Raw genomic sequence first — 961,615 nt, 5'->3', positions numbered from 1 at the left:
AAACTTTATCCAACACGGCACGAAGCGGAGAGTTTCCTTTGGGAGAACTGACAGTGGGGTGAAGGGAGGGCAGGAAGCTTTTGTAGGACAAAGAATAAAGAGCAAGGAAGAGAAACAGCAACTCTCTGAGTGTCTAGGGCCACAGTCCGCCTTATCTGGGGTGAGAGGGCCCAGAGCTGGCCTGGCGCTTGGGGTCTGGCTGACCAGGGACCCTGGGCTTCTGGGCAGGGGAGCCTTTACAGGGACACAGACGTCACCAAAGGGTCCCACAGGGAACAGCTCCATCGGGGGCCTAGGAGGTTATTTCAAGACAGAGAACTTGCCATTTCATCCCAAAAGGTTCACAAACCTCCAGAAGGTTCTGAGAAGGAAAACAGGGAAATCTGAGGCTTTAAGCAGCTTTCTGTGTGCTGCGAGGAGGTCTGAACTGCGGGCAGAGAGCAGGTGGGTGGCTGGGTATCTGGGCCCGGACGGTAGGGGACATGGAGGGATGGCTGATCACTCACTTACCTGCTTGTTATCGAAGGGCAAGTTCAAAGCAGGTTTCCCTGAGCACCGATCTGATCGCTGAGCCTTGAGACCTTGTGTGAGGTGCAGAAACTGCCCCCTCCAACCGCCTAGGTCATTCCTAGGTTCAGTGTGGGACTGCAGTAATGGTGATGATAATAATAAATTTGAAAAGATATATGCACCCCAATGTTCACTGCAGCACTATTCACAATTGCCAGGACATAGAAGCAACCTAAGTGTCCACCTATGGATGAATGGATAAAGAAGATGTGCTACATATATACAATGGAATACTACTCAGCCATAAAAAAGAATGAAATAATGCCTTTTGTAGCAATATGGATGGACCTAGAGCTTATCATACTAAGTGAAGTCAGACAGAGAAAGACAAATATCATATGATATCACTTATATGTGGAATCTAAAAAACAGTACAAATGAACTTATTTATAAAATAGAAACAGACTTACAGACATAGAAAACAAATTTATGGGACTTCCCTGGTGGCACAGTGGTTAAGAATCTGATGCCATAGCAAGGGACATGGTTTTGAGCCCTGGTCCCAGAAGATCCCACGTGCTGTGGAGCAACTAAGCCCGTGCGCCACAACTACTGAAGCCTGTGCACCTAGAACCCGTGCTCTGCAAAAAGAGAAGCCACCTCAATGAGAAGCCCACGCACCGCAACAAAGATTAGCCCCCGCTCGCCGCAACTAGAGAAAGCCCGTGTGCAGCAACGAAGACCCAATGCAACCAAAAATAAATAAATTAATTAATTAAAGAAAAAAAAAGAAAACAAATTTATGGTTACCAAAGGGGATAGTGAGGGAAGGGGTGGGAGGAGATAAATTAGGAGTTTGGGATTAACAGATATAAACTACTAAATATAAAATAGATAAACAGCAAGGACCTACTGTATAGCACAGTATCTTGTAATAATCTATAGCGGAAAGGAATCAAAAAAAGAATATATATATATATATCTCCATATATATATATATATATATATATATATATATATATATATATATCTCCATATATATATATATATATATATATATATATATATATGAATAACCAAATCACTTTGCTGTACACCTGAAAGTAACACAATATTGTAAATCGACTATACTCCAATAAAAAATTAATCAATTAATTAGTAGTAACGACAACAACACTGGGGTATCCTAAGGCCACTCGAACTGCAGGTGGATCCAGGACACTGGGGGGCTTGTGATTGTTTCTCATTTCTTCGTTCTACAAAAGCCTCAGATGCTGAATACAAACTCATTCAAATCTCTCTAGAGTCGACTCTGTGCTGGAAAAATCCTTCTTGAGAAAATAGAGCTGTCTAAACCTGCCATGTGAAATATTTTTTGCTGGCAGCATTTAAATCCACTTTCCTCCAACCCCCAGACTGGAAGAACGATTTTCGTTTGGAAACGCTTGGGCTGCCGCGGCTGCGGAGAGCGATCTTCCTCGGGGTGTGCCGTCTCACCACGGGAGTGCTTCCATATGTGCGCTGAGCGTCGACCGTTTCGTCTTTTCCAGCCAAAATGTTTGCATTTCCTGCTCCGACAGAAAGTATGAGGAGCTGGGAGGTGGCCGGTCCACCCCAGGGAGCTTGGGACGTCATCACACCCGCGGCTCCAGGGACGCCTGCTGGACAGGCCGGGAGGAAAGTGGAGAGATGCTGGGTCACGTCCAGGGAGCTCAGCTCCCGCGTTGAGCAAAGGCCTCCTGGACCCGCTTCCTCGGGGGTGTTCCCCCTCAGACGTTAGGGAGCTCGTGGTCCCCCCAAAGGTGAAACGTTCTTCTGCGGAAGCTCCCCCCCCCGACAGCTCCCACCAGGCAGTGAGTCAGGGGGGCTGTGATCAGAGCTGCCAGGGCCCCGTCATCGAGGCTCCAACAGACGAAGCACGAGGTTGGAGAACCGCACGCATGCGCGCGGCTCCGGAGCGTCCGAGGAGACAGGACCAGCCCGGGAGGACAAGCGGGGCCAGAGGCACCGCCACCTCCCGCCCCCTTCTCGGGCTCCTCCTTGACCGCAGACTCCAGGCCAGCAAATATCCTACTCGCTGAGAGGCATTCGTGACCCCAAGTCCATGCTCACAAGATCTCGAGGGCACCGATGGGCATCAGCGAGCAGCGCCCGTTCCCGGCGGGGGTGCGAGCCCCGCCTCTGCTCCAGCTCGTCCGTGCACGAGGGTCTCTCTCATGGCCCCGCGGGCGCTGCGTTGTCTTTTTGTGCTTTGGGAGGCGATTTCTCTATTGAAAGTGGCCCCAGGCAGACTGCGGCAGAGCTGCCTGGGGTCTGGGGGCCGGGAGGCTGTGGGAATCCCTCAGGGAGAAAACACACGTGTCAGCTGAGCATCCTTCAGGTACCAGCGCCGCTGGCGCAGAGGTCACGGTTAAGGAACCAACCGTCTGCACTAAATACGGTGTCACGACACAGAAACGCACAGAAAACAGGTTGGGTGCTCATCTGCTGATGAAAGGCGACCCCAGACTGGGCCCAAGTCAACTGGAGCAGGAACGTCAGCTACTGTTTCCTTACCTCGAGGAGCCGTGGCGGCCTGAACTTAGAAGCACGTCAGCCCTGACGGTGGCCCGGGGACGTCCAGCCGGCACCCACCGAGACGATGAGCCGGCCCCCAGCAGCTCCGAGGGTCTGTGCCTTTGTCTCCACAGACTGCTGCCCTGCAGGCGGTCCCACTGGGAGTGTCCAGAACGTGCCGCTCGTGCTGTTCTGACGGTCGTTGGCAATCGCATCTGCAGGGCCAAAGAGGACAAGGAAACTATGACTCAGGCAATTCTGGCTCAAGGAATCGCGCCCCTGGGAGAAAAGTCAGCCTTGCACCCACTGTGGTGCACGCCCAGCCCCGCTGACCTCCCGACTGGACCGGACCACTTTGCAAGTTGTTCCCTGAGTGCGCCAGCTTTATGGAGGGCAGGAAGCACTTCGTGAGCCACTCGATGTCCTTGTTTTGGAGGCTCCCAGGGTGACCCAAACACCCTCTGCCTTGGCGAGAAGCAGAGATAAAACAAAACAACAAAAAGCATCTGCGGAGGCCCCTGCCAGCGCCACCAATCAGCCCCACCCCCGGAGACCCCGAGGCTCTGCCCCTCCCCATCACCGTCTACCCTCTGAGACCAGGAAGGTGACACTGAATATTTAAAGACAGAGTCGACTCACAAGGTCAGTGTTGTGTTCAGCCGGACAAGATTCAGGGAGACAAGGGGTCAAGCCCTGGATAAAGATTCACCCAGCAGGTTGGTTCACGCCTGCTCTCTTACCTCCACTCCCCAGTCCTGAGCTGGGTCCTTGGACAGGGATTAAAGAAGGAAGGCTAGGGCATGCTTGCACAAAAGTCTGATGAATGAGTATAGGAGACCTTATTTTCCTATCCTGACTGTGAAATTAACCAGGCTCGCAAACTGAGCCTTGTTGTTACAAAAATCCTTGCTGTTAACACAAGGAAAACCATGCATGTGGTCCAGATTTACCAGTTCAGCACTAGAAAGAATGAATTGTTATTTGTGAACTTTTGACACTTAGAACCATGAAACTGCTCAACCAGAAAATTTGGTGCAATTACACATTGCAAAAACAATATCTTTAAAATGGTGTGAAGAAGACAGAAAAACAATGCCAAGTTTACTGTAATTATTAGATTCAAAAATTCTCAAACAACAAACTGTTTCTGAGCACCAACTCTATTTATGCAAAAGAGAACGGGGACTGACCACCTACAAACCAACAACCAGGTGAGACCTGCCAGGCCACGGACAAGCAGGGCACCCAATGCCATGGAGAGCTGGAAGGAAACACACTGTCCTTATTTACAAAAAAGAAGATTATATACGTAGAAAAATCTAAAAGTATATTTTTAAAAAGCTATTAGGATTAATAACTGAATTTATCAAGACTGTTGGATACAAGGTCAAAATCCAAAATTCACTTGCTTTTCTATGTACAAACAACATGTAACTAGAAAGTGAATTTTTTAAAAAAATAGCCTTTACAACAGTATAAAACAGCAATAACAAGAAGTTCACCTAAGAAAAATGTGCAAAACCTTTGGAAAAGATTATAAAACACTGCCAAAGCCTATTAAAGAAGCCATAAAAAATGTAGGACTATTTCATGCTTACACATGGGAGGGTTAAGTGTTTAAAAAGTCAGCTGAACTCAAATTGAATTCTTGATTCAATGTGATACCAGTCAAAACCCCTGCAGACACTTTTTCTTTGGTAGAAATCAACAAGCTGATACTAAAATACACGTGGAAAGGGACAGGACCAAATCAGCACAGACAGTCCTGAAGAAGAGGGACATGGTTGAATCACGTCCACTGCCAGACATCGAGAAGGTCCTTTCACACCTGTAGCAACTAAAACAGTGCAGTGTAGGTGTAGGATGAAGCAATGAAACACAGCACAAATCCAGAAACAGACCTGTACGCGGGCAGTCACCCCATTAGACAAAGTCCTGCCCAGTCTGGTGGGGAAGGAGGGCCTTCTCCATGTGAGCCAGGTCCCTGAGTATATATGCGAAGGGGCAGGAGCCCTGATTCCTGTGATGTATTGTGTCTACATTTGTAATAGGGGAGAGCAAATCTGACTCTGTATTAGATCTGTTTCTTTTACTTTACCCTCTGTGTTCTGTTGCTTCTGCTTCCATTTACTAATGTTGCCCATAGCCTGAAATATACAGGAGAGCCCATTCTCAAGGCTCTGACCTTTAAGGGTGTAACACTTTCCATTCATAGGGAGATAAAAGGCTGCAGAACAGAGAATAACACTTGTCTTGCTGGAGGCTCACAGGAACACCGTGACCTGACCTACGTGGACGTGGACGTGGACGTGGATGTGGACGGATGCAAGAACAAAGGATTCAACACCAAGAAGCCTGCAACAACCAGCTACACCTCTCCCTCTCCTGGCCTTTTAAAATGCTTTGTTGAAACCCTTTCAGGGGTTCGGTGCTCGGGGACCCTAGCCCCCCATTTCCCTTGCTCGGCCCTGCAATAAACCTTTCTGCTGCTCCGAACTCCGGCATTTCAGTTTGTTTGGCCTCACTGTGCGTCGGGCACATGAACCTGTGTTTGGTAACAAAATCATTTCCAAATCACTTCCTAGAACTAAATATGAAAGGGAAAATTACCAAATTATTAAGTTTCTAGAAGATTATATAAAAGAACATCTTAATTTTCCTTAAGATTTCTTAATGAGAACCCAAAAAAACCCATAAAGGAAAAGATTGCTGAGTAGGACTTGATTAAAATGAAGAATAAAAGTAAGTATTAAGTATATTAATATACAGCAAGTACATGTATTAAATATATTAAGAATATATTGAGAGAAGGAAAGGCAGGAGGTGAGAGAAGGAAAGGCAGGAGGTAAGGGAAGAGGAGCTTTCTGTGAGGTCCCGGGGTCGCTGGGAGCTTCCTTGGTTTCTCCGTGACCCCGGGAAGGACCTGCAGCCTCAGCGGGGGGCCCTGGCGGAGCTGACAGGGCGACTGTCCACACCAGCCACATGCACAGCTGGGTCAGCCTGAAGTGGCGTCAGATCCCACGTCTCCACCGCGGCTGCACCTCCAGGAGCGCGGCTCACGTGAACGCCCGCTTTCCCGCACCCATCTCCCTTCTTCCCTCCCTCCCTTCTCTTTTTTAAAAAAGCTTCCCACCAATTCCCCTGTGACTGGACTCCCGGCTGGGATTAGGATTTCTGCCCAGTTTCAGAGTAAACAGCCCTCAGCTACGTCCTCCTCCAAATCCTCTAACTCAACGAGATCTCGGCACAAACCCACTTCATTAGAGCAGGAGCCCCAGTTGCTCACTCCTGCGCCCCGTGGGAGAAGCAGTAATGCAGGGACCCTCGGCCGCTCCGCCCCACAGCATCCGGTCTATAGTTGCAGCTTGATTTTTACAATTTTTCCCCCGTGCACAAAACGCCGGCGATCGTGGAGCCATTCTAACAAATATAGTCCTTGTTTCTTCTGGCCTCTCTCCTAAGAGACCAAGACTGGAGGGTGGAAAGTTCATACCCGGGAGGACATTCCTGATAGAACCCCAAGAAAATGCAGGAAACATGATTTTACCATGTATTTCTTTGTGATAAAATGGTCCTCCCAGGTCTGGCAGCTGGAATACAGCTGTGAACATTTGTGCCATCTTAGGGAGAACTCAGCTCCTCCCCACTTTACCAGAAACCAGAGCTCGATCCCCATTCAGTCCCACCGTATGGGGTGTAGGGAGCAAAACCTGCCACCCCAAATGTCTTTGGCCTGTGGATTATTCTGAGCTGGAAACAGTCAAGGCACAAAAGACCCAGGAAGACACTTTGAGGTTCCCCCTTCGCTGCCTGAAGAATTTAGATAGAGGGCCTCTTACAGGGGCAGAGTATCACCAGACATGCCTGCAGGGGTGGTGGGGAAGCCCTTAGAGACCAGAGTCTACCCTGTGTCCTGCCGTCTGCCTGGCCCGGCGAATGTTTGCTCGTCCGTCTCCCTGTGAGCTACCTTCCTCCCCTTTCGAGCCCCAAACCCCCAACACCCTCTTTGTCTTTGGTTGAAGGTGGTGTTTTAAGGGAGGGTTTGGGCCATTTTGGTGAGCGACTCAGTTTTCCTGGGCGTCTCCCATGCATATGTGTTTTTAAAACTTTGATTTTCTCCTGTTAATCTGTCTCCTGTCAATTTAATTCTTAGACCAGCCAGAAGAACCTAGGAAGGAAGAGGGACACTTCTTCCTCCCTGGCAGGTGCTAAGGCGGGAAGTGCCCTGGAGCAGAGCACCGTGCCCCCTCTCCCTGGGGCCCCGTGGCCACCCTGTTATCTGGGTCGGGCACACGTTGGCTGGAATGGAAGTGGACAGAGCCTGGCTGGCCACCATGCAAGTGTCATCACCCCAGGTTCTCTTCCGCCGGAGCCTCTGCCGTCTGGCCCCGTGTGTCCTCTGTGCAGCGGGCCGGGAGAGAAGCAAGGGGCCAGCTGCCCTAAGCCTCCCGCACCACCTCCTGGTACGCGGTGTCCGCACACACTGCCTGCCGCGCGCGCCGGAGACCAGGTCTGGCTACTCAGCAGCCTGTTTTGGGTCCTGTACCCCTGAGTCACCAGTATCATGCAAACAGAGGCCAAATGACCTTTTGGGGGATGCTTGTCCCACGTCGTACCCCCAAATTCTTCTGTACTGCAGTTCATGGGAAAGCTCTGCCCCCTGGGCCTGGGGTCAAGGACATCCCCGGGCGCTTGGTGGACCACAGTAATGGTGACTGTATGACTGCGCCTGGCCAGCCTTTCAGACAAGAGAGGCTGTCACCTCTGGGTACGGCAGGGGACGTCTCACAAGTTCCGAGCGAATGTGGGGCTGAGCCTCCCGCGAGGCTTTCCTCCTTGTGCCTGCGGCGTCTCACGTGGGTTCAGAGCATTTCTTAGGCTGTGAGCACCTCCCCCCACCAGCTTCGGAGACTGGGGACCCGTCCGTCCCTTCTGGTCCCAGGCCGGGTGGGCACAGGGACAAATGTGAGTCCCGAGGCCCCAGAGGGGAGGAACCCAGCCAACCCCGCTTCCAACACTAGAGATCATTTCTGCCTCTGCCTGAACTGGGACAGATGCTCCGCTCAGGGGCACAGCTCGTTGACTTCCCCGGCCAGGCCTGCAGGAGGAAGAGGGGGTCCGGGAGACGCCCCCTCCTCCCAGCGCCCCTGACCACACCCGCTTCCCCCGCCCCATTATCCTTTCCTCGTTATTCTGCCTCATGAAGCTGGGCTGGGCGCCCTGTCCCCCTGGAAACCTCCCCAGCAGAGAGGAGAACAACTGGCTTTGGTGAAAGAGGAGCTTGGCCGGGAGGGACCGGCTCCCACTCGTCAGGACAGGCAGCCCCGGCTCCGCCTGGACCCTGAGGTGCTCCGGCTTCTGGGGAAGCAGGACGTGGACTCTCGCCCTCAGGGGCCGAGTTATTCGGAGGCGCCGGCGCTTTCTCTCCGCAGCTCGTGTCAGAGTCGGGGAGGCACATCCCCAGGGCCTCTGCCTCCTGGGGGTGGGGAGCAGCTGCCCGAGGGGAGGTCAACTAACTGGGAGCTGGTGCCTCTGTGCCCACAGCAAAGCCACTGTCCCCGCACACACGGATTTTCTCACGGAGACCCATTTTACAGGGCAGGACGGCAGGACTCCCACGTCCCCAAACAGCCCTCGGTGTCTTCCCAAGACCACAGTGGGTCCCGGCCCTGCGCTCTGGGCCACCGTTCTTCTCCGAGGCCCCAGAGAAGGTCCTGGAGAGCGGACGTCGTCCACCTGTGTCCCCGGTGCCTGGACTCCACTGAAACACCGGGTCCCGCTCAGGTGGCCCAGGACACCGCGGGGGTCCCTGGTCACGGGTGGGAGCCGAGGCCAGAGAAGCCCATCCGCCTGGGCCCGGCCCAGCGTCTCCTACACCATGGGGTGCACGGGTTTCGGTGCTGCCTTTGGTCTGGTGAGGGGTCCCGTTCCCAGGCACAGAAGACGGCCTGCTTCCCCAACACGTCCAAGTGCAGCCACGCGGGTGGATATGGGCTGACCAGGCAGGAGGGGCTGTGACCACGGATGTGCTCGGACCGGATGGCGACCCGGGGCCCAGGGGAGAGCAGAGGCCCGGAGTCCTGGGGAGGCCGTCCAGCTCCTGCCCCTCCCCAGGCGGGGCCCCTGCAGGAGGTGGCCGTACTTCTAGGGCCCGGCCTGTAAACGTGAGAGCAGAACCGATGGAAGAGACGCCGCCTCTGTCCCGCAGGCACAGCCAAAGGGGTCTCCGCCTCAGGTGACCCCCTTCCCATACCCGTGGCACAGAGCAGCTTGGGGGTGCCGGCCATGCAGCTCACGGCCCCGGGGAGGAAGGGCTCGGGGCTTCACAACCGCCGAAAGTTTTGCAGGGAGATTCACCCCAATTCCTGTGCCGAGCCGACTGCACCGTGTGCCGAGGATTCTGAGGCCAGCTCCGGGGATGGTGAGAAGCCTACCCTTCACTCTCACAAAGGCTTATTGAGAATTTGCCGTGTCCCAGGTGCCGTGTAAGCGCTAGAGATTCCAGGTGAACAATTTCAACTCTCTCTTATTAGAGGATAAATATCAGACAAAAACTATTTGTGGCAACTTTTCCTTTTTTCTTACTGATAGAGACTCTAATTTCATAGGTAGAAATGTGCCCATCTGAAAACTGACACTTCTCAGCCCATGCTGCAGACGGGAGCAGCCGTGAGCCACAGTGCTGGCCAGAGAGATGGAAGTTGAGTCCTTGGGGGGTTTCCATGGAATGTCTTCAAGAGGGACAAATCCAACCGTCAGGCTCCCATTTGCTCTTGGCCCTTATTTCTTCCTGCTGCTCTGAACAAGTAAACAATGGCAGAAGCCCCAGCAGCCACTCTGAGAGCATGAGGACAAGGGCCCTACAACAAGGATGGCAGAGCAGAAAGGTAGGCCCTACACTGCCCACCGCCAGATGTCCTGATTTATGAGAGAAAAACAAATTCCTGTCTCTTTGAAGTGACTCTTATTTAGGTTTTCTGCTGTCATAATCCACTCTCACTGGGAACTCAGCAGGTGGACTCAATCCCCAAGGCAACACAAGAAAACAAATGATTCTGGGAGATGTTCAGGTTGACCTGAGTGCCGTGAAGAACGCTGACGAGGAGACGAGGCCCAGTGGCTCTGGATCCAGAGGTCGGGGAAGGTCGAGCTGCGACTCTCGGCACGCACAGGACCCGCCGCACAGGCTGGCTTTCCAGGCAGAGGCCGCGGCAAACCCGAGGTTTGTGTCACGGCTGGAGGAGGCGGGGCGGGAGGCAGTGTGGACGGACGGCACTGAGGGGCCGGGGCATGGCACGTGGCGTCGGGAAGAGCAGGGGGTGAGCGAGAGCGCGCTGCGAGGCCGGACTTCCAGATCACAGGGGAGAGCTCAGCGTGGAGCGCTCCCCGGGAGGTCGCTGGACAGAGTTTGGGGCAGATCAGGGGATCTGCCCCGGGTCTCTGCCTTCTGCCCAGGACACTGGGGGCTGCTCTGGGCTGGGCAGGGTGGCCAGCAGCACCCTGCCCCCCCAGATGCCCCGTGTTCCAAGGTTCAGAACCAGCGCTCTACTGTCCCGTACGGAGGGGACAGGGTGCAAGAGGGCAGAGTGGAAGGGGGAGACTGGCAAGGAGGGCGTGAGGGGCCCTAGGGTGCAGTGGGGACAGGCCACATGCCTGGAAAACCGCTGGCAGACGCACTGGTGGTTGAATGGCCCCCGCCAGGCACAGGAAGGACTCTGCTGGCCTGACTTGTGCATGTGCCGGGACAATCGAATGTCCTGGACACACAGGACCCCAGCTCCACCCCATGGAGGGGCCAGGACCACGGGGAGGGCTTTCTGTGAGAGCTGCTGGACAGGACTCAGAGGACAGAGGACGGCACGGTTGGGGGGTGACCTCCCCCGGTGACACTGGTCTTTTATATGCTGCTGCGGGTGCCGGACAAGGGCCCCAAGAGTGCGAAGCGTCACTTGTGGACTCAGGCCTGGGATGAGGCCGTGCACAGTGGTACTGTCGCTGGGAAGGGGCAGCTGGGGGCACAGCTGGAGGGTCAGATGCTCCCCGTGGACTGCTCTCAGATTTCCTGGTGGAGACCAGGCAGGCAGTCTGAAGCCTGGGGACGGCTCTGAGCTCCAGAAACACTTGCAGGAGACTCGGGGGCGGTTAGACGTATCTCCAGGAACCCTCACCTTCAAACAAGGAAACTCTGTCTTGGCCGACACCGTGTGGGACCAAGGCTCTGTCCAGCTTGTCGGTTTTTCTGCTGCAGGTACTTCAGGACGTAGGGACACCACTGCACACGGAGGGAGAATCCAGCAAAAGCTGCCCCTGGCCTGACGGTCACTCTGTCCGAAGCAGAGTCTCTCGTGGCTCCCTGACCTGGCAGCAGAAATTCCTGCTGACTCCTGCTTGGTGAAGGCCTCAGGCCGGGAGAGCGTATGGTCCAGAACCTTGGGGGGTGAGATGACAAAGCACCTGGAAAGGACCCAGTCCAGACAGCACACACCGGCGACTCTGGGATTAATTTTAAGCACCAATTGTTCCAGATTTTGCCAAACACAAGGAACCCTTCCAAGAGCCCTAGTGCACAGCCTCCCAACAGAAACAGCACTGCAGGTCCAGCCAACCCTGGCTGGAAGATTCTAGAAGACCTGGGTGGGACCAAAGCCATCCACTCCCAGTTTATGGACAATTCAGATTGCTAACGTTTTCCTGAGCATAAGTAATTACAATAATTCCAGGAAACCAGATTTCCATGAAGGCACTTAGGGCAAATCTGGAGGAAACACATTTAGTTTTGTAAGATTCACTGACAGTTGCCCTAAAAGATGGAAAAATACAAAAGGTGGAGGGCAAGATAATCAACGGGTAAAGTCTGAGTAGTTGTTACTTGTCCTGATAACAGACAACCGTTCACATGGTTACTTTCCTGTAAAGGACCTGTGCTCCCTTGTGGTTAAAGGTGCGACTGGCCCCCGAGGGACCCTCACACAGCTGTGATGGGGAACTTGCATTCGTGGCTCCTCTGAGTGTGACCGGCATGCCCACCGCCTCCCTGAAGACCCCGTCTTGCTGCGAGGGGGGCTCGCCCTCCAGGCAGTGGTTGGTGCACAAGTGGCCATGTCCTCGCAGCCCACGGGGACAGCCCCAGCGGTGGGCACTGCCCGAGACACCCGACCACCACTGTCCCCCGGGCTGTGAACGGGGGTCCTTGTGTATCTGGGGGTGAAGCAGCTGACGCGACCCTGGATGCCACCGAGATCCACGTCTTCCGCTGAAAGGTTACAGCAGCCTCGAGAGGGGCGTGGAGATAGGAGCTCACACGGGGGGCCTGCTTCCTTGGGGCTCAGGTGCACCCACGTTACCACGTGCCTGGCCAGCAAAGTTCACGTTCTCTCTGGGGGCTGAGCTACGTTTTTGTCATTGGCAACAAGAGTTCTGACGGATCTACGTTGTAATTCTGGGACTCGGCAATTCGTCTTTCGAATTTCAGCCAGAGGGTGTCAGCTCAGGCTTTGAAAACGTCCCCGCGGCGTCAGCAGAGCTCGGTGTCTGTCTCCAGGGATGGAAGGAGAGAAGAAACCCACACCTAATGCTGTCCTGCTTTATGAGGAAGGTGCGCTTTTTCCTGTCTTACAGGAGGAGAAAGGGAACCCAGGTAGGTCAGGTAACTTGTCAAAAGTCAGCCAGGTGGCACGTAGGTGTCAGGGGAACTCAGAGCACTGGTTTTCTACCCCAGCACGCCGACCCGTACAGTGACCAAGAACGAAATCAAAGAGATCTCTTCGAGCCCAGAGATGAAAGGGTGGCCCTTACATCACCCTAACTGCAGCTACAGCAGGAAGACGTCCCCAAGAGCCGTTCTACGACCCCACGGGGCTGCGGCCACGCCAGCACGCGGGTGAGTCATATGAGGGAGAAGGACCAGAAGCCGGCAGCACCTGGGCTCGCACGGACCCCTCGGGGTTCTGGGGCCTCGTCCAGGGCGGGGAGGGGTGAGGGAGCGGGTCGCAGAGTTAGACCAGACCGAGACGCGGCCAGCTCAGCTCTCAGTTCTCCCCACTCGCTGACCAGGGTCCAGCTGCTTCCCCAGATTCCACAGCTGTGGAAAGTCTGCACACCTTTGCTGCTCTGGACATCAGCTTAGGGCCTGGACGCTAGGACAGTGAGACCTGTGTCTGGGTGCCCACTGGGTAGATCGGAATTTAGAGTGGACTGATTATTTCATAGGGTATAGAAAAGAAAATTAGGTTTACATGGCTTTTCCTAGGCCTGAGAACGGTATGTTTAAGAGGAAATAAATGATGGGGGGGCTGTTTTGACTCGTTTTTGTGAGAACCAGAGAGCCCCCTGCATGACTTTCCCGGAGTTTCTCTCTTCTCCAGGGTTATGTCTCCACCGCCGGGAGAAAGCAGGGGAGGAAGCCCATTCCCCTCGGTTCAATAAAGGGCAGCAAGCCCCACCCATTTTGAGGAGGCCGGTGGCACAACGGGGACAGAGGCGAAAGGTCACCATCACGCCCTCAGGACGGCGGCTGGTGGCCAGCGGCGAGGCTGCCCTGACCGTGCTGTGGTCACGCAGCAGCTGGCAGCCCTGTACCTGCTCCCCGCGCCCCCAGACCCACGCCTCAAACACTGTCCCAGAGACTTCGCGGTCTCGCCTGTCTCTTCAGACACGCTATCTGCAAAAATAAGGTTATTACAATCAGCCTCCAGGTAAAGATCTTCACCTTGAAGAGCGATGGGGCCGTTGCCAATGAGACATGAGGGCCAGAATCAGCAATGACTTTTTAAAATTTAATTCTTATTTTATATAGGGGTGTAGTTGATTTACAGTGCTGTAATAGTTTCGGGTATACAGCAAAGTGATTCAGTTATATATATATATATATATATATATATATATATATATATATATATACACATATATATATATATATATATATATATATATATATATACATCTCTTCTTTTCCCATATAGGTTATTACAGAATACTGAGTACAGTTCCCTGTGCTATACAGTAGGTCCTTGTTGGGTCTCTATTTTATATATAGTAGTGTGTATCTGTTAATCCAAGACTTCTGATTTATCCCTCCCCCAACCTTTCCCCCCTTTGGTAACCATAAGTTTATTCTCTATGTCTGTGCGTCTGTTTTTGTTTTGTAAATAAGTTCATTTGTGTCACAGTTTGGATTCCACACATAAGTGATACCGTATGGTATTTGTCTTGCTCTTCCTGACTTACTTCACTCAGTATGACAACCTCTATATCCACCCATGTTGTTGCGAATGGCATTATTTCATTTTTTTAATGGCTGAGTAATATTCTATTGTATGTATGTACCAAGTAAGAATTCATGGAGATAAAGGTAAGAGGGGGTCACTAAGGAGTCTGTAACGTGGCCAGGACGTAGAGCTGAACTCAGGAACGATAATGGGTGAGTCCGCAGAGCCGCACAGGCAGACGGGCGCCCCTGCTCCCACTGGCACTTTCTCGGAGGTCGGTCGCCAGGGGCTCAGGTGGTCAGCAGTGGGCAGGGGGCGCATGGGAATAGTTCACGTAAGGAGGGTAAGGACAAGGGCAGACACAAAAGCAGGAAAGGGGCACAGGGCGGGGGTGGGGCGGAATTCAGTCGCACGGGAAGGAGGCTGGGGGCTGAGGCTGTGTCCAGGTGTATCCCGGCCTCTGCAAGACCTGGGGTGTCAGCCGTTGGCCTCTCGTTTCAAAACATTCTGAGTCCGATGAGGGAGTTTCTCATTAAAACTCTGTTGCCTTTAAATTCAGGCAGCCTATGAAATATTTCATCATCCTCTTCCTTCTTCCTGTTTGCATGAAAACACAAGTTACTGCTTACTGTTATTCTGAGAACTAAATGTGGAACCTGGGGGATCGGTCTTTAAGCCAGACGTCTCCAGGAGCACAGCTGTACCCGAGTGGCCAGAAAGAGAACCACACGCCTATGGCACTTGTGTTAGAGCCTGGTTCTGTGCCAGGCACTCGATATGAACCCCCCCAGCTGTCTGTACAGCAGGAACAGGTGATGTGAACTAAACTATACACACACACACACACACACATATGTATGGCCCCGGGTGCAGTGTCTTGGTAAGCTAATAAAAGCGTAGTTAGGATAGTTCAGCACAAATAAGAAATCATATTTCAAGCATTCAGATTCCCAAAGTTACAGAATTTTGTCCCCCCATGTGAGGAACATTCAATGAATTAGGCACTTCTAGCAGCATCTTGGGTGAAGCACAGCATGAATCAAAGTGTTAATTCAACGTAGGTGTTCGTTTTCTCTAAGTTTGGTGAAATGAGAAAAGTACTGGCCTCAGTGTCAGAAGAAGTGGGTTTGAGTCTTGGGTCCACGATTCCCGACTTCTGTGGGTGCTGGGGGCCACAGGCAGCAGAGGCGAGACCCAGCCCGGCTGAGATGTTCCGCGGACACACGGCCAAGGCGGCACCAGCATCCTGTCCCCTCTCACTTTACTCACACTGAATCACGATTACAAGAAATGATGCCCGTGGCTATTCTCTGAGTTAATTTCTGGTGCCGTAATTTTTAAAGAACACAAACACCAATGTTTTCCAGGGACTTCCTGTGAGAACAGCTGCAAATTAAGTCATCCAGCAGAGGCTCCGTTTGTGTACCCTGATTTGTTTTGCTCGAAGATAAAACAACAGAAGAATCCGTCTGGGTGCCAGGAAGGATGAAGGTAATGGGAAAAGCATGTAACAATGATGTCATGCAGCTCCGAAATTTAGGGCTTTCAATCGAGGGTTAATAACCATTACAGAGAGATTCGATTTTGATAAAACACATCAAAAATAACATTTTCCATGATACTTAAGATTATGCTCAATGTTGGAAGAGGAAAGAAAGTTATAATGAAAATCAGAAGATTCCTACCCCTCTCCTTCCCCAAACCTCCCGGACAGAAAAGCCACACCGGACTCACCATTCTACCCTTGAACAGTCCCTGCAAGCCACAGAGGGACAGTCCCCTCCCTCCCCAGTAACACCAAAGTGCCCATAAAGAAGCTATTTCTGAAAAACAGGGCTTCCTGGCAGAACCAACTAGACCAGCATTAGGCTGATGTTCAGAGTTATAATGGGAAAAAAGCCTGACTTTGAGATCACTCTGCTAAGTTAAGGAAACGTTCATGGCCGGAGGTAAGGCTGCTGTGGGAAAGACCACGGAGACCTTCTGGCAGGCTTCCTTCCTCTGGAGACCCCGTCTCTGGAGAAAGAAATCCAGACACTGAAAGAGCAAATAAGACTGAGCTATTTTTCACAAATCCCACAAACATTAAAATAGGCACCACTTTTGTTGTGGTCATCCATGTACAATGCTTGGTGTCAGTCTATTTATCTCTTGTAAAAATTAAAAAAAAAAAAAAATAGGCACCACTAGAGCTTCTGGAACCTTCCAAATTCAAACATGCTGCTTCACTGTCAACACCTCCAGGTTTTGGGTCTGAGAGTATTTGTTACCATAAGCATAAAAGAAGGCAAATCCACAATTTGAAGATTTCAAGCATAAAGCCTTAACACGCAATACCTGAGGAAGCAAGAATGTGGTCTGTTCAGGGCCTTTGTCAAAGTAGCCGCGTTAAAGAAAACAGGATGGCAGCCCAAAGGGACGCCCCAGCCCGAAGGAGCCTTTTCAGAGAGGAGCCGATGGGACAGGACACAGGTCGCGGGACAAGCTGGCTGCGGGGGGCGCCCCAGGGCCGGGTCAGATCTGGATTCAGCCCCAGGGCTGCCCTCCACTTGCGGGTGGCCTGGTGCAGGTCCCCGCCTCTGGGCCCATATCCCCTCTTCTGCAATTACAGGACAACCCGTTAGCTGTTCAAGCCGAGGTTCCCAACCATCCATGGTGGGGATTTGGGAAATGCAAGGCTCTGGTGGCTTTGGGGACAGAGGACTCCACACCCCAATGGCTGACATGCTCTGTCCTGCTCCCCCGTCTCCTGTCTCCAAGGTTCTGGGGTCTCATGGCTACAGCTGCGGATGGTGATGAGGTGGTAAAACCAGAAAAAAAATACTCAGATGACTTCCTGAAACTCTGTCAGAAAATACTTTTTTTTAAAAATGCTTTTGGGTCATTCTCTAAGCACAAGGAAGAATCTTTTTTTTTTTTTTTTTTTTAAACATCTTTATTGGAGTATAATTGCTTTACAATGCTGCGTTAGTTTCTGCTTTATGACAAAGTGAATCAGCTATACATATACATATAAGGAAGAATCTTTTGGCAAATCATTTGGCAAACAAAACACAACTATTTATGTCATTGAGCACATAATTTTGCCCACAGGAAACAGGTGTGAATATTTTAAGAAGGCACGAGGAATGTTTCCATACATTCTCCTCACTTTTCCTTTAAATAAGACTTTATTTTTTTAAGGGCAGTTTTAGGCTTACAACAAAATTGAGAGGAAGGTACAGAGAGGTCCCATATATCTCCCTGCTCCCCAACTGTTAAAACTGCTTAATTTTTTAATATCTTTCTAATAATTTCAGATTTTTATTATGAAATAAAATATGCAAAAAATTACCTAAAAGTAAATTGACAGCTTAATAAATTATTGTAAAGAAACACTCATGAAAACCACCAAGATCAAGAAATTAGGTATTACCATAATCATCTCAGAATCCCTTCATCTGTATCTTTCCAGTTACCGCCTGGTCTCTTCTCATAGGTAATCCCTCTCTTGATTTTTTTAATATCAATCTCTCTCCTCATTTTTTTTTTGTTGAAGTTTTGAATTTTATTTTATTTTTATACAGCAGGTTCTCATTAGTTATCTATTTTATACATATTAGCGTATACATGTCAATCCCAATCTCCCAGTTCATCCCACCACCACTACCCTCCCCCACCCCGCTTTCTACCCTTGGTGTCCATGTTTGTTCTCTACATGCGTCTCTATTTCTGCCCTGCAAACCGGTTCATCTGTACCGTTTTTCTTCTCTCCTCATTTTCTAAAGCAAAATACAAACGCTTTTTGCCAACTTCACAACATCCATTTCATTTCAATTGAAATGGCACAGGACTCTTGGCCCTGTGTTGACCTGGGTCAACCTCTGACCAGGAAAGCGCCTCATTTAATTTGTCTTTTGTTGACCGAGGGGTGGAGAGCAGGTGAGCTGCAGGTGGGCCAGGTGAGATGAACCTCTGCACCTCGGGCCCCAGCCTCTGGCAGAGGCAGCCTCCAGCTGAGTGGAATGGACTGTGGACCCTGGGTCCCCTGGGGAGGTGGTCAGGGCACCATGCCACCACTGTGCCTGCTCAGAATCTGGCCGAAGGGGGACTGCTCTATCCCACCCTGAAGCTCAGACTGACTGATGGTCCTTCCGTGGGCCAGGGGGCTGCCATCCATCCCAGGTGTGGTCAGCACACCAGGTGTGGCCGGCACACGGCACAGGTGCTGGTATTGGGTCTTGGGGGAGGGAGAGGAAGTCCAGGCAGGTCCGGCTCCGGGTCCACAGCCTGGCCTCCACATCCACCTCGTCCAGTCTTTCTATCAACCTTCGGCCCACACGCCCTTCTGTAGCCACTCTACCTGAGTACCTGCTCCCCGAGCTCCAGCTCATGGCAATCCTGAAGTACCCAACATTACATGGAGCACAAGTTTATTCATGTTACACAAAAACGTACGTAACACGTACGTTTTCTTCACTCGAAGAAAAGACAGCTGCTCGAGTCCTTCCATGCAGTCCCTCACCTTCCCCTGTGACCTGGGCGAGCTCCCCAGGAGAGCATCAGAGGATTCAGGCTCGGCATTGCCTGCAGTGAGGCAGGATCGTGAAAGTTCAAGTGTCTCATCACAAATTTTGAAATGATTTGGCAAATTCAAAAAATTCAGTACTGAATTTTTCCCTTTCAATTTTCTTCTTGTGATAACTCCGTAAAGAGTCATGATTTTTCCAGCTCCTGCAAAGACACCCTCACATCCCTTCCAGGTCCCTTCAGGACGGCATCCTCTCTCCTGCCTGGACCCAGGGCACCAGGGGCTGGAAAGCTGTTGCACAGTCACATGTTTCTGGCCACAGAGCCAGAAACCCTGGGGGTGGGGTAGGGGCTGGGTTTCTCCTGGGAGCTCGCCCCCAACCTGCCCAAAATTCACAACACGGAGGTCAGCCCCGTCCACAGACAGCATCCCAGCCACAGGGGAGGAGAGCCTCCGTTTAACTAATCCCCTTGTTTTTCTTCCTTTTCCACATTTTTCTATGAATGGAGGTCCATGCAGAGTCCCTGGGCTCCCCCGGGGACCCGCCTCTGGGATCGGCTCATGAAAAGAACACTCATTCTCCGTTTGAAAATGTGGCCCGTTTATTGGAACTGAAAGGCATCGTTACATAGTGCAAACGTCTCTTTGGTGACGGACTGATTACAATGAACAGAAGAAAGGCACTTGCTCCTGGCAAAGGGTTAGAAAAGTCAGGGAATATGTACACGCCGCTCCCCACGGGGCTGGAGGCGTGTCCAGGCCCCTCCCACCACCTCATTAAACGGCCGATTCTGCAGACGTTCCAACCGCAACCGCAGAACCTCTCTGTGAATCAGTCAGCCTCCCGTCGGGCGAGACAACGCCGCCCTAGGCTGCCTGTCTAAACCCACCCTCTGCATGAAACCACAGATAAACCTCCCGGGCACCTTCAGACACCAAAACACTCCAGAAAGCGGGATTTTATACCTGAGCAACTTACATAACCATCAACTTTCAGACAAAGTTATCTGTTTTCGGCTTACAGAGATTGGTTCCAAGATTTGGTTATTTATTCAGTGTGAGTTATTATTTCAAAAGAAGTCCCGTGCCCGTGAAACACTGGAGTTTTTACTGATCACTTAGTGATGTGTGAGGACAGACTTCAAGCCGACCGTGTTTAAGCTGCTGTCAAGTCCTCGGGCTGGAATGTTAGCAGGGCAGGCACTGGGGTCCCCTGTGGCCGGGATGGAGGCCTGTGCTGGGCTGAAACCAGGCTTTCAAACTGCCCACTACCTGCCGGAGGCTGGCGGGAGCCCTGCCCACCCCCCCGCCCCCTGTGATGAGCTCCACACGGGCCACAGGCTTTGGCCCCTCGGACCGAGACGGCCGGGGTCCTTGAGGGTCTCCCGTGGGAAGGGCAGGTGGGCGCTGTGTCTGTGCCCAGCACAGGACCCGGTTCGCTGTGGACACTCAGGTCTGCGGAACTGAGCAGGATGTCCAGGGACACGTTTCTCAGAACACACACCGCTTTGTATTTGGAACAAGACAGGAGGTTTTTGGTCAGTTAAAAAGACAGAGACCATGAGGTATGGAAGTTGCTTTTCACTGAATCCTACGAGAACTTTGGCAGAGTGGAAATGATTTTTCTGATGTATCTAAAACTAAAACATGGGCGAAATTTCATAAAACATCACACGTTGTGAAAATAGAAATGAGGTATAGGGATTGGTTGTTTTTCTTCAATGCACTCACACAACCTGAAGTTAGAAAGTTCCCAACATTCGAACTCCTCCCGTTGGAGGAAGAATCTAGAGCACTGTGGCCCTCCCGTGGGCTCTGGTGGGACAGAGCATGCGCTGGCCGTGGATAACGCTGGCCGCGCAGGTCAGTAGGTACCGTGGTGTGGAGCGGAGGGTTTTCACGTCTGGTCCACACCAGCCAGCGTGCGTGCAAGTTACAGGTGAACGCGGACCTGTTCTAAAAGCGGCTGAAAAACCTTCCAATCCCGGGCGAAGGAGTCGGGAGCCGCAGGACGTGCCGCTGCTTCAGGTGGCGGGGTCACCGCCCTGTGGGTCCAGGCGATGCCCTGGGAGCTGCCGAGGGCCGGGGCTGGGGGATGTGCTCACTGCCCAGACCAGTCACCCAACACGCTCCGCAGACACTGCTCCGTGTGCCAGAGTGCTTTTCTTTCAAATCCCGTGTCCCTCCTCTGGCGGCTCCACTCTGCAAGCTCCTGGTGCCAGAACCAAGCGGGACTAACTTTCAGTTGAGAAGAAACGGTGATATTAGGTGAAATCAATTTAGGAGCCTAAATGATTTAATTGTGCAATTTAATAGTAGCACCAATTTTTCATTTAGAAAAAATTAAATAAAAACCTGAGAAATCTAACATGAAGTTAGGACACGTGTCTGCTCCATGGTCTGTTGGCGAACACTCCGGCCCGAGCCCACTGGGCGAGTTCCGACACGGCTCCGTGCCGTGGCCCCGAGACGTCCCAGCCTCGCTGTCCCCTGTCCCCTGCACTGCCCGTTCCGGCCTCGCTCTCCAGGGCACGAGCAGGAAGCTCAGGGCTCAGAGGCACTCAGGGCTTCTTCCCCATGGAGTCTCCCGGGCAGACAGGACAGCAGGCCCCGCCGACCCTCACGGGTGCTGGACAATCGGCCGGCTGGCAAGTCTCCACGAAGCAGGTGACCTGCCCGTCCTGGAGGAGAGACGGCGCCCGAGCCCGTCAGTCCTGGGGACCCGGCCCCTGCATCTCACCCCACCCCCAGCTCTGACCTCCCGCTGGGGACCCCAGGATCACGTCCCTGGGTGTCAACCGGGAGGAGGGCCGGCTAGAGAGGAGCTGGGAGGACAGGGCTGTGCCCAAACCTGACAACCACCAGGGACACCGGACGGACCCCCGCTCCTCCAGGGCCAGGGCACAAAGTCCCTTCCCCATCTGCACCGACCCGCCCGCCATCCTCCCGTCCTGGCTCCCAACCCCACCCCGAGACTCCCGCCCAGCCTGGGCAGCGGCCAGGTCCCTCTCCCCCGCGGCCACCGCTGCCCCCTCTGTCCACTTGCTCCAGAACTGAGAACCAGCCCCTCCCCGCCCGTGTGGACAGCCCCGCACCGACCAGGGGCAGTGATGTCCTGTCGACCTTTAACAACAGCTCCGGGGGAGGAGCCCTGAGCTCTCAAAGGACGTGGGAGGGGACCCCACAGCTGAGCGCCCTGACGGCCCTGCTGCCTGCCCGGGTCCCCCGCGGCATCCACACTCACACGGCATTCACAGACGGTGCAGGGATCCCGTTTCCATGTGGCACCGTCCGCGCGAGGGCTGCCGTCTGCATCCACGCACTCGGTGCTGAGCCGAGACTCGAGTTTCTTTATCTGCGGCAAAGCAGAAGCGCCGGTCACTCGGATGCAGCGGGCGGCTCGGGTACCGCGCACCTGCTCCCTCACTTGAAACGATGCCTCACGACGAACGGGGACCGAGGTGAATATTCTAAAGCACTTCCCTGCCACCTCAGATTTACTCGTTAGGCAGCTGGTAGCTGTTTGTCCAAAAGCTCCATGGCAACAGCCCGACCTCCACCGTATCTGAGGCCAGAAGAGCACGAACAGCCTGACCTCCACCGTGTCTGAGGCCAGAAGTGCACGACTGTAAGTATGGTGAGTAGTCGGTAAAGAAGAGAAGAGAAACCTTAGAAAGCAGCGAAGAGAATGCCGGCACAGGGCCGGGTGACGAGAACATTCTGCACCAGCTTCTCAAAGGAGCTCTGGGCTGTGACCGGCTGCTGACCCCGACGCACGCCGGCCCCTGCTTGGGGCCACCCTCTTGCTGGGAAGGAGGCGCTGACAGGGTGGCAGAGGCTGGAAACCCCTGGGCCTCTGCACCGTGGAGGGTCCAGCAGCCCAGGCCCATTTCCCTCTGGGATACGTGAGAGGAAAGTAAACTTCCACCTCATTTAGCCCACCCTCGCTCGGGTCTTCCGAGTCTCAACTGAGTGATAAACGAGGTGTGGGGCGGGCACTGCCGGGCGTGGGGTGGCCAGCCTCTTACCGCCCCGTCTCCGGTCAGCCTGACCCGTCTGTGCAGAGCGACCCGGCCTCTCCGCCACTCCCTGTGGACTCTCAGGGGTCGGGTGTCAGCTGTCTTGCCCTGGGCACTCACCCCAGGGTGCAGCCCCACCCTGGGCCCTCAGGACACGCTGTGCGGTCAGCTCAGGATCTGCTTGGGTTTTCTGTCTCCAGCTCCAGGCAAAGGGCTTCTTGTCCGGGCCCTGAACCCAGTGGGAGGCCGGCTGGGGCCCGCCCTCCCTCCCCGACTGTTAGCACCTGAGGCCGCCAACTCTGTCCCCAGACCCCGAGGCGGAAGGAGAAGCTACAGGGCAAGCACAGGGCAGATGCAGAGCAGCTGGAGCTTCTCCCCGGGGCCGAACGGAAGATACAAACGTCTTCCAAGCCCGCGGACTGAGACGCCCCCAGAAGCAGGACGTGGCCTGCAGCACAGATCCCCCACTCGCAGGCCTGTCTCTGGAAGGTTCCAGAGCATCAGAAGCCCTTCTCACTAGGACCTTCTGAGATCTGCATGCGTCCTGTTAACCTGAGATCTCACTCTTCACTCCCACTTAGGTGACATCACACTGAGACCCCCGTACAGACACGGCAGGGGCGGGGTGCGGAGGGGAGAGCATTCATTGTCTGCAAACCCTGCAGACCCCCAGGGAAGAGCCCCGGAGTACGGATGTGCCGGTGCCCTTCCGGCATCCAAGGGGACCCGACCTCCATCAAAACCTCCTGACTCCCCTGGGAGCAGAAGTTTAACAGTCATCCCTGAAGAGGAGGCTTTGGGCAGGACTTGAGGTTGCAATTCTGCGTGGCCCTGACCCTGAGCCCCTCACAGCCAGTGTTCGGGGGGAACCCGCGCCCCTCACCCAATGCGCCAGTGGGCAGCCCACGGCCAAGGGTCCCCGGTCCCAGGAAGTCCAAGGGCAGCTCAATGTGGCCCAGCTGGAGCCAAGCCACAAAGAAGGGCAGAGAGACGAAAGTGACCTCCCTGGAGGCTTCGGGACCGAGGACCAGGGGTGTGCGGGCAGCATCTTCCCTTCACCGTCACGGGAGAAACGCACACCAGGCCCAAGGGTGGAGAAGGGCCGGGCAGGCCGGGGAGGTGAGGATGGGGAGCGCCCCACCTGCTTCCTGAGGTCCCTGATGGTCTTCTGCATCTCCAGGACAAACTCCCGGAAGTCGCTGGTCCCTGCTACTGGTGGGCGCTCAAAGGCGGCGGCCGAGGCGTTACCGAGCCTCGTCCCGGGCGTCCCGGCTCTGCTCGGGAGAAGCAAGGGAGACTCAGTGACACAGCCAAGGGTGTGCCGGGCCGGAGGGCGGGGCGCGCGGCCTGGCTGCGTGGGTGGCCTCGAGGCACACCACCCCCACCCCCCAACACCCAAGGGCCAGCTGGCAGGGTGCACGGTCCCGGCGGGGCTCGGCCGTACCTTGGCATCTTCCCAGGCCCCGCACCCGTGGCTGGCTCGTCCTCCTGGTAGCTGAATTCAAGGGACCGCCTGCCTCGGAAGTGGTAGGAAAACGCGTTGAACTGCCCCCGGGTTCTGCAGTCTGAGGGCAAAGTGCAGGCACGTTAGGGTCTCGACTCCCACGAAGGGGATATTAAGAACAGCTCGGCAAATATCACTATCCTTCCTGCAGGACACGCTGGGCGCTCAGGTCGGCAGGGGTGGAGGCACCGTCCCCACTCCCCTCCCCCTCCCCTCCCCCGTTAGCGGCCTGGAGCCCCCCGACCCCCGGTGCTCCCCCCGACGACCCCCTCCTCCGGGTGGAGCAGTCCTGCCCACACGGGAGCTGCTGTCCTGCCCACACGGGAGCTGCTGGCACTATTTCAGTAACTTCCACAGTGATCTCAAAGTTGTGTGCACGTGTGTGTCTTCCTCTCCGTGACTCATCAGTCCTCACAGAGAAGCTGAAATTCCTAACTTTGGTCAAGAGAAAAAGACACTCATCCTCCCAAGAGCAGCTTCTTAGGCTTCTCACGTGTGCAGGTTTCATACTTGGATTAAACAAATACACAATTAAGAGATGACGCTGAAGAAAGTTTGGGTTAAGTGAGTCTTTTATAAACACTGAGATGTCGATAACAGCTACCGACATTTGGTTCTGTCAAATCATAACTCTTTTTTTTCTGCCACTTTTTAGATATGGCTTTTGGACTAAAATAAAAACAGATAAAGCTTATAAAGCATTCTTTAAGTTTTGCCAGCTGAGGGCTATGCCTGCTATTTTAAGAGGAAAAGAATCCAGAAGAAAGGATGTCAGAAATTGCATCAGGTGCCTAAATCTCTGACCGTCCAGCTGAAGCAGGAAAAGGCTCTGGGCTGTGACACAGAGGACAAAGCCTGGATCCAAGATTCAGGCTCTCAGAGGACTTCGGGCTTTTGGAGCAAAAAACCAGAAAACCTGTCTCTGTTCCTTTCTAAGCAGCTACAGGGAATCTATCTGGTAAAGTTATCAGAAAATGAAGTTTCTGTATCTGAAAAGAAGGACTGGCTTTTTCCAATGATTTTCAAAGAGAACAACTGCCTGCAAACACAAGAATCAAATTCTCTGCCATATGTGTGGCAAACTGTTGTGACCTTAATAAACTAGTCAGAATATTTTTTTTAAAAAGCGAAAAAAACAAAACAAGTTCCCAAGTTCCCAACAACTATAAAAATGAGAAATTAATGCTTTGGAAACTTGGGCATGTAGTGAGCAAAATTTTAATTTTTATGTGAATTCTCCTACAACGTTGCAAGTCGTATTCATTATATATATATTTAACGTATTACGTATTCCATGTATTATTTACGTACATCATATATATGCACAGAGAAGCCACAGACACAGAATCACATCAGACACACTCACACACACACAGAACGTGCTTCAACCCATATTTCAATACTTACTAATGAAAATAACAGCTAATTAAAATTAATTACTAGTGAGAACAACCTGGCCAGGGCTATTCCTGCGGAAATAACGAGGTGGAAAAGAAAACTCTGGTTTCTGCACCTGGTGTCCACGGGCATCGCCGGCCGAAGGCTGAGGGCCGGGGGCCGGGGCTCTGGGCCCTCCTTGCCCACCTCACCCACAGGGGCTGTGTGGCCCGTGGTGTTGCCCCAGGCTCGGGGCCCCATTTCCGCACTACAAGAGCGGGGTTACCCAGAATAAGTCCTCAGTGTTCCCCCCACTGCAATGTTCCCTGGGTCTCTGATCACAGTTTGAATAAAACCAAAATTATGTTCAAATGAGAACGTGCAGTCGAGGTTAGCTACGACCCGGCTCCGGAATGCCGCGAAGGAGCCGCCTGGACGGGCATCCGGAGACAGCCGCGGCGGCAAGCCTGGCATCGCCACCTTCACGGGCCCCCAGGTGCCTGCGTGAGGGCACTGTGCAGCCGCCTGTCGCTCTCCACTTCCTCAGAAGGTGTTTTATAGCACATTTCTCTGCTCACACAAGCTCTTCTGGACATTCAGAACACACAGCACGCATTTTTAAAAATCAAATTTGATGTCTGGCATGCTTTTCGGTCTGTTTCTCGTTCATATTTTATCTGCGGGTACAGACAGGCAGGCTATCAAATGCAGCCGTGTGCCAGGTTTTAAAGAAAAACCGGGAGCTAACCTCATTAAAGTTTTGCTGTCTGTTTCTTTTACTTCGTAGTTCTCATTACTAACTCCTATCTCTTGGCATTACAAAGTCTTCAAAATCATGACTTTAATTATTCTTAGTTTCCACAGTACTGCTCAGTATGGATACTCCAGAATTCAGCAACCCCCTAGAGCCGCCTGTTCCGTTTGTGTTCTCACTGCTGTGCTGATTCCAGCCCGTGCGTTAGAGAGGATTAAGCTCACACCCAAACCGTCGGGAAGGAGGATGGACCCCATTGAGCGACAGGGCCCCTGGACGCCCACCTTCACAGCAGTCTTGCCACACGCGGAGGTCCGGCCGGGGGATCTCGTCGCAGCTGCTGTACCCGTGGGGGAACTCGGCCACTCGGAACACGTCCCTCTGCACACGCGTGATGTTGTCTGAATTGTCGCACACGATCCGGGCCAGCGACGTCTGCTTGATCTGCGTGAGCTGGGCGGGGGTGAAGACCCCCGGGTTCTCATACCACAACCTGCGTTCCCCAGAACAAGAGCAAGCTCAGGGAAAACACAAAATGCAAAAGCCCCAGGAGGCTGCTTAAAATATTCCTCACACTCGCCAGCGATGAGACCTAAGTGGTTCAATTAGGTTATCACTTAAAAATGGACTCAAATGTTGCTGTGAGCCACTCAAAAAACAAAGACCAAGAAATCTGCACTAAAATCAGCAGAGGCCAGCTCCTCTGATGAACCAGCACAGGACACTTTCCAGAAACACTGCCCGGCACTCGGCCACCTACGGAATTACCTGGCGGCAGGCGCATCTGCATTTACCTGTCACCGTCCCGTAAGCGCTTGAACTGTGTGCTCAGCAGACACATCAAGGTGGGCCCCAGACGGCTGCCGGGGACCAGGTCCTCCACCATGAGGGCGGGAAACAGGTCGATGTTGAGCGGAGAGCCGTACAACCTATGAGACCAAGCGGAGACTTAAATTCACTGAGCAAAGCTGTACCTGGTAAAGAGCACAGCAACTAGGGGAAAAAAAATCCTCATTTCTTTATCATTATTTGACGTTATTCAGATCTTCACTTAGTAAAATCCAGTTATTTCCTTAAAGCATCTATCCATTATGTTTTAAAGATAGGTTCCTATTTCCCGTTTATATACGTACGATAAAATATACACACAGATATATTTATTATACAAAGCTTAGAGAAGCCAAGAAAACACAAGGAAGGAAATCAAAACCACACCTTTCCTGACCATTTAGAGACAACTTGACATCTTAACGTAAACCCTTCCAGTGTTTTTGTCATAGATACATATGAAGAATAAGCTACAAACAGCTAGAGACACATTTTCAAAACAATACTGGGATTCTACCATATATTGAAAACATACTTGCTATGAAGAAACTACTTACTAAGTAGAAATCGCACAAAAGACTAAGACAGCAAGGTTTAAATGTTCAAGAACAAACTTTTTCATCAAATTCTTCCAATTCCTTAGAAATAAATGCTTACAAGCAAAGAGCTGACAACTTCTATAACATCATTCTTATCTAATCTCTCCTGACACCCTCGCAAGATGATAATGGCTTAGTTTCAGCTGCCATCCAAAGCTCCACTGGACCTTCTAAGTGCGTCCTGTAATTGAGACGCCTTTTCCACCTGCTTGGATTAGGGGTGCTGACTGAGGACACGGCCGTGCTGGGCCGTCCTCAGCGCTCCTCACCTCAGGAGCTGGGTGAGCGTGAAGCTGCCGGAAGGGCATTCAGTCCAAGGACACGCCATCCTCACTCTCCCCAAGTTCAAGGACGTTCACACTGAACTTTATCCAAGTTCAAGGACGTTCATACTGAACTTTAGTTCAGATGGAAACACGGTCAGAAAGAGCCTTGCGAGTTTGGCTCTCTGCCTGCAGGGGCTTTTCCCAAAGGAGACACCCCGTTCCTGGGCAGGGCCCCCTTTCGTCACCCCCGGGTGATTGGCCACAAAGGTGGGCCCCACAGACCCCAGACCGAAGCAGGACACCCTCCTGCTCACAGCCCCCCAGCACAGGCCACACTTCCCCCTCGCTGTGCACCCAGAAATGGACAGATCTGATCGGATGCCACTAACACGGGTGCAAGCACACGCTCCCTTAAGCCCCGTCTAAAAGCCTCTCTTCCCTGATGGCTTCACTGGCCCACAGCTGGGCCCCACTGTCCCGTGTCATCACTCTGCCCGGGCACCTGTCTCATCCCCAATCGGTGAGTCAGGCCTGACGCAGAAGAGGGTAAACGCGCGACTCTCCTGGGGGTGGGTCACGCTGACTGCCTCCGCAGGGCCCCTGGAACTCGAGGCCCAGGGCCCCCAGCCCCCAGCAGCGCTGAGCTGGAGAGCAGGCGGCTTTGACAGAAGCTGGGCAAAGGAAGAAACACTGGGAAAGTGATCTCGTCAGCCTGGACAAGAACAATGGAGGATATTCAAGCATAAAGAATACAGACAGTCCACACACCCTAGCTGAGCAGCCGTGCCACAGAGGTCTCTGTATCGGGGGAGCGTGCGTCTAGTACCTGGCAACCTGACACTGCTATGCAAACGAACACCGGAACATCTTAAACTGTAGAGCATGACGTTCACTTATTCACAACCTGCGATAAACTACGAGTAAAAGTCATTTTCTCCGGAAGGCACAGGCCAGGCCCTAAAGAGAACATGCCTGAACCGCAGTGTTAAGTGTGTGACTGAAGCATCAGCGATTTACCTCTCAGTGAGCAGCAGAGTCCAGAAAATGGCCCACGCGAGCCTTTACAGAAAAGTATTTTTTTCTTTTTAAAACCGTTCTTTCAAATGGGAAAGAACATACTGTAAGTACACAGCGACCAGTGGGCTACAGGGGACCCTCGTGGGAAAACTCTAGTGAGTGGTTATTTCCATTAAAGACCCCCCCAGAGAGACTGGAACAACTAACGAGGAAAACAGGACTTAAGGGGCCGGGGCCGACTGGACACGAGAGGGGCGGGGGTGGGTGAGTCGTGAGGACCCTGTCTAACCAGCGACCTGGACGCAGAGATTCTGGGGAGGAGGCAGCGGCTGCAGGCAGGAAGCCCCGTCCCGCCAGATCCCGGGCCCTTGTGGCCTGACGGGGCCGGCCTCGGCCTCCGCAGGCCCACGGAGGAGGGGCTGCCCGGGGGTCCCCAGGGGCCCTGCCCCGTGCGCTTGGCGTCCTCCACTTCCGTGCCCCCGGCCCAGCGAGCCCTCTCCCGGGAGAGGGGAGGCTGCTGCCTGTGACGGACGGGGGTGCAGGGGACGTGGCGACGGGCCAGGTCGGGGGGATAGCGGGTTTAGGGAGAGGAAAAAGCCTCACAGCTGGGGGCCCGCCCGTCCTGCGGCGCCAAGGGCTGGCGCTCGGGCTCCCGAGGCTGCCGCAGGGTCTCTTCCCCGAAGCGCAGGCGGGCCAGCCTCGTCTTGCCCGATGATCTCACCCCTCCACACCTCTCCCATCAGGCCCGCCGGACAGGGCCCCTCATCTCTGAAGTCAAGCCTCAACCCGCCCCCAACCCGTCTCCACATGCCCCCCGACCCCGAGGCTGCACAGACAGAGACTCAAATCCAGAGACCACGACCCCCGTGGGCTGCCCGCCCCCCCCCACCACACCCACCGTTGCAGCTTCTCCCGGATCTCAGGGCTCCTGATCTCGTTCTTCAGGTCCTCGAAGGTGTGGGCGGCCGACAGGTTGCAGTAGACGCGGTAGTCGTGGTAGGGCGGGATGCCGTGGTCGCGGCCGCGCTGGATGTTGATGGCGGCCAGGTCCAGCGCCACCGTGTGCGCCATGGAGAAGAGCCGCTCGGTGAGCTCCGTGTTGAGCAGCTGGGACGGCACGCGCATCTTGCCCGGCACACCGAACAGGCCGCGGAGCAGCGGGTCGATGCCGCCCTCGTTCACGATGCGGAACGGGGAGAAGAAGGCCTTGTGCAGCGGCACGTGGCCGTGCGCCGCGGGCTGGAAGTTCTCGTCCAGCCGCTGCAGCAGCGGGTTGACCAGCGTGTGCCCGAAGCGGAAGGCGGCCGTGGCGAAGGCGTTGGAGATGCCGGCGTTGGCGCCCGGGTCGTAGCCCCGGTACTCACCCAGCATCTTCATGCCCGCCTCGCCCAGCACCTTGGGCAGCCAGTGCCGGTAGGTGATGTGCTGCACCTGCGCCCCTACCACCTTGCGGGCCTCGTGGTAGACGGTGTCGCCGTCCCAGTGCGGGTTCAGCGCCAGCAGCTCGGCGGCCACGCGGTTGTGCTCGCGGAACCACAGCGTGTGCATGCTGGTCAGGCCGAGCTGCTCGTTGGCGCGGTGGTCGCCAGCCAGGAAGCAGGGGATGGGGCTCTCGTTCTCGTCGCGCATGCACTCGGTGGGCGGCCCGGCCGCGAAGGGCAGCAGCGGCTTGCCCGAGCGCTGCACGATGCCCTGGCGCAGCAGGCCCCGCTGGCTGGCCAGGTCGCGGATGGCGCGGGCCTCGTGCTCGGAGCTGCCGTAGACGTTGGAGGCGTCGATGTAGGAGGTGAGCTGGTTGATCTGCTCGCGGGGGTACACGGAGTTCATGAGCAGCGACGTCATGCCGCTGCCGCACACGGGGCTGGAGCGCACGAAGAACATGCAGCGCGCCCCGCTGCGCGCCCGCGGGTCATCGGGGGGTATGGCCACCGAGAAGCAGGGCGGGTCGTTGCTGCATGTGGAGCTGCAGTGCTGCCCATCGGAGAAGCGGGCCTGGCTCAGGGCCACCACCGTGGAGTCCAGGTCGTGGTCCAGGAACTGGCCCCACTGCATGAGCATGTGGGTGAACTGCTCGTCCGGGGTGACGGCCTCGGTGCCGATGAGGGCCGTGGACACCAGGCGGGGCATGGGCAGTGGGTGCCCGTGGTAGTGCCGGCCCGGGTCGATACCACGGGGCGTGTTGAAGCCGTTCTCGTACACGGCCTTGAGCAGGCGCTCGAAGGCGGTCAGCGAGGCGCCCCACATCGGGTGCTGCAGGTTGTTGCAGGTGCCGTCATGCGTCCGGTACTTCTGGTGGAAGCACATGTCCGAGCAGTTGTTGACGCGCCTGTGGGCCGTGCAGCCCGACAGGTTGGCGATCAGGCTCAGGTACTGCGGGGACACGAGGTCGTTGTAGTGGTAACCTGGACGGAAGTGGAGACACGCCTCAGCAGCCCGGGCACCGGGCGGGCACGAGCGCTGTCCCGCGGCCCCTCCCAGCTGGGCCTGCCGGACCGAGCAGCAGTGCCAGACCCAGGAGAGAAAGAGCAGGGAGGTGAGGAGGCTCCAGCAGGAAAGGTCGGCAAGGACCTGACGCACCAACTCCCACGCCAAGCTCTCCCGGACCGGGCGCCTGGGGCTCCACACGCGGGGCCCACGCTCCCCACGCTCCCCACACGGCTGCAGGGTGGTCACCACGCATCTTACTTCTCCCATCGGGACCGACGCCCATGTACGTTTAAAGAAGACAGGTGGCAGCTCCCCTCTGCAGAGGGCAGTGTCCTAAGCACCCACATACAGAAGCAGTAAAGAGCCGGGGTGCAATTTCCCAGGCTGGGGGAGAAGCAGACACACAAGCGCTGGCGGCCTGCACGAGAAAGGGGCTTTGCAGGCACAGGACGCTGGGCTGCCGTCGCCATCTGGCGTCGGGCTCAGACCTGAGAGCCTGGCATCTCCCGCTTCCCCAGAGAGAAGGGCGAGGCTGGCACGCCTGCTCTGTCACAGCCGCCCTGAGGAAGTCCTGAACGGCTGAAGAGCCAGCAAGGGAAACGCTTCCTCCTAAACGCTGTCTGGGCGCTAATCCCCCTCCGGCCCCGCAGAGGCTCACGGGCGGGGCCCCCCGCAGCGGGCAGAGGAGGGGGTGGCTTCACCCTCACCGTCTGCGCAGCACCTGCTGCGGCTCCATCAACGTCCTCTCTAACAGCCCCAACCCAGACCCACGGCCTCCGAGGGGCTCTCCTTTGTCCAGAGGCCCCGATGGTCAGAGCCCGGGGGCCAGGACAGCACGACCACCCTGCTGAGCACGTCAGGTCACCACCGGGTCTCCCATCAGACCTGGGGAGCCACAGGACTGTCCCAGCTCAAGGCAACCCGCACGTGACCACGATCATCACAGACCCCGGGCCCGACAGGCTGGACGTCGTCACGGGGAAGGGGTCTGCAGGGTGTGGACCCCGCCCGGGTACTGACTCGTTCCGTTCAGGTCCACCATCAGGCCGTGCTGCACGTGCTCCTGAATCAGCTGCAGCGCCCGCTCGAATATCTCCCCGGCCCGGGCCTGCTCCACAGTGTAGGGGTCCCGCGGGTACCGGAACAAGGCCAGCAGGTCATTGGGAGAGCGGGGTCGGCTAGCGGGTGTTTGGGAAGAAAAGGGAAGAACGGAACAGATGACTGAGAACAAAGGTCACTCGTGCCCAAAGGAGAATTATTGCTCTTAAATATCTCTGTGGCTACGTTTCTACAGACACAAGGTACCATACCTTACTTATCCCAAGCGGAAGGCAACAAAACAAACGAACAAAACAAAAAGACACTAAAAACAAATAATTAATTACATCAATAGAAAAAAACACCAATATACTATTTCAGTTGAAATGCAGAAAAAACACTTTGGAATTGCCAAGATGAACAAATGCACGAAGGGCTTATGAAATATTTGTTTTTGCCAAATCATTGAGTAACAAGCCAAAATAACGAGTTGAAATTTTTTTTTAAATGTTCTATTTGTGAATCATAGTTCAGTTTCTACTTGGAAAGGAGTATCTTTCTGTTATCTTAACCCCCAGCAAAGTTAACACCAACACTGTTTATGATTTTCAAATTAAAACAGTGTTTTATTCCCATCAAACAGGTGAAAACTGCGTACGAGAATCATCCTCTGAAGCCCCGCCCGCCTCTGCAAATACCTGTCGAACAAGTGCGTCCGCGTGGAGTTGATGGCTCTGTCCACCGTCGCGATTGCTTCAACAATGGACGTGGCTACAAACGGGTCCCCGTTCCTACTGACATCGGGAACTAGGAAATGCGAGGTCGCATGTCACCGGAAAACGTGCACACAAGTGAGTCAGAGAAAAATGTCTAGACTCTATGTCATTTAGACTGAGGCATACTTTTCTCCAATGTTATTTCTACTTTCCACACCAAACCTTAAGTTATTTCATCACAAATTCTATGAAAAGCTGTTTTCAAACTGTATGGAAGTTGCAGACGCTTAATTTTTAAGATCATGGGATACCCCATAAAAGGACAAGGTAGTTGTAACTTAAAACACTGAAGTTCTTCTACCAAAGCATCGCCCAATAGGGGAGGCGTTGACTCAGGCCCACCGGAGCAGCTGCCCTGCTGGGCGGAGAGTGTGGTGCTTTAACTTCCAGTGGATTCTGTGTGTTCCTCCCATCAAAGGCCAACCTGCCTGGGTGCTGGATCTCAGCCCACTCACCCTCCCGAGACTCTGCTCTCCCTTCACTCTGTCCCCTCAAGGTAGGATCAGACATCCTTACACCCAACATGTGTGCGTGTGTGGGCACACACACACATGTGCACACACATACATGACCGTATATGCACACACATAACTGTACATACATGCACATATGCTCACGCACACTCAGGCACACTCGGCTAAACCTGACATCTATGAAGCTATGGCTCCCTTTCTACTTTCCTCTTTTCATTCCTTTTTTACTTAATATTGACATTTTTCTAGCGTTTAGAGTTTGCTAAATAAAATAACCTTGTTCCAACCAATCTTTTATCTTTATTTTTCAAAATGTCTCATGCCAGGTCACCAACAACATGCATTTTAATAAACGGTATCCTTTTTCTTCAAAATACTCAACCCTTCTGGAAAATCTGACACGGTTGAAACTGTCCTTATTGAAATGTTGCCTTCACTTGGTTCTGGGATACACACCCCTCCAGACTGGGACAGATGCCCTCCTGACACCGATCTCAAACAGAGCCCCAATTTACTAATTCTTAGAAGCTAATATTTTTATGCCACGTGTTAAGACAAATGGACAGAACAATCTTACATAATTTTATTACCCTAATATTTCATTACTACCAATGATTTAAACTGACTTTGTTTTTCTTCAAGCAATGATCACAGAAAAATAATCCAAAAACACTTATTTATATGCCTTAAAAAAAGGGTAATGGAAATTCACTAAAATGTTCAGGGTGGTTATTTTTGGGGAGTGGGATTATGGGTGGGAGATTATTTTTAAACTTCATGTATAACTAATTCATGTTAAAGTAACATTATTTTTCAAGTATAAAAATAAACATTAATTGAAAAAAACACTGTTTTTAAGTCAGGAGATTCACCGATTTAATTTATAATCATTTCACATTCTAATATAATGGGAAAATAAGGTCATTTAACATTTCCCCTCCTCAAAAAAAAAGGTTTCCAGTTTTGCCTGTACTGTTGTCTGCAGGTGCCCACAGGCTCCAGGCACCATGCAGGGAGTGTGGAGTATAGGGTGGGAGGGGTCGGCATATAAATTAACCACACCCAGGCAAGTCTGAGGCTCACCAGCCCTCGGAGAAGGCAGATTAGGTGATTAAGGTGGAAAAGGCAGGAACGCACATGCAGGTGGAGGTTGTTTCCTGCGGGAGGAACTGGGGGATCGTCCAGAGGCGGGGCCTGGGTGTGGAGGCTCTGTCACCGGAGAACTCAGGCTTTCTGTGCTGGGGGCTGGGAGGTGAAAGCGGGGCACAGACAGAGCTGGAGACGAAGTGCAGGTCTGGGTCGAACTGTAAGACTTTATGCAGGGACTTCCCTGGTGGCGCGGTGGTTAAGACTCCACACTCCCAATGCAGGGGGCCCGGGTTCAGTCCCTCGTCAGGCAACTAGATCCCATACGCATGCTGCAACTGAGAGTTCGCATGCCGCAACTAAGGAGCCCGCGAGCTGCAACTAAGACCCAGAACAACCAAATACATAAATATTTTTTTAAAAAGACCTTATGCAAAGCTACAGGCTGTGCATTTTACCCTGTTGGCCCAGAACACATGGAGAGTGTTAGGAAGACAGAGGTAACACCGGGACGGACCAGATGGTGGGGCTGGAGGGGATGCCCTGGGTGAGCTCTGCAGGCCGGCACAGAGCCGGGGTCCGCCTGGCTCCAGGGCCACCAACCAGATCCAGGGACGGGAACGGGCCTTGATTATTTGGGGGCTTAAAATGAAGACTTAATACACGCCAGGACCGCACAAGGCCACGCACGCCCGGAACAGAGAGAAAACAGAGTGAGGGGGCCGGATTCTTTCACAGCAGTAACTACGTCTGTGCTTTGCCAAATGGTGACTGTAAATTACATGCTGTAGAATATAAGGGGGTTTGGGTGACCACTAAACCAACCACGAAACCCAGAGCGAGGAAAGATCTCCAAGGGCACGACCACATCGGCCTGCAGAGCTACAGCAGCAGGAGGAAGGATGGCTGTGCCTCTCTGGGCCCCGCCCACCTCCCTGCCAAGTTGGGATGCGCTGTCTTCTGATAACGCCCGAACCCCCAGACTGCCTGCTTTCCTCGGTCGCCTCTGGCCGCGCGTGGAGCGTCAGTGCCGCGAGCTCACCATTCACGCTGAGCACCATGCTGACCGCCGCCTGGCCTATCGTGTTCCGGGCCGAGCACTCGTAGCGGCCGGCGTCCACAGGCCCCACGTCGTGGATGGTCAGGAATCCCTCGGGGCTAATGTGAAATTTCCCGCTTTCTGTCACCTGAACCCCGTCCTGGAGCAAGATAAATGGAAGAAATAGTGGGGTCAGACTAAGGAGCAGAGGCGTTTACCCTGGAGAGGGGCGCCACCTGTCAGGACCTCACTAACAGATCCATCACGCTGGCTGTGCTGAGACCCGCCAACGCTGGGAGGGACTCGCCCGATGCAAATTCAAGGGGATGAACTTCTCCTACCTGCTTGCAAAAGACCCAGAAAAGCCCAAGACCTCACTCTGGGGGACTTCCCTGGATCTCTGGGGTGCGCGTGCCGGGGCGTGGGCACAGAAGGCAACCTTCGTGGGATGCGTACTGGGGTGGATGGTGCAGAGCAGGGGCACCTGGCGCGGGAGAAACCAGGATGCCTGAGCCGCACCCGGCGAGGCCGCGGCTCCAGGGCCTGAGGACCCGCACTTCCCTCCCGGGGAACCACGGCACGACCTCCAGGGACAAGTTTCATATTAAAACGCTTGCCTGCCATGAAACACTGACATTCATTTCTTTACTGGGCTTAATAAGAACAGCACAGAGAAATGAAGCAACAGGAAACCTTCTCTAGTGATTACGGGACCAAGGATCTAACAAAAGGGTTTTCTTTGCTTTTGTCACCAAGAAGGACTCGTAAAGGAGCTTGTCCAAAGTTTGTCTCATTTTGTTTACACCACGGCTGCCTTCCAGCTACGGGGGTCCGGAGAAGCAGCGGGCAGGGGCAGCTGCCCCAGCCACACGCCGCAGCGCTTACCTTGTTCCAGGTGATGGCGGGCTCAGGCTCCCCCTGAGAGCTGCAGGGCAGCTGCACGCTGCTGCCCACCTCCACCGTCGTGTCACTGGGGATGCTGGTGAACACTGGGGTGACTGCAAGGCAAGGGACACGGGCTGACACACGTGGAGAACCCGGGAGACTCCTGATTTGTCCCAAAAGCTTCAGGCGAGCAGAGGCCCCGCCTTCGGTCCGGGCAGGCCCAGGGCACGGAGCGCTCGCGCCGCAGCTGCTGGAGCAAAGGAGCCGGACGGGACCGAGGGACGGTCCAGGGCTGCCACCCTCCACCTGCGCGGCAGCATTTGGTCTGTCCGCACGGCTCCGGTCTGCTCGGGGCGGCCTGGGGCTGCCAAGTCCAAGCCCCCCCCCCACAACCAAGAGCTGGTGACGGGAGGAAGCAGGGGACCGGCTGATGACCTCACCCACGGGCCACCCACTGTCCTGCCTGCTCGGCACCGGAGGGCAGACCCAGAGCCCATCCGCCGGAGCAGACCCAGGCCCCAACCCCCAGGGACCCTCTGCAGGCAGCCCCCCTCCGCGCCCACCCCCCAGGTCATCACCTCTACTGCCTTCCTCTCCCGGCTCTCAACAGGGACCCGGGGCCAGCAGGAGGCAGAACCTCACATCCAAGAGGACATGGGGGCCTGCTCCTAGGTCAGCCGCTGCTGCTGGGTCCGGGGCCACCTCGCTCACCCCAGGGAAGGCAGGGATGACACAGTGACATAACGTGACCTGCTTTACTGTGAGGAGCTGGCCGTGCCAGTGTCCCACAGGCAGCAGTGTCCTCACTGCCGACATGGGAGAGACGGGCTACGACTACGGCCTCGGGATGAGAGTCCGGGGGACAGTCCATCGCAGGGAGGGGTGCGGGACCACTGCCTACCTCGGGGCTGGACCGTCAGGTGCGCGGTGACCCTCTGGGAGCCGATGATGTTGACGGCCTGGCACTCATACTGGCCCTGGTCGTGCAGGGCGACGTCCGAGATCCGAAGGGTCCCTGACGACAGGACCAGGTGCCGTCTGTCCACCGACAGCTGGCTCCCTGCAAGGTGGGGATGCACTCTCAGTGACAGGGATATGTGGACACGAGCCTGGCCTTAGAGGTGGGAGACGGGAGCCTCAGGGTCAGGCAGAACCCTAACTGAGGGACAAAGGGGTCGCAGAGCTTGTCTTCCCCAGATCTGGCCTGGAGTCACCGTCCCGGCCTTTGTCACACACCTGTGCGTGTGCGACAGTTCAGGGACAAATAGCACACAGACCCTGCCCCCCCAAGACTCTCCAGGGAAGAAGCAAGGGGCAGGGACCATGGGGTCGAGGGTTAAGTAAACAAGAGCCAGGGTGGTATGCAGACTCGGAGACAGGGAGAGGCCGGTCCCAGGCTGGGCATAGAGGGATGGGGGATGGAAAGGGGACGAGGGATGGGAAGGGGTCGCGGGCTGGGAAGGGGATGGAGCTGGTGTTGTTTAAAGACAAGCAGCTCCGCAAGTAGGGATGAGCCTCTCCTCCCGAAAACATGGAGCTCTCCTCTCGTCCAGGTTGCTCCCAGGATCCCTGGAAATGGCCCCTCAGCGGCGGAAGGGATGGTGGTGCCCATTGGTCCAGGGCTAGTCACCCCCTCGATGCTGGGGCAGACCCTGATGGTCTACCAAGGTTGGCACCTGCCTCTCCACAGCCTTCCCGGCCAGGCTGCTGTCACCCCCCCGGGGTGACGGGCTGGGCCTTCCCCACATCGTGTGCCCAGCAGCTTCCCAGCTGGAGAAATCGGCTGGGGTCCCACCCAAGGAATTAACGTGATCAAGTCACAACACCTCTTGAGGAGCAGCAAGAGAACTCTGGGAATTCAAGTGAGAAAGTCATATATACAGTACATATATTCTACCACCAGTTTCTAGAAAGTTCTATCTGCACACTAGTAAATCTGCTCAAGAGGCTAATTCAGTGCACACTGAAGGCGGGACCCAGACTACTCGGGAGGAGATGGGCCTGACATCCAGGTCCTCAGTGCGGACAGGTCTCCTGTCCTGTGTGTGAGGGGGTGGCCCGTGACCGGGGGTGGCCCGTGACTGGACGTGCCCACAGCTCTGGGTCACGTCGGGTTCAGCCAGCGCCGGCCTGCCCGGGGGGTCCGAGTCCCAGGAAGGGAAGGACAGAGGGAGTGGGTCACCGTCCTGCCCGACACCTCACCTCCTTTCGTCCAGGCGATGACCGGCTGCGGGTAGCCCTTCGCCTCGCAGTGGAACTCAACTGTCTGACCCTCGATGACAGCTCTGTCCTGGGGCGTCACCGTGAACTGAGGAAGCGCTTCCGAAGGGAAAGACGTTGGAAACGCAACATTTAGGAGACAGCTTTGGGTGAAAACGCCGTTTCCCTTTCCCGGAGGAAGGCACACCGCCCGCCCTCAGAGTCCTACCACGACCCTGACTGCGGGTGCAGCATCCCGAGCAGAGGAAGATGCCGGAAAGCGAAAAGGAAGAATACCAGATGCTGGTGCTTCTCAGCAACACACTGACAAGTGTGCAGAAGGCTCTTGCTTTAACAGCACTGAGGCTGCAACACAGAGCACAGGCAACGACCTACTGCAGCTCCTGGAAGGGGCCTGACTTGAAGAGACTCATCTCACTCCTCAACCTAAACTAATATTTGCAAACGGTACAAAATGTCATCTAGCGCAACTGTGCATAGTGACAGGAGTTATTTTATTACTACTGGGTGAAAAAAAAATTACAGAATAATATGTGCAATATAATTCCATTTTTATAAAAGCAACAACCACCATCAAAAAAGGTAAAAAACAGTGACATGACTGCATGGTCATACGTGCAAAGAAAGGGCCAGAGGACGGATTAAGGACCAACTTTTAGTGACGTGGCTTCCACTGGGGACAGAGGAATTGGTGGGGACAGAGGAGAAGGAAAGAACTCATTCTCTGCATTTCACACTTCTGCGTTGTCCCAGCGCTTCTTAACCAAAGTCCCGCTTGGCAATTTATTTGAAAACTAATAAACTCATTACAGAGTCAATTAAGGAATTTGGAAACATACAGCATTAAGTCTTAAAACTATACATATTCTCAGACCCTATGTCCAACAACTGACCCTAAGGAAATTCCAAGACGTGTGCAAGACATACCGATTCCGTACACGCAGGCCTTGGTGAATTGGCACGCATACCCACATTCGTGTGGGGAACACACAGAATAAAGCTCTGACCACCTAAAGCCTACACGTGGAAAATAAACATAGCACCAAGTCCCACCGAAGGTCAGATGTGACGGGAGAGGATGAAGCAGGTGCTGGGACTGAAAGAGCAGGTGGAGCCCGCAGAGGGGCTGGCTCGAGGGCGAGCCAGGGAGGCTGCGGGGCACAGGGGCCTCCGCGTGGACGGCTCTCACCTTGGACGATGATGAAAGCTGTGGCGTGGATGCCATCCACGGTGTTGGAGGCGAAGCAGGTGTACTCGCCACTGTCCTCCTGCACCACGTTCTGGATGTAGAGGCCGCCGGACGGCGTGACACTCACCCGCGGGTCAGCGGGCACGGGGGTCCGGTCGCCTCTGGTCCAGGTGATCCTCGGCGGGGGGTGGCCCGTGGCGCTGCACTCCAGGGTCACACTTTCCCCCACTAGCACCTCCGTGTTCTGGGGTTGGATTACAAAAGCGGGGCGAGCTGTCACAGGAAACACAGATTCAGAATTAAAATCCTCCAGTTTAGCAAACGTTTTTGCTTGGGGTTTCTATTTTCATGTTATTCATTCTATCTATTAAAGTCTAAAATAAGTAAGACAGACACAATACAATTGCCTACTTTGTCTCCTTTCTTTTTTCAAGAAATGTGCAGACCACAAAGAGGGTCCGTGGCCTCAGGTCAAACCACCATCAGCAGCCCTAACTGACTGATTCCTTCTTCAAACATGGATCAGACTCTGCAGAAGTCTTACTTTTTTTTTTATTCTAAATGTATTGTGTCAGTCTTCTCAGTAAACCTTGCTAGTAGTTCTTACTGGTTATAAAACATTGTTTTTAAAGGGTATTTAGAACATATAGAAATAACAGATTTCCCTCATAGAAAGAAAAACACAAATTAATACTTTAATGAGATGGTTATAATTATAATTACAATGAGATAATTTTTCAACTCTAAATCCAGAAAAAAAAAAATCCATACACTTATTATTAAGCTTGTGTGTTGAGCACGTGAAGAAACAGAACTCTCACACATGGGTAGCACAAGTTGCCACGGTCCACCTGGACAGAAGCATGCCCACATACATCAAAACTAAAAATTCATTCACCCTTTTACCCAGAAATTACTCTGCTAGGAACGTACCCCACAGATATTTGGTTGGCCAAAAAGTTCGTTCGGGTTTTCCATGGTCCAGAAAAACCCGAACGAAATTTTTGGCCAACCCAATATTTTTTACTGGCTTGTAAAACAATATATGTACAAAAAAGGGTTTTTTATGACTGTGTTGTTTCTTCAGGCTGACATCCTGTCCCACAATTTTCCAATCCAAAAAGCTCCAAAAATAACATATTTTTTCGTAACTTCGTTCCTTGATCTCTCTAGCACGAGGCTACTCGTAATCTTCATTTATTCCACTTACTGTGAACATGCATTCAGTTTGCTACAGCATTTTATATACTGATTGGGCGGGGCATTGTCCAAGATTCTGTGACAGTTCAGGTCAGTAAACGGGTTATCTACCATGTGGCCCTTCTGAAAAAAAATCCCCAAACTTCCACATTTCAAACCACCTCTGGCCCAAAGGGTTTTGGATAAAGAGATGGAGACCTGTGACAGCAGAAGATTTGGAATAGACTTCGGGTGCCCCAAAGGGAACGCGTCAAACAGACGTTTCATCTGGGTAATGGGATTCCGTGCCACCACCCATTAAAAGGGCAAGAGTAAGGAAGTCCCTCATATGTTGAAATGAAAGGTCTCTAACATCCAGGAAGTAAGAAGCAGCTCTGCCAGGACTTGCAGGCACTGGCAGTATTTTCTAGAAGGAGGTTGGATGGAGGTGGGAATTACGTGGACCAGGGAAGGAGACAGGAAAGAGACTTCTCTACATCTTTTCTTGTTTGTTCATTTTTATTTTAAAAAATTTTTAAACTGCTTTATTTTTTTCTTCCAGTTTTATTAAGATATAATTGACATATAGCACTGTATAAGTTTAAGGTGTACAGCATCATGATTTGATTTACATCAATGATTTCAATTACAGTAATTAGCAAAATAAGTTTAGTGAATATCCATCACCTCATACAGATACAAAATAAAAGAAAAAGGAAAAATCTTTCTTCCTCGTGATGAGACCTCTTCGGAAACGTTTGCTCATTTTTAAACCCCACTTATCACATATCTAAGTAACAGCGGATCACAGAAAACACAGAAGTGACATTTAATGTTAGCATTTCCAGAGGATGGCAAACTGGAGATGTGGAGCCACGTACAGGGACAAGAACCGAAGGCGAAGCCCATCGTGAGGCACTGGCACCGCACTGCAATTGTACGTGTGGCTTGTAGGATCCTTAGGAGATAGAAAGATGAGGACCCCCCAGGATGAGCGTCAGACAGAAAACTCTAGGATGGGCCCCCAAAGTGCTCCACCATCAGAACGAGAAAGAGATAAAGTCAGCTCCTACCCCCCAGCCCCCTGCAGGGAACTCTGCTGAGTAGAAGGGAGAAATAAACCTCATGTCAGGCTTTATCAACCCCAAGTGGGTCGTCACGTAGGCTTGCTGTCTAATTCACACTACGTTAGGCAGAAGGAAAGTGGCCTCAGTAGAAGGGCTGAGATGCAGGAAGAAATAAAAAGAACTGGAAGTGAAAATTACACGGTACAGTTAGACAAACATTAACAGTACAACATAACAACCTCTTATACATTAAAAAACAGAACTCAGCCTAGAAACTAAGGTGGGTAGTTATAATTTGGAGACAAATGTAAAGACAGTAACTGTAAACGTTGATAATTTAAGAATGCATTTGAAATTTTTCTAGAATAACCACTTACAGAAAAGAAATAAGGTATATAACTTCCAAACTAGAAGTAGGAAATAGAAGATGAAAAATAATTATTTCAAAATAAGGCAAGAAACATAGAAAAGGTTGGGTAAATTGTCCAAAATAAGAGGTAGAATTTATAAATCTAAATACATTGCTAACCATGATAAATGTATATGGACTCATTTTTAAAGTCAGTGTGAGTTTTTTAAAAAAAAATCTAGCTCTATGCTGTTTACAACAAACACCCAAAATATATTAATATGGAAAAAGGTTCAGAAATAGAGTCACAGATATAAAAAACAAACTTGTGGTTGCCAGGGGGGAAGGGAGGGGGAGGGATAAATTAGGAGATTGGGACTGACATATACACACTACTATATATAAAACAGATAACTAATAAGGACCTGCTGTAGAGCACAGGGAACTCTTTTCAATACTCTGTAATGACCTATATGGGAAAAAAAATCTAAAAAAGAGTGGATATATGTATATGTATAACTGATTCACTTTGCTGTACACCTGAAACTAATACATTGTAAGTCGACTATACTCCAGTAAAAATTAAAAAAAAAAAAAAAGAAAGGTTCAGAGCAAAATGATGGGAAAAGTATAGTTGACAAACACTAATCAAAAGAAAGCGGGTTGCATCCATATAAAATCAAACTAACCTTAAGGCAAAAAGCGTTAATAATCAAAAGTTTAATTCATGAGGAAGATAAAAACTGCAAACTTATATGCCCCTAATAACAGAGCTTCAAAACAGATAAAGTACATTTAGCCCTTTGTGACTCATGGAGACTTACAAATAGGTCCATTATCATTACCTACATCATGGTGTTGGCAAACTTCTGTAAAGGGCCACAGAGCATATTTTTTGGGCTTTTCAGGCTATAAATCTTTGTGTGTGATTATGTTCCAGTAAAACTTAATTAAAAGACATTGAAATTTGAACTTCATATAATTATCATGTATTCTAAAATATTACTCTTAAGTTGTTCAATCACATAAAAATGTAAGACACATTTTTACTTCAAAGATCTTGGAGAAACAGGCAGTGGTCCAGGTTTGGCAGCCCCTAGTCTAGGCTGGCAGGCTGCCACTGGCTGACCCCCTCACTCTGCAGTGACATTCCTGTCACGGATTGTAGGAGATCCTCCATGTGCATTTTAGGGAGCAGTGCCAACATGTTCAGACTAGTGCACTAAAGAAGGCTCTTGTTCCCGTGAGAGAAAAACAAAAATTCAGATCAAAAGGGGTTAGATTTGGAACTCTCAGGCCAGAGATTTTAATATTCCCATCTAGGAATCAATTATCCTGCTAACACAGCAACTTTGCTAAGGAAATGCACTGTTTATGTTCTATTATTCCCTTTTGTCCTCTGACATACACCTACAGAACTGCACCACTCTGTTCAATATTTTGTGGGTTTCCCTGTGCCTTACAAATAAAGCACAAGCTCCTTCTGCGACCGGGAGCTCTAACTTATCTGTGGTAGATTCACAGCCGTGTGACTTTGCAAAGATGCTGGACGCCTTGTTCCACTCGGGGAACATGGGATTAAAGGGCTTTGATGTGGCTGCAATATGTGCACTGCACTGCACTTTCTCTTGAAGGGAAATTCGACAGCTGGGAACTCTCATTCATCAGTAAATCTTGACTGTGCCTATGCTGGGATGAACCAAGTGATACGAAGGTCTTGTACTAGGAATCTCATCAACGAAACACACAAACCACTTATCTTGGGATTGAGGGTACTGCAGTGCCCTGAACGATAAAGCATGAGGGAAGGACAGACCCTGGCCCGCCTACACGAGAATGACACAGGCCCATGGAGGAGGCCTAGCCACCTGTGCTCTTCCAGCGGCCACGGGGGACCAGGACCACCCCCCGGGGCTCCTCTCCAAGGGCCAGCTCCTCTTCTGACCAAAGCTCCAAAAGTCAACACTTCGACAAGGGCGGGGTCTGTAACCTGGTGGGACCCAGGCCACTCAAGGCCACAGCCATGCTGCCTTTGGCTCAAACAATCTTTTCAGTTCAGGTGCCAATATTTTAGACCTGGGAATTCTGCATAAAAATTCAGATTTTTGGCTTCTTTTAAAATAACCAAAGCCCTTAGCACAAGAGAAGAGCCCACTGCCAAATGGCAACAAGTGAGAGAAGCCCCTGGGACCAGCGTGAGCGGGAGGCGTCGGGCGACGGGGGACCTGTCTCCCCAGGTGTCCACGGCCCCTCTGGACTGTGCTCCCAGCAGCGCCTGTCTCTACTGTCCACTCTGAGTGACCGTCCTGGATTAGGGGTTGGTGGTGGACCAGGGCAATGGTCGGGGGTCACCAATGACCCTGAGCCGACCCTGCTGCAGCAGCTTAAACGGGAGACCTTGGCGTCTGTCTTTTACCACCAGGTGCAAACAAAGAAGGGAGTGGACCGGGACGAAGGCGGGCTCTAAGCGTCTGAGCGAGCACTCAACGTACCTGGAGACCCGAAGTACCTGAGGGTCACCTCCTGCGTCTTTACCTCTCCGGCCACGTTTTTCGCCATGCACTGGTAGATGCCCTGGTCTGTCTCCCGCGTGTTCTGGATAATCAGGGTCCCATCGTCCAACAAGTTCAAGCGGGAATCTGTCTTCATGCTCAGCTCGTTACTGTAAAGACAGACCTGGCAGGCTCAGGCTCTGAAAGCACAAGGAAACACCTAGTCCCCCGCGGGGGCTTCTGTCCTGGCGCAGGGACCCCAGCCCGGAGGCATGGAGCACCTGGAGATGCGGGGCCTTAACTTGCCTTCCTGGAAACTTTCCTTCCCAGCAGCCTGACCTACCGGCATTTCTGGGAAAAGTGTTTACGCACCGTGTTTATTTGCATCTGTAATTAACTCACATATCCACTTTTATCGTTTACATGTGCAACCTACGAATGTTTCAAAGTGGTCCTCATTCCAAAGGGAAAAAATGGACAGAGTGGACAAAATTCACAGGAAAACTTTCCCTTTGTTTTTAGCAAATCCATTCGAGACAAAGGGGTAGAAACATTTAAGTTATTAAAAGCGGAAAATTACAAATGTCCCCAGAACAACACCGCCACTGTCTGAGGGATTTCCCAGGGTCCCTCTCAGAATCCAGGCGCCCACAGGCTACAGACCCGGCCGCGGGAGGTGCTGTCCGGTTCCCCGCCCACCTCCCTCATCCTGTGCTCCAACTGCACCAACCGAGCCCCAAAAACTGGCATCTCCCGTCCTTCACGAGCACTTCCGGACGGAGGCAACAGACCTCTCGGGCCCCGTAAGTGAGGCTCTTCCTGATGTGGCCCAGCTTTCTCCCATAGACACTGTGAGCCCCGGGGGAGACGGGGCTGCTGCAGAGATGGGCCCCGGGGCGCAGCCCTGCACCAGATGCAGGCCCGGGGCCTTGGGTCTCCCTCTGCCGTGACTGGCTCTGCGATGTTAACTCTTAGTATCAGTGTGTTGACTTACAAACGTGGGTGTGAACCACTCACGAATGCAGGTGTGCCGGCCTTGAGCGAATCTGTTCTTCTCTGCCTTTTGAACGCACACTCCCCGACGGAAGCCCTCCCATGTTCGCTCTGGAATTTACCTCTTGTCGCCCTCAGAGCTGTCCCAGATCCCAAGGCACTGGGGACAGGCCAGCATCTCACGTTCCCCACACAGCTCTGGCCCCGAGCCGGGCGTCAGCTGCGCTAGGTCGATGACAAAGCCAGGCCTAGAACCACTGCACACCTCCATGGCAGGTGCATCTCAGGTGACCCCCCCCCCAGGCTCGCTGCCCTGTTCTTCTCCTCTGCAAACACCACTGGACTTGAGAGCTGGTGTCGGGGGCCCATCGCCTCTCACCGTTGCGACTGAACCCGGCAGGGGCTCTGCGGGGCCACGCTGAACCCACAGGAGGGTTCTGTCTGTGAGCGAACGCGGGCCGGGGTGCTCGCGTTTACAAGAAGCACGCGGGCGATGACGATCTGCTCTCACACGGAGGTTTCCTTCCCAGGACTCGGTTCAAAGCGGATGCGTGCAAGTGCTGCCCTTCAACTCAGACGACCCTCGGGGGTCTGACCCCCGGGCCCCGTAGGGACCTGACTGCATCCCCCTCTCCCATACCAAGATGCTTGTGGACAGAAGGCGAGGCCTGGGTTTCCGGAGACAAATCAGACGCACAGGAGCAAAGTGCATGCGCTCACCTCACAGGGTCTCCCTGAAGATGCCACCTGCAGGGAAGACCCTCCCTCACCTCCTCGGGACCCAGGGACCAGACCCCACGGCTGCCGCCAGAGCAGGTGGGCGGGCGGGAGACAGCCCCGGTTCCCTCCCGTTCCTCACCCCGGGCGGGGGTAACCGTCCCTTCCGTGTTGACCGGCCTCGCTGACCAGGACCAAGCCCGGCAGAGGGCGACTCGGGCCGTGCGCCGCGCAGAGGCCGGGGTGTGCCCGGCGGCGACTTCAAAGCAGGAAGGATGCATGAAAAACGTTCCCTCCTCTTTACTCTCCTTCCAGGGAGGAGGAGGAAGGGTCAGGGTGGGCAGGACGGTGGGCGGCTCAGCCGCGGCTCACGGGGCATCTGGATGGAAAGGGACCCGGCGCCCCCGGCGGCCCATCCGGAGCCACTTACTTGTTTCGGAGCCAGATGATCTCGGGCTTGGGGTTGCCCTCAGCCCTGCAGGTGAAGAAGACGGTGTTGCCCAGGGTGACGTCTGCATCCTGTGGCTCCGACGTGATCCGCGGCCTTTCTGCACCAAAAAGGAAAGCAGACCCTCCTGGTCTTAAACCGTCACGTGACAAGAACCCAGAGCAAATCCCTTCTGTTCAAGACAAAATCACACACGTTCAAACCAAAATCACTCCCACGAGAGCGGCAGGGGGCACTCTCCACGGAGAAGACGGTGTTAGAGCCGAATTACACAGCACTGCCAGCATCTGAGGTCCACCCGCTGAGAACCCTGGCAACCGGGTGGCACTGAGCCTCTGACAGACAAAGCACCGGGAGACGACCTCAGTGGACGCTGCCCCCGAGAGAGCAGGACACTCGTGAGTCACAGTTTTAGGGAATGAAAGGACAGACAACGGCACTTTTCAGCTGAAGCCACCCCGAAGGCAGAGGCTGTGCAGGTGCGGCCAGGGGCTCCCAACCCCGGGACCATCTCAGTGTGGGGTTCCCACTGCAGTCCCCCGCGGCCACCCAGTCTCTGAGCACAGAGAGGCCTCCCTCCTGCACTCCAGCTGCTGGGTGACTGTCCTCTCTGTGTCCTCACAGCAGGCTGGACTGGTCACCTCCTAACTAGGAAACTCGGAGAACTGACCCCTCTAAGCCCAGATGTATTCACTGACCTGCCACGTGCAAAAAGAAAAAGCACGCTCACGTGCAAATGCGTGTGCTCCTGTGTGTGTGTACATGCGTGCATGTGTGTGTGTGTACCTGTGCATGTGCCTGCAAGTGTGTGCACAGTGCCTTCACAACATCTGGCACCTTAAACAGGCACAAAAGGCCGTGTGAGTGTCTATCGCTGCACAGCGTCAACAGGAAACCACTCGGACTCACCGCCGTCCGCGTGAACCCCCCGAAACTGCGCTGCTCCCATCTCCACTCCCAGGCGTCCTGCTCCCCGCGCCCATCTGGGCACTGCGGCTCCCTCTGCGTAGCCGGAGGACCCCCAGCCCCACTGCTCAGCCCTACGCGCCATCCTCTCTGATGTGCTGGATTTGGGAACTTTGAGAAAGCTCTGCTTCTCCATTCTCTCTCCAGGAAGAGGCAATGGTGGTGAAGGAGCTGGAGGAGGGAACCACCCCCCTGCGCGCCCCCCAGTGACCCCGAGTGACGGGCAGCAACTGAGGACCTTCCGGGACACTGAGGGCAGAGGCATCGTCCCCAGGCGTCCCGCGAGGCCCCGGGAGTTCACCAAGCTCAAGGCACCACTGTCTCTGTCACCCCAGCCTGGCCCCTGTTGACAAGGTCGGAGCTGGGCCGGGGTGGGGTGGGGGGAGGAGGGTCTGCTCCTCCCCCAGAAGAGAGGTGGGCAGAACCCAGGCTGACTCAGGAGGGCAGACCCAAGATGGGCACAGGGAAGTGAACCTGTCGTGACCCCCGAGCAGGTCCAGAGGGCAGAGGTCAGAGGGAGCACCTCCCCCCCCCGCCCTTCCCCCAGGAAGCCGATCCTAAGGAGACGGTCCCGAGAACGGGGTGCACACGGCACAGCACTGCTGCCCACCCTGGGGTGCCCCTGCCGCCAGCGCGGCCCTTACAAAGACGAGGGCACGACACGCAGAGGCCACAGGGTGGCCCTGGGACCGAAATCAGTCAGCTGCACACACTGAAGGCAAGGAGGCTGGCTGCACAGGGGTCGTTCAGAAAGCGTTACCCAGGGCGACGGGTGACGTTACATAATTGGGGGGGTTACTATGAGGTGGAGTGACCTTCAAAGTAATTAATTTTGTTTTCACTCTTTGAAAATGATAATGATGCCTGGAGAACCTAATTTTAGCACCACCACCCCCCCCCCGCCCCCGATAAAATGCTAAACTTAAAAGAAAAGCTGGATTCCTTGGGCGTTTATTTAGTAGGCAGATCTGTCCTGCGAGCTTTGATTTCGTTCCTTTTCTTGTGTTTCTTCGTGAGGCACTGCGTACGCGCAAGCGGTGCCCAGGTGCAACAAGCCAGACGAGCTCGGCCTACGGCCACTCTGTGGGGCCACCACCCAGATCCAGAGCCAGGAGGCCGCCAGCTCCCAGCCGGCAGCCCTGCGCCCACCCCCAGAAACCGCCCCCGCCCCCCAGCCCGCCATGGGGTCCTGCCGGCCAGGCAGCTGCAGCCTCTAAAGGCAGAGGGCTGGAAGGAACGACAGAGGTAGTGGTGCACTTCAGGTTGCTATTTTTTGTTTGCAGGGAAACCTGAAAATAAAGCCCAAGTTTATTACCAGATAGTTAGTTTCTCTGTATAGGTACTACAGAGACGGGCTTTGTAAAGCAGGGTCCAGTCAGGCCCCACCCAGACCTGATCTGTGGGATCGGCCAGTGACAGCTGGAGACCGGGCTGCACACGCCACGCCCTCTGGACGCCAACGCGGGCTTGGGCCCCAGGACTCACTCACCACAGTCCAGCTCTTCCGGGGTGATGGCGGCCACCGACCGCCCCTGGATGCGCCTGGGGTATTCACAGGTGGCCGCTGCCTGCGCATTCCCCGACCGGGCGTAGCTCTTCAGCAAGTCCGCCAGCCACAGGATCTCACAGTCACAGTGAAGCGCGTTGGAGTCCAGACGCCTACGAGAAGGAAGCCGCAGCCGGTGAGACGTGGGATGGGCAAGGGCTGACCCGAGCCAGGCAGACCCGAACTGACCAGCAGTGATGGGGCCCGCAGACAACAGAATCTGACCCGGTCCGGCCCGACCAGGGGACCCAGCAGAGGGCCACACTCGGCAGAGAGACGAGCCCGAGAGCGGGGGAAACCCGAATAATGCAAATAAAGGGTGGTGAAAGGAGCAATCAAATACCATATATTTTAGGTTCAAGACCGAGGCGCAAATACGTGCTGGACGAGTCCGGGAAGTTTCAGGAAAAGCACAAGACAGGAGCCTTCGTAAAGTCAGTAATGCAGAAATCCCCACCACCCGGAACGATTCCCAAACTCTCATCACCACTGGCACCGCGTCATCGTGTACTACCTCACTTAACCCTTAAATACGCCCTAAAGGACAGTCAGCCCACAGGGCACAAATCTCAGTGGCTGAATTATCCTGAAAGTTCCGGGAGAAAGTGCCCCATGAGGCTGGACACATCCGCCCCAACCCGTGGAACAGGCAGGGTGTCATCTCCTCCCTCGGAGACGATGGCCATTTATGCAGCAAAGCACAAGGTAAGGAGTGTAACGGGGGGACGTGAACCAGCTCGCGTCAAGTCCGAGGACGTGGCAGCAGGGCTGGCTGCATTCAGAGGGGGGCTCCCCGGGATCAGAGCCGAGGGGCTGCCCTCGGGCGTCCAGTGAGTTCACACCCCAGGGAGGCGGGCCCGTGATGTCACACCTCCCACTTGCATTTCTCCGAGACGCTGGCTAGGAGGGGGCGGCAGGCAGAACTGGCCCTCTGGCTGGACGGCCAGCTCTGATGACCACATCCAGCGGAATCCACAGGGCTCAATGCAGACATGACAGAACCTCCCCCCAGCCGATTCCTCAAGTCAGCAGGCCGTGGGGGACCCAGGACCTTCCGGCGCCCGCTGACCCCAGAGCCCCTCTGAATAAACGGCAGGACCTCTGTGCTCAGGACGGGCCCCAGGGACAGTGGATGAGCAGGTGTGTGACCCCGGCCAGCGGCCCCTGGGCCGAGCGGCCAGGGCAGGAAGCCCCCGACTGCACGCTCCCCTCTGCCGTCTGGTGGGGAGGGGGAGGTCCACTGGGGCCAAGAAACCTAGGGTTTCACAGGCCGAGCCGATGCAGAGGGCAGAGCTAGACCATCAAAAGGCCAAAAAGGAGGTGGAGACAGAGAAGAACCTTTCCAGCCTTCTGTAGACTCCAGTAACCCCCGCGTGCCCTGAGCTCGTCTTGGCAACTTCTGGCAATTTCCTTCCTACCCTCTCTTATCTACCAAACAGGCGGTGTTTCTCTCATCTGCCACCCTAGAACGTAGTTTTTAGTTTGGCTGGGGATTTCTTTATCCTATGAAAAAAAAAATCGTAAATAGTGAGGAAACTCTGTGTCTTACTTAACTCAGGAGAGAAACAAAGGCCACTCTGGGCCCAGGCTTGGTAATTTGACTTTTCTATCTCTTTCTTAAGTCCAGTTCATTGTACACTCTCAGTAATATCTAACTGAAAAACAATGGCCTTCAAGACCTCAGAGAAAAACACAAAAAAGATGTCAGATAGCTTTCTCCATCAGCTATTATAAGAAATTACTCAGTGTAAAGATAAATTATTTTTAGAGACCTAAAAATGGACAGAATTCAGTTATGTGCATGCCTAAATAAAAGGAATGCAATACAGTTTAGAGATTACTTCTAGGCCAATTTTATTTCCACCAGTACAATATGTAACATGGAATTAAAAATTAATTTGAGGAATTTAAAATTGATTTTTAAAAACATCTTCCTTGCCTATTAAAGGGTTAATCTGTTGCCACATTCCCCCAAGCCAGCTAGGTCTTGGTTCGGCGTTCTGATGGCTTAACCCACCCTCCCTTCCTAATTCATATCCAGACTGTGATGAACTCTTCTTTGAAATACCCAGTAAAAGGGGTCAGGTAAATGCATGACATGAAGAAATTATTAGTCATTGCTGAAAAGACAGCATAAAGGGTTATTATACTTACAATCTTTTCATAGATTCCAAGTGATTAAATGTTCCCGGAACCAAATGTGTAATTCGGTTGTTATGTAAAAACCTGTTGAAAGAGGTGATAAACCACAGCAATTCTTTAAAATACTTTCCTAGACGTGCAGAAAAGAGTATAGCAGTCAAATAAATCAGCTTTTAAAGAACATCCCAGTGACTGCCTTTGTTTAATATAAATGAATTTAAGAACAATGTTATTTAGTACAGAAAATAACTACATTTTTTTCTATTTTATCACTATTCCCACTTCTGAACTGTTAGAGGAAAGCACAGATTTCCTACTGAGATGTTTCCCGGTTGTTTGAACAGACATAGATATTCTTTCTGTTACAGGAAATGGACAGAGCCACAAGCTCCAGGACCTGCAGGTAAAGAGGGGCAACCAAGAAGGTAACACTACTTACAGCCTCTCCAGCTTCGGCAAATGTTGAAATGACTCTGGGTCCAAAGTTTCTATCTGATTAAAGTGCAGGTATCTAGAGGAGTTTTTAAAAGTGGGAAAAAGAAACAAATTTTAAACAGTTTTATACTTTTTAATAGATCCATAAGGTTTTGCTGAAAACATTTGTTCTCTAAGTCATTTCAAATCCACACGTCAATAGATAACTCTCTAGATCTCCTACATTGCATGGAAAACAAACGAAGTCATCAAATAGGAAGATTAAAGACAACGGAAAACTGGGTGCAGACCTTAAATGATTGACTGGACAATACGACTAAGGGTCAAGCACACCCACTGGGCTTCCTCCCCACCCAGCAGGGAAAGCCAGGGGCGCCCAGCTCTCCAAATACATGGACCTTTCTAGAAAAAAAATCAACATGATCTTCATTACACCACACACGCAGGTATGTGAATGCCTTCATTCCAATCTTTTAACTTACACACGGATTTAGGAGACTTACACTTCAAGGTGACATTGGGTATATTGTTTTTCAGCTACAGAAACAGCTACTACAGAAATAAGAGAAGAAACCTGACCCTGAGTTAAGCGAAATAATGTATTTCCTCAAATGTCCTTTAATTACAGACCATCCAGAGCTTATACTTCTTTCCATTTGAGTCCTTACTTGCCATAAGTTACACATTTTTTCGTAAAACTAATTTCTTCTCATTGTCCTGCATACCGCTCTTCTCACTTTGAAAATTGGTGGGCTTTTCCCTTAGAAATACACGGAAGCCCCCTCTAACTGGTGCTCCTGCAAGAGCCCCTCCTGCCACACAGGGACCTGGCCCGACACGCCAGACTGCGTCTTCACGAGACGCTGGGACCAGCAGGGTCACAGCACAAAGCCACGCAAAGGAGAGCTCTCTCCACACTCCCTCCACCAGGTGCAGCCTTTCACTGACTTTCTGAAATGATGGAACCTCAAGGTCCCTCGCCCTGTCCTGTCAGTGTCCGGCCTGCCCTGGGCCAGCTCGCCGGGAGAACCACCCCGGTGACCACGCAGCTGCAGAGCTGCCCACTCTCCTTCGCCGGCAGGCAGCCTGGTGGGGGCCGGGTCTGTGCCCACCCACCACCCTCCCTGCGAGAGTGGGGGCCTGCGGGCAGGATGACGGGGGCAGGAAGCGCCCCGTCCTGACTATTCAGGACGGGCACTTCCAGCGGCCACCGTGGAGCAGCCCCGGGACTGCCCATCAAGCACAGACACTGGGGGCAGACACGCTCAGCCGCGCTGCTCCGGAGACTGCGGGCCGGCCAGGTCCAGGGCGAAGCCAAGGTGGGGAGAGAAGGGAAGACACGCCGGTCCCAATCTGATGCTGTTTAAAACTCCACGTGCCGACAGCCAGGGGGAGGCTGACCGGATGTGCTGCCTTGAGGGGCTCAGGGTTCACAGGCCCCCAGGGCTGTGGCCACCTCTCCCGACGGTGGAGGAAAACGGGCCGAAGGCAGGAAGGGAGCCCCCAGTGCCGTCCACGGTCCCTGCGCCCTGCCCGCGGCTGGCCTCTCAGGGAGCCCAGGTGAGCCCGCTGGACGGGGTGGGTCTAACGCGTGGCCTAAGGAGCCTGTCAGAGCCTCCGGGTTAGAGACCAGAGCTAAGGACACACTTTGGGCAGCCGGCCGGCCCGAGGCTGCAGCCCGTCACAAGTGCCCTGCTCTGCATCTGCACCTGCTCCACGAGCTTCCCCCCAGCCCTGGGCCAGGGGGTCTCCACACACGGCCGGTTGCTGAGGCTCTGTCCCAATCGATTTCGCTCAAAGAAACTCTAAACATTTGTATACGCCTCCGCTTATCTTTTAAGGCCTGCGAGAGCCGAGATGCTGGCCAGACACGGGGCTGGGGACCAGCCTCCCCTCCGCTGGAGCACGTGTGCCAGTGCTGGGCATGGGGGGCCCCGCGAGGATGGGGACCCAAAGCGCTCTGCATGCAGCGGGGGCAGATCTGAGCGCGTTCCTAGGGGAACGCTCCCCTCCCCCTCACAGTGCCTCCCCGAGCGGCGGGGACAGGTCCCAATCTCTCTTCATCCCTAAGTCTCAGCAGCAGGGACCCCTCACCCCCAGCGCCTGATCCTGGGTTTGGAGGCAGCCTGACTTAGGACGCTGTCCCGAATCCCTGGGGCCTTGGTCACCAACTCCCACTCGGCGCTCCGTGGATGCCATTCCCCTTCCCTCCTCCTTTCCCCCAGACTTCGCCTCTGTCTTCCTCAAAAATAACCCCGCTCACCCCCTCCCAAGGCTCGATGGGCCTCACTTAGCTCCACACCTGACAGCACGTGTAAATCCCAGCCCCGGATCCATGAAAACTGAGTCGGATGCAGGAACGTGTTCCGGGGACCCTCCCTCCACCTGGAGTTCTCCAGATATTCCCACGTGTTTCTGTGATGATCTGACCCCTGTGTCATTCTCCCGGAAGCCGAGGGTGTACAACCCCTCACATGCAGCTTCTTTCTAAATCCAGTCCACGACGAGCACAGCGGGCTCGGGAAAGCGGCTCTCAGCTGGATAAATAAACAGGTATCTGAACACAAGAGCCCTGCGTGTGCTTCGGAAGCTCCTGGTTCAGGTGAGGCCTCCCCAGCTCTGCCTCAAGGTCTCTGGAGATGTTTCCATGTCCGGCCGAGTGACAAAACCCTAACCACAGCCTCGGCTACAGCATCACGTGAATAAAACTGCCTGACACGCGACGACTCCAGCCCACTGATGGACAGGTGACCGGCCAAGCACACAAGTCAGAAAATGCCTCTGACCAGGAATTCTGCTTAAAATGGGCATGCTGACTTCACAGCAAAGTAGGACTTCATATGCAGCCCAAGAAGCAACATCCAGCGTACCCTAACTGGAAAAGTTTATTTTCTCCAAAATACTGACGTCATGAATGACCTAAGTAAACCGGACGTGCAGATTCACAAACAGGAAATACTGTACGAGGAAACCACCTGCTGGTCCCCACTTCTCCCCGAAAGACCTCTACTTGCTCAGATCTGTTTGCAAGTCTATCTTGTTATACTGGAAGCACCATGGGGACAGGGGTCACCCGGTGATACTGGTCCTTGTCCCAGGAAGGCAGGGCACAGGGTGTGGGGTGGCTGCCCAGATGGGCGGGGTCAGAAGGAGGGAGGGACCATGGCTTTGTCATCTGCATGCACACAGCCCTACGCCCCGGGGCACAGACATGCATCGTGCAAACAGCAGACTTGGCCTATTTTTCCCTGCAAGAGGCAAAGGGCAGGTGAAATCCAAGACACCGCAGAGCAGAGGAGAGGCACTTACAGTTGCTCTAGAGAGGCAAGTCCCTTAAACGCTTGCCTGTCAATTGACTGGATCTCATTCTTGTACAGATAGCTGAAACAAGAAACACGGGAGGATTAGCACACGCACGCCAGGCCGTAACTCAGGGTGGAGAGAAGAATTCAGTTGGCACGTGGGGACAGTTTTCAAATTCATGATCGTATTAGGATACAAACAGAACGTTTACACGGTAAGTACAGTTCCTCCAAGGAGGCTCCCCTTCCCCTTTCTAAGGAAAACCTCCAACTGGAGATGATCAGACCACCGCCATGTCTTCAGGAAACTCACAGATTCTTGGAGGACAGCTTATGAGCAGCTGACAAAGCATTTGCTTCAAAGCCTGAAGAAAATAAAATCATTTCCTGACAAACAGGTAAAATGCATTGAATATAAGCTTCTGTAACTGATACTGATACAGTTTCAAAATGCCCAGAAATAATCTGGGGAAGAGAAATTACAAAGACTACATAATCTGTTTTCCACTCAGAATACCATTCTCCTACAACAGAAGCAACCAAGGCTGATCAGAAGAACCGCCCAATGGGCCCGCTGCCTGTTTCTGTATGGCCTGCACGCTAAGAAAGGTTCTTACGTTTCTAAATGGCTAAAAATTTCAAAAGAAGAATATTTCAAAACACATGAAAATCATGTGAAATTCACATTTCAGTGTCCGAAAATACAGTTTTGTTGGCACACGGCCATGCGACTCATTTACTGTGGTCTGCGGCTGATTTTGTGCCCCCTGGAAGCAGAGACGTATGGTCCTCAAAGCCTCAAGCGTGTACTGCCCCGTCCTTTCCAGAAGAAGCTGGCCAACTCCTGAAGGAACCCATCAAGGGTGAAGATTTTCACACCAAAGTATCCAATTCCACCAGAAACACAAAACCATGTGTGTTGGGTCCACCCATCTGTCCTGGACCTCAGAACACATCTCTACCGCGGCCGTCTGTACTCAGACATAGAGATACCTGCCCTGGGCATTTCTCCATCGCTGATGTGGGCAGAGGGACGGATCAAAATCCACACCTTTCCTATAGTGTAACTCAGGCAGATCCTTCTCTGCACGCTGGATGCTCGGTGGTTGGGCTCTCACCTACCCACTTAATAAACGACACCGCTTTGTCTCGATGCTTGTAACGTCGCCTACTTCATTTCCAGGACATGCGTTTTACTGCATTTTACTTAATAATATTTGGTGCAGGGCCCAGTCTAACAGGACCTGCTGTGCTGCCTTTAATCGCTGCAATCCTTCCAAGCGATTTCCCTTCTCTCTCTGTGCAAATCTGCTGAGGCGACTTCACCAAGAACTACAAGCCTTAACACAAACCAGCCAGAATTCCCCTGAAACTGAGGCCCAGTGCCTGCAAGAGGCCTGGCACAGACATTACTTCTCCAGGCTGTGGGGTCTGAATCCTTGAACTGCCACCTACTGGCTGTGCGTCTTGAGTAAGAATTAACGTTCTCTGCCTCCGTTTCTTGTGTGTAAGATGGAGTGAATAGCAGTACCTCACAGGGTCACTGAAATTCAACAAACATATAGAGAGCTTTGGAATAGGGCCTCACCCACGCAACTCCTGTCCAGGTGTGCAGGTGTGAGTTATTTCTCCTACTGCTAACCCTATAGGAGGTAAGTCTGAACAAAGGTTTCTGTGCCTGTTTCTTAAACACAAACAAGCAAAACAAAATATCAACATGGACATCACCTTGCACGCACTTCAAGAAGATGAGAGTAAAGGAATCCTGTCAAAGAATACATGCAATTGAACCAAACTAGTATGTATGAGTGCATGCTGGTAAAGACATTGGAGCGTAATCTGTTTTCCTAAGAATAACTCGGTGTTGATCATGATCTAACAATAAATCATAATTTTCTACTTCATCATAGAGTTGACCCTTTGAATATGAGTTCTAACTACCTCAAGGGTTAATTTCATCATTTGGAAAGCTTAATGAAGGCGAAGGTGTATTCCTTACCAGAAGTCACTGGAGCTCCAGCATGTAAGGAACACTCAACCTCCAAAAATACACTTTGGCACCGATTAGATAAATACCAAGGCTGCAATAATCAATAAATTGTGGAAGCCTTCTTAAACATTTAAGATGCATACCGCACAGTCTCCTAAGTCAGTGCCTGTCAGGATGGACCCTCCCGATGTGGTCTGGGAAGTCGGAGGAGGAGGCTGGGAGCTGCAGTAGCAGCATGGCAGGGTCACGGGACCCCTTCCCGCAACAGCTGCAACCTTGTCCTGGTGTCTGTTCTCACAGTGGTCCATCTCCCCGCCGTTACTGCTGACCACTGCTCAGCCCATCCCGGTGACCCCGGAACCTACCGCGTGGGCGTCTCGGATGAGTTCAGGTGGGAGGGGGAAAGGTTGGCGCGTGGATGCCTTGAAAGGAAGCCCGTCAACAGACGAGGTTTAAAGGTATTATTTTTAAAAACTGTCCTAAGTGAAAAATGAAGTATCCCTAACTACTAGGGTAAATGATAAGTTGCCCTTAAGTAATTCAAACCAAAAAAATAAAAAATAAAGTAAAAAAAATTTTTTTATAAAAACAGACTAAACACGCACACACGCACTGCAAAAACTGGCTATCAGTTAAAGGACTCTGCTTCTAAGAAATCTAGGCTTTCTTCTGGAGCTTACACAGCACTTAAAATCGAAAACCAAAACAAAACGTAAGTAAATAAATGAAAACTCAAGAATAAATAGAAGACCTGTCCCTCATTTTTAAAATGAGCAACAAGGCTTAGTGTGAACATTGCTAATGAAAAATTAATATACTGCATCAAAAGTGATGGAGAGAAGTGTGTAGACACGACAGTTTCAGATTCTTCGTGGGGGAAGACGTATTTAATAAAGAGTTAATGTTACCTCTTGCTCATAACCACTGTCTCACCTAAGCTCAACAGGACTTGGAGACACCCAGGTTCACTTAAGCCACACGTTTCCCCCAAAATCACTGATACCAATCCCTCATTAAAATGGCTCTAGCTGAACAGTCCTAAAGTTAAGAGTAATTTCCTCAAAGCACATGATACTTACTTCTAATCTGTTAGAACCAGCAATGTATTCAGTGTTTTGTTAAAGTTTCCAACTTCAAAATAAGTGCCTGTGAAGGTACTGAACCAGGCGAGGTCATTTTCTAACTGCAAAAGTGACTTCAACAAGCAGATGTTTTAAATGCTAATAAACTCATTAATTCAAAGCACTTTTTAAAGGTAGAATAAAATTTAACTACATAAAAATAAGAGGTGAAATCACTTGGCGGAAGATGGGGAAAATCAGCAGGAATTAGTGACATTCCAGAGGGATCTGTCATTCCCATCTCACATCTCGCCCACCCCTGAAAGCTCAGATCCCACAAAATATGTCAGCTGTTCACACTGGCGGCTGAACAAAAGTTATCACCTTCCATCTCAAGAAGCGTCATTATTACCCAAGAATGATTTTCAGAGGCTATAGTTTTTCATTTTATTCAACCTATGTTACTTAAGGCTTAGCAGATAAACACTAGAAATCACATAAGGTAGCACTTTATACTGATAACAACTCATTTTAAAAGTCCCAACCAAAATTTCACTCACCTTTCGAAAATAAAACCTCTTTTTCACGTGACTGTATTTACAATAATTCATGAACAGTACAAAATTTAGCTAGCTCAGCGAGTAAACAGTCCGAATACAGATAACAGACTCTGGTGTAAAGAACTGGTCATGACTTACAGGTATTTTAGATTCTCCAAGTCTTCAAATGACCCACCAGGTATACTCTTGATCTGATTATTGTTGAGAAGCCTGTGAAAGAAAGTCTCAGTAAGAATTTAAAAAACAATACCCTTCTGAACTGTGTTATGATTAAGCCACAGACCTAACACCGACATTTCGCTACATGCAAATTAACACAAGCAAGAGCCCTGTGGGTGCTGGACGCTCCCAGCTCCAAGTTGCCTCAGGGGACTGGTCCGTATCAGCGCACATTGCTGCAGCTCTGCACACAGCAGAGAAGCAATCCCCTCTCTCCTGCACAAGACGTCTCTCTTTGTCCTGCTGTCTCTTCCATTTCCCCTCCAGCCAGCTGGGAGGCCCTCGCGGAGGTGCAGGGTGTCCCGGAGGTCGGTGTCTCCCCACGGAGCTTTCCTTTTCACAGGGAGGGAGCTGGGGGCCGAGCCATCCATGTCCCCCCATCAGGCTTACAGGGCAGTGGTGACCGTTCCTGACCCCCAGGCCCTGCACTGAAGAGTCACCTCCTGGGCAGAAGGGCCAGAGCCCGTCTCTGCCCACGGCATTCAGCACAGCCCATGGCAGCCTGGAGTTGGGGTCTAAACCCTGGGACACAGCTGGACAGCACCCCAGCCCCACCAGGGCCCGTACTAGCTCAGGAGGAGGGCCGTCCCCTCGATCCTGCAGTGGGAGACGTGCCCAGCACAGGCCTGGATCACACCCAGAGGATGGACAGGTTCACAGAGGTCAGATGAGACAACCGGGGACAAAGGTCACGACGGCCGCCAAGCCTGGGACCCAGTCCTGGCATCTTAACGTGCAAATCCCTCTGTCAGGCTCCACGGCAACCTCTCAGCCATGCCCACCCATGGTGGGCAATGGGGTAGACGTCCCTCAGCATTCCGGATCTACCCCCAGGGAAAGGTGGGATAATTTTGGTATCTCTCTTCTACCGGCTCCCAGTACAATGTTTGGACTTACAATGTGTTCAAGTTTCTCAGCCCCCTGAAGGCCCCCGGCTGGATCTCTCTGATTCTGTTAAAGCGAAGATCCCTGTGAAGAGAAAAGAAACGCACTTACAGAGAGAAATCTGCGATTGTCACTGGTTGTGCGTCATCTTTAAATATTCGGTTTCCAAGCAGCAATAAGGCATTTAAGAAATTAAACCCCCCTGTTCATTCCTTGGATGAACCAACCCTGGGCCAAGGCTAACAAATGCATGAATATTTGTCTGAATGACAGGTGGACGCTCTCGCCTTACAGAGTCTGTTTAAACAATAATTATGGGGAGATAAGAGGTTCCTTTGTCACCCATCCATCCATCTCCGCCAGCCCACGGGAACGCTCAAGTCTCAGCGTTAAGACAACAAACACAGGACGGATTTGCAGGGCCTCACGAAGGGAGTCACCCCTGGAGCAGGCGTGGAAACACCGGGGTTCCCTCCTGTAACCTCTGAGCTGGAACTCACTCCCCCAGTGAGGACGTTTAGCCCGAACACTCAGAGCCACAAAGCTCACTCAGCGTGTGAGCTGGAAAAACAAGGCTATTTCACGTGTGCATCTTAACACGGTAAATAAAATTAAATGCACAAGTAGAAGAGTGGACGGAGGGAGGAGCTGAGCAAGAGACAGAAGCCGGCCCAGCGGGGGGAGACGCGCGGACACGGAGCAGGCCTGCGGGGCTCAGGCCGGGGCCCGGAGTGCAGGGACCGAAGGTCTGCTGAGATGCCCGCTCCCACCCTCCCCCAGCTGGCATCAAAATCTATCAGTTGAACAAGTGTGAAAGTCACCGACAACTAAACACAAAGACCCCTTTCCTGACCAAGGAGTCTTAGAAACATTAAAATTCCTTACTCACAGGCTGAACCCCTTCCGTCACAGCCCAACGGGGATCACGACGGGCTGAACTGTGTCCCCACAAGTTCACGCCTTGAAGCCGGGCTCCCAGGGCCTCAGAATGTAATCTTATTTGGGGAAGGAGTCCTTACAGAGGTGACCAAGTTCCAGTGAGGTCACTGGGGTGGCCCTGGTCCAAGACAGCTGGTGTCCTTGTAAAAAGGGGAGATTTGGAGACAGGCACACGGGGGAAGGCCAAGGACCGCGGCAAACCTTCAGAGCCGGGCGGCGGGTGGGCGTGGAGGAAAGACCCGGCTCAGAATCCCCCTCGCGGCCACTGAAGGAAGCAGCCCTGCCAGGTGACCCGGGATGTCCGGCCTCTGGGACTCCGGGAGAACAGACCCCTGTCCTGTCGGTGGTGCTTCGACAGGACGGCCACAGGAAACTCCCACGGGCATCCTGGGGCAGCACTGGTCCAGCTCACGAATGGACAGCCCTCTTATGATATGTACTGAGCCCTTTCAGTGTTCATAATCTTTTCAGGAATCTGATTATGTTGACCCGATTCAATAGCTGTAACCGATAACAGAACTGGTTTGAGTTTGCGGTGGAGGCTTCTCGGAAAGCGTTTGTTTGAGTGGCTGAAACCATCTGTGTCTGCGCCGGGGCAGCAAGTGCAATGCACTGCCTTCGGGCATTTGCTTCCTCGCTCTGAGTCAAGTCCTCGGGACCCGGGCAAACGGTCAGCACCTGACCCTCACCCGGGTTCACTATCCTTGGAGACCCTGTTGCCCACCAGCATGGTCCCCCAGGACCCCTCCTCCCCTGCACAGACAGGCTTGTTTCCTAATAAAGAGTAATTTACATTCAGATTCAGAACAGAGGGAGCGGCCCCCTTGGGGGGGAGCTGGGACGGGGAGGGAGTGGAGGGCAGATGGGGGCAGCTCCCCTGGGGACCCTAACGCTCCCCGCAGTTCCCGCTTTCTTCTCGACTTCAGAGGGCTAAGGTGGCCCCGTCAGCGTCTGGTTCTGTCCCCCAAAAGCTTAACCCTGGTCCTTCAAGCCCCCCGCATCCCCTGATCCTAACGCACCGCCAGGCCCGTCCACTTTCCCCAGACAAGGCGCAGCACCAACTCCACCTCCTTCTCTTCCTCTGCCACCAACGCTCGGCCAGGCCCGGTCGTGTCTACAAACCTGACCTCAGTCCTGCACTGGACACCGTCCACGAGCGCCCGGCCCACTGCTCCCATCGCCGCAACACAACTCCCGACCGGGATCGCGGCGGCCTTTCCCGTGGGCCCCGTCCACCCCTCCTAATGCTTCGGGCCCGTGGGCAGCCTGCATGGAGGACGCAGGTCCCCCGACCAGGGATGCAGCCTGCAGACCTCTAAGTGGGCCATGTAGAGGATCACCTGTGCCCAACCCACTGCCAGCACGGGGTGAGGGGGCCTTTCAGGGCAGCCACGTGCACCTCCACGTGGCCCACACGGTGCATCAAAGCCAGCTTGAACTTTCGTTTCCATTTTCTGCAACATGTAAACGGTTCCAAAGCGTCATCACTAATAAGTAATTAACTATTAAACAAGGTGCGTCTGGAGGCCACGCCCCTGTCCCCCGCACAGCTTCCCCTCCTCCCCGGTCGCTCTTCGGGGTGACTCTACCTCACCCTTCCACTGTGTCCTTTTGAAATTCTAAGCAAAGAGAACGTGTGTCTATTTCCCTCCCTTTCTTGCACAAAAGGCAGCTCGCTGTGAACACGCTTTTCTTCCCGGGATAAACTGCGGAGCTTCCCGCAGCTGTGTGTGGACACGCCCACACCTCCTTCCAGGCAGTGACAGCGGCCTGTGCTTGGGCCACCTCGGAGGACCGCTCCGAGCCGTCATGGACAGTACCCGGGACTGGCTCTCTGGACCCATCAATTCACACTGTCGCTGAGGTATTCACGGAATCGATTCCTAGAAAGGCATGGCTGGGCCGAAGGATAAACAGGCATCATGACAGCTGACATCTCTGAGCTTGCTAAGTGCCCATCACTTCCATAAACACGCCACGCGCTGTGGGAGCCCAGCCTCAGAATCTGCCCAATGTCGCACGGGAGCAGGTGACCTGCGGGAACCAGACCCGGGCACTGCCTTTCATCCTCTGCTCCCAGCATGACGCTGAGCAGCGAGGGCTCCAGGAGGCTGGAGACAGGGGACAAAGCAGCCCAAGGGCGACTGCACCGTCCAGACAAGGCGGGCAGGACCCCCCAGAGGCCAGGGGGTGGGGCAGCCTGTGAGCAGGAGAAGGTTAAGGGCAGGCTGTGCACAGTGGCAGGGAGGGACAGAGTCGGCGGGGGTGGCCGCAGGCTGAGAGGTGTAGCCACTGCTGACAGGAGGGGCCTGGAGGAGTAGTGACAGCAGGCGGTCCGGTGACAGTCCTGAGGGCCCAGCGGCGGGCACACACGTCACACTTTCCACGCTCACCTCCACCTGCCTAAGCACCCAGAGCCCTTGCCAACCACATCCCTGAGGGCTGACTCGGTGCGTCCGTCATAAACACGGAGCCCAAGCACGGGGTCTCCCAGGCCGGGTCTGAGCAGCGCAGATGTCAGTGGGACCGGACCTCACCCTGCCTATTCCTGCCAGCTACGCTAGGAATGCAAGGCCCGACGCCCCTCTTTCCGGGCAGCCCCCAGAGCAGTGTCTGCAGGGAGCAGCCTTGAAGGAAGGGTAATGCCACCTCTGGTCACCCTAATACTTGCCCACTGCTCCCCCTAAAAGGGTGACCTCCCCAAGGTCAGTGCTCCTCTCCTCCAAGGGACGTGCGGGCTCAGGGACCAATGCCCTTGTCTTGACCCCCAGGCCCCGGGAAGGAGAGAGAGGCCTGAACGTCACTCCCTCGATGGGACCTGTGTCTCCAGGTAGGAAAGTGATGGGTCAGGCGTTTCTGGCATCACCCGCTTCACTGCAGAGTTGGGTTCAACGACGCTCATGACACTTAACCACAGGACTCACTTTTAGTCTCCCCCCAAAATCTAGTACTGATGCTGCTGATTTTTAAAATATAATTTAACTCAGGGCTTCCCTGGTGGCTCAGTGGTTAAGAATCCGCCTGCCAATGCAGGAGACACGGGTTCGAGCCCTGGTCCGGGAAGATCCCACATGACGCGGAACAGCTAAGCCCATGCGCCACAACTACTGAGCCTGCGCTCTAGAGCCCGCGAGCCACAACTACTGAGCCCGCGTACCGCAACTAGTGAAGCCCGGGCTCTGCAACAAGAGAAGCCACCGCAGTGCGAAGCCCACGCACTGCAACGAAGAGTAGCCCCCGCTCACCACAACTAGAGAAAGCCTGCGCGCAGCAACGAAGACCCAATGCAGCCAAAATAAATAAATAAAATAAATTTAAAAATATATGTGTGTGTGTATATATATATATAATTTAACTCAATTCAGTATTTACTGAGTAGCTTTGAAAAAACAGGGGTCACGGCTAGAAATCACAGAATGTTGATACACTATGATACATGTATTTTTATTGGTTTTCATCTCTTTCTTCCTCCTTTCACAAAAAATTTGAGCAGCATGAAAAAGTACCCATAAAACAATAGAAGAAGTAGCTAAAGGAACGAGGGGGAAAGGAAACAGGACAAATGGAGAAGCAGATGCTGGCGGCGGGATGCAGGTCTGGCTCAGAGAATCCCAGCCGCCAGTGCAGAGACAGCCTGATCAAGCACAAGATCATCAGCTCCAAAGAGCCCTCGGCACACTGCCCGGGAGAAGTGAAGCTTTACCGACGCTAAGACACAGGCAAAGCTTCTCACAAGGGTCCTCACGAACACTGGGCACGTAGGTGTACCTCCCGAGCACAGGTCTCGTGACTGGCTCTGAGGGGGGGCTCCCCGCTCCCTGTACGCAATGGCAGGACTTCAGCGTGTGATTTGGGCAAACAGTTATAGAACTTCATCCTGTCCATCCAAGTGCATCCTTCCGGCCTCCGAGGCCTCCCTGGACCCTGATTTGTATCAAGGACTCACTGATCCTCCCAGGAGTGTGTCACCTACAGGTGTCATAGGCACCCACTCTCCTTCTTCACTCGAATTACTGATATTTAAAAAAAACAAAACAGGGGCTTCCGTGGTGGTCCAGCGGTTAAGAATCCGCCTTCCAATGCAGGGGACGCGGGTTCGATCCATGATCGGGCAACTAAGATCCCATATGCCGCGGGGCAACTAAGCCCGTGCGCCGCAACTGCTGAGCCCACGTGCCACAGCTAGAGAGAAGCCCGCACGCCGCAACTACGACCCGATGCAGCCAAATAAAAAAATTAATTAATTAAAAAACAAAACGAAAACAAAAAAACAGAAACAGGAATGCAGGTCAGCAAAGGAAAAAACAGCGTCTGATGGTGAAGAGCACGTGGGTCCTGGTCAGAGGTTGGGGAGAGGCCACACGGGGCCAGGCATTCTGGACGAAGGACACTGACAGAACCTGCACTTGCACCCATCACAGGGGACAGCCCTGCTCCAGCGGGGCCCAGGGCCTGGACACGCCGTCTCTGCATGTGCAGGGCGCTCTCGGACACCGGATGGTCCAGCGTCCACTGCAACAATGCGACAGCCCACCCCTCCCGAGGGCCCAGGGTGACCACGCGTCCTGGCTGCCTGTGAGGCCCCAGGACACAACCCTCAGCCCCACACCTATTAAAAATCGCTTCACTTTCAGGAGTGGAGCCGTCAGGGACCAGAAAGTCTTGGCTGCCCAGGTTCTGCCCCTCGTCCTTCTTGCCGTGGCACGAGGTGACCCACAGGCCACCTGAAGGGACGAGCTCAGAAGAGTCACAGAGGTCAGCGCTTGACCCGCCACCGCGGCAAAAGGCCAGGTTGCGGGGTCTGCTTTTTCCTCCCACTGTGTTGTGGACTTCTGTAAAACACAGAAAACGTCATGTCGTCTGACGCGGCAACAAAGCCCAGTTGCCAGGAAAGCTCCTGTATTTATCGGTGACAGAGTGGCCCTTGTGCGGTCAGTTGTGCAGACGGCACTCCGAGCCTGGCTTCTTCGGATGATGTCCAGGGCACCAGAGAACACGCGGGCCCTCCCCACACAGGAGCCTCAGGGTGCAGGGAGAGGGGCCCCGGCGGAATCATGCCCCCACCGAGGGCTGGCGCTCCCATCGAGGGGAGCGGGCATCGGGGTCTCTGCTGACCATCACCTAGAGGACTTCCCTCTGGAGCCCTCCCAGGAGGTGGGTAACGTGCAGGCCCCTGGGTGACGGCGGAGCCGGGGGTGACCAAGGGGCGAGTCCTTTATTCTCCAGGAACAGCTCTGAATTTCCTGCTGCGTCCACTCTTCATCCAGAACCTCAGATCCCAGAAAAAGGCCACACGGACAGAGGAGGGACGTGGGTGCTTGGGACACAATTTGCTAAGTGTTTCATTTTTTTGTCGTCTCCCCTTCCAGGATTTAAGCACATGGAAGCAGGGACCCACCTCTTGCCTCGAGAGCATGGAACCTGCTTGGAGGGGCTCCCTCAGGGCTGCTGATGGACGGACCCGGGACGGGCCCTGAGCTGCCGCCGTCTCCGGGCCAACGGGTCCTCCTGCACGGCCGCCTCCCACTCGTGGGGAGGGGGGACTAAAACACGGCTCGGGGGTCGGCAGCCCTTCACACGGGGGGGGGCGGGGGACGCACTCCAAGGGGCAGCAGCGTCCAAACTATGCTGGGCCCTCAGCCCGCCGCCCCAGCGCAGCGTCCTGAAGGCGGGACCTGAATTAGGTCAGCTCTTCCACAACCTTCTGACCAGCTCGGTAAAGTCTGGTTCACTGAGTCATGTGTACGAATAAAGAGAAAACGGGGAGGCAAAAAAAAGGCATTGTTTTCTCCTGATAGAGAATTTTTAAAACACTGAATGGTTCAAAGCCCAGGACAGAAAACTACTTCAAAAGAAAACGGACTTTGGGAAATAAACCAAGGTATTGATTCATTCAAAGGAAGCACACATGGAAAAGCGTTTACTCCGGTTCTGGTTTTAGGTTTTGTACAGAAAGAGAAGTGAGGAAGAGCTTAGAGTGTTTGAGCAACTGGGAGTGAGAAGTGAGCTCCGACCTCAGACAGGACCCTGGTTTCCACCTGGTGGCCTGCACAGACCACGGGACAGCCAACGTGTCCGTCACCCTGAAAACACCACTGCGTCACTGCTCCTGACCACCGAGGGCAGTTCAGTGCTGGGGGGGGGGGGGGCCTCTGGGAACAGCCTTCAGCAAAAACCGTTCAAGAGATGCTCTGCCCCTGCAACCTCTCCAGCCCGCCAGGAGTCAGCAGGGAGGACGCTGCTCATTGAGGACCATCCGGTTCATCGCCTTGCCACTGCACTCGGAACGCTGGGTCAATTGTTAAGAATCTCCTTGGTGTCACCATCGCCGGGCCCCCAGGGAGCACTCGAGGGGCCCAACTCCAGCCCAGATCCCGTCCCTCCCCTCCCAGAACCGGGGAAGGAACCAGAGGAAGGCGCACCTGGCTGTGCTCCGAGACCGGCCACATGGGCCCAGGCAGTGCCCCCTGTCCCCTAAAAGACCGGGCAGAAAGATGGTGGGATTCGGGCCCACGCGGTCTCCATGCCAACCCCTCCACTCCTTTGTCACGGCTACGCAGCCGAGGGCGGTGCTAAAGCAAGGGACCTGCTCTGACCATGCACAGCTGTCATCAAGCACTGAGGTTTGAAACTCAAAAAACTACGACATCAGGAAGCACTACTCTTCTGTTTTCAACTATTTAAAAATGTAAAACGCAGAGTTCGCAGGACAGCAAAAGCAGGCGCTGGCCGCTCCCGGCCTCGGCCCCGGGTCTGGACGCGGGTGCGGTGAGGCAGGTGTCTGCCCACCGTCCCAGGGGATTGACTTCCGTGTCAGGAGCATCGCTCCGGGCCACACGCAAATGTAAAGCCTTCCCCGCACCCCGCAGCACCTCACAAACGAATGAAATGTATCTACTGGTTCACGCACCGCAGGCTGTGTGCTCTGGGAGAAACGCCCAAACTTCTCCCATGGCTGTTTAAAAAATGAAATCAGTGTTTTTCTTGCTTTCCAGAGCAAAAAAAGGCCATAACTGTGTACCAAAGACTTCTCCCTCCCAAGGCCATTTCATTGCATCCCAGGAAGACCCCGTGCAGAGGCGAAGCCGAATACAGCAGTGTAATTAGGGGACAAGGCCCCCCTCTGTCTCTCAAGCAAACGAGGAGCCAAAACAGCCTGGACGAGCGTGAAATCCATTCTGTCCAGCTCAGCGTGTCAGTGAAAACACAGCGGCCTGACGCCCTTCTAATTAGAAACAGCCCAGGAAGCAGTGCCCACACCAGCAGAACCGGCCCAGGCGTGGGAAACGAGCTCCCGCTTCTGCAGGAGAACAGGAGCTGGTGCAGGTGAGCGCGTCTCCGGAGGAACACGGCACGGCGCGGTGGGGTCTCTGCAGCACCACAGCTCCCCGTCCCCCGCTAGGGGTCTCAGGGTCTCTGCCGAGCCCAGCTTCGCGCTCCAGCCTGTGGAAGCCCGAGGGGCTGCAGGGGTGCAGACACGGGCCTGGGCGCTGGTCTCACCCTGAGCAGCCACTGAGAGCCTCGCGCCCATCCAAGGGGCCCTGAAAGCCTGCCGTCCAGGTCTCGCGTGGGACACGGGAGCAATCTGTGCACGTGTGCCCACGTGTGTCCACAGACACACCCCCTCCAGGCCAGGGCGCCCCGAGGGCTGCTCTGCGTAGGTGAATCAGCTTCCGAGTCTGGCACCAGGCAGGTCCAGATTCAAATCCCTGCTCTGCTCTTCCTTGGCTGTGCAATCCTGGACAAATGCCTTGACTTCTCTGATCCTTCCTGGGTTTGCTCATCTGCAGGGTAAGGGGATGATGTCCCCACCTCTCCTGTGAGGACCACATGAACTGAGACCAGTGAAGCAGGAAACGGGCCGGAGACAGGACCAGAGCGGCGGCAACGGGCGGGGGGGGTGGGGGGGTGGGGCGGGCACAGGTCACAGGTGGGCCGAGTGTGCGGCAGCCCCGGAAAGGGACAGGCCATCTCCCACTGGCGTGCGTGGTGAGCCTTCATCTCACACGCAGAGGAGAGGTTCAGAGAAGGGAGTTAACTGGCCTGAAACCACACAGCCCACCTGGTCAGCCTACGGGGGGCCTGGGGCCTCATCCTCTGCGCCAAAAGCGTGTCCCCGAGACCCCCCTTCCCCAGGCACAGTCCCACCAGCCCCCATCAGTGTGACCTGAAGACACCAGAGCAGCACCCAGCAAGCCCCAGTTTCCACCTGGTGAAGATGCAGGTGCGGCTGGAAAGACTTGTGTGGTTTCAGCACAGCATTTCTCTGGGGCGCCAATGCCATCCCAAGTCCACGTCTAGAAACCCGGCCGTGTGAGACTTCCCTCCCGCCGCCCATCCCCCAGCAGGTCTCTACCCAGCGAGGAGTCCACAGCACGTTCCCAGGTCCGACGCCCCCGGGTCAGCGCAAACACTTTCAGCCCCGGCAGGTGGATCCAACCAGTCTCAGCGGCTTTCCTGACTGGTAACCACACCGGCAAGAACGAGGGATGCCGTACACCACGGGGAAGACCCCACGGGCCAGCTCCGGAGACGCCCTCGTCTACCTGACGGTGACACTGCTGACACGGGCAAGTCCTCCTTACAGCGGAGCCTCATGCAGAAGGAATCACAGAACTAGAACAGCAGCCCGGCCGGACGGGCAGATCGGGAACCACCAGAAGAGATGCCAAAGCACCTGCTGAAGGGTCTGGTCTCTCCCTGGCTCCGCACGCGCTCAAGGCACCATCCACGCGTGCGAGCCCAACCCCGCACCCTGCAGGGCTGGTCGGACTGAAAGGACGGGCACCGGCGGCCCAGCATGTCCACAGCTGCCACCTGCCGCCCAGTCCTGGCTCCGCCCCTGACCTGCCACCTGCCGGGCACAGACATCCGCCCACAGCCGTGCTGTGGCCTCACCTGGAAACCAGATGCTCAGTGAGTCAGGACGGAGACCATGTGCCTGGAAGACGGCCACCTCGGGGTGAGCGGGGAGAGGCACACAGGGACCCGCTGACACCACCCCTGGGTCACCAACGTGATCTGGGCGCAGAGGAAACCTCACAGACGGAGAAGCAGACGGGACAGGTGGAGGGAGGGCAGGGTGCACACAGGTCCACAGGTATTCTCCTCGTGAAGGGTCAGGAGATGAGTAATACAGAAGTCAGTCCACAGACGCCCTGGGAAGAGACAAAGTTTCTATGCCCCAAGGGTTACGGGATGCAGGATACAAACTATTTTTCTTTTCCTTACTGTGTTAAAAAATCTTAAATGAATGATCACACTTATATAATAGCACATAACTAAAAGATCGTTTTTTTCCTTTCACTGTTAAATGTAATTTTAAACAAAGTAATCAAGTTTTGGGCTCAAGCAATAAAAACTCATTCAACAACTTGCAGCCTCGAACAGGAACAGAGGCGCCACACCCACTGGCTCTTCTCTGAGAGTCTCTCTCCCGGGCCAGGGGTGCCTTCGGGCGTCCAGGCGTCCAGGCGTCCAGGCGTCCAGGTGTCCAGGCGTCCAGGTGTCCAGGTGTCCGTGCTCCAGCCACCCCCCTGCCCCACCTCTGCCCTCTCTGCTTCCTTGGAGCTCTGAGCCTCTGATGGGCTTTTATGGCTGCCCTGGACCCTCAGAGCACAGCCTGCCAGCCTCAGCTCCACTGCTGGCTGTTTATTCCCTTAGTATTTTCTAGTTCCTGTTCCCCAGAGAGACACCTGTCTGATCGAAGCCTGATCACAAGTAATCGGCCAGCACGTGGAGACTGTGTCTGATCTGGTGTCCACCTGGATCCAACCAGCTATGGCTGAGAGAACCAGGGTCACGCGACACTCGACACAGAACGGCATCAGCCAGGGTTCCCTGGAGAAACAGAACCAACAGGACGTGTGTGTGCGTGTGTGTGGGGGGGGGGGGTGCACATGTAGAGAGAGAAATTGAGATTGGTTTCTGTTAAGGAAAGACTTATTGTGGAGGCCGGCAAGTCCACAGTTTGCAGGTGACCCTGCAGGATGGACCCCCAGGGAAGGGCCGCCGTCTGATCCCAGGGCCGTCCTGCTTTTCTTCTCCTGAGTCCTTCCACCTATGGGATGAGGCCCACCTGCGCTGTGGAGGGCCATCTGCTTACTTACTGACTTAAGTGTTCATCTCCTCTAAAAACACCTCCACAGAAACCTCTAGAATAACGTTTGACCAACTATCTGGGCACTGTGTCCCAGCCAAGTGGACACATAAAACTAACTATCCCAGACACCCAGGCGTGCTGAGATGTACCCTACTTGTTACAACAAATATTATAATTTACACAATTGAACGGGCTGAGTTTGTTCTTACAGAGACAGACAGAGCTTACTCTTTGAGTTCAGCAAAATAAACGGATAAATCATGTTATCCCACTGGGCGCTCGTCCAAGACTTAGCCAACTGGCAAGCAGACAGTCACAGAACCCAGCAGAAACCAAGCCCAGGAAGTAGATTTCAGGCCCTACCAAACAGATTGACTTTTGCCTGCTGCTTTTCTAACAGCCTCAAATCAGACTGCGTTGTAGTTACCACCACGGAGGAAATGGATCAAAAACAGAATCAACAAGTACTGATACCAAAGAGCTACCCTCTACCAAGACGCTCCGGCATCATCTCACCTAGGAAGCTTCCTACAAACACAGGTCTTGAGTTTTTAGGAAGACGGGATGTGCAAGCCAAGTTAATTACTAAATGAGAACACATTTCTAGGGTGTAAGTGATATCGTTTCATCAACCAGGACAAAAGAAGTGTGGGGCAAATAATAAACCCCAAGGAACTTAAAATGGATGGGTCAGAGGTGAATCCTCAGGAAAGGTTCTGAGGGGAGGGGACACGAAATGGAACCTTGTGAAGGGAGTAAAGGTAGACCTTAGCCGAGGTGGTCCCTCCTGAAATTTCCTCTTCACTTTCATTAAAGGGATCCCACGTTGCCAGCCTGACCCGCCTCACGGGCCTCTCCTTGGCAGGGATGCTGGCGCAGTCCTCTCCCTGGGCCCTGATGTCCAGATTTCCTATGGTCTCAGAGTCCTTCTCCAGTGAGAAATCGAGAAGCCTTAATGCAGCGCCCACCGTATGTAATGAACTGGGTTATCTCCAGCGCCCAGGTACTAGGCCAGCAGGGTCCTTGAAAGAACTGAGAAAATAATCATTTTCTGTTGGGCTTCCTCCTCTTGCAACGCAGCTGAGAAAGGCTGCTGGACACGGAACTCCGAGAAACCGCAGAAAAGTGAGAAGGCGGCTTCTCTAAGACTAGGGAAAACAACGAGCAAGCTGGATTTTAAAGCCAGTGCGTTCTGAGTTTAAGAGGAAAGAGGCTTGGGTCTAAGAAAGTTCTTCCCAGGCGACCGCCTTTCTATAACCACCCCCCTCCCCTTGCTGGGCTTCCAACCCCACCCCTGAACCACGGGGGTGGGACGGATTGGGGACAGATCTGCGTCAGGATAGAGGCGCACAGCCTATGCCACAGACTCTGCCTCATGGCAGTGGGGTCTACGCATCTCAGCACCAGTGCCTGCCACTTACCAAGGACACCAGGATAGGGGCGGGGGGCGGAGGGCGGGACAAACAGACAGACGGATGGATGGATGGATGGATGAATGGATGAAGGCGTAGGTGGTTATGGAAGGATAGATGCATGAATGGATGAATGGATGGACGGACAGATGGACGGATGGATGGGCAGATGGATGGATGGATGGATGGATGGAACGGCAGATGGACAGATGGATGAACAGATTGAAAGATGTATGGATGGATGGATGGAGAGATGCGTGGGTGAGTGGATGGAAGGGGTGACACAGGCATTGACCTAAGAAAATTACACATCAAAATAACATGCACAGGAAAACAAGTGCTCAGGATTAATATTTGGCCACCCATTGCCATGCCAATACAAACATCCCACATGTCCGAATAAGTAACAACGATGACTAACTGCATCCACTTTAACTGCTATTTTTAAAAGTTAAAGCGCTGCTTAGCTGGTTCTGGATTTTTAGAAATACTGTTTCACTCCAGGAAGTGACAAGCCTAATCTAGGCTCTTCCCCTAAAGGAAGCTGTGACCAGGAAAAGAAGCATAAATTTAACCAGCGCTGCAGACGAGTGCAGCCCGCATTCCTCGGGTGAACGGCTCCCTCTCTCGCATTTGTCTGCAATCTCATTTCTTTCTGAGTAAAGAAATCTCCCGCCTGAGGGCTGTGTTGGCCTCACTTTTCCCCACAGAAAGGGAACGTATCAATCCAAACACTGCAGGGGCAAAATCTTGCCATCTTTACCAATCCCAGCCTTTCATTTACTTAGAGTAATTCTGAATTTCCATCCACGTCCTCAATTCCTAGCAAATAATGAACATTAGATCTGGCAGGAATGGCATCTTAGAGAAGTTGGGAAGGGCAGGAACTCACGATCACGGAGCGTTTCCTGAGTCCCGTGAAAGGCACCTTCTGGGTGCGGCATCACAAGGGGAGTTTAGATGCTTCTTAAACACTTGGGTTTGGCCTGGGAGAGGGAACGCCTATCTAATGTGCACTGAAAACTAGCCTGGTGGTATTTCCTGTTTGCATCGCAAGTATCTGCTTCAATTAAAGGAGCCCCAGCGTCCTAGTTCTCTCCCGCTGCCTGTCTTCCCTCCTCTGGACTCCTCTGGTTCACGTCCGCAGGGTCAATAAACCCAGACGTGATGATAAGAACAGCTTCCCCAGCAGAGCATCGATCAGGCAGGCTGTGTCAGGAGATACACGTGCATCCCCGCCCTCATGCCCAGGATGCCCCTGCAGGTGGGAAACCGAGGCTTCAAGGGGCGAGAACCCTGCCCAGGGGTGCACATCGGGAAAGCTGGGAAGCAGCGCCCCGGCCGGGGCCGACCACACCCTGAGCTGCAGCCTGGCTGGACGAGCTCTCCTTCCCCCTCAGTGGGACGGCCATCTCCCACAAGGTCAGCCTCCGTCATTAACACCGTGGCTCTTACTGGCTCCGTCTCCCTGCCCAGGAGACCACAGCTCGGCCAAACCGAAGGCAGCCTTGTCCGTTTCCACGCCCGGCACCTGGCCTGCAACGTCTCCACGCAGGAGGTTCCCCCTGGCATGTCGCAAATAATAATTAACGACTTTGAACTTGATAGAACCTCAAAGGCAAGATACTTTCTCCCCAGAGAAGATTAGGTAGAGACTGCTAAAGGTTAGAAGTGTCCTGCTATTCTGGAGGGAACTGCCCTGCTCTTAACCAACCACGTAAACCCTGAGACCCCACTCCGAGGAAGGTTTGGGGTGGGCGAGGGGGACTTTGCGGGGCAGGCAGCGCGACGAGGCCCCTCCCGAGCCCCCGCGCCCTGAGGTCACAGCATCTCCACCTGGAACACGGGAGGACACTGTCCCGCCCCATCGCTCACGGATTCCAGATCTGAGAATTTTCCCGCTTGCTATAAAGTCTAACTGTGATCCCAAAGTCGATCCTTGCGGTGTCCCTGTCACCATCGAGGACGGGCACGGAGATGAGGATGTGGACTCGTGCCCTTTTCAGGGTCTATTCGGTGCCATGTTGTTCGCATTTTTGTGCCTTTTGTTGGTGACTCTGCTGTTTAAAATCGCCCCCGAGTGTGGTGCCGACGGGCTGTCCGGTCACGGGGAAAACACGTGTGTGGGATCAGCTTCCTCCAGGCACGAGTCTGTGCTGCCCCGAGCTCCACGTTGGTGCACCAACAACAGACGTTAAGTAAGTGCTCTGTAAACAGAAGCTCACAAGACCGGGCTGTGCATCAATCTTTGGATGACAACGACGCTGTGACCTGCGCCAGGCTGGACCCTGACCCTGTGTCTCCCGGAAGCAAGGGTCCCGGGTCACTAACTCAGAATTCGCACAGACTATGTAGAACACAACCCCGCGAATAACGAGAATCAACCTTAAACTTCGCCTCCGGTGACCGAGGCGGTGCTGAGCTGGGGCTCTCCCAGCCCCTCCCACCTCAGATCTCGGGGCCCAGCAGGGACATCCAACCACAGGGCAGAGACCACACAGGAAACTGGCCACAGACGGGGTGGCCGGAACCCAACATAAGCCAGGCTGCGCTGCAGCCTGGGGAGGGGCCCACACCGGAGCTGGCGCAGTCCTCAGGACGCGCTGACATCAAAGCCTCCGGAGAGAAAACCCGGGACCACCATCAAAGCGCGGCTACCGAGTGAGGGCGCACAGGTGCGCATGCCATGTCTCCACGGTCAGGTGTGAGTGGCGCCCTCGGGGCCGTGCGCCCCGCGTCCCACAGGCCACCTCCCTCTGCGGGCATGCACCTCCGCCTGGCGTGGGTGAGTTAGTTCTGCGGCAGGTGGGCAAACGATGCCGAGCGAAGGGGGGACACCTGTCCTCGGGAAAACACGGACAATGTCCAGGAAGAAAACGGAACAGGAAAAGCCCACAACGCACAGACCCGTCCCTGGTGCAGACCAAGCCTGCAGATTACAGACACGTAGTCAAGGCGAATAATCCCAAAAATGTACACAAAGGCATTCAGAGGTATGGTTTACACTAGCAGAAAAGTGGAAACAAAGAAATGACCCATGATGAGAATTTGATTCAATAAAGTTGGCAATCCCAAAAAATAAATACTATGTGGCCATCAACAATGATGGTGCAGACCTCTAATCACTGCAGACACATGGCTACCGTGGGCAGGCAGGCTTAATCGCACGCAGAGGGCACGGAGAGCAGGACATGCCCCCTTCTAATGTCTGGAAACAGACGGGCAGGTAGGGAGGTGGGTAGATACAGAGAGATAACACATAGACACAGAGATAGAGAGATAGGTCCACAGATGCACAGGTGATAGATGATCCACGGAACACAGCAGACGTAGACGGCTGATGGACAGACAGAGCTGCGGACACGGACAGACACGCAGACACCCCAGTGATTCCGTGTCCATGTGCACTCACATGACCGTTTGTGTATCTGAGGGAAAGCCCGGCAGGCTAACAGTTTCCTCTAATAATAGAAAAGTGCGTCATTTATTATGGTGTTTTTATTTGTATTTTCACATTTTTCTACCATGAACACGTACAGCTTGCATAAAAATATTTAAAACTATGCTGTAAAAGAAGAGTAAACAGGACGGGGCGCTGGAGCGGGTGAGCGGCAGGGTCCACCGCCCCCTGCTCGCAGCCATGCCTGCAGGGCCTGAGAGACGGCAGCCTGCAAATCTCCAAAAACCCAGCGCAAACCCAAATATGCCTCGTCCTGGCAGAAAATCTTGAGTCAAGCGCTTGGCTTCTAAGAAACCCGGCTGTGATCTACGGGTCACCACCACAGGCTGTTCAACACCTGCCACGACAATTACACGGGGCAGCTCTCGGTTGAGGAGGAATGGACAAAATCCTTGTTAGAAGAAGGAGATTCTAGTTTTTAACCTCTGTTTACCCGTGATGGTCCCTGTTACAGCCCACAGTGGGACCTAAACTAACGGGGGCTGGAGCAGGGAACCACCACACGGCACAGGACACGGGAAGCAGGGCTGACACCTCGCAGCCCTCTCTGCTCTGCACGTGAGGGGCCAGAGGTGCCCACATGCAACGGCAGCGCCTGGAGACGACACAGCGAAGGCAGCACGGCAGCCAGGCAGGGCCCGTCCAGCACGTCCGACACTCCCAGTGTGGTTTCCCTTCCTGGGGAGGCCCTAAACAACGTGCCAGAGCCCGCCAGGCACCAGGTGGGGACAGGGGACCGGAGCCCACCAGGCACCAGGTGGGGACAGGGGACCGGTGCCCCCCAGGCAATGTGAGCACAAGTGACGTGTCCCCTTGGGGCAGTTGAAGCCCTGGACCCTCCTCTTGCTCACTCGCCCCTCCGCTTCCCTGACAGCCTGAGGGCCAGGGACCAGGACAGCAGAGCTACAGGGTGGACAGAGTCTGGGTCCCCAGGTCACTGGTAGAGCGCCGTTACCTTAAAGGGCCAGACAGGAAATGTACTGTCATGTCACAACTACCCAGCTCTGCCTTTGTCCTCAGAAGCAGCCGCAGCCACAGGTGGGTGAAGGGCGTGGCATGTCCCGCACAGATCAGCCCAGCACCCAGGCCACTGCCCTGCTGGCCGGGGTCTGCAGGCCCCGGGTTGAGAGCAGAGCCTCCAGTGACAGCTGCCCAGCAAGGACATCTGCCCTGGATTCTGTGTGAGGGAAGTAGGAACTCACACTGTTTTAATCCACCGAGACCCTGCGACCATTTATCACACAGCTGCAGTTAAACTCCTCTGCCCAGTACAACAGCCTTCCAAAGGCAAATGGAGAACAGCGGGTTGGACAATTTTTAGTTTTTTTAAATCAGGACTTGGGGCATGTGAAAGCATTATTCTATTTGTTACTTTCTTTATAAGCCACACTGTTATAAAGTTGCAAAAGAATTTAATGAAGGTTTTACAAAATTACAAAAAAAGATGGGCTAACAGGGGCCAGACTTCCTCTCCGGTCTGAAACAACCAAAAAGCTGACAAAATACATGAAACAACTGTTTTCAGGATACTGTGCATGGGTCAGCAACAGACAGGATCCCCGAGGGAGTGAAAACGAAGGAGGTGAGCACTGAACCGCCCCCGGTTGCTGCCCAGGGGACAGCGAGAACCCACAGGACGCAGACAGGGCAGCTGGAGCTCCAGGGACAGAGAGAGGACGCCAGGGACCCCGGAGCGTCAAGCGCTCAGCGGAGCCGTGCGTGCGGGGGCGATAAAGATCAGAGCAGAGCTCAGCAAAGCAGAGAAAGGAAAAACCAAAGAGGAAAATCAATGAATCCAAAAGTTGGGTTTTTGCAAAGATCGATACAACGGAAAACCCTCTAGGCAGACTGATCAGGAAAACACGAGAGAGAAGACACGCATTTCTGACATCAGGAACAAGAGAACTGACATCCCTGCAGATCTTCAGACGTTAGGAGGATAATGAGGAACTTCACGATGGATGGCTGTCCGAGCTCCCAGCCCCCAGGGCTCACTCAGGAAGAAATGGTCCCGAACAGCCCTGTGTTTACTGAAGAGTTTGAGATCACAGTTTAAAACCCTCCTAGGAAGCCCAGCCCAGCCCGGGGGCTTCCCTGGGAAGCTGGACCAGACCTTCAAGCAGCGCTAAGCCCCGTCCCCCCTGCTCTCCCCAAACACTGGAGACCAGGCAGCGCCTCACACTCACTCTGGGAGGCAAGGTCTACCCTGATACGCAAACCAGACAAAGACATTCCAGGAAAGGAGAACAAAGCCCAGAACCCCTGGTGAACACAGACGCAGTCATGCCCAGTGAGGCAGAACTCGGGAGGAAGGGCTGCCAGGGGCGCGGACCCGGCGGGTGAGGAAGTTCATTATCCTGATTGTGGCGACGGCTGCACAGACCGGACACAGCAAAGTCCCCCACGTGCGCGCCGCGAACACGAACTCCTGCTGTCCTGTCGACGGCTGCACAGACCGGACACAGCAAAGTCCCCCACGTGCGCACCGCAAACACGAACGCCTGCTGTCCTGTCAACGCAATCCCCACGAGGCTTTTTGTTTTCCTCAGTGAAAACTCATCCAGACAGAGGTCAGAAAAGGGAATCGTCACTGCTTAAGCTTCCACCGCGGACCTGACCGTAGAACCGAAGGGGACGAGGCTGGGGGCTGCTCGTGGGCCTCTGAGCTCCGTGGGCTGGGTGACAGCAGCCTGCACCCCCCAACCACCCGCCCCAGGCCCCCTGGGGCTGGGCATCCAGACGCCGGCAGGCACCATCTCTCTGCTCGATGAGCCGGTTATCCAGTGGGCACCCAGGTCTGAACAAAGCACCCTTCAAAGGAGGCGGAAGGAAACCACACGAGGTCAAGGAGAGCCCTGCGGACACAGCGTCAGATCACTGCCCACCCAGGGTCTGCGGGGGAAGTTCTCTGCAGTCTGGTCCCCTCTTCCCTACCCCTGAGGTGGCTGAGAAGGAGAGAAAGGCAACAGTGTCCAGAAAAAAGAAACTGATCAAATTAGCAGGGATAACCGACCCTGTACCCGAGCCAAGAAAGGGGGAGCCCAGAATTAAGTCCTGAAACAACTAACACATTCTTACTTAAATTTTTTGCCAGTTTTGACTCAGTCACATGAGTCATTGTTGGACTGAGCTACCTCGGGATGTGCCTAAGCTTTCTGTGGGCTGGTACCATCTGAAGAGAAACCAAGGGACCAGGAGAGGAGCAGGTGTGACTTCTATTTTTCAAAATTAACTTCAAGATAAAGAAAACATGAACCACTGGGCTGACCCATTTAGCAAGATCCTAAGTTATCGATGATATTATTTTAAACACCAAAAAGCATTCCCTCACCCACTGACACACGTGGGCTGAGTTTTGTGCAGGTGCTACATGAGACACGTAGTTAGCAGTTCAAGTCCAAGGTCGACCCCAGGGAGCTACCGGCCAGCAGAGACATATAGTAACACACGAAACGTCCAAATTGACTATTTAAGCATCAAATTCAGCGATGTTTAACTGCTTTTAAATTGAATTCACCCAAAACTGTATTTGTAAACAAACCGCATTTTCTTGTGTACCCCCAAAAGCACATGAAACTGTCACAATTCAAATGCTCGTTAAACCCGGACGCTAAGTTGAGAGACCTGACGTCTCGGGCACTGAAGGCCTGCAGCGCCCCGCCAGTGCACACGGTGGAGGGAGACGGGAGGCCGGGCCCAACTCCAGCCCTGGGCGCTGCCCTCAGAGCTCGGCCGGGACCCCGAGGCCCCCATTCCCTCACCACGGCACCTACTCCAGTTTCTTCCTGTTGGCAAGTGCCCAGGAAAGAGCCCGGCATCTCCAGCCAACAAGACAGAACCTCCTACTCAGCCAGCGGGAACCAGCACATGCGCACGGACCTTCCAGCGCTCACCCATCCGTCAAAGGGATGACGGGCCCAGCTCCGGAGACTGGGATTCTGTCGCTGTTCTGCTGACACCTGACCGTGGCGCCTGTCACAGGTGCAGTGGACAGCTCTCTCCAGCCTGCCCCCCGCCACCTCTTCTAATAAAATGCCCGCCTTCCCCCAGGCAAGGAGCCCTCCCACGCTTCCAGGCCAGAGTCCTCGGGCAGGGCAGGTCCTGTCCTTAGCTCCAGGAGCCGCCAGGCCCAGGCCTGGTGGGCATGACCGCCTGCCGCCCAGGGTGCTGGGGACAGACAGCGGGTCTGTTCACACGATTCCCAGAACTCGTGCTTGTGACCGAGACTCATCTCCTGCACTCAGGCCATCGGACGGGAAGCCGACAGCTGCCGGGCGTCACCAGGCTGGGAAGCTGAGTCATAGGACTGAGGAGGCGGCCGGGGACGCACAGAGGGGAGGAGACCGCGTCCAGGCTGCAGTGTCCACACCCCGGACGAAGCCGGAGCTACCCCCGGATTCGGAGTCACAGGGCCCGATGCGCTTTCTTTTTTACAACGATGTCCTTGCCTCGCTAATAACACGGGGGGGGGGGGCCTTCTAGCTGCCCTGCTGCCGTTTCCAAGGAAGTTTTTCCAGATGCAGCTTCCAAAGGCATGTTTTCAAATGTAAAGTTGTGTCCAAACTGAGCACGGACCCAGGACCACTCCCTGATGGCCGACGTCACACACAGCATCCCAGGTGGCCTCTGGAAGCTTCCTCGGGTCACCGAGGTCTCCTCTCTGCACACAGCACGCTGGGCGTTGGCAAAGCTGTGGGCTCGGGACGCCGCCGAGTGGTCACCACCATTTTGGAAAAATAAATTACCAATATTCAGATACTCGAAAAATGTCCCTCTGAGCTGTGAGAATGAAGACTTTGACTTCATCCCAACAAGAAGTCTAAAAGCAGAAATCTGCTTCAGGTAAGCCACAGGCTTCAGCTTAAAGCCTGTTGTCCCGGCCTGCACGGGTGTCCTGCAGAGACCTACAGCCAGAGGCTGCTTTGCTGACCTGGTGAAGCCTCACCCAGGGGAGGAGAGGCCAGTCCTCCCTGGGGGCTGAACATGTCCCCGCAGGATGGGTGGCGGGAGCGAGGGAACTCCCTGAACCCCAGAAAGACAGGGGAGGGGGACATGAACGGTGCAGCTAGACAGCCCGCCCACCTCCTGACCCGGGAACGCTCCCTCCCTCCGGCCACCTGTAGGCCAGAGACCTCACCTGGGCGCACAGGGAAGCGGTGGGAAGTTAGATCCTCCCGTCGGCCAGCTTCCAGGAACTCCAGTGGAGGCTGGTAAGGGGAGAAGCTGTGCCTTGGGGGGCTAGTCCCCAGGGAGCACCAGGACCTTCTCCGAGTACGGGTATCACCCCAAAGACGGGCGGCCACTCGCCCAGATCACCAGAGGCGATGGCGCCCAGGGCTGGCCTCCCGCAGCCCCCCTCGGCCAGGCACGCCTGGACGGCCAGTTGCCCTCGTCACAGTGCCGCAGGGCCTCCCTCCCCAGCACCCCAGTGGACCCGGGACCCCGAGAGGCAGGAACCGGAAGCTGGCCCAGGCCCAAACACAGACGTCGAGGGATGTGGGGACAGCTGCCTGGCAGGCTGACCACGACCCCAGGGGAGGAGCTCTCGCCAGCCCCTGGCCCTGGGTGCCCTCCGAGGCCAGGGCTTCCTGTCACATGGACGGCGGCTTTGGAGCGGCCTGGACCGTGGGGTGGGAGCCAGCTTTAAGGAGGCGACCCCACGACCGCACAGACGAGGCCACGGAGAGAAGGACGGGGCCGGGGCTGGGGCGCGGAGGGCTCATGAGGACTCATGAGGCGGGAGGTGAAGAATGTGTCTCGGGAGGTGTAGAACGTGTCGTCCCCGAGAGGTCCCGGCGGAGGGGAGGACGGGAAGCGGGCCAAGTAAAGACGGCACACTGCTTAGGTTTTAGCGCTAGCTGTTTCATCATCACCGTGACAAACGTCTCCCGTAGTGCTGAGCAGAGTAAAATACTCAAAAACTAAACAAGTATTTCTACAAAAGCTGAGCTGAACTGAGTACCACACCCAACGGTAAAGGGACCAGCTGCAGCACCAGAGCCCGAGGACTCCAGATCCTAGGGCGGCTAGAACACCACTTTCTACTTTCCAGGGTCAAACCGGAATCACAGGACACTCTCGGACCATCATTTCTGAAGCCCAGCCACGAGGCAAAACAGGCCACTCTCGGGCCCCACCTGGACACACCCTGAAACACCCTGAGCAGGAGACCAGTCTGATATGCCCAGCGATTCCCATTCAGTCTTTCTGGGGGGGCCGAGGAGAGGTGGGAGAGGGGAGGGTCCCAAAAGCAAAGGGATGAAGTGATGGCTGGACGGCGCAGTTAGGTCTGGGGCCAGGGTCTTCACTTACCCTCACATCTTTTAAGTCCCCAGTTGCCACCAAATAATTTTTTAAAAATAGAAAACAGCAGCAGATGCATGAGAACAGAGACCTGGGAGAAAAGCTGAAAGTGAACACTGAATGTTTCTGCACAAGTGGAACTTGTGACATGACTGCACCCCAAGGAGCAGCCCCCCAGGAACGCGCCAGGCCGGACCCCGGAGCCCACAGGCGGCAACATGGCGCCCCCGAGCTGGTCTCTCTCATCATCACCGCCCGCCTCTGTGTCCCCAGCTCCGGGCCCCCAGCTGGACCCCCTCCCACCAGGACCCAGTTCTTCCCCTGTCCCAGGTCTACACTGGCAGCGATGGGAGCTTCCACCCCCTGTGCCTGTGTCTACGCAGCTGCCAGCTGGGTGTGTGTCCATGTCAGCGATAATCCGCTTGGTTCTGTGAGGGATCTGGTCAGCTTAGCACACCCTGCCCCCTCACAGAATCAACGAGACCACGCAAGGTCATTTCAAAACATCTTTGAAAACTACAAAACCCCACGGAATAATAAAGCAGAAGGATTTCTGGAACTCTCCAGGGTTACCTATTTATTAGGTCACGTTCCCTTCCTACCCTCAGCTGTTTTACAAAACCCTATGAGGTTCCGTGGAGAATCTCACCACCCGCAGGAGGCTGGTGGCTCCATCTCTGTTCTACAACCGTCACATTTTAAAATATTGTTCTTTTTAAAAAGCCATTAAGATGTGAGGGCAAAGCCCAGTACGAGTATTAGACTTTGGCCAGATGTGAAAAACGGCTTCAGGGTCCAGGCTTTTTCCACTGACTCACTGAAGAATGACATGACTGGCTCCAGAACACCCTCACTTGGCCTGTCACGGTCCCTCTCCTCAGAGCCTGATGCCCTCCTGCTCGCCGCCTCGCCCCGCTGGCCGGCCCTCCGCACGGGAAGGAAGCCCGTGTCTGTCTCTCTCGGAGGGACAGTTTCCAGGCTGCGTGGAGAGTCCCGCCAAGGGCCCGCAGGAAGCTGCCAGCACAGCTGGCGACCACTAGCAGAATGGTCTGTCCGTGTACTTTGTTTTAAAAGTAGGAACACTGACCGCCCACTTCCTGAATACTTCACTCAAAATTTTACAACTTTTGCAGGCTCTTCATGGTGCCAAAGTACTCTGGCTCGGCCAAGAAAAGTGGAAACTATTTTTGGCATTCAGAAGGGCAGCTGTGGGACGCTGAATACAGTCAGCGCCTGAAACGCAGGCTGCCTTTACAGATTCTGAAAATTTCTAATCAGAGGCGCATCCAAACAGGCCTGCAGCGACTCTGCGGCATCCGGGGCCGGGATCCTCTAGGGAGGGCGGGCGTCGGCCGGCGAGGGCGCGATACGTCCTGCCAGCCGGAGCGCCGGGTCTCCGATGGCACCACCTGGGCGCGCCCCGGCTGGAGATGAGGACGGGGACGTGCCCCGGGCGCAAACCCGCTCGGACCCCGACTGTATCCACCCCCGGGCCGCCCGCGCTGCCCCGCAACTCGGGGACCCGCACCGCGGCGCCTCCCGGAACTCGGCCAGGCTAGCTCACGGCGCGGAGAAAGCCCCAGAGAACCGTGCGCCCCACGGGCCCCGGGACAACCCGGGCAGGAGGCTCTCGGCGCCCCGGCAGATGCGGAGACGTGAGGTCACGGAGGGTGCGCCAGGGAGGGCCCCTCCCCCGCCCCCAGAGCCGGGACAGGGGTGCCGCGCTCAGGGAGGAGGGGGAAACGGGGAGCGGGAACCGCCGAGTAGAAGGAGGGGGGAAGAGGGGGAGGGGAAAGGAAGGGGGAGGAGAGGAAGCGGGAGGAGGGGGAAGCCGGGCCCCGGGAGAAGAGGGGGCCGGAGAGGGGCGGGAGCGGGAGGAAGGCGAGCGGAGGAGGGGAGCCAGCAGCACCGGGCCGGGCAGGGCGGGGGGCTTTCCCCGGCGGGTGCCGACAACTTTCCCGTCCCTCGGGGATGCCGAGCTCCGAACAAAGGCGGCTCTGGAGGCGGCGCGCGCTGCGCTCAGGTCCGCCCCCCGCCCCGCCACGGAGGACAAAGGCGCCGCCGCGCGACCCTCCCCCCGGCCCCCGGCCGCCCCGCGCGCCCAGGTCCCCCGCGCCCCGCCGGACTCACAGGATGGAGGTCTGCGGCGCCACGGCGGGCACGGCCTCCAGCAGCAGATGCATGCAGCGCACCGTGGTGCGGAAGCACAGGCAGCGGCTCGGACACCCGTTGCCCGGCTTGGGGGCGACCGCGGCCAGTGCCCCCCAGCACGAGCACAGCACGAGCGCCAGCAAGCAGGGGCGCGCGGGGCGCGCGGCGCGCACGGCCATGGCCCACGGCGCGCGGGACGCTCGGACTGTGCGACCGACCGCGAGGGCCCGGCGTGTCCACCGCCGCCGGCTGCGGCCCACGTCCCAGCTGCGCGCGGGGGGCGGGGGGCGCCAGCTGTGCACATGCGCGCGGCTCCTCCCCGCCCGCCCCCTCCTCCCCAAGGGCCGGGGCGGGGCGAGGACCTCCCGCCGGGCGTCGGGCCGCGGCGCTGCCCCGGGTGCGGAGCTCAGGTTGGGCCCGCGGGTTCCATTCCCAGGTCTGCGCCCACGACCGGAGGCCTCGGCCAAGTTGCTCCGCCTCGCCCAGCCGCCGTTTCCACATGTGCAGTAGGGGTGGGGGTTGTTTTCTAACACACGTTCGCAGTGCTTAGCAAGCTGCAGGCACGATTCCAAGCGCTTGCTGGAGCTCTCCTCGCTCTCTCTCTGTCTCTCAGTCTCCCTCCCTCTCTCTCTCTCTCGCCCCCTCCCCCTCCGCGTGTCTCTCTGTCTCTGTCTGACATGTACACACACCCGCTGCAGCAGGATCGGAGCCAGGGGTCTGAGCCCGTGAGGCCTGTTAAGCACCCACGGCCTGGGCACTGCTGACCCCAGGGCACCGCTGGGAGCGCAGAAGACGTTTGCGTAGAGGCCTGGGCGCAGGGCTCGGTCAGGCGGACGCTCAGTGTCCTTTAGTTTTCTCCTTTGTGGCCACACCCGGGAGAACCCCACCGGGCCTCCCCCAAGGGGGCCTTGCCTGGAACCACCAGAAGACACAGGGGTCCGTGGGAAGGAGGAGAGGCAGTCCCACGTTCTTCCGTCTGTCTGCAGCCCCATTCTAACACTTCACTTGCCAGGATCCAGGCTCTGCATGTTACAGTTGAGGAAGTCCAGGCTGTCCTGTGTCCAAGGACACATGATCACCAAGTCCCAGCGTCAGAGAGGAGCCTGGGTCTGTTCTGACCTCCACACTGTCGTGTGACCAGAGGGGCGCTCTACCTCACGCATGCTGCGGCGGGACTGGGGTGACGGGGCGCTCGCCCGCTGCTGTGTCGGTAACCTCCTGTACCTGCACGCTTCCCAGGGTCTGCACCTGCAGGCAGCTGTGCTGGGGTCCGGCTCAGGCCCCTCCAGATGCTGCACGTTTGTCACGGAAGCTGTCATCCCTGTTACCACAGGGAGAAGCCTTCCCAGTCCTCCAGCGACCAGGACCATGCCAGCCAGGGGTCCCGTACTAACCAGTCACAAATCCCCCCAGGGCTCCACACTCCTTTACAAGTGCTGCCTGCTTGCCCCACAAGAATTTCAAACTTCAATGCAGAAACCCAAAACCTTACTTTCCCTGAAAGATGTCTGTTTTCTTCTGGATCGCTGATGTGATCCTCCAAACTGCTTTCTCAGACCCTCCAACCCAGAAGTGGCCTGTTTGGTGCTCACCCACATGTAGGGAGTTGAGGAACCCTGTGGATTCCAGTTGCTCCTAGTGGCTCAGTCGATTTCTGTTCCTCCATCTTCCCTCCCATAACCGCTGAGGGTCCTGGCCCTGGCCATCGCCCTGGACCACCGCCAAGACGCCACCCCCCACCGGTCTACCAGGTCCATCCTCCCTGCAGCAGGCAGAGAAGGCGCCACTGCTTTGACCCTGCCCACCTCCCCATCCGAATGTCTCTGGACCTCTCCAGTGTCAGTGGGTAAAGATCAAATTTCACCCACCACCTCCACCTCTGCCGCCCCAGGCGCAGGCGTCCTGAGCAGCACACAGTCTTACCCTGTCTTTCCAGTTCAGCACCAGCTGCGACTAATTTTATGTGTCCAGTCTGCTGGGCTGTCACACCCCGTGATTTGATCAACCACTAATCCAGGTGTTGTGCTGAAGGTATTTTGTAGATGACATTGACATTGGCGAACTTCAACAAAGAGGAGTTCCCTCCACAGTGTGCGTGAGCCTCATCCACTCCGTTTAAGGTCTTTAGAGTAGAAACTGAGGCTTCCTGGAGAAGAAGTGCGATTGCAAGACCTCAGCATCCACTCCTGCCTGAGTTTCTAGTCTCCTGACCTGCCTGTAAAATGTAGGACCTGCCAGTGCCCACAAGTGCATGAGCCACTTCCTTAAAATCTGTCTATCCCTCCCTCCTCCCACCTTTCCTCCTTCCATCCTTCCCACCTTCCCTTCCTCCCTGCCTCCTGTCTCCCTCCCTCCCTCCCTCCCTCCCTCCCTTCCTTCCTTCCATCTTTCCTTCCATCCCTCCATCCCTCTATCCACCCATCCATCCACCCACCACCCTTCCATCCATCCCTCCCTCCATCCATTGTGCTGCCTCCCTGAGCATGTCTGTCGGGTACACAGCCGTCTGCAGAACTCTGGATGGAGGCGTGGCAGCAGCGGCCAGTGCGATGACTGATGCTCAGGCCCGAAGGGATTCATGTTTAGTAACGAAGCTCTTACATGGAGCCCAGTGTGCTTGCCTCACCTTTTGTGCAGCACCTCCTGCATCTGCCCTCTAGAGGCCCACGGAGGCCTCACACCTCCAGGAACTCAACCTTCCTGGGGAATCACGTGCAGACACCAAAGCCATTCAAGTTTTCTGTTGCCCAAGGCCCTGGTGACTCTTCCCATTTCCCTCTGATGACTAGTCTCCAAACCTCATTGTCTGCCCGCAATCCTGTTATCTGTCCTACAGCAAACAGCCCTTTCAGGTGTGATTGTGCTGGTTGACAAGCTCTAGTTGTTCAGATGTGCATACAAAGGAGCCAAGATTACCGGGATTGTCTGCCTTCTGTGAACAGTACCGCTGAGCTCTCCAGTGGATCAGGCAGCCGTGGGGACAGGAGATCCATCCTCCCGGTGTCTGAACACAGGCTCTCTCCGAGGCAGGGCCTGCTCACAGCGGCCGTGCACAGACACCTGAGCCTCGAGACATTCCTGAGGAAGTGTTACTATCCTCATTTTGCAGAAGAAAGAACCAATGCTCAGCGGAGAGGGTAACATGTCCCAGGACCTGTCACTCACCCAGGGCGGGGGGGGGGAGGGGACAGGATGCTGCGAGCCTCACCTACCGCACTGGACGGGGTTGGGGACCCTCCCAGACGTCACTGGGCCCCTGCACGCCCCCCCTGCCGCCCCCCAGTGGCTGCCGACCTTCTCCGGAGACCTGCTAGGGCTGCGAGGGCTACGGGGCCGCGCTCCTGGAGATGCCGGGCACTCTGCCCCTCCTGATGCCGCCCGCAGCTGCAGACACGAGTCAGCCCTCAGACCGCAGGGCTTCCTGGGCCTCAGGCAATCGATGGCCAGAGTCTCCCCTGCTCGGTCGCTGTCCTCACCCCGAGAGCCCCTTGTGCATCAGGCTCTGCTGAGGAGACACCTGCGTCCCTTCCTTGGTGCCACGGGGTCCCCCAAGGACAGGACGGTCCGCATTTTCTGCCACGTCTTCCGGAGTGACATCGCTTCTGTCTACCAGTCTGTCTGGCATCTGCCTCTGCGAGGATTTATGAGGAAGAGAACGTGGAGTTTGGAACAAGACAAGCTGGGAGGCAGTCTCCCCAGCTCTGTGACTCCTGGCGACTTCCTCGCCCTCTCTGGGCCTTGGTTTCCCGCCTGTAACAGGAGAAGACCAGTTCCTACTCGAGACGCAGGCTGTCGTGAGGACTGAGCGAGGGCTGTCGGGGGTGCCTGCCTGGGAACCGTCAGCCACGCCAGGGTGAGTGTTCTCCTTGCTGGGGAGGCTTTCCGGGTCTGGGTGGCCCCCAGTCTGGAGGCCTAGGGGCCATTCCCAGACGGTGAGTCACCCCTGAGGACCTGGCTGTGCCTGGGCAGCCCCCCTCCCCCCAGTCCCAAGGGCCTCGGCCGGCATCTCCCTGCCCTGCGCCCGCCCACTCGCTGGCAGCCCAGGGGAGCGGGGCCCCCGGCTGACCTGGGTGTAACTCCAAGAGCCCGTTTTGGGGCTGCTGCCACAAAGCATCACACACGGGTGCCGTGACCAGCAGAAACCTGTTCTCCCACAGTTCCGGAGGCCAGGAGGCCGAGGTCAAGGTTCCTTCTGGAGACCTAGAGGGAGCATCTGTCCCAGCCTCCCTCCGGCTTCTGGTGTTGCCAGGAGGGCTGCAGACTGCCAGCCCGGCCCCGGTCCTGTCACCACAAGACCTTCCCCCGCACTTGTCCTCACCCAGCGTTTCCCTCTCCTTACGAGGACACGCTGGCTTAGGGCCACCGTGATGCCGTCCTCCTGACTCTGGCTACGCCTGCAGCGGCCACGTTTCCAGAGAAGCTCACATCCTGAGCTCCGGGGAGGGACTTGGGTTCAGGGGGGCAGAGACAGTGGGCAGGGGTGGTGGTGAGCCCTGACACTGTGGCCTGGGGTCCTGCTCACCTCCTAGGCTGCTCCTGGCTGACGGATGGGAAGGGCCCGGACCTTTATTCAGCCAGACAGACTTGAAACTCTAGAATGTAGAGCTGGCTGTGAGGATCACAGGCAGACATGGAGGCCCGCACACGTGTGCTCCGTGCCTTAGCTCCAGGTGAGGCCATCGGTGGTGCTGGGCCCCTTCCCACTTCCACGACTGTCTGAAACCTCCATCCCGGGGATGTAAGCACAGCCGAGAGCGCGTGGTTTCATTTATTGTCATGAACTCGGAGACAACTTCTCAGCCTAATGGGTCTAAGATCAGCTTTTCCCAAGTTAAAGCCATTCCTGTTGACAAACGCCCCCACACGGCACCCTTTTCTGCACCCACTGTATCTTGAAGCTTCGATCCGCAAGTTATACTGCTTCCTGTTAGATCATCTAGAGCCTCTTTTTTTACATTTAAATTTTGAAAAGAAGGCAGATGACTAAATACACTCACTTAGCGCTGTTTTAGACGGAAATCAACACAGCCACGAGTGGGCTCAGCCCTGGTTCTCTGACCACCCCTTCGGGAGCTGAAGTGGACGGAGGTGCCATCCAGGAGGTGGGCGGCTCGGCCCTGAGCAGGCCGCAGGGTGGCCTCTGTGGGTCCCGGCGCCCTGCGGCCCGCGGCCTCCCGTCCACCACGAGAGCCCGCCCACCGCAGCCCAGCCAGCACCAGGCTCAGGTGAGCGCCCCGCCTGGCGTCACATCCCCACTGCCAGGGCTGAGGCAGGGGTGCTCAGAAGTGGGCCGAGGTCGGCTGTAGACGAGCCTGCTGGGTCCTGGTTGCCTTCAGCCCAAAATCACCCACATGCCAAGACGGCGCATTTTGGGGTCGACAGGAGCTGCAGTACCTTGGGTCCCCTCCCCGAGGGTTTCACCGCCCAGGATGACTCCTGTCACAGGACTGGAGACGGGGCAGCGACCTCACACCCAGACGAAGAGTCACAACCATCACCCCCCATCCCACCTCCTAAGATCACCTTTTCTTAAAGCTCTCCCCTCAGAGGCCTGCATCCTCTCCCCTCCTCAACGAAGACGTGCATAAACTCTCACGTCTCATTCATGCTTATCCTGTGATGCCCCGTTCACATTATATTAAAAGTTAACCGACGTCTGTGCCTCTCCTCCTGCTAACCTGCCTGTGGTCTGTTCACTTCACAGACTGGCCATCAAAGCCAGGAGGGCAGAGGGCCTGGCTTTACTCCCACCCCGGCTTTGAGCCAGGACGTGACGGCATCACCGGTGACCTGCTCAGAGACCACAAAGCCGGGGAAGCCTCAGCTTTGTGTAGCTGGCTGCGTACCACCCACTGCAGTCTGGAGTCTGGAGACCATAGGCCCATCTCCTGCCAGGGGTCTGGACAGCAGGCCTGGGTCCAGAGGGTCACAGTCAGAGAGATGCTCTCAGGTCCTGGGGGAACTGCCAGGAGGGCAGAGGCTTGCTTTAGCCATTAGGAAGATGTACACACATTTGAAAAGGCCCGAGAAAGATTTCTGAAAGAAAAGGGAAACAGGAAGTCATTGTCTTCCGCAGGGAGAATTAAGCCTCTGGTTCTACCTTGTGTTCCCCTGACCCTGGAGCTATCGCAGCACAGACTCCAGAGGGCTCTGCCCAGCGTCACTGGCACATCCAGGGGGGCAAGTGCAGCCTCCACCCCCTCACCTGCACTGAGTGGAAGCCCGATCTCTGGGTGGAAAGGATCATACTCCACCCTGCTGGTCACCTGAGGAATGTTCCAGAAGGAATGCCAGTGTGGCTGCACGGGGAGGGGTGGATGGAGAGCTCCCGCTGGAGAGCTGGTGCCGAGGGGACCCAGGCCCAGGCACGCGAAGAGCCCTGAGTGGGGCTGGAAGCCAGCCTATCAGTTGGCCTTCAGGTCTTTTTGAGAAAAATCTTAACAGGGCTCAGCAGGGTCTTCGTCTTCTGCGAAGAACCAGGGTTGGAGTAGAATTTCTCTGGCTTCGCTTTAAATATCGCTTTCCTAGGCTCCCCTTCAGACTGCTGTTGACCCTGATTATTTCAGGGTCCCAAGACAGGGCCTGTTCTTAGCACAATTCTCCCTCTGCCCTTCTGTTGCAGGTTCGTGTGCCTGACACACAGTGAGGCCAAACAAACTGAAATGTCCGAGTTTGGAGCAGAGAAAAAGGTTTATTGCAGGACCGTGCAAGGGGAACGGGTGGCTTGTGCTCAAAAACCCCAGACTCCCCAATGGTTTTCAGGGAAGCGTTTTTATAGGCAGAATTTGGGGTGAGGACTGCAGGATGTGTGACTTTCTTCTGACTGGCTGGTGGTGAGGTAGCAGGTGGGGCTCCAGGAATCTTGGGCTCAGCCTGAAGTTACCATCCTCCACCTGGGTGGAGGCCTTAGTTCCTGCAGAAGAACTCAAAGGTATTGTTATGTATATTCCTTGTGGAGGAACCAAGACCCTGCCCCAAGGCTGCACTATTGTTTGTTGACTGTCTTTCCGGTGTTTCTGCATCCCCTCCCTTCCTGGATTAGTAACTGTTGGAATCTACCCTCTGGAACAAAGGGAAGGTCTGGGAGGCTGAAGCCTTTTTCCTATTGTTACCGAGTCCAAGCTCGCTCTGCTGGCCACACAACAGGCCAATAAATCAGGGGGTGAGGTGTTGAGGCAAGGAATAGTGACTTTATTCGGAAAGTTGGGCGTCCGAGAAGATGGCAGATTAATGTCCTAGAGTACCATCTTATCGGGGGCTGGATGCCAGTTTCTTTGATAGAACAGAGAGGGGGAGGAGGTGAGAATGTAAAGTAAAAATGCTGTAAGTCTTGTAAAGTATCTCCTGGCTTGGCCAGCATCAGGGAGGGGATGTGTTAATTTCTTCTTTTCTGCAGCCATTCACAGGTGGGCAGGGTCAGGGTGTTTCCCTGTGAGCTGAACAAAGGCACTTTAGTTTAACGTTCAGGCAGAGGGTCAGGGTTCCCCAAGGGAGGTCATTATGTATGATTATAATAACAAAAGCAACGAAAAGCAAAGGTTAAAGTCAAAGAAACATATCCAACATGGAGTCAGATTTTGTTCTTCCCTGTTACACTATGAAGAACTGGGGGACACGGAGAGGCTTTTGCACCCGGGAGGGCCCCACAGGGTCCTGCTCGGTTTCACTCCTGTGTTCTTGGCTGGGGGCCTTGTAATAAAAGACTAATGAACAAGAGAAAAAAAAATAAAAAGTTTATCCAAGCGTGTGCCTACTGTACTCAGGGGCGACACCCAGGGAAGTGAGCCTCTCAAAGAGGTGGTTTAGAACTCAGGTTTAATTACCATCTTCAGCTAAATCTGAGGAAGAGGCGTGTGGAGGCCAGTTATGGGAAGGGGACGCAGAACGGCAGACAGATACGGTTGTCATGCAGATTTAAGTCAGGACTTCCCTGTGGATGACAGTCTCTGGTGATTTGGAATCATCCTTCTCCCCAGGCTCAGAGAGGACACCCCCTTACAAATGGAGATGTCCCTTGTCAATGAAAAATGTCACTGCCACATTAGTGAACAAAGGAGGCTACAGCCATCCAGCCACTAAAGCTTCCCCTATGCCCTTATGGCGAGCCTTGAGGGAACTCAGGATGGAGACAAATAGGCTAGGAATTATGGTTTATTGGGTGGACTTGCTGAGGACTTAAGCCCAGGACACAGCCTCTCAGAGAGCTCTGAGGGACCGCTCACAAGAGGTGAGGGGGGAGCCAGGATCTACAGGGGTTTTTTGCCACAAAGGCCAGGCAGTGGGAACATCAAAAGATGACTGTTAATTAAATAAAACCAGACATCTCAGGTTAATGAATTCAGCCCTTTTCTATGCATGGGAAGATGCAAGAGTCCAGGCTCATTGAAATCATCCCTTTGATCCGCACCTCCGCTACCGGGGGCCAGTGTCCTGTGCTTTCCCATCCTGAGTCCCCGCAGGGGGCACTGCGAGGGTGGCTGCAGCCCGTTTCGCCTCCATCCTGAGTCCCCTCTCAGGCCTCACCTTCAGGGCAGCTGCGGTGGCGGGACGGCTGCAGCGTCCTTTGTTTACTGATATGGCAGCAACATTTTTCATTCACAACCCCACGAATATAGTTTTCTACCAGGGAGGTGAGATGCTGAGAACAAAGGCTGTGCTTCTGGAGCTGCTCCAGACCTTTGTTCAAAGCCTTCAACCCCCGCCTTTAGATGGGGTGAACGTACATCTTTAAGTTAAAGGGTCCAGAGACAAGAAAGGAAGCTACAAACAAATGAGAGAGAGAAAAAAAAAACAGATGGAACTGTTGCAGAAAAGAGTGGGGTGTGAGAGGATGGTCACGTTCCAGGTTATGTCCTGGGTCTCCCGGGGATGGCCGCCAGGTGAGGGTCCTTGGCTTTGTGCAGGAAAGAATTCAAGAACAGCCATAGTAAAGTGAAAGCAGGTTTACTTAGAGAGATCCACATTCCACAGATAGAATGCAGTCCATCTCAGAAAGTGAGAGCGGCCCTGGGAGAAACACACTACACAGACAGAGTGTGGTCCATCTCAGAAAGCGAGAGGCCCCCAAATATGGGGTGGTTAGTTTTTATGGGCCGGGTAATTTCATAGGCTAATGAGTGGGAGGATTATTCCAACTATTTTGGAGAACGGGCAGAGATTTCCAGGAACTGGGCCACCGCCCACTTTTTGGCCTTTTATGGTCGGTCTCAGAACTGTCATGGCACCTATGGGTGTGTCATTTAGCTGATATGTTGCAGTGAGCGTATACTGAGGCTCAAGGTCCACCTCTTGGACCTAGCTGGTTCTAATCAGTTCATGTTGTGTCCTCAGTGGCTGTCATTCTTTTAAAGGTTGTGCCCTGCCCCCTTCCTGTCTCAGAGTCTGACCTCCAACAGAGCCCCAGTCTCGTTATACACTGATTTTACTACATTCGCATATAAATGACACACCTACAGGGTGGGACATGATCAGGCAGAAAGGACCAGAAAAGGATAAAAAGGGGATGGCACCCCGCTCCCTGGGTGGGGGGGGGAAGCCCCACCTCTTCCCCCGGTAGACTAATGCATATACCTCCCCATCATCAGCCTCACCCGCTTCCCTTTGTCTTTATTGGTTAAAGTAAATCTCTCTGGCCAGGTGGGCGAGAAACTTGTCTGTGAATTTAGTTCCTCTTCTGCATCTAAAGCTTGTGCTGTGTTGATCTCAACTTTGGTTTTGCCTGCTCCATCCTGAAGGGAAAAAGAACCCTCTCCTGCTAAGGCGGGGGGCCTGGCTGGGGCCTGAGCAGGGTCCGTACAAATCAGTTTGGTCGCACATGGAGGAGCGGCCAGAGGAAGGACCAGAGGCTGGAGGAGAGGCAGCTTCAGGTGGGGCTGAGACACCAAACCCTGTCATGTGTCAGGGAATGAGACAGATCGAGGTTCAAATCCAGACTTCAAATCCAGACATCCAGAAAGGCTTTCTCATTCTGGAAAGTGAAAGGGATTCTTCCCTTATTCTGCAGGAATAGAAGAACTTTAAAAATGTGACCATGAGCTAATCTTTCCTGCTTTGCATCAGATAAGCCTAAAGTATTTAGGAACATTTTCGAATCAACACTTGATTGGGTTCCGGGAAATATTTTTGGCAATACAGCAAATGATAAGATGTAATTCACAAAGCAAGTGAACTGCAGAGACTTCCAGCTCTTCTAACACTCAAGATGGGAACGAGGAAGCTGGAGGTCTGGTTGCTTCTAGTGTAATCAACCAATCCGGTCACAGCAACGCTGAACCAGATGGAAAGCAAGGAGAGTCAAAAAGCAAACTTTCAGGGAGGTGCTTTGGGGGTCAGTACTGGCAGATACAGCTCCAAGGGAGCAGTAACACCTGTGAATATTAATGTGAAATAAAATTCATATTTTATGGCAAGACAAGAAAAATTTAAACATAAAAAATTTTCTCTACCTTTTGGCCTCCTCTCTCCCCCGACTGTGCGTTGTGTATCTGCATCAGGCATCGACCAGACCTCCCCATCGGGAGCAATACCTGCCCCACCATAAAGAGAAACCTTCTCCCAGCATCAACTAGAGAATTCCTTGAAGAGAGCATTTTTTCTTGATTTTATGAGGGGTCACATGACCCTCCACGATGATGATGTTAAATCTGATTATGTCGATTACACCTCAAGAAAACTGGGGGAAAAAGAATCCTATAAAGAAGGAAATGAACAAGGCTCGTAATCTGATCCCATGGAGAGAATCTGTCTGATGGTTTTTGTGAATAAACTTCTAGATCTAAGGCTGTGTAAATGCAAAAGAAAAAAGACAATGAATAATGTTTGTTTCTCTTGATGTATATTTTAAATTGCTTAAGGCCCAAGGCTCTCCTGCTTTGCTCTGCGTTGCTGAGGAGTCCACACCGACTGGAGCTCAGGCTGTGGAGGGAGAGCTCTACTCACGGGAGCCCTGAGTGCACCCAGGTCTCCTGCAGCAGAAATGGCCCCAGATTAACGGTTCAGGGACTAGGACTTCGGGGGGCTGAGCTGCTCTGGCCGTCAGTAAGGGCTTCTCCTGTTCCTGGAGAGGCTATCTCCCGAGGAGGAGGGACCTCACTTTCCTTCCTGGTGATGGGGCTTCCGGGAGGAGACCGAGGACAGAACTGGACAGACCCCCCCCTTCCCCAGGCTTGGGGGCTGGCTGGACCACGAGAATTGTGGGTCTCTCAATCACTAACACAGGTCAACTTGACCCGACCTTGCTGCCACTCAGCTGCTCCTTAACGTATTTGTAATTTTGTTTCCTGTACTGTTCACTTGCTTTATCACAAGCATCTTATTAATGAGTCTTTATAACCAGCATTTCTAGGAAAACCATAGTGTTCCGTAAGGTGCATTTGTCACCAGCTTCTCAAACCTTCCTCTGTAATAGGCCTTTGGGGTTGTTTCCACTTATTTCAATGCATTTACAATTGTTTTGGTGATTTTAGGGGGACTTCTGGACTTACTGGGTCAAAAATTTTAATTTCATAAGATCTTCGATATTATCGTTAAACTGCTTTCCAAGATGTTTATACCAATTCTCAGGCAAGGGCAAAACGGCTTTCGACAATCAAGTTGAAGGATTTCAGCCACTGCCGGCAGCTCCTTTACGCACCACCATCTGCTTTAACTGCATTTGATCCTGCAGGCGGGGCTTTTCACAGAGGTGCACCCCGAGCTATGGAGAGACAGAGGTGGCAGTGTCCTAAAAGCATCCCTCCACCCTCCCCCTCCGTCAGCCCTGACGCAGCTGACCGAGCTGTTAGGTATAAAATATCAGCAACACTCGCTGGGAAGAGGGGCTCAGATGGCCTTGAATCGGCGGAAGACGCCACTGGGACTCTGTTTTGGATTTAACAAAGAGTATGGCGGGTCTCTTCCTCAATTTTTATATTTTGGGGGACTGTGTCTAGTACAGGTGAGTGTTTTTGGAATTTTAGAGGGTTACTTTTACTAACGAGGGTGATGGGCAGCTGGGTAACTCATTGCTGTTAAATCATATTTGGAGGGCAATTTAAGGGTTGTGGGTGATCCTTGCTGACAGTGTGGAAGGAACAATGGTGATGATACTCCCAGGGGACCAATCACAGGGCGAGTGGCCCCAGGAACCCCAGATGGGAGGTGCTGAGAAAGACACAGCGTCTTCCTTGGAACTGAACCATCAGACCAAAGCAGCTGACCACCTGGACACCTCTCAAACCTCTGTGTCCTGCAGACCCGGGAAGACAGGGGAGTGGAGGGACCAGGGGTGGGAACGTGGTAACCGGAAGCAGCCTGTGAGCCCTCGTGACACCAGATCTGGAAAAATCCGTAAAGGACGGTCTTGGCTCAAGTGGGAACTTCGGGACGCGGATGCGTGTTACGTAATGATGATGTCATATCTAGAGGGATAACTGCGGGAGCGAGGATGGCCCCGCTCTGGGGAGACGCCTGCGTGTGACGTGACCTTGGGGGAGAGAGTGGGGTGACGGCAGATGTGGCAGAGTGGCTTCCAGATGGGTTCCGTGCAGGTACCTCCTGAACTGCCCGCATCTGCTCTCAGGGGCCTCGGAGTAGAGAACTCAACCTCCAAAAACGTTACAATAAAAGCATCCGGCGTTGGGGAGAAACGTTCCCGGGGGTCCCGCTGGGGGCCCCAGACACCAAGCACTTCCAGACTCCAGTGAAGATGCACACCCGGTTAGAGACCCATCGTGCTACAAATGTGGTAACACCTTTTTTATTTAGAGTAAGATGTGTTAACATCCAGCATGACAAAATTTGTACAAAGTTCACAATTTAAAAATGAATATCACTGCAACTTGTGATTCCACACATTTATAGCAAAATTAAAGTGTCAACAAACCCATGCCGTGTAGTACAAAAATAAATCAAACTTCAGTTCCACAGAGAGCACGATAAATATTTATACAAAATTCTGTCTTAATAAATGATTACTTAAATTAACTTAGAAATGAATATGAACAATAAGTTATAATAAATAAACTCTGATGACTCACAATAATTCCATATGAAAGGTCAGCATTCTAATATGTGACACTTTTGTGATCCTTATATAATAGTCACAGATAACTTTTGATTTGATATTATGTACCAACGTTAGATGAGCAGCAGATTTGTGCTTAAAACCCCTTTCCATTGTACATAGGTGAGAACAATTAGAATCCCAAACTGATACTACCTATTACTCTACCAAAAGCATCACTATATTGGCCAAGAAGCTGCAGACACGACGGGGCGGGGAGATGCATGTGCCGATATGAACAACGGGGGCCCCCCCGCAAGGAGGCCGGGGCCCTGGATGGGACATATGGCCGCAGGTGACGCACAGCACCTGGCTTCAGTTCTCAAAAAGGCAATTCTGAGCAGGGCAGCTACAACTAATCACACAACAGAAAAAGGGCTGCAGAGCCCAAGTCATGACGTAATCTTTTCCCAGCTAATTATTAAAGTCCTCCTGGAAAACTGTAAGCTTTTGTACAGTGAGCAGTCTAAAGTGCCGCTGGGATGTGCATGTATTTATACATATATATATATATACCGAGGTTGAGTATTGTATCAGAGTATTTGCTGTGAGGTCCCTGTAATCTCCCTTAGCATCATGGGGTCAGCCGGGAGGCCTCTTCAGATTCCTCCAGGGTCAGTGTCACGAGGCTACTGACACGGGAATTGCACACCTCCGTACGGATATATAGGACAAGGTAAGTGCAAATAGTCGACTGGCACGTGTGGGGGCAATGACCCTGTAAGTCCTGTTCTGCTAAAAATATTTTTTTTTTTTATTTTTACAAAACCCATCTTTTTTTTTTTTTCATAACAAAATTTTAAGTACTTTTGTACTTCCTGCATAACATCAAGACATGGAAGGAAGAATGCTATTACAAGTAAATCAAGTCAACGGCAATCGGAAAACACGACACACGTCGTCCCAGGGACGAGCGAGCAGGGGAGAGCGCAGCCGTGGAAAGTGGTCTTATGCGTCACGTAGTGCAGTCGTCGGGTAAAACAATCAGTCTCCGGGGTGCAAATGAGTCTAAGATGATCTAGTGTAAAGCAAAAAAGTGCTGAAGCATATTTAGTTACTCTCAACATCTGATTGCATTCATTCTTAGAGAAGGTCATGACAGGTCAAACAAGGCTACGCAAACGTTCTATGGTCAACTGGTCTCCAGCGGACGGGACGGGACAGTGGAGCACACTTGCCCTGACTCTGAATAGGACCCGGGCTTATTCAAAGTCAGCGTGGGGCGAGGGCACTTCTCGGAGCTGCTGGCCCACGCAGGCCAGCAGACAGATCAGCCCAGCCGCTCGAGGACTCGCAAATCACGTGCCTTCATCCCCCATACGGGAAATCATAACAGCAACAACAACAGTAAGAATAATTCTTTTTAAGGTGGAAGGGGAAATAAATAGTCTTAAGTGATCTTTGAGCGTAAATGAAAACACACAGATTCTGTTAGACAGTTCAGAGGGGCACGGAACTCTTGGGGAGGTAAGAGAAGTTGGTTCCAAAGGGCACTGAGGATGGAAGAGGAAGTCTTCGGGTCATCCGCCTCTAATAGGCCCCTGTCTTAACTGAAGGTCCCATAGTCACACCATGTAATTAATGCTCAGGAGTTAGTTTAAAAAGTGCTGTTTAAGCTGCTTTGAATCTTCTGCCAAGTTTCCATGGCTTGATGCTGTCTTACAATAAATTACTTATCTCATTTCTTACAGTTAATCCATATGCCATTTCCTTGGAATGCAAAAAACCTCATTTATTGCCCCACCATACACCATCCTCCTAAAACAAACAAACAAAAAAATCACATAATATTTCCAAGCATTGTTCAAAAATAAAGCATTTGTTTTTTGCAACCAATTCTTGCTATGAAACAATATGCACACGAAATGTTTTTCTTAAATTCCGTAAAATCCTCCAACATGAGGCAAAATGATAACATCTAAAAAGTGGCTGCAGGACCACCAAATGATCATTCAAAGCTGTTTTTGTTTTTTGTCCATTTCGGTTCAAAATACTAAAACATTTAATCACTAAAGCATTAAAAAGAATTTACACTCTATTTATTTTGATCGGCTTACCTCTTCAGAAATATATATACCCTCAAATGTGCATACATTAGCAGCTATAAACATTACATGGCATATCACACTATGTCAGCTTATATGAAAACGTACAAAAATGTGAATGTATTCCAAAACTATTCTGCAGGTACTATCTTTAAAGCAAGACATAAAATCATTATGAAGTCTTGTAAGCATAACACTGTTTCAAACAGAAATAAATATATAACACTTTCTGGTAAATTACAGCAGCAAAAAACAAGAGGCATCCTTTTTTTAAGCAAGATTCCATCACTACAGCAGCTGTTCAGACCTGAATTCCTCTCACAGCCTGCTTTATATTTTCCAGTAGAGCTTTATTTTCTGGGCTCTGATAACGATCTTGATTTGTATACATGTCCGTCAAAGTAGTCACGTATGCATCAAAATTTTGTTCATTGATTGGATCCTACGAGATATTAAATAGTAGTTCATATGCAACTTTTAGTTTCTTAATAGGATATTCACATCAGCATAAAATAGTATCATAGCATAACGCCACTGTCCTTATCATAGTTAAAAGGCCTTTTCAGAGCGACTTAATCTTAGGGGATTTACCGGTTCAGCCCCACCAGAGTCTCTAGCAATTAACGCTATGGTTTGGGGGAGGTAACCGCAAACATCCGAAGTTCGAAGAACGGTGCCAATAGGAAAGGAAAAGACATCTACTCTAGGATGTGCACTGCGCAAGGCCTCCGGCGGCCCGCGCTGCGCGGGCAGTCACTTACCATGTGCGGGAGCTGGATGTTGGCAAGGCTGTGGATCAGGGACTGGCTCAGGCTGGCGAGCTCGTGGAGGAGGGACTCGTTCTGTTGCTCGATCACCTTGTTCTCCTCCTCGATGGTCTTCAGGCTGCTCTCCATGGTGGTGATCTGAAACGCACAGATGCGGGGACATGTAACACGAGCCGGCCCGGGGGGCACGCGCCCGCTCCCACAGGGAGAGGCCTCAGCTCCTGATGCAGGGGAAGAAGCCCTCTGCTTAAATCAAGAGGCTTCCACGTGCAGGATAGGTCACTTTCAGGGTCGTTGTCTTGCGTGCTTCGAGTCGTCACACTTGAGCACGCGGCAACTGGGCTCTAAGGGCTTGTCTTTCTGAAAAGGGGTTCACGCGTTAGGGAGGGCTAGGCTCCTGGGCTGTGTCGACTTTCACTCCATTTTTTAAAAAGTTCTGCTCGCCATTGTGCATAGAGGATCACATGACAACTGTGTCCTTGTCCCACCCTGGCCTTTCCGCTGGCGTGATGGGATTATTTATTTGGATTAGTATTTTATGCAGTGCGGTGGCTAATATGTCTTCTTTTTAGCCTGAACTTAATTCTGCACAGATAAGTCTTGAAATATTGATTTATTTGTGAGGCACGTCACTGCCCTCTCCTTAGGGTCGAGGCAGGTGTCTCTACCGGCATGTATGGCGTCTCTGCATCCCTCCATCGGATAAAGGTCTGTATGACGTCTCTGCATCCCTCCATCGGATAAAGGTCTACCGTGCCTTCCTGGGCAGCCTCTTCCTCCCTCTAATATTCCAGAGAGAATTTAACAGCTGCCATGGCGCCTTCTGGCCTCCACCTGCCACCGGACAACCAGCACTTACTACCCGGCCAGGCAGGAGAGCTGCGCCCATCTGCATGGGCTGCAGGGACACCGTCGTGGAAGCGAACAGGCAGCTTGGATGCTGTAGTAAAGGCTGGTTACACGGGGACGGGTGCTTCTGGCAGCCACAGAGTGTGTGCCAGGCTCTGTGGGTCCCCTGCACCTGTGCAGCTTGGCAGCCGCAGGCCAGTATCATAGGGGATGCGTAGAAACAAGACACAATTGCCAGACGTGCACCGAGCTCACAGCCTTCGCACCTTCACACTGCAACCACTGAGTGCCCCGAATCACCTGAATCTCTGCTTCGTAAACTCTAAACTCTGATGTCTCGCGTGGGGTTTCCCTGCTCATAGCCGGGGGAGGGCTGGGCGCGCAGCTGGTTCTGTGCACCGGGCCTTGACTCCCGGTCCTCCGCCTCGGGGATGGGGAGCTTTCTCCCCTCCCTGCCACTGGCAGCATGTCCTCCAACTAAGTGTTTGAGGGACATCTCGTTTCCTGCAGTGCAGGGAGGAGGGCGCTAGGATGGCATGTGCGTGTTTATACGACATCTAGACCTGGCTCAGGATAAAGATAAGATTTATAAGAGACAAACATAGAGCTCAGCAATCACTGATTTGATGATATGAAAAAAAAATTGTAATTCTTCATACTGTTCTGAGCATTTTGCTTTGTTTTTTTATTTTTTTGGCCATGCCGTGTGCCTTGTGGGATCTTAGTTCCCCAACCAGGGATCGAACCCCTGCCCCTTGCAGTGGAAGTGCAGAGTCCTAACTACTGGACCACCAGGGAAGTCCCCAGTTCTGAGCATTTTCGATGGAGAGACCGTGAACTCTGTCCAGGCTCTGGACCTGGGACCCTGCGAGGACCCTGGTCTCCCTCAATTTCTGCAGTTGTAAGATGAGAGAGGTGTGGGTCAGACTGACCATTCAGTGCATTTGAAGCAGCAGAACCAGAATCTATTTTTACACTGAAGGCTCACTGGAGCCCTCAGGTAACACAGGTAAGAGTGGGGCTCTGAACAGCTGGGGCTTGGGCTCCGGGGCTATCAGGCGCGGTGACTGTCGCTCCCTAACTATCCCAGCGGCCGTGCTACGGGGCTTCTGGGGGCCATGCACGTGCCCTGTGTGGCCGGGGTGTGCGGCCTGGAGAGCTCTGTCTTCACCTCCAGTCACTGGACAAAACGCAGCAACACGGTCTTCTCCCTCCCGGTGTCGCTGACCCGGCTGGAGGCGAGGGGTACCAGAAAGCCCAGCAGCAGGGCCTCCACCCTCCCCGCTGTGGTTTTGGATTAAAGGTAAGGAAAACCCTTGCCTGTCTCAGGCACGCCTTTGGCTGCAGCCCAGCCAGAGGTGAGGCTGTGGTCAGCAGCTGGGCTGGGGTCCAAACAAGTGGACAGAAGGCCAGGCAGAGAACCTCAGCCTCACATTCGCCCGAGGGCATGAAAGGGTAGCCCTGGAGCCCCTGTGGTGACCCTGGTGGGGGCATAGCTGGAGGGGCCCCCTCCCTGGAGAGGCTGTGCCCGCGGGATGGGGACCAGCAGGGACCTGTCCCTGCCCCCTCAGCCCATGGGCAAGAATCCCAGTCAGGCTGTGGTGCCCCGAGGGGATCGCTGGAGAGGGGCAGGTCCAGGCCACAGAGGGCGTGAGTTCGGTCGGGACTGGAATCCCTGGCCTCGCCTGTGAGTGGCTGCAGCGCTTCCCCGTTCCCAGAGCCTCCTGAGCCGGGGCGGGGAAGGCCTGTGGAGAGCCAAACGGGGTGCGCTGGGCCCACGGCTCTGCGGCCCTGGCTGAGCCGCTGCAGATCTCAGGTGCAGCGGGAGCTGTGGGCACTTAACCATGTGGACAGCTGTGGGCACCTGGGCTATAGGACCAAAGCCCCTGGGATGGGGCATCTAGTAGGTGCTCAATAAAGGCTCCACCCCTCCCCTCCCAGCAGGCTCGTGAGGCCACGGATAGCAGCGGCCCCCGGGAACCCGAGGAACAAGCTCCCTGTTTCCCGAGTGATGACCTTAGGGCCTTTGCCTCCTGGGGGGAAAGAGCTCACCCGCTGCAGGAACAGCGCTCCTCGGGACCGGCTACTCATAGCCACGTGTCGTTAAAAATACCAACACAAGAGGGAAAACTAGTCGGCTGGCGGCCCCTCTGTCACAGCAAGTTTTGCCACTGAAATGATCTCGGCAGAAGACCGAGAAAAAAGGTGAATAAGTAAAGGGAAAACTGGGCAAAGAAAAAGGCAATGACACCACCGCTCGTCTCTCCGGCATCAGCGCAGGTGACGGCTGGATTGAGGGCCTCAGAAACTGTTACCTGAGTTCTGAGCTTGATCATGTCGGCTTCCATCTGGGAGTTGGATTCGTTCAGCTCCTTGATTTCTTCATCCAGCTGCTTGATCTCCTCATCGTTCTCTATGCCTGTAAGGGCGGAGGGGAGGGCGTTAGAGACACTGCACCTGGAAACACCACAGGCAGAACCCGGAGGTGTTGTTCTTTCTAGATTTGGAACCGAGTTTGCTGGGAGAATATACTCTTGAATTAAAAAATATGGTCACAGTTTGTGTGTCTTCTATCCCCACTGCCATCCTCCTTACATTAAGGCACCTAAAAACAGAAAAAATCAACCGGGGGGACACAGGCCCCCCCAAACTGAAAGGCTCCATCTCCCTGGGACGATTAACCAGAGCCTCAGGGTGTGACCCCCGGACTCCAGCCGAAACCATCTTTGTCCTGGACATGGATTTACCCGGTGCAGCCCATGAATTGTCTCCTCTGTTTATTCTCTGTCTCTGTCTGCATCTCTGTCTCTCTCCCTCTCTCTTTCTCTCCCATCACTCTGGGAAGGAGCCTGCTGACAGATCTGAAAATGAGGCCAACAGGGTCCCTGCCCTCCCCAAGCCTAGATTTTGGGTAGGAAAACTGATAACAGACCGGTAACCAAAAACCCGACTCGGTGGGTGCTGAGGTAGCCGTCCCCTGCGGGAGGATGAGGGGGCAGTGACAGACTTCAGGCGGGTGGTCACAGAGGCTCTCTGAATATTGACAGCTAGCTATTAAACACGTCCCCCCACCTGAATGGCCAGGGTGTGAAGCTTGGCTGGGCCACGTCCCGGGGGAGAGGGGCTGTGCAGCCGCCGGCCGGGGCCCTGGCTGGGCTGCAGGGGCGATCGTTAGGGTTTACAAGGGGCGTTTCCGAGGCCGGCTCGCTTGGCTGGCTGCTGGCAACCTGGCCTCGACAGTGTCAGAAAGACCCTGATCCTTCTGGTGTTTGACATGGGTATCCCACGGTTGAGCGTCCTTAGGGGAAGAGCAGAAACCCGGCAAATGCAGGTACGGGACGACCACACCCGCCACTCGCACAGCACCTGGGGGAGCCTGGGGGCCGCTGTCCAGCTCTGTAGAGAGAGGGGTCCAGTCTGCCTGGGACGGAAGGCCCCAGAAACCTGGAATGCTGCAGACCCTCCATGGAGAGTTCCACCCCTCCCAGGCGTCGAGAAGACAAAGCAAAGAGAGACTGGGGGTCTGAGTCTTAGCTGCTGTTTTTAGTGAAATGGAAAAAAAAAAAAAAAAGATTCGCAGGAGTAAAGCATCTTCCTGCAAAGAATCACATTTCTTCCACGGCATTATGTTTCCTCATAAAAGCAGTCAGGAGGAATGTGTCATCATGTTCAATTTAATTTCCCCTTTAATAATCCTTCCTTCTGAGTCGTTTCTCCCCATGGATCTGTCTTAGGTGTGAAGCGAGGCTCACGGACGAGCTGGTCTTGAGCACCTGCCCAAGTCTTCCCTCTTCCCCCTGCTGTGCTCCCATCATCACCCAGGGGACCGGGGGGGACCTTAACCAGAGTGATGGCTCTCTCGTCCATGACCCCTGATCAGCCTCTTAGGTCCTCAAGGTGCTTCTCTGCCAGCATCTTACAGGGTCCAGAACATCAACAGCAAAGTCTTCCTTTTTATCAAATGCACCCGGAAAGCAGGTCAAGTATATAATAAAAAATACTGCCAGGAATGAAACGAGGTTCACCCTTTCTCAGGTGTAGGCTGCTATTCCCCCACTTTTTATATGTGACCAGGTCTTCATGGCAATCTCTCAAAATTAGGGGTTAGGATTGACTGAGTTAGGGTATATAAAAAACCTGGCACACGGGAGGTCTCCATCAAGGCTGTGGCCAACGTAATTATTCTTCCGTCGTTGAAGTTCAGGTACAGCTCAAGATAAGAATGCATAAAAATAAACAAGAGAAGTGGATAAGAATCCTGATTTGTAAACCAACTAAATCATGAGTCAGTTTATCATTTAACGAGGATTCGCTACACATTCCTTTAAACTGCTAGTCTTCCAACCGCACGGAAGCGTTTGTGTAAACTGAATCCTTGGGCTGTGAGGGTCGTCAGATTTTCCAAGTGAATTTCTGTTAAGATTTCTGGACAAGCTCTTCATGTCATATTTCTTCAGCTTTTTAGGTTTGAACAATTTAAAACTTTCTCTTTTTCCAGGTGTGTTTTGCAGTTTCTGTTGAAGACCAGCCATGTGAAGAGAGGGTCATCACATTTTTCTAAGAAGCACAGAAGATCTTCCTCTGTTCTCGGACCCTGAGGTCCGGCTGCCTTTTAAGATTTCCCGATCTTTGTTTGGATTCAGGCTCTTTTTGAAGCCACTGTTACAGGTTCTAACGTTCTGCCGTGCGGGCGCTTGCTGAGAGAGGGGGCACATCTCCCCAAGGCCCCTTAGGCAATGGCTCTGAGCCTCTCTGTAGTGTAAGAATACATTGTGCAAAGGAAACGCATTGGTTAATATAGGAGCAGTCTTCTCTCACACATTAAATAAAACCTCTAATTTTTACTTGCATATGACACTGAAAGTGTCAAAGAGCAGACATGACTGCGTGTCACAAAGGTAACTCCTGCCAGAGTCTGTATATGAGGCTGGGGTAGCTCTTCCTGGGGAACTACCTCTTGTGCACCCCTAGAGCTATTTGATCAAGAGATTTGATTTTGGATAATCGTGATAGGAAGGGTGAAAAATGTGCTACGCAACTGCTTGTTTCCAACACCGAGATTTCATGTTTCCCTTGAGAAGTGAGTGGAATTGTAAGCAAATCAATCCGTTTCAGGGTTGGCGGTTTGAAGGTCACTACACTATTATAAAACCCAGAGAACGGTGGGAAAGAATAGCACGCCTCAAATTTCCAATTAAATCACCTTAATTCGCTTGTCAGGAGCACTCCATCAGCGGTACCTAATATACAGTGAAGCATATAAAATACACCATCATGTCAGCATCTTTGTCTTGAGGCTAAATTCCAGCAAACGGAAACTTAGAAGAATTTTGATAAAATTATGAGACAAGAATGTGGTCTTTCTGGAATATAGGTGAAATCTTGGGAGCCCATTTCACTGGTTCGAATTTTCATGGAAGAGTTTCCAACAATTATTATGTTCTGTTTAACTTTTGTGGAAAACCAACGTCTAAGCAGGGGGCAGAGATCACGTTACCGGGAGATTTCCTGAAGTCTGGCGGTGTTGCTTTTCTTTTCTTTTCTTTTTTTTTTTTTAACATCTTTACTGGATTATAATTGCTTTACAATGTTGTGTTAGTTTCTGCTGTACAACAAAGTGAATCAGCTATATGTATATCTATATCCCCTCCCTCTTGAGCCTCCCTCCCACCCTCCCCATCCCACCTCTCTAGGTCGTCACAAAGCACCGAGCTGGCAGCATTTCTGAACTGCCTTGATGAGAGGTTTTAGAAGTCTGGGGTTTAGAGCTGGGTTTTGAAACATGACAGACCTGGAATCTGAATCCATATCTTGCTACTTAAGAGTCCTGTGATGAGTACTTTCCTTAATTCCTAGAAACCTCAAATCCCTCCATTTAAAAAGGTCCCTATCTGTCACAGTGGCTGTAAGAAATAAGCCAACTATAGAAGATACCTGACCTATAGCGAGACTCGCCAAACAGGAGCCAAAGAAAAATGTTAAATGCTGTGTTGTCTGAGCAGCCCGACAGTCCCGGGGTGTCTGCAGGCTCACCTCTGCTCTGGCCGGAAAGTAGCACAAATTGCTTTTGTCCTGCTGACCCAGTCCATGCCAGTTGACAAACAGTTAAAAGAAAAGAAAAAATACTGCATGTGGTCTAGTGCAGTGGGCTTCGATACTTGTTGAATTAAAGAATTTAAAAAAGACAGACCTCTCCCTCACAAGTCCTAAAATCGCCATCTGATGGTTTTTACTGTGACTTTTGTTGCCAAAAATGTATATATTTCTAGAAAATTGTATGTTGCAGAGTGCTTTCAGTATATTTTCATCAAAGCCTTGGACTGAGTGTTTAATTTATGGAAAAAATCTACTGTGTAAACTAAGTGGCAAATCAGGCTTCATTATCAAAACAATCTGCAGATCAGATCAACCTTCCAACAGAGGTCACCACAAATCCAATAAAAGCACTAGCCAGGGCCCCCATGACGACCTTTCCATCTCTAAATTTTATTCTAGGAGATGGACGGGTGGATGGATGTATGGATGGGTGGGTGGATGGGTGGATGGGTGGATGGATGGATGGGTGGATGGGTAGATGGGTGGATGGATGGATGGATGGGTGGATGGATGGATGGACGGATGGGTGGATGGATGGATGTATGGGTGGGTAGATGGATGGGTGGGTGGATGGATGGATGGGTGGATGGATGGATGGATGGGTGGATGGATGGATGGATGGGTGGATGTATGTATGTATGGGTGGATGGATTCATGGGTGAGTGGGTGGATGGATGGGTGGATGGATGGGTGGATGGATGGATGTATGGGTGGGTGGATGGATGGATGGATGGATGGATGGATGGATGGATGGACTGATGGATGCATGGATGGACGGACGGGTGGATGGATGGACGGACGGATGGGTGGATGGATGGATGGATGGATGGATGGATGGGTGGATGGATGGATGGATGGGTGGATGGATGGATGGATGTATGGGTGGGTGGATGGATGGATGGATGGATGGCTGGACGGATGGATGCATGGATGGATGGATGGATGGATGGATGGGTGGATGGATGAAGATGTGAGTTTTTGCCTGGATGAACTAAGGAGCACAGGCTGCAGCACCATTTCCTCCTGAAGCTCTTGGCCCTGTCCTCCTGCCCTCTGCCCTCCTGCCCTCTGCCCTCCTGCCCTCTTGGGAGCGCCCTCAGGAGCCCAGCATTCGTGAGTGGCTCCTCGTTAAGTTCCTGCACGTGTGTGAGTCCAGGACTCGGGAGCAGCCTTTCTTCCGTGACGCTGGGGAAGCTGGGAAAGAGCTGGCAGATGACAGATGGATTCTCAGACTGTCGGATTCTAGTGAGTCAGGTGGAATTCGAGGGTCTGGAATGAAAGCTATCCATGTGGACGTGCCCCCAGGTCACCCTTGAGAGCCCCAGGGTACAAGTGCCTGGCTGCGAAGCCCACTTCTGGAGAGGAGAGAGAGCCAGGTAGGCTCAGAGACTTGGCCCCTCTGCGCCACTGGGGTACGGCGGGGCCCTGGCTGCGGGTGTGCCCGCCCAGGTCGCCTGGCACTGCTTTCACCTCTTCACCGCTTTGAGTTTCCTTTTCCTTCTAGGTAAAGGGGAGCATCAGTACCCACGCCTGGGGCTGCTGGGAATATAAATGAATAAGTGCATGCGATCCCCGGACAGAGCTGCAGGCGGGGGAGGGGGCCTTCCCTCAGCTCACCATCCCAAACAGTAGAAGAGAAGAGCAGAAAAACGTTATTTCTTTTCCTTCTCTCCTGAAGGCTTGGCCAAAACCAAAAACAAAAAAAACAAAGCCCCGAAGCCGCCTGCAGCCCAACTCCGGGCAGAGATGCTCACAGGCCTGGAGTGACCGTGTGCAGAGGGTCCTGGAGGAGACCCCTGATGACTTTGCAGAGCCCGGCTGCTTGGAGAGCCGAGCGCTGACCAACGATGCGGGATCACTCAGGGGAGACACAGGGTAGTGAGAGTCTTGGGGGGGAGAGACGGGCACAGACTCTCTCTAAACTTCCGAAAGAAAAAGAAAGAACCTTGGATTTTAGAGCCGGAAGGAAACCTCAGAGACTTTTGGATGCACTCCTTCCTCTTCAGATACACACTCGGGAGAAAAAGCCGGATCCCAGGACAGGATCGGCCCGGCCCGAGTCAGCCCTAGGGCTTCAGGTGGTCCCCTGGCCGCCGTGCTCAGTCACTGTTAAGAGGACACATTGCACATGGAGGGTGAGTGAGGTAAGGTCTGCACTCGGGATGTTCAAGAGATGAGAGGGTGAGAGATGGTCTCTCCCTCACACAGAGTGAGGGCCACGCCTTTGACCGTGAAGGTCGGGCACAGCTGCAGGGGGCAGTGACTGCTGAACTCCCGTCCGCCAAAGAGCAGAAATGAATTTCCCACAGTCCTGCCCTTTGGTCAGACACACGCAGGGATGAGGTCATTTGTCCACGGGATGACGTGTGCTCTGGGTTTACTAAGAAGTGCCCTGATCTTGGCAGAAAAGGTGCCCCGACAGGTGAGAAGTGAGGGGACCGCCAGCCCTGGGCTCCAGCATAGACTGGGCTTGGGAAGACCTGGGTTTGACCCTCTTCTGCTGCTTCATCTCCAGCTGACCTGGGCTTCCCAGGGTCCTTGTCTGTGGACAAGCAAGTGACAGAACCTACAGCAGGAAGAAACATTCCGAAGCCTAAAATCAGGAAGCTGAGCTCAGATGCAGAGAGGTGGGTGGATGGCGACCCCGTGGGCGACCCCACTGACCAGGGTGGAGCCGGGAGCCGGGTGCCCAGCCTGGATGAAGGCTGGGGCTGGTTGCTCTCCCGGAGGGCATGAGTCCTTTCTGGTTAACAGCTGTGACTGGCGGTTACAGAAGGATTCTGAATGTTGGATGCCCCCATGAGAGACGCCAGCCCGGGGGACTCCCCGCTCTCCCCGGCTGTCCCGCCCGGCGGGAAGCCTCCTCCTCCGGGTTTGCAGACCTGCCCTCTCCACTTCTCTCCCTGCTGTGTCTGCACTGCCCTCCGTCTATCGGGAGTCATAAGCTGGCGCAGACTCACATCAGTTTGCCGAAGGATTTTTGCTTTAGCCCCGGGGATGTTTTGCAGGTGAAATGTCGCGCTAAATATTTTGGAAAGAGCTCAGTGGATACCGTTTTCTTTCTGGCAACGCGCCCTGCCCCTTGATGGCTGAGTGAGAAGTGACATTGGTGACCCTGGCGTCTCGGGATGGGCTCCTCACGCTGGCGGGTGCGTCTGAGAACTTCCGTCTAACTGGTGCCCGCCCCCCATCTCCAGCCCCTGAGCTGCCTTGAGCAGAGGTGGGGCTCTCAGGATTTGAACCTCCAGGTGGAAGCGTCGTGGCCCTGACTGTCTTCCTGGTAAACGATGGGAGGCAAGGTGAGGCACGTTTCCTGCTGAACCCCTCGTGCTGTCCTCAGGACTGAGAATGAGTGTCCGGTGAGCCATGGAGGCCTCAGGGCAGCGGCCGGGCCCCAGGCGTCGCCAGGCTAGGATCGCATCAGGGCTGGGTCCTCGTCTGCGTGGATCCTGGGTGCGGGGCAGCCCGGGAAGCGGAGGAGGCGGGGTCGGCTCCATCCGCCACCCAGTCCTGGGGCCCGAGCTACCTGCGGTGGGTCCAGGCCTCCAGCCCGGGGGTGACCCGTGTTTCTCGGCACTTGGTTCCTTTGGGGAGCGCGGAGTTCGAGAGGCGCCTTGCCTGGCTTCAGCGCTTTCACCGTACGCCCCTCTCTGCCCGAGCCCCGTCCCTCACAATGTCCCTCGAGGGGCTGGGAGGGGAGGCTCTCACAGGCCACTCTGCTGAGTGACTACAATTGCACTCGTCTCCATAAGCGTGAGTTCTGTCCTCCTGAGTCACTGCAAACACTGCACTAGGGACCGCTGGACCCCAGCTCCCAGGGACACACGCGGTCACGCCCCCGCGAGCCTCTGGTGGCAATACGGGCATCAGCGCATCAGCGTGTGTGTTTCTGTGAAAGACACGTCCTCATTTAACGTGCGTACTGATTCATTAACACCGGAGTCTCGGCCAGCAGCCTGTCTGACGCGGGTTTCCTCCCTAAGGTGTGTCACGGCCCCCTTACGCCCAGAACACCAGACGGCACCTCTGCCCTGCTCTGGGGGCCTTTTCAACAGTGGCGTCTCCAACGGGAAAACACAAAAAATCAACAAACGCAGCGCCCCACAGACCGTGAAGAGGACCCTCATTTACGGCTGAGCCACGAGGAGAAGGCAGAGAGGATGGGCCTCGCGGGAAAGTGGCCGGAGCGTCAGGCTCTCCTCCCCTCCCCGTGGCCCTGAAAGCACCGCGAGCGCTGGTCTGGGGCCACTAACTGACTGTAGCAAGCAGGCGAGCTCGCGGACACGACCCAGGGCCCTGAGGTCGGGCTGGGACGGGGTCCGAGGCCCGCGCCCCCTGCGTGCGTTCCGCCCGCATCTTTGCGCACCTCCTGCGGTGGGCCAGGGAGCGTCTGGAAGGAGGGCTGGGCAGACAGACGGACGCAGCTCACGCCCCAGAGTGAGGGTGAGGGAGACAGCCGTGGGCTGCGTGTGGCCCCTGACCCAGCACCCGGCGCGGAGGGCCGTGGGGAGGCCGCCTCCCCCGGGTGGACCGGCTTTGCCCCAGCGGAAGTGACCGCTGCCCCCTCCCGAAGGGACGAGGCTGTGCCTGGGCTCCACCGGGGCCGCGAGGACGGCCGGGCTGTGGCCGTGGCCCCGACGCGGTGGCGGTGGGTGGGGGGCGCGCAGTGGGGCGGTGCGCGCTGGGCGCTGGGCGCACGTGGTTACCGTTGCTGGCCCGCTGCCGGATGGTCAGCATCTGCTCTCCCGACAGCTTCGCCTTCTTCATGGCCGACGTGGCCCGCGGGCATCCCGACAAGCTGGGGACGAGACAGGAGGTGGAGTTAGTCGCAGGTTCGGGGGACCCCCGGGCCTGCAGGGAAAACTGCCACGGGCTGCAGGTCCCCACGTCACCCGACTGGGCTGGTTGCCGGCAAAGGGCCGCCTACAGATGGGGAACCAGAGCGGAAGGTGGGCAGGGCCGGCCGTGCCCACAGGCAGGTGTCTGTGGACGGCGGACTTCGGGGCGGGCACGCAGCGCAGGGCCGCAGTGTGGCCTGGGGCGAGGTCTGACCGCTGGGGCGCGGGCGGGAGGGCGATGAGCCTTCTGAGGGCCCCTGGGACTTTGAGGGAGCGACTCTCTCGCTCTAAAAACTTCCTTATTGGGACCTCCCTGGCGGTCCAGTGGATAGGGCTCCTCGCTTCCACGGCAGGGGGCTCGGGTTCGGTCCCTGGTCGGGGAACTAAGATCCCACAGGCCGTGCTGCGCGGCCAAAAGTAAATAAAAGTACAAAAAACTTCCTTATTGTGGAAAGTCTCAAACTTACAGAAGGGTTGGATTCAAAACTTAACGTCAAACGTGCAAAAGCAGAAGGGGCAGAGCGATGAGCTCTCACCCAGCCTCGCATCCTGACTCACCAGGGCCCCCCCCGGTAGTCATCAGGGAGAAACCCCCAGACACAGCCTCAGCGTCAGTGTGCCACCTGAGCGTCTGAAACGGTGCCAACACCCTCAGCTGTCGGGGTCCACACGCCCCCATCCGCCTCCTAACCTCGTGAACGGTCGTCCGCCCGGTCCGCGTGTGCTCTGCGTCCTGAGCTGGGACCTGGTCTGAGCAGCGTCTCTGCAGGACGCCTCCCTCCCTCTGTCTTGCTTTCTGGGTCCATGTTGAGGACAGCGACCTGAGCACCTTCCAGGGGGGCCAAGCCTGGGCCTCCGCACCCCTCGCCCCGCACCTGGCTACGACCTCAAAGGGCCACACAGGAGGGCCCTGCTGCACCCTTGTCAGGGTCCCTCTGGCGCTTCACATGCAGGTGAAATGTAAACCAGTGTATATGTACAACATTTTACGTATATTCATACCACGTGTATCACTTTGTATCTCGCCCGCATTTTCAGGGCTAGATGGACCCTGTCCTTAGAGAGTGACACTTACGCGGCCACTAAGCAACATCCCTGGGACATCTGCGTTTATACAGGGAGGCCTTCTGAACGTCTCTTCAGATACATTTTCTAATACTTTTTCTGATGGGGATTTTAGCAGGTGTTTTGGGGGAGGACACCTTCGTACAACAAATGTTTGCACGAGGAAGCTCCGAGGTGCTGGTTCGAGGAGACATTTGCGTCTGGCAACTGTGCAGGACTCTCCCCGAGAGGCCGAGTGCCCGCCGTGCCCGCTACTCTTCCCAGAGCCTCACCGGGCCCTGCGCTCGCTCACGGAGCTTCTAGATTTACAGGGGAAGGACGGGGCCGTGGGACGTCACCCCAGAGGGTGACACAGCATGCTGTTAGCGCTCGCTGGGGCCATCACCCCCGAGGCCTTATGCTCAGAGGCCAGCACGTCGCCAGGTGTGCCCAGGGGCTCCGGGACGCTTGTGGATTGGAAGCTGTGCACAGCACGTGACTGCCTGCTCCGATTCTCCTGCATGAACAGAAGTGGGAGAGGGAGCTACAGGACAGAGTGAGGGCGGAAAGTAACGAGAAGGAAGTCCGGTCACGCAGAAGCCAGCGGAGGGAGGGACTCGGGTGTCTCCACGCACCCACCACCAGGCTGGCGGGGCCCAAACCCGGATGCGCAGCAGCAGAATGGCCTGGAAACAGTTTAAAACACAGACTCCTGAACCCACGTTGAGGGTCAGAACCAGATTTCCGTCTCCAGTTGCTTCTCCTAGCTTCCAGTTAACTGAACTGCCAGCCGAGAATGACAAATAACGGTGTCCTTCAGCCAGAGCTGGGAACTAAATTAGGAGACACAGACAGGCCCACAGAAGGATGTGTTCTGTGCAAACACGCCTGCACCGTGTTCCTCCCATTCCGATCCAGTGACTGCATCCCAGCCTGGGTCAAATTTGGAAGCGTCCGGAGCAGGCCCGGCGCCGGTGCCGGGTGGCAGGTGCCCGGCGAGGGCGCAGTGCCATCTAGTGGCGGCCCGAGCCAACCGCACCGGGTGCCCCGGGTCTGCGCTGGTCCAGGATCTCAGGGCAAAGTCCGCTGCCCGAGTCCTGCCAGGGAGCGACCCCGGGGGGATCTCGGTGTGGTGAGAGGAGAGTCCTGAAGCGGAGACCCAGCGGCCCTTATGGAGACGCTTCTAATTAAAACCAGGCTCCAGGCAGCAGAGAGTTAACCCGTGTCTGCACCAGCACCCACCTCTGGGGCCCCAGACGTCTGGCCCCGGCTCCACCAGGAATTCCTGGGAGGCTCCAGGCAGACACTGCCCAGGGCTTCAGAGAGGGACAGAGGAGACGGAGGCCCAGCGTTTTATGAGGACATCCCCCCGAGTGGCACTTCCTTCAGGAGAACATCACCCCTGAAAATAGCTCAATAAGTAAAAATTTCTGGGAGGGGGGTGGTTAGAAAGACTCGGGGCCGTGCAGTTGTCCACTGGGAGGAAAGTAAGAAATTCGAGAGCGCGTGGGGTGTCTTGCTCTGGTGTTTGTTCACGGCCCAGAGTGGCTGGGAATCGAGAATAAAGGACCCCGATATGAAAGGCCCCTGTGACTCAGTCTCTCTCCCAAGAAGTGCGGGTGGGCTGTTAGGTACCTTGTTCTTTTCACTGTTTACGATTTCACCATTGATGTTAAAATACTCTAGTAAGGACGTGGTACCTCCCTGTACAGCATAGATTCCTATGCTAATGCCACCCTCTGTATCGTAACACTGTGGACGTGTCACCAGCTGATTCCTGGTGACGGGCACTGCACTACTGTTACCATCTGCGTCGTAACACTGGGGACTCTCGGGGGCGGGCACTGCAGGCAGACGCTGAGTGAGGGAACCGGCGTTAACACCAAGGGCACACGTCACACTCACCGGAGCAGCCAATTTTGAATTTGCTTCCTGAGACCACGGGGGATGTGTTGGGGGCACAGGATGTCCTCTGACCCCCATGGAATTTCTGCCCCCAGATTATTTGTCTGAACTGCTCCCATCTCAGTGCGAAGGGGTGTCCTTGTGGTTCCTTCTCAGCCCAAGATGTGGATTTGGAGTTTATCCCCCTCACAACGTTCTGAGTTTTTCCAAAAACATATTTGGTGTCGAAAGCATGCCCTGAGCCGTGGAGGGAGGGAAGCGTTGGGGCAGGAGCCTCTGTGCCCACCTGGGGCTTGGGACAGACGGGGGTCTCCCAGTCGCAGGTGTCAATTTGCAGGGGCTGTGGGTCAGACAGGAGAGTAGCAGGCTTTGCAATCGCTTTGTTTCTCCTGCTTGATTCCCCTCCGTCCATGCATTTTGATGGCATTATGGAGGAACGAGGCTTTTGCGAGCATCTGGGTCCCAGCTGGTGGGTACCACAGGGTCGCTGGGGTCTCTCCCCGCCGCGGACGGGGGACTGAGTGACTCACGCACTCCTGCTAGGGTTGCTCATACACTTCTGACCCCCCTTCTTGCCTGGAATTGCTGCTGAGCCCCAGGGCGCTCAGTACCAGTGCTGGGCAGGTGAAAGCAGGTATGGAGTCAGACAACCTACAGGGATGGCCCTTCGGAGGGTCTTTCCTCAGGTGTTCTTTTCCTGACAGTGTTGTGACCGACACTGCTGAATCGAGGGGGCTCTAAAGTTCATCTCTTGGGCGAGTGTCCCTCTGGTGTGGCTGAGAATGACGTTTGTTTATGACAGCGAGGCTGGTACTTCCTGCGGGGGGGCCTGGGTGCTGGGGAGGGGTGGTCCTGCAGTCCCAGGAAGCCCCCAGGCTTCTCCTGTGACCGTTCCTCTGGGGGCAGCTTGGCCGATGGGGCACCTTCCCTTCACTGCACTGGTTACTCGCGAGGTCTTTCTGAGTTTGAGGTCTTTCTCGAAACTCAGAAACCCAAGATCTTCTCAAAACTCAAAACTCTCAAGCTCCCAAAAACTCAAGACTTTTGGTCCGGGAGGTTTTTCTGGTTTCCTTCTTTGATCATTTTCTTTCTTCCATTTTCTCTCTTCTCTCTACTTTTTCAGAAACTCCTAGTTGTTGGTTATTAAATCACATCAATTGTTTCTCTATTTTTAAAATATTATCTTCTTTTCTCACCTCTTTATAATTTAAGGGAGAGTTCCTCAGCTTTGTATTCTAACTTTCTATGTGGATTTTTACGTCTTACTTACCTTTTTTTTTTTTTAAGAGATCTTTCTTGTTCTCTGAATGTTTTTTGAATTATGAATGTAATAACTTATAATATTCTTTCTATCCTCCTTTTCTGTCTGATGACAAATCACAGCTTTTTTTTGTTGTTATAAGGTTTTTTTTTTTTAAATAGATTTATTTATTTATTTATTATTTTTAGCTGTGTTGGGTCTTCGTTTCTGCGCGAAGGCTTTCTCTAGTTGTGGCGAGCGGGGGCCGCTCTTCATTGCAGTGCGCGGGCCTCTCACTATCGCGGCCTCTCTTGTTGCGGAGCACAGGCTCCAGACGCGCAGGCTCAGTAGTTGTGGCTCACGGGCCCAGTTGCTCCGCGGCATGTGGGATCTTCCCAGACCAGGGCTCGAACCCGTGTCCCCTGCATTGGCAGGCGGATTCTCAACCACTGCGCCACCAGGGAAGCCCACAGCTTTTTTTTTTAAAGTCTTCTCCTTCCAGAAATGTCTGTTTTCTCTGAGCTTTTTTTCCTTTTCTGTCTTCTTCTAAGTGTGTTTATTTTGCTTTCTGTCCTGTTACCTGGCTCATCCCTTAAATAGCTGGAAATCCCAGGCTGTTCATTCCCATTCTCCAGACATCACACCTTTCTCTGGGACCTGCTGGTTTCGGGGGTAGAGCACCCCCTGTCTGTATGGGCTGGAGTGGCCACAGCGGCTCTGAGACAAGCTGGGGGCCGGCGGGGCCTCCACGTTTCACTTAATGCTCCTGAGTCCAGCACAAGGGCCACCCCTGTGTCCAGCTGTTCCTGGGGTCCCAGGCCAGAGCTTCCCACTGCACTGGGGTGACGGAGGCATGGGCTGGACATCTAGGGGTCAGGCTGCTTCTTATGGAGACTTTGGACTAGTCCTCTGTTTTCAAGCCTTCTCCGAACCCCCCGCAGAGGGCCCACTGGTCTGTGGGTTCTGTGGGATCTGCAGCCCCCCGAGCTCCCCCTTCACCCATGTCCCCCGCCACCCCTTCCTCTCCCGGAGATGCAGGTCTGAGTCATTTGTCCGTCAGCTTTGCAGCTCCCAGGACTTGGTGGACGAGATGGAATTCACTTCGCTTTTAAAAATTTTTTACCGTTTAAAAAGCTTTGTGGGTTTATAAACTGAGAGTAGGTCACTTCCGTAGAGTTTTGAGATTGAGCGGAGATGAGTGTGTTCTCGGCCTGCGGCGTCTGACCAGGATTTTCCGTAGAGATGCCCGCTGAGGTCTGGGGTCCACGGGCACTTTGCTGTAATGTGCGTGCTCTTCCTGCCCCTTTCCTGGGGGCCAGTGTGGCGGTCTCTCCCTCCTGGAGTGACGGTGGCACTGGTGGCCACATCGTAGGCACACCTGGTCCAGGGGATGGAAGCTTAAGTGTTGCCATGACACCCAGGGGAGCATCCTCAAAGACAGACCATCCAGGGACAGAAACAGCCTAGAGACGAAGCTCCCGGGTGGGTGGGGGTCAGAGGGCAGAGCCACGGGGGATGGAGCCGGGAGCTGGGTCAGCCCTGCTGGCCTGGGCCTGGTGACGCGGGACCACACCTAGTGTCCCCACCGCCCTGAGCCCCACTCGTTCTCCTGCCGCATCCTAGCAGACGGCGGGGAACCTGCTTCTCTCTGTGTTTCTCCTTTTGCTTGTCTCTAGGAAGCCCGGGGCTCACATTCTTGTAAATCATTGCTGGGGGCTGATCACGTCCCCAAAGGAATGCTGACACCTTAACATCCAGAACCTGTGACAGGACCTTATGGGAAATGGGGCCTTTGCAGATGCCGCTGAGTCAAGATGAAGTCGTGCTGGGGTGGAGGGCCTCGTCCCGTGACTGGGTCCTTACGAGAGAGACACAGAGGAAAGCCGGTGACGACGGGGCAGAGACTGGGTTGACACCCAGGACTGCCATCCCCTCATGCCCCTGCCCGTGTCGTGACCTCTGTCTTCCGACGCCAAGAGGATAAATTCTGTTGTTTGAAGCCACCAGTTTGTGGTGTGTGTCAGGCAGCCTAGGAAACTGATCCCATCATACTTGTTAATTAACGTTGGACTCCTAATCCAGGTGTTTTCCCATTTCCTATGACATTTCTATCAATTTTTGGATATGTGAACATAACTGTTCTGTAAATATGAGTTTTTGCCATGAGCTCAAGCGGCATTGACGCATTGGGGGGTGACAGATGATAACAGAGGAGACACCCCCCGGCACTAAGAGCTTAGGGTAAAGGCGCCGTAGGAGAGGGGGACGCGGGGCCCGGCTCCCTGGCCAGTGGTGACAAGTGTGGCCAGGCGTGTCCTCACCCAGCTGGACCCCTGGCTGCGCAGTGGGACTGTTCAGGGCGCGTTCCGGGAGGGGGGACCCGGCGTGAGGATGGCAGAGGGGGACCCCAAGGGACACGGGGCCACGGAGCTTTGGGAGAGGAACCGGGCGCAGTGTGTCGGGGCCTGCAGGGCGTCCAGGGTGGGAGCCCCCAGCCCGCTTGGGTTACATTTCAGGTTGTATTAACTGAAATCAAACAACATTAAGTGTCATGGGGACTGGACGTCAGCCGTGGGCCCGGCAGCCTCGCACATCTGGTGATGACAGAGCAGCCAGCGGGACACGGCAGCCGATCACGCATTCTGTGCCGGGGGGCGGCATCGGCCTTCAGAGGGGCTGGCGGGAGAGCCCCGGAGTGTGTCATCGGTTCTTCAGAGGAAGCGAGCCTTCTCTGGGGGCTCGGGCAGGTTTTTGGAGACAGAGTCTTCTTGCAAAGGGAATTCGAGGAGGAGAGGGCGACCGTGGCAGACGTGTTAAGCTCACCTTACGTCTAAGACTCTGTAGCACGCGCAGCAAGGACTGGAGCGGCCCCGCTGACTCTCTCAGGGATCTGAGTTCACGGGGGCATTTTCTCCCCATTTCTCTAGAGTCACGGAGGCTCACGACCTGCCGGTGACACCACCCGCGGGGCCAGTGCACAGGGCTCTGGCCTCTTGTGCTATTTGGTTCCCAGGACGTTTCTTCCAACTCCACGCTGCTCAGGGGGATGAACAGAGGACAAAGCGTGTCGGGTGCACGCAGGCCTGGACAGAGCGCCTGGGGGGCCGGGCAGCTCGCGGGGAGCACGCTGCCTTTAGAGGGATGGAGACACGAGGGGCTCGGGGCCAGCGCCGCCTCCCAGCAAAGCTCGGCAGGAGCACACCAGCAAAGACATTAGTGTGAGCGTTTCTCTAACCGTCCTGAGGACCGGAGCACGGGGTCCCCACATGCGTCCGGGGGAACGAGGCCAGGAAGGAGGCGGGGAGGCCGGGGGGGGGTCTGTCGCAGCTGCCCGGTCCTCCCGCTCTCAGGACGTGGAGGGGACGCTCCCTCTGCAGGCTGTGGGCCTGGTGACTCCTCACCCCAGCCTCATCTTTGTGCCCTCACGTCCCTGTGGCCCTAGTGTCTGGACCTCAGGGGTGCGGGGAGGCCTGGCCATGTCGCGGTGCCCCCGAACGCTGCCCTGCTGACCGGGTGGGGCTGCACGGCACGCACCGGCTGGGGTCAGTGCAGGGAGCCATGGGTGGGAACCAGTGTTCCTTAGCTGATGCGTTTTTTTGTTCTTCCTCTTTCTTTCACCACCGGCTTTGCTAGAAGGAGAAGCATGTGCTGCCTTAGAGCTGAAAGCAGAGAAAGGGCTTGTGAGTTTCAAAGTCTCAGTGTTTTGGATCCCAGAGTCAGAAAGAAGTCAGCGCACAGGCTGTGGTTCTGGAAGAATTCATCCTGGCGAGATAAAGATTCCTAGAGAAGGGGAAGGAGAAGAGATGGAGAAGCGAAGAGAGCTGAGGTGCTGGAGGTCCGGAGAGGAGACCCACGCCCGGCAAGAAACAGGGCCGCAGCAGAGACCTGGCTGCCGGGGACAGACTCCCCACCCCCTCCCCCGAGAGCAGCCTGCCCTTCAGAGGCCTGGGGAGGCGGATGCTGGGGGGAAGCTGGCTGGAGAGGCCTGTGGGGCCAGGAATACCAAGGGCCAGCCACGTGGGCTGACGGCCAGACGAGATGACCTGGGAGGCCCCAGGCTGCCCGCTGGCCGGGAGGGACACCCTTGGTGGATGCAGGGGGCACAGTGCTGGAGGCCCCAGGCTAGGCTCTCGTCCCACAGTGAGGACAGGAGGGAGAAAGTCACAGAAAATGGGGGGACGTGTGGACTTTGGATTTGTTACAACACAATCACATTTTAGAAACTGCTGAGTTCCTGAAAACCTACTTCAGGTTCGCTTAAGAATTGAGGGCGATGTTGTCCTGATCGGAAATGATCGGAAGAGTCAAAAGTCCCACGTGTGTGTGTGTGTGTTTGTGTGTGTGTGTGTGTGTAACTGAGATTGAATCACATTCTGGACCTGAAAGCTTTGAAGACTTCAGTTTCTCCATCTGTTTGTTGGAGAGAAAAATTACCTTGTGTGTTCATATTGTTAATTTTTTGTTTGTACATTGCTTTTCCCTATAAAATTGTGACAGGCCAAGCTTCTTGGGGCAGGACTGTTTTAAGAGATTTATTTCTCCACAGACCCCTGCACTGTGGCCAAAGCAGCAAGCTTGTGGGAGGCCGAGTTCTAAACCAGCCCTTGGGTCCCTGCGAGGTGCCCAGGCCAGGTTAACCCCATCCTGGAGAGAGAGGTGCTGGCGATGGGGTGGCCCCTCCCGTGACCAGGTGATGGGGTGGAGGCCCCCCCCGTGACCCGGTGATGATGCAGAAACAGCCCTGGACGGCTGGCGGGGCCTGTCCCCCTGCCGTATTGAGGGCCGCGTGGCCAGCACCCGAGGGAGCCTCCAGCACGGAGAGCCAGCAGGAAGATGGGGCCTCGGTCCTGGCGCCTCGAGGAGCTGAATTCTGCCGAGGCCCGGATGAGCTCTGGGGTGGGCCCTGGGCTGTGGGCTGGGTGGGAACGCACCTGCAGACACTTTGGTTCCAGCTGGTGCGGCCAGGCTGAACTGCAACCTGCAGACTCCGACAGCAGCGGGGTGCGGCTTTGAGCCCCTGCGTTTGCGGTTCCCTAGAGGACTGGTGAGAAAATGTCCAGAAACCTGCGGGGGAAGCAGCCTGGGCGCGTGCGCCCCTGCGAGCCCAGCTCCAGGTGAGGTGGACGCTTAGGCGTGCCCATCCAGTCTTTGCCGGATGCGCCCCAGGCCCGGGGTAGACAGGCGATGGGCGTGGGCGCGCTTCGGGAGGCGGAGTCTGAGAACACCGAACGAGGTGGTGGTGCTTCCCCAGCAAGGCCTGCCCCAGGGCTGCCTGCGGGCTCAGGACCAGGATGCTGGCAGCTGCGACCCCGGCTCCCAACAGTCATGGACCTTTTGGGATTCACGGTTTGGAACAGATGTTGGATCTGAGTTTTCCCCTCCTTAGTGCTTTTCGTCCGATATTGGAATGCGGAGATTAAACAGTCGGGACGCCTGAGGTGCTTTCGGGGACAGAGGTCGGCGCAGGGTGGTGCCCAGGGGACGGGCCGAGCTGCCTGATGTGGGGCCTTTCCCAGGGGGGCACCTGGACCAGGGACCCGGCGGGAAGCTGGGCTTTTAAGGGCAGTGGATTCAAATCCCCCGAAGGCTTTCCCATGCAGCTGTGGGACCAGTAAGGCCAGTGGTCCAAGGAGCAGCTCCAAGGAAGCGGGTGAAGCAGGGGCAGTGAGGCACGTGGCCGTGATGACTGGGGCTTCTTGGTGCTGGCGGCTCATCATCGTGGCGCCTCCTCTGGGGGCGCCGGCTCTGTCAGGGCAGGAGGCCCGCAGCCCCGGGAGCCTCCCCACAGAAAGGACTAGTCCCGCCGCGGGGCCTCGCTGCACCCCTCCGCTTGGGGGTCCCAGCCCCGCGCAGAGCAGAGAGCAGCCCCCTGCGGGGGGCGGGGTTGCCGCGTGCCCAGCCTCTTCCCGCATCCAAACCAAAGCAGAGAACAGGGCTGCTCGGCGTTCCTCTGTCCTCCTGACGGGCAGCCTGGTCGGACGACTCAGGGTTACGGAGTGAAATGGGGGCCCAGCTGGCTGAGTCCCGCAAACACACCAGATCAGCACGAGGTCTGCTCTGCATGAAAATGTTCTCCACCCCCGACAGCAACTACTCCTCTGGAGGGGCCACCTCGACCCTCCACCCTCCTCACCTCCTGCAGCTCACAGAGAAATCCAAAATGCAGACGTTTCCTCTAGTCGTAGAGCGAAGTACGATGTTTCCAATATGCTTTTGTCAAACAGAAGACCACCCGCGGGTCTGGGGGGCCCTGGCCATGCCTCCTGTTCCCCCCCCCCTCCGGCCAGGAGGCTGGAGTTCAGAGAGGGCGGGAAGGGGTGCATGACAGCCCCGGGGGCTGGACGAGAGCCCAGGAGGCAGCAGGAGCAGGAGGTTGGGGTTCAGAGAGGGCGGGAAGGGGTGCATGACAGCCCCGGGGCCTGGACGAGAGCCCAGGAGGCAGCAGGGGCAGGGCTGGTCTGCAGCCGGATCACAGCTCCTGGGCTGCGACGCTGTGGAATCTGGATTTACCATCAGCGGGTCTTGAGTAAGGAACTCTGGGGCTGCTTCAGTGTCCTCCGTCCCCACGTGTGGCTTGGGCGAGCATGGCCCTGGCCTCAGTCTGAGAGGGAACGGAAGGCCCACCTCCGTGCTCCGGGGCAGACATGGACCCGTCCTCAGAGGCCAAGGGCAGTGGGCATTCCTCCTGGCGGGATGGCTGGGCGGGACGAAGAGGTCAGCCCTCTTCACTCCCTCTCCCTGGGCTCCAGCCCATGAGACCTGGTTTCTTCAGTACCTGCCCTGCGGCAGCCCTGTGTTTGGTCTTGCAGATGCACAGACAGACAGACAGACTGGGATACAGATGGTCCACCGATGAAGCCCCCAGACAGTCCTTGGTTGAATCCAGCTTCCTCCTTACTGGCAGTAGGGTTCTCATCTCTAAAATGGGAACTATGCAGACCTCAGGGAGCTGTGGTTGCCTGTTTACGTAGGTTTTGGTAAAAGTTATGGCTTCTCCACATTACAGAGAGGTAGGTGCCTAAAGGCCCACTCTTCTCCTTGAGCTCACAAGGACTACATTCCCCAGCATCCCATGTGGACTACATTTCCCAGCACCCACGCGGCCTACATTTCCCAGTATCCCACACGACCTACATTTCCCAGCATCCCAGGTAGACTACATTTCCCAGCATCCCTTGTACTAGGTGATGCTATGGACCTGGTTCCACCCGTGGGATGTAAAGGAAGTGATCCGTGCTCCCACATCTCCCAGGTGGATCCTGCGTGTTCTTTCCCTCTCTGGCTGTGGAATGAAGACCACCCTTGGAGAATGTGATGAAGATGGCCGAGCCCTTTTCTCCTGTTCCCTCATCCAGTTCTGTCATGTGAGCAAGAGGTAAAATTCCACTCTTTGGAGCCAGTTTGGGTGTATCTGTTAAGGCAGGTAGCCTATCCAGCTCATATTTACATTAAACAAGATGGTTGATTGCAAAAAAACCTCATAGTAAGTACTCAATATGGTGACTTATTTTTACCACAATTCTCTTGGGAAGTATCAAGCACAATAAACATCCTAAAAAAGCCTATCTACTCATTTATAAAGAACTGTAGAGGAACTGAAAATAAATAAACTAGGTCATGTGGTTCAGGTGGAAGAGGTTTAAGGGGGTCTGGGAGGTAATTTAAAAAAAATTTATTTTGGTCAAGCTCAGTGAGAGATGACTTGCTTCTAAGATTACTTATTTATTTGTTAGGGTTAGAATCGCGGCTTTAATTTTGGAGAATCTTCCTAATCTACATAAAGTGGTAAGACTGGGGTGATGGCACAGTATGATCAGCACACCTGCACACAGAGAAGCGGTTCCACAGTTAAAGACCCCCTGCCCACCCCCTCCCTCCTGCCCACCCCCTCCCTCCAGCCTACCTCCCTCCTGCATCATCGGCCCCACAGTACACACAGTCCTGACACCCGCACCCAGGCTTGGGGGGCCTTCCCGGCCAGCTGAGCCATTGCCCCCCGAGCCAGCTGAGACCCTGGAAGAGCATCCTCTCTCCTGTCTTTGCTCCTGACACCTCTAACCCGGATCCTGGAATCCCGAGTCCCTGTACCCTTTCAGGCACCTCATCGTGCCTCTGCTGAGATCCCAGTGCCTTGGTCTGCCTCTCAAGATCTGGCCCCATCAAGTCCCCGTGACCGCTCTGTGCCTTTAGTTCTTTTCACCCCTTGCTTTCATTCCTTCAGGTAAATCTCGTATCCAGATTCACCCCTCCTAGAAAACCCTCCCTTGCTCCCGAGCCCCTATGAGCTACTCCCAGGTGTTGTCTCCCACCCCACCCGCCGATTTTGACGCAGCCAATCCTAACCATAGAGTAAGCCCATTCCTAGTCCTTTATAGCAGCTCTGCCCAGGAAACAGGGACCGGGAGGAGGTCCTCCCACCCATCCTTACACGGAAGAAATGAGTGGAAATGATTTTGCAGCCAACAGGGACTGTGGGAGCTCAGGGCACGTGTCACCTCTCAATGTCCTTTTCCCAGACTATCCGTGTGGTCACCTCCCAAAGAGGAAAGTGGGGAGAGTGGGCTTCCTGGGACCCGGAAGCCGGGGCGGGTGCTCCCCCTTCATCCACGCACCTTAGGAAGTGATCCTTTATCATGTCCCTGGGTGGTCACAACTTGGAAGGAAAAGAGCAATAAAACAGGAATTTCTGTTTCCTTCCGCTCTTTTCCTGATTCTAAAAGCTGCTTTGCTTTCATGGCACATGGCATCTCAGGGTACCACTCATGTCTTTCTGGGAGGCCCCTCCTTACTGAGGCCTTAAAGGTCTGGGGAACTGGGCAGCCGGCCAGGCCCTGGGCCTCCGGGGGAAGAGGCGTACGGAAACCCTGCCAAGCCCGTGTTTGTGCCCAAGCCATGCTCTGCCCAGGATTTCGGTTCTTACACCTCCAGGGAGCAACATTTCATCTACACAATAAAATAAATGAAAACTTGTTCAACAGTTGAAAACTGCAGGCTGACGTGCGACAGGACATGATTCAGCCTTAAAAAGGCAGGCGATTCTGACACAGGCTACGATGTAGAGGGACCCCAGGACGCTATGCAGTGCGAGATAAGCGATCACGGGTCAGACACCATGTGATTCCACTTAGGTGAGGACCAGAGGGTCAGATCCGCTGGAGAGTGGGTGCCAGGGGCCGAGGTGGGGGCTGGGAGTGCGTGTCTAGTAGGGACAGGGTTTCCCTGGGAAGGTGAAGGGCTCCAGAGGTGACAGTAGCAGTGGCTGCACAACAATGAGACTGTACTTACTGCCCCTGAACTGGACACTTAAAAATGGGTAAGACGGTAAATTCTATGTTATGTGCTTTTTACCACAATTTAAAAAATGCAGGTCAGCTCTCTCAGGGTCCTGCTCATCTCTCTAACCACTCCACCCCACGCCCGTGCCCCGCCAGACAGATTCACACCCGGACGGAGGGCGCCCGCCCGTCACCCGACACCCCTGGGCTCCCAGCCCTTTCCACGCAGCATCTACATAACCTTCCTCCTCAGAGGTGACAGGTAGCAGGTCAGACTGTTCTGATTAAGCTTCACTGTGAAATAAAGTATCAAAGTCTCCGCGCGGCTCTGCCCACCACAAAGCAGGGCCCGCACGGAGCTGCTTCTGAGATGCTCTGAGGGTCCACCCTCCAGCTCCATCTCACGGTGGAGCCGCGGTGCCCTGGACCAGAGCCCCGGCTCCCGGCGCAGGCTGGGCGGACCAGGCTGGTTGGTTGTTCCCTGGACTCGGGGAGCTCCTCCCGGGACCCTCCTTGGGGCTCTGGGTGAGCTGTCTGCAGACCCCAGGGCACGTCACAGGGAATTCTAAGTGAGAGAGATTCTGCCCAAGTCACAGGAGTCACCGGCTGTGCCTGTCTTCACTAGACCCGTCCAGAGGTTCCCTCCAGCTGGTCAAGGCAAAGGCGCCTTTGAATCAACACCCCCCTCTTGGCCAGAGGCCCTGGGGAGATGTGTCCCCTGGGGGAAAAGAAACAGGGAAGGCCAGGAACCAGGAGAGCCTGGGCGTCTTTACGAGATCACCTCCGTCCTGGCACCTGGGTGTGAATCTGGAGGGTGAGCAGGTGTGTGGGGTGAGCCCAGCAGCACGGGGGAGGGGTGAGCCCCGAGGGTCCTACCTGGTGGTAGCGACTCTCGACTGAGTCCGGGGCGCTCGAGCCGTCCCCCTTGCGAGCCCTGAGAACGCGCTGAGTAACCAGCCCGCGAAGGCGAGCAGGAGCTGCTGGGGGGCTCTGAACGAAGGGTTATTCCTCCGACTCTGAGGCAGCAGTCCAGCCACAGGCTTGGAAACGAGCAAACGCCACACAGGCAGCAGTTACGCGCACGCCCCCCTCTTCTGCTGTAGTTTCTGGACACTGAGTGCTTACGTTCAATCAGAGAAGCGGAGCTTGTCTTCATTTGTGTCAGATTAGCCAACCACGTATACCCTCATTCACAGGTTGTGTGGGCAGGATTTTTAAATTTTTAAAAAATTTTATTGATTGCCCAAGACTTAAGGAAGTAAGCACTTTTTGGAGGGCATTTTGGCACTTCCTATCAACATGTAAAAACTAGCATTTTTGCTTCTAGGATGGTACCCTGAAGACACCCTGGCACAGGGACGTACAGAGGTCAGCAGAAGGGAGTTCCCTGCCGGGTAACATCCCATCTAGAGTGGAGACTGGGGGCCGCAGGCCGAGCCCTCCCTCTGGGCAGGAGGGGGCCGCTCTGAGCGGGAGTGAGACGTTTACCCGGCCAAGGACACGCCTGCTACCAGCTGGGCCCGGGGGTGTTCTGGTGAAGGGCCAGCCCTCGTCCCATGCAGACACCTAGGAAACACTGTGATCTATTTCTATCAAAAAGAAGAAACCGGTGTGCCATGGGGGTCAGGGGTCTCTGTGTCCCTGGGCACGTTAAGCCGGGCTGCGTGCCTCTTTGTTCAAGGGCGCTTTCTGAAGGGGGACGCAGGGACTTCCCACCTCGGGGAGAGCCAGGGAAAGACACTCATGTCTCTCTTTAGGCCCCTTCGTCCCATCTGAGTCTCTACCTGAGCAGGAATTTCTTTCACAATAAAATCACTTCCTAAAAATGTTGAGGCGCATCGTCATGCATCATTCCGTTTGGCTCATTGTGTGTTCCATGCAGTTTTGCAGATGGAGGCAAGGTGCATGGGGTTTGCGGTCGGCGAGGCCGAGGGAGCCCCGTGGGTTTACGTCGTATGTGTGATGCTGTGTCCCCCCACCTGGATCCTGGGAAGCTGGGGCACGCCTGTGATTTGTCCACGTCAGTCATTCATCCTGACTTCTACAGGGAGCCACTTGCTCCAACAGAGCAAGCCTCTTCTTCTAAGGCAACGTAGTCGCATATATAGATATTTTACAATTAAGCACATAACAATCAGTGGCGAAGATTGGCTCTTCTGTAGGTTTTCTGATGTATCTGATGAGGCCCCTGTAACCAAGTGCCACCCACTTTCCTCGAGTGGGACCTGCCTGCAATATTCAGCCAGAACGAATAACTAAATCCACAGATACTCCTGTGAGCGTGTGCGCGCGCGCGGGTAAAATGACAGCCTATTTCTTTCTGGGGATCCTGATCAAAGACATTTGGAAACCTCTACGTACATACAGACGTGGTAGGACGCGTCTGTGCCTTTCAAAATAAAGTTGTTCGTTTCCTCCTTTCCCGAGCCTCAGAATGTCATGAGTTGCTACCATAGTCTTCGGGGTCTCCTCTCTCAACCTGAGGGATGGGCGTGGCGCCATCGCGGGCCAAGCGGCGCCCCTGGCCTCCCCACGCCGCCCCCGGCACAGAGCCTGGGCGGGTGCACTCACCTGCGGTGTGTGAGGAAGCTCCCGCTGACGTGCCCGGACCCGTCACAGCCCGGCGTGGGGCAGGACATGCCCTCCGTCTTGACGGACTTCCAGGAGAACTGGGAGCCATTGAGGTACCCGTCCTTCTGCCTCTTGGCCGCCAAGGGGCACCCGGACGCACTTCGGTGGGAGGCGTACTTGCCGGTGATGTGGCCCTGGCCATCGCACCCGGGCACGGGGCACCTGGGGGACAGAGGGGCAAGCTTGGCTGTCTCGCCACCCTACGCCTGGTGGCCCCACAGCAAGGTCAAGTTAACCTGACACGAGAGACAAACCAGCATCCTCTACTGCAGCAGAAGGAAAGAAAAAGAAAAGTCACGAAAAGACACCACCTAGCGGAGCCGTGAAGTAGTTCACCCTCCTGGAAACCCTGGTCCAGGGCAGGTGGGAAGAAGGTTTCCTGGAACAGAAAGTCCAGGCTTAGTGAAGGATGCAGATGCCGTGCGTGAAAAGGAAGAACCAGTTTGTTGGAGCAAGTGAGATGCGGGCATCTGTTTGAGAGGCGAGTCACAGCTTTTATGGTGGAGATGTGCAAAGTCAATGGGAAATTGCAGGATTATTTTTAAAAGATTGTTGTGTAAACCTGTGTTCTTCTCAGGAGCTAGAGAATATTCATTTGTTTGGCTATGTTTTCTGAGACCACAGCATACCCTTCCAGCTAGATAGGTTTTTGAGCAGCAGAGGTGGTATTTAGTTAAGTTTCCTGGCATAGCTTTGGCACGAGGTACCCCAGGAGCACTTTTTTTTTTTTTAAATAGGAAAATCATTGGTTGGAGCTAAGGTTCAACAACAGGGAATTAAATCGTGCTTCTGAAACTTCTCTATTGCAGGTTATGGCAAAGGGCTGAGGACGCACAGCCAAGCCGCAAAAACATTTTAATGTTAATTTTTTTGTTTTAATCAAAACTTTTCTCCAAGACACTGAATGAGATTAAAATTTCAGGAAGATGGCAACAGGTTTATCTCACAGACTTCTGAGATCCAGGCTCACCGGGCAGCGGTTCGGGGCAAATGCCTGTGGGGAGGGGTGGGGGGCTAGCCTTCTACCCACCGTACTCTCCATCCCGCCTTAGCGAGAAGCAGAGTACAGGCAGCTAAGCGACCTTCCTAAGCTGGAAGTCAGCCAAATGTTCACTTTAGCTGTTGTAGTTAATAACTTCCTATACTCTCATGGACCTGCCTTTCCCAGTAAATTACACTGCTTTTCCCATCCAGGGTAGAGGGAACTTTCCTATACTTAGGTTACTCAGAGCAGCGGATGGATGGATGTTTGGTTATCACCTCACCTGTCATTCAGAGGATGTTTCTGGTCCGTTAGCAGGTGTGCATGGTCTGGTTTCAATGCTGTGACCTCACGCTTGACCGACCTCTGCAAGCCTGACCTCCCCGCCAGCCCCCCGCTTCCCCTGACCTGCCCCCCGGCCCACATACCTGATTGGCTCCTGGTCTTCCTTGTCCTCTTTGCTCTGTGCTATCCTGATGCCACTCTTCTTGGCTCTCGGGCAACCTGAAAGGCTAAGGAAGAAGTGTGATTTCAGGAAGCGCCCACGCTGTTCACCCTGCAAGCCCCTTTCACTGTCGATGGGGCTCTGACACAGTTTCCTCCAGAAGCTGGTACTTCTTGGCATGAAAACGATATCCTGGGGGCAGCTCCTCTGTGCTCCCCCTAGGCCTTCAGACATGGTCAGGCCCCTGCGAGGGCGCCCAGAGCCTGGGTGGGAGAAACCGGTGTCAGGAGTCGCCAGGAGAGGCCGGGCTGACTTGCCAGAGGGGGATGAGCTTCCTGCACAGAAGGGGCCACGGGGAGGAAGAAACGCACGCCTCCCCAGTCCTTCTTGGTGGCATTCCTGTGGCCAGATTCCAGAGCCCTTCGTCTTGGGAGGGGGCGTGTCCTGGGCATCCGTCCCCATGTACCTGAATACGGCTTCCCATGGCATCTGCAGAAGATGCAGTGCAAGCTGACCAAGCTTATTCTATTTAATTTTGGAATTTTGGAAATAGCGGCTCACGTTGTCTAAAGGAACTTTGCTAGCTGGAATGTCTACATATGAGTTTTTTTCTGTTCAACAACAGCTAACTGTAGGCTATTAGGCTATCAGATGTGAGATTATATAGAATAAGCGGGAATTTCTGCAGAGAACTGGAGAACCCGGCACTGGACCGTTTCTGGAGCCCCCAGGGAAGTGCGGAGGCAGAGGCCCCAGGGCTGAGCCAGGGCGCGTCCGGGCGGGCTGTGCCCTCCGCTCGACCGTCCTGACCTCAGTACGTGCTTTCCTGCCGGGTCTGGCTTCTGTCTGGGCACGCTGGCCCTCAGGCAAGGGCCTGGTTGTCATGGGGGCCACCCCCATCACCCCATCATCCCATCACGGCCGTCTCCTTGGTGCTGTTCCACGTTTGTGCAGGTGCCTGGCTCCTCTCTGCAAAGCTGCAGCTCCCCACAGGGGTGGGGCAGGGTCCGGAGCCCCCCGCCCCTCGCGTCTCCATTTTCACGTGCTCCAGCTCCCCTCGCATGCGGCCTCCCTCCCTCCGCCGCTTCACCTGTCACCCTCTACGGGACAGCGAAAGAGACAGGGTGCGTGGGCCTTGATTCACTCTCTCCTGCTCCCTCCATCTCTCTCCTTTTTTGGATAAAAATTTAGAAAGTGGGGGCTGCGTTTTCACCCCTCTGGCCCCCCCGGGTCTTCTGTGAGAACTGCTCTTATCCGGGCGGGTCACGGTGACCCGCGGGAGCCGGGACGCCGCCTTCGCACCGCACGACCGGCTGCAGCTCCTGACGTCCTGCTGGGGCCCGCGTCTGGCCTCGGCTCGGCGGGTCCGCGATCTGGAAACTCCGCGGTCCGCTTGGCTTGCTCTGCCCGTGCTGAGCCGGTCCCCCGCCAGGCCCTGCTCTGTCCTCACGCTGCCACGGCTCCTTGGTCTCCAGGTACCAGGTGGCGATGACTCCCAGCCGCCCCTCTGCAAGCCGTGCTCCGACGACCGCTGCCCGCAGGGGCTGGGACACCGTCGCTGCTGCTACCGGAAAACTTACCATCCTCCCCGGCCGAGCCCACGCCCCTCCCGTCTGCTGCTCTCAGGGGCCGGAGGCTGGGTCACCCACGGCCGTTCCCGGGTCTTCTCTCCCACGAGTCCTGTGGCTCTTGCGTCCTGAGTGCCTTCTGAATCGATGTCGCCCTGCTCCTGGGATGAGGCGTCAGAGTAGCAGCACTCAGCTGCACGCACGTGCGGTCTGCGTAGTCGGCCCCCGCTTCTGACTCACCTCAGGATGGGCCCACTGCCCTGCACGCAGCACCCAAGGCTCCTGGCTCGCGGCGCCGCCAGCCCTGCTGTCCCTGCCCCACACGGTCCTCTTGGAGGCTTCCGGCGCGTCCCCGTCCCGGCCAAGCCATCCTCGGGCCTCACATCCCTCCCCGTCTGCTTGGCCTCAGCCTGGACGGTCTTCCTCCAGGAAGTCTTCTCTGCCCACCTGCCGTCCTGACAGCAGCCCTGGGGCTCTCACGGCCCCCGGTCGCCGTGGCATTTCTCAGTCCATCCTGGTGACTGGCCATTCGCTCGTACACACGAGTGTCAGTTCCCTGTGTGTTTATTCTCCTTTCTTCCTCTGATTCCCAGGCCAGTGCCTTGCGCAGAGCAGGTCATAGTTAGATGTTTGTCGTGAGTTAATCAGTGAATGATTAGGAGGGGTGGGTGGGACTCGCGGATCCTGCGCGGGAGCCCGTCTTTCCTGCCTGTCCCCAGACGGGGACCTCAGTGGTGAAGGGAAGCCACAGGCCAGGACGCTGGCCAGGGAGCCTGGCTCTGTCCTGCCCCCGCCTCCTTCACCCTGAACTTGGGAGAGAGGTGAGGCTCTGCGTCCTCGCCGACATGGGGCTGGGAGTGAAAATAAACTGGAACAGAACCAAAACAGAACAAATAGCACAGCAGGGAACTTAGTCTGGGCCCGACTCTGGCTCCGAGGAAACCTTGGCTCTGACACGGGCTGGCCTGGAATCCCGGCATCCTTGTCTAGGTGAGGAAGTCCACAGCCGGCTCTCCCAGGCCGGTCTGTGGTCACTGTCACCTCTGAGCGTGGGTCCCGTGCGCTGGCCCCTCACATGCCCTTAGGAGGAAAGCAACACTCGGAGAGTGAGATTATACATGCAAATGCTCTTGGTACATAGTGAGTGCTCAGTACAGCTTGTCTTTTGTTGTCAGAGAACATTCTGGAGCCCGAGGGGTGCCACTGCTCTGCGAGATGGGGAGGGGTCCCGGGGGAGTCAGATTCGTGCAGCATCACCGTTTGTGAAAAACCTGGGTGCCACCTCTGCCTCGGAGCACCCGCTCCAGGCCGTGGGGCCTGCTGCTATTTGCAGGTGGGAGGATGGAGTCGGAGGCGGCCTGGGGAGGCCACGGGGAGGACCTGGCCAAGAGGTCTCTGTGCCAGCCTGTCTGGAAACTGCGGGAACAAGCCAGCCTGGAGAAGGGTCAGGAGAAGAGAAAGGAGGGCTGGAAATAGGATCTTTGAGGGAGAGAGCTATCTCTATCAAATTTTTTTTTTTCTATCGTGGTCTGAAGACAAGAAGACTAAGACACAGCCTGAACTCCTCTGTGTGCGATGCTGAATGAGGTTTCTCCACGGAGGACAGAGGGGAGACAAAGCTTCTGACGATGGGGATTTTTTGATAGAACATCAGAGATGGTCAATAATATTGATTAAAATGGATTTTAAAAAGCTTCAGAGGTGATGTTGAGACAGAAAACCACATCAGCATTACAACCCAAACTAGAGCAAGGCAAACCAGATCCGACCTGGGGTGGGTGGGGTGGCCCTCCTTTCCCTGTGTGAACTTCGCAGGCCGTCCCAGGTGCAGAGGTCCGTCCACGACCAGACGTGTGACGCTGGCGGTGGCCCCTCGGCTGAGTTCTGTCTCCGACATGTCATCGCTCAGAGTGTGTTTCCTCCAGCGCAGAGAGAAATGAGATTACCTGCTGCTCAGGGTGGCTCTGAGGCTGGTGGGGCCGAGTAGACTCTCCTAGTTCCCGGGACAGTGCCTGGGACACACAGTCCTTGGTGGCAGCTACATCAGGGAGAAGTGACCTCCTGTAATGTAGACAGCATCTGGATGTGTGCATTCGGCCTGGGGGCCGGGGGTGGGGAGTCCCAGCCACAGCTGCTCAGCGGGACCCGAGGGTCCTCGTGCTGTGACCGTTCTGCCCCCTGGAGCCTGAAGACGGGCGTGCAGACCTCTTTTTGTTGCGCTTCGCAGACCTTGCATTTTTCACCAGCTGAGGGTTGTGGCCACTCCGAGTCAAGCAAGTTCTTTTGGCTCCATTTTTCCAACAGCATTTGCTCACTTCGTGTCTCTGTGTCACATTTTAATAGTTCTCACACTTTTCAAGCTTTTCTATTATGGTTATATCTGTTATGGTGACCTGGGATCAATGATCTTTGATGTTACTATTACAAAAAGACTACAGCTTGCTGAAGCCTCAGATGATGCTAGCATTTTTTTAGCAATACCGCATTTTAAAAACTAAGGTAATTACATCATTTTAGATGTAGTGCTATTGCACACTTAATAGACTACAGTGTAGTGTAAACATAACTTTTATATGTGCTGGGAAACCAAAAACGTGTGTGACCCGCTTTACCGTGGTCTGTGCTGTATTGCAGCGAGTGGTCTGGAACCGAGCCTGCGGTATCTCTGAGGTGCCTGTGACCGCCTGGTATCCTGGCACAATTTATCAGAAGGCTAAGAATCGGTCCCTGAGGGGAGTTTCCCTGTGGTTTGCAGGTAGGTAACATCGCCACATGTTCCTGGGAATGGATCAAGTAAGAGTAACCCCGAAAGGCGTGTTTCTATGTGTACTTATGACCTTCAAGGGTCATCGGGCCTGGGGGGCTGCTTCTTTCTTTCTGCAGCGTCCAGTGTGCACAGGACTGTTACCCTGGCCCCACTACTGCCCAGCCAAGAGCTCCAGCCCACTCTAACTTCTACGCATGGAAGGTATTCTCGGATAATCGATACTGCGAAATGTGCTCTACTTTTAATATGCCACCCCCTGTAGGGCTGTATGTAGCACCGAAATGTGCTGAAAGCCAAATCAAATTTACTTTCCAAATGTACAGAGCAATCCTGGTTCTATTTAGTCCAGGCACAGAGTATAGCTTAAATCCAAGCTTAAATTACGTTTCATTCACAAGTTTATGCTATATGAATATACCCACCATTCTAAAATATACGTTAAATGCATGCACATGTTTAAATTATGAATAAATTTACATGATGTCAAACCAAAAAAATGTAGTAAAATAGACATTTGGATATGAAATGACCAGTAAATGTTCACTTTTAGTTTGCAGGCATTATTCAGTGCTGGGAATCTGGCCTTGTGAGGACTGAGATAAATTCTAAGATAAATTAAAATAAAGAGTAGCATAGAATGTGCTTGACTTAGATACTTAACTAGAGCTTTATTTTATTTTATTTCATTTTCTCTAAACCAGTGATCCTACTCTGGGGATCCCTTTTGGAATGTATTCACCCTCTTTCTACATTCACAATACAGCAGCTGGCTCTGGGCCGCCTGATAAAACCAGCAAGACAACCTGGCAAGGCTCCTCTCGACCCTGTGGTGCATGGCAGTGGCCCTGGGAACATTCGGACATGTCTGCAGACACCTAGTTGTCACGAATGGGTATGGCGGTGCCGCTGGCATCTAGTGGGTGGAGCCAGGGATGCTCTGCAAAATCCTACAACGCATGGGACGGCCCCCAGAGCAAAGAATGATCTCACCCCGAGTGCCCGCATTGCCCAGGTGGACAGCCCTGGTCTAGAGAATGAGGTGTTTTCATCAAGTCAGTGTCAAGAATCCACCCATAAATCGAATAATTCAGTTCTCCTTGCTGGTCATCATAATCCCTACTTTCCCCAGACCTGAGCTGTTGAAACGTTGCTCCCAAACGGTTGGAAACTGACCACAGAAGCCTGTGACCTTGAGGAGGAAACAGCCCACCCTGCCAGCTCCGTCTCCAAGCCAAGCTGAGCCAGCCAGCCCGGGGGCGTCCCCTGCTCTGAACGCCGGGATCTGGTCACTCGGGCGGCCACACGGTGTGGACACCCCCTGACCCACACAACCCACTCTGCTTGTGGGCGGTGCATGGGCTGTGGGGTGACCCACACCAACTGTCCTGCCTCCCTCCCTCCCTCTCTCCTTCCCCCTCCTTTCTCTTTTCTCTTCATTTTTGTTGCTGTTTTTGTTGGGGAAGCATTTAAAGCTGAAGGGCTCATCCACATTCCGACTGCCCACTTTATAATCTGATTTTAGAGGGTGGCAAGGCGACAGCTATGTTGTAACATGGTTTGTTTATTTGTTAGACGCAGCTCCCCTTCCCACATTGGAGACTTCGAGTTACGAGGGTCTCCGTTCAGAAAGGCTCTCGTCCTGACCTTGGCTTGTTGATCCTGACTGAACACGACAAGGAATTCTTCCTCCTGCCCACGGGGTCTAGACCCACCTTTGTGCAGATGTTGTACCAAAAGGCTCTTTCAATCCACTTCTAACATAGGGCCTGGTGTAAGACAGACGTTTGTAAACGATTCAGCGACCATGGGCCTCTTGCTGTCTCATATGACTGACTCCTCACGCCGTACTTAGAGGCTCCCTGCTCTTTGGGACCGGCGGGGCCTGGGATTTGGAAGGTCAAGCATTTCTGCGTGTTCAGCTCTGCTGATCTATGCTTATAATAACCGTACAGCTTTGTGGCTCAAATCTCAATATTTAAGAGATCCACTCTCAGTGGGATTAACATGCTTGTCTCTCAATGGCTGTTCTCTGGCATCTTATAACATCCTGCCTCTTTTTCTAGTCCCTTTTCAATTTATAAAGACGTGCTCCTGGGTGCCTTGAGAAACGTTTCTTGCAGATGGAGCCGGTGGCACCATGAGGGGGACGTCAGAGGGGGGCCGTGGTCCCGAGAGCTGGTGTGCTAAGCGAGGCCCCTGGCGACAGCCCCGTTGTGTGGGCGAGGGCCTCTAGACCCTTAATTCACCAGTGGAGGCAACCCAAGCCCCCGTTAGGGGTCCCGAGCATGGAGGGGGTGTTTGCGGGAGCGAGCCGTGCATACCTCCGATGGGAAGCGTAGTTGCCGGTGATGTGCCCGGAGCCGTCGCAGCCAGGGGTGGGGCACCTGCAATTACAAAGGCACATTGAAAGGCATCAAACCCCTGAACAAGTCACTTTCTTATTTATACAGTTCCAAAGTCTCTTTAATCCTGAGCCTCCCTGGGTGAGGAGGCGAGATGGAGCTGGAGGGTCCCCGCTGGGCTCGTGGGGCGTCCCCATCCTGGTCCACCACCAGGTGCGGCTCGGACCCCTTCTTCCCTCCGCGCACAGTGGTGCCGTCCAGGGACCAGCGATCTCGGGGCAGCTGCCCCTCCTCCACAGCCGGGCGGCACCTTGGTCCCCAGGTGTTCACCCCACGTTCCCACCCCTTCCGTTATTACTTCAAGTTCAGTGGAACCAGTCACAGCAGGGCCTGTTGCTGTACCATCCGAACACGATGCAAGATTTTTCATGAAAAGGCACACACGGTGGCCCGAGACTGGTCCCCGTCTAAACTCAAGACAGCAGCATTGCAGCAGGCCCGTCACAGTGACCCCTCCCAGCCCTGCTCCTGGTTGACCCCAGAGGCCGGCGCGGGCAGCCTCCTGTGCCCGCCCTGGGAATTAGACTAGCTGTCTTTCAGACCATCATCGGGCACTCAGGTAGCTTTGATTTACCTTAAGATCCTTGTTACTTTTAGCTGACTTGAGTAGGGAGTAGGGAACAGATCTCTCTCGGTCAACAAGCCAAGTCAGCTGAGACGCTGAGATTAGTTTGGGCACCTAGGCTGCCTGAGTATAAACCTTTCCAGGAAACTGCATGCAGTCTCTTAACTACCACATTGCCACTGTGCTAATGGGAGCGGATGTTTTTCCAAAGCGTTTTATGACCATTGCCCTCTGTGGAACTTCTTAAATAAGCCATCTCAGGAACAAGCAGTCCTACAAAGACACTTTCACTTCAACCTACATCAGCTGCATCTGCACCCACCAGGAATGTAAGAATTAAGGACAAAAATTAAGAAAAAAATGTTTTTCTTTTCACTAAATTTTAACTCTCAAGAAACAAGGATGAGATGATTTAGTAACAAAATTACCACCCAGTAGTAACACTCAGATCATGCCCTGTGCTCCCACCCCCCACCTACTCAATGAGCATCTGAATTCCTGGCAAGGACAAAAATCACAAATTAAAAGTGGTTAATAAATGTAAATGCTTCTAAGAGATATCAATTTGCTTTCCACTCAGAAAGCCACCCTGGATATTGGATTTTGGGTTAAGGCCAGCAGATTACCTGCTTGCAGACAGACTTTCTCAAAACCAGTGAGAGTGTCAGGGAGGGTGATGGGCATTCAGGCAGCTGGGCTGAGTTCAAGGGCGTGAATGTCACCGTTTGACAGTTAGATGTGCCATCAATTGTTGGTATTTAGAAACTGCCAATTCTCATTTAGTCCCGAGAAAAGGAACATGATTACAGATCTCAGGTATAGAGTTGATACTTGGCATAGCCTATGAAGGGTTAAAGTTTATAGACTGTGCTGTGGGAGAATAAAAAAGGCACTGAGGGAAAAGGGGTCGATGTGTGTAAGTGGAATCAGGGTTTAAAAATAGGAGTTTGAGGCAGAAGGAGTTTAACGCTGTCCTTACATCAAAACAATACCCTGAATCGGATTGTTGGCCTGACTGTCATTAAAGTAACAGCTGTTCATGAACTTAAAGTTTGATCTCAAGACTATTCTGTCAATAATGACTTAAATGAGTGAATTTAACTGATTTCCCAAATGGCACCTCATGTGGAGACACCCCCAACCCCAGAGGGAGGAGATTTTGAAAGCAATAAAAATCATTCTAAGAGAAGCTAATCTCCATGCACATTTCTGTTTTGAAAATGTATCAAGAAACAGAAATGTTTCCTACCAGCCAATAGTATACATGTGGCCTTGCTTTTTGGTCAAAAGAAAAAAATCCTTAAAGTCTTCCTAATTTAAGCGCCTAGTGCAAATTTATTTAAAAATTTTTCATTTAAACATGAGTAGAAATTTTTTAATGTCTTTTTTTTGATAGAGGCAGGAAGAGGTTGACATATTCTGTTCAAATTTAAGTAGGCATTTTAACCAAAATCATGCAAATGAAAACCAGAATTTACTAATTATAAAAAAAAAGAGAAAAGGATTTTGGAGTAGTTTTTGTGTGTTTAAGCCATTTACAAATGCATCATCTGATAAAAAAGAGTCATTTAAAATGTCCTTTGTCACCATGAAAACAAAGAAAATGTTATTGGCTCATTTTCAGAGACTTCACGGTGTCAGGAAAGAATAAACATTCCCAGAAAGAGGCCTGGCTTTCTTGAAAGGTTTGTTATTATTTTCAGGGTTTCAAGGTCGGCAGATGGGGTCCAGTCCCTGGCCTGCCACTTGCTGGCTGAGCGAATGTGGGGAAATTAAACCTCCAAGGTCATGCCTCTCAGCCGGGGGAAGAGGACGGAGGAGGGGGCTTGTCTGTGCTTGCTGGGACCCTGCCGTCCCCTGGAGCTTCAGGACCACAGGGCTCCGTGCAGGCTGTGAACGCACGCTCACAGCAGCCACCCCTGAAAGAGCCAGCTCTGGTTTCTCGAGGGTGTTAGGTTGGCGTTTTCATCTTTAGATGGTGCTCCTGGACCACACAAGGCAGCCCTGGATGGGCCCTCAAATATTCTTTCTTCTACCAGCTCTGTGATGCTCATTTTCAAGTTCCTGTTCAAGACTTTAAGGTTTTTAGAAACTCTGAGAGGTACATACAAATTTCCTTGCTTTAATAAATCTCATCATTCAAAAATACGCAGTTTTCTGAAGTGGGTGGATGTGAGCATTCATGCAACAAAAGGGGTCTTTGCTCCAGGACCCTTGGTAACAGGCTGCTGTAAAATCGATGCGCAGAAATTCGATTTGCACCTCCCCATCTAAGAGCACGTCTTTTCCATGAAGGGAGGCCCCTGTGGGATCATCCAGATCCCCTGTGGATAAAATCAGAGAGCAGCATGTGCTGCACAGCTTGGGTTTAGAAATGGCAGCAGAGATTGACTGGGTTTCCATGGAAACTCCCGACAAGGCAGGCGCTGGTGCTGGGCGCTCGGCGCCTGGCACCTCGGGGAGGCCACCCAAGCCGATGGTCCTCCCTCTTCCCTGCCAGTTGTCACTGATACTCCCACCAGGTCTATTTTAAGTTCCTATGGTTAGAGATGTAAAGTTGTGACAAATAAAACACTTGCTTCTTCATTTTTTCCTCTCCACTCTGAAGGTAGTATTGGTAAAAACACTCTGAGACAGGAAATGATGAATACGTAATCTTAGAATCTCTGTAAATTCCAGACAAAAATATTGGTGATCCTTTGCCTTGTCTGTGATCTTGCATCTGCCTTGGAATTTAAGCAATATCGAGAGAAAGTAATTTGGGGGTAGTTCATGTTACTATCTGGCTGGAAAAATTGGTCTTGTATAGACATTTAAGAATATCGATGGAAAAATCATAATAAAGTGCTTTAAGCCATGTTTACATTTTTGCAGAATCCAGGCAAAAATCTAAAAAAAAGAAATCAGGACCACTCACAAACTTCTGGATTTCTGATTTCCTGGAACTAGCCTTCCTCAGTAGGAATGGACTAGATTTCTGTGGCTTCTGTAGGTCTAGGACGTCAGAAACATCTCTGAGCCCGAACATCCTGGAAGGCCATTTGTGCTCCTGACTTTCTCCTAACCGCCTACCCCCAAGAGAATCATTGCGGCTCACACCTCCACGGGGGTCTGAGACGTATCATCAAAGGAGAACGTACTATCTGTGCATTACAGTACGTATCGTGGGAATCCTCTGATTTGCACAGGTGCACATCACAACATGTGGCCACAGACCAGCTTCTCCCCTGTGCCTCTGATTTGCCCTTCTGTAAGACAGATAACCCCTTCCTGTGATTTTTCTCCCATTTACAAAACCACCACCCTGACACAGGGTAGCAGAAATGGAAATAGTTCAATCTACTGACTGAAGTCGTGTGATCTCCTAATTATCATATTCCATCATCCTCTCTCTCTTTTGAAATGAAATGAGGATTTGATAAGTAGTTGTATTAAGGCATTGAAAGTGCAGCTTTTTCTTTGCAAGAGGAGGGCCTCTCCTTAAACGATGCACACACGGTGTCCTTGCTGCCGCCTGTCCTGGGCTGAGACAGGTGGGCTGTCGCATCGGCCCATTGACAGGGGGGCAGCGGACTCCCCAGGAAGGCGTCCAGGGCGGCCTCAGATGCACGTCCGTTTGTTCTCAGCAATCAGGGCTGCCGGACATGATGTGGGCAAGGACCCAGAGCTGGGCAGTCTCTCTCCATCCACCTGGAGGCCAGCCTCTCCGGCCAAGCAGCAGGACCCCGAGGGTGCCCGGGCCCGGGGGTGGTTGTGGTCTGGTGTGGCCCCGTCTGCCCCAGCGCCTGCTCCACCGGCGGGATGGGGCAAGGGCGGCCCGTCTCCCCCAGAGCCGGTTTGCAGGGAAAAATGTTTTGAGGAGACTTATGGTCTTTCATCTTGATAAAGTCAATTACTTATTTTTTAAAATCTTACAAATAAAGGCTGAAAGCTCTGCCGCAGGTTTGAACTGTCCCTGGGGCTCTCCTCGCCTGTTTGAACCCACCCTACGAGGTCGACCTGCACACGTGCCCTGATTCTGAGTGTAGTAGCTGAAACAGACAGAAAAATGCTCACTGAACATGTGGGATAATGATTTAAAAGGTCAGACTGAGATTCTGGGAGTTCTTTGAAGAATTTCATGGTGTGCTTCTTTAATAGCCTTTTTTGTCCCTTTCTTTCATGACCACTCTAACAGGGGAACTTGTTAAATAAAACACAAAATACTCTCAATTTTGAATACTCTCAATTTTAAAAGAAACCATGAAAATGTAAAATTAGGCCTCGTCTAGAGTAGGAAAATATATTTGTGATATGATTCAGGTCACCTACGTAAAAGACTTGCCGCATTTATATAAAAAGTTCAATTCAAAAACATTGTTTTGGCTTAAAGAGATGTGGTTCTAAAAATTTATATCTTTATTTTGAATTTTTTGTCATATAAATGGGAAACAGTAAAGAAATGCAGAGGAGTGCAAAATAAAGGCATTTTAAAATATTTTAAAATATTTTAAAAGGTATTTTAAAATAAAAGGTATTTTAAAATCAGTAAGAATATACTGATTCTCACGCTGCCCCTCTGCGATTTTCTCTCCAAGCAGAAAGAAACCGGGTCACTTAAAAGCAATATACATCACTTCTGTCCAATTTCCTAGGTATATCACCGAAAAATCTGAGGAAAGCCAAGATCTCGTAAATCACTTTTCAGTTTGTACAACATCCAGTAAGTTTCTCTTTTTTTGGAATTCGGTATTGAGTATGCAAACTTTGACCTTTCTCCCCCTCTGACCCCTGCCAGGCATATGTCACTGGGCGCCTCCCCCTGTCCACTCCCCCAGGCCCCATGTTTCACCCGGTCTCTTTTCCCGCCTCCCGTTAAAAGTGGCAGGTGACACAGGAGCACCGAAGACACGCACTGAGGGCGTGGGCACAAACCCATGACGCCAGTGCGGGTTTCTGGGATGGGGGCTGGGCGGGGGGCAGGGGTCCTGGTCGGTGCTATGCCACCTGCACGGCCACCGCTCGCCTGCAGAGGGGGCTGGCGGTGCCCCTCCCTCCCTGGCCCTTGGGAGGCAGGTCTGGGGGAGGCTTCTGCAGACTGGCCTCCCACCTTCCTCCCCAAGACGCATCCCACAGTTTCTCCTGTTCCCGAGAGTCATGTGAGGGCCTTTACCCGGGATGCTTGGAACCTCCCAGGATTTTGAATTTCTACACATTTCAAGTTCTGATATTAGTAGACTTTGGGTGAAAGTCTTGATTTCAGATAGGACATGTAAACCAAAACCACCTTTTTCTTTTGGTTCCAAGCACTTTTCTTTTTAAGTTATGCTCAAATACAAACAAACAAATGAAAAAGAATTATAAAAGTACCCTTAACATAATTTTTTTTAAAAATTTCATTTTGGTGATTCAGATACCATTTTGGAATGGGCTGGGCCTCAGGTTGCTAAGAGAGCGAGCGTCACCCTGCAGATAAAGTTCAGAGTTGTGGGTATAGGGGACCCAGGGCTGCGAGAATGCCCACGGAGCCGTGGGGTGGGCATGGGTGGTGGTTTGGTGGGCGCAGGGCTTTCACCAGAGCCACGATGCCCGCTGCCTGCACTCACCAGAGCACAGGCTCCGTTCTGCCAAGACCGTTTGGGTGATACGCTTACCATACAACCCGCTGATAAACGGTGTTTACTAGTAGGTTTAAATTCTGCCTTAGAGGCTCACACGCCTGCCGCCGGCCTTGGGTCACCTCTAGCGAGAGCCGTGATAACCCTCTTCTGCCCATCCCCCTGCTCAGGCCCCCAGGGTGCCCTTGGAGGGTGGGTGCTGCCCAGGCCCTGGCTGTCAAAGCCGGACCGTAAGGGCTCTGGGGTGCTGGCCCCGGCCAGAGCGGGGGCTGGGCCTGGCCCTCTCCTGGGCCCACTTCCGGGGACACTCGAGGTGCAGGTTCGGCTGTTCGGGCAGCGGGGCGGGAGCTGCGACGCCAGTTCTGTTGTCCATGCTGCATGCGGCTCTGCACTTTCCATTCATGCATCTGTGCTGCTCATGCCTCCTTGTTGGGGCGGGAGCTACCGCGGACCCCTGGGCACCACACTGAACCGCTCGCTGCCCGCTGCCCGGCGTCCCGGGCTCATCCAGGGGCAGGCTCCTGTCCAGGGCGGCCAACGTACCTAGCAGTCCTGACGTCCCTCTCAATAACGGGATGCGTCCAGGGGCACTGCTGCCGGAGCACATGCTCGTCCAGCAGCAGGGGCTAGACCAGAGCTGGGGCAGCCGCGGTCAGAATTGGAATTGGACGCGGAGGACCCATGCAAAAAAGAACATACAAAAGGTGACTGTTGGAGAAACCGCCGCTCCACCCCGCCAGCCGTCCACGCATCTCGGGGCCGCCGCGCTCGCCGTGACCAGGCCGCGGCTGGGGCTTCGCGTCGGGCATGCAGGGGCCTGGGGGGCTGGATGCGGGTTACTCATCCCGCATGATGGGGGCTGGGCCGCCAGGGGTTACTCACCTTCCTCGGTTACACTGAGCGCTAGGGCAGTCACACCATTTACACGGGGTGGAAAACGGGCGTTTAGAGACTCGTGTGCCCTCGGGGCGGGGGCTCCTCTGGCCCCGGAGCGGGATGGGGGTGTGTGAGGGTCCCCTCCGCTGCCCTCACAGTGTCCTCCCCCACGTCCCCCACCTCTCGGGCAAGAAAGTCCGTGACCATATCCAACTGGTCTTTAGTGGTAAGAAGTCGACCCTGGACTGGTGAGCGGCCGGTGGTGAAGCCCACCGACCAGGATGGGGTTGGGGGGGGGACTGCTGGCTCGTCCAGGATAATCTTCTCAACACCACGAACCAATGGGATGGCACCTGAGACGGAGACGGACGGCCACTGCACCCGGGGAGGCTCCAGGCTTCATGCACTAGGCCACGCCCCACTGCCCGAGGCCACGGGGACAGGAGGGGCGGCTCAGGACACCAAGGCCAAGTGTGAGGCCCAGTGTCGCCTGCCACATGGACACGGACTTCAGTGGGAGCGTGCCACGGGGCCACGTGGCTGTTACTTCCGGAGGGTCAAAGCCACGGTGACTCCGTGGCCTTTATCAGCTCACTTCCCTGTCCACAGATGGTTTAGAACTCCTCTCAAGGTATCGGAGGAAGGAGGCTGATATAATTTAAAAGCAGGTCCGTTTCCTAAGCTGCTGATGGCAGCAAGCATTTGGGAGGCAGGTCGTGCGGGACAGAAGAAAGGACAGATTCCAGGGCCACGAAGGCGCAGGGACCGGCCACATGGTCTCTTGAAACTGCAATCTTGTGCCTACTTTTTGTATTCTCACTTTTTTATGTTTGTCATGGTTATAGATCTTTTACTTTTTGAAGCCTCTATCTCATCTCATAGAGAAAGTGTTTTTATTCTAAGCAGGAGAAATTTAAAAAGATTCCATGCTCCGTCTGCTACCTGAGTAATCCTGGGATTCTCCATAATTTCTCACGTTTTATGTTTTCTCTCTTCCTGTCCTTGAGCCTCGCCTCCTGCCCTGTCCTCTTGTTTACAGCGATCTGGTTTTAAACCCTTTTCAGTTTATTTTCTCCTCTCTTAGTCTCTCTGGCATGTCCTCCTTTCCTCTGTGGAATCTGCCTTTTCCCCTGTCTCACATCTTATTTTTGGTCAAATTTTAAATGATTTAATAGACGCTTAGTTTTGCAAAAGTTTTTAGAAATAGATTCATCAGATATCCTTTCTCTAAATGTAAGAAGACGAATCCAAACCGGTGAATTATATGTTTAAGGTCATGCAAAGAGGGACACAGCTGAGATTAGAACAGAAATCTCTCCTCTTCTGGTGCTTTTTTACTCAAATAGACTCTTTTTAAATGTCCTCTTTGTATCAATAATTCCTGGCCTACGACTGTATCGTATGGTATAGCGCTTATTTGGGGGGAAGTTCATTTGACTGTAAAGACACAGGAATTCACTTGTTCCCCTATTTGCAGTTCACTGACCCACATGGACCTCTCAGTGTCTCATAAACGGGGCAGAGTGGAGAGTGGAAACACATTTCTATGGTTTCTGTGTCAAGGGCACAGTCACAAGTGGTATCTAAAAGTCACCGATTGTCCTGATTTCCCTCCGATTACGAGGAGGGACAAGAGAGCAGAAGGGGACTCAGAGCATCGACAGCCCATGTGGTCCCGACGTGGTGACCCCGTGTGCAGGTCTGGAATCGGGAAGGTTCGTTCCTCTGAGGAAGAGCCCTGAATGAGTCAGAACGTTCCTGGGAAAGTCAAGAAGGAGAGGCCTGACATGGCGGGGACGGGCAGACAGAGGAAGAGAGAGGGGGGCAGAGGGGAGGAGGAGATGCTATGCCGGGTACGAACGACCCAGGATCCCCGGACATGCCTGCGTCCAGCCTGGGGCCACCATGGGTGGCCAGGTCGGGGGCCCGGGGGGCTGGGCGGACACTGTCCTCTCTCTGACCTCCGCACGTCTGGGCGGGGTGCACTGTTTGCCGGGGGAGCACAGAGGGGAACCTCTGCTTCCTTAGGGCCACTGAGCCCATGAGCAAGCGTCCGCGCCAGGCACCTGCTGGAGAAGCTGGGGGTCCCCCGCCCGGACGTGTCTGCAGGGCCAGCTGGGAGAAGCAGCCGGAGTGAAGGGAGAGAGAGATGCCGAGAAAGACAGAGCGAGAAGCGGACTGAGATAAGCCAATGGCCTGAGTAAGATGCGGCCGCCCCGCGACCCGTCACCCCGAGAGGCCGCCTCCCCCGAGGCCAGGCTGTGGGCCCAGCCACGGGCCCCCTGCCTCCTGAAGACCCTGGCACTGCACACCCTCCTGGAGGGAAGGTCCTCCAAGTGCTCTGAGGGCGACGAGGCCATGATGCCTCGAGCCAGGTCACCTGGGAAAAAGGACAAGCATTTGGAAGCATTTAGCTTGGAGAAGACTCTAGGAAACAGTCCTGCACTAGAAAACCCAAGAGGCTTTCTTGAGGAGGACGGACCTCTGGTTCCGAACTTTCAGGAAGAGCTTTCTCAGGGGGCTGCTGTAAGCACAGGCGCTCCGGGGGACCGGGGTGACCACGGGAAGCAGGGGGACCCCCTGGACGGGCTAGGCTGGGCCTGCCCGTGACCGTCCTGGAGGCCCCAAGGCCGAGGTCCCAGGTTTCCTCCACGGCCTGGGACGGCCCAGAGGGGCCACCCCTCAGGGAGACCAGGACCCCTCTGCAGGGGTTCCCAGGGGGCCAGCCTCTCTCCAGGTGATTGCACACTCAGGGGAGGTCTTCTCCAAGCCCCTGGCAGGAGGACGCAGGTCCGGGTCTCCTGGAAGCCCTGCCCCGGGCTGCCCGTCCCCACCTGCTCCTCCGCATCATCTCCTCTGTCTCCCTGAGCCGCAGTCTCACTCCCCGTGGGAGCCTGCGCTCCCCAGCACGCCCCCCAGGCCCAGACCCTTCAGTCCTCCCGGGCACCACGGGGCCGAGAGCTCCCGCCACCTCCTCCTCCCAGGGGTCTTCCCGGCCACGCCTCCCAAGAGCTGCCCCCTCCTCTGCCCCGCTGTGCCCTCGGCACGCGGAAGCAGGGCGCTGTCCTCCGTGCTCCTGTCTCTTGCCGGTCTCAGGGCCCAGCAGCCGGCGCCCCCCCTTGGGCTCCGCGCCCGTGGCGCAGTGGACGTGGCGAGGGGGCGTCTGGTTTCCGCCTCCCAGCCCGGACCTCGGCAGCCGATCCTTGCGGCATTGCTGTCCTTCTCAGGTTTCTGATTAGCAGACCAGGTGCTGAGGGTCCCAGCGCTGGTGCGGATGCTTCGGTGTGCGGGCGTGTGGGCTTCAGGGGCCTGTCCCAAATGCCCTCCTGGTCTCCGCGGGTCTCAGCGGCCAGGGGACCGTTCAGCTGTGGCTCAGGGAGCGAGCCCATCCTCCACCTAAGCGCCGGCTCTCTTTCCAGCCAGAGTTGGCGAGCTGCCTTTTCCTGTCCTCGGTCTGTGGGCCCCGGCACTGCCCACCCAGCTACTCTCGTGGGCGGGGAGGGCCGAGGATGCTCTCTGACCGGGGGGGCGTCAGCCTGCTGGCCAGTGAGGCTGTGGCTCTGACCAGGTCACAGGTCGTGAGCATCTTTGTCTGCGGCGCTGGGTGGGGGACTCTGCAGAGGAGAGGCGAGCCCGGTGCCCGGCCCCCGGCCCTGAGGTCCAGCTCTGAGGCAGAGGAGGGGCAGGCGGACGGTGCCCAGCAGCACTCAGGACCCTCGTCAGGAGTAAAGAGCCAAAGTAACACAGCTTAGCTGTTTTTTTTTTTAAAAGGTGGGCTGGGTCACAGAAATCCTGCATCTCTGGGAGGCTGTTGACCTTCTGCCCCTGGCGTGGAGGACAGGCCCGGAGACCACTTAAGCTTCAGTGCAGTGTGGCTGGTAAGAATGGCCACTCCCACTGACCCCCGTAGTCCCAGGCCATTGCAGGGCGAGTGCCGGTGGCCACTGAAGCCTGCACGAAGCAGCGGATGGTCTAACTGCTCACCTAGGCTCCCCAGCAGCCCCGGGCGCTGGGTTCTGCTACCTTCACCCAATCTCACAGACGAAGCAGGCACAGAGGTGCCCAGGATCGGCCCCAGGCTGGGCTTCGATGCCAGCTGCTGGCTCGAGGGCCAGTGGGTTTAACCTGCAGCTGGTCTGATGGGATGCGCTTATGGGACCGTGGCAGCAGGTGCAGACGGAAAAGTGAGAAAGGACACATTTGAGGGATGCTCGGAGTGGGCCTGGGGGGGCAGCCTGGGGTCATGCGGGGATAAGCGCCCACGGGGCCACAGGAGGGGGAGGGGAGGCGGGGAGGGCTGGGACCTGGTGGGGGACAGGGAGGGACCCCTCACGGCAGGCACAGTCGCGTCCCCGGGACCAGTCACCGGGCGAGAGGAAGGGAGGTGCGGGCACAGGTCCCGCCCTCCAGGCCCAGGCGGGCTGATGGGAGGTGTGGGCAGCCGCCCTGGAGGGTCCGCACGCACGGCCATGGGTGCGCGCTCGGTCTGGACGCCCCTCTGCTCGGCTCACAGCAATCTCTGTGCCTGTTTCCTCCTATCACAGGGTCTGGTTAGGACGCGTCGGGTCCTCCTGAGCGTTAATCACCAGTGGGGACGGGGGTCCTTGTCCTGGGGTGTGGCGTTCTGCCTGGGGCGGGTCCCGGCTGGCGCCAGGCTGTCCTGGGAGCGGGCCTCAGGTTGCAGGGGGCTCCGTGGACAGTTCCGCGCGGAGCTGTGGGCAGGGAGGTGAGCTCAGAGGCGGAGGTGCTCGTTAGGGAGATAAACGGACCCCAGATCCAGGTCACTGTGGACGCTTTGCCACTGCATATTCTCCATTATTACGTGCACGGAAAACTCTTCCAAATGAAACCATGTTGTGGAGTCTGCCGATTGTGGAAAAAGTAAATGTCAACAATACCTATGTGTGTTTAACGGAAGGCAACCTGGATCTGATTTTTAAGAAAATCATTTAAAAATATGGTTGTTCCAGAGCATATTTTAATGGAAACTTCACTTGCCCAAACCCAAAAATGTGTTTCATAGGAAATGAATCACATTTAAAAATGATTTTTGTTATGTAAGCTGCAAAGGAAGGATCAGAATTATTTTTTGGAAAAAGGAAGGAAGGAAAAGGAGAAAGAAGGAAAGGAGAGGACCTTTTTAACTGGGCACTTTTAGAGGACCAGAGGAGTGCAGTAATTTTTAATTTTCCCATTTCATCAGCAATTGCGTGGGGAGATCTCTTGTGGGGGGGGCATCCTTCAGCGCAGAAGGCAGGGCGAGTGTCACCAACCTGGGAAGAAGGCTCTCTGGGGGACATTCCGTCCCCTGCAGCGCTGCCCTTCCCCACCCCGCGGCACTGCAGGGTTGCCCGACACTGGGAGGGACCGCAGGATGAGGGAGCGAGTTGCTATGGTAACTTCCTCCCTCAGCCATCCCCATGGTGCTACTGGCTCTCTGTGCGCAGGAGAACTGGGAAAACCTGGTTCTGAGCAGAGGGAGCTGAGGGGGAGGCTGCCCGCCCCCATGGCTGGGGAGGCAGGGAAGGCCTTTCACAGGGTACGGCTCAGCCCAGCCAGCCTCTCGCCCGGATGGCAGCACACGACCAGAGCCAGGAACTGGCCTTCAGAGCTTCAGGAGCCAGGGCTCTGAGGGCCTGGAGGGCCGGGGGCCTCCCTGCAGCCGGCACCCCTCGGGGCCACCGGGACAGTCTGAGTCACAGTGACTCGGAGCTCGGCTGGCACTTCTGTGTCCCAGGACATAGATCAGAGTCCTGTGCTGCTACCATCCTTTCCCTTCAGGCTACTAAGGCCGACGCACTGGGCTGGGTGCGCGCGTGTGTGTGCAATACACCCACAGGCTCATGGAGGACAAGCTCGCGTGGGGCTGAGGGGAAGCGTCTGCTCCGCAGATGGGAGGACCATGGTGTCTCCGGGCTCTGTGGCCTCTGTGCTCTGTGGCCTCTCTGCACTCCCCAGGCTCTGACACGTCCCTCCTCTTGCCAGCACTCCCCAGACTTACCCCGTGGCTGCTGTCTACCTGGGTCTAGAGGTAAAAGATCTAGGGTCAAAAAAAGCCACGTGACTAGCCCAGGCTGCCCGGCTAGTAAGTGGCCAAAGCGGGCTGTGACTCTAATTTGCACGGACCCGGAGCCTGTGTTTGCCTCATTAGGTGGCAAGGACACTCACTTCTTATATCAGGAAAAGAGCTCTCGACCTAATAAGCTGTTTAAATTTAAAGGACATTAAAAATAAACGAAGGTCATCCTTTGCTTGTCGAAGTAAAAATAAACGAGCTTCATCCTTTGCTTGTGGAAGAGGCCGTGGGGGGCCTGGTACATTCTTGCCTCACGTGCTTCCAGGCTGAGGAGTCAAGCACGGGGGTTGTTTCCTCCTCCTGTGGGATGCCAGTTCTTATGGAGGCTCCCGGACATACTGAAGCCCAGTCATACGACTTTCTTCATTGAGGTAATTCACTGAAATTATTTCCTGGCCCAGAGAAGACTGGCTCCCTGGCCGGAAAAGCGCCGTGAATTCCAGGAAGTCCTCACGCTGTCACCATTTGCCGCCTGGGGACTGGCCTTTCTCTGGCTCTTCTCAGCTCCACTCCCCTCTGTTGGACGAGGGACATGGAGAGGTCTCGGCCTTTCCACCTCCTGGGGGTCCCCAGAGAGAAGCAGCCTCCCAGCTCCGCGGGGCGCCAGGAGCCTGCTGTCCGCTCTGGGGGTGGGCTCTACCTCCGCAGAGGGCTGCCGAAGCATCCCAGCCCTCGCCTCTGCCGCCCGCGGCTCTCCAGCTGACTTTGGACCAGACCGGCCACGGGTAGAAGACAATGAGTGCAGCTTTCTTCTCCTGGACCTGGGCGCCAGCCTTGCCTCAGATGCAAGTCCACCGTCAACTCTGAATCACCTGCTCTGGTGGGATCCTGACAGGGGCACTTCCCGTGACCTTTATCTTTCATTTGTGCAATTTACCAGCGCCCACCGTGCACCAGAAACGCCAGTCACATCGTTTTCTCCTCTAGTTTATGGACGATTGGGCTGAAATCCTGTCTGTGCGAAGAGCGGCTTGGAAATTTCAGCTGAAGCGTGACACTCCAAGTCGCGCAGTATTGGAACGGTTTCCTGTCGGTGGAATAGTTTCCAGCGCGTGGAAACCCATTCCCTCAAGCTAATTACCTGGGTTTTACATGGTCGTTTCTTCTCCTCTGGTCTTACCATTTTATTCACCCTGCCCTCTGCTAGAGCTATTTGTTGGTGAAATGGATACATTTGGTATTTTGAGTCTGCACCGAAGGGCAAGAAAAGGGCAGCAAATGGCTATTAGAGGAAACCAACAGATGAGGAGTTACCAAGTACGAGATGGTCCCTTTATTAATCTTGCGGCCCTTCTCGGTGTCTGGAATCAGTCAACCTGCTTCCCAAAGAGAGTCCTTAAGCCTCACCCAAAACTCGTTATTTTGATGAACTGAAAACCACATGCCTTAGAGTCTAAATGGGATCCTACTCTATTAGGCAACTTCCTTAACCCTGAAGGCCGACCCCTTAAAGCGATTTGGAAATCTGGACGTGCCCCGATGGAGAGTCTGCTGGGGGCTGCTGGAAGGGACACCGGCCAGGCCGACGGGAGCTGGTCCGATAGCTGAGTCTCCTTGTGATTCTGGGAAGGTCGCTCAGCCTCCCTGCCCCCTACGCCCTGCCCTGTAGGAAGGCCGTGAGCGCCCCGCCTCTGCTGAGCTCAGCACCCCCCAGCCTTGCACCAGCACCAGACGCAGCGTGACCTCGGGGGGCCCACACACGCGTCCTGTGAGGTCGGCGGAAGACGTTACCTTCACTTTTTCTAGATAAGAAAACTGAATGTCAGAAGTTTAATCAACTCACTGAAGACCACGCAGCTAGACAGAATAAAGGATCTGAACTGACGTTCTGTGGCCCCAAGTCCTGTTCCCCCCTCCTGGCCCAGACGCACCACCGGCCTTGCACCCTGAAAGCAGCTGCCTGCCTTGTCTGCCTTCAGCTTCTCAGGGCCGCCATGGATGCTGAGATCATCGGTTGTGCAGATGAAATGACAGCAGAGCCTTTGGAAAGAACTCAAGTGCCAGAAAGTATAAGATGCTGTGAAGTATAAGAGGACTTGAGATGTAAAGCAAGGCTATCATTTCTGATACCAGGAAGTTAGCATCAAAGGCTCCCTGAAGGTCACGCCTGAGACAGAAGCTCAGGAAGAATCAAAATGGGTTTGCATGAGATGAGGTATTTGTGGAAAAACTACAGCACGGTCCATGATACACTGGCTGAGAACTAGTCCAGGGGACGTGGGTGCAGCCTCACCCAGCTGGAGCCAGCATGTAACTAGGAAAGGTGAAATGCTATCTGTTGTAGACTAGACTGCCTAGGACATCGGGGTCTAGTCTGCTTTAGATCTATGAAACGGGGAGAGGAAAAAGAGAGGGTTTCTCGATATCTCTGGCACTGTTCTGACCCACAACGATGCCCAGGGAATAAAAATGCCTCTGTTTCCACCATGTGCTCATCTTAAAACACATGTCATCCAAAAAAGGCAAGGGAACTGAAGCAACTATTCAAGGCAGATTGAAAAATAAAAAAATGACAGAGAAAAAGATGATCAAAATATGCCAGTTGGGAAAATGTTTTAGAATTCAGAAAGTGGGGAGAAGAGAGTGAAATTAGTAAGGGGGATGAGATCTGATGTGAGTTTGATGGGATGATGGACATTTTTATTTGATGATTTTAAACCTGATTTGCAAGTCTGATATGAGCATTTTAAAATAATACCATATTAGACAAGAGAGAGAAAAAGACATATTAGGAAAATGGAATCCTTTCATCTTTGAAATATTTTGATCTTGGTTGTTGGAGTTTCAAACAAAAGAGGTTCCATTTCATTCATTTGTTGCTGGAATTGGGTCAGACTTTGGGGGTTGATTATCTTTGTCTTTTTTCCCCTGACCTCCCCTACCCCCAACCCAGCTGGCCTCACGTCTGCGGAGACGCCCTTGGCCTGGCCCACCAGGCCCCCATGGGCCGTTCCTGCTTTCCTGTTTCCTCTCAGACCTCAGTCCTTCATGAAGAAACTCCTCTCGCTTTACTCTGGGAGCCGGCGCTGTCCTGAGACCTCTACAGACAGAAGCCCGTCTCGTCCTTACCGTGAACCATCGGGCGGCTGTCCGCATTGCCCGGCTCTGGATGTAGACGGGAGAGGTCACCCCGTGGTGGGCGGCAGGGCTGGGCCCCGGGACCAGGAGGCCTGCCGGGGGTCCTTGCCGCTAAGCCCTGGCCCTGCTCCTGAGTCCCCGGAAGGGTGCCCGGGACCACCCAGAGGTGGGAGGAGGTCACCTCTCGACGCTTACTGCCCTTCTTAGGTCGCACTTGTGAAAACCCGAAGGTGTGAAAACCCGAAGGTGTGAAAATGTCTTCCGGTATTTGAGGGGCCTTTATCAGTGCAACTCGAATGTCCCGCCTGGACTTTTAAAAGGGTTTTCCAAAGAAAGCAGTTAATCGACAGACCTCGAATACTCACAATGAAGCAATAAACAAGATTTTAAATTATTTCTACTTAACTTAAAAACTGGCTCCATTTGATAGCCCCGAGGAACTAAAAGCCAGAGACAGGCATTTTCAAGGGCGAAAAAATCTTGTCATGACGTGACACGGGGAGAAAAGCAGAAACACCTGAGAGAGAAGGCAAAGACCCCAAGTATACGGACAGAGCGTGACCAAGTCACTGTGGGATGATTTTGACAGGAAGGCGCGGCTGAGCTGAAACAGACCTCCCTTTGAAAGGCCAGAAGCAGCAAAAATGACTGAAGTTCACTTAACTTCACCAAGGACATGTCCAGTGCCGAGTGTGACCCAGGTCCCGTCCCAGGTGCAGTGCTTGCCCCCAGCCCAGCCCTTCTGAGCCCACCTGCCTGGGGCCCCCAGGGAGCCCTGACCCCATGCGGTGAGGGAGCTAAACTGAAAACACAGCCCATTCAATTTTAAAACAAACAAACAAAAATGGAAAGTCCAACGAATAGATACACATTCCTTGGGAGTCAAAAACTTTGGAGAAGAGAGCATACGCAAAGTTATATGGCCTAAAAATGTACGCACTGAAAGTCTCGGAAAGGACAAATCTCTTCAATATAACACATGTCACAGGTGCTGGAGAGGGACCGCCAAGGACGGCCAGAGATGGCAGAGGGGATGGGGTCTATGGGGGGGCTTTGCAGGAAGAGAGAAGCTACAGTCAGGAGGGAGGAGGTGGGGGGGGGATCACGGGAGGCGCCCGATTCCCCCGGCGAGAGGATAAGCATCTCACTGCCTTCCACAAACAGCCATGTCTTGAAAACAGGTAAAACCCACTGTCTTTTTCTTAGACAAGTTTTAAACGTGGGGTGGGTAGACGTGGAAAGATGCATGTTATCCCTTCCCATCAGTCTTAGGTCCCCAGCTGTAAAGGGGTTGTCTGCGCCCCTCCTCGCTGCAGACTAAGTGGTCTGGCGGTCGGGAGAGAGAAGTGTTTCTTCTTCCCCTTTTCAGAAGTGTGCTCAGGCCCTCCAGCTCCACTGACCTGTGTCCAGTGCTGGCCGGGCCTGGCTCTCGTCCTCCGCACGCACCCCTGCCCCCGCCCCACAAGGACGCTGCGAGTCTGCGCAGGGCTCAGGGCAGAGCTGACGGGCAGCTCGGCCTCCCGCTGGACGGTGATGCCGCTTCCTCCCCAGCTTCCCATCCAGCGGCCAAGAAGGTATGTCTTTCCTCCATTATTCACTCGGAAATCACCGTCCTGGTGCAGGAGACGCCACGTGTGTCTGGCAGCAGAACGCGTCCAGAGCCGCACCAGGCACGTGCCACCAGGCTTTCACCTGCCCACGGCCCTGCCGCTGATGCTGCCCACGTGCAGCTCTGTCCCCTGTACAGAGGTCACCTCATAGAGCTCGCCCGCCGCCGCTGCCTCCTTTGCACCCAGGGCAACAGTGTTTCCAAAGTCACCGGAACCTTCCAGGTCAGCTGGCCGAATCCCCTTCCTCCACAGTGGAGGCCTGGGGCTCAGAGACGTGGCCGCATCTGCCCAAGGTCACCTGGCTGACCTGCCTGCAGACCCCACTGCTTTCCCTCCGCAGTTCTCCCTGTAGAATTCATGGGCTCCTTACAAGGCTGTGTTGTACAAGTCAACTTGTTCTGATTCGTTGAATGATTTACTCAATGGCTTGGGTTCCGAGCACAGGGCAAAGTGCTGTTGAGGGGCAGCCGGATGCTGAAGCCCCGAGGGGTGCCCTCAGGAACCTCTGCTCTGTGCCGGGTCCGGGTGACCACACAGCCACGGCGTAAGATGGAACATGATGTCTGCAGAAAGGAGCCAGGGCGCCGGCGTCGTGGGTGTGGGATCTAAGCCCAGGTGAGGGGATTAGCCAGCCCGGTGAAGGGCTGACCTAGCTGCATGGCTGGGCTCCTGTAGACGGGGCGGATTTGGATCGAGAGGAGGGTCAAGGAAGGCCACCTCAAGGGGACGTGCCTGCTTTGCAAAGGGCCAAGAGGGGGAGGGCACCAGAAAGTTCTTGTACCATGAAGTATGCATACGTTGTAGACAGTTATTTGAAGAATTAAGAAATATGCATCTCAGGATCTCTCAAGCCATCTTTAAGCCTCAAGGTGAAACAGTCTGCAAATCTACGTTCAAGGTGAAACCAAGGCTAGTCTCCCATGCAAGTACATCCAGACTCACCGTCCTCCCTCCCTGCCCGATGCAGAGCTGGGGGTCACCCGCCTTAAGTGTGGATGTGATCCTCACGGCAAGAGGGGAAGCAGCACCATTCGATAATCAGATCATCGCCGGAACCAACTTCTCTGAAAGACCCTCGTTTTCACACTTTCCCAACCTTCTCCCGGGGCATCCGTTCAGCCTCGGCCTGACTTATCCAAGGACCCCGGCAAGAAGAGTGAGCGTCAGGGGGAAGTGGGCAGGTGAGGCGCCTCCCCCGATGGAGGGCCTGTCGCTCTGACAATGTGTTAAGAAAAAGCGCATCATCACAGTCACGTTTAAATAGTCCCCCAAGGGTTACACTATCTTCACAAGTCAGATATACTATTTCCTTTTTGAAATGTCGTTCCACCCAAACACAGCCCATGGTGAGATCTGTGGGCTGGCTGCCACCGTCAGTAAGTGGGAAATCCTTGGTGCTGCCCCGTTCTATTGGGATGAAAGGGGCCTGCCAGACATTGGAGGGAACGTATTTGTGACGGGACTTGGAAGTTTTGTGATAACTTCTATTTCCAGGTTACCCCGGGGCTCCTCCCACTGAGTTAAAGCAGGAGACCCAGAGGCTGGGCTGTGGTCCTGGTCCTTGTCTTCTCCGCCGACACTCACTCCTGGTGATTCATTCTTCTAGTTGAGCAGCTTTAGACGCCTGTGTATGTTGACGACCTCCGCATCCAGGTTTCCAGCCCCCGTCTCTCCTGAACTCTGCGGCTGCTCACACAACCCTCTCCTGACCACCTAGGACGTCCAACCCTCGACAGCCTGCACCCCCCGCCCCCCCCCGACTCCCCCGCAGGCTCCTCCTGTTTTCGGAAAGTGCAGATGCTGGGGCACCTTTGGGTGGTGCTCATGCTTTCACACTCAGGCCACTTCGCGTTCCTCTGGCAGAACCCCCAGATTCTGACCGCTCCTGCAGCCGGCTTTGCTCGTGACCTCGCCTGTGGGATCATCGCCAACCTGGATGGTCGCCAAGGCCTCCCAGTGGGCCCTCCTGACCTCCTCGCGGTCCCGCAAGCCGTCCTCTTGGCAGGAACTGGGGCGATGAGTGGAAGCTGTCAGGTGATGTCTCTGCCGCGCCGAAGCCCAGCTCCCTCAGAGTGTAGATCAGAGTCCTGCCAGGTCCTGCAGGCCTGATGGGATCTGACTCCTGACGCTCTGCTTCACGTTCTGGAACCTTCCCCTGGCTGTCCCTCCTCGGCCCCCCGGGTGTCCCTGCCAGCATGCGGGGGCCGTGCTCCTGCTGTTTCCCCGCACACGGGGGTTTACACGCAGACCCCAGGAAGAACACACGCCCTTAGCCTGTCGTCCTTGTTTCAGGCTCAGCTACGGGAGCCGTCGGGTCTGTAAAGCGAGTCGTGTACGTGCAGAGCTCATCCCCTCGCTTCACAGGGTCCCGTCCTGTCCCGTCTACGATCCACCCCAGGTCCTAACTGTGCGGAGACACCCTTGTCGGCTCACGGGGCCGAGGCCCCGGGGGACCGTGCACGCGCCAGCCGCCCGCATTCCGGGCTTGGGTCTGTGTTTGCTCATCGTTCCAGGTCAAGAGGGAAGCTACAGAAATATCCCCTGCCACCCAGGAATATTATGCAGCTGTTAGAGATTCCATAGCCTACACAGTACACAAAGAAGCGGCCTTCAGGATCCTCAAGGGACGTGATTAATAATATAATTCATAATAAATAATATTTATCAGAGAGATGAGATTATACATAACTTTTCTTCCCCCACTTTCTCAATTTTTGGAGCTTATAGTAGCTTTGTTTCCCAAAACGCCATTTAAAAATACCCTGGTTTTGTTAAAATCACACTCCCCCCCTCTTCGCCAAGAGCCCCCTTACACGTGCCAGTGATGGGTGATTGCATATCACAGTGCAATTCATCTCAACAGAAGGCAGGCGTGTAGTAAAGCACCACCACTAACTGCCCACAGGAGGACAAGAGCAGAGGCGATGCGAAGCCGCTATTCACGTGCCCGTGGCGGGGGCACGGAGCAGGGAGGTGCGTGACCCTGTCCCGCGGAGGCCAAGATGGAGCTGCTCTCTGTGGCCCTGGGGTTGAAAGCGAGCTAAACAAGCCACCAATTTGAGCCCCAGACTGTGCACCGTACATTGTGGTGGCATCCTCAGGATCCAGCCGCTAATGGTAATTGGGATGGGGAGGGGCTGAAGGTCACTTCTGCGGAGCAGCTTTCCCTGCAGGTAGGCTAATTAAGGGCATAAGCCAGCTTGAAAGAGAAGTATTCCAGCTACTAATGGAGAGCAGGCTTCTAACAACTTCGATACCCCAAGTATTAATAATGCATATGCTAATTATAAGCCAGGCTTATTTAGTCCTTAGGGGGCCTAAGGAGCTCTCTTTGGTGATACCTGCTTAACTAGATTTGAATTTCTGTACAAGTTTGAAAGTAATAAAGTCAAACGTATTTTTAAAATAACATAACAGAGGCTCTCCACTACCTTGTATTGAATACTGCCCGAATGGTCCAAAACAATGAGGTTTTGGTGTAACATGCAAATATTCTATTCTGAAAACACACTGTGAAGCTTATATAATATTTAGCTTTAATCTGTCTATAAATGGTATTAAATTAAAAAGAGGACAGCATGTAAATATAAAAGGGCTAACCTATCTGTCAATGGCTTAATAATATAACAAAAATGTTGAGGACACAGACGCTAAAAAAATCATGAACTTTTCAGCTGTAGGACTAAAATATTCCTGAATGTGTATTAAAATGTAGTAAAACTATATATGACGAACAGCATCCATGAAGTCTAAGGTTCTATGTGGCACCGTCCACTAAGGATGTCCGCTTGACAGTGTGGCTATTTAAATCTGAATTAATAAAACAAAGTGCAATTAGAAATGCGTTCCTCAGCCCCAGTGGCCTCACGCGCTCAGGAGCCACGTGTGGCTCAGGCTGCCCTGCTGGACACCCCCATCACCCCGGAAAGTTCTGCTGGACAGTCGTGTAAGTGTAGAAACTCATTTTGTAAAGCCAGATCACATTTTCATTTTGATTATTAAGAAATTATTTGCACTTAATTTTTTTTTTTTTCCTTAAAAAGGTCAGGTAAGGGTGGGAGTTCTCATCTCTCTCTACGATCACAATATTCTCTAATTCTCTTTGAAGGTAGCAAGATTATTGTGGACAAAGAACAGGATTAAGCACCTGGACCACCTAGACACAGCTAAGCAGAATCCACAGGTGTCTGGAACACGTCTCTCTTTGTAAAAATGCAAAAAAGAGAGAATAGAATAGAAGGGATGTGATTTTCCTTGAACTGTGGCTCCTGGAAGACCAGGGATCATGTTTAGGGACAAGTACACAGATACGTTACATACACAGACGGGTCAAATGCACAGACAGGTGGGATTGCTCCTTACGAGCTCGGCTCCCTGGCCCTCCCTGGCCCGTCAAACGCCCCCTTCACCCACTCAGAGTCGGTCTTTCCAATCAAGAAAGAAACCCGAAGAGGATGGTTCTCTTTCCTGAAATTGCTAGGGAAAAATGCCCTCCAAAATCCTTGCTGATAATTTCCCAAAGGGAACATCTACTTTATTTCCAGTTTCGCTCATTTTGCTCCAGGGAACTATAAATTAGTGAAGTGTTTACGGGAATAAAACGTCAAATTTACAATTAAAGGCCAACGTAACCTGCTCCTGACTGGTCAGACCTTCATTTCCTCACAGAAGCAGCTTCTCCTGTAGCTCAGGGCTGGGGTGGTGACCAGCCGCTGAGCTTGAAGGAAGGTCATTTGTCAGAATTGCCCCAGAGGAGCCCAGAATGAAATGAAAATGGGACCAGATTCCCAATAATTAGGAAAGGCCAAATTTAACTAGATGTAATGCATGGAGAAGACTCAGCCAATTCAACATGTTTTATGAAGGGCCACGTGTCTGGCTTTGAATCCTGGCCTGACAACACAGGCAACAAAATACATGTATTCACATAAGTGTGTGTTTACACATTGACATACAGCATATTTAAATACATATGTACATACATTTAAAATACCTTTAAAATAGCAGTATTTAAAATTGTAAGGAAAATATTTTTTTCCTTCTGTTCACATGCACCAAATATGCTGTATGTTTTATATTCTTAAATGTAAAAAGAAAAGTAATTTTGCAGTTAAAAAATAAATTTATCCAAAGAGTCATTTTCAAATAGTTTGTATTAGATGGATTATTTTAGCTTGGATTAGATGACAAATTGTGTTCTATTTATTTAGAAATAGTATCATTCTGTACTGTCTGGTATCTGTATTAAAATTTCACCATTTCCAAATGGAGGGATGGAATGCTAAGAAAGATTTCGTAAGGAAGGTCTTTTTCATGGCCCTGTTCTGGATTTAAAACCTCCCCCAAGTTTGTCACAATAAAAAACATGAAAACCTCAAGGCCAGCTTTAAGTTAGAAATTCAGCCCCATCCCCGGGAGGGCTTGGGCTCCTTCCTCTCAGGTCAGATACAGTGGCCACTGCCAGCTGGTCTTTAAATGGCCAGCATATGGACTGTTCAGGTGACAGGAGAGATCGGTTTAGCCCAGAAGACAGCAAGTAAGGCAGGTTGAAGGTGAAATGAAACACGGATGCCAGCTGAATTCACACCTGAGTTAACAAAAAAGGACGCTGCCTCTCCAGGGGCGGGGAGCAGGGGTTGCTGCAGTGAAACCCCTCGACCAGGAGCCCTGAGGAGGATGGCTCGGATCCACAGAGCTTTCACACAAGACTTTAACTAGTTTGTGACTTGGCTGGTAGTTGATCGGGATTCTGGTCCACATTCATCATGTTTCATTTAGTTACAATGAAAATGGGTGATGAAGCACCAACGAACAACTTAAACATTCAGTTTCTACGAGCTGACGAAGCCCAGATTTTAGGGCAGCCTTTCGGCCCGCCCAGGAAATCCCTCATTCTGAGGCGAGAAGGGATCCCTAAGAGCGCAGGGGGCCAAGCCAAGGCACCTTCCCATCGGGCGGTGCTCGGTATGACAGATCGCCTGCAATGAGCCTTGCTTCGGCCCGGACGGCTGGCTCCCCTCTGCTTCCACCCCCATCCCGGCTGAGCGGGGCTCGGAGCTCGGGGCTCCGGTCCCCTGCCCGGACCATCCTCGCCGCAGCCGGCTCTGCCCGGCCCCTCGCTTGCCCCTCCGCGGCCCTGACCGCATGGCCTCCTCCCGGCCTTGGTGCGTCTGTCTGCTGCCTGCGCCTGGACCAGCTGAGCTCAGGCCCCGCCCCACGACCTCTGCTCCCCAGCCGCCCCCCAACCCTGATGGCCCGCCTCCCAGGATGCCCGGCACGGGACTGGCCATGGTGCCTTGAGGGCAGAAACGGTGTCTCATCTCTGGGTGCGGATTACAAGTTTTTAAAACGAAAGAATGAAACAGCTCCGTTTATGGTTTTCCGGGAGATGCCCTCTCCCGATTTTTGCTTCCAACTCGAAGCTCAGGGACTTTGCAGAACATCCCTCTTTACTGAGGGGATGTGAGCACAGAGGGGCGGAAATGATGCCCGGGGCAGCAGAATGCTGCCCACACGCTGATGCGACAGCCAGACGTGAGAACACCTGTGCTGGCCTACAGATGAACACGTGCACACCTGCATACACTCACACACACGTGCACACACACACACATGCACACACATACGCACAGGCACTGCAGAAACATGGCAGGGAGAGCCCAGCACACAGGCACCCCTTTCTGCAATCACCGCCCACCCCCGGGGTGCCAACGGATGTAACTGCTGCGGTGTCTTTCTTCTCTTTATTTTTCTTTCTAAATTAAAGGACTTGCTATAAAGTCCTCCAAAGCCAGAGGCTCAGAAGATTTTGGAGTGAATTAAAGTTCTCCTTATTTCAGGGAGGTCAAAGAAGTCACTAAGTAAACGTTAAACTAACGCTTACATTTTCCTCCTTTGAATTCTGCTTAATGTTGTCACAAAACCCAGCAGTTTAACACGCGCTGTGGGACTTGTGTGTGTTGCCGTGGTGACGATGACACTAGCTTAACGTCTACAGTGAGCCGGGTACCAGGACTCTCCCATTTCACAGATGAGGACTTGACGCCCCTCTGACGGGAGAGGCCGGTCTCTGTGTTTTGTTTTGCACAAAGAGTTTATTGATACAAAGCTGTGTCTTGATTAGTCAACTTCCCTCCTACACCTGTGCCTTTCTTTGATGACCGAAGTCTGGTTTTTCACTCTGCAAACTTCCTCATAACCTGCACCCAAACCTGGAAGATGGTGGAGAATAAACAAACCAAAGACAAACACACCTAGACTGCATTCAAATACTGCCAGAGAACTCTACAGATGCTTTTGTAAAGCACAGATCCCTTTATAAAATAAATGAAATATCAACGTTTTTCTTTTTTATTGCTTTGTTTTGTTTTTGGTTGATTTGCATATGAATATGGTTAAAGGTGATTAAAACATAACCCCAAACTCAAACCCCTGGAACGCTCCCTTAATAATCTGGGTCTAGGGACTTCCCTGGTGGCGCAGTGGTTAAGACTCCGCGCTCCCAATGCAGGGGGTCCGGGTTTGATCCCTGGTCAGGGAACTAGATCCCACATGCCGCAACTAAGAGTTCACATGCCACAACTAAGGAGCCCGCAAGCCACAGCAAAGGAGTCCTGGAGTCACAACTAAGGAGCACGCCTGCAGCAACTAAGACCCAGCGCAACCAAATAAATAAATAAATAAATGTTAAAAGAAGGGATTTAAATAATGTGAGTCTAATGTCTGCTATTAGAAAGAGAATAAGCAGGAAGGGAGATTCCTGGCGGATCCAGTTACAACAGCAAACGACCAAATGACACTTGGCAGCTGGGCCAGCATCCAGGGAGGTGGGCCCTATGACGCTACGTGGCTAAGTCCACCTGTTCCAGAAACAGAGAGAAGAACCCAGGCTTTCCCCCCGAACCCTCCCTTAATAAGAAACTCAGTGAACCCAGGCCTGAGCCATGAGGCATTGCTTCATTCACTATATGTTTGTGCATTCATTTGTTGGAGTGTGAGTGCATGTGAGTGTTTTTGAGTGCTTGTGCGTGTGTGAGTGTGTGTGCATAAGTGTGAGTGTGTGTGCGAGAGTGAGTGTGAGTGAGAGTGTTGTGTGAGACTGTGAGAGTGTGTGAGTGTGACAGCATGTGTGTGAGTGTGAGAGTGTATGTGAGTATGTGTGTGGGTGTGTGTGAGAGTGAGTGTGTGCATGTGTGTGAGAGTGTCTGTGAGAGTTGGTGATTGTGCGTGAGTGTGTGTCAGTGTGAGAGTGTGTCACTGTGTGACTGTGAGAGTGTGTCAGTGTGTGATTATGTGAGTGTGTGTGTTTGTGTGAGCGTGTGTGTTTGTGTGTGTGAGTGCATGAGCATGTGTGTGTGTGTGTGTGTGTGTGTGTGTATAACTGGAGTTACCCTCAAACATCCTTATTGTAGAAGTTTTCCTATATTGTGCTCCCCTAAATTTCCTATATGGGACTTATTTTAAATTGACCCTACTTATGGTTAAATGAAAATCTATCCACCGCAAGCTGTATTTCTTAGGGTATTTTTAGAAAAATGCCGCAGCGCAAACTTTATCAACATTTTACAGATGTTGAAATAGAAATTGTGGGACGAGATTCTTCCTGGGGGTGACAAAACCCCTGTGAACAGTTTTCTACAACTGATGGTCATGTCTCACCTGGAAGTTTAGCTTCACAGGACCCAGTCCCCTGTTTAGCCCCGCGTGTGGGTTATGAGAAAACACTGCATGAGACCTAAAGCTAAAAGCTTCAGAGAAAGAAACTCGGAATTTGTATTTTTATGTAGTTAAGCATAAACCTTTAATTCTCCATCGAAAACCAACACCCCTAAAGGGATACTAATTTTGAAACGGTAGCATGAAGTTTGGAAAAGGCGCTTGGGCCAAGTGTGGTGACGGCCAGTTACTGACTGAGCTGCCCAACTGCCCGGACTCAGTTTGCACATCTGCGAGGTGGGTCCAAGCCCCCCACCTTCTCAAGGCCCAGGCGCGCAGAGGAGGCTCCGAGCCTCGACTAAATCTCGGGTGTGCGTCGCTCACCGGGTCCCAGCAGGTCGTGCCTATGGTGTGACATGCGCCCCAGATGCCTGAGGCTGGCGCCCTTCTCCCCCACAGACACTCACACGTATGCACCAGGTGTGCTCAGGTGGCCCTGCTGCTGCAGAACAAAATGATTTTCTAACTGAAAGGAGGGCGTCCGAGGGGTACTCCTTGAAGTGAAAGATCACATATCACGTGCCTCCCCCAACGTGAGGGCCAGAACCTCAGGATAATTTCTGCCGTAAGGAGTTAACTGTACAGAGGGGTCCACACATCCTTCCACGTGGAGACACGTCCTCCGTGAAGGCCACAGCCCTCAGAACACGGCAGTTGTAACTCACAAAGTCCCCTGGATTTACTACTGGGAACCGGGAAGGCGGAAGATGATGGAAATGAGGATTAGTTCTCAGAACCTGGTGTGCAGTGAAAGTGGGTGAACTTCCTGCACCCGAAACAGTGGAAGCTGTGGGTGGAGTGAAGCTGTATTGGACCCTGGTAAATACTCCTCCCAACGCCAGCACGACGTGCATAGACCCTGGTAAATACTCCTCCCAACGCCAGCGCGACGTGCATAGACCCTGGTAAATACTCCTCCCAACGCCAGCGCGACGTGCATAGACCCTGGTAAATACTCCTCCCAACGCCAGCACGACGTGCATAGCTGAAGAAAGAAGCCCTCGGAAATTCTACAAATAAGGAGCCCTTAGAGAAAAGTCATATCATGGCCTAAGTTCAAAATTTTAATTCTTTGATTTAAATAAATGTAACCAGGTTTTAAACAAGGTTTTTTTTTTTGAGTATGTGGTTAAAATTCCTCTATGTCTAAGGTGAAAATACCTGGGAGACATGCCTCGGAAAGACGGAACACACGAGAACTTTTTAAATGTCAGAGAACCCAAAAGAGGACCCCACCCACCCCAGGAGGATTAAATCAAAGTTCAAAGGTGAAGAAGTAAAGAGAACCAGGGATGGACAATTCCTTCTCCTGCAAGGACCCTCATTAGCCACAGGGATTCTGGTTCTAAAAGACAAAGACAGGAATAACAAGGGAGAATCTAAATGTGGCCAACTGAGTATAAATGGAAGCCAATTTGGGGGCCTGTTTTTAGAGCTAATTGCCTCTGATTGAAACCAGTTTTTAATCGGTTTAAACTGGTCATGGAGGTGGCTAAAGCACCTACATCACCCCCGTGTCTGTGCTGATCTCGCATCTGGAAGTAGGAAAGAGAATTTCTGGCTGGGAGGGTGTGGTTTCTTAAAAAAAAAAAAATAGGCTGAGGATGGTGTGATGTGATTTGCAAGTTCTTTCAAGTTGCTACTTTCAGGGGATCTTAGCCAATGAAACTTTGAGAGAAGAAACGTCCCTCATGTTAGGCAGAATCCTCACCAAAAAAATCACATTCATTTGGACAATTTTATTCTTTTTTTTTTTTCCTGGCCTAGGGTCTCAATAAACGTCACAGTCAGGTGTCCTCTAAGGGGGGCGGCTGTTCCTGGGCATCTATGCAGCGTCGTAAGCATCAGCCTGGGAGGGTCTGCTAGTCTCGGGGCCCTGGGTCGCGGTCATCTCGGGGCCCCTCGCCCGCCTCTGGGGCTCCCTCCCCCAGTGCTGTCACCTGCCTCTGACCCAGCCACCAAACTGTTTTCTACGCCAGACAGACCAGGGACAAGAAAGCAATAGTTGCAGAGACTGAATGATATTCACGAACACATTACATTTTAATACAGGTTCAGTTTACATATTGTACATAATTCGACAACACGATCGGCTTCTTTTTAAGACTACCCCACGTGTGCTGTTCTGGATGAGAATGGAGCAAGGTCTTATCTCAGTAAGTTTAAGAGGATGGAGGACCCAAGACCCAGAGTGTATCTGGCAAAACTCGTCTGTCTGAGATCAAGAATGTCCTGTTAACGGCCAACTAACAAAATTCAACATCAGAAGTGACAAGAGGAACATTCCCAGGAGATTCTATTTCTTAGCTGATGCAGAAGTGAGAAAAATTTTTGAGGCCATTGGGACCCACTTCCTAAGGTGTCTCTATGAAGAAGTGGAGATCACTGCATCACACAAGGGCTCTCTCAATCAGGCAAGAGGCTGTGCGGCGGGAATTGACCAAAGCTTTTAAAATACGTATGTAAAGAATCAGCTATTGAAAAGGGCACATGCATGAATTATTCTAGAGAAAGCAGTTGCAAATCCTAAAGGGATTCATCTCTGCTCCTGTGCCCAGGAAAGCCTTTGTGACCCGCATGAAAAAGCCATGGATGGAGGGGTGTCATCAATTAAAAGATTAAAGGAAAAAAACCACATTAAAATATATGGTTTCCTCAGTTGAGAAAGACTTATCATCAAGTAAGAATGGTCACTTAAATATCAGACTATTTATAGTAGACATGTAAGTGAAATCCCTAGTTTTGAAGATCCATTCTTAAATCATTTCAGAAAATTTGTCAAGTTTGGATTTCCCAGAAAAAGGGTCAATTGAAGTGGGATTCACTTGCTGCAAAGACAAGTTACAGGTGACTGTGGCCTTTAGATCAGTGTAAATCAGGAGAGGCCATCGCCCTCTGGAAGATACTCGCCTCCCACCCCCACCCCCAGGAGGAGGGAGGGAGGAGGGAACAGACGGCCCGACACCGCCCAGGAGGATGTGAAGGGCACTCGGACACCACTCTGAAGATGCAGATGGTGCGGACCATCACACCATCTTCCAAGAAGACACGACAAAAAGAAAGTGCCAACACCGGAGGAGAAGCAGGTCTGCCTGGGACTTCAGATCAACACAGCCTTCCAAGCCCAAAGTCAGAGGATGCAAAGCCATGAAAACCAGACCCATCAGAAGCCTACTCTGGTCTCTGGGGTCTGGAGACCACCAAGGAGAAGCCACACTAGATGCAAGTCGTCCACAGGCTGTTTCCCTGTTTACAGCAGGCCTGTTGGAACTGGAGATGGCAAAGCATTCCTCATCAAGAGAGTCAAAGGGGAGTTGCCACGTTCTGATGTTAGCCAAGTTCCAAGCGCAGTTAACCACGTTTTGACCGTGAGGGGAGTATGGTTTCAAGCCAGGGAAAAAGGAGGTCTTAACACAGCGGCCTGGGTGGTTCTTGCTAATTCTGTCCGTTTGAGGTTCTAAAAGCTATTTGTCCGTCAGGCACCACGAGGACGGCTACAGACTTTACAGCCGTTAAGTAAGAGGGCGACCTCCTGGTGTTTACACGCCATGAAGAGAGCTCCCAGGGTCTCGGGCCGGAAGGGCTAGTTCAGTAGGTCACTGAACATGAGCAGGTGATCTATGGCGCTAGGGCCCCGGACGGGGATCCTGTAAAAAACGACACGGTGTGAAACAGAGCCCGCACTCTGCGGACGCCCTGGTCTGTCTCGAGGGAGTGGGAGCACGGGGTGGGGTCCTTGGGAAAGGAATCTAACAGGGTCTGAAAACAGCATTTTCTCTGTATTGGAAATAAAGCCATTTCCAAACAAAATGGAAGCCGAGCAAGTTGACGTGATGATTTTTATAACAGGCAGGTAATTAAAAACAGTTATTTGGGAATCTTGGTTCTCATTATGTTGTGGAATGTTCAAGTCTTGCCCTTCTTTCCTTACAGACACCTGAATATCCATTCTAACTGGATGACCAAAGGTCTTAATCTGCTGTCTATGGCTTGGACTGACTTCTTCCAAAACCTGTCTAGTAACTGAATATGGATGTATATATGTGCATATGTATGTGTGTGTGTGTATGTATATATATGTGTATATATACATGTGTGTATATATATATATATACACACACACCACACACACACACAAAGAAGAAAACCCTTAGTCTGGTGGTGTAAATGTAAATGTAGATTCATGCTGAAAAGACAGAGAAAATTACAGGCTCAGAGGAGAGAGAGGGCCGTGTTGTCTGGCATTGGTAAAAGCCTTAGTTACCTGTGAGTTATCACTGCCCTAAAGAGTCTCATTAGCTATAACCACGGTATACTGAAGGGATTAGCTACTGTCACGGTGGGTTTTTGTCATTCGCGCTATTTAAATATCCATTTTTAAAGTGATCATATTAACTACTGACTTTTAAGAAATCAACTTTTGACTTTTTACATTACGATCAATCACTTCCTAAAAGTCTGAGTAACTCTGTAAAACTTCCCTTCCACGTGCATGCATATCTGGAGAGAAAATACCTATGCTTTAGAAAATTCAAGATAGAAGAAGGATACGATATGAAAAAGCTGGAGGGAAATGAAAGGGAAAAGGCAGATGGATTGTCCAGAGAAGTGACTAAAATCCTGAAGACCAGTCATGTGTGCTGAATTGAGGCGCTGACGCACACAGGTGGCTTTTTAAAGACATTTTTTCTTTCCAAACGACACGTCCTTTTTGTTACTACCAAGTGAACAGATTTTAGAAAGAGAAGGATTTTCGTTAAATCTTACTTGAGTTCTTGTGAGCTGGTGGCCAGCATACTTCGAATGCTTTTGTCAGCCAGCGGGCAGCCCGACAGACTGTAAGACAGGGCGGAAGAGTCAGGTGAGTAGCCCCGAGGCCCAGCTTACGTTCCCAAACAAACACAACATAAAACTGAAATTAAAAAGTTGAATGCAGAAAAGCGATGGGGCAAGTGCTGTATATTGAATTTTGTTGGTATAATTAACTAATTCACGTTTACATAGAAATTTAAGGAAACATGTCTTTCCAGAAACTTTAAAAAATAAGATCCAAATATTTGTGCTCTTTTGTCTCAATGTTTGTAAGTCATTTTCCAAATTCAGGTAGTTTGTTTCAAAATAAAAGACATTATACAACACGTCAATTAGCATGCTTTTGAAGGTCAACATATAGCACTTAAAGGGGTGACACATAATTCAACGTTTGTACTTGGACAGCATTGTTGAGGTAAGCTGAAAACAATAAATTGAAAAGACAGAATCCACCATGAGAAAAATGAAGGCACACCTTCTATGTGAGGCGTAATTACCAGTCACATGACCACTCCCATCACACCTTGGTGTTGGACATCTGCCACCAAACAAAAACAAAAACAGCCAAAATAGTAAGTATGTTTCAAAAAAAAAACTTGAAAAAAGTTTCATTGTTTCCAGTTTAGCTGCAATGTCTGCACGGGGATTTAAGCGCCCTGAAGAAAAGCTGCAAAATGCACGGGATTACATGGAAATGATGTCTCCATAGCACAGAGCATCGCTCAGAACAAGCGCGTCCACGGCTGGCCTCTCGCTCTACCCGACTGGCAGTTGGGGACATTTGTACGCTGCGCATGTCGCATGCTCAAACGGCAAGGCATATACAGACCCGGTTTAAAGATAAGCCAAAGAAAGGGAAGGTTCAGAAGAGTGATAATTTCACCTCACGTCATGCTTACGTTATCAAGTCCTTCTTGCTCTCCTTGCACTGGGGGTACTTGGGCTTGGGGCTCGGGATGGTCACCTCCCCCGGGTACCTTCTTTCTTCTAGAGCCTCCTGGAAAGGATCCAAGTCTTCTGGCTGCGGGCAAAACACAGCTTCAGGGCCACAGCGATGACGGCTGGATACACAGACCAGAGGCTGCGTCCCCCCGGGGGATGGCTGCCCTGAATTGTCCACCTCTCCCAACCTTACCCTTAAAGTCACGATGCACCCTCATCCTGAGGATGCAAACCCAACTTCGTTCAAAGAGTACCTCTCTCTCTGGGGGACTTTAATTTCTCATCACTTGCTCTAAATTCCTAAAATTAGGGTAACCTGTCAGTGGGCAAATTCAAATTCCTTATTCAAATTGCTGCAGCTGTACCGACAGGAGGGACAGATAAGCGGTCTGGCAGCCAGAGAGGCGGCTCAGTGGACCTTGCTCACCTGGGTTTAAGACCTACGGCACTTTATCCAACATCACTGGACAGAGCTTAAGCATTGTATCCAAAGATATTTTAGACTGGGGCTTCTAACAATCTTTGGTATGTATTCTACACTACAGAAATATTGTATGTGCTGTAAGTTCCAAGGCAAGGGAAGACCAGTTTAGACTGACGCTGTGATTTTAGAATACTCTTAGGCAACAATTTTTTTTTTTTTTTAATTGAATGTACCTACTTTGGCTAATTAGGGCCCTTGCAGTAACCTAGAAGTTCCTACAGGTGGCGATGTTCAGTAAACGTGTTTCTTGAGTGCAATGTTTTTCACTTGTGTGACACCTTATGATGGAAATACTGCTGTCCTTTTATGGGGGCTTAATTTTAATTAAAATAAATTCGAAGATTCAACTACCATGCCTTATTTGGTAGTAACGATTTAACACTGTAGGAGAAAAAAAATACCTTGGAATTTAGCTTGCCACTCAGATTCTATTCTCCTTTAAGATGCCTGGATACTTAAATCAGTTTGAAGAATAAACATAATAAGCTTTTGATGTAATGGCCTTATAAACAGGTGCCTTCCCTGCCAATTCCTACAGATAGCTAATGTTTCCCTTCTCTCCACCTCCCTGTTTCTTTAAGATGCTATTGCTTGGATGGTGGTCTCCCTATTGTGTTCAAAAAGAATTTTCATTTTTCAGAGAATAAAGAAGATGTCATAATTTTCAGAGTTGAACACTGGAAGAAAAGTCAGTCTAATAAAGACCTTTTTTTCATTTATTTTCTTAGCCTAAAGGATAACTATTTTAATGATCTGAATTTGAAAATTGTAACTACTTCAAAAATATGTTCTTGACATAGGTGTTTTGGTAATATTATAGTCAACAAAGATTCAGGTGACTGTACTAAAATGATTTGTTCTAGGCTGGGGTAGGTAGGCTCTTCTGCATATTTTAGGTTTCTTAGAGAACAGACCCTGTCCTTTGCTTCAATGAGCCAGCTAATTAATCTCACAGAATTAATCATTTTAAGTATTTAAGAGTCTCATTATAATTCCCTACCTGCAAGGAAAACCCTGCATTCTATCAATTTATCACCCAGAAAAAATGAACTAGTAAGCTGTTAACACATTTTCCTACAGAAATCGTTTGCAACAAAACACACGTGTTAGAAAATAAAATTCATCATTTAAAGGAGGCAATGGTTTGTTTCACTCTGATCAGGGTTAGTGCCAAATCTCTCCTGGGTCAACCAAAAGTGTCTTCTGAGCCTTAGTCAGCTAAAGGTCATTTTTCAAGAGGAAAGACATTTTCTGTTAAGGCGTGTGCCAAGGGCATTTTCCCTCAGTGGTGCCAACTTCACATGCTGAGTGGACGGGGTAGGGGGGGCAGTCAGTGAAAAGGACATACAGTAATCTCTTTGGGCTCATCCTCATCTATCCTCCGGGGCTTCATTTTGGTGTAGTCCACGGGCAAGTCCCAGCAGTCTCCCTCGCTCAGCTGGAAACACCGGCTGTTCATCACCGCCTGCTGCTGGGGGGACATGGGCTCCAGGGGCGTCAGGATGGGGCAGCAGCCCTCTCGCGGCCGCTGCTTGTTCATGCTCAGGTCCAGGGTCCCGTTCTCATCCACCTCCATGTCAGGGTTCTGCGGGACAGAAGGACACAGGGACCATGAGAATCCATCCCCCAGACCACAGCCCTGCCTTCCGCCAGGACACAGTTCAAACTGGAAACTGCTCACCGCAGTCTCACGTGTATAAGCGCCCAAGGCGAGCACACGTGGCCCCCCATCTGCCTTGCTCCCCACGCGCAGCTGGGAAATTGGCTGGCAGAGGCATGCACGCATCCGTCTATTATCTACTAATCACCTATCAGTCTCTCACTCTCTTGTCTCTTATTGACTATCTATCATCTCTCTATCACTTACCTATCAGAGATCTATATGTTTTCTTCCTAATACATTTCTGCTTTTAGAAATAAGCCTGGCCAGAAGAAAAACAAGTGCCTAATTTCAATTCTATCCCAGTTCAAAGACCTCTTAAGAGATCAGAAATGTATGTGTGTGTATGTGTACAGATTATACATAAATACCTAAAAATGTATATATACTTAAAATTCTCCTTTAGTTTCACTGATGCTAATACTCCAAGACTTGGAGTGGAGGAAAACACAAGAATTTAGAAGAATGGAGGAGAGGAACTAGAATTTACTTTCTTTTTTTTTTTTTTTTCCATTTTTTGGACAAATATTTATTTATTTATCAGGCACAGGCTCTGGGTATATAGTAGGAAACCAAACCAAACAAAAATCCCCACATAAAATGTACTTTCTAATACAAAACCTATGATGGAGAGAGACTTTTCCATTTTAAGCAGGAAGATGTGCAATCACAGCCCAACACACCTCTGCTGCAGTGATCACGGCTGACCTGCTCTATGGTTCAGCAAACCTGCAATTTAGTCAACCAGCTTTAGAAAAAACAAAGAGGTACAGGGTGTTTTTTTTTTTTATTTTTATTTTTTATGATGCTTTAAACAGATCAAGAATTCCTCAGAGCCTGCTTCTCAGGAGGAGGGAGAGAAGGAAGGGCAGATGGAGGACAGAGTAAGAAAAATCAAAATACCCCTGACAATCCTCCATTTTTTTTTTTTTTTTTTTCCCAGAGAGTTACACTCTCTTGAGCAATTTGATTTCAGAGCTGGCGTGAAACCTGCTGCCTGCTCAGATGTCTAGCAGCTCTTTCCTCTGAATGTAATCGCGGAGGGAAGATGCTTGGAATGAAAACCCCATCCTTTGAGCTGTTACCTTGATAAATTATAGCATATTATTCTGCCTGAACTCTTCTTGTCAAAGTGCACTCCTGGTTTCCAGCTTTCATACTATTAGCCTTCATCGTGTTGGATTATAATTCTGTCTGTCTTAGTTTAAATTTAACAAAGTGAAAAAAACTGGAAGGGGTTACTGTCTTATTTTTCCCCCTTAAACAGAATCTCCTCCATGCCAGCCTCGCATTTTAGCAGCCCTGATCTCCACGGAAACTGCATGCCCCTGACACTCCTCCAAAATCTAGGAATAAAAATATTAATAGAGAAGAAAGCGTTTGCAAAACATAAGATTACTGACCTTTCTCCATTCATACAAATTACACTTATTTCTAACAACTAGGGTCAGTGCTCTGCGCTCAGACGCACGCCCAGCAGCAGTAGGCGACGGAGGGACCCTTTGTTCTGGAGGGAGGCGCGGGCCGGCGTGCCGCTCACGGGCCCGGGACCACGAGGTGCTCGAGCCGCCTGCGTCGCTCGCCCCCTAGTGGTCTCGCCGGGCAGCCCTGCGCGCTGCGGCGGCCGCACGGCGCCCTCTCCTGCCAGGAGCCCCCTGACGAGGAACCGCCCTAAGTGTTGCTCACCGTTCTGGCATCTATGCTGTTTTGAACTAATGGAAGCCGGCTGTAATTGCCTGGCTGGGAACCCGTGGGGAAACGGGACTTTTGCACTCTCTTTGTTCCCCAGGGCTGGGCGGGAGGGAGCAGGCCTGCGTTTCATCTGACCGCGGCGCGGCCCACCCTCCTCTGCTTAAGGTCCAGGGCGCACGGCTCCTCGAGCTTCCTATTCTCTGTGCAGCTCGGAACCGCCAGGAGGGGAGCGTGGTGTCCTTCTGTTTCCAGAAGTGACTCTGGGTCCCAAATGGACACGTTAATCTAAAAGACCGGACGATTTCTCCTGGTCTGGAAAGTGCGTCCCCAGGACCCCGCGCCGTCAGGCCTCCTCCGAGCAGAGCCCGGGGGCGCGCACGGCCTGCGCCGGCCCCGAGGAGGGAGGCACCTGCGGGACCGCCGGGCCGAGGCCGCCGGGCGCGGGAGGCGGCGGTGGGGACGCGCCGAGGCCCCGCCCCCGCCCCGGCCCCGCCCCCGGCCCCCGCCAGGTGCGCCGGCGGCCCGTACCCGCGCGGCGCACAGGTCCTGCGGCTTGGTGGACAGGTTCTGTGGCATCTCGCGGCAGCGCGTGGACAGGTTGAGGATGGCCGTGGCCGCCATGTGCGCCGCCTCCATGTCGTGCGTGTAGTCGAAGCTGCTCTTGCTGCACGTGCTGCTGGCGCTGCTGCCGCCGCCGCAGCTCAGGTTGCTGCTGCTGGGCGCGTAGGTGCTGGCGGCGCTGCTGCTAGGGCTGGCGTCCTTGCAGTACCGCTTCGCTGGGGAGACAGGGGACAGAGATGACTCGGGGCCCCCGCCCGGGCCACGGCAACAGAAGAGCCGCCCGCCCTGGGCGCCCACGCCAGCGCGCAGGTACCCAGGGGGACGCGGCGCCCGCCGACCCGCCGACTCCCGAACGAGGAAAGTCTGGCTTTCCCCCCCTTTTGCCTTTTTTCACATGGTGTAAGTTTGGACGGGCAGAGCTGGGGACCAGCGGGAAGAGCGCCTATGGCTCTCAAGCGGGAGGCCGGGGGGCAGGCACATTGCGTAACCATTAAAGGCGCGCTCCAGGTCAGGGAGCGGCCACCAAGATGTGGGGAGCGACTGGCCGCACCAGCCTGATCACCGCCGGAGGGAGGCTCCCCTTATGACCGCTCATCTGCTCGCCGGGGTGACGGGGACCCTGTAGACCCCTCATCCCCCTCATCCCGCTAGAGACCGGATGATCCGCCCGGCCGCGAGGGGCCACAGTGGCCATTTGGGGCTCACCGTCCTGTGCAGGTGACCCAGCTGAACAGGTAGGGCCTCTGCGGGCCTGCGGGCACCTGCGCTTTGGGGAGTGGCGCTCCGGTCAGGTTGCAGGCCAGACCACGACAGAAACCCCTTCCCTCCGTGATTCTAATAAAGAGCCACCCGGGGGGAGGGCCAGTGACGGGGGGAGGGCCGTACACACGTGTGGGCTCACATAAGCCAAGGCAAACGCCCAGGCGTTCAGGGACGGGCAGACGCCCGTGTGCCGCCCGCAGCCCCGCCCTTCGTGCGGGAACGACCCTCCTCCACACGCCCCGGCTCCGCTTCCCGGGTCTTTCTGAACAGCCAGCCTCCCCAACAGTCCAACAGGCCCTCAAGAGCAAGCGTGGTTCCTAGACCTGTTCACAACCTCCTGTGACACAAGGACGGGAAGATGATTGCTGGATGATTGATTAGCATGGGCCCTGGTCGTTAAAGGCACAGGATGCCCTTTGCTTAGAGGTCAGCAGCTCACCTGACCCTGCAGAGGGAGGAGCTGCTCTGCGGGGAGAGCCTGCAGGGAGCCAGGAGACCCGTCTGCAGCACCGGGAGCCCTCCGGCAAGCCACCCTTTCGTGCGGCACAGGTGTCTCAGCACCCCCTTCCTGCCCACTCAGGTATGGTCCGGAAGTGACCACAACCCCACAGACATCACAGTTGGTCACCACAGCACCACCAAGAACTGCCCCAAAGCACCCTATTCCTATACAAGTGAGAGAAGAGCTAAGCTTTCACTATTGATACCTTTTGACCTTGGACGGAAGACTAAGCTTTCCTGACATCAAGGACGTGGCTTGGCAATGCTCTGAGCGCACGGCGGCCTCAGGGAAGCTGTCGCCTTGTCGCTGCCCCTCGCACGGACCCGGAGGTCACTTCCACAGCCTCAAACCCGCCCAACGCGAAGAGTAACTCGTAAGGGAGTTACTTCTGTTCTGCTAATCAGAGTCAGCTGAGCCCTGAGGACCAGTCCTCACACTGTCCGTGTGTCTGTCCTTCCCTCCTCTCTTCTCCATGAAAGCATCACGTCAAAGCAACAGCCAGAGCAGTGGGGAGACGGGGGTCTCACGTCTGAGCAGAGACCGGGGGGCCGGGGCCGGCGTGCAGGGGGACCTGCCCACTGGGTTCTGTAAACTGACCAGGGCAGCAAGGCCACTCCACAGCTCACAAGACTCTCCAAATTGACTAAAGTTTGCGGCTTTACATCGTTTACAATTTTGTTATAAAAATAGGAATATAAAAACTGGGGGAGAAATGAACACTTACGAGGGATTTTTTTCCCCTAGTGAGGGCTAGACACTGGGTCGGTAAAAGAAATGTGGTCCACATAAATAAGGAAAAAGTTTTGTTTTGAAATGAAGGAAATTCAGTTCCTAAAGCAAAGTAAACAGGACGCGTGTGTCTACACAGCAAATTGCAGCAAAGTTCTGGAAAGTACCTCTTCTTTACCAAACATTTAAATCAAAAGATTCTACTTCCCCTGGATTACGCTGAGTTGATGGGACTCGTCCAGAATTTTAGCAGGTGACGGAACTCTGGACAATTTATTGATGGGCCTGTCAGCTCACGCGACCCAGGGGGAAAGTGAAGACAGCATTAATTTCACAAGCATCCTTTCACTAAGGGCCATCAATCATGCACCGCTTTGTTCCAAGTGAAAATGAGTCTCTGTGCTTCAAATCTCTCCGGTAAAGAAGGTCTTTGGTTTTAATAATTATCGCCTGTTTGTAAGATATTTACGAAACCGTTAGTGTCAGTAATTTTTATGACCTGTCACAGTTTCTGGGGCTCATTGCGTGGACACCATGGGGCACCGCAGAGCAGTGGGGCGTTGGAAGGCCGTTGCTGCCCTTACCACCTCCTGCCCAGAACTGAGGAAGCCCCCCACCCTTTAACAAAGTCAAAACGCACTTTCTTTTTCTTTCCACGCACAGAGCTATTTTCAATCAAAACTTTTTCCAATCAATCCGCAGACAAAAGGTGTTACTGTCCCTCCAGACACCAGCACATCACTGAACTCATGCGATGGAACTGCTTTCCTTTAGAATGACACCCTTGCATTTACAACATCAGAGGTCCTCCCGACCTTACACCGTATTGAGAGATACCTCTTCAGGTACCCTGCCCTCTCGTGCAGGAAAAAGAAAAGCGACATGGGATTTATAGTGACGAAATATGACAAATGAGAAAAACGAAACAACCACCTTCCACCTTATTAATCTACTCTGCCTGTAAGAGTCTTACTAAGTGGGTGCGTCTCACGTTCTTCTGAAATAACATTTCCTGTCGGGAGTAGATAACTGTGTCCTTCCAATCGGAATTTCCACGAAAAACAGACAAAACCGAATACAGCCCAGAGATGTGCCTCCCGAGGATTTGCGCTAGCAGATGGGGCCTGGCCCCGTTAGGTCTGGCTGGACTCAGGGGTCCATGCCGCGTAACTTGTAGCAGCGACTCCTATTCTTTACGTGGGTCCATGGCTGTGCTTTCCCGTAAGTAAACTGAGATACAGATGCAGAGTCCTAAGCGGAATAAAAGCCGCTTCTTCATGAGAATGTCCTGTTCGGTGACCCCGAAGGCAGTTTGCTCACGCGGTTTATCGTGTCTAATCAGAGTCCGGATTCGTGGTTGGTCTCGCACGCGCTCGCTGGCTGAGTGTTCTCTGCACTCTCCTGTCTGCCCTGCTGGCACTGGCCTGTGGGGTTCGGGGCTGACCCTCAGGACCGTGCACCTGTGCCCCTCATTCTGCACAAGCAGCTCTGAGGAGGTTGGGAGGAGGCCGCTGAGTGCAGGCGGGCGTCTGTCCGAGAGATCTGGCTGGGGGAGAAGCTTCTGGAAACAGAGGTGAATGTGGGAGAGCATGGAGCAGGAGAACGGGGGCGGGAGGGCAGGTATTCCCAGGAGAAGCTGGCCTGGTGGCAGGGGGTGGGGGAGGGCGGGAGGCCCAGCCCAGAGGATGGGTCCTGGGGCCCCGGAGGGCCAGCCCGGGCCACCTGGTGATGAGGCCTGGACCAGGGGAGGGCAGACAATGGTGGGCGCGGTGGGCATATCAGAGACAAGGCTTTGGAGGAGCAGAGGGGGCTTCAAAGATGGTCAAAAAGTGTTGAGCTCAGGAGAATTTAGAAGCTGGGAATAACCAAGAGGGGCTCACGAGAGGGGCCCATTCAGGGCTGGGAACTTCTAGGTTTTAAACAAAGCCTGAGGGTGGTGATAAATTGCCCAGAGACACAGCGGAGATGACTTAGACCCGCCCGGAAAATTCTTCTGTGAAGGGCCTGGCAGCGGTCGAGCCTTGGCGGCCACAGGGTCTCTGCTGGGACCGCACACCCGGCTGTCATCCTGGGAAACATCCACCGGCCATACGGGGGAGGTGGCCCTGCGCCAGTAAAACTGCTCTGAACGCTGAGATTCTAATTCTCCTTCTTTTGTTGTTTTCCATCTGTTTTAAAATGGAAGGGCCATTCTTAGCTCACCATAAAACACAGACATGGGGGCAGAGGCGGGGGAGGTGCTGGCTTGGGGCTCCCGGGGGCAGGGGCTGCCGGCCTCCCTTGGGCATCACCTCCTGCCCAAGTGCCTGTGTCCTCCTCCCCGAGGCAGGCAACCCGAAGCTGTCTCCACGCCGCCTCAGGGTCCCCCGTCCCTCCTCTCGTGCATCTAAAGTTCAGCCTCACCAGCCTGCTGGCAGCTCCCGCTCACCTGTGGGTTTCCTGCCCTCTAGTAATTTCCACTCAAGCTTCATGACCAAGTTTAAAATTTGCCACTTTGGTAAAGCTCATGCTAATTCCTCCAGGCAGAATGGACGCCTTGCTTCACTGTGCCTGAGTACGTGTTTCACTGTCTTCTCTTTACCCACAATCTCTTCCTTGAAACTTGTTATAGAGAAAGAAAGAAGAGAGAGATGATGGATAGATGGATGATGGATAGATAGGTGGGCCCATGGATGGAGGGATGGATGGAGGGAGGGATGGAGGAATGGGTGGTGGATGGATGGAGAGAGGGATGGTAGATGGATTGATGGAGGGATGGAGGGAGGGATGGAGGGATGGATGGAGGGATGGTGGATGGATGGATGGAGGGATGGATAGGTGGGCGGGTGGACGGATGGAGGGATAGATCTATAGACAGGTGGATAGACAGACAGGTAGATGAGACAGACAGCAACTATTGAGTGTCTGGAAGAATGTAGGTGGATAAATCAATGTTTGCTGAGTGTTTTTGATCACAGTTGGCGGAAGCTGAGGGATGACGCCCAGAGCCTGAGGCAAGGGTCCTGCTTTTCTATCCCCCTGTGCACGTCCAGGCCCTGCTCCTCGCTCCCAGGTGTTATGCTCCCCTGCCCCACAGGAGGCTTATTTCACTGTTTTTCTTTGGGAGCAATGGCCCAGTTCACTGTGCACCTGAGGCAAGCCTTGGGGACAGCCCTCTGGGGGGTGACTGCAGACACCGGTCACTCTGTGGTGTCCACTGCCTGTCACCCGGGCACAGGGATGGCTCTCCCCAGCTCACACCCCCCAAGAAACCTAAGCCTACCCATCTCATCCTTAGTGGGCGCGTCCCTTGTTGTTTTGACTGTGGATCTTGTGGAAGAGGAATGGAGTTGTCTGTTCTCTTCTCAGTAGATTGTCGTAAAGTCTGACTTTCCCTTTTTCTTAGTTTCTCGAAGATCTAGCAATGAAGTTTCTGTTCTGTGTTCTTGTTTATTTGTAGGTCACCTGAAGAGCAGGGCTCTGCCCATTTCCCACAACAGGTGTTTTTTCCGGGGGTGAGAATTGACGCCAGTGATACTAACACGCGTGAGTTCCCCTCTTTAGCCTTGTCTGCTGAGCTTCGCGACAGCCGCACGCGGCCAGCAGGCGGGGACCGATCGCTACCTCTGCTCTTGACGAAACTACCACACAGGAAGATTAATGTATCTAATACCACATGGCTCCTAAACGGGAGAGCTGAGGAAGCGCACTGGGACCAGACACGTGCCCTCCTGGTCACGACTTCACCCAGATCCAGCCAGAGCAACGGGGTGAAGGAAATCGGGTCTCACAGGACAGCAGCAATGTCCTGCATGTATGTAGCATGTATGTAGCAACGAGACCTGGTGAAAGTGCCCATCAGATCACTACAAAACGTCAGTGAACTGGGAATCCTACAAGCGCAGTCCTTAATTATGTGGATTCAGATTCTTCTGATCCCTCGTTTGCAATCAAATGAATGAAGTTATAACAAAACCTGAAATTGGCAAATTGTTATTGCAAAAAACCCAAATTATTTTCTGTTATACCCTAAGCCACTCCCTTTTCCCACTTCCATCCTTGTTCCTATATATTTAGAATTGATACATGCAAAGGTAATCAAGCTGAGATACATCAAAGAAATATTCCATTTCATTCACCATACAAATTAATTGTTATTAAGGCAAAGAATGACTAAAATAATGTAGAATTGTAAAAAGGTTTTGGAACTCCCCAAGCATTCAATTTAAATGTTTTTTTTTTTTTTTTTGAGTGTTGTGATTTTAATTAAATATCTTTTTCAGAGAGCAGCTCCGAGATCTTTCAAACCCTCTCTCCTCACCTCTGCTGGTGAACACCAAGATGAGACTCCTGAATCACCCAACTCATACAACCCACATCCCCACTGGTAAAATCTGCCAACTAAGTCCATATATCCTAGGATTTAAAGTAGAAGCGTGGTTAGATAAATAAGTAAAATCACAGAAATGCAGTCTTCCCCTCTGTGCTTCAACTACTTACCAAGTTAGCTCTGTGAGGAAATGAGACCTAGTCTGTTTAGAGTTTACACCCCAGTAGTGGGTTCACATATGCATGAGTTAAAGTAAACGATCTTGTCCCGTGAAGCACGCAGTGTTTATCTGTTTCATGGGTTCTATTTTCGTAGTGGCAGCTACAAGTGAGGCCAGTGACAAAGTTACAAAGCCAGGACAGGGGGCTCCCCAGGGCCCACACCTGGGTCCGAGCCCGTTGGAAGGAGGCCGGTGGGACCCGCGGGAGTTGTGCACCCCTGGCTGCATGTTACAATCACTGGCTGACTTTTTAAAAATGCTGCACACAGGGAATACCTCCAGGGAGTCTGATTTCCTTGGTCTAGGGTGCAGCCCTGGGCATGAGAATTTAAAAAGTCTCCCCAGATGAATGCGACGTGCATCCCAGCTTGAGAACAGGGAGGGAACACAGAGCTTCTCACGAAATCCAAGAGCCCTGGGCATCTACCCCCGGCTCTCCTGGTTTTGTCTGTGTCGGGGCATCTATTCAAGGGAGTTAGTAAAGATGAGGACATCATCTCAGCAGCAGCATGAAGCAGACGAGCCCATGGCTGTCTGCCCCTGCGTCCTGCCAGCGGCCGGTTGCTCTGCTCTGGGGATAACGGGGGAAGGGCGTCGCCCTCCCTCCCCCAGGGCCTGCTCTCCCACACCTGGGGCTGAAGGAACCAGCCTAGGCTGCCGGCGTGCTTTCCTTGCTGCCCATCGAGTGACCCCCATGCTCCAGCAGTTTGTAGGAAATGGATATACACAATAACAACATTATCAACGGCAAGCGTGACTCTCATGTATAAGAGGGTGCACCTCCTACCATCATATCCTTTGGGGGATATATCCCTGGTTTGCACCTTGGGAGCTATGGCCCGCTTGCCATAAGTATGGCTGTCGTAACTGTTGTATTCAAACGAGGTCTTGGAATATTTCTCCAGCTCTTTGGCCAAGTTGGAGCGAGGCGTGGTGGTGGGGACGCTGTTTCTGTAGCCGTAGTGAGGGATCTCGAGCTGCTTTACGAAGCACATGGGCCTGGAAGCAAAAAGAGACAGTGCACAGCTGGCTTTCTCATGGCTGCGCATGAGACACGGCTGGTCTTAAAATCAGAGCACCTCGTTGCTTAGCTGTGTTAGGAACCAGACCTCTCACTAAAATCCCAATTCCATTTTCCTGAGAAGAACCCAAGTGTGCTGTAATGATATAACCTCAAATCAGCTATCTGCCTAGATGCCAACTTCGGAAATAAAAGGAACAGAAAATGAAATACTTAACCTTTTGCCCTTTTTTCTTTTTCTTTTCAGAGTCTGGGGAGGTACGATGAAAATATGAGATGTGAACGTGGGAAAGAATCTCACATCCGTGCTTTTTCTTTTGCAGGGGTTGCAGAGAGTAAGCATTACACATGGTGAAGTGAGCTAATAAGAAACTCCCTTAACAAAATACGAGGAAATAAAGAAATACTCTTAAGGACGTGGAGATGAAGCTAGATAAAAACATATCCTGCTGGACGATAAAACGGAACACGTAGTGATGTATTTTGACAAATATTAACATGCACTCTCAATATTGTTACCTGGTAGTCATTCATTTTTCTATACTTTGGAACAAAATATTTAAATGGAAGAACTTTCAATTACATATGCATTAATATCCTATGTTGTTTCTTCTGTGTGTCCATCTATCTATCTCGTAGGCAGAATTCTTTAACTTTTTTTGAAATAATTTTAGATTTACAGAAAGTAGTGCAGAGATTCCTTTAGAGTTTTTACCTAAAACTTCCCCTTACGTTAACAAATTTATCAAGTTACCAACCAATTTACTTTGATTTCATTAATTTAGCCTATTTACTTCTTCTCAAATCAACCAAATGATGTAACGATTAGTTAAACGTCTATTATTTGAGGCATTTTGCCAGGCAATGGGCGGGGCGGGGGGGGTCATAAATGAATGAAGCTGTAGGCCTTGCCTTCAATGGTCACCTGGAATGTGATCTTGTTTTAGGAGCCTGAGCTTCTGAGAATCCTGGGGAATGGAGGACACTCCCAGCCGTGAGATTCCGTTCAGTTTCAAGGGAGAAGGTGGCGTTTGTCAAGGTTAAGATCCAGGGTGGTGTAGGAAACACGCCAGGAAAGTCGAACAATGGGGAACATCTCTGGGGGAACAGCAGGAGACGGGCTGGGTGGGACCAGATTGGGACTCTGTCCATTTGTCCAGCAGGCAAGGCCAAAGGACTTGGGCCAAGGAAGGCACGACCCCTGAGCCTTCAGGAGGTTGGGACCATCTCCAATGGAGGGTGCGCTGGAGCACAGGCATCGGGAAGGGACACTTGGTGACAAAACGGAGCAGGTGATGGAGGCGGGGAGCTGGGAGGCGGCAGAGCGGTTGCGGCCTTGGGCAGGCCCGTAGCCCTCACCTAAGTCTCGGCGTCCTGTTAGACAATCTGCCTAAAGACTCTTAAAATCTTAAGTAATTGAACTGTTGGTTGAATTTATTTTTTTCTTCCTTCCTTCCTGTCTTCCTGTCTTCCCGCCTTGAATGAGCGTCCCCTGCGCGGAGACATCCCGGGGAATGTGAAGGTGACGGGGATGGACACCAGGTCCTCCAGACCTGGCTCACGGCCGGGACGTCAGTGCCTGAGCTGAGCCCTCGGAGGTCTGCAGAGCCGAGCCCCACGCCTCCCCTGCTGTGGGAGGGGTCCTTCTTTCCCTCTGGGCCTGTCCCCACGCTGTTTCCCCACCACGCAGCTAGAGGCTCGGGAAGAAAACTGTTTGCAGCTGCACAAGTCTTGGCCCACGATCTTCTGTTCTGTTGTCACTTGACAGAAGGTTTCCCACTGCATGACATGAAGAAAGGGTCCCAGGCTGTGAAGTACAGGCTCGGGATCAGAGCGGAGGCTCTGTCTGAACAAGGTGATGTTTGCCATTTCAGACGTATCTTGTCCGTGTCAAGCGGCCAACGGAGCTCCTCAGTGGAAAGTAAGCTTGATACGGATCCCAGGACAGGCGTTAGTCACTTCGCAGCCACCCCACATCAGAAGGATGTGGGCACGGGGATCTTTGCAGCTCTCGGGGGTCTGGCCCCAGTGGGGGAGGGAAATTAACAGAAGTCCTCAGCCTCAACTCTCTCTCCCTTTGCTCAAACTTTCCTTTGGTTAATAACTATTCCTTCTCAAATGCACACAGCCCGGGGGCCTGGGGGGAGGTTGTCATGCTCCCAGTAACCAAGAGTGGGCTGAGGGGGCCCTCAGGGAGGGCCTGTCATGTATTTGGTGTCAGCGCACCTGTAAGATGAGTGAGTTACAGGCACCCTGGGGGCAGGTTAGTTCGGCAACGCCCATGCGTAAAAATAGCTAGAGGAACGCGCCCCAGACTTGATTGAGGGTTTACCTCTAAATGGTAGGATCATAGATGGTTTTTATTTTCTTATTTTTGTCTAGAGAAATATTTCTCATTTTCTATAAAGATTTTAACTTTTCTGTTGTGAGATAAAAAGGAGTTTAATGACAGTGGTAAATTCCTTTCAGAAAGATGGGAAATAATACAGGAAAAAACCAAAGAAGTGTTTGTATCGTTTGCCTAGTGGTTTCTTCCAAGTGATTTATCCCAAAGAAATAATTTAACAGAAGCAAAGTTGTGCGTGTGCGTGTGTGTGTGTGTGTGTGTGTGTTTACTGCTCTCCTTTTAACAGTAAAGTTGGAATCACACTAAGTGCCTCAGGGCCAGAGCCCAGGCCCAGCACAGGTGGCGCCTCCCCCAGTGGGTACCAGCAGCTATGAGGATGACAGGTACGATTACACAGACGAGGAAGCTGCTGGTGTGACACTGACTAAACAGGCAGGATACACGGAGGTGGTCACAGTTTGCACGTGGATGAGGGCTTGAAGGGAACACGCAGAAATGAGCGCTGAGGGAAGAGAGCATTCCGCCTCCACCTGCGCTCCTGAAAACCATCCTAACTGTCCAGCGGGGTGAGCAGGTAACGCCTGCGGCCTCCCCGTCTTCGCCACCTGTGACCGAGTGGTTTCCGGGAAGGCCTCTCACCCCTCTGCGCCTGGTTTCCTCGCTCGTCAAGGGGGGATAATGGCACCATCCCGCCCGCCTGCCGGGAGCACCTGAGGACGAGGCTTCCCTGTGCACGGGGGAGGGGATGATGTTACCCCGACGTCTTCGAGCACACGAAGCCCACCCCGCAGGTTGGAGCGGTGCCCTCGCCTCCAAACTGAGGTAAAACGACTGGGGGCACCTCATGAACTCTCTAAGCCTCCCTTTCAGCCAGCCTTTACAGAATCGTGAAGCATCAGGGCCAGAAAGAAAGCCAGACACAGCTCTGTCTGCTTCTCTCGTGCGAACGGTCACACGGGGTCAGGGAGACCCGGGGGTGACGAGCCCTGCCCCCGCACAGCCCCAGGATGGAGCCGCAGGTGAGGGTCGTGACCCCGGCGAGGTCTTGTAGCTGCAGCGGCTCCCCTCCACTCCCACTGAGGACGGCCACCCCTCACGGAGCAAGGGCGCCTGGCCCCTGGGGACGGCCGTGGACGGATCCCGAATGTGGGTCTGGTACCTTAGCACTCGGTCCGAGGCCTGGTTGGACTTGGACACGTCACAGCTCTGGTGCTTTTCTTGGGCCTTTGCCAGTTTCTCCGCTGCGGCAATAGGGCATCCGGAGAGGCTGCAATGACAGGAGGGATCTGAGTGTCTCCTCCGAGGCACTCCGACAGCACCCCCATCGCCTCCCCCCTCCTCTGCCTTGGGCGGCACCAGCCTCCCAAGCCTGTCAGGGGACATCACGGTGTTTGCCCCTGGCCTCCGGCAGACCATGCCGATGGCCGTGCCGTGTGTGCAGGCCACGCGGTCCTTTCCAATGACAGCAACACAAAGGCTGTATCGTTAAAGGGAACATGAGATTTTAGACACCGCTGCCGTCTGGGACGCTTGCGGTTTCTGGAGCTGAGGAATTAACCGCTTGGGTAGGATGGGTTTCTCAAACGCCTGAAAGCAGGGCTCTCTGGCAGCTGCTGACCACAGCACGTGGGGTGCAGCGTGACCAGCCGGTCTACATCCTCCCCAGGAAGAGACACAGAAGGAAGGGGGAAAGCAGAATAATCTCGAGGCTGCAGGAAAATGCTTTCTGTCACTAAATATTTACGGGAAGAGACAACAGATGTGCTCTTTGGTGTTTAAGCTGATTCTTCATGAAACCCTGATGTCTGCTGTTTGTGTATCTGTATATGTCTCTGCACACACTGCAGGGGCTTAATCCACATACACACGGTGTCTGGAAGCCGTGCGATTCTGCGGACGTATGATGGACAAGCTGATGCTGTAAATCCCATGAACAGGGCTCAGGAGGAGCCTTGCCAACCCACCATCACGTCCCCCTTCTCCAGGGGGCGCCCAGGAGCGCCTCTGAAGGGCACAGGTTGGCGACCTCATTCATTATAAACTTAACACAAGTAACCAAATTTACCGGAGAAGCAAAAATTACAGTGAAACTTATAACAGTTTCCTCCGTTTAGATATACTTTTATGCGACTTTGTGAAGCTGAAGCTACAGGCAGTTAAAGAAAAATTTGACAGAATCACTTTCAGGCCACTGGGAAAAAAAAGGAACTGATAGGAACTGAGTCTTAGAAGTAACTTAGCGAAAGTCAGAACAAGATAGGAAAAGGGAACTGGAATTTGTCCAGAGCAAAAGTGTGACTCCGAGCATGTGTAACTGCAGCCATAGCCCAGGAAGGAAGGGTCTGCCTCCTTAGCCCCCTTTCCTGCGGTATGTTCTCCCACCAGCACCTTTGCACCCCTGCCAGCACTTTGGTGACGCCCACGCTGATGACCAGTGTTTCAGCGGGGATCACGGGGGCGGCCGGCTGGGGTCACACACGGCTCAGCCTCATGGTCTCTAGTCGCCGACCAGTCTGAGGCAGACCGGAAAGGCCCCCTCGACCCCTGGAAGGTAACGGAGCTTTTACTGCCTTCCTTGGAGTCGCTGCAGACCGTTGTGGTTCCACCTGGGATCTGACCTCAAGGAGGACACCTGCCGGGGGACTGTCGCCCCATCACAGCAAGGTGGGGGGAGACTGCTGAGAAACTGCAGTCTGCAAACGAGGGATCTAAGCATTGGGCTTCGCCGTGCGCCCCGGGCCGGCTCAGCTCGGCTCTCCCCGCTCCCTGGCTCCCTGAGAGAAGTCCCCAGGTCTCCTCTCCCCTGGGGCAGGTCGTGCAGGGGCCGCGCCCCTCCGGAGGGCGCGGGAACACGGCTGCCGGGGATCTGCCCCCCTGCAGCCCAGAACGCAGGAGCTCTGCTTACCTTCTGTGCGAGTTCCTGTTGCTATTTACATGCCCTCGCCCTGTGCAGCCCGGAGTAGGACACTTGAGAACATTTTCATGCATGGCAAGAACTTGACAAGGAGAGGCAGAGAAAACAGCCCAGCGTTAAAACACAGAAATGGTCCCAACACCAGAATATGCAATCATTTTAACAAAGGCTGGGTTAGTTCACAACAGACAGTCCTACACACGTCTGTGATGGGCATGGGCAGGGAAACACATGTAGGAAGAAAAAGAAGGTTGTCTCCACCTGACTCTGGCATGCAAAGCGGGGTGCGCTGGGCGGGAGCTGTGGACTCGGGGTGCTGGAGCACGGAACTGTCCCCAGTGGGCCAGGAAAGCAAGGGCCTCCCCGCAGAACTCCCAGCCGTAAGCACGGAGCAGTGATTAGCCATGTAACAGCACGTCGATCGGTGGTTTTAAAAACATGCCTCTGCTTTGGAAGCACGCAGTATTAGGAAGGTGTGGTGGTCATGGGCAAACAGACAGCCCAAACCTGATTTTTAGATGAAGATAATTAGGTGATGACTTTCCATCTAGGAACCGGGTACCTTCTTATTTATTCTATGAGGGAGGGAGGGAGGACGTGCTCTGCGGGCCCCCATGTAAGACCGGGCGGGAGACGGAGGGCATGGTCCGTAGGGCAGGAAAGCTACTGCCCGCTGCCCGGAGACCGCATTCCAATCTCCCCGCCATGGTCATGGGCCTGGACTGTCTCCTGTCGTCTTTCCCTTTCTGGTCCTCAGTGACCACTCGCTGCCCTGGATTGTGGGGGCGGCTGGGGGGTGAGCAGTGCTGCCGGGTCGAGAGAGCCGACCCCCAACACGGGCCCCAGCCAAGCGGTCTCCGAGCTCCACAGCACAAGCTGCAGCGAGGCTGCTGGACCTTCCCTGCGGCGAGGGTCACCTGGCACCAGGTGACCACGATCTGCCCGAGCTCGTTACGTAATTGTTATTTCCTACAGTTTCTCTCATCTCCAGAACAACCTCTCTCTTTCCCCTGAAATCCCCCTCCTATGTCCTCCCCATGTGGCCCTTACACCTGCTCTCCTCAGCCCTGGCCAGGTCCATTTTGGTTTCATCTTTTCAGCTGTCACAGCTGCATCGTCCGTGCAGGTGGTCGGTGCTCCACCTGTGGAGAGCTGATCTGGGGCTCGCTCTGTGCTGGGACCTGGCTGGAGCGGGCTTTGGGGTCTCCTCTCCGGGGGACCCTCCCTCCCCTCCCCAGTCTGCGCTCTGACCTGCCCACCCTCCGTCTCTTCCTTCAGGGAATGACCCTTCCTTCCACATCCTTTCCTGACGCCCTGTCATCTTCTTATCACATCACACGACTCTCCCCTCAAATTAACATCTTCAACTATTAAGGCTCCCCTGGGGAGGGCACGCTCCTTCCGTGCTCGCCTGCGGCGTGGACCGCCCCGTCCTGCCGACTCCCACTCGGTCCTCACCCAGGCCGGCCCTGGGACGGGATCTGCGCTGCTCTGTGCCTACACGCTTCCAGCTTCCTCTGCGGCTCACGCCTCTCTCTCGGGTGTCAGCTGCCAGCGTTTCCCAGCAGACACGCCACCCTCTGCGCCTCCCCCAATTTGGGCTGCCGTTCAGCCTCCGTCGAGGTCTCCTCTCTAGGCAGTTTCATCCCGTTTCTACTAACACTGCGGAGGACAGACAGGGCCACCCGTGTGCCTGGCCTTCTCTAGGCGTCCAGGCTGGCCCTCCAGCACCCTGCGGGAATGTCACACACAACTTCCAGCTTCAGTTGGAAAAATCCAAGCGTTCGTTCCCCTGTTAGACGTGGCCGTGGCTTGATGACCTGTTTAACGCCCTTGCCATGGACCAGGGAGACTCCTAGATGTCTTCTCAATCTCCCTCCCTTTCTCCTTCTCATGGCCTGTCCTGCCAGCCTGTCTCTGGAGTGTTCCTTGAATCTGTCCCTCTGCCACTGCCTCCTTTCTGCCCTGGTCTCCCGCGTGGACCGTTACGACGGCTTTTAGAAAATGCCATGGGTTTTCTCTCTCACGCAGGACCGGCGCAAGCATCGCCCCAGTGAAGTCTGCGGGAGGCCACGGTCCCTGATGCCCACAGCAGGGGGCTGGAGCTCGGTCACGCTGTCTCACGCCCCCTCCTCGGCTGGGTCGGGAGTTCCGGGGGGTGGCCAGAGCTGTGTCTCATCCACGGTGTGTCCTCTGTGTATCTAACACGGTGTGTTTCAAACAGGGTGCAGGCTACTTTGTGGAATTCAAGTGGACAGAATGTGAGTGGGGGACACTAGCCCAGAAAAAGCTAAAAAATAAAAAGTAGAAAAAGAGAGACATATCTTCTATGGAGTCCTTTAATTCTTTTACATTTTTATGGTACTATAAAAAAATTGCATATGAGTAAATCTTTAGAAACGATTTTCTGTGGATGCTCTGGGAGGTGTTTGTAACACTGGTGTCAGAGCTGAGTCCCCACGGCACGTGAGCAAAGGCCAGGCGAGGTGTGATCTGACCGGGGCTGTGTGAGCAGGTTTGAGGTGCAGCTGGTCGGGACACGGGCCTCGTGTGACTGCATTTAGACGTTTCTTGTGAAAATATGGAGTCAGGAGGATTGTTCAGCCATGAGAAGGAACTGATGCTCTACTTTGATGTCTCAAAGAAAAAGTGCACAAAGAAGCTCTTTCTTCTTCAAACATTAGAGCTTGGTCCTAATGCCTTCTTTGTAGATGAGGACAAGAAGTACAGAGCGTGTCACCTGCCCCGTAACACACAGCTTGTTAAGACTGAACTGGAGACGTCAAACCCAGGTCTCCGTGGAGACAGATGAGCTCAGGGTTGGGACAGAGACGGGTTTAGGTCTGAGCTCAGTTCTCGGCTCAGACCAGCTCGGAAAGCTCTGAGCATCTTCAGGGCGCTGGGTGCTGTGCTGGTTCCCAGGAGAGGCGGTGACCATCTGGCCTTCATGTCCCTCATCTGACAACGGGGCCAATACCCCCTGCAGTGTTTATTGGGGTTAGATAGGTGCCAGCCAGCGGGGTGCCCGACCGCAGGGGGTGCTGGGGCAGAAGCTGCTGTGGATGAAGCAAGCTGCCCCTGCTCATGTAACACACGGGCGCGGCCCCTCTCCAAGCCGCTGCGGCCGCAACGCTGCGCCTTTGCCCGCAAGACGGGTCTGAGACACATGGCTTTATTGTTGCCAGGGGCCACTTGCAAAGCTGGAGCCACAATAACTTCTACAAATTTGTCACCTGAAAACCCTCTGCTAAACCTGTTTTCTAAGCTACAAACTTTTCTCTGTACTTCCGAAGCTGGCCATTGTGATGGGAAAGCAAAATCACCACTCAGCTGGTCACTGTCACAAACAAGCCGAGCTATGACATTTCCCCCCGTAGAAACCGAGTCTCCCGGAATGAGGAAAATGCCTACCACCTTAGACTTGAAGTCAGGATCTGACACACAGCCATTGCTGAAAATGTGCCTTTTTTCTGAGCCATCAATCCTAACTCTACCTAAATAGTTGGCATACTTTATATGCCGAGAGAAAGATAAACAAAAAAAGGGCACATCATTTCAGTTCTAAAAGAAATTTAGTTGTCTTCATAGGTCAAGGGCATATTCTCGAAACTTAACTAATTAAAACGGATGTGTAAGATCCAAACCCACCCAAGTTAAACCCTCTTACTTAAGATTTTATTGTGTAGAAATGTCGGGACAACGTGAAATAGATTTTACAAGTAAAATGCAGTAACACGTAAGTACTGGTTCACGGAAATGGAGAAGTTCAGATAAGTGGGAAAAAGACGTCTCGAGGCCATTTTCCTTAGGGATTCATAGCCGTGCAGTGCTGGATGGATGGCTCAGAGACTGTCTAAATTCAGTTCTACAATTTGTGAGGAGAAAGGGAGAGAAGTGACTGGCTTGGGGGGGTCACAGAGCAAGTTGGAAATGAAGTAAGAAGCAGAGCCCCGGCCAGCTGCGCGGGGGCCAAGCTGCAGAAGGCAACACTGGATGGTGGGCCCGGGTCCTGGGGCAGGTCTACGGGGACCACGCCGAGGAAATGCTGGATGCTGCGGGGCGGGGTAGAGCCCTGGTTCTGGCTGAGCTGCTCGCCCGGACAAGGAGGGGACACCTAAGTCAGGTTGCACTGACCAGAGATGGAAATGACAGAGGCGAGGAGGATGCAGAAACGAGTCACAGGTGTACGCGCTCCAGGGCACTGGCGAAACATGGACTTACTTTCTGGAGGGACCCTATCTTTGTGCGGGCATCCGGACAGACTGCGGTGATGCGGATAAAGCCCGGTTACGTGGCCCGTTCCATCGCACCCGGGGGTGGGGCACTTGCTCTCTTTCTTTTCTGCTCTCGAGGGATCTAAAAGCGACAACAGGTGTCAATAGAATGAATTTTTTACCAGCTGAAGACAAATGTGATTATTTAACAACCGAAGAGACCTTGATCAATAAAGAAACAAAGCAGGTGTCGGGGACAGACTGTGACATCCGTGGGTAGTTCTTTGGTTTGGGGTGATTTTTTAACCTTAAACGGTATAATCAGGAATCATAAAATATTTTACTTTTGATACTAAAGAAAAAAAACGCTCTCCCTACCGGAACGCTTGATTAATTGTTCCCCGTGTGTTACATGATAAGCCGTTGCTCAAAGAAATCAACATAAATAATGATGAGACAGTGACCTTCTCAGAGAACAAAACGTTTCTGTGATCCTTCAGCAACCGCTTTGTTACATCCAACCAGGAAACATAACGCCATTTAAGCGCTCCTGAGCAGAGCTTCTTTCTTACTGAGCGCTCTGATTGCATGTGCTACTAGTTGCACAGTTTTACCGGTGCTGAGACTTCTCCTGCAACACTGTCCTTAGCACGCCAATTCAGCGCTTTTCTCAAGACCAGCTGAACTCTCAGAAGGCACTGCAAGCAAATGACCGAAATGGTGGAAATCCCACCTGACAGAGATGATGGGCAATCAAAGATGTTTCAGAAGCTGCTGGAGCAATCATTTGTTTTGATCTCCTCGTCTGTACTTGGAACCAGAGGCAGGCTCTGACAGCTGTGCGTGCATGCACAAAACTAAGAGGTGACGCTTCTAGGCAGCCTGTGGGCTCTGCAGCACCCGTCAGGGAGGAGCAGAGCAGACATTTGGTCAAAACTCGAATGGCAGATGCCAGAAATGCAATGACATTGCTAACAAAATTATTTCTACATCCAGAACTGACCACAGTTCATAAATGTGCAGAAAATAACTCCAAAAACCCAGACCAAAGAGTCACGTGAGTGTGTGAAACACTATTTTTGAGCCAGTTTTCAAAACCAGGTGCACAGATGATCGATAGAGGGTGGTTACTGGGAGTTTGGCCCAGGGATGTTATAGTTAAAATTTCTTTAAGGCTTTAATATTTTTATAGTGATATCTCATTAATCAGGCCAATCATGATCACTGGAAAATCGATGTTTTACTTTTGGCAAAGAATTCATTTTATATCAAGAAAAAAGATTGGTTTAAAAAATTTGGAACTTTTATGGGCTTTTTTCTCAAGTCATTCATGTGAACTTGAAACAGACAAAGGACTCACAGGAATATATAAAGACTTTTATGTTTATATAAAAATCCCTCCTTTTATTTTTAGCTAACATTCTATTCTCTGAAATGTGTCTTTAAGGTCCTGGAATCTCTTAAACCAGTGATGGCGTTGAGGGTAGTGTCCTAGATATAACAGTCGGCTGCTTCCTACCATTATTTATAGATAATCATCTCTGAAGACAAATCTGAACCTATGCTGTTGTGACTTCATTTCTAAATATCTTATTGGAGCTTCTCTTACATGTGCAACCAAAAAGCTCAGCATTTTATTGCCTTTTGAGTAATTTCATATTAATAGTGGTACAACTGAATGAATGCAAATATAAAATAGTAAGTGCGCAGTAACAGTTTCAAGGAAAATATTATTTAAGATCATAAACTAGAGATATAATGTAAAACTATAGACTAGATATAAAGGACTTTTAAAGGATAAAACTAAATTATAACTACTAGTAATCATTAAGTGACTCTTTTTCACGAGTATGTTTACAGTTTCCTAACAAATTATATTATTTCACGATTTCAAAAGTGTTCTGAAGTTAAGTGCAGATTTGTGCAAACACCATGTGGCTTCGTCTACTGCAGTTTTGGAAACACCAAGCGTGTACTCTCCTCTCGATGCCTGCGTCCTGGTGGAGGTGGGTCTCCTCTGCCTTCACCAATACCCTCACCTCCCCTTGCTTTCTCCCTTCTTGCAATCCCAGTTCATCTTGAAAGCAAATCTTTGAACAAACGCAAAACAACCGAGCAAGCAAACAGGCCAACGATTCAACCAAAAACCCTGCAACAATGTCTAGAAAAAACTGTGTGCTGTGTTTAGGCTGCACCTTTCCTCCCTTTCCGGCAGCTGCTTGAGGAGAAGAAAGACAGAGGACGTTTTGTGATGGCCTTGTTTTTTTTTTTTTAATATCTTTTGGCCGCTCCACGCAGCATGTGGGATCTTTGTTCCCCAACCAGGGATTGAACCTGCACCCCCTGCACTGGAAGCTCAGAGTCTTAACCACTGGACCGCCAGGGAAGTCCCTGAGATGAACTTCTTTTGTTTCAGCTCAAGCTCTTGGAAAGGTTACTCATTTATAATTTAAATCATTTTGAGAAGATTGTGTATGAATGAGAATTGGTGTGAGTGTTCTCTCCATGTTTAATAAAATAGCAGAGAAGTTGACAATAGATTGGTGATGTGCTATGTGTCCGTGTTGGTAAGAGAGCACATAACTTTTTTTTTTTTTTTAATAAGGAGGGCATTCATCTCTTTGCCCCATTTTGGTGTCCTTGCTTGGCTTTATTTATTTGGTTTTGAATATAACTACGGGCGTATTCAAACGAAATTTGGAAGTGATGTGGAAAACACTGATAAGAAACGGCGATTCGCTTTGATCAGAGGAGGAAAATCTGGAAATACTGGGGAGAAGCAGAAATCAGTGCTTTCCAGCTCATTTGCAAAGTCCAAATCCCCAACCCTGCCCCCATTTCGGGGGAAAAAAGCACATCCTGGTTTTGGGGTTTTACTGTTTGTTCCCATCCTGTCCCCATTTATTTAGGGGAAGCAAGTGATTTGAATTCCACTTCTTGCCAAAAACAGAATAAAAGAAAATAACAAGAATAACAAAACAAAATGAATCAAAATCTACAGCAAGCTGCTGGGTTGAAATGAACCACAGAAACCAAAGAAGGCACGGCAACATCGGGTCCGCATGAGCCCGCATGTTTCCTCAGTAAGTATAGCGCTGCTTTCTCAATGCCCAGACTCAGTCCTGAAATGCACTCTGCAGAATCCCAAACAGAACGCTGCCACATTTGTCTACCTGAGCCAGCCCATGAGAAAGGACACTATTTCTTCCTAAAAGTGTCTAGTTCCTATGTGAGTCTCAAATATCCAACTAAAGATTTCTAAGAGATTGCGCTCTAGTTATAGACACACAAGCTGCGTCTCCTGGTCTTGGCAAACACCCAAAGCAAGCTTGATGCCTCACTCCATGGCCTTTAAGAGATGACGCTTCCTCATACCCTAAGCCTCACAGGGTCTGGCCTGCACCTGCTTTACTGAAACGATGGTCAGCACCCAAGCACCGGTCACATCCAGAACCCGACTGGCCTCTGGCTAAGGTTCATCTCCAACTGGGGTTTGGTTAAAGCGAAGCCCAATGTGCCCCTGGAGGTACGTGCACACATGGAGAGGAGAATACACACCTGTGTAACTGCAGAAAAAGGAGGTTCTGATCCTTTGATGTTTCCGTAGCAACAGATTCTCAAACCAAATTCTTGAACCTCATTCTAAGGAAACTCAATATTCATCAGAAATGGGACAATATACAAAACAGAAAAACTTCTTGGTACTAATATGGAAGAATTTAGGGATTCACCAATTTCACCCTTGAAGTTGCTTCTCACTTGGTTCTGAGAGTCTTGTAATTGAAATATTCACAAGGTCCTACACGAGGTCAAATTATCATCCGCCTCATATTGAAAGTGGACGCAGCTGTTACTGGAAGCATGAAGTCAATCATTCAGGGTGGAAATATACCTATTAGGTGTAGTGACTCTGTATGGATATGGTTGAATTTACAGATCTATGCAAACACGTGCCCACAAAATTCACAGGTGGAAACCTGGATGGAACTATCACAGTGTATGGTTTTGAGTGTCTCCCAATAAAGCAAGCACCATAACTGTTTCCACGATGGAATGGAACAGTGAGGGGGTGAATATACTAAAGGGATGGCTATTGATCTGAGCCTGGGACACACCAGGCCATGCGTAGCAAATGGCTCCCATTCCTTACTACCTTAAGATAATGAACATGCAGTCACCGCCCTTGTCTTACGCTATCAGTCATCCTGTTACTGTTCAATTTCTGTCGGGGGTGTTTTCTACGGGGGAGGTTTCATCAATAACTGCCATTTGATGATCGTTTTATAAATCGTGATGCCACCTACTCAATGCAATTTACCAAATACGTGCTTCATCCCTGATGGACTTTTTGTCACCTAAACCCCCGCCACTCCACACGGATTGTGGTTCATCTGTAAGAACACAGGCTCACCCTAATATTTTCTATCACGTGATGGGCTTGGGCTCTGACCCTGTCTTTCCAAGGCATGAATTTTCCATCGAAACATCATGTTATCCAGCTGCTTTGTGTATTTCTCAGACAGATATTTCATTTGCTCTTCAGAGACGTAATCACAAAATATAACTCTGGAATCAACCCTAAGAAACCTGCGTTCGTGATGTAATGGAGTGGGGCATGCCCTTGAATCGTAGCCTACACCTGACAGCTTTTACCCTAGTGCACGCTTTCGTGAGGCAACTTACGTTAGGTAGAAATATTACCTTTACCATAGTATGGCTTTTTGACATGGCTGTCACCGGCCTTAGGCTTCCTCTCCTCCCCGGGGAGCGGTCGCGGTGACTGGTCCTCGTAGGACCTCAGACTGTCCCTCCTTCCCGCCTCCACCGCCATTTTCTCCCTCATGGCCTTGGCCCGCTCAGTTTCCAGGGCGATGGCTTTCTCCAGGAGTGTCAGGTTGCCCTTGGTCATGTCGAAGCCCTCCTCCGACCTGTCCGAGTTCACGGAGGCGGCGTCGTCCTCCCGCTCGCCGTACCCATCCTCCTGGACGCAGCTGGAGAAAGTTCTGGGTCTGGGGCTCAGCTGCTCCTCCAGCCTCATCAGGTTCATCATGTCCGAGTAGCTGCGGTCGGGCGTCCTCCCCGGGAAGTCGTCGTCCTGGCGGCCATGTGGGCGCGGGCCGGCGCCGGGCTGCGGGGGCCGCTCCTGGGGGCTGCTCTCGCTCAGCTTGCGCGCCAGGTCGAAGCACTGGTTGCGCAGGCACTCCAGGCTGCTCAGACACACCTCCTCATCGCTCTCCTCCACCAGCTTCTCCGCCAGCCCGTTGTTGGCGGCCTTGCCCAGCGCCCCGTAGGTCAGGCTCCTGCCGTCGGGCGGCGCCAGCGCATCGGCATAGCCGCGGTCACCCGTGTGGTCGCCCAGCACCGCGCCGTGGCCCTGGGCCAGCAGCTTCAGCGAGTCCACCGTCTCCCTGACCACGTCACTGTCCAGGTCCAGGCTGAGCTCGCCCTTCCGGCCAGGCGTCTCGTTCTTGTCGCTGTCGTCCTCCAGGCTGTGGGACGTGTTACTGTTCATCTCCGACTCGGTGCGCGCGCGGTACGCCGCGTCCTCGGCGATCTTGCCCAGGTTCAGCAGGGACTTGGCCACCAGCTCGTCGTAGTTGTCGTACTCATCGTTATTGTTGTCGTCCTTCTCCGCGTCCTGCATCATGCGAGTGCTGTGACAGTTCAGTGGATGGCCTTCTGCAAAGAAAATGAAAAAAAAAAAAGGACAAAGAAGAAAAGAAGAGGAAAAGGTGGCTAGAACTTGTAGCTGCAACAGTGTGGACGGCGAGCTCAGGGCGCATGTTACGCCCTGCCCAACACGCCACAGGACCCGGAGTCCCACCTGCAGGTCCGAGGACGGCGGTGGCAGAAAGACAGCGCGGTGCGCTCCCAGCACGGTAGGCCATTAAAACACCTGCTGCAAACGACGAATTTCCTGAATTAACATTCAAAGCAACCACTCTGTAGGATGAGTATAATTTTAAAATATTACTTTTCCGTTACTTCTAAATTTTCAGCATTACTTCTTTTATTGGCCTTCTTTATTGACAGCCCAACCAGACGCATAATAATACTCATCGTATGACTAGGCTTTCTAAGAGTTCGTGAACTTGTCGCTGACTTGTAAGCAGATGTGCACACCAATCACTTTTAAATTGTTTTCACAGTGATGCTCGGGCAGCACAGAAGAAAGCCCGAGGTGCTGGAGGGTCCTGCAGGGACGCACCGACACTGACTCTGGGCGGTCAGTATCAGGAACACACGTTGGGGCTGGGAGTGGTTTTGAATTTTCTACCCTAGAGACAGCTTATCCAGATACACAGTGAAGCAAGAGAAACGCCCCAGCAAAAGCTTAGAAGGGAACTCTGATTCGCTGTGATTCTTTATACGTATCTCAGCAGGTTGGAGAGGGTGGGTGGGGAAAGTACGCAGTGACCGGATGCCAATGAAAAGCGAGACTGTGACGACTCGGCCACTGTGACACACTGCCCAGCATCCACCCCACAGCCTCGGGAAACTGCGGTGAGCTGGTAGAAACAACCTGTGAATAAGTGGCATATCCAATCTCAAAAAATATTTAGGAAAACGCATTGAAAAAAAGGCCAAGTTAAAAATTACACGAAACCCCTGTGTTTCATCTGAAATGTATTCCATTCAACACTAAAGGCATATCTGGGGCGATCTCTGTCGCTCATGTTACGTGATCGCTACCACGTATATTGCAAAATATAGATAATACTAAATGGATTCTCAGATGGACCCCTCCCCTACTTTAGGTTGGATTTGGTTAACTGCCTGCCATTTTCAAATATATTCTTTGTTTCTATGATTAAATCAACCAGAGTAAGAAGAACTTTTAAAGCTTATTAATGAGGAAATGAGGCATATTGATTCGTAGAAGATGCCAGCTGACTCAGAGCTGACTCAGGGACCCCAAGTGTTTTCTTTATGGATTTTGTGTTGTCTCCTCTGAACAGGCTTTTGTTGGTGAACCGGGTTTGGACATCGGCACATCAATAACAGAGAACAACATCCTTGCTAGCCCACACACAGAACCAGCACATTTTTGAAATCTAACACATCTCTCCAAACCTCAGCAAATCAAATTTGCCGTGTATTAGTCAGACAGCACCACTCATTGCACCAAACAAATATTGTATCTCTTCTGGATAATTCCTAGGAATCAATCTCCTTAGAATAAGGATACACGTTTTCCCGAAGAGCATCAAGAGGGAGGAAAACAAAACCAGCGAACACATCAGAAATACCGTGGAAGTGTTCACCCAACATGCACACCCGACACGGCCCAGGGCTAAGCTCTCAAGATGCAAAGGCACCCCTGCCTTCAGGAACCCTTGAAAGAGCAACTTATATTCTCCTCTCAATTTATGCACTTTGGTCTTTATATTCGTGGGCTGACCAGAGAAGCGGCCTCTAGCTAACCAGGCTGCGTTACCTCTGCACGAAACTGGCATTTTTGGGGAGCCAGCACCACTGCACCCACCAAGAACCAACCACCAGATGAACCTACAAGTTGTGGTTTGAAAACAAGGCACCAGGTGCAACCGTTGGAAGCATTGAAAGTCGATTCTAAGCAGAAGACAAGTCAAGTAAGAGGCGGCGTTGTCCTGATTTCCTTCTCACTCTCTCCTGTCACCTGAAGAGCTTGGAGTAGGAGGAAGTCAGTGAAAGGAGAGACCAGGGCAGAGAGGCTATGCCCTCCACCCCCGCCCGTCTAAACCACAGTGAAGGCTGCATGGGAGCCTGATGCTGATGAGGCCCACAGTCGATGAAACTCCCCACCTTCCTACCAAACTTGTCATCCGCATGATTTTCATTAAGTCTCCAAATTCAGAATCTCGGGATGATCTTCAATTCATTTGCCCCAAAGAGGAAGTGGTTTCCCCTCAGTGTCACACAGAAAAGGGACACGGCTCAGCTGTCCAATCATCAGACGCCTGCTCATGTCTCCGCTCCTTGCTAGGTGACCTTATCGCTTTACAAGGAGATTAAAGGAAGGTGGACACGCTCTTCACACGGCCTCCCAGCCACACAGGTGAGGGAGCCTGCGAACAAGCTGGGGGGTCCTTTCCCTTCTGAAGACCTGGACCCTGCAGGCCGCCCCTTGCTGCGTAGCCACATCAGGGTGACAGTGACAGGGGAACTTATACCTCCTGGTCCAGGCCGGGCCTTTGCCCTTGCTGGCTGGGTGACGCTGGCGGCCCGAGCCAGGCCTGAGCCCTTACTGGAACCACGAGAATTCTGTGCCGCATAAAGACCCGCATGTGAACAAGCCCTGCACGCCTGGTGGCAGGTCTCCGGGGAGGCCGGGCCCACACAGCAGATGTGGAGGACTTTGCCTACTTGTAGGAGAAATCGGGGGCATCAAGGGACACTGGGTTAGCGTCTGACTGAGCAAGGCTCGGCTCTTCCTCCTGGTCACCAACCTCTGTGTCCTCCGAGGCTGCCGGACCCCCAGCAGTAAGACTGGGGGCGTCTGGAGAGACTGCATGAGTGGCTGAAAATCCTGGCGGGTTAATGGACGTTTTCAAGTTATCAGTATTTAACTCTTTCAAAACGCATGTGAGATAAAGTCAAGCCTCAATGATGTGGGCGGATGGAAGGGATCCATCAGGCAGCCTGTCAACAAGCAGGTTCTAAGCTTCAGCCTCCAGAATTCAAAATCATTCACAGCGAGCTTTTGGAATTCCATCTCTGGTTTTGTGCTTTCAGGCGGTTTACCCTTCTAGTTATGAACAGGCGGTTCAGTGGCTCAGGGTCTCCCCAGTGTTTCCTCATCAAACAAGAACCTTGTTTTTACTGTAATTACATGCATTTTTGGAATCCTGTGTGAGCTCTGTAAAATGTCATAGGTCTGAATTTTATCTCCTTTGAATCAGAGTGTTATAAACAATTCAGGCTCAGTAGCTACAATTAGAAAACCAAAAGCACTTCTTTAAAAAAATGGAGCCATGTATGGTATTTTGTCTCCATCTTCACGACCGGCATTTGCTGTGGTTAGAACTCTGTGGATTATAACTTTATAAATACAAGCACTGGCTTCGTTTAGTATTTTGTCTCTAAAAAATATGTCTGACGCACTTTTTAATTCTTTCAGTGTCTAGTGCTAAACCTGATTGTGTTACTGCTGTTCTTTCTAGCCGTGAAAATAGGCCGTAGGCTAGCAGATAGAAAACTGACTAGCAAAAAAAGATACAAGGACAAACAGAAAGAAGAGACACTTCTTCAAAGCAGAAACTGCTCTAGATTTACCAGGTCAGAGAAGACGTGGTCTAAGAGTCCACCCTTGTGGGTTTCAAATCACCAAAGGCCACAGTTTCTTATGGCATCAATAGGTGTTTCTTTTTTGATTATAGAAATAAATATCAACATTCATTTTTGACTTGTAAGTACAGAAATGTGATGATATATTAGATCCTAATGAGAAGATGATGGCGTTTTAATAGCCGCAGCAACTACAGGAAAGAAGCAAAAGTGGTGATCTTCGCACAAACCCCATCGAGCGAACACAGAATAACAGCCCCAGTGGTCAGTCTCGTGGCCTGTGGCTGTCAGTCCTCATTTCATGCCCACAGGGGCCCTGTGAGAAGGAGGTGTCACCTACTGTCCTTCCGAAGGTGACAACACAGAGCCCCAGAGAGGCTGGCGTTTTCTCCACATCATCCTGTTGCTAGGTGACAGGGCGGGACGCTGTCCCAGGATGCTGGGCCAGCACAGACTCCTTCCACAGCAGCCAGACCTGCCCGTCCTTGCTGACATGGCCCGTTCTAGACTAGTCCCAGCCAGGCGTCCAGCTCTCCATCCACCACGGTTGTTGCCTGCCAGCCGCTTGGAGCTGCTGTTGCTGTTCGGAGCCTTCCTCCTCTACGCTGGTTTGCTGAGGTTTGAGGGCCAGTTATAGCACCAGGTGTTGAAATGTCTGCCATAATTGCCAGCTTCGTTGGCCTGTCACCTACGAGGGCCCTGACTGGTGGAGTTTAAGTCCATTCTGATGCGGAGCAAAGATTCGGAAATTAGGAACATCTTGGACTGGGTTCCTAGGACCAGCGTCCTGGGCAGCGTGAGGGGACCGAGTGGGTAGGAAGGTGGGAGGGTCAGGGACACCCAGGCATGAGGTTGTGCAGAGACGGGGGAGGGAAGGACCAGAGGACAGACCGACCCCCTCAGTGATCCACGGACTCGGACCCTCTGATGACACGTAACTCCTGCAGCCCCGTCCCCAAGACCAGACGGAGCGATGTGAGTTTGGTCCTTCTGCAAATACCCCCACCCCTCTTTGAGACGTCGTGGACCCTTTCCCTCTGTGGTAGGAGAGGCCTTCCTGCTCGCCCAGGCGCTGCTCGCACTACAGCTTCTGCTGGGGAGGCGCCAGCCTCGGCCGCTTGGGAGGGTGGATCCTGGGCACAGCCCTTCTCCCATGGCCAGCACTGGGGCCCCGGCAGTCCTTGCTCCTCAAGCTCCCTCTCCCCCATCTGAACAGTGGGGTGCGGAGCTGGAGGGCTCCCAGGACCCCTTCACACTCACCCCCCAAGTTCAATGTGAATGAGAGGAGAATCTTGAAGGTGAGAGTGGAACAGACGGGTGACGTGGCTGGAAGATTCAAGGTCTGTCACCTCTCTGGACTTACCCGTCACATTTTCTAGTTCCTTCTTACTTAACAGTGTTGTTGTTTGTCTTGTTTTCACTTTGGCGGGGAATTTCAGACTACCCCCATCTATTTTCACAGTTTTAACGGTGGTTTCTGGGTGATTAGAAGTAGTTGCTTTGTTCTCACTGGGGCACGTCGTGGGGGGAGATGATGTGGGTGAAGTGAATGCGGTTCCCAGCCCGTTTTTCTGAGCTGTGTGTTGTTGCTTCTGTGCCTGTTTCCGGGCTGCGGTCTCATCCCCACGCCTGCCCGCGTTTGGAGTGGCTGGACCTACTTCTTCCCGGAGGAGCTGGCTTACTGGGCTGGGATTTGGTCCTGTCTGTGTAAATCAGCTGATCCTGTGCAGCAGGACACAGGGGTCCCTCCAGCCCCTGCTGTCCCCGGGCCCGGGCAGGACACGCCCCGACACAGGGCCGCTTCAGGAACCCGCCAGGCTCCCCTCTGAGCTGTGCGCTTCTAACGTGTCCCCGATCTCAGCTCCCGGCCTCGCCTGAAAGCCTTCCTCAGCCCGAGAGGAACCACGTGGGAGAGACCCGTGCATCACGTCTGTCATCTGAGGCAGAGCAGCCCTTGGGGGCAGGCCGGGGCCGGGGCCGGGGCCGGGGCAGCCGATTCACTGCAGCCGCGTGGCTCTCACGTAGTACACGGAGGCCTGGGGACGCAGGCCTGCGGAGCTCCATCCGTCCGCATTTACTGGGTCAAATATTGGCTTTTCGAGATACCTTCCTCCGACTTCAAGATGCAAAAACTTTGGAGAGGACGACATAGGACAAGTTTTTACCAGATCACAGACAGATGTTCTAATTGTCACAGTTTTGGTTAGGCCAGTTCTGACAGGCCTGGGGGACACGAACAAATACAGCTTATTTATTCACTTAACCGCTGTTCGGAGCCGAAGGATGAACCCAGGAGGTGGGGACGTCACCGCGTAGGGGCCGGGAGAGAAACAAACGGAAAATAACTGTAAGCAGTGATGCGGGGGGGTGGCCTGTGCTGGGAGGGGACAGGGGGCCCGGACAGGGGTCGCTTCGCACGCAGTTGGGCCAGGCTCGCCGAGAAGGTGGCCTCTGGGAAGAGACCTGAGGGATGAGGGGCCCGTACCTCAGGAGGAGGAGCTGGGGGGCAAAGGCTGGTGGGTCTGAGGATGTGGAGTTTCAACACTATGTGATTTTAATTAAGTTAGATTCAAACTCAACATATTTATATTTAAACAGCCCCGTGTGCCCAGGGGCTACCATGTTGGCCTGTGCAGGGCCAGCACACGGAAGTTCAGTGGGAGCTGAGCTCTGATTTTGACTTTTATAAAATATCTATATATATATAATTTATATGTGGACTTAAGTAACACAGATTTGATATAAACCACCCACCACCAGGTCTCTGTGCAGTCGAGGAACAGCTCCGTGATGTCTGGGGCCCCGTGGCGGCTCTGGGCACCAGGCCCTGGTTTGGAAGGTGACAGTCTGGTCCCAACCCGACTCCCAAGAGCCATGTCTGCAGTGCAGGAGCACAGAAGGTGGTCCCGGCACATCTGCTGCATCGTCTCCAGGGGAAAGCCTGCCGTCTGGGCTTGTGGTGGAGGACGGTGGCCCGTGTCTGCACGCAGCCCCTGTGCATCTCTAGTCCGACCCTCCCTGTCACCTGCCCCGTCAGCACAGGTGAAGGTCACAGCCATGCATCCCCTTTCACGCCCCGAGTCAGACCTCACGCGTGTACAGTCAGCTTCCTGGGCCCAGAGCGAGGCATGGGGGCCCGGGCAGAGTTCTGCCAGCTCGACAGCATCCAAAGCACAGGCTAACGTCACTACAACAGCTCAGAAGAGGATTGTTGGCTTATTGATTCTAGAAGTTGTCCATTTCATAAGCTGAAGCATGATGTAAAAATGTCCTTTAAGCTAAATGAGATAAACTGAAGGAAAAAATAATGGTTTTCACAAGGGATCCAAGTTGCATAATAATTTTTAATGTAGAATGTGTAAGTTATGCTTCTTGAAGTTTTTATTCATTAGGAATCTTAATTAATAGAATGTGAGTGAATAAAATTTTATTTATTCGTTAAGTTTTGAGGACCTTTCTACTTGATGACATTTTAGGTATGTGGTTTATCCAAGCTTGGAGACTAAGAAATAGAATAGTCATACCCCCCAATCCAGACAAGAGCTATTTGAAATCAGTAGTTTTCAGACTGAGACGGACTGAAACACACTAACCAACTGCATCCCTCTCTCACTCTCTCTCTCTCTAATCACACACACACACGCGCGCATGCACGCACACACAGCTCGGAGACTTTCCAGATTAACTGGATGACCTTGAACATCCCTGGCCCAGCAGACCAAGGTTGCTTTTGCTACTGCTGACTCTATAAATCAGGGAGTGGACATGAGTCTGTGAAAACTTTGGTCCTCCTGTTTTACATACTGGTGTGATGTGGCCATTCCAACGAGTATGCTTGACTGGGAGGAACTTGGGAGGTGCGGGACCCAGTTTTTCTCTTCGACCGGATTCAGTCCCCATCAGACGGAAAAGACATTTTGGAAACACTACCACGTTCTTTGGTAACCTAATCTAAAGCTCAACAATCTTCAAATCTGAAAACTTTTGTTCTTGTTTTCAACTCAAACCTTTAAAGCCTCCACCTCGGCTTATGGCTTCTAATTCTGCCCTTTGTAAAGCACCATTACGTATATATTTCCATGTACACACCCCTCTTTCATGCTATATTATGTGTGTTTCTTTTTGGCACAGCGTGGTATCTATTTAGTTTTTGTGTCCCCATGGAACCCAGTGCACTTCTGTGTACACAGAAAACACATTCTATGTTTTTGAAGTGAGCTGTCACCAGGCCCTGAGTCTTTTAAATTAATGCAGCTTTGATGTACATAATATATTTGCTTGGTATCGCCATGGACCTTGGGTTCAGAATTACAGACAAGCTTGAGTTTGTGCCTGAGAGAGGAGAACCGTGCAAAAGCCACCTGAGTTACGGTCACTGCTTTGCAGCTCTGCATTGCTCGCCTCTCCCCAGCGTCTCTCTGGACCACACCTGCCTTAAAGCTTAAAGCTTAGCAAGGCAGTGAGGTGAGTGAAGGGCAAGTGTTATCATCCTAATCTCTGGACGCCAAACTGAAGTCCAGGGAGAATGAGGGAAGCAGGGCAGCCAGAGCTACAAGACATGCCTTCCCACCTTTATCCCACCCCCTGCCAAGCTAGCATTTGGAATAAAAATCAGATTAAGATAAAGAAATAAGCTGGTCATCCCTTCAAGTGGACCTTAAAAACAAATGGAATAGAAAGCATTTACTGGACAAAGTCATGTTACCCTAGTGGTTACTTGCTTGTGTGTTGCCACACTGTGTTATAATTTGCTTCATTACCTTGCTATTTGGTACGTAGTGTGCATTTCTCGGTCACTGTAACGGTTGTAATGACAATTTTCATCTTACCACACAATCAAAATGGCATTGATAGGCATGAACTCCAGAGGCTGGGCCTGAGCAGGGAGGTGGTCACTCAGGCCTGGTGTTCAGTCATGTGACCTGTACCTCTCGACTTTTGCCCTATCTGTTAAATATATGTTATGTCATTAAAAGCTTTTAAATAAAAAAAAAAATTGAATAAAAATGTGTTAGATCTACTCTCTTACATCTATTATTTCTTATTATTATGTAAAAAAAAGATTTTTCCCCGTACTTTATGCATGTTGCTTGAGTCTCAAATGTACATGACTTCACCTTGTTAGCAAGTTTTCTGGTTCGTATTGAAGAGTCTGAAAATTCGTGAAACATAACATATAATTACATTTTCTAATTACGCAAAATTAGTTTGCAAGAAGAAAGTTTAATTTTTATCATAAACTGATACCTAGAAATGCCTAATTCTGCCTTTACTCATTTCTGAGTGGTGCAGCCATACATTCAATGTGTTCGCATACTAAACTGCCTAAAATAACGCTTTCATGGATGTAGGGAGAGATTAATTTTTAAGATGATAAAAAGTCATCATATTCTTTCTCCCGACTGTGCACAATTGAGACCTTGCCTACTAAACACACCTTGGTTTCTCCGCCGGTCACAGAACTCACTGTGTTTTCTGCTGACTGCAGGAGAAAGCTGGGGGGCTAATTTTGATGCACAGTCTGTCTGTATCTCAACTTGCTTCCCGCATCAGGGCCGTTTCCTGAGAATGAGGTAAGAGGTAACTGGTTGATCAGTGCGAGTGCCTCATCGAAAGGGAGTTTGGGGAGCTCGGAGGCCACAGTGAGAGACCCTCACCCTCCTCATTCTGTCCTGTCTTATGGAAATTCAAGCCCATTGATTGCAAGTTGTCATGACGCTTTAATAACATGGCACCTAGGGCATCATCCTGTGTGGAATAAAAAACACCCTGGAAACTTGGTAATTAAAACAAAAGTTGTGTCTGTGAGGGTGGGTTTTGTCTTGAGTTCCCTTCAAAGACAGTTGAGTTTCTGCAGAGAAGCTGGATTACGTATGGGTTTGCTTGCTGGGGAGGGCGGTGCAAACAGAGCCCAGAGTCAGAATGTGACAGGCACTGACCACACCATTGTGAAGGTGGCCACGGATGGGAGGAGAGGCGAGCTGCAGTGACCTGACCAAAGCATGCTGGGCTCTACACCTCACAGGCCACTCAGCCTCTGGTCAGCTCACTAACCCCTGCCCAGAGCAGCTTTGCCATACACTGTACATTCTCAATGTAATTATTCACATTTCCCTTCAAACCCCCCAATTCCTTCTTAGATGTGACCTTCCAAGTAGGCCACCACACATCTTTGGCTAATTCACACATAGAACAGCATGAAGCCAGAAAACCTCTAGAAAAGGAAGGTGTTTGCATTTTTACCTAATTTAACCCAATGGCCAAGTCAATTGTCTTCAAAGTTGAATTGTCCAGAAAGTCCCAAGATTCAATAAAGAGTAAGCAAAGAAAGGACCTTACATATTTACAAATGTATTTCAGAAACAGAATATATTAATAAACAGTTATGCAAACTTATGGTGACTGGGGGTAAGGGGGGGATAAACTGGGAGATTGGGATGGACATACACACACTACTATATATAAAATAGATAACTAATAAGGACCTACTGTATAGCACAGGCAACTCTATTCAGTACTCTGCAATAGCCTATATGGGAAAAGAATTTTAAAAAGAGTGGATATATGTATATAACTGACTCACTTTGCTGTACACCAGAAACTAACACAGCATTGTAAATCGACTATACTTCAATGAACATTAAAAAAAAAATAGAGTTATAACCAGAGCAAATCACACAAAAAAGAAACAGTTATGTGTTAAAAATGGCAGTGGACATGAACATTTTCTGTCATCTGGACAGTAAATTGCTATGTTCTTCCTCATGGAATTTTCTTTCCTGTCAGTGGCAGATACAATATATACTCATAAGGAGATTTAAATACACACACTTATTTTATACACACATATGTGAGTCTATTATTTAAAGATATATTCTTTTTAGTGGGCTGTAGTATGAAAATAAGTGTAACTTACTAGGCATTAAATAACCATTGAATCTATATTTCTCAAATTATAAGACTCTGAAAAGGTACTTACTATATACCATGTAAAAAATCTGCTATTAGAAAAAGCTATGACCCTTGAATAATAACTTTCTCAACTTTAGGATAACGAGGGAACTTTAAGCTCATAATTACACCTTAGAACATTACATGCATTTTGAAAATAAAATTCTTCATGCAAAAGACCAGCCTATGATAGGTCAACTGGACAAAATATAATTCTGATTAATTAGTGATGCATTTAATGTAATCTGAAATGAGTTACTCAGATAGCATTTCCTGTTCTTCAAATGAGCAGAGAGTGATAAAAAGAACATGAGCTCTGAAGTAAGAAAACCCACCAACAGAGTTTGACCATATATCTATCACTTGCTGAAAATAATCTTATCTTTCTGAGCCTCAGTTTCTAATTAGCACAATGAGAGTGAAATAATTTCTACCCTGCCCCATCTTACACAGGTACTGTGAAGATCAAACACAGTGTGTACATTACTATACTGAGTGGAAATGTACATTATTAGTAATATTTTGGTTCACATGTAACTACAACGCCAGAGGATTCTTGGAATTAGAATAAACACCTAATTTGCAAGTTATAAATAATAGTCCTTCTGTAATTGGTGGGTTCCTATGTAATAATTTGGTGGTTTATAAGCATTTGTTTTCTCTGTAACAAAACCTCTCAATAAACTTCACATTTCAGTTTATAATAGAAGTGGAGAATGGTAGAAATAGTCTGAGACTTTATATCTACTAGTGAAGCCGAGGGCAGCTTAAGTTTTGTCCGTGCGTCTCCATCTGGCTGCCCCGGTTTCCTTGGGTGACCATCAGCTGCTGTGACGGGCCCTATGAGCAGCCCCTCGGCGCCCGAGATGCCTCCGCGCACCGAGTCCTGCCTGCCTTGCTTCTCACTCTGTTAACTGTCAGTCACTGTCTGTGCTTCAGTTTACTAAGAAAAAGGCACAGTCCCCCTTGGAGAGGATCTGCTGCTGGCTCAGCAATGCAACAGCCGCCAAGAGGGTCAACAAGGGACACGCAAGACTGACTTCGAGATGCTGACCCAGAACTCTGGTCACCAGACACAGAAGGTACCTTCCCCAGTTTTTCAGAAACAATTTCTGCCAATACAAGGAGGGGACAAAGACATGCAATGTGCGGTGTCCTGAAATGAGTTTCTCATGTTACAGACACGGCTATGGGGGCAGATACTCACACAGACTGATAGTGATTTTGGCACTAAACGTAGCCATCAGGTAAAATAAAATGCATTTGGGAGGACATGAAAATGGGAGATGGATGGACACATGCCTTTCAAAGCCTGACTGTCATAAGTCACACACAGCTAGGAGTTTGATCATGTAAAATGAGCACTTCATCAGCAGAGCTGTGTCTCCTTGATCTAGAACCTTCCTGAAGATTCCTGACCCTGCGGGTTATGAAATAACCCACTAGATAATCCACCTGGCATATCTTTGTGTGATATTGGCTACATGGGGTCTTGGAACACCTGTTCGTGGGCTCCTCCAGGGGAGATTTCTCCCTGTGACAGAAAAGCTTGGTGAAACCCTCTCCAGGAATCAGGCCTCGGAAGTGGTTTCTTCTTAGGAGGGATGCTTTTGTTTGACTTGGAAATCAAGCAAGCCTTTGGGCCTTCCTGCTCAGAACTTAGAGCAATCAGAACCACAGTTCAGGGTCCATCATATGGGCTACCTTTGATCCAACGACTCCTTGGGACTTAGGACTTGATGAGAGGCTGTCTAAAAGGGAGTAGCTTATTACACTTTACTGCCAAAGTATTTGGTAAAATGGACATATTTGTCTTACAGCAGAAGAGGTAGCCTGATGACCCACAAATGGCCACCACAGCTGCACCTCTCTTTAGTAGTTTTAGTTGATTCCTTTAAAGTTCGAAGAATAGATGATTCTAGAAGGTGTTTAGCTGGAGAATCCAGAGCTGAATATGAATCCTGCCACCAGGGACCAACAGTTGATCATTCATCCTCCTACTGGGCATTTTCTTTCTGGAACCAACTTCCTTACATGCCTCTGACTTGAGCTTCATGTTTGCAGAACACTGAGTGCTGGTCACCAGGCAGGGTGGGTCGCATAATCAGACATTCTGGGGCCGACGTTATAATTATGCAATTGTTTCATGGCTCTGTCATGCACCCTTGATTATGCCCACTTCCATGAATTTTCCTAGAAAAATGTCTTTATCTTTGGTTTGCCTTCTCACTTTTTAAAACAACTCTAAGCATTCAAGTCAGAGTGAATGAAGCCAGTGCAGTCACGTGCTAAAGCTGTTTCAATAAACCTGTGATCGCTTTTTCAAAATATGTCATTTTGCACTTTTAAAAGTAGATTATTTAAAACATGGCCCTAAGTAAATTAAAATTGAAAGTTTAATTCTAGCAAACGGAGAGCAGACCCTAGACTCTGGTTAAGGCACTTGGTTAAATGATGCCTATGTGCAAATATCTCCCACCCTAATTCACCACAGCCACAAACCTCCATAACTTCAAATATTAATGTCTACCGCTTTCTAAGCATAGAAAGAGAATATGAAAGAGCAGCATTTTATACTATCTTCATAAGAAGCCATGGTTAAGCTACAAATCACGAGTCAGCCTCAACAATGAATGATTTCACCCAGAGCTACAAACATGTAATACAGGGTCCAGAAATAATTTGCCAAATTGGTCGATTCTCCAACTTTCCACATATTTTATTACCCAGAGCTGCTGTTTTTAATACTCAGCATGAAAGTCCCATCATCTCATTAATGACACCGCAGTCTGCTTAGCAGAGCAAGCGGTGTGTGTCTGTGGGTGTGTGCCGATGTTACTCCTTAGGCTGCCTCCACACCACGATCTATAATAACAAGACGAGAAAAATAATCTGGTCTAAAAATAGACCAGATTTTAATGCATGAAGTTTATGCATGTGTGTGTGTGCATGTGTATGTGTGTATACATTTATATACAGATATGCTTGTATTATCCATGTAAGTTAAGCAGTCAATTGTTTTCATAAGGACCCTAAACTACAGTAACAATCGAGGATTCTTTCATGAAAGCCAGGTTTCCTGGAACAAACTAGTGTAACCTCTGAAGGAGGAAAGTTGATTCATGCCAACTCCATGGGATTAGAAACAACCAACTCACACCTGCCTGATCTAAAAACTCTCTCTCCATTGGCTGAAACCACTGTCCTTTGCGTTGAGGAATTAGCCTTTCTCAGAATTCAGATTCTTGAAGAGCTTTGAGCCCAAGGGAGAAGTGTAAGGAAGAAATATTCCCTTCACTTTTTAAACCTGCTTTGCCATTTCTCTGACGCAAACTCTAAGCCCGTAAAGCCTAGAACAAGACTCTTCAGCAACCTGCCACTTCTTTCTAGAAAAGAAAGGACTTTTGTGAAGGGATTGGCTTTGAAGTCCTATTTCTGAGTCTGACACTAACAGTAAGCTGGACACAAAAGCAAAACCACCTGAAATTTTTGCCCCAAAGATGCCGCTACCCTGCCCAGCGTGCTCTTCATGGGTCTGTCTCCCTGGATCAGCTCTTGAGCGTGGAAGCAGATGACGGGCTGACTCACTACCTCATCACAGCCGGGCTCTCCCTCGTCCCCATGCCTGACGGCCACTAAAGGAAAGCCTTGGCAACCGACGGACAGACCTGCGTCACCAGCTCATGCAGCAGGGGCCACACAGGCTGCCAGCACCCGGGAGGCACGCGGGCTGCCCGTGCCAACACCACAGCCCCCGGGGTGGCTCAGGACGGGATCTCTCGGGTGGAGCCCCCGAGAAAAGGCAAACGGAACTCTCTCGATGAAAGTCGCTGAGCTAAACAAACGTGTGCACACCACAGATATTTCAGCAAACTTGGGGGATGACCAGTCTGAGAAACGACATCTCACGTCTGATGGGTGATTTACAGAAATTCTCTGAAAGGAAAGGGAAGGCTCCTCCCGGCGCTGCCCCCGGCCGCCTGATCCCGTGGGCATCAACCACGCATGCGCCGCGGAACGGGCCCCACCCACCGCTCGGCCCTCGGCCGCGAGGTTAAAGGTTACCGTTCTCGTCCTCGTCCTCGTCCTCGTCCTCCTCGTCGTCCTCGTCGTCCTCGTCCTCCTCCACGTCCTCGCCGTCCTCGTCCTCCTCCTCGTCCTCCTCCTCCATCTCCTCCTCCTCCTCCCGGTCCCCCTCGTCGTCCTCGTCCTCGTCCTCCCTCTGCTCGTCGTCCTCGTCTGAGTCGTCCTCCTCCTCGTCCTCCTCCTTGTCGTCGCCGTCCTCCGTGCCGTCGCTGTCGTAGCACTCATCCACCGACGAGCTGTCCGCTTTCACCGCAAACGGTTTCCGCTTGGGAGCAGGTTCCTGGGGCTGCTTGTCTTGTGTTTTTCTTTTTTTAGCCAAGGGGCAGCCATACACGCTGTGAAAAAAGAGAGGGAAGATCTGAGTTACTATCCTTGAGGATCTCAGGGCAACGGGAGTCCTGGGTGAAGAGGCTGAGGTTCGGCACGAATGCAGAAAGGATGTGAGCACAGAGCTCCCGCGGGTGTGCCGGCACCTGTGCACAGAGCAGTATTGCACAGAGACACAGCTGGCTTGCGTCTGCTGCTGCTAACACTTTCCCTCCTCTCCTCGCCCCTTATCGCTACCATCCACGTGATCACACAGGGATCCGCACAGCACCCCCGGGGATGGTTTACGAAGCACGTGCACAACATCATGTAACTGACAACACAAGTCCGCTAAACATCTTACCAAATGCACACGGTGTGCAACGCACATTAAAAAAAAAGAATTAGTTCATGCGTACGGTACTAACATGTATACATTTTTGTGAAATACGGAAATATAGAAGTTGCCAAAAAGCTTTGGATATATTTGGATTTGTACATTCTCGAGATAAAATTATATCTGTAGACAGAATGACCACTCAAAGGAGATGGACCGTAAATGCCTTTGATGGGAGCAAGTTTCAGACTCTGTAGAAGGTGTCAGTCCTGCCCTGGCGTCACAGAAAGCAGACTTGGTGTATTTGGCAGTCAGCTATAATCATGCTAAAATTGGTCCAAACTTGGGTAAGACCCTTACAGCAAGGGCTCATAACCTTTCCTTGAAAAAGGGCAATTTTCCAAAGCATTGTTGCTAATTAGAGTCTTTTTCTTCCTGAAAACTCTATGTGTATATATACTGCAAGCAATGGGGAGAAAAGACATCCGGGAAAATGCTGTTGGCAATTATTCTGTGTGTCTAAAGTGAGATGTGTGATCTTCATCACTAAGTGAACACTTTGATAGGGGATTCCTGCAGACTATGATTAGCTTACTTTTGGACCTAGGAATGGTAAAATATTCATTCAGGCATGAACCCACCCAGTGTGTATTTATTTTGGGAGCTTCCTCTTTGCTGGGCCCTGTGCTGTGCAGGAGACTCAGAGGTGAAAGGCACAGATCCACCCTTCAAGTCACTTATGGTCCAATGGGGACTCAGACATGGCAGTAATTCTGCTTTAGAACCTCTGGCCACTGTTTACCACCGTGCACCAAATGCCCGGGGAGTCGTGGGCACTCGTCCAATAGTTGTTGAGTGAATAGAGAGTGTGACAGACACTATGATAAAAGTATAGAGAGGGCACTATGTCATAAAATAGAGGGGCGGCCAGCCAAGGGAGCTGGGGCGTCCCCAGGAAGAGGCGATGCTGGAGACAGGCCTCAAAGGAGATGCCCAGATGTCTGGGAAGGAGTGGGAGGATGGCACGAAGAACTGAGAGCCCTGCAGGGTCAGACCATCCTTGCAGGCTAATGACGGGAGTTATTTGAGTTCCTCCATGCAATCGATGATGCGATCACATTTGCATGTTGGGAAGCTGCCAGCAGGTGCAGTGAGGACAGATTGAGGGCGTGAGAGACGAGATAGGGGCAGGGGCAGGGGAAGCAGGCAGAGCTCCCACCCGTGAAACACAGAGTGATGAGTCTTCTGCCTTTTGACTGTTCTCATATTGTAAAAATACAATAATCAAAACAAATAATGTTTATTATAATCAGAAAAAACTGAAGGAAACAAATTTTGGTCTAGAGAGTGTTTCTAATAGGAAATAAACAGGTATCTGAGATTTCTCCTATGTGAACATTTACATGGATTTGGGGAGAATCTGAGTCAATAATCTCAGCCAAACATTCCATAGCACTGAAGGGCTGAATCCTCCCTGCCTCCATCCCTGACAATTGGTCAAGACCAACTTCCATTCCAGCGAATCTTCTCAAGACGTGGTCCTGGATCTGGGAGGACTTGTTAGTGTATTCACTCTGCGTTTATCTGAATAAATTAGTAAGTGTAACAATAAGTATTCTTTTTCTTCGGGCCCTGTCTGTGATCTGGCAGCTCATGAGGACTACTGTTACCTTCCCCAAAACTCTTCTCTCTTGTCTTAGTTCATCAACAAATTGTTGAATGTGTCTATTCTGCATCAGTGCTACCTGCACACCAGGTGTTCACTGAGACAGACAACTGGCCTGCTTTCACTATCAGATTCATTCAGATGCTGGGAAATGATGGGAGAACAGTTGACCTTGTGCTCTTCAGTCATGTTACTCAAAACGGCCCCACCTCCACTTGGCAATGGGAATGTCTGTAGATGGTGTAAACCCAGCACTACGGTGGGCTTCTTGTTGATTCTCTCCCCTCTCAGCAGCCCCAAATCGCAAGATGCCAACGGGGAGCTCAGACCTTAGACGGTAGGGTTGCAAAATTCAGAGTAGGAGAATGGAGACGGCCCTTCTATTTTTACCTGAATTGGTTTTACTTCCTTATCCTACATTTTGTAAACCATTTGGATTCATTTTTTCCAACTTTCTGGAATTAGCTGGCCTCAAGCTTCCAGTGTCTTCTGCCAGTTTACATGGTTTGATGCTCAAGCTTTTTTCTATAGCTACTAATGTAAACTGGAAATAAAATAGTGCTCTTCCTACAAACAGATTTGTTTTGTCCCTTCTCTGTTTGACCCATTCACACTGACTGTGAGTTCCTGGTATCTACTTTAAACACGACAACCAAATTCAAGCCCACAGGACAGATTTCATTTTACTTGTGCCAAACAGCTCCTGGATGAAGAACGCACTCCCATAGACAGACGCTTCCTGGTCTATGAAACCCAGTGGTTTGGAATGTTTCAAAGTGAAGCCTTGGGAAGTGACGCTGGGACACGCAGTGGGGAGTGTGGAGCCTCCCAAACCCATAAGTGGACCTCACATCTGCTGATGGGGTGGCCAGCAGGGCAGAATTTGCACAGCTGAGGAAGAGCGGGTGTTGCTTCTCTTTCACCTAGCTGGGGCTGCTGGCCCAAGTGCTGGAAATGCCAGAATGCTTTCCAGCTGCAGCCTCCTCCAGATTCATCCGGGCTCATGTCTATCAACACACACGAGTCTTTCGAAAAAACCAACAACCCCCCACAGTTCTGGAATGTCCCTAGCATGACAGAACAAATGGCAGAGTCTTAGGAAAAATGGGGAATCTGGTGCCAACATGAAACCCCAGGTAGAGAACTTGGCAGGCGCCATGGCTGGCGCTTCACCTGCGCAGGAGGGTCCAAGCCTCACTTAGGGTTTGGAATTCACGGTCGGTGTTGCACTCCTCCATTCTGCGTCTCAGCTCTGTCGTCAGGCCTCCACCATGGGAACAGCTGCCTGTTTCCCACAGCAGCGAATGGAACCTTGTGTTTGACGGCTGCTCCTTGAATATTGCTGAATGAGCAAACCGTAGTTTTCTCCACTTATCAGTAATGAAAGCACTTATCACATCCTAGTGTGATTATCGGTTGACATACTGTCTTCCTCCTTCATGAGACAGAGGAAATGGCCCGTGTTTAAGGGATTGTTCTATTTTTAGAGCGGCAGTATCCAATACAGTAGCCACTAGTCATATGTAGCCAATTAATAAAAGGAGATTTTTAAATGAATTCATCAGATGCACTAGTCACGTTTCAAGAGTCCAATAGCCACGTGTGACTAGTGACTACCATACTGGACATAGTAGGTTCTCAGTAAATATCTACTGAGTGAGAAACCGATGGGAAGGCTTCTCACTGGACACTGAGGGAAGCTGAGTAGGGGACAGGGAGGGAGGGGCTGAGCTTTGGGAGGCAGCTCACAAAACTGTGACTGCAAGAAAGCCCAGTCTTCTGGCCCAGCCACTCAAGGGAATACATGCTGTATACTTACAGCAGACTCAGACTCAGCCGCCCCTGAAGGACAAGGGTGCTGCTGGGGTGAATGTCTCTGCTGACCCCTGTAGCTGAGCCGCTGCCGGCATGAGTAGCTGTTGGACCTGCCGGGTCTGCCCGCCTCCGAGCAGAGAGGTGAGCCCGGAGGCCAGGTCGGCGTCTGCAATGTACTGACAACTACTTCACACACCCTCTCCTGCATCCTTATCACTCTATATAATACGCAACGTTCGAAGATGACCATAAATGCATTTATATGTTTCTCACACAGCGGAAACTTCAAAGTGCCAGTATGATGACTCATGAGATCACGGCAGCTCATGCTTTAACCTCCTTGAGTTACTTAAAGTTGCCAGTCAGCCTCCAGGCTCTGCTATTCTGCAGCTACTCTACCCGTTTGGGTGTCTTGGTAGGTCTTTTAGTTGCTGTAGCTTTTACAGTCCTTTTGACGTTAACTTGATTTAAACAGCGTTTAGTCTTTTGTGTCAGGTTATTCTAGAAAATTGGTTACCTGCCACAGAGTTTCTGGAGTTTCTGCAGTGAACACATATATAAAATATTGTGTATTACATGCTCTGGAGGCCAATTTCCGTGTTATTTTTAATGGTCTTTTGCTTGACATTTTCACGTCTCCAATTTTAATACAAACAGGGGACAGGGTCTCAGAAACTGAAAAACACGTTTGGCCGAGCGTGCCCTGCTCGCAGCCCTCTTGTTACAGCTGCCGACAGGAGACAAGGATGTAGGATGAGACGATCTTGGCTCTGGCCTCTCCCCGCTGAGGGCGATGCTCGTGGAGCCTAGAAAGGCCACGGTCACTTCCGAAGCTCACGATGGGGTTCTTTGTGGTCTCTGCTCTTATGGGTGATATTTTTCCTGTGTTGCTTGAAGAGCCTCAATGTGTCAAGGATAAATAATTATTTTGGAATAAGAGAGATTCTATTTGAACATGATTCTGGAGTCCTGGGTTCTACTGTCAGCTCTGCTAATGCCAACACCACTCACAGATCACTTACTATGTGCCTGGTGTTTCCTAAAATCTTAACCTATATGGATCCATTAAACTCTACAATGACCCTGTGAGACAGGTGCTACTATAATTCCCATTTTGAGGGGCAGATCCTGAGCTCCTTGCTGAAAATCTCAAGGCTGAGTAACACTAAACAGGTGTTGACACCCTCCCCGCTCCCCCCGTCTTGGCTTCTGATCTCTAAAGAGGGAGGGATGCTGGGCTCCTTCCTCACTGGGCTCTAGAGAGGATCCATTGACACATTTGCTTCTCTGACGTCTATCATGTGGTAGGCAGGCTCGCCATAAATGCTGCTGAATGAATAGATGGATTCATTTGTTCAGGAAACGTTCCCTTGAGCAGTGCAGACACAGCCCTCACCTCACAGGACAGGAGCAGAGAGAGTCACCCTCGTGGAGAGGACGGAGGGTCAGGAAGGCTTCACAGAGGAACTGATACGGATGGGGCAGGAGAGAAAGACACAGAGAGAGAGGGACAGAGACAGAGGGTAGTGTGACTGCATCCGTGGGATGGCGAGGGACAGCCCTGGAGACGGAGGTGCCCATCACAAGGCCGTCAGTGGGAAGAGTTCAACAGGGCGTCGTTTTCGCACTATAAACACCCTTCCTGTGGCTGCAGTGTGGTGAAGGAGCTGGAGGAGCCCAGGCTCACACCCACTGATGTGGAGGATGCGGAAGACTCGGGATTTTGTTGGGTTTTTTGGTGGGAGAGGGGCAGGAAGATCAGGCTGACTCGGGTGGGCTAAACGTGAGCTGTCCCAGCTTCCATAGCAGCAAGAGGGGTGGACTCAGGAGAGAGGTCTGGCTGGCAACACTGGTTTGGGGTGGTCAGTGCACGGCGGGATGGAGCTGGCTTCTTGGGGAAGAGTGGAGAGAGAGGACTGACAGACCCCTAGGAAGACGGGCATTTGAGGAAAGGGAGGGGGGCTGACGGAAGGAGACGCAGAGGACAGAGGACTGTCCAAGTGCCCTGAGGGCTCCGAGGAGGCCTGAGCTGGTCCCCCGGGGCTCCCTGTCTGGCTGGAGGGGGTGGGAGCAGAGAAACCTGCAACCCCAGGACAGCACTCGGAGCCCCCGGGAGGCCACAGGAGTGGGAGAAGAGTGACCTGGGCCAGGATGGATGTCGCAGCAGGAGGTGGGTTTTGAACCTGGCCTGGAAGGCTGGGCCGTATCTACGCAGACGGCAGAGGGTCCAGGTCATCACACACGCGGAGAGTCTGTGAACAGCATCAGAGCTACATAAACACAAAAGCGACTCTGCTGAGAGCATATATTTAAGTAACTTGCTCAAGATTACACAACTGTTCAACTTTGGGCAGCTTATTTAATCCCTACCAGCCTCAATTTCTCCATCTGTAAGATGGGCACAGTAATGCCTAATTCAGACTCTTGGCAGCAAATGAAAAACAAAAATATATATAAAATACCTTCTGACTATGTGGAAGGTGCTCCGGAAATCTGGGCTCTCTTTTTGTTATTTTCTCCCTCCTCTTGTCTTGTGTACTGTTGACATCCCTCTTTACCGCTGAACTTTTAAAGGGGTCCTATATGTCTTTAGAATATATAAAGGTATTTAAAAATACTGCAGAAGTAACTTACTTCACTGAATTATTCAATTAAATGGCTGGCGTTCCAGACATCTTCCTGATATCTTTTCAACAACATATATATAAAACCAATTCAGTTTTGACTACATATTGACATATTTCCTTAATTTTGTTCTTTTATTCTCTGCAGAGTATTGTAAACAAGAGTCAGACTGATTTGAAAGTATATATTTTTAAGTTAAATATGACATAAATGTTCTAGGCATTGTAAGACATTCAATGAATACATTTTCAAAATATTTACTTGACCTTATGGCTTTAGAGAATTAAAAAAATTCTGTTTCTGGAAGGCAGAGACTTGCTTTATGGGTTTTCTTTTTTTATCATTTTAAATGATGTAGCCTGTAATGAAATACTTATTGCCTTGAATGGCAGTTTAAAGATTCAAATAAAACATAAAATAATCACTGTGTAATTTATTTTGACTCAAGAAGAACACTTCCCCAGGGGAAGGCAGCAGCCTGGTGGGTCCGTGGTCCACAGGGCTGACGTCCACCAGGGAGGATGGGTGGAGACACAGAGAAACTATCACCCTTTTCCCAAACCCGCTTTCCAGGAGATTTGGTTAACTGACTGCTGAGACTGTTTCTTGTATTTTAAAAGAAATCGTGAAATTCTTACAGTGTACCCCTCCCATTTTTCTTTTCACCTGAAATAACCTGTGTTTCTCTGTTCTTCCAAAGTCAAAAGAATTCAACTAAAGCAGCCCTGGTATGAGCGTAGCGCCAGCAGCACCTGCTTTCCCCTCCTTCCTTCCAGTCCTACTTCTCTATTTCCTCTCACGCTGACCCTCCCACACCATGTCAAGTTCTGCTTTTTCCATAAAGTCACTCCTGGTCAGTCTGGAATTCAGGATCCTCTGCTTTAAAAGCTCTGCACCATCAGATACTTAGCGTCCTTTTTGTAACTATATTGTTACTGGCTTTTTCATGTGTGTTCATTTTATCATCTCAATTTAACTGTTTCCTCCTTGACATTAGGGTGTGCCATAGAATTAATTATTCTAAATTGCCACTGTGCCAATGAAGGAGTGGGTGTTCAATACATTGCTTTCTATTGATTGGTATTACTGGTGATTTTGCTATCAGCCTCCTGGTCTTCAGGTTGGTTCCACCAGTACCCGGCTTTCAATGAAATGCTTGCCCTCGCCTTTCCATCTGCAAAACAGCATTTACTACACCTGCCACCTATAAGACTGGAAGGGGGAGAATGTTGAGAATGTCAGATAAAATCACCCCAACAGCCAGTGTACTCCTTCGCAGTGAGATCGACAAATTAAACTGCTCTATAAATTCACTTTGACCCTTCCTATTTGAGCTAAAAATCTCGGATGGTTAAAAGGGTTCCTGAAGTGGCCAGTTCGTGACGGCCTGGGGAACCACGTGCTGGGCTACTCCTAAGACAACACTCCCAGAACAGCAGAGTCTGGAGGAGAGAGACCCCAGCAATCACTCCACCTACCCCTTCACCTGGAAAAGGAAGAAGCTAAGGCCAAAGAGAGTCAGTGACAGGCACGAGGTCAGAATATGACCGGACTTCCCACCTGCTACGTGAGCACAACTCTGCCAGGTGAGGAGAGAAGCCTCTTAGGCATCCTACTTACATCAGCTTAGAGAACACGTCCAGAGAGGAAACTGCTGGAAATGAACACCCCGCGTGCTTAGACTGTCAACAGCGTACCGGTTTCCACTTTATCGGTCTTGATATTTACAAGTTGACAAGAGTGCTCTGGGTCACATTTAACAACAACACAGCAACACGGACGTTTTGGTCTGCATTTAGTCCAGACGAATTCAACACTGGAGGCAGCAACTGTGACATCATTAGCAAGTGATTGTTCCACTTTGTGCTAGCACAGGTACTAGACACTGCAGCAGTACTTAATACCGTAGCAACAGCCAATGCTGCAGGTATACTTAGTACTGCAGCCATGCTTAATACTACTGTGATACTCAATACTGCTGTGATACTCAATACTGCTGTGATACTCAATACTGCTGTGATACTCAATACTGCTGGATGCTCAACATTACAGGGACATTCAATGCTGCTGTGATACTCGGTACTGAAGGGATACTGGGGAGCTCCTGAAGTTGCGCCAGTGCTACTACCTTGAATTACAGTAGTTAAGATTGATAGGAAGAACCAAAAAGACAAACCACGGAATGGGAGAAAATACTTGCAAATGATGCAACCGACAAGGGATTAATCTCCAAAAGATACAAACAGCTCACAGAACTCAATATCAAAAAAACACACAATCCAATCAAAAAATGGGCAGAAGACCCAAATAGACATTTCTCCAAAGAAGACATCCAGATGCCCAAGAGGCACATGAAAAGATGCTCAACATTGCTAATTATTAGAGAAATGCAAATCAAAACTACCACGAGGTATCACCTCACACCTGTCAGAATGGCCATCTTCAAAAACTCTACAAATAATAAATGCTGAAGAGGGTGTAGAGAAAAGGGAGCCCTTCTACACTGTTGGTGGGAATGTAAATTGGTGTGTAGCCATTATGGAAAACAGTATGGAGATTCCTTAAAAAACTAAAAATATAGTTGTCATATGATCCAGCAATCCCACTCCTGGGCAAATATCCTGAAAAAACTATAACTCAAAAAGATACATGCACCCCAATATTCAGCACTATTTACTATAGCCAGGACATGGAAGCAACCTACATGTCCATTGACAGATGAATGGATAAAGAAGATGTGGTACATATATACAATGGAATATTACTCAGCCATAAAAAAGAATGAAATAACGCCAGTTGCAACAACATGGATGGACCTAGAGGTTATCATTACTCTTTCTGTTTCTCATAAGTGAAGTAAGCCAAAGACAAATATCATATGATATCACTTATATGTGGAATCTAAAAAAAAAAGAGAAACAAATGAACTTATTTCCAAAACAGAAAGAGATTCACAGACATAGAAAACAAACTCCTGGTTGCCAATGGGGAAAGATGGGGGAGAGGGATAAATTGGGAGTATGGGATTAACATATACACACTACTGTATACAAAACGGGTAAACAACAAGGACCTACTGTATAGCACAGGGAACCACATTCAATATCTTGTAATAACCTATAATGGAAAAGAATATGAAAAAGAATATATATGTATAACTGAATCACTTTGCTGTACAGCAGAAATTAACACAACATTGCAAAAAAGCTATACTTCAATAAAAAAAAGATTGATAGGAAGAACTGAGAATCAAACTATATAAGAATTTATGATTTTGCCATTTACATCTTTGCCCCAGGGACCAATATATAAGAAAATACATGCAAATGAAAAATTAAAGATTTCTTACTCTTCCTCAAATACGTACTAGAGTCCTCTTTTTCGGATGCTCTAGGACAGAGTACTTTGTCTTTCTATGGCTGGTAAGAAATTATTCAATTGTGGAATATTTAAAATTCATGTAGTTGAAGCATTGAGATGTTTATATGTGCGGCTCGGTTCAGGTCGTGCAGGAGGTCCGCGAGGGGCCTGGGAAGAAAAGCCAGCTGTGCTCGTCCAGCCTCGGCGAGGGCTTCCCAGCTTAGGAGTTAAACCACTGCCTTCAGCTCAGCCATCGGTTGGATGTAAACGATGCTGCTATGTTTTATTTGTCTCCATATTTAATAGCACTAAATAGACGAGAATTTTTCTTCTTTTCTCTCAGTTTTCTCAGGCAGTGCCCACCTCCCTTCCTTGTGAGCAGACAGATAATTCTCAGTCCTGCAGATGCAAAGGTTCTCAGGCGTCTTGGCTGGGAACTGAATACTGGTCTGGACCAGAAGAGCTGGATTTGAAGCCTCCTATTAATTGTGTGACCTTGAGGGGGTCGCTCCATCCCTATGCGTCACAGGTCCTCGTCTGTAGGAGGAAGGGGTTGGTCAGATCCCCAGGGGTCTTTAAGGGCGTTTTCTGGAACCTGGGCTAGAGACCAGGTGTCTCGGGGCTTCTGTTCCCTGGGGTCTCCCTGTCCGTGGAAGGCTTCTGTGGGCAGGGGCCTGGGGGCTCAGCTGCTTGCCTGATCGCTAAGGGCTCTCATTCCAGGATTCCACGCTGTTTCCGTTCATGGTTCCTATTGCAACCGGGTTCCTCACATCTTTTTTTAACAGGTCATTCTCATTAATTAAAAACGACCAGGTACTACGAAGACATGACCCGTGTACAGAATGTGGACCCCTTGGAGAGCATTAGCTTCTCAGAGTTTGAAGGATGCTAACGCGACAATTGATGACAAGGAAAGTGAGAGGTGTCACACGGCCCCATTGCTGGAAAAACGGCAGCAACAACAGAACCTGAAACAAAAGGCTGCACACAGGTCCCTTCAAATGAATGCACGGAGCTTCCCAGGGCCACGTGCCTTGCGATGCGGCTGGAACTGACGTCAGCCCCCTTCGCGACGACCACCCCGCTGCTGCCCCCTCTCTGTCTGCATCTGGGCTGCACGTCCCTCACTGAAGGGAACTCCAGCACAGAGGGCTTATCCCAGCCTGGGATGCGGTCCAAAGGCCGGCGGCACCGCGGCACGTGGGCAGGGCTGGGGATGGGAGGCCTGGCCTGCCGGCCAGTGACCAGCCCATCACCTGGACCCCAGCAGAGCACTCGGCCTCTGGGGTCCAGTTCTCACCACACAGCACGGGGCAGACAGAATGTTCTCACACACAGTAAGGTACATGCAAGCTGCTCACGCGTGGAGTCGACCTCGGACCGCAGAGGACGTGAGATGAGCGTGAAATCATCGGCCGTGCAACATAAACCACACCGAGCCTGTGTTAATGTTTTGTCCGCCTTCCGGCTCCTGCTCCTTGTACTGAACCTTGGACCCGAGGACGCAGGACCTGAGTCTCCCTGCCCCTCTTCCCCCTGGTTCACCCCCTGCGGCTCTGAGTCCTGCTGTGTCCATGCCCTGAATGTCTCCAGTGTGTCCTCCTCTCCCTCCAGTCTGCCCCTGCCTCAGGCCAGGCTGGCTTCTGTCCCCCTGGTCACCAAGAGCTTTCACTCCTATCTCCTCCTCCAATGCACTGACTTCCTTCCTTCCCCCCTCCATCCCTCCCTTCCACCCCGTCTCTCTCTCTCTCTCTCTCCCTCCTGAGAGGACAAAACCTAACCGTGCCTGTGCACATACGGTCCTCTGTGACCCACTGGGCCACATCCTGAGGCCGGGGCTTCCACATGCCCTTGTCCCCATGGGGGACCTTCCATGATCGGGATCTTCTTATGGCCACAGCCTCCTTCCTGGCTGTGCTTTTCTCCCCCCGCCCCCCGCTGGGGGCGGCCACAGTCCCACTGAGGACCCTGCTTCCTCTTCTGGCCTCCCTGGGCCCCCCCACCACCCGGCCTCATCAGGCTGGCTCCCCTAGGCCTGAGCTTCCCATGGGCTGGCGCTCCGTGTCTGGGTCTGGTGCTTCTCTGCTCGGGCTCCGAGCCCATCTGACGCCGGGGATCCGGTCTGTTATTACGCGGATCTGGGCACTTGGCACAGTGCCGCTTAACAAAGAGCTCAGAGTCACCAAGTGAAAGGGTGACTGAACACGTGAGCCCTCCCGCCATCCCCTCCCCTGAGGGACCCCTTCCCCCCACCGGCCAGGTGGAGGGTCGCCCCCTCGGGAAGGCTGTCCAGCCCAGGGGGATGGAGCCCCTTCCTTCTCTGTTCCCTGGTCCCCAAACAGGACTCCGAGGGTCCTTGGGACATTCTGTCATACATGTGTATCCGCAGGACAGCTGGCCTCCTCAGGGGAGGAATTGCTTCCTTCCCGTGATGCCTCTGCGTCCGACCATGGTCCTGACTCATGGTGTGGAGGTGATAGATGTCAGATGGTAATCAAGAAGACTTCCTCCAAGGAGAAGACAGTAAGATCCTACTGGTTATAAATTTAGGTAGAACTGAACCTAACCCAATCTCTTTACTTGTAGAAATTGTTCTTCTATCTTTCCAATCACTTTCCCTCTTTCATTACGTCAGTAGCAACATCTTCCAGCAGGTACTAAGTGAACGGCCACCCTGAGCCGAGGAAAGGATGCCTTGGGGAGACAAAGAGAGACGTTTCCTCTGTCTTCTGAGGAGCTGATGGCAACCCATTTAGGAAGAAAATTTTACATCTGGGCAGAAGCTGTGCAGTGGTGACAGGTGCCTAAGAAAGTTTGTGCGGATCGAAGATCCTGCATCAGATGTTGTGTTTCGAGTGTGGGAAAGAGATCTACTCTTTAAAGGGAAGTTGTGATGAATCCTTGTGTAAATAACACAGGATGCAGACGAAACACGGGTGAAATCTGAGGTCCTGCCCGGCTGGAGCCAAAGCTGGGACTCAACGAAACTCTTCCAACTTCCATTTTCCAAGATGTTGCAAGTTGGGGATGTTTGTGTCCATGCCGTTCCTTGGATAAAGGTGGGCATGCATAGTGCCCAGGAGGGAAGTGAGATGATTTGTCCCTCGGGCCCTGTCCCTTGCTCAGTGTTTGGGGGCGCACGGCGGAGGGCTCACAGGAGGAAGGTTCTCACGGGTGTCGTGTGTCCAGTGCTTCTCCCAGGGCCCTTCCTTCTGTCTCCCTGGTCGTACCCTCCCCTGCATCCTGTATGTCCGGACGCATCACTGGCATGGGCCACACATCTTAGGTCAAAGGGCAGGGTGTCCCTTTGTCCCCAAATGTTCCTTCTGCACAACTGTTGTGTGTGCAGTGAACACTCAGTAATTAGCCAAACAGAGCATCTTTGAAGCAGTCTGTAGGGTCCCGTTCTACCTGGCCACAGAGATGACCACGTCTCACTTGCCTCTGTGCATTTCCCTAACGAGCACTGTACTTTCTGAAATAAGGCAACTGGGCGAGTTTCCCCACCAGGGTGGAATCCAGCCCCTCCACCTGCTTGCTCCTTCCTGGTCTCAGGGCACCGTCTACACGCCCACATCCCCCATGTGTACGGTAACTGGTAACCGTCCGTTTGCCTTTTGTGTCGTTGGCGTGTGTGTCTAGGGATAGTTGCCAAGGGCAGTGCTGTGCCGAACGCCACCCTCGGTTGGACCCCAGGGCCTCTGCACGGCAACAGCCCCAGAAATGTGCGCTCGCCCGCTCCCGGCTTGCTGCACCCACACTCTCAGGGGGCGCTCTCGACAGCCACAGCCAAGGCCCCTGGCTGGGCCGGAGGAGCACAGGGCAGTGGAGACCCTCAGGCCCTGATGCAGAGCCTCTGCCGCTCTTTGCTGGCCTGAATTTTTACCATTCTAAAATCTAAAGACACTTTTGTATAACGTTCAGGCACAGTTTCCTCCCTCAGGGGCTCTGTCCCCGCCCTGACGCACTTGGCTGTGGCTCTGGTGACCGGACACTGGCTTCTCCTCTGCTTCTGGGCTTGGAATGTTGAGGCTGGTGGGTGGCGAGAGGGGGGACCAGGTGACCGAGACAGAGAAAGAGAGCCTTTCACCTTCCGCCTGGCACGAAGCATCGCCCCTCTGCCTGGAAGCCTCTTCCTTACTCAGCTCTGGAGGGTCTCACCCCAGGGTCAGTCTTGGGGGGTGGCAGCTGGGGTCCAGCTCACCTGAACACTGACAAGTGAGGCCATTTAAGAGGAAAAAAGTGTGGCTTAAATTTCAAACCATGTCTTTTTCTAGAATTTTCTGGCATTAGCATTGTTTGAAAAATTACCAATCCTTTAAAAGTTTATCCTTTCACAAAAACATTTTTTTTTTTAGTAAGAAGGAAGTGTTTTAAAAACAATTATTCCATATTATTTGCAGAAGGAAACAGGGGCACCTTCCCTTCTGCTGCTGGGAATGCAAACAGGTCCCATCTTGCTGGAAAGAAACTCTTAAAACCATTTCCGTCCTCACGTCCTTCAAGCCAAGGCTCCTCCTTGTGACAAACTACCCCAAAGAAGGAGCCAAAAGCCACAAAAACTATCTGCAAAGACACTTATCACACATGATCTATAACATGGAAAAGTTAAAAAAAAAAACCTAAATAAATAATTTCCAATAATAAGAGTTGCGTAAGTTACAATATCACCACAGAATGGAAGTTAGCCGTGAAAATTAAAATATTTAGTGACATCAGAAAAGGCTCATGTTATAAAGTTAAATAAGAATTTTAAAAATACAAATTTACACCTATAACATGAGACTAAGTAAAAAAGTAAAATGCATTAAAAATCCAAGGAAGGGCTTCCCTGGTGGCGCAGTGGTTGAGAATCTGCCTGCCAATGCAGGGGACACGGGTTCGAGTCCTGGTCTGGGAAGATCCCACATGCTGTGAAGCAACTGGGTCCGTGAGCCACAACTACTGAGCCTGCGCGTCTGGAGCCTGTGCTCCACAGCAAGAGAGGCCGCGATAGTGAGAGGCCCGCGCACTGCGATGAAGAGTGGCCCCCGCTTGCCGCAACTAAAGAAAGCCCTCGCACAGAAACGAAGACCCAACACAGCCAAAAATAAATAAATAAATTAATTAATTAAAAAAAAAAAAATCCAAGGAAAAAGTCTGATGTTCTGGGCAAATGTCTCATTCCCTGAACCGAGCACAGTGGCAAGAACGAGACAGATGTTCATGAAAATCTGCCCCCACTTCCACTCTTCTTTCTTTGTAATCCCATTTTTAGTCCTTATTTAGGAACATGAGCATTTCCCACCTTTAATCCTAAGTCATCTTTGTGCCCATGCAGTATTTCTTTTGGTTTCTGTTGTCAATAAAAATTCCCTGGGAGGATCAGTTAAGACAATTTGAAAAGCAAACTCCTTTTTATCTTTTCCAGGTCCTGAAGTTTCAAAGCTGCAAGTCCCAGGCCTTCTTGCCCCATTTCAGGGAGAGGCCGCGGCCGGGCTGTGTGTGGGGTCCAGGGGCAGCACCCATGGGTGGCCCGGTCCAGGGATACGCAGGCTGTGCGTGGGGTCCGGGGGCAGCACCCATGGGTGGTCCGGCCCAGGGGTACACGGGCTGGGTGGTGCTGACGCCTGGCAGACAGGGCTCCAGTGAGAGCCTCGGCCCCCGAACCCCCTCCCCTCTGCCTACACCATCACTTATTAGAAATCGTTTTGGGTTAATTTAAGAAGCATCTCTGGCAAAACCATGCTGCCTCAGGGAAAGTTCAGTCCATTAGTCACTCAAGGTGGTGGCTTTGTCATAAGCATCTGATTAGCGTCTCCTGAGATGGGGTCAGGCGAGGGGCTGTGGTCCAGAGAGTCTGTTACTACAGTAGCGGTGGGGGGCGTCTCTGCCCCCTCCTGAGGGCGGGGTCTGCTCCCAGATGCAGCACCAAGAAGCCGCTCCATAATTAGCTCCCCGACACGTGCGTGAACCATGGCGAGGCTGCCTCGGTCGCACTGCGGGCGGCACAGCCTACACCGGCGACCCCGGCTCCAGGATCAGGGTCTGCCCGGTCCTCCCCGGTGGCCGCTGCTGCCTCCCTGCCCTTCTGGCTCTCAGCCCCGCCCTGGTGCGGGGGTCCAGAGGGCTCTCAGCGGGGCGCAGACAGTTCATTCAGAAGCACAACCGCCATGGGATGGGCTGGGGGCTGGCGGGGCGAGTTGCACATCACTGCATCCTAAAGCATCATTGAGGAATCAAATTTCTTCCGAGCTGCTCACTCCCCTACTCTCCTCCCCAGAGTTTTAGGAGATGCATCCACTCCTGTGGGAAGCGTATCCCTGGCCATGTCAGATACAGCATTGGGTAGTATTCACGGCCCGCACAGCGGCTACTAAATTACAATGAGTGGATCTTTTAAAATCTGCTGAATTATACAGGGGGAGCTCAGAGCTTTCCCTTAACAGGAAAGGGAAGGTGCGTTTATCTTCCTGCTCCCAGGTCCACAGGGCCTCGTGGAGGCTCACGGGGCCCAGGTAGCCCTGTCTGAACAAGGGAAGTAAGCCCTCCACAGGTTGTGCACAATCTCCAGGGCGCGTCCAGATTTTCTTCCAGCCGAGGCACTCTGGACTTTTACTGCCCGTGTGCTCCCAGCTACCAGGCTCTGCTCAGGCCAAGCATGCAGGGCAGAAACGGCCGGTGACCACAGAGCCTCACTGGCCCAAGGGACAGGCCCAGGGCAGGGCTGGCTGGGGGCTCTGAGCATCCGGGAGCCTCTGCACCCCCCTGCACACGTGACCTGAAGCCCGTGTTGGCTCTGGGAGGGGGTCCCCTCACGGGACAAGGCTGAGCCTCCGCAGCCCTGACCTGTCCACACCAGGCCGTCCAGTTCTTCCCCAGACAGACGGCCACTAAATATTTCCTCGACTGCCAGCTTCACACATACCCTGGCTTTGTTTGCTGGTTGCTCGCCCAGGACACAGCCTCTCTTTGTATTACCTGAAAACCCCATTAGAGCAGGTGACTGCCCTTGGCACACACAGGCCTGTGCCCTTGGGAGCCGTGATCTCACACTCGGGGGGCATCTGAATCCCCTGGCAGGAAGGGAAACAGACAGCGGGGCCCCTGCCACATCTTCTGAGTTGGCAGGTTTGGGGTGGGGCGTGTAGCCAGGATGCTTCCTTTCCAGGAAGTTCCCAGGTGATACTGACGTTCCGGGCTTTGGGGAGGACGCCCTGCCTGAATGGAGCTGATTCAGCCTTCAGCCCAGGGATGGCTTGGCAGTCAGAGGGCTCAGGCCCGGCTGTGGACCCACTGGAGCACCAGAATTATGAGGACGGTGTAGGTGGCTTATCAGGAGCTCCTCTTCGCTGGACCTGACCCCTCCGGCCTCCTCTGGACTTTGGGGTCCCGGCAGGCAGCCCTAGGATGAGGTGAGAACCAGGTGCGGGGGTGATTGCTGGGGAGATGCCGGACGATGGGGCAGAAGTGAATTGACTTCAATTCCCAGTTTACGCAGACAATTCATTCTGTACTGTTTAAGCCAGTTTGCAGTTGGGTTTCTATTTTTTTGTAGTTGGAAATGGTCTAAGTCACACAGAAACTTTTTCAGATGAAAACACTGCAATCTCATCAAATTAACATTACGGCTAAGAGGGCAGAGCTTCTTTCCTCTAACTCTGTCACCAGTTTTAGCAGGAAGAAGGTTCTGGAGTTTGGGGGTTCAGTCGTTTCTTGGGGTCTCATCTTGGAAGCCCTGTTTTCTCTTCAGGACAGAAGATCTGAGAAGGAGGAGAAGCCACCACTTTGCAGAAGGACAAAGGTCATCCTCGGGACTCCTTGGGCCTCTCAAAGTGAATATAAGTAATAATACTAACGACGTGATTGCTCTCAAATATGGATTTGAAAGCTGGTTGCAAGGCTGACTTCTCCGGCATCACTGGTTCTGACTGCAGATTCCAGGCACCTGGAGTTGCTGCCTGGACTTGTCACCTGGAAATGCTGGACTCAGCATGAGGGGCTCACAAGTCCGCCCCGTCCACCCTCCCCCACCATTCACACCTCTCTGAGGACCATCCAGCAGCCACTGACTCTGGGCGTCGCCTCTCCCATCCCTGGTGGTGCGGACGCGCAGGGAGCCCGCACACAGGTCGCGGAAGACCAGCTCGGGGCTGCGCAGCCAGCCATCGGCAGGTGTGCGGGGCTCCCGGTTCACGATCGCCCAGCGGGTCAGCCCCCCCCACCCCTCACCCTCACGTCAGGACCCCCTCTCCGCCCACCAGTTCTGAAACGTGGCGGCCGCGTACCTGCTAGAATCCCAGCGCAGACGGTAGTTGTCGGAACAGGTAAACCCTGACGGTAGCCGTACCACACACCGATTTCTGCTGTGTATTCTGGAGATGTTTCAAAGCCATGTTTATATATCTTTAATCACTAGTCAATAAATCAGACCGAGATTATAATTCCTGTGTTTAGTTCTTAACCAATACAGATTGTAAATATTAGAGACTCTAAGTATACTTATGTTTTAGTTCCTACCTGAAAATACCTATATTCCTCCTCTATGAATGTGGAATTACTTTAAAAGTATACTGAATTTTATAAAATGTCAAAAATCCACCCTGAAATGCATTACCTGTTTTATTTGCGGTTTTAAATACACTGAATCAGTCACACTGTCTTCTGAAATATGTAACAGACCCGGCCAGGGCCAGAGATCTGTCCATTTGGGCAGACACGCTATAGACGGGCAGCAGGCACATTGTGTTCTTGGGATAATGGCCAGGAAGCTTTTTTTTTTTTTTTAAAAATAGAGGATTTACTGTGACAATGAAGGTTAACTGCCACCACAGTCCGGAAAGACCATGCCTGAATTTTGTGTTTGCACACATACAATTCACAATAAGGCATCAAGCAATGGTGAGTCTGGGAAACCCACTTGCTTTGAATCTCCACTTCAGACAGATAAGTCCCGAGATCACAACATTTTTGCTCTCTCTGCAACCGGGCAAGCTATCAAATTAATGTTAAAATAGGTGTGCCCTAACTTCTGATTCATAATATCAGTGGCAAAGAGTAAAAAGGACAGGCATGCCGTAAAGTTTATGCATGGGGTGATGCACAGCGATGTCTCATGAAGAATGAAGGGGGAGTTGTCGATTCTCTTGGCTCCTGGCTGGGTGGCTGCGTGCTCAGAATTCTTCATAAACGCCCCCGAGTGTGCCCTGCTGCAAGGCAGCCATACATTAATTAGAGCATAAAGCCGACACTGCAGTGTTTCCACGCACCCAAGTGGATCTTCATTTTTCACATGCGGGACCCTACTAATTAAAATCAGCTTTGCAATTAAATGTGGAAAATTGTGTTAAACTTTCAAGCGTGGTTAGAAAAAAATGCAATTATTTTTAGGGTTTTTTATTTTAATGCAAATGGAAATTCTACCCATGTGAAACCAGTAAAAGGGAGGTATAGGGATCCCTATTTCTCTTTCTTCCTCTCTGTCTCTTTCTTTCTTTCCTTTTTGATTATCGATTCTCCTCTCAGTTGCGCGTTGAAATGCTCCACTATCTCTCCCAGTGCCTGGCTCTCTTCCAAGGCTTTTAGTGAGAGCTCTTTGTCAAGGCATGAATAATACAGCCCCCAGGCTGCTGGCCACATCCGAATGAGGCATGCATACATCAGGAAGCAAGCCCTCAGCTCCAGCTCCAGAACAAGCTCCCGTGAAGACAGGCAATTATTCACCCGCGGCTGCCACCATGGCGATCACACTGGTGGGTGCAAAGGTATATGAGATGGAGAAAAATCTGAAGAAGGAACGTGCACCATAAGCCGGAGAGAATTTAATAATTTTCTAATAAAAAATAAATCTACCATTTGGAGCTTTTAATTTTAAAGTTTCAAGATAAATTGATTTGACTCTGAATTTTCTAAACGGGGAAGGATTTAAATATAACACCAAAGCCATCCCCTGACTTTTGGGGGATTGTTGCTTGTGCAAGTCTCTCAAGCTAGATTTCGGATCAAATATCTCACCAGAACCCTATGCTCAACAAACAGTAACTTAAAAAACAGCTGTGAAGGGTAAGTGTAAATAAAATCCATTAAATTTCAGAAGTAAATTCAGAGGGTTCACAAAACCAATGATGTGAAGAATGAATCCACATTAAGGGTTCTCTTTCCCTCTCCCTCTCTCTCTCTCCCTCTCTCACTGGAGGCTTATACAAAAATCACCATTCAGAAAGAAATAAGTAAATCCAATTAATTCCAAATGGTCCAGTACGTATATAACTATTATAAGGAAGGCTAAAATTCAAATTCCTCTACATTGTTTAATATTTATTAATCTGAAATAGATACTAATATTTTTTATTATTCCTATTTCTAAGTTTTATTGTGACTTTGATGATGAATTTAGTGTCTATATATTCACCCCTTTGTAACATCAAGTTGCATTGTATCTTTAACACAAACAGTATTTTATATCAACGTGGGGAGAAAAAATTGTGAATATATGGCATAGAATGTTCAATCTTAGTCAAATGCTCAGGAGGAGATTTTTGCAGAAATGTTTTGACGTTCCATATTTTGGCTCCTATCTTAATATCCATTCATCTAATTCTCTGGATTAATAACCAATCTCTTTTTCAGGTCCTTGAACAAAACTAAAACAATTATACATAGAGTGACTTGTGGCCCCCTGTCCACATGTCTCCATCCATAAGACGTTAATCTTCAGTAGAGGGGGGCATCACCAGGACATGCAGAGGGCCCAGTCCCCCAAGACGCCCCCTCAGCTCGGGGTCTGGCGTCGGGAAGCGCTTCCTGCCTTCGGAGCCCCAGGCCAAGGGTTGGGTCTGCATCCTTCACACCTTGCCTGCCTGCATCCTCTAGCCAACCAACCAACAGCCCAGCAACTTCCTAAACTCCAAGTGCATGGCCTCCATGTATTCCATTTTTTTCCTGCTGCCCAGGCTGCAGGCACGTGGAAAATGCTCTTTTTTCACCCATAGGTGTTTTAAATGCTTACAGGTCACGAGTCTGCCTGAACACTGGGAAGGAGGTGGTCCAGGAAGGAGAGTGGGGCATCTAGGACGCTCCCTTCCCTGAATTTGGGCGTCTAAGAACCAAACGCTGGAAAACTCACTTAGGATGGCGGAGGGGTAGTTTTGCACCTGCAAAGAAAGCCTGGGATCAGCCCCTGCGTTTGAGATGCAAACTTCAGCTACGCATAAATACCAGTTTAGAAAAGACGTGTGCACTCAGAGCAGTGGACTGTCAGGTGTGCGAAAGATGTAAGATGTGAGTGGGAAAGAAGAGGTCTGATTTGCTGTATACAGAAAAGACTGAGTCGGTATTTTGCTTCATGACAGGAGACTTACTTCTGGCCCTGACTGCAAATCCATGATGTTCTGTCATACTTATGTGCTAATAATATAAAGCCTAAAAAAGTCAGAGTCATGTGTCTAGATACTAATGATGTTTCTGAAGATAACGGCTGGTGATCTTGTTCTCTGCCTGGAGGCCTGGCCCTGTTCACATGTATCAGGGCAAAAAATATTGACTGAGCTCGGATCCCCGCTGGTCACTGTGCAGGGATTCAAAGAAATGGAACTTCAGTGTCAGGAGGGTAGCCCCTCGGAGGAACTGGTGTGCTGCCTGCGTCAGATAACGAGGCTCTGTCATTCGTCTTCCTCTTTTTTACCTTGACTGCCCAGAGACTCAGCACTGAATGGAATACTGTATCAGAACTCCTGATACACCCTGGGTTTCTGGTAAAATTATGTTTTCATTTCCCTTATGTTTTTCCTAATTTATCTCTTTGATTCAACCTTTAACTGTGCAGTTGTACATGTGTTTATCAGGCACCTCAAATTGATGGTGAACTATTAACACAAATAAATACCCATGAATAGATTATCTTTAGTTCAAGGACATAATTTTTGAATAAGGCAGACCAACCAATAAAGTAAGTATTATAACTTTAACTCCTACCTCTCAATTTTTAACCAGGATCTTAAATTGTGAATTCCTTGTGAATTCAGATTATTGTTTAATTTCACAGGTCTTATCTGATGATTGATCCTCCTCTATCACCTATTCCCCATTTCTTACAAATCCACAACCCTACCTCTATCACACAGGAAAAAAGCCATCAGTCTTAGAAGCTATCATGAAAAGGCAAATCCCCGTTGAAGCAGCAAGGCCACCCACCAACGTGCATGCCCTCCAAAGCAATAAGAAGGTACACTGAAACTGTGATCAATATTTGATTTCCTTAGAAATTTTCTTGTGTTCAAAATAAAGATTACCTGAGAGGCATCATTTTACCACTTGATATCAAATTTCCTAAAAATTTTATTTTTTATTTTTTACATTGTTGATTCCCCTCACCAGCCTCCAATTAATTTTTGCATGTTCAAATAAATAGATACTTCAGTATACTAAAAGAATGCCTTTTTATTTGGCTGTGAACTGGCGTGATATGTGAGTAAAATGAAATTGTAGCCTTAACGGGAATATATTCATTGGAAAATGTATCTTTAAAAGCCTGAAGTAATGGGCAGTTTCATCAAGACCCAGACTGAGGCTGCTGCTCTTGTCCTATCTGAAGGGGCCTTATGTGCTCCGGTATCAGCAGGGACAGGGCAGAGGGCAAGGTGACACCTGTGTTGGTGTGGGCGGGTACTGCAGGTATTCATGTGCATGAGCAGCTGTCAGAGGGGAGAAACTTTCATTTAGGAAATCTTTTAAAAATAGAAAAAAAACAAAGCCAGATATAATTGAAGTCTCACAACTTTGAAATAGCACTAGTCAGAAGATGTTGATGCATGCACGAATCTTATCTACGACAAGGAGCCCCTGTTCAGTCTGAGCAATTCAAACATCACCCCTTAGTTAAAAATTGCTGATAATATACAGACATTGAAAAATAAAATTTAGAAAGCCTCACTTGATACCTCAGTGAGATTCCTTGGAGAGAAGTCTTATCTGTGACATAAGTTTTGAATGGTAGTTAGTTTTACATAACAAAGTCTGCAACTCTCTCATTTTAAAACCCAGGAAATTTGAAGTCAATGCATGTTAAATAATTCACCCAAAGCCCCTTGGGTGATTAGTGGCAAAGGGGAAACTGGGCCCAGTGTCTGTGTACTGGGTTCCCACAGTATGCCTCCCCATTCACTATTTCTATTAAAACAGTGGGAATTCCAATAATTGCAAACACTATGACTCATGGTAAAAAATAACATTTTAAATTAAAAAAAATTGAAATTATTTTTGTTGTAAAATTTTCCAATTCGGCTGTTTCTGTGACTCCTCTCTAAAATTCCGCCTACTTCACTCCTGAAAAATTCAGGGTGTTCTGTGCTCTCAGCGGCGTCAGGTCTCAGAGGACGGTGGGGCCCAGCTGTCTTCGAATTGTTCCCAGCCTAAGGCTGAGCATCATTGTCTGAGCAGTGGAGGAGATCCCAGGGAGAGCTGTGCACACACGCTGCATCCCACAGGGCCCAGCAGCCCACAGCTCTAGGGGACGCACCTTGGGTAGGAATACAAACGCTTGAAACAATTCTTTGGGAACTTCATGATTTTTCCAGCAAAAGTGTGGTTATGACACCCAGTTAAAACTAGCTGGCACCTAATTAAAACTTTTTAGTCAAATTTAATCATTCCTTCTAGTAGCAAAATAATCAAGTTTAACTATTGTCTAGTGAAGAGATGATTAGGGGAAAAAAATCCACTCATGGTTGGCTAACTTGTTTTCCATTGTAAACATAAACAATCCAGTTTTTAAAAACGAATTTACATATATACTCCTTCATAAAATAACAAATAGTTAAAAAAAAACCACATATTTAAATTACATAATTCAATAATTTTTCACAATCAAATAATAATATAATAAATTAAATATAATAATTTAAGTCACAAAATTCTCTTAACCACGGCCTGTCGTTCCTTTGGTATGAAACCATTTCATCATGGATGCCCACTGAAAATTCCCTGCCTCCTCAAATGCTAGCACGGGTATTTTGGAGTAATTTGTAATTTTCCCCTTGATGTTGCTAAAGGGCAATCATAATAATTGCTTGATTTCATCCGTAAATTAGTGTTCAGCTGAAAAGGAAAGAAGGTGGAAAGCAGCGAAGGACGGTCACCCTGGGGTGCTCAGGGCACCTGCTCCAGCTCCCGAGCTTTGGGTACCTGGGCCTGGCCCCTGAATGCTGCTTGGGCTGAATGGCCTCAGTCCTCGCACCCTCGTTTGCGGGAATTAGCCAAAAATGTGTCATGGCCTGTAAACATTTCTAACTCATCATAACCCAAACCTTCCACTGAAAGGTGAAGCTGCCTTAACACCACAGGGAAAGGGATCTCGGGAGAAGTGAATCTCAAGACTGAGCTAGCTGCACGTGACTCGCAGTCTTGGTGTGAAGGATGCGATTCCGCTGTGGCGCATTTTAGCAGCAGTTACCTCCCTATCCTGTGCTCCAGGTGTTGCCACCTCTGTCACGGACGTGAAATCCGGGTATTTACGAGCATCGTCTCTAAGCCCCAAAGCCTCACGAGCGTGATCTGTCTGGACTTTCCCCTCCTGCTCTGAATTTCCCCTGCAGCTTCCGGGTGCCAGGCCTGGACCTCCCTTCCCAGGACGAGCCGAGTGCCCACAGGAAGATCAGGAAGTTCACGCTTTACTTTACCACCGGATGTTTACCATCCTGAGCTACGGAAGGAGAAAACGGGGAGGAGAAATATGGCTCCCAGTGACGTAGGGGAGGATCCCAGGGAGCAAGTGGGGAGAGGTGCAAGGCTGGTCCTCAGTCGTCACCCCTGGTGTGGGGTGAACGCTGCCCCAGAAGGTGGTCAGAACGTCCTACAAGAGCCCCACGTCCGAGGAGGACAGGAAAGCTTCCCCAAGATGGTCCCCATTCACTGTGCCCACGCGTCACTCAGCATGGCATGAAAAGCCGAGACCTTACCTTCTGTGTCTCGCATATTTTCCGCTGACGTGGCCACTGCCGTCACAGCCAGGGGTGGGACAGCTGCAAGAGGAAAGGGTGGGTCACTCAGGTGCCACCTGGACGGGAGGGAAGAGGGGGATGCTGACAGACAGGGAGGACTGGAAACTGGGAGGAGGGGGCTGGGGTGCGGGCCCTGGGTCCCCCGGGAGCGCGGAAGCCCTGTCTCCGCTGCAACGCACAGTCTGTGACCGCTGCTGGGGATGCGTCCTGCCCGCTATCTGCACAGGCCAACTGCCCGTCCCGTTCACTAACCTGAACAGCTCCTGTATGGCCGGCTCCACAGGAACTGCAGAGAGAGGAAAAGAGACAAACTGATGATCGATCCCAAGAAGCCCTCTTCCACAGACAACTACCGAGAGGGCGGTATCCAGGCCGGGTCTGAGGGCTTCTGCAGGACGAAGGGGACCCCAGCAGGGCCCCAGGGACCTGGAAGCAGGGACGTACCTCGAACCCCTTTGGACCGCGTGCGATGCCGTTTCTCCTCGGCGTCCACCTCCATCTGGGGAGAGAGGAAGGCGGTCAGCGTGCTTTCCTGCTGGCCATTCAGGGATGGTTTCCCTCTGTGAAGTGGTGCTGCTGGGGAAGGACCAGGCAATCTAAACGCGTTGTTTAAAAATTACAAAGCAGACCTCGTCTTGCAGGGCCCCCGCAGTGGAAGACTTTGATTAGGACACCTCTGGGTTGGTCAGTCTGAGTTGTACTTTGTACCAAGAATGTAATGGATAGGGCTGAAGTTTGCAGGAAGGAAAAAAATGCATATATTAATGTCTAGATTCTCCTTGTAGCTGAAGTGTTTAACCTGATTGAGGAGTCGCGGCGGGGAGGAGGTGGGCGTCACAGAAGGACACGTCTTAGCGTGCGGGCTACTCTCGCCATGGTCCAGCCCTGGGGGACAATTGCATCCACCTTGATCTAAACCGTCAGGACGCTTTCCAGGGTCACAGCAAGGCTCACACTTGGAGATGACAGAGTGTTTCCATCGATTACCTTGCAGGGTCCTCACACGATTCTGTAAGGGAGGTGTCCTTATTACACTTCCTTTACAGCTGTGACTTGCCCAAGATCATTCAAGGGGCAGCTTTGGTGCAGGGTCCTGAAACCAGCCACTGTCTACACTTCCTCTTTGAGCCACGGGAACGTACTTCCAGGTGGGTGAATGGGAGTAATTTATACACAGCAAAACCGCATCGTGGGAGAATTCCACTCAACGCATCAGAGGGGCTGACAAGAGATGATCAGTAAAGACGACAGCTGCTCTGACCAGATTCCAACCTGGACTGTGTCATTTTTCACCCTGCCCATTGTGGCCAGAGCTGCATTCTGGGCAGAAGGTGGGGACATCGTAAAATGTCATGTATTGGGGGGTGTGTGTGGGAGAGATGGATTGGGAGTTTGGGATTAGCAGATGCAAACTAGTATATATAGGATGGATAGACAACAGGGTCCTACTGTAGAGCACAGGGAACTATATTCAGTATCCTGGGATAAACCGCAATGGAAAACAATATGAAAAAGAATATATCTATCTATAACTGAAGACAGCAGAAATTAACACAACATTGTAAATCAACTAACTGTACTCCAACAACAACAACAACAAGTCATGCATGCACAGTTCATTTCCTTCACAGTTTACGACAAGAAACGTCAGAATTTGGGAAAGAAGACTCTAGTTGGACAATTGTGGCTCTGCTAGGTGACATTACAGAAAAGACCTGGGTGGAGCTGCTATTGAAATAAACCATCAGCAAGGCGAGATTCTGCACAGAATCGTAACAGCACGCTGGCAGCTCCTGCTTTAATGTTCATACCAACTGACCAACAAATATTTATTTATTACTCTTGTGTGTGGAATAATAAAAATACCTATAATAAAAAATGTAAGTTCATTTAATGAGCTTCATATCTTAATGGGCGATGTATCTGCACAGACATAAGATTTGCCAGATTTAATAACCTAAGAAGAATTTCAGGAAAGGAGGAGCCAATGCGAGGTGAATCGCTGAGGCGGAATTTCTCAGGGAAAGCTGAGATACTTCAGGACGATTAGTTTAGGTGTAGAAGGAAGAAGGGACTTACACGTAGATCCGTGTATATAGATACATGCAGAGGCTCAGCTGACATGCAGATACTAGAAACGCGTGCTTGGATGAACGCGCCGGTGAATGAGCTGGTGAATCCGTTTGCTGGCGAGATGGTGGGTCAAGGAGATGGCGGGAACAAGGTGGAACCTCGAGATGACGGGCTCGGCGGAGCAGGGAGCGCTCGGCCACAGGGAGAGTGGAAGGGCACCTTAGGGGCCTGGACAGGCCTGGAGGGTCACTACTGACCCAGCGGATAGACAGCTGTTGTTGGCTCTTGAGCACGGGAGGGATCCCTCGCCAGCATATTTATAAAGAAATGAATTCAGCAGCAGTTTGAGAGAGCGCAGAGGGGAGCAGAGTGGGGCGAGAGGAGACAAGAGGAGGCGACCTTCCTGGGAGGAAGGGCCTCCACCAAGTCGGCCTGAGTCCTGAGATGCAGCTGACCGGGGAGGAGAGACGCAGGGAGACGGAGAGGAGCTGGGAAACGCTTCAAGGAGACTCGACGTGGCGCGCGGTGCCGGGCCTCCTTGGGTGGCTGCACTTCCTCTGTTGCATCAGCCCCGCTCAGGGTGTGGAAGCCCGGAAGGCAGACGCAGTGTGAGTCAGCAGTACCCAGGCTGGCACATCACAGCTCTGAGGTGGCTACTGCACCTGGAAATCCTCTCCAGCGCTAACAGTTTAGCAAAGCGCGCAAACAGGGCCCACACGCCCCGGGGCGACGGGTGATGGAGGAAATGCTGGGTCCTGTTCTGTGCAAGTGGAGCATCTCCTGACACTGCACACCTGTCGTAGGACCAGGGATGCAGAGACGACAGGATGGAAGTCTGTTCTTTAAGGAACTCAAAACCGAGTGGAGGCGTTGTGTCAGGGCCCTGAGAACATAACAGAACACAGACGAGCTGAAGGTAACCCTTCGGGAGTTGGACAGAGGCTCCCAGGGGGAATCAAAATAGGCGCCGTTTTCGAGGAAAATTGCAGGTTTCAGGTTAAAAAAGGGTTGGGGCAGATGTTCCAGGCAGAGGGAACAGGACGTGCAAAGGTCCTGGGGCACAGGCACGTGGGGAGTCCCGGGGGGCCTGGGGGTGCTTGGTGTTCACTGGGGGGCCTCCTTTGGCTGGCGTGGGCTTCTCGGAACTTCAGGGGGACACGGCCAGTCACGCTCGGGAAGCCCGTACCCTTGTCACGGATGCTTGTGCAGCATCTGAAATAAACTCCGGCCGTCGCCCAGGAGAGGGCTTGTCACCAAAAGGGCATTGAGGCCATCGCTCTGTGGGTATAAAGTCGAAAACCTTGGCTTACTAGCTGACTGCTCGTATGGTTGCCTAAGAATTATTTTATTTTTTACATTTAAGTTTTAATCCATTTTTTTTACATATGGGGACAACCTTACTTTCTTCTAGATGGACAGTTAATTCTGCCACTAATCCTTCAATTAGTAAATACTAGCTCCACCCCAGCCCCAACTAAAATACACCCTCTTGTTGTGCTAATTTCCCACCCCCGCTGGGTCCCCTTGTGGACTGTTCTGTGCCACTGCTCTGTTTATTCCAGGGCCAATCCTGTTTGAATTCCAGGCTCTGTAGTGGGTTTTGCTCTTGTAAATAAGCCTTTAAGGTTGGGATTAACATACGCACACTGCTGTATGTAAAATAGATAACCAACAAGGACCTACTGTACAGCACAGGGAACTATACTCAATATTTTGTCATAACCCATAAGGGAAAAGAATCTGAAAAGGCCAGGTAGCAAAACAGATTCAAACGTCCTTTTCACACTCATGTATCAATGTTCGGAAACTGCCAGCGAGGTTCAGATTAAGCAGAAAGCATACATTCACAGTGGGAAATGTGAGGAGGTGTTTTCATTTTCCAGGTCTACACCTGGGAGTGTGGGCAAGGCCCCCGACTCCTGCAGGCCCCCTGCCTGCGTCCCCACCCCTGCCTGTTTTCACCCACCTGACGGCGTCTTCCTTGGAAGCATCAGGGGAGCTGTGTGTTTGAATTTGCTCTTCCAAGGGGTTTGAGACCTGAGTTGCAGGAGCTTCACTGGTGATGCCTGAACAGTTCGTAAGCAGCACTTTCTAACCTACGGGCTCTGGTCTTGCCTGGGCCTGGACAGAAGCAGCCTGGTTACCGCTGCCTGGGTTTCTGATTCCCACTCCAGTGATTCACATTTAGAAAAATCATCCTTAAGGAACTACTACAGCATTCATTCTTTTATTTTTAAGCCCACTGTTTATTTTAAAAATAAAGAGAGGTTTTCTTAGGAGCTTACAATGGTTTTATACTTAAAGTCTAGAATTTAAAAAATTTACTTTTGAACCAACAGAAGCCATCAGAATGACTCACTGAAGAGAGGGCAGTGAATTATGTTGTAATATGTAAACTTGAATCTGGAAGCAGGATTTATTTTACTATTTGATTTCCCCCCATCCTCCCCACCAGTAAAATGCACACTCTGGTCAGGTTGAGCCTTAGTGAAGATAACAGAGTATTAACAATACCAAAAATCGCACATTCGTAGATTCCTTCAAGCCTTTGGAGGCTGAACAGGCTCCAGGCCACAGCAATGCCCCTGGGATGTGGGGTCCTGGGACCGCGAGGGCCCATCGGTGTCCTAACCCATGTCTCCATGCACCGTCACCAGCTCTCCCTCCACAGGGATGGGGCAGGGGGACCCTCGGGCTGCAGTCTCCGCAGTGGGCAGCTGGGGCTCGACTCCCTCCTCCTCCCCAGCCACTCCCCAGCCACTGGGGAAGTAGGTGTCACCTTGTCACCAGCCAGGCCCTACCTTTCACCTGCTGCCACCCAACCTGCGGTCACTCACTGTTCATTAGCATCACCGAGGAGGGAAGATTGCAGGCAGGTGGCAGCCCGAGTTGTGTGACAGTGAGAAAGTCGGGGAAGGTATAATGAAGGGAAACTAGAAGCGCTGGCAAAACCAAGTGTGCCGATCAAACTGCGTGCAGCTGTTTCCCGAGAGCTTTCATGCCCGGGGTCACCGTCTCCTAGGTAACCGAGGTCTCCTAGGTAAATGAGACCCGGCTCCACGCAGCTCCACGTGATGGAAGCTGCTTCCTCGTCTCAGTTCAGACGCAGGGAAGTTTTGGTTCATAAAAAAACCCACCGGGAAATATCAGCGAGAATCGGAGATTATGTATCGTAGTAATCCTTGAGTAGAGTTTAAAAAAATACTGTAATAATTTAAAGTGTTTTCCAAAATATGACATTTTCTGCTTTTTAGTGAATTTAACGTAGTGCAAATATGTTGAAATTGAGGATTCCTATCCAATATTTATATTAAGAGAAAGGATAGCATTATTATCCAAAGGTTACAAAATTAGAAGAAATAAAGGGGTTTATGGTCCACGGTTTATAATTTTTCAGTTTAGTTATCCCACCTTTTAGGATGGAAATAAGGAAAAATTAGACAAATAAAACACAGGCAAAGCCTTGGGTTTTCCGCTCCTAACTTTTCCTTTGCTTCCTCCTCTCCTTTTCCCGGTCACGGAGGAGGGTACCCAGTCAACTCCCCTCAAAGAAGGAGACCGCAGCTCCCACCGCTTCAACCCAGACGCACGTGTTTGCAGAGGGATGGCTGGTGCCGACAGAGGCAAGAGAGACTGAGATGAGAAACCAGGAATTCTCTGGGCAAACACGAGAAGGAAGCCGCTGGCCGCTGCCTGTCTCCTGCCCCTGACCGCGGTGTGAGCAGGGCCTTGCCCACCTGACCCCCATGTGAGCCGCTGCCTCTGTGCTCGGGGACCAGAGGGAAAGCCGCATACACTCCTCACTCCCGGACGATTCTGTGAGTAGCAGTTTTGGGGGAAATCTAGGATAACAGAGGAAGTAGCATATTTGAAGTTCATTGGAATAAGGAGGTTTGGAGGCTAATTATTTTATGAACTGGTCAATAAGTAGTTAGTAAACGTCAAGCAATTCTTTGTGGCCTACAAAGAATTCCTAAAGTCATTGTAAAACACGGCATTAGAAGCGTGACTGTGACCTGCACTGGAGAGGAAGCAACACCCCTTCCTTGAGGCTCTTAATACGTAACACAGCAGGCCCACGCCTAAACATCTGGAGATTTCATATCCAAATCTGAATTCCTGACTTTTTTTCTGGAAAAATCAGGGGATCTGGAAACATTACTCTCTTGGCCACAGTTGGCTGGCGTGGCTGCGTTCCACGTGGCAGCCCCATGTCCACCCCATGCCTTGTGTGTGACCCCCGCCCAGCCCCGGGGTGTTTGACCGTGTTGCTCTTGATCTGGTCCCAGTTGTCGCAGAAGAGGGGCTCCGACAGTGCTGACAGCTGTGTCCAGGCTGCCTGGGGCTGGGTCTCCCTGGGGGCCCCTGCTCCTGCCCAGGGCTCTCTGCCCTTGAGGCTGACTGCGTCTGAGGACAGCAGAGCAGAACATCTAAGTTCCAGGGCCTCTCAAGAGTCAAGGAGAAGCCAGACCTAAAATACATGAACGTTGTGGGATTTTATGTAATTTTATAGGAATAGTATCCCGTCCTAGCTCCAGACCCCGTATCTGTCATCAGGACTTCCGTGGGCAGCGGGGGCCTGAGGTGTGGGTCTCAGAGGGCTGGATGGATTCGCTGAAGGTTCAGAACATGGCAGCCTCTCCAAAAGCCACCTGTGTCTCTGGCCAGGAGCTTTGGCTCAGTGTTTAATGATGTATTTAAGTTCTTCTCCATCCCCTTTCTTGGAGTAGTTGTTCTTTAATTTCCCAGAAAGTTCCTGCAGATAGGTTTGCAGAGACTTTGTACTTGTCTTCAAAGGGATAACACTCTTGTCTTAAGGTGCTTGTTTAGGCTTCCGTCTTCCCCAGAGACACCTGCACCTCCTGCCCCTCCCAGGGTGCCGGCACTCAGCAGGGACCCACCAGGAGGGGGGATGTGGGCTGGGCGCAAGGTCCTGGCGGCTCCTGAACACGTCTGGGCCCTGCAGACAGTGGGGTAATCTTCTAACTGCCGGCTCTCCTGATGGAGGGGCTGGCATCCTGGGACTCCTCTGTGTCAGCACTGATCCTCCCCCATCTCTGTGGATGCCCATCTACCTGTGCGTGCGGCGAGGCAGGTGCATCTCAGAAGCAGGTGGCCCGGGTGTGACTGTGGCTCCACGTTTACTAACAAAGTGAATCTCACTTCTTTCATGTGCAAAATCCCTACTTATCCCACTGGGTGGTCAAGAGACTTGGATGGAATGATTTTATGGGAGAACCCGGCCCGGTGCCTGGTACTCGAGAGATGCTTAAAGATGTCTGTGCATCCTTCCCAGCTTGGTTTTCTAGGTGTCGTGTTTTCCCAAAGGCACGGAAACAGAAATGCTCATAACACCCAAGTTAAGGACATACACAACTCTTGTGATGTAGGGTAAGATGATGCCATCTGTGCATTTTTAACTAGCTTTTCCTAATACCAAACCTTTTACTGCCCTTTGAGTATCTGAACCAGCACCATGGTGCACAGCTTCAGAGTACAGTCTCCATAATGACTTCTAGAGCCCCAAATTTGGCTATATTTACAAAACTTAAAACGTGTGTGTGTGTGTGAAGAGGTGGGGAACACGACTTTCTTTTCTAGTTGCGAGTATTTCTCTTGCACTCTTGACAATGTTCCTTAATCCAAGTATTTTAATAGTTTCTAGACTCCTAAGTTCCCTGGACCAGGCTGGAGAACTGCTATAGTCCTGGCACCTGGGGACATGGGGGCATCTCAGACCCACCTGTGCACGGGTGGACCTGGCCCCAGTGAGCGGTGCCAGGCAGGCTGGGACACAACAGGCGTGTCGGTCTCTGGTTCTTTAGCTCCTGGCACGGTGCCTGGCACAGAGCAGTTGCTCAGTGATGAATATTTGCCGAGTTGTACTAAATTAAAATACATAAGCTCCCTTAAAGATTGTGTGGACATTGGGCAAACTTTCTTGGCAACGTGGGGATGGAGGGAAGTTATTTAAGGGGCTTGGATGTTCTACACAGTAAAGAAAAGGAGGGGAAAAAAGGGAATCATTTCCCAGAACTCAGTATCCCTCCATAGGAAGGGGAGGCTTCAAAAAAGTATAGAATGAATATTCAGAAAAGACAGACTGAAGATGGTTTCAGGGACGCCTCACAGTGACTCTGGCTTCTGCCTGGAAGCAGCACCACGTGGTGGGTCAAGATTACAAAGTACAGGACTTTCAGAGGGTCGGTCAGTGACTTGGGCCAAGGTCAGGCAACTAGAAAAGACAGCGGAGCTGGAGGTCACGGTCGAGTCCCACGCTCAAGCGCTTGACCACCGCCATCTGCCCCCAACTTCAGGGCTGCGAGGCCACTTCCCTCCTGCTCCCCTTCGGCTCAGGCCCCCCACCCGACCTGCTGACTTTGGTGACGGTCCCGTCTCTCCTTCGCTGTGCAACTTCTCCAGCAGTGGCCTTTCTCCCAGCCACCGGAGGACGTCACTTCTGGAACCTGCTTCCGAGGTCAATGGCGCCTGTTCCCTGACTCCCCAAAGCCGATCTGTCTCATCCCTCAACAGACACTCACGCTACCGCCCCCTTTCCCCGGATCACTGGCTCCCGGTCCCCGGCTCCGTCCGGTCCCTCAGGTCCACACACGCCCAGAGCGGAGGTGTCCACTGCCCCGCTGCCACGGTTCAAGCCAGTGTCTCTAGTCCTGACCTCTCGTTTCAGCCTCGAGTCCACGCTCTGGCTGCTTCCAGGGTATGGTCATCTCACAGCAGATTCATCTGAGAACCAGCCTCCTACGTTTCTGTTCAGTGCAGGGCCCTCCCCGAAGAGTGCAGCTTCTTCCTGTTTTGCTGCAATTATTGCTCTGACTTCTGTCCTCCTCCGCATCGTGTACATTTCTTCATTAGAGGTTTGTTTCTCTGCACCATGGTCAGAAGGCGTTCCTCCCTTGTTTTGTAAGGTCTTGGGAGGAGGGAGCCTGTGAAAGCCTAGAATTGGTCCACTATTTCTCAGTGGTTGTTTACGGATCAAAGGAAGGGGTCATTCTTTCAGTCTGAAACCTTAAGATCATATTTGGCCTTTTCCTAGTCTTCATTTCTCCATCAAGTCATTTATCACGTTCCACTCTTTGCCATTGTATTTTTTTTTCCCACTTCTTTCCATCTCCCTGGATACCGCACCTGTTTAAGTCCTTACCTTTTAAGACCGACTCACTGCCATCCTCTCTTAGAGGCCTGTCCCCTTGTCAACCCGTTACATGCACAGCCCTGATGCTACCCTATTTCCATCATGGAATTCTCTGGCTTAGGAACCCAGAAAAGTTCCCGTTGACTTCCTTAAGTCTGAGCAACAATGCCTGCCTTCCTTTTCTTTATCTCTTCTATATTACTGTGTTGAAAAAAATCAAAAGAAGAACAGCAACACATCAGCTCTGCGGTAGGGATACAGCAACAGCTATAGTCTCTTCATCCAACTTCCTCATCCCAAGATTACTAACCTTCTCCCTACTCTGAAAACATAATGAATAGATAGAGCAGCTTTCCCTTCGTATGTTTATTGTTTATAAAAGCCGGCTCCATTATGCACAAACTTTTCTGTGCGTTGCTATTTTTCACTTATTAAAAATCACAGCTATCTCACCAGGTCAATGCCTATGGCTTACACTCAATTTTTTTTTAACTGAAATATAGTTGATTTACAATGTTGTGTTAATTTCTGCTGTATAGCAAAGTGATTCAGTTATGCATATATATATTTACAGTCTTTTCTTTTTTTAATAGTCTTTTCCTTTATGGTTTATCATAGGATACTGAATATAGTTCCCTGTGCTATGCAGTAGGACCTTGGTGTTTATCCATCGTATATATAATAACTTACCTCTGCTCACCCCAACCTCCCACTCCATCCCTCCCCCAACTCCCCCCACTACCCTTGGCAACCACAAGTCTGCTCTCTATGTCCGTGATTTTGTTTCTGTTTTATAGATAGGTTCATTTGTGTCGTATTTTAGATTTCACATGTAAGTGATAGCATGTGATATTTGTCTTTCTCTGCCTGGCTTACTTCACTTAGTACGATAATCTCAAGGTCCATCCACGTTGCTGCAAATGGCATTATTTCACTCTTTTTTATGGCTGAGTAATATTCCATTGTATATATGTACCTCATCTTTTTTATCCATTCCTCTGTTGATGGACATTTAGGTTGTTTCCATGTCTTGGCTATTGTGAATGTGCTGCTATGAATATAGGGGTGAATGTATCTTTTTTAATTATGGTTTTGTCCAGATATAAGCCCAGGAGCGGGATTGCGGGATCATGTGGTGACTCTATTTTTAGTTTTCTGAGGAACCTCCATACCGTTTCCACAGTGGCTGCACCAACTTACATTCCCACCAACAGTGTAGGAGGGCTCCCTTTTCTCCACACCCTGTCCAGCATCTGTTATTTGTAGACTATTTAATGATGGCCATTCTGACTGGTGTGAGGTGGTACCTCATTGTAGTTTTGATTTGCATTTCTCTAGTAATTAGCAATGTTGAGCATCTTTTCATGTGCCTATTGACTAACTGTCTGTCTTCTTTGAAGAAATGTCTGTTTAGGTCTTCTGCCTATTTTTGGATTGGGTTTGTTTTTTGGTTGTTGAGTTGTATGAGATGTTCTGTTTGTATATTTTGGAAATTAAGCCCTTGTCAGTTACATTGTTTGCAAATATTTTCTCCCATTCTGTAGGTTGTCTTTTCGTATTTTTTTTTTTTTTATGGTTTCCTTTGCTGTGCAAAAACTTGTAAGTTTGATTAGGTCCCATTTGTTTATTTTTGTTTTTATCTCTATTGCCTCGGGAAACTGACCTAAGAAAACATCAGTACAATTTATGTCAGAGAATGTTTTGCCTATGCTCTCTTCTAGGAATTTTATGGTGTCATGTCTTATGTTTAATTAAGTCTTTAAGCCATTCTGAGTTTATTTTTGTTACACTCATTTTTTGAATGGCTACATAATATTCTGCAGCCAAAAATTTATCCAACCATCTCTGTAAATTCCCCTACTAATGGATAGTTAGGTTGTTGTATTTCATTTATTTGTTTTATTCCACTATAAAAAGGTGCAATAAATATCACACACATCTTTGTGCACATTTCCATAATATGGTTTTCTTAAAAGATATTGTCAGTACTGTTAGAAAATGTAAAAATCCATGCACTCGTTAGTAAAGTATGATTATGCCCATTATCTAAGTGCTTATCTCCAATGGATCCCACCAGTCTGTTATTTTTACTGAGTGAAGTTACCTGTCACATGGTTGCTTACATTTTTCCTTCTCCAACCAAGAATGAGGGTCAGTATTTTCCAGCTTCAGCCTCCTAAGTTTCCCCTGCTGGGAAGTTCTTATTCTCACCCTTCGCCTATTTTTCTTCTTTTAAAATTTTTCACATCAATTCATAATAGCTCTTTGTATGTTTAAGGTGTTAACCCCTTTGCCCATCTTATCTGTTGCAAGTATTTTCTTTTTCTTCCTTGCTAGTGATGTTTTTCCCAAATAGAAGCACACAATGCAGGCCATCCCACAGTCATCTGGACAGAGTCCCAGCGCTCTATGGCCGGCGTGCCTTCCCCACTCAGCCCCGTCTCCTGAGGTGCTCAGCCTGCCCACCAGTGGACCCCGGTCCCCTGGGCTTTCTCCGGGCTCAGCCCCTCATGACCTTGGTGGGCACAGGCTGCTCCCGCCTGGCATGTCTGGCCCACTTCTAGGGTCCGTTCTATATCCTGGGCTGTGTGTTTGTGACCCGGCCAAGAAAGATGCCCCCTTGTCTAATTAACACCTGCCTCAGCCAGACAGGGCCCTCGGGTGGGAGCGAAAAAGAAGAGAGAGACAACACATCCCTTTCTGACAGTGACAAAACCACAAATGTGATGAGAAAACTGCTTTGAACAAATAGTCAATAATGTTCTATATTCACAAGCAGATCTATAAGTCTGCTTCTGAGACTATGTATCTGGTCTATATTCAGCATTTTCCAACTTTCTTCCCAATTTAAATTTTGATGAAGTGGCACAAAAAATAAATTTCCAAGATTCAAATATGTTATGACATTATAACAATTAACAAAAATGTTCATTTATATAAAGATTTGAAACTCTCCGAGTGATTTTCTAGTTTATAAAATTGTTTAAAATCCAGTTTTTATAAAATTATTTTACTCTTTTTTTGTGGGGGGAACACTACTAAATGAATAAAGAACAGAAAAATTAGAGAAGCTTACGTCTACAAGTGAGAGGAAGTGTAATCTGTGAACTAAGATTGTGTTCAGGGGAGATGAAATACACAATTCACTGAAAATTTCCAGAAATTAAAATATCTTGGAAATTATTGAATAGGAAACATACATGAATTTTAGAGAGAAAGGGCTGGGCTTGGCATTTAGTTTCTCCCGCTTACTGCACATTTTCAGCCTTCAAGACTCAGTTTGATCATCTGTACAAACTACGCAGTGAGAGGAGTGTCTTCCTGCGAGCTCAGCGCGGGGGTCGGAGGGTGTGAAAACTCAGGATTGCCCTGGGGCTCTTTAAACTGTGGAGTGCCGTGCCCACGTAAGGAGGGACATTGTGTCCTGACTAGTCCTGTGACTTCATGTGTCCATTTCAGCAGGAGGAACACACCAGACGAGACGCACCCCTCCCCTCAAGGAGCTTTCAGAGATTGAAGTAAATGTACCCGCAAAAGAAAAGTCATCCAAATGGTAGGAAGAGAAGCTAAAGAAACAGCACATAACAGAAAGTGAGAGAAAGCTCTAGAAGGATGTAGGGGGGAAGGAGTATTGAGTTGGGACCCCAGGGTGTGAGGGGGCACTGCGTGCAGTCTGCTGTTCTGACACTGACCACACTGGGAAGTGGTCACGCGGCCGCGGGTCAGTGTGGGGAAGTTTCATCCCTGGGATGGTGGGATGCGGGGCTGGATGACCCCTCTGACCCCTGATGTGGCCTGGGCTTGGTCCCAGGAGACTGGTGGTGGATTTCTGAGACAAGTCCCAGGAGAAGGGCGGGACCACAGGCCGGAGGCCCACAGACCCTGCAGTGGACAGGCCACGAAGGGGGCCCCTCCAGGCCTGGCCTCACAGGCCCAGGGGTGAGACAAGAGCTCGGGGAGGGTCGAAGGGAGCTTCTCTCTCTTTTCTAAACCCCTGGGATAGGGTTGGTCAGCCCATGGGGGGCGGGGGTGGTAGATACGTAAAGAGGAGAAGACGAGGATGAAACAAAGGCCTTGAAGAGGAGGACGTGGAGACACTTCGGGGCGGGGCGAGGGCACCTGGGGGAAAGGGGCCGCGGAGGTGGGGGAGTGGGCGGCCGTCGTGATCACGGAAAGATGCAGTTTGCCGACAACGCTCTAGACCAGACATCTGAGCCATCAGCGGTCCACGCACGCGCAGTGCACGGCCTCCCCATGGACCACTCGCGGCCGGTGGGGCGGGGTCGGGGGGGTTACCTTGCAGGAAGTCTTCTCTCCTAGGAACGGAGGCAGCGTGACTCCGTGGGCAGGACACAGGCCCAGAGTCAAGTTCTCTCTAAATTCTAATCCGGGTCCTCCCCAGCCTGTGACTGCGGCGAAGTCACTTAATTTCTCTGTGCCTCGATTTCTCCATCTGCAAAACAGGGACCACAGGGTAAACCACCTAATGATTTCATGACGACACCGGGAAGCAGCGCGAATAGAGAACATGCCCTCGGCAGTGACCATGGACCCTCCAGCTTCCCCCAGGGACCACGTCTTCTGTCCTACCCACATACAACGGTGCCCTTGAGAATTAGTCTCCTGGACTTGGGGCTGCTGCTTTGTCTCCGAGAAAGGGTCTTCCCTGGGTTCCATCTGGGAAGACTTGTTGCCTGCCAGCCAAGTCAGCTGTGCAGACTGTGGAATGTTCTGCCCTACCTGAGGCGGTTCTAGAACTCTTGGTCCAGGGGGACCAGCATCCCTCCAGGCTGGTCTCCATAACGTTTGTGGAGCTAGATGACTTTACAACACCTTATCCAGTATGTTATTTATCCATCAACCAAACGATGCTGACCTTCTGAATGAAGAAACTGACAGAGAGGTTGACATATTTGCTCAAAGCTACCCAGCTAGTCAGCGGGAGAGTCATAAGGGAAACTGCACCCTCTTGCTCCCAAATCTAGGACTTTTCCCAATGCAGCTGGGCTGTTCACACACCCCTACCAGGAGAGCCGGAGGGCCTGAGACCCAGGGCCAGGAATCCTGGAGTCCCAGAGTCCTGCACGAGCTTTTGAGTGGTGACTTTGGGGGCTTTTCCCCCAGCAGTTGCTGTGGATATTCATTCACATGGGTTCATTCATTCCAAAGGGTCCAGTGCCTCTTGCTCAGGTGGTTTTCTGGAATGAAAACCTCTGGGCACTGATATTTCGGATAACCAGCTTATCACAGACAACCAGCAAAATGCTCAGGTACGACATCAACTTTCTCTGTAATTCCTCATTTGAACTACAGGAAACCAGATAGTTGAGTCGAATAAGAAAGAGCGGGAGTCATTGTCCTTGGAACTCAGCCATCCTTCCCGTTACCTGGGAACCAGCTGCCCTGTCTACTCCCATCCACACTTAGGGCTGAGCTGTAAATCCTTTCCCTGAACACTTAATCTTCCCAAGGCCTGATTTGATCCACACCGACAAGGACTAAGAGTTTGCTCATGTGTGTCTTGCTAGGAACACAAGGACATAGACCACAGAAGATTTAAACTCATAAATTCCCAGAAAGAGAAAGGAATTAGACCAGATTTGTCTTTCTGCTTTTCAAGTTTGCCGTTTAGATCAAAGAATGTCTCCCCACCTCCTCCTTGGGATTTAATAACTTCCCCTAAATTTTCCCACTTCAGCTGTCTCAGGGCTCAGCCCTCGGGTCCTCGTGACTCTGGAGTAGCCAAACCACCTGCCTTGTCTTAGGTGCTGCACCCAGGGGCTGGTTAATACAGCTTTGCTGATAGGAAGACAAAGAAAAGAAAAAAGAAAAAGAAAGGAAGGGAGAGACAGAGAGAAAAAAGAAGACAGTGCTCCTGTGGACCGGCACAGGAGGAATTTTTGATCTAATTGAGCGTATTGTTACACAAGTGACCCAACCAGCCAGTAAAATGTTTAATGGTTAAAAGATTTGGAATCACATGGACTTGGGTCACAAAAGCACTATCACTTACTACCTCATAACCTGAGCTGGTTGTTTATAAGCATTAATTTCCTAGAATTTTTCAATATCTAAAGTAGATAATATACAAGAAGGATCTAGCTAACCGTAAATGCTCAGTAAATGGTAGTATGTTGATATATTATTATCACTGTAAATCTATTTATTAATATGCCTCCATAATATCTCTGAGTTTCAATTTCTCACTTATAACCGTGATGATGTAGACAGCTCCCTAAATAGGGACGCCTTTAATTAACTCAACCACTATTTACTGAGGGCTCGCCTGCCTGCACTCAGCTAGACTTGGGTGACTCGGTAGGTATGAAACAAGATGGGTAAGACATCACTACATAAGTTCAAAGGAAGAATAAAAGAAAGAGTAGCTCAGAGTTAGGATCAACACAGTTGCAACCTTAAATATGCAAAAAATAATTTTTGGGGGGTGTAAAGAAAAAGAGAAAGGATGAAAGAGCAGAAAGAAAAAAAAACAAAAAACAATACGTTTGGGTAAAACAGAAATTCCATACCCATCACTAAATTTATCAAAGAAGCCCCAGTAATTGAGACAATACAACATAATCTACTAAAACACAAATTAATACAGGTTAATACATTGACAACACGCTCAGTTTTGATACTGTGACATATGTAGATGCTTGCCTTTTAAAATAAATTATTTTATAAAACTATAGCTATAAAAAGCACTTTTTAATCAGCAAATATTCAACTCAGTGTGAATAATATTATCCAGAAATATACATATAAATAGCTCATAATATTTAAAAATTAAACAATTAAATTATATAGGCATGAATGACAAGCAAACTGTTAATTATGGTTCAACTCCTGATCTCAGCATAAATTAAATTAGATTTGAGATTCCTATTTACTACAGTTGCCACATAAACCTGCAGCGCACTCGTCTGTGGGTTTTGTGTTTTGGTGACAACGAAGTTGTGTTAGACCACGTCCCTTACAAAACCCGTGGGAGAGCAGGGGTTGATGGTGCCACAGAGCGAAGTGTCCCCTGAAAGCTGCACATCGACATTATTTAATCAGAGGACGGCTTCCGGTGACTCGGAGCAGAGTACTTAGTGCACGAAGACAGAGGTTCCCTCCCTGGGCAGCACAGGGATGGGCCAAGTCCCACCCACAGTCCAGCAGCTGGGGGGGTCAGGCACCCTGCCAGGTGGTTCCAGGGTTCAGAACCGAGCTGACCCCCTCTTCTTTGGGACCCAGTCCGTTTCTTTTTCAATGGCAGAAATTCCCTCTGGGAAATTTATTTTAAGAAATCAAGGTCTCAGACCTATTATTATTTTTTTTATTTGCTTTTGAAAAACGTGCATTACAAGTGTCTGTATTGAGAGGCTGAAGGCAAGAGAGACTGCTGGGTGTTGAAGGAGACCAGCAGGCCTCACACAGCTTTGTGTGCCCCTCCTCCCCCTAGATGCAGGGCACAGGGGCTGTTTATTTTCCAGGCCCCAAAACGGTCTCTTCCCTGAGCGTCTCCTCTACTTTGTTGACACTCAGCCCAGGCATTCTTCCCAGAACGAGAACCTGCAGGAAAGTTTCCCTCTGAGATCTTGTATGTCAGGAAATGTCTTTATTTGGCTCTCAGGCAGGACTTCCTAAGTGTAAATTGCTTCCCCAAGACTAGAAGGCCAGGCTTCCAGCGTGGCCTCCGCCGCTGAGGCCAGTCTGATGCCACTTCTCATCAGAAGCAGTTCTCCCTCGCCGTCGCCCTCATCCTGGGCTTGTGTGTCTCTGCGGGAATCTCTTCTCCACGCTTACTGCTCAGCACCCAGTGCACACACGACCTGAAGCCTGCTCGTCGCTGAGAAGTTGTTTCTCCCTTCTTTGATAACTTCTCCCTTTTTATTTTCTTTACTGTGTGTTTTTTTAAAAAAATGTCTACCAAATGGATTTGTGTTGTCTAAATGTATCCTACTGATAAGTTGATCCTATTGAGCTTGGCTTTTTTTTTTTTTTTTTTTTTTTTTTATTCTTTCTGTTTCTTCTCTATCTTTTGGAAGGTTTTTTCAAATTTATCTTTGAGTTCTTCAATTGTATTTTAAAATTTCAAGAATCCTACTTTATATGCCCAAATTGGTTTTTATCACAGTTATACATTTGCATTTATTTTGGTGATTATTTGTCTTTACAAGAGGTTTAAGACCAGGCCTCTGGTGGACCATTTCTCTCCCTTTGACTCAGTCCCTGTCATCCTCTGGGAGAAGCTGAGGGGCACCCCAACCCCCAGGCTGGCTCAGGTGCCCTCCTCGTGCTCCTATGGCATCTTGTGTTTCTTTTTATCCCAAAATTTATTTATTCACCCATCCCATTCATGTCTTCTCTTTTGTACCTTTTCTTATTTCAGACAGAAAGCGCATTATTACATGGTACTATAACAGTTTGCTTTCTCTTCTATTTGAAGTGGTGCAAAAACCCTCCTTTCATATTTTGGGTATTTACAGCATAAAACAGGGAATGTGCCATGGTCAGGCCCATTCCGGCCGGAGTCCTGACTGGATTCTCCTATTCCTCCCACCGCTATGTCTGCTTCTCTATATGGAAGGTGCCAACAGGGAAGACGTACAGGCAGCAGGAAATCAAGAAACACCGTTTTCCTGTCCAGCTCTTCAGATCTAGGTGAAGACATTCAGAATGGAACGGGGGGCTCAAGGTGACCCAAGAAGTTATGAGTCAGGAAAGCTGGAGGCTGGCTTTCTCTTGGGAGGTTCTGCTCAGCTGTGCAGAAGCCGTGTTGGGTGGGGTGGAGGTGTTAAATGTTGTCTGCTAGACCAGGGCCTGACGCTGCTCAGGGCAGCATTTCAGGGTGAAAGCCATGACGGTGTCACAGGCATGTCTTGCCTCTCTACGTACAGATTCATTACCCTGGGTCAAGTCCTGGTACCTCTTGGAGTCTTCAGGAAGGTCAGGATGGAGTTGGTCCAATGATGTAATGATGCTCCTGCAGTAAAACTTCCCCATCAATAGAAATACCCAATAATGGCTCAGATATCCCTTCTAGGAATGAGGTACCATAGAAAGAACAAGGATCATATCCCAGCTCTGCTATCTATGAGCTTTGTAACCTTTAAGACTCAGAAGATATACCCACAGCTAACATCGCACAAAACAAAGCAGAACTCATACTTTCCAATTTCAAAATGTACTACAAAAAATAGTAATCAACATAATGTGGTACTAGCATAAGGATAGACCTATAGACAAATTGAATAGAATTGTGAGTCCAGAGATAAACTCATACATCTTTGTCAACTGATTTTTACAAGGGTGCCAAGACCATTTAAAGGGGAAAGGATAGCCTTTCCAACAAATGGTGCTGAGACAACTGGACATCCCCACGCAAAAGAATGAATTTGAATCCCTGTCTCACACCATGTAGCAAAATGAACTCAGATTGGATCAAAGACCCAAATGTAAGAGATAAAACTATAAAGAACTTAGAAGAAAACCTAAGAGTAAATCTTCATGACCTTGGATTTGGCAAATGATTCTCAGATATAACACCAAAAATACAAGCAACTACAGCAACAACAAAATAGATAGATTGGATTTCATCAAAATTAAAAAAAATATTTCGTGTTAAAAATACACCATTAAGAAAGTGAAAAAGACAACCCACAGAATGGGAAAACATATTTGCAAATCATATATCTGATAAGGGACTTGTATCCAGAATATATAAAGGACTCTTATAACTCTGTAATAAAAAAAGACAATTCAAAAAAAAAAAAAAGACAATTCAATTAAAAATGGGCAAAGAATCTGAATAAACATTTCTCCAAAGAAGATATACAAATAGCAGTAAGCACATGACAAGACACTCCTTGACATAATTAATCATCAGAGAATTGCAAATCAATACCACAATGAGATACCACTTGATACCCATGAGGATGGATAGAATCAGAAAGTCAGGTAATAACAAGTGTTGGGGAAAACGCGGAGAAATCAGAACGCTCACACACAAGTGGTGGAAATGCAAATGGTTCAGGCATGTCAGAAAACAATCAGGCAGATCCTCAGATGATTAGTCAAAAAGCTACTGTATGACCCAATAATCCCACTCTTAGGTAAGAGACGAACAAGTACACACAAAAACTTGTACAAGTATGTACACAGCAGCATTATTCATGATATTCAAAAATATGGAATCAATTTAAATTTCCATCAGCTGATGAATGGATAAATAAAATGTGGTCTCTTCATATAATGGAATATTGATCAGTCATAAACAGGAACAACACACGCTACAACATGGATGGGCCTCAAGCACGTTATGCTGAGTGTAAGAATCAGGTTGATAAAGATCACATATTACCTGATTCCATGTGTATGCTATGTCCCAGATCGGGAGGTTTATGGAGACAGAATGTAGATTAGTAGTTTCCTAGGACAAGAGCGTAGGGTGGGAAGTGGGGCAGGAAAGCTGAAGTCTATGGGGTCACTTTTCAAAGTGATGGAAATGTTCTAAAATTGACTGTGGTGACAATTGCACTTATCTGTGAATACACGAAAACCCACTGAATTGTGCACTTTAAATGGGTGAATTGTGTGGTAGGTGAATTATATCTTAATAAAGCTATTAAAAATATTCATAAGACACCCCAGGCAACTCTCAGGAGTTATCAGTGAAACAGCCGGACCTTCTGAGCCACGAGGGAGCAGACCCCATTCCTGCCTCCATGCCTGGGACAGGATGCTCTTGGGCACAGAGGCATTTTTTCCCTGGGTTTAAGGTGTGAGGCTTCCCTTGTATGATTCTGGGGGATCCCATTACCAACCCTCTCCTCCCAGCTAACATGACTGCTTCTCAGATAGCACCTGATAGTGTACCTGACTGTCGCCGACCAACAAATTGGAATCTGACTGTGCCAGCCCTGCCAGGGAGTAAGCAAATCGGACTCCCCCTGAGGCCCGGGGAAGGGCTGTGTTGGGCCCAGCTCACAGCTGGCTGTGGCGAAGCCCGCCAGGACCTTGGCCTCAGGGCCGCCAGCCCGCACACACGCTGAGCAGGGAGGTGCTCAGGTGACGCTGCCTTCCGAGACCTGGCGTGTCTGTGACTTGGGCTGACCAGCCGGCCACCTGCAGGGGGCCCAGCGTCAGCTCCTGGGAGTGCCCTGCAGCACTTTGGAAGCAGGCTGCCCTCCCACTGCAGCTTGATTGTTCTCACAAAGGGGAGAGGACGCTCACGAGAAAGGTGAGATCTCAGTTCCCGGGGTGGCTCCGGGCGGGTGACCGAACTGTGTCAACACGAAATGCCCCTGCAGTGTTTGCAGTGTCCTCATGGCCCCTCCCTGGTGTGCGGCGGTGTAGGGCCCCCCACGTAGACCGTCTGGTTGACCAGTATTAGCTGAAGGCATCACCATGGCAGCATCTGACCAAGACACTGGACGCTGCATCTCTTCTCTAGGCACCAGATTTACCTGGTAAGTAACTAACTGCTGGAGAGGCCTGGATCCCTCCCAGACGGCCGCCCTGCTCTCTGACAGCAAGTACAGTGCATCCTAACTGGTGCTATTTCATTCTTCACCAGGGGGCGGGACGTGCAGGAATCCTGTTTTCCTCCCGAGCGGTTGGGAGAGTTGAGTTGCTTTCTATCTAGCGGCAAAGTGGGGATTTAATACTTTAATAATCAGCCCATGTCCTCCTGAGCCACCTTTCGAGGGAGACCTCCAAGTTCATTCCTTACCCACAGTCACTTAATTAATCCCCACACAGCACGTGCACGGGGCCACCGAGTGACCCCTCTTCACAGCTGAAGGGGCCCTGGGAAGGTGAGTCGTGCTGGAGGGTGTGCAGCTCTGCAGGGCCCAGAGGAGCCTGGCTGGGGCGGGGGAGGGGGGAGGCTGTCTGGGCCTGTGGAGGTCCCGTCCCTCCTGCGCCGGGGGAGCAGGGCCTCGCGTCCCTCGTGCGCTGGGGGAGCAGGGCCTCGCCTCCCTCCTGCGCCGGGGGAGGAGGGCCTCGTGTCCCTCCTGCGCTGGGGGACCAGGGCCTCACGTCCCTCCTGCGCTGGGGGAGCAGGGCCTCTAATTGTGGGCCCGTCACAGAAGGGACATCTGTGCCCGGTCTTCCTCCCGTTTGTGACGTGGGTGCTGACAGCCTGGAGCTCAGCCAGGTGAAGGACGGATACAGATGGGCCGCATGTAGGTGGAGGGGAAGCCAGCGGGCGGGCGGACAGGACACGCTGGGTGTGGAGAGAGGGCTGGGGCCGGAGGGGTCAGGGAGGGAGATACTGCCCACGCGGACCCGGGGGAAGGAGACTTGCCTGGAACCTCGTGCGGGAGGAGGTGGAGGAGCACGGGGCAGAGTCTGCGCTGCAGGGGGAGCTGGGCGGGGCGGGTGCAAGGGCTCCCGACACTGAAGGAGGGGATTTGGGCTAATTCCTCTCACGTACGCAGGCCTGCTTGCCCTGGAGCAGCGCAGACTGCAACCCAAAACTATGTTGTGGGTGATATTGCTGATCCTAACGTAAGATGCAAGTTATCGAGTTGGGCTGGGCCTTGCATACTTCGGAATCAAGAAAGGACGTGGCCTCCTGGGTACGCGGATCACAAATGTGCCCACGTGGATTTAGCAAGGGCGCCAGGGTCCTCAAACACTGTGATTCTACAGGGGTGTGTGTGAAGGCCTTAACGAGAGACTGATTCGGGGTTCAGTCATAATGATGCAAAACTAAAAGGTGTGCAGCACTTGGGAGGTTCACGAGAGCTTTCACAGGCATCTGTTTGGCCCCTGCAAGAAACCCAGGCATTGGAGGTGGCTGTTGTCCCATCACCTTCAGGGATCCAGAGCCGGGAGAAGCGGGGCCACTGCCCCGGCAGCAGCTGGGTGACCTGGGAAGGTCCCGCCCTCTCTGCACCTGCACCTTCTCAGGGGCAAAGCAGGAGCCCGTCGGACCAGCTGTTACAGTGTCTGGTGCTCAGAGCACCGTACGGCTACTGTGCTTCCTGCGCGCTCAGGAGGCTTCAACGTTATTCTAGAGAGAGAAAAACCACATGGAGGAGGAAGGAACAAGGGAGGGAGTGGCTGGGAGGAAACTTCCAGCTAACAGGTGTGGCACCTACTGTGCGCTGGGTCTCGGGCCCCTCCTTCCTGACATTTAACCACCCCTTCCTCTCAACAATCCTGTGAAGTAGCCTCCTTAGTCTCTCCTGCAGATGACACTTCACCCGGACGAGGCTTGAGCAGCCCCACCGGGGTCCCAGCATCCATGCAGTCACTGCAATCGGATGATGCCAGAATGAAAGAAAGAATTACAGAAACGGACAAAAGGCTGGTAGTGTGGAGAGACATGCACCACATCCTCCGAGGAAAGGCCAACTTAGAAAGCAGCATTTACATTGATTGTGGTTCAGATGAAGCCTGGTAAGGATTAAGTGACTTGATCCTTCAGCAGTTAGGTGCGGAGCCCGCGTCCGAGTCAGGTGTCTGTCGGGTGCTGGGGATGCAGCAGGGACGTTGCTCAGGGGACCCAGAGCCAAGGCAGGAGAGATAGTCCAATCCTGGGTGTGCGGGATGTCGGGGGGAGGGGGCTGGGGAGGGCAGGGGCGGCCCCTGGGGTAGGCTGGCCAGGAGGGCTCTCCGGGCGCTTGGACAGACAAGCAGGGAACTTCTCCCTCCTGCCTCTGAAGCCCTGACACAAGCCTGTTGGGAATTTAGGACGAGGACGAGCAGGACACCCACTCCAGGGCCCCACAGATGCAGGGGCTGTCTGCATCCTACAGGGCACCCAACGGGGCAATTTCTTGGGGGCACAGGATAGAAATTAGGGGAATCCAGTGCCTCCCCTAGTGTGGCCCCTTCAGCTGCTGATGGGCAAGGCAGCTTCCAGGGGAGGTGGGGGACATGTGTGAAGGCAGAGTTTAAAAGGCAATAAAAGAAAGTAATACTTAGAATCAGGAGAGAGAAGCTGGCCTGCTGGATGAGAAGAGCAAAGTAATAATGTAGAATGCACACATATATACATACATACACACACCTATATTTATTTACGTGATATGAGACCATGAAGCCACATAGGACCAACCATTATACGCGGCCAAAGTGTCTGATTCCCTGACCTGTCAATCTCAGCTCTGTCATTCTGACGCTTATCAGCCAGGTTACATCCAATTAAAGCAGACCCTGATTGTCTTGGTATGGATTTCACTACACAGATGGCAATTAAAAAACATCTACCTGCTTAAATTACGATTTAAAGGAGGTGGTGATAATTGAGTCCACAGGCCCCCAGCAGCTGTGCCACCTTCCATTTCGAGCAGCCGCAGCAGTGAGGGGGGGGTCACCTGGGACTTCGAGCTGAGCCGGTGTCTCAGGAGGGAGACCAGCGGGTTATTGTTTAGTTCCGAGGCCTCCAGGACTCAGCTCTGAGTCACCTTGGGGAGCAGGCCTCAGCCTTCTCATCGACCAGCTGAGGCCCGGCTCCCCGAGCACACCTGACGCAGACGGTCCTCTTTCTCCTACTCACTCTCCACCTTCTCTGCACCGCACACGTCATGCAGGAGAGCGGAAAACGGAGAACAGCCTAATTCCCAGCAACACGGAAGGTGACGGGGTTCCTCGTTCATCCGCTTCCCAGAGTGAGGAGGGAGACTGTCGATTTTTGTCAAACAGCCTTGGGTTCTGCCTTGACCCAGCTGCCAGCCAGTTATTCGGTCTGTTGACCCAACTGCTCTGAGTCCCAGGTTCCCTTCATGATGTGGGCTAATTCCTGCCCGTTAGGTGGTGGGAAACTTAAATGAGGTAATGGCTCAGATGCCCAGCACAGAACCAGTGCCCAATCACTGCAAGCCTTTCTCCCCACGGAAAAGAATTGTAGCACTGTTTGTAGTGCTTATGATGCAATTTTGAAATAAATATTAGGTTGCAAAAGTACAGGTATAATATGCTCCTAACCAAAAACACCATGGAAATGAACAAATACTGGCAAGAAATAAGTACAGATGTTGATAATACCTGTGATGGGAGGGGGGTGGGATTTTGGAACACGTCCTTTTTAGCCACCAGACTTTCCCTCCCGTCTCAGGCCCTTCCAGGGAGACAAACATGTTTATTAGCTTTGCTTGCATCTGCTGTAACATGCTTATCTGTACACACACACGCAAACACACAATTTACCTAGACACGGTCAGCCCTACCAAATATGTAAATGCATAGAACTACTCATTTTTAAACATAAATTCGATCACATCTTACACATTCTTCTACAAAGTTTTTTTTTTTTCCAGTTACAGTTGGAAACGTTTCCATGTGTGTGTAATAAGCTATACTTCAAATTTCATGATGGGTGGTAATTATTCCATAATATGGCTACGCACAATTGATGAAACTATCAAATGTCCTGATATAAGTTCAGATTGCTTCCTGTTTTTCACTAGAAGATGCTGGTGCTCTAATAAACCTTCTTGTCTGGTCTCCTCCTCAGGCACATGGACTGACATTTCTCAACATTTAAAAATTGAACAGATACCAGCAAGCTGCCCTCCGAAGTGGCCGAATCCATTCACAACCAGTAAACGTACGGATGCGACATTTCCAGCACGTTTGCAGTAGCTTGTGTCACCAAACTTCGCTTGTTTCACAGGTGACTTGAGTCCGAGCTGACTGCCATTCCTCTCTCCTCTTCTGTGATTTAGTTGATTGTTTCCTTTACTTTTTTGATTATATCTTTATACGTCTTCCGAATATTTATGGTTTTTGTGTTACACATGCAGCAAATACTTCTCCCCAGGTTATCACTGGCCTTTTGCTCGGTTTGTGCCTGTTTTATACGTTGACAGGGTTACACTCAGTCTTTCCTCGTGTAACTTCTACTTTTCATGCCGCATTAAGACGGCTCTTCTGACTCTGAGTGAAAGACTTACCCTAGGATGTTTTCCTAAATCCTTCCCAACCACAAACAGCTCAAGTCCGTTTGAGGATGTGCCTGGTCCCAGGGACCACTGCAGCCTGGAGCAGCCACCCTGGGACCGTGACGCCCCTGCTTGGGAGCCCGTCAGCTGTCTGCCCGGTGCGGCAGTAACACTGCGAGTTCTGAGCGAAGGTGGGAAACGGGCAAAGGGGTGACACTCGGGAGGGAAGTGGCCGGGGTCTCGGGCAGCAAGAGGGCTCTTTGCAGGTCAGGAACCCTGCTTCTCTAGGGGGTGAGTGCGGTCAAACCTGAGGGAAGAGGTAGCTGGTTGAGGATGGAGGGGGAGGGGGCACAGGCCCAGGGAGAGAAAGACGTTGGGGTTAAAGGGACAAAAGAGGCAGGGCAGGTCCTCCCGGCTCCTGATGCCACAGAACGGGTCTTGTTTCTGTGCTGAGCGTGGCAGGAGGTCGGAATTCAAAGAGGGGGCACGTGATCCAGTTAAGCTCTGAACAGGCCCTTCATGCCTGGTCCTCAGTGCCCCACCTGGGAATCAGAGTGCGGCCCAGAGCAGCCCGGGTCCCTCCTCTTGGCAAACAGGCCGTTCCCCACAGCTCTGACACCTGCTGATACTTAGACCATGGAGGGACCGGCGATATGGCTTGTACTTGTGTCTTTGATGGTGTCCATATCCTGAGACCCTGCTGTGACCAAGCTCCGTCTTCGTGCAGTAGAGCGCCAGCCACCAAACTGTACTTCCAGAAACTTCTGAGAGTCAGCAGATGCGGGCTGGGCTCCCCACCTCAGGGCTTAGGGTTGCAGGGCAGACAGCCCCGCAGGTGTCCCAACTTCACTCACGCACTTTGCACAGTGCTTTGGTTGTAAACGGAGCAACCTCTGAATATTGGCTGCACAGGGCTTGACTTTGCCACGAAACCCCACAGCACAGCTCTACTGAGAACACACAGGGCCCCTCCAAGTCGGGGGAGGCCTTTGCAGGGTATGAGCTGGGATTCCTCTATCTCCAAACAGGTGAGAGCCCCTGGTCCACCCCATGAGCTCTGATACCCACCTCCAGGTGGTCTGAAACTACAGTGTAAGCTCTAGGTTGGTTAATATCCTCTTTATTTGATGCAAAAGTAGTTTTTCTTTGTCACACTCAGAGTTCCATAGCATTAATTTAAAATAATTTTTTATAAGAAGAAATGCAAATTCAACCAGGTGAAAGGTGACAGAAGTTGTAGTAGGAGATACGTCAATCTTTCCTTTCCCTCTTGAGAACCTCTGGGGAATCAGAGCTTCTGTGGGGTCAGAACCAGATGCAATGTGTTGATGAATAAGGTCAACCTTCATCCTTACTTATCCATCCAAAACTGCCATTTTTCAGCCCGCACGCTGACATGGCCACATCGGTCAAATGTGACAGAAGATGATCATCCACCCATGTGTGACCAAATCACGCCAGGGATGTTTCATCTTAGAGTACGACTGCCGCTGAGAACTGGCAGCACGTCTGAGGGGCTAGAGCAGCCAGTGTGGTCCACGGCCAGGGCTCACTGCCGCGACCAAGGACTGGGCAGACTTCCCCACCGTCTGGAAGAGAACACAGCCTCCACGGCCGTTGTAGGACCAGCTTCCTGTGCTGTGAAAGCAGTGCCACCAGCGTTCCTGTAAATGTTGTTTCACTCAACCTAATTGTTAGGGTTGAGTTGTGTCTTGAAAAGTCATAGGTTGAAGTCCTAACCCCCCGGACCTCAGAATGTGACCTTATTTGTAACCCGAGCCATTGCAGATTAAATAAAGGAGGGTGAGGTCATACAGAATAGGGTGGGCCCTCATCCAGTATCACTGGTGTTCTTATAAAAAGGGGAACTTGGGATGCAGCGACACAGGCAGGGAGAGTGCCTTGTGACCGTTATTCAGGGGTCGGGTGATGCTTCTACAAGCCAAGAATGTTGAAGATCGCCAGCAAACCCCCATGGGCTGGGGGAGGGGCCCAGGACACGAACTCCCCATGGCTTGAAAGGAGCCAGCCCTGCCCACACCGGGGTCTCGGGCATGAGTCCATCCTCCAGACTGTGAGACAGTGATCTTGTTATTTAAGCCCAGTGCTGTCAAAGCAGCTGAGCAAATGCACGAATCTCATTGCTCTGCCTTCTCAGAGGCTCTGCCCCTGGCCAGCCTGGGGGGTAAAGTGTTTACAACATTGGGATCCAGGGAAGAAGGCTCTGACCCTCCTCACTCCATTCCTGGCTCTTACTTCAAAGCCACTGCTGACAATCCCTTTGGGGGCTGTTTATTTGGAGGGAGCTGAAGGTCAAGGGTCATAGCCACATCCAACCATGAGGCCCGTCACCCTGGTTCCACCTTCCAGGATGAGGGGCATTTTGGGAAAATTTCAAATTGCCCTTTTCCCTTCGGATCAGGGCCCAGAAACTGTCCAGTTGTCTCTGTGGAAAAGCGGGATGTGACAAGTGAATAGTAAATCTTGGAATATCATTTTTTATCTTTGTTTTCCACATTTCCTCGTATGTCAGTCTGAGCCTTCCCCATGATGGGAAGGAGGATTTAAGATCACTGTAGCTGGAACCCCAAATTAAGATGAATCAGTCAATGCTCAGGTATTGTGACCTCTGCAGCAAATCCTTGAGTGTCAGAAGGAAGGATGGAGGAAGAGGGGGTCACGGCGTGGAGAGGGAAGGGGGGCACAGGTGCAGGTCACCGGAGGTTGGGGGGAGAAGGGCAGCAGGGGGACCTTGTAGGGAAGCACAGGGCAGGGGCCGAGGCACTTCTGTGGCCCCGGCCGTGCTCTGTGGAGCTGCCCAACCTGGGACCCCAGCTGCTTCCGCGAGAGGGGCTGAACCACACCCGAGCATCCTGGGCGGCCCATCAGGTTCTCAGCTGTGCACAGGCTGCCAGTAAAAAGACGGGCGTTTCACCCAGGGCTGCCGGGGACTGCCTAAGGGTTTTCCATGCCCTGAGGTCTGTTTGTGCTCTAGGGCCTGGCTGACTTCCATGCAAAACTATGGGACAATTTACCTGTTTTTCACCAGTTCTCGCACTTGTATAAAGCCCTCTCCGGTGGAGGGTGGTACTTAACACCCTCAAGGTGTGGGAGGGATTTCCCAGCACCTGCTCAGGGGACCTGGTGGAGGCGAGACACTTACACCTTCACTATCTGGTAAAGGGCCGGGCAGAGTGGGGTGTCCGGCCCCGAAGACACAGGTATTCTTTTGTTCTTTCTCTGGACAGCAGAGCAGCGAGTAGTTGGGTGGAGTGGAAGCTGAGAGAGTTCCTAGTGAGTCTCCCCTCCTTCTAGGAGGTTCTAGGACCGTCCGGTCTCTGACACAGAGGAGCGTCCGGACTCACGGTAACTGACGCTTTCTACCACAAACATCAGAATCAACATGGAATGTATTTCGTGAGGTGAGACCTTCCTTTGAAGAGAATTGTAAAGCCCTGATAAGATTAGACATGATTTGCTGCCTTAGGTGTCAGGGCAAACGTCTTATCGCCAGCTTGCTGTCCTTATATCTGGAAAACTTGGACTCTCTTCTGAGAAGATATTTTACATTGATTTAAAAATATTTGCCTCAAAACAAAAGCCAATTTCAAATAATTCTGAAATTTTTGATCTTGACTGTAATCTCAGCATTAACATATTGTATCTCTCCCGTCTGCTCTTCCTGAGATGATCTTCTTAAACCCACCAAATCCAAAGGTCTTTCTCAGGCAGCACTGGACATCATGGGTCCTCTTACTGGTCTAGAAACCCCTTCTTTCTGTGGCTGATGCAATTCACGTCTTAATTTTCAAGCTGCTCTTCCTACCCCCAAATTAAGACCTTCCCAAGATTCTGTTCCTGAGCCTCTAGTCTCATTCTTGGCAGTTTCGTTCACGGCAGGAATTTAACCTTTACCTCTAATTAAACAACTCAGGAAGTTTTACTTCTGAGCCTGTTTTTCCACCACGTTTCGCCTGAATTTCAAGCGTCTGCCCCATCCCCCCACCCAGACATCCAGGGGCTCCTCAGACTTAGTTTCTTTCTCTGCCAACCAGCCATTCTGACTCCCAGGTCCTTCTACACCATCTGGACCTTCTCAGTCACCCTTCCTTGAGCAGAAAACCACCGTTTACTCGCTCCTTGCCCCCATTTGAATTTTCAATTGGTTGCAAGGCTTTGAAGCCTTTCTGTCTTAGCTCTGAGATGACTCTGACGTTCCCCCTTTGGCTTCTAGCTGTTCCCACTGCAGCCCCCTGAGCCTGGGCTGCACGGTCTCGGCGCTGGACTACCTCATCAGCTTCTAGAGTGTAAGCCGTCCTGCATGCCTTGTTGGTTTTCACATTGGAAAACTTTTGTTTTTTAAATCTTATGCAGAAACCCCACATATAAGATGCATGGAAGGTCCGACACTCTGGATGAAGCGGGGTGAGGGGCACAGGGTTTACTGGCTCTCTAAGTGGGGCTTAGCAGAGCACAGCTGAGCAGCCCCTACTGCTTAGAATCCTGGGGTGTTTCCCCCAACCCGACAATTACACGGAGCATTCCCCCTCCGGAGATCCGAGTTCCAGCTCCATTGCAGTGCTGCCTACGGAGCTGCGAGGTCCTGGAATTTGAGAGCTGTATTGCATTTACCCAGCACAGTGTTTCACGGCGAAAAGCGCCCAGTGGTATTTACTGAGTTGAAACCAACTTAAAAACCAGCAAATGTAAGAAACATGTAGGCTGATTTCTATATAAAAGAAAGCACAGATAACTTGGAAGATCACCAGTGTGATTTTTCTCATCAACAGGAATAGTCTGGGGGAATTGTGAGATCTTTTGAGAAAAGCTATTGGATTGTTTTCAACGGGGACATAAATATGCTGCAGTCGTCCTGAGATGGCAGTGCTCGGGGCTCCCTGGTGAACTAACCTGTGACGATGTGACAGCCACTTCACTCACCTACGGGCTGCAATGGGGCATTAGCATACATTTACATAAATTTACATATAACATTCTGTCACCCCCAGCTCCCAAACCTGCATACTGGATAAATTTTTTAAAAAGGTAGTGTGACCTATGGCAATTATATTCAAACCTGATATTCAGAACAAGATACATGAAGCAAAACAAAAATCTAAACCAATCAATTACATGCCTGATTAGGACAAAGACAGGCAGAGCTTCAGGGAGAAATAGAGGAGCGGGTGGCTGGGGGGCGGTGTCTTCTCACACCCTGGGTGTTAAAGCAGGGGGGCAGCACACAGGCCCTCGTGCTCAGACACCTAGTGGGCACCACAGTGAGCTAGGCTGTGCGTTAGGCTTTAATGTCTGAGTTCCAGTCTCACGGACAGAACCAAACCACGCAGGGGTCTCGCCCCTACCATCCCCACCACGAACACCCTTGGTCACTCGGAGCCGGCATTTCTCCAGGTTCCCTGCAGGGGACAGTTAGATCACCTCTGTTCCCTCTGTTGTTCTCCTGACCAGGTCTGAGGAGGGTTGGGTGGGTTTCTGGGCGCCTGCTAATCAGGTACTCCCGCTGCCTGTGCTGGGGAAGGGGGTGGCAGGAGGGGCTGGACAAGGGCCTGACCGTAAGCGTCGGGAGGGCTGGGGTGAGAGCAGGTATGTGTGAGCCTGTCCAGGGGGACCCCAATAGTCGATTTCTCTCAGGCTCAGGGCCTTAGTGAAAAGCAGCTTCTCCCTGGCCTCCCGGGTGTGCTTCTGGTGGTCTGTTTTCCGTCTCTGGTCAAGTGCCATGGCTGGGGCACTGCTAATCATGGATGTCAGCCTTTCCTGACCCGAGGCCGGTAGGTGTGGGGACCTCTGGGTCCCCCTGGTGGCCTCTGTACCGTCCCTGCTGCTGGGGCAGGTGTGGTGTTGGCTGTCCCCTGCCCACCCACACACCCAGTGCCCTCATTCCCCCCGAGCTCTGCTGCTGGCTGAGCCCTGTGGGTGGGCGCTGAGGAAGCCCACTCCCTGCGCCCTTAGGAAGGGCAGAATCAGCCTTTGGGGGTTTACGCCGGGATGGTGAGTGCTTTCCACTGAGCACGAATGGTCAAGCCATGACCAGCCGAGCAAAGAGGACAAAGACCCTGGAGGGGGAGGGGGTGAAGCACACCCACACGTTATATGCAAACTTCCCCTTGTCATCGCCGGAAGAAGGTCAAAAACTCGGTCGGTAGAAAGTACAGAAGTTATTGTACATGACAGCTAGCAGAACATTTTTATATTCGTATGGAGGACGTACTAAGTAGACTTCTGTGAACTGAGTCAACTTGTAAAATAGTATCGTTAAGATTATATAACAAAAAGTAGCTGTCAAATATGAGTTGACTATGTTAGTATATTAGGGATACAAGTTAAGAAAGAATGCGATGTACAGGAGAGGTTTGAAATAGTCACCAGCGACACTGTTTAGAAACTTAATGTGGCAAAACCAGCAAAGTGTCCAAACTCGCCAACCCAGCGCTCCCGTTAGCTGTGACGACGGCAAAGTAGGCGACGTTGCTGACTGTCACTGCGGAGCTGATACGGTCAGGCTGAGAAGCGGTGTCCGTGCCCAGAAAGCTGCCTGAAGGAGGCAGCTAAGTGGATGGTTAGTCTAGAGCTTAGGAACCACAGCAAATGTGAAAACTGAAGACGGTGCTAGTGGCATGATGGCTTTTGCTCGCTTCCTCACAGCCAGCCTCATCACCTGATGGGACTGAGTCTCTATCATAGTTGGGGTCCTAACACTGGGCTAATTAAGAAAACCCTTTCCTAAGAATCCACTGCGATGCTCAGCCCATAGCAAAGCATCCTCTCGGAGAACGAGAAGAACGAGACCGCTGGTCTGGCAGGGAGGTGAGCCCGGTGTGTGAGCCCATCCAGGCCCTGCGGGGCGCCGGGGTCTAGAGGGGCAGGTGCCCCATAAGGAGCGTGGGCTTCATACCTGCGTGACCGCTGGTGGCTGAAAATTTATGGGGCAGAATCGAAGGGACTGAGTGACAGGGCCAGTAGCTCCAATCACTGTGAAGGTCAGAAAGTGATGAACGGAAAGGGAGGCTGTAAATCTGTGATGAAACGGAGGCCATGTGAAGAGCAGGAAGAGAAACGGAAGGTCAGGCAGGACCACGGAAATGGCAGGCTTTATCCAAGGTCTACACTTTAGAGAACTTTTTTTAACGGAAGGAATATTTTGTGTGTAGTTTAAAAAAGCTAGCATCATGGCTCCAAAATATGCTCTTGGAAGGCATGTGGTGTAACACAAAGACAAGATTTTGTCTGGAGACACGGCTGCTAACCTTGAGTTTGCTAAGAAACTTTCTTTCTTTCCTTGCTCAGCTCTTACTGGAGCCCAGGCCAGCTACCAGGGACACAGGGCAAAGCACCTAAGCCTTCAAGGATCCTGCAGTCTAACGGGAGGTAAAACCCAAACCGTTAATTAACCCAGAAGAGGAGCACCTGAGCCAGAATAATGGGGCGTGTGTGTAAGGACACCCCTGAGAGGAGGGTGATTAAATGGGTTCTTTTTGAGTAAGTACCTCTGAGCCTCAGTTTCCTTATCTGTAAAATGCAATCCTAGAACTGATGTTTTTTAAAGTCTTTTTCAATGCTAATATTCTAGAATATTTGAAAAAGCTTCTAGGTGTTCAATAACTCAGAGCGAAGGACCCTGTTTTAAACGTACCAAAAAGAGAAAGGTGATTTTTTACAGACCTGTAATTACCCAAGTCAGCCGTTTCCACTTTAGACTAAAGTGACAGTAAATTACATGAATGCCTGGCTGACACATGCGTGTCCACGCCCATGTCACATGTATGTGCACGGATGCACAGATGTGCTCGTGGGTACACACACGCAAATGTGTTACAGATTCACTTAACTGGTTCTCCATGCTTCGTATGATTTGGAGTTGGAATTACCTTCATGTGCATAAAATAATCTAGGTTCTGTTTCATTAAAAAGAAATCTAATAAATTATCTTCAAAACTGCCAACTGAAGAAGTTGCATCTAATTTAGAAAATTACTGGCCTCTGATAATTGTTCGTGTGTCAATATGTATTGACCAAACACATGTTTCTGGGTGTAAGACTAGAGAAAAGTAAATACACACAGTCTCACCGTGACTTACTAATTGCTTATCTAACATTTAACCATGCTTATTTTCATATTTCATAAGGTTTTTGAGGTACTCACTTCTTCCCTTCTAAGGCAAGGGTACCAAGAACAAATTATCTTCTGGTGGAGTGCCAGTTACAGCAACAATTAGCTCACGTACAGTTTAGCATGTCTTAAAGTATCCAGATTCATATTTTGTTTCTAACACCTTTGATCCTTACTTATCATGTGTTCACTTGCTCATCCGTGTGTTTTTTACTCTCTAAATACAAAAGGAATGCCTGCTAGTTGCCAGGCTTTGTTCCCGATGTTAAAGATTCATGAAAATGAATAAGAGGAAGCAACTGGCTTAACTATAATTTAAACAAATATGCCAATTTAAGATATTTTCTTCTCAGCTTTATTAGAAAGTTATTTGTAAGCTGGATGTATATCCTTAGACATTATGCAGGAGTTAAAAATGTAGGTTTCCTCCAAAGTATATTGAGGTAAAAGTTCATAAACTTGTAATAATGTCCCTGAAAGTATACTGGAAGTTAATGGGAAACCATGGCACAGTCTGAACCAGTATGATTTATATATCATTTTAGTTATATATTCGGCCGGCCTTAAGCTATGTCTCTGTTTCGACTTCTAACCAGAGGGACTATACAGTTGGGTGCTTATGGATGCTTATGGGCCCAACGTTTTCACTTTTCGAACCTGAATCAGATTTATAGCATCTCTATTGAATTCTGACAGAAGCATTAGTTTCTAGTGTCTCACTTTGTGAGGAGGTAGCTATTTCTCAAATACTTTGGTTTTGTATTAAGCGTTTGTAGGACTGACTTTTCGAAATAATGGACCTTTCATCCCCAGCTCCAATAAACAGTGTGGCTACTAATTTCCAACAAACGAGCCTCTAGCTTTACAAGTGGATTTTATGTTTCCACGGCTTTTAGAGACGTGGCCCGTCAGCGTCACTGAGCTCCAGGGCACCGCGGGCCTGTGGGATTACCCTCACGACGGCTTCGCAGCTGGGATGCAAATGCTGAGGAGAAGCAGCGGCAGATGCAGGAGGGGAGGCCCTGGGGGCGGGGGGACACTCAGGACTGAGTCGAATCGGATCCAATTAATCACCTTTTTAAAAACCGCTAGGAAAAGGCGGGGGACTCAGATTCGGTGACTCTTCCAGGGTGCAGTGGCCGCTACAGAAAGCAGAGCCCTGCATCCCTCTCATTCCCTCTGTCCCAGGGCAGCGAGACAGGACTCCGCCCTGGACGCTGAGGCCTCGAGGCCAATCTCCGTGCGGGGGCTGCTGAGTGAAAAGCACTTTGATATCAAGAGAAAAACAGCCTCGTTTTTCAATATGTGAAGGAGACACCAGGAATTAGCATTTTTAAAATATTCTAGGTTTCACGTGGCTACAGAAATGTGGTTTTAAGTCACTAAATTCTAACAGAGATGACAGGTAGTGGGGGGATCTATGGGATGAAGATGATTCACTGTCCTGCTTGTTTTGTCCCCCATTCGGAATGTCTGGAAAGACTCAGTGACTTGACCAGCTTGGCGGCCCATGGTGGGCGGTGTGCTGTGCGCCCTGGACTCAGTGCCCCATTTGCAGTTCCATTCACAGCCACATCGTGGAAGTGAGGAGGGTTACGCAGAGCGTGGGTTTAATCCCGACAGACAAATGCACCTGTGTTTTCAGGACCTGAGCAGGGAGCACACAGTGTGGGAGACACGAGCCTGGGCTGGTCCTGGTTCTCCCTAAGTACCTGCATAACCGCAGATAAGCCGCTCAATTCCTCTCATTTTAAAAATGTGATAGAAGGATTAAAGCTTATTAAGTTCTCTCTGATTTCTAAAAGTCCTACAAACACTGAGGGGAAGTTAGCTCAGAAAAGAACGTTAGTATCAACACAATACCAACATTCAGACACTTAGCTATATACTCTGAACGTGATGTCCGATCCAAAACTTCTTGGGCCCAGAATGGAGCTCCTGACTCCTACCCCAGCTTCTCTCCCGGACACCGTCTGTATCCAGGTAACAGAATCTGTCCACATGCCTGTTCACGTCAGAAACAGGGTCACTCTTCATTCCTTCCTTCCTCTCAAAGCCCCACATCTGCAAGTTTTTACGATTCTATCTCCAAAACACATCTTAAATCATTTTTTCTTCATCAACACACTTAGTCCAAGTTACATAATCTCTCACCTGACCAATGAAATAATCTAATTGTCTTCTCTTCTCCCTTCCTGCCCCTTGACGATCAAACCTCCAGTCTGTTTAAGTACCAAATTTGAGGTATAAATACATTCTGGGCTTTGCCTTGTTTAAAACCCACCAGTGGTTTTCCATTGCCTTAAGACCTCATACCCCTTCTGACTGTGACAAGGCAGCATGGAAAGGCTCCTCTGCAGCCTCTGACCCGCTTTACCCCACGCTGCCCCGCGTCCACCGGGCTCCAGCATCTTCCCTGGGTTCCCCAAACGAGCTGGTACAGTCCTGACCCGTCTCTGCGGTACCCTCTGCCTGAAACTCTCCCCACTTTTCTCAGTCTCTCCTCTACTATCTGCCCAGCCTCACTGCCGTCTTCCCAGCAGAGGAGTTTCCAAACCACCCTCTGAGAATGGATGGGGCAGCGCTTCATCTTCTCCCCCACTACCCGTGCTCTGCTCAGTAGACTTACTGCAACTTGCAGTTGCTTTATGTGTCTGTTTGCTTGTTTTCTGTGGGCCCTGTCCCTCGACTGCACGCTCCACGGGAACTGTCCCATGCTGTCCCCAGTGGCTCTCCCCGTCCTGGCACAGAACGAGGCCGGCAGGCCTGCGGGACCGTCACTGCAGCCATGAGACCCGAAAGTACCTCTTTCTCCAACTACAAGGAGGGGGGTCACCTGTCCGGGACATGTCATAGTGGGGTTCAGGTGATGAAAGAGGTTGGTGTGGACGAGCCCCTAAATCACTGGGCACCTCCCCACCCCAGCACCGATTCCACACAGCCCTGAGAAGCGATTATTTTGCCCATTTGTCTTGTTTTCCTTATGAGATGATAAGGTCCTTGGGAGCTGGGTTAGGCCTTAGTGACCTCGGCACTCCACGTGGGTTTAGTGAAATCACTCAAACACTGAACATTTGCTGAGCAACAGAACTAGGGGTTCAACATGTTTTGCGGAATTAAATGGCATGATTTCATGACATGCGCGTCTCTTACGGAATATTAGAACGGCCGGCGCTGTTTAAGACTCACTTGATTAGAGAATGTGCCCCTTTTTATCATGTTATTATTTTATTGCGCTTGAACTCCGTGTATAAAATTTTGAGATGCCTTTTTAACCTAAGGTTAAACTATGTAACCTTGAAGTGTGACCTTGGCTGGGCGGGGTCTTCCTGCTCACGAGTGGCCGGCCAGCCTTCCGCCCAGCCCCGTGAGTGGCCCCACCACCTGAGCTGCGGTCCCAGACCGGGACTTGGACCCCTGCCTGCTCCCCCTCCTCCATCCCACCCTCTGTCCCTGATTCCCCAGTGGCCTGTCCAGGCTGGCTTGGCTCCCTGCATCTCTCCAGCCTCCCATTCTGTCCCTCCCGCCTGCCCTCTTGGTCAGGGGCCGTATTTATCTGCCTGTGTTCCTGTGTGTAGCCTAGAGGTTGGTCCTGCCGCCAGACACATCTCCTACTCGCTGATTTATCTGCCGTGTCATCAGTCACAAGGATGACCATGTGTATGGTCCTGCAGCCTTCAGAACAAAGTCCAGCCGCCGACATGTCCTGCAGGATCATTTGTGACGAGGCCAACCTCCACCTCGGACAAACCTCCACCGCAGGAAACGCCAGCTTTCCAACGGCCACAGACTTTCCCCCGCCCTCTCTTCCCTGATTCCTTCTTATTCAGGGGCTGATGCAAAAGCATCACTGTCTCCACCTTTATGCTGGGTCCATTCTCCTCCACTAGACGCACCTTTTGTGATGCCCCGACCCACAGTGCTGTGTGCTGAGTCATCCACCCCTCCCCCCGCCCGGTGACCTGCACTCGGTATGTGAGTTTCTGCTTTGTGAGACCCTTTCATCCTTATAGCCCCGGTACCTGTTCACAGCCAGTGGCCAGTGAATACCTGTTGAAAGAATAATATTTCACTGAGTGCATTTTTCCTAATGTTAATAAGTAATCATTGGGGAACATTCTGTGGTTCACGACTCTCTCTCTCTCACAAATATTGGAGCATTTTATCCTCACAGTACCACAGTGATATTTGATGAAAATCTATATATGATCTTTACATGTTTATACACAAACTCCTCGTTCCATACATGTCAATTAGTTGGAATCTCCATTTCCTACTGTTACAAAATGGGAAGTTTACCGCCTGAAGGAAGGTTCAAAGTTGAATTTACGAATGGAGGGAAATATGAGTTGTTAAGGATGAACATGATTATCGCTGAGGAATAGATAGGACTTTGGACCCACAGGAGCTCCAAAGACAGAAAACTCCCAACAGGAAGCTGATGGGCTTTGATGAAAAGTAAGATGCCTTGGGGCTCAGAGTGGAGCATCTGCAGGGCCAGGGTGATCTGCTTACTCTCCAGGAGCATAGGACCTACTCAGTGGATGATGGGCGGAGCCTGGAGACGCGAGAAGGAGCCAGGAGGTCTGTTCCGAGGGATGGTCGTAGGGGAGGGAGCACGAGAGGACTAAACGTGGCTGTTGTTACTACTGTGAGTCTGAAAGCGTGTGAGTGATCGTGTGTGTGAAATGCAGCCTCGGGTGAACTTTGTTGGGTGCCCTGTCTGCAGTATGAGCTGGTCACAACCTGGTGACTTGTCCAGGTGTTGCCATTTCAGTCTCACTGCGTCTGCCCTGGTTTCTGGGTTGATCCGGCCTCAGCAGGCTGTGTGTTTAGGGACCAGGGGTCCATCGTCAGTGTAATCATCACCCTTAGCACTTCATCTGCATCCACTGGACGCGTGGGGAGTGAATGAATGTCCATGTGTGCCCAGCACAAACACCTACACACACCTTGTCCATCCAACAAGCCCTTGTGAACAAATGTTCCCTGGAGGTGCAGGGTGACGTCCTCGTGGCATCCTGGTGGGCTCTCTGGGAGGAGGGGAGGGGCTCTGAATACCTGCATCTCGCAGCCGAAGCAGACGGTTTCAAGTGAGTCATCGGCAGCTGTGTCCAGCCAAGATCCTTCTTAACAAGCATCTTCCCACTTGAACCATCATATGTGGTAACTGAGAACCTGAAGATTCTCCGGCTGAAGGAAAGTCCTTCCCTTCTGGTGAGATTGCATGGTACATGGATTTTATTTTTTTAAGTCCTTGCAGGGAAACGTTTCATGCAGCCCCTCTCCATCCCTCTAACTCTGCTACCAAATAAACTTTCGTTATGTCAACCTTATTTGTGGACTTTGTTTTCAAGGCGGTTGTAATGTATCTGTGTCGACCCTGAAGGACACTCAAAGGGCAAACAATGTAAATAACCTGTGAGATACACATGATGTTTTCCTGAGCCATTAAACGACTTCTGTGCCCAGAGTCACAATGTTACACATCAAGCGCTTCGTCACACTGACCCCTTAATTTTCTTAGGAGCCCCGCTCTAACGTATTAGCTATGATTCGTGCTAACTCACAAAGGGCATCCCATGAACGTCCCTCCGGCCTCACCTGCCAGCCTCACCCGCCAGCGGCCCTGAGGTCGGCACCTCCTGTCAGGCTCCCAGGTGACCCCTACTCAGTTTCTAAGCCTCATGTTCTGGACATTGTCCCCTTCCTGACCCCACCTCTCATGCCTCATTCTTGAAATCATCCCACGGCAGCCTCTGGAGCTCAAGGCGGGCAGCAGAGCATCCTGTGTATCGCCCCGCCCCGGGCCTCTGCACCCCGGGCAGCCCCTCACCTGGCAGCCCCCTCCTATCCTCCCTAAATCGCTCCAGCCTTGAGTCTCAGGTCACCCTAGACTCAGAGAGACTCCCTGACATCACCAATACACGGGGACCTCGCCCCACTCCTTGAGGATCACAGGATGCTCTCCAGCCAGCCCGCAAGATCCTTGACAACTTCTCCACCCACAGCACTCATCCTTCCAGAATCCCGGCCTCTTGACTCCTGGACCACTTTTTCCTGCTTCAGTCTCTGCTCCCATGGCCTCCCCTCTGTTTTCTCACTCAGACGCCCTCCTCTCTGGCTGCCACCTGGTGCCTTTCCAGCTCCCTCCCTCCAGCTCCCAGTCTCCAGCCAGCCTTTGAACAACTGCACAAGGACCAGCAGATCACCCACCGATCGCACCATTTCCTCCTCGGCTCCCCGTCCTCCGTCCTCCCCTCCTGGGCGCTCACACTGGGCGGGTCACGATTTGCGGCTCTTCCTGCACCTTAATCTGCCTGCCTGTCTCTCATTTAAATTTCCTCCCCGGGGAAGGTTGGCTTCGCCGTCTGCTTTGTGCCAGCCCTCCTCCAGAGAGTGGCTGGAAGGAAGGACGCAGCCCTGACCGTCTGGTCTCACCTCAAAGCATGATGTGGCCTCAGGTGCGTCTTCAGTTCCTGCTGGCAATTCAAGGTCCCCGTCCCCTCCTTCCTTCCCTCCATCACATCTCCTCCTCCTCCATACCTGGTCCCTTCCTCCCCTCAAGCTCATGGATGACCTGGCTTCCCACCTCATCAAGAAGCCAGAAACAGTTCAAGACAGCGACCCCAGCTCCCCAACCTCTACACCCTGTCTTTGCCTCCTTGGAGCTGTGACTGGACCACGTCCGCTTCTTTGAGGGATCACCCTCTCTCTGGAACAGAGCCTTGCTCCCTCCTGCTCAGGAGACCAACCCCCTCCCCGAAAGGCTCCTTTCCTGCCCTGCATCACCTGCGTCCATCTTCCTGAAAGGCGAGCTCAGTGAGGGCAGGGGCTCTGCTCTCTGAAGCATCCCCAGCATCTAGAACAATGCCCAGCATTTCGCGGGTACTCAGTCGTATATGTTGAATAAGTGAATGCATGAATGTGGACGCACAAAAAACTATCCAGGTATCTACACAGTGATCAAAATGAACATCAATTTACAAATAATCTCTAGTAAAGATGAGGCCAAAATTTGACTGAAGGAGAATTTGATTAGAGGGGAAGACATAATTTTTATCATTTTGGTTAACAGAGAATGACTCCATCAAACAGATATTTTTTTCTAGAAAATGGATTAATGAAGAAAAAGCTCAGAAAGTTACTTTTCTTCTGTTGTTAATTTAACCAACTGAAGTATTGGTTTCCTGGAAAATTTTAAAGTTATTATTTTTTATCTCTTTTTCCTATTAATACACTAAAATCTTCTATTAATCTGTCTGTCTCACTCACACACATGTTTCTTTTATGCACTAGCATGTTATCCATTTACATATACATGGACATGTACAATAGACAATATCTGCTGTTAATATCTATCTATAAATCATACACAATTTAAATGACAAAGAAAAGGTTTTTCTATCACAAGCCACCACACTCGTGACTTGCCCTCAGAACTAGATGTACCTGAAGTCATCCTGGTTACCTTTTGTCAGCAGCTACATATGCAAATGTTTAAACACAAATAAAGTGAACCTATATAATGTCAAAGTCCTCCACAACCATCTCCCACCTCCCAATAAGCGACACTCCACAGCTCTGAGTGTGAACATGATGGGAAATTGGCATACATTCAAAATAATAACGGAAAGTATTCAATGGGCTTTGAAAAATGCCAGTCTCCCACTCAGACGCAGGGTGAAATTAAGCCTGTGTTTGTCAGTTCAGATGTCCTCTTGGAAACAGCTCTAACTCTACATGTTTGCCTTGATATTATAAATGGACCCACAACTTAATAGACATAGGGAAGGGATGGCAATTGAGCCACAGGGGCCGGTCTAGCCTTCCTCCCTCCAAACCCAATCCTAGCTTCAGAGATAGGCTGGCACTTTAAAAAGGACAGGGATCTGTAGTCACTTTAAAAATAATTCAGTTCACAACAAGGACTCAGTGTTTCTTTCCCTCTCCCCCCACCTCTATTTTGGGATGCAGGCCCTGTTATCACCAAACAGAATGACATTCACAGCAGGTACAACTGACACATGGAAATTTGTTGGATCAGTGGCACTAATTGGGTATCTGTACTTGCAAAGATGATGGCGCAAGTAGGAGGTGTTTAAACATGTGAGTTCAGAACCCTGTTTAGGGTCCATTTCCATGTAAATGAAGACCACCAGCGGCTTCCAGGCAAGGCACGTGGTAAGACCCCCAAGCCAGCCCCCAGACTGCAGGAACGAAGCCTTAAGCAAGAAAACCGATAAAGAAGAAAAGAAAACCGGCTTTTTCCTTACCTTCCTGCATGTAAGATTTATGCAAGAAACTCCCATTAGCACTAATGAGACTTATGCATGTAAATCTCCCATGAAACGACGGGAGATTAACCTCATCCATCACCCTGCAGACACGGTTTCTGGGGCAGGCTTCTAACAGGCAGACCGCCTGGCTGTTGTGGGCTCTGCCTGCCTTTCCTTAAAGTGCGGAAGTAGCAGGCCCTGGAGAGGCCTTGGGAGGAGGGGGCTCCTGCAGAGCCACCCGGGGGCAGAGGGGGCAAAGCAGCAGATCTGTAAGAGTGTGAAGAACTCAGAGATCACAGGCCGTACCACCCACCTGCTCACGATATACAGTAGTAGCAAAATTAAACCAATAACCCGTGTCACGTGGATGGAATTCTCTGCCCCTCAGAGTTTGGCATTTTTTCTTAGGAGAGCGGGCAATGTGTCTAAAAGATGTTCCCAGAACCAGCTTTCCCCATTTTCCTGTCCTCTGCTCACGCAGTTGCTCACTGCACACACCAGAAATTAGACTCATTGCCTCTTTTCCAGGCGGAACCTGGGATTCCTGCCGCGGTGCCTTTGTTGGTGCTGGCGGAGGATCCCATCTCCACCAGCCTCTCAGATCTGAGGAGTTGTCTGATCTCCAGGACACCTCTCTTCTCCCCTGAGTTTGGCACTGGTATCGCTCTGTCCACTCCTTTCCCACGAATCCGCCCCAGATCCATTCTGCCAACTTCTCCGGGACCATCTGACTGGGAGTGTCGGCTCCCACAGTGTCATGTCCTCTGCCGGTTCTACTCAAGTCTCTCCACGAATATCCAGTGAATATAAACATCGATCATGAATTTCGGGGCAGCATGCTTAAGGTATCCACAGGCATACAACGAGGAGAAGAAACTCCTCCCCTGCCCAATCAGCTAACTCTTAACCCTGAGGCAACCTTGACTGTCCTTCCTCTGATGTTCCAGCACTGACAAGCATCTGTGTGCAAACACGCTTTCAAAGTATACAAATGGTAACACTCACATGGCTTTGCACCCTGCGAGTTTTCATCGCACGACATATGCTGGGCTAGGTTCATACAAGCTCCCGCCTTCAAAAAATAATTCATAGTGTTCTATTGCATGAACACAACATAATTCATTTAACGAGTCTTTTATGGACGAATAGTTGTTTCCAAATTCCTGCTCTTACAAACAAGTCTATAATGTGTAACAAAAATAGCCAACTCTTCTAAACTGCTCACTATGTGACAAATGCCATTTAATCCATCAGTCCTTCTCACAGCAGTCTAAGGTAAATATGCTGTGATTATTCCTGACATACACAGAAGGAAACAGACTGGCAGAGATCGTAGATTGTCCAAAGTCATGCTTGGATACGGTCCCTGCAGAGGCCACGCTCCCTGGGCACTGCCTTGCTGCAGCTTCATACATACAACATACGTGCAGCTCCTGAGTGTGAATATCTGTGCACTAAGTACGTGGACGTGGAAGTGCTAATAGGAAGGCAACATCCTCTCTAAGCTTCACTGATGTTGCCAATAACTGTGTCTGTAAGCCACACTCCTCAATACAGTTTGAACATGGTTGGTAGGTAAACGATGCTATGACATTGTCAGTCTGTGGGTCACACGGATGATGCTGATGAAGTTGAACACTTTTTCTAACGTAAAAGCCACTTGCATCTTCTCTGAAGTATCTTTCCATATCTTTGTCCATGTTTAGTTAATATTTGTTGTCAAATTTAATATGCTAGTAAGTCACTATCTACCTTTTTTCTGCTCTGTTCTAATGGGGTTATTCCTTGTTTGTTTGTTTGTTTGTTTATTAATGCAACCCTAAAATAAGACAGGCACTAAAATTTCCATATTTTGAAAGTGATTTTGATTAGGGAAGATTTATTCATTTAATTGCTATATTATCTGTGTTTAAATTTAACACCCCTTTCAACACTGTAATACGTTATTCATTATGCTTTGGCAAGTGTCTATTAATTCCCACCCATGAATTTTACATTGGATTTAAATTGTGCATGAAAGCTACCCATGAGATAAGGGCTAACATGATTTTTATTCTGGTCAGATGAGAACACAACCACAAGGCAAATGAAAATGATACATCTGAGGATAGTTGTATTTCCTCCCCCAAAGAAAAGATACATATACCTCCAATGGACATTCTAGAACTTTCTATGGAATGTGGGCTCCTTGAAAATTCTCTTCTAGGAGTGAGGAGAAAGCTTATGCATCACTAAACATCACTACTTTGGTATATATTGCACAAGGCTCAGGCTGTCGAATCAAGTGGCAATTTTCCATTGTTTGGAAGGAAATTTAAAAGCTCAACATACCACTTTTCCATGATAACAAAAATTCCACTAACTCCATCTAGAAGGAACTGTTGACATTAGCAGACTAAGAGGTTTAATTATAAAAGCTTCAGTGGAAGATGCTACCAGTTATTTAAGCAGAATGTTCTTCTCTAAACATATTAGTAACGGTAGATCTTTATAAATAAAATGGTGCACAATCTTTTTGTCAAACAAACGTTAAGACCCAAGGAAAGGATGTAAACTATGATTAAAGAGGAAATATAATTAAAGAGGAAATATGAAAATGGTAAATAATGTCATCATTAGGCTTCAACCAACACCATAAAATCTCCCAGCTAGACCTCAGGGCACATATTTCTCACGCATCACAGACTTTCAGGCGATAATTGCACTGTTAGTCTCCCCAGGGATTTGTGCAGGTCCCTGCCGTGAGTGTGGGGCTGTCCAGAGCACATCGTGGAGTGTGGGGTACCTCAGACTGTGAGTGCCTGGAAGGCACGGACACGCCAGACACACAGCACCTGCCCTATAGGTGTTTCTGCCTTTTGGGTTTTTTGAGAAATTTATGATATACTGTCTGATGTTCAAATCTCCTGGTGCCAGTGACCTCAAGGGTCACTTTAGCACCCTGCACTACTCTGTTCCCCCCAAGAAATAACTTAGAAAGTGGTCCTGCTGAGGTTGGGGCTGAACGAGCTGCCCGAGGTTCACTGAACTGAATGTGCAGCTTCAGCAAAGCCCTGGGCTCTCTTGGCATCTTCGGCTTTTCACGTTTTCACTAGTTCTGCTCCAGGGGAACAGGAGGGAAGGGCATTCCAACTCTGAAACTCATGTGTGGAAAACGCATGTCGCTCGGAAGCTTTCATAAACCCGCGGGGCGTCCAGGAACCTCCCAGTCTCAAGTCACCCAGGATGCCGGAGGAGCATGAGCTCAGAGAGAAGGGGCCCCAGGCTGACCTCGATCGCGGCGGCAGCACCTCCACGGAGCCAAGAAGAGCTCCTCTCTGGTGAGCTCCCCGCCCGCAGGTGGGCTCAGGCTGGCAGAAGCCCGTGGATCTCATGCCCCTTGTCATCCACACCCACACACGACCCGCCTATTCCCCAACTCGGCTTCACTCAAAACGCCCACGGATGGAGGCAATCGTTCTCAGCTGGGGGGAGAGAAGTGTCATCATCTGCAGTCCCTGTCACTCTCCAGAGGAGGGGAGAGGGATTAGTCATTTGCATCCTACTATCCAAGAGAGTGGTGGTCCAAGACTTTGAGACAAGTCATGTAAAATGCAAATTTCCACTATCTCCTAAATTCCAGAAAAATCAAAGCTCAAACCCTTTTATTTATTTTTCACTATCTGTACTATTTTATAACTTACATTTTATAAACATTGTTATAATGGCAGGTAACAAAGGTCATAAAGAAGATTTAAGCAATACTGATGAATCACTATGAAAACGATCGAAAAGCATTAGGTCATGAATTAGGGATGATCTTGAGAAAACATGACTCGAAATTATTGGGTTGTTTTCTGAGCAAGGGGGCACGAGAGTGGTGAACTCAGAATCATATTAACAGCATTGTTCCTTTTAGGCAAAACAGTGTGATTTAGTGGCAACCTAGCAGTTTTACAAATTCTTGGTGTGTAAGCGTATATATACACACAATACTTTACATGCACACACAAATAATATCTACTGTAAATATATGTGGAATAGACATAAGGATAGCAATGTGTGATATTTGCATAGGGCTTTGGGAACGTGGCAGGGGCAGGTCCCAGCAGTTAAGAACATTGGCCAGGAGCTGAAACACCCACCTAAGTTTGAATTCCATCCGTGCCATTTACTGTGTAACGTTGGGCATTTTATTTAACTTCTCTATACATTAGTTCCCTCTGATATAAATTATGGATAAAAATCTGGACAAGAAGAGTAACACAGGGTGTTTCGAGCACTAAATGGGATATAGTGAGTGGTACTTTGAGAACGGAGCTTGGTACATTGTGGCTACTTAATGAATACTTAGCTACAATCACCATCATTAGTAGTTTACAGTATTTTCATGTAATCCATCACACTTGATCTAGCCCTTTATCCCTATTTTACAGAAAAAGAAAGTAAGACTTTGAAGGGATTTGCCCAAAGGGATACAAATGGTAACTGGCAGTGCTAGGACGAAACTAATAGTATTTGTCAGCTGTTTAAAATAAATCCGTTTCAAAGGGTCAAAGACCACAGATTTATAAAGTTGGAGCTATTTCAGCAGATTCCTCCTTCTGGACACACGATACACTTTTCTTTAAAATAGTCGCCATTCAGAACACAATTCATGAAGCTTTTTCGGAAACAGATATTGATTTTATTTTAAGTAAAGTCTTTAGCATGGAAATTGGATGGGAGTGTGATTTTCTCTTTGGGCTCTGGTTCAGAGGAAATTGGATTTCCTAGAGCACCAGCTGCAGGGAAGCCACAGGTGCTCAACTCGGCAATCATGGTGGCTAATTGGGACACATGGACAGAAAATGCCCTAAATCTAAATCTTGTACCACGGCACTTTCATTTCTCCCATAAGAGGAAGCCCCAAAGGCCTTCTTGACTGGGGTTGCTAAGGGAAGCAAGGGCTGAGGGCAGGAAATATGGCCCACGGGGAGCCGGTGGTGGTCACAGGGTGGGGAGGAGCTGGGAGTGCGAGGGCTGCAGGACCGGGGCCGTCTCTATTCAACCGCTGCCGGCTTAGCAATGGCGACGGGACCATGGGCCCTTCCACCTGCGTCCTTCTGACTCTGAGTTGCAAGCTAAGGAGTAGAACCAGCAAAAGAACAATGCTGGGAATCCCTAGTTCAAACAACCACACGGCAGCAGGTAACAAGAATCTGGATGGTGGAATACGATAACGCTGGGTACTGGAAGTAGAAAGGGTGGTGGGCAAATGAGTGAGAGCAGCTAGTAATCAGTTTCTGGGATTGAGAGCCCTGGAGTGGACCGTTCTATACCCTCCGTCTGAAAAGACAGGGAGATGGAGCCATATCATATTCTCTCTCCTGTGGACCACAGAAATCACAACTGTTTTACCAACACCAAACCCAAGCCGGGAGGAATTAAGTCCTTTGTCCTAACAAGTAGCTGTGCGTGCCAAGTTACTGGTATCTATGTCTATGCCCTGAGTTCATCTCTGGGTTTTATATTTTTCTCCTACATGGGAAGTCACTCCCAATTCATCCATCTAATGAACTAATCTTTCGAGACCCAGTTCTGGGGTCACTTCTTCTGCAAAGACATCTTTGGCCCCTCTAATCAGAGCTAAGACCTCGTCTCTGTCCTCCTAAGTCATCTTACCCATACCTCTGTTGATACCAGACCGAACTCCTTACAGGGCCAGGAAACATGCTTGGCTCTGGAAGGCAGAGGGATCAAGCAGGTGTTCTGCCCTGAAGGAAGGGCCTTCAGGCCTGTTTACTCCTGGTCCTTACCACGCCGTTGTGATGCTTTGAGGACAGTGCCCGTGCCTCATCCATTTTATACCTCCAGAGTCTAGAAGGGCTCATGGAAAAAATAGGTACTCAACAGTGTAGAAAAAGTGGGAAATGGATGAACATAATGATTAATACACAATTATCCCTTGGTATCTGGGACAGAAAGGGTAGTTGTGAACAAAACCTTTCCTTTGAGTCCTTTTTTTGCTGTATCTATTCTACTGCTAACTTCTGAATATTTTCATTTGGTTTAGAAATAGACTTGGATTGAAGATTGAAATTTGAAGGCTTCTTGGAATTGGTGCTTTGTGTCAAATGTAGATCTCTAAACAAAATTCCTTTCTATCCCGTTGTCAGCCACCTGAGTCTGGTGCAGTTACTGTCTTGGCTACTTATTAATTATGTCATCTTAGCATAGTCACTTACATTCTCTAATCTTCCCTTTACTGAGCTCTGAAGTGGGAAGGATAATCTCTCAGTCTAGCAGAATTTGGGAGGAATTTAGTGCTTGCCTGGTGCTGATGTGTGTGCTAAAGCTCGATCATTGGTAGGTTTTGTTATTTCAAAAATGACGCAGGAGTGTGATTAATCACTCATTCAAATATACTGTGCCTCTCCACATTGTTAATATTGACCATGGTCTTGAGTGATGCCCCATCATACCTAAGTTTTGTATTAGGCTCTTATTATAAATAAAGAACTTCTGAATGCCAGATAAGCTTACCTTTGATGGCAAAGACTATGTGAAACATTCCATGACAATGGTGGTTTTCTACTAAGGAATTACTGATTTCAAAATTCTGAGTTTTAAGAAATTCAACAGAAACTGTCTCTTCATTCTTAGTGCAGATTTGTGTAAAACTTTATAGTTAACATTCCCTACAATCACTTATTGTTCTCCAGACCAGGATCAGAAAAAATAAAATAAAATCTTAATATTTTTCACACTGAAAAAAAATTTATTTAAGGTAATGGTACATGCTCAAATTGGGTAGGAAAATTCACTGCCATAAAACATTGAAACCTCTATTTCTGTCTGATTAAGAAACTTAGCCATGCAATTTATAGTTTTAAAGCAATCCCCATCAAAATCCCAATGTTGTTGTTTTGCAGAAATAGAAAGATCCATCCTAAAATTCATATGGACCCTAAAGGAACCCCTAAATAACCAAAACAATCTTGAAAAAGAAGAACAAATCTGAAATTTTCATACTTCCTGATTTCAAAACTTACACAAAGCTACAGTAAACAAAACGGTGTGGTACTGACATAAAGACAGACACACAAACCAAAGGAATAGAATAGAAAGCTTACAAATAAACCCTTGTGTATATGGTCAAATGATTCTTGTCAAGGGTGCCAAGACCATTCAATGGAGCAAGGGCAGTCTTTTCAACAAATGGTGTTGGGAAAACTGGATACTTACAAGCAAAAGAATGACGTTGGACCCTTAACTTACACTATATACAAAAAGTAACTTGAAATGGATCAGAACCCAAAACTACACATAAAAGTTAAAACTATACAACTCTTAAAAGAAAATATATAGGAAAATCTTCATGATGTTAGATTTGGCAATGGTTTCTTGGATATGATACCAAAAACACAGGCAACAAAAGAAAATAGATAAATTGGACTATGTCAAAAGTAAAATCTTTTGTGCATCAAAGAACATGACCAACCAAATGAAAAGGCAAGCCACAGAATGCGGGAAAACATTTGCAAACCATTTATCTAATAAGGGCTTAATATCCAGAATATATAAACAGCCCCTACACTCAACAACAACAACAGCAACAACAAAACTACTTGATTAAGGCAAAAATCTTGAATAGACATTTACCCAAAGAAGATATACAAATGGCCAATAAGTACATGAAAAGACCCTCAACATTACTATCATTAGGGAAATCAAGTCAAGACCACAATAAATACCACTTCACATCCATCTGAATGGCTATTATTAAAAACAAAACAGAACAAAACAACACAAAAACAAGAAGCGTTGGTGAGGATGTAGAGAAATTGGAACTCTTGTGTACCGTTGGTGGGAATGCAAAATGGTGCAGCTGTGATTGAAAACAGTATGGAAGTTCCTTACTGTTAAAAATTAACATAGGATCAAACAATTTCACATCTGGGTATATACACAACAGAACTGAAAGCAGGGATTCAAACAAATATTTGCACACTCATGTTCATAGTAGCATTATTCACAATAGCCAAAAGGTAGAAGCAACCCAAGTGTCCATTGACAGAGAGGGAATAAACCATATGTGGTCTCTACATACAATAGAATCTTCTTGAGTATTAAAGAGGTAGGGAATTCTGACACCTGCCACAACATAATGCTGGTAAAATCAGCCAGTCACTAAAGGACAGATACTGTATGATTCCACTCATATGAGGTCCCCACAGAAGTCAAATTCATAGAGACAGAAAGTAGATGGAGGTTTCCAGAAGCTGGGAGGAGGGGGAAATGGAGAGTGAGTGCCTAATGGGGACAGAGTTTTAACTTTGGAAGATGAAAAAGTTCTGGAGATGGGTGGTGATGGTAGTCGCACAGCTACATAATGTAAATGTACTTCATGCTATTGAACTGTACACTTAAAAAAAGGTAAGGTGGTAAATTTTATGTTTTATATATTTTACCACAATTTTTAAAATTCTTAAAAAAGAACATTAGCCATATATAACTGGAAGTTTGCAAGGAGTGTTGTTCTGGAGGTCCACAGCAGCACTGAGAGAGGCTTATCAACAGTAATTGACAGCAACCTATGAGGACCTTGGGCTATGCAAATAAGCCCTAATTAAAGAAGTGTTTAATTTCCTTAAAGATAAAGGGTCCCTTAATAGACTAATAGTGGAAAGAGAGATCTGATTTTAAAGGGAATCTGTATGAAGCAGCCTCTGTACAACTGCCAAAGGGTGAACAGACGTATTAATATGGCTATGAAATTATTTTTTGGGTAATGTTGTAATTGGATAAAAGAAGACTACTTGAGTCTATGTTTAGTAATAGATGATAAATTCTGACTTTGTACTGAGTTTGTTTATTAAGATTAGGAACGTTGAACTCTTGATCAAATACAAAATCCTCCATTCACAAACCTGTCTTTATGCTTTTCTGAATTCTTGTTAATGTAGTATACAAACATCTGTTTGCACGTAGAGCCTAAAGTAGGACACGGGATCATTACCTTTACGTGGTTGCTTGGATCGCCAGACGTCTGTGGACCAACAGAACCTTTCCTGATGGGGTGTTGCTGATAATTTCAGAGACACAAACACTCGATTGGATCCAGTAACTACATTTTTCCTCTTCCACAAGATGCAGTCACTCTAGAGAAGAATAAAAGGGCAGAGGAATGCGGTTGATTATCATAATGTGACAAGGATCCTACCTGCGGGATCTAATCACCAGGGAGGTTTGCGCTTGAGGACAGAGGGGTGATGACAGCCAGGCTGTATGCACAAACACACGGAGACACTACGGGGGGACCTGGAGATCGTATCGCAATGCACTGATTTGTGATAAATGATTCCTTATAAAAAAAACTCTTTAGAAAACTAAATTGCTGTTTGTGATGTAAAGATTACACAGACTGTTAACACGGAGATCATATCACAATGCACTGATTTGTGATAAATGATTCCTTATAGAAAAATCTCTTTAGAAAACTAAATTGCTGTTTGTGATGTAAAGATTACACAAACTGTTAACACGTTCTCAATAAAACTAAGTGTAAGTTATCTTTGATTGAGTCTGAAAAGTATTAAGACAGTATGAAATATTGAGAAGTGAACTAGGGAAGCATAGTGATGTATCTGCATGTCGATACAGAGCTTTTATCATCATAGTTTGTCAGACGTGTTTTTATTTTTATCCTTGTCCATTCAAAAGACAGTAAATAAGCTACAGTCCTTTCCATATAAAAGGTTTTATAAGGACATCTTATTTGCTAATGAAAAAGGAAAACAAAGTACAACCTCTTAAGTATTAATTTAAAATTTTCATTTGTTATAACTATAAAGCAACAACAAAATGCAGTGTTTAAAACGGCCTTTGTGCATAATCTTCTATGGTGAATATGTACTTAGTGGGCACAGTTATTTTGAAGATGTTCTGAGATGTTACTAAATTGGTTAAGAATGGTTTGAATGGTATTCAGTGCAGTGGTTTTACGAAAAGGCGTCTTAATTCTCATCATATGAAGAACATCAAGTAGACAAATTTAAATAAATCTTATAAACAAACCAACACAAAGCAAAACAATTAAGTGATTGGAAAATCCATGAAAAGGATTGGATATTAATGATCAAAGCCACTCTATCTGATATAGTGCCAACACTTTGTTAAAAAAAATCACATTTTAGTGAAATATTGTTATATTAATTTACACGTTTTACTTTTCTGGTCATCCTGGAAATTCACCTCTATCGCTTTAAGCATTTCATAATGTGCTGTGGATGCATCACATGGCTCCCCAGCATTCTGGGGACTCCGCGGGGTTCTGGGAAGACAGCAAGGACAAAGACCACCGGGCTCACCCGTGGGGGCGGGCAGTCAGGCAAATGACAGGCTTTTCAGTAAACTGATTAGGGTCTATAAGATCGAATTTTGTGGACAAAGTCGTATTTGACACATCCTCTGTTCTCCATGCCCACGTTCACGAATAAGTCAGGGAGTTGAAAATGCCTTTCTCATTCCCCACATGGACAATGCCCTCCTCTCAGCCGTTCATGGAGCTTCCTCCAAATATTGCTGTGTCTTGATCCTTGTGACAGTGACTTTGATCCTTTCCTTGTTCCCTTGAGCTCACGGGGAGCTGGGGCTCACCCACAAATACAAGACACTCTGCTCCCCTTTTGGAAGAAGGGAACTTATGGTGACTGTCAGCAGTAGACACCACCTCTTCTCCAAGGGGTATTTTCACCCCGGAGTCATTTATCAGATGTAGATTAAAAACGGGTGGATTACAGGTTAAATGTCCTTGAAGGGCAGTTGATGTTTCTTATTAAATGTATATATATTTTGATTTAAGACAACTGAGATGTAAAATAGAAATTTCTTCTTTAAGGCAGAATTTTAAAAAATAGAGTGAAAGAAACTGAGCTGATGATTCTTTGAACAAAACACCTCTCATTAAGTAAGAATCCACAGAACCATCTACTAACGACTGAGTCCCTTAGTGACGTGATCTTGTAAGACATCATCTTTTCCCAATTACTCAGGTACAAGATGAAGGATTATGCTCCTATGGTTCTGGCTGTTTACAGTTTTCTGTCACATATGCTGCTCGTGATCATTTGTAATGGAATTTCCAGGATGAGCTCTTAAATGAAGTGTTTAGTGGGTAGCTTAGTTGCAAAACACAAATGACACAAATAACACTAGCAGGCGGGGGTGCCTTTGGATGTTCAGCCCCATTGTGTCCTCAGGTACAGCTTTACTGGCACCTTCCTCTAATCCACCATCACTCAGATGAGGATCAACGGGGCTTTCTTTATAGCATTGGCCATTATGTGAAATTATACACATACACATTTTACTTTGTTTTAAACTATTTGTTTTGAGATAATTGCAGGTCACGTGCAGCTGGAAGAAATGATACAGAGATCCCATGTGCCCTTGACCCACCGCCCCTGGTAATATCATCTCCCCAGACTCTAAGATATCATCACAACCAGGATATCAACACCCATTCACTCCACTGATCTTGCTTTACTTGTGCTCCCGTGCATGTCTGTGTTTAATTGTATGTGACTTGATCACTTGTGTATGTCCACTGTACACCCGCACAGCCAAGGCACAGAACGCCATCACCACAAGGGTGGCCACCCTCTTATAAGCTCACCCACTTCCCTTCCCACAACCTCGAATCTGCCTTCCATTTCTATAATTTTGAGAATGTTCTATAACGCAGAGAACAGACTGGTCGTTTCCAGAGGCAGGGGATGGCGGCTAAGCCAGACGAGTGAACGGGGTCAAAAGCACAAACGTCTATTTGTAAAATCAATAAGTCCTGGGAATGTAATGTACAGCATTACATCTGTGTACATTTGTGTCGTATATTTGAAAGTCGCTAAGCGAGTAGATCTTGAAAGTTCTCATCACACAAAAATACTTTGTAGCTATGTGTGTCGATGATGTTGACTTTTTTTTTTTTGGCTGCATTGGGTCTTCGTTGCTGCGTGTGGGCTTTCTCTAGTTGCAGCGAGCGGGGTCTCCTCTTCGTTGCGGTGCGCAGGCTTCTCATTGCAGTGGCTTCTCTTGTTGCAGAGCATGGGCTCTAGGCGCGTGGGCTTCAGTAGTTGTGGCACGTGGATTCAGTAGCTGTGACTCGCAGGGTCAGTAGTTGTGGCTCATAGCCCACAACGCAACCATGGAGACACGGAATGGTTGCTGAGCAGATTTTGCCACACTGAACAACTGAGCTAAACCATCAAACACACCTCTGCCAGCATCTTGTGGTGTCGACCAGCGCTCGGCACATGGGGGGTCGGGGATGAGGGACTGCTTGGGGAATGCCCACACCGGGTTTCAGTTTGGGGCTGTTGGGGTCCGTTCTCAGGAACCCAAATCATTTCTTCATTTTAACATAGTATATAGTAGCATGTAGTAAAGAAGTGGTTTTAAGTAAAAGCTCAGTTTTAGATCAGTGTATTATAAATGGTTGCATTATAAAATTCATTTTAACTTTACCTTTATGAATATTCATGATATAAGACCAATTTTGAATTTCCCCATTTAACAAGAGTGTGTATTGCTTAATTTTTAGATTAGTTATGTAGTGAATAAAAAGCATTGTTTGTCCCCGATTCAAGAATGATTGATTACATCATATTTGGGTTTTAGACTGATTATGTATTAAGAGATAGATTGAAATTTAGTAATTTATCTTGTCATGAAAAATAGACATAAATGACCTCCTGTTTGAAATGTTTGCATTTTGGGCTAAGGGAAACCAGATTTCTTTGTTTCTTCCCACCCTTCCTTCCATCTTTCTTTTGTTCTTTTTAAAATTTGTTTCCAAATAGTGAGGTAGAAGAGAATATTCTAGGCTGATATTTGTAAGTACTTCTCCAAATATAACATATTATAAATGGGGTTATCTTTATCTTTATATATATATATATATATATATATATATATATATATATATATAGTAGTTAAAAAGCTTCTTTGATATAATTTTCACTCTATATTGTTTTTCCATTTACCATTTTTAAACGAGTTATCAGAGAAATTGTGACTGGCAATACGAGAAATCTGATCTATGAACGTAACTTTCGGAGCTGGTGTAGACCATTTTGAGGCAGGTTTGCTCCTTGCTAATTTGTATGTTACTATTAGTACTCCTTCTGCTTCTTGTTTTTACTAACGGCTCGCTGTGGATCTATGGCTTACATGGGATGCAGCTGCACACTAAAGAAACATCAGCAGTGCACCCAGGCCCCGCAAGTCACGTGGCTGAGGAGGGACAGCTGAGAGGGGGCCCTGAGCACACCCGGGGGCATCCAGGGACCGCCAGAACCCCCCAGCAACCCAGGGCCCGTTTGGAGCCCCGCAGAACAGTTCTGCTGGGAGCCAAGAGTATCTTTATTTGACTGGTTTTAAATATAGACAATGAAACAGCTGTGTTTAGTGTCTTTGTTAACACGGACCCTGCTCGCTCAACAACCTTGAAACCGCTGGGAATCCAGCAGCTATTGTGGGAACACGCTGTTATCAAGGGGTGAGTGTTTGTCAGTCACCAAATGTGCTGTCACCAGAGAAGTGCAGGGAGCAGTGGCTGGAGAGCTGACTTGTGCCCTCCTCCTGGGAGAAACAGGCCACTCCCTCGCCCAGCTCAGCTGCGACCCGGGTTCTGGGAAGCGCTCCTCCAATTCCAGGAGCTGAGAGCCTTCGGCCTCCACTCCAGACCATCTGTGGTCTGAGGGCTGCAGTTACCAGCCATCACGATGAACAACAGGATGTAATATTACATATCAAAAGATGTATTATGTGTTCTCACCGAAGTTATACACATACATAGTTTAGGGGTCAGGTAGCTGTGCATGGCTTGTTATGGAAAACGGTTCCCCCAAATACCACCCGCATTCTACTCCCAGCTCCCCAGAGGGCCGGGTTTTCAACTCTGTCACCCTTCCTTTTGACATTGACCTCCACCCACATCCCTAACAAAAGCTCTCCCTCCTCTAGGGCACTATTTCCCACCCAGAAGCGTTCATCTGTCAACTTCCCAGCTTGGAGAAGAAGAGGACGCTTTCCAACAGGCACACCTGCCGTCCTGTCTCAGACACTTCTGTGCCAATGCAGTCACGTGGGACATTACGTTAGACCATTAACAACGTTTCGTTGTCATGACTATGAAAACACTGTGGACGGTGGATCGTAGGTTTTACCACATCTCTCATCCGCAGTCAGCAGCTGTGCTCGTGCACTTGTATCCTTCCTGTATGCTTCCCAAGAGTTTATCCTCAAAGTCTCCCAATTAAGTAGCCTCCTCTCACTGAAAGCAAACACTGGGTGTCCATTTGGGGCCCTGGGTGACATCTCAGGGAGCTTCCCGTGCGTTCCCATCCAGCCGTCTTACGTCGGGCCACCTGGAGGGCTGGATGGTCCCTTCTCCTCCAGCCCAGCCTGTCTGCTCCTCCGTCTCCTGTTTACTGCATCCCCTGCCTTCCTCTTTCTTGGACGGATCATCGCCCATTGCTTCCCAGAGAAAGGTTCTTGGGAGAGCTTTTTTCTTTTTTCTTTTTTTTTTACTATTTCCATAATATTTGTCTGAGTACAAAAATCTAGATCGGAATAATTCTTCCTCAGATGTTGGAAGGTTTCATTCCATTATCTTCTACCTCTTGAAGATTCTTTGTAGAATCCTTTCCGCTAGATGCACATGCCCAGAATTATTAGGACTGTCTCTTGTTCCATGTGTGTTGTGGTGTTCCCGTAATGGGTGGGTGTGTGGATCTGTTTCCCTGATCATGGTGGGCGCCCTGCAGAGCTCCCAGGGATCTTCTCTTCCCTTCTTCTCTTTCTGGAATGGAACTGCTACAGTTCATACAGGACAGCCTCTGAGTCTCTCTCTCTTGGTTTCCTTCTCTTTGTCCTTTTGCTCTTTTTTTTTTTTTGAATTTTATTTTATTTATTTTTTTATACAGCAGGTTCTTATTAGTTATCCATTTTATACATATTAGTGTGTACATGTCAATCCCAGTCTCCCAATTCATCCCACCACCACCCCCCTGCCACTTCCCCCCCTTGGTGTCCATACGTTTGTTCCCTACATCTGTGCCTCTATTTCTGCCTTGCAAACCAGTTCATCTGTACCATTTTTCTAGGTTCCACATATATGCATTAATATACAATATTTGATTTTCTCTTTCTGACTTACTTCACTCTGTATGACAGTCTCTAGGTCCACCCACATCTCTACAAATGACCCAATTTCATTCCTTTTTATGGCTGAGTAATATTCCATCGTATATATGTACCACATCTTCTTTATCCATTCGTCTGGGTCCTTTTGTTCTAATCACGATTCCTCTATTTTACCTTCTCACCCTTCTAGTGAGACTTCTTAAAATGTAAATTTCAACACTCATATTTTTACTTTCAAAGTGAGTGCTCTTGGTTATTTGAATCATCTTCTCCCTCTTCCACTTAAGAAATATTTTGTTCTTGTTTAGTAAATGCAATAGTTGTCTCCCATAATCTGAGAAAGTTAATGGAAGTTTCTTTTTTCTTCTTGTATACTTTCTATTTCCTCCAATTTGCTTTGATCCCTTTTCTGTTTTGTTTGTTGGCTTGTTCTGGTTTCTTTCATATTACGGGATTTTCTCAGGCATCTGGGGTCCTTGGCTGTTGCTCAGACTTCCCGGGGCAGCATCAGAAAGTCCCCTAGAGGCCCTGCTCACATGGGCGATGCATCTGGATCTTGGGCTTCTGTGTAGGATGTTTGACAGGCTCTTCCTGGGGCCCATCAGTTGCGTGTAGTGGGTGAGAGTCAGACTCTGCATCCAGATGGCATGTGCCTCAATTCCAACCCTTCCATTTATTACCTGTGTGCTTTTGGTAAGTTACTGAATCTTTTCTCTGTATCAGTTTCCTCATTTGTAAAGTGGTTACCACTGAGGAGTTTATAAAACTATTTTTTAAAAGTGTAATGTCATCGGGATTATGTCTGATACACAGTAAGTGCTGTAGAGGTTAGGGGAGGGATCTTGAGGGGCTCAGTACTCAATATCTGAATTACCTTTAGATCCAGTTTTCTGCATAGCATCCAGCCCTCAGCTGTTTCTATCGTCTCCCCAAAGAGACCCTCTGCTTTATTCCATCAAAGAGTAAACCTGGAGTTTTCTGCTGAAAAGAAATTATCCCTGCTGTCTACTTGGCTTTTAACCTTTCAACCAATCTGCCAGTTTCTAGTCCAGCTTCACCTTGCCTCCCATGGGGCCTGAGTCTGCCAATCCTGGAGGGACCGAGGGTCCTGAGAGGGGTTCTGAGCCCATCCGCCTCCTTGGGCTCTGCTACGTCACTTCTTCCTGTCTCTGCTCTCCAGCTTCAAATGGGGCCGCCATTATCCCCTCTCTGTTCTTCTTTTTTTCTTTTCTTTTCTTTTTGATAAATATGACTCTTCTGTCATTTTAGTGGGATTTCAGGAGAGAGAAGAAGCTAATGTGCTTGGATCTGCCATCTTTAACTGAACACGCAAAGTCTAACATCTGTTCATCTCTTTTACAGAAAACCTGCATTCCAAGAAAAGTACAGAGACAACACAGTATGTTTTTTAAAAAACTTTTTCCTCCTAAAGAATAGTCATCTAAAACCCCATCTTTATTTTGACTTGACTCTAAATAAGATTTGTGTGTTGAATACTAGCATTTATGCCTAAAACCAATGAGTAAAATGAATTTTCTCATTTTTGTCTCAATTGTCTGTTTCCTGGGTGATTAGCCCACAATGATTTCCACTTGATTGCTTCTCTTTTTCACCACATACCACCTTTTTCCAATCCCATCTTTCTTCCCTTTGACACAAATTCTGCCTTTGGATGTTACAGCCTCTTCTTTCTCGTCTGCGACCCTCCCCTTGGGGGTATGATTCTTACAGTAGTAAACAAGAGGCTTTCTCATGGGTAGAACCATGCTTTACTTACATTTGTATCTTTAGAATGCAATGCAACAAAATATAGTTTGGCAAAAATTACGCCTCTGCAAAATGGACAACTGGTAAATAAAGTGCAAGCCTTGTGTCTCTCATGGCCCCTCACACTTCTGTCCTGCGTTCTTCTCTGTGGTGCCTTAGACATCAGCGCCCAGCACATTCCTCTCTTCACCTGTTAACAGTATAATTGCTTATTGGATTCCTGAGCCCAAACTTCTAGCCACAATTTTGTGTTCCCCTCCATTGCTTCCCAAAGAAAGACGCTTGGGAGGTCTTCTTTCTTTTTTCCTATTTCCATAATATTTATCTGAGTGAAAAATCTAGATCGGAGTAATCCTCCCTCGATGTTGAAGGGTTTCACCCCACTGCCTTCAACCTCTTGAGGATTCCTATTGAGGACCACCCCGGGCACCCCTACTGCCTCCCCGACTTTAGCAGCATTTAGGGGTGCTGCCCAGGAGCCCCCACCTTGCTCAGTGTTGGGGTTCAGGGAAAGCACAGGCTTCCCTCAACGACTCACCCCATCGGCCTTGCTGAGATTCATATATAAGATATGTGACCATTGGCAGTAATTAAATCAAAATTATGAAATGGATAAACTTCTAAAAACTCATCAAATTACAGATAGCTACAAGGTTCAAATAAAAGGTTAACAAAAACCTATTATGATATTCAGAATTCAGAGTTACATATGTACAAAGTCACAAATATATTCAAAGTTAAAATGTATAGCATTATTAAACCTTAACAGTCTAATCATATCTCCCACCTTGCTAAGTGTATCTTTTTAGGTAAACATTTGATTAATTAATTAAGTAATTTATGTGTATAAGTCCTTAAAATTTTTTTAATTTTTATACAATTTTTAAAGGTTACACCACATTTCAGTTATTACAAAATATTGGCTATATTCCCTGTGTTGTAAATACATCCTTGAGCCTGTCTTACACCCAATAGTTTATATCTCCCACTCCCCCTCCCCTAGATTGCTTCTCCCCACTGGTAACTAGTAATTTGTTCTCTATATCTCTGTGTCTACTTCTTTTTTTGTCGTATTCACTAGTTTGTTGTATTTTTTACATTTCACATACAAGTGAGATCATACAGTATTTGTCTTTCTCTGTCTGACTTACATCACTTCCCCTCTGCCTGTATCAATCCTTTCAAAGAGGCAGCCCTTCCTAAAGCAACTGCCGTTTGATAGAATTGATAACTTGCCTCAAACTGTCTTGACATTTTAAACTATTCATCCAAGTGGCCTGGGTTTTACTCCCCCTCCCCCAACTTGAATTTACCGACCTCCATAACGTTGTGCATTTCTCTGCACTTGTCCGTAAAGGAAGAAAAAGGTCCACCCTTGGCTTAGCAGCAGGCATCTTGTTTCCTCGCTAATAATTATCTGTTGCATTCTATGCTGATGTGATCCTGTATTTATCTACCAAATTGGATCAGTTGACACTGTTTTTTAATGAACTTATAAAAATGCTGCTTCTTTTAGACCTTAATAATTTGCTAAGGTTTATCAAACTCTTTTACACATACACACACACACACACACACACACACACACAATTTAGAACCTTAGCTGGAAGTTATAACAGAAAGAAGATATTAGGCACAAAAGAACAGCAAGAAAACTCATATTCTGATGTTTTGAAGGAACGCTTTATTCTTTGCAAAAATGTATGTTTTCCCGGCTTCTTGCCTCATGTTATTTTCCAGACCAGCCTTCTCCCGTAAATTCATCTACTTTCCATTAAATTCACTAGTTTAAATTCTACTCACTTAATTAGTCCCAGCTCAATTGTCACTTTCTCCCACAGACCTTCTTTCAATTCCCCAAAATGTAATCTACAGTTTTTAAAAACCAAAACCCTTTTTAAAGTTTTAATGTAACACCAAAATTATACCTTGTACTAGAGTTAGATCCATATCCGATTTATCTCATTAAACTGGGTATATGTAGTCAAAATTAGTATAGAGTAATAGGATGATAATGATAACAGAAAAACTCCCAGAGCACGTACTGAGTCCCAAGTATGTTCTCAGTAATTTATAAATATTAATTCATGCAAGCCCTGGGACGGGGCTGTTGGAATCCCATCTTACAGGACAGACTCTGAAGAAGACCCTGATCCTGACCTGCTGTGTGGTCACAGGCACATCCCTTGACTTCTGTAGATCTGTTTCTTCATTGTCTAAGATGCTATTGTCCATAAACCTTCTCTACATTTACTGTGAAGTTAAATAATGTTCTGTTCTCATTTTCAGCAAAGTGCTGAACTAGGAAGACAACTGAGCCTACAGCAAGACCAATTCCAAGAGGCACTGTAGGAACAACACCCACACGTGAAGACAGTACGGTGGGGGGCTGTTCAGAAGTGGCTTGTGTGGGGTGGTTTCGTCCGGGGTGGGGGCAGGGCGGCTCTCACAAGTGTGGGAGGATGAGTAGAGGGGGACCACCAGAGGCCTGATCTCGCTTCCACTGCCACCGTCCTCAGAAGGACTGACAGACATGGACCAGAGTGTAGTAAGGTGGCTTCATACGTACTGTGTAACTTACAGGAGTATCATTCAAGAAAGCGGTTATGTTAGTATGAGAGAATATAAAGTAACTGATAAATTTAACAAAAGATGTGCAATACCTGTGCAGGGAAAATGATAAAGCTTTATTAAGAGATGCTAAAGAAGATGTAAATCAATGGAGAGACAAACCACATATTGTGATGAGGTCAATTCTCCTCAAATTCATGGGTCACGCAATTTCAACCAAAATACCAAATGGGTTGTGTAAGAAACTTGATATTTTTATATGGAACAGTAATGGGTAAGACACCTGTGAAGAAGAACTCAGAGAGGGGCAGATTGCTAACCAGACATCAGGACTTGTTCTGAAGCTGTAATAATTAAGCCTGGATGGCACTGATGAGTGCTAGCAAATTAACCTATGAAATAGGACGAAATCTATGAATAGGCCGGTGCCTGTTACATGATGGAACTTTGGGATGGAGAAGCCTTGTCAAAAGAGGAAAAAGGAGACACACTCCTATGAATGGAATAGAAAAAAATGGTTATCTGATGGTAAAAGATAAAGTTGGATTCTTACATCTTCTACAAAGTAAACTCATGGTGGATTGAGGAGTTAAATATTAAAAACAAAACCTCAAAACTCTTCTTAAAAATATAGATGAATATATTCTTAGGTCTCGGAGTAAGAAAAAAACGTAAGACACCAAAATCATTGACAATAAAAGAAAAGATGGATGAATTTGACAATATTAAATTAAGAACTTGCTATCAAAAGACACCTTAAAAAAGGGGAAAGTCAAATGATAAATTAGGGGAAGACATATTCTTGATTTGCATAAAGAATATATAAAGACATAAAAATAAATAAGAAAAGCATACTCAGTATGATGAGAGACTGGGCAGGAAGCATTAACAAGCATTTTGCCAAAGAGGAAACACATCCAGCATAAATATATGAAGAGGTTGTTAACAATTATTTATCAAAGATATGCAAAGATGAGATACTATTCTACTACCACTTGACAGCAATTTTTTAAAAGTCTGATGATGCCAAGTGTTGGAGGGATGACGACCAACAACTTCTTACAGGTTTAATTTCATATCAAAAGAATAGCTTCAGAGAATGCTAACGGTTGAAAAGATCTGAGAAGTCACCTAGTCCGGTGAATTTTACCTGGTGATCTCTGATGCCCCCATGGTTTGGAGTGGGTAGGGTGGTGAGTTGGGATCCAGTGGGGATGCCTAAGCCCGACCAAAGGAACCCCACATATCATACTATATACATATAAATATGTCTATCATATATATTTCTCATAATTAATAAATATCTGTATATCAGTATATCTTCCTGTGTTAGAAAGGAGAGTCCCATGGCTAAAAAGTTTGAAAGCTCATCTACGAAAGCACACGCACTGCACAGATGAGCAAATAAAGACTGGAACTGGGCCGGAGTCACAGAGCAGGTTAGCATAGCAGGATGGGAACCTGGTACCGCCCTGCTGTCGCTCCCAGCACCTCCCAGTCCAGTGATGGAAAGCGTTCCAGGAAAGAGTTCCACTTCCAGGAAAGAGTTCACCAGAAGGGAATAAGCAGTGGATCTTCACATCCACTAAAATTCTGAAGGGTGTGCATTGTGTCTTCAACAAACATAAATGTGAAGTATTACTTGCTCTGTACATAAGCATGTTCCTGAACAATTTACCTTAAAGTATGTGTCTGAAAGATAATAGTATTTCCTGTAACGCCACCAACATGAAAATAATCTCAACATGAAAATTATATTCTCATCTTCAAAATTATTTGGTTAAAAGGAAACCACGTTTTTGGATAAAACAGGAATGCCACCTAATAAAGTACTTGACAAAACAATGATTCAGAGCAGACAAGATTATTTCCATGTGTGACAAGTTATTTATAAAGTACAGACATTCCTGAGTGTAACACAGTGACTTAGAAGCCACACGAATGGAATGAGCACTAGATATATTGGTTTCATCCACATGATTATTTATTAGGGTGTCCTTGGAAAAGTCATTTAACACCTATTTGGATATCTATGTGTGGTAAATGTCTCTAATTATACTTTGTCTGCAGTCCTAATGAATTATTTTGAAGATCAAAATGAGACAAAAATGATAAAAACACTTTAGAAAGTATGAAATGATACTAATACAATGTAGGAAGGATTAATACTAGTAGCGGTGTTAATAATAATACCAGTGCGAAAAGAAGATACGGGCTAAAGTTGGAAAAAATAAAAGAGTGGTACTTTAGAATGAAATGCACAGATAAATCCCGATCCTCTGGTGGCTTTCTGATTTATGCCATGGAAATAAGAATGTTAATATGTAGTAAAACCTCACAAATCCTGGCTAATTGGGGAAAGCCAATTTGAATTTCTGAAAGGTTTTAAAAGAAATGTTGTCCTATTACTTTAAAATGCATATAGTCATAGGAACCACTGATTAATAAAACCACCGTGAGAGCTCCACTCATAATTAGATTAGGATAATGTTTAATCACCATTGATTCATTACTTCAATCAAGTATCCGCCCAATGCTCATGTGCTGTATTACAAGCCAGGCCCTGGGGATAAACACAGAAACAAAGGACTGACCCTGTCCTCAACGAGTTCGAGTTCGCTGTCTGCTGGGTGACACTGACAAACAAAAGTGTCATTAGCACACAATATCACAAATACTGCTGCAGTATTGGGACCACAGGCTGCTACGGGTTCACTGGAAAGACAGACTTCTCAGTTTTGGAGGGGAGGGAAGACTTCTCATAAAAAGTAGCCCCATATTGAGGCCTATGGGGTAAGTTGGAATAAGATGAAAAAGAGGGTGGGGAAGGTGCTGGAACTTTGTCCTAATGCAAAGCAGACTGACCATGAAAGATTTTCAAGTATGTAGAGCATAGACTTTGCATTGTCTGAAGTTCCCTTTGGCTGAAATGCGAAGAATTGATCGGGAGGTGGGTCTGGAGGAAGGCAGACTCATTCAGAGGCCATGGCAACAACCCAGGCATGGGGTCCAGGCCCAGGACCTCGCACTGCGCACGGGCGGTGAGGATGGAGATTCACAGGGACCAGAAGCACCAGAGAGTCGCAGGTTAGGAGAGGAAGATGAGTTCAGTTTTGTTTGGTTTTGATGTAAATCTGGGACTTCCAGATGGAGACGTGCAGTCAGAAGATGGATGTACAGAGTTGAAAACACAGATTTTAACAACCCGGTTCCCTGTCACATCGTCGGTTACTACACGCCTTAAAAAGAGTTTGTGTCAAGCTTCCCTTGGAAGGTTCACACAATTACCCAAAGGACACATTCTGTGAAATCCGCCCTATGCTGGCTCCCGTGGCAGCCTTTGGCCATCCCCCTTCCACGTCCTTCACGGCCCCTTGGAAGCATTGTTCTCCCAGGTCTGTTGCCTCGGTCGACTCTTCTCATCCTCCCTTGGCATGAGCGTCACCTCTCAGAGTTTTGCTGCCATCTAAGCACTGACAGTTCTCAAGTGTGTCCTGAACACTTCAGTGAATTTCGTATTTCTGGACCCAAATATCTGAAATGACCTACCTGGATGTTTCCCGGGGTCCTCAGGTCCACCATGTTCCAAGCTGAGCTAATCACGACCCTACCACCCTCCCCACGGAGGGTCCTCTTCCTGCCCTCAGTTCTGCAAAGGACCAACCTCCCCACCATCCTGAGACATGACGGATCTTTCTTCTCCTTCACACTCTTGGTCTAATTGATGTTCTCCAACCAGCCCATCTTCTCTGGTCCCATTACTCCTGCCTGAGTCCAAGGCCTCACTTTCTCTTAACTAGAGGAGCAAAGGCCACTGCACTGCTCACCTACCTTGTGTGTCCCCCTTCTCAATGCTCTCCTCCACAGAGCACCACAGTTACCATCGGCTTTGTCCTCTTTTAAACTCCCTCAGTGGGTTCACAGAAATCAATCAGTCCACTCTCCTTGGCTCACCGCCCGGCCTCTCCACGCAGGACCAGAAGCCCCTTCTCAGCCTCGCCCTCCAGCCCCCTCTGCCCTAGACAACACGTCTCAGTGACTCTTGCCCGCACACGCCGTGTGGTTACGCATCTTTGCCAAGCTCACATTTTTCTTCTGCTGGAATGTCCCTTCTTTCACCCTGACTCATCCTCCAGGGTGTAGCTGAGGTGTCACCTCCATTTCCAGGACAGCCTTCCTTCATGCTCTCCCTGTTCCTCGAGGGCGGGGGGCAGGGCTGCTGTCTGTTCTCCTGCAGCTCTGTCCTCGTGATTTACCATCTGCACAACTTCCACTGAAATTACTTGTCTCACCCACAGGGGTCTTAAGGTCCTGACTATATGGTAGCTTCACATGCTCCAAGCAAGGCACAGGCTTAATAAAAAGAAATCACTCAGTGAATGTGGATTAAATTATACTCTGTTTGAAAAGCTGAAGGGCAATAGAAATAGAAATAGAATAAGCCAATTTTATAATTATTTCACTTATCTTGTGGGTGATTGGAAAACTTCTGTGAACCATGACAGGAATCTCTCCTACTTCTATAACCTGGGCCAGTTAACAATCCTTGCTCTTAACCAATTTATTTAAAAAACATGTCAACTATTTTATTTTTCGCTTCACACAAAAGTTATATTCTTTTCTTTGAATTGTGCCTATTCAGTCTCAGTCAATAGAAATGATAAATACTCCACTAAAGTTTCCTATTAGCTGCCCTAAAAGTCACAGCCACTGTGAGTTTGAGTTTATTGCAACATACATGGGATGCACTCACATCTTCATTAAATAATTGCTTTACAAAATGAATGGTAAAGTCTGTGTTATAGATAAATCCAGAGAAAGAGATATCAACCTGTGAATGAAGATTTCAGTTAAGGCTTGGAGAAACCCATAGTTTAGTTGGAATATGGTTAGAAGTAAAAGAGAAATTTTCTATCAATCCAGTTAGAAGGAATATGTTAAACAAAGATAGAGAGTCACAGATATAGAAATTATGATTACGAGGGGGTAAGAGAGGTTAGGGATACATTGGGAGATTGGGATTGACATATACACACTACTATATATAAAATAGGTAACTAATAAGGACCTTCTGTATAGCACAAGGAACTCTGCTCAATACTCTGTAATGGGCTATATGGGAAAAGAATCTAAAAAAGAGTGGATATATGTATGTGTATAACTGATTCACTTTGCTGTACAGCAGAAACTAACACAACATTGTAAATCAACCATACTCCAATAAAAATTTTAAAAAAAGAATAAAATAACAACAAAAACAACAAACAAGAAAACAAAGGTAGAGAGGTGGATGTGAGCCTAAAAGACCACGAGATGAAACAGCTGAACTGGAGTCCATAAAAATACTAGAAAAAGTTGTTCAGATGGAAAAGACACATTCAGTTAATGAAGAAATCAGGAATCAGCCTGATAAATTTCCATCTTGTGCAGGAGGCCATGAGGGGAATTTGGAAACCTGAACTGCAAAGTGGTGTAACGATCAGAGATAACATTTACTGAGAGTCTGTTTTGTGACAGGCACAATCTCATTTAATCTTTACAACAGTGCCATTGAGGTCTCCCAACCTTACAGGTGAATAAATGAAAGCACTTCGAGGTTAAGAAACATGTCCAGGACCACATGGGCTGTAAGTGGCGGGGCTTGGTTTCAAACCTGGCCAGTTGGGCCCTGGAGGCCACATGAATAACCCCTGTCCTGCACAGGTGTGTTTTATGGTAGAAACATGTATTGCTGTGCAGGAGGGAATGGAAGGAACGAAGGAAGTAGGTACCAGGGGAGGGAGACTGTCTGTAAGATGAAAAAGTTATTGGCCACTCTGGTGAATCAGAAATACAAGGAAAGGAAAAATATGTTTCTAATGCAGAAATTCTATGGGAGGATTTTAAGCTTTTTTGGGGTCAGTCGTCCTTCTGACTTTGATGAAACTCTAGTGTCTCTTGATGGTGGAAATATAGTATCCACATGCCAGACACTCAGTTTGTGCGGATGGTTCCAGTGAAGTCACAGTCACCTGGGGGCCACTCTTCTCCCGGGTTAAGAATCTCCAGCCAAAGCTGTAGAAGTGGGAGGAGAATGTAATATGGGAACTGGGTTCTTGAAGAATGTTCCATCTGGTAGGAAAGACTGAAGCCTATCACAACAGGAGAGAAAGACAAGGCCAAGGTATCCTCAGGTACGGAATCCTGAGATTCAAACTGTAAGATCCATGGGAGAAGAAGAAGCAAAGCTTTGCTCAGGACCTTTGTTGTATTATTTAATCACATATGATTCAAATGGCAGCTGGAACTATATGACGAATTACACTGATAAAAATCATGAAAACCTGGAGAATTAAAAACCTATGGGTTGGCAAGACAATAAAATCAACCATTCAGAACTGGGGTAGTTAACCAAAGCCATGGAATAAACTGAAGATTGTCCAACCAAGAGAAACCACTGAATTTTGGTAAGATCGTGAAAGTCAGTGACATTTTAACCGGGGTCTGTTCCCACCCCTCCTCCCAGCTCATTGGCACAGTAGCCAAATGCAGGCAAGAATGAAGATAGAGAGTTGATTGGTTTGGGGTCCTTGAAAAGCACCCCCCTCAGGGCACAGTCAGTATTTTGTCTGGACTTGCTCTTGTCTGAGGAAGCTCTATTCTTACCTGGCAGCAGTGGGGGAGGCCTCCCTTCAGGGTGTCACTGAAACAATGGCAAATGCTGGGAACAGCTCAGGTGCCCGAGGCTGTGATCCAGACCGGCAAAGAGAAACCCACCTTGGAGCTTAAAAGGCCGTCTGATAAACCATAATGGAAAAGAATATATATAAGAAAAGGAAGTATATGTATCAATCACTGAAGCACTTTGCTGTACAGCAGTAATTAACACAATATTGTAAATCAACTATACTTCAATAAAAAAAAATTTTTTTTAATTAAAAAAAAAAAAGCCCGTTTGAGAGAAACCCTCGAGAACTGGATAGTAACAGGGAAACTTTGGAAAAGCTCTGGGGCCTAAAATGCTGTGTGCGCATCTGGGAAAGACTAGACAAAGGAAAGACATCACCCGCTGGTCTCTGGGTGACCCTGAGGCCTCACACAGCAGGGGTGAGAACTGAGGGGGCCAAGAGCCCGCCGCCCCCCCTCCACCAAGTGTGCCTCCAGGGCATAGTGGTTATTTTGAATTAAAGTTACCTAATGGCCAACACAAGAGGGACGCTCTGACCCTCTTGTCTGTCTCCCTGCAGCAGGAACTAAATCTCTCCTGTGCATCTGAAGGTAGAAGGACCCCTAATCACCAGAGAGAGGGAATTCAGCCCAGAAGCTTGTATAAAACAAACTTTGTCACCTCTTTAATTTACCTCTCCGAAGCCCAAACTCTGTTTAGATTCTTCCCTAACTGAGCACCCAAAGGTAAGTTTCTTTGTCCTGTCAATTCCTCATAAATGTATTGTTTCTTTGCATAAGAAGTATAAACGCTGCTTGCTTTGGCCACTTCTCAGGTCCGAATTTCTATGAGACCTCCTTGTACACGAATTTCTTTTTCTCCTGTTAATCTGCCCCGTGTCAGTCCAGCCACAAGAACTCAGGAGGGCTAGAGGGTGGAATTTCCCCCTGCCCGCAGAATCAAAGGCCTGGAGGTCGCTGGCAGCCTCCTCGCATGGAGGCCTCGGCAGAGGTCACAAGATAGCCATACCATGCATTTAGGAAAATCTTGGCCTGACCAGTAATTTATACCGACCAGGCTTGACACCTAGGAATTCAGGCATAAAAATAAACATAGGAGGGCTTCCCTGGTGGCGCAGTGGTTGAGAATCTGCCTGCCAATGCAGGGGACACGGGTTCGTGCCCTGGTCTGGGAAGATCCCACATGCCGCGGAGCAACAGGGCCCGTGAGCCGCAATTACTGAGCCTGCGCGTCTGGAGCCTGTGCTCCACGACAAGAGAGGCCACGATAGTGAGAGGCCCGCGCACCGTGATGAAGAGTGGCCCCCGCTTGCCACAACTAGAGAAAGCCCTTGCACAGAAACGAAGACCCAACACAGCCATAAATTTAAAAAAAATTAAAAAAAAATAAATTAAAAAAAAAACATAGGAGTAAAAATCAAATAAAAAATTCCAAGAACATAATAAAAAAAGATAGCAGAGAACTCAGTGGCCACACAATGCAGGGTATACAAAATGTTCAGAATTTAACAAAAGAGGGCAAGATATATACACTAAAAACTATAAAGTACTGTTTCAAGAAATTAAAGATCTAAGTAAATGGAAAGCCATCCCATGTTCATGGATCAGAAGTTATAACGTTATGAAGAGCACAATACTCCCAAAATTGATCTACAGATTCCGTGTAGACTCTATCAAAATCCCAGCTGTTTTTTTTTTAATGAAATTATTAAGTTGATCCTAAAATTCATATGGAAATGCAAGGATCCAGAATAAGCAAATCAGTCTTGAAAAGGAAGAACAGAGTTGGAGGAATCAAATTCCCTAACTTCAAAAACTACTACCAAAAAAACTAGAGAAGTAACTGAGACAGTGTGATGCTGGTTTAAGGAGAGACCTGTAGATCAGTGGAAGAGAATTGAAAAGCTAGAAGTAAACCATAACATTTATGGTCAATTTATTTATTTAGTTTAAAAAATATTTATTTATTTATTTAGGCTGTGCCGGGTCTTAGTTGAGGCACATGGGATTTTCATTGCATCATGTGGGATCTTTTAGTTGTGGCATGCAGACTCTTAGTTGCAGCATGCATGCGGGATGTAGTTCCCAGACCAGGGATTGAACCCGGGCCCTCTTCATTGAGAGCATGGAGTCTTACCCACTGTATCACCAGGGAAGCCCCAAATGTCAATTTATTTTTGACAAAGGTGCCCAAACTATTTAATGGGGAAGAACAGTCTTTTCAATAAATGGTGCTGGAACAATTGGACATCTACACACAAAAGAATAAAGTTGGATGTTAACATCACACCATAGACAAAAATGAACTCAAAATGGGTCACGGGTCTAAATGTAACAGTGAAAACTTTAAACCTCCTAGAAGAAAACTTATAAGTAAATCTTCATGACCTTGGATTAGGCAATAGTATTTTAAACACTACATCAAAAACACAAGCAAAACAAAAATGTAAGTTGAACTACATCAAAATTAAACACCTTTGTGTGACAAAGGACACCATCAAGAAAGTGAAAAAACAAGACAAAGAGAGGAAGAAGTATTTACAAATCATCCTTCAGACAAGGGACTTGCATCCAGAGTATAAAATAATCCTTTTATGCAAAAATAAAAAGCCAGCCATTTTAAAAATGAGCAAAGGCTTTGAATTGACATTTCTCCAAAGAAGATAGAAACATGGCTGATAATCACACAAAGAGATGCTGGACAAAATTTGTCATCAGAGAAATGCAAATCAAATCCACGTGAGTTAATACTGCACGCCCGTTAGGATGGCTACTATATATATTTTTTTAAAAAAGAAAAAAAAAAGGAACAGAACAAACGGTGGCAAGGATGTGAAGCAATTGGAAACCTCATACACTGGAGGTGAGAATGTAAAATACTGTAGCTACTTTGGTCAGAACCCTGGCAGTTTCTAAAAATGCTAAACGTAGAATTAACATATGACAGCAATGTCACTTCTATCCAAGAGAAATGAAAACATACCCCCACAAAAACCTGTACATATATGTTCATTGAAAACGTATTTGTAATAGCCAAAATGTGTGGGAAATTCCAATTTTCATCAACTAATGATGGCATAAATGAATTGTGATATATGCAGCCAATGGAATACTACTCATTCATAAAAAGGAATGAAATTCTGATACATGTTAGACCAGGGACGGACCTTGGAAACGATGCTGAATGAAAAAAGCAAGTCACAAAAAAAAACTCATATTGTTTGATTCCATTTATGTGAAATGTCCAAAAGAGGCAAATCCATAGAAACAGAAAGTATATTAGTGGTTACTGAGGGCTGGGGGAAGAGGAAAAGGGGAGTGGGGCTAAGAGTAAGGGGTTTCTTTTTGGAGTGTTGAGAAAGTTCTAACCTTAGATTACTGTGAGAGTTGCACAGCTCTGTGGACATACTAAAAATCACTGAGTTATATACTTTTAATGGGTGAATTTTATAACATGTGGAATAATTCTCAATAAAGGCATAAAAAATATGGGTTTCCACTGTGGAGAGAGCAGGGATAAAGGGGGCTTTTTCTCCAGTCAGTGGCGTTTTCGATTTTAGTTTCTAAACTTCATCAACGGCCATAAAAATGCTCCCTGATTAGGCAGTGGTCCTGACTTCCACTGCTACTGTGCCAGCTGTCCCCCCAAAAAATCTGGGCCTGATCCCAGGTGGCCTGAAAATTTGCCACCTCGGTGGCGTTGCTGTCACCATCAATGGACTCAACATGGGACTCAACTTTGGGCTGAGTGGTTCTTATGTTTTTTTTTTTTTTTAATGTCATTTTTTAAACAGTTTTTATTTTATGTTGGAGTCTAGTTGATTAACAATGTTGTGTTAGTTTCAGGTGTACAGCAAAGTGATTCAGTTATACATATACATGTATCTATTCTTTTTCAAATTCTTTTCCCATTTAGGTTATTACAGAGTGTTGAGTAGAGTTCCCTGTGCTGTACAGTAGGTCTTTGTTGGTTACCGATTTTAAATATAGCAGCGTGTGCATGTCCATCCCAAACAAGATGGTGGAGTAGAAGGACGTGAGCTCACCCCTTCTTACGAGAACACCAAAATCACAGCTAACCATTGAACAACGATTGACAAAAATAATACTGGAACCTACCAAAAAAGATACCCTACATCCAAAGACAAAGAAGCCACAACAAGATGGTAGGAGGGCCTCAATCGCGATAAAATCAATTCCCATACCCGCCAGGTGGGTGACCCACAAACTGGAAAACAATTATACCACAGAAGTTCTCCCACAGGAGTGAAAGCACTGAGCCCCACTCAGGCTCGCCAGCTTGGGGGTCCAGCAACGGGAGAAGGCTCTTATGCATTTTGAATAAAGTTAACATATATGGTTCCATCACTTCCTGCTGGTTGTTTTTTGTACATTCACTCATTTTCTTCAAGTTTTACTTCAGCAAACGATTCTGCAGGTAACTATGTCGGACGTCAGCATCTCTTGTGAATGTAAGACCACACATCAAAAATTCTGACTGGGGCAGAAATTCTGCCATTAGTCAAGAATGTTTCTTTTTAGAAATAGCTCAGAAATTATTTTAGAATTAATCACAGTAAAAGAACAACGTTCCCCCCAATGTAGTGTGTAACATTCTAACATTCAATGATCACAAAATGATCACATGGAAACGCTTTATTGGAACTTAACAACCAACAGTCACGCTTGTGAAGGGACAGAATTCCAGAAATAATGCTCCGTGATTTTATCATAATGCCATTCACGTAGCCCAAGTTCACACTGGGGTCAGATTGTCTTATAACCATTCAGAAAACAAGGTGGCATCTCCAGGAGTTCCCCGTAGAAAAGGAGGGTCATTTCATGATTAGGAGTAAAGCCAGTGGATCCCAGACAGGCTGAACAGCACAAGCTCTGGAGCTCTGTCCCCCGAGCAGGTTTGTCCTCGTGCAAGACCCCCAGCCCAGCCTGTGGCAAAGGGGCATCGGGAGGAAGCGGTTGCTGGCGCCTTGAGAGCCTCCCCTGCCACCCCTCCCATCAAGACGTCTCGGTGGTCTGACCCTGAGCTGCCTCCGGGACACTGGCCCCTGAAAGTGAGCCCTCAGGAGAATCCAGCAGCCTCGGTGGCTCTGGCACTGTGAGCCTGCCCCCTGGGAAGACCCCATCATCACTGTAGAGACAGTGTGCACGGTGTCTCCTTGAGTTTTCACACAGCACCCTCTAAGCCAGTTGGGCTGCAGCTTTGCAGAAATACCTGCCGTCCCCACGTGCTGCCGTAAGGCTATGATGCTCCCGGGTGCCGGGCCCTCCCAGCTCTGCCTGAGCAGCAGACGGTTAATTGATGGGCACTGCCAACCGGTTAGACTCCTGACCCGCGGTCTGATTGGCTGCGGGATGCCCTGTGCGTGGTGCGTGGGCTGCGGGATAGGCAGTGAGCTGACACTTCTGGCGCCCCCGCTCTCCAGGAGGGACAGACACAGGCAGCCCAGGCAGAGAGCCTCGTCAGCGACGCTGCCTCAAGTCGCTGAATTAACATCAAATTGGGTATTGTTCTGCCCGTTTCCAGCAGCTGCCAACCACCTATCCAGAAATGTAGAATCCTAAACTGTCACAGAGTTCAGCCGCAAGGAGGAGGAAAGGGACCTGGATACTTTCCAGGAGAAGAGGATTGATCAGAAAAGAGAAACCCAACCTTGGTGCCTGGGAAGCAAGAGCGTGTGTGTCAGGGAGGGTGTGTGCAGATCAGCAAAGAAGCCGACGTGATGATCACCTATATGCACTCTGCTGGGCATTGCATCAGAGGGGGACAGAAGACCTAACTCCTGCCCTCGGAAAAGGTGGCTCTCATCCTGCCGTGACCCCCATCCCAGCTGTTCCCATGGAGACGGATGCCCTTCTCTTGGTGTGGTGGGCCCAGGGGGCTTGCTTATCAAAATGGAACACAGCCAGAGAGGATGGCATGTCCCTTCCAGGCTAGGCCACCGGGCACCAGAGTTCCACCCGCTGCTGGCCCGCAGCTCGCGTCATCTGTGAGCTCTGATGGGACCACGTGGCTGGTAAAAGAGGGCGACATTTAGCCAACCACAGCATGGAGCTGAGGCCTCAGTCTAGCCCGCCAGGGACTGGCCCTCACCAGCACCTCCTGAGAGAGCTGGGGTGTGGGTCCTGCCCCAGGTGAGCCTTGAGGTACCTGCAGTCCCACCCGACACCTTGCCCGCTGCCTGTGAGAGACCCTGAGACAGGGTCCAGCTCAGCTGTGTCCCCAACCCGCAGACACTGAGACCATCAAGGGGCAGGTCCCTGAAGTCACTAAATATTGTGATTTGTTACATGGCAACAGACAATGGATACAGAGATGTAATTGTGAAAGAAAATAATTGGCAAAAGAATAATCTACCTTCTAACCCAGTGCAGACTCTGGAGGAGCAGAGGTTGTTCTTGACAGACACCCGGGCACCTTCGGGAGCGGTGCCCACACCACTGCCCAACCCATAGCTCCACCTGAGCTGTGGTCACCAGGCCTCTGGGGTCAGGGGGCTCCTCGTGAGAGCCTGTTAATGTGGAAACCACAGCAGTATGAAGACAGGTCTGCTCCGCCTCCATGACCTGGCCTTGGCCACGTGCCAGCTTTGTGGTCATGGTCAACTTGGTGAACCTCTCTGAGCTTTCTGATGGAATCTCAGACAATCTCATTTCTACATGCAGGCATAAGTATCCAACTTTCAGGACAGTTATGAAGAGTAAACAGGAAATAATGAACCTAAATGCACCCAGCAGAACGGCTGGCATGTGGTGAGCAGTAAGTAAATGTTACTTATTGCAATGGTAGAGCCGAGCCGTGTGCAGCATGAGAGGCGCAAGGCCAGAGGGGAAAAGGCTCTTTGTGGAGAAGACTTGCTTTTATCAGCAGGGGCACCCCCTACCCACCAAGGTAAAGTGATGAATAACCAATTTCTCTAGAAGGCAGGAAAAAATGCGCCAGAAAATCAGTACAGGAGCCAATGGGAAAGGTGGTTGAACATCATAAGATTTTTGTCCTCTTGAGAAAGTTCACCAGATAAAACAAAGAAAAAAAATTCACAGCAAAGAATTCTATTTTAAAAAACACTCAGTCATGTGATTTACAGCCCGGTGTTCAGGACAATAAAGTCACAGCAGGCTGTGGCCTGGGTGTCGCTGGGAAGCAGTCAGCCCAACCTATTCAACTGGCACCTGGTCTGAGAGCAGCCCGGGTACCGGATGGGGAGGGAGCAGACGCAGTCGGGTGGCGGCACTGCCACCTGTGTCCAATCTGCACTAAGAGGGGGTCTGATTAGAAGTGGGCTGACTGATGGGGACAAGTGACAGTGAGCTGTAGAAGGACCGTCAGGGAAGGTACGACGGATTTCTACATCATTAGAGCTTCAGCACAGATCACCATCCCTAGTGATGCGCGTGCTGATCTGAAGAAAGCCCATCATCAGCAATTTGAACTTATTAATCACAACCAGTTATGCAGGGTTTGTGTCCTATTAAAAGCAGTGGTGGAGGGCCTATCTCATTGATCTATCAAACAACAAGAAAATAATCCTTTCAACTATCATCCCAATATACAGTCAATTCCACCTAGAAATATTTTCTAGTTTTTTTTCCAAAATAAATTTGTCAAAAGAAGTATTTTTGTTATTTCTGTTAAATGTGAACAGACATTTACCTAATGACGAGGATGACCAAGAGTGGGGTAGTGATACTCTCAGGTACCTCAGTAGACCAAATCTACAAAAAATGATTTCACAAAAAAAGAGAGGACGCCTCTGGCTTCACACACGGAGGAAATTAGGAAATGTTCTGTAATTTGGAATTTACAATAATGGAGTCAGGTTAAAGGATTTAACTTTGAACAATTCCTGGGATCTATTTGCTCTATTGTTTTTTTAAAATTAATTTTTATTGGAGTACAGTAGCTTTACAATGGTGTGTTAGCTTCTACTGCACAGCAAAATGGATCAGCCAAACATATACATATATCCCCTCCCTTTTGGGTTCCCCTCCCATTTAGGACACCACAGTACATTGTATTTGCTCTATTGTTAAAGCAGTGGGGTCTCACTCAAAACCCTGCTTGGTTAGGAGCAGGTTAGTTCTGCAATGAAGCCCGAGGAGGTCTCCCGGAGGTGCTACGGGGGTACCGTGTGCACCCTGGTCTCTGTGCCCGAAACTGCTGTCAACACTGCACATGGGTGGGGTGCGCTGGGCGGCTTCCCTCTGCACATTTCCAGAAACACAGCTCTTGGCAATGCCTCCCCTGTCTCCTTCCTTTTGGTTGGCTTACATCCGGCATTAATTCATTCTTTCAAAGTTATTCGCGTCCTGTATCCACATCAGCCAATCACAAATTTTCCAGACACACTTGACCCCTGAGCAGCCGGGTTTGAACTGCATGGGTCACTTACACATTGATGCTCTCACGTGGTACATATCCCAGAACCACGTGATGTGCGGGTGGCTGAATCCCAACATGTGGACCGTGGATACAGAGGCCTGATATATACACAGATTTTTGACCACATGGAGGGTCACCTGTACCCACAATGCTTCTGTCTTTGTGGGCTGTGACTTAAGTCTTGCCTCTGACAGAAAGCAGCTGACACTTCCTGGCCCTTCATGGGGGGGACGATGATGACCACGATGGAACTCTCTGAGGGAGGCCAGGACCAGAGCGGGGATGCTGGCTTTCATTCTCAACTACAGGTGGGTCTCAGCTGCAAATGTGGAAGCAGTTTGGAATGATTTTGTCCACTAGCTAATGCTTCAGGAGGACCTGCTGGGTGCCGGACAGGGCCCTCGGGGCAGAGACCTCTGTCCTCCACAGAGGGGCTGGGATTCGCTTCTTGAACACAAGTCCCCATTGTCCATTTTCTTGGGGGTTTTCTCCTTTCTCTGCCTCGGGGCCCCTGGAACGCAGGAGCCCCAGGATGAAGGGCTGACTTTCCGGCAGTGCGACGGAGATGGCTCTGGAGAGGCTTTGCCGCCTGTGGCCTCCAACCTGCTCCCCTTCCCTTTAGTTGTGTCCTTGACACACCAAAGCGAGCCTGGTGTACACTGGGCGTGGTCTTTGTAACTGACTGCGTCCTGGCTCACTCGGAAGTCCTCCCTCACCCGCCAGTGTGTTCTGCTTTCCCCTGCACCTTCCCCATCGGCCCGGTGTCACCGCTGTTCCTGCTGGTGCTGGACGCTCCTTATCGGGGGCTGGGGGGCACTCGGCGCATGTGTCGTCTCTGCAACATCAGGTGAAGAGTCAGCCTTTCACGGTCGATGGTAAATTTGCGCCGCGCAGTGGGATTCTCCCTGGAGGCCCTGAGGTAGGGGTCAGGCTGCCTCCGGGAAGGGGTTCCCTTCGAGGCCGGAGGACCACGCCTGCGACCAGCCGCCACCAGCGTCCGTGGCACCTCGGTAGGAAGGAAGGCCTTCCTGATCTTCCGAAGCAGAGGTCGGAAGGGGGCCTCTGCCGCAGTAACTCCCATAGGTGAACCACACTGGCTGTGAAACTCTGAGTTAAATACGCCACCCCAAGCCTGCAGTGTCTGTGGCTCCAGACAGACTTCTGCAGTCTCGGAGCCCACACCTCGCCCAGCCCTCACCTCTGCCCAGCAGGATCTATCCCGCAGGATCTGCCCAGCAGGATCTGTCCTGGCCATGGGGCATCTAGCTCCTATCTCTCACTCTTCACATTTCATCTTCTCAACTAGAGGACAGACTTCTTGAGGCCGGATGCTGTGCTTATGGATCTTCTTGTCTCATCAGGACCTCTCGCAGGATTACTAAGAGACTCCAAACACACCCTGCTATTCACATAGAGCCCTAGAGCTGACTGGGGATTTTTCCACAATGCCCCAAAGCGGTGGCCGGAGCCTGCACGTGACTGCCCACGTTCGCAGGCTTCTGTGACTCATCTGCCTCCACGGACACAAGAGCGCGGACGCAGGTGTCCTGACCTCTCCCTAACGCTCTCTGGGCACGTAATATTCTGATAAACAAGCACATGGATCAAGGACACCCATGTGCCTCTTTTTCTCATGGCCTTTAGAAATTATTTCTCTTGCTTTCTGGAGACAGACACTGTCTTTATAACCACACCGATATTTTCTGCTTTTTCAAGAGTCTGAACTCTTCTATCACATCTAAAAGAATGTGATATGGAGATGAGGCCCCCTCAGCCAGTGCCAAGTCACACGATCAAGGCAGAGTTGAAGGAAATTATTGCATCAGACCATCCCGAACCCTGATTCTGCCATATTCCTGACCAGTAGGCAACGGTGCCCCCCAGAGAACACTGGCCATATCTAGAGATATTTACGGTGTTTCAGCCCGGAGGGAGACATAGTGTTGCTGGGGTCTGCTGGGTAGAGACCAAGATTTCTGCTAAACATCCTGCAAAGCCCAAGACAGCTTCCACAGCAGAGAATTATCGGGTCCATCAACCTCCACAGAGTAACATGTGATGGCCTTTGTGAAAACAAACAAAGCAAAAAAAACCAAACCAAAGCCTTGATCTGACCTCCTAGTTCGTTGCAGCCAAGAGTCCAATCGTGTCAGAAGCACAGGCAGCGGGAAAGTCAGATTTGTACTCATCTTCCGTGGCACCAGTACCTTCTAAAGGGGGGTGGCAAGGTCTACAGCGAGGGCACCAGGAGCTGGACCACCCGCGGAAAACTTCCTCCCCAGCAGCCCCGAGGGCTCCAGATCTGCAGAGAGCAAAGCAGCCGGCAGGGACCACGGAATTCAGCGCACGCTCTGCTAGGCAGCAGATTAAAAGCTTTACCGGTCTGGAAACAAAGACAGGTGCTCTGCAGAACAGCCCACCTTGCTCTTCCCAAAGGTCTAAAACCTACTGCCTTTGTTCACTTTTTTTCCCCCAACAACATGGTTCTTTGGCTGAAATGATCACTCCTGTAGTTTAAGTTACTGTTGCCACATGGCTGACACCCCTGCCAGTGTCCTCTTCTCAGGCCCTCATGACCTTCGTCGTGTGCTGGGCCTGTTTAGCAGGGAATCAGGTCTGCTTATATCAAAATAAAACTGACCAGTTTGCTTGCAGTCCTGACAGAGGATTTTATGCTTCAATTTTGGACCCATTTGTTTCTGTTTTTTCTCATTTAAAAAAATGTAGGGATGATAAAAAATTAGGAAATGATTGTCTAATAATACATAAAAGCCTGTAAAAGATTCATAGCAAACAGATCTCAAACTGGAATATTCTTTGGAGAATTAATGCAAAGAAAAACAAGCTTCTCATGTGGGATGTCCAGCACTTTCTTCAAGCAAAATGTTATTACACCACTTACTTACATCCAGGCATAAGAGCTAGTTGTTATTTAATGTGGTGAGAAGGTAGAGTACAGACATTTACTCATTACAATCCATTTTGTTTCACTTCAAATGCTGATTAAAATATCCTAAAAAGGGTGATAATAGTAGCGCCTTTGTCAGCAACTAACCCGAGATCGCCAGACAGCCTGCCAAGGTCAAGGATACCTCCCTACAAGGCAACCACGTGCAGCCCTGCAGCTGATGTTGTGAGCTTCATAACCTACACAGGACCTCAGGAAGACGAGGATCTTCACGTACCTATTTAAATTATTCCATTTTATTCCCTTCCAGAAACTCTAAGTAGGCAAATTGCCCATTAGCATAGACAGGAAATCCGGGAGCCTAAGGAAACTGGAAAGACCTCAGATCAATAAGAAACAGCAGTATCTGTTGAGTGGATCTAGGCTCCAAAGCCCCCTTGCTCCTGACCTGGCCCAGCTCTCACCATCACCTGGGAGGCTGGGCTTCTCCACGCTTTTATCTCAGGGAAGAGATGGGTTAGCAGAAGGTAGGGAAAATCTCTTCTAGTCTTTGAACTGAAAATTGTAGTAGAACAGGAAAGGATTCAATGCAGAGACCAGTCTGGGAGAAATCACCCCAAAACTGGGACCCTCCCAGGAGGTCAGCCTCAGCAGATGGCGGTGGACCTCTGTCCACGGATGACACAGCTCAGGGATTGCAGGGTGCCCTGGCCGATGACATCAGGGAAACCAGGGGTCTCCCCTTCCTCCTCAGCCTCTACCCCCAAGCACATCAGTAATACTCGAGCCCCTGAGAACTTAGACAAAAATCTTGAGGAAAAAGGAGGGACCCAGCAGGGTGGGAGGTTGAAATAACAATTAAGATACATTTTAGAAAAAATGTTAGAACACTCGCACACATACAGAAGAGCCGATTGAATTCACATTTTTGGTTTAGTTCTCTGGTGCCAGATGTGACTATTTCTGGTTATCTCACCTCTGCTGGCCCCATTTCTGTCCCTGACATTTAGTCTTACTTCTTCTCAACCTATCCCTACTCATTACTCTCTTTATTAAGTCCTGCTCAAAATTCATACCAGGGAAGTACAAATAGAATATCACCTTGTATCTCCACGTTGAACCTAAGACTAAATTAAACGCTGACCCAATTTAATAATATTTCACCATATTTTTTATAATAAAGACAAGAAATATAAGCACATGAACACATAGACTTAACATAAAACAATATTCTCCATCCAGGCCCACCTGGAGCACAAGTCCTTCCTGCCCACATAGGCCGTGTGTAGATGGACCAGGCGAGGCAAGGAAATCACTCCTGCAAACTGGCTGCCCGACAGCTTTATCCACTGCCCTTCAACAGAGCTGGACATTCAGCCATTGCTATCTTAAAATAATTCCTGAGTAAATTTGATTGATATTTTATACATTATGTGCATGTCTCTGGATAGGTCTTGAGAGAAAGTGAGTTCCATATCAAAGGTTTTAGAAAACCGGGCTTCCCTGGTGGTGCAGTGGTTAAGAATCCACCTGCCAGTGCAGGGGACACAGGTTTGAGCCCTCGTCCGGGAAGATCCCACATGCCGCGGAGCAACTAAGCCCGTGCACTACAAGTACTGAGCCTGTGCTCTAGAGCCTGTGCTCCGCAACAAGAGAAGCTACGGCAATGAGAAGCCCGTGTACTGCCATGAAGAGTAGCCCCTGCTCACAGCAACTAGAGAAAACCCGTGCACAGCAATGAAGACACAACGCAGGCAAAAATAAAATAATTAATTAATTTAAAAAAAAAAAGAAAGCCACTTATACGTAGGAGATATCTCTCACCCATTGGCAGGGCGAGAGGCTAACATGCAGTTTCCAAGTGGTCAGGCATGAAAAGCTTTGTGTCAAGGACCCAATCCTTCTGCACTGTGTGCTTTTCACGGACCACATGTTGGTTGCTTTACCCCTCTAAGCCCCATTTTTAATATCGGTAAAATGAAATTTTAACAGTAAAACAAAGTGAGTTCTCCCAAACATCAAATCTATTCCTCCATCCATACATCCACCTTCCCATCCACCCATCCACCCATCCATCCATCCACTGATAGGGTTCAAAGATTAAAAGAGATAATCCACTTAAAGTACTTCATACTGAACCTGTTCTATAAATTGTAAAATAGCAGCGATTATTGTATTACTTCATCAGAGAGGTTCACAAGTCATAACCTTTTCGAAAAGCAGGATCTGGGGTTAAGCTTCCCCATTCCAAACACTTGGGTGGTTCCTGATTCCAGACAAATCGAGCACGCTTTCTTCATCCTCAGGTGTGTCCTTTCCTGGATCACGTACCTAAGAAACCTTTCTCATGCCCCACAGTGGCTGTCATTTTAGTTCCTCTGAATCCCCACAGGCTGATACAGTACCACTGTATGAGCTTGTTATTTTTCTGCTTGTTGTAGCCTCCTAGACCTCCCCCGCAGGAAATCGGACTTGTTTGTGCACGATCCTGGCAAAGAGCCTTGTGCATATTTGGTGAGCCATGAATGGTTGAATGACACCTCAAAACTGTTGGGAGAATTATCATTTACTGGTTGGTTTGGGCCACTGATGAAACGTATCTATATTTTCTTTTTGAATTAAACTTCCATAGGTAAGTAGTTTACATGGTTTAAAACCAGACAGCAGTTGGGATCTACTGTGAAAAATCTCTCCTTTCTCATCTCTCATCGTCTGCCCGATTCTCAGCCCTCCAACGTATGTAAACGTTGTTTTCGGTTTCTTAGGGATCCTCAGACAGCCTCTGCGTATCCAAACAAAAAAGGCTCCCATCCTCTCCTTCTTCTGACAAACGGCAGTCTGTCTGCTCTGCACTGCTCTGCCGTGTGCACTCTTCACTTGACAATACATCTTGGAATATATACAATCTAATTAACTGAACCCTCAGGCGTTGAGTCCTGGGCAGGTGAAGCCAGTTGTCCAGGGTCAAATGGAGCCCAGATTCCTTTCATCTCCGTAGATGCTCTTGTCCTTTTACTGCATCTGACTGTGTCCAGACCTCAGACCTAATATCTAAGATAGTTGTCCAGTTGAGTATACGTCAGTATGAAAGTCCTGTGCATAATAAATATAAATAGTGTAAAAATAAATTATATTTATTTCATGTAATGTCATAAAGTATCAAATATCTTAAAATCCTTGTAAAAATGGTTACTTTGTGCATGGAAATGTGATACCAGCATCCCTGTATTTAGTGCTAATTGAGCATTCCTCCACAGCAGAGCCTACTGTTGCTATGGACACCATCCCCAAGAGGAGGTTTGGAAAATCCCTCCGCATGTTCACAAGTCTGCATATTTCCCTTTAATTCTCAAAGAAATCTCTGCGTGGGGTGACTCACATGTGAGGATTTTGATGTCTGAGGTGAAAAAACACTCACCCGCCACTGCAACAAAGCAGCCACAAGACAAATATATTTACAGTGTCCTCCACACGGACCCACATTATAAAAATTAATCACCCCTCGCCAGCCACAGTGAGCCTCTCCCTGCCTGCAGGGCTATCCCCTCTGCAGGGCTCCCTCCTTGCTGTCCTGCGACCTGGTGGGGCCGTGGCGTGTCACCCCCAGGCGTCGCCTCCTGCTCCCCAGATAAGCTTAGCCCGGAGCGCTGAGTCCACGGTGCGGCCGGATGAAAGGAGACAGCCTCTGAGTGACGGCTCGGCCACTGCCGGCGAGACAGCAAGGGCGTCATACGATGCTCTGAAAGCCGTCACGTCAGGTGGCCTGGACCGATTATGAGAAGTGGCCTCCCATCTTTACTGCGGCCCTCCCCGGCCTCCCCGTGCGCGTGCGTGTGTGTGCGCGCGTGTGCATAAGCGTGTCCCCAGCACCCAGTCGAGGAGCGCGTCAGCCCAGGCCCACCTGCCCCCTCTCTCCCCTCCCTGCTCCTGGGGGCACCCGTCCTGCAGACACTGGGCTCCCTCCTTCCAGAGGAATAGAAGCGAACCTCACACTGGTTTCCAGCTGAAGTAAAAGGGCAGCAGAGGGCTGGCTCCCAGTGGTGGACATGAAGTTTGAACACAACTGACAGTGTGAATACGGACCTGGTTTCCCCACTCCTCAGTCAAGGGCGGAAACTGACACGACGGGATCACCTCTGGCCAATCTTTTTCAATTACGTGTGAGAATCGTTTTAAGAGAGGCTCGAATTTCTGATCCACCTGTGGGTCACTGATGGACTTTTTAAAACAAATTATAAACATGAAAACAAATGGCCTGTTCAAGTTGCCTTAAAACCGCACAGACAGGCACAGTGCAGAGTGGGCAAATCATAAGCTCAAAATGGATGAAATAACAAGAAAAAAAAGGAGTCAACCAGCAAACTACAAATCAAAGGAGCCCGTAGTGCTGTAACACGTCCCTCAGAGGCAAGATCCTCTTGTAGCCGTCGCAACAATCTCTGAAGGTGGAAGGAACTCCACTCCAAGTAACATCAAGGTACTGGACCCAAACACCATATTAGGGATAGAATCGGAAAGTTAAAATTTCAAATGAGAATTAAGTAATACTCTCAAGAGGGGAAAGCTGGAAGGGAAAATTCAAACACCAGCATCTTCCTGAGTGAGTGGCCACTGCGTACACTCTGAATGGACAACATGTCCCAGAGGACGGTCCAGTAGTGGCCGTTCCTCATCCACGGCGACACTCACACTGGAGCTGGCTGCCTGGGGCCTAAGCGGGCACCACAGACATTTAAGGTCTTTGTTCTCAGTTACGCATTTGATACTTGCTGCTTCTTATGGTTTGTCCAGTTTTTAGGTCATCCTTCTGCAGTCACAACAGTAAAGCCTTTGAGTGTAACTTAGGAAGCACCCACCCCAGCCTCTTCCACTGGGCACCATTATCTGCAACACAGGGGCCAGCCTGGATGGAGACTTTGGGGTCCAGGGTGGGTGGGCAGTGAGAGGTTTTTGATACCGTGCCTGGAGAATTCATAAGTCTACGTATTCTCATCCAAAGTTCTCAATCCACAGCAATCATCACTCTGCTTAAAGGAGAAACCTTACCCCTCCAGAGGAGGCTCGCAGGTCGTTCAGCCCAATTATAAACTCCTCAGTGTCAGACGCTGAAAACAATACATTAGGTCATATCTGTAACCCTTTTTATTATTGGAAATTACCTACTTCTCTTCTCATATTCTGTAATGTCATCTCCTTTTGTTTATTGATGATTACATTTTATACCTAAGACAAGAATGACTCAGTCTTCAGAAAATGTGATTTAACGGTGTCGTTTTGCAAAAGCTCCCGTGTGATATCAGTGGAAGGAAATAAGTATGTCGCCATGGACCGTGGCGGATCTGAAGCTTCGTGCTCTGTGGTCCACTCAGGACCCGCTCGAAGGAGATGGCAGAACAGGGCATCAGAGACACTAGGAGGAGGGTTTATTTTCCACACCAGGAACGGGTGTTGCTGCATCGTGAAGTGAGAAGAGAGTGATAAATAAACCCTCAGGCTGCTGCCGGATGGATGGCCTCTCTTCCTCTCTCTTTTGTTATCCTGAACTTTGGAGGAATAATAAAACTTCGTTAATACTCTGTTTTTTCTCCTGTTCATTTCTGCCCATGGCATATGAGCAATCGCTTTCTGTGTGTGTTCACTATGCTCTTATTTTTGGATTTTTTTTCCTTGTGACAGGGTGCTATTTTTTTTTAAAGCAAAAGACTTATCAGTGGGGACACAGTTAATAGGGGATTAGACAGCATGTTCCTCGTAGAGCTTTCAAATCTTTGAACAGGAAGGTGTGACATACTCTCAAGAACTCCTTATTCATTGCTTGTGTACTTTTGCATATTTGCAGGATGAATAGATGTTTCGGAAGGTGAATTGTTCAGAGACCCCTGCCAGATCTGAGGCCCCAACAAATCACCTTATGAAATAACATGGAATAAAGATGGAATTTTGTGTGTGCCTTCTGTGGTTCATTTCAGGGAAAACAAACAAACAACTTAATGAATTTCAGTAAAAAGATTAGGCTAAATATGCGTGATGCATTTTTATACCAAGGCAGGAGGAATCATTGAAGATAATGAGGGATACACATTTCTTTAAAGCAATTGTTGGTTGAAACCAAAGTTAAACATTTTCAAATTGCGAGCGAGCTCTGTGGCTTGTGTCGCATTTGACTGGCTAGAGGAACCCCGTGTCCCTGTGTGACCCCATGTGGCTGTCTCACTGGGGGGACCAGTCTAGGCCCTCGCAGTGCTGGTCTGAGGCCCTGAGCGAGCACCGTGTGTGCACCTGCTTCCTTGGGAAGACTCACTTTTCCTTTTTTAGGGGAATATGCTAGAGAGAGCTAGATAAAGAGTTGATGGTAATTGGTTGCCTTCTTTTTCCTTTACACTGGGCGGTGCATTCAGTATAGCTTCTGTATATAAGACCCTGATTAAAATAAGATCCCTCCCCATGAGTGAAAGCTCCACGACTTAGTCAGCTACACTCAAGTACTCAGGACACGCCCTCCTAGCTTCTGGAAAACTTAAAAAACTATAAGCAATTGAAGCGTCACATATTTTCCGGACACTGCGAATTCAATACGTCCAAGGTTGGGCATACTATGTGCTCCTAAACCTGCCCTACATCCTGCAGCCAGTGGTTTCACTGGGGACAGAAGGACCTTCCACTGCCCAGAGGTCAGCTGGTGGCTGAGAGGGTGGCCGTGGGGTCAGAGGGTGCAGCCGTGGGTCAGCCCGGCGTGAGCTTAGCCCATTAGCTGACCTCAGGGAGCCTGAGACTCCTCGTCTACACCGCGGAGTCCACGGCTCCTACTTCACACACTTGTGCTGAGAACTACAGGCCACTAAACGATGCTTAGGAAGCACCAGCCCAGGATCTGGCACATGCGTCAGGAAGAGTCAGCGCTGGCCAAGAAGGATACACACTGTGAATAAAACTTGGAGGTCTAAGATGACGATGCAGGCTTTGGCAGGGGATCGAATCACCAGGGAGCCCCGCCAGTGACGTCAAACACCATCTACCTCATGCAGTCATGCAGGGCTCTGCAACAGTGGTCCAGGGGCCACATCTGGACTTCAGTCTCCTTTGGTAAATGAAGTTTTATTGACACACAGCCAGCCAGTCGCTGCTGTGCTGGCTGTGGCTGTTTGGTGCCAGCAGGCAGAGCCGAGGAGTTGCATCAGAGGCCGTCCGCCTGGTGAAGCCTCAGGTATTTACCGTGTGACCCATAGAGAAGAGTCCGCCGCCTCTGTGAACAGCTGAGCATCGAACACCACCAGAGCAGCCCGCCGGCGCCGCTGCTCTCAGAGGCGGAGCTGATCTCCAGCCCCAGGACAGGGGACCTTCGGAAGAGCTTTAGTCTTCTTTACTCTGCAGGGTCTGCTCAGCATTTCTTAATTTTTTGACGCCGTTGTAAATGACAGCAACTACAGTAACAAGATATTTTAAACTAAAGCAGACTGTGAGCTAGTTTTCTGAGAATAAAGGATTGTATCGAAGTGATTTCTAGTTCGGAGGGAAGAGGGACCCTCGGAGCTGACTGGGTGCCATGGGGTGGCAGTGAAGGGGGTGGAAGGGCGGCCGCACCCCCAGCACGTGGAGGAACAGGAAACGCCCGCGATGACCGGGCCTCTCCCTGGGCTCCCCGAAGGCGCCACCACTGGCCCTGATGAATCAGCCCTTCCGGAACCTTCTCAGAACCTGTTCCTTCCTGAAGACTGTGCAGGATGTCTGCGGAGGGCTCTGGATGCAGGTGTCGCCGCCGGTGGCCGAGCTTCACTCCTGCCAACGTGACCCGCAGGCTGGCTCGTCGTCTGGGGGTTCTGGATGCGGGTGAGTGGAGAGCGTCGCTCCCGGCTTCAGAAGGCCCTCGTGTGGGGCACGGACCCTGCACCCCGGCTCCGGGATGGGGGAGGCAGGTGGAGGGGGACAGAGGAGCTTGGCCCCGCCGTCTGCCCCTGGGTTCAGCACCCCCAGAGGTTGCACAGGTGTTCAGGGACAGACTCAGCATCCTGGCTCCAGCTCAGCAACCTGTCCCCGTGCGAGGTCACGACCCACAAACACCCCTCGAGTCTACGCACACTTTCCTCCGCCGAGCTCCATCCTATCCTAACCGCCTCCGAGGCCTGCTCACCTGCGTTCTCTCGGCAGGGCTGTCTTCCCCTCCACCGACCCCAGGTTCCCAGGGAGCTCTGTAGACGGGCAGCTTCCACGCCTTGCCTTCTCTTACTGAACCAGTGATGCCAAAGCCAGCAGAAGCCACTCCTCGGCAAGGGCATTAGCAAGTAGGATGGACCTAAATCACTGCAAAGATTGCTGTATGAATTCAACATATGTTTTTTCTTGTCACTTATTTATGTCATCCTTGTTTTTATTTTGTTTTATCTAAACGTGTAAGCCATCTGATTTTATAGCCCTTGTGGCAATTGTTTTCTTTCTTTTTGGATGTTGAATACCTCTTCTATTATCTAGATCCGCGGAGTGTATTTGCCACACCTGCTATACTTCTGGCGACACCGTACAATACATTAGAGATCGCTGCAGTTGAGATTTGCTTAGTAAAGGCACGATTTTCCAGACTTGGCCTGTGCAGCCCTCGCTCTTCCCCCCTACTGTCCTGCCAGCGTTGTGATGGTCCCTGTCTGTACACTGCAGTGGTCATAACAAGGGCAAAGGGGTGCAGCTCGAATCGGACACTTCCTGTCACTGAAAATCTGTGGATTCCACTTCACTGATGTCAAAGCTGCCCCTCAGAGGTAATTACAATAACCACGGAGAGGCGTGGGGAAGCTCTGACTGCAAAGTCCTAATTATAAGGACTGAGTCCTCACGAGCTGCGGGCGCTTTCCGGTGCTGCCCGCCAGGGCCGTCCTGGGGTGTCTACCCCGGGAGGGCTCCGCGGAAGGACGCCCCGAATTGCTCGCCCCCCGCGCTGCACACACTGTCCGGAAGGTGTGTTCTGACAGCTGGTGTAGCCCCGCCAGGGCCCACCCACCGAAGGTCCCCCGGGAGGGGGCGTACCCCTGGGGGCACTGCCCTTGACGAAGGACTAGTCCCTTGGGGGCCACCGCTGTGGGCCTTGGGCCGCTGGAAACGGGGAGGTGACACCAACGGGGACCTGGAGCAGCACCAGAGCCCAGGGCCCGTGTGTCCTCTCCCTCAGGGGCTCAGTCCGGACGGCAGCTGTGAGCGCCCGTACAGGACGATGACCCTAAGATGTGCGTCTCAGCTCCGCCACCGGCTCAGAGCTCCTGAGCTTGGCGGGCCGCGGCCTCCCCGGCGTCTCCACCTGAATGGAGCGCAGCTGGGGTGTCTGTCCATCCCCCTGGCACGGCCACACCCCAGGCCTCGCTCCCAGAGGGGATGGAGGGGTGGGGGGAGATTTAGCAAGCCCTCAATGAGGTAAAGAGGGGAGCGCGGGCCTCGCAAGGCGCCTCCTTAAGGAGCTGGGAACCACCTTCACGTCTACTTTTGCGAGTGTGGAAGAACAAGGGCGCTCACCGAAAGGCCTCTCTAACAGACAGGAGTCACGCCTGCAGTGTGCCGGGCACGTCTTACTGGGATCACGGGGTCGCAGCACAAACCGCCAAGTGATACTTGTGGCATCACCTAGGATGGGATACAGACCCGAGCAGAGACGCGCGAGATGAGCTGGACCGCGTGAGAACATTTCCCCTCACCACACGTCTGCGTAGAGATGCCTGGACATGTCCCGAGGACAAGGGAAACGTCCACCCTGGGCGAGTCCGCCTGGGCTCCGAAGCCTCGCACGGGTGCCACGGGCACGTCCTCATGGCTGTGGCGGGGCTGGGCCCGCTCCTCCCTGGGTCGCGGGTGACTTACCTGCTCTGTCATCGCTCAGGTGAAACGCCACGGCAGGAGTGACCCCTTTCCCAGTCGAAGGCTGTTCTGGATGTTCTCTGAGGCAAGGGCCTCGGGGACGTGGTCCCTTTGCCAGCGTCCCGAGAAGCGAGAGCGTCACCGTCAGAGAGAACCTGACAGACGCAGCAGCGATGTGGCAGCCCGCAAGCCTGCAGAGGACTGGGGGGGGGCGTCCGGCGTCCGGGGCCTGGGCAGGGGAGTCGTCATGGGGACTGAGCAGGTCTCCGCACACCTGCCGAGCACATCCTGCCGGCACCCGGGCAGGATGAGGTCTGGGGACGGTCTCACTCCAACAGATGTATTGGAAGCGATGTGACCTGGACCCTGGCGAGTTCACGAGGTAGGTGGACTAAGTCTCTTTGCAGAGCATGCTGCGTGGGGCTGACGTGGTGACCGTGGGTGGTGACTGCACAGCCGGCCACACCCTGGGACACACCCGCTGCCCCGTCACCGTGACGGTCACCATGGCGACGGCCGCGGTGAAACTGTCTCCTGCGGGGACTGAGGGAGCAGGTAAGTCTCTGTCCGGAGTTTGCACCTGAGTGAGACAAACGGTGGAGGCCAGATGGCGCTCCATTTTTGGAGCAGAATCGGGGAATGACTTCCTCATCTTCCTACTAGCTTAGGCGTCAGACCAGCTTCCTGCACGCTAAGAACTAAAGTCGCCCCAGCAGAGCAGCTCCTGCCCTGGAGGCCCACTGCATGGTCCAGGGGACGGTAGGCAGGGCTCCTCCAAGTTCACCGGGCAGCGGGGTGGGCTGTCCACCTGGATGAGCCTGCTGGTAGGAAGCCTGTTGGAGACGAGCGGGGAGGGAGGTGGGGGCGCCCCCAGCGTGGCTGCCGCACCCCATCTTTCTGCCCCATAAGTGCTGGTAATCTCCTGCCCACATCACGTTGAAAATCTGCTCACCGTTCTGGGTCAGGGCGTTTCACAGACATTGTCTCATTTAACCTTCATAAAAGTTATACAGATGTGATTGCCTCAGCTGTCCAGATCAGGGAAATGAACTTGGGGATCGCAAGGGGCATACCCCCGTGTGTGAGCTCACAGGAACTCTCTACTCAGCCACTAGTGTATCACGGGCGGGGCAAAGGATCATTTCTTCCTCAAAACCCCAGGGCCATTTCTCAGTTAGACAAAGACAGCAAGCCCTGCGCTGACTCGCAAGGGAAGTGTTCTTGCTCAGGACATCCTCCCCGACGGTGGCTGTGACAGCTGCGCCGCTTCTCCCGGGAGTCGGGCTTCTGTTGGTAAATGAGAGACTTGAATACATTTCTCGTCGCCCTGCTTCAGGTTTCAGAAGAGACGCCTCCTCCCACAGGGAGCCTCTGTGATTTTCCCTTCCAGACGGGCTCCTTGCCACCCTGTCTGCTAACCTTTCTTCCTTGAGACACTGTCCACACTTGGTACCCAGATATTGATTGACTTTTTGGGCATTTGATGTGTGTTTATCACAGGAGACCGTACATGCAGGGCCCCTGCATCGAGTCCACTATCCCATTCTGGAGTATCAGAGGCACTCCATAAATCCTCCTTGAATGAATGAATGAGGATTCAGGGAATGAGTGAGTGATATACTTGTCCAGATCCCAGATCTCCGGAAAGAGGCAGGAGCAGAAAAGACCAGTGAAACGCAGCTCAACTCTCGGGTGACGTCTAGATTTTCCGGATTTCCTCATCGTGTGAATAGATCACAATGATTTCCATGTCCTTGGCTGTTTGCTCTCTTTTCTTGCCTGGAGCACCAACCCTCTTCCTTTTTAATTTTTTTTTAAGTCAGAATATGTACGTTCTCCTCCGGGTTTCAAGACTCTTTGTGTTCTTCATGCACCTGGGGCTTCAATGCCTGTGCCCTGCCTGTGCCTTGCCTGGAACACACATCCTCTGGTGCCGTGAGGCTGGCTTTGCTCCCTCTTTTCCTGCGAGACTGCCTACCTGTCCCAGTTCCACACCCACCCCCCATATAGAATGTTACCCACCCCTTTGGCCAGCACTCGTTGTCATTCTTCATCTGCTTTTTTTCCTTCACAGCACTGAAACCTTTCTGAAATGCAGTGAGATTTAGTTATTTATAATGCTATTATCTGAGTACCGCTAGGAGGTAAATTCCAGAAAAGCCATGTGTTTTTGTGAGTTTGTTCCTGACGTCTCCCGAGCACCCCAAACAGACAGCACATAGTAGGTGTCAAATATATTTGTTCTCAAGAAATGAATTTAGAGAATTTCTACAGCAAAACTTTCAGCAACTTCAAGGTGGGGACTGTGTCATCTCGTGTCTTTATAAACTTGTCACAGAACCGTGGGCTCAGCAAAGGGCTTGTACCTCGACACTGATGGTTTCTGGGACTCAGTTAGGAAACCGTGACCTTGCAGAGATGGCAACTCCTGCCAAGTATTTAAACCTGTACTGAAAAGGCAATTCAAGCTAATATGCTAATTATTTATTGAGTGTCCACCAAGAGGAGGGCCTGGGCAACGGGTTGAGTAAGCGTAGGAAGAGGTCGCCTGGCCTCCTGCAGCTCTGTCCCATGTGGGGCGAGAGGAGAAGAAGAGTCTGGGGTCTGGGTGGGACTGTGGCACGAAGGCTGCCCTGAGCACAGTCCCGTGCAGGTGAGGAACAGATGCCTGGAGCGGTGTCTGCATTGTGTCTGGTCGGTGGACCTGGAGGAGCCCTAAGGATCCGACTCATCTGTGAAGCTGTTCAATCCAACATTTACTGAACGCCTTCTACTCTTGAAAGGCCTTGTCGTGCCAGGGGTGGGGACAGAGCCATGAGTAAGGTTGGGACCATCGGGGGATTGAGACTCTCGTGGAGGGGATATTTTGTCCTCAGGTTGAAGCTGATTGGACTTCCACGATATGGAGCCTTCCTGAATCCTTCTTACTTTCCTAAAGACCATTTCTTTATTTTCTTCCCACTCATGCCCAGCTCTCAAATATGGGCGCTCCTCAATCCCATGTCCTCTTCTCCTTCTCTACCCTTGATCCTGGGTGATCTCAGCCACAGCGATGGCTCTGGCCCTTCAGGCTTGTGGTCCATGGAGCCACGGGCAATCACCTTCCGTATTCAACTCCTCTGCAAGCCATGTAACTGGCCTTCCAGGGCTGGTCTCCGACGAGCCTTGCCTCCTGGGACGCCTGCTCTGTGTAGGCCCCTCTCCCGAGGCTTCGCCAGGCCCATGACTCTCTTTTGGTCGGCACGATGCAGTGGAATTGGTGCTGTGTGGCTCCACCGGGAGGTTATGTGATGTCTTACTGCCTCTGTACGGGTCCACACGGACTATCAGATCCTGGGGAAGCCAGACGGTAAAGCTCCTGGTTATCTTGAGGCCACCACGCCGGGCGGGACCCGGCACAGCTGTGGGGAGAAGCTGCGTGGAGAGAGGGCTGCGGCCACCCCTCACCTGTTTCAGCTCCTGGCCCAGTGGCAAGACATGAGTGAAGCAGGCCCTTGGACACGGCACCAGGTATCTTCAGACAACCCTGGCCACATCTGCCAACTGTCAGCAAGGCAGGAGCAGCTGTAAGGAAGACCGACCCAGGGGGGTGTGGTCAGCCGGCAGAGCCACTAGGGAGAGCAGGAAGTGGTCCTTTGAAGCCACTAACCCCGTCCCTCTGCAGTGCTCCCCCCACGTCCTTTCACCTTTTCTATCCCCTCCACCTGCTCCTCCATTTAAGCCCCCAGAGCCTCTTCCCTGAGCCGGCAGGCAAAGATGCCCTAACTGCTTCATGAACGTCTTCTACCTTAGCCCAAATGAAGCACAGCAGTGATCTTTACAACACAAGGTGTGGTCATCCTATTATTTTAAAATAGGTTTTTTTTTTTTGGTAAAAGACATGATGAAGAATCAAGAGGAACTAAGCCAGATAAAGTTGGCTGCAGTGGAGGAGTGGTCCAGCTCCCCGCTCCTGGGGGACCCTGGGGGCCCTGGAGACCTCCAGCCCCTGTGCACGTTGCGGGTGTCAGTGAGCTGCAGGGGGGAGTCGGGGGCGGCAGACGGGGGCCCCGCAGGAGACAGCACTTGCCAAGTCCTCGGCAGGACCTAATTAGGGTCCTAAGATTTATAAACACAATTTATGGGCACTCCCTTTGCATGCAACTTTTCCTTAATCCCTCATTATTCTGAGTTAATTATATTAACTGAACTGAACAAGAAAATCATGATTGGAGGAGGATCATCAGACAAAAGTAAGAAAATATTAAACATACTGGAATTAAGAGCCAAAGAGCCATGAGGAGGCTGCTGATAGAAGGCAATGGTGACTGCTCCCCAGATGATGCGGCTGGACCATGGACAAAGTCAACAAACGATTCTCATTTTTTTATGCTTATCATCACTGTTTTGCTTGTGTTTGGGATACGAACTCGACACAGTGACAAACACACTCACATAGCTCATATAGACCCACACACCATATGATTAGCATAATTGCTTGTTGTCAGGTTTTTGTTCTATCGCTACGTTCAGTCAGTTATAATGATTTCTGAGTAGCTATCTCATACCAAGGCTATGTGGAGAGTTATAGCAGAAATTACGGGATGCAAAAGCTTTCCCTTGAACCCAGATGAAGGTGAGAAAGTCACTCATCATGGAATCCTACAGGCACCACGTTCCAGACTCGCTTGCTTCAAGATACTCAATGTGAAGAATTACTTAAAATACGTTCAAATATATCAATCAATAAAATAATTGAGAAAATCAGATCCTAATTGCAGACCTAACTGAAGGTAACTTAAGCAAAATAATTGACGCAAAAACTGAAATTATCTGTCTTCACGTTATTATGAAGGTACACATAAGGCTCAGTAAAGTTATTAAAATCAGTGATTCTGGAAATTCCCAAAGAAACTCTACGTAGATGACTAGTGGCCATACAACCAAAAATAAGGAGGCTCTAATTTAAATAAAGAAGGGTTGAGAATTAACCTGATGGTGGGCTGCCATTTGAAATATTTGAACCTTCCTCAGATTTTAAATGTTACAATGAAATAAAAACAAATTCTGTCAAGCACAGCCCCCAGGGTACTACCAGTCAATATAAAATAATTCCGCCATTTTTCTTGGAGTGTTTTTTTTTTTTTTTAATGAAACTTGAATGGCTACAACAAAAGGACAAATCATCTACATTTAGCAATCACTCATCGGATACCACTCCCTCCCCACCCCAAATCAACTACTACAAAAAAATTCCAAATACACATTCTACAACTGTTGTTTCAAGTGTAGAACACTGGCATTTACTTAATAAAATAAAAGAAGGTAAATAGAATGACAAGCCATCTTCCAGAAGAAAGATGAGTGAATCAGGAGATCTGTGCATAACTGGGAGTGTATTTCAGGGAGCTGAGTTGCCCCAGTTTTCTTGCTCTTACATCCATTAGGTTAAATAGTCAGCCACGCGGTAAAGTTAGGAATCTGAGGGTGAGAATAATGTACCCACCAGGGGGTTGGGTTGCCGTCACAGTGAAGCCCTATGCTGACCCAGAGTCAGGGGCCTCGTACCCACAGAAAATTATAACACACATTTTTCAATGTTTGACACAGCCAAATACAAATGAATAAGAACAGTAAGAGAACAACTTTCTAGGAACAAATCATAATATAGTAATAGTGCTTTAAATATTACAAAGTGCTTTTTACCTATATAAAGAGACACTTAGGAATTCATGTTTACCATAAATAAATAGTAATCTGTGAAGGATGTGGCGTAAGGTAAAAATTCATAAATATCTCATCTTATTTGGAAGTCATTAACCACTAAGCAATTAAGGGAAACTAAAAACTCGGTTTTTGTGTAATGGATATATTAAAAATTTATCGCAGTGCGGGACACTGGCTAATGGCTTTGAATTCTAACACATGCTCCAGGGATTAAATGGTCATTTTTCCACCCTGTAAGAAAAATCTTCATTTTCAATCCTGCAGTAGAAGCAGCATGGCACAGCACTTAGGGTAAGGGCCCCACTTCCAGGCTGGTCTGGGTTTAGAACCAGTTTGTCACTTCTTTGTCCCTTGGTGGTGACAGTTGTTGACATTACAACTAGCCTGATCACGGGACACACTGATATCAATTTCATCTTGTTGGAAATGAGACTTGAGCATATACATTTTTACATGTGCATTTTCTTTAATCTAATTGTAACTTATTATTTCGAATATCCGAACTAAGCAACATTAACTTCTCTACATATTGACCATAAAGTGCGTGTTTAAAAAAATCATGACTATGGGTCACTTATGAGAAAGTTGGGTTTGCTGAAGCGTCTGTAGACCGAGAAGGGAAACGTGTGTGTGTAAAAGAAAAGAAGGCGTGAGGAAACTAAGGAAGCTGGAGGTGGGCCAGAGGAACCACCGGTTCATCACAGATCCGGGGAGGATGCCACTCTGCACGTGCCGCGGGCAGGGGCTTCTGCTCCAGGAAGCCTTCCCTGACTGCCTCGTTAAAATGTGATTTTACTAATAATCGAGTTCAGTGCTACAAGCCTTTTTTCCAGGAGGAACGTATGCTGATTACCGTGCTCCCTGCTTTCCTCATCTTGGCCCTGATGGTACATGGTCTGTGCCCCTGCAAATCCAGCCCAGGCAGGTCACCGTCCACCACTTATTTCTGGGAACGTCCAGGGCCAACTGGGCCTGTCTCCCCGTGTGCAGTGCTGGTTACAAGAAGTAATTACTTCCTGCTGGAAAGGTGCCTAATAGCATGACTATAACTTAACTGGTTTCACAAAAGACTCCTTACCTCTGTGCTTCTCTCCTCTTTCTACTACATTAAACTTTCCAGTAAGGGCTCTGTTATTTATTTTTATTTTATAAAATAATTGTAAAGTCAATATAGCGCTTGTTCTCCATCTCATTCTCTTAAACCTAAATGATCACGCCCTGAAGACAGGTGCTTATGCTGGTGAAGAATGGGGTGGGGTGAGGGGGGCGGCTATGGAAGCAGCGCCCTTACAAACACAGGCCAGGCCTGGAGCTAAACAAAAGACACTGAAAATCGAGAATCCGGGGAATTTGTAGATTGTAGAGGATTAGACCTTGTTACTCCTCCCCTGAATATGGAAAAGACTGCAGCATCTCACAGGCACACACACACACACACACACACACACACGAATGTTATTATCCCTTCTCACTGGATGAGTCGGGTATCCCCTCCGCTGCCTGCCTGCTCCCTGGCTGGTATTTCAATCCACTGGCCCCTCTTGCAGATTCGACCTGAAGTCAGCTCTGAGCTATTGGCGTTTTAGACTCTCAGCCACCAGGTGGCGGTAACTGCCACATCCACCCGGGCGCCTGCGAACACGGGACCCCAGGAAGTTGCTGGTTTTAGAAGTCAAGTTGCCTCTGAGCAAGTCCAACTGACTTACTGTCAAAGTTTTATCATTTTATAATTTAACTCTTTAAAAATTATTTGACATTAAAAACAACTGTACTTGACAGTCATTTTTATCAAGTCTCCCTGAAATCACTTGGGGTTCTGGTGGGTACAGTATTCACTGTGCTGTCCCAACAACTTCCTGGCCACCCCTGGCCACCCGCTGGAGCCACAGAGGGGAGCCAGTAGTACGAGATCTCAACGTCCTTCTTTCTCACATTCCTGATTCTTTCCTCCTCCTGAGATGAAAAAGAAGAGGAAAGAGCGCCTCAGCAGGACACCGCCCCCAGGGTCCTGGGAGCACCAATGAGAAGAGATAAGATCTTATTTTACTCTACTCAAATTTTCCTCCTCTTAACAGTTTTTGGCATCTCTATCTGGGACCAGTTTTGCCTGGATTTGCTTGTAGTACTTATGTTACCTTACCGTCCGAAGCTAAAACAAAATCACCAAGCATTCACCGTGGAAGTAAGGGCGCCGGCCTCAGACTGTCTAGATCTGAATCCAAGTGATGCCTCTTTCTGTAAGTGTCATCCTGGACAATTTATGTGACCTTTCTGTGCCTCATTTTACTCATCTGTAGTATGAGAATAGTATCATTACTTCCTCCATAGGGGCTCTGAAGGTTCAAAGCATTAATACTCACACAGTGCCCAGAATCAGCCTGGAACACAGTAAACGCTCTGGGTGTAGGAGCTCTGACTGTCACGGAATGTCTGCTTGGGCCGGGATTATGCCAACGGGGGGGCTAGAAAAATAAGTCCGTATTGCTCTGCATAACGGTTGGAGTGAGTGCCTGGCATTTGTACAGCACCTGATGCTTTACAGAGTAATTCATGCACAGGGTCTAAGTCTTTAAGAGCCCCAACCTTCTAAACAAAATAGAATATTCAAGCAAAATGTAAATTAACTGCACTTGGGCTGTTGTATAATCCTGGGACATGGACAAAATGTATCAAATGTGTGAGAGCTTGGAGTTGCTCCTCCTCTGATCCCCATCCAAGAGAATTCTGGGTTTGCACACAGCTTTTTATCCTTCCCCATCATCTGGGGATTCTGTGTTTGTCAGGTGGGTTCCTGGCCTTTTAGGAAGAACTGTGGGGCTGGGAGGGAGGGAGGTGGGGAGAGAGAGGGAGAGAGAGAGATGAAGAGAGAGAGAGAGATGAAGAGAGAGAGAGAGATGAAGAGAGAGAGCTCCGCAGTGGAAGGAAGGGCCTGAGCCACAGGGAGAGGGCTTTGTGCAGCTTTCGGGGGAGGAGCAGGGAGTGAAAGAAGAGGGCTAGTGTCTGGGGTAGTTACTGCGAAGAGTGGAAATCTAGCCGAGGGACAGGGAAATCCTGGAGAGTTTTCAAAGTTCTGTGAAATACTCCCCACCCTGTGTTTCCCTCCAAGACACATATACCTAAGCGTAACAAAAAAGATGAATTAGGAAGTAATTAGAAATATCATGATATATTTTAGTTTTCAAAAGAAATAATCATGAGCGTTGTAAAATGGCATCCTTTTCTGGTACACATTTGTGCTGCAGCTAAAGGAGAGAATCAGAAGGAAAGAGTAGAGAAGTAAAGTGGAGAAGAACATTAATATTACAAATCAGCCTGGATAACCTCAAGTATCACGAAGTGAGTCCAGAACAGAATCTGATTGTATCTCCACTGACGTTCCAAACATCCAAAGAGACGCATCCATTCTAGCAACGGCGCCACAGACCAGGAATCAATAATAAGCGTAAGTGGCTTATGCGGAGCTATAAAATATTTTCATATGGAGTGCAGACCCCAGGACGTGAGGGAACAGTATCTCCCACTGTGGACAATGGTTCTCACTGGTCAGGGAGAGCAGGACCCCAGCTCTCCTAGGATCCCAGCTCTCCTCTTATTCCTGGTCCCCCTCATGCTCCCCCGGGAGGAAAGTCCCTTCTTTGTCTTTCTGGTCAACCTGCTCTCAGGCCATGGTGCGCCCTTTTGTAGGTTACTTGAGACCTAGAGACGGTGTGCTGGTACTCAACACACAATCACGCTCAATAACACACAAGATGCATTTTGATGTTTGCTCTCGATTTGCTCTGAATTAAAGGAACCTATAGTTCCAACTGTGAAGAATGCTTCTGTGACTGGAAGAATTGTCCTTTGAAGTAGACATTGGGGTCCCTCCATATATTCCATCAGGGTCCAGGGGAAGGAGTGGGCCCTGGTTGGATTGTGTTTATCAGGATAACCTCCTCCCCTGCACATAGAATTGGTCGGGAAGGGGTGGCCCAAGAAAGTCAGCAGAGACGTTAGCCTGAACAGAGAGATTGATTCAGAAGTGGATTTGTAATTACCCAAGCCGACGGAAGACAAGAAGAAGTTTGCTGCAGGCTTTCTCACTCTGATGAGGTTCTTTCCAGAAACGACCTTCCCTTCTACTGGACATTGTCAGGCAAGGGCTGGACCTACTGCTGTAAGAATGTCCAAAATGACGTCTTAACTTACGCATTTTACAAATTCACGTGTTTGTGTGCTGAGTTTTTTTAGAGCATGGAGCATGCAACAAGTGTGTCTTCATGACTACTGAAAGTTCCTTTCTGTGTGTTTCAGAGAATTTATAATCCACATGCACCGTCATCTCCCTGCCACACACATCAGACATTTCCATACATTTTAGACCAGCAATATGGAAACCTTCAGTACCCTCTACCCCACATAACTCTTTGGGTTTGTACATTTCTAAAGAGCTAAATTGCCATGTAACATTAACCAAATAAGTAGATTCTGCTTTAAATTGTATACGTATTTTATCACCAGACTTTGGTACATACATGTGTGCACACGTGCATACACACCACAGGAAAGTCTCTTTCACAACCAGTCAAAGGACTCCCTCACCGAAGGCAATACCTTTTATTTAAATACAAAGCATATAATTTTTTAAAGCTTTTTTGCCTAGATTTACCATCCATGCAGTAAACTGGGTAACATGAGCTAGTATTATGTGTACAACTCTATAATGTTTCACTATGAATGTACCCATATTATCACCATGTCAATCTAGAAAACATCCAACCAGAGAGAACACAGTCGGCATTCCAGAATGTTCCTTCCTACTCCTGCTAAGCAGCAACCACTGTGGGAACTTCCACTGATGTTCATTAGTCTTTCTGTTCTTGAACTTTATACAATGGAAATACACAACATGCACATTTTTGTGTCTTGTTTCTTTCTTGCAACATAACCTCTGTGAAATTGAGCTTTGCTGTCCAGATATGGGTAGTTTGTGCTTTTGTGTCCTGGTGTGGTGTTCCACTGGGCAAACGTACTACTGAGCAGAGAATGATGGAAACACCCATGAAGGCATACCCGTGCGTGCGTCTGCGGGTCAGAAGGTTAGAACCATAATTACATTTTCCTGCATCCACGTGACAACCTGTACTTGCTTAGTAATGTAATGGGAAGATTTTGGACTTCTGAGTCAGAGAACAGAGTTTAAACTCAGTTTTCTCTTTATAAGTTTCATGAAATTAAGTAAATCACTAATCCTGTCTGAGTTTTTCCAAATAATTGTATTAATAATGCTACCTAAGAGGTTTACTGTGGTAATTTAACTAACTCATTAATATATGAAATTATCTTTATTGAAAAGTATCATAAAAGTTCTAGCTAAAAAACCTTTCCTTTCTGGATGTTTAGAAGATAGTAACAAAAACCAGAAAAATCACCAGTTCTGGGATTTGATCCCAGTTGTCTATTTATGACATTTCAGTAAAATCTCTTTGCTTCTAAACTTTCAACTTCAAAATGGGAAGAGTATTATCCACAGTGCCTAACTCTACGGATTGCTGCAAGGATCAATATAGACATGCTCCATGATAGCGTGATCCATGGTCAGTGGCAGTGAGGATTATTCTGTGTAAAAGACATAATATGTCTAATATAGCTCAGTTGTATATGTCCATTCTAACAATCTATTTAAACAAAATTATCAACATCAGTTTTATACCAATAAATTTTAAAATATATTAATAGATGATGGAGGAACTTCTCTGGTGGTGCAATGGTTAAGAATCCACCTGCCAATGCAAGGGACACGGTTTCAATCCCTGATCCAGGAAGATCCCACATGCCGTGGAACAACTAAGCCCACGTGCCACAACTACTGAGCCTACGCTCTAGAGCCCATGAGCCACAACTACTGACCCTGCAAGCCACAACTACTGAAGCCCGCGTGCCTAGAGCCTGTGCTCTGCAACAAAAGAAGCCACCACATGGGGCTTCCCTGGTGGCGCAGTGGTTGAGAGTCTGCCTGCCAGTGCAGGGGACACGGGTTCGAGCCCTGGTCTGGGAATATCCCACATGCCACGGCGCAACTAGGCCCGTGAGCCACAACTACTGAGCCTGTGCGTCTGGAGCCTGTGCTCTGCAACAAGAGAAGCCGCGATAGTGAGAGGCCCGCACACCGCGATGAAGAGTGGCCCCCGCTTGCTGCAACTGGAGAACGCCCTTGCACAGAAACGAAGATCCAACACAGCCATAAATAAATAAATAAATAAATAAATAAATAAAAAGCAATTGGTCTTGAACATTAGGGACATTAATAAATGTCACATTATTTAAAAAAAAAACCGCCACAATGAGAAGCCTGTGCACCACAACTAAGACCCAACACAACCAAAAAATAAATAAATTAATTAAAAACTACTATAAAAAAAAGATGATGGAAAAGCAACAGATAAAATTTTATAGCAATTTTCAACATAAAATATAAGCAAATGGCTACCAAATTTCAACTGCACAGGTCAAACTCAATGGTAAAATATTAATAGCACTGAACTAAGATCAGGAAAAAGGTGTCCATCACCACCAGTGGTAGTCAAATTACTTAGGAGTCAACACGTGAGTTAATTGCCGAACATTATGTGCATAAACATTAAAAGAGAGAATGCTTATTTGCAGATGAAAGGATTTCATACCAAGGAAACAGGAGAAAATTTCTAAGGAATATTAAAATTACTAAGAACTCAATGGGGTGGTTGGATTCAAGAAAATATACCACAATTAACAGCTTTTCATTTTATTAGCAGTCACCACATTGACACAGAAATTGAAGGCAGACATAAATCAACAGAAATAGAGTCTGTCTTGAACACGTGGAGAGACGCAGATGCTCTGGGAGGAGAAAAGGGGATTAGAAAGGTGACTGAACCCACAAGCACAATTTGGTGCATCTCCAGGCAGCCCCTGGATAGGTTAATTTGGGCAGGTGGAGTGTTTGATAAATTTATTTTAAAGTTCACTTGGAAAAAAATGTAATAATCATTAAACAAGTAAAGGTCGCGCCCTACTGATATTAAAACTCACTACTATAGAGCTAACGTTAGCAAATCCGTATTGCACTGGCACAGAAACAGAAAAAAATAAAAACAACACAGATCATCTACAAGGAATAAGAAGCTTAGAAACAGCTTCAAATACGTACGGCAAATAATAGGTGACAAAGAGGGCCTTGTCTCTCAGTGAGCAAAGTGGCTTCGCTCAGCTGGGCACCCACCAAGTCGGCATCCATGTAGGAGCAAATATAGGCAAACTGACACTGCAATGGACACACATGTAAGTTCCATGTTGAATAAAGGTCTACATTTTTAAGAAGAACTATAAATGCATTGGAAAAGCTTTATGTGACTATTAGTTTAAAATGGTGCAGAACTTCTAAAGTAACAGAGCAAATAAATAGGCCACAAAATTAACAGATGTGCTTACACAAAAATTTAAAATTTTGATATGGCAAAAGGCACCTTAAGTGTGGTGAGCAGTCAAATGATAGACTCAGAGAAAATATTTACAATACATGACAGAAAAAGAATTGATATCCCCCAAATGTAAAGAGAGTTGAAACGACAAGAGAAAGATAACCAGGTAGAAAAAGGGTCAAAAACAGAGGTGGAAGTCACACAAGTGGAAGCACAAAGTAAATAAAAGATGCTAAGGCTTATTAGCAGTCAGGTACACGTGTGTTAAAATAATATAACATTTTCACCAATGAAATTGGCAAAAGTTCAAAAGATTGATAACATCCACAGCTGCCGGTGAAAGAAGAGATCTCTATAAGATGGTCTGCAGAAATCTGGTATTACTGATTCAAATTTTGAATGATGTTCCCATCAACCCAACAGCCCAGTATATGGGGATCCCTCCTAGAGAAATGAAATCACAGGTATCCAGGCACAGATGCACAGAGATGCTTTCTGGAGTGGCAAAGTGCTGGGATCAACCAAAATGTCTACTGTCAGATGAGTGGTAGAATAAATTAAGGCTAAACCATACCATGGAGTAGTCTGCTGTTATTAAAAAAGTGAGATAGACCATGATATTTTGATCAGACTGATGTCCTGATATACAATTAAGAAAGGGAAGCTGCAGAGAACAACTTTATGGTAATCCCATTATTCACAAGAAAAAACTGTTTTCTATTGACATAGATACATTTGTGAGTGGATACAATTAAACTTGAACTTTTAGACAGAATGAGGAGAATAATATTATCTTTGTTTCTTTATGCTTTTGTTTGCTCGGTTTATTATAATCTTATTTTTGAAAATTCAAAAACAAATCCAGGTAAGAAAAAAAAATCTTTAAAATGGTTTTCATTAATGTTTATGAATCCAATCAGAATTTTCAATATTAAAAATGTTAAAAAGAATTAGTCAATATTCAAAGGGAAAAATGTATCACCTCTAAGTATTCTTTAAAGACAGAGCTTAAAGAGGGACAACTTGTGCTGCAATAGCCTTATATGAGCAGAGACGAGGTGTCTTTAACATGAACAACCTGTCATGGGGGCAAAGCTCTCCTGAGTCCTCCTCATCCTAATTGGGAGAAGCCCTGCGGCTGGACCATACTCACCCAGTGTCCACAGCAGTTCACACGTGACTTGGCAGGGGGTGCTGCTATGAAGAGGCCAAGGCTTCAGTGTTACGTGCACACTGTTTAGCAGACTTGCTCAGAGCAAAGATGCACGTAAATCAACAGCCTGTGACATCATCATCAGGGCAAAATTAGGCTCATAGCTAGTAGCTTACAAAAAGCAAACTCAAGCATATTTGTAATTTTCAGTGCAGATGTCACCTTAACTTTTTTAAATTGTTTTTTTACGAAAAATGACATTTTATTGGTGAAGGAGCTACACAGAGAGTTTATTTACTTGCTGATTAGATTTATAAATGTGATGCCTGCCCTTAGCCTTTGGGCATATGGATGCAGAGGTGACAAACCCGTAGCTTGGCTAACGTGTGTCTTCAGCAGTGGGGGGACAGACAGAATCTGTTCATGACCAGCTGGCCTCGTCTACAATGGGGCAGCAGGCAGCACTTCCAACAGAAGTGACTGTCAGAGTTAACTGTGAAACTACGGAGCGTCTATCAGGCCGGGTTGGCCAGGGCCTTCCCAGACTTCCTTGTTCCCTGTATGAGAACTGATTTTAGATACCACATCCTCTGCAGAAAGCACAGGGCCTCTGATTCTGGAATGTGACTCTGAATAGTTTGTCAATTTTTAGGAGAGCCCAAGGGTCTCTTAGGAGCCAATCTATGTCATATCAAGAGACCAAGTCTACAGAACTATTTGAATTTAAAAAATTAAGTCCTTTCAAAGCATCTACTGTCATCAGAAGTGCTCACTGTGGCTGGATCCTTAGTGGGTTTCTTGGTAACTCGACTTAAAACTAACCCTCTGCCCCTCTTCTCGGCCACAATTTTCTTTCTTCATATTTGCTGACAACAATTGCTAATTTATGAAATATGTCATAACAGGGGAGAGAAGCATTCTCCTCTCCTCATGTTCCTCCTGTGGTTGTCTCTTTTGGGGACAGAATTCACACATCAGAAGATGGCGCTTTCTGAATGTTTAGGATGAGAGCTGGCGTGCTAATCTTACCCAAATTGTGCTTATCGGCAGAGACCTCTATGCGTTTCAGAAGATCACAGCACGTAGTATAAAGTGATGTCCTAAGTGGGCTCATTACAGCTTGAAGCCTGAGTCTCCTACATCCAATTAATGTTAATCAAGCACAGTTTCACTCGGCATTCTCAAATTAGGAAAAAAATGTGAGAATTTTCTCTACAACTAAGTAGAGAATTTAGCAAAACAAAAAAAAAAAGGAAAAAAAAAAAGAGGAAAAAATTCAGTGGAAACAAAGTCACAAAGTAATTTTCAAATGTACTTATCTTTTATGTTCTTAATTCTGTCATTTCTCTTGGTTAATTCCCAAGGAAAGGAATTCCCTCGAACCAACCCAGCATAACTCAAAATCACACAAACGTACTAAGCCCCAAACGCCTTTTCTTGGTGAGTGTCCTTCACTCATATCTCAACGTAGTAGATGTTTAATTTTAGAAGGGCATAAATAACTGACTGATTTTTCAGTTAATCTGCAAAATCACAGCACACCTCGAGTTTTCTGTTTTCTGACCTGGTGCTGATGTGACTTAGTGAAAGAAGCAGGGATGCACCGTGTCCAGGAGGGGCCCTGAACCCACAAACTTCCCTGTGAATCCAGCGCCATCAACTCCTCGGCTGCACTTCCCGACCCTCTGCTAGGGGCCTGGGATTATGGACGCACTCAGGGCCACAACAAACACAAAACAAATGCTTCAAGAGTTAAAAAAAGAAAAAAAGAAGAAGAATTTCTTTAAATTTTGCATCACAATATTCATCTATTGGTAGTAGAATAAACATTTCAATTTGGGGGGGAAACTGCTCCTTGCTCCCCTCAGGCTCTGTGGCCCACCTAGACCCTCCATCCAACCAGCCGAAAGCCCCCTGTTATTTGTGCAGTGATAACACACAAAGCCAGCATCTCCAACATGGAACTCACCACCTTTCCCCCAGACTCTGTCAGTACTCACATCGCCACCCTCCAGGGACTCCACCTGGGAAGCAGCCATGCCTCCCCCCAGCCTCCGCATCAGCATGTCCACCGTCCCTGAATACCTGCTCCCAGATCGTGTCCCCATCTGCCCCATGATCAGCTTGGCCATGACCACCCACTCGTCGTGTCCAAGGTGCTGCAAGCGTCCCGAGAGCTTCCCTCTCCAGTCCACACCCTGACACCCACCTCCCCAGGTGGAAGCTGGGGCCTCATCACTAGACAGTAGGTATGACCGTGTCTACCCCCGACTTGATTCAAGTCAGCCGCATCTTCCCTCATCTGTGGCTAAAAGTCCAAACCGCTTAACATGGATTTCCAAGAAGAACCCCTCCCACCTCGCTCCTCACCATCCCCGTCACAGCAGCCGTCTGGCCGGGTGAACCTCTCACTCTTCTTCCAAGTTGCCATGGCTCTCTTGCTTTTAGGTCTTCGCGCTCAATTCTTGCTTCCTCTGCTCCTGGATGAATCCTAGGATGTCTCTGATCCACTAGACAATGTTGGGTTCCCTTCAGCCATGCCCTCACAGCACCATGCTCTCTCCCTGATGTAGCGTTTGTGAGTTTATTCTAATCATTTATCAAGTTGTGTGTGTCATCTACTAATATGTTGACTTGCAGGGTCAGGGAACTTTCCTGTTTTGTTTACCATTCTCTCCCAAATATGACAGAAGTCCTAAAATGTTTGTTGATTGAATATGGAAATGAATGAATGAATGAATACACAAAGGAAAAGGTGGACGGATGATGGATGGGTGGATGGATGGATGGATGGGTGGATGGATAGATGGATGGATGGGTGGATAGATGGGTTGATGGATAGATGGATGGATGGGTGGATAGATGGATGGATGGATGATGGATGGATGGATGGATGGATGAATAGGGGGATGCATCGATAGGGATGTTGGGTCTTTACTCTGTGGGGAAAGATTTACTTATGCAGTGGTGATGGTGTGCAATCATCAGTAAATTATGAAAGGACCAGAAAGAAAGAGATAAGGAGGTCCAGAAAAATGCAGGGAGTCCTCTTTCACTCCACTGTCACCAGCTGTGTGGGCCCAGCAGGCTGGTACTCTCCAAGCTCCTTGCTAGTGGCCTCCAATCTGTGACTCTAGTGGGAAAAATGCAACAACTGAGCCTCAGAGAGGAACCTGTTCACCCCAGAGAATAAAGTTGCCACTTCACGTCTCTTAGCTATCGTTTCAGAAGCTGTAACCTCCTGTGCTCAGATGGGGCTGTGGTTTGAAAGAGTTAATGTGCTACCAAAGAGTGAAGAATCTAAATTCTTCTGCTTTCCATCAACAAGACCGGGTCTGATATCCAGGAAACTGTTAAAGTCTTCAAGCCCAGGCTGAGAATCTTCCTGACAAGCAAATGCATTTCTCAGCTCTAAGTAACAGTTGCTGAGAGATGTAGATATGGGAGCCGATTTCTCCCTCTGAGGACCCTACAAGTCAGTCACAGGGGAGTCCCTGTCTGTCAGCATCACCGATTTCTTTGTTGGTTTAAAATCAATACATGCTTTTTCTCTATTCATTTCTGGTCATGAAACCTTCAGTTTTAGTCAATCTGTGTAATTTTTACTGTTTAGGTTTTCCTCAGGATCCAAAGAAATCACTAATATATCGCACATTACTTATGAAGCTGGTGAGAAATCAGAGCTGCCCCTCAAAGCCTCCTGCAGGTTTTCTTCCTGGACAACATCAGACACGGTCGGTTCTGAGTGTGCAGGCTGTTCCCACGCTCGGTTCTGGCTGCTGGGACCCAGGCTGCAAACCGCACTTACAGCTTCACCAGCTCCTCTTATCCAGGAGCTTGGATTCTAGTGGGAGATAATTACAGCCCAGGCATCAGGATGCAGCCCAGAGAGCAGCCTCTTGTCTGCCCGAGAGGCGTGGGGGTCTGGGGAGACTTCCTGAAGGGAGGGGGATACAGCGTGTTTGTTTTTCTCCTACGTGTCCAGGCCTCAGAATGCCGCTGCCTGGAAGAAGAGATATGGATTCTAGAGTCTTCACTTTAGCCCTAAATTTTCGTTGTCATTATTCAAACAGTAGCCAACTGAGCCAAGAACACAGGTGAAGAACATGCACATGTAAAACAATACGCATGTAGAGGACCTCGGCAAAGCCTGGGGAGGATCCATCCTTACACAAAGGAGAAAAAATTTTTTAAATGTTAAGGCTTAAGACTGAGCAAAACAGAACAATCAGGAAATACTTACTGATCATCCTTCTATCACTATGGCAAATAGCACTATCACTTTGAGAAAAAAAAATGTTTTCTTGATTAAAGCCACTCGTATTCTTAAGAAGGAAAAATGTGTGTGAATCATCTCAGGTTTGTTGGTTTATTTTGGTTTTGTTTGTTCTGTTTTGAAGTGTAACATTCCAAACCTCTGCACCATGTGATACAAGCTGTAAAGTACAATATAAAGTATCATATAAACCAGATTAGGAAGGGATCTCTCATAGGGGAAATAAAATATCTTGCTTCTTTCTTCCTAATATTCAATCATCTGCTATAACACGTGTGTATGTGCAGATTGAAATTCCTAATTGAAGAGAATCCTCTAAGGCCTTCAAAACAAGAAAGTGTTGACACACATTCATGGACATCGCTGCTAAGTGTGAAGTCATCTCTAACTTAGGTTGAATAAAATGTTTGAAAAATGTGTTCTCAAACACTTGAAAATTTAATCCAGGTTAAAAGTCAGAAACTCATAGTGTTGTGGTCAGGAAAGATGCTTGATATGATATCAGTTTTCTTAAATTACCATGGCTTGCTTTGTGGCCCAGCGTGTGATCTACTCTGTAGGTGGGAATGTAAATTGGTGCAGCCACTATGGAGCACAGTATGGAAGTTCCTTACAAAACTAAAAATACAGTCACCATAGGATCCAGCAATCCTACTCCTGGGCATATATCTGGAGAAAATTCTAATTCAAAAAGATACATGCACCCCAATGTTCATTACACTGCTATTTATGAGAGCCAAGACATCGAAGCAACCTAAGTGTCCATGGACAAATGAATGGGTAAAGAAGATGTGGTACATATATACAATGAAATATTACTCAGCCATAAAAAAGAATGAAATAATGCCATTTGCAGCAACATGGATGGACCTCGAGATTATCATACTGAGTGAAGTAAGTCAGACAGAGAAAGACCAATATAATATGATATCACTTATATGTGGAATCTAAAATATGATACAAATGAACTTATTTGCAAAACAGAAACTGACTCCCTGTTATGGTTACCAAAGTGGAAAGCGGTATGGAAGGGGGAGATAAATTAGGAGTTTGGGATTAGCAGATACAAACTACCATATATAAAATAGATAAACAACAAGGTCTTACTGTAGAACACAGAGAACTATATTCAATATCTTGTAATAAGCTATAACGGAAAAGAATCTGAAAAAGAATATACATATATATGTCTAACTGAATCACATTGTTGTACATCTGAAACTAGCAGAACATTGCAAATCAACTATACTTCAAAAAAAAAGTCAGGAACTGATTAGGGATTTCTGAAAGACAACTTCATCTAATTGCAGAAAGGCTGTGGACCAGTCGCACACTAATTCTGTGGGTGTTTGCTCTTTTCACTTAGTTTAAGACAAGACAATGAATGAATCGATGTCTTGGAATATCATTTTTGAATATCCAGAATCAGACAATTACATGTTGGAAAAATTATCAAATGCATTTTTAAAATTAACCAAAATTTATATCTTTATAGAACTTCTGGTTTCTCCAGAATAATCTCAAAAAATTTTACGTTGATTTCAATACAACTTGTGTTCTTTATAAACACGAGGCATGTCCTTGTAAGATATTAAAACACTGTGGGAAGAGTACAAAAATCAGTGAACATCTCGTCCACAAGGAGATAACTAATGCTATTATTTTAAGGGCATGGTTACATCCATCCCTTTCTACACACACACACACACACACACACACACACACACACACACACATGCACATGTATATGCATGGGAAAACATTTATGTGTAAATGGATCACACATGGATGCTCTCTATAACTTGCCTTTCCACTAAAAAAACATGTGTGAGTATTTTTTCATGTCAATAAAATTAAACTTATTTTAACACTTACTGTCTGCTTCACAGCCCCTGTGGTTGCAGCATGTTTTCAGAATATGTTCAGGATGCCCTCTCCCCACCTTTTCAAACCAAACAGAGAATGCACCCCTTTATCCCATATGTACATGTGTTTCCTAGAATCTCTGTGGGACGCATTTCAGAGGTCCAGCTTCTGGGCCATGTGCTTCTGGGATGTTCTGTTTCTTAATGTCGATGGACAAGCAAACCGCTCACCAGAAGGGGCACACCCACGAAACCCCTAACATCAGGAGAAGAGACGGCTCCTTAAAATAGTTTTAAAAACCCTCCAGGGCTGATCATACCCTTTGGAATGTCATGAATCCTCATTCTTTGAGGATTTTTGCATCTTGTTTGATTTTCACAAATAGCCATAAGTCACACAGGCCGTGACAGCCGAGTAAGTTGGGATTTAGGACCCAGGACCTGGATTTTCAGTCAAATGCGGGAAAGTGCCCCGTGAACCAGAATGAAATCTAAGTTCAGAAGCCTGTTTACGCTCAAAAGGTCACAGAGCAACTTTAAAACACCACAGAATTTCTAGATATGGAGCACCAGTGACGTACTTCAGAGGATGTAAAAGTTATGACAAAAAGCCCCAGCATGCCTTCATCTGTTATTTTGAAATTCTAAGGTTTTAGTCTACTGTAAAGTTTAACTTTTCTTTTCCAGGCATTAGAGAAAACTAACATCTTTCCTTAAAAAATATTTTTGTCTATTTTTTCTTAAAAAATTAATACAGTTTTATGCTTTCAGAATTAACACAGTTGATGCTTTCTTTGCACAGCACTAAATGTGGTCTGGTCACTGTATCCGTCTACTGCATATTTAAGTTTTATTTCAGGATGATGTGGATCTCTTTCTAGATTTAGCATTTCGTCTTGTGTTGTTACTTGTAACCATCTCTTCTAAAGAACCAAGTCACTGGCTTCAAATGCTCACGGATACGGTGTCGGGGGGTCGGCGTTTGGGAGGCCACGCTGGGCACTGACGCGCTCTTCCTCCCCAAAGCATTGTTCACTGTCACTCTTGTCCCATCACTGCAATGGGACACATGCACATGCATGTAACTCACTCTGCAGAAGTTGTAAGCGCCCGCCTTTGCCTGAGCAGTGGTCACAGGAAACACACCCGGCCTCTGTTCAGAGAAGCTGGCGGATGTGGATCGGGGACTCACGTCCATTGAGGAGGGAGCCCACTGCCACCTGTGCCCAGGTGTCCACGCTCCATCACGTGACCAAAATCTTACCAGGACCCCATGTGCCCGAGAGAGCTGGGGACCCCGTTCCCATGACTTCGCAAGCTCATGTTCAATAGGGGCAAACCCAGATCTCATCACTTTTAGACGACTTGTGGATTCTGAAGTAGAAAACCAGACACTGCTGGGGAGAAGGGGTAAGAGGGTCTCTGGGACGGACTCCCACGCAGGAAGGGCCAGCAGGATGGCTCCTGACACTGTCTGCCCTGGACCAGACGGTTTCTCCAGAAGCATCTCAGGCCTCAGCCTCACTCCTACCCGCGGGAGTCCGAGGCTGGTCATTTGGGAGTGGGAAGAGTTGGGGACGGAGGAGCACCACGGGCAGGATGTGGGGGGGTGGGCACCTAACAGGCGCCCTCACTTTGGAATTGCTGTCGGGGAGCCTGGTCGGCATTTGTGGGCGAGGACGCGCGGGACCGCGGGCTCCCTCCTGCACCCACTCAGCCCCACGTGTGATGAATGGCTCCCTCCTCTCCCCTGACCACCACCTAACCCCACCACCTCAAGGAAGGACAAGTTTCAAGCCAAGAGTATCTGACAGACTTATCGACTCACATTTCCGCTGTCGGGCAGGCTGGTTGCCAGTCTGTCTATCTGGACATGTTCAGTTCCTTGCATCAGAGGACACTGTGTACTCTGCAGCAATTAATAAATGAACAATTTATTGTTCACTGTACAATCCAATCCATAGTAATTATTTAAAGAAATACGAGTGAATAGCAAGATGAGAGAATAAAAATCTCATGCTGCATCTCTAAGGCTACGGCTTATGAGCTTTGGGAGGAAAAGGGAAAAATGAAGCGTTATGGGTGAGTGTGGTGATGGGAAGATCTCTGGTGGAATCTCACTGCGACCTTCAAATGCCGCCCTTCCCATGAGCTGGGCAAGTACAACCCGCTTGGAAGCTGGAAATGCCCTGTTCATGTACTTACATCCACTTGAACAAGTTTTCAAGGACCAAAGGAGGGAGACTATTTATAATGTGCTTTCACATTTTTAGTGTTTCATTGGCTTCCACAGGGTAGCCAGTGTCTTGATGTTGCAGCTCACTAGTACAGAATAAACTTTCACAGCATCAATGACTTGCACGCTTCTGCTCTGCAAACTCTGAAGAATAGTGTGATGAATTACACCTTTCCTTATATAATCATTCCTGTACATTTTTTCTAGGAAAAAGAAGAAAATGTAATGGATAGAAAATATGATAATTATATGAGTATAATACCTCTGACTGTAATTATTTTAACATTTTCTGTCTTAAAAAAGTACATACACAGACACATGCACACAGATATACACATACAACTTATAGGGCAATAACCTGTGTGGAACCCCCCGGGGCTGGGGGTCGAGAACAACCCAGGTCCTGGGAAGCTACTGCATGTATAACCTTGAAGGTGTGACCTCATCAGACTCAGAGCCTGGACAAACGGCTTTCAGGGAGATTATAATGTAAAAATAAAACTGAATACCCGGAGGACCCCGGGGCTGTGGAAGTGACCCTGAGGACGTGAAAGGAGGCTGCAGCATGTTCTCCTCTGACGGGTGCAAACTGGTCCTTCCAACACTCCAGCCCTCTTGTATGTGAAACCGAGACCTAAATAGCAGTATAGATAAAAGCAAATCACAAAAATAGCCCCGTCTTCACGGCTTCCTTCCTGTTGCTCTGAACCCGCTGCATTGCGGCATCCTGGCCGGATCAAAAGGGTCTCCGTGGAGCCGGTTTTAAATAGGAAAGCTAGAGAGGCTGTAGCACAGTTTTCAAATGAAAAGGGTAGAAGATGATAAAGAAAAGAAAGAGAGAAAACTTCAGTCTCCTAATTTTAAAAATATGTATATGTATTGCCAGGAAGGCAGACCTGAAATTGTGGTTTGGGTAAACTTAAAAAAAAAGCCCTTAGGTTAAACATATAGATATTATTTATTACAATATAAATATAAAAATAAGTTAATATTTATATATTCATATATTCCCACAAATATATAAATATTTATATATTCTAAGTATATAAATTTAATATAAGGTTTTGATAAATGTGTTTTAATTGCATAAATAAATTTGGCTTAAAACTGAAAGGAGTGTTCAAATGAGGCAGAGAACGCCTATGCAAGGATTTTATAAAAAGGTCATTTCAAAAAACGAATCGTTGTCCAGAAGACTTTGATCATTTCTGTTTGAAAAATAAGAAAACCTAAATGTTTGTCCAATCCCACCACAGATGGTGACAACCTGGAATACTTTCAGGCTTATTTTCTCCTGCTGACAAAAACATTGTTGGAATCACGATGTCAGACTTGGTAAGGCCCAGGGCTGGTTCTAACGACCATGGCCCAAGTAACATAGAAGCGGTACTGCTAGGTCAGCACATTCAGAGCGTGTTTTATATTTTTTCAAACAATTTTTACGACGTAGTATGCAAGTTGGCTTCTTAGAGATTAATGCATCTTTTTCCTTTACACATGGAAGAAACGGATGTGATAGATGTGTTAGGGTCAGAACGAAATGCTTGCCTCGCCACACACGCCCGAGGTGGAGAGGGGCTGGCAGCGCTGCCCGCTAACAGGAGGGACCACGTGTATGGCAGCCCCGCCCTCGTCGAGGCGACACACTGACGAGGAGGGACCGGCTGACCTGCTCTGCCCAGGGCTGCACCTGCTCACCCGACCCTGCAGGCATGTATGAGCATGGGGGCTGGATGGGCAAAAAGGCACATCTGTAGATGCCGTGGGCTGTCCCCAGGTCCACACCAAGCTCAGCCCACCCAGGAGCTGTCGCTGGAATTCAGGGAAAAAAACAATGCCCGCACAAAGAAGCACATCCGAACAGTAAATCTTTCCCATTGTTTCTGTGCTCTCTCTTAATTTTCCTCCTGCATTTGCCCCAGATTAATCAATGAGCTGATATCCGCTTACACCGAGACCACGTTATGCACACAAATCACTTTATAATGGTTTCCTTCAGTGCTTCTGCAACAAAACTCCAGACACCGCCCAGTGTGACCTTGAATGTCCTCCGAGGACACTGGCACTAAACATAAGGCTCTTAGTCAATTTGTTACACGGAGCAGGAAGGCGTGGATCTGGAATATTTGTTACCTCCCCTCTGAAACCATCTCAGCCTAGTGATGGTTTCACGATGGCATTTCTCAGCAATAAGACTTGGCGACAACTGGGTACTGCAGTGATTAGCATTCAAAACCCATCCGAAGCTGCTGCTGAACTCCAGCTGCTAGCAGGCTTGAAAAGATCCAGTGCCTTGCAAATCTCTCAGACAGAAGCATTTTGGAGATGAGCATTCCATGACCAAATCGTGTTCCGATGTAAACTCTCCTTCTGATGATAATGAATCCCACAATCAGACAGCCACTGCAGCCTGGGTGCTTTCAAGTCTGCGACAGTGTCAGAGGCAAACAAAAACCTGGAAGGACTCAGGCTGCGTTCCTGAATAGCGCCCAGCAGCACCTGCGAGCTGGCAATGGCCTCCGGCAGGTACGCTTCGGAGGAGTGGAGGGGATTGGCTGCCGCAGAGGATGTAATCCCGCTGCCAGCCTCTTCAGCTGTGCCCCAGGCAGGGTTTGTCCTTGTGGAATTTGAAGGGTGAATGAGTCTCAAGAACACACAGCTAACTCTGCTCAGGTTCAAGTCCTTTCCAGCAGAAGCTACCTATTCTGCCCTGGAAATTTCAGCCTGTGGCCTTCCAGTGACTCCAAAGGACTCTGGGCTCCTTCTGTCTCAGAGCGGGAGGTTTGTGGTTCAGAGGCTGACAGCCTGCAGACAGGCTGCCGACTCCTCTGCGAGCTGAAACGGTGGCCACTGGATGCCGGCTTCCCAGACAGGACAGCTGGGGCACATGGCAGGTCCCCCTGTCCAGCCGGAAGCCCGGCACCAGACAGCCCATCACTGCCACTTAAAGACGCAGGTCCATCTGCTGCCCTGTCTCCTGGCTACCAGAAGCCTTTCCAACTTTGAATTTTAACACACTTTGCCTTTCACTTTCCCCCTCAAGAAAGAAACACAGACATCACAAACTTCAAACTCCAGTTGATCTGTAGTTTTGAGAGCCAGATAGAGAATCCCGTCAGAAGCAATTTTAAGGGCTGCGGAGGGGAGAGCTCACTCCCACCTCCCGAACCCTCCAGGGGCTCGCTGGTCCTGAATAAGTTACTAGAATATCAAGGAGAGTGGCAGAAATGTCTAATAATGATTTCTTTACTAAAGGCACAAAGAAAAGGCTTGTGTACAATGCTGTTCCCTTTGTTCCCCAAATGAGAAGTCGAGGGCCAAGGGGAGGTGGGATAGAGAGCAGGCCGGCTCCTCCCTGTCTGTCCTTTGTGATGCCGTGGGCACTGGAGACTCCACAGAGAACGTGCCGGGGTCAGAGACACCTGGGTAGAGTGTGGGAGATAGCTCTTCCCACTGTGTCATAGGTCATGCCCAGGGGGCATCGCCAAAGGGTGAGTATTGCCTGGGACTACTTCCTAGTGGCACATGTGTCATTCAAGGAATAAAAGACTGTGTCTTCCTCAGTCACAGACTGGCTAGGAAGTCTGTCCCCTCCTTAGTCCTATCAGGGGTTTTGTGCTCTGCATGTTTATCCTTCCCTCCCTCCCTCCCTTCCTTCCTTCCTTCCTCCCTCCTTCCCTTCCTTCCCTCCTTCCTTCCTTCCTCCCTCTTGCTCTCTTTTCCCTTCCTTTGTTTCCCAATTATACCCTTGAGCAGAGCAAATTAGCAAAATATAAAATCCATGCAGAGTTACCCCCGAGATGCTGTGAGCGTGAAGTGAGTGTGAGGAAACTGTCTTCACAGACAGGAAGTGAGGCATGGGTCCAGACGCCACCACTCCGGACACAAAGAGCCACTTGAGGAGGTCACAGCTGACACTGACGTGTCCTCGCATGGTGCCAAGCACGCAGTGAGGACCCTGATGATTCAGGGAACAAAGTGATGCCCGTGCCCAGAGCCACCTGAGCCCAAGTGGCTCAGACAGGACTGAACCCAGAGCCCACACCCATTTGCTCCACAGAGCTTGCACAGCTGGGTCTGACGGCTCCCCGTCCCCTTACAGGAAGCATCAGACCCCAGGAGAGAGGGTGGAGCTGCATCCACTCAGTGACTTGCTCTGTGCCTGGCGCTCTGCCGGCCTCATCAAAGGAGCTGCCCAAACCCACCTTCAATAGCCCTGCGGGGAAGGCACCATCCCTCCCATCTGCAGAGGGAGAAGCCGGGTCCGGAGAGCACATTCTTAGACTCCGCAGGACACTTCGCTGTTGGTAAAGGGGCTGAGATTTGAGCTCAGTCGTGCTGCAGACCCCATGCTTCCAGGCCCAACACTCACTGCACTGACCATCTCTAACGGCACCGCTCGGGGTCACAGTGTTACCAGCTCCCACCCAGGCCTCTGCTTCCCAATCCCCTCCCAACTGCCCACTGCCTTTAACTCAGCCTCTACCTCATCAGGCTTACAATATCCGGAGTTCCCGTCTGCCATCTGCCCAGCACGCGCTTCCCCTCCCCTACCCCTGACCCTCCACCTGCCCTCGCCCTGGGGGTAGCAGAGGCTATGGGGAAAGGGGAGGGGGCTGTGGTCTGAGCACTAGGTTATCCTGAGGAGGATGTGAGGCTGGGTTGTAAGGAGTCCTGAGGGCTCCTTGCTCCAGGACTGGATCATTCCTTGAGGAAGCAGAGGAAAGCTTCAGATAACAGAGGACCAGACCCTTCACATTGCTGAAACTTATGTTTCATCTCAACTTCTGGACACATTTTAAAACTAAGCAAATAGAGTCATTCCTAACATTAGTAAGAAAATTCAATTCAGATTTTAGGTGTCCATCTACTGCAGTAAGTTAGGTTATTTGGAAAAATAAGCCAATATTTAACTTGCAAAGTGTAGTTTGGAAGCCAAAGTTGGAGAGCAACTGTCCTGGCAACTTTGGCTTCTCTTCCAAAAGAGCCTTAGACCACCACGGGTTTTGATACAATTGAAATTTTTCTTAGAAATCACATCATAGATGATGCTAATTTGTTTTGAATATTTTAGTCTAAGAACATCCAAATATCTGTTCCTTCCAACGCCTGGAATTTCCTACATTATCCTAATGGTTTAACACTTTCAGCCTTATTTTTCTTCAAAGATGCAAAATGTACAACCAGACTTCTGACATGGGGGACTTCTGCAAAGCTACAAACCAAAGTGAGAACAGACCATTGCTTTTATGAATATTGAACTCAAAAACTTTTCTCCTATATAGGACAGGAGGAGGAGATCAAAATGTATAGGCAGGCTGTGTGTATCTACTGTTAGTTATACATGCTTATGAAGAGGGAAAAGGACCAGGGAAGGCGTTACTCCCTCATGGAGTCAATACTCCAAGTACTTTCAATAATACTGAGTAGGGAATCAGTACCCAATACCAGGTACTGCCTATATGGCACGCCCTGGAGGCTTCAGGGGCAAAAGCTGAAAATAGGATTTGTTCTTTGCCCTAAGGAAGACTTTAATATTGAAACAAAGCAAGTAAAAATACTATAGGAAATATATCATTTGAAATGAGTGCTGTGGAATAAGACGATCACTGAAATCACAGTGTGGGGATGGGGGCAGACGTAGAGATGGCAGGACCTAGGGGAGGTGCTGCTGATTACATGGCAAGTACCAACAGAGGACAGGAATCAAATGCAGAGGCACATTCAAGCAAAGTCAGGTATCTTTGGAGGTGTCCGTGGGTAGCTGAACCCTGATACGTCAGGTACGTGGTGTAAAGTGGCAGCAAGAGAGGTGGGAAGGGGGGCAGAGAATCATGAGCCTTGTACCAGATTAAAGATTGCAGTCCCCTAGGTGATGGGAGAGACTTGAAAGATTTTAAGCAGGGGAGTGTCATAGATACATTATGATTTTATGTGGATTATTATAAAAGTTGTACAGAGGATAGGTTTGAGGAGCCCAAAGCTAGAACCAAGGAACATGGGTTAGGTGGTCTTTAGAGTGGTCCAGGTGAGAGATGGTAAAATTCTGTTCAGGGTGTGAATGGCAGGAAGGGAGAGGGGTGGAGAGGAAGGTTTAGGACCTGACATCAGAAGGATGACCCACTGAAGGAGGAACACAAGCTAGAGGGAGGAGACATGTCTGTGATGCTAGCTGTGTAACTGGAGGATGTTGACGTCCTGAATCAGAAGGATGCAGGAGGAAGAGGCTTCAGAGGAAAGGAGGACCACACTTGGGTGTGCGTCTGGGGCACTATCAAAGGCAAGGTGGTCGTCTGTAAACAGTCAGAGCTGGGGGCAGGCTAAGAGTCCTCAGCACGTGTGGCACCTTAGACCGTGGTAGTGGAGGAGATTAAGGGAGCACACAGAGCAAGGATGCTGCAGGTGGACAGCGGGTCACCCAGCAGCAAGGAGCAGAGAGAGAAGAGAGGAGGGCAGAGGGTGCACAGGAAATCCTGTTAAAACATGACCAGTGATGTCACATGCACTTTGGAGGCCCCTCAAGGTGAATTTTAAAACACGTAAATTAGATTTGGAAGTCAGAACTCAGCGACATTAGTGAGTTTGGCTGAAGCTGGAGGAGGGTCAGCCAGTCAGTTGAAGACTGAAGGCAAAGTGAGGACCTGAAACCACATTTTGAAGAGGTTTGGATGAGAAGGCAAAGTGGACTCGCTAAGGGCCAGAACCTGGGGGGTCAGGTGAGAACAGGTGAGAACAGGTGACCACATGAGAACACACAGACGAAACAAAAGGCTGAGGAATGAGGGGATGTTGGTGGGATGGCGTGGGTGAGAGAAGGAGGGGGGAGGTGGAAAGAGCAGAAGGGAAGGAGAGGGTCGGGAACTGGCTGTGAAGGGGGATGCAGCCCGGGAGGGTCTGGAATACTATTCGACTGTCCATGTTCTACTTTTGTAATTTTCAGTGGAGCCTTCAAAGCTCAATAGACACCCCTATTGAGGACTACGCTTCACCTTCTACATATGTGTATACACTGGAAGGGCTGATGCTTAATTAGACTGCAGAGGAAGAAGAAACCTTCCAAAGAGTAGGTTTCTTAGCCCTGGGGTTTGAAACCCATTCACCACCTGTTGGGTGAGCCACTCTGCCTAAATAATACTTAGATTAATTAAGATTTATTAACTTGATAGCTAGGAAAATTAAAAATAACACATTCTGGAACTTGAAATTAATGAGGCATCGATTGATTACCTAAAGAATGAAGTGAATACTATAGTCAGATTCATAACTCTTAGCTTAGGATGACTTTCTCTAAAAAGTATTGTGATGGACTTTTATAATTGGTAATTTTTTTTTAAATTACATCTGTGTTGTAATCGCCATATATCTAAAGTACATGACAAGGTCACTTCCCTCCTGGAAGTGGCTAAATGTCACTGTTGGATGTTAGAAGCTCTTGGGTACCATGAATGGGACTTACTTGCCACAAAGGTACAGTCTCTGACCTTCAGAACCCTTAGACAGGACCCAAAAGCCCTTCTGAAGTCCTATTTTTAAGATAAGCAATGCAAGATGAAAACATTTTTCTATCTATAGATACCTACTACTTACTGAGGATCCACTGTGTGGGCACCAAACCAGGAAGGCGGTATGTTATCTCATGCATTCTCAGGTCACCCTCACGTTATCATGAAGTGACACTCGCTCACACCAGTCTGTCCCGGATCAGGATTTGGACCCAGATCTGTCTGACTCCAAAGCCCTTGATCTTTCCAGGGCAATATTTTGCCTTCAGTTCCCAAGCTTTATTACACACCAAATATTGTGCACTGAACACTGTACAAGTGTCTGTTGGTAACCTACAGGCATCTTGCCCATCCTCTGCTGGCACCTCATGGAGCCATCTGGAGCCATTTTCTCTCTCTCAGTGGTCACAAAGTGCTTGAGTTCCAATTCTAAGATCAACTCAATTTTATTTTCTGTCAGTATCATTTCTCACTTCTCTCAATGATGCTGGTTTCAGGCATCTGGTTGTTCAAAACCTTGTTCCATTACTTACTATCTGCGTGACTTCATCTCTCTACACCTCACTTTTTTATACATAAAAAGGAGATGATACTATCCCTAGATCCTCAATAGTGATCAAATGGGAATAAACATTGACTCCCTTAGCAGGTGTCTGGAGCAGAGAAGACAGATACATTTCAAAATGTTGTTATTTCAAATGTGTTGCTCCTTAGTGCAAAATGGATTTCTAAACTGCATATAAAATCTGTTAATGTGATTTTAAAAATTTGGAATAACCAGCCTGCAAAACTCTCCCAAGTGGGTATTTCTGAATTTTAGCTCATGGACTCAGGACATCTATTTGGTTGTGTGGAGCCTGTGTGTATTTTTCGTTCCAACCTGGAGGCAAGTGTGCTCAGCAGTTGTGCTCTAGGGAGCTGACTGTGTTATGGAAAAGTGTAGTCTTGGAAGCTAATGGTAGGGGCTAGAAATTGTTGTCAGTCTCAAGGCTGGGGTGGCTCCCACCTAGATCCTCAAATGCCAAGACAACACAAAGCACTGATTCACCAGGCAGAAATCTGGTTTCCTGGAAAGATGGCCTTCTGCTTGCCCAGAGCACCCCAAGAAAGGAATTGTGCTTTGACCAAAACAAAGAGGAATCTACTCCCAAACATTTATATAGGCGTATGCAAATCAACTGAAAATTACATGTTTTATGTAAAATATTTTCAGCAAAACTCAGACTATTCAAGTCTCATGAGCAAGTGTGAAAAAAAGTCTCATTTAAAAACGAAACACAGATTAGAGGTTTATTGCAGGTTTATTTTGATTCATTGGAGCCATTAAAGTGTTTTGATCCCTCCCAAAGGAGCTTGAGGCTGGTTTTCCTCCTTTGATGTCTGTCCTTCACTTAGTAAAGGTGGGGGGGAGGGGCTGAGGTGTCAGTGGCAGCTTCTGGACCACGGGACCACCTGATGGCACAAGAGAGGCCTCATTTAAGGCAGAGTTGATGGTCCTGGTGTGAACTAAGATGCTGTGGATGGTCCCTGATGAGACAGGAGGGCAGCGGGAGGATCTTGGGGGAGATGAGGAAAAACAAGCATGTTCTAATTGAACTTTCTCAAATTTCTATTGATTTTGGGGAAAATTTCGCCATTTCAATCAAGTCCATCTAGGCACCATAGAATTTTGGTCATGGTACAATTTGGTTTGGCAAAATATGTGCCCTGATGAAATGCTGGTGAAGTACCTGCTCCATTTACATACTACCGCTACTCACTCACTCACTCAGAAACATGGAATTCAGAGACATTTTTACAAAATAAAAAAAGAATGCAGATCAGTGAATGTACTTCTAAAATCGTAAGAATAATTATTAGCTTTGTTTCTAGGTTTTATCTCAGCTCTTAAAACTCTATAATGAAGTTATGTAGTGTAAGTGAAAACACTTTAAAAAGGAAAAGTGGTATATAGAGATATGAAGCATTCTTATTATTCATAACTTTGCTTCAGTAGTTTAACAAGAACGTATCAGGTAGCTTATAATTTTACCAAGTTATTAAGTAAACTTAATATACGCATGGACTGGACTTCCGTAAGACAACCATTTAATGAAATTATCTTATTATTCTGAAGAGTTTCCTGTCACTTTTAAGGGAATGGTGGGGGATGGGATGGAGCTGCAAATAATACTGGTTTAATGGTTATTGTTTCACTTGCACTACAATTTTCACAAAGAACACTATTCTTAATATATTTTTTATTGACAAAGTCAGAAGCCCATGAGAAGTTCAGATGACATATGCATTGGATATATGAGAAAAGACACCAGATGGAAATTGAGAAAATCATACACATTTCATGAATATTCCAAGAGAGCAAAAATGCCATGGTTTTCCTCCTTTTAACTTTATCTGTTTTTCTTATAGGATAGGGATGCTTTGCTTTGCTTTCATTTAATTGAAGAGAAAATATCTGTTGCTATAGAAATATGTTTTCATGCTGAGATTGTTATCACACTGGGTACTCTCTGAGATTTTGTAAGCAGCAAAACCAGATTTTTTTACAGATTTTGTAAGTCAGGGCCTCTCTTAGAACTAGATTGGGTTTTATTTCCATAAAATTCTAACCACAGCAGACAAAGGAACCACCGTGCAGATCTCCAGAATTATAAAGACTTCAGATTTGACTCACAGGCTGAACCCTGGATGGGACTTCACACCTGGGTCCTTGCTCTCGGTCCCTGGCCCTTTCTCTCCAACGACCTCACAGACACTGTATTCATATTCTGGCTGGGCTGGCAGCTCTGACGGCTGCATTTAGGTGGTTCTGGTCCCTGAAGTTCACTTCTCCTGCATCACATCTGTCCTGTGAGCCAGAGCAGTGAGTGGCATGCCCAGATCACACCGTATCCCTGCCAGTGGGTTTTGGAGAGTTGTCAGTGAGATGGATCTTAAACACGTCTTGGCTCTTGTCAGGCAGATTTTTTAAAAAAGCTTCTGATTGTCTGTCTTTGTTTTCTGGAAGAAAATCTGCAAGAAAAGTCTTGGCAGATTCCTAGGGAACATGAAGCAGCTCGGCAGGGCGTCACCTCACCAGTACCTTGTGTGTTCCAGGCTGTCATCCCTGGGCTGCTCCCCACGAAACCTGCAGAGCCTGTGAAAACGTGCGCCTAGCGTCATGTTCTTCCTTACTCTCAAGCCTAGAGCAGAAGCCTCAGCCAGCCTTGGTCACCATGCTGACTCAAACTGGAATCTGGATAAGCACACACGGGCTCTGTCCTCACGTATGGCTCTGCTCTCCCCTCTCTGTCCCACTGTCCTCACACAGCATGTGCACATGCATGCGCAGCTACACACTGGCTCACACGTGTGCACACACACACTTGAAACCAGATATAAAGGCGTCAACAGCGACATGGAGGGACGGGAAGCCATGGCAGTGAGTCATCACCACCTCGGTCCTCCTGTGGCCGGTGGATGGAGCAGGTGGAACCAGGGTCTCTGCCCCCTGGAAGGTGAGAGGGTGTTTGGATTCGAAGGTCTCCCGGGTGTGCTCTTACCTACAGAGTGTTCTATTATTCACCACGGCCCTGGGTCAGGGAAATAAATAGCCTTAATTGTGGAAGAAGTGTAATCTAACATCCGAAAGGACTTCTGTTAGCATGAACTGAGTCCTCCTGCTTGCCTCTCACATTGACAAGGACAGATTGCTATAGCAAACAGCCAGGGCAGGGGCAGCAGATGCTCCCTGAGACTTCGGACCCCAGAGTCAGGCAAAGCCAGCATCTCAGGGCCAGGAAACACCTGGGGAAGCTGGGGGGCAGTCAGCATGGTACTGACGGACCTGCTGTCCACCTGAGCTACAGACACAGCGAGGAAGGTAACTGGTGCCGTGCATGAAGTCCCTTGGGGACTGCAGACTCCAAGCAGGTTCAGTGGTCCAGTGTTCTGGCTTCTTCTACACTCTTAGGCACCAAGGCTGAATAGACCCCATCTATACCATGAGTGTGTGTTCTAATTAGGGGCACAGGTGTGCATGAAGCGGTGGTGAGAGGTGTTCAGCAGAAGGATTGGAAACTCCCTGTAATTACCTGCACAGCAGGTGTGCATGGGGCCTTAGCTTCCCTTCTGGATCCCAGGTACTCTGGAAGCATTGAGGAAGGTGCTGCAGAGGAAGCTGCCTGCATTCGGGCCGGCTCCCCTCCTGCACACACCTACGCACACCTGCCGACAAAGCTGGCATTTTTACGCCACGGTTCAGCAGGTGGTGCTCATGTCCCCAGAACAAAGCTGCGGGCTCCACGATCTTCTGTTTTGTAAACAAGTTCATTTGTTCATTTGTAGGCTGGAGAAGCCAGGAGCGACTTCTGTACTTAAGCCCAGTTAACCAACCACATGACCTTAAACCCCTGATGCTACCACCTTAACTGCCTACACTCTCTACAGGACAGAGCTGAAAACGTGTTTCTTTGGAACGTTCTTCTGTCTGCTGCATCCTTGTTCTCTCCTCATCCCACAAACATGCAAGAAGCTGCTCGCAAGTTCACAGTCTGCCGTGCTCAAAACTGGACCACCTGGAACCCGGGGCTACAACTTCACAGGTGGACACCCATGGACAAGATGCAACACCCCCCTTCACACCTCGGATTCCTCACTGCAGACAGAAATGATAAGAGCATCAACTTCATGGCTGTGGAGTAGTTTAAATGAGATCATGCATGTGCCAACCACACAGCACATAAGGCCTGCTAGCTCATTAAATGTCAGTTCTTATTAGATGTGGTACATATACATGGTGGAACATTACTCAGCCATAAAAAAGAATGAAATAATGCCATTTGCAGCAACATGGATGGACCTGGAGATGATCATACTAAGTGAAGCAAGTCAGACAGAGAAAGACAAATGTATGATATTGCTTATATGTGGATTCTAAATAATTATACAAATGAACTTATTTACAAAACAGAAACAGATTCACAGAAAAAAAAACTTATGGTTAGCAAAGGGGAAAGGAGGAGGGGGAGGGATAAATTAGTAGTTTGGGATTAACATATACACACTACTATATATAAAATAGGTAAACAACAAGGACCTACTGTATAGCACAGGGAACTATACTCAATATTTTGTAATAATCTATAATGGAAAAGAATCTGAAAAAGAATATATGTATATCTTCTTATACTAATATACTGAATCACTGTGCTGTATATCTGAAACTAACACAACATTGTAAATCAACTGTATTTCAATAATAATTTTAAAAAAATTAGTTCTTATTTTTGTCCTCATCAGTATTAACATTTACAAAAGACAAACTATGTAAGCTTAGCAAACACAAGGAAAACCTCCTGAGATGCAATTTTTTCCTCTAATAAATGCCTTTTCACTTCTTACAGTTTATAGTCCTCACCAAAAGAGAAGGGAGATCGTTACTTGGGAAAGGGGTAAAGGGTCAGAAGCATTTATCTTGCTTTCTTATACAAAAGGAGCCAAGTAGTTGACGAAGGAACATTTCTTTATGAAAGCATTCTAGCTAATCAACGAAGGGAAATGGTAGAACGCCAGTTTGTAAACCTGAAGAATTGTTGAGTCTGGGTAATGAGTACCACTGACTGAAAAGGTTGGTGGGTGACTTGATAATAGATGGATTGGCTGATAACTAGTGACCCCCGACCAACTGTAACATCACAGAAGGGGGGACAGCAGACCTTACATGCTTCCCTCTCATTGTGAAGAAGTAGGAAGACACAAGTCACATCAGAATCTGATGACGCCTCTAATCCAACCACCGCTTGTAGGCAACACAGGGGTCAGAGGAACATGACAAATGTCACCACAGGGATGAAATCAGCAAAGTCCAGATGGTGGGACCCTCTACAGGACAAGTGACCCAGCTTCACCAGGAGCGGGTTACAAGAGGTGGGTGTGAAGGTGGGGGAGGGAGGGAAACCTATGGGGGTCCAAGGAGGGCCTCCAGCCATGCCAGCAAGAGGCCCTGTGGATGGTATTTGGATTCTGATTCAGACGCATAAGTACAAATAAGTATGTGAGACAATCTGGGAATTTTGAATCCTGCCTGGATATTTGATGATAATTAAGACTATTTTTAAAGGTTTGATAGGTGGCTATGCTTTTACAAAAAAGAACCTTTATACTTTAAAAATTCATACTGAAGAATTTCTGGATAAAATTACACGCTAACATGGATTTACTTCAAAGTCACCCATGTTTGGGAGAGCAGGACCGAAGGGGTGCAGATGAAGCAAGCTTGGCCACTCGTATTGAATCGTCCACAATAAAAAGATAAAAAGTGAAAAAGAAGTGTTAAAGAGAAGGATGAGTAATTATATTCGCCAGGTCACAGGTAATGAGACTTAAAAAACCAAAAAGAACCAGGCTCACTGGGCCCACAGTTGTGAAGCAGGAAGGTGGTGAGCAGTCAGCATCCAGGGAGGTTCACAGGGCCGGGCGAGGCGGGCTCGCAAGCTTGACGAGCGGCTGTGGTGACGACAGCCACTCCATTAACGCACATAAGAATCTGCTGGTATTTATTAAAAATGGTCACCCAGGCCCTCGCTGATGTAATAGATCACGAATGGAGATCACAAATCTATGGAGAGAAAAAATCACCCCAGGTGATCCTGAGGTCGGTGGTTCTGGAGTGACTCTGAAAAACTCAAGTTCAAGGCCGGGGGCCCATGCCTGTCTTTTCAGAAATAGACATTCTCAGGGTTGTTTACCCACAGGACCAACCCGCATTAACCAAGCATTAACCAAGCTCCGAGTTCCCAGTGTTTAAGGCAGCACATCTGAGGGAAACAGAAATGACGTTCAGACCTGAGTCCATGCCCCTCCCTGGGAGGCAGACCTGTGAGGCCAGATTGTACCAGTGACACTTATGGAGACAGAACTGAACCAGGGAAGGGACGCTGGTGGGACGCGCATTTTTGTGTGCACGGGTGGTCCAGGTCACTGCCGCCTTGCAGACTTGCCCTGGGAGGGCATGGGCCCAGGGCTCGGTCCCCATCTAGGGGTCTGTACTTGCCAGGTCCCCTCCAGGCAGGATTGGGGTCTGGAATCTGATTTCCAAGTAATGCAAGGTTTAAGCTGGCGCCGCCCATCCTGTGCTTCTCAAGGCCCCACTGATTTCCTGGAAACCTCAGGTTCCAGATGGCAGATCCACAGAATGAAGGGGCCTGGGCTGCCTGAGCTGCCTCAGCGCTGCGCTGTGATATGAGCAAGAAATAAACTTTTATCGCGTCGTGCTTCCTGAGTTTCTTCCCAACTCACTTGTTAAATAGCCTGGTCCAGCCTGACTAATTCAGCTGAGAGTAAATGTTACAGTCACTGGACACATTCTATTACTCTCAGGCTGCGTTGCCTACTCCTGCTGTGATAGGTGCTTGGGCTGATCTGATTTGTCGTCTTTCCCAGTTCTTGGGGGTGGGAGCCTCCCAACCACTTCTAAGGTGCTGACCACCTTCCCACTTGCCCAACTTACACTTATTTGTATTTTCTGTAAGAGCAAATCATTAGTGGAAGATTTCTGACAAAGAATTTTAAAGATTTATAACTGAAATAGAATTTATATCATCTGCTTGTAGTCGTGAAAAGTAAAACACCAAACAACACAAACAAACAAAATGACTCTGCCATCCCGGGCTGCCATCCTTCGGCTCAGCCTGTCAGGGGGACCAGCGGAGAAGCACAACAAAGAAGGAAATGTGACCAGGCATAAATGTTATAGTATCAATGAAGAAAAGCAACATTGTTGCTTATCTTGTTCATTGAGAGACACAAATGTTTTCCCCTCAAGGATTTTCATAGGCCGGCTAACATTTAATGTAGCAGATATAACCTCAATGTATTTCTACAGCATTGCACATATTTTTATAATTTAAAGATATAAGCCTACATTTTATATAAATATAATTTTCCTATGGATACCGAACACAGAATAGCGAACACAATTTAGCCTTTCTTGATAAATTTGGCTAATTGGGATAATTGTTTTGCTTTATCATAATGATGCAATAACACCATTTGAGTGTTGGAGGTGATGAAGGTAAATGATTTGGTTTGTTTGTTTGTTCCTTACAGAATTAGGTTCGCATTTTTATCTTTTATCGTCCTCCTCCCCCACCTTCATTCCTTCTTTCCTGTGGTTAGATTTTTACATCCTTTGAATAAACTCCTCTCCAGGCCATCACTTCCTGGGGCCATTCGTGCCTCATTCTACACCCTGCGTGACTGCAGGTGGCTTGTACATCATGTAACAAGGTACATGGGCACCACGGCATCAGTGCGGGTTCCTGCTAACCCCGATCCCGGCACCTGACCCCACGGTAACCAAGTTCACTTTCTGCTCTGTTTACTTTCCTGTGATGGAGACCTAGCATGATGGCTCCATTAGTGCAAGAAGTGCTCAACGACTGACAATTCCTTTTGCTTTCTGTGTGAGAATAAATTAAAAGAAAGACAGTATTCACAAAAATTTGACATTTTGCTTAGCGATTTCAGAACATATGAAAGAAAGAGATAAGCTATTTATAGACGATACACAAAATTTTCAGGAGAGCACACACACTGTTTCTCAAAAGGAGGAATTTCCTGTGTCGTGGGCCTTTACAACTGCATTCCCACGTATACACATTATCATACTGAGTCTCCTGGTATAAAGTTTATGTGACTCGATCAGGCACTAAACAAGTAAATGCAAAGTGAGAGGGTACTTTGTACTCAGAATTCACTTGCAGCTCTGTCATGAATAAAGGCTTTGGCCCTGGAAAGTCTCTCGCTGTGGAGGGGTGGTCACTGCCCGACAGGTGACTCCAGGGGTGAAGCTCTGATGGAGGGGGAACCAGCCCCCCCGGGGGAAATGGGAGCCCGGCGCAGAAAACTCCACCCAAAGGACAGCTTATCTTCACTTAAATAGTAACGGGGATGTTGAGTTCTGCTCTCAACATGTAACATTTTAAATGAATGTTTAAGAAATAAATGTTTAAGAAAAACGGATGCAGTAAATTTGCCTTGTGCCTTCATGGACCGTATTATACACACTGCTTAGTACTGGTGGGTACATGAGTCACACGCACACACACACACTCACACACATACACACACGCTCTCTCACAGGCTCACACGTACTCCTGAACCTTTTGAAAACAGGTTGTAGGCGTCAGAGCTGCTCACACCTCAAGCCCTCAACATTTATTTCCTAAGGGAGCAAAAAAATCCTACATAAACCGACGGTAATTTTAACAAAAAAGTAAGTTACTAGTGTTTCAATCACATCAGAAAATAGAGTCCATATTCACACACACCCATTTCTCCATAATATGTTCTTTGTAGCTCTTTTGTTGCATTAAAAAACACAAATAAGATATAAAATCACTTTCCTTTTACACTCGAAAGAATTCCTAAAGAGTATGACTGCTGCTATATGTTCAACTTTTTGCCAATGCATAGATATCTCCCGAATGGTATTTTAGAAAACACTTTCTTTTAATCATTTTGAAAAGTTGGTCTTGAAATTATAAGTCTATTACTGAATAAGTGGACGAGCAATGCTATAGCTTCTTGTTTTACATTTTGTAAAACATCTTTTAAATTAGAGGATTTTAGAAAGGAGAGCATGCATGAAATGTAAGTGCAGGAAACATAAAAGTTATTTAGAAGCGGCTGTGCTCCGTGGGCACTGTCGTCATCCAGGGAACCCAACAGGGGGATTCCTCTCCTTCATTCATTTCCTCCCTCCTGTCTGGTTTCCTCCTTAGACCTTCCTCCTCCTCCTTCCTTTCCTTCATCCTTCCCTCCTCCCCTCCTTCCTTTCCTTCCTTCCTTCATGTTTGCAAGGCTCAAAAATAAGTACAAAATGCATAAATGAATTAATAAAAAAAAATGGAAACTCCCTTGAATCCTGCCTGCTCTGTCCAGTGACGACACAGAGACATTTTTATTGGCTTTTTGTCCACCCGTCCAGAAGATTTTATGCAAATACAAGCAAATAGATGCGCAGTTCAGACTTCTGTTTCTCTTCTGCATCTTGCTTTTTTCTTTAACAAAATATCCTTGAAATCTTTCTACATCAGCTCATGGAGCACGTCTTCATTTTTTACACAGCTGCATGGCAAGAGAAGGCACTTTGGAATAGCAGAAAGCACAACACAGATGTAAATCAGATTACTTCTGCCTTATCTTTTATGGCGAAGCGAATATGTCTTGGTTCTTTATGAATAATCATCACAATAACTACAATTTAAGGAGTTTGAACTGGGCCCGAGACACTTAGCTCCATGTGTCATGTGCATTGTTTAATGCCATCCTCAACAGCCCGACAAATCAGAAAACATCCCGCCTGTTTTACAGATGAAAACACTGAGATTCTGAAGGACTGAGTGTGTCATTTCTTTCTGCTTTAAAGTCCCGGCTGTTACATACTTTACAGTCACGCTTCCCAAATGGTTGTGTGACAGCATCTGTGTCTCACCTGGATTTGCACACCATCCTTCATGCCTCTACAGCCACCCTCCCCTTCCTCATCCCAAGCAGCCCTGCCCTCGGTGAGACCTTCACCCACTGCCCAGACTCTTCGGGCCATCCGTTCTTCAGACCATCTTGTTGAGGGTAGGTCTGCTCCTATCTGCCGTGTTTAAACTTGCTCAGGTTGCCTCACCATCCACAGAGCTCACCGCCAACTCATGGCACCCCGCGTTCCCTCCTGCTCCCACACTCGGACCTCTGGATCTTTGCAGATGCTGATGTGATGTCTGAAATACCCACGTCTGTCTGCAAAGCGCGTGGGTCCCCGTGGACTGCGGCCCGGGTGCTAATTCTCCAGGAATCCACGTGCCCTCCTCAGGAACACTGAGATTCTCCCACTTTTAGGGTGCGTTATACTTTATCACTTTATGCATACCACTTTTATAGCTCTTTTCACAGTGTGTGGGTTTTAAGGGGTATATGTGTCCCCTCCCTGTTAAATGATTAAATGTGAACAGGTTTGTGGCAGAATTCTCTAATTCCACTTTTTGTATCTATAATGTCTGGCATGTAGCAGCTGAGTCAAAAAATGTGTTACAGAAGTGCACACGATTATACACTTACATGTGTGGATGAGGTTTACAATAATTTATTTAACAACTTTTATTTAAAAAATATTCATTTATTGCTTTTAAATGTAGGTTAGATATCCTCCCTTCACTTGTGCCAATAAGAAACACAGACTCAGAAACACTTTGGGAAATAGATGGCCTCCAATCAGCGGGGTTAGTGTTTGCAGATTTATGACCGTCTAATTTGCAGGAGGGTTGGGGCCGAGCGGAGAGAAGATGGACCTTCAAGAAGGCACCACGTAAGTGAGGTGTTTGGTGGAGTGAGTGCATCACCTTGCATTTAATATAGTGACACACACACTCCAGGAAATTAAGTGGAAAATAATGGCATAAAGTGAAAAGTAAATATTCCTGTCACTTTTGACCCCATTAAAACTATATATATACACATACCTTTACTACATAAATGTTGGGACATGAAAAAAGAAAGTTCTGTACCCTACGTTTCACACTCGGTCACATTTATTAGAGGCCATTCTGATATGACCTCTGTTTATATGTTACAAACGTATAATAACAAATCTTCACACGGGGAATAATCCACTCATTGATGAAACTAACATCAACTGCCCCATGCATGCAGCCCGGGCTGTGCTAAGAATTGAGGGTATAGGGGCTTCCCTGGTGGTCCAGCGGTTAAGACTCCGCACTTCCACTGCAGGGGGCATGGGTTCGATCATCCCTGGTTGGGGAACTAAGATCCCGCATGCTGCGCATAGCACAGCCAAAAAAAAAAGAGAAAAAGAATTTGGAGTATGAGTAAGACATCATCTGTGTTGTCAGGAACCCCCCAGTTCTCTGAATGGCAAGTTGACACCGAGAAGCTTTGGATAAAAGGCGCTGGATGGAGAGGGAAAGCCCTGGGTAGGCTGTACTTCAAGTCCAGAAGTGACGTCTCTGGATCTTTCACGGATCAACTGCCCGCCAACTCCTCCCCCTTTTCCAAGAGCTTCTTCTTCCAAGAAATCAGGGAGGCCAGATCCACCTTAATCCTTTCTGGAGCTACCCCCCAGGCCCGAGAACGGCAAGACTGTTACTCAGGCCGCTGCAATCTGATATTTAAAGGCAACCCACTGTCCACTTCAAAAACAACACAGCTGACTGAAACGCTAAAGTACCTTCTGTGTCTCAAGGACAGAATTCAGTGCTTTACACACTTTATATCTCATTTAATCCTTATAACAGTTGTGTTAAGAAGAAAGCATTATGCCCATTTAACTGATGGGGAAACTGGGGCTCAGATTCCAGGAGTTAAATAACTTCTCCGAAGTCACACAGATCCTGTGGCAGAATTAGGGTTTGTTTCCCGGTTGGGATGTCTCCAACTTTTACCCAAATTTCTTTGGCTTGACATCAAACTAGTGGGACTAGCCGGCCTTTCTTTTCTTAACTACTTAGTGTGTCACAGCAGGAGAGTGTCCGTAGGTTGTGTTTCTACGGCTCATTTTCTCCTGTTCTGATCTGTTCTAAAATAATTTATTAATTGCCAAAGTACTGCTTTAAAGATACATGCATTCTAGCAAATCATTTCCATGGAAAATACCAGTTAATATTCCGCATTTTAACTACATGATTTATGCTACCGATTCACATCTCAAATAAGATAAAAAGTTTGAGACATTCATCAAATAGCCTTTTGGAAAACAATCTACAGCATCATTAAAGTGTTTTCCACGATTAACCCCTTTATCAAGCTTCTGATATATAATCTATTGCAATTCAAGAGAAGTCTTTTGTATGCCGTGTTTTATTGCCTATGTTCCATATATATGTTTGGAGTTGCAGAGGATTTGGAAAAACAGACTGAATGGATCACATTTTACCAAGTTGTGTGGTGTTGCCTGCGCCGTAGCTCAGCCCCTACACATGGCCCTGGTGACTCATACCAGCATCACTGACCACTGAATGAAATAGATGGAATAGTTCTCTTGGCCCTGAGGCTTGACACACATAGCTCTCTGTGTGTGCAAGTGGGACGATGCGTCTGGGGATGGGTTTTAATTTGAATTGATACCCACACCACTTTCAGGACGATTTCTGGATATTTCTTGGCAGGCTGTTGAAAAAGGCATGAAATCACTAGAAAATTTTCTCCTTTCTAAATCCCACGGGTTTCATGGGCCTGCCCCGCCTTCTGCAGGTGTAACAGCCGCTCTTCCGCCTTCTCACAGGCTCTGTGCAGGCTCCATCCTGACTACTCAGCTCACACACCAGCCAAGCGCTTGTCTGTGGAGCGACTTCCCTGCAGGCAATAATCGTAGACTCTATTGGGTGAGTTTGCAAGTAATAAAATTTGAGGAGAGAGTAAGAGTCATATTCACTTTTCCAGAAATGACTGGGGCTTTTAGGAACTCTTCATTTAGATATTTACCAGGGGTTGGCAAACTCCTGCCTGAGGGCCAGGTCCACTTGCTGCCGACTTTGAGAATAAAGTTTTAATGCAACACAGCCCTGCGCACTTGCTCACGCCTTGTCCTGGCTCCTTTCCCACAACAATCGAGTGGTTGCTTCAGAGACCACAGGACCCACAAAGACTAAGATATTTACTACCTGGCCCTTTGTATAAAAAGTTGGCCCACCCTAATCTAAGCAATCTGATGATTTACACCTTTTCCTTTTATAGATGATCATGTGAAGATTTATCCTTTGTCCCAGAAACCATTGTTATGACACATCAGTGTTCCCATTTTAAAATGCTAATCTGTTTATTTCAATCTACTGTTTTATTTCATCGCCCAGGGACTAAAGTGTTTATGACACACTTAAAGCAAATATATATTGATTATCCCCTGAGGGCCAAACACTGATCTTCAAAGGATGAGAGAATGGGTAAAAATGTCCAGAAATCAGAGTGTAAGTGTGAGCGCCACTTGCCCTGTGTGCCCTGTCCCATGTGGACCTTCTGGAGTGTTGTCACCAGAGCCCCACTGGTGAGAGACGGTGGGTAGTGGTCAAGGCCGGGTGAGATTGTACGCGAGTGTTGGTTGTGCTTTTGCGGTTATGACTATTATCCCATTGGCCTGGATAACCCTCAAGTTCCTCTTACACCCAGAGGAGTGACCACCTCCAGGGCCTGCGACAGACACTCGGGAGAGGCCGGGCAGGCTGAGTGCCAAACGGGAGACCAGCGCCTGCTGGAGCCTTGGAATTTTAAAATCTTTTTTGAGCGAGTCCAACCATCCGCCTTGAAAATGCACACGTCTCAAAATCAAGTGTTGTGCCTCCACTGAGAAACCTATTCAAGGCCACGTGTAGAGTGCAAACATGGATTTCTAGCTTATTTGTCTATCTGTCTGTCTATCTATCTATCCATCTATCTATTCTTGTTTAATTCTTGGTGAGATTGGTATTTGAATGCTGTGTAGTACACCACGTTGACAACCATCATTAAAATGTTGAACGTTTGACACCATGCTAGAAATGTCAATTCAGACCCGTATAAAATATTCCACTAAACATTCTTTAATTTATGACTAAAACTCAATGAGATTAGACAAGATAACCTCTGTGGATGAAACGACTACAGTTCAGAAACTTTAGCTGACCTTAAAGTCAACTATCAGTTTAACACTCAATGTGCATAGTTTTTTTTTTTTTTTTTTTTTTTAACTCCAGGGAAATGACAATTAAACATAATGCCTTCCCCAGACGGAACCAATGAATGGGTTTCTTTGGGGAAAGTGAACGAGATATAGACAAGAAAATAATTAGAGCAACTGTGACCTATTATCCCAGTTCGTAAAGCTCTTAAAGGTTGCAGCACCCACAAGGTTGCGGCATGTAGAAGAAGATTCTAGCCTCTAACTTCCACGTCGCAGTAAGTAGCTCTATTATCAGACAGGCAAATGGGGGAGCCGGCAGACAAATAAATTGCTATTGCACAGTGAACCTTAAAAGGCATTCCGGAGTTCTCAGAAATTACCAGTGCACCAGAATCTTCCTATTTTTCCCCAGCAAAGTACCATGTGTAAAATGGATCCTGCACGTGGGTATTGAGAAGATCCTATCGGCGCTTCTGAAGTCAGTTTCCTGCACACATTCAGAGGCTGAGCTTTGCAGAGGTGGGAACTGACTCACATTACAGTCATGGAGACTCCAGCCTATGAGATTCCCTAAAAAAAGGTGCTGCCCGGCAGCCATCGTTTGGTATAGGCCCATCCCCAATCTCCAAGCCATAATTGGTAAACCTTACTAACCCGTTACTTCTGTAGCAAGTGCAGATTTGGGGGCAGTGATTCAAAATGACACCTTTTCATCTGAGGGTCCACATACTCTGCACTAGGGATCCCGGGGACCCCTAAAAACACCCCGAAGGATGCAGGCGTCTTCCCCGCCCTGTATAGCTTTAGTAGCAAGAACAACATATGCAGCATCTAATTTAACTGCCAATGGCTCTTTTTAGCATAAACTGTCTATTTGGAAAGGATGCACAACAGGATTTTAACACCTCCCAGAAGCCTGGAAGTACCGAGAAGCTGGGATGGGAGTAGTGACTCAACAGCACATGGCGGGTGCAGGGAAAGGGGACCCTTGTCCTCAGCCCCTTGAGAGCAGCCGGCAGGTACCTGAATTCAGTGGCCCGGCAGGTGCTCTTTGGGTCCAATTTTGTTCCCTCAGTCGGTCAGAGTTCAGAGATGCCCACGGACGTGATTTCACCAATTCTCCTTCGTGTTCATTTTCTAAAGGACAAGACAACAACACAACAGCAGCTTGAATAACTGGGGAGGGAGATTGACAAGAACCCTCTTCTTTGTGTTCTTACATTTAAAACAAGGACTTATGTTTACAAATAAGCAACTGCACACGAAGGACTATACAGGATTTTACTCAGAAATCCTGATATGAAGGGCCAGGATGGACAAGTAGAAAGTGTTTTTAATTGTTGAGTTAATTAATTTTGAAATCCAAGCTATTTAACTTTTTAAAATACCTGTCTAGTTTTGAAGGTAAAACTAAGTGCACTTGATATTTAAATTGACCAATTACCACCAATTTGTAAGATTATTGTCTTCTTTAACACTTGGATGCAATTAAGAAACAACTTAATAAATGAGAAATACTTTAGATGTGTAACAATTTCTTGGAAATAATGTGATTTCATTGATAACAAAATGTAGTCTGTTGATGACAAGGGTGTTTCTAAATGTCAGCTTAATTTTATTTTTGTAGAACAACAACAGAAGACATTTTCTTATTTACTGTAAACTTAGAATTTATCTATCAACTTTTCTTCAAGGTTTTCTGAAAGATTGTCTCAGTATTAGGAAATTTGACTGTTCTAGTTGGAAAAGAAAATACCAAGATTATTTCAAAATAATCCTTGTTGTCAAGGAGATAATGTATTTTGGTTAAGAAGAAAAGGCTGAACCAGAATATTAGAAAGTGGAGAGAGCTGGGGGTCTCCTTGTTGAAGCTATTGTTTCTGGAGCAAACCTCCAAATTCAGAGATGCTCGTTAAATCTAGTCTATGGCAATAACAGCCCAAGTCTTAATGGGTAGCAGTGGAGTGTGCCAGGCAAATGAAGAGACCCTGAGGGTCTCCCACACGTGTTGCCATAAATCCTCTAAAGGACACTGTCCTCTGCTTCCTGCGCAATACCTCAACACAGAGAAAATAGTCAGGGTGCTTAGCAAGCGGGATTTGAAGTGAGATAACACACACCCTCCCGTGAAATACACAGGCAGCCTGTAAACGCAACCATACAGATTTTATCATTTTCCCGAATAAGGATTTACCCACACAAACACATAAAGAACAGAACAATTCAGAAATATGCACGTGGAGCTAGAAAGGTTTTAAAATTACCCTGAACAATCAAGTTTGAAAATTAGCATGAGAATTGGTATATTTTTGTGTGTATCAAAGTCTAGACTCATTAATTTGGAGTTACCTTGTAATATTTTAAAATATGCTTTTAATACAAATTATAATTTGTGATTTTATTTAGAGTAGCATATAGCCAATGACACTGACAAAATCTTTGAGGACAATGTGTTTTGTGACCTTTTTCTGTCTACCAATACTCACACAACACAACACATGCCCATACGCACATACGCCCACACACATGCGCACACGCCCACAAACATACACACACATGCTAGAAGTGCAAGAAACTCTTCTCAACACCAGTGGTTCTTCTGTGTGAAGTACAATTTGTAAACTTAACGTTTATGTGACAAAGGCAAATGCCCCCAACCATCCTCATATCAGGCTCACACCCACACATCGTCTGCATTCAGAAATGCGTCTCCATCAGGGGTGAACACCAATGTCTTCTGTACCCGCAGACCTGCACTCTCATCACTAGAGGTCAGAATTCAGAGCCCCGGTCCTCCCAAGACAGAGGTGTGAGCACACACGAGTGTTCCGAATCCACTGAGTCTGGCGAACATGAGTGGGCTGGGGGGACATTTCCTGCCTTCGGCTTCCATTACTTTAACTTTCTGAAAGCCAAACTTGCTCTCTCTGATGCCGAAAACTCAGCTTCTCTGCACCGGTGTCAAATCGAATCTCGGAAACAGAGTTTTGGGAAAAGTAGAAAAGAATAGCTTTATTGCTTTGCCAGGCAAAGGGGGACACAGTGGGCTCCTGCCAGTGAAAACTCTGTATCCCAACCAGGGAAGACTTGATGAGGAGCTTTATAGCAATAGTTCAAGGATGGGGTTGCCGATAAGATTAGGGTGTGTGCAGGGTCTGTACTCCTCTAATCTGGTCTCAGGTGATCTTCTTGATAGGTTTCTCTGGTTCCTTTAATGTAGCCTCAGGTGGTCCTTCTCTGGTATGAAGAATGCTGACATCTTAAAGAGCTTAAGGACAGTGTACTGTGTATCACTGGAGGGGGACCAGAAGACCCTGCCCCAAGGCTGCACTATTGTTTCCTGGTTGCCCCTCCCTTGTCTCTGCAGCCCCTCCCTTCCTGGATTAGCAACTGTTTAAACCTGCCCTTTGGGACTCAGGGAAGGTCGTGGAGGCTGGAGTGGAACAGAAAGGCTCCCGTGCCCAGGAGCCCCGCAGGGTCCTGCTCGGTTTCATCTCTATCAGATCCTCCTAAGGCAATTCCAGATGGATTTGACATTATTGATTTTGAAATCATAATATAATGGTTTAAAAATAGAATTGTTCTTTTCATGAAATACTAGTAAATAGATGCATTATCACTAGATTAGCCAGACCCATCTTAGCTAACACTGGTGTGAACATTTGTGGGGTCGTGTACCTCCCTGAAGTTCAGGTTCTCTGACGATAATAGGGCTGTACTAAAAATGTAAGATATTTCCTCTTGCTCCAAAATACCTACGGTCCCCAGTGCCTTTCCATGGCCCTGGATGTGAACTCCCTGGCCAGGGAACCGTCTACATGGGAAGGGCGCTCCGCCTGCTTTGTGAGCTCACTCAGCTCTCGCCTATGTTTGTTTACACAGCAGATGCACGTTTACAGTTTTGAACGTCGCCTAAGTGACACTAGGAATTACTCTACAAATGCCTTTCTGCCCAGAAGTGCTCCCAGAGTGAGGAGGACACGGCTGATGGCAGGAGAGCATCTGCCTGCTCCACCCTCTGCCCGGCCGGCCCGTGACCTGCTCAGCAGGTGTCACACACTGAGCTGGGGACACCCACGTCCCTGCTGCAGTTGCTTTCCTGAGGATCTGACTGTTAAAGGGACTTTTTTTTTTTAAACATCTTTATTGGAGTATAATTGCTTTACAATGTGGTGTTAGTTTCTGCTGTATAACAAAGTGAATCAGCTATACATATACATTTGTCCCCATATCCCCTTCCTCTTGCGTCTCACTCCCACCCTTCCTATCCCACCCTCTAGGTGGTCACAAAGCACTGAGCTGATCTCCTTGTGCTATGTGGCTGCTTCCCACTAACTATCTATTTTACATTTGGTAGTGTATATATGTCAATGCCACTCTCCCACTTCGTCCCAGCTTACCGTTCCCTCTCCCCATGTCCTCAAGTCCATTCTCTACGTCTGTGTCTTTATTCCTGTCCTGCTGCCCCTAGGTTCTTCATTTTTAAAAAACCATTTTTTTTTTAGATTCCATATATGTGTGTTATCATACGGTATTTGTTTTTCTCTTTCTGACTTATTTCACTCTGTATGACAGACTCTAGGTCCATCCACCTCACTACAAGTAACTCAATTTCGTTCCTTTTTATGGCTGAGTAATATTCCATTGTATATATGTGCCACATCTTCTTTATCCATTCATCTGTTGATGGACACTTAGGTTGCTTCCATGTCCTGGCTATTGTAAATAGAGCTGCAATGAACATTGTGGTACATGACTCTTTTTGAATTAAGGTTTTCTCAGGGTACATGCCCAGTAGTGGGATTGCTGGGTCATATGGTAATTCTATTTTTAGTTTTTTAAGGAACCTCCATACTGTTCTCCATAGTGGCTGTATCAATTTACATTCCCACCAACAGTGCAAGAGGGTTCCCTTTTCTCCACACCCTCTCCAGCATTTATTGTTTGTAGGTTTTTTGATGATGGCCATTCTGACCTGTGTGGGGTGATACCTCACTGTAGTTTTCATTTGCATTTCTCTAATGATTAGTGATGTTGAGCATCTAAAGGGACGTTTTGATGAACTAAGTTCTGCTCAGATGACACAGGCATGTACCTCCCTGGCACTCTGAGTCACGACTGTGGGATTATCTACCAGCAGAAATGTTTCTTGCCTTTTTTCTCTCTCTAAAAGTTCTATGTGAGATTGGTTAAAAAATGAGGTACATGTTTTGACAGGGCCTCTTCCTCGGAGTTACAACACTGAGTAATAAGAGCCAGACAACCCCTCCTCGGCACAGTTAGAAGCAAATCCTCTCAGGGAACTGACTCGGAGACTGGGAAGGAATCGGAAGGTCCTCACCGGACTCCGCTACTCTACTGGACCCCCAATCGGGGCTGGCTGAGCGATAAGGCCTCTCTCTAAGTCTTCTTTGTAGTTCACTGGGCACCTCGGGGATGTGTGGTGGTCAAAAGAGTAGAGTGTGTCTCAGCCCCCATGTTGGGTGCGGCCCAGGCCCTCATGCCCTCGCCAGCTCTGCACATGCGTCCCGTCTGTAACTATTAGTAGAAGCCAGATCCCATGCTCAGCGATCGGGTGGAGATGAACCATTGCTTGTATGTCGTGGGTTCTCGGTCACTTTCTCCTGCTTCAATAGAGGGCTTGTTTCCCTCTGTGCCAAATTAAAGATATTTCAGTAAGCCCTTCCCTTGCGTACACTCTTCCTTCTAGAATATGCTCATGAGGGGATAACTCACCTCCTGGATGGCTATGAAATTCATGTCTACTTCTGGTTTTACAGAGAAAAGAAAAAGGATCATTTTCAGAAGACAGAGACGATAAGGTAGATAAGGAAGAGATAAGCATGAGTGAGGGAATCGTAGGAAGAAATGACAGGAAATCGGAAGGATGGATGCAGGTTTTGAAATCATCCTTCTCTTCATTTTGAAATGCATACATCCCTCTTCTTTGTGTGTTCTGAATTGAACCTATCACATATTTGCCTGATGACTTCTATTACTTAGATGTTTGGGACATATTTTTGACAATTAAGAAGGTCAACTGCCCCTTCCACACCTGGGCTTTCTGACCTCTGTATTTCTCTCAGATCACCTGGGCAATATCGCTCCTCAGAACATGACCTTCATCTAAAGCTCTCAGCAAGAGGCTGTTGCTTTCAGCATGTTCACTAACGACATAAAAGGATTCCAGTAAATGCAATTTGCAATTTGGAGCCTTTATGGATAAAAACATCACGTGCATGATCAAGTCTACAGCTACCCTCCAATCACTAGGTGTTCCCAGGCTTGGACCACTATCTAAAGCAAACATTTCATTGGTTCTGAAAACTAACACTGGAAAGGAAACTCACATTTCCCACTGTGGTCTTTTAGGGGAAGCTAGCGGGCCCCCCACACAGAAGACAGGGGTTGGAGGCTGTGGCTTGCCCATGGTGACAGGCAGGGGTAGCAGGCTCTGCAGGCTTGCAAGGAACTGGGCAGTGATGACACATCCAGCAACTCCAACTCCTGGCAGCCATCACACGTGTTTAATCACACGTGTGCACACAGCAGTTCAATGCCGTATTGTGTATAATGAAAAATGGAAAACCGTCAGTGGTGGACCAGTCAGATTACTATCATAAACAATCTAGGGCTGGCCTGTATGTCTTGACAAGGCAGAGTCACCAAGAGGTAGAAGTGAAAACTGTGCAGAGTAGCAGAAACAGCTAATCCCATCTATGCACAACAATGCAAATCCAAACCTAATAATATATTGTACATTTACATGTGTACATATGTAAATGCACAGAAAAATGTGTGGAATGGGTATAGACCCAATGGGTAACAGTGATTATCTTTGGAAAAACAAGTGGGATTTTGAGGACTAAGAAGGACTTTCACTTTTTAAGTTAAATAATTCCAATTGCTTTATGTTTTATTGCCATAGCAAATTAATGTAACATCTTATGCAGCAACAACAAAAAAAATGGAAAAAAATATGATGATCGTTTTGTAGATCTATTACAATTGCTGTAAAGAATGATTAGTAGGGGCTTCCCTGGTGGCGTAGTGCTTAAGAATCCACCTGCCAATGCAGGGGACACGGTTCGAGCCCTGGTCCGGGAAGATCCCACATGCGGCGGAGCAACTAAGCCCGTGCGCCACAACTACTGAGCCTGCACTCTAGAGCCCGTGAGCCACAACTACTGAAGCCTGTGTGCCACAACTACTGAAGCCCGTGCACCTAGAGCCCATGCTCCGCAACAAGAGAAGCCACTGCAATGAGAAACCTGCGCACCGCAACGAAGAGTAGCCCCCGCTCGCCGCAACTAGAGAAAGCCTGCGGGCAGCAATGAAGACCCAACACAGCCAAAAATTAATTAATTAATTAATTAATTAATTAATTAACAAAAAAAGAATGATTAGTAAATTCAGATTAAAAAATTATGCTTCCAAAGTCATATAATAATTGCAAGCAACTTGAACTCTCCAAAAACCCAAACATTCATTGCTTCACAGCTTATTTATAACCGGTCTGGGATCTGCTGACTGTTTACACACCAATAAACAATGCTACAAGGAAATCACATTTAGGCCCAATTAGATCATTCTAGCTCATTAAAAAAATTCTTCCTGATTAAGCAAAATAATATAGAAAAGCAATTAAACATGGAGGCAATTAAAACAAAAGCCAATCAGGGCTGGGAAGGAGGGGGCTGCTTTGACCCCGGCGCCCAGCTCCCAGCAGCTGAGCCAGCAGTGGGCACGTGGGGCCCTGGTAAGGGCAGGTCAGCTGTGAGCCTGCGGCCACCAGTGGATACAGGGGATTGATCACCAAAGGCACAACCCCAGCAATAAACACAGCAAGGCAGAACAAGGGCTCTTGGCCTCACTGGACACAGAACCAGACGTAGCCTTGATGACCACTTAAGCCCCTCCATTTTCAGACGTGGGAATAGGCAGGGGGTCCAAGACCAGGCCCCGGTGGACTGTTCCCAGACTCCCAACTACATGAAAACCACCTTAGAGAAATCTAAGAATGTGTTTCTGGTAATCTTATCAACAATAACACCAAGCTTTAGTCTTCAGGGCACCTGACAACCACTCGTGTGGCAGGGACATAGTGGGGACCAGCACAGCCACAGAGCAGCATTCTCGGTTCTGCAATTCACATCTTACAGCATCACCCATCTGGGGTCTCAGGGGGTGAATTTAGGACACTAGGATTGACCTTTCACGTGCACACCCCTGCAGGATTGGACGCCGGGGTGGTTACATCCATCCCTTAAGACTTTCAGGCTCGTGCCCTCTGCCTGCCGGTGAAGCAAGAGGTGTGTACTAATCAAAGCTTCCCAAGAGGCAACGCCCAAATAAATCCCAACCAGAGGACTCAGAGACATCAACCCGCTTTCCTTTCTCCTCTCAGAACCGCCTTGGTCCAGGTCCCAATTACCCCTTAGCTGAGTTCCTGTCACCTACCCCCCGCCCCCAATCCTGCTCTTCTTCCTCCTCCCATGTGCAAAGAACCTTTAAACTATTGCATCTATTACGTCATACCACTGCTCAACAATAAATCAACTCAATCACATTAATAGCTATTATTATCGTTATAACATCTTACACACGTATCGTAATCCAAAGTTAAAAGGATTTCATATACAAACTCGTGAATCATGGCCATTTTACAGGTTAGACAAGTGAAGTTCAGAGAGCATTGCGTCAGTCTGTGAGAGCTGGAACCAATCACAACGGAGGCGTCAGCCTGCCCTCCGGGGCTTGTGAGGCTCGGTTACAAATTATCTCAGGTCTTAAGTCTCACTCCTGCTCGTTGTGACCTTTAGCTTAAGACATTTTATTTTCTCACTGTCCCTTGAATACAAAGGGTACTTTCTCACTTTGGTTCACACCATTCTCTCCCTCTATTTAAGTATCAAAGATCTCTCAAACCTCACGTCTAAACCCACCACTTCTCTGTTCAGAATCCCAATGTCATTCCGGCCCTCAGCAGGAGGTCATTATCCTCTGGAGGATGGACACGGCCACCCTCCAGCCAATCGTCATGGGTCCTGGGCCATGAGCATGGATGATGTTTACATTTCACCTGACATCGCTGGTGACTCTTCCTTGCTTTCTTGCTTTGGCTGTAGCCGCTGTTGTTACTATTATCAAAGATGGTAAGTTTCTTGAAGGCAAGGATTGTGTTTATTCATCTTTGTCTTACCGGATGTCAGAAGAGAGGGGATTTATTAAATGAATGGATTTTAAAAACAATAGTGATAAGCAGACGCGTCCCTTAGCAACACGGACGATGGTTCCTATTCTGTGAACTCCTCATGTTATCACATATTATGTACTCCTAAATATTTACTGATCAGTTGGAAAAACATAAGCCATTTGTCTTAGTCTGTTTGAGCTGCTATAACAAAATACCACAGACTGGGGGGCTTATAAGCAACAGAAATTTATTTCTGACAGTTCTGGAAGCTGGAAGTCTGAGATCAGGGTGCCAGCCTGGTTGAGTGAGGGACCTCCTTTGACTTGCAGACTTTCCCTGTGTACTCACAAGGCAGAAGGGGTGAGGGGGTTCTCTGTGGTCTCTTTAGAAGGGCACTAATCCCATTATAGAGGTTCCACCCTCATGACCTAATCACCTCCCAGAGACCCCACCTTCTGATACCATCACTCTGGGGGTTAGGATTTCAACATGTGAATTTGGGGGGCCACAGACATTCAAAACATAGTGTCATCTTTCAAAACAAAGCCAACAGGCTTGATCATGAAAGACAAGGATGGAGCAGACCAGTTTGAAGTGCGTCTGTCATGGAGTGACTCCCTGTGGCAGGGAGATGCCTTGTTGCAGGTATGCGCACACTCACCAGAGTCCTTTTCACCCCTGCTGTGTCCGAGATGCCGCAACTCTAGGGATTGAATCGTGCCACTGACTGCTCACTGAACTCAACAGAGTGTGCAGGGGAACCGGGGTAGAAGCCAGAATTGCAGCAGAAAGCCCCCGTCTTAGGGTGCATACAAATTACTGTCTGTCATGGGCTGCGATTGTAGTGTGAACTCAAATATGTCACTGGTTCAACTTAAACCAGTGCCACGCGTTCTAACTGGAAACTCTAACCCTGAGGGGCGTGGGCGCATGTAGAGGAGTGCTCGGGATTGGGTGGTGCTTGCTGGTCCCTGAAACTCACAGCCATTCATCCAGGGGGCTGGGGAAGGTGCAGACCGAGAAACTAGGTTCCTCTGTGTCAGCACATCCTCCAAAGGGTGGCTTCCCCAGTGACAGAAGAAGACCTTTCCTGGGAAAGCATTGTCATGCTAATTATTTCATTTGATCCTCAAGACAATCATGAGAATAGGGTAAAGGAGATATTATTAGCTCTATTTTTAGAGAGAAACTGATTTTCAGAATGGTGACTTGTCCGAGACCACAAGCTGGGACTTGCTCTCCACCTTCCTGACTGAACATTTACGGAACCCCAGGCTTTTAATCTCCTCTGAGACTGTTTGTGACACCTCCAGAGGGGCATTTACTGTATGCCCGAATCTGACTCTGGCAAACCTTGGGAACCACGACCAAGAAGAGGAGGAATTCAGGGGTGTTGTGTGCCAGGTGGAGAAGACACTCCTGGACACATCTGCCTGTGGGATGGGATTCCAAGGGTTTAGGAAGAGCCTTCACGCCAGTTGGTTAAACCAGTACGCACGCCAGCCCCAGGCCCCAACACTATAAATCCCTTCCCTTGAGCATTAATTTCTTTTAAAAATTCGTCTTTATAAAGTGCAAGTTGTCATGATATAGATAATACTTTAAGTCACCATTGATTCATTGTTCACGCAGCAGGGAGGATAGCAGGGTTGGTGTGGGTCAGCCATCTATCTTCTGTCTCTCAATCTCTCTCTCTCTTTTGCACACACACACACGCACACACACACACACGCACACACACACACACACTAGGTCTGAATCTCTCTCTTTCCACAAAGGAGAACCCCAGACCGCGATGACAAGGATCTGGATACGGAATTTAGGGAGAGCTGGAGACTGAACAGCATGTGGTTGTCCAGATTTATCAGAGCACAGCGTCGTGGTGTCATCAATACTTGGCAGCTACCTGGAGAGGCGGGCTCTGCTCGGCACTTGGCTCCGGTCTGTGTGGAAAGCTCCTAGCATCACAGCGGAGGGGGCTGGCTTGGGAATCCCTGGCTGTGGACCAAAGTGCCAAGGAAGAGCAGCCCAGCACCAGCTCAGCCAGCGCAGCCGGAGCTGAGACAGACAAGGAGATGGAGAGGTCGGGAGCCACGAGAGGGGGTAAACACAAATGATTACGTTCTAATCAGAAATGCCAGGGAGACGTGCACAGGGTCTGGGGTCACCCAAGAGGAGCCAGCTCTGCCGGGGGAGCTGGGGGCTCTCGGAAGAGGGCAGGGCTGCGCTTCATGTGGTCCCTGCACTCCTGAGATACAGAGCAGAGGAAACTTCTGCGGGGAGGAAACAGTAGGTACCAAAGTGTGGAGTGATGAGAGAGAATGAGAATGATGTGCTTGGAGAGGGGGTTCTGAGGGTCCTGAGGACGCAGGGAACCATCACAGTGTTCATTGGCGGTGGGGGGGGGTGATAGGAGAGGGCTCCTGTCTTAGATGAGAGCCGTGGGAACAGAGTTCTGGGGGAGAGGTGGGCGAGGCACCTGTGAGGAGACGCGGGGATGGGGCGGCAGCGGTGGAGAGGGCAGCCCAGGCAGCCTCACGGCAAGGTGGGGCCCAGGTGCCCAGCCGTCCACCCTCTGACCTGGGAGGACCCAGGCGGGCCGCGTCCACCCAGCCCACGACCCCTGCACAAAAGGCTCGCTGGATTTCCAGGCATCTCAGTTTTCGTAAGCTTGCTTGGTTTTCACGGCTCTAGCAGCATAAAACAGAAAAACCCTGTAGTTCACAAAGCTCAGAAGTGAGTAATATCTTGGGTTTTTGAAATCACATTGTACTGGTGGCCCTATGAGGTTATGACTAGCTGTAGCTGTTTGTAAAATTGTCAACATACGGCAGCTCAAAATTCTCGATTTACTTTCTTGCAGAATATATACTAGAAAAAATAATTTTAATTCTGAAATGTCTATGGATATTAGGTCTTTGTTGAATGATTTCACCTCTTTGGTAAGAAGAAAGAAAGAAAAAGAGAAGGAAATAAGGCAATAAAGTAGGAAGGCAGGAAGGAGAGAGGGATGGAAGGAAGGAAATGATGTGAACAAGATAGATCAAGATAAGATTGTTCACATTTTCAAAATTTGGGAAACACTGTGAATATCTACCTATAGGAGAATCACTAATAAATCATAATATTTTGATATTATCAAATATTTAATTACTAATAATGGCAAACAACGCGATAGATATATTTTCAGTGTAAATGCATGTAGGTGGTCAAAAGAAATGATGAATGGAAAGTAGAACGAAACCCCAGGCAGCTGCACAAGCAGATGAAGAGATGAAAGAGCCCAGTGTTGCCAACAAAGGGCAGAGGGAACAGGGAAAGAAGGACATGGGCTTCCACCTGCTGATGTTGGTTTTTACGCAAAGACGCATTTTAAATGGATACATTTTAAAACAGAGAGTTTAGGTGGCAATGCAGTATTTTCAGAACTTTTAAAAATTTGAGATTGCTTCACAGGGCAATTTTATAAGAAAGAAATCTCCAGACACCCCAGTTTGCCCAACCGTTGCGTCTGGACCCAGGCACACCTCCAGGCAGTGAGACGGCGGGGTTGGGGGGCTCCTGCTGCGCCCGCACCACACCCCGCAGACGTGACCCCTGCTGGGGCCAAGCCACCCATCAGGTCCTGCAGGGCTTCCTCAGCTGCGGGGTGGTGGAGACGCTGGGTTCTCTTCCTGTGAAGATGCAGCGGCTCCCCGTTTGCTGTAATCATAGGATTGGTGGCTTGACGCCGACAGCAACACTTCGCCAGCAGCCCCTGCACCTGAGCTTCACGCGATGCCAGGGGACCCTGTGGGAGACGGCTCAGCTCGGGGCTGCAGCGCAAGACTCTAGAGGCGGACCTGCTACTACCTGCTGACTTGGTGTTTGGTCATCCGTGAAGTGGGAATGGTGTTAGCAACTGTATCTACCAGGAAGTCCCTGCCACACTCTCAGCTCCCATCCGCTGTCAGCAACAGTCTCAGACACATCCAGGGACCATTTTCTACCTCGCTGTGTCTCAGTCAGCTCAGGCTGCTGTAACAAGAATACCACAGAGGGCTAAATGGCTGAGTGCTCGGTGCACCTGCACCCGGGGAGAGCAGGAGAAAGCAAGGCTCCTGTGTCTTTACCAGGGCGCTGATCCCACCATGCAGGCTCCAGCATCACGACCCAGTCGCCCCCCAAAGGCCCGTCTTCAAATGCTATCACATTGGGGGTTAGGGTTCAATAGATGAATTTTGGGGGGACACAAACATTCAGGCCATAGCAGTGCCCAACGAGCGTTTCACTCATTGGCTCCTCATAAAAGGTATGACCTTTAAAAAATAATAATAGCAAAGGGATTGAAGGTAAGTGGGGATCAGGGCATTCTTAACATACAGAGTTTATACAATATTTGTGTATTATTTAATTAAAATTTACTGGTTAGTCAGTACTTTATGCTTTTTTTTTTTACTTCCTTGTATTTATTTTAAAGGCTCTATAAAAAGTGAATGACTCAGAATAAAGTGTATTATGTGAAAACAAATATATTCATCTGATTGGTGGCCACACGTGGGAGGGATGAACCCAAGCCTTCCTGAATTCCACGTTCTTTACTGGTGAGGAATTTTTCATGATCCTTTGAAGCCACGGTAGTGTGAACCATGCCAGAGAAATATGGATCCTGATGGACAGAAATGGGGCAAATCCCACAAGCCTGTTTTAGAATTAGGCTCACAGCTTATGTCCCGTCACACCTGTGACAGGCATACAGCACAGACGGCCGGCAGACAACAGCACCTGCAGAGTCTGAACCGGCCCATCGCCGGCCCTGCTGCCTGTGCTTCATCCCAGTCAGTGAAGGTGCTCAGGTAGTTCCCGGTTTCTAAACCTGTTAGCATCTCACATGATATTTCTATAAATATCACAGAATCAAAATCTATAGTAAACGGATGGCTACAAAATTCTACAATGAACAATTAAACTCTTACATTCCAATTCTGAGATACTGTAAAATCCGAGTTACAAGTTAGTATCAGAACCTCTAGTGTAAACCGACCTCCATCTTGCTCTTTATTAGCTGATTAAAAAGATCTATAACTCAAAGGAAGCAAAGCCTACCTATAGCAATGATCTTTCCACCAAAACAACTTAGGAAAAACAGGCATTCTGCCCACATTTTAATATTTAGATGGTTTTGTTAAAACAATTAGAAACTACTCTGAGGGGGAAAAAAGGCAGGTGCTAGTAAAGTGATTTGCTTCATTCTTCTATCAACTTATAGGTAAAAATCCAATAGAAAAATAAAACGCAAAAGTAACCAACCTTAGTAATTCTCATGTGAAACAAAACGGAAGAAATAACCACAGGAGCAAGTTTGTTGGATACATCGGTAAATGTAAAGCATAACTAGGCCTGAGACCATACTTCTTCACCAAGGAAAATTAAACTGACCCCAGCCAGGTCAGGATTCTGTAAATGGATGTGTGCGCACCTGCTTTGGAGCCATTGAGACTCAGGGGGTGGGAGGGAAGGGCGGGGATGGGGAATTGGCCCTGAGGCGCCTTGTGACCACACTTTTCTAGTTCCTGCTAGAATAAGTGTCCCTGAGCAGGGATCTCGGGGGGTCTGCCTCTCCACCCTTTTCTACACATCAGTGCCTGTTCCATGGGCTGGTCCTCCATGCACTGGTATGGAAGCAGGGATGTATGTTTTCAGTCACAACTGTAACATCAGACTGCATTCTGGTATGTTAACCTTCTGTTTGTAAATAAGTCTGTGAAAATTCTTGTCTTATTGCAAATATTTTTAAAGTCCATTTGTATAATAAAACCCAATGAAAAACATAGACCTTTGAGCCAATCTGTATAAAGTGAAAAACATCAAAAACATGACAACCAGTTTGCACTCTCATACACTTAAAGTTTCTTTCTGTGGTGAAAACAGTTAAAAGTGAGGCTGGGTAAGTGACCCATCCAAGGCCACACCGAGGGGTCCGACCCAGATCTCAGGACGTGCGGTCCCTTCCACCGTCTTCTCAGTGCGTCTGTAGTGGTGTGTAAACAGCAGAAGTGAGCCATCGGGCTGCCTGTCTCTGGGTGATGACAGCAGCAGTGACGGGCTGTTAGTCCAGCAGGTACGACGCGTGTGCAGGAAGACTCTCTACAGTACCTGGGACAGTCATCACCCTGCCATGAGGACACACGGGATGTTGGAGTCTCTCAACATCTGGAAGACGTGGTCCTGGTTCTGACTCTGTTCCTTGGGAACTTGATGACCTTGGGCAAATATTCCAGTCTGTGGATAGCACTGTTCCTGCTTAACACTAAGTTCAGTGAGACCGTCTCTATGGCCCTTACCAGCCCTAAATGCTTGAAGGCTGGGATTAAAACGTTCCTTTCAATAGTGAGTTCTAACGTGCATAATGGCATTTGATTATACGCACACATTTTAAGCAATGCACTTTACAGACAAAATAAAGTATATCATCTCCTGACTGAAAAGTCTCTTCTTTATTTTTATTTGCTTCCGATCCCCCTCTTTTGAGAAACAGAGAATAAAGAATTTTTTAAAAGGTGTTGCCCGGACTTGGCCTTAATGAACCTAAAGAGGGAATTCATAATCACAAAATCCGGCCTTTTTTTGGACTGCAGACAGAAGGTAGAACAGGTTGCAGGCACTAGTCTTTCATGTAAAAGCAAATGTCAGAGGAAAAGCTCTGATATTTGGTCGTGGGCTCCCGCTCTCTCACAGGCCTTTCCTAAATCCACGTTTGATGAGCTTGCCCGGCTATCAATCCTGTCAGTTCCCTCCGGAGCCACACAGAGTGTGCTTCATGGAAATGTCATCCGCCAGAACTGCAATTACTGGCACCGCAGCAATCACGGGCACAATGCAGAATGGGTCGAATTCAGGTGAGAGCGAGAACCGGCAATCAAGCCTGGGGACAGAGAACAAAGCCATTTTCTCTCATTTGCCGTCAACACAACCATCAGGCCTTAATTACAGGCGAGTGTGGGGCTGGCTGCTGAAAGGCTGATTATTACACAGCTCAGCTCCAAATCAGCTCGGTATTGATGGGCTGCAGAGAGAGGAAGCCAGCTTGGCCCCGTGAAAAAGAACAGGCAGAGGGGACCCGTTCTGGGACATAAAAATAACTCAGAAGGGAGGGGGAGCCAGTACCTGAGAGCCAGCTGAAAATAAGTCCCCCAGTTGTATGGTGCAACTGGGGCGCCTGTCGCTCAAGTCAACACAAATGCACCTGCTCCGGCCAGAATTGTTCAGTCCCCTGATGCTCGCTGTTTATCCTCCTGAAACCCTTCTTTTCAAACAACATTCCCTAAAGGTCCTCCAAACTCAAATATACTGAGTGCATTCTTTATTTCTATTCCTGATTTTTTGTAATCAACTTGAGAGCATTCTAAAACAAGTTCCCAACTCATCCCTCTATGTATTCTATGTATATATTTAATATTTATATTTTATTAAATATAAAATTTAATTTTTTTTTGCTTATGTCTACATTAAAATATCAAAAGTTCAGTTCAAAATATCCTCTAGATACTGGGATATTAACATTTAATTGCAAGCCTAATCATCTTTGAATAAAGCCTACGCATTAGAAATGAATGTACTATTTACTGGTAAGAATTGCACACACACAAACACACACACACACTGCCTATATCAAAGCACTTATATTTCTGTATTAACTAAACACAAAATGCATTTTCTTTAGTATTACTAAAATTTCATTGTTATACTGACAGCCCCACAAGAGTATGTGACTCAGAACTCTTGTGTTTAAAGTTCTAAAAAGATTCTGCTATTTGGTAGTGGGGTCACTTGGACATGGGTTGGGGGCCAGTCCTGTCAGGCTGGGGGCTCCACACGTCCAGTTCTGCAGCTGGCCGGGGATGGAGCTCGGACTTGCTCACAAGCAGGTGCACATTTCTCGGACTGGAGTGTCTCACAAGCTCTTTGGTGCTTAATGCCAAAGTATTCATCTAGGGAGCCTCATGTTTCCTGATCTGTTAGAAATGGCCTAGAGAATCAGCCCACCGTGTGCCTGCACTGGGTCCTGACACGACAGAAATGACTAGTTTGTTGCATCCCCTCTCATCCCTTTTTGTCCAGACTTTCATTCTCCCAGGATCTGGGGCGGCCAGATGCTCATTTCTCCTATCTTCTTGCTTATGGGGGATGGTGGGAGTTTAGGAAAACTAGAGGGAAGAAGCTTTCTTGCCAATGAGCTGGCCAAGTGCAGGGGGGTCAGACTTCTGAGTGATGTGATTTTTGTAATCTATCTCCAAGGTAAAGTGAAAATACAAAAGCCTTATTCTGCCGGATGGACATCTGATTAATTTCCTGGTACCCTTGGTTACTGAAGACCTAGAAAGTGCAATCTCTTTGCAGATTCTCTTATGCTTGCCTAAAAGCAAACAGGTTTACTACTGGAAACTACAAGGAGAGATCAAGCTAAGCTACTGCCCCTGTGCTCCCTGCACAGTCCAGATATGAACATGAAGAGGGGCATCTTGTCACACCACAGTCAAGATGAGGGACAAACCCTCACTGGTTCTCCAAGTCTGTCCCTCCCTCCTCCAATCTATCCTCCACCCAGTGGCAAGGCAATCTCTCTATGCATTAAATTGGACTGTGCTTCTCCCCACTCAGGATCTTCAACAATTTCCTAGTGCATCACACATAGGCTTAAACCTACACTCTGTATCCTGCCTACAAGGTGTCATGAGAACTGACGCTTCTTATCTCTCTTAACTCTTAGGCTCCTTACAATGGTCGACTGTAGCAGTTCTCAAAGTGGGGTTCAAAGAACACCTAAGGGGTTCCTTAGGCCCTTTCAAGGAGTTTGCAAGGTCTTCCCTCATCCAGCGATATAATGTGTGACCGGATCATCTTCACGTGCTTCAGTCAAAACAATTTAATGCCACATGTTGACTGCAGGCACAGAGGAGACTTCAGCTGTTCCTAAAGGGATTTGCTAAATGTGAAACACCCCTTTTTGATAATTTTCCTTTGTTGTGGAAAATATGGTTATTTTTCATAAAATTATGTTACTTATTACTTAACAAGTAATGGATTTTTAAATTGTAATTTAAAAATAAATGCGGGCTTCCCTGGTGGCTCAGTGGTTGGGAGTCCACCTGCCGATGCGGGGGACGCGGGTTCGAGCCCTGGTCCGGGAGGATCCCACATGCTGCGGAACAACTGGGCCCGTGAGCCACAACTGCCGAGCCTGCGCTCTAGAGCCCGTGGGCCACAACTACTGAGCCCGCGTGCCACAACTACTGAGCCCACGCGTCTAGAGCCCGTGTTCTGCAACAAGAGAGGCCGCCACAATGAGAGGCCCATGCACTGCAGTGAAGAATAGGCCCCACTCGCCTCAACTAGAGAAAAGCCCGCATGCAGCAACAAAGACCCAGTGCAGCCAAAAATAAAATAAATACATTTTTAATAAATAAATAAATGAATTTTAAGAAGCCTCAGTTTTAATTTTTAATGTGGTAAATGTGACTCTCATAAATGAAATCTCTTTGAGAGCCTCAGAGTATGAAGAGAATAAGAGGGGCTTGGACCCAAAACCCTTGAGCATCGCTGATCTGAAGCATCAACTCCACAGGCTGTTGCACTTCCACACGTACTAAACTCTTCGTGCCTCAGGGCCTTTGCACATGCTGTCTCTTCTTCCTTGGAGCGGGGGAACACCCGCTCCAAGTCTGAATGCAAGTCTGAATGTAATCCCTTTCTGGTAAGGGCTATGCCTCATTCTTTGTATCAGTGCTGGACTTTTCCTTTATTTAGGACCTCCATTCTGTTTTTCTTGATTGGTTATTTATTCTTTCTCTTCTCTTATGGGAAGAAAGTTCACTGAAGCCCGGGGCTCATCTAACTTATTCCCTGGTGTCTTCACAGTGACCAGTGCATGGGAGGTGCTCAGTGAAGATGGGAAAAGTCAGTGCACAGGTGGATGGATGAGGTGAAGGGCTGTCACATCTCAGAACAGATTACTACAATAAAGGTTCGGAAGCTTCTTTGTCCATATTCAACTGTGTAGCACATTCTTATTTGTCTAAGATGTTTTAAGTGAGCTCTTCCTTGGTGACTAGAGGCTGTGTCATGCCAGGGGATACTTCTGGAAACCCTGGGAGTTGGTGGAATGTTCCCTTTGGTGGTTCAGGATGGAGGGAGGATGAACTGAGGGAGCCCAAGAATCTTGTGCATCTCGGGTCCCTTTTAGGTCACAGACTGTAAAGAACCCAGTCATAGATAAAGATAAAACTAGGTCAGGTGTGAGTTTGCCAAATAGACACCATGGGCTTTTCTTTGGGATTAGGGACCCTGAGAAAATGGCAGAACCATGTCCCTTATGAAGAAGATGTGAGATCATTCTGTGATATACCTTTTAATCTAACTAAACAAAGGGCATGCCAACCCAAAGGTGCCCGTACTTAGGGTCATAAAACAGGTTCCTCAACGTTCTGCAGAAGGTAGAAGACTCCCCCTTTCCTTGAGCAAAGAGAAAGTGCTGCTGATGTGATTCGGGGGCTGGGGGGGAGTGGTGCCCACTTGCTTCAGTGCGAGGGGAGTTGCGTTAGCACCCACATCAGTGAACATGTGTAAAACCAGCTGTGTACAAAGAAACAGCAGAAAAATCAAGACCCTCTGATTAGGTAGATATGAAAGGACAGAAGCTTACTTGGTTATCCACTTCTTATTTTCCCCCAAATCCCATTTTCTTTTCTTTTTTAAACAACAGCTCCTGTTTATTTTTTTATTTTTATTTTTTTATTTTATTTATGGCTGTGTTGGGTCTTCGTTTCTGTGCGAGGGCTTTCTCTAGTTGCGGCAAGTGGGGGCCACTCTTCATCGCGGTGTGTGGGCCTCTCACTATCGCGGCCTCTCTTGTTGCGGAGCACAGGCTCCAGACGCACAGGCTCAGCAATTGTGGCTCATGGGCCTAGTCGCTCCGCGGCATGTGGGATATTCCCAGACCAGGGCTCGAACACGTGTCCCCTGCATTGGCAGGCAGATTCTCAACCACTGCGCCACCAGGGAAGCCCCCAAATCCCATTTTCTACTTCTCATCCTTTCCAGCAGAAGACGGCATGCAGGAAGAATCTCCAGGATGTAGATAAGCCCAGGTTTCATGAAGTCAGTCATTCAACATCCACTCAAGGTGCCAGAATGTTGTAGCTCAACATCCAATATAGACCATTAATCCATTTCCTAAATATAATATATACTGAAGTCCTTCTTTGTACCAGACACCATGCTTGCTCTTACAGACAAGATGACAGACAAAAATAGTGTCCCTGTCTGGAGACAAGTCACAGCCAATTAGTCCCATTCACACCTTGTAAAAATCTGACTCTCTCTAGAGACTTCAATATGGTGGATGCATCCTGCTCCTGGAACTGGAGGGCTTATCTTTAGATACCACCCCCTAGGAACTCTGCCATGATTTTCCCATAGACTTCAAATGTCTAAGATAGAAGGGCTAAACTGAATTCTCTTACATTCCATTATTAATATATGTCAGAGGAAATTAGCTCAATGCTGGTACGCTTGGAGTGTGGTCTAGCAGGAGAATATAATCCAGAATTCAATCTCCCACTCTATACTTTGTACAGCAGTTGTAAGGAACAGTAAGGTAACACTTGAGAGGTTTCTAGGAGAATGACTCAAAATTCCAGCTTTGGCCTTTGTTTCTTTTTTCTTCATCCTTTTATCCAGAGTTATTTGTTAGTCTTAGACCTCCTGGATGCTGGCAGTGGAGAGGTGTCTGTTGGTACCAAGAGAGGGTGCTGATTGTAATATACTTAATTTTGACTCAGCAGCTGCCTCTGGTTTTCAGCTCTTCTCAAATGTCTCATTGTTTCTCTCTATTATGTGTCACCTGTGTTTGAATGGATTCTAGAAGAGCACAAAGTCTTGATCAAGAGTCTCCATGGTTCTCCATTGTGAAGGAAGAGCCATCCTTTGCTGTGGGAGCCCTGGGGTCTGGGACAGGGTGGCATTTTCTGCAGCCCAGGATCAGAGCAGAGTGGACGGTGTGCCCACAGTGGGGCCCCACCCTTGAGGAGCGGAGTGCAGTTGACCTGCGAATGAGCAAGTCAAGGCTTCAAGACCTGTCAACACTAATGTGCTTGGGAATCCTGCTTTTGTAAAGTTATACCTGCCAGTTCCACCCCAAGAAACATGTTCTCTCACTGTCTTTAGGTGCTCAAGTCAGTATCTGGACTGGAAAATCATTTCATCTCTCTGGACTTTGAGGATGAAAGCAATACTTTTGCCAAAAAGTTTTGATAACTAAGAATCATAAAAATGTTGAAATGTTTGAAAACACAGTGAGATAATGCCCCCTGAATGCCAACCCCCTTGTATTGTTGGACATGGCCCATAATAGCTTATATATTTTGGCTTTTTACCTTGATGAAATGAGGCAAATGCACACAGTTTGCATGGGTATTGAAGACCAGCTTTGAACCATCTCGATTCCTGATTTTACTGAAGTGATTTTCCCTAATCTAGATGCCTGAAGGAAGCAAAAGCAAATAGTTTCTGGAGGAAGATAACACAACATATAGCCTTGACATACAATTAGAATTTTAATCTACAATGTCTATCATTCAAACAAAATAAAACAAGGCATACAACAAAATAGATTTGACCAAAACCCAGGAAAAAACAAACAAACAAACAAACAAAGAAACAGATACATTGGAATTATCTGACATGAATTTAAATTAGCTATGATGATGATGCCTAAAGAATTTAACACAATGTTGGATTTCAGGAATAAATGAAAATTATTTAAAAATCAAGTGGAAATTTTAGAATTAAAAACTATAAAAATTAAAATTAGGGACTCAATTGATGGTTTCAACAGAATATGCCTAGATGGAAAGAAAAAATAATGAGCTGGAAAGTAGGTCATAAGACAATATCACAATTAATGTACAGAGAGATAAAATAACATAAAATTAATAAAATAATATTTTTAAACTTAAGACTAAAAATATTCCAAAGTGATGAAAGACATCAACCCACAAATTCAAGAAGAATTAGAAATCCCAAATGGGATAAATACAAAGAAAACTACACCTGGGCACCTCATAGTAAAACTGCTGGAAACCATACCAAGAAAAAGAAATTAATTGCCAGCATGACTTACAGCTAACTTCTTAACAGAAAGAATTGAATTCAGAAAACAATGGAATTCTATATTAAAATGCTTAATGAAAGTAAATGCCAGTTCTGCAACAACAACAACGACAAAAACCTTCAAAAATGAAGGTGAAGAACATTTTCAGACAAATAAAAAATGAAAGATTTTGCCATTAGTAGATCCACACTAAGGAAAATACTAAAAGATTCTTTATTCAAAGGAAAGTAATCTGATTGTAGCTCAGAGATGCATAAAGAATTGAAGATCAACCAAAACTGTATGTATGTGGATAAATCTAGGTGATCATTGACTGTATAAAATAAAAATAATATCTTTTAGGAGTTAACGTATTTATAAGAAAATAATTATGTGTAATTCATATTTATAAGATGTATTACTTCCCCTTTGATAACACATAAAATAGGTGGGTATAGGTGGATTTAAGGCAATCATAAGGTCATTGAGTTTTTGGAAAGTGGTAAAACTACAACTGATATCAAATTTTAATAGGTCAAGAATGCATACTGTAATTTCAGCATAACCAGTAAAGAGTAGTAAAAGAAAGTATAATTAACAAGTTAATAGAGTTAAAAAGGAGTATTATAAAATACTAAATCCAAATAAATTTAAGAAGAAAGCCATGGAAATGGTGGAAAAAGTGGAAAACCACAGTAAATTGTAGGATGCTAGCAACATTAGCATACACTGAGGTGTGAAAGTACTAAATAGTAACACCAACAGTCAAAGATTATCAGACGGGACCAAGCACAAAACCCAACTATGCGCTGCTCTCAAGAGCCTCACCTTAAATATATGGACACGTACAATGTATGAAGAAAGACATACAATGTGAATGCCAACTAACACAATCTCCTATAGATTTCTGAAAAATACGGACGCCGAGGTCTAACTTTAGCTATCATGATTTTAGGAATCTTGGCTGGGGCATGTGTAACTGTATTATTAAAAATGCATATGATGCTCCTGATGAACAGTTAGGCTTGAGACTTGGTGATCCAGTCTTACTGATGGGAAAACTGAGGCCAGAAGAGAAAGTGACTTATCAAAGTCCTTCCAACCATTATTTATTCAGTAGTTAAGGGACAGCTACTATGAGCTAAATGATGAATAAAATACATTTTCTTAATTCATAATTCATAAAAAGTTGTACATATGTGTAGAAATAACTATAAAACAAGACAGAAAAGGAAAAGATCTTAGAGAATGGACAAGATAAAATGTCATCAATTGGAGAAGTGAAAGATGGGTAATGGAAGAGGGTAAAGTTTAGTCTTCACAGAATAAGGGATTTTTTTATCTGGATTATCAAGAAATGGGTGGGCTTGAGGCAGGCTGAGAAGCAGGGGGAAAACACAACGAGCTCTCTGCAAACAGTGTCCTCCACAACAAAGTAACCTGGGAGTCTGCTTCTCATAAAATGCTCATCCTTTGCTTTGAAAAGCAAATACTCTTTGTTTTGAGATATTTTGAAATGTCAATTTCTGAAGGTAACTGAGTTTTTGGAAAAACTGTGCCTGAAAGCAGACTGAGGGGCAGAGATGCTGACCTGGGTCCTCCACTTCTTCCACCCACACAGCTGACCTTGCGGGAGGTGAGGTCCTGGACCAGTCTGAGTGCTGGTTGCAGCAGAGGTGAAGTACAGCACATCCAGCCAGCGCAGGAGCATCTCCAAGGCACTATCCCTTGGCACTTGCTCCACCCGCCCTTCGGGTCAACAGAGGATGGCGGAGCCACGTGACAGAAGGAGGGCAGGACCCAGAATGACCATGTAGGGCAGAACTCTCTCCCCAGCCAATAACGCACCTGGCTTGAGTGAGAAATGCACTTGAGTGTGTCTAGCTGCTGGCGTTTCAGGCTGAGTGCTCAGCAGTCAGCCTCCTCTGCTACAGAGTTGCCCCCCTCCTGACTTGGTCCATTTATTCAGCTCTATTCTCTGACCCACCTGCCCTCCTCTCTCTAAAGAACTATTTCCTTTTCTCTCCTGGGAACTGCCCAGTAAGGCACGTCATCCACGTGTCAAGTCCTTACTCCGTTGCCTGAGGAGCAGCCAAGGCACACACACGCCGTCAGCCACGCAAATCACCTATTAGAGCGGCAGGCGGCACACAGGCACTCAGGAGGAACTTCTAAAAATAAAATGAAGTTAAGAGTGGTTCCCATTTTTCATCTACAATTTCAACGTGCAGCTCTCTGATTTCACCAAGTGAATACAACGGAAATGCTGCTCGGCCCCAGGGCGCGCCTTCACGTGCGCAATGCCCTCACATTCGTGTTGGGCCTACAGTTGACAAAGTGCATTTCTAGAAAGTGTCGTTTGAGTCCCAGAGTGGTGCCACGAGGATGGGTAGGCAGTTATACGGGTAGGCAGGATAATGTCCCCACCACACGATCCTCAATTGCAAAGTCCCTTTTGTCATGTGAGGTGCTGGGGATTAGGACATGGGCATCTTTGGGGGCCACTGCTCTTCCTTCCTTCCTTCATATATATAGAGAATATATAGAGAATATGGCGGGGAAGGTATATATAGTAAATGGAGAGGAGAGTCTGAGCCTTCTAAGGTCAAGTCTTGCCACTCTACAGCAATGCCTCTTCCTTAGAGAGAACTCCACCAACACCAGTAACAGCTGAAGAAAGTGAGGTGGTCCTGTGCCTGTCCGGCCTAGGGCAGGTGTGTTCATAAAGCAAAGCTCTCTTGCTCTGAGCCATATGGGAAAAGCCACCAGCGCAGGAATCAGAGGTTTCTGTGTGTTACGTGGTCTTCAGTTCCTGCCTGGGCTGTGCTGATTAGATTCCCACCAGGGTGAGATCCACTCAAAACCAGTGTGTTTCGGAGAAGTAAACAGAGCACATTAATATTTAATCAGTAAGATATGGCAGGTTGTGTGCCACGCGTGAATGCCCTGACCCTCTGTGAGTGACCTGAAGTAAGCTGGATACGCTGTCATTCCAGTTACTGAAGCAGAAAAGATAGATCGAAATCCTGAAAACACCTGACTTTGAAACAAAGGTGTGTGTGTGTGAGTTAAGTGGTTGGGTGGCTCCCTGCTGACCACGGCGCACAGACACAGTTACTGGAGATGCCCTTCTGGGCCAGGTGACCCCCTCAGCCAGCTGCTCCCAGATGGGCTGAGATTAAATCTGCGGTCCTGATGGTCCAGCTCGTTTTTCCAATTCAAATGTGATCTGAACTATTGTCTAACAATCTTCCATTTTGCCGTTAATGGTTAGTGTTTTTAACTTTAAGCAAGTTTAACGTTTTTAGCGGTATTTTAAGCTAAAGGGCTTACTCTGTGGCTTACCACCAATGACAAATTAGCTTTTACTTTTTGAAAATACTAAAACCCTCCAGAACCATCCCTTGCAGCCCTGTCTTTAATGGCTTTTAGTCATTACTTCAGAAGCAAGAAATAGAGCTTTTTATTGGAAGCTAATAGCTAAAAGTAAGCATTCATAGACACAAAACACAGAAAGCAGTTATTGCACACCATAAATGCTTTTCATGTTTTAAAATTTTATTTTATTCATTTCTTATTATGTGAAACGTAAGCAAATCTTAACCTACGTCTTTTTTTATTCAAGTCAAATACAGGTTGTTAATGTACCCTAAATTCTGTCATGTCTGTTTTTCATTTCAAAAGGGGAAAAAAGACTGTGAATGATGCATGTAATAATGCACGTGACACATGGAAGGGAGAATCTAAACTGAGTGATCCTCATTCTTGGATTTCTAGCTTGTTTGCTTCAGCATTAGCTCTGTTAGATTCTCTCTCCCTCTGTACACAGCCATCAACGTCCTCAGCTCAGATGTTTACCATGCTTCACCGGACAGTGGCAAGAGCAGTCTTGCTGGCGTCCAGACCACCGTTTGTACCCAGTAACCCACTATTCTCGATGCCACTGGGGTTTCCTCTCTAAAGCACATTCCTAATGAGGTAGCTCCATCGCCTCCCTTCTCTTCACTTAAGGGTCAAAATCCAAAATCCTTAGATGGTCAACCAAGCCCTCTGATTGGGTTCTCGCCAATGCTTTCAGCATCAGCACCTCCATCCCCACCTGACGTTTCACATGATGGCAATGTCACCATCCTTGTGAGTTCCCAAATATACTAAGATGTGTCGTATCTTCATGTCTGTGAACATCTGTCTTCACTATTTACCTTTTTCTGTTTTCCTAAAGAAGTCGTAGCCATCTTTCCAAATCCAGCCCGTTTGGAAGTTCTTTTGGTAAGACTTCTGTGATACTGGAGGGAAACGCGAGTGTTATTTGGTCCACACTTCAGTCCGCCTTCACACTGCACTGACTTTATTTACCTGTCTGTCTGCCTACCTGGCGTATGAACAACTAAGAGGCAGGACCTGTGTCCCACAGATCTTTCTGTCTCATCACCGAATACAACGTCTGGCATGTTGCAAGGACTCAAAAACCAAATTATATGAGGCAATATAGTAAGAGAAAGAGTAGAAAACTGTTTGTTCGTCCTTCAGTACAGACGACCTGCAGCATTGCCTTTCTGAAATCCACCTCCACAGAGCCAATAAAATGAGTACACAGTCGGTGCTCATTATTTGTGACTTCATATCTGTGAATTTGCCTACTTGCCAAAGTTTACTTGTAACCTCAATTTCAATACTCGCCGTCCTTTCTCAGTCTTTCATGGGCTTGAACAGAGCAGCAAAAAATTTGAATCACTTGAAGTTCGCGGTCCCAGCTGGGGTTGAGTAAAGCAACACTCTGCCTTTGGTTTCAGCTCTCATGCTGCAAATTAGCGTCCTCTTTGATGGTCTATTTAGTGCCACACTTTCCACATTGTTGTGCTTTTTGATGGTGATTTCTCTGTTTAAAACGGCTCCAAGCACAGGGCTGCAGGGCTGCCTGGTGTCCTGAGTGTAAGGAGGCTGTGACGTGTCTTATGGAGAAAACCCGTGCGTTAGAGAAGCTTCATTCATGTGCCACTGGCCATGAGTTCGGTGTTACTTAATCAACCATATACATTGAACAAGGTGTCTTTAAACAGAAATATACACATACGAAAAACAAGGCTATGTATTGATTGATTGATGAAAATGTGACCCGAGGCTGGCAGCAACCTAACCCTGTGTTTCCCATAGACACTCTGGTCCAGAATTTGCTAAGTGAGTGCCCACAGTGACTTATAAACATAACAGCTATGAATAACGAGAATCAGCTGCATTATGTATAATTTTATACATGAATTATACATATAAGACAAATCTAATGATGTCCTTTCCTGCCTAAAACGGCATCTGTTTATGAGGAGCAGTGTTTATGGTTGTTTTTTCCTGTCTTTACTGTTGGCAAGGGGAAAGACGTCTGAAATGTCACACTGGGTTGGCAGCCTGAGCCTGGCCCAGGCTCACACTTGGTTAGTCTTGTTTAGTACAACACACAGTTTAGTATAATGTCCTCACATCTGTTCTAAGTGTACAACCAACTAACCAGTTAAGTTTGCTGAATGCTGCTCTTCTTCAAGGTAGAACAGGACACAGCTTTGTTTGGTTCAGCTCTGAGCCTGGAGCAGTAAAAGTCTTCTCTATAAAGAGTCACTGCCAATTACTGCAGAGACTCTACATTGAGACTATTTTTTGGTCCTGGATTCTCTCAGGATCTGGTAAAGGCCATGGGTTTCCTCATCAAAAAAATGCAAGTGCAGAGACCCACACAATTTTACACACATTTTCTGAAGGATCATAAGCTACCTGGAGCACAGCCATTTCCCCAGACCAAGGACCACGGTGACTGAGAGTAAAGCGGGGGCACCAGCCCTCCACACCGCGGACTGCGCTCTGGCCCTGCCCGCCTCCGACACTGGCCCCCACGGTAACCTCCCCTTTACGCTCCCCATCGTCCACTCTGACTGGACGCTGACTGAACGCCACCCACCCAGCCAACCCTCCCATCCACTAGGGTTCAGCCAGGTTCACTGTCCACGTGCACTGATGTGACTCTAGCTGCCACCGTCTGAGGGGGCAGGGGCAGACATGCCACCAACCCAAACAAGTCTCCCTCTGCCTGATCGCTGAAACCCACCACCCTCCCCCGGGAGGAGGCTGCCAGGCTCAGGGACAGCCCCAAGACCCGGGGTCTGGCCGAACTGAAGCTCTGCACTTGCTATAAGTGTGAGCCCAACTTTTCTCTCAAAGAGTCAAGGTTCCTGATGAAACCTGGTGACGACGCTTGGTCCTCAGACATGTGGTGAGGATACCATGAGACAATGCGCGTGGACAAAGCCCATCGTGGTCCAGGCATCACCACGCAGGCCAGAAGGCCTTTCACCTTTGTCAGCGCCCAGCCCCACGGGCAGCTGGTGCTGCGTCCTTATAGCCTGTCTAGAGCAGCCTTTTGAAACCTCAGTGATCAGGCATCTTTTCTTTTCAGCAGGAAATTTTTAAAAAGTGACTGATCCTCTATTATACACACACATACACTATTAGGTACTGACATATAATAATAATAATAATAATAATAATAATAACAGTTGTGGAATACGTACAATAAAAAATTAAATTTTGAAATGCTTATTTTATCTGTAAACAGTACAAAATTTCTCTTCTGAAATGTATTAAGGATATTTTTAAATGAGGACAATATCTTTAAATTTACATTATTTTAAAAAATCTTGCCTATTTCTTAGCTCAATTTATAGTGATACTTGATTTTAAGAACTGACATAGTTGAAGAGATACATCACAAAGAAGCACTCACCTAAAAATGGAAGAAGAGTAACTTCTATATTGGCTACTGTACCCAAATCATGATACTTATTTTTCAATTATTTCTATCGGTTATGCAGAGATTTGTATTGAAATTCAACTAATCAATTTCCATTGATCCCAAATGCCATAATTTGTTCTTGCAAGCCAATCAGAAGGTGTTAAATATATATATTTAAATAGATGAATTCAAAACCCACTGAAATTATTATTTTAACAATTTAAAAAGATTGGCTTAAGGCTTTTTGTTTGCAAATTGTTAAAGAGGGGGAATTTGAGAGTTCTTAATGTTTCATATATCATATATAGTAAAAATTTAAAATCACATAACAATGACAAGATTCCTGAACATCCGTTTTCAAATGCTCTCTCCACAGCACAAGTTTCTTTTTAAAGAGATTCTCACTAATTGTTAGAACATCATGTTTCCTTCCAAGCAAGATTAAATGTATTTACTTTTCCACAAATATCTGCTGGTACCATACTTATTTAGCCCCTGTCCTCATGCATAAATAACAAATTTGGAGCATGTGTCCTTTTGTAAAAGAACAATTTAGCTCACCTTTAAGGTTGACAACTTTAAGAATCTGACACTAAAAACAAGCACACATCTTTGTGGCACAAGTAATTTTCACACTAGTGCTCCATTTCATTACAAAATATTGCAATATAGTTTATAAATCTCTTTACTGAGACCCTCATAAACTGAAATATGGAGTAAAATGCCAAAGCCAATGGAAGCCTAAGGTTCCCAGTTTCAAGCCCGGAATTTCTTGCTACTCAGTTTCTCTGCAGAAAACCTGCATGACGTCTGGAAAAGGTGAGGTGTCTGTGCCCATCTAGGAGAATTGAATGCAGTTATTAATTTTATACAAGTAAGTTCAAATATCTTTCTTACACCCCAATGCCTTGTGAATCCTCTGAAACACAGGCATTCTGCTTTGAACACCAGTTCTTAGATTCCCACATCAGTCTTCAGACTCCCCCAAGATGACTCACTCCCATAAGCAAGGATCAGCTTATAATTCAGGAATATTAGCTAGTGCCCAGCTGAGGCCCACTGTTTATTAAGTTATGAACAAAAAGCATGATGAATAAATTAATAAATTATATACAATATTATATCTGTATATAAAATTTAAAACACACACATAATTTTAAGTTGCATGGATGAAATTAGTATCAATTAGTAATATCAGGTTTTGGATAAATCAGATATTTATCTTTTCCCTTCTCACTTTTAACTTCCCCATCATCTATAATTAGTCTTAATAGTTAAAATTTCTCCAGTATCATGTACTGCATTCTCTGTTTGTAGTCACTGTCATACACAAATCAACAAACTTTAAAACACAAAGATCTTGGCATTTTCCACCAAAGATCTGACATCCCTTTCTTCTCCCAAAGCTCACATTCCACCACCCTCCATTTTGACCTTGATGAAGTCACCTGCACTCTGTGGGGAGGCCCAGTGCTGGACGGCCTGGGGAAGCAGAGGTCCCCAGGCAGCTGTCTAATGTCTATCCACTCTGAGGGTCAAAGTAGGTAGATCATCTCTCTTTTGTGAAGGGAATAAAGGGAAACACGCGTGGCAAAGGAGAGTAGAGAACAGTGCACTTTACACTCTCATCAGCTGGAGACTTTGGGATAAAAAAACTGAAACAGATGAATTAAGAGAAGGGGGCTCCTGCTCCCAACAAAGATGGAATATCAGAGACTGGATTTACCTCTTCATCAGAAACCACCAAGAACAAAAGTACAAATAAACACCTCACATGAAACAATGGTTCTCAAAACACTAGACATCAGGCAATGAAGGAGAGTGATCCCTGGGAGATGAGAACAAGACAGGGACCCTGATCGCCCTGTCTGTCTGCCTTGAGAGAATTTCCAGATTGGGTGGCAGGAGGAGGGGCCCAGGAAGAGCCCAGTGGACCCCTGAGGTGAGGAGACAGAGCTGAGAGTCCATGGACACCAGGAAGGTCAGAGTTGTTGGGACAGAGCACTGAAGAGGAGAGACCCCTACACACCGAGGCCTGGAGGTGGGCAGAGGGTCGCCTAAGAGTACTTACTAGGGTGACGATCATCGCAAGTCTGAGGAAACTCCTTGAGGCCAGGGGAAGACTACAGGAAGACGCACCCACACGGGGCAGGGATAACTAACGCCCACCCCCACCGGCCAGGGTGTCAGACCTCAGAACTCACAGGCATGGGGTCGAGCACTCAGAAGAATGTTGACTCACTAGCAAGGAATAATTGGTTATAGACTGAATATTGCTTAGATGATGCCTGACAAATTTTAAAGGCTAGACTGTGAGGGATCAAACAGTAAATTAAGAGCAAAGCTCAAAAATATTTCTAGGAAAGAAAATGTACCCAGCACACAAAAAGGCAAAATTCACAATATCTGAGATTCTTTTAAAAATTACCAAGCAAGGACAGAAGTAAGAAAGTAAAATTCATAGTGAGGAGAAAAATCAATCGAGTCAAACTATTGCAGAATTAACACAGACGTTAGAATTATCAGACAAGGACGATAAACAATAATTACAGTTGTATTTTATATATTCAAAAAGTTAAGTGAAGACAGAGGATTAAAAAAAAACCTGCATCATACTTCTACAAATGAAAGATACAATGTCAGAGATGAAAACTGCACAGGATGGGATAAATGACAGATTTAGTCTTTGAAGAATTAAAGATCAATGAATTTGAAGACATACCAATGGAAACTATCCAAAATGAAACACACAGAGAAAGACAAAAAAGAATTTAAAAACATAAACAAAACACTTCTGGTGGCCTAACAGACATGTAACTGGAATAACCAAAGGAAAAGAGAGAGACAGGGGACCAAAAAAAATATGGAGTTAATGACTTAACATTGTCCAAATTTAATGACGACTTCAAACCCACAGATCCAAAATAACTCAACCAAACCCAAACACAAGAAACATGAAGAGAATTACATAGCATAAGTAACAATTAAATTGCTCAAAACCAGTGATAAACAGGAAATTTAAAAGGAGACAAAGGTAAAAAAAGTCATGCTACATATAAAGAGGATAAGGAAGATTACATTTAGCATCAGAAAAATGCAAGAAGACAGGAGAACACCATCTCTAAGTTCTTAAAGGAAAAATAATCTTGTTAACCTAGAGTTCATTACCCAGGGACAAGATCATTCAAAAATGAAGGTAAAATAAAGACTTGTTCAGACATGTAAAAGCTGAAATGATATATATCATCAGCAGACTGGACCAGCAGGGAATATTAAAGAAATTCTTCAAGCAGAAAGAATCTAATACCAGGTATGAATCTCCACAAGGTGACAAAGAACATCAGAAATGGTTAGAAACAGAAGTGTATATTGTTAGGACTCTTGTATTATATGTGAGGTGGTATAGTATCATTTAATGGTAAACTGTAAAAAGATGAAATGTATTTTATAAACCCAAAACCACAACTGATATAATAGCTACTCCAAAATATCTATAGTTAATCAGACAAAAAAGAAATAAAATAGAATTATAGATACTCAATCCAAATAAGGCAAAAATTAGGACAAAGGGACAAAGAACAGATGGAATAAATAGAAAACATAAAGCAAGACAGTAGATTTAGATCTTATATTAATAATCACATTAAATCTAAATAGGCTAAAGACCAAAATAAAAAAGCAAAAGTTGCTGAATTAGATTAAAAAAAGCAAGTCCCAACTATATGCTATCTACAGAAAGGCACTTCATATATAAAGACAAAAATACGTTAAAATAAAAGGATGAAAATGATATATATACCATGTTAATGCTAGTGAGAAAAATGCAGGAGTGACTATGTTAATAACAGACAAAGTAGCTTTCAGAGCAAGGAATATTACCAGGGACGAAGAAGGCCACTTCATAATGATACATTAATAAAGAGGCAACAATGTTTAACACTTATGCACCTAATAACCAAGCTTTAAATTACATGAAGCAAAAACTGAAAGAACTGCAATGATAAATAGACAAATCCACAATTATTTCAACATCCTTTTCTCAGTGGTAGAGCAAGTAGACAGAAGATCAGTAAGGATAGAGTTTTGAACGACACCATCAACCAACTACCCATAACTGATATTTACAGAACAGTCTATCCAACAACAGAATATGTACTTTTTTCAAATGCACACTGAACATTTACAAGGTAAACCAAATTCTGGGGCATAAAACAACTCACAAAAAATGTTAAAAGATTCAAGTCATACTAAGTATATTCTCTGACCATAGTGGAATTAAAGGAGAAGTCAATAATATTCAACAGGAAGTTATTTGTGAAATCTACAAACATTTGAAAATTAAATAACTAATGGGTCAAAGAAGAAATAAAAAGGGAAATTTGAAAATATTTTGAACTGGATGAAAAACAAAAAAAATGTCCCGCAACGAATCAATTTGTGGGTTGCCGCTAAAGCAATACTTGAGGGGAATTGGTGGCACTAAATGCATATGTCAGAAAAGAATGCAGATGAATGACTTCAGCTCCATCTTCAGCAACTAGAAAAGAAGAGCAAATGAAACTTAAAGTCAGTGGAAGAAAAGAAATTATAAAGATCAGAGCAGAAATCAATGAAATAGAGAAGAGGAAATAAATGGAGAAAAATTTTGAGGGATCAATAAAATTGATAAATCTCCAATCAGGCTTATCATGAGAGAGAGAGAGAGAGAGAGAGGGAATTAATTACAAATATGGATAGGGAGAAGGTGAATACAGAGTACACACATATTAAAATATAACAAAGGAACATTATGGATGACCTTAGCTAATAAATTCAACAGCTTAGACGAAGTGGAAAAGTTTCCTGGAAAGACACAAACTACCAAGTCCATTCAATAAGAAATAGATATCATGGATAGCCTATATATAAATAAAAGAAATTTAAATTGTTGTTAAAATCTTCCCACAAAGAAAACTCAGTTCCAGATGACTTCACTGGTGAATTGTACCAAATATGAAGAAAGAAATAATACCAATTATACAGAGATTCTTCCAGGGAATGTAAGAGAAGGGAATACTTCTCAATTCATTCTATGATTCAGCATTTCTTAGATTACAAAATCAGATAAAGATATTACATGATAAGAGAAGTACAGAGCACTGTGAACATAGACGCAGAAATTCTAAACAAAATTTAACAAAGTGCATCCACAGCATAAGGTATGTCATGACCAAGTAGGGTTTAATCAAGGTTAGTTTAACATTTGAAAATCAACTGAAGTAATTCACCACAAATAAACTAAAAAAGAAAAAAATCCACATTATCATCTCAATAAATGCAGGAAAATCAGGTGACAATATCCAGCATGCATTTCTGATTAAAACACTTAGCAAATTAGGAATAAAAGGGAACTTCTTCAACCTGATAAAGTGCATGTACTTAAAATCTGTAGCTTAATTTATCCCTAAGATCATGAACAAGACAGGATTCTCCCATTATCACTTCTAATCAACATTACACTGGGCATTTGAGCTGGACTGACAAAGAGAAATGAAAACTGTATTTGTAGATGACATCATGGAATATGTAGAAAATCTGATGGAATCTACAAAAATGCTACTACAATGAATAAGTAAATTTAGCAAGGTTGCAGGACAAGTTCAATACTAAAAATCAACTTTAATTCTGTATACAGGCAATGAACATTCAGAAATCGAAATTATAATAACTAACAAAGAATCAAAAATGTTAAATGTGTAGGCAGAAACTTGACAGTAATCTGCAGGACCTATACATTGACAATTAAAAAAAAATACTTCCTACAGAAAGTAAAGAGGACCTACATAAATGTAGAAATATATCATGCTTGTGGTTCAGAAGATCCAGTATTTTTAATATGGCAATTCTTCCTGAATTGTTCTACAGTTACAATTTCAATGCAATCTCAATCAAACTCCTAGAAACCATTTGCTAAGGAAATTGACAACCTGATTCTGAAATTCACATGTTAAAGAAAAGGACCGAGATTAGCCAAAGCAACTTTGCCAAAGAACAAAGTCAGAGAGTTAACACTACCTGATTTCAATACTTATTATAGAGCTACAGTAAGCAGTATAGCATGGCACTGACATAAAGACAACTATGCTGACCAACAGAATTGAGAGTGCAGAAATAGACCCACACGTCATGGGCAGCTGATTTTCTTCACCAAGATGAAAAGGCAATTAATGGAGAAAGTATACTCTTTTCAACAAATAGGGCTGGAACAATTGGATAACCATAATAAAAAATTAAATAAACTTTAATCCATACCTTGCACCATAAATAAATTAAAATAGATTATAAACCAACAGTAAAATATGAAACACTGAAACTTCTAGAAGAAAACGTAGAAGGTCTTAAAGACTTTGAGTCAGCAAATATTTTTCGATACAATATCAAATGTGCAATCTATAAAAGAACATAGTGTTAATTCAGACTTCATTAAAATGAAAAAGGTCTGTTCTTCAAAATGCACAGTTGAGAGAATGAAAAGATAAGCCACAATCTGGGAGAAAATATTTGCAGATCATATGAAGGACTTGTATCTAGACTACATGAGGGGCTCTTAATTCAGTAATAACAAACACTCATCCAGATTTTTTTTTTAAATATGGGCAAATGAGTTGAACAGATTCTTTACCAAAAAACACATATGGATAGCAAATAAGCACATGAAAGTTTATGTTACGGAGCACATGTGGAGTTTATATCAATGATAACTTAATCGACCTGCTAAAACAACAAGAGGAGTTGGTCAAGCAGAGGGAAGAGCCAGTGTGGACACTCAACTTTATCTCCAGGGTCTGACCCTTCTCTCCTTTTGAAGTCCTGAGATATTTACTGCAAAGGCTCAAAGTGGGCACAGTGTGATGGAGTCCCAGCTTCACTCATATTCTTGGTCTATAAAAGGTTGTGAAAATTTAGGGCCTTTCCCTCCATAATGTGAAATAAAAAGCATACAGACTTGACTCTCTGAGAGACAACATTTTTGCATAAGTGGATAAATCTGGTCAAGAGGAAATGGTATCTCCTGTCTTAATGGGAAGAAGGGATTTTTGAGTCAGGAAGATGCTGTCTCATTGGAAAGAGTGACTGGTAAACGGAGGGGTTGAGGGCAGTGAGAACCAGTCTTACCGCTGGGCTTGGTGAGCCATGGTGCTTGGTGTCTTCTCATTCCTAGGGTCCCAGAGAAAAGCTCTGAGCAGAAGTTCTTTACATGGCCAACAGCAAATCCCACAGGCAGTTTAGTGCGGGATCTGGGTACAGGAACTAGGAGAGACTTACAACTGCCAATGGGGAAGGGTCTAGCAACGGGTTTCTTCATAATTTTGTAAAAGGCACTCGGCCTCCAGCCCTCTCTCCCTTGCAGAGGGTGAGCTGATTGTCCCACTCAAGGCCAGCCCCGACACACAGGGACACGGGGAAGGGGGAAGTGCATGTCAGTGGACCAGTTGGGGGAGGGAGGCATGGAGAAATGGGAATGAACGTGCATGGTGTCCCTGGTACCCAGGACAGTGCGAGGACGTCATGGTGATGATCTCAGTGTAAAGAGGAAGGAAGAGGAGAGAAAGAAGTGAATTTACAGAGAAGAACAAACATGATAAAAACAAGGAGTGACCGGATGAACGCCTATTAGCAGTCAGCAATGGAAAAGTGCGTTCCTGGGAATATTTGTTTTTGGTAAACTTCTCCCCGTGCCCACTTTTCTTCTGCTAAACTGTGCTGCTTTCCACCGATGTTCATGATGGCTCCGAAGGTTTTTTTCATGCAACAGTACAGTCACTTCAGATGTTTCCTGAAGGACTGGGGACTAAACCACATTCCCCCAAAGGGAGTGGACTGTTGTGGGCTAGGTTTGGGAATCTCTTGGACTTTCCTGATGGTGAATTATTAGTCTGAGCCTGCTGACTTTTTCTAGCTAACCAAATTCAGGTTCAAGATTGTCATAAGGACTGGCAACATAAATCTGATTTGGGCAGAGAAAAAGCCTGCTCAGAGCTTTTAAGGGTTGCAGAGGGCATCTGAGGTCCCTGATGGGGACTGGCCTGTCCCATAGCCAGCGTATCCAGTCAGAGCCACTGAGAAAAAAGTAACAGGATGGGAAACAAAATACTATTACTGAATAATATGAGAGAGAGAGAGACGGGGTTGGGGTGGGGGGAGAAGGGGTTGGGGAAAAGAGAGAATGCAAAGACCAGATTCCTCCCACAGAGGTAGATGCTGGGTTCCTTCACCTTTAGTTTTCCTGAGCCAGGAACTCTGTCTCTGCAAGTGTATAACCTATAACCTGTTCTCCTTTGTTAACTAAACTGTAGTAAGATTGTACCTGATCAAAACAAAAACACCTTGAAATATGAACAGCTTAGGAAGATTTGCATTAAAGGAGAAATTTTAGGTGAAAAAGTCTTCAATTTCCAGAAGAGTGGAGGTCTAAAGACCCAATTCCTGGGTGAAAATTTTACAACCCTTTTGTAAAATACCCAGCACTTCTTGTGGACACCACCTTACATGCTGCAGTGGGCAAGCCCGAGGACCGCACACAAACTCAGACAGAGAAGTAAGTGATGGACAAACTTTGGGGCTTCCAACCTTGCCTAAAGTCAATCGATTAACATTGTGTGCTGTCTTCTCTCACTTTACCTTGTTAACTGTTCATGATTTTTCCTAAACTTTAATAGATAGAACCATGTTTTCTTCCCACTGTACTTTAAGCGCTGTTGAACTTTGGGGCTATGAAATACAAATATAGGCATATGTGTATAATATAATATATACTTTTATATAATATCTTCTATAATATTTAAAACTATATAATATTTGTTTATTTTATTTTATATTTTATTTTTTATTTATTTTTAAACATCTTTATTGGAGTATAATTGCTTTACAGTGCTGTGTTATTTTCTGCTGTATAACAAAGTGAATCAGCTATTCATATACATACATCCCCATATCTCCTCCCTCTTGCATCTCCCTCCCACCCTCCCTATCCCACCCCTCTAGGTGGTCACAAAGCACTGAGCTGATCTCCCTGTGCTATGCAGCTGCTTCCCACTAGCTATCTATTTTACATTTGGTAGTGTACATATGTCCATGCCACTCTCTCACTTCGTCCCAGCTTACCCTTCCCCCTCCCCGTATCCTCAAGTCCATTCTCTACTTCTGCGTCTTTGTTCCTGTCCTGCCCCTAGGTTCATCAGAACCATCTTTTTTTTTTTTAGATTCCATATATATGTGTTAGCATACGATATTTGTTTTTCTCTTTCTGACTTACTTCACTCTGTATGACAGACTCTAGGTCCATCCAACTCACTACAAATAACTCACTTTCATTTCTTTTTATGGTTGAGTAATATTCCATTGTATATATGTGCCACATCTTCTTTTTTTTTTTTTTTTAAACATCTTTATTGAAGTATAATTGCCTTACAATGGTGTGTTAGCTTCTGCTTTATAACAAAGTGAATCAGTTATACATATACAGTATGTTCCCATTTCTCTTCCCTCTTGCATCTCCCTCCCTCCCACCCTCCCCATCCCACCCCTCTAGGTGGTCACAAAGCACCGAGCTGATCTCCCTGTGCTATGCGGCTGCTTCCCACTAGTTATCTATTTTACATTTGGTAGTGTATATATGTCCATGACACTCTCTTACCCTGTCACATCTCACCCCACCCCCTCCCCATATCCTCAAGTCCATTCTCTAGTAGGTCTGTGTCTTTATTCCCATCTTGCCACTAGGTTCTTCATGGCCTTTTTTTTTTTTCCCCTTAGATTCCGTATATATGTGTTAGCATACTGTATTTGTTTTTCTCCTTCTGACTTACTTCACTCTGTATGACAGACTCTAACTCCATCCACCTCATTACAAATACCTCCATTTCATTTCTTTTTATGGCTGAGTAATATTCCATTGTATATATGTGCCACATCTTCTTTATCCATTCATCTGTCGATGGACACTTAGGTTGCTTCCATGCCCTGGCTATTGTAAATAGTGCTGCAGTGAACATTGTGGTACATGACTCTTTTTGAATTATGGTTTTCTCAGGGTATATGTCCAGTAGTGGGATTGCTGGGTCGTATGGTAGTTCTATTTTTAGTTTTTTAAGGAACCTCCATACTGTTCTCCATAGTGGCTGTATCAATTTACATTCCAACCAACAGTGCAAGAGGGTTCCCTTTTCTCCACACCCTCTCCAGCATTTATTGTTTGTAGAGTTTTTGTTGATGGCCATTGTGACTGGTGTGAGGTGATAACCTCATTGTATAATACATTTTAGAGTAACAGAACTCAATGAGAAAGAGTTCAGTATTTTTTAAAAATATGTTTCTGCATCCTATATTTTTCTTAAGTTATGGATTTACAAGCATCTGTAGGAGTTAAGTATTTTATACAAATGTTTGTAAAGGAAAGAGCAGAATGCTGCTTAGATCCTTCCTCTGCTTGTGAAGACCACCTTAGTGAGGGGTCATGTAGCCCTAGACTAGATCACGGACACACTCAGCTTTGTTCATGTTCCCCCACCTCCTTGACAGGAGGGATCTTACACTCCACGATACCTACTTATACTTTTAAATAAAACTTTAAGTTTGTCATGACAAAGTTCTAGTGTAATGGCAAGAGAATGTAAAACATCAGATTTTTTTCCAACAAATAATTCTTACAATTGACGTTTTAAAAATATTGGAAAGTGTCATAAAAAAGACAGATTTAAAAGACAAAGTACCGTGATGAGACCCGAAGCTGAGAAGCTGTAGCCTTCATGGCATACAGAGTGCGGGCATCCTCCCTTGTGTCCTGTCCGCTGTGTGGGAGTGGTCCTCAGGGCCCTTTAAAATGCACAGTGAATGCGGTGGGCGTGGCCTCCCCTCACACCAACCAATCACCTTCAGAGGGGAGTCAGCCCCTGGGAAGATGTCTGGGCTGAGCCTCCAGCCACTGGGGCATCATGCCTCTACCTGTGAGTCACCCCTAAAGACCAGAGCTGAGTCAAGACAAGAAAAACCAATAATGGATGAAAGTACTAGAACAGGCGAGTTGAACAAGACCAAGTACCAGCCCCTCCATATCCTTTCGTACTAATAAAGATCTGCTGCAGGTTGTTTCTAGGTAACTTTCTGCTATTAAAGATAATTTGAAGAAAATAATTTAAGTGCATTTATTGATTTTGGAGTTAAATCAGGCACAAATGAAGTCGATTCATAAACTTTTACATTCCTCCTACAAAGTGTATTCAACGTTTTGTGGTTTTAAGAACTAAAATCTTATTCTTGTTTGGTTCCATAGTGACATGTGGCATTAGGTATTTCCGAAAACAGCTGATTTGTTAGATTGCAGGAAAATTTTAATTTTTAAATTACTTCCTCTACAGGTTCAACCATTTGCTTTCATATATTTTTTACAAGACTTCATAGGCCAATTCCTGTCTTTACATGATTGGAGTCAAAAAGTGACTAGAAGTTCAAAGTCCAAATGTCTTTTTTGCACTTAGCTTTCAGATGGGAAAGATATCTACCAGGCATATTTTGTTTCTTTATTTTCATTTTAGAATGTTTTCAATTTTTTTTTAAGTACAATAATAAAGAGTTTTAAGGAAAAGCTTTGCAAACACAAGAAGGCTCCGTGTGAAAACAAGATCATGGTTGAAACTACTCCACCACCAGCTTACTCCAAGTGGATCAACAAAAGAAGACATGAAAAGTGAATCAGACTCATTGATATAAGGTCAAGGATGGTATGACCCTAGCAGACTTTTGTTGCTTTGAGTTGAGAGGTGAGATGTGTCTGTGTGTGATGCTCTTGTAAGATGACTATCTGGAAATGGCTCATCTAAACATGCTATCGGGTGGGAAAGACAGTGAATGGACATGAGTCATTTAAGGAGAATGGCCAGTTTGAGTTCATAGACCAACTTCCAATGAACTGGATCTTCTGCCTTCTTTATAAGGAAACATCCTATGAAAAGTCCCTCCCTCCTTGCCTCTGGGAGCTTACGGTGCTCTCCCTTATTTAAAAATAGAAGGCGTCATAGCAACAGATGGCAGCGCGGAAAAGGAGTCCAGCTGAGATTTTCTAACAGACAGCAAAGGACGAAGGTTGACAGGCTCAGCGTTAACTGTGCAAAATTAATATCCCAGAAAGATGGAGAGAATTAGGTGACTACAACACCGCTCTTTTCTAATTTTAAGTGTTTGCAGGTGAGAAGGGAAGGAACTAGAGCAGCATCAGTCTAGTTTTCCACTAAGAAGATAAATAAGGACACGTTTGAAACCGAGAAAGGGCCAAGACCACGCTGGTTCATAGGCGTGTGACCTGGACAGTCAGAAGCGCCCTGCACTTGGTTGAAGGTTCTGCTGTTGCTGTCTTGGAATTCTTAATAATGTCTGAACAAGAGACCCTGCATTTTCATTTTGCACTGGCCCCACAAATCATGTAGGTAGTCCTGGCTCAGGCATCCACCTTTAGAGAGGTACCTTTTTTACTCTCATTAAAAGGTTTCTCCCCAATCTCCTTGCTTTAAACCAGATCTGCCCTCTGGTCCATGAGCAGACTCAGCTCCGAATCTGTCCTTGCCTTCACCTTCCCTCACCCCCTCGACCAATTGGAACCACCTCCTCTGGTTCATCTGTACATCAGTGTTTGTCAACCTGGGAAGGGGTCATAATTACCCTCCCACCCCTGCTGCCAGTGTCTGAGTCACAGGTAGGGACGGGAGTTGGGAGTCTCCTCCCTTTTGAAAGCTCCAAAGATAATACTCTGTGCACCTGCCATCCTCCTCCCTCCCTCCCCACTCCCAGCTCCAACCCCACCCACAGCTCCCGGGCCACTCACCCTCATTTCTTTCTTTTTAATTTTTTCTTTTTTGTGGCTGCGTTGGGTCTTTGCTGCTAAGCATGGGATTTCTCTAGTTGCGGTGAGCGGGGGCTACTCTTTGTTGTGGTGCGCAGGCTTCTCATTGCGGTGGCTTCTCTTGTTGCAGAGCACGGGCTCTAGGGCGCATGGGTTTCAGCAGTTGTGGCGCACAGGCTCAGTAGTTGTGGGTAGCAGGCTCTAGAGCGCAGGTTCAGTAGTTGTGGCACACGGGCTTAGTTGCTTCACAGCATGTGGTATCTTCCTGGACCGGGGATCGAACCCGTGTCTCCTGCATTGGCAGGCGGATTCCTAACCACTGCACCACCAGGGAAGTCCCCACCCTTATTTCTTGTGGAATTAGTCCAAGAACCTGGAAACTCCAGCATGACTTCCCTCAATTCATTTTCCATAATTCAAGCAGAGATATTATGAAAGTGGTACCCTCATTCCACTCTGCCCTGTCTTTGGGGGCAGGAGGAAATAGTGCCCACCTTTCTCACAGAACCCCAGGGAGGTGCGCAATCAGATCTCAAGGGAAATAGCTGTCCATTTACCAGGAAGGTGAGCTCCTGGGTGGTGGGGGTCTGGTCCCAGCCAGGATTCATGACCATCACTGTGCTCAAGTGCAGAGGTCAGAGGTCAGTCATTGAGCAGGTGCTCTTATTTCTCCCTGCTGTCCCTCTTTACCTACACGTGAGCACACGCGCACACACACACACTTGTGCACACACACAGGCACACACCACACACACTTGCATCCACACCCCACAGCAGACCCTGAGTGTTCCCACACTGTTGGCATAAAGGCATCTCCATGGACAAACTTCGGCTCAGAGGCCGTTTGTGCACGTTTGAGAGAAAGAGAATTCTGGAGACGGAGAGGGAGGCAGTGTTGGTGGGACCTGGACACAGGGAGGGACTGGGGCTCCCGGCAGGCAGGATGCCGGGTGGGGGGCGGGGCTCAGAGGAGCGAGACCCAGCGCGGTGCTCTCTGCCCTGGCGATGGATGGCCCACAAGGAGGCAGAGCCGACCTGCAGGGTCAGGGGACCGTGGAGGCTCAGACCAGGTGGTGCCAGCCGCACCACGATCGAGGGGGGTGCAGTTCTGGAGGAAGCACTCAATAACTTGCTCAGCAGCTCACCAGGTGCAAGAAAAGGAAGCGTTAGTCCTTGTGTGCCTGGGCCTCTGGATTGACGGTCCCACTGTCGCACAGCACAGGCACCCAGTGCGGAGAACAAATAAAGCCTCTCCGTGCCCAAACCAAAAACAAAAAAACAAAAAGAAAATGGGTCCAAACAACACAGTCACCAAGAGCCTGCCTTCCAAGGCACCAGGCACCCTTGAAAACGAGCTGATGGGAAGGGACCTGCCCCACAGTCTCAGAGGTGTGACAAACCCCTGGGACTGGGACAGGAGCCAGCCGTGGGGGGCAGAAGGGAGCACACAGCACCAAGCCCAAGTAGCACCCCTGGATTTAATTTAGGTAAGCAGTGAGTGACTCGGGCTGGAACCTGCTCACCTTCCCCTCCAGCTGTACACTTGGTGTAGCTTACATTGACCTTGGGGATCACTTTCCAGTCCACTGCATCGTGCCTCCCTTCGGGTGGCACCTGAAGACACCAAAATAACAGGTCGATTTCCTTCTAATCAGTGGAAAGGAGAGCAGGGTTGGAGGGAGGAGGCTGGTGGGTGGGAGATGATAGACAAGACTTGATCTTAGTTTAACAGTCCTCCTACAGCCCTGGGTGAACCCCGCGAGGTTCTCTGTGCCATTCGGGGCCGCTGACAGGTCTCAAGTGTTCCGCAGCCTCTGGATTTGGGGGCCAGGTCAGCAGCCGGCGCCCCCCAACATCTTCATCTGTTGATTTGTCTACATAGCTGCCTGGTCTTCGATGCTGAACCCTTCCCTCCGGCTCAGCTGCTCCCTTACATACGGGGACTTGTTTTTCAGGTTAATGTCCCCCATGAAGGCAAAGGCTGGTATGGGTGCCGGATCAGCATGTGCTAACTAAGCATATGAATTATAAAATAAAGGAGTATCATGGGAAACTTGAGACAGAAAAATATCCTCAAAAAGCAACATGAGGAGGAGTTTAAGTCTCTGAAAATGAGAGGAAGGCTCAGGTCTGTTTCTCCAACCTTCCGTGGTGCTCGCTCTGTGCCAGGCACCCGTCTGGGCTCAGTGGGTCCAAGGGACAACCTGTGAGTCGGGAGTTCTCCTGGCTGCATCCTCCAGGTGGGAAAGTCAGTGCACGAGAGCTGAGCAGTTCGTCCGGTCAGAGAGGAAGGATGGGAATGGGACTTGGACGTGGGCTGGTGTGGCTCCAGAGTCCAAGTTTGTAACCTCCGTGCACTAAGTCATGATGCGGCAAGAGGTGGAGGGATTGACCACTGTGTCCGCTTCTGCTCTTTTTAGCATTTTGTCTGCCTTTTCAGTGTATCCATGAGCCAGGCCCTGGGGGCTGCACAGCAAGGAGAGCCCCAAGCAGAGGCCAGAACCCACTGTTTGGACTCATTACACCTAAAACTCTCAGTAACAATTGTGAGGACATTTGTATACTTGTCGGTGTGTTGGTTTGTCCATCACATGTGAAAATCAGGAATAGCTAGGGGCTCACCCCTCAGTGCCTTTTAAACATCATAAATCATGAGTAATAAAAGGTAGATTAATGGAATATAATTTACCTACAACAAAATGCACCCAATCCAAGGGCCAACTCGAGAGCTCTTAGAACATCCACAGAGCTCGCCCAGTGCCTCTGGCATTTCCCGCTGATGTCCTCTTGCTCTCCCAAGGGCAGTGTGTCCGGCGTGCCCATCCTGCCTGGGACCTTTCCGGCATCAGTGTCCCCATGGCCAGGGCAGAGTGCAGCTCCCCGTGGGCCTCTCCAGCCCCCCACCCGTGGCCTCTCTCTACAGCCAGTTGTATCTCCTGCTCTGTGCCCAACATGGCCACCCGGGTCCAGTACAGAGCCCCACTCAGCATGCGGCACACACGCCTCTCCTCTGCCGCCATCTCTGTCTTTGTGAAATTTGGTCTATTTTTCTGGAACGGCCTCCCAGGGGTGCCGCAGGTGGATGCCGACTCCAGGCCCTGTTGTAACGCCTTGAGTCTTCCCGGAAAGCATGAAGGGAGGTCCTTTCCACGTTGAATAAAAATGGAGGTTATGCTTTGTTTTTTACTCAGAACCTGCTTTGTCTTTTAGAGTTATTCTCAATGGTAGGCACCCTCACCTTCATCTTGCTTCACCTGTTACCAATATCTGACTCAGCAGGTCACTCATTCCTCCTGCAAATACCTTCCTCTCTTGATTTCCAGGCATCACCATCCCGGGCGTCCTTCCACTGGTAGGCGTGCTGTTTCCCAGGCTTCTGTGCTGGGTCCTTTTTTCAGCCTTGACCTTGGAGTGTCAGGGCTCAGCACTCAGACCTCTTCTCTTCTCCTCTATTTTTTGTCAATTTCCTCTGGTCTCAGGGCGTGGAATGCCATCTCTATACCCATGACTCCCAGAAGCATCATTCCAGACTGAAACTTGTCTCTTAACTTCAGGAGACCCGCTTGGCATTTCCACTCAGTAGGTAACTGGCATCTCAGACCCCACATTGGGACTCCCTGTGTTTCCCACAAATTTATGCCTCCTAGACCAGCTGCCAGGTCAGGAAGTTGTTTGAGAAGCCCACCAAGGGTTTAGTGCAGAATGGGGCCAGCAAACCAGGGTCTCCATCAGGGACGCACACAGTCACGAGGAAAGGGAACGAGTATGTGCTGACCCCTCCCACTTGTCAGACACTGTGCTCTCCGATTCAGGTATTTGCTCACTGAATCCTCCAGGTATTCTGAAAGCATATATATATTATTAACTCCATCTTGTAGCTGAGAAAATGGGCACTCAGAGACATCGATTAAACTGCCCAATGTCACATAGTTCATCATGACCAGTAAACACGCAGGATTGGGCCCAAGGTTGTTGATGCTCGTACCTGGTCCATCCCTGTACAAGGATGGGAGACAGTACACTCAGCCCTTAATGTCAAAGACAGGGCAGGGGTGCAGTCTGTACGTATCCTCCGTCAGGTTCAATATCTCGGTAGGTGTTTTAGCCTCATAATAAGCTTGAGAACAACAATGCAAGAGAACAGACTTGTGGTTGCCAAGGTTGGGCGGAGGAGGGATGGACTGGGAGTTTTGGTTGCTAAGAAGGGGGGTGTGGGGGAGAGATGGGCTCGGAGTTTGGGATGAGCAGCTGAAAACTATTATATATGGGATGGTAAACAACAAGGTCCTACTGTAGAGCACAGGAAACTATATTCAATATCTTGTGATAAAGCATAATGGAAAAGAATATGAAAAAGAATATATATATATATATATATATATATATATAAAATGTATAACTGAATCACTTTGCTGTACAGCAGGAATTAACACAACTTTATAAATCAACCATACTTCAATAAAATAAATTTTTAAAAAAAGAGTGTAACTATGCAGAAGTCTATCATAAGACTTCTGAATCATCACAGGCGATATATTTAAATTTAAAATGTGTGCAACAGGCTTAAAATAATGACTTAACTAGTGACTCAATTCAATCACCACTGAGTTACATTTTAAAACAGTCAAATGGAAAAGAAACTGAGTATCATCTAATGAATGGGTGTCTTGTCTAAATGATATCAAACATTTTTGATACTGTTATTCATTAGTGTAAGATTTCTTGCCCAAATCACAGATATAGAGAATTTTAGAACTGGAAGGAAGCTTAAAGACTTTTTTTTCTGGTTAAATCTTCTTATTTTACAGATAAGGTATTTATCTTTATACACATGATTTTTGAGTTAAAAAAAATTAAATCTTTTTAAGCTAAGAATATGCATTACAGTCTAGAAATACATTCTCTTCATAAAACATTAAAATAGCCTCCATTTATATAATTTACTTTAACACAAAAAAGGTTTCAATCTTAACATTACACAGATGAGCTGTAAATACATCGTATCATCTTCTTTAGAACACCTTAAAATCCACAAAATATTGGGTCATTTTAGTCCTTTCTTTTGAAGGTAACAGGTAAGGACTGAATATTTACCCAGCCAATACAAAAAAGTTATGCCAGATCTTTAGGCAGACTAATTACACTAACATATTACAAGAATGTTGTGCTGGGTCTTTGTGTATATTAACTTTATAATTTTAAAACATTTAGGACAAGTGCAAGCTAATAACAAGAACTGTATGCGGTAGATAAGGGTATAAAGTAAAGTGTGAAAGTCTTCTAAAGTACCCAGTTAGGGCCGTCATTCCCATCTTTCTGCAGAAAGCAACTTGTTGGGAGCTCAGCTAAGGATGTCCTGCGCCTTTACAACCATATCTGTGTATGTACATATAAATACATGAATATATATATATGCATAGGTCTATGTTAGAAATTTACATATATCTAAGTGTAGATACATGTTCAACATGACATTTTATACAAATGGACTCGTGACTCAATAAGATTGAATTGAGTTCTTTATATACATATATACAACCTTTATTAGCGTTTCTAGATCTACTTCACTTTTTTAATGCACAGCATTTCTTTTTTCTTTTTACGTTCCCTGTTTAGAACAGTAATATAGACAATCCAGTTTATTAAACTAGAGAGTTCTTATCGGCACTTCCCAGAGTCCTTTGGGCTTGATAATGTAATTTACAAGTTTTGATCTCTAAGCAGTATAAGAGCAGAATGGACTGCATTGTCTCCCCAGGCCTACACTTGATTAAGCCCACATCATGTGACCGTTGTGGGCAGGTGGAGAATACAGCATCTCACCTCCTCTTGTAGAATGAATCATTGACTGGAGGGCCAGTTCTTCAACCTCAAGCCGGTTCAACTGGTGGTGCAGAGCTGCTTCCAAGCGGAGGAACGTCTCCCCCTCCTTGCGCAGCTCCTGAAGCCGGCTCAACATCACACCTCCAGCACCCCCTTCTATATCTGAATTGGGATCCAGTCATCATCTCCCCTCCATGTGAACACTGCAGGGGTTTCCATGGTTTTATTACTACACATGGAGAACAGCGAACGTCCCCAGCCATGTAACCTTGGGTATCGTGAAGGTGTTTCTATAGGATAAGTTTTTGTCAAAGGAACTGTGCAATTGCCAGCTCAAAGGACATTTACGTTTAACCATTGGTTGACGTTACCAAATGTATCACCAAAAAGCTGGCACCAACTTGCACTCCCACAAGCAGGAACCCTTTGTGATCTACAAAGGATGGAGAAGAGTATAAGGAGCTTGCGTGGAATGAACGTGTGCTCACGACGGGCAAGGCTCTGTGTTAAGGATTTGACCTACATCATCTCTATCACACCAGCCCAGCCAGGTGTGCACACCTGGTACCATTTTCAGCTCATCTGGGAGCCAAGCTACTTCACGTTGCCCGACTAAAGAGGGGCAGAATCAGAATCTGGACCCAGGATTACCTGCCTCCAGAGCCCTTGTCCTTTCACAACAAGGTGACACCTTATCTAAGTTAAAACAGGAAAACCAGGCTTACAAATTTATGAATTAAAAATTCCTTTGGAGAAAACCAATTTGTTTTAGAGTCCTTGACGTTATTTAGCATGGGATTGTGCCCGGCATTCTGTTTATTTTCGCTGTTAGCTGTTTATTTGCCTGACATAGGTTTGACTCCAAAGCAATTGCCCTTCCTCCTCGTTTACACCCCATCTTGGGTTCTCTGGTGACCTGTCAGTACAAGGAGCCTCGTGACTCCTCCAACAATGCCTTTATATAGTGAATGCTGATTTCGCCACGTGAAAAATCGGGCAATTGACTTTGTTTTATAATTGAACACCGTATTTACAGAAATGACAAGGAAAATCAGACAGCTGTTTGAGTCTGTGATAAAGGGGAAAGAACAACTTGCGGAGGGCTGAATGGACTCAGCTTTTGGCAGCGTGGTTCTCCCATTTCTTAACACTTCAAAGATACGGTCTTATTTGCCTGGCAGGGACTGAACTTCCAGCCCTGATTTCCGAAGGTAATTCATTAGCCTGCGTGCTAAGTAATCTGTGTCTCCCCTTCCCTGTGAATTAATTGACAAGCTGACTTCAGAGCTGTGAACCCCCGCTGTATGTGGAGCACAGAAGTCTCTTATGTGACTATTTACGGGTCTTGCTCACTGTGCTGTGCTGGTAACACTGGAAAATTCCCTGAGCTGCGTCCATCACCACCCGCGAGCCCAGTGCTGGTGAGGTGACATGTGACAGTGGAAGCCGGGTCCCAGCCCAGATGCCAAGCTGTGGAAAATCCCTCCCAGCAGCAGCAGCTGGGTCATCAGGGGGGGCTCAAGGCAGCAAGGCTGACAGCCCTGCCGTTGCCTGTGGCTCTGTCTGTCATGCAGGAAGGCTGCTCGATGCGCTGAAGCCATTTGCCTCTGACTTATGTTTGATCCTCAGCTATTTGCATACTGTTATGAGCTCAGGGGGTAGAGGAAAGCACCTGTGGAAATACCTCCTGAGAGCTCTCTGTCTGTGCGTGCTTAAGATGGAGAAACTAGACGCCTGAGCCCTGAGGGGCACCACGTTTCACGAGCTTTACTATGAGGTAGCCTTTTGCGCACAGATCAAGTCCAAGGGTCGGGCTTCCCACTGGTCTGTGGAAAGAGTTAACGAATCTCCCCAGATGCAAGGACACAGCAAAGGCGCTTCTCGAGGGTATCAAAAAGGAAAGCAAGGATATCCATTCCTTCCAACTGGGAGCACGGCTGCATCCCTGCTTTCTACTTCAGTGGTTCCCAGGCTAGCGAATTGGATTGGGAGAAAAATAGTAGCAGCTAAAATGCAAGCAGGAGAGAACTACTCCACACTGTGCAACAGAGAAGGGAGGTATTCTCTTTTGTCTGTGTGTTCACCCATCCACTTGCCATCTGTCATTTACCGACCTCTCTCTCTCTCTGATTCTAAGTCTCTACCATCTATTTCTCTATGTCTATCATCTCTCTGTTTCTATCCCTATCTATCTATCTATCCTCTATTTATCTTAATCTCTCTATCTTTCATTGACTGATTTTAAACATTTATAGGTTGACTGAGTCATTACCCAAGATGTTCAAGGCTCGTTGGGGAAAACAATAGAAACTAAGCAAACGCAAAGCAGTGGCACCGGATTTGACGGCCCTCAGGATCGTAGTTCTATTTACCTCCTCTGAGCACTCCCTTGGTCTCGTATTTAGTCTTTTGTTTCGTTTTTTCCTTTACATCCGGTTTGGTTTGATCTTAAAAGTAATTAGAATAAGCACCTGGTTCTGGGGGCTCTTTTCAGAGGCTTGCACAAGTTCTGTCTGAACCAGGAATACCTGAAAATGGATACCGCAGATCCACTTAACAATAGAGGAAATTTTCATTGCACAATTATAGCAAAGGCTTATTCTGCAAATATCCCTAGGAAAGAGAAGACAGTGCCAAACACACAGTAGGATGTAAATTACTAGGTTCCTTCACGGAAGGGTGAGGGAAGGGGGTACTCAGTAGTGCAGATTGCTGCTGGGCAGTGAAAGGTGAGCTGGGTGAGGAAGGGGAACAGGTGTCAAAGGAGGGAAAAGGCATTGGTGATGGATTTTATCTGCTGGGAGCAACCCTGCCCTCCATGCGGGCGAGCGTGGGTCCCACCCGGAGTCGCGGTGGCAAACTCAAGAAGGTCAGCGTTCACAGTGCCCTGTGTGCATAGCCCTGCTGGGCTCTCCCTTCCAGCCAAGGCTCCCTGGTGACAGGAGCATTGGACTTGTAGCCCTGCTTACATCTCCCTCCTTAACTTCTCCTGGTCCAGGTAGGCGCATCTGTAAAATGGGTATAACAATTCCTTGGGTTGTTCTGAGGGCTTCCTGAACTACAAGCCCGACACAGTGCACATCAAGTGCCGAGAGCGGCATCACTGTGTCCGCGGGAGGAAGGGAAACATGCGCACCCCTTCATTCAACTCATGGGACAAAATGACCCCCCTGGGAGACACTGCATGCTTTCAGGATGGTCGGCTCCTTTGTTTAAGTTTAAGGAAGATAACGTGTTTGAAAAAGGAAGGTGGTTCTGTGCAATGATGGAGAGATGGGACCCAGGGTGGAAGATGTGGACTCGAGTTCTCACACCACTGCTTACTAACTGTCACCTTGCAGGTGAAACTTCTCCGGGGCTGTTTTCTCCTCTTTTCCTTGTCTCTATCTGTACAGCATCTTGACCCATATTTCCTCCTAAGCTACATTTCTTTTACCTTTGGCCCTTCAGATTGCCTCTGTGAAATAGAAGAGCAATAGAATTTAGCTTGCAGAATCACTAGGCTGATTGGGTTGGATAATGTTTATACAGCACTTGGCTTAGTGCCTGGCATGCATTCACATTCACTAAATAGCACTTATTCATTCCCCAAATGTACTAGGTGCTCAATAAGCATTTTTTTTTGAATGAATGAATGAAGAATAATTTGAAAAGATCTCACATTTCATGTCTTGGAAATCTCGGAGAAACTATTTTACAGAGCTGAGCTTTCTCCAGTTCATTTAATGAGCTGGCGACAGAGTTAGGACTAGACTTTAATTCCAACTCCTGGTTCCGTGTTCTTTTCACTGGAATATTTTGGTTTTGTATTTGTTTAACTGAATTGAAATGAACGTTAAAAAGAATGGCAAAGGGGATCAGACATTGATGTGGAGGTGTGCAACGTTTTTCTTTTCTTGCATCACTTAAGAACTGAACCTCTCCTGGATGGGGGTCATGCTGGGCATAAGAGCGGCCCCTACAGCTACTCCCAACCAGGCAAACAAAGAAAATGACCGGCATGCAGAAACAATGCCCTGCCTTGCTCTTGGGGTGGTCAAGACTGCACCAGACACTTTGATACTGTTGTGACACCCATGGAGTTGTCACCTGAGGAGTCCCGCCACCTCTGAGGCTCCTGGTGGTGTCCGCACATCTAGTGCAGACTAGTCTTGGACTGGATGACCACTGGCATCTGCGACCAGTGGTGTGCACATGGCATGAAAGAAGGGAGAAAAAGTGGTAGCTTTTGGCACACACAATAGAATGAACACCTTGGAGTCCCAGATCCTATTTGCCTCACATGAGCCCAGAAGGTAGCACACTTGTGATGGGTAGTTAGAAATTAATTTTAGTAACTGCACTGTTGAACAGAAAGAAATCCACAGTGGACTGCAAAGAGGAGTCCAGATTCTCACAGTGTTTTAGCATGTCAATAGTTTGGCATTTTGTTGCATTAAATAACAGCCAGAAAAATAGGAGGAACCACCACTGCTCAGAAATATTTTCTGTTATGGTGAGTTAAGATTGGATATACACAGGTACCCATCTCATAACCAGGCTTCTAACCCTCACATAAGTCCATGCTTGTTTTATATAACAAAATGTGAAATCAATCTGCCAAGGAAACCTATTCTGTGCGTGTTAACTGGTGGCTTGCTTATATTTATCAGGTCAAGAAGCTGGATTGGTGAAATGCAAGGGCACATTTGTCACTTTAATGTGCTCACATCATTCTACTCATTACAAATTGGAATTAAGCGTATAGTAAGGAATGAGAATACAGTTCACACAAGTTGCCATTTTCTAATCGTTTCAATTAAAAATAATAGTATTGGATGAGCTTACAATTTCATACTCATCTTGGCTTTCCTGCTCTGAAGACCATAAATTAGGGAAGGGGCCCTGACTACAGTCTGCAGGTTACAGAGGTGGAAGAGCTCGTGGGGTGCTGAACACCGAGCTCCCTGCTGTCTTGCAGGGGCCTCAGACAACACATTCTCAAGGGGGCAAATCTTGAAGTTTTAGAGATGATCTTTGGATCCATAATACGTGCTTTTGCTGTTTATTAATGCTTGAGATGGACAGATTAGAGGTCAGGAAAAAGCCCGTTTGGCACGGAGCTTCTGTTACTGGGGCTGGTAACGCTGCTTTGCCCTGTCCGCACAGTGTCCGGCACCTCGTCCCCCAAGGGTCTACTTCACCTGGAACTCCAGGACTTACTTACAGGTTGGCAGATTCTAAGAAGCAATGACTCCAAAAGAGACAAGGACTGTCCTGCTTGAATCGCAGAGTCTCTTCTGAGGTTGAAATCTCGGTGGGAAACATGCAGCCAGGGGCATTGGGAGCTTGGAGGACTCCAGTGAATAATCTAGATGGTTCTTTACAGCAGGTTTTGTTTGTTTTCTGTTTGTGCATGGAAATAAGATGAATGTTCAGGACTCATTTCATTCCCTCTGATCCGCCTGTCTTTATGCATCTGTCCGATCCCAAACTCTGGTTTGCTTTGTCTGCAGCCCTTGTCCACCCTCTGGACCCAGCCTGCTCCAGTGTTGTTCTCTTCCTTTGTCTATTGTCTGCCCACCAAAGCATTTGTTGGAACCCATCAATTCTCCGCGCTTTCAAGCTGGGTTTGTCGCCACAAACTCATCACCCCTCAGAGGCGCATCTCCCAGCTGGCTGGTGTCGCTCTTGTCTCTGGGTCTCTGAGCTCCCCGCCCTGTCTTTACCGATGCTCCTCTTGGCCAGTGTTTCCACTGAAGCTGTATTTCTTGGGTCCTTGGGCCGTGTGGGGGGCACGGTTAGCGATCATCACTGTGCTGCATTCTGATAGGTAAGGGTCGGCAGAGGCTCACAGCGCAGCCCCTCTCTCACGCCATCGCCCGCAGGAAAACCCGCCACAGCCTCAGGAACACGCTGAAACCTCACGTGGCCAGCTCATTCCCATGAGGGAACGGTGAGCTCACACTGTTCAACTTACTTCCGGATTTCTCACAATGTGCCCCCATCTACCCTTATCCTACACAAAACAGGATGTCTCTTCAATGCCAAGTAAGCTTGGCTGTGAATGGACTTTTCTGCTCGCAGGAGAGAAGCAGATGCCCTCTTCTGTAGAGGAAGACCAGTTACTCCGCTGGCCTTGCATCTGCGTCTGAGAGGTCCAGCGAATCACCACGCTTCTCAGAATCCTTCAAGGAGCCCAGGAATCTGCAGGTTACCTACAGCCCGTTACATCACCGTGGCAGATTCAGAGCTGTCCTGTAGCCTCCCGAAACTGCTGAAGTCTGGCTTTCCTGTCTGTAGATGGCAGGTGCTTTCGGAAGGAGGAACCGGCATGCTCCCACCCCACATTTCCCTTTTTGGATCCTGCTTCCCCTCTTCCCTTGCCTTTGTTTGTTTCCTTCCTTTTCCTCCCAGCCACACCCTCACCCAGTTCCATCTGAATCTCTGGGACAGCCACACCTAACCGCTAACCAGTGCTGTTAACAGAGCACGGGACCTCGCAGGGCCTGCTGTGTGGGATGCCACCGCCCCAAATGGCTCCATGGCACCCAAGCCAGTGTAAGACCAGGGCACCATGAAAGGCCCTTTCTCTCACAGTAAATACCAAAAACTTTCTGCACATCACAGTTTTGGTGGTTTGGATAGAGAAAAGCATAGTGAAGAATACAGTTCTACCATCCCAATCCCTCAAACATTGCTTTCTTTCCTACCATAAAGCAATTTTGGTAAGTGCTTTAAACTGTGCATGCCCCATTTTACCAGACTTTCTCTTAATGACCCCTTTATTCTAAATGTCCACAGAAGGGCAGAGAGGATGCACCTCCTTTGGAAGGTCGGAAAGGTTTGTGATGTGCGGTGCCAGGTGGAGCACCTGGACAGAGGGAAAGTCCTTCCCCCAAAGAGGAGGGAGGACCAGGAGCTGAAGCCATTTCTGGGAGTCACACAGGTGAGGTCCGTGAGGGGCTGGGGTGACTTTTAAAGCTAGGTGCCGCCTCGCTCGGTTAGGGTGTCCTGGGGAACCCTGAAGCCTGGACAAAGCTCCGGCTGGTCACCCCACCTCGACAGCTGCCTGTTTAAAGGGTCAGGGCATGGAGGCAAACATCCACGGCCTCTTAGTTTCATGTTCAGGGTCCTTCTGACCAAAAGTTGTGCTGTTATTTCTCCATAATAAGAAGACAAGGGCATTGCATGCTGAAGGAGACAGGTTTTATGGGTTCTTAGTTGAGCTCTTCGTTAGATCACTGGATCCCAGGTTTTTCTCTGGACCATGGAACACAGGGAAAATCTAATTTGCTGTGCTCATCTTAAAGGAGCAAATGTTAATCAAGGCCTGGTGATGAAGATCTGCTGGTGACGAAGCCGCCCTGTGTCCCTGGACTTCAACCTCCTCACCCACGACGTGTGGATGTCAGGCTCTGGGGGAGACATCAACTCCCTGGCCAGGAATAGGTGGCCTCGGGGACCCACACAGAAGTACCTGGTGAAGTTCCAGTTTTACCTGTAACATGCATCAGGCTTCAGCAAATACTTACTTGCTGAAAAAGTGTTTGCAGGTGACTATTTACCAAGTGTTTGAAATCAGTGTGCTGTGTCACACAGGAGGGGTACAGTCGCTTTCACTCGTGGGAGGGGGGGTCCCTCCTTTGTACCTGGGGAAGCTGGGGGCTTAGCGTCTTCAGGGAAAATCACAGCCTGGGATAGAAACCACACACAGCACATACCTGAAGGCTCCGGGCTTTGAATCACTGTGTTAAAGCCCCATATTAAAGCAGCCTTGGAGATCGGCTTGTGACGGAAAGGCTCTTTGCAAATACAAAAATCACAGGCACAGCACATACACATGGCTCTACATGGACCAGACAGGACAAAGGCAGCCCTACGCCATCCTCCTCTGAGCCCTTTCCAGAGCAGCCCCAGAACCACACACATCCCAGTCTCTTGGCAGCTGGAGCTGACCTTCATTTTGGTCTTTGTGATTTGGAATATCAGAGAACAGGACGGATAGTGCATTGCAAAGGCCCTCCTCCAGGGTGTGGAGGGAAGACTCAAGACTCAGTGCTGCCCGGTGCCTGCTTCCCAGTCTCTAAAAACGGTGATGAGAGTAGTTCTTTTTGACCCGGGAACACATGTGTAAGAGCAATGCTGATTCAGGAGCAGGACGTGAACGAAAGTTATTATTTCTAGTTTAGAAAAAACATGTTGGTTCCTCTGTAGCGCGCCCATGCCAGTTTAAGGGGACACGGACCACCTAGTGCAAACGTGTCAAATGCACGCATGTGCGCAGACGTGGACAGACGGAGGCGAAGAGACGGCAACGTGCCTCTCACGTGCACCTGAAATCAGAGCACTGCACCTGGCCTGGTGAGCACTTTCACAGGCAAATAACCCTGCTTTCAGGCTCTCCACCACTGTTGCAGCATACACTGCAGCATACACTGTTGCAGCATACGCTGCGAGTGGGTTCCACAGTTCCAGACCTCCGTGCAGAGGAGTGGGCGCGCCAGCTTTCAGATGAAGAAACAACGCACTAGAGACACACAGAGTGTTCCTGATCAGTCACAAATGAGAGCGAAATTCTCTCGACCTTGAGGTGAGGGTGGGCAGTGCCCCTTCCATGCCTCAGCCTGGAAGACAGGCCGCCATTGCAGGCTGGGAGCAGAAGCTCATCTCCATGGCATCTGTTCCCAAATCTGCTCTCCTCACAGCCGTCACGGCCCAGACACCCCCTTCCCCCTCTTCCCATGGGCCTGGTTTGACCACTCCATCTCTGGTCAAGCCACCAAAAATGAACAACACCGACATCAAGGCAGAAGCAGTTGGTGAATCAGCTAATTAGCTGTGTCACAGGCGGAAATGTGAGGCGAGCCCCCCAGCCAGAGCAGGGCTGCTGGTGGCCGTCCCCCTCCTCCTCTCTCCCCTGCGTCCCTTCACACTCCACCTCTTTTCTCTGAGTTTTTATTCCTTTTCTTCCATTTTCTCGTCCATTCTTTTCCCACTTTTTTTCCCCATTTTCCTTATCTCTTCCTCCATTAACTGACCTCCTTATTAAGGAGAAAGTAAACTTTCAGAATCTTGATTTTTTTTACAAAGTATACGTATACAGAAAAGATGGGATAGGTCAGTTCAAATATGGCAACAGTGGCTATTTCTAAAAGGAGAGATTTGGGGTGATTCTCTTTTTTTATTGCTACTTTGAAAATCTTACATAATTAGAATTTTTTCACAGCAAACAAATAAAGTATATGTATCTAACTCCCATGTAAGTCTCTAAACAAAACAAGAAAAAAATGAATGTGTCTTTACTTCCAAATGGCCTTGAATCACGTTCTTTGAAATTGATGTTTAGGACCCCTGGATAGAACAGTTTCCCCTAAACATATCATAGCTTTTCTCCCATGGATGAAGCATCTGGAGGTCAAGGATGGTGCCATCCTCCCTGCTAGCCCCCAGGGGGTTCTCTGCAGGCAGAAGGCCCTCAGTCAATGGCTGAGAGCATAATTCTTTTCCTACCATTGTCATGGGGTTACTAACAACTTAGACATTAGGTCAAAATCTATGCTGTCAAGAGGTAATTCAGTAAAAGAAAGACAAATACCATATGATATCACTTATATGTGGAATCTAAAATACAAACGAACTTATCTATGAAACAGAAACAAGACTCACGAACATAGAGAACAGACTTGTGGTTGCCAGGGCAGGGGTTGGGGAGGGATGGACTGGGAGTTTGGGGTCAGCAGATGAAAACTAGTATATATCGAATCAATAAACAGCAAGGTCCTATTGTACAGCACAGGGAACTGTATTCAATATCCTGGGATAAACCATGATGCAAAAGAATATCAATAATAATGTATACATAACTGAATCACTTCACTGTACAGCAGAAATTAGCACAAGATTGGAAATCAACTATACATCAATAAAATATACAAAAAAAAAGCTACGCTGTCAAGAAGCAGGACCAGAGTAACATCCCAATTTTTCATTCATAGATTTGCACGCTGCTCTTAGAGTTTAACTTGGTAAGCCCCACAGTCCTCACCACTACACACATCTGGGAGAGATACAGGGAAAAAAAAAAAAAGAAAGACAGAAAATTATTGTAAATGCAGTGTATGAGCCCTTTTTATTTCGTCTTAGTGTTTGTTGCTGGAATGTTGCTGAGAAATTTTTTTGAATTCCGAATTTTACACATCAGTGAGTGCATTACCAAAAGGATAAGCTCATGGGCGCCATAAGTGCACATTTCCTTGCTAACCATATTTGAACTTGTTCCTTTTTCTTTCCTGCTATATTCAAAGGGTGAGGAAGTGTGATCTTAAAGGGGACCTTTAAATACTTTTTGGTTTCTGTAAAATACGTCTTTTTTGAGTAGCACAGAAATAATCAGAAAAGAGGGAAGAATAGGGACCATCGTGATGTCCCGTGCAGTGGACCATCGGCCCTTGTCTGTTCACTCACCCCGGCTACTGCATCACCCCAGAGGCGGCATCAGTGCTCCTGAGCAGGACTCCTGCATCCTCTGAGCTGCCTGCTCACACACTTTCCTCTTAGGCCAAGGTCGAATTTAAATACATCTTTGTACCACGTCTTTCACTGTGTTTAGTGGAAGGTCCAATGTGCATTGATTGGTTGATTGAAAGAAAGAGGACAGGAACGAAGGAAGGGAAAAACTTCAGAAGTATAGACTTTATCATTTGAGTAACTGGAAGCTAAAAGCTAATTACTGGGAAACTTCAAGTGGACAAATCTTTCCTACAAAGAAACTCATTGAGCTCAGGGCCCAGACTTGCTCCTTTGCCTCTGTAATCCCCACCTAGCTCGAGGCCCGAGGAGCAGAGACCCAGCTAACATTTATGAAATGGACAAGTAAGCATAACTAACGTGTTTCATGGCCCAAGAGTATTACTATTGCTCCAATGGAACTGAGTAACACAAGTCCAAAAGCCTCCCGTGCTTCTTACTAAAGACAAATTATACATTCTCTCCACATACCATGGAAGAAATGATGCTTTGGCTAGAAGAAAACGTCCTTTTCTAAGTCTTTACCTCCTTCGTCTCCTATTTCCTTAGCGTTTGATTTCATGGAGATGCCGTCCAGAGCAGTGGCTGGCACAGAGCAGGGGCTCCATAAACGCACGTCAGAAGGATAAACGCGCTCCTGTTTTCAACCACTCAGTCCGTTTAGGGAGCCCTGGCCACCCTGAGGAACATTGTGGACCTTCCAGAAAGGAAGAAGACAGGACCGCTGCGCCCAGAGACCCTCTGCGCAGAGTAAACCAGATCATGGGGCGCCCAGGAGGACGGCCTGGCTCAAAAAGCACCAGGGCCTCAGAGAGATTTTGTCTAAGGGGTGGGCGTGATCTTAAATCACAATGAAATGAAGAAGAATGTGGTTAGAGGGGGTTTGTGGCAGCAAATTCTGAGGCTCTAGAGAAGGGCCGGGCTGAGGTTACGGCATCCGGGGAGGCACCAGTGGAAACCCAGGTGTGTCTGATGACCGAGGAGACCTCCCCCAAACTGCAGAAGTTAAAGGAGGACCCAGAGGGGGAGAGAGAGTGAGGACCACGCCGCAGAGGAGGTGTGCAGGGGGGTTCTGCCCACGCACTGGCGAATAAAAGAGAGAAGACAAGCAGACTGGAGTTAGGAATGACACTGCATTACGTAATATACGCTTTGTTATCGTTTCCCGAACAAGTGTGTTAAAATCAAGCTTTGGGCAGGTGAATCAGGTTCTGAAGGCCCTAAGAGAGAGTTTACTATTCTAAGACATTCTTGCTGAATTCTTTGCAAATAATAATTCTTTCCTAAAATAGATAATCTGCTACACAAACTTATCTTTTTACAATTGCTTAAATGCGACCATTAGCCTCACGTGGCCTCTTCCATAATCCGGACAGCTGGATTTAGGGCCGGAGAGAGAGACACAGAGACAGTGACAGACAACAGACATGGAGACCAGGAGGCACAAACTTATAGACTTTAGAAGATATTGTTTTGAAGCTGGCTGTGGGCAAATGTCATGGAAACTCACAAGGTCCTTGGTAGCCAGTTACCTACGGTGCAGAGTAAAATAAGCATTGCAACCTGTACTTGGCACGCCCAGGTCCAAAGAACCACCGGTTTGTGTATATCCCGTTCCAACTTGTTTTTGTTCACAGGACGCATCAGACTTGTGAGGTAGAATATGCGGAAACCTGAACATGCATGTTTCTTCTATGATTAACTATCTTTAGCTTTTGTAAGGAGACTAAGTTGAATTAAGTGGCTTTTTTGGACTCTGGTGAGAGCCTCAAGCAGCATGGTCACACTAGACATTTCAGTATGTGAATAGCTGTGACTCTCAAGTTCGTTTCTGGTGAAAAATGCTCACATCACAGAAAAATATTCACCCTAATTGGCAACCTTGTTAGCAGCAGTTTCAGCAGAAAGGCTACGAGCGAGACCAACAGCGACAGCGTATCCTGACAGACTCAGTTTTTGCAATGACTACATTTCGGACACACCCCAAAGCAATTAAATACAGTCTCCATAATAGAACACTCACAGGAGCTTGGAGATTATAATTTCAAATACGTTTCTATTTATGATATTGTGTGTTTAGTCCATAAGAAAACATTCAAGCTCATTCAAAATGTTTATGTGTCAAACCACACACACGCCCGTCTATGAAAAGGCAAATCTGGGAAAAAGCTGCCATCTCTGTGGGGAGAGGGATGGTTCTCCCAAAGACCAATCCATGTCCTTCAGGTTTCTGTTTGTTTCCATTTGCAAAACTAAACAGTAAACATTTGCAAGACTCTTGGTTGACGGACATGTAAGGAAGAATCAAGGAAGTCCTCCTAAACAGACAGGAGCCCCTAGAAGCCGGAGAAGCAAAGAAACAGGCGCCCTGGGCCCGCAGGCATAGTAGCCCCGCCAGCCCTGGTTCCAGCCCAGTGGGATTCATTCTGGATTTCTGACCCACAGAACCGCAAGGTCATGAATTTGCATTGTTCTAACCACTGGGTGAGTGGTACTTCGCGACAGCAGCGGTGGGGAAGCAGCCAGAGTCCACGGCTCCCCACGTACTTAGTCCAGCCTCATCCACCTGCGGGCACCTGGCTCACTTTCGTGCGACTTGAGCATCTGAAAAAGCGCCAGGAAGAGCAGCGACAGCGATAATGAACCCAGCGGGCTCCGAGGAAACACGCCGACATCCTGGAGGGCGGAAAACGTCAAGTGCCAGGAAGGAGGGGCGCGCTCCTGGGACTGGGGGGGTCTCGGCCTGAAGCAGCATCTCCGGCGCCTGCTTCCTTCGCGGAGGCTGGTGGATGCAGCGGGCGCCGGGGCGGGGAGGGGAGACCTGGGCCCCGCGGCGGCCGAGGAGGACCCGCTGCCGGCGTGGGAGGAGGAGGGAGCTTCTGCGTCTCAGAGCTCGAGCGTGAGTGTGCGGAGCCCCCTCCCCTCCCGCCTGCGCGGAGGCCGCCCCGTCCCCCCCACCCCAACGCCGGGCGCGGGGCTCACAGTGGGCTCTTTGCTTCCTTCAGAAACAGCCAGTGTTCCTACTTACTGATGCGAAGCAATTCTCGGCGCCCGAGCGGAAACCAGCCAGAAGGCGCCAGGTGGGGCTGAGGATTTTTTTTTTAAATGTCCACCTCCGTTTACCTCTGCAGGTAAAAACTGCTCAGTTTTAGGGACCGCTGACTTAGCGGCAGCCAAGGTGTCTGAGCTTTTGGTGATTGTTGCTCTGGGGTGTGTGAAAGCCGCTGGCATCTCTGAGAGGAGCCGGGCGAGGGTGTGCCTGGCGGGGAGTCCGTGCCGCGAGGGTTTATCCCACTCGGGCAATGCCACACGCTTCCTAATGGGGGCGCGACGGTCGGCACGGCCTTTCCAAAAATCACCCGAGTAACGGATCCAGAGCATCTAGCTAAGCCTCTTATTCTCCCTTCAGCATCCCACTCAAAAAGGAGAACACTCACACAGGACAAAAACTTGAAGAAAAATTTAAATCAAAGCATTATTTATAATTGAAAAACACTAAACACACATCATGTTTTGACTTGCAAAACAGTTCAGTAAGTCAGGGTAAGTTTGCTAAATAAAATAGTTTACAGACTCTTAGAACAGTGTTTACACAGGACTTTAAAGCCACAAGAAAGAAACATAATAGAAGGTAAAGCACCAAAATCTATTAAACGTTAATATATGTTCCAAGCTGTTCTAATAGTGAAGTTAGAAGTGGTTTTTATTTTTCTCTAATGTGTTCCTTATTTTGTATAATTTGCTTACAGTGAGCCTATATTCCTGTTCTCATCAAACATAAAGTAAAACATTTTAAATGCACTCGAAATAGAAATGGGCCTGATTTGTTGAGGCCTCGCTCGCCCCGTGGTTTGCCTCTTGCCCTGAGACCAGTGTCCCTCAGGAAGCTCCTTCCGCATCCCTGCATGGACGCCTGTCTCACCAGGCCTGGGGACCCACACCACCCTTCAACCACACATGAAGCCTGCTGCTGGGTGGTGACGCCCAGCAGCCCTTGCCCCTGATAAGCGACCTCCGTTCCTTCTTAGGAAGCCTGGTTATTTGCAAAGAGTGCACTCAGTAGGACACCCCAGGCGATAAAGGAGGGCGCACGTCAGCCAACCGGGAGGTACTATGTCTCCATCAGCGCTGGATCAACACACGTGAAACTGGACCACCCCAAGCCACTAGCAAAAAATTCATCCAATGATGAACGATCTATTACTAGGCTCTGAGAGAATTTTCAAGAACGCCCTATCCTCATGGCAAACTTACCCATGACTAATTCGAGAGCTTCTTTTGAGCATCTGATAAGGGCCAGGTTCAGTAGAGGGAGGGAAAGAAAGAAATCCACTTAACCTGATGGCGAGCATAGTAGGCACTTAATGAATACAAAACATGAAAAGGCATTTGTCTAAAGTTATCCCAGTTTCAATCGAGGCAAAATTTGAACTAAAATTTAGCCCTTCTTGTTATTAGTACTTTATTCCTGTGTCAGATGGCTGGAAGGAGGATCCCTGGCCCCCACCCTGCCCCATTCTGCTCTCTCTTCCAGGTGCTGTGCCCACGTGCCTGACCCAGGTGCCTTGGTCCCTTCCCCCTCCTGTCACCTCTAACTCCAGCCCAGGCTGCCGATTCCAGGCTAGGAAACACCCCCACCAGGAACTCTTCCCAAAGCTGAGGACTTTCTCAGTCCTCTAACCTCACAGCCCTGTAAGGGCTGGGGTGTTTCTGACCGTCAGAGTTGCACCTGCACCTCCTCAGTTCTGCAATCTGAGGATCAACGACATATCTCCACAGAGTGGATTCTCATTTTAATTTTGAAACTGATCTCGAAATTCTTAAATACAAGAGCATGCCTTGTAGGGCAGGTGTTTGCAGGTAGACTGGACAGAGATGCAGGGAGGAAGTTCGGGAGCTGCGGGACGGGGCGTGGTCCTGACTCCATCCCCAGGGCACCGAGGTCATTGTCCTCTGGACAAAGGAAGGGTTCCTCCTCCTTCTGCTTGTCCCCCACCCCCACGGGGTTTCTGGGTGTGCTCTGTGGGGTGCCCTAGCTTCCAAAATTCCTACTCTCGCTTTTTTCCCTTGTCTATCTGGATCTTTCCAGAACATTCTACCACCTAAAAAAGACATCTGTCAGATCATTCCCTCCTTCAGGCCAGAATTCTTAATGCTCATATCCTAAATCCTCATTTACATGTACAAAAAAATGTTTTAAAAGAAAAAAATTTATTTAAAACAAATTTCCATGCCTTACTTTAAAAAGTGACTTTTTCTGCAACATTTTAGAGTCAAGCAAAGAGAAGAATTTATAAAAATAACCTGGCTTGTGTTATTATGGCAAGAAAGGAAGGAAGGAAGGGAGGGAGGGAGGGAGGAAGGAAGGAAGGGAGGGAAGGAGGGAGGAAGGAAGGGAGGGAAAGAGGAAGGGAGGAAGGAAGGAAAGAAGGAGGGAGGGAGGGAGGAAGGAAGGAAGGAAAGGAGGGAGGGAGGGAGGGAGGAAGCCAGCCGCCAGCTAGGACACATCACTTCCAAATCAGCCTCCTGCCTCTGGCCTCCGGCTCGAGCTGGTGCATTTGGCTTTATCACCAGGCGCCTTCCGTTTCTGAGAAGGGGCACCACCCTGTGTGTTAATTGACAGGGAAGATGTGCTGGCATTTCATACAGCTTTGCCATGAGAAGGCTGAGGACAGTGTCAAAGTACTTTCTTAATTCTTTGACTTTAGACTGAGTCAGCAAATGAAATTTCTGGATAATTGTCAAAACTGAGAGCTACCTGGTGAGGAATCTTTGGCTAATGGCTGTACCTGGGATCACACTGTCACATCTAGTGCCCCACGGGGGAAAGAGGGACGTGATTAACAGGAAGGGGTGGAGACGTGTTTGCAAAAAATAGTGCCCCAAAGTGCGTGTGAAGAACCTCTCAGGGTAGCAGAAGAGAAGTGGGTCAGAGCGGTGGACACCTGAGAGGGCTCAGTGATTGGTGTCCCACGAAGGAAGCGGGAGCAGGACAGCGGCCAGGGGCCTGTGAAAACGCCTTCCCATCACCAGCCTCCTGACTCTTCCTTCAACACAGGCTGGGAATTAACGCACCTAAATCTTCCTTAAAACAGTGTTTTGGATAAAAAGACTACACGGTCTAGGGAAAAAGTTCCAGAATATAAACACACACACACCATGCCTGTGGCTACTTCACGGATTGTGTGTTGTATCTCACATTGTATGTGGTACCCTTTGCTGATGTGCAGACCTGCATGTACGGCTGTGCATATATTTGTCCAAATGCATGAAAACTGACGACTGAACAGATGGTGTGGTTTCTTGTTAGACTCTGTTAGTGGATCCACGGGAATCCTCCTTCATGACCGTGGTCCAGACTGGATGCTTCTGTCCGATGCCCAGGAGGTGCACCTCTCTCTGAGTAGCTGCCGAGCCTCTGGGAGGCCGCGGGCTGGCTGCTTCACGACACTGTGTGTGGGATGTTGCGGGTGACAGTCGAGGGGTGTGCGCCACCAGGGTGTGGATTCTGGAGCCGCCCTCCCCGACTGCCTGGGGCCCCGCCCAACCTCTGTTCCCTGTCTGTGAAACGGTGCTCATGGTCACCTGCAGAGCTGTTGTGAGGATTAAATGAATTCACAGGCGGACATTTCTGAGAGCCCTTACTGGCACTTAGGTCAGTAAATCTCAGCCCTCATTACTATTACTATTTGGTTACTTTGGTTTAAACTTCCACAGAAGTGATAGAGATACAGAATTACAAAGTAATAAATACCCCAGGATGTGAGACACTCATGTTTTCTAGTGAAAATGCTTCCTGGTGTCTCCTGTTGCAGGTTTTACTCAACAAAGTGTAGTTGTCACAGTTTCCTCCTGCTGCTTTAGGAAAGGGCCCTGAAGCCCCTCTGCCCTCTGACCCGGCTCCGACCAGCATCTCCTCTCTTCCCCGTCCTCGACCTCAGGCTCCAGGGAAATGAGTCTTACCTTTTCCTTCCTACTTCTCTAGTCTACATATACACAACCTTTCTTCTACATTTCCAACTCGCTATTCTTTTTTATTATTATTTTAAACTCGTCTACTTTCAGGAAAGATTTGAGACAACTTAAAAGACATGAACAATTCATCATTAATAAAAGATCAAAGGGAAACGTCTAGGGTGAGAGATAATTTTACAGAAAAACAATGGTTGTAGGATGTAGACATTTTATTCTCCTAAAGGTAGGATACTCTCCTTTTCTCTTCTGTCTTTCATTTATGGCTCACCCTATATCACATCCTCCCTGAAGCCTTCCTGGACAGCCTTATCACCTGGCGACTTCTTACCCCCTCAAAGCCCCAGCACTCATCCATTGTTACATAGTTCAGGTAACGCAACTTATCAAGAGGATGTGTGTGTGTGGGTTAATTAGTTTTAAGCACAAGTCCCTTCTTTCTGTCCAGCCACAAGTCTCCTTGCACACTTGTCTTCTGCTCTGTTGCCTAATGGGGGTCCAGGCAGCCGTGAACCATCTAGAACGGAGGGAGGTGAGGAGCCACGCAAGAGAGAATTCTACTCCTGCCACTGGCAATTCAAATTACTTTGGAAAAAATAATGAAACCATTCCCCAATTGTTACTGGATATTCAAAAGATTTTAATTAAGAATATTATTTTTGGGGCTTCCCTGGTGGCGCAGTGACTAAGAATCCGCCTGCCAGTGCAGGGGGACACAGGTTCGATCCCTGGTCTGGGAAGATCCCACATGCCGTGGAGCAGCTGAGCCCGTGCACCACAACTACTGAGCCTGCGCTCTAGAGCCCATGAGCCACAACTACCGAGCCCGCGTGCCACAACTACTGAAGCCCGCACACCAAGAGCCCGTGCTCCGCAACAAGAAAAGCCACCGCAACGAGAAACCTGCACACCGTAACAAACAGTAGCCCCCGCTCATTGCAAATAGAGAAAGCCCGTGCATAGCAACAAAGACCCAATGCAGCCAAAAATAAATAAATAAATAAATTTAAAAAAAAAAAGAATTTTATTTTCCCCAAATATGAATCTTTTTAGCATAAAAGATTTGCAGAACTAAGACTGGGTCAGCTTTCCAGTTTTTAGCTATCTGTAACACATATACGTGTAGATTCCCACCGGGACATGTACAGACACTGGTTCATCCTCATAACATCCATTATCATACTACATTGGCCACTGTCAATTAAGGAAGCCCAAGACAGCTGTTCCTGAGGCCGCTGTGTATTTTCCCATTATGGACATTGTCATTCATCTGGCTGTTATGAGCAGTAATGGCCTGTATATATAAAAGAGGGCCAGCTGAAGTCTTAAAAGTTGTGAACATCCACTCCTTCGCTGAGTGAATTAATTCATGACAAAAGCACAGCTTTACCCCACAACACTTTGTTGCTGCTGGGAAGACTCACAAAATAGGAAGACATACCAGGGTAAAATGTCAGTTTGTTTTCTAAGAGAAGGTCCTCCTGGTGTCTCTGAATGTCAAGATTACTGTTAATCATCTCTTTGACTCTCTCTAACCTCCTCCGGCCAAAGACAAAACACAAGGGTGGACAGATAGGTTTCCACAAGTAGCTGTACATAGAGTGTCCTAAATACCAACAGGCCTGCCTGAGGGAGATTGGACCTTCAAAGTGATGGGAGGCCAAGCTGGCCTGCAGGCTCCTGGCCACCATGACCACCTTGAAAGATCACACGTGAAGAGTAAAAATTTTTTGACTCAATTGGCAGATTGAAATTTCTTAGAAAAGTGAGTAGGGTGCTTAAATCAGGGGGTTAGCAAACCATAGCCACAGGTCAAATTGAGCACTACCTGGTTTTGTACATAACGTTTTTTTAGAACAGAGACATGCCCATCATCTACATATTTTCTATGCTGCTTAGCACTATAACAGCAGAGCTGAGTAGCTGTGACAGGGACCACATGGCCCAAAAGTCGAAAACATTTACTATCTGACTGTTTACAGTCAAAGTTTGCCAACTCCTGTTTTTGGTCATTCCTTGAGAAACAGAAGCTCAAAGAGAGGCTACAGCCTTGAGAACATGGCACAAAGCAACTACAAAGAGACTGAGCCCCAGACAATAAACAACATTTGTGATTTGCATGGCAGTGAAAAATGCATTTAAAACAGCAGGAGAGAAATAAACACATTGTACCATCAGGTAATGCTGACATGAACAGCCAAAGCTGTAATAAGAAGCAAAGGCATAGCATTCTCTGTGTCAGCAGTGACAAATAGGTTAAGGATCTGATGGGAAGAAAGTACAGAGGGGACATGCAGATGCCTTCTGTTAGTGTCTGATTGTGTGTGTGCATATGCATGGCTGTGCACACTGCTGTCTTCCCAGCATTACTGAAGAGCTGTGACTTTCAAACTTCTCCTTGCTTCACCTGGAAAGACTATTACAATTCAGATTACCAGGCCCCACGCCAAGAGTTTCTGGTTCTGTAGATTTGGTGTGAGGCCCAGAATTTGCTTTTTTAACAAGCTCCCAGGTGTTGCTGATGCTGATGGTGATTTGGACACCCCACTGAGAACACTGCTTAAAAGCATAGCCACTGTTATTAAATTAATAAATCCTCCTGATGCTTCTTACAGAGCAGGAATTAACTCAGGTGAAAAGCAGCTCCTGTGATTTGTGATTATGACTTTGATTTCAGAGTTCATATTTAAAACACCTGTTGTCTAGGTTTTATTCATGACTAAATATGGGAAGGTTGGTCTTAAGGTACTTAAGATCTTTCCCAGGTCTGCTGTTCTATGTCCATGTCATGCCCATGGCTCTATCTTGGTCTTCATGGATACCCTGTGGGTGTCATACTGTGAAAAGTCCAGTATATTACATCTAGCAGATATATACAGATTCTATAAAACATGTTTTGTATATAACAGGTTATAAGATGACAGATCCAGGCTTTCTATGAAAGGTTAAAAAGAATGTAAAAATTCATTGAACTAAAATTTCTTTCCACCTTGTACTCATGACTTATTTCCATTGCTTTACATAATTTTATTTCTTAAGAAAACTAACTTCTCTGTTTGGATGCATTTGCAAAGTATGTTCCAAAAGATCAAACTTTTTGAAACTGGTATAAATGAAAGCATAACTGATTAATCCAACAAGGAAAAGTAACACCTTTCTTTGACTCTCTGCTTCTGTTGAGATGAAACTCTCATGTTCTTTGATGTTTATTTCTACTCCAATTAATGCCAGGGCACTGATCAGATCTGGAATCAGATCTGAAGTCATGTTTGTTGATTGAATTTTTTTTAAATAAATTTATTTATTTTTGGCTGTGTTGGGTCTTCATTGCTGCATGCGGGCTTTCTCTAGTTGTGGCGAGCAGGGGCTACTCTTCGTTGCAGTGTGCAGGCTTCTCATTATGGTGGCTTCTCTTGTTGCGGAGCACGGGCTCTAGGCATGCAGGCTTCAGTAGTTGTGGTGCATGGGCTCAGTAGTTGTGGCGAGCAGGCTCTAGAGCTCAGGCTCAGTAGTTGTGGCCCACGGGCTTAGTTGCTCCACAGCATTGTTAATTGACTCTTGATTTGCAGCCCACAGGGATAGTAAAGAAATAGTTGCAAAATCAAACAGTTTGAGTCAGTAAGAAATTGCAAATCTTTATCTAAGATTGCATCAAGTGGTCTTCACAGTAATTGAAACAATTTATGGTTTTGAATTTCTTTTTCAGGCTCAAAAGCCCAGTAGAAAATACCTGAAAATTCTCCAAAGAGGTGTTCTCTTCAGAAATACAGACCAGTCTTCCTAAGTGAAAACCAACATATCACATGAGACCTTTGGATCAGGAAAGCAATCTACCAAAAGGGACACTCCCTCCTGCACAGAGTGACCTTTCTTCTTTCTAGTTATTTCGCACTAGAATTTGCAGAATGCCACCTCCTGAACTTCCAGACATCTGTGGGCCTCTTGGTCTGGGAGATCCAGCACTTCCTGTCCTATCTAAGGTCACATTCACGAGGAGAGCAGGAAAAAAACAATTCCAGCCAAAAAGAAGGAGTAAGTCCTGGAGAGAAATATCAAATGTCAGGAGTTGTTTTACCCTTAGGTTGAATATTTGAGGAGTTGTATACTCTCATTACTTGATGTTCATGCTAAAGTGTTATATTCAAAAGACTAAGAATCAGGAATGCATCCCCAAAGTGGAAATTCAGACTTTTGAAAATCTTTAGAATCAATGGAAAGATATTCCACATCCTGACTGGCCACTGGCCTTATAGGAAATACATCTGGTATTGATCATTTCAGTGAAGTGCTAATCACATCAGAAGGCATGGCTTGGGGGCTTCAAAGCCAGGGTGTGTTTGGGGCTTTCGTCCTGTCATTCACGTCACTGCTGGGTGTGCTAGGTCAGGGTCGTTAACCTTTCTGAGCTCCAGCTTCTTTTACCTAAAAAAAGATGTCGATAACACTGTCTAGGGGTATTTTGAAGATAACATGAGCTAACCTATGAGGAAAATGTTTGGAAACAGTCAAGTGCCAGCATGTGACCTGCTCCAACTCAGCTTCGGGCAGACAGGTGCCGAATGAACACAGAGCTGGGAGCCCTTCCCACCCGAAGCTGTGTGTCAGCATCACACGTCACGGGCCCTCCTCGGTCCTTCTCAATAAGCTGCCGAACCCACTCCTTTCCTCAGTGCTCTCAGGTCTACTTCACTAGCAGGAGAGTATGTTACAGGAAAGAACAGTGATTAGAGTTCACTTCCGGCTCCTCCTTCATCAACAGGGGATCCTGGGAAATTATTATCTAATTCTGCACCTCTGTGACCTCATCAACAAAGTGGGCATTTGAGTCATAAAAAGTAATAAAATTTCCTGATTGAATTAGACCAGGTTTGTGAGTGAATTATTGAAATCTTAAAGGCATAATCAGACTTCCATGTGCGCTACTATATCACAGCTCTAAGAAGTACTACTATACTACATAACTTCTAACCAGAAATTGAATGCTATGATTGTGACTTATCACCTCATAGCTTTAGATCACTCGTGCTTCTAATTTTGAGTAATTGAAACCAAATCACCATACACTCCAGCCCAAGTCCTCTGTATCCGGGTGGAAGTAGTAGGGAATTCCTTTATTTCTATCTATCTTACACTTTTCCTTCTATCTAACAGAAGCTTAATTTTCAGTAGAATTTTTTAAATTAAATTACACCCAGACCCTGATCTATTTAAATGTCCTAAAAGAAATACCTTTAGTTTCCTTTCTTTTTACAGTTCCATATTCACAATAGAAACATGGTTTCCCATCTTTATGGTGTCACCATGTGCTGAGTCTCTTCAGAATCAGAAACGAGATCGTCACCAGATCATTCGTTTGATCCAGTGATAGAAAGAAGGTGATTCCTTCTGTTTTGTTGTGTCATTTTAACACCCTCTGGTACAATCTCCTGTGTGTTCTCTTGGGAAATTCTGCCAAATTCTCAGGAGCCTTTCCTTGGTCTCGCGTTGCAACATTCTTTTCTAAAATTTCGGCCTATTATTCTAAGAACTAACCTTGCTTCCTAGCTCCTCGTACTTAGGTTACTCAGACAAGCTGAGTATTACCACGTCCTGTCTTAGGAAACCTTGGCTGAGCAATATTTGCCTCATTCTAGGACCCTTCCTTGTTTCACTGCCCTTCCTCCCATATGTGTTTGTTTGTTTATTTGTTTGATTGTTTCTTGGTCTTTCCAAAACATATCTTGCACAGTTCTCCAGCTGTTTTATCAGTTTTTGATTTTTGTTTTGTTTTTTATTTTTCTTTTTTGAACATGGCTCTTTGCAATTACTTCCCATTACATTGTTCTTGGAAATTATCAAATCAAAACAGAAAACTACATTTCTAACACTTACACACGTCTTTTGATATTTTTGCTCATTTTCATTATAAATCTGATTACAGTCTTTTAGACAAATCAGAAATGATGAAGGAATATCATGAGTTAGGAGTATAACTATATCATCTCCTAATGTTAAGTAGACACAGAATCATTTGAATGGAACAAAGAAGGTAATTAACCAGGTAAGTGCCTGGATGCATGGTCCTATCTCCTAGTTGGGTCTGAAATGGAATTATCTCCCATTGCTGAGCCTTCAAAATTGTTATCAGTTGGGTATTGGCTGGTGAGGAACTTCAGATTTGGCCAACTAGGCAGAAAGCAGAATGAGGTACATATTTATGGTAGAAGCAAACTAAAAATAAATAAATAATAGCATTGTGCAGATACCAGCACAACTTCTACAATTAAAAACATAATAGAGTTACGGAGATCATTAAAACCATTCAAGTTGTAGGGAGTGGCTGGATTATGGTGTACTTCTGGTAAGATGAGACTGAAATAAACCTACTTTGGGAAATTTATGCTAGATATTACCATAATCTTTTCTGGAGCCAGCCAAAAAGTATATGCAGTGGGAACATCCTTCATTCTTTAAAAGAATAAAAATAAATTAAAAAAACTCTCATGCAAACAAATTGGAATGAGATAAAATTCAAGTACACTGACTCATCCATAGGCTTTGTGAAATATCCTAGCCAATATTTGTTTTTCTTAAAGGGTTTGAGCAACACTATCATGTGATAAAAAGGGGTCCAGTCAAAGTGGAGTAGTGGCAATTCCGTGACCCATTGACCACAGATTAGGCCACTCCTCAGCCACAGCTCAGGAGGCTGAAGTCTCTGTGCTTTTTTTTTTTTTTTTTAACTATTAAATTCCAACACTTAGAACAAATGGTGTCTGGCACATAGTAGGCACTGAATGAATTTTTTTTTTTTTTTTTTTTGTGGAAGGAAGAAAAGGAGGGAGGGAGGGAGGGAGGAAGGGTAAACTTTGGGATGAAATAATGAATAAATTACTCCAGTGATTCCTATATTTCCCACATACTCTAACTTTCTGAAATTCTTTATAAACTTTCCAATTTGCTTTAATATCTTGCCAGACAAGTTTTTCATTAATAATTATGATAGCTGCAACTATAACATTTGATCTGATTGTCTTTGCAAAGGACTTGAATCTTCTAGCAAATTAAATGAACAAATGATTTCTGCACTAATCCAAATAAAGACACTTTTTAGTACACAGCATTTTGTTTCCTTCATAGATTATGCTATGGGCAGAGGTCTTTTTATTTTCAATGAATTGGAAAGGATTTTGGTGTCCTACTTCTATTGAGGGCACAAATACATACATCACAGGTAATAAATAATCTATCTCTTCATCTGAGAATAGCATAAAGTAAACCAATAAAACTTTTTTCAAAAGGCAGGATGAAAAGCACAAATGAATTTTTAAAATATAAAACAATTGAAACTTCTTAATAACTTCTAAACGAGAAGCACCATTGCCCTTGGAGATGGTAGACACATTCATTTTCCCCTGAACAAACAAATATAACTCCTGTTTTTGGCTAATTAAGTGATGGTTCCCATGAAAGGTCCCTCTTTCAGTATTTAAGAAAATAGTATGTTTATATTCACCTTGAAAATGGAAGAGCAGGAAAATCTTACTGGCTTGAGGCTCAGCCTAGAGAGCACATCACCTCCCAGTTCCAAGACGCACATGGTCCTTGACTCAGCTTGCCGGAAAGAGGGGCCAATACACACGTGCAAACCGACCCCAGAAGGTATTTCAGGATGATGGGAATCCTCCCAATGTAAAATGGATAAATGCTAAACTGTGGTGCAGATGAACTTTTGGTGGGAAGTATATTTCCAAAGAGGCTCTTTGCACACAGATATTGAGCAGCTCCCTGGGTTAGTACAGCCCAGCCAGCAGCAGGATTTGCAGCCAAATCTCTTTACATGCAGCCCCCGAGAGTTGACAGACGCTCACAGCCCAGGACCCTGGTAGGTGCACAGAAGAGATCCCTCCACCCTTTCATTTGATACTGACTCTGATTTAGTCTTTTGTTCCAGAGTTCTCAAATGTTCCAGACTTTTAGGAAGCTACATCTCAGGGAACAATATCTGCACATGCTCCCTATTTGTCAGGCAAGCATCATTTGTACCCTGTGTAATTTAATCCTTGCAACAATTTTATGATGTGAGTCTTATATCCTTGTTTCTTACTTGAAAACATTGGGACTCAGGAGGTTAACTTGGTTGACCAAGGACCTCCGGCTAGCAGGCAGTAGGGCCAGAATTTGAACCCAGACCCAACTGATCCAGAAGCCCAAGATCATCCCAGCACAGCCTCTGGATTTAACCCCTGGACTTCTAGCACCGTGCACTTGTTCTGTGTTTCTGGATTTTGGATTCAACCTGACTGGTAAAGGCCATGCTCTCCCTTCCGGTAACTTGGTGTGGAGACACAGGGTATGTGTCGCCCATGACTCCCCTGCTCCCCTGCCAAGCCCAGAGCCCTGAATGCCCAGAGTCTGGTGGCTTTTTCTTTATTCATATCTATACGGTGCCCTGGGACATCAATAGAGAGATCATGCCTGATTCCTCCCACTCCACCTCCCCCCCAAAATACGCAGTGATCCTCGAATTAACAAGAATCATGCTTTGTATGTTACTTTACAGAGAAATGAAAGTTGGACAGTCAGGGCACAGCCCAGCGCTCATATAACCTAATAATATCAGTCAGGCAAGGAAACAACCATTACTCCTGCTGTGGCTGATCTTGATGGACTCAATTCCAGATTCCTTACGACACTGACCTAAGACCATAGAGAGGATGGCGATCATTTCCTTGAATGGATAGGTCATGCTTGGACTGAGGACCATTCCCCCAGGAGCCCTGCAAGAGTGGGGTGCATGGCTGACATGGTGAAACCCAGCCTTGAATGTCACTGAAAGGTCAGAGCTTAAAGTGGGTTCAGGTGATAGTAAATCATGAAATGTCTGGAGAAACTCAGTGCTCTGTGATGAAGGTGTGGACACTACACACAACAAACCCAGTGGACCCAGATCAATCTGGCAAACGTTTTAAAGGGCATTTCTGATGTGCAAGAAACCAGGTCAAGTGCTAAAGGGGACACAAAGATCAGGAAAAAAAAAGATAATAAGTAAAATCATGAAATTTGTAGCAATCGGACCTGGGTTCAAATTCCTGCTTTATCACTTAATGACTATAAAATTTTGGGCAACTAGAACTCAGCTTCTTTCTTTGAAAATGAGAATAATGACATCTACCTTTTAAAGTTGTCATTAGAGTTAAGTGGGATTATGTAAGTGAGACACTTAGTACATTGTCTGATACAAAGAAAATTCGATGTATGGGAGCTTTTCTTATTTTAGTAAAATAGAGTCCTTGGGGCTCAAAGAGACATAGTATTCAAAGCAGAATAGACTAAGAGTATACAGTAGGCACAGAGTATGATCTTTGGGGACTCAGATGAGCTAACGTCTTTGAGTCCAATTGGGAGTTCTAGGTGATTTTAGATTGCACAAATTTAGCATCTGAAGAAGTTCATCCTTTAAGAGCATGTGTTCTGCAGTTCTATGACCATCCACAAATTATTTAACCTTTTAGTGACGATTTCTTATCTGTGAAATGTTGATAGTAGGTGGTCCACAACTCACAGGGTATGGTAAGCTCTAAATTTAATGACTTAAACATGAAGAGAAATTCATGGTATATAGAAAGCCACCAATGCATTTAGCTTTTGACAGTGATGATGAAAAGGAAGGGAAGGACGTTGAGGGGATGGGATCGTAGACCTTATTAAGGCATCAGTGAAGGAAGTGAAAAGTCAAAGGACATGAGATCTTCAGCTGATGCACGGGGCATGGTTCATGAAGTGATCCTGGGTGGGCTTGGAGGGTGGGTCTGACTCACTTGGTTGTTATAAACATGGGGCTCAGCTCCAGGCGTGGGTGTTGGGGATGTGCTGGAGTTTGGTGAGAGCTTCACCTGTGGCATGACCAATAGCTCAGCCCAGCCCTGAACAACCTTATTATGTCTCAGGAATTATTTTAAGAGCCTGACAAGCAGCATCTCATTTAATCTTCCAGGCAGCTCTACAAGGCAGGTACTAGTATTATGCCCAGTTTATAGATTAATAAAATGATTCTCAGGGAAGTTACAAAGCTCGACAAAGTCTATAGAGTTAATACGTGGCAGAGTAAGGCTTGAAACTCGGATCTATTTGATTTCAATGTCTGTGCTTTTCCTAAAATATGACACAGCATGGGAATAATCCATCCCAGGTACAATAGGAAGCCAACAGAACCTCCATCGGGAGCCCTGGGTGGTTTCACATGGTAAAACCTCGATATTTATGCCAACTGCACAATAAGGAGCAAGCTCGAGACCCTAAGGGGATTTTGGGGGTCACATCTGGAAGCCCCAAATGTGCTGCAGTAAAGGCAGTGGTAGAGTGAAGTGGGTGAGAGGCAGGGAGGTTGAACTACAGTCTGTAGGCGGCATACTCCCGTGACTCAGACTGATAATGACGTTGAGGACAGTGCAGGAATGGGGCTGCGGTTGGGAGCACAGCTGGGGAGAAGAAAGTGGTCTGGGAGGAGTGCTGTTGGACAGGTGAAGGAGCGTGACCCAGGTGGGGGTGGTGGTGGTAGCTATGAACCAGGAGAAGTCACAAATGAAAGGTGTGCGGTGATGCTGGAAGAGCAGTGGCCCCAGGTACAGCTGATGTGGAAGATAATGTTGGAAAGAAAATGTTTGAGGAGGGACGCAACACCCACAGTGATAATCCTCTTAGCTGCTACCTGCTTGCCTCAGCTGGCCCTCACCAAACGGCACTTGTGCTTTGCGACATTAGCTATCTTCACAGGCAGCCTGCACATCGTTTATTATTCCCATCATTTTAAATGGGGAAGCTGACACTCAGAGAGGTCAGTGAATTCCCAAGGCCTCCAAACAGGTAGAGAGCAGACTGGGTTTGAACCCACATGAATGACCCAAAGCACCAGCTTTACATTCTGTTTTAGAAAGAAAACTGGAAGCGGTATAAGAAGCGAATGTAGCACTAGACCAACCTGTGACAAACAAGGGGAATAGAGGGAACCAAGAATAGAACCTACCCCGATGGAGGAAACAGGGCTTTATAAGTGACTGTGCCTTTAGGAAAGGGTACAAGGCAAGCCCATGTAGCCCTGTGCTCTGCACCTGACCAGCTAGAGGAGCTTCCAACAGGAAGATTCCAATGCAATCCAACAGGTATGAACTCAACCATAGAAGACACGGGATGGAAAGACCTTGGGTGTGGTTGGGATATGCGGAGCTCAAGGCATTCATGGGGCATCCAAGTGGAAATATCCTGCCAAGGGCTAAATTTGGGTGTCTGCATTCCAGAAGCTTGGGCAGGGATCTGAAATTCAACTGCAAAGATGAGAGTTATGATCGTGGAATGGACAGCACCATCAAAGCAGGTATGAGAAGATGAGACAGGAAGAGGACCAAGGACAGAGTCTTCAGAATAGCATCCTGAGCTCCCACCTCATTCAACTCCCTTTGAGTTTACGAATCCAGTGTTTGCTCTGAATGCCTGACTTGAAAATTTGTTTAAAATTCAGTCTTCTGATTAATATTAATTAAGGGTGAGATTTGGGGGCATAGTGGATAGGAACTCCAAAATGCTAGAAATAGGTCTGTGAAATATGGTGTAGCGTTTAAAATGAGGTCGTTTTCCAATTTCCCCAAAGCCCGTGTACATTTGATTCATGTATATGCCTACTTTGGATGGAAATATTTTATTTTCTGAACTGAAAATAATCAATTTCTCTGTCATTGTTAACTAGGAGTGAAAGGTAGTGATGAACGTATGGAAAAAATAATCCACCTGCAAAACACAGAAATTTAATTTCTGTACATTTTGCGTAAAGACCACTGAGGTTGGGTGGAGCAAGTATTTTGCTGATTTGCCCATAAAGGTGATCAGTTACCCACATGGAGGAGGTAGCAGAAAAGATACGGAGCAGCAGTAAAAAACAGGGTGGGAGCTGGGAAATGCTTCTGACTGAAACACAAAATGTACCATTTTCAGGCCCAATTTTCCACACTTAGAACAAGCCCTAGCCTATGAAAATTATTCATGAATTTTTTAACTTGAAAAATAGCCAGAGGTATAATAAAAATCACTATTTAACACTAAACACTTTTTTAAAAAAATTTGGAAAACATGATGGTGAGTAATAAATTGACAAATGGGAACCAGTGGTGATCAAGTGCCACTAGGAAATCGTAACAGAAAATCCTCCAGAGGAATCCTCTTTGCCATGAATTTCCAATGTGTAACCATCTTCCCCTGGTGTGTGTTCAAGCCTTGAGGACACCCTGCAGTTGTTGACCGTGGGCTAAGGCTTCCCTTCACAGCATTTTAACATCACCCCTGCCTCGAAATCAGCCATTATATGTTTAGGGAATTCACACTTATTTAATTATTAGCCTAAGTAAAATATCATTATGAAGCTAAATCTGTAGGGAAGCGGGTGGAGGGAGACAATAATCGGTTCACAAGGCAACTAGAAAGGACACTTTATCTCCTTCTCAGTTCACACACGACAGTGATGTTACTGCACAGGGAGCTTAAACATTAGGAAAGTGGTGTGAAGATTCTTGCTTGTGTGGTCTGTCATCAGCAAGGACCGAGGGTCTAGAGCTTAGTGACCAGTCTTGGCTCTGCCGTGGCCAGTAACCTGATCTCAGCCAAGGAGTATCACTTGGTCCTTCCCAAACTATCTGTAGGTGAAGGATAAGATTTTTTAAAACTCCAATCCAATTATTTTGTAAGATACAATAAAAAAGAATTTCTGGGTCATATGGTAGTTCTATTTTTAGTTTTTTAAGGAACCTCCATACTGTTCTCCATCCCACTACTGGGCATATACCCTGAGAAAACCATAATTCAGTGTCATGTACCACAATCTTCATTGCAGCACTATTTACAATAGCCAAGACATGGAAGCAACCTAAGTGTCCATTGACAGGTGAATGGATAAAGAAGATGTGGCACATATATACAATGGAATATTACTCAGCCATAAAAAAATGAAATTGAGTTACTTGTAGTGAGGTGGATGAACCTAGAGACTGTCATACAGAGTGAAGTAAGTCAGAAAGAGAACAACAAATACCGTATGCTAACACATATATATGGAATCTAAGAAAAAAAAAAAAGGTTCTGACAAACCTAGGGGCAGGACAGGAATAAAGACACAGACACAGAGAATGGACTTGCAGACATGGGGAGGGGGATGGGTAAGCTGGGACGAAGTGAGAGAGTGGCATGGACTTATTTACACTATCAAATGTAAAATAGATAGCTAGTGGGAAGCAGCCGCATAGCACAGGGAGATCAGCTCAGTGCTTTGTGACCACCTAGAGGGGTGGGATAGGGAGGGTGGGAGGGAGACGCAAGAGGGAGGGGATATGGGGATATATGTATATGTATAGCTGATTCATATCGTTATACAGCAGAAACTAACACACCATTGTAAAGCAATTATACACCAATAAAGATGTTAAAAAAAAAAAAAGAATTTCTGGAAAAATGACCATGCACTTGAACACTACATCAGTGCCAATGGCCATGAGTGTATCTAAACTGGCATTGTCACTTTCTGTGTGTGTGGCCCTGCCCCAGGCAGAGAACTGTCCCGTCTCTTAACAGCTGTTGGGAAGATTAAATGACATCATGATGCGAATGCTTTATATCCAGGCAGGTGTTAGGTCATTGCTATTACCGGTTGGTCTTTCTTTATCTCCCTCTTATTTCTCATTTGGATCATCTCTAGCTGCTTCTGCCTGCGGGCTGCATAGAGATCCCGGCAGGTCTCTCCGTTCAAAGCCAAGCACTGTCCTACCTCAGCTCAGCAGCCCCAGGAACCCCTGGATGCCATTCGTCGTGGTAAGTCCTCACAGCTTGGCCTGGCCTTCAAAGCTCTCCAACATGTGGCACTCCTTCACCTGGCTCTTCCCCTGCATTCCTGCGTCCCAGACATCTGCACAGTCCTGTGGCTTCTGGCCACCTCCACCCTCTGGTCCCGCAGCACCTTCTTCCTGGACGCCCCTTCTCCACTTGCAGGAACCCCATCCTCTTTGGTTCTCTCGGCCAGAACCATCTCCTGCTACCCTGAGTCACATGGTCCTTCATCAGCTCCTGCAAAGGCACTTGCGGCTTTCAATCTAATTAGAAATCATACGCGTTTACCTGTTAGAAATCTGTGTGTGTGCAGACAGCAGCCGACTTGAGCTTCTTATATTGGCGTCATCGCATTTCTTCAACTGTGAGCGTGATGACGCCTTCTATGTCACATACAATGATTTGTTCCCTTCACAAAGATGTTTTCGAGTCCTACCATGTGGCAGATTTAGGGATGGGATAAATATGAAGGGAAGACCTGTCATTTAATCATAGATCTGTCACATTTAATGTTAGCCCAAAAGGTGACAAACAAGCAGAGAAAAAATTACAAGTATATCCCTAACTGGTACTCAATGTATGCGGGCATTCTTTAAGTAGAGTGATAAAGGGACCTTACAGACAACATGCAATCGCACAAACATAGTTAATAAAGAAGATAGAGCATGGCCTCTGGATGGACCAAAGCCCCAGCCTGAGCTCGGCCACGACTCCAGGCCAGGCGCCCACCGGGCCAGCTCAAGGGCTGCGGAGACAGCACTGAGCTTGTGTGACACGGCACCCCAGGGTCCTGCCAGTAAAGACCTTCCTCTTCTGAACATTAGCTGAAGAACCCCATTTCAGGTTTCTGGCCTTCTTGGTCATTTAGTTGAATTTATTATGTCAGATACATGGATTCCCGACCAATGGCAAGGCTTTCGCTCCCCTTCCTGCCCCCCAGGGTTGTGCAGCCATCCCGGGGGCTGGTGGGAAAGCATCACTTAGGGACTCTGTGCCTGCGTGTGTGTGTGTGTTTGGGTGTGTGTGTGTGTAAGGATTCCCGCCTTCCAGGCACTGAAGGGTTCTGACCCATAGCAGGGGATGAACAGGTGATCTTTTTCCATTTGTTTTGTTTCCACAGTCTTGATCAGGTCACAAGTGAACACAGTACCTAGAGTGTGGATTTCTAAATTAGAACTTTGAGGAACCCTTAAAAGTGTAAAACATCTGTCACCAACACAGACTGAGAAGGCCCACCTGAGGTCACCGCCTGGGACACTCTTGATTGTGTGTTCCAGTCAATGAAGACGGCCTCTTGCATTCATAAAACAAGGCTGGCACATGTTAGAGATGGTAGGGCCTGAGAACTCAAGGACTTGAAAAGCTCCCCAGCCCATCTGCACTTCAGGTCACGGCCGGTCTTCAGAGGTGGGAGTGTCTCCTTTTGCTCTGGAGGGAACCAGCAGGGCCCGCGTGGCCACGCCGCCCACCTGAGCTGCAGCCCTTGTGTGGAGCTGAGTCTGACCGGGGGCTGTGACCAAACGCCACAGGCTGAGGGCTTTTCTCACAGCTCTGGAGGCGGGAATTCTGTGATCAACGGGGCAGAGATTGGGGGAGCCCCTTCCCGCCAACCTGCTGTGTCCTCATGTGGCCTCTCTTCTCGTGTGGGCAGAGGGTCTGGGGTCTCTTCCTCTTCCTTAAGGACACAGACCCTATTGGATCAGGCCCCACCCTTACGACCTCATTTAACCTTGAGTACCTTTGAAAGGCCTCAGTCTCCATGTACACTCTCTTTGGGGCTTAGGGTTTCAGTATATTAATTTTGGGGGACACAGTTCGGTCTGCAGCAGTAGTGCTTTTCTAACTGGGTGGGTGCACAGTAGGTATCTGTAAAGGGAGATGTCAAAATGAAGAGACATTCCGAGGGCGAAAACAAGAGCCTCTTTGTAATGAATGTTTCCCTACTTACAAATCTGCAGTGTGCACTACGCAGCCTGCAGGGTCCTGGCAAGACCCTGCCCCGCTCCTGGCCCTCGGCAGAGGAGTCCACTGGGACGGCGCCCTCGTGGCCCCCGGAAGCTGAGCGCCGCCAGGCCTCCCTCACCCAGCCCTCCAGTGCCGCTGACCCCGCACAGCCGTGTCCCCCCGCCGACCCTGCACAGCCGTGTCCCCCCGCCGACCCCGCACAGCCATGTCCCCCCGCCCGACCCCGCACAGCCGTGTCCCCCCGCCGACCCCGCACAGCCGTGTCCCCCCGCCGACCCTCTGGACTCAGCACGCTCACCAGCACCAGCCCCTCCTCACCCCCTTCCTGCCGGGCCTGGAGCCTGCTTGCTCTCAGAGGGGCCCGCCTGCCCTGCGGGACGGGTGTTTCGCTTGCCCCTGCTGCTTGCAGACCCCCGCATCTCCACCGCCTGCAGGTGATAAAGCCCAGCCCCTTTGGACCTCGTGTGCTCGAGCTCTGCCACCTCCCAGCTCCTCTGCGGCCACTCTTTCTCCCGTGTGAGTGTTTCCTCATCCCCTGCGTCCGGGCCTCTCCCCTGACCTTCTTCTCCCCCCATCCTCACACTTTAAACCTCCCTCACACCAACAGCTGCATCTGTGCCACGGTCTGTTTCTGGCACCCCATTCCCCAGCCATCACCCTGTATCTTCCTCCTCTCCCCAGAACTCAAGCCCCTCTCCCTGGGCCACCAGGCTACTGGCCTTCCTGTCCCTGACCGTCCCTCCTCGCGCCCTCCTTGCTGGGCTGTGTCTCCCGTGCTCTCTCTCCTCTGTGCTCTCCTTCTCTCCATCGACAATGGCGCCCGGGTCCCTGGAGAACCAGCACCGAGGCTGCCCTCCTCCTGACACCCCGAGGGAACCCGCGGGTGGGCTCCTCTCTGAGGCCCCCTCTCCTGCCTGGGTGCCAGCTTCCTCTCTTCTCCGAGGCTCAAGGAAATGACTCGCAGGTTCCCCGTGAGCCACCTGCATCACTGAATTTCCTGTCTCTGCTGCATGCTCCCTACCCTCGTGCGCACGGGCTGGCCGTTCCCTTCCTCAAAAATCAACAACGGAAACAACTGCACTGGAGCCAGAGTCTCCCTGAAGCCCCTGCCCCAGCCCCCTGCCCCCTTCAGGAGGCTGCCGGTGCTCACCGCCCCCACTTCCACACCCCTTCTCTTCCCACACCAGGCGGCTTCATCTCCACTGCTACCCTGTGGCCAAGGCTGGCAGTGACCCGGACACGACCCAACCTGAGGGCGGGTTCTCGGCACCCTGCATCCCAGCCACCTGCGGCTTCGGCCCCAATCCGGACTCGGCCTCCCCCTTTCCCCGCGCTGCCCCGTCACTGCACGCCTCACAACCCCCAGCCCCGGTGCGTCTCAGAGCTCAGTCTTCGGGCCCCTCATCTCCTCTGCGAGCTCCCTCCTCGGCCTTCCCCATGGCCTGCACCTCCGAGACTCCAAGGTGCACCTCCAGCACCGGGGCCCCCGCCCCATGCATTCACCAGGTGTTTGGGCTCCCTGTCGGATGCAGGATGGGCTTCTCCACTAACCCGGCCAGAACTGGGCTCTTGATCTCCTTCAAGCCCAGTCCTCCTGCATCCTCCAGCCCAGCGAATGTCCCCCCACGTCCCAGGCACGACCTTGAAGTCCCCTTGATGCTGCTCTTCTTCACACCCCACGCCATCTCATCAGCTAGCCCGTTGGCTCTTCATTCCAAGCGTTTCCAACCAGGTGCCCCACGTTCCCTTCCCTCCACATCCACCATCCTTCTCTACCTGCAGCCCCAGTGAGCCTCTTGAAATGCCCATCCAACTGCATCGCCTCTCCACCCAGAACTTTCCAGTGGTTTTCCGTCACTCTCACAGTAGGAGCTAGAGCTCTCACACTTGTTACATACATGCCCCTAACGGTCTGCTCCCCACCCTGCTATCGCTCCAACCTCCTCCCTACCGCCCCCCTCCACGTTCATTCTGCTTAAGCCCCAGTGGCCCACTGCCTGTGTCTTGAACATACCAGTAGCCTTGGTCCTGCCCCAGGTCCTTTGCACAGCCCCTCTCCCTGCTGGGCTGCTCCCTGTCTTATTGCTTTCTAAACTCTGCCTAGAGGCTCCTCTCAGCCAGACCCTTCTAAACGGCTGTATGCAGGGGAGCACCTTGCTTCCTCCTGCCCCAGCTCTGCATTTCCCTTGGTCCTGCCCCTCTTCTAGCATAATGTATTTGATCTGTTTGCTTGTGGCCAAACACATACATACTGACATGTTCTTTCCTTAAAGGCAAGGATTTTTTTTTTTTGCTACTGTATCCTTGGAGTTAATGTAATCATTAGTTTTTTGAGCAAAAAAAAAAAAAATGAATAATATAAAATTGATGCTGTTCAGTCACTGAGGAAAAAGTCAAATATTAAATGAAAGGAAAAAGTCAATAAGAAGAGAGATTTCACACAAGAGTTAAAGAACATGTAAAGACGACTACCAATAAATACAACGTTTGGAAACAACAGAGAAAACACGGAAAGTAGAGTCACAGAGGCCTTTCCAGTCCCATCACATTCCTTCAAAATGTGGGGCTGCATTATTTTGGAAGGTTTTTAATGGGTCTGCCCAGAAAGACTACGTTTTTCGTCTGCAAAGGTTTCCAGCTGCCCAGGAAAGAACACGCGCTGAAGCCACTGGGGGGAAAGCAGGGGCTCAGGGCTCGTGGCAGACACGCCAGCCTGGACCCGCCGCTACACCCACGAGCAGCTCCGCGCCATTCACCCTGGTTCGCCGCACGTCCACGAGACTCCAGAGGAGGCGGTGGGGTTAGAAGGAGAAAGATGCCGGAGAAGACATGCCTGTTACGCTCCAGGCATGTCCGGAGGTGAGGGGGCTACGGAACAGTGTGGCCGTCCTCCACCCCCGAGAACATTGCTGTGGGTGAAAATTCGTATTGATGCTCGTTTGGGGATTGTAAACCTATTACCTCTTTCAGTAGATAAAAATATGACATCAAGATCTCTTGGAACGCTAACCAAACAATTGTGAAAGGAGTGTAGAGAACGGAGCCTCTCTGCACGCACGTCATATGTTTGTGAAAGGAAAACGGAAGGAGGAAGGAAGGCAGGAAGGGAAACTCACGCACTCAAAGGAAGGACTCAGATGTCAGAATTTGATTACAATGTAAATTTAATTTTCTTCCAAAAAAATTTAGAGGAATTGGGAAAAGGGACAATCTTTGTCACTCTTACAATGTGAAAACTCTTAGCTTCTATTGTCAGTAATCCCAAACTGTGAGTCTTTATGTTCTAGGAGGTTTGGGCTTGATTATTTTCTAAAGTAATCTCTGAGACAAAGGAGAGTAGTCTGGGAAAGGAGGTCTAGTGTGATTAAAGTGTATTTTTTAAATAAACAGTAAATATTAACGCTGGATACCAAACTGCAGTACAGGATATCTTTAGTGGTAGCACTGCATACGTATTCTTAAAAGTCTTCTTACAAACAGAGTCTCACAAAACCTGCAACACACACCATGGTGAGGCAGGAAGAAAAGATCAATGTATCTTTACGTGCGATGCCCACAGGGTGAGTCGGTGGGCAGACTCAAGCCAGAGCCGTCCGCTGGGCCGGGGTCCTTCCATCAGACCCCCTAACCCCGAGTGGAGGGTTGTGACCCTGCTCTGTGCTACAAGGCGGCTGGGACAAGGGAGGCCGGTCGTTATGCAAGTTCATGAGACAAGGTCAACATTGTCCCAGGAACGTGAGAAAAGGCTGCAAGAGGACAGAGTGGGGGACAGTCGGGGGCACTGGGGGTGGCGTCTCCAGGAGTGGACATGGAGTGAGGTCTGAGGATGCCTGGGGCCCCCCAGGGAGACCCGTTTGGAAAGGGAATTTAAAGAGGGTGTAAAGATGCGTGTATGTGTGTGTGTGTGCGTGTGTGTGTTACACAGCAGGGAAGTGCAAGTGAGCTATTGTTTGGGGAGCATCAAGTAGAGGAGAACGCCGAGAGCCCTATTGTACAGGAATTCCAGCGAAGTTCGTTTCTCTCAGCTCCATCCTGCCTTCTGCAGCTCTGCCCTGTGAGCTCCCTCTGGCCACAGGGCGCTGCTTCCCGTCTGCGTGATGCTCTCAGCATCCGTTCCCCTCCCAGGGGTGCTGGTCCAGGTCCAGCTGTGTTGGTGGAAAACAGCCAAGCCCGCGGCAGGGAGTGGCTTCCTCGAGCACAGGCTCCCTCGAGGGCAGGCTCGCGGGTGCGGCTGGACACCCGGCCAGTGCCCTTCCTGCGCTGGGCTGGCGTCATCATGGAAGCAGAGATGCTCCTCTTTCAGGTCTCCAGCTTGCCGGGTGGCCGGGCAGCCCTTCCTCTCATTCCAACGGGCCTCGAATGATCTCCACTCACACACTCATCGTCCTTCTCTGCTGCCCATAAGACCAATTCCACACAATTCAGTTAGGGACAGTCCTCTGACCCTCATCTCAGCCGATCTCCCACACGGAATCAGCGTATTCTCCACACCTCAGGCTGCGTTCCTCCTGTTTCCTAGTCAAGGAGCGTCTGGCCACCCTCCTCTGCCTGGGAAGACCCTCCAGAACGTTCCTGAACGATGCTTCTCGCCGTCCTTCCTGCCGATCTCCCCTCTCCACCTGACAACCTATGTCCCCCTGGCCGCCCCGTGGGTCCTGTGAGTGCCCGCCGTGTGCGCGTTTGTGGGGTGTGAGCGTCCCACACAGGAGGCGCTCAGGGGCTCACGCGCCGAGACACGCTCTTTCAGGCTTCCCTTCAAGAGAATGAGCGTTCGTATTCCCAGAGGGCTGTGTCTGTAATTGAAGTTCGGGAGGTCTGGCCACTGTGCCGCACAGCACAGGGCCTTTCAGCAGAGCACCTGCTTGCACGCCCAGCGGCGCCTTCACACGCGGCCCTCAGAGCGGACCCCCGACCTGCTCGTCCCAGCTGCTGTGACCGGGCAGGCCCAGGAACCAGCCGACCCAGCGCCACGTCACGTGTCAGGATATAGATCAGGCAGGTTTCTTGAATTTTACAAATGTGTCAGCTAATTTAAGAAGTCCTTTTGCAACTGCACACGGAAGTGACTTCACAAATCTGAGGATAAAAGACTGGAGGACAAAAGGGAGTCACGGAGACCCCGATTATCTTTACACTGGGTGGTAACGTCCACTCCCATTGGTCACCCTGATGGCATCCTGCTCCACACGTTCCTAATGCTGGGGTCTCCTATGCGGTGAGAGTGGGAGCCAGTGACCCACAGGAGAGGGTTTGAGAAGGCAGATTTCAACCTTTATTCATTTTAGACGGACAGTTGATTGAATCTCATTCTCTCTACAGATGTGCACAGAGAACGCTATTTACGTTTCATGTTTCCCCCTTTTCTCTCTTCTTCATGACTGTTTCTTTCCTCCGTGTCAGATGCCAAAGCCTGTTTAACCCACACCATCCAGGAAGCCCTCCCAGCTCTGCCCATCAGAACGAGCATCCCTTCCCTTGAGCTGGCCTGGCTCTCGCATGTGGCACCAAGCATTCACTGTTTCTGTTCCCCTGCTAAATCCTGATTCACTTTCCCGAATGCTCGGTCTTCACTCATCTTTTCATCCCTCCTCACCTGGCACAGTGATTGTACAAAGCAGTGGCTCAAAGATCAACCTTGTGGAAACCACTTTTGTCATCTTTCACCAATTGAAATGATGACCAGTTCCCCCGGGTTGTACAGGTGATCCCAAGGTGGGGGGAAAGGGAAAAGCAGACCACACACAGAGAAAGGATGGTGAGAATAGAGAGAATAATGAACCTCCATGGTAACACATCCATCCCACCTCCAAAACCCCTACTGTGTTTATCAGCAAAAGTGGGTTCTTGAGAAAATACAATTGTCCAAATTCCCAGTACTGATTCCTTTCTTAGAACACCTATGGGTTAGGATTTAAATATTGTGTAAAAGAGCATTGTACAATTAATCATGCAATGGCAAAGCCACTACCACTCAAGAGTTAGGTAAGGACAGAATAAAGTGGGCTTTCAACAATTGTGTTTATAGAAAAAATAGTTATTTACAGTTCGCACCAGAAATAAAAAGCAATTCAATCTAACCTACAAATCTAAGCTCTCTTGCTTTGAAGGAAAAAAATTATAATATATTCCCAGCAAGTTTTAAAACACATTTTTATATCATTTCTTGAAATACTTTGCAAAGTATATTCAATGTTACAAGTCACAGAAAAGTCACTAATTATTAAATCAATTCAACTTTTGATTTTAAAATGGAAACGATAACTATCGATTCCAAAATGCTATTCATATACAGAACCAAGGGCTTTTCCCACAGAGCAATTACTAATGTAAGAAATTCCAAGTGGAAAATAAACACAAAACTTCCATCTCTGTAAGAGTTAATGATAGTGACCACAGTGACCACGTGTAGGGGCTCTGCTATGTATGAGGCACTCATGGGTGGTTTACACGTAACACACATGCGTAGCATGTTACATATAACAACTCATGCCATTTCCACAGCAATCCTATGGAGGTCCACACTATTAATACCCACATTTTACAATTGACAAAAATGAGGCACAGAGAGAACATTTACCCCCAGTTTTCAAAGGTCAGAAGTTGGGTTTATTCCCTGCGAGTCTGGTGCTACAGGACATCTCTCAACTTCCTGTTCATTGGAACATTTTAATATGGAAAACTTTATACAAATACAAAAGTAGACAGAAGAGTATAATAAACCCATTTACCCATCAGTCAGTTATAAGAGTGTCATTTGGCCGATGACACTTCATCCATACTCTCATCTGATAACCATTTCTACATTATTTTGAAGGAAATTCCAGAAATCATATACTTTTATCTAGCAATGTTTCAGTATGCATCTCTAAAATATAAGAATTTTATTTTTAAACACAGCCTTGATAGTATTCTTATACCTGAAAAAACTAGCAATAATTCCTTAATATTGAATAGTTGATATTTTAAATAGTTGATGTTTTAAATTCTAATGTGTGAGGTCTCCACCTTCAGTCAGATGAAATATGTTTTCTTTCTGGCTGTATCTTAATACCTGTGCTCCATGTAAAGGGACACACATAAGGTGGAGAAAATTTAAGGGATAAAGTGTCACCTGGAGTCTGAGAGCCAGGTCACAGAGAAGGAAGGATGCCCCCATCCAAGGTCTTGCCAAGGCCAAAGGACATGTCTCCTGTCCTCATTCTAACTTCTCGTCACCGTCCCCTTGGCCTGCTCTCGTCCATCATGACTCCTCCTCGCCCAGCTTGGGGAGGCTCAGGGCTGTGCTGGCCACTCCCCAGGGCGCAGCCTCCAGGCCCCTCTTTGTCCCCTCCCCCTTCACCCCAAGTCACTGTGACTGGGTGTCAGCCGGGCACGTGGCTCGGGATCATCAGTCCTCTGTGACAGCCACTCAGACATGGTTGTGAGGATTAAAGAAGGCGTCTCCTTAGTGAATCATCTTTTGCAGGCCTCTCTAGTCATTTAATGCTTCTTCGTATCTTGACCACTGTGACACTGCAGGACCTTCCGTGGGTTCCTGGTCTGGGCACAGGTGACAAAACTCCCTTTGTTCTGTGGTTTGGGGTGTTACAAGGGCTAAAGGTATTGACTTTTCCTGAGTTTCAGGGCTACTCCTGAGTGGGAATATAGTCTCAAGTGTGGAGGAAAATAATGCCTGGTACGTAGCAAAAATCATATACTATCGTCATGATTGAGCCACTCAACATAAAAGAAGCAGAAAGAGAGAGATAAAGAGAGAGGAGGAAGGAGAGAAGAAGGAAAGAAAAAAAGGAAGGAAGAAAGGGAGGGAGGAAAGAGGGGGGAGAAGAAAGGAGGGGGAGGAGGAAAAGGAGGAGGAAGGAAACAAGAGTGTCCTTCCATCTTCCACCAGTACTTGCTCCGTGGCTGGGCTGCTTTTCCTGTGGGTTCAATTATCCTCCAAGTTTGTTGGCTGGTTAGTTTCAAGCTAAGAGAAAGCCTTCATCACGTCTCTCTCTTTTGCTTATCTAGTTTATGAAAGTTTCTAATTTATATCATCAAATAGGCAGACACTGGACACGTCTTTCCCTTGACTTACTTCTATTCAGAAGCTGTTGTAACAAGGCTGTACTTATTTGATTTACTTATTAAAGAGGCAGTGACAAGCTCACAGCATAAAGTCAAAGATGGGATAAGAGGTGAATGAAACAAAGGCTTTGATGTGGTAAGATTCTATGGAATTTGAAAGAGATAAGATATAAGAAGTAGTAAAAAGAAGTATCAGAAAAGGGGAAAAGTGAAAAAATACTATAATTAGTCAGAAAACTTAAAAAGTAATAAAATATTCATGAACAACTAAACACATTCATGGACTAAAATACAAAGTATGAATTTTCTAAGAAGGTTCTCTTCATATAAAGAGTACTTTAAGCCTGTAATAATGATATTATATGGTATCAAATTGGGTCATTTTAGTGAAACAACCATAAAAGCACTGGTTAAAGATTATTTACACATCTGAACTGTACAACTCAGATGTTTGCAGATCGGTTTTGTGGTTTCTACACTTATGCATATCGAAGCCGCCTTGCATGGAGGTATTTATCTCTAACACAACCAGGTGATCGAGGAGCTCTTTGGGGGTCAGAGTTTGGAGCAGCGACGTCTCTCCCGAGCCCACCATGTGGTGCACCTTCAGCCCAGGCCCCGCCCCGTCCGTCTGATCCTGGACACCTTACATCACCTCCCCTTCTGCGTTCTCCTCTTTGAAACGTGGACGGTAATACTTCCTACCTCAAGAGTTGTCAGCCCTGCAGGACACGGTCACACCTCGGAAGTGTCCACGATGGTGCCATAGGCACACGGCCGGCGTGAGGGGAATCTTCCAGAAAACAGGCCCACAGCCTGAGAGGCATCGGAACTTCCCAGGCGTGGGAAACTGCCCTGCAGTTTTGGAGTCCGAGTCCCCAAGGGGATTACGATGTCCTTCATCTTGTGGGTAAAGTGGCCGTGACCCAAGGAAGCTGGGCCTGCTGGAGGTGGCAGGTGTAGGACAGAAGCCCTCTGTTTTCCCCGTTTCACTTCAGTCTTATCTTTTGTACCAAGTGTACACACCACAGCAAGGGTTCTCATGTCGCAGTTACTAGTAGTTTAGGGCAAATGACTTTTTTTCTTTTTAACAAACTCTTCGGTAATCTGTATGAAGGTCGGGGTGTGTCGCTCTCCCCATGGTCAGTTGAGGGAAGCTCTCCAACTAGCCCATGAGTGTGGTCAAGGAATGAGGTCAAAAGTTATTGCTTTATAGAAATTTATAGTATAGTAACACTGCAATTACCTTGAATAGGGTTAGTTGTTTAACTTGTATATTTAGGAAAATATAAATCATCAGATATTTGAAATATTATCATATGAAATAGAAATTGGTCCTTTGCAGCTGTAACAGTTCCTGACCATAGCAGATTCTTAAAATATATCCCTTGAATTGAATTGAACTTACTCTATATCTCTCCAGAAGCTAAAATTGGGAACAATAGGTACATAATATAAAACGGTAATTTCACCTCAAGAATATTATGAATAATATTCCAACCATTAACACAGCCCAACAGTGGCATGGGCCACCTTGCTAGGTAGTAGTCTATCCTAGAAACAGTCAAGTAGGCAGTAAAAAAGCTCCTTTCCAGGGACTGGTGGGGAGGGGAAAAGACTTTGTTCAGTACACTCTGCAGAACAGTACAATGAACATGGTACAACCTTTCTCTAATGGTTGTGGACCTAGAAATACTCAGGGTGAGACATTAAGAATAATCCCAGTTACTATATTGGAACGGCTAATAATGAGATTATATTTTAAAGCAAATTTGTTATTGTGCTCTTCATGCCATGCATCTGCACTCACTGTGAGTATGGATTCTGTTACTACGGGTGAGATGCTCAAGCAGAGCCCTGCCCATCCATCTGTGAATCAGCGGTGTCTCCCTTACATCTTACACACAGTGGGTACTTCGTATGACGCATCAATCAAAGAACAGGAGAATGAAAGTGTAGGATCTGGAGCTGAGTTCTTGGGAATTCGGAATATATAGAGAAATAAAATTTTTGCCTTTTAAATCTCATAATGTGAGATTACTTTTTCTTAAAGTCAAGTTCATAAAAGTTGTCTATGGAATGGCATTCAAACACCGATGGTTAGCTATATTTAGAATCACAGAGGATACACAGTCATACAGCAAGATGTGGAAAGAAGGAGCATTTTGAAAGCACTGTGCTTCTCAAAAGCCTAAAAGTGTACATATCCTTTGAGCTAGCTATTGTACTATGAATTTATGCTAAAGAAATAATTAATGGTGTAAAAATTTTAGGTAAAATGTTGGCCATTAAAACTCTTTTTGCAAAGCAAAATTTTAAAAAGCCAACTGATAATATTACAACAGACATATATTTCAGCGTAGGTGTGAAGTGGAATACTATTGATCAAGAAAAAATGATGTTATGAAAATATATTTATTGATATAGAAAGCTACTTGTGACACATCAAGTAAAAAAGGAGTAAAGAACATAATGTACGGTGTGATCCATCTTAATTTAAAATCATGTGCAAAGATAACAATTGCAAATGTTTTAAACCAAAATATTAATTGTAGTTGTCTCTGAATTCTGGTATTTTCAGTGTTTTAACTTTTTAATTTTATATATATATATATATATATATATATATATATATGCATTCTAATATTCTAATTTTTCGACAATGGGCATATACTAATTAGGTAAAGAAAACTCAAGTTGAAAAGCCTCTTTCTCCAGCAGTTCGGTATTAGTGGGAGTGACAATACTCAGAAGATAGGATCCCGATGACGGTACCACAGAAAAGTGAGGGAGAGTAAAGAGAAAATGTTTTGAAAAATGTATAATTTTTGAACAACTAAAAACTGTTTGGTATATAGAGAGTATTGGTTCGTTTCTCACAGCCCTGATGGGGACTGAATCTGTCTAATTTGAGAGAGTCGCATGGCCTAACTCACCCACTCATGGTCAGAAGAGAAAGTAGAAGCCCGGAAAAGTCCCGTGTGTGCTTCAAGCTCACAGGACAGAGCAGAGGTCACCCACATGCTCTGGTCAAGGTAAAGCTCCCCATTAATAGAGCTGAAAATGAATGAAATTACATCTCAAGAGAGATTTCGAAAGGGATACAAATGACCTCCTAGGACGTGCCAGCCCGGGAAAACAAAACTGGGCTGCAACGCTGGTGGATTCTCTGAAATCGGTGTGACCTGAGCTGGTGGTCCACCTCCCTCAGCCCGGGGTCCTCATGGTACAAGGGGGTGATGATATTTCCTTTTCAAGGGTACAGCAAGGATTCAAAAAGATATGTTGGAAGTTTACACCGTGGCCCAACACAAAGCAAGCACAGAACACATGCTAACCATTCTCATTAACAATTTGCCTCTCCATGTATAAATCAATAGTAAAGAGGAATTTTACAAAAGAATAACATTTCACAAAAAGCCACCTTTGCCCCTCTAATTCTGAGTCTGTGTCACGCTCATCTGAAAGACAAAGTGGGTACCAGGACGATGGGTTACGGGCGTAGGCTCACTCAGCACTCCCCACCAATTAGTTTGTAGAGTGGTTGTGAAGACCCTTTAAGAATCTGAGTAGAAGTAGCCTGTAATCTATAAGACACCATGTGAATAACAGGGATGGAAAATGAAGAAATTAAAAACACTATGTAGATATATAAATATGTTTTTTGGTTAATGTCCATTTGGTTTGATTTGTTTCTGAAATATTTGGATTGCACACAATGCTCTCATCAGTGTAAAGATATCAGAAAAAGTCATAGTTGATGTACCAGTAAAACATGTGCATATTTAATCAACTAAACAGAAAAGTAAAACTGAAACATCTAAATACCAAAAACAATAAGAAATACTTTCTCAGTTGCCTAATTTGACACCAGGCATCACTGCATTCCAAGTTCTAGTTGTTTTTGGGTAACACTCTTCACAGTCCTAACAAAAGTACAACCCCAGTTGTGTTAACCTACCACAGTCTGTGACACTGCAGATGTCAACGTGGGTCAGACAAATGTCCGGGCGGCAGCTGCACGCACCTCGGTCTTGGCCTCCGCGTGAGCTTCTCTGTACATGAGAGAGGACAGGAGACGTGGTTAGTGACACCGAGACTGGATGGTTTCCCTATGCATAAGCTGTTCCCCTTGAATCAACGGAGGCTGTGCACACACGCATTTGTGCTCAAGTAGTCCTGGAACTACACAGCCCTACAGTATGTCCTCAGAGGGGTGGTGCTTTTGAAATAGAAGTCTGTTCTTTAGTAAAAATTAAGGAACAAGGTCAGGTGTGTGAAACTTGAGTCAGTCCTGAGGTCTCTGGCCTCCCCACTAAGACCACCAACAAAGACAGATGAGTCAGAGATGAACTCAGATGCCAAGACACTGCCCGCCTGTCAGGTGGGAATCAGTCACCAGCAGAAGGTTCTGGGCTGCAGGGCAGGCGCCCAAGATTTAAATACCGCAGCGCACGCAGGGTCAGGTGAAGATCTCACAATCAGATCGCTCACCCAAGGCCGTATCAGGACTCATTCTACATGGAAATAATTTAAACCTTTAAAAATAATAAAAGTAAAGGAAGATGAGATGAGGAAGACAGGAAGTTCCCGGTATTTCCTGTTTTCTAGGTTTACCTGGAAAATGGGGTGATTGAAGAAAAGGGAAAGAATTCCTGTGGAACATGAATTCAATTTTTTCCAACCACCAACCTTATTCATTCCAATTTTAGCAGTTCTGTGGGAGGAAACATGAAACATGAAACTCTACGCATTCAACTCTGCATGAATCTTTTAACTCCACCTGGAATGCCCTCCTTCTCTGGGTCCTCACACGCCTGCCCAGATCACGCTTCCTATTTATGTGAGGGTGGCGAGAAGACTAAGAACCTTCATATAAAGAACAGCACAGAAAACAGCTCCCACTACGGAATGTCCAACTCAGAAGCCAGATGCTGATCCAGCAACCTCACTCGTGGGCATGTATCCGGACAAAGCTCTACTTTGAAAACACACATGCACCCCAATGTTCACTGCAGCACTATTTACAATAGCCAGGACATGGAATCAACCTAAATATCCATCGACAGATGAGTGGATAAAGTAGGTGTGGTAGATACATGTATATATATATATATATATATGAATATTACTCAGCCATAAAAAAGAACAAAATAATGCCATTTGCAGCAACATGGATGGACCTAGAGATTATCATATTAAGTGAAGAAACTCAGACAGAGAAAGACAAATATCTTATATCACTGGAATCTAAAACAATGATACAAATAAACTTATCTACAAAACAGAAACAGACTCACAGACATAGAGAACAGATTTGTGGTTGCCAAGGGGGAGGGGGTTGGGGGAGGGATGGATTGGGAGTGGGGCATTAGCAAATGCAAACTATTATCTGTAGCATGGATAAACAACAAGGTCCTACTGTACAGCACAGAGAACTATATTCAATATCCTGTGATAAACCATAACAGAAACAGAATGTATATATGTGTATAACTGAATCACTTTGCTGTACAGCAGAAATTAACACAATGTTGTAAATCAACTGTACTTCAATAAAATAACTGACAAACAAGAATCCAGATGCTATATTCGATGCTGGGGGCCCACTACCTCATTTGCTCCTCAAAGGTAGGAAATACTGTTCTCTTCTTACATCTGCTCAAGATGCTAAAGAAACTCACTGAGACACACAGCTAGGACTCCAGACCGACTCTGACACTGGACTTCTTTCTACATCTCCAGGCTGCCCTACCGTCTCATACCCTCTGATACATCTATCTTGAGTTCTTCATTCTTTTAAGAGAAAACTTTTAGCAATTGTGAATATGCTTTGGCTCACAAGCAGAAACAATCTCTTCTGCAGATAGAATAGATGACTCTTCTAAGACAATATCATTGTTATTAAAATGCAGAGACCATTTTAGATCATTCAAAATCAAATGAAATACATGTATGCTTTTAAAGGAAGTAATGCAGATATCAAGTTTCTGATGATTTCTTATAAATGGGAAAAATAAAACAAAGAACCCATTAGAAGATACTTATGAGAATTTCAGGCCTTGGGATCTTACTTTGTAACTGAAAATGACAGTAAATCTAGTTTCTACTTGGGTTAGATATGCTCGCCTATTGTGAGTCAGAAGTAAATTCTCTATTGATTTTAAGTAGCCCTAAATGGTTCCCTGCACTTGGGCAAGGTCATCTTGGAAAAGGTGACACCAACACAGCAAGCTGAAGTGCACACACGTGCACACTTATTTCATCTAAAGTTGCCCTTGCTTTGATTTGGTTTTAGTCAGTTATTTTTCTTTTTAAAAATTCAGTAGGTCTAAAGAAGTTTACATGATTTTAGGTTTATCAAAACAGAACATTGGATTTTAAAATTTTGGAAAAAATTGACTAGAATCTAAGTTATTCAGCCCCTATGTTTTACACTTTTTGTTAAACCCCATGTATCCAGCATCCTGGCTCTAATGCAGAATACCCGACTTAACATTTATCCAAATGCTCAAAACTAAGTGATTTAAAGAACCATTAACTAGCATGGGCCAGTCCCAATCTTTTTTTTTAAGTTTATGTAAAAAATATAAATAATCTAATTACTGTGGGTTGAAAAATGACAGAATTTCAAAAGCACAAGGTGACCTTCTCATTTGTAAAATGAGGATAGTGGATTTGATAATTTTTAAGATTCCTTCTCACCTCTGCAGCTAAGCTGTAGTCATCAGTAAGTTAGGGAACTTGGTCTTTAAATTTATATAAATATTCTAGTTAATAATTATTTCATAGTCTTTAAACACATAAGACCATAGTTATTTCTGCATCGATAGCATCACTTTTAAACAGAAGAGAAGCAATAAGCTTTCTATGGAAATAATAATAGCAACGCAACTAAAACTTTAATAAACTGGCCAACTCTACAATTTCACCCTTGGAACGTAACACACTGGATAGTAAGTAGAGTGATATAGGGACTCGAGGCATGCCTTCAAGAACTCTCTGCTGGACACACAGCTCATGCTAGAGTATTTACTTGTCTCTCTCTGCAGCCTTCCCCAGACAGATATCATTTTTAAAGGATTTATCATTAGATATATCTATTTGACTCATTTTCTGATGTGCTATCGTTCATTTCTGGAGAAAGAGAAGTTATATTCATAATAACCTAAAAATAGAGACCTGCTATGTGCTAGGTAATGAGCACGCATTGTTTCACTTAATCCTCACTGCAAGGTAGGTGCATCCTAACACTGCTCGCACAGAAGACAAAAAAAAAATGAGGCACAGAAATGCTAAATAATTGGCCCAACATCACTAATTTGTGAATAGTAGACCTGTTTGAACCCCAGCAATCTAAGTCCTCAGCATATGCTCATAACACCACACTAAGTCCTCAGTGCAATTAGAGGTCACTTTTTAAAAAAATAAAATCATCATTACCTAGACAGAACAAAAGTCCTGGGGAGAATGTAGTAAAGGGTTTCTCGTTACCCAGATCACCTACGGCTTTGCTGTCCAATATGGCAGACACTAGCCGTGTGGTCTCCTGGGCGCTAAACGTGGTCCCTTTAAGCTGAGATGAACCATAAATGTAAATACACACCAGATTTCACGATGGTACAAAAAGAGACGGTAAAATATCTCATTAATAAATGTATGGTGACTACCTATTGATATGATATTATGGGTTAGATAAATACAGTATCAAAATTAATTCCATCTATTTATTTTTATTGCATTTAATATTTGCAGGAAAACGTGATATTACATATGTAATTTTGTGGCTCAGATTATATTCCTACTGGACAGGGCTGATCTGAAGTCTCAGATTCATTTCATGATGAGCTGCCTTTTGGATTTTTATCAGAATAGAGCCAAATACAAATGCTCAGAGTGAAGGCATTCTTGTTTGAGGTCGACATAACACATTCAGGTCAGTCTCAGGAATGTTAGGTGTATATTCTTCTTAAATTCATAGCACTTAACTCAAAGTTAGTTAATAACAAAAGGTATTCTCTCTAAGATAATTACACTTTTAAGAACTTTCTACATTGTGATATAAGTTATGGGCTCATTCTCTTGCTTTTCTGCAGGCTTCTGTGGCTCTTGATGAGAGAGGTGGGTGGAGGCTCCTTGTCCTCCGAGGGCACCCATGGTGATGGGAACACTTGTCTGGCCGCTTGTCTGGCAGACAGAATCCTCCCCTGGAGACAGAGTGGGACTGGACATTGTAAAGGGGACTGCTTGTCCCTCAACTGAGGAAACCTCAACAGGTGCCATCACTGGCTAATGATGACGTGTTCTATCTCATACTGGCAGATAGGTTGGAGCTTTTCTTCATAGTAGCCTAAAAGTTTGCTTCTTTATATACTTCTGTTTATTTATTCACATTGTTTTCAGGCTTATAGTATTTCCCATCACACTTCAAGTATGGTAGGAGTATAGTGGCTCATACTCTAAATTTTTAAAAATGCACTATTTGCTTATTATTATTTTTTCAGGCCAGACTAGTTTCATTTAGTGAGCTAATTTCCACATATGCCTTATAGCAAAATTGGGCTGTGAAAACTAAATACAAAATATCTTCAAATATGTGAACATATAGCAACAACCTATAGCAACAATAATAAAATAATCCTAACAACCAGCTAACCACTGTGTTCACTTCAACAGACATCTTTTTGTAAGACTGGAATGAGAAGATCTCTGGATTCTTTGCTTGATGCTCTGCCATGGAAATCTAACTCACTGGTACTGCCAATGGAATAAAAGCAGGCTACCTGGAACAGACCTGAAAATCCTCTCTAAACGGGGTGAGCACATGACTGGTATTTTAAAGCATTTGATATTTGAGAAATGATGTGACTTTCTTAGTATCATCTGAGGAGACAAAACAATGAGATTTAGATGTAGATCCAATTAATTGCCTACAGAGCCAGTAATCCCCAAACCCCAAGCTCACCTGTGTCACCGCACAAACACAGCCTCACTCTAAGCCCAGCACTGTCAGGGTCCTGGGAGGTGGATCCCAGGAGGTGGGGCAAAGGAGAAGGCAGAGTGTGTGGTGAAAAGAAATTTGCTCCCTGGGGAAGATCTTCCTGTTTCAGGTTTAGGACCCTGGTGGGAGTCAGGGTATTTATGTTCTGACACCAGCTTGGTAACCCACCATCACAACATCACACATCACAACATCATGACCCATGAGTGTCATGATGTCAGCCGCACAATCACAAATTACAGAACACAGGCAAAAAGGCAGCGGAGAGGAAGCCAGGATTTCTAGTGTACGTCCTGCCTCCTCTGCTCACTCCAGAATCCCTTTCTTTCTTTTTTTTTTTTTAAAGATTTTTTTTTTGATGTGGACCATTTTTAAAGTCTTTATTGAATGTGTTACAATATTGCTTCTGTTTTACGTTTGGGTTTTTTGGCGAGAGGCATGTGGGATCTTAGCTCCCCGACCAGGGATCAAACCCACACCGCCTGCATTAGAAGGCAAAGTCTTAACCACTGGACCACCAGGGAAGTCCCTGAAATCCCTTTCTTGCTCTCATGTTTCTCAGCAGTAAAACAAGAACTTTCAACAACTTGTCTTCAAACTGTGTCCTCTCCCCCCTAGTGCCCCCAGGTCACATGCAGCCCATGAGTAATATTCATATGTGCCCCGGAGGCCAGAGTCAAGCTGGGGGTCTAGAGCCCTGTCTTCTACTTCATCTGCTTTCATTTTTTAAAAAAATTCTTCATTAATGAAAGTTTGGAAGCAGTTGGACGAGATGATCTTTAAGCATTTTCCTGCTCAAAGAGTGTCACGTACTTTATTACACCTGAGGTCAGGCAAGAATTCGTCGTATTAATTCAGCCTGTGTGATTCAAGAACTTACTTTTTAACGAAATACAACACTGACGTGGGCATGAAGATAGCAATGAAGAAAGGGAATCATTCAAGCCTAATTGCTTACAATATGTCCATACCAATTGGGAGGCTAAGGAACCAAAGGCTAACCCGTCAGAATTCTATCAGCTGTCCATGTGGCCATCCACACAGATGACCGTCGTTCTCCCTGCTCCTCCTCTGACAGAGAGGTAGGGAAGCAGTGCAGTCCTCAGCCTTGCACGCATATTAGAATTATCTAGGAGCTTTTAAAACATGGCAGCATCCACCTGCAGAGAGTGGGATTTAATTGGTGTGAGGTGAAGCCCAGGCATCAGTATTTTTTAAAAGCTCCCCAGGTCATCCTACTGAGCAGCCAGGGCTGAGAACCACTGGCTCAGAGGAAAAGCTTAAAGTCATGGAGCTGAAGCATCCCAAGTTTGAATCGAATTCTTCCGCTTCCAGCAGTATGAACTTCACAACTCAACTGGATCCTCTCTTAGGGACACGAGAAAAAGACAGAATAATAGCAACACCTGCCCCACTCACCTTATAGTACTATCATGGAAATCAATTTGGAAATATAAGGAAAAGGCTTGGTAAAAATACAACTCTATGAAATTTCTATTTTTGCTTAAGGAAGACTCGGAGAAGTAAAACTCAAAGCCATGTGCAAGGCACAGAAGCTGCAGGAGAAGTGAAACTGACCGAAAATTAGAAAAAAATGGGGGGGGGGGTTATATTCTTGGGTTTTAGCTACAAAGCTGTGGAATGGCTTTTCTGTCTCTCGACTATGAAAAACCAGTGATTTGTGGTCTGAGTTTAAATCCCTTTATGACCTAAGATGAAAGTGTCCTGGACTAGGGACAGTGAGAGATACCAGCCCTCGATTTTACATGTTGGACCTGAAGCTGGAAGTCCTGAGACTGTGATTTAACAGATTTAATCCAGCAAGCGTATCCTCCTTGCGAAGAGGTGACCCTGCGGCACGCGAGTCGGGGCTGAGCCAGGAGGAGGATTCCAGGTCCTCGACCTGAAAAAGCTCACCTTGCAGACGGGAAGGCGACAACACGGGTGGTACGTCACCACTGCAGCAGGGATGAAGCCATCCTATTCAGACGAGGCAAGCGGACCAGGGCCTCTGGGGCTCGGCGCCCGGGCCCGTGCTCGGGGACCACAGTCTGCACACTGCTGTGGGTGTGGCAGACCCCCGGGAGCCCCCTGTGGTAGGACACGTGTAGGGGTGCACGCCCAGCCCTGCCCCGCAGTCACCCTTGGACCAGATGATTCTACACAGCCGGGTCTGGGAAGGACCCTAACATCACTGTCACATGATGTGTGAAGAGCTTTCAGTATTTCTGTACGTAGTTTTCTAGTTTCGCTGGAGTATCTTTTGAGATATAAAAAAGCACGATTCTCAGAGAGCCCGAGGAAACACCGCAACACTGCAAATGCAGGGGGAGGGTGGGCTCTGCAGGGTCAGGGCTCAGCACAGGGCCCTGAGCAGACGGACACGTGGACACACAGCTGGAAGAGGACCCAGCCTCAGCGCCACGCTGAGTCGCAGGCGCCCTGCGCTCAAGTCATAGGAAGGTCAGAGTGTATGTTTATAGTTCAAAAAAAAACAAAGTGGCTCTACGTTCCCATATCACAAGCAAGCCTGTTTTCACCGAATCGGATGTATTGACTAATACCTGACAAACTATTCTCCCTGACTGATTCTTCTTACTTTAACCTCAAGTCTGTAAGCAAAACAATCAAGAAGAAATTTGGGAGCCAGAGAGCAGATGAGGAACAAAGGTGTGAAAATCAGTGAGAGGGGAAGGAACAGGGCACCTCCTTTCCACTGAAACATGAACTACAAAATAACATTTTTCTCTGTCTTGCATATTCCTATGTCACCTGCAAGGACTTTCCTGCTCACAGGAAAGACCTTAAGTCACAAGAGGAAGGATAAAGGAAGTGGAGGTGATGGCCACGGCCAGGCAGCGGCCCCAGAGGTGGCAGGGGGAGTGCAGCGTGCCAGCCCAGCAGCTCTGCGACGTGGAGCCCCCATCGCAGGAGGGTGGATGCCGGGGCGCTGCACGGCCTCGCCCTGAGAGCAGGGCCTGCCCCGTCCTAACCCAAAGGGCTGAGAGGGAGAACAGGGTCAGGGGCCACAGGATGGGTGGAAGAGACTGGCCGATCCAGTGTGACGGGCCGCCTGCCAGGAGCTCCAAGGCAGAGCGGAAAATGGGAGATTTCAGGGCACTCTCTCTGGAGCCCAGGAATCACAGAAATGAGGAGCTTTCATTTCCCCCCACATGCCTGCTCCTTGTGAGGATACATTGCACAGTCAGAGCCACAGGTTCGCACAGAGGGGATGTGTGGACCCTGCTCGTCTGCAACGTGCCGGACCTGGACATTAATGCCATGTTTTTTTCTGTTAGAGCTACCAAGACGATGCTTAAGAGGACAAAGCCTTCCAGGGAGGGGACAAAGCAGACCCACGATGAAGTAACCGTATATGGTGTGCCCACTGGGAGGGGCGGAAAGACAGTCCAGGAGGCAAGCCAGCCTTGGGCAGGAGGTGGACACAGTCTTCCTCCCGGCTTGTCAGGAGCTGGACGGGTTTCCAAATACCGGAGCAAAGAGGGAGGATGTGGGAGGAGATCCGTGGAAGGTATCCAGGCTTCCTGGGCAGGGGCTGAGGGCGCACTCGCAGGAGGGCACTGGGGAGAGAAGGCAGTCAGCACGGGGTCCCCTTGGGGGCACTGGACGGGTGGCTTGGAGACGTGCAGTTGTGTGTGAAGGGGCAGACGCAATCACATCCTATGAGCTAGCTCTATTTTCAGTGTGAAGTATTAAATTAGTACGAAATCTCAGGCCACAGGTGAAGACAGGGCTAGCAGACAAGCATACTGGGTCACAGATGATGCTGACGACGGGCTGCTTCAGGTCACCTGACCGAGCTTAGAAAGCAGTGTGTCCTCAGGGGGATGTGGAGAGGGTCTCCGAGTTCGGGCAAGCACTGGCATCTGAAACCCGCTGGGCCTTGGTGCATATTGAGAATAGTTTCATATAGGAAGATTCGGGAAGAGTTGGTGAGGGCCCAGATCATATGAATTTTGCCTTGAGCTCAGCAAACCATTTTCCCAAAGTCAGATTTGTCACCTATACTTTATATGGCGCAGCTGAGGCCAAGCGGCCTCAGAACTTATTGTAACAAAGGATGGAGATTGTATTTTCATTGAATATATAAATGGAGGAATTCCTGCTTTAGAGTTATCTCCATTTTACAAATGAGATCAAAATATGCTCGTTTTAAATATGCTTCACTTTATATCTCTTTTTATTAGGGAGGGTAAGGGTATCTAAATCACAGGCACATATGAATAAATATGAAATCCACTGTTCCTCGAGTATAATCTGATGCTCACTGCACCATTCACCTTGTGGAAGAAATCGATTATTGAGTATTGGTTGAAAACAGGATCATATGCACAACACCCTGATGGGTACTATGAGATGGATTGCTCTATATCTTTATATTCTAAGCCGACATCATATCTGCCTCTATACACCTATATCTCTGTATTTACAGTCTCAGTTCTCAAGCAGCTGTCCCCAGGTACAGAAGCAATCACTGTCTGTGAACTAGATCTGTTATGTGCCATGAAAAATGATGTGCTTCCCCATTAGGCAGTGATATGCCCACAGTGGTAGGTATTCAAGCAGACACTGCATCAGCAGATGAATGCACACCAGGAAGGTTTTAAGAAGAACTCCTCCTGAATCAGGAGACATGCTGGACTGTAGGACATTGATGTACACCCTTCTCTGTCAGAGAGGCTATGACATTAAAAGTGCTGAGGTCTTTGGAGCAAATACGTATGAGTTCGGAAGAGGGAAACTGTAGGCTGGGCAGGGGTTGGGAGTACTGCTCTGAAGCCTGAGTGTGAATCAGAGGAGGAGATAAGAGGTTGGGCAGTCTAGACAGAGGGAACTGCAGTCACACCTCACGGAGGCCAGGATGATGACCGTCCACCTGGAACACGAAGTATCCTGAAAAGCGTGTTATCTGCTGGGTATTATCCATTTGGTAAATTAGGTGCAGCAAGACCACAAACGTCATGGCTCTCCTGCCACCCAGCCATTGCTCGAGGCTCGCCCAGAGCACCAATGCTTCGCAACATGAGGGAAGGGAAGTCAACCAAAAGGGAATGTTGCCAGAAAGACAGAGACAGAGACAGGGTTTCTCCCCTCAGAATCAGTTTATTTCAAAAGAATGGCAACCCCAATACACAGTCAAGAGAATCGAGAGCAGAGTTACATTAAAAAACCCCAGTAAGATAAATATAGGAAATCTAGAGAATCTCATTCTATTGTCCCAGGAGGTGCCTATAACCGAGCCAGCATCAGTCAAAAGGAAACTTCAGTGGTCAAGAAACTTTGACATAAGTCACCTGAAATGCAAGTAAACTCTGTCGCTGCTCCTGAAACAAGCCATTTAAGTGACAAGGGGAAACATGCCTTTTAAAACAAATGGAAGAAAAAAGAGCTATTCAGGAGATGAGACCAATTCTCCAATAAAGACTGCCTGTCCTGCTTAGTGAACTGTTATTATTCCCATTTAGATTTTTTTTTTTTAATTTTAAGAGAAAGGATGTGATTCATGACAAATATTTCGATTTTGAAGGTTTTAACCTTTGTTTAAGAAACTAAATATTTTTTTAAAGCTTTGTGATTAACATTGGGGTGCTTTTCTGAGCATGGATGGTACATGATTTTTTTCACGTTATTTCAGCAGTGATACATTTTCTTTTTTCCAGAAATGCTGTCTCACTAATGTCATTAACTCCAGGAGAAACGGAAGGGAAAGTGGGAGTGAGAAAGAGGCTGGTGGCTCTGTCGGTGTTGAGGGAAAGGGACCCGCAGGGAAGAACGTGCGGGGCCAGGTGCCCCCGGCTGGTTCTTTGTGCCCCAGGGTGACGCTTGGCATTCTTCCGTGATGGAAGGAAGCCCACAGCCTGCCTCGGTCTGAGGAAACCCAGGATTCAGTGGTACCAGGAACAAGCCTTACCTCTTCATTGGGAGGTCGTTCAAAGGTCAGAGGGCTAGCCTGCCTAGCTCAGTGCATGCAGGGCTTGTAACGTTGCCCGAGCCGCCTCAGACCAGAGCAGTCAGCCCCGATGCAACAAAACCCAGCTACCCTCGTCCTGGTGTGGGCGGCACCTGCATCGGGGGCCAAGGTGCCCTTCTCAGGTTTGCTGCCATCAATCTGGAGGACCCTCTAGAGATGGCTGGAATCACCTGCAGTGTGGACACGCCGGGAGGGGCCAGTGATAACGTCAACGTCATCAACGCCAGGTCCCTGCAAGCTGTGCTGAGCACAGTACGTACAGCCGTATCCACGCACGTGAGTTCCGTGGGTTTTCTCTGCTGCTCTGCTTCCCAAAGGCATCTCAGTGAAGAAGCAAAAGCCCCAGTGTCCTAGAAATGCCTTCTGAGTCATTTCTCCCACTGGGCTCAAGTCAGAAGTAGCAAAAGCCCTAGTGTCCTAGAAATGCCTTCTGAGTCATTTCTCCCACTGGGCTCAAGTCAGAAGCATCCTGAAAATTTTATTTGAATGGCCCTGACAATAGGGTAACACAACTGGGGCATCTTGTTTGGGACAAAGTTAAAGTGGACGGGGCGCCTGGACAGCAGGTGTAAACCAGGATCATCCTGGCATGCCAGAGCGTGTCCCCCGTCACAGGGCAGAACCCTCCTGCTGTCATCAGTGGGAAAGGTGCTCAACAAAGGCAGGCTTTTCTGCATGTGGGTCATGGCATTCCTGTCAATTTCCCCCCAGAGACAGGGTTTAAATTCCATCACATTTCCAGCCTCTCCAGCCTCCCCTCCCACCATGCAGCAGCCGCTTGTGCCACTTAGTACTCCAGGGCGGGTTTCAGGGATTTCTCAAGGAAGAACAAATGTGCCCTTTTGCGCAGCGTGAAATTCTGTCCTCCTCCTCCCTGTCACCATATGAGCGCTTTCCTGAGAGGGAGGAAGGGCAGAGGAATAAAGGAAATGTCTTTAAGAGCCATCTAAGGTAAGAAATGGGCCCTAAATTTTAGCAAAGCTATTCTCAGAAATCATTGCCAAGGCCAACGCCATGAAGCTTTTCCCCTATTTTTCTTCTAGGAGTTTTACATTTTCAGGTCTTACGTTTAAGTCTTCACTCCATTTCGACCTGATTTTGTGCATGGTATAAGAGAGGGGTCCAATTTTATTCTTTTGCATTTGGGTATCCAGTTTTCCCAACACTATTTATTGAAGAGACTATCTTTCCCCATTGCATATTCTTGTCACCCTTGTCGAAAATTGATTGAAAGTATTTACATGCATGCATTTTTCCTGGGCTCTTTATTCTGTCCCACTGGCTTTACACCAGGACCATACTGTTTAAACGACTGGAGTTTGTAATATAGTTTTCAATCAGGAAGTGTGATGTTCTTTCTTAAGATTGTTTTTGTCATCTGGGGTATTTTTTGGCTCCATATAAACTTTAGGATTGTTTTCTCTATTTCTGCAGAAAACGCCGTTGGGATTTTGAAAAGGATTGCATTGAATCTTCAGATCGCTTTGCATGGTGTGGACATTTTAACAACACTAAGCAACAAAGGGAAAAACAAACAAGTGGGGCTATGTCAAACTACAGTGTATGCCCAGCAAGAGAGGCAGTCAGAGTGAAAGGACCACCTACTGAGTGGAGAAAATATTTGCAAACCGTATATCTGATAAGGGGGCAATATACAAAACCTGTAGGGAACTCCTACAGCTCAACAGCAAAAAAACAAAGAACTCAATTTAAAAACGGGCAAATGACTTGAATAGACATTACTCCAAAGAAGACATGCAGGTGGCCAGCAGGTATATGATAAGGTACCCAGCATTACTAATCGTCAGGGAAATGCAAATCAACACCAGAATGAGATACCACCGCACACCTGTCAGAATGGCTATTATCAAAAAAACAAGAAATACAAATGTGGTGAGAATGTACGGAAAAGGGAACGCTTGTGCACTGTGGGTGGGAATGTAAGTTGGTGCAGCCACTGTGGAAAACCGTCTGGAGGTTCCTCAAAAAATTAAAAATAGAACTACCATGCGATCCAGCAATTCCACTTCTGAATATTTATCCAAAAGAATTGAAATCACGATCTCAAAGAGATTATCTGCACTCCTATGTTTATTGAAGCACTGCTCACAGAAGCCAGGATATGGAAACAGCGTAAATGTCCATAAAGGGATGAATGAAAAAAGAAAATATGGTGTATACATACAATGAATATTAGTGACAACATGGATGAACCTGGAGGACATTATGCCACGTGAAATAAGCCAGACACAGAAGGACAAATACTGCGTGATTCTGCTTATACAAAATGTCTACGATAGTCCAATTCTTAGGAACCGTGAGTACAATGGTGATTGCCAGGACTTGCTGTTCATAAGTTCCATTTACACAAGATAAATAAGTTCTAGGATCTGCTGGACAGCCTTGTTCCTATAGGTAACAACTCTATACTGTGCACTTACAAATTCAAGAGGATAATCTTACGTTAAGTGTTTTTACCACAGTTTAAAAAAAAAAATTTGTAGCAACATGGACAGACCTAGAGACTGTCATACTGAGTAAAGTCAGTCAGACAGAGAAAGAGAAATATCATATGATATCACTTATATGTGAAATCTAAAAAGAAATAATACAAATGAACTTATTTACAAAACAGAAACGGACTCACAGACTTAGAGAACGAATTTATGGTTACCAAGGGGGGGAAGGGGGGGATAGTTTGGGAGTTTGGGATTGACATGTACACACTGCTATATTTAAAATAGATAACCATCAGGGACCCACTGTATAGCACAGGGAACTCTGCTCATATTATGTAACACCCTAAATGGGAAAAGAATTTGGAAAAGAATAGATACATTTATATGTATAACTGAATCACTGTTGTACACCTGAAACTAACGCAACACTGTAAATAAACTATATTCCAATATAAAATAAAAGGTTAAAAAAAGAAAAAATAACCATAGTAAAAAACAAAAAACAACCCCAGAAAAACCTATTCTGCCCCCCCCCAAAAAAACCCCCACATTAATCATTTACTTTCCTTCCTACTTTCTCACATTCACTTCAGTTTCAATGTTCACACAACCTTCAAGTTCTGGGGGGAGGATCTGGAAAGAAGGCTTGGGAAGTCTGGATTAATTCTGGAAGAAACTAAGTGAAACACATATCCATGCAATATTTTTAGCATGTTTAGTCCCGCAAGTATCCTGGTCATCAGTAATAATGGGCTCTGAGGACTAGATTGATCTTTGATTAAGTCCAGCTTTTAATTCTGGTCCGAAATATAAAGGGACACTCAACTTCCAAACCAACTAGCACACACACATTTTTAGGTAACTCTTTATACCATGTGTGTACTGATGACCAAATACAATGGGAGATGCCAGAGGAATTTAGATCCTTTGTTCAAAGATCAGATCTCTTTCTGAGGAGACAAGACAGAATTATATTTTTAAAAAACCAGTGAAACCCCATGTGATAAACAATTTGATGTGAAATCATTCAATGCATCTAAAGTATAAGCATTCCTTCTGGGTTGGGATTTGCCAGGGAACTCCTCATGAAGAAGATATGGTTTAATTTAAAGAATGCCTTTGCAGTAGTAATTTCCCAGCTGCAATTAAGAAACAGACCTTGATAGTATAAAGTTCGTAGACTTTCATTCAATTTAAAGACTTTTCTTAAAAATAAAAAAAAAGGAGCCAAAATTCTTAATGTGATAAACACTCCTCTGTGTTTTAGAAATAAATACTTCAGATTCTATTATCAATACTAAAAATCCTCATTCTGGGAGGGGTAAAATAAGGCCGTCTGTAGTCATGGAAACGGGAGTTTTTGTGAGTTCTAGAATCTTAACACCGAGATCCACAGGAGAGCACTGTCCTCCACTGCAGTGAGCCAGTAGCACTGTAGTTTGTAGGGCACTGCTGGGGGACAGCTTATCCTCTGGCCATGGGAACCTGTGTTTATTAAAAAGGGGCATGATTTGGTCAAGAAACCAAAGCCCTGGCTTCCTGTCCAAGGACACGACACAGCACATCTTACCGAGGCAGAGTCGCCACAGCCTTGTGGGCATCGAGGCTCACCAACTAAGCCACAGATGCGGCCACAGTCTCCTCAAGGTGCATCCCTGCCCACCTGTCACCTTGTCAGGAAAAGAGGAGACCCCAGTCCAAGCCTTTGGGCCCACCAGTCAGGACCGTGGGCCTGGGGAGAGAGAGCCACGCCTGGGATCTGGAAGCATGCGTGTCCACCAATCAAATGGCTTAAGATCCCCAGTGCGAGTCTGTGGGAGGGAAGAGGTGGTGCCGGCCTCAGCTCAGGAGAAGGGGGGTTGCCCTTCCATTCAAGACCCAGCTCCAGCGTGGGTGCAGGTGTGGGGCTGCACCCAGGGCCCGGCTCCGTGCTTATTAAGCAAACAATATACGACTGGATTTCCTTCTTTCAAATGAAAGCATAATTATCAATGAAACTGGAAACTTCAAACATCCAAATAGTTAATCATCTGTTTTTCTTCAGCTCTGTTTAATGCTGACTCATCCACCCTTTAAAACTGACTGTGAGAGTCTCCCATACACATTGACTAGAGGACAGATTCATTCAAGATGTTTTTTTTAAACATCCAATCTCATCGCAATCTTTCACTTGTCAGATTTCTAAATCATATTTTGTCTCTAGATAAGTCTCCACCAGCTTGCTGATGTATAGCATCCTTTTAATTAAGTTTAAAGCAAAGGAAAAAAAAAATCAATATTGTTTGGTTTGTCAATGGCGTTGGAGGGATTCCCAAGCCGTTTAACCTGGCCTGAAGTCAGTTTATTATTACAAAACACTAGAATCATCAGTATGGTTTCATATCAAGAAACACCTAAAAGGGGATTAAATTCACTCAGAAATTCAAATTCTTTTACGTAAATGTTTCTTCTTTGTGTATAATAATTATTTGAAAGTTATTGGGAGTAAAACTGATATGGTATGTTTCAAATACACAAGCAATATATAAAATATATAAAATACACAGTTGTATGTTTACATGTGAGTAGAGATATTTAACCTCTGATTGCCTCCAGATTTCCCATTTTTTATTATAGAACATTTGACACGATCATATAATCTAAATATCGCTAATTTCTTTCTTTCATAAGGAATTACTGATGCAGAGCAGTATATTACTTCTAACAATCAACTCTCAGCCTTGTGTAATCAGATTTAGATAACACAGAGTTCTCCATAAACCAATCCTGTGGCAATCTAACAACACACGACATCACCCGGATCTTTCTCTTTGCATCGTTAGTGAGGGGACTGTATTCCTCCCAGTGATTTACATAGTGGCATTCTCCCAGTGCAAACTCTACACCGTAAACGAAGTACATCTTTCCAAATAATAATGAAGTATTCTGTTCTCAGTAAGGTGATGAGTTAAAAGAATCTTGTCAACTGTACCTTCTGGGTTGTAAGCTCTGGTGGTAGGTAGGGAGGTCGTTGGACATTCTCAAACACGACCCGCAGAGAGTTGATGTTCTACAAGTTGCTTTTACTCCCAAAGAGCCCAGAACGGCTACGCATCTCTGCGGATGTTAGCGGAAATCAGGGTGAGGACCAGCAGACCCAGGTCAGGGCTTCTGCTCCAGGGCTAGTGGCAAAGTCTCGTTCTTCCTCTTCCCTCAGTCTCCTGGAGGCAACTGGCCACAGCAGCAAGAGCTGACTGGGCACTGATTCTCTCTCCCCATCCCTACTAAAGCAACAGGGACACCCGCATTTACCTGAGTCCCCCTGGCTTTCCGCAGACCGGATCCTGCCCCTTTCCTCTGTCGACTCCACACGTTCCTTTTCTGCCCTCGGTGTGACTCTGCGTTTCATCTCACTTGACTTTCCCCTTTTCTCTCTGTTTCCTAGTCTCTACCCGCCCATGTCTCTTCCTTTTTTCCTTCCTCTTTGTCTCGTTTTCTCTCTATATAAGGAAACTTTATTTGAAACAGACAAGTTGAAGGTTCCTTTTGAACTGCAACACGCCGCATTTCACATATGTGGGTAGACACATCTATTTTCTCATCACTTAAGTCACACTTGTGAGCCCTAGTCTGTGCTAGGCTCTGCTCCCAACACTCAGGGGTATCAGAGAATGAAACAAAACTGATATATAAATAAAACAATATAGCCATTCTAAAAGTTCTTTTTTAATTGAAAAGTTAAGTATGGGAATATCATGTAGATCTCCCACAGTGCCCAAATTTTTAGTTCATGTGACTAGGATCAAACAAAAAACTTTAAATATATATTATGTGCCAGGCACTGAGCTAGACCCTGTTGACACAAAAATAAAGAAAAATGGTTTGATTTGTTATAAAAGTCAGGCTCACAAAAGGCCCTCTGTCTACTCCAAAATTTATATCCATAACAGGTTAATACTCCTTCCACCAATTACCTTTAAAGAACATTAACAAAGGCACATTTCACAACTATCAGGACAAATGCATGTACAAATGGAGAAGAAATAAACTGGTATCAATATTTTCACAAATATAAAACAATGAAACCGAAACTAATTCTGTGAACAGGTACTCAGCCAGACCTGAGGTTGAAATTTTAGCAGATCAAATAAATGAGTGAATCATGAACTGATTAGTCAGGAAGTGTTGTCTAAATATTCAGACTGTTTTGCACAAATTGGTAAAACAAATGCACAGAAACGGTCTTGGTTTGTTCCTTCATATGAGTCTGTTCATCTATATAAGGTGAGCTCTGGAAACATAGGACCCCTTTTCCTTTGAGAGGGTGAGGAGGAGGGGCTGCCAGACTTCAAACTCAACTGAGATGTCAGCGCAGTCAGTGTGCCTGCCGCTAAGTATGCTGATATATGCGCACGCCTGTGGCTGCGCTCTGCTCACAATGAACAATGCGTTCCCTCCATCCCTGGAAAGACAGACAGCTCTGTGTGCTCAAATGGCTGGGACTGAACAAAAAGTAGAAGCCTAGTCAAATACGCATAACTCTTAAAGAATTTAAATGGGCTCTTTTGTCTCATCCAAAACTTTGCTAAAACCAAAATCATTCATTAGATTACAGGCATGGCACCATGCAATCATTATTTGACCTGTGAACAAGGTCCTTGAGAGAAGGGCCAGTTGACTGCTTTAAAGAGGAGGGCTTAGCAAAAGCAAAAGCACTTCTGACTTTGGGGGCTATTTATGAACATCCCTCAGTCAAAATCAGTACTGAGTCACTTCTGTGAAAGTACATATCGTTGTTTTCATTCAATAAATTATTCAACGTGCATTTACTTAGCATCTACTATGTGTTGCAGAGGAAGCAATCAGGCTCCATCCTTAATTCTAGGTTAAAAATGATTTTTAAAAAAAAGAAAAGGAAAATGAATGTCATCATCGTGGCAGTAGAGTAGTAAAAGCTCTTTCACAAACATGATCTTATTTTATTCTCCCAGGAACCCTGATAGACATGATGTCTTTATGTTATGCTCCGTTTTATAGGTAGAGATATAAAGTTGTTTGTCAAAAAAGTGGACAAGCTGAAGCAAGTATGGCAGTAGTGTGATTGCTTGGCTCACACTTGGGGTAAAGGCCGTAACTCCGTGTTCTTCCACTGGGGCACCTTTTCCTCTTACTCACTCTTGTCATGGCCCATTCTTCTTTCACATCCTCAAAGCATCCAGCACCATCTTCAGCACAGACCAGAACCTCAGTAAATTCCTATCAACTGACTTTTGTTTGCCAAAAGATGTTAAAGAGCAATGCAGTCAAAACTGGAAAATCAAATGTTCCCATTTCTGAAGGAAGAGCATCACCCTTTAGTTCGGCTTGGGTTGGGAGGAGGGATCCCACCTGCCGAGTGTGGGTCACTAGGCCCACGGATTCATTTCAGCCCAGGGAACACTTGGGTGGTGTATGGACCGTGTCAGGATAGTTCTCAACAGTTCACATTGGGCAGGCCACGCATCCTACAGGATTCCACGTCAAGAGCAATTCATTTATCCCGGAAGCCAAGAGGAGACTTTAAAAACCAAAAGAAAACAAAACAAAAGCCAGCTTATCGGAAAATGACCACAGTTCATGGCTGTGTGAGTAATAAACACCATCATCAATGAAAATGATATTTGCCACTTTCCTTCTCAGGAGAACAGGGTAGGAAACAAGATATCCCCTCAAGAATTGCCCCCGAGCCCTGCTGCCCACAGAGGAAACCTCACACAGTGAACCACACCAGGGTCCCACTCACACACACTTGTTACACACGGTTATCAGCAATCAGGTTTCCTTTTTTATATTTCTGATTCGCAGTGTCTCTTGAAGACTCTTTTGTTCAAGAACAGAAATTTGAATTAGGATTATGTGGAAGCAGAAAGCAAAAATAGACACCAGAAGGTAAACTAAGATGTTGCAGCCATACTGGATTTAACAACATATTAACAATATGTGATATTTGTATCCCAGATCAGTCTAATAATCAAACAAATATCTACTGAACACCTTTTATGTGTGTAAGGTACTTGAAAATCCATATGATGGAAATTGATACCCACATTCTCAAGGAAATACAATCTAGCTTTGCGTGGGAAATGAATACATTCATTAATAAGTACCCTGAGAAGTTAGGTGACTAGAACAGCCAGTGAGTGGTACAGACAATACTAATAAGGGGAGGGCCAGGTCCTAAGGATAGTTCAGGTTAACACAGGAAGGGCATTACCTGAGTTTTGGAAAGAGGATGGCGCTTTGAACCTCAGTCTCCCCCAGTCCACACCCAAAGCCTGATCTGTGCTTCTGCACTAATGATCTTCCCCATCCTCTTCACTTTAACTTCACAATAAGCACTAGGTTACTGGTTTTCTTTTCGTTTCTTACTTAATCTTTTACTCCTTTATCAATATCACAAACCCCTTCACAATCTATAAAACCATCACCACTTAAGCAGAGCCCAGCAGTAAATAGAAAGGACATTGCAAATTCCAGTTAAACACGGCAGGCAGAGTATGTAACTATAGGCACACTTCACCTAAGTGGACCACACAGATTCTACTCATCCCTACGTTAGATGGCTAAAGTGGACCCCTTAAACCAGCTTTTGGTTAAAATACATAGAAATAAAGTTCAATACCTAAATACCTATTTTCCCTGAGTAAGTTTAATTCAGCATAGCCATACTATTTAAATTGCTAAAATAAATGTTAGGTTTTGAAATTATCATAAAGCACAGGATTCTTCACTGCCTTGGGAGCAGACCCTTCACTGAGACCACTACGTCCTAAGATCACTGTGGCAGACAGAGCTGGTCTAGGTGTCCAACGGCTGCCTATTTCTCCAGGACGACTCCCTGGGCCCAGCATTAGTCTGTCCCACTTAACCTCAATGCCCCCTCCTTTTCAGGATCAGAATGCTGAGACTTCTGAGACCAGACGACAGGAGGTCAAAGGCTCCTCTGCCGTGCGATGCTCTCTCTGAGGGTGCCCACCTCCCGAAATTCTGTGCCCCAGACTCATCCTTGTTCCATCCTAGTTCTTGCCCTGGAGGAAGGATTGAGGAAAAGGGAGAACTTTTCCTTTCCAGGAGTTCAATTCCATTTCCCTCCCAGCACTAATATCGATTGCTGTGAATAAGCATTAGGAGTTTGGGTTTTCAAGGGTCCTTCTCAGCTGCTTGAACTCAAGTGGCAGATAGATACACAACTATTTATTTTTTAAGTGGTATCAAACGGTCCGAATGAGACAGAACACACTTATTGAATAAGTAGAGGAAGGAAAATTAAGTGTATGGAAGGTTCAGGTTTTCAAATAGGAGTCTGTACACCTGGCTTATGAAATTTTTCTTCAGGGAGTTTAGAGGCAACATCATTCTTATAGGAAGTCTCCCAGTGATTCAGGGAAAAGTCAGGGCACATTCACTCATCCAAGTGTCCTAAGCACCTTGTGAACTACTTTCCATGCAACAAAAACATACCTATTCCAAAGATCAAGGTACACAAAGTAGTAACACAGACCAAAATGAGGTGATCACAACTCCTGGGATAAATAACTCTACACTGAATCACAACAGAAGATCCAGGACTTTTAAGGTCCCCAAAAAAGATGGTGCGTTGGTCACTCCAACAGCCATAAAGAGGGTGCTGTGTTCCAGGTCTCCCCACCAGCCTCTCTTCAATTAACAGAGTTGCTGAGCACCAACCATGTCCGATGTTTGGGTAGGAATGCACACACTAAGAGCAGCATTTCAGAGCCTCATAGGGGAGGTTGTACTGTGACATAAAGAACTGTAAATACAAAGGAGACAATGATAAGACCACAGAGATAAAGGCTGTAGAGATTCTGGGGAGAGGGCTGGATTTCCTCTGGGAGGACTAGCAAGGACTTTGTGGAAAGGTGGCATGTGAACCAGCCTTTGATGGGTGGACAGCATGTTTGCATGGACATCAGGGAAGGACAGGGCAGCAGGAAGGGACAGTGTGGCCAGGGGAGAGCCAAGTTCCTCACTGCCCTGAAGATCTGCAATTGATGAGGATAGGACAGGGATGGAAGGCAGACTTGAGAATGGGTGGGGAATTGCCTCAAATGGTAGGTTGGGTGTTTGGGTTTAATTCTGTAGGAAATAGGAAGACCCCGGTGCTGTTTGAGCATGAAAATGCCAACGCTGTACTTTGGAATAATTAATCTAAAAACAGAATGTAGATGCATTTGTAAGTGTGAGTGTGAGTATATGTGGGTCTGGGAGAGCGGCATCTAAAGCGACTGTAAGAGTCCAGGAGAAAGATAATGACAGTCTACTCTGAAAAAGTGGTAGAGGGAATGGAAGGGAAGAAACAGTTGGGAGAGCTATTTTAGAGACAGAATTGGCAGGAAGTAGCCACTGATTGGCTGCCAGATTAATTATCCCAAAGAATAGCTCTGGTCTTGTCACTCAACTACACAAAAACCTTCCGCAATTTCCCATTATCTGCAGAACAAAGTCATCATCTCATCGTACGTAGACTCTTGTGAGGATGACAGGCACGACCCACGATGACCTACCCCACCCTGGGCTTCAGGTCTGTCCTCTGCTCCACCTGTCCTCACTTCAACAAATGGTCTCTAAGTCGTCCCTTAGTAAAGCCACATGTATCCTTTCCCAGCAACTTTCCTCACCTTATTTCCCCCACCCGAATTTTTTCCTTCTTCTATAATTATCTGTTGAAATGTACTTTCCTTTCAAGGATTATCTCAGACATGACCTTTTTCATGTTATCCCCACTCTAGCCCTGTTGACACAGTCTCTCCCTTCTTTGAGACAATCATAACATGTAATTTATGGTTCCTTACCATTTGTGTCAAATTTCAAATCACACTAGAGTCATTTATAAATTTGTATTTTCGTCCCTATTGGTCTATACAGTTTCTGAGAACAGAGGGTAGTTCTGATTTATTTTCTTATGACCACAGCATCTAATCTGATACAGAGTTGGTTGAAGAAATGGGTGAAAGAATAATTATATGCACAACTTTCAGATGGAAGGGAACATACAGCAAAATTCCTCTACCAATAGCCAACAAACAAAGTGAGCAAATAAAAACATAGAACACAGAAGAAACTTCCTACTTTTGATATCCAATCTGTGGACATACAATCCCCTCTGGGTTAAACCCTGACACTCTGATGGCTCATCTTCCGGCCATACTAACATCTCACCTCAGTCAGACTCTTCTTTGCCTCCAGACCCTGATCTGAACACGAGCAGCGGGATCTGATTTCAAGACTGCAGATGACAAGTGAGGACCTTAAGATTTTGATAACCAAGATGACACAGGAATCAAAAAGGAGGTTGATGGTAAATCCTGGCTGACGGAGCGTGAGCCCAAAGACGTGTAGCACATGGCAGCTTCCTCGAGACCACGTCACACACATGCTTGTGTCCAACCTGTGTGTCTGTGCTGATGCGTCTAGACAAGGATGTGGCCCAGCAGCCTGGATCAGGTAACTGCTCTGCCTCATCTAATAGACACTCTCCAACTCTCCTTATGTAACACGGAAAGGGAGCACAGGGTGTGAGGGGCGGGGCGCAGCACAGCTGATCTCAAATGGGTCTAAGGTAGAGGCCGGGAACTGCTTCCCGGGGTTAAATGAAGGGTGACGGCATCGTCCGGAGAATGAGGACCAGGCAGCTGTGTCACACGACTGGGGAACCCCGCTCCGCTTGCAGTCAGAGTGAAGGAACACTCTGGAGTCGAGTGTGTTCAGGGGAGGCCAGGCCCTCATCCCCTCGCTCCCCTTGCTGGGTCTGACACCGGTCAGGGGGACAGGAACAAATGGGGAGGTGTAATGAGCCCTCTGTCCCCCCCATGAGAAGCTCAATCCAATTAAACACAGATTGTGCACCTACTTTGCCTCAAGCTTGAGATCTCCTTTAAGACACATGTTGCAAAGGATTCAAGAGCAGACATACTCTACCGAAGGAGCTTGAATCTCTGGCCTGGTATTACTTAACCAAGTCAGCCAAGCAGAAACTCTGAACACCAGTGACTCAGTGTGCAGCGGCTCCAGGTTATTACTGGGGTGTGCCCACTGCACCTCCTCACCATCCTTAGGTCCTTGGGTGAGCTCATGCCTCAGCTTGCAATGCCTGTGAATCATAATGCTCGATTACAAGTACTGAGTATCTAATTGTGTGTGACAACGCTGCTTGGGCGAAGCTCAGATTTATGGATGGCAGTGAGGAGAGTCTGCAATTTCTGAGCACTGGGTGAGATGCTACCTTAAGCATCTGGGCTTTGGAAAGGGAGTTTGCAGAAAGGGTGGAATCTAAGGGAACTTAGAGCACGAGGCCAGAGCTGGGACTCCCATCCTGTAAAGTCACCCCATGGTCGTATTGACAGTATGTGCCTCCCCGGTCCCTCCTTTTCCCACTCTGTCTCCATGTATGTTTGGAACCAGACTGTTTTCTTTTCCACTGCTTCTACCTTTGGTTTCTGACTGGACTGACCACCAAGGAATAGAACCACAATTTATTCTCCCTCCCCAAGGATATAGCACTTCTGAGGTTTTCTAAGGTAGCTTTTTTGATAGCTTCATTCCATTATCCGTTCTTCCTATATTTAGGATGGAGGCAAAGCCTGAACCCGGTTAAGCGAGGACAGAAGGGAACATGTTCACCGCACCAAGGGCACTTCGCCCACACACTGTGGGAGGAGCCTCTTAGGACAGGTAGGTCCCTCGGAAGTGGAATACCAAGAGGTTCTGGCCAGAAGGAGGCTGAGAGGAAAAGGTGGAAGATGGGGAAGAAGAGGAGAGAAAAGAATATTCTTTGCTACTTGGCTCATTAGATGTTGGTTGGGGTGCATTGTTTGAAAAGGATGAATGAAGCAGAGAAAACACAAATTGTGGGTGGCCTGGGCATTGAGAACAACAACAAAAAAAGAATGGAATCACAATGAACTTAATACCCGAGAAATGACTTACATTTTGCATTCTTTTTCAGAACATACACATGTAAGTATTAAGGATGCATCTTCTACATCCACAGCCTTCAGTACATCAATGAGGACAGGGGGAAGGAAGTAGTCATTTGTTGTTGTTCATTTCTGTTTTTCAGCATCCCTGGCACAGTGATGACATTTTTATAAAACAATAAAACTGACAGAATCAAGCATGCTTTCTGAAAATCTCAGCTGGTGTAAAATGGAACTTTGGAACTAGAATGCGATCCGTGGTCCACAGGCCCTTAAAATGTGCTCTTTGCCACCCTCCTCTGGGGTGTGTGACTCTGCAGGGGCAGCTCTCTGGGGGGTCGGCAGCTCAGTGGGAAGAATGCCTGCTTAATTTCAGCAGGATCTGCGAGCAGATAAGAAATCTGACGTTCTGAAGAAGGCTTTGCGTAAGCATGATATAGGGCTATAAATTAGTTTGAAATAATTACTTCTTGAAAAAGTTAGCAAAAGTGTAAGGAGGAAGGCTGATGTCTTTCCTCCAAGAGCCAAAACAGGAAAAGACCCTACTTGATGTCCTTCTGGATCCCAGAGAACCTTTGGAATAAGGGAAAATGGGTTCACACTGCAGAAAAGATTCAAGGGGTGTAGCTCCACAGCATGGCTTTGGTCCTCCCTTGAAGCAAAACGAGTGAGAATAGTATTTATATTTTTACTCTTGGAGACATTATACATTCTGTGAGTCATGCTTAAATTTGATCTTAACATAGAAGAGTAGACTATTACTAATTTGAAAGCCATAATGAAGCCTGAATTTCATGGCTTATTTATCTTTACACATAATTTCATAAACATGTTTGGGGCACAACCCTTACTCTGTTATAGAGCTCATTATAAATTTGTCTCTGTAACATACCTCTCTCTGTGGAAAAAAAAAAAATCCTTAACTCGACATAGAGCTTTCCAGAGCAAAGAGGAAATAACTATTCCCATTATTTTCTTAAATGTCTTTTAACTGTTTTATGAGACACCTCATGGGATTATTTTTGAATACCTCAAGACTGAATGTCTTCATTATTTTAGTTAATCATTTAGTAGAATGATAAACCTCTACCTTGTCATATATTTAGATCAAATTCTGTAAATAAGCGCTGAGCCTACATAAAATCATGATTGTCAGCCCAAACAAGTTCTAAATTATAGATACAGAGACTCTTCAATTGCATTCACATTTAATAAAAAGCTTTCATTTGGGGGTTTATTTTCTTAAACAGTATATATGTTTAATAACCTGAACTCTTTAATGAGTATGCTATTTTGCCTTTTTATAATTATAGAGATAATAAGAGTACCCATAATCCTATACCTTCTTGTAGGCTTCACATTATAAAATCCATAAGTAAAGCATTCAACGTAGTGCATTTGTTAATAAATATTAGCTATGATTATTATTGTCATTATGATGTTTTCCTGATAGTCTATTTTTATTGGTTTCTCATATAATAGTGAAATTTTGATCTTCTGAAAGTATGATTTTACCAGTTGACCCATCTTTACAGCATCCCACTTTAAATTAGAATTGGAAATAGCCGAAGTATACATCTTAAGCATTTCTCTGTTGTCCATGAACTTTTCTCTCCTTTTAGGCTCCTTTCCTCCCACTTTTCATTCTTCCCTTCCTTCCAGCCCCTTCTCCACTGGCATGCAGAGCACTTTTCTCCTGTTGCATCTTTCCACTGTCTCTGGATGGAGAAGCATTTCCCAATGCTTAGAGAAAAGTTATGCATACGGCATTTTGAGCTCTTGATAGAGCGGATTTTGTATTAAATGAGACACATTTTAATTTAAAATTTCCCAAAGGGGCCTCCTTGGTAGCAGCGACCTGGAAAGACTTCTGTGACTCAGGTGGGAAGTCTGAGTTTCAGGTGTGCACAGGGAGAGCTGTCTAGCATCGCCCGTGGGGTGAGTTCTCCATCTCACTCCCTCCCCCATGATGGGCTTATCGTTCTTTTCGACTTTAGTGGGACATTTTGAGGACAATATCCAGCCCACTCTTTTAAATTTCTGAACATACCATTGGCTACCGTGGTGAAAACTTAGTGTTTATTTGTACTCACAAGATCTTGTCACTTTGGGTGCTTTAGGCTACCAGAAGTAGGACATGAATTGTATAATGGATGTTAGCTGCTAAAAATGTGTGCCTAACCTGTGTGTGCCCAGGCTGTTACTGCTATCTAAATACTGCTTCTTGGAAAGAAGGTGAGGCAGAAAGCCGATGGGGCTATTTCTTCAAGCATGGAGCCTGTCATGCTAACTGCATACACTTTATTTGCCTGCAGCGTGGCAGGTGGAGAAGATCCACCACAACCGGTCAAGTGGAGGGAAGAAGAGCAGGAGTAATAGAGCCTGTGCAGCACACGAAGTGTGTGAATTCACCAGGACAACCCACCGGGTATAGTTGCCGTAAAGGAATACTTGCCTAAAGCAAAATAAAGTCATAGTCACAAAGTAGATAAAATCAAGAGAGGAAAGAACTTAAGAGGAAGTTGGTTTTCAGCTACATGTCCTGAGTTTCGCACACAGTCCAGTGATTTCTCTAGGTGACCAAGAAGCCTCTGATTGGGTGAATCCCACGTCAGTTCCACTGACCTGAGCGATCCTAGATTAGACCCACTAATCAAAAACAACACCTCCTCTAAATCTTCCAGGCTATTGGCCTTAGGCTCGCTTCCTGCTCTTCCTTAGAAATGATCCCAATTAAGGAGCAGGAGGTGCTGCTGCCCTCTGGCAGGGGCACTGGCCACAGCCTAAAGCCCCACCGTTGCACAGTGACACCTTTGCAGAGGAGACCCTGCCCAGGGGTGGCAGATACAGACACACAACGTTAGAACCAGAAAGGAGCTGAGAGGTTATGGAGTTCAATCCCCCATGTTAAGCAAAGATCCTGAGACGTGGAGAGTAGAAATGACTTGTTTAAAGTCACCCCCGAATTATGAGAAGAGCTGAACTAAGATGAGGTACCTTTCCATGAGCTCTGTCATTGTCTAGGTTAGCTACAGATGGGAAAATCTCGCTGAGAAAATAAAAAGGAATGTTTTTTTAAAAAAGGAAAGGATGCCTAAGGATGACTAAAATGTATAATATTAGGTGAAGATCCCCTCTGAGCAGTTAATGGGAAAGAGAAGGTTCCTAGTATCATTGGTCATTTTCAATATGTTGAAGAATTTTACTCAGAATTTCGTAGCACATGTGTAATCCAACTGATAGCACCAAGCTAGGGGAGAGTTCCTGACTCTGGGAGAGACCTGAAAATCAGTAAAGCGGTTGCTAGTGGTCCTCCTGATGCTGCCCCTGGTTACCTGAAAACCCCTGGGGAGGAGCAAGTTGGGATGCTGGGGCACCAAACTTACAGCCAGTGGGCACGTTCCCATCAAGGAGCATGGGGCCAGGGTCGGGGTGCGGGGTGGAGAGCAGGCAAGGAACAGGGTTGTGCAGAGAGGAGAGACGTGTGGAGATCAGGTGATGAAAGCTGTTTTCTTCTGTAGAGTCCCATTTTCTAATGCTGACTGCCGAGTCAGCACCCCTCACATTTCAGTAATGCATCTGAAGCTAAAACAAATGATTCCATCTGCATATGCTGAATTTCGAAGCCGTAAAGCACCAAGTACAAAATATCATTGGCCATACCGTGCCCTGTACACATTCTGCCTCTAACCCCTGGCATGCTGACAGCCATGAATATTTATCACAGGCTGAGTGTATTTTCTAACTTCTTCAAAATTGAACATACATGAAATGTTACATATTAAAAATGAGAAGTCACATCTAATCTCACAAATCTCACCGTCCTTCCCACCCAACTGACCCCTTTGATGAGACACTCTTTTGATCATTAACTAGATGAACAGGTGGCTGAGTCCATTTGTAAACAGGTGTGTTAAACCATCCCTGGAGAACGGACACAACACTTCTTGGCTTGCACTATGGGTGTGGGTCTCTTAGGGAAAAGGATTGTTTTTGAGCTAACAAAATCCCAGTAACAGCAAATTAGCTAAAGAACATTTGGGCAGTGAAACTACCTCCATTCTTGTTCTTGGGACTATGAAGAGAATTGCAAAAAATAAGGAAGATTCAAAACACAAATTTCGTGGAAAATTCCAAGTGTTAATTCAGTACCAAATGTGCCACGTTCACCAAAGAACAATTAACAAATGAGTTTGAAATTTATCTGAGCAAATGATTAAGATTTCCTTTCCTGTTATATACAAGTATCTACCATCAACCAGCACTTCTCACTTTTACGTAATCTCAGACTTCCATTTGTAAGCAAAGACATGCAGCTTTTTGATGTCTGAGCTACTTAAAGTTCCAGACTCTGAGAGAATATAGAACGCTAATTCTAATCTAACTTTTCCTTTACAAGACTTAATCAAGGGGAAGGATAAATTGGGAGATTGGGACTGACATATACACACTACTCTATATAAAATAGATAACTAATGAGGACCTGCTGTAGAGCACAGGGAACTCTTCTTAATACTCTGTAATGACCTGTATGGGAAAAGAATCTAAAAAGAGTGGATATATGTATATGTATACCTGATTCACTCTGCGGTACAGCAGAAACTAACACAACATTGTACATCAACTATACTCCAATAACAACTTTTTTTAAAAGTTGGGGAAAAAAAGACTTAATTGAAGGTTCTTATTCTGAACAGATCTGCCTCCATGGGACTGCAGTGGAGTCATCTGCATGTGTGAATGCATGACCAGTTTCTAAGTTGAACCCTCTTCTTCTCTTCCCCTCGTCTCTCCAGCCAGTGGTGATCCTGTGGATGACCAGGTCACTACCTGCCTCCACCCTGCTCAGCTCCCTGCGTCGAGGCCGAGCGTGACGTCACAGACCCGAGTCAGAGGTGAGCGAGCAGGACGCCCTCAGTGGTGATCTGGGGCTTAGCCATGCCTTCCTCAAATGTTCTGTTGCTGATCTCTGGGATCAACAGCTTTAAAATGTTCAGAAATTGCAAGACAGACACCTGACATTTACCAACCCTCTTTCCTCAAAACAGAAATTTGTTTACTGTTTCACGCATTCTCAGGTAAGAAAAGACTTGTTCAATTGTAACTGCATATCATAAGGGGACAGCTAAGATATACATATATAAACCATGATGAATGAGGACCAACTACCTAGAGCTCTCACAAACTTGGAGTTTAGATTTTATAAGAAGGAGATAAACTTAAATCATATATTTAATCAAGTAGAGAAGTATGGTTATACAATGCCATGCAATTGAGAGCTAATTTTCAGAATGATCACCTGGACCCCTGAAGTATGAATCATCTAAGAAAGGGACATCAACGATTATCTTACTCTCTTATTAAGTGAGAAAAATGGTTTAATCTATTTCAAAATGTATTCAAGAAAAAGTAGACATAGAAGTATTGTGATTACTAAGCATATATTTATATATAATATATAAATATAAACATATTATGTATGTTATATGTAATATAACATGTGTTATACATGTATAATATAATATGCATATAAATAATAGCTATATTATATGTTTATACTTTTACAAATATTCAAATATATAAATATATTTATATGAATTATATTTATAAATATATGCCATAGGTATATACTATATATTAATATATCGTTATTATATGTATGTATGTATGTATGTCTATACACCTTGACTCACTGTGGGTTAGAAATTTATCATAGTGCTACCTCTTTTGGTTCTGCACACAGTAGGTGCTCAATACATGCAGGGTGTATGAATTGCTCATTAATGTGCTAAAAATGAAGGGAGGAGATGACTTTAAGGAGCTATCCCTTTAATTTTCAGCACTGACTGATATTTTTTCTTCCAGGAGAAGATGGTGAGGGAACCCCTGGGCTGCCCATCCTTGTTACTGAGTCTAACGAGACTGTTACTAAACTGTTTTAAAACGCAGAATCTAAACATGATTCATAAATTTGCAAGTTGGGTTTGAGGAGAGGAGAACAAAAGGAAGAATCTCTACCCCAGCAGCTGGAATTCCCACAGAGAGAGACACACTCCCCTGATCTTAAACTCGGAGTCAACATCTGTCCTGGACATAGCGGCCCAAGGGCCACCCCACCGCCCAAGTTCACTTGGGCATCTCTTCCTGCTTCTCTGGGGCTCTCGGGTTGGGAAGGAGCTCGTGGGAGGGGGCAGGGTTTCACTCATCACGTGGCACTTATTCATACCACATTGGCCACAGGAACACTACAATCGGGTACCACACTTATTCTTCTGATAATATACTCCATGCCCTAAAAAGAGCCAGTGAAGAAAGAAGCTTCCCTGAGAAAAGGAAGGAAGGAAGGAAGGAAGGAAGAAGGAAAGAAAGAAAGAAAGAAAGAAAGAAAGAAAGAAAGAAAGAAAGAAAGAAAGAAAGAAAGAAAGAAAGAAAGAAAGAAAGAAAGAAAGAAAGGGAGAGAAAAGGAAAAAAACAGAAAGAAAACCAGTTACTCTTAAAGATAAAGGACACAGCACTATTCTGGGAACTGTGACCATTCTCGCCAAACTACAGGACATGAGGTCAGATTTTTGAATCCAGAAAATGCAAATAATTACAACCTATCATATTGGCCACTGAGAAATCAGAACCACAGGATTTCTCAGTGCAATGCATCCATTGCTCATGTGTTCAAAGTGCAGTGATCACTGTTTCCTGAAGGAAGCCAGCAAGTCTGTCTGCAGAGAGGGCTCGTAAGGAGGAAGCTACAACCAGTGCCATGAGCACATATGCCAGGACAGTTCCATTCTCGCCACCCCTCAGCCTCACCACAAATCCCCCCTCTTTCCTGCAACTGGTGATGAGTACCACCCAGAAAACAAACAGCTGGACGGATGCCAAAGGGCCATACATCCGTGGTCTACCGTGCCCTTTTTAATCAACTTCCTAATTAAAAAATGCCATGCTGGCATGAGGTATGAAGGGAGTAGGCTTGGGATATTTCACAGAATAGCATCCCTTAATCCTAGGGTTATGGAAAATCTGTGTTCTTACAGATGTTTATGAGTTTTCCTGGTGCAGAGATAGATAGAATCAATTTGCTTGTGCCTGGCCCTCAAGACGTATTAAATTTATCCTGAAGGAAACTGGTTTCTGAAAAGCTCTTGCCCAGATGCATTAGGCAGGTGGGAGTTTCAGTGAACCAGAGGGTCCACTAGCAGATGCAGCATTGATTTCTGAACGTTCACAATCTAGCAGACCGCTCCAGAGCAGACTTGATTTGATGGCTCTCTATGGGGTGCCCTGCAGACTCAATTATTTCCACAACCAGTCTGGCTAGCATTGTTTCATGGCGACCATGCTCTATGCTTTCAGCTTCCGATCAGATGGTAACAGGCGAGTGGATCCATGTACCAGGGAGGGGAGCTTGGGCTAAATTTAAAGTCAGTCTCTAAGAACTGTCCATCCCTTTTAGGGTTGAGTGATGTGAGAGCCCTTGTGATTGAGGGGTAATTCTGACTTTTAAGAAAACATTCTGTTGAGTGCCATTAAAATACACTGAGTCCAGCCATGAAGATACTACTCAAAACAGTGTTTGAGCTAGAAATCCTCTAATAAAAATCTTCATCAATGTACTAAAAAGAACCCCTACCCCATAAATTATTAATCCATGAGTTGTTTGATTTAGCGACCGAAGTCCGACATCCCAACCTGAAAACATCTCAAGCAAATGTCCAACAGTCTTGGGGTAATTTTCTTTAAAGCCATTTGATTGCACCATGTAAGCAGTCAGACTTTAGTAAAAAGCAGTCAGTATGTAACACTGAGTCATAAAGTTCCTTTCAACTATATAATGAGTACCCAAATATATCTAAAACAGGTCTACATGGCACACATATTAATCCAATGGCTCAAATACTGTCAGCCTTCACACAACATTTCCACACTGGCATTTTAAAAACACATATATACATGCACTCAACAGAACCTTTGAAGAGATTAATTGTAGTTCCCCAAGAGTACAAAAATACATCCTAGTACAGAATTTTAAACAAATAAGGTCAATAACCTTTTGAAAGAAAAAATATTGATACCCTCGTCATTCCCCATCACTGGGAACCCACTGAAGAATGGCCCTCGAGCACCCTAGGCACAGAGCCCTCCCGTATACCGACCTCTCTTCCCTTTGGAATCGAAGGGTGCCTCATTTCAGACTAATATTTTGGCCACTCACTGAGCTTAAAGAAATTTACTATAAAAGGCTGCTTTTCTTTCTAAAGTTTATCTGCAACCTTAGAGCTAAACCGAAAAAAAAAGAAAAAGAAAAAAGAAAAAGAAAAATGCCCTTAGAAACCACATTTCCAGTTAGGCACACATCACCATATTTCCAGCCCTGGGACTTTTCACTGTCTTTGAAGGCAAGCCCTTCCCAAGTCCACAAAACCAGTGTGCCCGAGAACCAGTGTGACAGACAGTGGCGTAAAGTAACTCTGTCAAGTGGAAACTAATATGACATAATTTTGGCCCTTAAAAAAAAGCTAGACTCTACCTCTGAAAGGCAGCCAGGCACAAAGAAAAGCAACGTGGTAGGTAACAGTCAAGTGTTCTCTTCTGGGTGTAAATGGACACGTTGAGGTCAGAAAATGAATGCTGATATTTTGCCCCAAGAAAGTTATAACCCATCATAAAACGAAAAGGAATGATTTTAATCATAGAAGGCTTGGCTCAACTCTAAAATAAAATACAGCAATGGAAAAATAAAAGAAATATTCTTTTTCTCTAGGTAAGAGTTCACGAATCTATTTTGAAATAATTTGGTATTTAATACTGTTTGGGTTAAATTAAAAAACAAAACAAACACCCCTCAGTTGTGTTCTCATCCTAGTTTACCAGCAAATTTAAAAATAAAATAGAAAAAATTGATTTTATATATATATATACATATATATTCTTTGATGTAAATATGGACAATTCAGCTATTATGCAAAGCTCAATGTGAGTATTCAGAAACTTCAAGTATGAAGGGGAAAATTATCAAAACCAAGTGTCAGAAGCTGCATATAAAGGGTTAAAATGTTTTCCAATATCTTGTGTTTGAGGTTTAGGTTTATTGAAGGTAGTTTTTTTTTTTTTTTTTTTTTTTTTTTTTCTTTTTTGGGAGGACATAGCTTTTTTAAACAGAAGAAATGACCCTCCAAAAAGTTGCATTTTTTTTTATCAAATATTCACTGTCATTGTCTAAAGCAGACAGCTGAAGTAAAGCAACTCTGTAAAAAAAAAAAAAAAAAATTAAAAAGCCTCAAAATAAAAGCAAAATAAAATCCTTAAGTGATTAAAAAATATTCAGGCACCTATAAAAAGACAGTTAAAGGATAATAATTTCTACTTAAGTCCTACCTTAAAAGCAGATGAAATAATTAGGTCAGTTAAAATGAAAACCTTACCTTTTAAGGAGAATAGGGATTATGAAAACAGGATAGAACTATTTATCAGTGAATTTCTTGAGATGAAAGTATATTTAACTAAATATTAAAACACCCATATTGCAGTACTACAATCACAGAATTATATAAGAAATGTGTGCCACTGATGACAATAGAAAATTAGGATTCCAGCAGGCTTTATACTTATTTCTCAATTCAGAAGACTGATTTGTAAAAACAGTCTCCATTTTTCTGAAAAGAACTGAAAGTATCAGAGCTTGTGCTAATTTTTCTATCTCTTATCTGTAGATCCTACAGATCAATAGAAACTTCAGCTCGATTTGCAAAATCTCCAGTAAGTTGCTGGTTAAATTAGCTAAAATTTTCTTCCAGCTAGGAAAAATATATACCAGTCAAAACTAATTATGTCTGGGCTTTCATTGAAACAACATTTGCTCATTTTACTGGTCTGGATACACTGTTTCAGAAAATATTAATTAAACACACTGAATAATGGCTGCTGTAAATTTCTGAAAACAATAATCTCTAAACAGTTCATTTTCACTCCAGACATACGCACGGAAGATGGATGAAGCGGCTGCCCCAGACCGGCAGCAAGGCCGACCCTTTTGTTACCCACCCTCGGAGTTGAACTTTGCTCCACTTTGGGAAGCGGACCTAACGCTCTGGAAACAACAAGGAGAACAGGACATATTTACCTGGAGGGACCGGCAAGGAGAAACCTGAAGAATGGCAAACAAAGTGGTCCGAGTGAACGCCCTGAGCGCGCATCCCAGGGGCTCCTCCGGCTAGGCCAGCCTCCAAGCCGTCGTTCCCACGGTAGCCACCCCTGCTTCCATCTTAGGGACTCACCCAGAAAATTCTCCAACCTGCTCCACGACTACAAACTCTTCTGCTTCTGCACGCCCACCATTTGTTCTCCGTGCATCCAATCAACTTCCCACCGCACCTCTTCTCTACCGGCGCTCAGACCCGGGGCCACTGCTCATCTGTATGCTAATTATTTTGCCACATGGACAAAAGTAATAATGCTTTCAGACAGGAAACTAACAGGCCTGAAGTCGGAGATGGAAATTAATAAGTTGACACCGCTAAACGACGGGGCCGGGGCATGCGTGCAGCGCCCTGCCTGGCGCAGGATGTGAAGCCTCCATTGACCGGAGCCTCAGACGAGATGCGCTGCGAGCCTGCCCGGCTGTGCATCCGGCACAGGCTCCCCGGGAGACCACAGAGCTGCAGCAGAACATCAGCAGCAGACTGCTGACTTACCCTGTCTCAGGCTGCATCCTTTAAGCTCTACAAAAACATAGTCATTTCCCCAAATCCTAGCCTGGGAGGGAACTTCATGGCTGAGCTAGATATTTTTCAAGTTAGAGCTATGGCTTAAACCGATAATTTCTAACCTGGCTGTTTATTAAGCTTCCAACACAGTCAGGCAAGATTGGGGATGCATGCTGTATGCTTCTTACATTGTACCCACAGGCCCCTAAATCTCTAGAGCAGAATGTGTATCATGTGCAGCGCCGTATTTCATGTAATAGATGAGAACTGTAAATACCAGAGTCAGGCTGTTAACAGCCACAGGCTAGGCTGTATGTCTAAAAATACCACCCCCGCCCGCCCCCGCCCCACCCCCCCCAACACACACACACTGATGTTATGGTAAATTCACGCTGCGGCCATAGAGACCTCAGAAAGTCAGCTGAACCCACAATATTTTCCATGGTCCTATTGCTGAGCACCAAAACAACACAGAAAGAGGTTCCAAGCCTGGCCCCCCACCTCTTCAAATGGGAGAACAGTTACACAAGAGTTAACGCCAACTGACTCTTAAAATCTCTTTCGGGTTGCCAACCGCACTATGCTCTGTTTCAGCGTGAGCTTATTCTATCGTGTTCTTTTCAAACAAAAGACATAGAACTATTCCTCTAAGAAAGTTCAAATATTATCAACCTCTTAGCATGGCTGGAAGAAAACAAATGTCAGAAAAAGTTTTATCTGAAAAGGCAAGAGCAAATAAGGTTTCAAAAACACAAAAGGGAACATAGATATATGACTTCCGTTAACATCTTTCCAGTAAAAAAATATTGCTGATTTTTTACGTGCTTCTTGAGTCTAACAACAAATGTTTTACCCTAGCCGTAGTAGCCGCACCACTGCGCTCCCTGCAAGCCTTGCTCCTATCACACTCACTGCTCTGAAAGGCCATATGAAACCATAAAGGCTGCTTAGCACCTCCCACCCTCCCCCTGGATGCTAGCCTCAAATACACAGACTCCTGTTTAATAACAACGCCAGGCAGCCTGCACACGTACCGGGCTCCCACAATGATATTAAGGTGGAGAAGAAGCTCTGTTGGAGAAAGAGTCCTTTGTTGGCTCGTTTGTACACCAAACCAGGCAATTTTAAGAACTGTTATAATTCGGCATCAAATAAGAGCTGAAGATAGCCAGGTAAGCAAGGAGACAACTATTTGTCAAAGTACTTAAGAGGCCAGGTGAAATAATTCTGAAGAGTTGCAGGTGGCAACAATCAGATAAATCCTAGGCAACCGTTAAGTAGAAAGAAAGAGGTACCTTTTTGTAGGAGAGTTGGTAGCCATCCAGCACAACCCCGATCTGCAGCCTATTTCTCCACACACGCAGGGCTATTTCTGCCACGGAGAGACCATGGCACATGTTGATCACACTTGCCTATACATTTCCACTCCATCGGCCCCTTCCCTCCAGTGCCGTCACTCTATCAGCTCACCGTGTACAGGGAGAGTGGGGGGCAGAACCACCACCGTGATAAACCACTGCAGGTTTTCCCCAGAACACAGTGCTGACTGTGGTTTATGTGGGGAGGACGGCACAGAGCTCCGAAGTTGCCAAGAACACCTTACTCTAGCTTTCAGAGGTGATTCCTCTAAATCCCGAGCGTCTTGCCTGACGTCTTGAGACCAGACATACTGGTTACTACAGAGGTTACAATTCCCTTCCCATCCAGCCCTGCTGGAAATCACTGCAGTCTGAGAGCAAGAGACGCTTTAAGAGACTATCCTGTACCATTCCGTCTTCTCACAGCACAGCACCCTTCACACTTAAACTAAAACATTCCCCCCCCCCAACTTTTCCAATAATCACCACGTGGGGAGTAGGGATTTTTTTAAAGAGATACATTTTAGGAAAAATTTCCTAACAGAACAGCCCAACACAGCAATGCTTATCAGTATTTCCTCACATAATAAATAAGCATTTATGCATTCTTTCTAGTTTTATAACACCTGGCTTACATTTTCTCTGCCATCTCTGATTACTTATACAGATACCCTGAGGACTCATTATGATGTCAAAGCTTAACACAGTTTCATTGTGAAAACAGGCATAGGAAAATCATTGTGTATGCTTGAACAATGCAGGTGTGAAAGAGACACAGGGAGAAGAGAGGGAGGCCAAAGACACAACCAGGGACAGAGTTAAAGAGGGAGGACAGGGGAGGGAGAGAGAGAGAGAGAGAGAGAGAAAGGGGAGGGGGAGATGGGGGAAAGAGGGAGGGAAAAGGAGCAACAGAGAGAGACAGAGAGACAGGAGGACACAAAGCAGACTCCAACTGAAACCATGTTGCACTGAAACATAGCCTAATGTTAGAAGAATGTACGTCTGCTACCTTAAAATAATCTGACATCAGAAAAATCATACAATAAATTATTACAAAAGTAAAGTAGTATATTCCTTGTGCAAGTTATGATCATTATAGGCAATATTTCTAATTTGTTGGGTATGCCAATTTAAAATATATATGTTTTTATATCAGCCACACATAATATATGGATGTTATTTACCCCTTACAACTTCAAAATAAAATTTTTTTAATTATATAAATATTTTCTTCTTTAAGTTTGTGCTATCTTTTCTCCTTAGTTTAGTTTGGAATAAGGTGTAAATCAATGTCAGGTAAGAGTTGTGGTAAAGAATACACTATGATGAAACTTATTTGGTGAAAAATATGTTAATCATTTTCAAGTTTTTGTTCAAGTTTATCCTCTATTACTCTTTTCTAAGGAATGCTACACACTTTTCAAAGAAAACAAAAAAAAAGACATTCATGAAAAGAGCCTTTTGAAAAAGCTTGAAAACAAGAAAATGCATAACACTATTGCAATCAAATTATGATACAAAGTAATTTGATTATTAGAATTTAGCAAAACTGAAGATCTCTCTTTCTGAATCTGCCATTCATTTGCTTCCTAGACAGAGTTCTGGTGAGACCTTGCATCAAGGTAGACTTTATGGCAAAGTACTAGATGCATTTGAAAGACTGGTTATTGATTAGAAAATTATAGCCCTGGACTCCAGGGGCCATGCAGCCAAGCCACACTTCAACGTCAGGGCAGCGGGGTCGTTACAGAAAAGCATCTTACTAGCCCCCTTACTCCACCAAATGGGGGTCTTAATATAAAATATTTCAGAGGAAATACAATTTTGAGTTGTCTGAAGTTAAAAATGTAGGCACCAAATTGTTTAATGAGTAAAATTATTTTAGATGATATAGTATGTTTTTACACACGGTACTCTCCCTTAAATTAGATTGCCTCTCAGGTAGAGTCAGAAATCTAGTTTATACATGTGACTTTGAAAACGTTATTTAGGCAACAAAATGAATTTTTCTGAGAAGTGATTGGATTTTTTTTATCAGACATGTGAAGTATTTCTAAAAGCAAATCAACAAATAATCAGATTATTAACTCTAAGTTTTGAATTTTAAGTATAGTTTTAACAAATAGAAAAACTTTAAAAAGATTTAAGGCTGCAAAATAACTTATTTTTTTCCTTAATCTATTGAAAGCTGGTGTATAAAACAGACAGAAAACATCAGGCAGTGAAATAATTGGGTGTATCCAGTAATAAGGTGTGAAATATAAACATTTTTGAGAGTGTAAAAAATGAATAAGTTAGGTGAAAAGTAAGTTAGGTTAAAAATATGATAGGAACAATGAAAGCTGTATGTCGAAGAGGCCCATTCTCTGAAAATACTCACATTTTCCTAAAATCATGCTGATACAATCCAAAGGAAATAATGTACTCATACTCCTTTAGGAATTTTTGTACACCACACATACATGGTCACAAATTATGGGCCTTCAACCTTGATCTCAGCATCTAACACAAATTTATGAAATTGGCCTAAGTTTTGCTGGAGGATGCAAGTTTAACTCAAGAAAAGTTGAAATTTATGTTTTCTGTGTACTTTCTGCCTTACTGGTTTATCTTGGTAATTCTGGCTCATCTTTTCAAAAATGAAATTTTATCAATAATCACATAACGATTTTCCATTTGAAAAGCATGTCCACATGGTGTTCACGGTTTTTCAACTCACAACTACATGTATGCAAGTAATTTTAATAAAATCATGTCTAGTAATTTGAAAAGTAGGGTAACATTTTTATGTGCAACATAAAGGTCTAGAGATTGCCTATCTTTTCTGCCACACTCTTCAGAACAACCCATTGTGACCATAAAGTCTGCTCCTCCTTCTACCTCAACGAGTACAATCATTAAGGTGATGAAACTGAGCCATTTCCCCATTGCCAGTAAACTAGTAGGAAGTCAGTCACTGCTGAATGTAATTGCTATCAGCAGCGGACAGCTCCCGGTGCTGAAAGGGAAAGGGAGAGAAGCCTTGCTCACAATAGCTCACTCAACCAGCCTTTGAAAAATCACAGCAAAACTGAATGAGGTGGCAAGTGCTCAGGCCGAATAGCACTGTCTACAGAACAATGGCAGCCAATTCCAAATCCTACTGTAATCACATTAATGAGATTAATCAGTGAATTAGCAGCAGTCAAATGTCAGGGAGGCAAGGAAGAATCCAACCAAGATTGGTAATTAACTTTTTTTGGGGGGGAGGGAAAAAATCAACTGTGCTACCTCATAGGTTTCTCAGAAGTTGACAATTTTGCTTCACAAATCTGAAGACTATATGTAATGATCAAAAGGCAACAGTATAATCCTTCATATTATAATATAAATCCAGGTATCATATTACTGATGTTTCAACTACAGTCCTCTGAGAAAAGTGATGTCACTTTAAATAATCTTCACAAACAATCAGGCTTTTACTGTTTTTAACTCTCCAAGTGTAAAATTAATATTTCAAAAAGAAATTATTTCTCTAATACTCAAGCTAAAATATTAAAAAAATATGGCTGATTTAAAAAGGAAGGATTATATAATAGCTGCTATTGCTTCTGAGAAGTCTATGATACTGTAGGGAGAGTTTTAAAAGTGCCATGAAGTAAAGAACTATTACACAAACGTATCAGATCTGGTCTACTGTATTTAATTTAAAAAAATTATTACTACAGTACAACTTTAAGGAGAATTTTGACCAATTGACCTATTGCACTTGAGGTGATAGAATCATACACTTTCCTTTAGGTCAACTAGAAAAAATAAACTTCCTTTTTTCTAGAACGTATCACTAGCATGTATTATATACAATCAACACTCTGGATTCAAAGTTCTTGAGAGGTGAAAACTTATAAGTATGAGTGGTGCTGTTTTTCAAAAAGGAGTATTGTGTAAAAACCCTTTTATAACATTTAAAATAATCCCATTTTTATCCTTATGGAATACATGCCTTTATTTATCATTTAAAAAGCCACATGAGTTTCATGAAGTTGAAGAATTAGAAAGAAAGCCTCCCTTATGCATGTAAGGGTGGTACTAGGGTGCTTTTGTCTATGAAGTTAGTTTTGTTCAGCAAAAAATACAAACAGTTCAACAAAAAACTCCTATTATAACAAACATTTTTACTGTAAGTAAATAAATAACTTAAAATTCTATAGATTATATCGTTTTAGTGGTATGAGAAACTATCATGGCTAAATTAATACTAAATTCAAAATCAGAGCTCTATATTTTGAATAGCTAGCCATTATATGAATATTTATATGTGTATATATTTATGGCCTTATTCTGATCTACCCTGAAGATAAAGTTTACAGTTTGAACTTTTAGTTTATTAATTTAAGTTGTGTTAAAGGCATACTTCTGTTACAAATGAAACACTGTTTCATTATTATGAACTTGAAATGTTTCAGTTATAGTTCAAAATCTTTATTTGAGTTTCTCAATTTAAACAATATAAGTCAACTTTTTACCATTAGGCCAATATAATATGACATTGAGAATGCCTAATGTTTTAACAGCCTTTGTAAAAAATGAATTGCTTTATTTGCAATGTCAAGTAATCCGGTAAAGTCTCTGGGAAGTTTTTGTTTCAATATCCGCATATCATCCAAGTACAGTCCATGCAGCAAGGTCTTTTTTATAAACAACATCACGGTTAAAGCATGCAACATAATACCCATTTTGCTTTAAAGAGAGACTTCTGTGGATTACAAACTCCTAGCCCAGGAACATTTCAGCTACCAGCCATGCTATGAAAATAACTTTAAAAAGGAGCAAACAATAGGCATTACAGCACCAGCCCTTGAACTACGGTAAAACAGACCCTGTCCATTAAGTCCCCAGAATTAACCTAACGAAGATCACGTACCTCACAACATGACCACAACAGCTCACAAGTGCGACAAGCTCAGTGTTAGTAACTGCGCTGACTCAAAACACACAGAAAGCAAACAAGCCCTGTTCCAGCCCAAGTTTGAAAGGATGAGGAGGAATATGCCTACCACCGAGATGCAGAAAAGGCTGCTTTTTGTCTTCAGTGAATATTGATATCATAACCCACAGTCCAGGGAATCAAAAAAATTAAAATACACCCACCAACAATGAGTACAAAAATCAGGGGGCCTTCAAGAAGACTGCAAGGAAAGCTCTCTTCTTGTTTAGTGTGCAGTAGCTTAGGGGAAAAAAATGTCGCCGGGGCAGGAATGACAAATGCGGCGCGATAGGCTCTCAGGCCTGAGGGATCTCTTTTACCTCCACACACATCCCCTAATGCACACACTCCCACTCATCTTCTCGATATGCTTTTTTTTTTTTCCACATTTTTTTCACGAGCTCCAAATCCCCGGCATATGACCTTCTGTTAAATAGATAAAAAAAAAATTGCTTATCAGTCATGCAAATGAGGCTGAATTCATTTTCCACAACAGATGGCCTCATAGATAATGATGATGGAGGAGAGAAAATTGAATGTCTCTCACAAGGTGGCCATGGCAACCGAGAGCAGAATAATATCAATAATAAGCTCACTGCATAATAAGGTTGTCAATCCCACAAATCAAAGTCTCCAGCTAAATCAGGTACACCTCCCCAGCTAGTTACCAGGTAAATAAATATATATGTATATATTGCATTTCACAGTGACCATAAAAAAAGCTAGAATTTTAAACGTTTCTGTGGAAGAGTGTGTTTGTGTGTGTGTGTGTGCGTGCATGTTGGGGGTAGTTGGATGATGAAATGACAATGTGACATATTTTTTCTTTTCTTTTTCTTCTATCCTATTTACTGTAATGGACTTGGTTTCACGAAGGACTTTTTTAAATAGCCATATTGCAATTTGGGATGTGGTGCGTTGCAGTCCGTACTCTCCCCCTGCCTCCACCCCCGTCTGATGTGTGGTTGCATTGATGCAATAGCAGCTCGCCTCAGGCTTCCACCTTGGCTCCCAGGGGGACATCCTGCAAAATGAATCAGCAGCCATCCTGAGCAGGCTGATTAAAATGAAAATGGCAAGGCACATGTCTGGGCGGAACTGCAGCTCAGCTTTGCTGCCTGTCTGGCAAGCATGCTCAATATAGCTCTTGCTAATAATGGCTTACTGCCTTTCGGTTTTTAAAAAGGTATCGCCCTTTTCGCCCTCAACCGACTGGTGTTGCAGTGTGTGTGTGTGTGTGTGTGTGTGTGTGTGCGCTTGTAAAATGGATTGTTCGATTCTTCTAATTCTCTGCTGCTCACATGAAGACTGCCTGCCTGCCGACACCAGAACCGTGAAACTGAACCTACCTCCGTCTTTCTTCTGGGGAGGGGGACAGTTGATAAGCCTTGGGGTAAAAGAACCAGTTGTAAACTCAAGCTGCCTAAGAGACCAAGACAACATTTTTTGCACCTACATACAATAATTTCTAACCAAATCCTGAACAACAGACCTTGTGAGAACTCTACCTCCCAGGTTCGCAGTTGGACCCTCTGAAATGCAGCCTCCGAAGAAACCTATTTCTGTTTAAAGCATTTGCAACCAGCCTGTTACTGTATCCTAGATATTATGCAACACAAAGCATCAAAAATAGAAAAATGAAAGGTGACGAACTGATGCAATAATCTAACAAAATTTAATAAAAACGAATCTCTGACTTTAAAAAAAATTCTCAGGTATAGCTTTAAGACTGCCCTCAAATAAACTATACTTTTCAACATCTCTGACAAATTTTTCAGGGTTTTTTTTTAAGGCATTCTGGAAATTAGATCATTATCATCCCTCATGAAAAATGCCTTAAAAATTAGAAGTAAGGGTTTTTCTGAATCCATTCTATCTCACTTTTCCTATACATTTCACTCTACATCAGTAACAACCTTACAGTTTTGCTGCCTAAATTTCCCCTTTTTGATTTCTTTTGGTAACAGATGCATGAGTTTTATGTGAAATCAAATATATGTGTGTATATATACATATATACTTATTTTTATATATTTATTATATACACAGTTATTTTGCCTTTAGTAATCCCTGTCTCTGAGATGTGATCTTTTCCCTCCTGCACTCCAGCCCTGCTGCTGCTGCAGTGTGATTCAGAAATCAATAGAGCTGCCCTAATGGAGACTCCACTCGGCACTCGGCAAAGCATCTGCAGTCTCTCCCTCCCTCCCTCTCTCTCTCTCTCTCTCTCTCTCTCTCTCTCTCACACACACACACACACACACACACACACACACACACACACACATAGAACTAATGACGTCTGTGCAGCTTTTTCAGCTGATTGGGCACCACATCGGATGTTCTATGGAGCAAAGAATAGGAATCATTTCTAGTCTGTGGAAAAAAAAAATGGGAGCATGTATTCTCCTGTGTCTAAGACACAGATCCTGAGCTCCCCAGACAAGCAGCCATACTGATAAGGGACAGTTCTTCAGGTTGTGTGGTCATGATGGAGTTAGGGAGGACCCCAAACCCGTCGTAGAACTGTAACCACAGCACAAAGGGAATTTTTCCATCTTATAAGGGACAAAGCCTTCCTCTAAACAAGAAGCAGAATAAAATTTACAGAAAAAAAAAGAATGTTTAGGGCAAACAGTGAGCTCCAGTACACTATTTAAGGGTTCGAATAGATATCATTATTTAAAAATACTTCCAAATACACGTTTAAAAATAAAGGACAAATGAAAAGAATATATATGTACACATACATACACACATATGTAATTATTCCCTGTGAGTTTCTCTGCCTTATCTTAGTTGTGTTAACAATAAGTTCAGTTTTTTAAGTTAAATTTATCTCCAAATATCTTATCTTACAGTAAGAAAGAAATCTCTAAAGGATACTAAGCCATGGTATTTTAAACCACACATTTACATATGTGACTGTGTTTCTTACACACATGTGCATGTCTATGGAAACACATTGTCTGTTAGACACTGGGCTCCTGCACACATGCAAAGACGTGTGCACAAGCACACACAACACACACAGAGGCATAACCCTATTTCATGAGCTCATGGTACCTGAAGCTGCAGGTGTATTTTCCTGAAATGACAGGAGCACAGCACCTGGGGTTTTACCTTAAAGGGGAGGAATTTCTGGGCTCTGCAGCAGGACGCATGCCTTGCCCTCACCGCACTGCCAGCACATGGGCTCACCCTCTTCTTACTGACAACAACTGCCCCAGACTGGCTCTGGCTCCAGCCAAGCATTTGTATTCTTTCCAGCCACCCTCTGCATAACCTTAGAGCTTGAGATTGCAGCACTCAGATGGCCTAAGAGGAGGGGAAGAAATGAATGAATCATGAAGCCACAGAGCACACAGCAGAGCAACGTTCAGTCAGCATCTTGCCGTTACCGTGTAGGTTCACTTAATAAGTTATGATTTCTTAAAAAATGGAATCTGCTCTGCAGTATGGGACAGTAAATAAAACCCTTAAGGACACACCACAGGGCTTGGGAATACCCCAAAGGCTATTGAAATGAAAAATCTCTTTGTAGTTTGCAATTAAATCACACAATGAAACATTTTTTGCCTCCAAATATCTATCAAACCCTTTCTTAAATTATTTTTAATATACTTTATGCTGCCCTTAGAAGTTCACTGTACAGATTAAAGCCTTTCTGTGTTAGAAAATTCATAGCTTATCTCCATTATTTAATTAATTAGTAAGAGAATATAAATTGGAATATGCAGCCCCTTCTAATGGATATGTCCTCCAGTTTAATACAAAAAAAACCCCAGGTACTTTTGTGTCTTGAATTATAAAACACACAGGTCATATCCTACGCTGTATTTCCATCCATCTAATGTATGTTCTGATTGTTCCGACAATAGATGGATCTCTCATAGTGTAAGAAGGACTGTCTCTTCCTTTCAATTCTGGATTTCTGAGCAGACTCTGGTCTCTGGTATCTACAGGGGACTTTCCATTTCCTCACATGCCGTTTTTCACACCAAGGCTAAGGCATGGGGGGAGCTCTCCATGTGAAGGAGGAGTATTTAGTTTCTGTTATAGATTGGGTTTTAATAATGGAAGAAACTTACACTCCTTTTCTAATGTTGATACTTAGCATTTTTAAAAATATTACTGAGTTCCAGCCTCCCAACCTTTTAAAAACATTTTCTCATAATATTTATCACAATAACTCTAAGAGATAAGTATTACCAGTATTATTTTTACAGTTAACAACTTAGGCTTGAACATGTTAGAACTGGTTGGGTTTTGGTTCAGGAAGCTCATGAGATGTCCTAAAATATCTTCTTTGCTTTAGTTCAGAATTATATCTGCATCAGTGACAGAGTGGTGTGATATACAGAGGAGTGTTAGACTCACGTAGGACAGCAACAAATAGAATGAAATAATTACAGTGGGTAGAAAATGGGTAAAATGGTTATAATCTGGAATCCAGATATTTCTGTATCCCAATGTATGCTATGCAAAAATAGGCACTAACATAACCCACTCGAACAAAAGCTAAAATTTCTGAGTTAGACATATATGAGATAAGGGCTATTTTATTAAGATATCAAACAATGATACATATGGGAAACCCATTCTTACTGTGGGGAATTGGCTTCAACTAATCAAAACATCTGTAGAGTGCTTCAGGAGCAAATAGTTAAAAGGAATATGGTTTAGGTGATTAACTGGAAAACAGAGGAATGAGTAAAATCTGGGGGTCATATCACAAAGAAGAGCTGGCATATCAAGTACAGTTATGGGCAGAAGGAAGTTGGGTGCATAACCTCAGTGGCCGAGCTGGATCAGAAAGGACAGGCCATGAACTCATTGTTGTGCTTTTGTATCCGTCTTGGACTGACTATTCCATTGCATGTTAATAGATATTGGGGGAGTCTGGAGAAATAAAGCATCCATATTCAGATTTTTAGAGAATCTATGATTTTATAGAGCTGACCTGATTTTATACAACTGGTCGTTTTTTTGGCAAAACATCTAGATATAAATTGTATCAAATGTAATTCTGAGATCTGAAAGGCCACTGAGAATTTAAGGTTTAGATGATGACAGCCAGCAAACTAAGATTATCTATAAAAGATATTTATCTCACCCCCAAGTTCATAATTTTAAAAACATGATTTACAGTTTTACAAAAATAAGTACTATTCAATTCACCTTTGGTAGCCCAATAACGTCACAAATATCTGCCTTCCAACAAGTCTTTCCAAACTACCTCTAGGTTCCTGATCTCTTGTCTCTGAACAATCTTGCATCTGGAGTCTTTATATCACGTATTCTCATCCTTGTGTCATCTGTTTAATGTCTCTACAACTATTTGAGTTACTTGAAGGAAGGGACTTATACATCTTAGCTTATGAGTACATAGTAACAGTGCTGGTACAAATCAAGTGCTTATTCAAAGTATTCGATTGATTTTCCAGTTCACTTATGGGTCTCATCACTAAAGTAAAAACATATATATGCATAGACACATTTTAGACCTTTACCTTATTTAGAATTGAATTTTTCTTCATTTTGCTGGGAACAGTATTAAGTATCATGCATATCTAGAATAGATTTAGTACTGAAAATCATTCAGAAAAAGAGAATCTAGAAAAAACAGGGATGCAGAGAAGATACTAGAAATTGACCAGAGGAGAAGGACACCACGTCTGCTCTTCACAGTGTAGTGAGCTTTTTCATTCTTTTTGAGTTTCCAGCATGTGAACCTCCTTCCTATACCTAGACCCACCACAATATTTGAGTCTCCTTAGTAAGTAGGGACTGTCTCTCACTATAGATACTAAAATTACTAGGTATTTATTTTTCCGACTTCCCTTTCAGCTAAGATGTGGGCACATGACCTATGATTCACCATTATGACATGCCCTTCCTAGACTTTGAATTGCAAGGTGGTTACAAAGCAGCATGGCCCTCAAAGGTTATTCTGTGGTGACGGTGGCAGTTGTAGCACAATTAATTTCCTGGAGAAAGAACAGTAGTGTCTCATGCTTATGGTGGTAGCAGCACTGTCCTAACTGGATCAACTCCATTGCATACTTTTAGGGATTGTTCTTAATGAGCTAACCTCGAAGTCTGATATTGCAGACATCCTAGTAGTTCTGTCTTTTCTACTTAAGGCAGCCAGCTTATTTACTTGTAACTACATACACAGAGTGATACATGTATTGATACTTAGGATATAGCAGACACATCAAAATAGGGGAAATTAAGATTACTTATTTCACTTGGGAGAGAAAATCTGGCAAGTTAGGAATTTGTTTCTCACGGTACCTGCGGGCAAAGCAATTAAATGATCATCCATGGCCACATGTAATGATTTGCTGAACTGAAAAAGAAGGCTCTATCTGATTTGTAGAACTGAAGACTTTTGGTATCTGTGACAAGATGTCTGACATGAGCCCCACCATAAAGATTCTATGTCCTCATCCAGTCCTAGAAATGAGTAGATTCCCAAACCCAGGGCATCTAAAATGAAGGGTATCTTTGAAGAAAAACCTCGCAGTAACGTCATGAAAATAAATGATCTTTCTCAGATGGCCCTGTAGCTGTTTCTCAGGGTAATGATATACAGGAAAAGGGAAACACCCAGACCTTATGGGTGTCACTGGACCCTGACTTGCCTAAATTCCTGGAAACACAGAATATCACGCAGTCCACTTGGTAAAGTGGGGACTTGAGGGGAGAGGGACCCATGACACATTAGCTCAGGGGGACCTTAAACTCTCCCTACCTTTTCTGCCAAATTCCTAGGGGAAGACATGAAAAAGACAATCAACGATTGTCAGAATCTCCACCTTAGATCCCTAACAAATGAGCTGTCAGCACAGTAAATCAAAAGCACTGTGGCCTCGCTGGAGAAATCACACACGTAGAGTCATCAACAAGGTCTGGAAGGATGGCGCCATGGGGATTCTCCTCCTGTCCCCTTTTATTCATTGACTTGGCAGGTACGGAAGGCAGGCTCCCGGAGGATGGCTGTGACTTACTGGAACCCAAAGCCAGGGTGTCATTCCAAATGTACTTTATTCAAGGAAATCAACACAGTTTTATCCCCACAAGAGATGGGCCCAGGTGGTTTCCCTTCGTGTATTGGGAACAACAGTATATCACCATGGTCCTGTCTCAGGTTAAATTAATTCTACATCTTTGCAGAAAACAGAATCATCTTCCCACCCATAGGACATGAGGCTGGCCCACTATAGCAATGACAGCATGCTAAAAGGACCCAAGGACAGGGGCTAGGGCTTCCTCTAAATTTCTTGGTAAAATATAGTCTCACCAGAGGCCAGGAGGCAAATTCAATAAAAAACACAGGGACCTGCACCATAGGAAGTTCCTGGGGTCTGATTTTCTGGACATGTCTAGGTTTTGTCTACAAATAGAGGACAAGATGCTTTGCTCTGTGCTCTCTGCTTTCTCTTTTCGGGTCTTCATGTTACTGGGGGGACAGGCCAAGGAGGGTGTATGGTGCTGGCTGAGGAACCTGATCCTGATTATTAGGGAGCATAGGGAGACTACTGTGCAGGAACGAGGGTAGGGGAATTTAAAAGGAATGACGGGGTTCCTGAGCACCTTTCAGTAACGCCAGGTTCATAGGTAACAGCTACAGGGGACAAGAGCCACCCCATGCAGACTGACACTGGGGCTTGGATCTCTCAGTAGGGACATTTGGGGCATCCGGGGAGGTGAGTCACTGTCTGGCAGGGGTGTGGCTGAAAGCAAAGGGTGCAGGACAGGGCAGGCAGGGGCATAGAGTGAATGTCTGTGGAGACCTGGTGAGCAAAAGGAGCGTAACATTCCACCGCCTTCTCTCCCTTGCTTTGTCACACGCATTTTACATGGTTGTGTTAATTGTCTCCTCTCCTCTCTTTCGCTCATGATTTTATGGTATTGGTGGTCTACGACATTCAGAGGATCGACATGGAATTATGGCAGAACAGAGGAGGATGGACACAGCCTAGAGATCCTGGGCTTGGAGCTGGCACAAAAAATTGGGGTTGTTCTTTCTTAGGAGGGACCAAGAGGCTACACAAGTTCTTTTCAGAGATGTGTGCCCACGTTGGGCAGCAAAGGCTAGCAAGAGTGGGCATCTGTTCTGTTTCCATCCCTCCTTGAGGAATGTCCCTCCCTGTGAGCTCTGCCACATGGGTGGGACAATGATGGCAGCAGGTGGGGGCCTGGGTGACCGCAGCAGGTCTGACGCCTGAGGAACCAGTGAGGATGTCCTGAGGGAACTCGCTCAGCTGTGTGGCAAGGGCACTGTTAAATGCTGCACAGCCCTCTCTCCTTGTCCTCCACTCCCAGGCGCTCTGTGAGCTCCCAATATCTTGCTAATAAACTGCCTTTTCTGCTTAAAGGACTCAATTGGTTTCTTTTTCTCGAACCAAAGCATTCTGACAGCACAAAAGCACAAATCACAAAGACACACCAGCACCCACACAAAGGTGCTACTCCTCCCACAAGATGGGAGCCAAGCTACAGAGCAGAGTCTCCCCAGGGTTTACCTGAGAGCAGGGCTCTAAGCACCACCTGTTGCACTAATGCCATCACCCGCAAATCCTGGGCCAGTGCCCTCTTTTTTTTACTTATTAAGACACCACTCAGCCTTCCACTTGGGGTGGCTCTTCTCCATTCAATATCCCATGGCATTCAAGCTCTAAACATTGTTTCTCTCCAACTGCATATGCAAAATCCCTTAGGCTCAGGACAGGACATTCATTGGTCCAGAATCTACATCATATCAGGAATGAAGCAAGTAAATAGGCTCATAAAATCCAACTCTTCTTGGCTCTGTCAGTTACCAGTCCTATTACAATATCAAGATGGAAGAGACTTTGCAAGGAGAAACATCTTGAGGACACATCTTTGATGTGTGGTCTTCTTAATTTGTAATAAGGGACAATTCTTGTTTTATCTTTCAATACACTCCACAGCAGGAGTTCTGCTTCCCAGTTACAGAGTAAAAATGCCTTTGTCTTCCATCTCATTCTATTCTTAAAATAGATACAGAAGACGTGAATGCAGCATCAGGGCCAGCCACACCGCATCTCCTGGGAGCCTCACCCAGACCTCTGAATCAGAATCTGCACTTGAAGAAAATTCCCACGTGATTTGTATGCAAATGTTGAGAAACATTGGATTAGATCAGTGCTTTCCAATAGAAAAACAATGCAAGCTTCAAATACAGTCAAAAACTTTGTAGTAGCTACAGATAAAAAGAAAACAGAAAATTAACTTTCATAATATATTTTATTAACTTTCATAATATATTTTATTTAATCCAATATATCTAGAGCAAAATGTAATCAACATAAAATATATTTAAAAGATGTTTTACATGTTTTTGTGTGTAATTCTATTTTTTGTTGAGGTATAATTGACATAAAACTTTATATTAATTTCAGGTATAATATAGTGATTCAATATTTGCATATATTGTAAAGTGGTCGCCACACTAAGTCGAGTTAACATCTGTCACCATGACTGTGTGCTCTGCAGTCCCCGTGCATCACGCATGGGACCAGCTCGTTTTTAAGCGCTCAGTTGTCACATTTGGCCAGTGAGTGCTGATAGGATCTCAGATAGAATCCATCAATTTTCTCTCCTGGCTTTGGATTGGCGTAGGTCTGCTGGAAATCCCCTGGTCCAAGGAAACCAGAGGAATGCCTACACGGAGGAATATAAGGTAATACTAATAACCAAACACCCAGCACATTTTCACATATAGGTATCAATAATAATAAATAGTTATTGACTGACAGTTGACGAAAGTTTGCTCAACGCTGGGACAAGCTCTCCCTCCCACTGTCCAGGCCCTGTGAAACCTCTCTGGTCACCTTTCTTCTCTGTTTCAATGTGGGTGTAGTCGTTACCCTACAGCCCTGTAACTCTTGCTCGATTTGGGGCCTTTAGTGTGTATAATAGGAAGACAGGCGTGGGATACTCAGCAGCTTCAGACTTTGGGAAACTCAGTCCGTCCCATCTGTCCCATGTCGACTCTGGCCCTCCTTGCTTTCTCCTCTGGGTCCCTGCAGTGGCCTGTCCATCCCCACATTTCAAGGCTTGAACTTTGTTGGACTCCCTCTGCCATCCACTCACTAACCTTCCCACAAGTCCAGTGTGGATGGCAACGTATATTATGTTTTCTTCTATACCTTTTACCAATGTAAATTTCCAAGCCCTCTCCATACACTGATTGATTGCAATTGGGTTGATGGTGAGTTTTACAGGAGGAAGGCTCAGCGTGCTTCTTCAGAGCTCTCTCTGAACGTAGCATCCAGGAGCAGAGCTGTTTTTCCTTGAACCTGCTTTCACCCTCCCCAGAAAAGAATTTCAAAGACTGGGGCTGAATACCACTCTGTTTCATGAAAGTCATGAGAAATGGAAATTATTGGATGCCCACTATCTAAATTTATTTAAGAGAGCTGTCTATTTTAAATAACTGACTTTTAACACATGCGATTAGAACTCATTTCCCAAATGCAATTACTTTCTAAATAGAAATAAAAGCATAAACAGATATTAGAATTATAGAAAATTAGAAGTAAAAAGGCCACGTTAGAGATTATTAGTGTTATAGTTTAGGAAACTGAAGCCTAGAGAAGTGGGGACTGGCTCATAATCTATGATGGGGGAGGGGGAGGGGGAGGGGCGAGGGAAGGGGAGGGAGGGAGATGGAGAGAGAGGGGGTTTCACAATGCGAAACTAATTTGAGCTTTTAACATGGCACAGTCACTCACTGGAGACAGCACGCTGTTTTAAAGACATCTAAGAATATTTGGTTAGCAGGAAATTAAACATTTATTTATTTGTGGGCCTATAGAGCTCAAATTGGGATGTGAACTCAAATGAGTAAATCATCTGCATCAAGGATTTCAAGCAAAGTTTGAAAAAACTAGCATGCAATTTGCTGTGTTTCTTTAACTGGGTCCAATACACCAGGTGAGAGAGGGAATTAATATACCAGAGACTTCAGAAATACTTTCCATGCATTATTTCATTTAACTTGAAAGTCAGAAGACATATTTATAAAGTACTGTGAGTGATTTAACTACCCAAACTTAACTCGTTCCAAAAGCTTTGCTCCCTTTGCTCAGAACCGTGATCCCGGAGCTGCATGTTGCCTAAGATTGGTCTTAATTGTTCAAGATACGTTTGGGGTACCTTCAGGGGCGCTGGCACATCTTATATAATTTCTTCAGTGCAGCAAATCTTCATTCTTGGAAAATGAATTTCTAGGAAGAGCAATCCTAGTGAATAAAATAAATCTACACTTATGAATACTCTTTTGAGACAAAGACCAAACGTGGTCAGAAGGTAGCCAGGTGGAGTCCCAAATGGGTGCCTCTGAACCGGCTCCGAAAGAGGAATCTCAAAGACAAGGTCACACGTGTTGACCAAGGCCATTCAGACACGTGTGCACCATCAAAGATCCTACCACGGGGAGCCCCAGAGGTTCACCCAGGACGCTTGCTGAGCAGGGGGGCTCCCCTGGCCCCTGGGTTGTGGAGGAAACCAGAGCAGCTGAAGCAAATGCAGTAGCATCCAAAAAGAGTCAGGCAAAGCCGGTGTTCAGACAAAAAGAAAAATAAAGATGAGTGGAAAAGTGTGCAGGCCTCAGTGTCGAGAGAGGATCGGGGGGCAGCTGGCAGCACTGCCTTCAGCAGGGACCATCACGACGGACAGTCTTTTGTGCCAGGAGATCTGCCTGCGTTCCAAGGGGATGCTTAGTAGGTGCTCTGCGGGGCTGAGCCCCCCGCCACCCGTCCTCTTCAGTACTGCATCATAGGAATGGCTGCGTGCGGGCCGGGGCCAGCCAGCTGGGGTAGGGGGTAGAAAGGGCAGCAGACATGGAAAGGGGGCAGGTGCAATGCCAAGCACGGAGCGACCATGAGCCGATGGAGGCTCCGGGGAAGGAAAGCAGAGCTGCTGGCCTGGTTTCACGGGCCAGGCGATTTGGACAGAGAAAAAGATACACACATACATAAAGTGTGGTGTGCATACTTAAGGCATCGTAGATTTATTTTCTATTTTATGTTTCAAGTTATGTGTTTATTGTCATTAATTTAAAAATACAGATAAACAGTAAGAGTAAAAAAAAACATGAGATAAAATTCTACCAAGCAGCTTTAATGCAATCAGCTTTACGTTATGCCCAAAGAGTTTTAAGCAGTGCATTCTGTTACCTCCAAAATTAATCATAAAGTATGAAAATTCATTCATCTGACTTTTATTCAGCAACTTCTTTTTTTAAAAAATATAAGACATCTATCTTTATATTTTGAGGATCCCTAGGCTATCCTCTAACTTTTAGTCATTAGTTACCAAAAATTAAGAGAACTGAATCATCACTTATTCACTCAACAATATTTGCAAAAATTGGAGATTGAAGAATCATAGAACTTTTAAACTAAAAGGCCCCTAGAATATTATAGCCTCATTCACCTTTACAGTTGAGGAGACAGAGGCCCCAAGAAATTGAGTGTTACCTCAACGAAGAACTTTTCAGTAATTGGGATGGCTAGCCAGAACATTAGACAACTTGGCTATTTACATGCAATCCAAATATCACAAAGGAGGCAAGACAGTCTTTAAAATGTGTCCCTTTTTGGCCAGGATTTTATATTTTTGCATTTGACTTTATGCTAGTGGTTCTAACTAATTTATGTGCTAGGAGAAAAGAAGAAATTATATATTTATATATTACTACATGCAATTTACTTATATATCTATAAACATAGTTATATTTTAAGAATATGTATATTTATTATATATAAATTGTATATATTGTTTAACGCAGAATATATAATAGTATATGTAGAAAACTGAAGAGAATCTGTAACTATTAGAACTATAAGAAAGAAAAGCCTGGTTTCTGAAGACGAGATCATCACTCCCGAACTCTGTCCACTTGGCCCCGTGCTCTTCTGTGGACACTAGAGTCCAGCAGTCACGCTGCCCAAGACTGAGTATTGGCTTCCCTGCTTCTTGGCTCTGAGACCCTGGATCACTCCAGGCCTCACCTGCAAAATGAGGAAAATAGTAGCAACTGCTTCATAACGTTGTTCTGAGGATTCAAAGAATTTATTCAGATAAAGTGTAAAAACATTTTGACACGACTTATTGGCATGTAGTACATGTTCCATCAATGCTGGAGGATATTATCATTATTGTTATTGTTATTGTAAATAACGATAGTGATTTCCTCTGGGAAGGAATGGAGGGAAGAAAGGGAATGAGAATTTGGAAGGAAGCAAAAAGAACCTAACTTATATCTAATTTTTTTTTTTTTGGCTGTGTTGGGTCTTCATTTCTGTGTGAGGGCTTTCTCTAGTTGTGGCAAGCGGGGGCCACTCTTCATCACGATGCGCGGGCTTCTCTCGTTGCGGAGCACAGGCTCCAGACGCGCAGGCTCAGTAGTTATGGCTCACGGGCCTAGTTGCTCCACGGCATGTGGGATCTTCCCAGACCAGGGCTCGAACCCGTGTCCCCTGCACTGGCAGGCAGAATCTCAACCACTGCGCCACCAGGGAAGCCCTCTAATATTCTTTTTATTTTAAAACTTGAAACCAAATGACAACATGATCACATTAGGCAATCCTCGTTGGTGTGCACTTGGTGTCATAGAGTATTCCTTTATTTTTCTACACATCTGAAACTGTTCATAATTTAAAATATGGATAAATTTTTCCAGCATAGCCTAATATCAATTTTCTTTCAATCTGCATCCCCTCTGAATGTAACAATATTGATACACAGGTCTTTTTCGTTATTTTGTCTTTTAACCTTTTAAATTTTTAAGATAAGACACAGGGGCTTCCCTGGTGGCGCAGTGGTTGAGAGTCTGCCTGCCAATGCAGGGGACACGGGTTCGAGCCCTGGTCTGGGAAGATCCCACATGCCGCGGAGCGGCTAGGCCCGTGAGCCGCAATTACTGAGCCTGCGCGTCTGGAGCCTGTGCTCCGCAACAAGAGAGGCCGCGATAGTGAGAGGCCCGCGCACCGCGATGAAGAGTGGCCCCCGCTTGCCGCAACTAGAGAAAGCCCTCGCACAGAAACGAAGACCCAACACAGCCATAAATAAATAAATAAATAAATAAATTTTTAAAAAGACACATACAGAACACGACACAAAACAGATGTGGAACTTAATGAATTAGTACAAGGAAAACCCCATGTGGACCTCCAGCCAGGTCAAAATGCAGGACTTTGCTAGTGTCCTACAGCCACAGAAGCCTCTCTGTGCGCTCTGTCCCAATGCCGTCACCTCTGTCCTCCCCCATGTCCACCGCTATCCTGCGGAGCCCCCATAGCTTTCCTAACCTCACGCATGGTGCAGTTCAGCCTGCCTCTCTATCCCCTGCATCCTGCAAACTGCCTCTGGACGGCAGGGCTTGAGCCGATCAGGTACTTGCCTGTGGCAGGCCCGGTGGGGTTGTGTGTTTCCACCACAAAGTACATCATGTCTGGTTATGTGTTTGTGATGTTACCAGACTATGATGCTCAATGACTAGATACAGGGATTCAGTGAAGTCTGCAAAATGACGGTGTTCTAATTCTATCATTTATTTTTGCTATGTTAGAATATTTTGTGTAAGAAGAAGCTCACACTCACCTACTGTTTGGTCTCTCAACAGACTTCATATAGGAGAGGCAGAATAAGGGTTTGATGTTATTCTTTTATTTACTGTTGTCAAAGTAATTAATTTGTTCCCTATCATCCTCCAAAGGGGACCAATTATGTTTTCTAAAATTTCTTGTTAATACGCAGATTTAAACATATTCAATCGGTTTCTAGACACTATTATCACTATATTTATTGAAGTTCAGACAGTTCATCTTTGGTCAATGGGAGCCTCTTCAAGTTGAATCTTGAGTCATTTTGATGTGACTCTCGTAGTCTTTGATAGCTTTCTTTCTGTCGGATATGTTGAGATGTTTTCCAGATTCATTTTGTACCTTTCCTGTTCCATTTTTCTTAGAAACTCTGGTTTCTTTTACTGGGAGATAATATTTCCATAACAGCACCTGGGTGCTAGGAATGGTCTTTGCTATCAGGCTGGTATTGATTTTAGGCATTTTCAGGGCCTAGCTAGGGGATCAACCAACATATAAGCTTGTTCTGATACTTACAACTCGAATCCAGGACTACAGGCTTTTTATTTTGTCTCTTACATATCACATCTATAGCTTTCTTCTACATCAGAAATCTATCAAGGACTGAGCAGATGATTGAATTAGCGTATCACATAATTACTTACTTTTTGCTTTATTCCAGAAAACATATTAGTCTCAAAATAACAATACCACATATTACTGCTACCGATAAAATTACTGAAAAGTTTAAAAATTGTTTTTACAGTAGGTTGTCTCATTCTCTCTCCATTTTCATAGTTGAACTATAATTATACTGCTAAAGGATACATCTGTCAAAGGCTAGACTCCCCCTCTTACCCCTTTGTTCAGTGTTATTCTCACAAGGAGCTATGTGCTCACTGGCCATCACAGTCTCTCTATTCAGAGGTGTCTAGTCATTTTGGTTTACTGATGTTCATCTTCACATATACACTCAAGAAATACTCAGAGCACATGCCCTAAGTTTTTCAGTATTTTTTTGCTGAATATAAAAACTTTTCATTTGTATTTCCTCAAGCACCTTAAAAATATTACTCCATTTTCATGTACAAATTCCCACCAAGTAAATCTGATAGGCATCACCCATCTCTACTTTTACACCATGTCCTGAATACACTCCTACCCTCCTTTCCTTCAGACAAACCAATATCCCAAATTCCTCATGTTTTCTTTGAACTTTCCCCCTACTCTTTGCCTTGACTAAAAGTTGGCTCTCCTTGTGGACATTCGTCTTCCTGCTGTTCTCTCAAGTGGGCAAGGTTCTCAGCATCTAGAACCAATGAGGTGTCCACTGATGGACCTCTACTGCTTAGTCCCATGCATGGCAATAGTTAGGTGCATGATGAATTTTTGTGGATTGAATAAATGAACAAATGAGTACATTTGGCAAGCAAGATCTAAGTACATAGGGAAACTAAAACAGCTTTAGAAAGAAAAAAATGATGGGAGAAAAAATAATTTTCAGAGCAAGAACAGTCCCTGATATTGATAACTAGTACTTAGCTTTCAAGTGACCAATTCATGTTGCATAATATCCTGATACAAATTCACACTCAAAAGGAAAGGAATCTGAAGTACCTTTTTTTTTTAAAGAGTAGATTTTAGAATCCTCATTTTAATTCCAATTCATCTTAATTGATTCACCTTTTTTCATCTCTGCATTCTCAATCTTTGAAGAAAACAAAGAGGAAAGTGAACTTTCTATAAACAGAGGACTTACCCACCCTTCAATGCCCTGGACAAATTTCGTGAAGGTCTTCCTAACCCTCTCCCCATCTTGTCACCTTTTTGGGTCATTTCTCTATTTTAACCCTTGCCATAGACAACTTTGTACTAGAATGATTTCACAGGTGCCTGCTTTTCTCCACAGAGTGGGAATGCTTCATGTTTGAGTCCTTTATAAACCCAAGAATCATATATTACACAAAATAAATGCTCAAAGATATACTGAATTGGAGAAAATTTTCATTCTAATCATTGTCTCATTATCCTTAGAAGATAGAATATATTTGAGGAAGTATGGTAAGCACTGACTAGAAGATTTGATAGTCTGGCTTCAGACCTGTACAAACATATATGATACTTTAAAACTGTGTGAGGATACATAGAGACACTCTTTAGACACTCAACAGCTCAGAAACAAGAAGGGATGTTTTCTCAAGTTTACGAGATTTGAAAGGAGATTTAGGAAAAATACATTACTCCTTTGAACACAGAAGTGACACTATAGGTCCTCTACTCTCCACTGGGACACTTTTAAATAATTATCTCCAGAGGATCCACTTTTTAAAAAGGAGACACAAACATTTTATAAAAATAAAACCCAGGCAATTTAGAGCACCAAAAAATAATATAAAGAAAATAAAGAGAAGAAATCCCTTATCTTAATCAGCCTACTATTAGTCTTGAATAATATGGCTATTTTGCTGGTGTTGATCTACAGTAAATTATTACTTTGGGAGGGTGGTATTTGACCAACTAGGGAAAAGATGAATAAGTAACTACTTATAATATGTCAAAAATAGATTAACAAAAAAGACTTAGGAATAAAGTGTTATGATTCCATGCCCAAGTTTAACTTTTGAACACATTTTGTGTTCCACTCCAAAATAATAAAATATATTTAAATACAAAGATCCTCTTGTAGTTTCATGTTTCTTCCATATTGTTTGTATCACCATACGTATACCATATCATGTTTTCCATTATTGTCTTCAGTAGATTTGATCAATTTCATTGAAGAAGAATGGGACCAGTGGTAGAATTCACCTATGACCACAGGATATCATTTTTTTCTGAGTATATTTGTCTTCTTTTTAGTAATTTCTATTGAGATTTAGGCCTATATTTTGTAGTTAAAGTATAATTTGACTCTGTTCCAGATGTAGTTAGTACTTCTTTTGCTCTAACTCTTAAACCTTATGATGTACAGCAATGAGGAGAAACTTTGTTCTCTGGTTTTTTCATTTTCACAATAATTTCCACCATGTTCAGCAAATTTCTGAACTGTATTGATGGGGTTTTTTATCTTGTGTAACTTTTAAAATAAATTTTGGATTAGTAAATATGAATATTAAAACTTTTTCTTGTGCGTTATACTCACAGTTACTGCACCAAAGTCTTAAAAATCATGGAGACCTTCATTCATGTTGATGTAGCCTCCTGCCTGACATGGGAGATTTCACGCATAATGATTTTCCAATCCTGTGTTAATCACTTCCCTGTTTCTCAGACTTTGAGCTCAAGACTTCCTGGCATCAACAGCAGTGCAGCTTTTCTTGATTACTAACTACAATGTGTTCTTCTGGTGCCTGAATCTCTTTTCTCTCTTCCTCATCTATTTTCTGACCACAGAAAAATGAATTTTTCTTTTCCTCACAATATTCTCACTGGCAATAAATTACCTTTTGTTCCTTCTGAGGCCGATTATTCCTCCTGTGGCTTTGAGGCCTTCCTGCCCCGCCTGCCTCAGTGTCTTGTCACGTTGGTTACCCTCTCCTGAGGTCTCCTTTCAGGCTCATTGTCAGCTTTTCTTGGCAGTTGTTACTCTTCTTTAGGTCCCTTCTTACCAGATGGTTTACACCGGGCCTCCTATCTGATTTTTATGTATTCCGTTTCAACTACACAGTGTTCTTTCTACAAGCCAGTTCCTTCAAAGAAAGCCTATCCCCTAGGCATCCAACACTTTCTGTAAAGAATAATAGAAAAGAAAATACAACAGGTATGTTTCCTTTCCTTCTTATATATAATTTGATTTCTGCTACTAAGTGGATGCCCACATTCCCATCTCTGTCCTTGTCTCTGCTGTGGAAGGTGGCCCCTGGTGACAGGACAGAATGTCTCTCCCCGAGGTCTCGGGATGCTGTCACAGGCAGTGTTTCTGTCTGCAGTTGGCAAGTAGAGTGAAGTGCTTGTCCACGCGGCTGGGTACTTGGGGATGGGCACTGTCAGGGAGACAGTTGTCGGGAACCACTTTTCAGCAGCAGGTCACAATCATGAAGATCTGGGGTCAGACATCCTAGGCAAAAATGTTCCATCTCTCTGCACCTAAGCAATTTAGAAAGACAATTCTGAAACCACCTCTCTATTTTCATAACTTCTACCCCATTTTATTTTCCAGGATGTTGCTCATTAAATGCTTATATTTTGTAAGTTTCAATAATAATAATAATGCTAAAGAAGATTACATATTCAAGACAGTTTCCCCTGGTCCCATGTATTCCCATGACAATTCCCATGTCTGCAAGGATCATTGTTTGATTTCACCCAGAGTCTTGCAAAGGAAGCAGCTCCAATACTGCAAATGAGAATGCCACCATGTGACCGCTACCATAAAAAGGGCCAGAAGTTGGAATCTAGGCCATGCCGAAAAGAAGAAAGTACTTCCTGACTTGTATAAATCTGTAGGTGGGTATAAAAGCAATTTGGTAAAGTTCTTTCCCAGTCGGGTGCTTCTACCAAATTTAATTGACGATATCGATTTATTGAACCCCTCTAATGGGCCAGATATTTACATAGGATCTGGAAAAATAATAATAGCAACGATTTACAGAACAGTGTTAAGTGCTGCACATTAGGGTGGGGGCTTTACATATATATTCATTATCTTACTTCCTCCTCACAAATAGCCTTTGAGTTGTGTGATGTCAGTCACGTGACCACCGACAGAAACAGTGAGAAATTGTAAAATGTAAATAAGTTCACTGACTGATCACTTCATCTAAAACCAGTTCCACATAGCTTTTATTGTTTCGGTAAATATTTCTCTAAGACAAGATTGACAGAATAACATTTCAGTATTCACAATATTTTTGAATATTTCACTGAGTATACATTCATCCAATTAAAAATCAGAGCTCTATCAAATTTTTCATTCCAGAAAATGACCTATGCTTATTTATAAAGTAATTCTTTAAAGAATTAAATCTATTTTTTGTGTATGGTTACGATTCTTTCTGTATTCAATATCATCATCATCACAAAAATTTAGTAGTTCACTTATTCAGTGTGTGTGTGTGTGTGTGTGTGTGTGTGTGTGTGTGCATTTGAGAATTTTTTCTGTCTCTACTGTGGAATATTTCAGTGTGTTTAGACAGAAATATAAATTACATTTGTATCTACCACAACCAACTCCAAATGCATTTCTGTCCCATAGGTTTCTTAATTTAGTACAGTGTTTCCATGATGCCAGTCTCCATCAAAATGTGTCTTCTTAATTTCATTGCAAAAATAAGCAATTTTATCTTGAGTGTTAAACTTCTTAACCAAACTGACTAGAGTCTCCATGATAATGTCAGATCTTTCACCTTCTGACACAAAAGAGTTGGTGGATTCTATGATTTAATTGAGCTCTTTCTTTGAAGCATCTGATGGCAGTGAAACAAAACTGGTCTCCAGATGTTTGTGAGGTTTACCTGCAGCCTTTCGAACAAGCACAAGAGTGGTGATTGCTGTAGCGTTTGTGCTTGCACAAGGAAACAGATTCAGGAGAGAAAAACTGAACACTTTTTTGTGTTCAAGAACACTTTTTTGACCTAAGATAAATGTTCTGCTTCACTGCGTGATAAGTAATCACATGTCTTTAGGCACAACTTTCATTTTCATCAAGATCATGGAGGACAAGGAAAGAACAAGAATTGACACAGATCGGAGGAGACCTGGGAGACACAGGAGCTGTAGATAATGTGGGTTGGATATTAGGATATTAAACACTGAGAAAAATGGGCAAAATTTGAGTAAGGTCTGCAGCTGAGTTAATAGTATTGCACCAATATTTTGATAGTCAGGTAGTATGGTCATCTTAACAATATTGATTCTTCCAATCCAAAAACACGGTATATCTCTTCATTTGTTTGTGTCATATTCAATTTCTTTCATCAGCGTCTTATAGCTTTTGGAGTACAGGTCTTTTGCCTCCTTGGGTAGGTTTATTCCTAGGTGTTTTATTCTCTTTAATGCAATGGTAAATGAGATTGTTTTCTTAATTTCTTTTTCTGCTACTTCATTGTTAGTGTATAGAAATGCAACAGATTTCTGTATATTAATTTTGTATCCTGCAATATTACCAAATTCATTGATGAGCAATCCCTGTCAAAATACCAATGGCATTTTTCACAGAACTAGAACAAATAATTTTAAAATTTGTATGGAAACATGGAAGATCCTGAATAGCCAAAACAGTTGTGTCTCCTTAGACTTCTCTTGCTGTGACAGTTTCTCAGACTTCCCTTGTTTGTGATGACCTTGATAGTTTTGAGAAGTACTGATCAGATATTTTGTAGAATGTTCCTCAGTTTGAATTAGCCTGATGTTTCTCTCGTGGTCAAACTGCATTAATGTGTTTCTGGGAGGAAGACCACAGAGGTAAAGTTCCATCCTCATCAGCCATATCAAGAGTCCATGCTATCAACATGATCTGTGACTGTTGGTGGTGACCTTGACCACCTGGCTGAGGTCATGTTTATCAAGTTCTCCACTATAAGGTACATCCACCCCCTTTTGTTCCATCTTCTTTGGAAGGAAGTGACCATGCTCAGCCCACAGTTAAGGGGTAGGGGCAGTGCTCCACCTCCTTGAGGCTGGACCATCTACATAATCTATCTGAAATTCTTTTGCATGGGAGATGTGTTTCTTTTCCATTCATTTATTTCTTCAATCCCTTATTTATAGAAGTGTAATTCATCACTGTTTTATATCTGGAGTTTTAATCCAATATTATGTTATATATTTTGTTGCTTAAATGTTTTTACCTTTGGCCATTGGGAGCTTTTTGAGGCTGAGCCCTTTGTCCCTTTGTTGAGTCCCCATAATTGTGTCCTTTGAGCACCTTTTTTCATTCTGGAACCATGACATGTTCCAAGCTCATCTTTTATATTCCCTGCCCTACTCCTGAAATCAGTCACTTCCCTAGGGAACCTGGTTCCTTTTTTTGGAGAACAGTATTAGAAACCAAGATCTGCCTCTTGGGTGAGCTCATTGCTACTGGGCGTCACTGCTTCTAGGCCCTCTCAGCTGGCAATGTAGGAAATAAACATATGCATCTTAACTGAAAAAACATACATATCTACAATTACATCTCTATCTGTCCATCTGTCTCTAAAAGCTAAACATGAGCTCATACTGATGTCTCCAAGTCTAACTCAGAACCACTTGGCCCACTCCAGTCTTCTTCTGTTTCATTTTAGAATATATCTTCTGCCTTCTGTCTTTTTAGCCATTTAGTTTTCTCTTATTAGAATACTTACCCATAGCAGCTCACTTTTTCTCTTCCCGTTTGTACAGCTTTAGAATAAGATGAACATTTTTGTTTGAATTGTGTGCAAAATAAAAGAGAGTTGACTCCAAGTGAGAGTTTGAAAGGCCCTCTTATGATTAAAACCTTCAAGATACAAAGTTTTACCATCTCAGGAGGCCATTTAGAGAACTTTGATGTTTGCACATCTGTCCTCAGATAAGTTCTAAATAAGTGAAGTTGGTAGACAGCTTAACTGCAATTAGATAATCTACTATCACTATTGTGAGCTTTGGAGTAAACAATAATGAGTTCTTTACTATCAGAGGCTCTATTTAGTTTTCTATTTAAATGAGTTTATCACTCCTTAGTACTCCTTAAGATCATTTCTTCAGAACTTATAGACATGAATGAGTATTTGATCAGCCTGTTAAGATTGATCTACTGTTTGTGTTACAGCAAACGTTAAGACTACAGGTGTCTTTTGTGTGAATCTTCAGATGGCCTTCATTACTCAGGTAGAATCTGCTAAACCATCTGAAACTCTGAGGAGTTTCCATATCATTGTTAGGTGGAAAATACCTCGTGGAAACATAGTAAGAGCTGATGTGTGAAGCCAGGAACATCTAGAACCACAGGAGTTGGCACAGAGTGTGATCTGGGAGACAGAGAGTAGCGGGTCCCAGGGCTGAGGGTGGACCAGAGTCTACAGACTTAAATAAACAGCTTAGGAGATGCTCATTTCTTGAGGACAAAATGGCATTAGTCAGACTCTCACAGATGATGACATTTCAGGTCAGTCATACGTTAAATGTTCTATCCCATTTCTTGATATAGTGGGCAGGAAATTTTTCCTGATTTGGGGGACCCATCATAAGAATGCTGTTCTCTAACCTCACACAGAGGCTTCCTGGATTTAAGCCAGGGGTCCCCAACTGGGTACCGGTCCCCAACCCCTTAGGAAGTGGGCCGCACAGTAGGAGGTGAGCAGCAGGCGATAGAGCGAAGCTTCATCTGCCGCTCCCCGTTCCTCCCCGTCGCTCCCCGTCGCTCCCCATCACTCTCATTACCACCTAAACCATCCCCACCCCCACCCAGTCCGTGGAAAAATTGTCTTCCACGAAACCGGTCCCTGATGCCAAAAAGTTTGGGGACGGCTGCTTTACGCTGAAGTTGGAGGAAGCAGTTCTTACTTTGGCAAATGCTGATTGTTTGCTCCTTGTGCCGAGGGCAGGGGCAGAGGGGAATGAGGGTAGTGTGTTCTGACATTGTAACGACGTCGGGCCCTATTAAACAAGGCCGATTACCGTTTCCTCTCAAAGCTCACAGAAGTGATAGTCAAGGGCTCACATGAAGGCTTAACCCCAAGGAAACAAGACCAATGAAACAGAAGGAGAGACGACAAAGTTTTGGAAGCAGGAAAGCATGTGGATGAAGGGCAGTTGTTCCTGCACCCACTGTCCATGACTTTCTGCAGGAAGCCCAGAGGCAGGCAGATGTGGGGAACGGAATCCCAGAAATGCGGAGGAATTGGGGACCACACGCTTTTGCAAGGTGGGGTGGAGGTGGGCTGAGGTCAGAAGTGTCTTTTGAAAGTTTGTTTGAGATGAGAAGGAGTCATGGTTCTTGTAGATTCATTTCCTCCCTTGCTGTAAGAGGAAGGGTGATGGACCCACTCACAGCAAGTTGGAACCCCGAGGGTTTGTTTCTAGAAAAGGTTGTGTCTCATGTCTTGGGATGCAGGCACAGACCTGAGACAGCACAGGGGGCATGGAAGAGACCACACACGGAAAGTGAATCTCCAAACTCCCTTCTTAGAAGCAAGACAGATGGACTTGAACTCCACAGGTAGAATTTTGTAGGTTTTTTCCTAAGAAGAATGAGAATCTCAAGAGAAGGACGTACTGATGGTGCATCTGGGGCTACCCTAATGAAATAGTTCAGCCAGACAAGCCCACAGTGCAGCCCAGGCCTTGACAAGCTTGTGCATTTACACAAAGCTTCAAATCAACTTCTGAGGGGAAGGATTTCCAGACATCTGTGAATAACCTCCAATATAAAAAAAGACACAAAACCAAACAAAAGGAAAGAAAAACTCAGAAACTTGTAGGACAAAAGTTACAGAAGAAAAGTTCAAAAAATGATATTTTCAGGGCAATAAGAGAAGATAATGCATACCTAAAATAAGAATGAGAATTTATATGAAAAGGAAGGGGATTCAGAGAGCCAGAAAGATCTCTTGCATATTAAAATTTGACAGCATGTGCAAAAATTCCAATAGAAGGATTGGAAGAAAATCTTGTAAAACTTCCTAGAAAGTAGAACAAAAAAAAAAAGATGGAAAATAAAAGAAAAAAAGGATAAGACTATTACAAGATACATACATGAAGTCCAGTGCCTGGCCAATAGGAGATCCAGGAAAAGAGAATAAATAAAAGAGAAGTGGGAGATTATCTAAGACCTAAATTTAATATATACCCACACCTGAAGGACTGAGGATTACAGATTAAGAAGGCTCACTGAGGACCCCAACTGATGTCCAAAAGGAGCCACATCAAGATACACAACCCTGAACTTCAAAACACATTGGAAAGGTGGTGGGGCATTCCAGAATCCCCAGGAACCAGAAGTCCAACAAGCTTTTCTGGGGCAGCACAAGAGAAAAGACTTCCAAAATTCGGAGGAAAGGTGCCTTCTAACCCAGAATTCTATCCAGTTAAACTAATGAGAGTAAGAATAGAAAAAAATTATAAACATGCCAAGTGTGATAGACCCCATTATTCACATAACACTGTCCATCCCCATCTTCCTATTAACAGTTAAGTGCCCAGAAAACGACCACGGCACCTAAGAATGTTTACGTCACATACATGTGCCAACGAGATGTACGCAGAAGTCTGCTGCAAAGAGGTTTTTCCTTCCGCTTTCAAATAAAAGGACAAAGATAGGTAAGGAGAAGGTTTGGCCCCTTCTTTCCGGAACACAGATGTGAGGTTGGAAGCAGAGCCAAGGAATGCACGATGGAATCACAGACTGGACTGCACACCTTGATGACACAGCAGACCACACACCAGACCTGAACTTCCTTCCTTCATGCTTCTTGCCATGTGAAAAACAAAAACAAAAACTAAGCTCTTTGGCTGTAAGAGGAGAGTTAGGTTTTCTGTTACAAGCAGTCAAGTGCAACCCGGACACATATGTGTCAATAATTCGCCTCCTTCTACCCATTCTTTCTTATGAAGCTACTGCAGGATGAGCTCCATCTAAATTTAAGTAGTGACCAAAGTAGGAAAAGGGCAAGCGACTCGACTCAGGAAAGTTGATAAGGGATTTTCCAACACAATAATGAATGCAGCTCCCTGGATAAGCCCAGGGTCCCAAGCCTAGAGGGAAGTTGGCCCATGATGGATCAGGAAGACCTGGACTCAGTAGGGGTGTTGCAGGAGGGGGATGGAAGGAAGGGCTTACCTGATGGAGAGAATCCTCTGTAGAGAGCTTGGACCTGAATTAGAGATTGGAACAAACTATGTAAATAAGCAAAGAAGATAATTATTACACTAATATGGTAAAAAACGCAAATAGTGTCCTAGAAGGGAACACAGTCATTGTACCTATAAACCTCAGTCATGAATATATTTTTGTAACAATTATGAAGTAAACACTGGATATTTTCTCTCAGAATAATGATATGATGGTTTTGGAGTTTGGGTGGGGACGTGTTGGTGTATTTGGAGTGTGGATAAGAGATCTAAGCCTCATCTTCAAAAATGGAAAGTCAATAGACGCTATCTTAGCTAGAAACAAGCAAACCAAAAAAAAAAAAAAAACAACCCAGCAATATAGGAAAAAATTCAGAAATATAAAGGCAAATAGAATAATAGCAAAATATAAGAATAAAGAGATAAAATTGTAAGTGACTACTTCTGAGGATAGAATAACTAATGAATACCATTTTCCTCACCTTGTAGAACTGCTTTATTTTTTAAAATCTAAGTGAGTGTATAATTTTGATAAAACAAAACAAATTAAAGTAATATATATTGAAGGTGCTGAAGTTAGGTTTATGTTAATACCTTCATTTTCTCCCCAAATATGGGCATCCTTCTTCCTCATCTGGGTAAATCTCTAATTTTCCATCTCTTTCATTTTAGCATATTTCTAGTCTAGCGATTAACAATAAAAATGAAATAAAAGATCCCAGGATGATAATATCGATTTCAAAGTGCAACTTTTACAACTACAATTTTTTCAAGTGTAATTAATATGTACAATTAGCACCTTTATGAAAAATGGCCACAAGACTGTTTGCTCATTTGTAGGAAATAGTCCCATTGAGATGCATGCAACCACCAGAATCCCTAAGTATTATTCCTAATACAGAATACTGCAAAAGGACCTCTATTTCCCCCCAAAGGTCTCCTTTTTAAACATGTCCTATTAATTCTGTGTTTCTCATAAGAACAAAGTCAAGGTGTGTGCAGGGCTGCATTCACTTCTGGAGGCTCTGGGGATGAGCTCATTCCCAGGCTCCTCCAGGTCGGTGGCTGAATTCACGGCCTTGCCATGCTAGGACCGAGGTCCCTGTTTCTTCCCTGATTGTCAGCTGGGGTCAGACGTCGCTCTAAGAAGCCGCCCATATTTCTTCTCCTGCTTTTAACGTGACTCCCCTCCTGAGGTCTCACTTGGGTTTTTCAGGCAAGGACACAAATCTCTGACTTGGTTGCTTACATTATTTAAATTATTTTCTGTCGTTCTCTCTTCTATTAAACCATGGATATTGTATGACTGCCTGCAAGTTAAACATGCATATGATATGAATCCATAATGTAGATAAAAGCAGTTTAGAAGTTTTGGGCTCTTTCACAGCTGCTTACAGGTCATCACTGAAACAGAGTGGTATTAAATATTGTTTTTCCTTTCCCAATTATTGGATATTCCACTTGTAGATAATTATACAAATAGAAAGGAACTCCTTTAAATTCTCAAACTAGTTTAAGAATATCATTTATAAACCTGTCAATCCAAAGCTCTATATTGCATGCGTGTCCTTTTGCCCTTTTGTTGCCTAAAACCATTGCCATGCCCTGAATTTACAATGGTGCTACAGTTTGTCAGTGAACCCTGGCACTGGCTTGGACAAGAGCTATGGCTGTACAGATGGCAAACTGTTAGCATGTGAAAGACAAATGAAAATGAATATGAAAGGTGACAGAAATCAAATATTCACCTGGGCTACTATTATACGCCTTCTCTTCCTCTAATTATGTAACTTAGATGAAGCACAAAGATCGTCTGAAAGATGGATTTTCAGAATAATATATTAACCTTGGGAAAGAGCTCCTATCTGATCTGGATTCCAGGGCCAACTTACCTGCTGGAAACCACCTCTTGCTGCTCGTTTAATCTTTTTAAGTAGTCCATTAAAGCAAAGCTAAAGAGGCATCTGTGTATATATTATATATTTATATATATATTTAAATATATAAATAAATATATAATATAATATAAATATATTTTATATAAATAAATATATATAATATATACTTAAATATATATATATATATAATATATATTAGGCACGTGGAGAGGAAAAAACCAAAACAGCACAAGTGAGCCAAATCTGTTTCCAGAACACAGAGCAGGCGTGATAAACCAGAGGAGACTGTGCTGCCTGATGGAATAATTAGGAGGTTACAGATATGAGTCCCTCTCCATGTCATCCACCTGATTCTGGTCATTCCACCGTCACGGGTTCATTCCTGAGGACTTCATTTTTAAATCTCCAAGCACCATCTTTTACCCTGTAAATGTCCCTAGATGGAGTCTCCTCTAAGCTGACATCATTATTGGAAAATAAACTTTAGGAGGAATTAATCACCAGCTAAGAAATATTAAATTACTCCAGAAGCAAGATGGGGCTTTGGGGTTTGCTGAGAGAAACATTGGGAGGGCATCAAAGTCAGAGGTTTCCCCTTCGTAATTTTACACAGGGCTAGCCCTACATCTGCGGTCCGAAACAATTACCAAGTTTCCTTTTTCTTTCCCCACTCTGAACATTCAGTTGTTTCTGGAATGATGACTTCACCTGGGGACTCAAATGAAAAGCAGGTCCCTCTGGTACCTGCCATCATCTGACTTGAAAGGAAGTAAGATTGTCAGTTAAAGACAAAGCCCTAATTCTGGAGGGAAATATTGTCTAGTAAATATTATTTTAGAATTTCTGAATTCCTAAAATTATTTAACCCTTTCTGAAATAGTGTAAAAGCAAAGTCAGCATCTTATCATAGCTCAAGAAATGATTTTGATCTTGACCAAATTTTTACAATTCCTCTTTTATACTGAAACTAACTAACCCAACACGATCGTTTTCTAGAAAAACTCAAATTATATTTTACTTCAAAATATAGGCCTGTAAACCCTTACCCCAAACCTTTTGAATCACATATGTGTCAAATTCAGACCTCTTTCAGATTTTAGAAAAGGTACAAGGCATGTACACGGTGAGTCACATGACATCCTGGAAGGTCTAGGGAGCCCCAGGTAATCAAAAGCTGCCCTTGCAGACATGAGGACAGACACACTGAGAAGACAGGATGAAGATGGCGGAGGTTTCCACCTGCCCAGGGCAGGTGTGGCTGGCTGTCACCTTTGGAGCATGGCAGGTTTGCCTCCAAATGGCAGCTAAACAAACACACAAAAAATAGTTTTCCAGTGTGTTTTGGACTTCTGAATCGCAGACGACAGATTGTAGACCCATATTTTTATTGCCACTATGTATGTGAAAGACACTTAAAAAAAAGAACTGAACTAATATGTGAGGTATTCATCTTACTTTCCAAAACACTTTTAAAGAAGGGAAGGAGGCAAAGTCAATGAAATCATGAAAAATTTGTTGAGTATTGGTCCTACAAACACTATTATTCAAATGACAATGATTAAAGCAATCCTAAAAAAAGTCAAGTGATGTCATTGACTTCAGAGACTAATAAAATGTAAATTCAACTAAATTAACTCTATTTTAGCTGTACCAATTTATACAAGAAGTAAATCTAGGGTAACTTAGTGGCCACTGCTTCAGAAGAATAAAGGATATTTAAGAGTATGCATGACTATCCACCAAAATGAATGAAACTATAATAAAAGAAAAATAGTCTAAAGATCATTTGGTTAATAGGGACTTTAAATAGAGTATAACTGTGTAAATTATTAGATGTTAGGGTTACCCTGGCCTGTTCTAGAACCTATTGCTACTAGTTCAAACCAGTAAACATGAAAACAAAAACCAACAAACAAAACCAGATAGTTTTGTTTGGACCAGATAGTTATTTGCTGTTTCAAATGTGGATTAATTATTGAGAAGGAGGGGGGAAGGGCAGTAAAACTAACTAATGTTGTGAATAAAATTGGAATTTTCTACATCAAAATATTTGTTAAATATCAGCTGATTTGATCATAGAAGAAAACCACAGAAGAGAGGAAAGCAAAAGAAAACATTTTAAATAATTCCAACAATAAGTTATGGTCAGGATATCTAGGCTGCAACTGACCTTTCAAATTCTGGCTCAAGAGTGGACAGAGCTTACCATGTTTAAACACCAAGTTATCTCTGTGTTCATGACCCGGAGAGCTCGGTTTTAAGATTTATTTCACAGAGACCCAAGTCCTGTACAAACACAACCATGAAAATTTAAAGCAACCACTGAGCTCCCGTGAGCTTGGAGTAAACTTGGCTTTGGCCCAATACCGTGACTTCCACTCAGCTTTTAAACTATTTTTAACTCTGTTATAAAATGCAGTGCACTGAGAAGCAATGCTGGAAGCAAGGGTCCGCTGAAAACACTAAAAGGAGTGCTAGACACACCATCTGGAAAACCCAAAGGGCAAAATGAAAAGGAGGAACTACAAAGAACGGGGAGTGTGCAGCAGACCCGAGGGCTACCAAGGCAGAACAGGTGGCCAGGGGAGCGTGGAGGGTAAACAGTGCAGATTACCGCATTTCTCATGAGGAAAGACACCGTGCTAATCACAGATACAAAGGAGAGTCAGTCAATGCAAAGAGCGCACACAGCGCTGTGTGTCATCGACTTTCCCTGGGACGCTCACTGGCAAAGACACTCTCATTCCTGCCAGGGGTAAATCTTCATGTTTCCAGGATGTACATGGTCCAGATTGGTTTGCAGATTATTTGAATAATTTTCATCTGTAATTCTAAGGTGCTGTCACTCATATAAAGAAAAAGCAAAACTGTGTTATTTGACACACTCGACAGCTCAGCGTCACTTGGTGTATCTGTGATCATCCTCCTGCACAAGTGTCAGTCTTCCAAAAGGACATCCTGTTCTCTCTTGTTTTCTCTTTTCTTTTTGTTTAGGGAAAGGCTGTGTACCTTCCCCTGAAAGTTGAGTAAGACTGTGTCTCAATCCAGAATAGTCCTCTGATTCCTGCGTACACAACATCACTGCTTCCAGAATTGAAAGTTGTGGTGAAGACCCAGATGGGTAACCTAGACCTCTCCAAGCCTTTCTGATTTTTGTACTCACTTGACTGTATTAGACCTGGAGTCAAGTGAATGAATTGTTTGCAAGTTTAGAAGACAGATTCCAGTATTATAATCAGTATCTCACATGTAACATAGACCCAGACAAAAATATCAAATCTTAAAGATAAAAATCAGTGCTAATAGTCTATAAAAGCCAAAGTCACATGTTATGTTTTTTTACATAAATATACATGTATGTGTGTATATATATTTTATATTGAAGTTATAAATATGAAGGTAAAATGATAGCTATCAAAGTTAAATTTCAGGGCCATTGAATGTGGGTGGGGTCGACAATAGGAAGCTGGTTCCCTTCTATTGTTCTTCAAACAAAGATGTTTCCAAGATAACATGTGTTGAAGACTGGAAAGAGAACACTTTGTTCTTTAAAGCTCTAGAGAAGAGGTATAAATAAGAAATGAGAACATTAGTTAATTGTATTAAAGAACTTGATGTTTCAGCCAGTTAAATTAATATTTGTTGACTAAGCCACTAAAATTGTCAAAGCCTGAAAAAGCTCTTTCTGGGGATAGACCTGAGTAAATTGCCCTTTTGGGGCATCTAATCTATTGATAGAAGATGAAAGTAACCCAAAGATGTATAATAGACGTTAGCAGGTGTATAATAATATTCTCTACTTAGGATGAAAGGTGGAATATTTAGTGATTCAATTTTGTAATGGTTGTAGAACAATTACAGTGTTCTGTTTCTCCTTGAGTCAATTTTGGAAATTATTGATATATTTTTTCTAGGAATCCAGCCATTTCATTGAAGTTTTCAAATTTATTGATATAGGGTTATTCATATTCTTATCTATTTGCATCAAAAGGAATAAAATACCTAGGAATAAATCTAACCAAAGAGGGAAAAGACTTGTACTCTGAAAACTATAAGACACTGATGAAAGAAATTGAAGAGGACACAAGTGAAGGGAAAGATATACTGTGTTCATGGATTGGAAGAATTAATATTGTTAAGATGACCATAGTGCCCAAAGCAATCTACAGTTTCAGTGCAATCCTTATCAAAATACCAATGGCATTTTTCACAGAACTAGAGCAAATATATCTAAAATTTGTATGAAAACATAAAAGACTCAAATAGCCAGAACAATCTTGAGAAAGAAGAACAAAACTGGAGGTACCATGATCCTTGATTTCAGACTACACTGGAAAGCTAAATTAATCAAAACAGTATGGGACTGGCACAAAAACAGACACATAGATCAACAAGAGGGCACAGAAGAGAGAGCCCAGAATGAACCCACATTTACATGGTCAATTTATTTATGACAAAGGAGGCAAGAATATACAATGGGGAAAAAGCAGACTCTTCAATAAATTGTGTTAGAAAAACTGAACAGTCACATGCAAAAAATCAAACTGGACCACTTTCTCACACCATATACAAAAGTAAATTTAAAATGGATTAAAGATTTAAATGTAAGATCTGCAACTATAAAACTTCTAGAAGAAAACAAAGGAGTACCCTCTTTGACATCAATCTTAGCAATATTTTTTTTGGATCTGTCTCCTCAGTCAAGGGGAACAAAAGCAAAAATAAACAAATGGAACTACATCAAACTAAAAAGCTTTTGCATAGTGAAGGAAACTATCAACAAAATGAAAAGGTAGCCAACTGAATGGAAGAAGATATTTGCAGACAATATATCCAATAAGTGGTTTATAACCAAAATATAAAAAGAACTCATACAAGTCAACATAAAAAATAACTCAATTAAAAAATGAACAGAGGACCTGCATACACATTTTTCCATAGGAGACATACAGATGTTCAACAGGCACATGAAAAGATGCTCAGCGTCACTAATCATCAGGGAAATGCAAATGAAACCCACAATGAGATATGACCTCACACCTGTCAGAATGACTATCATCAAAAAGACAACAAATAACAAGTGTTGGCAAGGATGTGGAGAAAAGGGAAACTTTGTGCACTGTTGGTGAGAATGTAAATTGGTGCAGCCACTATAGAAAACAGTATGGAGATCCCTCAAAGAATAAAAACAGAACTACTATATAATCCAGCAATTCTACTTCTGGGTATTTATCTGAAGAAATAAAAACCACTAATTCAAAAATATATATGCACCCCAATGTTCATAACATTATTATTTACAATAGACAAGATATGGAAGCAACCTAAATGTTCATCAGTAGATGAATGGATAAAGAAGAGGTGATATATGTATCACCTGGAATATATATATGCAATGGAATAGTACTCACACAAAAAAATGAAATCTTGCCGTTTGCAACAACATGGATGGAGGTAGAGGGCATTGTGCTAAAAGAAGTGAGTCAGACAGAGAAAGAAGAATACTATATGGTCTCACTTCTATGTGGAATCTAAACATACAGCAGGGATGACTGTGCAGGCTTATGCCTGCAGTCCCAGCACAATTGGTAACAGCTTCCCATCAGTGGGGCCTTGGTTTGGATGACAAGTTATAGAAGCATTACTAGGCCAAGCAAAATTGTGTGAACTGGAAAACAGATTTAAGATAAGCAGGTAAAGAAGATTATCTGAGAAAACTAAGTTACGGGCAGAAATGAGGAAAGAGAAGAACTATCCCAATTTCCACTGCTGATTCTCAAGGAGTCTCAGGAAGTGGAGACACGAGTTATCTTTGAAAGCGGGCGGGGTTACTGGGATTCGAGAAGCCAGCCACTTCTCTCTTGTACCAAGCCAGTGTAGCCGCCGTCATCTCGCCCCTGCATCACCACATGGGCTTCCAAACCACTCTTCTCCCTTCCCTCCAGAGTCGGTTCTCTACAGAGAAATGAGAGTGATCTTCATAAAACGTAAGTCGGATCATTTGAGTCCTCATCTTAAAATCTTGAAATGTTTCCTTACTTTACTCACAATGAGAGCCTAAAGCCTTAAGACAAGCTCTAAAACTCCACACGATCTGCTCCCTACACAAACCCACACACTCACACACACACCTCTCCTCAGCCTTTTACTTCTCCCCAGCCACACTGGCCTCCTTACTGACACACCAGACACACACAGGGTCCCTCTGCTTGGGATGTTCTTTCTCCCCAGGACCACAGGTAACCTGACTCCTTCACCTCCTCCAGGTGTTTATACAAACGCCCCCTCCATGAGCCCCGCTATTACCACCCACTTAAAATCACATTCCATCATCCAACATGCACACTCCTGCTGCCCTTACCCTGGTGTCCTTTGTGGTCGCTGGCACTTAGAACCTTCTGCCTACACTTAGTTTTTTAAATATGTTTATAATCCATCATCTGTCTCCCTTGACTACTGTGTAAGTTCTGGGAGTGCCGGAGTCTCTGTTTCACTCACTGCTGTATCCCATGAGCCTAGAGTAATGCCTGATGCTTACTATTGGCTCCATTAATATTTTTGCATATGTGTCTTGAATGAGTGAAACCTGAGTAAGGAACCGAAGAGCCTCCCCTTCTCCCCACCCCCAGAATTCCTCCCAACCCTGCTCCCCTCGGACTCTGGCAAAGACTGGAAATCATATTCTGGAGAGAGCCAAGAAGAGGTACCCTCATGTGTGAGGTCTCTACTGCTGTGTAACAAATCTCCACAAATTTAACAGCTTACACAACACAAATTTCTTATCTCACAGTTCCTGTGGGTCAGGGCCTGGGCTTGGTCTTCTGTTCAGGTCTCTCCAAGCTGAAATCAAGGTGTTAGCCTCCTGGCATTTTCATCTGAGGCTTGGGTCCTCGTCACAGAAGAGAGTTAGAAACAGAGGTGGAAGCAGTCAGACTGTAATAACCCAGTAAGGTCTTATCAAGGATCGTGGTCTTCATGTAAGAGCAAGGAGAGGCCCTGATTATTTTCAAGTAGCGATAATACAATCAGGTTTTCATCTTGTTAGGAGCACTCTGGCTTAGCTCAGAGAGTGGATTGGAGAGGCTCAGAGGAGGCTATTTCCGAGGTCCAGTGGTAGACGATGGTTTCTCCACCCAAAATGGAAGGAAGTGGATGAGAGGAGACACATTAAAGAAGGGAAAGTAACAGGATGAGAGGAGTGAGCAGGTACGGGGCCGAGGGGTGAAAGTGGCCACAGGAGACCACACAGATGTGGGAGCGTGGCACCACTCACAGAGACAGGAACGTGGCCGAGAGGGTAGATGGACATGGGTTTGAAGCGACCCTAAGACACCTAAGTGAGGAGGTTGGAGAGGAATTTGGTCAGAAAGTGAGGACAGATTTGGAAGGTGCCCACACTCAAATACCTGGCAAAGGAAGCTGAGTAGACAAGAGCTGTTGATAAAAGGGTGACTTGCATTTCTCCTGGTCTTCACTTAGTGGAGATATCACATAGAAAATGAGAAAATAAGGAAGAGGAGAAGCAGGTGGCCCAAAGGAGCCAGAACCTGGAGAGTCAGCCCTTAAATAAACAAGCGGGCATATATGGTTTCTAGAAAATCACTGAATCTCTCCTAATGTTCTAATTTGTTAAATGGAGCTAATACCTACCTCAAGGAGATGTGATGAGCATTAATTTACCATCTGAAGCATTGAAATAGCACCAGTGATGACTTCACATTCCATTATTGTTAGTGTAATACCCAAAGGCTCACACCAGGAGTATCTGAAACATCCAGGAAAAGGGCAAAAATAAGAGTAATTTTAGACATTGTTGCCGGTATCTAGGGTGGTGAGGAGAAAAATGACCGTTGATGGTGTTTATCGTAAAAATTTTAAATATCAGGTATTCTCTTACCTGAATAAGTGGCCCTCCTCTTTGTAGAGGGAGCCTCCAGCTTACATACCTCAGAATTCTGGGGTAGTGCTTATAAGGAAAGATCTTGGGTATAGAGTCCTGGCCCTAGTAAGGTCTCTTTTCCCTCCAGTGTGGAATACTTGTGTGCTCAGTCCTCACAGTTAGGAAATTAATACCCAGAGGAGCCACTGAATTGTTCCTGGCAAATATCACCAACGACTCCTCATCTCAGAGTCAGAGAAAGGCCATTCATTTCTTATCTTACTTAACTCTTCATAGCACTTAACCCTCTAGCCCTTCCCTCTTTGTGAAACTCTTTCTTTCCTGAATTCTATGACGACACAGTCTACTTAATCTCCTGCAACTTCTCTGACAGTTCTTTTCAGTCTCTTGTGGGGAAATTGCTCTCTTTCCAGACCCCAAATATTGCTGTAGGGCCTAGTCCTTAATTTGTTCTCACTCTAAAATATTGCTCTGGATTTCCAGCGGGAGATGCTCTGATAGCACCAGGATGTGACAATAAGCAGCAAAGACCAGTTGAGATGCCTGTTAAGTCAGTTCTTCAATAACCATAGCCGTGCATCACTGTCAGAATGAAGAGCCCTCCACATAATAAGACAGTGAGGATCTCCTGTGTCACAGAGATGGGGGTGGTGATCACCTTGAGTCATCAGGAAGAAGTTAGAGCATCTCAGGAACACTGCTTACAAAGACTGAAATGCATGCACTAGGGTTTTTAAAGATGTTTGCACTAACTGGTCACATTCACCACCCATATTTTCAAATGACCAATTTGCTGCTTCCACTTGGACGCCTGACAGGCATCACAAAATCACCACGTCCCGAAGCAGGTGTGCTCTTCACCTCCTCCCACAGACCTGCTTCCACAACTCCCTGAGGGGCACCTCTGCTTTTTCTTATTGCAGACACCAAAAGCCTATTTCTCCTGTAGTCTATATCAGTAAATATACTTTCAAAACACATGCAGAGTCTGACCACTTCTTCCCACATCAAGCACTTCCAGCCTAGAAAACCCACCATCATGTCTCACTTGATTATCCCAACAGCTTTGTAAAGAGTCTTCCTACCTGCTTTTCTCAAAGTCTACTTGCAACAAAACAAAAAACAGAATGATCCTCTTAAGAACTAACAACAGACCATGTTACATCTTCATCCAAAATCATGAAATGGCCCTCATTTTATTAAAAATAAAAGGCAAAATTCTCACACTTGGTCTGCAAAGCCCTGCATGGTGGGGCTTCTCTTTCCTTCTCTGGTTTCACACCAGACACTCTCTGCTCCCTCAGCTCCTGGCTTCCTGGCTGCTCCTCCGGCAGTTCCTCCAGACACAGGAATACAGGGCAGCCTCTCGCCTTCGTCTGCCTCCTCAGATACTCGGGTATTTTCACAGTGACGGGTGCCCTGTGACAGCTCACTGAAAATCGCATCTTCTCCTTTGTCAGCCCCACACCCTCTTCCTGTTTTATTTTTTCTCACAGCACTTTTCAGTTTCTAACATATTGTATAACCCAGTTTACTTTCTGCCCTCCACATTGGAAGGTGACATCTGTGAGGTTCACCCCTGCGTCACAGGACAGGAGTCGTGAGCACACAGCAGGAGCTCAAAACATCTCTGCTGAATGAAAGAAATTTGAAAATATATTTTAGGATTAAAGTAATAAATCTCGGGTTCTCTGGAAAACCCAATTTGCAGAACAATGTACTGCACAAGATCCTTGCCGGTCTTACGGTACTTCAGCATCCTGATTCTACTTTGGCCACATTTCAGGTGAAATGAGCTTTTGGTGACAGACAGTGGGATGTGTTTACCATTTGTAACATTGTGCTCATGGGATACTCTTTTCCTAAATACCAAGCCATCAGCTTCCAAACAAACTTATGGGACACAGTGTCTTTGTATTGGGGGGTTCTCTCACCATGGCCCTGAGGCCGCATATGGGGTGGATCCAGCAGTGAGGACAAGCCAGGTGTCTTCTTGTTCCAACTCTCCTTTGCTTCTGGTTAACCATAAACTAGAGCCGGTACGTCGACCTCTGTAGCCTAGTTTCTACATCTATAAAAAGACAAATTTGGGCTGTGTGGATGTTAACAGTACTTTCAGCATAAAGAATATGTTTTGTTTTGTTTTTTCAAAAAGGAATCAACCATGAACAGAATTAGAACTTATCTTAGTAGCTCTTGGCTTTCATAAAACTTACTGGGTTATTTTATAAAAGCCAAAGTCCACCAGGGTACCATGGGGAACTGTCTGCAGACCCACCCTAATTTGCCTGCCATTCAGGGAGGTCTCAGAAGGATAAACTTAGCCTGAGGTTCCTTATACAATTCAATCATGGCTGATCAAGGACCTTTATTAGCCAGGAAACTTGCCTTGAACGACACAATGCACATTTTATCAGTTGATTTCCTAAGAGACTGAAATCCCAGTTAAAGAGGCATACGGTGGGTCTGGTCTCTCTGTGACTAACTGTTTTATTTCCTCCAAATGGGTCCACTATCTATCTGATTTTTTCCAGCGTCTCTAACTCTCTGGACGCAGAAGCACTTCTAGACAGCTAGTGGATCCAGTGAAACAGGGTAAGAAGAAGGGGGTGCCTGGCATCTATCAAATGTTTACCCAATGCCAAGGACTCTCCATGCATGCCCACATGACCATCTAATCCTGGTTTGTAGTAATATTGATCTTTCTTAGTTTTTCTACTAACATGTCTTCATAGAAGAAAATCAAACTAGCTGAATTGTCTAGAAAGTTGGAAATATTCCCTTATTTGTTAAGGTTAATGGTATAAGTTGTCAGAACCAAACAATTACAATCTAGGTGTCCAGGAACCATTATTCAATGCTTGTGCAATACCTTTCTCAGAATATGTTTCAGGGAAAGAAAACTGTTATGGGGTCCCCATGTAGACTTCTTACATCTAGAGGAGGCTTTATATCATCCTGTAGGGAATTCTACAACTGGAAAATTAGGGAGAGTAGAGCCTAACTCCAGTAATACATCTTAAATGAGTTTTGTAGAAGGAGGCGGAGAGAGAGAAGAGGATTAGTTACCATGGAGACAAAAACATTTATCTTTAACAAATGATAATTCTCAAGAATTCTGGACGTACCAGTTTATTCATGTGACAAATATTTTTGACTTCTCCCACGAGTGATACTGGTTAGAGTCTGAAGAACTAATGGCAAGCTAAATCCTCATGGAATTTAGTGTAGTGATGGAGGAGACATTCATCAACAGTAAGATAATAGTTAGCAGGGTGGGTCTTCTTCTCCCAACCCTTTCTCAGAAGGCTGTGCCTGTCTTCTTTCCTCATCCCCTTATTTTCTTCTGGACTCCAAGCCCATATTAAATAGGCTACAAGAAGAAGAGGTTAATAAGGGGAATACAATAGTCAGAGACTTTTTTATAATAATGCACCAGAAATATGTTACCTGAAGAAGACCAGGTAATACAGGCAACTGCATAACCAAGTTTTCTCAACTGTTCTGTCCAGGACTGTACCTCCTGGGTGGAAGCCTCTAGGAATCCAGAACCAGGAAAGGAGCCTTCCCTCTGTGTTCTACATAAGCTCTTCCATTGAAACATCGGGGAGAGAGAACAGAGAATTAATAAAGATCATTTATAAGAATGAAAAGTGAATTTTTGGTGGTTGGTTTGCAAATACATCTAAATTTCATGACATATAACTGACTAAAAATAAGATCATGTCTCTGAGGGGAAGGTGATCTGTGAGTGATGGGACAGCTTTGATGAAAGGACACAAACCATCATTGGAAATAGCACTGCTTGCATCATGATAACAATAGAATGAGAAAAGCACTCTGCAATGGTCACTTTCTCATGCTGAAGCTTAGGAGCTTGGTGGAAGTTGGGGGAACTATGGGGAGGCAGACGTCAAACCCAGATTAAATGGTCTTGGGGAAGGAGCATCAGAGACCAGCTGCAGGAAGTCCAGGGGGTCCCATCCTAGGTGTGAGGCAGAGGATGAATGCCGATGGCAGGTTTGCCCCTGTTCTGGATGGGCTGCAGGCTTTAGAGTAAATCTGCTGAGGAAGTAATGTTACATTTCAAAACACCAAGCAGTGGTTGACTAAGAGACTATAGAATGACTTTGAATTTAGAGATGAAATTATGAGAAAAGTAGGTTCACATAGAGGGCAGGTAGAGCAGAAAGCAGGTGGGACGGGGGCTCAAACATGCACTGGTGGGAGTTAAGTTTACAGGGGGCTCTGCTTGCTCATCTCAGGCTGCCCAGAGTCTGAAGGCTGCTGGGATGCTATTAAATCAATTTGGATAAAGAAGGTGAAAGCGCTAACTACAAGCAATTGAGCACATCCACTAACAAAAACAGAATGGAGTGACTGTTCTGGGGGAAAGTACACATATTCTGGGACGCAGTTAATCACAAGAACACTGTGGGGGGGCCACACCAAAGGCAGAGGGAGCTGGGGGACCCAGAGCTGCCACAGGTAGAGGAAGGGGATACATGGAGATAGCTCCGGGTTGAGCTGATAAACCCTGTCCTGCAATCGACCCCACGTTTATTATCACTGTGGGAAGGCTGTACTGCCAGGAGACATCCAACTGGGAACACTCCCTAATGTTGCAAAAGACGAGAAAGTGTGGGAAAGGATGTGCGATATGGAGGCGGCCCCACCAGGGCTCAGGCATCCAAGTCGCTGCCTGCATCTTCTACAGCAACCCATGCACCAAAGTTTCAGGTCATTTTCTCCTAGTCTGATGGCAGTCAGGCAAAAACTATTTGTGGAAATAAAAGGAGGTTCTTGGTAAGCGGTGCCAGGAAGTATGTTCTAAGTCACTAATAGATTTTAATCATTTTGTGAGTATCTTTTGATTCTTATTCCCTTGGAAAAACTATGGGAATGAAGTCAGTGCAAAGTATACACTATGACCCCAATGTGGGGTTCATTGTGAAGAGCCTGAATTCCCGTTACAGGCTGTGTGAATCTGAGGATCTGCTTATACTCCTGAGGTGGTGTTCGAGACCCTAGGGGTGGCACAGACTATGTGAGATCATCTCTAAGTTCTCTCAGATGTTAGCCAACTAAAATACTGGCTGACAGTGGCCAAGCTCCATAGAGGTAAGCAATTAGATACAAGCCCAAGGCACAGGGTCAGGGATCTAAATTAACATTAACTTCAGTGGCTTCAGGGAGCCAGAAGGAATGTCTCAAAGAAGCCACAAAAGGAGGTGAGGAGATCTTACTCCTTAAATGATGATTGGTCTGTTTCAAAAGGGAAAGAGCACCATATAAAGTAACAGAATGTGAAAATTTTTCTTGGAGTGGGGGGAGTGAGTAGTGCTCTGGAAGGACTGTCTCTCAGAGATTAACTATTAAGGTGACCATACTTGGAAACTCTAAGCTAATGGAACTTTTTCATTTCAGATCCCATGTGCATCTCTGGTGCATAAGGAAATTACAGAGCACTGAATAAATAGACTAAAATTAGTAATAAAACAAACTATGGTTACTATATGCATTCTGTATGGTATTAATTACATAAAATATGATAAGGCTCGCTTAATTGTCCAACAACTGATATGTTTTGGTAAAAGTTTCATAAACACTTTAAAGAAAACATGTATTCTATGATTGTTGTGTGTAGTAATTTTCTATGTTCCTGCTTAAATAATCTGCTTGTTTAATTAGAATTGAAAGAGAAAATTATGCTTAAATATTACACTATGATTATGAATTTATTCCATTTTCAGTTTTTTTTTCTTTTGGAGGGTTTATTTTTGGTTATTATCTTGCTGGTGTTTTCTTAGCTCCTTAGATCTGTGGTTTGGTGTCTTTATTAATTTTAGAAAATTCTCAACCATTTTTTTCTTAAAACATTTCTTTTGTACCATTATCCTTCTCTTCACTCTCTAGAATTTCAATTACACATATTTGACCTTTTGATAGTATCCTACAGCTCTTGGACATTCTGATTTGTTTTTGTCACTCCTTTTTCTCTGTGTGTCTTAGCTATGTAATTTCTATTGAACTGTCCTCAAGTTCACTGATTCTTTCCTCAGCTGTGTCAATTCTACTGATGAGTCAGTTGAAGGCATTATTCATCTCTGTTAGTGAGTGTTTATGTCATTTCATTTTTTTTCTGCTAAAATTCAACCACCTACCTTGCACACTGTCCATCTTTTACACAAGAGACATATTAAATGTAGTTATTTTTTATGTTTCTTGTCTGATAGTTCCACCACCTGAATCAGTTTTGTGTATGGTTCTGATGCTTATTCTGTCTCTTTGCAGTTTGTGGATTTTTTCTTGGATTTTTCATGCTTTATATATTTTGTTGAAAGCCAGATATCTTGTGTAGAACAGCAGAGCCTGAGGTAAATAGTTCTTTTTTTGTTTGTTATTTGTTTTTTTAGCCTGGAAATGTGCATGTCTTTCCTTCTAATTTTAGTATGGAGTTTGAGTCTATGTAGCTAGAAGTTGCACTGCCCTGGGGATTTTCTGTTCTAACACTAAATGGTGAAATCAATGTGCATGTACATTTGAGATCAGAAATGAAGTAAATTTTCTGCTTATCACCACTTCTGTTCAATATCTTACTAGAAATTCTAGCCAAGGTAGTGTGTCAAGAAAAACAAGTAGAAGGTATCTGTATTGGAAAAAACCATAAAGGTTATTATTTACATTTTCTATGATTGCATACATAGAAAATCCTAAAGATTCTTCTCATAATTTACAACAACTAAAATGTTAGGCAAGTAAGTTGCTGAAATAAAATTCCATATAAAAATCAATTAAATTTTATTAAGAAAAGAATAAATGAATTAAATTGAAAAAATTACTTCCTAAAATATCAACAAAAATATTAACCACATTTATTTATTTATTTATTTTTTATTGGAGTATAGTTGCTTTACAATATTGTGTTAGTTTATACTGTACAGCAAAGTGAATCAGCTATACATATACATATATCCTCTCTTTTTTTGGATTTCCTTCTAAATCTAACTAGAACTAGAGAAGTGCAGGAATTCAGCAGGTAACATTCTAAAATTTATTGATAACATTTAAAAAGACCCAATTATATGAAGATATGTCATGTTCATGAATTGAAAGCTTCCATGTAACAAAGATATTAATACTCTCTAAACTTATTTGATATTTAACACTTTCTCAATTAAAATACCAACAGTTGTGGTGCATGTGTGTTTGTGTGTGTGTGTTCAGAAGCTTAATGCAACACTTACATGGAATTTCAAAAAGTCAAGAAGATGCAAAGTGCTCTTGAAGAAGGACAATGAGGGGGTTTCTTCTACAAGCATCAGGACTGATGTTAAAGCCATAATAATCACAAAAGGGTAAAACTGGTGCAGGCATAGACAAATATAGCAATAAAACAGAGTAGAGAGTTCAGAAACAAATGTATGCAAATGTGGACACTTGATTTATGACAGAGATTACACTTTAATTCAATGTAGAAAGAATAGTATTTCTAAAAATACTTACAGAAAAAATTTTAAATATATAAAAATTAACTTAAAACACACAGAGACACATCATTTCAAGACAAATGAAAGTCCTAATCTGGGTGAAAGGAAAACTAAAATGCTATATGGGAGAATGTATTCATTGCTTCTAGAGAAGTAAGGATATCTTAAATAAGCCAGTCAAAGCACAAGCCCTAAAGGAAAACATTGATAAATTTATCTGCAGTAAAATAAGAAACTACTACTTATCAAAAGACACCATTCACAGTATGAAAAGATAAACCACATAATTAGAGAAGACATTTCCAATACATATAACTAACGAAATATCACCTAGAAAACATAAAGAAATCCTGCAAATCAGAAAGGAAAAAAAGAAACTGGGCAAAATATTTCTTCACAAAAGAAAAATATTCATTGATAAGTAAGAGCATATAGCAGAGCTTCTCCTAATGAGTTATCATGGACATTCAAATTAGAACCAACATGAAATATCTTTACAAACCCTATAATCTTAGGAATCTAATAATTACAAATGTTGGTAAGGAGATGGAGAACTGAGCCCTTGTATATGCTGCTAGTGTGAGCGTGGGTGGATAACAGCATAGTGGGATACAATCTGTCATTCCCTCTTTTTCGCTCAGTCTCTCTGTCTCATTCTATCTATCCTTTCTTGATAGAGAGATAGAGAGAGAGAGAAATAGATAGATAGATATCTCCTATGATGTAGCAATCTCAGTCCTGGGTACAAACCTTAGAGAATCCCATTATTGGTACATCAGACACATGTACAGAATATTCACAGCAGCATTTTCCAAACCAGTCAAATGCTGGAAACAATCTGAGTGTCCATTAAGAGGAAAATGAAAAATAAATTATACCTATACATAAAAACATGGATGATTCTTACAAACATAATATTGAGCAAAAAGAAGTTAAAACAAACAAAACAAAACAAAAACAAAAAACAAAAACACCCACTATACTGACCACCTAATGTCCTGATGAGAATGCAGAAAGCATAGTAGTTGAGTTCATGGGGCTCAGAACCAGAACCCCTTGAGTAGCCTCACAACTCTGCTACTTTCTAGGCATATTTGTGCAAGATACTTAAGACTCTTTGTCTTTATCTGTAAAATGAGGTGAATAATTGAAGCTAGCTTGTAGGTTTGTCGTGAGGGTGATTTGGTTAACATAGGTAAAGAGCTTATAACAGTGCCTGGGTGACGTTTAACTAGTGATGATGGTGAAGATGACGATTTTACTTAGGGATACAGAAACAAGAGAAAAAACATATAAAGAAAATTGAAGAAACTGTTACAGCAGAAGTTAAAATGGTATCTACCAGTAACGGGGAAAGAGATTACTACAGAGGAGGCTGCATGGAGGTTCGGGTGTTTGTTTTATAAACAAAATGTTCATTTGTGTTTCACTCCTTTTTCTATATGTATATTATACTTAACATGCTTGTTTAAAAATAGATAAAATATATAGGAGGGATAATGCATCTAACGGAAAATATACTGAGGAGGAAAATGATATTTAAGAACTCTTCTCAAAGGTGGCTGGAAAGTCTGAAGTGAATAGAAGCATAATGCTAAGAGATTTAAAGGTTGGGAAGAGAAGCATGCACATCTGGATAAGAAACGTCTCTGAAACTTCCCTGGTGGCGTAATGGTTAGGAATCTGCCTGCCAATGCAGGGGACACAGGTTCGATCCCTGGTCTAGGAAGATCCCACATACCACGGAGCAACTAAGCCCATGCACTACAACTACTGAAGCCCCTGGACCCTAGAGCCTGCAAGCCACAGCTACTGAAGCCCATGCACCACAACTACTGAGCCCACATTCTAGAGCCTGCACGCCTCAACTACTGAACCCACGTGCCACAACTACTGAGCCCACGTGCCACTGCTACTGAAGCCTGCGTGCCTAGAGCCCATGCTCAGCAACAAGTGAAGCCACTGAGAGGAGAAACCCATGCACCGCAACGAAGAGTAGCCCCCACTCGCCACAACTAGAGAAAGCCTGTGCAAGCAACAAAGACCCAACACAGCCAAAAAATATAAATAAATAAATAAATAAATAAATAAATAAATTTAAAAAAAGGGAAAATAATCTTTAAAAATAAAAAAGAAATGTCTCAGAAAGAAAACACTGGAGGGAGAAATAATTGAGGAACTCATGACAGTAGATTTTCTAAAATAAAAACAAAACAGAAGATGAAGATCTCAGATTGAAAGACCCTGAGTTGTGTGATGAAGGAAACACACACACATCCCTAGACACAACTTGCGAGTGTATATTTACAAATAAGACAATTCTGAAAAGCTTCCAGAGAAAGAAGAGATCAAGCACAAAACAACAAAAAACAGGTAGACATTTCTAACTGATATAGCAAAGTTATTAGCAGCTCTTTAGAAAAACATAAAGGTGTAATATTTTAAAGCCCTATATATTAATGCTAATACTTTATGATGCAGGAACTGTTCTACGTGTTTTACATGACTTAATTAACTAGTTATCTATCAATTCACTCATCCCATCCCCCGACCCTTCTTCAATCCCTTTGACTTCCCAGGTCACTGTTGTCTTAGAGCCAATGGCCGCTGTCCCACCCCTGTGTGCCACCCACTCTCGGAGGGGATTTTCCTTGTTCTCACCCTAACTGCAGCCTCACCCCATCCTGTCACTTCTCTGTCGCCACCTTGCCCTTGCCCCTGTGCCAGCGGCAAAGTGGCTGCTACAAACTGGCATAACCAGATTGAAGGTTGGGACATTTGAGGGTTTTAGAGACTGGGCTGGGGTTGAAATAGAGGAAATTATGGGAACAAAACAGACACGTGCAGAAATTCCCCAGTATCTTGGCAAATTATCTCTTAGTTAACAACCCATTCGGTGAACTGGTCATTTGTTGAATTGATTTTCAGTTGTTTGGTTTTTGGCAAATTGATCACTCGGCAATGAAAAATTGATGTTCAGACAGTGGCTCTCAGGCTACAGCCAGGTGACTCACTGCTGGGGATAAGTGGCATCTCTCCCCCTCAGACTCTGATGGAGGGGCTCTGTGGTTTCAGGTGCCATCACCCACCTCTGGACAGTGCGGGGAAGGAAAAGGAAGGAAAAGCCCAGAGCTGGGAAGACTTCCAGCAGAGAGACCTCTGCTTCAAGATGCAGGGAAGGAACTCATGTGACGGTCCACTCGCATGGAGATCTGAAGATCTGAAGGACAGGCAGGTGTTAATCAGGAGAAGAAAAGTGAGATCAGCTTCTAGCAACAAGTGGGAAGTCCAGGCTGGCTGAGCAGACGGAGAGCACAGTGGCCAGTGGAGCCAGAAAGGCAGTGAGGAACACACGGGCATGTCACCCCAGAGCAAAGGGGCCCTGAATGGTTTTACATTTTCATTTTAGCAGAGTCTCTGGATGTAACACACAGAATTATGGGGGCAAAGCACAAGAAGACCAATTTAGGAAGCAACTGAAGTCTTCCTAGTGGGAGATGAGAGTGACTTCCGCTGGAGCAGAGGAGGTAGCGATGCTACGAGGTGGAGAGAAACGCTTACAAGGAAAAATTGACGAGTCCTGGAGATGAAGTGGATGTGGAGAGGGCAAGGGAAGAATATGAGAAGAATACTTAGAGCATCAGCAGTAAGAACTTTCATTATAATAATGATGATGCCTAATATTTCCCAGACGTCTGCTATGTGCCAGGCACTGTGCCAGATACTTGACTTACACGCGTTACCACTTCATCTCAAACATAAACCTGCAAGATTGGCCCTACTGTCACCCCCATTTTAGAGATGAAGAAACTGAGGTCTCCATCACCACTGCCCATTAGAAATATAATGTGAGCCACATACATAGTTTAAAATTTTCTAGTAGCCACATTAACAGAAGTAAAATGCAATGGGTGACATTTATTTTTGAAATATATTCTATTTATTTAATCCCATGCATAAATACCATTTCAACACTTAATCTATATAAAAATTATTAATGAGATATTTACATTCTTTTTCCACAGGAAGTCTTCCAAATGAAGGGTGTATTTTACACGTAGGGCACATCGCAACTTGGAGGCCAGTTTCTTAGAAATAGTTGATCTGTATTTAGATTTCATAAAAAATTGACAGTTGAAAAAGTTGATTCACATTCCCTAGTTGTTCTAAACACATTTAATACTTTTCCAACAACTGAACTGAGCCTCAGGTTTTAAAGTTAAATTCATTAGAATTAAATACAGCTGAGGATCCAGTTTCTGGGCAGCACTGGCCCATTTAAAATGCTGAGCGGTCCTACATGGAAGAGGCTGCCCTACTGGACAGCACAGGCCAAGACAATGTGGGCATCTTCCCAAGAGTCTTTTCATCCTAAATTGCAGTGCTGGCGTCTTGAGTCCAGGAAATCTGACCCAAGAGCCCACACATCACCGCGTCTCTGAGTGACATGCTCCTGCCCCCCCTTCCAACCTCAGCTCGCTCCACGCAGCTCTCTCCTTTCCAAGCGATTCCTGAGCTGGCAGCTCTTTCTCAGCCCTAACGGTGTCTGCACAGGCTCCTTCCTGGCCTGGAATGCCTACTCACCAACTGAGTGGCTTCTCTTTCTCTTTCTTCCACTTCAGCTTAAATGCCACTGCTCTCCAAGTGCGTCCTCTCCACCCGAAATAAAGTGGGTTCTCCCGGTCATGACTTAGGCAGCTCCACGGAGGCATGGGCTCATCTAATCGTGTGATTATAAATTCATGTTTTTAATCATATTCAATGCTTTCTCCCCCCGCAAGAGTGTAAGAGAGCAGAGATTTCATGCTTAGTACTGGTGCGTTGAGAGGGTTGTGTAAATATTTTGAATAAAAATAATACATCTTTTAGACATCCAGGTGAGATGAGTAAAATAGGGAGTTATGGGGGTGAAGCTCAGAGGGGCAGGGACATATAAATCAAGGGACACAGCCTTGTGCGTGGAGAGCAGCGGAAACCGTGGTGGACGAGGTTCCCCAGGAGAGCTGCGCGGTGAAGCTGGACAGCTGCCTTGCAGAGCTTGCTGTGAGAAAAAAGTAAAGGTTAAACTGGGTGAAAAAGAAAACCTATCGTGCTTTATTAAATTAGAAGGGCAACATACAGCCTCAAAAATATCAACTTTAGGGTTCAGACTCTGCAGTCATTGAAATTGCTCTCTGGGATTCAGTCCAGACAGCAGTGGTGTCCAGGGGGTGTCCTGTCTCTTACAACTGTGCACATGAGCCCTGGATACCCCAGCCCGGCGGCAGTGATTTCCTATGATGTGCCAGCCAAACCAACATCACTCAGCTTCAAACCCCAGCTGGTGTCTGGAAGGACCCGCACCTTCTTAGTGACGCTGTAACCATCAGTCTGGCCCACGGCCCCTTTCAATCAGCACACAGTGGAGAGGGGGCCTTCTGTCCTCACCTGTCCTTTCCTTCTTTCCTCAGGTACAAGGACAAATCCTGTTCCAGGTGCAGTGCGCAAGACCAGACCCTCGAGATCAGCAACACATCAGTCTTTGCTTGTTTCCTTGGTTCCAGAACGCTGGACTTTCCTCTTTTCTTAGGGTCACTCACCCTCTTTCTTGTATCACAAGCGGGCCCTGAACTCCGCATTCTTTCTGCTGAATTTCCTTGCCCACTTCCCCAAACCCATCACTCCTGAGCCCCCATCTCGTGGGGAGGCTCTGCTCCTCCCTCTGGCCCTCCTTGGTGCCAAATGAACAGCAGGGCACGCTTTCACGGGTAACTTCTTGCCCAGATCCCCAAGGCTGAGAATATTAACCCACATGAAAGCCCCATAAGATTCCTCTAAAAACATGGAAAAATAATAATTTCTATCAAATTCAGTATATTTTCATGAGCAGAAGGTTCTGGGCAAGAATACACAGGGCAGGGTTTGTTTACTCTGTCTGCAATGGCACCCCGGACCCAAGAGCGGCACTTAACAAGTAGGCAGTGGTGGGTCCCCAGTGTCGGTCGTGCAGCCAAAGATTCTGGGGCTACTGGGCTTCAGAACAAATCAGAAATTCAGATTCAGAATCACTCTGAACGGGGCCCATATGTCCTGATTGACTGGAACAGACCTGACTTCAAATATTCTGTCCCATTTTCAGAGCATGTGTCAGACCATATGTCCACATTTATGTTTAAGAAAATACGGTATTCATTTCTTTAGCAAGAAAGTCGACCCAAATCATGGGGAACCACTGCTGACTCCAAACCCTGCCTCTCTCCCCACGCTAAAGAGCAAGTGAAAACGTACAGGGTTCCCTCGGGGCGACTCTGAGAGCAGCGTCTACGAGAACCAGAGGCAGGGCCAGGCAGAGGATGCACGCAGGCCCCGGCGCCAGCGCGGGTCAAAGCAACACCAGTGCACGGCCGTCCCCGGAGCCAGAGCAAAATAATTCTGATCTCTCTCTCCGTTTCATGATTTTTATTTTACCTTATCCTTGGACTCAACCCTGACATTTTGCTCAATTTATAGCAAAGTGGATAGATTCAATCTCTTCTTAAGCAGAATTATCTGAGTATCTCCTATAAATGGGCACAATCCCTCTACTTCTGCTTTCTGGGTTGGCTTATACACGCACGTCCACATAACTGTCCAGTAACAAAAACAAAGGACAGAGAATAATTAACTGGTTCTCCTTCCAGTTTATTACATATATCTCATTTTAGGCTGTCTTCCATAAGGAGTTACTTCCGTATGGGAAGGCACCATTCTTTAGAATAGCTATAAATGACATAGCCTAGCAGTATGTGGTACCATTCCATAAATTTTCCTCTGAATTCTGAAGGTCAAAATTTAATACCATGAAGCAGTTATGTCCCTTAACAAAGGTCCCAAAATACCACTGGGACACATTGACCACCTAGAAAATATGTATTCATATAAACACAAAAATACCACCCCATCATTAGGCTATTGTTCAATTATTTCAAAACAAGATTTATAACTTAGTTCAAATGGTGTGTTATAATTTGATCTGTATTTATTGAACATTTTTTTATTAAAGGAAAGTTGAAAATCTGAGATAATCTAATTATAATATCTAATTACAGAATGAAATAAATCACTAAAACCAGCTTAATGAGTCTCAAATACTAATTAATATTCAGACAAGAAGCTGGAATTTTGACACTCCAGTCATGTAGTAAAAATATAGGAGCACCTAAGCATGCAGGATGTTTTGTCACTTTGAATTTGAAATTCCTCACACCTTCTGCATTGTTCACATGAGAGCTGCATTCTTGGAAGCTTTTATTAATCATGGTCTAGATCCATCACTAAATGCTATTAATGCCACTCACCATGTGGAAATGCTTAAAGAGAGATAATTTGCTAAAATCTGTTGTGGTGAGCGAACGAGAGATGATTTTAATCAATAGCATTGTAAAAAAGTGTTTTTATTTTTATTGGGAGGGTAGAAATGAAGGGTGTCCTGAGAGGAAGTGACCTGGAACAGGTGTACAGCGGTCATTTAAATAGTAAGTCACCATGTGCACAGAACTCCTTCTGATACTAAGCACAGGCTGGCATGGAGATGAACTCCCGCTGCTGATCTGACGCCGCATCACTCCTGCCCTGTTCTTCCCTGTGTCAACCAGGGACGGTAGCACCGTATATGGTTGTTTAAGGGTTAGATGAGTTGATATTTGTCAATCACGTAGAAGGGAACCCAGCATTGTCAAGTGTTTGGCAGACACTGTGTTCTTTCACCTCTCACGGAGGCCTGGGTTGCACCCCAATCACAGAGGTACATGTGACACCTTTATTCTCAGCTACCTGCAGCACCACCTGTAGTGCAAGTTCAAATTTTAGCCAATCAGATACCCAGCTTGACAATGACTGCACATGGAATTGCAGGAAACAGGTGAGAAAGGAGCAGAGAGCTACTCAGATATAAGTCGACAGTGTGTGTGGAAGGGAAGAGGCCAGGGGGCTTAAGTCTTCATGAAGACAGAAAAAAGCATTGGTGCTGCATCTTCAGCCTCATATCAGTGCTATCAAAGGGATCCTTATGGTGACATTGACCCATGAGGAAAGAGCTGGTGAATATCTCAGAGGCTTGTCAAAAACTTTAGAAAAGTAGCTTTGATTTAAACTTATCTCACACTGGATTTAGGTCATGCCTGGCATCAAACACAAAACCGCTGATCTCCAGACAACAGATTGGCTGGAGATCATCTGTGTCTCTGCCACCTGCTTCATGTCTCACTGTCACAGCCACACAGCTGATCCAGGAAAAATTTTAGGATCCTATGACAAATGTCTAGTACCAAGACCATCCTCTCCAATAATACACGATTACTCTAACCTTGATATGATTTGTTTCTAAAATACAATTTAAGTAAGTGAATAAGAAAAACATTTCAAGAAGCTGTATTTTATTCTCAAAATCCCAACCAGATGAGCAAATACAGTTGCCGGTGGGCAGGTACATGATGGGGAGCTGAGCTGTCTGACTGTATGGTCTTAGACGAGGCATCTCACACATCTGAGACTTTATGTTTTCTTTAAAATGGGGACGAGATAGGCCATGACTCCTTTCTGATCCTGCTGTTCTACTTCTTCTCCCTCTTTATTAAAAAATGTTCAAGTCACTTAAAATTAAAACAAAATAAGAGCACTGATGGCACCTTAGTGTCTTCTCCACATTTCATGGAATTTACCCTCCCCAAGGTCAGGGCGACCTAAAGGATGGAGACCCTCTTGGGAGTTGACAGCTTTCCTTACCTCTGATGCTTTATTTCCTTCTTTCTTCATTTTTCTCTTTTCTTTCTAGATCCTTATTCTCTTAGGTTGCCTCTTTTTTTCTCTGCTCTCCACCCCTCACTGACAATTAATTGCTGATATTCTCAAGATCTATTCTGAGTTTTTATATTTCCTCACGGTTTATATATATCTTGGGTAATCGTATTCAGACATAGCTTCAATCAGCACCTACAGGCTACAGTTCCCAAATACTGACTTACGTTCAATGTTGCTGTATTAAAATTTTAGACACACCCTCTTAGCTGCCCATAAGATACTTTCACCTGGACATGTACTATATGCGTTAAGACAAGCATATTAAAATGCTGATTATTATTTTCTTGCCCCATCTCCTATGTTTATATAGAAACATCACTATCTAACTTGTTATTAAAATAAAAAACCCAGGAGTATGTCCTAGAATTGTCCCCCTCTACTTTCTCTAATCTATTTTCTAATCACTTGATTGGGAAGCCCTGTCAGCTGTATTCTTTAACTGGTATGAAATATTTTCCTTTCTTTCAATGCTCTCTGCTATGACTTTGGCTTGGACCTTATCATTTCTTGCCTCGACTACAGCAATACCTTGCAAAATGATCTCCTGTCTCTAGTCTGTCTCCTTTCCAATTCATCCTTCACACAGCTTCAAAGTGACCTTTTAAATTTCATATTTGATCGTGTAACTTCAAATCCCTCAACCTTTCTCAGCTACCTTCAGAGGAAGTACAAACTCCTTAGGAAAGTGCTTCGTGGTCTGCCGTGAGCATCCTGCCCTGCCCCACCTGCTTCCATAGTAGCAACATCCTCACTCCAGCAAGACTCAGGACAAGTGACATCATTCACACCCTCCCTACTGCACACACACCAAGCGTTTTCTCCCCTTGAGCCCTGCCCTCTGGCTCCTGTAACACCCTGTGTACTTGTATGAGGACACCTAGTGCACCCCACTGTGATGCTGGTTTCATCCTTTCTCTCTCCCCCACCCAACTGGAAGGTCCTTATGAGTCAGCATTGGTAGCAGAAGTCAATTTAATCCCAGGACAGGCCTCACTCTAGGTGCTCAGTAAATACTTAACTGGATAAAAGAATAAAAATAAAGAATAAAATGAATTTATTCAGAAAAGATTTATTAAGCATCTATTATGTATCAGACACTGTTCTAGGTACTCAGATGTATCAGTGATTTAAACAAAGATGCCCACATGGAGGTTACATTCTGGTGTGCAGAGAGGATGATAAAAAAAAATAAGGCAGAATAAATAAGTAAATCATATAATACGTTTGAAAGTGATAACTGCTATAGGAATAAAAGACAAAAAGTCCAGTAGGATAAGAGGATTCAGAGTCATGAGAGAGAGGGAGACAGTTTGCAAATTTAACCAGTGGTCAGGGTAAGCCTTATTTAGAAAGTGCTGTCTGAGCAGAGACTGAAGAACTGAGTGATGACCAGGAGAGAAAACAGCCTTGCAAAGGCCGAAGGCTGAAGATTGCTGGCCATATAACAAGGACACCAGTGTGGATGGCTGTTTAAAAGACAGTGGAATACATTCAAGAAAGCTCTAAAACTGAACCAGTGTGTCTCTGACATAGCGTGCACTGGTCCATCATTGAGAAGATTCCAGAGCTCAGAAGAAAAGCAAGAACAATAAGTTCAGTAAACAGAGATGGAAAAGTTAATTCACAAGCCATTAAAAAATGCAGATTAAAAGAAGAATCAGTTTTGAACTGGAAACAGATGACTTAAAATTTACATAATAGCCAGTGTTGGCAAACTATTTAAAGAAACAAATTATGATGTATTTATAAGATAAAATACTCTTAAGCAATTAGAAATCTTGTTGTAAAATATAATGCAATAAGAAAGTGTCTACTATATAGTGTTAAGTGACTAAGGAAGATTGCTCAATAATATATGTAACAAATTCCAATTTGTGTTTAAATTGTGCATATGTGCATTATAATATGTGGAAAAATAAATGCAGAGGAGTGAGAAGAGGGTAGTTTTCATATTCTTTGTTGTAATTTTCTATATTTTTCAAATTTTAAAATAGTATAATTTTAAGATCAAGAAAGAAAGCAATGCTATTAAAAAGACACAGAGAAAGTTCTGAAGCAGAATCTAACATATATTAAGAAGCATATAAAATTTTAAGAGAAACCTCATATATCATTGGGAAAGCAAAGCATTATTCAACAATATTGCTGCTGGTAGAAATGGATAGTTATTTGAAATAAAGCAAACAAACTAACAAAATGCAGGTCCTTCCCTCACATCATGAACTAAAATACATTCCAGTCATATTAAAAATATATATTAAAAAAATAAACTTTAGTTGAGTCTTCTGGTTAATGATGGCAGATTGGCCACATGTATTTACATATCCGTCTTCCTAAAATAGTGGGAAATTAGAAAAAAAATCTTGATATCCATAGCAACCGAAAAGACCAATGAAAAATGGAAAAATGTGGATGGAGAATCATCATTTTTTTAGCAGGGAGGAAGAAGCTACAAATAAAATACTGGTATAGGATGATATCAAAAGGAAGGAAGCTAATTTGCCAAGCAAAACCTCTGAGATCTCAGGAATTGTTAGTTATCAGTAACATGGAAGTGAGGAGGTAAGGAGAAAAGGTGCAAAAATGTGTACTGGCTGAACATCTGTGTGTGTGTGGCGGGGGAGTGGGGGGCAGCCGCATCCTCAGTTACACTTCCCCACCTGCCGTCTTCAGGATAATGCTAACCAGCCTCCTCATGATCCCATCCACATCTCTAGAGAACAGAATGTAAGTTTATTTTATAGTACAATGAAGTAGATTGAGGACCTGAGAACACGGTGGTCTTATAAATATTACATTAAAGACACACTCTAAGATGATTAGCTATTCAGCTCCTAGAAAATATCCCCCAGGCATATAGATCCAGGCAAGCGACTGAAGGATCATTCTCTGGAGAAACTAAATAGAGCCCATTCCATCAAAGTGTGTTCAGGATCCTAAAATGAAATGGCTGCTCCCCAACACACCCCCAGCCTGATCTCTCTACAGTGATGTCAAGCAGCCAATGAGTCTTATTCCTGCATCTGAACTTCTCATCAGCTTGTGAGCACATAATTCACAAATATAAAGTCAGGTACCTCTTAACGTTTGCAAATAGTTTTCAGTGAGAAAGGAAAAAATGCAACTGAAACAAAATAAATGAGTATGGAGGAAATAGAGATAACACAAGAAGGAAAAGAGACATTTAGAAATTCTAAATCTTACAGTGATGAGAAAAGACATTGCTTCTATAAACTAAGAGCAGTATACTGTGAAAAGTGAACAGAGGGTAAGAAAAAGTCATTAAAATTAGGAATATAAAAGTAAAATTAAATAAATACTTATATATGTGTATCTAGCAATGGAAAACATAGGAAAGGATTTACTAATGATTTCCACAGAAAGAGAGATGAAAAAATTTAATTCCATGGAAGAGTTCATGAATTAGAAGGACATTAACCTTGTTAAGGAAGTACCTTGTTAAGGAAGTCCTCTATGTTAGATAATAGCAAAGACTTACCTTCACATTTTGAAGGAAAAAAATATTACCATAAAGAATTTTATACCTAGCCAAGCTATCAAGTGACTGTGAAATACATAGAATAAATTAATTTTCAAAAATTCAAGGATTTAAAAAATTTGACCATCATGTGTTCTCCCTTTGGAAGATAGCAGGGAATTTATTTCAATGAAAGGTGAAAGTAAATCAAGGAAAAGTTAGGTATGGAATGCAGGAGGCACTAACACAGGAGCACTGTGAACCAAGTCTCTGCGTGTCAGTGATGGAGTAGGTCTAGACAAAAACCAGGACAAATGGGAAAAGGAGATAAGAAAGCTCTGGAAAGGAAGTATTCAGGAAATGAAGGCACTGATTACAGTTGGTCTTCCCTATTCACAGACCCAGAACATGCAGATGTGGAGGGCTGACTTTACTATGCCATTTTATATAAGGAACTTGAGCATCCATAGATTCTAGTGTGACAGGAGCATCCTGGAACCAATCCCCCATTAGGATGGAAGGATGACTGTATTGGCTATAACCGATCATTTCATAGAAAGTATTACAAGTATGATACAACTGGTGGATCATTGAAAGAAAAGTCAAGAAAAATATATGGAAGAATTAGCATAGGCATAAATTTCTACTGGTATTGCCATGAAATATTTACATAATTGTGTGTTGTCGGTTGAATCGTGTCCCCCACAAAGACATGCTAAATTTCTAGCCCTGGTACATGTGAATGTGACCTTATTTTGAAATAGACTCTTTGGAGATGTAGTCAAGTTAAGATGAAGTCACTAGGGTGGACCTGAATCCAATATGACTGTTATCTTTACAAGAAGAGAAGACAGACAGAAAGAACACCTGTGAGACTGTAGTTAAGGCAGCTGCAAACTGAGGAACTCCAAAGATTGCCGGCAAACTACCAGAACCCAGGAAGAGGCAAAGGACTCTATGGGTTTCAGAAGGAGAGTTCACCTTTGGCACTTTGATTTAGGACTTCTGGCCTCCAGAATTATAAGACAATATATTTCTGTTGTTTTAAGCCACCCAGTTTGTGGTAATTTTGTAGAGCAGCTTTAGGAGATGAGAACACATAATGTAATAAACACATAATGTAATCGATGATGTTACTATATGATATAATCAATATTTGCTAATTTAATAAAATTATTCTAGAACCATGTTGGCAGAGAGACACAGAGATAGTGGTGTAAGACTGCTACATCCTTATGAATTACAAAATAATTTGATAAATTAAGACATAGCAGTGGAATCACATTAAACATGCATTACTGAGCATCTACTCTGTAGTCTATTTATATGGAGATAGATTTATATGGAGATAATATCAGAAGAATACAAGCAAATTTAATTTCATACCTATCTCATAATTTACTGTGTGCCAGGAAGTGTTCTAACCTATTAACTTGCCACTCCAGTAACTATGTGACTTATTTTTACTATCATCATTTCCATTTTTATATGAGAAACTGATAGTGATTGAAAAACTAAGTAAGTGGCAAAACTTGGATTCAACCCAAGCACTCTAGTGTCAGAGTCTATGCTGATAACCACTGCAGTACATTGCTTCAGACAATCAGTGAGGATGTATAGCAATAAAGGGAAATAAATCGCCTCCAAGATGGTGGGTAAGGATGCAGGTCAACTGGAAACTCGTGTATGCTGATGGTTGTGCAGCTGTTTTAGAAAAGGTCTGGCCGATCAGCTCCATACATAAACATGTGATAGAAAGGGTGGTACCTGGGCACCAAAACGCATGAGGAGTAGAATAAATAAGTGTACTGTGGCATATCATATAATGAAAAACTAAACAGCCAATAAGATAAATGAAATACAGCTGATGTACTTTGGAAACACTTTGACAAACTAGCAGAATCTACCTGAAACTGCACACATACACACTCCGTAGTTCCACTTCCCAATCAAATGGGAACAAGTGTTCATCCAATAAAAAGGATAAGAATGGTCATAGAAGAACTCTATGCCTTAGCCCCAAACTGACTTCAAGTGTCCTTCCAAAATAGAGTAGATACATAAATTGAGGTATATTCATGAAGCAGAATATGGTTTATGTAGTGTAGTGATGTAAACAACAGCATAGATGAACCTCACACACAGAATGTTGAGAAGATGAAGCCAGATGAAAGGAATAGACACTTAATGATTTGTTTTGTAGAAGTTATTTGTTTTGTCTCCTCTATGACTTTAGATGTCAGGATGGTGACTACCTCCCACGGGAAGGGAAGTTGTAGGGAAAGGTGGTGTGAGGTGGGTATGGGGTGCTGATCGTGTTCTGTTTCTTTACCTTGGTAATGTGGGCAAGAGTGTGATCACTTGGGTATTATGCACTGAACTGTGCACCTGGGATTCGTGTACTTTTTATACATGTTCAACTGAATTTTTAAAATAATAGGCTTAATAAATATATCTCCACTGCCACTTGAAGGAGTCGGGTTTATGCAATGTAGAAATACAGGACATTTGTAAACAAGAAACCCTCTTGAGATGAGTAGTCCTGGTTAAGGACAGAGACGAGGACAAAGATTTGAGCCCTGGCTCAGTCACTTTACGTTTGCATCATGTCAGTCACATGTTTAATCCCATCAATTTCCTCAACTGTGAGGTGAGGAGGATAATATCTCACGGGGTTCTGTGAGTATTAAATGAGCTGTCAACCCATGGCTTACTTCTTCTCCAGGAAACCTATACTCCAAGCCAGATGTTGGGGAACACTTATTTCCCTCTTCAAAATGATGCCACCCTTCTTTTCTGCAATTGCTCTAAAACATTCCTTGCCTTGTGATATTCTATATTTTATTTGATTTTTAAATTTTTTTCTTATACTATTCATTTGCTCTTTCCATCTTCTGGAGGCCAGAAATTGCTCTACTCCCATGAGTCTAAGTTTTTTTTCCTTCTAAAATGAAATTAATACTAACAGTTATGACCTATAATATACCTATATAATACTTTTTAAGTGTAAAGCATCCCCAAAGTATAAAAGATTATTCGTATAAATGTCTAATATTCTCACAACACTTAACAAGCCCCTTATTGAGGCTCTGGTGCATTTTTGCTGATTTGATTTCCGGCCCAGCCTGTCTGCACCTTCTCCCTGCTGCTTTTTCTGCTCTTAGCTTTTCTTTTTTTTTTTTGCCTTTTCCCACCTGGTCTTCTCCAAAGGAACCACTGGCACCTACTCCTTACACTAGCATCAAAAAGAGTAAGCCATGGACACAATACATTTTTTCCCCCAGAACCTGGCTCTGAATCTTTTTCGTTTATTCTATCTTGCTCTTTGCTTCCATTTTTCCGAATTTGTAAGATTCTATACTTCTCAGTTTGCATCTGGTGTTCTTACCCTGGCCCCTGGTTTTGAGTGTCTGAACACACTGGTCCTCTAGTGTCAGTCTCAGGCTTTCTTCTAACCTTGATTCCCATCCACCTGTCCATCTGACAAGAGTAAGCATAAACCCGCATCCATGACCTTCTAAGTAGAATATGTTCTGATGAGACATTTAAGGGGACTATTTAAAGGAAATGTTTTCTTTTCTTTTTTTATTTTTGAGGGTGTTAAGGGGGGACAGAACAGTAACCACTTATTATTTGGACTATTCTCATAAGCTATCTTTTATAAGTGCCATGTTCGTAACCAAGCAGGACACTATGGGACACTCCTGGGACAGACCCCCCCACCATTTCCTCTGCCTGCCTCTTGTTTGTAGAAAAATTTTAGCCTCCTAGGCCATCCCCAAGTTCCAAAGAACAAATTTAATCAGAGAAGTGAGAAGATGCAGAAACAAAGGGAAAGAGTCAAGCAAGACAAAATAATAACAGTTTAGCCATTACACAAAGTCAAGGACATTTAATTCTTCCTCAAGGGCTATAGATAATATTCTGAGACATGTCCTTGAGCTGTTTTGCAGATACTGAAATCCCCACCAGGTGGAAGAATTTAACTGTATGCTGACCACAAGCAAGTAGAGCCCAGACCGGTTGAAACCAGAAGGTTGATGATGTTGACTCCCGATTACCTCATCACCAGCCAATCAGAAGAATGTCCACGAGCTAAACACACACCATGCAACCCCTTCCCTCACACTGTCTTTAAAAACCTTTCCTTGAAAGCCATGGGGAGTTCAGGTCTTTTGACCATTAGCTGCCCATACTCCTTGCTTGGCCCTGCAATAAACTCTGCACTTTCCTTCATCAAAACCTGGTGTCAGTAGATGGCTTTATTGCACATATATGAATGGACCCAAGTTTGGTTTGGTAACATGTTTATGACCTAATCATTCCAGGTTTTGCATCGATGTCTACATGCCACTCCCTTCTTTCAAGGAATGTTTTATAGTAAAAGCACTGGTCTATCAAAATAAAATCAAAGCTTTATTTAGGGGGTAAACTTAGGCTGCTAAAACACTGTGTTGGCTGCTGTTGAAATACTGTCTTTTGAGAGTGAAAAAGAGAGTTATTTCCATGACTTAAAGAATTTTAAGAAAATGAGTTAGTCGTAAGGTTTATTAATCTTTCCAGAGAACATATTGATTAGTCTTAAAGACTGGACAGTTAAGTAAGTGGTGGCTGGGACATCTATTTTCTACAAAACTGGAAAAATAAACCTGGTCCTAGAAGAATGTATGATAAAATAAAACATGTGAATCAATGTTGATTCTTTAAAAAAAAGAAAAGGGTGGTTTTTTTTTGCTTTTGTTTTGGTTTTTTTCTTTTTGGTTTTTTCTTTTTGGTTTTTGCTTGGAAGATGTGGGAGATGGGAATACAAATGGGATATGTTAGGGAAGGTAGATCTAAAAACCCAGGAGAAGGTATGAATTACCGAGAACTGTGGTTCTTAGGGACAATTTTGTCCCCCAGGGGAAATTCTGCAAAGCCTGCCCTCACTTTTGGTGGCCATACTAGGGGACGCTACTGACTTCAGGTGGGTGGAGGCCATCGATGTTGATAAGCATCCCACAGTGCACAGGAGAGCCCCTAACAGAGGAGACTTATCTGGCCCCAAGTGTCAACAGTACTAAAGCTGAGAAACCCTGAGTAGAGAATTGCAAGTTGAGAGGAGGGAAACAGTGGGAAGATTGTGAGATTTTAGAAAAAAGCAGGTGCTCAGACAGGTCTCTTTAGGTTTTAGTCGCCAGAAGAGTGAGACTGGAGAAGCCGCCAAGTAGAGTGGGAGAAGACAGAGGTGTTGAAGAGAGTCTCAAAGAAGCTTTGCATGCTATTAAGTGTTATTGTCTCTGTCAATTTTTCACAAGTTAAGATATATTACTTTTCAAGTTTTTAGAGTCAAATTTGAGTTTCTTTTGGGTGTGACAGCACATTGAGATATGCTTAAGGAGAAGGTCAAGAAGGCTTCGTTTATGGGGTCCCCTACACTACTACTACTTCTCTAGTCTGTAGAGGCCTGTCTTCACCATTGAGTGGCCAGTGGGGGCCAGCCCCCGTGACAGGACCAGTTTCTGATGGACATTTCCTGGCCCCTCTGAAGATCTAGAGCTTTCTCTTGGATTCTTTTTTGTATCTGACAATGACACTCTGGGAATATAACCTCTTTCAGTGGGCTCCAGATTTTTGAAGTTTTCTGCCTTGTGCATGTGAACTCATTACCCATTTCATGAGTCTGTTCATGTTGATCCTAACGGTTTCTGCTAAGCTTTTTGCAATCTTGTCAGGAGGAGGAAGGTTCAATTCTAACAGCTGAAATTTCATGTTTAATGAAGGCTTAATATGAAAATGACTGCTGCAATCAGAAGAGGTCCCAGGGAGTGACCTGTGAAAAAGAGGAGTTTGGATAGCAACCACACCTGTTAACTGAGAATCTAGCCCATAAATGAAACTACTCTTATTACAAAGCTCCAGTTCGTTCTAGTAAGTACATTATTTTCCCCAAGGGCTCATATTACTCATATTTTTAAGGGTCAGAAAAGTCATAAATCAAAGTTAAACTTCCAGGTAAGAAGGAAATACATTTAAAATATTATATCAGTATTTATTTGAGGAAAAGAGATACACGACACGTACTACATGGGATTGCATGCATGTAGGTAGACAGCTACCTACATGTAGGTAGATACCCTTTCCTTACTTCTTTCTTAGGAGTAGAACCCTGATTTTGCTAGGTACAAAACTTCCTCTTTGATTTAAGCCAATTATTCTCACTCACCCCCCTTGCCAGCAATGGGTTTAGGCATGAGCATGTGACACACTTTTGGCCAATCATATCTGAGAGAGTCTGATGGATGTTTCTCAAAATACCTGTATCCTTGTTCTAACTGAGAGACACAAGGAAGAGTCCCTCTTACTCTTCCAGAGAATGCTGTCATGTCTGGACGTAATGTCTGGGATGACAGTCTTCTTGTAACGATGAGTGGTAAACTATCAGCCTAAGACTGAGCAGAAGTGTAGAGAGAAACTGAGCTCTCAATTACTTGGTTGTAATGTTGAATTAACCAACTTTAAGCCATCCCTCTTCTGGGCTTCTTATTTACGAGGATAATGTTTAAGTTGATTCAAATTGGGATTTTCATTTACCTGTTCCAAAAAACCCCCACTAACTAATGGAATAACTTTATGTTTGCCATGGAAAGTATGCTGTCTTCCTTTCCTAAAGGAACTACTTTGTACTAGTGAGTCAGAAAAATTCGTGAGCCATCCTTCCTCATAGATGAATGAACAGAAGGAACATTTTGTTTAGGAGAAGGCCTCCTGGCTTTGGTTTTATCTCCATACTTACTTTCTATGTGTCCTTAAGTAAACTGAGCTTTATCTTGAATTCATCAAGTCTATATATTCAACATGAATATTAGTATGTGTTCACTTAAAAGTTTATTTCAAAGGTATCCTAAACAGGGTCCATAGAATGTCAGTTTTTATCTTCAGAACATCTACATAAATTATCTGATTTGTCAATATTAGTCTTCACTGTTCCTGGTGTTCTATGTAAATTTGATATGTATTGTTGCATGTAACCTGGTAATCCCAGGTCAACAGGCATCTAGAAATCTCTTTTAAAATTCATCATGATCTTCAATAAATGATTAAGAAACAATTATATAATCTGTTATGTATACAAACATGACTCCTAGATTGTAAGAGTTGGCAAACTAAAAGAGAATTATTATCAAAGTCATGTAAATTTAACATGTTTATTGAGTGCCTACTACTATTTTCACCACTATTGACATCACATACATGTATAGTGTTTTGGGAATTATAAAGTAATTTTGTATCTGTTTTTCAGTTTAATCAGATTAACATATATCCAGAACTGTGCCAGATGCTGACGAAATTCAAGAAAAATATAAAACTGGCTTGGCTAACTGAAATAATGCCAAACAAAATCTTTATGGAAAAGTTTTACTTAAAGCCAAATATCGGTGAATTTGAAAAGAGGTATTAGATCTAGAATTTTACAGTAAATTACAGGAATCCTAAAAGAAATTGCTTCAGTGACCTGATTGCAGCCACCAGGAATGTAATGCATGACACTAATATGACAAAAGAAAAAACTGTTTTGATTAGTGACTCCATGGCACAATTCTAAGCCCCAAAAAGATAGATACATGAAGTCTGTAAATTAAAGAAGCTGTTTTTTTATGTAGACACATCTATCTTACTTAAAGTGTGTCATTCCTATGGAACTTACACATTTCAAAATATTAATTTTCCATTTGAACCTGAAATTAAATCTGAAAAATTTCAAAAGAATTCTCTACAATGCAACATAGTATAGTCCTCTTCATTAAAGTATAGAAATTATTTGATATTTTTCTTATATGTCTTTGAATTTTTATCCATGGAGAGTTAGGCAGAAGGCTTGACTGATTTTTTAGCATATTAGCTTTTTTAAAAAAAATGACTTTTTTTTAAAGAAAGCAATAGAGAAAATGGTCTTTCTTAGAGGTAAGATAAATCCTCATAAAGACATGAAGATACAGAATATACTAATTCTGATTCAGAATTTGCAGTTTTAGAAGTTAAGAATGTCACTGAATCTCAAAGTCTTTATTAAAAGTATGATGATCAAAAACATGGAATTTGCAATGTGGCAGAATCCCTGACTTCAATCTTACCTCTTTCATTTTCTAGCTGTGTGAAATTGGAATATGTGCTGGACTTCTATAGGTCTTACTTTTCTCATTTATAAAATTAAAACAACATTATCTACTCTAGATGTGAAAATCCTCAACAAAATAATATCAAACCAAACCTTGTGACAAAAAATATATATATAATAAAGATTATACACAATGACAAAGTGGGATTTATCCCAGGAATGCAAGGTTGGTTTTTTGGGGAATTTTAACATCTTTATTGCAAGGTTGGTTTTAACATGTGAAAATGTAATAATGTGATAATTATATGATTATAAAATACAGAAAACCTGGTTATTTTAATAAATGAAAAAGCAATGACAAAATCCATCACCTCTTCATAACAAAGAGACTTTACAAACCAGGAGTAGAAGGGAGCTTGTTGAACTTGATGAAGGAAATCAGTGAAAAATCTAGCTACCATCATACTTAATTGTGAAAGACTGAATACTTCCCTACTAATATCAGGAACTATACTGGGATGTCTCCTTTCACTAGTTCTATTCAACATTGCACTGAAATTATTGGTCAGGACAAATTGAAATAAAAGGCATCCTGACTGGAAAGGAATAAATAAAATCACTCCTATTTATAGAGGACATGATCTTGTGCACATATAAACTCCTAAGAAACACATTACAAAGTATTAGAACTAATAAGTTCAACAACATAAATGCACAAAATTGATGGTATTTCTATACATTAAGTAATTAAAAATCCAAAAATGAAACCAAGAAAACAATAACATCAAAAATTTATAAATAATTAGAAAGAAATTTAACTAAAAAAATGCAAAACCTATACTCTAAAAACTGTAAAACATGTTGAAAGAAATTGAAAAAGATCTAAATAAATAAAAGACATCTCATGACCATGAATCAGCAGACTTAATATTAAGATGTCAATATTCCCCAAATTCATCTACACACTCAACACAACATTTATTATAATCTCAGCTACCATTTTTTTCAGAAATTGACAAGCTGATCCTAAATTCATATGGAAATTCAAGGGACCCAGGATAGCCAAAACAATCTTTAAAAAGAAGAATAAAGCTAGAGGACTCATGCTTCCTGATTTCAAATTTTACTACACAGCTACAGTAATTAATACAGTGTGTACTGGCATTAAGTACCAGCATAATGATAGACATGAAAATCAATGCAATAAAATTGAAGGTTCAGAAATAAATACTCACATTTTTGATCAATCAGTTTTGACAAGGATGCCAAAACAATTAAATGGGGGAAAATACAGTATATTCAACAAAGGCTGGAACATCATTTGTTGAATATACTACTCATCATCATTTCTTGGATATCCACCTCAAACTTTATACAAAAAATTAACTAAAAATGTATGAAGATTTAACTGTAAGGGCTAAAACTATAAAGCTCTTAGAAAAAAACAAGTGTATATCTTTGTGATACTAAATTAGCAATGATTTCTTAAATACAATATTAAAAGCACAAGTGACAAAACTAAAAATAGATAAAATGAACTTCCTCAAAACTGAAAACTTTTGTGCTTCAAAGTATAACATTAAGAAATTAAAAAACAATCCACAGAATGAAAGAAAATATAAGCAATATATATCTTATATGAAACTAATATATAAGGAATTCTTACAACTCAATAATAAAGGGAAAAATAACCCAATTAAAAGTGGGCAAAGGATCTGAATAGACATCTTTCTACATGAAAATATGTTCAATATCATTAGTCATCTGGGAAACGCATATCAAAACCACAATGAGATACAACTTCATGTCCACCAGTGTGGTCAGAATCAAAAAGACAGATAACAACAAATGTTAACAAAACTTGGAGACATCAGAACACTCATACATTCATACATCTTTGGTAGGACTATAAAACAGTACAGTCACTTTGTAAAACAATCTGGCAGTTCCTCAAAAGGTGAAACACAGTTACCATAGAACCCTCCATGCATCCCAAGAGAAATGAGAGCAAATGTCCACACAATAACCTGTCCTTGAAGGCCCCCAGCAGCTTTATTCATAACAGCCAATAAGTGGAAAGAACTGAAATGCCCATTGATTATTGAATGGATAGATAAAATATGATATATCCATTCCATTTCAAATGGAATATTATTTGACAATAAAAAGTTTTCCAAATAATAAAATTATTATATGATACACTCTACAACATGGGTGTACCTTGAAGTTGTTTTGCAAAATGAAAAAAAAAAAAAAAAAACAGCCAGAAAATACCATATATTGGTAGTTGACTAGGGCTAGGAGGGTTGAGGGGCTATGAGAAGTGACCACGAATGGGTAAGACCCATGGCTTTGGTTGAGGAAATCCTCTAAAATTAACTGATGATGGCTGCAGAACTCTGAGTATATGCTAAAAACTACTGAACTGTATACTTTAAGTGAGAAAACTGCATGGTATGTGAAGTATACCTCAGTAATTACACATGAGATATATAGCTACAAATAGAGAAATAAATACTAACAGAAACAAAAGAAAGGGAAATAGACAAATTCACAAGGGCTAAGCAAAAAGGGAAAATGAACTGTTCGGAAGATGTGAAGAATTTCTTATCATCAAGTCATATATATGGACATACATATACATACATATGATTTATGATTTGTGTCCTGATAGAAAAATCTTATATAACATATAAAACATTCCGAAAGGGGGTCCTCGGGAAGATGGCGGAAGAGTAAGACGCGGAGATCACCTTCCTTCCCACAGATACAGTAGAAATACATCTACACGTGGAACTGCTCCCACAGAATACCCACTGAACGCTGGCAGAAAACGTCCGATCTCCAAAAAGGCAAGAAACTCCCCCCGTACTTGGGTAGGGCAAAAGAAAAAAGAAATAACAGAGACAAAAGAATAGGGACGGCACCTGCACTAGTGGGAGGGAGCCGTGAAGGAGGAAAGATTTCCACGCACTAGGAAGCCCCTTAGCGGGCGGAGACTGCGGGTGGCAGAGGGGGGAAGCTTCGGAGCCACGGAGGAGAGCGCAGCCACAGGGGTGCGGAGGGCAAAGCTGAGAGGTTCCCGCACGGAGGCTCGGCGCCGACCAGCACTCTCCAGCCCAAGAGGCTTGTCTGCTCACCCGCCGGGGCGGGCGGGGCTGGGAGCTGAGGCTCGGGCTTCGGTCGGATCGCAGGGAGAGGACTGGGGTTGGCGGCGTGAACACAGCCTGAAGGCGTTAGTGCACCACAGCTAGCCAAGAGGGAGTCCGGGAAAAAGTCTGCAGCTGCCGAAGAGGCAAGAGACTTTTTCTTCCCTCTTTGTTTCCTGGTGCGCGAGGAGAGGGGATTCAGAGCGCCGCCTAAACGAACTTCAGAGACGGGCGCGAGCCGCAGCTACCAACGCGGATCCCACAGCAACAGGGGCGCAGAGGGAAAAACGGAGAGATTCCCGCACAGAGGCTCGGCGCCGAGCAGCACTCTCCAGCCCGAGAGGCTTGTCTGCTCCCCCGCCGGGGCGGGCGGGGCTGGGAGCTGAGGCTCCGGTTTCGGTTTCGGTTGGATCGCAGGGAGAGGACTGAGGCTGGCAGCGTGAACACAGCCTGAAGGGATTAGCGCACAACAGCTGGCTGGGAGGGAGACCGGGAAAAAGTCTGCAGCTGCCGAAGAGGCAAGGGACTTTTTCTTGCCTCTTTGTTTCGCGGCGCGCAAGGAGAGGGGATTCAGAGCGCCGCCTAAACGAACTCCAGAGAAAGGCGCGAGCCGCGGCGATCACCGCAGACCCCACAGCAACAGGGGCGCAGAGAAAAAAAAACGGAGAGACTCCCGCACAGAGGCTCGGCGCGGAGCAGCACTCACCAGCCCGAGAGGCTTGTCTGCTCACCTGCCAGGGCGGGCGGGGCTGGGAGCTGAGGCTCGGGTTTCGGTTTCGGTTGGATCGCAGGGAGAGGACTGGGGCTGGCGGCGTGAACACAGCCTGAAGGGGTTAGCGCACCACAGCTGGCTGGTAGGGAGTCCGGGAAAAAGTCTGCAGCTGCCGAAGAGGCAAGAGACTTTTTCTTGCCTCTTTGTTTCGCGGCGCGCAAGGAGAGGGGATTCAGAGTGCCACCTAAACGAACTCCAGAGAAAGGCGTGAGCCGCGGCGATCAGCACGGACCCCAGAGACGGGCGTGAGACGCTGGGGCTGCTGCTGCCGCCTCCAAAAAGCCTGTGTGTGAGCACAAGTCACTCTCCACATCGCCCCTCCCGGGAGCCTGTGCAGCCCGCCACTGCCAGGGTCCCGTGATCCGGGGACAAGTTCCCCGGGAGAACGCACTGCCCGCCTCAGGCTGGTGCAACGTCACGCCGGCCTCGGCCGCCGCAGGCTCACCCCGCCTCCTCTGTACACCTCCCTCCCCGCGGCCTGAGTGAGCCAGAGCCCCCGAAGCAGCTGCTCCTTTAACCCCGTCCTGTCTGTGCGGGGAATAGACGCCCTCAGGCGACCTACACGCAGAGGCGGGTCCAAATCCAAAGCTGAACCCCAGGAACTGTGCGAACAGGGAAGATAAGGGGAAATCTCTCCCAGCAACCTTAGAAGCAGAGGATTAAAACTCCACAAACAACTTGATGTGCCTGCATCTGGTGAATACCTGAATAGACAACGAATCATCCCAAATTCAGGAGGTGGACTTTGGGAGCAGGATATATTAATTTTTCCCCTTTTCCTTTATTTGTGAGTGTATATGTATATGCTTCTGGGTGCGATTTTGTCTGTATAGCTTTGCTTTACTATAGCTTTATTTTACTTCACTATATTATAGCCTCTTTCTTTCTTTCTTTCTTTCTTTCTATTTTTTCTCCCTTCTACTCTGAGCCGTGTGGACGAAAGGCTCTTGGTGCTCCAGCCAGGCATCAGGGCCGTGCCTCTGAGGTGGGAGAGCCAACTTCAGGACACTGGTCCACAAGAGACCTCCCAGCTTCACGTAATACCAAACGGCAAAAATCTCTCAGAGATCTCCATCTCAACATCAAGACCCAGCTTCACTCAACGACCAACAAGCTACAGTGCTGGACACCCTATGCCAAACAACTAGCAAGACAGGAACACAGCCCCATCCATTAGCAGAGAGGCTGCCTAAAATCATAATAAGGCCACAGACACCCCAAAATACACCACCAGACGTGGACGTGCCCACCAGAAAGACAAGAGCCAACCTCATCCACCAGAGCTCAGGCACTAGTTCCCTCCACCAGGAAGCCTACACAACCCACTGAACCAACCTTAGCCACTGGGGACAGATACCAAAAACAACAGGAACTACGAACCTGCAGCCTGTGAAAAGGAGACCCCAAACACAGTAAGATAAGCAAAATGAGACGACAGAAAAACACACAGCAGATGAAGGAGCAGGGTCAGAACATACCAGACTTAACAAATGAAGAGGAAATAGGTAGTCTACCTGAAAAAGAATTCAGAATAATGATAGTAAGGATGATCCAAAATCTTGGAAATAGAATAGACAAAATGCAAGAAACATTTAACAAGGACGTAGAAGAACTAAAGAGGAACCAAGCAATGATGAAAACCACAATAAATGAAATTAAAAATACTCTAGATGGGATCAATAGCAGAATAACTGAGGCAGAAGAAAGGATAAGTGACCTGGAAGATAAAATGGTGGAAATAACCACTGCAGAGCAGGATAAAGAAAAAAGAATGAAAAGAACTGAGGACAGTCTCAGAGACCTCTGGGACAACATTAAACGTGCCAACATTCGAATTATAGGGGTCCCAGAAGAAGAAGAGAAAAAGAAAGGGACTGAGAAGATATTTGAAGAGATTATAGTTGAAAACTTCCCTAATATGGGAAAGGAAATAGTTAATCAAGTCCTGGAAGCACAGAGAGTCCCATACAGGATAAACCCAAGGAGAAACACACCAAGACACATATTAATCAAACTGTCAAAAATTAAATATAAGGAAAACATATTAAAGGCAGCAAGGGAAAAAAAACAAATAACACACAAGGGAATCCCCATAAGGTTAACATCTGATCTTTCAGCAGAAACTCTGCAAGCCAGAAGGGAGTGGCAGGATATACTTAAAGTGATGAAGGAGAAAAACCTGCAACCAAGATTACACTACCCAGCAAGGATCTCATTCAGATTCGATGGAGAAATTAAAACCTTTACAGACAAGCAAAAGCTGAGAGAGTTCAGCACCACCAAACCAGCTTTACAACAAATGCTAAAGGAACTTCTCTAGGCAAGAAACACAAGAGAAGGAAAACACCTACAATAACAAACCCAAAACATTTAAGAAAATGGGAATAGGAACATACATATCGATAATTACCTTGAATGTAAATGGATTAAATGCTCCCACCAAAAGACACAGGCTGGCTGAATGGATACAAAAACAAGACCCATATATATGCTGTCTACAAGAGACTCACTTCAGACCTAGAGACACATATAGACTGAAAGTGAGGGGATGGAAAAAGATATTCCATGCAAATGGAAATCAAAAGAAAGCTGGAGTAGCAATTCTCATATCAGACAAAATAGACTTTAAAATAAAGACTATTACAAGAGACAAAGAAGGACACTATATAATGATCAAGGGATCGATACAAGAGGAAGGTATAACAATTGTAAATATTTATGCACCCAACATAGGAGCACCTCAATACATAAGGCAAATACTAACAGCCATAAAAGGGGACATCGACAGCAACACAATCATAGTAGGGGACTTTAACACCCCACTCTCACCAATGGACAGATCATCCAAAATGAAAATAAATAAGGAAACACAAGCTTTAAATGATACATTAAACAAGATAGACTTAATTGATATTTATAGGACATTCCATCCAAAAACAACAGAATACACATTTTTCTCAAGTGCTCATGGAACATTCTCCAGGATAGATCATATCTTGGGTCACAAATCAAGCCTTGGTAAATTTAAGAAAATTGAAATAGTATCAAGTATCTTCTCCGACCACAACGCTATGAGACTAGATATCAATTACAGGAAAAGACCTGTAAAAAATACAAACACATGGAGGCTACACAATACATTACTTAATAACGAAGTGATCACTGAAGAAATCAAAGGGGAAATCAAAAAATACCTAGAAACAAATGACAATGGAGATACGACGACCCAAAACCTATGGGACGCAGCAAAAGCAGTGCTAAGAGGGAAGTTTATAGCAATACAAGCCTACCTCAAGAAACAGGAAACATCTCGAATAAACAACCTAACCTTGCACCTAAAGCAATTAGAGAAAGAAGAACAAAAAAACCCCAAAGCCAGCAGAAGGAAAGAAATTATAAAGATCAGGTCAGAAATAAATGAAAAAGAAATGAAGGAAACAATAGCAAAAATCAATGAAACTAAAAGCTGGTTCTTTGAGAAGATAAACAAAATTGATAAACCATTAGCCAGACTCATCAAGAGAAAAAGGGAGAAGACTCAGATCAATAGAATTAGAAATGAAAAAGGAGAAGTAACCACTGACACTGCAGAAATACAAAAGATCATGAGAGATTACTACAAGCAACTCTATGCCAATAAAATGGACAACCTGGAAGAAATGGACAGATTCTTAGAAAGGCACAAACTGCCGAGACTGAACCAGGAAGAAATAGAAAATATGAACAGACCAATCACAAGCACTGAAATCGAAACTGTGATTAAAAACCTTCCAACAAACAAAAGCCCAGGACCAGATGGCTTCACAGGTGAATTCTATCAAACATTTAGAGAAGAGCTAACACCTATCCTTCTCAAACTCTTCCAAAATATTGCAGAGGGAGGAACACTCCCAAACTCATTCTACGAGGCCACCATCACCCTGATACCAAAACCAGACAAAGATGTCACAAAGAAAGAAAACTACAGGCCAATATCACTGATGAACATAGATGCAAAAATCCTCAACAAAATACTAGCAAACAGAATCCAACAGCACATTAAAAGGATCATACACCATGATCAAGTGGGGTTTATCCCAGGAATGCAAGGATTCTTCAATATACGCAAATCAATCAATGTGATACATCATATTAACAAACTGAAGGAGAAAAACCATATGATCATCTCAATAGATGCAGAGAAAGCTTTCGACAAAATTCAACACCCATTTATGATAAAAGCCCTGCAGAAAGTAGGCATAGAGGGAACTTTCCTCAACATAATAAAGGCCATATATGACAAACCCACAGCCAACATTGTCCTCAATGGTGAAAAACTGAAACCATTTCCACTAAGATCAGGAGCAAGACAAGGTTGCCCACTCTCACCACTATTATTCAACATAGTTTTGGAAGTGTTAGCCACAGCAATCAGAGAAGACAAAGAAATAAAAGGAATCCAAATCGGAAAAGAAGAAGTAAAGCTGTCACTATTTGCAGATGACATGATACTATACATAGAGAATCCTAAAGATGCTACCAGAAAACTCCTAGAGCTAATCAATGAATTTGGTAAAGTAGCAGGATACAAAATTAATGCACAGAAATCTCTTGCATTTCTATACACTAATGATGAAAAATCTGAAAGTGAAATTAAGAAAACACTCCCATTTACCATTGCAACAAAAAGAATAAAATATCTAGGAATAAACCTACCTAAGGAGACAAAAGACCTGTATGCAGAAAATTATAAGACACTGATTAAAGAAATTAAAGATGATACAAATAGATGGAGAGATATACCATGTTCCTGGATTGGAAGAATCAACATTGTGAAAATGACTCTACTACCCAAAGCAATCTACAGATTCAATGCAATCCCTATCAAACTACCACTGGCATTTTTCACAGAACTAGAACAAAAAATTTCACAATTTGTATGGAAACACAAAAGACCCCGAATAGCCAAAGCAATCTTGAGAACGAAAAATGGAGCTGGGGGAATCAGGCTCCCTGACTTCAGACTATATTACAAAGCTTCAGTAATCAAGACAGTTTGGTACTGGCACAAAAACAGAAATATAGATCAATGGAACAGGATAGAAAGCCCAGAGATAAACCCACACACATATGGGAACCTTATTTTTGATAAAGGAGGCAAGCATATACAGTGGAGAAAAGACAGCCTCTTCAATAAGTGGTGCTGGGAAAATTGGACAGGTACATGTAAAAGTATGAAAATAGAACACTCCCTGACACCATGCACAAAAATAAACTCAAAATGGATTAAAGACCTAAGTGTAAGGGCAGACACTATCAAACTCTTAGAGGAAAACATAGGCAGAACACTCTATGACATACATCACAGCAAGATTCTTTTTGACCCAGCTCCCAGAGAAATGGAAATAAAAACACAAATAAACAAATGGGACCTAATGAAACTTAAAAGCTTTTGCACAGCAAAGGAAACCATAAACAAGACCAAAAGACAACCATCAGAATGGGAGAAAATATTTGCAAATGAAGCAACTGACAAAGGATTAATCTCCAAGATTTACAAGCAGCTCATGCAGCTCAATAACAAAAAAACGAACAACCCAATCCAAAAATGGGCCGAAGACCTAAATAGACATTTCTCCAAAGAAGATATACAGATGGCCTACAGACACATGAAAGAATGCTCAACATCATTAATCATTAGAGAAATGCAAATCAAAACTACAATGAGATATCATCTCACACCGGTCAGAATGGCCATCATCAAAAAATCTAGAAACAATAAATGCTGGAGAGGGTGTGGAGGAAAGGGAACACTCTTGCACTGTTGGTGGGAATGTAAATTGATACAGCCACTATGGAGAACAGTATGGAGGTTCCTTAAAAAACTACAAATAGAACTACCATACGACCCAGCAATCCCACTACTGGGCATATACCCTGAGAAAACCATAGGTCAAAAAGAGTCATGTACCAAAATGTTCATTGCAGCTCTATTTACAATAGCCAGGACATGGAAGCAATCTAAATGTCCATCGACAGATGAATGGATAAAGAAGATGTGGCACATATATACAATGGAATATTACTCAGCCATAAAAAGAAATGAAATGGAGGTATTTGTAATGAGGTGGATGGAGTTAGAGTCTGTCATACAGAGTGAAGTAAGTCAGAAAGAGAAAAACAAATACAGTATGCTAACACATATATACGGAATCTAAGGGAAAAAAAAAAAAAAAAAAAAAGGCCATGAAGAACCTAGTGGCAAGACGGGAATAAAGACACAGACCTACTAGAGAATGGACTTGAGGATATGGGGAGGGGGTGGGGTGAGATGTGACAGGGTAAGAGAGTGTCATGGACATATATACACTACCAAATGTAAAATAGATAACTAGTGGGAAGCAGCCGCATAGCACAGGGAGATCAGCTCGGTGCTTTGTGACCATCTAGAGGGATGGGATGGGGAGGGTGGGAGGGAGGGAGATGCAAGAGGGAAGAGAAATGGGAACATATTGTATATGTATAACTGATTCACTTTGTTATAAAGCAGAAGCTAACACACCATTGTAAGGCAATTATACTTCAATAAAGATGTTAAAAAAAAAAAAAAAAAAAAAAAAAAACAAAAAAAAAACAAAAAAAAAACATTCCGAAACAATCAATAAATAAACAAGAAAAAAAGCAAAGAATTCAATTAGAAAAATAGACAAAGGCTTGACTAGGTACATTTTGACTAGGTAATGTTTTGACTAGGTAAAACATTTTCAATGTAATTTTTCATTAGGGAAATGCAAATTAAATCACAGGGTGATACCACTTGCATTCCTTCCCAGAATGAATTAGAGAAGCATGGGTACTGACGTGGAGGAACCAACCTCATCCACCCTTCTGGTGGGAATTATTTATGCAGACACATCAGTAGTATTCACCAAAGGTAAACATTTATCTTCCAGAAATTTATAATCCAGAATTCCTCCCCAAGGTACAGCCCCAAGGGAAATGTGTGCATATGCACCAAGACACATGCATGAATGTGTTCACAGCGGGGCTATTCCCAACACCCAAACTGAAGCCTATTCAAATGACCACCAGCAGTAGAATGGATAACTGGAGGGCGGCACATTCCCACAGTGCAATCCCATACAACAATGAGAATATGTGGGCTACAACTGCATATAACTACATGGACAAATCTCACAAACATAATGTTGATCAGCGTAACTAAGGCACAAAGAATATGCACCACATGATTTCACTTATATGAAACTGAAAAACAAATGAGGTTCATCTGTGGTGTTAGTAGTCGGATATGGTTCACTTTGGGGAGTGGGTGATGAGAAGGGGATTGGCAGTCATGTAAAAGCCGTTTCTTATTTTGATCTGGGTTCTAATTACACAGTTGTGTTAATTTGTGATATTTTATTGAACTGTACATTTAGGATTTGTGCTGTACACTTAAAGGCTATAACATCCTTTTATGATGTGTAATTTAATAATCTGTCCACAAAATCAATCAAGATCAAACAATATATAGCTTAGACATGTCACCTGTGTCATAAAACTACAGTTTAAAAATAAGATGATACAGCTTAAGATGACGCTGACTCTGTGAGGAGGGGGCATGCCCTAATATTGGTAGGTTATGAGGGTTGGTGTGGGGTAAATGTGTTTATTATTATGCTTCAAAACTTGCATATGTTACCAATAAAGAGTGGAAGCATGAAGAACAAATAGAACCTGCTGTGGAAATTTGGATCAGAGGTAATAGTAGATTGAATCAATGGATGGCAGTGAAAGTTTCAAGATATTCTTTAAGGGAGAATGTACAAGAAGTGCTGATGGTCAGCATATGCAGGTGAAGTACATAGACTTCTGGTTTGAGCAATTTCATGGGTGGTGCTGTGGAGAAGAAGCCAGGAACGGAGCAGATTTTCAGAGCACATCAAGAAAACCATTTTGAGCGTGTTTAAACTGAGATTCATGTGGGGAGTTAATGTTGAAATATCAGGTAAGTATCAAGAGTTGAATATGTATGAACTGCTTCTCAGAGGAGACATCTGGGTGGGCAATACTAATTTGGAAGTCATCAGCATAAAATGATGTCAAAAAGTTCTTGGAATAGATGAAATACTCAAGAGAAGATTGTATGGAGAGGTGGAAATCGAGCTCAGGTTTGAACCCTGAGTGATTGTAAGATGAAGGTTTGGGTGGAGAGGAAAAGCCATCGAAGAAGATAGAAAAGAGCCAATTAGGTTAGAAGACATCCAAGAGAATGTGGTATCAAAAAAAAAAAAAAAAAAAAGTGTTTCAAGACATTCAACTCTGTCAGATAAGTCAAGCAGGTTGGAAACATAGAACTCACCAATAACCATTGGATTTGGGGATATGAGGGTCACCAGAGGCCTTGTCAAGAAAGTACCAAAAGAGTGGTGGGCGTAGAAGACAGATAAGAGTGTGTTGAAGGAACAAGGAGGGGAGGCAGGAGAAAAAACCCATCCTGTCATTTCCTGTGAAAGCCTTGCTGTGAACCGATGATGAATATCTCAGTAGCAAAGAGCATTGTTATTATAATGAGATTATCTGTCAATGACCTAAGGTCTGGAATATAATGGGCACTAAATAAATGTTTATGCGTGAATTAGTAAGTGAACAGAAATAACCTTATACTATGATTTTCCCAAAGGTAACTCAAAATATTTCTCTGTAAGTCTTCATTTTTTCAAAAAGTCAAACACAGAAAAGTGAGATATTTGGTTGAACATACAGCTCAAGAACTTAGCCAGTGGTAGGATTGAGATGTATCCTGATATCTTGGTTCATAAATGTTTCCACTGAGACAATAGGAATATATGCACATGAATCAAATCAGTGAGTAGATTAGCATACAGCTCAGAGGACTCAGTCCAATGTAAGTGGGTATCATTCAATCCGTTGAGGGCCTGAACAGAACAAAGATGCAGAAGAAGGCTGAATGTGTCCTGTGTCTGCCTGACAGTTTGAGCTGGAACATCAGTCCTCTGTTCTCAGCACTCCTGGTCCTCAAGCTCCAGACCCAGACTGGGACCTGCACCATAGCTCCCTGGCTCTCAGGCCTTCAAACTACCCCGCTGGCCCTCCTTCTATAAATATAATCTCTCTGCAGAACCCTGACTAATACGTAAGTGTTTTCTTATTTCCATTGTAATTTTTTCTTTGATGTGTGAATGCTTTTGACTGGTGCTTTAAAATTTATAAATTAATGGGAGACTTTCTTATACTATACTTTGTAGTTTCTAATTTTATTAAATTGTGGTCCAAGTATATAGTCAGTCTGACATTAATTTTCTTGGTATCTTTTGAAACTTCCTTTGTGATTAAATATATACTTTCTTTAAAATGTAAGTTCTATGTATGCTTAAAAAGAATGTGTGCTCTTTCATTGTTGGGTGTATATCCATTAGATCAATATCAGATCAAACTCATAAATTTGCATAAATTATTTTCTAGTTTTCTAGATTTATCTGTTTCTGAGAATAGTCTGAGAAATATATCTAACTAAGGTTTTAGATTTTTCCTCTTATTGATACCATTTTGCCAATTTTTTGTTTATGTTTTTGAGATAATATTGTTAGGAACATACAAAATTAAGCTTTTTATGACTTTTTATGACTATAGCAAGACCTAAGAGAGGTCTTCAGCTTCATCTCTTTGACTGTACTTTTTCTGGTATTAACATTACTGTTCTTGTTTTCCTTGTTTATATCTGCTTGGCATATCTTTATCCATCTGTTTTAACATTTCTGTCATATTTTAGATGTGTCTCATAAAATTCATAAAGGAAATATTATTTTTAAAAAGTATTCTGGGGCTCCCTATTTAATAGAAAACTTTTAAATATTTACATTTATTATGGTTATTGATATATTTTGATTTATTTTTACCAACTTATTTTTACTCCACTGGTTTGTTATACATTCTCTTTCTATGCTTCTTAGTTTTTCCCATTAAATATTAATTACATACTTAACAGTGTCCTACTTTAATAAATACTTCTATCTTTTTATCAAGGAGCAAAAGTATTTTTGAACCATTTGAATCTAATCCTGTCTACATGTGTCATCCAGGTTATCATTTATTAGTGCTCTCAGAGAGTATTTTTTAGATCTTCCAGCATTTGTCTTTTCTGTTAAAATCATTCATTATAGTGATTTATTTGTTTATCATTACTCCATGTACCCCGTCCTTCCTCATGGGTTCAAAATTTCTTTCTTAGAAAAATGTATCCTTACGAAGTTCTTTCTGCTGCTATTTATGTGAAAAAGTCTTTAGTGTATCTGCACTTCTGAAAGGCAAATTTTTAAGTTGATTTTTATTCTCCCTCAGTATTTTAAAAATATTCTTCCACTGTATCAGGAATATACTGTTTGCAGATGAGGTCAATAAAAAGGCTTTTGTATAACCTCGCTGAAAGATATTTGCATATCTCAATGTCCATAAGTGAAAAATATTAAATAAGAATAGATGGAGGGACTTCCCTGGGGTCCAGTGGTTAAGATTTCACCTTCCAATGCAGGGGGTGTGGGTTTGATCCCTGGTTGGGGAGCTAAGATCCCACATGCTTCATGGTCAAAAAACCAAAAACATGAAACAGAAGAAATATTGTAACAAATTCAATAAAGACTTTAAAAATCGTCCACATTAAAAAAAAAAATCTTTAAAAAAAAGAATAGATGGAAAATCCCTTAAAATAGTATAACGGTTCAGTTGTAGTTACAGTGTGATGGACACGAGATGTGCTAGGTGGACCCCCTGAAAGTGTCATCAGCTGATTAGCAACCTTATTCCACCTGCAGCCCTAGTTCCCTTTGTGGTGGAAACTTATGGGTTCACAGGTTCTGAAGGTAAGACATGGACATCTTTGCAAGGAATGGACATTATTCAGCCCCTCACACAGGCACTGCACTCAATCTTCAGTGTAGCCAAGCCCAAAAGAAAGTCAAGCTCCCAACCAATGCAGGTTAGGATTCTGATTAAGAAAGAATGGAACCCGGCAGATGGGTTGGGCACATCTAGGTTGGTGTGTGAAAATCTTGAACTCCCATGTTCCTCTGAGATGTTTGTCCTGCAGAATTGTCCCACTTCTCCCTGTTAAGGACAAGAACTCCATTCTTACTTAAAGAAAATTCAGGGGATAGTTCCTGGTAAAACTACCTCCACCCCTTCTGACCATTAGATCATAATTAGGGAGACGTCACGGCTGAGATGACGTGGGTCAGATAAAGAGTTATAAGATTCAGCCAATAGGAAGTGGTGGGAGTCAGAGGAGAAGGTGTGGGACTGGATTCTGAGGTATGCTTGATCGGGAGACCCTTGAAAAAGGTTGCGTCATGGAAAGTGAGTTGATTGGGAAGCAGTTTCGAGATACAGGGTTCAGCATCCTGGCAAAGTCTTAGGAGATGGTGTGAAATCACCACTTGGGTGTTTCCTAGAAGCATGGAAGAATCAATGGTCCATGCTAAGTGAGATGAAACGCTGGAATTGCATGGCAGACAGTGGAAGGAGGGACTGAAAGGCTCACGGAGGTAGACATGCAGAGATGAACATGCTCTGTAAGGAAAGAGCACCTGCCAACTGGAGTGGTCATTGGGAAAGTCCGGAAGATTTGCTCTTTACCAAAACAAGGAAGAATGTGCAGGAGGAGAGGCACAAGCACCAAAAAATTTCCGTGATTTTGGATCGATGGTGGGTGTCGTCATCACAGAATCAGGGCTTCTAAGTACAGGGATGGCAGGACTCTGCCAAGCAGAGGCCGGTTGGCAGTGTGTCCATATCAGAAGCCGGGTGGATGCAATTATCATCATGACTGGTGAAGTTGGATTGGCAGCCAATGAGGCCTGACCTTCAGAATTATGAAGATGGTTTACAGAACACAGCACTCTTATGGGGGAAATAGATGGGCAGCCAATCAGGTTACTGCTCACGTCATCAGAAGAAATCAAGGATGGATGAGCTGGAAAGTCAGAGCAGTACCCCTTGTGCAGTCCCTGAACCTGAGTCAGTTTTTAGACCCAAGACCCATTAACTGAAGAGAAGGCCACGTTCCCGGGAGGAAGGATCCTGGAGAACCATGGCAAGTATACATAGCAGTCAACCCCCCAGACCCTCCCCTGAGGATGTATGCCATTTCCTTTGGTAACTGTACATCAGGTAAAGCGGAATACCCAATCACTTCCAGGATTGTTGAACACAGGTTCAGAGTTGACAATTATACCTGGAGACCTGTGGGGTCATTATTACCCTTCAGTTAGAGTTGGGGCATATGAGATCAGGTTACAGATGGAATCACGGCTAATGTCCAGCTTGCAATGGATCCATTGGGTCTGTAGACTCACCAGGTTGTCATTTTCTAGTCCCCTAATACATTTGTGGGGAAGACACATTGGGCAGATGGTACAAACTCCACATAGGGTCTTTGGCCTGTGGGGTCAGAGATATCAGAGGAAGAAAGCCAAAGCCTCTGAAACTGAACCCTGCCCCCATTCCAGCCAAGATAGAAAATACCTATCAAAATCTCATCCCACGGGTGATGGCAAGGATTAGTGCCACACTCAGGAGCTAAACTATGCCAGGGTAGTGGTCCCACTGTGTCTCCATTTAATTCACCAGTCTGACCCTCTGGGGAATTCAGGTCTATCTGAGAAGGGGGCAGTAGTCCCTCACAAGCTACCTGTACCTGTGCCAGAGCAAGTTAACGTGACTGCAGGCACTTGGCTTGAGGCTGTTGATTTAATGAATGTGCTCTTTCTCATCTTGATTAGAACAGCAGATCATAAAGTCTGCATTCACATGAAACTGACAATAGCATATATTTACAGTTTTCTACCAGGGCTATGTTATCTCTTCCACCCACTCTCATGATATGGTCCAAAAGATCTGGACCATCTGGATGTCAACTCACTATGACATCAGCTCCCTATGACATCATACTCATCTGACTAGTAAGAGGTGACTAGACTGTTGGAGTCCTTGGTAATCCGCACACACCCCAGAGTGAGGTAGATAAACTTTATATGACATCAGTGAAACCTTTTAGGGGTCCAGTGGTCAGGGCACCCTACCCAAAATAAAGGACAAATTATGGCATCTTGTCCCCCAACACAAGAAAGTACTCCACTTGGCAGGCCTCTTTGGGTTTTGGACCAGCATGTCCCATACTTGAGAATGCTGCTTCTGTCCATATACCAGGCAATGCAAAAGGGTCCCAGATTCAAATGGGGCCCAGACAGGAAATGGTACTGTAGCAGGTCCAGGTTATAGTGCAATCAAGACTCAGGCCATATGACCCAGCACACCATATGGTGTCAGAGATGTTAGTAGTGGGAAACGGATGCCATGTGGATTTTGTAGCCAACACCATGGTCAAATCATAATGTAAGCCTCTGGAGCTCTGAAGCAAAGCCATGTCATTGGCAGTGACGAATTGCCACCTTTTGAGAACTAATACCTAGTATGCTATTGGTAGAGAGAGAACACCTGACACTGGATTCCATGCATCTGGAATTGTCCATCATGCCCTGCCTTGCATCAGTCACTAAGTTATATGATGAGACTGACCCAGCGACAAGCCATTGTGTGACGCAAGTGGTTTTTCCAGAATGAGCCTAGGGGGACTAAGGGGCAGATGCAGGCTGTGTGCTCAGGTGTCTTGAGCGTCCTGTCATTCATCAGTGTCATGGTAACAGCTACCCTGCAACTCATACCCATTGTCATGTGATCAGCTGCCGTGGGAAGAAAAGGGCCAAGCTTGGTTTACAGATGAGTTGGCTTGGTAGGTACATACAAGATGGAAATGATGGCACCTGAACCACAGCACCCCTCATGAGTAGCCTAGAAAGATGGTGATGCGCCTGGTGGCTCACCCTGAATGCCCCTCATCCTCAGGTGGTATGTCCTGTTATCCATTCTGAGTGGACAGATAAGTGGTGTAGTGATAGAGCGGCTGCCCAAAGTCATAGGGTAGTAAATTGCCAGAGACAGAACTCAAACCGGGCAGTCTATGTCTGCAATGTATGCCCTTAACACTTTGCTGGTCTTGGAACAATTGGATTATTTTCTCGTACTTGATACCAAAATAAATTCTAAATGGAACGATGATCTAAGCTTTAAAAGAAAAAAAAAAAGAAAGCACAAAAGTACTGGAAGAAAACCTGTGAGTTTTTAATTTTTATATTTTTATTATTATGATTTTTAATAATGATATTTTAGTGCAGAAGAGATTTTAACTTAAAAACTTATGACGTAGGAAGAAAAGTAGCTCGAGCTCACATCACAGAGTAAGTTTAATTTCCTTGGTATGTAATAGACATGCACAAATGTGCAATAAACACATCAGTGAACCGGCAGAAACACGGGGACAGGTATGCAAAGACCTTTGATAAAGGCTCTGCAAGTGGCTCTCAAAAATGTGAAAACAAGATCAACCCCACCCATCATATCAGAAATGTAAATAAAACTCCTATAAGGTATCACTTTTTCCCATCAAATGGACAACTATCCAGTGTTTTAAAGCCCCCTGTGCAGGGAATGAAGTGGAAAAGTGCCTGTGAGATTTTTAATTTGTGCAGATTCTATGGAAAGCAATTTACCAAAATGCATCAAAATTTGAAATGCATACACTCTTCACATTATTGCTGTCTTCCTATCCCATCCCACAGTATATTTTTATCACAGTAGCCAGAATGATCATCCCAAAATATAAATCAGAGCAGACCATTCCTCTGCTCAAAGCTCTCCAATGGTCCCCTCATTCCTCAGAGGGAAACCAAAGTTCTCCAAAGGGTCCATCATATCTGGATCCTTCTGGGTCCCTGTGACCTCACCTCCTGAAAGTCTTTTCCATATTTGTGGAACCCGTCTAATCATTTAAAAATAGTTGTTTTAAACCCACAATATAACCTAAAGTGAACATATCATACAATTTATAGCAATGAATTACGTGAATAATCACAAAATAAAAGCTACATGTAACCGCCATCCAAGTCATGAATTGAATCTCCAACACCTAAGAGGTCCCCTTAGAGTCCAAACACTGCCAGGGGAGATCACGCTACTGGCTTCTGAACTTTGTATACATAGAACAACACATGTATTCTTTTGTGTCTGGTTCCTCTTGCTCAACATTATGTTTGTGAGATTCGTTCATGTTCAGGGGCACTGTAGTGTGCCCATTCTTGCTTCACTATCATATCATATCTTATAATACCACGCTATGCTGTGTCAGTGCATATCACATCTTGCCTTATCATGGTGTGTCATGTTGTGTCATGTCACATCACATCATGGCATATTTACTAGTATATAACAAAGTACTCACCAATTCTAGAGTTAATAGACACTTAGATTGGGGTATGGCGTTACAATAATAGAGTTACGAACATTTCTTTGTGTGTTTTTAGTGCATTTCTGTTGAGTATACACCCAGGAGTAAAGTTGTGGGTTATGACATACACAATGCTAAATAAATTCAAAGAGGTTACACTCCTACTGGCACTGTACGAGTGTTTCAGTTGCTCCAATTTTCTTTTTCCCAAACTAGGTATAATGTCTAAAAATTGAAATATCCTCAATCTTAAAGAAAAAATAAATCATATTACCTACACTGAAACTTTTATGATTAAAAACAAAACATGTAGAATTGCTAAAAACAAGTTTCTCAATAATTTTAATTTAACCAGAAAATCTGATAACCATAAACACCGAGGGATTTTCACTAATTATGGTTGTACTAGATATTTACCTTCTTTAAAAAGTAGTGCTAAACAGATTCAGCACTTTGCAAACTTCCTTCACCGTTTTATTTTCTGAGGTTTCAAGGCAACACATGCTTATTGATGCAGCAGTCTCATTATTCTCAGAAAAACGCTTTCCAACCCTGGCCTTCCAAATTGGGGTCAGTATGTACCTTTCCATACAATTTGAGTTTTCATCTTTCACATCTCCTGTTAAATCCTTTCTTAGTGAATAGCTTCAGTACAGACCATTTAAAAATTTTCTGGCTTCAGATTTCCTAAGACCATCCACATCCTCTTAGTAAAATAGCATTTGCCCTTACTTTTTTCTTTGATTTTCTCAAACTGTAATCTATTTCTATTTCTTCTTACATCACTTTCAAACAAGAGAAAACTAACCCAGGGCTATTGAGGTTAGCTTCACACATAGAAATCATGGTTCACCCTCTGTGCCAACAGACCCTGATTAAGACATTGTCATTTCCTTGTAGGTGTGGCTTTCCAGATATTCGGTTAAGTTTATTATTATAATTAAAATTTTCTCATAGTTATTAGTGTCAGTTCATGAGGATGAGGAAGGAGGCTTACCAGAGTCATTCCAGGAGTCCAAAAGCATCTAGCCTAGTTCTTCATAAATATGTGGATGAATCCATTGAGAGAGAGAGGGAGTGAATGCACTATGGCTTCCTGCATTCTGAAAATTCCATAGAGTTTGATACAGGCTTATCTGTTCTGAAGGAGGCTGAGGTATATGATAGTGTGTAGCTAGTTAGATATTTAGATCCATTTCTGTAATGCTCTTTGGCCCAAATGCTTTACCAGTTCCTTTTTCACCTACTATTTTCATCAGTAATTTTTCAAAAAAAAAATTTTTTTTTTTTTAATGCTGAATGCTGAGGTCACTGCCCCAAACTTTGGAGAAAAAGACAGGAAAACACAGAAAACTACAACTTACTGAAGAAGAAATCTCCAAAGAACCAGTACTAGGTTGGAAATACTAAATTGTAATTGACAAATAGACGGAGGCCAACTCTGAGAGGTAAGAACTCCAGTGGGGACCCGGTAACCTGGGGCCCCCACTCCAGGAGCTCCACCAGCTTCTCACAGTGAAAATAGGAGGAAACTCTCCTTGTGCTTCTCCAGGAGAGAGAACACCAGAACACTCTGTTCCTAACAAGTTCTGCTCTCAGAAGAAACTATTTTACCAGACTCTAAACTATTTGGAGTTTACCAAAACATCCCTGACCTGGGGGAGAGGAGACACTCAACCCCAGCCCCCTCTAGCCATCCTGGCCCACGTCACAAGGAGGCAAAACCAAGAACTCTTGTGAAGTCCACTGTCCAGAGGCACAGGCTCACTAGAAAACAGAGACCTAATCCTGTAGAATATTTCTCTTCTCCTCACACTTCATCACCACATCACTAATGGCTTATTGACTGCAGTTCCTGTTACCCGGGACATCATGGCCAGCCTTCACCAAAGTAACACATTCGAAAAGGAAAAAAAGGCAGTTTGAAAAGATAGAATAGGCTTCAGAACCAAGTCAGATATAGCAAGGATATTGGCATTATCAGACCAGTGATTTAAAATTATTGTGATTAAAATGCTAAGTGCTTTAATGGAAAAGGTGGACAACATGTAAAAACAGATGAGTAATGTAAGCAGTGAGATGGAAGTTCTGAGAAAAAATAAAAAGCAAATGCTAGAGATCAAAGAGCCTGCCACAGAAATGGGCACAAGCCTTTGATGGACTTGTTAGCAGACTGGATGCAACCAAGGAAGGAGTCTCTGAGATGGAGGGTATTCAGTAGAAACACAATCTCTATCCCAATCACAGTCGACTCCTTTGTAGAAATTGCCAAACTGATCCTCAAATTCATATGGAATTCCAAGGGGCCAGGATAGCCAAAACAATCTTGAAAAAGAAAAGCAAAGTAGGAAGACTCACACTTCATGGTTTGAAAACTTACTACAGAGCAATAGTAACCAAAACAGTGAGATACTGTACAAGAATTGTCATGTAGTTCAATGGAATAGAATTGAGAGTCCAGAAATAAACCCATACATTGTCAACAATAACACTAAGACCTTCCAATTGGGAAAGAATAGTCTTTTCAACAAACGCTGCTAGGACAATAGTATGGCCAAGTGCAAAATGATGAAACTGGACAATTACCTCACACCATACACAAAAATTAACTCAAAATGGATCAAAGAATTAAATGTAGTCATTATAAAACTCTTAGAAGAAGACATGGGGTGAATCTGCGTGGTCTTGGATTTAGCAAAGGATTCTTAGATATGACACTGAAAGTACAAATAGAAGAAGACATAGGTACACTGGATTTCATCAAAATTAAAATCTGTACTTCAAAGAACACAATCAAGAAAATGAAAAGACAATCCACAGAATGAGAGAAAACATTTGCAAATCACATATCAGATAAGGGACTTGTATGAAGAATATGTAAAGAACACTTGCAACTCAATGATAAAAAGACAAACAACCCAATTAAAAAATTGGCAAAGGATCTGAATAGACATTTCTCCAAAGAAAACATACAAATGTCCAATATGCATGTGTAAAGATGCTCCACATTTTCAGGCATCAGATTGAATCAAATCAAATCAAAATCACAATGAGATACTACTTCCATCTAATAGGATGGCTAGGATTAAAAAGTCGGGTAATAAGTGTTTTGACAAGTATACGGAAAATCAGAACCCTCATACACTGCTGGTGGGAATGTAAGATGTGCAGTTGCTTTGGAAAACAGTCTGGCAGTTCTTCAAATGATAAATTTAGAGTTTCCATATGATCCAGCATTTCTACTCCTAGGTATATACCCAAGAGAAATAAAAACTTACATCCACGCATAAATTTGTACACAAATGTTTATACCAACATTATTCATAATGGTCAAAAGGCAAAAACAACCTAATAGTTCATCAATTGTCAAATGAATAAAGAAGAAGTAGTATATCCATATGATGGAATATTATTTGGCCATAAAAAAGGATGAAGTACTGATACATATTTCAACATGGATGGATCTTGAAAACACATGTTAAGTGAAAGAAGCCAGTCACAGAAGATCACATATTATATGCCAGAAAATCTATAGAGATATAAAGTAGATTCAATAGATTTGAGGTTACTTAGTGATAATGGTGGGGTAGAGATAGGAGGGTAGTGGAGTGACAACTAAAGGGCATGGGGCTTCTTTCTGAGGTGATGAAAGTGTTCTAAAATTTGATTGTGGTGCTGGTTGCACGTCTCTGTGAATAGACTGGAAAATATTGGACTGAACACCTTAAATGGGTAAATTCTATGGTATGTCAATTATATCTCAGTGGTGCTGTTTAAAAAAAGAATGCCCCCTACACACACACCCCATACTTACAGACATGCTTACATACCAGAGTCCCAAACCCAAAGAGCCACAAGTTCACAAGTGAGTTCTTCCTATTGAGTGAAGCTTGCTCATACTTGAAATCAAGAGAGGGAGAATTTGTCTCTAGATTTTGACATCTTTGATTAATTTAAAATAGATAAAATTTGAACTGTCTAATAAATGTGTTTAGAATTAAGTGATTCAAAGTAGTTTTTGGGAAGTTCGTTTTTGTTGTAATTCCTTTCATTAAATACACAGCCTAGATTTGGGACTATTTATTTTATTTTTTTATGGAAGGATAGTTGCTGTACCATATTATATAAGTTCCAGGAGTACAATATAGGGATTCACAATTTTAAAGGTTACACTCCATTTATAGTTATTATAAAATATTGGCTATATTCCCCGTGTTGTACAATACATCCTAGTAGCTCATATTATACCTAACAGTTTGTACCTCTTACTCCTCTCCTCCTGTATTTCCCCTTCCTCCCTTCCCTCTCCCCACTTTGGAGGGCATTGTGCTAAGTGAAATAAGTCAGACAGAGAAAGACAAATACGGTATTATATCACTTATATGTGGAATCTAAAAAATACACCAAACTATTGACTATAGCCAAAAAAGAAGCAGACTCATAGATATATTTATTTGATATTTTAAAAGCCACTTAACTGAGTCTGCTCGAAACAGGCAACTATCTCTAGAGTTCCCTAAAATAAATTTTTCTAAATGAACCTATTCAAAACTGATCACCTCAATGTAAGTCTAACCAAGGTGACAGTTGTTGGGGTGATGGATGATAAACTCAGAGACCAAAAATCCTTAAAATATGAAATGCACCTCTACTGTTAAAAAGTGTGAGATGACTAACACAACACTTTGTGTTGCCGGTAAGCACTTCTCAGTGCTGGCGTAGTAGACTAACATCAGTGAACATGGGATTCAATCATTTAACAAACCTGATCGTCTGCTCTGTGCATTCTTTCTATGCTTTGCCCAATTAAAATGAATGATTGAATATTTTAATCCATCATATGGTAGTTGTGGCCTAATGGCCTTGTGAGTAATAAATTATTGTTCATGTTTGCACACAGATACCTATTGGGCTTCTGCTGTACGTTCCAAGCCATTTTCCAGGTGCCGAGTAGGATGTGGTGAACAAGATCACCCTCAGGAAACTTTTGTGGAAGTGGTGGGCTCAGAGGAAGACAATGAGCAAGTAAACAAGCAGACAAAATTATAGGAGATGCTGTCAGATGCTATGAATTCCAGAAAAATATTAATAATAAGGTAAGGGTTGAAACAGTGGCTTGGGAGGGGTTTATTTAAGACTGAGAGGTTAGAGAAAGCCTCTGTGAAGAGGTCATATTTTTACATGAGAGACAGTTACCCATTCATCTGCATGTTTTCCAGAAGGGATCTTCAGTTAAGGCTGCATCTAATTGAGATTCACTCTAATTCACACTTTGATGGGGGAAATCACAAGGATAATTAATAATTTACATTATGCTCTGTACTTTTTTGCCTTTGTTCAATGTGCTAATAAAGAGGCTTTCTTTGCCATGAGTTATAATCAGACATTTGACAGTGAATTCTTGCTAACAACATCAAATAACAAAAGAGTATTACCTATAACTTTAATTGCTATTGGCCTGTAAAATTATCTAAAATATTGACTTTCATTTCTTCTCCAAACAAATTTTTAAAAATTACAAAAGAAAACCCCTACATTTTCCAAAGAGTGTTCTTTGGAATGCTAGTTCCAAGGAATAAGTTTTAAGTAAAACAGAGATCAAATTAATTGGTGAAAGCCTGGCTTAAGCAAAGTTGAACTGTTTTTTTTTTTTTTTTTCTTTCCTCTGATGAACGTCTCAGAGCCTTTGCTATACCATTCGCTTCGGAATTGACTTGTGAGGCGTATGATATCAGCCTGTTCAAGATCCTCAGTGATAGAAAGTAGTGCTTTCTGTGCTGACCATGTCATACATTTTGGACAACAATGGAATAAATTTTCCTTAATTCTGTTTTTCATATTCACATTCACGCTAGCTTTAAAAAAAAAAAGGCAGCAAAGAATTAGGAAACTACTCCAAAACAAAAAAACCTTCTGTATTACACTTTCTTTTTCTGAATATCAGACAAAAACCTCTGCTTGCCTATGCACACGGTTGATAACAAGATCAAAGTTTAAGTGTTATTTTTACTACATCCTTATCCCAAATAGACTGAAATAGCCTGCACAGCAAACATGTTTGATAGATCAATAGAAGGGATTTGATGAAGTGTTTCATCCAGTGCTTATTCAGGTTAATTTGAAAAACATTTGTCAAGCACTACCTGAGCAGAGAAAGCCCTGCACTCTTGGAGATGATATTTTATTGGAAGATGCAGGCAGAAAAATAACATGATTCTTAATATCATAAGTGGCATGAAGAAAAAAAAACAAACAAGGAAAGGCATTGAAGTGTCAGAGTGTATGAGGCATTTTACATGATTGTTTGGGAAATTTTGAGTACATAGTAGCTTTCAGATACTATTAGACGTCTGAATGATGGGGAGTGGTGCACCCCGTAGCTGTCTAGGTGAAGGGCCCGCAGACCTCCACGTGGAAAGACGGGCAATTGTAATGGCCTCGAAGCAGGACAGGATTGTAAACGATAAAAACTAGTAATTCCTAATATGTAGTGGTTCTAGGCAAAGACAAAGGAGAGCAATATAACTCGGGTTTAAACTGAGAAAGTGAAAATATCAGTTTTCACAATGGCTTTATTGATGATATATTGTAACTACCAATGGGCTGTGCTGATGCCGAAAACTGATGCAAATCTGTAATTTCTACACAAAAATTGTTTCCCTTCAGCTCACAAGGATTTAAGGCATCAGACAGCAAAGGGAGAAAGGAGATTATGACTTATATCTTTGGCAAAAGATCCATCCACTACCAACAGGAACAAAAACAAAAACAAATACTGTGAATTTACTAACACAACAAAAGGGATATGTTCACGACTAATGCTGATTTTGTCACTTTTAAAAATCAAACTCACAACTGCCAATCCTGTCAAAATTAACATAAATTAAGATAACAACACTAAAAAAAACCTCTTTTCAAACCAAAAAAACTTAAACCATCTTTAAAAATACAATTATAACACCAAATGCATGGTCCACAAGAGAAAAAAATGAGAAGTTGGACTTTGCTAAAATTAAAAACTTCTGCTCTGCAAGACACCGTTAAGAGGATGAAAATCTTCATGAAACATATATCTGATAGAGTACTGGTATCCCAAATAAACAAAGAACTTTAAAACTCAGCAGTGAGAAACCAAACTACCCAATTAAAAAGTGGACAAAAGATCTGAGCAGACACTTCACTGAAGAAGACATACACATGGAAATAGGCACGTGAGAAGATGCAGGCAGAAAGATAACATGATTCGGAGTATCATAAGTGGCATGAAGAGAAAAAAAACACAAGGAATTGGAGTGATGGAGTATATGAGACACTTTACATGACAGTTTCTGTCATTAAGGAAATGCAAATTAAAACAACACTGAGAGACCACTCCACACCTATTAGAATGACCAAAATCCAACACCGACAGCACCAAATGCTGGCGGGGATGTGGAGCAACAGGAACTCTCGGTCATAGCTAGTGGGGATGCAAACTGGTGCAGCCACTTTGGAAGACAGTTTCTCACAAAACTAAACATATTCTTCCCATATGATCCAGGATTCACACCCCTTGGCGTTTTCCCGAAGGAGTTGAAAACTTATGTCCATATAAAATTCTGCACCTAAATGTTTATAGCAGCTTTATTCATCATTGCCAAAAACTGGAAGCAACCAAGATGCCCTTCAGTAAGTGAATGGATAAAAACACTGTGGTACCTCCAGACAGTGGGATATTACTTAGTGCTTACAAGAAATGAGTTATCTGCCCATGAAAAGACACGGAGGAACTTTAAGTGCATGTTACTAAGTGAAAGAAGCCAACCTGAAAAATCTACATACTGCACGATTCCAAGTATATGACATTCCAGAAAAGGCAAAACTATGGAGACAGGAAAAAGATCAATGGCTGCCAGGGAATTGTGGAGGAGGGGAAGGAGGGAGGAATACGTGGAGAACAGGGAATTTTAGGACAGTGAAACTATTCTGTGATACCATAATGATGGATACATGACATATTCGTCAAAACCCACAGAAGGTACAACACAGATTGAACCCTAAAGTAAATTATGGACTTCAGTTAATAACAAGGCTTCAGTATTAGTTCCTCAGTTTTAACAACATATCATACTAATTTAAATTCAAGATGTTAATAATAGGGGAAGTTGTAGGGGGAGTTTGTGGAGAGGGTGTCTGGGAAATTCTCTGTACTTTCTGCTCACTCTTCTCTAAACTTAAAACTACTCTGAAAAGGAAAGAAAAAATAAATAAGCAATAGAATTATGATGTCAAAGACTATAAATTTGTTGTAAATGCCAGCATGTTAGAATTGGAGCTTATGCTTCAAAATATCACAGCTCCTTAATCCTGTGATATTCTTTCCCACAACACAAAAAGAAAGAAATCAATATAGAGAGCATATTTATTCTCATCAGCTTACTCTCCGACTTTATCACACCCCTACCACATGTATAACTTTCATTCGCTCACTTTTACACATTTTAGTTTCTTCACATGGAGATTTTTGTTGTTGTTGTTAATATTGTTGAGAGTTGACGAACTACAGTTACTAAATAAAACACACTGAGATGTGGAACCTAAAAGGATGTCTCTAACTCCATCCAAAGAAGACCTCTTGGGCACTGTCTCTCAGGACCCTCAAGACAGAGTGAGCCCACCGCTGGGGCTTCCTGTCATGCAGAACCACGCCCTAGAGGGATTCTCCTGCCTTATCCCATCTTGGATTTTATTCCCAGATTGCTTTGTGTTCCTTGTATCCTGTCCCTAACCCCACACAGCACTTCTTACTCCTATTTGTCACTATCGTTTTTCCATTCCAGGCAAGGAAACTCCCCACCTCCTGAAAGTCTTACTTGAGAATAAGCTCTCTTCCTTCCTGTAGCTGGAATCTGACTCTCCTTTCCATGTTCCAGGGACATCACCTCTCTCCTGGGGGCCATCACTAGCTAACTGGTCTCCCTGGCATCTGACCTTGGGCTCCTCCAGCTTCCATTTTGCAATGAGAGTGAAAATAATCTTTTTCAACGCAAACCAACACATACCCCTACTTAAAACTCTCCGATGATTTCCCATTGGCTTTAAGACAAGGAACAAATTTATAACAGGTCCTCAATGGTCCTTGTGAACTGGCCTCCTTCCCATACTAGCCTTGACTAGCCTTGATTTCCTTGACTCTCTGCCCCCTCTCCTGGCATCCTTACCACTGGGATCTTTCAGTTCCTTGTATGTGCTCACACACCCAGCCCCAGCTGGGACCCCTTCCGTGACTTTCCTAAGAGTGACCAGTTCCTCCATGTATGCTTCTGAAGTATGACGCGCCTCCTCTCTTATGTAGCTCTTTTTAGATTTATAATTTATAATAATTTGTGTAATTATTGTATTCTTTCCCTTCCACTACCATAAGCTTTATAAAGGGGTTTTTCTTCCCTCTTCATCATACTACCACAAGCACTTAGAATAATGCTAGGTAGCTAATGATGATTAATATCTCTTGAATCCATTAATTTCCTTTCATCCCACTGAACTACCTTGATTCATGCCCCCTCAGCTCTCATGGAGATGACCAAACCAGCCAGACTAACTGGTTTCCTAGCCTTGATGCCCCACCCGTCCTTCACACTATGCTGGCAAAGTCCTACTAAGCACAAGCCAGATTAATGTAAATTCCTATTTAAAAATTTTGACAGCTCCCCACTGCCCTCAAAACACATTCTAAACTCTTTAGCACAGTATATAATACTTGCCTTGGTTTATAGTCTGCTTATCTGTGTGGCTATATATAGGTAGAGATAGATATAGTTTATTTTATATATATCTCATGCAGATTATATCCTTCAGACATACTGAATTACTTATAAGTTACTCAAAGAGAGCAAGTCAGAGGATGGGAGATAGATCCCATGGCTACAGGGGTATGGACCTTCCAGACGTTCCTAGGTTCTAGTGGTCCAGGACTTGTCAGCATATCCCCTGAATGATGAAGACAATCATTGTACCACTCACCACCAAAAAAGACAAAGTTTTTAGGACCCCATTGGATTCTGGAGAAAAAATATGCCACATTTCATTGTGTGTCTGATCCATTTACCGAGTAACCCAAAAAGCTGCCCATCGTGAGTTGGACTCAGATCACGATGTAGCAAATCCAAACCATAAGGAAGTTGCCCAGTTGCTTGGGTCCTATATGGCCTGGTCCATCCAGTGGAGCTCCAATTAGCTGTGACAAACAAGGACACTGTGTAGAGCCTTTGACCATGTCCAGCAGGAAGTCACATCACAGGTCCCTGGAATGTGAGAAAAAGCATACCGTCTCCTGCAAATAATCATGGTCTTGTGAGAGCTCCTGGCTTTCTCTGGGCCGTGATGAGTACAGAACATCCAGCATGGAACCCCAAGTGGCATGCGACTGAAAACAATTATTATGTATCGTGTGTATATGTGGGTGGGAAGCTCCAGCCAGCTTCAGCAGCAGCAGCCCCAATCCCAACAGAGTCACTCATGTCGTGTGGCTAAACCCCCCCTCACCCCACACCCATGTCTACACTGGAGGTCCCTGTAACAAGTTGATTTGGTAAGAGGGAATGTGGGCGCGGCTCACACGTGGGTCCATATCATGTGCTGTCGCCAGGCAGGGGTGAGCTTCTGCCACTTGCTGATCCTCACCGAAGAGTTCCTGAAAGAAAACCCTACCGAGGGCAGAAACTGAAACCTTTCAACAGGCTGTCTTATTTATCAGGAGGGAGTCGTGGCCAAAAGCATGGATGGACATGGATTCATGGGCAGGGGCTCACTGTTTAGCCTGATGATTGGAACATGGAGAGAACAGGGTTGGAGGACTGGTGACAAGGTCTGCGGGAACAGTGTGTAGATGACCCATCAGAGTGGACGGGGCGTGTGAGGATCTTCGTGTCCCTGTGAGCACTCATCAACAATACCATTGCAGAGGGGCCTCACCATAACTGGGGGGTGGGAGCGGCCTGCTCCCTGGAATCCAGTTCACTTCCTTCCCAAGTGCCTGGCACCTGTAGTGTGAGCGAGCTTGCAGAGTGACCGCAGTGGTGGGGATGAGACCTTAAATGGGCTCAACAAAGCGAGAGGGCTCTCTTCTCACCAAGGTTAATCAGGTAGCTGCCCCTGTGAGATTCCCGGGGCTGCCAGAGCAAAAATTGGGTGGCTGAAAACAACAGAAATTTATTCTCTCACAGTTCTGGAGGCTCGGAGTGAGAATTCAGGGTGTCTGCAGGGCCACGCTCCCTCCCTCTGGAGGGGGGTCCTTTCTTGTCTCTTCCAGCTTTGGGTGTTGCTGGCATTCCTGGTTTTGCTCATCTTGTAGCTGCATCACAGCAGTCTCTGCCTCCATGGTCACATGGTGTCCCTTCCTCTGGGCTCAAATTTCCCTCGTCTCATAAGGACACCAGTCACTGGAGTAGGAGCCACCTTTTAACTTGACCACATCTGCAAAGACCTTATTTCCAAATAAGGTTACCTGCACAGGTACCAGGAGTTAAGACTTGAGCATATCTTTTGGGGGGACATGATTCTACCCACAACATTGCGGCTGCCGAGCCCCCAGTCTCTGAATAGAAGAGGTCAAGGCTGAGCCCTGGAGGTAGCATATTTCCGAGTGGGGAGGGGGTCCCACCAAGGAAGCAATGATCTGCACAGTAGAGCAGCAGTGGTCACATGCCCCTTCCCGATCACACCACACACTCTGTCATCCAGGAGATCATACAGAAATCAGGAAATGCCCTACTGAGGACTCAGTTACACTCAACCAGGAGAAAGCTCCCTGTGAGACTAGGGTGCTATCCTACAGAATGGGTTGCATGCCTGGGAACCAGAACAAATAGAGCCCTGAAAACACGGATCTCGGTGTCAAGGATAAGCAGTGAGAGTGACTCCTTTTATGATGACTGCTAATAACCCACTAAAAACATTTCTCCTGTGTGTCTCTGGATCTTCAACTCTCCCTGGTTTAGAATTACTAATCCCCTAAAGTGAAAATACTTCTACTAGTGCGAGCAACAAGGGTTCCTTTGAACTGGAAGCTGCCAAGGCCACTTTGTCATTTGGGGCTTCTTGTGGGTCTGAATCATCAGTCAAAGAAAGGAGTTACTTCATTGTCCAGGGTGAGTTATCCCAATTATTGAGGGAAAGTAGAGTTGTCCCCCACAAAGGGGACGGGGGGGGGCATGTATCTAGACTGCAAAAAATTCTTTGGAGTGTCTCAACCATGTCCCAGTAAAAGTGAAGAGATGAGTATAGCAATTCAACCAAAGAAAGAGCACTAAGGACCCAGACCACAAGGTCTGGGCCGCCTCCGCCCCTGACAGCATGATAATGCAGCGAGGCATGGAGGAAGCTGTGAATATCACAAGTGCAACCTCCAGTCACAAGACTGCTTAAGGATAAGAGAGCTGCAGCCTCTATGCACATTTTGTTCTTTGTCTGAGGTATATATTCATTATTATGACTCTTGCAAGGAGGTGTTTCATATATAGATATACATACTATGTATATAACATATGTATAATATATTAACAAACCACTTCCTTTTCATTTTCCCTTTATTATTTCTGTACTATTTTATTTAAGAAGGTTGGATTTGGATAACTTACAACATAGACTTTATTTATTTATTTTTTCCTTGTCTTGTTCCACTTTTTATTTTTTTAACATCTTTATTGGAATATAATTGCTTTACAATGGTGAGCTAGTTTCTGTTGTATAACAAAGTGAATCAGTTATACATATACATACATCCCCATATCTCCTCCCTCTTGAGTCTCCCTCCCACCCTCCCTATCCCACCCCTCTAGGTGGTCACAAAGCACCGAGCTAATCTCCCTGTGCTATGCGGCTGCTTCCCACTAGCTATCTGATTTACATTTGGTAGTGTATATATGTCCATGCCACTCTCTCATTTCGTCCCAGCTTATCCTTCCCCCTCCCCATGTCCTCAAGTCCATCCTCTATGTCTACATCTTTATTCCTGTCCTGCCCCTAGGTTCTTCAGAACCTTTTTTTTTTCAGATTCCATATATATGTGTTAACATATGGTATTTATTATTCTCTTTCTGACTTACTTCACTCTCTATGACAGTCTCTAGGTCCATCCACCTCACTACAAATAACTCAATTTTGTTTCTTTTTATGGCTAATATTTCATTGTATATATGTGCTACTTCTTCTTTATCCATTCATCTGTCGATGGACACTTAGGCTGCTTCCATGTCCTGGCTATTGTAAATAAAGCTGCAATGAACATTGTGGTACATGACTCTTTTTGCATTACGGTATTCTCAGGGTATATGCCCAGTAGTGGGATTGCTGGGTCATATGGTAGTTCTATTTTTAGTTTTTTGAGGAACCTCCATACTGTTCTCCATAGTGGCTGTATCAATTTATATTCCCACCAACAGTGCAAGATGGTTCCCTTTTCTCCACACCCTCTCCAGCATTTATTGTTTGTAGATTTTTTGATGATGGCCATTCTGACTGGTGTGAGGTGATATCTCACTGTAGTTTTGATTTGCATTTCTCTAATGATTAGTGATGTTGAGCATCCTTTCATGTGTTTGTTGGCAATCTGTATATCTTCTTTGGAGAAATACCTGTTTAGGTCTTCTGCCAATTTTTGGATTGGGTTGTTTGTTTTTTGATATTGAGCTGCATGAGCTGCTTGTATATTTTGGCGATTAATCCTTTGTCTGTTGCTTCGTTTTCAAATATTTCTCCCATTCTGAGGGCTGTCTTTTCATCTTGTTTATGGTTTCCTTTGCTGTGCAAAAGCTTTTAAGTTTCATTAGGTCCCATTTGTTTATTTTTGTTTTTATTTCCATTTCTCTAGGTGGTGGGTCAAAAAGGATCTTGCTGTGATTTATGTCATAGAGTGTTCTGCCTATGTTTTCCTCTAAGAGTTTTATAGCGTCTGGCCTTACATTTAGGTCTTTACTCCATTTTGAGTTTACTTTTGTGTATGGTGTTAGGGAGTGTTCTAATTTCATACTTTTCCATGTAGCTGTCCAGTTTTCCCAGCACCACTTATTGAAGAGGCTGTCTTTTCTCCATTGTATATTCTTGCCTCCTTTATCAAAAATAAGAAGGCAAGAATGTGTGTGGGTTTATCTCTGGGCTTTCCTGTTCCATTGATCTATATTTCTGTTTTTGTGCCAGTACCATACTGTCTTGATTACTGTAGCTTTGTAGTACAGTCTGAAGTCTGGGAGCCTGATTCCTCCAGCTCCGTTTTTCTTTCTCAAGACTGCTCTGGCTATTCAGGGTCGTTTGTGTTTCCATACAAATTTTGACATTTTTTGTTCTAGTTCTGTTAAAAATGCCATTGGTAGTTTGATAGGGATTGCATTGAATCTGTAGATTGCTTTGGGTAGTAGAGTCATTTTCACAACGTTGATTCTTCCAATCCAAGAACATGGTATATCTCTCCATCTGTTTGTGTCATCTTTAATTTCTTTCATCAGTGTCTTATAGTTTTCTGCATACAGGTCTTTTGTCTCTTTAGGTAGGTTTATTCCTAGGTATTTTATTCTTTTTGTTGCAATGATAAATGGGGGTGTTTCCTTAATTTCTCTTTCAGATTTTTCATCATTATTGTATAGGAATGCAAGAGATTTCTGTGCATTAATTTTGTATCCTGCAACTTTACCAAATTCATTGATTAGCTCTGGTAGTTTTCTGGTAGCATCTTTAGGATTCTCTATGTATAGTATCATGTCATCTGCAAACAGTGACAGCTTTACTTCCTCTTTTCTGATTTGGATTCCTTTTCATTTTCATTTGCTTCTAGGTATTTTTTGATTTCCTCTTTGATTTCTTCAGTGATCTCTTGGTTATTTAGTAATGTATCATTTAGCCTCCATGTGTTGGTATTTTTTACAGGTTTTTTTCCTGTAATTGATATCTAGTCTCATAGCATTGTGGTCAGAAAGGATACTTGATACAATTTCAATTTTCTTAAATTTACCAAGGCTTGATTTGTGACCCAAGATATGATCTATCCTGAAGAATGTTCCATGAGCACTTGAGAAGAAAGTGTATTCTGTTGTTTTTGTATGGAATGTCCTATAAATATCAATTAAGTCCATCTTGTTTAATGTGTCATTTAAAGCTTGTGTTTCCTTATTTATTTTCATTTTGGATGATCTGTCCATTGGGGAAAGTGGAGTGTTAAAGTCCCCTACTATGATTGTGTTACTGTCAATTTCCCCTCTTATGGCTGGTAGCATTTGCCTTATGTATTGAGGTGCTCCTATGTTCGATGCATAAATATTTACAATTGTTGTATCTTCTTTTTGGATTGATCCCTTGATCATTATGTAGTGTCCTTCTTTGTCTCTTGTAATAGTCTTTATTTTAAAGTCTATTTTGTCTGATATGACAATTGCTACTCCAGCTTTCTTTTGATTTCCATTTGCATGGAATATCTTTTTCTATCCTCTCACTTTCAGTCTGTATGTGTTCCTAGGTCTGAAGTGGGTCTCTTGTAGACAGCATATGCATGGGTCTTGTTTTTGTATCCATTCAACCAGTCTATGTCTTTTGGTTGGAGCATTTAATCCATTTATATTTAAGGTAGTTATCAATATGTATGTTCCTATTACCATTTTCTTAATTGTTTTGGGTTTGTTATTGTAAGTCTTTTCCTTCTCTTGTGTTTCCTGCCTAAATAAGTTCCTTTAACATTTGTTGTAGACCTGGTTTGGTGGTGGTGAATTCTCTTAGTTTTTGCTTATCTGTGCAGGTTTTCATTTCTCTGTCAACTCTGAATGAGATCCTTGCTGGGTAGAGTAATCTTGGTTGTAGGTTTTTCCCTTTCATCACTTTAAATATATCCTGCCACTCCCTTCTGGCTTTCAGAGCTTCTGCTGAAAGATCAGCTGTTAACCTTATGGGGATTCCCTTGTATGTTAATTGTTGCTTTTCCCTTGTTGCTTTTAATATTTTTTCTCCATATTTAATTTTTGATAGTTTGATTAATGTGTCTTAGCATGTTTCTCCTTGGATTTTTCCTGTATGGGACTCTCTGTGCTTCCTGGACTTGACTGACTATTTCCTTCCCAATATTAGGGAAGTTTTCAACTATAATCTCTTCAAATATTTTCTCAGTTCATTTTTTTTTTTCTCTTTTTCTTCTGGGACCCCTATAATTTGAATGTTGGTGCATTTAATGTTGTCCCAGAGGTCTCTGAGATTGTCCTCAATTCTTTTCATTCTTTTTTCTTTATTCTGCTCTGTGGTAGTTATTTCCACTATTTTATCTTCCAGGTCACTTATCCGTTCTTCTGCCTCAGTTATTCTGCTATTGATTCCTTCTAGAGAATTTTTAATTTCATTTATTGTGTTGTTCATCATTGTTTGTTTGCCCTTAGTTTTCTAGGTCCTTGTTAAACGTTTCTTTTATTTTCTCCAGTCTGTTTCCAAGATTTTGGATCATCTTTACTATCATTACTCTGAATTCTTTTTCAAGTAGAGTGTTTATTTCCTCTTCATTTGTTTGGTCTGGTGGGTTTTTACCTTGCTCCTTCATCTGCTGTGTATTTCTCTGTCTTCTCATTTTGCTTAACTTACTGTGTTTGGGGTCTCCGTTTCACAGGCTGCAAGTTCATAGTTCCTGTTGTTTTTGGTGTCTGCTCCCAGTGGGTAAGGTTGATTCAGTGGGTTGTGTAGACTTCCTGGTGGAGGGGACTGGTGCCTGTGTTCTGGTGGATGAGGCTGGATCTTGTCTTTCTGGTGGGCAGGACCGTGTCTGGTGGTATGTTTTGGGGTGTCTGTGACCTTATGATTTTAGGCAGCCTCTCTGCTAATGGGTGGGGTTGTGTTCCTTTCTTGCTAGTTGTTCAGCATATGGTGTCCAGCACTGTAGCTTGCTGGTCATTGAGTGGAGCTGGGTCTTAGTGTTGAGATGGAGATCTCTAGGAGAGCTTTCGCCTTTTGATATAACATGGGGCCGGAAGAGCTCTGGTGGACAAATGTCCTGAACTCGTCTCTCCCACTTCAGAGGCTCAGGCCTGACACCCGGCCAGAGCACCAAGATGCTGTCAGCCACATGGCTCAGAAGAAAAGGGAGAAAAAAGAAAGAAAGAAAGAAAGAATAGGACAACCAAACCATAAAACAAATCCACCAATGATAACAAGCACTAAAAACTATACAAAAACAAAAACAAAAAATGGACAGTCAGAACCCTAGGAAAAATGGCAAAAGCAAAGCTATACAGACAAAATCACACAAAGAAGCATACACATACACACTCACAAAAAGAGAAAAAGGAAAGAAAATACATGTATACAAAAAATAAAAAGGGAGAGAGCAACCAAATCAATAAACAAATCTAACAATGATAATAAACTCTAAATACTAAACTAAGATAAACATAAAACCAGAAACAAATTAGATGCAGAAAGCAGACCCCAAGTCTACAGTTGCTCCCAAAGTCCACTGCCTCAATTTTGGGATGATTCATTATCTATTCAGGCATTCCACAGATGCAGGGTACATCAAGTTGACTGTGGAGATTTAATCCACTGCTCCTGAGGCTGCTGGGAGAGATTTCCCTTTCTCTTTTTTGTTCGCACAGCTCCTGGGGTTCAGCTTTGGCTTTGGCCCCACCTCTGCATGTAGGTCGCCTGAGGGCATCTGTTCCTACCCAGACAGGACGGGGTTGAAGGAGCAGCTGATTAGAGGGCTCTGGCTCACTCAGGCCGAGGGGAGGGAGGGGTACAGAATGTGGGGCAAGCCTGTGGTGGCAGAGGCTGGCGTGACATTGCACCAGCCTGAGGCACCCTGTGTGTTCTCCTCGGGAAGTTGTCCCTGGATCATGGGACCCTGACAGTGGTGAGCTGCACAGGCTCCCAGGAGGGGAAGTGCAGATAGTGACCTGTGCTTGCACATAGGCTTCTTGGTGGCGGCAGCAGCAGCCTTAGCGTCTCATGCCCATCTCTGGGGTCCGCGCTGGTAGCCGCGGCTCGCGCCCATCTCTTGAGCTTGTTTAAGCAGTGCTCTGAATCCCCTCTCCATGCGCACCCCAAAACAATCGTCTCTTGCCTCTTAGGCAGCTCCAGACTTTTTCCCGGACTCCCTCCTGGCTAGCTGTGGTGCACTAGCCCCCTGCAGGCTGTGTTCATGCAGCCAACCCCACTTCTCTCCCTGGGATCTGACCTCCGAAGCCCGAGCCTCAGCTCCCAGCCCCCACCCGCCCTAGGGGGTGAGCAGACAAGCCTCTCGGGTTGGTGAGTGCTGGTCGGCACCGCTCCTCTGTGCGGGAATCTCTCCGCTTTGCCCTCTGCACCCCTGTGGCTGCGCTCTCCTCCGTGGCTCTGAAGCTTCCCCCCGCCCACCCCCTGTCTCCACCAGTGATAGGGCTTCATAGGGTGTGGAAACTTTTCCTCCTTCACGGCTCCCTCCCAAAGGTGCAGGTCCTGTCCCTAACCTTTTGTCTCTGTTTTCCCTTTTTTCTTTTGCCCTACCCAGGTATGTGGGGAGTTTCTTGCCTTTTGGAAAGTCTGAGGTCTTCTGCTAGCATTCAGTAGGTGTTCTGTAGGAGTTGTTCCACAAGTAGATGTAGTTTTGATGTATTTGTGGGGAGGAAGGTGATCTCCACATCTTACTCCTCTGCCATCTTGAGGGCACCCCTCCAACATAGACTTTAGAATAGAAAATATGCAGGTGGAATTTTTGTTTGTTTTGGCTTTTTCATGAGACCACTTTATTGAGGTATGATTGACATACAAAAAACTGTACATATTTAATGTATATAACTTGATGGATTTGGAGATAAGTATACATCCGTGAAACCATCACCACCATCTATACTGTGAACCTTTCCATCACCTCCACAAGTCTTCTCCCACCCTCTTTGTTTATTGTCATTTCTTTCTCTGTTTTTTTTTTTAACTGGAATTCACAGCACCCAGAGATAGAGATGGTGGCAGTTAGGAGCCAGTACCCCACTGTAGGAAGAGCACAGAGCATGTGGCAGCAGCCCAGGCAGAAGCAGGAGGCTCCCGAGTTCCTGCCCTGAGAGGCCAAGGTGATTTCAAGATTGCTATGAGCTCAGCTGGTGGCTTTACCCGGGGTCGCAGCCCCCCTGATCTGGACGACAATGCGTCTCTGTTTCTCCTCCAACAGGATACCTCCCCTTTTGTTCCTCCAATCCTTTCCAAAACGTTTGGTTTCTGTTTTCTCAACTGATCTGTGACTGATAAACCCATTATCAACTGTTTTTTACCTACCCACGCACTCTTTCTGTTTATCAATCTCTTCTTTAACCTGCCTGATTGCTAGGATGGTCCCCAAGGCTTTATCCTGCGACTGCACTAAATAATGAGCTCCTCGAGGGCGTAGATGACGCCTATTCGTCTTTGAATCTGATGACCTTACACTGTTGGCTACAGCATACAGCTCAGTGCCTAACCTACAGCTCCGGCTCAGTAAATACCTAATGAATGGCCTCATTTACTGTCATGACTTCAACCAGATCTACCTGGAACTGAGTCTTGTACGCAAGTCCATAGTCTGACATCTCTCCTGAAGAGATTATTTAATTGGCAGCTATACCCAACTGTCTGGAATCACCTTCAACTCATTGTAACTCATATCAAACTGTTCTACTCCCCATTCCCAAATTCCAGTATTCATTTAATAGCATTATCACCTACCAGTAACTAAAACTAGAATCCTTAGCATTATTTTCAAGCCGGCTGTGGCTCACCCGTTGAAGAACAGAGCAGCATGGACAGCCACCCCACACCCCTCCTGGAGGGTAGGTGGAGCCCTCACTCCAAGCCTGCAAACTTGCTCCTCCATCCCTGCTCTAAGGCTTCTCTCTCAGTCTGTGCCCCTGGCATATTTAGTTCTGAAACCCACGTGGACCTGCCCAATGGCTAACCAAACTGCATCTATTCAGCTTAGAGGTCCACATGTCCACCTAATTTTGGTCTTCCTCTCTTGGTCCCAGTTCCTCTCATCAGGCAGGTTAACCTGTGTCCTAAGAGTCCTCCTTCCCTGTCTGTCTGTGGGAGCAGGAGAAAGGTCATCAAATCCTGTTCACTCCCCACGTCCCTCTACCACCTCTGCTCATGGAGTCCAAGCCCTGGCCTCCCATCTAGATGACAGAAAATTACAATTATGTGGTCTTCCTCCCTCCCTTCTCCAGTCGGCTTCCCACACCGATATCAGGATGATCCTTTAGATGTGTGAAAATTAATATCATTTAATCCATTAGCTCTCCCATTAACTAAAATAAAATAAAAACCCCTTACCTTATTGTCTCCTGTGTTTTGTATGGAATTGAATTAACTGATTATGTCACCAAATTCTCAAGCATTAGAACCATGTCTTTTTCATTTATTATCCTTTTTATTTGTTTCAGAACCAAGTCTAGGGACTTCTGACCATCCCTCCAACTGTGCACTCCTGACAGTTTTTATTGCTAGATGTTTGAAATAGTGTGTAAAAGAGCAGGATTTAATATTAGAACACTGAAGCTAGTATCTGTCCTTCTTCACCCACAGAGCATATACAGATTGCACATAACAGAAAATTCAACCTAAAGTTGATTTGTTGTCCCACATAATTGGAAATAAAAAGTAGAGAGCGTTTTGGGGTTGTTTGGTTGACGTGCCCCATGTCAACAAGAATACAGATCCCTCTGCTCTGTCTTCCCCCATGTCCGCCCCTTCAGAAGGCAGGTGGCAAACCTCATGACAGACAGGCTTGTGTCAGTGGTCAGGCCTCCAAGCATCCTTGTCCATGCTCAGTGGAGAGAGAGCAAACCGCTCTTCCAACTTCTGTTCAATCAGGTGTCCTGAGATCACCTTGGTTGGGCTGTGGAAATAGCACCCCACTCCTGCCCATGACAACAGAAGTGAGTCTGGCATTGGAGAGTGAGGATGCATTGCTGGGGGGTCATCCCAAAGCACAGGGCACCTTGGGGAAGGGCTGGGATCCTTGGGGAAAAAATCCAGGAATTTTTACTTTTCAGTTAGTTTTTTTTCAGCTGTACATCCAAAGAACTTAACCACGGGAGTGTAACTAAATAAGGTACTTACTGTTTATATATATATATATGTAGAAGATGTAATATACATATTTCCCAGATAGGAGTCCAGTCTGGTGAAGGATTTACAGTGTCTCTAAGCAACCCAGCTCCGTCAGCGTCTGTTCCTCCATTCCCAGAGTGTTGCTCTCATCCTCAGACACAAGACGTCTGCTGCTCCTCAAGCAGCACCTTCACAGTCCAGGCAGAAAGAAGTGACAAAGGATGCCAGTGAGTCTCCAGCCCTCCAAATACACACACACACACGATACCCAGAGAGCCCCTTAGGTCTCTTGGCCCCAACCGTGTCACAGGGTCACCCCGGCTAAGAAGGAGGCTGGGATGGAAATGGAGAGAATTTTTTTCATTTTTTTGGAACCCAATGCCCTTGAATACTATGGGCTGAGCTGATCAGCTGTAATTCTTCCTCGCTGTAGGGAAAAAACTTTCATGGCTTAGAAAGCTTGCTTATGGCAATTTCAAAATAAAACTTGGTATTTTCCTACAGGAAACGAATCAAAAAGTAATACCTGTGTCTCCTCTATTTCCACTCTGAAAAGGCAAACCCAGAAATCCTTGATGCAAACTGTAACAAGGAAATAAAGAATTTCAATTCGATTGGACACATCTAGGTGCAAAGCCTTATGCGGGTTAAGGGAGTGAGATAAACACGAGTGAGGGTTGGTCTCTGCTCACAGGACCTTGCAGCCCAGCAGGGAGAGACTTGTCACCCAGGACACATGGACACTTCAATTTTCCATAAAATTGTCTCCAACCTCAATTCCACTTTTTTAAGGAAAATATCATGTCTCCTTTTGTGTTTCTGCAAATTCCATGATGGGGAGGAGGAGGAGGAATTTGTATCTACACGTGCATCTCTGGTTGCAGTTTTCTGCCTCTGCTGCACTCCTGCCTGCAGCCTGACAAGCACAACAGGTAGAAGACATCACCCTCTCAGCTCTGGCCACACACACGCTCACACTCACACACACGACTTCCCCTGGCAGCACATTCCAGTAAAGGTTTAGAAAGATAAAGTGAACTTACATTAAAAATGCAAATAGACTGACACTCCAGATTTTAAAAGTTCATTGACCCTTTCAGTCAACACCTGGTACAGCTCCCAAAAGGTTCATACCTCCCTCTTCACTGTTCCCACCTTCCCCTGCTCTTAGCAACTGCAAAACATACCCACTTGTTAAGAAAGCAGTTCTGGGGCTTCCCTGGTGGCACAGTGGTTGAGAATCTGCCTGCCAATGCAGGGGACACGGGTTCGTGCCCTGGTCTGGGAAGATCCCATATGCCGCAGAGCAACTGGGCCCGTGAGCCACAACTACTGAGCCTGCGCGTCTGGAGCCTGTGCTCCGCAACAAGAGAGGCCGCAATAGTGAGAGGCCCGCGCACTGTGATGAAGAGTGGCCCCCGCTTGCCGCAACTAGAGAAAGCCCTCGCACAGAAACGAAGACCCAACACAGCCATAAATAAATAAATAAATAAATAAATATTTAAAAAAAAGAAAAAGAAAGCAGTTCTGCTTTCTCTAGTCCCTACAAAAACTGATGTCCAGATTTATCTTTGAATATATCACTCATTTATCCACTTGTTCATTCAATAAACCAGTGCTTACTGAATGCCTACTGAGCCAGACACTCTACCTGGCACTGCAGACTTACAGGTGAACCAGGGCAGGGATGCTCTCTGCACCCACATGGCAGACAGAATAGATCGTGAGATGGTGAATGCAGTATATATGAATCAGAGTATCACAAAATAATTGTGAACCTCTGTTTTCAACAAGTTCTTCAAGTGAAAGGTACAAAGGTTAATGAAAACGTAAAACTTGTTCAGGGAAAGATTTCCGGAGAATATAATGATGAGACAGACTCAGAGCCGAGGCTGTGGAAGGACCACGAGAAAGGCGGGGGAGATGAGACAATCAGACAGAGGGAAGAGCCTGGATGCCTGGGGACTGCGGGGGGCGGGAGGGGTGAGGCAGCTGAGGAGGATGAAGACCAGCATGGCTGTGGCACAAAAAGGGAGCATCGCGTGGCACCCGTCCAGGCTGGAGCAGAGGAAGTGCCAGCCCTGCACAGCCACATGGGACTTACAAATGCCATTGGCCTTCACCTCAGGTAACTCTAAACTGGAGGCTTGGTATGAGCAGGTGCTTAGCTGCAGTAGATGATACTGCACATTAGAGGACACACTGACAGGTAGGAGAGAGGAAGCAGATGCTAGTCAGGAAGCTACTGACCTGTCTAGACTGGAGAGGACCATCTCGCGATCTAGGGAGGAGACAGGGATGAGAGAATCCAAAGCAGTAATGAAAGGCATTAGAGGGTAAGATGGGTAGGACTTGGTGAACTGCTGCTGCAGAAATGGTGTCATGAGACAAGGGAGCAGTCCCACATGTTGACTAGATGTCTACTTCCAACTATGACAGAGTTACCGATACTCCGCACACAAAAAATATATACAAATAACTAAGTTCATCAAAGATCCTTAACAACATTGGTCATTGGACAAATGCAAGTGAAAATCACAAGGAAATACTCCTATACACCTGCAAAGAGGAAAATCAGAAAATCTGCTAATACAAAGCAAAGGCAAGTATGTGGAACAGCTGCAACTCTTTTATGTTGCTGGTGGGGATATGAAATGTTCACCAATTTGGAAGACAGTTTGGCAGTGGCACAAAAATGCATGCCTTGACTATGTCATGGCTTGCTCTGGGGCTTCGCATGCAGCAGCTTCTTGCCCAGCAACCTCTCCCCACTCTCCATCCTTCTCTGTTAACGTCTAGTTATCCTTTCAAGCTCAACTCAAACATAGCTTATGAAGCCTTCCCATTTCCAATAGAGCAGGTGGAGTTCACTGTTAGGACACGTTCCTTGCACCTTGCATTCCTTCTTGGAAGGATATCCAAGAAAGGAGTTAAATAATTGTTATTTAAATTATTAATTAAAATTATAATTCATTACTTAATTTTACATCCCTCCATTGGAATGTAAGCTCTGTGAGAGTAGGGCATGTGTCCATCTCTACCACTGCTGTAGCTCCAGTGCTTACTATGCACTTAAATGTTTATGGAATGAATGAAAACGTGAATGAAAGAATTTGTGTAGGGAACACAAGGAGAAGGAAGTAGAAAAGAAAGAGTGACATGTTTGGTTTTGCATACCATGAGGTTAAAATATCTGTGGGATACTTAAAAGGCTACTCTTCAGAGAAAATTCAATATCTGATTTTAGTAAAACTTGTGAATTAAAATTAACTTGGTAATTTGAGGAGTACAGGAGAGAAGGAGGTGTTTGCTCTGTACCTTGAAAGGGGAAAATGGTGGTAATTGAAAGAGAACAACCATTAATGTAGAGCAAGATTGCAGTGGACATTATCATCTTAAAGTGACTTATATTTCATGTATTTATTTATCTTCCTGATCATAAAATTTACCTAAAATTCTACACCAATTTGTTTAACATAAAACAAATATTTTGTATAAAGTTTTGATTGCTTATTGACTGAAAAATACTCATTATGGAAAGTAGGAATAATTTGACCACAGTTTTGTATTTAATTTCAGAAATAAATAAAAGCAAACTAAAATGTGATGAATTGAGCTCACATTTTTAACCTCAAGCTTATCATTGCTAAAATCAAGAGAGGATAAGTGTAATTTTCAGTATGTAATAATTTGTAACATTAATTTAAGTCTGAAATTACTTCAGAATGAAAAGTTAAACATTAATTTTCTTAAGTTTGGATAGACAATTTGAAGTTGGTTATGGTTTTCCCATAAATATCCCTACTAGTTGTCAAAGTCTTTGACCCTGAATTTTGCTTCTTTACCCTTTATTTTACTTCTTGACCCTTGGTTCTAATCTCTTCTTGTTTGTGTTGCATTCTTTGCTCCTATGTTCCTTTTCTTCCTGCCTCCCTTCTTTCCACAGTATCTATTAAATATCATTATGTGCAAAACACCATTTTAGGCATTGTGTACAAGAATGAAAACTTTTTTTTTTCCTTGATCCCAAGTGATGCAGATTCATCTGGTAGTCCCGGGAAAAAATAACTAAACAACTGCAATCCAATATGATAAATATTATGAAAGATACATGAAAAAATTGCCGTGGTCATCCAGAGGGAGAAGTTGATAGCACGGCAGGCAGAGTTGGGGTTGATTGATCCTGATTTCTTACACGACTTTCGTAAGTTGCTTTGTCGTGACCCAGGACAGAGGTTGCCCATAACATCTTAATGAAGCCAACATATTGAGGAGTCAAGTCTTTCTGATGAATAAATTTAAATCTAGAAACAACATCTCCCACATGATGTGAGATTGTTATTCTGATCTTCCTTATAACCACTTCCCCTTTTCTTGCATTAAATAGCAATCTAAGGACAAATATTTAAAACCAGGCCTCAAAAAGAAGCTAAATATAACATTGAATTTCTATATCTTCCTTTTCTGAATACCTCATGTACACGTAAGTGGCTCTTGGCAAGGAGAAATTAATTGTACTTGAATGACTTGTGTTATGCTTGTGCTTTCTCTTAACTAGGTTAGCTCCCTGAGGGCGAAGACCAAGACTAATCGTACATTACCAATAGTTATAACAACATATTGTTAGTGTATTCCTTTTGTAATTTTCAAAACACTTTCACTTACATTGTCTTCTTTAACCCAGAAGACAGGTGTGGGAAGTTGAAAGATATTCTTAAGCTTTCTTATAGGTAAGGAGACAGGGAGGGTAATGAATTCCCCTGTCCAAACACTGGGTCCTCTGCCTTTATCACTGGTGGTCCTCCCTCTCTCCCACCCCACCCACCCTGCCTGTAGCAGCTCAGGCTAGGTGAAGTTTAATAAGTTCATGTAAAAGCATGTCCTTGGCTTGATTGAGCTGCCTATAAATCCTGATCTCCACATTCTCTAAAGGTAAGTTCCTCTTTTCTCTGAATGAAGGAAAGACATAGTAAAAAATTTGAAAGCATTGACAACCTCCTTCAAAAATATGAAGTTAGTGGTTCCCGGGAAACAAGAGTAGAAAGGAAGATAGAACACTATATAGCACATAAAAACTATTGAGGCCGATTCTCCCTGCACTTCCCAATCCAGTGCCAAAGAGGACTAGTGTTAGCCAATGACAAATGTTCTTAACTTCAGCGCACTGTGGCCAGGATACTTTCCCATCAGCCAATGACAGCAGCATCCCTCCTTCAATCACACACCTGGGAGTCTAGAGCATACTCAATTGGCCTCTCTCCTCTGTCCATGATAGGATCTATTGATGCACAGACGGCATGTGGGGGAGGAGGTGCTGAAGCTACAGTTTGAAGACTATTTCCATAACCTTTGAGAGAACTGGCAGGTTGGAAATGAGTCAATAGTTCAGATAGATTGCCAGGTAATAAGGAAAGTTGTTAGAACAGGGGAATAAATGCAGCTGCTTTAAATTGAGCAGGAATTCAGCCAGATGTCAAGGTGGGAGCTGCTGCTCGCTGCAGCAGAAGCCTGTCTTCTCTACATTCCTAAAAGGGCCATGTGGGCCATGAATTCAAACAATAGGTTGACAGCTGCAGCTCCCAAATTGCCTTCATCTCTTGTGCAAGGGTAACCACAGTGAAGTCAAGAAAGACAGATTGACCTCGTGTTCAAAGACTCATAGTGCTGAAAAAAAGTACCAGTGACTGGGGTTCAATAGCCTCAATTACTTGTATGAAATGAACTGGAAAATTTTGGCAAGTCAAAAAATTAAGAGACACAAAAGCTGGTTCAACATTTACTCTGCTATTAAGAGATCATAATGAACACACTTATTTTCATCAGTATTCAATTCAGTTGAATCACACAATGCTTGGCTTTCAGATTCCTCCATTTTGGGGCAACAAATGTTCTCAAGTGTCCAAAGAATGGAAAGGATGAGAGTCCTCCCTGTGGATCCAGGTTTCCACCATCTTCCCATCAAACCATCTTTACATTCATCCACACAAGGGAACTTCAAAGGAAAGGCTTTTATGAGTGATGTGGTTTGAACGCAAGCAAACATGCAGATCACTTGAGAAATGCTGGATTGATCCCCTCAGCAAGTTGAAGAGGTCATGTGACACTTTTGCTGTCCTGGTCTCAAAAATGACCCCAGATACCCCACACATTATGTACATTCATATATTGAAGGATGGTGTGGTCTCTGCAAGAATCAACCATATAAATTTTTAACATGAATGACAAAGGCAAACATTACGTGTAATTTCCTGCTTCCGTTCCCCTTTCCTTGTGTTTCCACCTCATGGGATGCTTTGCCATTCCTCTCATTCATCCTTTAAGGCCCAGATCAAATGTCGCATCCTATGGGAAACTTTTCCTCCCCATCTTCTACACTTTCATAGTGATTTATTGATTTATGTCTCTATTGTATCTCTGTTATAGATTATATCTCTATTAGTGTCCTCATTACAAGTTTTTTTTACTAGGTAACTGCCTAGGTGGTCTTCCCACTAATAAATTATGAGCATGGATTATAAATTATTTATTTAGTATTCTCAGTGCCTAGTATAGTGTTTGCCACATAGTGAGAAATCAGTAAATAATTGTTGATTTGATAGCCTCTGCATTCCAAGGAGGTCAAAGATGCTTAAAGGATGAAATAGTAGCAATGAGCTGGAATGAATGGAAACTTACCTCTAGGACAGGTCTCACAAAATTTTCAAATGCAGAGGGAAAGCCATAAATGAACGAGAGTCCTTTTGATTTGACATCCACTACTGCTATTGATGTTCATACTGCAACATCAATGCAATATCTAAACTCTGAACAAGAGGATGGATTGAAAGAATGGGGGTCAAACACAAGTTTAATTTACTCAACTGACTTGCAGTTGTCGAGGTGCTTGATGAGGCATCTTCTTTCAATGAGTTTCTTCTCAGAGACCTCAGCCATTCTTGCGCTTTCTGTGTAATTTCTGTACCGATCACCCCAAAAGATACTTTGCTGTCTTTTCCTAGAAGTCCAAAGCGCTCATACTCCATGTATGAGTGCTCATACTACAGTTTCCAGTTGTATATCTCACTGTGAAACTCAGCCTCAGAAGCGCCAACACCCGGTTCTTTCACCCTCCACAATCATCTTCTCAGCCCCTCCTGTTTGTTTTCTTATTTGCATCTTATTTGCCTTATTCGTGGTTCTATCACCCAGTCATCTGGATACAAGACAAGGCAGAGTGCCTCCCATTCTTTTTATACTCTCTATTTCCTCCTCCAATTCCGAGACCTAATTGTTTACAAAGAAACAAGGATTTTCAATCTCTCTTATCGAGCCCTATTTCCCTATTCCTACTACTTTTCCTTCTGTAACTATCCAGCTTAGTCATTCCTCCATGCCTGTATCTCTCTCTAGTCCTCTACCCACAGTATTTCCAGAATCATATTCTTTAACCATTGCTTTCCATGTTTGACATCTCAGTTCTGCACTCTGGCTGACGTTCTCCTGCTTTCTCTCTACTTTCCTAGAATATTCCCACCTCCATCCTCAAGTTCAACCAGGCTCCTTACTATTCCTGGTGCATCTCTACCTCTGAACTGTGACTCAGGTCATCACCTCAAACTGGAAAGCTGTCCCTCTCTTCTCTGTGTAAATTCTATCTGTCCCAGGTTCTATCAGCTCAGGTTCCACTTTCTCAAGAAAATTTTCCCGACCATTCTAGCCCAAAGGAGGCTACCTCTCCGTCCTCTGTGCTCAGAGCACAGAGCCAAAAAAATGACACCACTTATAAAGTGTTTGGTTTATATGGTGAAAGTCTTCAGCAAATTTGTTGAATGAACAAACACATGGGTGCATGCCTGGTCACTATTATTTTAGCAGCTAGTGGAACACTTACTGGTCCTGGCTACACTTCCTATGTAGACCAGATGGGATCTTCTGCACCTGTGTCAAGCAGTGGAAGCGTGGTGTGGCAGCCTCAGTGGATTTTTTCCCACTCCTGGGAAAAAATTTCTTCAGTGATCAAAAGAACCCCTAGGAGATATGGTTCTGGGCATTTCTTCCACAGCTCCTGTTCTCCCTTGAGGATTTCTTGGAATTTCTATCCTGTTAAAGAATGATCGCTCCACGTCACCATGACCCTGGAACTTCCTTGCCACCTCCATCCTTTTCCAGATCAGTTGCTTTCCCCAGATGGGAAAACTCACAAGACAGGAATTGGAACTTGGGCATTTGTCTAAATCAACAGGATCCTCTGGGGTAGATTTTTAATGCCTCAAAGGCTTTGGAGCTGGCACAGTATCCTAGGAGAGGACTCGCTCAAGAGCTTGGGAGCAGCAGTGATGGAGCTGAGGCTGGTGAAGTAGGAGACCTTTGAAGGATCCCTCCCAAGCACACCACAAACATCCACAAACTGCACAACTCAAACATGTGGAAGTGTTTGTCTTCCCTCACAGGTTCTCCTCAAAGCACACACATGTCCCGTGTTTTTCCTCCTGCTCATCAATCACCATCATTTGGCTGCTTGATGATAAACTTCTCATAAAAGTGATCATGCCTCTGACAGTTATGGGATGTGTTAGATGTTCTGACCAGTTAATGGGCTAGTGATAAGACTTGTAAGTGTCCAGATGAAACTTGCTAGCCCAGTATTTGAATGTCGCAAATGAGAACAATTTAACAATGTATGATTAACACATGTAGAAAACATGCACCCTTAGTATATTTCTGTAAACTCTGGTTTATAGGACACCAGAGAAGAAGGATTTAGAGTGTTTGTTAAAATGTAATCAACTGCAACACATGCGAGAGATTCTGATTCAGGATGGTATATCCTGTTTCTGTGAGTCCTCTGCCCATTTCTCCTCATGTTGCTGACTTAGTGGATTCACAGTCCGCACAGTGTGGGTAGGTAAAAGCCAAATACTGATTGAGATTCAATTTATCCTGAGGCAAAGTCTCCTCCAGCTGTGAGCCTGTGAAATAAAACAAGTTATATGCTTCCAAAATACAGCGGTAGGACAGGCATAGGACAGACATTCCCATTCCAAAATAAGAGAAATAAGAAAAAAGGAAGATGTGACAGGTCCCATGCAAGTCCAAAACCTTAAGGCTTGAGAATAATCTTCTTTGGCTTGATGTCTGCCTTCCAAATCCACAGAACCTTTTGTCCACCTTCCAGATGACCTTCCAGACACACTGGGGTGGAGGTCCCACCTTCTTCCAGACACACTGGGGTGGAGGTCTCACTTTCCAGATACACTGGGGGTAGGGGCATAAAGATTCACTCCATTACATTCCAACCCTGGCCTCTAAAATTTGTGTCCTTCTCACATATAAGATATATTCATTTCAACCCAATACCCCAAAATGTCTTAACTCAACTAAAAAACCTAAAGTCAAAAGTCTCATCTGAACAGACTACAGGCCAGCCACATTTGCCCATCAGGCCATAGTTTGATGACCTCTGGTTTAGTCCACTCACATCTGATACAACTATTGCTATGGTTGGATATAGGCCTTTCCCTTTGCTCTTTGCTTTGTATTGATCTCATCCCTTTTTGGTTCCTCTCTTATTCAATTACCTCTTTCTTTTGTGTTAAATATATTTTAGTATGTCCTATTAATTTCTATGTTGAATGTTTAGTATTTTCCTTTGTTTTTATTGTTGCTCTGGGTAATACAGTATTCATCTTTCACCTCAAGTTAATAATGAAGTGAAATCTAAAATAATGTAAAAACTAAAATAATGTAAAAACTCTATACCAGTTTATATAACCACATCACCTGCCTCTCCTTTGTTATTTTATTGTCATATATATTCAATAAACATGCAATGTAAACTGCAAATATAGTTTTATAAATTTAGCTTTAAGAGTCTTTTAATAAAATCAAGAGAATCAATGATAAATATATACAATATGTTTTATATATATAAAATATTTATGTAAATAAAACAATATTTTATTTTAAAATCAATAAAATACAATCTTTTTTTATCTATCCACATTTTTACCATTTCTGGTGTTTTTTATCCTATTCACAGATCTAAGGGTTCATCTGTTATCATTTACCTTCAGTATGAAAGATTTCTTTCACTATTTTTTATAGTGTATGTCTGATAGCAATGAATTCTACCAATGTTTCTTTATCAAAAACGTCTTTTTCTTGCTTTTAATAGTAAAAGATTATTTCATTAGATATAGAAAACTTTTTTTTTCTCTTTTACTTGGGGCTTTTTGAGCTTCATGGATTTGTAAATCAGTGTTTTTATCAAATTTGGGAATGTTTCAGACATTACTACTCTAAAATATTTTTTATGACTTGTATTCTTTCTCTCCTTTTGGAACTCCAATTATACATCTGTTGGAATGCTTGGTAAATCTCTTGAGTCTGTCTTCATTTTTAATCAGTCTTTTCTCTCTGTGCTCTTTAATTGAATAATTTTAATTGATCTATCTTCTTTAAGTTGATTCTTCTACCTGATGTGCTGCTGATGAACCCATTTAGTAAATTGTTAGTTCAGATATTGCACTTTTCAGCTCTAGAATTTCCATCTAGTTCTTTTGCATAGTTTTCAATTTTCCGTTGATATTTCCTATCTGTTCACTCATTAATAGCATATTTTGATGGTTCATGTCATCATATTTTCATTTAATCATTTGAACATATTTATAAATGCTGCTTTTGAGTTATTGACTAGTAATCTAACATCAAAGTCCATTTTGGGGTTTTTCCCTTAATATGGTCTAAACTCTCCTCTTTATTCTCATGTCTAATAATTTTTGGTTGAAATTGGACATTGTAGCTACTCTAGATTCTGGTCCTCCCCTTCCCCCCAGAGGGTTGTTTTATTGTTCATTTTTTGTTCTGTTTTACCAGGCAATTCATGTGCCTTCACATAAACTATAAAATATGTCTTCCTGAGTTCAGCATGCAGCCACAGACATTTCTGTTCTTTTTTTTAAGCTTACCTATCTAGGTGTCCCCCTTGTTCCTGTTTAATTCTCAGCCAGTGATCAGATATCTCATGCCAATAAGTCTTCTACTATCTGCTCATGCTGTGTGTGGACTGAGGGATGCATTTAAAACATTGACAAGCCTGCAGACTTCCCGGGTTTTCCAGTGGGCTCTGGAGCGTCCAAACAGATGTGCCACTTACCCAGCAGCCAAGGACTGTGGGGACTCCATTATCTCAGCCTTTTTCTAGCTCCCTCTTTTCTCAAATCTCCCTTTTAAGTTTCCAGCTTCTCTGCCACTCAAACCAAGCACACCACCTCTAGCTGGTTAAACTGTCTTGTCTTGTCCTGAAAAAGCTGGGGGGATGAAAATGCCTTAAGGACAGAAAGTCACAAACTTGTCATTCTAATCCACAGCACTAATAAAGATTTGCAAGTTTTTGAATAAACATAACAAGAAACATATAAAGGGTGTGTGATCCCCTCATGCTTTTGAAAAAACTCTATATAGCACTAAAGTTCATGTGGCACAAGCTTTACAAAGTGCATGTATATGCAAACATTCATATTCCACTGTTAGGACTGCTTTTATCCTTTGTCTATTCATGTATGGAATAATATGTGAATAGTTAAATAATACTATTTTCTTTCAAGTGTTTTCAGCCTCTTTTTAAATTAATTAACATTTTAAATAAAGTAATAAGATGAAAATGCACTCAGTAAGAACATCTAGAAACACTTTAAAAATACTAAAAACATAATTTTTCTTGATGTTGTGTTAACTTGAATTTCTGCAATACAACATTTAGGACAGTATTTAAGTGCACAACTGAGGAATGATAAAGTTGTGATTTCTTATAGGCTTTCATACCTGCTAGTTTCTATTTGTTTCTGACTTTATATTTGGTAATTTAGATATCTACATCAGAATCGCCTGAGGTGACAGTTAATATTTGAATTCCTAGTCCATCTCTGTTATCCTGTATCCAAATATCTCTAAGTAAAACTCAGGGAACTTGTATTTTTAAACAAGTTTCCAGGTCAGCTGTTATGGATATTGAAATTTGCTAATGAAGTTTTTAAATATCAAGGCATCTATTTATTAATTACATTTTGGGACATTGTTTTTTTTTCTTTGACCTAATTACTTATACATTTATTTTAAGGAAATAATTAAAACAAATCAAAATAATACAGTGCTTGAAGATGTTTTCATGCTATTATTTATATATAAAGTTTAGAAACAACTTAAGTGTCCAGCAATAAAAGAATGACTACAAGGCTATGGTGAAGAAACTCTGTGATACAATATAAACATTAATATTATACTTTTGTGAGGGAAAATAAATACAACAATGTCAAGATAATAAAACACAATAAAATTGTATATATATCATTATTAAATCTATGTAAAAAAAACTGTACTGACACAATTAAAGACTAGAAAGAAACAGAAAGAAATAAAATCAACTAAGTTATACGTCATTAACAACAGTCTACATTAATGCTTTGATATTGTAATAATACTTTAAAAAAGAAATTTAAGGAAATCTACTAATAATCAAATTGGACAATATTGATTTTTTTTAAGTATATTCAGTTCAAATCTTTTTATATGAGGCTTATTAAGCATCACTCCTTCTCTGAACTCCAGTAGAATTTTCTAAATGTAACATTCAGTCAGCAGTTGCAGAAGGAAGAAGTTAAGGAATTACCTTCTCAGGAGGAAAGGAGTATTTGCAGAGGCAAGGGGTGCTGAACGTCTGAGGAAGACAGAAAATCTCAGCACCTATGGGTTTGAAGACACGTGGTGAATTGGAACACTAGCTAAGGGCCTGTGTCTGCCAAGCTAAGGAGTTCAGGTTTTCTCTTAGAGGCCACAGGTAAAGATGTGTCTTGAATAGACGATATTTGCCCTTGCTGTAAGTAGAGGGGATGCAGCTGAGAGGTGGAGGCTGAGATTTAGGATGAGGGGGAGCGGGCAGGTGTGTGATTTTCCGATAAGCACGTGCGGCGTCTCGACTCCCATTGTCCCATCTCTGCAGACGTACTCCGAGAACTACTTCCCATATGGTCACCTGTGCCCAGAAAGGTGTTGTCTCTGTGCCAAACCGGGTTTCCTTTCAGATTGGAAATTTCTCAAAATAAGTGGCTTGTTAGGAAGTAAAACTACGGTAATAAAAACGAATAAGGAAGGAAACATGAGCTTTTGGCCATAGAGAGGGCCTGCTTATCATTACAGAGGAACAGGATGGATGATTCCAGAATTTCCAGAGTCAGACCTGGCATGTGTCCTGAACTGATGGGTATAATTTTGAAGAGTCCTCCTGAATTAAAATCCTTATATATTATACTTATTGAGCACTCGCTGTGTGTAAAGAACTGTGCTATGGAGTATACAAGGAAAACACTACGATTCCAGGAACGCCCAGACCCATGTAAGAGCAAAGCCACAAGGTAATCAAATTGTTATAACATCTGATAAATCACTGACAGGAAAAATGACCGAGGCCCTACATGGGGGACACCCACAGGAAGGGTCAAGATCCCCCCCAAAGCAACTGGTGGGACGGGCTTGGTTTGATACAACTGCAGACCAAAGTCAGAGGCATCACACCTCTTCCGTTGTCTGAAGTTTCCTCCCTCTGTGGACTCGTTTTCTTCTCTTGAAGCAGAATTGTACTTTCTTTTTCATGTACTACCAGACTCCTACCAGACTGCTGGCCTTTCTTCTCTTCCTAATGAGGCTTGGGCCACTGCCTTAGGGCACCCCACACCCACTCTGGGCAGATCCTGAGCTGTGTCACTCAGCATCTAAAATTTAAGTCCCCTCCTGGAGGTGGAATCGTGTTCTCTGTTCAGCATGATTTAATCTATTGTTCTGCACAAGGTGCATACAAGGTAAATGACAACAGTCAATGTCCTCAGGGCAGTGCACAAGCAAGCCTCTCTCCCAGAATCCCACCATCAGTGGGGTCTGACGATGGCTTATCACTTCAACACAAGGGTAGTATTTAACCCACCTATGCCTTCCATTACGTGAAGTCATTTAAGGAGGCTTACTTCTTTTTAATGGCAAAATGAGACAATGGAGTATTTATCCTTTTCAGCATCTTTTTAAAATCAAAATTACTCTTTAATCCCAATTATGGTTATTAACTTATTAGTTCCTCCACATTTCACTTAAATAATTTATTGCAGAACACTCAAGGACAATTCTCAAACTCAAGTACGGCTTCAAGTTCACATAATTATACGGCATTAAAACAACGTGAGTTCCAAGCACGCAGGGCTATCGGCAAAGTTGCCTCAATGCTCATGGCCTGTTATATTTACCTCCCTCCAGGGTGATTGTGCAATGGCTCAGTCGAGGGTAAAGACAATTCAGCAGTTAATGCACAGAAGGTAGAACCGCAAACCAGACCGTGTGAAATGCCAAGTGTAAGTATCAGGAAAAAATTCAAGGACAGAAATGTTTATAAAATTATTCAGAGTGTGATTGCATATGTGCATGCGTGAGTTTGCACACATTTGAGTACGTGGGTTGAGGTGAGGAGGATTGGGAGAGCAGGTAAAAAGATCCACAGCATTGAGGAAACAAGGACATAGATATTTTCTGTTTCAGCCACCAAACTCATGTCGTGGAATGGGGAAAAAGCATGCAGCTACATGTCTGCTGTCATTCTTTGGATGCACAATCAGAATAAGATGTTCATAGATGACAAGGTTATTCTAGACCAGGAGAACGTGATCCTTTAAAAAATATTGGGTTGAGGGATTGATATTATCCCAAAAGTCTTGTAATCATTAGTTTAAAGAGGGACACAGCAGTACAGGGACAGAGACAGAGACACAGAGACTGAGGAAGAGAAAGTTTGGAGAATTCCGGTTAAAAGGAAATGAGATCTGACTAGCTCTCACCATACCTTTTTACCAATAAGAAAATGCACTTCTTGTTTAAAGCAAAGGCAGCCCTACACCACGGCACAGGGGTCTGCAAGCAGAGGGCAGGCTGGACCCCAGCGCCCTTTGCCCTCTGGCCATTGTCCTTGCCCAGGGCACACCCGGCACAACCAAGGAGTCAAGGAAGGGAGTGGGGCCTCCCCAGCCACATCTTCCTGTGACAGTGAAGGACAAAACAGGGGTAAACAGCGGGCATTCTGTCACGAATTCAAAAATAAATTTGCCTCAACCCATAGGGATAACTTCTTATTTACAAAATATTCAGATTTCCACACATTTTCATAAGTTCTACTTTTCCAAAGTGGCATTGGTAAACTTTCTCTTGAATTGGTATTCATAGATATGGTCTTAAAAGACCCAAGTATAACCAAACTTGCATAAATATAGTCCATGATATGCTTTCCAATCTGGGAGATGATCTTGATCAAAGATTTCATAGGAAAACACCTCTCTTCACAGAATAAGACACGCCAAAATTTATTGAGATTTTGAAAGTAGCATATAAAAAAAGAGTTGAGTTTTGTGAATTTTGCATTGAAGACTCTCTAGGAATCTGAATTAATATTGCTGAGCTGGACTGGCTAATGTGAGCAAAGGCACCATGCAAAGTCGAGAATTCTGAACTTCAGTCAGCCACAAAAATCAGTTTTGGAATTTAAAGGTTTGGAAGAATCATTAATTTCATCAAGTTACATCATTTTATGTGAAGAGGCATAAGTTGGGAGATGTTTTAACTGAAGAATAACATCCGTTAATGAATATATAAAATCATAGCTATATAGCATATGATGCAATGAATTTTCACAAATGGAACACACACCTATATTTACAAGATCCTTAATTAAGAAACCAAGTATAACCAGCATCTCAGAAGCCACCCCTGTGTCCCTTCTTGGTCACTCCTCTGCCTCCAAGGGTAACTGCTGTCCTGGCCCATACACCATAGATTAATTTGGCCGCCCTCTGACATTAACCTAATGGAATTGTACAACATGTGGTCTCTCACATCTGGCTTCTTTAGCTCCACACTGAGTTTGTAAGATTCACCCATGTTGTTGTGTGCAGTTTTGGTGTGGTCATTCTCATCATCCCAGAATCCCGGGTGTAGTTATCACAATTTATGGATTCATTGAGCTGGTGCTGGACACTTGGTTATTTTATAGTGGTTAGCCATTATGAATAGTGCTGCTGATGACTTTGTACCACTGCTCAGTTGTTTTTCAAAGTGGTTCCAATTTATACTTCCACCAGAAATGTCTGAGAGTTCTGGTTGTTCCCCATCTTTGATATAACTTGGCATGGAAAGTCTCTTTCCATTTTAGCTCATCTGATGGTTATCAATTGCAAAATTAATTTGCATGTTTCTAAGGACAAAGGAAGTTGAGCACCTTTTATGTATTCATTGGCTATTTTGATATGTTTTTGTGAAGTGTCTATTTAAGTTGCTTGCCTGTTTTTCTACTGGATTTTTTGTTGTTTTCTTATTGATTTGTTCAATCAATCTCTACAAATTCTGTGTGTGAGTCTTTTGTTGGATGGATGTATCAGAAATAACTCCTTTTCTATACAGTTTGTCTTCCATGCTTTTAATGGTATAGTTTCATAAACAGTGGTACTTAATCTTATTATAGTCAAGTATATCAATATTTCATTTTCAGGCTTTTGTCCTATTTAAGAAATCTTTACCTACCCCAAGTCATCGACATGATCTATAATTTTCCTCTAAAAGATTTATTTTTAAATATTTCAGTTTTAGATCTGCAGTGTGTAAGAATTTATTTTTGTGAATTGTTAAAGTGGGAATTAAGATTAATTTTTCCATATACATATCCAATTGACCTAACACAATTAATCAAAAGACTCCTATTTGCCCACTACACCACAGGATCACAATTTTCATAAATCAGGTGAGTTTTATGTGTGGGACTGACTTCTGTGCTCTATTTTGTCCTTTTGGTTTATTTGTCTATCTTACTATTCTGTCTTAATTTCCATAGTTTATAATAGATCCTGATTTCTGGTAGCTTAAGGCCTCCAGTTATATATTTTTTCTTTCATGATTGCCTTAGTCATTTGCTTTTCCATATGAGTTTTAAGAATAGTTTTTTAGTATTCTAAAAAAATCTGCTAGAATTTCAATTGTAATTTCATTCTATCTATAGAACAGTGTGAGAAAAATTGAAATTAATGTAATACTGATTTTTCCAAGCCATGAGGGGGGTATATTTCTCCATGTATTTATTGTTTTAATTTCTCTCAATTATGTTGCATACTTTTCAGTGTAGAGATTTTGCTTATTTTTGTTTATTTTTATATGTTTGATGTATTTTCATGCTATTATTCATTTTATTTTTTACTGTTTATTGTTGCTATATAGGAATCTGATCAATTTGTGAATATATGATTTTGTAGCTAGTAACCTTGCTAACTTGACTTTTAAATTCTAATAGTTTGTCTGCAGAAATATTTGGAATTTCTAAATATGTAATCATGGTATTTACAAAGTAGTGCAGTTTTAACACACTAAATAAATCAACCTGATTCTTGGTGAAGACTGTTCAAACATAAGATGCAGAGTTCACTCTTTTTCTCCTATTTAAATTTCCTTTTAGAATCTCTTCTCCATTCTGAAAATACAGAGAACACACTGACACACAGAGACACAGAAAGGGTATCAAAACCATATGTGTGCACAGGGTTAAAGAGAATAGCAGGAAGTAGGCAAGAAGATGAGTATTTACTATGTGAAAGTGAGACACTGGCTTTTCTATTGATACCCTTTTATGAGCAAGTTTAATTAGAAATGCAGTAAAATTTTATAGGTGAAATAAATGATATGTGGTGAGACTGAGAACTGCATGTTAACAATTTGTGCGTTTGTAAATTACTTTTGATAGCCATAAAAATGATTATTTAAGGGATTTATCTGCATGGGAAAATATTCCATTTCTCATAAGAGAACAAAATAGCTAATAACTTTATAGCCATTCTTCTTATTATTATCATTTATTAAAATGTCTTTTGGTCTTTTCATGTTAAAACAATATAAAGAAAAATACATGAGAATAATATTTTATTTAAAACTAAAGAAAATATTAATTGCACTTTTCTCAGAAAATGGTTGAATATAACGTATTTGGAGCTTAGGAATATGTTATGGGGCCACAGCCACAGTAAACACAAAATATTTAATTTAAATAAAGACCACCTTTAAGACATTGATGAAAAATTGAAAAAAAACACAAATAAATATTGATAGAAAGATATTCCATGCTCATGAATTGGAATAAGTAATATTGCTAAAATGTCCATACTACCCAAAACAATCTACAGATTCAGTGCAATCCCTATCAAAATTCCAATGTCATTTTTCACAGAAATAGAGCAAAAGATCCCAAAATTTGTATGGAAACACAAGGGACACTGAATAGCCAAAGCCATCTTGAGAAAAAAGAACAAAGCTGGAGGCATCACGCTCCTTGATTTCAAAAAATATTACAGAGTTATAGTAATCAAAACATTATGGTATTGACATAAAAATAGACACATAGATCAATGGAACAGAAGAGAGAGATAAACCCATGAATATACGGTCAATTAATTTATGACAAAGGAGCCAAGACTTTATGAAGGGAAAGGACAGTCTTCAATGAATAGTTTTGGGAAAACTTGACAGCCACATGTAAAAAAATGAAACTAGACTACTATCTTACACTATACACAAAAGTTAACTCAAAATGTATTAAAGACTTGAACATAAGACCTGAAACCATAAAACTAGAAGAAAACATAGGTGGCAAGGTCCTTTACATCAGTCATGGTGATGATTTTTTGGATCTGATTCCAAAAGAAAAGGCAACAAAAGCAAAATACACAAGTTGGACTACTTCAAACTAAAAAGCGTCTACACAGCAAAGGAAATCATCAACAAAATGAAAAGGCAACCTACTGAATGGGAGGAAATACAGGGAAATCATTTATCTTATAAACCATATGGGGGTTCCTCAAAATATTAAAAATAAAATTACCATATGATGCATTGATTCCACTTCTGAGTATTTATCTGAAGATTATGAAAACACTAATTCAAAAAGATAAATGCACCCCCATGTTCATTGCAGCATTATTTACAATAATAATGCCAAGATATGGAAGCAACCTAAGTGTCATCAATTGATGAATGGATAAAGGAAATATGGTGTATATATACAATGGAATACTATTTAGCCACAAAAAGAGTGAAATCTTGCCATTTGTGACAACATGGATGGACATTGAGGACAGTATGCTAAGGGAAAGAAGGCAGACAGAGAAAGACAAATATCACATGATCTCAACTGTATGTGGCATTATAACAAACAAAAAACAAGCTCATAGATACCAAGACCAGATTGGTGGTTGCCAGAGGCAGGGGGTGGGAGGGTTGGCAAAACTGGTGAAGAAGGTCAAAGGGTAGAAACTGCCAGCTATAAAATAAATAAACCCTGAGAATGTAATGTGCAGCATGATAACTAGAATAAGTAATACTCTATTGCTTATTTGTAAGTTTCTAAGAGAGTAAATCTTAAAATTCCTCATCACAAGAAAAAATGTAACTATGCAGTGGTGACAGGTGGTAGCTAGATATTGTGGTGATCATTTTGCAAAGTAAATGAGTCCTGTATTATTATGTTTTACACCTGGCTCTTAGTGTATTATATGACAATGTTGTATGTCAATTTTACCTCAATAATAATAATAAATATTTTAAATAAGGTGGGTGGAGCCAAAGACCTAGGGAGAAAGGTCTTACAGATGTTCATCAGTATTTCCACCAGCTCAGCTGTGAACCAGGTGTGCTGTTCTTGTACTAACTTGCACTAGGATAAAATGAGAGGCTTCTAGCGGTTCCAGAAGGTTGGGCTTTCATGAAGCTGGAGTTTGTCTTTACATGGAGCAAGGTGTATTTGTTGGACCAGTTTCCCTGGACTAGGAAACATGAAAACAAAACAAAACAAAAAAACACCATTTCTAACTTATTATAAAACTTCGTTTCTGATACAAAATGAGAACATTTAAATCGGGTGACATCTATATATTACTCTGGCTGATAATACATATTAAAATTACTGTGTGATTTAGTGTCCTTCAGAAAATTATTCACCAAGAACATTATTAGAGTGAACCAGATACCTCTTTACTCCTTGGTCAGGGCTATGAGCTCTGGGTGGGGCAAAATGACTGGGATGAAGCCATCTCCTGCACTTCTGTCCATGGTGCTGAAAAGCTTTTTCAAGGGAAATGGCAGTTCAGAGTTAGGAGTAAAGAAAGAAAAGAAAAAGGAGGTAGGAGGCAGAAGACAGGAATAATAAGAGGAAGTTAGGGAATAAACCTTCTTAGAAGTAGGTGAATGGAACTATAGTGACCTCAAAAGAATGAGGAACATTTTTTTCTTTCTTTTGCAGTTTCCCATATCTCAGGCTCAAATATATCCAATACCACAGTCATTTATAAGGTAGCAAATGGTAGAATATGAATCCCAGTAAAAAACAAAGGAAACAGTAATCTGATCAGATATAGATATAAGAAATAAAAGTAGTCAGAGTTGTGGCAGCAGTCAGGCACCGCCAGACTACCACCACCTGGCTTAGAGACTATTGTCTATAAATTTTCCATCAGGTGTCTATGGAGGCTTGTCATAGAAGGCTGTGAATCTTAAATGATAAAATCTATTATGGGCAAATAGAAAAATGTTATATTTTATCCATAAAGATAACTGGACATTTGAGGCATAGGGGAAGAGCCATAGTTTAAAGATAGCATGTGAAAAAACGTGTTTTTTTTTTTTTGGTTGGCTATGAGCCTTCAGTGTAATATAAGTGCCAAGTAAGTTATTGTTTCTTAAGATTTTTTAAAGGAAAGTGTAGTGATAGGAAAAGGGAAAGTGATACCTGCCTGACTACTTTGGGTTGGTCAGGGCTCATCTCTGCGAACAGACTTCATCTGGTTAGATATCAGTGGGAGACCAGAAAGCATGGCATTTGAGGATCAGGGGAAGAAGCTGAGGACACGAGCTGGGAGGAGGGTAGACAGAGGAAGCAGTGGTGGTTGTTGTGAGGAAGATGCATCATTAGATGTATCTATCTAACCCTGGATGGGAAAACCAGGACAAATGGTTACAGGGCATGTATTAGTCAGGATTCTCCAGAGAAACAGAACCAGTAGGGTGGATGGATGGATAGATAGATGATAGATAGATAGATAGATGATAGGTGGAGAGATAGATAGATGATAGATAGATAGATAGATAGATAGATAGATAGATAGATAGATAGTAGATAGATAGATAGATAGATAGATAGATAGATAGATAGATAGATAGATAGGAGATAGATAGATAGATAATTTATTTTAGGAATTGGCCTGATTATGGAGGCTGAGAAGTATGAAAGGCCATCTGCCAGCTGGAGATCCAGGGAAGCCTGTGATGTAGCTCATGTCCAAACCCAATGGCCTGAGAACCAGGGAAGCCACTAGTGAAAGTCCAAGTCCAAGTTTGGAGGCTTGATAACCAGGGCACTGATGTCCCAGGGCAGGAAAAGATGGACGTCCCAGCTCAAGCAAGGGAGAAATTCCACTCTTTCTGCACCTTTTTGTTCTGCTCAGGCTCTCAGGGACTGAATGATCCCCACCCACATGGGTGAGAGTGTCTCCTTTACTCAGTCCACCTAATCAAATGCTAATCTCTCTGGAAACACCCTTACAAACACACCCAGAAATAATGTTTTTCCAGCTCTCTGAGCACCCCTTAGTCTAGTCAAGTTGACACATAAAATTTACCATATAGCGTAGCAGTGTGCACCTCCAGAAAGGGATGATCTAGTAATCAAAGCCTTCCAACATTAGATGGAGTAGCTTGAAAGGAAATGTATGCAGATGCACATGAAGTAGTAATGACAGTGCAAGTACCAAATAGAGAACTGAATGTTAAGTGTGAAGATCTACTACATCTATGTTCACCCATGACTCCTGGTGAACCATGGTGGGGTGAGATGGGCTTTTAGTCTCCTCAGCCCAGAAACTCTTGTAGAGTTGCTTATAAATGCATTAAATGGCTTAGAAAACCATTTTCACATTTACCTCTCAGTTTTCTTTCAGTCTAAATTTAAAGCTCAGCTTTTTTGTCAAAACCATCACTATAGAAAATTACATTATTACATCAGTGACTCTTTATTGGCCTGAAAGCTTCTATGCTCTAGAGTTGCCTGTCATATGGGGAACATTTCTTTAAAATTTGATAAAACTTATGAATTAGCTCCCAAGAAAAAATTCACTTATAAGCATGCAACCCAAGTTCACATACACAGAAACACACATATGCACATAGGCTCCTTTTTGTGCAATTGCGGTATGTGCATAGAACTCTGAAGTCAAAACTCCCAGCTTTGCTTTAGGGTTTTTGATATTTCAGTAATAAATCACGAGTTCTTTGACAAGAAGGAAGAAGCAAAGCAACTTAAAATCAAGAACTGTGGTTCCTGGCCAACTGACCAATCCCCAAGTGAAAGGCATCAACAATTCCATCAACAGAGGAGTGAATTACACATAACTTCTGTGGGGCCTCTATTTTGTATAAAATGACATTTGAATTAGCTTCTTCTTCACTTTAGTCAAATGTTCATTTTTATACTGTGTCTAAGCAACCAGGTATTCACTCCTTAATTCTTTGCCATGTTGAAGATGATTGCAGGATAATGAGAAGAGCAGGTCAGGGAAGCAGGACGTGAGCTTTCTGGTCCCAGGTCCAACCTAACAACGCTTGTAACTGGACCAGGTACCTTCCCCTTCCAGGTCTCACTTCCCTCATCTGGGAAGTAAGGAACCTTGAGTAAAGGATCTGTGAGGTTCGTCCCAAATCAGAAATCAGGCCCTACATCCTGAAGGCCTGCAAGCCTGAGCATGAGGGCTCCCAAAATGGCAGGTGGACATGCCCTTACCTGCAGTGGTTTCCACTTCAATGCTACCTTGGAAAACTATTTAATCTCAGGAGAACCTCGCTGTCCTTAGCTATTAGAAAAGAATAACTTACTTCTAGCATTCAATGTGTGGGTTAACTAAGAAAATAAATGCAGTCCTTATCATAGTATCTAGCACATACTGAGCACTTAGTGAACAGGAGTTGTCAAGACCAGAGTTTTATTTCTTGTAGGATGGATATTCAGAAAGAAAATAATAATCATCAGAAATAGCATTATTTTAGCACAGACATGGTCTATTCTATCTAATCTAAGATATTAAGAATTGGAGGAATTACAATGCATGTGCATATATATATTGATATATTCATGTGCATATATAAATATACTATATATATTTATGTATATATAAACAATGCATATATTTATAGAAATAATTTTATACATATTGTATATAAATATACTACATATGTTTGTCACACAGGTTATTTCTATCATTTTATAACCTGTACTCTTTGAATTCCAGGAAACTTGGTCTTTTTCAATTCTGCCCACCACCCCTTCTTTCCCCCTCCCTCTCAACAAATCTTAACATTTTTAAGCTGGAAGTCACTTATCCCGGAGGTGCTAGTGATCTAGATGTGACATCAGACTAAGGCACTATCTTGATCTTTCCTGTCACTTGTTCCCCTGGCCGATTTCCTCCAGTCCCTCTCCCAGAGGGTGGCCAGAGTCAGCCCGCACACATGCAAACCTGGTGAACTTCAGTCACTAAAACAGCTTCCTGTCACGAGAGGGCCAATAGGTAGAGCCTGTCCTAGGATGAGAGGCCCCGAGCCAGCCTCCCGCACTCATCAACCAGAGCCTCCCTCTGCACCGCCTCTCCAGGTGTGTCACGCTGCAGGTGTGCTCCTGGACAGGCCTCACCTTTGGGCTCCCCCCGTGGGCCTGATTAGCTCCAGATCCAGCTCAGGCTGCCTCCTGCTTTGCGAGGTCTTCTCAGATCCTCATTTCTACCCCACTCCGTACTTGAACTCACTTTTGTTGAAGCCCTTTCAAACTGATTATTTTTACATGACTAGTAGTCTTATGACCATCCACCTAGCATGGTGCTCAGAAACTAGCAGGAATTCAGCCAGCATTTGTTGGATGAATCAGTAAAAGGCAGCTCTTTGGAGGAGAGGCCCTTGTCCTATTTATTTTTGTATGGTTTGACTTTCATGGTATGTGCACAATTTACAACTGAAAATAGAGTGTCATAATCTAAAATGATCTATCCTACACAATTTTGAAAGTTAATTGTCATTTAAGGTTATGTCTTGGCTCTAACTATGAACCCCGCTGGGAAGAGAAACTCCATTCTTTCAGTACCTGCAACATCGACTCAGTACAAGGCACATGTCGGGGATTAAAATGTGTGGATGGATTGATTTCGACACTCTAGGAAATTGTCCTACAATGATTTTGATGAGTCAATAGAATTAATTAATGTCAGCAACAAATCCAATCGTTTCTAAATTCTTACAAGACTTAGAAATGTCCTAATTCCCATTCTTTAAAAAACACTAAGTTTTGTAGTTATCTCGAAGAAGATTAGCAGGTTGTGGAGTAACTGCTTGTTCTAACTGAATACACGAAATAAAGTATGTTTTTTTTTTCTTTTTTTGGTTTTGAATGTGAGAGAATATGCACAGGAAAAATGATTGATGAGTTTATGTCAGGCGTTATGAATCTGATGTTTTATCTGTACAATTTCCTTCATAATTTCCTGAAACTTTAAAAACTAGTATTTTCCTCAACATTCCAGTTACTGTTATTCCTCTGCAGGACAGAAAGTGAATGAAATATCAATTCTGGTCTGGTCTGGCTCAGGTGTACTGATTTGAAATTTCTAGACAAGATGATTTGCCAGTCATGTTGTGGTGACTTTTCACATGCAGTGAAATCAGAAAAAAGACCAAGAGGAGACACTTGATAATATTTTATTGCTGAACAGCTACCTTGGGCCAACTCTACCATTAGTCACCTGAACATAAAACCTCCTGAAACCCTAGGACCCACCTTACACACAGCATCCTTCCCACTTGGCAAAGGTCATTTTTAACTACAGAAGAGGATTGTTTGGGGGAGAAGCTTTCTCTAGATTTGCTGCTAAGTGAAGAAATACAAAACTATTCCTCTTCATCAGTTCCTCGGAACCAAAAAAGAAACATTTTTTAAATTTCATTCTACTCTTCTGATTGGTAATAGGCAATCCTGCAGAAATTCCAATGCCAGATAACTATAAAAACTTCAGAAGATGTGCTTCTAGTGCACAGGTATTGTCAAGCCGCCCAAAAGAATACCTCTGAAGTTCACCAGCATGGCAGCCCCAGGGCAGTAACACTGCTGTCTGGACCTGGATGTCAGAGAAGCACAACTGTACAGGTAGGAGCTCCCAAGACCCAACTCCCCGGTGTCTCATCTTGGGGAAAAAATAGTTGAAGAGTAAGTGGAAACAGAAACATAGAGCAAGTACTCTGATCTGTCTTGTAAGTCCCCATCTAACTCTAGGCGGAGATGATTTAGAAAGTGTAGAATACACCAAACATTAATTGAAACTGGAGGTTAATTTCTGTGGTTGAACACAAGGGCATATAATAAAGTATCAAAGCCTGGGCATTGCCTCCACAAACCTCAGAGCATAATTAGAAGTCGGCCCCCTGGCCATTCATGTGGAACAAAATGGTGAAAGGGGAAGTGCCGTTTCTTCCCAGATAGTTCTTAAACTCAGACATGGAAAATTGATAGACATGTTTATTGGGGTGTCGATCACATGCCTGGCACATAGTAGATGATCAAGATGGACTAGTCTATAATTTTTAAAAATTCATACAATGATAACTGTTGCTACTGTCATTGCAAGACAATTTGGGGACGCTATACAATTCATTCAGGAATTCATTAATTCATTGAGAAAATAGACACGTGCTCCTCTTACGTGTCAGACATCGTCACAGATGCTGGAGCCACTTGTACCATTAAGACTTGGTCCCTGCTGCAAAGGCATTTAGGGAACCGAAGGAAAATGTGAATATATCAGCAGATGTGCTCAATCAAGTCCTGGGACAGAAGAAAATACACGACAGAATGAGGGTGTAGAAGATTCAGGGTCATGAGAGGCAGGAGGGGCAGTGGAAATCACGTTCAGGTGTTTGTGGGAACACGTGGAAGATCACATCATTCCAAGCAGAGCGGACAATGGAGCAAAAGCCTAAACATATGACGTGCTTTTCTTAGAAATTTACTGCAATATCAGAAGGTCCATAGAAAAGAATTTATCTTTGTTGGATGAAATTGAATAATTTGATTGGTAGAACCTTATAAATATGAGAATATGTTTCAGACAAGTACAATATATGTTCCATTAGGTGTTTTCAGGCCAATAATTCTTAGCATGCTTTCGTGTACTATGAGCAAATTAACATGTTTATCTTCTGAAATAACATACGTTCCCCATAAGATCATTTAAAATCAGGTAACTTATGGGCAATTTGAATTATTCAGGCAGTCATAGTGTAGTATAGCCCACCTGACATATTTTAATTTAATTCTCAGCTCTGGATTCTGCATGTTTAAGTGAGAATTTGATCCATGTGGAAAGGAGGTTTGGAAAGTTCTGCTAATCAAAAAGTGTCTTCTGTTGGAGGTTGTGTTCACTGAACTGTTGATGACAGAAGGACAGGAGAGGGTTAACTTTAGAAAAATGTCGCCAGCGAGAGCCGTGACCAGTACACATAGTAAAGCATGACTGAGAAGCACAGGCATAGTTATGAAACTTCTTGACTTTTATCCTAAGAACAAGAGCTTCTTTGCCATTTGTGCCAACTCTATTTTATAAATGTTTGTCCTTGACTGCTAAGATCTCTGTATCTAACTATGATTCAATATTTTCAGGCTAAGCAATGTCACAAAACCACATACAGACATAAGTATGACAGTCTGGCTGCTGTTTATAATACCATCATGATGACAAAGAAGTCCCCAGTGCAACACTCTGAATTGTGACCTTCAACTGATGGTGATTCCAACTCTATGAAATATCCTTTCCAGTAGGCGATAGAAATTTCTTTTCAAGGAACAAAATGTGTTATACATTGAATAGAACCAGTAGGATCTAAAGAGATTTCAAAGATGAGCTTCTGAAATCCACAGAAAATTCTAGAATTGTTCAAAAATTCTCTACATATGTGCTTTATAGTTGGTCCCATTCCAACTACAATACGTGCTTTCCAATGGCCATGGAGACTTCTTAATGTTCTCTCCATTGCTAAATAGTGTTTTGGGGTTTTGATAGATGCTCAATAAATACTTGCCAAATAGCTTAAGGAATGACTTTTATCTATGCTCATGGCCAATGAGATCTAGAGAATGTGTCCTGTAGAGAGAATGAATGATGTCCTTAGACCATGCAAAGTGACTGGAGGGTGACCACCATCCTTCAAAATGAGAAGCAAATCTCCTAAATGAGGAAGAGAAAAATCACTGGAAGCAACCCAGTTACATATAAAAAACTAGAAAACAGTGCTGGAGCAAAAGCGTGCCCACTGGGACCTAAGACGGTGACCCTGTAGGTATGAATTTCACAACACTCTCTTCTCTTTCAGATACCTAGTGAATAGGAAACGTGTAGAATTTCATGACTTTTGTTATGAGTAAATCCTTGTATGATGGAACATCATCAAAATGGGTAGCATACCAGAGTCTTAACTAGTAGGCTATTTAGGAGCATTGGGCATTGGAGAGGCACTATCAGAACGCCCTTAGGTTCTTCGCCCCATGACTACTAAATGTTTCATTGTATCCATAATTATCCATTATTCATGAGTTTGAGCAATGAAAAATCTTGCGAGACAATTCTCAAGAAGTAAAAGAGAGGTGTTAGCTGTCATAGGCATGGATTATGGATCTGTATTGGGTTCCTAGTTCTGTCATAACAAAGCACTACAGACTCGGCGGCTTAACACAACAGAAATGTATTCTACGACAGTTCTGGAGGCCAGAAGTCTTAAATCAAGGTCTCTGCAGGTTTGATTCTTTCTAAGGTCTCTGAGGGAGGATCTGTTCCATGCCTCTCACCAAGCTTCTGGTGACGGGCAGCAATCCTTGGCTTACAGCTGCATCACCCCAATCTCTGCTTCCATCCTCATATGGCTTTCTCCCTGCATGTGTGTGTCTGGGTCTCTTACAAGGACACTAGTCATTGAAATTAGGGCCATCCTAATGACCTCATCTTGGCTTCATTACACCTGCAATGACCCTATTTCCAAATAAGGTCACATTCACAGGTATAGGGGATTAGGACTTCAACATAACTTTTAGGGGGACACAATTCACTCCATAGCAGACGCTAGCCTGGTCCTCAGAGCACCATGGTGAGTGTGGGGTACTAATAGGTGTTACCACACTCTAGCCCCACACTTGCTAGAGCTTTCCTTCACAACCATAGCCCAAGATTCTAGAAATGTTACCCTCGTGTGGTATGTCTTAGGAAGAAGTGCAAGGCAAGGTCTTCTTTTGTGTGTATGGGGGGTGGGAAGGTTCTGCTTCTCATCTGCTGGTGGTTACATAGGTGTACACATGGGTAAAGAGCCATGAACCTGCACACTTAAGATTTGCTATTTTACTGTACGTCAATGACATTTCAGAGATGTTTCAAAATGGTTCTGGACCAAGTGTAGCACATGTTTTCTGTGGCATGTATATGATAGGAATTCATAAGTATCCTGATCTGACACTTGAGTCACATCACTCTCTGACTTACATGATGTCTCATGCTAACATATAGTCATTATTTCTTTGAGTTAATTATGTACACACGAGTTAATGGTCTACTAGTAATGTTCTTTTCCCATCTATTATTTATGTAGTGATTTTATTAACTTCATTTATTCATTACTTTATTCATTCTCTGAGAGTCTACTGTGCCCCAGATATTGCAGTAATTGCTGCAGGTGCAAAAATGATTCAGACCTGATCCTACCTTTGAAACTCACTCTGTAGTCATGGAGTCAGAAACACAGAAAATTGCACAAGCTGTTGCAAGTGCTGTGTCTGAGGGACCATTAGGGCACCAGAGGGGCCAAGAGAAGGACATCATTACCAGGCAGAACCCTGTCCAACGGCAGCAAAGCGGGTGATATTTGAGTGAGGGATGGAGATAGGAAATTTTAATGACCGATGTAGAGATCAGGCAAGTAGGTGAAAAATACAAGGGATGCTAATATAACAAGGAGACACACATATGTATATGCAGACGCACACACATACACATACATGTGTATACACACACATGTGAATACACAATGCATATATGCATGTATGCGTACACATACATATACACATGCATGCGCACATGTACATGCACACACTCGTGCACATGCATGCATACACACTCTTGCACACACACAGGCAGTCCCTGGTAGTGACCTTTCACCTCCCAGTTCCCAAGGACGTGAGAGCATCACTTCCGTGGTCAGTGTCAGAACTGCGTTGTGCCAGGTGTTGAGGCTGGGGAGGAGAATGACTGAGGAGAAGGACAAACCAGGCATTTTTCTCAGGACGAGATGAGAAAGGGCCGTGGGATGTGGAGTGGGAGTGTCTTCTGAGCTGCAGAAGCTGTGAGGAGAGAGAAAGGGCAGAGGGAGGCCAGAGACCCTGCCCGCGAGCCAAGCGCTCTGACCCGCCTCCCGTCACTCCCTCCAGACAGCAGGTGCAGAGGCTCTGTTCCTCCCGGGTGTCCTCTGCACCCTCAGATGCTGACTTGCTGGGCTGGGGCAGGTCCTGGGGCTGGGGCAGGTCCTGAGGCCGGAGCAGAGACTTGGGTCTATTCTGCTACCATCATCACAGGTGATTTTTTATCCAGTGCTTCTCGTGAGTCAGCTCCTATACAGACATTATCTCTAATTTGCAGAATAGGCTTGTGAAGCTGAATTTTTTTAATTCAATTTTATGGAGGTGGAAATCAAAGCCCAGAGACATTTACTTGCCCAAGTTCCACTGGTTTGCCCGATGCCAAAGCTCCTACTTTGGCCACTATTTCGTGCTACCCATCCAAACTCAAACCCGTTTGCTCCTCTAGATTCTTACATGTGGAGCCATACCCAGAGGTCAATGTCATCCTGTTTATATTCTTCCTTGTACGTCGCACAAGAGTTCCAGTGGAAGCAGGAAAACTTCACGAGGATCCCTCCGCCACACCCAGCAGGCTGTGACTCTCGGGTCAGCAGGGCCGTGTTCGTTCACCCTGTGCCCGTCATGGTCCTGCACCTTCGCCTGGAGCCCGGCTTCCGAGAGCGAAAGGCATCTGCTCTCAGACCCCCGCACAGGGTATGAGGTCACTGCTAAACGCTTTCACAGGGGCCACCTCAATAAATCCTCCTAACAACCCTCTGTGCTGGGAAGCTCTCCCCTCTTTCCAGTGAGGGAATGGAGATCCCTCAGCCCCACCCACCAGCCAGGAGCAGAGCGCATCTGTGAACCCACACCCTGCACTCGCATCCACCGTCCTCTTCCCCCACCCTCACCTGCACTCACCCGCCTCCCATCTACTGAGAACGCAGATCTACAGGTGGGGACTGAATGTGTCTTCAAGCTCATCCCCGGGTCTGGGATGATGAGCGAAAGCCTCCCACACCATCAGGACTATCATAAGAGCCCCTCTGCGTTTAACACTCACCGCAGGTCAGCGCTGCCGAGCACGTCGCCCACATCTGCTCCTGACAATCCTGCGAGGAGGGCGCTGTCACCCCCACTTCACAGCGGAGCACCTGAGGCTCGGAGGACTGTGTAACTGGCTAGCAACCCTCGGCTGGGAGGCAGCAGTGCAGAAATTCCACAGCAGCTCCTGCCGTCAGGCTGCCCTGCTTTGTTCCACCACGAAGATCCTTCTCGAAGGAGAGAGCAATTCATGTGCAGCTCAGTTTCAGTCTTAATCTACATTCTATTGAGTGATTATAACATACAGATTCCACAGTGGGAATACTATCTGGTCTTTCAAAAGGTCCATAATTCAGGCAGAGACTATGGGTCCAGAATTAGGATTAGGGCATCCCCTACACGATGAGATTCCATGAATGCCGAAGAGACTTTGTTTCCTGGAATGCACCCCATCCTTACCTGCTGCCTCAAACTCCAGCCACCAGCATTGCCAGTTTAAGGGCAGATAGGTGGGTATATGGGGTAAAACTGGATGCCTCGGCCATTTAGACCTCAGATCCCCCAGCGTGCTTTCCGCAGAGAGATCAGAGGTCACTGGAGAATGCAGGGAGCTGTGGCCCAGGCAGGGTGGGAGCAGAGGCACATCCCACATGCAGCCAGCCCTGCCTGCAGGCGCGGTGACAGCTCTGAGTCCTGACGTTCCGTGGTCAGGCCCCGCCGCCCCTTCTCCAGTCTCTACAGTCAGACTGGGTCCAGGGGGAGTCCGCACGTCTGGGAGAAGGGCTGAAGCTTAGCAGAGCCGAGGCCTGTCCTGGGGAGGCCTCCGGGCTTCTACATGGAGCCTGATGACAAAGGACACCCAGCTCGTGTCCCCGGCTCGGTGGGGTCTCAGGGCCAGTGGGTCGTGGGCTGGACACCGGCACCACTGTCCTTCCTGCCAGGTGGGACCCCTAAGGACGCATTCTGAGTTCTACAATTGAACCAGAAATAAACTGGAAAAAAACTGGCTTTTGTTAAATTTAGATTGAATGTTCGATGTGCTGCTAACATAGAAATGAGCACCTTCAGAGGAACCCAACGTCTAGTAACTAGGAACTCGGGGTGGGTGCGGAGCAGTGCCTGGTGTACGTTCTGTAGGAAAAGAAGTCTGGGTTTAATTCAAAGTGCAAGAATGCAGAAGTTGCATTTTCATTTCTCTTTCTCTCCCTTCTTTGGTGAATATGTGATCTTAAGCAAATAAATACTCTTAACTGTGTAAGAAGTCTCTCCTTCCCAACCTCCAAGTCCACCAACAAGGAGCTTGAAGGTCACCAGTGTTGCTGAGAACCTTCGGGTCTGGGGAGCACGCTGTCTGAGGACAGAGCAGAGGAAGACTCGCTGAGCGCACCTGAGCTGTGTGTGGGGCGGGGAGGCCGGCTGTCCACCCGAGTCTGTGCCAGGGCTGCCGTTCTCCTCTTCGCAGTGATTTCAACCCAGCAAATGGCCACGTTCCATGAAATGAAGTGTGAAGTTGACTTGCAGTTAGAAAAGTAATAGGGGGTTGAGTTTGAACTACACACAAATCAGCTGCAATTGCAGCTGCAGAGGAGGATTGGCTCTGGGCACAGATTCAAGGTGCCCAAGGGTCGGGGGTCCTGAGACAGACCTCCCGACCTGCTTCTCCCTTCCCCACATCTCACCTCCAGGCCCAGGCGGACACCCGTGGGGTCCAGCGGGTCAGTGGACGGCCCCTCTAGGGACCGGAGCCCAGGTGGCCTCGCGGGTCACGGCTGCCCTCACTGTGCTCCCCCCTCAGCCCCTCCTTTCCCTCCAGAGTAGCCTCCACCCAAGCCCGATGCAGCTACGGAATCTGTTACACTTGGGGAGTGTCCACCTGCGTTGTCCTGGGAACTCGCCCGATGCTCAGGACCCACCCAGCGCCGCCCCCAGAGAGGAAACCAGGAAAGGCCATGAGAGAAAGCCCACAGCTTTGCAGAGCTAAGGTTACAGGGAGGCCTGGCAGTGGTCTCAGGAGACCCTGAGAACTGTCTCAGCCCGGAGCCAAATAAAGGAGAAAGAAGGAGAGATCAGGAAACGAAGAACAGCCCTAATAACTCACTGAAGGCCTGTGATGTGCCGACCTTGGCACACATAGCCCTCATCCCAATCTGCCCCACACATGAGGTCAAAGGAGATGCAAATTCAGGCGGTGAGCTCGCCCAGAGGCGAGATCGGAAGCTGGGATTCGGGCACCAAGGGCCCTTCCCTCAGGGTCAGCTTCCGTCAGGCTTGAGCCGCTCAGCTGCTGGCCCTGGGGTGTGGCTTTGCCCTTTTGTAACGGGCCCCGCTCTGCCCCTCCCATGCTGCCTTTGCAGTGAGGGCTTATTTATTTTTATTGCTACCACGCAGTCTGAGAAAACCCCTCAAGAGCCTCCTGATCCTTCCGGGAAAGGGGGCTCTGAAGATCATCCCAGGGGACACTTGCCACAAGACACGCTGGCGATGCTTAGCGGCTCGGTCAGCCGCCCAGGCGTGTGGCGCCCCCGCTGCCCAGGTGGGGCAGGCAAAGGCCGTAAAGGCAGAGACCAGGCAGCAGTAGCAGCACAGCTGCAGACAAAGGCCCAGACCCACCCAGTCAGATGCTGCTGGGGAGGAGAAAGAAGGTTCCAGAGCCAAAGCCAGCAGGCTTATGAAACAGGGAAGGGGGAGGCTGCCTCCCACGTCCCCCTTTCCAAGGAGAGCCTCCGGATGGCTGCTTCTGATCCTGTGACCCCTCCCGCCAGCTCGCTGGTCCCTGAGCGCCCGGCTCACAGGGGAGGACAGGAGACTCTGCGCTGCTAGCCCACCGCCTAGTGGAGCGGAACCGGGGCTCAGACACCCCCTCGCCACCCCCACCCCATTGGGAGAGTGGGTCTGTGTTCAGCCCTTCCTTGCTCTGATGTCCCGCTCTCTCTCCTTTCTGAGGTGGAGAGAGAAAGTGAATCGCACACAGAGGCGAAGAAAAGGAGTCTTTCCCCAAACCAGCAGACCCTCTGGGCGGGCGCTTCTACAGGGATGTCTGATGATAAAGGTGAGAAGGTGAGACGGGACATCGAAGCCCAGCTGCGCACCTGTGCCTGGGACAGGGTGGTGGGGGTGGGGGGGTGGGGGGGAAGGGAGGCGGGGGAAGTGGGCAAGGGAGGGAGGGGGAGCTAGAGGGGAGGAGGAGCTAGAGAGGAAGGGGGAGGGGGAGCTAGAGATGAGGGGGAGCTAGAGGGAAGGGGGAGGAGGAGCTAGAGGGGAAGGGGGAGGGGGAGCTAGAGGGGAGGGGGAGCTAGAGAGGAGGGGGAGCTAGAGGGGAGGGGGAGCTAGAGGGGAGGGGAGGCGAGGTTGGAGGCAGCTGCCTCTGGGCTCCGGACCGGCTTCCAGGAAGAGCTGAAGCCCGCACCCAGTGACTCTGTTAAATGGCTCCTGCACATCCATCTTTCGTTCTACTGGATGGAGGTTGCACAGAACGGGAGGAGGAGAGAGCCCAGGGCTGTGAGGCGCCTGCAAGTCACCATGGGAACCAAGGGCAGAGTGGTCTCCCGCTGGCCTGCCCAGGACCACCCCTGGAATTCCGGCTCTGAGGGTGCAGCCCAGGCGCCCCAGGCTCATTCTCCACGGAGACCCACCAGAAGGACGGGGGTGAACAGCTCACCCGTAGCAGGGCCGCCCACTGCGCCCCCCTCTTTCCCGGGGACCCCCCAGAATCAGCAGGAGCAGCTGACTCGGGAGCCTCCTGTGTGAGCACAGAGCACATCTGTGGGCTCTGTTTCACGGCCAAGTCGTCAGACGTTGGGGAGGGAGAGGGCAGCTGGCGGAGCTGAGGTCCCTTCCCCTGCCCGGGGTGGTCGGATCAGGGCTGTTCAAAGCGGGTGTGGGCCTGCAGCACCAGCCTTGCCCCTTGGACCCGATGCCGGATATTGCTTCCCTGACTCAGACCTTCATGCCCATCAGTTGTTAGAAATGCAGACCTCTGAGTCAGAAAGTCCTGGGGTGGGCAGAGCTCTCTGGGTTAAACATGCCCCAGGGGGTTGTGATGGGCACCCCAGTTAGAGAATCACTGAATGACCTTCCCAGAAGAGGAGGCATTCCTGCTGGGGCCAGGCCAGGTGGTTGAAAGGCAGGCAGGGACCCAGGTGGCAAAGCTGGTGGAAAAACCCTCGGTCTGGGCACTAGGACACTGTTTCTACCAGAAAATTCTTCCCGCCAAAGCATATGGCTAGAACTGAAGTGAATGGCTTTTCTTTTTAATATAAACTTATTTATTTTATTTATTTATTTGGCTGCGTTGGGTCTTCGTTGCTGCACACGGGCTTTCTTTAGTTGCGGTGAGCGGGGGCTACTCTTCTTTGCGGTTAGCGGGCTTCTCATTGCGATGGCTTCTCTTGTTGCAGAGCACGGGCTCTAGGCGTGCGGGCTCAGTAGTTGTGGCTCACGGGCTCTAGAGCACAGGCTCAGTAGTTGTGGTGCACGGGCTTAGTTGCTCCGCGGCATGTGGGATCTTCCTGGACCAGGGCTGGAACCCGTGTCCCCTGCATTGGCAGGTGGATTCTTAACCACTGCACCCCCAGGGAAGCCCTGAAGTAAATCGCTTTTTATTCCAATGACTTTCATCTATTTCTTAGCCACAGGATTTTTATATGGAATTTTACATGCGACCCCAATGTGCGTTGGAGCAGATGGAAGTACAGGTGTTCTAGTTGCAGAGGACGAGGTGCACGGGAGGGGGTCCCAGAGCCTCCTGCAGGACCCTGTGGTCTCTTGATGGACCCCAGGTTCCATGCACAGTTCTCAAACTATCATGTTATCATAATCCCACCCCAATTGCTAGAATTATTCTTTAGTGCTTACCTAACACGTGGCATTTTAAGTATGTGGAAGGTCAAATGACCAGCCTTCCATTTATCTCCTATTTTTAAAAGAAACATCTGCTTTTGATCTATGCGATCATCACACATTTTAGGCAAAAACACCATCAGAAGTGGGGACTCATTGCCAGTCAACCTATTCCTTTCTATATTTAGATCAGGCTTTAATTGTGTGACCTTGAGGAACTTACTTCCCCTTTCTGAATCTTAATTATTTATCTGCAAAATAAAAATAATAACAATACTGACCTCATTGGGTTACTGAGAGAACTGAGATAATCAACTTAAAGTTCTTATATTATTGGGTGCATGATGAAATCTCAATAAAAGTTAGATGCTATTATTATTAACGGAAGCAGTTGGTATTATTGAGATGCTCTTATTGTTGAACTGAGATCTGCACGGCTGAGTGTTCCCCAGTCTTAGCTGTGTCCTTGGGAGCCACCCGGAATGAACCAATGGGATCCTTCAACTTCACAGAGACAACAGCAGCCTTCAGCTAAGACCTCCTTCACTCTCTAACCACCAGACTAAAGACCTGCCCGATCTCCTTGCTTCTTCTGTCTCTCTCTTTAGCTCCGTGTGCCTTTCCCCCTGTGCTGGTGCTGGGTGCTGCCCTCCCCAGGATGCCCCTCTGTCCCTGCCTGCACCAGCCTCCTCTGGCCCCTCTCCATCCACCAGCTCCAGTTGTCTCAACAGGCACAAAATCCTCCCCACCCCACATTCACTCCTGATGGCCGTCCTGCCTTATTCTTCTCCTCACCACACCTCCTCAAGAAATGTGACCTCCCACGGTTTCTGTGTGTCCCCCGTCCCGTTAACTCTTCATAACTAGTCCTCTGGAAATTCTCTCCTGAGAACGATGGCCCCCTTATAGCTAAACTGAATGGAAGATTTTCAGTTCTTACTTTGCTGAATCTTTTAGCAGCGTGAGAATATTGATTACTCTCTTGTTTATTAGAAAAATCTGTGCCCCAGTTTCCTTGACCCCAAACGCCTGGGTTTTCACCTTGGCCAGTGTATTTATTAGTCTGCGCTGGCCGCCGTAACAAAATACCGCAGATCCGGCAGCTTCAAGAACAAAAATGTATTCTCTCGCGGTCCTGACGGCTGGAAGTCCGAGATCAAGGTGAACACAGGTTGGGTTTCTCCTGAGGTTCTCTCCTCAGCTTATATGTCCTGTGTCCTCACGTGGTCATTGTGGTGTGTGTGCATCCCTGGTGTTTTTCCATGTGTCCAAATCTCCTTTTCTTACAGAACACCCAATATTATTCATTTAGGGCACCCCTGACAGCTGCATTTTACCTAATCACTTCTGGAAAGTCCCTGTCTCTAGATACAGTCACATTCTGAAGTTCTGGGGGTTAGGGCTTCGACATAGAATTTGGGGACACAATTCAGTCCATAACATTGAGTCTTCCTTATGAGCTTCTGCCCCCTTCCTGCTGACTCCCAGTGTCTCCCACAGGACTGGCGCCCTGCGTGGCCCCATCCCCTCCTGGCTGCCATGGCTGGACATCCAAGCACACACTGGACGCAGGCTGTGGATGCCACACAGGCCTCTTCAGCTCAACACCATCAACACTCAGGGAACATCTTCCCTCTGAAGTTTGTGTCTGTTCTTTGTTCTGAATTCCACATCTCAGTGAATTCATTTAGGTGTTAACCTACCACCCATCTATCCTTCCAAAAATATTTATTGAGCACTATGCCTGAGCTGTCTTTACACTCACAGGGCTTGCACTAGAATGAGAATGTTAGCTATGTCCCGAACCAATGGAGGCTGTGAGCAGTAGTGGTGAGGAAAATGCAGAGACGGGAATAAGTCTGGGAGATATAAAGGGAAGTAAAACTACACAACTTGGTGATAGACTGAGTCTGAGAAGTAAGAAAAAGAAAGCTGTCAAAGTGGTTCTCTGGTTTCTGGCTCGAACCATTGGTTGGAGAGTGATCCCTGCAGTGAGCAAAGAGGTTCTGGGCAAGAGTTGGCCATGCCCTGGGGAAGACTGGAGACGTCGAGGGAGATGAAATTTGGGCTTAGGGACCAGCTGGGTTGGAGAGAGCAGTTAATGAGGTAGTGATTTTAGTAGTGGTGCAGAAACAGTCCAGGAAGAGAGCATAGGGTGAGGCCGGGCAAGGATGCAGATCTGAGTCCCAGAACCTCGGACGTCTACAGCTTCCTCAGGGAGGCTGGGCACCCGAAAGGATCATGAAGGCACAGCCGTGTCACGTGTGTGGAGCAGGTCTGGCCCTGGAAGACCAGCCAAGGTGATCAACTTTGCTGAGGATGGAGCGCTTCCTGGGGACCATCACCTGTCTTGGCACAGCAGCGACTGAGTCGTGATGGAAGCAGAAGCCGGACTGGAACACCCTTCAGAAGAAGCGGATGCAGCAGGTAACTCTTTGAAGAAACCTGCCTTGGAAGGAAGGCAGGGACAGAGAGGGAGCTGGAGGTGGATGTGGGGTCAGGGGAAGATGGCTGGGCCATTTTATTTACCTGCTTTTAAGAAGGTGTTATTGGATGGAAGAGGTGAGAGAGCTGCCCAGCTCCTCCCCACTCCCCACTAAAGAGTTAGCTCCCTGTTTCTTCTCCTGCTGGGGTTGTTGGTGGCTGACAGCTCATACCTGAGTCCCTCTTGGGCTCTGCGTTTGATGAGGAGCGTTGTCTTGTCCAAACTCAGTCCCTTTTATGGGAGCGTCCTCATCAACAATGTCATCAATAGGGCTAAGAAGACCTAGTTCCCATCCCTCAGTGAGGGAAACTCGGAAGGGCCATCCCAGCTCCAGAGCTTCCCAAGGAGTGGGCTGGGGGTGCTCCGTCACAGCCGCATGGCAGCCCGACTTCTCCCCACAGGTGTTGATCCCGAGATCGCCCCTACAAAATCCCTCTCCCAGGAAACCCACTTGTGATGCTCCGCGGGGCCACCTCCTCCGTCAGGGGCACTCTGCTCCTCTGTTTCCTTGGGGTCCCAGCACAGCCTCAAGGAAGCCAACACAGGGGAGGACCGTGTATGGTGTCCCCGCAGCGCAGTCCCTCAGCCCTTGTGTGTCCCCGTCATAGCAATCACCCCTCAGTACATACGCAGAGCTCCATTTACAGCCACCGCGCTGCACTGACTCATTAAAACACAGAGTGTTACTGAAATGTGTGCCATTCCAGGGCATACACGCATCTTCCCCACACTCTCAATGACATCATAAACTGAGTGTGTCCTGCAGCCCCACTCTGTCCGCATCCTGCCATTTATTTTGTGTCAGGACAAGCAGTTTTAATCCATGACAGCTGAAAAAAAAGCTATGCAAATAATTTTTTGAATGTGCCAACATGAAATGAAGAAAAGATTATTAACCTGCATGATAAAATTCAAGCTCTACAACTTGAGATGCCTTCACATAAATGATCTAAGAGTGAAAGAGCAATCAGTATGCAATTAGGAATTGATACAATTGCTTTAATAATGTGAAGACCATCATAAACATTGCTCAGTCTGGTAGTATTGACCAACAATTATAGAATTAATGCTAGCTGAATAAAGCTATAGACTCAGAAATTTTTATATTAGTGGAAATCTGAAGGAAAGGAAAAGTTACTGCCAATGTTAGGGTGGATTAGTACAACTGCTATTTCCAGGAAGGGTACTTCCTTGATGAACAGAGTCTATGTGTATTATTATTGTCTTTTGACATTGTCTGTCTATCAATTACAAAGTGAATTTTGGAAGTGCAGGATCATTCCTACCTTTTTCATGTTGTATCCTCCAGTACCTACTGTACAGTAGGTTCCCAAAAAACATTAGATGGATAGATGGATGGATGTGTGGTTAGGTGGATGGGTGGATGGATGGATGGATGCATGGATGGATGGATGGTGAATGTATAGATGGATGGATGGGTGGAGGGATGGAAGGGTAGAAGGATGTATAGGTAGAGGGATAGAAGAATATGTGTGCACATATGTAACCCTTAAATTTTGAAGGGTGACTAGTGAGACAAGTTGTCAATATCAGGCACACACATTCAAATTAATTATGACCATTCCAGGGATTTTTGTTGACAACAAACTTCTATGAAGATAGGCAATATACGATCACTGTTATATGCAAACACCTTAACTAAGGCAGAGTCTCACCTAGAATAGTCCCCCATCCAAAACTAACCCAGTTGCCAGAACTTTTCATTTATTTCTCCACTCATTCATTCGGCAAAACATTTTTATATGCTTACAATGAGTTTGATATTAGAATAAATAAGGTTTGATCTCTGTGCACATAAAACTTTGACCACTGCTAAGAGATTATCTTATGGATTTGTTCTACAATTTGATTGCTTCCTTTTGTCACATCTTTAATTTCTCTTTGTTTTTATTTTAGGGGTAGTGTTACTCACCTTCAGATAATGATAGTGTGGTCTGTTGGCATTATTTTTCCTCCACATCTAATATTGTAATGCTTATTATTACTAATACTCTTATTTTTATCTGCCCTTTACACAGAGCTTATTTTGTGCTAAACATTTTGGTAGATGCATTAATAGATGGACACATCCTCATAACTATGGGAGGATATCATCACCGTATATTAGTTGTGAATGCTGAGACTTGAATGGATTAAAGATTAATTGAAAGACTCAGATATACAGATGGAAAATTTGAATCCACATCAGTCTGATGCCAGGTCTGGGGATTTATAGGTTTTATTTTGTTTACCATTGTCCAGGTGAATCAGACATAAACTCGTTGGGAAGTTGGTGAGGGATTATTGGTCTAAATACAATGATAGAAACTGTAGGGGCTACAGAAAAAAATAGATATGGCCCCTGACTCCAAGAAGCTTACAGGGTGGAGGAGGAGGAAACAAGGTCTGGACATTCAGTCAATATGAGAACATCTCTGTGAATTGACCATTTCCTGAAAGTCATTACTTTAAGACGTTCTTAAATCCAGCTTCCAGAGCATGGGGTTGTAAGTGATATATAGAAGCTACTATAGTAATTTTGTTCAACAGCATTCTGTTCAACAGTCCTGTCATTAATAGCAAAACAATTTCTAGACAAAGAGATGCAATAGGCATTATATTCAGGACAAAACCTAAGGAAGGTAAAACACCTGTGAATGGAAGGGGTTTCTCCTGGAGGGGTAAACTGCTCTAAATAGATGTGGAAATGAACCTGGGCATGGTCAGAGGCCAGAAGTGAAGTTCTACCCTTTCTTAACACCCAATCTCTCCAAGTTTGAGTCTAACACAGGTTCTTCCCAGGGGTCTGCCCCATTTCTCCCAAGTTTCGTTCGCTCTTTGGGACACACTTGCCTTTGTCCATCGGTACAACAGTCCTTGGTTTCCCAGATCCTGATTAGCATGGCCTCCATGACACAAAGGGCAGCTGCGTCTACCAGACAGAAGTTCCCTTCCGTTGCTGCCGTCACCCACAGGATTTAGGACTTCCTTGAGGACCCTGGCCTCTCACGTGTCACAGGGCTGGAGAGGACACAGGGTCTGTGATCAAGAGTAGGTGTCCATGTGGTTCAGGCCGCTGCCAGCAGTTTGGGAAAACTGCATAACCTCACACTAGAGGAAGATGGTGGTGTCCACTGCAGAGCTTCTTGTGACCATGACATGGAATCATATGGACGAAGTTGCTGTACGAATTCTAGAAATTTTTTTTTTAAAAGGTATGTAGCTGTTGTCTGTGCTTTGCAGCACTGTCTACACTATAATGTCTTCAGTGGGTCATTGAGAGACAAAACATACTTACTCCAGGTAGAGGATTGGGTAGACATAAATAAATGCAGTTTGTCCCAGAGCTGCACAGCCTAACAGTCTAGTGTCTTGTTCTAATCAATCCAAACTAAACCGTCGTGGCCTGAACAGCCTCACTCCGGGGTGAGCACAGGCACGCCTGTCTCTCAGGAGCTGCTGCTTCTCAGCCCCAGCCCGTGTTGGAGGCTCCCACTGGGTCTGCAGCCCAAATCCCTTGATTAGATCATTTTCCTGGGTCTTCGCCAGTCGAGGTCCTCCCCAAATCAGCCTCTCTCCTCGGCTCTGAGACTCAAGCCCATTTAATCAGGGACTGCCCTCACCCCGCGGCCTGATTCCCTGGCCTCCCTTCCGTGAAGCATCTTCCCTCACCACCATCAACAGGTCAAGGCTGGTGCTGGTTTGGACTCCTTGCCTGGAGCACTGTCTCTTTCACCTCAAGACATTGTCTTCATTATTCTGCTTCTGCCCAACAGCCCTTTGTCCTTAAAAATCAGCATTATCCAGACACACTAACCGATCACATTTCAAATAACTTTCATCCAGAAGACTTCCCTGGCAGTCCAGTGGTTAAGACTCCGCGCTTCCAATGCAGGGACACGGGTTTGATCCTTGGTCGGGGAACTAAGATCCCACATGCTTCACGGCACAACCAAAAAAAATGAAAATAAAATAGAATAACTTTCATCTGAGCCAAATGGGGACACAAATACAACATCCCCACAACTGAAGGTGATTATTTATAGCCATCCCACAAGATGATGTGGTTTTGTAGCATGAAAAGGTAGAACTTTGCTTCTGGCCTCTGACCACGCAGGATTTGTTTCCCACATCTGTTTTAAAGCAGCTTATTCTCCATAAGCAGCCCCTTCTGGGCCCTCACTATCTTCCCTGCATTTCTGTCCTGAATAGAGCGCCTACAGCCATGTGTTTGTTTAAAAATAGTCATTGCTATTAATGACAGGATCTTGTTCTCTACAAAAAAGGCTGCCCGAGGCGGGTGGGGGTGGGGGTGGCCAGGAAGACAGCAGTGTCACGGGTGGGGCTCCGCTCAGAGAAGAGCCTGCAGAGCAAGGACCAGCCTCCCTCCTGTGCGGGGCCCCGGACCCCCCTCTCCTGCCTCTGGTCTCTGTTTCCTCATCTGCAGAATGAAGGTGTTGCGCTGAACTACTTCTAGTGGCCCTTAACCCCGACGTCGCTGTCAGCCTCCTGAAGATCACCCTTGCTGAGCTGTCTTCCCAGACCCAGAAATCCTGGTTCTAATCTTCCTGCGGTGCTGATGGAAGACACACACGTCGAGTCGAGAATAGCACTTTGTGTTGATCCACGATTCTTTCATTCTCGTGTCACTTGATCTTAATAGTCATTACCCCCATTCTCTGGATGAGGAAACTGAGGCACAGGGAAATTGGGTGGTTTTCCCCAGGTTTCCGTGTGGAGCCGGATGATAACCTAGGCCCACTGGCCGCAGCTCCCTCTGACAACCATTTTCCAAAGGACGTTTACACACTTAGAGGCGTACCCATCCTCTCCTTGAACGTGGAGGGGACAAGGGGGTCCAGGAGGAGAGTGCGGAGTGAAAGCCCCAGTCCTGAGACGGCAGAGGCCCAAGGCCCAGAGAGCAGATGTGGGTCAGGTCCGTGCGGGAAAGGGGAGTGCGTGGCCCAGGAGGGTCGGCGGGGCAGCCCGGGCCGAGGCCACTCCTGTGCTGGCTGACTCGGGGCAGTCGCTCCTCTCCCTGTCCCCACAGCCACCTGCAGCCGCATGTGGCTGGAGCTGTCAGCATCCCGAGGGGAGAAGCAGCTGATTGTCAAGTCAAAGACATTTGATTGTTCTGAGACTTTAATTAAAATCTTTCACTTCGCCTTGCTCATTGCTCCAGAGGGTCCTCAAGTGACGGTCCTTCACCAGGCCTTCCAAGTGCTGGCGTTCCCCCGTGACCAACACCTGGCGAGAGCAGAGAGAGGCTCACGGTTCCACCAAGGCCGGCACCTCAGGACTGATGCCGGCCCCCAAAGAGTGCCCCATCTAGTCTGCCGCCTCCTTGTGGGCAGGGACACTGCTTCCCGCTGTGACCGCTGTCCGGAGCCCCTTCTGAGCAGCGCAGGACACAGAGCCAAGCAACGGTTAGGAGCAGGGTGGCTGCCGGCAGCAAAGCCTTGACCACAGAGGTGTGCGTGTTTCTTTGATCATTTATGTTTGTGTGTTTACTTTGCGTGATGAGAAGCCCACAGCTTGGTCGTGGCAGCTTGGTCCCAAGCCTCTTAGATGATCCACTGTCCTTTCTCTGTGGCACGGAGATGGCTGTGGGGCTCCGGCCAAGGAGGAGGGAGGGCAGGGTGGAGAAGGCTAACCTGGGCCAGATTCAGGACCGGTCCCTGCTTCTCATCGGCAGCCTCTCCTGGAAGAGAGGCCGGGGTGTCTGTTTCCAGCTGCTCACATGAAGCCCCCTCCGAATAACACAGACTCCTTTAACGGGGAGGCGGGGCAGATCTCACGAAGAGGCAAAGACTGCCTGACTTGTTCTGTGACGACCTAGCAGGTAAGTTATGTGCTAATCACTTATCCACTAATTGTGCACCTTAATTTTTCTATGTGGAAAGAAGGACAATGGAAGCCTCACTTCAGCCTGTAGACGTTAAAATGGAGCCATGTGCATCATTTTGACTTTCAAAGACCCACACTCAACGCAGGGCTGGCACATACTCAGCGGTTACTAATTTTCTGAGTTGAGTTAATGCCATTTTCAGTTGCAGGCCTTTGTTGAATGCCCAGTGGGTGTGAGGCTGGACACCAGAGACTCCCTGGAGGAGACCTTCCAGAGCCAAGAGCACAGACAAGGTCAGTCAGAGCAGGTTGCTCAACTCTGAGCGTGGCTTTGCTTCTGCAATCTCATCGGGGCCCCCCACCCAATGCGAGCCATTTCTAGAACAGGATCCAAGGAAAGAATTCACCCTGCAGGTGGGTGGCGCCCCCATTTACCTCTCTGAGGATGATTCACATTTTAAATGGACACTTGAATCAAGGATGTTTAAACCGCAAGAATGATCTCATGGGGTACTCAGTGCCAACAGAGGCTTTGTCCTTATCCAAGACACCTCCAGAGAAAGTCCACAGCTTGAAATCAATCAAGAAACCAGAAATCAAGACCACCTTTGCTCCTTGCTGGTCTGTAAGAGGGTGTGGGAACCTGTGAGAATATCCTGCACATCCCCAGGTGAGACTGGACGTGTCCTGTCCCAGAGAGAGAATTACCGCACAGAGCCTCTGGTGCAAGTCCCAGCTTAGCTGCTGCCCTGTAATTGGTTCTTGGGGAAATCATTGGAACTGTCCAGCTTCATAAAGTTCATATGGAAAATAGCAATAATAGCCCCTGTCTTGCTGTAAAGCTGTTGTGAAAGTTTAAGATGATGACGCGTGTAATAGCCCTTGGCCAGCACTGCGTCCCCAGGCACCTGCAGACTGAGGGCACCCTGCTGACCACTGGCCACGCTTATTGGGTTCTGGACTCTTCCTAATCCTGTGCACAGATGTGCAACCTGAACCTGCCTCTCCAACCGGGAGCTCAGAGGAGGGACAGCACACAGGTCAGGAGACTCCAGACCTTCCGATTTTCATGTTTCTGAAGATGTGGCATTTAGCTGGGAACTATTTTCTTTCTACCATCTTCCTTCAGGATGTTGGAACAGAAATATTTCAAAGAGGAAATAAAATGCAGCAGAACATTTCCTTTGGTGATGAAATGCAGTGCCCATGGGATTTTCTGGGGCTCACACCCAGTCACTCATTATGGCAGCTTTTATCAAGCTGACTTGGTATAGAATCTCCCTGAAAATTATTTGAAAAATACTTAGAAATTCTGTGTCTGGGTTGGAAGGCCAGGGTCCAGCAGTGTCCTCATGCCTAGGACGTCACAGAGCGGCATGGCTTTGGGGCTGTGGACGGGGATGACTCAGGAGTCCCACCACCAGCACCACCCAAGGGCTGTCATTAAGCTCTGTGGAGATTTGGATTCTTTCGGATGAGACAGGACTGCTAATTCTGGATGGTTTGCTTAGGAAACCAGTTGTGTCCAAGGCCTGCCTTCTCCGGAGGTCAAGTCTCCTGTGACAGTCCCTGCGGTATTTGGAGCAGAAGTAGCCCATGCTGTGGCCATCAGGAAGATCCTCATCCAGGGAGGTTGAGGGCAGCTCAGCGGTCAGGCCAACATGAGACTTTCCCTGGAGGCCAGGGGGCCCCACAGGGTCCAGAGCCTGCCCATGGAAGGGCTTCTTTCCTGGAAGAAACACGTGAGTCCAGTCTGTCAGTAACCAGTGCCTAGCTGGCAACTGACCAGCAGGGTGGTCACTTGGGGACACAGAGGCTCCCCTCGACCACAGGGCATTGTCCTTACCGGCCTCCCCAGATGCTGGAGCCTGCAGAATGGCTGCCCGCACCTGTGCAGAGAGGAAGAGTCCGGAGAGAAGTTAACCTCCCCATCACCGGGCGCTTGTTAGAAATGTAGAGTCCCAGACCCCACCCCAGAAGTACCGCATGAGACTCTGCCTTCGGACCACATCCCAGGAGGTCACATCAAAGCCTGGGATGTGCTGGCCTGGACGTGCTGCTTGCCCTTTCTCTGCAAAGGCCTGGGTGGAATAGGGAGTTGATGTGCCTTTTGGTTTCTCTAGTTCTCTGTCCAGGTTTTAAACAAATGAGTGCCATTTTCCTATTTTAAACCAGTGTCACCTCAATGGAAAGTTCACCCTGCACTGCCCTGGATTCTGAGGGTGCGTGGGAGGAGGTGGGGAAGTATCTCTATTTCCCCTTCTGCTCGGATACTACATGCACCTCGGGGGTCTGAAATACCTCGACCACCCCTGTGAAAACTGCAGAGACCGGCATTTCATTCTGCAGACGCTCAGCCTGAGAGCTGGGGGGCTTCCATATGGGAGGGGCAGCTGCTCCTCATCCCGAGGAGAAGGGTGGGTCTGGGCCACTGCCCCCTGGCAGCAGGCTGCTCCTGCCTGATCCCTGGACCGGGACCTGGGCACTCAGAGGATGGAGAACGGCAGCCTTGTGCAGAAAGAGGGCTGTGCCCGGGCAGGTGGCCATAACCTGTCTTCTTAGAAGAAGGCAAGAGGCTGGTATTTAGCCAACTTCAGAGGCTTCTCTCTTCCTAACCCCACACGCAGGGACAGACACCATCTCAAAGCTTGCAACACTGAGGGCATCCCCACCTCCCCAGGACCACCTGCTCTTTCCCCAAAAAGCCAGCCCCATCTTCCTCCCAAGACTGGCTTCCGAGGGCCGAGCCCTTGACAGAGCCAGCAGGTCACCTTGGAGACGCCCCTTCCCGGGTGTGAATCCCAGTTCGGAAACTGACCTGTTGTGTGCGCTCATAGGAGTAGTTCAACTTCTCCGAGCTATCATCTTCCCTCTCCTATTTCATTTGTCAAAAAAAACCCATAAGCTATCACCTGTAAGGCAGTGGGGAGGGCTCGCTGAGACGGCCCCAGGATCTATAGCAGACGCCTTTCACGTATGTGTCTGAGAGAGTCTTGTTTTCACCGCCTCCCTTCTCATCCCTTCTCCAGCCTATTAGTCAGCTCGGTGCAAAACAAATATCAGAGACAGACAGCTTAAACAAGAGCCAACTGTGGTCTCAGGTTCTGGGAACTGGGTGTCTGCAGGGTTGGTCTCTTGGAGGCCTTTCTCCTTGGCTTGCAGATGGCTGTCTTCTTGCTGTGTCATCACCTGGCCTTTTCTCTGCATGTGCATCCCTGGTATCTCTCTGTGTGTCCAAATTTCCTTTTCGTATAAGGACTCAGGTCAAATTGGATTAGTGCCCACCTTAATGACCTTATTATAACTAATCACCGCTGTCAAAGTTCTATCTCCAAATACAGTCACATCCTCAGGTACTGGGAGTTAGGACTTCAACACATGAATTTTGGGGGATGCACAATGCAGCCCATGGCATCCAACTCTCCAGGCTCTCCCTTGTCTTGGTCCCTCTTGAATTCCTGCTCTTTTGCAGATAACTCTTTGGACATCATATTAACCTTCCCTACAAAAATTGCCTATAAATCTTGTCTGGATTTCCTCTTTAGAAACCTTTTACCAAATTGCAGCCCAGAATAACAGTCTCCATTATTTTTTCACCATAATAAATCAAAGTTAAAGCACCTGTACACCCATCTGCCCATCCATTCGCTCATTCCCTGGCAGTCTTGTTCTGGGAACCATCCAAGAACCCAGCCTTTCACCAGACATTAGGGAGATCTCAAAGTGAACAGGACAAATCATGGAACCTCTTTGACGTGTAGGAGGATGCTTCTTCCCATGTAAAAAGAAAAGCTTTGATTAGTGAGCTCTAATGCCCCTTCCAGCTTGAAAGCTCTATAACACTTTCATTATCCTCATCAAAAGGCATCAGAAGAGTATCCTCATCAAAAGGACCCCTAACACAGGGAGCTGTGCTCTGCCCAGTAGAGAATGGTACATGCCTCCTTTCTGCCTGCAGGGAGCTTAAAATTGGAGACGGATGGTTAGTCCCCACAGGCAGGTAACTTTAAGGTAACACATGAATGATAGAATTGTAAGGTTTCACACTAGCCAGAGTCCTACTGTTCCACTCTGGCAGCAGTAGTGGACCCCTGGTAGTGTGGCCCTACTCTAACCTGCCTCGTTTACCATCTTGTTTCTTACTCGCAACCACTCTGTCTGAAAGGTACTTTTACAGCCAGGATTTAAGATGAGGAAACTGAGAAATGCACCCAGAAGATTTACTCAGCCAGAAAGTGTCGGCCAGGATTCAGCACCAGAGGCTGGACAGCTCCCCAGGAGCCCTGCCTGGGGGCAGAGGAACATCTGCAGAAAGGCCAGTCTAAACCAGAGGCTGTGGGAGCTCAGCCATGGGGACGTCCCTTGGCAGGCAGAGTGCTTTGTTTCCCTGAATCAATTACAATGAAGGTAGCACTCTAACCCTTGTTGCACTGAGAATTTGAAAGCCGAAGTGCTGTTCTTTTGTTAAATCACTTGAATCTCCAACGAGTGAATGAATGAATTTAAGAAGCGTTCATCAGAAACACGAACAGATGGGTGTCCCTTGAGGATCACAGGCCCTGTGAACCCAGAGACGTGTTCTATTTCCATGCCCCACCCCCCAGGAAGATAAAGCTACACGATCCTCCAAGCTCCACATAAACTCCCTTCGTCCTGTACCTCTAATGTAAACTTTTGATATGATTATTCTGTTCCAACTAAATTACAGTCACTTGGGCACACATCTTGTCCTAACCCCAGCCCCAGCTCCTCCCTGACCTCGTGAGATGGAGAGACACTTGAGCACCAGGCTTGCAAACCCACTACTGTTTCTTAGCCCCCCCCCCAAACCTGAACACACGTACACATGGCACCCAACCCACAGACGAACACGTAACAGCTCTGTAATGCATGTCTGTGGCATGGAAGATAGATTCTGACTCCTAAAGAAGCAAACTGTCACATGAAATATTATTAACAGCAGGAGTAGTAGAGAAGGGAGACATGATGCATGAGCTAAAAAGAGTGTGAAGGGGGTTAGGGAGATGGAGAAGAGGGAGAGACAGGCTGGGGTGGGGGGAGACGGAGAGAGAGAGAGAGGAAGAGGAGAGGGAGGGAGGGAGGAACAGAGGAAAGAGAGAAGGAAGGAAGGAGAGAGGGAGAGAGAGATGGAGAAAGAGATTTGCTCAAGGTTACAGTCATGAAGGAAAAAAACACACCATGTTGTGGAATCTTGATTTATAGAATTTTATAGAATTTTTTTTTATGAATGAATTTCTTTGCTTTTAATCTCACACAGTTTAAAATACAATATGAACTCAGGTATAGCAATTTTTAAAGGTAAATGTAGAGCTGAAATCAGGACGTAGAGCTGCCATTTCAGGCTACATCAGAGAGAACTGAGCACTTTCATTCCCCACCAGACCAGCCTGTACCCACCTCACTTGGCTGCAGGAGTGCCCCTCTCTCTGTCTCTGTCTCTCCCTCTCTCTCTCTCTCTCTCTCACACACACACACACACACACACACACACACACACACACACAGAGGCACGCTCCTCATCCCCGGCTCAGCACCCCCATCTCTCTGCTGTTTGCACCCCTCCCGGCCCCGGCTCCGCAGTGGGCGCAGGAAGAAGATTTATAGGGGCTGCGGCTCTGCTCCTGACTCTCAGACACAGGCTCATCCCACACGAAGCTCTTTATATGGGATTGTTAGCTCTGCTCCACTGACTTGGGAGGCGACATATTTTTAATCTTTATTGTTTTTAATGTTATGCTTCGTCCCTGGGCTTCTGGCTCCAACCATATTCTGACCCCAGAATACCAACAGCAGTAAAGCCACTGCCATTTGTCACCCCCATGCTGAGTGCCTGGGGTTCTTAAATTAAAAAGCGTGGGAGGGAGCAGATCTCAGAGCTCTCTGTCTCAGCCCGAGAACAGTCTGCAAATGCAGGACGCTGGCACACTCTGACCTCTGACCGAGCACCGTGCCTGGTGCACGGCATTCCCGGGTTTTAGCAAAAGAAAAGTACCTGTACCTGTGCTGGACGCTGCACAGGTGGGCAAGATCCGAATGTGCTTATACGGCTTCTCCTCTCTAAGGGAAGCCAGATACACACAGGAGAGGAAGGTGCCAGACGACGGAGCGGCAGGGAACCCAGCACCGCCCTGAACTCCAGATCCCTTCCCGCCTGCATGCCCTGTGCTGTGCAGCCCCCAGGCCACGTGACAGCAGCCAGAGAAGGGGTCCCACGGCGACGGATGCCCCATCTCTGCAAACAGTGCTCCCCGCAGGCCACCGGGACCTTGGTGATCACACTTCTGCTGAGTCTTATTTCCCTCACCTCTAAGTCCTCTGAGTGAAGGGGTGAGGAGGCACAGTGAACGGGTCTTCAGAAAGCGCTGAGCTTGTGAAGGACGGGCTTCTCCATGGGGACCGATACCAACACGGCCGTGCCGTCGAACACGCCCCAAGCAGTCCCAAAGCACGTTCACAGGCGCTGGCCCCCCTGAGCCTCGCTGCCACTCTGCAGAACAGATTTCCAAACACACATTTTGCCCCCTTTTGGAGATGAGAAAAGGGCCCAGAGAAGACGGACGGTTTCCCACCCCGCTGCAGCCACTGTGTGATGGAGCCGTCAGTCCAGAACCCACAACTAGGGTCCTACATTCACCTTTGGGGGTGGGTTTCTCTCCTGCATAAGGATTGAGGCATATTTCAGCTTGACGCCCTGATGCAAACAAGTCAAACACGTGCCCTGCAGCCCTTGTAACAGCGGATATTCCCCTTCTTGGTCTGGGTATGTAGGTCAGGGCCAAGTTCCGGAGGCTGCAGAAGGCCACCACTTGGACTGATTCCGTGAACCCAGACAGAGCTCCATTCCTCCGCCAAAGCCTCTCCTTCCAGCTCCACTGATTGCGGTCATGTATCATTCATCCTTTAGGGTTAAGGTTTTCAAGTGCAGAGATCCCTGGGAAGGTGCGCATCCTGGGAGCAGGTTTCCATCAGGCAGGGAGAGCGTGTCTGCAGAGGACATCCATAAATACAGGGCAACGCCCACCTGGCCATCGTGCTGAGGTTGAAGTGATTTCTTGTGTCATAACCCAAATGCAACACACACTGCTCTGGACATTGTGCTCTTGCTTCCTAGCTTCAGTTGACAAGGAAAGACGGTTCTTCCGTTTAATGACTTTTGCATGTCAACCTTCTTGTCCCTCCAGGACAGCATCTATTAGATATTTTTAGAAGGCAACTTGAGGTGCACAGCCTCACCATGGGGCTGTGTCTACTGAGTGACTATTAAATCCTGTCTGGTAACAAAACACTGCAGGTGGATTACAAACCACTGTTTTCTAAACCATCGCAATAGCCTTTTCAAATAGCTTTACTGGCAAATAGTAAAGATTTAAAGAAAAACTAATACCACTCTTTCTCAAACTCTTCCAAAAATACAAGAGGAGGAAACACTTCCAAACTCATGTTACTAGCATTACCCTGACACCAAAACCTGGCCAATATCTCTGATGAACAAAGATGCAAAAACCCTCAACAGAATATTAGCAAACTGAATTCAACAGTATATTAAAAGGATCATACACCATCATCAGTGGGATTTATTCCAAGGGTGCAAGGATGGTTCAACACTGCAAATCAATCCATAAGACACATCACATTAACAAAATGAAGGATAAAAATCAGATTGCATGAAGTTTCAAGCATCTGAAAAACCTGACTGTATGGTTTCATAGTCTAAATTTCCTTGCGGGAGCTTGTTAGCACTACTATTTGTTAAATTTTTAGGCCAGCAATACAGACAGGTGAAGTAAAGAATGAAGTGACAATTGAAAAAAAAAAAGACATTCACCTAATATTTAATGAATAGATGAACCTTTTGTGAACATGTCTTATGGGCTAATCTTGGGGTACAGAAAGGCCTGTATCTCTCACAGCTCTCTCTCCTGTGGCTTCCAAAACCACACCCAGCTGCCCTCTGGAAAGCCACTGCTGCCTTCTTCTTGCTAAATCAAAGGGTCTTGCTTTGGGGCCTCATTCCCCACATCCCTTCCAGAAAAAAACCACTTTCTTTGGCTCCCAAGGTATTCTATGATGCTAATTTTCCTCTGGCATTTTCAGCAGTGGTTTCTTCAACGGTAGGTTTTCTCTTTTTGTCTCCTATTTGCTAAGCACTGGCTGAGGGGCGACCCTGGGCTCCACGTGGGTCTCCATAAACACAGTCCTCTTGAATGCTCCTTTTTCTCATGCCTCTGCAGAACGAGAAAAAGACCCTGAAGTCTCATCTGACCTTCATCTGACCTTGCATTCCTCCCTGCCCCATCCTACCACCTGACATGGAGCATGTCCTCAGCTAAACACAGTCTCTCCTCACAGTGAGCCCTCTTCTTAGATCCCCCTGTCCCTCAATCTAAATATGGGCTGAGCACACATAATTCAAAAATAAATAATCATTGCATTTAATTATATCCATATTGCATCCATCAAAATACCATTTACAGTATACGAGACGTTCTCATACATATCCCCCTGTTTGATTTTTATGAAAACTCTTCGAGAAGGAGTTGACTGATATTGTTTCAGTTTTACAAATGAGAACATCAACACCCAGGGACAAGGACATGGATTTAATTAGTGCTAGTTCTTCTCCCAGCTTGGTGTCTCATCCAGTCCTCTCAGCAATATCAGTGGAAGAGCTCAATCAAAGATTCCCTCTGGTCAAACGAGCCTTCTTCCCCAGCTCAGATTCTAAATACGTTGTGTCTCAAGAAAGACCCAAAGTGATGGATTGTGGTACGTGGTCCGCTGCCTCATGGTGACTCAGGTGTGTAGTACATCACATCAGCAAGACTAGTGAGGGAAAGAGTATTTCCTGCCACATCACCTGAGACACTCATTGCCTAATGAGGGGGTCTCGAGATGGAACACCCACTTTCTCAGAGTGCATCACACTTTACCGTGCATCATGTTTGCACATCTCTTGGCTACTTGGCTGGGGTCATTGCCTCCTGATTCCTTTTACTGAAATAGAAATTCTTCTGAATTTTTGTTCACTGATGTTCACAACCTCTCCAAATTTATCTTCAAAGAGTGGCTGAGCTTCTGACTTGCATAGTTCTATGCTGAACTTGATGCCCCTGCTGTGAAACCAGACGAAGATGCAAGAGTTATTTATTTCAATCCTCTGCACCTTTCCTGTTCGCTGCCATTTTCTTGCTTTGTCATTTTACTTTCTTTCTCTTTTTTTGACTGGGAGTCAATGTAAAAGGAAAGTGCATGGAGGGGGTTGAGAGTTTTTCACTGTCTCGGGGATCCCAGGCACACTCACTTAATTTATAGGACCTCAGTTTCTTTAACTCTGTAGTGAAATCAGAGATAATAGATGCATTTCACGTAATGCAGATTCCAAACAAGTGGTGGCATTATTGTTAACGATTACTGTCATTATTCTCACCAATGAGGTGGAGATAACAGAAATTTGGGCTCCCTAACATCTATGATCCAGGACTTGTCTGCTTTCATTTGATGCTTATTTGAAACTTCAGGAACAATATTATAAATGAGTTAAAAAAAAGAAAAAAAATAGAAAAGTGGCTGCTTCTCCCTGATGAATATAAGGAATTATATTACATTGAGCATTACCAGTTCTAAGTGGTTTTCCATATTAAATCATGTAGTCTTCCCCACAACTCTGTGAGAAGATATTGATCTGATACTGTGTAGGAGATGGAGGGTTATTAGAGAGTTTGGTACTTGGCCAGGGTCAGGTAAACACTCTTCCAAGTTCATAGCTAATATGTCAGTGAAGAGTCTGAAGTTGCAAGTCACAGAAACTGACTTTGGCTTAACTGAGAAAAAGAAGAATGAATGAATGAAAGAACAGTGAATGAATGAATGAAGACTTTGGGGAGAATTCTGGGCTAACTCACAGAACTGAAGGGCGGTATCTCCAGTCCCAGGAGTCTGCAATGCAGAACCCTTTCACGAAAAGGTTTCACATCTCCTTCCATCTCTGGGTGGGTCTGTCCTGTTTTGAATTCCCAGGAGAGTCATTCTCTCATCTGTGTCCAGGGGGCCAGTGGGAGTGGGCCGCCACCTCTGTGTGTGCCCCATGGCTGGGAAGAAGTGAACTCGGATGGGTGCCAGGGCCCCTTGTGTTAAAATGCTATGTCTCTACAGTCCTAAGGTGAGAATGTATATTTCCATTTACTCTATTTGGATAGCTACTCTCCTTTAGATTTGCTCTTTCTTAACCAGAGTTCAAAGTCTTTTAACCATAAAGAGGTGATAAGCGTGAAGGGTTTAGAGCTAGCTCTCAGGGGAACCATCCACGAGAGAAGCACGGTGCATCTGTGGCCTCCGTTCCACCAGTGGGAAAGGAGTAATGCTGGGCTGAGGCCTGGGACCAGGAGCTAAGAGCTCAGGGCTGCCTGCTGCCCTGGAGTGGGGGAAGGCTCATGTACAGAGTATCCCATAAGGACTCCCCAAATGTTGGCTCCTCCTGGCCCAGCACGTTGTCTGAAATTCCACCCGCAATACTTGCTTGTTTAGGACAAGGCCCAATCCCTTGCTGATAAATATGATCCCCCCGGAGGACTATCAGCTATTAGCCGTCCTGATTAGGAAGCACAGTCCTCTCCCCGTGACAGACAGCAGAGGTGGGCTGGGCTGATGAGGGGCGTAGGACTGGCCGCCATGGCCCGAAGTCAATGGAGAAAACCGTGGACCACATAGCAAAGACTTCATGAAGCAAAACACATTTCACTTGAACAAGTGTCTTCATTTTGATGTGATTCCATCTTGTGTTCTGCTGTGTTCTTCCTTCTATGAAATAATAATCATCAGACGTGATAATGTTTTTAAAGCTACCAAGTCAATGTCAGCCTTCCTCCCAGTGTATTTTTATGTAATTTTATTAGTTCCTTTAATATTAAAGTGTAGCAATGTCTGGCTTACGACATAGCCAAGGATGGATAAGAGGTAAATGACCACGATTGCCTGGGTGGCCAGCAGGGATAGAGAGAGGGTCCCTCATGGGGGAGAATACACAGCAGACGAGGTAGGACAGTGGAGAGAGAGACCTTCCCAGTTGACAGTTTGGTTGAAACTCGTTCAGGATAAGAGAATAAGGCCCAGGTTCATTTTGCCCCATCCACCAACCCAAACTTCACACCGTTATTCTTGCAAAGGGATCTTTGAATTCTTTTCCACTGAGCATCTTGGAAAGTGCCTTTCCCTCACCACGCTGTCACTGAAGATGGACCCTGGCAGAAATGGTGCACTCTGTGCTCGCCTCTGCCCTGGGATGCTAATGATACCAGCTGCAGAGCTTCTTGAAATCTTCTCCAAAAGGAGAAATGCTTACCCATTGCCTGGCTGCTTTCGGATGCGGTCAAGCTGGCTCCTGTCCCGGCCCGCCCAGGCCAGGATGAAGGCGTGGGCCGCCCTGATCAGCACTGTGCCCCGTTGTCCACCCAGAGCACAAGGTGGGTGGAAGTTACCGAAAGGCACCTCAGTCCCTGCTGCAGAGTAAGGCCTCCTTTCCTGACACCTGGCCACAGAGCTCTCCTCTCCCTCGGGGGCGCAGGTGCTGTACATCAGAGCCCCTGTGAGCCTGGAATACGGGGCGTGTGCATGTGTGGACAGGTTAATGCCTGTCTGTGTGCATGTGCACACAGGCACTCTCCTGCTGGTGTCGTACAGGAGAAGCTCGCTGTGGAAGGAGCGTCAAGGTCACTCTGTAAGGATGTGTCCTTCCAACCACATTTAGCCAGGGCCCACTCTGCAGCCTCCTCCAGCCTGGCAAGGACACAGACGGCCACATGGCCGCCACAGCTGGTGGAGGACGGAGCTGCGGGCCTGCTGCTGGGAGCTGGCTGCCCACTCCCGTCTCAGGAATGCTTGGCCGTCTCCTCTGGCCGTCAGTCCAGCCTGGGAGGGACCTCGGAGTCTTAGGCGCTGACTAACCTCCTAATTCATTTTGCATATGCTCTTTTTGGCGGGCACAGCAACTGACCGGTCCCAGGTTTGACCTGGTTAGAAGAGGAGGTCGGATGCCCCAAGGCTGCTTACACACATAAGCGGTTTTTACAGCTCGGACTAATTTGACAGTCAATTCAGTTTCAAAACCAGATAAATTTGTTGAAATCTGTGTACACTGGTTCCTGGTACTACCAGCTAGCTAGATATTCAGACTGACTCTTTATTTTGACTTCTTTCTCTTTACGCTAATTTAGTTTGTCATATAGTAAGGTAGACACTCAGTAAAAGTTACAATAATTGTCAGTGACACCCAGAGCAACCTAACTTTTCTAGCCCTCGGTTTATTTTTTTTTAATTAGGGGATAATTTCTTAGTAATTTTATCAATAAGAAAACAACAACCAGCTTTTTTTTTTTTTAATTAAATTTTTTTTTTTTTAAGTATTTGTTTATTTATTTATTTATGGCTGTGTTGAGTCTTCGTTTCTGTGCGAGGGCTTTCTCTAGTTGTGGCAAGCGGGGGCCACTCTTCATCGCGGTGCGCGGGCCTCTCACTATCGCGGCCTCTCTTATTGCGGAGCACAGGCTCCAGACGCGCAGGCTCAGTAATTGTGGCTCACGGGCCCAGCTGCTCCGCGGCATGTGGGATCTTCCCAGACCAGGGCTCGAACCCATGTCCCCTGCATTAGCAGGCAGATTCTCAACCACTGCGCCACCAGGGAAGCCCCAGCTTTTTTAAAATGACAAAAGGACAGTTGATATCAGGCAATGGATAGAAATCCAAGTTCCGCTGGCTCAAGCATGGAGAAATACATTGGCTTACGTCACCGGAAGGACGAGTGGGCAGCAGGTGGGCCTCAGCAGTTGTAACGGCTGAGCAGCTTTCTTTCCATCCCGAGCGCTAGTGGGCTCTGACAGTCTTTCTGATTTGGCCCTATTCTCTCTTTCCCTCCTTGAAATGTGACCACTGCAACTAAAAAGCAAACCCCTAATTGCACCTGAGGGACACGTCAGTGCTGCCACTTCCTGACAACAGGTCTCTCCCTTTTTAGAAAAGTTTAAACGACCTTATTATGGAACAATTGGCATAGAATGAAACACACAATCGAGTCAAGTTCAGCACGTGCGTATACTTGTGAAGCCATGACCACAATCAGGATACCCCACGGTCTCCTCCCCCCTCTGCTGTGCCCCACCTCGGTCCCTCCCCACTCCCTCCAACCCCGTCACCCATTCATCTGTCTTCTGTTAGTTTAGGTAAACTTGCATCTTTTGAGTTTCATATAAATGGAACCTTCTGTCTGGCTTCTTCCATTCGGCATAATTACTTGGAGATAAAACCATGTGGTGTGTGTGTCAGTGGTTCACACCTTTTCATAGATGAGCAGTCCTCTGCTCCAGGGGTGTACACATCTCTGTCCATCTGTTGATTGATTGATGTTTGGATTGTTTCCAGGGTTGGGCCGTCACAGGTAAAGTTGCTATGAACATTCAGATGCAAATATATATGGCATGATACATATTCCCTTATCTCTTGGGAAAATACCAAGGAATAGAAGGTCTGGTTCATATATGTGGCGGGTGTGTGCTTGACTTTTTAAGAAACTGACAAGCTCTTTCCTAAAGTGGTGGCAACATTTCTCATCCCCCAGCAGGGCCGAGAGCTCCAGGCCCTCCACACCCTCACCGACACTCGGCGTGGTCAGTTTTTCTTTTAATTTTACACATTCTAATAGGTATATAGTGGTATCTCATTGCGGTTTATTTTATGGGAAGCTCATTTTTAATGGCCATTCATAGTTATGTGAGTGTGGATTATTTCTGAAAATACAGTATATCAAACATTAGTGAAATCTTCCAAATATCTACTGTATTCCCCTCTATCACAGAATTTGGTAATCCTGTTGGAAAGAATTATAAAGTTAGTGCGAGGTGTGCTTTCCATAATTTTCTTTGTTCATTTTATTTTAGATAATGCTTCAAATGCATGCCATGTCTCCCATTGTTCCTTGGGTAGAATTCTGTCTCAATAAAATTGATAAGAAATAAATATTGCAACATTTATATTTAAACTTTATTAAAGTGTGCAAAATTTCTATTTAAACTTTATTAAAATCCGCAAAGATGATCTCCTGTAACACTGAATGTCGTATTTCAGGGGATTCGCCCTGGATTGAAAGCATGTTTGGAGAGAACACTGTCCGGTCCGGATATTTTGCGTTCTAGACTGGAGGCCTCCGGAAACTCAAAATTACCACCCTGTCGGTTGCAGCTCCCCCCGCCAAGTGAGCGCTGCTGTGCATCTTTCCTGACTCTCCCCCTCCTCCTTCCCTCTGAACAGAGAATGTATCTCATTGCTTCGTCCCCAGGTGACTCCTAACTGTACAGAAACCCTAAACCTACGAACTCTTTGAGCCTACCTTCGTGTTCCGTGACTTCGCTCTCGCTTTCTCTGTCCAGCTGAAGCACATTTTCCTCTGGTGAATTCGCAGGAGTCCCTGCAGGTTCCTTCTGTCCCATTTTCTTTGAACACGCGCTGCTGTTGGCCAAGGTATGGGGAAGTGTTTGAGCCGGGAAGGGGAGGGGCATTGCCGCAGAGCGGTGGAGGCCAGCTGGGCTCCCTGCTGTCCTGTCATCCTGTCACCCGCCCCACATCCCTCTCTTCCCACCAGCACCAGCCTGGCCCCTTTGCCATCACCCTCTGCTGTGTCAGCCAACTGGGAGCTGGAATCCTCTGAGGGTTATTTGCCTTTAGGACAACAAGGACACCACCCCCACCGAGGGTGAGTCAGGCACTAAAAATGCGCTCTGGGGAGAGAGGATTGTGCAGTTTAAGCTGGGTCTTGAACAACCCAATAACCCGAAGAGGCATGAGTTATGCAGACCATTCGACAGATGAGATAACTGAGGCTTGAAGATTTCAAGTTATTTTTAAAAAGGTCACTCAACCGGTGACGGTCGCTCCAAGGCTCCAGCGCAGCTGAAACTCCTTCCCCGAAACCCATGGCCTTGACTGAGCTCCCCAATGTCTGCAAAAGGAACGAGAGGCTCACTGTAGAACTGAATCCGGCACCTACCATTCGTCAGGCACGCTGCCGTCACAGGGGCTTCGGGGCTGAGGGTGTGGGGCAGTGCTTCCCAAAGTGTGAACTGTCCCAACCCCACAAAATGACCCCTGTGTTTATTCAGATGCAGATTCCCCTAAATTGCTCAGACCTTGAATCAACAACTCTGTTGATGGGCCCAGAAATCTGCATTTTTGATGAAAACACCAGACAACCTTTATCTATATTAGAATTTTAAGACTTCTAATGTAGAGATTATCAGGAAGAGGTGGTGAGATTTTCCAGTTATGGAACTGATGGCCTCAGAAGCCGAGGTCCCCCAGCCCCGGCTCATTTGCAGGGGTGGCACTGAGGATTGAATGGCGCGGAACTACCTTCTCCCAGATGAGCGAGCATTTACTGAAGATGTGGCCTGGGCAGTGTGGCTGGTTACCTCCTTCACCATCTACACTGAGAGGAATCACACCCTGGTCCTGCCTTCACAACCCAGGCCCAGAGGTGGTGCTTTCTTTCAAAAAGTGTGCTTTCCAGGTGGCACAGCTGGTCCTCAAGCCCCATAAACACGGTGACCAGAGAATCCTTGTGTTGGGATGAGGTACTTTGAGGGTATGTTGGGAAATTAGTAATCATTGCAGGGGACCCCAGGCATTATTTGGGGCTCTCTCAGCAGACTAGGATACACGGTCTGTTCTGCTATAACCTTTGTTTCAAAAAGTGCAGATTCGTTCCCACACGATTGATAAATCAGGGAACAATCTGAGCCGTAATGTGGATTTCATGTTCGCTTATGCATGATTTCGTCCACAGGAAATGCAAGGTGAACCCAAACTGTGCTCCTGAACTGAGCCAGGTGGGGACACTCAGCCATGTGCACCCCAATGCCTGGCTGTCCCCACCCCGCCAGGTGTCACAGATGTCCCATCTCATTCCAGGAGCCCTCCTCCCTCCGTAACCCCCAGGTGTCAAACCTCTGACAGCCTCTCCACGGGGCACTGCAGGTCTCTTTCAGGGAAAAGTAATTATTGCAGGATTCTGTTTCCTAGCCCTCCACCAAGTGTGAAGCTATGCCCCTATTTTCATTAGGTTCCTTGTTTTTTTTTTTTAATGTGTCACTGATAAGGATTTTGAGTGTCATGTGTCCAATCTCATAAGCTCGGGGGATTTTACTGCAAGATTTTGCACATCGTGGTGACTTCTGGAATGAATACATTGCTCTACACACAACTCTCTCTGGGCAGAGCTTCCACACCCCATCTCCCTTCTGCTAGGCCCGGAGCAGAGACAAAGGAAAGAAGGCTGACAGTGAGCATGTCGTGGTGTCTGCAAACCTGCACTTGAAGAACCTAGAGTTCCCTTGGTGCCCAAATGACCCTGTAATAGCATGACGGCACAATGATTTATATCCTTCTTCTTTCCAGAGAACATTCATGGTAGGAATCATCTAGGCCATGTGGAGAACAGGGTTGGGGCCAGTGGGTCTGACATGAAATTAGCACACTCTGGGTTTGGGGCAGACTGGCCGGGCCCTGCCAGCCCTCCTGGAAACACTGCCAGGTTCCACCTCACCAGGGAGGCCTGGCACCAGGTCTGTCGGGACGCAGGAGCTGTGCATCCCACGTGGGTGGTGAATACGTGTGGAATCTGCGAATCCTCAGACCCACCGGCTGCAGCAGGTCACAGGCACAGCCCCGCCCTGAGCAAGCCCTCCCTCCTGCGTCTGTAGAGGATGCGATTGCGGCTCCAGCAAGGTCGCTGCGTTGCAGATGGACAGTGTCCTCGGGTCATCACTAGGAAGCCGCCCACAGTGGAGGAGAGTGGCTGGAGCATCGACAGTTGTGCGGTGAGGATGGCCCTGGGGGAACTGGAGCGGGGCGGGTTCCCGAGCACCAAACCCAGTCACACTAGTTCTCCCCTCTCTCTCTCTCCCTCTTTCTCCCTCATGAGCTCTGGCTACATTTCTAAGATCTTTTATAGTATCCTCAAGTGTCACCCCATTTACCTACTGGAATTCCCGGTGAACGTCTAATGAATCCCTCGGTGAGGAATGCCCAGCACTGGTTGGAGGAGTGAGGAAGGTTCAGAGCAGAGAAGGAAAAGGGGAGCGGAGGGGTCCCAGAGTCCCCCGGGGAGTGCGGGGAGACACGGCCGCTGATACTCACCCCGCAGACAGGAGCTGTGCTCGGTGCCTGCGACCATCACCTCATTCCATTTTCAGAGGGGCCTGCCAAGCAGGTATGATTATCTGCGATCTACAGTTGAGGAGACTCAAGTCTGTGAAATTTAAATCATTAATTTGCCCAGGATCATGAATATTGAGTGGGGAGCTTGTCTGATCAACTCCAGAGCCTTCCTGGTTCTCCTTCCCTCCGCCGCCTTGGAGAGAGGACCTGGGAAGGAGGAGGGTGGCAGAGGTCGGCTCACAAAGCTTGGCTCAGGGATGCAGCCAGCCTCATGAGCACCCTGTAGACGGTGTCACCTGGTGGGGATGCGTCAGAGGAGACCTGAGACTGGCAGCGCTGGAAGCCCTGGCTTCCTGGGACCAGCTCCGGGGACCAGCTCCTGGGCCCATCCTGCCTGCCTTCCACCTGACTGCAAGGACGCCTCTGTGGAGGCTCAACTCTACCAGATAGAGAACCACCCCGGCAATCGCAGTGATCTTCTTTGGGCAACACCAGCTCTTTTGGAAGCCTGATTTAATGTCTTAGATTTAGCTCTAACTGTGGACAGAAAACAGGATCAGGCAATTGCATCTCATGGTGCCAGGAATGCCAACGCCAAATGCCTTCCTCTCCGCAGCCAGCCCTCCTGCCTGACATCCTAGTATTATACATGGATGCCTTGGTGCTGAGGGATCGTCTACTGCAAACATCCTTCACCTGCCGCTACTGTTAACACACACTGATTCAGCCAGACGTATTCTGAGATCTTGTCCAAAAGATCTATGTGCTGAGGTGTAGCGCACACCCATGTGGACGTCGGAAGAGACGCCAAGGAGGGGGAATTTTCAAGACCACTTGGGGTTCAGGGGCAGGTTGGTGCCACCGTAGGGAAAATGAAAGGGCTTTGGGTAAAGGTGGGGAGGAAAGGAGAGGGTCACCGGACTGGGAGAGATGCACAGAGAATGAACGGTGTCGTTTTTAGATCAGTGAGTAGTTGTCAAGACCAAGGAAGAGGAGAAAGCGGCAACAGAGAACAATTAGCAGCCCTTCCAAACTGTCACCACAACCTCACCCCCGGGAGCCCCATCGGAAAGGAGGTTTGCTTTGGGGGTGGAGGACTAGATGACCTCTGGGTTCTCTTTCAGGGTCTACGGGGCTCACTGCTCAGGGTCCAGAGGCGGACCCAACCCACCCGTCTGAGATACCATCCTTTATTCCACTCTTGTAAGGGGATATGTTGACTATTTCCATTGTGTTTGACAGAAAAGTTGGCGTTCTAAGGACTAAACGATGCACAGGTTTCTCCCCATAAAAGGAGCCAGGGGTCCAGGGCTGGGGATGGGCAGGTGCGAGGGGTCTGCCGTGACACATGCCTCAGGGCCCAGGGGCAGCCTGAAATGTCCTTCGCCCATTCTACTCACATTCTAGAAGGCAGGGAAGGGGGGAGGAGGGGGTCTCCCTCTCTTTGAGGACACTTCCAGGCACCCGACACAGCCCTCTGCTTACAGTTCTAGGCCCAAACCCAATCCCTTGGACACACCTGGCTGCACAGACGGTGAGGAAGTCAGGGCCCTCACACGTGGGCACATGCCCCAGGTGGCCCTGGAGCCAAGGCTCTCTCGCCATTAGACCCTGAACACTCTGGGCCAGAGATGGGGCTGGGCCTCTTTGTGTATTTTTCTTCAAACACAAATTCCAGGGCACCTGCTTGGGACTCAGCTCATGAATGAAAGTTCGATAAGCGAATTCATTGATTGTCAAGGGCCTTTTGACTGGCAGGTCACCACGCTGTGATTCTCGTGACCGTGTTTCTACTTCGGTTCTTTTTATCCCCTGACTTTGCTCCTTCTCAAGAAGCAGATTGAAAACTCACCAAATTCCTCCAGCTGTCAGCCCTCCCGCCCATCTCTGGATCTCATGGACGTGGCTACCATGATCCCACACGGGCCTTCCACCGAAAGCTTGCTGGGAACCCTTCCCTCAGACGCTGCTTTTCCTGAGGGAAGATGGGGCCGCCACACGCGCAGCCCAAGCGACGACCCTGCCGCCCGGCCCTGCAACACATCCTGGCTCCACCCTGCGCCTGTCGGTCCCCAGCACCCCTGCACCACAGGAAGGTGGGGAGGCGGGGAAGCTGGGGCCCAGGGGAAGAGCGGGAGTCTCAGCTGAGCCGTTCAGCAGCCTCTGTCTCAGGGGATGGGGCAGCTCCATCCCTGCAGGACAAAGATGGCAGTGCAGCCAACTACTACCCACCCCAAATTCCCAGAAGATGACCCGGAACTTTGGAGAATCCAGGGTGTGTCCCTGGGTATGCTGGGCCGAACCTCAAGCGCAGGTGCAACTCCAGGAGGCCGTCCCTCTGTAGGGGTCACTCTCTCAAAGCACCGGGTCCAGAGGGGCCTCCTGTCCCACCTAGGCCGCTCCAGTCACGGCCAGATGCCTGCCCTGGGCCCCTGTCTTGCCTCCACCAGCCTCAGTGCCCTCCTGGACACGAACAGCCTTGGAGACTTGGCCCTGCTGTGAGCCAGCTCAGGGACAAGGGGCACGGGTGTCCTCCCCTCACTCCCTCTTGTTACCCAGGCCCTCTTGTGACGCTTGCAACACAAAGCATGGAGTCTCCCCAAGCTGGCAGAAAGCACTGCTAACACGCCTGATGGGTCCCGGGTACCACATCTGTGTAAGGTTTACCTCTGGGTCCCAGACACATGGAAGCGTCTGCTTCCTGTAGTTTGAATACAAGACACAGGTAACACCTCTCATCAGCAGAGAGAGTCCTGTGTCTCCAAGACAACTGGACACCTCACTCCTGGGGAGGAAGCTGCCACGGGAAAGATCTCACCGGCCTGCTCAGCCTCTTGTGCGGAGACGGCCAGGGACCCCCACGTCCTCCAGGGCACCCAGCAAAGGAGAGGCACCCATGACACAACCCAGAAACACGAGGCCCAGCACGAGGCCAGGGTTCACGGCAGACGTTGTCTCGGATGTGAAGTTAACAAGCGAGTGAAGGCCTCTATGGATTAGCAGGTGGGCCGGGGTGGCAGCTGAGATGAGGCCAGACGCAAGGGTTCGGGATGAATTTCCTGCCACCTTGGAGGGCGTCTGTGACCTCCTGGTGCCTCACGCACCCATCTGTACAAAGGGGGGAGTATAGCCCCTGTCTAGGATTAAATGAGCGAGTGCCCCTTGGCGGCTCAGAACCGCACTGGGCCCGTGGGATGGGCTGGCTAAGCCCCGTGACAGGTGGTGCCCATAAGGCCCAAGGAGGAGACGCAGCGTCTGCCTTTTGGCAGCTGCTGTGCCCTTGAGACTGGGTCTGGGCTCCTGCCTATGGCTGTACGGGCCAGGCACTGCACGAACTAGACACGCCAACTCCACGTCTCGGCAAATCCAGCCTGGATTCCGGTGCACGTGGAGCAGTCCGCTTGGCCAGGTGATGCACCCGGCCTCCAGGACCCTGTGAAGAGGCTTTGGGTGCAGGATGTGGGGCTGGATGCGGGAGAACAGGGGCTCCCAGGAGCCTGTGATGAGAGCAGGTTTGGAAGCTGGGGTTGGGGGGAGGGATGACAAATGATGCATCTGCCTGAGGCCAAGGATGGGAGGGAAGGGGGCTGAGGGCGGGGCGGGGCCCATCAGAGCCTGGAGCTCTCCTTTGAAAATTTCTTCACTTTGCCTTGGGCTGGGCTGGTCCCAGAGACAGAGAGAACAGTCGTCTGGGGCAGGGCAGGCATCCTATGTCTGGGCCTCTCCAACAGGCTCCGAGCCGGCTCCGAGCCCCGGAGGCCCAGCCCAGGTGGTGCCCAGCCCCATCCAGGCCCCAACGGCCCTCTGAGTTGACATGCAGGCTCCCTTTGTGCAGGAAGGCGGCGCTGGACCCATCCAGGCTCTGTCTCTATCCTCGTTGCCTCTCTGACACCAGCTGCAGCCGTAGCCCCCCATCAAAGAGAGGTTCACTGTTTTCTCCCAAAAAAAGAACACCATTGCCACCCATAGCAAATTAAAATGAAGTGCAAAGACATTTCCGGGTCAGCTGAGCACAGCGGGTCATCAGTTCTCTGTTGCTCTCAGCACGAGAAGACATTTCTCAGCGGTACATTCTGGTCCCTGGGAACTGCTCTGAGGATGAAATACCGGGATTTGTGCGCTTGTGTTTTTAGAGTATTTTATAATGTAATTCAGGGCACGGATTGCAGCAAGGACAGTGAAGAAGATCTCAATAAAATCAACTTCTGAATGACAAATATGAAAATCGCACAGCCTCTGCCCTGGCTGACATGGATTAGTTTGCTGCCTGCTTCTCAAGCTTTAAAATGCACAGGCGTGTGCTGGCGATCTTGGTAAAATGCAATTTCTGACTCAGTAGGTGAAGGATAAACCCTGTGACCCTGCATCTCTACCTATTCTCTAGGCCAGAACTCCTCAAACCACCCAAGGACCCAGCCCAGGTCTCTGCCATTTGTCCACAATGAGCTGAGAACAGCTTCTACACTTGTGAAGGCCAGTGAAGGAAAACAAAGAAGAAGGTACAGCAGAGACGCAGGAGCCCCGAAGCCTGAGACGGCGACTGTCTGGCCTAGAGGAAGGAGGTTCACAACAGCGTCGGCGTCCCTAAGAGTCTCTATCGTGGAGCCGGGCGGTGGAGGAAGAAGGGTGGCCTGAGCGTCTCTGCCTGGATGGAATCTGACCTCGACCACTTACCCTCCTCACGAGGGCATCTGGAACATCCGCCAGAGACTCAACATACTGACGAGACGCCTCTCCTAAAACAACTCCTGATTCTTTAGGGACAAGTATTTCCTGACTCATGTCTGAGTTGATCACGCTTCTCACCAGGCAACTTGAACAACCTCGCAGCTTCTGTCTTTATAAACCTCTGACTCCTCTTCCCCGAAACACTCTTTCAGTTTTAGCTGAAACTGTGTCTCCAGAATTGCAGGCCTTAAGACCCCGAATAAACTCTTCTGGTCTGCAGGCTCCTGCCCTGCTTTTTGGCCAGTGGCCTTCATGGAGAGAGCTTCCGACACCTGAGTTAGACGATGCTAATATTCGCTGTCATCCAACTGCACTTAGAGCCGCAGCCCTAAGCCACCTGCCCCTTCAACCCCCAAACCAGGGAATCATCAACTTGAAAAAACACAGATTAAGTGTTTGGACTGATTGAGCGAACAGGAAGTGCGGTCTTGGTCCCTGTGCCCTGCCCTGTGTCATGGCTCCCACGCCAGCCCCCGGCCAGCGGGACCCCTCCTCCATCTCCCCAGCGCCATCGCAGCGTCCATGCACCTACAGGACGGTCTTCATGCTGTCCTGCAGGCATTTGCTTTTGTATCTATTCTTCCTACTGGACCATACATTGAAGGAAGGAAGAGCTTGTTTGTTCCAAGAGTCTGTCACGTAGTAGGTGCTCCACAAATTCTGCTGAGAGCAGACAAGAGGCCATGACTCCGGGGAACAGCTACTGTGGATGAACACACACTCGCGCCTTATGTGTTACACGTAAATACAATGTGATGTATTGACGTGTAAATGTATGACTACATATACCTGAGTTTATAATCTATACATAAATTGTATGCATCACGTTACTATGTATCTATAACATACATATGTATTGTACATGTATATATATACACACAAATTCAAATGTGTATATGTACATACAAATGTATTATATTATATTATACATATGTATTATATATATAATGTATATATGTATACTTGTATATATGTATGTATTTTAAATATATTATATATGTATGTATTATATATATATATATTAATATGTATATATTTAAAGAAACTGATTGATTTAAACCACAAAATTGATTCATTCACAATTCTGGAGGCCAGAAATCCAATATCAAAGAGTCAGCAGGACCGTGCTTTCTCTAAAGCTCTAGGGGAGAATCCTCTTATGGACTGAATGTGTCCCTCCAAAATTCATATATTGAAGCCCTTACCCCCAATGTGACAATATTTGGAGATAGGTCTTCAAGGAGGTAATTAAGGTTAAATGAGGTCATAAGATAGGGTCCTAATCCAATATGATTGGTGTTCTTATGAGAAGATGAAACTGGGACACAGACACACGCACAGGGAACACCATGTGAGGACACAGGGAGAAGACGGCCGTCTACACACCAAGGAGGGAGGCCTCAGGAGAAACAAACACTGCCCACACCTTGATCTTGGACTTCCAGCCTCCAGGGCTGTGAGAGATGAATTTCCACTCTTTAAAGCCCTCAGTCTGTGCCCCAAACATGCTCATACGCCTTCCTTAACTTTTCCGGTCTCTGGTGGCCCAGGTGTCCCTGGCTCGTGGCCACATCACTCTGATTTCTGCCTCTATCATCACATGGCCTCTCCTTTATGTCTCTTGTAAAGTCACTTGTCATTGGATTTAAGGCTCGCCTAGATCATCCAGCATGATCTCGTCTTGAGATCCTTAAGTTAATTACATCTGCCAAGACCCTTTTCCCAGGTAAGCCCACACTCACAGATTCTGGGGGCTCGGACACAGATGTACCTTTCCTGGGGTCCCTCCCACACCGTCATCGTTGGGGACATTTCTCGAATGCCTTCTCCTCTGCGAGGTGGGGGGCCAGGTGCAGTGTCCTCCTCTCCAGGCACGCACCCCCCAGCCCTGCTCCAGCTCTTCTTCCAGGAATCACACCTTTTCTCCACCAATGCCCGGGGCATAATAAATCCACTTCATCCGATGCAGGGGAATCTTGTTGCTGCTCTAACCCTGTGTGTCTGGCTGGTGAGCCCGTGAACGTCTTTTCCATCTCTCAGGCTCCCGGGTCTGCCCACTGTGCGCTGAGAGAGGAGGCTGGTCCTCCCTGACTCCACTCTGGCTTTGTAGAGTCTCCCAAAGCCCACAGCTCAGCTCATCACGCTAACAAGACTCCAGGCATCTGAGGGCGGAGACGGTGATGCTCTCCTCAGCCCCCCGGCACCTGCTGCCCCACCGTGCACCCCAGTGGGGAGCGGGTCTCACCAGTGTGTTACCTCCAAACACAGGGTGCTGTGGAGGGGCGAGGGGGGAGGTTCACGGCCCTGTCTGGGCCTCTTCCACACTGGCCAGCACAAAACAGACACTCAGTGACTGTCAGGAAAAGTGTGGCCTTCAACCACAAAAAAGGGTCAAAGTGGCCCCTGCACTGCCCAGTCTCTCCAAGACAGTTGGCTGGGCTTTTGCTGAGAGCAGGGCCATTAGTGTATCATGAATCAAACACTGGAGGGACCCAGGATGGCAGGCGTTTATCACCCCTGAATTTTGAGCAAAATGGGAGACCAAATAGCACACAAGCTGGTCAGACTTTTTGTGGCTGGTCTCAAGTACTTTCTCCAGTGCTGTCACATTTTTGCCAGTTAACACATCTGTCTGTCCTTCTTCCCCTCCCCAGTCCTCCTTGCTCTCCAAATGCTCCGCTTCTGCAGATGACCTTCCTGACCTCTGACGCTCTAAAGGGCTGAACTCCCAGGAGGCCTGTGGTGGAAGGCAGGTGTCCACCTAAGTCATGGGCGCCTGGCCAAGCCCATCGATGGTAAGTGGGCACCTGCCCCATGACAGATGGGCGCCGGCCCTCCTGGGAGGCTGTGCCCATCACGGTCAGGGTTTGAGTGCTGGTCTCAGCTCCACACAATCTCCTAAACTGCCACCAGCCTGCTTAATGCACTGCCCGAAGGAAGGTCCGCTTCCACAACTGAACAAGTGTATCCGGGGTCACCCCAGAGGAGCCTGGGACCCCAGGAGGTCGGGGAGCCCCGAGGTGAAGGCAGCCAGGCGTTAGTGTGGGGAGGGTCCCCTCTCCCAGGCAGCTCCTCGGCCAGTGTCTGGGAGATCCTGAGTCCCGCTGCAGGGCCTACCACGCAGTAGACTCTGAAACAGAGCTGGGCAAATGAAAGAGAACTTCAGATCAGAAAGCTGACTTGCGGCCGTGATACCCTCAAGCCCCGTAACAGCCGCGCGAGTTAGCTGTTACTATCTTTATGTCATCGGTGCCCTGGGCTGAATTGCGTCCCCTCAAATACATGGTCAAATCCTAACCTCTGTACCTGTGAATGAGACCTTATCTGGAAACAGGGTCTTTGCAGATGTAACAAGTTAACATGAGATCCCCCTGGAGTCGGGTGGGCCTGAGCCATGATGGGTGTCCTTACCGACCAGGGAAGTCTAGATGCAGACACAAAGGGAGACTGCCCTGTGACAACAGGGAGACGGCCAGGAGGGGGGCAGAGGCAGGGACGGGGTGATGCAGCCACAAGCTAAGCAAGGTCAAGGTTGGCCAGGAGCCCCCATAAGCCAGGGGAGGCAGGAAGCGTCCTCTCCTGGAGCCTTCAGAGGGAGTGGGGCCCTGCTGGCACCTTGATTTTGAACTTGCAGCCTGCAAAACAGCAGAACAAATTTATCCAAAGGTGCCCCATTTGCGGAAATGGGTGGCAGCAGCCCTGGGAGACCAACACCGACGGATAAAGGGGAGCCAGGGTAGACCCCACACCGTCTGCCCGGAGCTGCCGGCCTCCACCTTTGGGCCGGGAGAAGCCACATGCTTCCTCGTCTGGCCTCATTTTCACTGCATCAATTTGACCCCTTAAACAAACAGAAAACAACGCATTTAAAGGCAAAGGAACAACCAGCTCCTGCGTTTCTACGTCTACTAAACGTGAATGGTGATCCTGCACATAGGCTGCCTGGGGGGATTCAAGAGGACACGCGTGTGAAGCTCTCGGCACAGGATGCCGCGTGCAGGAAACATCCTGTGATGCTCATTTTTATTCCGCTGCCTTGCACACACGAGGACGCCTTTACACACCGCCCTTCTCTCTCCCTGTGAGAGTCAGCCGCTCTGCGGGGTGGCCCGTCTCTTCCACCCCCCAGGGAACCGGGCCTCAGGGACCGTGCTGCCCGAGGCCAGGGGCAACGGTGGCCACTGCCGAATCCCACACAGGGACCTCCGGCCGTCACCCTCAGCATCTAGCACGTTCCCAGGTAAGCAGTGGTCACTCGGCAAGTGCACAGTGTTTGCCGTCACAGTGATCAGAAGGCCTGTTCCTCGAGGCCTAGGCTGATGAAGCCCCTCCCTCCAGGAACTGCTGGGTTTGTGTTTATCCCCCACTTCACTGCAGATTGCACAGATCACTGAACGAGGGCCCGGTCCTAGTCTCTAGCTCAGCCGTGCTGGGTTTTGCGCCAGATCGGGGCCTGGTTCTGGGTTTCCCCCTTCTTACTGCCCTGCTGTGGAGATACGGGACATCCTCAGGCAGAGGCAAGGCCGGTCACTTCCAAGCTGTCTAACATGTGGTCTGTGGAGGTTAAAGGTCAGAGCTCTGCCACGGACTCTGTCATTCGGGGAAGTGGGGCCTGAGCACATGAGGTGCGGCAGACCTCACCTGTAGCCGGGGCTGTCACGCCTGCCCAAGCTCTGGCTGGCCTCTGCAGACCTGGGCCCAGCACAGGGTGAGACCCAGGAGGACTTCTCGGGGCAGGGTCCCTCTGGGCCAAGGTCCTGCGGCACTTTAAGTCCACAGACTGCAGCCAGGGTCCCTCAGGCCTGCGTCCTCGGCTGGTGCATGACCCAGAGCCCTGCCTGCTGCACAAGCCACGCCCCCAGGGCCCAGCTCCTCCCCATCCCCCTGCCCAGCCCTCCCCCCCACCCCATGCCATAGCCCTTCTCCCACCAGGCAGTTTGGAGCCCCCCTCCTGCCAGGGGCAGTTCTGAGGTTTGGGCGCTGAAGGGGCCCCACATAGTGCCCTCCCGGGAGAGCTTGCCTTTGATCAGTTCTCTTGCTGGGGAGGTGCCCGGGCAGGGGGCATCTCCCCAAAGGCCATGCCACCCTGCCAGGGGCCGAGACCCGAAAGAGAGACAGAGAGACGTTTCCAGGGAGACAGGGGAGGGAGGAGGGATGCGGAGTGGAATATTCGGAGCGCTGGCCTTGGCTGCAGGGGCCGGGCGGGGCCAGGTGCCCGAGGTCGGTTGGGGTGAGTCTCAGGCAGAGCCGACCAGGGCAGCTGTGTCCCGCCCAGCCAGGCAACCCCGCTGCTGCCACCAGCAAATGCCGGGTGTGGCTGTGAATACCTGTCCCTTCTCCAAAGCCAGCTCAGTCACCCACACGTGACATGAAGGTGACAAGCACCATTCCGAGCCCTCCTCCCCCCTTCCTGGTGGTGTGACCTTGGACTTAAAGGAAAGCACCAACCCCAGTCCCCACGTGTAACCTGGGGTCACTTGGGTACCTGGCCTTCAGGGTTGCCATAAGGACTAAACTGAATAATGAACATGATTCAAATAGCATAATGCCCGAGACAAGGGTGGCCCTAAAAATAGTCACTATTATTGCTACTATTTAGGAGGCAAAGGGACAAGCCAGCCTCAAGTGCCCACACAGTTTCCACCGCAATCTCTCTCCACCTTCCTGAGACCCTGGGTCGACGGCAGGCATGCAGGGCATCATGCTTTACTACCTGCTCCTCAGAGCTGGGGACACTGGACTCAGAGAAGTGACTGCCCAAGGTCACGGCATCTGAGGTCCAGGAAGCTCCATCCTGAGCACCAGGGCCGAGTTCCTGGCAGGGGAAGACGAGAGCCCTCTGTGTGCAGAGCCCCCTGTGTGCAGAGTCCCCTGTGTGCAGAGCCCTCTGTGTGCAGAGCTCCCTGTGTGCAGAGCCCTCTGTGTGCAGAGCTCCCTGTGTGCAGAGCCCTCTGTGTGCAGAGCCCCTCTGTCCCACCACACCCACGGGGATGTGTGTGCTGGGTCCTCCCTCCTCCTGGCCCCTCCAGTGCACCCCTTCTGGATAGAAACCGCATCCCACCTGCACACATGAGGCTCCACAGCCCAGCAGCACGGTCACTTGTGCACAGACCACCATCCCATTCCCTCTTGAGCAGGGTGAGGGTAGGGACGGAGCAGACACAAAGGATGCTGCATTGACCTATATTTCTGTTTTTGTGCCAGTACCATACTATTTTGATTACTGTAGCTTTGTAGTATAGTCTGAAGTCAGGGAGCCTAATTCCTCCAGCTCCATTTTTCGTTCTCAAGATTGCTTTGGCTATTCAGGGTCTTTTGTGTTTCCATACAAATTGTGAAATTTTTTGTTCTAGTTCTGTGGAAAATGCCAGTGGTCATTTGATAGGGATTGCATTAAATCTGTAGATTGCTTTGGGTAGTAGAGTCATTTTCACAATGTTGATTCTTCCAATCCAAGAACATGGTATATCTCTCCATCTATTTGTATCATCTTTAATTTCTTTCATCAGTGTCTTATAATTTTCTGCATGCAGGTCTTTTGTCTCCTTAGGGATCAATGGAACAGAATAGAAAGCCCAGAGATAAACCTACGCACATATGGTCACCTTATCTTTGATAAAGGAGGCAAGAATATACAATGGAGAAAAGACAGCCTCTTCAATAAGTGGTGCTGGGAAAACTGGACAGCTACATGTAAAAGTATGAAATTAGAACACTCCCTAACACCATACACAAAAATAAACTCAAAATGGAGTAAAGACCTAAATGTAAGGCCAGACACTATCAAACTCTTAGAGGAAAACATAGGCAGAACACTCTATGACATAAATCACAGCAAGATCCTTTTTGACCCACCACCTAGAGAAATGGAAATAAAAACAAAAATAAACAAATGGGACCTAATGAAACTTAAAAGCTTTTGCACAGCAAAGGAAACCATAAACAAGACCAAAAGACAACTCTCAGAATGGGAGAAAATATTTGCAAATGAAGCAACTGACAAAGGATTAATCTCCAAAATTTACAAGCAGCTCATGCAGCTCAATATCAAAAAAACAAACAACCCAATTCAAAAATGGGCAGAAGACCTAAATAGACATTTCTCCAAAGAAGATATACAGATTGCCAACAAACACATGAAAGAATGCTCAACATCATTAATCATTAGAGAAATGCAAATCAAAACTACAATGAGATATCATCTCACACAGGTCAGAATGGCCATCACCAAAAAATCTACAAACAATAAATGCTGGAGAGGGTGTGGAGAAAAGGGAACACTCTTGCACTGTTGGTGGGAATGTAAATTGATACAGCCACTATGGAGAGCAGTATGGAGGTTCCTTAAAAAACTAAAAATATAACTACCATACGATCCAGCAATCCCACTACTGGGCACATACCCTGAGAAAACCATAATTCAAAAAGAGTCATGTACCAAAATGTTCATTGCAGCTCTATTTACAATAGCCAGGACATGGAAGCAACCTAAGTGTCCATCAACAGATGAATGGATAAAGAAGATGTGGCACATATATACAATGGAATATTACTCAGCCATAAAAAGAAACGAAATTGAGTTATTTGTAGTGAGATAGATGGACTTAGAGACTGTCATACAGAGTGAAGTAAGTCAGAAAGAGAACAACAAATACCGTATGCTAACACATATATATGGAATCTAAGAAAAATAAAAAAAAAAAAGGTCATGAAGAACCTAGGGGCAAGACGCGAATAAAGACACAGACCTACTAGAGAATGGACTTGAGGATATGGGGAGGGGGAAGGTTAAGCTGTGACAAAGTGAGAGAGTGGCATGGACATATATACACTACCAAACGTAAAATAGATAGCTAGTGGGAGGCAGTCGCATAGCACAGGGAGATCAGCTCGGTGCTTTGTGACCACCTAGAGGAGTGGGAGAGGGAGGGTGGGAGGGAGGGAGACGCAAGAGGGAAGAGATATGGGAACATATGTATATGGATAACTGATTCACTTTGTTATAAAGCAGAAGCTAACACACCATTGTAAAGCAATTATACTCCAATAAAGATGTTTAAAAAAAAAAAAGAATGCTGCAACCCCAGCAAGGCAGCTGAGAACCCTGCGCCTCCAGGCAACAGACGGAGATACAGCAGGCTCCCAAAGCTCAGCCAGGCCCCGGGGGCTCAGCGTGAGGGCAGAGCTGCTTGTGCTGCCCCCTCCCTGTCCCCCAGCCAGGGCACAGCCTTTCAGAGCACTTACACTCCTCATGTGACACATGCCCTGCCCTGGCAGGTTCCTGTGGAAGCCCTAGCCCAATGTGACAGCATCTGGAGGTGGAACCTTTGGAGGGGAGGCACCTCAGGTTAGACGAGGCCATGATGAAGGCAGGGTCCTCATGGAGAGATCGGTGCCCCTGTAAGAAGAGGGGACACCAGGGATCTCTCTCGGCCATGTGAGGACACAGGGAGAAGGCGGTCAGGAAGGGCCTTCCCAGGACGGGGTCAGCCGGCACCCTGGCCCTGGGCAGCGGCGTCCAGAGCTGTGAGGAGTAACCTCTGCGGCTGAAGCCCTGACCGTGATGCTCCCGGATGGCGCCGGAGCCCGCTGGGTGCCCACTGGCTGTGGAGGCAGAGGCAGCCCTCTTGGGAGAGCTGGAGGAGGGCTTCCTGGAGGGGGCGGCGAGCAGGCTCCTGGAGAGAAGAGGGAGCCTGTCGGCCAGAGGAAGCCATTCCTCATCACAGAGGCAGCATTTGCAAACGTCCAGACCCAGGGACAGCATTGGGGTAGGAGAGGCCGAGCGAGGCCGGGGCAAGGCTGGACACCCACCTTGCAATCTGTATCCACCTGTGGTCGCTGGGGCTTTGCCAGAACCATCGGGGCACAGGGCCTGATGAAGCCCACTCCCACTCTGTGGGGGCTGAGGGCTTCGGTCAGGAGCAGGACCTCGAGGGATGCAGTCACACCTTGGGTGGGTCGAGTATCTAGCCCCGAGGCTCCCACACCAGAGGCAGCTCCACAGGAAGGAAGGGGGCTCGCATCACAGCTTTTAAAAGGAGACTTTTTTTAAGCTTACAATGAGTTAGAAAAAAAATGTTCTCACTTAGACATCAAAAAACCAAACAACCCAATTAAAAATTGGGCAGAAGACCTGAATAGACATTTTTCCAAAGAAGACATACAATGGCCAACAGGAACATAAAAACATGATCAGCATCACTAATTGTGGGGAAAACGCAAATCAAAACCACAATGAGATATCACCTCACACCTGTCAGAATGGTCTTCATCAAAAAGTCTAAAAATAACAAGTGTTAGTAAGGATGCGGAGAAAATGGAACCTCTGTGCACTGTTAGTGAGATTGTAAATTGGTGCAGCCACTGTGAAAAACAGTCTGGAGATTCCTCACAAAATTAAAAGTAGAACTACCATATGATCCAGCAATTCCACCTCTGGATATTTATCTGAAGGAAACAAAAACACTAATTCAAAAAGATGTATGCACCCCTATGTTCATTGCAGCATTATTTACAACTGCCCCGATATGGGAATGACCTACCTGCCGATCAACAGATGAATGAATAAAAGAAGATGAGGTACGTATATACAATGGAATATTACTCAGCCGTAAAAAAGAATGAACTCTTGACATTTGTGACAACATGGATAGACCTGTTGTGCTATTGGATAGGGTATTGTGCTAAGTGAAATACGTCAGACAGAGAAAGACAAATACTGTATGATCTCACTTATATGGGGACTCTAAAAAAAACAAACAAATGAACGAGCAAAACTAAACAGAAACAGAGTCATAGATTCAGAGGACAAACAGGTGTTTGCCAGAGGGGAGGGGGTTTGGGGGATGAAAGAAATAAGTGAGGGAGATTAATAAGTACAAATTTTCAGTTACAAAATAAATGAGTCATGGGTATGAAATGTACAGTGTGGGGAATATAGTCAACAATTATAAAATATCTTGTGTAGTGACAGATCATAACTAAACTTATGGTGATCATTTTGAAATGTATAGAAATTTTGGATCATTACATTGTGTAACAGAAACTAGAGTGGTGTTGTAGGTTGATTACACTTCAGAAACAAACAAATAGACAAAGAAACTCATAGAAAAAGAGACCAGATTTTTGGTTACCAAAGGAGGGTATAGAGGGCGGGGGAACTAGACGAAGGTGGTTGAAAGGTGCAAACTTCCAGCTGTAAGATAAGTATGAGAGATGGCATGTATGTGATTAATATAATTAACACAGCTCTACGTTATCTATGAAAGCTGATAGGAGAGTAAATCTTAAGAGTTCTCATCACAAGGAAAGAAGTTTCTTCTATTTCTTTAATGCTGTATCTCTATGAGATGATAGGTATTCACTAAACTTCCTGCAGTCCTCATTTCATGATGTATGGAAGTCTAATCATTGTGCTGTGCACCTGAGACTTATCCTGTGCTGCAGGTCAATTATATCTCAATAAAACTGGAAGAAAAAAATAAGTTCTCACAAAATGTGATAATAAAACTGCTTCATTTTTTAGCCCAATTATATTTCTATTCAAATTAATTTTACTGTTCGGACTCATTATTTCAACACGAAGGTTATTGTAAATCACATTTGTTTGACCTCCCTGCTGTCACATCACAGAGCTTCATGGGAGGCGGCTGCTTTGTTCTTGCACAGAGATAGTCGGGAGGAAGCACTGGGCAGGGCTTTCTGCACGTGCAATTTACAAATAAATGGGCCTGGTTCTTCTTTGTTTGAGGCTCAGCTCGTGGCCTCCATAATACTCTGTAATTAATCCTTGGTGTGCTGGGAGGGACGGGGCTGGGGAAGCAGCACCCCGTGGACCGGATGGTGTGGGGCTGAGAGCTGGGAGAAACCAGAGCCACAAACCCCCCAAGTCCTGGCACCTGGGAGCCTCTGTCTCCGGGGCGTAAAGTGGGGAGGCGTCACGTGTCAGGCTCACCTGGGGGCCCCTGCAATTTGTCAGAAATGCAGCCTCTCTGGCTCTCCCAGAGGCAGGGCTGGGCACGTCCAGCGCTCACCGACAGCCGGTGACCAGACAGGAAAGGCCGAGTCCCTCACCGGACACAGATTATTGCTCCGTGCACCGACCAAACATCATTTAAATGCGTGGAATGAAGTGCTTCACCAGGCCCCACAGTCATCACTGCTCCGTGGGCTGCACTGCTCAGGTGAGCCGCTGGAAGGGAGGGAGACTGCTCCGTGGAGGCCGGCGCTGTCCTCCCAACCCCTCCGCCCACGGCTCGGAGCGCACGGGCAACAGACACGGGGCCTCGGGCCTTGGCTTCCCAAGGGGTGACCAGGTCCTGACCGGACAGCTGGGGAAGACCCCACCGGACACCGGGCTCCAGTGCTTGGGCTGATTCTGCAGGGCCCTCGGAGAGCTCCTTGACCTCGCTTTCACGGATTGTGCTGAAATACCCACATTACTTTTCTATTTCTTGACAAAAGCACTGCAGGAAAAACATAATCTGGCTGCTTGGGTTTTCCTATTGTTTCCCTGTAAGATGTGTTTGTTTGTACTCTTGTGAATCCATGGTGCAGCATCATGGATTCGATGAATATTTGTTGAATGAGTTTTGTTTTTCAGCCCTTATGGTGAAAGCTTATTCCAAACGACCACCTTGTAGAAATTAACCAAGTGTTGGTTTTGTACAAGATACGTATTAAATACAGGATGTGGTCAGGAAGCCCGCTCCTTCTGCCGTGGAAATGCTTTGATGGTCTACTGTGGGCAAGAAGACAGGTTCATTCCTCTCCGTTGGACTCACCATGTGCGAATATCGTTCTGGTGTTAACCCCACACTCACAGGGCTCCGTCTGCCCTTAGGGCTGAACGCCTCTGGGGCCAGTGGAGCTGAGGAGCCCATGACCTTATTCTTCAACAAGTAAGCAGATGGTGGAGGCACATCAGTGAGTCTGAGGACGGAAAAGCAGGCCTGGCTGGGGCCAAGTGCCGAATAGCAAAGTGTGGGAACAGCCCTGGTCCTCGGGGAGGAGGAAGCGGCAGGGGTCTTGCAGGCGTGGCTCCTGCCTTCCCGTCAGAAAGGCTCCAGAACCCCTTTGCCCTTCGAGGTGGGCAGTAGCCCTGCACCCCCTGCCCCTGCCTGCCTGAGGCTCTGCGGCTTCACTGCCAGGCGCCCAGAGGGGAGACCACTGCTCGTCACAGCCTGCTGTAAGGCGAGCCTTCAGGGCACTGATTTTGTGCCGCCTTCAGACCGCGCTGACGGTGCAGACAGCCCCAGAGACAGGAGGGGGTGCCGCCGCTGGAAGCCCCAGCGTGTGAGGGGACCCCAGCGGGCCCCCCGAGACAGGTGCCCTGAGGCAGGAGGGGCTGAGTCCAGAGGTTTCCGAAGAGGCAGCGCAAGGCAGGACCAAGGTAGCTCAGGGCCTGAGGGGCAAGAGGAGAAGAGCCTGGGAAATGGTGGGTATGCGGTGGACGCCCGGGCCGTGGACACAGCTGCTGTCCGTGGCCATGTCAAGCCCCGTCTTTGAAGCGGGATGCTGGGCCGGGCTGCCCGCGGTCCTTGCCCTCCACCTGGGCCCCGTCCCGGGGACCCTCCCCTGCCTGCAGGCCTGGGGGTGAGGGCGGGGCGGGTCTCGGAGGCGTCGCAAGCTGGGAGGGTCAACAGGCCCGCCTCCAGGTCGGAGGGGAATCCTGACCTCCGGCCACTATCCTCCTGGCCTCCGGGTCACTTGTGGTCTGAGATGGAAGGTCCCGGTGTGTGTGAGCTCATAAGACTAGCAGCTGAGAACGCTCTCCAGGAGGCAGGGGCTGCAGTTCGCCCTGAACGAGCAGCACATGGCACCCTCGAGAGCCCAGCTGCCCTCCCGGGAGGAGGACGGCCGTGGGGCCGGCCAGCCTGGGGCAGCTGGTCGGGCCCTGCGCCCCCAGACTGCAGGCCAGTCGACAGAGAGGACTCTGATTGGGGTCACGCCATGGCCGCAGAATGTTCACGGGACCAGCAGACAGGGAAGCGGCGGCGGTCACGAGGAATTGCACAGGGCGCGGCATGAGCAAGCGGACGCGGCCTCAGACCGCGGTGCGGCTGCCATCGCGGGGGCGGGCGCGGCCCTCACCCGGGCTTCCGGGCCGGGCACAGACGCTGGGGCGCGTGCGTCCAGGTTCCGACCGCACTCCAGCGGCGTGGGGGGAATCGGGGGCGCTTGGCGGGAGCGAGCCTCAGGGGCCAGGCGCGCCTTCAGAAAACAAGGCCGGCCGGGCCCCGCGGCCCGACCCCCGAGGGTGCATGAAGCGGCTGCAGGAGGGGTTATGCGATGGACGCCCCCAGCCCTGTGCTGTCGGGGTTAGGAGGGAAGGACGACACGCGAAATGAACAGAGGAGCCGGGACGGGGACGATGGGGCAGAATCAGGAGCCGGGATGAGGGGTGCGGCCGAGCCCCCGGAGCTGAGGCCCCGCAGCCGGACGCGGGAGGCCGGGGCGGCCGGAGGGCAGCGTCTGAGAACGCCCAGGGCCAAGGTGGGAGGCCTCGGCCTCCTCCTGGTGGACACTTTGTTTCCAGCAAAGATGCTGTGGCCTCGGGACCCCCCACAGCCGCCCGCTCAGCCACCCAGCGTCCAGCGTCCGGGGTCCAGTGTGCGTGACGGGGGGCGGCCGGCGCCGGAGACGCGGGACTCTGGGGGCGCGGGGCCCGTGTCTGACCGGGCGCTGCTGGAATGGACGTCCGCCGCCCTGCCCTTCCTGGGACCAGGCGCGCTCAGCGCTGCAGGACCTGGTAGCGGGAGCCTCCTGGCCGCCGAGCTGCTGCTGGGCGCTGGCGTGAGGGCCGTGTCGGATCAGGGGCGCCTCTCCCCTCCGCAGGAGACGAGACCCCACGGGCCTTCCTGCAGCAGCAGGCACAGTGGGGCGCCCCGAGATGACAGCAGCGAGGCAGTGGGCGGGGCTTCTGGTGGTCAGGGCGCTGGACGTTTGCTGGAGGCCTTGCCCCTCCGCCCCTGCCCCGCACCTGCAGGTGGGGAACCAGAGCCTCCGAGGCAGAGCCGTATCTGAGAGGCCCCATGGCCCTAAGGAGGCAAGGAGGGTGGTCTGAGGCCACTCAGCCCCGCGGTGCCATCGACTCCTCTCCCAGAGCAGCCCTCTGTCCCTCTGCTGCCAGAAGGGCCACTCCGTTCTGTTCCCTCCTCCTGCCTCCCGTCCTCCGCCTGGACGTCCCTCCTCTCCTTGCTGCTCACTTTCCCTGCGTCCAGCCTGTGCCTGGGGGACCTCCCTCACCAGGGAGGCGGCAGCTACAGGCTCCCACCCAGCCCGTCGTACCCTCACAGGTGCCAAGGCCGGTCCGCAAGCTGGGGCCCGGCCGCCTGAGGGCAGGAGCTCCAGCCTCCCCGTCCCTCCCTCTCCACGTTCTGCTCTTGGAACAGAGGGCAGGGAGGCCAGAGTGCGGACAGCAAATCATATCAACGCCATCTCGACTTCATTGTGAGAACCTGTGGTTTCCTTCTGACTTGCCCTGTCCTCCTCCGCAATGGCAGAAAGATGCAGTAATGGCTTCAGAGATAATTAAATGGCACATTTCTGTAAGATGGAGAGAGATGGAAGTCGATTTGAAAGTGCTTCTGAGTAATTTGATTGCTAGGCTTTCCCCATGAATGGAGAAAGCACACACATACCCAACACACACACACACACACACACACACACACACACGCAGACATGAACACATACACACCCACACAACACACACAGACATGAACACGTAAACACACACACACTCCCCAAAGACACACACCAAACACACAGATACACATACCCACACCACACACCTCTGTATAAAGCTCCTTTAAAAATATATACATTGAAATTTTTTCCAACATTTCTAATATTGAACATTTCTAACAAATCCTAGACACTGAAACATGCTATTCCACACCAGGAAAACCATTCCTCCATGTGTCCCACAGGTGGATAATTTAGAATAACTATGCAGGTGATTTTTTCAGACCCCCCTTCTCTTGGTCCCGTGTCTGGTGAGCTTGGCGATTCCGTGGGGAGTAGGTTAAGCTGGAGGGTGAGGCCAGCTCTGAGCCAGGGCAGAAGCCTGATCTGAAGGGGATTTGAGATGTGGCCTCGTCGCCCCCATGGCCTGAGACGCTGGCGGGACCCTCCTGGTCACCCGGGCAGCAGGTGCTGGACGGTCCAGGCACAGACGAAGGTGTGCAGTCCTGACTTGAGCTGGGAGGCTGTGCGCAGAGCAGGAGAGCAGGTGAGCCACCCAGAGCCTCACCAAGCCCAGGTCGGGACTCAGAGCCCCCGGCTGGGAGCTGAGTCAGCAGGCACCACCCTCTGAATGAGGCCCAGGAAAACCCGACACCCCTGCAAGGAGACTCTGTACGGTTTGTAAAGGGACTTGGGGACACAGAGCACATTGGTTACCACGACAGAGAACAGGACGGGACGTCCACAGGTAAGCAGCCGGGGGTGGAGCTGGGCCGCAGGCCTCCCGGCTTGGGGAGCTGCCTTCCGGCTCAATCTAAGCTGCTGTCACCTAATCCATCCAGGGGTTTGGAGACAATGAAGGGCTTCCCTGGTGAGCCCCTCTGTGCTCCCCACCTCTCAGAGGCCCCACTGCCTACAGAGCTCTGCTGACCCCTCGCCCAGCAACCTCCGGCTTCCCGACCACCACGTCCTCAGGCCGTGGCTCCCGGCTGGAGGGCAGTGAGGCAGCTACTGCCCCCGCGCTGGCTCTGGACACACCGCCCCTCATGCCTGGGCTGCTCCTAGCTCCTCCCCCTGCCTCCCGATCGTGCCTCGCCTGCGAGGTCCAGCTCAGGCCCCACCAGCCGTCCTCCCTGGGCCCCGCTGTCGGCCGTCCCTGGAGGGGTGCAGGCGTGCTCACTCGCCCGGGCCCACAGCCCCAAAGCCGGACCAGCCCGCATGGATTTTGCCCCCAGGACACATGTAGTTTTGAAAAAGGAAACTCTCAACATGGAAAAACTCTTATAGAGCCAGTGATACGGATTCAAACCTCCAGGCAATCAGAGCATCTGTGCCGTAGCTCAGAGAACGGGCGCTGTAGGGACTCAAAGGGCTCTCAGTCACGCAGAGTAACCAGCGCAACTACTCCTAACGTGCACCCAGCCAAGCCTTCCTGGATGTGACGCTGCATCCCTTGCATTTATGGTTTCCCACCTTGGCACACCGGGTGAAGGACAAATAGCAGTGGTTTCCTGGAGTTGCTTGTCTGTGGGAGCAACTTTTTTTTTTTTTTTTTCAGGAATTTTGTAAGCCGGTTGATATCACATTGTAGCTTGAAATCAGCCATGATGGGAGTATTTACACTGCTGAAATTGGCAAATACTACAATCTGGGCTTTTTATTTTTCATTTCTGGATAGTTATGTAGCATACGCCAGTACAGCACTGATTAAACCCATCTATTCGTTAGATTATTTAACAGTGATTGTTTACTGAGGAAGAGTTACATGCCAGGCAGTGACCGGACACAGAGAATACACCTAAGATAAATAAGACCGACTCCTTTTTCGTAAGTAGTTCCCGTTTAGCTTCAGGACATAAAGAGTAAGCCACCTGCCCTGAAGTGTGTCTGTGTCCACCAGGGCGGCTCTAACAGGACCACGCAGACCGGGGGGCTGGGGTCGGGGGTGGTGGTGGCGGCTGATAACCACGGACGCTGATTGTTCACAGCGCCAGAGACCGGAAGTCCGAGATCGGGTGTCCGCACAGCCGGGTACGGGCCCTTCCGTGTTGCAGACTTCTCACTGTGTCCTCACAAGGAAGAGGGGGCGGGGGCATCTCTTCGGCCTCTTTATTTTCCTTTTTTTCTTCCAGTTTTATTGAGATATAATCGACACACAGCACTGTTTAAGTTTAAGGTGTGCAGCATAAGGATTGACTTACATACATCAGGAAGTGATCATCACAATAAGTTTAGTGAGCATCCGTCATCTCATATAGTTACAAATAAAGAAATAGAAAAATAATTAAAAGGCAAAAATTGTTTCTTCTGATGAGAACTCTTAGGGTTTACTCTCTTAACTTTCAAATATAACACACAGCTGTGTTCATTATATTTCTCATGTTGTATGTTATACCCCTAGTACTTACTTATCTCATAACTGGAAGTTTGTACCTATGGACCACCTTCGTCCAGTTCCCCCTCCCCTCATCCCCCAGCTCTGGTAACACAAATCTGATCTCTTCCTCTATAAGTCTGTTTGTTTTTGAAGTATAACTGACCTACAACACAATGTGAGTTCCTGGTACACAACATAGTGATTCAATATTTCTATACACTACAAAATAATCACCGTAAGTCTACTTACCATATGTCCCCATACAAAGATATTGCTTAGTTATTGACTGTATTCCCCACACTGTGTATTTCATCCCCATGACTCATTTATTTTGCAACTGGAAGTTTATCCCTCTTAATCTCCCTCACCTGTTTCTCTCCTCTCCCCACTCCTTTCCCTTCTGGCAAACCCCTGTTTGTTGTCTGTATCTGTGACTGTTTCTGTTTTCTTATGTTTGTTCGTTTTCTGTTTCTAGATTCCACATATAACTGAAATTGCACAATATTTGTCTGATTTATTTCACTTAGCATGATATCCTCTAGGCCATCCATGTTATCACAAAAGACAAGATTTTATTCTTTTTTATGGCCAAGTAATAGTCCATTGTATATATATGTACCACATCTTTGTTATTCAATCATCAGCTGTTGGACATGGGTTGCTTCCATATCTTGGCTATTGTAAATAAATAAATATTGTAATAAATATTGTAAATAAATAAATAAATATTGCTATTGCAATAAACATAGGGGTGCATGTATCTTTTTGAATTAGTGTTTTTGTTTTCTTTGGACAGATACCCAGGAGTGGAATTGCTGGATCTATGGTAGTTCTATTTTTAATTTTTTGAGGAACCTCTATATTGTTTTCCACAGTGGCTGCACAAAATTACATCCGCACCAACAGTGTAGGAGGGTTCCCTTTTCTCCACATCCTCACCAACACTTGTTTTTTGTTGTCTTTGGATAATAGTCATTCTGCCAGTTGTGAGGTGTGGTTTTGATTTGCATTCCCTGATGCTTAGTGATGCTGAGCATCTTTTTATGTGCCTCTTGGCTATCTACACATGTTCCTTGGAAAAATGTATATTCCAATCTTCTGCCCATTTTTAATCAGGTTGTTTTTTTGTTGTTATTGATGTTGAGTTGTTTGAGTTCTTTGTATACTTTGGATTTTAGCCCCTTATCAAATATGTCATTTGCAAATATCTTCTCTCATTCAGTAGGCAGCCTTTTCATTTTTTTGACAGTTTCCTTCTCTGTGAAAAAGCTTTTTAGTTTGATGTAGCTCCACTTGTTTATTTTTGCCTCTGTTTTCCTTGCCTGAGGAGACATAGCCCAAAATATATTACTAAGACCAATGTCAAAGAGTGTACTGCCTATGTTTTCTTCTAGAGGTTTTATAGTTTCAGGCCTCATTTTGAATTTATTTTTGTGTATGATGTGGGAGAGTAGTCCAGTTTAATTCTTTTGCATGGAGCTGTCCAGTTTTCCCAACACCATTTATTGAAGAGACTGTCTTTTCCCCATTATATATTCTTGCCTCCTTTTTTGTCGATTAATTACCAATATAAGTGTTTATTTCTGGGCTGTCTGTTCTGTTCCATTAATAGATGTGTCTGTTTTTGTGCCAGTACCATACTATTTTGATTACTGTAGCTTTGTAATATAGTTTGAAATCAGGGAGTGTAATATCTCCCAGCTTTGTTCCTCTTTCTCAAGATTGTTTTCAAGGTCTTTTGTGTTTCCATACAAATTTTAGAATTATTTCTTCTAGTTCTGTGAAAAATGCCATTGGTAGTTTGATAGGGATTTCATTGAATCTGTAGATTGTCTTGGGTAGTATCATCATTTTAACAATATTAATTCTTCCAATCCATGAACATGGTATATCTTTCCATATGTTTGTGTCATCTTCGATTTCTTTCATCAGTGTCTTATAGTTTTTGGAGTACAGGTCTTTATACTCCTTAGGTAGGTTTATTCCTAAATATTTTATTCTTTTTGATGTGATGGTAAATGGGAATTTTTCCTTAATTTCTCTTTCTGATAGTTCATTGTTAGCATATAGAAATGCAACAGATTTGTATATATTCGTTTTGTATTTTGCAATTTTGTCAAATTCATTGATGAGCTCTTGTAGTTTTTTGGTGGTCTCTTTAGAATTTTCTATGTATAGTATCATGTCATCTACAAACAGTGACAGTTTTACTTCCTTCTTTCAATTTGGATGTCTTTTATTTCTTTTTCTTATCTGATTGCTGTGGCTAGGACTTCCAACACTATATTGAATAAAAGTGGTGAGAGTGGGCACCCTTGTCTTGTTCCTGACCCTAGAGGAAATGCTTTCAGCTTTTCACCATGAGTATGATATTAGCTGTGGGCTTACCATATATGGCCTTTATTAAGTTGAGGTTCTGTTCCGTCTATACCCACTTTGTTGAGAGTTTTATCATAATCAGATGTAGAATTTTGTGAACAGCTGCTTCTGCATCTTTAGGGGTCTCTGGCTGCTTGGCCTTGGGGGTCCCAGGTTTGGTGTGTCAGCCCACGGGCAGCCTGGGCTGGGGCCCAGGGAGCCCTGAGGCTGGTCCCTGCTCACTGGTGGGTGAGGCTGTTCCCTGGGTTAGTTCTGGTCCCCTGGTGGGCAAAGCTAAGTCCCAGGGTCTCTGGCTGCAGGGCCCTGTGAGATCTGGTGCCAGTGCCAGCACAGAGGTATATGGGACTGGTTCCTGGACCCTCTGGTGGACAGAGCAGGGTCCCAAGGTGACTGTGGGCTCAGGGATGTCTTGAAAGAGCAGGCCTGCTGGTGGGTAGGGCTGTGTCTCCTCCAGGCTATTTGCTTGGCCTGGGGCATGCCAGGAGTGGAGGCTACAGGTTGTTGGGCAGGTGCGGGGCTAGGGCCTGGGGCTAATAAGATAGAGAGAGGACTCCAAAGTGGTGCTTCCCAGTGCCAGTGTCCATGCAGTACAACAAACTCCCAAAAAGGCTGTGGCCACCATCCCCGTCCCCAGGTGAGCTCCAGCCACCTCCAGCCTCCCTGGAGACTCACCAAGATCAGAAGATGGGTCTGGCCCAGGCTCCTTTCAAATTCCTGCTTCTGCCTACGTCCTGGAGGTTGTGAGATTTTATGTTCTCCCTTTAAGAGTGGAGTCTCTATTTGCCCCAGCCCTCTGGGACTCCTGAAAGTAAGCCCTGCTGGCCTTCAAAGCCAAACGTTCTGGGGGCTCATCTTCCCAGTAAAAGACCCACAGGCTGGGGAGCCCAGTGTGGAACTCAGACTCTTCACTCCTTGGGGAGAATCTCTGGCATTGTAATTATCCTCCCATTTGTGGGTTGCTCACCCTGAGGGACTTGGTCTTGACTGTACTGTGTCTCCACCCCTCCTACCCATCTCACGGTTCTTTCTTTATGTCTTTAGTCGTAGGAGGTCTTTTCTGCATATTTTTCAGTCTTTCCCAGCAATAGTTGGTCTGTGGGTAGCTGCAATTTTGGTGTGTCCACAGGAGGCAGTGAGCTCAGGGCCTTCCTACTCTGCCACCCTGGCACCTCTGGGGTCTTTCATAGGGGCACCCATCCCATTATAAGGCTCCACCCTCATGACCTCATCACTGCCCAGAGACCCCACCTCCTAATGCCATGGCACTGGGGTTGGGTTTTTAACATACGGATTTTGGGGACACAGACGTTCAGACACAGCCCTGGGTGTGTGGAAGTTCTCCACACCTGGGTGACTGTCATCCTCTCCCTGGGGAAGGCTTCTCTACCCCCACAACCGCACCCTTACCTACCATCCTGGAAGCCTCTCCTCCCCTGGCACCGCGAGAGCGGCTTAGTCAGAGGGTTATGCTGGATCTCAACTGCCTGTTCAGTCCTTAGTGAAGAACAGGCGGATGTGGCATGGGAGTGGCTGGTGGTAGCTCTCATGACAAGACGTGAGCACCGCCCCTGCTCAGGGACCGTGTTTTTCTGCCTCTTCCAAACCCACAGTCCCTGGTCTGGAGGAGCCCCTAGGCAAGTGCATAATATACAAGTGTGCTCAGAGCACCTGCCTCCCTGGGTTGGCGGTATGTTCACCTACCTGATTCCCCAGCAGGTCCATAGACTCATAAGGGTTCACGGTGTGGCTTTCTCCTTTGTCTCCCTGGTACCCAGCAAAGAGCTGTGAACAACATAGGACTCCATCATTTCTTGTTGAATAAATGAGTGAATAAAATAAAGATCCAGAGATGAAAGAGATAATCGATAGCTTTGTTTATACCCCAGTGAGCTCCCCTATAGAGAATACACATCAGATATGCCAAGGATGGAAGAAGGAACAAAGGAGGCGAGAGGGGAGGGGTGGGGGGAGAAGGGAAAACAGAGAAATTGTGCGTTGCTGCAACAAGAAAGATTTAGGATTGATTAGGAAGAACTACCTTACTCTAAAGTTTTTTTTAAGAAAATGATTAAAAATAAATTCTTAAATAAAAAGAAGTCACAACTATATCTGAGAAATTTTTCTGAAAAATTGATTGTTTTTCCCCCTAAGGCCACAGAGAGTGAAATATTGAGCTTTGTACAGGAAAAAGAAATTGCCAACACACACACGTGCCTGACTTCTGCCCCTATTCATTAATCCCACGGTTAATGCAAATACTTATATCTAACAAAAGCATTCGGATCAGCTCCCAACCATAGTGAAATAAAATAGTTATAAATTAGTGAAAAATTCCCCAAATTGATCTCCAAGACACCAGAAATGGTGCCCACTCACCACCAACAAGAAGGCAAAAGTGATGGGAATTAGAACTTTGCTTTATTTTCTACTTTAGGGTGCATTGGAAGGAAGGATGTGTGGAGGTGTGAGGAGCAGTGGACGCCTGCCTCACAGCCCGTTTTGCTTTTCCCACAAACTGGAAAAGACAGAACAAGAATATGGGAAAGGACACACACATGGGCAGAACATAATCAGAAAAAGTGCTTGACGCATCTCTAGCCTAGAATCATGAATACTATTAACTCTAGTTGGAAGTTCCGAAAAATGAAAAAAAAATGGAGATTTTTAAACATGTGCATTGCAGAAAGTACTGCACTGTTTTAACAAAAGTCACCATCCTCGTGGCGTGGTAAACAGCGCGCCTCTGGCACTACATCACGCACTGCGGGGCGCTGAAATATCACCAGTGTTTGCAGGAGGCAGCGCACAGCCACGCTGGGAGACTTTCAGATCAATGTCGGCAAACAGCCTCGCGACTCTCCGGAGAGGACTTATGCAGCCAGCAATTCAGTGTCCAAAACATGCCCTTTCAAGTCGGGGCTGAATCTCTGCTTTTGCATTTATATCCATTCCCTCTTCCCTGGAACTTGCCAATGTGTCATGGCTTCTGGGGTGTTTCACTGAGATCATTTGAAAGCTTCTTCGTGTCCTTTTGTAGCACCAGATTCAAAGTCTAATTTCTCACGTCCAAAGGCACTATTTTTTAATGCCCAAGGCAGAAGCCAGAAGTACCACTGCATATAATTAGTGTCATACCCAACGTGAGCTACTCTACACCAAGCTTATACAACGTTTCCTCTTACAAAATGTGCTGATAGGTAATCTGGTTTAACAAGAATTAGGAAATAACCATATTCTAAACCACTAATCCCTAGATTGTGGTGCGTACATGCATGCACACTAATGAATAATTTGTCTTTTAAAACAGGTTTGGTTTTCAAATTAATTTTCCAAACTCTAAAATATTTCTCTTTAAAGGTTTAAGAAAATCTCAGGAGTTGGGGTTGAAGGGGGTTTCTCTACATGATTATAAAGACGTGAACCAAACACACACACATACATGTATATGCACAAAAACTCATTCATGCATGTGTGTGTGTGAATGAATACACAAATGCATGTGTACATATACACATGTGTGCACACATGCATATGCATGCACACATACATGTGATTTTGATCAGGGTCAAAATCTGCCGTGCATCCTGCAATTCCACCTCCCTCACCTTGCCCGCTCCAGCCCTCAGCTCTGTCCCTGCATTACTGGTTCCTCTGGTGCACCAGAGGAGTCCTTCTGAAATGAAAATCTGCACACCCTTCCTTACACAAAAAATACCTGAAAACATATCATAGATTCAAATGTAAAACCATACAACTTTTAGAAGAAAACATAGGATTAGTTCCTCACCTGGCATCCAAAGCACAAGTCACAAGAGAAAAACTGGATCATTTGAACTTCATAAAAATTATATAGAATTATTTTTCTGTGCAAAAGCCCCTGCTCAGCAGATGGAAAGACTTGAAGAAAGTGTGTGCAGGTCACCAACCCAACGAAGGACTGTTTCCAGAACAGTCGAAGGACCTCAGAACTAAGCAGAAGGAAACAAACAATCCACTTAGAAAATAAGCAAAAGACCCGGACAGACGTCTTCCCAAGAGGACGTACAGACAGCAGATAGACACGAGGACAGACACTCTCAGCACCCTTAGCTGGGTGGGAAATGCAACTTAAAGCCACCAGAGGCCCCACCACACACTGATCAGAAAGGTGAAAACAGGAAGTGCCAATCACAGCACGTGCTGGTGAGGACAAGCAGGAGTCTGACTGCTCCTATGTCACTGGTGGGGACACAAAGTGTTCCCAGAGGGAACGTGGGCAGTTCCTTAAAATGCTCAGTATTCACTCGCCCTGTGATCGCCACTCCTGCTCCTGAGGACGTGAGAGAAGTCAGCCCTTCATGTCAACACAAAAATCCATAAATGAAGGTTCATAGCAGTGGTGGTCATAACCACCAAAACCTGGGAAAGAAAACTGTCCTTCAACAGATGGATAAGTGCTCGACCAGGTGCACCCCTGCAGCGGGATGTCACCCCTCAGTGAGGGGGAAGCTGTGGATGCCGGGACCTCCCAGGTGGGTTTCGAGGTTATTTTGCTGGTGAAAATGCCAATCTCCTAGGGCCACGTGCTGTATGACTTCATCCTATGATGTTCTCAAAGTGACAAAATCTCCCTGGCGGAGAGAGGCCTGTGGTCGTGGTCCTCGGGGGTGCAGTGTGGTGAGGCTGTGAGTGTGAAGCAGCGCCTGTATGTCTGTGCACAGACGTACACATGTGATACCACGTCACAGAAGTACACACTCCCCCACCCCAGAAAAAAGAAATACAAAGAGCGCAGGCGGGAGCTGGTGGGATCTGAACAGGTCTGCGGCATCAAGGGCATTGCACCTGCGTCATCTCCCTGGTTTGACTGCTGTCCTCAGTTTACATGAGACGTTCTCACAGCAGGAGGGGGGCGAGGAGCACACAGTGGGTCTGTGCTTCTCAACAGCTCGTGTGTGACCCTAAAATTGTCTAAAATAAAACACTTCTAAAAATCTTGTTGGATCAGCACACTGATTAAAATGCTTTAAGGGGAGGGGGGATAAATCAGGAGTTTGAGATTAACATATACACACTACTATATATAAAATAGATAACCAACAAGGACGTACTGTATAGCACAGGGAACTCTACTCGATATCCTGTAATAACCTATATAAGGGAAAAGAATCTGAAAAAATAGATATCTATGCATCTGTGACTGAATCACTTTGCTGTACACCTGAAGCTAATACAACACTGTAAATCAACTATACCTCAATAAAAAATTTAAAAATAAAATAAAATGCTCTAAGAGCATCACATGTCCTCTGTCTAAAGACCAAGGTCCCTCACCTGTCCCCGGAGGTCCGGCAGGACCCGTCAGCGGCTCTGCAGCTCCGCCCGGGTTGCCGCCTGCCTGGCCAACTCCTACAGACATTTGCAGACTCTCCTCTGAGGTCTTTGGCGGCCACCCCACTCAGGCTGAGTCAGGGGCCCTTTCTCTGCACCTTTACAAGCCCCGGCCCATGTCGGGGGTCCACGTGTGTGGCAAGGGCCGGCGAGCCCGCCCCAGTCTTGGTCTATCTGTGCAGGTGCACAGACTTTACCTCTGCAGCTGCCTGGCACCAAGTGGATTCTCAACCACGTGCCATGAATGTGTGCAGAATGCGCACCGTGAACACGTGTCGAATGAACAAATCGGCAGTGAGAACATCTCCATACTGAAGACACACACGAGGGAGGCCGACGGAGGCCCCGTTCCTGGGGGAGGGGAGCCGAGGCCAGGAGGGCACAAGTGTGGCCGGGCAGGTCCTGACCAGGACCCTCAGAAGAGCCCGCCTCCGCCCTCCTTCTCTCTTCTGTCCTTTAGTCCTTCCAAGAAATATGCTTTCGTGTCTGCTCCCTGCCCAGCCCCGCCGCTAGCACTGAGACACACACAGGGATTGGACCCGCCCGTGTGGAAGAGTCACACACCCCAGACAGTGACACGAGAGGACCTAAGCGAGCCCAACTCTGCTCCAGGTGGAAGGGGAGGCGGGACGCCGGCTGCCCGCCCGGGGGCTCAGCAGGGCTGCCCGGAGGCACCGCGGCAGCATCGCACTGGCTGTGTCGCAGCTCTTTTATCTGACTGACCACGTCCCGCGTCCCTCTTATTTTGTCAAATTTTAAAAATATCCTCAAGTGTTTTTTTGACAATCACGAAAAACATAAATACCTAGCACATTTGATTAAAACTACATTTCACTATAAAATTATTTATGAAAAACTAATGTAGTTATAGTGTTATTATATTTAATATATAGTAAATGTGTATAATATTAAATAATATAACATATGTAGCATATTTAATATATACATTTAGTATATATTTAATATCTATTCAATATCCATACTATTAAATGATAACAAGATCTGTGGGAAAGCTCACCTTTCAAAGTTCACACCAACTTAAATAGCTAGGAATTTCAAAGTGAAAAGGAAACAGCCACCCACAGGAACACTTGCCGCCGGGGTGGGGCGAGGTGCGGGCAGCCATGGCACGCATTCCCCGGCTCCGTGCCCTGGCCCACCGTGTGCCCCGCATGCGCACAGCAGCCCTGCGGTTCCCAAGCTCAGCTTCCCCTGGGCTCCCTGGGACCTGCGGCTGGTGCTGCCGAGGGACCCATCTGCCTGCGACTCGAGCGGGCTGTGCCCTGCACTTGCTCCCCACCTGTTCCCAGGGGCAGGACAACTAGGAATCGCTGACTTAGGGGGACGGGTCTCACTGCACCCACGTCATACCTGGGGAAGCTGAAGTTCACTAACCATGGGCAAGTCCCCAGCCCTGAGAGTCAGAAAGTCACGGACACGAGGGTCAGACCAGGATTTCTGCTTCCAAGCACGAGCCCTTAGCCTTGCTGCTCTGTGACTTCTCCGAGGCTGAGGCACCAGACTTTCCCGTCAGGTGAGAGCAGGACAGAGGGAGAAAGGGCTTCAGACCCACGTCCTAGCGTTGGTCAACTGAGAGCAAACGCTGGTGTCTCACCGCCTCAGCTCCGGCTGCGTTCCCCAAACCAGATTAGTTTCCTGCTGGATGAACTGGCCCTTTGCCGTTAAGCCTTGACTATCCGGTTTGATCAAACTACGAGCACTTTGCCTTCATTTATAATTTCCTGGTGTGTTTTGGAGTCCTTTACACCTAAAATCATTTTGCTAGAAAGAGGACAGGGAGAAAGCGGAAGAGGTTGCCAGGCTTTGCAGAAACGTCAGGTTGAGAAGCACGTGGGCAGCCGGGAGGTCAGCTCCAGTGTGAGCTGGTACCACCGCCCGCCGCTGGGGAATCTCGCAGAAGTGATGGACCGGAGCTCTGCAGGGAGCGGGGAGGGAGGAAGCGGCCGTCGCTTGGTGTCTGCACACAGGGCTGTCGCATCTGCAGAACGGTGGCTGTGGAGATGGGGCGAAGGGGCAGGACTGCGGCTTCCTGGGTCTTCCGGACATCCTGGTCTGGGGCAGCGCCGGGACCGGAGGACCGCACCTCGTCACTTACACACTGAGAGGCCCTGACCCTCCCTCCAGCTCTCACATGGGGCTGACCTTGTCCTCCACCCCTGAAAGAGGAGGGTGCCTTCAAAGAAGATGAAGTTCCCAGGAAGGAGCGGTGGGGTGAAGAAGCACAGTTAGAGGTGCTCAAGATGAACTTGGAAACAAATAGCGTGCAAACTGCACCTGTAATGAGCTGGCTGCCTAGACCTGAGGGGCTCGGAGCAAACGCACCCCCCGTCCTCTCTGCGGGACTCAGCCGACCACGGGGGTCGGGCTGAACGCGATATCGTCCGAATGCTCTACAAGCCACCGTCTGCTGGAGAAGGCGTGTGCATTCATCACAAGCAAGGACAGGCGTGCCGATCTGGGTCTGCACGTGCAGTCAGTTTATGCAGCCTCACTGCCTGACGGCTTAACTGAGCCGTTCCGCCAGCCATCTGCAGACGACTCTGCCGAATTACTTGGCATCTTTATTCTTCATGCTCTCATTTCAACGGAGTAAACCAGGCACATTGGACTTGAACGTCTAATGGTATTACTACGTATATCCACGGCTGCCTGTACGTACAGGCACCCCTGTGCGCACGCATGAGGCTCTACCTGCATCTACATGAACCGATGGCCTTCTCTCTACAGGGCATCTGGCAACGCACTGGCAGTTGTCATAAATGTTGGGGTCTGGGCAGTTGTACATGCCCAGGATCATGAAGTGTAAACAATAAGGAGTGTGATCTGGTTTTCCTTTTTTAAAGTAGCGGTTTATTAATAACCATATGATTAATAACCACAACCAACATTAATCTTGCTACAACCATTTCGACCTCTACTCGTGAGCAAGCTTCGACTCTCCAGCCTCAGGGTCTGGAATTGAATTCTCACATACGAAGCCCTAGTTTCTAGGAGATGACAGAACCTCAGGAGAGGGGGGTTTCCTGCTGGAAGAAGAAGTGGACTCGGGTTGAGGGGGCGGAACTGTCCTGAGACTCCCAGACCAGCCCTTTCCATCAGGGGGCTCTGAGGGGACAGTATTAGCTGCCTCCTCCCTTCAGCTCCCTTCCCTCCCCGGACCCTCACCCAGTGACCTGACGGTACAGACTTGCACCCAGAGCCACCCACGTGGCAAACCCATTCGATCTCTTTGCGTCTTTGTGTCCTCACCTCCTATGTGATTCTTCTGTGGGGAAGACCCAGATTAGGCGCAGAGAAGTTGGACTGCAGCACTCCATTTCATGCTGCACTATTTTCTCTTTGTAACTCCTGGTATTTGGTGGTATTGGCCCCTGATGCTAAGCTTTGAGGAGTCCCCATCTAAGTGATTGTTGGTCTGCGTAGCTAAATCCATCAGACACTTGAGACCCCTGACAAAACACAGCCTTCATCGCCGTGGTCCTTTCACACACGTGGCCTCGTCGTTCTGATTTCCATTCAGACACAGGCTTTGAGGGCAGCTGCGAAGGACTTACATGGCTCTCCTCCCATTTCTGAGAAGGGAACCCCGTGGCCGGATTGGAGTGTAGCCGCTGAGGACGGAGGGGGTGTGAGGCTGGCCTCTTGCAGCTTCTTGCTTCATCCACGTCCTGCCAGAGGTTGTTTCCTGACAAGAGAGGACAAGGGCAGAGCAGGGGAGGGCAGACCGTACCCGGAAGATGTGTCCTGGCCGTGGCATTTGGTCCAAGTCTCCAAGTCTCTGATTCTCAATTTCTTCAGCTGGAAAACGGGGCGCTTTGTGAGGACTGGGATACAGTAGGAAACGTGGCTGGTGCACACGGAACACGGTGTTATAGTGATTATTATTTTTCTGGTTCTGACTCTCTCCTCATCGCTGAGAGCTGGCTACTTACATCCTAATAACCTTAATTTATTTGGTGTATTCTCAGAGGGTGAGAAGAGAGACTGAGAAAACAGGCTCTCAGTGTTACCCTTTCTCTCTTAGCTCAAAGCCGCTCAAGAAGTCCCCGCTTCATCTTTGGATTGTGCGTGACAGAGGCTTAGAGGGCGGTGAGGGTGATCCAGCGACGGGAAAGCCAGGAGGAGAGGCCACAGCTGAGGAAGAGCAACAGGGTGAGCAGTTCAAAAAAGAGGAAAGGTGCACAGTCTTCTGTTGTCGTGTGTGTGTGTGTGTGTGTGTGTTTGCACAAGAAAGCACGACTTCAGTTTCGTAAAACTTGAATTCAAACCCTGACCCCACTACTCCCCAGCTGTGTGAAACGGAGCAAATGGCCAGCTTCTGGGCTCCAGCTATTGAGAAGGTGACCCAAGATAACAGACAGGGAGCACCGATCACAGACAAAGTCAGCATCCACTCGATACACGTTCATTTTCCTCTATCTTCCTTCATTTAAGAAAATAGGTGAGGCCATGGGAGATGTCTTCATTGCACATCATCTTTGACCCACAGATTTCACTTTTCTAAGGTCCCCAGGGACGTTGCTGTGGAGCCAGCCATCACCCCAATGGGACAAGAGCTCTCTCTGGGCCGCAGCTCCAGGTAGGTTGTGGTCCCCACCTAACTGGGTCCAGGTCAGGAAGAGGCTCACGGGTCTCAGGACCCACCCTGTGGAGTCTTTCATTACTGGAGGCCTCCAGGTCACCACCGCCCTCCCTGGAAGACTAAGGGACCCTCCTCTCTTGGACACTGCTGGACCCCAGCTTCCCCAGGAGAGACCTGCCCACCCACCCACCAATGAAAGTTCCCTCGAGGAATTATCATCCTTGACAATCAAGACAGTCTGGACCAGGCTCTTAGCAGCTGTGCGACCTCACGCCTCCCAAAGCGGGGCACTAAGGTCCTTGCACACCAGCAAGGACCTTAACGAGGAACTTCCCGAGAGGTGAGGGGCTCCCCCAAGGAAACCAGAGTGTGGGTTGTCATTTTGTGGGTAAAACGTAGGCCGGTGGGCTTTGCCCAAATGGTCACAAAGCAAGGCTGCCATTGCCCTGCTCCATCCTGCCCTGCGCTCACAGCTCAGCTCGTCTGGTTCCTCACATCTGCCTGGAGGGGAGACACTGCCTGGAGGTTCACCTGTAGGGTAACCCACTCCCATCCGGGCCTCCCTGCTCCCTCCCCAGCATGGACATGGGGGCTCACCTGGGAGGGCTTTGTTTGACTTCCCAACTTTCCACACACAAACTTCCACCCCTAATGGAGATGTGTGCATTTCACTGCTTTGATAATTTAGCGCTGAGATGATTTATGGCTAGCATGTTAATTATGAATATGTACATTACCATTTTTATAGCCTATTTGGATACGGATCAGCAGAGAAGGAGCCGTTACCCCGTTTCCATTTATCACTTGTGCTCGGTCCCGCATACCCGTAAAACAGAGGCCGTGTTCCAAAGAGCAAGGATGAACCTGACCATTTCCCCAAGTCCCCTTGATTTCATCAAATGCACAGAATGTCAAGTTTTTGTTTAAAAACTGTGTCTGGCCGACAACCCTTGACAGAGCCTTTCCCTATTTCCCCCCCCCCCAACTGCTGGGGAAACCCAGGAGAAAGGAAAGAGTCACATGCACACCACAGGGGACGCTCTGCACGCTGATGGGGTTTCCCACGGTTGGCAGGCCTGCGGGCTGGGGGAGGGGAAGGGGGAGGGGGCGTCCAGCAGCAGCGCTGCCTCTTCTCAGCCCGCCTCGCCCCCACCCCCGCTGCAGCCCAGGGCCTTCCGGTCCCCGGTTCCCCCTTCACAGAAGCACTCAGACCCCCCTCTTCAGAGAGTCGTCTGGATCGCCCACCCAGCAGAATCCCCGCCTCCCTCTGGGCTCCTGGGCGGCCTGTCCCCTCACCCCCTGCAGCGCCTCACGCCTGCTTTGCAGACACGAACACGGTCCGATGTCCCGCCCTGGGCGCCGTGGTCTGGTCACAGCCTCTGATGCAGCAAAGGTGGTTTAAGTCCAGGCTCCACCACGTCCCCAGTGCTGCAGCCCTGAGCCCGTGGTTCGTCCTCAGTTTCACCATCTGTGTACTGGGAATAACGCAGGACGATCACAGGATTAGAGGTAGATATTTGAATGACCAGCACGACCTCGGGACAGTTGCAGGCACCTGTGAAATATCTGTGGAAAGAAGCTGTGATGAAAAGAAAACAGAAACCTGGGTCTGTGCAGCCTCTTCTGCTCTCCCTGGGGCTCTGGGGTCTTTCTGTGTCGTTTGGATTCGGGGAAGCAACTGGGAACGTGGAGCCGCGGGCCGCATTGGTCGGGGCCATGGAGGCCGGGCGGGGGGCGGGGCGCTGGGCCAGTGCTTTGGGAGGAGAGTCTGGGGGTGTTGAGAGAGTCAGAGCCTGACAGGTCCCCAAGATGGGTCTCCCACTCGACGTCTAGTCCTTCTCGTGGGGCATCACCGGAGGACTTTGTCCGAAACCAGAGCACCTGCTCCAACATGAGGCAAGTTATTTGAGAAGAATGAAAACTAAACCTGGGCCCGGGCTCATCTGGAGGAGCTCGGGGACAGTCCAGGACCCTGCACCGAGAAGAGCGAGGACAGCAGCCCCAGGGGCCAGAGGCAGGGGCCGTGAAGCCCGGCCTGACCTGTCACCCGCACGGAGCCAGGGCGCCCACTCTGCTCTCCTCGCGCAGCTCGCCTTCATCTGGTTTATCCGAGACTTTCTGGAAAAAAATTAGGGCGTTTCAATCTAGTGCTCAGCAGCCCATAGGACACACAGTTTTCTGTTTGAAACCCGTGTCCCTTTCCCAGGGTCTTCCTTCCAGGCAGAGCGAGGTGGCCGCTGTGTATTTTGGGTTCTCGGTGGAGTCAGGCCACGTGCTTTGCCCAGGGGCACAGGAACGTGGCTCAGCCGTGGCCTACGTTCCCATGTACCCGGTGGGCTGAAGTTTGGAAGGCCAAACCGAAGAAATAACAGCAGCAAGGACAAAACTCGTGGACGTTTAACTCAATCCTACACCTTTAAGGCGGCTGGCTTATCTGCCCCCGCCTCCACTCAGGAGGCCAGAATCTAAGAAGAAAAAGGTAAAACAACCCTGCAATATCCTTCCTCATCTCTGAGTCATAAGAGATTGCCTCTGGACTGGCCACAAGCTGTGCGTCCAGCCCTGCCCCACCCCGCTCTGGACCCCGGCCTTGTTCCCATGTGCGCTTCAGACCGAGGCTGGGCCCCGCCGGCCGGTGCTGACTCCCACCCCGACCCTGCCCTGGGCTCGGGAGCACACATTCCAGCAGGTTCCTAGACGCTGTGCTCATGGTGGTCCCCTGCAAAGCCACAGTGACCGGAGTGGGCTGGACACACAGTGCTCTGCTGTAAATGACCGAGATTTTGCCGTTCTTTGCAAAGATGCAGCATCCGGCCTGAAGCCGGGTTCACGGCTGTGCCACCATCAGTGGTCAGCCCGGGACTCTGAGTATTTACTTATCTCTGCGAGACTGAGTCACAGCATTTGTAAATGGAAACAATACCACCAGCCTCTGAGAGCGACCATTAGGGCTCCACGTGTGTGTGCACTACAGCGCCTGCAGAGCGCCTGGCGTGTCATAGGCTATCGGTAAACACTCAGCAGATCGACAGGAGATAGTTCTCCTCTGGTCCACATGTCCTTATGCTATAATTAAGATATTAACATGGAATCATGCATCTCAAAAATCCTTGACTTGACAGCCCACAGTTTTGAGTGATGGTCACTGGCACTCCTGAGTCACTGGCTTCATGGGGTCCGTTTCCTTTGATGAACGTGGCCAGAGTGCACCTGACCCTCCTGGGCACAGCAGCTGCCCCGACGGTCAGTGCTAACTGGTCCATCGCAAGGTCTCCTGGGCGTTTTCTTCATGCTGTGGGCCTGCAGAGTCCCTACAGCTCCATCGGCCCCAGTCACACCAAACACAGCAAGCAGAAAGGTGTAAGCTGGGAAAAATCATTGCCCTGCAACAAAAACAGCAGAGAGATGCTCAAACCCACGCTCTGTGCTTTGGAGGGAGGACAGAGGGCACAGTGGGAAAAGCCCAGAGCCGACCATTCGGAAGGTCGCAGTTGATCTTCCAAACAGCAAAGTATGTGGTTTCAGACACGCGGCGTTCTCACTGGACCTTCCCTTTCTCACCTGAAAAAGAAGAAGGAAGTGATCTGATCTGGTTGTTCGGGGAGCTGCCTTCACTTTAAGAAGATCACATACAAACCGGAAGATGTTTAGATCAGAGCAGGCAGGACGCGGGGACAAAACAATCATTCAGATGAGAAAGTGTCGAAGGAACTAGACTCAGAAGGGACGCATCACCTGTCCCTGAATTTCTGAAGGGCTGCCCTGAGGAGCAGAAGCCAGACGTGCGCTGTGTGTCCTCAGAGGCTGGATCTAAGCTATGTAGCAAGATGCTACAGCTCTGAAATAATATATGTGAAAATACATATAAGTGAATAATATGAAAGTGAAAATGCCTTAGCGATCACAGTTTTTGGAAAGCAAAATGGTCTCTGAAGGGAGCAGAGTCACCTGTTCCAGGGAGCCTTTGCAAACACAGCATGATTATTCGGAGGGGATTTGAACTTTCAACAGGGGCTGGGCCTCAAGGACCCTTTGCAGGGGGGTAGCGGTGGTCACACAGGCCGTGCAGTCAGAGCACAGGGGCCGGGGTACTCCTCACGGGTTTGCCATGTGACAGCGACCCCTGAGGTTGTGCTGCGTGGCTGCCCGGGCCAGTTAGCTCTCTCCCAGCCTTGAGATGCTCTAATTTCATTACTGTATCATCGAAGATCTCTAAGCTGCTTTACACCGCTAATTCCATGAATCCATGAAAAGGCTATTGCTGCCAGAAAATTCTGCCGCTTCCCGTTAGTGTTCAGTAAAGTAGTGCTTATTGATAGGTCTGTCTTTATACTTCGACCTATAAAATCTGACGTAATAAAATCTTACTGATTCTAAAAGGAGTCAAAATGTTATTTTTTCTAATAAAAGCAAACAGCTCCCGCTTACCGAGACTCTGTCATTTGGCACGCGTGTGTACGTGAGTTTGTGTGTCTTGAACAAGCATAACTCAAATTTACTTCCGAGCTCTATCTTTGCCCCTTGGAGGGCTTTTCAAGGAGAATAGGCTTCATTTCTCCAAGAGGAAACCTCTAGAATTCCGTGGCTATTTTGCTCACTTTGAAGTGTCATTGTGAGGGTCACTTAAGGCACAAAGCATCTCAGTTCAGAGGGTAGAAAGTCGAGACCAGATACTAATCGACTGCAAATTTGGTGTAACACCACCCTCTCTCTCCCTCAGCCTGGGCTGCAGGGGGACGGGACAGCACTGGCTTCTCTGATTCTCTGTCTGGGTGTCTCCCTACCCTTCCCGCTGCATCAGGGAGAAGCAAGGGTGGTACGAACAGAAACTCTTTTTATTGAACTTGTACTATCATACACTGGCTTCCCACCCTCTATCTGACAGATGTTTGAAACTGATTCTTTCTCCCGCGGACACTTTTGAGCATATTTTTGGAATTTCGTCTTGCTAGGATTCTCTCCTGCTGTTCCTTCCACTTCGTAGATGAATCTCTATTCTGGAAGGCTGCCTCTGGCTCCCCCATTGTCCTGGGAAGCTGGAGTCCCTCCCTCCTCTTGGCAGACCTTCTGCCGACCTCCATGGACCACCCCATCTCAGCCTCCTCCCCACCCCATGCTGCGTACTAAGCTCAGTTCTTACCGTGATAAACTCTGGGCATGTAAGCCAAACTCAGCACAGCTGCAGAAGGCTGCTGGGCCCCTTGGGCCTGAGACAGGCACCAACAGAGCCTCTTCTCAACTGCAGGGGACAAGCTGCCTGGGAAGTCCCCTCTCACTAGGATAGGAAATGCACAGCCTAGCAGCATTTCTCCACACCTCTTCCTCTCCCCCAGCCTGGCAATTCTGTGTTCAGTTAAGGAGGAAGTTCAAGAGTGGGGGAGCTGTTTTGAATGATTTCCTTTATCATGTCTACTTGTGTGGCGTGTGGTGCCCTCACCCTGGTGTCGGATAAGCAATCACATGGATGCTTCTGTTGACGCATAGGCGGGAAGATTTCCGTTTTAACCCCTTATTCATACACGAGGCACCATCTCCCAGGAAATGTATCTAACATAATACACAATGTATTTAATAGCAACCTGCCAAGGCAGTTTAATTATCCTCATTTACATGTAAAGGACCTCAGACTGGAGAAGTCAGGTAACTTGCTCCTGGTCACACAGGTAAAAGGTGGCGGAGCTGAGATTCAATCCCAAGACCGCTTACTCCATAAGCTCCCTGGTGCTCGAGACCCATGACCCTCAAGTTTGAGGGAGTATCACAGTCAGCCGAAAGGGTGGGTGAGACGCACATCGCTGCCCACCCCGCACTCCTAGAGCTTCCAATCAGCAGCTCGGAGGCGGAGCGGAGAACTCGCCTTTCTAACAAGTTTCCAGGAGACGCTGCTGCCCCTTGGTCAGAGGCCCCCACTTTGGGAAGCACTGTGTTACATTAGCCTGACTTCCTTGGATGAACGATTTCCTCTCTCTCTTCCCCTTCCAGGGACATCTTCACCTGTCAGTGCCAGCCTGGGTGTGCCTTTCCCAGACACCTGGCTGGGCAGATCTCCACCACCAACATCGCTGGGGTCCCAGGTACATTTGGTGGCACAGCTGCCTGAGGACACCTAATCGGTCCTTGTGATCATGAGAAACTTGCTAAGGTTTTCTCAAGGGAGAAGGGAAGCTTAGACTTGTGGTTTAAAAGGTCATGGTGGAAACAGGATTCCCAGCTCGTGCAGACAAGTGTTTATCTGAGGAAGACACACCAGGAGCCAAACATTTCACTGGGTTTGTTGGTGACAACGTAATGCAATTTCATTCAATATAACTCTCTACCTTAACAGACCTTAAAATGTACACACACGCAGGGGACTCAAATGTTCTGCTTTTGCCCACTGGCTGATATGTTTAAGGGTCATGTAAGAAGGTTGGAGAAGAAAAAAATTAAATAAATGAAAAAGCAAGATAATTTAATTTTGAACACTGTGAGTATTCATTTGGAATAAACCAATTTATAAAGCTGGAAGTGACAAGCTCAAATTAAATGTACTTCCTTTTATTACTGTTTTTCTACACCCTCATCAGCCAATTACACTCTCAAATCATTTAGCAGAAGGATCATCTTTACTCTCTTTTAAAGTAGATAAATTCTTCTTAAAAATCCATTTTAATGTCTGCTTGACATCGCATTTACATTTGTATTTATCACGTTTCCTGAGTTTTCTCTGTAAGAGGATTTCCATTCGGGATCTGTGTATCTGGACATGGGGTTAAGTGCCCTTATACAAGGACACCTGAATATCATGAAGAATTCAGAACCCTAGACGATTTCTAAACCCTGGCCCCAGCTCAGCCTTCACACTCAGTAATACCTCTACATTTACAAAGATCATGAACGGCGTCCTGCCTTCGAGGGCACACAAGCCATGAGACTGAAGGTCAAATCAAACGCCACACCGGCTGACTATCTACTCCTGGATACTCAGACAAGGTTCACTTTACAGAGTGGTTCAGGCAGCGTTCGTTTCCTGTTTACATCAAAGCAATCCCAATTTTAGAAGTGGATTAAATGTACATTATACTTGTATTGTGGTATTTTATTCATTCTGTAATCCTGCTCAAAGGCAGCAAACCGGGAGCATCATTTTGGCACCATGAATATGAATTATATGTATAGAGAGATGAAGATGGGGAGGGGGTTCGGACTGGGGAGGGGGATGGAGTGGAGGTGGAGGTGGAGGTGGGGATGGGGATGGGGTGGAGGTGGAGGTGGAGGTAGGGGTGGAGGTGGAGATGGGGATGGGGATGGGGGTGGGGATGGAGGTGCAGATGGAGGTGGAGATGGGGATGGGGATTGGACTGGGGAGGGGGATGGGAGTGGAGGTGGAGGTGGAGGTGGGGATGGGGATGGGGTGGAGGTGGAGGTGGGGGTGGGGGTGGGGATGGGGATGGGGTGGAGGTGGAGGTGGAGGTGGGGGTGGAGGTGGAGATGGGGATGGGGATGGGCATGGGGATGGAGAGGGGAAGGGGGGTGGAGGTGGAGATGGAGATGGGGATGGGGTGGGGTTGGAGGTGGAGGTGGAGATGGGGATGGGGATGGGATGGGGATGGGGGTGGGGGTGGAGATGGAGATGGAGGTGGAGATGGGGATGGGGATGGGGTGGAGGTGGAGGTGGGGATGGGGATGGGGGTGGGGGTGGAGGTGCAGTTGGAGGTGGAGGTGGAGGTGGAGATGGGGATGGGGATGGGGATGGTGATGGGGTGGAGGTGGAGGTGGGGTAGAGAGGGAGGCAGTCAGGCTGATTGCTGCTCACTTACCTGGGCGTGCTTCTCACCACTTCTTTATTTGCCAACACTCTGCCTTCCATTTTGTCTTCAATCTTGAGAGGCTCCTTTGGGTGGGAGCTGCCCCTCTCTAGCCGTGGGCAGCTCTCACAGAGGTCCCTAACCCCTGGAGCCCACTGAGGGCAGCTTCAGTAGCACTGCTGTGGGTTACAGAGGAGAGGGCACACACAGTCGGGGCGCAGCATGGAGAAGGGGAGCCTGGGGCCCTGTCAGAGCCCCTTCCCAGCACCCTCACCACCCTCAGCCACGCTGGGCATCACCTCTGCCATCACCTTGTGGGCAACCAGCCAATTTATTTACCCCTCTGGGTCTTCGTTTCCTCATCTCCAAATGGGGGAGATGAAACCTCTCATATGCGATGATTAGGAGTAATGAGAATTATGTACAGCAAGGGGCCATCCATCTAAAGCAGCATCACTTATTTATGATAAACGCTACTCCTCATATCCACCTCGCCTTCCCGCCCTGTGCCCCTACCTCCTGCGGTCCTAGGAGGGAGGGCCTACTTTCTGATTCCATGCTGACAGCTAGTCCTCAGCTTAGGTTAATCAGGAAGGAAAGGGCTGTGCCTCCAGCAGTCCCTGGGAGACCTGGAGACGGGGTCCCCTAAGTCAGAAATGAGGCCCTGACAGCTGGGCTCTGGCCACAGCCGTCCACCAATTGCAGACATAGTTTGAAGAATTCCAAACCTATTCCAGGCTGTTGGTCTGGTTTGGTGGCAAAACATAATATAGAAAAATTAATAGAAAAATCCCTGCTTTACATAACCCATAAAATGTTCTAGAACAGTGTGGGTGGTTGGGGTGTCTGACCCCGGCTGCTGAGTCCTCCACAAGCTAAACGCTTGAGCTGCCGGCTGCAGGAAGGGCGCCCAGGAGGTGCTACAGACCGAGGAGGGATTCAAACAGGTAACGCACCTGCCATCACAGCTCTGGCTTCCCCACACTTTTATGGGATTAAGAACAAAAAATCTGGTGTGAGCAATTATGCATTTATTTCAGATGAGGGGGATATCACTGGAGTGTAGACTGGATTTGAGGCATCTGAGTTAGCACGGGCAGGATGGATGGGTAAAAAAAATTAGTAATAACCAGAGGTCTCCAGCTGGAGGAAACCACAAGGCAAAGAGTGGAAAAGGAAAAAGGGAGAGCTATTTGGGGACGGTGAGGAGAGGCATTCGGCTGGAGTGGGGTTCGTGACTGGTGAGCTGTGAGGTGCACCGGGACAGCAGACACCCTTTAAATGAATTGAATTTGGTTGAGGTTGGACTGCCTACTTTTGGACTTGCTCCTGTATGTTTCTTGATCTTGCATTGTAATGGCCGTTTTATGACCACGGCATCTCTAAGGTAACCGAGTTCTAAACACGCAGGGACCACGCGCATCCCTGAGGCTCGCCTCTGAGTCTGGGCTTCGCTCCGAACGGTGCTTCCAGAAGTCACGCCGCCTCCCCGGGGAATGGGGTCCAGACTCACCTCCTGGGAGATGCACGGAGCTTCGCAGGAAAAGCCACAGCGACAAACACCCAGAAATAGAAACTGCACCCGGAAAATACCCCTGTGCTCCCCTGGGGTGGCGTTGAGGGTCTGCAGGACGGACGGGTCCTGCCGGTGTCTGCTCTGCTTGATGCTGGCACGGGAGGACCGCGACCCGCCCCCGACCCTTCGACCCTGAGCTGCACCCCAGCCCTGCTCTCTCTTCTCTGCTGACTTTCCCGCTCCTTCTCGTGCCACTAGCAGGGTGGGTGCTGCCTCCTCCTAACCCGGTCCTGCTGCCTCTGCCCATCTGTCCTCTCACAGCCCTGACACCCAAAGCCACCCCTAGAAAGTTCTCCCTCTCCCAGGCCCCGCCGGGAGCAGGACGCAGCCCAGCGGGGAGCTGTCCTGTTTATGGCTGGAGGCCGCTGTGGCCTCGCCCTGAACTGCTTCGGCCGCTGCTTCTCAAGAGAGGCTGACTCTTCCCTCCCACGTGCATGACGCAGACGCCACCCGTGTTCAGAGCGTGTGATGAGGCCCTGCCGGCACTGTCCTTCCGAGGCTCGTGTCAGGCAGCCCCCTCTGGGCCGGGGACCCGAAATCCTCTCCTTGGAGCACTTTGAAAGCCATGGCCCGCCTCGCAGGACACAGGCATGTGAGGCAGAGCCGGACAGCGACCATGGCAACGGGTCAGGAGCTCCTTCCACAGAAGCACAGCCCGGCCACTTGCCTTTCCTAGAGCAGAATGTGCTGCTTTGTTAGAACCTGCAGGCCATCTCAGGACCCCGCCACCAGGGTTGCCACCCTCTAGGCTCCGTCGAGGTCCTGTGATGTGTCAGACACCTGCCAGGCACTTCACTCGCCCTGGTAGACCCTCACAGCAACCGCACTAGGCAGACACAGATATTACTCCCTTTGATGCATGAACAACGGCTTAGGCAAATCCAGCACCCCCCTAAGACCTCACAGCTAGTGAGTGGGGATCCAGGGTCCAGACACAGAGCCGCGTGACCCCAGAGCCAGCGCACGTTCTCAGAGGACGTAGTCCCATCAAGAATCAATCAGTGGGTCCATCTCTGAAACGGACATGTGACACAGGTCCCCAGGTTCCCCGGAGGAATGAGTGAATTCTGGGTGGGCAGCTTAAACACCTATCAGAATGACAGGGAGGGCATGGATGAGGCTATTATGTGTATTGACCCCAGGCTGGGCTTTCTCCGGAAGGGCCTCAGGGAAGGCTGTCTCAGAAAGGAGCAGCGCGTCATATCTGTACGGCTCTCATTATGCTAGGGGAGGGGGCATTGTATAAGGGGAACTGGGTGTCAGCCATTAGCCCAGTTCCAAGAGAGGCCCCAACGTTCCCGCTGTCACTAGCAAACCCCAGACCCCAGAGCCAAACGTAAACCATTACCCCCCTCTGCCTCAGGCTCCGCCTCCTCCTGTGGGCCTGCTCCTCAAGACACCGCTAAGACAGGCCCCTGGTATTTCCTCTGCATCTTCCCAGACCCTGCTGTGCCTTCAGTTCTGTGAACAGCACTGATCCCGCCAACTGCCCGTCCTGGGAGCCTCCCCAGCCCACCCTGCACCTGCTCTCCCGGCCCGGCCCGCCGCTTTTGTCTTCATCTCGGGACAGCACCCCACCCTCCGGGTCTCAGCTCCACAGCCTTGCCCACCCCAACAAGCCGGGGTATTTCTGTGGGCGCAAAGGCATCTGATGGAGTCAGAAGTGAGAAGCAAAGTGGGGAAGAGAGCCAACTCGCCACCCGCACTGGGCCCTGACAAGGACGAGAGCAGAGGCCTGGACCTCTGAGGGCCCAGGAGAAGGCGGAGGGGAGGTCAAGGAGCTGATACCAGCACCTCTGCTCAGCTTTCCAGAAACCAGTGGTCTTTTAGAGGGCTTTCATTTATTTTTAAAAGAAACACATACCCCACAAGATGTTTAAAAAACATTAAAATGTCATTCACAGTCTCATACCAAAGAAATTATTAATTTAATATTTTGGCATATTTTTCCTCTAGGAAATTTGCAAGGATAGATACTTTTCAATGATATTTACCTGGACTTCTGAAACTGATGGTAAATTCTATTTTCTGGAAAGGTTTCTCCAGAAGGATTTCTTGTGTCCACTTAAAGAAATTTGTCCTCAATTTCTTATGATATTATGTAATTCATCATGTTAAATGAAAAAAAAAATGTACATCCTAGAAGTTGAGAATTCTGCTTTACTGGACAGACTTGTTGAGGATTCAAGCCCAGGACACAGCATCTCAGATGCTCTGAGGGACCACTCACAAGAGGTCAGGGGGAGCCAGGATCTACAGGGGTTTTTGGAACAAAGACCAGGTAGTCGGAACATCAAAAGATGACTGTTCATTAAAGAAAATCAGACGCTTCAGGTTAATGAATTTAGCGCTTTTCTGTGTATAGGAAGATGCAAGAGTCCAGGCTCATTGAAATCGCTTCTTTGATCCACACCTCAGCTACCTGAGGCCAGTGTCCTGTGCTTTCCCATCCTGAGTCCCCGCAGGGGGCCAAGTCGGGGGGTGGCTGCAGTGGCTGAGGGCGTGGTGGCCGCAACATCCTTCATTTACTGATATGGGAGGTGACATTCTTTGATTTTTCTCCCCACCATCTTCAACGCAGGTTTTAATTCGGCTATTTAAATGTGTGTCTCCTTGTAGCCTTTCCCTGCGCTAACCAGCTCTAACCTGATCTTTGCTTTATTGACTTTTCACCCACCTAGTCTAGTGCCAGGTGTGTAGGTCCAGAAAATGGCTTGGATTCAAATCCGTGCTTCCCATTAGCCATGAAGCCTCGGGAGCCACACTTCTCCTCTCTGTTCTTTGGCTTCGTCACCTACACCTCGGGGGAATCAACAGGACCTGCCTCACAAGGTGGCCTGTGAGTTTTGTGAGTTAATGCAAGTCTAGTACTTGGGTTGATGCCTGCCTTAAACACTCAGTACATGTGCTCGGTATCATCATTATTAACACAATCAGAAGGGAATTCTGCCCTGCTTCTCTCAGGCAATTTTTATTGCAGATGGCAGTGCAGTTTCCTAAACGTCTTAATCTCTGTTAAGAAGTGAGTCCTCTTCAGAGGCTGGCTGTCCTCCCGTGTCCAGCCTGAGGCGCGCCTACCTCCGCCCCGCACGCAGCATCGCCTTAGGTCCCGTGGGGTTCTTTTACTCCTCTCATTTATGTCTCATCTTTGGTTCATTCTTCCCCTGAAGAACCCAGCCTCCCGGGCTGGTGTCCGCACCCCCTGCACATCTGCGTGGACGAACCTTGGCTCCACCCGCCCCGCTCGCTCACGGCTCATCCAGTCACCTCCCAGGTCTGCAGCTACACAGCAGTGAATTGAAACCGTCGGGCTCAAGTGTGGCCTTGGCAGCCCTGCGGGACGGGTGAGCACCTCCCCAGCCCCACACTTTCCTGGGGCTCATTGAACATGCGGCCCACGGAGGACCACAGTCCCCAGCATGCACTGCGCTAGGGCCGCGCCAGCCCGCGCAGAGGAGCATGGAACTACAATCCCCAGCATGCCCTGCGCCCGCGGAGTGGAGAGAACTACACTTCCCAGCATGCAGCGAGCCACCGGCCCCTCGTCCCTGTTTTCCGGTGGTGTTCTGTGCGGGGACAGGGACCCCCTGATGATGCAGTGAGGCTGTGCTGGCTACTGGAAGAGCAGCGTGGCTGCAACCGACAGGCCGCCTGCTTCTCTGCGGTCGATACGGGCTTCCGTGCTCTGGAGCAGGGAGCAGGCCGTGCAATTCCTGCAGCCACGCAAGGTCCTTGGACCATTTTAAAGAGCATAGCACACGTTTTAAAATACGGCTTCATCAGCTCTATCGGAAGAGGGAGTTCTCGTATAATATGGCAGTCAGGCGTTGTTTGAGGGGGAGTTATGGATTGCGTTCATTTTGCATCAAGGACAGCGAGCTGGGTACCATTTCACACTGGGCACCTTTACTGTGGGACTTGAGCACAGGCACCTGTAATTCTGTGCATCTAAATGCAGTGTGTGAGCCGGAGCGCTCAAGATTGTGTGTGCTTGTGTGCCCCTCCCCCCGCAGAGAATGCCTCGGGCTGGTGACATTTCTTACAAGAGAAGATTCTCAGGCTGCAGGCTGCAGAGGCTGCGGCTGCCTCTCCCACAGGCCTGACTGGCAAGATGGACGGGCCCCTGAGCCGGCTGCCCGGTCCTGCACCTGCCTGCTGGCGAGGACTCCTTCCCCACCGACAGAAGCTCTCTTGGCTGAGGCTCAGCGCCGCCCTTGGCTGTCAGCTCCCTCCCAGGACAGCAGAAGACCCCGGGGGCCCCCAGCACACGGAGCCTGTCCTTGTCAAGAAGGCATGAGCCTTCAGGGACCCGCTGTAACCTGAACGGAGACAGCCTCCAGCTGCTTCTCCAGGACAGGCTGGGGCTCTGCACAGGCTGCGGGTTCCCCCGAGGGGCTCCGCACCTCACATGGTGCTGACAGTGGGGCAAGGTCAGCGTGTCCTTCCTCTGCCTTCTCGCATCCAGCAGGACGCCTGCCCTGCTTGCTAAACTGGGCTCCCGGGGGCTCTTCCTCGAGGGGTTATCCTTGATCTAGTTTGTGTGCAAGGACAGGAGACTGAAAACAGAAAAACTAGGAAACCATAAGTCTTGCTTGAACTCCAGGTTAAGCCTTATTATGTCTAGGGGCAGGGAGCAGACAATCAAAAATTCTACTCAGTGACAGAGCAGCATTAGTTCTTCGTGATCAGAGCCTAGGCTCGCGGCCCTGGGCCAGACACCAGAGCCACCTTCGTGGGTTTGTGGCCTGGGCGATCACACAGGACCCCCGACTCGGAAGGGTTTCATGCTTAGCCTAACGCTCTGCTTTTCCTGTCTTGAAGTTCTTAATGATTTTTTTAACAAGGAGCCGTGCATTTTTGTTTTGCACTGGTCTCTGCAAATCATGTATCTGGTCCTGACAGACACTCCTCCTCGAGGCCTCAGTGTCTTCTCTGTAAGATGGTATCTTAGCTGGTTGGGCTGTCATAACAAAACACCGTGGACAGAGGGGCTTGGACAACAGATACTTATTTTTTCACAGTTCTGGAGGCTGGGCAGTCCAAGATCAAGGCACCTGCATGAGGGAGCTCTCTTCCTGGCGTGCAGACAGACGCCTTCTTGCCGTGGCCTCACATGGCAGAGAGATTGAGTCGGGGGAGCCCTCTGGGGCCTCTTCCACTTCTCATAAGGACATCAACCCCATTGTAGGGGCCCCACTCTCGTGACCTCGTTTACACCTGATTGTCTCCCCAAGGCCCCCCTCTAAGTACCATCCTACCGAGGGGTGGGACTTCAGTATATGAATGGGGGGCGGGGGGAGGCACAGTTGAGTCCATAGCCGATGGGAAGATTGGACTAAGACATTTTCAAGGGCATTTTAGCTACAAAACCCCTTTGTCAAAAGAAATTCTATGTAGAACTTGATGTATCCCATGTGATAGGCTGATTTTTCTAATCTTTTCTTTTTTCTTTTGTTTCTTTTTCTTTCTTTCTCTTGACTTTTCTTGCCCTTTCTACAGAGTGTGTTTCTGGCTCTGTGGAGGTGGGTGGGGTGGTCTGGGGACCCTCACCCTCATCATGGGTAGCAGCTGTTTTGTTGCCCTGTAGCTCGAAAGGAAGGTGATTTATCCATGGTGGGGGGTGGTTCCCTTGTCTCCCCCACACCTCCCTCATCTGTAACATGGAGATGACAGTAGCACCAACATGGTAGGGTGGTTATTAATGAGGTAATTAATGGAAAGCACTAAAATAGCATCTGGCGAAGAGTGAGCACTTAGAACGGGTTGGCTGTGTGTATTTCCATGCATATGGTCAGTACTGATACGTCTCAGCTGCATCCACCTTGAAGCAGCTACACTCAGACAGCCTGTAGACAGAGAGCAGAGTCACAAGCACACACATGCCTGGTGTTCTGCCTGGCAACACGCTCTAGACTGTGGTCCCAGTAAGGGCAGTGGTCCTGCTGAGCTGAGGACACAGCCTGACAGTCAGGAATGTGGAGACGGCTGGGCACGGTCCTCAAAGAGAGGATGATTGAGAGAGAGTGAGCTCCAGACGTCCGCCCGGGCCCTGTGAGTCTCTGCTCAACGCATGTCTGCACAAGTTTAGGGCGAAACGCCACGGGACAAGGCAGAGACAGCGCCAAGGGACCTTGGGTGAGCAGGTGCCAAATCTCACACTGGGAGAGGAGACGGGAATGGAGTCCAGTCCCGGGGCGGAGACCTCCTGGAACTGTGCAGACCATCAGTGTCAGTCTGTTCCAGCTACTGTAACAAGTACCACAGACGGGGCCGGCGGGGGGCGCACTTATAAACAACAGAAACTTACTCCTCGCAGCTCTGGGTCTGGAAGCCCGCGATGGGCGCCAGCAGGTGGGGCATCTGATGCCCTCTTACAGGCTACAGAGTGCAGACTTCCCGGTGGGTCCTCACATGGCAGAAGGGGTAAGGGAGCTCCCTGGGGTCTCTTCCACGAGAGCACAAACCTCCTTCATGGGCACTCCACCCTGGACCAAAGCATCTCCCAGAGGCCCCACCTCCTAATACCGTTGCCTTGGGTGTTTGTTAGGATTTCAACATATGAATTTGGGGGGGAGACAAACATTCAGACCATAGCAATCAGTAAAAACACTGGACTGGCCAAATCTTTCCTCCAGTTTGTTGAAATTAGACCCAGAGTAAAGGTTTCTCTGCCCACCACTATAAAAGCTACAAACAAGCCCGTGAGAGGATTGACCTGATCTAAGGGGAACCTGACCGCCTGCTAAGCCAAACTTCGAGCTTCTTTAAAGGAAGAAAAGCAAAGCCACACTCTCAGCAAGCTCTGCTCACCATCAGATGTAGACAGGTACAGTCACTACACATCTGTAAGCAGATCCAGGAAGAAAGCAAGTCAATATAAACCGAGGAAGAAATAACAGATGTGATGAAATTAGCAGACACAGACGTTGAAACAGCTATTATAAACATTATAAATAGGCTCCACTATTTAAATGAAATCATGAACATAATGAGTAGGAAATATAAGCCACTAAAATGATGTAATTTGTATATCAAAAGACACCATCAACAGCGTGAAAAGGCAACTCATGGGATGGGAGAAAATATTTGCAAATCATACATCTGATAAGGGATTAATATTGAGAATATATAAAGAAAGTTAGAACTCAACAATAACAAAAAAGAAACAGCTCGTTTTAAAAATGGGCAAAGGATCTGCAGATATACAGATATCCAATGAGCACATGTAAAGTTACTCAGCATCACTAATCACTGGAGAGACGCAAATCAAAATCTGACACAGGCTACAACATGGCTGAGTGATGGGCATGATTCTGAATGGAATAAGTCAGACAAAAGTGGACAAACGCTGCATGAGTCCGCTTACATGGGGTCCCTAGAGTAGTCAAATTCATGGAGACAGGAAGTAGCATAGTGAGTGCCAGGGGCTGGGGGGCAACTGCAGAAGAAACGAGTAGTTAATTTAGGACATCAGAACAGAATCCATAGAAAAAAACGGAAAAAAAAAGGAGAAGGGTAAAAAGAGGGACAGATAAAGAGATTATGACCGGAAATTGTGAAAATCTGATGAAAATTATAAACCCACACATACAAGAAGCTCAGTGACCCACCAAGCAGAATAAACAGCAAAAGAACTACACAAAGAACATCACAATCAGATTTCTGAAAACCAATAATAATCAGAAAATCTTAAAAGCAGACAGAAAAACAAAACCACATTATTTACAGAGGAACAATTGTAATAAAGACGAGAGCCTTTCGAGAGACTCCAAGAAAGTCAAGAACAGCATCTTTAAAGTTACTGAAAAAAAAAAGCTGCCAACCTACAAGTTGGCAAGGATACAAGTAAAAATATCCTTTTCAAAATGAACATGAGAAGAAGACTTTTCCACATTAAAAAAAAGGTGAAAGAATTCATTGCTAGCAGAGCCATAGGAGAAGACATTATAAAAGAGGTGTTTCAAGTGGAGAAGTGATATTAGATGGAAAATTGAAGTGACAGATATGAAATACACGAGAATGAAATTACCAAGAAGAGCAGTTTCTACAGGAAGAAAACCGCCTAAACTTAACTGAGGAAGATAAAAGAACACGTGACCAACGGGAGTAATACTTGATGTTCTATAACAGGAATATAAGGTACTGTAAAAATGCTATTTCTCTCCAAGCCAATCTATAAATTTTAATATTTTTAGTGAAAAATTCCACTGGACCCAACAAATTCCAACTGGTTCAAAAAATTCAAAATATTTCTAAAGTTCATTAGAAAATAATTTAAATGAAAACATAATAGGAAATATTGTTTCTAATTGTTCTAAGAACTACATGGAGCTACAATAATTAAAATTGTCTAACTGGAGTTAGAAAAAGCAGTCACATGATGGAAAAGAATCAAAAGGAAAAGAATGCACCCAGTTTACGTAACAGTTTTGTGCATTTTAAGAGTGATCCTAACCTCGAAAATAAGTAGGGGAAAATGGCAAAATGTTTACGCTAATGAACAGCCACATTTAGAAGCAAATATCTCAAAACTTTCAGAGACCAGTTACGCAACAGGTATCAAAAGTCTTAAAATGTGTTTGTGCTTTGGCTCATGAATTCTACTTCTAGAAATTTACCCACATACAAATATCAAATAAGAGACAATATGCTCATACAAAAATGCCATAAAATTGACATTCACAATTGTGAAAAATTAGAGCTCTCTTAAATGTTTTACACTGGGGAACTGATTGAATAATTATGATTTTGTACTTAATATACCATGAGCACAATTGCACATAATCAAATATGCAGCTACAATATTTCTTCAAAAATCTGTTTATTATTTGATTTGTTGGAGAAGTAATCTGTGCCACGCATTAGGCCGGAAGCCAGAAATCCTGATGAGTAAGGGAAGTAGTTGTCCTTGAGAAGCTCATTCCGGTGGAAAGACAGACATGAGAAGACAAGGTGTGTGCCCCCGGTGAGTAAATCCATAAGCACTTAGCTCATCCCTGACGACTCAGTTTTGTTACTGAACGTCGACTGTTTACCAGGTTCTCTAAGTACCTTGTCTTCACTAAAGTCTACAGCTCCAGCAGGATAGCAAGTGAGTTCACCGCATAAACGAGGTGACGGGATGTGTCCGGTGTCCGGGGAGGAACCCTGAAGCCGTGTCCTCTTTCCAGGGCAGCCCCCTGCCGGCACTCCTGCTTGGGAAGCCTGTAGCCTTCAGCTGCTCGGAAGGCAGAACACTGCCTGGGAACTTAGGACGTCATCTCGCTTATTTTGTTTTGTTTTGGTTTTTGGTCTGTTATCCCTTTTGATGGAAATGAAACACACTAAACCCTAAGCAGCTGAGGTTCACGGCTGGTCACTTCTGTCACAGTGACGTAGGCATCCCTGCTCCTGCCTGGACCTCTGGCTTCCGCGAGGAGGAGACTCTGGCAGTTGCCCTGACCCACTGGACCAAAGGCTCTGTGGCTCCCAAGTGCTCATGAGGACGCTGACACACTGAAGGTAAGTGAGGAGGACGGATGGTGTCCAGGGGGGAGTGGACATCCCCCAGAGCAGCTGTTGGAGCTCACCCTTGCTACACATGCAGACTCAGCGGCAGACACATCACACACGCACCTTTTCCTTGTTCACGTGTGTGTGTGTGCGCACACGCTTTCTTTGTTACCTCAATTATACACTGAGGTAGAAGTATCTAGAGTATACTCAGGAGTTGAAACACATTGAAATTAGAAGTTTGAAATGATGTTTCATAGAGCAAAAGTGCCATAACTTCGTACCTCTGAATGAACAGATAAACGATACCCTTCTTTTAGTAATGACTGTATTCACACAAAGTTTTTGTGTGTATTGCTGGAGTTGTGAACGTCTGTGGGCCAACACTTAGAATCTCCATCTCTTCCTATGTCTGTAAAATAGTGTTCAAGAAAGCAGAAGTGGACAAGGTTTCAGGAAGCTGCCACTGACTAAATGCTGTGTGATGTTTGGCAAATCTCTCTCCAGCTACAAGCCCTGGTTCATCCATAAAGTGAGGGTAAGAAAACATGCCTCAGTGGGCTGTGGTGAAGGAGACATGGAGCGTCTTGACCGAGATGTCTGACAGCGGTGTGCTGGAGGTGGTTTAGACCAGCGCAGGAAAACTGGCTTTTAAATTGTCACGAATTTCATGAGCCCATTGTTAAATACAGTCATTATTAAAAATTAAATTATAGACTTACAATCAAATGAATTATATTTAGAACAAAATAATAAAAAATAATAATTTCTCCAAACTCATTGCTTCCTAATTACATTATTATATTTTACTATTACCCTTGAGGTTATTTACATCTGCCGTGTCTGTATGCGGAAGTGTATGTATCCTGACACGTTACTGCATACCTCTTCCCAACTTCACATGCAGTGGCATCATGTTGGGCACTTGAAATTGACCCAAGTGAGACTGATTTCACCATGGAAACTGGCACACCCCTGAATCAGAGCTCGATGTATTGTTTTGATGATTGTCTAGATTTAAGATGGTGATAAATACTAGTAATGCAGATTAAATTTAAATGGAAATGATATCTGCAACCATTGCATTGTGAAAAGTGCATAATATTGAGGAATTATTATTTTAGTATCTAAAAACTATCGTCTGATTCACCAAAGAAGTCACACACATCATTGACAAAGGAGGGAAGTTCTAACATACAGACACATTGTTTCACTTCCGCCTCACTCGGTCTGTGTTAGGTAAACGAAAATATCGACCAATGTTTGTGTTGTAATTCCACTCACCTGTAAATAGCAAATCATAGTTTGGCTATGGTTCTGGAGTTTTGAAAAAAATGAACAAAAACATTGTTTGAGAATCGATGTTTCTGTACACAATTTATGAGTGTTATGTGTTTATTACTATTTGTAAATATTGGGTGACATATCCTTTACATCATTACAATTTTGATAAAGTACTGCATGTATATACGCACACATTAATTCTTGTTAGACAGTCACCCGCACACCTCTGTAACCACTGGTGCCTCGAGCATGGGAGAGCAGCGGGTCCTGAGCTCTGTTCCTGAGTCAGTCCTCCAGTCCTGGCAGGGTTGTCAAAACAGATGCAAAATAATTGACCTCATGGGAAAGCTGAGGCCAATGGGAATTTTCACAAACTGGTGGGATGCTTTAAATCATCCTCGGAGCCCCGGGGAGACACGTTTTTGCTGGCTTTGTTGTTGGGTGGTTGGTTTTAGCACAGCTGTGGCACAAGCCGCCATCACTTTCCCAGGAAGTCCAACCAGACATCAGTCTGCTTCATGCCAACCATGTCTTAGCTCTTGGATTTCTCTCTGCCCAGAGTGCTCTGTCACCTACTCTTTCCCTGTATAATATTTCCTCGTTCTGTAAGACTCAGCCCAATCATCGCATCCTCGGGGAAGCCATCACCAGCTGGGTGCCTCTTCTCTTCCCTCTCGTAGTTCCTTATTGTAACTCTTATCATGTATTTCGTCTGTCAGTGTCCGAAATTGACTATAATATCCTCAGGGACAGGAAAAGAGAATTACTTATCTCTGCTAGCAGTTAACAACAATTTCTTATTGAATTGAATAGCGGTGATGAACAGAAGAAAAGCTGGAGGATGTGCCCTTCCATAGTGATTCTGGGCTGTTGTCACGGCATCACTGAATAAAGGAGTCTCGTGGGGAGACTGTCCGCATGCCTCGTACACAAGTGGGGACCTGGGGAGTCCTGTCTAAGGTGGGGTTCTCATAGTTGGGGCTGTAATTGGATGGGTTGGGGTTTGTCCATGGGCTATAGAACCCGGAATCAAGATTTATCTGAAAGTCAGTGTTCAGAGGTGTTTTAGGAATTGAGAAGCAAAATAAATAGCTAAAAAAAACACAAAAAAACAGTCCAGGCTTAAAGTTTAAAATGAAGTCCAGCACAGAAGGCACAGCAGTGTGGAGCACATGAAAACACAAGATCTGGTTTACAAAGATCCTGGGGCAGACGTGAGTCTAGCCTGCGGGAACTAAGTTAGGTGTTGGGGACACTGAGTTGCGCAATGAGAGTGAGAGACCCACCTTTATTTCTGTTTTTGGTCTGTTGAGAGATAACACAGACAAAGGTACAAAAATTGTAAATATACCTGCTGATGAGCTTTTACAAAGTGAATGCGCCTATGTAAGCACCGCCCAGTTCAAGACAGAAACATGCTGGATCCAAGAAACCTCCAGGTGACCCTTCAAGTCAACACACCATCACTGGAGGAACTGCGCTGACATCAACCCCACACCTTAGCTTTGCAGGCTTTTGTGTCTGGTCTCCTTCACACGGACTTGCTTGTAGCATCCACTGTTGTTCTCTCAGGTGACAATGGTTTGCCATTATTCATTGCCCTGGGATATTCTGTGACATAAATGTACTACAGTTTTCATCCATTGTACTCAATTTCGGTTGTTATGAATAACACTGCTAAGGACATTATTGTCTGTGTCTCTTGGTGCACATATGTGCACATTTCTTTGTAGTTTATACTTAGGAAAGGAATCACTAGGTCAAAAGGTAATGCTCCTTTTCTCTACTTTACTTCTTTTGAGTTAACCAGTATTTTTTTTTTTAATTTTACCTATATCATATTAATTTCATAAACTTCCCTTCTTCTTCAAAGAATTAGGATTATAAATTCAGGATAATAATGTGTATTCTTGATTAATATCAGTCTAATGTAATTTGACACTATTGTCACTCTTAGTCAGTGATATACTCTGAGAAGACAGAAAGTCAGCTATCTCTGTCTGTTATTCTCATACATTTTTACTCTCCATATATTTTAGACCACATCAGATATTGTTATTCTTGTGAAGTTAATATTTGTTTTTATTTATCTATATATTTCCCATTTTCCCTTTCCCTTGCTTTTATTCCTTTTACTGGATTTCTGTGTTTCTCTCTAAAATCATTTTCTTTCTTCCTAAAGAATTCTTACTGTTTCTTTTCATGTACACTTGCAGGCGACAAAACCTCTCAGCTTTTTCATGATGGAAATGTATTTATTTTGCCTTCGCACGTGAAGGACACTTTCTCTATTATGCAGCTAGAGAAAGTAATAGCAGGTTTTCAGCTATTTTCTTCCGCACTTTAAAGGTGTCATTCCATTGTCTTCTAGCTCCTACTGCTTCTGTGGAAATGCCAACCGTTAGTAATTTTGTTCCTCCTTTTTCTCTGCCCACTTCTAAGATTTTTCTCTTCGTCTTTGGATTTGAGCAGTTTTGTTATGATGTGTCAGGTGGGTTTGCCTCCTGTCTGTGCTGCATGGGATCCACAGTACTTTGTGTACCTATGACTTGAGTTTGATCATCAGTTTGGGAAAATTCTCAGCATTATCTCTCTAACTACTCTTTTTGCCCCCGTTCTCTCTCACCACTCCTCCCAAGACTTCAATTATGCAGTTAAATTTTCCCCATGTTCCACATGTGTCTGGGGTTATTTTCTGTGTTTTCCTTCTCTCTGCTCAAGCATGGATATTTTCTACTAATCTGTTGTCCTATAATCTAATCCTCTCTTCTGTGCTTTAAACTCAACTATTACTTAATCGAATCTTAGTTTCAGTTACTGAAATTTTTACTGCTAAAATTATTAATTGACTCTTTTTATGGATTTGGATTTTCTGCTTAAATTCCTCATCTTTGCTTCAACATATTAAGCAGAGCTATTTTACAGTCCAGGTATTATAACTCCAATATATGGGCTATCTGGGGCTCTTTTCCTACTTTTTTTTTTTTCCTTAATTTTTTTTGTGGTTGCACCTGGTGAGCTTTTATGAAATGCTGGACACTGTATATGAAAAGTGATAGAGGCTCTGGAAGATGGTGGGTTTTTTTTTCAGAGGGTGCATCTTTCCCGGGTCCACAAACAAAGAGGGGAGGCTCTCCTTACTCCAGCTGTGGGCTGAGTTCATTTGTGACCAGGATGCAGGGCTGCTTGTTTACTTGTTTGTTTATTTGTTTGCAGTTTTGTAAGGCTCCAGATTCCTCTTGTTTTCCTTTCTTCTAGGGAGGTTTCCAACTGAAATTCAACCCATCTGCCTAACCCACTTTTAGGTGGGACAGAGGTCAGTCAGTCATTTTGGTCGAACACCTGCCAACTTCAGGCAAAAAGTGGCACAGCAGTTGCCTGAATGAACTCAATAGCTTTTTTCATGCAATTCTGGTTTTCCTGGCTAAATTCAGACTGACTTCCTGTATTGGAATAGTTTGTGTCTCCTCCCCCAGTCCTTAGAAATGAAGAGAATAATGCTCATGACTGAAGAGAGGGTCATGAAGACTATGCAAATATTTGGAAAGCAACATAGTTTGAACACTTGAAAGAAAAGTGCAATATAAATGATTATTTTTTAAAGCACCATATGTAGGAAATGCAATCCAGCTTTTTTAAAGAAGAAGTGTTTTGGCGTTTCATCCCAATTTACTGATGAATGGTAACTAATGAAATGTTTGTCTGGGATTCTGAAGAGGCAATTCAATTGGCTGTATGTAGATAGATAACGTCAGTTGCTTCTGATCTTGCAGACCAAAGCATCTTATATAATGATAAATTATACCAGGTTTCAAAATCCTCTAAATGATGTTATCTGCAATACCATTGCCTCTCCTTACTATCTCCCATTTTTATTTTCTCTCAGTGAAAGAAAGAACAGTTTGCAAAGGCTTATAAATTCCAACTCTTATCTTTGAAAATGGTTTTTCTTTTCCCTCATCTTAACATACAGATAGACTCCCTTCCTTAAGCCTGTGATAAAGAGCCAGAAGAAGACTTCGCAAGGTTTTGATAAAGCATCCAGAGTAGCCCAGCCAATGAAAAAAGACACGAGAGTAAATTACTATCCACCTGCACCACTGCTAGCAGACCCTGTTGACATTCTCAAAGGAGGCCAAGCTTAAACTGAAGGAGAGGCTCAGGAAAAGTGGAGAAATAAACAAACAGAAATCTGGTAAAGAATTTGGAATCACAAAAGAGATTTACCTAATTGTCCCCAGTACTGTTGACAGCACGAGGGAGTAGAAAGGCCTTTGAAGGTGGCTTCAGGTAAGGTGACTTGCAGGTTTCCTGCGACCTTCCAGTCTTCCCGGTCATGACTCGGCCACTGATGAGCTGCACGACCTGGGAGGACCGCTGGGCTGTCAGGATCTTCCTCCGTGAAAGGAAGAGATCAACTGTGATGTCTGATTCGCCTACAGCCCTGCGGCTTCTGCCCACAGGGTGTGGGGTTTTCGTTCCGGAGCGATGGAGGGATCACTGGGGGATGGTGGGCACCACCCACCTCTTGTCGCAAGGCTCCCCACATTCAGTCCCAGATGCACAAAAGCTCGTCCTCGTCTTCGTTTCCTTTTCCTTCTACCCATCCACAGGTCTGCTCAGCTTATTTTCTGAAGTGTAGTTTTGATCACGTTCCCTTTCTTCTTTAAAGTTATCCCCCGTGGCCTGGCCCTCTATTCCAAATGCCCAGGTACCTCTCCTGTCCCTCCCCTCCTCTGCTACTACCTTCAGCTTTATATCTTAAACGTATTTATTTATTTTGGCTGCACCACGCGGCATGCGGGATCTTAGTTCCCTGACCAGGGATCGATCTCGTGCCGCCTGTGGTGGAAGCGCGGAGTCTTAACCACTGGACCGCCAGGGAAGTCCCACTGCCTTCAGCTTGAAACTCACCTCCTGGCCGTGGCATCATCTCTCCCTACGCTCTTCCTCCCCGTGTTTCTTCTGCCCCAGTATCTTCCCCTGCTTCTCTGCTTATCAGCAGTCAGTGCCTTCCTCTTCTCATCCGAAATGCCGCTTCTGTCTACTTTGTGATTGCTGATCCCAGCATTTTTTAAGTCGTGTTTGTTGATGTTTTATTATCTTCTGTCCAAAGGGCCCTAAATATGTGCTTTCAGAGAAGCCTTTTCTATCCCAAGAAAATGTAAAAAACAACAGGACTTGGTAAATGTTGTCACATTTATTTTACAATAAAAATTAATATTCAAAACCTTAAGAAGGTAGTCAGCTCTGCCACACCCCCAAGTAGAGCTCTCACAGCTCCTTCGAGACTGAAAGAGAATTAGGTGATCTGAGGGCGGGGTCTCAGATGAGTTGATCTGGGTTTGTGGTCTTCAACCTATTTTTAGAGGTGAGACTAAGGAAAAACAAACTCTGGTCTCTCTTTTCTAACCACATGTATCCATGAAATTCAAGGAGATAATGGAGACAGTTTTAGGACTCTGGTTGTTAGGACAATGAATAAGGAATATCAGAAGAAACATGCCTTAAAAAGTGTACTAGGGATCTCTGGTCATGAAACAGATCACCACAAACTTAGTATCTTAAAACAACTTGCGTATATTATCTCCTGGTGTCCAGCGGTCAGGAGCCTGGGCTGGCTGAGCTGGGCCTCGGTTCAGGGTTCCCCAGGCTGCAGTCAGGGTTTCAGCTGCAGCGTGTTCCTCTCTGGATTCTGGGTCTCCTACGAGTCCACGTGGGATTGGCAGAATTCAGCTCCTTATGACTGTAGGACTGATGTCCTGTTTTCTGGCTCATATCAGCCTGGCGTTGCCCTCAGCTCCCAGAGGCGCCTGCAGTTCCCTATCACGTGGCCCCTCCCGAGCCGGCAGCCAGCTCCTTGAGGCGAGCAAGTGACTCTGCTGCTTCTGGTCTCTGGACCCGGGAAGGCCCACAGCCCCTTTGAAAGGGCTCTCCTGATTAGGCCAGGCCCATCGGGGTGTCTGCATTTTGATTTACTTTAGGGATCATATTACATCTGAGGCATTCCTTCACCTTTGCCATAACCTGCAATTCAATCCATTGCCTTCGATATGCCTGCTGGTTTCAAGGAAGTCACAGGACCTGCCCCTGTGAGGGGAGGGGACCACAGAGCAGGACTCACTGGGGTTGCCCTGGGGTGTGTCCATAACAGAAACTTACTTGAAGAGACAGGCAATCACTCAACGTGGATGGAACATCTAAATGAACATCGCGGATCAAAAATGTCAAATTAGGGGGATGGAGCCGGGGCGGTAAAACTGGCACTTACGGAGTGGCTTCTGGCCCTAAGCCTTCCTTACGAGCCTCCTGACATAATCAGATCACTCCATCTGCACATCAGCCTTGCCACTCAGGACAGCATGTCCTGAGTTTATGGACAAGAAACTGCATCTCAGTGCAAATGGGAACCTCGCCAAGGCGGCAGGGGTGCTCTGTGGGGCGCCTGAGGGTCTCGGAGGCCACCCTGGCCTTGGCCGTGGATGCTTGTCCAGAGGGACAGCTGTCCATCCCGAGTGTGCCCGCCACACCTTGACGTGGGCCTGTGCACCAGCTCAGCCCTCCCAGGGGACAGGGGGCCTCAGAAGCTCACAGCAGCAACCCCTCCCCACCCCGGCCTTCAGTGGGGCATCAGAGGCCGTGGGCTCAGGCTTTTCAGCGGCTACTGCATCCGCCTCTGCTGGTCCCGCTGCCACATCAGCACCCTGCTCGCCCCGCAGCGTCCCTGCCTCCAGACCCGTCCATTACCCCCAACCCAGTGTCCCCGCTGGGGCGAGAGAGCCTCTCAGGAGCAGCTCGGACCCCAAGTCTCCCTGTGAAGAGCCCCCTGGGGCCCCGCCCTCCTTCCTGGGGGGTTCCCGGCCTCAGCCTGGCATCACTGGCCTGTGTGCCCAGGAGCTCTTGCTGGTTCTCCCTCCAGCCCTCCGTGATGGCTCCTCCCTTCCTTCACCGCCTGCTCGTCCTGTGGTCCTCCGGAGCGCTCCCAGAGGACTCGCGGTGGTCCCCATCCTCCCTGGACTCACCCCTGCCGAGCTTGTCACCCAGGACGGAGCCCGCGCACAGCTGCTCAGGACTGGCATACAGTAGGCACTTGACAAACGGCCTTTTCTCAACGGACGGTGGGCAAGCACCCCAGCCCGGCCTCCGCTGTCCCTGGTCAGGCCCTGCGAGCCAGGAGGTGGCTGGCGGCAGACGCGTGGCTCGCAGACGCTGCACAGAGCTGCCTGCGGCCAGCTCGGCTGCCTGGGAGCTAGTCCTTCCACGACCCTTGTGAAGACTTGCTTAGAGCTCCTTTAGGGCGGGCTGGCTGGGTCTCGCCAGGCCCCGTGGAAGCATCCTGCTGGGGCTCAGGCCCGTCCGCCCTCACCGAGCCCTCTCCCCGCTCACCTCGCTGGGGCTGCGCTGCCCCTGCGGGAGCCTGACCGCACACACACACACACACACACACACACACACACACACACACGCACCCGCCCCACTCTCCTCCTGAGCAGGTGCAGCCAGGGAATGAGGCTGGAAGGGGCTCACCTGGGACAGGGGCAGGGCTGCGCCTGGGGGACCTGGCAGGGGGATGCAGGGTCCTGACGCTCACTGCTCGCCGGAGGAGCAGCTGCAGGGCCGAGGGGACCCTCTGAGGCTGAGGCCTGTGAATCCCAGAATCAGAAAACCGTCAAGGGGCTCGGACATCCGTGCACTGTACCACGGGATGGCGTTGCCTCGGCACTGCTGCCCTGGCCCAGCCCAGTAAACAGGTCACCCGAGCCCCGCTCTCCTGCACCCACTGTGGTGGGAGAGGTTTCAGCCCCTCCCACATTCCAACCTCCCCCAAAGCGGAGGGGAAATGCGGGATGGGGGCTGGATCCAATCTCTAACTTCAGTGAGGTCCCTGGTAAGGCCTGGATTTGGGTCAAGAGAATGGAGCCTCCCTCCGTATGACCTTGGGAGCCACAGTTTCTCCTGAAAAATGAGGGAATTGGTGAAGGTCACCTGCGAAATCCTGCAGAGCTTTAAAGGTCTAAGGGTTTTGGAAGGTGGCTTTACTGATGGGCTATTACTTTTATTGAGATGAAATCCATACAACATAAAGTCACCCATCTGAGGCGCACACTTTGGAGCCACTCTGTACTTTCGCGACGTTGAGCAAACAGATGGGTTACTTTGTGCACAGACGGGACCCTCACTCCCACCACCAACAGCAGCCGGCAGCGCAGCAAGCGAGAGCGCTCGGCGGCCTGTGACGGGCATCACACGCTCCCCCGAGGTGCCTCTCCGCCCACGGGGCTCCGTTTCAGGCCACGGTCCAGCCTTCCTCTCCGGCTGGGCCGCGTTCATGATCAGCCAGCACTGTGAGAATCCAGAGAAACTCGAGGAAGGGCCCCTGCAGGCCCAGCGGCGAGGAGACGCGGCTCTGCAGGCCGGGCCCGTGGGCCGGAAGCCCCTGGAGAGCCCAGGAGAGGCCACAGGAGCTGGGGGGCACGAGGACCCCTGGCTTCCCGGGCTGCTGGAGCAGCGGCCCGGCTGATGCACAGCACCATCCGCTCTGCACGGAATGATGCTACTCACTTTCCGCAGAGGAGCAGAGCTTTGGGGGAGCAGAAGCGAGAGTCCGGCCCTGAGGCGGGAGGGAGCAAGTGCACCGGATTTCTCACCTGATCCCAGCAAAGGCGTGAAATTGGAAACCGGCACTGGCCTCACCTCCCAGATTCCTGCGCTTTTCCCTACTCTCCTTTCCAGCATCTGAAAGTAGACATCAGTCTCTTCCCTGATCTTTATTTTCGTCTCCACCCCCTTCGAAGAGTAGTCTATGTTAGGGTCTGTCAATTTGCCAACCCAGGGCTATGTTTTCTGGGAAAACCTGTGCTCCTGTATTTATTATATTCTCCGTAGACATAAAAGCTGTGCCTTTTTTACATGAGAGCTATGAAGATGGAAATAAATATACATAGAAAATATACTCTCGGCTCAGTCTGCCAGGTGCTATGCCTGGACTGATTCCGGTTCCTGAAGCAGGAAAGCCAGGCATCCATCACCATGTTGGGGTGATCTGGGGGGACATTAGGTCCTTGCCGTGGGTCATGCAGGGAGCAGGGGCTGCAATGGGGGAGACTGAGCCCGTGACGGTCAGGACGGCTCAAGCCAGAGCCTCGTTTCATAAATGAGCAGAACGGCGCTCCCAAGGTCATCCAGGAGCGGCTGGAGAGGATTTGCCCAGCGTGGGGTCTGCCAGCCCTTGGCAAAAACCCCGGCCCGCCTCCCCCTGCCTCCCGGCCCCTCTGCTCCATCTGTGCAAATCCCTCGCACGACCCCTCGCTTAGGCAAGGGAAAGAGCATCTTTCCCTGGAGCACAGGGAACGTGGTTTATGACCGCTGCAGAGAGCGCTCTCCGAGAGACTCTAAATTACCGTGCTCTCGGAGACATGCATGCATGAATAATAGATCCAGCCCAGATGCAGAGCGCCTTCTGTGCAATTTCTCAAGGCGCCTCGAGAGCCTCTCAAGGGTGCTTGCCGAGGTCACAGCCTACTTGAGCTATTCCGGGCCGGGAGAAACAGATCTCTGCAGGTGGAGATGAAATGCCAGCGAGGAGAGACTTCCTCACCAACGTCAGCCCTGTGCTGGAACCGGCTGAGAGGCCAGAGGAGGGGGCAGAGCTGCACGGGTTCCACTGCCCCTGAGGAAGAGGTGGTACGGCCGGGGCTCTGTATCCGCTGTCTCTTTCATCCTTCCCATTCAGCGAGGGTGGATGGTGCGGTAGAAACCCAGACCATCCTACCTGTCCCAGAGCCCGGACTCTTTCCAGGATCACACATCACAGCAGACAGAGAAAATTCCACATCTGAGAGGGAGGTGTGTGCGATTTTGATGCCTTCCTAGAAAGCTGGAACCTCCCTGCTAGTCCCATGCTGGGCTCAGTGACCTTGAGCCTGTCACCGACATTCCTGGAGCACAGAGAGCTCGAAGTCCCCGTGTGGACGGGGATGAAAGGCCATCCCGGGCTGTAAACGGCACAGTAAATGAAACAGGAAGGCACTTGGGGGAGGGGGGCATCCGCGGCTCCAGCTCCAAAGTGGGCACCGAGGTCCTCCCCTGACCTCGATTCTCGTGGAGAGAGAATCTCATGCTCTGTCATTAGCGCTCAGCCTCCGACTCTTTCCTGTAAGTGCAAGTTCAGTCACAGTCTTGGAAGGAAGTGGAGGCCACCCTGTCTCTCCATCGTATGCACAGCAGGTGTGTGCCTTCATGCATCCCAGGGTCACGGTGGAATGCTTTGGGAGGAATCAGGGGCTTGTCCTGGATTGGTCGCTGCCAGGAAGTGGGGTAATGAATCCTGTTTTGGTGATAAACCTGAGCCGGGGGCAGGGAGAAGGAGCCGGAATAACGCTTTCCTCGTCATCCCTACGAGGCAGGGAGGGCTGTGGGTCACATGTGTGTCTGCACGGGCGGTTTCATTCAGTCACGATGTCTCGGGGAGGTGGTAGCCTCATCCGACATGGCATATGGTTCTGTGCTATGTGTCTGCTCCCTGGGGGAGCCTGGGCCCAGCTGCCAGCGGCCGGCCGAGGTCAGGAAGTCTCTCCTCTCAAGAATGTGTATACCATTCCCGCTCTCAGCATCCCTGGTTTAGCTGCAAAGGCTCCTTGCTCTCTCTCTAATCGTTGCAAAGGGTGGCAAACCTCTATGGGCCTGATAAAACCAGAATAAACATCAAATAGCTTTAACTTTGAAAGCAAGCCAATATTATCTCAGGGTTCAATCACAGGCATGTGTCTCAAAATCAAACAAGAGTATCCGGAAAGCGGTCACCTGTCTAGAAAATTTAGAAACATATGCCAAAAAAGTTTGGTGTGTTAGAAAGTCTGTTTCAGAGAGAAAGAGAAAAAGACTACAGTGTATTAATTTCTGATGTAATGCCTTAAAAGCAAGGTTTAACTGAGGAAAATTCTAAATTAAAATATTTCCTGTACAGTTACAGAGAATAAGTGTTACTACTGATTATACTGTATTTATCCTCATTTCAGCAATTTAATTTACATGCAATTTAAGCCCAGACAGTAATAATAGTGGGAAGAATAATACCTCTTAAGACACCCTTACATGCAGATTGTTTTTATATGAGCCAAGGGAATAAGAAATTTCTGTAACAATTTTTCTTTCGCTCAAATTTGTAAAACGTATTAGGAAGCATATAAAACTTAGCGCACATTTCTAGAAAACCAGGAAATGAAAGCAACGGGCTCCTGTGTGAACGCCTCCTGCCGCCCAACACCAGCTCCCCATCCTCGCCGTCTGGCCTCTACCGGCGCCCAGCATCTCTCGGCTTGGACCCGGCCCACCAGCACCGCGGCCCCTGCAGCCCCTGCACCGCGCAGAGCGGGAGCTTCTGGGTGCAGCACCAGCAGTGGATGGCAGCCCGGGACAGACCGAGTGCAGCTCAGCCGGTCACCCCAACGGGTCGCCCTGGTGGGTCTAGGGAAGGTTGTGTCCCAGTGGTCCCAGGGCAGCTCAGGACACAGGGCACTAGTCTTAGACCCAAAGCCCAACGCCCTTGGCCGGTGGGAGTGGACTCTGCCGGGCGGGAGCTCGGGGTTGATGCTCAGTGGCTCCCGAGCAGGCAAGATCAGCTCCTTGGCACGAGACGGAGATGCCTGTCCCGGAGGAGCTGAGCCTGCGGCGACCGGTACAAACTGCCCGCGGCCAGGGCACCGCCGCTTCCACCCGCTGGGCTGGCTTCTGCCTCCAGAAGAAGAGCGAGCTCAGCCGCCCCTGGCCCAGCCCCGAACGTCCGCCGGGCTAGTGTGCCTCTGCCTGGGGCTCTCTGATGCTGGGGATGGCCGTGCTCTGGGTTTGGCCCCTTCCTGTCCTGGGAGGGGGCCCGGGGCTCAGACCAGCCTCTTCTTGGCTGTAGGCATCAGGGAATTCCAGGGAGGTCCAAAGCGTGCCCAGGAAGTCAGGCTGGACCACCTTACTGGAGTCGAAGCTGGCTCCGCAGGGCCATGCAACTCCAGGAGGGCCGGGGTCAGGCAGGCCGGGCTGGGGTCCTCCTCCAGGCTGCGTGGACCCTTGGCGGTGGGTACGGTGACCAGAGGGACCCGTGGGAGGCTGGACCAGAGCACAGGTTGACACCACTGGTCACGCAGGTAGCTGTCACTCCTTTTTCCCTTTAAAACCTGTTTTTTTATGAAGCCTTTTCTGACAGTCCTTTCTATGGACCCCTTTAAGTCTGTATCATTGCATGATGTTCACGTCCAACAGATCACTTATCGCAAGTTGTAACAACTTATTTGTTTATATGATTGTTGTCTGTCTCTCTGTATTATTTGGGATAGTTTCAGATGTGTAACAAAACACCCAAAATAACTGGGGCTTAAATAAGACAGAAGTTTATTTTTATCTACATAAAGTTATTTTGGAGCTACACAGTCTAGGGCTGGTCTGATAACTCCCCAAACGTCAGGGACTCTGGATTCCCTCGATTATGTTGCTCTACCATCCTCCACATATGACTCATAACTCACGCTTTGAGAAGGCTGCCTGAGCTCCTGCCACCACATTCAATTCCAGCAGGAAGGAAGAAGATATTCAAACAGATATGTCCTCTCGCTTGAAATGGCTCCATCTGGAATTGAACACAACCCTTCTGCTTATGCCTTTGTCAGGGCTTAGTCACAGACCACTGTTGGCACCAAGAAAGCAGGGAAATATGAACTTAATTTCAGATGGCCATGTGTCCAGCTAAGAATTTGTTTTACAGTTAAGGAAGAAGGGAAAAAAAGGATACGGGGGAAAAGAACAAATCTCTGACCCTCTCTACTAGTAGAAAGAAAAGCCCTGTGTCAGCTCAGCAGTGCACACCAGCTCCAAGCAGAGTTGGCACCCAAGAAGAAACTGTGAAAAAGTAAGTGTATTAAATAAGTGAAACCTCCCCAGAGCGAAGGCTTACTTAGACTCTCAGAGAAAACAGCAGCCGCCATAAACCTTGAATAGCTTATCTGTCCTGTGTTGTACTAAACATAAGCAAACAGCGAAGTTTCCCATCATTTACTTCTACTTATGCCCAACTGTGTGTCCAGCTGTTGTTATTCATTTTCCCTCCCCCCCACCACCGCCCCGACTTCAGAGAAACATGCCCCTTCCAGTGGAAGTTTTACCCAGTCAGCAAAGTTTGTCTCTAACTCACATTCCCTCAGCTGTGCTTACCACCAACCTCTACCTTCACGCTTTTAGTCATTGAGAATGTTCAACATCTCCTGACCAGTCCTCACTTTTCTCAGGAGTGGAACACAGACACAAGAACTTCTCCTGAGTCCCTGCCCCTCTCCTGCTACAAACTTGGATCTCCCCCTCCTTTCCAAGCCGGTGGTAGGCAGGGAACACCCGCTTCCTCACCTGGTGCTGTTTCCAGCTCATCGAGTTGGCAATGTGGCCCCAAAGTGGCCCTGAAATTGGCCAGAGCGTCCGAGGCCTCTCTGTCCAGACTCCACGTACCGTTTTGAGCTGTATTATTGTCTCTCGCCTCTGCAGCATCTGCTCCTTCCCGCTCTCTCCTCTTGGTTTCCAGGAAACCGCTCTTTCCTGATTCACTTCCTACCTCTCCAGCCATTTCTTTTCCATCTCCTCTGTGGGCTCCCCTCCGTTATCCTTCCTCATGTATATTGATGTTCCCCAGGGCTCCATCCTGAGCTTTCCACTCTCATTCCAGACAATTTTCTAGGAAGATCTCATTCAAGTTCAAGACTGTAACCACCACATGCCCCTCCCGTCCATCCCCTCCCGTCCATCCCCTCCCGTCCATCCCCTTCCCGTCCATCCCCTCCCGTCCATCCCCTTCCCGTCCATCCCTTCCCGTCCTTCCCCTCCCACCCATCCCCTCCTGTCCATCCATTCCAGAGGGAAGTGCAGCTCTCGACTATATGGTACCGGGCAGATTTCTCATCAGACCCCAAACTCAGATTCCCCAAAGTTTCCCTCAATCCTTCCCAGCTCTCTGCTTCCCTCTTTTAGTAAGAGACCCCTGTCTGTGCAAATACCAAAAAGACAATTGTGCAGGGTATCTGAGATTTCTTTTTGGTCCTCACTTTGCACCCAACCAGGTACTGAGCTCTCTCGTTTCTCCTCTTACCTACTTCCTACGTCTGCCTCTATTTTTTCACACATCCGCGCTGATTAACCCCCTGTGGACGCCCCAGCTTCTTCCCCCAGGCCCTCCCGGCCTTCACATGTCCGCCCAAGCTCGACCAAGTGACGTTCCTAACAGAAATCTGATTGTGCCACCTCTCTGGGGACAAGCCTTGCCATTACCCACAGAATCCAGTCTTAGGAGATTGTGGGGACGTTGCCCCTACCCGTCCGGCCTGCACCGCCCCCAGCACCGCTTCCTGGACCTCCCCACGCCCCGGGCTTCCGGGACCTCCCCACGCCCCGGGCTTCCGGGACCTCCCCACGCTCCGGGCTTCCTGAAGCATCACAGCCTCTCTCCCCACACGCACTGCCCTCTGTCTGCGAGGTTCTCCCCACCGTCCTTCTAATTAACATTGTTCATCTTTGGAATTCAGTTCAAACTCCTCCATCAAACTTCCTTTACCTTTTCATCTGGGTCCTTGCTCTAACTGTAATTAATTTCCTGTGTGAAAGGAGCTTGTCCGCCTAGCCGTTGGGCTGTAAGCCCTGGCAGGACAGGAGTCGGGGCCGGAGCCTGGCTACCCCACTGTGCCCCGAGGTCCCACACAGGCCTGGGGGTCCTTCCCGCACACGCCCAGTGCGCCCCTGTCACCCTCTTCTCCTCGCATCCTTGTGCCGTCTGCCCATCTGTCTGTTCATTGGACTATGAGGTAGAGATCAGAGATGGCGTTTGGAACCATGGCTCCTTAGCTCAAGCCAGAGACTTGGGCAGCAGGCTCTCAGTATAGACCTTGACAGAGCGAAGGACTGGGCGACATTCTTGGGTTCGCGCCTGGACCCCCTTTGTTGATGGCACGACCTTTCTGCACATGGGGCAGGGCCCACACAGGACATTGATGGAAAAGGAGAGCTGGAGACCCACTTTATATTGACAGGTCATTCTAGAAACGTTGAGTCTACCATCTGAGTTTTTAAAAACTGTAACATGAAGCTGTGAGCATCTGAGGCCCAAGGGCTGACCTCTGAGGGTCCAGTGCGTGTCTAAGCTTCGGTCATCCCTCTGCCGACCTCCGAGCACCTCTGATGCCCTGGTTAGCTTCCTGGGCCCTAATTCCCCTCCCAACCCTGTCTCAGAGCTGATCTACCCGGACGGCATGTCAGCCCCTGCAAGAGACCACTCTCCTGACATCCTTTGCTCCCCTCACTCCCCGCGGGAGAAAGACCCACCTTGTAGCTGCCCAGTGAGACCCCCTGATCTGTCCCTGTCTTCTCCTCCAGCCCGTCTCCACCTGCCCAGGCACACCTGGCACTGCCTGTGCCTTGCCACCCGCCCCCAGGTCTCCCCACCCCAGACTGCCCCGCGTGGCTCTCCCACCTCTGCTGTAGCAAATTGCCACAAACTCAGGGGCTAAAACAACACACATTTATTACCTCATGGTTCTGCAAGTCAGGAGTCCAAGTTGGGTCTCCCTGGGCTGAATCAAGGTCCTGCCTCCCTTCTGCGGGCTCAGGAGGGAATCCGTTTCCTGCCCCTTCCAGCTTCCAGGGGCGCCTACATTCCTTGGCTTATGGTCCTTTGCTCCAACTTTAAAACCAGCAGCATCTTCAGATCTCTGACTCTCAGCCCTGATTCTGTCCTCACATCTGATCTGGGCCTCCTGCTTCCTGCTTCCCTAAAACAGACCCCGTGATGACCCTGGGCTGGCCTCTCATCTCAAGATCCTGGACTTCATCGCACTTCAGATTCTCCGTTGCCACACAAGGCCACGCGTTCTCTGGTTCCAGGCAGGAGGATGTGGACATCTTGGGGATGGGTCGCCCACGTCAGGTCGCCCTCTGCCCCCGGTGCCGTGCTCTCACCGCCCACTCACCGCTGACCTTCAACAGGATGGGGTGAGAAGCTCATCTCCACGTCCACGCACTGCTGGGCACGGGGTCAGCACAGGGTGAGCCCCCAGAAGAGCTGTCAGGAGCCACGGACGCTTTCCCAGGTCCCGACCCTGCGGCGTGTGTTTTCTCTGGGTCTGGTAGGAGCTGCCCCGTGCTCATTTATTACTCTTAGGAGTGACTTCACGCACAGAGGCCCCTTTCCAGAATGGGAAATGGAGCACGACGGCTCAGGGGGCAGGCTTCTCCCTGCCCTTGACCGAGAAGCCTGGGCCACAGCTCTGGCTCGGGAGCCAAGTCCGGGCTCCTGGGACAAGCAGCTCACGAGCCACCCAGCCGGGAGCTCCCTGAGCCCCTGCTCCAGGCCTGAGACCTGCACGTCACCCCACCCCGGCACACAGCAGGAGCCCTGCAGGTCTGTGTTCACGAATCTGGCCCCAGCCGCAGGCTACTCCAGGGATGACGGGGCCTACGAGGCATCTCCCACTCGGAGCAAGTTCTGTTTAGACCAGCAGACACGCGGTCCTCCACCCGGGCCTCCAGGTGCCACGGAGGGAGGATGAGGCCAGGCGGCCCGAGCCTCTTTCCCAAGCCGCTCGGCCACCAGGGATCCACCCTCCAGGCTGCAGCTCAGCGCCGCTCTCAACCCTCCGACCCTGAGCTTCCACCGCAAACCACTGTCACCCCCACTGGGTCCCACACCGGGCTTCAGAGTCCAGACAGACAATGACACGGGTGAAGCAGGATCTCTGCCAACCACCGTTAGTGCCGGTGACTCACCAGCGCATATGGTTCCAAAAGCAGTTGACGGAACTAAAAGAAGCAAGAAAACGCAATGACACTTCTTCAAAACTTACATTTTAGGCAGTAAATTAGGCTGTGTGTTCCCTGGTTATTATATCTTAGCTCGTGTTCTGGCAACTTTCGCTCCCTTTGATACAGAACCAGAAAACCCCAGTCGACATCTCCTGAAACAGAGGAGCCATCGGCCCAGCCCTGACGCCAAGAAGCCAGTGTACAAATGCATCTCCAAGGAGCCTTATTCACGCTGCCCTCACCTTCTGATGGCCGCCGGGGTCCGTTAGGTTTAAATGAAAGACTTGAAGACACAGAGGCATTTCCGGGGAAACCTTAAAGGGCCGAGCTGAAGAGCAAATGCCAGCGAGAGCAGGAATCTGCATTTCTCCCCCTTCGGCAAGGGGGTCCCGCCTACGGGTCTCCCTCTTGACAGCCCGGACAATTTCCCATTAAAGTGAAAGGAAGTGAACCCAGGTGCACTTCCTTCCAGGTGCGTTAGACCCAGCGACTGGAGTCCCAGTGTCCCCGTTCCCGACTCCAGAGTCGCTGCCTTTGTGGCCTTTCTGTGTCCCTCCAACAGCTCCGTTTACTACTGAGTGAAATCACAAGTTCACATTTTCAGAAACATTCAAATCTCATCACAGTGAGACTTGGCGAAGGTATAAATGTGGGGAGGGCAGGGCCCATTGGAAGACAGCTCTTTTTATTTCACGTATGTAAAATAATGAGGCTTTTAAAACTTGCTCTAACTTTCTTGAAAAATAATAGACTTTGAGGTGATATCAATAGAGGGATTAATAAGGACAACAAAGCAGATTTTGTAGACCGAGGTAGAGGGATAAAAATGAGGGAGTCGTGCTGAAGGCGGAGAGGCTGCACGTCAGAGGTAACGAGCATATGGGATAAATGAGGAGAAGAGACAAATGTAGCAAAAGATGAAACCGAGCCCCTGACTTATTTCCGGGGAGGGAGGCACACCGACAGATGGCAGAACATCAGGATGTGGGATTAAGATCGATTCTCAGAGGACAGGTGTGCAGGACAGAGTGGCCTTTTCTGAGTCGGAGACGCGTTCCCTCCGTAATATTTCACTGCCGGCTGGACCCCAAGGTGCATCCCCCGGCCCTCTGTCCAACGCGCCCTTACAGATGTGCGCTGTGTCCTGTCTGCACCACAGGCTGAACTTTCATCCCTTCCGAGAGAGATGGATGGCTCCCCCCCGCCCCACTTTTCAGCAGGATGTTCAGGCTCCTGAATTCAGGGAGAAAATCCATTTGGAGAGCATCCCGCTGGTGTAGCTGGGCTGTAATCAGGAATCAGAACAGAGTGCCTGCGCATAAAACGCCAGACGTCACAGAAAAAGGCTCGTCTGGCTGTATACGAATGCAGTAACACTGAGCATCAAATACACTGTAACACAATTAAATGGCAAATGAAAAAATACTTGCTCCATGCAACAGATCAATGTCCTTAAAATATAAAGAAATCGAACAAAGAAATAAGAACAAATGACTGACAAGGAAAATAAACAGGTAATTGAAAATATAAATGGGCGATAAATATGTGAAAATATTCAAATTCATTAGAAATATAATTCAAATGAAGATAAAAGTTGTGCCCTGTACCTATCAAATTGATAGAGATAAATGCAAATGAGTAAAATAAATGCAAATGAGTATTTCACAAGAAGTGAAAAAATAAATATAATTCTCTTGGATATTTGTGGTGAGACTATAAATTAGTACAGCACTTCTGAATAATAATTTGGCAATTATTATCAAAAGCCATGTAAATACCCATACTTTTTTGCCTAGAAACATTGCATTGAAGAATGTACCCTAAGTTAACACCAAAAATACACCCAAAGGTGTATACACATGTGGCTTGGTGCATGGCACTTAAAACGTGTGCCAGTGGAAGATTGGTTAAATCCATGCGTTCATCCAACAAGTATTTGTTGAGTTTCTATTTCTGTGTTCTGGGGACACCACAGTGGAGAGCCTGGCTGTGGTCTGTGCTGCTGGGGCCTCTCTTTCAGCTGAGAACACAGGTGAGAAACAACTAAATACGTCGTAAAATAGCACCATGAAGAAAAATGTAAAAAGGAAAAGAGACGGAGAGAGACGAGATTGCTCTTGAGCGGAAATACTAGGCAGCCACAAAAATAATATCATAGAGAATATTTAATAATGACACAGAAAGCAGCCCAGGATATTTTAAGATATAGAAGGATATTGTAAAGCAAAAAAATTTATTATGATTGCATTAAAACACACACAGAAACTAACTCTACAAACAGAAGAGACACATTCACTGAAATGCTTAGTTATCGCTGGGTGATGAGATCGCACGTGATTTTTTCAAAGCTACTTCTTGTATTTTCCAAGGTTTCTACTGGTTGTGTGCTTTCCCACTGATGGCGCCTCTTTTGAAATATACGTGTTTCACATTTCACATGCAATTTTCAAGTTTCATGTGGAAATGGGGAAAATAAGCCCATAAAAGACCTCAGGTTTCTTCACAAATTGTGATAAACTTCTCTAAGGAACCTGTTTTGTGTGCACTGCTGTGTGAGTTGGTTCAGAAGGAACAGCTTGAAAGGCCAGAGGTGAGGGGACAGCTTGAGAGGCTGCGTCTTCACCGGTCTGTCAGGCGGAGCAGGCGAGACACAGAGCTCTGGGCGGCTGTGGAGGCCCCGGCAGGGCAGGGTGGGGGTCCCTCCTGGGGACAGGCCGTGCCTTTGCGGGGTGCCTGGGAGGACCCGGCAGGCGGTGAGAGGACCCAGATGCTAGGATCACGCGCAACTTCGGGGTCCAGGAAGGGGGTCCTTGGGGCTCGACCTCGGCTCAGAACAGCCCCAGCCAAAGAGCTTTCACTCGTGGGCCACCAAGAGCATCCTGAAAGCTGGCCGTACTGCGCCACTGCACAGGCTGCAGAAAAATCAAACTATGAAAACGTGTTGATGGAGACAAGCCTGGCTTTTAAGGAAATAAGAATGTGCAGTGACAGCCCAGCCACGTGAAGAGACTGTCCACCCAGCCCTCCCGCGTTCGTAACAGCTCGGTTGTCTGACCACGTCAGCTTGCACTAGCTGTGCACATGCACAGTCGGACTTATCTACGGACACCAGTGCGGGTGCAGAGACTCCGCAGGAGGCACCTACCCCAGGGATCCTGACTCCTTGCACCTATGCGGTGGCGAAGTGACAGACACTGGAGGCCAGGACCTGTCTGGTGCTGCTGGGTTAAGAGCGAGAACAGATCAAGAACCGCCCAGATGCCAGGCGGAGGGCTGTTTACCTTGTGCTTTTGTTTCCTGTAGGGTTGAATTTGGCATTTTAAATCTTCAGTTGTGGCCTCTCGGAGCTTGGTGTGAGATCCTGAGAAAATGGATCTGAAGCCGGGGTATCCCTGCCTTGTGCACAGGAGGAAGCCTCCGGAAGGGCTCACCTCTCACCCTGCGTATCCATGGACCCTGACTGCAGAAGCTCCCTGGGTGGGGCTGCCTGCCGCCCGCCCCACTCCCGCTGGCCCCAGTGCCGTGGAAGAGGCCATGGAAGACCGCCAACCTCGGCTGCTTTTAGCACTCGGTGGGCGGTGACTCCTAACACTGGCTGTGGACACTCCAAAGGAAAAGAAGGGTCGATGGGCTTGCAAAGGCAGGAGGGGAAATGCAACATGCCCCTGGGGCTGCCTGCAGGGAAGTGTGTGTGCTGAAAGCATGCAGGACCCGCTGCAGGTGTGAGAAGTGAGTTGGGTTGCAGGGAGGCAGCCAGCAGTGCCTGTGAGGAACCTGGCCCCGCCTTCCCTCTGCCCCACCCTTGTCCTTCTGCCCCTGGGATGCCTCCCAGACTCGCCTTTGGCTCTTTAATCTTTTATTTCTGCACTAACGCCTGGAGGAGCCCGTCCAGCCTGGGACGCCAGGGAAAGTCACGGGTGGCGCTCGGCTCTGAGTGCAGACTGGACCACCCGCCGGTCCTGAGCTCTGCGTCCTGGGCCACCTCCACCGGGATCAGCTCAAACTCAGGACATGGAGCTGGAGTCACCCACACACCCACACACACACCTGCCGCCCCCTCCTAATAGCCCGGCGCCGCCTGCGGTGCCCCACGATTCAGCTCCAGTTCAGCGTGTCCCCTGAGCCACTCCTACTTCCCAGGAGCCGCTTTCAGTCCTCACAACCACCCCACCCAAGAGGAAGATTCAGAGGCCAGCGTGTTTGCCCAACGTCGCAGAGCAAAGAGGCCAATGAGGCATCCGTCCTCCGAATCCCTGCCACCTCCGTCCCCCCGCCCACGCCCACCCAGCCCTGCCAGGACTCAGCGGGGGCTGCACTTCCCCCAGTGAGGCTAACCCGGGCCAGGGGAAGCGACCTGAGCACCTGAGGACCCAGACCGGCTTCAGACCCGGCTGGAAACCCCCGATTTCTGAGCCTGCTCTTCCCACTCTCTTGGGGGAAGAAGCTCACAGAGCAGGACCTCCCCTGATGTCTCCAGTCTCTGCGATTGTCACGGTGACCACCGTGCCCAGTGGTCTGTGACCCCCCAGGCCCCCTTCGCAGTCTCGCCTGTGCCTGGGCCAGTCACACCCACCTACTCCTGGTGTTGGTGGCACTGAGCATGGAGAAGGCCCGACGGCTCTGGAGCCGAACGGTCGAAATGCCACCTTATCCCTTCCAGACGCACGTTCCTTCTCTGTTCACAAGGTGACAATAGCTCCGTCTGCACGTGCAGACTGCAGCCTCAGCGGAGGGGGGATTACAATCTCTACAAAGGGGAGAACAGTAGCAACTGCCCGGGGGGGTGGTTGCACATCACTGTGGAGGAGTGAAACGATGAGGGTTAAGACTGACAACGTGGGCTTCCCTGGTGGCGCAGTGGTTGAGTCTGCCTGCCAATGCAGGGGACACGGGTTCGAGCCCTGGACTGGGAGGATCCCACATGCCGCGGAGCAACTAGGCCTGTGAGCCACAACTACTGAGCCTGCGCGTCTGGAGCCTGTGCTCCTCAACAAGAGAGGCTGCGATAGTGAGGGGCCCGCTCACCGCGATGAAGAGTGGTCCCCGCTGGCCGCAACTAGAGAAAGCCCTAGCACAGAAACGAAGACCCAACACAGCCAAAAATAAAAAATATATAAATAAAAATAAAGGAATTCCTTTTTTAAAAAAAAGACTGACAACGTGATCTAATAACATGTTTAAGTTTAAAGAGTCATTTCAAAATAGATAGACTTAACAATCCAAGAGAAAATGGGCTCGCACCAAAAAACCCAGCAGAACCAAAACTACAAAGATGGTGAATAATAAAATAGGTCAGACTAACAGAGACTGATTCTACAAAATACAACGGGAAGAACGCAGCTGATCTGCCCATTAGAGTCAGAAATGTACCGGGGTCTGTACCGCACACAGGACCAGCCATACCGGGGCACCCGCAGCCGAGGTCTGCTCTGGAACAAGCAGCGGGGCTGGTGACCGGGAGGCGGTGACCAGCAACGCTCTCCTGGGCACGTAGGGTCCACGCAGGGGCCCAGCCCGGGCCTGTGCCCCTTGCCCAGGGCGACGCAAAGAAACACCAGAAGAACACAGGAAACAGTCCTAGCCGGACTGGGCTAGGGGAGCTCATTCCCAGGAGTGAGCCGCTGGGGAGTCATTCCCAGGGCGGCGCAGGGACGGGGCCGGCGGTCGCTGCTGCAGCCCGACTTTTCCGGCCCTGTGACGGGCTGAGGCAGGTGACAGAGCAGGGACGGGGCCGGGGGTCGCTGCTGCAGACCGACTTTTCAGGCCCTGTGACGGGCTGAGGCAGGTGACAGAGCAGGGACGGGGCCAGGGGTCGCTGCTGCAGCCCGACTTTTCCGGCCACGTGACGGGCTGAGGCAGGTGGCAGAGCAGGGACAGGGCCGGGGGTCGCTGCTGCAGCCCGACTTTTCCGGCCCCGTGACGGGCTGAGGCAGGTGACAGCGCAGGGATGGACAGCAGCATGGGCGGGGTGCCCAGCTCAGGGCAAGCGCCCAAGACCCCATCACCCTCGTGCTGCTGTCCGTCTATGCGCTCTGAGTCCGCCCTCCCCGCTTCCAGCCCAGACTCCCCGCCCCCGCCCCAAATCATCCCCAGCAACGGGAGCTCGGCCGGGCTCATGGTTGAATTGTGTCCCCAAGGTGTGACCAAGTCCTGGGCCCCGGACCCTGTGACGGGAACCTGCTTGGAAACGGGGTCTTGGCAAACGTAGTCGGGATAAGCCTTAGGGTGCGCCTAAATCCCGGGGCGCGTCCTTACGAGAGGAGAAGACATGGAAGCATGCACAGAGGGAAGACAGAGGCAGAGCTGGGGTGACGTGGCCACGAGCCAGGAGGCCCTGGAGCGGGGGGATGCAGGAAGGTCCCTCCCACGGGGCCTCCGGGGCGGGCTCATCCCTGCAGAGCCCGGACTGGGGCCTGAGTCTGCCTCCCGGACTGCGAGGGAAGGAACGTGTGTCTGGTCCCACCTTCAGGCTCCTGGGCTCCAGCTTCCGGGCAGCCCTTACAGCCAGGGCCTGCTCGTGGTCCAGCTGAGGTTTGCTGACCCTTCACTGAGGCCTGACATTCCTGCCTCTGAAGCCTCCTGACCCAGGATTTAGAGTAAATCCACCGCCCAGAAAGCTCACTGCAAGTCCTGGCCTAAATGCTGCCCTGGCCGCGTCTGGAGGAGACCCTTTCTCCATCCCCCCGGGGGGCCGGCGGCAGCCACCCTGGACTCCTTCAGCACGAGGAGGCCACTCCAGACACACCGTCCACTTGGTACCCTGGCGAGGGTGACGGCTCCCGTTTACCTGGGTCCGGCCTCTGTCTCCCTCCCTCTCCCACCCACAAGCGCACACCTGCACCCTCCACAAAAGAGCTGGCTCTCCTGACCGTGCCGTCCCCAGGGAACTCACCGTCGGGGCCGCAGCAACCCTTCCAGTCTTTAGCGGTCGCACCCTTATAGGGCAAGGGCAGCCCTGTTAGTGAGGCTGCCCCCCCCAAGGGACCCACCCCTTGTGTGACGGGAGCGGAAGCAGCTCAGGAGGGACCCACTTTCCCACCTGGTGATTCAGCTTCATCTGCTTGAGCCCACGAGGCGGGAGGCCCCCAGGGGATCTCCCAGGCAGAGCAGGCCTCCCCCATCCTCTCCTGGGTCTTTAACTCCAGAGGCCACCTTCCCCCGCTGCTGTCCCCAACCACTAGGCAGCCCTACCCATCCCAGCAGAGGCCACACCTGGGAGCTCTTTCCCAGACGCTGTCCAGATGCTCCCAGACCCTCCACAGTGCTTCCTGCAGCCTTGGCAACCCCTCCCTCTTCAGGCAGCTCCCCAAGTTCTGGGACCCCATTCAGGGGGCGGGGAGGGGACGAAGAGCTGCATTCAGTGGGGCACAGATCGGGTCCCCCAGGGTCTCGGAGCCCCTGCTCGGAGGGGAAGCCATTTCCAGTCCAGCTGCCATCAACCAGGACTTTCTCCCCTGACGCCCGTGCAGAGAGCTGGGGAGTCACCTTCCGGGTCAGGAGCACCCCACCGGCATCTTTCTCCCCGTGGACTGGGGGCTCCCACGTGCCCATCCCCCTAGGGCTGCGCCCACACGGGGGGAGGGGGTGAATACGGCTCCACCTGAAACACAGCACCTCCACCTTCTCTCATTGGAAATAAAAGGAAGTGCCCCCTCCGTGGACCAACCAAGGAAGAGTGACTCGGATCAGAGCCGAGGACAGAGAACCTCCATCTGGGCACTGGCCTGCCCTCCACCTGGGCACGGTCCCTGCAGGCCAAGCCGGTCCCCTCCTAAAATCTGAGTTGGATGTTGAGGAGGCGGGAAGATCTAACTCCCTCCATCGCGGGCTCTCCCCAGGCCACCTGGACGTGCCCATCCTCCCACTGTTATTCATACTCTAAATTGTACCTGCTGCATCTCACTTATTTCCTTCTTCTTTTCTCCATTAATTTATCCTCAAATGGCAAGAAGCTCATGGCATATTTTAGACACTGCTAAGCCACAGGAAGATTTCTATTACTTATCTTCCAAGATGTAATCTCCAGATTCTCCCCAGAGCCAGATGTGGGGTGTATTTATAGCACACCCTGAATGGTCTGAATCTCAAATGGAAAATGTACGATACACAATCCTGCAAAGGTATCCCTCCTCCTGGGAGAAGGATGCAGGCTCCCCAACAAGGGTCTGGCCCGGTGCCTGACCTCGAGGACCACAGCTGCCCTCCTGAACTTGAGCTGCTTCTACCATTGCTGGCCTTTGGAATAACCATTAAGAGTTTGAGCTGAGACTGGCCCACTTCAGTGAAGTGTGGATTGTTCATTGAAGCCGATGGAAAACTGATGGAAAGCTGAGTGTAAAAATGTGAACTTGGTCGATATTTCTTCTTCTTATCTGAAGACTGCATGGAAACCTGTCTCCACCTGCGCGTCCCCACACCCTTCAGCAAGGGCGGGCTCTGGACCCCACGGGCAGTCTGGGACCACATCCAGTCAGGCCAGGGTCCTCCCTGGACACAGATGTCCAGTGCAATTCCCAACCCACATAGGCGCTCAGCGTCAGCCCCGGCTATGTAACTATGTGGCCCATGTTTGGGAAGATAAGCCTGGAAGGTGAGAAGCATCAGCTTTGGGGTCAAAGGATGTTGCATTTGGAACCTCCTTGCTGCCAGAGCTTCACCCCTCCGGGTCTCAGCCGTCTTGTGAGCCGTGAAGGTAAGCACCTCGCCCAGTCCTTGCTGAGATTAACTGCGAGGAAGCCGCGTGCCTGCTGCACCAGAGAAGTGCCATAAACAACGACTCCCTCTCCTTACGGAGAGCTCAGGTGCACACCTGGCCACTCCGGGCGGCATCCCACTGGGTAGAATCCCTGTCTCAGACTTGGCCCCTTTGCACCATGCTGGTCCATTATGCAGCCCTGAGCCCCGCCAGCCTGGTTGGCCAAGCTGTCCCCTGGGCCCTGGCTGTGGTCCGGGTACCAGGTGGCCCATTGTCACATGAAGAAAAGTCTAGACATCCAGTGAATTAAGCGCTTGGCTCTACCCAAGTCAGCCTACCGCAGGCGAGGCCGGAAATCTCAAGGAAGTTAAAAAACAAAACCTTTAAAGGACCAAGATCTGGGAGACTCTGGAGTCACCTTATTAGTCCCTGCAGCTGTGCTGGGTACGGGCCCCCAGCCATCCTCCAGAAGAGAGGACAGATCAGGCTGAGGGCAGCTCAGCGGCTCAGGAGTGAAAACTGAAGTCCTGATTAACTCCCCTCTCAATGCCTCTGAATATTTTGACAAGTGCCCCGAATTCTAGGTCATCTGCAAAACATGACTGGAGCCCCCTCTGAGCGATGCCTGTCCCCGATTAAACTTGTTGTCTGGAGAGAAGCCACACAAGTGAAGAGGCTGGAGAAGCACCAAGGGGCCACCTGCACCATTGTCCACAGCAAGGTTTTGTCAAGAACAGGGTTCTTCAGTGACAAAGGCCACCCTTCAGCTCACGTCTCGGTGCACAGCCCACCAAGGGATTTGCTCAGAAGAATCTCCATTTGTTCTAAAGGGTGGCCCTCTGGCCATCCTGACAGTGTAAAACTTTTCCTAAAACAATGCCCAATGATCCCAAAGAGCCTGGAAGGAAACTGGTCAATGACTCAGTCTCCAGGGACCACCACGCCCAGGACCTGAAGTCACACATCCACCCAGCCTGCAGGGTCTGCCCTGCCTGGTCAGTGTGTTCCCACCCACACACCCCTGCACACACCCCGCCTCACCTGCCATTGGGCCGTGCGTTTGCTTTTACAGAAGCAGGGTCCTTACCCTCCAGCTTTCCATCCCCAGTTCCCGCCCTGAGGCCATGGGCTGCCGTCCCCACCTTGGACTCCACACTCCATCCGTGTCCTTAGTCACACCTGCTGTGGCTCTGAGCTCACCCCAAAACCGAACCTGAGACAGACAGAGAACAGGCAGTTTGCGCGAGGCAAACACGGTGGACAAGCCCAGGGCCGCTGGACAGACCAGCAGGAAGGGGCTTCTGGATGGAAATGGGCATCTTGGCCCTGACCTAGTGTCCCCCTAGCCCTCATTCCAGGGACAGCCTGACTGTCGCCCCTGGGACCAAGGCCCACCATAGCTTGCCCTGTGAAGAGACGCGTCCACCTGCCCACCACCGCGCCTCCCTTGCTTGGGTCCCGCCTGCCACCCGCGTCCGTCCCTTCACCACTGCGGCCAGCCAACCTCCCCCCAAAGCCCCCTCTCACCATCTTTACAGGCTCTCAAGTGTTCAGAATCGGCCTCAAGGTCATCTCTATGCCCTGCAAGGCTGCTGTAAGTCTGTCTCTTCCCTGTGTCCACTCCCTCTCCCGTCACCCCAGATCTAACCCTGTCCAACACTGGAGCCAAGCGCACCCTCTTGCTCAGGACGCATCAGTGCGCGTCACAAAGGTCCTGCCTCATGGAGTTGGTGACGTACTGGGGGTGGCAGACAATACACCAGACGGACATGAACATCACAGCGTTTGCTGGAAGGCACTGTGTGCCATGAAAAGGAGACACAGAGCAGGCGAGGACCGGCATGCAGACGTGGGGTGATGGGACCCGTTAACGAGGGTGGTCAGAGCTTCCCTAGCGAGACAGCGACACTGGAACAGAGGCTGGGAGGGCAAGGGGCGAGCTGGGGGATGCGGGACAGGGGCCAGGCAGACAGATACCACAAGGAAGGCCCCTGGGGGGGGCGCGTGGCCTAATGGCAAGGCCAGGGACGAGCACGGAAGGTGAGGGTGAGAAGGTGAATGTCAGGGGCTGGGAGGTCGTTACGGGGCTTTGGCTTTTTCTCAGAGTGAAATCAAGGCCATGGAAGATTTTGAGCAGAGGAGAGAAATGGTCTCACTGGCCTTTTAAGGGGCAGTTGCTGGGCTGAGACCAGAACTGTTGACGGGCCAGGGCAGGCAGGAGGCGGGCAGGCTGCTGCCGGGACGCGGCATGACCCGTCGGAACCTGGGCCCAGGCAGGGCCGGGGCAGGAGGTGGGGGGTGATCGGAATCAGTTCCAGCCTGAAGACGGACCCGCGGAATCCCCTCACGTATCGGGGTCCAGGTGTGAGACACAGACCAGGGTCAAGGCATCGCCCCGGCTTTGGCCTGGGCTTCTGGGAGGTCGGCGGGGGTGGGGAGACTGGAGGACGTGCTGGGTCGGGGGAGAGCAGGAGCTCCACGTGGGGCACAGAGAGCGGGACACTCAGGCGGAGATGCTGAGAGACACTGCACTTGGCAGAGGTGAGGGCGCGTGGGAGCCAAGGGAGTGGCTCACGGGCCCTCGTCAGAGTCGCCTTTCCAACCAAGGGAGACAACGAGAGGGGCGGAGGTGGAGCCCAAGGTCAGGACAAGGTCAGAAGGTCCTAAAGGTCAGGAGGGACCCATGAGGAACCCAAGAAAGGGCAGCGAGGAGGAGGAGGAAGGCCGAGACAGTCTGGAGTCCTGGGAGCCAGGGAAGGACGTGTGCCAAGGAGGCCTCGGGTCACGACCGCAGGGCGGGGGAGCAGACGCCCCAGGGGAGTTATTCCTAGAGCCCAGAGTCTGGTCGGCACCCAGCAGGTGTTTGGAAACGGGTTGAAAGAGTAAACCTCATGGCCTTGCGGCTTGTGGGGCCTCAGTTACCAACCAGTCCAGCCCCTTCTTCTGATGAATGAGCAGGACGAACAGCAAGGAGTAAAGCAGCTCGGCTGAGCCAACAGAGGCCCGGCTCAGACCCAGGCCCTGACCACGACGTCGCAGCTCTGACCCCAGCATCACAGCCGGACGTTCAAACGCGCGGACCCTCGGCGTTCAAGTCCGACTCCCAGTGCGCCAGCTGCTTGAGGGAGAAAGCCTCACCGCGCTGGTTCCCTGAGGGGCAGGCCACCACTTCGGACTCAGACGTTCCTTTGGCCCCAGACTCTGGGGCGGTCGGAATCGGCTCCCCCGTCGTCCGCTTCCTTGCTCATCACTTAGACAACAACACCCTCCCTGGCTACTCCCAGCATCGGGAGAGGATGGACAGAGAGAACGCATGGAAATGTCTTGCATACTGTGAGATGCAGAGATTTTTTGAACTGTCTTCTGTTCTCCATCTGCTTTATCTGTGTTCACTCCATATTCTCCTCGGCAGAAAGCCAGCAGCCTTCTTATTCATTTTTAACTCACAGGAGCTCCTCTTCCCCGCCCCACCCCGAGTGGCTTCTGCGGATGGGACCGTCTTTTGAACGATCCATGTTTGGTGACAACCCCGGGGCTCACCGGCTAGGTCTAGAGACCGTTCCTCAGCAGAGAGCCCAGGACGCTATTTTAAATAAATGTGCAGATTTAGACAAAGGACAAACATCAAATAAATCTTGTCTACAACGGCCCATCAAGTAATATTCGTGAAGATTAGCTGCTGGAACCCGTGAATCGCAGGACATGTAAATAACCCTGCTTTTGACAGGAAACACAGATACATTTTGTTTAAGAGCGAAACGTCAGGAAATTCATTTCTGGGGACTACAGGGAGACGTGCACGTCAGCATGCTGCTACCTCTGCAATAAAGCTGGGGACGTGAAACGCAGATCCTGCCTTTGAACTTCTCGCAGCCTCACCAGCAACCTGGAAGACTCCGAGAGGGGAGTGTCCTCACTTACAGTCGACCGGGGCAAATCCCTGGAAGCAGGTTCCCCTCCGCTGTTCTCTCTCCCAGACCCGGGCCATGAGAGTGGGAGAGGAACGAGGAACGGAACCAGGCTCGGACTTTCACAGGCAAACACTCGGGAAGGATGGAGGTGGCCTGCGGTCTGCACGGACCGTGAAGGACAATGTCAGGGGGCACATGGCCCAGTTCCCACGGGGAGAAGCACCAACCAGCATGTGAAGATTTTTCTATTGACCGTGTTAACGAGTGCACATAAGGCGGATGTCCCAAAAAAAACGCCAAGTGTGAATCCTTTCACCTAACAGCCTTTAATTTGCAAGTCCAGATTCAAATCTGAATCCAAATGGACAGACATAATTCTCAACCTAAAAATTTGGGTAATTTCTAATTCTTCTCATTTTTAAACGCTCTGAAAGCTCTAACATCGCCCCTAAAAGCCTTGACGTCCCCTCCTTCCTTAGGGGAGTAAAAAGATGAAGGGAATCTACAGAAAGGCTTTTGCAAGACTCCTGAATGGGTTAATATAGGACACTTCTACTTTTAGTACGTAGACATTTTTATGAGTTGCTAATATGTGGCTTAAGTCACATAGCAAAAGGAAGTGAAAGTGATTGATGAACTGGCCAGCTACCTTTCAGGTTTTGTTTGTTTGCTTGCTCTATTTTGTCTGTTTTTCTCCTATCTTAAGGAATTCCTTCATACACATTCATTCATCTATCCATCCATCCTTCCTTCCATTTATTCATTTATCAAACACTTCTCCTACTACTGCTGGTGGTAACAGTGCAATTGCCATGTTTTTTGAATTCTTATAACCAGACCTCGTGCTGGCAATTGTATGCAGGTGACCTCTGACCTCTGAGCTCGTGGCTCCTGGGAGTGAGGTCACATTCCCATCTTCTACACGAGGAAACCAAGGGTCAGGCTTGCAGCAAGGCTGGAGTGCAGCTCAGCCAGGGCCCTGTTGAGTCACGTGGAAACACAGGGAAGAATGGGCCTGGGACAGCCGCTGGGAAGCTTATGAGGTTGGAAACCACGGCTGGCCAAGTCAGGGCGGTCCCTGACTCGAGGAGTCTGACAAAGGGTCACGGAAACGCAGAGAGACCTGCCAGGGCACAGGGGCTGGGAGCACAGAGAGGACGAACTGAGACCGGCTAGTGTGGAGACTTCCGACCCTGCAGAAGGCTCGGGAGGAAGTGATCAGAGGTGCAAACACAGACGTGGTCACGTGCGCTGCTTCACATTAGCAAAAACTACAAACAGCCAGTCGTCTGACCATACGAGGAAAGTTACAGCAAGAGAACGACAGATTCATAGAGAGAGGTTATGTCACAGCACAGTGGCCAGGGGTGGGGGGCCACCAAGAAAACAAGGCAGCTGCAGCCAGAGGCGGGAGAGAGGCAGCACGAGAAGAGGGCGTTTCAAGGTTAGCTGTCAGGCACGGTGCGAGGATCGGCAGGACTGAGGCTGTCCCAGCCTCTGTCTTTACCGTCGTCGAGGACATGGCGGGCTCAGCAAAATGCAGCAGGGGAGCTGTGAGGAGGAGGAAGGGGGTGGCCGGACTGGATGGGAGGAAACAGACGAGAGAGCAAAGGACCCTGCAGGAAACAGGGCTGTGAAGACCAGAGACGGCTGCAGGTGGAGGGGGCCCAGGGACCCAGAAAAGTCCTCAGTGTTCAAGGTGCTGGGGGCCCGTGAGAAACACGTTGGGAGCTGCAGGGATGCTTCCGACCTGGGAGCAGGCAGGGCAGGTGAGAGCGAAGACTGGCCTCAGGAAGGCGGCCTGGCCCAGGACGGAGGGGATGCCTGCCCTCTGAAACTGCTCGCCCACCGGCCCTCCTCTGCACTTCTGGCGGTGGAATTAGCGTAGATTCTAAACTGCATTCCACAGGTAAGCACACTCCCCTGACCGTTTCTAAGCCCTCGGGTCCGACCCTCCCTGGACACACCCCCGAGAACCGCCTGCCCCCCCCTTCTGAGACTGAGGCTGGCTTTCCAGGTGGAGCCCACCCCGCACAGCCAGCGAGGAGCACGTGGAGGGCAGAGCCCAAAGGAGGGTCTCAAGGAAACTTTCTTAACCAAGTGAATGAAAAAGAGCTTTGGGACAAATGTTAGTAAATAACACTAACAGAACGACCAAGGATAAACTTGTTTAAACTGTTTTTTTTAGGAGTAAAAGTCAAGAGAAACTAGAAGTTTTAAAATATGGTATTGCAACTAAAAACATAATCATGTGATTTGGATGACCCAGGTGAGCCTCAGAGTCGCACCTTCTGGGCCTTTTGTGTGATGGGTGGACAGACTCAAAGGCGGGACCCTCGGCCCCAGCCCCTCTGGGTTCACGCCCTGTGAGACCCTCCACTCTACCCCATGGAAGATGCTGCAGGTGGGGGGACATCACCTGCGTAAGACTCCTTCTTTCTGGCAGACCCTCTGGAGGCTGACCCTGCCGACTTGAAGGAATGTGGGGAAAGGTCACATGGCGAGGAGCTGCAGATGGCCGCTAGGAGGTGCAGGTGACCCCTAGAAGCTGTGGATGACCTCTGGGGGCAGAGGGTGGCCTCCAGCTGACCGCCAGCACAAGGCCAGGCCATTGGTCCTTCCACCACGAGGAAAGGAGTTCTGCCGACTCCCCGAGGGAGCTCGGAAGTGGACTCTTCCACCGTCAAGTGTCGCGTGGGAATGCAGCCCACGCACATCTTGGTGGCAGCTCTGCAAGACCCTGAGCAGGAGACCCAGCTAAGAGTGGTGGATTTGTGGCCCAGACTCCTGGTCGATGGGCACTGAACAATAAACGTGTATTGTTTGAAGCCACTAACCTTGTGGCGATTCGTTACACGGCAAGAGAGCCCGGGTTCTCCAGAGCAACAGAACAAGGAGAAAGAGAAGGAGGGAGGGAGGGCCCCAGGCACGGAGGATTAGATCATCGGTGGCTCTTTGCCGGGCGAGTGTTCCCTGGAGCACGTGTGTCTCTGCCTCGTCTGGTGCCCCGTCCCGGGAGCCGCACGCTCCTCCAGCGAGGCCCAGCGCCGGGCGGCCGTGCCCCCCTCCTGCTTGCTGATTATTCTAACAGCCTTCCTCCTCCGCTCCCCCCTTGACTCCAGCCGCGCCCCGCCGCCCCCCCGGCTCAGGCCTAGGGATGCCCCACCCCTCCCGTGTCCTGCTAGTCTGTGTGACCCCATCCCACTGTCAGCCAAATCATGGGTTAACGTTTATTGCTTATTCCCATGGTTCCTCCTAAAGGCCGGGTCCTGTGGGTCAGTGTTTGGGTGTGCAGATACTCCTAACCCTCAAGCAGCGCTGATAAGCGCCCCTTCTGAGCACGGGCGTTTCCTCCCATGTGTCCTCGTGCAGATGCAGACATTAACATGGGACCTGAGATGGGCGGCGGCGCGGACAGAGCCCCCGATCTACAAAGAGCGAGGGTCGTGCCAGGACCCGCGTGACCCGACTCGGAGCGGGTATTTGGAGAAAGGAATCACCCTCCGAACCCACCTGATGCAAAACTCCCATTGTCTGAATTTCCCAGACAGTGTCACCCAGGGTGTGGCTCTGGGACAGGGGGCTGGCCGGGGACCCCAGGGGAGGGCCCACGTCGGCCACCCCAGGCGGCAGCCTCAGAGCAGGGCCCTGCCTCCTATTTCTGGGTTCAGGCCCCACGTCTCAGGGTGCAGTGGGTTTTCCTCCTGCCCCGTCGGTCTCCCCTCAGTGGGGTCTCCTAGTCAGACTGGCACAGCCCGACCCGAGGGTCCCCGACGACTGATGGGGCCGCACAGCTGCTTCAGGCCCCCCAGTGCTCAGGTGCAGACCAGGCCACACGTCCTTGCTGGGGTCCAGCCCCTTTGACAGGCACTGGGTGGGGAGGGGAATGTCCTGCAGGCAGGGCAGGAGCCCCTCGGTGCTCTCACCTGGGGAGCCGAGCTGCGGCCTGGGCCCCGATCCGACGGGTGGGCGGGCCCCAGCGCTGAGGTCTCTGGGCCTCCTGGCCCCCGACTCGTCACACCCAGTCATTCACGTATCCCTGCGCACATCGGCTTCAGCACCTGTCGAGGAGCTGGTGCTCAATACGTGTTTGAGGGATGAGTTGCCACGACAACAGCCAAGGACACGGTTGGTTCTCAGTGATTTTTGAGTCCTTTTCAGTCTCAACCTCAGACAAGAGGGTGAAGAAATGGGAGCAGTTGCCAGGGCCCCACCTGAAACACTGTCTGTCCAAATCCTTTTCCTTGTGTGTCTGAGCAAACGTCTCCCGGATAGAATCTGGTTTCAGCCCCCTTCCTAGGGGAACAGGAGCTGCAGAGGCCCCATGTGTGACCCGTCCTCATGGCCCAGAGCCCCACTCTGAACACATGATCAGAACCTGAAGGCTGGCTGATAGATCTTTCAGGCTCTGGGGATGAGAACCCTCTGGTGTTAGCCTTCCTCCCCAAGTCAGGCCAGTCCACGGGGGAGTTATGTCAATCTGCTAGACTGGCCTTCCTTTTCCAACCAAAACAGCGACCTCCTACCCCAGGCACAGAAGGGATGGGGAGAAACAGCCCGCAGCGATGGCTTGGGTTTCTCTGCCTGTATCCCTTGGATCAGGAACGCTGCTGGGGAAACAGACCAAGAAAGCCGTCAGTGTGGGCTGAACACACAGGAAAGGAGCGCTCATGCCCACACTCTCCTGCGAGTCTATTCAACACGTATTCACTGAGCAGCTGTTCTGCCAGGATACGGGCTCTCAGGAGACGTTGCTGCCAAGGCAGCTGTCCTGACACTTCCTTCAGCCCGGCCTCCCCGAGTTTAAAGCAGGAATCCTTCACTTGCCTCCTACACGTCTGTCCCAGAAGGAGAGATTATGTAACAGAAGCAAGGAAGGAACAGGGAGGAAAGGAGAACCCAGAAGAGACCAATAGGAGCCAGAAACTTAGGCGAGGCATCCTGGGAAGTTCCTGCTGAGGTCTGGGCTGCTCAGGGAAGGTGATTCCATGGCCACGGGGACACTTCGCGGAGGGAGGTGCCCAGCCTGGCCTGTCCAGAGTCCTCCCTCCTCCTCCCCCGGACGGATGCCTTCTCAACTCCCAGACCTTCCAGGCAGCCGGATGCCGCGGGCTGCCAGAAGTAAGACACAGGGTGCGGTTCCCCCACGTATCTGCCCTCATCACCCGTATGCCTTCAGTAATGGTGACAGGTCCCACCTGCACACACATCTACGTAGGCACAGGTGCCTGGCCTGACCCCAACTGGCTGAGCAGAGCTGGAACCCAGCAGACACAATGGCTCTGTCCTTTACTCTCTCCCCTTGGTGAAAAGCAAATCTGACCTCATCCACCTTGGGAGGTCTAGGGACACCTCTGTATTCCAGTTTCCTTCCTCACCATTGTTCTGCCTCAATACCCCCGGGGGTTTCCACAGCAGCAGAAAGTCCTCTTGGACGGATTCAGCCAATTTTTCAGCTTTTGTGAAACTTTGTGCAAAATCATTGGTTCTCAGAACCATCCATCATCCAAACCATCTGCACTGTAGGTGGAGACACATTTTCTGCCTGGAATGTCCGCTCTCACGTGGGATGAACTTAGAATGAGACATGTGAATCTTCCAGCCCAGTGATGCGTGGTACCAGCTGTGGCTGCCGTGAATGACCACCACACAGGGTTGCTGCCTCGTGGCTCTGATGCAATTCTTCTGATGTGCCATTGAAACACTCTGCCGTCACACTTGCCTCTGTCACTCCCAGAGCACAGCTCTGCCCAGAGCCCCTCCCACAATCTCCTGAGCCCCTGACCCCAGCCTGTGCCTCCAGCCCTGGACCCAGTGGCTGTGCCTGTCTCTGTCACCCGTACGTCTGAGAGATAGGGCAGCATAGCTGCGATCACCGGGGCTGGGGTCCATGCCCAGTTTCAGCACCAGATCTTAAACTGACATGCAGATGACAGTTTTCACCACATGATTTCTGATTTCTAAATCTCTCTCTTCACTTCCAACTCAGAATTAATTGAGAATTTTTCTTCCTTAGATCCGAAGTCTCCTATGGTTATAGAAGCCCATCTTCACAGGTAAGAAGTTCTGTGTAAATAACTTTGCATTTTTTCTATCCACTTTTTTCTCGAGTGGTCAAATGCCCTTTAAGAGCTTCATTTCTTCATTCTCACAACATTGCTCTGCCTCAGCCAGGAGGAAACATTAGACTTGGATGCAGTCTAATGTCAGCCGCTGGGGTCGGCCTGGCCTGTGTGTTGAGCAGACCTGTGACCACTGGCCTGGACGAGGCTGGCAAGGCTAAGGCCTCTTGTCCTGAAGCCGAGCGGCTCAGGCTGCAGGCATGATGTGGCATCAGCAACTGAGTCCACGGGCACGCGTCAGGCTGGAAGAACCAACATGACCAGGGATTTCCAGTCCAAAGGGTTCAAGAGCGCATGGTGGGGCATGAGGGGTGTGAAGGAGCCCTCTCTATGGAAACCGTCCAGCGATGCATTCCCTGGGAGGGGAGCCCAGTCTTGGCCCTGGTGAGGGTCCCAGTCCTCAGGGGAGGGGCACGGGAGAACTAGCCGAGGGGTCAGGGGATTGCAAAACAAACAGTGTCAGCGGTGGGGGCAAAGATTCAGTTCCGTGACCTTGGGCTGAAGGACACGTTCGAGGTGGGTGGACAGACGTGTGCAGCTGGGAGCTTGTCGCCTCAGATGTCAGGCCTGGAGCAGCTGGTGAGTTCCACGCCCACTGGCTGTGGGGCTGAGTCCCTGATGCCCTCCTGCCTGCGGGGGACAGAGGACCCCGAGGGGGACGAAGGGAAGGCTCGTGGAGCTGCAAAACCATCCCAGGACGCTCTGGGACGAGAGCAGTGTGCTTTAAAAAGAGGAACTTCCTTCTTCACCAATCAAGTTAAAAAGAAGTAATAATACCAGTTGTTACTAATGAGAGTGTAGCAATAAAGACATTCTCGAACATCCCGGTGGAAGTGAAAATTTGAAATACAACAGTACTTCTGGCAAACAATAGGTATCAAGGAACTCAGCGTTCATATCCTTTGGCCCACTCTTGGCAACTTTTCCTGACTATACAATCTAAACCGAGAATGTAGATAACCCAGGACATTTATCACATTGCTCCTCATCGGAGTAAAAATAGAAACAGTACAAGTGTCCACAGTGAGGGAAACGATTAATTAAATGGCAGTACTTGGTGCCACGATGGCTGTCCTGCGGTGGCCGGACCCTCCGCGCCCCTGGGGATGTGTCGGGGCTTGACCCAGACTGCAGCGCCCTCCAGGCTATAGACACACACACCCACGGGAAACGGAGGAACAGCCCAACACACACCAGCATGTTAATCTCTCCCCGGTGCACATGTGCCCGCGGCTACTTTGACTGACCTTGAGCTGGAAGTGGTGGCGTTGGTGGCTGTGTTGTCCCCATGTTATTTCCCGGGTTGGCTCAGTGCTCGGTGACAGCTGCAGACAGACGCTCATGGACACTATGGGGAGAAACCCAAGTGCAGCTCAGAGATTTCTAATTGTCTCCACCACGCCCTCGAGGGGCCCATCACGCTTCACTCATTCCAACAGCTCTTGCACGCCTACTGTGTGCTGGGCACAGTGCCCGGTGCCAGGAGGTGCGAGGCCGTGCCCTCTGGCTTCAGGGAAGCACACAGGGTTCGCGGCTGGCTCTTCTGGCCGGGGCGCCTGCCCAGGGGTCAGCAGAGCCTGTACCCCTGCCCCACCCCGGGAAGGGAGCTGGTGCCTCTGCAGACAAGACGACTCCTGCCCTCTTTGCACAAGGGGACCACACACACAAGCAGGTGCTTATACTCTTGTAAGGAGAATAGACACAGCCAGGTAAATCCCAACAGAGCAGAATGTGTTCTGCTCTGTTACAAAAGGGGCCTGGGGACCCGCCGCGAGCCCCTTCCTGCCGCTCGGTCCTGGCACCCGGCGCGGCGTCTGCGAAGAGCCCGGGGAGGCAGCCCTGTCCGGGCAGCGCTTCTCTCCTCAGGCCCCAGAGCGTGCTGGTCCAAAGGGAGGAGGGTCCAGCGAGTGTGTCCCCAGCTGGCCCTCCTGCCCTCGGCGCCCGCCCAGGGAAGAGCCCAGCAAGCCCTGCCGTGACACACCCGCTGCACCACGGGTTCCGAAAGGACACAGTCAAAACTATGTGCAACTGGAGTGGAATGTTTCTCTTTCCTTTTCCTTTTTTCCTTTGTTATTATTTTTTAATTCTACTCCCCGAGGCCGAGGGCTGCGTTAGTGAGATGAGAGAGGGATCTGTGGTGGCAGGAAAGGCTGCTGATCGCCAGGGAGAGGGAGACCCCCAACAGCCGGAGCTGTCTCTGCACGTCCGGCTGTAGGGAGCTCCAGGGGCTGCCACAGCCGAGAGCTGGCCTGGCACATCCCTCGCCGGCCCGCTGGGGATGCAGGACCGGGAAATGGCAGGCAGGAGAGAGGGCGGCTCAGAAAGGATAGTGGGCAGGCTGAAACCCCCTGGGTGCAGTGCCGTGAGCGGGGAGAGGGACCCCTCACGGCTGGCAGGCGAACTGTTGTGCCTGGGTCAAGTGAGGCTGTGCTTCACCTCCGGGTGAGCAGGGGGGCGGGCAGGGGTCTCAGTCACAAAGGAGGTCCTTTTAAGAAACCAGCCCACCCACGTTTCCTGCTAGAGAACCTGGGACCCTTGGAGATGTGGGCCTCTCCATGCACGAGGCACAAACAGCTTGCAGGCTGGAGAAGGCTGCCGCCTGCCACTCAAGGATGCAACAAGGATGAGCCCCGAGGTCTCTCTCAGAGGGTTGGGGGCAGGTACTTCCTCCACTGCTCCCTCTCAGTCCCGTTTTCTTCCGCCTTAGAGCTCATCTCTGTGCTGCCCTTAGATATGCAAAAAGGGCGATTAATAATTAACAGGACAAGAGCCTCTCGTCTGCATTATTAAATGCCCCAATGCTAGGACAGACCAGCCCAGAAAGTAGCTGGAAACCTACCATCCTGCAGCTGCACTTAGAGGCTTCTTGAGTTCTCTGATCGTTCTTCCCTGGAGACAACGGTGAACCCAGGCGCCAGGCACTGGGGGTCTTGCGGGAGTGCTCCTGGGGACAGTAAGGGCCTGCCAGGCCAGGGCACAGCGGGGGCCTTGTGACTGCCCCCCAGAGACCCCGCTGTCTGCCCACCCGACAGTGGCCACAGGGTCCCTCCAGCACAGAGAGCTCTCGGTGGGCGGGTGACAATCGCCCCCAAAGGCTTCATGCCCTGGGAGACCACATCTCACAACCTGTGAGATCCACAGAGGGTGGGATATTGTTCTCTCCCATTGAATGGATGACTAAATGGAGATCTAGCAGAGTCTCCCCAAAAGGGCGCTGGTTTGCCCCGAAGGCGTACTGCTGGGGAGGTACTGCATCAAGTCCAAGGCGCACATTTTCTTTTTCATAGGTTAACATCAAAGGCATCTCTAGTTTTTGATGCCGTCTTTTTGGAGGAACGTAAACGATGTATCTTAGGATTGATGGCATCAACCAAAAGCCACCCTAGGATCATAACTGCTCCCCCTTTTCCCCTTCCTAATCCGGTGCTGCATTTACTGGAAAATAAGGAAGCAAGGAAATGTCGACCCTGGAGGTTCCCCTCACTCCCTCTGCCCGAATCCCCCTCCTTCAGAGAAAACACAGTAGGGTCCCTCTGAAGAGGCAGAGGGCCGGAGGGGGGCTGTGAGCTGAGGCTGTCAAGAGTCAGGCTGCAGCTGACCTTCCACCACAGGCTCTGTGCCTTGGGGGGAGCTTCTGGGCTCCAGAATGAACAAGAGCACCTCCCCCTGGGTGGGTGGGAAAGGCAGGTCCCGCCACGCAGTCTCCCTGTTGCTCCCGGGAGGCCTCAGGCACGTTCTTAGGCCCCTACAGGGGAGGCAGGTGGTCTCACCTGGCCGTGAGCTCCTTGGCAGGGTCTTGTCCCTGACCCTGACCCAACCCCCCATCCCTCTACAGGCCCAGGACGGCAATAACACTCGTTGCCCGACAGCTGGGCAAACAAAGGCTCCCAGACATGCTGCTGCACGTCAGCCCTAACCTCTGCCGCCACCAGGCTGATGTCAGCGTCGTTTGTGCTGGCCCTTCCCGGCACAGGGGCAACGCGAGGGCAGCATTTCGTCCACAGGACCCAGCAGCAGCCCTGCCGGGTGGTCTCTCCTCTCAGCGCTGAGCCCGCTGCCTGCCGCCCTCACTGGCACCATCCCCACCTCCACCCACAGGCGTCCGGGGGCTGAGCTGGCTCTGGAGGAAACGGCAAAGGGCTGCCTGAGACGGCGTCCCCCTTTCTCCAGGGAGGGGCCGAGTGAACAGCGGCCCTGAGGCTGCACCTCAGCCCAGAAGAGCCGGGCGAGGGTCCCAGCCGGTGACATGGCACAGGTGACCCAGCCCTGATCTTCTCCAGGTCCCGCCCCCTCTGAGAGTGGAGCTCGGGCTCACCTAAACCTCACTCCCAGATGCCACCCTCGGTGCCCGGGAGGCCCTGCGGCGGGGACGCTCCCCATCCAGGCTCCCTGGGGAAAGGCTCTCGGCCTGCAGCCGGGGGCCCAGCTCCGTCCCTGGGATGAGAGGCCCTGCGCTCAGGTCCCTCGGGAGAAGGGGAGGGCAATGACACCTCCCCGCGGGCAGCTCTGAAGGTCAAGCGCATGACGTGCTCGGGGTGGCCCTGGCACCTGCTCGGAGAGGGGGCAGCGCAGACAGAGGCGCCAGCCGGGCCACGGGGACGGCGGGGCTGTCAACACCTCAGGCTGGGCCTCTGCTCAGCAGCCCAGACTCTATCCGTCCCAGCAGCTAACTCGGCTCCCACTGGCTGGGCCTCTGCTCAGCAGGCCAGACTCTATCCGTCCCAGCAGCTAACTCGGCTCCCACAGGCTGGGCCTCTGCTCAGCCCGCCAGACTCTATCCGTCCCAGCAGCTAACTCGGCTCGCACAGGCTGGGCCTCTGCTCAGCACGCCAGACTCTATCCGTCCCAGCAGCTACCTCGGCTCCCACAGGCTGGGCCTCTGCTCAGCAGGCCAGACTCTATCCGTCCCAGCAGCTACCTCGGCTCCCACAGGCTGGGCCTCTGCTCAGCACGCCAGACTCTATCCGTCCCAGCAGCTACCTCGGCTCCCACTGGCTGGGCCTCTGCTCAGCAGGCCAGACTCTATCCGTCCCAGCAGCTAACTCGGCTCCCACAGGCTGGGCCTCTGCTCAGCAGGCCAGACTCTATCCGTCCCAGCAGCTAACTCGGCTCCCACAGGCTGGGCCTCTGCTCAGCAGGCCAGACTCTATCCGTCCCAGCAGCTACCTCGGCTCCCACAGGCTGGGCCTCTGCTCAGCACGCCAGACTCTATCCGTCCCAGCAGCTAACTCGGCTCCCACAGGCTTGGCCTCTGCTCAGCAGGCCAGACTCTATCCGTCCCAGCAGCTACCTCGGCTCCCACAGGCTGGGCCTCTGCTCAGCAGGCCAGACTCTATCCGTCCCAGGAGCTACCTCGGCTCCCACTGGCTGGGCCTCTGCTCATCAGGCCAGACTCTATCCGTCCCAGCAGCTACCTCGACTCCCACAGGCTGGGCCTCTGCTCAGCAGGCCAGACTCTATCCGTCCCAGCAGCTAACTCGCCTCCCACAGGCTGGGCCTCTGCTCAGCAGGCCAGACTCTATCCGTCCCAGCAGCTACCTCGGCTCCCACAGGCTGGGCCTCTGCTCAGCAGGCCAGACTCTATCCGTCCCAGCAGCTACCTCGGCTCCCACAGGCTGGGCCTCTGCTCAGCAGGCCAGACTCTATCCGTCCCAGCAGCTACCTCGGCTCCCACCGGCTGGGCCTCTGCTCAGCAGGCCAGACTCTATCCGTCCCAGCAGCTACCTCGGCTCCCACCGGCTGGGCCTCTGCTCAGCAGGCCAGACTCTATCCGTCCCAGCAGCTACCTCGGCTCCCACCGGCTGGGCCTCTGCTCAGCAGGCCAGACTCTATCCGTCCCAGCAGCTACCTCGGCTCCCACAGGCTGGGCCTCTGCTCAGCACGCCAGACTCTATCCGTCCCAGCAGCACTCGGCTCCCACTGGCTGGGCCTCTGCTCAGCAAGCCAGACTCTATCCGTCCCAGCAGCTACCTCGGCTCCTTCCAAGGTTTCTCCGACCAGCCGCGACCAGTCCGAGGCGCTCTGAGCGGGGCAGCTAAGACGGATGCAGGAAGGCGGCGGCCAGCTGAGCAGAAGAGGTCAGGAGCAGAGTCTCCAATCCCGTCCTCTCTAAAACGCCGGCCATTCCTCTCCCTCCTCTCCCTCTGCCTCCCGTCTCTCCGCCTCTGTCTCTCTCTCTCACACACACGTTTAATAATAGCTGTGTTGCCCCCAGCGGCTGGTGTCTTGGCGGGAGGGCCTGGGGTCCTGGCCAGCAGGAGCAGAGGCTGGTTTGACCACACGCGGGCACGTATTTCCTACCCCCGTTCCCCTTTCCCCGCTGGGGTCTTCCTCCCTCAGCGTGTGTAACGCTACCTAGAACTAAAGAAGAGCCCAGGTGTGGTTGCAAGTAAAACGCACATTTTTGAGTAATTGCCACACGTCAGGCACGGCTCTGAGCACCAGCGACGTGGTGGGATTTAATGCTCCCATTTTACAGATGAGGAACATGAAGGGCTGCCGAGGCCGCACGTCCATCGAGGAGGAACAGATCCCACCTGGTGTCCCCACGGCCTCCCACAGGCCCGGCCCCCCCGCCGGGACCCCTGATCCCTGAGCACACTGAGGCCCGGGGATGGGGGCTGGGAGGGGGAGGCCTGGCGTCAAGACAGACCAACCCCGCAGCTCACAAATTTCACTCTTCAGGCCTGAACTTCCTCCATTCGCAGCCCGCGCCCTTCGGCTGAAATTCCCCTTTTCCTCCCTGTTTCTTCTAACATGAGACACCCTCCCTTCCCGGCTTCTTCCTCAGCAGGTGTCCCCTGGCGATGGAGAAGCGAGAAGCTGACGGCCCCAGGAGGAGGAACACCTGACGGAAACCAGCAGGTTTCACCACGTTCGGGTTGAAGCCACCAGCCCTCCTGCACCTGCTTTGTCGTCCTTCTCAGCAGGTGCAGAGCTGGCCCGCACGTGGGTCTGGCTCTCGGGGAGACAGCAGGCGCCCTGACACTCAGAGAAGGTGGCAGCGGCTAAGGACGCAGTGTGAACAAAGTGCCCGGAGAGCCAAGCAGGAGGAGAGAGAGAGACGGCTCGTCTCCCGTGTGGGCCCCAGGTGCCAAGGACACGCGTGTCCTGACACCGGGTCCTGGCACTGGAGCCCTAAGGGGACAGTTATGCGAGTACCGGCGCCGGGATCCCGTCGGCGGGGCCGGGGGGCAACAAGAGTACTAGTGCAGTCAGGGCCTCGGGGTCAGGGGAGCGAAGCCCCTTCCCCGTCCAGCGCACCGCGTACGGGTCTGTCTGCACTATTCTCCCAGCTCCTCGAGAGTGGGCTTTGGACAGAGGGTGGGCACCATCCGGGGGGAGCCATGCAGAGGGATTCTGAACAGGAAAGCAGGGACGAGAGAGGCGCCTCTGGGGTCCAGACCCGAACTCCAATAAGAAGATGCCATGGGGCTTCCCTGGTGGCACAGTGGTTAGGGATCCGCCTGCCAATGCAGGAGACACGGGTTCGTGCCCCAGTCCCGGAAGATCCCACATTCCACGGAGCAACTAGGCCCCTGAGCCACAACTACTGAGCCTGCGTGTCTGGAGCCTGTGCTCCGCAACAAGAGAGCCTGCGACAGTGAGAGGCCCGCGCACCGCGATGAAGAGTGGCCCCCGCTTGCCAGAACTGGAGAAAGCCCTCGCACAGAAACGAAGACCCAGCACAGCCGAAAGAAAGAAAGAAAGGAAGGAAGGAAGGAAGGAAGGAAGGAAGGAAGGAAGGAAGGAAGGAAGGAAGGAAGGAAGAAAGAAAGAAAGAAAGAAAGAAAGAAAGAAAGAAAGAAAGAAAGAAAGAAAGAAAGAAAGAAAGAAAGAAAGAAAGAAAGAAAGAAAGAAAGAAAGAAAGAAAGAAATAAAGAAGATGCCATGGGGGTTCCTAACGGGCTGGAAGGAGGAAGAGCTGTCAAACCAGCAGAAACTGGTCTTTTGAGAAGCGCTTAGGGAGAAGGTCAACCCCAAAGGCCTGGGTGGAGAGAGGGAAACGGGGGGAGCAAAGCCCCCAGGGTTAGTGCTGGGGCAGCTCCACCACTGAGACGCAGGGAAGAGGCGGGCAGGTGGGAAAGGACCCCAACGGTGTCCGCGTCCTGATGCCCAGGACTCGTTGAATATGGTCACTTCTGCAGCCAAGGGGACTTGGCTGATGGGAGCGAGTAAGGATCCTGAGGTGGGAGAAGAGTCTGGATTATCTGGTATCGTCACGGGGCCCTCATGAGGGGGAGGCCGGAGGAGGAGGGGAGGTGAGGATGGAGGCCACGGTGAGAGACACAGGGAGGGAGGGAGAGAGATCTGAAGACACGTCTGGCTTTGAAGATGGAGGAAGAGGCCACAAGCCAAGGAAGGCAGGCGCCTCCAGAAGCTGGAAAAGGCAGGAAACGGATTGTCCCCTGAGGCTCCAGGAGAAAAACAGCCCTGCCAACACCTTGCGTAAGGACTGCGGCCTCCAGACTATAAGATAGCTTGTGTTCGCATGCTGCAGCAGCCGCAGGGAAGTAACACCGAGGGTTACGAGCACGCTGCTGGGGGCTGCGCCCTGAGGCTGAAGCACGCAGACTGTGGAAACCCCGCAGCAAGGAGCCAGCCCCGCAGCGTCGCTCCTGGCAGCGACCCCTCACAGAGCTCCCGGCTGGTGGGTGCGATCAGAAGCCGAAGGCCGGGAGGGCCGAGGCTCAGGTGCAGAGCAGGTGGACGAGGGGGCAGGGCTGGGGCCGACGCAGCTGGCCGGCTGCGCAGAGGAAAGGCACCAGCGTGCAGAGCGCAGAGTGGGGGCCCACGTGGTCCGGGGCAGCACCCGCCTGGGGACTGTCTGGGCTCAGACGGTGCTGCCCCTTGAACGTGGGGTTGAGCGTTTCGCCTTTCCTCTCTCAGCAGTGGGACGGCCGTGAATCCTCCCCAGAGTGGGAGTCGATGCCCCACCTCGGGGATGCTGCAAGGAGACCCAGGAATTCCGGGAACACCACCTGTACAGCTTCTGCCTCTCCATGTCCAGCTGGCAGCCTTTCTCAGCCAGGGAGTGGGAGACGGGGAACAGGCCTTTCAGTGTTTCCCATAATAAGTAGACTCTAAGGCAGCTCCAGGAATCAATGGGCATTTCTTGCAAAGCCATTAGCTATTAGATTTGAGAGCTGAGGGTGGACACGGGCGTGTCTGCAGACAGGCAAAGCCAAGGGCACACTCTGAAGCCCCAAAGAGAGGACCGCAGAGCCCGGGACCCTGCCTCCGCCACACCTGGATCCCCAGAGAGGTGCGACCCACCAACTCGTCAACACCAGGAGAGCAGCCCCCCGAGGGCAGGAGGGATGAAGGGCTCTTCCAGCCACAGTTCCTGTGAGACCAGAGGACCTGCGCCCTAAGCTCTTCTCCGCTGGTGGCGTGACCTCTGGCCCTTCTCCAAGCCTCCCTCAGCACACCAAGCTCGGTCCCCCTCCCCACGAGAGGACAAAGGGCGAGACGGGGCTTCTCAAGTCTGAGGAGCTAGAAACACAGGTAATGATTCAATGGGAAATCACACACACATGCACACGTGTGCACACGCTCATGCACACACACACACACGCTCAAGCACACACACACTGGCACACACAGCCCCGGGCTGCGTGTCTTCCTCGCCGCATCCTTCTCCCACCCCTTCCACTGCGGGCATCCCTATCAATTACTTATGTTCACAGATGTGCTCTCAGTAATCTCACCCTTTACTTGTCACGCTGGGAGAATGGTTAAACGACCCCAGGCAGCTTGGCAGGAAGTGGGGAGATGCTTTGAGAACAACCTCATTTGCATCCCGCAGAGTGCATCCCTGTGTCATCGCAGAAGATGAAAGTTTGCCTCTCCCTGCTTCAGCTCCCCAGTTCAGACATTTGCCCAGGCACCCGCTCTTACAGGGAGGAAAAGAACTACATCAGCACGCGGTCTCTCTCTCTCTCTCTCTCTCTCTCTCTCTTTCTTTCTCTCTCTTCCCCCTTCTTGCCCAAATATTCTTTGACTGCATAATTGAAACCGAGGGAACAAAAATGCACAAAAGCAAGTGGCACAGATGTTTCCATCACAGGTACCTCAAACAACTCCAAAGGGCCCTAACCGAGTAGCGCCTGTGCATATATTTCATGCCTGGTTCGCTGAGAATTAGCATTGGAAGTCATCGCTGTGAACGCAGGGAGCTGGATGAATTTCAATCCAGCACAGAAACCAGCCGCTTCTGTTGCTGGCTGTCAGCTGCAGTCACATCACTGCAGATATCTTTTGCAAGACCAGCAGAAGCCAGCGTGTCATTTTTGACATAGCTGCTTGTCCCTTTTCACCGCTCAGCTGACAGCACGCCTAGCGCCTGCCTGTTGCTCTGTACTGAACAGACCCAGGTGCCCAGGCTTGAAGCTCTGGGGCTTCCCTGGAAGATGTCAGCTCAGCTCTGTGTCTTGGGCGGCGGAGCTGCTGGACCAATTGATCTGCCTGCCAGTTGCACCAGGCGTCCAGGAGAGGGATGGCTGCGAACCTCCGCGGAAATCTGATGCATCTTTCAAAGGACAGTCACACCAGTTCTGGGAAGAAGGCGGGTGATGAGGGGGGCGCGGCCTTGCCAACGCTGAGCTTATGTCCTACCGGGATGCCTCTCATCCCTCCTTATCCCTGGGGAACCTGAAACAGAGTTGCCATGGCTGGTACCTCCTGCTGCACTGTTTCCCACCCTTGCTGTGTATTTTCAGATTCTAACTTATTTACCATTTTTAATCGTGTGGAGGAAACATCAGCACAGAGGGAGGAAAAACACTCACAGAATCAGAATCTGATCAAGGATTGAGTCCGCTGCTGACTAGCTGTGTGGCCTCAGGCACATGGTTTGGCGTCTCTGAGCCTCAGTATCTCCATCTGCACAGTTGAGGCAGTGTCTCTACCTCCCCAGCCTCATAGCATCGTGCTCTGGGGACTGCGCAGAGGACATGCATTTCAGGAGTAGGACATTTGCTGCTGCAGCCTCCCCTCCCCTTTTCTTCACTCCTGGGAAGTTCACGGTGTTGCCTTTTGCCTGGGTCCAGCTTGGGGAAGGTGCAGCTCGGGGACTGCTGTGCCTGGCGCTCTGTCTGTGCCGCTCCCTGTGACCCTCAGGGTGCCCAGAGCAGCAGCACCTTATCTCCACCTGCAGGTGCAGCTTATGTAGCTCACGGAGAAGCGGTGACGGCAGGTCTGAGCTGGGGGTCCCTCGTCCCATGGCACCGCCCCCACCCCGCCCGCTCTCTGCCCACAAGGCTGACCACACGGACCGCGGCGGCGGTGGGCTTCCTTGTTCTCCGTCTTCTCCTTGGGTCTGACCAGTGAGGGGCCCTGGCAGGAGACCGTGGGGAGAGAGGGGGTGGGGAGAGGGTCTTTGTCCCTTGGATGCATCACTGCGAGGTCTCCATGGACACTGTCCCCCGGCCAGAGGCGGCCTTCCCTGTGAGACCCTCAGCTCTGACACCTGCTCCTTCCCGTGGTCCCTCCAGGCCCGGCAGTGCTAACCGAGTGCCTTGACCAGCCCTGCGGCTGGTAAACCACTGTCGCCTGCATTCCCCAACACCCTTCTCTATGGCCCTTGGTTAAACGTTCCCTGATGTCTGTGTGTCGTCTGTGTACCGTCGGCCCCGAGGGACACAAGGAAGGGGCTGGGCCTCTGGTGGCCAGGGGACACTCAGGGACTGTGCCACCCCTCCAAGGATGTCCACGCCACCAGGAGGGCAATGAAGGGGTCGACCACGTGTCAGAGGAGAAGCCGAGCCTGGGGCTCAACACTGTGAACAGCCCGGGCAAAGCCGTGAGCACCTGCCCTTTCCCGTCCCAGAGGCACCTCCCATCTCCTCTGCCTCTGCATCTTCTCGCGGCCGCACCCGCTCCCCTGGCCTGCTGGGGGAGGGGCATCCCTGGTGGGAGCAGTGCCCGAGCCTGCACAGAGAGGCCTGCACGTGTCCGGGGGCCTCTGACCCTCCGCTCCGGGGGGGACCTGCTTGCCTTGCAGGTGCTTCAAATCAGCCACGAAGCAGAGGAAAATGGGGTTTGCCATGGATTTCCTCTCTTGGCTGGAAGCAGCTGTGCGTTTCCCCAGAGTCTGCTAGAGATGTTTAAATAGAATTTGGGAGCAAGAAGAGAGAGGTTGTTGAAAGATGATTCCTGTCCTGTGATTTTAGTTAATGAAAAGAGGCTGATGGGGTCAACAGGGAAGGAAGTGGGCAGGGCTGACCCCGCTCCAGCGTGGATGCTCTGTTCTCTCTGAGGCCTCCCGGCCTTTCTTCCATACACAGGAGCCCCAGCAAAGGGGGTTTCCCTCCCAGCAAACGGCTACCTGCTCCTCCAGGGAGATGGAAAGAAGAGAGTCTGTATCTAATAACGACTGAAAAGAGCCTCCAGGTTGTGCATTGGAATTCCCTGAGGGGACCCCCGCCACAGACACGGGGCACAGGCCTCAGTAAGGGGGTTGGTACGTGCATGGGACACCGAGACCTTCTCCTGGGCTGAGCTGTGTACACAGTTTAGTGAGCTTTGTACTCTCCCCGGGACAAAGAAAGACTGTGTTTTGGACAAAAAGGGTCTTGTAACCTAAGTGAGCCCTGTACCTTCAAACCAACCTCTCCATGGGCTGCTGGCAGCCATCCTAAAAGCAGTGCCCCTACAAACAACAGCCGATGCCTGACCCCTGTAACCCTGAGACCAGCATCACCGCCATCCTTCCGCTCAGACGTCAGCCGTCTACGTGAGCAACCGCAGTGCTTACCTGTGTCCCCCACGCGTCCATGATCCGCCCCAGGCGAGGAGGCACAGACCTGGCGCTGTGACCATCCCCCACTCCCAGCCCAGCTCAGCTCACCCAGGGGGCTGTGGACCTCCTGGGCTGACGGCCCCTCTCAGGGCCAGGCAGGGGTCAGCACCCCTCGTCCTGGCCAGGCTCTGGGGATCTCTTCCAACAGCACCTCCGACACGCCAGGCCCAGAGTTTCCACACCTGGACTCCGAACGGCCCCACCGTGGCCTCCATCCTGCTGCTCGGGAAGCCCACGAGCCCCACGTCCTCATCCCGGTGGGTGGACCACTGAACCCCCCGTGTCTACCCCTACTCACTGCCTCCATGCCTGCTCCTTGTCCGAGTCTCCTGGCCTCGCACGGGATGGCCACCCAGAGCCCGGCTGGTGTCCCTCCACCAGCCTCCAGCCTCCACGGCTGGCTCCCCACACGGTCAAGCCCCCAGAGGCCCCCCGTCCCTCTGACTCAAAGACCAAGTCTTTGCAATGGACATGGGCTCCATGACCTCCCCTGGACGCTGCTCTGACTTTGGCCCCCAACCTCTAGCTTGCTCCAGCCTCCTGGTCACTCTTTGACCATACACCCCCATCCCTGCTCACAGGGCTCCTTGACTCCTCCCCAGGCGCCCTCCCCTCGTTCCCAAATCCCACCTGGCTCAGGTGGGGACGCCACAGTGGGCTCACCCCGTCTGGCCAGCGTGACACTGAATCCTGCTGAGCCCCGTGCCTCCAAACCCCGCCCCACCTTCTCTTCTTATTTCCGTGAAGTGTAACTTTGAATGTCGTGGAACTAACTTAAGCGTCGTGTCTATTGGTCATTGTCTCACTGCACCGTAAGTGCTTGAGGAGTGGGAAACTTTGTCCTTATGTTTTTGAAGCTTATGATCCGCAACCAGCAAGCACCTTGCATGAAGTGCTCCACGGGTGCTTGTTTGAGGCCAGATGATGACCGGCTGGGCCCAGCCCCTCCCAGAAACAGGAGAGACAATGAGACGAGAGTTGCCGTTTCCGGGCGCTGAGTTTTGGGTGACCTGTTTGCAGCTGCACCTCAGGGTCCACGTGTGGGCTCAGCACCACCCTGACCATCTGAGCCCCAGAGAAGGAGGACCCCAGCTCAGACGGCGGCCCTTGGAGGAGGTGCCTGAGGACGCACGCACCAGCTCCTCCGCGAGGTCAACGGGCTGGGCCACGCTGCGGTGCCTGACGCACCTGCCATTGGACCACACGTCTGGTCACCAGCTGGATCTCTCAGGTCCTGCAATCTTAAGAACTTGAATTCAACTGAGTTGCCTTACACAAAAAAGAAAAATAAAATAGTTAAAGGAATGAATCACTGCTACTTGGTTGTCACCTACTTGGTGGTAGTCGACACCTACAGCTTTGGGGCTGGGGGTCCAGTGTCAATCATCTCACAGCACAGCCTTGCAGGGGAGACTCTCGTGATCCCATGTTCCCCGATGGGCCATTCTTATTGCCCCAAAGACGGCCTGGAATTGGGGAGGTAGAGAAGGCACCGTGATGTTGCCTGTGGGAATCATTCGTGGCCTGGGTGCTTCTCTCAGGAACCAAGGGGAAGGTCTGGGGGAGTCTCCTCGAGGGGAGACACCAACTTCTGGTTGAATCGGGCCTGAGCCGGAGGCCGGGGCGAGGCCAGCCCTGGAGTAGGGAGGTTGAAGAGGATCTGGGATCTGCGTGGTGACACGGTGTCGGCAGGAGGTCCCGTCAGGATAAGAGGCACAGTCTGAGCGGACCTTGCTTCCCCGTAGAATTTATGAAGGATTTGTTAAATGTCACCCTGTCACCTCTGTGGTAAGGAGAACCAAGAAAATGGGCTTGAGGGCAGCAGCAGGGCCTCGCGGGGCAGCATGGTGGAGGCTGTGAGGGAGGCCAGCGGGGAGGGTGGAGGCGGCACGGCCTCCGATCATGTCTCTTTCCTTCTCCCCAGTTTCCTTACCCTGCCAGCCTGCTGTTGTTGCGTTTTGTCTGTGCTTCACCATGAAAGTGGTGCCCGAAAGTTCCTTCTGCCCTGTCACCCTGACCTCATCTAAGGCCAGGCCTCCTGCCCCACACACCCCAGCTTCCTTCCCGACCGAGATGGCGCTGCCGTGAAGCGTCCCTGCAGCTTTGACCATCTTGGTGGCAGAAGTGTGACACGTCTCACACGGCTGGTCACCACCTAGCAGCTGCTCTGGTCCTACAGCATCTCCCTCTGCAGTGAAATCTCTGAAGTGAAAGCCACCCCAAGCCACGTAGCTGAGAAGAGAATCCAAGGCCCTCGGCTCTGTCGTGTTTATTACGAACCTCAGGGACTCTGCAAGTTAACGTAGTTGCAAAAGGTTCTGGGGCTGAGCTGCCATCTGAACGCACAGTTGCCCTGACCCACACACAGAACAAAGACCATTCATACTTTATCCTTCGAAGGGGACTGAGCCCGGGGGCCCCACCAGGCCCGGCCCCTCCCCTCCACCCAGCTCTGGGCCATGGACACCATGGCCACGTGCCCACCCTCGGCCCCAGCGCCCTGGACAGCAACCCCAGCGGGAGCTGAAGACAAGGGTGTGTGAAACCTGCTTGGCTTCCAGAGAGGGGCTTCAGCGAGCATCACGGGGGCCTTCACACCCCGTCACCAGCTTTGTGTCATTGTGTTTCCAACTGTCCAGAGATGTTACTTTGTCTTCAGTGGTACATCATATTAATTAAATAGCAAATCTGACCTAGGGACCAAACAAACAGCGAAACTCATCTAACCACTGCCCATGGCCAGGATCCAGCCTCTTTGTTGCCAAAGACCTAATTCTGCTACTAGTAACGAGCAATATTAAAAATACCCATTGTACCTGGGGTGAGAATTAGGCATTCCGTGTGAGCAACCCAAACCACGTATAACCACGCGTGGCCAAGTGTTCACAGTGCTTCGCGCTGAAATGTTCACTGCTCCTTGATAGAGACCTAGAAACGTCTCTTCCAGGTGCCCCTTTGAAAGTTCCCCCAGTTGTAACCCAACTGCAGGTCCTTACACCTGGGGATGGCAGGTCTGTCTCTTGCTCTGGAATATGAGGTTCTAGAAGGCATAGACTGGACCTCCTCATTCATTTTCGCCCAACTGCCCGGCTCGGGCAGGACTCAGGAGATGCTCGCTCGGGGACTGAAGGCACATCATGCTTTCCCGGTGGAGGCCAGGGTACACTCAGCCTAAGAGCTGGGTGGGTCCGCAGGGGTCCTGGGAATGACAGAGGCCGTCCTTCCTGGTGTCTTTTGGCACGAGGCACAGGGGAGCCTCCTGGAAAGAAACTCAGGGTGGAGAGTGGACAGGGTCAGGGGCAGAGACGGGGTCTCAGGACACGGACTCTCTCTCAGATGTCCTAGTGCCTGGCCCCTGGGACTCACACCTAAAACCCAGGGGGTTGAGAGTAGGACTGAGTAGAAAGAAAAGAGGGGGGAACCCTCAAAAGTGTTCTGGTGCCTGCAGCTTCTACTCTGGGCCTCCTGGGTCATCCTGGGGTCACTGGTGTCTGCTTGAGGGGGCAGTGCCCTGGGTGGGTGTCAGCAGAGGGGGAGACATTGACACAGCAAGCCCCAGGGGAGAGGCAGCCCCCAGATGGCTGGGAGGATGAGCAGGGGATGCAGTCCAGACACCCCAGACCTGGTGCAGGGATGGGAGGGAGCTGGGTCTCTGGGAGCCAGAGCGGCGGCCTGGCTGTGGGGTGCACTGCTTCACCCCGGCTTCACTCCCTGAGATGCTGGACTCAAGTGGCACAGTCCCCTCTCTCACCATCGTGGGTTTCTGCCCCATTTCCTAAGAGACTTTACTCCATCTAATCACCCAGGTCACAGTCTGTGCAAGGTAACCGCAGTCAGCAAAGTTGACCATTTGAGGAGTACGAGATTGGATTTCCCTTGATAAAATAACAAAAAGAAAAGGGCTCTAAAGTTTGCAAACTGTTTTCATGAGATGTACCCCATTTCATACTAAAAACAAAAATCTTAGGAAATAGGAACGGTTATCTACATCTTTAAAATAAGGATATTGAAGCTAAGGGACTTCCCTGGCAGTCCAGTGGTTGAGACTCTGCACTTCCAATGCAGGGGACGCGGGTTCCATCCCTGGTCAGGAAACTAAGATCCCACATGCCACACAGCGCAGCCAAAAAGTAAAACAAAAAGACAAAGAAAAAGATAAAAAAGAATATTGAAGTTAAGAGGAGGTAAATGATTTGCCCAATAACACATATTTAGGTTATGGGCCAGGAGGAGCACATACATAAGATTGACTTTACCTGAAGGAATTCATAAACCCCACTGGAAGTGTAATGGGGCAAAACCATGTGGACCCGCGACCTCACTGTGGGTGAGACAGAAACAGATGTTAGTCACCAAACCTCCATCTACATTTTCTTATTTCTCAGCCTCTTTGCAGCTCCATGGGGACATGAGTCCTGTCCTGACCACTTCTGGTCTGAAACACAGGAAAATCAGCACGAAAGCCTCTGTGTCCACGGCTGCAAAGACTTCAGAGGTTGTGTCGCAGGTTTAGGGTGCCCCTAGGTCCCAATGTCCTGAAGCATCCCCATTCACACTTGTGCCCCGCCTGAGGTATTGCCCCCATTGTGCCTGAAGCACTACCAAGTGCACACACCACAGATTCTGAAGCTGTTCTAGTCAACAGATGGGTCTGTCCCCCACTCCTTGAATCTGGCCTGGGTGTGCCACTTGGTTTGACCCACAGGATACGGCAGAAGTGATGCCTTGTGGGGTCTGCATTCCAGGACTTCTGCTCCTGTTCTTGCTGCCCTGGGTCACCACGCTGCAAAGCAGCCCAAGCCAGAGGAAGAGAGACCAGACAGAGGAGAAACGGGTCACCCAGTCAACACACAGAAGCATCAGCCAGACAATGGCCGGAGTGAGGCCACCGCGACTTCTGCCCCAGCGCACGCCATCCCCGAGATGAACACAGACTCACATTCCAGCCCAGGAGAAACCATGCGAAATCTAAACTGCTGTTTGGAGTGGTTTGTTGAACAGCAATAGGTAAGCGAATCAGTGCCTCATTGGGAAGATAAATTACAAGGACTTCTTAGAGATGGTACAGGTACAGAATGGTGGCTCTTTCCCTAGCCGGGGACCCTGAGTGCTTATACGAAGCAGACTGCTCCCTCCACTGACCTGCAGGGGGTAAGAAGCGGGTAACACGCCACCCGCCGTGTAGACGCCGCCAGCAGTAGAAGCCGGTTTCTCCTGGGTGACACGCAGGGCATCTCCCACTTAGCATTAGTGATTGATTTCTGAACATCAGGTTTGTGAGAAAACACTAACCAAAAGTTTTTTTTCAATTATTTTAAGTTTTTTAAAAATATATATGTTACCTGTTGATCCAAAACTCCTGATTGAGTTTCCAAAGCAAAACTAAAACACAAAAATCTTTTACATGTGAGTAACAAAAGAACATACTGGTACACAAAATGCTTACAGCATAATTCCATGTCCACAAATGGTGACCATGGCGTCAGCAAGCAGGGCCAGCACCAGTGACTTCCTGAGAAACGCAGGTCTCCCAGGGACACCTGCGCACGAAGCTGACCCCGCATGGTTGTGTGTGGGGTGTCACTTGAGACTTTCCCCAGCACATGATCTGTTTGAAGTGTTGTGCTGAGTTTGGGAAAGATGTTTCTATGCAACATCAGCAGAAAAATACTACAGTAAAATTTGGTTTTTAAAGACCAAGAGGTATTCTATCAAGAATGTTAACATTAACTGAGGAGATAGACTGACATCTGCACACAAGATATCACATACTTTCCAAGGTCCATCACAGGTGACAGAAGATGTAGTAACCAAAGCAGTGAGGGAGCTCAGGACCGAGAAGAAAGACCCGGACTAACGGGAAAGGCGGGGGCGGAGAAATAGATTTGGTTATGAAGTTCTATTTGGAGCAGGGGAACCGTTTTAAAGGGACTAAAGCTATACTTAAAAATATAAAGTATTGAATTATCGAGATAACTGTATGGAATTTACTAAAAGATATAACATATAAAAATGATGCCTTTGAAGTCTTAATGGCCAAAGGGAAGAGCTGAAAGATGTCTCATCTTCGGCCCCACACGTGCCTGGAGTGTTCCTGAGATTTAACACAGTTATTTGAGCTCGTGGATAACACCTATTAAGTTCGCCTTAATTACAGTTCTGGGGGATCTGCAGTGGCTCTCGATGCCTGGGACTCTGAACCATGCAGGCTCCCCCCATCTAGGGTGTCACGCAAGGGCTAGGGAGAGCCTGCTAGCCTCGGTGCAACATACACATGATGAAGGTGGGCCTTCTCCAAGGTCAAAGACTAAGGGGGGAGCCAGGATTGGGACTCATCTTCAAGGCTCTGAAACCCACACTGAATATGACCCTGTTCCTGAATCACATTTCTCTCTCTTAAAGGAATTCACCCCGAGATTTTGCATCTCTGAATATCATTGTCATCCTCTGAGACGGGGCTTCCTTACTGAAGCCCCTCCTGGTTCATGGTTCCCTCCAGAGTCTCCCTATTCCACTACCAAATATTTCCTCTGTTTCCCCAGAGGTTTCCTGCACTTCCATTAGCAATTATTTAATTTAAAATAAATATTTCCCACAAAAGAAAAGTGCATACCCTACTTATTTTGTTTGTTTGTTTGTTTTTTACTTTTGGGTTTTATTTATTTATTTATTTATTTATTTATTTATTTATTTATTTATGGCTGTGTTGGGTCTTCATTTCTGTGCAAGGGCTTTCTCTAGTTGCGGCAAGTGGGGGTCACTCTTCATCGCGGTGCACGGGCCTCTCATTATCGCGGCCTCTCTTGTTGCGGGGCACAGGCTCCAGACGCACAGGCTCAGTAATTGTGGCTCACGGGCCTAGTTGCTCCGTGGCATGTGAGATCTTCCCAGACCAGGGCTCGAACCCGTGTCCCCTGCATTGGCAGGCAGATTCTCAACCACTGCGCCACCAGGGAAGCCTCCTATTTAGTTTTTAAAAAGGAAGTGTATCACCCATAAACCTACCACCCAATACTGTCTACAGCTTGTCATGAGAGAAGATCGATCCCATTGAAAACTCAAAACTCACAAGATGTCTAGGCCGACACAGTTCCGTAGTTGCTAACTGCAGCACCTCTGCTTATAGGATGGAATGAGTGATATTCACGACATCATCAATGAAAGGTTAAATTATGTTTCTCATATTCTGTATACAAGAAAGTGTGGAGTCCATTTTAGGAATACTTTAATTTAAAATCCAAACTGGGGTGTGTGCGTGTGTTTAAGTTTTGCTGCTCATATTGGTAAACTTTAGTTATCTGCAAAATTCAGTTAGTTACAGCATCTTGTCACTCCATGAAGCTGGACAAATGAGGCATTTCCCAAACAGCATTAAGCAGTGGGATAAATAGCTGTAAATATCACATATTTGGACTCTAATGAAGTGTCAATTATATAACCTTTCAGAGTTTCCATGAAGCTGATTATAATTGTATCTAAAATAAATGCAATGTAATGACTTGTGAACTGGCCTCAGTATCAAAGCAATGATGCTTTCGCCGTGGGGCTGAGAGGGGCTCAGAGGCAAACGTGTTAACAGAACATCAGGTTGGGTTTGCCATTTGATTAATGATCTGGAAGAAAGAGCAAAGATGCCATTAGTGAAAAGCACAGATTCCAAGGTCATCCAAGAAACCGAAATGTTGGGGCGACGAGTGGGTGCATCTGTAGACGGTTCCCGCCACTCCCCAGCATTCTCCCCTCTTCCACCTCCCTCTGCGACAGGTGTCACTGCCCCGCGCAAAGACTCTCAGGCACAACGATGGCAGAGACTTGCCAGGACTCAGACCTTTGACTCCTCACTGTGGACTCTTTCCCCTCCCCAGAGAGCACACGCGGTGAGAGAGAGCCTGCCGCCCAGCCCAGGGGGAACAAAGTAGGGGACCATGACCAGAGGTGGCCGATGGACACAACCCCAGCTGCTTGACAAATGGAGTTTACGTCACAGCTCACAACAGCTCGGGGACTGGGCGTCGCTGCCTTGTTTTCCAGATGAGGAAAGAGGGGCTTAGAGACATTAAACAGCCTTTTCAAGGGAAGAGCAAATGCTGAGTGGTGTAATTAACTCACGCCTGCGTTTCTTAGGAACAGCGCTTAGACGCGGTCAGAGGCCAAAGAAGGGGTGTGTCTGTGTTGCGTGCGCTCCGAGGGCTCAGCAAGGCCCGCGCTGATGCGGCAGAACACACCCCAGGCCCGGCCCGCGCCCTCCTCCTACCCAGCCGTGCCATCTCGGGCGCCCAGACCCTGCTCTGTCGCCTGCAAGAGGAAGGGGTCTTTGAGAGAAGCCAGTGAGCTCCGGTGGGCGGGCGAACACGTCCCCTAAGGAGTGGCCGCCCCCCTCCCTCCGTTTCCCGTCCCCGGGGTGAAGGGCTGCGGTGAGCGCTCCATCTAGGGCACCTGGAGACCTCGATCCATGGAGCTCGGCCGTGACCCCAGGAGGCCCTGCCCCCCCTCTCCCCCCGGGCCCTCGTCTGTCTCTCTTGTCCCTCCTGGTCCGACAAGTTCCCTGCCAGCCCCCGTCCCGCGCCCGGCTCTCTGCTTAGTGCTCTCCAGGGCTGGTGGGTGTGTCCTTCCCTGTCTCCCTGGGGCTCCAGCCTTGACCGAGCCGGTGTCCTCGGGCAGGGAGGGGCAGCTGGGTGGGCGCTGCCCAGGCGGGCGGGGGAGGGTGGGCGCCACTCCCCTGACTCACCGGCCCGGGCCTGCCTTCGGGCCCGGTTCGCACTGTCGCCCTGAGGAGCCCCCCCCAGCCACCGTCCCTGTTACGGGAGGGCGGGACGTGGCGCGGCTGACGACGGGCCAGCGCAGAGGAGGCGTCCAGGCCGGCCGGCAGCGCCTCGGACCCCACCCCTCGGACGCGGCTCCTCCAGGCGCTGACGCAGGAGGGCTCGCGTGGCACAGGCCGCACACCAACCATCCACCTGCGGGGCCCCGTTACCGCGAAGCGGCGGCTTCTGTTCTCAGGTCACGGCACGCTGGTGACGACGACACCGATGGCCACACTCAGTGGCCTCATCTGTGAAAGACACAGCTGGGAACCAAAATGTGACAAGGGGCACTCCGAGCCGTCGGAAAGGAGCTAAGCTGCGCAGCTCGTCCATGGAGAGGCTCCTGGGCCCGCGTGGAATCCCCGCTGCCGCCGGTTTCCATGCGGTTGTCACACACCTGCGTACCTGGTCCCCAGGTAGACTGTGATGACACACACAGCAGTGTCAAGAGCGACAGACCGATAGCAGCAAGAAAAACAACTGACAGTGGAAGACAAACGAGAATGGAATTGGTGGGGCGGAGGCGCGGGGGAACCTAACCTGGATCCCGGTGGTTTGGGAACAAGTTCTAACGGCGAATGCCCGGGAGCATCACAGATTCACCCAGTAGCTGAGGCTCCCAACCATGGTCTCGGACAGCAAGACGGTGAGCTATGACTCATGCACGCCATAAAAGATGACAGGAGGGCTTCCCTGGTGGCACAGTGGTTGAGAATCTGCCTGCCAATGCAGGGGACACGGGTTCGAGCCCTGGTCTGGGAAGATCCCACATGCCGCGTAGCAACTGGGCCCGTGAGCCACAACTACTGAGCCTGCGCGTCTGGAGCCTGTGCTCCGCAACAAGAGAGGCCGCGACAGTGAGAGGCCCGCGCACCGCGATGAAGAGTGGCCCCCGCTTGCCAGAACTGGAGAAAGCCCTAGCACAGAAACGAAGACCCAACACAGCCAAAAATAAATAAATAAATAAAATATTTTTTTAAAAAGACGCCAGGAAAGGGACAACCAAACCTGGAAATCATTTAAAATGGTTACAGCAGTAAACAGCGCAGTGTGGGTTATAGAGGGAAAATCCACACCGGTGGAGAAGGCGGTACCTACGTGGCCTGGGATAGATGAAGTGCGGCTTCTGTGCTTCCCATGTTTAAGAACCCCCTCCAGGCCACGTGGTCCTGGAAGGAACCCAAGTTCAAAGACTTGGTTTGAGCCCTGGTTCTGCTTCATAACTGCCAGCAAGGTTTGATCTTTCTAAGCCTCAGTTTCCTTATTTGTAAAAAACACAGGCAGTATTTCTTTGTCTACTAATTCCTAAGTTTTTTGGTGAATCATATGAGGCAGTATCCAGGAATATAGTTCGTGTAGCATAAATTGCTTTGCCCAGTAAGGGCTTTTTATAATCGTACAAATAAATGCAACTCAGGCAGTAGATGAAACTAAGTCCCCGCAGCACTGGGGTGGCGGCAGCTGACTCCACAGTGTCTGCCCTGACCCCCTCCCCTCCCCACACCATGATCCTATTAACTGCATGCATAATTAACCTGGTATTTCAGCAGCCGTTCCCTCCGTGAAATACAGGGGCATTATCATGATGTATTGTGAGATTTTGCCGCTCTGAGGTTACAAAGTGCATAATTAGCTTATGTCACTCTGCGTCATTACCTGAGAGTAAGTGGCTCCATCCATTACCGCGTGCAGTGCCCTACCACAGAGAGGAGGGAAGCAAAGACCCCGTTCCTTCATCACAGGGACAGCAAGAAGCGAATCGTGAGAGTCCATTTAATGCAGGCGGTTTGGCAAATAAATTTTTCATAGAATAAAACCAAGTGTCCTTACAGACCACCCCTTGGCCCGAGATTCTGTGCAGGTGAAACTGAGACCCGGAGGGCTTGAGTCCCACGTCCACGTCCGGTTTAGAAGTGAAGCCAGCACACGTGAACGGGAGACGCACGTGCCAAGTGCTGTGCTACGTGCTGCTTCCTCACGAGCTCACCTTGTTCTCAGGATATGCCTCCAAGTGTGTGCAACGTTGTCTCCACTTTGTGGACGAGCTCCTGGGCGCCACGTCCCTGCTCTAAAGGAGCCTGGGTGCAACTTCTGCCCTGGCTGCCGCTCTGTCCCCACTGCACCCGGGAGGGAGCTGGGTCTCACTGAGAGTCTGTTTCTTTCCCAGATTCTCCCAGAGCCCTAGCAGCTCTGAGCCATGTGAACCCCCGGAAAGCCCACTCCCTTCCATGGACCCCCGGGACCAACTCTGGGCCACACACGCCCAGGACAACCCGTCGTGTGTCTGCTTGGGCCTCGGTGTGTCCGTCCTCCTAGTCTACCCCCGCCAAGGGCTCTGGTGTCACTGGGGCAAGCCCAGCGGGGGCACAACGGCTCCACAATGTACGGGGGCAGTGGCTTGGCTGTGACTACAGATGGCCTTTCCAGTGCTTTGTAAATATACACGGCAATGTCATTAGTGACAACTGGTCTGTAATCCCCACCCCAAGGAAGAAGCAAGTCCCTTGTTTTTGAAAGGCTACACTCACAGAGGCTCAGATTAAAGTAAGTTAAGACTATCATAATTACTTTAAAATCATACAGAAGGGCAGGGTGGTACTATGGGAAATCATAGGCATCAGCTTTATTATTTTTTCTTCCACTTTTATTGAGCTATAATTGATTTACAGCACTGCTGAAGTTTAAGGTGTGCAGCACAGCGATTAGACTTATGTACGTCATGAAATGAGGACCACAGTGTCTAGTGAGCATTTGTCATCTCACTTAGACACAACATTAAAAAAGTAGAACAAAATATATATTTTCCCTGTGATGATAACTCAGGATTTAATCTCTTAACGACTTTCATATATAACATACAGCAGTGTTAATTATATTTATCATGTGTACATGACATCCCTAGTACCTATTTATCCTATAACTGGAAGTTCATACCTTTTTACCCCCTTTATCCAATTATTGACTGTATTCCCCACACTGTACATTTCATACTTGCGACTTTTATTTTGTAACTGCAAGTTTGTACCTCTTAATCTCCCTCACCTCTTTCACTATGGCAACCACCTGTTGGTTCCCTGTATCTATGACTTTGTTTCTGTTTAGTTATGTGTATTTCTTTTGCTTTTTAGATTCCACATCTAAGTGAAATCATATGGTATTTGTCTTTCTCTGACTTATTTCACTAAGCACAATACCCTCTAGTTCCAGCCATGTTGTCACAAATGGCAAGATTTCAAGTCTTTTGTGGCTAAGTAATATTCCATTGTATACATAAAAAACTTCTTTATCCATTCATCTGTTAATGGACACTTAGATTGCTTCCATATCTTGACGATTGTACATAATGCTGCTATGAACATAGGGGGTACATGTATCTTTTCTAATTAGTGTTTTTATTTTCTCTGGATAAATACCCAGAAGTGGAATTGCTGGATTGTATAAAATTTCTATTTTTAATTTTTTGAGGAACCTCCGTATTGTTTTCCATAGTGGCTTCACCAGTTGACATTCCCACTAACAGTGCAGGAGGGTTCCCTTTACCTGATAGCCTCGCCAACACTTATTATTTATTGTCTTTTTCATAATAGCCATTCTGACAGGTGTGAGGTGGTATCTCATTGTGGTTTGGATTTGCATTTCCCTGATGATTAGTGATAGTGAGCATCTTTTCATGTGTCTGTTGGACACGTGTATGTCTTCTTTGGAAAAATGTCTTTTCAGGTCCTCTGTCCATTTTTTAATTGCATTGATTGTTTGTTTGTTTTGATGTTGAGTTGTATGAGCTTTTTGTATATTTTAGATATTGACCCCTTATCAGATAGATTGTTTACAAACATCTTCTCCCATTTGGTTGGCTGCCTTTTCATTTTGTTGATAGTTTCCTTCACTGTACAGAAGCTTTTTAGTTTGATATAGTCCCATTTGTTTATTTTTGCTTTTGTTCCTCTTGCCTGAGGAGACAGATCCAAAAAATGATTGCTAAGGCTGATGTCAAAGAGTGTACTGCCTATATTTTATTCTAGAAGTTTTATGGTTTCAAGTCTTACATTTAAGTGTTTGATCTATTTTGAATTTATTTTTGTTCCTGGTATGAGAAAGTAGTCCAGTTTAATTCTTTTACATGTAGCTGTCCAGTTTTCCCAACACCATTTATTGAAGAGGCTGTTTTTTTTCCACTGTATATTCTTCTCTTCTTTGTCATAGACTTATTGCTCATGTAAGTGTGAGTTCATTTCTGGGCTCTCTATTCCATTCCATTGATCTGTGTGTCTGTTTTTGTGTCAGTACAGGACTGTTTTGATGACTGTAGCTTTGTAGTATAGTTTCAAGTCTGGGAGTGTGATACCACCAGTTTTGTTCTTTCTCAAGATTGCTTTGGCTATTTGGGGTCTTTTGTGTTTTCATTCAAATTTTAGGATTATTTGTTCTAGTTCTGTGGAAAATGTCATTTATATTTTGATAGGAATTGCAATGAGTCTATAAATTACCTTGGGTAGTGTAGTCATTTTAACAATATTAATTCTTCCAATCCATGAACGTGGTATATTTTTCATCTGTTTGTGTTGTCTTCAATTTCTTTCATCAGTGCCTCACAGTCTTCCAAGCACAGGTATTTTACCTCCTTAGATAGGTTTATTCCTAGGTATTTTATTCTTTTTGATACAATTGTAAATGAAATTGTTTCCTTAATTTCTCTTTCTGATAGTTCATTGTTAGTGTATATAAATGCAACAGATTTCTGTATATTAATTTTATATCCTGCAACTTTACCAAATTCACTGATGAACTGGCAGGCAGGACCCAGGTCCTGGCATAGCTGGCTACAAGGTCCAGGGTGTCCGATAGCTGATGACAGCCCTGTGATGGGTGGGACCAGATCACAGGACAGCTGGCTGAAAGGCCCAAGGTGTCCTGGAGCTGGTGTCAACCTGATGTTGGGCAGGGCCAGGGCCCAGGGTGACCCAGGCTGGTGCTGGCCTGCTGGTGGGTGGACCTCGTCTTGACATGGTTGGTTGGTGGCCGTGGTGGTCCTGGGGCTGATGTCGGCCCACTGGTGAGTGAGGCTGTGTCCTGGAGCTAATGATGGCCCACTGATGGGCAGAGAGAGGCCCTGGGTTCTCTGGCTGCAGGGCCTGGTGATCCCTAAGCTAATCCCAGCTCACTGGTGGGTGGGGCCAGGTCTTTGGGTTTCTGACTTCAGGGCCCTGGGGTTCTGGTGTCGGTGTCAGCCCACTGGTGGTTGGTCCAGAACCGGACACAGCTGGCTACAGGGTCTCAGTGGTCCAGGGCTGATGTCCCTCTGCTGGTGGATGGGGCCATGACCCATCAGGTTTCGGGGCTGATGTCCACCGACTGGTGTGTGAGGTTGGTTCCCAGGACTAGTGCCAGCCCACTGGTGGGCGGAGTGGGTCATGCGTTCTCAGACTGCACTGTTGGTGGAAATATAAAATAGAGCAGTCACTGTGGAAAACAGTACAGATGTTCATGAAGAACTTGAAAATAGAATTACTGTGATCCAGCAATTCCACCTCTGGGTATACATCCAAAAGAACTGAAAATAAGATTTTAAATAGATATTTGCACACCTATATCTGTAGAAGCATTATTCACAGCAGCCAAGGTGTGGAAGCAACCCAAGTGTCCATGGACAGATGAATGGGTAAGTGTGGGCCATCCATACAATGGAATATTATTCAGCCGTAAAAAGAAATAGTATTCAAACACATGCTGCAATGTGAATAAGCCTTGAGGACACGTGCAGATGGAGTGCTAATACCTGCCCAGGAGGAGCTGCCAGGAGGTAGCCTGGTCTGATTTGGGACATTATGCTAAGTGGAATGAGTCAGTCACAAACAGTCACAAACTGTGTTATTCCATCATATGAAGGCACTGAGAAAAATCAAATTCTTAAAAACTGAAAGTAGAATGGTGGTTGCCCAGGGCCGGGGGAGGGGGAATGGGGAGATGCTGCTTAATGGGGACAGGGTTTCAGTTTCGCAAGATGAAAAAGTTCTGGAGATCAGTTACACAACGTCAGTGTACTTACCACTACTGAGATGTACACTTAGACATGCTTAAGATGGTAAACTGTATGTTTGTGTATTTTACTACATTTTAAGAAAAAGAGACCCTCATGTGTAAGGTTGGGAAAATAATTCCCTGCTATGCTATCGTTTTGGAAATTGTTTAGAACATAATAGGTGCCGAAGAAATGGTTGCCATTGTAATTTACAATAATCAAAGAGCAAGTCCACTGGGTTAAAGGGAACACGTGTAGATGGAGTGCTAATACCTGCCCAGGAGGAGCTGCCAGGAGGTAGCCTGGTCTGATTTGGGAGGCACGTTCCAGAGAAATTACTGGCTGGAGAGATAAAGTCACTGCCGAAATTTGGGCAACCTGGACATATCTCATCCCTGGGCTTTTTAAAAAAATTCTGGGCCAACAATTGAGGAGAGCAGAGCGTGTGTACAGAGACATCTGCCCTATAAGTACACGGGGAACAGTAGGACCTGCAGGGTGGTGACAGGGAGAAGCTTACAGCAGAAGCCAAGACAGATGGGGTCTACACTGCAAAGGCGTTTGAAGTCCCAGGGCCCTAAAAACATAGAGAACCATTCATCCCTCATATATATAGCTCATTTTTAGAAATAAAACAGAAAAACAGCAGATCCCCAGTTAACAGACATCAGACCAAGACAGAATTTTGCCACAATGGACAATAATTAACACCAGAGGCTTTATGAGAAAAATGTCCAGGGGAGTCGCTAATAATCCTGGAGAAAACAGACTTTGAGCCATGAGAAAAGGTCAGGAAGTCAAGAACCAGATCAGACATCACACCTGGTCTTGCTTTCGGCCATGGGGGTCATTACCCCCGTGCTGTGGCATCAACAGTGGCGGCAGCAGGAGATATTTCAAGGGAACTCACTGGTTGTCACAGAGCAAAGCCTCACTGCTCTGGCCTCGCATTTGTGCAGCAATAATGGGAGAGAGACAGACAGACAGAGGACAGGCATGCTCGGCCTGGGCACCTGGGCCTGACTTCCCTCCGTGCAGCTCAGGTGGCTGCAGGCCCACGGCTGGACTGAAATGAGAATGACCAACGAAGGAAGATCTAGACCAGCACCAGGGATGGCAGTGGGCCAGGGTCTCCAGCCCAAGAGACTCTTAGCACCAAAACCCTCAATTTATCCCCAAGCAGGACTCTGTGCCAGAAGGAATTCGTTCCTGCTAAGCCTTGGTATTAGCCCAGGTCTTTGGAGGCAGGCCGTAGAGTCTGCTTCTGCCTCATTTAAGGCACAGAATTGACTGAAAGCATTTTGGAGGATCTGCAGGTTGGTGAACAGTGTTCCACTTGTGTTGATACCTGTGCCTGGTTCTCACTCGCCAGCTCTGCAGACGCAGACATCAGGGGTCCTCAGCCAGGCCTGGAGGTCCTGAGGGCTCTCAGTCAAGTCCTCTTGACTGACCGCTGGGGGACGAGCAGGTTGACCTCAGAGGTCTTCGCAGGGATCTAACTGCTACATCATAGAACCGACCATCCCTAGGACATCGATTCCTTGTTTCGATTCTTGCGCACAGGTAGCCATGTCACGGGTGCTTCTCCCAGCCCCGCTCCAGCTAATGTGTGACTCTGACCCCTTCACACCATTCCCTTCACGTCTCTCAATCTCATTTCTCATCCCTCCCACCTGAACAGCCCATTATTTGCAAAGCCAACAAAAAGTGTGGGCAGTCAGATGTGGCAGAGCCTGGATCGTGGGGATTTAGGAAGGCTGCACTCAATTCCGAGTGGTGCCGTGGTCCCGTGGTCCCGTGGTCCCGTGGTCCCGTGGCCTCTGGCACAGCCAAGGGAAAGCCAAGGACACCGAGGAACACCCAGCCAGACCTTTCCTGACAAGGAGGCTGTCTCTCAGAGGGCAGGGAGACAAATCAGGGACAATTGTCAATAGCAGCTAATGGTGATTTGCTCCAATTTTCCCAGTAATAATTACTCTGCAGTGCACTGCTAGCTCCAGCAATGAATATTTAACAAGAAAATATGTCATCAGTACAAGCCCCCATAGCAAAGGAATTAATATTAATGGGACGAAAATTGAGCCTCCTTTTGAACCCTTGGAGAAGACGGTAAAGGTAGTGATTTTTAAAGAACTCAGCCAGTCTCAGAGCTGACCTTGACCTGGGCAGGCTCAGCAGGAGCCAAGAGAGAAGCAATTAAATATTCAGTGTGGGTCTCCCTCCAGCCCTATTTGGGGCTTGGGAGCTCCCGACATCTCGCATTTCAAAGCTGATCTGCACAGAGGCTGAGAGGCTGGGATGAGGAACGTGGAGGGGCCTTGGAAGAGAGCAGGGAGTCCAGAGGCCAGCAGGTGACCGATGTCGTCCTGGCCCCAAAGCTGGATGAGGACTCAATGGAGCTGGAGGCTATTCCAAGCCCTCGTTGGAGGAGTCGCCCATTTCCTCATGCTCTGATGAGGAGCGGTGCCCACACTTCTTAACAACAATCCCAGATCTTTACAAATGCCTAAAATAGTCCCTGGCACAAAGTGGATGCTAAGTAAAGATGAAGTCACTTCTTTACCGAAGTGATTTGAGATCGAGACTTGAACCTCTCAGTCCCTCTGCAGGAGGACAGAAGGATGGAAGAGCCCTGAGCTCACCTCCTGCAGGGACAGCCAGCCAGCGCCTTTGGCATCAGTGGCGTTGGAGGTTCTCCATCCTGCACGTGGCCATTCGGACTTCTCCCGCTTCAAGTTTTGGTGAAGGGATTCCCAGGCAAGGAGAATCTGACAAAGTTGATTCTCCCACACAGTAAGTGCTCAGCAAATGTATGTGTACTCATTCAGTTATTTATTCACTCAATAAATATTTACTGAATACTTAAATACTTAGATGTACTGATCTAGAATTCAGAAGAGACCAAAAGCGTTTTCCTCATGATATACGGGAGGGGAGAAAAGGGAGGTAATGTATGTAGACTCCTCTGTCCAGGGAACTAGATAAGTGGGGTGTTAGCTGGAGGACAAAGAAAAGTCAGGGGAGGTTCTTCAGAGGATAAAGAAACAAACCACATTTCTATTTCATTACTTCTATTGGAAATAAGACAGTAGAGAGGGGGAAACTGACAATATAGGAGTTAGAGTGGAGGGTGTCTGGAAAATAACATCTCTGAGGAGGTGACAGATGCGGGGTCTAAAGAGTGATGGAGGGGGTGTACTTGGCTAAACACATAAAGAGACCATCCTCAGTTGCATGGATGAGCGGGTAGATGGATGGGTGAGTGAGGGGCTGGGGGGATGGATGGATGGATGGAAGGGTAAATGAATGGATGGTTGGATGGGAGATTGGTTGGGGAGGGATGGTTGGATGGATGGATGGAAGGGTAAATGAGTGGATGGTTGGATGGGTGATTGGTTAATTATTAATTCATTAATACTCACTTAATTAATTATTAATTCATCTTGGTGGGTTCTAGGACCTTAGCTGTTGCCTCTCACCCAGAGCACACTGAGGGCTCAAGGACCTAAAACCTAGAGAGACTGATAAAATGTAGCTAATGGACACCCAGGCAGCTGAAGAGACAAGGGGTCAGGGGTTGCCTCCTTGGGTACACTGGTGACATCACGCATGAATTCAAGAATGAGACCCTCCTGCACAGCTGCTGTTTTCTGAGTGCTCAGAAATCATCTTTTTAGAACACCAATTTAATCATATCACTTCCCTGCATGAACTCCTTCGCTGGCTTCCCTTTGCCCTTAAGATAAAATATAAAACTCTTACTGTGACCTACAATTCTCACTACTGTATCCCTATTTCTCTTCCATGTGGATGGAATAGCTACTGCAGCCTAAAAATCCACTCCAACATTCAGTAGATCAAAATAACAACAATCTCTTATTTCTTACTGCATCTGTGAGTCGGCTGGGCAGTTCTTCTAATGAGAGCCAGGCTGGGCTGCTCTCAGCTGGGTTCACACATGAATCTGTGCCGGTTGGTGTGTCATCTGGGGGCTGGCTGGTCGAGGATGGCTTTGGCTTGTGTAACTGGACCTCCACCTGGGCTTGTTCACAGGACTGTGGTGGAATTAGAGAGAGAGAGAGAGAGGGGGAGGGAGGGAGGGAGAGGAGGAAGCACAGTGGCCTCTTGAGTTGTGGTCACTTTCGCCATATTCTCATGGTCAAGCAAGGCCAGCCCAGATGCAGGGGTCGGGGGGAAGGGAAGCAGACCCCAGCCCTAGAGGGAGAAGCTGCACTCTCAGAGCGAGAAGACTGTCCCTGCAGGGAAGGGTGGAGCCGGCGTCGTGTCCACAATCAGCCCCGCAGGCCACGCTCGGCACCTGCGCCCGCAGCCCTGCCCCGCTGCCTTCTCTCCGTCTGTCTCTCCTGCCACCTCAGAACCTTGGTGCACATTGCTGTGCGTGCCTGGAACACCTCTTTTACATCCTCCGAGCCCCCATCCCTCCTCACAGGACTAACTCTCATTCAACCTGCAGGCCGTGTTTGGACCATCACTTCCTGAGGGAAGATCCCACGGCTGCCCTCGGTCTGGGTGAGCCTCTGCTATTTTCCCACAGAGAACAAGATATACATTTCCTTTCCAGAACTTTGCGGAATTCTGCTCACATACTTACTCGAAGAATGGTGTGTTTCACATCAGTCCACTAGAATGCAAGCTCAGCGAGGGGAGTGTCCCTGTGGGTTCTGGCCCCAGCTCTTCAGACAATGCCTGGTGTATAAGAGCTCAATAAATATTCTTACTGCAATTGCATGAATTAATAAAGGAAAGACACTTCTTATTATCACAATAGGTAATAAACTCTGTTCCTATTTCAGGCGGTGGCTTGCCCACTATTTTTGTCTTTGCTCTCCTAAATCAGTTCTCATTGGAGAAAGTGAAACATTTCAGCATGAGCCCTTTTTTAAAGGATTTTATCCAAATCAACTATACTGAAGTCGTTCCTGATCTTATACCCCGCACTGCACTAAAAACCCTTAGGTGTAGATGAGTGTAGATGCTGGTGGAATTATGCCTTGGAATCTGCATCCCTGGGCTTCGATTCAGGTCAGGCCAGTTCCTAACTGTGAATACGGGAGGGGACTGACCTTGCCAACTGAGCCTCAGTTTCTCCTCCAAAGGGAATAAAAATGGTGTCTCTCAGGGTTTAATGACCGTTAACTCTTCAATGTGTCAACAAGCCCACCCCACGGCAGGTAATCAACCAGTGTGAGTTCCCTTCTCTCCTGCTCATCTTTATTTTCTTGACTATCTGGGGGAAAAAAAAAAAAAAAAACCCAGCACACAGGAAATGCTCAATTTATGGCTGGAGAATTAAACTGATGGCTCTCTGCTGCGAATTGAAATGGCAGAGCCAAGGGCACCCGTTTAGAAAGAACGAAGGTCAGCTCAGATTTGGAGGCAAACAAGATGAGGGGAAGTGGGCACGAACACTGGGGACACGGGGCTGTGACTCCAGAAGCAGGTCAGGACCACGCGGACAGACTTGGAGGGACCCACCTGGGGATGGCAATCAGGTCTCGACTGATACCAGAGGGAGAATCAACAGAGGATTTTCTCGTCTTGCTTTTCTTGGCAAAGAAAACCAGGTCTGGGATGCTCACGTAGGTGGAATGTCTCTGCCCGCCTCTGGGGCCAGTGTCTCCAGAGAAATCCCAGTGAGTCAGGGGCTGACTCTGTTGTCCCCACGATGGGCTCACGACCTTCAAGTGGTGAAGGAATCCTGGGTTTACAGACTTGGGGCTGCAGGGAACTTCCTCGGCGCTCACAGCTCCGGATGCAGAGGGGAGCACGTCAGCAGCGTGGAGTGGAAGACAGCAGGGGCACAGATGGGGCCACCACAGGCCTCCGGTCGTCCCAACGTGGCCTGATGTCTGGGAAGGTCAAGCCGCCGGATGCCCAGTGCTGAGAGCTGGACCAGTCAGAGAACGAACACACCCTCCTTCCTGGGCCTGTTCTGAAAAGTTCGGTGGGACCCCAGGTCTCATCTTTCTATTGTTCTCCTCTCCCCTCCTCCTTGCGTTCCCCAAGCCCAGGGCTGCTCAGGGCACAGAGGAGGCCACCAGTGAGAACACGGGGGCCGCGGGACTGTGTTACTTATGGCTGATCCCCTGATGCCTCCGTGGACGTGCTCAACGGGTCACTGTCTTGGTGGCCTCCCGTGAGACCTGAACCCGCACAGTAAGCCTCGGCCTGGCGGCTCCCCCGCCGACCCCAGCTGCTCTCACTGGACCGCACGCTCCCCTCTCCTCCATCCACAGCTGCCTGGAGCACTTGGGGATTTTCAGAGGGGGCAGCAACTCCCCCGCGTTTGACCTCTTGCTAACCAGCACCGTCAGCCGTGTCCACAGCCCTCATCTGCGCTGCGTGTATCTCTTATTCACATCTTCTTATTTGCACACAGCGTAGGTCCTGTTCCTCCTACAGCCCCCAATCTTAAGACTTCAAGAAAAGTAAAAAATAGACTCTATTAAGAAAAAGGCTGAGGACCCCGGGTCATGGAGGTCCATAATATGCCAATATCTACGCTATGATGGGTTCATTTTTTTAATAAAGATATAAGACATCAAGATACTATGCGAAAGCCAGCGTTCTTTTTTAAATTCCCATTTTTAGGTTTACTCGTTTACTCTTGTTTCCATTTTTAAAAAGTTTTAGACTTCCAGAAGAGTCGTGAAGAGGGCACAGAGCTCCCATACCCACACTCCCCTCTCTGCAGTTTTGCCCTGTTCCTCACATCTGACGTTAGTGTAAGACATCTGCCACCAATGACGATGAATGAACCAATGACGACGCATTATTGTTAACTGCAGTCCATACTTTACTCCTTAGTTCTTACCCAGTGTCCTTTTCTGGTCTGAGGTCCCATCCAGGATCCCACATTACATTTACTTGTCATCTGTCCTTAGGCTCCTCTAGACGGTGGCAGTTTCTCCAAATTTCCTTGTTTTCGTTGATCTTCATGGTTTTGAAGAGAACTGGTCAGGTATTTTGTAGAAGTTCCCTCGGCTGGGACTTGTCTGGTGTTTTCCTCACGATTAGACTGGGGTGATGTGTTTTGGAACAAAGACCACTGAGGTGAAGGGGTGTTTCTATCGCATCATGTCCAGGGTACAGCTGTCAACCTGACTCATCGCTGTGACGCTGACCTGGCTCAGGTGTGTTTGCCGGGTTTCCTGGCAGTGAGGTTATCACATTTCTTCCTTTCTACCCTGTCCTCTTCGGAAGAAGTCAGTGCACACAGCTCACACTTAAGGAGTCGGAATTACGTTCCACGTGCTTTGGGGCAGAATATGTACATGAATTGGAATTCCTCTGCACGAGAGATGTGTCTGTTCTCCTCCATTTACATATTTATTGAATAATTTATTCATATCCACATGCGCTCGTCGGGTATATATTTCACACCTTGGGTTATAATCCAACACGACTTTATTCTGTTGCTCAAACTGCGCCAGCCTTGGCCCCTGGGGAGTTGCTTCAGTGGGCTCCTGTGCGCCTTCATCACACCCAAATCACTGTCAGAGTCTGTTTTTATTTTTGTTTTTGAGCTTCCTAGCTTTCGGGCTCATCTTGTATATTTCCTGCCTCAGTCCTGGAATGAGCCATCTCTCCAAGGAGCTTAATGCCCTTCTAAACGACACATTTCCTTGAGATTCTCTGTGACAATGGATGATATCACTGTAATCAAGGCGATGGCTTCCTAGCTTCATTAGCAGGGCAGCTCTGCCTGGGAAACCTGCAAACGCAGTCCTCTCCAGCTCCGGCCCCGCTCCCCGCAGGGTTCTATGGCTGTGCGTCCAAGGGACAGTCAGCGAGTCTGCAGCTGGAAACAGGTGTCGGAACCGTCACCAGTTAGCTAAAGTGCACACAGTCTGCATATTGGTGACTCCAGGACGTAACACCGATTTCTTAGAAGAATCAATGAATAACAAGATTGACCAGGAATTGCACACAATTTTTCAGTAAAACAGATCTTGTTTTAAATTATGACTCTGCCGATCACTAATTGTGAGATCTGGCAAATCACCAGGCTTCTCAAAACTATGATTCCCTCATCCTGAAACAGGGGCAGGTGGGCCCGTTATCAAAGGTGTGATGAGGAACGAGCTCGAAACTGCGGCCCACGCACCCAGCGAGGACTTCACACGTCGAGGACACGGAATAGATGCCCAGTTGTTTTCCTCTGTCTCACACTTTAAAGGAGTCTTTATTCAACACCATCTGCAGGAACTAAACTCAGAGGAGGCTGGGGTGTCTGAGGAAGAGAACCCTGGCCTTCCACCGGGGACTCGGGGTTTACCAGGGGGTCCTGGGCAGATGTACTTCATCTCGGGAGGAGGAAACAAGTCCCCCAGGAGAATTCCTGGGGTACGAGCACCGCTGTCCCCTGGGGCTGGGCCATGCTTGCCAGGGAGGAGCCACAGCCTGCAGCCCTGGCTTTGCCCGACCCAGCCAAGGGGCAGGTCAGCTCGCTCGGTCTCTCTGAGACTCCGTTCCCCCTTTTGTAAGATGGAGCAATTGATGGGCTTTCTGTGAGAACTGGATCGGCACGTGTGGAGTGCCTGGCAGAGAGGAGACCCTGGCACCAGCGGGGCTGGCGCCCCTCCCCCTGTGCCGCCCACGCCTGGGACACCAGTCCCCAGTGTCCTCCATTCCCCCGCGGCTCAGCGGCCTGTGCCCCCTCTGCCGCTGGATGACAGCACAGAACAAGCACAGCCCCGTCGGCCGAGGTCCGTGAATGCAGGTCCACTTCGCCGCAGGCAGGACCAGGCTGCAGGTTTCTCCTTCAGGAGACTCGTGCAAGGACAGCCGGGGTCCTCAAAACCAGCTGAAGCCCAGCCTCCCCGGCGAGCTGCCGGGGGTCGGGAGCGGCGGGGTGGGTGGTGGGGGAGATGCTGGGGCCGGAGCCCGGGGCGGGGCCGGGCGGGCAGGATGGCCCAGCGGCTGCCAGGAGCATCAGGAAGACGGGAGGCCCCACGTGGGCATTCAAGTGGGGCCCAGAGCCTGCTCTGAGAACTGGGGGGATGCCCTGTCGGGTGAGGGGGGCTGAGGGCCCGGCCGTGGCCTCAGACCCTCAGCTCAGTCCTCAGGGTCCGCCAGCGAGGGCCCAGGCCCCACAGCCTGCTGTGGAATCATTGCCACACTGTCAGGGCTCACGTGCGTGAGACCCGGGGGCTCTGAGGGCAGTGATGAGAGGCGATGGGGGTTCCTGCCCAGCCCTCACCCCCACACATGCTCCACCCTCCTCGCAGCCTGTGGCCAGGTGGGGCGGTCACAGGCCCCGAGGCCTCAGGAGCTGGTCCAGCCACGTGAGGCCTCCACGTCACCAGCTCAGGGCGGTGGCAGGGAGCTTCTGACCTGGGCTCCCACGCGGCCTGTACCAGGCCAGGCCACCCCGGGCCACTCGGGGGCGGGGAAGTGGCCGGGCCCTCGGGGAATCAGCCCAGACTCACGTGCAGAGTTCTTTCCTCCCTGAAGTCCCTGAGCCTCTCCGTTCCCTGTCCTGAAGCCCTGCACGGCGTGAGGACTGTGCCTGCTGGAACCACAGTAGGCTTGGGGCTCCGTGGCTCTTTACTAGCGAGGGTGTGCGCATATTTGTGTTTGTGAGTGTGGTGTGGTCAGCAGGGTGTCCAGGGCAGACACCGAACAGTCAGTCAGGCTTTATTAGGTGAACTGAATTGCCCAGACTAAACTTAGATGCTACTGCGCTCAGCTGGAAGCTCACCTCGTTCAACGAGGAAAGAGAGAAAAACAGAACGTTTATGGAGCATTCCACAGCCAAGTCTTCACAGACAAAATCTCCTGTAACCATCAGACAAACCTGGAGGACGCATACCATGTGACCTGATTAATACTCCTCCCGAGGAAGCAGCCTCAGAGAGCCAGACTAACACGCTGGCAGGTCCCCGCGCGCTTGCGAGGGGGGCGTCAGGGGCTCAGGTCTCCAGGATGCAGCAGATATTCGGTGACACGGTCAAAGAAGGCAAGTGCGGGAAAGAGAGGGCAGACCAGAGATGGAGGCAAGAAACCAGGTGTACTGAGGACAAGCACCCTCCTGCTCACCTAGACAACGTCACCATAGAAACAGGACCAGCTTCTGGATTTTTCTAACATACAATGCGCAGAACTGAATGTTAGCAGGAACTCCATATCACAGGGTCAGGGCTACAGGGAGCGGCCAGCGGGGCCCTTTCAAGGCAGCTGTCTGCCGTGAGTGCGTGAGGGCTGCAGACCAGGAGCATGGGTCTGCCCGGAGGAAGGTCCCCTCGGAGGGGCCGCACAGGGCCACTGACAGGACACATCCGGATGCTGAGAGCCAGCAGGTCAAAAACAGCTGGGACGTGGGTATAGGATGTGAAAGTGGAGCTGTCTGGGATGGGAGACCACGAGTGAGGGTGGAGGGGTGGGGACGAGGGTGGAACCCCATTCCTACTAGTTCCGGGGGATAGAGGCTGCCACTGCTGCCTGAACACAGTGACGTGGGTTGTCAGCAACTGGAAAACAAGGACGTAACAAGGTATTTACTAATAAGACCACAGAGAGCAGGGAAAGACACAGGGGAACCTACATGCGCATCGTCAAGTCGGAGACGCCAGGCTGCAAAGGCTGCAAACTGTAGGATTCCCACCATATGATGTTCTAGAAAAGGCAAACTGTGGAGACAGTAAAAGATCAGCGCTTGCCAGGGGGAGGGGGAGGATGAATAGTCAAGCCCGAGCGGAGAGGAAACTATTCTATACGATACTGTAACGCTGCTACATGGCACCAGGCATTTGTCAAAACCCACAGAATGCACAAGAGTAAGCCCTAATGTAAACATATAAACCATGAACTTAGTTAATAATAATGTATCAGTAACGGCTCACGGATTGTAACAAACCTAGATGCTAATGCAGGATGTGAATACTAGGAGGAACTGGGGTGGGGATAACGTGGGAATCCTCTGTCCTTTAGACTCAATTTCTCTGTACACTTGAAACTGCTCCAAAAATGAAGTCTATTAATTAAAAAGTTACATAGAGCAGAAGTTAATTTTGCTGACAATTGAAGTGGTTCTTTGGGAAAATGCAGCCTTTTCCTTCCGTCACTCTGACCACCGCCCACGATGTGTGAAGAAAGCAGCGATTCGGGGTTCGGGGCGTTCTGGGGGTTCTTGTCTCTCCACTTGGCTAAACCACAATGACCATCAGCTGACCATCACCTCCTGTTTTTCCACCAGCACCTGAACTATGAAATACTTTTCCTCGAGCGTAGGTGTGTCAACCTTGTGTCTGCACTACTACAACATCTTTTGTTAACTTCCCTCATTTTCCTGTTACCCTGGGGGAAGCTGGTTCAGAGAACGCGGCAAAGGTGAGGCTCTAACCCCAGGTCTCCACCACTCAGAGCCCAGGTCTGCTCAGTGGATTGCCTCCCACAAGCCGCCCACACCGCCCACTTCCGAGTTCAGGGTCCCCGGGGCAGGCTTGGCTCTGGCTGGCAGCCCTGCAGTGTTTCTGCCTTCTGGGCATCCTGCTTCTCTTGGAATTATTCTCCTCAAAACACTGCCCACTCCCCATCCTACTGCTTTTCGCCATGTCCCCGTGACCCTCCCTGCCCCTCACTCAGCCGCCCTGGACGGCGGTGCCGCCCGTCCACCAGCTCGTTCCTGCCTTGCTACCCTCTTTCCACAGAACTCTCTGGTTCCAACACTACGACATCAGCGCTAACTTCTCCTGCAGGGCAGCGGGAAGCCGCCCCTTCTAGGCAAGCAGACGTGGGTTCACCATTCTCATCTTTTCGTCCGGCCACAGTCCTTGAGTTCCTGCAGTTCCTGCAGAGAGGGACGCCAAGCCAGGTGCCAAGAGCGCTGGAGAGGAATGCGATTCCGCTGCCCCCTGCCGTAGAGGCCCTGGCAGACCCGAGGCCCAGCTGGCAGAGGCCACGAAGGCGGCCGGCGGTCCGGGGCCCTGGCAGCTCCCCGCGGCCGTCCACTGCCAAGCTTGCCAAGACCCCAACCCAGGATGAGGTGGGAAATGTGCCAGAGGCAGAGGGGCCCGCGTCCAGGCCTTGGCCACCCCACGCAGGCAGTGCTAAATCGTGGTGCCGGTTGTCCGTGGCTGCAGAGCAAATTCCCCCAAATTTTAAGATGTCATTCATTTTTGACTTAAAAATATTATTTTATTATGTCTTATGACTTAGAAGGTCAGGAATTCAAGAAGGACTACTTCTCTGCCCTACGTGGCACCAGCCGGGCTCAGCCTATGAATTCAGCTGCTCCATCCACAGGCCTGGACCTTGGCAGGCACAGAGCAGGGCTGGTCCCCTGTGGGCCCCTCTCTTTCCCGGGAGGCCCAGCCCTCTCCAGGTGACTCCCAGTGGGTAGTAGGAATTCTTACTTAGTGTCCCAGGGCCGTCAGAGGCAAGCTTCCAAGAGGCCCAGGCAGGAGCTTCAGGTTTTTCTGAACTGGCCTCAGAAGCTCTGGAACGTCCCTCCTTCCGCATCCACTGGATGAAACAAATTGCAAAGGCCCGTCTGGAGTCACGAAGGGGAGAAAGAGACTCCAGGCTGGAGGGAGCCGCAGAGGGCCGGGGGCGCAGATGTAGGCGGGGGCTGCCGTGGAGGGCCGACCGCGAGAGTCGAACACAACCAGAACTGGCAAACGCCTGCAGAGCCACAGAATCCGCAAGAGGAGAGACAGTGGCCCCAGGGAGCGCCCAGCACCCGGTCCTCCTTCAGGGCTCGCTCCCCGCCCCCCGCCCCCCGCCCGGCTGGGAGAACGGGGCTAGAACAGCCCACACAGGGCTGCATAGCAAGGCCGCTCAAAAGTCCCCTCCTGCGGGGGCTGGAGTGCGTCCCAAACAGCAGGGCTGTGGACACAGCGCCCTGCAGATCCTCTTTCCCAACAAGGCCCCGGCAGGCAGAGCTGAGGGCCCAGAGCTCACAGCTTCTGAGAACCCGGAGGGGAGGCCAGGGAACCGGTGGATCCGCCCTGACGGTCTCCTCAGAGCCGAGGGACAATCTGCTTTCCAAGCCTTTTAGGTCTTTAAAAAATTCAGCATTTGAAAGGAAAAACTGGAGCTATGTAATGAGATTAGCAATAAAGCATCTAGTAGAAACCACACACTTCCTACAGGTACGAAGCTTCCCAGGACCATCAGCACAGCAGGTTCAGGAACTGCAGCCCCTCACCTCCCAGGCCCCAGAGCCCCGCTCATCCCCATGGGTAACCACTGAAGTCCTCCAGGCCCCCTGTGCCCATCAGAGACCACCCCACCTGTGCACCCCCCATCCGAGGCTGACCGGACTCCCAGGTGGAGGCGAGTACACAGCGGCTCACTGCCCAGAGCTCTCCGGCAGATCCCTGCGGGGGGCAGGGGGCGGGCAGAGGGGCAGGGAGGAAGGAAGCAGGAGGGGTGAGGGGGAGCGAGCAGTGGTGCAGCTGGGCGCACGGGTCACGGCTCCAGGGGGCCCTCCAGGCTGCGCCGGCCCTCCAGAGGTCCCCCGGATGGGGCCAGAGGGCTGGCCCGGTGTATCCCAGTGCCTCAGTCCCAGGAGGTGGGCCACCCTCAGGACGGGTGTGTGCTTGGGGAGGTGGCCGTGCTCAGTCAGGGGCCCCAGGGTGCCAAGGGCTCTCCACTCCCAGCGTTTGGAAGGAGGAGGGAGCCCTTCTCTGCGGGGCCTCTGGCCATCCATCCCGGGGCCCGCGTGGCAGGGCCCCCGGGGGCTACACCTCTGGCTGACATTCCTGGTGGGAGCAGGTCCTCCAGAACCCCATGGGCCCCTCGTCCTGGGGGACGCCGCCCCTTACCAGGTGCACCTGCACACCACTGGTCAGGGCCCTGCTGGCTACCTGCCGCTTTTGCCCCAGGAGCACCATCTCCACAAATCCCTAGGGCATGAGGCTCCCAGGGGCCCCGTCCTCCATGCCCTCCTTACGATCGCGGTGTCCTCAGCTTCCGACGTGGGCGGCTATGGCTGCGGGTCCTCAGGGGTCCCCATCTGTCACGCACCTCCCACCTCAGCCCTGACCCTGGGGAAGCTCACACGGAAGCCTCTGCAAGGTCGTGGACCCTGAGGGAGCTCACACGGAAGTCTCTGCAAGGTCGTGGACCCTGAGGGAGCTCACACGGAAGTCTCTGCAAGGTCGTGGACCCTGAGGGAGCTCACACGGAAGTCTCTGCAAGGTCGTGGACCCTCAGGGGAAGCTCACACGGAAGCCTCTGCAAGGTCGTGGACCCTGAGGGAGCTCACACGGAAGTCTCTGCAAAGTCGTGGACCCTCAGGGGAAGCTCACACGGAAGACTCTGCAAGGTCGTGGACCCTGAGGGAGCTCACACGGAAGTCTCTGCAAGATTGTGGACCCTGGGGAAGCTCACACGGAAGTCTCTGCAAGGTCGTGGACCCTGAGGGAGCTCACACGGAAGTCTCTGCAAGGTCGTGGACCCTGGGGAAGCTCACACGGAAGTCTCTGCAAGGTCGTGGACCCTGAGGGAGCTCACACGGAAGTCTCTGCAAGGTCGTGGACTCTGAGGGGAAGCTCACACGGAAGCCTCTGAAAGGTCGTGGACCCTGAGGGAGCTCACACGGAAGCTTCTGCAAGGTCGTGGACCCTGGGGAAGCTCACACGGAAACCTCTGCAAGGTCGTGGACCCTGAGGGAGCTCACACGGAAGTCTCTGAAAGGTCGTGGACCCTGAGGGAAGCTCACACGGAAACCTCTGCAAGGTCGTGGACCCTGAGGGAGCTCACACGGAATTCTCTGCAAGGTCGTGGACCCTAAGGGAGCTCACACGGAAGTCTCTGCAAGGTCGTGGACCCTGAGGGAGCTCACACGGAAGCCTCTGCAAGGTCGTGGACCCTGGGGAAGCTCACACGGAAGCCTCTGCAAGGTCGTGGACCCTGGGGAAGCTCACACGGAAGTCTCTGCAAGGTCGTGGACCCTGAGGGAGCTCACACGGAAGCCTCTGCAAGGTCGTGGACCCTGAGGGAGCTCACACGGAAGTCTCTGCGAGGTCTTGGACCCTGGTAAACCTCACACGGAAGCCTCTGCAAGGTCGTGGACCCTGAGGGAGCTCACACGGAAGTCTCTGCAAGGTCGTGGACCCTGAGGGGAAGCTCACACGGAAGTCTCTGAAAGGTCGTGGACCCTGAGGGAGCTCACACGGAAGCCTCTGCAAGGTCGTGGACCCTGGGGAAGCTCACACGGAAGCCTCTGCAAGGTCGTGGACCCTGAGGGAGCTCACACGGAAGTCTCTGCAAGGTCGTGGACCCTGAGGGGAAGCTCACACGGAAGTCTCTGAAAGGTCGTGGACCCTGAGGGAGCTCACACGGAAGCCTCTGCAAGGTCGTGGACCCTGGGGAAGCTCACACGGAAGTCTCTGCAAGGTCGTGGACCCTGAGGGAGCTCACACGGAATTCTCTGCAAGGTCGTGGACCCTAAGGGAGCTCACACGGAAGTCTCTGCAAGGTCGTGGACCCTGAGGGAGCTCACACGGAAGCCTCTGCAAGGTCGTGGACCCTGGGGAAGCTCACACGGAAGCCTCTGCAAGGTCGTGGACCCTGGGGAAGCTCACACGGAAGTCTCTGCAAGGTCGTGGACCCTGAGGGAGCTCACACGGAAGCCTCTGCAAGGTCGTGGACCCTGAGGGAGCTCACACGGAAGTCTCTGCAAGGTCTTGGACCCTGGTGAACCTCACACGGAAGCCTCTGCAAGGTCGTGGACCCTGAGGGAGCTCACACGGAAGTCTCTGCAAGGTCGTGGACCCTGAGGGGAAGCTCACACGGAAGTCTCTGAAAGGTCGTGGACCCTGAGGGAGCTCACACGGAAGCCTCTGCAAGGTCGTGGACCCTGGGGAAGCTCACACGGAAGCCTCTGCAAGGTCGTGGACCCTGGGGAAGCTCACACGGAAGCCTCTGCAAGGTCGTGGACCCTGGGGAAGCTCACACGGAAGCCTCTGCAAGGTCGTGGATCCTGGGGAAGCTCACACGGAAGCCTCTGCAAGGTCGTGGACCCTGGGGAAGCTCACACGGAAGCCTCTGCAAGGTCGTGGACGCTGGGGAAGCTCACACGGAAGCCTCTGCAAGGTCGTGGACCCTGGGGAAGCTCACACGGAAGCCTCTGCAAGGTCGTGGACCCTGGGGAAGTTCACACGGAAGTCTCTGCAAGGTCGTGGACCCTGAGGAAGCTCACACGGAAGTCTCTGCAAGGTCGTGGACCCTGAGGGATATCACACGGAAGTCTCTTCAAGGTCGTGGACCCTGAGGGAGCTCACACGGAAGTCTCTGCAAGGTCGTGGACCCTGAGGGAGCTCACACGGAAGCCTCTGCAAGGTCGTGGACCCTGAGGGAGCTCACACGGAAGTCTCTGCAAGGTCGTGGACCCTGAGGGAGCTCACACGGAAGTCTCTACAAGGTCGTGGACCCTGAGGGAGCTCACACGGAAGTCTCTGCAAGGTCGTGGACCCTGAGGGAGCTCACACGGAAGTCTCTGCAAGGTCGTGGACCCTGAGTGAGCTCACACGGAAGTCTCTGCAAGGTCGTGGACCCTGAGGGAGCTCACACGGAAGTCTCTGCAAGGTCGTGGACCCTGAAGGAGCTCACACGGAAGTCTCTGCAAGGTCTTGGACCCTGAGGGAGCTCACACGGAAGTCTCTGCAAGGTCGTGGACCCTGGGGAAGCTCACACGGAAGTCTCTGCAAGGTCGTGGACCCTGAGGGAGCTCACACGGAAGTCTCTGCAAGGTCGTGGACCCTGAGGGAGCTCACACGGAAGTCTCTGCAAGGTCGTGGACCCTGAGTGAGCTCACACGGAAGTCTCTGCAAGGTCGTGGACCCTGGGGAAGCTCACACGGAAGTCTCTGCAAGGTCGTGGACCCTGAGGGATATCACACGGAAGTCTCTTCAAGGTCGTGGACCCTGAGGGAGCTCACACGGAAGTCTCTGCAAGGTCGTGGACCCTGAGGGAGCTCACACGGAAGCCTCTGCAAGGTCGTGGACCCTGGGGAAGCTCACACGGAAGCCTCTGCAAGGTCGTGGACCCTGGGGAAGCTCACACGGAAGCCTCTGCAAGGTCGTGGACCCTGGGGAAGCTCACACGGAAGCCTCTGCAAGGTCGTGGACCCTGGGGAAGCTCACACGGAAGCCTCTGCAAGGTCGTGGACCCTGGGGAAGCTCACACGGAAGTCTCTGCAAGGTCGTGGACCCTGGGGAAACTCACACGGAAGCCTCTGCAAGGTCCTGGACCCTGGGGAAGCTCACACGGAAGCCTCTGCAAGGTCGTGGACCCTGAGGGAGCTCACACGGAAGCCTCTGCAAGGTCGTGGACCCTGAGGGAGCTCACACGGAAGTCTCTGCAAGGTCGTGGACCCTGGGGAAGCTCACACGGAAGTCTCTGCAAGGTCGTGGACCCTGAGGGAGCTCACACGGAAGTCTCTGCAAGGTCGTGGACCCTGGGGAAGCTCACACGGAAGCCTCTGCAAGGTCGTGGACCCTGAGGGAGCTCACTCGGAAGTCTCTGCAAGGTCGTGGAACCTGAGGGAGCTCACACGGAAGTCTCTGCAATGTCGTGGACCCTGAGGGAGCTCACACGGAAGTCTCTGCAAGGTCGTGGACCCTGGGGAAGCTCACACGGAAGTCTCTGCAAGGTCGTGGACCCTGAGGGAGCTCACACGGTAGTCTCTGCAAGGTCGTGGACCCTGAGGGGAAGCTCACACGGAAGTCTCTGCAAGGTCATGGACCTTGAGGGAGCTCACACGGAAGTCTCTGCAAGGTCATGGACCCTGGGGAAGCTCACACGGAAGTCTCTGCAAGGTCGTGGACCCTGGGGAAGCTCACACGGAAGTCTCTGCAAGGTCGTGGACCCTGAGGGAGCTCACACGGAAGCCTCTGCAAGGTCGTGGACCCTGGGGAAGCTCACACGGAAGTCTCTGCAAGGTCGTGGACCCTGGGGAAGCTCACACGGAAGTCTCTGCAAGGTCGTGGACCCTGGGGAAGCTCACACGGAAGTCTCTGCAAGATCGTGGACCCTGGGGAAGCTCACACGAAAGCCTCTGCAAGGTCGTGGACCCTGAGGGAGCTCACACGGAAGCCTCTGCAAGGTCGTGGACCCTGGGGAAGCTCACACGGAAGTCTCTGCAAGGTCGTGGACCCTGGGGAAGCTCACACGGAAGCCTCTGCAAGGTCGTGGACCCTGAGGGAGCTCACACGGAAGCCTCTGCAAGGTCGTGGACCCTGAGGGAGCTCACACGGAAGTCTCTGCAAGGTCGTGGACCCTGAGGGAGCTCACACGGAAGTCTCTGCAAGGTCGTGGACCCTGGGGAAGCTCACACGGAAGTCTCTGCAAGGTCGTGGACCCTGGGGAAGCTCACACGGATGTCTCTGCAAGGTCGTGGACCCTGAGGGAGCTCACACGGAAGCCTCTGCAAGGTCGTGGACCCTGAGGGAGCTCACACGGAAGTCTCTGCAAGGTCGTGGACCCTGGGGAAGCTCACACGGAAGTCTCTGCAAGGTCGTGGACCCTGGGGAAGCTCACATGGAAGTCTCTGCAAGGTCGTGGACCCTGAGGGAGCTCACACGGAAGTCTCTGCAAGGTCGTGGACCCTCAGGGAGCTCACACGGAAGTCTCTGCAAGGTCGTGGACCCTCAGGGAGCTCACACGGAAGTCTCTGCAAGGTCGTGGGTGCTTCAGCGGCTGGCGCGCCTCCCGGGCCTCGTGGGTCCCAGCCTCGCACGGGACACCCGGCCCAGCAGCCCCGCCTCCCGGGGCTGTTACCCCGCCCCCACCCCCGCCAGGTGCGCCTGCATCTCACTGCAGTGAGGACCATCGTCTTTCTTGCCTCTGGGGCCATCCGGGTAGATTCCATACCACCTGCCGGGACCCCAAGAAGGGGGTAAAGCAGGTCAGGTCAGTAGACTCTCCTCCACCCGACCTCCTGGACCCAGTGCCATCATGGCCCAGCCCCCGGGCTCGTCCCAGCCCTGCACGTGGTCCTGGCAGATTCCTGCTGCCCCTGGGGTAGAAGCCCTGTCCTCCCTCCTGGGGCCAGCATGTCCCCAGCGTAATACGTCATCACTTAACCCTCGTCCTAGTCAGGCGTCCGGGAGGTGACCTGGGGTAGACCCTGGGGCACGAGGCATCCATGGGAAGAGGCCTCTGGTCACTCCAAGCCGGGCAGAAGCTCCACCCTCACCAGGGCGGAGGGTCCAGGAGAATCTGGAGCCTCAAGGTTCCAGAAGCATCAACCCTCCCATGCCAGGGGCCTGCTCTGCCCCAAGCAGGCCCTGCCCGGGACTCAGCTGCTGCCGTGATGGAGTCGGGGGCCTGAGCCCTCGGCCTCCGCTGTCCTCACCTGCCGCCGAGGAGGCCTGTCCCTCCCACCCTCGGCATTTGTACCTTTTCAGAGAGCGGCAACTCAGTAAGAGCCCCCGACCCCATGGCCTTCGTCTGCCCTCACTTCTCTCCACCAGCCCCGCATCCCGCCGGCCGCACCTTCCCCCCCACCTGCTGGGAAGTTAGCTGCCCAGTGCACTTGGCACTGGGGACTCTGGGGCCTGTCCTGCCTCCAGCGATGAGCTTCCCTCCGCCCGCAGGGCCAGGGGCTCCAGCCCCACGAAGCCACCTCCACCCGTGCTCTCTGGACCACGTCTGACCACGTGAGTGCCACAGGCTGGGCTCCCGGGAAGCAGGCTGAGGGCGGGCGTGAGTGCACGGGAAGAGCCCGGACCTCCCCCACCAAGCAAAGGAAAGGCCAGGAGGCGGGCAGGCAGGGGGACACGAGCCGGGATGAAGCCCCGGGTGGACTCAGTGCCCGGGGGCTGGCAGGCTCCCTTCCTCTCAACGCCGCCCACTCTGCCGCTCACAGCCAGGCTCCCACGGGCACCCCTGAGGAACTTCTCCACACTGAGAGACTCTGGCGGAAAACGGAACTCTTCCCCCTCCGTGTCTCCACTGCTGGACCCCACGGAAGGCTTCTAACTAGCCTATTCCTGTCATGCCTCCACCGGCACTGCCTTCGTCACAGAGGAGATGGGGCCCCGTGACTGGCAGGTGCAGACTAACCTACCACTGCCGGCAGCACCTGGAGCCTGTGACCTAAGGAGAAAGGGGCGTGAGATTTGTTGAATAAACCCCCAAACCCAAAACCATACCCGCTGTCCTCAGTGACTTCAGACTGAATGACGTGGGCACGTGGAAGAGGCTGGTGGGCTGGGCTCATGGTGAGGACGCGTGTAGGATCGAGATGCCGGGTTAGACCAGGATGGTGCCCAGGTGGGGAGCCAGGGCACCGGACACCAGCCTGGAGCAGGAGCCAGGCTGAATGGAGGGGAAACACGTGGACAGAGAACACGTGGGCAGGAGGCATACAGAGACCGTCCAGCCCCAGATGGTGACTTGCTATCGGGGTAAGCCCCGTGAAACCCAGGGCTGCAACGAGATCAGAAGGCACAGGGAGTGAGGAGCAGAGGCCACAGGCCAGGCAGCATCTGAGGGCAGGTGGCCAGGTGAGGGCAGGTGACCAGGTGAGGGGCAAGTGGCCAGGTGAGGGGCAGATGGCCAGGTGAGGGGATGTGACCAGGTGAGAGGCAGGTGACCAGGTGAGGGCAGGTGGCCAGGTGAGGGGCAGATGGCCAGGTGAGGGGATGTGACCAGGTGAGAGGCAGGTGACCAGGTGAGGGCAGGTGGCCAGGTGAGGGGCAGGTGACCAGGTGAGGAGCAGATGGCCAGGTGCAGGGAGGTGGCCAGTTGAAGGGCAGGTGGCCAGGTGAGAGGCAGGTGGCCAGGTGATCAGGTGAGGGGAGGGGTCCTGGTGTCTCTTGGTGCCCATCCTCTCCCTGACGGCCTGAATCCACCAAAGGGTTCCCCCAGACAGAGCACCTGCACATAAGAGGTTTTCAGTAACAGCCTCTTAGCCTCCTTCCCCTGCGTGCTCAGCTAGAGAGGGTGGGATAGTGCAGGGGTCTGTGTGGGTCTGTATTGGTGACGGGATGTGAGCATTTAAAATCAAGCCCTGTAACCAGTAGCAAATACTATGCATCTTTGGAGAAGTAGGAGAAAAAAACTGTACCTTAACTCTACAATTTTCCCAAACTACCAGACAAAAAGATGAACATGAAACATCTTTTCTCTAAGATAATAAAAACAGACAAAAATGAATACCAAGCCTGTGTGATTGCTAGTTCCTCATCTGACAATACAGAAGCTTATTTTAAATGGTAATATTTATCAAATGTCTATGAAAACACCTAGCAAATAATTCATGATGAGGACATTGCCTAAGAGGCTGCACCACTTGAATGTTGGATCTAATCTATGATTTAATCGTGTTAATTACACATATACCATTAAATAGCAAGTCATCTCAGCCTATACAGTTTATAACAGGTGGTTCAAAATTGTATGTGTAATATGTCCACAGGCTTATTTGCCGTAAACTAAAGTATCAAATTTTATCAAATAGAGAATGTAGATGTTTAATTGGAAAACAAAGAGAAAATATAGCTGACTTTGCTTTCCATAAACTAAAACGCACACTCACGCTCATTACAAAGAGTCTTTCTTGTTCCCAATGTCGAGTGAGATTCTCCAAAATGCATCACGTGCAGTCACTTATCATGAGAGCGTCACACGTGTTGTCACGTTTCCCTCACTATCATGATTATGGAGTCCTTGCCAGTGCTGCCATTTCCTGAGAAAAAGAGCTTTATCCAACAGCAGCATTAAATCCTATTACTGGTGCACTTAGGTTCATGAACAGCAGGTAAGTCACTCGCGTCAGCGTTGCACCCACGGTTAAGGAGGACAGAGGGGCTGGGCTTCACGGCCTCCTGCATGGGGTTTCTCGGGCTCGGGGGAGGGCCCTGGGCGGGGAAGCTGGCTCAGTTTCCGTTCTGTCTCCTTTTCTGTGCACAATATTCACTCCCTCCCTCGCTCGCTGTGTGACCCTAAGCAAGTCTTTTCCCTCATCTATAAAATGAGGGCTCAGCTTGCAGTCATCAAGTCCCCTTCCAACAATTCCATCCTGTGTTTCTATTTAAGACAAGGAAATGCCCTTAAAATGAGGTTACAGAAAAATAAATAAATAACTATATGGGAAGTCACTGCTGTGTCTGCAGAACAGAAACATTCTGCATTTTGTGGCCCATAATATTTCTCCCCTTATCTATTTCTTATCTGCATAAAAGCAATGAAATGTCACCTCATTCAACAAACATTTACGGAGCGCCTACAGTTCTATGTGTGCTCAGGCCCTGGAGATGCAGCAGAGCCAAGGGACAAAGGTCTTCACACTCTCAGGCCTCCCCTGTGCCGGGGGGACAGGCAGGAGAAATAAACAAGGGAAACACACAGAGGTGAGAAGGTGTGATGGCTCTTTATCACAGCCTGACAACTGCCACATGCTCAGCAGCTGCAGACACACAAGCTGACCGTCTCTTGGCGTCTGTGGCCAGGAGCCCTGGCACTGCCGAGCTGGGCTTTCCACTCAGGCAGCAATCCAGATGTGGGCCAGGCTGCGTTCTCATCCCCATCTTCACTCACTCAGGCTTCGGCAGAACTTACTTGCATTTGCAGACAACTTAGTTATCCAAAGCAAACAAGAGCAAGACTCCAGACTGAGTTTGCAACAAGGCGATCTCATGTCTGTAAAGTAGCCGCAAGTGAGGCCCCAGCACCTGGGGCACCTTCTGTAGGCAGAGGTGGTCACGGGTCCTGCCCACACCTGGGGAGGGGCTCACCCCAGGATGAGAACACCAGGAGGTGGGCCTGCTCAGGCCTGTGTGCCACAGAGGGCCCGGGTCCCATGGAGGAAGGAAGGCCAGGGAAGGTGGGAGAACCCACGGGAGGGCTGTGTGTGAACAGGGAACGCACCTATCATGAGGAGGCAAGAAGGGTATCACAACTGCTGCTGCTCCAGACGGAGGAGAAAATGCAAAGCCCTCCCCCCCCACGGGAGAAGCTGCCCTGTATGTCCAGGACAGCAGGTGCCCATCCTTGCTGCAGAGCGCGGCCAGAGGCAGAGGCGTGGATGAAGTCAAGAGCAGAGAGGCCAGACGTTGAGGGCTGGCGGGCCTCGGGGTTTGCTTTGCGTTTATCGTGCGTGAGACAGGAGCCCCTGGGAGGTGCCCCACGGTGCAGTGACAGGACTGCTTGGGTTTTTGTTTGTTTGTTTGTTTGTTTGTTTTTATTTTTGGCTGTGTTGGGTCTTCGTTTCTGTGCGAGGGCTTTCTCCAGTTGCGGCAAGCGGGGGCCACTCTTCATCGCGGTGTGTGGGCCTCTCACTATCGCGGCCTCTCTTGTTGCGGAGCACAGGCTCCAGACGCGCAGGCTCAGTAGTTGTGGCTCACGGGCCCAGTCGCTCCGCGGCATGCGGGATCTTCCCAGACCAGGGCTCGAACCCGTGTCCCCTGCATTGGCAGGCAGATTGTCAACCACTGCGCCACCAGGGAAGCCCCAGGACTGCTTGGTTTTTAAAGGGTCCCTCTGAGCGCTGGCAGAGACTCACGAGGTGGGCAGAGTTGACCAGCCAGGACCCCACTGCAGGCTGTCCTGGCGCTGATGGAGAAGCTGACCGCGGTGGTGACTCGGGCGGGGAGAGACTTGCACGGTGGCCTGATTTCAAAGATGGTGCCCGCAGGATTTCTGGATGAATTAGAAGTGGTTTCTGCAGCAGTCAAGACCCTACAACAATTCTGGGGCTTCAGCCTGCACCCTCCTTCAGCACCATACCCGTGTCCCGACCACGGCCGACAGTGCCCGAGCCGGCAGTGCCTGGTCCAGTCAACACGGGCATCTCACTGGTCCCGCTCTCAAGCCTTCTCATTGAAAACAGCCCTCACCTCCTCTCTCCTTACACCCTGTCCCCTCCAGGCCTGTGACAGGCCGTTGTCGCCGCAGGGGACGCTCTTCCCCAGGAACAAACCTTCCCTTCTCTGGGGTTCCCTCGGCCTCTTTGGGCAGAAGTAGCAGCCCCTGCTCCATCCACTCGTCATGTGCCTGTCCCTCTCCAGGCTCTGGGGGCATCACCTCCCCTCGTTCCAGCCTTCAGGGGGTGCCTGACACAAAGCAGATACACATTAAACACAATAACAGAGCGCCACAGAGGAAAGGTTCATGTCACCCCTGAATGACTAACCAGCTGACTGGAGAGCTGCGTTTAGGGCCTCCAGTTCCCAACTGGAGGCAGCAAGCCTCAAAAACTGGACTTCAGTTTCCACCTGGAAGGCCAGTTAGGAACCTGAAGAGGCCAGGGGAGTTTGATGAAGAGAAGTTGAGCTGCAGGCAGGGCAGGACAGAATGGGCCCGACGGGGCTCTGTCCACACCTGGAGTCTGGGGGCGGAGTGTCCATGCAGGGGCGAGAGCTGGGACGGGTGCCCCTGGCCACACTCCGCCCCCATGGGCTGCACATGCCTGGCGGTGTAAGCAGGTCTGGTTTGCGCTGAGCCCTGCAGCCTGGAGGCCAGGGACCTGGCCCCCTGAGTGCTCCCTGCCTGGGCCTTGCTCTGGGACACTGGTCACCCCCCCCAGGACCCCTGCCCCTGGGGCCTCAGCCTGCCTCCCCCAGCTGGGGCCCTCTGGCACAGCCTCATTAACCCAGTGAGTCAGAGCGACACCTGGACACCGTGGGCCTCTTAGAGGCCCCACCTAAGACCCTCCTGGAGGGCTCACAGGCCGCATCCCTCCTGGAAGGTTCACAGGCCGCCTGTCTCCATCCCATGCCTGAGAGCAGCTTCCAGGAAGGTGGAGGGCGGCCCCCTCACAGGACGCGGGCAGGTCCTCTGATAAGGAAGCCAGAGGCCCTGTGGGAGACTCGTCCGCCTTCCCCTCTGCTACGAGGATGCCAGTAGCCCGGGCGAGATGATGCATTAACCTATTTCTCACTGAGGCGACGGTCATCCATCAGACCCACTTTCCTCCCGGCAGGGCGAGCCGGGTGCCAGGTGCAGGCTGCTCCACCGAGGGGGCGTCGGCCGTGATTGTGGGCAAGTCCCGCCCCCCCTGGGCCCCAGGCCCATAATTTATAAAGGGGGGGTGGATTCCAAGAGCTCCAAGCCCTCTGCCTCCTATGAAGGCTTCAGTTTCGGGAAAGGATTCACTTGCATTTTCTGTCCTGAGACAAATCCCAGGTGGAGGTTTTGGGTTTATGTAAAATGAATCTCAGACAGGAGGGTGCCGGCCACGCCCTGGGGGCTGCACTGAGGCATCTGGCCTGCCGCTCTGCCAATCCTTTCCCTGAAATCAGCATCATCAATCTTGAGAAAGTCAGATTAGCCGGGCTTGTGTCACCTGCACCGGCAGAGGGGAGGTGACGGCCTTTCCATCGGGCTCTCTGAGAGCGTAAAAGCAGGGGACGGTGAAACCCCAAAGGAGGTGAGCGTGGCGGCTGCAGGTCTGCATCACCGCAGTCTCAGGCGCAGCAAAGAGGCTCCATCGACAAGCGGCGACGCAGGCCCCCCTTCGGACCGCTGAGTGCGTGCGACTCGCTGAGGTCCCGGGCTGGCAGGGCCCAGAGGGGGAGCATGGCGCTGGCGGCCGGAGGGGAAAGCACAGATGGACAACATCTCAGGGAGAAAGGGCAGGCGTGTCCCCGTGGAGGCGTGTCCCTGACGGGGCGGAGATCACCATCCTCAGGGCCCAGGCCCCGGGTCCTCTGTGGGTACCCCTCCTGCCCTCTCCACACGCCCCACCAGGAATGGCCTCCCACTACGGCTCGAGTTCCTGAGAAAGCTCTAGAATGGCTCTTAGGAGCATCTGGGCACAGAAGCAGGTCAAGAAGCTTCTCCTCGCCAGCACCTGTGGTCTGCGCTGAACACATCCGTGGCATGAATCCGCACTTATCGAGCGCCTGGGGCATGCCAGCCTCAGGGGGTAGCCCTTTTCATGCAATCTTAGCGCAACCGCAAAAAGCTGCATTTGTTTGTTTATTTTCATCTTCCCGTTTTACAGATAAGGAAACTGAGGCTTCAGACAGTGGATTCCTCACCAGCGTCCCCGTGCTCAGCCGTACGGGGCAGGGCTTCCAGCCTCCAGCCCAGGGATTGTGCAAGCAGCGAAAATGACCTCTCTCTTTGGTTGGGGTTCTGCCCGCACACACAGTAAAGGTCGTGGAAGAGGAGGCATCCTGCCTGGGAGAGCTCCAATGCCCGGGCAGGCACCCAGGTACCCAGGTAGGTTCACCTGGAACCCGGGGCCACGGGGTCCCAGGCTCCAGGCACTTGGTCAATGCCAGGGACTCTGCAATGCCCCGAGTGGGAACCCTGCATCAGAGGGGGACAATTCAACACCCCAAACACGTGCTGGGAAAACGGAGACTCACCAGAAGGCAGGACACACTGTTGGGGGAGGCGGGTCTGTGCTTCCTCCGGGGAGAGCCCTGGTCTTTCCCAACAGACACACTTCCAGCAGGGCACATGCCGTGGAGACAGGCGGGGGGGCACCACTGGCCCATCGTCACTGTCAGCTGAGCGAGCCTCCAACCCAGCTGGAGGCCTCCAAGTGCCTCCAAGCCCTTCCCCAGCCCCCCCCCCACCCCCGACGGAGCACCGACACTTCACGCCCACAGGCTCCCCGGCTTTATCGCCCGGGTCCGGCCTGCTGCCGCCAGAAGTGCTATTGTATGGCTAAGTGGCCTCCGGGGCACCCTTGATTAAACTCCAGCCCTGGCCGAAGTGTCCCAGGCAGTGCTGATGGGAAGTAACCATAGCCATTTTAAGGTCTGAAAGTGGCTTGAGCTCCTGTTTATCAGCCTTCCTGGAAAGGCCACCACTGAGTCCCTTCAGAGTCCCCATGCCCCACCCCAAAGGGACAGGTGCTTCTCAGCTCACCCGGGACATCCAAGGAGGGGGCTTCACCAAATCCAAGCTCTTCGAGAGGGAAAAGAAAATGAGGAGAACGATCTTTTCTTCTTAACCTGCCAGTTTTTGTTGCATCCGAGCCGTCTCTGCTGCCGAGGGGCGCTGTCGTCTCCCACCCAGCACACGCAAACCCCAGGGTCACCGTGATGCTTCAGACAAACGCCTTGTGGGCCTGCAGGGAACGGGCTGTCTGTGGAGAAGGCTGGAGCCATGCAGGCAGGTGAGGGAGCGCTGAATTAGCGCCATATCACATGGCCTCCCTGCTGTGGACCGGTGGTCCTGGCAGTGCCCTGAGGGGCTCCCCAAGCTCTCGGGGGACCCCCAGATCCGGCCGGGATCCCTGAGCTTCCCAGCCAGGGCCCTGACCCACCCCGCCGTCTCCAGCTCTCCACAGCCATACTGGGAACACCCTGCCTGTCCCCTGCACCCGGCCCAGGGCTCTCCCCTTCCTTCTGCACCCTTTCTCCTGCTCCTGACCTGGCCCACGGCCAGGCCCTGCTTCCCGGAGACATGGTCTGGGTCGAAGCTCTCTGGACGGCGAGTTTCCCTTGGCCGGGGGTCTGGGGTGTGAGTTCTCGGACCCTCAGGCGGACGGCTGATTCCCAATACACGGCTTGGCCGCACCTCTCGTCTGAGACGCATCATTATCTCTTCGAAGCCTCAGTTTCCCCACCTGGGAAGACGCTGCTACAGCAGGGGCTGCCCGAGGCCTCAGGGAGTACGCAAAGCGCTCCACACCGCTCCTGGCCTGCGGGAGCACCGGTTTCCCTGCCACCCGCCGGCTGTCCTCCCGGAGGCGCTGCGGGCATCCAGGCGCCCACGCCAGCACGGGCCCCGGGCCTGGGGGGCGCGGCCGTGCGGCGGGCACGTGACACTCGCCTGCGATCCGCCGGCCTGGCGCAGCACAGCGGCTCACGGGCTCCGGCCCGCCTCCGGGCCCCGCCGTGCCCACCCCACCGTGCCCGCCCCACCAGCCCGCCCCGCCAGCCCGCCTGGCAGTTCCCTGCTCACCTCCCCGCACGTCCAGCCACAGGCGTGCTCGCCTCGGGAGGGGCTGGAGGTCTGGCGCCCAGAGCGGCCCAGGCGGGCGCAGACAATGTCTCCCCCACCCCGGAGGCCTTGTGTTCCCTCCGCCTCCCTGGCAGCACACTCCCTCGCCGCACACCCACCCCTACCGGCTCCTTTCCCACAGGTCACCTGTGCGCTGAGCTTACACGCCCCTAAGTCTGCACCCCATCTGAGGAGACGTGTCTCGTCCACTTTGGTTGCTTTGTCGCCTCACAGCACGTGACAGGTGGTCTGCGTTAAAGGGATGTTTGTGGGATGAGGGAACGAGTGAATGAATGGATACAAGTATTGTACTGGTGGAAATGTCCAGTCTCCAGGAAGGGTGATGGGGTGATATTCTGAGCCCCTTAAAATCTCAGCGAGCAGGCAGGTGACTTTGAGGGTGAAAGGCAGGCCCCGCCGATGCCGGTGGTCCCTGGGGCTCTTTCCCATCCACGTGTCCAGGGAACGATCCGGACCCACCCGACTCGGGCAGCGGTCCTGGGCTTCGAGTGCATTGTCATCACCATGCCTGGAGCTGGGCTCCCACCAGAGATCCTGGCTCACCTGGTCTGGGCGCAGCCTGGACAGCGGGGAACTGGGAGCTCTCGGATGGTTCTGACCAGCAGCCAAGGTGGAGAAGCACCGTCCAAGGTGACCTCGCCCAGGGCCCAGGGCCATCAGGGGCCGCTACAGCCGCCCCCGTGTCCCTCCCCAAGGCCCGTGCTTCCTGCAGGCCCCCTTCCCACGTCCTCGTCTGTGAGCAGAGAAGCCTTTGCCCTCGCCGCCGTGGAGAGGGGGCAGGGAGCAGAGCGGGGCGGCCAGCGGCCCGGCAGAGAGGGGACGGCGGCCCTGGGCGGGGCGGCCTGGGCGGCTGGTGGGCGGAACGGCGGCTGACAGCAGGCAGTTCCCTCCTGACCCCCGTGCTCCCGGGCCAGCCGGGTTCTCCCCGTCAGCCTGACAGTGAATCCGTGTCTTCCGAGCTTGGCTTCCAGCCACGTCCAGAACTCCGGGAAGACAGCGTTCTCGTTAGCCGCTCTCATGGATCAGGCCTGGGAGAGGAGCCTGGGCTCCAGCCCGCCTCCGGGCCCCTGCACTCACACCGGGGACCACCCAGCACCACCTGAGCCCACCGTGAGCACAGCGCCTCCACCCTGGGACTCAGAAGAGATGGGAGACGCAGGCTCTGACCTCGAGAGACACCCCGTGAACATCACTGCAGGAGGCGGGCAGGCTGCAGAACGTAAGTAGATTCTATTTGCTTCAGTGCCCAAAACCTCCTAGCGGCCCCCTGCAGCCAGCAGAATAAAACCCACACTCGCAGTTTAACACGGGAGCCCCTGCCACCTAACCCTCAGCGACCCAGCTCCGGGACCACCACCCACCCTCCGTGCACAGCACAGACGCACACGCTCCCGGCTCCGGACACACAGCGCCCCTCGTCCCTCGCTCCCTCTGCCCAGGCTGGGTACAGATTTCGGAGTCTCAACTGTGTCTCTTGGAATCTGACTTGAACCAGGCCCTGACGGCTCCAAGAGGCCCATCCCCACACACACACACACATGCCCACACACACAAGCCCACACAGACACATGCATGCACACGCACAAGCATGTGCACACGCATGAACACACACGCACACGAGTGCGCACATGTACACAAGCCCACACAGACACGTGCATGCACACTCACCCACATGCACACATGCACACACACAAGCACACACACACACACACGCACCCGTGCTTTGGGGCCTCTGCACCTGCTCCTTCCTCACCCTGAAATACCCACACCCTCCGTGCTGCGTGCTGTCCCCACACACCTCCCCAGTTTCAGCTGGACCCCCGGGCCCCGGGCCCCCGTCACCGACACCTCCTCCCAGCGCTCAGAACAACACGGCCCAGTGTCACAAGTGCACGTCCCACATTCCACCGTTGCCACTATTGTTTAAAACAATCCTTCCTCCCTCGGAGTCTAAGAAGTGCCCTGGAAGCAGGCGATATTTGACAGGTCCCTCTCCCTTCCCAGCGTCCAGCACAAGCTCCCTAAAAACCAGATATAAATAAATATGGATTTAAAAGGTTCTTATTTTTAAAGAACCGTAATTTCATATTATCCCAGGCTGTCTTATTTTCTAATATTAGAGGAAAGAAAACACTTTCAAGACAACCGTTGCTCACCTTGAAGTCTGAATGGGTCTGGACAGGTCTCTTTATAGGAACTAAAGGTACAGCCGAATGACCATCTTGACTTTATCATGTGACGCTCCATCCCTGGACGGCCCACCGAGAGCTCTAAGCTGGTGGAGCAGTGCCTCTGTTCATGGGCATCTTCTGTGGCTTTGAACCTGTTCTGAGCACTGCTGCTTCCAGGCCTCCAACAAGGTGGAGGACAGGTTTACTCACCCCAGACGTTGTCACTGGGACTAAAGTAATTTGGGACTCAACGTAAATTCGTGCTCACATGATGTGTCTCTTTCTCCTACAAGTAGAGGGCAGCCTCAAATGCAGGTTGATGGAAACGTCTCATGTTTTTCCAGACAATGGGAGTTTTGGATGTCTTTCTAGTTGATGCGCGTTTACCCCACAATAACAGCTGGATCCACATTTAATACAATGCAGCACGTGGTTCCTCGTAGAATTGCTCTGCGTGGGGAATCGTGCAACAGCATGGAATTTGGAGTCAGATGTCAGTTCGAGTCGTGGCTCCTCATTGCATTACTTAGAAGTCTTCGGGGAGACCCAAGTTCTTTGAATCGCGCTTGATCTGTAAAATGTGTCTAAAGACACCCATTCTATTTATTTCATAGACTTGCTTCAACTACCAAGATAACGCAAGTGAGAGCATTACCGAAGTAACCTCTGCAACAAAGAATCATCTCTAACCGACCAGATCACACAGCACAGAGCAGGTTCTCAGGGACACTCGTGGTTCCCCCTCCACGGAAAACTTGCGTGGCTGGTACAGGCGGAAAGGGGCAGAGCAGAACCCGAAACCTGGGTTTCGTGGAGCCCTGGGCAGTGCAGGAGTGAGAGCAAAGCCGGCCACCCTCCGAGCCAGCCCTGCCTCCCAAGGCCATTGCTCAAGAAGCCTCTCGTCAACGGCCATTTTCACCAGAGCTCGCCCAGGGCTCGGGTCAGAAATCTCGTCAGCAGTCTCAGCGCCCCCTTTAACCTAGCCATCCTGTGGTAGAGGAAATATGTGAGGTCTTTCTCCGGGGCTCCTGGCACAGAGGACATAAACCCTTGGAATCTCCCGAGAGATGGAGCGTCTTTTATTCCGAGGAGCTCCTTTCCACCACACCTGAGTTGATGCTAATGAAGCTCCTCCCAGGTGGGGCTGCATCACTGCCGGGTGGGACTGTCCCAGGGACGCTAAGCTTGTGATGAGAGGGCTGGACCTTTCCACCCACCCCCACCCCCCAGGAGGGAAGGGGACCGGCAGCTGAGTTCAAGCAGCAGCGACACGCGATCCTTGCCTACGTGATGGAGCCCGGGGAAGATGCCTGGGCCAGTGAGGCGCGGGAGCTTCTGGGTTGGTGGACACATCGGTGCTGGGAGGGTGGTGCCCGCAGGGGCCTGGGAGCTCTGGCCCCACCCAGACCTCACCTGTATGCGTCTCCATCACCTCTTCACCTGCATCCTCTATAATTAACCGCTCATCACAAGTACAGCAATCTCCAGGTTTCTGCAAGTCGTTCTGGCAAATTACCCAACGTGGGGACAGGGAGGGGGTGTCGCGTCGAAAGCCCCTGAATTTACGGCCAGTTGATCAGACATGCGGCGACCCCGGGCTTGTGCCTGGCGTCTGGAGTGGGAGAGTCGTGTGGGTCTGAGCCCCGACCCGGCTGGAGGCCAACATGGAGGCCGGGCATTTAGGTCAGAGCTGAACTGACATCAGCTGGAGTCGCAGAACTGTCGTGGGAAAAGTGCACCTGCACCCTCGGTCCAGGGCCAGGCCCTGCCCACCCGGCCATTATAGCCCGACTCCGCTGTCACCCTCCAGCAGGCCGCACGGTCCTTGCCCCACCGCCGCGCCGGCGGTCAGCTCCACCGGCTCTCACAGCATTTCAGGGCCTCCCAGCACCTGCCGGACAAAGGCCAGGTCCGTAACGGTCACAGCAGTCTCTAAGAAGAGACGCCCGGCCTTGGCGTTGGGGAGCGAGCGGCGCTCGGTCCCCGCACTGGCAGTGGCCAGGCCTGGTCCGGGGGTGTGGCACGCTCGTTCCTTCCCCAGCTCTGGTGTGATGGGTAGTCTCACGCGTCACCCTGACTGGCCACGGGCCACCCCGAGATCTGGTCAGCGTGGCCTCTGTCAGCCTGTGAGCGAACTGAGCAGCTGGGCCTCGTCCACCCAGGGAGGGCCTGGAAAGAGCAGACCGGCAGGGGGAGCACACGTTCACTCTCTCTGCTCACACCAGGGCGTCTGCCTTCTCCTGCCCTCGGACTTCGGTGCCTTGGGTCTCTGTTTTCAGACTCAGACAGGGACTTACCCCAGCGGCTCCCCAGGTTCTGGGCCCTCGACTCCGACTGAACTGTCCTGGTCTCCAGCTTGCTGACCGCAGGTGGGCCGTGGGACTTCTCGGCCTTCATAATCACGAGACAGCTCCTAAAAGCTGTGCTGTGTCCCGTTCAGGTATACTGATATGTACATACACCTCCTGTTGGTTCTGCTTCTCTGGAGACCCCTGGCCGCTACACACCGCCGTACCACAGAAAGCCCCAACCAGGTCCAGGCGGTTATAGGTTCAGGGTTTCCTGGGACAGAATCCAATCCATGCAGATTGCGTGTGCTGGGCAAGCAGGACGGAGGACTCGGGATGCCGTGCCCCTTGGTCTAGCTGACTCGACCAGGGAATCCCCAAGCCAGGGTCCCACCTCCCCGATGCCCATCACGTCAGCATGAAGCTGGTGTCCCCGGCCGCCGGCCGCAGGGGTACCCCTCTCAGACCCCACTCCGGTCTCGCAGTCACGTGTGTCCCGTCTCCAAGGAGCAGCCTCCGCACCCCCTTCCCCACGACGACGCTCTCCCCGAGTCCTCAGCAAGCCCGAAACCCCCTCCCCTGCCTGGAAGGTTGTCGCGGGCACCGACGGAGCGGACGGCCCCCTGGCCGGCTGTGGGGAGGGGAACGCTGGGCGCAGCCAGACCGGCGAGACGGTCTGCTCTGGTCCGAGTTGGGTTTTGTTCCTCTTTCCTTGCTCTTGAATGTCTTAACAACAGGAACGGCCACAACGACTGACGTCTCCTCTGGAGAGGGTCATCCGTCCCCCTGAAGCCTCACTGTCTCCTTCTGGGCTGAAACACCCAGAGCGGAAATGGCATCTGGGCCTTTCATGACCTTGGGGCTCACGGCAACACCGTGTTCTGCTGATAACTCTGTAAAGAACATCTCCAGTTATTCCTCCCAGTTACTGGGCATCCCCCCTGGAAGTGACGGGGCGGAGGGCAATCCCGCCGCAGAGTGCCCTGTGCTGGGCTCTGACCCCTGTGCCCCGGTCCACCACCCCCAGCGTGCTCCCCTTAGGCCGACTCTCGTCAAGCTGTAGGGATTTATCCTGTTAAGCACAGGCTTTCCCCTTGGCTACAGCTCCCTGAAGGTAGCGACCACATCTACTTATGTCAACCACAGTCAACACCGAGCACTCACCTGTTATACCCTGAGCATCTTGTATGTGTTCGCACGGTCCTCGTCTCGCAGCCCCAGAGCCCGAGAACAAGAGCGAGAGCAGCGTGCCCAGCGGCGCTCAGCCCGGCAGTGACTCGCCCGAGTTTGAGCCCTGGCAGTCCTGGCGCCCGACGGCAGCAGGCGGGCCACCGGCCCTGGTGCTGAGGGACCGTGCAAGACGTCACATCCCAAACGTGATGGCACCGGCGCTCCAGCATCAGCACCGAAGTCGGAGAAGAGCGCCGGCCTCCACACGAGGCTGACCCAGACGGGTCGCGGGTCACCTCCCCAAGGGACGCAAGGCAGCTTCGTGTGCCTCAGGGGCGGCGAGGGGTGGAGGTCCAGCCCCAGGCCAGTCTGGGTGCGGAGGCAGGGCTGCCCAAGCCTGGGCCCAGATGGCGTGTGGACGGGAAGGGGCTTGGGTCTGGGAGCCAGACCAGCAAAAGCAAGGACGGAAGGTAGGGTTTGTGCAGCTGCGGACGAGCGGCCACCGGTGGCCCAGCAGCAGTGGTCCTCACGGGCTGGCCCAGCAGCCTCCTCCGAGGCACCACCGCGTGAGGGGCAGGTAGAAACGAGCGCTGGTCCTTGTTAAGATGACCCCTCCATTGGGCTCACGTCCCCGTGCAAGCAAAGCCCTGCGTGGTGGCCGGGGGTCCGTCGTGGTCCTGCCCCACCTGTGTGCTCCGTCTGCCTTGCCGGGCCCGGGCCCCTGACTGGCCCTGGACCCCAACCTGCTCCCATCCAGTGACCCTGACGCTCGGGGTCCTTCTTGCGTCCACCCCCACACGGAATTCCCGCTGCCCCTGCGCCCACCTCTGAGTTTGTTCACTTTCAAAGTTAAGCTTAAACATCAAAGCTCTTCTGGAATCCCGCAGACCCCTCCTCTGTGCTGAGGAGGCACCTGGACCCACGTCCCCCCTGTGCGTGCGGGACTGGGTGTGTGCTGCCCTGGGGCAGGACCGCGAGGGTCTGAGACCAACACCTGGCCTCACAGGCCTGAAGACAGCAGGAGCTCCATAAACGCATCAGGACAAAATAAATACACCACGGCTCAAACTTCCTCTCAAACCCTGGGGCGAGATCAGGACCTTGTGCTCAGGGTGGCAGTTTTTTGCAAACCCTCTCCTTTTCCTTGGTGATCACTGTTCTCCTGCCCTATGGAAGCTTTTTGTCCTTAAAACAGGCCTACGTGCTGTCAGAGCAAACTCTGGGCCCAAGGGTGCCCGGGGGCACGGAGGGCTGCTGAGTTTTATGGCAGCTTTTTCGGAGAATGTACCGAAAACACTGGGTCGAGAAACGTGTGAACGTGGTCGTGTGGGGCGTCTGGGTTTCATTCAGGAAACATCGCAGGGAAGAGAGGCAAGAGGTGCAGGAAAGACGGGGAGATGGCTTCGAAAACTGGAATTACAGGGTCAAGGACTAGGGGTAAGAGCTTTCCGCGGTGAGGCGTGTAAGAGGGAACACTAATTCGAAGGAGAGACTTCCTGGCAGATATTTAAGTTTGTGCAGACGCCGTCTGGCCAGATACTCACAGAGGAGGTAACCGTGAACAGAGAGACCCAAGAAGGCACCTCGGGGATAGGAATCTGCTCTGAACACCATGGTCCAGGCCACCCACACCCGGAGTCAGCTGATCCTGAGGGTCTCGCCTTCCCCTCGGCCCTTAGCGGAGAAGCCCGTGCTGTAAGAGACCACCAGGCTCAGGGCCAGAGCCTGGGTTCAGGGCCCAGCCGGGCCCCTTCTGACCAGGTGACCCCCTCCCTACCAGCCTCAGCGCAGGCGCTTGTAGGGCCGACGTGACCTGAGCTCAGGACTTGCGGGCTGGGAAGGGCTCTGCCAGGCCTTTACTGTTTTGTGAACTGAGCCCCACGATCGTCCAGAGAACCAGAGCCACATTCCCAGCCCCAGGTGCACTTATTCCTTCATCCTGGACTCACCGACCTCGTCATCCCGTATTTCCTGACGGCAACCGTGGGGAGACCGCGGGGCCCTGACAGCAGCACTCCAGGGGCAACATCTCCCAGGTCTATGGCCGTTTCACAGTGTGGAAGGGTGCAGCGCAGAGAGCAGACCCGGCTTGAGCCCCGCCGCTGTCACGGTGGGACGACTTCTAAAAGGGATAATCACACCTGGAATAGCACGTGCACAAAGCTTATCCCCGTGCCTGACGTCTAGGAGACACACGACACATGCTGGTTTGTTCCTCTGTCCCTTCACTTCTCAGCTCAAAGTGGCTGGGAGTGTGCGGTCATCCAGAAGGGCCGATGCTCACTGGCTCCGGGGAAAAGCCACCAACAGAGGGACGGGCAGGGTGACCCTGAGCCGAGAACAAGGCCCCGTGACAGAAACCTGTGAGAACCAAGAAGCCATGTACGTACTTGTGGTCATGAAGACAGCAACCCAGCCCCTGCGGCCGGGGTCTGATGGGACCACACTGACCACCACGGGCCAAAGCCCATCACCCCGCTGGCCCGCTCAGCCGCCTTCCATCCACCTTCAGACCTCGACACCACCAGTTGTCATGACAGAGCCTCTCCTCCTGGGACCCAGTGTCCCTGTGACGGGCTTTCTCCCCACCGTCCTGGCCCCAGGGCTGGGTCCTCTGACCACCTGGTCTCACCCTAGGAAGCTTCCCGCTGGGCTGACGGCCCCGGTCTAGAGACGGGACCTGAACTCTCCCAGATCCTGAGAGCAGTCTGTCTGCTGCTTACCAGACAGGTCCAGACGGAGAGTCCCTGGGACTCGAAATCCACTTCCAAACACAGAGCCCTGCGCCCGCCCCGGTCAGTCTCCCACGCCCGGCCCAGCTCATCCTCTGTCCACACGCCTGGTAAGTCTCAGTCCAGCCGACTCACCCAGATTTGTCCTGACTTCATCTGCCAGCCTCCCGTCACAGCCCCGTCCAGAAGCTCGCCGCCCATGCCCTCACGAGAGCCGCCAGCAGCCTCCCAGCCTCCGCCCCACCCCGTGGCTGCTTTCTCAACACCACAGCCAGAACCCTAACCTCGCCAGATTTCTTCTTTTTTTTTTTTTTTTTTTAATTATTATTTATTTATTTATTTATTTGGCTGTGTTGGGTCTTCGTTTCTGTGTGAGGGCTTCCTCTAGCTGCGGCAAGCGGAGGCCATTCTTCATCGCGGTGCGCGGGCCTCTCACTATCGTGGCCTCTCTTGTTGCGGAGCACAGGCTCCAGACGCGCAGGCCCAGCAGTTGTGGCTCACGGGCCTAGTTGCTCCGCGGCATGTGGGATCTTCCCAGACCAGGGCTCGAACCCATGTCCCCTGCATTAGGGGGCAGATTCTCAACCACTGCGCCACCAGGGAAGCCCGCCAGATTTCTTCTTTTCAGCAAACACCAACACCCTTCTCATCGCCCACAGGGTAGAATGTGGACGTCTTTCCCTGGCCCCCAGGGCCGGCCTTGCGCTGACTCCTTGCCCCCGACTCTGCCCTTGGCCACCCACCTGGTGCTCCTCCTCCAGAAGTAACTGGCCTCGTGTCCCCCAGCCAATCCCGCCAGCACCTGCATCGCCCCGGGGGCCTTCCTCCCTCTCAGCCTCTCTCGCCGGCCCCGCTCTGACCCTCACCTGCCCAACTCTTCCTAGACGTCTCTCCTGCCTGGCCGCCATCCTCAGGAAGGTTTCCGCGAATCCCCTCCAGGGGGGAGCTGCCCCACTTCACCCTCAAATGCCCTGGGCCCACGCCCAACATGTGAGAATTTACCCAACTCACCTCTTTGTTAAGAAGTGTGTGACTCTCCTCCAAGGCCTGGGTGCCTCCCAGGAGAGATGCTGCATCATAGTTTGCACCCTTCCTGCATCGTAGTGCCCTGCACACCGGAGCGCTAACACTGCACATCCGACAAAGGTGTGCTGAGCTCAGCCGAGTGTGGACGAGAACTAAAGGATGGGCAGGAGCCAGAGCTTTGGCCGAGCCCAGGTGACCACAGCCGAGCTGCAGCCAGCCAGGAAGCAGCACCGTGCTCCAGGGCCCACCACGCACCGCTGCAAAGGTGTCACATGACCATCGCCCTGTTCCAGGGCTGCTACTCACCCAGCTGCCCCCCACCCCCAGATTATGAGCCCTCCAGGGTAAAAGCTCCACCCCTGTGGCTGTCTTACTCACCCCTGTATCTTCCAGGAGGGTGACTAGGGATCAGGAAGCCCCCCACACATGGGTGCTGGCTGAGTCAGGTACCGAGCGTGGGTACCGCCCACAGCTGCCCTTGGTCTCTCATCCCCGTGGAGGCAAGAGGAGCCTGGACTTGGTGTCCAGAGGCATTGACTTGGAGCTGGTCCCTCAGCGGGGCTCTGCGCACCAGCACCCTCGCCCTCCGCCTCTGCCACAGCCGGCAGGGGGCTGTGTGCAGAGCTGACCTCAGCGACGTACCCTGGTCACAGAGGCCTGGTCACTGCTCTGCACCAAGCCCCGCCCCGTGGTCACACAATTAATGTCCTAACCCCATTCACTCGCTGACAGACAGTATGCTTCGATTCCAGGTGTGGCCACTGACAGCTCCGTCTTTGCAGGGTTCATTAGGTTTGGCTGCTTGTCGAATCTGCCTAATTTCCAGCTATGCCCTGTCCTGTAGGAAAAAAATGATAATGTGTAACGATTACACAGTTCGCTTGTTTGATGGAAAACAGATTTGTCCTCATTCTCTTGCTGAAAATGGCTTTACCTCCAGAGAGTGCTCTGCACGTCCTGTAGTGGTCCTGGGGTAGGGTCCACGGTCCGCCCAAACCACTCGTCAGACCCAGTATCCCTCCTCCACCATGGGAGTCCGTCTCTGAGCATGCTATTGTTGGGTGCTTTCTGTGGAAAGAAACACCCAACGTGTTTCTTGTTCAAGATGAACGTTCTTGTTCACCAAGAATGTTCATCGACGTTGAGTGAAGACAGGGTTCCAAGGCCAAGTGTGTGAGAGGATTGAATTGCAAATTAAGGGCATGTATTTAATGCAGTACTGGCCCAAGATTTAAATGCACGCTCTCAACGGGGGACTGTCGGAGAGGGGAATACAGGGTGCAGTGCTCCACAAGGCTGTCTGTCCCTAGCAGCCCCTCTGCCCCCCACCCCCGTTATTGGGGACCAGCTGCGGGGACAGAGGTCTGGAGAGCAACCTGGCAGGATCAGTGCCCTCGCCTCTCCAGCTCACGGTCAGAAGGTGACACGTAAGCAAAGGTGGTGCCACATTCCTCCACGCCTCCGACAGCTCTTCATCCAGTCGTCCAACACGTCCTAGCAGCTCCTGTGTGCCCAGACGGTCTTAGGTCGGGCTGTCCAGCAGCCGGCCCCAAAGATCCGGTCTGTGTACAGGTGCTTCGTTAAGGAAGTGCCCCCAGAGGAAATGTGCATGGAGCAGGGCACGTAAGACAGGAGTAGAGAGCCGAGCTCGGGGGTCCTCAGAGGGTGGCTGGAGCTGGCCCGGCGGAGAGGGCTCCCGGGGAAGGCATACCTAGGTGCCCCCAAGTCTCAGGGGTGTGGCAGCCATACTGCCACACCAGCAGGTGGGAGGGGAGGGTCTGCAGGACATGGGGTGGCGACGCTCCAGGACTCCAGCTCTGCGTCAGCCTCCCGTCTCTCTGTACTCACAGCGCCCTCCCAGCTGGAACTCACCCCCGTCTCCCCCAGAGCTGCCCGGTGTGTCCTGAGCTCTCTGCCGTCACGAGACCTGTTTTGCTAGGACAGTGGCGTCCGCCCTCTCCCTCTGGATCCCGCACAGCTGCTGGTGAGGCACATCGCTCGAGGCGGACCCTGGGGTCGGGCAAGAAGGGTGAGGGATAAACTCGCCGGGCACCGGCTGTGGGGAGTGAGGACGGCCTGATGAGTCCAAGGAAGTGCTCTCTGCTTTCTGAGGCATCTGAGGAGGAAACCACGAAATGCAGACGACAGGGTTTCAGTGTCGTTTGGCCACGAGGTCAGGGGGACCTCGGTTCCATCATAACTGCATTTCTGAAGCTCTACAACTGCGTTTCTGAAGCTCTACAGTCTCCAGAAGACCAGACTCAATCATTCAGTTTGGAGGCCCTAATGTCCCTCAGAAGCTGAGAGGAACTCGTCCAATTTTACCAGCACTTCTCAGAAACCTGCAGACGCCACCAGAGTATGTTAGGCCGGTCCAGACCATCAGGACGGACAGCCCTCTTGAATCCACATGGATATTTCTGTATTCGCAGACACAGCCATCTGCGATTCTGTTCCAGACGGCGGAGAGCCACCAAATTGAATTCCTCCCCCACGATCACTCCCCAGAAGCAGCTCTGGGGCAACTCCCAGCCCCGCACAGAAGCGGGAGCCCTCGGGCGCCTTGAGGAGCAAACCAGTGCACTGGCCTCGCCCCGGGTGTCTCCCCCCTCGCCAGCCCCCGAGCTTTGGGGGAAAACGTGAGCAAACACACAAAGGAGGTGAAACCAGGCGCGTCCCTGGGTTCCGCTGCGGCCCCTACCTGGCTGGAGATGTCCCTCAGAGGGGGCATTAAAAGGACTCACGTGGGGCAAGGTCGTACACAAAACCCAACGTTCATCTGCCTAGTGTTTTTGACCTCATTCCGGGTGCCAGGCACAATTCCAGCTGAAGGGCTTTAACGGGAAAGATGCCACAGGGGCCTACCATCACCCGGTGGGTGACCACTGGCCGTGAGGATGGGGACAAAACAGTCAACGCAGAGCCTCAGTGTGTGGCTTTGGCGATCAGGAGGGCAACGAAGGACCTGAGTGGCCTCTCCCTGGAGCTGAGGTCTGAGCGGCTGGACCGCGCTGGGCCCACATCGGGGCAGATGGCATCTGCCCAGGGAGCAGTCAGTGCAGGGCCCCGGGTGGGAGCCCCCTGGCATGTCTGAGGACTATGCAAGCCTGGAAGAGGACTTCAGGTTTTATTCAAGTAAAATTAGAAGCATTAAATGGCTATAAGCAGAAAGGCACCGTCATGCAGTTTATGCTTCTGAAAAGCTCTCCTGGCTCCGTGGAGCACAGGTGTGGGGCAGGAGGGGAGAAGGTGGGCGAGCAGCCCAGACGCTGTCCTGGGTCAGATGAGGGCGTGGCCAGGACAGGAACAAGGCTGAGGGTTTGCGGGTATTTGGGAGAGGGTGTCACGAGAATGACAGATGGATTTGAATTTCAGGGGGACAAGGTGTTTTAGTTTACACAGCTTAGAGGATGCTGAGACCCGCTACAGAGACTAGGGGACACGTGGGAGAGGAAAATTTGTTTCTTGGGGGCTCGGGATGCACAGACGTTTTACCGCATGAAAGCATTCCGCGCTGATTGCGAGGCAGCAGGCCTGGCTCCCCCCGGGTGACCTGGGCGTGTGTGCTCCGTGGCCCCAGCTGGGACGACAGGGGCCGCCCCACATGGAGAAGGTGCTCCTTCAATGAGACCATCGTCCATGCCTGGAGCTTCACCTGCTCCTCTGCTGTGTGCAGTGGGACGGGGACCCCAAGACGGGGCGGAAGTTCTGAGAAGGGGTGTGACATCATAATTCACACAAAAGCCTACCCCTGTCCACTGTCACCTCGATTAGGATGAGAAGAGGGGACGTGGCCCAGGGAAGGAGAAAGAAGTCCATGGGGACAAGGACGCATCCAGAACAGAGAAAGAAGCACCAGCTTCTCATGGAACGAAGAAATGAACAATAAAAAAAGAAGAATCATGAAACAATGGAGAAACGGTGGACTAATTCAACAAATGGCACTGAGAATCGTCTAAAGGGGAAAAATTCAAACGCCAAGCTTTGCTTCACTTCATACAAAAAATAAATAGAAAGCTGTAAAAACAAAATAAAATCCTATAGAATGCAGGTGGTTGCCACGTGTTTCCTAAAGAGCCTGTGAGCTAGAGTGAGGTGAGAGTGTGGGGTTCTAGGTCAGACAAATTCAGGTTCCACTCCAGGACCCACTACATGTGACGTGAGGAAGCTGCTTCACTTCCTTGCACTTCAGTTTTCTTATATGTACAAAGAAGAGAAAAGGTATCACAAAGACTAAATAAAATACTCCCTCTAAAGCACCTAGCACATAGCACGTAGCTGGCAGGTTGTAAGTACCCACTTTATGTCAGCTATTTTTATTTTATACCATAACTGTATGTATTTTATAAAAATTTTCAACAATAACGAGGCAATTATTATTTTTGCCAGACAGCCCTCAGACCTTCAGAACCTTCCATCTCTCCGATGCCCATTGTGGTATAATCAGATGAGCTTCGGGCACCCGAACACCCACTGCAGGATCACCAACTCCAAGGGCAGCCTCCTGATGAAGAGTCCCGTCGGGGGTCTTCGTGGTGACGTGTCAGGTCCTGAGCTCTGAGTCCGCAGCCCTGGCATGAACATCTTGGTTAAGAGGGACTGGGAAGAATGGGAGGGGATTACGGATCCCCTGGTGGGCCCCGTGCTCTGTGATTTACAGACCAAATGCTGCTAAATCTCCATGACAACCGAGCCAGGAAGGCACTGTGATCTCTACCTGACAGATGCGGAGGCCAAGGGTAAGTAGGTAACCCACGGCGGGTCAGTGCTGAGATTAGATGCCGAAGGATCCCCGGCCGAGCCTGTTTGCCCTGACCCATTCTCCTTCATTCTTGGGCAGAGCTACTGCTCCAGTCAGGCCCAGAGCCAGGGGAGCGGTGGGTCACTCGCACAGAACCTGGGCCAGCAGGAGACACTGGCCCCAGGCAGACCCCTAGACCAATGCTGCAGGAGTGCCGAGATGCTCAGGCTGGGGGGACGGCAGTGACAATTAGAACTCAGCGTGGGCGGGGTCAGGGAGACTCTCTTTTTAAGGAGATTTTTTTAAAAAAGAAAAAGCTAGGTTTCCTTTAAAAAGAAAATTGTATAGTACATGCAATAAATAGGCTTTTGAAAACCTATAAAGGCTGTTCCGACGCAGGGTGGCGTCATCCACCCCAGGGAGCACCTGGGCCCCTGGGGAGCTTGGGTGGAGTACATGTAGCCCGTCTCGAACCCCCAGATTCTGGTGGGCAGAAATCGAGGACGCCAGATGGGGCGGTCCCCAGGGTCCACGCCTCAATTCCAAGTCGAACTTGAATGTGAAATAAGTCAGAGCCCACCTGTGGTGAGGGTGCGCTCGCTAATCTCAGCCCCGCTCCTTATCGCCCAGGGTCAGCGTCCCACGGGCCCGAGGCCTGAGCGCACGCGGTGCCGTGTGAGCGGGTGGAGGGCCCCTGTCCTAACGCTCGGAGAGAAGAGAGCTGAGGCCGGGGAAGAAGGCAGCTGCCTGCGCCACTGTGAGGGGCAACCACGCGACCAGCATGTCAGTCACCAGCCGGGAGGACGGCACCTTCAACAGACTGCTACTCCAGCCGGAGGGAGCAGGCAGTGAACCGGCCAAGCAGGGGTGGTTCACATCGCAGCCCCCAGCCAGGACCCAGGCCTTGAGCTGTTTCCCCAGTTCCGGCTGCAGGGCTCCTGGCGAGCAGTTCTGAGTCCCACTGGGGTGACTTATCCGCCTCCCCAACCCTGCGATCTCACCCAGGGCGCCTGAGCCACCTCTCTGCCGGCCTGTACCGCAGTGTAATCCGTCCCGCAGCGATGGCCTTATTTAGGCGATAGAATCTTATAACTCAAATAGCTGCAGGATGGCCTATCTGCGCAGCACAGATAACGTATTTTCTGTCAACTACACCGTGGACCAGTTTTTCACCTCATTTTTTTTTAGATCAGAAGTAAATGGAAAAGGGGACAACAGCATAAGATATTGGTGGCAGCGGTGACTGAGTGTCTGTTCCCCGGAAGGGAGAGCTGACGTGTGGGGGCTGCGCGTCGTGAAGAAGTTTGTGCAGGAGGGTCTGGCCCAGCCCGTGGGAGGTCGTGGCCTTTGGGAAAAGAATAAAGCTCATGGCAGTACCAGCAGAATCAGGGCTCCCAATTTCCAGGGCGTGGAGAGGGGCACGGAGCGACACGAATTCGGAGGAAGGTGAGAAAAACCGTGTAAGGCCGGAGACTAAATGTCCTCAGCGCCGTGTGGTAACTGCCTAAGGGATTACCCTCACCTGAAGTTTACCCCGACTTTCCTCCAGAAGACAGTACCCGTCCATCGCCAGTTAATGCGAAACATGTCTTTATGTTTGCAGACGTCTGAAGAAAGCGTGCCTGAGACATGGCCCGAGGCCAAGCCCGGGTCTGGGGACCACGCCCAGGCTGCTCACGGCGTCCCTGCAGGAAACGGCGGGCTCTTCCCACCTAACAGCCCCGGCAGCTTCCTCGGGGCCAACGCCCTGGAGCCACGCGCTTGGACTAATGGCCCCACGGAAACGACGAGCCAGTGACCCCGTCTGAAGATCACCGGCCACACTTCACGCTCTGCAGGTGGACCTGCACGTGTAGACACGACACAGGCGCCTTGTGGTCCCGCCAGCGGGAGGGCTCTGAGACCCGCTCACAGGCAGGGACGGGGGGGAGTTAGAGGGACACGGCTAGTGAGGAGGGAAAGGATGGATGGAGGGGGGACGAGGGGACAAGGGGGCCGGGGGACGGTGCATCCCCACCCAGGAGCACAGCAGACAGGAGCCCCCCCAACCCCGGCCCGGGCTTGGCCTCCAAGACGCTCTTCCTCACCTCGGGCAGCACCTTCCCACCACCCTCTGCCCTTCTCAGGCCATCTGGAGGCTGTGCTCCAGCCCTGAGGGACCCCACACGCCCCGTCCATCCGGCCAGGCTCCCCTCGTCCGGGAAGCACCTGCTGACGAAAGCAGCCCTTGGCGCTACCTAAGCCCTGAACTCAGGGACACCAGCCCTGGGGTCCCGCCTGCCCTGAGGTGGCCTCTGTCCCCAGCCGGGCAGGTGGGCTGCCTTCCAGAAGGTCAGCTGGGAAGCGCAGTGGGTGGTTCTGCACCCAGCTCTACAGAGAGTGCCCAGGTCCCCAAGGAGCAGGGCCTCAGACGCTGAGCCCCTTGTCCCAAGAGCCTCACGGGCCCCGTCAGCCCCCATCACGCTCAGGAAGTGCCCGAGCCCCACCGCGTGGCCCACTTGTTTGTGTCTCATCCCCTCCACCTCCGTCCCCATCACTGTGGCATTCAGCCAGCTGTGCTTTTGCACCTGCCCTTCCCGGTTGCCAAAATCTGGTCCCCTCCTCCCAATGGAAAACACGTCTATTCAGTCTTCCAGAGCCAGCCTGGTCATCACCTCATGACAGGACACCCAGCCCACGGAAAAGCTCCCCCTCAGGCCTAGAATCCTGCGGCCGGGGGCCTGCGCTTCTGGTGGCAGGAGGGGCAAGGCAAAGTGTGGACTTAAAGGACAACCCGCCACCCTCAGCTGGCAGCACCATGGGTGCCGGAGGGCAGGGACGGGACAGCGCAGGGCCGCTCCGCCGGAGGGTCCCCATCGGATGGAGACGTGCTCCCAGGAGTCCCCATAAGAAACGCACAGACCGCGAGCGGAGCTGACCCGAGGATCGGGGCTTGGAACCCAGGGCGGCACAGGATGGTCAGAGATGCACAGGCCGCACCCAGCCTGCCGTCCAGCCCAGAGGCGTTACCTGCAGGTATTTCTCACTGGCCCACGAGCGGGTGTTTAGACGCTCCCATCAACATCAGAAACGGGCCGAGCATGTGCTCCTTGACGTAATGAAACGCCATGAAGGAGACTCTCACTCCTGTGGTCTGTGAACACAGGCTCCGCCATCACTCAGACGTGACCTGGCTGGGGCTCAGCTTCCACGGAAAAGGACTCGCTAAGCAAATCGGCAATGGGAGCAAGATTTCCATCACCGTTTCCTCAAAGGCACGGGCACCTTGTCCTCGCCTCACGTGCCCACTCTCTTTAAGACGGTTTCCTGAACAAGGAGATGTTGTAAGAACACCTGGAAAGCCTTATCAAAGGTCGCCGGGCTTTAGAAAAGCAGCTATTTCACTGGGGTGGGAGGGAAGGAGAGAGGTCGGCGTCCATTCAGTGTTTGAACTCCAAAGCCCGGGTCCTGAGTATTAGAACTGCCCTGCGACGTGGCAGTGCCACTGGCCACGGTCCGTCCATACCCACTATCTCCTTGGATCTTCACGGCCGCCCCGAGAGACCAGAGTACGTTTGTATCTGGATTTTATACAAAGAAAACAAAGCCTGAGCCAGACCATGTGATTCCTCGAGGTCACACAGCCGGTCCAGGGAAAGCTGGACTCGGGTTCTAATCCCTCCTGACAGCCTCTTAATTCCAGCCCCAGTGCGGCTCTCACGGGGCGGCTGGCGGTGCTCTTCAGAATAGCTCCTATGTAATACGCACTGATCGATTGATTCGAATCAGTGAGATGCTCCGTACACAAGGTGACCCACACACAATAAAATCTCAATGCTGGACCAGCACCCTGAGTTCACAAGGTAACCGCAAAACCCACTGCTGAGCACAGGGCAGGGGCCACACACCCTCCAGCTGGAGGCTCTCAGGATGAAGAGGAGGAAAGAGGGTTTGTGACAGTCACAGGCTCTCATGTGCACCTGTATGGGGTCCCCTGAGATTCCGGGGAGGCCTGGGGAAGACTCACGAACAACGCGAGGGCAGCTCTGTGCTCGGCCACTGTCCAAGTCACCCTTTCCACTCGGCGACCGGCCAATGCAGAGTTCCGAATCCTTGGGGGCAGCCCCCTGCCCTGTAGGTCACCTCCCTCCATTATAGCCCCCTGGAGGGGGCAGGCAGAGGCATGGTGCCCGGGGCAGCCGGGTAGCAGAGCCAGCGGGTCCCCGTGCACCTCCTTGACCAGAACGGGACCCAGAGCCTGCACTGCAAAGGCACCTGCTCCAGCGTCTCCTCCGCCAAGATGCTCTTTATTAGACCAGGAAGGACCCGGAGAGAACGTGAACCACGACAGGCAAAGCGAGGGGCCGCATCCTCATTGCCTGGAAACCACTCCTTCTTTCCTCCCGTCAAAAGCCATGAAAAATCCGGTGTTTCCTTAACCCCGATTAGAACAAAGCGTAAGCATATGGTCTGCTTGAGTCGTGATTACCAGGAAAATGCTCACCTTTCACCGGTCATTCATATTTTCTCCGCACTCAGAGACACCTAGCACCCCGAGGTTTCCCCGTGTGACCAAGATCACCACGTGAAGCCCCTGACATGTCCACCTAAAGTATAGAACTAAGGAGAGTGAAAGTAAATTATACTGTTGTTTAGCGAACCTTCACTCCGCCTCGTCCCTCCACGGGAAGGGAGTATTTCCCTGCCCCAATCGTGCGCACGACCATGGATTTGCTTTGGCCGACGTACCCTGCTCACCCCGTGTTGGTGAGCCTCTCGGGTCTGACCCTTGGTCCACAGCGGAAGCTGACGCATCAACAGAGCAGACGCGAGCCCCCGTATTTAGGGGGTTCCCGCTGCAACTCACTGGCTCACACTCACCTGAGGGCCCTCCCGCTGGTGCACCACGCGGCAGGTGCAAGTCTCTGTGCACATCACAGGCTTTGAAACAGCTAGAAAAAAAATGGCAATAACAGTTCATTCATTTCACTAAACAGGATCAAAGAGAAGTAACTCTCATGCCAGTCAAGGATATTTATGTCCTAGCATCCTATTTATGTCCGGTTATTAAACTAACTGGACCTACCATGCTGTCAGTCCTAGAGATGAATGGAAACCACACGCCCATATCTGCGGTAACTGCCCAGTCGCCTCACTCCCTCAGGCCCATCCCTCCAGAGCCATCTCCTCGGCATCCCGCTCTGCCCAGCCTGCGGCCGTCGGCCTGGTGCTTGGACCTGGCCTTGCCCCAAGGGTCTGCGGCGGGCAAACACTCCTGGTGCTCTGAGCGGCCTTGAGCGCTGCAGTTGCATCCGCAGGAGAGAACTCAAACCAGAGAAACACCTGCAGCAGGCCTGGCCGTTACAGTGGAAACTGCAGAAGAAAAAGGTACACAAACTTCAGAATTTCCACCTCTGGGAGGCGACGGAGGGAGTGACTGGTTTAATTTAGAGCAAGTTTCCCGAAGGCATCGTTGTGCAAGATGTGATAAATCAGTGCTGGCCATGACCCTGCAGATGTGAGACTGTGGTCCACATTCTAACTGTGAAGATATAGAAAATGTAAATTACGCTAGGTTGTTTATTTTTAATAAAAAATTATGCTTAAAACAGTTCATCTGGTCAGCTGGAGAAATTATTTGCCCGGAGTATGTTCTTCCTCAGTGACATTTGATAAGCACGGTGTCGCCATATGCCCTCCCCCCATGAAGGCTCTTCTCAAGGAGCCTCCGGTCTAGACTCACGTCCAACACCCCTGCCGGGGGAGGAGTGGTGGGCACCCTCTCATCAAGACATTAAATGGACCACGAATGTCCCCAGCCTCGCCAAGACTTTTCTCTTTCACTCCCTTCCTCTTTTCTGATGCTCAAGGCATCCACGCTTCACAGAAGGACCTCACGGCTCCTCCAGGCTGTCAGCCCAGGCTCCCCACCCGCTGCTGACACGTTGGGCAGGTAACTCCCGTGGGGACTGCCCTGCGCATTATAAGATGTTTAGCAGCGTCCCAGGTCCCTCCACACTAAATGACAGCAGCGTCCCCCAAACACACCTCTGGATGTTGCCAAATGTCCCCTGCAGGGCAGAAACACCCCTGGCTGAGAACCAAACACATTCGGTGTCTTGAAGCAGTTTATCAAGCTGGCTTAAGACCATGTTTCACATATTTTGGCTGGTAAAAAACCCGCATGGAAATTCCCAGGGCAGGTTGCTAAAAACACAGTTTTCTACATTCTATCTACACGTGTTTCACACATTTTCACATATTTGGGACAGGCACATGTCACTCTAATTTCCCATCAGGAAGAAGAATTAACCACAGGCTCAGCCTGCCCCCCGCAACCAGAATAGGGCCTGAGGCCATCCTGCGCTTTTGTGGCCAGCTGCCAAAAAAGCGAGTTACCTTGCTTACCGATATATGTTTCACGTATTTTGGCTGGTAAAAAACCTGTATGGAAATTCCCAGGGCAGGTTGCTAAAAACACAGTTTTCTAGATTCTATCCCAGACCTACCTTGCTGATCCCTGGAGGCAGGTGTGTGAGCAGCTCAGCCGTGTTCTGGTGGGTCAGAGCCTTTCTGCTGTCCCCCAGGAGAGCCCTCGGACGGCGGCAGGAAGTCCACAGCAGTTCTAGATGCTTCTGTCAATGAAACATCCGGAAAGTGAAAATGGGCCCTGGTACCTCAGCATCTTCTTTGCTCTCCAGGGAAAGCCCGTCCGGGGCCCCACCCCTCTGGGCCAGGTTACGCTACAAATCTGAGTCTAAAATATCCTCTGGCAAAGGGAAGGACCTCTTTCACCCCTGGGGCTGGGGAGGAGCCCTTTCCCTAGAGGACGGAGCCAGCCCACACTTGCATTAAATTTGGGACCTGTGAGCGGGAGGATGAGAATAAACAGAATTTACTTAAGATTTTTTTCAGAAAACTCTCGCTACCAGATCAAGTTCCCATCGATGGTATTGCTTTGGACTGGATTAGTTTTTTTTAATATTAGGCAAAACACAGGACTGCTGAGATAAGGATGTGACATAAGGAACAGGAAGACGGCACGCAAACGCCGGGGGAGCTTAGCTTCAGCCTCCAGGAGATGTGGCCAGAGTCCCAGGACATGAGACACGTGACTCCAGTTTCCGTAAAGATGCGACAGAAACAAGTCATTTTCTGAGTTAATTTTAATTAGGAGAGAAATAAGAATACATGTACTCCTCCGCATATCTTACGTGGACCTGGGTCCCCAGGAGACAGTCTGGGCTCAGGGATCCCCAAGGATGTTGGATGCTGAGGGGCCCGGGGTGGGGGAGGGGAGGAAATGGGGGAGAAGAGAAACTGGTGGTCTCTGGGGAACAGGAGTTCTTGTTCCTGCCGCTCGCAGGTGAGCTGCTCGTCGGGACACACAGCCCTGGAGGTGGCAGCACGAGTGCCTCCACTCCAGCCCGATTGGGACCACGTCCTGTGCCCGCCCCGGACGCCTGCTTCCCAGCCATGTAGCTGTCCCAGCAGCAGGAGGGCTATGAGTCCCGCGTCCCTGCTCTTTACCCCTGCTGGGAAGCAGTCGCCTGAAGATTGTAATAAAAGTGTAAACAGCTCCCAAGGCCCATGGCACTTGGCTGACCTCCCTCTCCAGGGTGGGGAGCCCCTCAGGGGAAGGTCCCCATGGCGGGGACTCTGTGAGGGTCACGCAGGAGGGACGAGAGGATGGGACAGGCGACTCGGGACTTAGATAAACTCCACACATGGCCTGGATTGTGGACGCTCGACGGGACGCTGCCCTCTCCGTAACTGACCAGCCACGTCACACGCCGTCCCCTGTCACCTACCTCTACTGTGTTTTGCCACATAGTACGCTGATTGACTCAAAACCAGCTGATTTTGGATGAAAACACTCTTGCATCTTCAGATGAAATAATACTAATTTGGACCGTGAGCATCTGATCAGAATTCCCTGTAAATATTTGGATCAAGCGCCCGGGGAAGAAAGAGACCCAGTTGATTGTAATTGATCGTGGAAAACACATCCCTTACAGTGTGCATCTCGGTGTCTCCACTGGGCTCAGCATCTTAAAAGGCCCCAAGATGAAACTGGCGTAGAGAAGGTGGTGTCCTCGGGTGCCGGCTGACAGTGACAGATGGGAACGGGGACCAGCACGCTCTCACAGCCCCGATGGAGGGCAGACAAGAAGCAGGCCTCGTCGTGGGTGGGTTGTAATTCATTTCAAGATGCAGAGCGGCTCAGAGCTCAGAGGTGAGCAAAGGGCCAGGGCTGCAGTCCCCAGAGAGTCTCCCCTCCGATCTGTCCCCTTTTGCTGAGTCTTCAGAAGGGCTGCTTAGCCATGGCCTCCACCCTCCAGCCCCGCGAGGAAGCTCCGGGCAGGGATGGGACCGAGCGTCACCATCCTCGGTGGAGAGGGACCCAATTTATTAAACACAGGAGTGACAGGTCTGAACGGAATTGTCCCCCGAGACCGAAGGAAGAAGACCCCATTTGTGAACAGCTGCGGGGATTCTGCAGCGCTTCAGACGGGGCGTGCAGGGGGAGCGTTGGCATGCGGAACACACGGTCCGGGAAGAGCTTGGGGGCTGGGGCGTCTCCCGGGGAAGTCTGGGAGGAGGAAGGAAGCACAGCTGCTGCCGCGGGTGTGGAGGAGGCCTGGGGCGGGGGCTCTCAGGATCTGTGGTTGCGGGGCTGCAGACAGATTCTGTTCCAGGGATGCAGCCCTGAACCTGGATACCACAGAACCTCTCCTCGGCCTCAGCCTCCCGCGGGGCCTTGTCCTCTCCCCCCGACTCTCCTCCCAGCTCCGCCCCCCCTACCCCCTCGTAGAGCATCACCTTCTCTCGCTGGGGTCCCAGAAGCAGGCTTCATCAGGACCCCCCGGGTCCAGCACCTCCCCTTTTCATCCACTTTTATAGATGAAAACATCTACACACATCAAAAATGCAAGTCAGATCACCACTCACTTTCCAAAAGTCTTCAGTCACTTCCAATGGCTGAACCCTGGGTCCAGGCTCAAGAGAAAGTCCTTTAACCCTGAGTGTGTCCCCAGCCCTGAGCTGTCCAGCTTCACCTCACGGCCACCCCCGGCTCCTCCCGATCGTGAGTCACCACCAGGCGGGCGCACAGCCGCCCAGCTTCATACGCGGTCAGTCCTTACTGGTCCGGGATTCCGTGTTGGTACATCCGCCCGTTCACCAAGACCTATTAGTGACCTGCAGTCGGCACTCGTGGGGCCTTCGTGGACATCCTCAGCCATCGCAGAGCAGGGAAACACGTGCACGTCCAGGCCCACCGCCCCGGCTCCGCTGGGACAGGACCACATCCCTCCTTCTCCGTCCAGCTCACACGCAAACAGGTGTCCTCCTCGTGGTCTACTGAGTGCCGCGTTCGTCACATCTCGGTGATTTTGTTCGTGGTTTTCTGTCTAAAATGGTCCCCGAGCGTCACGCTGCAGTGCTGTCTAGTGTCCTAAGCATACAAAGGCTGTGCTGGGCCTCCCAGAGAAGCTTAGAGAAGCTTCCATACAGCACGAGTTATGGGCTGTTGGCCCTGAGTTCAATGTTAGTGCATCCATGATATCTATTAAGTTGGGTGTCTTCAAACAGAAACACATAAAACAAGGTGGTGTACTGTTTGGTGGATGAAACTGTTGTGACCAGACATTGGCAGGAATCTGTGGTGGTTCATTTTATGTGCCCACTGGGCTGGGCTACGGTGTCCCGATATTTGGTTAAACATTATTCTGGATGTTTCTCTGAGGCTGTTTTTGGACGAGATTCACATTTAAATCAGGGGACGCTGAGCAAAGCAAATTGCCCAGCACAGGTGGGCCTCGTCCAATCATTGACGGCCTGACCTGAACAAAAGCCGGCCATCCCGAGCAAGGGGGGGACTCTGCAGCCAGCTGCCTTTGGACTTGAACTGCCGTGCCCACTCTGCTCTGGGCCTGCAGCCTGCTGACCACAATGCAGACCGTGGACTCACCAGCCTCCACCATCACGGAGCCAGTCCTTGAGATAAATCACACTCTGTGGATATGCACATCCTGTCGGCCCTGTTTCTCTGGGGAGCCCTGACCAACACACGGACCCTGTATCTCCCAAGGGCAACGGGTCAGGTTCACTGACTCAGTGCTTGTGGCCACTTTGTGAAGCATAACTGCCGTGAATAACAAGACTAATAATAATAATAAGACTAATAATAATAATAAGACTAATAATAATAATAATAACAAGACTAATAATAATAATAATAGACTGCACTGTCCCCGCCGCCTGGCTGTTATTATTCATGTCATACAATTATCCCAAGCCCCCGTCCCCACCTCCCACCACGTGAAGCCCTCCCTGGACCCCTCGACTCTTGCCCTTGGGCCCCGCAGGAGCCGGGGTCTCGCCCCTGTGGCAAACCTGGCACAGAAATGGCACAGAAGTATCTGCGAGTTCCGTTTCTCACCAAACCGTGAGCACTTTCGGATAGGGCTGCGCTTCCCTGGAACACGGAGGTTCTAGGTGACCCTCTGATGCACGAATAACCCGCGAGAGCAGACCTCGCGGGAGGACGGTGGTTCCCAACTGCAACTCCGGGCTGCTTTCACGGGCTGTTGACATTGACACTGCACTGTGCTCACAGCCACGTGGTTGAAGGTCACCCAGCAGCCCTCCTACGAAAACTTCCCGGGTCCCATTACGGTGCTGGAAATGCCTGCATCCGTCCTCTGTATTCTGAGGCCTTGATGGGCACGGTGAGGACAGAGGTATTTTCCGGGCCGGGAGCAGGCAGGGTCTTTCATCAGCCCTTCAGCTGCTCAGACCAGCAGGGCCTTGAGGAAATGAGGACGGCGTGTTCTCAGGTTGTAAACCAGACGACGTCATCAGAACTTGGGAGTATCCGGGCTGAGGCAGCCGCGCACTGACGTATCTTACTGATAACCCGGGGTCGGTGAGGCGGCAGGGAGGAGTCCGCAGGCGATCTCCTGTGATCCCCGCCACGTGTCTCCTCTCCTGACCATCTCGCCAGGACCAGAAGACAGGGTGACAGGGCCAAACTGCTCTGGGACAACATCTAGAAGCAGTGAGTTGTGAAAACTTCAAGTCTAGAGAGAACAGCTAAGGGAGAACTTCAAGGAAGCAGATTTGGGTTCACTGACCTTGAAACGTTAGGAAGGTTTTTAACATTCCCAGCTGCCCCAGTGCGGCCGGAGAGAGAGGATGCCCTCCCAGAGGAGGGGCCAGGAAGCGGATGGGGCTCAGGAGCGCCCTGGAGGAGCTTTAAGTCCCCCTGCGTCCCTCTAATGCTGAGACCTGGGTCACATCCCTCCTGGGAACCATCAGCTTTGATCTGCACCCTGGACACCGGGTTTGGACCTCAGAGCCAAGCACTCGATGCCTGTGCCATGCTGCTGGAGGGACCCGTATCTCGGGGCAGGGAGACCATGTGGTGGCCACACGGCTTGGCCAGCTCGCCACCTCCCCTTCCTCCGTGTACAGAGCTGACCGCTGGGTGGGCGAGCCCACAGGGCCTCAGCCCGCCCCATCCCAGCCAGGCCCTCAGCCCGCCCCATCCCAGCCAGGCCCTCAGCCAAGCACAAACACAGCCAGCCTGGCAACTCTGCCCGGAGGTCCTGTTCTACCTTCCTGACTTATCTCAGACTCTGGCCCCAAAGTTCATATTGACATTGGCGACAATTTTACACGGACGGTGACAAGATCTGACAGAGCTTAAAGTTTCAGTGAAAAGATGACACAGCTGCTGTCCAAACACAGGCTCAAATCCGGGGCCAAAAAATTTTAATGTTTGCGTGATGCACACAAGTTGGGTCATCCCTCTGCCCTCACTTCTCCTTTCTATAAAGGACACGGGGTTGGTTTGCCAAGAAGGGAAGATGAACTCACACCTTGAACCATGAAGCACCAGGCAGATGTCTGTTCGTTAACGGTACCAGGAGACGTAACTGTGTTGCCCACCTCAGCATCCTTGGTCACACCTGCAGCTTCATTCCATGACCTCTGGTCCATGCACAGAACATCTTTTCCTGCCACATTCTCCATCCACTGGGGACAGGAGCCCAGGGCGCAGGTGCCCCTGCATTTTTACATGGAAACCAGCATCTGTCATATTTCTTAGGCTCTAGTCACATCTGGTCAGAATAGCAATCCTTCTGGGAGTTTCAGCATCTTGCTCTTTGACCATTTGAAGAATTCAGATGTCAGAGATCTTTTGCTTTTGGGAAGACTTGCTCAATACTAAGCTGGGTTGTAAGGTTAGGTTTTGAAAAATAAAATCCAGGGAACATTCTATCTATTTTTTGGTAACTTTTCCTCTGCCATTTTGGGACCCAAAATGGAGGTGATGACTTATCCCCAGTAGTGGTGTTTGCTGTAATGTAATGCTCCCCAGTGTAACAATGGATAACTCTCACTAGATATCACTGCTTTCTGAGTGGTCCTGATGAAAATAATCATAATAAAGACCAAGGTCATTGCTTTGAGATGTGAATAGCTATTGGTATAACTGAAATGCCAAATAGCCTTCAATGACCTTGAGGTAAAACTGTATTATAGCTTTAATGAATTTTAACATCCCAGTGCACACGACAGGGCCTGGAGAAAGCATGTGTCCTGCAGACACACGTGCGTTAGGCCAAATCCACCTGCAGCACCACTTACCAAGAATACGACCTTGGGGCTTCCCTGGTGGTGCAGTGGTTGAGAGTCTGCCTGCCAATGCAGGGGTCACGGGTTCAAGCCCTGGTCTGGGAGGATCCCACATGCCGCGGAGCAACTAGGCCTGTGAGCCACAACTACTGAGCCTGCGCGTCTGGAGCCTGTGCTCCGCAACAAGAGAGGCCGCGATAGTGAGAGGCCCGCGCACCGCGATGAAGAGTGGCCCCCGCTCACCGCAACTAGAGAGAGCCCTCGCACAGCAACAAAGACCCAACACAGCCAAAAATAAATAAATAAATAAATAAAAGCCAAAAACCCTTCTATCCTCCAGCTCTTGCAAATATCTTTAAAAAAAAAAAAAATAGAATACGACCTTGAAAATGTTACATCCACTCTGAGGCTGTTTCCTGTCTGGAAAAGAAGGGGGTTGATACCATCACAGAGAGCTCGGTGAGCACTTGCGGACTTAAATGTAGGAGTCCAAGCTCAGGGACGGTTACTTCCTCACATGCAACAGGGATTAACGTCCTCCCCCACACCAAATGCAGGGAAATCTTTATGGAAACAAAGTTACTACACCTACTGACTTAGGGCACCAGGGAAGTGAAACATCGAGAAAGGTCGATGGAGATGCCCATCGTAGGATGGTCCACAACCAGAGTAACAGGGAAAAGCAAGGGAGACCAGACACTCACTCTGCACTGAGCCTCTGCTGGACCCTCTGTTTGTGAGAACAGGGCAGCCGGGAGCAGTCGGGTTACCCTGGTGGGTGAGGCTTAGAGATCATCGTGCCTGGATTGGAGGACTAATTCTACCACTAGCCAGCTGATAACCTTGGGCAGGTTACTCAACTGTGCCAATGCCTGCATTTTCTCAGAGGATTTTTGAAAGGGTTAAATCAGTTACGCATGGATAGTACTTAGAGAACATTCCAAGGGCTCAGTTAATGTTAGTTATTTATCTATGTCAGGACTCGGCAAACTCTGGCCCTCTGCCTGTTTATATAAATAAAAATTTATTGGAACATGACCCTGCTCATTTGTTTATGTGTTGTCAGTGGCAACTTTCACCCTACAACAGAAAAGCTGAATAATTCAGACAAAGACCACATACTCGCAAACCTAGGATTTTACTATCTGGTCCTTTATTGAAAAAGTTTGCTGATCCCTTGAAACTGTTAATTTTATGTGTCAGTTTGACTGGGCTAAGCATGTCCAGATATTCAGTCGAACATTATTCTGGCTGTTTCTACAGGGGTGTTTTTGGATAAGATGAACATTGAAACTGACAGACTGAGTAAATCAGATTGCTCTCCCCAGTGTGGGTGGGCCTCACCCAATCAGGTGAAGACCCGAATAGAAGAAAAAGATTGACCCTCCCCTGAGCAAGAGCAAATTCTCCAGCAGATGCCCTTGGACTGCACCTGCAGCATCAGCTCCCCTGGTCTTTAGCCTGCCCGCCCACCCTGCAGATTGGACGCCTCAGGCTCCGTGACTGTGTGAACCAATTCCTTAGACATGTATTTTACAGATTCAGTTTCTCCAGAGAACTCTGTTCTCAGTTTATCATTCACTGGAATATTCAAGACATCTGAACACAGCCCTGAGATTGTTGTAAAGGATCTCTCATCTCTTTCAGGATGGCTTAAGGAGACACGGGACTGAGCCAATGCCATCCCAGAGGACAGGACCCCCTCACAGGCTGTACTCATGGGCAGTGGAGGGAGGGGCTCCTGGCTGTCCCCACGTGACCTAAATAACTAGGACATCAGGCCCCTTCAGGTCCCACCCTCCCTCTCTTTCAATCTTTGGGACTAGGAACTACAATTTGAGGCCTTAAACATTCTTAATTAGCTTGTTTAATTATCACATTAACACTTACCACTTTTAATAAAACTATTTTAGTTTTTATCATCTTTTATGATGTTACTCCAATTAATTGTGTTGGAAAAATGCTGAACCTGAGCTTCAAAGAATAAGGTGCTGGTTTTTGAAGTAAATGTGTTTGATAATGGGGTCTTCTCAGATTTCAGCATCTGGAAATGGGTTGGTGCATCATTTTATGCATTTATATATGCATAACAATATAGATCTATATTCACAAGTAAATGGATAGACACAATGTGTATTGTCATCTTACTGCTACTTGACATCTGGAAGTAGCCATTGATACATATTTCTATACTTCTGTTCATTCAATTAGCCTCCAGGCACTTCTTTATCACTTCCCTTTAGCAAAATTTTTTATCACTTCTCTTTAGCAAAAATCGTAACATTGCGATTTCACTGGAGTCTCCTTCAGAGATCACTTGGTATCATGGAGTGAAGTTAGGAACTACTTAATGAAGCAAACCACCAGAAGCATTATGGCTCAAACACAGTGGAAGGTTATGTCTCACCACGTAACAGAGCGTGGAGGGCAGGGCCGTCGGGGGTCTCATGCTGGGGCTACTCTGCCGTCTTCAGCAGGTGGCCCCCAAGGCTGCCCAGGCCTGTCTCCGTGTTGCGGGGAGGATGGGGCCGTGTGTGGAGCTTTCCCTGGGCCAGGCCCAAGCCTTGCGCTCACATCCTGTGAACTAACCTTAAGTCCCGCTGCCGCACCTCATTGCCAGGGAGGCTGGGAAACCCCGTCTCGCTGGGCGCCCACGAAGAAAACATGAATTTTGTGAACAGCCGGAAATCTCTGCCATTGCTGCTCAGCCAAAGTGGGGAAACAGAAGTCTTCCTTGAATCTAATCACAGGTGGAAATGAATATTTTCATGATGCAGAGAAGAGCTTAATGAATATTCAAACAGCCTTATGAGACAGGTAAATCAATGCTAGTGTTTTTGCCGGGGGAAAGTGGGATTGTGAGTACATAAATTCAAGGGCTCCACGGTGCTTTGAGATATCACTGCAGAAAAAAATGAGTCTGAACTCCTGGACTGAACCCATCCCTTTATTCATTCCAATGTGGACCGGCAACCTCAGGGCTCGACATTGATCTACGTGGTGAGGATAGAGGACCAACTCTCTACCATCTCTTCTTAGACGGAGGAGGACTTGGGTCAAACTGACCCTCAGACCAACGGCAAACCCATGTTCACTGACACCGGGACACGCGGGCACCTTTAAGGTACCTGCACGCTCAGAGGGAGAATCTGACTTTGGGGAGCTTGAGACCTGAGACGTGAGATGCAGTGGAGAGAGGAAGAGGAACTTGAGCCTGAATCCTTGTTCTGCTGTTACATTTCTTCCATCATTCATTCATTCAACAAGCATTTGTTGTCAACCGTATCCTGCAATGCTTCAAAATAAGATCAAGCCCTCTGTTCTGGTGCGCTTATGTTCCAGTGGGGAGATACACGGTAATAAATAACACAAGCAAAGGGGAAACGGCAGACTGCTGTGTCTGGTGCAGAGGATGAACAGGAGCCGACCTGAAGCCGGGTGTTGTGAGTGTCCACAGCCCCTCACTCTTCCCTTTAGAGACCCATCGCTCCTGCACTCTTAGTGCGAGCGGATCGGGGGCTGCGTGCTCGGCTCTGGGGTGGGCACACGCCCCGGTACGGACCGTCGGAGCACAGGCTCACTTCATGCTGAGGCTCCACTCCAGGACAAACAGGCCAGGCGGGGCCTTTCCTCAGGAGACCAGGAAAAGAGTCACTTTCTACATCAGCTGCTAGTCAGGGGCAACGCAAGCCTGAAGCCACGAGCGCCCCGGTCCTGAGCACTTGGAGGAAGCCCCCCACCCCCTGCCCCAGAACAGGAGGAAGTCAGGCCCCGCCAAGGGCCCAGCGACAGGAGGAGAGGGGCGTTCAGGCGAGTCCTCCGTGCGGCCCGCTTCGAACCAGCCCTCCTCTGGCTCCCCAGTCACGGGAGCCAGTGATTCCCATTTTCCTCAAGCCTCTCTGAGCTGTGGTTTTGAAATTTGCAAGGAAGAGGCTTCGAATACCCAGCGAGGATGGGGGCGGGGGCCTGGGGGTGGGGAGCAGGGAGGGCGGGCAGTGGAGACTGAGAACAATGTGGTCAGGGTGGCCTCTGGGAGGGGACAGCTGCTCTGGGCACACAGCTAACAATGGCACAGCTGTGTGATAAGCTGGAAAAAGCAAATTCCAGGAAGGAGCGGCAGAGGACAACACTTGGGGTGTTTGGGGCTCAGAGCGGAGTCCCCAGCAGCCGAGCAAAGGAGCCAGGAGGAGCCGGGTGCCCACGTTCCATCCTGGGGGTAACGGGCGGTCACCAGGGGGTTCTGGGCAGAGAAGTGACAGCATCTCAGTTATGTCATTAAAGGATCGCTCTGATAAGCAGAAACAAAGAAATGGTTTCAAAGACTAGACAGCTGCTGAGGCGGGCGGACCCCGAGCCGGGTCAGGTGGAGGTGGGTGCAGGGTAGGTTTGAGTGGACAGAAGCATCCTTGGCAGGTAGAGCCAATGGGACCTGCCGGTGGCTGTGCGCGATGGGGAGGGGGAAGGAGGGGTCCGGAGTGACCCCGAGTCTCAGGTTGGTGGGCGCGGGGGCCTGGCGGCGCCAACTCCTGGGAAGAGAGGGTGATGGAGAGAAAGGGCTCGGGAGGTCTGGGGTGGCCACGTGGATTGAGATTCTGATGCTCAGGCCACAAGCTTGATAACTGATTAATCACTCTGAACCTTAGTTCTCCGAGAATGAAAACGTAAGTTCTATCGTGAGAGTAAGGTTGAGGCAGCGAAAGTAAAAGTGACAGAGGCAGGGCCCACGTAGAGCAGGTGCTCAGTGAACACTGATGGGCCTTGGATTTGCGCGGAACGGGGCTCGCAGAGGCGGGGCAGCCCCGTCAGAGCCCAGACGCCCAGCACGGCGCCAGTGGTCCACGCTGAGTTGGCCGGGGACTCAGACGCATCTGGGCACGTGGGGCTGCCTAGTTCTGTTCGCGGGGGGGGGAACTGAGCCGCCCCCAGGGAGAAGGCTCATGCCGAGAAGAGTCGGATGACGTTGCCTTTCAAGTTCATCTCACAGGCCGAGACAGGAGTCCGAGGGTGGGGCGAGGAAAGGGAAGGAGGAATAGAAAAGCCGTCTCCCTGCATCTCTGCTCCCCCGTGCCAGCATCCCCTGGTTCTCACAGCCTAAGGGCCCTGGAGCGTCCACGGGGCCCCAGTCAGCTTGGTGAGCTGCCCGGATGCAGGTGCCCAGCAGAGGTGGCAGCATCCGGCCTCTCAGGCAGAATCCAAGTGGATTCCAGAAAAGGAGCAGCGCCCACCCCAGGCCTGGTGGAGCGTCGTGGCGGCGTGCTTTGTGCTGCCAATCCGGGGCCCCCAGCAGACCTGTTGTTTCAGATGAGACACCCGTGGGGACCCAGAAGAAGAGGAAATGCGGGGGAAATTGCGCAGGGAGCAGAAACTAAGCAGCCCACCAAGCTGCATCCCCCTTCAGCCCCTCGCCACGGAGCGCTCCCTCAGCCCCGACCCGGACCGCCTCTCCTTCCGGCAGGAGCCTCTCTTGTAAAGGTGGCTATCCTTCCAGTTGCGCGGACTTCCTTGGGACGCTTTTGTTAGCTGCCATTGTTCCCGTTCAACAATTTCACATCTAATCCCAGAGACAGAATCATCAAGGTGTCCTCACGGCTTTGCAGAAGTGTGTGAATAGCCACTTCCGCAACGATCTTTCCTTTGTACATTTCTTAAAACGTTCACACATCTTTTTTAAGTTCCTTTGTAATAAAGAAGCTATTTTTATCCAGACATAAATACTGGTCATTTTATTGGTTTGGATAGAGTATTTTTAAACAAGTCATAGCAATTTGCCCGTAGAAATGCCTCAGCTGAACGCTGGGACCTAGACGGAACCTGACCGTGCTGAGATGCACTCAGACCTTCAACAGGGGCCCGCCGCCCGGTCTCCCGTTGTTGTCACCTCCACAGGACTGTCCCCAAAGAGCTAGTGCCAGTCTGTGCTCCTGAAGTATCTCCCCCGCCCCCCAAGGACCCCTCAAGGGATGGAGGAGGAAGTACCTTGATAAAGCTCTGCTTCTGTAAAAGCCATATTTGCTCATGGCAGAACGTTTAGGAAATACAGAAAAAAAAGCACAAAGGAAACAAAAATTACCCATCACCCTAAAACCAAAAAATAACCTTAGCCTTTCTGAGCCTCAGTTTCCCTAAGTAGAAGGGGAATAAATGTGTCACAATCAATGATAATAAATAGGGTGCCGTCCGGATGGGGTGCCGTCCCAGCTCACAGCGGTGCCCTTTTCTGAGGCCTGTCCCAGAGGTGAGTCAGACACACGTCTGTGTCGGTGACCCGTGGCCCCGGCCCTACCAGGCAGAGTGGGAACAGCGGCCTGACCCAGTGACGGGGGTGCCCAGGGGCAGTCCTCTTCTCCACATCTCAGAGCACTGGAGGAGCCCTGTCTGCAGGGACAGACGGACGAGCAGACAGAACAAGGAGCAAGAGATGAGAGACGGTGCAGATGGGAGGCCGTCTGTCCGGGCACCATCCTATAGATTTCCCGGGCCTGTGCTGCCCCGGGACCCCGTGTAAGCTCCAGTCAGCTCTCGTCGGCTGCCGTGAAGACTCTCCGGAGCCAGGACAGGGTCCAGCTGTGCCCTGGGCGAGGCCTGGTGCAGTCAGGATGGACCCTGCTCCTGTGAACCTCTCTGGGCGGGCTCTCGCCCAGGTCCCACGTGCAGGGGCACAGCAAAGCCCTCTCACAGCCTCCCCAAGGGGGATCCCTCCCCATCTGCACGTCCCCACAGAGGAGGGAGCCCGTCCTAGGTCACAAAGCCAGGGAGCGGCTGGTCTGGGACCCAGAGCATGTCCTCAGAGCTGCACGCTTCACTGCCAAGCGCTGCAGCTCCAGGGACAGCAGATGCTACAGGTCTGTGTTCTGGAACATTCTCTTTCTTCTCTCTCTTTCTTTTGGCGCTGCGGCCTGTGGGATCTTGGTTCCCCAACCGGGGATTGAACCCGCACCCCCCGCATCGGAAACGTGGCGTCTTAACCACTGGACCGCCAGGGAGGTCCCTCTTCTCATTCTGCTAGAGTTTGGATGGGCTGCCAATTACCTGCCCGATCGAAAGCTTTCAGTGAATGTTGGCAGGAAACCACTCCATACCAATCACCATCCTAGACCCAGGAAATCGGCAATGAGATGGTGCCGCCTCGGCCCCGGAGCAGGCAGGGCCCAGGGGGAGGGGGCCGGCTGGTGAACATGGCAGTGGAGGGGTGGGAGCGGGGGCTGGCGGGAAGCCCAGGGGACCAGGGCCCAAGCGAGCTGGCTGTCCCCCACGCACGCACGCACGTAAGCCCAGGACACCCCCCGCCCTTGCAGCCCTGCATCGCTCCCCCAGGTGCTGGGCGGGGAGCGGCCACCAGCCCCAAGGCCCCGGCCTGACCTTGGAGGGGCTTGCCTCCAGGCTTGCCGACCCCAAGTCTCCCCGCTCGCCCCCCGTGTCCCGCCCCAGCACGGGGCTGCCAACACCCACACCTGTCAGCCCGCCCAGCCTCCGGGGGGACCTCTGCCGGTTCCCTCGGGGACACTCGGAAGCCCGAAGGGACGATCAGTCGAACAGGGCTTCTCTTCGTGTCAATATTTTCAGGAAACAGCCCTTTTGCTTGAGTGCTCTCAGGAATACGATTAACATAATTTCCTTCGCTTTCTCGAAATTTGATGTTTACAAGGCTATTTTGGCAAGAGCATACTGCAGGCTGGCGGGACCCGATGTTGAAACGCTGCTCTTACTTTTCATATTGACATTGCCATCGAATAACCTGGCGCTCTGCTGTGCTGTTCCCAGCCACTTCTCTGGGGCATTTTGAAGGGAAATGCAGGTATTTCCTGAATGGAAAGGAGCCCCATGACCTTTGGGCCTGCCGGCTGGGCTGGTTCTGTACACACCTTGGCCATAGTACCCTCTGTCCAGCACTGGGGAGAGGATTTGTTCTTCAAATGTCAGTTCATGCTTCACCTCCTCCAGGAAGCCCTCCTTGCCTTCTTGCTCTTGGCCCTTTGTCAACAGAGTTGAATCATTCTTTCTCTGAGCTACCATTATACCTCCTCAATATTTGTGTTATTTTGCTCATAATACTATACCAAAAGGACTCTGCTTATATATCTGCTTCTCATACTAAACTATAATGTCCTTGTGGCCAGAACCGAATCTTTCTCATCTTTGCAGCCCCACCGCTAGAAGGGCACCTGGCACCCAGTAAGCTCCCCTGGCCGGCAGTCTGTAAACTGGCCCCAGCACCTCCTGGTGCTCACACCCCTACGTAACCCCCTTGTCCTGCCTGCAGGCTGGACCTAGGGCTGCTTCTCTAATCGAGAGAACAGAGCGAGAAGTGACCGATGACACTCCTGAGATTCGGTGACAAAAGGCGGTGACTGTCTTCCTCACTGGCCCCCTGCGGTCCTCAGGGCCCGGCCCCGGGGAAGCCGCCGCCGTCTCGCGCTCTCCAGTGAACAACCGAGTCTCTGTCTTGGTGAGACTCTGTAGCACCTCGTTCTGCTGGGAGCCTGGCAGCCAGGGCTGGGACGACAGAGTGCAAGCCCCCCACACACCTCCCCACACGTTTTGTCGCATTTGGTTTCAACCGTGCAGTGAACATCATACCTAAGAAGACTTTCGATTATTTCATCTACAAAAAATTGTATGACAGACGGTGAGAAAATGATCTTCTGTTCCGCAAGCAAGAGCCGAGGGTCGGCCTGTACCCAGACCTAAGCCAGGGAGCGGGGCTCCGGGGCTGGATGGGCTGAGCCTTTCCCGTAACGAGGAAAGCGACGGCTCAGCAGGCAAGCAGCACGACGCTGCCCAGGCGCTGCTCCCCCTTTTCCCGAGGCCTCATCAGAGTCCCGCTGGGGTGGGTTTCCAGCACAGCCGCATCAGGGCAGGCGGGGGAGGGTGGCGCAGGGCCCGGATGCCCGGCTGTGCCACCACCCTCCTACGCCACTGCCGCCTGGCTGCCAGGAACACTGAGAACAGAGCCTCGGGCTTCCCCCGAGACAGAGCTGAGGACCAGGGAAGTGGGCGGAGACTGCTGCTTCCCAGGGGCCCAGGTAGAGCCCCCGCCCTCCAGATTCTGGAGGAAGGTCAGTGGAGAACGTTGGGGAAGCAGTCCTGCCCCCCGTGGGCCTGCCCCGGGCCGGAAGCATCCCCCTCACTGCCAGAGAGCCAGGCTGACGCACGGGCTGGCGTTACATTTCCAAGGCAGAGTCTCCGGGCATGAAACTCACCCGCCGGTTGCTTCCTTTCCTGCCAGCACCGCAGTTCATCATCGGATAGTAACAAGGGCACCTCCCATCTTCCCAGCACGCCAACCTCGGTTGTCTTTTCGGAGCAGCTGGTGAGTGGACAGCAGGACTTGGAAGCAACGAGGGGGCCGCCCCCATCGCTCCCCGGCTGCCCTCTCACCCCGCCCAGGGCCCCACGCCGTCCGTGGACGGAGGGACCACAGGCTGCCCTGGGAACGGGCCCCGACCCTGCTTCAGACGGCACGGGGGGGGGGGGCAGGAGCTCCAGAGCACGGTGCGCGCCTCCGGAGGGGGGTGGGGACGAAGGGCTCCGGGGGCCTGAGACCCAGGCCTGCCGTGGCCGCGTGCCCGGGGTTCTCGCCTCTGCCCGCGAGCCTCTCTCCCCTGCCCTACGAGACAGAGGGCACAGGCTTCCAGCCTGACCAAGAAGATGGCCACACGCGTGGACCGCCTCTCCTTCTCAAAACCGCCTGCCACCGCGAAAGTTCAAAGGGAAGAGAGGCAGAGAGACATCAAGGAATCCCTGGAAGATGCAGACCGGTGAGGGAGCGGCTTGACGGAGGAGAAGAGAAGGAAGGAAGGAACACGTGGCGCCCCAGGCCAGAGCGAGATGCACAGCGAGCCCAGCCTGTCCGGCCCGAGCCCAGCGAGGCCCTGCCACGGCGGCAGGTAGAGACAACGGAGGTGCCGGGGCAGCGGGGCGGCTCGTGCAGAAGCCGCAGCTGCCGCCTTTCGGCTCCGCTCTCCACGCGGGCCACGTCGGGGAGCACACACGGCCCCTTGTTATCACCGAGCTTGGGTCCCAGTTGGGAAAATCAGGTAATAAGTGAGCAAATAAAAATGTACCTAAAATGGAATGAGGAAAGCACAGATGGTGCTAAAGCCAGGTGGAGATTTCAAAGAGAGGGCAGAGTGGGGACAGGTTCAGGGACAGAGTGGCCCGCCACTTGGCTGGGGCAGGACTGGGCTCCGGCCCCGAAGGGGGTGTCGGGTGTCTATTCTAGATCAGCGGGCAAGGAAGGGAGCCTCTCCACAAAGGGGACGTTTGGGCCAAGAGCGGGAAGGAAGAGGCCAGCCGGGTGGCAATCAGGAAGGAGAGTCATCCGGAAAGCAGAGATGTGAAGCAAAGGCCCAGGAACATGAAGCAAGACACGCCCAGCAGGGTCTCGGGGCCTGAAGTTGGGCCCAGCGTCCAGCAGCATCTCTACACATTTTGCTAAATGAATACCGTTCGAGAAGGCGCACACAGCTGTGGTGCCATGCGTGAGGCCAGGCCACGCGGGCTCTGTGAACCGGGGTGAGTAGGCCTCACACCCATCGCAAACCAAACTGGCAGAAGCCACAGTCCTCACTGTGACGGATACTCAAGGTCGTGGGTGGAGATGGGGGCGTGGCTTGACCACGGAAACACACCCTCTGTGCCCTGTAGCGCCTCTTCCAGGGGTCTCTCCCAGAGATGATGTGAGAGAGAAATCGTATTTCCCGCCCCGCTCTCTGAGCACACTCTGCCCTTGTCCTCTCTACCCCTGCAGCCCTGGGGCGGCTGCTCCAGGATATTTGGGATGAACGGCCAGGTTTTGCTGGAAGGAGGTCGCTCTGGGGCACACAGCTAGACGGAGAACTTGGTCTGATCATGGGCCCGCCAGAAGCCCTTGGCAAATAGACCTGCCAAATCTAGCAATTCAGCTGCTACCAGTAATGTAGGTGATTTTTGCCTCCATGTCATTTGCTTATTTATTGTTTCATTGTGTTTAGAATCTAGATGGAGAAGGAAGGCACTACGTACTGGAGACCCCCTCAAAGATGCCAACAGAAGTGAAAGGACCACGACATAAGGACATGTCCAACCACAGATGCTTGTCGCATGGATTAGTAACGTACAAAGGTTCTCACTGTAGTTGTTTTGACCAACAATTGGAAGTAAATTGAATGTACATCAATTAGAGAGAAGCTGGAAAAAATGTATTACATCTGCACTAGAAACCATTACACAGTCATTAAAAATAATTAGCTGTACTGGATAATTTAAGGTGATTTCCACAAGTTGATTCTGAGCGAGAAAACAAGAGGTTGAAACTATGTATTAGTGATACTATTTTCATAAATAAATCTTGAGAATATGTTGTACGTGTATTATTTGGGGGAAATACGAAAAGACAAATCAGGTTATTGAGTACGGCTTATGGCTAGGGAAGCAGGTTCACTGATTTTCTCATTTCTTTTGCTTTGTTTTGATAGATTTAGAGTCAGAACTCATCATTTAGTGTAGAGAAATCAAGTAACAGAGACAAAAGTACATTTAAAGATATAAAAGTAAACAGAGAAAAACAAGCAAATAAAAACATGATAATGATAAGAAGTAGAAAAAGATGCCGACTCGCCCATGGACCCACTTCCGCACACTCAGCCGGTGGACAATCTGCGGGGACGCACGGAGCCCGCACAGCACGGAGCGCCCAGGGTACCCTGAGCTCAAGGCCGCCGTCCCACAGGCACCTGGACACGCTGTCCCCTCCGCACGCCACCCTGGACAGGGCAGAGGGGGAGGCCTGGGGAGTGAGCCCTCCTGTGCGGACCACGTGGTGAGTCTACACCTCACTCCGTGGCGTCTGCTGACCAGGAGCGTGTTATTAGGAACGGAAAGATAAATATTGAAAAGTCTAGGAGAGGCGGGAAAAGACGGTGCACAGAAACTGCTGCTTCCGTGAGAAGCTGTTTGACACCGTTGGTGCTGCTGTAGGAGCCCAGCAATCAGCACCCTTCCTCTTACCAGAGCTCTGAGCTGATGGGGCGCCGGACAGACCCCAGGCAGGTGCCAGACAGACGCCGGACAGACGCCAGACAGACCCCGGGCAGGCGCCGGACAGACCCCGGGCAGGTGCCGGGCAGATGCCGGACAGACGCCGGACAGATGCCAGACAGACGCCCGGCAGATGCCAGACAGACCCAGGGCAGGCGCCGGACAGACCCCCGGCAGGGCAGAGGAAGAGGGTCAGGAGTGAACAGCGGGCTTCTGACTCCCAGACCCAGACTTAGACCGACAGCCCCGCGCAGTGACCTGCCCCTACACACCTCACGGCAGGGAAACCGACCGCTGCAGGAGGCCAGGCCCCAGGAGGGAAGCAGAGGGCAGCTCAAGCCTCATGGCAAAGTCACCAGCTAGTCGATCTGCCGCCCCTCTCAGAGAGGAGAGAGCCAGGGTGACAAGTGCGGGGAAGGCCTCTCCGGGACAGTCCTCCCAGGTGGCAGCAGGAGTGGGACCCCACGTTTTCCCCAAAATACACAACTTGATTTTCTCCTCTATGTGTATGGATTACTTTGCTTTCAATAAATATTAGCTTAAAAACGATGAAAACGAAGAGACTGGTCAGACCATTTCCTGTCCCCTCGTCACTGGCCTTCCCTGAGTAAGTGGGAGCCATGGGCTTGCACAGCGGGAGCTCTGGCGTCCTCCCGCAGGAGGGGACACCGGGGGACGGGGGGTGCACTGTCCTGCTCCAGACCCCGCCTCCAACGAGCCGACCTCGGTCCCCTCGGCCAGGCCTCGCTGATGGTTGTGACAGTGACCTGCTGCATGGTGGGGAAGCCGGACTTGGAACTCAGTGTCCCTGCCGGTGTGAAATTGTGAGCTGAGCCCCCCTCGTAGGGTTCAGAGGGATCTGAAATGACTGCCATGGCGGGCAGCCCCCGGCCCCTGCCACCTGCCCCAGCGAGGGCGCCCACACGCTCGGGAACAAGCACTCGCGTCCCCAAAACCAAGAGTGATGAGCAATTAATGTGGAAATCTTGGAGGAATCGTCACTAATTAAAAAGCAGATGGAGTTTTAAGAAAAACCTACCCAGGCTGCAAGCTTCAGATTATTATAAACCCGGGTGCATTTTTATGAAACAGAGACAATCCAAAATGTAAAGGAGAACAGAGCCTTCTTTACAGTTAGTTAGGAGGTGCGAACACCTCACGTGGGCCCAGCCTGCAGTGGCGCTGGGCCCGTGTGGTTTCCATGTCGTCGGTGGACAGCCGTCCGCAGACCCACTGACTGAGCTGGACGGCGCCCCAGGCCCCGCAGGAGAAGCAGCGGCTCCCAGGGCAGCCAGGGCAGCGGGGCGGTGAGGCCCAGGGACAGCTGCACCAGGACACGGAATCCAGCTGCACGTTAGCACAACTTTCTAAAAAGAAAGCTGCCACCAGGGTAGGTGCCGCCTCACGGCTAATCCGCCCCCAGCCCTTGAAGACATCCTGGCAGAGGTGGGGACACCGCAGGGTGAGTCCTGAGCTGACCAGGGGAAGTAGGACGTCCCGTCCCTTCCTGCAGCCTGACCCCAGCCTCTGTGTCCCCAGATCACTGGGATTCTCCTCTGGACTTACCATCTCACATCCGGGCTTTTCTTTCCCTTCACAAGCTTCTCTTTCCGCCCTGGAGTCCACGGGCTGCCCTGCAGTGACAAGTTCCTGTGTTACCTCGAGCCCAGGGTTGAGTAGGACACCCCAAGAGCACCCAGACCTTGGGGCCGGCCGTGGCCCTTGGGTCCCAGGGGAGAGCGGCGCGTGGCCGTCCCCTGTCCTCGGACCACCCCTCCCCCGCCCCCCGGCAGGGAGATGCCAGGCGTGAGGCCAAATAATACCCCAGGTGCCGTCACAGGACAGAGCGAGAGTCATCGGAGCAGCAATCTGGGTGGGAAGTGCGGGAAAGGTTATGTGGGGTCGACAAAGGAAGGCCGTAGGGCTTGGAAGCTGCGCAGTACTGGGAAGGCAGCGAGGGGAAGGGGGCTCCCTCCCCACTGGGGCTCATCCGCCCACAGTGACTGGTCAGGAGAGACCAGACCTGAAAGCTGCCCCCACTGCCCAGCCTCTGAGACCCCGATTTTCCAGGAAGCTTCCCTCTCTCATCCGACCCTCCCCTGAGCAGAGATTGCCTGCTCTGCGAGGACTTCTAATGCCTCTGAACAGACCATGTGCACGTTTTCACAGCTCCCTCGTAAAAGATGTACTGGCAGACCCCGAAATGAACTCGGGGGAGAGGGGCGCGGGGGAGACGTGGTCTCAGAATTCCTGGGTTTCCTGAAATTGTCCACACTCTTTTCTCAGCATCAGACATGCCTGGCCCCGCCCTGTGGTTTAATAAGGCTCCAGGGTCCCAGAGGGGCACTGAAGGGTCCGCCGGGGGCCAGGTCACCCATCGGTCAGAGCCACCTGCTTCGGCCCCAAGTCTCCTATCTACCAGCTGTGGGCCTGCGGGCGAGTTACTCCGCCTCTCTGTTTCAGCTTCCTCTTCTGCGACGTGGGGCAGATACCGCCGCCCTTGAGCTTCCCTGTGAAGCCGTGATGGGCACGTGTCAAGCGCTGGGCTGGAAGCAGGGCTGCCGTTCATTCCTGGGTTTTTCCTTCCAGCCGCGCTGCCTGCGAACCTCCGCGCCCACGCTTCCCAGAGAGATCGCGCGTCCCCCCATCCCCCCGCCCCGTTGCCATGGAGACGGAGATGAGCGCAGAAAGGCAGGCTCAGCACAGCGGCTCGGGCTCTCCTCCCCCAGGAGGGCTCCCTGTCAGCTCAAGGCAGTGAAGGCTCATTAGCAAGGGAGCCGCAGGCCGTCTGCCCACTACTTCCCAGGGCCCAGCCTGGCCCCGAATCTCCAGCCCCTCCCTTCCTGATGCAGAGCTGGTCACCCAGACACCCTGCTTCCATTTCTCTGTGTAAGTCCCTCCCAGAAAAGCCCCGACCTGAGTCTGAGTTGGCCTGAGATACAGCTAAACCAGCCGGAGCACCTCTAAGGGGGGCCGTGGGCGATCGGGGCTCAGATCTGTGCAGGGGTCTGTGTGTGTGTGTGTGTGTGTCTGGCACTCTACCAGACACCTGGCATGCGTGCTCTTGTAAAACCCAGACAGCAGGCTGAGGACACAGGGCAACGTCATCCCCCAAATGGGTGAGTAAAGTGGGCTCTGAGAGCCCAGAGACGGGACCCTGGTCACACAGCTAGGGTTCCCCATCCAGTTCCGTCAGCCCGGGAGCTCTGACTGCAAAGTCAAGCTTTTTGTTCTCAGGTGCGGTCTCCACAGGCCTCCGTTTTGGAGCGAGCTGAAAAATGGCTCCCAAAGATAGCAGGTCCCAGTCCCGGAAGCTGTGGATGTGACCTTACGAGGAGGAAGGGTCCTTGGAGACGTAATGAAGGACCTTGACGTGGAGAGACTGTCCTGGATTGTCAGGGCGGGGCCTAAATCCAGTACAGACATGCTTAGAAAAGAGCAGCGGAAGATTGAAGATTCAAATCACAGGGAAGAGGGTGATGTGAAGACGAGGCAGAGACGAGGGACGCAGCCACCAGCCCGGGATACCCACCCGGTACCTAAGAAGCTGGGGAGGCGGGAAGGACGCCCCCGAGCCTCAGGGGAGCACGGCCCCCAGCACCTCGCATGTGGACTTCTGGCCTCCACAGCTGCAAGGGACACAGTTTTGCTGTTCAGGGCCACCCATCCTGTGGCCATCTGTGGCAGCGGCCACAGGGCAATCATGCAGAGAACGAAGGTGCAGACTCTGAGAACTAGCCCAGGGCGTCCATCCAGCTCTGTCGCCTCTCCCCACGTGACTCGCAGCAGCCAGCCGGCACCCTAACATGACCCTCAGCCGAGGAGCCCCACCTTTGTCCAGTTCGGAATGTTCCTCTGAGCTCCAGGTGCAAATATCCCCAAACCAGCTCAATATTCCCATTGAGATGCATCAAGGACATCCCAGGTATGACATGTCCAGAAGGATGGACACACCTTTCCCCACACCCACACCTCAAAAACCACGCTTTCTCCATTTTCCCGGAGGTGTGGGCTCACTCCCCTTTCTTCACACCCGCTAGTCAGCCTGGGAACAAATTACAGTGATTCCCACTCCGAAACAGGTCTTACCTCCCATCCCCGCTTCGTGCAGCCACGTCTCCTCTGCGCAGCCCCGAGACACCCCCAAGCGCATCCAGTCCCCCCTTCCACCTGGCAGCCGGAGGCCACCCTAAAGCAGAGGTCTGGGCAGGCACCCCTCTGCACCGTTGGTAACACCGCCAGCTCCCCGATGCCCTCCCCCTTCCCTGCCACCCCCGTCATCCCTCAGGGAGCTGACAGCACTGCCTCCTCGCTGCTCTGCTCACAGCACGGGGGTGAGACCCTTGCCTCGGGCGCTCTAAACCCACACTGGATGATGCGTGCCCGGGACGAGGGCCCTGACCCCCAAGGCCTGGGAGACCTCGGGAGGATGACAGTGGATGCAGGGTGACCAGAGATCCCAGGGCGATGCCAGTCAGAAAGGCCACAGCCTGTCTGGTTAGGGACGGAGGGGACTCCACTGCCAGCCCGCTCAGACCCTCACAGCAGAACATGAGGACCGCAAAAGGGAGAGGACTGGACCCGACCCGCCAGCAGACTGCTCTGGGAAGGGGTGAGCACACGGCCAGAGACCTCGGGGCGGACGGCCACACACCCTGTGTTTAGGGAACAGCGTCCACTCAGTTTCGCCCCTGTGCATCGTCTAGCAAAGATGATTTTCTCAGCAGAATCTTCTGCGTGAATGAAAGAGGAGGCCCATCGAGGCGGCTCAGTGCCCCTCTGCTCCAGGACCAGCCACCGGAAATTGGTGGGGAAAAGCAACCCCTAATTTACCAAGCTCAGGATGGATTCTGTAGGTCGGGCATTGGGACCGGGCACAGCAGGGGGTGCCAGCCTCTGCCCCCTGAAGACTCAAACGGCTGGGAGTCACTGGAATGGCTGGGAACTGGAATGTTCTGGAATGGCTGGGAACTGGAATGTTCTGGAATGACTGGGAACTGGAATGTTCCCTCACATCTGGCACCTGAGCTGGGATGACTCACAAGTGGGACTCGGCTGGCCTGTTGACCCGGTGTCCACACACGGCCTTTCTCTGGGGCCCAGGCTCGCCCAGCTTGTAGGGTCCCAGGGGCCGTGTCCACACGAGCACCCCCAAACCCGGGCAGAGCGCCCAGCTTGGAAGGTCACCTTGCTCCCCGTCCTCTGTGGGTCAAAGCGGTCCCACGCCCACCTGGATCCGAGGCAAGAGGCCACAGGCCCCACTCCTGGAGGACAGACAAAGAGCCGTGGCCATCATTTTAAACTGCCAGTACCAGGAACCCAGAGGTGGAGGCACGGAGGCCTGCACTGGGGCAGCCGTAACCAAGCACCCTCGGCCCCTGTCCTCTGACCCGTACAGCTCGGAAAGGCAGGAGAGTCCCGGGAGCCAGAGACGCCGCCTGGATTCAGAGCACACGGTCACAGGAAGCCGCTCCGTCCTCCCGCGTGCAAGCTAAGCATTTCACAAGGCCGGGCAGACCTTTGCCAACAGCTCGGCTTGTGGGACCAGAACCAGCATTCCACCCGCTCCTTTCCCAGCGTCCCAGGCTGCAGCGCAGATTCTGGGCAGGACTAAATCCGTCCCTTAGCTCCTCTTTTGTTTCCCCTACGAAATGGATACAACGGTTACAACAGTTTCTATCTGGATGCATGGATATCTTCAGGGCAGGAATATAGAGGTGGACCCCACTTTGGCTGGAAATACCAGAGAAGCAACAGGATTCAGATTCTGGTTTCCAGACTTAGGACCCTTGCTTGCTTTGACCGATTGTCAGCTGAACTGCTTGTGTGGTTCCCAAAAGCTACACGTGAAAAGATGAACCATAAGTCAGCCGTACGCCCTAGAAAGATCCTTAGCCTGTGAGCACTGAATTTTTTAAAATACTCATATCCAGAATCTTAAAATGCAGGCTCCTCTAAAAGACATGAGCGCAGCGTGATTGTCTCTTTTTAGATCTGCAAGCACATGGCAGATTCACATGCCCGTGTCTGAGCGCAGGCGCTCTGGGGCAACTGGTCTCCGCGGTGTGCAGGCTGGCAGGGCTGGACGGGAGACAGTTGTGTGCCAGGCCCAATGCCGGACGCCTGTCAAGCTGTCCGCCGAGCTCAGGCTCATGGAGCAGCGATTCTGCTCCGCGGGGGGCGAGCTGCTCCTGGCGCCATCCTGCGTCCTGGGCAAGGGAGTGGAACCCTCCGTGAGGCCCGGCCACGTGTCCACTCTGCCGCCCACTCCCTAAGGGCCGAAGTTGCCCTGGTTTGTCAAGATCAGTCCTCTTCCTTAAATCACCATTGCTTGAGGGAATCCATTACGGCTGGCCAAAATTACAGAGGTCAGTCTTAAAACATTAATTTAAAGCTCTAAAATTATCTGCTGCATTTAGACACAATTCCGATGAGCACCTAATTTCTCTCTTAGAGCATTATTGGCTTTAGCGGGGTGAAGAAGGAGCAGAGAGCGGATGATCTGCACGTGAGCGCTCAGGACCAGCGGGAGCCTGTCTGGAACGGCGCTCCGTCTCAGGGTTAGAAGGTGCCCCCGTGAGTGGGAATCGTAGATCAATAACTTGGTGACAGTTCTTTAGACCTGTGGGAAAGCGTGCTGGGTGGTTCTGCGTGATGGGGAAGGGGAATGTCTTCCTGGCTTTGGGGGAGTCGGGGCTGACCAGCAGGATGTCTGCTAGAGGTGGGGCACGTGGGCTTGAGTGGTAGCTCTGTCACAGCAGGCTGGGCTCTGTGGGCTTTGGGTACCTCGCCTCCCCCCCTCCCCCTCCCGGGCAGCACACCAGAGGCCCCGTGCACGCTCGTCTCTGATGGAGATTTACAAGGGAGGCGAGGCCCGGGGAAGGTGCAGAGAGACAGCCCGGCCAGCACCGCAGGGCAGGGAGCCAGGGGACGGCCGGACAGACTGACCCTGGGCATCTTCTGGGCGGCACAGGCTCGAAGCCAAGGCCCCTGTGCCCCTGCGGCAGCCTGGGTGTTGGATGCAGCCCAGAGACAAAGGCAAAGCCCGGTATCCTGTCACCTTGCTTCAGGGAGGGAGCAGGTGGGAAGCAGATCAGTAAGCGATGAAGGTCGACATTCACAAGATTCAGGTCAGCCAGGGAAGATAAGGCAAGAAATAGAAGTCCATACACATGCCAAGGTCAGTACTCAGGGGCCCACCTTAGGAGAAGCTTAACAGGTCAACACATGTGGAGTCTTCTCACAAGAGGTCCCAGAAGGGAAGTCCGGGAGCAGAGGCTGGCAACCCCTGCTGTGCCCGGCAGAGCACCTGGTAGATTCTCCTCATGCGGAGGGTTGGTGGAGGGAGGGAGGGAGGGCGACACGTCATGGGCAAAGGCAGAGGGGTCTCTGCACCACAACTAGAGATGCTCCTCAAAGACAGAGAGCTAGGGGAGACCCTGGAGACGGCCCAGCTCCCTGCCACCCAAGTGTGCTTGTGAGAAATGCAGGCTCCCGGACCCCACCCAGCTCTGCCTTTGGGCAGGATGCCCAGCAGCTTCACATGCACTTCAAGGTGTGAGAAGCACAGACCCAGGTCAGCCTCTGGGTTAAGAGATAGGGCACATGCCCGTGGCCTAGAAGAGAGGGGAAGATTGCCCCCGGCCAGCCAGCAGGCTGTGAAACCCAGCCTGCATCTCCCTGTGTGACGGGGAACTTGGCTGCGAGAACACTCAGGGGGACACCACAGGGCTGTCCAGCAGGAAAGGAGCTGGACACCATGTGCCTCAGGCAGGTGACAGGGACACAGAGCTGTCTATGAGGGAAACGTTCCGACAGTCAGAGCCACAGTGGAGGGAGCCACCTCTACAGTGGGTTAGAGCAGGGGTCCCCAACCCCCGGGCCTCAGACTGGTACCGGGCCCTGGCCTGTTAAGAACCAGGCCGCACAGCAGGAGGTGAGCAGCAGGCGGGCGAGCGAAGCTTCATCTGCCTCTCCTCGTCACTCCCCGTGGCTCCCCATCTCTCCCCATGGCTCCCCATCTCCCCCCATAGCTCCCCATCTCTCCCCATCGCTCCCCATCTCTCCCCATCTCTCCCCATCTCTCCCCATCGCTCCCCATCGCTCCCCATCTCTCCCCATCGCTCCCCATCTCTCCCCATCTCTCCCCATCGCTCCCCATCTCTCCCCATCTCTCCCCATCTCTCCCCATCGCTCCCCATCTCTCCCCATCTCTCCCCATCACACCCCATCTCTCCCCATCGCTCCCCATCTCTCCCCATCGCTCCCCATCTCTCTCCATCGCTCCCCATCGCTCCCCATCTCTCCCCATCGCTCCCCATCGCTCCCCATCTCTCCCCATCGCTCCCCATCTCTCCCCATCGCACCCCATCTCTCCCCATCTCTCCCCATCGCTCCCCATCTCTCCCCATCTCTCCCCATCGCTCCCCATCTCTCCCCATCGCTCCCCATCGCTCCCCATCGCTCCCCATCGCTCCCCATCTCTCCCCATCGCTCCCCATCGCTCCCCATCTCTCCCCATCGCTCCCCATCGCTCCCCATCTCTCCCCATCGCTCCCCATCTCTCCCCATCGCTCCCCATCTCTCCCCATCGCTCCCCTTCTCTCCCCGTCGCTCCCCGTCTCTCCCCATCGCTCCCCGTCTCTCCCCATCTCTCCCCATCTCTCCCCGTCGCTCCCCACCGCTCCCCATCGCTCACATTACCGCCTGAACCATCTCCCCACCACCATCCATGGAAAAATTGTCTTCCATGAAACTGGTCCCTGGTGTCAAAAAGCTTGGGGGCCGCTGGGTTAGAACATTGAGCCCCATGCCTCGTGGCAGAACATGGCAAGAGGGTGGTCCTGCCTTCCTCCAATTGTGGGTCAGGGATACAGGGTGGGAATGGTCATTGCACGCAACCACAGGTCAGGGGCGGGAGGACGTGGAGCAGGCAGAGGGCAGGGGTCAAGGAGCCAGGCACCCTCCCCGGGACTGTGCTGCTGGGGTGTGTGGGAAGTCGGGAGGGGGCAGGGCGGACCCGAGGTCCTGCAGAGCCTGAGGTCGTTTCTGAAGGTCACGGAGAGCCCAGGAAGGATTTCAAGCAGAGGAGCAGAGGGGCCCTAAGGACGGGAGAAGGAGGCTCCATGGAGGCAGTGTGGAGCGTGGGTTAGAACGTGTGTGTTAGCAGGAAGCGGGCTGCAAGATGGGGTGGGCACAGACTGGGGGCAGAGACCAGTTCAGGGCGTTCAGAAGAGGTCAAGAGCTGAGGTGATGAGCGTGGAGGACGGAGAGGGAAGGGTACCTGCAGGAGAGCAGGACGTGGGGCTGGGCTTCTGGACTCCAGCGCATGGGGCAGGGGTGAGGGGGACAGTGGAGCCTTCCCCAGGATGGAATGCAGGGAGGGGCGCAAGTGGAGGTGAAGCCAGGACAAGCTCGGGCCCCTGTTGGCTGCTTTGGAGGCCCCTGGGGGGTCTCCTCAGCAGAGAGGTCCAGGCGGCTGGACATGAAGTTCCGGGACTCTGCAGAGAAGTCGGGGGGTTGCGTAGAGACAGAGGTGGGGTCTTTGTGCAGGTGTGACTGCAGCCAGGGGTGAAGCTGCGATCCCCAGACTGTGCCCAGGGTGCAGAGACCAAGCATGGAACCCCAGGATCAGAGAGAGAGGAGGGAGGGAAGGGAGGGGCGACAGAGAGAGCATGGTAACGGAAGCCAGGAGAAGGTTTCTCCACAAGGATGGAGTGGACGAGTGTCCGACACCGCAGGTCACTTGAGATCGAGGGTCCACCGGCAGCCGGCTGACACCCGAGCCTCCTCCAGAGCTCCCACCCGCCTCCGCCCTCTTACAGTAGCGCCCGCGCCTCTTCCCGCCTTCTCCGGCAGCCCCCGCAGTCCAGCCGTCTGCACACGGGGGACCTCACACCTAGCGGATGGTCGTGGAGCGGATGACGCGTCTACGCATCGCTTCCTCCCGAGGGAGCCCTGTAGCAAGCCCCCAGCTCCAGCCTGGCGCAGGCAGGCCCCTCGGCTCCCGCTGTGCACAGACCCAGAAGTGCGGGCACGCGGGTCCGGGGCCCAGCTACCCTGGGGGCACGGCAGGGGGAAGGGCCTGAAGCAGATTTCCTATGTCAAGGCCGAGGCAGGTACAGGTGCCACAAGACAACTGCAGGGGCTCCAGATAGCCCAGGAGTGTTCAAATGCCACACCAGGTACCCAGGCATGCACACACAGACACGCTTAAACCATACATGTGCACACATGAACCCTCACGTACACATGAACACACACGTGCATGCGTGCTCGTGCACACGCTGTGGTACGGTGTCCCCCAGGCATGGGGACTTCCCCGCCCCCAGCTCCTCACAGCCCGGGAGGACCTCCTGGCTGCCCGCCGCCGTCCCGGGCGCTGCTCCTGTGCGCGCTCCCCGGACCCGCAGCCCTTCCCAGCTCAGAGCTGCTCCCCTGTCATCTGGGCAAAGAAGCTGACAAGCGAGGGCAGCTGGCCAACTTGGCCTGAGCTCCACTTGGAGGCTGGGCTGGAGGATAAGTTGGTCCGGAGGCGGGCGAGGCGCGGGAAGCAAGAGGGGGGCCCAGAGGCGAGATTTCAGAGTCGTTTTTCTGCTCACCAAGCGTGCGCTCTCCAAGGCTCACAGCTGTGGTCCGGCAGGCTGACAGCGCGCCAGCCGGGAGCAGGCAGATGGCACGGGAGGGGAGCACGGACCCAAGGGGAGGGGAAGGTGGGGAGGAAGCTGTGCCTCCGGAGGAACGGGCTGGCCGCTGACCTTGGAGCATCTCTAGAGGCAGGACGGCTCATTCCGGCTCATTCCAGGTCATTCCGGTGCCGTGAGAGCCAGAGGCCAGAGTCACATCCAGCCTGGGAAGCACTGACCTCTCGTCCTTATTGCTGCTCGGGAGAGGACTGGCCCTCGGCCAGGGGCTGCTCGGACAGGCTCAGCGGGCGTCCCCGAGCCCCGGCCCTTGATGCACTGATGGCTGGTGCCAGTGTGGCCACTTACAACCAGAGAAGGAACCCGGACGACGCAGAGCGAACAGCTGCTGAGAACGCTTCTTCCTGCCAGTCGCGCTGAGGGGCCGCCCCAGGCCCTGGGGGAGGAGGTCAGTGCGGGGGTGGGGGGGTTACTGGGCTGGGTGGTCACATGCACACAGTTCTCGCTCCACGGGGCGGGTTCAGTCATTCACTGTTCATCCTCTTGTTGTTTCAGTAAGTACCAAGATAAAAAAACAAAACCCCTGCAGGAATGGCTGTATCCAGACACCTGAACTTGCAGGACATCACGTGACGATCACCAGCAGTGATTCGGAGGCGAAGAGTAAACCAGTCCGGCTGCCGCGCCTCCCAGGGCTGAGCCTCCCACGTCCCCCGGGGTGTGGCCGGCTCTGCAGGCACAGCGGACCCCAGGGCGGGGGGGGAGCACGTAGTTGCAGGACAGGCTCAGGGGTGCCCCCACCAAAGGGGTCCCTCGGGTGCATCTGCCGGGGTAAGAAGGGCCTGTTTCCACGTCCTGCCTTCCCGTCAGTGCCACCCGAGTCCCCGGCACACGCGGCTACCTCTCCTGGATCCTCCGTACCGGCCTCTGTCTTCAGCCTCCTCCCCTGCAGCTCACAGACTGCACCCAGTGGCCAGGAGAGGTCAGAGTGGGCTGGAAGTCTAGTTGGGGCATCAAGACAGACCCTCCACAGGCAGAGTGATATAAAAACCCTGTGTGTGTGTGTGTGTGTGTGTGTGTGTGTGTGTGTGTGCGCGCGTGCGTGTGTGTGGTGCCATCCCTTCGGTCCAGGTGCAGATTTGGAGGTGAGGGGGTCTGTGTTTACCAGGAGTTACCTCGAGTTTGCTTGAGCGAAACCACTGGAGACGGAACCTGAGAAGACTGGGCATCCCTCCAGCAGCTCGGCTCCCAGAGAGGGAAACGCCCACGGGAAGACGCGCTGTGAGCCACGTGGCGCCCGAGGGCCGGGGGATGGCTGAGAAACGCCCCCCTGCAACGCGCTGGGGACCTGGGTGTGCCGAGCAGGAAAGTAAGCCTGGCACCAGCCCCAGACCAAACCGCCTTCCAAAGCAGCTGTGTTTTCACCGTTGACCTCCTCCAGGTACCGATGGCGTCAAGGCCTTTTTGAAATGTCGAACCCATTGGGTCATCATTTTCTTCCTTGAAACAAACGTTGCAGATGGGAGAGGGGATGACAGTAGAGGTCAGGTTGTGGTAAAACTGTATCCCCCAAAAAGACGCCTCGAAGTCCTAACCCCCGTGCCTGCAAACCTGACCTTGTGGGAAGTAGGGTCTTTGCGGACGATCCCTGGGGCGGCCCTGATCCCCTACGGCTGGGTCCTTAAGAGAAGAGCAGACACACAGGAAGATTCCACGTGAGGACACAGACACAGAGGGAAGAGACCAGAGCCCGAGGGATGCCCAGGGCCTCCAGAAGCTGGAGCGGGTGGGAAGGACTCTCCCCAGAGGGGAGGGCGTGGCCTCCGGCGCTGCGAGAAGATACACTTCTGTTGTCTTAAGCCACCCGGTTCGTGGTACTGTGATGCAGCAGCCCCAGGACACTAATCCAGGGAGTAAATAAAAGTGGGTGGCTGCAGGCGGGGTCACCCAGGAGATAGAGCAGGCCGAACCACCCTGCAAGCCCCCGTGGTGAGGGGGGTGGACGTCCGTGCCAGGCTCACCGGACGTGCCGGGGGCACTGGATGAATTAACCCCACGCTGTGTCGGTGGGGCCGCAGGGACCAACAGCCGCAGTCCCCACCTCCTCGCCCTCCGAGGGAGTGTCCCCCCGTCCCACAAGCACCCAGGTGTCACTAACCAGCTCCTTCTCCACCCGTCCTCCTTCTGTGGGTGCCGTCGGCTCACCAGCTGGAGAGGCGCTTCCGGAACGGCCCTCTGTCCCCTGCCCACCGTCTGAGCAGACAGGTGAGTGGGCTGCCGTGCTGGGGCGACCTTGAGATTTGCAGCGAGATCTCAGCCGAAATCCCAGGCCCGACCTTCACGGCCCTGAGACCTCGAGCCAGCGGCACTCCCTGCCTCACCCTGGAAGTCAGTGTCCCCAACCCACTGGAGGCTTAGAAGTATGTGAATCTGCCTCCTAAATTATAAAGCGGGATAAAATACCGATGATCATTTTTATGTGTTTATCAGAAATACATACGAAGTTCCCCTGAGTTCCCTACGGCTCACAGGGCAACCAGGAGGCAGGCGATTTCACCGCCGCGGAGGGGACGGGGGAGGGGCCGTCGGCCCCCCCTCATCTCAGATCACACCTGAGATCGCGGGCAGAGGCCGGTGTGCGAGCCCATCCCGCTCCCAAGGGCCTGTCCCAGGGAAACGAGCGCTCGGGCAGGTGCGGTCTCTGTCCTCGAGTTGGGGTTGCCTTTAGAAACGTCAGGGTCCAAGGAGACTGCCCGCCCTTCCACCCTTGGGGGGGAGCCTCCACGGGAAGTCGGGCCCTCAGTTCCCCCACCTCTAACGGGTGAGGCCAGAGCATCTGCGATGCACGCGGGGCGAAAGCAGCTGCTGCCGTGGGCACGTCTCCCAGGCTCACGGACACACGGACAGGACGAGCACAGCACTATATGTGCGTCAGGGCAGCTTCCACAGGCCCCGGCGGGCGGACCGCTGGGCTTCACCCACGACCACGAGCCAGGGGTCCCCGCAAGCACCGCCCTGGGTGTGCACAGGTTTCCTCTCCCGGTCGAAAGCCCAGGCCTCAGCCCCAGGGTGTGGGGAGGGGGAGACACAGCAGGAACCCTTGTACTTCCCGGGGGACGGCAGGAGTGATAGAGGATCCCTCCTCAGCGAGCGGGCAGAGAAGATGTGCCAGGGGCGGCAGAGGTGGGACGGGGAGGAGAGCGGGTGGGCACAGGGGCCCGGGACGGATGCCAAAGCAGGCCTCCTGGATCCCGGAGCTCTTGGGGTCTTGCCTCGGCTGCTAAAAAGTATTGTGTTTTAACTCCAAAGTGTGCCAAGACCCCTGCCCCGCTCTGTCCCCGAGCCTCTCCAGACTGCGCCCTCGGATGGCAGAGAAGCACGACATCAAAAGTCAGCTCCCCCGACCCTTCTGCCCTCAACGGGCTGCCCAGGGCAGGGGAGGCCGCGGGGCCGCGCTCCCAGCCCCCAGATCAGAGCCGCTCCCTCTTGTGTACAGGAACCCCTCAGACCACACACAGGGCAGCTCGGCCACTTCGTCCTGGGACAGCTGAGTGGATACCAAGTGGGATTGCCTTGTGTTTGGAGGGTGGGGTGTCGACCCGTCTGCACAAGCGCCCACGGCTCTGTGCCGCGTGCACGGTGAGCGGCACGCGGCAGGTGGAGCTCACCTGGGCAGCGGCACGCCTGTGTCTGTCTGCCCGTGTCTGTCCGTCCATCATCTCACGCCGCAGACGTGCAGCTTTGCCTCTGAGCACAGGGCTGGCGCCCCGCAGCACCATGAGATGCTCTCCCCTCCCTGTCTCTCTCTGTCTCCATCTGTCTCTGTCTGTCTCACACACACCCTCACACACACCACACGTGTACACGTGCATGTACTCACACGTGCCGTTAGTCCCTGGGGGTTAAGTCTGCGTGACCACCAGGCACACTTCGGCAGAGCTAAGGAGGGGAACTCACCTGTCTTCCCAAAGCTTTGACCCATCTTCCTTATTTTGAGTACGTCTCAAACAAAACCCCCTAGAGATCACCCCTTTTCTTTATTCATCTCCCCTCTTCCTCTCCAGGCAGCAAGATTCAAAGGGAAGAACCCCAGGGTGAAGAAGACGCCAGCAGGGGGCTGGGGGCTGTCACCGCCCCGCACGGCCCACTTCAGGGCCTCCCCTCCGCGCCCTCAGGCTTGGGCGGTGAAGGTCCCACCCACAGCCCACCTTCCGGGACAGAACGCTCCATCACCCCTCGGGTGGCTGCTTTGCGACGCCTCGTGTTTGCTGCTGGAACCCTCACCGATGCAAACCGCAGCTCACCCCTTTCCTTATGTGCTGTCGGGACACCCAATCCTAGGGAGGTCAAAGGATTCACCCAACTCCCAAAGCCGGACAGGGACAGGGCTTTCCCTGTGCTCAGCGTGACTTAGGGACTGGCCCTCTCTCACCTTGCTGAGAGAGTCCCGTGTGTGTGTGTGTGTGTGTGAGAATCGGAGGGCGTGGAGTGAGGGACAAGGCTTGTCTGAGATCAGGAATTCTAGGCACAGAGTAAGGGGTGCCTCAGGGGCCCAGCACTCCACCAGCTGAGAAGCGGGGACCAGCACTGGTACCCTGGCCTCCGCCGTCACAGGAGACTTTGTAATTTACAGAGCCAATCACATCCCACTTGATCCACAGCAAAGATTCTCAAAGAGAAGTGTTATTTCCATCATTTTAAAAATGATCAAACAGGCCCAGAGAGTATCTGCCTGAGGTCGCCCCGTCAATGGAGAAAGAAGTGAGGAACAGAGGAGGGCACCTCCTGCCGGTGCCCGGCTGACCCAGGAGTGGTGCGGTCCTCCGGGCGTCCAGGTGTGGGATGGGCTCCCATCAGACTGCTTCCTCAGGTGTAAAAGGAGGGCAGATCCGATGATCTCCATGGCCTCTCCCACATCAAAGACGACTGCAGGAAGTGCCTGGCTGGAGATGGAACAGAAGCTCCCAGAGGTCTCTCTGGACGTCCGTCCTTGTCACCGCAGAATGGCCGGAGCCCGGCTCACAAGCTCTCCTCGCTGCCCAGACCAGGCCTGGGGGGATGCCTGGTACCCTCTGTGCCTGGCGGTCCAGCCGGGTGGCCAGCTGGTCCGGGGGCGCGTCAGTCTCAGCCCAAGGCCGCGGCCTCGACGTGTGATGACAGTTTCCCTCCTTGCCTCCTGTGGCGAAGCCCTGAGCGACCCCACGCGTAGCACCGGTGCGGGCCTTTGGGAAGCATCCCCTCCCCAGCCCGCCACGGAAGAGGCTTCTGAGAGGACTGCACGGCACCCCGGGTTTCAGTGGGGGACGGCGGCTTACTTTTCCTCCTTCCACCGCGCAGAGCCCCGGCCACGCCAGGCCCGCAGCTGACTCCTCACCCTCCAGCCCCCTCCCCTGGCTCAGCCCCGACCCCCTGAGCAGAACCCGGGAGGGAAGAAAAAGAAGCCGAGGAGAGACTGGCTCAAAAGCGATTCCCCAGGATGACGCCGAGCCATCAACGAAAAAGAAAAGAAAGAAAGAAAAAGCAGAACACATTGAGCTAGGTAAGATCTTAAAACCACAAGCCATCTCCATGCGAAGCTTCCTTTATATCATAAGCTGACGTAGCAAGTTTCACTTCATAATTTCAAACACTCAAGCTTGTCTCCCAGGAAGGTGTTTACAAAGCCGGGCGTTTTGGTTCAGAACATGTCCCGTGAAAGCCAGGGCACGTGGCGGTCAGCCCAGGGATGGGTGGTGGGATTCAGGACTCGGCGTGTCCCCTGGGAGGGCAGGGCGGGAACCACCCCGCCTGCACCCCTTCCCCTCCGCTGCCCCCCGTCCCTGCCCACACGCTTCAGCCCCGCACGTGCTCTCCGGAGCCACCCTGGGGACGTGAGATCCTGCTGGCGCCCACGAGAGGCACTCAGCCGGGCACTGACCTCGGGGTCACTGCTGCCCCCACCATTTTTATTATCAGGGCCCCAAGGAGGACGATGATGTAGCAGCGTGGAAGCGGGCAGGTGCTTCCATAGCTCAAGTCCCCGGTGGTCCCCTCAGAAGGAACCTCACACCCTCTGGAGGCCCCCCTCTCTGGATATCTGGCGGGGAGACACTCATGGACCCAGTGCCCCGAGGAGGGCTGTGAGGTCTGGGTACTGTGCGGGCCAGCCTGTCTCCCTGCCCGTCCTGTGCCAGGCACGTGGTCTTCACCAGGGCGCTTCACCCTCACGGCAGCACAAGGAGGTGAGACCTTGCACTCATCCTGCAGAGGAGGGCGCCTAGGCACGGAGAGGTCCCAGGTTCCCACACCCAGGAGGGCTTTGAGCCCAGGGGGGTCTCTCCCCAGCCATCAGGCGGCAGGTCCTGCTTTAAGGATTGGCTCCTCCATGAGAGAATATTCTATTTCCCTCCATGGCCCTACGGTAGGAGCCTCAAGTTAGAAGAAACTTGGGCGATGCTGACAAACTGTTCGCCTTCGTTCCAAAATAAATCCAGTAACAAGTAGAACTCAGCCTAGTGGCAGAGTCCTCGGGGGCGTGTGAACATCAGGATTCACCCAGAGTGGGGGACTTCCCTGGTGGTCCAGGGGTAAAGAATCCACCTTCCAATGCAGGGGACTCGGGTTCGATCCCTGGTGGGGGAACTAAGATCCCACGTGCCTCAGGGCAACTAAGCCCGCGCGCCACAACTACAGAGCCCACGCGCCACAACTACAGAGCCCATGCGCCACAACTACAGAGCCCACGCGCTCTGGAGCCTGCGCACCACAACTAGAGAAGAGAAAACCCACACGCCACAACTAGAGAGAAGCCCGGCGCTGCAAGAAGAGCCCGCATGCCGCAACAAAGACCCAACGCAGCCCAAAAAAGAAGGATTCACACAGAGAAACACAAACAGTGCTGACGAACTCGAGAAGAAAAAGTAAGATGGGGAGGCCTTCCCCTGAGCTATTTTCACTCCGAGATTTCTTCTTCCAGGGGACGCAGGTCGCGCTGGTATTTCCCAGAGCCCTTCTCTTCCTCCAGCACAGGACCCCAGGGCTGATTTGAGGGGAGATTCTGGGAACAGAGCGGGGCATCCCCTGGACGCACTCAAAGCCGGCCTCTGGCCCACCGCAAGCCCACTGCTCGGCCATCACCCCTGAACCGGCAGTAAAACCAGCGGGACTGCGCCCCAATCCCCGTGCCTGTTTGGAAATTCTATCTGCCCAGGAGTTCACGGCCCGGGAGAAAGGCGGGCTGTGATGCAGTGTGAGCGCCCGCAACTCTGCTTGGGAGAGAGGAAGCCCCTGCCCCGGGAAGCGCCTGGCAGGTTGTTATCTGACCCCCCCCAGGAGGTGGGACGTCCTGGAGAAGGAGCCCAGAGCACCCTCCCTCCTGGCCACACTCAGCACCTGGCCTTGGGTGTCACCGAGAAGCCCCCGGAGAAGGGCCTGACCACCAGGAGGGACCTGGCCTCGCGTGGATACGAAGCCCCAGGCAGCTGGGGGACAGCACAGGCTATGCTTTACGTGGAACGGGTGAGCTGGTCAGGCCCTCGTCCCTGGGAGCTGCCCCAGGCCCTGGGCCCGGGACACCTCCGCCAGCCCGGCGCCAGGAGCCACGCTGTGTAGACAGGCGGGTTCACACAGGGCCGCCCCGCACAGCAGGGTCACTCGAGCGCACGTGGGCCACGGCGCGGTACACGCACGGACACACCCCACCCCACCCCAGCCTCACACACCATACACGGCCCACACCAGTGTCACCAGGCACACACGTGCCCCATGCACGCCACACCCCTGTGCTCACGAACGCGCCCAGGGCCCGGCCCTTGGTTAGAGGAGCCGGATCCGGGGCTCGTTTGGTTCCTCTGAGACATCAGCACTGGAGCCCCTCGCCCCGCCGTCCCCACTGCCAGCAGCTGCCCAGCTCATCTTCCTGCCTCTCTCCTGCGGGCCTGGGGCTCAGCGCTGACGGAGAACCCGGGGAGGAGGACGAGCAGGAGGAAGACAGGTAAGAGGGTCACCTGCTGAGACAGAGGCTGGTCCCGCGTGGAGATGGAGCAGCAGGGGCCGGGGCGCAGCAGTCGGGGGGCAGGGAGAGGGAGGGAAGGGGGGAGAGGAATGGAAGGGGGAGAGGGATGGAAGGGGGGAGAGGGATGGAAGGGGGGAGAGGGATGGAAGGGGGAGAGGGATGGGAAGGGGAGAGGGATGGGAAGGGGAGAGGAATGGAAGGGGGGAGAGGGCGGGAAGGGGGAGAGGGAGGGAAGGGGGGAGAGGGATGGGAAGGGGGAGAGGGAGGGAAGAGGGAGAGGGATGGAAGGGGGAGAGGGATGGAAGGGGGAGAGGGATGGAAGGGGGAGAGGGATGGAAGGGGGAAGAGGGATGGAAGGGGGGAGAGGGAGGGAAGGGGGAGAGGGATGGAAGGGGGGAGAGGGAGGGAAGGAGGGAGAGGGAGGGAAGGGGAGAGGGAGGGAAGGGGGAGAGGGAGGGAAGGGGGAGAGGGATGGAAGGGGGGAGAGGGAGGGAAGGGGGGAGAGGGAGGGAAGGGGGGAGAGGGAGGGAAGGGGGGAGAGGGATGGGAAGGGGAGAGGGAGGGAAGGGGGGAGAGGGAGGGAAGGGGGGAGAGGGAGGGAAGGGGGGAGCTGGAAGGGGGAGAACCCAGGGGAGGAGGGGCCACGAGGGGAGCCAGGAAGGGTACCTGGGGCGGCTTGTGTCTGGGACCCAGGGGACGTCCCTCAGGTCACAGCCCAGGGCAGGAGCGCTCCCGGGCTGTATGCTTCCCTCCTCCAAAGAACACCCTAAAGGGCACTATAGGACCTGCGCAGAACAGGCCAGCGTCCTGACCACCCACCAGGCCTGGACCCCTGCCCAGGGCGCATCGCTGAGCCTGGCACGCCCGCAGGCAAGACCCCCAGCAGGCCCCCAGCGCCCACCCGGGGCCTGCAGGGCCCTCGAAGCATCCTCCAGCACACCCCCCAGAGGGTCTTTCCCAAACGCTTGCTTACTTTTGAAAGACTTTACCTTTTCGAGCAGTTTCAGGTTCACAGCAAAATCGAGGGGCAGGTACGGAGAGTCCCCGTAGCCCCTCCTCCACACGTGCGGGCTCCCCCTTATCAAGCCCCCACCAGATGGTGCGTTTGGTGCAGTCAATGAACGGGCACTGGCGCGTCATCGTCACCCAGGGGCCAGGGCAGGTCAGGCTCACCCTGGGCGCTGCACCTGCTGTGAGCGTGGGCGGATGCCTGAGGATGCGTACCCTTCAGTACCTCCTTTCTTTCCTCTCTCTCTCTTTTCTTTTTAAAATTTTACTTACCTGCTTCAAACTCCAGCCAGACTCCCTCTAGCTGCCAGGAGAACCCCCGGGCCCTTCAGGATCACGCCCGGGACTTCACCAGCCCCCTGTGTCTCGACTCGCCCTGAAGAGCTGATCCTTTAGTTTATGTCTCAAATCGGGATGCTTTTGAGAGTGAACAGAAGGACCGGCTGCCCTGAGTAGCAGTTCTGGAGCAACAGATAGAAGTCAGGACTGTTTCAGCAGGCCCGCCATGCGCACCTGACAGGTACACCCTCACGCGCCCACGCACCTGCAGCTCTGGCCCTGAACTCGTGCCGTCTGCATGCACCTGGTGCCTCCCACGTGCCCAGAGCCCAGGCCTCAAGTGAGAGGAGGACCCCATCTCCAAGCACCAAGGCCAAGGCCTCGCCCTGCCCCCCGCTGCCACGCCCCTCCCGCTGGCCGGCTGGGAGCTCTGCTCAGGGCCGCTGCAGAGGTGGCAGTGGAGGGATCCGGGGTCCTGCAGGGGGTTCCCCCCAGCCCCGTAGGTCCTCACATCCCTCCCACCCCTCCTGGGCCTGCTGAGGACAGAGGGTCCTTCCTTTGTCAGTAAGTGTCTACTGAATTATTCATCCTATTTCCCTGTATGAAATTTGTGAGGCAGAAATAACGTCACTATCCGAGGCACGAACATCCTGAGCAGAAGTGGGGTGTGGGGTCTCGCCTATCAGAGCCTGAGGGCGCTGAGCCCCTCGGCCAGCCCTTCTCAGGTGGGGAAGCCACCAGAACACGACAGGCGAGCCGGGAGCCTGGGCCTGCCGGGGTCGCACCGCCCGGCACGGAGGGACACCTCAGGGCCAGATCGGGGGTCCGGCTCCAGCCCACGTGCCCCAGGCCGCGCGGCCCTCCTGAAGCACCCCAGCCTCCCTCCTGGGATGCGAGAGGAGACCCAGCCCGCGAGGCCGACCCTCCAAGGGCTCCTGCTCAGAACGGACCAGGCGGAGGGCGGCGAGCCTGTCACTGGGCTGCGCCTCGTCCCGCGCGCCTTTGCCCCCGCCGAGGACGGCGTCCTGCCTGCACCCCAGCACCCTGAAGCGCAGCCTGGGTCACTCCTTCGCGCTCCTGGCCTCGCGCACCAGCTGTGGGCGCCCCTACCCCGTGGGGTCCTCGCTGCACCCGTCAGCACGGCCCCTGGCTTCCGAGTTCACCGTCGCCGGGTGTCCGCTGCGCACAGAGCCACACAGTACGGTGCGGCCTCGCGGGGCACGTGGAGACCGGCCTCTGGCCCAGAACCGCGAAGGCGGCGTGGGCTCCCCCCGCACCTGCCCCCGGGGCCTCCTGTCACTCTGCCGCCTAAATGCCTGCTCCATCCACTGTGCGATGCCCGCAGGGGCCTGCATTTTAAAGAGCTGAGCCTTGGCTAGTAATGAGACTTTCCTTCCGAGAGGGCAGATTGCCATCCCTATCCGGGGGGAAGGCACCGTTAAAGGGGCAGCTCCCTCTGCAGAGTCGCACCCCACGGGCAGGCCTCCGGTCTGCGCCTTAACCTGCAAGGGCCCCCCAGGCCCGCTACCCACAGCGGGGCGTGGCCGGGACCACGGTGTATGTCGGGTCACGGAGCCACTTCCCCGACCCCAGACCCATCTGTGACTGGACCTCGGGGGCTGAGGTGCCCGCATTTCACTTTGGGGGCATTTCTCATGTCAATAGGGGCAGCCTCCTGACTGGCTGTTCTCACCTTTGGTCGACCTGCTAATCTACCGAGAGAATTATTTTTAAACACAGACCTGAGTGTCCTTCCTCGGCTCTCGTTCCTTCAGTGACTCCCCAGGCTGACACAAAGCAGGAAGGTCCCCAAGCCTGGCATCCGAGGCCCTGAGGGATGGCTCTTTCCTGGGTCCCGGCCAGTGTTCCCCGCGTCCCCCCGCTGCCCTGACAGGCTCCGTATCCTCAGGGCCCTGGCCGTGCAAGGAGCTCCCTGGAGGCAGCCCTGGAGGGCTGAGCAGGAGCCCAGGTGGTCAGAGCAGAGACCAGCATCCCGGGCAGGACGGGGGACTGAAGGGGGAGTGAGGGTGAGGGTGGGCGTGGGGATGGAGGACAGTCCAGGCGGGGACGGTAACAGAGCAGGACGAGGAGGGAGGAGCCGAAAGGACGGACGTCCTCCCTGAAGTCAGCAAACCCCGACCTCCAATGGAGACCTAGTCCTGGTCCAGGCGTCCCTCCTGGAAGCCGTGTCTGGGCCGCTCCGGGGCCGTGCCGGCCGCTGACCAGACAGAAGGCCCATGAAGCCAGGTGCATACACAGGACAGAACTAGAGAGCCACTTGGGCGTCGCTGGGTCAGGACCCACGCTGAGAAGGAGACAGAGTCACTGCTCTGAGGTCTCGGACGCGGCCGTGACCTGGCACTGGGCAGAGGCAGGGCCCCAGCGGGGGAGGGACCGGGCGGGTTTTCAGGGGGTGGAGGAAGGGGACGGAGTGGGGAGACTGGATGAAGGGACCGTACAACGGGGCGGAGAGGACCCTGAGGTCCGCAGGAGAGGAAGGAGGAGGGGCCCTGCCCGAGCACCTCCCGGGGGGAAGCGCACCGGTTACCCGCTGCCACGGCCTCTGCTCCGGGCTGCGGGTCTGCCCATCAGCTGGGCCCCTGCTCAGTGCACCCTCCTCCTGCTTGACCCGGGGTTGGGGGGAGGCAGCTGTTCTGGGGGGAGTTGTGTCCTGTGCCCCGCCCCCGCAAAGGACACGCCAAAGTCCTAACCCCCGTGCCTGCGAACCTGACCTTGTGGGAAGTAGGGTCCTTGCGGACGATCCCTGGGGCGGCCCTGATCCCCTACGGCTGGGTCCTTAAGAGAAGAGCAGACACACAGGAAGATTCCACGTGAGGACACAGACACAGAGGGAAGAGACCGGAGCCCGAGGGACGCCCAGGGCCTCCAGGAGCTGGAGTGGCGGGAAGGACTCTCCCCGGAGGGGAGGGCGCGGCCTCCGGCGTTGCGAGAAGATACACTTCTGTTGTTTTAAGCCACCCCACCCCCACCCCCACCCCCACCCCCCCGCCCCAGTTCGTGGCACTTTTTCTGGCTGCGCTTCCTGTTCTCGTGGCAGGAGAGGACGTGGAAACTTGGGGTTCTGAAGCTGTGGCCCGGAGCCGGGACCCAGCTGCTCCCACCTACAGGCCCCCGGGCAAAGCCGTCCTGCCCACAGAGAGCGTGGGTGCAGATGGCGAAAGGTGGCACCAGCCACTGCTCGGGGGGCTGCTCGTGTCCTGCTGTGTGGCCACAATAGAGGCCGTTCGTATCGCCTACATCTCTGTGGACACACATGCATACACACTCACACACACACAGGCACACACACGCACGCACATGCTCCGGTTACACAGAAAAGAAAAAGTTCCATAGTACCATGGGTTTCCAGGACCCCTGCCTTCTCGCTGTAGAGGACTCTCTCCAGGGCCACCTGGGTGGGCCCAGGGCAGCCCCTCATCTTCTCTTTCTTATTTCGATGCCTTGCCCCACAGCTTTCACCACCTTCCCTCCTGACCCTCCGCCTTAACTCCGAGTGGAACCCACCCTCCCGCTGCCCAGAGCCTCCTAAGTGTCACTACCGCACTTGCCCTACTTCGCTGCAATCTCTCTGTAACGTGGGTCTTCCCAGCCACAAAATGGCCCAGAGGCCACAGGCTGGGCCACCTCATTTTGTGTTCCCAGCACTTCACACATAATAGGACCCAAAAAATATTTAGTCAGTGAAATACTGGATAAATGAAATAAAGAATGAATAAATGGATGAATAAATGGATTAAATATAAATTGAGACCATATGGTAAACAAAGAGTAAAAGAAAGCTTTGTAAGATAAGGAATTTTAGAAAATAGATGATTTAAAATAGATCTAGGAATGGGTGTTTGGAAAGGGGAAAGTTTTGCAGAAAGAGAATAGATAAATAGGTTCCAAGAGGAAGCCGTCATCCCGTGAGGACTGAGGAAGACTGGGGTGGACGTGGTCCCGCAGCCCTCGGGCTCTGCCTGTGGATGGTCCGGTGTGGAGGGGACACGATGGAGGCCTGGGGACAGTTGCCAGGTAAACGAGGACGAGAAGGATCCCGGGCTTTGTGGCTGACCGCCCTGCGCCATCCTTGGACGCTCACGTGGTCACAAGCGAGGCATTCCCCCCGCACGCAGACCTGGGCTCTGACCTGCAACACAGGCCTGCGAACACCCTCCAGGGTGGTCACGAAACCACTGACACAACAGCTGAGCGCACTGAGCCACGCCTGTCTCAGGAGAGATGCTCTTGCCTCCCCTCCCCCCAGCTTAGCCCTGGGAACTCAGGTCCCGGGCTCAGCGCACGATGCCCGGTCCTCACGCTGCCTGAACGACTGGGTGACACTCATACCTTCCATCCCCTCCTCTCGGTGCCAGCCCCAGAAACGGAACATTGGACGGGATGGACCTTACGGCTGCTCCTTGCCGTTTATGCTTTTGTGACTACATCCGACACTCCGGCCACAGGGCAGAGTCTATAATATTATTTTGTCAGGCATTCCTAAAAGGTTGATGGGGATTTCAACCACGTCGCTACTGCAATTTAAGACTGAAAGGGTGAAGACCGACAGCAGGGAGGGAGGGAGGGGCCAGGGACGGACCCTGAGACCCTCAGACTCTTATTTGATTTCAACTTTCCTGCTAGCATGCCGCTGTGTTCTCTGGACCACAGCTGCAACGACTTTGAAAACTGCAAGAACTTAAGAAATCTATACCCTTCCCTTTGCGTGCAGACCCGGCCATAATAATTCTCAACATTTTCCACTTTCACATGCAAAAGCCAACGTCCAATTATTTTGAACTTCCAATTCATGCTCTTGCTAACAGTGCTGTAATTACCTATTGGCACATTCAATTTCCACCACCTTGAACATCAATAAAGCTCTAGGTACCTTTATCTTTAATAAGTGGAAAACAATTCCTGTGTTGTTCTCACTATTTTGTGAAGCAATTGCGCAAAAATTCTGGGGGTCATTCGACATTTGACCACTTTAAACCCTAACTGTGGATGGGGGGCTGTGACACGTTTAAGAAGAAAGAGGAGAGAAAGAAGAAGAGGACCAGGTTACGGCCCTGAGCCGGCTGTTTACTGGCTTCTGACCCACAGTCTCTGGGCTCTAGTTTCCTCATCCATAAAACAGAAGAAGTCTTTGCGGGCCAGTGGTGGGCAGAACACGTGATCACGCTTTGTAAATTGCCCAGCTGTAGGAAGCAACTGGCTATTCCTACAAAATTCTGGTGGATAGAAAGTCACCTCGTTTCTAAACTCAGCTACTCAGTGAATTCTGAACCAGGTGTACCTCCCTCTACAAGCTCTCCCTGGCTGACCTCACCGCTCTCACCTCCACATACCCCCAGAAGACAACCCTCTCAGCAGCTGGGGTCCTGCCCCCTCCCCGAACTCGAGACACACTGCCAGGCTCAACTGCCAAGTCACTTGAATGCCCCACAGACACCCAAAGACCAACAGTCCCAAACCTAAGTCGCTGTGTTTTTTACCCTTGTTTAATCTGCTGGTACCAGCGTTGACTCATTCAAGCCAGGAGCCAAAGGGTCCACGACAGCGCCTCCCTTTATCACCCCACCTCCACCAACCCGGTCAACCCGAAGGCTGTGTCCTGGTAGTTCTCGCCCAAACGCTTGTTAAGTGCACCCCGTCTCCATCCCAGCGTCCAAGGCTGGGTCTTCATCATCTTCTGTCAGAACCGCTGGTTTCCGTGATTCCAGTGCATTCCTACGTAAAGCCAGCTTTCCCACTGAAACTAGAGAGAGCGTCAGGAAAAGCCAAACCCAACCTTCACCTGTCTGCCCGCTCAGGTCCCTCCGCCTGGGAGTCCACGCACGCAGCTCCAACCTCGCCTGGGGTCTTCTGTGCCGGTGCCTCCGTGCACATGTCTCTCTTTGCACCTACGTTTGACTAGAAGCAGCTCGCGGTTCCAAAACCGCGCTGTCGATTGTCCACTGATATTCGTATGACCCTCCCATCTTCCCAGACTTTCTTACAAACCAGGATCCAATGAGAAGCATGCAAATGAAATTTGGGAGACAGAAGAGAAGCAGTATTTTCTCTAGCAGCCATGATGGACAGGCATATATCACACTGTCAGCTGACAGAGGTCGGACTTTTCTAGTGGCTTCCACGCACCCACCCGGGGCCCTAGGTCACCAGGTACTGGTGGTGGCTTCCCTGCGAGTCCCGCAGCCTCTTCGTCTCCTAAAAGTCTTCCATTAATTCACACACATCCAGGTGTCCTGAGAGCTTCCGGTGGCCTTCCTGGCCTCACTCCCAAGAACGCCCCACAGGTCTGTAAATACCGAATCCCCCTGTGTGTTAGCCCTTCCTGCCTGAGACCCCAGAGGGGGTTCTGTTCTCCTGATGTCCAGTCCTAGGTGTGTTCCCACCACTCCTGCTTGTGCGGACAGAGCCCCGACCTGCAGAGGACCCAGAGGATCTCTTAAACTGAACAGAACTGCCCACGTTCACGCATCTCCCCAGAGCTTTCCAGAAACGGGCAGGTGCTCTGCCACGTCTATGATTCTAGGCATAAGGATGACGAGGGGTTGAACATAGTGCAACCAGGAGGCACAGCCCTGTGGGATCATCACCGACCCCTCGCCTCTGTTAGGATCAGAGCACTTCGGGGGGCTTCAGGGGTCTCAGCTCCCCAAGGGGTGTGTTCCTCCTGCATCACCAAGAAGGCGTGGAGTCAGGACCTGTCGTGGACCTTGTGCAGGGACACGGCCTGGAGGGGTCACCAGCAGATCTGGCTCACAGCCAGCCCTCCGCAACGTCAGCTCGCAGTGTTAGTATCGGCCCCAGGACCTGGAGCTGCCACCAAATGTCACGTTTCCTCCACCACCAGCTGTGGCAACGTGTTCATCATGCGAGAGGAACACACGTGCTTAATCAACATACACAGAAAAGGTCCCTCCGTTGATAAAGAAATCGTACTAAGACAAAAATACATATGTTTAATCGTTGATTGCCAATGTTAATAAATGCGTATGGAAACAAATTTTCCCTAATGGTCTCTTAGATGCTTCTGGAAGATCTATGTTTTTTACAACCTTCTGGAAAGTAATGCCCTTGTACTTATCAAGAGATTTTAAAACAGTCATATTCTTTGATCAATGGTGAGAACATAAAAAGCAAACAGAGGTTTCCACACAAAGCTGTCTGCTGTAACTCTTTTTGAAGCACAGGGATTCTGTTTTGCAAACAGAAAAGCACTTTATCTTTTACGCCACTTTCTTAGAGTCCTGTTCCCTCAACGACCATCTCAGGCAGGTCCCGCGTCCCTCAGGGACGAGGTCATTAGAAGCCCTCTGGTAATTTCAGAGGACAGGATATCCAGGCAGATGAGACATCACCACCGCAAGCTTGGACCCTGTTTACAGCTGTCTCTTCCGGGAACGTCCGCTGGCGGGAGGGCCTTCAGGGAGAAGGGAGAGTGGAAAAGAGAGGGGCTGCTGGGGGTGGGGTCTGTTCTAACTAGTCGTCTGTGCCATCAAATTCCAGATGCCGACGCTTCCTCTGGAGATAAAGACAGACGTCCAGCCAGAGGGACGATCTAAGTAAGCTACTGTCTGGATATAACTGGATGTCATACTGCAACCACCCTTAAAAATGTTTCTTTTTTAAGTTTTTAATTTCTTGAAGAAGAGCTTAGGCTAAAATGTGATGCATAAAAGTAGCATACAAAACTGCGTGTACCATTCCACGTGGAGAAAATTCCCGTAGAGGAAAGACTGGAATAAACCATAGGAAATGGTAAGAGTGTTTATCCCTCTGTAGGCGGTTGAGGATGATTGCTTTTTACCTGCCTTCTTTCTATGTTTCTGGAATAGTCGTGCTCCAATGAGGGTGTACTGGTTAGGTGACCAGAAGGTGAAATTAAAGTCTGAAGAAGCAGCACACGAGCATTGCTTTTCCGGGCCAGCTGTCCTGCAGCCTCGCCCTTACTCTGATTTGTCCATAAGTTCGTAAGCCCTTCCCTCCAAGGGAGCAAGGTTTTGACCCCTAAGAAATGCAGCCGAGGTGCAGATGTCTGCAGCGTCAAGCAGGCCCAGGAGAGGCTCTCGCCACAGAGAGAAGGGTGTTCAGCAAGCTTAGGGAGGCCGGCCTGCGGGAAGGGAACACGGATGGAAGCCCAGGCCCTCTCGGGAGACGGAGGACCAGGCCCCAAGTCTGCAGCGGGTGAGAGCGTGAGCTCCCTGCTCTGAGCCATCACCGCCACCTGCCTCTGGTCCTCTTCTCCTGGCTGCAACTTCCCTGCCCCAGTCTGGCAGCTGGAATCCCAGCTTCCCGCCTCATGCATCCTTCCCACTGCTGAGGGGAGATGGGCCCCTTAGGACTGTTCTCTCCTGGGTACCCAGCTGGACTTTCCCATCCTCAGGGCGCCCCCCCACAACCAGGCCTCTGCACCAGCTCTGCTCCCCCGTGACGTCACCCACGGAGCTCTCCATCCTCTCTGCCACAATGAGCCACCCCATCCAGCACCAGCCCTCACACTCTTCACCGGGATACTTCACTGGCATCTCAAAATCAAAATTTTGAAAATAATTAAAAGACTTGATTTCCCCCAATCCGTTCCAGTTTCTGTCTTGCCCTACTCAGAACCGTTCCCATGCCATATCCCCGTTGGTAAACTATCCTCCCCGCCGCACAGGCCAAAAGTGCTGAGACTCATTCCTGACCCCTCCATCCCCACATCCCGCATCTTCTTCAGCAGAAGACCCTGTGGACCCAGCCTCCATCTGAAACGTCCGGATGTTCTCCAGCTCCCCTCCAACAAGACAGGCTGACCTGGGTGGAGCGCCTTCCATCAGAATCACCATCACTGTCTACAGACGGGGACACGGAGGCGCGGCCCCGGGTCCCACAGCGGGGTGACCTCCGGTGATAGGGCTGAGGTCCCTCCGAGCAGCAGGCCGGGACCTGTGGGTGTTTGGGTGCAGGCCCAGGGCCGGGACATGGTGCCCCTGAGAGCAGCCCCGGGGAGCGGCCCCTCCCAGGCAAAGGCCACCAGGCTGAGCGGCAGAGTCTGCAGGAACCTGGCCCTCACCTCGGGTTTCAGCCTCTCCCCGCTCCCCGGGCCACACGGTGTTTCTGTACCTGGTCATACGTTTCCTGTTCACACTCTTTACGTGTCCTGGTTGGCAAAACTGCAAACGGTAAGGCCTTTTCCAACTTACAAACCCCGATGCTGGCAGGTCAGCGCACAGCCATCATGAGTAACAGACGGAGGTGCCCCACCTGCCCCCCTGAAGAGGAAGGAGTGATGGGTGTGCGTGACCCCTGGTCCCTTGTACCATTCCCATCCCCTCCTCTGTGCAGACGAGCAAGGACGCGGCCACGTGAGGAAGCAGAAGGAGAGACGTGCCACGCGAGGGACCAGCGCGTGTTTAAGAAGGAAAGACTGTCGCTCTAAGCCGTGCTCCGCTCTGCGCATTCAGGATGAACTCCATCCACAAACTGTTTCAATGGCATCAGCCGTTTGTATCCTGCTTTTTCCAGCCAGAATCTAGCTGGAGCCCCCTGCCACAGGGCTTGTGATAAAGGTACCAGAACGCTACGTGCTCCACATGCAGGAGGAAAGACGGCTCCTTCCCCAACATGAGTCTCTGTGAGCCTCCCCACATCAGAGGCTTGAAAACTGATGCCGAGGGCTTCCCTGGTGGCGCAGTGGTTGAGAATCCGCCTGCCAATGCAGGGGACACGGGTTCGAGCCCTGGTCTGGGAGGATCCCGCGTGCCGCGGAGCGGCTGGGCCCGTGAGCCACAATTACTGAGCCTGCGCGTCTGGAGCCTGTGCTCCGCAACAAGAGAGGCCGCGATAGTGAGAGGCCCGCGCACCGCGATGAAGAGTGGCCCCCGCTTGCCGCAACTGGAAAAGGCCCTCACACAGAAACGAAGACCCAACACAGCCAAAAAATAAAATAAAATAAAATTAAAAAAAAGAATGTTACTTAGAAATATGAAGGTAAATATTAAAAAAAAAAAAAAAAAAAAAAACTGAGGCCGACACAGCAAGGCTGACCAGAGCCAGTCAGGGTGCAGAGCTGGCGAAGAGCTTCTGGCTCTCGTGGGCTTAGAACCACCAGAGGGGAGGGGGGAAATGCCGGCACTGCTGACCCCACCGCTGCCCTTTAACCGCCAGGCAGGGCCATCGTTTGCGCACGCGTTTTATGCCACCAACTCCAGTACATTATACTATTTAACCCTGAAAGGGCTCCTTTAAACCTGATATACTGCTCTCCACTTCACACACGCGGAAACTGAGGGTGCAGGAGATCATGGAAATTAACTCTACAGCGTGCACTAATGAGCGATGGAGGCAGGATTGGAATCGTAAAAGGAACCGCCGCTGCCTTTACCCTGCGTTGACTGTGGCAGTCCCATGGTTAGTGCCCCCTGTGCCTTATGGCATCTGAGCTTCAAAACAACTTGGTCAGCTATGACTTGTGGCAGAGGTGGTGGCCTGTCCATCAAAATTGTTGGTCATTTCCCGCGAGGCTGAGTTGGCCACGGAGGAGCCATCCGCCCGTCAGGGATGCCATACCTGTGCCCGTATTTCCCAGATGGCCGTCAGGCTAATTCTGGCCAGTGCAAAGTGAGCAGAGCTTTAGAGGGGGTAGGTCTTCCTTTAGAGGAGGTGAGTCTCCCCTTAGAGGGGTGGGGTCTCCTCCACACCCTCTTTCTCTTTCCTCTCTTTTCGAGCAGAGGCCTTGGAGACCCTGGGGCAGCAAAGCCACTGGACAGAGGCCTTTGTCCTCAAATCACTACATGAGAGAAAAGACAATTCTCACCGGGGCACTCGTGTTGGATGCCTAGTAAGCCGAAACCAAACTGACGGAATTCAGGGCTTTATAGCAACAGTTTTCGCTAATTAATCCAATATTACTGTTCCCATTTAATACACGACAAAACTGAGGTTGGAAGAGGGTAAATAAACTGCCAGGGTCCCACACAGGGTGAGTCACCCACAGTTCCACCAAGACCTTCCCCTCCCCCAACCCACGCTGCTCACCCTGTAACCTGCTTCCGGGAGGGGGCAGGGGTCTCCTTTTCCACATTCCAGAACCCTAGAGTAAGGGCAGAATACAGTCAGGGTTCTCCAGAGAAACAGAACTATTGGATGGATGGATAGATAGATAGATAGATAGATAGATAGATAGATAGATAGATAGATAGATAGATATAGATGATAGATAGGTAGATAGATAGATAGATGATAGATAGATAGATGATATAGATGATAGATTAGATAGATAGATAGATACATGTAGATAGATGATAGATAGACAGACAGATAGATAGATAGATAGATATAGATAGATGATAGATAGATATAGCTAGATGATAGATAGACATAGATAGATGATAGATAGATATAGATGATAGATATATAGATGGATATAAATGATAGATAGACAGATAGATGATAGGTAGATAATAGATAGATAGGTAGATAATGAAGAATTGGCTCACGCCATTATGGAGGCTGACAAGTCCCACTGTCTGCAGTCTGCAGGCTGGAGCCCCAGGAGAGTGGACGGTGGACATGCAAGGCCACGTCCAAACACAGGAGAAGCCCACTGTCCCAGCCCAGAGATGGCTGGGAAGACAGCACACCCCCGACCTCCACCCTCTGTCCTACTTGGGCCTCGCAGGTCAGATGAGGCCCCCCCATCTTGGGAGGACCACCTACCTTACTCAGCCCCCGGGTTCAAGGGCTAATCTCCTCCAGACACACCCAGAAATGGTGTTTGACCAAACGTCTGGCCCTCCCACGGCCCAGTCACACTGACTGACACCGACCAGTGACCCTCAGAGGCAGGGACCTCAACCCCCCGAAGGAGTTTCAAGCAGCCCCCCGCCCCCGCATGACTGGCTGGACCCTACAGGCTGAGCACGGTCTTGATGTTGGAATGAATGGGGCTGCAATGAGTCCCCAGGAACAGGGGAGAGAGCCCCTCACCCCAGAGCCCCTGAAGATGAGATGGTGCAGGAACAGAGAAATGGGGCCCAAGGGTCCCCAAAGTTTCTATAATTCTGACATTAGTCAGGTGGTTACCACCCCCATTCATGGGAAGCCTCACTTCGTCACCCCAAACGGCGTTTCCCTATTTCCATCTGATCACAGAATCTCACACTAAGAAAGTTAAACCAGAACAGGCATACCCCTCCCAGAATGCCTCAGGAACCAGAAGGACTGAGACGCCAAGAACTTGCTCAGGGATCCGACCCTTTTCGTGTTTGGCGCAAGAGAATCCTCAGCAACACAGAGGCTGCTCCCACCTGAGCGCCCGGTGGGGCTGAGGAGGGCACAGCGGACTCACTGCGTGGAGGATGTGTCCCCTCCCATCTCCGTGCCTTCTAGCCTCCTGCTGTCTCTCGGGGGGCTGGGACCCCCGGCCCCTCGCAGTCAGGTCGGGCTGTGGCGTTCTCGCCAGCAGCCCTAGAGCAGAAATGGCTCCTGGCCTGAGCGCTGGGGCTGCACCTTCTCCATGGACATCGCTCTTCTCTGCTCCCTGACTCAAGGCCACAGGTGCCCTGCAGCCCAGATACAGCCGGGGTCCCTGCACCACCACCTGCAGGAGGCCCGCCAGCTGCCCAGCATCAGACTGTCACATGGGGGCCGATATACGCTTTTCACTGAGCCTCTGGGACTTTGGTGTTAATCGCTCTAAACCACATGTCAAATAGAACGATGTCACATCAAGTCGCCCCTCTGTTCAAAACAGGCTCCCATCCCACTCAGGTAAAAGCCAAAGTCCTAAATGTCCTGGGAGACCCTGTGACCCACCCCCATCCCTCTTCCAACCTCGTCTTTCACCCATTCTCTGCAGGCTTCCCAGGTCCCCCTCACCTGTACCAAGCATGTTCCTGCCTCAGGACCTTTGCACCTGCTGTGAACCCTTTCTCCAGGCGTCCGTCTGCGTGACTTACTCATCTGCCTGTTCTAGGGACTTATTCAAACGTCATCTTCTATTAAAGTCACTGTAAACGTACTCCCCATCCCCTGTCCCCGAGGAGGCTCCCTTAATCCATATCAACATCCAATGTGGTATGTGGTTTACTGGTTTACTGGTTCTACCTTGTGTCTTCCTCCAGTGGAAGGTGGGCTCCATGAGGGCAGTGACTTGTGTGTGTTTGTGTGTGTGTGTGTGTTTTGTTCACTCCTATCCTCTTAGTGCCTAGAACCATCTCTGGGACCTGAAAGGGCCTCAATAAACACTTGCTGAAGGAATGAGCTGGAATACATGAACCAGTATTACAAACAGAGGAGACAGACAGGAAATGGGAAGAAAAAATCAGGAAACCCTTATTATGAAAGGATAGTGCTTGAGCTAAACTGAGGGCCCAGCAACGGTTCCATAGAGCAGGGGGCTCCAGGCCCTGCTTGCAGAACAGCTTGCTTCCACCCAGCCTGGGGACTCGGGAACTTTCCCAAAGTCCAACATCATGCCCAGGTGAGGAAGGGCAACAGGACACACACAAGCAAAGGCAGGGAGGTGGGTAACACTGTGCCTGCCATACCAGTGCCAGGCTGGGATTCTGGCCCCACCAATAATTTGCTCGGCACTTACCTCAGGTCCGGGCAGGCAGTGGCTGGATTGAGAGGAGAGCTGAAGCACAGGGCAGCTGCGGGGGGCAGGCGGGCGCCCAGCAAGAGACCTGCTCCCAGCTGACACCGGTGGGTGAAAGGGGCCACCTCCAAACTAGTCAGGGATTCAGCGGGGAGACGGGCGGGCCTCCAGCAGAACGGTCAGGTGGAGGCCTAGGCTGAGCACCTCCAGCTGTTCACTCCCCTGCTGAGCTGGGTCAGCTAATGGAGGAGCGAGACAGACAGACGGCCAAGGTGTCTAGTCTGTGGGGCGTAGGGGGAGAGGTCTTTGAGGTTCCTTCCAAGCCTCACAACCCCTAGCCCCCCCTCCTCTCCTTTCGCCACCTGGCTCTGGGCGAGGGGGGGATGAGAAAGGGTTCTGTCCTGCAAGGGGGTCTTTCCCCAAACTGGAATCCTGGATAAATACACGACCTGAGCTCTTTGCAATATGGTTATTCACAATCTTGAAAATCAACTAAAAAGTTGCAGCTTTCCCCCACGGGGGAAACCACGTCATCTCTGCAGGCACAGTCCCAGAGGCACGGGTGGCCCCAGGGGCAGCCCTGGAGATGCAGGACCGCCCAGGGCCCGGAGCTCTGCTGCCCCTGGCCACGACCCCCCGCCCCGCCCTGCCCTGCAGAGAAATGAAAGGCCTCTCTCCACTCCCCTGGGTATGGAATTGGCTTCTTTGTGTTATTTGTTTCTTTTCTTACCAGAAGGAGTTCAAAAGTTGAGAGCTGATTAGTATTCCAGGCACCAGAACTGCTGCAAGCCAGCTCCAGGGCGGGCGATAGAAGCCTGGGCTCACCGCCCGCCCGCCCCGCTGGAGACCCCGCTCCCGCTCCCGGGACTGGAAGAGCTTTCGGGCCGCCCCTCCCCTCCCGCCTCTGTAATCATCCCGCCCACCCGTGCCCTTCCTCCTGGGGATGAGAACAGCCACCGGGCAGCGGGGGGGCCCAGGGGAATCTCCCAGGAACCTCACGGGCTGCTTCTGCAGGCAGGGGCGGGCACAGTATTTGCATACACTTGCATAAGTTATGCATCAAATGCACTTCTCTTTAACGCTGCCACCTAATGAAATCACTCAGACAGCACATTAAAAACACGACTTACCCTGGGAAGAGTCTGACCCTTTTCGCGTTAAATCATTTGAATGATCATTTGAATATATTTGCACAAGTGTCCTGTTAAAATGGCCCTCGCCCGGGTTTTCAGAGTTAATGAGGCAACTGGGCCACCTCTGGGGGATGGGGGGACGTGCCCACAGTTTGCCCGAGGCTGCCCAGGGTTCCTGGAACCTCGGGGGCCACGGGCGTCCCCAGCAGGACGTCGGGCGCGCCCAGGCGCGAGGAAGTGAGCTCAGAGAGTCCCCACAAACCAAATTCATTCCACAGGGCCTCGGGTGGTAATAAATCTGCGCCTCTGCGGAGGTGTAAGCGTCACAAGCAGAGCAGCCGTGGGGAATCCTGGTGGAAAAGGGTGTCAGAGAGCGGAGCCAGAAGCCCCCGACGGCAGGGCTGCGCTCAGAGCGCCTCGGAGACCCGGGAGCTCAGCCCACCTCCAGGGCTGAGGCACCCGCCAGGCCAGAGGCACCGCGCTCTCCCCGGAGGGTGTAGAGCAGCCTCGCTGAGGCTCAAGGCTTCCCAAGGTCCTGCCACCCAGGCCCATCCACCTCCCGCGGAGCCGATGGGATCAGAAGGCTCTCCGAGGGCGGCAAGCCGAGGCAGGTCCTGCGGGGAAGGCCCAGGGCCAAGGGCCCTAGAACCCTCGTCACACTTTCTATTTTACAAAGTGCGGCTTTCACAGACACATTGTTTTCATCTGCTTTTCGTGAGGACCTTCAAATACCAGAGAGAGAAGCTAGTCCACGACGTATGTGACCTGCTTGGGGTACTCAGCGAACGGGGGCAGCACGACCGAGCCCCAGGCTGCCCCTCGCTCTTCCTCAAGGACCCCTTCCTTGCCCGGCACATGCCCAGCCCAGCACCCGCTCCGGGAGCAGCCCCCTGGCTGGAAGCCCTTCCCCAGGGCCCCTTGTCCACAGCAGGAGCTGTGTGGTTGGGCCCCCTCGGCTGCTGAGAATTATTTCTTCCCTCAGAGTATGATGGGGAGCTGGCCCCGAGGGCAATGCCCCTCAGACCACCCGGTCCCTCAGAAGAGGCGGCTTTTGTCCTTTAATCGCATGACTCCCGGATCCCTACAGCCCCAGCATGGATAAAAGCCCAGCAAGTCAAACCTGTGTCCACACTGCGATAGTGTATGTTCCTTGGCCTCCCCCGCCCTGGGCCTGGCTGACCAGATCTGTGCCCTAGCTGAGCCCCACAGAGCAGATGTCTGTGCCTTTCTAGAACCATCACTCTGATGAACTCTCTGCAGATCCCCTGACTAATCTGGAAGCAGAACCCTTGCTATCTGGACCTCAGCATCCTAGCCCTCCATCTGCACCTCCCAGCCTGGCCCACTCATTTCACTCAAGTCAGCCAAGATTTATGGACCCGCATGGCAGACAAGCCGCCGTTAGGATCTGTGCTGGGCTCAGGCCAGGGGACCAGTGGTAGGGGCTGTTGATCAGCCTGTCCGGGCCGGTGGGACTCTCCCTCGCCGGGTTTACTGCCAGGATGGGCAGACGCTTCCCAGCCACTCTAGCCAGAGTGAGAATTTCCTTTGGCAAGATGTTCTCACCATGGCTGCGTCAGCCAGGCAAGCCTCGTTCTGAGGAAGAACAAGAAACCGTTCTTTTCATCTTTGGCTCACCTGTCAAGCATGATTCCATCTCGCCCTTTTTTAACATAAAGTGCCAACATGTTTTGGGTTAAAACGACTCATTCCCCTTTTCGAGCAAAAGACCTAGGTGTGGGGAGGCGAGGTCAGAGGCTGCCTGGATCGCTTTGTCCCTGAGTTTCACACATGGTCGCTGCCCCAGAAATGCATATTTCATGCCATGGGCTCCTGCTCGTCCTTGACAGGCCAGGCCAGGCCAGGTGCCCCCGTGGTACCCACTGGCGGAGGCACAGCTTTCCAGGGCCACGGGGGCTCAGCCCCAATCCAAGGACACAGGCTGTCAAAGGGAGCCCACGGTGCCCAGTTAAATGGCTTTTTTTACCACATGGAAATGCAGACTTTCTGCCCATTTTAACTGCTCCACAGTCATTATAGGACAAAGAATTGACAGCACTTTTTGCAAGAGAGAGTATGCTAGGCATTGTATCAAAGAAATAGCACTGTTGCAAATAAAATGATACATAACTAATTTTTACTGTTGGGATGGAAGTCAGTTTCCTCCACGCGAGCTGAGTTGGGATTCCGCGTGAGTTCGTTCTTTGGATGAGGTCTTCCGCAAACTCAAGCTGTTTACTGCCCTCCCAGATTTCGGGTTGCTCGCATAGTAACACAGTCCAGTGCTGGCAGAATCGCCATCTGACGGCGGGGAGGCCCTGTCCAGGCCGAGCGCCGTGAGAAGCTCTGCGTTTGACCTTGTGACCCCCAGCCCCACCTCCCAGTGGCTGACCAGCGTTCAAGGTGACCCCGTGTCCCAGGACCCACCCCCGGCCTCGCCCTGCCCCTCCCACCACTGCTAGCTGTGGGGTATGTGGTTTCGTGGAGGAATTATTAGAAACCACTGGTTTTAAATTGTTTTAGAAAAATCCGAAAATAGGGAAGACTTCTCCGGTCCGTCTCAGCTCCTACAAAGTATGATGTGTGCACAGCATGATTCTTTTCACATCAAGCACTCTTTAGATTACATTCTCACTCCCAGCATTCAGTACTTGGTTATGAAAAAGGTACTTCCGATCATGGAATAAAGGCAGCCAAACAAAATCAGGTCTCCCGCTTCCTCAAGCCCGCATTGCACTGATCCCCAAACGCTACATGCTACCCATGGAATGTGTGTTCTGCGCAGCCCGAGTGTCCCCTGCCCACGGCAACCGGCCGACTGGCTGGCCTTCCTTTACCTTCCACCGCCCTGTACCTGGAGAAGTAACCCGCTGCATGCTGCCAAAGCTGCTTTCCTGCTGCACCGCTGGACTCCATCCTGGCCGACAGCAGGGTTAGACACCTGGCCACCCCTCCGCTCTCCGCTGGCCTCCAGCTCCCTCCCGGCTCCTCCAGCACAGCACACCCACCAACGTGTCGCCCCGTCCCCTCTGTGCCTTTAAAATCCTAGTCTAACCTCTGGAGGCCTATCAGGGTCCTGCCCAGCGTCAGTGGCATGCCTTTTGCTCTGAGCTACCACCCCGGGGCCACACTTCTCTAGACCACCGACTAAGTCCTTTCACTCGTTTTGGCGTCATAATCGAACGTATCCAGTTTAGTGGGAAAGCAATGAATTTTGGAGCCTAGCACACCTGCGTTCAAACCCCAGCATGTGTCAGGCCAACACAGCTGGCCTGTCGGCCACAGGAAGCAGGACCCCACTTGGCCACACATCCGTACTCAGCTGACGGCACAGTTATCCGTCTTTCACTCTTTGTCTCTCACGGTTCGAGGCACTTGCCAGGAAATTTTCTATCCAGTGTGCAGAGCGGTCATCATAGCACTACGCCAAACACCCTGCCTTTGTTTGATTCTGTTTTTGCATTTTTCCAGCTCATCACCTGTGCTCGTGATCCAGTCCTTTCCCCGCCCCAGCCCACCTCCTGGAAGCCACGCCATGTGTTTGGTTTCTGTCTTTGAATAATTTTGTGCATGAAGAATTGTCCGGTCAGGCTGCTCCAGATGGCTGTCCTCCTGCTCTCTGGACATCCCCGACTGACCAGCGCCTGCTTCACCTACACCCTACGCACGTGACTGACATTCCTGCGTTCTTGTCCCGGGCCCCAGCTGGTGACAGTTCTTGTCAAAGGGGCGGTGAGGGGCGTGCCCCTCTGCTGGTTTCCCTGGTAACCGATGAGCCCACCAGACGTTCATTCCCCTGTAACTGGTCGTCTCCCCGGCCCCCGCCCCCAGGAGCGAAGGCTGCCGCCACGTCCTGCCCACCGTCCTCTGCACACAGTGGGGTGTCGCTCCAGGACCCTGCTGCAGACGCGTAAGCCCCCATCCTTTAAACCACTGATGTCTCTGTCGCTGACTCTGGACTCTCTCTTCAGTCTTGAAGCTGGACAGGCACAGGCAGGTACAGGCCAGAAAGAATATAGAGTGGAACCTGCCTATTTATGTTTTAATTGACCGGCTGGCATTGGGCTGGGCACTCGCTCTGCTTCCTACGTACTTCACTCAAAGTGTTCTGTGACCGCCATGCGGGTGCAGGCTGGTCTACTCCACGGCCGATGCCCGGGGTCCCTCCCGTGTCTCCACCGCGTTTACCCCCCGCCAAGCCATGCAGACTTCGCCACCGCACATTCTGTTTACGCTGTACTGGACGCTGTTTAAGCGTCACTGGGTGCCTCCAGACTGTTGTCAGAGCAGGTATCCAGGCCCACTCTCACCCCATCACCTGTGCACGTGGATTTCCTTTCCCATCCATCCTTTACCAGCAATTGGATTGATGTTGAAAGTCCAATGGGAATACAATGAAGGAGCGATGCAGTTTAATCTGGCATTTCTCTGATTCCATGAGTGTTGTGTTTCTTCATCATCCCCCCCTCCTCCCAGCATTCAGCTTCCTCCTCTTCTGAATCATAGACTCATTTTCTTGGCACATTTTTCTTGAGTTTCCTTTTTTCCTTCTTAACTTTAAGAAGTATCTCACCTACTCTAGTTGGCCAGCCCTTGTCGGTTTTAGATGTTGACAATGTCTTCTAATCCATCGCCCATCCCCTCACCGTGCAGTATCTTCCATTGAACAGAAATACAACATTGTAAATCATCAGATCCATCCCTTTTCATGATGGGTTGTGCTTTTGAAGTACAGTTTAAGAATTCCCTCCCCACCCAAGATTATAAAGACACTCCCACATTTTCCTCAGTTGTCTTTACAGCTGTATGTGTCCCATCTGGGTCTTCAGTCCTTCCAGAGATGACCTTTGTTTGGCCTGAGGCTGCTGTCCAAGGATACTTTTCTCCATAGACTATGTCACCTCTGTGCCATTACCAGATCACTCATTCTCTCCTCACTCGTGCATGCTGTCACACGCTGGGCTCCCAAATTTCTAAACACGTTTCTGAAATCTATTTCTATCTCTTTTGTCTATAAGTCAGTTTCTCCTCCAGATGCAGAATTTTCCTTACTACCTCTTTCTAGTGTGTCTTAATATCTGACAGTTTAATTCCCCCCTCTTTTTTCTCTTTCAAAATGTCTTGTTTATTCTGGACTTTCATTGTTCCATAAATTTAAAATGGTTTGATTTTTTTTAAACAATCATACTAGAATTTTTATTGGAAGAACATTACAAGGGTAGATTTATTGGGGGGAAACAGACTTCACAATGCCAAGTTGCTTCATCCATGAATATGGTATATATCTTGCCTTTTTTCATATCTGATGTCATGTCCTTTAATAGATTTTTTAAAATTATTTCATAAGGTTCTTAGGTATTCAGTGTAAATTCTTTGATCATTTGTAGCTATGGCTGCTGTTGTGAATGAATTTTCACTTTCCACTTTATTTCCTAGTTGATTGCTGCTGGTTGAAAGTTTCCTCCTCTGTAAATGGGAACACAACTATAACAGGCCCCAGGAGGCTGATTTGATGATTAAAGAACATGGTGCACATAAAGCACTCAAGAGTGCCCGGCCTACAGTCCGTTCTCAGTACGGGCTAACTTTACTATCACTAGCTGTGAGACCACAGGAAAATTATTCAATCTGTTCAGGCTTCACTTTCTTCATCAAAAAATAAAAATAAAAACCTTGAGTTTCCTTTTCCCACCTACCTCAGAGTCCTGTCACAATGACGAAATGGGAAAATGGAAAAATCACTTTATAAACTGTAATGTGCTATGCCCACCTAAGGTTATGATAGCCGTTGACACCCCTGTTCGCTCCCTTTCCATTTTCTCCTCAGAACCACTTTGTCCATCTTGCTTTTGGGTACATCTGTCCATTGTCAGCGAATAATAATTCAGACACACTGGCTGGGTGTCTACTATCTGCCCTGCGAGGTGCTAAGTGATTCCAAATTTACAAATGCCCCCTTCCTGCTCGTCCTAACAACCCCATGAAGTGTCACACAGCATGTTTCACATGGACTCTTAGAGGACCAGTGGACCAAGACCTAGCCCACTTGATTTTCTGAATAGTCACTAAGAAAATGACTCACCCGGGAACATAGATCTTCCTCCTGGAAACAAAACACAACCAAAAAGCCTTGCTCGAGGAGTTTTGATCCTGTGGCTAAAAGTTCTCAGGACTGACGTCAAACACCTGCTGGAGATCAGACGTGTTGAGAAAATGTATGATTCAAAGGGAGGAGAGGACATTGGGCAGAGAGGAAACGTTGATCGTCTCTGCGTGTCAGTGTGGTGGTAGTGACACTATTTACGGTATCTTCTTTAACGATACCTACAACCCTACACACGCGCACGCACACACACACACACACACGTTGTCCATCTGTAACCTCATTTTACAGAAGAGAAAACTCAGAGTCAGACATACTCAGTCATTTTCCTTGAGTCACAGAGCCAGAAATGTATGGTGTGATTTTGCTGCAAAGCCTGTAGGACTCCCCAGGTTATACAGTCATACTTGGGAACAGGAGAATTTAATTAAATGGCTTATATTAGTTTAGAAACCTTCAGAGGCCACTCCAGATAGTTCACCCAGAGAGAGGTTTAACAGAGGGAGTTGTCTGCAAGCATTTTTGAAGACCTGAAAGAACAAGGTGGTGGTACCCACGCCAGGAAGCCCCTGTTCCCCCTGGGATGGCGTCCATGTCCTGGAAGTGCTGATTCACCCCCCTGCTGCCCGCACACTCACCAGCTGGTATGTAATTTCCCTGTCATTGCTTTCCAAGGGGAGAACGGAACCAGAACCCCGCGAGCAGACCAATGTGGGGCTGTAGTTTTCAGGCTTCCAGCTCCCACCCTACAGAGGAGACCACAGAAGGACAAGTACGGAGCTGAGCTGCAACAGAACATGCTGGGCACAGTGAATGGTTTATTGAGAGTGCTGTTGCAATCAGAAATTTACTTGGAAAATTCATGAAACTTTGTTCAGGAACAAAGAAACAAAGAAAGCAGGGCTTTGATTTGCATGTGAGTGTGTGTGCGTGCGTGTGTGCCTGAAATGTGTCCCCACGCCTTGCATCCTTGCTTCAGGAAGAGACCCAGGTCAGCGTCGTGTTTATTTCTTCCACTGCCTTAGGGAGCGCTAAGCACAACTAATGTGATCACTTAGGGCTGGGTGAGCCGAATTCAATGGCAGGAACCCTATCTTTCCATGAAGCTACAAGATAAAAGGATGAATTAAAATGGGCATTAAGTAACCGACTTCTGATATTTCACAGGGTGGGGGAAAAGCTCAGAACCACAGAGCCCAGTAAGACACGGCTGTGCCCCCGGAGCGGAGGCCACTGCACAACTCTGGAGGCCAGAGCCTGAAATGCAGCTGTCAGCAGCGCTGGTCCTCCATCTCAGCCCTGAAGGAGGATCTGCTCCCAGTGTGTTTCCGGCTCCTGGCCAAGGCCAGCAAGCCCTGGTATCAGCTCTGGTATCAGCTCTGGTATCAGCTCCCTGGTATCAGCTCTGGTATCAGCTCTGGTATCAGCTCCCTGGTATCAGCCCTGGTATCAGCCCTGGTATCGGCTCTGATATCGGCTCTGGTATCGGCTCCCTGGTACCATCCCTGGTATCAGCTCGCTGGGGGACTAGCCTCCAATTTCCCAGACACTCTGGGAATATCTAAAACAGACAAGTTTTATTTAACTATAAAATTAAAATATGTTTATTAATGGAAAACATTGCATAAAGTAACTTCTAGTTTTTTAATGCCCACTTTCTCCAGAAATCACACAGGATGCTTCACATATGTTATTTCATCCTCACCATCACAACCGCCCTCCAGAGAGCTACTAGCACCTCCCTTTCAGAGCAGAAGAAACTGGTGCCCAGGTAGCTGCTGAAGGTGGCAGGTTAGTAAGCTGAAGAGCTACATTTCAAGTCCAGGTCTGCCTGACTCTTGAGACAGAGCCTCTCCCTGCTGTGTCCACCAGGTCCACTAAGAGCTCCTGTGGCCTCTGCCTGTCATTCCCCTCCTCCCTGCCCACCAGCGGAGGCCCCTAAGTTCCAGGCTGCCCTGCCCTGGGTCCTTAAAGCCTCATGCCTCTCTGTCCAGCCTCCCAGCACCGAGTCTCAGAATCAGAGAGGAATTCTCACCCCTGCTTTAGTCGATCCCCAAATGCAGGAGCCATACTGCCAGCCTGGCCCCCCTGGTTGCTTGGGCACCTTCCCCGAACATCACTTTTTGGAAAAGACACAGGCAACACGGGGGCACAGATCATTAAAATTGTTTTGGATGTTGCCAAAGGGAAGAGAACTTAAGTATCATTTGCTGCGGTCACCATCATGGCCCAAGATGTGAGACGGGGGCTATTAAGAGCCCCCTCTGCCCCCTGAGAGTTTTGTGCTCACTCTTTCCAGCAACCACAGGCTCTCAAGCCCGTATGCCATGCTGGCACAGTGTGAAAGTAGCACACGGGTAAGTGGGGAGAGACGTGACTGCCATCGTTAGCGCTACCCCTAAACCCCAATGACCTTCAACATGGAGGGCCTATTTGGTTCCCGAAAGCTTACACATGCACCAGACAAGCCGCTGAGGCCCAGCGACTCCCTTCTGTTTTTCATGCAAAGACTCCAAATATTGGATGACTTTATGGGTAACATTTGGAGGTGATACATTTCTTGGATGAGAACAGGGCAAGAAAATCAACCGATTTCACTTTCTGTTTTTGTTTAAGGAGTTGTCAAAAGATCTACCCCCTTTCCAAGATGCCCCGGCCCTAGATTCTAGAAAGTCTCCTTTGTCCTCCTCTCCTGGTAAGCAAGGGGCGTGGGAGGTCTTTATGAATGGCACACGTAAGAGAAGCAAAGAGGAAAGTATCCCGAGTGGTGCTTTTAGGAACACCTATATTAATTTCATAGTTTAGGCCAGTAATGATAGAAGTCATTTTTGCAAATTAAAGATCAGGTAAAGTAAAAATTATGAAAGTACATTCACAGCATAAACAAGTGAAAGATGCCAAAGACTCTGTCGGGGCGGTGGGGGGAGGCTGAGTGTCCTGTGATGGGGACAAGGTGCTTTGACTTGTGAACCTGAGACACATCAGTCCCCTGCCGGAGAGGCAAACAGGGAATTGCCTTTTTCAGCCTTTGGAATCCAGTGTGAAAGTTGCAAATGTACCCACCTTTCATTTTATTTCAGTAACCTACTCTATTATTGACAGACACCTGGACCATGTGGTGTTTTTTCCCGTGCATAGAATATAAGAAAAAATGAAAGTTTGCAATGCAAAGTTTCCTTACCAAATGGTCCCCGTGGGAAAGGGAAAGCCAGGTGTTAGCATACTGTGGTCTGTTTAGTTGGAAGGAATAGTGGAGAGAGGAGATTGAAAACAGCATCACAAGAAACGCGACCCACTGAGCCCACTGCCCGGTCCTTGCAGCGCCTAGTGACAAACTGGTCACTCACCCAGTACCTCTCTCCACTCTCTAGCAACCTTGGGAACCGGGATTACAGAGAAGCCAGTATTCAAACCCGGGTCTCCGGCACCCACTCAGGACACGCCACCTCTATAGCTTAGTGTCCTGATTCTTTATCTGGACATCTGTCACCATCCATCTCCAAGGGCCTTGTCTTCACTCACAAACCATCTGACCAGGCTGCATTTTTAAAAAGCAGAACGAAGCACAATCCAAAAGATAGAATTCAGTTTTTAAAATTGGGTGTATGTTGCCTGTGTGCAGCCAAACAACCAACTTCTGTTGAGGCCCCTCCTGAAGCCCGGGTTTGTGACTGTGCAGAGAGCCCAGGGGCCGGAGCTCAGAAAAGAGAGCATTCGCAAGACAAAGGAGGCGGGAGCAGGCCTGGGGCGCGAGATGTCCCTCTGCTGCCAACTGCCTGCAATGCTAGATGCACAGCCTGGCAGAAACTGCTTATCAAAGAAAACTTCCCCCAATCTGATCGTAATTGATGCAATGTTCTGTGTCAAATCACTTCCTGTTTCCTGACTGCGGATAAGAAAAATGTGATTTAATCAGAGCATTTGCCACAGTTCAGAGCCCCTGCAGCTGAAACCAGGTGCAGCCCCCCACCCCGCTTCACGGAAACACCAGGGCGGCCCAGGATGCAAGGCTCCTCGCTCACAACTTCAGCCACAGCCACGGGAGGGAAAACTGCAGACGCTGCGGGAAGGAACTGAGAGCGACTCCACAGCAGACACTCGGCCTTGTCAGAAGTCAGCTCATCAAACCACCAGGTCCTAAGAGATTTTGGGATGCGCTCTCTCTGGATGAAGGCGGTACAGGGCTGAGCTATGGTTCCCACCCGGGGACCTTCTGCTCTGCCTGAGGGTGACCCCCAGCAGGTCCCACCCATCTCACCATCCTCTCTCAGGAATGTTGACCACAACTCACACTCATTCGGGGGAAGCTGCTTGCTTCACACACACTCTTTTATCCCCATTTCACACCTGAACGAATCAAGAGTCAGAGAGAAGGGACCTGCACAAAGTCGCGTGGCCTGAAGTCTCGGGGTCCGGCCCCTCCAGCAGTGCCATCGGGCCCTCCTGCTCGCATCGAGGTAAAGGGCGGGAAAAGGCCCTTCAACCTACAAGCTCCTTCCTAAACCTTGAGTGTCTTCCATTCCTTCTGAAATGTCCCCTGAATCCTTCATAAGTCTGAGGCGTTGTTACAAGTGCTAAAGATACAGAAGTTTTCACAGATGAGCAAGATCCCTGCGCTTATGCAACTTCTACTCTAATGAATAGAAGTCAATAATAAAACAATAACAGCTAAGGCACATAGGATGGGAAAACAGCGACAGAGGAAACGTGGGAATGTGATGGAGAGCTCTGGGTGTGGAGGACCACCCTCAGAATAGGGGCCAGTGAAGGCCCCCCACGAGGAGGGACCCGAGAAGATGCCTGGAGGAGGGGCATCTGGAGCAAGAGACACGAGCCCACATCAGCCCCCTGAGCGAGAGTGTGCACGGCCAGTGAGGGCCAGGGGGCTGGGCCGTGTGAGGGAGGGCAGCGCGGCGGGCAGTGGCCCAACCTCGGGCATCGGGGACCATGTAAAGGCTGCAGGCTTCTCCCTAAGAGGGGTGGGAGCCACTGGAAGGTTTTGAGCAGGAGGTGACAGTATCTGGCTGAGCCCACAGCAGGCCCGTCTACGTACTAAAGGTGCAAGGGCAGCAGGGGGACCACTGGGGAGGCCGTGGCCATAACCCAGGGGAGAGATGCTGATGGCTGGACCAGAGGTGAGAGGCAGATTCTGGATGTATCCGAAGGTAGAGTCTGCAGGATTTGCTGATGGACTGGGTATGGGGGTGAGGGGGGCAGTCAAGGGTGACACCAGGGTTTCTGACAAGTAACGGGAAGCATGGGGTGACCAGGAAGTAAGATGAGGAAGGCGTTGGGAAAACCTCTTCTTCTGCAGATGATACATGGATTTCATCGTCCCCCCATCACGTCTGTGCACATTCACAGGACTCACACCAAACTCCTCACCATTATGTACAAAATAAGAACACCCTTTAAAAGGTCTACATTCTTATTCCCTCAGAAACGATGAAAAGGTGTCTTTTGGCTGAAAAATGACCCATAGTTATTTAATGTTTATATGGTGAACACATTCCAATGGAAACCACCACGTAATACCAGGAAAACAAACTCTACACGTGGAAAACATCTTGTTTGTCAACCATACACTCTTTTCTCAGTATAATCTAGAAATACAAATTATTCATTTCTACCAATAGTCATAAATTCTACTACTATTTATTTCTGTGTAAACATGAGGAGGGCTGAAAGCCAGCAGTGTGGGTAGAGACGACCAAGTCCCTAAAATCAAAATGTAAGCCTCTCAGTAGACACGGGAAGGCCAGCAGAGCCAGCCGTCACCTTAAAAGCTGCTGTCACCTTTCTCTCCGCTCGGAATCCCGGCCTCATTGGCTGTTTCTCATCAGGACCACGCAGTCACCTTAGAAGTCTGTGGGCCCAAGTCTCTCGCTCTCCCCATTTTAATCCAGCCTGATGCTGCACCACATGTGTCTTTTTAAAATGCAAACTTGCTAACTACACTCTTCAATCACTTCCCATTGCCTACGAACCAGAGTCCTGATTTCTGAATGGAATATAAGTCTTACCGTCTTTGGGTCCGGCTCTCTCCACACTTGGCTTGGCCTCGTTTTCTCTTGCAGACACTCAGCTGAGCCTCAGTAACTCTGTCCTCTTTCCTGAACACGACCCAGCAGCTGGTGAGCCTCCACGCCCTCCAGTTCCTGAAGCACCGTCCCCTGTACTGCTACCCCTTCCTCCTCCTTCAAGACCCACGTCCTACGACACAGTCCTGAGACGCCGCCCAGATTCCGCCTGCGAAGCTGGGCGCTCCTCACACATGCGCTGCCGTCACCACCCTCAGCATCTCCTCCATCACCACCCTCAGCACCTCCTCCATCACCACCCTCAGCATCTCCTCCATCACCACCCTCAGCATCTCCTCCATCACCACCCTTAGCATCTCCTCCATCACCACCCTTAGCACCTCCTCCATCACCACCCTCAGCATCTCCTCCATCACCACCCTTAGCATCTCCTCCATCACCACCCTTAGCATCTCCTCCATCACCACCCTCAGCATCTCCTCCATCCACCCTCAGCATCGTCTCCATCACCTATGTCTTTGGCCCTGACTCACCTGGAAGCCCCACCTCCCCCGGGCTCCAGCCCGATGCACCTGCAGCCTTTCCATGGAGCAGGTTTCCTGCCCAGAAGCGCAGGACACTTGAATGTCTCTAACTTGTGGTATCAGTAAAATTCAAAGAGCTCGTTACCCTCAGACCCGGAGCCATGATCCAGAATCAGGAAAAAATGCGTAAAATATATAAACAGGCATCTTAAATTAAAGGCTGCAAAATATAGGCAGCAAGGGACAGACTGAAATCTTCAGAAAGTTAAACCAACGAATTAGAACCACGAAGGCAAACAAGGTAAGGAGGTGTGAATTATGAGATGAAACCTAAGAGCAGGCAAGCCTCAGAGCCGCAGTTTAGAATTCCAGAAGTAAGCAGAATGCACCAGCTCAAGGCTGAGCACATCCTGGGCCAAGGGGGGAGACTCAAATCTCAAGCTCAAGATGGGTCATTAAATATCATGGAAAAATAATTAAAAATCTTGGAGTTATGTTGATTTCATATATATATATATGTATATCTATATATGTGTATATATATATATATATATATATATATATATATATATATATATATAAACTATGCTACACTAGCAATGAGGTCATAGATTCCCTACAAATGAAAAAAATCAGGTCACCATTAACTATGATATAAATAATTTTAAAACTTCAAAGAACATTACTTACAAAAGGTTATATTCAAACTCAAGGCTGACAAAAAGACCTGGCCAGAAAAGCAAAGAAATTACAGGAGTTATGAAATAAATTTTTTGGAAAACAATCCACTCAGAATAGAATTTAAAACTACAAGTATGAGGTGAACAGAGTATCAAAAAGTGAGAGTAAACAGTGTAACAAGTAAAGCACAAGATTGGCCTAGCCCTTAAAAAGTAGTAGAAACAATACAACCATTAATTAAGGACATATTGACCAATAGCTCTGTCAATAGCCAGGGTCTGAAATGACAGTGTCGTCACTGACTGAAGGATTTATTAGAAAGAAAGTGCTAAACATCTCATCTTAGGGACAGGCACAAAGACATTCCTGATGTCGATTGCTCTGAAGAAACACATTATCTCTCCAAGATAAAAGTGCATCGTATATATCAACATGTAAAAAGAAAACGCTCAAACACTCATTAAAACATACAAAAAACCAGAAAGCACAAGTATGACAAAGACATTTAGAGTGAAAAAGTAACCACACATGAGTGCAGTGCCGAAGAGATACATCTAAACCAAAACGACAAGGGCACGGTTCAAAATTAAGAAATCAGCAAAGAAATATCAAGTAAATATAAACAACAATGTAGGAGAAGTAAGACTAGGAGTAATAAACAATAAAGAATATGAGAAAATTGCATTGAAAGCAATACAGAGGATGATTATAATTTCATAATAGGCGCAACACTCAAAGAAGTTATGTGTTATATAGGCTACAATCTCTACCTCAATGCAACAAAACTAAAAGAATTTTTGAATAAACCAAAAAAAGGTGAATTTGGAAAGAATTCTAAATAATTTTTAAGTTGAGGAAATAAAGCAAAACTACCACTGTAAACAACTTAGAAATTAATGATAAGACTACAGATGAAAATTCATGGTCTGTAGTCAGAAGAAATTCAAAGCCTTCCACGCCTGCATTATTGTTCAAAACTGAAATTAAGGGAATACAATTCAGAACAACAATAGTATAATACTTTCATCCTAAAATGGGCCAAAGTTATTTTAATAATAATTAAGTTGGGTAAACTGTAAGGAAATGGTCAGTCTCATATCATACTAGTGGAAATGGACATGAGTAAAACCTTGCAGAAGAGAAATTTGCCAATACGTAGCCAAAAGCCCTTAAACTGTAAGTTCCCTTTGTGACTCAGCAATTTCACTTTTAAGAATTTACCCTAAGAAGATAAATTATCACGGAAGTATAAAAAAAATTATCTCCAAGTATTTTCATCACAGCATTGTTTATAATAGAAAAATACTGGAAATGTACTGAAACAAGCCATAGGAGAAGCCGAGTGACACGCTCTATCCAGGGAAGGCACACGTCTCCTCACAGCCACGGCGTGTGACACTCCTCACACCAAGTAGATGGGACTGGCTGTGCCGTGCAGGTGAGGGGGAAAGGCAGCTGGAGAGCAGGAGGCATGGCGATGCCAGGTTAGTAATAAACAAATTTGCACACAAAAAACATATGCCCGTCAAATAATTACCATCCGTTTACTTCCTCAAAACACATATTGCTACAGAGTAGAAGCAAGAGATTTTTCAGTATTTGGATTTCTTTCTTCTAATTTTCCATCGTGAATGTTAGTAATTTGCAATCCTACTGGTAAAAGTTATTAGACACAAACAGAACATCTTGAGCGAGGGTAGTAACCATTAGTAATCGACATGCACAGTATCACTCTTCTGTACCCAGCTGAGCTAGTCCTTTTCAGAAACACCAAAGAGACAGAATTATGGGCTGAGAACACACTTGGACAAGTCACTCCTTTAACTGATGAGAAAAGGGGTCTCAGAGAAGGCAAGTGATTCACGAGGCTCACTCGGGGTGTTGGAACAGAACGAGGGTCAGAATCTCCACCACCTGACTCAGCCCGGTGCCTGGAAAGGGCCCTGCTCTGTGGGAAATGAATTCCATTCTGTGTAACTAAAAAGAAAAAGGGGGAAATTCGGTAGCACTGCTTTTACCAATGTGAAAACCTCTTCCTGTCCTCTCTCCCATTGCTGAATAGGACGCACCGGGAGGAGTGCCCGTATATCACGCCTAACTGGATGCAGCCCCAAAGCTACGGGCGCTGGGCCTGGAGACAAGTGTGTCTGCTGTCCCCAGTAGCAGGCACGTTCCATCCTGGCCACACTGCGCAGGCGAGCTGCTATTTCTGTGTTCCAACCCCAGAGGAGCAGGCGAACTGAAGCACCGACTTCAAATTTGTTTTTAAATCCCACTTGGTTGCAAAGGGCAATTTGTTCTCTGGGGTGGGGCTAGCAGTTAGGATGCCTGTCAAGTGGCTCGGGGAACGTGGCAGTGGCCCCCCCAACTAGAGAGGAATTGCACTCGCGGCTTGTGGCCGGACATCTCCCACTTGCGGGGTTTTGAAAGTCTTTGTGAAAAGAGAAGGCTTGAAAGGGAAAAGGGAAGTAAGACTTCCCGGAACAGCCTTGGTGGGAGCTCCATCAGGACGCGTGTCTCCATGGAGACCAAGGTCAGCTCCGGAGCCAGGGAGGCAGCCGTCTCACCCTCGCGTTCAGCGGGGACAGGAGCTGCCAGATGCCCACACGGACGACAAAGATGCTGCAAGACCTCCCGTGGGTGTTCTCACTCGCCTGACGCCACAGCGAGGTCCGAGCGAGCCTCGTGGAACAGGATGTGACTTAGCTCACGGAACACAGGTTCTCCAGGTGAGGAGGGAGACGCAGGCCTCTCCTCAGGGAGCTGGGAGGCCCCCGGAAGATCAAGGCTACAGAAGCATCTGGCCAAGAGCTGTCAGAGACGGGAAGATCCAAGGCATCCCTGCATTCAATAGTCATTCATCAAATACAGAGATCCAAGGACCAAACTGAGCGCTGAGCGGTCTCAACAGGTCACCAAAGTCAAAGAGGAGAGTGAGGGGCCCAGACCAGGACTCAGAGGACTCGGGGCGCCAGAAGCCGAGGGTGAAAGGCGGGTGTGACCAGGCACCGCTGCCCGAGGCTGGGCTCGGCCTCCCAGAGGTGAGGGCAGGGGAGGGCCGGGGCCAGGGCCAGGGGTGCGGCCGTGCTCCTCCGGCCAGACGCTCACCGCTCCACGTCCTCTCTCCAGGGTGAGGCCACCAGCGTGCGGCCGGGCCTGGGAGCAGAGGTGGCAAGGGCCACAGGGAGTCAAAGCGAGCCCCCGACTCCAGGGAGGGTGACGTGCGGGCAGAGATGCTTCTGGTCCGCGGGGAGCCGCTGGCCACCCAGACCGCGCTCAGCCCCCTCTGTCGCGCACATACACGTGCGGGCCTTCATGGATTCATCCAGAAGTCAGCCCTGAGCTCCAGCCCTGCCCCGGCCTCCCCGGCCCAGAGCGGCTGCCAAGAGCCCCTCCCTGGCTTCCCGCCCAGCCTCCAGCCTCGTCTCCTCACCAGCCTAGTGCCTCGTGCTTCATCCATCCCTCTGTCATCCGCGCTCCGAAAACGTTCTGGCTTCGAATATGGTGCTCCCATGCCTCATGTATCGTTCCCACTCCTCATCCTCGTGCCACCTTCGGGGTCCGCAGGAGCCCCCCTCTCCTCTCGGAGTTTGTCCCTGCTCAGCCCCAGTGCAGCTGGATGGCTCCCTTCTGTGTTCACCGTATCCCTGCACAGACCTCAGCTGTGCGTCTGTCTGCCGCACCAGCTGGGACTTCCTTGAGGGCGGTTTCTGTCTGTGTCCCCAAGGCAAACCTGACAGGGGCCCCTGCACGACATGCGTGCTCAGCTCACACCGCAGCCACGCTGAGTGCAGTGCAAGCTAATCCCCACTGGATTCTTTGTCCCCTGCACGGCGACACCCCACACAAGGTAGACAGGCTCCCCAGGAATGCTCCTGCCCTCAACGCTCGGCGCCTGGCTGCCTGAACAGCCAGAGCGTGCGGACTGACGGGGGTGAGACACACACGCCGCAGGGTGGCCACCAAGGCCCGTCCCCTCCCTTCGCAGTGATTCAGCCATCAGACCGGTGCTTGCTCACTGGAGGGGCTCAGAAAGAATTCGCTGAGTGAATAAGGAATGGTACATGTGAGTTCCCGGCCTCCGGCTAGCAGTCAGAATGCACAGGAGGTCAGGAGACCCGGGTCCGGGTTTGGTCCTGCCGCCACGGCCTCTGTGCCCTGAGCTCTGGTCTGACACCTTGGGCCAGTCACTTAGCATTTCCAAGGCTCAGTTTTCTCATCTCGAAGTGGGATAATTACCAACGTACATTTCGTTTTTGCAGTTTTGTGTAAATTGTAATATAAGACCACACATGTGAAAAGTCATCATAAGCTCCAGAGCACTTCATTCATTCATTCAACACATGTTTATTAGGTGCTCACGACGTGGCAGGCACTGATCGAGAAACCGCGGATACAGTAGTTTTCAAAAAGCCCTGCAAACACCCTTTCCCTCTAAGCTTTTCCATAAAGCAAACCCTGCTCATCGTCCTATGCTACTTTATGATAAGCACATAAAATGTGTTCATTAAATATTTGCTGAGAAATCAATGTATGCCCGCAACGAATTCCTTTACAATGAATTTATCTTCTCAACAAAAGACCTTCCTTATCTAAAGTCGCAAAGAAATCAGTTACTTTATTCACCGAATGTACATTGAGTACTTACTCTTTGTCAAGAATCTCTAGCAGGGGCTTCCCTGGTGGCACAGTGGTTGAGAATCCGCCTGCCAATGCAGGGGACACGGGTTCGAGCCCTGGTCTGGGAAGATCCCACATGCCACGGAGCAACTAGGCCCATGAGCCACAATTACTGAGCCTGCGCGTCTGGAGCCTGTGCTCCGCAACAAGAGAGGCCGCGACAGTGAGAGGCCTGCGCACCACGATGAAGAGTGGCCCCCGCTCGCTGCAACTAGAGAAAGCCCTCGCACAGAAACGAAGACCCAACACAGCCAAAAATAAATAAATAAATAAATTGATTAATTAATTTTTTTAAAAAAAGAATCTCTAGCAGTGGAAGTGAAATGAGAAGCCTGAAGCTTCCTGCTCCCAACGACAGCACCGTCTATTAGGGGAGGTGGACAAGTCAGCAGAAACAACCCCAGGACATAAAACGCTAGAAACACCACAGCAAGGCTGGGGGTCAGGGCAGGCTTCCAAGTGGAGATGATGACCCTTGAGCCAAGTCTCGAAGGATGAATTTGAGTTTTTTTCAGAAATGAGGGCAAGTCAGACCACAGCGCAAGGAAAGGAGCCGAGGAAAGACAATGGGGGTCATGGCTGAAGATGAGGTCTGGGTATCAGAAATTAGGCTGGAGAAGTCAGCCCTGGGCTGCTACCCACTTTACCCAGGGGACCGTGGGGACACGGGCGGATGCAAGCAAAGGAGGAGCCACATCAAGTTTATAGATCAGGGAAAACCCCCGGCAACTGTAAATGGTGTTCTCATTGGTAGGGGTGGGGATACGTGTCCTAGAGGCAAAGAGATTAGAAGTGAAATACTTTGAAAAGAGCCAGTTGCTTCCATCTTGACAAATTCTGAGCTAAACCCAGCTCCTTCCATTTCTTTACCTCCGTCTACAAGAGATCCTTATTCAGCTCCTCCTCAAGCCTTCAACACGCAACCCACTGTGGACACTGCGAATTATCCTCAGGCCAGAATACATGACACGGAAGGTGTCTGGGGCTTCCAGAGAGAGGGTGAGGAAAGCGGCGCCCACCCCACGCCCTCGGCACTGCCTCCTGCTCCTTGGCTCTTGGTCGCACCACGGCTGGAGCCTGGCTGGGCTCGGCATCCCTCCCCGTGTCCTCGCTGCCAGGTTTTCACGCTCTAAGGTGGTACGAGACAGTGTCTGATTTAACATAAAATTATAGATCACAGCAATTTTAAAGTTCACTGTTTCGGCACGTCCCTTCCCTTGAAGACACTATGACCTCAGTGCTGCACGTCCTGGACAGGTGTGTAACCTCATTCTCAGTGAGAAAAACACAAGACACAGGATAACACGGCGGAACTTCACTCTCACAACAGATTTGTTCCAAGAAACTGGATTAGGTGAGTTTCGTGTGACTCCACGTTACTTCCCAAGGTCCACTGGGACACACGTGGTCCCAGCCTCAGCTCCTGGGTCACGTTGAGTGCTGCTGGGGTCCCCTCCCGACAGCTGCGTCCTCCATCCCCTTGGTCTAGGACACGCTCTGCTCCCCTGGCCCGTCCCTCCACACTCAGCACGCAGCCGCCCTGCAGCCTTCCCTGCCACTCCCTCCCATTCCCTACTGGGCTGGTTAGAAGGGCTTTCCCCCCAATGAACTCTCCTGAAGTGACCAAGTGTGGGTTTTGGCTTGAATCTGTAGGCTTGCCTGAGGTAATGTCACTTGTAGCACAGGTTCATCCAATCACCAATGCCCATAAAGGAATCACAGAGTTCCAACCTGCAGCTTAGACTCATGTGAAATGGAGACCACGGCCTTGGGCACATCCCTGCAAAGACCTGAGAAAACCCCCATGATTTTCAGAGCTGCCCCGGGGAACCAAATGCTGCAGGCCCTGACCTCTTAATGTGCCCCTGAGAGAGCTCCCGGGTCCATCATCCCCATAAGGTCATGGGCAGGACACTTGAGACCACACTCTGTCGGGCGATTCCTGAGCTGAATCTCAGGACTTCCTTCTGGACCCTCTCAGGGCATTTGAAGGAGACTTCAGAGCCTCTGGGAGATCTGCTGGCCCAGCACCCCCCTCCCCCAGCCAGGCCGGAAGACTGCTTCTGAAACAGCACAAAAGCCAACTTTTAGACTGGTGCCAACAGGGGACCCCATGTACTGAGATTCCCTGAGCAAACCTGAAGGGCCTCCATTTACCATTTGCTCCAAAAGTCTACAAATCAGGAAAATCTGGCTCAGAGAAGTAAACTCCCTGCCCCAAAGCCAAGTACAAATTCAACTGACTTCCACTGCCGGAGAGCTTGGCCGGGTGGGAAGAATTCCCGCTCTGCACCGACAGGCATGAGAGCTTGGGAAGCTCCCCTCTGGCCCTGTTTCACCCTGGAGGAGGTGAGGTGACGGCCGGCTCATCCTCGTGGCCACAGGAGCAGAGTGAATTGCAGGCTCAAACCTGGACGTGGCACATCACTCCTCTGAGAAGACCAAGCCCATCACACCCATCTGTGTCCCCCCATTTCCTGCCCCCTGGGGGCTGGCTTCCGTTTGTGGTGGTTGGTTTGGGGGTGTGGCAGGGGTGCCCCCCAGCGAGGACAGGTGCATATGTCTGCTTAGCCTGCCTGGTTGAGCAAAGGTACGAAGGAGGCAGGGAGAACCCCAGCGTCCTGGCTCGGGGGCCGCCGGACGACACACCCCCATCACCTGGCACAGGTTCTCACTGAGCCCTGCCCTCAGCTCTTTGCCTTCCACTGTCCAGGGTCCTGAAAGTTAATCCGTAGCTGTTCCTCCTGCCTGTGTCTTGTGCATTTCTCTCTTGTTTCTCCTCATCCATTCCTTCCCAAAACTTGAGTTCACCATAACCACGGCTCCATGTGGGCCTGGCAGCCCAGCGTGACTGAGTCCTCCAATGTGAGGACGGGGATGGACTCAGAGTCAAAAGTGGGGTCAACGCTATGGGCGGGTGTCTGTCCTTCCCGCCACCTGTGTCCTCCCTGCCTCTCCCTCCAGCGATGAGGCTGGCGGTGAGTGGGATAAACTTAGCAATCCACTGTGCATTTCCCAGTGATGACTCTTTTATTCAAATAACCCCCTGCGCAGATAGTTTAACCCCATAGGAAAAGGCTGAAGTTCCCAGAAGGGAGCTCTGTCCTCCTGGATGTGGCTTTGCAGGGCAAATGCTCACTTCGTTTTCATTTTTTTTTTTTTTTTAAAGCTTTTATTTATTTATTTATTTATGGCTGTGTTGGGTCTTCGTTTCTGTGCGAGGGCTTTCTCTAGTTGCGGCAAGCGGGGGCCACTCTTCATTGCGGTGCACGGGCCTCTCACTATCGCGGCCTCTCTTGTTGCGAGCACAGGCTCCAGACGCGCAGGCTCAGTAGTTGTGGCTCACGGGCCTAGTCGCTCCGCGGCATGTGGGATCTTCCCAGACCAGGGCTCGAACCCGTGTCCCCTGCATTGGCAGGCAGATTCTCAACCACTGCGCCACCAGGGAAGCCCTAGTTTTCATTTTAATTATAGCCCCTCTGCTCCAGCAGAGAGTGGCACAGATGACGGCCACTTATTGGAAAAGCCCCAGCCGGCATCACCCTCCTGCCTTTAATGGCCGGGCTCAGGGGCGCTCCATGCAGAGCTCTTTCCAAAACAGGGGCTGGCAATCATGGCAAGATGGGCATCAAACCAGGGACTCGAAAACTAGATCCCACAGCCGACTCGATTCCCACCCCCTTGATCTCCTTCACGACAATTCACACATTTTTCTTGAGCACGTCTGTTTGAGAGACAGCGCTCCAAACACTTAGGGGAGGAGGGTAGGCAGGAGGGGAAGGAATAGGCTGCAGGGGGGACCCTGATCTCCAGAAGCCCGTGACCGGGAGGGGAGACGTTGCCCAGAGTAACTGCTGACCGCTGACGATCAGGGCGCTGGACGTGCAGAGGGGACCCCGGCCACCCCTTGGAGCAGAGCTCACTGGACGTCATCTGAGAGAACGGGTATGGTTTGAAGGGCATCCTGCTGGACGGAAACCCAGAAAGGTGGGGGCAGGGGAGGGGGTACTGGAACCATGACAAGCCAAGGATGAGGCAGAGATGGAAAAGGTGAGACATGTTCCATTTGTCTGAGGCCAAGGAAAGAGCAACTGTAGTGGAAGGCACGTCTGGAAAGGCTGGAGGCCAGCTTTGTGACAAACGGCAGGCTCACCACTCTTTGTTGAAGGTTCTGGCAGGAGTGTGAAATGAGCAAGACCGTTTTCAAAAGATTCATCCTTACGGTGAGATTCAGAACAGATTGAAGAACCACCAGGAGCCTCATAGGAGGCTTCAGGAGCGACATGCTAAGTCCCAGAGCCGGGGCAGTGCTGCGGACACAGCTCAGGAGCCGAGCTGACAATCTATGTCCTGGTCACCTGCCTGCGAGCGGCGCCCCCTAGAGGAGCCACAAAGACCACCACTCAGGTGTCACTGTCAGAGAAGGGCCAAGGGGAAGAGCCTCTGAGAGCAGGTCGCCCAGCAAGGGGACGCTCACCCAGCAAGCCCTCGGTGCAGAAGCCAGAGGAATTGGGCAAAATCACTCCTCTGTTGAGCTTTAATCGCAGTCTCCTGAAGAATAAATGGAAGGGGAAAACTCACCATGCGAAAAAGACACCACCGCCTTATATATGTTTAAGATGGTGCAAAAATTGGACACTCGTGACCCTGAAGTTGCACATCTGTAAGTTTTTTAACTTGATGTGAGAAAGCACTTGGAGGTTGGAAATGCCGTCTCAGCTGATTTTGTGCCCTCAGCCCCGGGGAAGGTGCCCGGAACCTCCGAGTGCTGAATAAATGGCTGCTGAGGGGTGGGACTTCACACTGTGAATTCCAACTACGTGATACTAACAGCCATCGCTCACCAAGCATTTACCAGGAGCCGGGCACATCATCTGCTTCTAATCCCTGTAACAATCGAACAGGGCAGATATTATCCCAATCGTACAGACGGGAAAATGAGTGTCCGAGAATTAAATCTCACAGCTGGAAAGGCAGGGGGCTGACACTCAGCCCACCTGGTTTGGGTGAAGGCCCCGTGCACGACTATTTACCGGGCAGCTGGCCCAGCGCGTTCGTTCAGAAAGGGGCCTGGGGTGATGGTGCTGATGATATCATGATACGGACCTCGGGCGCCACCAAAGAGCGCAGGCCTGGGTCCCCGCCACGACCGAGCACTGACCCTGTGCTCCAGTTGGCAGCATGGGAAGCCTCCTCCCAACACGTGCCCACAGATCAGGGCCTCGGCTCAGGCCCTTCTCGCTCTACCGTCCGGAGAGGGGTGCCATCCAGCCAGCAGCTCAAGACAAAGACCCTGCTTTCTCCCTTGCACCAAGCAGACCTGTAACCCTTCCACCTGTAACCCCTCAAATACAATCTCAGGTAAAAGCCTGGAGTTTATCTCCATCCAAAGAGCCCCATGAAATCTTTAACTGCCCTTTCGGAAAGTGACCATGAAAGACTAGCCTGTGGCGTTTGCAGGGGAAGTGCACTCCCCAGCTGACCGTGGCACTAAGGGCGGCTGCAGGGTCCCAGAACTCACCGGATCCCTGAGGTTGAGGCCCCGCACGCTGGCCTCCTGGGGGCGCCCCCCCCCAGCCTTGGGTGTACCTACAGGGAGGCTGCCCTCCCTCCCACCTCGGCTCCAGACCCCCAGACCCCGCAGGCTGGCCTAGCCCAGGAGGAAGGGCTGCGCCCTCACCTCTGGCCCCCAAAGCCACCAGTGTTCGCAGGGATGGGGGTGAGGAGGGAGGAACACAAGGCCCAGGGGCAAGTGCACGGTCACCCTCACCCAGTGGGGGTCTGCGAGGCGCGGGAAGGAGGTGTTTCCGGCCCCCGGGAAGGAGCTGAACTTCTGCCTGTTCCTCAGGTTAACCTGTGTCTGAGCACGTGATCTCACAGTCCCTCAAAGGCCAGTGGACACGTTCCAGCAGCGACAGGTCCCCTCCAGACACAGGCACAGCCTGAGCCGCCAGGACGGGGTTGAGCAAACATCCCAACCCTTTCCGCGGTACGTGGTTCCGCCTTCCCGCGAGCTCCTCTGGAAGCTCACACACCAGCTCTCCTGCACCGTTCCTTCCTGTCAGCTTCTTGGGGTGGGAAAGCTGGTCCCCGTGCAAACGAGACACGTCCCCAGGGTCCCACCAACACCTCTCCCCACCCCCGTCTCGCAGGGAACGAATGCACTGCTCCCCTGAACTTAAAAACTAACCGTGGATGTAAATATGACTAAAATGCAACGCACCCTTCCACTATTTGATGACTCAAGAATGCAGAAACTTTAAAAAATAAGTTATGTTACGTTACTGTGGACCAGAATATTGCATCACGTGGCGGCAGCCCAGTGACAGAGGCCGGCTGTCACCGCCTGAGGTGTGCACGGATGCATGTCCCACCGTGATGGCCACAGACCCTTGTGCTGTTGGATCTGTGTCCGGGCTCCCCTCGCTAGTGGACACCATGGCTGCCTAGTCTTGGCCCTAGAAGCTGTCCCCACACAGGGCCACAGGGCTCAGCAACTGCCAGCTGTCACTCCACCGGCTCCGTGCAGACGGGGACTGCAGGTGGGAGGGCAGAACTGCTGGTCGTAGGTGGACCCGTCCTCAAAGCAGGTCCCGCGCTCTCGGCCCCCTGGTGCCTTCGTCAGTCTGTGTTCATGCGTCCCTGCCCATGTGTGTACCTCTGCACACCCGTAACGATAGACATTAATATCTTTCTCTAGTGTTGATCCCGAGAGGAGAAACTGGCAAATGTGCACATTCTAAAATACAATATCCTAAATAACATTTTAACCCCTTATTATATTTTATATACCAGCAAAAGAACTCCCCCTTGGTAATTTATCATAGCCAGATCCTAATGTTCTTAAAGATAAGAGCAATTATAATTATTAGAGAAATGCAAATCAAAACTACAGTGAGGTACCACCTCACGCAGGTCAGAATGACCATCTTTAAAACATCTACAAATAATAAATGCTGCAGAGGGTGTGGGGAAAAGGGAATCCTCCTACACTGTTGCCCTCAGTAAATTAAAGTATCCAAATGCTTTGTAATGTGTCGGGATGCTATGTGTGTTATTTTTTTGTACTGGAAAGTTGTTATTTAAGATGGCAAAATCTATAAAATGAAGCATATGACCTAAAAAAGAATCATGTAAATAAACTTATACAGGAAGAGATACACAGAATGCTGATTCCTGTATTTGATCGCTGATCTCTTCCCTCAGTCAGGAGATCATCGTGGAGTTGGGTCACGAGCTATGATGACGCAGCTGAGAAGAGACAGTTACTAGAATACCACATTATAAACCCACTGTGCCTGTGTGCTCTGGGGACATGAGGGGGCAGGGCAGGAGTCGGGGAGGGCTTCTGGGAGCAGCAGATTCCTGGGCCGAGCCCGGGACCCAGCGCAGGCGGGCTGGGGGCACGTGCGGAGCACCGGTCCCTTGTCGAGCCCCCCAGTCTAGGGTGGGGTATGAGCTCTGGGGGGTGTGGACACGGAAACTAGGACCCGGGCCACGGGGCCCCCGCACCTGCCCTGGCAGCAGAGGCCCACGGGGCAGAGGCGCTGAGTGGCGCCGAGGATGGAAGAGCAAGATGAAACAGATGCGTCAGGAGGAAAGAACTGATCGGGCATGAATTTGGTCGCGGGGGGCAGGACAGGTTAACAGAAAGCGGCCTCCGGGAGACAAGGGCAGGGATTCCGGCCGCGGGGCAGTGTCGGGGGGGGGAGGGGGCGAGCTCCGGCCTATGACCGCGTCCCCCTCCCAACCCCACCCACCTGCGGCAAAGGCGGGCCGAAGGCTGAGCGCCACTCACACTCACCTTTAGGGGCATTTCCGTTCTATTAACCGGCTGGACAAACGCTTACTCTCTGCTCCGCACTTCACCTGCGCACGCAGGTCACCAGCCTTCATCCCGAAGGTGGAGCCCTCCAGGGGGAGGGGCTGTCCCCTCTGTGTGTGGCCAACTGCTGTCCCCACTGCCGACACCCAGGGTCAGTGCCACCTGGGTTCGGTCCACACGTAAACTGCCGGCCTGTTTTTCATCCCACGGTAGCAGACGGCACCCCAGTCACTGCCAGAGAACTGACGGTCCGGACCGTATGTTCACCCCCATCATCTCTGCCTTCAAGACCCAGGCCGCATCCCATGTCTGCTGGGGCTCTTTCCCCATCATCCTGCCTCGAGCCAACTGCTACATCCGTTCACTCTTTGTTCACTCCTTCAAGGAGTGCTACCCAACCCTCCCAGCTTTCTGACCCTGGGAAGGCAAAATTTAAAAGTAGACACAGCTTCTGCCTCTCTGAGCTTACAGTGTGGTGAACAGGGGACGACACAGCAATAAACAATTAAAAGAAAGTGTCATGGGAGAGGGTCTATATAATGAGTGTGTAATTAATGTGATAATAAATCCTGTGTGCAACCACATTCCAATTCTGTGTTATCTTTAGCTGTGTCTGAGTTTACCTCCCCTATTAAATTTTAGCTTCTTGAGGGCAGGGAATGTGTCTTACCTTGTGTGTGTATTACCGTTTCATAGGTCCTGCCTCAGTGATTTACATATGAAAGCTGCTTGATACGTGTTGATGGATTTTATCTGATGACTCAGCAAGGCAACTGAACCAGGGAAGATGGCAGATTCAGAACAGATATAAATAAGGCGTTAGCTGGTGGGAAGGAGTTACAGGGAGACGGTGTCTGCCTTATCACTCACCTGGTGTGTGTCCGCCGTGAATAACACGGAGCAGATGCGGCCCCTGGGCCCGAGGGACCTCCTTCTCCATGGAATGGGGGTTGGAGCTCACGGACCAGGTCAAGGAGCTGCCAATGAGGGCCTCACGGCAGGCGACACCTGGAGAAGACATCGTCCCCACAGCACCCAGGGCCCGGGGCCCCTCTGGTCATAAACAGCCGTAACCTCAGCTGCCCTGTCTCCTCTTGTCCCTGAGAACAACTACGCTGGTCATTCTTATTTCAGTGACGTCTTTGTTGTCATGATGGAGAAAGTGGAGGAGAAAACAAAAATGAAAAACATGGTGACATTCATTCGTTCATCTGTGTGAACAGGAGTTCTGCTTAGCTCACGGTAGGTCCTGGCATTCCACTAAATGGCAGTGTTTCAGGTGCTCTGATCCGGGGACCCATGAGCCCCCCAACCAAGCCCACACTGGGCTCCGTCTCACGTTCTGCCGTCAGAGCCTTTCCTACAGAGACTTTCTTGCATTCTTGCCCCCAGCCTGGTCCGTAATTAAATTTTTTTCTTTTCACTTTCCATGGATTCCCTCTCCTCCTCTCCCCAAAAGCTGCAGATCACAGCAAGGCAGGGAAGAGCCGGGGCATCCCCGTGTGAGACCCCGACGCGCAGCTTCTCGTGGCGCTGGTACTTCACCTGCCTGCGCGGTGCTGACCAGAAGTGCATCCTTTCCCACGCCTTCATTCTGCATCTTTGGAATATGCTCATTTACATTTACGGACATGTTCAGGGGTTTCTTCACCTTAGCAACCTACACGATTATCAATAAAAGAAAATGATTTCTTCTCTTTCGTAAGAAGAAGGTGTACTTTAAAATACTTCATTGTCATCTATGCTATTAGGATTAGGGTTAATCAGTCAAGAATACACTGACAGGTAACTGGAAGGTAGAACTGTTCCTTGATATTCTGGGACCTGGATTTTACATCAGACAACTGTTTTTTTCCTCTGTGTTTACAGGGATAATGATAATATTGCTATGCTTTTTTAAGGGCATCATCTCTTACTGGTCCGTATCAGAAACCACCACATGCAAACTCCCTTCCTTTCTAAGAGCAAACGCAGGACTGGGCATCCAGCAACCTGGGCCTCCAGCAACCTGGGCTGTGGGACTTTGGACAAATAGCTTCCCCTCCCAGGACCCCAATTTTCTCACCTGTAATTTAAAGCAACTGGGCTGGATGGTGTCTATGACTACTTCTAGCACTTTCCACGAGCCTAAGGGCGATAGGACACCCAGCTGCCTGATAGCTTACACTCTACCGTGGATGCTAGGATGGCCAGAGTCTCCGTAGGTCGATGTCTTAGAACAGGTGCCAACGAAGATGCAGGAAATACAAAGGTAGGAAACGCTCCCCTTTGTCACCCATTGATACGTTATCACACAGAGCATATTACAAGGCATCCTGAAGGAGGACTGGGGCCCTTACAGCTCAGACGGGGCAGTGGGGGGAGAGAATACCAAACGCTGTGAGCAAGACCTCGGAGGCGAGAAGGAAAGAGTCTATTCAGGAAACAGCAAGAAGATTCGCCCTTTACTGAGCCTGTCAGGCCAGGAGCTGTAAGCCAGGGACGCACAAAAGAAAGAGCCACAGTCATTAGGACTCTAAGGAGAGTTGATAAGAGCGATTGGCCGGAGAGGCAATGCTTGGATAAACCAAGTGACCACTCGCATGTTTCCGAAGCCCTCTTCTTTTCTCTCAATAAACACCAATTCACGACCGGGCAGTGGATCAGTGCCGGGCCTCCAGAGAGGAGCTAGACAAGGGGATGCAGGGAGGTGGGCCTCGGGTCTCGAGAGGGCCCTGCCAGGGAGGGTCTGAAGTGCCCGGGAGGAAGGCTCCGCCTAACTGAGGCACAACAGGGGAGACTTCCGAGCAGAGAGTCACAGGGGCATGCTGTAAAGGCAATTAATCTGAGCTGTGTCAGGGGGGCTGGGACGGGTGTCGGGACCCCGGCAGTGACTCCAAGGAGGACAGACCCGGTGGAGAAGATGAGAGCAAGCTGGACTGACGCCAGGCTGCAGATGGAAGTAAGCCAGCGGGGCTCGAGGGGTCGAGGCTGTCACCCTGGGTCTGGAAGCTGCCGCGAGGGCGCTGAGGCCCCTCCCCATCCTCCCCGGTGGCGGTGGGGCGGGCAGCGGGGAGGGTGGTCATTGATGCATTACCAGATCAAAAGGTGCCGGGGATGCCGACATGGCCCCGACGTCCCTGGACTCGGTGTCTTTTGACGGTGCTAGATTCGACACTGCGAGATTTTTGTCCTTAAAGAACAATAAATCCTGTTTTCAAGGGCTCCAAAAATACAATAAACGCATAGAAACTGGCCACCATTATCTGAGGGGAAAGAGAGCAAAGCAGAGAGAAGCGAGGCCGTCCTTCTTCCTCTTGGCATTTGTCTGGTTCCAGATGGGATCCCTGAGCATCTATTTTTCAAAAACCCCAGTCCCTGAATTCACTGCCTGCGGCATGGCCTGAGCGTCCCCTGAACAAGAACGCAAGCAGCCTCGGCCAAGGGCAGCATCTGCCGGCTCGCTCTCGTCCCTGTCACAACAGAGCTGTCAGCCGCATGACAACCAGGCTGGAGAAACACGAACGTCTTAAGACTCCAAACCTGCTGTGGCTTTTTCATAATTGCTTAGCTCTCCATTAAGGAAAAAAAGAGCCATCCATTTCAGAGAAAAAAAATCTAAAAACTTCACTTTTCCTCCTTTCAAAAGCATTGTCCTTTTTTTTTTTTTTCTTTCATAAATAACAAGCTTAATCAATTATCTTTCCTTTATCTGCAAGGAGATTGTTTCCTTCAGGGTGAACTGTTGTCATATTTTTAAGTGTTCGCTTTTAATTTGTCAGCAAAATAGACATCTTCCCCAAGGATCTTCCAATAGTAGGCTTGGATCCTAAAAATTCTCGTGCAGAAACCCCCAGCTAGGAAGGTTAAGTTGGGGCATGTCAAATGGTGATGGAATGTAGGCTGGTGCAGCTAACCTGCTTTCAACGGGAACAGTGGGCCGGGGACCCACGGCCCATGCCTCTGGTTCTGTGACTGAATGGGAGGAAAAAACACATTTTTAGTAGAAACCAGAAAGTAATCCAAAACCAGCAAATAAAGGGATAAAATGAGGAATTTGTATAGCGTTTGGTGAGGTTTCTTTTTGCATCTTTCCTTGGCCAAAACTTGTGAGAGATGGAATTCATGATGCTGGTCAGGATGGAACCATTCCATTCCACAACACCATTGGAAGAGAATTACCATCTTTCCTGGATTCTAGGATGCCATCAATTATAAGATGCACCATCTATTCATGAACAGCTTTTCAGGAAAAAAAAAAAGGCTCCGTTAAAAGCAACCATCAATTACCAGCCACATTCAGATTTCAGAAACACTCCCAGGTGAAAAATATGCATCTTAGAATCAAGAAATATGGTATTTTAATTCAAAGGTCATCATCAATTAATCATTTTAAAAGACTTAAGCAAAATGGGCTCATCGGAATAGAGGTCATTCTGCCCCAACAGCGGCAGGGATGAATTAGAGAAGGAAAGCAGAAATATTTGCAGAGACACCAAGGAAAAGAAAGGATTCCAAAGAAGGAAGCTGTGAACAGTTTATATTCACAATATTCATAGAAATATTAAGATTTATCTCTAGCATGTAACTTCCTGTGAACAACCCTGATTATAAAATGTGAAAGCACATAGCAGGCACTCAACAAATGAAAAGATGAAAATGAAAAGCAGCAATGAAAAGAAACAATCTCTGTTTTAGTCACTGTTTTATCTCCAGCCCCTGCCTCACGTGAAGTGAACACTGAATGGAGATGCATTTGTGCCAAGTCCAGCGCTGGTTTAATCTCCAAGTCTAGTGATTCCACATCCTACGGATTTCAGGGCTGGTCCCTCCCCACCTAATCTGGAACCTCCACATCTTGGCGTCCCTGCTTTGCCCCCCTCCACCTCCCGGCATCCCCCATGCCCACCCGTCCATCGCCACCCACTTCATCTGTGTGCAGAGGCAAGGCTTCTACATTGAACTTGTAGGTCAAGCTGGGAGGAACTGACATCTTCTTCATGTTGTACCTTCCTGTACAATAACATGGATTATCTCTCCATTAATTTAGTTCTTTGATTTCTTTTATCAGAGTTTTATAGTTTTTCTCATATAGACCTTGTGCATATTTATACGTATTTCTTTTTTTATATATATTAATGTAAATGGTGTTTTTTATTTTGAATTCTAATTGCTCACTGATGATATATTAGAAAGCAATGAACATTTGTATTAACCTTGCATCCTGCAACTTTGCTATAACTGCTAACTTGTTCCAGGAGTTTTTTGTTGTTGAGTCTTTTGGCATTTTCTATGTGGACAATCATGTCATCTGCAAATAAAGACAATTTTATTTCTTCCTTCCCAATCTGAATGCCTTTCATTCCCTTTTTTTTGTCTATTGCAGTAGCTAGGAATTCAAGTACAATGTCTAATAGGAATGGTGGAAAAGAACATTCCTGCCTCGTTCCCAATTTTAGGAACAAGCATCTGTCTTCTCACTGTTAAGTACAATGCTAGTTGTCAGGTTTTTTGGTAGATGTTCTTTATCAAGTTGAGGAAGTTCCCTCTGCTACTGACAAATTGTGTCCCCCTAGAATTCATATGTTGAAGTCCTAACCCCTAATACCTTAGGATGCAACTGTATTTGAAGATAGTTCCTTTAAAGTGTGAATTAAGTTAAAATGAAGTCATTAGGGCGGGCCCTAGTCCAATACGATTGGTTTCCTTACAGGAAGAGGATATTTGGACATAGACACATGCAGAAAAAAGACCATGGAGAACGCAGGGAAGGGATGGGCACCTGCAAGCCAAGGACAGTGGCCTCAGGAGAAACAAGCCCTGCCGACTCTCTGATCCCAAGACATCCAGGCTCCAGAATCATGAGACGTTCTGTTGTCTAATCACTTAGTCTGAGGTACTTTGTTATGGCAGCCCTAGAAAACTAATACATCTTCTAGTCCTAGTTTGCTGAAATTTTTTATCATGCATGGATGTTGGACTTTGTCAAATGTTTTTCTGCATCTTTTGACATGATCGTGTGACTTTTCTATTCTAGTTTATTGATGTGATGATTACATTAGTTGATTTCTGAATGTTCAACCAGGCTTGCATACCTGGAATAAATTCAACTTGATCATGGTGTATAATTCCTTTTAAACACTGTTGAATCCAATTTGCTAGTAATCTGGTGGGGGGGGGTGGGGGAGGGAGGGATGTTTGCATTTATATTCTTTATGTAGATGCAAGTTTCTGACTAATTTTCCTTTTATCCAAAGAACTTTTTTTTAACTTTTCTTGCAAGGCTGATCTACTGGAGACAAACTCCCTCCATTTTTGTTTATCTGAGAAGCTCTTTTATTTTTGGCTAATAAATTTACTAGATACAGAATTCCAGGTTGATGAGGGTTTTTTGGGGGTTTTTTTCAGCTCTTTAAATATTTCACTCCGCTCTTTTGCTTGCATAGTTTTTGAAGGAAAGTCTAATGTAATTCTAATCCTTGTTTGGAAGCCATGAGTTTCCAAGAGGAACCGAGGAAGCTGGTCCAGCAGAAACACCAGACCGCCATCAGCTGGAGTTTCCTGACAGCCCCGCTATGGGGTTATGTAGGGCATAGCTCTCTGGCCTCTTTGATAAGGGTCCTAATCCCATCCATGAGGCTCCACACTCATGACCTAATCACCCCCAAAGGCCCCACTTCCTAACACCGTCACATGGGCTTAGACTTCAACGTCTGAATCTGGGCAGGGGGACACAAACTTTCAGCCCATCAGTCTTCCATCCCTATATTGCTGTGAACTCGCCTGGTGTAGCCAAGGTCCAGAAAAGCTACGTGTCAAGTTGCTACTCAATTATAATCTCATAATAAGGCCTGAACACACTCTATTCCTCCCAGGTCGCTCCCTCATGCCTAGTCTCGGGGGGTCTCCACAGCACCGGAGCACCAGAACCAGGTCTATCACATTTTACAGATTCCTAAGAAACTGAGGCCTGAAGGTGACGGATTTGCCCAAGGTCACTGAGCAGTAACCAGCGGCCCAAATTCCTGCTTTACAAAGCGTCCCACTCACCACACTAACGCTGCACAAGGAACGCTTGGTTCACTTTGGGCTTCATCCAAGGAAATTTACGACTAAAAACGCCAGGTGGGCCCGAGCCTCACACTTTTATTTCTCTAACATGACGCAATTTTTGGCACCCAATGGATAATCAGGGCAGTCTGTTTCTCCCACTGTGATACATTTTTTGGGTCAGGGAAGAAGAGAAGTCACTTTGTGTTGTTAAATATCCAGATGGCACCATGTAACTCATCTCCAACCACTTCTGTTTTAAACTTGGGGAAATTTTCTTGGCAAAGATACCATCGATCCTACTGGCAAGCAGAGTGAGTTATTCCTTAGTATGTCAAAAACCCCTCTTTTGACATTAACATTATCATTTTTATTATGGGAAATGGACGTGTTATTAAAAATCACTTGTTTGTTGCCCATTTCCTCAGCTTACACGTCTCCCCGGGGGCCTGGCCGGCCAGCACCTCAGCCTCAGACAGAGGAGATACAAGACATGGGGCCGGAATAGATACAAGTGTACGTATAACTGAATCACTGTGCTGTACACCTGAAACTAACACAACATTGTTAATCAACTAGACTCCAACATATTAAAAAAAAAAAAAAGACATGGCGCCACAACACTTTTAAAATCAGAAGGTAAAAAATGCACTTTTAGACTGAAGAAAATGTTTTCATATATAGTGTTAATCTATTCATCTTTGATGAAGTCATAAAATACAGTTTAATGAAGTCATAAAATACAGTTTGGACAATTTTTATTTTGATTGAACATGAAGCTGCGTCGTTGAGGACAGCATCTCCCTGGCCTGTGATGCTTTCCTGGGATAACCAGAGGGCTTCCCAAGTCGCGCATTTCTGTGCCCCCTCCCCCAGCGCTCAGAGAACCCCGTTTCCTGGTCGCGGAAGGCCCTGCCGCCTGTGCTGATAAGTGAGCATTTCACTCAAGTCACGCGGGCCTCCCGGGAAGTCGTGCTCTCCCCCTCCTGCAATTCCGTTTCAAGGGGCTGAAGGAGAATAGAGCAGGCAGAGCAAATGGTTATTTCGGAAGGAAAATCCTGATGTAACGAGATGATGAACTCCGCGTTGCCGTGGAGGTTTCTATGGAGACCTTTTAAGATTAGCTGCTCTCGGAGCTCTTGGGAAGTTCAGAAGGGGCACAGTGACAAGTGACATGCTCACAGGTGAGGGCAAGATCTCAGGAGACACCTTCCCTGCCAGGCTTTCCACGGGTACAGAAACTCACACGGCTCACATTTCACAACCTGGAAGAAAACACGGTGATGCGTGATCGGGTCGCAGAAGCACTGAGGATTCATTCGGGCTCCTCGGACAAGTGCCCTGCGTTCTCTGAGCTTTGGTTGCCTGTCTTCAGCGTGGGAGCCAAGATCCCACCTTGCAGAGTGCTTTGCACAGTCAGGCCTCCAACACGGGGTCACTAGACTGTAATGAAGCTACAATCGCATCCTATTTATCCCAGAATCCCCCCCAATTTACCACAATATCCAGAAAATCGGTGGGAGCCGTCAACGTGCCCCCGGGAGGGAGGTGGCCGCTGCCACCAGCAATACAGAGGAAGGGATGCACAGTTGGGTTCTTATTTCTGTCCCAGCAAAGCCATGGACGATCCCGTGGTGACTCCATTTGTCAGAGACAAACCCCTCCCGGCATCGCCCCCACGGGAACACCGTCCTCCCCGCCATCCGCGTGCTCCAGGTCGCCTTCCCCAAGCCCAGTCACAGAGGGCTCTTCGAAAACTCATACTGGAAGAAGCCCAATCGAAGCACCAGAGCACCACAGACTCACGTACGGGACGCCTTGATTGTGAGTGTGTGTGTACGTGTGTCTCTGACGCGCTCCCACAGCGGCCCTAGTAGTCCTGGTGTCAGGACGCCGAAGCCACGTGTGCAGCGTCAGGCAGAGCAGCGTCACGGCTGGGACCTGCACACACACACCCGCTTGGAAGTGTGCGCCTGTCCCCTTAGCTCCGAGGCCGCTACATCACCACCGTGGCCAGGCGGCAGCCCGCTCTGGCCCTGAGCACTTCCTCTTCATCAACCCCTTCCTTCTTCCACAACAATAGACTAAAGTTATATTTTATGACTTCACAGTATTATGGCGAATATATTCAATGTTATGGGTTTCAACGTTTTCTTCAATCTAAAAGTTCATTTTTGAACTTTCGCCCACTGGAAACAAGTACATTCAAGAAAGCAAACCGTCAACTAGAACAACACAAAAATCCTGTATACTAGAGCCTGAAATTAACCCACTCTCCGAATTACAAAAGGCAAAAATTCCAGAAATGGACTCGGCGCCCGCCCCATGTGCCCGCGGCTTCTGGGGCCCGGCCACACCAGCCCCTCGGCCTTCGCTGGTCCCTGCGCCCTGCACGGCGGCCTCCGTCAGCCCCTGCCGCGCTTTCTGCGCTGGGACTGCCCCATCTGGACACTCACCGGCTTCCTCTGCGGGATGCGGGGGAACCTCCCTTTCCCGCTCCCCTGGCCACGTCCCACACAGGCCGGCGGTGGCTGATCAAAGCTGGGGGAGAAGCCTGAGCTCCTCCCAGGCCTCAGGCCCCGCCGCGACTCTAGCTGCTGGAGGTGACCACCTAGCCACAGCCCCGCCCCAGAGAGCATCCGGGCCTGAGGCTCGCCCTCCCCGGTCTCATCCCGCTGGCCTCACCTTCAGCAGGCCTGTTCTCTCTTCATGGCTGATGAGATAAACAGGCCGGGAGCATTCTTCTGTAAGATCGATCACACTTCGAGCCACAAGTCCCGGGCGCCCAGGCTTCTGCGGCCTCCCGGGGACATTCGGCAAATGTCAAGGAGGGAGTTTCTAATCCGCTGCACCCCTGGCCGCGGGGGCCTTGCCGCCCAGGTCTCGCTGCGCTCGCGCGGAGGGGAGGGAGGGGGGCTCACTGCTGGGGTCTTCCTTTCTGCCGGGACTCGGCCTCCGAAAGGAGCCCCCAACCCCCCGACAAGCATCGGCTTTGGTGGCCGGCTGCTTAGACAACCAGATCCCGGGAGCCTGGACCACCCCACCGAGAGGAAGCGCGGCTGCACTTGGCTTTCGGACTTCCACCCTTCGAGGCGGTGCTTCACCTTTTCCCCCTGCCTTGTTGGACTCTTCACGGCCACCGCCTGTGCCTCCCCGATCTCTGTCCTCCTGCGATCACCCGACCACCCGAGACCCCGGCCGCCCCTCCGCCACACCTGTGGGAGGGGCCACTTCCGGGACTAGGGAGGCGCCTCACGCGCCCTCCACACCCCTCATCCCGCGCTGCGCGTGCGTGACGGCGCTGGTCCTCTTTCCTGCGCTCCAGGTGGCGGTGCTGGGACTCACCGCCTCGGAGCGAGAAGCCCGCCTGGCCGCCTGGGCTGACCCCTCCTTCCCAGCACAGCCTCACTGTGACCTTGCGGTGAGCGCTGCTCAAACTCAGGTGCGTGGATTTGAACCCGCGATGCACCTTTCTGAGCTTTATTCCTGGACCCACAGGCGAACTTTCAGACCCAGCTACTGAGAACGACCCTCCATCCTCCTGACACACACGTGAAGTTACGGTCACTCTGGCCGGCAGCTCACTGCATGCGGCAGGTGCCCACGCGTAGCTGTTGAGTGACGTCAGCATCCCTCTTCGCGGTTCTCTGGGCCGCTGTGGTGAAGGGGCCCCAAACAAGTGTGGGTGCAAAGACCCTCAGATGCCACTTTCCCTAGTGACTTGGGGAGCCGACACCATAGGACTCACGTCTTTGCTCTGACAGGTGCTCCCCATCCCTCTGGACGATCCGAGACGACCACACGGTACTTCTGCTGATTAAGTCATGCCGATCACTCACGATGCACCCCCCGTCCCCCAACTGAACACCGTGTGACCAGGGCCACAGGCAACCTGCACGTCCTGGCTTCCTGCACGTGGGCACAGGGGCCAGGGAAGGAGGCCCCGAGGGGGGAGGTGGGCGCCTCAAGGCCTGGGCTGGAACCTTCGCCCGGGTCCGCCAGAGGAGGCCCTAACCACGGGGTGTGGCCGTAGGGCTGGCTGATCCGGGGACACAGCTGAGGACACTGCGGACATGCAGGCAGGGGGCTGAGATGAAGCCAGGACCGAGCTTCAGTCCTGCCCCTTCCTGCTGCTTTGAGACGCCCAGACTCAGCTCAGCACCCACCCCTCCCATCCAGGCCGGGCCCCAGCATCTCCTGGACGGTTTCCTCCTGCCTCTGCCTCTCACACACCCCGGACTCCTCCTCTCTGTTCCATGGTGTTTGTTCTTTAGTAATCTCTAAAGGATGGAAATATTATTTTTCTTCCCTTATCTTCACAAAGCAAAAACAAAAAATAAAACCCCATACCCCACCACCGGCCTCCTGAAGCCCTCTTACTCTCAGCTTCCGAGACGTTTTGCTCTGAGCTTTCACTGCAGCCTAGTGGAGATGCCACCACAAACTGGGACTGAGCATTTGACCCCTCGCTGACCTTGGAGGTCAGACACTCCTGAGCAGAGCTGGCCTCACGTCATGACCTGGCCAGCCCAGCGCCGCTCAGAACGCTGCTTTGCGGTCAGTGCCTCAAATTCTTGACCTTATCTCTGAATTTGTGTTTTGTGAGTGAAATCAGAGAGACCAGGAGGCCAGGAGGCTGGGACCCGCCTCGCGCCGTCCCCTGGACAGGTTCCTGGCCCCCAGCCCCCAGCCCGGGCATCCCGGGCCTCGCTGCCCCTGCTCCCCAGTTCTGGTGACCGCTGAGGCCTCACCTCTGTGGGCCCCCTGCACAGTGCGGGGGGCATGTTTGGCCACACCCTCAGGCCACACCCACAATACCCGCATCAGCCAAGGCAGCGCCATCCCCAGCCCCTGCTGAGGGTGCCCGGCATGTGCCCTGGGCAGCCGTGTCCTCTCACCCCCAATCCAGGTCTGGAGCGTGCCCTCACCCCGAGGGTTAAAGACTCTGGGGGTCACATGTCTGCAGTGGGTTGAGGAGGAGGGCACGGAAGGGGAAATGCCTGGCTCGACGTCCCCAGAGCCTGCCCCCACCCGGGTCTCAGGTGTCAGTGTGGACCCTGGGCATCTGTCAGGGTCCGAAAATATCCTGGTGCCTGGGGCAGCGCCCTCAGCCGGCTGTGTTTCCAGGGGACCCTCGTCCTCTGTCCCCCTTCCTGAGTCCCCTTGCGTTGGTCTCCTCCAACTGGCTGGGCACCCACCAGGGACAAGTCACAAACACGAATCGAGTTATTTCGTGATTCTACACATGAGTTAAGTTCCCATACATTTGCATTTAAAACTGGCATTGCACTGTAGAAAGATGAAAGGTAAAATTCATGCTAATCCAAAATTATGATTTTTCTATACTTAAAACCGCGCTAAGTAGCAAATAAAAGCAACACGGCAAGTCGAAGGAGAGACCATGGAAGACAAGAGAAGTTATATTTTACTGACTTTAATGCACTCTGTCCAGCTTTTGGAACAAGGGCCACAGTTTTATTTTGCACTGCGTCCTGCAAATAGCGGAGCCAGCCCTGCCCACCGGCACCCCAAGAGTACCATCCCAAGAATCCTTTAACATGCCGTCCTCCCCGCCCCCAGCTAACAGCAGCCCCCCACCTACTCCCTCAGTGGCCAAGCACACAGATACGGCAGGAGGGTCCCGCCTCCGAAGTCCAGACCATTTGCTTGGGCCCCGCCTGGGCTGAGGCCCAGGTCCCGGGGGAGAGCAGCGCCTCCCAGAGTGGAGATACTGATGGCAGCGGCAGCTCCAGACGGATGGGGGGTGCCGGCCTGATTAGATTGGCCCGAACGCTTTCCACATCAAACCAGCTGACCCCTGACAGGAGACAGGTTGATTTATTATCCTGCCAGCGCCGCTGACAACACGCCCAGCAAGCCCGCCTCTGTCTGGTCATTTTTCAAGCTCTCTGCACACGAGTGGCACCTATATCCTCTGACACATTAGCGCAGACGGCCCCACGGAATGCTAAGGGCTCCCGTCCAGATGGCTCTAAGAGGTTCCGATGAAGAATCTAATCGGGGCAACCAAAATCGTCGGCCGTGCGTGCCCGGAGAAAAACATGCGCCGCTTTACTAAAAAGGACGAGGCGGGTCTGAGCCCAGGAAGCCTCCGCACAGACCGTTCGCGCTGGACGGGCCTGGAGGCCACGAGGCTCCCGAAGCCCACGGTGGAAGCGCCAGCCCGGTCACCTGCTCCCCGATGCCCCACCCTGCGAGGAAGGCTTGGGAGGTCCCATCGGATGCTCCCACAGCCGTTAAATGCTCCGGCCAAGTCCACTTGGTGTGTCTACAGTAACTGTCCGTTCATCCAGATGTCACTAATTCATCATTTACATCCACGCAGAGGGCGTGAGAGCGAGTTCACCCGCAGCCTGCGGAGCGAGAAATCGGTAGCACCACGGAGGTGGCAGAACAAACGTCACCTCCTTGAGGCCACGGTGCCAACTGCTCGCAGGTGCCGTAGAGCCAGGGCCTTCCAGGAGCCATCGGGTGCCCAGGAGGTCACCTCGTCCACGTGTGGACAAGGCAAGGGTTGTCCACGGCAAGGGTTTCTGTTTGCTAATAGCGCTCGCCCACCCCGAGTTCACACGGGCACCTGCGTGTTAGGGTGACTGTGTTCTGGTCACTCACCGTCATCCCAACAAAACCCTGGGTGCCACGGCTCCCAAGGCATCAGGACTCGGTAGAGGCCGTGCCACGTGGCAGCCCCGTTCCTCAGCCACGTCTCTTCAACTCTTGGGCCTCAAAGTGCCCACCTGTCTAATGGGGGCCTTGAAATCCTTATAAGACCAAGAGAGGATTCACAGTCACCATTTCTGTTTCTTTTACCCCAGCTTCAGCGAAAGCCGACGTAGCCTTCAGAAAGCTAGCAAAATGTGTGTAAGTGATCAGGGTTATGATCGATATTCATGTTCCGCAAGGTTCTCTAAGCAACAAACCAGGAAACACAGGATTCTGAGATGCCGATGGCAGAGCTTGGCAAGATGCAGACCCGCACAAATGCAGACAGTGGCCATGGAGACGGCACCACACGGCCACGGCCTGCGTGTTCCCAGCGCCAAGGCCTGTCCCCTCCTCAGCCGTGACTACTGTGGGTACATGTGAGCCCCTGTGTCCCCTCAGAACGGAGGCTCCCACCTTCTCAGGAAAGTCTGAGCTCCTGCGAGGTGCGGGTGTGACCACAGATGCAGAGGCAAAGCAGGGCTCCCCCCCCGCCCGGTGCAGGGCAGGTGATGTGGCCCCTTCACTGCGGCTCCTTAACCAGCTGGAGCCGTGCAGGCCCGTGACCACCCACGGGGCCCAAGGGAGCAGCACAGAGAAGGCTGCGCTCTGAGCGTGAAGGTCTCACATCTGCTCTCCGGGAGGTGATGGGAAAGGAGGAGCAAGGCCACAGGGCATAGTTTCATTGCCCTTCTATGTCTACATAGGCATTTGAAACAAGCACCAACGTCCCCAGCTTTGGGAAGGGAGTAATAAAGAAAGAGGGAAGAAGTTTGTTCCAGAAAGACAGTCATAAAATCCCTTTGTACTGTACGTAGAGCACTCTGGAACAGGGGCGTTCAGCTGCCGAGAGCCAGCCGGACCTGTTTTCTGCGGGCAGGGGCCGGTGGAAACGGCTGGGAAATCTGATCACCACGTGGGAACGAGCACAAGACTACATCAGGGGTTCTGTCAAACCATCCCCGCCGCTCTCCAGCGAGTCCCACACTCGACCAGCTCTGCCCACGCACTCAGCTGCCCAGGGACCGTCAGCCTGCCACCCTCAATCATGAGCAGACGGTCACGGAATACCAGACGGCCGAGGAATGCTTCTAACAGGGAAGCCAGCGACCAGAACACTCCAGCAGGAACAAAGCAATTTGCGGGAAGCAGAGACTGTGCAGGAAAAGGAGACAAGAAAAGACTCCATCGTTAGTGTCCACAGAGATGCAACAGAAAACACTGCATCCACGTGGCAAGCTCAGGATGCTCAGAAAGAAACAATTCAGAGGACGAAAGAGCAATTAAATTATTAGCAATTAAACTGTGAGAGCAGATTTCTGGCTTCTACTTATAACGTAGAAGGCTGGAGGGAGCATTGCCCTCACCCTTACAACAATAAAAAACAGACACAGAATCTACCAAAGGCCTTTACCTGACTCCAGTAGAGCTGAAGTCAGGGTGAGAACAGCTAACCCAGACCCTAAGGAAACAGCCTTGAAGGGCAGCATCTTTTTCTTAGGCAGATGCCATAAAAGTCTGTAAGAAGAATTCAGCTGAATTTTGAACAAACTGCTGCAGGACAAGTGTGGGCTAGTGTGCGTGTGGAACCCGGGAAGCCAAAACCAAGAGGGGATTCACACAAACTCCAGGCTCTTTCCCCGTCCTCACCAAGCGGAGAGACAGTAAGAGAGAGAAGTCGGCATAAGTGTGAAATACAGGACCAGAAAGATAGACATTGGATTAAAAGTGAAAAATATTCACATTTGGGTGCTTGCCCTGCCCCCAATCAGCTGTGTGGTCTTAGACAAGTCATTTCCCTCTTAGAGATTGAGTTTCATCACCTGCAATTTAAGATGCCAGGTTAGATTTGTATTTTTCACACCATCTGGGCAGGAGTACCTGGGGATGGGAGGGGTGCAAGACTCCCAGCCAATGCCAACCTGATTAGCTTAGTATTTCAGCTCTTTTGTAAAGTTCCATGTACAACACTACTGCTAAAATCATAACTGAAAGTACAGACCAGACAATCCTAAGGTCCTTACCAGGATGTGAGTTTAAGGGTTGACTATTTGGCCAGTTCTGGGCACCCACTCCCCACACCTTAGAGGCACCTGAGATAGAGACCCCAGGCATGGGGTGGGGCTTCCCTAACTACAACCAGGAGCCACCCCAGTCCCATCCATGCCACGGCTGTAACCTGGCACCGGCAACATCAGTAACCTGGTGCTGGACACGCCGTTTCTGCCCCATAAATGTTTGATGAAGGAAGACAAGAAATGCCATAAAATAGGGTTCATTCATTCACTCAACAAACTATCACTGAAGCTATTATGCACCAGACAGTATGCTAGGTGGGAGAGGTGAGAAAAGACGCAACTCCTGCCCAGATGCAGTCCAGTAAAACGCGTACTTAGAACGCAGTGTGGTGAGTTACGAGCAGGAAGCTGCGGAAGTGAGATGGGGTGGCCCGAGCCTCCACAGCTGGGTAGGGGGACCAAGGAGGAGCCAGGGGCGGGGGAAGTGAGCTCTTCTGGACATGGACCTGGCTGGAGCCGACATGGAGAGGGAGGCGGGGGGCCAAGGAGGCTTTGGAAGAGCCATCGACAGTTCAGAGGGGCTGGAGACGTGGGCTGAGCCCGCCCACGAGGTGCCTTAAGTGTTGGCCCTGGGGGTGACCTCCCTCTGCAGGGGATGGAGCCATTGGCAGGTCAGACAGCACAGGAACTGGTAAAATACGCGCTTTTTTAAAGCTCACGCTCGCTTCATGGGGGAGTTTGGATCAGAGATTAGAGTCTGGGTGATCCGGGTAAGAGAGGATGGTGGCCCCAGATGGGGTGATGGCAGTGCAGTGGAGGAAAATGGGTGGATTCAAGAGATATTAGGAGAAAAATAATTTAGTCATTAATCACTTATTTTGAGATAAAATTATCTTGGTTGTATGGCCAGAGCTGTGTGTTTGAGAAGCTCGCTATCATCAGCTATTCATTTTTGAAGCCCAAATTAGTATCTCTTTAAATCAGGAGGATACGTTTTATTTATCATCAGCAGGCAGACAAAAAAAGCAATTTGCAATTGAACTCTGTTTTTTTAATGCCACTTCCTCTCTTTCTTTTAGGCAGAAGATCTATTCTCGCTAAGTTGATTGAAGACCTGGGCCGTGTGTTACACATGAATAATAAATGGGGATGACAGGTGTGTGCCCGGCCTGTGGACACCTGCTGCCCCATGTGCATGCAAATCGTACTTTGGAGCGAGTTTGTGTAACTGATGGAAAAAAGCACAAGGAATTATATTGCTGCTTTAAAACCGTTCAGAGACCCTGTTGACACATCAACCCCACATTAGAGCAGAGTGATGCTAAATAGCGAGAAATGTGAAATAAAAACGCTCTTTATTCTGGAGGAAAGAGAGGGTCTCTGGAGACAGAAGCGCGGGATTAAAATTCCAGTTCTGAGACTTCCTCAACATCCTCACCTGTAAAATGGACACCTCCCAACTCATGGTGTTGTTGGAAAAATAAATTCAGCCAGACAAGAAGCATGAAGCCCCTGCCGACAGAAAAGCTCCCCAGATGCGTGGTCCTTTCCCATTCTCTGGGGTCCCTGCTGATCACGGTGTCTCTCATCTGCGTCTGGAGCGTTTGAGCCACACGCCACACGTGCCACTTCTGAAACTATCTTCCCGTCTAGAAGGGAAAGTGGCATGAAATCCAGACCTAAATCCGTTTCATCCTCTATCTGACCGTCAAAGACAGCTTTCCACTCTGCAGCAAATCGGGAGCGCCATCCAGGCAAAACTGGGTTCCGGAACCTCACCAACCAACTCTCTTTGCATGGACGTGCCGGCCGTGGAACCGAGCCTCAGCTTGCCGAGCGCCGCGTGGTCCCGCTGACTCCACGGAGGGCTCAGGCCATCCGGGCCTCTGGGGTCGTAACGGCCCAGCCTGACGCGAACGCCAGCTGCCTCAACTGTTCCGGCAACGAGCACATTGGAAGACATACAGCTTCTATCCCCCCTTCGAAAGCCCCTCTCGGCCATCAAGGGTGATGACTTTCCAGCGGGATCGTGTGCCAGGTCACCGCCGCCCCGTCCCCCAGGGCATCCACACGCCTGAGACCTCGAGGGCAGAGCGCACAACTTGACTCTGGTTCTCGCCCCTCTCCACCTCCAAGGACAGTGCAGGGCACGGAGCAGCTGGGATGCTTCTCCCAGCAAGCTTCAGCCCGACAAGCAGCCTCTCCCCGAGCCCCGGCGGTGGCCAGGCACCAGGTCAGAGCTGGGTCCAGGGCGCTGGGAAATGCACAGTAGTATTTTCACGCGTTGCTCTAACCTGCACTCCAATCCTATCAGCTACCTAGCATCGCTGTGCTGCACAGAGCTGGAAACGGGGGCCCTGGACGGCCACAGCTATCTCCAGCCACACAGCTGGACAGTGAGGGAGTCGTACTCAAAGCCGGGTCTGCCCAGCTCCCGTGCTCACGTGTCCCTGCACAGGCTGCCTTGCTTTTCCAGGAGAGATGGGTTGCCTTGATCCACCCACCTATCATGGAAGATGCCAGCCGACCACCACTTTACACCTGACTAGGAAACCTGGTCTCCATCCCCAGGGGCTAGAGAAAGGTCCGGTCTGTGGTGGAACAGAGAGGGCGACACTCAGCCCCGGAAGCCCAGCGTCTGGGGAGCAGGAGGCCTGCAGCTGTGCCCAGCTCTGCCCCACGGCTCTGGGCCACCTCCAGCAAACCCTTCCACCCCTTTCCCTGGGTCCCCGCTGGTCTCCAGGAAGGAGATCTGGGGGCTATCTCACACCTTTTGGGGCTTCTGGTCCTGTTGCTTTTGACACTGAGAGGAGGGAGATTATAGCTATGTCAGGGGCAGGGGGTCAAACAAGGAATCAGTGGACCCACCGTCCGCTCCCGAGAAACAAGGCCGTGCCCACCATCCTCCACGCCTGTCCCCAGGGCAGGACACACCAGGGACACTTAGGGTCTGGTGCACAGAACGGGCTGGAAACGGCAACAGAAGCACGCTCGGTGTTGCCACAGCGCAGCCAAGTGTCGGCTCCCCCCCGCCGTCCCTCCTCACGCTGTGCTTGTGCCTCTCTGCCCGTGTGAAGTCCACGTGGATGCACGTAAGTCAGTCTTAACTGACTTCAGGTAAAATTCAGTGAGGCGTCCCGGGAGCTCAGAGTCTAGTGTACAGCACTTCCCATGCTCCCCACCCGCCCGTTTTCCGTGCTCCCAAGAAAGGGGGCTGTGAGGGGAAACCAGCTCTGTCCCGCTGGACCTCTGTCCCAGGCCCCCAGGTTGTCCTCTGCCTGTTACTCCCTGAGTCCCAGACATAACGGGTTTCCGCACATGTCTCTGACGTCATATGATTAAATCAGGTGGCAGCACGGAGGCTGGGGTCACACTGTGTTTTTCTGTAACAGCCAATGCCATGAACTCTTATTTTTAAAAAAGCACACGTCCCTGTTCTAGAATAAGCGTAACCACTTATACTTTGCAGAAATCTGACGGTTTGGAGGCTTTCCAGGCATGCTGTCTTTGGATCCAGGTAAGTTCTAAACCCCCTTCTTGCCTCCTGCTCAGGACAAGTCGTCCAGAGCAACCCGTCTTCACTGTCACGCCTCCTCCGTTCACCGCCAGCCTGCCGTTCCCCCAGCCCAGTCCCCCCACACACCGGCTGCCCCACGCGCTGGCCCTGCACCTGTCCCGGCTCCGCAGATGTGGGTGCAGAATCGCTCTCACTGGCCTGCATCCAGATGCCAGCATGAAATGTCCCATTTCCTTGGTCCCTCACACAGACGTCTGCCTGCCGAGCCTCGGGCTCTCTGCCCTGTGTCTGCACATTGTCATCACCCCATCGTAACGGGACCTCTGCAGACCTGCCCGGATGCCCCTGAAACCTTGCCCTGCGCTGGGCCCGTCACTGCATCATCACAGAGTCCCCGCGGACGAACGATCCTTTTGCCACCACTCCGGCTGAGCTCCAAACTGCTGCCCCTTACTCCTTCGCTTCCAGGCCCAGACTGACCCTCGCGGCTGTTGGGCATAATGAAGGCTACTCGGGCTGTGTTCAGAAAAGAGTCGGCGGGGTTCATCCACATCACGGCGCAGCAGCTCTCGCAGCTTAAGTTCCCCCTGCCCTTCTCTTTCTAAGCTAGCTCTCCCCACACGCTCACACACCACAGAGACTGAAAAAGAACTTACTGAAGCCAGATCGATATAAGAAACAAGAAGTAGCATAGCGTCCATCTGTACGAGTCCACTGAACGTGGAAAGACAACGCTAAAAGGAAGTGGGATGGAAAAGGACTGCCTTGCTAATTGCTCACTGTGTGCCGGGCAGCGGACAGGGCTCTGGGCTTCATTGTCACAACAACCATCACTTCACAAGTCTGTACACCGAGACTGAGAACGTGAGCAAATGTTCAACACAGAATGTGGGTGCATAATGTGGCTTTCTAACCTCATTTCATGTGACACCCCCCCCCCAAAGCCTTTGTGCCTTCACTGCACCTCTTCTGTGAGGTTCTCCTTGCCAAAGCTGGGCTTGGTCCCAAGTGAAAATGGACAAGAGTCATCGAGGCAAAGCTGAGTAGTTTCCCAAAGGCACAGGTGCACCTCAAAGGTACCAAAAACGCAGGAAGGATATGCATGATATTTATTACCCAAGGTCAAGTGGTTTAGGGCTCAAACTCTGAACTGAAGCTACTCTTCACTATTTTTCCTGATGGTGGCCTTAAACAGCACCTTTTTAGTTATTTCAAAGTATTTACATTTCCAATCTATTTGTAAACTTACTGAACTATGAATATGTTTCAACCTTAAATCATGCACATGCTTCCCATTAACCACAAGCGTGTTTCTTTCAGTTCTACCTGATCTCACTGGTTACCACTCAGGAAGTATTAGACCATGGAAATTCACTTAGAGAATGTCTACTTACACTGTCTGGGCTGCCTGACTAGTCCCACTACTAGCTGAGATCTAGCAGCTGGCGTAGAAGAATCCTCCCCCATGTTACAAGTTCAAAAGCTGCATAATTATTTTTAAAGGCATTGAAAGAACCAGAGATCAATAAAGGCAACTGGAATTTAAAGGGGTCAAGACTCTAGAAAGGAGAAAAGCAACTTAAGGTGATCTGGACTTTCAACCCAGATGTCTCCTCCACAGTAGGCATAGAGGCTAAAGAGGAAACAGTAGCCTGAAAATGATGGAAGGTTTACTGAGTTGGAGAGATAAAATTTGGAGTTCAGGACTATCAGCCAGATCTGGAAGACCAAAGATCACAGAAATAAAGGGAACATGGAGAAGTGAGTGTGATTTTCAGCATGTAATTTCCTCTTGAAGCACTTTTCTGACCCTTAAACTGAGCATGCATTAATTAGCCAAGAAACAAAACAGCATCTGCTAAGATGCTAAAATGTTATGTAGAGATTTCAGAAAACACACAGAGTGGAGGAGACAAAATTTAGAGTGTAGATCCCACACAGGGGGAGGCAGTATCTGATAGATGTTCCAAGCTTTCAATCGAGACACAAAAGAATCTGCTCTTGAAATAAAATCCATGAGACACTGTGCAGATGCTCATACATGGGTCTTGGACACCCAGAAAGACAAGAGAGGAAAAATGGAGTGGAAGCAATATTCAAAGAAGTACTGACCCAACATTTTTCCAAAATAGATGAAAGATACAGATCTATGGATTCAAAAAGATGTATGAACTCTCTGAAAGATTAAAAAACAAGCAAACAGGCAAATTCTATAAAACATTTAAAGAAGAGTTAACACCTATTCTTCTCAAACTATTCCAAAAAATTGGAGAGGAAGGAACACTTTTGAAGTCATTCTACAAAGCTAGCATCACCATGATACCAAAACCAGACAAAGATATCACAAAAAAAGAAAATTACAGGCCAATACCACTGATGAAAATAGATGCAAAAATCCTCAACACAATATTAGCAAACTGAATTTAACAATACATTAAAAGGATCACACACCATGATCAAGCGTGATTTATCCCAAGGATTAAAGAAAGATTCAGTATCTGCAAATCAATCAATCTGATACTCCACATTAACAAACCAAAGAAAAAAACTCATATGGTCATCTCAATAGATACAGAAAAAGCTTTTGACAAAATTCAACACCTATTTATGATAAAAGACTCTCAACAAAGTGCCGAAGAGGGAACAATACTCAACATAATAAAGACCATATATGACAAGCATACAGGCAACTTCATACTCAATGGTGAAAAGCTGAAAGCATTACCTTTAAGATCAGGGACAAGACAAGGATGCCCACTCTCACCACTGTTATTCAACATAATATTGGAAGGCCTAGCCAAGCAATCAGACAAGAAAAGGAATCCAAATTGGATAGGAAGAAGTAAAACAGTCACTGTTTGCAGATGACACATAGAAAATCCTAAAGAGACCACCAGAAATCTACTAGAGCTCATCAATGAATTCAGTATAGTAGCAGGATACAAAATTAATATATAGAAATCTGTTGCATTTCTATATACTAACAAACTATGAGAAAGGGAAATGAAGAAAACAACCCCATTTACAATTCCATCAAAAAGAATAAAATAGGAATGCATAGGAATAAATCTAACTAAGGAGGTGAAAGACCTGTACTCAGAAAATTATAAGACACTGATGAAAGTAATTGAAAACAACACAAACAGATGGAAAATATACCATGTTCATGAATTGGAAGATTTAATATTGTTAAAATAACCATACTACCCAAGGCAATCTACAGATTCGATGCAATCCCTATCAAACTACCAATGGCATTTTTCACAGAACTAGAACAAATAATTCTAAAATCTGTATGGAAACACAAGAAAGCCTGAATAGCCAAGATAATCTTGAGAAAGAAGAGCAAACCTGGGGGTATCATGCTCCTTGAATTGAGACTATACTACAATGCTACAGTAATCAAAACAGCATGGTAATGGCACAAAAAGAGACACATAGGTCAATGGAGCAGAACAGAGAACCCAGAAATACACCCAGGCTTATATGGTTACTTAATTGAGAACAAAGTTGGCAAGGATATACAATGAGGAAAAGACAAGGCTGTTCAATAAATGGTGTTCCGATAACTGGAGAGCCACATGCAAAAGAATCAAATTGGACTACTTTCTCACACCATATACAAAAATAAACTCAAAATAGATCAAAGACTTCAATGGAAGACCTGAAACCATAAAACTCCTAGAAGAAAACATAGACAGTATGCTCTTTGACATTGGTCTTAGAAATATTATTTTGGATCTGTCTCCTCAGGCAAGGAAAACAAAAGCAAAAATAAATAAATGGGACTACCTCAGACTAAAAAGCTTTTGCACAGTGAAGGAAACTATCAATCAACAAAATGAAAAGGCAGCCTACTGAATGGGAGAAGATATTTGTAACTGATATATCCAATGGGGTTAATATCCAAAATATGCAAAGAACTCATAAAACTCAACATCAAAAAAAATCAGATTAAAATATGGGCAGAGGACCTGAATAGACATTTTTCCAAAGGAGACATATAGAAGGCCAACAGACACATGAAACCATGCCCAACATCACTAATCATCAGAAAAAGGCAAATCAAAACCACAATGAGATACGACTTTACACCTGTCAGAATGGCTGTCATCAAAAAGACCACAAATAACAAGGCAAGGATGTGGAGAAAAGGAAACCCTTGTGCACTGTTGGTGGGAATGTAAATTGGTACAGCAACTGTGGAGAACAGTACGGAGGTTCCTCAAAAAATTAGAAGTAGAACTACCAAATGATCCAGCAATTCCACTCCTGGGTATTTACCCCCAAAAAACCAAAAATACTAATCTGAAAAACTCTATTCACTCCATTGTTCACTGAAGCATTATTTACAACAGCCAAGATATGGAAGCAACCTAAGTGTCCATTGATAGATGAACGGATGAAGAAGATGTGGCATATATATATATATATATATATATATATATATATATATATATATAATGAAATATTACTAATATTATATATTATTATTCATATATATAATTAAATATTACTCAGCCATAAGGAAAACGTGAAATCTCGTCATTTGTGACAACATGGATGTACCTAGAGGGTATTATGCTAAGTGAAATGAGTCAGACAGAGAAAGACAAATACCATATGATCTCAGTTATGTGTGGGATCTAAAATACAAAACAAACTAAACAAAATGAAAACAGACTCATAGATACAGAGAACAAACAGGTGGTTGACAAAAGGAAGGGGGTGGGGAGAATGAAACAGATGAAGGGGATTAAGAGGATCAAACCCCCAGTTATATAATAAATAAGCCATAGAGATGTAACATACAGCATAAGGAATATGGTCAATAATGTTGTAATAACTTTGCAGGAGACAGATGGTTACTAGACTTGTGGTGATCATTTTGTAATGTATGCAAATGTCACATCACTATGTAGGACACCTGAAACTAACATAATATTGTAAGTCAACTATATTAAATTTAAAAAACAAAAAAACAAAATAAAAAATACAAGTAGTAGTTTTCCATTGCTGTATAACAAATTAGCACAAACTTAGAAGCACAGAACCTCACACACTTACTATCTCAGAGTTCTGTAGGACACAAGTCCAGGCAGGGCTCAGCTGGGTTCTCTGTTCAGTTCTCACATGGTGCCAACCAAGGCTGTGGTTCTCAGCTGGAGTTTGGGTTCCTCATCCCAGCTTTCATAGGTTGTGGCCAGAATTCAGTCCCCTGCAGTTATATGATAGAGGTCTCGTTTTCTCTGTAGCTGCTGGTTGGAGACCCCTCTAAGCTACAGGCACCTGTATCTGTAAACCGTCCACAGAGTGGCTGTGTGTTCTCCCTCCCAGGCCAGCTGGGGACACTTAGCTTTTTAAGAGATGGCCTGATTAGGTCAGACCCAAGCAGGACAGCCTCTCTCTTGAGTAACTCCATGTGAACGAATTTGGGGCCCTGATCACATCTGCAAAATCCCTTTATATAAAACATACCATAATCCCAGAGGTGCTATCTGGCCATATGCATGAAGAAGGGGGGATTATAGAAGGGTGAGAATCATCCACCTACCACAACAACTATTCACATCAAAGTAAAACTGCTAAGACAAAGAAAAAGACAAAAATCTTATACGTAGTCAGTAGAAAAAAAGAAACCTGTCCTTCAAAGGAGCAACAGTAAGACTGACAGATGTCTCTACAACATAAACAAGAGAAGACAGAAGACAATTACATGAAAGTTTTAAAATGCTGAAAAAAATTCTCCTAACTGGAACTGAATACATACCAAAAATAGCCTTTAAATATTGAGTAAGATGAATGTACTTTTAGACAAACAAGAATTGAGAATTCATTATGAATAGAACAAAACTAAAAGAAATAAACTAAAAGGAGTTTTCAACAGAAGAAAAATGACCCCAGAAAGAAGCACATAAATGCAGGAAAGAATGAAAAACACTAGAAAGGGTAAATATGTGGTTAACTCTAACTGAATATGGAATATCATTAATACAAAGATTAAAAATTTTATAGGACTTGGGCTTCCTTGGTGGCGCAGTGGTTGAGAGTCCACCTGCCAATGCAGGGGACACGGGTTCGAGCCCTGGTCTGGGAAGATCCCACATGCCGCAGAGCAATTAGGCCCGTGAGCCACAACTACTGAGCCTGCGCATCTGGAGCCTGTGCTCTGCAACAAGAGAGGCCACGATAGTGAGAGGCCCGCGCACCGCGATGAAGAGTGGCCCCCGCTCGCCTCAACTAGAGAAAGCCCTCGCACAGAAACGAAGACCCAACACAGCCAAAAATAAATAAATAAATAAATAAATTTTTAAAAAAATATAGATTAAAAAATTTTATAGGACTTAAATTACATGAAGACTTGAAACATATGATAACAACTGCACAACAAATGGGAGTCAAACTATCGCAATGTCCTTGATACTTCAAAAAGCAGTAAAAGTAATATTTTAACTTATACACTAATTAATCAAGGATGCATGTTATAATCTTTACTGTAATCACTCAAAGAATAATAAAACATGTATAGCTAAAGAATTAACAGTCACTGTAAAACTAAAAATACATACTGTTAATTAATTAAAAACAAAGCTAGAAAGGAGAAAAACAAAACAAAGAACAGATGTGCAAATAGGAAAAAATAGTAAGACGATAGATTTAAACACAAGAATATAATTAATTATGTTACATGAAAATGTAAACAATATAAATAAAAGACAAAGATTTTCTAACCTGTGTTTTAAAATCCAAATATATGTTGCTTATAAGAAACATGTTTTAAACATAAAAATACAGAAAGTTTGAAGTAAAAGAATTGAAAAAGGTATACATTGAAAACACTAACCAAAAATATCTGTCATAGCACAACTTATATCAGATAAAGTAGACTTTAAGGCAATGTGTATTTTTAGAGATAGAGACATTTCAAAATAAAAAAGTAAAATTTAATAGGAAGATTAAATCCTAAATTTATATGCACCTAATAACACAATTTAAAACATACAAATCAAAAGCTGAAAACTGACTAAAAAGAAAAATTGTAGCGAGACATCTCTTAATAAAGTCTCTTAATAGAAGTTAAAATGAACAAAACAAAAAAAAATCAGTAACAATATAAAAAATGTGAAAAACACAATTTAAAAAAATGGACCTAACTTTTCAAATTTGGGTAGAATATTTACAAAAATTGTTTATATTATGAGCCAAAAAGCAAGTCTAAATACATCTTAAATGATTTAATATATTCTCTAACCGCAAGAGGATCAAACAAGAAATTAATAACAAAAGTGTAACTAAAAAATTTCCAGATGTTTTACAAATTAAGCAATATATTTCTAAATAAATCATAAGAAAAGTTACAAAGGAGATGAAAATGTATTTTTAACTAAATGGTAATGAAGGTACGACACATCAAAGCTTTGGTGTACAGCTGACAGACTGTTAGAGGAAAGTTGTAGGTATAAATGCACATATTAGGGAAGAAGCATTGTTGGAAATAAAGGGGTCAGATAGCCATTGCAAGAAGCTATTTTTAAAAAAAACTATAAATCATACCAAGAGTAGTAGAAAAGAAGATATAATAAAGAATAGAAAAAATGCAATAGAAAAAATTTTTAAAAAGCTGGAAGTTAACTGTTTGAAAAGGCAAATAAGATCGAAAAATCCCTAGCAAGACTGATAGTGAAAAAAAGAGCAGGCATACACCACCACATGAGGAATAAAAATTCAGACATCACATAGGTGAAATCTTTTTTTATTTCATGACCTTGGATTAAGCAGCAGTTTCTTAAATATGACACCACAAGCAACAAAAGAAAAAACTGATAATTTGGACTTCACCAAAATTAAAAACTTTTGGGCATCAAAGGACACTATCAGAAAGTGAAAAGACAACCCACAGAATGTGAGAACATATTTGCAAGTCATATATCTGCCAAGGTTCTAGTGTTTGGAATATATAAAGGACTCATCCCAAATGAGTCAACAAAATGAAGACAAACAACCTAAATGAAAGTAGGCAAAGGATTTGAAAAGGCATTTCTCCAAAGAATACGCAATAAGCACGTGAAAAGATGCTCAATATCCTTAGTCAGTAGAAAAGTGAAAAGTGAAACCACAATGACATGTCCCTTCACAACCACTAGGATGGCTACAACCAAAAATCAGAAGATACCAATGGCTAGCGAGGACGTGTAGATATAGCCCTGATACACTGCTGGTGTGAATGCAGAATGGAGCAGCCACTGTGGAAATCAACTTGGCATTTCCTCAAAAAGGTAAACATCGAATCACCATATGACTCAGTAATTTCTCCCCTAGGTATTTACCCAAGAGAAATGAAAATGTGCCCGTACACAAATGTTAACAGCAGCATAGCACAATAGACAAAAAGTGGAAACAGCCCAAATGTCCATCAATTGATAAATGGATAAACAAATTGTGGTAAATGCATACAATGGAATATTATTCAGACACAAAAGGAGATGAAGTACTAATATATGCTACAAAATGGATGAACCTTAAAAACGTGCTGCTAGGTGAAAGAAGACAGACACAAAATGCCACATATTGTATGACTCTAGTGATGTAAAATGTCCTCAGTAGGCAAATCTTACCACAGAAAGATTGGCGGTTGCAGGGACTGGGGGAGGGGAAATTAAGAGCCATTGCCTGATGGATACAAGGTTTCTTTTCAGGTGATGAAATGTTCTCGAATTAGATAGTAACAATGATTGCACAACTTGTAAACATACTAAAAAACATTGAATTATATACTTTAAAGTGGTTAGGGTGGCAAATTTTATATTATGTGAATTTTACCTCAAAAAATTAATACCTACATAAATAAAAAAATATATTAGGTTTGTGGATTGAAGACAGTATTTTAAAGGTACTAATTCTCCCCCAAATCAATCTATAAATTCAACGTAATTCCAATCAACAGTCTCACAGGGATTTCTGTGTGTGTGGAAATTGACAAACGTATTCTATGTGGAAATGCAAATGGCAAAGAATATCAAAGACAATCTTGAAGAAGGAAAACATTGAAGACTTTACAGTCCTGGGTTTCAGACCTAATCTAAAGGTACAATAATTAATCCAATATAATACTGGTGCAAGAGATAGACAAGGATAGATATTTTATTTTTAAAAAAATCTTTAACATGTAAATATTTTAGAAGAGGGAAGCCTAATTTTCACTGGGGAAGAATAAATGCCTCCTTCAAAAATATCCCCCTCCCACTGACAGGTGAATCGTGATCATCGTGATGTAGGTAACTGTTGAGGCCGAGTTTGGGTACGAGGGCTATTGATTTATTATTTATTATTTAATCTTTCTACTTTTGTACATGTTTACATTTTTCACAATAAAAGGTTTTTTAAAAGTGTATCAATTATTTTAAAAGTAAAAATGAAAAATCTCCCTCCCTAGTAATTAAAATTTAAAAGTCTGAAGGAATAAGGATCTGTAGACACCAACCTTTAACATTTTCGTGTGAAACCTCATGGAAGAAAATAAATATGAAAAACCCACCAAAGCCAAATCCACTTAGGAGCCATCTGATCTCTCCAAGTCCATACTCAGTCTGTCTGGGGAGGCATTTCTGGAAACATATGGCCCGTCCTCCCACTGAGCTCTGATTGCTGGGCGCGGATGGCTAGACACACAAGGCAAGAAAGACTCAGAAACAGAGTGACACCATCCCAGGTGGCACTGCAAACTGTTAGCACAGCGGGGCCGAGACCCCCGGGCCTCCTGGGGCTGCTGGCCGGTGGCTGTGAGTAGAGCCTCGGACAGGATCTGCGGACCTCCGCTCCTGCCCTTGCAGATTCTGGTGGCTTGACAATGAAGGAAGGAACAGCAACGTGTGGTCGTTCATCAAGCTCAGGTGAATGTCGTTACTGCTTTACTCAGTGGAGGGGAAAATCAGCTAAAAGCTGAAATTTGAAAAACGTACAGCAGTAACTAGATAGAAGGAAATGATGACCCCGTGTGTTGGCTGTTTGCCTGCTGGTGGGAGGGGGCGAGTCGGCGGTTTGTGTGCACACAGGGGGACACAGCGGTCAGCAGGCTCGCAGCCTTCCTGGGCCACCTCTCTCCAGCCCTTTTCATCCTCAGGAAAGGGGTGAGTTTTCCGAGTTACACTGTGGCGAAGATGAACCCTGCAGGCCGAGTGGCCAGTCTCCCTCTTCTCAGCTGACACAGAGCCCTGCCACTCCCGTCACTGACGATCATTCCCTGAGGTCGTGTGGCCAGCACCCGGCTCCATCTGCCCGAAGGGACCACCCTGGACAGAGGCTGTGCCTCCTGGTAACTACTGGGGACCTCACGCTGCTGCCAGGCCGCCTCAGAGAGCCTGAAGCAAGGGCCTCATTTCTGAATTATGAGCTTCACTGTTTTGTTCTGCTTCCAGATCAGAAGAGACGCCAGGAGCCAGCCCATCTTCAGATGCAATTAAATAAGACCAAGCCCGTGATCTCCTCTCGCCATTTGACACGGAATTGGACCCATTCGCCTGAAGCGTAAATGTGACTTGTTATTGATGCGAGTCAAAACTACACCCCTGCTGTTCTGGGAGACATTTGGTTGATTGCATAAACCGCGACTTTGACTTAGAAAGTGCCGTGAGTGTGCAAACTTCACGAACGAGCCTTCCAGATGCTCGTTGACATAACAACCTTTTACTCTACCCCGCTGTGTGCGGGTGACAGGAGTTTCCGGGGCGCATTCCCCGCTGCTCCTAGGAGTTCAGAGTCCAGCGGGAGGCGCAGATGCACGCAGACCAGTTCAGGGCAGGGACTGTCACAGGGCACTGCGAAGGGACAGTTATCGGGCTCTGTTTCCAGCCTCCTTGCAAATGAGCTCAGTCTTTTACCAAGTTCCTCTGGGAAAGCTGGTTTCGATGACAACCTATCGCTCTGTCTTTACCAGGGAAAAACAGGTTTTGTGCACTTCCCCCAACATGTACCATTCTGACTCCACGGTGACTTCAAATAGCCCTGAGGGCGTAACACCACAGACTAACAAAAACGAGTGGACGCGGAATATCTCAGTCACTCCCTTAACTCAGCGGGATTCGGGGACCTGCGGATACCCCTCCCCCATGCCATGCACACACACGTGACACATGCACACACGTGTCCCTGACTACAGATCTGCAACGCAAGTGCCTTCCCACCGTACCACTGGAGAACACAGGCCCAGACCGGGAGGAGAGGTTTTAAATGAAAACCTGACTGTAAAACTTGTCGACTTTTATGGACAAAAGCTCAGCAGCGTCTGTGGACCTGCACACAGGCGATGCTAACGAAGGTGGGAAGTACACACTTTGGGGTCCGGCTGAACGTGTGGTTCTGGGTACAGTCGGCAGACTCTGCATCCAGGGAACTCGCTCGAGGAGCCAGTGGTTCTCGAAACATGAGCTTAGTGCTGGTCCCCATTAAAAAGCTGAAGTCCCAGAAATGTCTTGGAATAAGTAGAATACACAAGAATAAGGAACTCAAAGACTTTGAGGGATGTGGATTTATCATGAACCATGAGGTCACTGCCTTGTACACTCTTTCTCCTTTTATTTTGCGTAAGATGCATTGGTTGTGGTTACCTTTACAGTTTTGTCCTGAGTTGAAGATATTACAGGGGATCTGAGCTAGGAGAAGAATAGGCATCCCCAGATCAGGTAGTGCAGATGCTGAAACAGATGAGGACAAGGGTGCACATGGCTGTCTGAAGGGTAGTTGAAATGTATAAGGTAAGAAGGGAAATAGTTCTTGCACATACAAAAAGGTGAACTTTGATGGATGTTTTCTGTTCCTCTTTTTTTTTTTTTTTGCTTCTCTTTTATATATATATATATATATATATATATATATATGTATTTATATTTGGCTGCGTTGGGTCTTCGTTGCTGCCCGCAGGCTTTCTCTAGTTGCGACGAGCGGGGGCTACTCTTCGTTGTGGTGCGTGGGCTTCTCATTGCAGTGACTTCTCTTGTTGCAGAGCACGGGCTCTAGGCGCACAGGCTTCAGTAGTTGTGGCATGTGGGCTCAGTAGTTGTGGTTCGCGGGCTCAGTAGTTGTGGCTCGTGGGCTCTAGAGCACAGGCTCAGTAGTTGTGGCGCACAGGCTTAGTTGCTCCGCGGCATGTGGGATTTTCCTGGACCAGGGCTCGAACCCGTGTCCCCTGCATTGGCAGGCGGATTATTAACCACTGCGCCACCAGGGAAGCCCCTTTTTTTGCTTTTCAACATCCAATCTTCTCTCCTTTGGGTAATATTCCCACATTTAATATATTAATGCCCAATTAATATATATTGATTATATAATTGTGTAAAATATGCACAATTATAGAATTGTATAATAATTATGTAAAATAGAATTGGGCATTAATATACATAGGTATGCCCACCTCCAAAGCTGGTGGGGGAGAGCCACCTGCCCCATCCCTGGCAGCCAGGTTTCAAGCAGTGACCTAGGCTCATAGATTGGATGTTCCTTCTTGGCCCTACGAACCTGGAGAGAAGGATACTCGGGATTTATTCAGTGCAGCAAACAGCGTCCCAGTCTGATTGATCCAGATGTTAGATCTCCAGATACGCCTTGGAGTCTGCTAGCTCACAAGCCTCCTGGCGGTTCTGTGGGTCCCCTCTATCACTTTAATGAATTTCCTCTTTAAGTTATACAGAGTTGATTTTTATTTCTTGGAATCAAGAAACTTTGTGTAACAGACCTTTGAAGAACCTTCACAAAAGCTCGGGAGTCTATCATATCACCTGCTTGCTCTGTACCCTCGGATCAGTCTCCTAGCCTCTCTGGGCCACAGGTCTCCTGGTTGTAACATAATAAACGATGGATTTACATCTGTGGTTCCCTGCTGTCACTAAAATAATGGAAGCCTGTATTCCAAGCTGACAGACTGTAGACTGTACAATAAAATTTTCAAAGCTATAATTTAAAGAAGGAAACACACAGCACAATGGCTTCTGATAGAGAATCATCCCTGGGCTTTCCCTTAGTTCTGACATCAGTATAAACACTGTCTATGTCACCAGGTCCTACGAGGCTCACCTGGAGTCATGAGATGCTCTTTACGGCTGGACAATGCCATAAAGGTCGGGCTCAGAAGGGGGCAGCACACGGTGATATTGTCACAGACGTGGGTTTGTTTTTAAAAATACAACAGTAATAAAAAAACAATAGTAATTCCTGACATTTGTACAATGCTTTCAGTTTTCAAAACCATTGCACAGCCATCCATTATCTCACTGGAGTCTCTCAGGAGCCCTGTGGGTCACTACCCCCGCTTCACAGCTGAGAAACCAAGACTCCCAGAGGTTAACTCACTTGCCCGGGGTCACCTGACTTGTCACTGGCCGGGCGGGGCAGGACCTAAATCCTCTGAGTCACATGTGGCACCCCTCCTGCCACGCCAGGCCCCTCTCCCTCCTTTGTGGGTCCCGAGCACGAGATAGGGCATCCTTCCTACCCTGCTCTGTGTTCATTCCCATGATACAGACCATCACGATTCTCACTGTTTTCCTTTCAGAATAAAGCCCGGCCCAACAATGCTTTCCTTAATCAACCTGGATTACAAAGGGAACCAAAGCTAATATTTCCTTTCTGGTTTAATACATCTATTTTATCCATTTTTAAAGAGAGATTAGCTTGCAGAAATGGCATGTAAATCCACAAAATACACAAAGTCACCTTCCTTTGGATTCCAGACAAATAACCTGAGAATAATCCTGACGAGATTGTGTTTGCAGGACCAGAAAGCGCTGCGAAAATAAATAAATAAGGGACCCAGAGCCCCTGCAGCGCTCAACTTCCTCCCCCGATTCATGGATGTGAACTTATGGCTTTCCTTCCCGGGTCAAAGGCAAAAGAATTCATCAGTGGAACCTGTAATTAGTATGAGTGGTTAATTCTGAGGGCTTCACTGCACACTCTCGATGACATTTCGAAGCATTAAGGGTGGCCATTATGAGGAAGTGCACTCGCCAGTGAGTGAATACTGGAATTAGCAATAAAACGCTTGAATCCCCATTTCACTTACAATTTGGCCTGAGAAAAATAGGAAAGATTCTGTGGAAGGGCAGCAACTGCAAGTTCTTCCACAACGTGAGAACATCGGGGCTTTGTGGAAAATACACGCCTAACTCCTCTTTCAGGAAATCTATGCATCAATTACCCCAAATAGAGAAATTAAGGACACATTGTTCATACAACAAGGAATTTCATTATAAAAAATGTCAATAAAAAGTTGCTAATTTCCAAATTTAAATAAAACAAAAACCACTCTGATTTGTATCCATCTATTAAGGAATTCAGATTTTGTACAAAGAAGGATACACCTAGGTTTTCATGAGACAAGCACATGGTCAAAATATAGATTATACCATGAATATATATATATATTCGTTTACTTTTTAACTTAATTGTGCACAGTGACAAAACTTTTATTTTTCAAGGGTTGAACATTTCGCCACACAAATTTGGCCTGAATGCTTAGCTTAAAAAAAAATGTAATAAGAAATTCAAAATATTCTCTGATCCAACCCTAAATGCCATCAACGTCTTGAGCCAACAACTGAATCAATGTCCAGAGGTGGGTTATATTTTTTGTACATAAAATATGAGATTTAGCAAAGAATTATTTTATTCATTTATTCACTCATCCGTCGTATGTCCTTGAACATCACGAATAACTATGTTAGGTGCTAAGAATACAACTTTGCCTCGAGAAGAATTCTGTGATCAGAATTTTGAAATGGTTTGGTCCAATGTGTAAGTTGGAAGGATCACTCTGGCAACAGGATGATGGATGGACTGGAAAGCAGAGGCAAGGATGCTGATTGGAAGGCAGTATAAATAACCCATAAATAAATAACGAAGCCTTTAATTGAAGGAATGTCAGTGGATTTAGAGAGAAAAGGGTGGATTCAAGAGATTTCGAGAATCTGGAATTAACAAGACTCCTGGTTTATTTTGGAAGTGAAGGAAGATAATATTCTGCACTTAGATGATGCTGGCGTTGAGGACGGCCTCGGTGCCCGAGTGGCCGGGGGTGGGATTCTTCAAGGAGGAGGAGACAGAAAGACAAGTGGGTTTGAGCAGAAGTGGTGGGTTCAGTTCGGGACGTGCTGGGTTTTAGTAGCCTCGGAACAGGATGGAATAGTGAAGATATTCAGTCTAATGCAATAAGTAGCTTCATCTTCTATCTGAGAAAACTGAAATCACAGAGGTAGAGTCACTTGCCTAAGGCACAAAAATAAGCATGAATTTAAGTGAAGCCCAACACTCTAGAGACCTGAATTCCATCCTTTCTGCCCTAGAACAGAGGTGTCCAGCCGGAGCCCTTGAGCTGTGTCCCACGCACAGAGGTGGTTTCTAAAACCACATGGCATTTTTTAAGGGACCCAACATTTTAAAAAATAGTTATTCGACAAAAAGAAAATGTTTCTGTGTCTTGAAAAATTAGAACACCTGGCACTGCCCTTTCCTTATGGCACCAGTCAGATGGAGCCAAGGAGCCCGTGTGGATTGCCAGCGCCTTCTCCAAAAAATCCGCACCTGCCTGGTCCCTTTCAGCCTGGGAGCGTGCAGTGTCCTCAGGTCTACCCCATGCTGGCTTACTTTTACGTTTTCTTGTCATCTTGCTTTGTGTTTCTTGTGTAGACGTAATTGACAGCAGAAGATTAATGTCCTGAGAATCTATATGCTGGAAACGTTCAAAAATAGAGTAATTTTAAAGGACTTTAAATAATTATTTGTATCCGTTTTTTTAATGGGAAAATTGAGTTTAAAATGTGCTATAATGTGAATGGTGACTGACAGATCAGGGCTGAAAATAACCCACTAGCAATGTAACCAGAGGCCCAATCCACGTGTGATGGTTAATTTTTTGCCAACTTGACTGGGCCACAGGGAGCCCAGATATCTGGTTTAACATTATTTTGGGGTGTTCTGTGAGGGTGTTTCTGGAAAACATTAGCATTTGACTCTGCAGACTGAGTAAAGATTCGCCCTCACCAACGTGGGTGGCGACATGCAGCCCGTTGAGGGCACGAATCGAGCACAGAGTTGGAAGAAGGTTGAATTCTCTGTCTGTCTGACTGCTTGAGCTGAGACTGGCCCTCCCCCGACCCCGGGTTAGGATCTACAGCATCGGCGCTCCTGGGTCTGCGGCCCGAGGGCAGCGAATCGTGAGGCTTCTCGGCCTCCGTGTTGTCAGCCAGTTCCTTACGGTAAATCTCCTCTCTAGACACACAGGGCACACAGAAGCACACGCCTCTGGTTCCGCTTCTCTGGAGGACCCTGACGAATGCACCGCGTGGGCACAGGCAAGGTGATAACGGGGCATGCGGCTGCTCCGCGCTGGCCGGGCACCCAGGGAGCAGGAGACGCGCGCTGTGATCACAGCCACCCCGACTCCAGGCCACACCCCGACTCGCAGCACAGCTGAGTGTCAGGACACAGAGCTCCGACTCTCCCCTGAGAAAGCCTGTGACCACGCCCCCCCCCCCCAGATCTGCGATGCTTCCCTCAGAGAAGCCCAGAGTCCTGGGGTGCGTGGTCCACCGGGCCGCCCCCTCCAACCCCCGATTCCACCCCACAGGCTGGTCATCCTCTCCGAGCAAATCTCAACCGCAGAAGAGTCTCTACTTTTCACTAACTCCGCCCATCCTTAAATAACCCAAGAGCACGTGAGAAGATTAAAGAGACGGCAGAAGAGGAAAAATGCCCGCCGGGCCTGGGTGAGCCTTGAAGTCCTTCCCAAGCATCCTCCAGCCTCTGCTCTTCACGTGGAATTGGAGCCCCAGGCCCCCCACGTGCTCCTCGGGGTCAGGGAGGTGACATCCGACAAATCTGGTATCAACGGTGAGCCCTACGACCTTCTAGCTCTGTGATTCGGAGAAAGGTATTTCATCTCTCTGAACCTCCGACTGCTTGTCTAAATCATTTAGTCTTAATAAAAAGCCATAGATAACGTACTGACATCTAGAACACGGCCAAGATGGCTGAGGAGACCAGGAGGCCACAAGTGTGAGAATAAAGAAAATGTAAAGACGGGAAAACCCTGGCCCCAGGAGGACATGGGCCAGCAGCTGAAGCCCACGCAGCACCCACCTCTGTCTTCTCCTGTGAGAAAGGCCACCTGGTTTCTTTACGCCGCTGTCACCGGGGCGTTGCATGCAGCTGGACACTTTCCTAACTGGCACAACAAGACCTAGACTGCAAGGTTGTCATGAGATTTAGAAATAATCTGCTTAAATCGTACTACGTCCTTAACAAGTATTTTATCACAGATTTTAGTATTTTTGTTAAAATTAACAGGTAAAATTCCATCTGTGACCTTTGATAACGTCCAGTAAAAACAGCAGTTTTCTTACGGGTCAATTATGGCCAAAGTTAGCATTTGCTTATGTTATTTCTCCCGCATTAGCTAGAAAGGCTCCAAAATTTGAGTGGCTGTACTTATGATACTATGGGCAACCTGCACTGCAAGAAATGATCAGAGTAAAATGGAAAAGTTAGTGATCCTACAAAATTATCTGAGGAAAACATACGAAACACACAGGAAAGGATTTCAAAGGAAACATATATATATATATATAACTATATATAATATAATAATAATCATATAAGAGACCTATATTCACAAATCAAATATGAAATGAAGTTTATTAGCGGATAGGTGTATCTTGCCCCTGAAACTCAGTCATAAGAAGTAAAATCTTTCAAATTAAAAGTAAAATACAGGGACTTCCCTGGTGGTCCAGCGGTTAAGACTCTGCACTCTCAATGCAGGGGGCCCAGGCTTGATCCCTGGTCAGGGAACTAGATCCCGCATGCCGCAACTAAAAACCCGGCACAGCCAAATAAATAAATAAATAATTTTTTTTTTAAAGTAAAATACAAACAAAAAAACAATTTCTTTGAAAATGAAGATGAAATTCCTTCTTCACAATTTTTAAAAAGCTCATAAAAGCCTACTTATTTATATTGCTGATCTTATCACCTCTCTTAATATAATATTAAACAACTGTGGCAATTCTGCAAATGGTAGAAACCTTAACAATGTTAAAGCAATAACATTATAAACACAAAAATCAGAGGGGAAAGGAGGGAACTTGGCAAGAATTGTAAAAGTGCTAACTAATCCTCTCATCTTTCATAGCCAGAAGTTGATGATATCTAAAATTAAAATGCAGAGTTAAAAATATAAGAATTCTATTCTCTTATTGAATGTTTCATAATATTTTTCTTAGCCTTAGAATAATATTTTAGGATATTAAGCAATGTTTTTGGCTCTTATTTCTGTTCTCATCTATGTTACTTGATTGTTTTTATAATGTGTGTTATTATTTATATAAAAATAGTAAAGTCGTTAGAAATTTTAAACAGGATATTAACACTTCTGTATTAGTCTGGGTTCTCCAGAGGAACAGAACCAACAGGAGATGTAAATACCTACAGAGACTTACTTACTATACGGAATTGACTAAGTGATTATGGAGGTTGAGAAGTCCAAGTTCTGCCATTGGCAAGCTGGTGACCCAGGAGACCCACTGGTACAAGTTCCAGCCCAAATCCAAAGGTCTAAGAACCAGGAGGGCCGCTGGTGTAAGTTCCAGTCCAAGCCTGAGCCCAGAGAAAGGAGGAAAGCAATGGCCCGTCGGTGCAGTCAGGCAGAGAGGACAGATTCTCCCCTCTGCCTCCTTTTGGTTCTACCCAGGCTCTCACTGGGCTGGACGAGGCCCGCACACCGGGGAGGTCCATCTGCTCTATTCAGCCCACTGACCAATGTCCACCTCATCCAGAAACACTTGCAGACACACCCACAATAACGTCCGAGTAAATGTCTCGGCACCCATGGCCCAGTCAGGTGGACGCAAAATTAATCATCACCACTTCAAAAACAGCATCACTCTCGGCTCTGCATCTTAGCAAATTACAAGAGGATGGCCTTGAGGCCGCCCCTCCCCAGAAGGACCCTGTCCAGACCCCAGGAGGGCCATCAGGAGGAGACTCCTGGTTGGGCAGGAGGGGCCAAGCATCCCACTTGCTTTCAGAGCGAGCACTGTTCCCGTCGTCTTCCCCATCACTGCTTCCTCCCTTCCTATGAACTGCAGCCCTGCATTCTAAGGACCAGGGCTACGTCCTTATCCTTAGTTGAGTTTAGGAGCTTGGAGGAGGGGCCGGGCTACGTCCTTATCCTTAGTTGAGTTTAGGAGCTTGGAGGAGGGGCCGGGCTACGTCCTTATCCTTAGTTGAGTTTAGGAGCTTGGAGGAGGGGCCGGGCTACGTCTTTATCCTTAGTTGAGTTTAGGAGCTTGGAGGAGGGGCCGGGCTACGTCCTTATCCTTAGTTGAGTTTAGGAGCTTGGAGGAGGGGCCGGTCTCCATATTAAGACTGGACTGTCCAAGAATCATCTCTCACCCTGTATCTCAGCCCAGCCGGTCACTTCCCCGGAGCCACACTCACCCTGACCTGGGGAAATAAGGATAACGACCTAAGCTAGACCCTCCTAGCCGCCTGTGAGGGCAGCTGTGACTCTCTCGGCTGGTCCTGCTGCCTCCACTCTCCCTGCTCTACAGTGGGGACAAGGTTGTCTATAGATCAGTTCACGTCATATAAAGCAGTTCTACTGAACCCCTGCAGTGGTTCCCACCACCACCAGCAAAAACTACAGTAAAGTTCCAAAGCCACGGCATTCCAGGCCAGGCGTAACGTGATCCCCTCCCACCTCGGCAGCCTACTCCCCACCCCACTGCTTCTCAGGCCCACCTTCAGGACATGGGCCACACAGCTGTCACCCAAACACACCGTGCAGGTTCTTTCAGCCCTGACTTTGCTCGGCCTGGACGCCCCTTGCCTCAGTTCTTCCCTGATGGAAATTCTTGCCATGCATCAGAGACCGACTCAATGGTCACTCCTCTTGGAATCTCCGGTTTCCCAATCAGAATGGACACCCCCCCCCCCCTTTCCTACACTATCAGATCTCTCACCCAGATGTCTTCCTGCCTTGGGCACAATGGTTTCTTTACCTGCGTGTCTCCATGACCCCCGAAGGTCCAGGGCGGCGTCATATTTGTCTGGGCAGCTCCCCAGCACTCCTGTAGTTCAGACTAGGTAATCAAAGAATTCTGATTTGCTGAATTCACTTCTCAAGGGAAGAATTTTATCTCGTGTATCAGCAGCTACATAAAGTCTCCAGAAATCTGGGTTGTAGTCTTCCTGTCATTTTAATCAGGAGATTTTAGACACAGCTTTTACCAGTTTATTTTTAAGGTAATTATAAATAAGGACGCTCCTGTCAATATATTTCATAAGTATGAGAAAAAAATCGACTGGATTTAGCATAATAGACTTCAAATCCTCAAAACCTCTTAACAAAGCAGCATCTACAAAATCAAAGGACAATGTGCAATTCCTTTTTATTCTAACAAGAAGAATGCATTCCCTGATCTGGGGTGGGGGAAGACTGGGATAAGACACCTCGGCATCTTGCTTCATTCGCGAGCACCTGACTAAGGACATGCACAGAATCTCCAGCAGCAGGAGGAAGGCCCAGCTCTGCAGAGGCCCAGCGAGCCGCCTCCTCAGCCCTCTCACACGTCGCTGTGCAGAGACGGAGCCGGGCCCTAATTGCAGCCGCATCAATCAAAGGGATTTAGAACTGCAGCACGGCCTTCTCCGGCTGGAGTTAATTAAAACGCTGACGTTTCCCAGACTGTCGTCAAATGGATGCTTAGGAAGATGTGCATATACATCCAGTGGGCAGATACAGGCTGTCAGGCTCCTCGACAAGATACACCCCGGACCTTGCCGCTTCTCTCACCGAATACCACCAATCAGTGACTCCTAACCTCCTCTGCAATGCCCTGTGAAGTGCCCAGCGCTCATCTGAAGTGGGCTTAACTCATCCGTATCCTAAGAAAACATGCTTTTGGACAGTCATATTCTTTGCAACCCAATGAACAAGGAAACCGTGCTTAAGCCACGCTTAATAGAGCTTCTGAAGCACAGGGCAGTGGAGATGAGGACGCGGCCTGCTCCTCCCAGAGGGAAAGGCCCAGACGTGAAGCTGGAGAGGGTGCCGGCCCCTGCCCTGCCCGCCTGGGAGAGCGCAGAGGCTGGGCAAGGGCAGGCGGAGCAGCCTGAGGCTCAGATGCCACCAGCCCGCATGGTTCCCACCAAGATTTACCAGCTTTCCTGAAATGAATGCTTCTCCATTGGCTCTCGGCCCTCAGGGCAATGCCCAGAGACTTAAATTGGTTTAGATCAAGTTCACCAAACGATTGTGGCTTTGCTGGGCGGAGTCTGCCCGGCGCCTTACTTGGACTCTTAACCAAATCCTTCACTAAGGGGCTCCTTAAACTTCATTAGTGTTTGGAACGATGGTTCGGGAAGAAAAAGAGGCAGCTCCCACCATACGTGTGTATCTGCCATTGGCTACCCCTGACTTTGGATTAGTCTGGAGTAGACAGGGCGGGAGAACAGCCAACACAAGGGGAGAGCACGTGAGCCTTCCTCTCTGCCTCCCGGGCTCCCCAGCCGTCTCCCCCAGAGACACCCCATGTGGCAGGAGAGGACGGTCCCTATGGGAAGGTCATCCAGACCAGCATGGGGAGGGGGTCAGTGGGATGGGAGCAGAGGTTCAGGCCAGGCCACCGCTCGGAAGCCGGCTCCATCCTCCAGCCCACGGGGCGGGTGGGCAGAATGAGGCCATAGCGGTAGGGCTGGGGGGGGCTGGTTAGGAGGAGGAGGTCCAGGCATGGGCAGCGAGGGTCCGTCCCTCCAGGCACATGGGCCAGATCGCCAGGCAGCATAAACCCTCAGCTGCCCCGACCTGCAGGACCAGCGAGAGGAATTCCAAATCCCTATTTCTCGGTGTCCTAGATGTGCCTTTTCTTCAAACAATTTCCCTAAGAAATGATCTCATCCTGTCTCATTCCTTCTCAAACTCTTCCATCCTTGTAAACTCTTCATTCATGGCCCCTGGCCGAGCTTTGCAGGCGAAGTGCCCAATCAAAGGGCTGAATCATGGCACCTGACCAAACCACTGGAACAGGGCCGGCTGCCCTCTGTTCCAAAGATGCACATATTCCGCCCAGATGAGGCGGGGCCGCTTGGGCCTCGAAGGCAGTGACCTGTCCCGATGGTGAGTGAGCCACCAGAGGCCCTGCAGCCGAAGGAAAGTCTTCCCTAGCTCACTGGGACTTCGGCCACTCTGACCTCAGAGGAGGTACCTGGGCGTCAGGAAAACCTGAACGAGCACCTGAACGAGTGGACCCCAGCCCGCGAGAACTCCTCCAGCATCTCAGGCAAGGTGGCTGAACAAGAACTCACATGATGGTGACAACAGTCTGAGCCTCCTGCGGGGATGACCTAGAAGCCTTCCCATCACCCAGGCGCACGACTGTCCCTTCATGGGCAAGTCGGTTCTACGCTCAGTCGGACGACCTTAACTCCAACTGCAGGCTCCCCCCCCGAATCAGACTCATCCCAACTTCCCTTCCACCTGCCCTGCCCTCGCATTCTTTCCCACGTGACTCCAAAAACACCCATTTCACAGAACCCTCTGTGATAAACCAAAGGGAGCTCGGCATCCCTCCACCAACATTACGTGCAAGAATAAGAAAGCACCCTGACCCGGCTCTGCGGGCGTCTCCCCTGCCCAGGCAGACACAGAAGCTGTCCTGGAGGCAGGGGTCAGGGCAGGATGCCCACGCTCAGGGGACAGCCGGGGACCACGGGGGCAGGGAACCATCTGGACGGCTGCAAGCAGATGCTCACAGGGTGCGTTAGCACAAGGAGCATAAGGCGAGGGTTTTCTTCTCCCTTCTAGTTTTATTTTTATATGTTTCTGTATTGTGGTCCTATTATTTTGTAATGAAAATAATAACCAATTGATTTAAGTAAAAATAAAAAAAAAGAAAGTGCCTGAGACCCACCTGCTGCCTGGCGGCCACGGGGTCATCCATCCCTCCGCGTCTCACCAGCAGCCCCAACTATGGCCAAAGCTCACTCTGCAGTGGGGTTCCCTCTGATTTCATTCCTTCAGAGATCCGGCGTCTTACATCTAAGTCCCACACGACTCCCCAGCTCTCTTCATGCCCACTCACCAACCGCCGACAGAAGAATCGCCTCGACTGCCAGCACGAGACTCAGAACCGAAGAGAAGCACCGTGTCTGTCACGTGACTCAGCTCAAACCCTGAGAAATCATTCCGGTTTCTAACCCTGATTTTATTTCTTTGGGGTGAGCTGGCTTCTCCTTGCCTGGATCCGTGGGCCGATGTTAATGCGTATGTATCCAATTACGGACAGGATTTACTTTTCTGCTGGAGATAAAAGCTTAAGCCTCCAAACCTCATCCCTGAAGGTTTTCTGTCCTCAATTTCGCATAAGCTCTTTCCATGAGCCCCATCATTTCACAACCTCTCTGCAGAAAGAAGGCATTTGAACTTCTATGAAATGTAAAGGGCTGAGAACATAAATTTATATCTTCTCCCTCCTGTGACCTCACCTCCAAAATGTTAAAGGAATCAAGAGGTGTAAATCCTCAGAGGCAAATGGGAAAGGGGACAAGCAATTTCAGCTGACATTTGACAGGCAGGCAGCGTGAGGAGTGGGCCAGCGCGGGGTGCGGGGCAGAGCCACACAACAAAGCACCTGCAGAGGACGCTGGCGAGGGCCCAGCTCCGCCCGCAGGGGCTTGGAGATGCGCAAGACTCCAACAGGACACCGAGCACCAAACCCAGGTGAGAGCCAGACCCCACCACCTGATCCCAGGGCAGCCATTTGATACTGACCACTGGCTAGGAGCCCAGGTTCTCACTTTCTGCAGAATTGGAATGGGAACGCATGGCAAAAAGTGGGTGTAGGATGTACAAGGCAGGGGTGCAGGGTGCAGGGCTGGCGCTGGAGAGATGGCAGTCTGTACACGGAAGAGCTAGGCATCCGGACCTCCCCCCACATACCCCCAGGCAGATCATCACACAGTCCTCTGGAGAAAGGCAGTACGCCCAGGGGAAGAGAAAGTCACCACCTACGGATATGGAGCGGTCCCCTAACGAAATGACCAGCCCAAGAACATTCAGCCTTTCATGATGGGATGACCATCCCCCCACCACACACACCCAGAGCTCCAGGACATCAGTAGGTAGGTAAATAGATGGATGGACGGATGGGTGGATGGACAGACAGACAGACAGACATAGGTACACAGATACATAGGTACGTACGTACATACACGATAGATACATAGACGACAGACAGAGAAAGAGGTGGTAGATGGATAGATAAATACACGGCCTACTAGACGTTAAGAAAAGTCTCTAACACAAAAGACAGAAAAAGAAAAAGCATAAGGAAGGAGACGCAATGTAGAGAACAGAACAAAACTTCGAAAACATCTTAATTAATGTCTTCAGTATTACAAAACAAGGCTAGGAACACTTGAGAACAGAAAAAATCCTAGAAATTAAAAAATGAGGGCTTCCCTGGTGGCACGGTGGTTGAGAATCTGCCTGTCGATGCAGGGGACACGGGTTCGAGCCCTGGTCTGGGGGGATCCCACGTGCCGCGGGGCGACTGGGCCCGTGAGCCACAACTACTGAGCCTGCGCGTGTGGAGCCTGTGCTCCGCAACAAGAGAGGCCGCGATAGTGAGAGGCCCGCGCACAGCGATGAAGAGTGGCCCCCGCTCGCCGCAACTGGAGAAAGCCCTCGCACAGAAACGAAGACCCAACACAGCCAAAAATAAATAAATAAATAAATTTTAAAAAAAATGATAGCAAAATTTGAAATTTTAATAAATGATTGAAAGATAAAATTGAAGAAATCTCTCAGAAAGTAAGACAAAAAGATGCAATCATGTGAAAACACATTAGAGGCATTAGCAGTTAATTGAAGAGATTAAATACGGAACCAAGGGATTTCCCAAAAAGGTGATAGAGAAATCAAGTGGAAGTTATTATGGAAAAATTAATTCAAGAAAATCTCACATATTGAAAAAATATAAATCATGAGATAGAATGGTCCAGCTGAGTGTCCAGCACAAGGACTGGAAAGTCTACAATAAAATTAATTCATTGATTAATTGATTAATTAATTATCAGAACATCAGAAATAAAGAAAAAAATCTTAGGAATTTCAGAGAAAATGGGAGACCCTGTTTCTCATCTCATTTTTATCACAGCCAAAAGAATGAGAATAAGAATGAGATGGGATTTCTTAACAACAATTTTGGATTAAAAAACTCAAAAATAGTTCATACTTTTTAAAGGCAAGCACTTAATTAAAAATTCTAAGGAAATTCTCTACAGACCCAAGCTACCAACCCAAGGTGCGTGCTAATCCCAGTACTTTGAGATGTAGAAAAAGGTAAAAGGTTGACCTTCAACGGACCATTTCTCTGGAAGCCGCTGGAGAATGTGATCCAGCAAGACAAGGGAATAAATCAAGGAAGAGCTCAGGGAAACAGATCCAGTCCCGGAGGGCAGGGAAGAGAAGTCCGAGGGTAACAAGAAGTGGTACCAAAGACAGAAGGCTCCGGGAAAGGGCCGGAGAGAGCAGAGGCCTTGGGAATTTTACACTGGCTCATCTGGAAAGAAGAAGGGGATATTTGTTTAGAAAATTAAACAAGGGGGAAATTATGCAATTGTTAAATCAAGTTAAAACAAAACTCTGCAACAGAAAGAATATGATCATGGTACACTACTTGGTTCTACAGAGTGCAATCCTTATACAGTTAAATAATATGATAAATTATACGATAAAGCATCTGGAAAAAGTAAGGATATTCATTTGAAAGATTACAAGTAGAAAAAATGATGTAATCATAGTGCACGTCTTGGTTCTACAGAGAGCAATATTTACACAGTTTAATGATATAAACACTGATTACTGATTTAACTAAAAATAGTGACATAATAATACTGGAAGTGAGGGAGCTGGGAAGGGGAGGTAAACCAGAGCTAAGTCCTCACACATAAGAAAAAGAGGTGAATAAATAAGGTCTAAACTTGATGAACTAGCTACGGCAACACAAGCACACCATTCAGGAAAATTAAGAAATCTCCCACAGTGTTGGAGGTTGTCTATTCTGGGGAGCAGAACTGTGGAAGGGGGTTTGGGGCCAATGCCATTGTTCTCGTGCTGCTGTTTGCTTTTTCAGACTGTGTGTATGTATTATTTTTACTAAACATTCAATTTAAGAAGAGGCAGGGCGGGACTTCCCTGGTAGCGCAGTGGTTAAGAATCCGCCTGCCAATGCAGGGGACACGGGTTCGAGCCCTGGTCCGGGAAGATCCCACATGCCGCGGAGCAGCTAAGCCCGTGCACCACAACTACTGAGCCTGAGTGTCTGGAGCCTGTGCTCCGCAACAAGAGAGGCCACCACAGTGAGAAGCCTGCGCACCACAACGAAGGGTAGCCCCCGTTCGCCACAACTAGAGAAGGCCCGTGTGCAGCAACAAAGACCCAATGCAGCCAAAAATAAATAAATAAATTTATTAAAAAAAAAAAAAAAAGAAAAAGAAGAGGCAGGGCATGTTGGAATACCTCTCATGCCAAGGCCATGGTCAGGGCCGGACAAGCAGATTCCTGACATTTGTTTGCAGCTTTCCAGTTTACAAATGCTTTCCTATGTATTGTTATTTAGTTTCACAACAGTCCTGCAAGGTGGATATAATTTTCTTATTTACAGAAACGGCAGTGAGTCCAGAACACGGGAATAAAGCGTCCAGGGGTGTGGAGCCGAGCTCCCGTCCTGAGCTTGGACCACCGTGATCCACTAGAGCCACAGTGCTGGGCGAGGAAACACTTGCTTTTCCAAAAGGCACGTGCTGGGGGGAGGGATAAATTAGAAGTTTGGGACTAACAAATACACGCTGCTGGGAATTCCCTGGCGGTCCAGTGGTTGGGACTCCAAGCTCTCACTGCCGAGGGCCCACGTTTGATCCCTGGTCGGGGAACTAAAATCCTATAAGTTGCGCGGCGCAGCCGGAAAAAAAAATTTTTTAATTGTTAAAAAAAAGAAAAGTGCACACTACTCTATATAAAATAGGTAATCAACACAAGGACCTACTGTACAGCACAGGGAACTCTACTTGATATTCTGTAATAACCTATAAAGGAAAAGAATCTGACAAAGAATAGATACATGTATACGTATAACTGAATCACTTTGCTGTGCACCTGAAACTAACACAACATTGTAAATCAACTATAATGTAAAATTTTTCAAAAAGTGTGTTGTTTCAAGCTGCTAAATTTGTGATAACAGAAAATAAATACAATTTTAAATATGAATATAAATTTGAATAAATTAATTTTATTAATTAAGAAAAGCAGGTGCTAAGAGAATTTCTGGCATGGTGATAGTTGAGGCTGCCATAGTGCATGCCACTGGGCCTTAATCCATTTCCCAGAAATAGGGAACGTCATCATTTTCCCTCTGAAGCTGCCCACTCTCCAGAGACCACCCTCAAATCATGGCCAACGGGGGGGGGGGGGGAGAGGGTCCCCATGAGCCCACGCCCACCCCACGTGATCAGGGGGGAGGGGAGGGTCCCGTGAGCCCACGCCCACCCCACGTGATCTTGTCCCTTGGATCAGCCGATCCCTTTTCTTTCCTGATTCTCAAATGAATTCCGCTTTCCTTCATAGGTTTGTGTCTACGCCGCCCTTTCTCAGGCTCCCCTTGCCTCTCCAACATTCAAAGGGTTAACACAGCTAAATACACACCCTGTTCCCCCAAACTGCCTTGGTTTTCACTGCCCCCCCATCGCCCATGACAACCCGACGCCTTCACCCCAAGCCTAAGTGACCAGGTCGTGGCCATTTTGTGCCCAGAAAATTCCACCTCAGCTTCATGGAGCTTCAAAGGCATTGTTCCTGGCATGGCGAGAAAGCAGACAGACGGGGGCTAAGGATCAGCGGGGACCAGGTGTCCTCGGCGGGGAGACGTGGCCTCATAAAAGCCACAGCAAGCAATTAGTGGCAGCCAGGGTCTTTAGAAAATTTTTATAGCTCCAGTGCACTTGAGTGACTGCATTGGAAAATTGGTCATTCCGTGGGGATTAATGAACAATTTTCTGTCAGAGGACAAGGTGCACTCTTGAAGAAAAGAATGACAAAAGGAACTCAGTTCCCAATGGTTTCGACTTAACAATCCTTTTCTTTCTGCATGTTGAGAAGGAAATGTGGGAAAATCATCACCTGCCAAGAAGAACACTCTGATTTATTTTCCTCCAAAATATGAAAAGCCGGCCAAAGACCCAGCACAGCAGACTGGCTCTCAAGCCCCAAGTGACCAGGCCCGGCCGACCAGGCGGCCAGCAGGTTTTTTAGACAAACAAGCACCAGACATAGAGGCGAGGGTTCGTTTAAATCGGTCACAACAGATTAATTTGAACTGTTTCACAATCGTTGCTCAAACGTCTCTGAGCAGGTATTCCCTTAAAAAGCACAAAGATTCAGGAAGGAGTGGCAGTTTTGAGAAACCTAATTATGGGCATGAACACTATGTCACACCAGAAAACCAAAATGAAGTTTTCACTAGATAAAATTGTTGACAGCGAAGACAATCTACAGTTGTGTTTAAAATTAAAAATACTATTACTTCAAACAAATTACCTTAAAAATATCCTCCAATTTTCCAATATCTTTATATCTTTTTCCAATATCTCCAATATCTTTCCAATATCCACATATTTACTACAGAAATAAAGTCAAATGAACCAAAGTCAATATTTTAATTTCGATTTTATTAAATAGCAACCTGGCCCAGATCCCAAACGGGTTAGATGTAGGTGAACTTCAGTTCACATGACAAGAGAATACCAAACTTTTGCTAAAGAGTAACTTCCTACTTGAATGGTAATTTTTCTATTTTATACAAACATGTATTCTAAGACATAGCTATGACAGTGGAAAAATGGGAAAACAAGGAGAAAGAGTGGAATCCAACTGAAAGAAAAATGGGCAAAGATCTGAACAGGCGATTCAGGAAAGAGGAACTAGGACGGCTCCGTGTGATCGTGTGAAAGGACACTCACCTTCCCCAGAAGAAGAGAAAGGAGAGACATACACACTTATCATCAGATGAACCAAACTGTCTCAGAACTGGAAGAATTCCAGTACTGGTGAGGACGCAGGCAAACGAACACAATC

General features: G+C 48.8%; 3 protein-coding genes and 3 long non-coding RNA genes across 24 annotated transcripts; 3 read left to right on the top strand and 3 right to left on the bottom strand.

The window, feature by feature from the left end:
• Window positions 1-10,967: 10,967 nt before the first annotated feature.
• LOC309643896 lies at window positions 10,968-21,117 on the top strand. The gene is made up of 2 exons (XR_014254133.1): window positions 10,968-12,703; window positions 12,785-21,117. It is a non-coding gene; the product is annotated as an uncharacterized lncRNA (long non-coding RNA).
• PXDN (peroxidasin) lies at window positions 19,361-85,323 on the bottom strand. 3 transcript variants are annotated; one of them, XR_014254125.1, is made up of 24 exons: window positions 84,978-85,323; window positions 60,644-60,715; window positions 59,666-59,737; window positions 55,924-55,995; window positions 52,619-52,690; window positions 52,192-52,263; window positions 49,981-50,150; window positions 47,508-47,625; window positions 45,368-45,537; window positions 40,281-40,553; window positions 39,074-39,190; window positions 37,773-37,931; window positions 36,872-36,984; window positions 35,990-36,146; window positions 33,311-33,419; window positions 32,595-32,752; window positions 30,046-31,549; window positions 27,232-27,366; window positions 26,722-26,930; window positions 24,247-24,367; window positions 23,944-24,076; window positions 22,028-22,138; window positions 21,139-21,464; window positions 19,361-21,021 (listed from the first exon to the last, which is right to left on the bottom strand). XR_014254125.1 is itself a non-coding variant. In XM_082427018.1 (23 exons), exons 1-23 carry the CDS (start codon window positions 85,175-85,177, stop codon window positions 21,345-21,347), a joined length of 4,437 nt encoding a protein of 1,478 aa, XP_082283144.1. In that variant the 5' UTR covers window positions 85,178-85,323; the 3' UTR covers window positions 19,361-21,344. The 3 variants fall into 3 exon arrangements, 2 of the variants coding, with proteins under 2 accessions (XP_082283144.1, XP_082283145.1); XM_082427018.1 differs by having other exon boundaries at window positions 19,361-21,464; XM_082427019.1 differs by lacking the exon at window positions 55,924-55,995 and having other exon boundaries at window positions 19,361-21,464.
• Window positions 85,324-97,718: 12,395 nt separating this feature from the next.
• On the bottom strand, window positions 97,719-514,828 carry MYT1L (myelin transcription factor 1 like). 16 transcript variants are annotated; one of them, XM_082427029.1, is made up of 27 exons: window positions 504,281-514,828; window positions 462,738-462,831; window positions 370,645-370,758; window positions 286,466-286,607; window positions 249,491-249,647; window positions 236,413-236,467; window positions 236,221-236,254; window positions 235,927-235,989; window positions 210,864-211,219; window positions 195,282-196,259; window positions 190,588-190,722; window positions 186,358-186,448; window positions 184,612-184,719; window positions 180,872-181,083; window positions 173,530-173,777; window positions 170,998-171,234; window positions 169,123-169,244; window positions 168,699-168,761; window positions 168,179-168,247; window positions 136,814-136,876; window positions 130,141-130,224; window positions 128,671-128,892; window positions 112,504-112,595; window positions 104,011-104,120; window positions 100,847-100,990; window positions 100,393-100,527; window positions 97,719-99,798 (listed from the first exon to the last, which is right to left on the bottom strand). In XM_082427029.1, exons 6-27 carry the CDS (start codon window positions 236,465-236,467, stop codon window positions 99,769-99,771), a joined length of 3,651 nt encoding a protein of 1,216 aa, XP_082283155.1. In that variant the 5' UTR covers window positions 249,491-249,647; window positions 286,466-286,607; window positions 370,645-370,758; window positions 462,738-462,831; window positions 504,281-514,828; the 3' UTR covers window positions 97,719-99,768. The 16 variants fall into 16 exon arrangements, with proteins under 16 accessions (XP_082283155.1, XP_082283146.1, XP_082283157.1 ...); XM_082427020.1 differs by lacking the exon at window positions 504,281-514,828 and adding an exon at window positions 497,304-498,162; XM_082427031.1 differs by lacking the exon at window positions 504,281-514,828 and adding an exon at window positions 497,304-498,162 and having other exon boundaries at window positions 104,017-104,120.
• On the top strand, window positions 407,590-577,429 carry LOC309643898. The gene is made up of 2 exons (XR_014254136.1): window positions 407,590-409,601; window positions 577,128-577,429. It is a non-coding gene; the product is annotated as an uncharacterized lncRNA (long non-coding RNA).
• Window positions 577,430-806,644: 229,215 nt separating this feature from the next.
• LOC309643897 lies at window positions 806,645-813,700 on the bottom strand. Of its 2 annotated transcripts, XR_014254135.1 has the most exons (4): window positions 813,282-813,700; window positions 812,775-812,976; window positions 809,872-810,004; window positions 806,645-809,591 (listed from the first exon to the last, which is right to left on the bottom strand). It is a non-coding gene; the product is annotated as an uncharacterized lncRNA (long non-coding RNA). The 2 variants fall into 2 exon arrangements; XR_014254134.1 differs by having other exon boundaries at window positions 806,645-810,004.
• A 30,993-nt stretch (window positions 813,701-844,693) lies between these two features.
• On the top strand, window positions 844,694-851,967 carry LOC309643485 (uncharacterized protein; the record flags this gene model as incomplete). Its single annotated transcript, XM_082426209.1, has 6 exons — window positions 844,694-844,843; window positions 848,888-848,958; window positions 849,009-849,073; window positions 849,352-849,937; window positions 850,331-850,514; window positions 851,601-851,967. 6 exons carry the CDS (start codon window positions 844,694-844,696, stop codon window positions 851,772-851,774), a joined length of 1,230 nt encoding a protein of 409 aa, XP_082282335.1. The 3' UTR covers window positions 851,775-851,967.
• Between the last annotated feature and the right edge of the window lie 109,648 nt (window positions 851,968-961,615).

The sequence above is a fragment of the Balaenoptera physalus genome, assembly GCF_965194825.1.
Source record: "Balaenoptera physalus genome assembly, chromosome: 15".
Taxonomy (NCBI): Eukaryota; Metazoa; Chordata; class Mammalia; order Artiodactyla; family Balaenopteridae; genus Balaenoptera; species Balaenoptera physalus.
This window is presented reverse-complemented; position numbering and strand designations above follow the sequence as displayed.

What these genes read in the sequence shown, in the direction of transcription:
- PXDN (XM_082427018.1), bottom strand. Translation starts at nt 85,177, where the DNA reads ATGGCCGTGCGCGCCGCGCGCCCCGCGCGCCCCTGCTTGCTGGCGCTC. An exon ending in CCGCCATCACCTGGAACAAG is followed by an intron (nt 36,147 to 36,871) that starts GTAAGCGCTGCG and finishes ATCTTGCTCCAG; the next exon opens with GACGGGGTTCAGGTGACAGA. An exon ending in CGCTTACGGGACGGTGACAG is followed by an intron (nt 26,931 to 27,231) that starts GTAAATGCAGAT and finishes TGGGGAACGCAG; the next exon opens with GTTGTGGTATGAGAACCCGG.
- MYT1L (XM_082427029.1), bottom strand. Translation starts at nt 236,467, where the DNA reads ATGGAGGTGGACGCCGAGGAGAAACGGCATCGCACGCGGTCCAAAGGG. An exon ending in GAAGACCAGGAGCCAATCAG is followed by an intron (nt 128,893 to 130,140) that starts GTATGTGGGCCG and finishes TCTGTCCCCCAG; the next exon opens with GTGCCCCGTGCCCGGGTGCG. An exon ending in ACATCCAGCTCCCGCACATG is followed by an intron (nt 100,528 to 100,846) that starts GTAAGTGACTGC and finishes AATATCTCGTAG; the next exon opens with GATCCAATCAATGAACAAAA.